General features: G+C 40.3%; 2 protein-coding genes, 1 long non-coding RNA gene and 3 pseudogenes across 26 annotated transcripts; 3 read left to right on the top strand and 3 right to left on the bottom strand.

The window, feature by feature from the left end:
* Positions 1–55,601: 55,601 nt before the first annotated feature.
* Positions 55,602–57,011, bottom strand: LOC129034706 (CBY1-interacting BAR domain-containing protein 1-like; annotated as a pseudogene).
* A 7,716-nt stretch (positions 57,012–64,727) lies between these two features.
* On the top strand, positions 64,728–66,088 carry LOC129034636 (survival motor neuron protein-like; annotated as a pseudogene).
* A 119,933-nt stretch (positions 66,089–186,021) lies between these two features.
* Positions 186,022–213,429, top strand: DCTD (dCMP deaminase). 8 transcript variants are annotated; one of them, XM_054484283.2, is made up of 7 exons: positions 186,022–186,294; positions 186,733–186,853; positions 187,996–188,110; positions 188,511–188,646; positions 208,904–209,020; positions 210,382–210,478; positions 212,050–213,429. In XM_054484283.2, the coding sequence occupies exons 3-7, from the start codon at positions 188,003–188,005 to the stop codon at positions 212,126–212,128; spliced, it is 537 nt and encodes a 178-aa protein (XP_054340258.1). In that variant the 5' UTR covers positions 186,022–186,294; positions 186,733–186,853; positions 187,996–188,002; the 3' UTR covers positions 212,129–213,429. The 8 variants fall into 8 exon arrangements, with proteins under 8 accessions (XP_054340258.1, XP_054340254.2, XP_054340257.1 ...); XM_054484279.2 differs by having other exon boundaries at positions 186,048–186,271; XM_054484276.2 differs by having other exon boundaries at positions 186,102–186,271; positions 186,733–186,902.
* Positions 213,430–294,300: 80,871 nt separating this feature from the next.
* TENM3 (teneurin transmembrane protein 3) lies at positions 294,301–945,739 on the bottom strand. Of its 17 annotated transcripts, none has more exons than XM_063664302.1 (29): positions 945,603–945,739; positions 766,444–766,750; positions 743,733–744,011; positions 496,130–496,367; positions 468,934–469,172; positions 443,611–443,733; positions 424,359–424,573; positions 416,840–417,050; positions 416,367–416,468; positions 415,991–416,185; positions 414,736–414,936; positions 407,916–408,101; positions 381,725–381,871; positions 366,736–366,952; positions 365,602–365,721; positions 364,780–365,041; positions 358,857–359,124; positions 357,389–357,532; positions 352,526–352,775; positions 351,787–351,807; positions 343,940–344,172; positions 342,387–342,541; positions 340,733–341,607; positions 315,767–315,942; positions 314,250–314,485; positions 306,069–306,365; positions 301,574–303,185; positions 298,651–298,781; positions 294,301–295,830 (listed from the first exon to the last, which is right to left on the bottom strand). In XM_063664302.1, the coding sequence occupies exons 2-29, from the start codon at positions 766,673–766,675 to the stop codon at positions 295,075–295,077; spliced, it is 8,121 nt and encodes a 2,706-aa protein (XP_063520372.1). In that variant the 5' UTR covers positions 766,676–766,750; positions 945,603–945,739; the 3' UTR covers positions 294,301–295,074. The 17 variants fall into 17 exon arrangements, with proteins under 17 accessions (XP_063520372.1, XP_063520374.1, XP_063520373.1 ...); XM_063664304.1 differs by having other exon boundaries at positions 343,940–344,169; XM_063664303.1 differs by lacking the exon at positions 945,603–945,739 and adding an exon at positions 945,001–945,129.
* Positions 298,944–301,189, top strand: LOC134739490 (uncharacterized). Its single transcript, XR_010126184.1, has 3 exons — positions 298,944–299,019; positions 299,652–299,856; positions 299,925–301,189. It is a non-coding gene; the product is annotated as an uncharacterized LOC134739490 (long non-coding RNA).
* Positions 548,316–548,518, bottom strand: LOC129036020 (U2 spliceosomal RNA; annotated as a pseudogene).
* Positions 945,740–946,572: the final 833 nt, after the last annotated feature.

Here is a 946,572-nt window from a genome sequence, read left to right as displayed (position 1 = left end):
AATAGCACGCAGCATTAAATGACGTTTATTGTTCCATAAATCTTCAGACTTCAAAAAGAAACGCTAAATAGACAAACAGAACTCTAAAGCAATTAAGAGACAAGCTCACTGCTTCTTCCCCACCGATTGGCAGGGAAACATTTGGTCATACAAAAGCCGTTAAAATGACAGAAAGGAGAGTTGTCACTCTCTAGCCTTTTTTTGTTCTGATCAAGTTTGAACTCTGCTGTTCGGAGTTCACACAATTTACGTAGTAACAGACCTTCAGAGAATTCCTAACGGTCAAGACAATGAAATTGCATTTATATCTGTAAAAGGAAAAGAAACATGAAGATTATCCCCATTTTAGAGGTGGACACATTTAGATTTGATTTGGGCTCCAGATGATCCTTGGCAAAGAAAGATGATGCAATCTGGTGTCCAGGACGCCATATTGCCCTAGCCTGGAACCGTGTTCTAGCCGCTGAAGGGCCAGTTCTGTGGTTTTCAAAATGTTCTTCTCTCCTAGCTTTACGTTTTCTCTCCAACGCTAAATCCGTGGGGATAAGCCGCCATAAGCAAAGCTCCCACTGTCAATGTCCTAATCTTGAGTGGCAGGAAAATTAGTAATATCCAAAATGGGAGTAGACAGTGAAAATTATTTTAAAAGATAATTCTATTATGTACAAATTTAAAAGATATCAGGTGGGCCGGGCGTGGTAGTTCACGCCTATAATCTCAGCACTTTGGGAGGCTGAGGTGGGCGGATCACCTGAGGTCAGGGGTTCGAGACTAGCCCAGCCAACATGGCAAAACCCCGTCTGTGCTAAAAAATACAAAAATTAGTCAGGTGTGGTGGCAGGCAGCTGTAATCCCAGCTATTCAGGAGGCTGAGGCAGGAGAATCGCTTGAACCTGGGAGGCGGAGGTTGCAGTGGGCCGAGATCCTGCCACTGCACTCCAGCCTGGGCAACAGAGCAAGACTCCATCTCAAAAAAATAAAATAAAAATAAAATATATCAAGCACACCTGTAGTTCCAGCTGCTCAGGAGGCTGAGGCAAGAAGATCAGGAGTTCAAGGCACTATATCAAGCACACCTGTAGTCCCAGCTGCTCAGGAGGCTGAGGCAAGATCACTTGAGGCCAGGAGTTCAAGGCACTATAACCGTGCCTTTGAATAGCCACTGCACTCCAGCCTGGGCAACATAAGGAGACCCCACCTCTTAAAAAAAATGTTTACATGTAAACACACACACACAGACACACACCTTTAATCCAGCAATCCCAGTACAATTATTTTCCTGTGACATTAGAGTTGCTCAAGATATGCAAGGATATTCACTGCAGCGTATTTGATAATAACAAAACCAGAAAAACCACCAGTAGCCATCGGTTAAGGGACTAATTAAATAAATTATGAATTATCCATAGTTAGCAAGCATTTTAAAAGCATTAGATAAACATATATGTGCTAGTAAGGAGAGATCTCCAGTATATGTTCAGTGAAAAAAAGCAAGGTGCAAAAAGACACTTGGCTGGCTAAGTTCAGTGGCGTTACAATCCAGTCAGTTCTGGAGATGGGGCCAATCATAAAATGTAAAGAACACAGCCTCCTGTACACTTCCTTGCTGTCAAAGGAAGAACACAGATAGTAAAGGAAGGAAATTCTTATAGCGGATTAGTGCTGTCAGGGAGATCCATCAAAGAAGTATCATGAGGTAAATAATCATTAAAGAAAAAGGATGGGGAGAGATGAGCATAGACATGAGGCCAAAATGGACAGGCGTGGTGGGGAATGTTTGAGGAAAGAAATGGGTGTGCGAAGTTCAAAGATGAAGCTAGCATGAAAGAGCCCAAGACTGGCTGGAGCCATCCAGTTAGGAGGCTGTTGTGATAGTATAGGTATGAGACAGATAAGGTCTGGATCAGAAATAAGGCAATGAGGGATGAAAAGAAATGGTTTGGCAAGAATTTGCGACTGATTAGATTAAGAAAAGAGAGGCAAATAGGCTAGAAGGAGGAATCTGAGGTGATTCCAAGATTTTAGACTGTCGAAGAGCTGGAAAAAAAGAGGAAGTCCAAAGGGGGATCTGAGATGCAGTTGACTTTAGAAATTAGAGATACCCAACAGAAAGTTAAAGGTCAGGACTGAAGCTCGAAGCAAAGGTCAGGACTGCAAATATATGGCTGAATGTCTATCACATAAAAGTCTGTAGAGAACTGAGTACACAGGAGTGAACCTTGGGAGGGAAACATCAGTGCAAGTCAAATAGAATTAAGTAAGCCAACTATAATCCTATTTTTGGCCTCCCATAATTTGATATAATTTTATTTCTTTGTACAATGTGGTCTACATTTTCAGTTATGTGTGTAAGAATTAGTTGTTAGTGTATAAACCATCTTCACTATGCTAGTGAGTCAGCTCTGTGTAGGACAAGATGAACTGGTTTTCAATATTTTAATATCCCTTGTTTCTTCAAGGAGATCAGGGATTATACACATTTCAAATTCTAAATAAAAGAATGTTCTTTATTTCTTAAACTAGTGGCATTTTTTTTTCTTGGCAACCGAACTGGTTAAAACAAATATCTCTAATTATTGTGATTAGGTAACCCCAAGCCACAATTCTAAATTTTATTGTCTAGACAGTCCTTAAGAAGAAAGGCATGTGATCTTTAAAAATTCCCAGTGCTGGCCAGGCGCAGTGGCTCACTCCTGTAATCCCAGCACTTCAGGAGGCTGAGGCGGGTAGATCATTTGAGGTCAGGAATTCGAGACTAGCCTGGCCAACATAGTGAAACCCCATCTCTACTAAAAATACAAAAATTAGCCAGGTGTGGTGGCGCGTGCCTGTAATCCCAGCTATTCGAGAGGCTGAGGCAGGAGAATTGCTTGAGCCTGGGAGGCGGATGTTGCGGTGAGCCGAGATTGCACCACTGCACTCCAGTCTGGGCAACAGAGTGAGACCCTGTCTCAAAAAAAAAAAAAAAAAGAAAAAAAGAAAAAAAAATTCCCAGAGCTGGGTCAAACCAGAATCCTTGATTACCATAACCACTTCCCTTGCAGTTAATGATTACACCAACACCTTAGGCAAAAAGTCATTCCTGTTTAATAATAAGCAACATCAAACAGATTCTGTTTTACCTTATTTACTGCAGGTAGGAGACCGACATTGGGCAAATTTTGTGGTTGTTAAAAAAAAAAAAATGAACATTTAAAATATCTGTCTCATTAGTGAAAAGAAGCAGAAGCTCAAATACCACGTTTTCATACATATGAGGGTCTCAGAGGGCACCTCTTGTATTCTCCGTAGGGTAGGGCTTTAGGGTGAATAATTCATGTACATTTTTTTCTTTTTTTTTAATTATATAAAAAATAGAGATGGGGATCTCACTATGTTGCCCAGGCTGGTCTCGAACTTCTTGCCTCAAGCAATCCTCCTATCTCAGCCTCCCAAAGTGCTGGGATAACAGCATGAGCCACCGCACCTCGCTTACATTATTTCTTATGTAACGAAATAATATGAGATTCTATTTTCCTTTTACCATCTTTAATTTGCATCCTTTTTTTCTGTTCCAACTTTATAGTCTGAAAAATACCTTCTTTAAAAGACAGGATTGGGCCAGTCACGGTGGCTCATGCCTGTAATCCCAGCACTTTGGAAGGCCAAGGTGGGAGGATCACTTGAGCTCACGAGTTCAAGTCCAGCCTGGGCAAGAGGGTGAAACCTCATCTCTACTAAAAATACAAAAATTAGCCAGGTGTGGTGGCGGGCTCATGTAGTTCCAGCTACTCCAGAGGCTGAGGCAGGAGAATGGTGTGAACCCAGGAGGCGGAGCTTGCAGTGAGCCGAGATCACGCCACTGCACTCCAGCCTGGGCAATAGAGTGAGACTCTGTCTCAAAAATAAATAAATAAAAATAAAAAATAAAAAAATAAGAAATCTGACCTACATATTTCTTGAGACACATCCAAGAGAGTTAGACTCTAACTTTTTCATTTGAAAAATGTGAAAATTGTTGACAATTTGAAACAATAATAAAATGAGTACCTATGTATCTGTGTTCCAGATTCACCAGGAGAGATTGCCATTTTACCACATTGCTTTAATTTCTCTCTATGGAGATGTAGGTTTTTTTGCTCAACAATTTGAAAATAAATTATAGACATCATGACACCTGACTTCTAAATACTTCAATACTGAAACTAAGGCCATTCTCCTATATAACCGTAATTTTTTTTTTTTTTTAGACGTAGTCTCACTCTGTTACCCAGGCTGGAGTGCAATGGCATGATCTTGGCTCACTGCAATCTCTGCCTCCTGGGTTCAAGCGATTCTCCTGCCTCAGCTTCCTGAGTAGCTAGAATTACAGGTGCCCGCCACTACGCCCAGCTAATTTTTGTATTTTTAGTAGATACGGGGTTTCACCATAATGGCCAGGCTGGTCTCAAACTCCTGACCTCAGATGATCCACCCACCTCAGCCTCCCAAAGTGCTGGGATTACAAGCGTGAGCAACCATGCCCAGCCTATAACTATAATATTATCAAACCTAAGAAATTAAAATTGATACAGTAAATATTATCTAGTATACAGCTGAATATGGTTTGGATTTGTGTCCCTGCCCATATCTGATGTTGAATTGCAATTCCCAGGAGCTGGGGCCTGGTAGGAGATGATTGGATCATGGGGGCGCGTTTTCCCTGAGTACTGTTCTGGTGATAGTGAGTGAGCTGTCGTCATGAGATCTGGTCGTGTAAAGGTGTGTGGCACCCCTCCCTTCTCCCTCTCTTCTGTTCTGGCCACGTAAGACATGCCTGCCTCCCCTTTACATTTTTCCATAATCAATAAGTTTCCTGAGGCCTCCCCAGCCATGCTTCCTATATAGCCTGCAGAACCATGAGCCAATTAAACCTGTTTGCTTTATAAATTACTCAGGCTATATATTCTTTATAGCAGTATGATAACAGACTAATATATAGCTCATATTAAAATCTCCTCCGTTGCCTCAAGACACCCCCTGTAGCTATTTTTTGTCTGTTTGTGTAAAACAGGATCTGGGCAAGTTCATCACATTAAGCTTGGTTGTCATATCTCTTTAGTCTCCTTTAATCTTGATCATTCACCTCCTTAAAAAAAAAAATCTTTCATGACAACGACATAGAATCTAGGCCAATATCCCACAATTTGGTTTTAGAGTATTTCCTCATTAGATTCAGGTTCGAATTTTTGTTAAGAAAACTTTATGGTGAGGTTGTATATTTCTCCCTTCATCACATTAAAAAGTACGTAATGTCAGTTTTGTCTCATCATTGGTGATACTAAATTTGATCATTAAGTAGTACCTGACAGGTGTATCTGACACCATTTTAAAGGCGTCTTTTCCCTCTGCAATTAATAACTGTCTGTGGGGATGATCCTGTAAAACTATGAATATCCTCTTCCTCATCAAATCTTTCATTCATTGGATTTGACATCCATTGAAGATCCATGCTTGAATTAATTATTACATCGATAGCTCCAAAACGGCAGGATTTCTTCTACATTTATGAGCCAGCATCTTTATGTGGGGAGACTTTTCCTATCCCTTCCTGCCATTATTACTATTTTTTTTAATCATTGGGGGCACTGGGCATGGTGGCTCATGCCTGTAATCCCAGCACTTCGGGAAGCTGAGGTGGGTGGATCACTTGAGGTCAGGAGTTTGAGGCCAGCCTGGCCAACATGAAGAAACCCCATCTTTACTAAAAATACAAAAATTAGCAGGATGTGGTGGTGCATGCCCATAATCCCAGCCACTCGGGAGGCTGAGGCAGGAGAATTGCTTGAACCCGGCAGTGGAGGTTGCAGTGATCTGAGATCATGCCACTGCACTCCAGCCTGGGCGACAGAGTGAGACTCTTGTCTCAAAACAAAAGAATCATTAGGGGCTTGTCTTAGCTTGGACTGACATAACAAAATACTGTTGACTGGGTGGCCTAAAAAGCAGAAATTTATGTTCTTGAAGTTCTGGAGACTGGGAAGCTCAAGACTGATGTGCTGGCAGATTTAGTTCCTGTGAGGGCTCATTTCCTGGCTTTTAGACAGCCGCCTTCTCATTGTGTCTTCACATGACACAAAGAAAAAGAAAGCTCTCTGGTGTCTTCTCTTGTAAGGATACTAATCCTATTAGATCAGGGCCCCACCGTTATGACCTCATTCACCCTTAATTACTTCCTTATTCCAAATACAACCACACTGGGAGGTTATGGCTTCAACATATAAATTGCAGGGGATGGCACACAATTCAGTCCACAGCAGGACTCATGGATTATTTTTTTATTTAGTGTGTTATACTCTATTGCCATCATTTAAAAAATTCTCATAAAATGTGCATCACAAAATTATTTTTTAAACCATTTTTAAGTGTACAATTCAGGAGCATTAAGTACATTCACACTGTTGTACAATGATCATCATCATCCATTTCCAGAACTTTTTCATCTTCTGCAACTGAAACTCTATACCTATCAATACTAACTGCATTCCTCTCTCTCCCCAGCTCCTGAAAACTACACTATCACTGTTTAATAATGCTCAAATGGTCTTAGATTTGGCCAGTGGGAACTCCTTTGGCCACAAGCTGGCTCCTATGTCCTTTAACATGGCTCCCACATTCTTTGAGCACTTCCTTGTCTTCTGACATGAGAAGATGTTCTGGCTGTCTTATGATTTCCCTGTTCCAGAGCTGGAGTAGGTCATCTCTCCAAGGGCCCCAGTTCCCTTTAGTGGGAAAAGGTATTTAGATCTGGGCTTCCAGAACTCATTGCTATTGGAGTGTCACCCTCTTAGTAGACAGAGTTTAGACCTGTCTAGGTACATAGTATCTGTCTACCTATTGAAAACCACAAGTTCATGCCAAATTCCTTCCATTCAAATCCAACATCTCGGCATTCATTCTAGTTTTGTTTCTGATGTGGTTTGGCTCATCTTGAATTGTAATTCCCACATCTCATCTTGAATTGTAATTCCCACAATTCCCATGTGTCATGGAAGGAACCTGGTGGGAGGTGATTGAATTATGGGGGCAGGTCTTCCCTGTACTGTTCTTATGATAGTGAATGAGTCTCACAAGATCTGATGGCTTTAAAAACAAGAGTTTCCCTGCACAAGCTCTCTTCCTTTGTCTGCCACCATGTGACATGTGCCTTTCACCTTATACCATGATTGTGAGGCCTCCCCAGCCAGGTGGAACTGTAAGTTCAATAAGCCTCTTCCTTTTGTAAATTGCCCAGTCTTGGGTACGTCTTTATCAGCAGCATTTAAACAAAGTAGTACAGTTTCCCTTCCGTATTCAGAACTCCCTTCTACAACAGTGAGAAACCTGACTCTCGTTAAATTTAAAATACTTATGTATTTAGTCAACACCCTGAACATAGCCAATCTCCTGAGGCTGCCACTGCCCCCTCCCCAAGGAGATGCCCTTCTTGTGCCCTCAGGCCTCCATACCTCACACCTGGCCGACCCCCTCTTACCCTCGGTGGGCTCCCATACCTTGTGCAGGCCACCCCCTTGCACAGGCACCCTCTCTTAGCACCCATACCGGGGACCCCTGTCCTCTCATATACATGATCTCCTCATCTTCTGGGGCTCTGACACCCCACACAGCTACAAGGTACACTCCTCTATGGGGACACCATCTTCACCCTGCTTGTCTTACTCCCCATCCCTGTGGACATTTTTCAGATCCCTCTTGGGCTCTAATACCCCATGCCCAGCTGCCCCTCTGTGTAGCCCTTTTTGCCCTGTGCTATGGTTTAAATGTCCCCTCCAAAACTCATGTCAATGGTACTGAGATGGGCCCTTTAAGAAGTGATTAGGTCATGAGGGCCCTGCTCCATGAATGAATTAATGCCGTTGTAGTCAGGGTGGGTTAATTATCATGGGATTTCAGCCCAGTTTCCCTCTGTCTCCTGTGCATGCTTCCTTGTGATGCCATATATTCTGCCATATGATGATGCAGCGGGAAGGCCCTTATCAGATGCAGCCTCCCAATCTTGGACTTTCCAGCCTCCAGAACTATGAGCCAAATAAGTTTTTGTTCATTATAAATTATCCAGACTGGGTGCAGTGGCTCACATCTGTAATCTCACTACTTTGGGAGGCTGAGGTGGAAGGATCCCAGGAGTTTGCGACCAGCCTGGGCAACATAGTGAGACCCCTTCTCCATAAAAAATAAAAAATTAGGCCGAGTGCGGTGGCTCACGCCTGTAATCCCAGCACTTTGGGAGGCCAAGGCAGGCGGATCACGAGGTCAGGAGATCGAGACTATCCTGGCTAACACGGTGAAACCCTGTCTCTACTAAAAATACAAAAAAAATTAGCTGGGCATGGTGGCGGACGCCTGTAGTCCCAGCTACCCAGGAGGCTGAGGCAGGAGAATGGCGTGAACCCAGGAGGCGGAGCTTGCAGTGAGCCGGGATCATGCCACTGCACTCCAGCCTGGGGGACAGAGCGAGACTCCGTCTCAAAAAATAAAAAAAATAAAAATAAAAAATTAGCTGGGCATGTTGGCGAACACCTACAGTCCCAGCTATTCAGGAAGCTGAAGTAGGAAGATCGCTTGAGCTCAGGACTCTCCCTCTGCTTCCCTTTGTTAGGGAAGCATTTCTTACAAATTAGTGAACATAAGCTTCTCTTTTAGTTTAGTTTTTTTTTTTTTTAGACAGGGTCTCACTGTATCATCCAGGCTGGAGAGCAGTGACGTGATCATTGCTCACTGTATCCTCAAACTCCTGGGCTCAAGTGATCCTCCTGCCTCAGCCTCCAGAGAAGCTGGGACTACAAGCATGTGCCACCATGCCTGGCTAATATTTCTTATTAAAAAAAACGGGGTCTTATTATGTTGACCAGGTTGGTCTCAAATTCCTGACCTCAAGTGATTCTCCCACCTCGACTTCTCAAAGGGCTGAGATAATAATGATGAGCCACCACACCCAGCCAGAATTTCTTGATGAGCTTGTTAAAATGCAGAATGCCAGGTCCCACTCCCAGAGATTCTAGTTCAGTTGAACTGAGACATTGAAATCTACATCCTCAGCAGGACCCCTGGGTGGTTCTGATTCAAGTGGTCTGAATGAAAACTCTAAGAAATATTTTCTTCTGGAATTACCGGATCAAAGGATAAGCACATTTAATATTTTGATACATATTGCCCAACTGTCTGCCCAAAAGATTGTACCAATTTATAGTCCACCAGAAATGCATCGCAATGCATTGTCCCAAACCTTTTGATATATTCCCATTGTACTTCCATAATGCCCTATAGAAATAGATGCTTAACGAACATTGGAGAGGTAGATTGTCTTTCCTCTGGGCCTCAGTTTTCTCATATTAATCAGGATCTGGATTAAATCAGTTTTTCGGAATTTGCCTGATGAGCATTACTTGGAACTCTTGTTTAAAATTTTGATTCAGGCCAGGCACAGTGGCTCACACTTGCAATCCCAGCATTTTGTGAGGCCGAGGAAGGTGTATCACTTGAGCCCAAGAGCTTGAGACCAGCCTGGGCAACATGGTGATACCCTGTCTCTAAAAAAAATACAAAAATTAGCCAGGGGTGGGAACATGCACCTGTGGTTCCAGCTATTTGAGAGGCTGAGGTGGGAGTATCACTTGAGCTCAGGGGGTTGAGGCTGCAGTGAGCTGTGATCATACCACTGCACTCCTAGGCATGGGCAACAGAAACAGACCCTGCCTCAAAATAAATACATAAAAATAAAATTCTGATTCATGGCCAGGCACAGTGGCTCACACCTGTAATCCCACACTTTGGGAGGCTGAGGCAAGAGGATTGCTTCAGGTCAGGAGTTTAAGACCAGCCTGGGCAACAAAGAAAGACCCCTTCTCTAAAAAATGAAATAAAATAAGGCCGGGCGTGGTGGCTCACATCTGTAATCCTAGCACTTTGGGAGGCTGAGGCGGGTGGATCAAGAGGTCAGGAGTTCGAGACCAGCCTGACCAATATAGTGAAACCCCGTCTCTATTAAAAATACAAAAATTAGCCGGGTGTGGTGGCGGGCGCCTATAGTCCCAGCTACTCGGGAGGCTGAGGCAGGAGAATGGCGTGAACCTGGGAGGCAGAGGTTGCAGTGAGCCAAGTTGCGCCACTGCACTCCAGCCTGGGCGACAGAGCGAGACTCCATCTCAAAAAATAAATAAATAAAATGAAATAAAATAAAATTCTTATTCCCAGGCTCAGATTTATTATCTCAGACTCTCCAGGGGAAGGAGTGAGAGTCTTTGTGTTTAACAATGACCTTGAGCTTCTCTTGAGCAAGTTCCACATTACTCCTTTGATTAAATGAGTTTTATACATTCAATGTATAAAAAACTGTCCTGATTGACTCTGAATATTCTCTTCCATTCTACAATATTTTGATTTTGCCCAACTATACAAACTTTATTTAATTATGGACCAATAGCCATGAAACTTTAAAGAAAATAGTGCAGGCTGGATACAGACAAATAGAGTAGCTATAACACTCAAATGACATATGTGTGAATGATAGATTCAGAACATAACTTTTGTACCTTTGTCAAGGCTGTTTCAGATATTTTTACTCTTTACTTTTTTTTTTTTTTTTTTTTTTGAGACTGTTTCTCTCTGTCACCCAGGCTAGAGTACAGTGGCGTGATCTCGGCTCACTGCAACCTCCACTTCTTGCGCTCATGAGATCCTCCCACTTCAGGCTCCCAAGTAGCTGGGACTACAGGTGCAGGCTATGACACCTGGCTACATTTTGTTTTTATTTATTTATTTATTCATTTTTATTTTTTGGTAGAAATGGGGTCTCGCCATGTTGCCCAGACTGGTCTCAAACTTCTGGGCTAAAGTGATCCTCCCACCTTCGCCTCCCAAAGTGCTGAGATTACAGGCGTGAGCCGCTGAGCCTGCTCTATTTTTCTTTATGTATTATATTGATTTAGAAATAATATATACAAACACTCTTAAAATGTTAAGTTGTCAGGCCCCTGTTGGCTGTTGATATTTCAGTCAAATAAATCTTCTGGTGTAAACTTTTTTCTAAAGTTAATTCTTGAGCACGTACCATGAGACAGGCACTGCTCTGAAGTGTTTACTTGTGTAAACTTCTTCAATTCTCCCTTCAGCCTTATGGGACATTAATTATTATGACTCTTTTTTGAGAGGAGAAGAAACTGAGGCACAGATAGTTTAACTCATTTACCGAAGATCACACAGCTATTAAATGACAATGCTGGGATGCAACCCAAGGGACGGACTTCAGTGTCTGTGTTCCTAGCCGTATTGTCGTGGAGCAGTGGTTAATATGCACGATTATGAAGAGGGCACATTGTTTCCTTACTTTCTGTCTCCATTCAAAACCTAGTGATTATTTTTGGCAAAAGTTTAGGTAGACCTGAGTCAGGGTTCTCACTAACACAGAAAGAAAGTACAAATAAGCGGCCGGGCGCGGTGGCTCACGCCTGTAATCCCAGCACTTTGGGAGGCCGAGGCGGGCGGATCACGAGGTCAGGAGATCGAGACCATCCTGGCTAACACAGTGAAACCCCGTCTCTACTAAAAATACAAAAAATTAGCTGGGCGTGGTGGCGGGCACCTGTAGTCCCAGCTACTCAGGAGGCTGAGGCAGGAGAATGGCGTGAACCCTGGGGGCAGAGTCTGCAGTGAGCCGAGATCGCGCCACTGCACTCCAGCCTGGGTGACAGCGAGACTCTGTCTCAAAAAAAAAAAAGTACAAATAAGCAAGGGGGAAGTCTAGAATGAATCCTGTTATACAGGATTAGGTTGGAGACATGGGTATGAACTCATGCATGGATGGATAAAGAGATAGATAGATAGATAGACAGATAGATAGACAGAAATGAGATATGTGTATGTGTGCTTGGCTTAGCATAGACAGATGAGTTTCTGAGCTTGTGTCCCTAGAAGGTTTAGAAGCAATGCCACTTCATTCATAAGGAGGATACCCAGCACCCAGATCTTGGTTGCTAAATACCATTCTCTAATAAAAGAAATCAGGGGTCCTTGGAAAAACGGCTGATTTGATTCTAGAGATAGAGCAGGGAAAATACAAGGTGAGCCTGGGAATTTTGCAGGCTCAGAGTAAGGAAGTGCCCAAGAAACAAAACAAGGAGGGTGCATCAAAGGCACACAGGAGTCATCTTTAAAAAGTCTATAATGATCAAAGCTGACACAATTTTGAGCAACAAAATAAATACACAGAATTGGGTTATGTATTAATCAGGGTTCTCTAGAGGGACAGGACTGATAGGATAGATGTATATATAAAGGGGAGTTTATTAAGGAGTATTAACTCACATAGTTACAAGGCGAAGCCCCACAATAGGCCATCTGCAAGCTGAGGAGCAAGGAAGCCAGTTGGAGTCCCAAAACCTCAAAAGTAGAGAAGCCGACAGTGCAGCCTTCAGTCTGTGGCTGAAGGCCTGAGAGCCCCTGGCAAATCACTGGTGTAGGTCAAAGAGTCCAAAAGCTGAAGAACTTGGAGTCTGATGTTTGAGGGTGGGAAGCATCCAGCATGGAAAAAAGATGAAGGCTGGAAGACTCAGCCAGTCAAGTCCTCCCACCTTCTCCTGCCTGCTTTATTCTAGCAGTGCTGGCAGCTGATCAGATGGTGCGCACACAGATAGAGGGTGGGTCTGCCTCTCCTAGTCCACTGACTCAAATGTTAATCTCCTTTGGCAACACGCTCACAGACACACCCAGAAACAATACTTTGCATCCCTCAATCCAATCAAGTTGACACTCAATAATAACCGTCACAGATTATAACGCAAAACAAAATAAATGTACACGAGTCCAAACGCATTATGTAAATGAATGAATAAATAAATAAATGGGGAGAAGGGACAAATCTTCCTCACATAATTCTAAATGATACATGTAGATACTTCTCCCTCCATGAAACAAAGCCTAATCCCTTCCCTCTTGGGTGTGGGCTGGAGTTAATGACCCATTTTTTAAAAATAGAGTAGGAGCCGGGCTCGGTGGCTCATGCCTGGAATCCCAGCACTTACGGAGGCAGTATTTTAAGAAGGAAGGCCTCACTTTGGGAGGCTGAGGCAGGCGGATCATCTGAGGTCAGGAGTTTGAGACCAGCCTGGCCAACATGGTGAAACCTCGTCTCTACTAAAAATACAAAAATTAGCTGGGCATGGTGGCAGGCGCCTGTAATCCCAGCTACTCGGGAAGCTGAGGCAGGAGAATTGCTTGAACCTGGGAGGCGGAGATGACAGTGAGCCAAGATTGCACCATTGCACTCCAGCCTGGGTGACAAGAGGGAAACTCCATCTCAAAAAAAAAAAAAAAAAAAATAGAGTAGGGAAAAATAGTAACTTTACAGTGGAGTAATCTGGCAAACACTACCTAATTAAGCAATGAGGTTGATATTACTAGTGATATGTCATGTTGGTAGCATGTACCCCTGGTATGATGTGATGAGAAGGGCATTCCATCCTGATATAGGCTTCCCCCCAAATCCCTAACTCCAGCCTAATCCTCAGAAAACATTAGACAAACCCAGAGTGAGGAACATTCTGTAAAACAAGTCATGGAAGACAAGGAAAGACTGAGAAAACGGTCACAGAACAGAGCAGACTAAGGAGATATGATGACTAAATGCTTTTTGGATTGCATGCTAAAACAGAAGTCATTGATGAAATCCAAATACAGCGTGGAGTTTAGTAAACAGTAATGTACCAATGTTAATTTCTTACTTTGACAAATGTACCATAGATTCATAAGATTTTAGCATTAGGGAAGACTGGAGAAAGTGTGCATGTGAATGGTTCATCCTACAACTTTTCTATAAGTCCAGAATATTCCAAAGTGAAGACATAACTAACAGAAAAATAGCTTAGGTAGAGCTAAGACAAATGCTTTTTTTTCTTTTTTTGAGACAGACTCTCGCTCTGTCACCCAGGCTGGAGTGCAGTGGCACGATCTCGGCTCACTGCAACGTCCGCCTCCCAGGTTTAAGCGATTCTCCTGCCTCAGTCTCCAGAGTAGCTGGGATCACATGTGTGCACTACTATGCCGGGCTAATTTTTGTATTTTTAGTAGACACAGGGTTTCAACATTTTGGCCACCTGCCTCAGCCTCCCAAAGTGTTGGGATTATAGGCGTGAGCCACCATGAGCGGCTTTTTTTTTTTTTTTTTTTTTGAGACAGGGTCTTGCTCTGACACTCAGGCTAAAGTGCAGTGGTGCGATCTCAGGTGACTGCAGCCTCAACTCTCAACCTCCTGGGCTCAAGCGATCCTCCCACCTCAGCCTCTTGAGTAGCTAGGACTACAGACATGTGCCGCCACACCCAGCTAATTTTTGTTTTTTTTTGTAGAGATGGGGTCTCCCCATGTTGCTTAGGCTGGTCTCAAACTCCTGGGCCAGGTGCTGGGATTACAGGTGTGAGCCACTGTGCCCAGCCAGCAACAACTGCTTTTCTGTAAGATCAAATATCATATGGAACAAGAAATCAAATGATGTGAAATACCCCTTTCTAAAGATATTGTTGTTTTTTGTTTTTGTTTTGTTGTTGTTGTTGAGACAGGCTCTCACTCTGTCCCTTAGACTGGAGTGCAGTGGCACGATCTTAGCTTACTGTTGCCTCAAATTCCTGACCTCAAATGATCTCCCACCTCAGCCTCCCAAAGCTCTGTAATTACAGGTGTGAGTTACCTCACCTGGCCCTGGCAATATCTTGAAATGTGCAAAGGCAATCATTATTTTTTATAGCAGGTAGGTTGGTCTGCTACTAGGGGAGGAGGCTGCATCATTTGCTGTCTTGAGATTTCTTCCAGATCTATGATTCCAACTTCATAGGAATTTGATTTAATTCAATTTATGTGGCCGGGCGCGGTGGCTCACACTTGTAATCCCAGCACTTTGGGAGGCCGAGACAGGCGGATCACAAGGTCAAGAGATCGAGACCATCCTGGCTAACACAATGAAACCCCGTCTCTACTAAAAATACAAAAAAATTAGCCAGGAGTGGTGGTGGGCGCCTATAGTCCTAGCTCCTTGGGAGGCTGAGGCAGGAGAATGGCGTGAACCCAGAAGGCAGAGGTTGCAGTGAGTCAAGATCATGCCACTACACTCCAGCCTGGGCAACAGAGCGAGACTCCGTCTCAAAAGAAAAAAAAAAAAAAAATTCAGTTTATGCAACAGTGGCTAGTAATCTATGAATGCTAAGAAATATATGTCATATAGACTATTCTGAAACAGAGTATACTTAGTAATAATAACCTTTATTGTATTATATAATCAAATCTCATGAAATTACACTTTTTGGTACAAATAAGAGTAATGAAAAAAATTTTAACACACATAAAAATCTTTTACTAGTACTGATTCTAAATAATTTTGCTTGCTTTTCTAGTTTATTTGGACTAACAATGTCTTTTAAACATCCAACATTCTTGAGTGGCTGTTTTGCATAAGACATTTTGTAGTATGTTAGTTGAACTGGTGAGAGTCATGGATTAAATGCTAAAAAAGATAATCATAAATACTACATTCACTGAATTATTTCAGATATAAAAACGAGGTGCATATAAATGCCTATTTAAGTATGTAACACAACACATCTGTGTACTATCCTCAGATAAAAGTCTTTTGTTTGTTCTTAAAAGTTCAGTATGATGTAGAGGAAATAAAGTCCAAGCGTTCAGACAGCCAAATAGCAGATGAAACAGATGGACTCTGACCAGCCGTAAAGGCCAGAAAATTCTCCTATTTGGCTCATATTGTAACAGGCATGAAAAGACCATTTTTCTGCCATTGATTATGATTTGCATAGCTGTATGCTTTTTCATTCTTATATACAGACCCATTAAAGTCTATATTGTGAATTGCAGAATAATAACTTATAAACACTTAAAATAAATATGAGAGACTGAGCACCATAATTAATTTGTGCTCGATGCCCAGAGAAGTCACACATTAAGATGTTCTTGACTGAGACATATACACTAGAGCCACATATTAGCCAAACCTCTTGGTGGATTTCTGTTCAACTCAATGAAGGCAGACAAATGTACCACAGCACTAATATTGATTCATACTGAACCATAGAAAGATTGTCCAACTAAAATGATTTTGTAGGCCAGTATACACAAGACAATATACATGTGTGTTTGCAAGCATGCAGTTAAAAGGCATAGCCATCTGATCACTGTTAGCTTTTAAACAATCTGGCCAGTGTTTGATTTTTTAGTGCAACAGCTACAAAGTTCACTTCAGCGTTTTGCTCTGGTTACTCAATGCAAAACAAAAAAAAAAGTGTTGACAGGAGATGTGGTAGAGATACAACAGGGTCTTTTCCTTTTGGCAGAGGACATTCTTGGACTGTTTTGAAAAGTCCAAGGTGCAAGCTGGAAGACTCTTCTTACAAAGCTGCAAAGAGGTGAGACAGCCTCCTACCTGTCAGCCTAGTTGAGCTTTTGGTTCCATTTAAGGGTTCCTGGGATGTGAATGTCTTTGCTACCCTGGCTTCACTGGGAATCAGTAACTCCCCTGCCTGAATGTCTCTGCAAGTGTCCAGAACCAGGACCCTTCACGTGCAGGTATAAAGAGCTGTTGAACTATGAAGAATAGGAATGGGTGGAACCCTGAATCCCACAACCCTGGTACATGGAAAGATGCAGCTAGAGAGCTTAACTATTATTCCAGAATCTACAGAATTCTCTCCCTTCTCACTTCTTTTTCTTTGAATGACACGGAGACAGCAATATCCCCAGGCATAAATTTGGAGATATGTATAAATGTGTGTGTTGTATTCCTTTTTCTCATTTCTCTTCTGGTTGTATTTCTTCTAGTGTATGTGTGCCCCACAACTTTTCTTAGAAGCACTGGGTGAAACTATAGTAGCCTAGGGAAAAAGCCTGGGCTTTGGGGTCAGACAGATCTTTGCGGGATTCCTGGCTGCACTGCTTACTAGGAGGGTGACCCTCACAGTCATTTGACTTTGCATTCCCATCTTCTTATGTGTTACATAGGAGCAAAAGCACCTACCTCGCAGAATTGCAGTGAGCACTGAGACAATGTGTCTGACATCAGGTGACAGTCAGAATTAGTTCACTTTCCTGGCTCCTGCTTCTTCTATATCTTCTGTCCTCTAACAATCTTATCTGTCTTTGCCAACTCTTTCTGTTTATCTCCTTCCCCAACACGAAATTTGCATTTTCATGGCCAAAAAAAAAAAAAAAAAAAAAGTATGCTTTTGGCCGGGCGCGGTGGCTCACGCCTGTAATCCCAGCACTTTGGGAGGCCGAGGTGGGCGGATCACCTGAGGTCAGGAGTTCGAGACCAGCCTGGCTAACATGGTGAAACTCCTTCTCTACTAAAAATACAAAAATTAGCCGGGCGTGGTGGCACGCCCTGTAATCCCAGCTACTCGGGAAGGTGAGGTAGGAGACTCACTTGAACCCAGGAGGCAGAGGTTGCAGTGAGCTGAGAACGCGCCACTGCACTCCAGCCTGGGCTACAAGAGCAAGATTTTGTCTAAAAAAAAAAAAAATATATATATATATATATATATATATGTTTTTAAATAGTTTGACCTTACCAAATAAATGGAAACTTTAAAAGTTTCTAATTTATAAATCTTGTGCCTTCAAACGTTTATCTCTGAAAATACATGGTTAAAAGTGTAATGAACTTCCTTTTTCTGGTGACATCTCAACCCTTTTCCTAAGTTTGGGTACCATTTGCGCAGGAGCCTTGATGGAAGGCGGGAATGACTCCCGCTAGAGGACTAGAAAGGGGCAGGTAGTAACTTAGCCCAGCCACTCAGATGCTCCAATGTGCTACTGAACTGGACTCAGCCAATCAGATGCTCCCAACGGGAAGTGACGCAGAGACGAGTGGTTTAAAGCTGGGAGAGCGAAGGCGGCAGCAACACCGATCTGCAGGTACTGCAGGGGTGGGATGCAGGGGTACGGTGCAGGGGTACGCTGGCCTGGCCCAAGAGGGCCGCCCTCACTCAGTCTTTTCGGAAGAACTCCTCTCACCCGCAGGCAGTTTCTTTCAGGCTTTTGTGGCTTCCTGCGCCATGCAGTTACGGTGGAGAGGGATTTAAGAAGTGAAGATAGAGACATTTTAGAGCCATTTCCCAGCTTTTGTGCCACTGCCCTGGGAATTCTTCTCTCTTAGATAAAAATGACAGGCTACCCAGCTTCTCGCAGGAGTTCTCACCAGAGGGCCCTGTTTGAATTTTAATTTTAGTAACCCGATTTTTACCTTTTCCTCTCACTTTTTTCTTTCCGTGTATCCATGTTTGAAGGTGTGTGTGTGTGCGGGCGCGCGCATCTCTGTGTGTACCTGTGTGTGTTTCTTTCTCCTCACTCTTCTCATGTTAAAGGCTAACCTGGAGTTAAAAGAGTTCACAAAGTCATCTCTGGTTAAAATCCAATAAAGCCAAAACAATAGAAAATCTAGAATTTAAAAGATGCTTTTACATATTGCAAGTCAAAAAACCTTTCAGTGGGCCGGGCATGGCGGCTCACGCCTGTAATCCCAGCACTTTGAGAGGCCGAGGCAGGTGGATCACCTGAGGTCAGGAGTTTGAGACCAGCCTGGCCAACATGGTGAAACTCCGTCTCTACTAAAAATACAAAAATTAGCCAGGCGTGGTGGTGTGCGCCTGTAATCCCAGGTACTTGGGAGGCTGAGGCAGGAGAATCACTTGAATCTGGGAGGCAGAGATTGCAGTGAGCTGAGATAGTGCCACTGCACTCCAGCCTGGGTGACAGAGACTCCGTCTCCAAAAAACAAAACCAAAACAAACAAAAAAGGCTTTCAGTATAAGAATGCATTGTTAAATATTTTCTCATTGCATTGTTTTTTCTTTCGAGACAGGGCCTCACTCTATCACCCAGGAGTACAGTGGCGTGATCACAGCTCACTGCAGCCTTGAACTCCTGTGCTCAAGGGATCCTCCAGCCTCCACCCCCACAGTAGCTGGGACTACAGGTGCGAGCCACCACACCCAGCTAATTTTTGTATTTTTACAAAACAGGGTCTGGCTATGTTGCCCAGGCTGGTCTCAAGCTCCTGGGCTCAAGCGATCCTCCTGCCTTGGCCTCCCAAAGTGTTGGGATTACAGGGGTGAACCACCACACCTGGCCTTCTCATTGCATTTTGCAGTACTTTCCAGGATCACAACCCCAAACGTAAGAAACACAAGTTAAACAAACGCATATATTTGAAGTCATAATAGGGTTGCTCTCTTTGCTTTTTAAATCTGAGACACTTTAACCACCTATTAGTTATTGTTTATTTTCCTTTCTCTTCAAGCTGTCACATCTACCTGCAGAATTCACCTTATACCTTAGAGAGAGCCTGCAGTCAGTGGCAGCTGATGGGAAACGCATCTGTTCCTTTGAATATTCAGCAACATCATTACTTCTCAGGTATCTGTTGAGGGTGGAGCAAACTAGAAATCGCTGATAAAATTCACTGCGTAGAAGCCGAGCTCATGGGTTCTGCCACTTATTATCTTTGTGACTTTGGGCAGTGTCTCTTGGTGCCTCTGTTTCCTCCTCTGGAAAAAGAGGTGCTGATGATAATCATACCTACTTCATAGGGTGCTTGTGAATGTTAAATGGGCTAATACATGTGAAGCACTCTCCACGGAACCCAGCGGGTAGCATGTGCTAAGGACAGGCTCGCCATTGCCATTGTAATGCGTATCCCTCAGTTGGCCAGTGGGGAACTTCCAGACCTTACAGCTTGGTATGGGCTGAACTGTGTCTCCCACTACAAATTCACATGTTGAAAGCCTAATCTCCAGTACCTCAGAAAGTGACTGTGTTTTTGAATTTAGGGCCTTTAATGTTAAACTGCCCAGGCGTCATGGCTCATGCCTGTAATCCTAGCACTTTGGTAGGCTGAGGTGGGCGGATCTCCTGAGGTCAGGAGTTCAAGACCAGCCTAGCCAACATGGCAAAATCCCGTCTCTACTAAAAACACAAAAATTAGCCGGGCATGGTGGCAGGCACCTGTAATCCTGGCTACTCGGGAGCCTGAGACAGGAGAATTGCTTGAACCTGGGTGGCAGAGGTTGCAGTGAGCTGAGATCGTGCTACTGCACTCCAGCCTGGGCAACAGAGCCAGACGCTGAAAAAAAAAAAAAGGTAATTAAGGTCAACGAAGTCATGTGGGTGGGCCCTAATCCAATATGACTGACGTCCTTACAAGAAGAGATCAGGACACAGACACACAGAAGAAAGGCCACATGAAAATATAGGGAGAAGATGGCCACCTACAAGCCAAGGAGAGAGGCCCTCAGAAGAAACCGACCCTGCTGACACTTTGATCTTGGACTGCTAGCCTCCAGAATTGTGAGAGGATAGATTTCTTTTCTGTAAGCCCCCTGGCCAGTGGTGCTAATATCTTGGTACTTTGCTTTGGCAGGCCTAGCAAACGAATACACTGTCCAGTCGCAAGTTCTGTCCTTGCAACTGGCTCCAACCTGGGGTTCTCTGCCCTTGAACCTTTCTTATTCTCCCAACCCTCTAGATGCCCCTCATCTCCATCTCACAGCGTCCTTCGCCACTTTCTCTCCCCAGAGTGTAAACATTCCCCAGGCTCTTCCTCAACACTTTTTCTTTCTATATTTCCCCATAAGGATGAGCCGATGGTCCATTTTCATAGATCCAACTGCCACCTTTATGCCCAAGAGTCCCAAATCTATAGCTCTAGTTTTACTCCCCTGAAATCCACACAGACTTTCCAAATGCTTGCTAGACATCATGAGGATATCTTGCTAATATACCCCCGACCAAGCTCATTGTCTTTTCATCCAGATTTTTCCTCCTGCTTCTCCTCCCTCCCTTAATGCCTTTATCATTGCCTTAGTGACCCCTATTATGAAATAAACCATTGTGTCCTTCTCTTATCACCCTCTTACCCCTAAGCCCTATAACTCATTTCCCGCAGTTTCCTTCACTTTTCACTCTTTCCCCATTCCTCGCTACACAGACCCAGGATTCATCTCTTGCCTAATATTTTTCAGTTTCTTCCTAATGATTTTCCCTACCTTTGGTTTCAGATCTCCATTTTTCAGGGATTTTTTTCCCCTAAATTACAAATAATATTTTCCTCTTGAAATATCTTACTGATATTTTGTTGCCTAATTTAACAAATAAAGCCCCAAATTACTCCCATTGGCATTCATGATTTCCGTGATCTTTTAAACATCCTTTTCAGCTTGAGAGGATATATTTTGCACAAATTGTGGCTTCCACAAAATCACCCAGTACACTTTACACTGACTGCTGCCATATCAGACTAGTGCAGAATCAGTGTAAATTGGTGATCCTACAAGTAGTAATCAGAGTAATCATTTATCTTCTGCAAATATTAATAGATTACCCTTGCCTTCTGTAGATTACAACACTTCCCTTCAAAGTAGACCCTATACAGTGAATGAAACAAAGGGGAATTCAGATTTTTTAGTAAGTGCTTTTTTTTTTTTTTTGAGACGGGTTCTCATTATGTCCCCCCAGGCTGGAGTGCAGTGGGCAATGGGGCAATCATAGCTCACTGCAACCTTGAGCTCCGGGGCTCAAGCAATCCTCCCACCTCAACATAAGCCACTGTCCCCGGCCAATAAATACTATTTTAAGCTCCATGGAGCTTCAGCACATCTTATCCAGATCACTCTGTAGGGCTGAGGATAATGGTTTGGGGGAATGCATCCCTCGTGTATCTTAGGCATATTTCTAAAACTCCGTAATCACCATGGCCATTTCTGATGGTCATTGCCCAGTGCCACTCCTTGGAAAATGTCAAGAATGTAAGACTCAGGTTTGTTGCAATGAAATGTATTTCCAGTGAGGCTAATGATCCTTACATAAATTGTTAGAATTCTTGTGTGAATAACCCTTGGCAGTAATGACAATGAAATGGAATCTCACTTTACTTTTCTTCCTGGGGGCTTCGAGACCCTCAGGTTCACCATTGCAAATGTTCAGTAGACAGAGTGCTGAGCGTAGGTGGAAAAGAGATCCGGGTGAGGAGTGCAATTTTGGGGTTTTCCACATCCAGGAGAGAAACAGAACTGTACCAGTGGATCCATTGTCAATCATGGAGTTCAGGAGGGGAGGGCCTGACCCGGCAAGATGCACTGGGAGAAAGAATTCATGAAAAGTGATCCCGACCTTGCAGAGCAAGCATTGTAGTTATTCGCACTTAGATAAAGGAGAGAGCGTATTTCTCAGTTACGTTTCTTGTCTTCTCAAGGGTTTAGCCAGATCTCCGTCAACATAGCCTAAGAACATTTTGTTTTACTTTCTAATTATTTGCTTTAAACTTTCAAGCTATTTTGGTATCATTCTTAAGCATGGGAAGAAAGATTTTTTTTTAAGGGTTTCTTTAGGGACCATTAAATATAATTTTTAATCTGTTTTACTTGATTTTTATTTTAGTAATGCTCAGTGGAATATTCATGTATGAATAAGCCTGAAATAATAAAGCTTGGACTAATTGTATTTTTGGGAAATAGGTCAATTCACAGCTATAAAAAGGCAAAAGGCAACATGTAGTAGCAATAGTTCTATCTGAATGTCGGTCATCTAGATTATTGCTAGCTCACACATTCCATGTGTTTTTAACTTGATATTAATGGTTAGAAGTGTAGCAATGTAGTTTTTTGGGTAATTTTTGAAGAATAATTACTTCAGGTTAAAATAGGTAGGGAGTTTGAGACCCAAATTCCATCAGTAAGATTCCTTCAGCCGTCCTTCACCTGATTTGAGAAAATTCATACAAATTCTTGCCAAATTATGAACATTTGACTAATGAACATCTATCCACAAAAATCTCCTAGTGCTAGATGGGCTTCTTACCCATCCGGGTTTTACCTGGGACAATGAGGGGTCACGAGATCATGCTGCCACCTGGTGGTCCACATGGGTAACTAACATCTACCCTCAAACGATTTTCTCGGGGGCCGTTCAGTTCTGCTCTGTTCAATAAATCTTCATTGAGCTTTCACGAGGGCCAGGCATTGTGATCCTTATCCAGGGACAGACCTGTCTCTAGCTACTTTTCCTTTGTGTTTTGCCATTTATAATTCAGTTTATTTAGTCTCATGCAGTTGCTTTGTTGGCACTCATATTCTCTTAAATCCTCCTCTTCCTCCTTGCCTCTCTTAACCCGTTTGGCTTCCTTAGAAATGATAATTTCTCGCCGGGCGCAGTGCTCACGTCTGTAATCCCAGCTCTTTGGGAGGCCGAGGCGGGCGGATCACGAGGTCAAGAAATCGAGACCATCCTGGCCAACATGGTGAAACCTCGTCTCTACTAAAAATTCAAAAATTAGCTGGGCGTGGTGGCGGGCACCTGTAGTCCCAGCTACCCGGGAGGCTGAGGCAGGAGAATCGCTTGAACCCGGAAGGCAGAGGCTACAGTGAGCAGAGATCTCGCACCACTGTACTGCAGCCTGGCGGCAGAGCCAGACTGTCTCGCAAAAAAAAAAAAAAAAAAAAAAAAAAAAAAGATGATTTCCCTTCTTCTTTCTCGAGTTCTGTTTGTGCAGCAGTAATGACACTAATCACAACTTTAAAGCAAACGTGTTATGGTCTTAGATATTTTTTTTCCAAGGAAAAGGAAAAGGGAAATAATACATTTTATGATTTCTCCATGAACTCGTAAAGACCTCAAAAAGGGCCCAGAGTTCTACGGAAGGCTCTTGTCGTCTTCTCATCTAATTGTGTGTCTACATTGCTTTTACCCACTTTTCCTAAGGCACTGACATTGAACAAAAAGATTTATTCTTGTTCTTATCCATTTTCAATTTTCTGGAAATAACAAATATTGCTTTTTACTATTTTTCATCACAAGTGTGGACCATTTCAACTCATTGTGGGTTAAACCAACTTTCTGAAGATTATTTGTGAATACAATCGTTTTTAATAAAATGATTTTTAGGGAAAATTTATTCAGAGTTCACACGAGCAGCTTAAAAGCTTTTGCAATGCAGTCCACTTCAACATGACGATTTTCTGCACTTGAAAAACAGATAAATTAGAGGCTATTTTCTTTATAATAGAAAAAAAGTGTTACTTTATAGAATAATTAATCATGGAGTTTTAAATATGATCTTATTACATTCAAATTGTGATTCAATTGTAAAGCATTTAGAAACAGAAGTAGTCATAAATTTAGTGGGGGTAAACACAGATTGAACCAGGAATTATCAAAGAATTTGGAAGAATTATACAACTTAAGAATTTCGTTGGTTTCAGTAAGTGCCCACATATCTGAAATATCCTTGCTTGCAATCAAAACAATTGTGAAGACTAATTACAATAAGAAATACTCAACCTTCAAATAAATTCCTACAATTCTTTGTGGAATTGCTAAATCAAAGGATACGTACATTTGTAGTTTTGATAGGTACAGTAATGCTAAATTTCCCTCCATAGAGATTAAACTAATTACATTTCTATCATTTATTTTTTAATCCCCAAAGACATCATTGTTTTTGTTTTATACAGTCAATGTTTGTTAGATTTATCAACACATTTAGAGCTTCCTGTGTTCTTCATTCCTTCATCATTTCTGGCTCTCCATATGGGATCATTTTTCTTTTTTTAAAAAATGCCCTTTAGAATTCCCTTTAGCAAGGTTCTGCTGGTCGTAAACTCTTTGTCTTCTTTGTCTGAAAATGTCTTTATTTGTTTTCTTCCTGAAGTAATTTTAAGTTGACAATTATTTTCTCTTAGCACATTGAAAATCTCATTCTTTGTCTTCCAGTTTCCACTGTGGCTGTTAAAGAATTAGGTCTCACACAGTCTGACTGTTTTAACTCCCTCTAAGTTAGTTAGTTTTTTTCTCCTCTGTCTGCTTTGAAAATTTGTCTTTGCATCTTTAAAATGATTATATTGTTTCATGTTTTTGTTTTGTTTTAGTTCCACTGCATGTATCTAGATGTAGATTTTCTCCCCTGCTTAGGATTCGATGAGTTTCTTAAATCCGTGGATTTGTCTTTCTTGTAAGTTATTAGTTATTATCGTTTCAAATATTGTCTTTATTTTTTCTCCTGTCTTTTTAGGACACTTATTAAATGTATATTAGACCTTCTCATTTTATCGTCTATGTTTTTTAACCTCTTTCCTGTATTTTTTGTCCTCTCTGCTACATTCTACATAATTTCTTCTGACCAGCATCCAGTTCACCAGTTTTCTCTTTAGCTCTGTCTAGCCTGCTGTTAAACTGTATTTGAGTAATTAATTTTAGTTATAGAGTTGTTTGTTTTTTGAAAGTTCTGTTTGTTTGTGAGTGTAATTTTATAGTTCCTGATTCCCCAAAGACATTTTCTTTTCTTTTCTTTTTTCTTTTTTGAGATAGGGTCTTGCTCTGCTGCCCAGGCTGGAAGGCAGTGGTGAGTTCATAGTTTACTGCATTCTCAACCTCCTGAGCTCAAGCAATCCTCCCACCTCAGCTTCCCAAGTAGCTTGGACTATAGACACATGCCACTGTACCTGGCTAATTTTATTTATTTATTTTTCGTAAAGACAGAATCTCATTATGTTGCCCAGGCCGGTCTCAAACTTCTGGCCTCAAGCAATCCTCTCTCCTCAGCCTCCTAAAGTGCTGGGATTACAGGCATGAGCCACAGTGCCTGGCTCCCAAAGATATTTTTCAAGGTAGTCTTTTATTTCTTAATACATAAAAACAGGTGGCTGGGCGCAGCAAGGACTCTGAGGAAGGCCTGTTTCTTTTGTTTCTTTGTTTTTGTTTCTTTTTGAGACAGGGTCTCACTCTGTTGCCCAGGCTGGAATGCAGAGCTGTGATCATAGATCACTGCAGTCTCAACCTCCTCCCTCAGCCTCCCAAGTAGCTGTAACTACAGGTGCACGACCAGTTGATATGGTTTGGATTTGTGTCCCTGCTTAAATCTCATGTCAAATGTAATCCCCAGTGTTGGAGGAAGGGCCTGGTGGGAGGTGATTGCATCATGGGGGCAGATTTTCCCCTTGATGGTGTCGTGATAGTGTGATAGTGAGTGAGATCTGTTTGTCTAAAAGTGTGTAGCACCTCCCCCTTCACTTTCTTTGTCCCACTGCAGCCATGTGGGACATGCCTCCTTCCCCTTCACCTGCCACCATGATCGTATATCTCCCGAAGCCTCCCCAGCCATGCTTCCTGTACAGCCTGTGGAACCATGAGCCAATTGAACTTCTTTTCTTTATAAATTACCCAGTCTCAGGTAGTTCTTTATAACACTGCAAGAACAGACTAATATACCAGCTAATTAAAACACGATTTTTTTTTTTGGTAAAGATGGTGTCTTGCTGTGTTGCCCAGGCTGGTCTAGAACGCCTAGCCTCAAGTGAGCCTCCCAAAGTGCTGGGATTACAGGTGTAAGCCACTGTGCCCAAAGCCTGTTTCTGGGAGATGTGGAATTCTTCTGATAGGTGTTTTGGCTCGAGGACTCACCCTCAGTCTTACTGAACTTCCTTAGAACTGCACTGCAGCTCACGATTCTTCCTCCTGGCCTTCCTTCTTCCCGCTCTCTTGCACAGGGACCAGAACGGCACTGTAGTATAACTCTCCACTATTCCACAATTCCCTTGGCGTCCTACCCACTTTCTGGGACAGGCATTCCCCTAATAAATTCTTGCATGTCTAATTCTGTCTTGGTGTCTGCCTCTTGTAGAACCTGGACCAACATAAAGGGTACAAGGAATAATTGAAGAAAACAGATGATAAATGGGGATTTGAGGTTGCTTCACACACTGCCAGGTGGGCAAAGACGATGCTACCCTGGTTGGTAGGTGGGGTGTGAATAGTCCCTGGCACAAAGTGAGGCTTAATTACTAGAGATTTCACCAGTAATGATGTGAAAAAATGTCCCAGTGAAAGGGCCGTGGCAGAGACACAGGCATTCAAAAGATATGGAGGTGGGGGCAGGAAGTCATGCCTACCAAGACAGCAGAGTGGCTAGTTACTGCTACATTGTATTGATGCCCTGCAGAGAGATAATGAGAAACTGGGACCCTTAACACATTATTCATGGTTAACTGTAGGAGCCTCAGTGGTAACTTACAAAGGGGCCCTGTCTCCTGCAGTGGAGAATGAATGGAACCCACATGATCCACTTGGGTGCATCCTGGTACGCCCTTGCCCTGCTATAATTGTGAATGGACACATGCAACAAGCCTAGCCTTAGAAGAGTGTGATCATCAAGGGCTCAGACCTCTCAGGAATGAAGATTTGGTTCACACCACCAGGTGAGCCACCAAGAGCTGCTGAGATGATTGCTGAAGATGACGCGAATCCCAACTGGGGAGAGGAGTAACAGCTGCAGCCCTGAAATCAGCTGCAGTGATAGAGGCGTCATTCCCCCAACACTCCTCTTTTAGGTTTCCACTTGTTAAGAATAAATTCCCACAATAACCAAAGAGGAACTCCTCCCTGAACACATATGGAGAAGTACAGGACAGTACAAGGGGTGGTGGCTGGGAGATACTTCTCTCAGGTCTCCAGTTTCAGGGAGTGTAACTGACCGATGGCCTCAGCTGCTGTGCACTGAGTCCGTTTCCATCTGCTGCTCCCAGCTAATGCCCAAGCAGGGCAGGGATGCTAAGCTGGGTCTATCCCTGGGAAACACAAAACCCCTCTGATGGGCACCTTTGGCTCGGGGTTTCTCATCGGCCTTGACAAGCTCCTTTAGAACTGTACCTGCAGGGTAAGACTCTTCTATCCCCCGCTCCTTCCTTCCCTTTCTCCTTCACCCGCGTCACAGTCCGATGGCTCTCCTCATCTTCTCTGGCTTATGCCCATTTTCCCTCATTTCCTGCATTAGAGAAGTATTAGGTGTTTCCCCTAATAAATCTCTTTCCCATTTAACCCCATCGTGGTGTCTGCTTTTTTCAGCAGACTAACAGGTCTGTTATTTCTGTTGTTCTCATTCATGGTGCCTTATTTCCTTGTGTTCCTGGTTATCTTCGACTGAGTGTTCGTCACTATCATTAAACTATTAGTTAAGGGGTTTTCCCTGGGATCTGAGATGAAGGTTTTCTGCAAAAAAGATGTTCATTTGCTTCTTCTAGGCACCTGGAAATACCACTGGCCCAGGAGCACCTTACACCATGTTTTTGGCTTCAGATCCTCTGGGATCTCTCAGGTAACATAAACCTGGGCTGCTCATCTCAGGGAGGATGAGCCCTCTCCTGACAATATAACTCTATTCTTAGCCTCCACCTTGTTCAGACCCAGGGCTTCCCTTCTTTTCCCTTTGTCCTCTTCAGCTTCAAAATGAAAGTTCACAATTGTTCGGATCCACAGATAGCCTTTGGGCAAATGTAGCCTTCATACTCCACATACCATTCTGGGTTTCTGTTTCTCCTCCAGCATTTGCAGGGTAATTCCTCATGATCAGGTGAGGATTTTAAAAATATTTTATTTAGCATTTTTAGTCGTCTTCAGGTGGAAGGTTGGTGGAAATAGCCCATCGTTACCAGACAACAAAGGTCAGATGTGTTTGTTTTCTCCATATGAATTTAGAATCAGCTTTGTCTGATTGCCAGAAAACAGTCTGTTGGATTTTTTTTAAACTCAAATATATTAATTGTTTACAAATCAGTTACATTTACTGACATAGTCTATCAAATTTTGTGTTCATTTTGTTTCTTGTAACTCACGTTTTTCTCCTGGGATCAGATTTCTTCCTGCTGAAGCACCTCTTTCAATGTTTCTTTTGGTACATGTCTGGAAATATCCTTAATTTGCCCTCATAATTGTGTGAAACTTAAGCTGGACACAAAATTGTGATTTGACAGTTATTTTTCTTCAGTCCTTTAAATATATGACTGTTTTATTCTGGCATCTATCTATTCTTGCTGCCAATTTAATGATTAATCTTTTGTAAATAATCTGTCTTTTATCTTTGATAGCTTTTGAGACTTGCTCCTTCTCTTCTTGTCCTTTAATTTCATCTGAATGTGTCTCCATGGGAATTCATCCTAATCTTGCTTGTTGCTCAGAGTTCACTCTCAATGTGCAGTCACCACACACTTACAGTTTTTGGCTATTCAAATGTTGTTTCCCTGCCATTCTTTCCATTTTCTTCTGGAAATGTTTGTTGGAGCTTCTCAACTATCTTTTAAAAATTTTTAATTTTGTAAAGACAGAGTCTTGGCATGTTGCCAAGGCTGGTCTTGAAATCTTGGGCTTAAGCAATCACTCACCTCAGCCTCCCAAAGTGCTGGGATTACAGGCACGAGCCACTGCACCTGGCCATCAACTATCTTTTACATTTGTTAACTGATCGTTCTCTATCTTACTCAGATGTTTTCACTTGGCTTCAAGGCCCCCAATCCCCAACACAAAAGTGTTTCTAGTCTTTTTCTTTTTTTTTGAGTCGGCGTCTCACTCTGTCTGGAGTACAATGGCGTGGGCTGGAGTACAATGGCACGATCTTGGCTCACTGCAACCTCCACCTCCCAGATTCAGGCAATTCTCCTGCCTCAGCCTCCTGAGTAGCTGGGATTACAGATGCCTGCAACCACATCCGGCTAATTTTTGTATTTTTAGTAGAGATGGGGTTTCACCATCTTGGCCAGGCTGGTGTCAAACTCCTGACCTTGTGATCCACCCACCTCGGCCTCCCAAAGTGCTGGGATTGCAGACGTGAGCCACTGTGCCCAGCCTGTTTCTAGTCTTACAGTGGCATTCTGGGGCTCTTGTGTTGCAGTGATATTGAGTTGCACATTGTCTTAGTTTCCTAGGCTACCTTAACAAAGTACCACAGACTGAGTTACTTAAACAACAGAAACTTATTTTTGTACAATTCTGGAGACTGGAAGTCCAAGATCAAAGTGCTGGAGGGGTTGGTTTCTCCCGCGGTCTCCTTGGCTGGTAGATGCTGTCTTTTTCCTGTGTCTACACAATGCCTTCCTCTGTGTATGTCTGTGACCTGATTTCCATTTTTTTTTGGGGGGCGCGGTTTTGAGATGGAGTCTTGCTCTGTCACCAGGCTGGAGTGCAATGGCATGATCTTGGCTCACTGCAACCTCCGCCTCCCAGGTTCAAGTGATTCTCCTGCCTCAGCCTCCCGAGTAGCTGGGACTACAGGCACATACCACCACGCCAAGCTAATTTTTGTATTTTTAGTAGAGACGGGGTTTCACCATATTGGCCAGGATGGTCTCGATCTCTTGGCCTCGTGATCCATCTGCCTCGGCCTCCCAAAGTGCTGGGATTACAGGCGTGAACGACTGTGCCTGGCCCTGATTTCCACTTTTTTAAGGACATCAGTCATATTGGATTAGGACCCAACCTAATGTCCTGATTTTAATTTAATTATCTCTTTAAAGGCCCCATCTCCAAATATAGTCCCATTCTGAGGTACTGGGGAGTAGAACTTCAATGTATTAATTTTGGGGAGATACAATTCAAACCATAATGCACATCTAATCCTTCTGCTTGGTCAATGCTTGGTGCATTCATTTTTTTGAGCTACTGTAACGAATTACCACAAACTGAGTGGTTTAAAACAACAGAAATTTATTGTCTCACAGGTCTGGAGGCCAGAAGTCTGAAACTAAGGTGTCTGCAGGGCCATGCTTCCTCGGAATGCTCCAGGGGAGGCTCCTTCCTGGCCTTCCTAGGAACTGCCTTCCGTTATTTCAGTGTTCTGTAAACCGGCCTCTGGAGTCCCCAGGCTTTCCTTAGTTTATGGCAGCATCTCTCCAATCTCTGCCTGTATCTTCACATGGCTGTCTTTCTCAGTGTGTCTGTGTCTCTTCCTTTTTTTGTTTTTTGGTAGAGATGGGGTCTTGCTATGTTGCTCAAGCTGGTCTGGAACTCCTGGGCTCAAGCAATCCTCCTGCCTTGGCCACCCAAAATGCTGGGATTGCCAGCGTGAGCCACCTCACCGGGCCTCTCTTCTCTTCTTATAAGGACACCAGTCATACTGGATTAGGACCTATCCTAACAACTTCATATTAACTTCATTACATCTGCAAAGACCGTTAACCGTCTTTGACCGTTAAGGGGTTAAGGCTTCAATGCATCTTTTTGGAGGACACAACTCAAGCCATAATACTTGGTCATGAAGGGTTTCCGTGACCATCCATGCCTTAGGTCTGCTATTTGCTAAAATATTTAGCCCTAGGTTGTGTTTGTTTTAAAATATAGTCTATTAGTAGAAAATTCGAGGTGTTGTAAGGCCAACATAACAGGAGAGGACTGACATTGCAAAGAGTGTTTGTTACTCACAGTTCCCAGGAGAAAAGGGGCACACCATGCCAGGCAGGGCTATAAGGGAAACCAAGTTGCTCAGGAGGAAGAGGAAGAGAGCGGAAACTGTGGGCAGAGGGCAGAGTCTTTTTTTTTTTTTTTTTTTTTGAGATGGAGTCTTGCTCTATGGCCAGGTTGGAGTGCAGTGGCACGATCTCGGCTTACTGCAACCTCTGCCTCCCGGGTTCAAACAATTCTTCTGCCTCAGCTTCCTGAGTAGCTGGGATTACAGGCACCCGCCACCATGCCTGGCTAATTTTTGTATTTTTAGTAGAGACGGGGTTTCACCGTGTTGGCCAGGATGGTCTCGATCTCTTGACCTCATGATCTGCCTGCCTCAGCCTCCCGAAGTGCTGGAATTACAGGCGTGAGCCATCGTGCTTAGCTGGGCAGAGTCTTTACTGTAGTCTCCACAGGAACAAACAGGCAAGGCCAAGTAAACAGGCTTAGGATGGCTGGCTTGAATCATCTCAGTGGACTCTGGGCATAGTGGCTGGCCCTAGTTGCCTGGCACCTGGTCCTGTGGTGATTAGAGCAAGGGGATACTAGCTCAGAGTATGTGAGCCCAGTACAGGAGGTGGTTGGGCTCTGGATTGGTTCATTGGTATTTGAAACACATGCTTGTGGATGAGTTGTTTACTATCTCTAAAAACTGGCTTACCCTGGAGGAGCAGTCCCTCCAGGGTCAACCAGGCCCTGGATGTCCAAAGCATCAGAATACAGAAAATAAAAGATGTGGTTAATACAGTGTGCAGGAACAGTTTTTTCCACCCCTTTTCACATGCTAGGGAAGCTCCACCCCAGGTCCTGGCCTTGTTATTGAGCCTGGCTTCACCCCTTTATCACACAGGAATCAATCCCAACCATACTGTTCTCCTCTGGAGCTGGAGCCCATCTGGCCTTGCTTTGCAGTTCTGTTCTATTTCCAATGCAAAGAGATATAGATTTTTGTTTTGTTTTCTTTTTGAGTCTGGTTTCTATTTTTATATTTTATCTCTCATGACTAAGTTTTAAGAAGAGGAGTGCTTTAAAGCATAAATTCATTGCACCATCTTGACCAGATGTCTGATTTGTTGTTTGGATACTTGTGCTTGTGTTTACTTGTTTGTTTGTTTGCTAAGGTGGGAGCTGTCAGAGCATGATTATGTGATTCTGGGAAAGGCCAAATTGAGAAGGAGGAGTACGGGGGATAATTGGTGTACTGAACTTCCTGAGACAGGGTGCAGAGATGGGGTCGAGGGCTCATGGGAGGACACTATCAGGAGGGACACACCCTCTAAGGGAAGGAGAAGGGCTTGGCCTCGGATCTGGGTGGCTTCTGGTTTCAGTGACAGAAAGTTGGGGTGGGCTTCACACGGTGGTTACTGCCTGTCCCTATGAAACAGGACACGAGGCTATCAGCTGAGGGGAAGAGGTGATAGGGCAAGAGGAGTGGACATTTGCAGAGAGAGATATTCTAAAATAGGAACTGACTCTTTAAAATTCTAAAAACTACCAAATCCTGGAGTTGATTGAAAATACATAAATATATTTTGAGTATTCTGCAAGCAAAATGGATTTTGAATGGCTATGTGTCGTGTTCGAGGAATATAGATATTTCTGGCAATATTTCAACTTTTAGTAGCTCTTCTAATGACCTAGCACTTTTGACTGTGCCTCAGAAGAGTGACCATGGGAAAAATTCTGTATTTCTTTTTCTGAAATCCAGTCTAAAGAAATCCACAAAATTTCATATGAAGGTTAGATAGCTTTAAGACTAACAGGATTTGCCTAGTTCTGGTTTTCTTGATTATTTTTATTTCATTTCTAAATTTTATTTTGGACCATTTAATAATAGCTACAGAATCAGCTTGGCTGGGTTTTAATCCTGGCTGTTCTATTTATCAGCTATGTGAAGTTGAGGAAGTAATTTTTTTTTTTTTTGAGATGGAGTCTCGCTTTGTCGCCCAGGCTGGAGTGCAGTGGCGCGATCTTGGCTCACTGCAACCTCTGCCTCCCAGGTTCAAGCAATTTTCCTGCCTCAGCTTCCCGAGTAGCTGGGACTACAGGCATGCACCACCATGCCTGGCTAATATTTTGTATTTTTAGTAGAGATGGGGTTTCACCATGCTGGCCAGGCTTGTCTCGAACTCCTGACTTTGTGATGCACCCTCCTCGGCCTCCCAAAGTGCTGAGATTATAGGCATGTGCCACTGCACCCCGCCCAATTAAGTAGTTTAATATCTTTGTGTCTCAGTTTCTTCACCTGTAACATGGGCAGAATAATAACATTTACATCATGGAGTCATTGTAAGAATCAAACTAGATGATATATGGAAAGCACTTAGAACAGAGCCTGGTGCCTAGATAATAAAGGTTAGCTGTTCTTGTCACTTTTAATGGCTGTAAAATATTCTGCTGTATGGCTCTGTAATAATTTATTTAGCTAACTGCCCATTGATAGCTATTTGAGTTGCTTCTAATATTTTTTACTGTGATAAAAAACAAAATTTGGTGATGCCTTAGTCTGTTTTCTGCTGCTATCACAGAATACCACAGATTGGGTAATTTTTAAAGAAAAGAGATTTATTTGGCTTATGGTTCTGGAGTCTGGAAAGTCCAAGTTCAAGGGGTCATGTCTGGTGAGGGAGTTCCAGATGCATCGTAAGATGGCAGAAGGGAAAAAGGGCAAGTGAGCATACGAGGCAAAGAGAAAGGGGGCTGAACTCCCACCATAACTAACCCACTTCCATGATAATGGCATTAATCCATTCCCCACCATTGTGACCTAATCAATTCTTAAAGGTTTTAGTTCCCAACACTGTTACAATGGCAATTAAACTTCAAGGTAAGCTTTGGAGGGAACATTTAAACCATAGCAGGTGAATACATAAAAAGGTGGAGCAATGGAATCTCATATGCCATAAACAGGTATCAACCATTTGGAAAATAGTAAGGGATTATTCTATAGAGTTGCAGATAAACATACAAATTCTACTCTTATGGATATACCCTAGAGAAACTGTTACACAACCATGCCAGAAAATATATGTAGGGATGTATATAGCAGCACTGTTCTTAGTAGCCCCAATGGAAAGGTCGCAAATGTTCAACAAGAGTAGACTGGATAAATATGACTGTGGAAATAAATGAACTACCACAATGTGCAACTTGGGAGGAACTCACAAGCTTAATTTGAGAAAAAGAAGCAGGTTACATTCTTATAGCCCTCAAATTCATATAGAATCTCAAGGACCTCTAAATAGCCAAACAATGGTGAAAAAGAAGAACAAAGTTGGAGGTCTCAAACATCCTAATTTCAAAAGTTACTACAAAGCTATCATAATCAAAACAGTGTGGTACTGGCATAAAGACACACATGTAGGCCAATGGAATAGAATAGAGAATCCAGAAATAAACCCTCCCATGTATGGTCAGATGTTTTTCAACAGGGTGCCAATACCTGGGGAAAAGACAGTCTCTTCAACAAATAGCATTGGAAGAATTGGATATTGTCATGCCAAAAAAAAATGAAGATGAATCCTTACCTTACACTGTATATAAAAATTAATTTGAAACTTAAGTATAAGACCTAAAACTATAAAATTCCTAGATGAAAACATAGGAGAAAAGCTCCATGACATTGGATTTGGCAATGACTTTTTGTATTAACGCTAAAAGCACAGACAACAAAACAAAAATTAGCTAGGTGAACTACATCAAACACTTAAAACTTCTGTGCATCAAAGGACATAGTTAACAAAGTGAAAAGGCCACCTATGGAATGAAATAATTATTTGCAAATCATATGTCTGATAAGAGGTTCATACCCAGAGTATATAAAGAATGAAAACACAGCAACTAAAAGCAAACAACCAGTTTTAAAAATGAGTGAATGGACATTTCCCCAAAGAAAACATATAAACCACCAATAAGCACACAAAAAGATGGTCAACATCACTAATCATTAAGGAGATGCAAATCAAAGCTGGGCATGCTGCCATGAGCCTGTACTCCCAGCTACTCAGGAGACTGAGGCAGGAGGATCCCTTGAGGCCCAGAGCTTGAGACTGCAGTGCACTATGATTGTGCCTGTGAATAGCTACTGCACTCCAGCCTGGGCAACATAGCAAAACCTCATCTCTAAAAAAGAAAGAAAGAAAAAAGAAAATGCAAATCAAAACCATAATGAGATACACATCACATCCATTAGGTTGGCTACTATTAAAAAAAAAAACAGCTAATAACAAGTGTTGGCAAACATGTGGAGAGATTGAAATCCTTGTGCCTGTTAATGGGAATGTAAAATGGTGTGGCTACTGTGGAAAACATGGCAGTTCCTCAAAAAATTAAAAATAGAACTACCATATGATCCAACAATTCCACTTCTGGGTATATCTCCAAAAGAACTGAAAGCAGATATTCGAAGAGATATCTGTACACCAAGGTTCATAGCAGCTTTGTTCGCAATAGCCAAAAGGTGGAAGCAACCCAAGCATCAAGGGATGGCTAGATAAAGAAAATGTGAGCAGGGCGCGGTGGCTCACCACTGCAATCCCAGCACTTCTGGAGGCTGAGGCGGGCGGATCACTTGAGGCCAGGAGTTTGAGGCCAGCCTGGGCAACATGGCGAAACCCCATCTCTACAAAAAATGCAAAAATTAGCCCAGCATGGTGGCACACACCTGTGGTCCCAACTACTCAAGGGGCTGAGGAGGGAGGATTGCTTGAATTCTGGAGGTGGAGGCTGCAGTGAGCTGAGATCGTGCCACTTCACTCCAGCCTGGGCCTCAGAATGAGACCCCTATCTCAAAAAAAAAAAAAAAAAAAAGTAATAAAATGTGGGCCAGGCGTGGTGGCTCATACGTGTAATCCCAGCACTTTGGGAGACGAGGTGGGCAGATCACCTGAGGTCGGGAGTTTGAGACCAGCCTGATCAGCATGGAGAAACCCCGTCTCTACTAAACATACAAAATTAGCGGGACGTGGTGGCGCATGCCTGTAATCCCAGCTACTTGTGAGGCTGAGGCAGGAGAATCGCTTGAACCTGGAAGGTGGAGGTTGCGGTGAGCCGAGATCACGCCATAGCACTCCAGCCTGGGCGAAAGAGTGAAACTCTGTCTCAAAAAAAAGAAAAAGAAAAGAAAATGTGACACACACATATATATATATACAATGGAATATGATTCTTCTTTAAAAAGGAAATAAATTCTGACATATGCTACAACATGGATGAACTCTGAGGACATTATGCTAAGTGAAATAAGCCAGTCACAAAAGGACATACACTGTAATTCCACTAATTTGAGGTACCTAGAAATAGGCAAATTCAGAGACAGAAAGTAGAATTGTGGTTGCTCGGGGCTGTGGAGGGAAGTTGTGTAATGGACACAGAGTTTCAGTTTTGCAAAAGACAAAAAGAGCTGTGACTGGAGGGCAGTGATAAGTCCATAATAAGGTGATTGCACTTAATGTAACTGGACTGTACATTTTAAAATGGTTCAGAGGGTAACCGCTTTGTTGTATATATTTTACCATAATTAAAAAGAAAAAAGCAGGTCACAAAATAATACATACAATAAAATTCTACTCACATAAAATTCAAAAGCGAGCAAAGCTTGCATTCATGGATGGTAGAACTGCAAAGAAAAGCAAGGAAATGATTCTTGTAAAAGTCAAGATGAATGGTTATTCTCTCTAGTGGGAGAGGGAGTCAGGGGACTTTTGGGTGCTGGCCAAGTTCTATATCTTGCTTTGGGTTGTTAGGTGGATGTTCACTTTATGACTCTTTTTAGCTGCACATATATTTCACGTATTCTCTGTCCTTGATGTATTTCACAGTTAAAAAGGAAAAGCAGACCGGGCGCAGTGGCTCACGCCTGTAATCCCAGCACTTTGGGAGGCTGAGATGAGCAGATCACCTGAGGTCAGGAGTTCGAGACCAGCCTGGCCAATATGGTGAAACCCCATCTGTACTAAAAATACAAAAACTCCCGGGCGTGGTGGTACGCACCTGTAATCCCAGCTACTTGGGAGGCTGAGGCAGGAGAATTGCTTGAACCTTGGAGGCAGAGGTTGCAATGAGCCAAGATCGCACCACTGCACTCCAGCCTGGGTGACAGAGCGAGATTCTGTCTCAAAAAAAAAATATATATATATAAGTGTAAAGCATGCTACTGCTCTATGGTTATTCAGTCAGACAATACTGTGGCAAAAGCAACTAACAGTTTTAAGGAAACCACTTCACGGCCTTCCACTGAAACAACTGTAGGATTTCCCGTTCATTCTCCCTGGTGGGTCTGGAACTGATAGCTCTCCAGCCACCAATATCACAGGAGCTCGGCCTGGCACTGTGGCAAGTGGTGGGAGAAGCTAAAGGAATACACATGCAAGGCTGGTCTCTGAATTGGATCTGGGGCTTAAATTTTACTTTTTAACTATTCATGACACCTCATTTAATTCATGATTCAAAGTCATAATGTGGTGAAATAAGCCAGTCACAAAAGGCAAGATATTGTATGACTGCCTGTATATGAGGTACCTAGAATTGTCAAATCCTTAGAGACAGGAAGGAGAACAGTGGTTTCCAGGAGCTGGAGGGGAGGGAGGAATGGGAATTAGTGCTTAAAAGGAACTAAGAGTGCTTAAAAGGAGCAGTTCCTGTTTGGGATGATGAAAAAGTTCTGGAAATGGATAGTGGTAATTGTTGCAGAAAAAATGTGAATATACTTAATGCCACTGGATTGTATACCTAAAAATTGTTCAAATGGTAACTTTTCTGTTATGTATATTTTACCACTTTTAAAAAAAGATCAAGTGAATTTCTTTAACCTTGATTATTCAATTCAATGGGGAAAAGAAAGATGTGCTTTAAATATGTCTAACTGAAAACTCTGGTTTGGGTTAGGTGAGGTGGCTCACGCCTGTAATCCCAGCACTTTGGGAGGTCAAGGTGGGTGGATCACCTGAGGTCAGGAGCTCAAGACCAGCCTGACCAACATGGAGAAACCCCGTCTCTACTAAAAATAACAAAATTAGCCGGGCGTGGGGGTGCATGCCTGTAATCCCAGCTACTCGGGAGGCTGAGGCAGGAGAATGGCTTGAACCCGGGAGGCAGAGGTTGCAGTGAGCTGAGATCGCGCCATTGCACTCCAGCCTCAGCAACAAGAGTGAAACTCCATGAGTGAAACTCCTTCTCAAGAAACAAAACAAAACAAACAAACAAACAAAAAAACAAAAAACCTCTGCTTTGAAGTGTCTCTGGTGACCAGCCAGGCATCATCAATATTATCATACACAAGAATTTGCTGACTGCTCACTGTGGGCCTTGTCTGAGATAAATGCTGTGATTGAAGGTAAAAAAAAAATGACTTTAAGAATATTATTTATTACTAATCAAGCAACTCTTGGCATTCCAAGAATTTCAAGAAAAGTATAAACAACTGTAGAATCTCTTGAGTGCCAAAGACAAAAGTAATATATTATGTCCAAAGTATGTAAAGAGCTAGATGTTCACCCCTGGGGTGCAGAGGATGGGAGGCACAGTGGTAAATACAGGGGATTTGGAGGAGGTTATTGTCATAAAATATGGCAGAGCAACAAGAGAATCAATTAATCAGTCATGGTATGGTCATACAGCGATTACTATATAGCAACCCTAATGAATGAATTAAGCTACTCACGACTAGGATGAACCAATGCCAAGGAGAAAACAAATCACAAAGCAATATAAACATCATGGTTTTATTTAAAGTTCCTTAAAAAGTTCATAAATAGACAAAGTGATTCTCTGTTGTTTAGAGTGCACACATGGAGGAGATAAAGAGCAAATAAATTACTACCACAAAAGTTAGGCGAGTGGTGACTTCTGCAGGGAGCGAGGGAGGAGGTATCAGGAGTGGCTCTGGGACAACTGCCACAGCTTTCCTTCACTCTGGTCACAGTTACACCTGCTGGCTTTATAACTATTGGCTAAACTCTACAGGTATAGCTATTCTGTCGCCCAAAGCAATAGTGAAAAGCACAGAGGAGCAGCTCTGTCTGCACACGGCTGCTTTACTGAGTGTGGGAAACATGAAGGGGGATCCCATCACGTTTGCTGTGGTGATTTTTCCACACAGCTACCCTGACACTTCTATGTAAAAATTTTTTTTCTTATTGTGTATACTTAAGGTATACAACATGACGTTATAAAATACATATATAGGCCAGGCGCAGTGGCTCACGCCTGTAATCCCAGCACTTTGGGAGACCAAGGTGGGAGGATCCCTTGAGGCCAGGAGTTGGAGACCAGCCTGGCCAACATGGTGAAACCGTATCTCTACTAAAAATACAAAAATTAGCCGGGTATGGTGGTGCACGCCTGTAGTTCTAGCTACCTGGTAGGCTGAGGCAAGAGAATCCCTTGAACCCGGGAGGCAGAGGTTGCAGTGAACTGAGATTGTGTGACTGCACTCCAACCTAGGCAACAGAGTAGGATTCTGTCTCAAAAAAAACCAACAAAACCCCACAAAATAGCATATATAGTAAAATAGTTACTATGATGGAAAAAATTAATAAACATATTCATCATCTCACATAGTTACCTATTCCTCAGCCCCACACTGTCCTTGGCCCCATCTGGTGACAAGTACAACTATAATCTGCCCATTTAGCAAAAATCCTGAATATAACACACTTTTTTTTTTTTTTTTGAGACAGAGTCTTGCTTTGTCACCAGGCTGGAGTGCAGTGGCATGATCTCAGCTCACTGCCATCTCTGCCTCCCGGGTTCAAGCCATCCTCCTGCCTCAGCCTCCTGAGTAGCTGGGACTACAGGCGCCCGCCACCGCGCCCAGCTGATTTTTTGTATTTTTAGTAGAGACGGGGTTTCACCGTGTTGGCCACCGTGTCACCGTGTTGGCTCGATCTCTTGACCTCGTGATCTGCCCTCCTTGGCCTCCCAAAGTGCTGGGATTACACACGTGAGCTACCGCACTCAGCCTGACAAGGGATTCTTAACCAAAATATTTAAAAAGTTGAAACAACTCGATAGGAGAAAATCCCAAGTAATCCAATTAAAAATGGGCAATCGATCTGACTAGACATTTCTCAAAGGAAGACATACAAATGGCCAACAGGTATATGAAAAAATGTCTAATATCACTAATCATCAGAGAAATGCAAATCAAAACTACAGTAAAATATTAACTCATCCCAGTTAAAATAGCTTTTATTCAAAAGACAGGCAATAATAAATGCTGGAGAGGATGTGGAGAAAGGGGAACGCCTGTACACTGTTGGTTGGAACGTAAATTAGTACAGCCACTACGGACAACAGTCTGGAGGTTCCTCAAAAAACTAAACATAGAACGACCATGTGATCTAGCAATCTCACTGATAGGTATATATTCAAAAGAAAGGAGATGAGTATGTCGAAGAGATACTCCCAGGTTTATTGCAGCACTATTCACAATAGACAAGACATGGAGTCGACCTAAGTGCCGACTAATGGATGAATGGATAAAGAAAATGTGGTGTATACACACAGTGGAATATTATTCAACCACAAAAAAGAATGAAATCCTGTCATTTGCAACAACATGGATGGAGCTAGAGGATACTATGTCAAGTGAAAAAAGTGAGGCACAGAAAAACAAATATCTCATGTTCTTACTTATATGTGGGAGTTTGGAAGAAAAAGTCAACTCATGGAAGTAGAGAGTAGAATGATGGTTACCAGAAGCTAGGAAGGGTAGTTGGTCGGGAGGGGAAGGGTGGACAGACAAAGGGAATAGTTAATGGATACAAAAATACAGTTAGATAGAAAGAATAAGATGTAGTGTTTGGGAGCACAATAGGGTGACTATAGTTAATAATAATTTATTGTACATTTCAAAATTACTAAAAGAGTGGAATTATATTGTTTCGAATACAAAGAAATGATAAATATTTGAGGTTTTGGATATTCTAATTACCCTGATTTGATTACTACACATTGTTTGTTTGTTTTAAAATATCACATGTACCCCATAAATATGTATAACTGTTATGTATTCACAATAATTAAACATAAAAGATAATGTATTTACTAGTCTTTAAGTGGAAGTTGATCACCATAAAGGTCTTCATCCTTGTCATTTTCACATTGAGTAGGCGAGAGGAAGGAAGAGGAGGGGTTGGTCTTGCTGCCTCAGGGTTGGCAGATATGGAAGAAGTGGAGGAGGTAGAAGAGGAGGCAGGAGAGGCAGGTACACTAAGTGTAACTTTATGGAAATGCATTGTAACTTCCGCCTGACATTTTTGCTTTTTCATTTCTCTAAAAATATTTGCATATGATACCAATCATTTTTTCCACCATGTGTTTTAGTTTCATTGCCTATACCATAGAAGGGTCTATGTTGCAAAAGAAGTCAAAAGCAGTCTTGAATAATCAAAACCCTTCTGCCAGATCATCTAATGCCAATTTGTTTTCTGGCACTGCCTCATTGTCTGGCGCTGGTTCGGAAGCACTCACTTTATCGTTGTTGTCTGTTAATTCCTCTAGGGTGGTGTCTATTCACTCTTGAATTTCTCCTACATCCATATCTTAAAACTTTTTTTGGAGAAGCCGAGGTGGGCGGATCACCTGAGGTCAGGAGTTTGAGACCAGCCTAGCCAACATGGTGAAACCCCATCTCTACAAAAAATACAAATAATTAGCTGGGCATGGTGGCGCATGCCTGTAATCTCAGCTCTGGAGGCTGAGGCAGGAGAATTGCTTGAACCTGGGAGGCGAAGGTTGCAGTGAGCCGATATCGTGCCGTGCCACTACACTCTAGCCTGGGTGACAGAGTGCGACTCCATCTCAAAAAAAAAAAAAAAAAAAAAAAACCACAATTTTTTTTGTGTGTGTGTATTTTGTTTTTATTTTCCAAGATGCATATCTTGCAACCCTTTACTCTCTAGCTTTTTTTGTTTTTCCATATCCACAATCTCTTTCTTGATTTCCGTGACTGACTCTGTTGTAAATTCTGTGAAGTCATACACAGCATCTGGACACAGTTTTCTTCAGCAGGAATTTCTTGTTGTGGGCTTGATGGCTTTCATGGCTTTGTCCGTAACAATGATGGCATCTTCAGTGGTGTGACCCTTCCAGACTTTCATGATGTTCTCTTTTGGGGTTCTCTTCCATAGCATTGACAATCCTTTCCATGGAGTTGCAGTGTGTAATGAGCCTTGTGGTTCTTATGACCCCCTGATCTGGAGACTGAATTGGAGATACTGTGTTTGGGGGCAAGTAGACCACTTTGTCTCCTTTGGTGTTGAACTCATGAGGTTCTGGGTGTCCAGGGAGCATTGTCCAAAAGAACTTTAAAAAACAATCCCTTACTGCAAAGGTACTTCTTGACTCTGGGGACAAAACATTGACGGAAGTAATCCAAAAAAAGTGTTCTTGTTGTCCAGGCCTTCTTATCATATAACCAAAAAACTGGCAGCTGTGTTTATCTTTTCCCTTCAAGGCTTGGGGTTTGCAGTTTTATAGATAAGGGCAGTCCTGTTTTCATAAACTCAACTATATTTGCCTAAAACAATAGAGTTAGCCTATCCCTTTTTTCCTTAAATCCTGTGCTTGCTTCTCTTCCTTATTAATAAATATCCTTTGTGGCATTTTTTGCTTGCAGAATAGGGCACTTTTGTCGGCATTAAAAACTGATTCAGGGCCGGACGTGGTGGCTCATGCCTGTAATCTCAGCACTTTGGGAGGCTGAGGCGGGTGGATCACTTGAAGCCAGGAGTTCGAGACCAGCCAACATGGTGAAACCCTGTCCCTGCCAAAAAATACAAAAATTAGCTGGGTGTGGTGTCATGCACCTGTAGCTGGGACTCCAGCCACTCAGGAGGCTGAGGCACGAGAATTGCTTGAACCTGGGAGACAGAGGCTGCAGTGAGCTGAGATCACCACTGCACTTCAGCCTGGGTGACAGAGTGAGCTCTGTCTCAAAACAACAGAAACAAAAAAATCAACAAAAAAACTGATTCGTTCAGGTATCTCTTCTCAGTGATTATCTTAATGGCATCTGGGAACTCATCTGCTGCCTCTTGGCCAATGCAAGCTGCTTCTCCTGTTATCTTGACATTTTAAAAGCCAAACCTCTCTCCAAAATTATCAAACCATCCTTTGCTGGCATTAAATTCTCCACTTTTATTTATTTATTTATTTATTTTTGAGATGGAGTCTCACTCTGTCACCCAGGCTGGAGTGCAAGGGTGTGATCTTGGCTCACTTCAACCTCCACCTCCCGGGTTCAAGTGATTCTCCTGCCTCAGGCTCCTGAGTAGCTGGGATTACAGGCCCCTGCCACCACGCCCAGTTAATGGGTGTGTTTTTAGTAGAGATGGGGTTTCACTATGTTGGCCAGGCTGGTCTTGAACTCCTGGCCTCAGGTGATCCGCCTACCTCGGCTTCCCAAAGTGCTGGGATTACAGGCGTGAGCCACTATGCCGACCAAATTATCCACCTTTAGATCCTTCACCTTCCTTGTCATTTAACTCATCATCTAATGACTTTGCTTTCCCCCCAGTTATATTAGAGCCTATAGTTATGCCAATTTTATAGCAATCCTGTACCCACATAAAAGCTGCATTTTCTATATGAGACAAAAAGGCATTTCATAAAAAGTGCAAGGTTTTCATGCCTTCTGGTGTAGCTGTAGGGACAACTTCACAATTTCTGTTCCATTTTTTTTTTTTAAACATGGTCTGAATGCTGGATTCATTTGTCTTGAAATGGTGGCAACCACAGCTGAATCTACAGTACGTATCAAAAAAATTCAAGTTTTTCTTATAATGTCATGATTTTTAGTTGCTTCTTGGGAGAACTTCCAGCATTACTAGTGGCACTTTGTATGAGTCCCATGGTCTTATTCAAGGTTTATGGTATTGCATTAAACACAACAAAATATACATGAGAACCACAAGAGATCACTTTTTACTGCAATGCACAATTTACTGGTGAGATGAGCTGCCCACTTAGAGATGATCAGCGTCACACGGCATTTTAAGCGGACATTCGCAACACCGGAGCTCTGCCACAACAGCAACAGGAGGTGGCTACAAGATTATCACAGTAGTACAGTATTACTGCAGGTAATTTTATGCAGTTATGATTTAATACTGCATCTTTACATTTGTTTACATTTCTCTTAACCATGAATGGTGCCAAGTACAGTCTGTGTTTGTCCAACTTTTTATAATATATTTGTGTATACTTTAAGGTAGTAAATGATAAAATAGACTACTACACGTACTTTATACATTCGTGACATTCCTAACTTTTTCTTATTTTTTAAGACATTGCTAGGCTACACAGTTTGTCTGCAAGTTTTTTTGAACTGTCACAAATCTCCAAACATGTTTTCAATATGCTTACTGTAAAAAATTCACATAGAAGTGGAGCCAAACAGTTCAAACTTGTGTTGTTCAAGGGTCAACGGTACCTTCCTGCTAACAGCGTGCAAGTGTGTTCCTTTTCCTCCATACCCTCCCCAAACTTGTTATTTCTTGTCTTTTTGATAATGGCTATTGTAACAGGTGTGAGGTGATACGTCATAATGGTTTTGATCTCCATAATCATTAGTGTTGCTGAGAAGCTTTTCATATAGCTGTTGTCCACTTTTATATCATCTTTGGAGAAATTTATAAATCGGGTTATATGGGATTTTTTGCTATTAAGTTGCACAAGTTCTTTATAAATCTTGGACCTTAACGCCTCATCTGTTATATAGTTAGCAAATATTTTTTTTCTAATCTGTAAATTGCCTTTTCATTTTGTTGATTGTATCCTTTGCTATGCAGAAGTCTTTTTGTTTGATATAGTCCCTTTATTCATTTTTACTTTTGTAGCCTGGATTTTACTGTGGTATTCAAGAAATCATTGCCAAGGCTTTTACTCTATGCACACTTCTGGGGGTTTTATGGTTTCATGCCTTACCTTTAGGTCTTTTATCCTTTTTGAGTTTTTTTGTGTATGGTGTGAGATGAGTCCAATTTCATTCTCTTGAATGTGGAAATTCAGTTTTCCCAGCACTATTTATTGAAGAGATTATTGTTTCCCTACTGTGTCTTTTTTGTACCCTTTTTGAAAATTAGTTGGCTGTATGTGTTTAGATTTATTTCTGGGCTCTCCATTCTGTTCCACTGGTCTATATGTTCGTTTTTATGCCAGTACCATACTGTGTTGGTTACTATAGCTTTGTAATATAAATTTCAATCAGGAAGTGTGATGTCTCCAACTTTTTTTTTTTTTTCAGAATGGCTTTGGCTATTTGGAGTTTTTTTTGCAGTTCTATATGAATTTTAGGATTGTTTTTTCTACTTCTATGAGGAATGTTGTTGGGATTTTAGTTGAGATGCATTGAATCCACATGTTGCTGTAGGTAGCATAGACATTTAACAACATCAGTTCTTCTGGTCCATGAGCATGGAATATCTTTCCATTTATTTGTGTCCTTTTCCATTTCTTTCATCATTATTTCATAGGTCTCAGTGTACAGATTTATTGCCTCCTGGGTTAATTTATTCCTATTTTTTAGGTATTGTAAATGGGGTGGTTTTTAAATTTCTTTTAAAAAATTTTAATTAACTACTTTCCTTTCATCTTTCTTTTTCCTCTTTAGATGAGCATCATGATCTATGGTTTTTAAATTTCTTTTTCAGCTAAGTTGTTACTTGTGTATAGAAATGCCATGTATTTTTCCATGTTGATTTTGTATTTTGCAACTTTATTAAATTTATTCATTATATTTAACAATTTTTGGTGGAATCTTTGGGATTTTCTACATATAGAATCATGTAATCTGCAGATAGAGATAATTTTACTTCTTCCTTTCCAATTCAGTAGATTTTATCTCTTTTTCTTGTCTAATTGCTCTTGATAGGACTTTCAGTACTATGTTGAATAGGGTGGTAAGAATGGGCATCCCTGCCTTGTACCAGGTCTTAGAGGAAAAATTTTCAGTTTCTCCCCTTATTATGATGTTAGCTGTGGGTTTTTGTAAATGTTATTTCTTATGTTGAGGAACTTTCTTTCTATACCTAAACTGTTAAGAATTTTTATCAAGAAGGAATGTTAAACTTTGTCAAATGCTTTTTCTGTGTCAATTGATCTGATTGTGTGATTTTTATGTTTTAGTCTATTAATGTGATGTATCTCACTGATTGATTTGCATGTGTTAAACCAGCCTTGCCTGCCAGCAATCAATCCCACTTGATCATAATGTTTAATCTTTTTGGTGTGTTGTTGAATTTGATTTGCTAATATTTTATTGAGTTCCTGGACACTTCTAAGATGCCGACTTTTATGATCTAGAAAAATCTTTTCTTTATCTTAATCACAGTACAGGGCACATCAACACGGGAACTTTTTTTTTTTCTTTCTTTCTCCATTACTGTTGTTCTTTGGACATAAGGGGAGACATGAACCCAATATTATCCTGTTCCAGATATTTTGATTTAGAAAACAAACAAATATGTGTGTGTGTGTGTGTGTGTGTGTGTGTGTGTCTGACACATAAAATTAGGACCTTTCGAGACTGCCACTAACATATCACTAAAGAACTTATTGCTAAAGATATTCTGAAAAGCAATTTATATATTTAGTGTGTTCAGGAGTTTGTAATGTGCATTCCTCATAAGGTTACCTGGTTCATAAGGTTCTTGGGAAAGGGATTTGCCAGAACTTATACTTGGAAACTATTGGCAGCCTGCCTGTCTAGTGCAGAAACATTTTATTTCTATGAACCGCTTAGTATTTTAAATGTCTATACTGAGTCCATATTTTATAATAGCAGCAACAAACTTGAAATTGAATTGTCTCTGAAATTGTGTCTACATAAGAAAATGAAAGCTGCAATAGAAACTCATAAATGAAAAAATTATCTCCTGACCATTTTTGAGAGCATGAGAGACATATTCTGCTCAGTGTAAAAGTGGTTATCAAAGTTATTTTGAAAAATTTTATTTATACAATGTATTTTAGAATTTACTGAAGCCTTTTGGGAGAGAGAAAAGTTATACTTGACAGTGTCACAGAAAAATATGATCCAAATCCAGAAAGGAAATTTTTGTAAAATAAACTGTAGATCTAAGACTTCTGGCTTGTCAATACTGTGGACCTAATGTTTTGAAAACTCTCCTCTAAAGAACTACAAATGCTAGTAAAAATAGAACAAATATTTTCTAAAATGTAAACCTGAGTTCTCAAGAAAGCACTGCCCAGAGAAATATCCAGAAATGACAACCGGAGCTGCTAGCACATGGTCTGAAGCAGCCGTAGGTGAGCGTCCCTGGAGAACAGAGATCTGGGTTTAACTTTCATGCAGGCACAAGGAATGGGGCCTTAGGCCTACTGTTGACAGAAGGTAAGAACTGAGATCCCTGCATAAATCTGAGAACTGTGAAAGGCAATAACATCGAAGAGAAAGATCAGCATAAATCCACAGTCCCAGCTCAAGGATACCAGTTTATGTGCATTTCTTGGCTTGGGAACACCACTACCATGTATTTGCCTTCACAGACTCACTGACAGAACCATTTGATTTTCCTCCTCAGGAAGAAGATAACTGTGCTCAGAAGGAAAGACCAAGTTACAAAAATAAATAGAAAGCAAAGAAATTTATAAACTTTTGGCAAAGTCTAAAAAGCACTAACTATGTCGAAGGACAAACTCAATAATAGCTAATTTGAGGGTGTAAAAATAATGTTGTAACTAAACTACTGGAAAAATGACACATAAGGTTTTGGGAGTTTTAAAATGTGTTTTTAAATCCTAATGATGTTTGGGAAATGAGTAAGCATATTGATTAACTTTTGGTTTTAAGTCAAATATACATCTAGAAAATGTAAGGGTAATTCCTAAAAGAATAAAGAGAACATAGAACTTTAAAATGAGTTGAAAATAAAAGGGAGGGATGATGAGAATGGTTAATTTGCTAGGGGATGAGAAAGGAAAAATAAGAAACAAAGTATGGAAAGAAGCTCAAAAACAAGATTGCAGAAATAAATCCAATATATCAGTAATTCTAACAAATATAAATAGATATAGTATCAGTTAAAACTTGTGTTTTAAAGATTCTTGCTGTATTCTGTTATAAGAGATATACCTACTGATATGGAAAAGTCAAAAGTAAACAATCAAAAAAGGGCAACCAAACATCTACTATCTGAAAACAAAACAAAACAAAACAAAACAAAACAAAACGGAACAAACCTTGTGGGCTATAACAATATCGAGCATCTTGGTGTTGAAGGCAAAAAGTATTATTGGGGATTTAAAAAATAGTTAAATGGAGGCCCGGTGTGGTGGCTCACGCCTGTAATCCTAGCACTTTGGAAAGCTGAGGTGGGCTGGTCACTTGAGGTCAGGAGTTGGAGACCAGCCTGGGCAACATGGCAAAACCCTGTCTCAACTAAAAATTAAAAAAAATGTTTTAAAAATTAGCCAGGCTTGGTGGCGTGGGCCTGTAAGCCCAGCTACTTAGGAAGCTGCAAGAGAATCCTTTGAACTCGGGAGGCAGAGGTTGTGCTGAACCAAGATAGTGCCATTGCACTCCAGCCTGGGCAACAAAAGCGAAACTTCATCTCAAAAAAAAAAAAAAAACAAAAACAAAAACTAAACAAACAGAAAACTTCTATGGCTCACAAGCAGAGAATACACATAATGTTTAGGCATACATGTAACATGTTAGGGTCACAAAGGAAATACCAATACAAAAACTTTTTTAAATTAATATTACTTTAATTGATAAATCATAATTGTATTATATTTATAGAATACAATGATACTTTGGCATATGTATACAATGTAGAATGATTGAATCAAGCTAGTTAACAAATACATCATCTCACTCAACATTTTTTGTGGTAATACAATTGAACTTTGCTCTCTTAGATATTTTGAAATATACATGATTATTGACTATAGTCACTGTGCTATACAGTAGATCTGAAAACTTTTTCCTCCTGTCTAGCTAAAACTTCGTACCCTTTGACCAGCAACACCCCATTCCCTCTCCCACTCAGCCTCTAGTAAACCATTCAGCCTCTGGTGACCACCATTCTACTCTCTGCTTCTATGAGTTCAACTATTTTTAGATCCTACATGTAAGAAAGAACATGCAATATTTGTTTTTCTGTGCCTGGCTTATGCCACTTAGCATATTGTCCTCTAGATTAATCCATGTTGTCCCAAATGACAGAATTTCATTCTTTTTTTTTTTTTTTGAGACGGAGTCTCGCCCCATCACCCAGGGTGGAGTGCAGTGGTGCGATCTCGGCTCACTGCAAGCTCCGCCTCCCAGGTTCACACCATTCTCCTGCCTCAGCCTCCCAAGCAGCTAGACATAAAGGTTCTCCAAGTCCCCACTAGACTCAGGAGCCCAGCTGGCTTCACCTAGTGGATTCTGCACTGGGGCCACAGGCGGAGCTGCCTGCCAGTCCCGTGCCATGTGCCTGCACTCCTCAGCCCTTGGGTGGTTGATGGGACCAGGCACTGTGGAGCAGGGGGCGGCCCTTGTTGGGGAGGCTCGGCTGCACAGGAGCCCACAGCGTGGGGGAGTCTGACACATGGCAGGCTGCAGGTCCGGAGCCCTGCCCTGCGTGGAGGCGCTGAGGCCCAGCAAGAATTCGAGCACAGGGGCGGCACTGCTGGGGGACCTGGCACACCCTCCACAGCTGCTGGCCTGGGTGCTAAGCTCCTCACTGCCCAGGGCTGGCGGTGCCGGCCTGCCGCTCCGAGTGCGGGGCCTGCTGAGCCCACACCCGCCCGGAACTCACGCTGGTCCGCAAGCGCAGGCACAGCCCCAGTTCCCGCCTGCACATCTCCCTACACACCTCCCTGCAAGCAGAGGGAGCCGGCTCCGACCTCGGCCAGCCCAGAGAGGGGCTCCCATAGTGCAGCGGCGGGCTGAAGGGCTCCTCAAGCGTGGCCAGAGTGGGCGCCGAGGCGCAGGAGGCGCCGAGAGTGAGCGAGGGCTGCCTGCACGCTGTCACTTCTCAGTTCTATGTTCAGATTTTTGAGGAATCTCCATACCATTTTCCATAATGACAGTACTAATTTTTATTCCCATCAACAATGGGTTACAAAGGTTCCCTTTTCTCTACATCCTCACCAATACTTACCTTTCTTCTTTTTGATAAGAGCCATTCTAACAGGTGGGAGTAGTATCTCATTGCAGTTTTAATTTGCATTTCCCTGATGATTAGTGATGTTGAGCATTTTTTTTCATGAACCTGATAACCACTTTTATGTCTTCTTTTGAGAAGTGTTTGTTCAGGTTCTTTGTCCATTTTGTAATTGGGTTATTTGTTTTCATGCCATTGAGTAGTTTGAATTCCTTATATATTTTGGATACTAACCTTCATTACATATATAATTTGCAAATATTTTTTCCCACTCTGTGGGTTGTCTCATCACTTCTTTAGTTGTTTTCTTGTGCAGAAGCTTTTTAGTTTGATGCAATCTTGTCTATCTTTGCTTTTGTTGCCTGAACATTTGGGGTCCTATCCAAAGAAATCCTTGCCCAGACCAATGTCATGGAGCCTTTCCCTTATGTTTTTTTCTAGTAGTTTTACAGTTTCAGGTCTTATATTTTAAGTCTTTCATTCATTTTGAGTTGACTTCTATGCATGTGTAAGATAGGGATCTAATTTTATTCTTTTGCATGTGGAAATCCAGTTTTCCCAGCACCATTTACTGAAGAGATGATCCTTTGCCCATTGTATTATTTTGATTCCCTTGTCAGAAATTAGTTGACCAGCTGGGTGCAGTGGCTCACACCCGTAATCCCAGCACTTTGGGAGGCTGAGGCGGGCAGATCACCTGAGGTCAGGAGTTTGAGATCAGCCTGGCCAACATGGTAAAATCTCATCCCTACTAAAAATACAAAAATTAGCCGAGTGTGGTGGTGGCCACCTGTAATCCCAGCTACTCGGGAGGCTGAAGCATGAGAATCACTTGAACCCAGGAGGCGGAGGTTGCAGTTAGCTGAGATCATGCCAATGCACTCCAGCCTGGGTGACACAGCAAGACTGTCTCAAAAAAAGAAAAAAAAGTTCATTGATTATCTGTGTTTGGATTTATTTTGGGACTCTGTATTTGATTCCACTGGTCTGTGTGTCTGTTTTTGTGCCAGTATCAGACTGTGTTGGTTACTATAACTTTGTAATATAAATTTAAATCAGGAAGTGTCATGTTTCCAACTTTTTTTGTTTTCAGAATTGCTTTGGCTGTTTGGGTTTTTTTTTTTGTGGTTCCATGTGAATTTTAGGATTTTTTCCTATTTATGTGAAAAATGATACTGGAATATCAGTAGAGAGCAAAACATTTATATTGACTGCATTCTCTTACCTCAGTACAATTATTTGAAATTAATAAAAAATAGGCAACAAAGGATATATTTCTAGAGATTAAAAAAACTTCTAAAAACTTAAGAATCAAAAAATTATAACAATGATAATTACCAACAGTAGTTGAGCTTTTATAATGTGCCAGACATTCTTCCGTGCATTTTACATGTTTAGCTCATTTAATCCTGATAGGACCCCAAGTAAGAACTGTCATTCTTTCCACTTTACAGATAATGAAACTGAGGAACAGTGTGATTCTGCCCAGAGGCAGAACACATCCTTTTTAACACAACCCCAAACTGCTTCTTCACTTAGAAAATAATATGTAACTGAGGCCAGGGGTGTGGCTCACGCCTGTAATCCCAGCACTTTGGGAGGCTGAGGCCTTTGGGAGGCTGAGGCGGGAGGATCATGAGGTCAGGAGTTTGAGATCAGCCTGACCAACATGGTGAAACCCTGTCTCTACTAAAAATACAAAAATCAGCCGGGCGTGGTGGTGTGCACCTGTAATCCCAGCTACTCAGGAGGCTGAGGCAGGAGGATCGCTTGAACCTGGGAGGTGAAAGTTGCAGTGAGCCAAGATTGTGCCACTGCACTCCAGCCTGGGTGACAGAGCGAGACTCTGTCTCAAAAAAAAAAAAAGTAACTGAATGATCATGAAAATTATAATATGCAGAGCACTTCAAAAGTGTAGTAAGTACATAGCCATAAAAAAGAACAAAACCACTCTCCCTCTCCCTCTCCCCTTTCTTCGGTCTCCCTCTCCTTCTTTTTTCGGTCTCCCTCTGTTGCCCAAGCTGGACTGTACTGCCGTGATCTCGGCTCGCTGCAACCTCCCTGCCTCGGGCTACTGTGATTCTCCTGCCTCGGCCTGCCGAGTGCCTGGGATTGCAGGCGCGCGCCGCCACGCCTGACTGGTTTTTGTATTTTTGGTGGAGACGGGGTTTCGCCCTGTTGACCGGGCTGGTCTCCAGCTCCTGGCCTCCAGTGATCTGCCCGCCTCGGCCTCCCGAGGTGCTGGGATTGCACACGGAGTCTCCCTCACTCAATGCTCAGTGTTGCTCAGGCTGGAGTGCAGTGGCGTGATCTCGGCTCGCTACAACCTCCACCTCCTAACCGCCTGCCTTGGCATCCCAAAGTGCTAAGATTACAGCCTCTGCCCCGCCGCCACCCCGTCTAGGAAGTGAGGAGCGTCTCTGCCTGGCCGCCCATCGTCTGGGATGTGAGGAGCCCCTCTGCCCAGCGGCCCCGTCTGGGAAGTGAGGAGCGCCTCTGCCTGGCCGCCAACCCGTATAGGAAGTGAGGAGCGTCTGCCCGGCCGCCCATCGTCTGGGATGTGAGGAGCGCCTCTGCCCGGCCGCCCATCGTCTGGGAAGTGAGGAGCGCCTCTGCCTGGCCGCCATCCCCTATAGGAAGTGAGGAGCGTCTGCCCGGCCGCCCATCGTCAGGGAGGTGAGGAGCGCCTCTGCCCGGCCGCCCCCTCTGGGAGGTGAGGAGCACCTCTGCCCGGCTGCCCCGTCTGGGAAGTGAGGAGCGCCTCTGCCCGGCCGCCCTGTCTGGGAGGAGAAATTCTTCTGCCTTGGGATGCTGTTGATCTATGGCCTTTCCCCCAGTCCCCTGCTCTCTGAAACACGTGCTGTGTCAACTCAGGGTTAAATGGATTAAGGGCGGTGCAAGATGTGCTTTGTTAAACAGATGCTTGAAGGCAGCATGCTCTTTAAGAGTCATCACCACTCCCTAATCTCAAGTACCCAGGGACACAAACACTGCAGAAGGCCGCAGGGACCTCTGCCTAGGAAAACCAGAGACCTTTGTTCATGTGTTTATCGCTGACATTCTCTCCACTATTATCCTATGACCCTGCCATATCCCCCTCTCCGAGAAACACCCAAGAATGATCAATAAATACTTAAAAAAAAAAAAAAAAAAAAAAAACCACATACTTTGCAGCAACATGGATACAGCTGGAGGCCATAATCCTAAACGAATTAACGCAGGAACAGAAAACCAAATACCTCATCCTCTCATTTGTAAGTGGGAGCTAAACTTTGAGCACACATGGACATAAACGTGGGAACAACAGACACTGTGGACTACTAGGTGGGGAGGGAAGTAGGGGATGTGGACTGAAAAACTCCCTATTGGATACTATGCCACTACCTGGGTGGTGACGGGACCCACACCCCAAACTTCAGCATCATGCAATCTACCCACGTAACAAACCGGCCATGTACCCCTTGTATCTAAAATAAAAGTTGAAATTTTTAAAAAAGTGTAGTAAGTGGGAGATGTATAATCTCAGATGCTTGTATCTTAGTGAAAAAGAAACGACTGAAAAGTATGACATAAACACTCAACAGAGTAAACCCCAAAATAGTAGATACAAGGAATTAATAGAAAGCATAAATTGATGAAATGATAGAGAAGATTGTAAAGCCTAAAGCTGATTGACTGTCAAAATAAATAAAATGGAATGACTTGCAAGCAAGATTGAGTAGAAAAAATGAGATAAAGCACACACACAAATACACTAGGACTAAAATGAGTCATTGCAAAGAGGGAATAGAGGTTTTGAAAACCCTACGAGAATGTTATTCACAACTTAATGACAATTGAAAAAAAAAGATAAAATGAACATTTTCCTAAAATAAATGTAACATATCAAAAGAGACTTGAAAAGGAACAGAAAACTTGCATACGTCAATAATCGTGCTTCCATGATTTTATCAGCAGTTAAAAATCAAACCATCAAAAACCCAATCTTACAAAGACATGTTACATGTTTAACAAATGGTTTTCTGAATAATCTAATAACTTTTTAAACAGAAAAAGAGGAATGTTTCCCAACTTATCTTATGAACACATATAATTTTGAACAGAACAATACAAAAATAAATTATAAGCCAATTTCATTTGTGGATATAGTTACAAAATCCTAAATAAATTTTGGCCAACATAGTTCTAGCAATATATAAATAAGAATATATCATGAATAAGTTGGATTTATCTCAGAGTGCAAAGATAGTTTAAAATTAGAAAATTGTGTTTATCTTGTCATACCAACAAATTGAGAAAAAATGGGAACATCATGGGAAATACAGAAATAGCTCTTGATAAAATTCAGCATCACTTCATGATAACATTTTGTTTTTACTGAAACAGGAGTAGAAAAGGGCTTTCTTAACCTATTTTTTATTTCCCAAGAAAACAAAAACCTGAAACAAATTTGGCAAAATTTCAGATAAAGCCGAATAGTGGGCCCACAGGTGTTTGTAATATAATTCTCTGAACTTGTTTTTTCGTTTGTTTGTTTGTTTTTGGATCATCTGGATGTTAAATGAAAAAATAATTGAAATAATGGAGGAAGTGATAATGTAGAAAATTCATAAGATGAGACACGGATGAAAGGACAGAAAACAAATGATACTAAAAAATTAAGTAAAAAGGAATAAGATGACTATTGTTCATACCACATTTTAGATGGTTAGACAATAAATATATGAAGGGTTCAAAGAAATGGAAAATAGAAGAGATGAAAAATTACAAGAAATAGAGAAAGAAATAATGAGAACAAAAGAAGGCAATCTAAATGAAAAGTAGAATGAAACAAAAAGACAATTTGAAGCTAGTAGAGTAGATTTTTGGAAACAAGGGGTGTTAATTTAAAAAAGAAGAGGAGGAGGAGGAGAAAAGAGACAACCTCTTCCCAGTTCTGATGATATATTAAGCAAAACACTCCTTTTCAGGGCCAAGGGTTTCTTTCCCTCACCTGTAGTAGAGAACAAACTGCTACGCTCAAGTCTTTTTTTTTTTTTTTTTTTTTTGGGTGTTGAAATGACTGGTGTGTAATATTTTTAAAGCCTTCATTTTTGGTCAGCGTCAGTTTCCTTTAATTATTTTTCCATTTCTAGTTGAATTTCATTTTGAGGCTTACCGTATCAAAGGGAGTATAACGTTCTACAATTTAGTCGTTGTGGATTTCATGTCATTTATGATGAAAATGGAAATGTGTAGTTTACTTGGGAAAATTTTCTTCTTCTGTAACATCTGACTCTTCATCCTCATCATCATCTGCTTGCTGATCCTTTCTTAGTTGGTAGTGGATACCTGTCCTGTTCCAGATACACACTTAGCTGACAGTGTGTATCTCTGATGAGGTGACTTTGAATTTGCTCTTACCATATCTAAACGAGATGAATAATCTGGTGCACACAGGGAATTTAGGAAAACCTCTAAATCTAAATCTTCATCCTCATCAATCTTTTGTATATTCTGGTAGGCAGCTGTGTAGACCTCTAAAGCTTTGCTGTGAAATAACATTTCGATTGTGATAAATTTGGAAAATATAGTCTTTATAGCCTTTATTTTCTGCCTGTCAAAGTTGTCAATAGTTTCCTCCAGATGATGACATGTTCGGGTAGCATCCATTGCAGCTCTTTGTAATTCTGTGTGTGCCTTTGGTCCAAAGGAAGAAGGACCAAGCAATTGGCGCAGCCCCAAACCCCTGCTCCAGGGACTCCCCTCAGGAATGAGCCCCTCAGGCTCTCAAAGAGCCACTCCTCATGTGGTTTCTGGCTGAGCTGGTCAGTAACAACCTTAAAAAACATTTTTTTTTTTTTTTGAGACGGAGTCTTGCACTGTCAGCCAGGCTGGAGTGTAATGGCGTGATCTTGGCTCACTGCAACCTCTGCCGCTGGGTTCATGCCATTCTCCTGCCTCAGCCTCCCGAGTAGCTGGGATTACAGGTGCCCACCACCATGCCTGGCTAATTTTTTTTTTTTTTTTTTTTTTGTATTTTTAGTAGAGATGGGGTTTCACTATGTTGGCCAGACTGGTCTCGAACTTCTGACCTCGTGATCCGCCCGCCTCAGCCTCTCGGCCTCCCAAAGTGCTGGGATTACAGGCGTGAGCCACCAAGCCTGGCCTAAAAAATGTTTTTTTTTTTAAAGGTCAAAATTCAAAGGATACAATAACATGTCGATCAGATGGGTTTCGCTGACCTGTTCCTTCTACCTGAATTAATTGCTTAGCTTCTCGATTCCTTGCTGTGAATGTTGCTTTGGGGTCATCCCGTTTCATTTTTACAATGGTTCCATAAACTTTCAAGGGTTCAACTACTTTGGCTTCAAGTCTTTTAACCTCTGCTTGTCAATAATCCTGAGGTTTGGCAAACTCATCAGCAAAGTTCATCAGGCCCAGCCTTAGATGTGGGGCCTCTGTAGCGGCATACCAGTTGATTTCATTCATCCTCGGTCCGCTTTGTCTCGCAGCCTGGCAGTTTTCCGCACATAGGCAGCAAAGACTTGGCACAGTTCTCCCAAATGCTTCTCCACATTTGAGACAGCTGCTTGCAGTTGCTTGGTTTGAGCGTTCCGGTTTTCCAGTGTGCATCTCAACATCTTGCCTGGTGCACAACCAGGGGCCCCGGGGGAGCCAAAGACAGGGGCTCTAAGGGGCCCGAGTGCGTGCTGGGGTGCGAGCCGCCCTCACGTCATGATTCTGTGGTTCTGTGATGATTGATGACCTCTTTGTGAAGTCAGAGAGCTGTCGGCCAGGCAACATCTCTAAGTGGGGATGCAGGCAGCCATCTGCTGGTTGTAATTTTGGGGCAAAAGAACAGATAGCCACACTGTCCCCAAAATATCACATGCATAGAAGGATGTTGGAAATTAATGTTGGTAAAAAGAAAGTATATGAAAATGTCTTTATAAATTATAACATGCTATATAAGTGGCATTACAATGATCAAAGGTAAAGCAACACATATTATAAGGGTAAGACAAGATTTGATTACATAAGCACCTTAGCAGGCCTTAGGACATAAGAGGCTTCATCCATTTCTTCCTCCTTCTTGAGTGCCTGCAGGAGATGAATGAGACACAATCTCCGCCCCCACAGAGCTTACAATCTTTTAGGGGCAACTGGGTACTTATGCATGACGCCAGGCAGACAGTGATGAGTGCCAGGAGAGCAATGGCTGCCTCCTGTAGGGACAGAAAACACTTTCTCTCTACTCTCTGAGGTTTCATAATTGACTCCAGGACAGCAGTCAGATGAACAGGAGAAAAAAACACGCACATTTATTACACGGATGGGAGCAGCACGACAAAGAAAAGTGAGTACCCAAAACCCAGTGAAATTGACAAGCTTATCTACTTCTTCATAAAGAAGAGGGGATCGGGCATGTAGGCTGCTTGGGGGAGAGTAAGTGCTTTTTGGGGAAGATGAACAGGTGATAGCCTATGGCGATGTCTGTGAGTGGCCCGGACCCCCAGTCTCTTCTCCTATGATACAGTGAATCTTGTCTCTGGAGGAGGAACTGAGTTCCTTTTTAGAAGATCTATCTTTAAGGAGACAAGGAAAGTTCAGGGACAGCCCCTCCCTGTGCTTCGGGGGAGAAAGAGGAGCGAGACAGGAGGGCAGAAGGTCAGAGAGATCTTAGTGCTGAGGCCATTGCTGAAGCCTTCCAATCTCCTCCAGTTCAAAGTACTCTGCAGGCCAGAGCGCCATATGTTCAGGTATCTTTTTCTGAGCCCCAACAATGGTCGGCTGTGACATCCAGGAAGGCTCTGAAGAGGACGTGGCATTCACCTGGCTCTTGAAGGACAGGGAATACTTGAAAAGAAAAAGATAGACAAAGGACTCAGACAAAAGAAATAGTTCTCTTTCTCTCACGTAACACTTGGATAATTTTGCCAGTCATCCATCCCTGCCTTGAGGGAATTGAACAGAGAGCAGGCCAATTCGGAAGAAGAGATGAAAGTCTGTTGTGCAGAGCCCTTTAAGGGTCCTTGAACATGTAGGACCAGCCAGAGGATAACGGGGTGTGCAGGTGTCCATCTAAGCACCATAGCTTAGTTGGGAGCAATCTTGGAATTCCAAGCCTCAGATCCCCACAGCCCTTTCTTCTCATCCCGCCTCTGGCAATGCGTAAACAGGAAGCAATCCAGGGGAGGCACCGGCCCAGTCTGTCCCACCCAGGGACAGGCGAGAGCTGGTGGGTCAGCCTGTATCTCCACACTGGTGCCCCTGCTCAGAGGAATTGATTTATTCATGTGAAACTATCTCCATAGCCCAAAGCAAGCTCATTTATTTATGAATAATTCGAAAAGGAAAGTAGAAATCTTTCATGGGACTATTTCAGAATATTTCATAATGTTACCTCCCAAAAACTGGGGCTTATTTGCCTGGTGAGTAACAAACGACTCTTCAGGAGAACTCAGATTTTGACCAATAGGCATTGTGTTACTTGGCACAAGTAAGACACACACGGGAAGTATTCTCCAAAGCCGTGTCTTCCCAAGGGAAAGTGACAGGCGGGTTTGATGGAGTGATGGAGAAGGGAGAGGTGCATCATGGCATGTGTATTGGGGGGGTCCCAGTGGCCCAGATCCCCCCTCTACATGCCATGATAGGTCACAGGTTATGGTAATAAAGCTATAGCTCCTCTAGGGGAGGAGGGCTTTAGCATGGCATGAAGAAACTTCACTGGGGTTCATCTATAAGTTGCTGGGGTCTGTCAGTTGCTGGTTCCAACCAGCAAGGCGACTGCATTCCACACAGGCTGCAGGGCAACAGGCTGTAAAACAGGCTGCTTGCTCAGGTTGATTATTCATTTCCTAAAATCCCTGGAAACCCTCTCTGTCTGCTTACAAAAGTACAGTGAATCCTTCATTTACGTGATCAGAGTTCACAGTATCTCCAATCTGCATGCTTCGGATGACCACTCTGAACAGTGATGTTGCTTATAGAGCCAAGGTACGGAGTTCTCCCAATCTGTGCTGCTTGGTCAATGATTGGCAGTAACTTCCCCTGCCAGGTTGATAGAGAACTGCAATGGGAAACTTGCCTTGAAGAACAGATTTCCCTAAGGGAATCAGTGCTAAAGAACTGGTACATTATGAACGTGTTCTTTAGCAAAGCTTGTAAAGTATTTCAGAGGCCAAGGTATATCAGGGTGTCCATAGGTATGAAACATGTTAAAGGTCTTGAGTGGCTGATGGTCCAGATCTTGTTAGCATCTCTCCTTAGAAAGGCAAACTCAGGCCCCACCCTACACCTCGATTTCCAGGTGATGCGTATGCAGGCTAAAGTTGAAGATGTCTTGGTTTAGATATCTTTGAGAGGAAGTCGTAAGTCACCCTCCTCAACCACCTAGGAATGTTTCCTAGGAGAAAGAAAGTTGAACATTGCTTTTTTTTTTTTACTCTGATGTTAATGTTGATATCAAACAGGTCAAATATTAATAATTTTCCTTTAATATACTTGATTCTACTAGTTACACCATTTACTTATAATACCGAATGCAATGTAAACGCTATGTAAGTAGTTGTTACCCTGTATTGTTTAGGAAGTAAGGCCGAGAAAAAGTCTGTACATTTTCAGTACAGATGCAACCATCCATTTTTTTTTTCCACATATTTTTGATCCCTGGTTGGTTGAATCCATGGATGTGGAACCCCCGGATACAGAGGGCCAACTGTATATTTAAATTTAAATTAAGCTCTAGTTTGCAATATTCACACTATGACAGTGTAGTAAAAATCAACACAAAGCTGGGCGCAGTGACTCACACCTGTAATCCCAGTACTTTGAGAGGCTGAGGCAGAAGGATCACTTGAGGCTGGGAGTTTGAGACCAGCCTGGGCAACATAGTGAGACCCCACTTTCCCCCACAAAAATCAACACAATACTTCTGATTGCATGATTGTTAAAAGTAAAGTAACACCTTATAAAAGCCCCAGCTTGTTAGATCTTATTTTTCTCATGCAAAGTCTATTCATTAAATGGCTGAGTGGGAATAAATATCATTCCTAATTTTAAGATCCAATGACAGGTAATTAATGATCTATACCATACATAATTTTCATATTTATAGACATCTGTCACTTTACATTTTGTTAGTCTTACCATGTGTGCTGCTTTGTTTTAATTCCAGTACTTAAGTTTATGAACATATACTGTGAAAATGTAGCTGTAACATCATCAAATTGGTTATCAGAGTCTTTCTTGCTGATCAGCTTTCTATTTTTAAAGGGAAATTGTTACAAAGATTAAACTTATCCTAGAATCTTGTTCCTCTTTTTAAAAAAAATTTGCTGTGCACTCTTTTAAGTTTCTTCTTTCTGGTCTCGTTCTATCACCCAGGTTGGAGTGCAATGGTGCGATCTTGGCTCACTGCAACCTCTGCCTTCCAGGTTCAAGCAATTCTCCTGCCTCAGCCTCCCAAGTAGCTGGGATTACAGGCATGTGCCACCACATCCAGCTAATTTTGTATTTTTGCTAGAGACGGGGTTTCTCAATGTTGATCAGGCTGGTCTCAAACTCTCAACCTCAGGTGATCTGCCCTTCTTGGTCTCCGAAAGTGCTGGGATTACAGGCGTGAGCCACTGTGCCCAGCCCTTAAGTTTCTTAAATTCAGTCTAAAAAAATATACCCCCCAGCACTGGATATATGGCTGTACTTACATAATATTTATACTTGGTGTCATCATTTAACATGTGAAATGTATTAATAATTTCTAGAACTTCTGCCTGATGAGGAAGACTTTTTCGATTCCTAATCATCACTAATTTTGGTTTCACTTTTCGAGACACACTCCACAGGTTGAGAAATGCCCTTTTAGGTTCTGTCTTTCATTGCTAGGTGCAGCATCCAAGTTAATTATTGTGTATTTGGTCTGAGTAGAGTTTTTCTCATTTTGAGCTTGTCTTCAGTATCACCATAGATTGGGTTTAATTCTCTAAATCCATATTGGATTTGAATCAGCCCTGAAGGCAGTGACAGTACTAGACACATTTTTTTTTTAAGTTTTAGCAACAAAGACAACAATCCCCAAACTATTCTTGAAAAGTCTATTTTTTGATATAAATTAGGGAAAGGAGATTCAATCAATAGAGAGACTGAATATACAAAATGAGCCATGGCCAGACCACATATAAAATGCTTCTGTAACAACTGGCCCTAAATGGCCAAGATTTGATTAATAAGTGACAGCTTCCCTAACTTTTATCCCTGCTTCCAACACCAAGTATGCCCCCCTAACCAATCACATAGGATGCTCGCCTCTAGCCAGCCTGCCTGCAGCTTTCCCAGGCCATGGTCTCCATCAGGGCACACCTGACACCTCTTTTTTCTACTCTGAAGCTTTCCCACTCCTCTGCCTTCCGTTGAGTCTCTGCAACAAAGCAAGTAATAGTGGGTGATTCCCTTGTTGTAGCAAGCTCTGAATTAACAGCTTTTCATAATTCTCATGTGATTGGTCTTTTTTAAATTTCTACACAATCAATGCATTGAGTGTATATTGAATGTCCTCTATAAATAAGCATTCTGGTGGAGAAGGCCTAAGACTGGGACTCAATAGAGCAGACAATCTAACTTCCCAACTGAAGGAAACAATAACTGAACAGTTTTTGAGGGAATTGTATAAAATAATGAGGCAGATTATCATAAACTGTGACTGAGTTTTGCTGCACTATGAACTTCTTTAGGGTGGATACCATGACAAAACGCTCAGACTGACTTAAACAGAAGTGGGAGGCTACCGTTTCACACAAGTAAGATGTGTGGTTGAGTATGGCCTGACCAAGAGAAGGAATTGTGTCAGCAGGATTCTCCTCTCCACAGTGCTGCTTCTAGCTTGGTTCCCTGCCAGGTGTTCATGGCAGCATCTCCTGACTTCAACTCCCAGAATCTCTGGGATTCCCCATCCTGGTTTCAAGATGCTGCAGAGGAAGCCCACTGCAAACTTCACATCTTTGGAGCAGCAAATTCAATAAAGAGTGCAGGTGTAATCCCAGCACTTTGGGAGGCTGAGGCGGGTGGATCACGAGGTCAGGAGATCGAAACCATCCTGGCTAACATGGTGAAACCCTGTCTCTACTAAAAATACAAAAAATTAGCCAGGTGTGGTGGCGGGCGCCTGTAGTCCCAGCTATCTAGGAGGCTGAGGCAGGAGAATGCCGTGAACCTGGGAGGCGGAGTTGGCAGTGAGCTGAGACCGCACCACTGCACTCCAGCCTGGGCGACAGAGTGAGACTCCATCTCAAAAAAAAAAAAAAAAAAAAAGAGTGCAGGACCCTCTTTCCCAGAGCCTCAGCTAAGTCTTCATGTCCTCTTGGCTTCACTTGGGTTAAATTCCCATCCCTAACACAGTCATGTGGCAAAGGAGATGGGAAATGGTCATTGGCTTGAGCCAATGTGAACTCGCTCTTGCCCCATGAAGGAAGGCACTAGTCATATCTCTTTATGCTCCAAAATTTAGCCCAGTGTTCTCAATCAATGACTCTTTTTTATGTTGTGAAAGCAAGAAGGGTTGATTTGGTGGGAAGATGAACTCAGAGCTTTGGTAGGGAAGGAGTGAGACCCCAAGGCTTAGGTTGGGGATAATAGGTAGATGCAATTGAGAGCTCTCACTGTAATATTCTCTGGAATCCTTGAACTTCAGAAGTGGCCCACATGGCCTAATTGGAAGATAGTGGGCCCTTCTTACTTGAAGACCAGATAGTGAGACAGTGCCTTATAAGACAATGTCTGTCCTCCTCAGGATCTGCTCTACCTCCACTCCCAGCCACAAGATTCATAATTAAGGTCAGATGTCAGCACAACCTAACGGGGAAAGCAGAGCCTGCTAAGGGAGAAGAGGGATTCTACACCCAAGCAGCTCAGAACCTGGCTGATGTGTACTGGCAAGAACTGGTGAATATGCCTGGGAGTGAATCTCCATGGTGCTGGACCAAAGGGTTGGACTATAAAAATGGATAAGAGAGAGTTTGTGCATAAGGGGGCACTCCCCTTTCACTCAGAATTAGCTACCTGTCAAGGGTCCCAGGATGTGGGTCTCATACACTGCTTGGGTAAGTCTTGGAAACTTGGAGAAAGTGTTGGCCTACATAAAATGAAGTAAAGATGGAAGAACTGCCAGGACTGACTGTGGAGAAAAGAATCAAGAGGCTTGGAGAGGTGGACATGCTAGAATAGGTCTCCCACGGGGGGTCAGTTGACCATGCTCCTGGGGAGAACACTGCATGGATGCAGGTGATAAGGAATGCACTGGTGAGTTTGGAGTCCTAATTAGGGAAAAGGAGTCAGGTTGGTGGGACCAGGGGAAAGCAAAAAAACAGATAGGCTGTAAGTTTGCCTTTCTTCATGGTCCAGGACACAGAGCCATCCTATGCAAATAACTCACAATCTTCCTGCACCCAGCTATCACCAGACCCTCGGCTGATAGAAAAATTCAAGTTAGCTCACTGCAACCTTGGCATTATCAGTACCGCACAAAGCCCTCTTCAGCACACAGCACAAGCACCATCCTATAAAATCCCCAGCAAGCTTTTGTCTCCTGGCAGTTAGCTCCTCTTTTGCTGACTTGCCCATTGCTTTCCTGAAACGTATTTTCCTGCTTTTCTAATAAATCTGCGTTTCTTTACCTATAACTATCTTGATAAATTCTTTTTACCATCTGTGCCACCAGCCCTAGGTAGTTGCTACCTGTGAAAGTGAGGACACCAGCACATAGAGAAATTCGGTGGCAGCTGTCTTCTGTAGGTTGGGGCTGAGAAGAGATGACACTACAGAACTGGTCACACAGTAGCAGAGGCCAGCAGCACTTAATTGTCAGAAGCTAGATGGCATAATAAGGACAGTAAATTTGGAATGACAGGGGAGATCTAGAGAGGTGTTCCTAGAAACATGGTGTTTCTAGGGGAAAGATAAGTGGGCAGGGAACAAGGGCATTGTTTATAGGGTACCCTAAAAATCTTAGTGCAGTTTTAAGCTCTAAAGAGAGATCAAGAATGGATGATCAGTTTAAAATAACTAAAAGTATAATTGGATTGTTTGTAACACAAAGGATAAATGCATTAAGGAATGGAGACCCAATTTTGTGTGATGTGATTAGTACTCACTGCATGCCTGTATCAAAACATTTCATGTACCCCATAAATATATACACCTACTGTGTACCCACAAAAATAAAAAAAAAAAAAGAATGGATGATAAGGAGGCTAAAGTCAGCCATTCCTAGTGGGAAGTTATACCTTCTTGCCCAATTTCAAGACGTAAGCCAGTTCTCAGACCCAGAATTCACTGAGTAAAGAAAAGGTCCATATGGGTCCATGAGGAAGGACCCGTACATGCAGGATATACAGCACAGCCTATGCAGTATGGATTCCCCAGTGCTCCCAAAAGAAACTACAGCCACCTATGTAGGTGCTATACCTTGGAAAGAAGGGAACACCCAGATCTTATATCCAAGGCTCTTGAATAGAGCAATATCTAAGAAGTCAAATGTCACTGTGGCCTCTGTGTTAGAGAAATGCGGGTGTGAGAAAATAAGGCAGTAGGCTCAGCACAGCCATGGGCAGCAGTGGTGGTGGTGGTAGAGGTGGAGATGGAGTCCTGGATAGGAGGACTGGGTGTTGTTCCTGTGCAGTGCAGGCCAGAGTGATGATTGTGACATTTGGAATGATACAGCATTGATAGAAGCTTATGATAAAGCCATGCTTCATTTAAGCCACCATTCACAAGAATGACATTTGTGAAACTTCAGATAACCAAATGTCACACCTAAAAGAAAACCCAAGAAGAATAAGAGCCAAAAATAGAATATGCAACTCCCTTGAAACACAGGAAAGCTGGTGGCACGTGTTCTGCCGTTAGGTCAGAAGATAGCTGCCTTCACCCAGCTACATCATTGCTTCAGTTGATTGCATTTTATTTTTATTATTATTATTTTGAGACAGCATCTTACTCTGTCACCCAGGTTGGAGTGCAGTGGCACCATCACAGCTCACTGCAGCCTCCACCTCTTGGGCCCAACCAATCCTCCTTCCTCAGCCTCCCAAGTAGCTGGGACTTAATTTTTATTTTTTATAGAGACAGGTTCTCACTACATTGCCCAGGCTGGTCTTGAACTCCTGGGCTCAAGGGGTTCTCCCGCCTCAGCCTCCCAAAGTGCTGGGATTATGGGCATGAGCCACCACAGCCTGAGCCACTTAGGTTGATTTTAAGGGAGAAACCCGTGTTGTGGTGTACACTGGATATGGAAATGGAGAAGAGCAAAATCTGCCTGATCTACTACTTTCCCCAACCTCTGAAGTAGCTAATAATATAGAATAGAACACTCAAGAGAATGAAAGTCAAGTTCCAATGGATGAAAATGAGAACTCCAGGTCTCCTGGGAATAAACCAAATAACATCAAATCAAAAGCTACTCCATGAAACTCTTTTCTCCTTCTGCCACCCCCATGCCAGGGTCAGGACTGAGACCAGGAAGGCCAGGTCTAAAATTCAATGTTCCTCCACCAGCACCCCATTTCCTGTCATGCTGGCTGCCTCCATTTCCCTCTGGACCATCAATAATTCCTCCACTCCCACCTCTCATATGTGCAGAGTCTCTTAATGATGCTTTGCTTTGGGAAGTGTGATCATCTCTTGGTACCTAACTGTCTATCATACTGGCTATTATATGGTGTGATGGTTAATATTAGATGTCAACTTGATTGGATTGAAGGATGCCTAGATAGCTGGTAAAGTATTGTTTCTGGGTGTGTCTGTGAGGGTGTTGCTAGAGGAGACTGACATTTGAGTCGGTGGGCTGGGAGAGGAAGACCCACCCTCAATGTGGGTGAGCACCATCCAATCAGATGCCAGTGCTGCTGCAGGCGGAAGGGGGTGGGATAACCTTGCCTGCTGAGTCTGCTGGCTGCCTTCCTTCTCCTGTGCTGGGTGCTTCCTCCTACTTCTCCTGCCCTTGGACATTAGACTCCAGGTTCTTTGGACTCTGGGACTTGCATAGTGGTTTGCTGGGGGCTCTTGGGTCTTTGGCCACAGACTTTCAGTCTGCATAAGGCTGCATAATCAGCTTCCCTGGTTTGAGGCTTTCAGACTCGGACTGAGCCACTACCAGCTTCTCTCTTCCCCAGCTAGAAGACAGCTTATCATGGGACTTCACCTTGTGATTGTGTGAGCCAATTCTCCCTGATAAACTGTCTCATAGGAAGAACTGGCTCACACAATCACACACACAATATATGATATGTATATTTTATATATATATAATATTAACATAAGTGGTGTGTGTGTGTGTGTGTGTGTGTGTATATATATATATATATATATATATATATATATATAACCCATGTATATACATATACATATATCCTACTAGTTCTGTCCCTCTGGAGAACCTTGACTAATACATATGAGGGATTTTTTTATGTGTTTGTTCGTTTGTTTTTTGAGATGGGTGGTACAATCTAGGCTCACTGCAACCTCTGCCTCCCGGGCTCAAGCGATTCGCCTGCCTCAGCCTCCCAAGTAGCTGGGATTACAGGCATGCGCCACCACGCCTGGCTAATTTTTGTATTTTTAGTAGGGGCAGAGTTTCATCATGTTGCCCAGGCGGGTCTTGAACTCGTGGCCTCAAGTGATCTGCCCACCTCAGCCTCTCAAAGTGATGGGATTACAGGTATGAGCCACCATGCCTGGCATGAGCCACCGCGCCCGGTGAGTTTCAAAATAAAAATAAAAAAGAAAGGTGCTCACATGTCAATTAAGGAGTCATTCTGCCATGATTATAAAAGTGAATCTTACTTCTGCATAAATTTTATGGTTTGTGGAAAACAAATGTTTTACAATATTTAAAAAATCGAATTGTTAAATAGTTGAAAACTTAATGGAAAACAACATTAAAGGGATTTTGATGCCAAAACTATTACATAAAAAATTGATCTACATCCACCCCAGAATTCTCATGGTGTCAAAGTATCATCTCACCAAAGACTTGCTGGTTGGTTGTGTGGGGAAAACATACGTTTACAATGAAGAGATCCTTAGGATCTAATAACATTGCATCACCAGGAGTCAGACAACCAGACATGCTTTTTCATTTGTCATGTAGTGTGCACCTATGATGTCTTCTTATCAAAAGAGTTCAACTGGAATTTAGTTGAGCTTTTAGATCTAATTTCCCATTTGCAGAAGATACTGAGGCTAGAACAACAAGTTAAATGACACCATTAAAGAAATGATCAGATAGGTTCAGAATATGGAATGTTGTAGAGATAACTGGCCTCATTTCTTCAAAATATCAGCATTCAGGAAGAAGAGGAAGGAGGTGGAGTGGGTAACTCTTCTAGATTCAAAGTTACTTAAGGCCAGGCAGGGTGGCTCAAGTCTTTGGGAGGCTGAGACGGGAGAAGCACTTGAGGCCAGGAATTTGAGACCAGCCTGGGCAACATAGCCAGAACCCATTCTCTACAAAAATCCTTAAAAAATTAGCCAGGCATGATGGTGAGTGCCTGTAGTCCCAGCTGCTCGGGTGGCTGGGGTGGGAGGATCTCTTGAGCCCAGGAGTTCAAGATTGCAGTGAGCTATGATTGCGCCACTGCCCTACGGCCTAAGTGACAGAGCAAGACACTGTCTCTAAAAAAAAGTTACTTAGGAGACTGAACAACTAAATGCAATGTGCAATCTTTGATTGGAACCCATTTTTTTTGTTGTTGTTTTTTGAGACAGGGTCAGGCTGGAGTGCAGTGGCGCAATCTTGGCTCACTGCAACCTCTGCCTCCTGGGTTCAAGTGATTCTCCTGTCTCAGTCAGCCAAGTAGCTGGGCACATGCCACTATGCCTGGCCAATTTTTGTGTTTTTAGTAGAGATAGTGTTTCACCATGTTGGCCAGGCTAGTCTCGAGCTCCTGACCTCAGGTGAACTGCCCGCCCCAAAGTGCTGAGATTACGGGTGTGAGCCATTGCGTCCAACCTGAAGCCTGGTTTTAAAAGTCATCTGTAAAAGACCTGGGCGAAGGGCCACTGAAGAAATTTGAATATGGACTAGATTTTAAATGATATTAGACAATTATTGTTAATTTATGAGCTGGGATAAGGGTATTGTAGTTTATAGAAGAATGTCTTTATAAATGTGCATGCTGAAGTATTTAGGAGTGAAGTGTTAAAATGTCTCTAAGATATTTTCAAATGGTTTAGCAAAATGTGTGCATACGTGTGTGTGTGTGTGTCTGTGTGTGTAAAGTATATATGGCAAAATGTTAATGAACCTAGTTGGTATATTTATGAATGTTCACTGTCCTATTTTTCTATTTTCTTTATGTTTAAAAGTCTATAATAAATTTTTTTTTCATAAAAAAATAAAAGAAAGTCCTTGATAAAGTTTGTCTCTCATTGGGTCTATGAATCCTGCCACCCACAATACCAGGTGTCATTTCCTTAGTCCCAGAATACATCAGTCTCCTAAATAACTTTTTCATTTTTATTCTTTTAGAGACAAGTTCCTTTTTTGTTTTTTTGAAGCAAGCTCTCACTCTGTCGCCCAGGCTGGAGCGCAGTGACTTGATTGTGGCTCACTGCACCACCAACTTCCCGGGTTCAAGTGATCCTCCCACTTCAGCCTCCCAAATAGCTGGAATTACAGGCACACACCACCACGACTGGCTAGTTTTTTGTATTTTTAGTAGAGATGGGGTTTCACAATGTTGCCCAGGCTGGTCTTGAACTCCTGAGCTCAAGTAATCCACACGCCTCAGCCTCCCAAAGTGCTGGGACTACAGGTGTGAGCCACTGGGCCCAGCAGAGACAAGCTCTTGACCACATGTGGCAGGCAACTGGCAGACAGAATCCTACATTGGTTCCTTGATTGTAGAATAGGAACTACCATAGTAGGAAAGGCCACCTGAAAGTTCCTAAAATTACCCCCTCTGACTTTGATAGTAAATGTCTCATTCAGAGAGATAGCAGAGATGGGTGCCGCCCTTGAAGACTTTAATAGTTCAAAGCTGGCGGTCCTTCTTGTAACTCCTTCTTGTAACTTTAATTCACCAGTTTCGCCTCTGCAAAATCTGGGTGCATCATGGCAGATGACAGTGGACAATCACAAACTTAACCCTAATTTTAGCTGCTGTTCTAGATATGGTATCCTTACAGAGCAGATGAACCCAGGTTGGGTCTGTGGTATGCAGCTATTAATCTAGGAGGGGCATTTTTTCAATACCCATTAGGAAAGGGCATTAGTTCTCATTTCCATGGGATGAACTGCAGTAGGCTTTCACTGTCTTGCCTCGGAATATCATCCTCCCATTATAGTTTATTTCTATGAAATTTCAGCTTTCAGGAATGACAACAAGTATTTGATAGTTTGTCAGTTAGTTCTGCATATGAAGATAGAAGGTAGACCTTGAAAATATGTCAAGCTTCTTTGCTAAAGTCTACGCTCACTGCTTTGTTGGATGCTAAGCCAACAAGCTTCAGACAAAGCTGTAAGACTGAGAGTTTCAAGGTGGCAGATAGTAGCAAAGATATTCCTATTAAATTACTGGCAACAAATCACTGGAAATCATAAAACGGTTGTTATGGGTATTAATGATGTCATAAAAATTGTCCAAAGACACTGAAATCTTCTCTGATTGTCTCTCCATTAAATATCTGGTGTGCCTCAGCATTCAAAAGCAGAGCATGCTCCTCCTTTTCTTCATACAGTGCACACTTAGTGGTGGCTGTTTGATTATATTTACCTGTTTCACCATTTCCTTCAACACCTAATTTGGATCAAAAGGCATCTTTTTGTCCACCAACTGTTCTCCATAATTAAAGCAGTGGATGAATTGGCATTTAGGTGTATTCTTTCTCTTTCTCTCTCTCTCTTTTTTTTTTTTTTTTTTTAAATTGAGACAGGATCTCACTCTGTCACCCAGTCTGGAACACGGTGGTGCGATCACAGCTCACTTCAGCTTCAAACTCCTAGGTTCAAGCGATCCTCCCACCTCAGCTTCCCAAGTAGGTGAAACATACTTTCTGAGTAGGTATGCACCAGCATGCCTGGTTAAGTGTTTTTTTCTGTTGCTTTTTTTGTTTGTTTTTTTTAGACGACTTCTCACTCTGTCACCCAGGCTGGAGTGCAGTGGCACAATCTTGGCTCACTGCAACCTCCTGCCTCCTGGATTCAAACCATTCTCCTGCTTCAGCTTTCTGAGTAGCTGGGGTTACAGGTGCCTGCCACCACGCCTGGCTATTTTTTGTATTTTTAGTAGAGATGGGGTTTCACCATGTTGGTCAGTCTGGTCTCTAACTCCTGACCTCAGGTGATCCACCTATCTCAGCCTCCCAAAGTGCTGGGATTACAGTGTGAGCCACTGCACCTGGCATTTAAAAAAATTTTTTTAATAGAAAAAAATATTTTTTAATAGGGTCTTGCTGTGTTGCTCAGGCTGGTCTGAAACTCCTGAGCTCAAGTGATCCTCCGGCCTTGGCCTCCCAAAGTGCTGAGATGACAGGCGCCAGCCACCGCACCCTGCCACCTGAATTCTCTTTCACTCACATTCTATGTTCATGCATAGCAGATACTCTGTCAGCTCTGATCCCAAAGCCTCTTCAGTGACAAGTGCCCTACAGCCCACAAAAATCATCATTAACAAAACAAGAAAATACCTGTTTATAGAGTCTGTGTTTTCAGACATAAATAAGATCAAAAGCCATAGAACATTATCCCCAAAGAAAACATGTACGCTAGGAGCAGCTTCATGCCCTGTTCCTCAGTTCTGTCCAGCCTCGGTGAGAAATACCTGCTAGCAAGAGGACACGGTAGTAAAGACTCCTTCAGTTTATCTGCCATATTATTCTGCTTTCTCTTTATGCATAATATTGGCCATTAACTTTGGGGCTGGTGTTGTTTGTTTCTTAATGTTCATGTCACTGATATCTCTTACTGCTACTACCTCTTCTCTGCCTTTAGTGATACAATTGATCGGTTTCATACTTGAAAAGCGATACTTTGCTTTTATTCCAGGAAACCTCATGTGGATGCTGGAAAGGTCACTGAGCTTGTGTGAAAGTGATACAAAAGTTTGGATGGCTTTGTGCCATTATGGGACAAAATTCAATACAGACAAAGCATGAAGGGCAAAAAGTGAATGAATCACTTGTCGAACGAAATCCAATTTTCAGATATTCATGATGCTACATCCTATTCACACTTTTCTTTTCCAATGCTTGTGTGAAATCATCACCTTCACAGATTCATTTGTCCTAACATGTAAGAGTTTGTATTCCACATTTGTGCTGGAGTCTTGTTTATTATGTTTGTGTATGGTGTTATTCTGGTTGTAGTATGTATGTTATTATTTCATTATTGCCTTTATGCCTCAATAAACCATTTGCGCCACTAATCCACTTTTGTGAAATGAAGCTAAAATGCAATGTGTGAGTAAAAATAAAAAGGCACCTTGAATAAAGTAAGCAGTATTATGTAAATGATTCGGAAGCTCATAAGCCACAAGGTAGCAGACCCTACTTACTGGATAGCAGCTCCCTCCAAAATGATCAGCACAATTTGTGGCTCACGTGCAACCTCTGAACGCATAATTATTTTTAGCATGTTAATGGCATTTCTTGAAAAGCATAGTTTCTCTTACATTTTAAATTTAGGACATGAATATGAACAAAATTGCCTCATAGCTTTTCCTCTGAGGCTGCCTGTGTGCTGCGTGATAGCCTTAGAGGGATGACCCAGGGGGTGTGAGCCACACTGCTCTCCACCTCTTGCCTTCTCCACTTAAATATTTGCTCACATTTTTAAAAGTTATTTTTCATAGTTTTATTTTCTATCCTTAGTTATTTAATTCTGTGGATTTTTTTTTTTTTTTGAGACGGAGTCTTGCTCTGTTGCCCAGGCTGGAGTGCAGTGGTGTGATCTTGGCTCACTGCAAACTCCGCCTCCTGGGTTCAAGCGATTCTCCTGCCTCAGCCTCCTGAGTAGATGGGATTACAGGTGCCCGCCACCGCGCCCAGCTAATTTTTACATTTTTAGTAGAGACGGGGTTTCACCATGTTGGCCAGGCTGGTCTCAAACTGCTGACCTCAGGTGATCTGCCCATCTTGGCCTCCCAAAGTGCTTGGATTACAGGCATAAGCCACCACACCCAGCCCTCTGGACTTTATTTTTGCATATGATATGAGAATCTCATTCCTTCTCCAAAAAGTTAACATATTATCTCAGTAGTATTCATTATATCATTTTTATTTTCTCCATTTATTTCCACTGCCACGTTGATCACATACACTTTCTTACATGCCTTCAGCACAATTTCAGGGGCTCCCTTCATGTCAGCCCTGCAGGCAAATCTCTTTTCTTTCTGTTCCACTTTTTGATCCCTTATTCTACTCTTGCATTTGCACTGCACTACTTTACTTAAGCTTAGTATGTTTTCCTATTTGGTAGTGCAAGATCCACCTAATTTCTCTTCTATTTTCACATTTTTATTGGCTATTCTTTAGGGGATGTGCATATACTAGTGGTTTTTGGATTTTGGTTTTCATGCACAAGGCTTTGGAATAAGAGAGAAGCACTCTACAAATATGAGACATTTTTCTTCTTGTAGTCTTATTATTAGTAATCCTATTAACAGGCAATTTTAATAAAATAGGTGACCTTTTCTCATCTGGGAGAGCTCAGGTTTTGATACTGTTACTGATATAACATTTTATAAGAAGCCCTTCATATTGTGACTCTCAGTTTTTCTAGTCTGAGATGCTGGGAACACATGAATTGATGTGATTGTCATCCACTAATGCAACAGGCCAAATTATTTCTCCACTGGACTGTGGAGATACTGCCACTGTCTATTGGCCAAAACAATTAAGATTGGACTACATTTTTAGGATGCTAAAATTGCCAATAAAAAGTAAAAAAATGTAGTCAGCCTATTAGTTCCTTTGTTTCTATGACTCTAAGCAATCAATTTTTCACATTCCACCCCTACACTGAGATAACTAACTCAGAAAGTTCAGTTTGGACACCAGGGAGGCAGAACTTTAAAGTAGAATCTTATTAAAAACACACACAGACACAAAAACCCCATGGGTCTTGCTATGAGTTTGCATACTCTATGCATAGATTGTCAGAGCAAACATCTTAGAGATCCAGATGGTTCACAAAGCATCTTGTGATTAAGTGATCTGAGGCAAAGGACCCATCGGTGGCCTTGTATTGTTAGTAGTTAAATATGATATGGCTTCTGTAATCAGAATCCACTAAATGAAAACAGAGCGGGTACTACTGTTTGTACTTGGTGTGCCAAGTTAGGTTTCTCTGTGGACTTCAAGAGATTTTTTAAATGTTGTTTCATTATATTTGTAATTAGCCCTTATGAAGAAAGGCTCTTTTAGTTTCTGCAGTGATGCATTGCAGCTTTCATTATAACAAATACCCATGACCCCTGGTGCCTAACTGTAAACAATGATAGTTACTAGCCTCATTAGGAGACTAGCAGATGGCTTATAAAGTCCTCACTGGAGTTTCAATCCATTTGTGGCTTGCAGTGCACAAATGTTTATCTTTAAACAGTATAAAATATGTCAGACGGGGTCTGCATTCTCCTTTTCATTAGTATTAATGCATTGATTTTAACAAGGAAAATTTCTTTGATTACACTTTTTTTTTGTTTGCTTACTCTAACATGAACTGATTTTCATAATTATTTCTGGCATCTTACCTTTTGGAAGAACAAACCAAATTCTATCAATTTCTCACTTTTGGCTTTACTTGTTCTGCAGACATTTATCTAAATCCTACTATAGGCTAGGCTAAAATATTAGAGATACAATGATGAATACGATATAGTAGATGCTCAATAAATACTTACTGAAAATGCAATGGATTCCCCCTATGGACAGTTTTGCTCTCCATGGTTTCAGTTACCTGCAGCAAACCTTGGTCTGAAAATATTAACTGGAAAATTTCAGAAATACAAAATTCATAAGTTTTGAAAGTGCCTGCTGCTCTGAGTGGTGTAATGAAATCTTGCAACTTGGCTCCGTCCCGCCTGAGAGGTGGATCATTCCTTTGTCTAGCATATCTGTGGTGTCTACACTACTTGCCTGCTAGTCCCGTAGTAGCCAGCTTGATTATCAGATTGACTGTCTTGGGTATCACAATGCTTGCATCCAAGCCACACTTATTTTACATTCTAGTGACCCCAAAGTGCAAGAGTAGTGATGCTGGCAATTTGAGTATGCCAAAGAGAAGCCACGTGACTGTGAAAAAGAGAAAGTTTTCAACTTATAAGGAAGGAAAAAACTTGTACGCTGAGGTTCTTAAGATCTACAGTAAGGTCAAATCTTCTATCCGTGAAATTGTGAAGGAGGAATGAGAAATTTGTGCTAGTTCTGCTGTTGCATCTCAGATTGCTATAGTCATGGCCACAGCATGTGGTAAGCGCTCAGTGAAGGTGGAAAAAAGGCATCGAATTTATGGGTGGAAGACATGAACAGAAAACATGTTTTAGGCATTCACTGGAGGTCTTGGAACACAGGGATAATGGCTCTATTTTTCATATCTTTTGCCTATTTTCCTATTGTATGGTTTATCACTTTTTGCTCATTTTCATCAATGAGGTCATATTTTAAGTTGAATTTTTTTTTTTTTTTGCGATGGAGTTTCATTCTGTCGCCCAGGCTGGAGTGCAGTGGCACGATCGCAGCTCGCTGCAACCTCCACCTCCTGGGTTCAAGTGATTCTCCTGCCTCACCCTCCCGAGTAGCTGAGATTACAGGTGCCCACCACCATGCCCGGCTAATTTTTGTATTTTTAGTAGAGATGGGGTTTCGCCATGTTGGCCAGGCTTGTCTTGAACTCCTGACCTCAGGTGATCCGCCTGCCTCGGCCTCCTAAAGTGCTGGGATTACAAGCATGAGACACTGCCCCCGGCCTTTAAAATTAATTTATGCAAGATAAATTAATTGGTCATAAAGCATGCCGATTTTAGGTTTTTATAAACACAGGTGTGCACCACATAATGATGTTTCAATCAGCATCAGTCAAGATTATCATGGAGCTGCCCTATGCAGGCGTTTCATTTTTGTCTTTGATACCATATTTTTACTGTACCTCTTCTGTGTTTAGACATGTTCAGATACATAAATCCTTGCCATTTTGCTACAATTGCCTACAGTGTTCAGTAGAGTCACATGCTATACAGGTTTGTAGCCTAGCAGCCGTAGGGTATACCACGTACCTAGGTGTGTAGTAGGTTGAACCATCTAGATTTGCAGGTGGAGGACATGAATGGAAAATGTGTTTCAATTGACGACAAATGCGTTGTGCCATAAAGCACTGAACTTATAGTAAGCCTTGAGCAAGGGGTCCCCTGAAACAAGTGATATCAAGCTATTTACTACAAGTAAGGGATGGTTGCACAGATTCAGGAATAGGTTTGGACCAAAAAATAAAAAAATTACTGGAGAAGCTGCACCTGCTGATGAAGAAGCTGCTGCTGCATTTCTGGCACAGCTGAGGAAGTTGATTAAGAAGAAAGAACACCATCCAAAGCAAATCTTCAACTGTGATGAAACAAGGTGTTTCTGGAAGAAGATGCCCAATAGAGCCTATATTCATAAAAGTTCAAAGGACGCACTGGGGCATGAAGCACGGATGGGCAGATTAGCCCTGGTACCAGGTGGCAATGCTGCAGGGCATACAATAAAGCCAGGTGTCATGCACAAAGTGAAGAACGCATGTGCTCTCAACAACAACCACCAACTACTATGTACCCACAAAAATTAAAAATAAAAAAATTCATGATTTAAACCCCCCCAAATTATCTGCCCATCATCTGTCAAAATAATCAGAAAGTGCAGGTGAGAATCATCTTGTTTATGGAGTGGCTTCACTGATGCTCCATCCCATCAGAAAGTGTGGGTGAGAATCATCTTGTTTATGGAATGGCTTCACTGATGCTCCATCCCATCAGAAAGTGTGGCTGAGAATCATCTTGTTTATGGAATGGCTTCACTGATGCTCCATCCCATCAGAAAGTGTGGGTGAGAATCATCTTCTTTATGGAGTGGCTTCACTGATGCTCCATCCCATCAGAAAGTGCGGGTGAGAATCAACGTGTTTATGGAATGGCTTCATTGATGCTCCATCCCATCAGAAAGTGCGGGTGAGAATCATCTTGTTTATGGAATGGCTTCACTGATGCTTCATCCCATCAGAAAGTGTGGGTGAGAATCATCTTGTTTATGGAATGGCTTCACTGATGCTTCATCCCATCAGAAAGTGTGGGTGAGAATCATCTCGTTTCTGGAATGGCTTCACTGATGCTCCATCCCATCAGAAAGTGTGGGTGAGAATCATCTCGTTTATGGAATGGCTTCACTGATGCTCCATCCCATCAGAAAGTGTGGGTGAGAATCATCTCGTTTATGGAGTGGCTTCACTGATGCTCCATCCCATCAGAAAGTGGGGGTGAGAATCATCTCGTTTATGGAGTGGCTTCACTGATGCTCCATCCCATCAGAAAGTGTGGGTGAGAATCATCTCGTTTATGGAGTGGCTTCACTGATGCTCCATCCCATCAGAAAGTGCGGGTGAGAATCATCTCGTTTATGGAGTGGCTTCACTGATGCTCCATCCCATCAGAAAGTGCGGGTGAGAATCATCTCGTTTATGGAATGGCTTCACTGATGCTCCATCCCATCAGAAAGTGTGGGTGAGAATCATCTTGTTTATGGAGTGGCTTCACTGATGCTCCATCCCATCAGAAAGTGTGGGTGAGAATCATCTTGTTTATGGAATGGCTTCACTGATGCTCCATCCCATGAGAAAGTGTGGATGAGAATCATCTTGTTTATGGAGTGGCTTCACTGATGCTCCATCCCATCAGAAAGTGTGGGTGAGAATCATCTTGTTCATGGAGTGGCTTCACTGATGCTTCATCCCATCAGAAAGTGTGGGTGAGAATCGTCTTGTTTATGGAGTGGCTTCACTGATGCTTCATCCCATCAGAAAGTGTGGGTGAGAATCGTCTTGTTTATGGAGTGGCTTCACTGATGCTCCATCCCATCAGAAAGTGTGGGTGAGAATCATCTTGTTTATGGAATGGCTTCACTGATGCTTCATCCCATCAGAAAGTGCGGCTGAGAATCATCTTGTTTATGGAATGGCTTCACTGATGCTTCATCCCATCAGAAAGTGTGGGTGAGAATCATCTTGTTTATGGAATGGCTTCACTGATGCTTCATCCCATCAGAAAGTGCGGGTGAGAATCATCTTGTTTATGGAGTGGCTTCACTGATGCTTCACCCATCAGAAAGTGTGGGTGAGAATCATCTTGTTTATGGAATGGCTTCACTGATGCTTCATCCCATCAGAAAGTGTGGGTGAGAATCATCTTGTTTATGGAATGGCTTCACTGATGCTTCATCCCATCAGAAAGTGTGGGTGAGAATCATCTTGTTTATGGAATGGCTTCACTGATGCTTCATCCCATCAGAAAGTGCGGGTGAGAATCATCTTGTTTATGGAGTGGCTTCACTGATGCTCCATCCCATCAGAAAGTGGGGGTGAGAATCATCTCGTTTATGGAGTGGCTTCACTGATGCTCCATCCCATCAGAAAGTGGGGGTGAGAATCATCTCGTTTATGGAGTGGCTTCACTGATGCTCCATCCCATCAGAAAGTGTGGGTGAGAATCATCTCGTTTATGGAGTGGCTTCACTGATGCTTCATCCCATCAGAAAGTGTGGGTGAGAATCATGTTGTTTATGGAATGGCTTCACTGATGCTTCATCCCATCAGAATGTGTGGGTGAGAATCATCTTGTTTATGGAATGGCTTCACTGATGCTCCATCCCATCAGAAAGTGTGGGTGAGAATCATCTTGTTTATGGAGTGGCTTCACTGATGCCCCATCCCATCAGAAAGTGTGGGTGAGAATCATCTTGTTTATGGAATGGCTTCACTGATGCTTCATCCCATCAGAAAGTGTGGGTGAGAATCATCTTGTTTATGGAGTGGCTTCACTGATGCTTCATCCCATCAGAAAGTGTGGGTGAGAATCATCTTGTTTATGGAATGGCTTTACTGATGCTTCATCCCATCAGAAAGTGTGGGTGAGAATCATCTTGTTTATGGAGTTGCTTCACTGATGCTTCATCCCATCAGAAATTGTGGGTGAGAATCATCTTGTTTATGGAATGGCTTCACTGATGCTTCATCCCAGAAGTGAAAAAATAATTGGAAGAGGAAGGGTTGGAATTTAAAGTCCTGTTTAGACAATAGACATTGCACCTGGACATCCTGAATTTGTTTGTTGTGAAAATTAAAACGTCAAGGTTGTGTTTTTACTTCCGAGTACAACCTTGTTGCTTCAGCCCTTTGTCCAGGGCATGACGTCATTTGGTTTGTCAAAACCATATACAGCCACCTGAGATTTTGATCAGCAATCGATGCATACTCTAATCTGGACATAATGCGGTGCTGGAGATTATTCACTATTGCTGACACAATAACACTCAGCAAAGCTACAATGCAGGAATCAAAACCAGCAATTATAAATGTCTGCTGCAAGAACCTATGGAGTGAAGTCATGAATGATTTTAAAGGCTTTCTGGGATTGATGAAGTTAGGAAAATCACTCATGCAGAAAGACAAGTTGGTGGAGAACGATTTGCCAACCTGCTTGACAGGAATTGAAGGCCATTGACAAGTGTTAAACCAGGAATTGGGAGAACTTGAGTCACCTACAGAGGAAGAGGAAGAAGAAACTGAAGCAGAACCAGCAATGTGGACATTACCAACATTTGCTGAAGTGTTTCAGATTTCACAGAGTTTTAAAGACAAAATTATGAAATGTGATCCTTAGTTGGAATGCAGCACTAAAGTCACCTGCGTGATCACCAAAGGATTAGAACGTCTGCAGCAAAGCTTTGAAGAGTTAGGGACAACTTCTGATTACAATGTTCTTCCAAAAGTTTTCAGCAAAAAATCTTTCAACTATCCAGGATCCCCAGCTATCAACATCATCGGCTCCTGACGTTCAACCATCAACACAGTCATGGCCCAGTGACCCGGACCACCTGTAGCACCTCATCCCCCTTCTGACTTAACGTCAGCAGGTCCGTAGTAGCCTAACACTATGTCACAATGCCAATGACATTCACCTCACTTCACTCATCACAAAGGCATTTCATCATCTCACATCATCATCAGAAGGGTGTGTACAGTACAGTAAGATATTTTGAGACAGAGAGCAAGATCAGATTCACATAACTTTTGTTACAGTGTATCATTATAATTGGTCCATTTTATTATTATTGTTGTTAATCTCTGACTCTGCCTAATTTATAGGTTAAGCTTTATCATAGGTATGTAGGCATAGGAAAAAAATGCTGTATATAGGGTTTGGCACTGTCTGTGGTTCCAGGCATCCACTGGGGGTCTTGGAACATATCCCTCACAGATAAGGAGGGACTCCTGTACTTATGGAAAGACTGAAACTAATATTAAAATGGTGTTTCATTTTATATACTTGTGCTCTCCAGCGAAATAGTATTTGAGCACTATTTCCCAAAGAGCCATATTATTTTCGTCTATAAATATTTCCTTTAAACTACAAAATGTTAGAAATTGGAGAATATGTTTTGCATCAGCTTAAGACTTCTCTCAATCAGACACATATGAAATTTTCAGTGCTAAAAGTTACCTAGATAAAAATAACAATAGCGACCATTAATTGAGCATTTACTATGTGCCACTGCTTACCTATGCTAAGGATTTTATTACCTCACTTAATTCTGTAAAGTCTAAATAATCCATGGGGAAGGTACTATTTCTTCATTTTACAGATGAAACTAAGGCTTAAAAATATTAATCAAGTTGCCCAAGTTCTCCCAGGTGAAATGTGGCTGAGACTAGATTCAAATGGAGGGAATCTGACTCCAGACACCATACTATTTTGAACTATTATATGTTAGTCACAACAGCATTTACATCTAGACATCCGTGTGCCTACAATAGTTTGTTCCTACCCAGCATCGTTTGGGAGACTGCATTTATGAGTATTTAACCATTCAGACTGCTTGGTTCAAATCTTGGTTCTATCATTTAAAGCTGTGTGACTGGCTGGGCATGGTGGCTCACGCCTGTAATCCCAGCACTTTGGGAAGCTGAGGCGGGTAGATCACCTGAGGTCAGGAATTTGAGACCAGGTTGTCCAACATGGTGAAACCCCGTCTCTACTAAAAATACAAAAATTAGCTAGGCGTGGTAGTGTGTGCGTGTAATCCCAGCTACTCAGGAGGCTGAGGCAGGAGAATTGCTTGAACCTGAAAGGTGGAGGTTGCAGTGAGCTGAGATCATGACACTGCACTCCATCCTGGGCAGCAGAGCAAGACTCCGTCTCAAAAATAAATAAATAAACAAACAAATAAATAGCTGTGTGACTACAGGTAAGTGACTTGACCTCACCAGGTCTTGTTTTCCTTACTTAGAAACTGCAGGTAATTATAGTGCCCCCCTCTTAGGGTTGATGTGAGCATAAAATGATGTAATATATGCAAAGCACTTAAGGAGCAGGTGGCACATAGTACATCCTATTATACAAATAGCTATTACTACTATTTTTCTTATCAATGTTATTAGAGAGTCTGTTGCTCCTATTTGAGCTCTATGTGTCCATAAAGAATTCATATTCAGTGTTGCTACATCTTCTGATTTTTAAAGAGAAAATAAAACCTAAATTTTTTTTTGAATGAGGTCTCCCAATTTTTAAATGTCAACACCTAACGGAAACTTTCAAAACTCCTGAGTGAGCAAAGGAAAATGTCTGTAGGCCAAATGCAGCCCACCATGGGCAGTTTGTGCCTTTTACTGGAGTAACTGCAGTGAAGTTATACAGAATAAGGACCAGAGAATGCAGACACCAGAGGGGATGGTTTATGCCACTTGGAATAGCCTAGTGTCTCAACAGGTCTTTGGGAAATTCACTTAGCATACAATGTTACAAACTTAACCTGGTCTGATTGGCTTGATCCACTCATTGTGTTGCTAGCTGGTAAGAATTCTGTTAGGTACCATATCCCTCACGTATTCTCTAAAAGATGATCAATTTGAGTTGATTACTTTCAACAAAACAAAAAGGAATCAAAGAGCCGGGTGTGGTGGTGTGCGTCTGTAGTCCCTGCTACTCAGGAGGCTGAGGCGGGAGGATTGTTTGAGCCCAGGAAATCGAGGCTGCAGTGAGCTATGATCGCACTGCACTTCAGCCTGCATGACAGAGTGAGCCTTCATTCCTAAAGAAAGAAACTGAAAGGTGAAGGAAAGTTACGAGATTTCCATTTCCAGAAACCGAAGCCTCAACGTTATCCACAGGGAATGTGTCGCTCAGATTGAATATACCAGTGCTGTAAGTTTCCTTGGAAATTTAAATGATAATATGTCTATTTTCATTTCTAAGATGGTTCTGCCAGAACGTCTAGGCTCTGCCATCATATACTACAGTCTACCCAACAACACTTAATTATTTTAGAAATATTATCAGAAGTTGAGGTTTGTTTATCTGCCAGGTCTATCAGCACCTGAGTCCTTCACAAGCTGGCTGTCAGCAGTCGCAGCAGGAATCACTCTGGCCCCGACTTGTGTTCCAGCACTGATCCAAACGCTGGTTCCAGTGGCTCTAGCAGCTGGCCAGGCATGTGCTTCAGCCGATAAAATATGCTGAGACAGACACATAGTTTTGAAAAACTCAGTAGTAGTGAATGAGTATCCATGTTAACTTAAATATAAATAAGTAGATTTATAAAGAGGGATTTATAGGATTAAATAAAGAACAGTGGTGACCAGAGATGTTGTGAAAGGAAATTAAATGGTTTTTTGTGCTGGCCACGCTTTTCCTTGGTGTTGTCCGGAAGGGCTGAATTTCCTTAGCTCTGGTTTTCCTTGAGGGAAAAACCACATGCAAAAGATTCCAGTCTCTATTTTTGCAGAAGAATGCCACACTCAGCATTGCGTTTTTAGAAGTAATAATGTGCTCCATTCATTTATTTGTTAATTAATTATTATTTTTTTTTTTCAATTTTGAGACGTAGTCTTGCTCTGTTTCCCAGGCTGGAGTGCAGTGGCCTGATCTCGGTTCACTGCAACCTCCACCTCCCAGGTTCAAGCGATTCTCCTGCCTCAGCATCCGAGTAACTGGGATTACAGGTGTGCGCCACCACGCCCGGCTAACTTTCGTGTTTTTAGTAGAGACGGGGTTTCGCCATGTTGGCCCGGCTGGTCTCGAACTCTTGACCTCAAATGATCCACCTACCTTGGCCTCCCACAGTGCTAGGATTGCAGGAGTGAGCCACCGCACCCCACTCATTTGTTAATTTATTTGTCCAATATTTATCGATCTCCTACCATGCCCCAGGCACCTTAGAGGGCACCGAGAGTACAACAGCAAACACGACACAGTCCCTGCCCTCGGTCAGCTCAAGAGCCGGAGGGAGAGGCGGGTGAGTGAAAACAGTGCACTGAGATGGAAGATGGGAGGGGCAATCGGGGGTGCTTCTCAGAGGAGGAGGCATGTTGGTAACGTGGTAACGTGGAACGTTGGTAACGTTCCGTGAAGTCTGCATCTTCAAATGCCCCCAGCTCTGTCTAGTCTGATGAGAGAGGAGAATGGCCAGGCCTGAGAAGTGGCTTATGGTTGGAGGGGAGTCGGAAAGGGAAGGAGGATTTCTCAGAAGGAATGAGAGGAGCTCAGCCCCCTTGGTGATCCCCACTTCCGGGGGAACGGGGCTTTTCCTGGCAGTGCTGTGCTGCGACCCCGCGGGCCAAATGCGGGTGGACATACTGCCCTCCCGCGTGTGGCCGGGAGAAGGGCAGGACACTGTGCCTTCCCTGTGCCCCTCCCCTCTGCCATCACTCTCCACCTCTCTGTATTTACCTCTCTGCCCTCTCGCCCCTAAACCTCTTTTCTCTCCCCATCTGGCTTCCCTCTCCATCGGTCAGTGAGCGCTGATTGCGCTGCACTCCAGCCTGGGCGACAGAGTGAGACTTTGTCTCTAAAAAAGAAGAAGAAGAAGAAGAAAAAAAACGAATGATGAAGGAAAGTGACAAGATTTCCGTTTCCAGAAACCCAAGTCTTGACCTTATCCACACGGAAGGTGTCGCTCAGAATGCACTTTTCTTGGTGCGCTTTTCTTCCTAGCTTAGGGCATTTCCTTCTATTTCGGGATCCGGGGGTAGGACAGGGGCTTGTGGGGCCCCCTGTCTTTCACTTGGCTGTTCAGATTCTGCCATCTTCAGGAGAAGGATGGCCCTGCAAGTGGATTCAATTCAGTTTCTTGCCTGCGGAGGATGAAAAAACAAGGAGGGTCTCAAGAACTGAGCGCAGCTGTCAGGAGCAGCTCACAAGGGAGGAGGAAAATGTTTTCTCTCAGATATCCGTCCCAGCCTGTCACTGCTCTGGGTATGGGACTTGGGGGGTCAGACATACAAATGTGTCTAGGCGGCCAAAATGTCAAGCAATTACACTGTTCCAAGGGCGGAAGGTTAAATGTGTATGCCACACACAAAATACAATTGTGCTGATGGCACTTGGAGAAATAAGTGGCTGTCTTAGCCTAAGCCAGTTCTCAAAATAGGAATGCTCGCTTGCTGGGAATTGGAGGCAAACCACGAATTCACTTCAAGGTATAGCGCTTTGGCTTGCCAGAAAGTTGCTGTGAGTGGGCAAGGATGGGGGCATTAGGATTGGGGGCTTGGGGTTGGGGGCAGATCTGCTGAGAGAACTAATGACTTGGGTTGGAGTGAAAACAAGAATAAAAGACTTTGTATTCAATTTCCACTCCCTTGAAACACACTACCCTGTGGGAGCCATACATAATTAATGATATTACCATGCAACAGTAGGACTACAGAGATACACTAATATTGACGAATATTTTTTCATTTTTATTGCACTTTTCCAGTATGCCAAAAAACATTAAAAGTTCATAAAACAAAATAACTTGGCTCCGTCACGACTGATCTCATACCTGCAAATGAGTCCATGGTACCACAAGCTTACTAGCCATCTGCGCTTATTGGGACAGTCCCATTTTTCACTATTTGTGGTCCCAGATGTCTGGACGTTTCAGATAAACTCCTGGGTTTGAGTATTGGCTTTTACCAGAAGGAACAGAGTCATGGGAGACTAAATTCCGTTTTATTCCAGAAATACTTTGAGGAAGGAAGAAGACATGGGTAAATAAGATGCTGACTTTGTCAGCTGATGAGTATTCATTATATCAACCAATATTGATTGACTTCTTAAGCTTAAAATTTATCACTCAAATTGTAGCTAACATAGCGTGGACTACACAATAGCTGTGCTTTTGCTAATTGGTGGTTCTACTGCTATAGCCAACCGTGCTGAATTTTTTTTTCCTCAGAAGTTGACGTATTTGGGAGAGAAATAGCTTTCTGGCCGTTTAATAAATAATTCTAGTTAGTCCTCTCCCATCCATCCCAAATCAATAGGAACCACAGTCAAGAGGAACCCATCATCTGGTATTGAAAGGTAGATTTGCAGAAGTCCACCCACGTGTGATAGAGACAGAATACTCAGCAGATATTTCCCAGGCTCCCCTGCAGGCTCAGCCCCTGCAGAGGGGAAGTGGATAAGCCTCATTTCTGGACTGAAGTTGCACGTTGAATGGGTAAAGCCCGTGGTCATAAGCAAGCTGGTTCAATGACATGGAAGACACAACTGCAGTCACTGGAACCGCGATGGACTTTGTGTGTGCTGGAAATGAACCTTCATGGTGCTAAGTCACTGAGTTTTCAGACTTCATCTGTTACCCTAACATATCACTGCCTACACACACTAGTAGACTGTTTATCTTTTTTCTAAAGCAAGAAAAACCACATATCAATAAACATTTACTGTGTCCCTATTACATGCAAGCGGACATAGCAGTGAACTCCCTCCCAGAAGAGTACTTTCTCCATGGAAGTCTCTGACTCATCGTTCACTGTTCCCATGGGTGACTGATGACATCCCAAACTCTGAAGGCTGGTGACAATCCAAGTCAGGAATATCTATCACCCACTACCCACATGTGTGGAGGAAGCATTGGCTCTGATGCCAGAAGCTCAAATTAGCTTTTGATATTTAATGTCATTTAATCTTGTCTGTTTACTTATTTAAAATAACTGTGACTTTCTTAGTTTTCAGTATGCATTAAAGTACATTTTGTACTTGATCAAAGATTAGTATCTCTTGAAACATATCATGTGAAGGAATTTTAGACTCTTTTTCTTCCCCAATTAGGCTGCCATCAAGCCCTGCTGCTTCCATCAGAAAGTTTCCAAAGCACTCTCATTCTTGCACCTTCCCCATCAATGGGCTAAATTCAAAAACAAACCCTGACTTTTGGGTATATAGAAGGGAGTAGGTGGGCAGACCAGAGAAAGTTAGTCACCTTTTAAAATCTCATCTGAGAGGCTTACTTACTTCATAATTCTCTTGAGTGATGTACCTGAGGGAGTCTATTATACCTTCAGAAAGAAAGAATGTTTTCTATTTTGTTGCTAATCTTACCATAGAACCTTAAATAAAGAATAGTGAAATTTTATTAGGGAAGGAAAGTAGGAAGAAGAGAGTGATTAATATACTCAGTTTCTCAAGTGCAAAGAAATTTCAGCGAGCTGTAAAGTTTGAGTATGTGTGTAACTTTTTATTTCTCCTTGATGTATGATTAGGTTTACTACCTCTCGATATTAACATCTACACACCAGCTATAGTAGTAACACATTTTACATTTGTTTGCAAATTAGTTTTCAACCCAGTACGTCTCTGGAAAGGGAAGTAAAATCTTGCTAAAGAATCCAAACTAGCTCTTGTAAACCAGAATATTATATTTTTGACAGAAACTAAAGGGAAGAGAGAGTGATGAGAACTCAATATGATGGAGGCTTGTTGCTGTAATACAGATTTCATCACTGAATTCTCACTACAATCTGAAGATAGAAATGATCCCCATTTTATAGATGAGGATACTGAGCCTTAAGGGAATATGGGTATTTCCTAAATTTAGCCTGCTGATCCTGCTAAAGGCAGGTGGAGCTGGCATGCTGACACAGCCTTTCTGACCCCAGAGTTAGTGTGTTTTTCCCATTCTGCCAGACTGGCCGCGGGAAGATGCCCCACCACAGCTCCATCTTCAAGTCATGCCTATTCCAACTGGTTCTCCAAAGGTGTTCGGGCATGCGTTTTCAATGGGTGCGATATTGTCCCCCGTGGGGCAAAAATTGGCTCTTGAGAAGAGGCAGGAATCTTTCTCTTGCTGTAAAGTGCCAATATAGTACATAAACAGATATCCAGCATGCCTGTGCTATTAACATCTCATGGAGGGGGTGATTAGGAACAAAAGTGTCTAAAAAAGGCTGGTTACGGGGGTGCTAATGAAAACAAGGTTGAGAAACACTGGGCAAAGGGAAGAGGAGAGGCCTAGGAGATGTGAGCGGCTGTTCAGTGGGTTGTTGCATCTGCTGTTGGTCTGGGACCATAATGGGGGGATGACCTGGAGCCCCAGGTGCCTCGGGTTCTTTCTTATTCTTTCTGAACATGGAAGTTCAGAGAAGGCACAGACCACAGCCAATAAGTGGAATCTCTTGCTAGATCTTCATCCCGACCTTTTGTCCTCCAGCTCCTTAGAAACTTCACTGGTAGATTTATCTCACACACGGCAATGGCGAAAAGGCTTCAAGGAAAAGCACAGTAGCTCCTTTCCCTAAGCAGCTCGGGGACACCTGAAGTGGAAACACTTTCTAGAGCAAGGATTCAAAGACGCTTCCATCTATCCAATTCACAGATCCCCCGGGGACCCTATTGGTCTGGGACATGTGTGTTGTTCCCCAACTGCTCTCCCGTAATTGGCACCAAGGATGGGGGAAGGTTGAAGGCTTTTTGGAAAATGAAGCTAATCATTAGATCTACCTAAAGATCCCTCCACCAAAGTGGGATGTGAGGCTTTACTCCTGTGACCTCAGGGGTCTATCTTGTCACTCATACAGGGGACTGAGGAAGTGGCTGCAATAACTCAATTCTTTTGTGTGACTTCTCTGCCCTTGACAGAGCAGAACTTAAGAAAGGTATCCTCTGGAATAACGGCGCCGCTCACCTCTCATTTTAAAATTACATCAGTGGTAGTCCTAGAAGCAGGTTTTGTTCTTTCTTTTTTTTTTTTTTAAGCAAGAACCAGAAACTAAAGAACAGGGCTCCAATATCCTGTGTCTTCTCTGTGTTGTAACTGGCCATACCATGTTTCCACTAACTTTTATCTCCATTTTGAAGGAGGGAGAGGGCTGTTGAAGATTTTAAAATGTGGGGTAGACGAAGAACTATGTTAATGGTAGGAGGAAAACTATGCATTTAGGTCACTCACTAACACACTTAAAAGAAAATGTTTCCAGTGACAACAAATAATTGGATTTCTTACGGGGGACACACAATACTTCAGATAACTCCTTTCCCCTTTATCTGGGTTTTGGATGCCTGGTAGGAGGGAGCTGGGGAGAGACGCTTCACAGTGGATGGAGGGAGATAAAAGGGAAGGATCTGACAGTTGCCATTACCACTGTGCAGTATCGTTTACCTCAGCCAGGAGTCACTAACGCGCCAGGTCACCCCTGGGGTTGAGGGCAAAAGGAGGCGTTTACACAGCCATGTAGGGTAGCTGGCTGGCTGGGGGCATTCATCAAAGTGTGACAACAAACATGAGAAGATGTGTTCAGGCACAGACATCAAGATAACAGTGCTTTCCTTGCAATGCCACAGCACTTTGGTGGAAGAGGTGCTTTAATTTTGACATCAGCTCCTTCTGAGCTTTTGAGAAGGAGCCACACAAGGGTTTAGTGAAACAGCCTGTTTCTTTAGAATTGAGCTCTTCCTAAGAATGTATTGTTTCACTAAAATGTCTTCCTCTGCACCAACTCCAAATCTGACTGGAAATCCTTCTTTTTTATTGTGGTAAAATATGTATAACATAAAAGGTACCATTTTACTGATGTTTCCTTGTACCATTCAGTGGCATTAAGTACATTCGCATTTTTGTGCAACTATCCCCATCATCCATGTCCAGAACTTTTTCATTAGCCCCAGTTAAGCTCCGTACCCATTGAATGCTAACTCCCTATTCCTGGCTCCTCTCAGCCCCGGGTGACCACTGTTCTATTTTCTGTTTCTATGAATTTGACTATTTCCAGGAACCTTATAAAAGAGGAATTATACAACATTTGTCTTTTGTGTCTGGCTTATTTCACCTAGCGTAACGTCTTCGAGGTTCGTCCATGTTGTAGCACGTAGCAGATTTCATTTTCCCCTCATTTAAAAATTGTGCTAAAGTACACATGTATAAAATTTACCATCTTACCATTTTAAGTGTATAGTTCAGAGGCATTAAATATATTCATAATGTTATGCAACCATTACCACCATTCATCTCCATAACTTTTTCACCTTGTAAAACAGAAACTCCGCACCCATTAAATTCCCAAATCTTCCCCTACCCCCAGCTCCTGACAACCCCCATTCTACTTTTGTGTCTATAACATTGACGGCTCTGAGTATTAATACATCCTGTTAGTGGAATCGAGTATTAATGCATCCTGTTAGTGGAATTGAGTATTAATGCATCCTGTTAGTGGAATCGAGTATTAATGCATCCTGTTAGTGGAATCGAGTATTAATGCATCCTGTTAGTGGAATCGAGTATTAATGCATCCTGTTAGTGGAATCGAGTATTAATGCATCCTGTTAGTGGAATCGAGTATTAATGCATCCTGTTAGTGGAATCGAGTATTAATGCATCCTGTTAGTGGAATCGAGTATTAATGCATCCTGTTAGTGGAATCGAGTATTAATGCATCCTGTTAGTGGAATCGAGTATTAATGCATCCTGTTAGTGGAATCGAGTATTAATGCATCCTGTTAGTGGAATCGAGTATTAATGCATCCTGTTAGTGGAATCGAGTATTAATGCATCCTGTTAGTGGAATCGAGTATTAATACATCCTGTTAGTGGAATCGAGTATTAATACATCCTGTTAGTGGAATCGCACAGTATTTTTCTTTCTATGATTGGCTTGATTTGGTTAGCATAGTGTCCTCAAGATTCATTGGTATTGTAGCATATGTCAGAATTTCCTTCCTTTGTTAAGTCTGTGTAATATTCCATTGTATGTATATACCACATTTTGATTATTCATCCTTTCATCAGTGAACACTCGGATTGCTTCCAAATTTTAGCTATTGTGAACAATGCTGTTATGAACACGGGTGTGCAAATATCTCTTTGAGACTCTGCTTTCAATTCTTTCAGCACTCAGAAGAGAAATTGTTGGATCATATGGTAATCTATTCTTAATTTTTTGAGGAACTGCCATACCTTTTCCTACAAGGACTGCACCATTTTATATTCCCACCAACAATGCACGTGGTTTCAATTTCTCCACATCTTCACCAACACTTGTTATTTTCTGTTTGTTTGATAGTAGCCCTCCTAATAGGTGTGAGGTGGTATCTTTTTTATTATTATTATTATGATTATTATACTTTAAGTTTTAGGGTACATGTACCCAATGTGCAGGTTAGTTACATATGCATACATGTGCCATGTTGGTGTGCTGCACCGATTAACTCGTCACTTAGCATTAGGTATATCTCCTAATGCTATCCCTCCCCCCTCCCCCCTCACCCCACCCCACAACAGTCCCCAGAGTGTGATGTTCCCCTTCCTGTGTCCATGTGTTCTCATTGTTCAATTCCCATCTATGAGTGAGAACATGAGGTGTTTGGTTTTTTGTCCTTGTGATAGTTTACTGAGAATGATGATTTCCAGTTTCATCCATGTCCCTACAAAGGAGATGAACTCATCATTTTTTATGGCTGCATAGTATTCCGTGGTGTATATGTGCCACATTTTCTTAATCTAGTCTATCATTCTTGGACATTTGGGTTGGTTCCAAGTCTTTGCTATCGTGAATAGTGCCACAATAAACATACGTGTGCATGTGTCTTTATAGCAGCATGATTTATAGTCCTTTGGGTATATACCCAGTAATGGGATGGCTGGGTCAAATGGTATTTCTAGTTCTAGATCCCTGAGGAATCGCCACACTGACTTCCACAATGGTTGAACTAGTTTACAGTCCCACCAACAGTGTCAAAGTGTTCCTGTTTCTCCACATCCTCTCCAGCACCTGCTGTTTCCTGACTTTTTAATGATCGCCATTCTAACTGGTGTGAGATGGTATCTCATTGTGGTTTTGATTTGCATTTCTCTGATGGCCAGTGATGATGAGCATTTTTTCATGTGTCTTTTGGCTGCATAAATGTCTTCTTTTGAGAGGTGTCTGTTCATACCCTTGGCCCACTTTTTGATGGGGTTGTTTTTTTTTTCTTGTAAATTTATTTGAGTTCATTGTAGATTCTGGATATTAGCCCTTTGTCAGATGAGTAGGTTGCAAAAATTTTCTCCCATTTTGTAGGTTGCCTGTTCACTCTGATGGTAGTTTCTTTTGCTGTGCAGAAGCTCTTTAGTTTAATTAGATCCCATTTGTCAATTTTGGCTTTTGTTGCCATTGCTTTTGGTGTTTTAGACATGAAGTCCTTTCCCATGCCTATGTCCTGAATGGTAATGCCTAGGTTTTCTTCTAGGGTTTTTATGGTTTTAGGTCTAACGTTTAAGTCTTTAATCAATCTTGAATTAATTTTTGTATAAGGTGTAAGGAATTTTGATTTGTATTTTCTAAGGATTAGAGATGCTAAGCATTTTTCAATGTACTTGTTGGCTATTTGTACATCTTCTTTGATGAAATGTCTATTTAAGTGTTTTGCCTGTTTTTTTTTTTTTTTTTTTTTTGGAGACAGGGTCTTGCTCTGTCACCCAGGCTGGAGTACACTGGTGCAATCTCAGCTCACTGCAACCTCCCCCTCCCACTCCCAGGTTCAAGTGATTCTCCCACCTCAACCTCCCGAGTAGCTGGGATTACAGGCATGTGCCACCACACCCGGCTAGTTTTTGTATTTTTAGTAGAGACGGTTTTCACCACGCTGGCCAGGGTGGTCTCAAACTCCTGGCCTCAAGTGATCCACCCACCTCAGCCTCCCAAAGTGCTGGGATTACAGGCGTGAGCCACTGCACCTGGCCTTTTTTTTTTGCCCGCTTTTGAAGTGGATTGTTTGTGTTTTTTAAATTGTTGTTGAGTTTCAGGAACTCTTTTATATCCTGGATATTAATCCTTTATCAGATATATGATTTGCAAACAATTTCTCCCATCCTGTGGGTTGCCTTTTTTACTGTGTTGTATAGCTTTTTATGCACAAAAATTAAAAATTATTATGAAGTTCAATTTTTCTGTTTTTTTTTCTTTTGGTTGCACATGTCTTTAATGTCATATCCAAGATATCATTGCCAAATTCAATGTCATGAAGCTTTTGCTCTATGTTTTCTTCGAAGATTTTAATAGTTTTAGGGCTTACATTTAGGTTTTTATCCATTTTGGGTTAATTTTTGCATATGGTGCTAGGTAAGGCTCCAGCTTCATTCTTTGCGTATAACTATCCAGTTTTCCCAGCACCATTTGTTGAAAAGACTATCTTTTCCCCATTGAGGGATCTTGGCACCTTTGTAAAAGAATTATTTGAACATAAATGTGCAGGTTTATTTCTGGGCTTTCTATTCAATTCCCTTGGTCCATATTTCTGTCTTTATACCGATACTACACTGCTTTGATTATTGTAGCTTTGTATTAAGTTTTCAAATCAGGAAATGTGAGTCCTCCAGCTTTGTTCTTCTTTTTCAAGATTGTTTTGTCAGTTTGGGATCCCTTGAAATTTCGTATGAATTTTAGGATGGGTTTTTCTATTTCTACAAAAAAATGGGATTTTGATAGAGATTGCATTGAGTCTATAGATTGCTTTGGATAGTGTTGCTATCTTAACAATATTAAATCTTTCAATTCATGAAAAAGGGATATGTTTCCATTTACTTATGCCTTTAAAAATTTCTTTCATCAATATTTTGTAGTTTTCATTGTACAAATCTTTTACCATGTTGGTGAAGTTGATTCTCAAATATTTCATTCTTTTTGATGCTATTGTAAATATAATTATTTTCATAATTTCCTTTTCAGGTTGTTTATTGTCAGTGTATAAAAATGCAACTGATTTTTGCATGTTGAAAAGTCAACATGCAAAAGACACGAAGGTGCCTTGCTACTTTGTTGAATTAATTGATTAGTTCAACTTTTTGTGGAATCTTTAGGGTTTTCTACATATAAAATCATATCATCTGCAAAGATAATTTTACTTCTTCTTTTCCAACTTGGGTGCCTTTTGTTTATTTTTCTTGAATGATTGCTCTGAGTAGAACTTCCAGTATTATGATGAATAGAAGTGGAGAAAGTAGACATCTATGCTTTGTTTCTAACCTTAAAGGAATAGCTTTTAGTCTTTCACTAGGAGTATGGTGTTCACTGTGGATTTTCATATGTAGCTTTTATTATTTGGAGGTGCTTTTTCTCTATTCCAAGTTTGTAGAGTGTTTTTATCATTAAAGGGTGTTAAATTATGTCAAATACATGTTCTATATCAATTGAGGTGATCATGTGTTTTTTGTTATTCATTCTGTTAATATGGTTCATTACATTGATTATTTTTTTCCTCTGTCCCCTTCTTTTTTTAAAATTTTAAATTTTATTTGATTTTAAGTTCTGGGATGAATGTGCAGAACATACAGGTTTGTTACATAGGTAAATGTGTGCCATGGTGGCTTGCTGCACCTATCAACCCATCACCTAGGTGTTAAGCTCCACATGCATTAGCTGTTTATCCTGATGCTCTCCCTCCCCATGTGGCACTAAGAAGAATGTATATTCTGTTGTTTTGGGGTAGAGAGTTCTGTAGATATCTATCAGGTCCACTTGATCCAGAGCTGAGTTCAAGTCCTGAATATCCTTGTTAATTTTCTGTCTCAATGATCTAATATTGACAGTGGGGTGTTAAAGTCTCCCCTTATTATTGTGTGGGAGTCTAAGTCTCTTTGTAGGTCTCTAAAAACTTGTTTTATGAATCTGGGTGCTCCTGTATTGGGTGCATATATATTTAGGATAGTGAGCTCTTCTTGTTGAATTGATTCCTTTACCATTATATAATGTCCTTCTTTGTCATTTTTAATATTTGTTGGTTTAAAGTCTGTTTTGTCAGAAACTAGAATTGCAACCCCTGCTTTTTTCTGCTTTCCATTTGCTTGATAAATTTTCCTCCATCCCTTTATTTTGAGCCTGTGTGTGTCTTTGCATTTGAGATAGGTCTCTTGAATACAGCACACTGATGGGTCTTGACTCTATCCAGTTTGCCGGTCTGTGTCTTTTAATTGGGACATTTAACCCATTTACATTTAAGGTTGATATTGTTATGTGTGAATTTGATCCTGCCATCATGATGCTAGTTGCTTATTTTGCACACTATTTGATGCAGTTTTGTCATGGTGTCATTGATCTTTGTACTTCAGTGTGTGTGTGTGTGTGTGTGTGTGTGTGTGTGTGTTTTGCAGTTGCAAGATTTAATAGAGTGGAAACAGAGCTCCCACACAAAGAGAGGGGACCCAAAGAGGGTAGCTGTTGACAGGTCAAATGCCTGGGTTTATATCCCGATCATTGTCCCTCCCACTGTGCTCTCAGGCGATAGATGATTGGCTATTTCTCTACCACCTCTTTTTGCCTAATTAGCATTTCAGTCGGCTCTCTTTACTACCTGATTGGTCGGGTGTGAGCTAAGTTGCAAGCCCCATGTTTAAAGGTGGATGCAGTCACCTTCCCAGCTAGGCTTAGGGATTCTTAGTCGGCCTAGGAAATCCAGCTAGTCCTGTCTCTTAGTCCCCCCTCTCAACAGGAAAACCCAAGTGCTGTTGGGGAGGTTGGCTGATGACCACTCTAACTGCTTCTTGCTGAACTGGGGTGTAGTAGGGGTTGTGCAGTTGAGATTTCCTTGGGAGGGGTGCCTATGATGTCATTAATATCGGAGCAAGGGCTAGCAGGCCAGTCAAGGGGTCCACGACAGATCTTAGTCATGGACTGCATCTGGGGCTCCATTTGAAGAACGATTTGTGGTTTTACAGCTTTGATTCTGGAAGAGACAAACTTAACAAGGAGGTTAAAGATACAGGGATTAAAATGTATGGCCTGTAATGTAGGTGATTACTTCATTGGCACAGTTCACAGGCCCTGACTATCTACTTCATAGTTTTGAAAAGGCCTGGTCCACTAAATAATAATTTGGCCATCTGATGGGTGCTATCAATGCCTAAGTGAAAGGTCTGGTGAAGGGTTTTAAGTAATTTCCATTGGTTAGCTGCAGGCAAAAGTATTTTTCCCTCTTCAGTGGCTAGCCATCCTGAGAGGAGGAAACTATGTCCTCATGAGGTTCCCCATTCTATTTCTTCTGCTGAGTATTGGGGTTTTGTTTCCCAGAGGAGATTACCCCATAGTAGGGGTCCTTCTATCAGCATTTCTAATGGAGCGTCCTGCCTTGTGGCTCTTTTTGCTTTAATATCTTCTTGGCAGTTCTCTTTTATTTCCCTTTCCTTTTTGATGACCCAGGCAGTGTAAGACTGCCACCTCTTTAGGTTTCTGTACAGCCAATAATAATTTCCTAATGGCTTCCTGATGTTTGATAGGTGTTTCCTCGGAAGTTAGGAATTCCCTTTCTCTCCATATTGCCACAAGGGCATGGAGGACTAGGTAAGCATACTTAGAGTCTGTATATATATTTACCCTTTCTCCTTCTCCTAAGTCTATTGCCTGAGTGAGGGCTATTAGTTCTGCCAGCTGAGCACTAGTTCCTAGAGTGAGGGAATTACTTTCAAGTATTCCATTATCACTGACCACTGCATACCCTGCTTTTCAAAGTCCTTTTTCTACAAAGGAACTTCCATCAGTATACAAGTTGAGGTCAGGATCAGTCAAGGGAACCTCTAGAAGGTCCCCTAGAGCAGCGTAGGTTTGAGCAATTACTTGTTGACAGTTATGTTCTATCTTTTCTTCATTGTCTGGAAGAAATGTGGCTGGGTTAAGAGTTGCACAAGTGCGCAGTCACAGCACTGGCCCTTCAAGTAATAGAGCCTGATATTTAAGTAAATGGTTGTCTGACAGCCACAAGTCTCCTTTAGCAGTGAGTATGCTGTTCACATCATGAGATGTCCACACAGTAAGATCCCTTCCCTGTATGATTTTAACTGCTTCAGATACTAAGACTGCTACTGCCACCACTACCCATAAACAATGAGGCCAACCCTTTGCCACTACATCAATTTCCTTACTCAGGTATGCCACGGGTTGCAAGCTCGTCCCTCAGACCTGTGTAAGGACTCCTAGAGCTATTCCTGTTTTTTCTGTGACATATAACGAAAAGTCTTGCCCTGTTGGCAAGCTTAACACTGGGGCTTGGGTTAGGGCCTTCTTTAGGGCCTGGAAAGCCGATTGTGCTTCAGATGTCCATCTTACTAAATGGGTATTCGCTTTCTGAGTTTCCTTAATTAGTGTATATAATGGCCTGGCTATTTCACTAAACCTGGGAATCCATATTCGGCAGAAGCCTGTTATGCCAAGGAACCCTCTTAGTTGCTTTAGGGTTTTGGGATAAGGATAAGCCAGTATAGGCTGGATATGTTCCTCACTGAGGGCCCTGGTGCCTTTGGATAATTTTAGCCCTAAATATTTAACCTGCTGTGAGCAGAGCTGAGCCTTTGGTTTGAAAATCTTGTAGCCAGAGGTAAAGAGGAAAGTTAAGAGCGCTTGTGTGCCTTGATGGCACAAAGTTTCTGAATAGGTGACTAAAAGTAAACCATCCATGTACTGAAGGACAGGAGTGTCCAGGTATGAGAACTGGCTCAAGTCTTGGGCTAATGCCTGGCCAAATAGATGGAGGCTATCCCTGAACCCTTGGGGTAAAACAGTCCAGGTGAGTTGAGATGTTGGGTTTGAAGGATCTTCAAAGGCAAACAAGAATTGGGAATCAGGATGTACAGGGATGCAGAAAAAGGCATCCTTAAGGTCCAGGACTGTAAACCACTCTGCTTCCTCTGGTATTTGGGAAAGCAGAGTGTTAAGTGTTAGGTACAGCTGGGTATAGAGGGACAACGGCCTCAATGATAATCCTGAGATCTTGCACTAACCTCCACTGTCCATTGGGTTTCTGTACTCCTAAAATTGGAGTATTGCAGGGGCTATTGCATGGTGTTACTAGGCCTTGGGCTTTTAGGTCCTTAACAATTTTTTTGAGTCCTTGTTTGGCCTCAGGTCTAAGCGGGTACTGCCTTTGGTAGGGAAAGGAGGTGGAATCCTTTAGTTTAACTTGAACAGGATGGGCATTCTTTGCTCATCCATATTGTCCTTCTGTTGCCCAGACTTCAAGATTAATTCCTTCCTCAAGCAGGGGACAACAAACGGGTGTTCCTTCTCCTGTGTTCAGGTGTATAATGGCACCTGCTTTTGCTACAATGTCTCTCCCTAACAAGGGAGTGGGGTTTTCAGGCATAATTAGAAAAGCATGTGAAAAGAGTAAAGTTCCCCAGTCACAACTTAGTGCTGGGAGAAGTATCTAGTGACTGGCTGTCCTAGGACCCCTCGGATAGTGACAGATCTGGAGGACAGTTGTCTGGGACAGAAGAGTAAGACTGAGAAGGCCACGCCAGTGTCCAGCAGACAGTTAACTTTCTGGCCCTCAATGGTCAAGCATACCCAGGACTCTGTGAGGGTGATGGCATGGGCTGGTGCTTGCTGTGGGCACCCTCAGTCCTGCTGCTGGATCATCTGGTTATTGGCTTCTGACTCAGAGGACTTTCATCCCCTGGGGCAATATGCCTTCCAGTGATTCCCTTGACATAAGGGGCATGGACGAGGGGGTGGCTTATTTCTATCTGGACAATCTTTGTAAAAGTGTCCTTGTGGACTGCACTGGGAGCAAGCCCTAATAGGCATTCAATTTGCCCAGCTTTTCCCTTTTCCAGAGCTTCCAAAGTCCGCTTGCCTGAGGGCCATGACTAAAGCGGTGGCCTTTTTTTTTTTTTATCCCATTTTTCCCATTCCGCCTGCTCCTCCTGATCTCTATTATAAAAAACCGAGGTTGCCAAGTTCAGTAGGGTTTCTAAGTTTTGCTCTGGGCCTAAAGCGGACTTTTGAAGTTTCTTTCTAATGTCTGCAGCTGACTGAGTGATAAACTTATCCTTTAAGATTAGTTGGCCTTCAATAGAGTCAGGTGACAGAGAGGTATGCTTCCTCAATGCGTCCCTTAGTCTCTCCAGAAAGGCAGTAGGATTTTCTTCCTTTCCCTGTGTTATAGTGGATATCATTGAATAATTCATAGGCTTCTTGCCAGTTTTCCTTAGTCCTTCTAGTATGCAAGTTAGCAAATGTCTGTGGCACCAATCTCCATGTTCTGATTCTGTGTCCCATTGAGGGTCTACATTGGGAACTGCCTGCTGGCCTGTGGGGAATCATTCTCTTTCCTCTGTTGACATCCTGTCATTGACCTGACTGAGATACCAGAGATCGTCAAACTCTCGGGCTGCAGTTATGGTGGCACTTCTCTCATTTGGGGTTAGTGTCTGATCTAGCAGTAACATTATATCTCTTCATGTCAGATCAAAGGATTGTCCTAATCCTTGTAAAACATCAATATAGCCATCAGGGTTATCTGAAAATTTACCTAGGTCTATTTTAATTTGCTTCAAGTCTGAGAGAGAAAAAGGTACCTGCACTCTGGCTGGGCTGAATTCTCCTCCTCCCATCACTTGGAGGGGGCATAATCGGGGAATATAGGTACTCTTTGGTTCATTGTTTACCTCTTTGTCTATCTCCTTTTGGACCGTTTGGGTTGAAGGGGGGTCCTTATTAGTTGGGGAAGGAGTCGGGGGGACACTGGGGTAGGGAGGTAGACTCTGAGGGCTTCCTATAGGGCATAAATCACACTTTTTACATAATTGTGAGTTGTCTCTTAATGAAAAGAAAGTTTGTACATATGGCGCTTCACTCCATTTGCCTTCTCTTCTACAAAAGAGGCCTAGCTGTAAGATAGTGTTATAATATATACTTCCCTCAGGAGGCCAGGTTTCTCCCCCTTGAAGAGGATATCGTGGCCAGGCAGTACTGCAGAAGAATATAAGTCGTTTCTTTCTTAGCGTCTGAGGGTTAAACTGGTCCCAATTCTCTAGAATACATCTTAGGGGCGTTTTTGCCTTGGGGGGAACGTTTCCCATCTGAAAAAAGAACATAGGGATGCCAGCACCCCTAGTCATTTTCCGATGAGCATTTGTCCTAGAGCGTCCTCTATGGTCCTAATGCTTATTCCTTTCCAGGGTGCGTAACCACCCATAGACCTCTGCTTATCGGATTAGTTACACTCACCAATGTAGCAGTCCTGCACCCTTTTCCCGCCTTTCTTGACCACAAAGAAAGGGGTCCGGGCTGCTGGATTCTAGTGGTCCTTTACCAGCATGCCCAACATTGCCTTTGTGCTCAGGGGTGAATCCTAGAGCTGGGCTGGGTTCCTAATTATTTCATAACACTTAAGTGTTATGTTTTTGCAGTGGCTTGTACTGGTTTTTCTTTTCCATACTTAGTGCTTCCTTCAGGAGCTCTTGCAAGGCAGGCCTGGTGGTGATGAATTCCCTCAGCATTTGCTTGTCTGAAAAGGATTTTATTTCTCCTTCACTTATGAAGCTTAGTTTGACTGGATATGAAATTCTGGGTTGAAAATTCTTTTCTTTAAGAATGTTGAATATTGGTCCCCACTCTCTTCTGGCTTGTAGAATTTCTGGTGACAGGGCTGCTGTTGGTCTGATGGGCTTCTTTTTGTAGGTGACCTGGCCTTTCTCTCTGGCTGCCCTTACCATTTTTTCCTTCATTTCAACTTTGGAGAATCTGATGCTTATGTGTCTTGGGGTTGATCTTCTCGTGGAGTATCTTACTGGGGTTCTCTGTGTTTCCTAAATTTGGTTGGCCTGTCTTGCTAGGTTGGGGAAGTTCTCCTGGATGATATCCTGAAGTGTGTTTTCCAACTTGATTCCATTCTCCCTGTCTTTTTCAGGTACTCCAATCAGTCATAGGTTTGGTCTTTTTACATAGTCCCATAGTTCTCAGAGGTTTTATTTGTTCCTTTTCATTCTTTTTTCTCTAATCTTGTCTGCCTGCCTTATTTCAGCAAGATAGTCTTCAGACTCTCATGTTCTTTCTTCTACTTGATCGATCCAACTATTAATACTTGTTTTTGCATCATGAGGTTCTCGTGCTGTGGTTTTCAGCTCTACCTGGTCATTTATGTTCCTTTATAAACTGGTTATTCTAGTTAGCAGCTCCTGTAAGCTTTTATCATGGTTCTTAGCTTCTTTGCATTGGGTTAGAACATGCTCATTTACCTCAGTGAAGTTTGTTATTACCCACCTTCCAAAGCCTACTTCTGTCAATTCATCCATCTCATCCTCCGTAGAAATCAGAGATTGCTGGAGAGGTGTTGCAATCATTTGGAGAAGAGGCATTCTGGCCTTTTGAGTTTTCAGCATTTTTCATTGATTCTTTCTCATCTTAATGAGTTTGTCTAGTTTTGATCTTTGAGGCTGCTGACATTTGGATGAGGTTTTCATGGGGACATTTTTGTTGATGCTACTGTTGTTGTTGCTTTCTGTTTGTTTTCCTTTCAATAATCATGTCCCTCTTCTATAGGGCTGCTGCAGTTTGCTGGGGGTTCACTTCAGGCCCTATTCTTCTGTGTCCCTCCCGCACCTGGAGATGTCACCCAAAGAGGCTGGAGAACAGCAAAGACATGTTCCTGCTCCTTCCTCTGGGATCTCTGACCTTGAAGGGCACCGACCTGATGCCAGTAGGAACACTCCTGTATAAGGTGTCTAGTGACCCCTGTTGGGGGGGTCTCACACAGTTGAGAGGCATGGGATGCAGGACCCATTTAATGAAGCACTCTGGCTGCCCCTTGGTGGAGGGGGTGTGCTACACTGGAAGGAAACCACTTGTCTGGGCTGCCCAGATTACTCAAAGCTAGCTGGGGGAAAGACTAAGTGCATGTGCAGAAGAAAAGAAAGTGCATTCTGTTGTTTTGGGGTCAAGAGTTCTGTTGATGTCTGTTTGTCCATTTGGTGAAATGTCAAGTTCCAGTCCTGAATGTTTTTGTTAGTTTTCTGCCTTAATGATGTGTCTGTTACTGTCAGTAGAGAGTTCAAGTGTCTAACTATTATTGTGTGGTTATCTAAGTCTCTTCATAGGTCTCTAAGAACTTGTTTTATGAATCTAGGTGCTCCTGTGTTGGGTGCATATATATTTAGGATAGTTAACTCTTCTTTCTGAATTGAACCCTTTACCATTACATAATGCCCTTCTTTGTCTTTTTAAATCATTGTTGGTTTAAAGTAATATACAATCTCCTTCTCTATCTCTTGCAAATTTTTTAAAGTCTATTTTATCTGATATTTATATAGACACTTCTGCTCTTTTTTGATTACTGTTTATATGGAATATCTTTTTTTCTTCCATCTTTTACCTTCAACCTATTCATGTCTTTGGATTTAATGTAAGTTTCTTACAGAGAGCATATAGTTGGCTTATGCGTTTTTTATTCATTCTGCCAATCTCTGTCTTTTGATTGGAGAGTTTAATCCAGTTACACTTAATTACTGATAAGGAGGGATTTCTGTCATTTAGTTATTTGTTTTCTATATGCCTTATAGTTTGGGTTTTGTTTTGTTTTGTTTTTTATATAGGGTCTCACTCTATTACCCAGGCTGGAGTGTAGTGGTGTGATCTCGGCTCACTGCAACCTTCATCTCCTAGGCTCAAACCTCCCACCTCAGCCCCCCAAGTAGCTGGGATTACAGGTGCAAACCACCACGCCTGGCTAATTTTTGTATATTTTGTAGAGACAGGGTTTTGCCATGTTGCCCAGACTCATCTTCAACTCGTGGGCTCAAGCTAGCTGTCTGCCTCAGCCTCCCAAGGTGTTGGGATTACAGGCGTGAGCCACCATGCCTGGCTAATATGTCTCATAGTTTTTTGTCTCTCATTTCTTGCATTACTGTCTTCTTTTGTGTTTAGTTGTTTGTTTGTTTGTTTTAAGATGGGGTCCTGCTCTGTCATCCAGGTTGGAGTGCTGTGGCACGATCTTGGTTCACTGCAGCCTGGAACTCCTGGGCCCAAGCGATCCTTCCACCTCAACCTCCTAAGTAGCTGAGACCACAGGCATGCACCACCATGCCTGGATACTTTCAAAAAAATTATTTGTAGAGATATGTTCTTCCTGTATTGCCCAGGCTGTTCTCAAACTCCTGGTCTCAAGCAATCCTTCCACCTTGGTCTCCCAAAGTGCTGGGATTATAGATGTGAGCCACCATGCTTAGCCAAGTTTATTTTTTTGTAGTGAAATATTTAAATTCCTTTCTCATTTTTGTATATAATCTATAGCTATTTTCTTTGTGGTTACCATGGGGATTACATTTCACATCCTAAAGTTATAACACTCTAATTTGAATTTATATCAGCTTAACTTCAGTAACATACAAAAACTACTCCTTTAACATTTCTGTCCCCATCCTATTTAATTGTGATGCCACAAACTACATCTTTATACATTGTGTGCCCCAAAACACAAACTAGTAACTATTTTAAATGCATTAGCTGGGCACAGTGGCTCATGCCTGTAATCCCAGCACTTTGGGAGGCCGAGGCGGGCAGATCACGAGCTCAGGAGATTGAGACCATCCTGGCTAACAAGGTGAAACCCCGTCTCTACTAACAATACAAAAAATTAGCCAGGCATGGTGGTGGGTGCCTGTAGTCCCAGCTACTCGGGAGGCTGAGGTGGGAGAATGGCGTGAACCCAGGAGGTGGGGCTTGCAGTGAGCCGTGATTGTGCCACTGCACTCCAGCCTGGGTGACAGAGTGAGATTTTGTCTCAAAAAAAAAAAAATGCATTATTTTCCTAAATTATGAAGAAAACAAAATGTAGAGTTATACAGCAAAGTTATAATAATACCAGCTCTTACACTATTAATTGTTTTATTGATGTATGTATTTGTGTCTTAAATCATGTAGAAAATAAAAAGCAGAATTATAAACTGTTGTTATAATAACACTAGCTTTTAAAATTGCCTGTGTATTTATCTTTATTAAGATCTTTATTTCTTCTTATGGTTTTAAGTTACTATATAGTGTCCTTTCATTTCACCTCATAGGATTTCCTTAGCATTTCTTCCAGGGAAGATCTAGGTAATAAACTCAATCAGCTCTTGTTCAATTGAGAACATCTTAATTTCTCCCTCTCTTTTGAAAGACAGTTTTGTTGTGTATAGGATTCTTGGTGGACAATTTTTTTTCTTTTAGTACTTTGAATATATTTGCCTATTGCCTTTGGCCTTCAAAATTTCAGATGTTAAATCTGCTGATAATCTTACTGAGTATCCCTTTTATTTGATGAGTCACTTCTCCCTTGCTGCTTTCAGATTCTTTTTTCAAGACTTTGATTTACAGCTGACTTTTAAACAAAATGGGGATTGGGGTGCCAATCCCCTGTGCAGTCAAAAATCCATGCGTAACTTTTGACTCTCCCAAAACGTAACTACTAATTGCCTACAGTAACCCAGAAACCTTACCAATAACATAAATGGTTGATTAACAGATATTTTGTAGGTTATGTGTATTATATATTGTATTCTTACAACAAAGTAAGCTACAGAAAAGAAACTGTTATTAATTATAAGGAAGAGAAAATATATTCAGCATCTATTAAGTTAAGGTGGGTCATCATAAAGGCCTTCATCCTTGTCATCTTCACACTGAGTAGGCTGAGAGGAGGAGAAAGTGGAGGAGTTGGTCTTGCAGTCTCAGGGGTGGTGGAGGTGGAAGAGATGGAGGAAGTGAAAGGGGAGACAGGCACATGTGGTGTAACTTTTATTGAAAAAAATTCAATATATATAAGTGGATCCACGCAGTTCAAACTTGTGTTATTCAAGAGTCAGCTGTAATATGTTTTGGTGTGGGTCTCTGAATGTTTGTTACTTGGAGTTCATTGTGCCTCTTAAATATTTAATTCATGGCTTTCATCAAATTTGGGAAGTTTTCTGCCATTATTTCTTCAAATATTCTCTCTTCCCCTTTCTCTCTCTCTTTTCCTTCTCTGATTCCCATAATGCGTATATTGGTTCACTCGATGGTGTTCCCCAGGTCACTTCAGTTCTGTTTACTTTTATCCAATTTTTTCCTTCTGCTTCTCAAACTCAATATTTTCCACTGTTCTATCTTCAAATTCACCGATTTTTTTCCTGCCTAATTAAATGTGCCTTTGAATTCCTCTAGTGCAGGGGTGACCAATCTTTTGGCTTCCCTGGGTCACGTTGGAAGAAGAATTGTCTTGGGCCACACATAAAATACACTAATACTAGTGATAGCTGATGAGCTAAAAAAATAATTTTTAAAAATCTCATAATGTTTTAAGAAAGTTTACAAATTTGTGTAAGGCTGCATTCAAAGCCATCCTGGGCTGCATGAGACCTGCAGGCTGTGGGTTGGACAAGCTTGTTCTACTGAATTTTGCAGTTCAGTTATTGTACTTTTCAACTCCAGATTTTTTGGTTTCTTTTGGAGATTTTCTCTTTATTGATATTTTAAGTTTGTTCATACATCTTTTTCTTGACCTTCTTAACATCTTCCTTTAGTTCTTTGAACATCTTTGAGATGGTTGTTTTAAAGTCTTCATATAGTGTATCTGTTATCAGGTCTTTTAGAGGGACAGTTTCTCCTGATATATCACTTTCCTCTGTGTGTGTCATACTTTTCCCATTTCTTTATTTGTCTTGTTATTTTTTATTGAAAACTGCATATTTGAATATAATATTGTAATTCTGGAAATCAGATTTTCCCCTTGACCATGTTTGCTGGGTTTTTGTTACTGTTTTTGTTTTTTAAAGTGTTTTAAGCTGTCTCCATGCCAAAGATAAGTCTGAGGTAAAACTTAAGAGATTCTCAGGTCTCTCCTGAGCCTGTGCCTTTCCCTGGGCATGAATAGCCATTTTCTACAGTTTCCCATATACGCAGTTGCATTTGAGTGTCCTAGTCTTTGATGTCTGGCTCCCAAAAGAGAAAAATGAAAAGCAAAATGAAGGGGTGGGGAAGAACGTCGGCTCCTTAAATCCACTGGAAGTCACTTCAGCCAGAGGAGGGGTGCAGCAATGGAGGGCAGTGCAAAAACAATGCCTGTCACCTCTTTGGCTGTAGCTCCATGATCAGAAATAGCAATCAGTGATTAGAGCACAGGTCCCTGATATTTGGAAGACATGGGCAGTTGCCTGTCATAGCTCTGGAGGTGAAGGATGAGTAGCTACTACAGTGCTAAGATGTGAAATTGGCCAAAATTAGCATCGATTTACCATCCAAGGCCTCCCCTGGAAGTTTCAAGCCTTCAATAGACTCTAGAGTTCCAAAAGGGTTATATCAGACAGATACTGTCAGGGCAATTGTTGTCTAGATGGGGAGCCAGATTCTTGGTGCTTCTTACTTTGCCATCTTCCCTTTCATTACTTTTTAAAGGTGAATAATATCCCACTGCATGTATTATAGATATCACATTTTGTCTATCCATTCATCTGTGGATAGACATTTGTGTTGTTTCCATCTTTTGGCTGTTGTAAATAATGCTGCTATGAACCAATGGTGTATAAGTATCTGAGTCCCTGCTTTCAGTTATTTTGGGTATATACTCAGAAGTGTAATAGTTGGATCATATTGTAATTCTATGTTTAATTTTTTAAGGAACTGCCATATTCTCCCCACCCCCATTTTTGTACCTTAAATCTATGTTGCTTTTTAATTGAGCATTACATTAAAATTTTTTTGAGAGTAAAATGATTCTGTAGATTGAATATATAAAATATATTATACTTTTTACAACGGCATTGACTGCCAAATCTCGTCTCTAAAAAATAGCTATCTGGATAGCCAGTTAGCAGGTGCGAGAAACCCAGTGAGCACTGTTTCTTGTGAGACAACCTATTTCAGTGAAATAATGTGAGTAGTCTTCAGTGTTAAACCATATATAGTAAAAGAGTAGGTATCATTAACTTAGAGTGGCCACTCTCCAAGTAAAAAATGAAATTTGCAACCAAACAAGAAACCCTATGAATTCCTAATTCAGTTAATCAATACTTGATTTCTTGAGTCTTTGTAATAGTGGTAGTTCAAGGAGACAGGAGACCTGGATTCTCACCCCGATGTTTTTACATATATATATATATATATATATATATATATATATAATACTTAAATTCTAGGGTACATGTGCACAACATGCGGGTTTGTTACATATGTATACATGTGCCGTGTTGGTGTGCTGCACCTATTAACTCGTCATTTACATTAGGTATATCTCCTAATGCAATCCCTCCCCATTCCCCCCACCCCACAACACGCCCTGGTGTGTGATGTTCCCCTTTCTGTGTCCAAGTGTTCTCATTGTTCAATTCCCAGCTATGAGTGAGAACATGCAGTGTTTGGTTCTTTGTCCTTGCGATAGTTTGCTAGGAATGATGGTTTCCATCTTCATCCATGTCCCTACAAAGGACATGAACTCATCATTTTTTATGGCTGCATAGTATTCCATGGTGTATATGTGCCACATTTTATCCAGTCTATCATTGTTGGACATTTGGGTTGGTTCCAAGTCTTTGCTATTGTCTCACCCTGATCTTGTCACAAACTTCCTGTCTGACTTTAAGAGAGTTTTTTAGCCTCTCAGAGATACAGCTTCCCTAAGGACATTTGAGTTTTTTCTCTAAGTTAACTTAGGGCTTTATAATTCTGTGATTCGTTACTTTAATGCAATGCTGTTGTCAAATATTGATGACTCCTTCTAATTCTGGCCTCTTTAAAGAATCCAGGCCAGGCGCAGTGGCTCATACCTGTAATCCCAGCATTTTGGGTGGCTGAGGTGGGCAGATCACGAGGTCAGGAGTTCGAGACCAGCATGGCCAACATGGTGAAACATCATCTCTACTAAAAATAAAAAAATTAGCTGGGTGTGGTGGCGGGTACCTGTAATCCCAGCTACTCAGGAGGCTGAGGCAGGAGAACTGTTTGAAACTGGAAGGCAGAGGTGGCAGTGAGCCGAGATCACTCCACTGCACTCCAGCCTGGGCAACAAGAGTGAAACTCCACCTCAAAAAAAAAAAAAAAAAAAAAGAAGAATCCAATACTTTGGCTGAGCATGGTGGCTCATTCCTGTAATCCCAGCACTTTGGGATGCTGAGGTAGGAGGATCACTTGAAGCCAGGAGTTCGGGACCAGCCTGGACAACAAAGCAAGGCCTTGTCTCTACAAAAAAAAAAAAAAAAAATGTTTTTTAAGTTAGCCAGACATGTAGCTCCTGTAGCCTCAGCTACTCAGGAGGCTGAGGCAGGAGGATCACTTGAGCTTAGGAGTTTGAGGCTGCAGTGAGCTCTGACTGTGCTACTGTGCTCCAGCATGGGTGACTGAGACCCCCATCTCTAAAAAAAAAAAAAAAAAATCCAATAATTTTCAAGAAACCTGTAATAATTCCTCAGCTTTTTGTTCCTGGTTACTAGAAGCTTCCCACTCAATTATGAAGGATTTCTGGTTGCAGCAACATTTGAGCAGCTCTGCTGGGTACTTGCAACTTTGCCCATTTGCTCAGGGGTTGTGAATTCTCCTTGTGACACCTCTCTCAACATTATGAGGTCTGAAAAGCAACCTTGAAAAGAAGAAGACACTGGAGACCTCTCAAAGGTGGGGTAGGTCCAGTGTGTGTCTGTAATAGACTCTATGAAGATACCCATTTCCCTACAATCAAAATTAAGTACAGAAAATATGATTTCTCTGCATTTACATTTCATCTGCACAGAGTCACAGGCTACTTTTCCTTCAAAAGCTATTGTGACATAAATATGATTTCTTCCATTGTTATGATAAAATAATTTGAATGTTGAGCCTTAAGTTCCAAGTTCAAATTGTTGCTTATGGTTGTTCTTATTATTGGAGTATGTGAAGATTGGCCAAATTTCTAGAGGCTGTTGGGAAAACCTGCTGATGAGAGTTTTTTATTTGCAGGAAAGGAAAAAAGTCCACTAGTGTTAAAGTGCACTTTCTAATTAGCCAAAGTCTTGGCCAGGCGTGTACTGGCAAAAGCTGATCCGGTGAAATTTTGAATGTGCCATTCAGGTCTTTCAGTTCCGTGATGGGTTTATTTATTCAAAATGGCAGACTCATATTCAAGTTTTGTTTCTGGTGTTGCTTAAATTTATATGATGAGTAGTATATTAGTCCGTTCTCACACTGCTAATAAAGATATACCCAAGACTGGGTAAAGGAAAGAGGTTTAACTGACTCACAGTTAAGCATGGCTGGGGAGGCCTCAGGAAACTTACAATCATGGTGGAAGGGGAAGCGAACATGCCCATCTTCACTTGGCAGCAGCAAGGAGAACTGCCAAGCAAAAGGAGGAAAAGCTCCTTATAAAGCCATCAGATCTTGTGAGAACTCACTCAGTATCACGAGAACAGCATGAAGGTAACCTCCCCTGTGATTAAATTACCTCCTACTGAGTTCCTCCCACAACATGTGGGCATTATGGCAACTACAATTCAAGATGAGATTTGGGTGGGGACACAGTCAAACCATATCAGGTAGTGTGACTTGAAGCCATCCCAAATTTCTGTGATAATTAAGAAAGACAACATAGGAATGTGTCCCCAGCATTAGGGAAGAAATGAGATGACTAAATAATGAAAATTACACTACTGCTGTTAAGGAGGTATTTACTTGTGTTACACTGAAATTTAAAATACTACAAAATGTATAAAACATACGTGTATGATTTAAAGACTAGTGCACCAATATATCCATCATCCAAATGAAAAAATAGAATATTACCAGTATCTTGGAAGCCTCCATGTGCCTTTCTCCAAGCACATTCTGCCATCACCCGGTTGAGTAATGGTTTAGATGAGAATCATCTGGGGAGCCTTTTGAACTGTATGGATACACTGATGCCAATCCTATTACACATTAGAATGAGGGGAGTCCAGGACTATGTGTGTGTATAAAGTTTTTATTATAATATGCAGCTAAGGATAAAACCATTGCACTAAAAGAGTTCTTCTCAAACTATAATGTGCATACAAATCACCTAAAAATCCTGTTAAAATGCAGCCCATAAAATCTACCCTCTTAGCAAATTTCCAGTATACAAGACAATGTTATTAACTATAGTTCTCATGGTGTATGTTACATCTATGGACTTATTCATCCTATGTAACTTTGAACTCTTTGGCCTACCTCTCTCATTTTCTTGCCCTCCTTCCACTCCCAGTAACCACCTTTCTACTCTGTTTCTATGTGTTCGACATTTTTAAAAAGATTCCACCTATGCATGAGATTATGCAGTATTTGTCTTTCTGTGCCTGAATTATTTCAATGAGCACAATGTCTTCCAGGTTCGTCTATGTTATCCCAAATGTCAGGATCTCCTTTCATTATGTGTATAGATTTTTAGGTGCTCTTACCACAAAAAAGGAACCTATATGAGATGATGGAACGTAGTAATCATTTCACTGTGTATATTTATATCAAAATGTCATGTTGTGCACCTTTAATAAAAGCAATTTTTTAATAGATAAAATAAAATGCAGCCTATGAAGGATTTGCACATCCTTTTTTAGGTTTTGTACTGAGTATTATATTTTTATTATGATTGCAAATGGTGTCTTTACATTACAATACATTACAAGTGCATTACAATGTTGGTTTTTGTGAATTGATATTATTTAGCAAGCATGCTATACAATTTTACTAGTTGTGATAGTTTTTCTAGAGATTAATTTTCTATGTAGACAGTTGTATCACTTTGCAAATAATGACAATTTTGTTCCTTTCTATCCGATTCTTCTATGTGTCTCTCTGTCTCTCTCTTTTTTTTGGGGGGGGCACTTTTCTCACTTGATGGCTATAAGCTTTCCAAACGATCTTAAAGAGAAAGGGTGACAGTGGATATTCACGTTGTATTTCTGCTCTTAAAGAGAATGTTTTCAACATTTCATAATTACTAATAATGTTTTCTCAGAGTTTTTTTTTTGAGGATGTCTTTTACAGAAAAAGTTATAAAAGCAGAAACACACAGAATAAAAAACATAGTTCCAATAAAGAGAATCAGCCCAGCCAAAGGCTGGGCCTTTCACAAGACTAATAAAGTAGACAAAAGCAAGATGTTTTTTATTAAGAAAGTTGTTTTCTATTCTCAGCTTGCTGAATTTTTATCATGAATGGACATTGAATGTTATCGAATGACTTTTCTGCATTATTTAATTTTCTCCTTTAAAGATCTATTATAGTGGTAAATTCTATTAATTGATCTTGACTTCCCAGGATCAACCCAATATGTTAATCAACAGAGTGTTATCTTTAGACATTGCTACATTTGGTTAGCATATATGTATATATGTACATATATATATGTGGGGTTTTTTTTGTTTGTTTTGTTTTTTTTTTTGTTTTGAGACGGAGTCTCGCTCTGTCGCCCAGACTGGAGTGCAGTGGCGCGATCTCAGCTCACTGCAAGCTCTGCCTCGTGGGTTCACGCCATTCTCCTGCCTCAGCCTCCCGAGTGACCGGACTAGAGGCACCCGCCACCACGCCCGGCTAATTTTTTTGTATTTTTAGTAGAGACGGGGTTTCACCGTGTTACCCAGGATGGTCTCAATCTCCTGACCTCGTGATCCGCCCGTCTCAGCCTCCCAAAGTGCTGGGATTACAGGCATGAGCCACCGCGCCCAGCCCAGCTTATATTTTGTTCAAGATTTTTATATCTATGTCAGGCTAGCCTCACAATCTTTTTTCATTCCCTGAAAGAAACTGAAATTGTCTGTTTCTTGGATATTCGGTCAAGCCAGAACTAGTCATTTGAATCTGTTGTTTTTTTGTGTCACAAGACTTTATTTATTTATTTATTTATTTTTGAGACAGAATCTTGCTCTCTAGCCCAGGCTGGAGTGCAGTGGCACCATCTTGGCTCACTGTAACCTCTGCCTCACGGGTTCAAGTGATTCTCCTGCCTCAGCCTCCTGAGTGGCTGGGATTACAGAGGCCCACCACCACACCTGGCTAATTTTTGTATTTTTACTAGAGACGGGGTTTCGCTATGTTGGGCCCGGCTGGTCTTGAACTCCTTACCTCATGATCTGCCTGCCTCAGCCTCCCAAAGTGCTGGGATTACAGGCATGAGCCACCTCTCCCGGCTGCACGAGATTTTACATTACAGATTTCGTTTTGCTAATGGTTGAGATTTTTTCTAAGTTTGTGTATTAGTTTGCTAGGATTTCCATAACAAAGTGCCACCGACTGCATGGCTGAACCAACAGAAATGTGTTTCCTCACAGTTCTGGAGGCTGGAAGTCCGAGATCAAGGTGTCAGCAGGGTTGGCTTCTCCCGAGGCCCCTCTCTTTGGCTTGTAGTTGGCCACCTTCTCCCTGTGTCTTCACTCAGTCTTTCCTCTGTGTATCTGTGTCCTTATCTCCTCTTATGACACCAATCCTATTGGATTATGGCCCAACCTAATGATCTCATTTATACTTGGTGCCCTCTTTAAAGACCCTGTCTCCAAATACAGGCATATTCTTAGGTATAGGTGGTTAGGACTTTAACATACGGATTTGGAGGGAACACAGTTCAGCTCATAATATGATGTATTCATCTCCTCTAGGTTTTCAAATGAATTGTCCCAAATTTGTTCATATCTTATAATCTGTTTTCTCTCCAGCCTCTAGAGATATGTGCATATTAATTCTTAATTAGTTTATATGTCTCTCTCTTTTTGTTTCATTAATCTTGCTGTTGTCTATTTTATTAGTCTTGTCAAAGACCAAATTTTTAGCTTTGTTGATTCTCTATCTTGGAACTATGTTTTTTATTTTATGCATTTCTGCTTTTATGTTTATTATGTTGTTTCTTCTACTTGGGGAATTATTCAGCTGTTTTTTTCTTACTCCATAAATTGGATGCTTAGGTCACACACTTGAGACTTCTTTTCCAGTTTAAGCATTTGAGGCTATAAAACTCATTCTCAATACCACTATATCTCATATATTTTTAATATGTACTAGTTTATTATTCTATTCTAAATATTTTATAATTTCCATTAGAGTCTCTCACTTCTGTGAAATTCTTTAGAAGTGTGTTTTGTATCTCTAAAGGTATGAGGATTTTCTACCTTTTTTGCTATTGATTTCCAATGTAATTGTCTAGTGGTCAAATAATACGTTCTGAACAATACCAACCTGCTGGAATTTATTGAGGTTTTCTTAAAGCCTAGCATGTGGTCACTTTTCTAAATGGGTAAATGTATACTTGAAAAGAATGTATATTCTGAGAGAGAGAGAGAGAGCGAATCATAGATCCTGATTGTCTATTGTGCTATTCTAATTTTTCACATTATTACTGACTCAAAAAAATCTGTCTCTACCAATTACTAAAACAAATGTTAGAAAAACTTCAACTATGATTGTGGATTTGTTAATATCTCTTGTAGCTGTCAATTTTTTACTTCATGTCATTTGAAACTATATTATTAGTTGTATAAATGTTGTATCTTCCTAATGAGTAGAATCTTAATCATTAGGTATATGTCTAATATTACCCAGAATTGTTTTATATCTTTATTCACTTTTTTGGTTAAAATACATTTTTTTTTTTAAATAGACAGAGTCTTGCTTTGTTGCCCAGAGTGGATTGCAGTGGCACGGTCATAGCTCACTATAATCTCAAACTCATGGGCTCAAGCAACCTTCTCACCTCAGCCTCCTGAGCAGCTGGGACTACAGGCATGTACCACCATGCCTCACTAATTTTTTTATTTTTAATTTTTTGGTAGAGATAGGGTCTCACTATGTTGCCCAGGCTATTCTCAAAATCCTGGTCTCAAATCATCCTTCTGCTTCAGCCTCTAAAAGCACTGGGACTACTGGCATGAGCCACTATGCTTGGCCCATATTTTTTTTAAATTACTGTATCCTTATGTTTTAGATAAGTCTTTTATAAATATCTTGATTTCATATATTTTTTCCAGTTTAATAATATTTGTCTTTTAATTGGCAGGTTTCACTTAACTTTTTTATCTATTTATATTTGGATTAATTTATTACATCTTGTTGTATATTTTCTATTTGTTCTGCTTTCTTTTTTCTTTTTCTTCTTTTTTTTTTTAGACAGAGTCTTGCTTTGTCACCCAGGCGGTGCAATGGCACGATCTTGGCTCACTGCAGCCTCTGCCTCCTGAGTTCAAGTGATTCTCTTGCCTCAGCCTCTCGAGTAGCTGGGATTACAGGAACCCACCACCACACCCAGCTAATTTTTGTATTTTTAGTTGAGATGGGATTTCACCCTGTTGACCAGTCTGGTCTCGAACTCCTGACCTCAGGAGATCCACCTGCCTCGGCCTCCCAAAGTGCTGGGATTATAGGCATGAGCCACCGCGCCTAGCCTCTTTTCTTCTTTATGAATTATTTATTTTTCCTTCTCTATTAGTTTAGAAGTTATATTGTGATGTTTATTATTTTAGCAGTAACTTTAGTTACTTAAAATGCATGGTTAACAGTCTAAAATTAATTACTAACTTTACCTTCTAATAAAAAAATACAAGTTTTTATAAGGCTATAATCCTGATCACCCCTTCCAAATTCTACACTATTTCTGTCCGGTATTTTTACTTTTCTTTTACCCTATAAACATTCTTATTGTTTTATTCTCAGTATTTGTTTATATTTACCTGATATTTGCCAGTATCTTTGCTCACCATTCCTTGAGTCTCAGACCTTCCTTTTGTAATAATTTAACTTATTCTTGTCCGTGAAGTTTTCTTTCATGTGATTCTCCTAAAGTCAAGTTCAGCTTTTGTTTGCCTGAAAAGGTCTTTATTTTACTCCTTCTCTTGAAAGATTGTTTTACCGAGAACATAATTGTAGGTTAACAGATATTTTATCTCAGCACGTCAAAAATATGGTTCCACTGTCTTTTGAGTTACATTGTTGATGCTGAGAAGTCGTCAGTATAATTGCCATTCCTAACTAAGTAATTCATCTTTTCTCTCTGATTGCTTTTATTATATAGTCTTCTCTTTTTCTTTGATGTTCTGCAGTTTGGATCTTCCTAGGTGTGCATTGTTTTAATTTATCCTCCTTGTCATCAGTTGGGTTGGTTGTATATGAGGTTGATACACATATTCAACAATTTCTGGGAAATTCAGCTATTTGATATCGTCTCTACCCTCTCTATCTTCTCCTTCTGGAGGTCTAGGCAGCTGAGTTTTACTTTCTCACAATAACCTCTGTCTCTTAATGCATTTTTCATGTTTTTTAGCTATTGATTTCTTGGTGCAATATTCTGGTTATTTCTTTAAATCTATCTTCTGGATAACTAATTTTCTTTTCGGACATATATTATCTGCTGTTTAACTTTCCATTGAGTTTCTAGTTTCAGTGATTATATTTTATCTCTAAAAGTTCTGCAGAGTTCTTTTCCAAAATAAACGATTATATGATCTAACATTTCTACCAGCAATGTTCAGTGCTCTGCATTCTGACCAACACTTGGTGTGGTCATATTTGTAATTTTAGCGATTTTAGTGGATATGTAACAGTGCTTCATTGAGGCTTTAGTTTACATTTGCCTGATGACTAATGATATTGAGTATCTCTTTATGCACTTTATGGCTATTCCTATATCTTATCTTGTGAGTGTGTAACATTTTTGTCTACTTTTAAAAATTATTTAACCTTATTATTGGATTGTTGATGTCTTTATATATTTTGTATACAATTCTTGGTCAGATATATGTCTTGTGAATATTTCTCCCAGTCTGTAGTTGTCTTTTCATTTTCTTAACTGTGTTTTTTTCTTTTCTTTTTTCTTCTTTTTGTATTTTTTATTTTTACCAGAGCTTATATTTGATTAATTGTGTCTTTTGAAGTATCGAAATGTTTGTTCATAAAGTCCAACTTATCCACTTTTCTTTTGTGTTAAGTGCATTCCATGTTCTGTCTATAAAAGCTTTGCCTTTCCCAAGATTATGAAGGCTTTCTCCTGGAAAGTTTATAATTTCAGCTTTTACAATTAGATATATGATTTATTTAAAGCTAGTTTTTCTGTATTGTGTGAAGTAAGGTTTAAAGTTTATTTTGTTTTCCATATAGTTAACTAGTTGTTCCAATATCATTTGTTAAAAGATTATCTTTTCTCCCATTTGATTACCTTGGCACTTTTGTCAAAGATTAGCTGATCTTTTTTACGTGTGGGCTTATTTTTGGACTCTATGTCTATATATTGATACATGTCTATCCTTATACGGAAACTACACTGTCTTAATTACTGTAGCTTTATAGTAAACCTTGAGAGCACATAGAATAAGTCCTCCAAATTTGTTCTTTTTTTTTCAAAATAGTTTTAACTCTTCTAGGTCTTTTCATTTCTCTCTATATTTTAGAACCAGCTTGGCAATTTATACCAAAAAAAAAAAAAAGTCTTCTGAGATTTTGACTGGGATTGTGCTTATTCTATAGATCCATTTGGGGAGAATTAATACCTTAACATTATAAAATTCATGAACAAGGTATATCTCTCTATTTATCAAGATCTCTAATCTGTCGCCCAGGCTGGAGTGCAGTAGTGTGATAGGTGGCTAGCCAATTAGCCCAGCACCATTTGTTGAAAAGGATGTCCTTTCTCCACTTTATATTTTTGTTTGCTTTGTTGAAGATCAGTTGGCTGTAAGTATTTGGGTTTATTTCTGGGTTCTCTATTCTGTTCCATTGGTCTGTGTGCCTATTTTTATACCAGTGCCATGCTGTTTTGGTGACTATGGCCTTATAGTATAGTTTGAAATCAGGTAGTGTGATGCTTCCAGATTTGTTCTTTTTGCTTAATTTTGCTTTGGCTATGCAGGGTCTTTTTCAGTTCCATATGAATTTTAGAATTGTTCTTTATAATTCTGTGAAGAATGATGGTGATATTTTGATGGGGATTGCATTGAATTTGTAGATTCCTTTTGGCAATATGGTCATTTTCACAATATTGGTTCTTGCCCATCCATGAGCATGGGATGTCTTTCCTTTTGTTTGTGTTATCTATGATTTCTTTCAGCAGTGTTTTGTAGTTTTCCTCATAGAGGTCTTTTGACTCCTTGGTGAGGTATATTCCTAAGTATTTTATTTTTTTGCAGCTATTGTAAAAGGGGTTGAGTTTGTGATTTGATTCTCCACTTGGTCACTGTTGGTGTATAGAAGAGCTACTGATTTCATTAATCTTTATCCAGAAACTTTGCTGAATTCTTTTATCAGTTCTAGGAGCTTTCTGGAGTAGTCTTTAGGGTTTTCAAGGTAAATGATCATATCATCAGCTAACAGTGACAGTTTGACTTCCTCTTTACCAATTTGCATGCCCTTTATTTCTTTCTCTTCTCTGATTGCTCTGGTTAGGCTTTTCAGTACTACATTGAAGAGGAGTGGTAAGAGTGAGCATCCTTGTCTTGTTCCACTTCTCAGAGGGAATGCTTTCAACTTTTCCCCATTCAGTATTATGTTGGCTGTGGGTTTTTCATAGATGGCTTTTATTACATTGAGATATGTCCCTTGTACGCCGATGTTGCTGAGAGTTTTGATCATAAAGGATGCTGGATTTTGTTGAATGCTTTTTCTGCATCTACGGAGATGATCATGTGATTTTTGTTTTTAATTCTGTTTATGTGGTGTATCAAAAATTTATTGACTTGTTTATGTTAAACCATCCCTGCATCCCTGGTAGGAAACCCACTTGACCATGGTGGATTATCTTTTTGTTATGTTGTTGGATTTGATTAGCTACTATTTTGTTAAGGATTTTAACATCTGTGTTCATCAGGGGTATCAGTCTGTCGTTTTCTTTTTTGATTATGTCCTTTCCTGGTTTTGGTATTAGGGTGACACTGGTTTCATAGAATGAATTAGGGAGGGTTTCTCTACCTTGTGGAATAGTGTCAAAAGGATTGGTACCAATTCCTCTTTGAATGTCCAGTAGAATTCTGCTGTGAATTCATCTGGTTCTGAACTTTTTCTTGTTGGTAATTTTTTGATTACCATTTCAATCTCACTGCTTGTTATTGTTCTGTTTGGGGTATCTAATTCTTCATGATTTAAGCTGGGGGGGGGTTGTATTTTTCCATGAATTCATCCATCTCTTCTAGGTTTTCTAGTTTATGTGCATAAAGGTGTTCACAGTAGCCTTGAATGATCTTTTGTATTTCGGTGGTATCAGTTGTAAAATCTCCTATTTCATTTCTCAATGAGGTTATTTGGATTTTCTCCCTTCTTTTCTTGGTTAATCTTGCTAATGGTCTATCAATTTTATTTATCTTTTCAAAGAACCAGCTTCTTGTTTCATTTATCTTTTGTATTTTTGTTGTTGTTGTTGTTGTTGTTGTTTCAATTTCATTCAGTTCTGCTCTGATCTTGGTTATTTTCTTTCTTCTGCTAAGTTTAGGTTTGGTTTGTTTTTGTTTCTCTAGTTCCTTGAGGTGTGACCTTAGAGTATCAGTTTGTGCTCTTTCAGTCTTTTTGAGGTAGGCATTTAGGACTATGAACTTTCCTCTTAGCACTGCCTTTGCTGTATCTCAGAGATTTTGATAGCTTGTATCATTATTGTTGTTCAGTTTGAAGAATTTTTTAAATTTCCATATTGATTTTGTTTTTGACCCAATGTTCATTCAGGAGCAGGTTTTTAAATTTCCATGTATTTGCATGGTTTTGTAGGTTCCTTTTGGAGTTGATTTCCAGTTTTATTCCACTGTGGTCTGAGAGAGTGTTTGATATAATTTCAATTTTCTTAAATTTATTTAGGCTCGTTTTGTGGCCTATCATATGGTCTGTCTTGGAGAAAGTTCCATGTGCTGTTAAATAGAATGTGTATTCTGTGGTTGTTGGATGAAATGTTCTGTATAGATCTGTTAAGTCCATTTGTTCCAAGGTATAATTTAAATCCATTGTTTCTTTGTTGACTTTCTGTCTTGATGACCTGTCTAGTGCTGTCAGTGATGTATTGAAGTCCCCCACTATTATTGTGTTCCTGTCTATCTCATTTCTTAGGTCTATTAGTAATTGTTTTATAAATTTGGGAGTGCCAGTGTTAGGTACATATATGTTTAGGATTGTGATATTTTCCTGTTGGACAAGGCCTTTTACCATTATATAATGTCCCTCTTTGTCTCTTTTAACTGCTGTTGCTTTAAAGTTTGTTTTGTCTGATATAAGCATAGCTAACCCTGCTCACTTTTGGTATCCATTTGCCTGAAATGCCTTTTTCCACCCCTTTACTTTAAGTTTATGTGAGTCCTTATGTGTTAGGTGAGTCTCCTGAAGGCAGCAGATAGTTGGTTGGTCAGTTCTAATCCATTCTGCAGTTCTGTATCTTTTTTTTTGAGATGGAGTCTTGTTCTGTCACCCAGGATGGAATGCAGTGGCATGATTTCAGCTCACTGTAACCTTTGCCTCCTTGGTTCAAGTGATTCTCCTGCCTCAGCCTCCTGAGTAGCTGGAATTACAGGCAGGTGCCACCATGCCTGGCTAATTCTTGTATTTTTAGTAAAAACAGGGTTTTGCCATGTTTGGCCTGGCTGATCTCAAACTCCTGACTTCAGGTGATCCGCCTGCCTTGTCCTCCCAAAGTGCTAGGATTACAGGCACAAGCCACTGTGCCCAGCTGGTTCTGTGTCTTTTAAGTGGAGCATTTAGGCCATTTATATTCAATGTTAGTATTGAGATGTAAGGTACCATTTGATTCATCATGCAATGTGTTGCCTGTGTACCTTGGTTTTTTTGTTTTTCATTTTTGCTTTTTAAATTGTATTTTTGTTTTATAGGTTCTGTGTGGTTTATGCTTTAAAGAGGCTCTGTTTTGATGTGTTTCCAGGATTTGTTTCAAGATTTAGAGCTCCTTTTAGCAATTCGTATAGTGGTGGCTTGGTAGTGGTGAATTCTCTCAGCATTTGTTTGTCTGAAAAAGACTATCTTTCCTTCATATATGATGCTTAATTTCACTGGATCCAAAATTCTTGAGTGATAATTGTTTTGTTTGAGGAGGCTGAAGATAGGGCCCAAAGACTACTAGCTTGTAGGGTTTCTGCTGAGAAGTCTGCTGTTAATCTGAAAGGTTTTCATTTATAGGTTACCTGGTGCTTTTGTCTCACAGCTCTAAAGATTCTTTCCTTCATCTTAACTTTAGATATCCTGATGACAATGTGCCTAGGCGATGATCTTTTTGCAATGAATTTCCCAGGTGCTCTTTGTGCTTCTTGTATTTGAATGTCTAGGTCTCTAGTAAGACCAGGAAAGTTTCCCTCAATTATTCCCCCAAATATGTTTTCCAAACTTTTAGATTTCTCTTCTTCCTCAGGAACACCAATTATTCTTAGGTTTGGTTGTTTACTATAATCCCAGACTTCTTGGAGGATTTGTTCATGTTTTCCTATTCTTTTTTCTTTGTCTTTGTTGGATTGGGTTAATTCAAAGACCTTATCTTCAAGCTCTGAATTTCTGTCTTCTACTTGTTCAATTCTATTGCTGAGACTTTCCAGAGCATTTTGCATTTCTATAAGTGTGTCCAATGTTTCCTGAAGTTTTGATTGTTTTTTTCTTTATGCTCTCTATTTCCTTGAATATTTCTCCCTTCACTTATTGCATCATTTTTTGGATTTTCTTGCTTTGCCTTTCTCTGGTGCCTCCCTGATTAGTTGAATAACTAACCTCCTGAATTCTTTTTCAGGTAAATCAGGGATTTCTTCTTGGTTTGGATCCATTGCTGGTGAACTAGTGTGATTTTTTGGGGGTATTAAAGAGCCTAGTTTTGTCATATTACCAGAGTTGGTCTTCTGGTTCCTTCTCATTTGGGTAGGCTCTGTCAGAGGGAAGGTCTAGGGCTGAAGACTGTTGTTCAGATTCTTTTGTCCCACAGGGATTTTCCTTGATGTAGTACTCCCCGGCTTTTCCTATGGATGTGGCTTCCTGTGAGCCAAGCTGTAGTGATTGTTATCTGTCTTCTGGGTCTTGCCACCTAGCAAGAGAGTCCTGTGATGTGAATAATCTATGAGTCTCTCAGCTGTGAATACCAGCAGCTGTTCTGGTGGAGGTTGTAGGAGGGTGAAATGGACTGTGTGAAGGTTCTTAGCTTTGGTGGTTTAATGCTCTATTTTTGTGCTGGTTGGCCTCCTGCCGGGAGGTGGCGCTTTCCAGAGAGCATCAGCTGTGGTAGTATGGTGAGAAGCCGGTGGTGGGCGGGGCCCTAGAACTCCCAAGAGTCTATGCCCAGTATATGCCCTTTGTCTTCAGCTACCAGGGTGGGTAGGGAAGGCCCATCAGGTGGGGCCAGGGCTAGGTGGGTCTGAGCTCAGACTCTCACTGGGTGGGTCTTGCTGCAGCTGCTGTGGGGGTTGGGGGTGAGGTTCCCAGGTGTTCCTAGGTCAATGGAGTTTTGTACCTAGGAGGATTATGGCTGCCTCTAGTGAGTCATGCAGGATGTTAGGGAAGTGGAGGAAAGCTGGCAGTCACAGGCCTCACCCAGCTCCCACGCAATCCGAAGGGCCAGTCTCACTTCCACTATGCCCCCCTAACAGCCCCGAGTCTGTTTCCAGGTAGTGGGCGAGCAGGGCTTGAGAACTTGCCCCAGGTTACCTGCCTCCCAGCTGTGAAAGAAAAGGGCTTTGGTTCTTCCCCTGCCTGTGGAGTCTGCACAGCGGATTTGCACCCTCCCCCGAGTTCTGGCCAGGGGGCTTCTGACCCAGTTCAAATTGTTACAAAGTGGCCAGGTGCGGTGGCTCACGCTTGTAATCCCAGCACTTTGGGAGGCCCAGGCGGGCAGATCACGAGGTCAGGAGATCGAGACCATCCTGGCTAACACGGTGAAACCCTGTCTCTACTAAAAATACAAAAAATTAGCCGGGCGTGGTGGCGGGCGCCTGTAGTCCCAGCTACTCGGGAGGCTGAGGCAGGAGAATGGCGTGAACCCAGGAGGCGGAGCTTGCAGTGAGCCGAGATCGCGCCACTGCACTCCAGCCTGGGCGACTGAGCGAGACTCCCTCTCAAAAAAAAAAAAAAAATTGTTACAAAGTTCAGCTGGAGATTTCCTTCTCCCTGTGGCATTTTCCCCCGCGCCTCTGGCCACCATCCCAAAGGATCCCTGTGGTGCCAGGCAGGAATGGTCTGCTTGGGGACCCAGCAAGCTCCCAGGGCCTTTCCCGCTGCTTCCTCTACCCCTGTATTTTGCTCAGCTCTGAATTGACTCACCTCCAGGTAAGGTCAGAAATTTCTCCTGCAAACTAGACCTTCGTTTCCCCAGTGGGGGTGTGTGTTTGGGGTGGAGGGTCCCCCTTTCTCACTTTTGCAGTTTGGGCACTCACAGTATTTGGGGTGTCTCCCCATCCTGCAGGAGCAGCCTGCTTCCTTCAGAGGGTCTGTGGGTCCTCTCAGGATTGCTGGTTTGATCTTGCAGTCGTTCTGGAGCTAAAATTGATGATGCGGGCTCCGCACGCTGCTGTCTGTCCGAGTTGGAGCTGCAATCTAGTCCTGCCTGCCATCTGCCATGATGATCTCTTTCTGACCAGGGGCATATTTAATGTCTTATTTCTATTAACATTCTATTCATGATGATATATATCTCTAAGATGATAAAAGCTTTCACTTTCTCTACAGCTATCCTCTCTTCTTCTTGAGCTCTCATCAGACTATAATGTCCGTATTTCTACTAAAGTCTTTTCATGGCAAATTAGGCTTTTTCTAGCATGTACCTCAAAGTTCATTTAGCCTCTACCCATTATTCATTTCAAAGTCACTTCCACATTTTTAGGTGTTTGTTACGGTGGCACTCCATCTCTTGGTGCTGAAATATGTATTATCATTGTTATTATTATCAGCTTGGGCTGCCGTAACAGAACACCACAGACTGGATGGTTTAAATAACAGAAATTTATTTTCTCACAGTTCTGGAGACTAGAAGTTCAAGATCAAGGTGCCAGAAAATTTGGTTTCTGGTGAGGGCTCTCTTGGTTTGCAGAGTGCTGCTTTCTCCTGTGTCCTTCTAGGGCCTTTCTTCTATGCATGTGTGGAGAAAGAGAGAGAGCTCTGGCATCTCTTCCTCTTCTTGTAAGGACACTAGTGCTAATGGTTTAGGGCCTCAATCTTTTTTTTTTTTTTTTGAGACAGTGTCTGTCTCTGTCACTCAGGCTGGAGTGCTATGGCGCGATCTTGGCTCACTGCAACCTCTGCCTTTGAGTTCAAGAGATTCTCCTGCCTCAGCCTCCTGAGTAGCTGGGATTACAGGCATGCATCACCATGCCTGGCTAATTTTTGTTTAGGGCCTCAATCTTATGACCTAATTTGATTATTTCCTTAAAGGCTCTATCTCCAAATACAGTGGCACTGGGGATGAGGGCTTTCACATCTGGATTTTGGGAGGACACAATTTGGCCCAAACAGTTTTCTGTCCTTTTCCATTTTTATTTTTGGCAATTTAACTATAGGTTTATCAACTTTGCTGATATTTTCAAAGAACTCGCTTTGGGATTTATTAATTTTCTCTATTGGGCGTCAATTTCTATTTCATCAGTTTATACTCTTATCTTTATTCTTCCCTTTCCTCTACTTACTTTCATTTAATTTGCCATCTACAGTGGTTCCCCCCGCCACCATCCACAGTTTTATTTTCTACAGTTTCAGTTACCCATGGTCAACTGTGGTCTAAAAATATTAAAGGGGAAATTCCAGAAGTAAACAATTCATGTGTTTTAAATTGTGTGCCATTCTGAGTAGCATGATGGAACCTCCCACTGTCCTGCTCTGTCCTGCCCAGGATGTGAATCATCCCTTTATTCAGTGTGTCTCAGCTTTATATGCTGCCTGCCTGTTAGTCACTTGGTAGCTGTCTCAGTTATCAGATTGGCAGATCACAGGAAGACGGATGAGTGTAGTACAATGACATATTTTGAGAAAGAGAGAGACCACATTCACATAACTTGTATGACAGTACGTTACTATAATTGTTCTATTTTATTATTAGTTATTGCAGTTAATCTCTGACTGTGCCTAATTTATAAATTAAACTTTCTCATAGGTTTATATGTATAGGTAAAAACATAGTATGCATAGGGTTTGGTAATATCCATGGTTTCAGGCATCCACCACGGAAGGTGGGGGGGTCATAAAATGTATCCCTTGTGGAGAAGAGGGGGCTGCTATATTTCTAGCTTCTTATTGACTGATTTTTCTCCTGGTTTTCAGCCACTGTTTTCTGCTCTTACATGTCTAGCAATTTTTTCTTGGATGCTGAAAATTTTGAATAGTATGTTGTTCATGTCTTGGTTTTGCTAAATTTCTTTAAAATGTGTTGACATTTATTTTGGCAGGTAGTTAAGAACTCACAGTTCCACTTCACCTTTTGGGGCTTGTCTCAGGCTTTTGCTGGGGTAGAACAACAATAGTCCTTGCTCTAGGCCTAGTTTAGCTCCAGATCTAAAGCATCATCTTACTAATGCCCTAGACGTTAGTGAGGTTTTTCCACACTGGTTGGCATGGGGTTTTTTTGTTTGTTTGGTTTTTGGTTTTTGGTTTTTTTTGAGACAATCTTGCTGTGTTGTCCAGGCTGGGGTGCACTGGTGAAATGCAATCTTGGCTCACTGCAACCTTTGCCTCGGGGCTCAAGCAATCCTCCCTGCTTAGCCTCCCAAGCAGCTGGGACTATGCGTGCATGCCACCACACCTGGCTAAGTTTTATATTTTTAGTAGAGATGGGGTTTCACCATGTTGCCCAGACTGGTCTTGAACTCCTGGGCTCAAGTGATCCGCAAACCTTGACCTCCAAAAGTGCTGGGATTATAGGTATGAGCCACTGTGCCTGGCTGGCATGTTTTCATTATTTCCCAGCCCAATGTGAGCTCTGAAAATTGTTTGGCTTACAGCTTCCCAGGAGACCCTTGCCAGACCCAACCATGGACATATTAATATTCAGCAATAGGCTCAAGGGAATCCCTCTGTTGATTTCTGTATCTCTTTATCTGTACAGATCCTACCCCTCAGTATTCTGCCTGGCAAATTCCTGCTACTTGAGGCTCCCTTATCTCACTTAATGAAATCCCCATACATTGCTTGGATTCTCTCTCCCTGCAGCAGAGTCGAAAAAACACCTCCAGGCAGACAGCTGAGGTGGGACTTACCCTGTTTTTCCCCTTTTTATCACATATCAAAGTCCTGTAGATCTCTTGTCCAGTGTCTAAGTCTGATAGAAAATTTGAATTTGATATGAAGCGTTTCATACCTTTGTTCAGTTTTCCAATTGTTGACAGTAGGAGGGCAAGGCCAGCACTAGTTATTCCAATAGAGTAGAAAATGGCAGCGTTGCAATAGCCTTTTAACTCATATCTCTGATTCTATCCTTGTAACTCTCCAAACTATTTTTTCACATACCTTCCAGGGTAATCTTTTGAAAACAGAAGCCAGATTGTGCCTCTCCTTTGTTGAAGATTCTCAGCTGGTTTCCCACCTCTCTCAGAGTAAAGCCCTAAATGCCTGCCCTTGTCTAAGTCCTGCCATTACTTGGCTCCAGGTTCCCTTCTTCATTTGTTGCCATCTTCATTGCCACCTTCTTCCCCCGATTCACACTGCGTCAGCCATTTTTATTTCCTTCTTGTTCCTTGAACACCGAGCACATGCCTGCCTTCGAGCTTTTGCACTTGCTCTCCCCAATGCTTGGGTCTCTGCCTGAATCTGCCTGACTCACCTGCTCTTCTTCAGCTCTCTACTCAGACGTCAACGCATCATAGAGCCAGCGCATCATGGAGCCTTCTCTGACCAGTCCGTTGTAAACCCCCTCAGCCCCTGCACTTGATGTTCTATTCCCTCCCCTGCTTTATTTTTCTTCATAGCATTTCCAACCACCCAGGATATTACGTATTTGTTTACTCTCTTGTCTCCCCCAGCTAGAATACAAGTTCTGTGTGAGCAAGGACTTTTTTGTTCACTGCTATATCCTGAGTGACTAGAACAGAGTGCCTAGCTCAGCAAATATTTTCTGAGTAGTGCTTAAATGAGCCAGGAGCAATAACAGAAATTCTATTTTCAACTCAGATCCTGAATCTGAGGTGACTAAACTCCCACAACGGGATTTCAACTGCCTTCCTATCACTGTAGCTTGCAGAGTAAAGCTGATTATTTCAAAGTGATCATGGGCGGAATGAAAGATTTGGCAGGGAGGGAGGAAGTAAGGGAAGGAAAGAGAGAGGGAGAGAGAGAGAGTGAGAGAGAGACAGACAGACAGACAGAGAGACTGAGTTGCCAAGCCAAATAAACAGAAAACCCATTCCAGGATTTTCAGTGTGGAGGAACTAGAAATTGATGATAGGACTTGCCAGAGCCTCTTCAAAGTTGTACATATTGATGCTCAAGTTAATAATAAATATACAATCTTCTTTTTTTTTTTTTATACGGTCTTGCTCTGTCACCCAGGCTGGAGTGCAGTGGCGTGATCTCGGCTCACTGCAACCTCTGCCTCCCAGGTTCAAGAGATTCTACTACCTCAGCCTCCTGAGCAGCTGGGACTACAGGCATGTGCCACCATGCCTGGCTAATTTTTTGTGTTTTTAGTAGAGATGGGGTTTCACTGTGTTAGCCAGGATGGTCTCGATCTCCTGACCTCTTGATCCACCCGCCTTGGCCTCCCAAAGTGCTGGGATTACAGGCATGAGCCACCGCGCCCAGCCACAATCTTCTTTTTTTAAGACAGTGCCTTGCTCTGTTGCTCAGGCTGGAGTGCAGTGGCACGATCATACTTCACTGCAGCCTCGAACTCCTGGGCTCAAGCAATCCTCCTGCCTCAGCCTCCCAAAGTGCTGAGATTATAGGTGTCAAACACCAAGCCCAGCCTCAAAGTTCTCACTACAAAGTCAGTGTAGGTTGTCTTATCAATTCTTTTCATAAACCTCATTAGCTGCCATGGTACAAAGCTCCTGTAGGATAAAGACCCCTTGCCTGAGAAGCTCCTGCCTGAGCATCCCGCTTAAGATTGCTATGTTCCAGTTTCAGCTTTCTACATATGGCTAGCCAGTTTTCCCAGCACCATTTATTAAATAGAGAATCGTTTCCCCATTTCTTGTTTTTGTCAGGTTTGTCAAAGATCAGATGGTTGTAGATATGCGGCATTATTTCTGAGGGCTCTGTTCTGTTCCATTGGTCTATATCTCTGTTTTGGTACCAGTACCATGTTGTTTGGGTTACTGTAGCCTTGTAGTATAGTTTGAAGTCAGGTAGCGTGATGCCTCCAGCTTTGTTCTTTTGGCCTAGGATTGACTTGGCAATGAGGGCTCTTTTTTGGTTCCATATGAACTTTAAAGTAGTTTTTTCCAATTCTGTGAAGAAAGTCATTGGTAGCTTGATGGGGATGGCATTGAATCAATAAATTACCTTGGGCAGTATGGCCATTTTCACGATATTGATTCTTCCTACCCATGAGCATGGAATGTTCTTCCATTTGTTTGTATCCTCTTTTATTTCATTGAGCAGTGGTTTGTAGTTCTCCTTGAAGAGGTCCTTCACATCCCTTGTAAGTTGGATTCCTAGGTATTTGATTCTCTTTGAAGCAATTGTGAACTGGATCCCTTCCTTACACCTTATACAAAAATTAATTCAAGATGGATTAAAGACTTAAATGTTAGACCTAAAACCATAAAAATCTCAGAAGAAAACCTAGGCAATACCATTCAGGACATAGGCATGGGCAAGGACTTCATGTCTAAAACACCAAAAGCAATGGCAACAAAAGCCAAAATTGACAAATGGGATCTAATTAAACTAAAGAGCTTCTGCACAGCAAAAGAAATTGTATAGCAAAAGAGTGAACAGGCAACCTACAGAATGGGAGAACATTTTTGCAATCTACTCATCTGACAAAGGGCTAATATCCAGAATCTACAATGAACTCAAATAAATTTACAAGAAAAAAAAACAAACAACCCCATCAAAAAGTGGGCAAAGGATATGAGCAGACACTTCTCAAAAGAAGACATTTTTGCAGCCAAAAGACACATGAAAAAGTGCTCATCATCACTGGCCATCAGAAAAATGCAAATCAAAACCACAATGAGATACCATCTCACACCAGTTAGAATGCCGGTCATTAAAAAGTCAGGAAACAACAGGTGCTGGAGAGGATGTGGAGAAATAGGAACACTTTTACACTGTTGGTGGGAGTGTAAATTAGTTCAACCATTGTGGAAGTCAGTGCGGCGATTCCTCAGGGATCTAGAACTAGAAATACCATTTGACCCAGCAATCCCATTACTGGGTATATACCCAGAGGATTATAAATCATGCTGCTATAAAGACACATGCACACGTATGTTTATTGCGGCACTATTCACGATAGCGAAGACTTGGAACCAACCCAAATGTCCAAGAATGATAGACTGGATTAAGAAAATGTGACACATATACACCATGGAATACTATGCAGCCATAAAAAATGATGAGTTCATGTCCTTTGTAGGGACATGGATGAAGCTGGAAACCATCATTCTCAGCAAACTATTACAAGGACAAAAATCCAAACACCGCATGTTCTCACTCATAGGTGGGAATTGAACAACGAGAACACTTGGACACAGGAAGGGGAACATCACACACTGGGGCCTGTTGTGGGGTGGGGGGAGGGGGGAGGGATAGCATTAGGAGATGTACCTAATGTTAAATGACAAGTTAATGGGTGCAGCACACCAACATAGCACATGTATGCATATGTAACTAACCTGCACATTGTGCACATGTACCCTAGAACTTAAAGTATTAAAAAAAAAAAAAAAAAGATTGCTATGTTCCGAGTGGAAAAGCTGGGAGCAGAATCAGCTAGAAAATTGTTCAGACTCAGCTTGTCTGGTGTTGGTCGGTAAGTGCTATATATTTACTTTATTTGTTTTTAGTTTTCTCTTTTCAGGGTTAATTATTAATTTAATAATGGGTTTCTGGTGGGACTACCTACCAGTAATGAAAAACATTTTTATAGTTCATGCATTTTCATGAACTTGCCTTTCACATATTCTATTTCAGACCAGATCCAGGTTTTACAAGCACATTTTTTAGTGTTGATAGACTTCATAAAAATCGTTTCCTTTACAATTTTTTTCTGTCTTTAAAATAAAACCCAATAAAATGATAAGACACATGACTTTGCCAATTATTCTCCACTTATTGTGAAAATTAGATTGCATTTGGTCTTTAGCCAGAATATATATAAAATATGTTCTGTGATGAAATAGCATTTACTTTTATTGTATTTATAGATCTTGGTTAAAGAAAAAAACTGGATGTATTGAGTGTTATACAGAAGAAAAATTATTAAATTATTACTTGCCAGGGTTCTTCTTTCCTACCTTTTCTGGAGGAAAATTGTCAATTCAGAATTTCTCTTATGGGTCTCAGAAGCTAGTAACTTTATTGACTACAGAAAATGGCTTGTTTTACACTTATACGCAGGAAAAATTATCACCTCTTAAAAAGTCTCTAGTGTGATATATAATATACAACTTATGCAATAGCTGTAGGTAGATATAACACTAATTATAGAGATACACAGAAATATATTTTGGGGCTTCTCCACACATCTTCAAAGATTTTTCTTCTGAGGCCCATTCCCAGGGCTTTTTGTTTAGACTAAAGGAGAGATGACTATGTGGCCTTCACTGACAGTCCTCCTGATTTATCAGTTTCAGTCTAGAGTTTAGTCTAGAAAGCAAACGTGCCTTCTTCTCACCTGAGCATTTGAAAAGCCTCTGTGGCATTCAATACTGATAAGTTTTTGGAGATTGAAGAAATGTATTTGTAGATTATTGTGTGAAACATGTAAACTGAGAATTCGGTTTTACCTTCATAACTTTGACATAGTTGGTGCTACAGATATTTGATGGAATTCTACTGTCTATAATAATGAAATCATGATTCAAGGTTACAGTTTGTTTAGGGCACACAGGAAGAGGCAAGATGAATCTATGCTGTGATTTTTTGATTTGCAGCCATAAAATTCTGCCGTGGAACTGTAGGATCAGACATTCGTTTATGTAAAAACGTGTGTCTAGCAGGAACTAATCTCTTTCTAATGTCACCTTATTCCACAGAATATTAATATTAGGAAATATAGTTGCATGTGGCTTTATATTGGATTCTGACTATCTAAGCCATTTTTGTCCATAAACAAATAAAAAGGATTTTAAGACTGTAATGTAATTTCAGCAATCCTGGAAACTTTCTAGTAATAAGAATACATATTCAAAAGCACCCACCCTTCTTGCCGACACTCAGATAGTTTAAAAATAATCTTCCATGAGAATCCTATAGTGTTTCAAAATGCTTCTAAGCCTCTGCCAAATGCTGGTGTGAAAAGTGAAGGTACTTCCACTTCTTTCTCTCTTTTTCTCTCTCTTTCTCTCTTTCTTTGCCTCCCTCCCTCCCTCCCTTCCTTCCTTTCTCTTTTTCTCTCTCTCTCTTTCTTTCTTTTCTTTCCTTCCCTCCCTCCCTCCTTCCTTCCTTTTTTCCCTCCCTCCCTCCCTTTTTTCCTTCCCTTTTTCCTTCCTTCCTTCCTTTTCTCCCTCCCTCCCTTCCTTTTTTCCTTCCTTCCTTCCTTGCTTCCTTCCTTCCTTCTCTCCTTTCCCTTCCTCCCTCCCTACCTCCCCACTCCTTCTTTCCTACCTTCCTTCCTTCCTTCCTTCCTTCCTGCCAGGGGAGACAAAGTCTCACTCTGTCCCCAAGCTAGAGTGCAGTGGCACAACCATGGCTCACTGCAGTCTCGAACTCCTGGGCTCAAGCGATCCTCCCACCTCAGCCTCCAGAGCAGCTGGGACTACAAGTACATGCCACCATGCCTGGCTAATTTTGTTTTTGTTTTTGTTTTTGTTTTTTTTGAGATGGAGTCTCGCTCTGTCGCCCAGGCTGGAATGCAGTGGCATGGTCTCGGCTCACTGCAAGCTCCGCCTCCTGGGTTCATGCCATTCTCCTGCCTCAGCCTTCCAAGTAGCTGGGACTACAGGCACCTGCCACCACGCCCGGCTAATTTTTTGTATGTTTAGTACAGACAGGGTTTCACCACGTTAGCCAGGATGGTCTCGATCTCCTGACCTCATGATCCACCCGCCTCGGCCTCCCAAAGTGCTGGGTTTACAGGCGTGAGCTGCTGCGCCCAGCCTGCCTGGCCAATATTTTTAAAAATTTATTGTTTATAGAGATGAGAGCTGGTTATGTTGCCCAAGCTAGTCTCAAACCCCTGGGCTCAAGCAATTCTCCTGCGTCAGCCTCCCAGAGTGCTGGGATTACATATCTGAGCCGCCATATTGAACCACTTCCACTTTCTTATGATAGAAGAAGGAGCATGAGGTCTTCTTGTCAATGGAGACTTGTCAAGAAGCCCTCCTGGTACCACGGGAATTAGCTCAGTTAGCCTGTGCACATGGATTAAATCTGCTTGTGGACATGCAGGATTAAATAAATATAACAGTAAAAGAAGAAATACTGAGGTCTAGAATCAATTTACTCATGGTATATTTGCTTGGGAGACTGATTTTAGCCTGTTGTCACAGTAAGAGTGGCAGTGCCCAGCACTCCCTTCTATGGGAGACCAGACACAGGCTTGCCAAGATGAGGAAGGAGCCATCCCCTAGAAGGTGTGTGTGGCAGGAGAGTCGAAGATTAAGTGGAGGAGCATGGCTGGGTGCCAGCCAGGAGGTCCTTTTCCTTGTCAGGTAGCAGCTGCAAATCCTCCTGGCTTCTGAGGTAAATATTCCTGCAAATTGATGAATATCAGGAGCCATAGCTTCAGAGGAGGGATTTATCTCTCTGAAGATGCACTGGAGGAGGGAATGTGGGGAGAACACAGAAGAGCAGCTCTCTTCCTTTGTGAGTCTAAAGACGACTCTGTTAGGATTGCACTTCCTGCTATAGTGCAGGACACAAAAATGTGGTGAGGCCAACAAAAGAGCGGTCTAATTTGCATTCAAGTCTGAGTTCAGAGCTTGTTTTCTGGGTTGGCAGGTGACTCTCCTCCACACGTCATTCAGCAACTCAGGCTGACAGGAATGATGGAAAGACAAGTCCACAGTTAGAGATTTTCTTTTAGGCAAGTGATATGGTTTGGCTGTGTCCCCATCCAAATCTCATCTTAAATTCCCATGTGTCGTGGGAGGGACCTGGTGGGAGGTAATTAAATCATGGAGGCAGGTCTTCCCGTTGCCGTTCTTGTGTTAGTGAATAAGTCTCACAAGATCTGATGGTTTTAAAAACAAGAGTCTCCCTGCACAAGCTCTCTTCTCTTATCTGCTGCCATGTAAGACATGCCTTTCACCTTCAGCCATGATTCTGAGGCCTCCCCAACCACTTGGAACTGTGAGTCCAATTAAACCTCTTTTTCTTCCCAGTCTCGGGTTTGTCTTTATCAGCAGTGTGAAAATGGACTAATACAGCAAGTGAGGAGAAAATTTTACACATTATTAATATTATTATTATTATTTTGAAATAGGGTCTTGCTCTGTTGCCCAGGCTGGAATGCAATGGCATGATCTCTGCTCACTGCAGCATTGACCTCCCGGACTCAAGTGATCCTCCCACCTCAGCCTCCTGAGTAGCTGGGACCACAGCATGTGCCACCATGCCTGGCTAATTTTTTTTTTTTTTGTAGAGGCAGGGTTTCGCCATGTTGGCCAGCCTGGTCTCAAACTCCTGGGCTCAAGTGATCCTCCCACGTCGACCTCCCAAAGAGCTGAGATTAAGCATGAACCACCATGCCTGACCTACTCATTATTTTTTATCTCATTTCTTTTGCAAGAGTGGTGTCATTTGGGAACACCCAAATAAATGCAGTCATTCACCGAGGAGGGCTGAAAAATGCCATCATCACTTGGACAGTCTTTTGAGAAAGTCTGGACTACATCTTGGGTAAGTGTTCAGAAGGGTTTCGTGTACTGCTGGCTCTGAAACAGTGAAGGGCCTGAGATGTTACCCTCCTTGTACAGTCACACAGACACAGACATACACAAGACACCCACGCAAGCAGAAACACTAGCCCTCTGGATCAGAGAAAATAAACACTTATTTATTTAGAGAACTTCTTAGTGCCAGTTCTTAGGAGATACATTCTAAAGTATTTTTAGACTAAAAATGTCATGATGTCTGCAATAAATTTTTTGGCAACGGCTTTATAAGATACAATTCACCCATTTAAATTATACATTTCACATTCATTTAAATTCTACATTTTAAATTGTACATTTTCATTCATTTAAATTATTTACTTTTTTTGCATGTTTACAGAATCATGCAATCATCAAGACAATGAATTGTAGAATATTTTCATCACCTCCAAAATAAACTTTATACCCTTTAACTATCACCTCTCAATCCTTACAGCCCCCTCTAGCCCTAGGTAGCCACGAATTACTTTCAGTCTCTAGAGACATTCATATGCTAGACATTTTATATGAATGGAATCATATAATATGTGGTCTTTTATGACTGGCTTCTTTTATTTAGCATAATGTTTTCAAGGTCATCTATGTTGTAGCATGTATCAGTATGCCATTCCTTCTCATTGATAAGTCATATTCCATCGTATAGCTATACTACATTTTGTTTCTTCATTCATCAATTGATGGACATTTGGATTATTTTCCCTTTTTGACTATGATGAATAACGTTGCTATTACCATTCTTGTTTGTGTTTATGAATGGTCATATGTTTTTATTTTTCCTAGGGGTACAATTGCAGTTGAGTGTTTCTATCCTGAAAGGTTGTTGGATTTTGTCAAATGCTCTTTCTGCATTTATTGAGTAATTGTGTGGTCTTTCCCCTTCATTCTATTGATTAAGTGTATTACATCAATTGATTTTTGAATGTTAAATTAACCTTGCATTCCTAGGACAAAACTCATTTAGTCATGGTGTATAATCCTTTTATATGTTGCTGAGTTCAGTTTGCTAATATTTTGTTGAGGATTTTTACATTTATATTCATAAGAGATGTTGGTCTGTAGTTTTATTTTCATGTGAAATTTTGTCTGGTTTTGGTATCAGAGTATTTCTGACCTCATAGAATGAGTTAGGAAGTTTTCCCCACTTTTCTGTTCTTTTGGAAGAGTTTGGGAAGAATCGCTGTTAATTATTCCTTAAATGTTTGGTAGAATTCACCAGTGAAGCACCTGGGCCTGAGCTTTTCTTTGTGGGAAGTTTTTAAAAAGTTTTATTACTAATTCAATCTTTTTACTTATTATACATGCCACTTGAATTCTTCTTGAGTCAATTTTACTAGAAATTTATCTATGTCATCTAAGTTATCTAACTTATTGAGATACAGTTGTTCATAGTATTCCCTTATAATTATTTTTATTTCTCTAAGTTTGGCAGTAATGTCCCCTCTTTCATTTCTGATTTTAGTAATTTGAGTCTTCTCTCTGTTTCTTGATTAATCTAGCTAAAGGCTTGTCAATTTTTTTGGTCTTTTCAAAGAACCAGCATTTGATTTTATTGATTTTCACTGTTTTTCTATTCTTCATTTCATTAATTTCCACTTGAATCTTCAAGATTCCCTTCTTTCTGTTTGGTTTATGTTTAGGATGCTCTTCTTTTCCCAATGTCTTAAGGTGGAAGGTTAAATTATTGACTTGAGATCTTTCTACTTTTTATACAGGCATTTACAACTATAAAGTTCCCTCTAAGTACAGTTTTAACTGTATCTCATAAATTTTGATACGTTGTGTCTTCATTTCTGTTCATCCCAAAGTGTTTCATAATTCCGCTTGCGTTATGGGTTAAATTGTGTACCCCCTACGCCAAATGCCTATGTTGAAGTCTTAAGTCCCTGTATCTAAGGTGTGACTTTATTAGGAAATAGGATCATTGCAGATGTAATTAGTTAAAATAAGGTCACAGTGGAGTAGGGCGGGCCAGGCCTCCAATATAACTAGTGTGCTTATAAAATGGAGAATTTTGGACAGACATGAATACAGGGAAAACGGTGATTGGAGTTATTTAGCCATAAGTCAAAAAACTACCAGAAGCTGGGCAAGAGACAGTCTTGGACAGTCTTTTGAGAAAGTCTGCACTATATCTTGGATCAATGTACAGAAGGGTTCTATGTACTATTGGCTCTGAAACAGTGACGGGTCTGAGATGTTACCCTACTTGCACAGTCACAAAAACACAGACACACACACACACACACACACACGCACACATGCAGAAACACTAGAACTCTGGATCAGAGGAAATGCCCATTTATTTACTTACAGAACTTCTTAGTAGCAGTTCTTAGAAGGTACATTCTAAAGTATTTAGGTTAAAAATATCGTGATGTCTGCAATACATTTTTTGTAATAGCTTTATAAGATGCAATTCACTCATTTAAACTGGAATAGATCCTTCCCTAGCATCTTTAGAGGGAGAATGACCTGGGAACACCTTGATCTTGAACTTCCAGACTCCAGAACTGTGAGATAATAATGTTTTTTTAACTACTCAGTTTGTAGCACTTTGTTATGACAGCTCTAACAAACTAATACATTCTCTGATTTTTCTTCAACACATTCGTTTTTATACAGGAGTGTGTTGTTTAAGTCCATGTATTTGTGAGTTTCCCAAATTTCTCTCTGTCATTGTTTTCTAACTTGACTACATTTTAGTCTGACAACATACTGTTTTAATAATTTTATTCATTTTAAATTTACTGAGGCTTGTTTTATAACCTAGCATATGGTCTATTCTGGAGAATGAGAAGAATGTGTATTCTGCAGTTCTTGGTTGTAGTCTATAGATGACCATTGATCTATTTGGTTTATATTGTTGTTCAAGTAATCTATCTCCTTGTTTACCTTGTGCCTAGTTCTTTTTCTTTTCCTTTTTTTTTTTGAGATGGAGTGTCACTTCTGTTGCCCAGGATGGAGTGCAATGGCGGCTCACTGCAACCTCTGCCTCCTGGGTTCAAGCAATTCTCCTGCCTCAGCTTCCTGAGTAGCTGGGATTACAGGTGTACACCACCATGCCCAGCTAATTTTTGTATTATTAGATGTAGACACGTGATTTCACCATGTTGGCCGGGCTGGTCTTGAACTCCTGACCTCAGGTGATCCACCTGCCTTGGCCTCCCAAAGTGCTGGGATTACAGGTGTGAGCCACCGCGCCCAGCCTACCTTCTGCCTAGTTCTGTCTATTATTGAAAGTGGGGCATTGAAGACTCCAAATAGTATTATTCAATTGTCAATTTCTTCTTGTCTTAGTTCAAGCTGCTATAACAAAGTATTATAGACTGGATGACTTATAAACAACAGAAATTTATTTCTTACAGTTATGGAGGTTGGAAATAGAGATCAGGGGCCAGCAGGTCAAGCTCTGGATAGGGGCCTTTCCAGACTGCAGACAGCTAACTTCTTGTTGTTTTCCTCAATGGCAGGAAAACAGCAAACTGGCTCTCTGAATTGTCTTTTACTAGGGCTCAAATCCTATTCATGAGGGTTCCACCCTCATTACCTAAGTTAGGGCCCAAAGGCCCCAACTCCTAATATCATCGCATTTTGGGGTTTGGAGTTTCAGCATATGAGTTATGGGGGACACAAGCATTCAGTCCGTAACAGCCTTCATTTCTGTCGGTTTTTGCTTTATGTATTTTGGGGCTCTCTTGTTAGATATGTATGTTTGTAATTATTATATCTTCCTGATGGATTGACATTTTTATTATTATAAAATGTTCCTCTTTATCTCTAATAGCATTTTCTGTTTTAAAGTCTATTTTGTCTGATATTAGTTCAGCCACTCCGGCTTTTTTATGGTTGCTCTTTAAATGGTTTTCTGTCTTTTACATATTTTTCTATCTATTTGCATATTTTCCCTATCTCTTTTAGTTTCAGTGTATTTGTATCTTTGAGTCTAAAGTGTGTTTCTTATAGACAGCATATGTTTGGATCTTTTAAAAAAAGTTTAGCCCAACAATTTCTGATTTTTGATTAGGCTGTTTAATTCATTTATATGTAATATTATTGATATCGTTGGATTTATGTCTGCCATTTTACTTTTTGTTTTCTGTGTCTCATGTCTTTTTTGTTCTTTATTTTCTTTATCCCTCCTTTACTGATTTATTTTACAGTAAGCAAACATTTGCTTGTGTTACGATTTAATTCCTCTGATGACTTTTTTCACTATGTTAAGTTATTTTCTTAGTGATTGGTCTAGGCCTTCTGATATATTGGTTAACTAGTCAGAGTTACTTCAGATTCTACATGAGACTTACAGTAACTTAATTTCAATTAGATATATAAATGTCACTTCTGTATAGCTCCATTCTCTTTCCCACCCTTCTGTGCTGTTATTGTTATACATATTGCATCTATAAATGTTACAAACCAAACAATACATTGCTATAATTATGTAATTATAACATTTAAGTATATGTATTTAATTTTTTTCTGTTTTTATTTTAAATTTTATGTATTTTAAAGAAGCTGAGAGAAGAAAGCAAGTATATATTCATAGCATCTGTTATATTAATCTACCAATTTACCATTTCTAGTTCTCTTCATTTGTTCTTGTGGATTTGAATTACCCGTCTGTTGTCAATTCTTGACTCCAATATTCCCACTCACATCTTTAGTGCTGTTGTTGGCAAATACAGAGACTCCTTAACTTATAATGGAGTTGTGTCCCAAGAAACCCATTGTAAGTTGAAAATGAATTTTATACACCTAAACTACCAGACATCAAAGCTTAGTCTAGCCTGCCTGAAACATGTTCAGAACACCTACATTAGCCTATAGTTGAGCAAAACCATCCAACACAAAGCCTATTGTATAATAAACTGTTGCATAACTTATGTAATTTGTTAAATACTGAAAGTGAAAAACAGGATGGTTACACAGGTGCTATCATAAAGCTGAAATATTGTGCCCAGGCCTGGTTGTTCACACCTGTAATCCCAGCACTTTGGGAGGCTCAGGTGGGTGCAGAAAAGCATTTGATCAAGATCCATTATCTGATTTTAAAAAATTTTAGCAAATTAGGAATTGAAATAAATCTCCTTAATTCAAGAAAGGGTATTTTAAAAATTGAAACAAACACCATGTTTAATGGCGCAGCATTAAGAGCTTTCCCTGTGAGATTGGGAAACAGACAAAAATGCCTGTTATCACCTTTCCTATTCAACAGTGTTCTGTAGGTCTTAGCCAATGCAACAAGGGAAGATGAAAAAAATAGAAATACACAATTTGGAAAGGAAAATATGAAACTGTCATTATTTGCAGACAACATGATTTTTATATGTAGAATATCTATAAGAATGTACAGATATACTGTTAGAATTAATAAGTACATTTATTAATATTGGATCCAAGGTCAATTAAAAAATAAATTGTATTTTATATATCCCAAACCAATAAAACTAATTTACAAGTTATAATTTATAATATCATCAAAAAGGAAATATTTGGAAATACATCTAAAATGTTCAAGACATATGTAAAAATCTACTGAAAATATTATATCACTAAATTAAATTATTAATAATTAAACACAAATGAAAACTAAATAAATTGAAGGAAATACTAGACCTATAGATTCACTGTTTATTGATGTACTTTTTTTATAGATTATAAGACTCAATATTGCAAAATGTTAATTCTCCAGCATCTAACTTATAGATTCTAAACAATTTGAATTAAAAGCCCCAAAATTTTCATTGTGATTTACCAGCTGACTCTAAAATGTATGTGGACATGCAAAAGACCAAAAATAGCCAAACCCAAGAATGAGAGGAAATTATTCTACCCTATAGAAAGACCTATAACGATACAGTAATTTTTAAAATTACAGTAATTGCACTAAGTGTGGGATTGGTACAAATGGATAAATAGACCAGTGGAACATAATAGAGAGTCTGGAAACAGAGCAACACATATACGGACACTTGAATTTTATAAATGCAGAGACCTGGTGGAAAAACAGTCATTTCAATAATGGGTGCTAAATTTATTGGTTATCTACTTTAAGAATAAAAGAAAGCTTCACTCTTTCTTTACGCTATACACAGAAATCAATTCTAGGTGGACTGTGCAATGTGAAAAGTAAAATGATAAAGCTTTTAGAAAATAACATAGGAGCATTTCTTCATGACCTGTGGGTAAGAAAATTTTTTTGAACAGAAAAGGCAATAACATTAAGTCAAAAGATTGATAAATTGGACAACCTAATAATAAGAATTTCTGTTCATCAAAATATCTCATTGAGAGAGTTTTTAAAGCTACAGAAAGGGAAAATATGGGAATGCATATTACTAACGAAGAAATTGTTTCCAGAGTTTACATAGAATTCCTGCAAATCAAAAAGAAAAAGATAAACAACACACTAGAAAAGTGGGCACAATTTTCTATTAGGCTATTCACAAAAGAAGATATTTAAGGGGCCAAAAAATGTAGGAAAAGATATTCAACCTTGTTGGTTTTCAGGGAAATGCAAATTAAACCACAATGGGATACAACCCACTGAAATGGCCAAACTTAAAAAGGCTGATGCTACCAAGGAATAGGAAGAGATATGAGCAACTATAATTCCCAAGAATGCCTGGTGGTAATGTAAATTGGTGCAACTTCTTTGTAAGACTGGCATTATCTATTAAAATTGAATATATGTATGTACTCTGTAACCAAATAATTTCACTCCTAGCTACGGAACCAACAGCAAAGCATACCCACGTGTGTCAAAAGACATGAACAATAATGTTCTTATAACATTAGTCAGCCAAAACTAGAAACAACCAAAGCCCATCAAATATAGAATGGATACATAAATTGTGAGTGTGTTCACCTGGTTATAATTCATCAAGCTGAACACTTTATGATTTTCTATATAGTGCACATTGCTATACTTCATGTATACTTCATATGCTATACATCAATTAAGTGGGTGTTGCATTTTTTTTAAACCTGATCTGGGGAACTGAGCAGAGTTTCAGCTGAAAGACACAAATCAGTATCATTTCAGGTCAAGTGATCAAAGCCTCTACCAATTTCACCACATGGAAACTTAAAAAAATTTAAGACTTTTTTTTTTTTAAGGAGGAAACAAACTCTTTTAAAGTCTGACCCTGCATGCCGAAAGCTATGAAATGATGACAAATGATGACGCAGATCTTTGTCTGCGCTCTAACATTCGGACATGATATATGATGATATTTCAATGATATTATCAATGATAATTGGGAAATATCTCAGATGAGGTTTCTGACCCTCCTTACTCATTTCTTGAACTCTTGGTTACTTTTCATATTTGCGAATTACTGCTAAGCACATACTAGCATTAAGTACATCAACATTCCTCAGAACAAATGTTAGAGCGAATACAAAACCTGTCCTCTTACCTAGAACATATGGTTTTAACAACAACAGTGATAATTTTTCATGTACCAGAGATGAACAGTTTGGCTTGTGTCTTTTTAATGAATTCAATCTGTTCTTAGTCCCGGGCTTGTAGTACGCCTCTTTCTTCCTGAATGGCTCTCAAAAATGAAATGACAATCTGTAGATGTTTCCCTTTACCACCAAGGGTACTAATGTTTTGGAAGACATGGGAACAGATGAAAGTATTTGCTTCTGGGAATGGAAATTACAGATGGATAGAATCCCATTACAATGAGCTTCATTGGCATTTTCTATTGAACAATTAGCCCTTGCCTAAGTGGAAAGGCTTTCCACCACATTCTGAAGGGAGCAAGGCAAAGTGGGATTTTATTTATTCCAGAAAAAAAATTTCATATTTCCAGCCTCTTTAAGTTTCAGATAGGTGTGTTCCTTTTCCAGACAAGACGCCTTTTCACATCTAAGGCTAAGGCTGTGTGTGTGTGTGTGTGTGTGTGTGTATGAAAGAGAGAGGGAGGGAGTGTGTCTGTGTCTGTGTCTACACAATATGTATTCCTGAACCTGGGCCTGGAGTATAAATGTGAATATAAACTAGATATTTATTAGGGATTCTTATTTAATTCATTACGTTAACAAAATGTTTTAAAAGTCCAATTAATTTAATCTAATTTTTAATATAGCGGAAGTTGCATGCCATAAGATTGCATGACAAAGTGCTATAAATGATATAATTCATTTGAAGCAAGATTTTGTAAACACATGCACAATAAAAATTGCCAGGTGTCTCTTGTTTTGTAGATGTTGTCATTAGTCAAAAGTAAGCAACATGCAAGTAAAAATACAAAAAAAGACATGTTATAAAATAGTCCACAATATTGATGGCACACCTCCTTTTGGTGGATGCTCTCAGACCTTTTAGAATAAAACATGCTGAAATACCACCAGTTATTCCGTGTTCCTCTGTTCACAAAGATTCTGGGCTTGGCCAAGCTTTGCTCAAGAGCCTTTTCCTAGGCCCATCTGTGTACTCCCTTGTAAAATCCAGTTTTAGAAAAAGAACCCTTCTAAGTAAAGTTAGCCAGAACCTCCTACCCTCCGTATCTGATCATCCTTGATACCTGGTCGGGTTCCTCATCCTCCATCAGCCCCCAGATGATGTCTGATTGCCGTGGCTTGCCTTCTGCAAGAATCCTATTAGGTCAGGTTAGCCAGAATCCCCCTTACTCTGACATTTCCTCTTAGTAATTTTCTATCCACTGACCACCCTCCACCATTCCTTGGCTATAAGTTCACTTGCCCATGCTATGTTCAGAGTCAAGGCCAATTTCTCCCCACCATAGCAAGACTCCATTATAGTGGTCCCAAGACGATCACAATGGTCCTGAATAAAGACTGCCTTACGGCACTTTAAGAGGCATCACTGGATAATTTTTCTTTAACACTATCACTAGTTTTACTTAGTCCTTAAAAGGCAATATACTACTACTCAGAAACCCAAAGAACACATGGTTTATTTTCTATTATTGATATAATCTTGTTCTCAAACTTCCAGTCTACGTGTGTAGGATGCTTGTGGGAGGAGGAGAAACGGCTTGCCAAGTAAAGCTATCTCTTCTGGTTTGAATACTCTAGTCCAGGTAAATGTTCAGGTGTTCCAAGGTTTTCCCCTTTCCCTTCTCTTCCCTAAGACAGTGTTTGGATATAGATGCTTAGTGAGGGCCGTCTCAGGGTGGTGAGGAGATGGGGGCCTCTGGTCCCCAAGCCCAGCTCCTTGTGCTGCCTTCTGGATGATTGCTTGCCTCATTGTTGATGTCTCTAGTTACCTGCTCCCTGTGCACAGATGGCACTCAGTCGTGACACTTGTGGCTCATGAATTTGTGGTCTATTATTTTGGCTGACCAGGGCCAATAGACACCCCTCCCTTTCAGTCCTACCAGCTCTGGCTGGCATTTCTGGCTGCTATGGCTCTTAATTGTGTCCTCCAGAAGGGAGGAAAAGAATTTTCTCTCTACCCTTTATAGTTCTGAACTATAGTGCTTACTTCACAGTTCCTGTAACAAAAGACAGATTAGCAAGATAAAAATGAACAGAGGTTTATTAACATGTGTACCTCATGTATACAGTGGGAGAAAAACAGAGAAATAAGTGAATCTCTAGACTAGCTCTCCAAGAAGGAGTCTAAACTTCAGACTTAAATGCTGTCCCTTGTCTGAAACAAAGAGATGGCCAAGAAAAACTCCTTAAACAAAGGCAAGGCTTGTTATGCAGATTTCAAGTGATGCCTTCACCACTGCTCAAGAGTCTCTGGAGATTTAACAATCCTTTCCTTCCTGGTGCAGAGAGGGAGCATCCCACCAGGTGGAGAGAGGTCCTTTATAGATGTAAATTACTTTTACAGAAGGACAACTTTTCAGAGTTGAATTTATGTCTGCAGTTTCTCAAAATAACCAGCTCAAAATAATCAATGTGCCAAAGAGGTGTATTTTGGGGTGGCATATTCTGGTCTCCTCTAGTCATATTTTGGGGTAATGGGTCCCGAGCACCATCATTCCATCTGCTCTTGCTTTCTTCCTTTTCTTTCTCTCTTCCTTCCCCCATCACCCCTTCCTTCCCTTCTTTCTCCTCATCTACTCATACTTATTGGGTACCCAGTATAATCACACACTCTACTAGGCACAGGGAATCCATAAATAACCCTGAGGACCGAACTCTGACCTTTTTTCTCCTGTCCAAATTCCTATCTAAGGGGCCTGGGGAGTTAAATCCTATAAACCATAAAATCTCATTAAACAGATTTTTTTTTCTTAAAAAGAACTTTTTTTCCTATGGAAAAATCTGTATTTCAAATTCATGTTTACTATTAAATACAGAAATCTATCTTTCCGAATGAGGTTGCTTAGGTTCCAAATTATCCTAAAATCTAGCACCCAACTGATGTATTGAAAACTCTAGGCTTGGACAGGTGTGGTGGCTCACACCTGTAATCTCAGCATTTTTGGAGGCCAAGGTGAGTGGATCACTTGAGGCCAGGAGTCTGAGACCAACCTGGCCAACATGGCCAAACTCCATCTCTACTAAAAATACAAAAACCAGCCAGGCATGGGGCACATGCCTGTAGTCCCAGCTAAATGGATTTTAAAAAGTTAACCTGGTGTAATGTGGCTTACTTTCCAACCTAATTCTGGTATAGCATCACATGACAGGAGCAGACCTCCTTATCTTAACTCAGGCATTCCTTTCCAAGTCTTTAGGCAAAGCTTAAATCTCTCAACCAATTGTCAACAAAAGAATCCCTAAAACCCACCTATGGCTTGTAAGCCCCTATTTCGAGATGTCTCGCCTTTTTGGACTGAACCAATGTATCCCTTCTGTGTATTGATTTATGATATTGTCTGCAATTCCTGTCTCCCAGAAATATATAAAAGCAAACTGTAACCTGACTACCTCGGGCACACTTTCTCAGGAACTCTTGGGATTGTGTAGCCCCGGGCCATGATCACTCCTAATGGCTCAGAATAAACCTCTTAAAATATTTTGATAAAATTTGGTTTTTCCATCAGCCAACACTAAGATGCCTGCTCCTTGGAGCTTACGTTTTAATGATGGGAATCAGATAATGAGTGACAAGCAGAAATAAACAGATAGTATGTTAGAAGGCGATGAGTGCAATGAAAAAGAAAAAAAATTGAAGCAGAGTAAGTGATATCAGGTGCCAAGATGCAGGGATGGGGCAGGAATAGTGTTCCATGAAGTAACTGGGACAGGCAGGAGCAGCCAGGTTTTGTGGGACCCAAAGCTTATACAATCTGAAGGGCCTTCCTCCTTAAAAAACACAAACTTGGGGCTGGGCGCAGTGGCTCACGCCTGTAATCCCAGCACTTTGGGAGGCCGAGGCAGGTGGATCACGAGGTCAGGAGATCAAGACCATCCTGGCTAACACAGTGAAACCCCGTCTCTACTAAAAATACAAAAAATTAGCCAGGCATGGTGGTAGGCACCTGTGGTCCCAGCTACTCAGGAGGCTGAGGCAGGAGAATGGCGTGAACCCGGGAGGTGGAGCTTGCAGTGAGCCGAGATCCTGCCACTGCACTCCAGCCTGGGCAACAGAGCAAGACTCCGTCTCAAAAAACAAAACAAAACACAAACTTGGAACACAAAATTAGTCCCTAAAGTTAATATTTGACAATAGGTGAAAGATTTATACCAGCTGAAGGGAAATCAGAGTTTTGAATATGTATTTAGAATTAGAAAAGATTGCAAGTAATTACTGTAACAATGGCATTACAGGTCCCTATGTTCTGATTAGGCAATTTCCCAGGAATACTGACATAGAAATGCTTTCTAATCATAAACTGGCCTCATCTCTCCATGTTGTACAACTATGAGCAACTTCTAGCACACACAGGGCCTGTGGGAATGATGTACCCCAAAACTGAAGCTTCACTAGCTTCCCAGATCAATGTGCCTTTGCAGCTGTGTCTCACTGAGAAGGGGTATTTGCCCAGGAGAGAGAGAGTTAGCCAAGCATATAGATACCAGGAAGAAAATTGTCGCAGAAAGTGGAAGCACATTCCATCCAGAGCCTCCATCTGGAGGCTGCTCCAGATGGGCACTTTAGCAAGTGTTGGGGTGGCAAGGGGAGAGGCTGGCTAGTATCAGCTGGCTGTGCCATACTTTCTGCCTCCTTGCTGAATGCCTGTTCTGCCATGCAATGCAAAGATCTTCACGTTTTGTGTCCTCTTCCCCAGGTCTATCCATATGTATGTCTCTTCCCTAGACTTCCTGGTTCCCATTTTTCAAACTTATTCCTTCCATGTCCTTAACAAACCAGCAAAACCATTCTGAGAGTCCACAACCCAAAAGCTTATGCCTAAGATTCCATGCGTACACTGACCTTGAACCATGTTCTTCTCGATACAAAGGTATCACTAGGTGCTGTGTCCAGTGCTTGGCCCAGTGGGAGGACTTTTTCCTCATCACCATCTTTCAGAGCCATCTTCGGGTAGATCTGTCAAGTAGCAGTAGCCTATTTTTAGCTGGGATCAACATACTCCACTGACTCATCTTTGAGCCAGGCCATTTTTTTCTGTCTGTCCTCTGGCCATCAGTGTGAGATGAGGGAGGGATGATGGCGCACATATTCTTTTCTTAGAGCTCTCATAAAAAGTGCCACAAACTGGATGGCTTAAAACAATAGAAATTTATTATCTCACAGATCTAGAGGCTGAAAGTCTGAAATTAAGGTGTCAACAGGGCCAAAATCCCTTCAAAGGCTCTAGAAAAGAATGCTGTGCTTCCTCTAGTTTCTGGGGGCTTCATGTGTCTTGTGGCAGCGTAACTCCCGTTTCTACCTCCTTCTCTACATGGCCTTTCTCTCTTTTTTTTTTTTTTTAATTTTGGGACAGGGTCTTGCTCTGTCACCCATGCTGGAGTGCAGTGGCACGATCTTGGCTCACTGCAACCTCCGCCTTCCGGGTTCAAGCAATTCTTGTGCCTCAGCCTCCTGCGTAGCTGGGATTACAGGCCTGCGCCACTATGCCTGCCTAATGTTTGTACTTTTAGTAGAGATGGGGTTTTGCTATGTTGGCCAGGCTGGTCTTGAATTCCTGGCCTCAAGTGATTCACCCACCTCGGCCTCCCAAAGTGCTGGGATTACAGGTGTAAGCCACTGTGCCCGGCCCCCACCTGGCCTTCTTGTAAGGACACTATTCATTGGATTTAGGGCCACCCTAATCTAGTGTGACCCAATCTTAACTAATTATATCTGCAAAGACCCTATTTCCAAATAAAATCACAGTAGGAGGTTGACGTAGACATGAATTTGGGGAGATGCTGTTTAGTATAGCGCAGGAGGGTTAGGTAGCACTGGGCCTGGGTGGCTGGATTTGACAGCTCACTTGTGGCCTCTGTACTGGCTCAAGCCTGATCTCAAACACACTGCCCCCATCATACAATGGAATCCTGCTGGAATCACCAACCATATGTCTGGTGGTTTGCCAGCTCCTAGGAGGCAGTTCTGGTGTCAGCATCACTTGATGTCCCACGTGAGACACTCAGTTTTCACCAGGGTCAAAGTCCCCTAGCATGAAAGGTGCTGCTTTTCAAATGGTGTATACTTTCATCTGGCAGATGACACGGCCTTGCTCCAGGATTCTAGGGTTCTGTGCTGTATCGCTTCTACAAGGGAATTTCCAGAGACTTCATGTAACATCTTTATCTACTGTTGATGCTTCCAGAACCAAGGCATCTTCCAGGACATGAGGCCCAAGCAGCAGGCCTGTTTGCCCCCTAGACTGAATCTGCTTCAGAGCCCTCTCTTGTTCTGGACCCGAGCCAAAACCAGCAGCACTGAGCCAGCCAATAAGTTGGTCATAGAGATGATCCCAAGCACGGGGTATGCTGCTTCCCAAACCAAAGAGGCTTACTAAATATTGCACTTTTTTTCCGCATGGGCCAAGATATAAGGCGAGAGAACTTGTTTTTCACCTTGGAGGGTATATTCCAACACACCCCAGACGACTGGACTCCTAATAACTGCAGCATTGTGTGAGGCACCTGAATCTTTCTAGTCTCTCTCTCGTCCCCTGGAGCACATGTGTCCTACCAGGGTGTCTAGGATATTTATCACTTCCAGCTTATCAGCTCTGATGAACACAATGACATCAATAAGGTAGACCAGTGGGCTGTTCTATGTAACAGCAGAACTCTTCTGACTGTATTTTCAGAGCTAACATAGCCCTGAGACAAGGCCATAAATGTGCACTGTTGTCCATCTCAAGTGATTGTAGTCTGCTTCTGATCCTACTTCCTGATGGGTGTGAGAAAAGAACACATTTGCAAAGACTGTGATGGTCTGTTCTAGAGAAGACTCTTCTGGATTAACAGCTTCCATTGGGGCTATCACCTAATTATGTTTGTAGAAGTCTACTGTCATCTGTCATGAGCCATCTGGTTTTTACAGGGGCTAGACTGGTAATAAAATGGGGTGTAGGCCAGGCGTGGTGGCACATGCCTGTATTCCCAACACTTTGGGAGGCCGAGGTGGATGGATCACTTGAGCCCAGGAGTTCAAGACCAGCCTGGGCACTATGGCAAAACCCTGTTTCTACCAAAAAACAATACAAAAATTAGCTGGGCGTGGGGGTGTGCACCTGTGGTCCCAGCTACTCAGGAGGCAGAGGTGGGAGGATCGCTTGAGCCTGGGAGGTCAAAGCTGCAGTGAGCCAAGGTTGTGCCACTGCACTCCAGCCTGGGCAACAGAGCTAGACCTTGTCTCAAAAAAAAAAAATGGGGATGTAATGAAGACCACCACCCTTGTATCCTTTAAAGTCTCCGAAGATTGTCTTAATCTCTGCCATTCCACCTGATATTTTGTGCTATTGTTTCTGATTGGCCACTGCCTGCTATAAGTAGGATACTACTCCTCTTACTTCACAAGTCAGAGTCAAGTGGGGATGTTGCCAGTGGCTCAGTGTGCCCACCCAGGTCATGGATTCTAGAACCAGGATGATGACTACCAAATGAGTGTGGGGGAGCCCTACTGTAAGATGGGCCTAGGCTAGAACCCCATTTTTTCACCTTGTCTACATATGGTCCTACTAATGAGGGGGCATGATGACATTGGCATTGTTTGCTCAGCTGACCTCTACTTTTTCATCAGCCATTCTTTTTTTTTCAGGCAGAGTCTTGCTCTGTCGCCCAGGCTAGAGTGCAGTGGCATGATCTTGGCTCACCACAACCTCTGCCTCCCGGGTTCAAAGAATTCTGCCTCAGCCTCCCGAGTAGCTGGGATTACAGGTGGCCACCACCATACTCAGATAAATTTTTTGTATTTTTACTAGAGACAAGGTTTCACCATGTTGGTCAGGCTGGTCTCGAACTCCTGATGTCAAGTAGTCCACCCACCTTGGCCTCCCAAAGTGCTGCGATTACAGGTGTGAGCCACCACGCCCAGCCTTCATCATCCATTCTTGATGCCTTTGATTGCATATGTCAAGCAATACCCTATTGGTTGCACACACACCCAGCTCCTAGGAATGCCATTGTGTATTAGCCCTCTACTTAGGCCCCTGTGGGTAAGGGCAGTAGTATCATATACTGCCCTCAAAATTCTCTGTGCTCTGCCTAGTTGTATTAGCGCATTCTCACACTGCTATAAAGAACTACCTGAGACTGGGTAGTTTATACAGAAAAGAGGTTTAATGGCTTTACAGGAAGCATGGTGCTGGCATCTGCTTGGCCTCTAGGGAAGCCTCCAGAAGCTTACAATCATGACAGAGGGTAAAGAAGGAGCAGGCACATCACATGGTGAAAGCAGGAGCAATAGAGGGAGAGAGTGGCAGGGGAGGTGCCACACACTTTTAAATGACCACATCTCACGAGAGCTCACTGTCATGAAGACAGCACCATGAAGGATCTGCCCCCATGATCAAAACACCACCCACCAGGCCTCACCTCCAGCATTCGGGATTACAGTTCAATCTGAGATTTGGTTGGGGAGAAATATCCAAACTATATCATAGGCTTATTCATATCATATGTCTATTTCTTCTTTTGTGAGTTTTGGCATATTGTGTTGATATGGACAGGAGACAGGGAAATAAATACTGGGTAGAAGAGGGCAGTTCCCCAGCAAAGGCCCTACCCCCAAGCCTGGAAACCTATGGCCCTAAATGGGAACAGGCATTCCTTTTTTTGTACCCAAAATTTGCCTTTTGGCCCACCATGCCCCCCTATCCTGTACCCATATAAACCCCAAACCCAGGCTCCACTAGCGGATGAGCAGATGGGCAGACAAACAGAAGAGCAGAGGAGCAGAAGAGTGGCACAGCAGAGGAGAGAAGAGAAGGAACGTCTGAATGTTGACAGGAAGTCAGCTGGGGATGGTCAGGGAGATCGACCGTGGGACAGCCAAACTCCAGGGGAAAATAATCTTCCCACTCCATCCTCTTTCCAGCTCCCCATCCACCCTGCTGAGAGCCACCTCCATCACCCAATAAAATCCCCACATTCACCTTCCTTCAATTCCATGTGTGACCTGATTATTCCTAGATGCTGGACAAGAACCCAGGTACCAAGAGGGCACTGAGCTGATTAACACTTAAGCTGTCTGCGAATGGTAGAGCTAAAAGAGCACTGTGTTATGCCCACTGGGCATGAGAATTGAAGACATTCACCCCTAGATGCTACTGTGGCGCCAGAGCCCAAAAGCGTTTGCCCCAGTTCCTGCACCTGTCCATCTGTGTGCTCCCCCTCCCATAAGGGGTTTGAGTGCGCATGGTGGCCGAACAGACAAGCCACAACCCTGTCACATGTCCTGTGAGGGAGGTCAGGGAACTCTTCCATTTCAGTATCTTTCAAGGAAATGGTCCATTTAATCTAAGTTATCAACTTTGTGAGCATAGAGTTGTTCATAGTATTTCTTTATTACCATTTTAGTGTCCATGGATCTATAGTGATGTCCCCTCTTTTATTTTCAATATTAGTAATTTATGGCCTCTCTTGTTTTTGCTTAGCCTGTTTAGAAGCTTATCAATTTTATTAATTTTTTCAAACAACAAGTTTGGTTTTGATTTTCTATATTGATTTTGTGTTTCCAATTTCATTGATTTCTGCTCTAATTTTTGTCACTTTATTATGCTTACTGTGGATTAAATTTGCTCTTCTTTTTCTTGTTTTCTAAGGCCAAAGTTTAGATTCTGATTTTAGATGTTTCTTTTTATCATTGTATGTATTCAATGCTATACATTTTCCTCTAGGTACTACTTTGGCTATATTCCACAAATTTTGATAAGTTGTGTTTTCATTTTCATTTAGTTCAAAATACTTTAAAATTTCTCTTGAGATTTCTTTTTTGATCCATGTGTTATTTAAAAGTATGTTGCTAATTCTCTGAGTATTGAAATTTTTCCAGCTATGTTTCTTTTTTTTTTTTCTTTTTGAGACAGGGTCTCACTCTGTCGCCCATGCTGAAGTACAGTGACAAAATCACAGCTCCCTGCAGCCTCAACATCCCAGGCTTAAGCGATTCTCCCACCTCAGGCTCCTGCATAGCAGCTGGGACTATAGGAGCCTGCCACCACACCCAACTAATTTTTTTTTTTTTTTTTTGTAGAGATGGGGGTCTCGCGATGTTGCCCACGTTGGTCTCTAATTCCTGGGCTCAAGTGATCCTCCCACCTCAGCCTCCCAAAATGCTGGGATTACACACATGAGCCATGACATCTGGCCCCCAGCTATGTTTCTGCTATTGATTTCTTTCTCTTTTTTTTGAGATGGAGTCTCGCTCTGTCGCCAGGCTGGAGTGCAGTGGCGTGATCTCGGCTCACTGCAATCTCCGCCCTCTAGAGTTCAAGTGATTCTCCTGCCTCAGCCTCCTGAGTAGCTGAGACTACAGGTGTATACCATCATACCCGGCTAATTTTTGTATTTTTAGTAGAGACAGGGTTTTGCCATGTTGGCCAGGCTGGTCTCGAACTCCTGACCTCAAGTGATCTGCCCACATCAGCCTCCCAAAGCGCTGGGATTATAGGTGTCAGCCACCGTGCTCAGCACATTACTTATTTAGTGGATACAAAACTAGAAGGACTTTCTTATTTGTTGTTTCAACATAAAATACATATGATTTATATATAAGAAACCTAAGATTTCTAATCAGAAACCTAAGATTTCTAAGGACTTTCACAAGTTTGGGTGCAATCCTTGCTTCACAATTCCATTTTTTCCTGTAAAATTTGAAGTAATTCAACTGTGTGTCTTCCACTATGGGAATTTTCAGGATCTCAAGCCTCATGTTCAAACAGATAATACTGTAGCTTCTACATTATATATGTGGGCATGTATGTCAGTGGCAAACATAGTGCAGTTTGAGTCCCCTAATGGATATTCCTGTTTTTTTCCCCAACCAACTTAGCTCAAAATTTCCACACATTCTTTTTTTTTTCACTTTTAATATTTTAAGTTCTTCTTTTACATCATCTCTTATAACTATGGCTTTCTATTTCCCACTGTCATCACCCTAGTTGATATTTAGATTCTTGCAAAAGCCTCCTACCTGGCTGGGAATTGAACAATGAGAACACTTGGACACAGGAAGGAGAACATCACACACCGGGGACTGTTGTGGGGTGGGGGGATGGGGGAGGGATAGCATTAGGAGATATACCTAATGTAAATGACAAGTTAATGGGTGCAGCACACCAACATGGCACATGTATACATATGTAACAAACCTGCACATTGTGCACATTTACCCTAGAACTTTAAGTATAATAAAAAAATAATAAATTAAATAAAAGAACAAAGAAACATCAAATGTAAAAGAATAAAGAGTATTAGACAAATGGTTAAAAAAAAAAAAAAAGCCTCCTACCTGGCATGTCTGACTTGAATATCTACTCTTTCTAAGTTAACCTCTATATTGCCCTTAGATTGTTTTTTCTGAAATTCCCCTTTCGCAATGTCATTACCCTGGCCAAAATTTTCAGTGATGTGCAATGATCTCTAGTGGTATCTCAAAACTTACTTGATTGTGTATATATCAATAAAATATTTTGAGCATGTGCCCTAATCTATATATTTTTTAAAAATAAATTATACATATATACTCCTGTCTATCCATATATTTCATATTAGTAAAGCTTAACTTTAAAAATAAAACTAATTATAAGTGAGAGTTATAATATTTTTTTCTTCATCCCAAAAGATCACTTACTGCGATTCATTTTGCGTAATGGTGTATAGGCAGAATTTTTTTTTAAGTTATTTATTTATTAAATTTTACTTTAAATTCTGGGATACATGTGCAGAATGTGCAGGTTTGTTACATAGGTATACATGTGCCATGGTGATTTGCTGCACCCATCAACCCGTCATTTAGGTTTTAAGCCCCGCATGCATTAGGTATTTGTCCCAATGCTCTCCCTCCCCATGCTGCCCACCCGCCGAAGGCCCTGGTGTGTGATGTTCCCCTCCCTGTGTCCATGTGTTCTCATTGTTCAGCTCCCACTTGTAAGTGAGAACATGCAGTGTTTGATTTTCTGTTCCTGTGTTAGTTTTCAGAGAATTATGACTTCCAGCCTCATCCATGTCCCTGCAAAGGACATGAACTCATTCTTTTTATGGCTGCAGAATGCTTTTTTTTTTTTTTAGATGGAGTCTCTCTCTGTCACCAGGCTGGAGTGCAGTGGCGTGATCTCAGCTCACTGCAACCTCCGCCACCCAGGTTCAAGCGATTCTCCTGCCTCAGCCTCCCAAGTAGCTGGGACTACAGGCGCACACCACCACTCCCAGCTAATTTTTGTATTTTTGGTAGAGACAGGGTTTCACAATGTTGGCCAGGATGGTCTCAATCTCCTGACCTCGTGATCTGCCCGCCTAGGCCTCCCAAAGCGCTGGGATCACAGGCGTGAGCCACAGCGCCCAGCCAGAACACTTTTTAAAAAATCATTGATATGGGTTAGTGGAGTGCTGTCCCACTGTTCGTGGTGCTGAACAATCACCGCACACTACCTCATCATTGTGTCTCCTGACCTTCGGACATTGGAGACGCCTGTCTAACTTTTTCCCCTCACTCGGGAAAAAAAAAAAAAGGAAATGTATAGATGGTAATCTCTGTAGGATTCTATTTTCCAAGATGGAATACCAAAGGAGTCAAGATTCTCTACCCTACATGCTGAAGGAAGAAAGTATCTTTCCCATGGAGAGAAGCAGACTGATAATGAAAAGAAATGAAGGGTTTAAATAAGTCTTCATATGAGCTGAATAATCCAATTTTCTGTTGAAAAAACACAGACCAAAAAGTGTTAAAAGAAGACTCTAATTCTCATGTTTTCATAACTTTATAGCTTCATAACCAAGAATGATTGAAAACAGAAGAAGGAATTGCTGTCAAAGAGTGTACAGTACAATGAAGTTGTACAGTGATGTTCAGGACTATAAATGTTAGCAGGTACATGAATACTTCTGTGACTGTTGGCTATTAGACACAAGACTGTAAATTTCTGCCTTGAGGATGATTCTGATGGTCTATAAAATGTCAGCTGATGTTGTCACAAATCAGTGGTTCATATGAATCTCATAAAGATTATAGAACCTGCAGCACTTGTTATATAAATGATAAAAGAGTATTTCCTTTTTAAGTCTCCAGCTAGCTGCAGTTCAACTGAATGCAAATTAGAAAGCCTAAGTGATACCTGCAGAGTTGAAAAATAGGTTTCCCGTCTAAGTAAAAATACGTTGAGAACTTAGAAAAACAGAATAAAAAAAAAGAAAAACAGAATAATGTCTGTCATTGGTGGTTCTAACATAATGCCATGAGATAATTTACAAATAGTATAGCAACTTTGTGTAGACAATTAAAAAAACTTTTTTTGACTTTTTAACTTCTCACTTTTTAATTTTTTAATTGGCAAGAAAAAATGTATGTATTTATAGTGTTCAATGGGATGTTTTGATATACGTATACATTGTGTGATGGCTAAATCAGGCTATTTTACATATTGTGAAAGGAAAATAAGCCTTGGGACCCCCAAATCTCTGAGCCAAAGGGAAAAGTCAAGGTGGGAACTGTATCAGGCAAACCTGCCTCCCATTTCATTCCTAAATAAGATAGCTACAAAGATGAAAAAGCTACATACCTCCCTCACAATTTGTCCACAAGGAAATTTCTTGTGGGCCTCAAGATCTTTTACCCTAAAACAATTCTGTTGAATTTCACCCTGACAATGTAAATTGATAGCTTATTTTCACAGGTGTGGGACAAAGGACAGAACTCAAAGTCCCTCTGCTCACCTGAGACAAATGCATAGCTGATTGCTTCCTCTCCCCTATTGTTTACATAAAAACGCAGATTCACCGAGCCAGACTAAGGCATATGTAACTATTCCTCTACTCCTGTCTCACATGTAAATTGTACATACCGTAAAAGGGTGGTCAAAGACTCAAAAGAAGGCAACCATTTGTCTCTTATCTACCTACAACCTGGAAGCCATCTCTGTAGACCATTTTAAAACTTCTTTTTTTTCTTCTATGGCAATTAATCTTTGCTAAAATTGGTGCTGAGAAAGATGAATGTTTGATTATGGGTCTCACCACCAATGCTAAACTTTGATATTAATGATTATAGTTTTTTGTTGTTTTGTTTTTTTGTTTTTTTTCTTTGAGATGGAGTTTTGCTCTTGTTGCCCAGGCTGGAGTGCAATGGCATGACCTCGGCTCACTGCAACCTCCACCTCCTGGGTTCAAGCGATTCTCTTGCCTCAGCCTCCCGAGTAGCTGGGATTACAGGTGCCCACCACCAGGCCCGGCTAATTTTTTAAAAATATTTTTAGTAGAGGGGGGGGTTTCACCACATTGGCCAGGCTGGTTTCGAACTCCTGACCTCAACTGATCTGCCCGCCTCAGCCTCCCAAAGTGCTGGGATTACAGACGTGAACAACCACGCTCAACCTGATATTAATGATCATACTTGAATGACCCATTTCACTGAAAGTCTTCAATATACACTTTTAGTATCTATTTCCATTTAGTACTTTTTTTTAGCGCATATTATATGCCACGCTACGTGAATACAGAGATAAAGGCAGTTTCTACACTTAAGAAATTCACAATCCAGTGAAGGACACAGGCAAGAAGATAAGTTAATATCATTATGTTATATTAATTAATGAATATCAATATCATTATATTATATACATCTGACAGATGTATAAGCAGAATAGTATGTCAGCACACAGAGGGATACCTAATCAGCGTATCCTAATACTAACAGAGTAAGAACAGTCTTTCCAGATGAGATGATGGTTGAGCTGACTCTTTCAAGGACAGTAGGCACCGGCTAGACAAGCCAGTGGAAGAAAGGCATTCCAGAGAAAGAACGCAGTGTGTACAAAACCAGACAGCTGTGAGGCAGTAGAGCAAGAATTGGAGGTTAAATGCCATTCATTAAAGGGGAGGGATTGAAGGATTCTGAGTAGTGACATGACAGTATTTGCATATTTAAAAGATCATTCTGAAAATAATCTAAGGAGTAGATTCACAACCTCCAAAAGATGGAAATAATTTTGGAATATTACTAGAAATGTTGACTCATCAACCAAGTCATTGAAAGTGAAGATGGGAAAAGGAAAAAAAATCATAAGGCTGCGTGCAGTGCCTCATGCCTGTAATCTCAGAACTTTGGGAGGCTGAGGCAGGAAGGTCACTTAAGGACAGGAATTCAAGACCAGCCTGGGCAACACTGTGAGACCCCACATCTACAAAAACAAATTTTTAATATTAGCTGGGCAAAGTGCCTCACAACTATCATCCCAGCTACTCAGGAGGCTGAGGCTGGAGAATTTTTGCTTGAGCCCAGGAGTTTGAGGCAGCAGTGAGCCATGAATGTACCACTGTGCCCCAGCCTGGGCGATAGAGCAAGATCCTGTCTCTTTTTTTTAAAAAAAAAAAACAAAAACAGGTTATAGAATCAGTAAGGCTTGAGCAATTAACTTTAGGGCAAGGGATAGAGAGAAGTCTCAGGTAATCCCAAAGTTTTGGTTGGGAAAAGGATATCACCTGCTGATCAAGGGAATACAGAAGGAGGGACATTTGGGAACACAGAAGGAGGGACATTTGGGAATACAGAAGGAGGGACATTTGGGAGGACAGAAGGAGGGACATTTGGGAGGACAGAAGGAGGGACATTTGGGAACACAGAAGGAGGGACATTGGGGAACACAGAAGGAGGGACATTGGGGAACACAGAAGGAGGGACATTGGGGAACACAGAAGGAGGGACATTGGGGAACACAGAAGGAGGGACATTGGGGAACACAGAACGGGGGACAAGGGACTGCAGAAGGAGGACAGTGTGAGTGTTGGGCATATTGTGCTTGAGGTCCCTATGGGGCATGACTAGAGATGTCCAGCGGGAAAATACATACTTGATTTTGAAGTTCTCTTGGCTCCAAGTGGACATGCTGAAGTCATCACTGGCAGCTGAAGCTGTGATAGGATCCCAGAGAGACTGTGTAGAGAGAGGACAGGGCCAGGAAAAATATTTCAGCAGCGACTGGAGGAAGAGAAACCATCAGGGATAATGAAGTGGAGTAGCCACAGACGCCAGAAAAAAACTAGGGAGCAGGGGTATCATGGAAGCCAGCGGAGGAAGAGTTTCAAGAAGGAAATAGAATCAACAGTGAATAAGAAGGCTGAGGAAGTTTGTACCCTAGTCACTCCTGTTGTCATTTTTTGACCAATTTAAATTTTATTTATATTCTATTCATGTTACCTATTAAATTCAAAAATATGTGTTTAATACATTACATAAAATATAGCCATATTGTATAGATATTACAACTAACAATTATGGCCTTATCAAGGTACATCTCTCCTCTTGTATTCTTATGGTAATGCCAGAGGCATTCTTTCCAGTTGTGCTTGAAGCAAAGCCTGGAACCACATAAAGAAACTCTTCCTGCAATTCCCCAGTATAAAAATGAAATTTTATTCTATAGAAATGAATTCTAATATACGACTGAGTGGGTCCTTTTGAGAGATACTTTATGATGCCATAATAAAACTACTTTGTACTCAAAAGTTCAGCCGTTCAGGTTTTTATATTTGTCATAATGTCAGAAATTACCCTGAGGTGTACAGAAAGTAGCAATACTTTGAATATGATGGAAACATATTCAGAGTTCTCAGCACTGCCACATAAACACTGAACCTAAATAATTGAATGAGAAAAATACATTTTAAAAGGTTTATTCCATGAAAGAAGGTCATGTAGTCAGAGTTCTCCAGAGAGACAGAACCAATAGGCTATATGATAGACAGACAAGAAGGCATTTATTAGAGGAAATGGCTCATGTAATTATGGAGGCTGAGAAGTCCCACGACAGGCTGTCTACAAGCTGGAGACCCTGGGGTGTTAGTAGCCCGGCTCTGCACCAGGAAGCTGATGGTGTAACTCTCAGACTAAAGTTGAAGGCCTGAGAACAGGGAGTTGGTAGGGGAGGTTGCTGGTATAAGTCCTGGAGTCCAAAGACTGGAGAGCCTGGAGTTGTTCAAAGATAGGGGAAGAGTATCCCCGTTCCAGCAGATGGATCAACATATGTGTCTTTTCTCTGTTGTTATTCTCTATGAACCCTCAATGGGTTGGATGATGCCTGCTCACATTGAGGGTGGGTCTTCCCCACCTGGTCCACTCAGACTCACATGCTAGTCTCCTCCGGAAATACCATCACAGACACACCCAGAAATCATGTTTTACTGGCTCTCTGGGCATCCCTTAATCCAGTCAAGTTGACACCTAACATTGACCATCAGACAGCATTTTATAATACTCTCAGAAAGAACGCTGAATCTCACTGTGGGGTACTGGTCTTTAGGACTAAAAGACAAGTTAGTTGAAATTCAGAAATGTACTTGCTTGGTGTGGCATGCATGTGTGTGCCTGGTCGTGTGTGTGTGTGTGTGTGTGCCTGTTGGTTTTAGGGGACTTCTGCCCAATGACATATCTAGAGTCTAGAGTGCCCAAAGAGATTTAAATATCCTACCCAAAGAGATTTAAATTTTAGGAGGATGGTCTATTCAGTTCCCTTCTAGTTTCTAAAGAGGAGACAGTCATATATCTCTTATATCTACACACGCAAACAAGATGTGAATGGAACAAAAATCAACCAATTTGTTTTCTGTTAGAAAATAAATATAGGCTTCATATCTGTGAAAAGGTATTGTTTGTCATAAACCAACACCCACATGAAATGTAATATTCTCAAAACTTACTATTTTGAAAAATTCCAAAAGTACAGAAAAGTTGAAAGAGTAATGTATATACCTTTCATCTAGAATTACTAATTAGTAATATTTGGCCATATTTGCTTGTTCAATGTATATGTGGTTACATGTGTGTATGTACTGTTTTCTTTGAACCATTTGAAAATAAATTGTAGCTATCAGGATACATCTCTCCTAAGTACTCTGTAATCCTAAGAACAAGAACATCTCCATAACCACAGTACCATTAGCAAAACTAATAAATTTAAAACTGGTCTGCTCATATTCAGTTTTTCCCAATTGTTCCCTTAATATCCAGGATCTAACCAACAGCCACATTGTGCATTTAGTTATCATATCTTTTTAGTCTTTTTCATCTAGAACAATCTCCTACCCATTTTTGGTGTGTTTTTGCTATTTATGACATTGATATTTTAAAGAATCAGACCAGTTGTTTCGCAGAACATCCCACAATCTGAATTTGTGTGTTATTAGTTCCCTAGGCTGCTGTAACAACATAGCACAGACTGCCTAGTTTAAAACAACAGTAAGGTATTGTCTCACAGCTCTGGTGGCTCTAAGTCCAAAATCAAGGTGTTGGCAGGGCCACGCGCCCTCCAAATGCTGCAAGAGATAATCATTTCCATGCTTCCTCCAGCCCCCACTGGCTCCTGGCACTCCTTGACTATGGGCAGCATAACTCTTCTCTGCCTTGGTCTTCACACCACTTTCTTACAAGAACACCATTCATTGGATTTAGGGCCCACCCTACACTAGTGTGAACTGATCTCAACTATGTCTGCAAAGACCCTATTTCCGCGTAGGGTCACATTCTGAGATGCTGCATGTTAGGACTTCAACATGGAGAGATTTTGGGCAGACACCAGATACAACTTACTGAAGAACAGTGTGTTTCCTCTTAGTTTTTTGTTTTGTTTTGTTTTGTTTTTGAGATGGCGTTGCCCTGTCACCCAGGCTGGAGTGCAGTGGCGTGATCTCGGCTCACTGCAACCTCTGCCTCCCAGGTTCAAGCGATTCTCGTGTCTCAGCCTCCAAAGTAGCTGGGATTACAGGTGCCCGCCACCATGCCCGGCTAATTTTTGTATTTTTAGAAGAGATGGGGTTCACCATGTTGGCCAGGCTGATCTCGAACTCCTGACCTTAGGTGATCCACCCGCCTCGTCCTCCCAAAGTGCTAGGAGTACAGGCGTGAGCCACGGCGCCTGGCCCCTCATGGTTGATTGAACTTGAGGATTTTCAGGAAGAATATTTTGCAGGTGGTGCTGTGTACTTCCCATTACCTCAATTTGTCCCATTATTGGTGATGCTAAATTTGTTCACATAGTTAAGGTGGTGTCTGCCAGATTTCACCAGGTATTAATAGGTAATCTATGAGGGTGGGAACACAACTGAGCTGAAGATTCAAGCTCAAGTCATGATGTGGAAGCTGACCTAGAAACACTGGTAGGAGGTGGGAAAGGGACATAGGGAAGCAGCACGGCCAGTGCGGGCTGGGGCGTCGAGCTGACCGTCACAGGGTGCTGCAGCTCAGTCCTGCTGGGACCACTGAGTCAGTGTAGACTGGAAGGAGGACCCCCTGGCTCTGGCTGTGGGCCACTGGAGCGGAACTTCTACCCTCTCCTGCCAGCAGACAGAGCTGGCTCTTGACCAGGGAAAGCCCTCGGAGCTTTGGGCTTGTGTGCTTCACAACGTCAGGGCTGAGGGCCATGGCCAGGCTGTTGGCAGCATCTGCTACAGTGACCTTGTAAGCTTCATTTGTGGCTGAATAGTACTCCATTGTGTATATGCACTAGTGTACATTTTCCTATCCATTCACCTGTTGACGGACACTTAGGTGGCTTCCAAATCCTGGCTATTGTGGATACTGTGGCAGTAAACACGGGAGTGCAGATATCTCTGGGCATGTCGATTTCAATTGCTGTGGATACGTACCCATATATGAAATTGCTGGATCACGTGGTCATTCTATTTTTTTGTTTTTTGAGAAACCAAATTGCTAAGAGAGTAAATTCCTAGTGTCTCACCACCAAAATAATAATAATAATAATAATAATAAGTCAGGTGATAGATATGTTAATTAGCTTGGTTTAATCATTTCACATTGTATACATGCATCAAAACATCACAGTGTACCCCATAAATGTACGTATTATCTGTCAATTAAAAACGAAACACTGAGCCAGGCGCAGCGGCTCATTCCTGTAATCCCAGCACTTTGGGAGGCTGAGGTGGGAGGATCACGAGGTCAGGAGTTCGAGACCAGCCTGGCCAACATGGTGAAACCCTGTCTCTACTAAAAATACAAAAATTAGCCCGGCGTGGTGGTGCACACCTGTAATCCCAGCTACTCGGAAGGCTAAAGCCGAAGAATCACTTGAACCTGGGAGGCGGAGCTTGCAGTGAGGCGAGATTGTGCCACTCTACTCCAGCCTGGGAGACAGAACAAGACTCCTAAAAAAAGAAAAAAGAAAAAAAAAGAAAAACACACAATGAAACCCTGTCTCTACTAAAAATACAAAAAATTAGCTGGATGTGGTAGCAGGCGCCTGTAATCCCAGCTACTCTGGAGGCTGAGGTGGGAGAATCTTGAACCCAGGAGGCAGAGGTTGCAGTGAGCCGAGATGGTGCCACTGCACTCCAGCCTGGTCGACAGAGCGAGACACCGTCTCACGCACACACAAAAATAATAATAATAAATTAATTAATCAACTAAATTAATTTTAAAATGTTAAAAACACCTTAATTTACGAGCAAGTTATAGACCTCAGCTACTTTATCTCTAGCCATGCTTTCAGGAGTTTTCTCTGTATAATATCCTGCTTTGTCAATTGCAGCTCATTTTGGTTCCATATTTTTGTGATTTTGGGAACTGGAGTTAATAAGGGGTCCACTCCTCACATCCTACGGATTCTGCGTTGTCAATTACATAGGAGGGAACAAGGACGTGAAATGAAATTCCTGAAAATCCGAGAGGGAACGTTGAGGGCGAGGGCACGCGACAGCGGGCTTGGAGTGCGGCCTTGCCCTCCGCCCAGGCCGGCTGCAAATCTCTGCTGCCCCCTGGAGTCCACGCTGAGCACAACCCTGAGTGTCCTCGAAGTCTGAGTGCTGTCATGGACCGAGTTGTGTCCCCTTCCGCCAAAATTCACGTTGAAGCCCTAACCTCTAATGGAACTGTATTTGGGGATAGGGCCTCTAAAGAGATAATTAAGGTAGAAGAAGGTCTTATGGTTAGGACTTAATCTAATATGACTGGTTTCCTTAAAAGAAGAAGTTAAGACAAACAACAGAGACCTGGTCAGCACAGGCAGGGAAGGCAGCCGTCTGTCTGCAAGGCAAGCAGAGAGACCCCAGGAGAAACCAACCCTGCCGACGCCTTCATCTTGGACTTCCAGCCTCCAGAACTGTGAGAAAATACGTCTTGTTGTTGAAGCCACCGGTCTGTAGTATTTTGTTATGGTAACCCCAGCAAACTAATACAGGGCTGCTTTGAGCTCTTTCATTCTCTGTTCTCTTTTTCTCATCTGTCTCTATATCTACCTTTTTGTCACACTCTTTAAACCTTAAGAGAAAGATACTTTACCTCCTGCTTCTAAATCTCTCTTGCTGCCTGGGAGGTAATTTACTTCTAAACATATCCAATTTTTCTTTGTCTTTCCAGTCTTTAAGAAAAGGGGGCAGGATTTAGAGAATAAGTAGATCTTAAGTAACATTCTTTTCTTTACCTTGTATTATTTTCATACTCACCCTTTCCGAAGACTAGGTTCCTTTCTGGCTTGAGCTATGCAGCTGGCTCTCAGGTCAGCCTACAGGACAGGAGGGCAGGAGGCGGGTGTGTTTGTAGCAGAAAGAATATGCTCTCACTGTGACTTCACTACGAACATTAGTCTTAAACAGTGCTTCTCAAATAGTCTGGGAGGGAGGACCTGAGATTTCCCCACAATCTGTACCAAATCTATATTTTTTATCAAATAAGATCAAGTGGATTTCTAGAAAAAAAATGAAGACATACAAAATACAGGTCCCAGGTTTTTATTATTAGATTCAATAGACAGAGAATTACTCTGTCCGATTGCTTTAATCGTTTCTAAACGGTTACTCTCAATTTCTGTACTTTTCACACGCTCAACATGCAGTGCAAAGACAGACACTGGTCTATGGAGCACGCTTTCAAGACAGCTGGCCCAAAGGGTGGTGCCAGTGATTTCCGTTCTTTCTCATTGGTTTTAATAATCTCACTCAGAGTCAGCTGAGCTGTGTGTCTGGAAGAACTTCTCCCAGACTTTCTCTCTCTTTTTTCTGCCCCTCTGCCTTCCTGCTGGGGTTCATCCCACTGAACTTGCCTTCATGGTCAAGGCTGGGGAGAAGGTGGTTATTCCTGAGGGGTCTTGGGGAGACCTGCAGCGCTCTAGAAGTGCAAGCTCAAGTTTCTCGGTTCCTCTGAGTGGAGCGTCTAGAAGATGGAACGCTCTCTTGCTCTATGACAGCCTCTGCCATATTTGACTCTTTTTTTTTTTTTTTTTTTTTTTTTTTGAGATGGAGTTTTGCTCTTGTTGCCCAGGCTGGAGTGCAATGCCTCGATCTCGGCTCACCACAACCTCTGCCTCCCGGGTTCAAGCGATTCTCCTGCCTCAGCCTCCTGAGAGCTAGGATTACAGGCATGCACCACCACACCCTGCTAATTTTTTTGTATTTTTAGTAGAGACGGGGTTTCTCCATGTTGGCCAGGCTGGTCTCGAACTCCTGACCTCAGGTCATCCACCCGCCTCAGCCTTCCAAAGTGCTGGGATTACAAGTGTGAGCCCCTGCACCTGACCATATTTGACTCTTGATCACTCTTACTTTCCTGCAACCTCTCCTTTGTCTCCTTCTTGATATCAGTCTGTCCATGGGCAGCCAGACTGGCAATATGTGAGAGGAAGCTGCAGTAACAGCTTTCTGGGTCCAGGAACTTCTCCACCATCTGTTATGGTGAGTGAGAAAGCAGAGTGATGGGCAGAAATTCCGGGAATGGAATCGTCTGGAACTCCTGAGGAAGTATGGAGCCAAGAGCTACATCATTCACTGGAATAAACCTTCCCCAGGGAAGTTATTCTCACGTAGTATGTTTAGTTTATTGTTCAATAATAAACAGAAGGTTGCAAGACAATAATCTTTAGGCTGGCATAGTAAGAGTGTGGATGGCTAAAGCCGAGCAGAATGGACCCTACTCAATTTCCCGTCGCTACCTGGATAACAGTCCTGCCCTGCCTGTCATCTGTCTCCTGACCAATACACACCAATTGGCACCTAATAAGGTCAGTGTTGTGAGGCTGGATTCCCCTGGAACTATTCCAGCTGGTTTAGAATGAGCATAAGAGGTCACCATGCCATTTTTTTTTTCCCATGCAAGTGCAGCCTACCTCAACAAGAAAACATCCTATCCAACCAGGGCACCTGGTTTCTAGAAGAGGTGGATGCGTGTGCCACTTCTTGGATGACCAAGAAGCACGGTACTCCCGGAGCAAAGGGGATCCTTTTGTATGGTCAGGCTGTAACAGATGCGGGTGAGTCTGGTATGGGCCTAAGGAAGTAACTCTGACACTAGTTGATTACAAAGAAATATTGTTCCATCACTTATCCTGTTAACCTTGCCTAGAATATGCTGAAATGTTGAAAGATGGAAGCTTCTGTGTTATGAAGCCATGGGAAATGAACTGAGGGAAACTTGACATTACTGATTTTTAGAAAGGGATAACTTAGAAGCAAATATCTTGAGAAGGGATGGGATGCAGAGAACACATGGAGAGACGGGGCTTTGATAGAAAAGGAAGTTGTTTTCTCAGTTGCTAAAGGAAAGAAAAAAAATCAACAATGTCAAGTGTGGATGAGTTTGTGAATCTGACGGTGGGAAGGTGAGGGCAGATCTGATGGCCCCTATTTTCTCAGCCAAGTATAAGGTAAAGTGGATGGAGGATGTGAGGAGGCCACTAAGAAGGGTAGAGAGTTTGAGAAGAGAGAAGAAATGGTCTTCTTGGAGACAGGGACAGTAATCTTACTAGCAAAAATGCACTGGGTTGCTGGGTTACAGTGAAAGCCCATTTGGGGTGCAGGAGGATGAATTTTAAAGTGAAGCCAATTTGCTTAATTGTATGAATCTGGCCAAAGTTCACCTGCTGGGTGCAGCTGAGGAGGAGTGAGCACGTGGGTCTCTTTAGGCAAGCATGATGCAGGGAGAGGGGGCGAGGTGGTTATAATGACGGGCCATGGGGTCTAATCTGGAGAAAAAATGTGAAGGAAGGAAAGGGCTGATGGAAATCAAGAAACCGAGAATTTTGTGTCATAATTAAAGGCAAAATATAGTAGAAGTACTTGATCAAGCGACATAGAAGATAAGAGGTCATGGCTGGTATATGTAGTGTTCTGGAGGTGATGCAAGTTTGGGCGAGGCATGTGAATCGTGCAGCCTGTGGCAGTCATGGAGCAGAGGAAAATGTATTCATTGGCCCTAGGAAGCCCAGGAACAGATTGGCAGGGTGTTGGGTGGGTCATCCAAGTAGATACTGAAGATGTCAAAAAAGGTGATGAAGGACACCTGAGGGACAAAGGTCGGGTCCGGTTGGGGATATGTTGGTACTGACAGATTCTGAGAGTCTCAAGGGAGAGAGGTGGGAGGTGATGGTCTCGAGTGGCAATAGTCACCTCCACAAATAAGCTTTGGGACAGCCTGGTTTCAGTGAAGGTTAGGAAATGGACCCAGCCTGCAGGAAGAGGCTGAAGCTAGAGGGCATGGCTTGCTGTCACTTCTGGAGCAGGGATTCCGGGGGACATAGTGCATGACACACAGGTAATATGTTTGTTTTATATTATTAATAATGTTTTCATTGACCGAAAAAGAAATAAGTGCCCATCAAAGACAAATTGGGAAATACAGATAAGTATGGAGAAGACAATAAAAATCATCCATAATCTGATCCTTGGTGACGACAACTTTTAAATGTTTTGTGTTTTTCCTTCCAGTCTTGCCCCTACATATCTGCAAACATTGCCCAAATTAACCATGTGTGTAATTGGGTAAGCTAAGATGCAGTATAGATTAGAGATTGAGTACATAGGCTCTGGAGTCAAATTGACATAAGTTCAGATCCTGGCTCTGTGATTTATTAGTCGTGTGAACTTAGCCAAGCTTCTTAAATCTCTGACTCGGTTGTTTATAAAATAGAGATAATAAGATAATTCGTTGTGTCATCAGTTAATATGAGGATGAAATGAGACAATGTATATATAGCAACTTACCACAGCATCTGGTACACAATAAGTTCTCAACACATTTTTCTCTTTAACGTTTTTAAATGAACATTTCCCATATTATTAATAATTCTTAAAGTCCAGGATTCTTCCTATTTGCTGAGTATCCATTGTATTGATGTACACTGTGTCTATCCCTTTTTGATGACAGCATAATACAGAAGTCGAGGCAGCCTCCAGAGTCAAAATGCCTGGGTTTGACTCCTGGCTCCGCCACTTATCCCTGTGACTTTCCTGAGTTACTTAATTTCAATTTTCTGATCTGTGAAATGGGGATAATTATATCCCTACTGAGTTTTTGTGATAATTACGTGATATAACACATGTGAAGTGCTCAGTAAATCTTAGTGATGATGATTATGATGATGACGTTTGTGAATATTTATAGTGTTTCTGACATATGCCAGTTTGCATTACTGGTTTTCATAATTTCTAGAAAGTGTGGGTAACTAAAAGTGTAAAGTTTACCAGAAAAAGAGGGGCTCTGGTTGGCCAAGAGACAAAATCTACTTCAAGATTCTAAAAGGTGCAAGTAAGATAAAACTTGTGTAATAACAACTAATATTTCTTTCTTTATTTTTTTTTTTTAGTAAAACTGTTGAATCAAGAACAAGGCAAACCTCTTCAGGAGGCCATGGAATGTAATTATAAAGTAATGAGACAGACTCCACAGCAGCCAGCCTTATAATTTTAGAGTCACACCTAGAATGTTTCCTCTCTGCTAGAAATAGGGGGCTTTGGTGAGCCTGATTATGTCACTGATATCAGCTGATGATGAATAAAAGCACACATAAGTCTATGAATATTCTCTTTGGCTCCAAGCCTTCATACTAGTAATATGACCGAGCATATGTCAACTGGTTTTCTTGTGAACCCTAAACTCATTATTTTCCCCAGCTATAACCTTCTATTTGGTGACCCAAGCACTAATGAATTCAATACAATGTCTGTTATTGTCAGAGAAAATTCCTGGTACATTTTTAGTTATTATCTCAGCTGATGATACAGGTCTAAATTCAAAATGGAATCCAAATTCTTTTGAAGCTGCATTTTGGGAGGCCGAGGCAGGTGGATCACCTGAGGTCAGGAGTTCAAGACCAGCCTGGCCAACATGGCGGAACCCCGTCTCTACTAAAATACAAAAATTAGCCGGGCCTTGTGGTGGGCGCCTGTAGTCCCAGCTACTCAGGAAGCTGAGGCAGGAGAATCGCTTGAACCTGGGAGGCGGAGGTTGCAGTGAGCTGAGATCGCACCATTGCATTCCAGCTTGGGCAACAGAACGAGACTCTGTCTCAAAACAAAAACAAAAACAAAAACAAAAATTCTTTTGAAGCTGTGTGAGATCTATCTGTTCACTTTATCTCCTGCTCTGTGCATGAAACAATGAACATTGGTTATATTAATATAATACTTTCCCACATAAAAGAAAAATCACTCTTTTTTCAAACAAAATTTTTATATTAAAATTAAAGACCTGGGAGTATCAAAAATATTGGATGGTAGAACCTGGCCAAGAGCAATACAACAAAGATATTTAAAACTGCTGCCTGCTAAATGGGGAGGCGGGGAGGCTATGCTTCTTTCTCGCCCTTCCTTTGACAGGTGTTTTGACGGAAACCGGTGGAAAGGATTTCTGCTGTGTCTACATGAAGTGAGGAATTGGATTAGATTTTTCATATCCTGTAGACCATGGTGTATAATAATCTAGAGTAATGAAAACATCATTTGTAATGATAGATTACAAGATGACCCTGTAATAGCTAGATTGAGATCAATTACCTTGACTCCAATAAGAGTACGTTTCCACGTGGGAGGAGAGGAAAACAGGAGCAGAATGTAACTGTGAGGAGTGCAGCTGTTGGTCATAGGGATGGAACCTCAGAGGTCCAGGGCCCCAGGACCAGCCTCACAGGCAGGTGACTGCCCAACTCTCCTTCATAGAAGAATCCTTTGGAGAGCGGAAATGCCCTCGGGACAACAGTTACTGCAGTTAGTACATTTTGTTAACTCCCAGATCTAGTTTTTGTTTTTTTTTTTAATTTGTGAGTTTCTTTCTTTTTGCTCTTTTAAAAAAATTTCAGCTGCATATTTTTTAATTTTACCTATTTCTTCTTTGGCTGCAACTTGAGGCAGCCTTTACTCCCTTTGAACGTGGACTACAGACAACACCCGGCAGCTGTATTTGTCTTGTATATAAATATTTCACAAATGTTTTGCCCCATAATCCATGCAAGGCCTGAATCAGGCTATGTAGTGGGTGCCCAATAAACATGCATATGCTTCTCAGTGTACAGGACTTTCACCTCTTCTCTGAGCCTCTATACAGCCCTGTGAAGAAAGTAGGGCAAGGCTGGGTGTGGTGGTTCAGTCCTGTAATCTCAGCACTTTGGGAGGCAGAGGCAGGTGGATCACCTAAGGTCGGGAGTTCAAGACCAGCCTAGCCAACATGGCGAAAACCTGTCTCTACTAAAAATATACAAATTAGCTGGGTTTGGTGGCACACACCTGTAATCCCAGCTACTCGAGAGGCTGAGGCAGGAGAATCGCTTAAACCCGGGAGGCAGAGTTTGCAGTGAGCTGAGACTGTGTCACTGTACTCCAGCCTGGGCGACACAGCAAGACTCCATCTAAAAAAAAGAAAAAAGAAAGAAAAAGAAAGCAGGGCAAGCATTAATGCCGTTTCCCAAGAGGAGAAAATGGGGCAGATATGAAGAAGCAGAAACAAGTTCCCATCAGTGTTAGGAGTAGAACTAGAATGTGGCCCTTGTGACTTCCCTTTGCAGCTTCTCCTCTTTCTAAGGGAACCGACAGAGATTAGCAGGTACAGTAGTTGGAGCACACCATGCTTTCCCAGAAACCTCCAGGTCTCACTGGCTTCTGCCGAAAACAGTCACACCAAGAATGGGCTTTGAGTCCCCACAGCAGAGGTCCCTAACTGTGAGTTTCTAAATTCCTAGGATGTTGTTTATGGATGGGTGACACGTGACCCTCCAAAATCATGTGCCAACTGTGTGTGTGTGCATAGTTCCAGGGACACTCCAGAGCTACCAGCAGGTTCTCAAAAGGTCCCTCAAATGCTAAGAGCTATCACCTAGGTCAGTCTTACACCTAAAGCTCTTGAGGCTTCTTCTAGTCTTTGCTCCAGGAAGAGATGCCGATGATGAGTGAAATTCCAGTATTTCAACTCCATGAGATGATTCTCTACACTGGAACTTTATTAGAATAAACACGTGAGAAATTCCTAGTCTGCAGGAATGTGGAGGCTGTGCTTGGTGTCATCGGGTAGGCAGGAGTTACTGTGGATAATGGATGAATCAGCTCTGAGAGAAAGAAGCTCAGTTCAGCCACTATCAGTGAGCCTCAAGCTTTGGCTTATGTAAGAAGCTCCTGGAGAGCTTGAGAAAGCTTCAGATTCCCACGCCTCATCCCAGACCTACTGACTTGAAACCTCTGAGGATGGAAACTTGTCATCTGTATTTTAAATGACAACCTTGGGTAATCCCGCCAGTTGTCCACACTAGGAGAAAAAGTGCTATAAAGGGTGCTATTTTTTCATGTCAGGAACATCTCTTCTTACATATAAATAAGTTGAATTTTTTTTTTTTTTTTTTTGAGACGGAGTCTTGCTCTGTCACCCGGGCTGAAGTGCAGTGGGCGATCCCGGCTCACTGCAACCTCTGCTTCACGGGTTCAAGTGATCCTCGTGCCTCAGCCTCCCCAGTAGGTGGGACTACAGGTGCACGCCACCAAGCCTGGCTAATTTTTGTATTTTTAGTAGAGACGGGGTTTCACCACGTTGGCCAGGCTGGTCTGAAACTCCTGACCTCCGGTGATCCGCCCACTTCAGCCTCCCAAAGTGCTGGGATTACCGACATGAGCCACTGTGCCCGGTGAAAGTTTGAGGAATTTAAGAAATTATTATTAAGTAAAAACCACACAAGGGCAAATGCACAGCATAAACAAATAGTGCAATGAATTATCACAAGAAAATACACGTGGGTAATCATCACCCACATCAACAAACAGAACACAGCACACCCACTGCCACCACCTCACTCACTTCCCAATGGAGATTCCCTCCATTCTCTCTAGAAGTGCCCCTTGTTTTACCCATTTTTAAATTTTTAATAAATTGAGTCATACACTATTATTTTGCATTTGGTGGCAACAGGTTCTAGAAGCCACACCAGTTATTTTAACAGAGATAATTTAATATAATGAATTCCTAACTGGGTATTACAGAACAGAGAGAAAGAGACATTGAGGTATGGAGGTAGCAATGTCAGGGTGCAGTTACCACCTCTAGGACTGGGGAGACAAAGGGAAGAAGTTGGAACTATTAAAATTGAGAACAGCAAGAGGAGGGATGCTGTGGAGCCAGAGCCCAGACCTCCAAGGGGATGCAATGATGCTTTTTTGTGTGTGATGGAGGAAAAACGGGAAAACTGGAAAACAACCCATGCTCCAGGAAGGAGCCAGTCAGGTCTTCCTCACAGCCTTGAGGTCTCCCTCTGGTGCCCCCTATTGGTAGAACCCAGCAGAGAGACAGCTAGAAAAGCAGAAATGTGCTTTGCAGAGTCCTAGTCTCAGCATTGCCAAGCAGAGAATAAAAGGATGGGCTTGAAGCAGAAAGACAACAGTTAAATAACTGGCACAGTGTCCCTAGCTCAATATGATCTTTGTGAGATTCATCCATGTGACTTGTACCAGTAGTTCACTTATTTTTATTGCTAAATAGTATTCTGTTGTATTAATACACCATAATTTATCACTTTATGGTTGATGAACATTTGGGTTGTTTCAGTTTCTTGACTATGATAAACAATAATAGAAAGATGTTTCTTGGTGCACATGTGTGCACGTTTCTGTGGGCCTATGTCTAGAAATGGAGGATGGGTCGCAGAGGATGCGTATATTAAACTTCACTAGATCAGGCCAGCTGTCCAAAGAGATTCTGCCAATATGTACTCCTACCAGGAGTGTAGCAGACTTGTCAGCTCCTACTCATTCACATCAGCTCTTGATGTCATCAGTCTTAAATTCTAGCCATTCTAGCCAATCTGATAAGGATAGTGATATGTCATTGTAGTTTTAATTTTCTTTTCCTGATGACTAATGACTCTGAGCACATTTCAAACACGTTTATCAGCCATTTTGTTCCCTCTTTTGTAAAGTGTCTGCTCAAGTATCTTGCAAACTTTTCTGTAGGACTGTTTCTTATTGATTTGTAGGAATTCTTTATATATACTGAAAATGTCTTTTATCGTTTCCATAATATGCTCTTTCTTTGCTATAACTTACCTTTCCCGTTCTCTCAATGAAAAAGAAAAGTTCTTTTTTTTTTTTTTATAGACGGAGTCTTGCTCTGTCGCCCAGGCTGGAGTGCAGTGGCACGATCTCAGCTCACTGCAACCTCTGCCTCTAGGTTCAAGTGATTCTCCTGCCTCAGCCTCCCCAAGTAGCGGGGACTACAGGCACACACCACACCCAGCTAATTTTTGTATTTTTGGTAGAGATTGGGTTTTGCCATGTTGGCCAGGCTGGTCTCTAACTCCTGACCTCAGGGGACCCACCTTGGCCTCCCGAAGTGCTGGGATTACAGGCGTGAGCCACCACACCTGGCCACAAAAGTTCTTAATTGTAGTAAAATCCAATGTATCATTTTCTCCTTAAGTGCTAACTTACATTAGTACTCTTTGTGTCTTATTTAAAAAACTCTTTTCCAAAGACAAGGTCATAAAGGTATTTCCTTAAATTTTCTTCTAGATCTGCACCACCCAATGCAGTAGCCACTGATTATATATGGCTGTTTAAATTTAAAGTGAAGCAAATTGAATTAAATTAAAAATGCAGTTTTTCAGTCACACTCACCACATTTCAAATGCTTTGTAACCATATTGACTAGTGGCTCATGTATTAGACAATATAGAATTACAGAACACTTGTACCATCACAGAAAGTTCTATGAGACAGCACTGATCTAGAAATGTTACTGTTTACTTTTCATATTTGGGTCTGCAATCCAGCTGGAATTAATTTTCATGTGCGTGTTTAGTGATAGGCAAGTTTTAATTTTTTCCATATGAATCTCTAATAAATCTAGCATTATTTATTCTTTTCCCTCTGCTCTGCAGTGCTAACTTAGTCATTTATCAAGTCTCCATTTGCAAGTGGGCCTGTTTAGAGGTTCTCTATTCTGTCCCATTAGTCCATTTGTCTACCCTTGTGCCAAGAAGTACCAGATGGTCCTAATTACCATACCTTTAAGATGCATCTTACTATCTGGGGAAACAACTTTCCCCAACTTGTTCTTCTTCAGCTATGTCTTGGCTATTTGTGGACTTCTACACTTCTACATATATTTTTATTGTATTTAAAAATTTTTTTAACTATTTGAGAGTAAGTTGCCCCATCACCCCTGAATACTTCAGTATATTTCTATAACCAATGGCCAATCAGAATCAGGAAATTAACATGAATACATGACCACCATCTAGTCTTTAGATCTCATTCAACTCTTCTCAGTGGTCCCAAGGGTTCAATCCAGGATCACTCATTGTGTGTAGTGCTATCTCTTTAGTCTCTGTCAATCTAGAACAGTTCCTCAGACTTTTCTTAAATATAATGTCCTTAACACTTTATGAAGATTACAGGCAGTTACTTTGTAGAATGTCCCTCAGTCTGGGTTTGTTGGTGTTTGATCATTATTAGATTCAGGTTATACATCTTTGGTAGAAATATCACAGAGGTGATGCTGTGTTCATGCACCTTCTCAAGTGGCACAGGCTTTTGATCTGTGCTATTATCAGTCATACTAACTCTGGACACTTGATTAAGGTGGTGCCTGCCAGCTTCCCCATGGTAAAGATACAGTGGAGAATATTCCCACTTTCGAGTAAGTATTCTTGAAGATGGTATAATGAGATTCCCAGAATACCCTCTAGCTCTATACATTTTCAATGTGTTCATTTTTTCCTTTTATTTTTAGTTGACATGTAATTAATGCACATATTTATAGAATGGATAAAGAGTGATATTTTGGCCGGGCGTGGTGGCTCACGCCTGTAATCCCAGCACTTTGGGAGGCGAAGGTGGGTCCATCACCTGAGATCAGGAGTTCAAGACCAGCCTGGCCAACATGGTGAAACCCCATCTCTACTAAAAATGCAAAATTAGCCGGGCATGGTGGCATGTTCCTATAGTCCTAGCTACTCTGGAGGCAGGAGAATTGCTTGAACCCGGGAGGCAGAGGTTGTAGTGAGCTGAGGTCATGCCATTGCACTCCAGCCAGGGAGACAAGAGCGAAACTCCATCTCAAAAGAAAAAAAAGGAGATTTTAATACATGTGTACAATACATAATGTTCATTAATTAATTTATGTATCCGTTTTAGGACTGATCACTTCCTATTTTACTCAATGGACTGTAATTTGTTACTATCGTTATTTCTTTTGATGCTCAAATTGTCCCAGATTTGGTTGAATATAGAAAGAAATGTGGACGTAACTGTGGGTGCCGTATGTCTGCATGTGCACGTATTGTCAAGCTCTGTCTTCTGGGAGCTTTTGGGAGTAGGGACACTCTAATAGCAGCAAGCACCAAATTCCCGGCTCTGGTTGTCCCAATTTCTATGTCTGTGTCTGCATGTCTGTGGATGTATATTGAAAACAATGAGTTCACATCCATATTTTTCATGGCAATTCAATACCAGGGGGCTTGTTCTAATTTCCGCTTTACATATTTGTAAATCCCTTCTCTGACAGTGAGAAACCCGGCTCCCTTATTCTTTATTAATTAATTAGGTTAGATTAATCCTGCAGTAAATAATAAGTCTTCTGCTGTCACTGTCAGCCCTCCTCCTCCTCCTTGCGCTTGTATTCCTTACTTCACTTGGGAACAGGGTTGGGCACCCCCTATGCCACCCGAACGTCCTCTTCACCCCTTAGGCTGACAGCAATGCCAGGCCCCCGCCTCCAGGAGCAGAGGCTGTCCTGGCCCGCACTGGAGACAAGACAACCCCCGGACGCCCTCCTCCCCTGCCGCGGATCCAATACCCTGCGCCAGGCTTCCTGCTGCATGGCCGCACCCCTCATCCTGCCTGGGCTTCGGCAGCCTGTGCCAAGCCCCCCAGGGCGGAGGCCTCCTCACCTCGTGCTGGGTGCTTCCCCACGTGGGTGCCCTCTTCCGTGCGCTCCGCGTCCTGCGCGATGGGCACACCCACCTCTCCCGCTCATGCCCCCACACCTGCGCTGGGACCGCCTGCTCCGCAGAGGCAGAGGCCCTCCTGCCCCAGCCTGGGCTGTGACCCTCCCCAGTGGCCCTCCCCTCACTCCTGCTGACACGCCCCTCTAGGCCCCGCCCCTGCACTGAGCCTCCCGCCGTGGGGATGCCACCTCACTGTGCTGCAGCTCCACAGTCCTGTCCACGCAACCCTGCTCATGCCACCCTCCATTGCTTTGGGGCTACATTATGCAGAAACCAAGGAAGGAAAGGGGAAGAGAAAAAGGAAGAGTAAGAAGACGAAGAGCAATTAGTTTGTTCAAGTCCATAAAAACCCTGTTGGGATTTAGATTGGGATTGCACTGACTTTGAAATTCAACTGGGGAAGAGCTGACATGTTTACATCATTGAATCTTCCTCCCAGCCCAGAAACATGCCACAAATTCCCTCATTTATTTAGGCCTTCTTTAATTTTCTCAGTAACGCTTTTTAGTTTTCGGCATAGAGGTCTTGTACATCTTGTCTTAGATTTATTTTCCTAGGCAATTGATATATTTCTTGTTTATTTTATAGAATATCTTTATGTATTTTTTTGCTATTTATTACAGGCATCTAGAAAATTCAAATGATTTTTACGGATTGCTGGCAACATTGCTAAACTCATTAATGCTAGTAATTTATCCATAGATTATGTTGATATTTTTACATACATAATCATTAAATTGTTAATTTTAACAAATTCATTTTGAAAAGTTTTTAGCATTAGAATTTCTTAATTAAGTATTCAAATATGGAATGATACTCTTAAAGAATATCAGAATTGGGGGGGTCTTTAGAAAATACCTTGATTCATGGAGAAAATTCATGTATATGTGCAATACAGGAAACATTTTTTGCAGATAATTTGTGGGGAGGGGAGTCTCGATCTCCTGAAGCTTCCCAGAAGGCATGGTCTCAGCTCGAGGGACCCATGACCCCTAGGTTAAGAATCTCTGCCAGCTACTTCTTTTGAAACGTGAGGAAACCAAGGCGCATGAGGGAAGTGATAGAATCCATTGTCCCCAAATAATTGTGTGCATGAGTTAAAGGCCCAGGACACAGACTTAGGAGAACTCCTTTGTATAGCAATTCACCCAACAACTCAGTTTTACCTCTTCTTCTTCTTCTTTTTCTGATCATCCTAGTTTGTCCTATAACTCTTCTTTTCCTCATGTTTCACTCTCATCTTTGAGTCATTAACTATACTAGCTTCTTGTCCTGTAATTTATCAACTCTTCTCTTTTTTTGAGACGGGGTCTCACTCCGTCACCCAGGCTGGAGTGCAGTGGTGTGATCACGGCTCACTGCAGCCTCAACCTTCCAGGCTCAGGTGATCTTCCCACCTCAGCCTCTCAGGTAGCTGGGTTTACAGGTGCACACCACCACTCCTGGCTAATTTTTCTATCTTGTGTAGAGACAGGGTTTTGCCATGCTGTTCAGGCAGATCTTGAACTCCTGGGCTCAAGCAGGCTGCCGCCACAGCCTCCCAAAGTGCTGTTTTTTTTTGTTTTGTTTTGTTTTGCTTTGTTTTGTTTTGTTTTGAGGCAGGGTCTTTTTCTGTCACCCAGGTTGGAATGCAGAGACACCATCATAGCTATCTACAGCCTTGAACGCCTGGATTCAAGTGATCCTCCGCATTAGCCTCTTGAGTAACTGGGACCACAGGCATGCACCATCGCGCCCAGCTAGTTTTTATTTTATCTTACTTTATTTTGTTGAGATGGCATCTCACTATGTTGCCCAGGCTGGTCTAGAACTCCAGGCCTCAAGGGATCCTCCTGCCTCAGCCTCTAGAGTAGCTGGGATTACAAGTGTAAGCCACCACACCTGCCTCTTCCTATGCTTATTAGCATATCTCTGTAACGCAGTCCTCAAGGCAACAGTAACTATGCTTAGGGCTTTGGTGGAACCGTCCCTTTCCCCCTCAGTATGCCACCCCTTGGTGGGGACCCATTCATTCATCACCTTTTGATGTGTTCTAAAGATCTGTTCTTGTTCAGTGCCCAGAGACTGCTGTCACTCCTGCTATGACAGGCACGAGATAGTGACCGTGGGAAGCACAGGGCGGGGGAGCATCTGAGCTGGGGTCTCCACTCAGGGTCTTGGCAGCACCTCAAACACCATCCTCCCCAAATAGAACTCTGGATTTCCTATAGGCTATCACCTTCATGCCCCAGCCAGTTTTCCCTGTCTCAGAAAATGCCATCTCCACCCCATCCAGCTGCTCAAGCCTGGATTCTGGGAGTCGCTCGTAATTCCTCGCTCCTCCAATTTCTGTACCTGATTCTTTCATTTTACCTACTAAAATGCGCCCACTGATCGCCCTCTCCACTGCCACCTAGTCCAAACCATCACCTAGTCCAAACCATCACACCTATCTTGTGGGATTCTGTAACAGCCCCTAACCAGTCCCTTCCACTCTGTCCTCCCTCCAGCAGCTAAACCGCCTTTCACAAATGTGCATCAGATCATGCCACTCCGGTGTTTAAATGCCTGTGGTGGGTTCGTCCCACATTCAGAATAGCTCACTCTCATTGCCATGGTCTGAGCACTGCCCCTCTGCAACTCCACGGTGTTTCTCCCCTTCTCACCCTCAGTTTCTGCCATTCTGGGTACTTCTGTTTTGTTCCTGATACCAATCAAACTCTCTGCACCCTTCACGTCTTTACAAGGTGTTCCCTGGATAGATGGGAACTCTTCATTCTATTTCACAGCTCTTCTTACAAGCCATAAAAATGCATTAATTTGTTTTCTTGTCAACTATATCTGTCCCTACTCCCACCCACACTAATCTCCTTTAGGGCAGAGACCCTGTCTGGCTTTCTTCATCAGTGTATACCAGGGAATATTTGATGTTTAGCACGTATTTTTAGAGTGTGTAGTAGAATTATATTGTGGAATATTAATGTATATCTTTTTCCTGCAGTCTGTAGCAACCCCCTATCCCCCACAGAAACATGCACCTTTGAAAAAATTCACACTGCCCTTTCCTAGTGAAACCTGGCTCTCAACAATCCAGACTATCAGGGAGAGGCTGCTGGGGATACAGACAGAAAGAAAAGTAGCTTTTAAGCTTTAAGAATCAAGATCCTGGCTTCAATGATAGATATGGAAGAATTCTGAAGAGTAAACTGACATTATCTTCTACCAAAAAAAAAAAAACAACAAGAAGTAGAGGGGTGGACCAGGAACTTTATGTTGAGGGCAGAGTTGAGAGCTGGAGGGTCAGTGAGTGAGCTGGGCGTGGTGAGTTTGCCACCCCTTCCACCATTCTGCGCGTAGAAGGGATCTGTGCTTTCTTCCTGGTGTGGTGCAGAAATGAGGGAGACCGCCCAGGACATAGCCAGTGTGGTGGAAAGGGGCAGCAGTGGGGTACACAGGGCTGCCTCCTGCAGCCGGGCAGAGAAGGCCAGAGGAGACAGTGGCCAGTGGGGTGTGGAAGTGGCAGCCAGGCCCAAAGGGACCTCTAGTTGGAATGAGGAAGACAGAGCCCCTGGAGGCCAAGGGGACTTTCCATCTCAGTGGAGGCCAGCGGAGACTGATGCCCACAGCGGGAGACGAGCAGGGGCCGTGTATCTGTGTGGGCAGATTCCAACCCAGGATGAAACTCCTTCCCTCTGAGGCTACAATGTTACCTTCAAACCTGCAAGTCAGAAGGGCATTTCTTTCCTTAGCAGAAGGAGGAGGGAGAGAAATGCTGAACTGACCGATCTGAAACCTGAAGTGTCCACATTTTCTTTCTTTTTTTCACATTTTCTTTCTTTTTTTTTTTTAATTTATAAAGAACAGAAATTTCTTTTCTGACAGTTCTAGACTGGGAAGTCCAAGAATAGGTTTGGTGTCTGGTGAGGGCTGCTCTACAATTGCAAGATGGTGCCTTGATGCTGCATATTTCAGAGGGGAGGAACGCCGTGTTCTCACAGGACAGCAGGGAGAAAACCAAGGGACAAACTCCCTCCATCAAGCCCTTTTACAGAGGCAATGAACCCCATTAGTGAGAGCTCCATTCTCCTGACCAAGTCTATGTTTCTTTTGCTAAATAGCCTAAGAGCTCATTGTAGAAACTGATCTAAATTCTAGAGAAATAAGGCAGGTGGGGTGGCTCATGCCTGTGGTCCCAGCACTTTGGGAGGCCAAGGTGGGTGGATCGCTGGAGCCTAGGAGTTCAAGACTAGCCTGGGCAACATGGTGAAACCCTGTCTGTACTTAAAAAAATACAAAAAATTAGCTGGGGATTGGGGACCCGGTCCTAGAAGCAATTCTTATTATATGTATTTCCCTATTGCTGAATGTGATTGGATATATGCCTGCGAGCTTTTAAATTTGTGTTTCCATGAATTTCTAATGGATTTCCTAAATGATAGGAAGCCTTGTGAATTTGGGACCTGTGCCTTCCATCTGATTCAGAAATCTTTATAAAGTCCTAAATAGTAGTGTTCCTGGCACCACTGTACATATTCCTTAGTGCCAGATTGGTTTCCCACAGTGCTGTTTTCTTTCTTTCTTTGTCTTTGCTTGGCTCTTCCTAGAGAAGTACACGTTACATTTTCTTTTTCTAAAAAAAAAAAAAAAATGCATTACCGTAGGGTGGATAGCAGGGGGAAGTCTGATGTCCACTGATGACTCCCAGTTCAACCGGGGCCACAGCCAGCTGTTTGGACTACTGAGGCCACCACGTACTGACTTGCAAACTGGGATTCTGGTTCCTCATCACAGGACTCGGCAAACTTGACAACTAGCTGTTGCCTTGGCTGGCACAGGCCACTGTGTTTGCACGGCCTCCCTGCCCATGTTTGCTTGGCCCTTGAGGGAAGGATGGTTTTTACATTGTTAAATGGTTGAAATGAAACCAAGAAAAGAACAATATTTTGAGGCATGAGAAAATTAGATGAAATTCACATTTCAGAGCCATAAATAAAGTTATATTGGCTATATCCACTCTCATTTGTTTATGTCCTTGACAGCTCTTTACAACAGCAGAATTGAGTAGATGCACAGACACTGCAGAGACGCAGAGACCGTGTGACCCTCGAAGCCTAAAATCGTTACTCTCTGGTCCTTTACATGTAAAGTTTGTAAACCCCTGCCTTATCTGGGGGCCAAAAAAAAAAAAAAGAGAGACAATGATTCCTATACCAGAAGGTTTTTGTGAGGTTTGAATGAATACTAGTGATAAAATAAGAGACTGTACCTGGAATATGTGGGTGCTTCAGAAATGATTTCCTCCCACCAAGCTTAGCAGCTGGCCCTTATCACATTCCCTAAACAGTTACATTTACAGCCAAGATGGCTTTGGAGCACAGCACAGAGCTTCTGCATGTCACACAGATAGACAGGATAAAGGTACCTCACCGTCTACTCAGAAATACCCTTCATGAATGAAACTCCTAGAAATCTGCAAGGATGAATTTAAACCTAAATGCTTCCCCATGAATTTGATAAACCTCTAAAATCCAGTCTAGAAATCACACAGCTGAGTTTAATATTTATAAGTGTTTTATGGATAGCAGGACAATAGTTGGGAAAGGCAAGTTGCTCATAAACTGTTCCCCCAGATCCAGGAGATGTAGATCGCAGTGGAAGGCAACTCTACCTTGCTTTCCAAGATTAATCTTCTAAAAAAAGAAATTGAACTTTTTAGAGATAGGGTCTCGCTGTGTTGCCCAGGCTGGTCTCGAACTCCTGAGCTCAAGCAATCCTCCCATTTCGGCCTCTGGAATAGCTGGGATTACAGGTTCGGCAACAGCCCTTTAACTCTAAATCCTCTCCCCAAGTGCCTCCCCTGCTTCAGATAATTTTATGTTCATATGGCCACTAGAGAGCACTTTGAGACTAACAAACTTTGCTCTGTGCTCCCAGACCTCTGTTGCACCCTGGTCTCCTGAGGTGGAGGGGCTGTGTTCCGCTGCTGCGCCATCTAGCTACCAGCGGCGGCCTCCAAATGGCTATCAAGGCTGATGGATGCATTTTGTGAAGCTTAGTGACCTGTGGTAGTGATAATGAAGTATTCTGAAGCTCAGATAACATTTTATTCTGTCACTATGGTTTTCTGCCTTTAGTGACATCACCTAATTTGTACTGCTTTGCCGCGTGTTTCTCAGGCAAGCATTTCAGCCAGGGTCCCAGTTTCCTTATTGCTCCTAGTCCCTTCTGTCAGATTGAATTTCTCTCAAAGAGAAAATATTGCTTGATATTGATTCCAGTGCACAAGATAATTTCAGGTTCTCAATCTATAGTTCATCCAGGGCCCTATTTAAAATCTTGAAGAGGTTTTCCAAGGCTAAGAGGCACAGTTCAAAAGAACAGTTCTTAAATGTGTTTAAAAGACCCTTGGCTATATTTTCTGATGTTTCATCAGCAGCTTGCACTGATACACTTTCCATTGTTATTACAACTGAACCATATCATAGGGAGTTGTACCAGCAAGACCATCAAGTTTTCTAAAAAGCTATAAAGCTTTCATGTTTTCTGGCCTATTTCTTACTGTGCTCTTAAAAATGTTTAGCTTCTGCCAAGCCAAATGCGTACCTCCAAAGGCAGACGCAGTGAAAAACTCTTCAAGTATCTCAGTGACTGCTGCAATATCTGTACATACAGCAGGAGGATGATTCTGTTTGGATGGAGGAAGGGGCAGTTCTCTGTGGTGTGCCCTGTGAATGAATCACACCGCCCTTCGGTGAGGCCCATCAGCACTGGGGTCTAGCTATGGATTCAGAAGGAGAATCCACTTGCCTGACCACTGCTTATGAGCACTCCCCAGAGCCATTCCATTCTGGTATCATTGTTTGCATCAAGGAGAAATCAAAGGCATCAGTTCTAGCCCTGACTCCTCAACGGGTAGAGGCATTTATAAGGAGAGGTTTTCAGGGGATTTCTTTGATGTTTTCAAAAATCCTAAATAATTTCTCCCTCTTTTGAATGACACTTGACTTTCAAGTAAAGAATATGTCTGCATGTGAAATGTCAGTTCTGTCTAATAATAACCTGCTTCATGTGCCACTGAAATTGCTAATCGAATTTGCCACCATTTTTATAAAATGAAGTTCTTTTCCTCTGTCCTGGCGCCTGGCTCCTAGAAGCTGGTTAGAACAGTGTCAGACTGTTACAAGCAAAACAGATGGCTTCATAAGGAAATTACATTCTAAAATGTAAACTCACTATCTCACTCTTTGCCGACACACGTCATTTGTACTTTGCCATGAGAATAGCAAGGAAGTGAACAGGCTATTAACCAAGACTTTCAAGAAATATACTTCTCTAGGTTTCCCAGGGAGCCACGAATATGAAAACTTAACGGAGTGGAACGCAAGATAAGGAGTTTCCATGGGGGCATGTGCATTATTCAGTAGATATGGTTAGTTTTCAGCAGCCAGACTTAGTTTTTAGCTATCAGTCTCTAACCCAGACCAAGCCACCTTCTTCTCCAGTCCCGGAGGGTGTACCACATGCTCCTGTTTCTTTATTTCATGTGATGCTTTTTTGTGTGTGGGTAATATGATAGTCAAACTTTATCTGAAAGGCAATGTTATCCCTGGAATTTCAACACGGGTCGAATAGTACAAAGCAGAAAGATTATCTACATGTGCATGTATGCATGTTTCTTTGACTGAAATTCCATGGTTCTTGGGGGCTACAATTTTGTTAAGGACATATGAACATTTCATATTTAGTGAATGCAAAGAAATGGCACTGACTCTGCCTTGTCTGGGCTTTGTTCCAGAAACCAATACAGATGGAGTCTTCTCCCTAGCTAGTGCAGGGCTATGGTTAGGGCAACCTCTCATACTTAAGGCTGCGATGCTAGTAACTCTGCCTGAGCTCTCGCTCCATGTGCAGGCTCCCATTCCTTGCAGCGTGTGTATCTCGCACTCCTTCCAAAACAGAAACTGGGGTATAAACACAACTGAATATTGTGCTAAGTGGAAGTAATAATAAAGGGAACAGGAATACCCCTGCCTTTATAAACTGCTTCCTAGGTGGGAAGAAAGGGCTTTTTTAGGTAGAAGACACATACACACACACACACACACACACACACACAATCATATTCTGCTTTGGGACAGCTCTCTTTTATTGTTGTCTTACATCGCCACTTAACCACTGAATGTTGGGTAACCTGTTATGTAGTTTGATCTTTTCTCCGGCAAAGAGAGGGCGAAGACTGACTCGGCTTTCTTTATGCCCCTCGAAGGCTTGGCAGAGTGCCTTCCATAGAGAGGCTCAATAAACAGTTGTGTTTTGATTCATGGACTGCAAAGCTGGACATGAGCAGTGTGGCAGAGGAAATCTTGCCACAGCAGCCGTGTGAATGGCAGCGAGCCAAGTCATCTTTCTGGGCCACTATTTCCCCATCTGTAAAAAGAAGGGGCTGGACTCGATGGCTAAGGTCACTTCCCAGCTCTGTAAATTCCATGCTTTTAAAAAATGCTCGGATCCTGAAAGAAGAACATCTTCTCGGGTTTGCAGACGAAAGAGCCCAGGGTGTATTTATGTTTGACTTCCTACCACATTCTGACTTTCTACTCTAATGAATCCAGGTTTATTCTTCACTGAAATGGCTCAGCTCCAGGAGCCCTTGGTGTGATTCTAACACTGTGTAGATATCGATTTTTCTTGCAGGTTAGTGGTTACTGTAACCACCACACTATTAAATCTCTCTCGTTCTCTTAGGGATGATTTCACGAGGGCCGTTCCACTCCCTTTGGTTGATATTTAACTCAATCCAGGGCTAATTTGAAAATAGCATTACTAGGATCAAAGTATCTTAAAATGCTTCATGGCTGAGAGCTCCCTACCTTGTATCATTTCAAGTTGTCTATCAAACACTGCAGCAGACACAGGTTCGTCAGAAATGGGGCCTTTGCAGAACTCTGGCCTTGGTACTGCCATGTTGCTCTCCGTCAGCTCCTGAATCAAAGCTTTGAATTGCTTGCTGTGAACAGTGTCAACAGTCATTCACATAGGATAGGCTTCCTCTCTTATTTTGTTTGCTCCTGACTGTAGAAGATGACTTTTTTCCTCACAGCATTAACAACAGATTGTTGTCGTGGTAGGATCACAGGTGTTATCCTCAATATATACATACATGGTGTGCCACAATACTAAAATATTAATTTGATTCTCGCCTTCTACTTTGAGAGGTTTACACCCATTGAGCTTTCCAGTTAGCTGAGGGAAGGCGCAACACGTCAGGCAGGTTATGATGGCCATTAACTCCCAACTACAATTTCACGGGGACTTTCATTTACGATGGTTCTTAGGCATTAACCTTGCTACACCAGTTAAAATACACACTGCAAAATGAGTGGTGACTCTGATGTCAATAAAGAATTCTGTATCCAGAACCGTAACACCTTGTTGATTACCCTTTAGGAGGTTCCTTGGTGACCCCAGAGTAGAGGGTGTAATTTAATGAAATCATTAACATTTCTATAAAGCCAGCAATCTGATATATTCTCTTCAGGTTAGGCACTTTCACAGAACTAGTGTAAGTGACTGTTCCACATGAAGCATTATCTTTTCTCGTACAACACTGAAAGCTTACATGCTGCTTGACAAATGTGAATTTTAAAAAGTAAGAATGATTGGCACTCGGTAACTTACACAGAAATAGAAAGTGGTACGAGAAAATTGCCCATTTCTTTTAGATTTACATTTTATATGTTTTTTTTTCTTTTAAGAAGCAATAAGACATGTAATTTCCATCCACTTCAGCCAGTTATGTATGAAGGAGGCTACAAGTTCAGCTCTGTAGAAGCAAAGCAAGTCGTGGGGAGAGGTATCACACCAGGAAAGAGGAGACAGCCTTCCCCTCCGCCTTCAGCTCTGCTGTACGAGAGATGGTCATTTTCAGGCCAAGCCCCAAATCCTAGGCCTGAGATCCATGCCTCCTTAAAATGATACTGTTCACTCTTGTTTCCCTGACCCACTAGCCCCAATGTCTCACTTATCAAATGTCTCTCCAGGTCTATGAATCGCAAGGAGAAAAAGGAGGTGGATAGGGAAGTAGAACCAGAGTTCACAGACAAAGACTTCTCTCTATGAGTTAGATGCTCCAAACAGTTTGGCATAGAACAATGATTTTCTATTAACTCATTTATTTAGTCAACAAATATTTATTAATATAAAACAGCAAAACACCCAGCTTTGTGCATATGCCATGTTAACATTTCCTTATTGATCTTCATTGAAAAAAAAAAATTTTTTTTTTTTTTGAGGTGGGTCTCCCTCTGTCACTCAAGCTGGAGTGCAGTGGTGCAGTCATAGCTCACTACAGCCTCAACCTTCTAGGCTCGAGCAATCTTCCCTCCTCAGCCTCCTGAGCAGCTGGGACTACAGGCATGCACCACCATGCTTGGCTAATTTAAAACTTTTTTTTTTTTTTTGGCAGAGACTGGGTCTTGCATAGCCCAGGCTGGTCTCAAATTCCTGGGCTCAAGCGATCCTCCCACCTTGGCCGCCCACTTTGCTGGGATTACAGGAGTGAGTTCATTACAACGAACCCGGCCCTTCATTGTAATTTTGAAGATGTATAATGACAAAGTAATTGGTGGCTTCAACTCATAACAAAAATGCTATTTAAGGATCCTGATTTTTTTTCTGATAGGAATGCTCTGTCATGTCAATTTGCAGTCTGTATGCCCTTCATGGAACACAGACAACTGACCTCATGCTCTAACACACATACGAAAATGTATATACAGGTTGAATATCCCTTCTCCAAAATGCTTAGGACCAGAAGTGTTTCAGGTTTCGGATTTTTTCAGATTTGGGAATATCTGCATATATATAATGAGGTGTCTTGGGGATGGGACCCAAATCTAAACACAATATATATTTATGTTTAATACACACCTTATATACATAGCCTGGAAGTATTTTGACAGAATATTTTTAATAATTTTGTGCACCTGAGGTCAGGTGTGAATTTCCCACTTGTGGGAGTGTCAGCACTCAACATGTTTCAGATCTTAGAGCATTTTGGATTTTGAATTTTCAGGTTAGGGATGTTCAACCTGTACTGTATTGATAAGACCACATATTTTTTTTTTTTTCTAGAATTTTCATTGTGACTTTTTTGTGGTTTAGCAGACTTAGTCATCCCTTACTTAAGATTTAAAGAGTTCTCTCTAGTTTGCACTTTAGCATAGAAACGTAAACAATTATTCCTTTGAAAACCAGTCAAAGTGGCACTTTGCCTCTAAGTGCAGTTGTTATGAAAAGAAGTTTTTGGTCCTGACTGACAACCACCAAATTAAGAACAACAGGCAGTTTATAACAACATTTACTATGTTCACTGGGCCAGCAATAAGGTTCATTTTTTTCTGTGTTTATTTGGGGAGAGAGGAATGTGAGGGCAAGAACTGGCTTATAGTATCCATCATGGTATTTGCAGCACTTAGCACATAGTAGGGAATTAATAAAAAATGAATATTGTTGATTTTACAGAGACTCCAAGAATGGAAGTAGCCTCTCAAGGTTACTCGGGTTGTAAGAAGTGGGAGTAGGGTTCAAAGTCTGGTCTGCCTCCAAGGCTGGTGCTCTTTCTCGCATGACAAACTTGATGGACAGATTGGCCACCTTCCTGACTCCTTGCCTCTGTTTCCCCAGTCACAGGTCACATCATTACCTTGGCAGGCAGAGGAGGTGGAAGGAGAGGCAGGTAGTATCTCGGTACGGCAGACATTTGCAAATGCCATCAACCCCTCTTCTGAGGCGGCCCTGGAAGAATCTTACCTTGACTTCTGTTTTTAATCGGGATCCCCTACGTAAGGCACACTGAAATATTAATATATTCCAGGTTATGCTCTAGACTAGACGTAGATAACACGAAACCCCATAAACAAAAGGGCCAAGACAGTAGTCCTTAGGAATGTGCTGCTTGTGTTCAACCTATGTGAGGCCCTCAAGGAAGGCCAATCTAGATAGGGCTGAACACATACCTAACTTCTGTATCTATAGTAGGTGGAGAAAGATCCTCAATTATAAGCCCAAATACAAGGTATTAGCAAGAGAGATTTAACACCTACCGTCACACTTGGAGTTACAAGGTGTTAATGAGAAAGACATACCAAGGAATATATTTCTCCCCCCGTTGGCCGCGTGGCTTCACTATTGGTGTAGAATATTTGAAACCTCAAGTTGTGAAACTCTGAACCAGGAGAGTTTCCTGTATTATGAATGATGTCATCTTTAAGATGAGGGGCTTTCAGTGAAATGCAGGAACATTCAGGGTAATGTGTTTTCAGCAAGCAGGAGCTTGAATTTATGGCAGAGGGGAGTGTGTGAGTTGACCAAAATGGAGAATGATGAGAAGTAACTAAATTATGTATGAGTCTTTACCGAGCAGAGGAAGGAAGAAAGCTTAATGATGTTGTGGTTGAAGGACCAGCAGCAATTGGTGATGTATGGGTTGTAGGTTGGTAAGAAGAGAAATGGATCTATGAAGACCCAAAGACTATAGATGAGTGTGACAAAGACCAAGCGGTGGATTTGGGGGGAGGAGGGAAACCAGGGGCTCAGGATATATGACACATTTTAGCGGCAACAAGACAGCCACGTAAAGTCAACTTGACATTAAAAATCATCATCTTAATCTATGTCGCTCTTTCAAGGCTGAGTCTTATCAAGGCAAAAAAAAAAAATCTATAGTTAACGGTGAAGTATTTCTCCCTTTTGCTTTCCCGGCATCCACCAAGAGCAGTACATAATTTAATTATTGAATCTACAAGCTGGACCATGAGATGAAGAATGATGTGTCTGCTGTAGTGAGAAATTAGATAGAACCAACTGTTTACTCTCATCATTCCTCCTCCGTTAGGCTAAATTAATATAGTTAACAAGCTTTTGTTTGGAATAGCAGTTCAAATCTGGGATGTGCAGATCAGAACTGATGATTATTACAGTAGCTGTTATTTATGGAGTGCTGACAGTACCCTCAAGTCCCATGAGTGAAACAGAAACGGGTTCTTCTGTCATTCTCTGTGCTAGAACCACTGTAAGGGGCTAGACGTCTGCACAGGGTAACCAAGTTCATGAAAACCAGATTTAGTTGCTTGGGGCATACGACTCCAGAAATGTCACTGATGGTCTTTCTTATTGCCCTGTTTTTCTCATCTTTGAAACAACTGCAACAAAATGTGCGCTATATAAGTGGGCGAGCATTACCAGGAGGTAACATGCAGTTGGGGTGCATGTGCGGTGATACGGGTCGGGTCGAGCAGGGCGCGGCAGGCTTTAGCAAACACCTCAGGCCCTTCCGCACAATTTCAGCAGAAACTGAAAGCCTGTCAGGCGCAGCCAAATGCAAATAAATCTAGCTTCGAGGCACTGAACCTCGAGGCACAGCGCCCCCGCCGGACCCAGTTCCCTGCCCCATCCGGTGTGTGAAACTGTGACCCAGCCACCGGCCAAGGGTCCCCACAGGGACGCTGCCACACAGCGGGCTCACTCCAGAGACCCCAACCAGGTCTCCCCACCCCCCACCCCGCCACTTTCACGGCACTAGATTCTTGGGGTCGTCTTTTAATCACAATCTCTATAGCCGTGTCTCTAAGCAGTTGATGGAACACGGATGGTGGGGAAAAGGTCACCACCACCACCAAACCAAGCAGCCCCCGACGGTCGTGCAGTCAGGCCCGGGAGCGCCCAACTCGCGGCCACCCAGCGCCACGCGTGACCCGGGCAGCGGGGCGACCTCGGGGCGGCCTGGCACCCGGGAAGTAGTTTGTGCTCGGGCTCTGAATACCGCCGGCCGGACCGCGGGCTACGTCACGGGGACCGGGAGACGTACCGCGACGCGCAGCAGCGCCTTTGCGGCGTGCGACCCGCCCCCGCCGTCCCTCTCTCCCTCCCCTCAGGGCTTCGGGCCCCCAGCGCCGGCCGCCGTTCTGCGAACGCGCGGCGTCCGGGCCGCTGCCCCCTTCCGGCCCCGCGGCGGCCCCGCCTCCTCTCCCGACTTCCTTCCCTGAGCGCGGCGGCGGCGGCGGGGACGAGCACCGGCCTACGCGCGGAGCCGGCACCGGATGGTGGGCGGGGGCCCCCCGTGCGGGTACGCGGCCCGCGCGCCCCTAGCCGCCGCCGCCGCGTGGCACCGTCCCGAGCGCGTGGCGCGGGGCGCCGGCTGCCGGGCGGGGGCCTGGGCCGGGGCCGCGGACGCTGGGGGCGCCTCGGCCGCGCTCAGCCTTTAGATCGGAGAATGCGGGCGGGGTGGGAGCGCTCGGGGTCCCCGCAGTCACTCCAGGGTCGATTTCTCGGCGGGCGCCGCGGCCTGTGCGAGGCCGGTCCCCTCGAAATGCCCCGGGAGGTGGTGCTGGGCGTCTGAACGTCACATCCCTTCCTGCGCCCGTGTGTGGGGTGGGAATGCTGGGTGTAGGCCCTGGATCAGAGCTGACGGGGTTGCGAGCGGCGTGGGGTGTGCCTGGGACGGTGACCGGATGTGTCTTCCTGAATCGTTGTATTCGAGCTCCAGTTTCCTCTGTTTCTCCAGCTGGGCCTCAGTCCTCACGGGGCTCTAGTGGGCGTTCAGCCACGCCAGGAGAAGGCGCCCGGGGGATTAACAGGAGCCTTCCCTCGCCCCCCCATGACTCCGCCTCCCTCCTATTTAGTAGGTACTTCTCTAGCACCCCACAGCGATGTGGATGCTGGCCCTAAAGCCAGGTGGGAAACCAGGCTGATTCAGCACCTGTCTTTTCACGTTGGGGGGTTGCCAGGCCTCTCAGATTTGGGGCAGCGTAATCAGTGGGTGACCATGGTTCCCAGCACCCACTCTCCACTGCATCCTAGTCTTAGGCACTGCCGCCCTGCACTGTAGCATATGCCGAAATAAAGTGTGGAGCCTGAAGCAGAAATTTTGGGAGATGCTTGCCTTCCTTTAGACCACATTCCTCGCCTTTCTCAAGATTTCTCCGTGGTACCCACCTTGTTTTTGTGTTGCTTCTTTCCTTGCCCTTGTTTCATTCCTTTTGAAAGCGACCACTCCCCTAAAGTTCTAGGACCCCCTTCGTGGGTTCTCCCTGTTGTAGACAGCCTGTGCTTGCCCCTGGTAAACTACGTTCCGAAAACCTTGCTTTAGGAGTAGCACTTGACGTTTTTCATAGTTTCTTCTCATGTAATTCATTACTCAGAGTTGATAACTTCTGTCCCATCTGGAGTATTGAGGGGAAAGGGAAGGGAAAAATTATCTGGTTAATATCAGAGTTGGGAAGGCTTCACATGTTTTCTTTGAATCCATCTGGCATGGATAATAATCCTGTGTGGTTTAGGATAAGTTACCTAAGTTCTCTGAGTCTGTGTAAGATGGGATGGCACTGTCTACCTTAGCTGTGAGTAAGGCAAGTGACATGATGTGTATAAACTTTAACAATGTCTAGAATCTATAGATGATCAATAAATATTTCTTTTTTCCGCCCTCCTCCTGTGCTGACTCCGTTTTGTAAGGGATACAGGTAAAGGACAGAACAATTTGTAGGCTGGCATAAAAAATCCTATGAGAAAGCAGTAAATAGGTGAAATATTTGGGAACGTGAAGCTATAGGTGCCAAATTCAAACTTCTGAAATAGGAAATTTCTTAAGTTTTTACTTGAGACCAGAGACTGTTTAGGGCTCATGTGCTGTGATTTCTGATCGATAAATGTGGCTGAAGGTGCCCATGTTTAGAGATTTAAAGGTTCAGTGTGGTTGGGTTAAACTGGAAAGCAGACTTACTAAAATTCTTCTCTCAACTTATGTTTTGTCGTGTTTTTCTTCTAGACCCAACATGAGTGAAGTTTCCTGCAAGAAACGGGATGACTATTTGGAATGGCCTGAGTATTTTATGGCTGTGGCCTTCTTATCAGCACAGAGAAGCAAAGATCCAAATTCCCAGGTAAATGAATTTCACAGGAGAATGCTTAGATACTTACAGGCAAAGAGATTACTGCACATGAGCAGAAAGGGGAGACTCAGTGGACACCTGTCAACTTAAAAGTGCAGGGTCGGTCTGCCTTTTGTGCTGCGTTTCTACAAGCTCAGTTCTTCCTGTGAGAGAAAATTGTCACATGCCATTGTTAACTGCCTCTTGTGCCCCTTCTGGGAATGGGGGTGCACTTTCCTTGGCTTGTGGGCGCTGCCACAAAAAAACAGGCAAGGAGACCGACAGCTCTCAGCACCTGCAGCAGCTGTGCATCTGTTTTGAGTTCTGCAGTCCCCCTGGTTTTATTCCCTGCTTCCCCAGCGGCAGACCAGCCAGTTGCAGGCACCAAGCCTTTGGGCATGTTTCCTTCTAGGTCGGCGCCTGCATCGTGAATTCAGAAAACAAGATTGTTGGAATCGGGTACAATGGGATGCCAAATGGGTGCAGTGATGACCAGTTGCCTTGGAGAAGGACAGCAAAGAATAAGCTGGACACCAAATACCCATACGGTACGGCAAGTTTTATGTCCCATTCTGCTTAGTGACATAGCCTGGTGAGTGCCTAATTGAGAAAGTTGGTCAGAAGGCATCATCTCCCTTTTGTCATCAACAGCTGGAAAGAAAAATATCCTACTGAGCTACCCCAGTTTCCTGGCCTTGTCTCTTAAGTTCCAGAGAGAGCCACGGAGAGAAGCATGGTAGTGGCCACACAGGCCGGCCCTGAGATCCAGGGCTCTGCTGCCTGTGCTGAGCTTGGCAGGCTTCACTGGCAGCCTGCCGGCCTGCACACCACCAGAGCATTGATAGTCGGCGTCTCTGCAGAGGGTCACAGCCCCTTGCAGAGATAGCTGAGGGATGTGCATGGTGTCTCTGTGGGTTCTTTCTTTACTACTCGGAAGCAGGGTCGGCTAACCAGGGGCTGGCTCGGGCTTTGGTCTGATGAGCAGCAGGCTTCATTCAGCCCATGTGCCTGATGAGAACATCTGGCTCAAGCTCATTGCTGGGAAGCAGGAATCAAACTGTGAACTAGACATCAGGAGATGGAGGATCCAGTTGCTTCCTTCAGTTACAGGGGATGCTGCAATTTCACAGTAGGCTGTGGTCAGACCAAAAGCCAGAAGTGAGGCTGGGTGCGATGGCTCACGCCTGTAATCCCAGCACTTTGGGTGGTTGAGACGGACAGATCACCTGATGTCAGGAGTTCGAGACCAGCCTAGCCAACATGGTGGTAATTTTGTACTAAAAATACAAAAATTAGCTGGGCGTGGTGGCAGGTGACTGTAATCCCAGCTACTCGGGAGGCTGAGGAAGGAGAATCGCTTGAACTCGGGAGGTGGAGGTTGTAGTGAGCCAAGACTGCACCACTGCACTCCAGCCTGGGCGACAGAGCAAGACTCTGTCTCAAAAAACAAAAACAAAAACAAACAACAACAACAAAAACAAAACAACAACAACAAAAAACAAAGAAAAGAAAAAGAAAAAGCTGGAAGTGTAGAACTGTAAACCTTTGGCTTGACTGTCTCTGGATTTTCACCTTGAAATTAGGGAAGGCTGTTTCTTAGAGTTTGTTGCCTGTCTGAGCCCCAGGGAAAATTCCTTCAGAGATTGCCTGGGAGGGTCCAGCCATAGCTTTACTTTTCCTTGCATTCCTTGGAGAATATGCAACTAATGCTGGAAAAGAAGCAAATCATGTTGGGTATGCAGGTTGCTGATTTTTGTAAGGTTAGGCCCTGTATTTTATGTCTGAGAATGAACAGACTGGCGCTGTTGGAAGTGAAGGGAGAGTAAGGCCATCCAAATGGGAAAGATTGTGCCTTCGGGACAAGGCGTGATGTACGACCTTTCTTCTTTGTTGACTCTCCTGGTAGGTTTTCCTCTGGGTTTTTCTCTTGAAGAATTCCAAGTCTACATTTAGTCTAATTTATATATTTTTACTAATGTTCCCGGACCTCGATCATGTTAAATAAGCCCCATAAATTGCTTTCTAAATTGCCTAGGGGCAACTCCTCCATGTTTGAAAGAAAAAGGAAAGAGGTACCTGGAGGGAGAGGAGGAATTGAGGACTGCAAAGCAGTCTGGGTTTCCAGGGTGTGAAAAGTAGTTTAGGGCTGAAGGGGACTGAATTGTCAGATCCTCGATTTAACCTCACCCCTCCCTCGTAGGTGTGGGAAGAGAGGATCGGAGCTGGGGGAGGGTAAGACTGTCTTCTCAGCCCAGCTTCAGAGCTGGTGGTAGTGGATGACTAATTAGAAAAATGCGCTGACTCAGAGAAACTTTTTGTCATCCTGATTTTGATTCTATAAGCTTTTGATAGTAAGAAAGAAGGGAAGTCATTAGTTGTTTTTAAGTCCATGCAAAGATAATTTTTCACAGTGCGGTTCAAAGTCCCATATAAAAATGGTGAAAGTGGAGGGTCGACGTGTTAAAGATCTGCATCGAACTGTGTGACGGCCACAGTCAATATCTCACCGAGTCTAGACAGTGAAATATTGGCCCTTGGGCTGGACTTTGATATGGAGGAATTCTGGGGGGATGGCAGTCCGTCATACTCAAGCTAGTGCAAAAGATACCCGTGGTTGGACAGTGCAGAGGGGTCCTGGGTGAGCACTGAGCGGGCCTCCCAGTGGGGCCTGTGCCTTCTTCCGTCACCGAGAGCCCCCAGCAGATCTGTAAGCAGTGACCTAGAAGCCAAGGGCCATGCAGTACATTTTTAGCACCTGCCCCACACCCCAGACTTCCCAGCTCTCCTGACTTCCCATGTAGTTGATTTTGTTGGTTATGAGACACTGCCTTTTGTCCAAATTGAGGAGAGTACCTTTCAGAGCCCCTTTCTAGAAGGAATTTTTTAAAAAACCTACATAGGTATTTGTCCAACTTCACTGATTGTTTTTTATTGCATAGCTCCTGAGCTTCTGGGCACTGGTTGTCTGTCTGCATTATTTTTTATTATCCATATCATACCTCTAGGTTTTCAAAGCTCTTTGCCCTTACTTATCAATTATTCATTTATATGTAGCTATGTTAGAATGTCGACAATTTTCTTTCACGAGAGTAAGCTTATAATTTGATGCACCATAAAAGTTGTAGAAGGTATTAAATGGTTTTTAAAAGGCATTTAGTATTACTACTGCCATAATACAGTAAAGATGGGCTTTAAGTCTAAATGACGATGACTGTGTATAAACTGTACACTTGTTGTCTTCTCAATGATTTTCAGGCCACAGAGAAGTAAATTAAATGTTTGGTTTGCCTGGGATGTCACAGAAATGTTTGCTGATAATTGACTCAAATGCAAAGTCTTTTTTTTTTTTTTTTTTTTTTTTTTTGCTTTCATTTTAAGATTTTCAAAATTAATTTAAAAAATAAGGGGATACAACCCATTCTTTCCTCATCTACATTAATGGTCACTGAGCTGCTGTAGCAGGAAGGGTAAATTCATAGGTTATGTGTTAATCCCTGTAAAGGAGCTTTAGAGATTATCTCGAGTTCTAGACAATGATTTTTAACTCTTTTGAATGTACAGGACCCTCTTTTAAATGCTAAAAAACTTCCAGGACCCCTGCATAATGCTAAATTCTTAGTATCTTTTGAGTAAGAAACTCTACAATGACAAAAACTACTTTATATCAGTAACATTTTTTGTTAATCTGAACTTTATTAATTGGATAGCACTTATGTGTGTTTGGGAAGAGTTTATGTATGTCCTGGACATGGGATTTATCCAGCTGTGGATATGCTTGGACTCCTTGCAATACCTTAGTAGTGTCTCAGGGTTCTATGCCCACAGGATCTAAGCCTCCTCCTTTCTTGTAAGTAACTTCTATAATGTCACACATGCAGGGTGACATCTCCTAATTCCAAGGTCAGTGCTCTTCCTGCTATCTCCCTGTGTCTCTCCTGTGGGGCACATGAATTCAGCTGTACTGAAACGCCAGTCATTGTCTCATTTTTTTTTTTTTGCAGTTGATCAGACGGGGGCTCCCATAAAATAACTCCTCAGAGATCAGGAGCTCGGGGAGGGGTGGCCTGTGCCTGGCATCATGCAGAAAGCCACGTGCATGGCTCACTGTAAGATTTCTTCAAAGGGGAGTGCAGTGGACTGAATGTGTCTCCCCACAAATTCACATGTTGAAACCCTAATTCCAATGCGCTGATATTTGGAGGTGGGGCCTAGGGGGACATAACTAGGCCATGAGGGTGGAGCTCTCCTGAATGGGATTAGTGCCCTTCTAAAAGGGACCCCAGAGAGCTCAGTTACTCTTTTTTCCATGTGCAAGGATAGGAGGAGAAGATGGCTGTCTGCAACCCTGAAAGGAGACCTTGCCAGAACCTAACCATGCTGGTGTCCTGACTTCCAGCCTCCAGAACCATGAGAAATAAATGTCCATTGTTTCTCAACCACCCAGTCTATGGGACTTTGTTATAGCAGCCCCAAGGGACTGTGACAGGAAGCTTGAGAATTGTGTAAATTTGAGTTTACCAAATAACATACAACTTAATGCTGCTTTCTTAATTCCATAAGTCGGAAGTCATTAGTCCTGATTGACGCCTTGTGGGGAGGAGGGAAACACACACTACTTGTAACATAATAGGAAGATGGAGCTTTTCCTGGGCTGTGTCTCTAGAGAGGTATTTTTAAAGGGTGTTTTTGTTCTTCCAGCCTTGGGATCAAAACTACATAAAACTGTTTTATTATAATGTAGTATTAATGTGGAAAATGAAAATTCCCTCTGCTAAAGAAGCTTTTTATTCCATCCTTTTCCTGAAAAATCCAAAAGATAATATGATGTCAGTAACATTAACTGGCAGGAAGAAGGCAATGTTATTATACTAAGAATCTTTTCAGATGAATGACAATTAAAAAAGAGGAAGCAGCAGATTTATCTAATTTACAAGATTAAAAAACTTGGGAAGATTTTTATTTTCATGAGGGGGTGGGTTGCTAAACCCGTGATGAAGTATTCAGTTGACATTTTTCGTTCCTTTTTCTTTGTGGAATTCATTATAGTGAAGCACATTTAATCAAAATACCAATGTTATCAAATGGAGGTAAAATACTCTTGGTGATTCAGATATCACTCTTTCCTTGGGTTTTCATGACCAATTTTGATGATATAGTTTAGAGAGTTGGAGAATTAACTTGTTCCCGTTGTTAAACTTAAGGGAATTTTTAGTAATGCTTGCCACATATATCCAGCTGCCCAGCATTTGTGGCCTTGCTGATTTCTGCTGGCAGAGGGCTCTGGGTTTCGGTAAGTGCCTCTGTGCTTGGCCTCCTGTCCCACCCAATGGACCAGGGAGCCAGGGTTGCTTGGCCTGCTGCATCTCACTGCACCAGGGAGGGAACCGTAGAGTCTGTGTCCCCAAGAGTCGGGGGTGGCCTCACTCTGAGTGCACTGGGCAGAAATGGAGATGTGGGGCTCTTACCCGAGTCAGTTCCTATGTCTACAGGGATACTGTAAAAAGGATGTAATGCTGGGAAGGAAAATGCTGAAAAACCTGGAATTAATTAAGGCAAAAGAGTTCAGCAAAGCATCTTAAACACCTTTGCCAGTGTGGGTCAGTGCCTCTTTAAATTCTCTATTTAAATTTCATCTTTATTTTTCAGACTTAGCATATTGTTAAGCATGCATAGATGTCACTTTTGTGATTACTTAGCCATTTACTTTACCCCCTTGAACACTGACATTTTCCTGACTGCCATGCACGTGATATATTTCTTTGGCATCCGAAAGGTTAGTGTTGAGAAACTAATTTATCAAGAAGTTAGGAGGCTGATCCTTCTTAAGATATGACTTCCTCACAACTTGTAAGAGCTTCTTAGTAATTAAGATCAAATTTGTTCTTTCAGTCCTGAAATTAAATGTCCTCTGGTTTTGTTAGTCAGCCCATGAATTTGATAACTTGCTGTTTCTTTTCCTGCAGAATTTAATTTCACTTATAGCTTCCTGCCGCTCCTCCCCTGCCTGGCCATCTAGTAGTTGTGGCCCAACAGCAGGTCTAATTAGGGACTTTTGTACAAAACTACTGTTATAATCAATGGAAAACCTTTGAACAACTGCATAGAAAAGGAATTAAGTAGATTATTTTTATGAATCAAGGGGCTAACTCAGCTGTGATTGTGTGGGGTTTTAGATAAACAGAGGAACACACCAGTGTATATATGAGTCTTCTCCCACCCACTAAAATCAACCAGCTCCATGTAAGCATGTTTTACTTTAAGATATAATTGTTTATAAACAGTTTTCACAAAGGAATAAATAATGATATTTTAATATAATTTATTTTGATATTTATGTATTTTTATAGTTACAAAGTTAATTATTTTTAAAGTGCTAGAGTTTACTATTTCATTATGAATATCTACGACAGACATATAGTAACAAAATAACTCCTTGTTTTGAAGAGCACATGTTAGGAAAAGCTGAAATGTTTGGGGATTGGACCTACCCATGAAAATACACATATCTGTCTCCTTTCTATAAAAAGTGATTTTTGAGTCAGTTCACCTCATCGAAGTTTGAAATAAAACTTAATCTAAAGTAGTGGTTCCAAGCTTTCCAGAAGTGGGCTGAAGTTTATCTTTGTACTATAATCTCTCAAGATAAAAGGTTTGTTGAAAAATTAGTAGCCTTGATAAAATGGCTGGGGCACATGCAAACTAATTTAGAACACAGCTATGTTAAGTATTTGAGCACATTAATGATCTGAATGCAAATGGATATTCCTTCTTTATTTCTTCTTTTTTTTTTGAGACAGAGTCTCGGTCTGTCACCCAGGCTGGAGTGCAGTGGCACAATCTCGGCTCACTGCAGCCTCCACCTCCAGGTTTGAAGCGATTCTCCTGCTTCAGCCTCAGAGTAGCTGTGTGATTACAGGCATGTGCCACCACGCCCGGCTAATTTTTGTATTTTTAGTAGAGATGGGGTTTTACCATGTTGGCCAGGCTGGTCTCAACTCCTGACCTCAGGTGATCCACCTGCCTCGGCCTCCCAAAGTGCTGGGATTACAGGCTTAAGTCACTGCGTCTGGCCACTTCTTTGTTTCTTTAAGTTTGCTAAGTCTTTGCTTAGAAACACACGGATCGCTGTTCAATGTGGTTACCTGAGAATGATTACTCTCATAGTCTTGATTCTGGTGATCTGTTCTATGTCAGTTGTGCTGATTTTGACTGATCTTCTCTGAAATTGGCCTAAATGACTAAAGCTTTATTGTATTTTGAGTTTTTTTCATCCAGAATCTCCCTTCAGAAGCTTCGTTAATACTAGCTATATTAAAGTAGAATATGAATATATTGTTTGCTCCCAGAAATACACAATAAAACCTAGTTCTTAGAGATTTTTGCAAATGTTTGTATTGCTTTTTACTTTTACTTTCTGAAGACTTTTTTTAATCTGGATAGGGATATGCATGTCTGTAATACACACATTAGCTAAGTAAAGCCCCATAGTGCTTAAAACAACAATTGCCATATTCACACGAAAGAATCCTGGAGCCGCTGTAAGGAGCCAAGGGTTCCAGGTTTGGTATGTTTGTGCCCAGTGACTGTGGGGTTGTTAGAGGCATCACCTGACATTTATTTCTCAATATCACTATGAAGTAAATTATTACTGAAGATTCTTCCAGTTCTCTTATTCCAAGGAAAAATATAAGTATTATAGCTTTGATGGCATTAGATTAGTATCTTTTTCTCAGCTTATGGAGTTCTGAAAGCGTTCTCGGTCAAATCAGAGCTGTAAAAAGCTGTTGGAGGCAATGCCACAGGGAGAATGTGCATGTGTACATATGGGCAAATTAATAGAAACAGGCACCTTTCCCTCCCCCCTCTAACGATTAAAGTCTGGCGCAGTTCTAAGATGAATATAAACCGTATGGAGATAGGATGCATGAATAGGAGCGGACAGTCAGACTGTAGGTTACTCCACAGGTGTGCAGATTAAAAGACATTGGATTAGAAAAGGTTGGATAACAGCAATAAAGAAAAAGATCCTAGATGAGTATGGAGTGAACGCCTGTAATCCCAGCACGTTGGGAAGCTGAGGCAGGTGGATTGTTCGAGTTCAAGAGTTCAAGACCAGCCTGGGCAACATGGCGAAATCCCGTCTCTACAGAAAATACAAAAATTAGCTGGGTGTTGTGGCATGCAGCTGTAGCCCCAGCTACTCCAGGGAGGCTGAGGTGGGAGGATCGCTTGAGCCCGGGAGGCCAAGGCAGCAGTGAGCCAAGATTGTACCACTGAACTCCAGCCCGGATGACAGAGTGAGAGACCCTGTTTCAAAAAAATTAAGAAAAAGATCCTATGTCTAAGTGAAAGAAAATGTATGATTACATGGGACACACTTAAAACTCTTTGAAAGAGACAAGAGGTTAAGACCAAATAGAACGAAAGGACTTCAGAAATTCTTTAGAGAACAAGTCAGCATGATGATATTTATTCAAACAGAGATACTTGCTTGACGTTGGGAAATCCCTGTGATAAATGCAGGATACTGGTGAAGGCAAGAGAGTTGCAATGGACGCTCTCCTCTGCTGACGCTCTCTGAAGGGTTGGTGCCAACCAATTAGTGGAGGTGTAAATTTTCTCTGCACTTCTTTCAAACGATAGATGCCATAGTAAATTTAAAATATTGAATACGATAACTGAGCATGAATTTTTTAATTCTGCAATTAAAAGACTTTGTTCAAAATGCCATTAATTTTGAGTTTAGGTGAATAAAGGGAAGCAGAATTCTTCTGTCGTTTTTCCTTCTCCATGTGAGTTATCACTTTTTAGGAATTAAAATAAGTGCTAACGAGTCACGTATTCTCTTACCAGTTTCAATTGTCTGCTGGTGATGGGGATATTCTCTGGAGTCATCTTTCTTTCTTTTTAAAATTGTAACTCTATTTTATAATGCACTGGAGTTTTTCAGACACCATCACATGTAGTCATTTGTTCATTCAACAGACACTTCTAGGGTATTTATTATGTGTTTTACATGCCGGGCACTCTGCAGAGGTCAACAGAATGCCATGGGAGGGTCTCTGTTTTTGAAGGGTTTGCAGACTAATTGTGGAGGAGGTAGACATTAATGAAACAAACAGATATGATTGAATATTCCTTTCTGAGGCAGTCACTTTTTTTTTCTTTTTTAATGAGACAGGGACCAGACCCCAAATCTGCCAGCCCTTGGTCTTGGACTTCCCAGCCTCCAGAGCTGTGAGAAATACATTTCTGATGTTTAGAAGCTACAAATTTATGATATTTGTTAGAGCAGCCCAAACAAACTAGGACAGGTTGTGTGTATGAACTGGATTGTTCTGGGGCAAGAGTGGAAACAGGGACTCGCCAGCCGGGAGGTGACGCAGTGTACAATGCGAGGGCCTTGGAGGGGATGGGTGCTGGGGCTGGAGAGGCTTGGCTGGAGATAGGGTGTACTTTAGGGGCAGCATCAGGAAGATGGCATGATAAAGGGTGGAAGAGGTAGATTGACTCCCCCCAAACAGTTCTGGCTGCAGCAGCTAGACAGGCATACTGAGGAGGAGAAGCAAGATTTTGGGACGAGCAAGGAAGATTTAGACACCTGAAGGCTGAGGTGCCCATGAGAGCTCCCTGCAAAGGGTCGGGTGGTCAGGTGGGTGTATGAGTTGGGGATTAGTCCAGGCTGGCTGTATCAGTACAGGTATGTCAGTGCCAGCGACCTGGGTGGCTGATGAAGGGAGCATGTGCAGAGGCAGCAGGAGTAGCTGTGGCTGAGCCCTGAGGACTCCAGCGCTTAAGGTGGTTGGAGAAAGAAGGGCCTGTGAGAAGGAGCACACAGAGCAGTGTTTTAAGAAAGAAGGCTTCACTTTGGGAGGCTGAGGTGGGCGGATAATGAGGTCAAGAGATCGAGACCATCCTGGCCAACATGGTGAAACCCCGTCTCTACTAAAAATACAAAAATTAGCTGGGCGTGTTGGTGCGTGCCTGTAGTCCCAGCTACTTGGGAGGCTGAGGCAGGAGAATTGCTTGAACCCAGGAGGCGGAGGTTGCAGTGAGCCGAGATCGTGCCATTGCACTCCAGCCTGGCAATAGAGTGAGACTTTGTCTAAAAAAAAAAAAAGAAGGAGGGCTTGTCAACTGTATGGGAGGCTGCCAAGAGGCCTAAGATTAAAAGTGTTCATGGGGTTCAGCAATGTGGAGGTCAGAGGTGATATTGCCAAGTACAGTTTCAGCCAAGTACAGTTTCAGCGGAGCAGTAGGGTTGGAAGCCACAATGGAGCCACTTGAAGGAGAACAGAGGGTGAGACAGTGGGGACAGCTTTATTTAGATCGGGCTTTGGGATGTGTGGCCAAGAAGAGAGCAGAGAAGTAAGGTGGCGGCTGGAATGGAGATGAGGCCACGGGAAAGGATTGCATTGTTTGTAGGATAGGAGAATCTGGTTTTGGCTTTGGTTTTTGCTTTTCTGCAGCAGACATTTGTTTGCTGATGGGAATAGTCCAAGACAGAGAGAGTGAGATAGAGATTTCTGGAACAGAGGCAAGGTGTTCAAGGCCGTGAGGATCGGTCTCTCAGACACCCTGGTTGGTAATAAGAAGAAGGACTGAGGGGGGGAGGTGGGAGGACAGTAGACACAGGGTCCTGGAGGGAAAGGCAGAGTGTGATCAGTTGCAGCATTCCAGTGGAGGAAGCAAGGCCATCGGTTGAGAGAGCTGGGAGTTGGAGCTTGGACGCTGGAAGAAGAGAGGATTGTGTGGGGTGGGAGAGGAATGTCCTAGGAATATAGGGCAGTGTCAGGAGCTCACATCTTATCTGAGAATCGCGAGTTGGGCGGTTGCTTCCCGTTTTCCACCTGCAGACTCAGGATCAGTGCGCTGCCTGAGCCAGGCCGGGGACAGCTGGAATTAATTAGAACACACATCCCAACTCCTCTTCCAGTGCCCAGTACTCAGGCCCTGTTCCCCTCTAAACACTATTAACACACAAAGGAGGCTTTTAAGCTCTGTGATGCATATTTGCATCACAGTACTATCAACGCTGATTAGTGCCCTGTTTCTCTTGGTGCTATTGTCACACATTTTAGGCATCACGCGTGCATTTCACATGAACAGTGGGAAGGGAGTTGGCATGGCCTACCGTGGATGCAGTATAGCTATTTCCACATCCTCCTCCTCCTGACCTGATTGTGTGCCCTTAGCCCATAGGGAGGCAGTGTAATTAGAGTTCTGGGGGCTTTATTACCAATAATGGCCTCACCACAGTCAGAAATCTCTTTAGCCCCGAGCACTACCATTGGCGCTAAGTGGCTCCCCTGGGCGCCGTGAGTTGTCACCCGCAGCTTTAGCAAGAGGCAGTGAGGAAGGGGGCAGGGATGGGGAGCAGAGTGGGAGAGAGGGAAAAAGAAATGGGTATTCTCGCAGGCAGGCTGGATTGGGCAGGCCAGGACAGCCTGGTCTCAGGTGGGTACACGTGGGAGAGGGCGGGAAGCACTTACATGTAGCAAGTAGCTCGTCTGTGCTGTGCTCTTGACAGATGTTAGTCTTTCTAACAGTTCTTGGAGAGGGACTTTTCTATTTCTTAGGGCCGGAGGCTGAGGCTGAAGAAGATGCTTGACTGGTAGGTTGGGGGCGGTATGTGAGGACATGGTAGGGAGGAAGCAGAGAAGACAGGCAGAACCAGGGGTCTTCAAGACCCCTGAGTGCATTGTCGCAGGAGCGGAGACAGACGTTCTTGCCTCAGCCTTCAGGGCCCTGGGCCGTGGGCAGGCAGGTGGGTGCCCTGGGTGTGGAGGCTTCCCTCAGAGCCTGCAGGATGGGCTGCCTTTTACGTGAGTGACCCACCACTTTCTCCCCAGACCTTGGTAGAATTCCTTTGAGCTGTCATTTTCTTCTAGCAGAGCCCTCCTCTCTGGGCACAGGGTGGAAACAGAGCAGAGCCCACACATTTTCCAGGCATGCGGCGGGTTTCTCCACATCACCCCCATTTCTCGTCTTTATTTTCACACACAGACTTATGCTGTCATGCCTCTCAGGTGGAATCATGTGTCCCTCCGTGGCGGGAGGGCTCAGTTACTTTATCTTCTGAGTAGAAAGCCCACACTGTGCCTGGGGCTGGGCTGGGGGCAGGAGTGTCTCGATGCCAAGGACAGGTAGGCTGTCGGGTGCAGCGTGATCGGGGAGGCAGAAGCGCTGTCACTTGTTGTCTCTGATCAGGAAGACCTGGTTCCTGCCAGCCAGTGTCTTTCTCAGGAAACAGGTCTCGTTCTGAGTACTGGTGACAAAGGCCCCGTTTGCAGAGTTCTTTGGAGTTCACACAGCATTTTCCTACCGTGTCCCTCACTTGCTGTTCATGTGACCCTATGAGATGGGAGAGGGCGGGTGTTGTTATTCCTGTTCGTAGCTGAGAGAGGCTGGAACTTGAACAGGGTATTACCTTTGTGTAGGCACATCCTAGGATTTAAATCCCTTTGTTCTGAAAAGACATTTGTAATCCAAATACATTTTTCTACAGAAACAATGTGACTTGAAGATTCAGTTCCCCATGCACCTGCGAGCAGTGCCTGGAACCCCCGCTTCCTGATTTTCTCAGCACTCCTTCAGCAGTCCTACTGTGTTGCTTTAGCTTGCACTCGGGCCGCTGCTGATTTCCATGCTGGGGTATCTGCAGCCCAGCTGGTGTGAGCTCTGCAGGGACCAGACCCGCCTCCATCCCGCAGCCCACACCCAGCCCTGTTAGCTCTCCACCCGGTGCAGGCCAGTTTGCACCCAGAGCTTACCAGAACATACCTGGGAAACTGCGAAAGTTTTACACTGTTTTATTTTCTTGCTCTAGTCCTGTTACTAAGGGCTGCTCCCCTGGGTGGGGGACAGGGCTCTGTCTGAGCAGGCTTAGAGGGACATAGGCTTTGGAGCAGTCCAGCAGGCTGGCAAGAGGAAGACAGGGCCTGAGCCGGGAGAGGGGCGGGGAGCAAGAGGGGTTTGTCTGGTGGAACTATCTTAGAGAAGTGATATCTGTTGATTTCTATATGGTGCTCCCTTCCCCAATTCCACCTTTATTTCAAATCATTTGAAAACCCTGATAATGAGCCAGATTGCTACTTTACTGATAGGAACTTCATGCAGGACAGATAAGATAGAGAGGTGACATTATTTGGGACCAAATTCTAGAAATCTTTGCTTTAGATTTTGGGGAAGCCATAATTGGGAACACTTCATAAGCTTTTGGGAGAGTGTACTTGGTGGGGGTTGGGGGGAGCTTAATTGTCGTGGCTATTCTGTTGTTAAATTATTGACGTGAAGGATAGGTACTCCGGAGGCTGGCAGTGACATATGAGGCCCTGTCAGGATATCTTTCAATAATTAAGAAACACGTAGTTGAAATTCCATTTTAGTTCCAGAAGCTGTGAAGCAGTTCCATAAATGGATCAGTTAGAGGAGTAAGTGTGTACCCCATCCCTCAGCGGAAGTTTCCATCAGGCATCTGTGGGCAGTGGGGGCCGGGGCGGGGGTGCAGGTGCTCCCAGAGACAACATGTCCTGGTTTAGCAACTCTGATAACTATAGGACCCCAGAAGTAAAAACACTCAGGCCCTGACTTCAGGAAGTAATGACAAAAAGCTTTGTCATCAGAATGGAAGTAGAAAATCCTATAAATTGCTGAGTTTTTTTTAATGCACAGGTCAACCTTGAACTTGGGTATGCCATTTCATGTCACTTGTTAATTGGAGGGTGGGAACCCAGTAGAAATAATAGAGGGTGATGCTTCCCACCTTTTCATTCCAGAAGGCCGTGAGCAGACGCTTCTTAGCTCGAGTCCTGACCCTTGTCTTGTCAGTGAACAGAACTGTCCGTGCTCTGAACGACTCAGCCTGGGGTGGCGGCAGAAGGTGTTGCAGGTCTGTTCTCAGTGGCAGCAGGCACTCCATGCCTGGCCTTCTGACCCTGACTCTAGCGGGAGCCACCGCACCAGGCTGCCACCTGTTCAGGTCAGCTTTGGCAGAACAACCCTCAGGTCTAAGGACATTGTTTTCTTTAAGGAAAATCCTGTGTCACTAAAAATGAGGGATTTTAAAGCAACCTGGAGAGTTCAGAACTAGATCAGAATCTTCATTTTCCTGACTCCAAGTTTTCTCAGGCCCCAGTAGTTCCTGTCACATCTCCGTAGCAGATGAAGATCAGTCAAGTGTAGAATCACATGATCACTGCTGAATTATTTAGGCAGCAATTAGAATTTGGTCAGCATTATTTAGGGTTTTTAAACAAACCTATCTGAGTAACCTTATAATACTACTGTCTAAAATAGATATTGTATCAGTCTTATATCAGATGAGGTGAAAGTCAAATCTGTAAAATGCTGAACTCTTAAATCTAACCAAGGATGGAATATATCCTGTTAATTTGTCAAACTTCTAGAGAACCGCCTACATGAGACAGTAAGGATTAATCAAGCCCTAGTAAGAGAGAATTTGAAAAATACAGTTTTCTAATTATACAGTCTCTTCTCCATGGTCCAAGGTTAATGCAGTTCTGAATTCTGACAGTTAGTAATAGAAAAGAAAAAAAAAACCAAAGCATATGAATTGTCTTATAATTACCTGAAACAGAGAGTCTCTTCTGGCAATCAAGGCCTTCTAAGCATTAATCTCATATTTTCAGCATTTGATTCTTTTCCTTTTAAACAAGGTTGGGAATAACTGGAGGGTTGTGTGTCACTCTTTGTGCTTATCAAATATATATGTACTGTTTGCAGATTTATTTTGCTTATTGCTTAGCTGTAGATGTGTAATTCTAGGTTGAACATTTTATCTTTTTTTTCTTTTTTTTTTTTTTACAATTTAGACTAACTTATGAATACTTCCTAGACGCTGTATCTTTGAAATACTTGGTCCTTATTCCTACTACGAATATAAAAACTAACAATTACTTCTTGGTTAGTTTTGGTTAGTTGTAGCTCTTGCTGCAGTTCGTCCACGCAACACAACAAAAATGTTCACTCTAGGGAAAGGTAAATTTGTTCCTTTGTTTATTGCTGTCAAATATCTGTGGAATGTTTATTGTACAGGTTGAGCGTGCCAAATCTGAAAATCAAAATCTGAAACTTTTTTTTTCTGAGACAGGGTCTTGCTCTATTGCCCAGGCTGGAGTACAGTGGTGCAAACACAGCTCACTGCAGCCTTGACCTCCTGGGCTCAAGTGGTCCTCCCGCCTCAGCCACCTAAGTAGCTAGGACTACAGGCACATGCCACCATACCTGGCTACGTTTTTTTTATTTTCAGTAGAGATGGGCTGTCACTATGTTGCCTAAGCTGTTCTTGAACTCTTGAGCTCAAACGATCTCCCCCACTTGGCCTCCCAAAGTGCTGGGATTACAGGCATGAGCTACTGCACCTGGCCCAAAATCTGAAAACTTTTGCACGCCAGCATGACACTCGAAGGAAATGCTCATGGAGCACTCTGGATTTCAAATGTTTGGATTTGGGATGCTCACCTGGTAAGTGTAATGCAAACATTTTAAAATCTGAAATCTGAAACAATTCTGCTCCTAAGCATTTTGGATAAGAGATATTTAACCCATAGAGGAAAGGTACATGGAAGCCCCAGACCACCCAAAAGAAAAGGCCTGGGGAGAAGACGGGCAGTTATGCCTAGACACCAGATTTCAGGGTTTTACAGATGGATCTGGCGTCTGAGAATCTATGAACAGATGGATTCTTAAAGTCAGTGACTGGCCGGGCGCGGTGGCTCATGCCTGTAATCCCAGCACTTTTGGAGGCCGAGGCGGGTGGATCGCCTGAGGTCAGGAGTTCCAGACCAGCCTGGCCAACATAGCGAAACCCTGTCTCTACTAAAAATACAAGAATTAGCTGGGCATGGTGGCGGGTGCCTGTAATCCCAGCTACTCGGGAGGCTGAGGCAGGAGAATCATCGCTTGAAACTGGGAGGTGGAGGTTGCTGTGAGCCAAGATCACGTCATTGCACTCCAGCCTGGACAACAAGAGCAAAACTCCATCTAAAAAAAAAAAAAAAAGCAAAAAAAAAGGCAGTGACTATGGGAGAAAAATCAAAGACCAATATTTTACCTTGGGAAGTGCCCACAAAGGCAGGAAAAATAAAAGGACCTACAGAAAAGTAAAGTAGAAAGAGAACACAAGTGTGTGGTGGTCTTGAGAAGTTTTAGAATAGAGAGGAGTCCAAAGAGAGCAGGTGAATCAAAAGGTTCCAGGCCAGAAGAGACCTTGGGTTTTCATGATGACGAGACCCTCCAGTGGCCTGTGGAGCTGGCTGTCATCAGGTTGTCAGAGCCAACTGCGCACGTTGCTTCCCAAGTCCACGTTATGTTGGGGGTGGGAGATTGGCTGTGTGAAAAAATGTCTACACTACGGAAATTGGCAGATATGTGGTGACCCAGCAAACACAGTTGACACCCGAAACATAATTTTTAGGAATAGTATTTAACCTTGTATGTGGGATCCATTCTGATCTCTGTCCTTCCCTTACCTATTTCATTAAAACAGAAGAAAAAGCCGGTGTAACTCATTGAACTGATTTCATGACCTGCAGTTTGAAAAACATTATTTTAGAGAAAACTGGAGATTATGTATGCCTTACAAAGTCAGAAGACAATTATTTTAAAAATAAATTGTAGTAACAGTTGTAGATAGGATGATTTCATCTTGAAAGGAGGAAAAAAAGAATCCTAAAAGGCTGACAAGATGACCTCTCTAGACTAAGGACTAAGTATGCATGCTTACAGGAGAAGAAAAACGAGCAGAGAGAAGCGGGAGACCTCAGAGATGGAGGGAGGGGCTGGGAGCACGGCCTTGTGTTTGCGTGGGGAGAAGAGGCCATGTTTTGATAGTGAAAGCTTGTTTTAGAGAAAGTCACCTGTTCTGGAGGATTGAGGAATGAAACTGGAAACCTTAGGAAAAAAGCAAAGACATAGGATGTACTTGGTATTTTTTTAAATTGCTTTTATTTAGTTAGCTGGAAATGCACTTTCTCAGATCCACTGTCACTCCTGCAAATTACAAGGGCGCTCAGCCACCCTGTCGAAGGTCATCCAGCTTCCAAGCAGCAAATTGGACCTTGAGCACCCGTGCTGCCCTTGTTGCAAAGCTCTTTGTCCACACTCGCTGGCAGAGGTGGAGAGTACAGAGGGGAGGATGCTTGGCCTGTGGTGGTCTGGCCAGCCAGGGCAGGCATGAGCTCGTCACAGGCCAGGCAGTCATCAAGTGCTCTTTGTGGCCTGAAGTGGATTTGGCAGGTGCCTGTTATTTGATCAGTGTCGATGGCTAGTCGACACAAGTAAATGAGTCCCCAAACTTTACTCTGACCCACCTGCTTTAAACAAATTGGAGGAAGTCATCAAGTTAGTTTCCCCAGTTTCCTCTCTGAGGACAGTCTGGGGGCCGAGGCCTGGCTGAGTCCTGTCTGCTCAGATGGAACAGGCCCAAAAGGAGGTGCAGGGTGGCCTGGGGGACAGCGAGGGTCAGAGTTTCAGGGCTGTGGAGATCCTGGAGCTGATAGACGAGTGTCAGCCACAAAGGTGAAGCTGGATTTCAGGACCACAACAGGCAGCAGCTGGGAGTTACGAAGTGGGCAGGGCTGGGTTGCGGCCTCAGGTGCTCCCCTGGGTTGGGGCTTCTCCCCTCAGCCCCGCAGGTGCGGGTCAGGCAAGCCTGTGATCATCAGACAGGGCTGAGTCTGGGGAAGGGTGCGGGAACCAGCAAGAGAGGCCAGGGTGCGGTTGATCTTACACCCTCCACTGAACACTTGAGTTTCTGGTTTGTCACTGTCCAGTTTTGCGTATGTGGGATTTTGAATTGTTCCTTTTAGAGTCTCATGTGTACCCGACATGCTATTGTTCATATTGCCCAGTAGCTTTATATATATATAAATGTATATATAGGTGCTAAATATTTATCAAATGACTAAAGGAGGAAATGCAGATTCCAATTATTGATGGTGACGTTGGGAAGTACTGAAAGTCCTCTTAAATTCAAATATCAGAAATATGTTCTCCCATCTAATAAATACTTTTTGATGGTGCTGGTATTAATATTCAGATATAATATATATATTTAATATTTATTTTTAATATTAATATTCAGATATAATATATATTTTTTAACAAGAAGCTTTACATTCTTCATCTTGTGATTTTTTGGTTAAAAGAAAGGAAGTCTGTTTATAATCCTGTGCATTATTTCTATAAATCGTCCTCTGTACACAGGGATGTCAGATGCTGCCCAAGAGAATCTGTTTCATATGGTAATTTTCACTAATGAATCCAGACCTATACTGTTAAATTTTGCCCCAAACTGCCTGGGATGAAGTAGAGGAAGCTCGTTGCAGTGAGCGTGACAGTTCTTAGAGGACACTATCATAGTGTTTCATAACAGATGCAGAGGCTCTGCAGTTCTGAATATTAATACCAGCACCATCAAAAAGTATTTGTTAGATGGGAGAGCATATTTCTGATATTTGAATTTAAGAGGACTTTCAGTACTTCCCAACGTCACCATCAATAATTGGAATCTGCATTTCCTCTGTTATTCGTTCAATAAATATTTAACACCCATTATGTTCATGGCATCACATTAGACTCTGGGGGAGTTACAAAGAACCTAGGCTGGGCTCTGCCCTCAAGGGGGAAATAAAATAAACAATTACATGTAATTGTTTTTAACACCAAGCAGCGTGAAACCCAGCCCTGGAGCATTCTGCTCACACGGGGAGAAGGGGTCACGGGAGCCCCTCCAAGGCCAGCGCACATGTGGCCATACCTTGCGCCTTCCCAAGCCGGGGCCCTCGCACCCTTCTCTTGTCTTTCCTTGTCCTCCCATGCCGTCAGGGTTTATGAGACCTGCAAGTCTCGGGGCATGGCTCTGGTCACTCTGGCCAGCGAAGATTATTCTCTGATGGGCTGTGGTCAATGAAACACAGCTGGTTTGCCTCTTTTGATTTTCCTGCAATGCCAGGAGAGATTGCTCAGTTTTAGGCAGGACTGAGACCTCCTAAAACATGGAATTTGTAGACAAAAATGAATACTTCCTAACATTTCCTGAGAGAGCTTTTGGTCAGCCTTATGCCTGCAACATTGCATTGCTGCTGGGGGACCCAGGCACACAGAGGTAGCTGCAGCTGCGCCGGAACACGGGAGGCTGGTTGAGGAGGGTGGCCAGGCCTTCATCTCTCCAACCCAGAGTAGGTGCTCAGTAAATGATCATCGATGAAGCAAGTGAGTCGGGACTGAAATGTATGAGCGCCATAAGTTTAGGCCACTGTTCATTTAAGGCCTCAAAACTCCTGGAAGTGTTACGTGTAGAAGGTTGGCAGGCTGGAGAGGGTAGGGGAGACCTTGAAGATCCCCATATTTATATTCTAGGTGGCTTGTGTGATGTGGGCCATGGCCGGATGTCATTCATTAACTCGTGTGACAAATATTTATTTTAGCACTTGTGTGCATAGCATGTGCTGGGAATACCAGGGAGCCAGAAGGCAGTGCTTCCGGAACTTGTCTGCACATTGGAATCACCCGGGGAATTGCTTACAAATTCAAGCCCAAGCCACAGCCCAGGCCATCACACTCTGCAGGCATGGGGCACAGATCTCTGTATTTTGGAAGCGCCTAAGGGTGTTCTGATATCAGAGAGGTTTGCAAGTCACTGCTGTTAGGATTTATAATAGAGTTTTAGATAACACACCCAGGAAAATTCAGTAACGATACAAGACGGCCATCCAGAAACCTCCTGGGCAGGATGAGGGAGTCAAACCCAGGTCTGTGCTGTGGGCACCACTCATTCCCACTCAAGGAGGATGTCCCCTGTGGATTAGGGAGTGGGAGCATCTGAGCAAACTGGACCTGGGGTGTGTGTTGGCTTTGCCAGGTTCAAGAGAGGGAGGAAGGGGATCCCCTTGACTCTGAACTCAGGCAGGTCCGGATGTGACCCGGGATCATGGGTGGAATGCACTGGTCTATCAAGAGCTCAACTAGTCATTGCCATTTCAGTGGATGAATGTTTTTCTTATAAAAGACAAACTGGGCTGGGCATGGTGGCCCACACCTGTAATCCCACAGCTTTGGGAGGCCAAGATGGGAAGATCACTTACGGCCAGGATTTCAAGACCAGCCTGGGCAACATAGTGAGACTCCGTCTCTACAAAAGATACAAAAAATTAGCTGGGCTTGGTGGCACGTCTGTAGTCCCAGCTACTTGGGAGGCTGAGTTGGGAGGATCACTTGAGCCCAGGAGTTGGAGGCTGCAGTGAGATATGATCATGCCGCGGCACTCTGGGCAACAGAATGAGACCCTGTCTGGCTGCTGGCGTTTTTCCTTGTGCGTATGTGGGCTGAGCACGATGTGGTGAAGCAGATCCCTCAGGATGGACACGCTCAGCTTCGTCACTTGTTGATTCTCTTGCTCTTAAAATCCCCTAGCCCTCTTAACGGCCACGGTGAACTTCCCCGTGTGTGCATGTCAGCACTCCAGTGAGCCAGCTCAGGTGGGCACTTTCATGCCTCAGGGTCTTGTGGAGCCGTGAAGTTGAGCTGCGCTTAGGGTGGGGAAGGCCCTTGACCTCGGCCGTCCTGGCCGCTCTAGGTGCCTTCAGGCCTCACTGCTCATCAACAATCAGCCAGACCACGTGGGCCTCATTTGGTATTCTTAGTACTTGCCATTTCTAATCAATTTTTTTACTTGAGTCTGTTATATGTTATTTCAGAGCGGGGAATGGAATGTGTTAACACTTAGTAAGTTCTTCATGAGCTGCAACCAAAGTTTTTCTTTCTTTCCCTTTCAACCCATAGTGTGCCATGCCGAGCTGAATGCCATCATGAACAAAAATTCGACCGATGTGAAAGGCTGTAGTATGTATGTTGCCTTGTTCCCTTGTAATGAATGTGCTAAGCTCATCATCCAGGCAGGTAGGAACCGGGTCTTTTCATTTGTCACTTTTGCATTGCTGCCTGCTCGTCTGTAGCTCATTGCTGATGTGTTTGATCTTAAATTGCTATTGTTTAGATCTAAATTAATTGCACTATCAGCTTTGCAAGATATTTCCCGTGTTTTGTTTTTGAATGGTGCCAGGTATTCTAAGACTAATTGCATCCTCTGTGATTCTTAGCATGTTTTTAATTTAGTTTGCAACTTCTTAAACTGCAAGCTGCCAAAAAACAACACAGGCATTGCATATAATTACTGTCAATTTACTATTCTCTGACATATTGTGCATAGATTGGGGGGAGGGAGAGAAATGAACTTCTGTCAGAAACAAGGTCAGCTGGGAGTCTGTATATGAAATTTTAATTTTTATCTAATACATGGTAGATATTTGAGGATCTCAACATACCTTGGCATATAAATGTCACAAGACCCAAATGGCACTACCTTCAGGTTTTCTTATGTTACAGTTCCCATAAATCTACACCATTGTATTCTGAATATTTCACCTTTTTCAAACTGTCACATCTAAGATTCAGCTACACTTTGTCTCCATAAAACTCTCGGCTGGAGATTTAAAGACTTATCATGTTTAGCCAGATGTGTGGTTTAAAGGGGCTGTTTATCACCAGCCCCATGGATCTCAGCAGAAGCGGTCTGCTGGTACTGAGGAGTCACGTGGGCTCCCTGGCTGTCGCCGTCGCCATTCCTGGGAAGCTCTCCTCGCGGTGCTCAGGTGTGGAAGCGGTGGCAGGCCTGTGGGCCGAGCAGTCTGGGCCCCACGCTGCAGCCTCCTCTCCCTTCAGAGGCTGATGGAGCAGCGGCCTTCAATGCGGGGCCCTTGGGATTCCTGGCTCCCGAGTTAGCACTGCCTGCTGAGATCAGGACAAGAAAACAGATCTGCCCTCTGTAGAGCTGGTTTGAAGTGGTCTGCAAAGCCATGCTGGGAAGCACAGTGGTGCCCACCTCTGAATTTGCCAGCAGCCCCCACTCCCTCCATTAGTCCTCCCACTAGTAAGAGAAGCTACCTTGTGAATACTGCCTTGATTACCTGTAGTAAGGGAAATTGGTTAATCGGATCAAGCCTTGACTACTTGACATGTTTTCCCTTTGCATTTGTTTAAAAAAAAAAATCCATAAAGACCGGAGGGAAGATTAGATATAATCTGCCCTCTGCTGTATTAGAAAGCAGCAGATATGTATTTCAGTGACTGGACACTGTCTGCAAGCACACTCGGAAAAGGTCATTAATCATAGACGCTAAAAGCTCTCCAGCTGCTTCCGCCTGTCTTTTGCAGCATCTGTATGTGCGTATACTAAGGGAGCTCCCATTGTTACCTCACAGGTATAAAAGAAGTGATTTTCATGTCTGATAAATACCATGATAGTGATGAGGCAACTGCTGCGAGGCTCCTGTTTGATATGGCCGGGGTGACATTCCGGTAAGCAGGGAGAACGTGGGCAAGGGGCACGGGGTGGGGTGAAGGCTGACGAAGACATGTATTTGACCTTGTCTCCTCCTTGTGATGCCTGACTTCCACACTTGGAGGTGTCTTTAGAAATGCAAGGGCATAAGAATTTAAAGACTATTATGGGGGCAGATATTTAAGAGCAGTGGCAGGAAAATCTGAAGACCATTTGTTTAATGATTGTACTTTAATTTCAGTAACTTTCCGGGGTAATTAGACTAATTATTCAAGTAGTGAGAAGTTTAAACATTCACAAGTTTTATAATAGGAAGGCCAAACCTTGGTAAATTTTGCAAATGTAACAACTTTGGCATAGAAAATTTAGGATGAAAGTAGCTTGCCAGATTGAAACATTGGGGATTCTCTTTTTTTTTTTTGAGACGGAGTCTCGCTCTGTCGCCAGGCTAGAGTGCAGTGGTGCAATCCTGGCTCACTGCAACCTCCGCTTCTCAGGTTCAAGCAGTTCTCCTGCCTCAGCCTCCCCTGCCACACCCAGCTAATTTTTTTGTACTTTCAGTAGAGACGGGGTTTCACCATGTTGGCCAGGATGATCTCGATCTGTTGACCTCATGAGCTGCCCGCCCCAGCCTCCCAAAGTGCTGGGATTACAGGTGTGAGCCACCTGGGGATTCTTTTTACAGCAACATTTTGCATTGAGAGTTGAAGTCTTACAGATTTTTATGATTATCTTTGCTAAGAAATGGTTGTGAGCTATATTTTACTTGCAAGGAAGTTCAACTACCTTTAATTCATGGCAGAAAATTCCTTTAGGACTGTAAAGTTTTCCAGCGCTTCATGGTATTGGCGTTCAGCAGCAGTGGGACCATTGTCATAGGTGACGTGCCTGGCCCCTTGTGCTGGTCATCAGGGATGCAGCTCAGTGTATCTCATGAACTCACCTGTGGTGCCTTCTGAGACTTTAAATCCAGATTATTTGTGTACTCTCTTGTTCAGTGATTCTTAAAAGAATTTGTTTTGTTCCCAAATATTTTCTTTTTAATTGTTGTAGAAGAAATGAGGAACGAGTGAAAAGTTAATGAGCAAAAAAAAAAAAAAAAAAGTTGGTTTATGTTTGCATTTTTAGAATGTATTTGAAAAATTACTCCTCACTAAAGGTAGTCGTTTTTTGCTATATATAAGCGGCAAAAGAAAATTTACTATTTTTTTGCATTAGAGAAACTCCAAGTTGGCTGCAGAAATTTTTCTAGAAAATAAGATAAATCTGATGGGAAAACTAGTAATCGGATATCATGTTGTGCAGCTGACTTGTTAGAAATCCTTTGACTCCCCAATAATTCATGAATTCAGATAGCTGAAAAACGTACAAACCACACCACCCCATGCATCTTTTTTTGTCTTAGTCTTTTCTGCTCCGTGTTTCTCTTGGTATGATGCACTATAATTGGCTCCTATAGAGAGAAAATAGCAAGTGAATCCCAGGACATTTTTTTCTCTGCACAGAAAATATGAGTTAAGCCAAAGTAAACAAATTGCTTTAACTACTCACCAGATAATAATTGTATTTTGTTTTTGTTTATTTTTAGGAAATTCATACCAAAGTGCAGCAAGATTGTCATTGACTTTGATTCAATTAACAGCAGACCGAGTCAAAAGCTTCAGTGAGTTACATCTCATTAAATCGCCAGAAGATTGGGATTATCCTCTTCTAAGAAGTTGCTAATGCCTTTTATCTTGAAGTACACATAACTTCTTACTAGCCAGTATGGCAAAAGTAGACATCTAAAGAATATAAAGCCTCAAATCTTCCTTCCTGCCTCTCTTGTCACATGGAATCTACATCTGTTTGAACTATTGATTTAGGGTTTAAAATAGGGGAGCTTGTGGTGGCCTGGTGCACAGGGCTAGAACGAGGGTGCCTCCCCTTCCTGTGTCCTGGCTGGCTGGGATCCTGGTGGCTCTTCAGAGGAGCGTCAGCTGTCTGTCATCCGCTGCGATCCGGCAGCCTCTCTTCACTGCTACATGTGCTGGAAGGACAAATAAATAATTGTGGTTGTGTTCTTAGCAGGGACGAGCAGACACACTGATCTGAACATCTGGCCCAAGTGGAGCATGGCATATAGTGCCCTTGGAAGGAAATTAGGCCTCAAATGACAGTAGCATTGAAGTATTTGCGGCTGAGTTGAGGGAAACCCCCAGCCACCCTCACGGAATCCGAGATAGGGTGGCACATCTGTCCTGACAGACGAGGAGTGTAACTGAACCAGGAATATTTCCTCCATCCCTGCTCTCCCGCTGCACACAGGGTGGTGGCACATTATCCCTGTGAGGGCGGGGGGATGCCTGTTGTTTTGGCTCATTTTGGGTTTGTTGGTCACATGGAGCTCTTCCATTTCGTTTAGCTGAATAATGAGTTGTTCCTAGAGGAGACAGCCTGTCTCTCCTTGTTGCCCCCAAAGCCCATGCCCTGCCGTGGTGGCAGCTGGGGCTGTGGATGGGAGGGGTCCCCAACATGGATGTGTTGCCCCTCCTCCGCATGCCAACGCGGTTCATGTACAAGGCCCCTCTGCAACTGGAGAGAAAATTCCTGTCCCGTGAGTGGATTGTGAGAAATTCCGCCCACGTGGAGACAGTTTATTGCAGCACTGTTGGTGCTCAGAGCTCTTCTGTGCCCTGGCTCCAAGCTTTCACCTACACAAACGTCACCTTCCTAATCACCACGGGGTGGGGAGCGTGTGGCTGTGCCCCTTCTCTTTAATCTCATTTAATTTTTATTAAACATGCTCAGTACCTGTGTTGAGAAAAGGCTTTCTTTATCCAAAAGATTATTACCTTCTTAAAGTGCTCTTATATTTTCATGAGTTTTTATTTTGTCTCTGAGATTCTGTATTCCACATTCTAGGGTATTCTCTAATTTGGCTCCTTACCAATATTATTAAAATCTTATTAAAATCTACTCTACCAAAGCATGTACATTTTTATGTTATATAATTATATGCTTAACTCTCCGCTCCTGTCCTTTCTGTATTGTCTCCGAAGCATATTACATATGTTTTAATGCTCAAAGAATAATTTGAGATGCCCAAGCTGTGTGCGTTCCCCAGGGTTGATGTCTGGGGCTGCTTTATGGATCAGATTTGTGTAAGATGCGAAGGCAGCCGCTGGTCCTACCCTGTCTCCTGTGTACCCTGCCCCTGGTCCCAGGTGTGGCCATCTATCTGGTAGGGCCTAGGCCTCCGCCCTCCCAGAAGCCTTCAGTCCCGAGTTCTGCCCTTTGCTGACTTCTCACCTTATCCTCTTTCCAAGTCTCTCTTCTCTTCTCTCCTAAATTTCCTTCTCTTTTCTCCTCCAAACTCCTCGCCCTCTGTTTGCTCCAAAATACATAAAACAAAAGGTATGTGGAAGAAAGAATCAGTAGACTTAAAGGTAGAAAATTAGAGATTTCTATATTGCCGCAAGTCACAAGAGTTGTGAGTCCTGTTAGGATGGAGTGTGTCATTTTTATCACATCACATTAATAAATATGTCTAGGGGCCGATAAGTCAGTAGGGCATCTAATTTATGTAATTTTGATACTATCTTATATCTTGTCTGGTTGTTACATTCAGTTTTAGTGAAAAAAAATTGACTTTTTTCTTTTTCTCTCTTTGAGGGGAGGTTGACAGGAAGGGTCCTTGCTAAAAGGGGAGTCCTGGTATTGAGGTCAGTTATGGGTATTTATTTGGGGGCAGATGCTGTCGCTGGGGGTTTGTGACGCTTCCACCTATGAACCGCCCCTGGTTTCCTGGTGACTGGAGTGTGATTGTGTCTTCGTTTCTAGGTTCACTATAAGAATAGTAGGATTGGCCTATCCAGAGAATTCTGCAGATGTTCATGTTCCAGTTAATAGAGGTTTGCTTTGAACTGGTGCCTTGGGGAGAAGCTTTCCAGAAGGAGGGAGTTTTGTGCAGTCTTTTGCCTTGCAGGCATTACTAGATAATTGTGGTGAAGGGAGACTGTATCTGAGCCAATGTTGCTGCCTGTCATGGCTAATAAATGACAATAAGGAAACCATCTTTCACTGAACCGTTGGTAGAAGGACTACATTTAAAAGGCAAAATTTGTGAGTGAAATGATAGGAACTCCATTTCCCTGACACATTTTCTGCTTTCTTCTCTTTTACTCTTTTAGCAGTCTGTCCTTAAAGACTTCTGAAGCCTAACAAGACCCAGCAGTGAAAGTGATCTAATATATTAGCCATCTTTTCCTAAATTAAAAATGAAGCAAAATAAGAGAACAAGCATACAAACTGAGCTCATGAATACAAATGTAGGCTTGCAAGCCCGTGAGCTGAAGTTCCTGTGGCCCTGGTGTAATTTTTGATCTTCCAATGTCTGTATCTACCTGAGGATTAAAAATATTTAGGTTGTTGCAAAAGGGCCTGAGGAATGCAGGGAGGGAGTTTTCTCATTGGCGAGGCTGATAAGAAGTTTTAATATTTATAGTTCACTTTTTTTGTTGTTGTTAAAGTAAAGCCACTCTAAAAATGGTAGTTTCTACAAATCATTAGCCAGGAGGCCTGTCTAAAGCTCCAGGGAAGGACCAGAACTCAAGGTGGGGGTGCTTTGCAAGCTCTCTTGTCAGGGAACCGTGATGACTAGAGTTATGGATTAGCGGCTGCAGAGGTGCCGGCAAAATAACCCTGGGCCCAGGAGTCACATTTAGAGCAGGGTGCCCCAGAATGCTTCTGGAGATACCTTTAGCTAGCTTGACTTTTATTTCGGAACTGTTGGAAGAATCTAAAGCCATTTCATCGTGAGGGTATATGAATCTCAAATAGTTACTGAGTACCTACCACTTATTGGGTTCTCTGATGGCTCTTGGGTGAGTTAGAACAGACTAGATAGCTAGATATTAAACAAGTTCCTTAAATGAAGCCCAAATTTGCCACCCACATCCCTGAGCCATGCAGGCGCCACCTGCACTTTATTTTCTCTGTGATTGGGCTGTGTATTATTTTGTGTCTGTATCCATTGGAGTAAGACCCTGGGGAGAGGGCAGGGACCAGACACGAAGTCCGCAGGAGCTGGGTTCTTACTCTGATTCCAAGGCCGAAGACTTTAAAAAATTCTGCAAGTCCTGGCCAGGTGTGGTGGCTCACGCTTGTAATCTCAGCACTTTGGGAGGCCGAGGCAGGCGGATCACCTGAGGTCGGGAGTTCGTGACCAGCCTGACCAACATGGAGAAACCCTGTCTCTACTAAAAACACAAAATTAGCCAGGCATGGTGGCGCATGCCTGTAATCCCAGCTACTCAGGAGGCTGAGGCAGGAGAATTGCTTGAACCCAGGAGGTGGAGGTTGCGGTGAGACGAGATCGCGCCATTGCACTCTAGCCTGAGCAACAAGAGCAAAACATCTCAAAGAAAAAAAAAAATTCTACAAGTCCTTCATTAAATTAAAATGAGTTCAGTATTTCCCAAGAAAATCAGGGGAAGGGTTCTCTGTTGATGAAAGAAAAGCATACCGTCTGCTCACCGCTCAGGTGTGGAGCCCGAGGGTCTCAGGCCTGGGGCCTGAAGAAAGGTATTGCCCTTATTTTTGGTAGCCGACTGCCGAATCTCTTCTCTGGAGCCCCACTTTACAACTTTGCTTGGCTTGCCATTCTTAGCCATTTTTAAGATCAGTGGTATTAATTACACACGTGTTGTGCAGCCATCACCACCATCCATCTCCAGAGCTCTGCGTATTGCAAAACTGAAACTCCATACCCATTATACAGTAACTCGGTCTTCCCTCTTCCCAGAAATGACATCCACCATTCTACTTTATGAATTTCACCACTCTCAGTACCTCATGTAAGTGGAATCGTACAGAATTTTCTCTTTTTGACTGGCTACTTAGCATCATGTCTTCAAGGTACATCCAGGTTGTAGCCTGTGTCAGGATTTCCTTCCGTCTGAAGGCCGAAGAATCGCCCATTATGTTCACATACCGCCTTTTGTTTAGCCATTCACGCACCAATGGACATCTGGGCGGCTCCCATCTTCTGCAGCCATCCTTTCTCGAATGTGCAGTGCGCCTCTCCAACCGGCCCCGTCTGCCTCAGCCACCCAGCGGCCTTCCTCCCTGCACCAGTCACATACCTTGAAAGATTTTTCTTTTTTAAAAAATCAACATTTTTTTTTCTTTCTTGTTTTTGAAACAGGGTCTCACTCTGTCGCTCAGGCTAGAGGGCAGCGGCGTGATCGTATCTCACTGCAGCCTCAACCTCCTGGGCTCAAGTGATGCTCCCACCTCAGCCTCCCAAGTAGCAGGAACTATGGACATGCATCCCCACACTAATTCCCTGGCTAATTGTTATTTATTTTTTATTTTTTGTAGAGACGGGATCTCACTATGTTGCCCAAGCTGGTCTCAAACTCCTGGGCTCATGCGATCCTCCTGCTTTGGCCTTCCAAAGCGCTGGGATTGCAGGCGTGAGCCACCTTGCATGGCCTAAACCCAGCATTTCTAAGAGCCTCTTCCTTTGACCATCCACAGTTTCCATGCATGTTTCAACACTGAGTTGGATCCTGCCCTCTCTATAAAGTCTCCCCAGACCTTCCTGAGCTTGAAGTGACTTTTTCTTCTTTGAAATCCTGCAGCAGTTATTGTCAGCAACCGTCCTTCTGGCAATGAATCATGTACTGTTTTATGATATCTCTTCTACTGTCTAGAACTGTTACTGAAACATTTCATTTAACTTTTCATATGTATCTTGTCCTGCTCTAACGAGGTTGTAAACTCCACAGAGCGCATGTGGCATCCTGTGTATCTTGGTGCCTGGCTACCATTTCTCTCCACGTCTGCACAGGACCCTATGCAGAGGGGCTTCATACACATTTTTAATATTTCCACTTAAAAGTTGTGAACTTGACTGCACTTTAATTCAGTGAGGTAGCTGAGCAGGAGCCAACCTCCTAAATTATTTTTTCCATGCTGATTTCTTTGTGAATGGCTTGAAAAAAATTGTCATCTGGAATGTAAGAGAAAGAAATCTTCCTGTTAGCAGCCAGGGCTAATGGGCACATTTATCTTTGAGAGAGACAGGAGATTACTATTTAAATGTCTTATTTTTGACTTCTGCATTTCAGTTAAAGCATTCTTATATATGGGTTTGAATGAGGAATTTGGCAATAACAGGCACTCTTGGCAGAACACCCAGAGATGATGTTTCCACTGAAACCCATCTGATCAGAGGATTTCTTGACCTTTCCAGGTCTTAAATCACTGTTGAATGCTTTCTGTTGTAGGAGTTCTTTATGTTAACTTTTGTTAATGAAAACTGTTAGAAACTTAAACATGCCATTTGGTCCAGGTTTTAAATGGGCATTCTGTTCTGGAATTGCTTCCTCTGCAGGGGTGGGCATGGTGTGCAGCCTTTTGAATTATTCTGCCTTTCCCCAGCCTCTGAATAAGTAGGCATTAGTAATGCATGTAGCTGTAAGTAACAGGCCCCTGACTCTGAGTGACTTAACAAGTAGCATATTTTTCCTCACATAATAAGTACGGCAGTAAGCATTTACTGGAGTTGGGTCAGCTGCTCCATGATGTCTGCAAAGATCTAGGTTTTTTTCTTTATTTCTATCTTTCGCTTTATGTCTTCAGGCTTGTTTTGTCAAAAACTTCAGGCATCCCATTCACACTAAATGCAAGAAGGAGATGGGTGGCAGAGTGGGGATGCAGCTTCTCTGCTCTTGGCTCTCCCTTTGATCAGAAAAGCAGAAACTTTCTCAGAAGCCCCAGCAAGTATTCTCTTCCTTCCCTTTGGCCATAGCCAGTCACATGGCCACCCCTAGCTGCAAGGGAGGCTGACAGGGTCCTTGGCATTCCACATTCGATAGAGGAGGCTGCAGGGGAGAAGGAGGCTAGTAACTGCTATCATTCATGCTGTTGGCCACAACATACCCCTTGCTCGGAAAATTGTATAACAGTTTAATTGTGTAATTTCTACTCAGTGGTTCTTCGCATCCTCAGTGTTAAAGTTGTTGTTGAGTTGAAAAATGATACTTGCTTCATAGGAATTTTGTGACCTTCACATTGACTTTCAAACTTCTGTGCAGGAAATCTTAGTTTCTTAGCTGGTCACAGCTATGAAAGGGTAATATATATACATACACACGCGTACCACTCGAGGGTCAGTTACAACATGGTCTCTGGCCCCTAAATACTCAGCATTTGTTTCCTAAGAATAGGGACATTTTCATATCCAGTATAGTTAAGTATAGTTATTGACAATAATATGTTTAACATTGTTAGAATATTTTAATTTATTATTCCTATCCCAATTTTGTCAGTTGACCCAATATGTTTCTTTCTGGTGTTTTCCATATGGGATACAGTCTAGAGTTTGGTATTGCATTTTGTTGTCATGTCTCATTAGCCCCTTTAATCTGGAACATTCCCTGTGGTACTGCTTCTTCTGGAGCCTCTTTCTCCTGCTGCCTCATGCTAACATTTTTTTTAAACATTTTCGTCTCAGGGCCCCTTTACACTCTTAAAAATTACTGAGGACCCCAAAGAAACTTTAGTTTCATGGGTTATATTTATCAATATTTACATTAGAAACTAAAACTGAGAAATTTAAAAAATATTTTAATTCACTTAAAATACCAATAGTAAACCCTTTACATGTTAACATAAATAACATACTTTTATGAAAAAATAACTATTTTCCAGAACAACAAAAAAATGTTTTATGAAAAAAGCAGCATTGTGTTACATTTTTGCAACTGTTTTTCACATCTGGCTTAATAGAAAACAGCTGGATTCTCATTTCTGTGTGTTTTCTATCTGTTGCAGTAAGTTGTTTTGGCTGAAATATGTGGAGAAAATCCAGCCAAACCCAGATATGTAGTTGGGAAGGGGAGGCATATTTTAATAGCATTTTCAGAAAATTGTGGATAGTCTTTGATACCGCACCACAATTTGACATATGAAAGTTTCTTAAAAGCTGGTTGCAATGTGAAATCTGAAATCATATTAACGAATATTTCATATTATCTTACATTAAAATCATTTGGTTTATCTTGTATCTTGATATTTAACCCATGCATGATATTATTGGTCATTTGGAAACTACTAGTTCATTGAATTATGCAGATCTTTCAAGTCTTGACACATTTCATTATACAACATCCCCAGATCACTTTTGTAAACATCACCACTAATTTGAGAAAAATCTCTTTAAGTACTAGGAAGCTGTCAGTTCACAGTGACCAATAACAAATTTTCCAAAATTACGATTTTATCTTGAAAGCTTGAATTTTATCATTTGATCACTTCATTTCCCTTAAAGTGATAGATAGGCTTACTTTGTTCATTTTCAAGAAAATGTCTTTCATGTCCCCAAATCTGAGCGTCCACAGTCACTCTTTCTTTGAAGTAAAAATGACATCCCATGAACAAAGGGGCTAGTTGAGCTTGCAACTCAAACACTTGCGTGGCGCTCTTCCTGAGGACAACGTGCAGAAGTGCTTCATGCACGCTTCCCATCTCACCCAGGAAGTGTGAAAAAGATGATTCATCAACGTGGAGGTTCCCTACAAGTAATACTTTTTCCTGCCGGCATCGCTGAGGACATCTGAAGGGAAATGGTCTTTTTGCTTCTCTGCCTTTGTTTTCTTCCCTGAGCGTGTGGTGGTGAAGAGTGCATGTGGGCGCCACTGCCTCTGATCCCTTCACCCTCACTTTTACTCACCATTGCTTTGGTTGCATAGTGCCAATGTCCACACAGTGAAAAGAGGCAAAAAAATCTTAGTATTATAATGAAGATCATTTTGACAGTGTAGACCCCATGAAAGAATCTGTAGGCTCATGCTTTGAGGTGCCAGCTGCCTTAGATGACAGTACGGTTCCAGCCCGAAAGGCACTTTGGGAGTGTCTGTTCGCTGTTGACTTTGCCCCTTTCTTTTCTTTTCTTTTCTTTCTTTTTTGACAGAACTTCGCTCTTGTCGCCCAGGCTGGAGTGCAGTGGCACAATCTCGACTCCCCACAGCCTCCACCTCCCGGGTCAAGCGATTCTCCTGCCTCAGCCTCCCGAATAGCTGGGATTACAGGTGTGCGCCACCAAGACTTTACCCCTTTCTATGTCTGCATTTCTTGGCCCGGATGACATCACCTGAGGGGGGAGGAATTAGATTTTTTTTTTTTAAAGAATCGATCATTTTCTTTTTACCTCTATTTTTATCTCCTATAATATAGTGAATATGCAAGGTATGATTAATATCATTGCTTTAAGAGAAGAAAAAAATAGACAAACTCTTGATATATACCAGGCTATCTTGATTTGCTGGAGCTGATCAAATGAAACAGTTTGTTATGGTTTTACGAATGAGAATATCACAGACTCTCTTCTAATTTAAGGCCCCTGTGTTAAAATGTTCAGTCAGGTCGCAGCAGTATATTTCAAGAGGATGAAATATTCAGCCAAGGTCTGCTGTCTGCAGTCCAGGCAGACAGCTGGAAAGGTGCGCTCTGAGTTCTGATTAAACTGTGTCCCCATACCAGGGGCTTCCTGTTTCTTGCATCCTTTACACTGAGAGGGGACAATAGTTCTTTCTAAGCTTAGCTGAGGCTGATTGGCCATTTTCGCAGTAGAGCTTTTAATTACCTACGGCAGCCCTAGAAGGGGTGATGAGCAATAGAGCAATCAACACTTGAGCAGACATGTTGGCGCTGATTAGCGCGGCTGGTTAGAGCCAGGACTAATGAGGCCGAGGTCACGGACTCGGCCCCGCCGCCCAGGTAGCCCGGCCACCCTCCTAACCACCGCTCCGCCCGGTCAGCTGCCTCACAGATGCTCGCTGCCGTCTGGAAAGGGGCCAGGGAGGCTCGAGCCAGCAGCCAGCATGGGCTCTTTGTGTTTAAAACCAAACAAAATAAAAACAGGTTCTCTAATGTACCACCCCCTGTGATCCTCTCTAGGAATATCAGACTTAATGATTTAAATTTAATTTGTTAGCCATTTGGTGGTTAATTTTTTTTATAAAAAACCTAATGATTTATTAGCATTCTTATAATAAGCAACATTTAATATCTATTCATGAGAGTTCAAATGGATCAACTATTTAATTTCTTAATAAAATGAATCAGAAAAGTATTACTTAGAAGAAACTCCATACTGTGAGCGTGTTCTCTGCATGTTTTCTGACCTTGGTTCTCCCGTATTGTTAGAGTCAGGAATGGAGGGAAATGAAGCTGATATCAGCCTTTCCCCCGCAGCTCTGCCTTCCAAGAGGGAGAAGCTGAGTGGAGGGTACGGTGGACTTTTCATTTAATCTCCCAAATATCACAGACTCATAACGACTCTATGCTCGTCTCCTTTCTACCGTTTCCCTGGTGCCGTTGACAGAAACAGGCTGGCCCCAGGTCATACCCAGGAGACAGAGGAAGGCGCACACTGGCATAAGATAAGTGCCTGACAAAAATACACGTATAAATACATCCAGCCCTTTGCTACCGACTCTGAACATCGGTGCTCATGGGTACATTTTGATTAAGCAGCTACTACTGTCTTTAAAGGGGTAGGAGCAGGGAGGAGAGGGTTCTGAAAGGCTTACGAGAATCACAGGAAAAAGAGGTGAGGAGCAGCGTGGCCACACGTGCCTCCCCCCAACACGAAAAAGTGGGGCTCTTTACCAAACAGCAGCAGCAGATTGATGAGAAGTGTCATGGCCGAGCATCTCCGAGTCACGGTGAGCGCGCACAGAAGAGACCGAGGTGGAGTGTGCCCCTCCTGCCCCAAAGCACCTTTGGCTAAACATTGTCTGTTGGGTCGTGAGTGGGGAGGAGCAAAGTGAACAGTCACTAAATCCACAGCAGGGCTAAGTCCAAGCAGCACACGCTGAGGCCTGGGCGCAGGCTCCAGGCTTGCTGGGTTTGCAGCCCCAGATGCGGCTCTCAAAGCCAGCACAGATCACAAGAGCAAGGCCAGCAGCTCCTCCAGGGAAGAGCAAAACGCTGCCTTGGAAACGCATTTTAATTGATGAAAGGATTCTTTGTTTTAGCCACTGATGGTAGTGCAAGTGAACTTCAGGGCACTCGAGGTGTTTTGGCCCAATTAGGAAGTCAGCCGGAGCCTCCCGTCGCAAGCAGCCATGGTACCTGCTGTCTGGTTTTGCCAACTTGCTTTAGTGCAATCACTCCGCTGCACCGGGATGTTTCAATTTAGACTCCTGCTCCGTCAGAACTCTGAAGACGCTCATTGTCTGGGAGTGGGCTTCCTGCCTGTTACCTCTCTCTTCCTGCCTCTCCTCTCTTGGACACGGCTGTGACATTGCTCACTGGCCAAGTGAGTTGTTACTGTCCCTCGGCTGCGGGTTGGCAGGTTTCCAGTCTCGGAGGAGCAGCAGCAGGGTTTGCAGGCGAAGATCCTGGACTCTGTCAATGCAAGCCGGGCACCTTGGCATTGGGAGTGCTGGAGTGCTTTGTGAGTCATCTGCGTGGCCGGCATGGCACAGTCGTTGCTGGAGAATATTAGAGTTTAGAATCGTATCTCCAGCATTGCTTTGTAGATAAGGACATGCAGTTAGGACTTAGGCAGGCTTGCACAGCTCTAGAGGTAGAACTGGGCTGAGAACTCAGGTTCCCCAGCTTGGAGGCCGGTGCCCATACCAGGACACTGGGCCAAGTGACATGGGGTCTTGGGACAACTCATGAAGCTGGGTGCTGAGGCAGGCAAATGGGAGCCGTAGTCTGTGGCCCTCCACCACAGCTGGCTTTCCAGCCTCTCTGCTCCTGCCTTCCAATTCCTGATGCCCTGGCCTTGCCGGCCTGTTTTCCTTCTTGAGCATTCCCTTCCATATCGGCAGCTGCACTTGCTATTTCTTCTTCCCAGGTGAGAATTCTCTCCGCCAGCTCTTCCCACAGTTTCCTCCTTCCTATCTCCAGCACTTCCGCTCAGAGTCCACTCCTCAGAGGGGCCCGCCCTGGCCCACCCTGTCTACCTGCACCCCCAAGACCCCCACCTCCCAGTAACCATCAGGTCACCCAGTTTCTTTCTTTACATAACTCTTTTGTCTATTTGTCTTATCATTTTCTGTTTGTGTCCCCCCAAAACAGCAGGGCCAAGCCTGTTTTATTCCTCTTGACTCCCTAGTGCCTAGAACAGTGCCTGGCCCAGGGGTTTTGAGTTTTTTTATTTGTTTGTTTTCTGAGATGGAGTCTCACTCTGTCACCCAGGCTGGAGTGCAGTGGTGCGATCTCAGCTCACTGCAACCTTCGCCTCCTGGGTTCAAGCAATTCTCCTGTCTCAGCCTCCCAAGTAGCTGGGACTACAGGTGCGTGCCACTACACCCAGCTAATTTTTGTATTTTTAGTAGAGACGGGGTTTCACCATGTTGGCCAGGCTTGTCTCGAACTCCTGATCTCATGATCTGCCTGCCTTGGGCTCCTGAGTGTTTTCAAATAAGTAGGAATTAAGTGACTGATTGAGTAAAGAGATACACTGAATCTATGGAAATCTTGATCCAAAAACTCTCCATTGTCCAGTCACACTCCCTTTTCCATCTCCAGGGCAGACCAGGGCATGGTATAAACTGACTCCCCTCCTTGTGTGTAATACAGTGTGCTTCCTAGAGAGGGCATCTGTCATCTGTCATTCCACCCCCAGGGACTGCTTGGCATCTGTGTGGCAGGGGCCGTGCTGTTCCCTGCTGGGAGCACCATCCTGCAGTAATCTCTGTGCAGGATGCTGTTATGAGAAAGACTTGGGACTTTGTCCCCACTCTGCACCCTCACACCCCAAACTGGGAAGGTGCTGAGAAACCAAAGATTGGCTTGGACAAGTCCAGCTTGGCCAGTAGATGACTCTATTAAGGGCCCTCCTGGGTGGCGGCAGGACAGCTCTAGAGGTTTGCACTGCTGCCATCACTAAGCGAAGTCTCTGGCTCCTGGCCTGCTGTGTGTGATGGGACTGCCTTCCTGGGTAGGTTCCCAGATACTCTCAGGGACACACGCTCCTCGCTGGGCCACCCTGGCCTTGGCTCCCTGCCCGGCCTTCAGGGTTCAGGCAGTGGACATCCACCCTACGTGATGTGGTGGGACACCTGTCACACCACAGATGCCCCTGCAGCTGGGCCACGCAACAGCCCTCGGGCCTTCCTGTCTCAGAGCAGGGCTGAGCACAGTCAGGCCCACTGCAGTGGAGGCGGACTGTGAAGAGCTAGACGCTGGACTCGGATCCTCTCTAGGGTGGGGCAGGCACTGGGCACCCAGGTCAGCTCCAGTTCCTAAGAGGGGGCAGCCCCGGAGTCAGAATCAAGGTGTCAATAATAGGAGAAACGACGGTGGGGAGGAGACCAAGTCATTAATATAGGAACTGTCTATACTTTCCAGTCAATTTTTCCATAAAACTAAAACTGCTCTAAAAAAGGAGTCTGTTAATTTTTTAAAATCTCAAAAAGAATGTGGCTGGTGCCACAATGAGCAATTTGAGTGAGAAGCTACTCAGTGAGGTCAGAGGCATCAGGAAGAACACAGCAGCCTGTTTTCTTTGCTGCTCTTTACCGTTAGAAGGAACACTTTTACAACAGACTCTGTTTGATGACAAACGCTCCACATTTTTGCCCACTGGTAGCAGTCATAAATTACGAGATTTCTGAGGGGCACAGAACTGCAGCGGTCTAAACGAGGCAACAAAAATCAGCCAAGTCCTTATCAGGATCCCCTACAAATTCTATTGACTTTTTTGGATCTGTTTGTCCCTGGGTGTGAAATAGGGAAAAGTCAGGCGAGTCTGCCTTGCTAGTATATTTAAAAGAGGATCTTGGAGAATTTGAGAGAAAATGTGGAAGAAGAAACGACAGTGCTTGGTGAAAATCATCAGAAGGGCTTGATAATGGAACAGACTAAGGGTGGTGGATAGTTTTAAGGTTGAGAGAGAAATGGAATAAAAAAAAAGGGAGATATTCTTGGGGGCTTGAAGCAAGAAGCAGCAGCTGAGAGCAGCGCTGATCAGAATGTGAAGGGAGCTTGGTGCTGAGGGCAGGGATTCCTATGAGAAAAAATCCAGTGGTCAATCTTTTGGGAAGGAGCTGATGGGATGAGGGGGCAGACGGACCGACCCGAGTGCTGTTGTACTGTCTGACCATCTCCTTTGTAAACAGACGCTCCACACTCACGCTCAGAGCAGCATTATTCACAGCAGCCAGGAGGGGGACATCGCCCAGGTGTTCCTCGGTGAATGAATGGATAAGGAAATTGTAAACACACAGTGGAATCTTACTCAGCCTTGAAGAGGAAGGAAAGTCCATCCAACACATGCTACTGCATGGACGAACTTTGGACAGTGAGCTAAGTGAAAGAAGACAGTCACAAAAGAACAAATACCGGATGATCCCACCTGCCCGAGAAGATGAGAGTGTCAAATTCATAGAGACAGAAAGTAGGATGGTGGGTGTGGGGCCTGGGAGAGGGGAAAATGGGAGTTGTTTAACAGATACAGACTTTCAGTTTTGTGAGATGAAAAGTTCTGGAGGTTGGTTGCACAGCAGTGTGCATATACTTAACACTGCTTAACTGTACACTTAGAAATGGTTAAGATGGTAAATTTTATGTTATGTGTTTTTTGTTTGTTTTGTTTTTTTGAGATGGAGTCTCTCTCTGTCGCCCAAGCTGGAGTGCAATGGCACAATCTCAGCTCACTGCAACCTCCACCTCCTAGGTTCAAGCCATTCTCCTGCCTCAGCCTCCTGAGTAGCTAGGACTACAGCCTCACGCCACCATGTCCGGCTGATTGTATTTTTAGTAGAGACAGGGTTTCACCATGTTGGCCAGGCTGGTCTGGAAATCCTGACCTCAAGTGATCCACCCGCCTCGGCCTCTCAAAGTGCTGGGATTGCAGACGTGAGCCACCGTGCCCGGCCTTGTTATGTGTGTGGTTGTTTTTGTTTTGTTTTTGTTTTTGTTTTCTTACCACACACACACATACAAAACAGCTGCCCTGGCCCCTAGAGTAGTGAATTTTCACCAGGAGCCACCTAGGGGGTGAATTTTCTGATCATTTTGGGCTCAGTTCTGAAGTTCTGACTTTGACCCCCACCTCACTCTGAATCTACAATCATTCTCTCTCCTGTCATCCTGTCGCAGTCTGCTTAGCTGCCCATAACTAAATACAAGGGAATGGGCGGCTTAAACAATAGGCCTTTACTTCTCACTGTTCTGGAGGCTGGGAAGTCCGAGATCAGGTGCTGGCATGGCCCGGTTCTGGTGAGGGCTCTCTTCCTGGCTTGTGGACAGCCGCCTTCTCACTGTGGGCTCACCTGGCAGGGAGTGGGGCCGGGAGCAAGCGCTCTGATCTCTTCTTAGAAAGCTACTAATCCCATCGTAAGGGTGATACCTTCATGAGCACATCAAAACCTAATTACCTATAAAGGCCCTACCTCCAAAAACCCTCACACGGAGGGTTAAAGTTTTGACATATGAATTTGGGAGAGGGACACAGCTCAGTCCCTAGCACACCTTTCCCCCAGCCCCAGAATTCAAAGGAGCACACATTCCTTCAGCTCCGTCCATTGTAGCCTGCATTCCTCCTATGCTGTCTGAGCATCCTGGACTGTCTTGGGAATACCTGTCCTGTTTCCACCAGCTCCCTGGGATCTGCAGTGCAGACACCCCCTGAGAATGCCCACTCAGCTCCCCTGGGTCTTCAACCCAGGGCCCGGCCAGATGTCTTGCTCACATGTCATAAATACAATTGCAATGTGGCTGTGCGTGGAACCCCGGCCCACTCTGGACCCCGAGCTCCAGAGGCTCCGAGGCAGAGCTGCGTTTCTATTATCACTTAGTAATTGGGGTTTTGCAGCCTTGGGATTACTGCTAATGGAAAGCAAATGGGCCAAGAATCAAGAAATAAGCACTTGAACAGCCAGCAGCACTCAGTAAAGCAAAGAGGCTATTATCCCACTTTATGTGGATAGAGATCATCATTTGTAGAAAGATTTGCAAAAATCTTTCCAGCCCATGGAAACAATGCCCACCAGGCCTTCTGGTGGCCCTGCCCTCCCTGCCTGGTGCAGCTAAGTGGCCTCCCGGGTAGGGAGCCTCACCTGCAGCATGAATTACCACCCGAAGCCAGCCTCTCCCGCTTGGCAGGAGCAAGGTTTGATCTTGCCTTCGCTGCCCGCTTTCTCACTGGTACACAGAGCTCAGAGAAGCTCTTGGAACCAAAAGCACTCCCACACACCCTGCCTCAGACTTCCTCGGCCTTCTCACCAGCCCCGGCCCAGAGAACAGGCGGTGACAGGGCTGCCATGCGCTGCTGTGACGGAAAGCTCAGAACAGTGGCTCTTGACTCAAGGAGAGAGAAGTGGCTGTAAAGAGTGACGTTTCCCGGGGTTTGCTGACCCCTGGTCTCCGGGTTAGTCTTGCCCTTTCTCCTCTGTGGGGTCGTGTCACCATCATACATTTACATGAGGGTCCTTTTCTCCATAGATCACGCCACCCCCTTCCCAGTGGCTAAAAGGCGATTTAATATTCAGAAGCTCTGCTAGAACAGCATTAGGTTATGACACGAGGAAACGGAAAAAAAAATCTAAGCCCAAACTCTGCCCTTCAGCTGTCCTCCTGAGACAGCGTGCTGCTGTCGGCCAAGGACGGAGTGGGCACGCTGGGGTTCTTGAGCTCAGCGAACAGCAGGAAAACTGAGGCAACTTCAGCTGCTTGCAAGAGAGACACAAGATTCACATGAGTTCCTATGTTCAAGTTGGCTGAGGGACTCAAGGGACTCACTGCCTCCCTCCCTCACTCTGGCAGATGCTGGGATGCTTCCAGACAGCCCCAGAGGTTGTGGAGAGAGGGAGAGGCACGGAAACCCTCTTACCTTAGCCCCTCAGAAAGGTGCCTCCACTCATCGGTGACTCCCTCACTTAGCCATTAAATGTCACTATAGCCCGTTCGCACACGGGAGAGAATCTACATCTAGCAGTAAAAAAAGGTGATGAAATGAAAGAAGTTGTGAAATGACATTTTTTTCCAGCAGGTTTGTCATATCTCCTGCATGGAGGAAAATAGCTTTCTGTAAATCTTGGTCCAACAGAACAAAACACCTATTTCTTTCCAGTTGGGGGGACAGCCATTCTCATCGGTATAATGAAGGTATTGTAAGCTGTGACTTTTACAAAGTCTGAGGGAAACCAATCTGCAATCTTGACAGGTATGATCTTTCCAGATGCACTATTCGTTTATGGCGGCAAGAGAGCTCAATTAATTTATGAGGGAGGACGGCAGGAAGCGACCCCTTGTGCGTAGTCTAGGAGGAACTGTCCCTGTGTGAATTTATGTTCTGGTAATTTAAAAAGATTTATATTAAGCTTTTCTTTCATTTTTGAGAGTAGATTAAAATTCTAATGGAAACCATTTGTATGCATTTGTTGAATTGAATAGTATTTATGGCTGTGTAAAAAAAATGCTGCAAAATTCTACCGATAATAAAGTCAGTGAAGCAAGAATAAGTGTAAAAACAGGAAGGAAATACGCGATAGAAACCATACTGTATTATACAAGTATAATGAGGGAGGCAAGCCGAGCAGAACGGGGCAGGGATTAGGCCCCCGGATGGGATAGTTTTCCTTATTTAGTGCAAGGCTTTTTTTATGACTTAAAAATTTTTTTTTTTTTATGACTTAAAACAAAATTTAAATTTTGAAACAGGCCAGGTCAGTCTGCACAGACCCCGTGGCCTGTGAGACATCACTGTCTCACATCATTCTTGAACTCCTGCGGGTGTCTAGGACAAACAGGCAGGAAAGAAAATCCAAGCAGCCTCTCAGAGAAAAGATGCTGATGGCAGGAAAAGAAGACCCATGAAACAGGAGGCGGGGGTCAGCGAGCAAGGTGAAAATCGGAGCCCCAGAGTGCAGTGCAGATGGAAGAGAGGTAGCAAAACCAGGGAAGTCGCCATGCTCGGGACCGTCCAGTGTGTCCCTGGCATCCCCAGTCATTGCCTTGGCCACCTGATCAGAACCTGTACAGAAGCTGCCCCGTCTCCTCCACGGTGAGGGCCAAGTTGCATGTGCCACAGTTCTGTCAGTGACCTTTCTGCGGGCTGGGGAAGCAGAGACAACGGCCTGACAATCTGCAGGCACAGCCATCCAAGGGGACAGGGTCCATGCAACAGCCACCAGAGAAAGCTCCTCACTGCCACCTTTGCAGGGGGAGAAAAGCAGAAAGCATTGTGGAGGCCCTTATCGTGTTGGAAGGGCAGAGACATTTGGCATTCTGTCGAGGTCCGTCTTAGAGTTGAGAGAGAGTTTCACCAGGAAACTCACATTCCCTCAGAACTAGCAGCCGTCATCGCATGTCGCAGTCAGGCAACACCAAGCGTGATGGTTAACAGCGCTAAGAGAGGAGAAAATGGAAATTTCCCGAGAGCCCACTGCTCTGCTCCTGCGGTGGTGCTTTTCCCCCTCATTGTAAGCATGTTCTTTACCAGAGCTGCATGGATGTCATAAACTGCCTTATGATGCATTAGAGCAGAATCGTGCATTAGCAAATTTCACAGATGCAAAGTGGGATTTCTGTCAACGGAAGCCTGCATGGAAAATACGGAACAGCTTAAGAAAGTACTGTCTTTCATGTGCGTCCGTGTGAAGAGACCACCAAACAGGCTTTGTGTGAGCACCATGGCTGTTTATTTCACCTGGGTGCAGGCGGGCTGAGTCCGAAAAGAGAGTCAGCGAAGGGAGATAAGGGTGGGGCCGTTTTATAGGATTTGGGTAGGTAAAGGAAAATTACAGTCAAAGGGGGTTTGTTCTCTGGCGGGCAGGAGTGGGGGTGGCAAGGTGCTCAGTGGGGGAGCTTTTTGAGCCAGGATGAGCCAGGAAAAGGACTTTCAGAAGGCAATGTCATCAGTTAAGGCAAGGACTGGCCATTTACACTTCTTTTGTGGTGGAATGTCATCAGTTAAGGTGGGGCAGGGCATATTCACTTCTTTTGTGATTCTTCAGTTACTTCAGGCCATCTGGGCGTATACATGCAAGTCACAGAGGATGCGATGGCTTGGCTTGGGCTCAGAGGCCTGACATTCCTGCCTTCTTATATTAATAAGAAAAATAAAACAAAATAGTGTTGAAGTGTTGGGGCGGCGAAAATTTTTGGGGGGTGGTATGGAGAGAGAATGGGTGATGTTTCTCAGGGCTGCTTCAAGCGGGATTAGGGGCGGCATGGGAACCTAGAGTGGGAGAGATTAAGCTGAAGGGAGGTCTTGTGGTAAGGGGTGATATTGTGGGGATGTTAGAAGAAACATTTGTCGTATAGAGTGATTGGTGATGGCCTGGATATGGTTTTGGATGAATTGAGAAACTAAGTGGAATAACAGAAGGAGAAAAACAGGTATAAAAGGTCTAAGAATTGGGATGACTCAGGATATCTGATTAGAGAGTGTCTAAGGAGATTCAGCATAGTCCTGCCAGCAAAGATTATTTATTTACTTCAAGAGTTAAGAGTGGCAGTTTGGGGACAGCACCAGGAGATATCAGCTGTGATGGCTTGGAAAAACAGTGTAAACCAGCAGTGTAAAGAAGAGCAGGGCATGTATGAGTAGTTGAGAACGGTGAATAGGAGTATGACTAGACAGAAGATAGTAGGGATGACAAGTTTTTTGGGGGGCACAGTCTAAGTTGGTCTGGTGTCTGGAATGAGACTGGGGCCTAATAAAAAGGAGCCTCCATACAGGAGCTCAAATGGGCTGTACCCTGTAGCATTCCGAGGACAGGCCTGAATTCTGAGAAGGGAAAGTGGTAAAAGTATTGTCCAGTCCTTTTTAAGTTGGTGGCTGAGCTTGGTGAGGTGTGTTTTTAAAAGACCTTTAGTCTGTTCTACTTTTCTTGAAGACGGAGGACCGTAAGGGATATAAAGGTTTCACTGAATATTAAGAGCCTGAAAAACTGCTTGGCTGATTTGACTAATAAAGGCTGGTCTGTTTTCAGACTGTATTGAGGTGGGAAGGCTAAACTGAGGAATTGTGTCTGACAGAAGGGAAGAAATGACTGCGGTGGGCTTCTCAGACCTTGTAGGAAAGGCCTCTACCTAGCCAGTGAAAGTATCTACCTAGACTAAGAGGTATTTTAGTTATCTGACTCAGGGCATGTTGAGTAAAGCTAATTTGCCAGTCCTGGGTGGGGCAAATCCTCAAGCTTGATGTGTAGGGAAGGGAGGGGGCCTGAATAATCCCTGAGGAATAGTAGAATAGCGGATGGAACACCGAGAAGTTATTTCCTTGAGGATAGATTTCCATGATGGAAAGGAAATGAGAGGTTCTAAGAGGCGGGCTAGTGGCTTGTACTATAGCATAACCTGCCTTTGCTGGTGTGTGGCGATTAGGCCTGGTGGAACCGCCATCAATAAATCAAGTGTGATCAGGGTGAGGAACAGGAAAGAAGGAAATTTGGGGAAATGGGGTGAATGTCAGGTGGATCAGAGAGATACAGTCATGGGGGTCAGGTACGGTATCTGGAATAATGTGGGAGGCTGGATTGAAGTCTGGGCCAGGAACAACGGTAATTGTGGGAGACTCAACAAAGAGTGAGTATAGCTGAAGAAGCCAGGAAGCAGAAAGTATATGCATCAGGTATGAGGAAGAAAATAGATTTTGGAAGTTATGAGAACTGTAGAGAGTGAGTTGAGCATAGTTTGTGATTTTGAGGGCCTCTAAAAGTATTAAAGCAGCGGCAGCCGCTGCATGCAGACATGAGGGCTAGGCTAAAACTGTAAGGTCAAGTTGTTTGGACAGAAAGTCTACAGGGTGTGGTCCTGGCTCTTGTGTAAGAATTCTGACCACGCTAACCATGTCTAGGAAGGAAAGGAGTTGTTTTGTAGAAGGTGCTGGGGTTTAAGAGATCGGTCGGACACAATTGGCAGGGAGAGCACGTGTGTTTTTATGAGAATTATGCCGGGATAGGTAACAGATGAGGAAGAAATTTGGGCTTGATTGAAGTAATGGGCGCTGTCTGTGAAGCTTTGCGGCAGTACAGCCTAGGTAATTTGCTGAGCTTGATGGGCGTCAGGGTCAGTCCAAGTGAAAGTGAAGAGAGGCTGGGATTAAGGGTGCAAAGGAATAGTAAAGAAAGCATGTTTGAGATCCAGAACAGAATAATGGGTTGTGGAGGGAGGTATTGAGGATAGGAGAGTATATGGGTTTGGCACCATGGGGTGGATAGGCAAAACAATTTGATAAGGCTCATATCCTGAACTAACTTGTAAGGCTTGTCTGGTTTTAGGACAGGTAAAATGGGGGAATTGTAAGGAGAGTTTATAGGCTTTAAAAGGCCATGCTGTAGCAGGCGAGTGATAACAGGCTTTAATCTTTTTAAAGTGTGCTGCGGGATGGGATATTGGCTTTGAGTGGGGTAAGGGTGATTAGGTTTTAATGAGATGGTAAGGGGTGAGTGATAGGTCACCAAGGAGCGGGTAGAGGTATCTTATACTTGTGGGTTAAAGTAGGGGGATACAAGAGGAGGACGCAAAGGAGGCTTTGGATTGGGAAGAAGGGCGGCAATGAGATATAGCTGTAGTCCAGGAATAGTCAGGGAAGCAGATAATTTAGTTAAAGTGTCTCAGCCTAATAAGGGGACTGGACAGGTGGGGATAACTAAAAAGGAGTGCTTAAAAGAGTACTGTCTAAGCTGGCACCAGAGTTGGGGAGTTTTAAGAGGTTTAGAAGCCTGGCCGTCAATACCCACAACAGTTATGGAGGTAAGGGAAACAGGCCCTTGAAAAGAAGGTAATGTGGAGTGGGTAGCCTCCGTATTGATTAAGAAGGGGACGGGCTTACCTTCCACTGTGAGAGTTACCCGAAGCTCGGCGTCCGTGATGGTCTGGGCGGCTTCCAAGGTGATCGGGCAGCATCAGTCTTCAGCCGCTAAGCCAAGAAGGAGTCAGTCAGAGAGCCTTGGGCCAGAGTTCCAGGGGCTCTGGGAGTGGCTGCCAGGTGAGTTGAACAGTCCGATTTTCAGTGGGGTCCCACACAGATGGGACGTGGCTTAGGAGGAATCCCGGGCTGCGGGCATTCCTTGGCCCAGTGGCCAGATTTCCGGCACGTGTAGCAAGCTCCTGGGGGAGGAGGTTCTGGAGGAACGCCTGGCTGCTACGGTTCAGGCATTTGGAAGTTATTGTGTGCTGGAGATGTGGCTGGGGTTTGTCTCACAGTGGAGGCAAGGAATTGCAACTTTTTTCTGTTATTGCACTCCTTGAAGGTGAGGTTAATTAAGTCCTGTTGTGGGTTTTGAGGGCCAGATTCCAATTTTTGGAGTTTTGTTTAATGTCGGGAGCAGATTGGGTAATAAAATGTATATTGAGAATAAGACGGCCTTTTGACCTTTTAGGGTCTAGGGCTGTAAAGCATCTCAGGGTTGCTGCCAAACGAGCCATGAACTGGGCTGGATTTTTATATTTGATGAAAAAGAGCCTAAACGTTATCTGATTTGGGATAAAGAAAAAGGAGCATTAACCTTGACTATGCCTTTAACTCCAGCCACCTTTTTAAGAATAAATTGCTGGGCAGGTGGGGGAGGGCTAGTCACAGAACGAAACTGTAAGCCGGACCAGGTGTGAGGAGGGGAGGTGATAAAAGGATTATAGGGTGGAGGAGCAGAGGCTGAGGAAGAACTGGGACCTAGCTCGGCCTGGCAAGGAGGGGAGCAGTCAGATGGGTCTGTAGAAAAGGAAGATTAGAAAGACTCAGTGACGCTTGGGGTTGGGACCAAGGGGACAGGCGGGAGGGAAAGAAGGAAGATTTGGGATGAGTTGCATTGGGAACAGAGACTAGGAAGGGACTGATGTGTGAAAAATGCCTGGACATCAGGCACCTCAGACCATTTGCCTATTTTATGACTAGAATTATTTAGATCTTGTAGGATGGAAACATTGAAAGTTCCGTTTTCTGGCTATTTGGAACTACTGTCGAGTTTGTATTGGGGTCAAGCGGCATTGCAGAAGAAAATAGGCATTTAGGTTTTAGGTCAGGTGTGAGTTGAAGAGGTTTTAAGTTCTTGAGAACACAGGCTAAGGGAGAAGAAGGAGGAATGGAGGGTGGAAGATTGCCCATAGTGAAGGAGGCAAGTTTAAAAAAAAGGAAGAGTAGAGACACGGAGGGAAGCAGTTCGGGGGTTCTTACCTTCCAGAAAAGTGGGAAAGGGGTTAGGGTGTGGAAATAAGGGATTGGAGCACAGAGATAAGAGGTCAGGGTGAGGAAATAAGGGATTGGGGCACAGAGATAAGAGGTTGGGGTGTGGAAATAAGGGATTGGGGGTTCTTGCCCCCTAGAAAAGCAGGACTTGCCGCTAAGGGTGAAGGAGAAGGGGTTGAAGGGTACTTGCCCCTCCCCCAGAAAAGCGGAACTTGCCGCTAAGGGTGAAGGAGAAGGGGTTGAGGGGTACTTGCCCCTCCCCCAGAAAAGCAGAGAAGGGGTAGAGACAAGGAGAGAAGGGGTTGGGGTACTTGCCCTTTCCCCAGAAAAGTGGGACTTGCTGCTAAGGGTGAAGGACGGAGGCAGGCATCCCTACATGGTCTGACACCTTTGAAACGTGGGTGAATAATCAGAGAGGCATCCCTGCAATGATCAAACACCAAGGGAAGGCTGCCTTCCCAGTCTGACCGGTGCCGGAGTTTTGGGTCCATGGATAAAACATGTCTCCTTTGTCTCTACCAGAAAATGAAAGGAATTGAAATTAAGAGAAGGGAGAGATTGAAGTGTGGCACCAAGATTGAAAGGAGAAAGAGGTTGAGGGATAGTGAGGGAAGCTGGAGAAGAGAGTAAAAAGAGGCCGCTTACCGGATTTGAAATTGGTGAGATGTTTCTTGGGCTGGTCGGTTTGAGGACCTGAGGTTGTAGGTGGATCTTTTTCACGGAGCAAAGAGCAGGAGGACAGGGGATTGATCTCCCAAGGGAGGTCCCCTGATCCGAGTCACGGCACCAAATTTCATGCACGTCCATGCGAAGAGACCACCAAACAGGCTTTGTGTGAGCAACATGGCTGTTTATTTCACCTGGGCGCAGGCGGGCTGAGTCCGAAAAGAGAGTCAGCGAAGGGAGATAGCGGTGGGGCCGTTTTATAGGATTTGGGTAGGTAAAGGAAAATTACAGTCAAAGGGGGGTTCTCTGGCAGGCAGGAGTGGGGGGTCGCAAGGTGCTCAGTGGGGGAGCTTTTTGAGCCAGGATGAGCCAGGAAAAGGACTTTCACAAGGGAATGTCATCAGTTAAGGCAAGGACCGGCCATTTATACTTCTTTTGTGGTGGAATGTCATCAGTTAAGGTGGGGCAGGGCATATTCACTTCTTTTGTGATTCTTCAGTTACTTCAGGCCATCTGGGTGTATACGTGCAAGTCACAGGGGATGCAATGGCTTGGCTTGGGCTCAGAGGCCTGACACTGTCTTCTCTCAAAATTGCACCAGAGCCTGAAATGCAGGGGTTCCGGCCTAGGCATTTTTTGAGGCAAATAACATCGCCACACGGCCAAGATACAGGCCCCTTCTTGCCCCACGAGCCTTACTGGCCTCAGAGTCCGGCCGCTTCTATTCTATTTCTTCATGTCCTGTCTGTGAGGCCATGAAATGGGTCTGTCTGGTCAACTGTGTATCCTTGGCTTCTAGCACAGTTCCTGGTACACAGCAGGCACTCAATACATATTTGTTGAGCTAAGCAAATATGTCCTAGGCCCTGTGGAAGATACGATATGAGGAAGACAAGGTCCCTGCCAAAAAGGCACCGAGGGCCCAGGCTGGGGAGGGTAGTGCTGACATCAAGTAGGCCTTCGGCTCTGGCCCCGGCTTCATTTTAAGTGACTAGGAACAAATTCTCAAAACTTCTTTTCTATCAATCAACTCTTCTTCACCCCCAATATCACAACACAACTCTCTGTCATTTGATGGAGTTCCTGCGATAAGACAAGCACTAGAAGTTTACCATAGTTGTATCCTTATTGGATTCCCAAATTAATCCTAGAAAGCAAGTGACACGATTATTTTTAGTAGAGATAGGGTTTCACTTTGTTGCCCAGGCTAGTCTTGAACTCCTCACCTCAAGTGATCCACCCACCTCAGCCTCCCAAAGTGCTGGGATTAGGAAAATGAATACTTTCGCAAGCACAATGACAGGAGTGTCAAAGGAGGTAGGCTCCACACTCTGATGTCTCTTTATCAGTGAGGCCTTTTCTGACTCCCTCACATGAAGCGCAAACTCACTTCCCTTCTGCCAAAGCACTCAACATATATGGCACCCCACATGGGGTAAGCTGAATTGTGGCCCTTAAAGTATGTCCATGTTCCAGTCCTTGGAACATGTGAATATATTACCTTATGTGGCAAAATGGACTTTGCAGACATGATTAAGTTAGGGATCTTGAGATTTCAGGAAAATTATCCTGGATCATCCAGGTAGGCCTGACATAATCACAAGAGCCCTTACAAGAGAGAGGCAGGAGGCCAGAGCAGAGAGAGCTACGCTATGGAGCTACTTTGCAGATGGAGGAAGGGGCCACTGAGACCTGAGAAAGTCAAGGAGAGAGATTCTCCCCTGGAGCCTCCAGAGGGAACCAGCCCTGCTCACACCATCATTTCAGCCCTGCAAGACTTGTTTGGGCTTCTGAGGTCAAGAACTGGGATAGAATGAATTTGTGATGTTTTAGGCCACTAGATCTGTGGTAATGTGTTATATCAGAAATAGGAAACTAACACAACTCATCTCTACTTGTGTATATGTTTGTTATCCATCTTCCTCTGCTGGAACATGAACTCCGCGAAAAGCGGAGGCAAAGCCAGAGACTTTGTCTATTATGTTGACTGTGGCATCCTTAGTGCTCAGAACAGAGCTCAGAACAATAAATATTTGTTGAATGAGCAAAGACAGAGGGGGCGGTCGCAGGAAGGGGGACTACTGCGTGGTTAAGGGCCCTGAGGTATGAAAGATCTGAGATGCTGGTGGACGTGGCTGCTTCATGAGCTGAACTGGGGAAGTGGTGGGGAGGTGGGAGATGTCGGGGAGCTGATGCTGGGGCAGTTTATGCTTTATTCCGCAAATGAAGAACTATTGATGGATTTCATGTAGAGGAGAGTCATGATCGTATTTCCTGATTGTGTTTTGTTTTTTTTTTTTGAGACAGAGTCTCGCTCTGTCGCCCAGGCTGGAGTGCAGTGGTGCAATCTTGGCTCACTGCAACCTCCGCCTCCTGGGTTCAAGCTTCCTGAGTAGCTGGGATTACAGGCGCGTGCCACCATGCCCGGCTAATATTTGTGTATTTAGTAGAGACGGAGTTTCACCATGTTAATCAGGCTGGTCTCAAACTCCCGACCTCGTGATCCACCCACCTCGACCTCCCAAAGTGCTGGGATTATAGGCATGAGCCACCGCACCCGGCCTCCTGATTGCTTTTTAAGTAATTTTTTTTAAATACTTTTTCTCTTTATTATTAAACGTTAGAAATATATGGAAACATGGGCAAAAAATAAAAATCACTCAGATCTCATTCCTAGAGTTAGTCACTATTAATATTTTGGTGTATGTGTATTTCTTCCTTCAACATTCAGATTATACTTTATATACTTTTTTGAAACCAGCTTTTTTCTCTTAATGTGAATTTCTCCATGTCATTAAATATTCTCCTAAAAACATGGTCTTTAGTAACTATATCGTATTCTATCATACAACCACAACTAAGTTCATTTAATCAATTCCCTCTAACTGGACAGTTCTTTTACTCCCCCAGTATTTTGTGATTTTAAGTAATAATAATAGCACCTGGCATATACTAGGCATTCCATATTTGTTGAATGAATGCATGTTTCAGAGAACATTTCAGACATAAACCTTTATATGTATGTCTAATTGCTTCTTCAGGAAAAAAATTCTTGCAAGTGAAAATGTTGGGTCAAAGGCTGTATTTTTTTTAATGGCTCTTGATATATATGGCCAAATTGCCTTTCCAAAAGGTTATAAAAATTATAACTCCACCCACAGTATATGGGTGCATAATTTCGCTGCCCCAGGGGTGGTATTGTAATTTTTCAAACCAGTATTTGCATTTTAGAGAAGTTTCCATGGGGACATGAAGGTAGTACTTAGCGGGTCTTGTGAAGTCCAGGCAAATAATAGAAGGAACCTGAACTGTAGCATTGGAGGTTGTGTTAGAAAGAAGACGGATCCAAGCTGTACGAGATGTGACATCCTCAGGACTTGATGCAGAAGGTTGAGACAGGTGTTGGAATGACCAACTCCGGCTTAATTAACCAGACCTTTATTGTAAGCTCATGGGCAACCCACAGAGTCAAAGCTAAGGCGTCAGGCTCCAGAAACACTGAGGCAGCATCATTTGGGATCCAAGAGGTAGAAAGGAATGGATGGTATCTTCTCAGAACCCCACCCCCGAATAAGACTGTTTTTGTGTCACATTGTTTAAGGTTCAAATTCCAGAGAGAGAGGCGAGTCTGGCCTACTGTGGGTCAAGTGTCCATCCTGTGGCCAGAGGCAGGAGGTACCTTGATGGGTGGTCCTTCCAAGAAGAGGGAGGGGTCCGTACTGTTTCCAGCAGAAGACCATCTAAATAAATACCAGGTATGCAAAACTTCTCCAAATGGCAGTGCTTCCCATATTTAACAGTTCCTGCTCATATTCAGCCTTTCCTTGAACACAGGGATAACGCCTTTCTAAGAAAAACAGGAAATAGGAGGGAGACAGAAATGTCTTCTGACCTTGCTGGGATCCTGGCTCAAATCCCCTGTAACCCCGTGCCCTCTGGCTTCCTGGACCTTGGAGTGGCAGTCAGCTAGCTGACCACCAACATCTATGCTTCCTCTCTCATGCCATGAGGTTGCTTCTGGGAGCACCTGCCCCTCCAGAGGCAATGTTTTCCAGCCCCACATGCACTGGCTTGGGGCCACATTCCTACCAATGGAAAAAGCTGGGCCAGGGTTTTCTAGAAGCAGATGTCCCTGGACCCGGAATTACCACAGAGGGAAAGCTGCGTGACAACCAGGAACACCCTCATTAGACTGAGATGTGAGTGAGAAACAAACTTTGAGTATGTGGCACCATTGAAATGTTGGGGTTTGTTTGTCACTGTCACTAATTAATAACCTTCTAAACACCTCTAGATACTTGTTTAATAAAGGCATGAGAAGAAATAAATGAGCCATGGGTAAAAAGGCCCCTACAGGATTCCAGAGTAACATAATTCCTTAAAACGTAGGAAATAGCCCAGCAATTCCAGTCTTAGGTCTATATCCAAGAGAAATGAAAACATGTGGTCACACAAAAGCTTGCGCATGAATGTTCACAGCAGCATTGTATGTAATAGCCAGCAGGTGGATACCCAGATGCCCATCAACTGATGAATGGATAAGTAAAACGTATATCCATACAATATTGTTTGGCGATAAAAAGAATGAAGTACTGATACAGACGATACTATGTATACTTAACATCATGCTAAGTGAAAGAGTCCAGTTACAAAAGACCATGCATTGTATGATTTCATTTATATGAAATGTCCCAAATAGGCAAATCTGTAGACTCAGAAATAAGTTAGTGGCTGCCTGGAGGTGGGAGTGTGAGGGGGTGAGTTGGGAGGAGATGGGCAGTAAATGCTAATGCATATGAAATTTCTTTTTGGGGTGACAAAACTGTTTCAAAATTCATGGTGGTGATAGTTGCACCATTCTGTGAATATATTAAAAGCATTGAACTATACGCTTCAAATAGATGAATTGTATGGTATGTGAGCTATATTTCAATAAAACTGTTATGATTTCTTAAAGACAGAAACATAGAAAATAACAACAAAATGAGATAATGATGAAAAGGAACACAATAGACCATCTTCACTCCTTTTAGCAACCCAGTCTCTCATAGGGCAAAGGAAAAAGCAAAGTGACAGCTTCCAAATGAAATCAGAGACATCTCCCAGCCCTAAATAAATAAACCCAGTACTTGCTTCACAGAGAGGGTGAAGACTCTGGATTCCATATAACAAAGCTTTATTTCCAAATAAAGTATGAATATGGAGATCAAAGGACAGCTGACCAAGGGCCAGTCCCAAAAAGGTTCAGAGAGGCTGTAGATCTTTGCTGGCAAAAGTGTTAAAAGTAAAACAAACCAACCGAAGGCACTTCACAAGAAGCTGAAATGTCAAAAAATGAGCCTATCGGCACCAAGAGAACAGAAAGGAGATCTGCACTGGCCCATAGACGTGGGTTGGGGCAGTGAAGCTGGTGAACCCAGTGCCCATGAGGAGCCCAGAATCAAAAACCACACTCTGAAAAGCACAGCGTGCTCTCTGAGGGGTGGTGTGATTCGGATTTGTGAAAATTATTTTTATTTGAATGGAAAAATAAAAATAAAAAAAACACCAAAGGGCCTTTTACGTATTTTACCACAAATTCATAATTTGATAGGACAACAAGAAAACTGAATTAAGGCCAGGCGTGGTGGCTCATGCCTGTAATCCTAGCGCTTTGGGAGGCTGAGGAGGGAGGATCACTTGAGCCCAGGGGTTCAAGACCAGCCTGGGAAACATAGTGAGACCCCGTCTCTACAAAAACATTTAAAAATTAGCCTGGCATGTGGTGCACACCTGTAGTCCCAGCTACTTGGGAAGCACCTGTAGTCCCAGCTACTTGGGAAGCTGAGGCAGGAGGATCACTTGAACTTCCAGTTATGCCACTGCACTCCAAGCCTGGGCAACAGAGCAAGACTCAGTAGCTTAAAAAAAAATAAAGCAAATAAAATAACTTATAATGACTGATTAAAAACTTATTGTTGCTTGCTAATGTAGATAAAAGGCTGGCAAAATGTTGGTGCCTTAAATTTGGGGGAACTTTGCTTGCCCCCAGTCGACAGATCTGGGACCTCTGAACCCCCTGACTGTACAGTGCCTGGAAGCTCTGAGCCTCTTTCTCCCTCCCCAAAGCTTAGGGACCCTGGTTTCTGAACCCCAGGCCAGAGCCCCTGCTTAAGACAGGCTTATTGAATTAGATTTTCTGCTTTGTGCTGTTAGCAAATATTTAGATGCTCAGCAAGGTCTGGCTGATTCTAGACACAAAAACCTAGAAGATTTCTGGCAGAAGAGAGAGGCAGGCAGCATTGCTACAGCATTTCAAGTTCAACCAAAGTCAGAAAGAGAGGAAGAAAGGCTAGCTTTGCTCCTGACAAGCACACAATTTTATTAGTTTTGCCGTTTTTTTCTCTTGAAAAGATACTTCTCACCGCCTTCCTTGGTGAGGAATCCCTCTGTTTTATTATGAAAGAAGGGAAGAGCACCATGCGGGTGGGCTTTTTTATCCTCATGCACTCTGGCAGGTCAGACATGATTTTATAGATGAGGGGACTGGTGCTGGGAAATGTTTATTACTCTCCCTGGGCCCCCATAGTGAGCGAGCGCCAGGGTCTGACTTCCAAGTTCATTGTCTTTGCATTGCTCCCCAGGGCTTCCTGAGAAAAATGGCTTCTTCTTATTTCCTTGACCCCTCCCAAAGAAATGAGTTTTCCTTGTTTCCTCAAGCAAGGAAATGATGGGGATAAAATGAGCATTCCTGTGTTTTAGTAGATAATTCATGCTGCTGGTCTCACTGAATCACGTTGATAGGTCCAGGCTGTCGACTTCCAGAGACTTTTGTTTAGGGCTCATTTGCTGGTGCAACTTGAGGATAGAGTTGGGTCAGTTCTCTCTGGTTATTCCAGATGCCAAATTGGGCAAAAGCTGAAGGGACGCTATGCAGCGGGATTCAAATTCACATGTGCCACCCAAGGTCCTTGCTGAGATGCAACACCTTGTGGTACTTGAGATTTGGGGAGAAACCTGGGGCTCTGGGACTGCTTTTCTCCAGGGGCTTGAATCGTGGGTTAGAAGAAGCTGGAGAGCGAGCGGCATGCCTAGGTTTGAGGCTAGTGCATTTGCTAAACACGGGAAATGCTGCCCCCTTCACCGAGGCCCAGAGTGTAGCCAGCAGGTCTCTCAGAGCGCGTTTGCTGCCCTCAGCCTAACTCATGCCACTTGTCTAGTGTGGGCGGTGAGTTTTCACTCCCTGCAGACGCTGCAGCCTGCTATCACCATAAACAGAAAGTTTCTGGAGTATGGGTTTAAAGCAGGGATTCTTAAAAAATTTTTTTCACCATGGACCCCTTTGGCAGTCTATGGACACTTTTTTAGAACAATGTTTTTAAGTGCATAGTATTGTATTAAATACCAGCCAGGCACGGTGGCTCACACCTGTAATACCAGCGTGCTTTGGAAGGCCGAGGTGGGACAATCAGTTGAGTCCAGAAGTTAAAGACCAGCCTGCAACACAGCAAGACCCTTGCCTCCACAAAAAAAATAAAATAAAATTTGGCCGGGCGCGGTCGCTCACGCCTGTAATGCCAGCACTTTGGGAGGCCGAGATGGGCAGATCAGGAGGTGAGGAGATCGAGACCATCCTGGCTAACATGGTGAAACCCCATCTCTACTAAAAATACAAAAAAAAAATTAGCCAGGCGTGGTGGCGGGCACCTGTGGTCCTAGCTACTCGGGAGGCTGAGGCAGGAGAATGGCGTGAACTCAGGAGGCGGAGCTTGTAGTGAGCCGACACTGTGTCACTGCACTCCAGCCTGGGTGACAGAGTGAGACTCCGTCACACACAAAAAAAGAAAATTAGCCAGACATGGTAATGCATTCCTGTAGTCCGAGCTACTTGGGAGGCTGAGGAGGGAGCCCAGGAGTTTGAGGTTATAGTGAGCTATGATGACATCATTGCAATCCAGCCTGGGCGAGCCAGGGAAACCCTGTCTCTTAAAAAAATACAGAGGATTACAATGAAAACCAATTATACTGATATACAATTATCAATATTTTAAAAAACCCATTTGTGATAGAGTATATATGTGCTTTTTATTAATGTGTTACATAACAAGATCTCATGCAGGTTTAATAACCACCATAACTTTGAAGTAGTGATAAGGGTAAATAATATTTCAAGATATTTGCAGCAACTGGTAATGGGATATGAAAATATCTGTGATTTCTACTGGGAACAAACCACAGGAACTGCTAATCCCACTGTGGTTCAGTGGCCACATTTATAATTAAAGGAAATGCTAACTCCAGCTAGAGGTTAGCGAAAATAAGAAGTAATTGTTTTTCTACCCAAGTCTAGGATCCCCCTGAATTCACAGATTCCTGAATTCCTGTAAAAAGAAAGCCTAGCTTTCTTCTCACAAGATGCATTTTAGAGAAATAACTAACTCGTTGTTCTTGTTGTTTTACATTTCTTCGTTCTTTTAATTTCCCACTTACTTTGATTTCTGTTGTTCATTCTCACTGCAGTCCCCAACACTGCTCCTCCTCGGGAGATAGCAGGAGGCTGGGCTCCTCCCCAATCTGGCACCCCTTGCCTGTGAATTCATGCAGTGGCCCCAATCTATTTTCCTGTATAGACCCTACAATAATTTTTGAAAAACTATGTATCACTTCATACATTTTTAGGTAAACAGGTCCAATTTTTTGTTATAAGTTTAAATCATGTTAAAAGATTTCCTTTCTTGCATACAGTATTTTGTCTCTCTATTTTATTTTGTTTTTTTTTATTTTTTTGAGTCAGGGTCTCGCTCTGTCGCCCAGGCTGGAGTGCAGTGGTGTGATCTCGGCTCACTGCAGCCTCTGCCTCCTGGGTTCAAGCGATTTTCCCGCCTCAGCCTCCCAAGTAACTGGGACTACAGGTGCCCACCACTACACCTGGCTAAATTTTGTGGTTTTAGTAGAGACGGTGTCTCACCTGTTGGCCAGGCTAGTCTTGAACTCCTGATCTCAAGTGATCCACCTGCCTCGGCCTCCCAAAATGTTGGGATTACAGGCGTGAGCCACTGTGCCGGGCCTCAAGGGTCCTTCTGAAGCTCTCCTTGCCTTGACCTTAGAGAGTCCTCAAGAATAGTGTATTCAGGAATTGTCTCTTTTTTGGTGTCCTAGAGGTGTTTGCACCCCAAGGCAATTCAGGATGGGTGAGAGGAAGGCCTTTCTTCTGTTCATAGAGAAGACTGTTGTGGAAGGGGGTTGGGAGGGGAAACGACGCTGCAGAATGCTGGCACATTCTTGGCAGATCAATTTTAGGAAGTTGAGAACCTGGAAATTGATTTATGGATTCCTTTAAAGCAGCCCGTGTCCACTAAAAAGGCTTTGTGGGCTTGGGTTTCATTGAAGACCCATGAAATTAGGGAAGGGGCTCTTTCCCTTTGGGTGAACCTCTTCATATTAGGTCAGTCGTGACCCAAGCATTGTGTACTTCTTCCATCACCAGGACCTGCTGTGTGTCACACTCTGTGCCGGCTGGTGAGGGAAACACAGCCACAGTCCCTGCCCTCTGTGCGGAGCCCAGGAGAAGGGGCAGTGCTCTGGAGGGGAAGTGGGGGCACGGCCGCCAGGAGGAACTCAGCTCAGGCTGGCGCTGGGGTGTGGTTGAGGCAGAGGGAGGACTTCACGGAGAGGGTGTCCTCTCTGAGGCCTGGAGGAGGCATGAATGAGCAAAGAAGGAGGTGGATGGTGACTGCCAGAGGAGAGCAGGGAAGGGCTCTGCAGCCTGGAGGCTGGAGGGGAAACTTGCCCAAATCCATCAATCCAGACAAAGAGCAGGAAACCATAAGGCAGTTTAGTCAATTGCCTGCATTGCAAAGCAACAGAAATATGAAGGCCACACATTAAAATTAGTGACTAGCCTTGAATTATGATCCAGACATCTTAGCCGAAGGCCAGGGCAGTGACTCCTCTTCACCAGAGGTGCTATTTATTCCAGCATGCTTCGACTTCAAGGCATTTAATCACTGTTGATTAATTAAGCTCCGAAGATGCATGAGTACATGGTGGAATCATCTCCAGGGGGAAGTTAGGTTTCAGCAATGCAGTTAGTTCAGACACGCTCCCACGCTGGGGTCAGGCAGCCTAGGACGCTGCCTCTCAGTGGGCATCAGTGGCTGCACCTCTGCGCTCCTCTCAGGTGCTGCTAACATTACCAGGTGTGAGTGCAGCCACTTCTATGGAGAAAGGAAATGGTCTTGGTCAGGTGCTGCCACCATGGAGCAGGGCCAGCCACCTGCCCATCAGCCGGGCGGCGCGGCCAGGCACCTTTGTTCTCACATTTGCTTTTCTTTCCTGAACTTGGCACAGCAAAGCCAGTCCCAGGAGGAGAACTCCTTCCCAAGAGGAGGTTAAGTGTTTTGGCTTCGGTTTCCAATATGACTTGCTTGACTTTTTTTCCACTTCACAGAGATAAGTGAAAATCCTACAGGTAGGATTCGCTCTGGCCAAAAAGACTGGCATGCTCAGGCCTGGCAGAGCAGGCGGGGAGAGTCACTCCTATGCGGCCAGTGACAGCATAGGAGGCCGCCTGCTGGAGCCACCAGTCAAGGACACAGGCACCCAGGGAAGACTGGGGGCAGCAGGAAATGCTGCCCAGTGACCTGGAGGGCTGTGTGTGTGAGTGGAGGGTCTCCAGAGCCCCGGCAGCAGCAGTGGCTTTTGCCATTTTATCTGCTGCAGGCTGTCAGCTGGCACGCAGCGGGGCTCCACTTTAATTTCTGGTTTGCTAGAGCCTTTTGGAAGAAGGCGTGAGCTGAGAACTACCCATCTCCTGGTTGCTGTGCTAACTCGAGTGTGACAGTCAGAGCCACGCTCTGCCAGGACTCTGTCGTTGGCATGGGGGCCTTGTGAGGAGGCATCCTGTTAGCCAGAAAGGTGCATTTTTCTCCACTTAGCTTCCAAGTTGTGGGGAAGCAGGCCTGTCTTCTGGGGATCATCCTGGCCCAGGCGGGCCCCCTGCAGGGCCCGAGTGTGACTGCAGACAGGCTGCAGACGGTGTGAGCTCCAGGTGGGGCCGGGAGAGGAATGGCAGGCTCCCTCTTGCTTGCTTGCTTGCTTGCTTCTGCCTAATCACTGTGATGAGCTTGCAAATGCCTCTTTACACAGCAGCTCTCCAGGAGACGGGCAGGTTCTGGAATAAAATATGCCAAGCTCCCTTCTATCCATTCTCCCGGCTAATTTTCAAAGCATTGACAAAAACATCCCATAGCACCTCATGCAAAGTAGGTGCTCAATAAGTATTCAGTGAACCACCAAGCAAATTAAAATAAATGACATATTAAAATAAATGACATGGTGGCATCAACATACTGATCTTGGACTTGACGTCCCAGAAAATAAGGGCTGTGGCTTTTGAATCTGCCTTGCGGAAAATTAGAAAAATTTTCTAATATTTTTGGTGATACTAATGATGAATCTAGTGCCTGGGTCCTGTGATCTGTAGAGTGGAATAGTGAAGCTTGAAAAGTGAGAGTTATGAGTATTCATCAGGAAAAGTGGGACAGAAAGTTTGAAATCCCAGCATCCTGGGAAACACCTGGCCATGCCTCCAGGGGTGTCTCTGATGCTCTTCCAGCAAACTCACCAATACAAGAGATCTCTGGGCCTGGGAGGCCCCCGGAGAGCACAGGAGCTTCTTTCTCGGTACCAATGGATCCCTTTCTATCAAAAAAGTTAGTGGGAGTATGTGTTTGTTACCTAGGGCTCCCTAACACAGTACCGCAAACTGGGTGGCTTCTACAACAGAAATGTATGGCCCCGAGTTCCGGAGCCTGGAGGGTCAAGATATCGGCGGGGTTGGCTCCTCCTGGGGCTGTGAGAGAGCCTGCGCCGTGCCTCTCCCCAGGCTTCTGGAGATTCCCTGGCGATCTTCGGTGTTCCTTGGCTTGGAGAAGCCTCACGCCAATCACTGTCTTTTTCTGTATATAGTGCTCTTCCTACATGTCTGTCTGTGTGCAAATTTTATTTTTTAAAGAGAACACTGGTCATGTGGGATTAGGGCCCACCCCCCCCAACCCCCCCAACTCCCCCACCCCCCTGCCAGTATGATCTTATCTCTGCTTAACTAATTACACCTGCAACAACCCTGTGTCCAAATAGGGGCACTTTCTGAGGGACTGGGGGTTAGGATTTCAACATATGCATTTTGAGGGGACACGGGCCTATAACAGAGAACTTCCACAGCTTTGAGAACGAGAGTGAGAGGATCGTCTGTTGGGCAATTGCACATGAGAGGTGATGAGGGAAAAGGAGGGAGACGGGAAATGAAGGACAAGAGCAATTGTGGGGAGCCTTGGTAGGCAGGAAGGAGCAAGAGCCCGCAGCATCTGACAGCCGGGTGTTTTGTTTTGTTTTGTTTTTTTGAAATAGAGTCTTGCTCTGTCCCCCAGGCTGGAGTGCAGTGGCCCCATCTCAGCTCACTGCAAGCTCCGCCTCCCGGGTTCACGCCATTCTCCTGCCTCAGCCTCCGGAGTAGCTAGGAGAGTAGCTGGAACTACAGGTGCCCGTCACCATGCCCGGCTATGTTTTTTGTATTTTTAGTAGAGAGGGGGTTTCACCGTGTTAGCCAGGATGGTCTCGATCTCCTGACCTCGTGATCCGCCCGCCTGGGCCTCCCAAAGTGCTGGGATTACAGGTGTGAGCCACCGTGCCCGGCTACAGCGGGGTTTTTTATGGGGCTGCTGGCCTCCACGGATTCATTCATTCACTCCTTCATTAGTGAGCCCCTGCAGTTTGCTAGCACTGTATAGAATATACATAATACAATATATAATATGCATAATTTGGGGGAATGGGGTCCAGTCCCTCAATGAGCTTCTAATTTAGCTGAAAAATTAGAAGTGTAACACTGGAATAACGCATTCATTCATTCCACAGATGACATTGAATGTGTCTTGTGGACCAGGTATCGTCCTGCGAGGGGGCTTTTTGAAGCCAGGGGCTACTTCTTACTTATCTTCCTGTCCTCGGAGCCAGCCTATTGGCTGATTTGTTACAGTAACAGCAGACTGACCTGATTTGTTAAGGTGATAGTAGTTGCTCTAACAGATAAACTCCAAAACCTCAGTGGCTTAACATGGTGGGTGTTAATTTCTCTGTGACATAAAGTTTCTGATCAGGAGCAGGGTGTGGCAATAGGGTGTATGCTCTGCTCCATGCAGTCATTCAGGGCCTCAACCTAACAGAGCCTCCACCATCTGCAATATGTGGCTCCCAAGTTACCCTCAGTTTCAACTTCCAGCTGGCAGATGAGGGAAGGACTAGAGCCATGCTGTCCAACACAGTAGCCACTGGCTGCATGTGGCTGTTTAAACTTACATTGGAATTAAGGAAAATTAAAAATTCTGTTCCTCAGTCTCATTAGCCACATTCAAGTGTGGCTTATGGTTACCATATTGGACTGCGCAGATACAGAACATCACTGACATCATGGAAAGTTCTGTTAGGCAGGACTGGTCCAAAGGATGGTGCATGGGAAATACAGGGGGAGGGAGGGAAGGCCTGGAATAGGCACACACCACTTCCACAGTTCTAGTGTTCAGAGAATGCTTAGGAGGTAGGAACGTGAGGGAAGAAAGAATGTAACTGGAAGAAAGATGTCAATGGGTTGGAAGTAACTGAAAAAAAAAAACCCAAGATTTATAAATTGAGAAAAGGAAATCTTATAACTTTATTTATTTATTTATTTATTTATTTATTCATTCATTCATTTATTTGAGACAGGATCTCTCTCTCTGTCACCTAGGCTGGAGTGCAGTGATGCAATCTCGGCTCACTGCAACCTCCGCCTCCCAGGCTCAAGCAATTCTTGTGCCTCAGCCTCCCAAGTGGCTGGGATTACAGGTGTGCATTAGCACACCTGGCTAACTTGTATTTTTAGGAGAAATAGGGTTTCAACATTTTGGCCAGGCTGGTCTCAACCTCCTGGCCTCAAGTGATTCGCCCACCTCGGACTCCGCAAGTGCTGGGATTACAGGTGTGAGCCACTGCACCTGGCCAGAAAAGGAAACCTTATTTCTTATAAATGGTTATAGCCTGCAAGATGGCCATTCTGTAGGCTGGAAAGCACAGCCTCTGGCCAAGGCCAGAGACAGGCACTTGGAGGGTGGAGGGGCTGGGGTAGGAGATTTATGCTGAATGGGTTGGCTAAACAGACATAGTCAACAGATTACAGGAGGAGCTATTAATATTCATGACAGTGGTCCCAACACATGTATATTAAACAAACATGCATGTAACATACAACTCATGTTCACCTGGGGGTGGGGACGTAACATTTCAGTGTATTACAGTTAGGCCCTGTGAATCCAAAAACTTTTTAGGGCATGAAGGCACTCAGTGCACAGCCTCTGTCAACTGGACAGAACAGTTCGTAGTCACTTGGTGGTCTTCTTATCAGGAGAAAGTTATTGAAATCAATCTCTTGTCCAATCAAAGCTGTGTCATGGCTGGTGGAACGGGCTCAGTTAGTGTCTGGTGGCTGGAAAGCTGCAGTTGCTTCAACATTGCTTATCTCAAGTCCAGTGCTTGTTTAGCTGCTAGAGATGAAGGAAAAGCTGGTGGCAGTTAGATCATGGTTTATTCTGTTTTTTTTGAGATGGAGTCTCGTGGTGATGCCCAGGCTGGAGTGCAATGGTGCGATCTCAGCTCACTGCAACCTCCACTTCCAAGTTCAAGTGATTCTCTTGCCTCAGCCTCCTGAGTAGCTGGGATTACAGGTGTGCACCACCACACCCAGCTAATTTTTGTATTTTTAGTAGAGATGGGGTTTCACCATGTTGGTCAGTCTGGTCTTGAACTCCTGGCCTCAGGTGATCCTCCCACCTCGGCCTCCCAAAGTGCTGAGATTACAGGCATGAGCCACTGCACCCGGCCCAGAGCATGGTTTATTCTTTAAGTGTAGAGTTGCATGACTTAACCCTTACCTGGCATGGCCAGGTCTTGTTTCTAACTTGGTATCTTATTGCCATGGAGAGTCCATTGTGTCAGTCTTATCATCTCTGTCATATGCTGGTCAGTTGTATCTAAAGTGTGAAAAAGAGGGAGTCTAGCAAGCTGTGTTTAACCTCCCTTCTTGTCGTGGCCAGGAACTCAGGTTTTACTAGTTTGTTTGTTTTGTTTTGTTTTGAGATGGAGTCTCACTCTGTTGCCCAGGCTGAAGTATAGTGACGCAATCTTGGCTCACTGCAAGCTCCACCTCCCGGGTTCACGCCATTCTCCTGCCTCAGCCTCCCGAGTAGCTGGGACTACAGGCACCCGCCACCATACCTGGCTAATTTTTGTATTTTTAGTAGGGACAGGGTTTCACCATGTTGGTCAGGCTGGTCTTGAACTCCTGACCTTGTGATCCGCCCGCCTCGGCTTCCCAAAGTGGTGGGATTACAGGCGTGAGCCACCACACCCGGGCCAGCACTCAGTTTTTCAGGTTTCTCAGGGGTCTGCTTGACCAAGAGAAGGTTCAGTTGGTTAGAGAGCTTAGGGTTTCATTTTTAGTTTACAAAAGGAAGAGGAAGAGCATATAGACAGGGCCATAGTGAGGATAGGATCCCAGAGGCAGGAGGGCGCTTGCAGGGTTTAGAGTTCAGGGAGGAGGCCAGCATTGCCTGGTGGGGAGCAATGGGCCGACAAGCTGGTGATAGGTCAGGTGACCCTGGTGCTGGCCTTCATGGCACAGCCTGCTTCAGAGAAGCTTCTCCCCTATCTTCATTATCGGTAATACTCTCAGAATGTCCCAGGGCCTCCAGTTTGGGAAACAGTGGCCCAAGGCAGAGCAGAGCAGGAGTGCTGGGCACTGGCTGGCGCGTTGCTTCCTTGAAGCAGAAAACATTTGCAATTTGGTGCTCACTCTAAGGCTGAAGGAAGTGGGGAGGCCCCTTCTTCATGCTTCTGCAAATGCCTCCATGTTGGCCAGGTTCCGAAGACAGGAGGAAGAGAAGTCAGCGTAAGCCAGTTAAGTTAAACAAATGCTTGATGAGTAATACGGCGTCTTTCAGTAATAACATGGATAAATGCTTTAAAGGACTGAATGCACGCCATTTTATGCAGATCCCGGAGGGAGACAGCACTCAGCGCACAGCCTCTGTCAACTGGACAGAGCTCGTTCATAGTCACTCAGTGGTCTTCTTATCAGGAGAAAGTTATTGAAATCAGTCTCTTGTCAAAAGACAAAACCTTGGGGGTTATTTGGTGCCTAAAGCAGAATGTAAGAGCTGGCGCTGGTCTGAAATTGACAGAGAGAGCGAGTGTGGCCGCGATGAACCGAGAGGACATGGCATCGCCAGGGAGCAGCCGTCGGGCTGTGCACACGCAGCGGAGGTCAGGCCCGGTGATGCGGCAGCGTGCCGTGCTTTGCTGTCTGCATTTTAAGAGCAATACAGTAAAACTGCAGAAAATCAAAAGCAGAAACGAGCAAAGGTTACAAAGGAGTTGGAAGTTGTTTAACTTGTAAAAGGGAAATGTAAGAACTGTATAATACAGGCTTATTCTCAGGTGGATGAGAACCTATGACAAGGAGAGTAGGAGTCCCTTCAACTCTACAGAGGACAGCAGAGGTGAAAGCGAGCCTCAACTCTTGATTGAAAGGATGAGTGAATGCTGTGTCCCTGAAGATGGTTAACGTTTTAATTAATAACCATCTCTTAGGGAGAGGGGAGGCTGTCTGCTACACAGAGGCAGGAGCCTGGACTGGCCAGCACAGTGCCTATTTTTGAGTCCGTAAGTTCTCAGATGTTCTCTCAAGATGCTCTCCGTTTTCATGACAAACATCTCGCGCTAACCCACCGGCACCTGGGGCAGAATACCTCTCCTCTGCACCTGTTCCCTTTCGAGCAGAGGAGCCTCAGTTAGCATAACTCCTGGCCCCTCCCTGCCCCTTTACCCCTTTCACCTTATGACTGGCTATTGAAAAATGTGGAGATTGGCCAGGTGCGGTGGCTCACGCCTGTAATCCCAGCACTTTGGGAGGCCCAGACGGGCGGATCATGAGGTCAGGAGTGCGAGACCAGCCTGACTAACATGGTAAAACCCCGTCTCTACTAAAAACATAAAAATTAGCCAGGTGCAGCGGTACACGCCTGTAATCCCAGCTACTCAGGAGGCTGAGGCAGGCGAATTGCTTGAACCCAGGAGGTGGAGGTTGCAGTGAGCCGAGATCGCGCCACTACACCCAAGCCTGGGTGACAGAGTAAAAGAAAAATGTGGGGATTATGAACTGGATGTGTCTGCTCAGCGGTGCCCGTCCTTCCTCCCTTGGGAGCACTGCCTGCAGGAGCTGCTGCTCCTCCAAGGCCACCTCTTGCCCTCCTCGGGGGTGAAGGACTGTCCGCTTCTGCGGCCATTGTTAGGGAGTCTTTGGTTCTCATCCTGAGCCTTATCAACGAAGTGGTTGCTATTTTAACCTCCATTGCCACTCCGCTGTTTATTCCCAAAAGATTCCAAACCCAGGCAAGAAAGAGAGGTGCTGTCTGGGCCGGGGAGGGGGTGCCCTGCAGAACCCCAGCAGCCTAGCTGCAACATTGAGCTCCCCACTTTTACACCCCAGAATCCATTCTCAATGCCTGTGCACACTGTTGCAAAACAGAAATTGAATCACGTCGCTTCTTGCTGAAAATCTCCCACTGGTTTCCATCGTAGCTGGAATCAGACTCCTCTCCTCTCCATGACCCCAGGACCTGGCCTCTTGCTCTGCAGCCGCCACTCTCCCCTTGCATTCAGGCCTCCCGCTGCAGGGACACCAAGCTTGGCCAGGCTGTCAGGATGTTGCGGTAGTCTGGAATGTGCTTTGTTGTCAGGCACGCCTCTGCCTGCTGCCCCAGGAGCCTCCTCAGCGCCTGCTCCTGACTGGCCCCTGTCCCCACGCTTCCCCACGACCTTTCTTCTCTTGACAACACATAGCGCTGACATTATCACGTGTATGTATTGGCTTCCTCGTGTATTGTCTGTCTCCCCCACTAAAACAGGGAGCCTTCCACGAGAGCAGATCTGGTTCAGCCGCATCTCCTTTGCATGCTCAGTGCCTGGCATACAGTGATCACTCAATAAGTGTCTGTGCAATGAGGGAAGGAGGAAAGTGTCCAGTGAAAGCAGCCTAATACACAGGACAAACCCTGAACAATGAACCAAGACATGTTAAGGGAGGAGACCACCCCTCATATCGTCTTATGCCCAATTTCTGCCTCCAAAGAAAGAAGTAAAAACTAAAAGGCAGAAATGAAATCCACAAGCAGACAGCCCGGCGCCACACCCTGGGCCTGGTAGTTAAAGATCGAGCCCTGACCTAATCGGTTATGTTATCTATAGATTACAGACATTGTATAGAAAAGCACTGTGAAAATCCCTGTCCTGTTCTGTTCCGTTCTAATTACCGGTGCATGCAGCCCCCAATCACGTACCCCCTGCTTGCTCAATCGATCACGACCCTCTCACGCGGACCCTCTTAGAGTTGTGAGCCCTTAAAAGGGACAGGAATTGCTCACTTGGGGAGCTCGGTTGTTGGAGACGTGAGTCTTGCCAAAGCTCCTGGCCGAATAAAGCCCTTCCTTCTTTAACTCGGTGTCTGAGGGGTTTTGTCTGGGGCTTGTACTGCTACAATGTGGGACTTCAGAACTTGCTCACCACGAATGATTTGTGTGTCCTTGTGCTTGTCACCAGCCTGTGTTTACTCACTTCCTTCATCTCTGAGATAAGGAGCTTCGACCAGCACCACTGTATGGGCTTTCCACTGGGCAGAGTCTTGGGCAGGGCAGACGGAGGTCACCTTGAGGCTTCTCTTACTCCTCGTTCTCTCTGGTTTACTTACTTCTTAGGAAATGCTGTTTCCCTGGCCCATGACTTCTGATGGCTTTCCCTCTGTCTGCTCCTCTCCAGTATTTAGTGTGGCCGCTGAATTATTTAACTGTGTGTTTGGAGACCAAGTTTGAAGGGCAAATAAGATAACAAATGAAGCAGTGCTGTTTGCATCATTCTTTTTGCTGCTGGGGATGCTTGAGCTTTTATTTTTCTTGAGCATCTTGACTCTACTAACATAAAGAGTAAAACAAATCACATACACAAATCAAATCCCCAGCCCTGCCAGAGCCGCTGCGGCTGAACAGCAGCGATTTTAAATGAGAAGATTATAGCCGCAGCTAATGGAGCAGGAGCGAGAAGCACTTGTACTGGACTGGCAGCGTCAAATGCCCCTTATCACCCCCGAAGAGTGTACTATTTTAATGTTAAACACAGTAAATTGCAAACTAGTCAAGTCACATTCAGACTTTCCTCCCCTCTGGTTGTCCAGTGACAGGCACGTGCATTAATAAGTTTCTCCTCGTTGTGAGGCTTCTCAGCAGCCCGCTCCAGAGCCTTTATCTCCTTCGGTACCTTTCGTTGAACCATGCAATAAAGTCTCCTTTTAAAATACAATGCGTTTTCCCCAACGCTATTCTTCTGGGGCTTTTATAACTCACAATTGACAAAGGCCTCACTAATGGAAATGCAAATTTCCTACCTGTCAAAGACTGAGAATGCTTTCTGAAAACACTGGTGGGGCAGAAAGTACATTAGCATCTGCATATTAGGGAGAGAAGCTGCTTCCAATAAATTTGTGGGATAAAAATGTTTATTTGATGCTGAGACAGAAATCAAATAGTACAGATAACATCTCCCGTGCAGACAGGACAACTTCTTGGTAATGTTAAACTTTTGTATGTCTTTGATTCCAGCCCATGTTTATTTAGAGTTAAATAACACCAATGCTGCTTTTATAAAGGCTTTGATTTGGGGACCAGATGGGGCAAGAAGGTTGGGTGCTCTGGGTCTCCCTGTCTTTCTGCCATGCTCTCCACCTTGTGGAGTAAAACCCAGCTGAAAGTCCAACCGATGTATGGCTGCAGTGGGCATCCTCACTTCTCAGCGAGTACCTTTCTTCCTCTGGTTCACCACTGCCCTTTTCAGTCATATTCTATTATTTATTTATAGAGACAGGGTCTTGCTCTGTTGTCCAGGCTGGAGTGCAGTGGCAGGATCATGGTTCACTGCAGCCTCCAACTCCTGGAATCAAGCAATCCTCCTGACTCAGCCTCTTGAGTGGCTGAAACTACATCATATTCTATTGTTACCATTACTTAAGAGAGTGTGTGTGTGTGTGTGTGTGTGTGTGTGTGTATTTGAAGAACACAGAGTGAAATATGGTATTTGCCTGGTATTTTGATGGGGAGCAGGCCCTGGAGACGGGTCCTGGAAAGCCAGGCTAGTTCGCTCCAGCTGCCGTAACAAAGTACCACAGATGGCGGTGCTCAGACAACAGGAATTTATCCTCTCAGTTCTGAAGCTGGCGTCCAAAAATCAAGGTATCCACTATGTTGACTTCTTCTGATGGCTACGAGGGGAGGGTCTGCTCCAGGCCTCTCTCCTTGGCTTGTGGACAGACACCTTCTCTCTGTGTCTCTTCACACCGTCTTCCCTCTATGCCTGTTTGTGTCCAATTTTCTGCTTTTTGAAAGGACACCAATCGTATTGGATTAGGGTCTGCCTTAATAAGCTCATTTTCACTCCATTACCTCTGTAAAGACCCTATCTGGAAATGGAGCAGGGACTTCTCTTAGGGGCCTGCCAGGTACTTCCCCCCTACCCCAACCAAACATGAAAATAAAGGAAAATCTTGAGTTCCTTCAAGGGAAATTCCAGGCATCCAGCTCGCCCTGAGAAGCACATGAGCAGCTTGATAAACAAGAAGGTAATAGTAGCTTAAAACAATAGCCAAGGGAGTTAGCGTCCTGAGATGTTTGGCTCCCTACAGAAACCAAAGATAACATCTTTTAAAATTTTTTATTTATTTATTTTTATTTTTGCAGAGACAGAGTCTCACTACATTGCGCACACTGGTCTCAAACTCCTCGCCTCAAGCAATCTTCCTGTTACCGGAAAGGAGACCCGATCCAGACCCCAAGAGAGGGTTCTTGGATCTCACACAAGAATTCGAGATGAATCCATAAAGTGAAAGCCAGTTTATTAAGCAAGTGAAGTAATTAAAGAATGGCTACTCCATGGGCAGAGCAGCCCCGAGGGCTGCTGTCTGTCCATTTTTAAGGTTATTTCTCAATGACGTGCTAAATAAGAAGTGGATTATTCATGTCTCCTTCTTTTAGACCATACAGGGTGACTTCCTAATGTTGCCATGGCATTTGTAAACTGTCACGGTGCTGGTGAGAGTGTAGCAGTGAGGACGACCAGAGGTCACTCTCATTGCCATGTTGGTTTTGGTGGGTTTTTGCCAGCTTCTTTACTGCAACCTGTTTTATCAGCAAGGTCTTTGCGACCCGTATCTTGGGCTGACCTCCTGTCTCATCCTGTGACTTAGAATGCTTAACCTCCTGGGAATGTAGCCCAGTAGGTCTCAGCCTCATTTTACCCAGCCCCTACTCCAGATGGAGTTGCTCTGGTTCAAACACCTCTGACGCTTTCACCTTGGCCTCCTAAAGTGTTGGGTTTACAGGTGTGAGCCGCTGTGTTTGACCTAAAGATAACATCTTAACATATGTCCCTGAGTTGTTTTTCAGAAACCCAGACCCCCACCAAACAGATCCACTGGCCTGTAGACCTCAGAAAAGGGGGAGCTGAGGACTGAACTCGGACTGGCATTCTTTGTTCTAAAGTTCTTCCTGAGGGGCCCGGAGGAGGTCGTGCCCATGAGTCAACCCTAACATATCTTTCTGCTGACCCCAGCACACGTAGACAAAGCTCTGCCTCCTTAACCAACTGCAAATCAGAAAATATTTGAATCGAACTGTGGGCCCCTGCTTTGAGATGTTCCACCTTTTTAGGCCAAAGCGATGTATAATCTTCATGTTTTAGCCTCCGATTTTGCCTGTAACTTCTGCTTTCCTGAAATGTACCCCTGCCTTTGAAAACCCTTACTTGCCAGCCATCGGAGAGTTCAGGTCTTCAGTGTTGCTTGGCGCACTGCGATCAATGCCTCACTTCATTTCACCAGGATCCCAATGCCACTGCTTGACCTTGCTGGGCCAGATGAGCAGACCCCACTTGGGTCAGTAACAATCTCCAAATAAGGTCACACTCTGAGGAGTGGGGGGGTTAGGACTTCAGCATATGAATTTGGGGGTGGAGGAAGACACAATTCACCCCAGCAGCACTACCTATCTGGAAATATGCGGGCGTCTGATCAGCTGAGCTCTCCGTCAAGGAGTGCAGGGAGAGACTCGAGAGCGGTGGCTGTCCCTGCCCTCGCCCCTGCCCGCCACCCCGTTCCCTTTCACTGCAGTGTGCCAGCAAAGTGACTAAAGCTTTCCAAGGACCCAATTACCGGCTTCTCCTCGGTGGCCCTGCACAAGTCCTAATGTTCAACACAACATTTTAATTACTTTTTAAATGCACCCTAATCACGATGACACTGTAGCAGAGAGCCTGATGAAAGTGGCTTTTCCTGCAGAAGGCTGTTCTCTGTGAAACAGACTGCTCTCAGCGAAGGCGGAGAGGCCAAAGCGCGGGCATTTCACGTGAAATGAGGGCAGGAAAGCCTCACCTCCTCAGTGGGCAGTAGCACTTTTTGGATTCCCCCTGGTTTAAAGGGTGGCAGGGCTGTGGGATGTGGTTCAGTGATGCTGCAAACAGATGGGTCCGGTTTGGTGTATTCTCAGTTGGTGCACAGAGCAGGCCAGGGTGACTGACCCAAGTCCCTGTTGCATCCTCTGAGGCAGAGTGATTTGTCAAAAATTTAGAGCTGATGGAAAAATTAACGGTATCTCATTTACTTGCCCACGTCCTCATAAATGGGAAAGAACGAGAGATCATTACCCTCCTTCAATTCTGGAGTATCCCTAGGAAGAGTTATAGGACATTATCGTCATCATCATCATCACCATCATCATCATCATCATCATCATCACACTGGCTTAAAACAACAGACATGTCTCATAGATGTGCAGTCTAGAAGTCTGGATTCAGGGTGTTGGCGCACCCTGCTTCCTCTGAAATCTGAAGGGGAATCTGTCCTTGTCTCTTCCCAGCTTCCCGTGGCTTGCTGGCCATCTTTGATGCTCCTAGCTTGCAGATGTACCTCTCAATCCTCCATCTTCACATGGTGCTCTTCTGTGTCTCTGTCCTCACCTGGCTGCCTTTTTATAATAATGACCCAGAACATTATTTTAAAATGTCTGGGCTGGGCGTGGTATAATCCCAGTGCTTTGGGAGGCTGAGGTGGGAGGGCTGCTTAAGACCAGGAGTTTGAGACCAGCCTGAGCAACACAGTGAGACCCTGTCTCTACAAAAAAAAAAAAAAGATACAAAACTTAACTGGATATGGTGGTGCACACCTCGAGTCCCAGCTACTCAGGAGGCAGAGGTGGGAGGATCGCTTGAGCTGCCTGAGCCCAGGAGTTCAAGGCTGCAGTGAGCTGTGATCATGCCACTGCACTATAGCCTGAGTGACAGACGGAGATCCTGTCTCTACAAAATAAAATAAAATTATCTGAGCCAGAGGCTAGAAACTCAGGTCTGCAGGTCAAATTTAGATATTGCTGGCCGGGCGCAGTGGCTCATACCTGTAATCCCAGCACTCTGGGAGCCCAGAGTGGGCGGATTACCTGAGGTCAGGAGGTCAAGACCAGCCTGGCCAACATGGCGAAGAAACCCCGTCTCTACTAAAAATACAAAAATTAGCCGGGCGTGGTGGTGGGTGCCTGTAATCCCAGCTATATGGGAGGTTGAGGCAGGAGAATTGCTTGAACCCAGGAGGCAGAGGTTGCAGTGAGCTGAGATCGTGTCCTTCATTGCACTCCAGCCTGGGTGACAGAGCGAGACTCTGTCTCAAATAAACAAAAATATTTAGATATTGCTGTGATTTTTATGAAGTAAATTCAAATGCTTTTAGCAGGGATGGGTCTGTTCCAGTTTGCCACAGTCACCACCTGCGGCCACAGAGCAGGCCATGGTGACTGTCCCCATTGTCACTGTTTTAGTGATGTTTGGCCTTGGGTGTTGAGATTCTAACCTGTCAAGGCTTGGAGGTGGAGAGTGCCCCTCAGGTCTGGAGAGGGAGGGTGTGGGAGAGGCGCCAGAAGGACACCAGCAGGGCTGTGGGGATGGCAGTAATCTGCTCCTACCCTCAGGAAGGTAACAGAGACCCTGTGTGCCACGCGTGGCCTTGGCAGCCTCTGGGAAGGCCTTGTGGGTGACTTGAGCCTGGGGCACAGGACTCGGGAGCAGAGGAGCCACAAGACTTGAGCTTGTCCATGAGTCTCCCTGAACCCCACGGGGGCTAAAGACCAAAAGTCTCCTCTGAGTTTCCTCGATTGCACAAATGCTGGAGGGGCTTTTACAGACCCAAAGAAGGTGTCTGGGGCCCAGAAAAATGACTGAGATAGGAAAGATGAGAGGGACCCAGCCAGATCTATTTATATGTGCTTTATTGATTGTTATCTTATGACTTTTATCGTATAATATATCGATTACTATACACAATGTATTTATTACATAATATAGAATATGTTATAACATTGTATTTTCATACTTAGAATATAATGATGTATTATAGAATAAATCTATAAATATCACTAAATAATATATTTTTAAATTTTATGATATAATTCCTCACAGGATTTTTACCATGGGGAATTCTGAATGAGCATGGAAGCAAATAGTGGAAGGCGGCCAGGTACAGTGGCTCACGCCTGTAATCCCAGCACTTTGGGAGGCCAGGGCAGGAGGATTGCTTGAGCCCAGAAGTTTGAGACCAGCCTGGGCAACATAGTGAGACCCTATCTCTTAAAAAAAAAAAAAAAACTTAACTGGGCGTGGTGACCCGTGCCTGTCGCCCCAGCTACTCAGGAGGCTGAGGCTGGAGGATCACTTGAGCCCAGGAGGTCTGGGCTGCAGTGAACTGTGATCGCACCTCTGCACTCCAGCCTGGGCAACAGAGTGAGACCCTGTCTCAAAAAACTAAACCAAACCAAACAAACAAAAACACTGGGGTGATCTGTTCTCAGCACACCGTGACGAAGGGAACCCCTCGCCCTCGGCCCTAGACTTCAGGCAAGGCATGGCCGGGGCCTCCTGGGCTCCCCACATTCATGGCCCTTTCCTCTGGTGCATTGATGGTGGAATCTCCTCTTCTGTCTTGGAAAAGCCAGGGCAGATTCCTCCCTGAGCTCCTGGGCGTGGAGTGGAAGGGGCTGTGCCACAGTGGCCTCCTGTCCTTGCCCACACCCCGGCTGTGGAGGCGCGGGAGTGCTGAATGCCACACAGTCCCCGGCTTGGCCAGCCTCAGACCAGTGAAGGTCTCCAAGCAAAAACCTAGAGCTTTGGCGAAATGTAAGCAATTTCTTTTGAGCAAATTCCTCCAGCTGTCTGTCCTTCGTCTCTAAGCTGTGAGATCAGGAACCTTTTCTTTGTTGTTCACCTTTTGCTGGGCGCTTAAGAACAGACCTAAGCCAACTTGTCCATGGTCTGGAAAATACCGCCAGCCTCCGACAACAGCGGGGAATTTCGCCTTCCCCACTCAGCCTCCCTGCCAGGTGGTGTGTATGATGAAAGCGAGTCTCTAGCCGATTGCTGACAAATGTACAGGTCACAGCAGGCCCAACACAAATCCACTCCTTTTACCTCTGGGCTTGGTGAAGCCCCTCTGCTCTCTGCCCTTCTGGAAAGATTCTCTGTGAGACACATGTGAGAATATTCTGACGGCAGGATCAAGTTACCTTCTAAATGAATCCCGCCACACATGCTCTGCTGAGTGGCTCTGGGGCAGGAAGGAGAGGTATACCCAGATGCAGTCAGGATTCTAGACCTAAGTCTGTCTCCCAAAGGTGAGAGTCTAGGGGCTCACAACTCCCACACCCCGTTCAAGCAAGTACAGAGGACTTGTTTCTAGGCCACCAAGTGTCTCCAACACCACGAATTTCTTTCTTTCTTTTCTTTCTTTCTTTCTCTTTCTTTCTTTATCTCTTTCTTTTTCTTTCTTTCTTTCCCTCTTTCTTTTTCTTTCTTTCTTTCCCTTTCTTTCTTTCTCTTTCTTTTCTTTCTTTCTTTCCTTCTCTTTCTTTCTTTTTTTCTTTCCTTCTCTTTCTTTCTTTTTCTTTTTCTTCTTTCTTTCTTTCCCTTTCTTTCTTTCTTTCCCTTTCTTTCTTTCTGTTTTTTTTTTTTTTAGACGGAGTTTCACTGTTGTTGCCCAACTGGAATGCAGTGGCGTGATCTCGGCTCACTGCAAGCTGTACCTCTTGGGTTCAAGTGATTCTCCTCCCCCAGCCTCCCGACTACCTGAGATTACAGGCGTGTACCACCACGCCTGGCTAATTTTTTGTATTTTTAGTAGAAACGAGGTTTCACCATTAGCCAGGCTGGTCTTGAACTCTGGACCTCAGGTGATCCACCCACCTCAGCCTCCCAAAGTGCTGGGATTACAGGCGTGAGCCAGCATGCCCGGTCAACACCACCAGTTTCACAAGGGAAAGGAGAATTGCTAACACTCCAATGCCAGTGAAGGAAGCCTGTGGTGCAGATTTAACTAGAACATGGAGCCTCTGCCCCTGAAGTGGGGGGCCCTGATCCTAGTCTTGCAAACACCCACCAGCCCTTCCTAGAGACTAGATTGGAGTTAATTCACACACACATACACACACACACACGATCTGTACTGTTTTTACTGATCTGTTAACGTAAATTATGTGCACTCCAACGCCAGCACTGTGCCTAACAGGTATTTGTTGAATGAATTTCCATTTCTTGAAATCAGGAAACTGTGTCAGAGGGCTGGGAAGAAAGAGCAGGCCATGGGGTGTGCTGGTCTATGGAGCAGGTGACAAGGGGATCTGTGGGCAGGACAGACTGGCATGATGATAAGTCGCCCTCACTGGTGGAAAGAACGCTAATTCTGAAGAGACCAAGAACAGATTTAGCCTCCGTGGAGAACATTTAGGGAAACATCTGGAACTCCCTCCTCACTTCCCACGGCTCTCCTTTGGGGGATCTTTCCTCAGCTCCTGGACAGGGTCTTGTCACCCTGCTGCTTAGACAGGCTGAGTGGCCCTTATCTGAAATGCTTGGGACCAGAAGTGTTCCAGATTTTGGATTTTGAGATCTTTGTGTTACACTTATCTGTGGAACATATGAAAATCTGAAAAGCTGCATTGAGCACACAAGATTTAGACTGGGGAGCATTTTTGGATTTAGGGAAACTTAGTCAGCAAAAGCTGGTGCTGATAAAATAAGAACTTGAGGGACTCCAAAGAGTTGAGGCATCTGGAGTGTGCAGGGTGAATGGAAGAGTCCCTGAATGAGGTGGAGAGGGTGTTGGGCCAGGCTGGGGAGGGACTTGCCAGCCCGTGGTGAGGATCTGGAAGCTCCCTGTGGTGGACTGACTCGCGTCCCCCCAGACAGACATGCTATGTCTTGACTCCCTGTACCCCAGAATATGAATTTATTAGGAAATAGAGTCTTTGCAGATGTAATCAAGTGATTATTAGGGTGGGCCTTAATCCAACGTTACTAATGTCTTTATAAAAAGGGGGAAGTTTGGACACAGAAAAGTGGAGGCTTTGGAAACAGTCACAGTGGGAAGACGGCCCTGTGAAGATTGGGGTGATGATGCCACCAGCCAAGAAAGGTCTGGGCTGCCAGGAGCTGGAAGAGGCAAGGAAGGGCGCTTGTCCTGCAGCTTTCTAAGGGGGCGTGGCCCTGCTGACACCTGGGTTTCCACCTCTGCACCTCCAGGGCTGAGAGACGACTCATTTCTACTGTTTCCAAGCTGCCCAGGGTGTGGCTCTGTGTTAGGGCAGCCCTAGGAAATAGACTCCCTGTCACACCCGTAATTCCAGCATTTTGGGGGGCCGAGGCAAGCGGATCACCTGCAGTCAGGAGTTCAAGACCAGCCTGGCCAGCATGGTGAAACCCCGTCTGTACTAAAAAAATACAAAAAAATGGCCAGGTGTGGTGGCATGCGCCTGTAGTCCCAGCTACTCGGGAGGCTGAGGCAAGAGAATCGCTAGAATCCAGGAGGTGGAGGCTGCAGTGAGCTGAGATCACGCCGCTTCATTCCAGCCTTGCTCTGTCTCAAAAAAAAAAAGAAAAAGAAAAGAAAGAAAAGAAATACACTCTCTGCGGACAGTGGAAAGCCAGAAAAGGACTTTAGGAAGGGAAAGGACTGCATGTCTGATCTTGAAATTGTTAGAGAGCTGCCGAGGTCAAGCTGTGAGTAGCAGTTCTTTATTTATTCACTTACTGGGAGTGTAAGCAAAAGACCAGAGGGAGGCCAGGCTGGCACACCCAGTATTCCATTCCTGCCCATCCAGAACAGCGCCAGGCTAGGGCCAGAGGGACTGGGGGAGTCAGCTGGGGTGGCCCCTTTCACTGCCCAGGGAGTGTCAGCAAAGACTCGACATTTTATGGATGTGGGGACCCAGGGAGGGAGGGAAAGGGCTAGGAGTGGAAATGTGGGGCGCCCTGGGCTGGAGTGGGAAGTGTCTTGGACGGTCCTGAGAGGAGGTCTCAGCAGAGGTGCTGGACAGGATCCCAGCCCCAGTCCACATAAGGCAGCCTCTGAATGGAGGCGCCAGCTGGGAAAAGATTCCTGTAGGGTCTGGCTGAGTGGGCAGGTGTGGTAAGTCCTTGACCGCAACCCCTCCAGGCACTGCAGTGAGGCTTAGCGCCACATCTGAGGTGGGGAGGGCAGCCCCCTGCCCTCCCTGAAGCCCCTCAGGTGGAGCCACTGCAATTGCCCGCAGTTGGGCTGGAAGACCACGCGTGGGATTTGGTCCTGGAGTTGGACTCCTCCAAACCAGACAGCAAGTGGATCACATGGAAACGTGTCTGAGGTCCAACGAGGGCGGTGGGGGGATGGGATTTTCTATTGGCTGGTGCGGGTGGAGAGAAATGCTTGATTGGAGAGGTATTTGAGAGGTAAAATTGACGGGATGTTGAAATTGTCTGGACCCAGGAGCGAATCAGTCCCAGGGACTGGAACTCAGGAGGGAGCTGTTCGTTGGAGAAAATAAGATAAGTTAAGAGCATAAAAATGGCAATGATGACCTGTTGAGAGACTGAATGTGGGAACAGACAATGCCCAACCATGTGTGCAAACAGGCTCTGAGCCACAGCCTGCAGCAACCTGCCCAGGAGCAAACCCATTGTCTCCAACAGTCAGTCCAGGAAGCCAGTGCTTCCAATCAGGATGGGAGGGCGCCAGGCTGCGCACAGACCACTACCCCATAACAATCTGCCTAAATGGCCAGGACTTGACTTATAACTGACAGCTTGCCTAATTTTTATCCCTGCTTCCAACCAGAGAAAGCCAAATATACCCCCTTAACTAACCACATAGGATGCCTGCCTCTAGCCAGCCCGCCGGCAGCTTCCCCAGGCCACGGCCTCCATCAGGCCAAGCCTGACGCCTTCCCTTTTTTCCACTCTGAAGCTTTCCCATGTCCCTGCCTGCCTTTTGAGTCCCTGCCAGAATATAAGTGATGGTGGCTGACTCCATTGCTATGGCAAGCTCTGAATAAACAGCCTCTGGCTGTTCTCGTTGCCTTGGTCTTCATTGATTTCTCCACTCCCCACACTTCCCTTTTCCTCTTTCATTTTTTGGAGACGGGGTCTCACTCTGTCACCCAGGCTGAAGTGCAGTGGCGCAATTACACTTCACTACAGCTGTGACCTCGTGGGCTCAAGCAATCCTCCTGCCTCAGCCTCCTGAGTAGTGGGTCTACAAGTGTGCACCACCACGCCTGGCTGAATTTTTTTTCCTATTTTTTTTTAGATATGGGGGGGTCTCATGATGTTGCCCAGCCTGGTCTTAAACTCCTGGGCTCAAGGGATCATCCAGCCTCAGCCTTCAAAGTGCTGAGATTACAGGCATGAGCCACCGCACGACCCCCTTTTCCTCTTTAATTCTTATTTCCCAGGGATGCAAATGGGCATTCCTTGACTTCACTAAGAAGAGATGTTCCCAAGGCTGGCACTCGCAGCAGAATCTCTCTTTCTTCCCTCACTCCGTCTGCGTTCCCCTGTTCACTCTTCCCCTTGTCTCTTCCACGTTACCTGCTCTTTTTTTCTTCTCCCTGTGTTCCTTCCTCCTTTACTCATTTCTCAGTGGTTACTTAATGAAAGGGCAAAAGAGCTGGATGAGGTTGGTTGCTGATTCCTGGTCAATGGCAGCCTTGCAGGAGCAGAAAGGTGGGAGACTGGGCCAGAGAGGAGCACGGCTCTGCTGTGACCCGCGAGCACGTTGTCGCCTGGCGTGCGCTGGCTGACCTAACCGGCCTGTGGTATCTCTGATGTCTTTGGTGATGTGGACATTGATTTCAGTTTGTAACTGTCACTTTTGACTAATGTGGCTCTGGTGATGAACACGTTTTGAAGGGAAAGGAAAAACAGGGGACAATTGACTTGTTACCGAAAAATAATTAAAGCTAGGTTCCAGCAGAGGAGAAGAGGAGGAAGATGTCAGAATAATTTAGAGGCACGGTGAAGGCAGCGCACAGAACACTCAGGTTCACGGCGTGCTCAGTCATCACCATAAAGAGAATAAGCATGTCCTTGTTAGTAATTTTTAGGCAGAGCTGACTTGGGCTTCCTGGGCTTGGCAAATTCAGATTCTCCTGCAGTCCAAAGAGCAGATGCTTTCTCTAAGACGAGAAAGTATCAAGTTTAGAAACAAGATAAACATTTCTAATTTGGACTTGTCCTCTTTAGGCGGTCTTCCAGAAGGCTCCAGGGCCCTTGATAAATTAGGACTGCAGCTGAAATTCTAGGAGTGATTGTAAGGGAGATAAAGAAAGATGCTTGAGAGGACAGGAATTTGGAGAAACGTTTGTTTGTCAAGGCCAGGTTTGGGCACCTTGCCAAGTGAGGCCCTGGCTGCCTTGGCCTGCCCTCTGGGGTGCATCCTTGGTGGCATTCGAGCAGGCGAGGGCCGGCCAGGCCGCCCCTGTGGAAAGCATGGGGTTTCTTGAGTCCGATGGCCCTGGGTTCGATTCCTCGCTTTACCTCTTCTGTGACGTCTGCACTCCAGCAGCTGACGTCACCTCTGAACCTGAGTTACTTCATCGTAAAATGGGGATAATCAGTGCATCTACTTCACACACTTAGTAAATGGTTGAATGATAACGGACAGATAAAATATTTAGGACAACGATCCCCTTTGCAAGAAGTGCTATATTAAAGTCTATCCCTTTCTGTCCTGCACGAACTGAACAGACCTCACTTGTCTGCCCTAGACGAGTGATGCTTTTTATTTATTTATCCATTCAAGCAAAAGTTTTGAGGCCTACTATGATCCAGACACTGTTTTAGGTGTAGAGGCTGGAGCAGTGAGCAGACAAGGCCTTTCCATCGTTGCTCATGTGCCGTCAGGGAGCTGGGCAACAGGTAAGCAGACAAAGGAATAAATCCCATAATTTCCCAAGGTAAATGCATTAGTTTCCTATGGCTGTTGTAACAAGTGACCACACACTGTAACTTAAAACAACAGAAATCTGGCCAGACGCGGTGGCTCATGCCTGTAATCCCAGCACTTTGGGAGGCTGAGGAGGGTGGATCACCTGAGGTCAGGAGTTCGAGACCAGCCTGGCCAACTTGGTGAAACCCCGTCTCTACTAAAAACAAAAAAATTAGGCAGGCATGGTGGCCAGTGCCTGTAATCCCAGCTACTTGGGAGGCTGAGGCAGGAGAATCACTTGAATCCGGGGAGCAGAGGTTGCAACGAGCCAAGATCGTGCCATTGCACTCCAGTGTAAGCAACAAGAGCGAAACTCTGTCTCAAACAAAAACAAAAACAAAACAAGAGAAATCCATTCTCTCACAGTGCTGGAAGCTGGCGGTCTGCAGTCGAGGTGTTGGCAGGGCCCTCCTCCCTCTGGAGGTGCAAGGGAAGGGCCTTCCGGGTCTCTTCCAGCTTCTGCTAGTTGCTGGTTGCCGGCAGTCCTCAGCTTGTAGATGCATCACCCCAGTCTCAGCCTCCTCCTTCACCTGGTGCTCTCCCTGAGTGTCTCTGTGTCTAGATTTTCCTCTTCTGTTTTTTATTTTTATTTTTAGAGACAAGGTCTCTCTCTGTCATCCAGGCTGGAGTGCAGGGGCGCCATCAGAGCACTGCAGCCTCAACCTCCTGGGCCAAGCAATCCTCCCACCACAGCCTTCCAAGTAGCTGGAACTACGCAGCTCAAGTTTTCTTCTTCTGAGTGATATTGGCTTTAAGGCCCACCCTAATCCCCTATGACTTCCTGTTAAGTTGATCACACCTGTTAAGTTGATCACACCTGTTAAGTTGATCACACCTCCTGTTATTTCCAAATAAGGTCGAATTCCCAGGTTCTGGGTGGACATAAATTTTAGGGGAACTTTATTTAACACAGTACAGTAAAATATGCTACGAAAACAAGAAAACTAGATAAAGTGCCAGAGCATAAGGGTGGAGTTACTGTTGCTGGGGGAGTGAGGTGGGGGTCAGGGGGTGCCCCTCTGAGTAGGTGACTTTTGAACTCACATAGAAAGATAATAGGACGTCAGCCCTGGGAAGAGTAGTATTCACTTCTTAGGGTAAATTTCCTTCTTTGTTTCTTCTAATATATATTTTTAGTAGAGACAGGGTTTCACCATGATGGCCAGGCTGGTCTTGAGCTCCTGATCTCAAGTAGTCCGCCCACCTCGGCCTCCCAAAGTGCTGGGATTACAGGCGTGAGCCAGCACACCCAGTCCTAGGGTAAATTTCTTTTCAGACAATTAGTTTTCATCCTAAGCCAGGACATCTCCACACAGACGACAGACTAAAATCAACTGGGAAGCTCAAAAAATATATGCGGTAATTCTCAGACCAATTAAACAGAATCGCTGGGGGTTAGGCTTATACCTGGGTATTTCTGAAAGCTCCCCGGGTGATTCTGGTGAGAAGCTGGGATTAAGAAGCCCAGTGGAATCCCGGGCATAAGATGGAAGCACATCTGAATGCTTTATATGGATGTTCTCACCAAACCTCCTACTGTAATAGGGATTACCCATGCCTGGGTCCCAGGGCGTATGACGCATGCGCGGGGATGCACCCTCGGCATCAGGATTTCTCAGGCTCCCCAGGTGACCCTATCATGTCCCTTTTAGCCCTGGCTGTGTCCTGAAGATGTTTAGGGGTGAGGCATGCAGACGAAGGCAAAAAATCGGGCTAGAAAAGGACCTCCGTGATTCCAAGAATGTAACCCTTTGGACGTCCCACAGTAGTCCCAGGGTCTCAGGCCCACGATCAAGAAGTTGTAGAGAGAGGGGTTCAGAAAAGGAGATGGGAGGCAGTGGAGGGCCCTGGCTCAGAGCAGAGGCATGGACGTGGCCTGGCCCCAGTTCAAACCCCAGGCCATTCGGTACAGCATTTTCTGTGACCTCGAGCAAGCAGCTTCACCTCTTTAGCCTCAGTTTTCTCATCTGTGAAATGAAAAGAATAACAGTACCTGATCCATAGGGTTGTCATAAAACTGAAATTCAGGAGCACACAGAAAGCATCTCCCACAGGGCCAGACAGCTGTCAGCACCCAGTCAGTGGGAGCTGGGATGTTTCCTGAGAGGCATTTGTCACCCACCCTACACTCTGGCCTAGTGCCCTGGGGGCCGCAGGATCTTAGTGGGGTGCTGGGTGACCATCAGCTGACCAGCTCAGCCCAGGTTGCGGATCCTCCAAGTTGGAAATAATGCCAAGGATGGCATTTCTGACCTCGCTGACACCAGCGAAGGTTCCAAAGCGATGACTGAGTACAAGTTGCTGAGCTCCAGAGCTCTTTGTAGCGGGAGCTTCTTCCTTGATTTTTAGACAGAGCTTGGACCTGGCTTTGCTGCCTGTCTCTTGGGGGATGGGACCAGCCAGGAGCACCTGTCAGCACAGGGCCTGGCCAGCACACAGTTTAGCCTTGATGAGTAGACGAACCCCCGACCCCTGTTGTGAGCATAGGTGGCAGCTGGGCTGTGGAGACCCCCTTTTTTGGGGGGATCACAGATGGGCCGCTCCCTGGGATGCCACAGGCCCTGCCTTGGGGCTCCAGTATGTGCTCTACCACCCCGTGTGGCTCAGGGGCCAGCCAGCACCCTGAGCTGTTCCCAGTAATGCTATAAAGCGGAGCTGTCTTTTCCTACAGTGTGCCGCATCTGTCTTCATTGAAGCATATGCTCTCGGTAATTTCATCGTGGGGTTTTCCATTACAAAGTTTTGATTAATTCCATAAATATTAAAATAAGACAGATAATTAGAATCCAGGTACTCGCTATTACACAAAAGCAGTAAAGTCGGCACTAAATTATTAATAATAAGCACTCATATAGCACTGGTAATAAGTGCACAGGAAAAGAGACTCACAGTCATTGTTATTAATATTGTTCTTCCCAAGACAGTCTTGGGTAGTGGCTGAAGCTCTCTCTGTGTCCTAGGAGTGGACTGAAGCGCAGTGAGGTGAAGTGATTTGCAAAGACAAATAGGGTGGGAGCCTCATTTTTGCCTCAAGCCTGGGGGTGCGCTGACTTACTAGTCTCCTGCTTCCGGCCCCAGGAGGCAATTTCTCCCACTGGCTCCTTCCTGGCTTCCTCCTGTTCGGAGGCCGTTTGCAGGTCCTCCGTCTTCAGCAGCTCTTGGTGGGAGGGCTGGGGAGAGGCGAAGGGCTCGGTCCCGTGGGTGTTGCTTGAGAGCCGGAGCTGAATAATAGGTGTCTCCAAGCCTCTATATAAATCATGCAGACAAGTTTAAACTATGAATCATTAAGGTAGGAGGGAGGGTACACCAAATCGATAAATAGCAAAGTAAGGGAAAAACTCTCGTTACACTGAAGTTGAAGCACCAATTTTGTTGTGTTCGGTCACAGCTGTAATCGTCTCACTAATCACTTTATGGTGGATTCCCAAAGTGGCCACCTTGGAGAATGAACAAAGCCCTGTTCTTATTTTTAATCAGAGGAACAAGTCAACTATACCTAACACTTTTTCTTTTTTTTTTTTTAAGTACTTGTTATTAAAAAAGCCTTCTTGGCCGGGCGCGGTGGCTCACACCTGTAATCCCAGCACTTTGGGAAGCCGAGGCGGGTGGATCACCTGAGGTCGGGACTTCGAGGCCAGCCTGACCAACATGGAGAAAACCTGTCTCTCCTAAGAAATACAAAATTAGCTGGGCGTGGTGGCACATGCCTGTAATCCCAGCTACCTGAGAGGCTAAGGCAGGAGAATCGCTTGAACCCAGGAGGCGGAGGTTGTGGTGAGCCAAGATTGCGCCACTGCACTCCAGCCTGGGCCACAAGAGCAAAACTCCGTCTGGAAAAAAAAAAAAACCTTCTCAGCAGCTAACCAAGGAAATGGCACGGACTTTGCTCTTTGGGCTTCAGGTGGGGCTTTTCCCCGTGCTGCGGGCCACGATGGAACATTGCTGATGTGTTGTTCAGACCTGGCACCAGGGCAGACCCAGTGGAGATAGGGACCCCATCTTTGCAGACCGCTGCTGTGAGATTCATGCGGGCTGATGATGCCCCTTCTAGAAGGGCCCAGAACTGACAATGGGAGCTGCTACCCTGAGCCCATTTCTGACCAGTGAGGAGTGAAGTGGATAGGATGGAACACTTGGGAGAAATCTAGCGTCTGATTTGAGAGGTCCTGGGAGTCAGCAAGAAGGGTGTGCTTGGCTTTAGGAAGGATCACGAAAGCAGAAAGGATTCCATGAGACGGAAGACACACAAAAGCTGTGCAGGAGACAGTGGCGATGCCTGCACAGCAATGGAAACATCACGACATGGAATTGGACACTTAGAGATGGTTAAAATGGTAAATTTTACGTTATGTATATTTCACAACAATGAAACAAAAAGGCTATACTGGGTCATATCGGAACCTAAGGCAAAAGGATAAACTAGTAATACCGATCCTGTCTGTATTTAAAGTCTTGATATTTTATTCAAGGATTTTTTGCATAAATTTAGATTTTTAAAAATGATTGTGTTAAAATCGTATCTCTCTTGATTGCTGTGTGTTTTGGCAGCACCTTAACATTTTGAGCCTTAATCCAGGTCCTGCACAAGAGGGATGGGCGGTTCTCGGAAGGAAGGAGGGTCCTTCTCCAAGGAGGATGGGAAGAGGAGGGAGGAGGTGTCTGTAGAAGCCAGGACAGTGGCACAGGGGTGCTCCGAGCAGCTCAGGTGCACAAAGGACATTTCCTTATGCGGGAAAGTGGGTGTCTTCTCAAAGGCCATTGCCCACTGGAAGCTGGGCTTGCAGGAGGCCTGTCAGAAGACGAGTGAGCCGAAGTACTCCAAAGGCCTTGGAAACCACTCCAAGGGGTGTTAGAAGTTAAGCGAGATGGGGCCATGTCAAGAGCAGGCGCACGGCTATGAGGATGCCCCTGGAGTGGAGTGCAGGGGCCTGTCCACATGAGCTTTCTCTCTAGAAGAACTTTCAGGCAGAAAAAGGTGGAAGGAGCACCAAGATAGGGGAGGAGGTTAAGAGCTTTGACAGCTCTCAATGTGCTCTTGCCTCCTGAGGGGCGAGGGCTGCGGCTGGGGTGACATCCTGAAGCCCTGAAGGATGTGCAGCTGCTGGCAGTCTGTGAGGGCCTGTGGGGACGGGACAGGAGAGTGAGACAGCCAGTGAGAATTGCTGAAGGATGTGCAGCTGCTGGCAGTCCGTGAGGGCCTGTGGGGACGGGAGAGGAAAGTGAGACAGCTGGTGAAAATTGTGTTGGTCCTAGGGAGCTACTAGAACACCTCAGCTGAGGATCAGGAAGGGACGCAGGGATTGATGAAGGTCAGCATGGGGTTAGTTAACAAAGACAAATCTAGCCAGGTACCCCTGCATTTGGGGGAGTTTCCTGCTTAGTAGAGGAGAGAATGTGGTAGACCTGGCATTTCTGAGTTCTCACTTGAGCCTCCTTTCATGTGCTTATTTATTTATTTTCATTGTTGTTGTTGTTGTTTGTAGAAATGGGGGTCTCACTATGTTGCCCAGGCTGGCCTCAAACTCCTGGCCTCAAGAGAGCCTCCTGCTTTGGCCTCAAAGAGCTACAGGCATGAGCTACTGCACCCAGCCTAACTTAAGCTTCCTAATTGGTCTCCTGTTTTCACACTTGCCCCGCTACAATCTCAGTTATGTTATTTTCTTCAAAGCGCTGTCTAAAATTATCTCATTAATATTATCTCACTAATTAATGCGTTTATTGACTATTCCCTGTCCCCCGCATTATATAAACTCCGTAAGGGAAGGAACAGCATCCATCTTGTTCAATTTGGTATCTCCAACACTTAGAGAAGTACCCAGCACATAGTAGGAGATTGGTGTATATGTGTTGAATAAACGAATGCATGAGCGAATGAATGAAAATCTGGATTTCAGCAAAAGGCTTTTGGCCAAGTATTATGCAGAAGGTGAAGAAAGTGACCTGGAAGATGGCACATTGATGCGGACAGTTGCCTGGGTAAATAAATGGGTACTGCCTCATGGATCAGAGGGGTCTCTAGTGGAAGGCCGCAGGTCTCTTGGGACTATCCATTCACCGTCAGTGACTTATATCTGAACATCTTCGGGTGCACTCAAAGTGTGGCGTTCAGAGAAGGAGGCTGATGGCCTTGCTCTATTCCCACCACTCTTAGGTCACTAGGCCAAGTTTAACGGAAATGGGTGGCCCTTCTAAATGGGTAGGTCTCTAGAGGAGAGCGACTGGGCAAGGGCAGACTTGGTGGGGCGGTGGCTGGTGCAGGTGGTAGTGGACAGACGGGATAATACAGACATTTGTGAGAGAGGGATTAGGTTTAGTCCATGTGGCCCCAGGGAGTGGAATGAGGGGTGGAGGCTGGAAGTTACAGGCACGTGTTTGGCCAGTGCAGGGGAGAGGCTCCTAACTGCTGGCACTGGCCAGCGCCGGACTTGGAGCCCTCACGAAGGTGGGGGTCCGAGGATAAGTGCGTGGTAGCCTGGGAGAAATGAACCACAGCGAAGAGGAATAAAGACAAGGTGGTGGTGGGGCCGGGGGAAGAAATGTCGGTGGATGCCTGGGACTCCAAGGCGCATGCAGAACCCGCTGGCAGTGACTGAGGGGTTCATGGCCAAGACATCTCTGGGCACAACCAGCAGCTGCTCAGAGGAAGCCTGGACTCTGCAGGTGGGCAATCTCCCTGCCTTGTCCAAATTCCCAACACCCGAGTGAGCAGAGATGTTCACGGAAGCCACTGAAAAACCCCAGAATTTTTGTGATGGCCTCAATCTATAGATTTGACTTGAAATATGTGGTTCTTATTAAATATATTTTGCTCTGATCGTGTTTTGCAAACTTATGGCAGAAGGATGCACTGTGCTATCTTGTCAATGGCACCAAATCTTGGAATTGGGAGTCACTGTGAGCAAATGCATCCTCTGGTCACTCACCTCTCTCACCCCTAATGCCATTCTGCTATTCTCACCAGGTCTGGGACTCTGCAAAGGGCATTTCTTCTTTGGCAGCTGACTCTTAGCCATTAGAGCACACTGGGGGACAGGAGAGGAGAAGGAGGGGAGGGGAGAGGAAGGAGGGGAGGGGAGAAGAAGGAGGGGAGATGAGAATGAGGAGGGAAGAGGAGAAGGAGGGGAAAGGAGAAGGAGGAGGGGAGATGAGAATTAGGAGGGAAGAGGAGAATGAGGAGGGGAGAGGAGAAGTAGGGAAGAGGAGAAGGAGGAGGGGAGAGGAGAAGGAGGAGGGGAGAGGAGAAGGAGGAGGGGAGAGGAGAAGGAGGAGGGGAGAGGAGAAGGAGGGGAGAGGAGAAGGAGGGGAGAGGAGAAGGAGGGGAGAGGAAAAGAAGAGAAGAGGAGGAGGGGAGAGGAGAAGGAGGAGGGGAGATGAGAATGAGGAGGGAAGAGGAGAATGAGGAGGGGAGAGGAGAAGTAGGGAAGAGGAGAAGGAGGAGGGGAGAGGAGAAGTAGGGAAGAGGAGAATGAGGAGGGGAGAGGAGGAGGAGGGGAGAGGAGAAGGAGGAGGGGAGAGGAGAAGTAGGGGAGAGGAGAAGGAGGAGGGGAGAGGAGAAGGAGGGGAGAGGAGAAGGAGGAGGGGAGAGGAGAAGGAGGAGGGGAGAGGAGAAGGAGGAGGGGAGAGGAGAAGGAGGAGGGGAGAGGAGAAGGAGGAGGGGAGAGGAGAAGGAGGAGGGGAGAGGAGAAGGAGGAGGGGAGAGGAGAAGGAGGAGGGGAGAGGAGAAGGAGGAGGGGAGAGGAGAAGGAGGAGGGGAGAGGAGAAGGAGGAGGGGAGAGGAGAAGGAGGAGGGGAGAGGAGAAGGAGGAGGGGAGAGGAGAAGGAGGAGGGGAGAGGAGAAGGAGGAGGGGAGAGGAGAAGGAGGAGGGGAGAGGAGAAGGAGGAGGGGAGAGGAGAAGGAGGAGGGGAGAGGAGAAGGAGGAGGGGAGAGGAGAAGGAGGGGAGAGGAGAAGGAGGGGAGAGGAGAAGGAGGGGAGAGGAAAAGAAGAGAAGAGGAGGAGGGGAGAGGAGAAGGAGGAGGGGAGATGAGAATGAGGAGGGAAGAGGAGAATGAGGAGGGGAGAGGAGAAGGAGGAGGGGAGATGAGAATGAGGAGGGAAGAGGAGAATGAGGAGGGGAGAGGAGAAGTAGGGAAGAGGAGGATGAGGAGGGGAGAGGAGAAGGAGGAGGGGAGAGGAGAAGGAGGAGGGGAGAGGAGAAGGAGGAGGGGAGAGGAGAAGGAGGAGGGGAGAGGAGAAGGAGGAGGGGAGAGGAGAAGGAGGAGGGGAGAGGAGAAGGAGGAGGGGAGAGGAGAAGGAGGAGGGGAGAGGAGAAGGAGGGGAGAGGAGAAGGAGGAGGGGAGAGGAGACTTTCTGTTCTCTGGCTATTGTTCCAGTTCTTACTGCTGCAACAGTGGCATTTTTTTCCTGTCCTGGGCACAACAGCAGCTTGTTGCAGCTGCCAGCTTCTGTTTAAGCTCCCAGAACCAGCCTCACCATGCCTCCCTAGAGGTCCCAGCCAGCAGCAGCTGGGCAACACCTCTGCCCTGGGGGGTCCCTTCTCCAAACTTCCATCTCTTGATACACCCAGTCCCTTCCCATTGTTTCCCTAGCACTGGGGGTAGTAGCTGCTTCGTGTTCATTATTATCAGTGTCCCTGGTCCCCTTTTCTTCTGTCAGCCCTTCATCACCTTTGTAACCAATTGCCTACGTTAAATTCCTTCTGTTGAAAGAACTGCCTGGACACTGCTGGACTTTTGACTCTTGTCAGTGGAAGTGGATGACAGCAGGGTTACCTGTCTGAAGGTCAGTAGGAGGTATAATGTGTGTGGAGGATGACAACAGTGGTTGTAGGATGCAGGTAAGAGGTTCAGAGAGGGACAAGGTACACATAGTCTTGCATAGTCACTTAGGGCAGTGAAACTGTTCTTTATGATACGGAACATCATACAGAAGGAGGGGAGAGGAGAGGGAGGGGAGAGGAGAAGGAGGGGAGAGGAGAAGGAGGGGAGAGGAGAAGGAGGGGAGAGGAGAAGGAGGGGAGAGGAGAAGGAGGGGAGAGGAGAAGGAGGGGAGAGGAGAAGGAGGGGAAGAGGAGAAGGAGGGGAGAGGAGAAGTAGGCGAGGAGAAGGAGGGGAGAGGAGAAGGAGGATTTTGTCCAGAGGTTGGGTGGGAAAGTAATCCAAATGCTCTAGTGAAGGTGCCAGGGCTAGTTTTAAAGATGAGAAAAATTTACTTCCCAAAGAGTGTTTATGTTTCTTACATTAAAAAAAAAAAAAAAAAAAAAGATGAGAATAAGAGCAAAAAAGGAGAAGAGGAAAACAAGGAAATGGACCTGTGCAGACCCTCTCTTTCTTTTAGACTGTATTTTTAGAGCAGCTTTAGATTCACAGTAAAACTGAGAAGGGAGAGAGATTTCCCATATACTCCCTGCCCCCACATATGCATAGCAACCCCCATTATCAATACCCCTCACCAGAGCATGAATTCATTACAATTCATGAACCTTCACTGACATGTCATTATCACCCAAAGAAAATATTTTTGACATTAGGGTTCACTCTTGGTGTTGTACATTCTATGGGTTTGGGCCAATGTATCATGACATAGATCCACAATTACAGTATCATACAGAACAGTTTCACTGCCCTAAAATTCCTTTGCGTTCCACTTGTTCATCCTTCCCCCCTTCATACCTAACCTTGGTAACCACTGAGATTGTTCCTCTCTATAGTTGTGCCTTTTCCAGAATGTCACATAGTTGGAATCATGTAGTATGTAACCTTTTCATACTGCCTTCTTTCACTTAGTCATATACACTGAGGGTTCTTTTATGTTTAGTTTTTTATTTATTTACTTATTTAGAGATAGCTCTTGCTTTGTTGCCCAGGCCAGAGTGCAGTGGCTATTCACAGGCTTGATCATGGTGCACTACAGCTTTCAACTCCTGACCTCAAGCAGTCCTCCTGCCTCAGCCTCCCGAGTAGCTGGGACTATAGGTGCCTGCCACCGCGCCTGGCTTCATTTCATCTTAAAGCTAAATAACAGTACATTATCTGAATGTGCCAGTTTATTAATCCTATTTCACCTACTGCAGGACATCTTGGTTGCCCCAGTTTGGGCAATTATGAATAAAGCTGCTATGAACACCCATGGATAGGTCTGTGTGTGGATACTAAGGAGCACAATTGCTGGATCATATGCTAAGAGTATGTTTAGCTTTGCAAGAAACTGCCAAACTGCCTTCCAACAAGACTGTACCATTTTGCATTCCCACCAGCAATGAACAAGAATTCCTGTTGCTCCACATCCTTGCCAGCATTTGGTGTTATTGGTATTCTGGATTTTGGCCATTCTACTAGGTGTGTAGTAGTTGTTGTTTTAATTTGCATTTCCCTGATGACTTAAAATGTGGGTCATCTTTTCTTATGCTTATTTGTCATCTATACATCTTCTTCGGTAAGGTGTCTGTTAAAGTCTTGGCTCAGTTTTTAATCAAATTGTTTATTTTGTTTTTGTTGAGTTTTAAGAGTTCTTTGTATATTTTAGACAAGAGTCCTTTGTCGTATATATCTTCTGCAAATATTTTCTGCCAGTCTGTGGTTTGTCTTTTTTCCCTCTTGATCTGGTTGGTCTTTTCCACTGTGACACTTTTCTTCTTTTCTTTCTTTATTATCACTATAGAAAAGTAAAATATTGGGAGACTTCCTAGCTCAGGATCACTTTTAGAAGAAAGGGAGCTTTGAGAAAGGGAGAGAAAGAGAAAGTTATTAGGGATCACAGGGCTCCGTGCAGGAGGCAAAGGGCAGGTGAAAGCCAGAGAGGGGGGTCTGGACAGTGGGCAACACAGAAGCTCTGGACTCCTGACAGGCAGAAGAAAGAAGATGCCAGAAGTTGGAGAAGATCTGAATGCTGGGGAGGAGGAATCTAAGAACAGCTTTACTTTGAAATTTTCCTCTGCTGTTGGACTCTCTCCTTCTGGCTATCATAGATTTTAAAAGAGAGTCGATTTTTTAAAGGCGAGTTATGAAATCATTTCTACCACATCTTTCCTGTAACACACAAGCTGCAATTCTTCCCCATTTGTACTGACAAATAAATAGCGCTGGGGGAGGCTGGAGGGTTGGGGGTCACCTCCAGCCATTCTTGCCTCGGTGTGAGGTGCTAGGAAGGCAAGCTGATGAGCTGGCTTTGCTGGAGGCCAAGGGGGCTTTGATTCATGCGTAGATGGCCTTCCCTTAAATTTCATTTTCCGGCTTACTATTAACAAACATCCTGGCCGGGCACGGTGGCTCACGCCTGTAAACCCAGCATTTTGGGAGGATGAGGCGGGCGGATCACCTGAGGTCGGGAGTTTGAGACCAGCCTGACCAACATGGAGAAACCCCGTCTCTACTAAAAATACAAAAATTAGCCAGGTGTGGTGGCATGCGCCTGTAATCCCAGGTACTCAGGAGACTGAGGCAGGAGAATCACTTGAACCTAGGCAGAGGTTGTGGTGAGCCAAGATCGTGCCATTGCACTCTAGCCTGGGCAACAAGAGCGAAACTCCATCTCAAAAAAGAAAAGAAAGAAAGAAAGAAAGAAACATCTTGAAAGAGAAGCCAGCACAGAGAGTTTACTTACCTTTTCGTTTTCGTGCTGGGGCATCCTCTCCCCAGAAAGTGGAAAGGTCTCAGCCTCAAGGATCTGGGGAACAGCAGCTGTGCTGCAGGACTGGGCCCCCCTCCGCAGACCCCAGAAGTGCAGAGTGTGCCCCTGTGAGAGGCACACTAACCGCGGTTGTGTGAGTGAACCGATGGTCATTTAGGACTGAGAGAAACAGCACAGTAAAGATTCTGCCTATCATTCTATGTGTGTCAGATGAAGTTGACTGTAAGCTTTATTTCATTACAACTATACATTTTCTCTGTCTCAGGCTTTGTCAGTTCAGGCTTCAGTTACCTTTTCGTCATGTGTCCACCCCAGGGCCCCATGGAGAGGAGTGAGAGAGTGGCTTCCTGAGGGCTTTCCTTCCTCCTCCCCTCTACCTCCCCAGATTTGGTCTGACAAAGCTTCTTTCTAGGGTCCTGTTATTTGGGGTCTCGCTGATGTCAGCAGAGGCCGGCCCCCTTTGTTGCACTGCTCCCTCTGGCCTGAGGATGGGAGCTGCAGGATCCCAAGAGCCCTTTGTTTTCTGGGCGGTTCCCTGAAGCTGCTTCTCTCCTTGCAGGTGTCCCTCTGTGCCCAGCCCTCCCGCTGGGGAGGCTGAGTTGTCACTTCCCCATCAGAGGAAGACAACCTGTCTCTGACCAGTGTCCTGGCTAAGATGGGGCCCCGGTGGAGGTGTGTGAGCAGATGACTCAGAGACTCTTCCTCATATTAAAATATTCCAGTAATTATGTCAGGGCCGATCCTGCTCACGCATGGCACTTTACAAAAGATACACAAATCATGGCCCAGTAGGCTCTGGGCCAGAACACACGCAAGGCACGGGCGTGCTCCACAGCACCCCGGGCGGATCAGAGCATCTCTAGCGCGTCAAAGACCCACTCCTTTGTATCTCTCCATGGGAAACAAGCCATTTGCCGTGCCACATAATGGAGCATTCAGCCTTTGAATTGCCACTTCTCTGAAGACTCTACAGGGCTATGAGGGTGAGTGCCTCAGGCCGGGAGGAAGGGAGGAAGGTAGGAAGGAGGTTTTGAGCCTTTATCTGACTAGAAAGAGGCTGCTATAGGCCCAGAAAATCAAGGTCTCACCCCCTCGCCCCTGAGAGGCAGCCAGGCGTCCTGGGCAAGAGTGGTGCTGTCTCCCCACGGCAGGGGCAGCAAGCAAGGCTGTAGACAGGGCTGTTCCACCGTGTGGCCCCAAGAAGACATCTGCCAAGGAGAAGGAGGCAGTGCGGGCCCCTGAGAAGGAGCTGTCTAGCCTGCGTGTGTATGTTGGGGGCCGAGGCTGGTGGTTTCAGTGCATTAAATCACGGACTGCTCTCCACTGCGTTGCTATTCCTTTGGCTGCCCTGATAATGCACTCCATTATGTCATTATTAATTATGAGGTAGCTGAAACGAGGGCTTCTCCACCCAGAGGGGCCCCAGAAAACAAGGGAAGGAGCCCAGCCTGTGTGTCCGCTCTGCAGGCACTGTGCATTTGCACAACACATTTGGGCCCCAACAGACACGCCTACTGCAGGGCTGGGCCGCATTGCTGGTGGGGGCAGAGGCTGGGATCTGGGAGCTCTGGGAGCTTCCAAGAGGCTCTCCAGGGAGCAGCAGCTCCCAACCCCTCTGCCCCTCTGAGGCTGTCAGAAGCCAGTGCTCAATCCCTTACCTCAGCCTTCTCACTTTCGGATTTTTTTTTTTTTTTTCTTTTTTGAGATGGAGTCTCCCTCTTGTTGCCCAGGCTGGAGTGCAATGGCGCCATCTATGCTAACTGCAACCTCCACCTCCCAGGTTCAAGCGATTCTCCTGCCTCAGCCTCCCGAGTAGCTGGGATTACAGGCACCCACCACCACCCCCAGCCAATTTTTTTGTATTTTTAGTAGAGACGGGGTTTCTCCATGTTGGTCAGGCTGGTCTCGAACGCCTGACCTCAGGTGATCCTCCCATCTCAGCCTCCCAAAGTGCTGGGATTACAGGCATGGGCCACTGCGCCAGGCCGAGCCTTCTCACTTTCATCAGCCTGGCACTCCATCCCTCAGCCAGGCTCCAGGCACATGGCCGAAATGGACTCTGGGCCTGGGAGGGCGTGGGGGCGCCTGGCCTGTGCAGCCTCTCAGCAGGCCTGGGCACAGCTCTTCCTTTCCCTACGCAGGAACTCAGCCTCTCACAGAATCTCTGCCCTGCACAGACTTGACTAGTGGCCCCAGGAACACACACACTGCCTCCAGAGCTTTCTTGTAGTGATGCCGGCGCCACTTTGCTAGTGTCTGGGGTGGGGTGGGTGCCCCTTCTGAAAGGTTCTTTGCAAGAAGCAGGTGGAGGCAAGTTCCAGCCTCCTCACTCAGGCCCGAGGTGTCACTGAGTGCCAGCTCCTGCCGCCTTGGAGTTGCATGGGTTTGGCCTTTAAGGACTTTTGGAGCAGATATTTGATGTTTTTTTGTTTTGTTTTGTTTTTTCTGGTCAGTTTTATGGTCACCTGGAACTGAAAGTTTTCAGTGAGGTGGGTGTGCGTGAATGCAGAATGAAGTCAGACTTAGTTCTCTCTCCTGTGTTGAAGAATCCGCCCAGATTCATGTCTACCTGAAACCTGAGAAGGCACTCTTACTTGGAAAGAAGGTCTTTGCAGATACAGATGGGATCATTCTGGATTAGGGTGGGCCCTCATCTGATGACTGGTGTCCTTAGAAGCAGAGGAAACAGAGACCCAGGGACATGCAGGAGATGACGCCTTATGCCAACTGAGGCCGAGAGTGGAGTGACACATCTACAAGCCACGGCTCACTGGCCACCTCCGGAAGCTGCAAGAGGCAAGGAAGGTTCCTCGCCTCGGAGCCATCAGAGAGCACAGGGCCCTGCCGGCGCCTTGATTTCAGACTTCCAGCCTCCAGAACGTGAGACAACTTTCTGTTGTTTTTACCTCCACCCCCGCTCCAGTTTGTGTCACTTTGTTAAGGCAGGAAATGAATACACCCTCCCACCCACTTCTCTTTGCCTCCACTCTGCTGGAGCTCCGGGCATGGATGGGGAACAGGCCTGGCAGGGTTTCCCCCGGGACGACCCAGAGTTGCCTGACTGAGCACCTATGTATGCAAAGAAAACAGAAGAAAACAAAACAAGACACCTGGTAAAATTTGAATTTCAGATCAACAACAAATAAACTTTTTTAGCATAAATATATCCCCAATATTGCCGGGATATACTTGTACTAGCAAATGATTGTAATTGCTCTGAAATTTATTTAACTGGGCCTGGGTGTCTGCCTTTTATCTGGCAACCCTAGCCGCCTGCTCCGGCCCCCCTCCCCTGCCATTATCTTCCAGCCCATGGCTCACAGAAGGGCCCTTGGGGTGGGCTCTGACCTGCTCCAGGAGCACAGCAAGGTGGCGGCGGCCAGCGAGCCTGGGCAGAAATGCTCTGAAATCCATGAGTGCCCGAGCCCCTGGCTCCCCATGCACCGCCAGCAGCCTGCGGTCTGAACATCATCTTTCCCAGCTGGGTGCAAGTCTGGCAGGATTTGAACATACGGAGGAGGCAGCAGGGAGGGGAGGGTGAGGCCTGCCTGGGGCGCCTTCCAGCAGGGGGGACAGAGCCTCAGGTGCTTCCTGCTGAGCGGTGCTTGGCTTTGGCCGGTGCTCTTCGATTTGTTCTATTTTTAACTGTCTTCAATTTCCCTCCTGGGGAAAGGGAGAAGGAGGAGGGAAACAAGGAGGTGGGGAGTGGGGAGTGAATCCAGGGGACTCGGGAGTTGTTGGTGGGGCTGTGTTGAATTCTGAGGAACAGCAACGCCAAGGCAAAGACAGAGGGCGAGGCTTTTTGGGGAAGAGAGAGAGGGTGGCCGGCCAGGCAGGAGCACAGGGCACCTGAGAGGGCTCAGGGACAGAGGAAGTCCCATTCTTGGCTGAGGAGAGACTGAGGGGCCTGGGCTTGGGTGCTAGACCAAGCTAGTCAGAAGGACTCTGCAGCACCCAGTGACTGATTGGCACGTAGCAGACATGGTGACTCTGAGCACACACGCTTGGGTGACTAGGAGGACGATGATACCATTTCCCAAAAACAGATCCCAGGAGAAGGAGGAACAGTTGGAGGTAGAGGCCCCAACCCCACAGTGGGGGAAATGTCCACAGGCATTTGCGGATGATGACTGTTCAGCAGGGCGTGGTTCATTCCAGAGCGCCCTGGCCTGCGGGCAGGGTGGCAGCTTGCCTCTGGGGGCTGGGACGGCCTGTTCCTGCACTGCTCATGCACTTACTGCTTCTGCGGACAGGCCTTGGTCTTCGGGGCTGAGGGGCACAGAGCCAGGTCCTTCTGTGAGCGAGAGCAGGACTCACGAGAAGGCCCATCCTGTAACTGGTGAGTGTGGAATGGCCACCCCACAGAGATCAGACCTGGGGGCCAGGGTGGCAGAGGGCTTGGGGAGGGGACACCACATTCTGGATAAAGGACAGCTCTGCAGCTCTTTGTAGCAGGATGTGCCCTGGTCCTGGGGCCAGCAGGAGCACCGTTTCTGGGCAGGGGGCCTTTTCTGCACTCTTGGATAGAAGGGTGCAGGGCTTAGGCAGCCCATTCATTCACTCACTGCTTACCCACTTATCCAACAAACAACAAGTTCTGTCACCTGTCTGTCACCTGCCTAACACTGTGTTGGAGCCTGGGGGTACAAACAGGAGTGATCCCAAAGGGTTTAAGTCTGAATCTGAAGTCAGACACAGCAACCAACAAGGAGAGCCATCTCCATGGAGGCAGGAGACCCCAGGAAGGAAAGGCCTCTCTGCCTCCCAGGTTAGTGCCATTCTCCTGCCTCAGCCTCCTGAGTAGCTGGGACTACAGGTGCCCGCCACCATGCCTGGTGAATCTTTTTGTATTTTTAGTAGAGATGGGATTTCACCGTGTTCACCAGGATAGTCTCGATCTCCTGACCTCATAATCTGCCTGCCTTGCTTGGCCTCCCAAAGTGCTGGGATTACAGGTGTGAACCATCATGCCCGGCCGGCCAACACTTTATAGCGGTATGCGAAGGGACTAATGCAGTAAATTGGTACCACAGAGAGTGCGGTGCTGCTATAAAGATACCCAAAAATGTGGAAGTGACTTCAGAACTGGGTAACAGGCAGAGGTTGGAACAGTTTGGAAGATTCAGAAGAAGGAAGGAAAATGTGGGAAAGTTTGAAACTTGCTAGAGATTTGTTGAATGGCTTTGACTAAAATGCTGATAGTGATATGGATAATGAAATCCAGGCTGAGGTGGTCTCAGATGGAGATGAGGAACTTTTTTGGGAACTGGAATAAAGATGATTCTTGTTATGCTATAGCAAAGAGACTGGTGGCATTTTGCCCCTGCCCTAGAATTATGTGGAACTTTGAACTTGAGAGAGATGATTTAGGGTATCTGGTGGAAGAAATTTCTAAGCAGCAAAGCATTCAAGAGATGACTTGGGTGCTCTTAAAAGCATTCAGTTGTATACATTCACAAAGAGATGGTTTGGAATTGGAACTAATGTTTAAAAGGGAAGCAGAGCATAAAAATTTGGAAAATTTGCAGCCTGATGATGTGATAGAAAAGAAAAACACATTTTCTGAGGAGAATTCAAGCTGGCTGCAGAAACTTGCATAAGTAATGAAAAGCCAAATGTTAATCGCCAAGACAATGGGGAAAATGTCTCCAGGGCATGTCAGAGGTCTTCACAGCAGCCCCTCCCATCACAGGCCTGGAGGCCTAGGAGATAAAAATGGTTTTGTGGGCTGGGTTTGCTGCTTTGTGCAGTCTCAGGACTTGGTGCCCTGCATCCCAGCTGTGGCTAAAAGGGGCCGATGTACAGCTCAGGCCATTGCTTCAAAGGGTGCAAGCCCCAAGCCTTGGCAGCTTACACGTGGTATTGGGCCTGAAGGTGCACAGAAATCAAGAATTGAGGTTTGGGAACCTCCATCTAGATTTCAGAGGATGTATGGAAATGCCTGGATGTCTAGGCAGAAGGTTGCTGCAGGGGTAGAGCCTTCATGGAGAACCTCTGCGAGGGTAGTGCAGAAGTGAAATGTGGGGTCAGAGCCCCCACACAGAGTCCCCACTGGGCATTGCCTAGAGGAGTTGTGAGTAGAGGGCCGCCATCCTCCAGACCCCAGAATGGTAGATCTACTGACAGCTTGCACCATGCGCCTGGAAAAGCTGCAGACACTCAATGCCAGCCCATGAAAGCAGCCAGAGGGGGATGTACCCTGCAGAACCACACAGGGGTGGAGCTGCCCAAGGCTGTGGAAGCCCACCCTTTGCATCAGAGTGACCTGGATGTGAGACATGGAGTCAAAGGAGATCATTTCAGAGCTTTAAGATTTACTGCCCTGCTGGATTTCAGACTCACATGTGGCCTGTAGCCCGTTCATTCTGGGCAATTTCTCCAATTTGGAATGGATGTATTTATCCCATGTCTGTACCCCCATTGTATCTAGGAAGTAACTAACTTGTTTTTGATTTTACAGGCTCATAGGCAGAAGGGACTTGCCTTGTCTCAGATGAGACTTTGGAGTTGGACTTTTGAGTTAATGCTGGAATGAGTTAAGACTTTGAGGGACTGTTGGGAAGGCCTGTTTGTTTTGAAATGTGAGAATATGAGATTTAGGAGAAGCCAGGGGTGGAATGATATGGTTTGGCTCTGTGTCCCCACCCATATCTCATCTTGAATTGTAATCCCCATAATCCCCAGGTGTTGAGGGAGGGACCTGGTGGGAGGTGACTGGATCATGGGGGTGGTTTCCCCCATGCTGTTCTCATGAAAGTGAGTGAGTTCTCACAAGATCTGATGGTTTTGTAAGTGTTTGACAGTTCCTCCTATGCACGCATTCTCTCTCTCTCCTGTCGCCATGTCAAACGTGCCTCTTCCCTTTCCACCACGATTTTAAGTTTTCTGAGGCCTCTGAAGCCATGTGGAACTGTGAGTCAATTAAGCCTCTTTCCTTTATAAATTACCCAGTCTTGGGTATTTCCTTATAGCAATATGAGAACGAACTAATACAGTGTGTGTGTGGTGAGTGTGTATGTGTTGTGTGTGTATGTGTGGTGAGGGTGTGTGGTATGTGTGGTGATAGGGTGTGTGCGTGGTGAGTGTATTTGTGTGTGGTGATGGTGTGTGTGTGTGGTATGTATGTGGTGAGGGGGTGTGTGTGTGGTGATGGTATGTGTGTGTGTTGTGTGTGTGGTATGTGTGGTGAGGGTGTGTATGTGTGTTGTGATAGCATATGTGTGTGGTGTGTGTGTGTGTGGTGTGTGTGTGGTGATGGTATGTGCTGGTGTGTGTGTGGTGAGACGGTGTGTGTGATTGTGTGGTGTGCATGTGTGTTGTGTGTATTTGTGTGGGGTTTGTGTGTGTTTGTGTGGTGTATGTGTGTGGTGAGGAGGTGTGTGTAGTGATGTGTGTGTGTTGTGAGGGTGTGTGTTGTGTGGTGAGAGTGTGTCTGTATGTGGTGTGTATGTGATGGTGTGTGTAGTGTGTGTCTGATGTGTGTGTATGTGGTGTGTGTTTGTGTGATGTATATGTGTGTGTGGTGGTGTGTGTGTGTGGTGTGAGTGTGTGTATGGTGAGGGTGTAAAGTAAGCAGTGCTCCCCCTGGAGGGCCCTCTCGGGGATGCTCCTGCCCTGCCTGCATCCCACCTGTCCCTGACCAGGGCCCCTGGGAAGGTATGGGGATGGTGACAGACTCAGGGTTGGGTCATGGCCCTGGCTCTCACAAGTGACTGTGGGCAGAAGTAGAAAGGATCCTTGTCTTTTTGGGGGCCTGGGGACTATAAAATGGCAGGGCAACACCACCAATACAGGGTGGTTTTTACTGTGAGGCAGAACCCTTTCACTCGCCTTGGCACTGGACTTGGCCGGTTTTCAGGGGGGCCACCATTTTGAGCATCCTCACGGCCAGGATCTTGAACGTGGTGATGACCAGCGAGGCCTGATGCCGCTGGAGACCAGGCAGGGCCCAGGAGGGAGAACTGGTGAGGTGTGCCCTTGGGGTTCCGTCCAGTTCTGGCCTTTAAGGCTGCCAGAAAAAGGGGGACAACATTGGGCGCCATCAGGCGTGGACCCAGGGAACCTGTGCTGTCTCCTCTGCCCACTTCCTTCCTCCTCGAGTTTCCTTTTCTGGAGCAGGGCAAATCACAGGATGCTGGCAAGGCTGTGTTTGCAGGTGGCCATGCTCCGTGTCATTTCCTGTGCGGTTACAAATATTCACGCCCAAGAGTCAGGCTGCATCGTCTTCAAACTGTAAGCAGTGAGCTCTGGGGTGGGGACAGGGCAGCCACTAAGCTGTCCTGCAGGAAGTGTGAGGAGGTGCCAGGGAGCCCTGCTCACCACTTCCCTCCCTGGTGGGTAGGGGCTGCAGGGAGAGCCACCCCCTTCCCTTCCTGGGGCCTCCTCACGTGGCTGAGCTTTGTGGCTGGGGTTCCTGCAGCTCAGGGACTTTCCCAGGAGATGGTGAAAGACGTCTGGGTGGTAGCCTTGACATCACCGTGGGCTCTTTCTTGTAGCTTTTTCTCTCCACCACACACATACACATGCACACACACATGCACAAACACAGATAGATGCATGCACACACACACATGCACAAAGCCTGCACACACGCATGCACACACGCACACATGTGTGCACATGCACACACCCACATAGCACGTGCACACATATGCAAATGCACACATACACATACGTGCACACTCACATGCATACACTCACATGCACACACATTATGTACACACATCCACACATGCACACCCCCACATGCACATGTGCACACACATATGCAAACACACACATACGTGCACACTCACATGCATACACTCATGTGCACACACATTACGTCCACACATCCACACACACACACACGTCCACATATGCACACACCCCACCACATGTGCACGCACGCATACACAAACGCACACATACACATATGTGCACACTCGCATATACTCATGCATGTGCACACACATTACGTACACAGGTACACACACGCACACGCACACACCCCACACATATGCAGGCACACACATGCACACACGCGTACACAGATGCATGTGCGTGTGCACACACACACGCAGCGTCTTGGCACAGGAAGTGGGGAGGGGCGGCTGGGGGCCAAGGTCTGGGTCCACTGTAAAGATGGGTAAACCGAGGCACAGAGGCCAGTGGTCATCTCCATCTCGGAAGAGCCGGCCTGAGAGGGGGCCTCCCACGCTGGGCTCCTCCCGGCTTCGCTGCTTCTCCAGGGAGTTGCTAAGTGTCATTAACTGGAGCACTAATTGGCAGAGGCCCAGGGCGGGAAGCAACCTGGCTGAAGGCCACAGGCGGCGGGAGCAGCGTCCGGCAAACCCGGGGCTCGAGACCTGGTGCAGTATTGCTCCTAGTGCCACAGCCTCCTTGGTGATGTGTGTGTGTGTGTGTGTGCGTGTGACAGAGAGAGAGACAGAAAGAGAGAGACAGATGTCTCACTCCGGGCCTCCCAGTCATCCCGGCTCCCAGTGGGCAGGGGAGCGCTTGTGAGTGGGGAGGAATGAACTGGGCACGGGCACGCCGGACTCCAGCTCAGGGATCAGGGCCTCTCCCGTCGTCCTGTCACTGCTGCCAGCGCCTGGCTGATCTTGGCGTCCCGTTAGTGGCCCTTTGGGATTTCACATGCAGCTGTGCCTGCTGCATCCCAACCCGGCCTTTATCTAGGTGATGTTTTGGCTTTCCTGAGCCATCTCTGGCCTTCTTTCTCATTTCAGCGAGAACTTGGGTAGGAAAAAGGGCCTATTTATTGGCCTCCCAAAATGCCAGCGGGCTCACTCACGGCCGGTTTCTGAAGGCAGGACACCAGCAAACAGGCTGCTATATAAAGTTAGCATCCATTGGCTTCTCTGGGCAACAACCCAGGGGCAAAAGGTTGAATCCCTCCCCAATTCCGCGTCGCGGTGGTTTTCGTGGCTGCCGCAGGCTTGGGTAGAGGAGGGAGACTGGATGTCACCGCTGCAGGGAGGCCAGGCCGAGGCGGCTGGGGAGCTGCGGGGAAGCGGGAGAGGGGGCGGCTTTCGCTCTTCCAGGCTGTCACTCCAGCACGTTCCGTGAGAGCCCAACTCCCTCAGAAATAAAAATGCCACTCTGAATTTAAGTGATCCGTTCTTCTGGGACATTCTTCCCAGCGACAGGACTGTTAACATGAAAAGTAAAAGGGAAACAATGTGATAGTTCAGAAATCACTGTTTTCAGGGCGCTGCAGAACTCAGCCCGCGGACAATTCCTGGGAGGAAGGGCCTTATTTTGATCTGTGAGTGAGAGCAACGCGGCATGACAGTGTCTGCTCGACGTGCAGGGAAATCTTACCCGAGTCATTCTGGCAGGGCCCAGGCCTCGGTGAGGCGATGCTGAAGCAGAAGTCTCTGCTTTAAGTGTGCAACTCGGGGGACAGAGCCGAGGTGGGGAAGACAGGGTCAGAGAGCCGACCCCGCCGCGGTTGGGGTGGAGACTGGCGAGCGGCGGCGTCTTCTCTTCGGTTTCCCTTCGGTTTCTGGCCCGGGAGCTGCCCCTTTGGCGTCCAGGACTTTCCCCACCACAGCCGCGCGCCACTAGGGGGCGCCGGAGCCCTTCCTGAAATCACCGCCACCCCCTGCAGGGCCCGCCCGGGGCCCGCTGGGGGCTGCAGGGGCTGCAAGGGCTGCAGGAGGGGGCGTCCCGGGACCCCTGCCCACGGGGCCGCCGGATGTTGGGACGGCTTTTCCATGTCCGCAGAAGCCAGAGTCCCGGGAACCCCGGGGAAGGCCAGAGGGAAGCCCCAGATGAGGGAGGACTCAGGGAAGTGTGTTGTCTTCCCCTTGCTACCTCCCGTTCTCTGCCTTGGGTCACCTCTGTGTTCTGCGGTGACCTGTCACCTGTCAATGCTTGAGACTGAAGTTAAACGCCAGGCTTCATTTTTTTTGAGCTTGGAAATCATGTCATAGCTGAATAAAGATATTTTACAATTTGCTTGTTCGTTACCTTTTATCAATAAATTAAGAAACTGGGGATGACAGACTGGCTCTAGGTCCTTTTGAGATCCTGAGTCATCAACGTCCCCCTGGCCCACCGAGGGAGCCCTATGGCGTTCCTTCCAAGCCTTAAAGGACAGAGAGGGTTAGATTCAACCTGACCCATTGCAACGAGAGAGAGAGAGAGAGAGAGAACTAGCATCGTGGATGCAAAGATAGTTCTGGGGACGATTTTTGCAGAATATTCTCTGGAACAGGTAGACTAGACTTTCCCTAGTGTTCGTGTGGGAGGAAGGTGTGGGATGGGGCAGTCTCCAGCCTACGGTCATTAATCACGGTGCAGTAAGAACTCCAGGTTGAAGAGAGCCTGGTGAGCCTCCTCACCGACCTCCACTGAGCGCCGCATTTTCAGCCTTTCAGTCACTCCCGAGAATTTGTCATTTTAACTCCTTGGGCATTTATGCTCCCCGCACTCTCCACTGGTAGAGTTCACTTGTGAAAATTTTAAAAAATTCATTTTGACCCAGCGGACATCTTGTAAATCCTGACAGTTGTGTGCAGTGAGCTATGCCATAGAGAAATGGCCGCTGTGGGTGGAATTCGGGAGATCTCTGCACACAGGTAGAAGAATGAGATTCCCTGCATAATACAGGATGAATGCCTGTGGCCAGGGCCTGCTAAGCGTAGCTCACAATTCACCCTGTAAGCAGGGGGACTGTTACCAAGCCAGTCTCCTGCCCTAAAAGTCACAATTTATGCTTCTAATTTTAATTTTCCTGAGCTTAGATCCCAGAAGATTTATTAAATTTGCTTTGAGGAACCCATTAACTCTAAACTGAATAATGATGTTACTCTAGGCTTAGAATTGGTTGATAGTAAATTCTCTATCCACAGGACTCTAGGAACCCCGTATTCCTCCACGACAGGATTCTAAGTAGGTTCATAAATGAAAAGGTTTACTCAATTTACCTAAAATTATTAGGAATTAACTAACATCAAGAGACCATTGCTTGCAGGGGTGGTGAACAGCAAATGAGAAGTCTGGCAAAGAGAGGATATTCATTATGTGGCTTAAACGAGAAGGTAGAAAATTCAAATGGCTTATCAGTACCTCTTTGGTACTCTGACTTAACTCTGTGGTTAAAATGGGTGATAATGACTTATAACTCATTTTTATTTTATTTTTTCATGGGTCTAGTGGGATGTTCAAAGCCGGGTGAGTAACTTGTGGAAAATCTAGGTAAACAGCCCAATGGTCTTTCTTTTGGAAATGATGGAGAGTCAAACTTGCTTATCTACACGGAAGGGCCGTGAGGAGCTAGAAATACTGGCAGGCAGAGGGGCACTCAAGGCATCTGTTTTGTTTAGGGTCGGGGGATCGTTATAGAATGAAAAACGCTAGTCCTGGCTGTAAATGATGGCAGCTTTGGGAAGATCAAGTGCCCACGGGAAGGGGGGCGGTAAGGAGTATCTGCGGTACCTTCCCGGGGAGCGTTATGAGGAGGCTGTGACATAGTGGAGGGTACTAGCTCAAGGGAATCTCTGCTCACCTTAACTTGAGCCACTTCTGTGAACTTGGACAACTCAAATTTCTGAAAGTCCATTCCACCTCCAGCTTCTGGAATGGGGATGCATTTTGTGGACTGGGATGCTGGAATCAGATCACTCCTTGAAGGAAAGTGGGATGAAATTTGGGTATCTATGGAAAGGTGAGATCTTAATATGCTGCCCTTCAAGGCTTCCCGGGGCACACTCACCCCACTCTGCTGGAGCTCAAATGATAACCCCCCTCCCGCCAGGTGGGTGGTGGCAGTTCTTGGTCCAGGTGGACCTTGTCCTCTGTACAACAGCAAGTGAGTGGCTGTGAGCACTGCCCGGGTGGTTTTGCCCAGACAGAACACGATGTGGATCAGTGCCTTCCAGCTTCCTTTCTTGAATCCCTCCTTTCCAAAAGCACCTCAGACAGCTGATTTGCTGTCAGCAGGCGAGAGAAACAACTGCATTCAGGAGTAGCCCAGGGCAAAAGGAGAAAGAAAAGATGGTGAACGGAGTGAAGAGTGGGCACGGATAGGGAAAGCATCAATGGCATTCTTTCATTAAAAAAATGCTTTTTTTTGAGACAGGGTCTTGTGTTGCTCAGGCTAGAGAGCAGTGGTGCGATCATAGCTCATTGTAACTAACCTCCAGCTCCTCTCCTCATCTTTTCAAGCGCTTGAGCACTGGTCCTGATTTTGAGGTGTTTATATTCAGGTGCTGCCCTTCTGTTGCGGTCTGGCAGTTAGAACCCCATGCAACTGTTAGGAAATGTGTGGTGAATGTAAAGACAAATTTCACGAGATGTAGCAGCAGCCTATCCCATATTCAGATTATTTTTTCTAAGGTATAATTTTTACCGGCACCATTTTTATTTGCATTTGTTCAGACATTACTTTTAAGGAAAAGAGTGTAGAGAAGGAAAGCAGTACTTTGCCTGTTTTTCTGGAATTCCATTTTGATCATGTTAAAGTCTAATTCGAGGAGAAGAAAATAGACCAGTTTGCCAAGTGGAATGACCTGATTCTTGTTGGATCAACACGTTATGCAGTTGAGGTTGTCACTAGAAAGCAAGTGTGATGAAGTCTGCCTCTTCCGACTAAAATCAACGCCCTGGCCTGCCGGCCAGAATTGCTGAACTAAGCATCCTCTAATCAGCCGGTCTATATGTAGATTTAGACATCTCCAGGAGGCTGCAAGCCTATCAGGCCCAAACCGATTATTCTAATCAAGTGTTTTAATTAAGCACACTTATTGCCAGGATCACAGGAATGAGGCCTGCTCTCATAATAATGGGCGGTATTTTCGTAAACTCTTCTTTACAGTTAGCGCGTTTGGCTTTGTGGGGTGTGTTTACTGTTTTCCTAAAGTAGGCCACGGGACAGTCCCCTGTGAAGTTCACTCTGCTGAGCCAGCAGTCTGGCCAGTGGACAGAAAAAAAAAAAAAAAAGATACTACCAACTGGGTTGCAGATGAATCAATTCCCCAACAACTGCATCTATTTGCATCCTCCACGTTAAACACAAAAGCAATGCTGGCTAGCCCAAGACTTGAAAAAATATAAAAACACACACACATTGGGTTGGCTTTTATTGGAATGCCTAGATGCAATCTATAGTCATCAAGTTATGGAAAATTCAGGTCACATATAAAGTTAGGAAGGCAAATGAAAAGAACAATACAAATCAGACAAAATTTACATCTCAAAATATCATGAAAGCATTTTGACTGGCTTTGCCTAAAATACTTTGAATACCAATTTCTTTTTTGTAAGCTAATTCTTTTCATTATACAGTCCCCCACCCCCTCCCAACTCTTAGAAAAAGGTCTTTTGTTTACATATTCCCCAAGGTCACTATTTCTTGTAAAAGCATGTCCAGATCACAAGTCTTTTTAGAAAGAAATAGGCTCATTATACCTACTAACAAGACACTAATTGGGTTGATTTGACTTCATCTAAAATAAGCACCAGGAGATACTCCCAATCTGTTATTTATTGGTGCCCGTGTGAAGACCAGTCCATGTCAAGAAGAGGTTAAGATTATGATCTCACTTCTGTCATGTAGCACAAGCTTTTCATGGTAATACATCAGAAACATGTCTGAGAATCTAGACTCAGAGCCTATTTCACCCAAAAGTACTTACAGCATGCTAAATACAGGCCTGCAGAAGTTCCACGGAACAGAACTGCAAATACCTAACAGTTAAAAAATAAAATGGAAAACAGAATCATGTTTATGTGGTTTGAAATCTCATAGTTTTTTCTAAATTTGGGCTTCATAATACTTGCCAAAGGATTTCCAGAATAAAAAATATTAATGCTAATCTGTGCTTTCATTCTAATAAAATATCAGCATTCATTAGAAGATTAATTACTTCGGTATGCTCTACCAAATACACAAAGACAGTAATAGCACTGATACTGTAAATTCAGTAGCTATTTTGAAACTTTCCCAGCCAATCTGTTTAATAAACACGCCTACTGTGCAATTTAGAGTATGTGATACATACAAAGCAGTTAGAAAATTATTTTCAATACATCACTTGAACCTTTATATTTACGACATGTTCACTTGCTATATTTTATCACCATTATACATAGAGGAAAACAGTGTGTACTATAGCTCAATGAACTGAGAAATATCTTCTAAAAATATTTTTGTGGCTGAATTTAGTGCTCAGGAAAGAGATTTGTCAGAGCTGAGCCGACACGGAAGTGCAGATGGCAGCTGGGCTCGTTCCCACACGCGTGCATGCATGTGTGCAGGAGAGCGCGGCTGTCAGTTCACTTCCAGCTGGATCTGCCACCCCCGGCTTCCCCGAGACAGAGCAGAGGCTGTCATTCAAACCAGCCCCCAAGATGGTTTGGTCATGTGGGCTTAGGGTAACCCTGACCGGCTCCATCTGGCTCACCCACCACTGCTCGGTTTCTGCTGTCTTTCCTAGATCTTAAGACACGTGTTTAGGATCACGACTACATCAGATCCTTTCCTCCTCCTGTTTCCCCAGCATCTGATGTGGTCTGTCCTCCATCATGAGACAGAGCTTTGGAACAGTAACAGTAAAAACCCCGGGGTTAATTATATCAACTCCCCATTGACTTGCAAGGTTGAGAGAGGGCCAGAGAACCCTTCGTCCTGTTTTTTCGAATCTTCCCTTCCATTCCACCAGCCCTAGTTGTCTACTGTGCCTCTCAGTTGACAATGCTGAGGACACTGGCTTGATGCGTGAGCGAGGGAAGAGAAAGGCGCTCTCTGATTCGCCACCCACCTAGAATTGCACGGTCCTATCCATCTAGTGATAGAAGCTTGCACATTTTTTCAACCTAATACAAAAATATTAACACTTCTGGACCTTATAGGCATAAGTTGTTATATCTCTACAATATAATAATTTATACTGTACAGCTATAACAGATAACAAAAGGTGCAATCCTTTAAAAAAAAATCACACAGTTCACGTTTTTATCATTTTATTTTTAAGTATAAACTTTTTAAACACTTTACATAAATTAACTCCTCTGAGACTAATATTTGATGTACAGTAAATTGTAATTCATATAAAAATCCATAAACAACTTGTCTCACATAATTTACAAAAAAATCAGGATTTCCTTTGCTTATCAGTGACAAGGATTCTAGTTGCCAGTTTTTTCCCCGAAGGCAAACCACGTTAGCACTGTAAAATCCATTAATAAATCCCCGCCGCAGAAGTCACTGTGCCAATGTCCTTCTACAAAGCTGCACAGGGAAAGCAGTTGGGTTGTCTAGAAACAGTAACTTTGCCCCACATTGTAAAATGAACAGAGATAGCTATCACATCCTATGCAGACAGACTACTTCTTGTAAGCAAAGGTCGACAATTCGGGACTATTTGGAAACACTGTATGCATTTTTTTTTTCTTTTTTAAAGTTAGTTAAATACAGTGCCTCGAAGGAACAGACGGCCCAGCGCAAAAGGTCGAGGCCTTTGTCCTTGATGATTTTTTTTTCTCTGGCTACGTTCAGTCCGACTGAGTGCAGCGCTATGCATATGTAAACATATTCGTTAAAGCCGATCACCTTTAAGGTCATTCAGAAAAAAGCGGTCCTTGCTTTCGCGGTGTGGGTGTGGGTCGTAACAGCAGTCTCGTCCTCCGGGAGGAAGGCTCTTGGGCGTTGGAGAGTCCCACTCGGGTTGTGCCACAGGACAATGTGAGCAGGGCGTGAGCGGCTCGGCGGGCGCGGCCCGGGCGTTACCTCCTGCCGATCTCGCTCTGCCGCAGGAACTGGATGTTGTTGGCGCTGTCGGCCAGCTCGGGGTACTGCTCCACCGAGAGTACGTAGTACCCGTCGTAGCCCTGCACCTTGCCGGCGCTCAGCAGCTGCCGCTTCTCGCCCTCCGTCCAGAGGCGCGCGCCCTCCTCGCCGTCGCGCACGCGCTGCTGCTCGCGCGCCCAGGCCCGGGCGAGCGCGCGCTGCCGCGCCTGCTCCAGGATGCGCGCCTTCTCCTCCTCCAGGGTCATGCCGTAGCGCACGTGCAGCGCCAGCGCGCCGAACTGCATCTCCACGTCCGCGAACCTGCGCGTCCTGCCGTTCACCACCGTGGTGGACTGCGACACCGTCACGTTGATGCCGTTCTCCAGCGCCTTGCGGCCGCTGGTCAGCCGCAGCGTGCCCAGGTCGCTCTCGGGCGTGGTGGTCTTGATGAAGTAGTGCGTGTCCTTGCCCTCGATGGTGAAGTGCAGGTTCTCCAGGTAGAAGGCGTTGTTGAGCACGGCCGCCACCTTGATGCAGTCCTCGTTGGCGATGTTGAGCACGTTGGTCTGCACGCGGCCCTGGCTGACGGCCAGCATGACGCCCTTGCCGATCAGCGACTTGACCGTGGCGAACCACAGCCAGGACTGCGCGCCGCCGGCCCGGCGCCGGCTCACCTGCACCTCGGCCATCTTCCCCAGCGACAGGAAGGCCTTGGCCTGCCGCGCCACTTGCTGCTGGACTCCGAAGATGGGCTGCGGGCGAAACACAAGAGGGGGCGCGTCAGAGGCGGCCGGGAGCCTCCCCACTCCTGACCCACACACGGGACTCTGGGGGCAGCGCCGGGACATGCACGGAAGCCCCGGGGTCCTTCCCTGATCAGAAAGCTGACAGCCCGGGTGGAGGAAGCACTCCAGATCCCTCCCCCTCAAGGTGATCCCAATGCTTTGGAACCCCCAAATGGCTCACTCATCGTGGATCACTTTAAAGCTTTCTTCGTTTCTAACATGGGAAAAATAGTCCTGTTTCTTGCTTTTCTCTTACAGTTTCTAGATGCTCTTTTCCCACGCCCACCCCACGTGGGAACCCAGCTCATCCGGACCTGCATGCTCGTAGCTTTCTCCACAGGAGGCTGAGAAGCCACCAAACACAGAGAGGGATCTGAACGGCTGGGGATACTTAGTGCCGATCACGGGGCCCCGCTTCGTATGCTTTGAAATGCTTGTATTTAAGTCAACTCTGTCCCCTCTCCTGGACGTTTTCAGCTGAAGATGGTGAGTGTAACGGCAGAACTGAAATGTACAGGGATGAGTGGACGGTGGGGCAGCTGGAGACGATATTTGTTACTTTAGGAAAACAATTATTTTTCTCAGACTTAGGGACAGTGGACCGTCTAGATTGGCAAATGTTTTAAATTGGGGACATCTTAACTCAGCCATTTCGTATACCACCAGATGTTTGTCTGACCATTGTTTCCCAAATGAAAACATCTGTTTCATTTGCGGCAATGAAAGAAACAGTTGTTTTTCTGCACTTGGGGCAGCCTCAGTGTCTTTGCCCACGATTTCCTATGCTGTCCTTATGGTGCGCTTCTTTTGACAGAGAACTTGAACCATATTTAAAAGGCTGCTTAGGAAAAGAGCTGGCAAGTCCATTTGCACAGTTAGATGTAAGTGTTTTCAGGCATGTTGGAAAGTCATACACAATTAGGACGTGCATGTTCAAATGCATTAGGAAACTTCGGTATGTCTTCATGCCACTGTATCAGTGCAGTCATGCACTGCTTAACCACGGGGAGGCATTCTGAGAAATGTGGCATTAGGCCATTTCGTCCTTGTGTGAACATCATAGCGGGCACTTACACAAACCTAGATGGTGTAGCCACTGCACACGTGGGCTGTATGGGATGGCCTATGGCTTCTAGGCTGCAAACCTGTATACAGTGTGACTGTACTGAATACTGCAGGCAACTGTACCACCATGGTAAGTACTTGTGTATCTAAACATAGAAGAGATACAGTAAAAACAGTGTTGGCAGAGCCCGGTGGCTCATGCCTATAATCCTAGCACTTCGGTAGGCAGAGGCAGGAGGATCGCTTGAGCCCAGGAGTTCAAGACCAGCCTGTGCTACACAGGGAGACTCTTACCTTTACAAAAAACGAAAAATTAGCTGGGTGTGGTGGCACGTGCCTGTAGTCTCAGATACTTGGGAGCCTGGGGTGGGAGGATCGCTTGAGCCCAGGAGGTTAAGGCTGCACTCCAGCCTGGGTGACAGAGTGACACCCTATTTCAATTTTAAAAAAATATATGATATTGTAATCTTATGTGATCACCACCTTATACAAGGTCTATCATTGGCCAAAGTGTTGCACACACACGACTGTATTTGTAACTTATGAGAAAGGAATTGCTTTTATATTAGGTGTGAAACAACAAAAAAACAGGTACTGGTACTGTAGATAGCCTGTGTGTGTGTTAACCATGGCTGCCTCTTCTCTTTGTTTTCATTGAAATGATAGGTAATTGCTCAAGGGGTGGTTGGGAATTAATTGTTCTAAGAAAGTCTGCACTGTCTTCTCCTTATGATCATGGAGTCACCCAGTTTCTCCATCTCTAATTATTCTTACTGTAAGCTGGAAATTCTGGTGTTTTGCTGTGCATTCCTTTCTGGTCTCTGACTGGTGGGGATTAGAAGTACCACTTTCTGAAGCGGCAGCTTTGACTTTGCAATTTTCTATTATATTTCTTTATTTCTTGTAATGGTTACAGGCCTCCTGATCTGTTATTCTCAGGAAAATTCCATAAACCTTCCTGGTTGTAGGTGGAGCCTTACCAGAGGACATTTATTTTTATTTTTCATCTTTTCCTATGAAACACTATTAATTAATTAATTTTTTTTTTGAGACGGAGTTTCGCTCTTGTTGCCCAGGCTGGAGTGCAGTGGCGTGATCTCGGGTCACTGCAACCTCCGCCTCCCAGGTTCAAGTGATTCTCCTGCCTCAGCCTCCTGAGTAGCTGGGATAACACGCATGCCCCACCACGCCAGGCTAATTTTGTATTTTTAGTAGAGATGGGGTTTCTCCATGTTGGTCAGCCTGGTCTCCAACTCCTGACCTCAGGTGATCCGCCCGCCTCGGCCTCCCAAAGTGCTGGGATTACAGGCGTGAGCCACTTCACTCAGCCAAAACACTGTTAATTTTTAAAGAAGTTGAACCTTGTGGCATTGTTTGTGGGCTGCTAATTTGTAATATGAGTTCCCTGCCCTCTTGTTTATTGTATTTGTGCCTTCAGGTCCATGCTTTCTTGGGGTTTTTTTTAGAAACCCAGCACTTGAAAGTTAGCTTCTGCATTTCTATGTTTTCATTAGCATTGCTGAAAATGTATTTAAGCCTGTTTAACAGGCCTCTGGTTTGTTGAACACAAATGCAGAGGAAGTGTTGTTTTTTTTCCCTAAAACAGTCAAAAAATTAGAAACTGTCCTTGGTACAGTTTACACAAGGGTAGTTTGATTCGATATGGGTAGATAAGACACAAGCGCTACTTATCACCTTTCCGTAGGTCTTTTTGTTTCTTACCGGTATATCATCCCACTGCTGACTCTTCACAAGTTCGTAAGAAGGTTCTGTTAAATCAAATTTGGGAACAGGGAATCCAGGAATAGCATTGTGCAGGTGGAAACCAAATGTCACCAGCCAGCTGTTAACATCTAGGAGAAGAAAGTTCAAAATGAAAGGTGTTGGAGTTTGTTTTGTCCTTTGATACATTTAAATTCTTATCTTAAAAAGAAAATCCAATTTCACAATTAATAATCTGAAAAAGAGCACATGTTTGCTTTCGTCCTACAAATCTAAACCTACTCTGTTTTTAGACATGAAGACGGTAACCTTCACAGCAGAACTATGACAAATGCTACGAAAAATGCGAGTAATAGATGCTCAGACTGGGTAAGCCATCACTCCTGCTAAGTTGCAGCCTGTGCTAGTAACAGTGACAGCAAGGGTAAGAACAATGCACAGCAGCAGGAGAGAGACATACTTGTAGAAAACAAATGAAATTTATTTTGTAGTTGGTAAAGGCTGGTCTCAAATAGAAGTTGTGTGTTATTAGCTCTCCAAAGCGATTGCCCAAGGATATGCGGACTTCCACAACCCATTTTCTATTAATAAAACCCCTAAATTGAGAGTATTAAAATCAACAGTTGATTCTTAATCAAAGATGAATGCTGAAAGCTGGCAAAATCGGCCAAGGGCACAGAAGTCCTGATTACCATCAGTTGTGACTTCAAAGGCTCACTGTGCACAGGTGGAGACAAACTTTTTGGGGAAAGAACCTGGAAACCTTTAAGATGGTATTTTAAAATATTGCCATGTGACTCCAAAAGCCATTAAGCTCAGAATAAGGCTTTTATTCTATTCTGGAGGTTATAATGTTACAGAACTACTCAGCAGGCTTGCAGCTTTATGAGTACGGTTGGGTGTAGATTATTTTATATATTAAGCACATTGCTGGAAAATTTGAAATTGCATTTCACCTAATATATTTTATGCTGTTCCATCTCTCTTTTGATGTTTTTCAGAAAATGCTGCTATGGCATTCCCTGCAGTCCACGTTGCTAGGAGAGGATGAATTCAGGAGCTGTGGGCTTTCCAGACTTTCAGTCAGCCCCTGTCAACACCCCTTAAATAACCAGTGGTAAACTGCCTGTCAGAATGATGGAGAGCCACTTGATTCCCATTTCCTTCTCTAGGGCACAGACTCTCACCTCATTGCCAGGCTGGCAGGTCCTTCGTCCGGGCATCATTTGGCTATAAACCAGTGGTATTCTTTCTATTTGAAATGGGGCTGGCAGGTCCTTCGTCCAGGCATCATCTGGCTATAAACCAGTGGTATTCTTTCTATTTGAAATGGGGTGGTGGTAGTGGTGGTGGGGAGACATAAATCCTAAGTGGTTCACACAGGATGCAAAGTGATACAATTTGTGTGTATGTGAGAGTGTATATGAGTTTGGGGGTGGGAGGGCCTTATTTTGGGAGAAAATTCTCCCAAATGTTAGAGTATTGGGGGCAAAAATTCTGTTACTCTGAACAATGTCTGCATAACAGTGAAAATCAGAGGGCCGTGAGCATTGAAAAGTACTGCCAAAATAATGGGGTTTGAATGCGGATGTGTATTGAAAAACCCTGAATCAGGAGGCAGAAAGGAGGGACTTTCAGCTGGTTCACATGGAAGAGATATGAAATGCTTCAGGCAGTCTGGAAAGGTAGGAAGCAGATGTGAAATGAACAGGGGGCAACCTGTTGAGAGCTGTTTTGATAACTGAGAGAACAGACATCTCAGTATGCCTCAAATATTGAGCTAGAAAAGAGGCAGCCTAAAGGAGCATCTAACACAAGCCAAAACAAAACCGAAATACCTTAAACCAAGCCCAAAAAAAGACAACAGGAAAGAACCTTCCTCCTGGAAATATAAATGTGGTAGAGGGGTTAATGATGGTACTGTATATCAGGAATGGAAGGTAGGAGCAGCAGGATTCAGAATTCTTGGAGTAGAGGTTCAGTGAAGAAGTCAGCTCACTAAAGGGAACTAGAGTAATGCTTGCAAGGACCTTGTCTGTCTCACATGCTGGTAGTTCCATGGTGGCAGAAGTGGGATCTGATGTTCTACATCTTGCGTAACTAAAAAGGTAGCGTGCACTAAACTTGGAAAGATCTTAAATCTGTACCCTGAAAATTATCCCACATTCGTGGAAAAATTAGTATGCCTATTAGTATTGTCACCATGCAAGAACTGCACTGGCAATGAAGACAGTGATGTAAGAAGACAGAAGTGAGACCAGACACAGGATCCACTGTCTAAGCAGCTGATGGGAGAAATGGCTTCATGACTGTCCTGAGGCGATGGTGGTGAGGCAGGAATTAAACACCTCCCAGGGATGAAATGGTTTCACCCTGTATTGTGTTTCACCTTAATCATCTCCATGAGAACTTCACACATGTATTAAAAAAACCCAACATGACACATTCGTAAGGTAGTTACTATCTATTGTGGAATTTCATGTATTATATTTGTGCCCTAAGTTAGCCATTATTGTCCCAATTTTATAGTTAAGGGAATGGAAACTCAAAAAACATATGGCTTGCTTACAGAGCTACACAACTTGTGGGAGAGGAGCTGGGATTGGAACTCCAATTGTGGGACTCTGTGTTCATCAAGTTTTTTGCTCCCCCATGTTCCCCTTCTTTAAATGACTGGAGTTCATGTCATTTCAGAAACTTATGGCCTTGGGCAATGGCAGGCAGAATAGGACGTAACTATGTCTCATTTTCCCTTTGTGATTTCTCTATGGTTCCACAGAGAAATAAACGCATTTAAAAGGTTAGCCATTTGACTTTGCCTGAGTAAAGTATAAAGTTTTTTAAAAAAGCATTTCCAGTTATTTTGTATATTAATCTAATGATGGTAGTCCTCCAGCACTTGGAAAGGAATCAGAATGCTTACCTGTGATGTAATCTTTCACGTCATGGATTTTGCTTGCAGGGTTGTTATTCCTAAACATGTACAAGTTAAAAGGAGCTGGGTCCTTCCCAATTCTTTTCCAGATTTCTATGTCAGGTGTTGTCCACCGTCCTGCCAAAATGTCATAATCTCTTTCTCCAAAGTGGATTAATTTGGTGAGTGGGTCATACAGGCCACCATGAAATCCAATTACCAGTTGAAAGTCAATATTAGAGTCAAAATAGATTTCACCATATGCAGTGTACTGAATCTGTTTCAGCATAAGCCCATTGCTGCTGAACACAGCCAGTGGTGTCCCTGTGTTATCTGATGCAATGTAGAATTCATCCCCACTGCTGATTTCCATGGCAAAAAGATGTCCTTGGAGATCATAATACAGGGAGGTGATTTCTGAACTCGAATGGTTGTAGACATGAGTAATCCTAGTGGGATAAGTTAGGTCAGCATAAAAAAACTGCAGGTGCTGTCCTAGACTGGTTTTGCTAGAAACACGCCTTCCCAGGCCGTCATAACGGTAGATCACTGTCCAGCCACTGCCTTTACTGTAAACTCGAGTTAGAAGCCCCTTGGAGCTATATTCAAAGATTTCCGTGCCCCTTTGACGTAGGAAACCATCTTCATCCAACCGATATTGAACATCACCCAGTCGAGTGATCCTGTCTCGCAGGTCATAGCGAAGGGGTGTCAGACGTGCACTGTTACTTGGGTTCAGTAAATGGAGGTTTCCATTCAGATCGTAGTTGTACCGCCACATTATCTTTTCATTGAGGTAAACTGTTTGGAGCTGTCCATCAACATCATATTCATAAGCATATTTGGTGGTGTTGGCAAAGGGCCCTATTTTAATCTCTCTCTTGGTTACCCGACCCATGTTATCATATTGAATGGTAATCCAGTACATGAGCGACCTGAATATCTCATATTGAATTTCCTTGATACGGCCGTGAGCATCAAAGTGCTTCGTATAGGTCATTACAGCTGTAGAAATGATCTGGTTAATATCATAATATATAACTCCAAATTTTCCAAACTGCTCAACTTTGCCAGAAATGTCATCAAACTGATAGAGATCAATAGGCAGTGGAGTTTCATTGATCACACCCTGCATGCTGGTCACTCGAAAGCTGTTGTCATAGCTGTAGTCAAATCTTGCATTTACCATCCCATCTTCACTAAAGCGGAAAATCTGCCTGTCAATCAGGGGACCGATTTGCCTGTATCTAATGGTGCAAATAAAACCATCACTCTGGAGGTTTACTGTCTTTAGGACTCCTGCTGTTTCATCATAGGTAAAACTGACTCTTGTGCTATCATATAAAATTTCTGAGAGCCTAGTCTGCCTTCTGTATTTGAATAAGACCCTCCGACTTGTACCCAAGAAAGCTGTTTGCAGAAGCAGCCCCTCCTCGTTGTAGTCCGTGATGATGGAGGCGTTGCTTTCTGGGGGGTTGTATATGTTGCGGTAGTAGCCAATGGATCGGATGGTCTGCATGGTGTGGCGAGCCACACTGGGCATGGTGATGGCAGACAGGCGGTCCCACATATCGTATTCGAAGATGTACTGCCGCTGGCTATGAAGCAGAAGAACCATGGACTGTAAAGAGAGAACATACTGTTACTCAGTGTTTGTGAATGGGAGATGCAAATGCAGATTTAGTGACCACAAATGCGCAGAAACATTCCACTAGAGAAAATGATTTTCATTTTAATTGAGTTATCCTTGACCTTGTGTGTTGTTAACGTTTCTCTGCCTAATTTGCTTGGATGCTTAATTGTGAGGGGTTCTGCAATTAGTGGCTCAAGATTCACAATGTGCTGCCTGTCACGACGGTACCATTCTTTTCCCAGACATTCATAGCCAACCAGCAGATTGTCAATGGATCTGGATTAGTCATAATACACGCATGATCAAAGCTGCTTTACAGATAATATTTTGAGGAGAAAAGAGCATATGGGGGATGCAGTTCTATCCATAATTAGCAATTATTTAGTAAGGTGGCATTCCCCCCCTCATTTGACTGAAGAACCACTCAAATCATGTTTAATTTCTAGTGTACTTGGGGGAGGGGCAAAGCATTCACAATATTATCCTATAAAGACATAAAATTAGCCAAAAATGGATAAAGTGTATACAAAGCATCAACACCAAAAAATATTGTGAAATTAATCACATGGTGAATGACAGCTATAAATGCCCTTAATAGAAATATTATATATACACATACAGGCAAATTGCTACAAGGCATCCGTACTGACAATAAAATCTTTTCTTTCTGTGGATACCAAATCTGATTTGTATCTCAGGAGCAATAAGAATGGTTTTTGGACTACATACTGCTTTGCTGCTAAATTATTAAATGAGTAAATATATTAAAAATGAACTCTGTCTATTTCATGAGCCACTGCCGAAAGACAAACGACAGTCATTTATTAGGCCAACAAACGTTGAGAGGTCATCCCAGGCTGGTTAAGTCAAGCTCAGCAGTAACACAGGGCTGTGGGTGGCTCTTCCCTCTGAGGAAGCTTCCTCTAACCCCTGTTGGGCCAAATGGAACAAGATTGGCACAGGGAGGATGTGGAGCTTGGGAGTCCTGCTGGGACTTCTCCTTTGCCTGACTTCAGCTTCTGTAGAATCTCCTCTTTGGGCAGACCTAGGGGCAATGTTTGTATGCAGGTTGTGTAGTACATGTCCTGAGAATTGTTCCTAATAGTTTGCATTGTTCCAAGGAAAGTTTGGATTATTGCTGAATTCACAGGAATACCTACTTTTGGAATCATCTGAAGTCATATTTGATGGTGGTCTGTAAAATTTTACTTGTTTTGCTACGAGTAAGTTTTGGCTTAGCGCACCTATCCCAGTAAGAACATTGAAATCGTCTGGGTGGATTTGAGGGATTTGGGAGAGACGAGAAAGAGCTGACTGTTGTCTTTTCTGATCCTCCTGGATGCACGCAGGTGAGCTCGGTCACCGCCTTTGTCATTGTGTGACACTAGCTCTTCTCCACGACATGCTCCTGGGCTCCCTCTAAACATTGCCCAGTGCCCTTGTGATCACTACCATACAGCTGAAGGGTTGCGCTTGTATGTTCCTGTTATTCTTCTCTGTAATGCACTTAATTTAAATTGGGAAAACTGCTCCGGAATGAAGCCGTGATCCTCTCCCACTTAGAAACGTTGCCTTAGGGGCTTGTCATCTAACAGGTGTGGTTCATTGTCTCAAGGGTGAGTCTCTGCTAAGGAGAGTAGACAGGTGGGTTTGCAAGAGGACAGACTGGCCACGAGGGTCCTAGCTGGACGCATCCCAGCGGTGGGGGGCTGCCGTGAGAGAGGTAGCATCCTACAGTGAGCTTTGGAACTGAAACTGGTTCTCAGGAAGAGTAGCCTGTGCAGGCACCGGCCGGAATTAGGTGGGATGGCTCAGGGTTCAGGGGGTTAGGTTTAGACTGAGTCATTCCCCAGGGCACCTCTGGTAAAGAACAAGATTGTGTGAGGGGAGCACAGTGACAACATGGATGTGATGTGATTTATTTGGGTGACAAGAGTTCCTCTGTGCAACGTTTCAGTCAGGAGGGGTGGAGCAGTAACTGCCGAGTAGAGCGTGTAGCCTGCGCTGCTGGGTAACTGGTAGTGCCGTGCTCTGGGGTCTGAGAGCTACCGGAACTCAAAACAGAATCATTTTCTAGGGCGAACTTTTGTCTCAAAGGCAAATGAAACATTCCATGAATATGCTTTTCGGTGGCTATTTCTTAAGAAAGGAATTACAGGGAGATTGTTCTTTCCTTTTTCTTCCCTTTCTTTTACTTTCCTCTGACCCCAGTCAATACCCCAAGCCACACAGCATACAACTTAGCATTTTGCACACGTGTAATTCTAAGTCTCCATTTTTCATACTATGCATAGTTCTCAAGAATGGAAAACAGCCTAATCTAGGAGGCTTACCTTTTATATGTAGAAGAAAGGAAAGATGCCACAGAGTACCCGAAAGTGTGGCTTTCTACGAAAATGGCCTCTTTTGGTTAATAATGCATAACTAGGATCTACATGCTTTTTATGATTATGTTGAAGCTCTGCCAGGAACAACACAAAGCTGACAGCTTTAACTGTGCTAATGTAAGGCTCTCTCTTCAATGAAAGAGCTAGCACGAAAATTATTTACAAGCGACTTACATGCTCCAGGTCTAATTTGTGAATGTTGTCAGTGTGTAAGCTTGGCAGGTGGACAATGTTAATGCTTGTTTGTTTACATCATAAATCACTTAAAAGGGTCTCAGACAGTAGAACTTAACTAAGGAGAAACTACTTTGCTAATGCAGAAATTCATCACTGCTGTGCCAATGTGACTTCCGTATTGATACTTCGAATAATAAATGGAACTCAGTCATGTGCCACTGTTTTTTTTCCCCCTTAGTGCTCTGGATGATTGCTGAAAAATGTGAATTATCCTTTCCCTATTGTTGAGCTTAGTTTGCAGGCATACCTTTTCTAAATATGTGTAACTCCATGTTTTACCATCAGCAAAGACCCGAGATACGATCCTCCCCTGTCCGTCATAATCTACTTTCTCGCTGGTGGTGCCTCGCTGGATGCTGGCGATTTGACCTGTGGATGAATAGGTGACATTGACGGCCATCAGCTTGCTGCTTGGCAGCCAGAGAGTTGGGTGCCCAGACGTGTCGTAGGCGATCCTCAGTAGAAATTTACGGTGGTCGTCATAGATCTTTTCTGTCTTTGTTGTTCGATCAAAGTCAACTGAAAGGAGGTTTCTGCCATTAACCTGTTAAAACACCAACAAGATGATAAAATAAATCATGTTATTCCAACACCGGAGTCCCCAGTATTGTTTAAACACCATTTACAATGATTGATTCTCTTTGTCAGTAAATTAATTTAGCAACTTCTTGGGTACAAGTGCAAGGCAGTAGATTAACTGCTCTTTTAAAATGTTTTATGAAGCAGAAAGACAGCCTGGCATTTGTTCAAAACCATTTCAATTAAATTTTGTAAACTAAAGCAACTGATAAGAAAAATACCAAAATGTATTTGTCTTAAAGTTTGTTCAGGAGATCTAAAGGTGATAAACATGACACCTATTCATATGACTCAAAGCTCCTCCCCCAAAAGACACTGGAAAATAATTGCTTAGTAAATTAATCATGGCTACATTAAATAAAACACAGTTGTTAATGTGACTCTAGCCCTTTGAAGAGCAGTTAAGTAGAAGTTGGAACCCACATTACTGTAAATTATTAATGAGTTTCAATAGCAGCAGGTTATAAACAAGATCATTGCTTTTGGCCCAGTGCTGCAACGTCACAGTTTTTTGGGAAGGCCTCTTTCTTTGGAGAAGATCTGGTTAACTGGCAGGGACTTCAGAGTCCTTTACTAACACATACACATGATCTGAATATTGTACTTATTTGACAAATCCAGCACCATGTGTTGTCATAGAGTCTCTGTGGCTAGGTGCTGCGTCCAGAGCCTTGGACTAAATCTCGCTGTTACCGTCTGCCATCCGAGGCATACACAACCCAGCCTTCGTTATTGCAATAGAAATGTGGTCCCGATTAAATTCTGCTTTACAAATAGTCTCCAGTGTTTGCAGGCTGTGAACCTCTGAAGGGCAGAGACCACGGCCTATTCATCCTCTGGTCTTCTACAGCACCTTTGTGGGAGGGGTGGCTTGTACATTCCGAAATGCTCATTAACTGTTTTGATTGTTAAAAATTAAATGGGAAAATCTTAATTTTATATAACCATATTCTAGCTAGAACCTTCAAAATGGACAGATCCGGCTGACCAATTTTACACACACACACAACCACTCACGTTTATATATAAATATATGTGTATATACATACATCATATATATTTGTAAAATTTGGAATAAAACTGCCTTTTGCATTCTATCATTCACATTAAACATGTCCCATGCAAAAATAATCCTTAAGCTTAAACTTTTCCTATTGGCTGTTCAAGGGGAGTATGGGGAAGTCCGTGGAATGGCAGCTTGATAAGCTAAAAAGAAATGATGTTGAGGGTGGGAAGCACCCAGAGAGCTGATTTACAAAATATAAGGAGGCAGAGACCTGGAGAGAAATCACATCTTATTTATTTTTTTTTTTTGAGGTGGAGTTTTGCCCTTGTCGCCCAGGCTGGAGTGCAATGGTGCAATCTCGGCTCACTGCAGCCTCCGCCTCCCGGGGTTCAAGCCATTCTCCTGCCTCAGCCTCCCGAGTAGCTGGGATTACAGGCGCCTGCCACCACACCCAGCTAATTTTTGTATTTTTAGTAGAGATGGGGTTTCACCATGATGGCCAGGCTGGTCTCGAACTCCTGACCTCAGGTGATCCACCCGCCTTGGCCTCCCAAAGTGCTGGGATTACAGGCATGAGCCACCGAGCCTGGCCTAGAAATTACATCTTAACTTTTCAGTTCTATCAGCTGATGTGGACAAAAACCCCACAACACTGTGTCACAGCAGATAGTCCGGGGTGGTGGCTGGGGGAGGAACCCAGGAGTCCGAAGCCTGATCTCTAGACCTGAAGCAGCCTGACCTTGGCTTTCAACCCCTCTGAGTCTGTTTTGTCCATCTGTAAATAAAGAGGTTGGCCTAGATCCCTTAGGCTCTGCCTTTCAGTGAGTTTTATTTGATTCTGACCAGCCAGCTGGAGGCTTTCTGAGCTTCCATGAGGAACTGTCTGCATATCAGTTGCTCCCTGCCTTATGTGAATTTTGTGAAACTTCATGAGTTGAGCTTTGTAGAATACTTTGTGTACCTTGGAAAGAAGCTACCAGCTAATGTTACAAATATATATTTTAAAGTCTTTAGAAATATTTGATATCAAAGTGATAAATGGCAGAATCAAGTTCTTCAGCTTATACCTGCACTCCAATTTTGGATGCCTCAAGAAGAGGTTTTGCACAATTTAAATGGTTTTCTTAGGGCTCTTGAGCGCCTGTGATTGTGTTTTGAAAGGAAAAAATACCCTGAATGTTTAAGGTTGCCCTTTTTTTCTTCCTTAGATTATCCTGGGCTTTGGAGGAACTACAGAAGACTGACTGTAGCTTCCAGGGACAGTGCTGCCATGTTATTATTGCCCATGTGTTTGCATTTTCCTTGGCATTTATTTTAATTTGTATTAATTCTTTACTGCTTCCTGGACCCTCCTTCATCTCTGCAGTATTTCCTCTGGCTGGAGTATGGGAAATCTGGACCACAGGGTGGGTATGACGTGCTGCTGCAGGGGGACAGGCATGCAACCCCATGCTGCTCGGGCATCTGATTTCTTTCTTTTTTTCCTTTTTTTTTTAGACGGGGTCTCACTGTGTCACCCAGGCTGGAGTGCAGTGGTGCAATCTTGGCTCACTGCAACCTCCTCCTCCAGGTTCAAGCAATTCTCCTGTCTCAGCCTCCTGAGTAGCTGGGGTTACAATCATGTGCCACCACGCCTTCCTAATTTTTGTATTTTTAGTAGAGACGGGGGTCTCACCATGTTGGCCAGGCTAGTCTTGAACTCCTGACCTCAGGTGATCCACCCGCCTTGGCCTCCCAAAGTGCTGGGATTACAGGCGTGAGCCACCGTGCCCAGCCCTGGCTTCCGATTTGCACCTTTGGTTTGTGAGTGTGGCTAGGCGACACCGAAACACCCAGATGCAAGTCAGATGATGCCATCACTGTGTGTGCCTTGGACAAGCATCTGGAAGCAGTGAGACCCAGCATCTGGACAGAAGTTATGATTTTTCTTTTATCCAGACAAATACTGGATGCTGTGTCTTTCTTGTATCCTCAAACCAAAGTAATGAGGAATGAGTTAGAATGTGGCCATGTTTTTTCCCAAATTCCCAACACAAGCCAAGGCTTTAACCATTCTTACTGTTTCCAGACACTGCTCTCTGTTATTCAGTATGGAAAATTTCAAAAGATACTAACAGATCTCACATTTTTCACCCCCTTACCATGCCTGGACCTTCTCCTTTGGGTGTTGTGAACAAAGGAGCGGACAAGGGGCACCTGCGCTCCAGGACATGGTCTTGCTTCACCACATCTTTATGACGTCAGGGCAACTTTTCAAGTCTTTTTTTTTTTTTTTTTTTTTTTTTGTTACAGTCATGAAGTACCAGCATGATTCCAGGCTCCGGTGGCTTTTTTTTTTTTTTTCTTGAGACAGGGTCTTGCTGGGACATCTAGGCTGGAGAGCAGTAGTGTGATCTCGGCTCACTGCAGCCTTGACTGTCTGGGCTCAAGTGATCCTCCCACCTCAGCCCCGTGAGTAGCCGAGACTAGAGGCGTGCGCCACCACGCCTGGCTAATTTTTGTATTTTTAGTAGAGACGGGGTCTCCCCATGTTGCCCTGGCTGGTCTCAAACTCCTGGGCTTAGGCAACCCACCCACCTCTGCCTCCCAAAGTGTTGGGACTACAGGTGTAAACCACTGCATCTGGTCTTCTGGTAGCCTTTTAATAAATATTTTTAATTATTAAAAATATCAGGTTAAGACTGGGAGGGGTGGCTCATGTCTGTAATTCCAAGATTTTGGGAGGCCGAGGCGGGCAGATCACTTAAGGTCAGCAGTTTGAGACCAGCCTGGGCAACATGGTGAAACCCTGTCTCTACAAAAATACAAAAACTAGCCAGGTGTGGGGGCGCCTGTAGTCCCAGCTACTTGGGAGCCTGGGGTGGGAGGATCACTTGAGCCTGTGAAGTCGAGGCTGCAGTGAACCAAGATCACACTACTGCACTCCAGCCTGGGCGTCCCAGCAAGACCCTGTCTCAAGAAAAAAAAAAAAATTTACACACACACACACACACACACACACACACACACACTTAAATAACAATCTAAAAGTGAAACCTTATCTCAGATCGCTGCTACACCTCCAGCTATATGAAAATGAATCCATTTGTTGTGTATGAATGAGATCACCATGAATTCCTTTGTGATGTATACTTCCTTTAAGTAAGCATGGAAAAAAATCTCCATTTTCAAAGATCACGTCCAGCATGATTGTAATTAATCACAACATCACTTTGATGTTGGGAGCGGGCAGCTATAATCTTCCCTCTGGAACATGCTTGAAAAGAATATGACGCTACACAATTTTCCCAGGGAGTGATGCCAGCAGATGGGATTACACTCACTTAGCCAAGATGTCATGGGGGGAAGTAAGGAAGGGCAGGCTCGTTCTCCAGTACACTGGGTGGCGATATCAAGACTCTCTTCTGTCCCTGTTAGAGCATCAACTTGCTACAGGTTGTTTTATGTGTCTGCTCCGTCAGCTGGTGCCGAGTGCATTGTGCAGTCCCACGCTAGGCCGTGCCGCTCAGATTAAAGTGAGAAATAGGCCACTACGCAAATGTGACTGGCATAATGAGATTTAAATACGCTATCATATTTATGCATGCCTTTAAACACACGTTTGGCTTTCAAATTTTGAGATTTTCTTTTTAAAAATGATTCACTACTTTTTTTTCTCTAAGCCTCTGAATCTGGGCAGCTTTAGGGGATGAATTTTATTATTAGAACACCATGACAATTTTTTGTAATTGATTGAAGGCAGGTTCTACAATCCAGCACTGATAAAACCTAGGAATATTTACTAAATATTAGAAAGCACAGGTAAGCAACTGCTATCTATGTGTCTTTTTTTAAAAAATGAGCTACAAACAAGTAAGTACAGAATAGTTGTCTTTATTCTGCTTCCTTACATCTCTATCACAGTTTCCTGTGCTTGTTATTTTCTGCTGTGTCCAGCCTGTCCCCTAATGCACTGTTTCACAGAAATACTTTTTACGTTGCTGTTTTCTTATATGATTTTTCCATTTCTACTCCCTGCCTTTTTTACTTTTTAAACTTATATATATTATAAGTTTAATATATATAATATATAAATATATATGTTTAATATATATAATATATATATAATATATAATATAATAATATATATATTTTATATATATTATATATATAATATAAAATATAATATATATATATGCTGTATTCCCAGCACTTTGGGAGGCCAAGGCAAAATACAAAATACAAAATACAAAATACAAAAATTAGCCGGGCATGGTGGCGTGTGTCTGTAGTCCTAGCTACTTGGTGGGCTGAGGTATGAGAGTTGCTTGAACCCGGGAGGTAGAGGTTGCAGTGAGCCAAGATCACGCCACTGCACTCCAGCCTGGGCAACAGAGTGAGACTCCATCTCAAAAAAAAAAAAAATCAAATATATATATATATCTATATATATACACACGTATATATATAAACACATATATGTATAGACAGAGAGAATGATATCTCTATTATCTCCATTTAACCTATTATTTCTAGTGTTAGATTTATAGCAGTCAAACATTTGCAAGGATGTGTTCACATAGCCCCTCTCTTGGGAAGATCTAGATGCATTGGCATAGAGAGAATTCATATTGTAAGGCTGGCTTTCCTCATTCTTTCATTTATTGGATAAATATTTGAGTGCCCACCATGTGACAGGCACATAGCTAAATTTAGGTCAACAACTTAAAAATGAAGAGAACATTCTGCTAGGAAATAATGCAAGGTAACAGAGGAGGCATCCTCTGTCTCAGGAAAGAGTGGAAGAGAAATGGGTGGCTCTTTGGGCTGATTCTCACTGTCTTGGTGGGCTCAGGTCTTCCTCTTCTCTCCCCTCTTCTCTATTTTGGCAGACTCCAGGCTCAGTCCTTAAACCAGATTTTCATATCATCACTTTCTCCCTAGAATTTCTCTCTTAGAATCCACAGAGGAATGAAATTAGCAGTCAGAGCTGGCACATCCAATCTTATCTTGAAAGTAAGAAGCCCTTCCTTGTGATCTTGGCATTGTCTCTCTGAGAGCAATCAAACATAACAGCTGGAAATCTCCTTTCAGTGGGATGGCACAGGCCATTTTAAATAGCGTATTTTCTAAAACGTCTTGCTGAGGCATTGTGGCTCTGCCATTTAGAAAGAAAGTAACACCCATGCCTGTATGCACTGGCCTCTCCCTTCCACAAGTGAGGTATTTTCTTCATTTAGGATTAGGCAGAGAACCAGGGACTTCAGACTGGGTTTCCTCTCTTTCCCTCTCATCTTCCTAAGTTCCTTTTATGTCTTGCAAAGCAGTATTACAAAGAAAAAAAAAGTGCACACTTACTTATAACTTGTCTCCAAGAACAGCAGACAATATGTTATGTGGTCAGTTTCTGGACAAAGTATTTCCCCCTCCTCCCTCTTTCCAGTGAAATTTTACTATCCAGCAAGCTCAACAGCCCTTTCCTATCCATCTGGTGTGTGAGTAGAAGAGGCTATCTCTTCTACTCAGGGTAGGGAATATATCAGGGTCAGGGAATATATAACCATGCCTTTTCTTTTCTTGTTTTGAGACAGAATCTTGCTTTGTCTCCCAGGCTGGAGTGTAGTGGCGTGATCTCGACTCACTGCAACCTCCGCCTCACGTGTTCAAGCAATCCTCCTGCCTCAGCCTCCTGAGAAGCTAGGATTGCAGGGACCCACCTCCACGCCTGGCTGATTTTTGTAATTTTAGTAGAGACGGGGTTTCACCATGTTGCCCAGGCTGGTCTCGAACTCCTGACCTCAAGTGGTCCGCCTACCTTGGCCTCCCAAAGCGTTGGGATTACAGGCGTGAGCCACCACGCCCAGCCTATTTTCAAAGTACTTTCACATTATCTCATTTGATTCTTGTAACAACTGTGTAAAACAGAGGTAGTATAGGGTAAATTTCATTTACCTGCAATATAGCTCTCTCTCTCTCTCTCTATATATATATATATATCTCCTATCTATCTATCTATCTATATATCTCCTATCTATCTATCTATCTATCTATCTATCTATCTATCTATATATCTCCTATCTTGTTATGGTATTTAGATAATGTATAATCTATATCATAATATGGATACCGTGATATAGATAAGGAAACAGATTCAGAGATGTTCTGATTCTCCCATAAGGTTTACTATTAGCAAAAAGTAGAGCCTCATCTGGAACCCGTATTTTTCTGAAGTCTAGTTAGGTGCTGTGTCTTTGGCATGCAGAGTAAGGGGCACAGCTGTCATCCATGTCTTTGTGTCTTTTGATGAAGTCCTGCATCTCAGAACAGGTGTGACGCTGTGTGCACACGTGCATGTGACTTCTGCTTCAGGACAGCTGAGCAACAGGAGGCCTGTGAACTAGCCTTGCATTTGCAGGGCAAGTTCCAAGGCAGCAGGGGCCCTGGGAAGCAGCAGTGAGTAGAGGCAGCAAATGGGGATGCAGGCGGCGGCAGCGTCTGGGGCTCAGCAGAACAAAGAGCAGCAGCTGGAGTCCGCTTTGGGAATGGACCATGGCTCTGTGAAAGTGACCTGGAAGATGTCTGGAGCTGGTTTTCATGGTCATGGCTTTACCTTCACTCCTGATCTCCTTTTCCCTCTAGTGTCCTATTGCTTTTTCTTCTCAGCCCTCTCACGACCTGACCTCCCTCCATCCTCCCCAGCTGCACCTGCCAGAACAGGCCCATGTGGGATTGGAACCACATTGAGCGAGGTGCTCATACTCAGTGTAGACATGGGGGGGTGAGCAGAAGACGCATCCTGCCCTCAGGGTGATCTGCACTGATCAGAGGGCTGCAGCTATCTCCTGCTCCACAACACGTACGTACCCTGAGCTTGCGGCCAAAGACATTGACTTTCCCTTGGGCTTGCTCTTTTCGGAATCTCCATTCCACCAAGTTTTGACCGTTCTCACCAGGCAAAGTCATGTTTCTTTTGGCAACGGTCGGATTAGCTGTGCCAGCCAGAATGTGCGGCTCTGTTTGGTAGTGTGAGTCCAGGCCGCTGGCGTAAATAATTCTGAGGGAGCCGTCATAACCAATCTGGTAGCTGTTTCTTAACTGATCTAAAGAACAAGAAGCACAAAACATGAACTATTAGATATGGATTAAATACTTGGCCGGCTGTGCCTTGAGATGGGATCTAAATTTCTAAAAGTTGACTAGGAATAAGGAGTACCTGATGATGTCCTTTTAGAAAAAAACAAAACAACTTTGATCCCTGGCATTTCATGCTGTCAGAGGTTTGGCTAAATATTAAAGGCAAACTTTAGGGGAATTTGAAGTCCTTCTCCAGTTTAATAGACTTCTTTTTCTCATTTGCCTAATGAAATGAGAGCTCAGCCTCCATGGGATGTGCACTAAATAAATATTTTGTAAAGAGGCACATATGTGATCTCTCAGGAAGGTGGTGTACACACCTCCAAGGTCTTGGAAGACTTCCCTCCCCTGCACCCAATCCCTGCATCTTCTGTCAAAGATCCTTTGAAAGGATTAATATCTGTATCTTGAATACCAAAAATAGAAAGCAATGTTCCCTCAGAAATTGACTTCAACAAAGGAAGACATTTTATATTTTATACAAAAGAGCACATATTGTAGACTACTGCCTCAGTTTAAAATTTTGAAATAATATAGGACCATTTGGGGAAGGAATGAATTCAAGCAATAGCAGTTTTAGATGGTTACAGAGATTACTTCATGGAACAGGTAAAAAAAATGAGTCAAAAAGTTGAATACAGATTTAGTAATTATTCTTAGAGTTGTGAACTCACACTTACAAATGTCATTGTAGACAGGCTTTTTCAAATTTAGAAAGGAATACGGCAAGGAGCATCCATTATGGAGATATGGCATCCAGATGACTATAGATGGAATGAAAAAATGGACACTCCAGGCATTACATGAATGTGTAGTTGGAATCTGGGATAAAATTTCCATGATATGCAGATTAAAATACTGCATCATATGGACTCAAAAAGGGCTATGTCTCAAACTACTGTACTTAGACGGCGGTCAGAAGACCTGCTCTGGAAAACTCTTAGGTGATGCAAAAATCGTCTGATGATGCATGTGACGGGCTGGAATGAAGTTGTTTTAATACATGGGAATGGAAACAGACACTATTCCAAGGTTGACAGATTATTTTATATGTGGTTTTAAAATATGTCTATATAAGTAAATAAATATTACATGTACACTGTAGATTATGTCACCAGTATTTCTAGAGGTTTCTATTTTCACCTTCCCTTTTCTGGTCCATCTTGGAAAATGGGTGTTGCCGCATTCTACCTGGGTGCTGGTGGTACTTTAAAATGATCAGTTTGAAATGATGCTTTTGTGTTTACCTTGAACCATGGTGTAGAAAGAATCGATCGAGGACAGATTTGAAGTGATGCTGACATCTTCTTCTCGGCTAGATGACTCAATGTCCACTGTGATAGCCTTGTCCATGTCCCCATGCAGGTTTGTGACCACTCCAGTTGGAAACGTAACATTTGTCAGACGACCTTCACTGTCATAGCTAAATACAAGCGGCATTAACTCGGTGTTAAATAGGAAACTGCAGTTTCTTCTGACTTACAAATATAATGTGTAGCAATATTAGTTGCACAAATTTGGAGGAATATTTGCCTTTGTGCATAAGCGATGCAGAGTGAGGACTTCAAACATGCTTTGAAGTAATCAAAAACCCGTTTAACATAGAAAAACCTCACCGGTGAGAACATGAGTAAACAGACCAGCGCTCCATCTCAGCACATGATTCTTTGAAGTGTGACCAAAATCCTCCTGCACATCTAATTTGCTGTTTCAAAGGGAACATGTTTGCTGATATTAAATTCCTTAGTATTCCTTCATATTTTCTACAAAGTAGATTTAATTCACTGTTACATCAGTTCTTAAAGATTTACTGACTTACTCCCTCGGTGGCAGTACCGTACGGTACAGTATGTTTACGTGCATGTATGTATTTGCATATGTAAAAAATCCTTTTAGTATCTTCAGACATCTTCAACAAATTAATAAAATAAGAACCTTTTAAAGACTTTCTTATTTCTCAGTGATTGACATACTTCATAATGGTAAATTAGAGCTTGAATGCTGGCAGTGGTGATAACCCATCTTGTCTACAGTGATATTGAAAGAATGGGGAATATCTTGCATGATGATTTATTGTGTTCCCTGAAATGAGATGCAATATTTCCTGACATTTAATGATTATTTGTTTTTTTATTACACACTTACTCTTTTTAGCAAATACAAGAGGAACTTATAATTTGAGTGTTAAAATACATTTTAAAAGCTGTTCTGTGCTCATAAATATGCATCATAGATACAACATTTGACTGAAGAATTGAATTTTTGTGACTTTTCTATTTGTGGCAGCACCAGAGAAAATTTCAAAAATGACGGTGTCGTCTGAAGAAAGAAAAAAAAAAGCAAAATTCTGGATGAGAAATTAGGAGTTTCCTTGGGACCACAATATACTGAAGGGTGGATTTCAGATTGATTCTAAGACTGCTTCACTAATCGAAGGTTCCCAGTGAGATGGAGACCTGAATCAACATCCTACTTAAAATAAGCCCAGACACAGAACTAACAGAGAAACAATGCTGTTAGAGAAAGACAGGTTACCAGGGGAGGAAAACAGTGACAGGGGATCATAATCATATGTGAAAACGCGGGGCTACACAGGAGTGAGGAGTAAAAAAGGTCCTTAAGTGATATTTTGGAATAAAAGGATAGAGGTGTTTTGTTTGTTTTTTCAATTTCACTTGTTTATGAGATAGGGAGTTTTTAGTGAGACATTCATTTTGAAAAATGTGGTTGTTCATTAGGAGAAGATTCTAGGTGATAAAGACAGAGAAGACTCCGCCAGGACAATGTTATAGTAGAGAGAGGGAAGAAAGAGAGGAGGAAGGCGAGGGACGGAGGTCTGTTCCGTGCCCGGTGATGAGCTGATCCCATTAATTTGGTGGTGACAGTATTGGTTAGATCATGGGTTTGACTGACATGATCTGACAACCTGCCACGCTGCTCAGCCAGTGGCAGGAACGGGCACTCAGGAGGGAGAAGCCAGGGATGGAGACGCAGAGGAAGCAAATGCACCATTAAGTGGAATCATTGTTTAGACTCACAAAAGGCAGAGCTGAAGATGTCCTCCCCACCAACCCAAACGCCCCTAGCAAAGGAAGGCATAAATGAAAGAAATCCAACAGAGTTTATTGCTGTGATCGCTTTTCTGAAGAAATTACTGCTCTTGAAGGAACAAACACGCACTCGTTTATTTAAGAGCAAGCAGCGCAGAGTTACAGAATTATTGACAAAATGAGCCTAAAGTTCTGTCATTCAGTTTGGCATAAGTCTTGCAGCACATTACACATTTCATGGTATGGTGTGAAGAACGTGCTGTTGGGTTAAAAAAAATTAATGCCCTTTTGAATGCCTCTACATAGAAGAATTCTGTATTGCATTATATCCCCCCCATTTATGGAAAATGAAAATACCACGCGGTTAGCTGATTTGATCTGGCTGTCACTCTATCTCTTGACTGGACCATAACTGGGACTTTTGTGCAGCTGACCCCAGGCCCATTAGCCCTCCTGTAGATCACAGTGCCTGATTTAAAGCTGGGAACTCTAGCTTTATATAGATGGTACCACCTGCAAGCAGCTTGCTGATTCATTCTCCTCTGCCCTTTTTTGACCCTTTTGCTGGTTTATATTTTCTAGCCCCATTCAATCTGAAGCAGAAACTTCACCTTTCTCCTGTAGAAAGCATTTCTGCAACCTCTGACTTTGCTCTTTCATTGGCTTACCACACATTCCATTCCCTGCTGGGCAGGCATTCTATATCACAGGATCCTGGGCACAGGGAGATACAGCCCAGGAAGCTGAAAGTTCAGACTCTCACCTATTAGCCTTTGGTTCTTTGGGAAATAAAAATACAAGTAACCTTTGTAGGTAGTACAGTTAGAATGACAGAGGGTTAAGCTGGGATCTTAGTGGCCCAGCTTAACAGTGTAGCCCTGGAAGTTCTGAATTTGTGCCTTCCAAGGAGTAGCTGAGTTAAGTGCAGGCATTAACAGGGCTGAAGTGTTTGCACAAGGAAGGCTGCTCCGGTGTCAGGGTCCTCAGAGCTCCTATCTAATCTGGCACCCAACAGTTTCAGAACAGCCTTTCCGAGCAAGCTAAAGTGTGAGGATATTGTGAAAACAAAGAGAAGTCTGGGTGAGCAGAGGTCACATACATGACAATTTAACTATTAAAAATGAGTGTCCTGTGAGGCTACCGCTCACCAGAGTGGGCAGAAGGGGAGATGTGTTCATGCTGACATAGCTGGGGAAGAGCTGCACCCAGGTGGGGACCAAGCCAGGCCCCGGAATAGAACTAGATATGCCTCTGGGCAGATTCTCTGCTTATTTGCAACTGTGTGGCTCAACTGAATGTTGCTTGGCCTTAGTGGTGAACTAGACTGTGGGATCAGGCAGTCAGGCGGGGGCCCAGGTGGGGCTGGGAGGGCTGCAGACGAAGGTGTTGGGGTGCAGGGGCCTGGCTGAGGCACAGTGGCCAGTACAGAGTCATACTGGAAGGGAACCTTGGGTGGATCTCCTCACTGGAGAACATGAGGTGCTGAAGGTTTAAAGAAAGCGGGGTTTTAATGAGGAACCTAAGGTGGGGGTGAGATTGGCTCCCTGACTTGCCAATTTTACAAACCATGAAAAAAAAACAGGGATCAACACAGGGTTTTTAAATTAAAAACTACTACTTGTTACTCCCATCGTTTCATAAACAACGCCATTTAAACATATTAAAGAGAGGCAGGACCTACCTGCAGGGTGAGTTCTTTCAAAAGAACTTTTTTTTTTTTTTTTTTTTTTCTGAGACAAGTCTCACTCTGTCGCCCAGGCTGGAATGCAGTGGCATGATCTCGGCTCACTGCAACCTTCGCCTTCTGAGTTCAAGCAATCCTCCTCCCTCAGCCTCCTGAGTAGCTAGGATTAGAGGCCCCCGCCACCACGCCCAGGTAATTTTTGTATTTTTTAGTAGATACGGGATTTCACCATATTGGTCAGGCTGGTCTCAAACTCCTGTCCTCAGGTGATCCACCCGCCTCGGCCTCCTAAAGTGTTGTGATTACAGGAGTGAGCCACCACGCCCGGCCAAAAGGACTGTTCTTTATTTATGTATTTATTTATTTTTTGAGACAGAGTCTTGCTCTGTTGCCTAGGCTAGAGTACAGTGGTGCGATCTTGGCTCACTGCAACCTCTGCCTCCCAGGTTCAAGCGATTCTCCTGCCTCAGCCTCCTGAGTAGCTGGGATTACAGGCACCTGCCACTGTGCCTGTAATTTTTTTTTGTATTTTTAGTAGAGACGGGGTTTCACCATCTTGGCCAGGCTGGTCTCAAACTCCTGACCTCGTGATCCACCCGCCTCGGCCTCCCAAAGTGCTGGGATTACAGGCGTGAGCCACTGCACCTGGCCTAGGACTGTTCTTTAAAAGCAATGAATAAAAGCTTTATGAAAACATTCTCCACATCATTGTTTTTTTTCACTGCAGTGCGGACGAGTAAAAACTTTTTCACAGATTAGCACCGATGTCAACAGAAATGAAAACAAGACGAAGGAAAGACATTAAAAAAATGACCCGGGGACTCTGACTAAGGGAGTGAAAGAAAATAAGTCTTCAAAGACGACTCTCAGGTACTTCCATAAACATCAGGCTAACTCTTCTTTACCTCCACAAAAGAAGAAAACCAATGCACCAACGAATGTCCAACTAGCCTCTGAAATACTCTGACTCCAGGTCTTAAAAAGACCTTTTCAATAACTAGATATGCCTCTGGGCAGATTCTCTGCTTATCTGCAACTGTGTGGCTCAACTGAATGTTGGTTGGCCTTAGTGGTGAACTAGCCCTGCCCAGCTTGTAGATTTGAGAGGTAGTTTTATTAGCTTTTTGAATGTACAATGCAATAGGCTCCAGGGAATTTGAATAGAACATCAACTTCATGCCCTCCATTGCATTCCTCTGGCCTTAGCCTCATCGTTTCAAATTCATAACACAGCACATTCCTTCGTGCTCCTGCCTGACCCCTCTTTACAAAGGACTCTCGCTGGAAAGGACAAACTTCCTCAGGCTCTCCGTGACCTACCGCTCTTTCACTCATGAGATGCCCTTATTTGATGTTTATCTATTTGTTCGTCTTTAATTTGGATTGCATGTTTGCCTAGTTGCTGTTTTAGCTTTTGTGGTATATTTTTAAATCTCTTTTTAAAGTTTCCTAAGTAGTGGGATTATCGACAAATGCCTCAGAGAATCACAGCCTCAGTCATTCTCAGCTGAGAATGCTATATTCAACCTGACATGAAATTTTCTCTCCCTCTGCCCTTTGCAGACGTGAAGCTCCTTTTTCCTTTTCCTTGGTAATGTCTCTCAGATATTTATCTTTCTATCCCCAGAGCTGCCATAGACTTTTAAAATGGGTCTATCTGCCTCTTCCCATATTCACTGATACCAAATCAATCTTCTGAAACACCATGATTATAATACCTTTCTACTTAAACATCTTCAGTAGATGCTCAACTGACAGTAAAATCAACTGATTTAGAGACTGTTACCAACCCAATGTCAACAGCCTACTGATATTGCAAATTTATTCAAGTGGAAACAATTTGCAGTTCTTGAAAACTTTCTTTACAACTTGACAACAGGAGTATTTATTGTCTTTGGTGCTTCCCCATAAAATGGCTTCTTTAACCAAAGGTTATGTTTTAAAAATTATCTTCTGCTTTTGAGAAAAGTATGTGTAAATGAGAGCACAGCTTTAGAGAAGTGCATACACCAGGGCAGAGAAGTCACTCTAACTCTGGAGGTGGGCTCTTTTGCAGAGTGACATGCTCTTTATCCCTTCTGTGGATTGTCAGTCCAGAATTGAGCCTGACCGTGAACTGGCCTGACTCAAAGACGAGACCAGCATATGTCGTTACATATATACTGGTGGCAATGCCCTCCCCACACCTCTGTCATTTTCACCTAGGGAAGCCGGAATGAGAGTCACTGAAATGTGACTGCTTTCTTCGGTCAAAACCAAGCCTGTTCTGGGCAGGCAAGACAGCAGCAGATGTTGGTTTGGGTTCATTCTGAAGGCCTCCAGATGGGATAAATGTTCAAGTTTCCTTATGAGTGGGCCTTCCTCAGGATCTTCCTCAGGGCCATCCCAGAACTAGCCTGCTTTGAGAGCTGCTTCGTGGGTTACACGGCTTTGCTTTCAGACTTGGATCCCAGTAAGAACTCACGTGAAAGACTTAATTAACCCATCTTTCTCCCACTTTCACTATAATGTGTATGTGTGTGATGTGTATATATAGTATACGTAGTGTATATATGTGTGTATATAATATACACACACACCCACCCAGAAACACACACACACACTTTATACAGAGGGAGAATCTTTTCTTCCATCTAACAGAGTTGCTTAGGCTCAAATTTCCTTCCATAGTTTAACAGCCAACAACAACAAAAACAAACAATCCCCTCCATCTTGTCACCGGTTACCCCAAGACTTTTCCTACATTGCTAATTTGTAACAGCCTCTTATTTGTTGTTGAGGTAAAGTGGAACACAATTACTAACCCTGTCATGACTAAACATGTAGGCACAAATCACTCCTTGATCGTCCTTCCTGAGGAGGGACATGTGCACAAACAGTGAACGCGGAACGGCGGGCTGATGCGGAATCTTAATGGCAATAATGTGATTTGCAACAGCAACATCAAAAGATTTTACATGTAGGTCTTCTGAGAAGGAACCTGAGGTTTATGTATTTTAACAATTATAGACAAATCATAATTTGTAGCAAGGTAGTAAGAAATCCTCAAAAATCAGGTTCTGGATAGAAAATGCTTCTATCACCAAGGGAAATAGAGCAGTCGCCTACGCCCACATCATGGCACCACCTGATACTCCGCTGCCTGCTACCTACCTATTATCAAAAATGGCAGGGAAAATGCAAAAGAAGAAAGACAAAAGAAAGTATTATTTTACGTGAGTTTGGTGCTAAGGTGATCCTGATGAGAAAGGGGTGAGAATTGTATGGGGTGGGTGTTGGCAACCCCAATGTGAATTTCTTTGTTGCTGCTGCATTTAATTAGGAGGTCTTGCTGATGGGGCAAATTCTGACCCGTGCTTTGCTCCATAAAACCAGAAAGGGTAGCAGTCGGCAGTCAAGCTGCTATTCCTTTTTTTTTCAAACACCCCCCAGCTAACATGAGTTCAGAGGCATGTAGACAAGGGCAGAGCCTCCCCCACTCCTCTCCGGTCCAGCCCTTTTGAACGCTGAGCATAGTGATAGATGGTCACAGAAATGACATTTTCTTCAAGGATCAAATTCAAAAACAGTGACCCAATGCCTCTTTCCTTTCATAGTCATTACCACATCAGGGAGAACTGACAAAGTGATAATGCCCAGCTCTGAAATTCACAGGCCTTGAGACAAAGGCATCCAAGTCAGGGCATTCCAGAATTAGTTCCCTTAGGGATTCGAAGGATTCTGGGTTAGCCATCATTAAGAGAAGAATCATGTTTAAGACAGTCTTTTTTTTTTTTCTTTTTTAAATTGTTTATCGAGTGAGGAAGACTGACATGGGTAGGATACAGCTTATTTGTTTAGCTATCTGGTCTTGAAATGGAGACCTGCTAGACAGCTGATGGTGAGGAAAATTTTTGCTCCAAAGAAAGAATCTGTAAAACAGAACTGTGCATGCCCTCATCCTCCTGGATTTATTCCATGGGTCTGGAAGTGCTCAGAGGACAAACTCCTCCTTCTCTTTTGTTCTCCTTGTATCCTGGTGCTTGTTCAGCCATACATAGACCCACACCCTGGCACTGAGCGAGGACAGGGAGGGCTGTGCGAGGCTTCTAGTAAGTCGGAAAGATTTTTAAAAAGTAGGTGGCCCATTTGGAAAGAGAAAATTCTATTTATTACTATAAATTGTTATTTCTACCACCAACATAACATATAAGATACTAGTTTGACCGAAATGCAATATGCATCACTGTTTTAGCAGAGGAAATTTGGTAACTTTTGTTAAGTGTTATTTCTTTTGGAATACAGCTTGACAGGGGCCTATGAGAAGTCGGAAGGAAATGGCAGAATCACATGTTTTCTTTTGAATAGGAAGTGATTTTTCATTACTAAGGAGCCTTTCGTGTTAGAGGCGAGGACAAGAAAATCCAGAGAGGTGCTCTGACTCTCACAGTCATGCAGTCAGGGGTAAGCGACACAATCGCCACCGGAACCCAGGTTTTTAGTTTCATCTCATGAGTGTCAATGACTTGGAAAACGGAGGTGAGTAAGGAGGAAGGGGAAGGAAAAAAGTCTAAGATGAGAGAATATGGAGACTAAGATGTTACCTCCTCACAAGCTTTAAGAGAGAAAATGAACATTGTGCAAAGTGCAAGAAGTAAGGGAAGGCAGAGGAATGGCCACATTTGGGCAGTTAAGGAGCAAAAGGGAGCAAAGAAAGAAGATCAAATACAGAAAGTGATGCAAAATACAAGGGAAGACACAGATTTGAAGATTTCAAAAAATTAGGGATACAGTATCCAGTAGGGGAAAGTGGATCCTTCAGTATTAACACAGCTGTTGTCTTTTATTATGAAGACACAGGAAACTCCAGTCTGTAAACTCACATATTTGCCCTTTTTTTCCCCACCTGTAACCAGATCTTCTATGTTCCCTTTCAATATGATTTTATTCACACTTATAGCTTCGGCTCTCTCAGTAGCTCTCGTGTCCACATCTTTGGAATTGTCCTCTAAGTTCCAATCAGACATTTTTTTTTTTTTGTCATATGCTAGACTGTGCCATGGTACTCTCAAAGTCATAATTTACGAATCTGAACTCATCTTTTGTTGATCAACCTACAATTCTTCCCTTTATCTCCGTGTCCACTAGTCATCTAAGTTGGGAAAAAAGAAACTCATCCTTGATCCTCTTTTGCCCTTACCTCTTACATTCAGACAGCAAGTTACATTTCATTTCCTAATGACTGACTGACCTCTACTGCCTCCTACCTTTCCTTTCCTAACCTACTTTTCTACCTTAAATCTATCCTTACATTGTCACCAGATTGGCTAGTTGCTGTCCCTGTTAAACTCCTTGAATAGAGTCCCGCCTACCCCGGAGGGAAGATCCACCACAGTCCAGCTCTTCACCTAGCGGTGCAAGCCCTACTTGCACAGAGGCACCATCTCCCTCCCTGGTTTCATCTCCCTCCTCCCCACACACATTTGATGCTCCTGTCATTCCGAGCTGTGTTCTTTCCAAAGCCTGCCACGTTCTGCTCCTGGGTAAATGCTTTCGTCTGGCCTAGCAGTCTCTTTCTCTCTCTTCTGGGTAGCCTTTATTCACAACTTGCAACACTGATCTTAAAAATTACCTCCCTTGGTAAGTTTTTCTTGCCTCATCCTGTCCCCAATTCTCAATGGGATTTAGATGATCCTCCTCTGTACCTCCACGGCCTGTCGAACAACTATCTTAGCACTTACCATTCTTATCCCTGTTTACTTGTCTTTCTCTCCCAGTGGACTCTGAGCTCCTTGAAAGCAGGGAATGTGTCATCTAGCTCTGCATTCTCCAGCACCTAAGGCCAGTACCTGGCACATAATAAATTCTTACTGAATGAATGAGCACATGAGTGAATGAATGAATGCCAGGGAATTAGGGGCTAAACAGGAAATGCTTGATGATCAAAAAGCACAGAAAACTTCCCACCTTATCAAAGCCTAAGAGGTTTGAAATAATTTAATAATTCATCAATCTGTTTGCCTTTGCAATGTAGCATGGAAAAGACTTTCATTTTCTCTTAGGTGGCATAGCTGCTTTTGGAAACTGTGCTTCCTCAGAGGCTGGTGTTGCCTGGACCAGTCCCATACGGGATTAACTATGCTTGTGGTTAATCGTTGTGTTAAGGAGAATGAGGTACACCTTAAAAATTAGGTTAAAAAACTAGAAATCTTTATTAAATTAGTAAGGGGTGAATGAGCTAATCTTTCATTGGATATGGATACACCGATATGAACATGAAGATAAATTCCTGGGCATAACCTTTCTCACTAGCTCTAAATTATAAATAACCACTGCATAAACCCATTCTGACCTTCCTTGGGGGTTTAAAGGTTTGAGGTTTAGTCATCCTGAATATTTTTTGACTTCTCTAGGAATAGTCTGATGCATTTAGATACTCACATTCTGCTCCTCCAGATATAACATTCCTGTAACCTTTCTTTTATTACTATAATGCTAACTGACCTAGCTTAAAAACATCATCCTCTATAAATGAGTACTTTCTTCTAATTTTGGCAAGGCTTATGCTTGCCTTTATTAGAACTTGGTTCCATCGTTTCTTTTTTTTTTTGAGACGGAGTCTCACTCTGTCGCCCAGGCTGGCGCGATCTCAGCTCACTGCAAGCTCCACCTCCCAGGTTCACGCCATTCTCCTGCCTCAGCCTCCTGAGTAGCTGGGACTACAGGCGCCCGCCACCACGCCCGGCTAATTTTTTGTATTTTTAGTAGAGATGGGGTTTCACCGTGTTAGCTAGGATAGTCTCGATCTCCTGACCTCGTGATCTGCCCGCCTCGGCCTCCCAAAGTGTTGGGATTACAGGTGTGAGCTACCGCGCCCGCCCCCATCTTTTCTTTTCTAGAGTTTGAAACAGAATGACATCTTTCTTCTAGCTGATGCTTGACTTACATTCATTAAATGCTTAATCAATTAACTACTTTAAAATACAGTATAAGTTTTTCAGCCTTTGCTTTTTATACACTGTTTTTTATTAAAAAGCCCAGTCATGGGAAAATCTTAAGTTATATCAGACCTACACTCTTAAAATACACTTAAAGAGAACAAAAAGTAGTTTTTAGAAAGCGCTACAAAGGAGTATTTCTTTACATCAATGTTTTCTAGAAGTTGCGGGGGTCTCTCTTGAAGAACCATGGCTTCACCAAACTTTGGGATGAACTTGAAGTCTAGGAAATCTTTTTTGAAGTATGTCAGTACGTGTGTTTATGAGAAGTGGTAGTGGTGATGATGGGGTAGGGGAGGGCGGTGTAGCTAAGTGAGGAGTTAGAGTGACTTGAAGCATGTAGATAGTATCCCCAACCATCCTATCTCCTTCATAGACTGCCTTCCCCAACCCAGAGAGAGCTCCAAAGAGAAGTGCAGTGTCCACACTGGTTCTGCATTTGCAGCCTCAAGATATGCTGACACCACTCTAGGATCCTGAAACATAGGCCAGGGACTTTCTCTGTGTTGAACACCTTCCTGGGAGGCTGAGGAGTTAACGGAATCCAGGAGTGAGAGCTGCTGGCATTGCTTTTATTTTGATGTCAGAGGAATGAGCCACAGATGCTGGAAAGTCTCCAGAGAACACTCAATTGTCAATCTTCAGTTCTGTGATTGTAAAACATGAAAAATTCTCTTGCACTGATCGTCCGTGTGTAAACTTCTTGCTTTATTATCAATCATTTTAAATGGCTGGTGTACACAGCTTAGTGTTAGGGTAAATCATCTGATAATCACCGTGTAAGGGAAGCTGATGATGCACACAGATATGAGGCCATAAAATCATCTAATCTAGACAGTTGCATAGTGAGTTTAAAGAGGAAACTGGACACTTGTGGAAGCTGCATTTACTCTTGAACCATTATGGAACAAGTTAGCACATCTGGAACATTGATTTGCCAAATGGAACACCCTGAAAGAGTTAATTCAACCTTGCAACTATCGACACACTCCAGGGACACAGCTGATGAACTGAGAAAATCTGACTAATCTGTTTTTATTTTTTGTGCAATTGTTTGAGTAATCTGAATAACATATTATTTCCCCAGTTCCTTTTCTCCTTTGAAACCTGGGCAGAACTAATAATTTTTAAAAACTAGACTGCAGAAGGGAATTGGAATAGATCAAGTATTAATAAAAGTATTGCCTTCATAGTGTTCAGGTTAATGCTTGAAATGTACAGCAGCCACTTTAGAAAATTGCCTATGCATTTTTTTCTTGATGTCCCTGGAAATACACGTTTTGGTTAATAATTTAAAGTAAAATTATTAAGCAATTAAACAAAACAGCAAAAACAGAAATAAACTATTTGATTCTACTAAATCAAATATTTAAAATTCTATCAAAAATAGAATTTTCCCATGATTTTAACTGATCTGCTGATAAAATCTCTTGCAAATTGTTCTTAAACTTCTAAATGTTTTCTTTCATGAAGAAAGAAAAAGGAAAACGAAAATAAAGCAGGTGGCTGAGCACCATTTTAAGATATGTGTGTGTGTGTGTGTATATATGTATATGCTTATAAAGTGGGCTGCTCAGTTTTTAATGCAGTTTTTGGCAGAAATAACAATGATGCATGGTTCAGTGTTTGAGTTTTTAGGGTGGGATGGCAGATGCCTATCAAAGGAAAGGATATCCTCTCAGTTTTGTGCTGTGGAAGATATCTCTCTAATTCTTCTTTTTTTGAGATGGAGCCTCACTCTTTTCACCCAGGCTGGAGTGCAGTGGCGTGATCTTGGCTCACTGCAACCGCTACCTCCCAGGTTCAAGTGATTCTCTTGCCTCAGCCTCCTGAGTAGCTGGGATTATAGGCGAATGCCACCATGCCCGGCTAATTTTTGTATTTCTAGTAGAGACAGGGTTTCACCATGTTGGCCAGGCTGGTCTTGAACTCCTGACCTCATGTGATCCGCCCACCTCAGCCTCCCAAAGTGTTCGGATTACAGATGTGAGCCACTGCGCCCAGCCGATACCTCTATAATTCTTCTAACATTAGAAGCGATTGCAGTGGTCACTTCTTTAAGGAGAACACAGCATGGCACTGCAGCCAGGCTGTTTAAATAGGATTCAGTGTCAACAAGAATGGGCATAACTTTTCTAATTAATGATATCGTTTCTAATTAATGAATAATTATCATTGCATTTCCTGCATTATTTGTGCTTTTGGTATACAATTTTGAACTTGAAATAGGCTTAGGCGTAGCACATGCGCTGTTCACATTGCCTCTCTTTCCTCTTTGGGGATCCCTTCTCTGAGGCACTCCTACAGCATGAGAACTGATGTCAGTGGGAGTCGTGGCTTTGCCATGGGCACTGAGTTAAGTTCACTATAAAGAAATGGTTCAGAAGCTCATTCTGAAATTGAAAAGCTTGAATGAGGGACAATAAACCACCCAAATGAGAAGCCGGAGACCCATATATACCTACATAAATGTGTAAAAGCTGAAACTCATTTATTTGCTCTGTGAATCTGAATATAGCTCACAAAAGATCACAGAGTCAGCTCCACAAATATAGAGCTCCAAATATTCAAAGTCCCAAGATTTAAAAAAATGTCACTAACCTGCTGGTGTGCATGTACATATCGGCCAGAATTCATAGTTTTTTCATGTTGTCTTCTTTAACCAGACAGAAGAGCCTCTAGATATGCCCAAACGGTTTGTATTTGATGTGGGTAAGGAAGCAGAGAACTGTGAAATGCCATTTACTATTAAATAACATATTCTATTCCCCAATTCAATACACTGGATTTCCCTTCTTTGTGCATTTGAGTGTAAGAACCGTGGTTTCTTTTCAGGCATAAAAACTTTTAAAATAATAAATATTTAGCAGGTGAGATCTTTTAGTTTTCTTGGAATTACTCTGGCTAAGGAATGATCGTGTGTGGCCACTGTTTTTAAGTGGTGTGAACAGCAGCATGAAGCAGTCCCTAATACTAACTGAAGACACAGTGTCTTCATACAAGGGGACCCTGTTAGCTAGTTGGGGTCCTTTCTACAGCCCAGCAAGTCAATGGAAGAGGAGGTCAGAGCCAAGATGGTTTACTCAGTCAGTAATGAATAATTATTTAGCTCATGAAACATCATATTAGTCTAACTCAGTGATTTCAAAGCTGAGTTATAAACCATCTGATACCTAATGTAGTCTTCCCACCATACCATCCAGTAGCATGTCTAAATACATTGGCCACTTCTCTAATGAATCACAATACGGGCATAATAATTACAAGTAACATGGAGAGAAACTGCTGCCAAGAAGCAGATGATATCTGTAGTTTTCGAAATGACAGTTATGCTAAAGAAACCCCACCTGTGTACCCTGAAGAATCACCCTACCCACTTTATTGGTGATTGATAAAAACCTTATCAGGAATCAGGCTTTCTTCTCCTAGAATTCTTTCTGATACCAGATACGATAATATCCTTTAACTGTATTTGCATGGGAAAAGTTTTCTGTGTTTAACACCAACATTTCAGAAGAAAGTGCTATCAACAGGAAGTTATTATTTTGTTTAATTATTGGAATAACAAGATCAACTGAGGAACTCCTTATTTTATAAAGCAAAATACAGTGAGCAAACATGCAATATTGGGTAACTATTTTTAAAAATCAGTAACAAAAATGGGTAATGTTAATATTTTCAACATTCACTATTGGTACGGAGGTGTGAACTAACTCAGAACACAAAAGAGCATTTATAGGTATTCTCTCAGTGGAGCCTTGGCAAATGCCAGCTTCTGGTTTTGCCAGACTCTTCTCTGCAAATAAACACTGACCTGTCTACATCTTTGATTTATTTTTCTATTTCTTCATTCAACAAATAGCTGTTGGGAGAGTTCTATACCCACAGCAACATTCCAGGAGTGGTGGGAGCCACAAAGATAATGAAAGTTTGCATTTTATGAAATACTTTTACGTTTCATTTTGTACTTATACCAATACTGTGACATGTTAATGGCACACTCAAGTTTGTACCAAGAAAAAAATAAAAGAAAAACATGTAAGGTAAGTAATTGGAACTAATTCTCTTTCAAAATTTCTTTGGAAGTAACTATGACAGGTGTATTTGTCAGGCCTCTGAGCCCAAGCCAAACCATCACATCCCCTGTGACTTGCACATACACGCCCAGATGGCCTGAAGTAACTGAAGAATCACAAAAGAAGTGAATATGCCCTGCCCCACCTTAACTGATGACATTCCACCACAAAAGAAGTGTAAATGGCCGGTCCTTGCCTTAACTGATGACATTGCCTTCTGAAAGTCCTTTTCCTGGCTCATCCTGGCTCAAAAAGCTCCCCCACTGAGCACCTTGCGACCCCCCACTCCTGCCCGCCAGAGAACAAACCCCCTTTGACTGTAATTTTCCTTTACCTACCCAAATCCTATAAAACAGCCCCACCCCTATCTCCATTCGCTGACTCTCTTTTCGGACTCAGCCCGCCTGCACCCAGGTGAAATAAACAGCCATGGTGCTCACACAAAGCCTGTTTGGTGGTCTCTTCACACGGACGCGCAAATTTCATGCGCATGGCAGCAACATGGCAGCAACATGGCTGTTTATTTCACCTGGGTGCAGGCGGGCTGAGTCCGAAAAGAGAGTCAGCGAAGGGAGATAGGGGTGGGGCCGTTTTATAGGATTTGGGTAGGTAAAGGAAAATTACAGTCAAAGGGGGTTTGTTCTCTGGTGGGCAGGAGTGGGGGTGGCAAGGTGCTCAGTGGGGGAGCTTTTTGAGCCAGGAAAAGGACTTTCAGAAGGCAATGTCATCAGTTAAGGCAAGGACCGGCCATTTACACTTCTTTTGTGGTGGAATGTCATCAGTTAAGGTGGGGCAGGACATATTCACTTCTTTTGTGATTCTTCAGTTACTTCAGGCCATCTGAGCGTATACGTGCAAGTCACAGGGGATGTGATGGCTTGGCTTGGGCTCAGAGGCCTGACAGTATTTTTATCAGTAGGCAAATTTATTGATTCCAGATCTTCTTCCATCTGTTTCTATCCTACAAAAGCTTTAATCTCAAGGGTTTTTAGACACCAGGCTAGTTAGAAAGCTGGCCATATACAAATGGGAATTTGAGCTGAAAACTTTAACTTTTCTGTGCGAGGTATTTGTGCAGGAAGATGATTATAGAGCCTGTTATCAGAGCTCAAGGGACTGGTGTCATGAAAGTCATAGAAAACAGGTGTTTTTCAGTGGGGGATGGCAATTTTTTTTCACAATCTCGTTGTGGTTTTGGTAACACTCTGGCCATTGTCAAACCTGTCAAATTCCTTCTTTGTGAACTTACCGGCTGCCCTTTGTAAGGTCTAAAGTAGACACATAGACACATGGTACTCTAAAAAATGAAGGGAACTATTACAGATACGTACTAATATTCTGGGAGTCGGCCAGTTCACCAATACCTACAAAAACAAAGGCATTCCGACAGGGATTCAGAGGCCCCCCGCTGCCTCTATTAGGATGCTCACATCCCGCCGCACACCCAGGTCAGGAGACAAGCAGCAGAAACTCTGTTGTCAAGGCTCTGATGAGTAGCGACAGGGGTTGAGTTTGCCCATTAACCATCTCAAACTTACACAGACAATACGTGCTGCTGTGTCTGAACACAGACAGTGCTTCTGGAGGGGCGGCCTGATAATGACACCTCCCCCCACCCTTTTCTTTTTGTGCATTTCCTTTTGAATGTGTTTTAAAGTTTCTGACCCTTAGAAGAGGCGGCCTTTGCTCTTTCACAGCCAAATTACAAGAATGTATGGGAAGAAAAAAAATGATCATCTGTCATTCTGACACGATGATTCTGAATTCCTTGGGTTAAGTGCTCTTTTTTAACACATTATTTTGCAAAATGCATAAAGGTTTCTTAGAAATTTTTTAGTCGTCTTTGCTGTAGACAGCTTATGAGGAAAATTAACAAAACATTGGTTTTTAAAAGCAATATTTCTACTAATTTTATTAGAAAAGTCATTTTTAAACACTGGTTTGTTAAACTATGATATTCTTTTATATATATGTATATATATAAAATTGTGAGGGTGATATTTTGTAAGATATTTTAATAATGCTTTTTGGAATAGTTTAGTTGCCCTTACAGCAATTTATCTAGTTATAAGATTTAATAGATATACTTTAAATATGACATGTAATGAGTATTGGTGAAAATGTGATTTTGCTGTGTTTTAATTAATTAAAACCTTTCATTCTTTAAAATAATGTTTTCCCATTATGTACAAGATTAGCTTGCCAACCCAATCCCTATTTCAGCCAGTCTGCCGATTCCTAAGTCTGAAATTCTTGGAGGTTATTTGTTACTAGAGAAATATATCTTCTTTTTTGCACTATCATTTCTTTAAAAGGTAAAAAATCCAAATTGGTTTATACTATCCCACATCGGCTCCACCAGTGAAATTTCTCTAATTTTCCAAACTTGATTAAAATGCATTTGTAGGCCATAAGCAAACCACTGTATCTGCTGTAGGAAGTTCAAGTGTCAGCACTAATCCATACAATGAACTCCTGGGAATGAATAAGGACACATTCAAAAATGGCCCGGAGAGCAGGGCTAGAGTACCAGACCATACCAAAAACTTATTTCTCTATGTTTCCCCTGCTTTCAACTAAACTGAAACCCTACCAATGCTGCCACCATCTCCTGAAGATCTTTTTTTTTTTTTTTGAGACAGAGTCTCGCTCTGTCGCCCAGGCTGGAGTGCAGTGGTGCCATCTCGGCTCACTGCAACCTCTGCCTCCCGGGTTCATGCCATTCTTCTGCCTCAGCCTCCCAACTAGCTGGGACTATAGGCACCTGCCACCACGCCTGGCTAATTTTTTGTATTTTTAGTAGAGACAGGGTTTCACTGTGTTAGCCAGGATGGTCTTGATCTCCTGACTTCGTGATCCGCCTGCCTCGGCCTCCCAAAGTGCTGGGATTACAGGTGTGAGCCACCGTGCCCGGCCTCCAGAAGATCTTAGAATCAGAGCAGCTCTCCTGCCCAGTCTCATCTGATGGCAGCACTTTTCCTGTGCTCTTTTTTGCTTCGTTGGCAATCTAGCCTGAGATCACTTTGAAAACAGTGCAAAGGAAGTGCTTTCCATTAACTTCCAATTTATTCCTTTCCTATTGCGATACTAAAATGAGCAAAAGGAATGCTAAGAACAGAATTTTAATGTAATTCAATTGAAAAGGTTTGTTCCTCTGACAAAATCATGCTGCCAGCTAACATTCATTTTATTAAAAGGGAATCTGTCAAAAAAGAAAAGCAATTCAAGCTACAGGAGAACTAAGCTTTATGTATAAGATACATTCCAGAAAAGCTGTACAGAAAATATTTGTATATTGAGTCATTTTTTCTACTGACTTTTATTATAATTTCAGAGGTGTGCTCCTCCAGAAAGAAATACTTTTGCTTCAGCATATCATTGTGAAAACCATACTAAGGAACTCAGGATTCATTTCAAAGACTATTTTGCATTTGTCAACATGCCATCTCTGCATATCTCATTTCCCCTCATGGCTTGTACAACTGAGTCAAGTGAACAAGCAATTGAGAATGCATTTATACATGCCATAACATACTCAACGGCTGATTCTCCTTTCATTCTCAGTGACTCCCGAGATGTGACTGTTCAGACAGCACAGTGCCCGGGCCACCACTCCATGCTATCTAGTGGAACACCCTGGGTGCATGAGCCTCCTACCTCTTCACATGATTTCAGGCAAAAAACGGCAATTCCTGACTTGCATTTAGTTGTAAGGTTCTTTGAGGCACAGTGTAGCTTCTCCAGTAACTGATTACAAAAACTTAAGCCCTTCTATGTAATCAGCAAAGTTCACTGTACATGTTTTTGAAGTTTTTCTTCAGTGCAAGTTCCTGATACAGTCAGCTTTATCAGGTGGGCAAACCTAGAGCCAAAGGCTTTATGCCCCAAACCATAGCTGCAGGATGCTTCTCAGAAGGTTTGCTACTAAGATGCTAGGTCTATTGGAAGCAAGATGTTAATCCTCAAGTAAAGGTAAATTTACCATGAAGCCAACTGAAACTTAAGCTTTGGGCTTCTCCCTTACATGAGTCCCTTCTCTTTCCAAGGCCCTGCATCTTGTATCTTGCAATTTTGTCTTCTTTCTCAGAAAGAGGAATCTAATTTTTTTTTTTCTTTAGAGATACATTCTGGCTTTGTCACTCAGCCTGGAGTGCAGTGGCACAATCATAGCTCACTGTGGCCTCGAACTCCTGGGCTCAAGCAATCCTCCCATCTCAGCCTCCCCAGGAGCTGAGACTACGGGAATGAGCCACCGTGCCCAGCCGGGATCCAAAAATTACAGAAGCGGGGGGAGGAGCCAAGATGGCCGAATAGGAACAGCTCCGGTCTACAGCTCCCAGCGCAAGCGACGCAGAAGACGGGTGATTTCTGCATTTCCATCTGAGGTACCGTGTTCATCTCACTACGGAGTGCCAGACAGTGGGCGCAGGTCAGCGGGTGAGTGCACCGTGCGCCAGCCGAAGCAGGGGCGAGGCATTGCCTCACTCGGGAAGCGCAAGGGGTCAGGGAGTTCCCTTTCCAGGGGTGCCACTCCCACCCGAATACTGTGCTTTTCCGACGGGCTTAGGAAACGGTGCCCCAGGAGAGTATAGCCCGCACCTGGCTCAGAGGGTCCTACGCCCACGGAGTCTCGCTGATTGCTAGCACAGCAGTCTGAGATCAAACAGCAAGTCGGCAGCGAGGCTGGGGGAGGGGCGCCCGCCATTGCCCAGGCTCGCTTAGGTAAACAAAGCAGCCGGGAAGCTTGAACTGGGTGGAGCCCACCACAGCTCAAGGAGGCCTGCCTGCCTCTGTAGGCTCCACCTCTGCGGGCAGGGCACAGACAAAAAGACAGCAGTAACCTCTGCAGACTTAAATGTCCCTGTCTGACAGCTGTGAGGAGAGCAGTGGTTCTCCCAGCACGCAGCTGGAGATCTGAGAACGGGCTGACTGCCTCCTCAAGTGGGTCCCTGACCCCTGACCCCCGAGCAGCCTAACTGGGAGGCACCCCCCAGCAGGGGCAGACTGACACCTCACACGGCCGGCCAGGTACTCCAACAGACCTGCAGCTGAGGGTCCTGTCTGTTAGAAGGAAAACTAACAGAAAGGACATCCACACCAAAAACCCATCTGTACAGCACCATCATCAAAGACCAAAAGTAGATAAAACCACAAAGATGGAGAAAAAACAGAGCAGAAAAACTGGAAACTCTAAAAAGCAGAGTGCCTCTCCTCCTCCAAATGAACGCAGTTCCTCACCAGCAACGGAACAAAGCTGGACGGAGAATGACTTTGACGAGCTGAGAGAAGAAGGCTTCAGACGATCAAATTACTCCGAGCTACGGGAGGATATTCAAACCAAAGGCAAAGAAGTTGAAAACTTTGAAAAAAATTTAGAAGAATGTATAACTAGAATAACCAATACAGAGAAGTGCTTAAAGGAGCTGATGGAGCTGAAAACCAAGGCTCGAGAACTACGTGAAGAATGCAGAAGCCTCAGGAGCCGATGCGATCAAATGGAAGAAAGGGTATCAGCCCTGGAAGATGAAATGAATGAAATGAAGCGAGAAGGGAAGTTTAGAGAAAAAAGAATAAAAAGAAACGAGCAAAGCCTCCAAGAAATGTGGGACTATGTGAAAAGACCAAATCTACGTCTGATTGGTGTACCTGAAAGTGACGGGGAGAATGGAACCAAGTTGGAAAACACTCTGCAGGATATTATCCAGGAGAACTTCCCCAATCTAGCAAGGCAGGCCAACATTCAGATTCAGGAAATACAGAGAATGCCACAAAGATACTCCTCGAGAAGAGCAACTCCAAGACACATAATTGTCAGATTCACCAAAGTGGAAATGAAGGAAAAAATGTTAAGGGCAGCCAGAGAGAAAGGTCGGGTTACCATCAAAGGGAAGCCCATCAGACTAACAGCGGATCTCTCGGCAGAAACCCTACAAGCCAGAAGAGAGTGGGGGCCAATATTCAACATTCTTAAAGAAAAGAATTTTCAACCCAGAATTTCATATCCTGCCAAACTAAGCTTCATAAGTGAAGGAGAAATAAAATACTTTACAGACAAGCAAATGCTGAGAGATTTTGTCAACACCAGGCCTGCCCTAAAAGAGCTCCTGAAGGAAGCGCTAAACATGGAAAGGCACAACCGGTACCAGCCACTGCAAAATCATACCAAAATGTAAAGACCATCGAGACTAGGAAGAGACTGCATCAACTAACGAGCAAAATAACCAGCTAACATCATAATGACAGGATCAGATTCACACATAACAATATTAACTTTAAATGTAAATGGACTAAATGCTCCAATTAAAAGACACAGACTGGCAAACTGGATAAAGACTCAAGACCCATCAGTGTGCTGTATTCAGGAAACCCATCTCACGTGCAGAGACACACATAGGCTCAGAATAAAAGGATGGAGGAAGATCTACCAAGCAAATGGAAAACAAAAAAAGGCAGGGGTTGCAATCCTAGTCTCTGATAAAACAGACTTTAAACCAACAAAGATCAAAAGAGACAAAGAAGGCCATTACATAATGGTAAAGGGATTAATTCAACAAGAAGAGCTAACTATCCTAAATATATATGCACCCAATACAGGAGCACCCAGATTCATAAAGCAAGTCCTGAGTGACCTACAAAGAGACTTAGACTCCCAAACATTAATAATGGGAGACTTTAACACCCCACTGTCAACATTAGACAGATCAACGAGACAGAAAGTCAACAAGGATACCCAGGAATTGAACTCAGCTCTGCACCAAGCGGACCTAATAGACATCTACAGAACTCTCCACCCCAAATCAACAGAATATACATTTTTTTCAGCACCACACCACACCTATTCCAAAATTGACCATATACTTGGAAGTAAAGCTCTCCTCAATAAATGTAAAAGAACAGAAATTATAACAAACTATCTCTCAGATCACAGTGCAATCAAGCTAGAACTCAGGATTAAGAATCTCACTCAAAACCGCTCAACTACATGGAAACTGAACAACCTGCTCCTGAATGACTACTGGGTACATAACGAAATGAAGGCAGAAATAAAGATGTTCTTTGAAACCAACGAGAATGAAGACACAACATACCAGAATCTCTGGGATGCATTCAAAGCAGTGTGTAGAGGGAAATTTATAGCACTAAATGCCCACAAGAGAAAGCAGGAAAGACCCAAAATTGACACCCTAACATCACAATTAAAAGAACTAGAAAAGGAAGAGCAAACACATTCAAAAGCTAGCAGAAGGCAAGAAATAACTAAAATCAGAGCAGAACTGAAGGAAATAGAGACACAAAAAACCCTTCAAAAAATAAATGAATCCAGGAGCTCGTTTTTTGAAAGGATCAACAAAATTGATAGACCACTAGCAAGATTAATAAAGAAAAAAAGAGAGAAGAATCAAATAGATGCAATGAAAAATGATAAAGGGGATATCACCACTGATCCCACAGAAATACAAACTACCATCAGAGAATATTACAAACACCTCTACGCAAATAAACTAGAAAATCTAGAAGAAATGGATAAATTCCTCAACACATACACCCTCCCAAGACTAAACCAGGAAGAAGTTGAATCTCTGAATAGACCAATAACAGGAGCTGAAATTGTGGCAATAATCAATAGCTTACCAACCAAAAAAAGTCCAGGACCAGATGGGTTCACAGCCGAATTCTACCAGAGGTACAAGGAGGAGCTGGTACCATTCCTTCTGAAACTATTCCAATCAATAGAAAAAGAGGGAATCCTCCCTAACTCATTTTATGAGGCCAGCATCATCCTGATACCAAAGCCTGGCAGAGACACAACAAAAAAAGAGAATTTTAGACCAATATCCTTGATGAACATTGATGCAAAAATCCTCAATAAAATACTGGCAAACAGAATCCAGCAGCACATCAAAAAGCTTATCCACCATGATCAAGTGGGCTTCATCCCTGGGATGCAAGGCTGGTTCAATATACGCAAATCAATAAATGTAATCCAGCATATAAACAGAACCAAAGACAAAAACCACATGATTATCTCAATAGATGCAGAAAAGGCCTTTGACAAAATTCAACAACCCTTCATGCTAAAAACTCTCAATAAATTAGGTATTGATGGGACGTATCTCAAAATAATAAGAGCTATTTATGACAAACCCACAGCCAATATCATACTGAATGGGCAAAAACTGGAAGCATTCCCTTTGAAAACTGGCACAAGACAGGGATGCCCTCTCTCACCACTTCTATTCAACATAGTGTTGGAAGTTCTGGCCAGGGCAATTAGGCAAGAGAAGGAAATCAAGGGTATTCAATTAGGAAAAGAGGAAGTCAAATTGTCCCTGTTTGCAGATGACATGATAGTATATCTAGAAAACCCCATTGTCTCAGCCCAAAATCTCCTTAAGCTGATAAGCAACTTCAGCAAAGTCTCAGGATACAAAATCAATGTACAAAAATCACAAGCATTCTTATACATCAATAACAGACAAACAGAGAGCCAAATCATGAGTGAACTCCCATTCACAATTGCTTCAAAGAGAATAAAATACCTAGGAATCCAACTTACAAGGGATGTGAAGGACCTCTTCAAGGAGAACTACAAACCACTGCTCAAGGAAATAAAAGAGGATACAAACAAATGGAAGAACATTCCATGCTCATGGGTAGGAAGAATCAATATCATGAAAATGGCCATCCTTCCCAAGGTAATTTACAGATTCAATGCCATCCCCATCAAGTTACCAATGACTTTCTTCACAGAATTGGAAAAAACTACTTTAAAGTTCATATGGAACCAAAAAAGAGCCCGCATCGCCAAGTCAATCCTAAGCCAAAAGAACAAAGCTGGAGGCATCACGCTACCTGACTTCAAACTATACTACAAGGCTACAGTAACCCAAACAGCATGGTACTGGTACCAAAACAGAGATATAGATCAATGGAACAGAACAGAGCCCTCAGAAATCATGCCACATATCTACAACTATCTGATCTTTGACAAACCTGACAAAAACAAGAAATGGGGAAATGATTCCCTATTTAATAAATGGTGCTGGGAAAACTGGCTAGCCATATGTAGAAAGCTGAAACTGGATCCCTTCCTTACACCTTATACAAAAATCAATTCAAGATGGATTAAAGACTTAAATGTTAGATCTAAAACCATAAAAACCCTAGAAGAAAACCTAGGCCTTACCATTCAGGACATAGGCATGGGCAAGGACTTCATGTCTAAAACACCAAAAGCAATGGCAACAAAAGCCAAAATTGACAAATGGGATCTAATTAAACTAAAGAGCTTCTGCACAGCAAAGGAAACTACCATCAGAGTGAACAGGCAACCTACAAAATGGGAGAAAATTTTCGCAACCTACTCATCTGACAAAGGGCTAATATCCAGAATCTACAATGAACTCCAACAAATTTACAAGAAAAAAACAAACAACCCCATCAAAAAGTGGGCGAAGGACATGAACAGACACTTCTCAAAAGAAGACATTTATGCAGCCAAAAAACACATGAAAAAATGCTCACCATCACTGGCCATCAGAGAAATGCAAATCAAAACCACAATGAGATACCATCTCACACCAGTTAGAATGGCAATCATTAAAAAGTCAGGAAACAACAGGTGCTGGAGAGGATGTGGAGAAATAGGAACACTTTTACACTGTTGGTGGGACTGTAAACTAGTTCAACCATTGTGGAAGTCAGTGTGGCGATTCCTCAGGGATCTAGAACTAGAAATTCCATTCGACCCAGCCATCCCATTACTGGGTATATACCCAAAGGACTATAAATCATGCTGCTATAAAGACACATGCACACGTATGTTTATTGCGGCATTATTCACAATAGCAAAGACTTGGAACCAACCCAAATGTCCAACAATGATAGACTGGATTAAGAAAATGTGGCACATATACACCATGGAATACTATGCAGCCATAAAAAATGATGAGTTCATGTCCTTTGTAGGGACATGGATGAAATTGGAAATCATCATTCTCAGTAAACTATTGCAAGAACAAAAAACTAAACACCGCATATTCTCACTCATAGGTGGGAATTGAACAATGAGAACACATGGACACAGGAAGGGGAACATCACACTTCGGGGACTGTTGTGGGGTGGGGGGAGGGGGGAGGGATAGCATTGGGAGATATACCTAATGCTAGATGACGAGTTAGTGGGTGCAGCGCACCAGCATGGCACATGTATACATATGTAACTTACCTGCACGTTGCGCACATGTACCATAGAGCCTAAAGTATAATAGTAATAATAATAATAATAATAAAAAAAAGAAAAAAAAACCAAAAATTACAGAAGCTCTAGGCTCTCAAAAACACAGAATCCTCCAGCCCTTAAGATTATATTGTTATTATTATGTCACAGTATTTTATAATCAGAGTAGAATTTTCATATACTTACTCAAAAAACGTTGTCCATCCAGTTTCATCGCTTTTTGTGGCTAAAAGGCCACTATTTCCATGGTAAGTAAACAAAACTAATTCCAGTCCTTGAGCAGTCATGCTTTTCAAACATCCATTTGTTCCTATTGTCAACCATATCACTTGGTTATCAGGAGACACCACTCGAACTGGCATGCGATTTGGGTCCCGTCTAATTCTAAGGGTGTTGCCATTGCTGTCTGTCACAGCAGTAATATCATTGTCATTGCTGTAGCTAAAATTGTACAGGTAATCACCAGTGACTAAACTTACAGTATATTGGTGAGTACCATTGATGTCAAAGATGTAGAGTTCTTGATCTGTTGGAGATGCAACTTCATAGAAGTTCATAGAGTTAAGTAAAGGCTTATTCTTTGACACAGCCCGGATCCGGATATTCCCTAGATCTGCAATATACAGTGTACCATCTGGAGAAGCAGCCAGGGAGGATGGGGCATTGAGTTTGGCATCCTTGGCGTAGCCATCTCCACTCTGGTAACAGTCACAGTTGGCATCATTTTTGCAGTCACACTCTGACGGTATTCCAGCCACTAAGGAGATTTCTCCATCTGTTGTGACCTGCCTTATCCGGTTAATTTTCTTCTCATCAGTTTCAGTAATGTACAGGACCCCACTGTAGGACACAGCAATGGCAGTGGCTGATTCCAGTGTTGTCTGCACTGCGTGCTTCCCCACGGGATATTCCACTCCAGGAACCTGACAGTGCATGGGCCGTCCAGCAGCAATACGAACTTGACGATTTTCAGTGATCTGTAAAACTACATTATTATCCAGGACATAAATGGAGTTATCCATAGGGTTAATGGCTAGGTCAGTGGGCCATTCCAGACGTACCTTAATAAAAAAAGAAATGGCCTGGTTAGTCAGTTACTGCACTACAGTTAATTCGCCAGAAGAGTAAATTAGACCAGTCAGGGAAATTGGCATTAATCTGAGATAAACTGTTTGATAATAGTTTTTTCAATAGCCTCAGTAAAATAAACCAAAAAGTAGTGAATGAAGATAGATACAGGAAATAACACTTTATTTTAAAATTCAGCTCACACAAAGATTTGCTAGTTACAGGCAAATAGCAAATAAGCCTCTAAGTAGTGAGTCAACAGATACCAGTGAGCTATGAACACACATGTTCCTTATGGCAGCAATAACCACCAAATGTTGGGACTTTCTAGGTTACGAATAGGTTAGTATTCTATTGTGCTTTCAATCAGGCCAATAGTAAAGTTTCTAATTCTAAATATAAGTCCCTTGGGACTAATCATAGTGGGTTCTCTCTACTACTTAAGGAGCTCATGCAATCAAGAGATTAGAGATTTAAGCTGTTTGGTTCTTTTTAGAATACCTGCATGCTCCTACTTTACTGGTATTTTATTACAAATGCTTAGCATTTCTTAGTGATAACTGTTCTGTATCTCACTGAATTAATCAAATGTAGAATTATAGAAGAAAATAACTTTTTATTAGCTCCCGTATGCGTGTAAATGGGACTACCCTATCAGAGCCACTGCAACACATGATATATGCAGTTTAATACGGTGCCATCATCGTCTACTGACTGAGTAAGTCAAGTCACCTAGAGGAAAAACAAACAAGTTGGCTTAGTATTTAACTACCTGGCTGATGTGCATGCTGGTGTCACAAGTTAAAGGTCTGGCTGAAGTCAAATCGTTAGAGCCCAGGAGAGTTGATATGATTCCATTTTGGTCAACTTTCCTAATCATGGTTCCATCAACAAAGTAGATTAATCCATTCTTATCAACTGCCATTCCTGTATTTGAGAGAAGCAAGTATTACTAATTTTTCAAAAATGGTTACTTTTGATTAACTATTAGGCCCATTATTAAACTCAATTATTTAACCCCAGTGACAACATGGGTGACAGGTAGCAGGCAGGACTGCAGATTGCAAACACATCCAACATAGGCATTTATATTACAAATAAATTAAAAATTCAGTAAGGAGGCAGGGCATGGTGGCGCACGCCTGCAATCCTAGCACTTTGGGAGGCTGAGGCAGGCGGACTGCCTGAGTTCAGGAGTTTGAGACCAGCCTGGGCAACACGGTGAAACCCTGTCTCTACTAAAAAATACAAAAAAAAACTGGGTGTGGCAGTGTGAGCCTGTAGTCCCAACTATTCGGGAGGCTGAGGCAGAAGAATGGTTTGAACCCCGGAGGCGGAGGTCGCAGTGAGCTGAGATCACACCATTGCAATCCAGCCTGGGCAACAGAGCGAGACTCCATCTCAAAAAAAAAAAAAATTCAGTAAGAAAATAATCCAATTTTGTCAGAATCTCCTGTGAGTATATGTATCGCACAGGTAATACTTGTATGATTCAAATATAAATTATAATGATTATATAATGTTGTGGTCTATAAATTATAGAACCGGTTTCAAATTCCATTCCAGCTAACTTACAGTAACCATATCCTTCTAACAAAAATAGATCTAAGCCAAAGTTAGTGTTTTGTTGACCCTGTTACAATGAAATTTTCTATTATGAATAATTCAGTACAGATACTTTTTTCCAGTCCTTGCTCACATAATAGTCCGCAGCTACCATGAAAAAAATAAAGGCCCCAAACCAAAAACATTGTATTGAGTGCCATAATACATGAGCAGGGAATCATTCCTGCCTGGTTTAAAAGCCTTTACCACGTAAAATTTTTTAGCCCTTGTTACCTCCAAAAATCCCTCTCAGCAAGGATTTTTTCCCATGGCATAGAAACAAAAGTTTAACAGCTCTCCAAAGAGGGTGAGGGCTCACAGGGTTGCTTAGTGATGGGTTTTAAAGAAGCCTGGGACTCATTCATGACAAAGAAATTCCAGGACTATGAAAGAATTTGGGTACTTCCTTGAAGTTTAACAGGATGTGACCTGAATTATATAGAGTAGTTGCTTCATTCTTTGAAGAGCTGAAAAAATGGTATGATAATAAAAAATGCCAAGAACCTAATATTTACTGTAAAACCAAGTTAGGATTCTAGCAGTTTCATGCTACATGGCTTTTAAAGACCCTAGGTGTGAAACAGCTTTTCAGAACACTGTCAAAGGTAAAAAGTTAGACTCAGCATTAAACATGACTAGGCACTAAATGGATTTTCTACCCCCTTTTTTTTTTTTTTTAAATAAATAAAAAGAAATCCTCAAATCGCCAACTGCCGGTACCTTTGGGACTCATGAGTGTGGCTTCCACGGCCTTCCCTCCATCTCCACATCTTGCTTCGTCAAACGGAAGGCACTGCTCCCCCGTCCCTGCAACGACTTCTGCATTTTTAGTCAAGTCTTTTGCCCCTGTAAGTGACTTTGGGCGATAAATTCTGCGGGTGTTTGTGTCAGAAACGTACAAATCTCCTGTGACTGGATCCGTTGCAAGGTAGTATCTATGAGCTGGGTTACTGCTGTGAAAAGGATCATACATAAACATCAAAGGGAATTACTCCTAATACACAGAGGGAAATTCAAAGCAAAATAAAACAGATCATGGGAAACTGATTATAGTTTGGAATCCATGATCAAAGATTAGACATGAATAGTACTGTCTATTTAATAATGACTTAAAAGAATGTGCTCACAGGTAGCATTTCTCTGATATTACTGTTTGCCTTCCTTGACTGATGCTGAGGATTCGACAATTTACTAACAGTCATCTTAAAAAATATTACCTTTAAAAGGCAATATGTGTCTAGCCTAAAACAAAGAAGCAAATTGTCTAAATCTTTTGTGCTCAATGCAAAGCCATTAAAAAACTGCCCCTGAATGAGGGACATAAAGTTTATTCCAGGGGAAGCATGTCTCCATCAAATCCTCCAGTGAAGTACAATATACTACCGATTCCACTCCTACCTCGCCATAGGGTATTACCCTTTCAAACTAAAAACCCTCCCCCTGAAGAAATGTACCACTGTATCTGTCTTGGTTGCTCTATCATAATCCAGAAGAGTGCCAATGTCTGTCCCATGGGGTTAAATATTAAAATGAGGTCATTCAAGTGTACGGGGGAGTCTTAGTTGGTGGCCTGTGGCAGTGAGCTAGGTAGTTTGCTGGAGCCTTCAGTTTTCTTTCTGAAGTTTGTATACTGAGCTGCTCTGAAACCTGTCTATGAATGCAGTGGCATACAAAATGTAGTGCCTCAGTTTTATAAATATAAAGAAATGCAAATGTAAAACATTTTATGTCCCATCACTTGTAAAAAATGCTAAGCCCAACACTGTGAAGGAGGGGACAAATTATGACGTATCACTGGAATTAAAAAAGTTAGTATCCTTACAAACACTCAATGCCACATTCTTAAAATTAATGTAATCTTGTACATGTGCAAAGATTGCCTTCTGAACAGAAACCTGAAAAATAATTTAAATGATTTGGTGTCCCAACCAAGATGTCAACATGATGGGAATCTGTCAAACTCCATGTATCTTTTGATGATGAACTTAGTTATACTAATTAATTCTCATTCTCTCTCTTCCTCTCCCTCTTTCCACATACAGCCACGAACACACACACACACACACAGTTATATGCTTGTTTCCATTTATTTTATTTGTGAACATCTAAAATATTTAGAATAAACCTACCTATATGAATATTTTTGTACTAATAGTGATGCAGTAGTCTCCTCATTACTAATGAGGTTAGGTTCTAATAAAACAATTTTCACTACTTAATGATTTTCTTTCTAAGTGCTGAATAGATGTACTTTATCATTCCTGTAAGAGATTCTATTCTTAAAATTGTTTAAGTGTTTCTCATGTTGTTAGAGGAGGACAGCAGATCACACATGGAGTCTGTAGAGGCCTTGTGGAGCTCTGAAGAGCTCTTAGGCTGTGATGTTAGTATACAGAGAAATACAAAGACATACAAAGGCTTGAGCTTTGTATGTCCTTCAGCTTTGGGATCTCCTTTCCAGCCTTTAATATCTTTGAGTGACAAAAGACAGACTAGAGCAAGACATCTTAGAGTGTGTAAATGTGTGTGAAATGGTAAAAAGTAAGATGAACTCAGAAAGATGCAAGTCATTGTGCAAGAAAAACATTTCAGAACAACTGGGTTATGCCAAATGATCAACTTGCTATGCTAAGTGTTATTATATCATTTTCCTAAGTTGATGCCTACAATTTTAAATGCCGCAACACATATTGCATCCCTTAATGTGGTAGTTCATTACTTTGTTAGGAAGTGAAGAGTTACATATCAATATAAGATTCAGAGCAATTTTACAGAGGTTTTTTTTTTTTCCTTTCTATAAACAGTCTAATGTTGACAAAGCTGGTCTTTCAGGTATATATAATTGGTGACAGAGTTGCAACTCCACCAAGCTGAGTCTACTTTGAAAGACATGACATTGGAGAGGCCCCTCTAGTCTTTCCTACCTCCCTGATTATACAGTTAACTGTGAATAGCTGTGTACATGGTATGCATACACTCATGTGTATACATAACACACATACTTTTTTTTCTTCTCAGTTGTATATCCTTTGAGTATGAACTCTGTACCCGATTGCCTGGATTTAAGTCCTAACTTCATTACTAACACTAAATGTATGATCTGGGCATGTTGCTTAACTTATCTGTGCCTCAGGTTCCTTACCTGTAAAGGTGGTGATAATAATACATATTTCACAGGATGCTGGGAGGATTACACGAACTATATATGTAAGATCCTTAGAACAGGGCCTAGCGCATACTACATACTCACTAAGAATTAACCATCCTTATACTTGCTTTTGTCCTGTCTCTTCTTACAGTGCAATGTCTTTTGCCTTACAACCTTAGGAAGTGCAGGAATACAATAATTAACTAAAGTATGAGTTGTTTCTGAAAATATTAAAAGAAAAAAACTGATTAGGTTTAAACTTGGTTTAGGTTTAAATTTGTTTTCTTACTTCTGCTGTTAAAACAGCAGTTTATAATATCCTAAACTATTAAAATAATGAAGACTCATCTTAAAATACCCACTTTAAATTGTTTAGAGAGTAATGATGAACAATGATGATTCATTCATGGTAAATGAATCATGTACACTTCCTCAGGATGCCCTCATTTTGAGAAAAAATAAACAGATTTTTGAGGTGGCAGCTTCAGTGGTGGTGGCATCCTCTTTAGCTATGGGACGTGAGTTTTCTTGGTGCAAAAACGAATGGACATTCAAGTCATAAGCTTTGCCTTTACTGTCATCAGTTTTATCCTAGTGGGAAAGTAATGAGAGAATGCCCAAAGTGGTGCTTATATTTGCTTATTTCCTGTCCTGAAGCGTCTCCTTCCTAGAAGACATAGAAATTTCTCCATCAAGCAACAAATGTCAATGGCTTTAAAAATGTCTGACAAATGAAAGCTGTACTTTTGGACACAAGTCTATCGTCCAGAAGAACAAATGTGGGGGAGTCTAAGTGGCCCTAGAGAAGAGAATTAGCCTCTGGAAATATTCCCACAGGATGGTAGGAAATGAGAACTTGACAAATTCCCAGCAGCGCAGGCTGGAATGGCAAATTAGAGCCGGTTGTTAGATGCTGGTCTCTCCTAAATGAAAAGAGGGATCAGCATGGAAGTACTAAAAGGAAAAAAAGTGAGTCTGGATATTTCTAGTTGACAGACTGGTGGCTGTGAAGCTCTGAATCATATGCCATAGGACTGGGATTCAAGGTCACCTAATTTAAGCATAGAGAGTTGACAGTGTGAGCTCGTGCTTGCTTTCCAACTTTCTGAAAAGCCAAAGCACTAAAGAGGCGGGAGTGTGGGTACAATGAGTGGTGAATTTTTAGGTCAGTAATCTATCTACTGTGAAAACGTGAGGCTACCACGACGGAACCGGCTGCAGCTAGCAGCTGGAGCACAGGGATTTTCAAAATGCTTGGCCCTTTTGGGAAATCTCTGCTTAGCAGAAGCACAGCAGCATTCTTATGTGATGGAGATTTCACTATTTCAGAAAGGTTTGAAATATTACAATTTTGACTAATAGCAAAACCAAGGAAACTGAGATCAAGTTAAGAACCTTTAGTATATTCCACCTTGATTCTTAACTCATCCTGAATTGCCTAGATCATCACAATTATCAAGACATCTCTAGTCTCATTCAATTAGACACAGATCCAGTGGTAAGTGCAGGCTGGATTTGCTCATTTATTTTGTCATAATTCAACCTTCTTAGACTAGAGAAATATTCACAAAGAACAAGCCAGAGAACAGACATTATTAGCACTTCTATCTTTTGAGTTGGAAACTGTGCCACAGCCTTTAGAACACAAGACATTTGAAGAAGCACAACAAACTATATTCATACATAAAAGTAAAACGGCTTCTTTTATGGTAACCAAAAGACTGTTCAGAATATTGCAAGCAGGGACTTGCGGTGTGATATTTCCGTGCCTGCTTGATTTTTAAATATTAAGTCAATAAGGAATGCTGGATAAAATTTTTATAATTTGGTATCTACACTTTAATGGATTCAAATTCACAGACTTATGATTGACACTTTCTTTGATCCTTTAATTGGTAATATAAAATTCACAAAGTTTATTTTTAGTTCTACATGTTTAAGTGCCCTTTGGCTGGTATTAGTTAATTAATGTAATTTTTAAATTTTGGAATGTGTGAGAATTGGAACAAGGATGAGGTAAAACTTACTACATATTAAAGGGATTCCTTAGCAAACTAATACTATAAACATCAGAGAAGGAAATGTTTGGTATATCTAAAAGAAAGACATTTTTAAAGAATTGTAGCAGCTTCTATGTATGTAAAAAGTTTAATATGTTGATCAGTAATATTTATACCTATTCATTAAAGTATAGCTAAGAATTTTTATTTCATGTAATATCCTGGCGGTGCTTATTAGTTTGATATAACAGAACACTCTCTGAATTTTAAAATAAGACAATGTGTTTTTATACTAATGTTTATTCAATATTTTAATTATTCCCCCATTAGTCCAACTAATGAGACTGTTTACAGTATATGAAATACAGAAGAGGATAAAAAGTATGCATTTTTATATTTTAATCATTAACAACTGGCAATACCATTCCTTTTGTAGATTTAGACACACTTTTCAATTTCTTTTTCTTCCTATGACCTGTTCCTGAGCCTCTCATGACTCTTACGCTCCCCAAGAAAGTGAGGATAAGGAGCACGCCAGGAAGGATCTTATTAACCAGGAAAGGGAAGGTAAAGATAAGCAGGTACACAGGAAGAAGCATCTGAAAAGAACTTTAATTTTTTAAGCTAAAAGAAGTTTCAATGAACTAAAATATGTTGACTTTGCTAGGTCAATTTTATTACTTGCTAAGCAAATGGAATCCCTATTTTATCAATGACATGATCATGTTTGCTGATTTGGGCTCAAAGACCTTACACATTTTCTACATCTTCCTCTTTCTTATCACTTAGACAAAGACTCTCCATTCTCTCCAACCCTTTATTTTATCGTTTGGCTTCCTTCACTGCTAACCATCCTATTTTAGGTATCTAGCATCTCAAGCTGCAACAGCTTTCTAATTGATCTGATGTTCAATCATTTTGAACTCTGACACCAAATTACTCTTCCTAAAAGGCCACTTTGAGTGTGCCACTTGTTCAGGATCCTAAAATGGGTCCCCACTGTCTCAGGTATCCTATAGGAGAGAATAATTCCTTAGAGCACTCAAGGCCCCAAGCAATCTGACCCTCCCCTGCCTTTCTGCTGTATCTCTCGTGATTACCACCATGAACCCCCTGTTCCATTCAGGTGGGTCTGATTACTCTCAGAACATGTCTTGCTCAGCTCTCCCCCAGTCCCCAGTAACTTTACTTGCTTTCTCTATTTCTTCATGACTGCCCTCTTTTCTTCTTGCTGTTCTATTTAAGCAGACTTCATTTTTAGACCTAGCTCAAATATCAGCCCTTCCAGAAAATGTTTCCTTACCATAGTGCCATCTCCCAGTAATCTCTTCCTTCACAGAACTATTCTCACATTTGAAACCATGGACCACGGGTATGATTAAGTGTCAAAGAATGATACTGATAAAGTTATTTAATGTGTCACATATATACCTTGTCTCCCCTGCTAGATTGTGAGTTCTGAGAGGAGGTACTTTGTCTTATGTAATTATTTTTCAAAGTGTCTAACACACGGTAAGTGATCAATTAACACTGATTGATTTCATATAATTAAATATCCATATAAAACCCAAAAAGTGTACTCTTCATGCATGGCACATACAGGAAATGCAGAAGCACAAATGTAGTTAGGATGATGGACAGAGGAGAAGGATTATGGAGGATCATGAGAGAGGGATTACAATAGTATCACTGCCAAACACCAGGAGTTAGTATAAAATGAATTTCTATTTTAATAAAGATGTAACTCTAACCTCATAGATTTTTTTTTTCCAGAGGGAGAGATTACGGCTTTAAATAACAGGTAAAATGATTGTGAAATAAGTCTTGCTTTTTGCATACCCAGGGAATGAGCCCCTAGAATCTTAGCCATTGGGACACAGAAAAACCGGCTGTGTGGTACAGTGGAAAGAACATATTTTTAGAGTGGTTTAACTGTCTGCTACCTATTTCTTAGATATGTATTTTGGGGAAGATACATAACCTCCTGGAGCCTCTACTACGTCACCTATAACCCTGAGGGATTGCTGTGTGGATCTGCAATAACAGATATAAAATATCTGGCACCATGCCCGGCATGGAATAGGCCCGCTTGTTAAAAGGTAGCTGCTTTGATAGTTTTTTCTGTATTGCCTCCAGCATTTTCACATTTAGTTGGTGTGCAACCTGTCTGTCTTTCCTCTTTTCTCCACAGCTACCAAGAAAACAAGACCAGAAAGTTTTTGAAATTCTACTGTGGTTTCTAATAGCAGAGCTTTGCATGCTCAGTATCCTGGGGAGATGAAGTGTTGATTTTAGCATGTGACTGAGCTATTAGCTGCAAGTATAAGATCAATAGGGGATCTCAGGAGAAGATCATGGGGCCAGGTTTGGTCACCTGATATGCGACAGGTATCCATCTTTCAGTAGAACTTTGGTTTTTGTTTGCTAGTTGTCAATCACTACACAACAGTTCAAAGGGTAATTATGTTGACTTATTCATCTAAAAGACCTCACATAAAATATTATTAATGTTTCTATCTGATATCATTTCATTAGGTATTTTAATGACCAAACTAGATCTAGCATGTCTAACCTGTCTAGCTTTTTGCTGGCTTTACTTTAAAACATTGGTTTCCCCCACCTTTTTTTTTTCTATCCTGAGCAAAGTTTTTCAATCAAATGTGTCCATACAAGTCTTTATTATATCTTCTGCAGCTATGTGTACACAGAAAGCGGAACATGAAACACTTCTGAATCTATATATTTGCTTCAACTATATTCGTCCTTCACTTTGAAGAAAGTCATTTCCTCCATAATAATGGCAATGAAAACGTTACTTCTTAAATCTAGTAATTCTCCCAACTTAGGAAAATATAAACTATAGGCAAAGAGGAATTTACAGGAAGCTAATAATTAAGCTTCAGTTTTGGGGCCTCTCACTCTGCCAAGCCACATGTTCACAAAATCGTATGTTTTAAAAAATTTGCCAAGGTAAAATTTTTCTAGATTCTTTTTCTTAAAGAGTCTCCAATAAAACACAACCTGTCCTGGGTATTTGTGGAACGATGCAGGCCTTCTCAAACCTTCCTAGTGCGCTTCAGGTTTCATTCTGTTCAACATGCCTTAGATTGTGTCGGTCAGTAACTAATGCTTGGAAATCATTTTGTTATAGAGAGATATTCCTTATACTTTTTTGTAATGAAATTTATTTTATGAACCAACTGAAAAAGATTTCTCAAATTAAATTACATCACGTAAATAACTTGCAATATATTGTATGATAATTGTTCAATTAAGGACTTTTAATTCCTTCGATGATCTGTGATACTGAGTTTCCCCTCTCATGATGAAATATTCTTAGAAAACAATTTCAGAGGGTCACATTGAAATGTAAAAAGGATATCTGAAAATATACAATAACCTTAAGGTAAGATGCTTACCTATGTCTAAAATCTTTATTTCTTGGTGGAAGCAGATAAAAAAAGGTAAAAAAAAAAAAAAAAAGAAAGCACAGTTAGAAAAGGCTTCTAAAATATAATGAGTTGAATTCTGAGATTTTAATTATTTGTATGGAAAATTGCCAACTTGTTAGAAATGATACTGGAAATGAATTCTGTAGTCTAGGGCTTACCAAATAACTTACAGAATAGAATGATTTGAAAATCACACTTAAGTGAACAAAGCAAAGACAATATGTTACTTTTACTATTGGCATTATGGCTAATGGATTAACCCAACCTGAAGATCCAATATTCTAGTTAAAAGTTGCAGCCTTAGTTCATTTAATATCAGGTCCTGAAATCACAGGAAAATATTTTATGCCTTAATTTCAACCACTGTGAAATAAAAGAGCTATGCCTATGTCACAGGGTTATTCTAAAGAAAACGAAAGACATTTAAGAATCATAGCTCTAGCCTTTTAGAGCACAGAAAATTCGCTGAAATCAGTAAGATATCTGATATATTGGGTGACTTTATGCTCTTTAATACACTTATGGGACAATATATACGTGTTATGCTTCTCTTAACTTTAAGCAAGAATTTGACTTCTTTCTGGGGGAAATTTTAAACCTTGGGATGGTATTTTTATATGAATAAATTAGTACATCAGACTCAACATTTTTTTTTAAAAAGGCACATTTAGCTTTGGTTAAGAGTCCAAATTTAGGAAAGACATACCTTAGTTCTAAGACACTTGTTACGTTTCCGGAAGGGAACATCCGCCGCACATAGTTGAAATCGCCTACGTATAGACTGCCATCGATCCCACAAGCTAGCGCCACTGGGGCCAGTAGCTTGTTACCATCAGCTTGACCATTGCAACTGGGGCAGGAAATGCTGCGCCTTCGCCCATTGCCCATGATACTACTCACGACTGGAGGCTGCTGGGAGATAAACTGGTTTTCCCCATTTCCCTTGTACAGTATACCTAGAAGAAATAAAGTGCATTTTTTTCTTATGATGAAAAAGTGTAAAGGTGAAAAGCAAACATGTTCATGATTGTTTTAACTATAATTCAATGCCTGTTAGGTCTGGATTAAGACATTCTTATTTGAAGCTCCATTGGAAAGAACTGTATTCAACTACCTAGTGTAAAATATTACATGATAAAGTACATAGGATATACACCAAAAGTGCTGTCTACTGTGAACTGAAATCATGTCTGGTGAAAGGAACAAAAGACTGAGAAGAATTAAAACCCCAGTTCTCAACATCAGTGATGATCAGTCATGGCTATACACTGGAATGGCCTGGGGAGTTGCCAAAAAATATTAATGCCTGGTTCTCACCCAGAGAGATGGTGGTTTAATTTGTCTGAGGTGCAGCCTTAGCCCTGAAATTTAGAAAAACTCTCCAGATGATCTTAATGTGCAACCAGGTTTGAGAACAGGCTCTACATAATGTTCTTTAGGGAACAAGTTTGCCTAATTGTTAATCAATATTGAAAATATTCAATTAATAAAAATGTGCACCAGGAATATAAATTTCTTTTGAATTTATAATTTTCTTTAAAGTTAACAAACTTTATGGAAAACAAAGGTAGAAAACAGACATCAAACTCCAAAGCTGTAATGATAATACAGGCTTATTTTAACTCTACCTATCCTGTCAAAGACTATTCCTGCGTACACTCTCATCTGATAGGAGAATGCATATACATGCAGTTATTCAAAATGTCAAACATAACAAAACTGTTGTAGAAGGCCAATGTATTATTTAAAGTGAATTCTGCTTTAAGGCATGGAAGTGCCAATAATTTTATCAAGACAAAATGCCAGTCTGCTCTTTTAAGGTCTTCAGTGAAAATCTGAGAAAAGATTCCAAACGAATATTAAATATTTTCATAGTTAGAAATTAGATTTGAGTTGAGATTCTAATTTTATTGCTTTTGCCATTGCTATATACAGATCAATGGCTCCAGTTTGGTGTGATGTACACGGGGTGGTCAGCTGCTATTGTTCCATACATATCTTATGACACTTCTCAACGTGTTATCATCTGTATACACCACCTGCTGCTTTGACTTTAGAGCGGCATATATTCTATTTATTGAATGTTCTATGTTCCAAAGCAGTTCTCAGAGATAATGACTCTACTTCTTAGCAGATACACTGTTGAAAGAATAATCCCACGAAAGTACAATCAGGAAACTTGAGAAAGTGCTTTTTCCCCCACTTCGGGATAATTTTAAAGTGAAGAAGAAATTAGAATAATTATGTTCTCCTTATAACTCAGCACATTTTAGGTGCATTCTGTGATTACTTTTTTAATGCTTTGCTATTTGGGTGATGTAATAATCATAGCAAATTTACATAAAGAAATCAGGGAAAATAAAACAGGTTTATTCAAATTTAAGAAAAATAAGCTAAATAAGGCTGGATCATAACAAGAGGTGAAATGCATTTTGCCTTGAATATTCAAAGAATGCATTAGTGATATCTAAGATTCTTCTTTCTGTGATTACGTTAGCTGATAATTATGGAGCTATAATTTCCTATAAGAGCCAGTTGTGTAATTTTCATCAGAAGAATCCTACAAGTCAGACTACTGCTCTACAACATCTGATTTATTCAGTCATTACTTTGAACGATTGGCCCTTCCTGCTTCTTCTCTATGATGACAGAACAGAAAGATGAACATTAGAATATTTATTTCCATGTTTCAGGGTGCCTGCACGAATAACTGTCAGCATCTACATTTCCATCTTCTCTTCTTCCTTCATGTCTTTCTATAGCTCATCCACTTTGTCATGACTACAAATCACTTTGTTTATTCAATTAGACACATGTCACTTTGGAAAGCCACTACTTGTCAAAATGTTCTTGGATAAAATTCTAAACTGCAATTTGTTCACCTTGTGGCTGAGGTTATCTCACATTTAAAAACAACACATATTTTCTTTTATTTATTTATTTTTGAGACGGAGTCTTGCTCTGTCGCCCAGGCTGGAGTGCAGTGGCACGATCTTGGCTCACTGCAACCTCTGCCTCCCTGGCTCAAGCAATTCTCCTGCCTCAGCCTCCCGAGTAGCTGGGATTACACATTCCCACCACCGTGCCTGGCTAATTTTTGTATTTTTAGTAGATACAGGGTTCCACCATGTTGCCACGCTGGTCTGGAACTCCTGATCTCAAAGGTGATCTGCCCACCTCAGCCTCCCAAAGTGCCGGGATTACAGGTGTGAGCCACCGTGCTAGGCCTAAATAAATTTTACAATTTAGAACATTTTTTTTTTGAGGACAGCATTTTGGAAAGTTCGGTTTTTACATCTGCCCTGATATTTTAATAGAAGTTAACCATATGTTATTCTGGTTTAGAACATGTGTGTATTTATATTATACATACACAGAACATCTACATATTTCTGAATCCTCCTGAATATAATATTGTGTGTTATATCATACAAAGGTGAATTACAGAGGCATGGGCTTTTTCGGAGCTACAGAGATGCCTGTAGTTTTCCTATTGATTCGTAATCTCTTGAGTGAAATCCTGTAGCTAATTGGTTATGAACTTTACCCTATACTCTCATCATAACTAAATGGCATCTAGAGACGTTTCCGCTAGTTTTGTTTGTAGAGGGCTTCTGAAGGAATACAGAAATATGTTCAAACTGTGTGAAATATAATTTTACATAATTTCATCAAGAGCAGCTACTAGCATGTTTGCCATATGGCTTCGCATTTTAAAAGACCATGATTGAACCTTGTGCTACTAATATAACAGAATGAAACTACTACTGCTTCAGACACCACTGATGACAAGAGAGGCTCTGAGAGAACACTGGAGTCCCCTGCTTAGTCAGGAGTCCCACCTTTTCAATGTGTGCTGCATGTGGCACTAGTTATCCGCTCTGCTTAATTTGGGGTGCAAACTGAACTGCATCCTGATGTCCAGGACATAACTGGAAGGGGTGTAGAGCTTAATATACTGCTACAAAACAGTGAAGCAGGGAAGGGTTTTTCTTTTTTGTTTGTTTTTCCTTACTACTGATTTTCTCAGACTATTATTTCCTGGAGGGAAGGCACTAGCATTTTCTTCCGTTTTTGTTTTTTGAGACGGAGTCTCACTCTGTCACTCAGGCTAGAGTGCGGTGGCACGATCTTAGCTCACTGGAACCTCCGCCTCCTGGGTTCCATAGATTCTCCCACCTCAGCCTCCTGAGTTGCTGGGGCTACAGGTGCGTACCAACACACATGGCTAATTTTTGTATATTTTGTAGAGACAGGGTTTTATCATGTTGGCCAGGCTGGTCTCAATCTCCTGACGTCAAGTGATCCACCTGCCTTGGCCTCCCCAAGTGCTGAGATTACAGGCATAAGCCACTGCATCAAGCCCAGCACGAGCATTTTCAAGTACTGGTCTGAAAACTACTTTATTCTGTATATATTTGGAAGGTTAAAATGCACCCTCTCCGACACTCACACAAAAAAAATTGTTTTAAGGAGGAATGAACACTGAAGCAACATTAATCTGAAAAAGTGACCATTAACTATAAACATTAAATTGTATTACACGGTCAAGTCAACATTCTGAACCTTCCAAAAATCTCTGCAAAGTCAAGAGTTAGATTATTTTTCTGAGACTGTGACTTTTTTCTCTGGCTATCAGTAAAAGTAGAGTACTAGTATGATATGGTGTAGGACAGGAGGCTAAAGTATAATAGATTAACTTAAGGTCTTGCTTTTCTAGCAAAGCACCCTTCAAGTTGTCTGAGATGCAGCTAGTATGTGGGCAAAATGTTGGAAACACAGTCTAGACAACAGAATTGTGTTTCATATAAACAATATTCTTCATGAGATTAAGCTGGTCATATTTTGCAAATACTCCTCTTTTGGTTTGCAGCATTTAAAACATGTTTCTTCAGAGCATACTCACTAGCACATTATCAGGTCTACTCCTAGGAACGCTTTTGATTCTTGCTTTTTTCTCAGATTATTCATTTTTTCCCCTAATATTCACCAAGTCAAGTAACAATATATGTGACCCCATTTGAGTGGCAGAATGTTTTATTTCCCTAATAGTCTAAGAAGAACTGAAAAAAAAAATCTAGATACTCAGAATAATTACCCAAGAATTAAAATCTACTAAAAAATTTTGGTGAAGTCACATGATTTTTTTTTTCTTTATTTTAAAAACAAATCCCCCTCCCTCCATTTTTGGTAAACCTTTCTAAAGTACTTTGGCTCACACTCACTGACTCAGTGTAGAATGAGACACTTTAGGTGAATCTGTGCTGACGACTACCACTCGGAGATCTTTCATTGCAACACCAAAGTCAGTCATTCACATTCTAATGGGAAAATCATTTTGGCGATGAATACATGAACATTTTAAAGTATATTAAGAAAGTATTATATAGTTCCCACTTTAGGCTTTTACAATCTTTAAAAATTCACCCTTTTGTTTTTCTGCCATTTTTAATCCTACAGCATGGATAGCATAAAATGTTGCTACAATCTCATGAGTTGGAAAGCGGGCAACATTAGCTATCTCTGAACAATACATTACAACATCAGTTATCTATGAAGAAGAGCTTACCGTTCTGTACATCCAGCACGTGATGTTTATCTAATGTCCAGCCACCCATGTTGGATGCATCCAATTCATAGCCCTGCAGAATGGCAGTCCTCTTTTCCCACAGAGTCAGGTCCAAACACGACTCATACTCATATCCAACTGACACTGGAATCCAAACAAATCACAGCTCATCTTTCCAACTACTGGGGGAAATGCAATTTATTTTCTTACTTGGAAAAAACCATCTTTTTCGCATCTGTGTTCTGAGAGACTGTATTTCCACTTATTTATGAGCAGTTTATTTTTTAATTTAAGATTTCACCATATAAAAGATTTTTTAAAAAAAATGATCTCCAAATATTATTTTCTACTGATTTAATAGAAAATGAGTGTTTTTTTCCCCATACCACCCCTTCATGAGGGGTTCACAGCACAAAATAAAGTCCAGATTGGGCAGCTGGTTAAGTAATTAGATCAGTCAGTCTCAAACAGTGATTAGATAACAACTAAAAATAATGTTTGCCATCTGAATAATTAGAACTCTTTAGTTTTCACTCATGAGTGTTAAATTATGGAAAATATTTATGATAAGTAAGGTTCAATGGAACAAAAAAGCTAGCCAGATTCTGACATTATGTTGACATATTATTATCAGAAATAAACAAACTAGCAGTAATATGAATAAATCACAGATGAAAAACTTTCCAGAGTTCACAATGAAACAGGGATTTTAGAACTGAGAAAAAATGAAAAGAGAAGTGGCAACTACTGGACTGATTTGAACTAATTCAAATCCAAATTACCTATTAATTTCAGAGTACAATGTTCTATTTTAAGGTAAATACTAACTAAAACAAAAACATATCATTCTTCAGTTTTTTATGTTCTGAGCTTGAGCTTGAAGCTATACTATATACCTATTCTCTTTCTCTCTGTCTGTCTCTCAACACGTCACACTTTGATTGCATTGTCCAGTCATTCAATAAAACAACTGGTTTGATTGTCCTTTCATTGAATGAACTGGCCCTTCTAGTGACAACAGCTTATGTAATTTATGGACACAAATATCTGCTATCCTGTTAAACATCAGTATGCATTGAAACTACATTAGTGTTAGATACAGAAAACAAAAAGAAATAAGGAAATCCAGGGAGGTAAAGTTATAAAGAGAAGAAGAAAACGGAAAAAGGGACAAAATAAGGAAAGAAACATGGGGGGAAAAAGGATGTGACAAGCTGAAATCTCATTCAGAGAATTCCTCTACAACATAATTTCAGCCAGAAAAGGTTGATATTTTCTTCTTCTTGCCACATGGAGTACATTCCTTTTCCCACAGTAGATCTAAACCAGCCAAGGTATAATATCCCTAGGACAACCTTATTCTCTTTATATTCTGTTTATCCACTGACTTCCCTGGGTTACAATTAACTTATGATAGTTCTGGCTTTGAGAAAAACTTCATTGCAGCAAAGATTTATATGGAACTTACCAACAGCTTCAGATAGACCATAGACTTTCTGATTATATGCATCTGTTTTATCCCATATGAAAGTATAGGCCAAGTTTGGTGAGGCAGGAAACCACTTTTGGAAGAGTCTTCCTACTACAGCTACCATAAGATGAACCTTCATTAAATTAAATGGAATAATAGACTGGGTCATGGTGATCTTGAGAACTGACTTATAGCCTGCAGCTCTGGAACTCAAGTAGGAGAGTTTCAAATCTGTTCCTGGAATTGTAGTTTCCTCGTGGAGTACCTAAGTTTGAATAAAGCAGAAGTTTGAAACTGTGATCATGTATGACTATTACATAAAATATATTTATGTAGTATATATTCACTATATTTGTGAATAGTGACTCTTTGTGTCTTAGTTTACTCTTAAAGTATATATTCACTATATTTGTGAATAGTGACTCTTTGTGTCTTAGTTTACTCTTAAAGACAATGTGCTTATTTTAGTTGCTTTAGAGCAACTAAAATAAAACATAAAAGAATCACTATCCACAAATATGCATTTGAGCTGTTATCTTATTCAATAATTAAAAATAACTCTGCTGCCAGCCCAAATGTCTCTTCCTAAAAGCCTCTTGTCATTTATCCTGAGTTAATCATACCTCGGGTGCTACTCTTCATACGGGAAACACTGTGACTGCTCCATCAGGCTGACGTGCACTGACTTGTTAGTGTAGTAGTCACAGTGGATTCTCACTAACCTATCTTTCACCCCATCACCCTGGAGAATTACAGCAGACATTTGTAAGATGGTTAGCTCAGAACAGGGATGCAGTCTAGGCCAAAGATCTGGCCTGTGCCAGCTGGCTCATTTAGGGACTAAACCAATACCTATAGCCTCATCAGCTGGCTGGTCACAGCCTATAAAGACAGTAAGGATAACAAAAAATGCCCAATCATTTGGGTTAAATTGTAGCAAATTCCATATCCATGTTGAGAGGTAATGTAATAATAGCATATTGTCATAATTAAAGATTGAGCTCCAACTTACCACGGATTTTTGATATGATGGTAAATTAGCTAATATTTTAAAGCTCCATAAAATTTATCCTAGAGAGCAACTAATATGTTATTAAAATGCGCATAGAACATATCAATTCATATTTTTTATTTGAAACTGGACTGTAAAAATGAATATAATTATGTGCGTAAGAATTATCTCCTTTACAAATTAAAAAAAATTATACTCTTAACCCCATAGATTACCAGTATGACTAGCTCAATGAATGCCGACAACATTTATATTAACAAATGCAAAATATATTATGCCAAAACATTACTTATTTTGAAGAACATATTTTAGGTAGCATATACAATTTTTCTAAAGAGTTCAGATTCTCTTTACCAATGCTCCTGTTAGTTTGGTGAATAAGAACAGCTCTTCATAGGCTTTCTACATAGGCTGTAAGTGCAAGGCTATCTGTGTTCAAGAACATGCACCAGGAACTCACTACTTTCTCCACGAAGAATTAAACAGTACTCTCAAAGGCTTCCTCATATTGCCCTATCAAGATTCACTATTCAGACAGAAAGGGCTGCCTTTTCATGTTGGAAAGATCTTAGAATAGTGATTCAGTGTTCAGCAATGTTTCCCCTTTCCCCACCACCTCCACATAGAACAGTTAAAGATGATGTGTATCTGCCACCTTCAAACTTTAATAACTTCAGTAAAACCCTCCAAGATCCCTTGTACTGAGGGTACAGCTGTCAGCTTCAATATAAACAATCACACAGTTGCAAGTAGCATGAATGAATGGACGAAGGAAGCTTCCATTCTGGCCTGTCAGTTGGTGTTGGCAAGAAGAGGGATGCGATGCAGTACAGTACAGTAAAGAGGCATTTCTAACGTAGATACACGAATTTATTACCATTGGAGTTTTCCTTCAAACATGCTGACTGAATTCAGCCACAAAACGGTCTTAAGCAAAATAGTTTACAAACATATAGAAACTTTTTAGACCCAGGGAAACCATTAAATTTAAGATTGAGGGTACTTTTGTAAGACTGTAGGTTGTTAGGGTGAATGGCTTAAAGATAACTCATTGTTCTCCCATAATCAGTGAAATATCAAGGAGTTAGTTTGAAAAATAGATTCTGTGACTCCAGAATGGCCCTGATAATATGTGATTTAACCCTTAAGCCCATCATTTGCTTCCTCTTATTTTCAAAATAATTTCTGATACATTTGACAGGTTTTCCATGAGTAAGGGACTCTCTTATGAATATTATATGTATTTCCTGTGACCTTCCAGAAGCTGCCTCTCTATTTCAAAATATCATGTGTTGTGCTTGATTTTAATATCTGTAATTTTGTTCATTAAAGCATGCGTTTCTCTGATGTAATTTAACTTGACCATGTTATTTTGCATTAGTAGGAAAGGTAAATCCAGCCAAAGTGGGAAAATAAAGCATCAGGCCTACTCTTGCCAGCTGCGTGAGCCGTAAATCCTATTCCTGATCCCGTTAAACATTCGGTTAGGAACCATGTCCTGCCAATTCTGTCTTCCAATTCCTGTCTAATGTGTTCCCTCTTCTTCATTTCCACTACCATTGTGATTGCGAGGCCCTCTCCATCTGAGCCCTGGATACGCATGGATATACACTTCACAAGAACAGCCTGTTCACTCATTTCTCTTTTCTATCAATATCTTCTGCACCTCTTTCAAGTGCGTTTTGCCACTTGAGTTAACTTTAGAGAAATGCTGAAAAAACTCCACTGGGGCCTTGGTTCCGCATCACCTAAAGAATTCAAGGTCTCCACTAGATTGCTTCTCAGGGCCATTCATCAACTGGCCCCGGGGTCACCTTCTGCCTCCTTCCCCATTATCCCCTCTACAACATGACTTGTTTTTGCCACTCCACTGTTGCTTACACATCTTCAATCTGAAACGTGCTTTCCTCCCTCTCCAGCCTAATCCTTGTTTCAGACCAAACTCCTCAGTGATTCTTTCTTTGGCTTACTTAGGAATTGACCTCTCCTTTGAACTTGTATCATTCTTCATTAAAATCTTTATCGCATTTAGAACGGCAGGATGCAAGTCTTCTTCTTTTTATCCTAGTAAAGTACCTTGTACATAGTAGGCTTTCAGTAAATTTTTATGAAATATTTGCCTACCACATGAATGAATTAATGAATGGAGAAAAAACTCAATGTATTCATGCAACTGTTGACTATCTGAAACCCATTTTAATGTCCTAGTTTGCTAGAAATTTGGCACCTACAGACAGATATTGACTCTAGGTAAAGTCTATTTTAGGACTGACTACGAAGTTTAGAGTTCCTGCAAGATGGGTCTGGGGAGGAAGTATTAAATTGATTGAGGTTACAATGAACTTCTTAAAGTTTCAGCTCAAAGTTGGCTTGACCATTTTACAATGAATCCCTGAGGTGTTGCTGCTGCAATATCTTCGCCTGTGAGCCTTTTTGACTTTTTGTTATCCTAGACCTTTCTGGCTCACCTCTTGTAGTCTCTATCTGTACTCCCTCCCTAGGTTTATGCTTTATATTTATATGCGAATGACTCCCAAATTTACCTCTTTAGTTTCAACCTCTTCCCTGGACTCCACTCTTCCGTGTCTGCTTCTACCTCCAAAGAATTTTGTCCAAGCCACCATCATTTCTCCTGTGGGCAACTGAGGTTGCCTCCTAACTGGTCTCCTTGTTTCCACCCTTGCCCAATATAGAATATTCTCAGCATAGAAATTCCTTAAAGGAGGAAATCAGTGACTGTCATTGCTCTGCTTAACCACCTTCAATGGCTTCCAGTTCTCAAAGAGTTATCTTTGCCATGGTCTTCAATGGCTTGTGATTTACTTACTGCCGCCTTCACTCCAGCCGTGCCTGCTGTCCTTTTTGCCACTCCTTGAACAAGCCAATAATCCCCTTCTATTTTCAGGGCTTATTCTTTTACTTTCTTAAAGTTTGTGCTGAAATGTCACCTCATTGAAGACATTTTCTCAAACTATACTATGTAAGATCATACCTCTATCCACTGTCCCCTGCTTTATTATTTTTTGATAAGTCTCATCGCAACCTGACGTATTTCTTGTTGACTGCCTCTCTCCACTCATGAGTTGGGAAGCTCAGTGAGAGCAGGTACCTCATCTGAGTGGTTTACTGCTTTGTTCTCACTTAACAGCGCCTGGTACAGAACGAGTGTTCAAGAAATATCGGGCGAATGAATACGACAAAGCTGCTATATGCTAGTGTATTTTAATGATCACAGATTTTTCCTTACCTCTTTACGAATACAGTCTATTCGTGTATATATATATATATATATATTATTTATTTATTTATTTATTTATTTATTTATTTTTTTTGAGACAGGGTCTCACTCCCGGCACCCAGGCTGGAGTGCAGTGGGACTCATGGCTTATGCAGCCTTGACCTCCCTGGCTGAAGTGATCCTCCCACCTCCGCCTCCTGAGTAGCTAGGACTACAGGTGCACGCCACCACACCTGGTTAATTTTTTGTATATTTTGTAGAGACAGGGTTTTGTCATGTTGCCCAGGTTGGTCTCAAATTCCCGGGCTCAATCCATCCTCCTGCCTTGGCCTCCCAAAGTGCTGGAATTATAGTAGTGAGCCACGCCGCCTGGTAAAGTCCATTATTATTATACCTAACGTCCTACTTTTAAGATCTGAAAGTTATTTCTAACTGGAAACATGTGGGACGGAACACAATCCTCAGCTATTTCAGTAGATGAAATGAATGGGGAATGCATGGCTATTTCTTAAAAAGTTATATTAATGAATATTTTCTGTCAAAACTACCTTTTCCAAAACACTTTTTACTTACAACAATAATTAAACAGTATGTTATTGAGACTAATAGCCATGTGCAATAGTGAGTGGTGTCAGTAGCACTTGGTACAATGTCAGTCAAGCTGTCAGGTACATTTAGGCACTAAAGTTTTTTTTCAATAAATAAATAAATGAACAAAGACACTATTAGTGATTGAGTTTAAGCTATAGTTTCATTTGACTATTATTAATAAATATATAAGGTATATCCTGAAGAAAAAGTATTTTGTTTGAGCAGATCTTTAAGAAATAACTAGAAAGGCCGGGCGCAGTGGCTCACGCCTGTAATCCCAGCACTTTGGGAGGCCGAGGCGGGCGGATCACGAGGTCAGGAGATCAAGACCATTCTGGCTAACATGGTGAAACCCTGCCTCTACTAAAAATACAAAAAAATTAGCCGGGCGTGGTGGCGGGCACCTGTAGTCCCAGCTACTCGGGAGGCTGAGGCAGGAGAATGGCATGAACCCAGGAGGCGGAGCTTGCAGTGAGCCTAGATTGCGCCACTGCACTCCAGCCTGGGCGACAGAGCAAGACTCCATCTCAAAAAAAAAAAAAGAAGAAAAAAGAAATAACTAGATATCCTACTATAACAACGTCTACTCTAGGACACACACACACAGACACACACACACACACCCCAACACATACTATATAATTCATTCTATAGAATTATTTAAAGATAGCACTGGAATTCTATAATCCATGTTTTTTTTTTTTTTTTTTTTGAGACAGGGTCTCACTGTGTCACCCAGGCTGGAGTGCAGTAGTGTGATCTCGGTTCACTGCAACCTCTGCCTCCTGGGTTCAAGTGATTCTCCTGCCTCAGCCTCCTAAGTAGCTGGGACTACAGGTGCCCATCACCATGCCCGGCTAATTTTTTTTGTATTTTTAGTAGAGATGGGGTTTCACTATGTTGGCCAGGCTGGTCTTGAACTCCTGACCTCATGATCTGCCCGCCTCGGCCTCCCAAAGCGCTGGGATTACAGGAGTGAGCCACTGTGCCCGGCCTCTATAATCTATTTTTAAGATTCTCTGGCAAAACATGATCTGAAGATCTTGTATTTACAAGTACTGCCTGTGAAAATATTTTACCTGTGTTTCGGGAATGATGGGACTGTCTTCAGGAGAAGATCTGAAAAAGGTTGATAAAGGTGATGACACAATGATGGGATTTGGCCTCACGAATCCACTCAGATCACAGCTGGGAATGTCATTCTCTTCTTTCTTCATGACTAGGGTATCCATCACATAAAAGACATTCCATGGAATCCACACAGTATGATACTGAGTGAGGAATGGGGATCGTTCAAATACCAAAGTTAGAGAGGCCCCACCATTTGCCACCAAGTCAAACCTAAGAAAAAACAAGGTATGCTTAGTGAATTGTCTGGATCCTGTATAACTACCAATACACACCTCCTTAAGTTAATATGCTTTATAAAGAAAATCAACTTTTTCTCCCAACTTGTATATGAAATATTTTCAGATCTATAGGAATATTCCAAGAGTTATACAAGAAATACTCATGTGTCTTATGTGTATTCACCAAGTTCACCAATTTTTTTTTCCAAATTTGCTTTCCATTGACTCTTTTCTCGTAACCATCTGAGCTCAAGTTATAGACATTATAAAATATTACCCCTAAAGATTTCAACATACATCTGCTGAGACAAAGAGCATTCTCCTACAAAACTACAGTACTATTACCACGCCTTAGAAAATAAAATCAACTTTTGAAGAAGTATGTGAGTATATGACTTTAAATCTCTGCCATATGTACTGTCACAAGTTTCTAGAGTCTAAAAGTTGCTGCATTTCCATATGCAAAAGGACAATCAAACATGACAGTGGTACAGGAAGGTCTAGTTTTTATATTTCAAATCCTTCAGAGATAGTGTGATGGGGCTAACTCACATTCCGTCCTGGCGGGTAATAGTATATCCATATTCTGGGTAATGGAAAAACGAGACATTTACTCCAATAAGTGGAGTTCCATCGGCAGTCAGTACTTGGCCTCTGATGACAGACGCAAGGCTGTTGGAAAAGCAGAAGAATGAGAATGAACATCTGTCTTTTCAGGCCAACATTATCATGATTTATAGATAACTCAACCTAAGGATAAAATAACACTATGCTATGCAATCCATCGTTATTCACAAAAACTAGACCTGAAATACTCCCAAGACAATGTCCCTTTTAATTCAGTGTAATGCATATTCTCTAAAGGGCTTGTGTTTATCCTGGGTTTTAATTTGTGGCAATCTGTTTTTTGGAGTGTTCTCAAGACTAATAATTTAGAGATGAATTTTTAAAATGATAAACTCTGTGCTTTTTTCATAAGTCATATATATGGTGCTTACATGAAGAAAAGTAGACTTTCCAATTAATTCTGAAGCAATCAGTAAATCTTCAGGGACCAAGAAGTATAAGATTTAAGGGGGCAATAAGGAACATTTGTACAACAACTTTGAATCAACTGCTGGCTATAACTGCATTAATGCCGTTAAATTACTGCAGACCCAGGAGTTCTGGTGTAAATCATCTTCTTTTGCTCAGTGAGACACAAGACACCTGCTTTCACTTACTGCTTTACTTTCAGGTCATTACTGCTCTGTAAAGCACCAAACAGCTTATGCAATCTTACTGCCATGCCGTCAGCAGTTCCATTGTATTAATTCATAATTTATGTTATTTAGTGAGCTCAGCTAAAAAAAAAAAGTGCACTTCTGTTTTGCCTTTTGGGGTCTTTTCACTGCTTCTTTTGAAACATTTCCAACTGTGCTAACAAAATCAACTAGTTAAATGAAGATTTATTGACTCTTTAATGTAATGTCCTGTTATGTCTCAGGTACTGAAATTGACAAAGTATGTGAACTGTGTCAAAAATGCTTGAAATGCAAAGTTTGGTGAAGAATCTGCAGAAAGAGGAAAAACTGTATTTAAAAAACAGCACTTTCCTCAGGTTCACAGTCATGAGTATTTCACATAAAGTATATGTAACTGTTGATAACATCATTACAAATCTACATACGGAAAAGAAACATTAACCTCTTATTGAAAGGACTTTCTCCAGGTATAACATGGGTGCTATCAGATCCTATAAGAAAACTGATTCGATCGTAAAAGGATTTGGCAGCTTGCTGAGAAGGCGATTGAAGGCTTTGGCTAATGATGTCCTGAGGATCCGGCAGGCCCCGACAATAGGGCTGATTCTGGCAGGAACTCTGCAGGCAGCAATCGGGATCCATGCAGTCAATGAGTCCATCTGTAGAGAGAAATGTTCCCCAGTAAGAGAATTTTCCTTTTGGTGCCATAATGTAGAATCAGTTTTGTTTCTTGACTGTTTTTTTTTTTCACATCAAGTGATTTCCCACTGACTATCTGATAGTAATTTCTAGGAGGCATACTTTCTGAAACCAGAAGAAATAGAAATACAATAGTCATATGCCACATAACGACAGACCACATATAAAAGAGTGGTCCCATAGATAATAATGCTGTATTTTTACAGTACCTTTTCTAGGCTGAGATACACAAATACTACTGTGTTACAACTGCCTCAGTATTCAGTAGAGTAACATGCCGTACAGATGAGTAGCCTAGGAGTGTAGTAGGCTGTGCCATCTAGATTTGCATAAGTACATGCCATGATGAAATTGCCTAACAACAACTATCTCAGAACATATCCCCATCATTACGTGACACATAAATCTACTTGCATCTGCCTTCATAGAGAGTAAATATTTGGATTAGAGATGGTTGAAAAGAATCCCATAATGTTTGTTCTGAGTAAGAAATAAAAAAATTAGTGATTAGAACAATCTATGAGTAGTAGTATGAAGGAATATGGATTAGTTGTAAGTAAAGCTACTCAAATATTCTATATTTTAGAGAAAATGGACTAGGAGTTAGCACAGTAAGTGTGTAAAGTAAATAGGAATCTATGTAGGACGAAGCTCTAAAATTTGGGAGAGGGTCAGAAAGTGAAAGTTTATGAAGTGTAGCAAACACAAATCAATATAAAATGGATGAGATTAGCCAACCACCTTTCAATAAAATAGCTCTTCTGGACAGCACAGTGGCTCATGCTTGTAATCCCAGCACTCTGGGAGGCTGAGGTGGGCATATCACCTGAGGTCAGGAGTTTGAGACCAGCCTGGCCAACATGGTGAAACCCCATCTCTAAAATTAGCCAGGCATGGTGGCAGGTGCCTGTAGTTCTAGCTACTCAGGAGGCTAAGGCAGGAGAATCACTTGAACCTGGAAGGCGGAGATTGTAGTGAGCTGAGATCGCACCACTGCACTCCAGCCTGGGCAACAGAGCAAAACTGTCTCAAAAAAAAAAAAAAAAGTTATTCTAAGGAAGGTTAAGTGTGTTCCAGATAAAATCAGGCATTTCCCAAATTTTAAAGAGCCTGGACTCCTAGAATACACTCACTAAAATGGAGGTATTAATTAAAATGTGGTAAATGTAAATCAGCCATAATATTAGAAATAATAAGAAATCCATCATGAAAAATTGACCTATAGTATTGATGACATAAAAAAAATAATGGATGAGAAGAATTTGCCAGTGCTTTCTCCAGGAACATCAAAAGGAAACTATACTCAATGGCCCATGTAAGTATCCTGTTTAAAAGCTATAACCATCCATTAGTGGTTGAGTGTTTCAGGTTATGATCATTTGATAACATTATCCTTTAAGGTCAGGCTTTACTGACCAGTTGAAAAACATGAATTTTTTTTTTTTTTTTGAGACTGAGTCTTCTGTCACCCAGGCTGGAGTGCAGTGGCACGATCTCAGCTCACTGCAACCTCCGCCTAACTAGTTCAAGTGATTCTCCTGCTTCAGCCTCCTGAGAAGCTGGGACTAAAGGCACCTGCCACCATGCCCGGCTAACTTTTGTATTTTTAGTAGAGACGGGGTCTCACCATGTTGACCAGGCTCATCTCGAACTCCAGACCTCAAGTGATCCACCCGCCTAGGTCTCTCAAAGTGCTGGAATTATAGGTGTGAGCCACTGAGCCGAGCTGAAAACATGAATTTTTATCTCCTTGGTAGTTACATTTATTGGTATAGATTAATAAAAATATCAGTTTCTGAAGACTTTAATCACTCTTAGGAGAACTGACAAAATAGTTTTAAAATCTTTCAACTTAAGTATCAAGTCTGGGTCTGACCACTGTGATAGCAAGCTCAGCTGAAAATATCTAGATGACCATTATGTTTTATTTACACAATTAAACAAAAGTCTTTTTTTTTTTTTTTTCCAAAAACTATACTAGCCATTGATTTAAGTTAGGCTATTCTTATTAATAGAATATTAGCTTGCCCCTTCATTATCTGACAGCAAACTGAGATAAAAGAAAACAGACAAAGTTGAATTAAATTGCCCAGTCTAAAAGGCAGGTCAGCAACAACACAGTCAGGTAAGAAACAAGACGTGAGGAGGCCTGGCTCAGCAGGTCATTTTGGCCGTCTGAAGAATAAACGTAGTGGACGCTGTGCTTCCCCAGACCCATTTCCCTTTCTTCGGGCAACAGATGAAACTTTTCGTTTGCATATCCGGCCTTCCGCACCTCTCAGGCCACGTGCATAACCTTCCCTTCCTGTTTGGTTCAGAAATGTACAGGTGACCTAACATGTCTAACAAGAGTGAATTTCACAAACAATCTAAAAAGCGATTCTTACCCCTCCACCAGGCTTGATCTGTGAGGCTGTGTGGCTGGGATTGCTGCAGCCACCTTGCTGCCATTATAGAAGCTGCTGGGAATGGAGCCATCCCCAGGCAAGCGGAGCAAGGGCTGGAGCAAAAACTAACAGGTCAGACACAGACACAAAAACCTTTGAGGTTTTTGCCATAAGCTGCGCTTGACCTCCTGGGCTTTTCAGTTATAGAAACTAAGGCATTCCCTTTTTCCTTAAGTCTGCTTGAATCCAATTTTCTGTCACCTGAAATTGACAGAGACCTAGCTTATCCAGAGACAGTAACTAAAAATCTCTTCACTATTTCCTTTGTAGTTGGGGGAGGGGGGAAAGGCTTAATAAGTGAATACCTGAATTAAATTTATGAAGTTGGACTCTTTTCACACTAATATTTTAAGTTTTTTGTTACCATAATTTCCATACACACGAAAATGTGTGGGTCAGGATTTCTGATAAGCAGATCTGATTACACACGGTTTCCTTATGATAGCATGTATTTTCATGTCTGTTATATTTCTAAGATAATGAGTTGTTAATCATTTGAACCTGCATGTTTATTTCTCTGGAAAAAACCTAAAATCATGTTTTAAGAAAATTAAGCCAGGCGCGGTAGCTCACACCTGTAATCCCAGCACTTTGGGAGGCCGAGGAGGGTGGATCACCTGAGGTAAGGAGTTCGAGACCAGCCTGGCCAACATGGTGAAACCCCGTCTCTACTAAAAATACAAAAAAATTAGAGGGGCGTGGTGGTGGGTGCCTGTAATCCCAGCTACTTGGGAGGCTGAGGCAGGAGAATTGCTTGAACCCAGGAGGTGGAGGTCGCAGTGAGCTGAGATTGCGCCACTGCACTCCAGCCTGGATGACAGAGCAAGACTCCGTCTCAAACAAAAAAAAAAAAATAAAAGAAAATCAAATGAAACTGAGTTTGGAAATTTCATATCATTTTATCAAAATATTACTTTCCTAGGCAAAAGGGCATGAAGATGAAAAATGTATAAATATTTCTCAATATTTCTAGTGGAAGAAAGACTACACTATGCTACTGGCTTATTTGTCATGAGGATATATAATAATAATGTAAAACACTTTTTCTCCCTCTCTCTCAAAGAAATAGAAGCATAGTTGTTAAGATTCAGAATTCTAAAGTAGTAGACTGTTGACCTACTGCTCCAACATCATTTCTGGCTTCAAAAAAACAATTAGCCAGGCACAGTGGCTCATGCCTGTAATCCCAGAACTTTGGGAGGATCACTTAAGCCCAGTAATTCAAGACAGGCCTGGGTAACATAGCGAGACCCTATCTCTACAAAAAGTTAGAAAACTTAGCCAGGTATGGTGGTGTGCACCTGAAGTCCCAGCTACTTGGGAGGCTGGGGTGGGAGGATCACTTGAGCCCAGGAGCTCGAGGGTGCAGTGAGAGATGATCCCACCACTGTGCTCTAGCCTGGGTGACAGGGAGAGACCCTGTTTCAAAAAAAAAAAAAAAAAAAAAAAAAAAACCCAAAATAACAAACAAAAAAATTTTTTAAAACCTCAACCTTTCCATCCCAATTCATAGTTACATGTTGATGTTTATGATGAATCTTTCAAACGTGTTTGATGATATAGTACCTTTAGTTCTTACTTGATGGATTTAGAATGGGTACCTATGCTTGGGAGAATAACAACACAAATATCTGATATTCTTGCAGGTTTTCCCTTGTAGTCATTCTTCAGCAAAAGTAGAAATGATTCAATAAGAAAAGTATTTCCAAATATTGTTTTTCTCCATTAATCTGGTAAGTTAAGGGTTAAGTGCTCCTTACCCTCTTCTCCCCCGCCATAATGCTCCCACAGTGTCTTCCCTTAGGCAATAGATGGTACAGTTGCCAAACAGGAATGCTCAAATTTAGTCATTCATCTTTGTTAGTTTATAAAAAGCAAATGTACATCTGGCATGTAGACTGCAGGTCATAAAACTGTATGAGATTGACACCTTCTGAACTAATCAGTTGGAAATGCATTTTTACAAGCCTCTCTGCTAACACCAATCAGAGAAAGATCTCATTTTCAACAGCCAAGGTGCAGGGACACACTGTTTGTTATTTTTCTGCAGAGTTTATCAGTAACTTGCCCAAGCAAGTGACGGATGGTTATGAATCTGGCTTCCTATAACTTGAGAAAACATTTTTCATTTTTTGGTCTGTATTTATACGGCAGCTAAGGCTATCTAGTATAACTAAGTTGATTACCCACTTGCCCAAACGTATAGTGTAGTAAAATTGTCTTTGTGGAATAGCTTCTCAAAAATCATCGAGATTCCACTTTAGTTTCAGGAATATTAGGTTGGCTTAAATTTATATTGGTATAGAAGCCATATCTAATAGCATTAATCATAAAAATCTACATAAATCAGAAATGTTCAAAACCCGCTGAATAATAACTACAGTGATCAGTTAAGAGCCTGTCTTTCTTCCGTTTAGGCTCTGCAATCTACGTGGTACTCTGATGTAAAGTAGCTCACACTGTTTATGCGTCCCTCCACTCAGTCTGTACTATTATTGCTCTTGTTAGCTTTTCTGTCCATTATTTTTAAACGTGCTCTTGTCTTTCTTCGGGCATTTTCACTGGTCTTTCACAGTGGCTGGCAAAGTGATTTTGTAAATACGTTCAGCTTTGTGGGCCATACAGTGTCTATGACGACTGTTCAACTCTGCCTTCAATATGTCAATGAATGGGCATGAATGTGCTCCAATAAAACTATTAAGAAAATCAGGCTTTGGCTCAGAGGCCACTGTTTGCCAATCCCTGGTCCCGCTTCAAGGTCTCTATCCTGTCCTATTTCCTATTATTCTTTACATCACTCTTGATTTTCTTTTTTTTTGGCAAATTTAAACAATACACATTTTGTTGGATTATTAAAACTCTTCACTACAGGTCTTTTCCTAGGTTACCTTCTATGCTGGCTTTATGCTGCTTGTCAATACTCTCACTTTCTTCTTTCAAGGAGCTATGGATAGTTTTGTTTTTCAAAACCTTGGTTTACAGACTGTATAAAAAGTCATGAATTCTCTTTTTTACTCAAAAGATGATTGATACCCACTGTCCTTCCCTACAGTATTTGGTACCTCCCCCCCACCCCTCAACCTCCAAGTTTCAAGTCTAAATTAGAAATTCCCATGTAATATTTTATTTGTGGAATTCAGAATTTTAAAAGTATACAGGTGTAACTTTTGTTATTCTTTTCAGTCACATTCTGTAATATGCATGAAACCAACTGAAATATGCATTCATTTCTGGACTGGGAACATGCTAGGTTTTCCACACATTCTTGGTTGTCTACATCAGGGCTCTCCTGGTGGCTTTGGACCTCATGCTCACATCATTTCAATGCTAATGACTCCAGGCTGGTCATTCTCCTGAACTACAAAGCCACAAATTGCCTTCTAGATATCTGGCTTGGATATTGCACAGGCATCTAAAACTTAACATGTGTAATATGATTTAACATGTCTGTATATGATCTTCTCCTCCAAACACGCTGCTGCTCAATTTCCTATTTCAATGAATGGTTCCACCATCCACCCTGCTCAGCTTCTCATAGAAACCTGAACGTTATCCTGGACTCCTCGTCTCTTCCTTTTTCTGGCACCTAATCAATCACCAGTTGCTTCTTTTCTTCATCTCAAATCTCTCTTGAATTAGTCTATTTCTTTCTCTTTCCCTGAAACTACCCATCAGGCCACCATGGTCCTCTCTTGACAAATTCTTAATAACAGTGTGTTTTCCCAGGTTCCAGTCTTGCCCCAACTATCCATTCTCTACATGTTAGCCAGAGTACCCTTATAGAAACCAAATCTGATTATTTCACTTCTCTGGCTAAAATGCTTCCTTTACTTGGTCTCCATTGCCTTCTGAGTAAAGTCACAACTCCTTAACGTGGCTTATAAGACCTTTCACCATAATCATTTCCTTTGCCCGGAGATCTCTAACCTTCTCTCTAACTTCTCCACATAGCCCTCAAATCCTTCAGCAATCATCTCAGACAACTGTCTCATTAAGCTCCTTGAGGGCTCATCTAGTTCACTGTCCATCCCTACTGTCGTATCCCCAGAGCCTTGCACACTTGCTGGAGCCAAGTAGGCATTTAATACATTTGCTAAATGAAGGAAAAAATGAATTAAGTTCTTAAAGATTGTGAATTCTAAACAGTTGAAAAGGCTTAGAAGCACATGAGAGATGCCCTGCTTTTTTTCTATCATGCTTTCCCTACCCTCAGACACTATGCTAATCCTTGAATTCCTATTTCTTTTTTACTCCAATAGGTACTTAAAAATATTCTTGATTAATTGAATATTAAGCAATCCATGGAATTATAAAAAGTATTAGAAGAAATTATATGAAATCCTATAACACTATGTCTAATCTCAGAAAGGCTCTACTTAAAAGACACGTAACCCAGAAGTCACGACTAAAAAGATAAACCTCAGAAAAATTTATGTCATATCAACTGAAAGCTTCTGCATGCACCATAAATTACAAAGTTAAAAGATAAGTGAAAACCTGCAATAAAATATTTGCAACACACCTAACAAAGAATAAGTGGAATATATAATGAAGTCCTAAGAGTTAAAAAGAAAATATCAAGCAGCTCAATAGAAAAAAACAAGGGAAATAAATAAGCAATTAGCAAGAAAAGAAATAAATATAAAGATCATCAATCTAACTAGTAATTAGGAAAATGCAAATTAAAATGACAAAAATGGGGTCATTTTCATTCATCAGACAAAATTGATATTTTTCATTTTGTTGAACATTTTTGTTTACTTACAATAATTACAGATAGACTATGAACACTTTCAGATTGATGAAGTGTTGCAAAGCAATTGAGCAGTAGCTATCAAAATTAAAAATTAAAATACCTTTTGAACCAGCAAGTTCACCTCTAAAAATCCATCCTAAAGAAATATTTGTACATTTACAGAAAGATTTATATGCAGATACACACACACACACACACACACACACACACACACACAAATTCGCTACAGATTCGTCTCCATACTAAGGGCAAAAAAATTAGAAACAATTAAATTATGGTCAGTGTAGCAGTGGTGAAATTAATTAGTACACCAGGTTTCTGTTGTAAAGAGTGAGATAGGCCTATGTGTATGGGCATGAAAAAAATCTCTAAGATATCGTTCTTGGAAGAATCAAATTTAGAATAGTATTTATTTAAGTTTAATAACATAAATGTGCACATGAATTCACTGAGATGCCCACCAAGTTACTGATGGTGGCTAACTCTTCTGATAGAGTGTAGTATCTGTGTAGCATGACTACTAATAAAACCCCTTGCCTTAATGCAGGGGTTCTTAACCTGGAAAGACATGTAGCCCGGAGTCCTGTTTCTAAAGAGATGCCATGCAGTGCCCACGTCCACAATTCTTAAGCTTCAGGTGGCAGCTGATGGGCACGGGTGTAAAAGAGAGGGGAGACTTTCAGGCCGGGCGCGGTGGCTCACGCCTGTAATCCCAGCTCTTTGGCAGGCCGAGGTGGGTGGATCACCTGAGGCCAGGAGTTCGAGGCTAGCTTGGCCAATGTGGTGAAACCTCGTCTCTACTAAAAATACAAAAATTAGACAGGCCTGGTGGCAAGCGCCTGTAATTCCAGCTACTCGGAAGGCTGAGGCAGGAGAATTGCTTGAACCCAGGAGGCAGAGGTTGCAGTGAGCTGAGACTATGCTATTGCACTCCAGCCTGGGCAAGAAGAGCAAGACTCCGTCTCAAAAAAAAAAAGGAGGGGAGACTTTTAGTACCAACCCGTGTGGCTCTGATTTTCCTCTTCTTCTAAAACCCATTAAGATGCAGTGGTTAAACCTTATGTTCCTTGAGTCCTAGCAGGAAGCTACTGAAGTCCTTTGCTTTATAGGGCACAAGCTGGATTTTTTTCCCCCAGAATGGGATTCACCATCCTCTAAAAATTCTGTGGATAGCCAAAGGGTTCAGAGTAACCTGAATCTCCTTCTTACTTTAGGTAGGATCCAGTAGAGTCTTTCAAATTAATAGTAATTTCCCCCCAGACCATCATCTACCTGGATAATACAGCGTAACGCTCTGAGACTGTAAGCACCACTCTATGTCTGATAATATCTGGATTCATTTTGGGAAATACTTGTGATCTCTTGTAATTTCTTCTTTTTTTTTTTAAACTCCCTCTTCCCCGCTTCCTTTCCAGTGCTGTTTCCTGCCATTTCATTATTTTTATTTTTAAATCTGTTTTTAGAGAACATAATAGTCCCATCTTCCTGCTAGATTTTTAAAAATTCTATTTTCAAACATTTCCTTATTTTCATTTAGTAATCTACAAATATAGATCTCTCCATTCATTATACTCACTCTCATGTTTATATTAATATTTCATCCATTTGTTTTCAATCCTTCACTCCCCTTTTCTAGTGATAGCACATTCCTACTTTTTCTTGCAGTTTGTTTTTGTGTGTGTGTGTGTGAGACAGGGTCTCACTCTTTTACCCAGCCTGGAGTGCAGTGGTGCGATCATGGCTCACTGCAGCCTTGGCCTCCCCAGGCTCAGGTGATCCTCCCACCTCAGCCTTCTGAGTAGCTGGGACTATAGGCATGTGCCACCACGCCTGGCTGATTTTTATATTTTTTGTAGAGATGGGGTCTTGCTATGTTGGCCAGGCTGATACCAAACTCCTGGGCTCGAGTAATCCACCCTTCTCAGCCTCCCTAAGTGGTAGGATTACAGCTATGAGCCACTGCACCCAGCTTTCTTGCAGTTCGAATTGTATTTTTGCTTATTTTGCTTATTTATCTAATTATTTATTTGTTATTTCTATCTTTCTTATTTCTGAATAACCTCGGTTGACTTGTGCTTTCTTCTCAACTGTAATCAGCCCCTAGAGACTTGAAAAAATTGCCTGTTTTAGGTACATCTTCCTGATATACCCCCAACAAAGTAATAATTCTAAAGGATAAAAGACAGCTCTAGGCCAGGCGCAGTGGCTCACGCCTGTAATCCCAGCACTTTGGGAGGCTGAGGCGGGGCAGATCACAAGGTCAGGAGTTTGAGACCATCCTGGCCAACATGGTGAAATCCCGTGTCTACTAAAAATACAAAAATTAGCCGGGTGTGGTGGTGGGTGCCTGTAGTCCCAGCTACTCGGGAGGCTGAGGCAGGAGAATCACTTGAACCCGGGAGGCAGAGCTTGCAGTGAGCCGAGACCACGCCATTGCACTGCAGCCTGGGAGACAGAGCGAGACTCCGTCTCAAAAAAAAAAAAAAAAGAAAAAAAAAAGAACTCTATTTTACTGGTACGATGTATCATTCTTGGCAGGAGTTATGCTTTGGTATTCCACCATTCTTGCATAAAGTTTAGTATGTATCTTTTAAAGTCATTCTTGTGCCCTCAACCAGCTTGTCTCCAGGACAGGGCTTGAGTCTCATGCCTCAGGTACCCACAGGGGAGCTGGCCACTGGAGGACCAGACAGGGATGCAAGGTGTCAAAGGAAACTGACTAGATCTCCCTCTGGAGAAGATGGGAGCTTGGAAATGACTGCCAGGGACAATGCACTGTGGAGAAATCATCTTGTTAAAAAGTATCTTAAGTTTCCGTAGAGATAGAATTATCTCTGGCAAGCTATTGCCTTTTGGTGCTTGCATAGTGAGACCATCATTTGGAGAGCTATTTAAAGTCAAGCAACCCCTTGCTGAATGAGAGTTTTCGCAGCAGGCTAAATAAAAGCAATGATGCTTTTAAAAGTATATGGGGAGAATTAGATAGCAGCCTTGCTAATCTTGGGCACAAAAAAGCACATCACAGGTTCAGCACTGGTATTCTTGTCAAGTCAAAAGGCTATACTTTGGCAAGGAAGGAGGAGATAGAAGAAGATTCCTTCTGAAAGTGCCAGTCCATAAGCATATGAACTAGTTACTGCAGTACATGTTCTGACTGTACTAAAGCTGAATGCTATGGAGAGCTATTCTTTTTCCCATAGTAGACTGTTTTTCTGCCTGCCCAGCATCCAAGCCCCTTTCTTCTGGTGACAGCACTTCAGTTTTCCTTTGGGCAGGTGACCTAATTCAGACCAACGAGAGTGAGGCTCAGGCCCAGGACACACACAACCATGAAGAAAGGTGTGTCTTCTTTGTGGTGGAGTTATTAGGAAGTGAAATGTAAACTCAGAGCTGGTGGTGGCCTTTCTGGGGAAGAGATGGCCTGAGAATGATTCTAAGGTAGAAGAAAGCAGAGTTAACAGATGAATATACCTAAGTTTCTGGTGTCATCATTTGAACACCTGGGTGCAGCTCTATCTGAATTTTTCAGTTATATAAGCTAATAATTTTTTTTACGTGTAATAATGTTTGAGCTGAACTTTTCACATGTGCGACCAGGGTCTCTCCTGCTAAAAATGGTCAAGTAGAACCTTGAAAAAAGAAAAGGTTTTCCTGTTGAGGGGGAGTGGAAGTCTGTGGTAGAGTTCACTGTGAGACAGGGCAGACTTCAATGCAAATGGGTGGTGAAAAGAGGTACTCGAGGAACTGAAGACTGTGGTGAACAGTCACTGTCTTAACCCCCACTCCAGATCGCACTTCCTTCAGGAGTGAGCAGCTCCCATCTCTTCACCTTCCTATTCTCTGGTCTCAGCAACTTCACGATTAGAGTGTTTTGGGATATGAGCAACAAATGCTCAATTTAGAAGATTGTTGTCTTTATAAGTAAAGTTGGAGTTGAAGAAGAAAGATTTATAAGCCATGTGTAGGTACCGGTGATCATTTGCTCTAAAAGCTTTCTCAATTAGGATAGGACAGCAACTAGTTGCTCCCAAAGTGTCTACATGCCCCATTGGGGATGTTATCCACAATTATCTGGTTCAGTGAGCATTGTTTCTGATTTCCACTGTGTGATTTAAAAATCTAGTAATCCATTGCTTGCCTCTGTCAAAAGGATCTGCTCCAAAAGCCTCTATTTAGTACCTGGAGCTGGATTTGAGAAGCAGATGAGGGGGATACCTTACTGATTTCATAGAGAGTGGAGATCTTTGTCAGGGCCCTTATTATGGGTAACAGATTGCCCTTAGCTCTGAAAAGCTACAGTTACCCAGTGTACATGATAGCTGTTTGTCTGAAAAGAAACAAGGTCCTATTGGAAAGCAGCACAGGTGTTAAAAGGGTGGCTGAAGATAAGTTGCCCCCATCTATGTTCTTCCTATTCCTCATAAGGAATTCCCTTCTAAAGCAGCTTTTTAGAGATAAAGGGGGACAGACATACATAAAGGCAAGGAAGAACACCTATTTAGTGAGATTCAGATGTTTAAACTCTTTAGCATTCAACAGTGGTGATGGGGCAAACTTGACTGGGTGAAGTAAAATAAATTTTGCAGGGGAAGGAAGATGCTTGGCTTAAGAAGATATTTCAAGATCTCCCTATATGATGGATGTCCCTTCTAAAATTTTTAGATACTTCTTCTTTAGTTCTGGGAATGGTACGCAACTTCCTTTGCTCTTCTTTTACAAACACTGTGTTCTACAAAATTGCTCAAACTATAGTAGCTATCTATTGGGAGTGTTCAACTGCTGACTAGGGCCACATTGAGCTTTTCACCCTCTCCTCCTCCTGAGTTCCTTAATATGCTAAATCAAGTTACTTAGCTACTCTCTGGATAAGTCACCATTTTGATAACTAAACTTAGACAATGGATCTATAACACTACAGTCAGTCACCATATATCCTAGAATTTCAGTCTAATAAAATCCAGTCTAGTCCTAAATAAGGAGTGGATTTATAGTTCTTAAACATTCTGTTAGACTGTCTTCATATAATTGACATCCTTTATTGCCATCTTTTGTGTTTTGATTTGGGGTTTGGTATGAAAAATACCGTCTTTATACATGTAGCTTTTGCTTAAGTTCAAAGAACCCGCTGGCTTAGGTTATAAAGCATCCAGGTTACAATCTCAGGGCATAAGAAGGCTGGCACTGAGATTCCTTCTTAGAAGATCAGCAAAATTAGGTTAGGGGCAGAATACAAATTATGTGAGATAAGCAGAGAATCCACAGGAGGTCTTCTGTCAGCTCAGATTTCCCCTCCGAGAGGGGAGCCTAGAGATAGCATAGTTTCATGCTAATCAGAATAAACAAAGGGGAATGAGGCCAATTCACAGTTGATAAATTTTGAGGAAAAGGAAAAACCTCTTTAGCTGATAATAATACTAAAGAGTTGATTAGCCCCTAAATTACTCGGCAGTGTCTCTGCAGACTTGGTCCTACAGCCCGCTTCCCTCTGAGAGACTCTGTGAACTCCTCAATGCAATCTTCTCTTAGAAGCAAAATCTGAACTATATGATCAAGGAGAAAGAGAAGCTCTCCTTCCTCCCTAGGCAATAGCAACATTGGAGTAGGGGGTTCTTTGGGGGCAAGTAACGAAGAGAGGTGCCATCTGTACTGTGGTTTTGAGAGGATTAATGCTGCCATGTCTATAAAGCACACGGTTAAGAGGAGTCAGGGGCAACAAGGTATTATTAAGCAGGAAAAGCTGTGAAGGCTAGGGGCTGCCTAAATCTATCAGGAGCAGAAAGGAAAGGCTTTAGCTCAGAATTTGTGGCTCAAGTTTCTTGACCGTCCAAGTTAAGAGAAAACAGTGAACAGTCTGCTAGAAACTAAAGGAGAGAATTGCAGCACCTTGTCAGAAGGATAAGGCACAAATAACATTTGCTTTGAGAATGACTGTCGGCCCAGGCTTGCTTGTGTGTGTGTCTCTGTGTGTGTGTGTGTGTGTGTGTGTGTGTGTGTCTCTGTGTGTGTGTGTGTGTGAGTGTGTGTTCTGGATTGGAAGGGAGGTTGAGGGGTTGGTTCTGGTCGCTCTGTTTCCTACAGAATAGTAGTTTAGGCCCTCTATAGGTATAGAAAGGTAAAGGATATTCAATCTTCTCCGACAACCTTCTATGAAGTTCACTTAGTCAAGATGAGCACTTTTGAAAGCAAAAGAAGGGAAACTGGATAATCACAGCTGCCACTTAGAGCAGGCTCTGTGCCTGGCAATATGCTACATACTTCACATGCATTTTCTCATTTAATCCTTTCAAAAACTCTTTTATTCCTATTTTACAGATGTGGCAATTGAGGTTAAAGTGATTACAGATTTTGTCTGAGGTCACATGATTACTACATGGTTCAGTGAATATCTGTGTGCTCCAAAACCTACACTCTAACCAATGCTTTATCGTCCGTGTGTACAGTCTCAAAAAGAGCAGGGAGAATGGCTGGGGCTGGTGGAGTGGTAGGGAAACACAACCTAACCCACGGGGCAAGTGTCCACGGAGGCCCGGATAGGAACTACAGCCCTCCTAAAAATGCAGCGCTAAAGCTATGTCAAAACTGAACAGCTGGCTGGGTGCGGTGGCTCACGCCTGTAATCCCAGCACTTTGGAGGCTGAGGTGGGCATATCACCTGAGGTCGGGAGTTCGGGACCAGCCTGACCAACATGGAGAAACCCCGTCTCTACTAAAAATACAAAATTAGCCAGGTGTGGTGGCACATGCCTGTAATCCCAGCTACTCGGGAGGCTGAGGCAGGAGAATCACCTGAACCCGGGAGGTGGACGTTGCCGTGAGCTGAGATCGTGCCATTGCACTCCAGCCTGGGCAACAAGAGTGCAATTCCATCTCAAAAAACAAAACAAAACAAAACAGCTATCAGGGCCAACTATTCCATCACTGGAGAGGTAATCACCAACTCTCACTCTATTCCCTGAAATTAAAATACAGTACATGGAGGCTGAGCTCAACGGGGAAAATAATTATTCTTAACCAAGGGCTTCAACTGGGTGGAATCTCACCATCTTTTAAACCGAGTATCAAGTTAAGGATAAAACGTCACTAGAGTACAGCTTCCAGGGGACTGTCCTCTGTTACTGTTTTGTTTTTTCCATCCATGCCTTTCAACAGAAGAGGCTGGAAAATTCTTTGCATCTTTTGGAATGTTAGTTATTAAAATACTGCTTTGGAGCTCCCAATTCATAGAGCCCTAAATACTGTGGTTGAGGAGAAGAGTCACCTAGGGACCAGGAAAAGGAACGGAGAACAATGGACATTATGCAGTAGCTTGGTTACCTTGCCTTTTCCCGAACGATAATAATCTTGCATTTGTTTCAGGAAAAATGGAGAGCAAAATCATTCTATCAGCACTCACACATTTTTCAATCAATCTAATCTATGGGGATCAGGTTTTTTGTTTTTTTTTTTTGGCAACAGATATCTATGTACTTACTGTCACTTACGAACCTGTGCTCTGGCACAGACTTGTGTTCATGCTCAGCATTTCTTACCTCCTTCATTGTCCTTGCTATCTGTGCACAGAGTCTCCATGGCTACGTCACAGCCCGCTCCTCTCCATCCAGGCTGGCACACACAATGCCAGCCATTTTGGTCCAGGGTACATCTTCCATTGCTGTTGCACAGACCAGGACAACCCTCTGTCGAGACAAAGAAGGAAAACACCAGTGATTTGAGTATTGAGTTTTTGCACCTAAAATAAACAGATAAGGGACACTTAGTGGGAACAGGCCTTTATAAACAGCACAAATACTGTAATTGCACATGGATAGAAACAGCAACGTTATCTATGGAATCTAATTCTTATCCAAGTGGCATCTTTGATTGGCCTGACCCTTGAGACACCACTTACCTGTGCAGGACAGAAATATATGCAACGATCCACTAAATAGCTGCAGGCCAGACAAAATTAACTTAAATTTTTTCCCTTTAGCCAAGCAACAAGGTATATTGTATGGTGTGGAAAAGCATCTCAACAAAATAATTTCAGAATCCCTAGTCTAGATTTGTAATCTGTTTTAAACATTACTGGTCATTTATCAAGACATGCCTTCTTAAAGCACCTTGTTGCTTAAAAAAATTCCCTCAAACTCCAAAAGCATGAAAGTGGGTATGAGGATATGAATGATGTCAAAAAGAGAACATGAATTTTATCTGGCCTCAGAGTTGCCGCACATTCATGTGAAATTACAGAGCATTAAACAACTGCACAAAGTATAGGCCAGGATTCATGACTATACTTTATGCCAAGAGTACATTCCTTGTCACAGAATAAGCAAAGCCCAGGAAATAGTGAAGCAGCTTAGCATCTATTCTAACAAACATTAGGATTCAGGCTGCATACGGATGGGACAGGACCAACAGGATTTCCAACTAAATGTAATAGCTGTGCATATTGGATTACTTAGGACGGACAAAATGAAATACCATAAGGACCACAATAAAACATTGATAGACTGAACAAAAACACGGTAGTGACGTGCTTCAAGACAGATAGCGAAGAGTGATATTTTGTGACAATCTCCCTAAGGCTTTTATGCTGTTACCTTTATATCCTATCTTGTCTGCTTTTATGGGCAAGGAGGGAAAATTTGGGAAACAATTAAAATAATTTAATATATCCAAAATCTATAATTGTTTCAGTCTAACATGACATTTAAAAAAAACAATTTTTGCCACTTCCTACTGATGATATCTGGCATGCAGCCAACGTGATCTGTTTATGAGGATGACACTTGGGTAGATTCTGGTGTCCTTGTTTATGAGTGTGATATGACACTGACAGAAGCAAGGAGAGAAATGCTCTAAAATTCTAAGAATAACTGGCTATTCATCAGATTTCTGTGGACAGAGCTATTTATAATTTGGTATAAAACATATTAATAAAAATACTTGCTATAGCAATTGGGGTTTGTTTTACAGCTTCTTATCATTTGAATGCTACTATTGTTCCGGTGACAAAATTTAAGGGAACAATTTATTTTTAAAGATGTTTATTTTAAGTCTGTGTTAGAAGAATTATTCACATATTGGTGTCCCCTCCTCCACTGTGGAACTTAAAAAGAAAATATCACGAAGAGACATTCTGTCTCTTGAGATTAGAGTTAACAGAAAGAAGACTACTTTGACTGTCTCTTGTGGAAGAGTACAATGAAATTACACTTATGGATACCATCAGGTCAGGAAGAGATTAATTTTGCTGCTTCTTTTTGTTCAGACAATTACCGTCTGTATTTACGGATTATTCAATAAATAAAAGGTGAATCTTCTTTATAGATGTGTTTTTTTGTTTTGTTTTTAATGAAAATGAAAGGTTGAATTGCCCCACTGACAAGGAGGTGTGGCAGCTGACTGACTGCACGTAAGAGTTGGTATTTGAAAGCCTGGATATTGCCATGAATATTTTCATATTCTAATGAAAAGCACAAACAAGGAATAGAAAGTAGGTAATCTGAGGAGAAAGGGAAGGGGAATTTTCTCTTCTGAAAAAACTTTTTCCATCTATTTCTACGATAACTGAAGACGTGAGAATCTGCTGTTTTCTGCTGAACAAGGTTATCAGTTCTTTTTTTTTTTTTTTTTTTTTTTTGAGAGGGAGTCTCGCTCTGTCACCCAGGCTGGAGTGCAGTGGCGCGATCTCGGCTCACTGCAACCTCCCCCTCCCGGGTTCACGCCATTCTCCTGCCTCAGCCTCTCCGAGTAGCTGGGATTACAGGCGCCCGCCACCACACCCGGCTAATTTTTTATATTTTTTTTTAGTAGAGATGGGGTTTCACCGTGGTCTTGATCTCCTGACCTCGTGATCCGCCCACCTCGGCCTCCCAAAGTGCTGGGATTACAAGCGTGAGCCACCGCGCCCAGCCAGTTCTTTTTTTTTTATAGAATGTATAGTATTTATAACTTTTAAAAAATAACAAAACATAAATTATGATACCACATATATTTTGAAACATTTAGAAAAAAACCAAAGAAGTTTCCATACGAAATAAACGAGATTTCTCTCAACATGTTAACCAGAATCTTCTTTAGATTGATAATTTCTTATTCTGTGATAAGAGTATTGGTGATTCTTTAGTTTCGAATTTAAAGCTCATTAAGCTGAATTGCCAACAATGAAGATCTTAAAGCAAAAAAAAAAAGAAAGAAAAAAAAAACCCCAAAACCAAAAAACAGCAAATGTGCCATTATCTTCAGTTTCTGGTTCTAGAGAAAACTAACGCTTCTACAAAGGAATGAAATCTGTGATAACCCAAAATTATAAAAATGAGACACAGACATTTAAGTCTCAATACTTTAAATCCAAGGCATTTTACATAATTTAAGTCTGATTTGTAATTTACAAAAGTATGCATGGAAAACAGTCTATTGTCAAACCTAGTGATACACGGTTATATAGAGATCTACACATAGATATGTCAACAAAGAGCGAGTATACAGTACCTTTAACTATCTTATCCAAATAGTGAGCTTGGGAAATTAAAAAGGAAAAAAGAACAGACAGACATTTCAGAAGTGTCACATGGGACAAGAAAATTTTCAGAATTTACATGCAAATTGAATAGCTGCAGCTGACATAAGACTCACATCACATGACAGAGATGCACTTCATATCTCCTAAAAATCCAGTCTATTCATATTTTTAGCAAATGTAGTCATGATTCCAGGAAATACTCAGCATTTTCAACTCACTGAACTAACACTACTTTTCACAGATTATTTGGAATGCACTCCACTCTCGTCATTTCAACATTCTCCGTTATAATAGCTGAGCAGAACAAATGGAATCAATTCTTTATTCTTAAAGAACTTTGGAAATTTACAACTATGAGATCTACAAATAATTAAACTTTAAAAGTTAATAAATAAGCAAAAAGAAGAAAGAAATTGAGACTCTTGAGCAAACGTAATATATTGACATTATATTTGGAAAAGGCACATATAAGTTCTTTAGAAAATGATTACCCAGTGTCTCTTGACGGCAAGCCAGATAGACAATGATTTATCACATATATAGTTCATTAGGAAGCAGGGACTATTCTAAGATCCTGTTTATTTTCAGAAACCTACTGGAACAGGCTCTTTTTCTCACAAAAGGTGTGTAGGAACAGTCAGGACTAAGACTGAATCTTTTTCTGTACCTGTACCTGCCCCGTCCACTTGTTTCATGAGGCTACAATTAGGCTATACCTTTCCCCTTGAACTGAGACATAAATGCCTCCCTCAATGTGGAGACCTAATATATTCTTAATAAGCCTCAAATATCCTTGCTTTGTCAAAATTGATACATCTTTAATGATCTAAAATTGCTTTTCAAAGATGCTTATGTTGACTATTTTTCACTGCTGACATATGCAAGTGGTAGCAGAACTCCTAACAGAATGACTGAAACTGTAACTCTCAGTTGGGCCACTCAGGTGTGGTGGTTCTGTCACGTGTGTAAACAAAACAGTACATGGTTTTGACATATCTGTACTGTGTCTGTAAAAGGATTCTTCACTTTGCCACAGGATTCTATTAGAGGCGTTTGAATTGTGTTTAAAAATAAGCATGTTTACAGCTAATTGATAATATGATGCAAGGAAAATTGCAGTGAAGAAGATATGGTGTTAGGTGCTACTCTGAAATTATAATAATAAAAATAATTTACCTTTTAAACATTAAAACAAAAATGTATTACTGCATAACATTCATATAATTTCTTTATAATTCCTTCTATATGTTATATACTTTATATGCCATATAAACTAGTAGAACCCTGTAACAGCTTAATTGATGATTTGAACACAAAGAAAGTGCCATCAAAACTTCTGGAGTTTCTGATTCTCATAGGGTAGTATTTCTACAGAAATTCTCAGTTTACAAAAATTAATAACGCTGATCACTGTTAGAGAGTAAAGCTTTTGCTTTTACATTAGGCCTGCACAACCAAAATAAATAACACAACGTAATTCTGATCTGGATTAGCAGTTTTAAGGGTGGACAAAATTATTTCTAATCAGCCAATCAGATTATTTTTGCCAACAGAATCAATTATGCAAAGCTGTAGATTGATTTACAGGTAAAGGTAGGTCTTTGGGTCACCAGAACATCAGAAGTAGAACGCAAAGTAGAAAATACATTTAAAATATATAGCTGGTCAAAATTAACATAATATTTAAAATATTTGCAACATTTAACACAAGTTTTGCAAAAGGCTAAAAACCAACCATAAGAAAAATATCTGTACTGAGAAAGATACCAAGATTTTTCATCTGCATTTTATATCATAGAGAATTGTGAGCCTGAGAGCTTAAAGCTAAGAGACAAAGAGGGAAGAACAACAAGGAATATTTTGGTATGGAAGAATAAACTTTCTGATAATACCACAAAAACCTGGTTCTAAATAATGAAGAAGTTAAAAGGAGATGTCAACATATGAGGTTCAAATAATTATTAAAAGTAATAATTGCTGCAATATAAGCATCATTATATAAACCACAATAGGAAATAAAAAAATGCAGACATGTTGTAAGAAGCCATTAGAAATAATAATCATAAAAATAATACAGCATATTTAAAAATTAATGTACCTAACAATTGCTGAAATGCATATTAGGCTGCAAAAAATTAGTTTGAAAACTAACGAGTATGTTCTGACACTAGAGAAAAGTCATTCCTTCGATCTACTAAGAAGTTGAAATTTGTTTTATAGAATAAAATTCTTACAAAAATGGGTGCTAGACATATAAAAGGGGACCCATTAAAAAACTATTTTCTGGAGCTGGATGCGGTGGCTCACGCTTGTAATCTCTGCACTTTGGGAGGCTGAGGCAGGAGGATCACTTGAGGTCAGGAGTTCGAGAGCAGCCTGGCCAACATGGTGAAACCCCGACTCTACCAAAAATACAAAAATCAGCGGGGTGTGGTGGTGCATGCCTGTAGTCCCAGCTACTTGGGAGGCTGAGGCAGGAGAATTGCTTGAACCTGTTAGGCAGAGGTTGCAGTGAGGTGAGATTGCACCACTGCACTCCAGCCTGGGAAACAAAGTGAGACTCTGTCTCAAAATAAAAAAATCACAAAAAACAACATCTCCCACTATTTTCTAGTAAAATGTTGCAGTCATAAAATACTTTCCCTGGAGTTTCAATTATTTATCTTGGAAGAAGACCCATGTGGGACACCTGGCATGAGTAGTACCATATCTCCTGTGAGATGGCAAGTCTTAATCTTTTCTGGGTCTCACATCTTTTTTTTTTTTTTTTGAGATGGAGTCTCGCTCTGTCACCCAGGCTGGAGTGCAGTGGCGCCATCTGGGCTCACTGCAAGCTCCGCCTCCCGGGTTCATGCCATTCTCCTGACTCAGCCTCCCGAGTAGCTTGGGACTACAGGTGCCAGCCACCACGCCCGGCTAATTTTTGTATTTTTAGTAGAGGCGGGCTTTCACCGTGTTAGCCAGGATGGTCTTGATCTCCTGACCTTGTGATCCGCCTGCCTCGGCCTCCCAAAGTGTTGGGATTACAGGCGTGAGCCACCACGCCCAGCCGGGTCTCAGATCTTTGAGTAAACTGGTGAAAGTTTTGGGTTCTCTTCCCAGAAAAATTCACATATGTTCACAAACACAAAATGCCGCCTTTGTTTTCAGCTCTTCCATGAGCCCTGGCTCTGTAATGTACAGAGTATGAACACCTGGCTGATGTATTAATGATTCCTAAATTTCTAGCTCTGGCCCAGGCCTCTATCTCGTAGCTCTGACCAGGTTCAGAATGATCCAGGGACACACACGAAGCACTCTGCCGCCAGCCCTGCTCACTGTAGGTAATAATAAAGGCTTCCTTTGTGCCTAATACGTTCTAAGTGCTTATATTATTCTCTCATTTCATCTTCACCACAACTCTATGATGTAATAACACTTGAGACAGTAAATACAGATGAGGACACAGAGGAGAGGAGTGATTAACTTGGGCAAGGTAACGCCTTGGCAACCTAGGCTGCCTGGCTCCAGAGCTTGCTCTAAACCACTCTGTCACAATGCTGTCTCTTGGAGATTCAGGAAAAAAAAAAAAAAAAGAAAAAGGTTTTTTTTTTGTTTTTTTCCCCAGTAGAAAAAATTGATGAAAGGAGCTCAGAACCAGACACTTCGTTCTCCAAAGCCACCAGGCAGTTCTAACTGCTTTTCCATGTCTTCTACATGGATTCCGTAGGAAAGCGCAAGGTAAATCTATACATTAAATGCCAAGGCTAATTCTTGGCCTTAACTGTCTTTCAAAATACATTCAGATACACAGCCATCCCTGGAACATAACAAATGAGGCAAATATTCAGGTTTCAAGCCTATGACCTGCAGGCACCTGGTCTACTTGCTGGTACAGGCAAGCAAAGACTCATGGAAGTTTTGAATGTGAAAGAAAAATGTGGCTCACTGAAAATATTTATATTATATATTTAGTCCATAAATTTTCAATATCAACAAAGCAAATGACTACGCCTGTATTCTTTTCACACATCCCCCTTCTAGGTGCTTCTTTTTAAGAAGAATTCCTTTTTTTTGTAAAGCCCCTAATTGCCATATTTCCCCCTTTGTATTTTGGGAAAGATAGGTGGAGAAGGACACAAGATAATTTGCTCTTTTCTGCACCCCTTAGTGACGGACCTGGACTCTCAGGCCTCTGAGGATGGGCCTTATTCATATATAGTATTGTTGTATGCTTCACTCCTCCCATATCGATCAGGAAGGAATAGCATCTTTTTGGAATTCTGTCCTCATGCCTCATCTGCTTATCTATCAACATTCTGGGCACCCTTCCATCTCTTCTGTTATCTTATTCTTCCTTTTTCTTCCCCCTACCCCAACACCTCTCTTGGATAAGGTCTAGGAGTATGCACATCAAAGCGCACATAACAGGAAAAGAGAACAATCAAGAACTAGCTGTGATGAATTCACTTCTACTAACAGATGCCATGAAAATACTAGACTTTAATGACCTTTTAAGGCATAGGTGAGTTAATGCGTAAATCGTCCCCATTAGAAATGTAAATTCTAGGCCACGTAAATCACTGCATTCCCACTGCCTGGCTCATAGCAGAGTCTTTTTTTTTTGGATACAGGGTCTCACTCTGTCACCCAGGCTGGAGGGCACTGGCGCAATCACAGCTTGGCTCACTGCAGCCTCAACTTCCCGGGCTTGGGTGATCCTCCCACCTCAGCCTCCCAAGTAGCTGGGACTACAGGTGCACCCCAACCACACCTGGCTAATTTTTGTATTTTTTGTAGAGACGGAGTTTCACCATGTTGCTCAGGCTTGTCTTGAACTCCTGACCTAAGGTGATCTGACTGCCTCAGCCTCCCAACTGCTAGGATTACAGGCATGAGTCACTGTGCCTGGCTAAAGCAGAGTGTTAACATCTGTCATATAAAATGACCAAATGTACTTTTGGTGGCCTTAGTATGTCCTCTATGTGTCTGCAGCTTTTGAAGAAATTCTCTAAGTAATACAGAGGCCATCTTTTGAGAAAGAAGCAAAAGTGCGCAAAACCTTATTTACAACATCCTTCCCCTGTCCTTCACCCATCTGTTCCTCTCCCCTCCCACGTATGCTAACTATGGACAGTGGTATTCACAATACTACCATTTATTATGTGCTGAAAACTCCTAAGCGTTTCACGTGAATTAACCGGTTTAATTTTCACCACCCTGTGGGGTTAACAGGTACATTATTATCTTCCCTTATTTCACAAATGAGGTAACTGAGGCACAAGAAATTAGAGAACTTTCCTAAGATCAAAATGCTAGCAGTGGCAAAGACAAAGTTCCAACCAGGTAGTCTGACACCAAAATCCATATTCTAAATAAACGTTATAGTTACAACTCAGAAGAACCGGAACTGTGTACCTGTGTAAGGTGAACTAGAAGCATCATCTGTTTATAGATTGGTCAAGGAATTTACTGGAATAAAAAAAATCAGACTAAACAACGTGGAAATCCTTAGTTCCAACACTGACAGTTAAAGGAAATAAGCTTAAAACCCGAATGAATTTAAAATGTTTATCTGATGACACTGCTTCATAAATGAGAGTACCTTATATAAACTAAAGAAAGCTTTAATGCTGTCATCTGTTCTAAAAAATCCAAAGTTTGGAAAACCAGTGGGCAAGATAGTAGAACTAGGGATAAAACCAGGAAAAATAAAAACAAGTAAGTTGAAAAAAACAGAAACCAAAAAGCCTCAAAGACCAGAAGCAGTTGAGTGGATGTACAAATGTTGGACGAGAAACATCTGCTGAGTAGTAGTTCCCAAGCAGGCAGCTCATTTAAAAATGAGGTCTAAGGAGTATATGTGCCTGTCCGGCTGAGACACGGAACAAGTTTAATTCCACGTTTGCTTCCTTTTGCCATCAGGCTGACTCTCATAAACACAGAGAAGCAACAAAGGCAAACCAAGCGGGTTATATAGACATCAGGTAGCTCACAAGGGAAGGTCAAGTCGGTTTCACTGTGTATAAGCAGTTGCTGATGTGTATGGCTATGAACTACTCACATTGTTTCTGCTGTCAACAGTGCGCTTGGTGGGAGCATATTAAATAGTACCGTATAATATTTTCACCGGGCTACTGGCTTGAATCTTCGGTACAGTGTAGACATCAGATGCGTACATCATAAAATATAGACATATTCTTCACTATGACAATTACTGTGAAGTCCTTGGAGTAGAGGGCAGAGTTTTAGTTAGCACTGAGCATTTCATAATACTTCCGAACACGGGCTTAAAAAATGACTCACATTAGTATCTCATTAAAGTTGTAAGTAGGTATCATTCTTAGATTAGTCAAGTACCAATTCCTGCAGGATGACAGAAAAGCTACAGTCTACAAATACGAACATATTAAATCCACTTATTCCAATCAGCAACTGTTTAAATCAGCGTGCAAGCTGCACACCCATTGATTTGATGTTCCTTAATTGCTGCTCACTGCACTGTTTTATTACTGATTACCATATCATAAAGGATTATGACAGTGATGTAATTTTAAATACCATAAAACAATTATATATTCTTAAGAGTTCACTCAAGACTCCTTAAAGTATGTTCTCTTTCACCACAGAATTATCAGATTATGGGCAAACATCAAAAAAATTCTTTCCTATTTAGGAAAGTCAATTAATTTGCATTTTACCAACTAGTAAGTGTGGTGGTATCAGCAAAAAAAAAAAAAAAAAAAAAAAGTTTGTGTGTGTGCGTGTGTGTGCACGTGCTTTAAAGGGATCTGCTCCCCTACAATTGGCAATACTTTTTCAAAAATTTGCTTCAAATAAATTGTTTTTGAAAGTTTGCATATTTTATTCTTTTTACAGTTTGGAAACTTGGTGTAAAAATTATCTGAATAAATACATTGCCTCTTTCATGCACCTACCCAAGCAAAATACCATACTTCAATTTGGAACAGTATTTATACCAAGGCATTCCAAACGAGTGAAATAATATTTTTCCTGATTTAAGTCAGCCCAGAAACATCCAGATTCTATGGAAAAGGTGCTTTGAGATAAATCACATTTTATAAAGTCAGCACTGCTGAAAGAGTGCCTTTATAAGCTGCAGAGCTTTGTAGAGATGACTGGCAGAACAGAATTTGGTATTTTCCTTCAATTTAGGATTTCATGCCTGACCATGGACTACATACACATAATGGAAGTAACAGTGGAACACTCAAGGTGCAGAAGGCAGGCTCACCGATGTCGGGATGTGCACAGCCTATGCAAAGAGATGCCTTGTGTGGTGTGTGATGTATGCGTTTTGTGGCAGCCTTTGAATGTGGGATGATTTCATCCACTGAACCACAAACATACACGTATTAGTAACACATCTCCTTTATTTTTTATTCCTTGTGTGAGTTTATTGAATGACACAAGCAAAAAACACATTTTAGGATTTCCTAGATTAAAAAAACAAGGTATATTTTAGTACTCCAATTTGGTAATGAAACTAGTCAGAGACAGCTCTTAACATTAACTAAAAAAACTATAATACAACATTTTATACTAGGTGAATATTTGGCTATTTAAGATTTAGGAAAAATGAAGTTGGTTATAACAGTGATTAGAGTGGTGTCTGGATAGCGCTAACAAATCCAATCACAGGAAGCCATAACAATGACCTACAGATTTGGGCAATATCAATGGGTATAATTTTTTGTCTGTAATTGCCACTTTTGTCTATTCACAACATTTAATATTTAAGAAAAATGTATAGACTAAAACCTTTAAGTATGAAAAATATGATGGGTCTTTCTCATGTCAGTTTTCTTGACCATAACTGGAAAATAATAAACAAAACTGAACAATCCTTTTAACTGACCTAGGATACATTACGATTTATTTTATGAAAATAGTAAACAAATGGCTGTTCTCAAAGGTGATTGATATAGAAAGTAATTTTGCTGTATTTGTAGGTAAGAGTATGCAAAGATGTTTACCACTTGTATACACTTTTCTCAGCCTTTTCTCATGAGCTGATGCTGGTGACACAAATAATCTACCCACTTTCTTTGAGAGTTTTCCATTGGCTAATGTCTACATAGATTCCAGCCCACTAATTTCCAGTGACAGAAAAACAGGACATTAATTTAAATTTTGAAAGGAGGTGGGTGGAGAGTTCAATAGCTCACGATGTTCTTAAATCTTCCACAGTATAAACTGATTTTCCTTAAACTATTTTTTGTTGTTGTAATTGTTATTTTTTATTTTGGCAAACTACAAGTTCTGTTATCAGCTATCATTTAAAATTTCCTGGATAAAAAAATGTGGCACTTTACTAAGACATAACCGGCATTATTGTTTTTACATCTGTTTCTATGACAATTCAATCTTTTGTGACTGGGACATATATATTAATTTATTTTCAACACATAAAAATTAATTTTCATCTATTCCACTATACACATACACACAAGAACAATTAAAAAATAATTCAGGAGGCAGGACAGTCTATCTAGGGCTTAAGAGCGTGGGTTTGGGCCAGGCACGGTGGCTCATGCCTGTAATCCCAGCACTTTGGGAGGCCGAGGCGAGCAGACACGAGGTCAGGAGATCGAGACCATCCTGGCTAACACGGTGAAACCTCGTCTCTACTAAAAATACAAAAAATTAGCCAGGCATGGTGGTGGGCGCCTGTAGTCCCAGCTACGTGGGAGGCTGAGGCTGGAGGATGGCTGAACCCGGGAGGCGGAGTTTGCCGTGAGCTGAGATCGCACGACTGCACTCCAGCCTGGGCGACAGAGCCAGACTCTGTCTCAAAAAAAAAAAAAAAAAAGAGCGTGGGCTTGGAAATTGCTCACATGGGTCTGATTTTGTTGCTTACTAGCTGTGCATCCACAGAAAAGTTACATAACCTTTTGGAGCCTCAGTTTCTTCAATGGAGATTTTACTAGCTTCTACCTGATAATTAAATACGATAATTAATGTAGAACAGTTTGCATTGTGCCTTAGCAAATAGTAAATGCTCAATACATATTAAATATTATTGATTCATCTTATTAATAGGGATAGTTTAAAAAGGACAAACTCATGAGGCAGCTGGTATTTTTTAAGTGACTACGAAGAAAAGAAAAAGTCTGACTCTGAGAAAAGAAATGTGGGATTGGCAATGATTTGGTTTCATAAGCCCCAGGGTCCATTGTGCCCCATAGCAGCAGGATAAGCCCATTATACTCTGCCTCCCCAAGCTGTCCTCCTTTTGCTGAGAACATTCTTTATATGAACTGGCCTCTTCCCAGAGTAGGGACAACTCCATTTTGGAATCAGGAAGTTTTCTTCCTTGTCTCTCATAAACTCTCTGCTGGTTAGATGCACAATTCCTGGTCAACACGGGGTTCAGCTTTTTGGAATAAAGAACACATCACAACTTGCCCTTATATATTTTCTGCTCCCTCACTAATAATTTTATTTGAGCAAGATAAATTAATATTTTCTAAAAAAGTGTAGATACTCACACAAATATTCATATAGTCCACTCACAAATTCAGAAATACAAGTCATGTGTTTACAGTAACTATTTGGAAACTAAGACATTCAAATATCATATTTTACATGCATATCCCTATCCTTACATTGTGAGTTGCTAAAGATTTTTCATTATGAAATATACTGAGCAGACAGGATATATATTGCTAATTTTTCATAGCAGAATGGTGTAAGTTTATATGTCACCATTCTTAGATAACGGAGGAAGGCCACCCTTGGCTGAGACAATCCTTTCTAGTAGCTGTGGGTGGCACACAAACGTGTAGTCATAATTGCATATCTAGACTTTTACTATGCGGTTTGTTCTTACACTGGTCACAATTCAGAGGACAACGCTTGTAGGGGCAGCAAAGAGTTAGAGTAAGTGAAATAACCACATAGTTTCCTCTTTGCTTTTCATGGCAGCTATATGGTGATTTTTTTCCTTATCTATACCAATGTATTGCAGTGGATTACTCACATACATAATAATCACTACTGGAGACTCATCTTAAAAGTCAAGAGTTGGGGCCAGGTGCAGTGGCTCACACCTGTAATCCCAGCACATTGGGAGGCTGAGGTGGGCGGATCACGAGGTCAGGAGCTTGAGACCATCCTGGCTAACACGGTGAAATCCCGTCTCTACTAAAAATACAAAAAATTGGCCAGGTGTGGTGGCTCGCACCTGTAGTCCCAGCTACTCGGGAGGCTGAGGCAGGAGAATTGCTTGAACCCATGAGGCGGAGCTCGCAGTGAGCCGAGATCATGCCACTGCACTCCAGCCTGGGCAACAGAGCAAGACTCTGTCTCAAAAAAAAAAAAAAAAAAAAAAGTCAGGAGTTGGACTGTATGTGAAAAGCATTATTTTACACCTTATTGTTCAGGTGGGGACTAATTAATGAATACCTTATGTCATTAATTCACAATTAGATTGCTTATGTTTAACCACATGCTTTCTGTGGACACATATATAAATATTAATTTTGGACAGAGTGGTAATCATTCAGCACCGTAACAATTAAGCAGCTGTAACCTGTCTCGTGCGCTAAGTGATGGAGCTGCAGGCGAGCTCTACAAGCAGATGGTCTTAACCACCCATGCTTAAAGTTAAAGACTTTTTTAAAAAGAGGTGTTGACAAATCAGAACAACTAGGCATAGTTTTGATGCAAATTGACCAATTTGCAATGTAGATTACCCTAAAAACTAATTTAGTATATAAGAAAAATTAAGCTCTGTTGTTAAAGGAAGACATCATATCACATTTAGATACAGTAGATTCCCCACCAACATAATTATTTACTAATTTCATTCAACCAACAGAGTTTAATGGAAAAGCAGCTGGCAAAGTATTCAAATCTATGGACCTCCTTTGACTGCTCCTTAATTTATCCAAGGCACATGCCTGTTAAATCCCAGAAATGATAGTCATATTTCAGACAGCTGGTTTCCAGCTTCATTAAAGAGGCACTCAAAAAAGAGAGGGTCACTGAACTTATCATGAAGAGCAACAGACAAAAATTGGCTCCAGTCACACCATAATCTGTGAATATGTTAAATACGAAGGCTGCTGGAAGGCCGTGCTTCCGTATGGACAGACACCACAACCAAACTTGCACTTTAAAATAGGGAGGTGGAAGAGGAACAATTTTAAAATGAAAAGAGGCTATTTTCAACTTGTCATATTCAAGAAATGGCAAAGATAAATTCCGCCACTGAAAGGATAACAACATACCATGTGGGAAGGGATAATCATACTTCTTAAAATTGTGGGCTTAATTTCTCTACCCTTACATTAAACTGAATGAAAAGTCCCAACATTTTATTTACTCCATTAAGTAATAAGGATCTCAGCATATAAGGAATATTACTTCAAAGCCTCATGAATACCTCACTAGCTGTCTTTCACTCTCCAGTTACCTGGCTTACTTTTGGGAAGAACGTGGCATCCTTATAATCTGGAACTCGAGAGAATCTTTCTCTTCCTTGCTGATATTGTGAAATAGCTGACAACATATTATTTTGCACCTGGTTTCACTCTTAAATGCCTTGGATCTAAACTTTTCAGTAAAAGGCTTCTGATGAACTTGGTAAGCAGAAGGAGCATCTTCCATCTTTATTTCTGGTTAAATTGTATATCCAGTCAATTAAGCTTTAAAACCTCCAATATACTCGGTTTTGGTGGTAATTTAGATCTTAGATGGTTTCTAAAAGATACAAATTAATGAGGTGTTCCAAATGGAAAAAATATCCTCTGGTATATTAGTAGAGGAACAAAATGTCAAGTTTGTAATGAAACAGTAGCATACAAATTTGACATATCACTTACTTGGCTTTTATTTAGATAACATGTCTCTCAATAAACTTTTTAAAAAACAACTTATATTGGCTTAAGATGAGACATGTGGTTTCAGAAAGAAAAATGGAAACCACAGGCATGAATACATGAATATATTCATATTTTAAATTTCTGGCCTGGCATATAACTGTAATTAAAATTAATGGATTCAAAAATTTCCTTGAGATAATAATTATAATTTATAAGTTGTTTCCCTAAGACACACAGCCACTACACAGTAAACTGTTTTGAGACTTAAAAGAACTAGTTAGCAAACCATTAAGTTCATGGTGGGAAACAAACACGAGGTCCTGGGAAAGGAAGGAATCGGGTTTGCCAAGCCTAAAGAAATCAGGCGTATTTCAATGACATCTAACTTATCAAAAAACAATACAAATCCTCAACAGTTTCTTATGTATTGCTCCCAGTTGAGAAAAATCACAACAGGTTTAACTCTCCATTCTTTCTGAAACAGCTGCTTCTAATGCCAGTGGGCCCGCCTTCCAGCGGGTCTTGTAGGAGAAACCTTAAGTTAGCAATAGCTATCGGGACTCAAGTTAGACCGCAAGAGGTAGACTGGAAATAAATTTCTGCACAAGTAAACACCACAGTATAGAATTCATTTATCATATGACCTTAAACAAGGATGTGAAGAGTATGTGAAGCGTATTTCTTTTAAAGAATTCTAACTTCTCATCCTCACAGGCTATGTGTAAATCACTTCAGTGGAAAACATATGTTAAATCCAGATGTATTCACCCACTAAGCAATTATTTACATTCAGAATTGAGTCTCAGAAGGCCTAAAAAAAATGCTCCTTTTCTAAAGTCTGGAAAAAACACATCTAACGTTTCCCAAAACAACACACCTGTCCTAGAAATTTACCTCTCAGTAGCACTGGCACTACCATCTGATATGAAACCATGCAGCTTTAGCTGATGACTATGCTGCTGCCTGTCTTTTTCGTGAGGATAAATTACGGCATGAAGGATAGGGTGGAGAAAAAGGGAACTCAAGGCCTGATGTCAATAGTGAGAGCTGTTTATCCCCACACTTACTCCCATTCTAAGGGACAGAAACCGAGGCCTTGGGAAATTCTTTAGTGGAAAATAAATCACCAACATGACTGGAGAAAGTGTACCCACATGGCCCTCGGGACTATGAATTTTCCTGACAGTTACACAGGAAGTCAGGTGCAGAAGTCAGTGAGGAGTCTCATCCACTTTTTTGAGGATGTAATCTGTAATCTGAGTTGCGGATGTAATTCTAATGGGACTTTTGGAGACATCATGACTCACACAGGAAGGTGAAGGAGATAAGGAAGGAGGGACACTACAAGGTTAAATTTGTAACACACTTCACAAGAGGTTGGTAGAAGAGTCCAAATTACTAACACCTTTGAGGCTTTATAGTATACAGATTGTAACAGTAGAAATGGAATGATTTCATAAAACCTTGGCATGTAGTGTTTAGGACTAAATGATGATAGAAACACAGAATCAAACTCTGTGTTTCAAATTTAGGCCACTAAATGTTTTTGTTGGTTGATTACTCTCTCACTCAACAGGCTGTGGAACACTGAATGAAAGATGAACTTGGCTCAGAGTGCAGATCTGCCATTGCTCTCAATGCTGGCTGCAAGGAAGCGGAACCCAAGGCTCCATGTCCTTTTCTTGATGAAATTGGTGTATGTAAAGAAAAGCAAACACGAAAGAATGATTTGAAGGACAGACAAATTGCAACATCAAAATAGTTTACAACATCAAAATAAACATTATCTTTGTAGTAGTTTTAAAAATATTGTAACAGTAGAGAACACTGACAACCAAACAGGGCCTCCACCTTTCAGAAAGGTCAGAGAAACCAGGTTTGCATTTGTAGAAAAGATTTAGTGACCTCTTCTTTTAAAAATTACAAGTCTGAGGGGATTACAGAGGCTAAAGTAGTGTTTATAAAACTGTTAACTGAAGAAAACTAGACTAAAATGAGAAAAACAGTATTGGAAGGCCACCAGTGGATAGCTCCCTGTGGATACTGTCATCTCAATGGAAGAAACAGACACCTAAATCAGCCCGGTTCTCAGAACATGGGTGATACTCCTGAGCTCTGAAGGGGGCTTTCCATGACTCTCTCAGGGATCTCTGTCCCCTCTGTCCATCAAATTTCTTATTACTGAGAATCACTGGGACTTGCAGAGCAGGAGGGACCTCAAGAAGTTCTCGTTCTGCAAGCTTCACAGAAGGTTTTTCAGCCTGTCAATTTAGGAGAATTTCCCCTAGATTTTCAGTGCCAATCAGGTCAGTTTAGGAGAATCTCCCCCTCAACTCCATGCCTGCTGCCTCCTTGGCGACGCACTCTCCACTGTGAATGACAGATCACGAGGCATCTATGTCCAGACTATTCATGTGCCAGGAAGCAGAGGGGATTAGCTCTCATTGCATCCAGCATGCACTCCTGTTTTTTCTGGAGGAATTAGCCTCGGCTAATTCCTCTGCCTAGAGACAAGATTTAGCAGGGAGGAATTAGTCACAGTCAGTTTGTTATGAATTTCAGTCCAAAGACTAGCAACAACAACAAGAAGAAACATCTATAGGGTGTTTACTGTGTGCCAGGCACTGTGCTAAGTGCTCTTCCACATGAACTGACCCATGTAATACTCCCAGGAACTCTACGAGGTAGTGACTATTTTCATTCCCACTTTATAGATGAGTAAACTGAGGCACGGGGGGCTTAAGTAATTTCCCAAGATCATACAGATATGAAGTGACAGAGCTGGAACCAGGGGGAAATCCAGGGTTTATGGGTCTGAAATGTACATAATTTGGGAGGTCCTCTTTAAGAAAAAGAATATCAAAATATAAAAATGAAATCAGGTATAAAAGTATTTAGAATGAGAAAAACCACAACAAAACATTTATTTTTCAGTTAATACCACAAATAAGAGAGAAGCCATATGCATTTTTTTTTTTTTTTTTTGAGATGAAGTCTCGCTCTGTCACCAGGCTGGAGTGCAGTGGCGCAATCTCAGCTCACTGCAACCTCTGACTCCCTGGTTCAAGCTATTCTCCTGCCTCAGCCTCCCAAGTAGCTGGGATTACAGGCATGCACCACTACATCCAGTTAATTTTTGTATTTTCAGTAGAGACGGGGATTCACCATGTTGGCCAGGATGGTCCCAATCTCCTGACCTCGTGATCTACCCGCCTTGGCCTCCCAAAGTGCTGGGATTACAGGCATGAGCCACTGTGCCCGGCCCCATATACATTTTTTATTCAGTGCTTGCCATGTCTCTAATGAACATTTTTCCCATATTTTTGGGCTATAATTACTCTTTGATTGCCTCTTTATATGACAATGATTTTTGTAATATTTTCTATAGAGAGTATAGAGAGATAATTCCGTCTATATTCTATGCGATAGTTTACTTTTCTTTATTGATAAAACTATCAACAGTAGTTCATTTGGCTTCAAAATTTGTTACTGGTAATGTCATGTAAATTTGTGCCGCTACTGTCAAGTTTGGGAAGACTTTTTTTTTATTGTGTGATAAACTGATCTTAAATATGCTGAGTTGATAATACTCATTAACTATTTTGTTGTGATGTCCGCAGAGTAGAATATTTTGAGTTTTATGTTAAATTTGCAATGTCAGTATTTCATGTCACATAAACAAGACTTTCTGGTGCACTCATGTGATTCAGCGATACACTGGGATGAGTAACACGTGTGATTTCACACACTGTTGAACTCAGTATCTGCAGTACTGCTACGGACTTATACCCTACAAATACAGGAATTCTGATAAATACTCAAAGGAGAAATATTCATCTAAAAGAAGAAGCTATGGCATGTTTATAATTATATAAATTCTATTATCAAGTACACACCTGGTAGGAGAAAACTTCTGTTTTAATTAGGCATTTTAGGTATTTGATGACACGAGGAATTTTCCAGACTAGCTTCTGTTTCCATACATTTCAAACCTTATTTCTCCTCCAATACCTACTTGCTTCTGGTGCAGAGCTCCACAGGACAAAGTCATATCTTCATCTAACAACTCCCTGACCCTGTACTTTCATGTCACTAAGTGAGTCGGTGGAAGGCAGGAAGATTCCTAGGTGGCTAGCAGTAACAACCACAGAGAGAAGTGATTTCACACCTCATATGCATATCCCATTAAATCTAAACTAAATGCACCCCCAGATCAAATTCTCCTTATCGGAATTCTCAAAATGCCCACAGCCACCCCAATGCCACCCTGCACAAGGAAAAGTGTGGTGGAAAGGAAGTTGGTGTGTGAAGAGTCAGAAGTCAGCTGATTTGCAAGTTTTATATTAACATATGACACCTGAACCCATGGGTGTCCCCTTGTGGGATCTTAGGAGGTGCCAGTGCAAATGAAGGACCCTGACATTTACGCTTCACCAGCTTCACAGTAAACCTGTCTCTGGCAAGGTCAGGGACGCTGGCAGTTTGGCGCAGGGTTGCCTTTTGTCACCACTACCAACCACTGACTGATGTGAAGCCAAATGCCTCCCAGAACAGCCATTTGTGGGTATGATATGGTGCCCCATATCCACTGTTATTGGAAATTATAAACAAAATGTGACTTAAAATCTAAAAAGATATTTTTAGAATTACATATTGTTTTATTTTGGATATGATGCTCAATCTGGGAAACACTACAAAAGTTGCAAAGAATATTGAGTTTTGTAATTTAAGTGAAGCATTTATCAGAGTGGTCATTTTATTTTCAAATTTGTCACCTACTTTTTAATTTAACAATTAAAACACTATTCTTTCACCATTATCTGAGATAAGAATTAGAACACCAAGCCTAAGCTTGTCTGTATCAGTAAAAGTTTTGCTCTTTCTCTCTTTCCACCCCATATCGTTTCCGAAATACCTCCCCAGCTGTGTGCATTTCATTTTCAATTTCTAATCTTCGGCATCCCAAAGCCCAAGGGCAGCCCTGGTGTTTAACAGAGGATGCTGAGTACTGCATGTGTGAGTTTTGTCTGAGCAAACAAAGCATGTCTTTGTGATCATTAATGATCTTGTTTCCCAATGTACTAAGAATTAGAATAAAAACAAATAACTGGTCTTTTGTAGTTTAAAGGAATTAGGATTTCCCCTAGGCCAAATTTCCATGTGAATTGCCTAAAAGTACATGAAAATCAATGTAGCTCAATACACAACTGTGTTTGAGACATTACTAGAAGAAAAATACATCAATATCCTCCACCTTTCTTTCATCATCATGATTTTAAAAAACAACTCTCAGCTGGGTGCGGTGACTCATGCTTATAATCCCAGCACCTTGGGAGGCTGAGGTGGGTGGATTGCTTGTGTCCTGGAGTGTGAGACCAGCCCGCCTGGGCAACATGAAGAAACCCCTTCTCTACAAAAATACAAAAAAATGAGCCAGGTGTGGTGGCACACTCCTGAGGTCCCAGCTATTCGGGAGGCTGAGGTGGGAGGATCACTTGGGCTTGGGAGGCAGAGGCTGCAGTGAGCCATGACTGTATTACCACAGTCCAGCCTGGGCAACTGAGTGAGACCCTGTCTCAAAAATAAAAATAAAAAAATGAAAATTAAAAAAAAAAAAATCCTCAAACCCTTAACCCAAACATACAAATTTCTTGTTAAACAATATCCATTATGAGACTAGATTATATTTTATAATAATAAAATGGAAATGTCATTAACTCTTTAAAGTAAATTTCCTGGACAGGAGTTTTGTTCTGTTGTTCTTGTTTTTGAATGTTGGCACCCAAAACATTTTCTGGGTTGTACGTTGTCTCATTTATACTTAATAACAAAATTAAAACTTGAATTTATTGAACATTATTTGCTAAATGCTTTACCTTCTAGTATTCCATTTAATTCTAATAATCCCATGAAGTACATAATATTCACATTTCATATAGAACAGGTTAAATGACTTGCCCAAGGTCACTCAGTGGTACGGCAAGAATTGCAATTCCCAAAGCTCTTAAACATTACAGTATTCTGCTTCAAAATCTCATATATGTACTATTATAGCCATTTCACATTGTGAAAAAACCCAACCGAGGTGAAGAAAAGTTAAGATACAAGCTAAAGGACAGGCGCGGTGGCTCACGCCTATAATCTCAGCACTTCGAGACGCCGAGGTGGGTGGATCACCTGAGGTCAGGAATTCGACACCAGCCTGGCCAACACAGTGAAACCCCATCTCTACTAAAAAATTAAAAAAATTAGCTGGGTGTGGTAGCAGGCGCCTGTAATCCCAGCTACTTGGGAGGCTGAGGCAGGAGAATCACTTGAACCCAGGAGGTGGAGTTTGCAGTGACCCGAGATCGCGCCATTGCACTCCAGCCTGGGCGACAGAGTGAGATTCCATCTCAAAAGAAAAAAAAAAAGATACCAGTTATAGTGAATAAATTGTAAAACTGACTTAAAAACATTTTATTTAAAGTGTCAAAGCCCATACCTTTTTTATTATTTTACACTGACTTTTGTAAGAAATTGTTCTCAGTATCACAGAAGAGATGTTCAATAATTGCTTACTGGACACATAAATGAATTAATTAACAAATAAAAAGTAAGTGAGGCATGCAAAGTAGAGAATCCCACAAAACAAACCCCAAATGATCTGAAAAAGTGAAGATGGTTTCTTGCTATGTTTCAATGCCATAGGAAAAACAAAAACAAAAGTTAAATGACATAGAGATAAAAAGAAAACCCCATGTTTAAATCTAGTAGTTTTCCAAATAAAGCAGAAATTATCAACAGCTAAAAAATCCTAGAACTGCAAGAGACCTCGAGGGGTCCTTCAAATAGGGCTACTACACATGAGACTTGATCTTTTAGGATAATGGATGGAGAGAAGTTAAAAAAAAACTCCCATTCTAAAAATACTCCTTAAGCTAACAAAAAGAACTGACAAAACCTCCAGTGTTACACACCTAAGTAATCATAGTATTAAACTTTAACAATACTATGATTACTTGGGAGGTTCCAAAATTTCTCGAGTAGCTTGTTCCAGGATTTAAATACGCTTTCTGACTCCAGGTTCTTCATTATATCTAACAAACATTTATACAATATAAACCCATATTCTCCATTTCTGTCTCCTGGATAAATGGAAAATGCCAATCAGCCTCCAGAAGACAACTTAACTGTCTACAGAGAGCTGAGCCTTCTTTTCGTTCACAATAACCCTCCATAGTAGATAACAATCAAATACGTTATTCAATCATTTCCCTGCTGTGGTCTCAATCTCATTTACAGCCTCCAATTCTCTGGGATACAAATGAATGACTTCTGGGGTAAATCTCTTCAACAAATACTAAAAAGAATGGTTCTTGTGGAAGTGATAGGTTAGCAGTAGTCAAAATTTGGTATTTAGTATTTATCATTGCCCAGGTTATTTACTTCGTATTACACTTAAAAGTGATTGATTCTGCCTGTAACCGTCTGTTCAGCAGAGCCTACCACTGTATTTGCATTGCATCTATGGCCAACTAACTGCATCCACAGGACAGTCCCACAGGAGATTTTCCCTCTTTTTCTAAGCAAGAAGAAGCCCAATTTCTCTGACCTACCTCAACTCTCACATGACAGAACTGTTGAAGCTTTTTTACATAGAGATAGCCAGATAATATTCTTCTTATGTCAACTATTATTTAAAAAACATTTCATTATATTTAATATATTTTTAACTTGTCTCTGAATCCTCTAAATATTTTTACATCTTTCCTATCACGAAAAACAATGGCAGCACATGAGTATAATCCTTTGAAGCTTATATGGAATGGTCACATATAAAAGAGAGTATTTTTATAGTGGAGCATCTATATCGGTGCTATTACTATTAAATCATTTTAGCAGTAACTACTGGTGCTTATCTGATGTGGTTTAATCATGTAACTTCTCTTTTTCTTTATTTATTAAAGGGCCTAATAATCATGAATGCTTTCTGGGGAGGAAAGGAGAAATATCTATTTTAATCACAATATTGCTAAAAGTAGACTTCTCCTTGTTTCATTTTCCATCTGCATGCATCACTAATCAAAGGGAAACCCAAGAAAGGAGGACTTGGGATGATGAACCTGCAGACGAATATGCCTAATTTTCTGAACACATGATTCATAATGAGAGGAAAATATGAATACTCTAATAAAAATATCAGAATAGAATCCTTTCAGGTACATAGGGTGTTCAGTGAACACTCCAAATTCATAACCTATTTTACTATCAAAATGCCTATGGTTTTATGAAAGCGTAGACAGAGTTTATGAAGACAGCAGGATGACTAATGAAGAATGTCCTTTGCTTTCTAGTGGGAACTTTTGTTTGCTTCTGTTTACTTTTTCCTCCATTTCTCTTTCAATTAACCTCCCTGTTTGGTATTCAATGAGATGGCACATAATATGGAGAAAGAAAAAAATTTTGCTGATTTATGAGCATTCTTTCATGAAGTGGCAGCTTCTTTCAGCCAGATGCATAAGGGTTGAAATGGAGAGGAAATGGAAGAACTGTAACCATCCCAAGTGAGAAAACACACCAGTTTCCTGGGTGTTTAATCCGTGGCTCACAAATGGCCCCTTAGGGCCACTTAGGGCCCTAACCAGGAAACTATATGGTGGGCATATACCCAGGTAGTAAGGAAACAGGGGAAAGCCAATTGGATCTTTGTATGCCAAAATTGGAAATAACTCATCTTATTAGTATAAAAGAGCAGAATGCTTTAAAGGTGCTCTACATCTTTTAAAAGGTTCACATCTAAGATTTATTTTTAAATGAAGCAGGTCCCTTATTTCCCACACCGTTAAAAGCAACAGAATACATTAAAATGATAGGAAATGGAATTGTTAAGAACTATTGCAGGGTTTATTAAATTGTAATACAAAGACCCACTGCTAACAAAAATCCTATTTGTTCCTAAACAACTAGAAATCTGTTCAAGAACAGCTCATCTATGGGAAACTATTATCCATGTAATAATACCAAGGCCACTGAGAACAACACTAAAATGATTTGTTGAATAACTATTGGTTGGTAAGTTAAATCCGCCTATGGATAACTTTTTGGTACATTTCCTGGTTTTCAAAGCTATACACATGTGTTTGTTGTACTTCCTAAGATACATACAGTCAGATCATAACTTTTCTCCCTCAGCTAGACTCATTTCTTCTGATGTATCGGGTATCGGGTGGTGGAGTCAAAAAGAATGAGGGAATATGATCAGAGGTATAGTTTTCCTGCCCTGCCTCTGGTATATAGGCATTCTGGGACCTGGGGCATGGAGCTGTTTGGTTATAGAGGTATTGCATTGTCCCTTGTATGGCCACAAAAAGATACACAAATCCTGCTCATCAACTTTCTTCTGCCTTAATGTAGTTCACATGAACAACCTGCTGCCACTGCCCTACAAAGTCTCTTTGGGAGGGGAAAGCCACATCAGTGGGGACAAGCCCTGTGCAAGCGCTATGACTGTGGGCACCTGTTGTTGATTTCAGGCAGGAAGCTCCAATGCAACAAGCGAAGCTCCAAGGATGTTGTGCAAGTAAGAGCTAACAGTGGGCCTGATCTGCAGGATTCTGGCGGGCTGGCCCTTAGCTGGCATCTGGAAATTTGGATGTTCCCTACACTGATAAGATTATTTTGTCCACACCTACTCTTCTTAGGAGAGTTGGAATTTTGGTGGTTGTGGCAGACAGAGGATACCTCCTGGAGAAGCCCCAATAAAAATCTTAGACTCTAAGTCAGGAAAGTCCAATCTTTAGGCTTATCTGGGCCACACTGGAAGAATAAAAATTGTCTTGGACCACACATAACATACATTAACACTAACAATAGCTGATGAGCTAAAAATTGCAAAAAAAACCTCATAATGTTTTAAGAAAGTTTATGAATTTGTGTTGGGCCTCATTCAAAGCTGTCCTGGGCTGCATACGGCCCACAGGCCACAGGTTGGACAAGCTTGCTCTAAGTCTTGAACAGGCTTCCCTGGGCAGAAATACTGCACACATGTCGATTCATTTCGCTGCTGGGAAAAGGAGGATGCTACAAGTGACCTCTCCCAGTGGGAGAGAAGGAAGATGGGAAGCCTGTGCATGGATTTCTGCAGACTCTGCCGGATGTGTCTTTTTTCTTTCTGGTCGTGATACATTACAGCCATGACACAACTACCTCCGGGTCCTGAGTTCTTCTTGAAGATCACCAGCGTGGGGGTGTGGTGGGACCCTTGAAACAGATGTCAAGGATGTCAATAAGATTAGAAAAAAACTTACATGAAGTGTATAATGACACACTTGTGACAATTTATAAGACGTATATGATTTCAATTTTCCCATGACAAAGTTCCCGGCTAACCAAATCCTGTGAGCAAAAAAGCAAAGTACATAATACTTACGGATGCACTGGAAGAAGAAATCTTTAAAAGATACTGACACTCCCCACAACAGATTTATCAAATTTCACCCTAGGGATGTAAAACAATGTGCAGAAATACTATACCACAAATTCTGAAATTTTGGTAGGACTGTGCCATTTATAATTAATATTGTGTACTTTCACTGAAGTGATATAGAAATTTATGACTTACTTTTGTTGTGTTTTTAAAATTAGACATTTTAATTTTAGTGACAAATGGTAAAAGCAATGACACCGAGTATCTTGAAAATATGATATATATATTTTGGATACTTTTGTATTTATGCTAAATATTGTTTATGTAGTAACATTTTGATCTGAAACATCTATCTGATGGTTTTATTTAACCTACAGATGTTCACAAATGTCATCATATATGAAAAAGTGTTAACTATACAGGTTTCTTTAAGAGCAGCGAGATTTGTGCATTTTATTCTACTTTATTTCTCACGATACCACAAAATGAAGTCATAATAAGTCAAACCTCTTTTGTAGAGACTCAAGATATGGACAAGTCTAAGCTGTGTGATTCTGGAAACTACACAGGCCAACAAGGCCATATATTTGAAAAAAAACTTAAAGCATTTTTTTCTAAAGTAGAAAATCTGCTATTAAGAAATGCAATGACAATATGGAACATCATGAAGTAATATTCGATAAAACTTCACTTATAAACAAATCATTAAGTCTGTTTTATGTGAGTCCATTTTTGTGGCCATCCCAAAAACCAATGAATAAAAAAGTTTATAGCTCATACTTGTGACAGCTGTTCTAAAAAGAACTGAATTGCCATTATAAAATGACAACCACATTTAAAAAATAATTTTGTGTTAAGAAAGACAAGTAAAAAATAATGTAAAGAAATAGGCTTTTTCCAAGTTGAAAACAGCCAACCGTCGGGGCTCTTCTCTGGGAGGAAGGGGACAGACAGACACAGATGTGCAGTAAGCCTACCGATAGTGCAGTGCTCTCCATTCCAGCCCTGGCTGCATTCACACTTGCCATCCTTGCAGGTCCCGTGCTCAGCACAGCGGGGGTGGCAGGCTCTCTGATTACACGCTGGGCCCGTCCAGCCTTCTTCACAGCGACACGTCCCCCCCATGCAAACGCCGTGGGAGCCACAGTCCACAGAACATATTTCTGTGTGGGAGGAAGAGGAAGCAAAACAGGAGAGAAGAGTGGCGGGAGGGAGAAGGGGAATTAATAAGCAGTGCTCCATCTTCCACTCAAATTTGTTCAAGGGAAACACAAAATCATCAAAAAGAAATCAAAAGTATTTGTATGCTAAGTAAATTTCAGCACTGACTACTAGGAAATGATCAATGGTGGAACTCTACGTCTTTACTCATCATTTAATTTTACGTGCTGCTCTAATCATGCAGAAAATACACATGACAATTGTTAGAAATAATTTCTTTATATATACAGTACTTCATATAGAAAACATTACATATAGAGAGGGTGGTCATATTTATATACACCTATCACCAAGAAAACATGTCCCCACACCCCCACCCCCAAATTAATGAAATATTTCAGCATCTCAGCATCTCAGGTATCTGACAGGACTTGGATTTCATACATATGGCAAGAATTTGAAAAGGGGTTATTTCTAATGCCACATTTCAATGTTTTAAATATTCAGAAGCTTTCCCTGAGGGGAATCTACTTTAGTAAATTATTAACTTGCTTCTGACACAGACAGGCATGTAAAAAGAAACTGTTTCTCCTATTCAGTAAATTGGTCCTGTTGACACATACAAATTTCTTAGTCCACAGTACAAAACCAGTTTAATAATACATATAATTGACTCTCCTTTGAAAAACAAGGTTTTTCAATTCCTAGAATTACTGAAAAGAGCACAAGTGACCAAATGACTTCAAATGTTATAATACCAGGTTAGGTCTTTGAAGAGAATTCAGATGTATAAGAAAAAAAAATTTAAGCTTTCTTAAAAGCCTTATTTAACTAGTTCCAATTGAGAGACAGGGAGAGGCAAAGGTAAAAGAAACTTTGAAGTTTATTTCATTTTTACATATAAGGTTAAAGTTAGCTATAGTTTTTTTCCCCTAAAATTCTAAGACTATTGATTAGTTTTGGTTTTCTTACAAAAATAAAGCACTGAACAATAAAAACCTAAAATCATTTCTAACAAACAGAAAATGCACTAAACCTTTTTTTGATGAAAAAATAGTAGCTGTTTATGTAGTCACATGTTCTGTTTTCCCTATTCATTCCCCAAATAACATTTCTCAGACATGTGATTCTCTATCTCACAGGCTAAACACCTTATCAAGGCACTATGAGAGTTGTAATATTTTTTACAAACAACACCCAGGGCTATTAACTGGAAGAGGGTAGCACACAGGTTTTTTCATGCAATATTTTCTATCTCCTTTGAATTAAATTTTTGATTAAGAGATCCAAGATAGTTTGATTAACTTCAGAGCAACACAACATCAACCCAGCTCCAGAAGTGAGAGGGTTCTTTCTGAGGTACCCTTTTTATTCAATCTAATCAATTTTTCATTAGGGTGATGGTGTTTATCAGCATTTAGCACACTAGCTTTGAGCAAGGTGTGTCAATTTTTGTAATGAACTTATTAATTAGAGTTAATTTAATTGAAGTGGAATTGAAGGGCTAATTAATAAACAAACTGCTGATGAAGATAGAGGAAAGCTCTGTTGCTTTCAAACCTATAAACTTTCAGATGGAAATAATTCATTTCTTCTCTTTCAGCAGCTTAACCAAATGTTTCTTCGGGTGTAAAGTCTACTCTCTTATTGAATTTAGATATCTGAAGGTCATTTCCACAACAAAAGAGGTAGTGAGTAAAGTGTTTTCCTTTAGGATTCATTTAGAAATTCAGAATTATACTGCTTGTAAACTTTAAGCCACAAATGTAAATCAACAGAGCTTTTATAAGCTTTAAATGAGATAACCAGATAAATTTGAGATACACAAGACCAGATATTTTAACAGCGTGATTGGAAGCATATTTGAGATCTTTACTATTAATTCTAAGTAAGTTTTCTGTCTTTCTGCAGCTAATAGCAAAGTTTCATAAAGATTTTTTCTATACTTATAATTACTTTCTTCAAAAAATAGAGTATTGTATTCATTATGCTACTCTATTTATTGAGAGTTAAATATATGTGAAGTTTCTTTTTTGCATTGAGGATATCAAGATGAATAGGATAAAGATCTCTGCTCACTATGATTAAACAGTCATTTAGTACACAGGTAAAAGTAGATTTTCTTTTTTTTTTTTTTTTTTTTTTTAGTAGGAGAAAAGAGAGTTTAATTATGCACGTCTATACAATGGATTACTAAAATTAATTGGGATATTTATTCTAAGATAATTATATTACTGGTTGGAGTACAAATCAGTACAACCACTTTGGAAAAAAAAATGCATACCATATAACCCAGCAGATCCACTGCTATGTGTAAACACCACAGATATGCATATATATAATCACTAAAAGACATTATAAAAATGTTCCTAACTGCTGTAGAGTATTTATATTAGCCCAAACTGGAAACAATCCAAATATCCAAACATCATAGATTGGATCAATAAACTGCAGAATAAACATGCTATTGGAATATCATACCCCAATTAAAATGAGTAAACTAACAACATAGATGAATTTCACAAACACGATGTTGAGTAAAAGAAGTTGGACATAAAAAATATAATATAAAAAGTAGATTTTCAACTACCAAAATAATTACAGTAGCATGAAAAAAATTCAGTCTAAATATGTAAAATAATGATATGTGATTTTTGGCAGCCAATTTAATCTTTCAATTAACATTTATATGTATATTTTCCAATTCATAGCAGTATCATCTTATGAAGAGGGCTGAATTAACTTTTGAGTTATTTAGTATCAGTTACAAACTACCCTTTATAAAATAATTCAGGTAATATACTATAATAACTTTATATGAAAAAAGGGGCTACTGTGCTTGTTCCTTTCCGACTTGGATAATTGTAGGAAGCAAATCTGAATGACGGTATTTCAAGCAAGTAATATTCTACAGCTAGCCTTAATATGCCTGTTTTACTGATGGGGGCAGAAGAGACCTAAACCAAGTAGCTTTACTATAGAAGTAATTATCTCTATAACATTTAACTGGATATTTTTTGTGGAAAGGGTTTTTTAGTGTAGGTAAAAACTCAACAGAAAACACTAAATGCTTCTTTTATATGTAAATTACATGTAATTACAAAATATATTTTACGAATAGAGGACAAAACAAGTTAACATGGTATTTAAAATAATAGCAGTCCCTCATGCTGGATAAGTGCTGGTTGGTGGTAATACCCTCAAACTCTTGAGTAAGACATTCCAGGCTCTCTCTAATCCAGATCCCAATTTGTGTTTTTACTCTTATTTATTCTATGCATGTTATTTGCTCTAGCAGATGTGAATTTTCTCACCAAAGTTTCTGGTTCCTCAAGCTATCCAGACGTGTATGGGCCAAAAGATGAGGGAGAATGAATAAAACAGGAAGGAAGGGAAGAAGAGAAGGAGGAAGGAAGGAAGGAAGGAGAGATAAGAGAGGGAGAGAAGGAGGAAGAAAACTCATACAAAAATCAAAATGGGAAGGAGAACTCAGGATGGAAACTTGTCTCTAAGTAGTATATGAGTTCAACAGAAAATTTTCATCAATATAATACATTAGCTGATAGGAAACATTTGTTGGTCTGGGCTTCCAGGATTCAATCTGTAGTAGGTAAAGAGTAGCAGATAAATCTGTCATGCTGATACTGACTCATAAGGCAGCAGAGATGTCACCCAAGCTTCTCAAAAGGCCAGGGAACAGCAATTTGTAAAAATTACTAGCCTTTTTACTTCTTGCTAAAAATAAAGATGTGAATTAGCTTATTAGCACAAGATTTCATGTAGTTTTATGCCATTAGATTGTACTAATAGAGGAAACAATTTGCATTTCATAACTTTCACATTTGGGGAACCATGTCCAATCACTACTTTAATGTGGAAGCTCCTCCGAATTGATGAGAAATTAAGTATGACAAACTACAATTAGCCTTTAGAATACTTCTACCATAGTAACTACTATCACCACCCTCTACTACGTCTATTAATGGTTAACACTTACGAGCACTTACTGTCTAAGGTGCTATTCTAAGTGCTTTTCACATACTAGCTCATTTAAGCCTTACCTCAACTGTATAAAGTAGTCCTGTAGTTATCTCCATTTTACATATAAAGAAACAGAGGCACAGAGATATTAAATAAATTGCCCAACGTCATATTGCTAGTGAATGGCCAGTCCAAAATTTTTTTTTTTTTTTTTTTGTGACGGGGCCAGTCCAAAATTTGAACCCAGGCAGTTCAGTGTCTGAGTTCTGGTTCTCAGCCACTTACTGTTAAACAGGCTTAGAGAAGGGGGCAATCAGTGTGGGCAGGAAAGTAGATAGACCCCTTCACTGAAGCCAAGACTTATGTTTAATCTAAGCAGGATGTTTTCATTCACTCAACACTGCTAGTAAAATCCATTTTCTTTCTCGTTTCTTCTGGTTGTCCTTCCTCCTCTATCATCGTCCTCTTCCTCCTCCACTTCTCTCTTCCCTGCTTCTCTTTCTCATTTTTCCTCTTCTTTTGATGAACTGTGTAGTTTTGCTTAGTTTGAGTTTCCAAACGGAATTCATCTCTTTTCTATTTCTCACTTCTCTTCCATTGCCTCCCTACGTCCCGCCTCTTCAATCAGCCTCCCCCTTTCCCAACTTTCTTGCTTCATTCAGGGACATTAACATTAGCACCAATTTTCCTTGCTTCATTCTTACAGCTCTTCTCAACATGCGTCTCTATTGTGTTTTTTTCAGCAGGTCCTGTCTGCTTTTCCTTTCAAATGTCCCTCAGATTTATCTTTTTTATTTCTACTGACTCCCAACGAATTCATGCTTTCATCACCCCACGCTTGTGGGAAAGTCCTCCAGCTTGTCTCTTCGCCATCAAAGTCTCACAATTCATGCTGTCTGACTTATTATCTACAGGATAGTTTTCCAAAAACAATACTCTCATTGTCTTAGTGGGCAAATTATTGCTATTGGTAAATCCTCCATTGTCTAAAACTATCATTTCTAATCTGTACTCCCCATAATTGGGCCCAATCCAATTTTTTTGCCTCCAAATACTTTTCACTGTCCCTTGAATATAATGATATTTCTCACAATTGCATCTTCGCTAATCTTTTATTTAAATTACTTGGAACCAGAAGTGATTTGGATTTTAAACTTTTTCAGATGTTATAATATTTGCAGAATAAATACCACCGGAGCATCCCTAATCTGAAAATACAAAATCTGAAATGCTGCAATGAGCGTTTCCTTCGAGCATCATGTTGGTGCTCAAAAAGGTTTGAATTTTGGAGCATTTTGACTTTCAGATTAGGGATGTTCTATGGTAGGGATGATGGTGGTGGAAGCTATCTTTAGAATTTATTATCAGCCAAGCTTTGTACTAAGTATGTTATATATATTATTCCAAGTAATTCCCACAGCGTCTTTGTGAAGAGTGTCCCACGATTTTACAGATGGGTAAACTGAGGCATATAGTAATTTGCCTAAGGTCACATAGCTCTTAAGGAGTACAGATTGGCTATGAATCCACACATCTGATTTCACAGTCCATGCTCTTAAGTACTTTCTAATACTGTTCACCTAGCCAAAAATTACACCCTTACCCAGACTACCACCATCATTAAATAAAGAACTGTTAATACAAGTCTCCTTGAAAACTTTGAATACTCATTAAGTTAGAATCACTCCTCTGAATGTCCACTGAATTTAGCATAATATTCCATGTAACACTCAATATAGTATTAAACTAGAATGTATTGATTTAGAATTTTTCATATGTATTCATCTTATCTCCCTAAATAAACTGTAATCTTCCACACTAGAATGGCATCTTCTCAAACCGTAACTTATGACTCATGGAATTAGCTCATGAGTTGCAACCAACATTTGAAAAAAATAAAATAGACTTGAAAAAAAATCAGCATGTATCACTTTGTAAAATGTTTATTTCAATTATGTGAGTATGTGCAGGTATACTTATACTAGGTCATAATGTAAAAATGTATTTAAGATGATAGTTCAAGGTCAAAAAATTAGAAAGCCATTGTTCTAGAGGGCAGACACGATTTGTTAAGTCTTTTATTCTCACAGGGTCTATCACAATGCCACACACATAGTAAGTGCTCAATAACAACTTGGCTGATTGAATGAAATTACCTTGTACTATTTCTATTATAACCGTATTATGATTAAAAACTCAGTGATGAACCATTTATTCATATCATAATATCTATACATGTATACTCTTTACTGTGATCATGTTTAGCCTTATATTGTCAAACGATTTTTTAAAATTGAGCCTTCCCTGTTTACAAGATAATGTGCTTAAATCCCCAAGCTATACTTAAGATTTTAGAGGGTTAGTTTTGGTTAGTAGTTCCATAAATTGAGAGTTAAGAAGATATGGTATCTTATGCAAATGAAGATGAGTCTTCCCCATAATACTAAAGGCAAAATTTTAGTGACAAATTGGCTAAGCCTGGTTCCTTCTTTTTTATAAGGCAACTACATATCATTACTTTTAATATTTATTTCCATAAAGAATCAACTTACTAAAATTTGTATTAGGTTTAAAAAGGGAGTTTTAAAAATTAAAATATCATCTTTAGCTAAACTGTATTAAGCAACTCGATTGTACTGCATTTATTAACCTCACCGTTTGAGCAGTCTGGGCCAGTCCAATTAGGGTCACATGTGCAGGAGCCACTTTCTTGAAGATATGTTCCGTGACCAGAGCACTGATCTGGACACATGGTCTTCAGTATTTCACAATTGCTACCTCCCCATCCTGGACTGCAATGACATTCCCCATGGATACACACACCATGATTAGAACACCCAGGGTCTAGACAGTCAGCTGGTGTAAAGAAAAGAACAATTTTATTAAATCCAGAAGATATCATAGTGCATGCAGAAAAAAGAATTAAATCCTAATCTAATTTATATGAACATTTTGGATAATCAAATATTTATCTACCATTTTCAAGAACTTGTTTCTGAAAATGCAAAGAATTATAATACAATAAAGCATTAAGAACCAGCCTAATGCCATGTAGGTAATTGAGACTCTTGCAAGGATTTGTAATTTTCCTGAATTACACACATAGGCTCTTGAGGTTTCAGACTATTGCTCTCTGTTCTGCCTAATCACAGAGTAATAAGTATTGCCTTCTCTATAACAAAATCTGTGACCACTGAGTACTGACAGCTGTATGGGATCCTCACACTGTTTGAGGAATAAATGAGTTGTATACTCTCTATCCTTCTTAATTCACTTTAATGTGCTTTAGATGACGAGATTTAATTTAGCAATTTGACTCAATAAAACTTTACACTTGTAGGGTCAATGGCCTGAAAATTTAATTCCAGAGACTTAATTGCATTACTTTTTGTGTGCAGATCAATAAAATCAATTTGATTGAAGAACGGAAATGGTGCTTTTTTTGCTTTCTGAAAAAACAATTCACCTGCACTTTACAGTATGGTATCCACAGCTATGGAACAAATCCATGATGCCATACTTCTTTTCAGTAGCATATTATGTGTACTATTCTGTCTTTCTAGAGATGTCAAAATGCCAGATTTAGAAGCTGGCATCAATGTAAAAAACTATAAAAAGAAAAATAAAATCAACAGTCCGCTGTTAGTTTCAAGGCACAAAGGTTTGCTTGCTTTCTCAGAGTGAAGAAAAGGAACGATTCACACTGCTGAAAAAGAGCAAAGGGGCCCTTTGGTGCTTGTTCTTTTTATTAGTTAAAATGTTAGGAAAACAATGCATTCATAAATATGGATTTTTCAAAATTGCTTTCAAAAGGAAGTGTATAAAGAGATCTGCCCAACTAAAGATTACAGATACAATCTGTTTCTTTATGAAGATAACAACAGACTTCTGTAAATATTGACATGTTTACCTTCTTCACAATTTTCTCCTTTGTATCCCGAGTTGCAAGCACAAGAGCCCATGATACAAATCCCACGACCCCCACACTGTGGGTCAATACACTGGGTAGTCGGCACATCACACTCGGTGCCCTTCCAGCCGCTGAAACAGAGGCAGCGGCCCTTGGAGTACTGCCCGTTGCCACTACATAACACTGGACAGGCCGCTGTGAAACAAGACACGACAGAAGAATTACAGCCACATTTTCCACCGAGCTTCCGAAAGAAAAGACACATCGCTGGAACAAGCAATATGCCAGTTTCCCCCCGCTTTCTTTCCTGTCTCGGTAGTTTTCGGAATCACTTGTGTTTCTACAGCTTATTTATATTGGCTTAAGAAAAACATACCTCTTGAACAATCCGGACCCAGAAATCCTGGAAAACAATGGCAAGTTCCAGAAACGCACTCTCCATTTCCATGGCAATTTCGGGGACATTCCACCACAGACTCTGAAGAAAAAGGAAAGAAGGAACACTTGTTGCATAGCCTGCCTCTTGCGAAAGATACACGGTATCACTTTGATCTTCGTTTATGCTAGATAATTTGAGTAGTAAAGCAAAGCCCTGTCACTTCAAATGCAGATTTTCAAAGTGTTTCATGACGTATCCTCCTCTCCCAAGGTAATTCCAGATAATATTTTCTCCCAGTGCTTCACAGTTTGTTACATATTTCCAAATAAAGGTTTAAAAATAATTCTCACATTTTACCTGGGCTTTAACACCCTAGGAATTACCCCAAATTGGTACAGATAATTTAGTTTTTATTAAACACGGCGTTCAGGCTGTAGCCTGGACAATGCTGCTTTGAAGACTATTCTTACCTATAACAATGGTATTAAAAGACACCTGCTCTGCATTTTTCCCATCATTATAAAAAGCCAGATGCCAGATTCCAGAATCCAAGTACTGGATAAAGCCGGCCTCATGAAGGCTGACGGATCTCGCCTGCCGCCCGGCTCTCTCCGTCTCAAGCAGGCTCCGCTGCTCTCTGGCAATCAGCCTGCTGCCATCCAGGAGCTCCACGAAGTCATACTAGGGGGAGGACGAGGAAAAATAGAAATATAAAGGGTGGCTGCTTCTCTCTTTTTTTTTTTTTCTTCAAGCTGTCTTCCTTTGCTCTAACAAATACAATGTTAGAAAGAAGTTCCTGACAGGTCCAAATAGTAGACGTCTCCTATGCATAGCATTTACAAGGACGCAAACTACCCGCCACACAGGGCTGGATTCAAACATCAGGGACCATTTTTTTCCCTTATTGGGCAATATGGTTTCCAAATTTATTTAATTCTACTGACTGATCAAAAGTTGGATGAGTTTAGGCGGTTTGGGGATACAAACATAAAATCTATATGAACTGACATTTCCAATCCAGCAGGCTTATTTTTAATGCATTAATTTCATAATTGATATATAATAGTCATACATATTTTGAGTGCCCTCCCAGCCTCTGGTATCATTCTACTCCTTCTTTTTTTTTAATTTTATTTTATTATACTTTAAGTTCTGGGGTACATGTGCAGAATGTGCTGGTTTGTTACACAGGTATACACGTGCCACGGTGGTTTGCTGCACCCATCAACCCGTCATCTACATTAGGTATTTCTCCTAATGCTATCCCTCCCCTAGCCCCTGACGCCCTCAGAGGCCCTGGGGTGATGTTCCCCTCCCTGTGTCCATGTGTTCTCATTGTTCAACTCCCATTTATGAGTGAGAACATGCGGCGTTTGGTTTTCTGTTCTTGTGTTAGTTTGCTGAGAACCATCATTCTCCTCTTTCTGCTCATTCACCTTTTTAGCTCCCACACATAAGCAAGAACATGCGGTATTTGACTTTCTGTGCCTGGCTTATTTCACTTCACACAATAACCTCCAGTTCCATCCATGTTGCCAGCAACCTTGTTTTAATTAGACCACAAGATAACCCTGTACGGTCTTCTCTGATTTAACATTCTCGTAGCAACAACTACTGCTGAATCCTTACTCTGCTGGTTCCTCACAGGAACCCTCATAGGAAGGCTTTCACATTTGCACTTTACAGAGGAAGGAATCTGAATCCTGAGGAGCTGTAGCAGGCTCTCAGACATCTGGTAATGGTGGGGTTGGCTTGTGAACTCAAGAGCACTTTGCTCCAAGTGGGGTCATTTCTCCCACCCTACTCCACCTCTCTTGTGACCCTGATGTGACCATCTCAAGCACCATGGAGAACGCCATGGGCTTTACTTAGTTATTGTGAGATTAAAGACATGTAACAAGATGCCTTTACATCTTTGATCTAAACAGTTAAACAATGGAGAGGTTCTGAAAGGACGGCAGTAACAGTAAATGTGCCTGATTATTCTTATGAATGGGTCATCATCACTAAACCTAAGTTTTGTTTTAGTAAAATTAGACATGAACATTGGTGACTGGAGAGTTTAAAAAAGAATTAAAAATATAAAATGTGATTGTTAATATAGTGGGGTAAAATTTTGTAACTAGAAATAATACAGGGAATTTGAAAGACACTGAAAAGACTTTCCAATGTAGTTTCAAGAAGTTTTTTGGATAACAATTGTTAAAAGTAGAGTGATTCAGTGTCTATAGAATGTTACCTAGTTTCATTCTATTCCTGAAGTGTGTTTATGGTGAAACATATGCCATAGTACTATATATAAATAATTATTATAATACTGCATATAAAAATCATATATATTCTACTTTCTGATAGATTTCTTAAATGGAATTTCATCAGAGGCCTGTTCAAGAAAAAGATTATATGAATCTCTTAATCCAATCAAACTGGAATAAAATCAGTTGTTGGAATTTCCGAGAATCACAGTAAAATAGATTGCCATTTTACTGATCATAGACCTCTACTGTTAATATTGGAGAGAACTTAGAATATCTAATTCAGTTTCTGACTTACTAAAATTTTTATTTATAAGTAAAACCTTTTTTTGTTCTTTTGTGTAGTTTCATTAGAACAGAATTCAGCTGTGAGAAATATATAAAAACAGTATAACCTGATCAGCAGTCAAAAACATTTATTTTCATTTGTACCTTAAAAGGATGAAAATACTGACTGGTGTGGATACACGACCTACAAAAATTTGACTGGAATTCTATTCTAGAATTATCAGAGGAAAATTAATTCAGCAGTTTTGAATGGCGACTCTGTTTCAAATAAGCCATTCACTTCCTCATCAGGTTTAAATATTTACACATTTGCACGGCAAAGAGACAAGAAAAAGTTTCTTTTTATGACCCAAGCATATAAACATTTTTCTTCCCTAACATTAAACACAGTAACTGAAAAAGTGAAAGGGAGGAATTTTGAGTTTTAGCTGGTCTTTCAAGGCAAAAGCACAACCATCACCTTTATCACAGAAATAACCATTCACATCACACTGTGAACAATAGCATGAGGCCAGCGTAGCAGGCATGATGGTGGGGAGGAGGAGCTGACAGGTTTTGAGTATCTACCCAGTTCTAGGTTCATCTGCAGAAGCGTTTCACACATGAATTCAGGAGGTGATTCAAATACCTAAAAAAAAGTTCCCTACTTTAACACCAAAACCATCTGTGCCAAAAATTACCAAATTACAAGGAATGAAAATACTTAATAATCTTTGTTCTTAGGGCATAAAGTGGTCACTTAAGGGCAAATGTGAGTTTTGCTTTGTAATACTTCTAAGATGGAGACACAGATATATTTTTGGGGAGAAGAGGAGTCTTAGGACCTTATGCTCTTTTTAGGAAGAAATTCCTGGGGCTAACTCTTCCATTGCACTACTCCGCAGGGCCCGCCATGAGACAAAGCTTATACCTGATAAAGGTTTCATATAAAGTGAGACAATTTTAGTGTGAAAGCTCGGTTTAAAGGTCATTTTCTTATGATTTAATATTACCAAATATACACGCTTTAAAAATCCTCATTTAAAGTTGCTTTACTGCCCGGCCGCCCCGTCTGGGAAGTGAGGAGCGCCTCTGCCCTGCCGCCCCGTCTGGGAGGTGAGGAGCGCCGCTGCCCGGCCGCCCCGTCTGGGAAGTGAGGAGCGCCTCTGCCCGGCCGCCCCGTCTGGGAGGAAGTGAGGAGCGCCTCTGCCCGGCCGCCCCGTCTGGCAGGTGAGGGGCGCCTCTGCCCGGCCGCCCTGTCTGGGAAGTGAGGAGCGCCTCTGCCCGGCCGCCCCCTCTGGGAGGTGAGGAGCGCCTCTGCCCGGCTGCCCCGTCTGGAGGGTGTACCCAAAAGCTCCGAAGAGACAGCGACCATCGGGAGCAGGCCATGAGGATGATGGCGGTTTTGTTGAAGAGAAGGGGGGGAAGTGTGGGGAAAGGAAGGAGAGATCAGATTGTTGCTGTGTCTGTGTAGAAAGAGGTGGGCATAGGAGACTCCATTTTGTTCTGACTAGGAGAAATTCTTCTGCCTTGGGATGCTGTTGATCTATGGCCTTTCCCCCAGTCCCGTGCTCTCTGAAACATGTGCTGTGTCAACTCAGGGTTAAATGGATTAAGGGCGTGCAAGATGTGCTTTGTTAAACAGATGCTTGAAGGCAGCATGCTCTTTAAGAGTCATCACCACTCCCTAATCTCAAGTACCCAGGGGCACAAACACTGCAGAAGGCCGCAGGGACCTCTGCCTAGGAAAACCAGAGACCTTTGTTCATGTGTTTATCTCCTGACCTCTCCACTATTATCCTATGACCCTGCCACATCCCCCTCTCCGAGAAACACCCAAGAATGATCAATAAATACTTCATAAAAAAAAAAAATCATTACTCAAAAGAAAAAAAAATACAAATAAAGTTGCTTTAAACTACAATGTATTAACAAGTCGTCTTTTGGAAAATCAATAGAAGAAAAGTTTGTCCATGTTTATTGTATTTATGCTGATTATCTAATAGTCCATTTAAAAACAAATAGATTTTGTTTCAGTTATCTTGGTAGTTCACTTCTGAACAGTTAAGATTATATGTTTAACTCAATTCTGTTACTAAAACGATGAGTTCTTAGAATCTATGAATACTTAACTGTGTCCTTGCATCAACTCTTTGGTAGTGGCACAGTCTTGCTGTAATTGGAATACAGAGAATAAAGAGATTTTACAGATCATCTGATCCAACTCTTTCATTTTACCAATGGACACTAAGGCTCAGAGAAGGGACGCTGCAAGGTCACAAAGTGAAAAGGTGGTAAGGGTATGCTTAGAACTCAGGCTTCCAACTCCTATTCGACAAGAGCCTTGGTGTGAATGCACTAAGATGCTACAGTATACTTCACCATAGGGCTGTGCATTGCCTCCTGAGGCCACTAACTGACTAGGAGAATGAACTGGCATCAGGGAGAAGAGAGCCCACTGATTCCTTGGCAACAATCAAACGGGCAGTTTTACAAAGGATCACAAAGACTGTGAAAGCTCAAGCAACTATTCTGAATGACTGGCCAATTTTAATTATTTCAGGTTGATTTATTTAATGTTTCCCAGAAACAGAGAAATGTTCAATTTGGGCTGCTTTATGGAATATTTCATGTTTAAACACTGAACTCAGAAACAGTTGTTTGCTCTGCTGATCTTCAATAAACCACAGGAAGAAACTATAATAACCATGAAGCTTAAGAAAATGCATAACCTACTTAAACACATATATTGTGGTAGAAAAGAAAAGGGGATATCACATGTATTGTGTTTAAATACTAGAAGGATTATGAGAAAACCTGAAACTGCACCTTTCATTTCTCTAATCTTAAATGTTATATACAACTTGCAGAGTCAACTAAATCTTTAAATAAACCTTTCAAGTACACAACACAATAGACAATTCTTATCTGAAATTATTTTCTAGAATTTGTAAGTTACATGTTCACTATTGTGCTCAGCTTAGAGGTATATTTCTTGAATTATACACAAATAATCACATATGTGGTTTCAGTGGAAAAATATTTTTTCATATTTCACTGGACAATTGCTATAAATCCAATTTGTCTACTATAATTGAAGTTATAGAGGACTTCCACTTAAGAAAATCTGTTTTTTTTTTTTTTTTCCTAGACAGAGTTTTGCTCCTTTCATCCAGGCTGGAGTGCAATGTCATCATTTCTCGCTCACTGCAACCTTCACCTCCAGGGTTCAAGCAATTCTCCTGCCTCAGCCTCCCGAGTAGCTGGGATTACAGGTGTGCACCACCACATTCGGCTAGTTTTGTATTTTTAGTAGAGACGGGGTTTCACCATGTTGGTCAGGCTGTTCTGGAACTCCTGACCTTAAGTGATCCACCCACCTCGGCCTCCTGGTGCTGGGATTACAGGCGTAAGCCACCGTGCCCTGCCTTAAGTAAATCTGGTTATTATATCCTAGTCAGTGTCACCTATAAGATGAACTGGAGTCAAACCTAAAATTTAAAATAGTCCAGACTGGCTGGGTGTGGTGGCTCATGCCTGTAATCCCAGCACTTTGGGAGGCCGAGGAGGGCGGATCACCTGAGGTTGTGAGTTCGGGACCAGCTTGACCAACATGGAGAAACCCTATGTTTACTAAAAATACAAAATTAGCTGGGCGTGGTGGCGCATGCCTGTAATCCCAGCTACTCAGAAGGCTGAGGCTGGAGAATCACTTGAACCTGGGAGGCGGAGGTTGTGGCGAGCCGAGATCATGCCATTGCACTCCAGCCTGGGCAACAAGAGCAAAACTCCATCTCAAACAATAAAATAAAATAGCCCAGACGTGGTGGCTCATGCCTGTAATCCCAGTCCTTTGGGAAGGTGGGCGGATTGCTTGAGCCTCGGAGTTCAAGCCCAGCCTGGGCAACATGGTGAAACCACATCTCTACAAAAAATACAAAAATTAGCTGGGGGCGGTGACACGCATCTGTAGTCCCAGCTACCCAGGAGGCTGAGGTGGAAGGATCACCTAAGTAAGCCAAGGAGGTTGAGGCTACAGTGAGGTAAGATTGTGCCATTGCACTCCAGCCTGGAAGACGGAGTGAGACCCTGTCTCAAACAAAAAACAAAACAAACAAAAACCAAAACCCTAACAAACAAACAAAAACATAAAATTTAAAATTGGCCATTGGTACATTATAAGAAGTATACAATGCACAAGGATCAAATTTACTTTAATAATATAGATATTAAAAATATTAAATAGGAAAAATGAATACACTAAAGCCTGATATTCAGAAATTTCACAGCCATAAAATTAATATATGTATATGAACTAAATCCACAATTACATTAGAAAAAGCATGTTGAAATCTTACTCATCTTTCTTTAAAGATATAATTTCTTTATTAACATGTGATAATGTTTCTTCATAATTTATGCTCCTAGGTTATAGAAAAAGTATTTCTCACAAAATTATACGATATAAAGCATACATGAAAACTCTCCAGTCCTTATTTTATAAATCACACTAAATCAGCATGAAATTCTCTGGGTAAATAAACTGATTACTGAATATAACTTTAGGCTCATCCTACTGTCAATTTTAATTAATCAACCATTACATTTTTGATATTCCTCTATGTACTAACGTAATAGTTGATCTTGGGGAAAGTCTCAGTTCCAATTTTATGGTAGGTAATTTAAATAACTTCTCTTGGAGATGATGAAACCTATATTAAGCGACAATTTCCAGTTTACATACTATGACCTGGTACTGTATTAGATTATGAAAAAGGCTGTGGAACTGACAGTAGTTCTCCATCTGTGATTGCTGTTGTGAGGGACTTTTTATGCAAGGGAAACGACTTTAAAGTTCTTTGATATTAAGGATATCTGAATTGTTTTGTGTACCACACTAATATGATCATACTTGGTTATCTCTGAAAGCTCTTTTGCCTCTTTATCTCAGCGTTGATCATTTTAGATGAGGAACAGCACCTGAGTTGATAAAGCTCATGTCATCATATTTATGTTGATGTTCCCATCATTTCTCTACTAAGAGTACATCTGGCATAAACTAAAAAAATACATTTTCAACAGAATGAATACATGTTGGAGATGAATATGTTATGCATCTATTACATGAAAGGAATAAGATCATCAGAAATTATCATAGAATCTTTGTAAAACACTTGGAAAATCCATTGTGTTTTACTGGGTGCTCAGATGATGCTCAATATTCATTAAGTTACTCACAAAATTCAGTACATTTTAAACAGTCAAATCATGAAGAAAATATTGTTGTTCCCACTACTGATTCAAAAACCTCAGAACAAGTAACCTACATTCAAAATTCTTTCTACTGTAGAAAGTCAATTCAAAAGTCGTCAAACAGTTAACCAAACAGCTGAGCTTAAGAAAGAGAATAATTTCAAAAAATGCAACTAGCAGTTTTTATTTTGTTGATAAGAAAGCCTACTCTTACCTGAGTATGGGAAGGCGGTAAGCCTTTTCGGCCATATACTCCAATCAATGCATCCTTCTGAAGAGAGATATTGAATTTAAGAAACTGTGGCTGATCAATGAAGAGCTGTGATCTCCAGAAGATCCCGGGAGGAACCTCTTGAATTGCTCTTCGGCCAATATCAAGTTCTCCGGAATCTATGGTGTTATTTTCTTGCGTAAATCCACCTAATTTTCCTGAATGTAAGAGATCCATTGATGAAGAACAAAATTTTTTTTAAAAAACAGAACAAAAAAGGTTTTTAAACTTTTTGAAAAAGTTATTTTTACTAAATGCTCAAGCCATTTCATCTTCTGATAAATTACTTTCATAAAATTTGCACTTTAAAAGCTTCCACTATTAGATACTGGTGTTTTACTAATTCTGATTTAGCTCGTAAGATATTTAAGTTAAAATCCTTTTGACTTCCTCCAAGGTATGCCTACTACTAAAGCTGTTTTCACACCTACAGTCTTTCTGTTCACTTGAAACATAACTATCTTACAAATTATGTGTCTTGTTATTTCTTGGGAGAGATTAGGTCTGGTACTTATCAGTCATTCTAAACATACTATAACACTGCAAAGTATAAATTAAGGCAGAATGGATTACGGAGATTTCTAAATCAATCCTTAAGCAAACAATAAAACGAATCAATGGCTCGGATGCATGTAGTTCTATCTAAATGATATACTAGGATGAATGAAAAACATCAGATGTTGGCAGAGAGAGAGAGAAGGGGTACTTGGGGCATTGTGAGGGGAAAGGAAGGAGGGGTAAGCTTAAGTGCTCACATAGCTTTTGTGTAGGCTGTTATAACTTTTCCTCTTTCTTTTGACCCTCATTTCAAACTCACTTGTAGTCTTAGTGGACATACTGTGTTACTTCTGACCACACTGATCTTTGATGCATAGGAACAAAACCTCTTTTCTCCCCGGATCCCTGCCACCTGTTAAGAGATACCATCTCTTCTCTTCCTGCATGGCCTCCTTCTAGAAAACAGATCCAAGACTCCTCTTTTTGGTAAGGTGTTCCCCTTTTCCCTCTTTGCCAAGGTTCTTTCTCAGTTCTTCTGATGCGGGTCACGACAGAATTTCTGCAATTTGCCATGAGTGGAAATATAACTACATTGTCTCTCATGCAGATGGGTCCAGAAGGCTGAGGAACAGAATGGAACTGGGCAAATTATCTTCTGTCAATTCAGCCCTTTTACACTGATAACAACCAGAGGGTGAGGGGTGAGGATCACTTGAGCTCAGGAGTTAAAGTCCAGCCTGGGCAACATAGTGAGACCCCGTCTCTTAAAAAAAAACTGATAACAAAGTTGACTTACCACCAACTTTGTCTTTTTTTAAAAAAACATTAAACTGTTAATTCAAAATGTAGAGGATGTGATTTTAAGTCTGAGAGCTGTAAGCTATCTCATCTTAGTGATAAGGGAGACAGTCTTCTAACTATCTGTGAAGAGTTATTAGTTTAACACTGAGTTTATATTTACTGAGTGTCTGCTAGCGGCAGCACCGTAGGTGACTTAAAAAAAGAAATATAAACCAAAGAGTAGAATCTTAGAGATTATCTAGACTTCCATAGCTTCTGCCATCAAGTAGTAATCACCTGGGTGGGGAGACAACACCTACAAACTGATAAATTAAGTGAGACTCTAAAGCAACATATGAGTAGGGGTCAGAGAAAGGCACTATCACTGCAGGCTGGAGGTTGAAAGATTTCACAGGAGTTAAGTTTGGCGGTAAACATTGAGGAACAGGTAGGATAAGGTTTCTGAGCTGGGATAAACATCGCTATCACAAGCATGGCCGTGGAACTAGTCAGGTGTTAGGTTGGTGCTCAGCAGAGAAATCCATCTGGCCAGAAAAGAAGATAAAGAAAACTCGTTTTGGAGTCAGACAAACCTAGGTTTGAATCCTGGCTCTGCCAACAATTAGCTGTGTGATCTTAAGGAAGATACTAAACCTCATTTAGAAAATGGGGAGAGTAACATAATGATTGCACCGTTACAAGGATTCCACGAGGTTTGGTGCATCGAGTGCAAGCTGCAGCATCTGGCTCTCAGGAGGTATTGAATGGGTTTGTCGTGGGAGGGATGCGGGATAAGGTTGGGAAGGGAAGTGGCATCCGTCTGTGGAGGGCCTTCAATACCAGGTTAAAGAATATGGTCTTTATACTTTATGCTAGTGATTTTTCGTATTTTCACTCTATCAAGAGTATTATTACACCCTTTTCCCTGAAGATGTATATATTTACTAGTATTCTGTTACTGTGCATGTCATTTATGGTATGTTTTTAAAACAGATACTGGAAGACTGATGATGGGTAAATTGCATTTCGATGCCTCAAACACACTTATTCTTGTGTGGTGGTGGGGTGTGTGTATATAATCAAGAGAAACAGAATTGAAGATTACTAAGGAACATGACCTGCAATCACAGACCCAGTTTATGGCCTATAGGATCTGAAGCAATTCACAAAAAACTCACACTTAACAGATAAATGTGAGGTTTGAGGGAGAGCACATCACTAGCAAATGTTAGAATTGCTTTCCACCTGGACTACTGCATCCTACATGACACACGTGCCATCAGTTTTCACAACTATAACTAAATGGAGACAGCTATAACTAAATGGAGACCCATTAAAGGTTCTGAGCAGGCTAGAGGTGAAATGAAATCACTGTTTCAAGAGCATGACTGTGCAGTAACTGTGGGAAGCCTGGAAACAAAGAGATGAGTGAGGACACAGTTGCAATAACCCAGGTATGAGGCAGAAGAGGGTTGTACAAGAAAACTCAATAAAAAGGCATTATTTATAATCTCCCTTCCTCTCTTCTTTCCCAGTGTTCACAATAATAGTAGCTATCAGGTCTATTTTTCTTGAACCAATTCAGTAATATAAAATGATCTAAGGAATAAAATTTCCAAATTGAGTTATAGTAATCAATATAATTTTCCCACACATCAACTCTTAGATTATAAACTGTAGATCATTCATAGGATTCAAAGTATTTATTTTACAGTAGTAATACTTGTTCATTTCAGCAAAATTAGAACATACAGTTAAATAAAAAGAGAAAATATATATATATAATGCTACCACGCAGAGATTATTTTGCTTTCTAGCTAAACAGACGTCTTGCTTTACTCAGAAATTTTTAATTATCTGAGACCAATTTCTACTTTTCATTTAGGAAGCTTCTGCAAAGGAACCTACATTTGTCATCAAGGAGCTTTTATTGAGAAGATTTAGGGGAGAAGGAAATGGAACTAATCTTCACTGAGAACCTACAATATGACAGGTAGTTTCACCCAAGAGGTTGGTATCATTTTGAGATGAGGAAACTAAGGCTCAGAGAAGTAAATGATGTGGCCAAAGTGAGTGATGGAGTCAAGACTGAAATCAAGGTCTGCGGAATTCCAAAACCATCTGTTGTATGTAATCCTCAATAAAATCTTTGCTTTTTATTAAAACAAAAATATTATTTTAAATTATTAAGTTTTAAATTTATTTGTCTATTTCATATAAAATCAGACATATTAAGTCACTGAACCACCCTAGAGAATACACTTACAATATCAGGACATAAAGTTTATACTTATTTTTATAAGTTTTATATTGATAAAACTTAAAAAACTGACATGGAAGGCCGGGCGTGGTGGCTCACACCTGTAATCCCAGCACTTTGGGAGGCTGAGGTGGGCGGATCACGAGGTCAGGAGATCGAGACCATCCTGGCTAACACGGCGAAACCCGATCTCTGCTAAAAATACAAAAAATTAGCCAGGTGTGGTAGCGGGCGCCTGTAGTCCCAGCTACTCGGGAGGCTGAGGCAGGAGAATGGCATGAACCTGGGAGGCAGAGCTTGCAGTGAGCCGAGATCGTGCCACTGCACGCTAGCCTGGGCGACAGAGTGAGACTCCATCTCACAAAAACAAAAACAAAAACAAAACAAAAAAACGTGACATGAATACTATAACATAATACTCTATGTTATAATTCATAATAAGTTCCTCATAAGTTTTTGTCTTTTGGTTGACTTCTACATGAAACTAATTTTAAAGTACTGAGTAGAGTAGCTGTTCTCTTCCCCTCTAAGATGTTAGTATACATATCATATTTTAATATGAATATAGTTTATATTTAGACTTATTCATCAAGTTTATACATTTCTAAGGCTATGATACTTGATTGTCATTAACAAGTTCGATCTACTATCTGAAGCATACATAATTTAATCTACTCTCTTGGGTTGACCCTATTGCTGCTATTAATGGTTTTCTGAGTTTTAATAGCATACCTGTGCTTTAGGAACTGGTAAGCATAAATTCATAAACTGCTGCTAATTTCAGAATTTTTTTCCAAAACATTATGTTTACCCAAGAGCATTAGCTGTGGTAATGGTAACCAAGTTCTGATTTCTAGGGTCTCCAGTTTCACTATGTCAAAGCCATTTAATAAGCTAGGTATTCTTGTCTTGTTGCTTTCTCCACAAATTCATTTTGAGGGGTTAAAATCTTTCTCACAGAAATGATATGTGAATACATTGTTGTGTCGGGAAGTATATCTATTTATCCTATTAGTCCCATACATCGGTAATTTAACAGGTGGCTCTTTTCCAGAAAAAGAGGGTTCTTCATTTCTAAAACAAAAGATCCAAGATTGGTAGAGTGTGCTTGAATGGGATAGCAATTGTGATGATTTTTTTCCTCCCGTAATGAAAAAATACCTAATTAATCATAACACCACAGAATCTTTGAGTTCTAGTACCCGTGGGGATCATCTCGTCCAGGGGTCTTTAAACCAGGGTAGCCATATCCCTAGGAAACATTAGAACTTTTCAATAAAGAACGGGGTAGGAGATTAATTTCTATTAACAGACCCTCAATAACATTCACGTGCTGATTTTCTTTACAAAAGAAAGGCATACCTCTCACATACCCAAAATATTACTATGACTCATTGTCTTGGAGCATAAAATTTCCAGTATGCCAAAAAAAGGCAAAATTAAAAGTATTTTTGTAGTGAAGCCTCTTTTATTTAAGACACCATAAACCCAAGGTAGGGCTTCAGCGACTTTCCCTGCTTAACATAGTTCCATTAAGGGCAAAATGTGGGGTTAACAATGGGGTATTCAGGACTACTGGCATGCTTTGAAGTCAAATATATCAAGAAAGACAGATAACCTTTTTAATGAACTTATCACTCACCCCAACTACTGTCAAAGAATGCTTTTCTTTTTATTTATTTATTTATTATACTTTAAGTTCTAGGGTACATGTGCACAACATGCAGGTTTGTTACACATGTATACATGTGCCATATTGGTGTGCTGCACCCATTAACTCATCATTTACATTAGGTATATCTCCTAATGCTATCCCTCCCCACTCCCCCGACCCCATGACAGGCCCCGGTGTGTGATGTTCCCCTTCCTGTGTCCAAGTGTTCTACAAAGAATGCTTTTCAACTGCAGAAGAATTTCATGACTACCAAGAACACAGCAATAAGGTAAGAAACATGAAATGTAATGATGCTTTATTTATTCCAGTTGTCAAGGTTAGGACAAGGATTTGTGCTTTATCTTGTTACCTATCTGCCTAGAGCAGGGATTCAGAACTGAGAGGTTCTAACAAAATGTAGATTAATTTATTTGAACTGAAAAAATAAGTCAGACTTTTTCTGACAAAAGGTAAATTTGGGCCAGGCGTGGTGGCTCACATCTGTAATCCCAGCACTTTGGGAGACTGAGGCAGGTGGATCACAAGGTCAGGAGTTCAAGACCAGCCTGGCCACGATGGTGAAATCCCGTCTCTACTAAAAATACAAAAAAATTAGCTGTGTGTGGTGGCGGGCGCCTGTAATCCCAGCTACTCGGGAGGCTGAGGCAGGAGAATCACTTGAACCTGGGAGGTGGAGGGTGCAATGAGCCAAGATCACACCACTGCACTCTAGCCTGGGCAACAGAGCAAGACTCCATCTCAAAACAAAACAAAACAAAACAAAAAAATGGTAAATTTGATTTCAATGAGTACTGGCTCCGACAGTTAAATTATGTGGTGGATATTTCCCATAAATTAAATGAGCTAATGAAATAGACACATTTAAAGCATATACAGGCATACATATTGCACATTTTGTTCCAGACCACCACAATAAAGCAGATATCACAATAAAGCGAGGTACACACATTTTTGGTTTACCAGTGCATATAAATGTTATGTTTACACTATACTGCAGTCTATTAAGTGTGCAATAGCATTATTTCCTTTTTTTTTTGAGACAGGGTCTCAAAAGCTGTCACTCAGGCTGGAGTGCAGTGGCCCAATCTCAGCTCACTGCAGCCTCAATCTCCCTGGGCTCAGGTGATCCTCCTACCTCAGCTTCCCAAGTGCCTGGGACTACAGGCGCACACCACCGAGTTTGGCTAATTTTTTGGTATTTTTTTTAGAGACAGGGTTTCAACATGTTGTCTAGGCTGGTCTAAAACTCTTGGATTCAAGCGGTCCACCAGCCTCGGCCACCCAAGTGCTGGGATTGCAGGCATGAGCCACTGTGCCCAGCCAATAGGTTTCTACAAACCAATGTATAACCTTAATTTAAAAAATTTTATTGCTAAAAAATGCTAACGATCATCTGATCAAGTCATAATCTTTTTGCTGGCGGAGGATCTTGCCTCAGTGTAGGCGGCAGCTGATTGATCAAGGTGGTGGTTGCTGAAGGTTGGAGTGTCTGTGGCAATTTCTTAAAATAAGACAATAATTAAGTTTGCCACATTGATTGACTCTTTTCATGAAAGGTTTCTCTGAAGGATGTGATGCTATTTGATATCTTTTTACCCACAGTAGAACGTCTTTCAGAACTGGAGTCAACCCTCTCAAACCTTGCCACTGCTTTATCCACTAAGTTTATGATAGTCTAAATCCTTTGTTGTTATTTCAACAATGTTTACAGCTTCTTCACCAGGAGTAAATTCCATCTCAAATACCCACTTTCTTTGCTCATCCATAAGAGGCAACTCCTCATCCATTAAAGTTTCATGATGAGATTGCAGCAATTCAGTCACATCTTCAGGCTCTACTTCTAATTCTCGTTTTCTTGCTATTTTCATCAGATCTGCAGTTACTTCCGCCATTGAAGCATGAACCCTCAAAGTCATCTATGAAGGTTGGAATCAAGTTCCAAACTCTTGTTAATGTTAGTCTTTTGACCTCTTCCCATGAATCATAAATGTTCTTAATAGCATCTAGAAAGCTAAATCCTTTCCAGAAGGTGTTATCTTTTTTGAGACAGAGTCTCTGTCTGTCGCCCAGGCTGGAGTGCAGTGGTGCCATCTCTGCTCACTGCAACCTCCGCCTCCCAGGTTCCTGCCATTCTCCTGCCTCAGCCTCCCGAGTAGCTGGGACTACAGGCACCTGCCACCATGCCCAGCAAATTTTTTTGTATGTTTAGTGGAGACGGGGTTTCACCCTGTTAGCCAGGATGGTCTCGATCTCCTGACCTCATGTTCCATCTGCCTCGGCCTCCCAATGTGCTGGGATTACAGGCGTGAGCCACCATGCCCGGCCTCCAGTAGGTTTTTAATTGACTTTGCCCAGATCTATCACAGGAAAATCACTATCTATCTACGATAGCCTTACAAAATGTACTTCTTAAATACGACTTTAAAGTTGAAATTAAATTAAATATGACTTGAAATTACTCCTTGGTCCATGGGCTGCAGAATAGACGTTGTGTTTGCAGGCATGAAAACATTAACCTCTTTGTACATCTCCATCAGAGCTCTTGGGGGACTAGGTACATTGTCAATGAGAAGTAATATTTTGAAAGCAACCTTTTTCTCTGAGCAGTAGGTCTCAACAGTGGGCTTAAAATATTTAGTAGCCATGTTGTAAACAGATGTGCTGTCATCCAGGCTTTGTTGTTTCATTTATAGAGCACAGGCAGAGTAGAATTAGCATAATTCTTAAGGGCCCTGGGATTTTAGGAATGGTCAATAAACATTGGCTTCAACTTCAAGTCACCAGTTGCATTACCCACTAACAGAGTAAGCCTGTCCCTGGAAGCTTTGAAGCCAGGCCTTGACTTCTCCTCTCTATGAAAACCCTAGATGGCATGTTCTTCCAGTCTAAGGCTCTTTCATCTACATTGAAAATCTGTTTAGTGTAGCTACATTCATCAGTGATCTTAGCTAGATCTTCTGGATAACTTGCTGCAGCTTATACATCAGAACCTGCTGCTTCACCTTGCATTTTTATGTTGCAGAGATGGGTTCGTTCCTTAAACCTCATGAACCAACCTTTGCTAACTTCAAACTTTTATTCTGCAGCTTCCTCACCTCTCTCAGCCTTCACAGATTTGAAGAGAGAGCCTTGCTCTGGAGTAGGCTTTAGCTCAAGGGAATGTTATATCTGGTTTGATCGTCTATCCAGGCCACTCAAATGTTCTCCTTATCAGTAATAAGGCTGTTTTGCTTTCTTATCATTCACGTGCTCACTGGAGTCGTGCTTTTAATTGCCTTTAAAAACTTTTCCTTTGCACTCACAACCTGGCCAAGTGTTTGGCGCAGGAGGCCTAGCTTTCAGCCGATCTCATCTTGGACATGCCTTCCCCACTAAGCTTAATCATTTCTAGCTTTTGACTTAAACTGAGAGACGTGCGATTCTTCCTTTCACTTGAATACTTAGAGGCCACTGTAGGGTTATTGATTGGCCTAATTTCAATACTGTTCTGTCTCAGGAAATAGGGAGGCCCAAGAAGAGAAAGATGGTGGGGATGCTGGTCACGGAGCAGTCAGAACACACACATTTATTGATTAAGTTCGCTGTCTTATGTGGGTGTGGTTTCTGGCACCCCAAAACAATTCTAAGAGCAACATCAAGGGTCACTGATTGAAGGTCACTGTAACAGATCTAATAATAATGAAAAAGCTTGAAATATTTTGAGAATTACCAAAATGCAACACAGAGGCATGATGTGAGCACATGCTGTTGGGAAAATGGTGCCGATAGCCTTGCTTGACGCAGGGCTGCCACAAACATTCAGTTTGTAAAAAACACGGTATCTGGGAGGCATGATAAAGCGTAATAAAATGAGATCTTCCTGTAATACGATGAAAGCATTACAAAATTATAATATCAAAGGTGAATTAATATGAGCAATAGTTCCATTTTTCACCGCATTCTGAGTGTACCAGATAAACAAAGTACCACTAAGTAGAAGAGTAACAGGTAAAATTAGCAGTATTTTGCTAAGCCTTGGTAAAGTTTTTTTTGGCATCCTACACAGAAACCGGGAAAAGGATTGGTTTTAAAAACAGTGTAATAAATCTTTTTCAAAGTAGTTAGTTGCTGATTCCTTGCTTTCATGAGAAATGTGATAGAACTGGCAGCTTATAGACAACATATTTTTTAGAAATAGATCACAATATGATTTTTGACATATGACTAATAAGAATGTCAAATAACTGAATAGCATCACTTAAAAAAATCCTTCCATTGCCACTTACTTATTTTGTAGCAAGATTTCTTTTGTTTATATTGATAAGAAAGGAAAACAGGATTAGAATTGAAACTGAATTTTGTTTTATTCTTATAAGGAATATTCATCTATGAATATATAAACTATTTGAAAAAAGTTCCCATTCATCTCAGAGAGGTATTTTCAATACATTTTCACTTTTTATGTTTCATATTATCAAAATGTTTGACACATTTATATTTCAATACATTTTCACTTTTTATGTTTCAAATTATCAAAATGTTTAACACATTTATATAAGAATTAGGTTGTTTTCAGTCAAATGTGTACAACTAATAATTGTAAGCATAATTTAATATAGAAGAAAACAGGTTTTTTAAAACGTATGATCTCAAAAAATAAAAAAATTTAAATTTGTATAACTACTTTGTTTAAGGGGGTGACAAAAACAAAATAGTTTGAAGCCCACTGATCTATTCTAGCTTTTCCCATGAAATATGAATCTCATCTCTAAAGTGCCTGTCAACTTCTATTTGCTTCAAGTTATTACGCTAGTTAGGATGAATTTATTTTGAATTACAGTCTTAGAATGTGTCTTTTCTAAAAGGTAGTTGCAGATCTGACCTCTCATTCTAATCAGTGATGTAGAGATATAAGGACATTACTGATTTTTCTCTGCAAGATCCACTGAAACGGCAGCTTAGATTAGTACAGCCTTCCTGTTTAAGCCTCTAGTTTGAATATCAGGGGACTAGGGTTCTGTGAAGGGGCTTTGTCTTTAAATTCTGCACTGCTGCTTTTCAAGTCACAGCCCTTCTCTCATTTGGACAAGTCAAGTGTGTTCATTCCTGTTAGCATTTTCAAATGCTCTTTATTGATGGTAAACACTCCTGGAAGTCAGTGGGCCATTGACACAGTTTCATAAACTTGTAAATACTTGCACAACCTTTTCCTCTGAAGCTCATCAGTCCTCTTAGATAAAAGCCTGGACACAGAAGTCTTTCATCATGTCCTGAATTCCAGAAAACTTTGGCTTCAGAAGAAATAAAAAAAGGCCAGTTCTAGGGCTCTCTATCCTCCCTTACTGAGATCACTACATCCATAAAGCCCTAGAGCCTGAACCTGGGAATGATCATAGGAAACACTAAGGTTGTCTGTAGGTTTTACTAAAAGAAAAAGGAGGAAAACTGGAGGAAAAAATAGAGACAGGGCAACAGAGTGCCCTGTAGTTATTCTAAACTCAAAGCTTGTGGGTTAGGAATCAAACCAATTAAAGCCTTCACAGTAAGAGTGAAATGTACCACGTCTTCAAACACAATAGGGTATCATCTTGAAGGTTTTTTTCAACGTGTCCTGTTGTGCCTGAATGTGGGAGCCACTAGCAGTCTTTTCACCTACTAACTGTGATTTTTTTCTTTCATCAGTAAGTATGTGTCACAACAGTCTTAATGTCTTAAAATACAGTTGTCAGAGTGTGAAAACAGAGAGAGACCACATACGCAAAGCTATTGTTATTCCTCTCCTTCTTATGTGATACCCAGTTCATATGAAAACACATCAGTGGAGTGACAGTTTTTCAGATAATGCCTTTTAAAAAGTACTTTGAACTGAAAAACGTTTTATAAATAATAGTTTACCAACCATAGATGCTGTAAGGACAAAACAGAAGATTTAAAGTCATATTGGTAATTAGGAGGTTTGGTATCTGTTTGAAAATTATTTTGTGCTACTGGAAAAATCAGTGAAAATTATAAAATGCTAAGTTTTCTGCCATATATATCATGAATTTGCCACCTGCCTGTGATGTGAGTAAACAAGCCTATAATGACTGAAACGGAAAGGCAGAAAAGAAATTCACTGTCAAAGTCTAACTGCAATTGTTGCGGAAGGTAAATGATAATATCATCTTAAATCCCACAGAGGCACTAATAATTAAGACGTCAGGAAGCAAGGTTAGGCATTTATAGACAATCAATAGCCCACCCTCCAATTCTATGACCTAAGCTTGGATTGACACCCTGACTTTGAGATCTCTGAGAGAACATATCTTTCTATAAACAACCACGTGCCATAATTTAGCATTGTGGATACAGAGTGTTATATCACAAGCAAGTGAAATAAGACATAACTACTTTGCAAACACAGCTTAATGGACAAAATCAATATAGCATCTAATTAAGGAGCTATTACACACTGTAATAACACAAGTACTATGAACAATAGTGAACAAAACTCAGTGCTCTCGCAGCCCTGTCAACTCCATTTCTCTAATTCACAGGTAATCTTCAACCTGCTATCAAATCAAACTCTCTAGAGTTGTCTAGTACTTGAGAAAGTTGATACACGATGATCAAAAATATAAAATTTAGTCCCAGCTACTCGGGAGGCTGAGGCAGGAGAATGGCGTGAATCCAGGAGGTGGAGCTTACAGTGAGCCGAGATCACACCACTGCACTCCATCCTGGGCAACAGAGCAAGACTCCATCTCAAAAAAAAAAAAAAAAATGAAATTTAAAAGCAATTGGAATTGTTTGGTTTAAGCAGCATAAATCATATGCACATATACACATACACACATACACACATATTTGTAGTTTTTCAACTCGTATCCATACAAAAAGAGTTCTTTTGATTGGAGAAGCCACTTGCCATGGTTACACTGACTGAAATGTATAGCCTTTTATTTCAGTCTTTATTATCCTAAATTATCCTACGCTAAAATTGAGCATTTGTCTTACTGCCCCTTTAGAAATCAAGCTGGTGTTGAAATGTTCTGTCAGGGTACACTCCGCTTTTCCCTAATGGAGATTTTCTAATTCATTGTAATAACTCGCTTGATTCCCGTCTAGCCTAGAATTCACATGCTCTGGAAACAATAGCTGTGATCATCTTGCTTTTACTGCTATATTCCCAGAATCTTGCTCAGTGCGTGGCACATCATAAGTGCTCATTACATAAATGTAAAATGAATAAATCCTATGCATTCAAAAAAAGATGATAATATTTCTTTCATAAAATTCAAATAACTAAAAATATAAATAACGAATGATGGGGATTTCCATTATTGCTTTAGAGGATACTACCGATGCTGATTTGGAGAAGTGTCTTCTTAAAATTTTGCTATGAATTACAAGTGCATCATCTTGAATTGCAGAATGAAGAGCAAACAATCACTGATATGCATTGAATAGTTGTCATGTTCCAATCATTGCTTGGCACCCTGCATGTATTACCTGATTCAAACCTCATTGTAAACCTTTATATTACCCAATAAAGAAACAGGAAGTGAGAGTGGTAATTTGCCTAAAGGCACCCAGTGAGTGGCAGAGATTCAGTTCTTAGCCACTATTCTATACTACTACTTTGCATATACTTGATGCATGGCCCTTCGTATACTTTATATCATATCATTTAGTTGTATTATTTTCACTCATTCATTCAACTAATAATTTGTGAGCACCTATTATGTGCCAGAACTGTGCCAAGAGCTTGGTATACAGCAATGAAAGAACAGACAGGATCCTTGCCTTATAGTCTAGTGAAGATGAGATGCATTAAATAGTAATAGTGATAACCATAAACATTTTTCAAGCATTTACTATGTACTATACACCATTGTATGTTTACACCTTTGTATACTCAAGAACAAAGACCATTCTATGAAGTAAATTTGTCCCTTTTAATTGATGAGACCGCTTAGGCACAAAGAAGCTATATAACCTGTCCCAAGTAGCACAGGCATTAATGATCAGAAATAGGACACAAAATCAGGTGGTGAGGCTCATAACTCTATACTCCTTATCTCTGTGTGATACTGTTTTTATATTACAGTACGGTGTGATACACAGCCAGACTGTGGAGAGCCTTGTAAGTCATTTAAAGGCTTCTGACTAGAATCTAGGTCACTGAAGGGTCTTAGGCAAGGAACTGATATCTCAAATTTGTGTGTGAAGAGTGGATGAGCAAGACTGGAGACATACAGCGCAGTAGCTGGAGAAGGCTACTATATCCAGTTGAGAGAAAACAGGATTCAAAAGATATTATGGGGTCAGAGTTGAAAGAACTTAGAGACTGACTAAATACGGGAGATGAGAGAGTAGAAGCAGTCACTGGGTCTCCTGGACCAGGGATGAAGTGAACGACGGTGCCATTTCTTAATATAGGAATCCCTTCTTATCCATAGGGCCTGTGTTCCAAGATCCCCAGTGGATGCCTGGAACTGTGGATAATATCAAACCCTATATATACTATATTTTTTCCTATACATCCATGCCTATGATAGCTTATAAATTAGGCAAGAAAAAGATAATAATAGAACAATTATAACAATATACTGCAATGAAAGTTAAGTGAATGTGGTCTGTCTCTCTCTCTCAAAGTATCTTAATAGTTTCAGACCACAGTGGACTACAGGTAACTAAAACCACAAAAAGCAAACCTGTGGAGGGGGGGATGTGGGAAGGTACTGTACAGAAATCCCTGAAACAGAGGCAAATTTGGAAAGAAAGATGGCTTGGCGATTGTATTTTCCAAAGATGGCCACAACAGTATCTTCCATCCCACGTGCCCTTGTGCAATGGGCATGACAGGTCCCTAGTCAAGAGGAGGAGTTTAATTCCCCTCCCCAGGAATCTTGGCTGACCTTGCTGACTTCTTGACCAACAGTATGTGATGGCAGTGAAAGCCTAGAATGGCCACTGCTAGGTTATACAAAGCTGGTAGTTTCCGTCAGGCTCTTGGCATGCTCTCTCTTGGGATACTCCTCTTCAGAACCAGCTGCTATGTTCTAAGAGGCCCAAGCCACATGGAAGGCCATGTTTAGGTGCCCCAGCTGGTGACTACGGTTGAGCTCAGGTCAACAGATGGCATTAACTGCCAGCCATGTGAGTGAGCTACCCTGGACTTCCAGCTCAGTGGAGCCTTCGGTTAACCTTGGTTAACATCGGAAAGCAATCACAGTGTCCTAAGTAAGAACGCAAGAACTATCTGGCCAATTCACCGAACCACGAGAGATGATAACAAATTGCTTTCTAAGCCACTGAGTTTTGTTATGGTTTGTTATGTAGTAATAGAGAACCAAAGTAGTTGATGGGTTCTGTTTTAGACATGCGGAGTTTAAGATGCATGGAAAACACCCAAGTGGAAATGTTCCAAAGACAACTGGATAGACTTCATGTAGTTGAGATCTGGAGCTGAAGAGAGACACCTAGGCTGGACTAACTGATTTGAGAGTTAGGAACCACAGAGAATGTAACTGGGGCCATGAAAGTGCGTGACAGAGTCCAGAGTGACTATATTGTGAAGCGCAGATTCCTGAGAAACAGCAGTGTTTAGGGATCAGGTAGACAGGAGGTGAGTCAACTAAACAGAGACATCGTTGACAAAAGAGTCCAGGAGAAAGTCAAAGTGAATGTGGTATCACAGAAGCTAAGGAAAGACTATTTCAACAGGAGGGATAGGTTAACTATTAAATGGTTCCAAAAACTCAAACATGAAAAAGAATAAAGAGGTTTCACTGGTGCTATTGACAAAGCAATGGGTAACTCTGGAGACATCAGTTTCAGTGGTGGTAAAGGTAGAGGAGGACAGTCATGAGCAAGGGGTACTGTGAAAGCCCAACTGTAAGCGGGTAAACAGGAGGCACAGAAGTGATCAAAGTGACTAAGCACATTGTGTTCAAGAAGGCTGGAAGCACTGGGCGAGGTGGCTCACGCCAATAATCCTAGCACTTTGGGAGGCTGAGGCAGGAGGATTGCTTGAGCTCAGGAGTTCAAGGCAGCCTGGGCAACACGGTGGAACACTGTCTACAAAATATACAAAAATTAGCCAGGCATGGTGACATGTGCCTGTAGTCCCAGCTACTCGGGAGGCTGAGGTGGGAGGATCACCTGAGCCCAGGAGGTCGAGGCTGCAGTGAACCAAGCTGTGACTGCACCACTGCATCCCGGCCTGGGCGACAGAGTGAGACCCTGACTCAAAATAAATAAATAAATAAACAAATAAAATAAATAAATAAAAAGAAGGCTGGTAGAAGAGAGAGGCAGTAGGAGGCAAAATCAAGAGATTATTGTTTTCCAAGATGTGAGAGACTAGAATGTTCAAATATTGACTGGATGGTATCAGTAGAATGAGGACATTCTGAAGAGAGAGAATGGGATCAAGAGGACCCACGCAAAGATGAACCTGGAATATGGGGAGAAAAGGTGGAAGCATAGATGCACATACGTGGAGGAATAAAGATGTGTTTACAGAAAATGAGAGCTCCCCTTGCAAGTTTCTATTTTTTTTTAATAGAATGCAAGTTCATCTGCTGAGAGAGGGGTTTGAGTATAGCAGGAAGATCTGAAATAGTTGTTGAGAAGTATGGTGAGGAGAAGTTTGCGAGGGATACTAGGGCTGCCGACTGTTGAATTTGGAAAGTCAGGAGACAGGTACTATTATTCCCTCTTTACACGTGAAGAAATTGAAGCTCAAAGAGGTCAGTGAAGTAACTTGCTGAAGGTTACAAAGTAAATAAACGAAGGAGCCAGGATTTGGGTATAGAACTGTGTGATTCTTTCCAGTACATTAGGCTAAATGAATTCCTTGGGCCAGGGGAATAATTTTAGTTTCTGGAAAGAGACCAGTGTTTGAGCTACAAACTTCATTCTTACCTCTTTATTCACTTTGTCCATTTCCATCAGTTTTGTCTAAGACCCTACGCTTCTGGTAACTCATCTCTCAAATCTGTAGGCAAAGAAGGTCTCAGGAATAAGCAGTAAAGGATGATGGCATATAATAGAAATCCTTCTTTTAGATACTAAATACCATTTAGAAGTTTGGCCCATTGTTAACTTAAATGCAAGCAGGGAGTTTACTGCACCCTTAGCACAATGATTGTTCCTTAGAATTATATTTACAAAATAAGAGTAAAACAGGACTGCATAAATAAGAGTATTACGTGTAGAAGCTGTGAAATAATTTTCTCACTATGCTTGTCACAGTTCATTCTCCTAGTGAGCTTTGTTCAGAATTCTAAAGCTTTCCCAAGGGTTGTAATCTCCTAGAATTTCTAAAGAGATGATGTGATCTGCTTCTTGGATAGCATGTAAAATTTAAGTAGTAGGTGGTGGGTGGTGGTGCACGGACACTGAGGTTCATCATGAAAGCCTAAAAGCAGTGGTTTGCAGGTTCCTCCCTCCTTGTAAATAGAGTTCCCGTCCACTCCCTGTGCCCCAGGTCTTTAAGTACTATATTTAGGAGATATTAAGAACTTGTATTTGGAAAAGCAGAAACAAGAATTCCTTACAATTTAGGGTTTTGGGGGCAATTCAAGTAATAATAAAGAAGGCAAGTAACGAATAGGTCACTCTTTGGACAAGGTCAGAGCCCAGAGAGAGAGAGCTTTTCCATGCAGGGAAATTCCTACAACTCCCCTAGTCCAGTTGGCAGTTCTCTAGTGCACTTAACTGATTCTGGGGCTTCCGTTAACCATTCCCTATATAGGAGACTTTTACACATCTAGGAAGAAAGTACTTCGCTTATATGTATATACAGGTGCTCTAAAGGTGCACAGAACTGTATACAACTGAATTCTATGATCACTTGGGGGAACTTCAGTCCCCCTTAGAGAAGGAGGCTACCAAAGCAGTATTTCTGAAATTACAGACCACAATATTTCGTAAAGTATGAAATTATTTTAGTGGGTTGCAAGTGGCATTTGTTAAAAATGAGAAATACAATAAAATAAAATGGAAAATCCCAGGATGCATTTTACAAGGCAAGGATAAATATTATTTTGGGAAGCATATTTCAGATACATATGTATATGTGTGTGTATATGTTGGCTTTGATGTAACATGTATTTCTTATTGCATTGTCATGGTCAATAGCTTAAAAGCCACTGTTTTCGAGGACTCCAGCTTTACAGCGATTTCTATTAATATGGCCATATTCATGTGATGTTCTTTGTTCTTCCAAACCTCTGGGACTGATAAGATCCTAGGCAGCCCATTCCAGAGCTGCCCTAAAATTTTCTTGCAAATCTGAATAACTAAGCATGCCGTCCAAAGTTACAAAATAAACAGGCGAAAGAGCAAGGATTTGAATACAGGCTTCTGTGAGCTGAGGAGTGCTGATGTGAGCAGAGGTATTCCCTGGCAAAATACCAGCAGCCAGCACCCAGGCTGTGGGAGTCTCTAAATCCACAGCTTTCTCAGTATCATGCTTTTCAGGACTGCGAAACTAATTAGCCAAACTCTATTTTCATTTTAATCATAATAAAAGTTTAAGACGTTGTAAAATAAATAAAATATCCATAATAAGCATTTGTCTCTTTGGTATAATTACAATTTCTTCAGTCTGTAAAAAAGTTTCCTACATGTATGGTTAATAAGTACCATTCGATCATTTTCACAGGAACCATGCATTTTAAGAGACAGTCTAAATTTCAGTCAATACAAACCAAAATAAATATTCTTAATTTCTGCGTAGTTACTCATTTTGTTTATATATGTTATTAATGTATAAAAAAATAAGGTAATTGAAATTTATGTAATTAAAATTTCCCATCTATAGTTTCAACCCTCTTTAACCCCCTCTACAGTGACTGCCACTGTCTACTTTAGGTGGGTGACATGTCAGTCACCAGCTTACAGTTCTTCTGGAACATGCAGAACTTTATATAAAAAGGTTCCATATGGTGGGGGATTCACTATTATTATAAAAATCGAATGTCGTAAGATTCCTCAACCTCCCTAAGGAGAAAGAGAAGTGTCACGAAGTATTATTATTAGGAAAAAAAGAATAAAAAAGTGTACAAAGTATTCATCACAGTAAATGGGTATATGTGACACAGCAGCATATAAGTTCATTAAATGTAAAATAATTTCTTTCCAGTCTTGCAAAGAAACCAGCCACAGGAGGACAGACATATTAATGCCAAAGCTGAACACCAATATACTAGATAAGAAACAAAGAGGAAGAAGAGTTAGGGGAATGCTTAAAGGGAAATAATTTATTAACCAGATGACAGAAAAAGGTGTCTTCATCAGGATGCTCTGAGATATAAGGTATTATGATATTTTGCAAAAAGTCAGAGGATACCAAGGCCAAGACATGTACACACACATACACACAGAAATAATATAAAACTATTTGTAACATAAGTGTACATATGTACATACACACTTTTCTAAGTGTTTATATTGAAAAAATGGAATTCTCTAACTACTTAAATTCCATTTTTAATTCAGAGCCAATTGATTTCAAAATCTTTGTTAGCTCAAAGTACAAATTCTTAAAGGTTTAGAGAAAGGGCAACCAGAGAAAAGGTCAATAAACTATAATCCTTTAATGTGTTTTGCATTTAAATGCTTTTATAATAAAATTAATACAGTGTTCCAACTCCACACACAAGTTGAATGAAGAAAACCTAATATACTCCAGGTAATACAAGAGATGATACACTGAATTATAATCTATTTGCAGACTAAAAATAAAACTCAATACACATTTGCAGAAGTAGAAGGCAGAAAAGCCTAGCCATCAAATCAGAAGGCAGCAAATCATATTATTCCTGTAATAAAAATGTGAATTTTCAACCTTTCAAGTAAATTAATTTAAAAAAACTCATAAAAAGATGGTATCTGTAATTTTGAAAACTTTTCCCTGTTCCATCTAAACTAGATGTAAGCATGGGTAAAAATAAATTTATGGAAAAGGGATGTTAAAAGAAGAACACAGGATACATAATTCTTTCGCTTACCATTGTCTCCAGAAGGTAATGACACAGTGTTTGTTGGCATGGTATCAGAATTCACTTTTCCATTCTCAAATGTGTCATTTTCAGTCTGCTGTAGCTGCCAGTTGAGGCCAAAGAGATGCATTGCTGGGGGTAAAGAACACAAGTTGTTTAAAGGTCTGCTGCCTTCAGCTACAACAGCAATTGCTAAGCATGTTTAAAACAAGAGTCATATGTAAAGTTAAAATTTCCATTTTCTGAAATACCAAGGATAACTGCGCAATGAAAATTATAAAACAAAGAGTTCCTCAAACAAATATAATTTACATAGCAATGCAGTGCAATATGGTGGCACTTCAATAATGATTTAATACTATTCACTTCATTGGTACCAGGAAACTCTTAGGAATCAATCATTATTTGCTCTAATTGGTCTGAGTTCCATTTTTCACCATCTTTTAAGTAACTGGTAGAACACCCTATAACAGCATTTGCCAAACTTACTAGACACAGGTCACTTGCAAATTTATGTTACTTCGCTGCAACACCTGTAGATTATTAAGAGACATGATCCTCTACCTTTGCGTTAAGGTAAAAGCAAAAACTGGTCTCACAAATGAATTTGTTGGTACACGAAATTCAGCTGTACAAAATATAATCAAATTTGAATATTCTAAATTTGGGATGAGTAATTTTTGAATTGATGACATAGAATTTAATAATGGTACAGATTAAAAAGCATGTATATGTGTCAGGTAATTTCATGTGAGTTTCTGATGTGGGTAAAATAATTCATAAATTTATATTTAATAAATTTATTAAAATTTATGATTGTGTTTACTAATTCGCTTTATTTAAAAAAATTTTAAAAATAACTAGAAGACTATACAACTATAAACGTAAGTTTTAAATTCCAGACATAATTTGAAATGTGAATACACTGTGTATTATTTTTCTTAATTTATCAACGCTATTTAGAAAAATATGTCACTGTCATATTCACCTAATATACTAAACATTCATTTGTGCTGCACAGAATACAGTTTAGGAACTAATCCCTAAGGAAGGTTAAATATCTTTAGGGAAACCCAGTGATGGTCATATTACCATATCATGAAAGAGTACTTTTTTGATATTTTTAGACATTATTTTACTTACTGTATATACTGGAATTTACCAGAGCGATGGAGGAAGAATAAGAAGGCAGTGTGCAGATCCAATACAGAAAGTAACGGCACTGACCTGCTACAGTACATGGAGCAGGGGCTTTGGATGCAGTTAGATTTTGGTTCAATCTTCAGTCTAGTATTTAGCCTTGGATAAATTATGTGATTTTGTTAGAAATTAGGTTTATTTTTAAAACGAGGTTTGTTACAACCACCTTATTTAATTTAAGCTCAGGTGAGAAGGTGTAGGCCAGAAGATTCTAGACAGGGCATATGAAGGAGAGCTGGCACAAAGCTAGACAGTTCTTACTGCTGAGGTATTTTATTTAGTCTGGACTCCAGGTTACTGAACTATTTGGAGTCACCTGACTAGACCATGGCACCTCTCAATAAACAGTCCCTTCTGTCTGCAATGCTTCTCCCTGACAGGAAAATACCTGTGCATCCCTCACACCCTGACTGGGTGAAGTGTTTTTCCTAAGAGTATTTTAGTTGATTGTCGTATCTCATTTATAAGACATATAACTTTGTATAAGGATACAGTGCCTGATACCTAGTAGGTCTCAATAAGTATCTGTCAAATAAATGAATTAAAGTTAGGAATATTCTATTTTCTGAGATTTTAAAAATCTAAGAAAACACTGTGTGGATAAAATATAGTAATTTAGAGAAAAAGTTAATACATAGAAAACAAATGCATAAGGCTAAGAGAGGAGAACATGTTAATAACGGATGAATGACTGCTTTACTATAATGCTGTCTGAAAAGCAGTTGACTGAAAGTCTACTACATGTAATTAACTAAACTTTAAAAATGTGGTAGTTTTAGGATATTCTATTAACAGTCCACATTCTTTTGTTAATAATACCTGATATAAAAGCATGCTATAGTAAGAAAGATACCAAAAATAGGTAGATAGCGACATCTACCCTGTATATTTTAAATAAATGTATATACTCACACTCCCTGCTAAAGTTATCTTTGGCCAGCAATTCCTCTTAAACTCTGATTTTCTTTTTTTTTTTCTTTTTTTTCTTGTTTTCTGAGACGGAGGTCTCGCTCTGTCACCCAGGCTGGAGTGCAGTGGCACGATCTCGGCTCACTGCAACCTCCACCTCCCAGGTTCAAGCAATTCTCCTGCCTCAGCCTCCTGAGTAGCTGGGACTGCAGGTGCACGCCGCCACGCCCAGCTAATTTTTTTTTTTTTTATTAGAGATGGGGTTTCACCGTTTTGCCCAGGCTGTTCTCGAACTCCTGAACTCAGGCAATCCGCCCGCCTCGGCCTCCCAAAGTGCTGGGATTACGGGCGTGAGCCACTGCACTCGGCCTAAACTCTGATTTTCATGGATTAAGATATAGGTTATAGGATTCTTGAATTTACAAGTTGTCATCTTGTAAAAAGGTTTAACTTCATGTGTCATTTTGCATTAAATTGCATAGCGTTTGACTTGCTAAACACTTATCACGTCATACATTTTTCAGGGTTTCAGATGCTTCACAAGTTTTGAACAAAATAATGGGAGCTAGTTTTGCATAGAGTAAAATGTTTGACAGACACACTCTGGCATAGCAGCAATAAATATTCCAAGAGGGTCAAAGTTTCCACACAAAATAATTTGTCATCATTGTGATCTTTTAACATAAAAAGTCTTCTTGCCTGATAGATTTGCTCATATTATCGGTTTTGATGGATTTTGAAGAGTAGACATAATCCATGGGATCATGCGCAGATGTCATATGTTAGAAAGTAACATGATGTTTATGTTGGGAGAGCTATTTTATTTTTTGCCAGACAGGCAACAGCTTTGTTATATATATATATATGTATATATATATATTTTTTTTATTACAGAAAATCTCTATAAAGTGGGATGCTGGTTCTACTTAAGATGCTACATAATGAGACTCATATCCAAAAATATTATCTCTTTAATACTGCACTGAAAACAGAAACCAACAAGTTGTTTGGTCTTAGGATATTATCTACTTTGAAATTGTTGGTGTCTCATATTTAGTGATGCCCTTGACTCTCATTATGTATAATTTAAGATATTCATACAAACGCAGGGTGTTAGTGGGGTTGACTCGCCAAAGTTAGAGAGAGGAGAGAGAGACAGGAGAAAAAGGAGAGAGAGGAGAGAGGCAGGCAGCAAACTCATAAAAGTCAAGAAAGCTACAGAAATTACTGAGCAGCGGTGTAATAAAACTAAATGGGGTATCTGGCAGAAAAAAGGGAAAATTCGCCAAATAAAACACATCTGAAAATAAAGAAGGGTAAGTCCAGTTCTTCAATGCCTGAGTTGGAAAGCAGAACTGAACTCACGGAAAAGCATTTGCTGCCACTATTCATGGATGGCACAAAGGATCCTTGGTTTAGGAATGTCCCAATGTAGGGTGTGCAGACAATGGCAAGAAGCAGCTGGGGGCGCTGTGCTCTTCTGAGTCCCACACTGCCCTGGGTCTCAGGTGAAGAGGTACAAGCCAGGAGTGATACCAGCCATTCCCGGCCACAGACATGGTCCTCGTGCTGGTGGTAGAACATCATGATGCAACATACATTTCAAACCACTCATTGAACAAACACTGTGTCAGGAACTGTAGTAGTACTTCATTGGCATTATCTCTAATCTTCACAAAGATTCTGTTGAATGGTTATTATGATTTATTTTTTTTTGTTTTAAATCCAAGAAAGTGGAGATTAGTTGAGAGTTTAAGGTTGTTTGAGAGTTTGCATGCAGTTTGGAATGGATGTTAACCTCAAACCCCGACCTTCTGATGACAAAAGATGGTATCACTACATACCTCTGTATTCTACCAGAGGGTAGTGGGATGTGGAAATCCATAGAGAAGGAAGTGAAACGCGGCTTGTGTGTGGACACAGGCTACGATAATACTTCTCTACTACATCCAGGACACTGCAGGCTGGGGCAGTACTGGGGGGCTGGGGCCGAGGATATCACTAGGTAACATCTATGTGTCCTGGGCACCGTTCTACGCAGTGCTTTCCCACTATTCTGTCTGAAACTGAAGTTTTACAGTAATATGATGATGATAGTAATGAAATTAAGAACAGGCTATTTTGTTTAACTCCAAGATTCTTAAAAAACAACAATTTAAAAGTTATAAAAGTACAAAAGTAAGCATTATAGTTGTGAATTTTAAGGTTATAGAAATAATCATGTAGATTTAATCATGAAAAATTTTTATGTCTATTATTATGCTTCTTAGTTTTATGTCATTTCCATGTATTTCTAGGTGAATATAATAGTGAAAGGGCCTGGATTCATATCCAAAATGTTATCCAAGGCAGAATGAAATTTGTGGATGACAGCAATACTGCCTATCTGACATATATATTTATCAGTGTGTTTTTCACAATTTAAAAAACCTTGAAGTCCATTATCTTCTTTTTTTGTAGAAAGAATGCTTATATTTGCGCCTTGAGGTAAATATAATCAGAAGTTGTCCAAATGTTAAGACTGGTAAATACAAGATTTTTACCAACTATAAATGGGAATATTTTGCAAGATAATTTTTAAGTTGGTTGTTGGCAATTGGGATGTATTTTCTCATATTAAAAATCTCAGAAATGGTGGTGAAGTCCCCAGTGCATCTACAAAAGTCTGTCTGTATATCCCATAGAAATATGTATCCACATAGTAACAAAAGGAATGAGCAAGAATGTTCACAGAAGCGTTATTTGTAATAGCACCAAACTGGAAACAACCCCAAACTGGACATCTGCCAGCAGTAGAATGGAAAACCAAATTATAGTCCAGATATACAATGGACTTCTACACAGCAGCGTTAGGGAATGAACTGCTGGCAGACACAACAATATAGATGAATCTCACAAGCCTCATGTTGGGCAAAAGAAAGCAGTCACACAAAAAAAGTGGATACTGTATAAGTTCATGTATATAAAGTTCAAAGGCAGGTAAAATCAACTGAGAAGAATGAAAGTCACCACGGTGATGACCTCTGGGAAGGAAGGAACAGGTAGTGGCTGGTACAGTCCCTAGAGGTTTCTAGAGTGCTGCTCACATTCTATCTGGGAGGTGGTTCCAATGGTGTGTTCACTTATTGTGATCCATACACTTTTCTAAATGTATAGTATACTTAAATAAAAATTACCTAGGCAGGGCGCGGTGGCTCACCTCTGTAATCCTACCTAGCACTTTGTGAGGCTGAGGTGGGCGGATCACCTGAGGTCAGGAGTTTGAGACCAGCCTGACCAACATGGCAAAACCCAGTCTCTACTAAAACTACAAAAATTAGCCAAGTGTAGTGGCAGGTGCCTGTAATCCCAGTTATTTGGGAGGCTGAGGCAGGAGAATCATTTGAACCTGGGAGGCGGAGGTTGCAGTGAGCCGAGATCATGCCACTGCACTCCAGCCTGGGTGACAAAATGAGACTCTGTTTCAAAAAAAAAAAACTTAAAAGTAATCCATCTAACACCCAGCGTAGCTAAAAATAACATACATTTTTTTACCCTCCCTAAATCTTCTCTAAAAGTGGTTTCCTCCATAAGGCTAGCAGGCTTTTCTTTCCATGATGTTGCAGGTGAGGCAACTGTGATGGTCTGTGCTCCAGCCCGAAGAGGTAACAAATAAATGCAGATGAGAGTGAAGACAGTACAGAAGAAGGGCACATGACTCCACCAGGTGGCAGGAAAAGGAAAGAGTGAGGAAAGACTTTCCTCAGTGCAAATCTCAGGAAGTGCAAATCTCAGGAAGTGCAAACTTTAAGGAGGAAAGCAATACGATTAAACAAATTCATGTATGTGGTGATGACTGTCAGCTCATGGCCCTCCCAAATTGATTTTTAGTTTAAAAACATTATGATTTGTCTTGGCACAAATGTAAAGAAATGGAAACCCTTGTGTGCTGTTGGCTAGGATTGCAACATTTTGTTGCAAACACTATGGAAAACAATATGGTGATTCCACAAAAAAATTAAATATAGAAATACCATATGATCCAGCAATCCCGCTTCAGGCTACATACCCGAAAGAACTGAAATTAAGGTCTTGAAGAGATATTTACACACTCATGTTCATACCAGCACCATTCACAATAGTCAAGAGGTGGAAGCAACCCAAATGCCCATCGATGGATGAATGGATAAAGAAAATGTGGTATATACACACAATGGAAGAGTATTCTGCCTTAAAAAGGAAATCTTGTCACATGCTATATAATGCGACATGCAAACCTTGAGGACTTTATGTTAAATGAAGTCAGTCAGTTATAAAAATACAAATACCGTATAATTCCACTTGCATGGACTATCTGAAGTAGCCAAAGTCATAGAATCTTAAAGTAGAATGGTGATGACCAGGGTTTCGGAGGATGGAGAAATGGAGAGTTGTTGTTTGATAGGTACAGAATTTTAGTTTCATACTATAAAAATATTTTGTAAATCTGTTGCACAACAATGCTAATCCTACTGAGCTATACACTTAAAAATGTGTAAGATGATAAATTTTATGTTGTGTGTTTCTTACCAGAATTAAAAACAAAAACTATTATAACTTGTCACCCTGCAGAAAATCATTGTTGTTAAGATGAAGAAATGGGATTGTGACACAAAGTGGGAAACTTAACCCAGACGGTATGAAGTGACCAGCATCTTACTGTATCCGACTGTACACTGAAGGTCTCTGTGTTTTCTCCTTCAACTTAAGCATGTTTACAAATGGTTTAGAAGAGATGAAAAAGCAATGTTTGGGGTATAAATGTCATGCTTACTTACAGAATCAGGATTTTCAAGGGCTTCTTAATTCTGATTTCTTTCAAATTATTGCTTAATTCCTCTCCTTCCCTTTACTACCAGGTATCTCAAAAGAAGAACCACAATATATACTTCCTCAGCACACACTTCTTTTCTCCTCACTTTAACTGATGTTCTCATTACTGTACTAAAATCTTTCTCACAGTTATGGGTATCTCTTTTTAAATTTTTTTATTTTTATGTATGTATGTATGTTTGAGATGAAGTCTTGCCCTATCACCCAGGCTGGAGTGCAGTGGCGCAATCCTGGCTCACTGCAGCCTCCACCTCCTGGGTTCAAGCTATTCTCATGCCTCAGTCTCCTGAGTAGCTGGGATTACAGGCACCCGCCACCACACCCAGCTAATTTTTATATTTTTAGTAGAGACGGGGTTTCACCATGTTGATCAGGCTGGTCTTGAACTCCTGACCTGAAGCAATCCACCCGCCTCGGCCTCCCAAAGTGCTGGGATTACAGGAGTGAGTTGCCATCCCCAGTTGGTATCTCTTAAATTGCCACATCCAGTAGCCTCATGCCAATATTCATCCTGTTTATATCTCAAGAATACTGGGCATTATTAGCCACCCATCGTCAATACTTTATTTTCCTTTCATAATTCTCCTGGTTCTCTTCCCAGCTCTCTGGGGGTTCCCAGTTGTTCTCCTTAAATCATTCTGTGGAAGTCTTACAGGCTATTCACAAGTAAAGGCTATTCACAAGTAACCAAGTTCTCCTGGACATATATTGGAGTTACTCTTCCCTGCTCTTCTGAAGCCTTATAACTTTGCTTCAGATAAAGAAATGTTGGCAAAAGTAGTATGTCTTACCTCTGTGAGGAAGATTTAAGAACCAATATGTAATGTGTTGCATTCCCATGCAGTAATCATGCAAATGTGCTGAGTACTGTTTCTGTTAAGTCTAGGTCCTTGAGTGAGCAGAACCCCCTTGACAAGAACCACCCTGCACATGTAGCTTAAGCAAAAATAAACCGTCATGTTAAGCCACTGCAGTAGGTAGCCTCCGAGATGGCCCCAGATAAGCCCTGTCTTCTGGTATTCACACCCTTGTATAATTCACTCCCCTTGAGTTTAGGCTTGATTTAGTGACTTGCTTACAATGGAAAGCATATGGCAGAAATAATGGAATGTCTCTTTTGAGCTTAGGTTACGAAAGACTTCAGCTTCTTTTTTGGTTGTTTTCTCTCTCTCTTTTGGACTGCTTTCCATAGGGAAAACCAGCTGTCATATCATGAGGCAGCCTCATAAAGAGGCCCATGTGGTAAGAGACTGTAGTCTGCCAAAAACCACGTGTGTGAGCTTGGAAGCACATCCTGCAGCACCAGTTGAGCCTTCAGGTGAAACAGCAGCCCCAGTCTGTAGTTTGACTGTAACCTTACAGACTGTGAGGCAGAGGCACCCAGCTAAGTTGGGCCCAGCTGCAATTACAAACTGATAACGGCCATTCAGGTTTTTAGGGTTGTTTTTACCACTTCATAACCTGCCTACCTCTGACTTATACAATGCGTCCCTCCATGTATTCCCCAAAATATAGACATTTGCCAAAGTCCTTCCTTGACCCTCCTTTCATGTTAACCACTTTTATAATATCAACTTCCAATTCCATGTGAATGGATGACTTTGAAATATGTTATCTCTTAACACTGAGTTCTTTCCTGACTGGGCTATACTTCAAACTTTACATTTTTCTACTAGACCTACCTAGAAATCCTCTGGTACTTCGAATTTTACTAAAGACAAAATAAATGGTCTTTATCTTCATAATTGTTTTGCTTTCTGGGTTTCTCTTTTCTGTTCATGATATCACTTTAGCCTGGGCAGTGAAGTCACTGATATCATGAACAGAAAAAAGAAACCCAGAAAACAAAACAATGATGAAGATAAAAACCATTTGTTTTGTCTTTAGTAAAGTTTGAAGTACCACAGGAATCCCTTTAAAGTAAGTTGTAACATCTGACATTTGTCATCTATAAAATTAATGAGTATACTTTTTATACTATCACCCAAGTCAATGAGAAAAAAAAATTATAGTCATATCAACTCAGGAGTGACTAACATGGATATTAAGTCATTGATCATGGTCAAACCTACGTTACTAACAGTCAAATGGCTACTCTAGACTGCATCTTTTTAGACTGTCTTGTGGTATTCATGAACTGTAACCATTTTAAGATGTTAAAAATTAAATCTTTCTTATGTAATTAAAAATCCTATAAACTCTTAGTGTATTTCTGTAGATTTTTCCAATAATCAAGAAAAAACCTTATTAATTGAAATAATTTTGAGACAATATGTTAATAAAGATTTATCAGTAAAATTTTATGAAGGAATTTTTTTTCACACACAAAGACCATTAAAGCGAGAGAAATTACAGCATGCATTCCTTTTATTTCCCAAGGCTGGAGATGAACAGAATCCTTGGTATTATAGTTATTTCACCTCCTCCCCATAAAATAAAAAGGGGGCATGCCATTGTTTTTAACCCGTATGTGTTGGTTTGACACTTAAAAGCCAGCATGTGGAACACCTGAAACCAAAAATATGTAATTAAAGAAAATTATATACCACCAAGTAACAAATTCAGTGCCATTTTTAGCTCTATGTTGAGAAAAAAAGGTGCCAAATTTTGATCTCGTCTCTGGGGACCATGCCACTGAAGTTGTTACCACAGCTACTATTATTTCTACTGGCATGCTTGAGTTCCCAGACCCTGCCAAAAATGGATGGGAAGGAGGGGTGATGACAGCTGGTGACATAGTCCAGCGATTGCCAGAACCTTGGAGCAAATTACAGGGGATGTTGTGAAGGGAACACAGACGCAAGCACCCAGCCATCAGTCACCTGAAGGTGGCGTGTGCCACCAGAACCCTGAGGAGTGTGCTCTAAGGTTCTGGCAACACAGAGTAGTGTGCTTGGAGGGCCTGCCAGGGTTGGCTAAATGCTGTTTAATATTACAAGATCAAGTGAACATTCTCACAAAGACAAAGAGGATGAGGCAATATGGGAAAGAGAGTCTGATAAGAAAAACTGACTTTAAAAATACCATGCTGAAAATGTCTGCCATTCCATTTTGTTTAGTCTCCCAAACCTCAAAAGTTCATCTAAGCAAGCAAGGATCTAGAGTTTCCCTTTCTTGCAATTCACTTCACATTCACTGTGGTACACTTCCAAAAGGAATCTTTCTCAGAAAGATTCATTAGGAACATATTAAGTTGCAGAAAATAAAATCAGAGTCTGACATTACATAGGTAAGTGCATTGTTTTCAACACAGATTGTCTATTGCATCTTGTGGGGCCTTTTGTTTGTATTAAAAGACTGGAGTCCCTGTCTGAATTTTGGCTCTAAATAATTGTGGAACTTTGGCAAGTTACTGGATCTTTCCAAGGCTTGGCTCTCTCATTTACAAAGAAAATCTGAAGGGTTTGCACTAGATGACCTCTAAGGTCTCTTCCAGATTTATATTCTATGATGTTAATATATTTTAAAATATAAATATTTAGGCTAAATTATTGAGCATAGGGAAAAATATCTGGCATCAATAAGATGTCAACACATTAGAATACCAGTGTTGTTCTTGATTTTGATTTTTAAAACTACATTGCATAGAGTCAAACTATCATGTTATACATACGATTCCTTGGATATCTTGGGTTTTGAATGCAGAATTGTTTCATTTTATGTATCAATTTCATGAACACATAAATATACACGATGCACAGTATTTCATGTGCTAATAATCAGATTTCACAGAAAAAAATAAGAAAAATACTCTTAAATATAGGGCAATCATTTGATTGGCTACATGTATCCAGAGTGCAACCAAGCTTTCAATGTAAAATGAAAGTATCGCATGTGAAGACTGCAGTTTGTAACTTGGACCCCTACTGGTCTAAACTGTCGTTAGGAACACATAGTTCTCCATAAATTAGCTTTTGTTTTGGATTTCCTGCTGTGTTCATATACATGTTGACAGAATGTGTTGGGCAATATTTTGGCATTCTAATTCATTATTATTTGTTATTAACTTTTAAGGCTAATATTATTTCAATACTCTATATCATGCTGACCCAAATATTGTTATTTTAAATCAATATTTCTTTTGAAAGCTTTCATATTAATATGCATTCTAGTTGTCATTAAGGAAAACAAAATTACTCTGTCAACTGTAGGATATTTATATTCAAAAGAACTAACATTTGATATAGCAAGTTCCTCTTTGCATTACAAGATAACATTCTGAAAGTGTAGACTTTATGAACGAACAGGTTTGGAGGGAGATACAGAATGGCTGCCAATATTTTATATTTCTATGCTGTTTTTCTTTTCCATCCTTTCTTGGCATAATGCAATTAATGGGAAAAAAGAATCATATTGGCTATCAAAATGCCTTGATGGGAACACACAGAGATTTAGCTTTGAAGGTTTGTTTCTGCCAGGATATTTGACTCATATTCTTTTATAAATGATAACATTAAACAATTCTACTTTAAAGTTTCATTGCATTTTTTCTTTCTGAACTACGTGGATGCAGTGTAAGACACCTATGGATGCGGCTCAGGAAATGCTAATTCCAGAGCTGCCTTTGACAGCCAATGCTGAAGCTGACAAAACGAAAATCAAGCTGTTGCTTCTGTCACAGAGAGAATTAAGTTAGAATTTCTAAAACAGACCGTTTTCCTGATGTTTCATTAGTTTTCTCTTGTTTAAAGGGTCTGTTCTCTGAATAAAAGAAGGATTCATCCCTCAATCTAATGGAAAGAACAAAGTGTTAACCATCACGATCAGCTGCCCAAAGGGGTCAGCCATTACCTATAAGCTAGAGAATTTTTGAGATAATACTTGTCAATATTGAAGAGTATGGTAAGAGGACTTATTTCAATAACATTCAAAATACAGAATGAAATCATTTACATGATTGTGGGTTATTCCCTGCTTCCCAAAATATTGAATTTGCTGTTATTGTGAAATGTATGTAACAGACGATTCATTAGTGAGTTACCTGCAGCTTTGCCATTGAAATCCAATAGATCTATCTCATTATTCAAAGGCTTGCAGTACTCACTCAATTTTCATTTGGATTCCTTTCTCCCATAACAGCTTTAAGAACTGCATACATAGGCCAGGCGTGGTGGCTCGCGCCTGTAATCCCAGCACTTTGAGAGGCCGAAGCAGGTGGATCACTTGAGGTCAGGAGTTTGAGACCAGCTTGGCCAACATGGCAAAACTCTGCCTCTGCTACAATCTCAAAAATTAGCCAGGCATGTGGAGCACACCTGTAATCCCAGCTACTTGGGAGGCTGAGGCAGGAGATTCGCTTGAACCCATGAGGTGGAGGTTGCAGTGAGCTGAGATGGTGCCACTGCACTCCAGCCTGGGTCACAGAGCAAGACTCTGTCTCAAAAAAAAAGAACTGCATACTACTTTTATGTGACAAATGTTTACGTATGCTACTGACTTACTCAAGCATAAAATTATTTCTTCACTTGTTTTGGCTTTTTAAAAAATGGTAAAATATACAAACTGAAAATTACAATTCTTTGAAATTTTAAGGCATTGTAATCACCATTATTGAAAGATCCAACTATTGAAATATGGAGATCCTTAGAAGAAAGTCAGTATATTAAAACATGGCAAAATCCAGAAAAACAGCTCCTATGTAATAGTCCAGTTCTCCAAGGTGTTACATTTGAGACAGACACTGATTCGTGAGTGTGTGTATACGTGTGCGTGTTTGCACAGGTGCACATGTATGTCAAGAGGAAACTTGAAACAGAATCAATGATCCTTCAGTAATGCAGGCACAACCAGCTCATGTGATTTGTTGTTTATCATTCAATCAACAAAGAAAATGTGGGTATCTGCCTTATCAAGTTCGGCTGGCTGTGAGAAGAGGGCTGTGGAACCCACTCACAGACTCTGGGTGCCTGCAGCACCTTGTAGGTAAGGGTTATTTGGACAGATCACATCAGTCTCCCATGAGTGTCTCATCTTACTCCTCAGGCAGAGGAGAAAAACGTTCTTACGAAGCCTGCGCTCCATTTGCTCCCTCTTCATCTGGGATCACTCGGAGAGCAGTTTTCCTTAGTTATTCCTAACTTAACCATTATTAATGAATATTTATGGAGCATTTGTGGAAATATATTTCAAAGCAAAACACAGAGGAAGTTGCAGTCTCTGATCCCTGGGAGACTTGCTCACACTGCCAGCCTGCTTCTGTATTTGGTGGTCTCAGTCTCCTTTCCTAAAAATAAATGGCCCACTTTCTCATTTTAAACATGCAATGCTTCTCTTTATGTGACTCTTTTCCAAGATCATGAAGAATGTATTTGAAGAAGTAAAAAAAGGCATCTAAAAATATCATTACTCTAAAAATGGAAAATGTAAAATTTATGATTATTTGAAATGACTGAAACAATATAGTTAGGTTTTATAAACAAATTATATGTAACTCATATAGGCTTACTAACTATATCATGCAATTAGCTTGTTAAAACTAGAAATGTAGTTAACAAAAAGATTAAGGATCCGGAATAAAATTGGGAAACCCAGTGGAAAAGCCCCACAGCATTTTCAGTTCCCTCGGCAGTGATTCCTGTATTTGTAAAAATGTGCTGATCACCTTTATAATTGTGAACCTTCTATAGTATTATTTTGTAAGTAAGTATTTTACATTTATATACTTCCTTTTTAAGTGATTGGCTTAAAATTTTAATACATTTATTTTTAAAGGAAATTCTGTATTACCTTAAGGGAAAAATCAGTGTATCTTGATATGAATAGAAATCAGCAAAATTCCTCTTATTTATGTATTTTTGAGACAGAGTCTTGCTCTATTGCCAGGCTAGAGTGCAGTGGCACGATCTCAGCTCACCACAACCTCCGCCTCCTGGGTTCAAGCAATTCTCCTGCCTCAGCCTCCCGAGTAGCTGGGACTACAGGTGCGCGCTACCAGGCCCGGCTAATTTTTTGTATTTTAGTAGAGCTGGGGTTTCACCATGTTGGTCAGGATGGTCTCAATCTTCTGAACTCGTGATCCGCCTGCCTCAGGCTCCCAAAATGCTGGGATTACAGGTGTGAGCCACCATGCCCGGCTCAAAATTACTCTTATTTGTAAAAGAGAGGTTAAAGGCAAGTGTGAGAGATGGCTAACATCTGCTGAGACCTTCCTCATGACATAATCTGATACAACAAAATAAGAATTCAAAATGGAATTCATTTCTCATTTTGTCTTTCATTGTTATTTATTCTTCAGTTCATGTTCTACCTATAAATTCTTAAACCTTAGGAGAAACAATGCCCTATGATATAGTGGGAAAAGTTCTGGACTTAAAATAAGGAGACCTAGATTATGGTTCCTTTTAAAGGACTTGCTGACTGGACAAGTCACTGATTTTCTGGGCCTAAGATTTTTCTTTTAAAAAAGTGTGGATAATAGTACTTAAAATTTACCAGGTTGTTATAAAGAAGAAGAAGAAGAGCTAAAATTAACTGAGCACTTACATTTTGCCAGGTACATTACTTTATTCAATTTTCCCCATAGCTGTACTATTTCGAAACTTGTTTATATTAATGAAGAAATTCAGGTTTACGAAGGTTAACTACCCTGTTCAAGATTACATAGTTATTAAGTGACAAAGGTGAGATACAAACGCAAATCTGGCTGCTTTGAGAGTCTATACTTATTAACAGTATTTTAAAAATAAATTGCACTATGGTATACAAATTTGAAATTATATTTTGTCACATAAGATTGTGAGATCACTGTGATAAAGATTACTTCTTACTCATCTTTGTGAATTCAGTATTTAGAAAAGATATTCAAAAATAGCTAAGTTTAATGAAATTGACTTTGATATTAGAAATTAAAAGGAGATACATGAAAAAATAAGCAAAAATCTGAAATCTGCAAAACCACCTGCATAATTTTCTCTCAAAACCAAGAGCCCCATATTCTACAAATTCTATGCAGTAATCTTCTAGGTAGCCTTGGATATCCTTCCGTCTCTCTGGGAAACGCAGGATAATATGTGACAGGCTTCCTGTCCTTCAGTGGCAGGTGGAGGCTTATTGAGAGTGATAAAGAGAATGGGTTCCCCAGTGGAGGAGAAAACAGAAAGGATCAGCCAGTGGCTACAGTATTAGGGTGATAAGACAATCTCAGGACAGAGCCAGCCAATGTCATGCCAGGCTGGCTGATGGACAGCCACCAGAAGAGGAGTATTAATTCCCTCCCGGATAAGTCACCACGATAAAATGTAACAGGTAACAGAAGGACTGGAAGTTCTTATCATTAATAACATGAAATCTTTTCTCAGAAAATATCTTAGTATTATACAGAGGTGGATCTAGCTAAAAAAACATACTTGTTCTTCGAGTCACTGTATAGAATGTACAATGGGAAGATGCACAATGGGGGGCCTCAGAGTAAGATTCTTTGCACCTTTAGGCACAACTCAATCATGAAAATGAGACGTGCTGACCTCCTTAGTTATCAAACACAGGGCAACATGACGCTTATCTCCAAACAGCTTTTGCGATGTAGGATACACACACACGTCTGTATGTATTTAATTTCTTCCAAACAGATTGAGTACTCATGAATGGAAAGAAGTCAGAGATATCTTTTCCTTAACCAGTTTTTAAAAACATTTTTTTGGAAATTCTTTATAAATAAAATTCTTAAAGCATGCATATATGTTATCTGAAATTAAGAGAAAGGAACAAACAGAAAGAGACTATGGGATTCTTGTGGCAATTTTAGATCTAGTTACCCCAAATTTCCAAAGTGACATTTCTACTTCTAGATGTTAACTGCAACACTGGGCTCTAGGTAAACTAAGTCAATAATGAAAACTAAAAAAAAAAAATAACATTTTTCCCTAACACATGGATACATTTTCTTTTCATTATATCACAATATATTAGTTGTAATACCCTGACAGCTGATATTTTTGGGTCACATTTAGGTTTAAGTGGTAACACTTAGAATCTGTCCCTACATTAGCATTTGTCAAAACACACAATCTGAGTTATTATTCAGGCCTTAGCAGGAAAATCTTGAATGCTCAGATTCACTAAAGTTCTGTCTTTTATGCACTCTCTTAGTTTCCTACCTTTCTCCTTTTCAAATAGTTACTATAACTGTAATTAATTACTCAGTGTTTGCATTCTACAAAAGAATATAATCTCTAAGAGGCAAGGAATGTATTTTCACTGCTGTCTCTGTCACAGTGTCTGACCCATGGTAGTCACCTGATAAATAAACGTTGAATGAATGACGGATGAATGAATGGTCAGTTCCTTTTCTGACAGGTGTTATATTTACTAAAGTCACTAAAGAAGAAACTGGAATTTTTTTAAATCTATTTTTTATTTTTTAGAGATGCTCTTGCTATGTCGTTCAGGCTGGAGTTCAGTGGCTATTCACAGGCATGATCATCAGGCATTACAGCCTCAAACTCCTAGGCTCAAGTGGTGATCCTTCTGCCTCAGTCTCCCAGAAAGCTGTGACTACAGGTGTGTGCCACTACGTCTGGCTTTGGAATCTTATTTTTAAGGAAAAGGGACAAGGTGAGCAGTCTGTAGACATTCTAAGATGATGTGGGAACGACAAACTCTATACAAATTTAAATTTTATTTGATCTGTTATATTCTAGGATGAAACCTTTGTTTGATATAGATTCCATGAAACTTAAAGGTTTTATGCTGAATTCACTTCTAAAATTCCTAATAATTTGTCAAGTTTTTTTTAACCTTATGTATGCCATTTACTTTTCTTTCACTCCTCTCTATGCAGACATTTCTCTCTGAACATGCCGCTGTTAGTACCACTAATGTAAAAGCAAATGACATATGCAACACCAATTAAACATTTATGCAACGTAGCAGTAAAGTGGTAAATATTGTATTATGCTTTCCACTTGTCGTTAGGAGATGTTGCTACATTTTGCAAAAATGATAGCTTAAAACAGAGAAAACTTCACTATATTTCATGAATAAGATATTTATATCTAGCATAAAGCGGAGGTAAGCTGACTTTAAAGGTATTTCTTATTGTTCTGTCTTTGAATATTGCTCATGTCAGAGAGATCCATATATTTAAATGGTTAACACAATGTGTTTAAGTGTTTTCTTTTCTTTTCTTTTCTTTTTTTTTTTTTTTGAGACAGAGTCTCATTCTGTTGCCCAGGCTGGAGTAAAGTGGCGCAATCTCTGCTCGCTGCAACCTCTGCCTCCCGGGTTCAAGCGATTCTCCTACCTCAGCCTCCCGAGTAGCTGGGACTACAGGTGCGTGCCACCATGCCTGGCTAACTTTTTGTATTTTTAGTAGAGATAGGGTTTCACCGTGCCGGCCAGGCTAGTCTTGAACTCCTGGCCTCCTCCCAAAGTGCTGAGATTACAGGTGTGAGCCACCGTGCCCGGCCAAGTGTATTATTTTCATATGTTATTTACTTTAAAGCTGACCTCATATCAAACTAAGAGGAAAATAAATTATGTTTGTGGGGAGAGGAGGAGCTTGCTTTCCATACTCGTAAATTCTTTTATTCTGAGTCTTTAATCACCATTGAATCAGGCTTAAATATGTCCTTAAGGATTCAAGAATAAAATAAAATATTGAAAAACTGATTCTAAATTTTTAGTCTTACAATTTTCCATCCTCTAAAATATAGGCAACACATTTTTTCCTACAATGTGATGAAATCATGTTAGTATTAAAATGCTTCCATACCATCTCAGACAAAAATGCATTTTCTGAATATAAGGCAACTCAGAGTGAAGGGAAGAAGCTGCAGTGGAAAATGGTATGTAATTCGTTGCTTGGCTGTGTTCTAGAACATTATAAAACAGCACTTTTACTACAAAGACATGTCCAAAAAGAAAAAAGAATGTCAAACACATTTTATTTTGCCATATATAGTTAAATGGTTGATTTTTCATGAAGCACAAAGGGCTGGCATATTTTCCCTTCTGACCCTGAGCTGCATATATACAGCTACTACCATAATCAATTTCAAGGTACACAGAGAGGTAAAAATGTTCATAAAATGCAAATAGGCCTAGAAGTAGGACAGACAACTGCTAAGGAATCATAACTGCAATGAACCTGGATTCGACAGGTTATGTTTTGCCAGATCTAGGGAATCCTTATGTTGTTAAACAGCCTTTTTAGCAGGCATATGACAACACGTATTTTAGAAATCAGTTGGTAGCAGCTGTTCAAAGGAAAGAAATAACTACATATGTATTTTTTAAATGAAAGGAATAGTAAAAATTTGAGTAGCTCTCTGGTTTGCTATACTTGTCAGGAGCTCGTAAGAAAAACAAAGCTAAGCTATTTGTTTTCATTGGGCAATTAGTTAGCAAAACAGTCCCTTAAAAATTTCAGATTTTTATGGAAACATTTTTGTGGGGATAAAAAAACTATTGGGTATTGACTGGGTGTTGGGAGGTGACAGGGAGTGACTGTTAAAGGATGCAGGGATTCTTTTGGGAGGTGAGAGAAATGTTCTGTGATGGCAGCTGCAAAATTCTGTGGACATGTAACACTAAACACCACTGGACTGTATATTTAAATGGATAAATCACACGGTATGTATACTGGGTCTCAATAAAGCTGTGATTTAAAACACTCTGTTGTCAAATGAATTATTGGTTAGGAAAAACCTGGCCAAAAGGGCAAGACAATTGAGAAAATATACCACCACAATATAGTCTGATAATACTGTTTTCTCTGGTGTTCCTTAAAAAGTTCATGTACAAATACCTTTGGTGCTACTGTACATGGAGAAATTCTCTGACTCTGCCTAGCAGTGCACAGAGATGCTCGTGAAATTAAAGGTCTATAACGGTGTTATTTGAAGTCTGATTTGAGTGGCTTTTTTTTGCAGTTTAATTGGCGTCATCCCAAGCATTTATTATGATTTGCATGTAGCAATGCTTTAATAATGTTTATGCTTCATGAGGGATTTTTGGCCATTTTTCTATGTGTATAATGTTGACATTTCAGGTTATCTTCTACCCAGAAAAAAGAGCTTTCTGTGAGCAAAGAACAGTATCAAGACTCCTACCCATTGTGTAACTGTGAACAGAAGCAGAACATAGACTCTTCTCCTTTTTGCCATTCTTTGGTGAACAACTGGTGGTTATTGCTCATCTTTTTTTTTTTTTTTAATTTCAGAGCCAAAAAAAGAAGAATGAGTATATCAGGGCCCAGAGAAGTGCAACAGGTATTTCTTTGGGTAGGTCTGTATCACTAACTGTAATCATTGAACCTAACATTTGTGGTTAGAAATCAGTAGAATTTTTGTTGCATAAAGGCACAGCAACTCAAAAGGTTAATGGATTAGAGCAGGATTTTAACTGGAGGCTCAGTAATCCAAAGAAAAATCATAACGTGACTCCACTGAAAGAAGTTTACCACACGTACATTTGATTTTTAAAAACTGGGACAGGTGAAATCATATCACATTTATTCTTTTTTAAAAAATTTTATTATTATTATACTTTAAGTTTTAGGGTACATGTGCATAACGTGCAGGTTAGTTACATATGTATACATGTGCCATGTTGTTGTGCTGCACCCATTTAACTCGTCATTTAGCATTAGGTATATCTCCTAATGCTATCCCTCCCCCATCCCCCACCCACAACAGGCCCCAGTGTGTGATGTTCCCCTTCCTGTGTCCATGTGTTCTCATTGTTCAATTCCCACCTATGAGTGAGAACATGCGGTGTTTGGTTTTTTGTCCTTGCGATAGTTTGCTGAGAATGATGGTTTCCAGTTTCATCCATGTCCCTACAAAGGACATGAACTCATCATTTTTTATGGCTGCATAGTATTCCATGGTGTATATGTGCCACATTTTCTTAATCCAGTCTATCATTGTTGGACATCTGGGTTGGTTCCAAGTCTTTGCTGTTGTGAGTAGTGCCGCAATAAACATATGTGTGCATGTGTCTTTATAGCAGCATGATTTATAGTCCTTTGGGTATATACCCAGTAATGGGATGGCTGGGTCAAATGGTATTTCTAGTTCTAGATCCCTGAGGAATCGCCACACTGACTTCCACAATGGTTGAACTAGTTTACAGTCCCACCAACAGTGTAAAAGTGTTCCATGTCACATTTATTCTATCATGAATCAGCTAAGGTTTCTCAATGCTGCTTGCTCCTCTATCCCAACAGGGCCTCATGATCTCCCAGTTATGGCTACTTTTCTAACAGGTTGTCTAGACTTGTACTATCCAAATGATAGTTCCTAGCCCCATGTCGCTGTTTGAGTTTAATGAAAAATAGCACAATTTAAACTTTGGTTTCTACAGCTTACTAGCTATATTTCAAGTGCTCAACAGTCACATGTGTCTAGTGGCTACTAAATTGGACAGCGTGGAAACAGAACATTTCCATCATGAAATTGGGACATGTGACAGCATTTCCTAGACCCGTGCTACTCACATTGTGGTCTGAGAAGCTCAGCAGCATCACCTGAGAGCCTGCTGGAAAAACGAATCTCAGCTCTCACTTCGGATCTGCTAAATCAGAATATGCATTTTAGCAAGGTCCCCAGGTGATTCCTAGGCACAAAAATGCTTGGAAAGCACAACTCTGGACCTCCTTTCACTGTATTACGTGTTCTGTAAGGCCACTGAAGCAATCTTTCAAAAGCATAAATGTGACTCCTTTTCACTCCTGTGCTTAAATCTCTTCAACTTCTTTTCTATTTTTACTTCTTAAAAAACCTCACGGGAGACAGTATAGTGTAGGAGTCCTTGTATGTGTGCCTTCAGGCGAGCCATCTCTCTAAGCCACAGATTAAATTTGTTAAAAGAAGAAACCTCCTAAGGTTGTTGTGGAAATTAAATGAGGTAATTCATACAGTTTCTAGAACAACGCCCGGCACAGTAAGCACTGCACAGGCACCATGGCAGATATTTCGCATTTCTTCCTTGCTGTTCGTCAGATGACCTCATCTCAAGGTGATTTTCTCACTAGCCATTGGCATGAGGTGAACAAAGCTCCAGTTCATGCATCAGGTGCCAGATCAAGTCTTTCCCCCAAATTTTCAGCAAAACATAGGTATCGCCTTTCTTCTCTTTTTGCTCATCAAGCTGGTATGAAAGCATGTATGGTGTTAAAAGAGTGTTTTTATGCATCTTCTCATCACTTGACTATGAGCTTCTAGAACGAAGAGCTAATTTGGACCTCTGACATCTATCAGAGTGGCCAAGAAAATGTTAACTTAAAAATAGTTACTGAAAACCCATTCAGTACCAGAGTAAGCTGAAGTACATTTTTAAAAATTCTGGGCTGGGCGCAGTGGTAGCTCATTCCTGTCATCTCAGCACTTTGAGAGGCTGAGGCAAGAGGATAGCTTGATCCTAGGAGTTCGAGACCAATCTAGGAAACACAGGGAGATCTTGTCTCTACAAAAAAATTAAAAAAAATTAGCTGGGCATGGTGGTGTGTGCCTGTAGTCCCAGCTACTAGGGAGGCTGATATGGGAGGATCACTTGATCCCAGGAGGCAGAGGCTGCAGTGAGCTATGACTGCATCATTGCACTCCAGCCTGTGAGACAGAGTGAGATCTTGCCTTGAAAAAATAAAAATACAAAAAATAAATAAAAACTAATACTTAGATAAGTATGGCATGAAAGCCAGAAATTTAAAGAAAAAAACAGAATAAGAACCTGTCTCAAAAAAATAAAAATATACCAAATAAATAAAAACTAATACTTAGATTAAATAAGAACTTTACAGATATGTCTTGAAAACCAGAAATATAAAGGAAAAAATACATTTGATGACTTTAAAACCTCTGAATGAAATACGGTAAAAATGACTATGACCAAAATTAATAATAAATTGGAAAAGTATGTAACATGTGACCAAAAATTCATCTCCTTAATTGAAAATAGCCTTTTTAAATCAAAGAGAAAGGAGAATAGCCCCAGTAGAAAAGTGGGGGCTATTCAGACACAAAAAGAGAAATACAAATGGCCAATAAATGTATGAGAAGATAGTCAGCACTACTAGTAATAAATCAAAATAACAACGTTTTAACCTAAGAGATTGGCAAAAGTTAAAAATATGCATAATAAAATATAGATAGATAAATAGAGGTAATGACTAGCATTGGTGGTTACGTAAACTGACAGTTGTCATGGTTTTCAAAATTTAAAACATGCCTACTCTGTGGTACAGCAAACATCCTTCAAAAAATTTATACCAATACAAAACTGGATCAAATGAACACATACACACACACCAACTTACTCTCTGAAATTTTGAAGAAATAGAAAAAATAAACAACAAAGCCTGTCCACCTCCCTCCCTCCCTCCCTCCCTCCTTGCCTCTGAAGCTGTTCACCTTGTCTATCCTGAGATAACTTACCTTAGAGAAGAGACATGTTAAATCTACACTGTCGTAAGTTCTCATTATCTTACTGGAAGGTAAGAAAAAATATTCTTAAGAAATACTTCCTCAAGCTTTTTTTTTAATGTCTTAGGCTTTTACTGTATATTAACAGTCAACGTAAGAGAAGGGAATTCTAAGGGAATGGAAAAAAAAGTTTAAGGAAGGCTGCATTTCTGTTAAAGGGTGCAAGGTCAATCTCATGATGACATTGGTCTTCCCCATTGATTCTGGGGTTTATCAGACTGATCTGGCTGGATGGGCAAGTGTCTCTTTTCTCCCTCTCTGCTTCACATGCACACTTAATAGAAAAGGACAACCTTCCCTGAGAGAAGTGTCCTGTTCTTTTTTTCAAGGGTAAAGGCAACATCTTTAATCAAAAAAGATTTACCATGCGAACTGATGAGGGAATGAAATTTTTTTACCTGATTAAAAATAAAATCATTGTGTTAGTGTGTTAGTCCTTTAAATGTAGGAAGACCAATGAAAATTTGAAGCATACATGTGCTTAATTAAAGCGATAAAAGTATGAGACAATTCTTTGAAGATAAAAGTAATTTTTTTGCTAGATAACACTGGGATTGTATCTTCTTAATTCCTAGAACAATAACTAGATCAAAACAAATGTTCAATAAATATCTGTTGAACTGAAAACCCTACATGGGTATATTAACTAGATAATTTGCATGTAGCCATGTGGGGAAAAATAAAAGCAAAGGGAAGGTTTATGACCATGGTACTAGTAGGAATAAGGCAGATTGGTAATTACTAAAAAGTAAAACCAGGCAATATGAAAAAAAAAAGAAAAATTTTGAGTTTTTACTTAGAAGTCTGAGAGTTATATTCACTAATGGGTCCTTAAAAAGAGTACAAGTCTCACAGGTAGCAGTGACTGATCTCTTCTTAAAATGCTATTTTTTCCTGCTAATCATACCATGAAAATAAAATTAAATGGCATTAGAATTGATATTCAAAATATTTAACAACTGGAAGCACACAGGCACTTATCAATCGGAAAGGATGACTGACCAGTCAACCTGACACTGAATTCCAGCCCTGCATATTTATCTACCTGGTATGCCCCATTTAGGGAAAAAAAAAAAAAAAAAAGCCCCAACAAACACATATTCGTTTTTATTTTTAAGTTCCAGGGTACAGGTGCAGGATGTGCAGGTTTGTTACATAGGTAAATGTGTGCCATGGTGGTTTTGCTGCACCTATCAACTCATCACCTAGGTATTAAGCCCAGGGTGCATTAGCTGCTTTTACCTAATGCTCTCCCTCCCCCCACCCAATCCCATGACAGGCCCCAGTGTGTCTTGTTTCCTTCCCTGTGCCCATGTGTTCTCCTTGTTCAGTTCAAATACATATTCTTAATTTATTACATCCCATTTATGACTGGTCCATTTCAGAACCATTTAAAATTCTTTAGCAGCACACTTCTGACAGGTACAAATAATATATACAGCTAACTAGAATAGAATCTCTTGATGGCTGATACATTTTCTAACCGAATACTAGAAATCTGTCTCTGGAATACTGATTTTTGTTGTGAAATTACTCATTTACCTTCCGTGTTATGAAACAACAGCAGTATTGTTTCACTAGGGTGTGATCCTGGTCAAGAGACAACCCCTTCAGTATCTGGTTTGACCATCTTTATAAGGAGAAAGTTAACTTAGATTAAAAAATGACAGAAAGGTAACAGAAAAGTTTCATCTTGCTTTTACCTCTGACTGATTGGTAGAGGCCATCAGAGGTACTGTATGAAGCACTCTGACGAAGATAAGCAGCATGTAATTGGGTTAAGGAGAGAAAGTGCTGTGAATCATTAATGATGTCTTCCGTGGTCAAAAAATTGGAAAAAATACTGTATAACTTGTCACGTAGTTGCCATCCCTGACTCAATTGTCTCTAAAGTTCTTTCATGCTCTACAATTCTGTTTTCCCATTAAACACTGACACAAAATGGTTATTTCACTTTCCAAAGTGCATAATTACATCACAGGAGTATCGTAGCCAGTGGAAGATACTGGTCCACTGCAAAAACATCATAGTATTCTACATACAGCTCTGCAATACTCTTATTCAGTTATAGAATTTCATGGGGCATCACAAATTGCTTTGTAAACTTGAGGATGCATCACTGGCTATTGTTCTTGGTGGATAAACCACAAAGCCTGTGATTTATCTCAGTGGACACCATTAGCATTTCAATGTGTTAGGCCTTTTCCTATACTTAGAAGAAGATCAAAACACAATGTGGTAATTTCTGGCATTTTAAAAAGCAATTTCCAGTAGTTTGAATGCTCAGATACGTTATGAAATGGTTAAATAAAAGCAATATTTACAACTTCTATTAGTAGCTTCCATTATTTGGGTTACTATCAAATGAAAAACATGATCAATACTACATCAGAAGAGAAGCAAAATCCACATATATGAATGAGTATATAATCCATTCATTGCTTTATGGATGCCCAGTTCTCTGGAGAGTGTTCCTGAGTGCAAGATGATGGCCCTGAGTGATGAGTTTTACATTTAGATGGCTGAGTGAGCTGAGAGACTTGCAATATCACAAGTAGTGGAGAGCTCCCTATTGAGTACGCATTGAAGGAAATCCTGCACAGGGTTCATTACCGCAAGCACATGAATTATTTTGCATACATGAAATGCCACAGAGCTATCCATGTTTCACAAGGGATAAGTCAAACACAAATGTACCCTATAGCTTTTGTCCAAGAATATACCTCACTGTTTACGGAAATGAACTACCCACAAAACCTGCTTTTCTATGTATCTAAATTTGCTGAAAATTACTGAAAATACTCTGTGATTTATGATACATTTTTACCAAATGCACCCCCACCAAATATAAGCTCACAATATACTTCTAGACCAAATGAATAAATACAAGTAATAAAACAATGTAACACCCTGATTTACAGACAAAGTAATTCTAAGAACTTGTTCTTACCTATAAAATAAGACAGGAGTATTGCCAGGAGCACTGAGACCCCTACGGCACACAGTGCAGTGCATTTCCAGCTACAGTACTTTGAAGATTTCTTGAATTTAAAAGCACTTCTTGATAGGGTGTTTCTAGGTAGTGGCCGAGTAGGCGGCGAATAAACAGAGCCAGATGCCATTGTGTATCCTGGGGTTGCAGTACTGAACAGTGGCGTTGTCCCTGTTCCTGTTTTGAATAGGAAATGCCTGTGGAAAAGGAGAATATCATTATAAGATACAAATATGTTACAATATGAGAGACAAGAGACAGCGATGCATTTAGCTCTCCTGTCTCTTTTGCTCTCTCTCTCTCTCTCTTTTTTAAAAGAATTTATCCTATATAACCTAAAACATTAAAAATTAAGGAAATGTTTTAACCAAAGAATCTAACTCACAAAAATGACTCTAATGAAGGAGACTGATTTCTAATGTGGATAGCAGGATTTATACATATAAATGATCATAAATGATCACTGTCCCTTCAAGTAGATATCTTGAGAGACTATAAAGATTTTCTAATCATACTATTCCCTGAACAAAATCATTTTGGAATGTCCCTTGGTGAATTACCCTAAGAGCATTTTCACAGTTAGCAAAAGAAACCCAGTCTTGCTGCTTTACAGCTACATGGGCATTTACTACTCATGAGACTCTACGCTCATACAAACACGAATATGCATGATCATGCTGATCTTCTGCAGACTGATTTCTTTTCTGGATGTCCATGGAAACACTGTCCTCTTGGCCTGCTTCTCTGCTAATAAGTACTATAAAAACAAGTTTGATTACAGGCAGCTGGTCAGTTCTCAAACAATGCAAACTATTTTATTGTTAGCTTATGTCAAACATTATCAGCAGTGTGAACCTGCTGGGGGTAGGGAGAGGGAAGGAATCATGGAACATCTTCTAACACCTAAATAAATGAAGGGGTCAGTGAAGCAGATTCTGGATCAAATATAGAAACATTCCCCACCCACCGAGCCATACAACAGAGAGCAAACTGTCTCTAAAAGTTGTATGCTGTCTTCCCTGACAATGTTTAAGCAGAAATTGTGTGGTCACATGACAAGAGCACTGTAAAAGGAATTCTTCAGGAAAGGTAACTAATTTTAACATTCCTAGTAACAATAGAAGTCTCCAAATTTTAAAAAAGCACCATTTGTTTTATGGTTTACATTTAATATTATGCAGGTTACTTACCGTATATTCAGTGAGTGTCCACTGAATATATAGTATATTCAGCATATTCAGTATATTCAATATACAGCATATTCAATATATAGCATATTCAGTAAGTGACACTTATTACGATGTTCCTAATACATCCAATTAAGTCAACAGACTGTGCTCTCTTTCATATTCAGAAGGTACAGAGATCTTTCAATCTGATATGGTACAGTCTTTATGCAAGGTCATTTTAGATAAGACATAGCTAAATACTTTTGATTTTAATACTCATATACTTATTGTATAATGGAGAAATAGTGAATATATCAAACAAATTAAGGGGCTAATAGGACAGAATTGGGATGCCAGACTGCCAAGGTTCAAATTCCACCTAACCACTTAGTAGGTATGTGTCCCTGACGAATTACTGAAAGTCAGTTTTGGTTTCTTAATCTATAAAATGAGGATGGTAATAGTATCTACCTCACAGGTTATTGCGAAACTTAAATGAGTTAATATTTAAAGTGAAGTGCTTGGAATATACCAAGTGTTATATAAGTATCCAATTAATAAAAAAGGATCACACTCATTTATTTCATGTATATTATTGCTTAGGAAAGGCTGAATAGGTATTTAAAAGTTACAAAGAATCAATCTCCAGAAAACTATTACGTGAAAAATAGTGAAGCTGGTCTACAGATACGGTAAAAGTCATGAAAGTTGGCCTAATACAGGTGGGTAGAGTGGAAAGAATTCTGGATTGAAAATCAGTCCCTTGTCTATCATTTCCTAGTAATGTGGTCCTAGGAAACCTCAGGTTATTTTCTTGACCTGTTAAAAAAAAAATGGCTTACTTACTTTAACAGGGTTGCAAAACTAGAGCTTTTAGAGACTAGAGCTAATGTCTCTAAAAGTGCTTTGTCAAACACAAAATTAGAACAGATGCAAATGATGAGTTGCCACTTGTACAAATTATACTAGCAACTGTATTATAAGCCCATTTCCCCCCACTGAACTACTTCAAAAAGCTAATTTAAAAGTTTATAGCCTGAATTAAGTGATATGTTGGAGGCAGCATTAGTACCTCTTACCATGTTCATATTCAGCCTGGTTATTAAGCGCTCTGAAACGACACTGTCTGAGTTCAAATCCAGACTTCACCTATAAATAGCCGCATGATGGTGGGTAAGTTACTCAAGTTTTGTGTCTTGGTTTTATCATCTGTAAAAAGGGCATAATAACAGTACCTACAATTTACAGGCATTTTCCAAGGATTAAATGAAGTAATGCATATATAAAGTGTTTACATTAGTATCTAGCACAAGGTAAGTGCTCAATAAGCATTAGCTATTTATTATTTTGCTCAAAATCACATATCACAGTCTCTATTCAAAAGACCAAAAAAGTATAATTTGAAGATTTTAAATGCCAATTCAAAATGTAACATCATCAAAACGCATGTGTACAAAATTAATTCCCTGGTTTACAAATTTGATACTGGCAATTTCACACTGGCATGTAGTCTGGATAAGAAGATGGACTATATCATTTAGATCAGGCATCAGCAAACTTTTGCTGTAAGGGACCACAGAGTAAATATTTTAGGCTTTTCCAGCGATATCACTGAACTCTGCTGTTCCATCGTGGAAGCTGCCATAGACGATGCATACATGTTTAACTCTGGCTCTGTTCCAATAACATTTTTTTGTAGACATTGAAATTTCAACTTTATAGAATTTTCCCATGTCATGAAATCTTCTTTTCTTTTCATGTTGTCAATTATTTAAAGATGTGAAAACCATTCTCTGCTCACAAGCAGTACAAAAAAGTAAGGAACAGGGCTGGATCTGGCCTGTGAGTCATGTTGGCCCAGATCTAGATTCTCACTCTTTTCAGGATTACACATGAAGAGTGAGCAGGAGGCTCAGAAGCCCATAGAAACAGCCTATTCCCTCAACGCCACTGGAGAGGATTTAAAAGGCAGCCTAAAGGGTGCAAAGCATGCCTCTTGTGAAGCTTGGACAGATCCATGTAATTGGACAGAGATCCTATTATTATCTTCCGGAAGTTCCACCCTAAAAAGTCCTGGCAAACACTGGTGTATGCATTTCACAGGGCCAAATGATCATCTTTGCCAAGTATAGGAAAAGGACTGACATTTCCTATGACTGTGGGACAATTCGCTTACTTTACTGCAGTGGTCCCCAACGTTTTTGGCACCAGGGACCGGTTTCGTGGAAGACAATTTTTCCCTGGACCAGGAATAGCGGGGTGGAGAGGATGGTTTTGGGGTGAAACTGTTCCACCTCAGATCATCGAGCATTAGATTCTCGCACAACCTCGATCCCTTGCATGGGCAGTTCACAACAGGGTTTGTGCTCCTGTGAGAATCTAATGCTATCTCTGATCTAACAGGAGGCGGAGCTCAGGCAGTAATGCTCCCTCCCCCGACTGCCACTCACCTCCTGCTGTGTGGCCCAGTTCCTAACAGGCCGCAGATCTGTACCGGTCCACAGCCCAGTGGTCGGGGACCCGTGCTACAAGTGTGGGCTTTGGCATCAGCTCAGTTTTGGATGAACCCTCCTGGTATCACCGATGGACCTGAGCTAGGTGTCCATTCTATCGGCTTCATTAACAACAATAATGATAACTGCCATTTCCTGAGTACCTACTAAGCACTGTATTGTTGTTTCATTACAATTTTCACCATAATGCGGTGAAGAATAAAATGACTATTTGTATTTTCAGGCTTCATCCTCCAAGTCTCAGCTCAGATGTTACTACCTGACCACCCGATCCAAAGCCCTGTTCCCTCTACTCTCCATAGTATTACCATGTATTATCATTTTCTTCAAAGTGCTTATTACAATCAGTGATCTTGTTACTTATTTGTGCGGTAAATCAAGTTTCTGAAGTACTATTGAAAGCATGTTTTTTCCTCCTGACTTTTTTCCCTTTCTGTGTTTTCTCTGCCTCAATCCTCTCATTCTAGTTTTATTTCATTGCCTCCAGAAGAAATGAAATAAGATGAAGGAAGAAATAGCTTGAGTCTCTTACTGGTTTTCTAAAGCCCAGACTGCTGAGTGAAATAGAGTGGACTGGGGGGAAACATGGTGTGAGGGGAGAAAGGGCTTCCCTCCAGAAAGGGGAATATGTCCACGCTGGGAGCAGGTGGAGAACCTGAGGGGAGCTGGTAACAGCAGAGGAGCAACAGGGTCCAGGGAGAGAAGCCTGCCTTCTGCTTTGTGGGTGGCATCCTGGGGAAGTGGCAAGACTCCAAGGAAGGCTGAGGCTCTTTCTACTACTTCCATGCCATGCTCGAGGGGACAGAAATAGCAGAGAGAGCTACCTGGCAAAGCTGTGTGGACAGAAACACGCAACACTCAGGTAGCGACAGGTTTGCAGGCCCATGGCCAACGACGTAGTCCCTTACCTTAGCCTTTGGTCCCATGAAAACCCTCTGGGGGAAAGTGGAAATGGAGAGGCTTTGGGATATACCCAAAATGTCAGAAAGAAACCGAATTTAGAAAATAAAGATTCCCCTTAGACTAGAAAAAATATTTCATTTTATTAAGGGCTAGGAAGAGAGAAAGAGAAGAACGGCTGAAGATGTACCGTGTCCCAGGGATGAAGGCCCTGCTCCTGGCCTCCCTGCATGAGTCCTGGAGAAGCAGAGACCACGGCGTATATCCAAGAGGCCTGAGAGCAGAGGAAACCTGTGCCTTACATCTCAGACAGAGAACGGAGGTGATAACAGGATCTCAAAGAGAAATAAACACATGAAGCATCCAGGCGATGCAGCTGGGGAGCCTCGCCGAGATTCCTGTGCCTGAGCATAATTTCTAAGAAGTGGAATTACTTCTATGGCTGCAAGAGTAGCAAAGAGACGGCAGAGTGTGCCACTGGACAAGCAGGGGTCTCGCGGATAGGAACGAAGCAATATCAGGAGGATTACGAATAGACAGAAAGCATGAAAACTAGATATCTTAGTGGAGAAGAGTGTAACACCAGAAGCTCCCTGCTGTGCTCAGAGCATCTTGGAAGAGCTGGGGTAGGGGAGGGAGGGACCCAAACTACCTGAAGAGAAGATTCTAGGAATGAGGCTTAAAATAAAACATAAACGGGCCGGGTGCGGTGGCTCACACCTGTAATCCCAGCACTTTGGAAGGCCGCAGCGGGTGGATCACAAGGTCAGGAGTTCAAGACCAGCCTGGCCAACACAGTGAAACCCCATCTCTACTAAAAACAAACAAACAAACAAAATACAAAAAATTAGCCAGATGTGATGGTGGGGGCCTGTAATCCCAGCTACTAGGGAGGCTGGGAGAGAATTGCTTGAACCCAGGAGATGGAGGTTGCAGTGAGCCGAGACCACACCACTGCATTCCAGCCTGGCGACACATAAGAGTCTGTCTCAAGAAATACGGCCGGGCGCGGTGGCTCACGCCTGTAATCCCAGCACTTTGGGAGGCCGGGGCAGGCGGATCACGAGGTCAGGAGATAGAGACCATCCTGGCTAATACAGTGAAACCCCATCTCTACTAAAAATACAAAGAAAATTAGCCGGGCGCGGTGGCGGTCGCCTGTAGTCCCAGCTACTCGGGAGGCTGAGGCAGGAGAATGGTGTGAACCCGGGAGGCAGAGCTTACAGTGAGCAGAGATCTCGCCACTGCACTCCAGCCTGGGCAGTGGAGCAAGACTCTGTCTCAAAAAGAAAAAAAAAAAAAAAAAAGACTCTGTCTAAAAAAATAAAAATAAAAAACATAAACAAATATTTAAAAAAGCTGTATTTCTAACGTACTATATTGATGGACTATGAATGATACATTCACTCCACAAATCTATCGTTTGTCTTCTCCCATTAGAATGTAAACTTTATGAAGTCCTATTCACCTCTGTATTAACAGGACTTAAAAAGTTCTTGGCATGTTATAGGTGTTCAATAAATATGTGTAAAATAAATAAAATGGTGACTATTATGTAGATGAGGAAAAGTGAGCCTCAAAAAGTTAAGTACCTTGGCCAAGAAGCCACAGCTAATAAAGGAATGAAATCATAAAATATATAAAATAGCAATAAATAACGTTGGAAATTATAAAAACCAAAAAGCAAGCCTGGGATATGTGTTTTAGCTTTATTCAAAGTACGATGTTTCTCCGGGGGAGATAGGATTTGAATCTGAACCTATGGGACTCTCGAGATTATGAACTTAGCCTCAAGACTAAAAACGTGAATATGTACTATGTGAGAGACAGTAAGTTTGATAGATGCTGACTTCAAATCAGACACCTCTGTTTAAATTTCCAAAATTTGAGACATCAGTAGATCATTAGATCACCAGTCTTGGCAAGGGCTTGAGTTGCTATGAAATTATTCTTTTTCTTTTTTTTGCGATAGAGTTTTGCTCTTGTCATCTAGGCTGGAGTGAAGTGGTGTGATCTAGGCTCACTGCAAACTCCGCCTCCTGGGAGGAGCCTCAGCCTCCTGAGTAGCTGGGATTAAAGGCATGTGCCACCATGCCAGGTAATTTCTATATTTTTAGTAGAGATGAGGTTTCATCATGTTGGCCAGGCTGGTCTCGAACTCCTGATCTAGGTGATCTGCCCGCCTTGGCCTCCCAAAGTGCTGGGATTACAGGCATGAGCCACCATGCCCCGCTGCAATTATTATTTTTCTTAGAAGAAAATGTAACTTTGAGATATTGTTCAAAACAAAGATGTAATACTCTAAAATCACATCTTTGTGATTGTATATTTTGTTATTTGTTCTAACATTACTCCAGCTGCTCAGGCTGGAGCACAGTGATGTGAAGACAGCTCACTGGAGCCTTGACCTCCCAGCCCCAAGTAATCCTCCTTCCTTAGCCTCCTGAGTAGCCTGGACTACAGCGTGTGCACCACCACATCCAGTCTCCCTATGTTGTCCAGGCTGATCTCAATCTCCTAGCCTTAAGCAATCTTCCTGCCTTGGCCTCCCAAAGTGCTGGGATTACAGGCATGAGCCACCATGCCTGGCCAGCCACTGACTTTAAATCTCAGAAGTACCCCTCCTCAGATTGGGACCTGTACTGTACTGAGATTAGTCACAGAGGAGAGGTACTTTTGAGATTTAAATCTGATTGTGTATATCAGATTGGGGCCTTGGTGATGTATGTGCATAATAAATACAGAAATGTTATAAAACATGGGAAGAGAAGCCAAATCACCTGTGCACTATATTTTAAAACAATGAGGCAGGAGGATTGCTTGAGCCCAGGAGTTCAAGACCAGCCTCGGCAATACAGTGGGACCTCATCTCTACTAAATCTTTTTTCTTTTTAGACGGAGTCTCGCTCTGTTGTCCAGGCTGGAGTGCAGTGGTGCGACCTCGGCTCACTGCAAGCTCTGCCTCCTGAGTTCACGCCATTCTCCTGCCTCAGCCTCCCGAGTGGCTGGGACTACAGGCGCCCGCCACCATGTCCTGCTAATTTTTTGTGTTTTCAGTAGACACGAGGTTTCACTGTTAGCCAGGATGGTCTTGATCTCCTGACCTCAGGTGATCCGCCCGCCTTGGCCTCCCAAAGTGCTGGGATTACAGGCATGATAAAAACTTTTTTAAAAATCAGCCTAGCATGGTGCCATGCACCTGTAGCCCCAGCTACTCAGGAGGCTGAGGCAGGAGGAATGCTTAAGCCCAGAAGTTTGAGGCTGCAGTGAGCTGTGATTGCACCACTGTACTACAGCCTGGGCAACAGAGCAAGACCCTGTCTCAAAAATCAGTCAATCAATCAAAAAATAAAATCACCAGTCTTCAATATTTTCAGGTCACTTTCTAGCATGTAAGTAAAGAAAGAATTAGTAAAGATTGTTTAAATTGATGTATTTTGAAACTACTTAGAAACAAATGGTGTCATTTTGTGCAGACTGATTCCTTCAGGTAAAATTAGGCCTCAAAATAGATATGTGAAAATATACATGTAAAAATCTCTTAGACATTACTATGATCTATGTCAGCATATTTTCTATAGCAGAGAATATTTGGTCTCAGATTTCGTAGGACTCTGTTAGTTTTGGGGTTCAGAAAGGACACCCTCTTTCCAAGGGCAACAATGGCTCTCTCATTGCACTATATCAAACACTGCCAAAGTGTATATTGGGATTAATGTGTCTTTAAGCCCAAGGACTTCTTTTTACCCGTTCTCAAGGTCCAACACAATGGTTACTTTATGTTCAGGACTCTACAAATATTTAACGAAGGAATGGAATACTGAAATTCAGCCATACGGAGAGTAGACAGTGAGTTTCCGCACAAGGAAATTATCACCACCTAATTCTCTATAAAGCACACATTTTTGTGTGTCATTAGTCTCTTCCCATCCTGTGACTCTGCCAAGTCATACAGCTTTGGGAATATGCTTCTCGCACATAAAAAATTCTGCAAAAATTGCTATCAAAAACATATGCTTTTGACCTGGCATCCACATGAGGTTTGTAGAATAAAGGCAGAAATTTTCTTTACTTCTCAGACCATATTTGGGAATGAAAAAAAGTGAACCTGTGAGAATATTCCCCATTGTATTCAGCAATAAAGCAGCAGCCGCGGCGGCTTCTTTTTAACACAGAGCACACCTTTTGTTCTGACGTCTCTAATGATGCCCTGCACGGAGCCTGCCTCCAGCTCCTCAGCTATCTGTGCCACTGTTTCCACTCTGGTGACGAGCTAGAGAGACACACTTGAAGAGAGACTATCAGAGACTGAGATGAGGAAAATCAATTTCAAAGCCCAAAAGACAGCTGGTGCAGAAGGTCACTGAACACTAACAGTTGCTTTGTGGCTCTGGAATCTTGAGGGGGATTCTATTTAACAACAACAACAAGAAGACAAGAACGGTGGAACTGCATTGTGTCATTAACTTGTAATGCTATGTAGAAACTAAAACATATATAGGAAGGATGACTCTACGTTAAGCATAATTAATAGTTACTCTTATGTTGTCTTAAGTTGAAAGATTTGTTTCTTTGTTGATCTGGCTTTAGAGTAACCTTCTGATGTTAGCTTCTACCTCTAACCTAGCTTCTATTTTTTTTTTTTTTTTTTTTTTTTGAGACGGAGACTTGCTCTGTCGCCAGGCTGGAGTGCAGTGGTGTGATCTCAGCTCACTGAAATCTCCGCCTCCCAGGTTCAAGCGATTTTCCTGCCTCAGCCTCTCAAGTAGCTGTGACTACAGGTGCGTGCCACCACGCCCAGCTAATTTTTTTTTGTATTTTTAGTAGAGACAGGGTTTCACCATGTTGGCCAGGATGGTCTTGATCTCCTGACCTCATGATCTGCTTGCCTTGGCCTCCCAAAGTGTTGGGATTACAGGTATGAGCCACCACACCCAGCCTTCTAGCTCCTATTTTTAACCCATTCCATGATGTATACCTCTATGGGTCACGTTGCAAATTGACTGAATTTCCTCATCTTTTTTGCTGTCCCCATCCCTGCCTTCTAGGTCACTGTTTAGTAACTCTGTCTTTTAAGTCTCTCTAACTGCCAGACTTTGGGTAATTTTTAATTACTCTTCTTTCCTGCTCCCCAACCCCCACCCCCGAGTAGTCAACCTGTCGGGGGATCCTGCAGTCTTTCCTTTATAGCATTTCTTTCTCTTCTTTTTCTTTTATTGCTGAGCAGAGAAGTTCTGTGTTCTTATACCTCAACTTCTTTTAATCTGCTTAGCAGAGGCAAAGAAGAGGTAAAAATAACATTTTCATTTCAAATTTTTTTTTACCTTCAAATGAAACATCATGTTTTAAATTTTGGACCCGCACAGTATACTGAATCACCTATATTTGTTCAGTCAAAACTTCTGTCTCCTATCTCAGGCCACTTACAATTGCTTCTTATAATTTGTTTTGCTTTTTTTTTTTTAACCCCATCTCTTAGCAGGCATGCTTTGTTCCTTAGTAGCTGTTCACTTTTGATTGATTTTTGTCTTTCAAAGTAATAACCATAAAACTTACCATCATAAGATTTTTAGCGGCAAGATAATCAGATTATCAAGGAAATTTAAATGTACTTTTCTATATCATATATAATATTAATATATCAAAGCTCATTTTAGAAGATGCTAACAAAATTAAATAAGTCATAATACATAATTAAATTGAAAGCTTATAGAAGTCACTAGGAAAAATGTGTTAATACTGGTCTTTTGTTCAGGGGATTAATATAATCATTTTATCTTTAATATCAAGAATACACTTTAATAAATTAGAAATTATAGGGACCCAATTGAAAAGCATCCCTGGAAAATGTGTTACAGCATTATTCAAAGTGGTTTGAGTCATTTCCTCAATGGCAGATTAGCATAGAAAATAAAAATCAAAAAGAAAGTGTGTAACTACTGAATGAAATAAATTCTAATTAGATTAACTTCATAAGCAGTTATCTTCATAGAAAACAGTTTGTTTTCTTCAATGTTTTATACAGTGTTAAAAACATTTTTAGAGATTAACAAACAAAGCAAATAATTAGGATAAAGAGAGTGTAGTAGTTAGTGCTCAGCTTCTGTCCCTGAGGCACTGTCGAAACTTTTATTAGTGACATACAGACACCTGGAAAAATACTTATCTTGTATAGTAACATCTATTACATCGTATAGGGAGAAAGGCACTACTGCACAGGAAATGTTGATGCTTTCCTCCTCTTTCTTGGACAAAGAGAATCATTTACATTAAACTAAAAGTGACCTGATTAAATAAAATCCCTTGATGTCCTGCTTTCTACTGACACATGTAGGTAAATCAATAAAAAGTAATCTAGAATATAGATTGCTTTCTTCAAATTAGATGTTTTGATTTCAAAGACAATGTGTCAATAAGAAAGACTGGCTATGTTTGGCCAAATTTACAACCTTTTCAATATCCAAAAGTTCTAACTTAAGAGCTGAGGAAATTTTAAGGTATAGGTTCTTCTTCCTTTCGGCAAAATATAACTTTCTGGATTTAAGAGGCTTATTAAAGGTCTCGCAAGATTTCCTCAACATCAAACGACTTTTCCAAAATGACATTTTCAGATCTAAAGCAAATGAATCCCACATTTGTGGATTAAATTTACCTGGAAATACATGAAGGCTAAAATTAACTACTGAGTTCAAAATAGTTTTAGTCACTTGATGATATCAAGACAATGGATGGTTTGCCTAGAGTTCATTTTAAGATAAGATGCTTTAAAAGTACTGTTAAAATATATAACACTTAATTGTTAGTGTGTGTTACCTTCCATAGTGCCTGTTATTACTCATTTAATTCCTTGTGGTCTCTAATTGGGCATTTATTAAATATCACAGAATCAGCCCAACATATTTGTCAGTATGTATTTGAAAGAAATAATGTATCTGAAGGACGATATTAACTATTACCCATGCATTGTGAATGCTTAAAACCTGTTTTTATCATAATCTTTAGGATTTTCACTACCAAATTCTGAATTTTAAGTTCCAAAGCCAACTGGATTATCTGTTAAATGTATATTTAGCAATGTGTTCAAAACTAATTAAAAGGCTGAAAAACTAGTTTATTTAAATAATGTGCTTTAGAGAATGATGAAAGGAATAGGAAATTTCTGGCAGCTATTAAACAGAAAACTAAAGAAAAAGCCCCTATAGAAAATTACCCATTCTTACTCAAGGCTGGGTTCCTGTTTATTTTCCTTACCTTCTGGCAACTGATTCTCAATAGACATCCAGAGATATCTAGGACAATTATTCACTCTGCTCAAATGCCTAGCTATTTGGAAATAATTCTCCATCAGCTGAGGATGCTGGCCCTCAGAAGCTCTGTAAGATTCCTGAACTGAAAGACTACGGAGGCTGCTGGGAATCTTCCAGGAGAAGCCCACCCACATGAGCATCTGCAGAAACTTGCAAAAGGTGTTCTGCAGTTACCTATCTTTTACACGGAAAAAGTTCAACAAGACTGGTAAGGAAGCGCCGGTTTTGGTAGGGCTTGTGAACTGCTGTGGTAAAGGTCAGAACACCAACATAAGCAGAAATGCAACTGAGAGACCATTCCATACATTAAAGCGGTAGGTTTCAAACTTTAGCTTACATCAGAGTAACCTGGGGGGCTTGTTAAAACAGTAGGTCTGGGGTGAGACCCCAGCAACTGATGGGGCTGCTCCAGGAACCACACTCTGAGAATCACTGCAGTAAGGTATTAGGATATTAGTTTCTTAGCTTAAGTTTAACTTCAAGTCTCCCTTCAAGATTGTATAACAAATCAGAAAATCAATTCAGACTCTTGCTTAGAAAGTCACTGCTGGTAGCTTACTTCGAGTAGTCAATTTAGAACAAATGAGTTATACAACGCTCAATCCACTGGATCTCAGAGTCAAATGGCTTAAACATTTTTCATTGCTTTATGTCATCTCACTCTTTTTTTTCTTACATTCAACATCCCCTTTTTAAAATTCTTTCAACTTCACCTATTAGTTAAGTTTTCCCTAATAAGTTCCCTTACCCTTTCTAATGTCATTGCTACTTTTAAGTATCTACCGTGTGTACTGGCTTTTACTTCATCTCCAAATGAGACACCAGCATCTATTTCCTTTTGGCTCTTCTTTATGTTTCATAATATCTACATTTCCATTTGCTTTAAAACCACTCATCAGCACTCATCTTATTTCACAAGTACCTTGGCTAAGGGGTTCTCTTTCCTTTTCTCTTGGGACTCTATACTTGGATTTCTGTGCCACATGTAAATCTAGTTGATACTTTACCTTGGGCATTTACAACTTCCCAAAATGCTTCACTAATTTCTTCACAGAGAGAGTACTATTTCTCCACTCTCAACCTTTCTGGCTGGGGTAGTTTTTATATATTCTTTTTTCCTCTAAAAGCCTTGTTTCAATTTGTTACCTGTATGAAAATTTCTATTAAAAAAAGAGCTACTTCTAATCATTCTCTTTACCTACTACCAGAGATTCTTCTGAAAATCTCAATTCTAAATATTTAAATGTAATGTGTAAGCACACACACACACACACACACAAATATAATCTCTTTTCACTTTACGTATCTGCTATTTGGAGAAGAAAAAGAAATATATATATATATATATATATATATTTTTTTTTTTTTTTTTTTTTTTCTGAGAAACATGCCTTTTCCCTAACTCTTCTTCTTCGAAACTGCTGAGGACAAAGTAGTAACAATTAAGATGATGCTCCCAGTGCTGGATGCAGTGGACGCCCTGCCATACTCTCAAAAAGGCTGCAGCAGTGGTAGCTTCGGATCTATGAAACAACGTGAAGAAACTGAATTCTTAGTGAGGTTGGAGGCAGCAAAAAAACCAGTGTAATTGAAAAAAATACTCCACATTGAATTCTTATTGTTAGAGTTAAAGAGAAAGTGTTTTCTTTCAACCTTTAGAAATAATTTTAAAACATGCTTTCGAGACTGTGTGCAGGAGAACTTAAAGAGTAATTAAGTGGTATGAGGAAAGTAAAAAGTATTAGGAGGACTAGTTTTTTAATTAACTTTTTCAGCGACCACTGGCAGTAGCTTTATACTTGACAAAAAAGCTATAACTAAAAATAAAAATGAGCAAATGAGATTGAAAAAATAAAAAGGCTTGTCTCAAGGCTTGATTAAAAAGATGACACAGCTAAGAAGTAATAAGTAATAAAACATACTCATAGTAAGTCGGTAATAAACTAAAATTCATTATTTTTCCTTGAATTTTGATCACTGGATTTCTGCTAACTTTTGAAAAGGATGATTCTAGGAAAGGCACATAAGTAAATGTGTGTGTGTGTGTGTGTGTGTTTGTGAATTTTCTAAAAATTGGCCATTTTTTTCAAAATGGATTGATTGTTTCTAATATAAAGGTATTAATACTATAAATTTAACGATAAATGTTTTATAGGAAGTAATATACTACGTATACTATGCAATTATAAAAAGAAAATATTTTAGATTCCCACTAAAGTGCCTCTTCTATTATTACCAAAAATTAATTCTGGTATGTATTTTAAAAATAAACACTTCAAATAAGAAAATAAGCAACGAACATTACAATGTAAACTATGTATTTTGATGGGAAAACAAAAGAACAAATATGTAATGATTCTAGCTGTGACACCGTGAGTTAGTGAGACTGATAAACTACTTCTTCATGCTGATAGCGTGTTGTGGTCTCAAATCTATTACACTTTTGAATTGATGTGCTATTATCTTTGGAAAACTTTCACACTAGGAGGTGATCCCTGCAAGAAAAATGTCTTAAATGCAAAGCTTATAAACAAGATACATTTCACTGCTGCTACCTGAATTAATATGACCTATTAGTAATTGCACAAAATATGCTTTCAGACAAAAACTGATTTTACTATTTTACATAAAAATGTGCAATATGAGTATATTAGTAATTATACATTTTGGCAATTGCCTTTGTATCCATTTATAATTATAATGAGTATGATAACATGTTCATAGTAAGTATAGCATTATGTGTGTTAACCAAGCTCTGAAAATTGGGAGCTAAAATTCTAGAGAGTGTTAAGAAGACTGGCGGAAATATATTTTTGTGAGTTCTTTACTATCTTTCACACTTACTTCTCATAGTCTTAAGTAAATGGGAGAGTTATATAAAATTTAAGTATAACTACAGCTATACTGAATGTATAGGACTACAAAATGAAGCAAAGTGTTTCTATTATGACTTATTTTAACTTACACATGTCTACAACCAAGTACTAAATCACATTATAGGTTTTGTTTGGGAATGTTAAGAACTGAACAACAGGACTAAATATACAAAATAAATTTTTTAGCCATTATTCAGACTAAAATAGCTTTACAGTCTTTGTTTCACATTTTGGTTACTTTAAGGAAGTATCCATGTCATCAAGTGTACAAATCTGTATTATATTCTTGCATGTTTTAATATATCAATTACACCTATTGTTGGCAGTTATTACACCCTAAATATATTAAAATTTAAATGGAAATGAAAAAGACCATGTTAAAATTCCTATGTGCTACTTGGACAAGGCTTCATCTATTTAATGAATTCATTTAATTGTTGACGGCCATCTATGCTTAAAATTGTTCACTAAAGTTCTTTCTATAAATACAAGAAAGGAAGTGTAAGCTAGATCAAGAGAAGAATTTCAGGGGTCGTTGTAAGTTTATGAAGAATAAAAGAATTTCCGGCGGTAAGAGTTGAGAGTTGTTGATGGCATTCTAGTAAGTCACTAATCTGATGTGTATGTGACAGTGAACAAGAAATGGATGACAAAACAAAACAAGGCAGAAAACAATCAGTTCAAAGAGTGAAAAGGGCTTCAGTGAAGCTGAACATCTATCTATTTGCCATGTGCCAAGAAAATATTATCAAACTTTAACTTCACAAAATTCCCTGTGTGTGTGTGTGTGTGTGTGTGTGTGCGCGCGCACGTGTATGTATTATAAAGAAGAGGAAACTGAGACTTACTGAACTTGTCAAAGGTTAGAAGAAGCAGGCAAAGCCAGGTCCTTCTGGTCTCCAAATTTACACAGTCTCTGTATCAGGTATGCATTTTAACTCATATGCAAAACAAACTAGTGAGATAAGAAGGTATTCAAACTCTATTTAATTACATATCAAACTTGTATTTTTCTCCTATCTAAAAATCAGAAAGATATTAAGCTTTTATAATATTTTATGCACGGGTGATAGTGGAACCTATACTCAGTCTTTCTGTTGGAAGGGTCTCCAATGCCTGAGGATCCTGAGAAAAGGAGAAGAGGAGTTGACAGTGATGCTGTCACCTTTTACTTTCTGCTGAAACTCTGTGTGTGTTTAAGTAAATACAATATTCTGCACAATGTTTTGGGATGAGTTGTGGTGTAATCTTGAATTTTTTTTTTTTTTTTTGAGACTGAGTCTCACTCTGTTGTGTAGGCTGGAGTGCAGTGGTGCAATCTTGGCTCATTGCAACCTCCGCCTCCCAAGTTCAAGGGATTCCCCTGCCTCAGCCTCCCCAGTAGCTCAGATTATAGGCATCCGCCACCACGCCCGGCTAATTTTTTGTATTTTTAGTAGAGATGGGGTTTCACCGTGTTGGCCAGGCTGGTCTCAAACTCCTGACTTCGGGTGATCCGCCCATCTCCACCTCCCAAAATGCTGGGAATTTGGGCGTGAGCCACCACACCTGGCCTGAAAATCTTTTTTAACCATATAAACGTTAACAAGGTATCTCACAGCAAAATACCCAAAGGGTTCCACCTTAAAGATGAATTAAATATACAAAAAGTAGAAGAGTTCAATTTTGCTGACCTGTTCTATGGTGACAAGTGGCTGTCAAAAGTATCTTATCAAGAATATATTTTTGAAAAAATTAATAATCTGTCCCTCCAAGTACAGGAAGTATTCAAGAATGATAAAGACAGTATAGCTTCTCTAAAGAAATTCTAGTTCTGAGAGAATATTTTGAAAATTTACATTTGGAAATAGTCCCATCAATATATGACTTTGCTGCAAAATAAATGTATGTCATCTACAGCAATTTTTTATTTTCTAAACTGCTTAAAAGTCTGCTAACTCATATTTTAGTGGGTTTTGTTATTTACTTAAAAGGTGAAAATGTAATAGCTACTGATTAGCTTGCCAGATGATCAGAGTAGGCATCAGAAAAATTAACCAAATTTCAACACAAATGTTTATGTAATTGTTAGAATTGAAAAATATTTATGGTATGATTAGTATTTAATAAATAAAGTTCACTTATCTTTAACAATTATGAATATATTTAATAATTAAAAACATCATTAAATTAATAAGTGGAAATAAAATAAAATTCTGCAAAATTGTTTATTTTAGTTTATCCATTCAATTTTTAATTTGTGTATGATAACAGGCACAAGCTTAGTAAATTGCTACATGTGCCTAATTTAAAATTTAATAAATACACATATTTGGGGGTTGAGGTTTTGTTTTTTTCCTGTCAAATGTAATAAAAAATTTTTTGGAGATCATTACTAGAAGAAAAGGTAATGAACTTACCTTTGGAGGCCTGTCATCTAGCTGAGTATCGCCACTAACTAATCATGTGACCTCAGGCCAATTACTAAATCTCAATGGGCCTTAAAAAGAAGATAAGGCCAGATGTAATGGCTCACGCCTATAATCACAACAATTTGGGAGGCTGAGGCGAGAGCATCACATGAGCCCGGGAGTTTGAGACCAGCCTGTTCAACATAACGAGAGACCCTGTCTCTACAAAAAAATAAAAAATTAGCTGGGCATGGTGACATGCTCCTATGGTCTCAGCTACTCGGGAGGCTGAGGCGGGAGTACTGCTTGAGCCCAGGAGGTCAAGGCTGTAGTGAGCTGTGATCATACCAGTGCATTCCAGCCTGAGAAACAGAGTAAGACCCTACCTCAAAAAAAAAAAAAAAAAAAAAAGTAACATTAGTTGGGCATGGTGGCACACACCTATAATCCCAGCTCTTTGGGAGAAAAAAATAGAGAGAGGGTCTCACTTTGTTGCCTAGGCTGGGAGACAATGATGCGATCATAGCTCATTGCAGCCTGGAGCGCCTGAGCTCAAGTGATCCTCCTGTTTCAGCTTCCCAAATAGCTAGGACTATAGGCACACACATGCTACCAAACCTGGCTAGGTTTTTAATTTTTTTGTCAGAGGTGGGGTCTCACCATGTTGCCCAGGGTGACCTTGAACTCCTGGCCTTAAGTGATCCACCTGCCTCAGCCTCCCAAAGTGCTGGGATTACAGGCATGAGCCACCACACTTGGCCAGATCAGATAATCTTTATGATTTTAAATTTGCTCTGGCATAGAATCTATCTTTCTCAAAAGCAGGCAAAACATCTACAGGTCCTTTGTAACAAGCTTGAGTTTTTCATACTGGTACACTGTAAGACTAACAAATATTTCCTGCATAAATGAATGAATGCATTCAGGCTTTATTTTATGAATTATCTCTAACACACCACTATCTCAGAGAATTGCTTTCCCATATTATCACTGTTACGTATTATCACAGTTATTTGTTTTTTCTAAAACAAATTCTCTTTTTAAATATTTACTTCATAGTTTATCTCTGTTAGGAAGTCAATTAAGTTGAGGATTTAGTGATTATTCTTACCGTCAAAAAATCTGCAAAGGTAAAAATCTACCTAATTGTCACAAAAATTAATTAACATGTAAGTTCTTGGTAGCTGTCATTGCATTTTATCAAATTTTTATTTCCTTGGTAGATGTCAATTTACCTTTGTAGTTATTAAATGAATTATTTTTCCTTTAAACACGTAGCATAAGAAAAGAATAAAAAGCAAAGAAACTGAAGCATTAGGTACTTTACATGACATCTTAATGAACCCTTATAAAGTCTTTGTGAAGTATTATAATCCCATTTTATGGAAACACAAGATAAGAATGTGTAATTTCCCTGACCAAGGTTACACAGCTAGTAGGATGTTGAGATTTTAATCCAGATCCGCCTGTCCCCAAACCAATGCTTCTCCCCACACACCATGACCCGACGGTAGCAATATTATATTACTGTGAGATGTAACTGGTACAATTTCTGGTAGCAATATTTCAAGTGGTTCAGAATATGAAGTGAGATGCTAAGAAAGCATAAAGAAGGTTACAGCAGAATCAGAGGGGTTATCAAATAGAACTGATTAAGTTTAGTTGGTTAATTGCATGTCTAAGAATTTAATCTTATGGTATAGGAAGAAAGAGTTCTCAGACTGGTGTAATAGAAAACAGACTTTACCTCAGGTTTGAAATTAGTGGAGAAAGAAAGCAGGCAAAAGCCTGTGCAGGAAAAAATAAAGGAATGCAGAAAAAGATATGCAATTATCTTTGACAGGGTGTATATTGGTGATGAAACCAGAGAATGAAATTCCAGAGAAAAACACAGTTTTAAAATTAAGGCTGGGTGTGGTGGTTCACACCTGTAATACCAGCACTTTGGGAGGCCCAGGTGGGTAGACTGCATAGCAGACCCATTCTCTACAAAAACTTAAAAAACTAAAAAGTTACCGTGTGCACGTTTCCATCGTGGAGTGGCCTCCCAGCAGGCTCCTCTGCAAATGGTTCCTGGCCTAGCGTCCCCAGCCCCATCCCCAAGAGTTGCCACTGAGGTCCCAGCAGCCTGTAAGCAAGAGCATGGGCCATACCCTCCAGCTCCTCCAGCCTCTTGCTTGGGGCAACCCACGGCTACTACCTGCACTGGGTTCCACTCCCAGCAGCAGCTCCTGAGGCAGCACGGAGTGCCATAGGGAAGCCGCCCCGAGCCCCTGGCTGACCCAGGTCACTGGCGGGCGAGCTCCTTTCATGGCCATGGCATTTTTATGGTCCGTAGAGCACCCGGGGCCTCCTAGGACCCCCGCAGCAGGGCCGCCTGTGGCCTGGCTTGGGGACGTCCCAGGAGGCAGTCCGATGGCCTGTCCAGCAAAGCCAGTGCTGGGTCCCAGCCCTGAACTGAGCGGCCACCCCCAAACCCGAGCGGCCACCCCCAAACCCGGGCCTGCGGAGGCGCTAGGCCGCCAGAGCCCCTCCCCGCCCCCGCGGATCCTGCAGACCGGGCGGCTGCAGCAAGCGGACAAGCAGGGCCCTCTTTTCCATCAACACAGCTAACACCAAAAAGGAGACAGCCCTCCTCACTGTCCCAGCGCACGCGAGCTCTCCTGACACCTGTAACTTTTCACCTTGCACCTCGTGGAAAATAAACGCCAAGCAGCCAGTAGACAAATAAGTAAATGATAATAATTAAATATCAAGAAATTATCTGGGCACCGTGCCACACCTGTAGTCCATGCTACTCAGGAGGCTCAGGCAGAAGGGATTGCTTGAACCGGAGATGGGAGGTCAAGGCTGCTGGGAGCCGTGATTGTGCCAATGCACTCTAGCCTGAGTGACAGAGCAAGGCCCCGTCTCAAAAAAATGTCAATGAATAAATCAAATCTTTAAAAAAATTGAATACAAATTGATTCCAGGAAAAAATAAAATCAGGTAGCAATGATGTCACGTAGACATAAAACATGTATGCACACATATGTACAAATACATACACATACACAAGTAAAGAGGACTGAGACATACTTTTACAGACAACACTAGTGAATGGTAAGAGGATTTTTGAAAAGCCTCACAAAACAGTTGCTCCAGAGGAACAGAAGTGCTTGAGAATGACAGGTCATTTTCAGATGAGGATAATGGCTTAATCGCAATCACTGACTAGGACCAGAGTAAAGGCACAGATTACCTTTTACACTGTTCACGTTCAAAAAAGTGGGACTCAAAATGTGTTAGAAGTAATTAACAATTCATTTTCTATAGGTACCATGAAAATTAAGATGATCATGTGTGAACATTTTATATAGATTACGGTTATCCAAAGCCAAACATTATCAGAATATACAGTATTTGCAATTTACCGAAATTACGCTTTCAATATCACTTAAGGCCTATAGCAAATGATTAATGCATACTTTCTTGGTGTCTTAATTGCTATTAAAAAGAAACTGGTTCACTTCAATTAAACAAAATAACACTTCCACTCTATTGTATAGTACTTTTATCACGCACAAAAGACTCTAAAGCATTCAATACCTTAAATAAAACTGGGGTCTCACTTCTGAGTGATGTGAAGACAATGCATCTATGAAGGCTTTTATTGATTCATTCTAAACATTTATTACTTTAGTTAATTAAATGTTTCAAGGATATGAATAGTTGCCTTTCATTATTATTTGAAGATTTTTTTTTCTTCTCAAGAACAAAATTAACAGTCTTGGGGTTCTTACCTACAAAAATCCACCTACTTTTTGTTAAGCGACGGGAAGAGTGAGAAAACTAAGAGATTTTAATCTAGTAAAATTAACCATGGTTTAATTTTATGTTTAGCCTACCTAACACATAAAGATAAATTAGACAAAAATATCCCGGTTAAGACAAATGCTTTTCTTATTGTTTGGAGAGATGAGAGCTACTTTATGATGAAAGGTATTAACCAATGAGGTGCCCTTCACAATGGCTGCTATTATCATTTAGTAATTATTTTAAAAATATTTACGGAACACCTAGCATATGCCACGTGCTCTACTTACTTTATTTCATTTCACACTTATAAATCATTTTGAGTAGGTATTACTATTGCACTGGAAACTGACCTCACATTTAAATATGTGACCTCACATTTAAATAGTTAGTGAAAATGGTGGATGCAGGATTAAAAACCAGGTCTCCAAAGCATATGCTTTTCTCATGACGCTAAACTGTGATTTGTATCCCTACTATATCCACTAGGTTTTAATTAGAATATATATCAATACTGACTCCTGAGAATGACCTTCATTTGAGAGCAGCTATTGGTCTAGAACCTTCTTTCGCATTTTAATTATTGGCACGATGCCCACTAAACAATCAAGTTGAGGCTACCGCATTACAAGTGGTTAATAATAATCTCACATTAAAAAATCAGGCTTTTACTCTCACTTATCTTAATAACCATCTTTGAATCTTTATCTCAAACTTTCCTAGAATTAAGCCTCTACTTTAGCCTAAGAGAATGGTTTTGGAAACCCAAACTGTAATGCTGCTGGAGACACAGGGATGTTTATTCTTTGAGTAAATTCAGGACCACATTTTATATACGCTACTTTTTTTTTTTTTTTTGAGATGGAGTTTCAATCTTTCACCCAGGCTGGAGTGCAGTGGTGCGATCTTGGCTCACTGCAACCTCTGCCTCCCGGGTTCAAGAGATTTTCTCACCTCAGCCTGCCAAGTAGCTGAGATTACAGGCGCCCACCACCCCGCCTGGCTAATTTTTGTATTTTTCGTAGGGACGGGGTTTCACCATGTTGGCCAGGCTGGTCTCAAACTCCTGACCTCAGGTGATCCACCCGCCTCGGCCTCCCAAAGTGCTGGGATTGCAGGTGTGAGCCACCGTGTCTGGCCTGCTACCTCTTGTTCTCTTGATATTGTGATGTGTTCTCTTGAAACTGTGAGAAGAAAATTAAGACAAATATTTTATGTATTATTTTAGGAGCTACATATTTTGGAGGCCAATAGAAGCTTTTTCTGTGAAGGGGGTCAATAAAAGTTTAAATATTTGCTCTAAGTTAGCAATAGAAACTATTAGAAATGTTCAGGTCTGGAGCCTTACCTGCATTGAACCTGCCTTTCTCGTTTGATTTCTTATTCTTATTTATCTAAGGCATAAGAAAATTTGGACTTAAAATTAACTTTACTCTTGGAAATAAAACTTAGCATGGTAATCACAGGTCCCTCTTTGCCTGGGACAGCTATCAGTTTATGCTGCAATTCCAGGGTAACTGTTGATATGGCCCCTTCTCACTCTGCAAGTGTCCTGGCTTTAATAATGAATTATATGGTCACCACAGAGCTTAGGCACTGAATTAAGCTTACAATAGCTTCCTCAATTATCCTCCTCTCTCTGAGACAAAGGTTTTTTTAGCCTGGGCTTGAAATAGGCCTTAAATATTAACAGCACACAGCAAATTCTTGTACATTGTATCTCCCTCTTCATGTTTCTTCCCATTCTCACAAATAAACAATATCCCTTCCCAGTCCTTTTAAGAAATACTAAGTTATAAAAGATGCCATATTTTAAGAGACTTAGAATCCAAGTGATTTTTTACTATTCATTAGTATATAATTTAAGTTGACTTTCCCTTTTTGTTTTTTTTAAATAAATGATGATGGTGAAACTAAGAATTTCCTAGCATTGGCCCAGGTCCAATTTTGAAATTTTTGTTCAGTAACCTTAGGTTCTTCATTTTTGAACCTCTTTTCCATATTCAGTAATATTCCCTTTCCCCACAGGTACCCTTGTGTCTCCCCAAGCTATCTTTAACAAAAGCATTGGCATCAGCATCAGTCAGTCAACCTTAGTCATCAAGCTACCTTCCCAGGCATATTTTACTTGAAGTTGTATCTTTAATTACGGAGGATTCCACTACTTACTACCTCACTAATGGTAGTTTATTAGTTATCAGTAAGTGGGTGGAGGTTAATTCTTCAGCTGGGAAAGGTTTCCTCTGGGGCGGGAAAGCTACCACGTATAGGATGCAGACACACGTCAGCAAGGCTGACTCAGACCCGGTGTGTGTATGACTGTTTTCACCTTCCCTACAACCATTTTAAAGAAGATAAAAAGGGAAAAAAGTATAATCTCTTAGTTCAGTAAACAATATCTCTGTTTAGGTATTCTATTTTTTAACGATGTTAACAATTGATTTCACATTAATGCGGCTCAAGACATCTCAATATTGAAATAAAAAATGCACTAATAAAGAGGCAATTTAATATGCAATTTCATACATTAATAATTAGCAAAGCATTACTGAACTAGAAGGTAAAAAGCTACGGGAACATAACTAATGAACTATCCATGCCAAAGTAGGCTTCATAATAAAACAAGACTTTAATAAATCTTTTATTAAATGGCTGCAAATGAACCGTTTTGTTAACATCTAATAGGTAACTACTAAGCTACTTAATTCACGTATATAAATGAGGAACCTGCAGGCAATTAACTTTACAGTTGCTGAAGGACAGGGCTTCTCAATGAGAGTTACTGTACCATACCTTTAAGTGCTGCTGCTGTACTGGGCCAATTCTAAGCATTTCCTCAGCTGCTCTGTATTCTTGTAGCAGCTATTATTACATACTGAAGCAGCTGAAGTATAAAATAAACAAAGGGCGAGCTATAGGCTCTCCAATGCCCTAAAAGTGAATGATCCAAAGTATAACAAATAGTGAGCTCAAAGAAAAGGAATTTTCAGGAAAATTGTAAGCAAGCACTTGGTATTATACATAGGGACAGATTGTTAATAGGAAATGATGACATAATAAGGAGATGCTTATGAACTGCAAAGGCATTTTTGGATCTCAGTGTGACTCTAGGAGATCTGAAAGTCACTGGAGATTACAGACCAGAAGTATTCTATTCACTGAGTGGGAATGTACAGTACACAATCATATTGATTGTCTCCAGCAGGAGCAAATGTTAAATTCATTAGAGAAAGGAAATAAACATTTTTATGGAAGCAAGAAACTGCCTGGTGAAAAAGAACGCTTTTGAATAAATCAAAATGATAGCTATACTGAAACATATAGGACAAAGTAGAAAATCCTTTTATGCCTTTTCCAGCAATTCACATAAACTGTAAGCCTACAAATCACTGAGATTTTCAAGGGCTATTACATGCCATTTTGTAACCAATTACTATCAATTTGTGCTGAAAAGAGAAAAGGGGGAGGAACTAAGGGAAAAATATAGAGATTCTTATTTATGCGTAACTGAATTTGATACTTCATAGCTTATAACCTTTAAGTGGCAGTTTCAGAAAAAGGGAGAATTAGCAAAATCTGTATATATATATATAAAAATTGAAATAATTGCCAAAGATGAAACAATACACTAGATTAAAAAATAGTTAAAGGCAGACACAAGTCTGAATAAAGTTGTTAATATAGCTGAAACTGAGTCTGAGAATCATACTCAATAGGGAACCTTAACTAAAAAAGGAAAAATCAATGATAAATAAGACTGGTTCTTCACCTCCAGAGTTCCAACCAAGTGAGACTATTAAAGAAACCACAGTAGTACTGTGTCAGTACAGTGTGAGATTTTCACATCACTGCTTAGCTTCACTCACTGAGTACTGCAAGTTGAAGTATCATTTCTTTTGATTAGCAACACTGTAAGATGTGAACTTTGGATAACGAGAAAACAACAAAACTATACTGCAGATTAAAATTTGTTAGCATAACAACAAATTTTTAGATTAATTATTCTGTATATTTATTAGTGAGATCATATCAGCAGCTGATTTCCTCCCTGAAACTCATAAAACTATATAATATTAATTCCATTGATGATTCATTAATGGCATTACTTTGAAATGGAAGAAAATCTCAGTAACTACTCACCATGGGAGTGATTTCTTATATGGTCTGAATATAGAGAAACCAGCTACAATTTCACATATGGCTACAGTGGATTTTCTTCTAACCAACTACTTTCTTTCTTTAGAGTCCCATCAATCAAAATTTCCAGTGCAATAAGACGAATAACGAGAACACATCTTACTCTTCTCAAAATCATTCCAAATTCACTGTAAGACATGGTTTCATGGAATGATAACTCTCCTACTGACAGTTTTTGAGGCTTTTGTGTTTTATAACATCACTAAAATTAAACACGTTTCTGAGGATTTAATTTGACATATTTCATAAATATTTGTCAAAACAATTATTGTCAACTACAATGCAATTATCCATATTCAATTTGATGACTCAACTGGAAAATTACTTTTTTCCTAATAAATTTTTTCCAAATGACAATAGTGAATCGGTGTTGATTAGTTGTACAGTGTGTGCTAATTAATTACACTGGGTAAATTTAGGTCTGTGCTAATAACCTCAGGAAAAAAAAATCTGTATACATGACTCTGTGTCTTAAGTGAAGAGAAATCTGCTGTTTGCCTATTTTTCCTGTTCTTTCTCTTCCTAATTTCTCCCAGAAGAATGTTCAATAATACAAAATAAACAATAAAACTCAACTACTCGTGGCTGATCTAGATAAAAAGATAAGAGTTCTTTAGAACCTTGTTCTTAGGTCAAGAGTAAAAGAAAACACAGAAAGACTTTTATTGTTGACAACTAACTGTGAGGACCTCCTGCTAGCTCATCCTCAAGGCAGAATGGGTTGAGACCAGACACCTAATGGTGAGAAATAGCAATGTATTCATTGTGAGACACTTTCTTCACCCAGAAGCTAATTTAAATCCTAATGTTAACCATAAGCTCTAGGGCAGGACATTTTGGGAGACAGTCTCTCAAGGTGTCAAGAGCTCTCTATTTTCTGGCTTTTCTATGGTGATAACTCTTTTTCTCCAAGCCTAATGGAAACTCTGGGGAAGAGAAGAAATAAAGAATAAGAGGAATGTTGGGGGAACCTCGCTGCAAAGCTGCCAACAGAAGACCAATAAGGTAAGACACCACAGTTGGTTGTGCAATACATAATTACAAAGGAGACAGTGACTGTTAAGCTCCTGTCCAAAGAAAGAAGGCGAAATTTTATATGCCAGGAGATCCTGAATAATGAAATGGATTAGCTCAAAACAGCTTTTGCTGATCTATACTTTTGTATGAGCAGACTACCACCTGTCAGCCAGCCTTTGCGAGAAGTCATAACTTTGAACCTCAATGAAACACTATGCTATGTGTACAGAGAAGGACCATTAAACTGCTGAAGCCTCTAGAAGACTGAGAAGCTCATGGTCCATCATCTATGAATGAGGGCAAAATTGTTTTGTAGAGCTGCAGACTACTAGTTGTACGGTTACAGTCAGAGGATGGAAGTTTCAGGGATGGAGATTTCCGTTCATTGTAGGGAAAAATTTCCTAATAGAACTGGTCAGGATGAATGGATTGTCTTAGGAAATAATCCTGCAAGGAACTTTAGAGAGTAGGTCCTATCTCCCTCATACTGCAAGAAACTACAATATCCTTAATAAATTGTCATCTGATTTGTGCTTACGTGTTATACGTGGGGCTCCACTATGATTATATGATGTAATGAACAAAATATAGTCTGAGAAAGTACAGAAGTCTAGAACCAAGAAGATGCCAGACATGTCCACTGAATCAAACTACATGCAACTGAGAATAGCATTTTACATCTCTGTCCTTTTCTCCACATGCCTGATAATTTGTAGATAAGAAAAAAACAAACAGTGGTAAGGCAAAGTTTCACTGAACTAATTTATTCTCATCTCTTGTAGGCAACAAACTGTGTGAAAAGAATGGGCACATTCACTGACCCAGCAACTAAAAAAATCACAACAATCTGGAACTGCTTCTTAGAGAAGAAAAAAAAACACAACAACAACAACAAAACCCCAAAACACCACACCAGAATATGTAAGTATAGTAAATTTCTCTTGGTGAGAAAAGGGTTGGGCTAGCTTATTTTTAAATTTTAGATGTTACCTGCTTTCCAGTGGTACATTACTGCCAAGGACCCAGCTGTCCTGCAGCTGGACGGACTCGGGTGTGGTTTGCAGCTCGGCGGGCAAAGCAGCCGGCGGGGCCGGACTCTGGTTCCTTCTATTGGTCAGGGAGTTTCTGTTGAGAGAAGTGATGGATGGGTGATGCTGTGCAGAGTGCTGCTTATGGGAAGGTGGCAAGGGCTGCAGGGTAGACTGGCCTTGATTGTTTGCAGGTTGCTCTGAAAAAAAAAAAAAAAAGAAAGCGAACTCATTATATATATATGTATGTATATACACACTACCAATTTCTTGGGGATCCACTGCAGATGAATTAGAATTAAAAACTGCATATAAATCCATAACCTAATAAATTTGCATATTATTCTATTAAGCGGGTGTTCAGTGACATTCTCTAAGAACAAGTTTACCCTTGATACACAAAGTTCTAATTAATATACAACAGATGGCAAAATTGCTTTTGGTTTTAATTTGTTTCAGATTTTTTTTTTCATCTGGTTTTATTAACACCTACAGAAAACAGCATCTGACAGCTCCCCTAATGTGCCTTCAGATTTCAGCTTTTTTTAACAAACCAACCCTGAAATTAAATGGGTAATTTCAGTAGAACACAAAGGTTTTCGAAATGCGTATAATCCCTATAATTATTTAATGGAGTTTTTTTAAGCTTTATTTAACTGCAATAAATTATTACAAGCTAGTTGCTGAACAGCAGTAGACTACTCTAGTTTAGTGCATTTCAAATAAGGCAGATCTGCACTATGATCTACTAATAGATGCTAAGTATTCTTTAGCAGAAGGTCACTCTGTGAAGCAGATGTTGTTTCATGGGTACTTAACAGACTGAATCACATCTGATTACAACGTCAGAAGACTCATATACTTAATGACCGTCACATCCATTAGAACACACACAGAACAGATTTTCCAATTTCACAGTATGCAGTGTAACTACATTCTGAAGTAAGTCATAGGTGACCAGATAGGCTCATGCCACTATGTCAGTGATACAAATATTTTTGTTTTAAACCAGAATCATAAAGAGTCTGGCAACTTCAAAACATAAACACTGTGTTTTGAATGTCGTGTTGTAACTGCAAGAAAATTCCGTAAAGCTAATACGTCAGAAGTTAAAATTCACAAATTAATGTAACATGTGAGACCTACTTTTCCATCTCATTACCTAGCTTTGGACATGCTAGAATTTACGAAGACTACATTTTACCAAACAGATAGATGACTCTTTAATTTAATGCTAAACTGATTATGGTTCCACACACATAAGATGTCAATTTTGGACTAAATGCAGTTCAAAATGCAGTATAATTTCAAAGTGATGTATTAAATCATGCTATTAATATAAATGCACATATTAAAAAAGAATAGGAAACACAAGGACTAGCTTCCATCTACGATGTGAACTCCAGCAGTGATCGTTAAGCCAAATAGCGCAGTTTAACATTGTAATTCAGGTTGCATGAAATGAATACATAATATGTAATTGTTTTAATATATATTATCAAACCTCTTTACAGGGTACGATGATAAAAATAACTCCTCTCATAGCATATAACATCAGTAATATTACATGTTTCTAATGATTCCTAATATTCCATATCATATAATTTAACAATGAATAATTTCTCACTCTTGTAATGAGGGATAGAGATAATACCTAAATATATGAAAATATCACTGCTTCCTTGCAGTTTCTGATATGGGGGAACTTCAAGAATGGAAACTCCGTCTTCTTGAAATTTCCCATACCGGAAACTGCCGGAATCCTTCTTGGTTTATTGCTTTGGTGTTCATGAAAATTTATGATTGTCTAAATCTCAGACTGAAATAAGCTTTTGAGGGAATGGCACATACAGTTGTCACTGTGTTAGAAAAAGAGAAACTAACAGTTTAAAATTCATGAAAGATTTATTATTCAGGTTTCATATAATTAATTAGAGCATCACTGTATATGACTAGAATCTCTATGGATGTCTTTAAGGTACATGTCAAGGAGCTGCTGATAGCATGACTGAACAAGCTATAGTTATGAGGGCCTAGACTAGGTTGGTGTCAACGGAATAGAAACAAAGAGAGAACAGGGAGAAATGTTTCCAAGGAAAAAGTCACAAGACTTTGCCTAAAAAGAAGCAGTGGTATGCATCCGAATACTCCACGGTACCATGAAAGAATGATACCATATTATAGACATGAAATTATGTTAGATATTATACTATGTAAAGAGCAGAATATCAGAAGTTATAATAACAAATTTAAGTCCTGATTCTGTCAGACATCATGATAGTAAGCCTCAGTTTTCTCACCTGTAATGTGAGAAATACTATTGCCCCATCCAGGTCTTAGTGCATTTGTAAGGATTCAATGAAATGCACCCACTCATTCATTTATTCATCACGTACTTAGCCATTCATCCCAAGTACACTTTCTAGACTTGATGTTCCAGGAATCTGCTAAGTCAGTCACGGATGAAAGCTCTGTGTAAATGGTAAAATAAAGCATTATGGACAAGAACACTGTTACTGAAAGAGAAATGATTTTAAGATCCATTGTCATCATGTTTCAATATGTTGAGTTTAGAATTCTTATTCCTAAATAAAAACATAACCATTGGGAAAAACTTCCATTAAGTTTCAAAAATAAGCAGCTGCGGCTTTCCTTAGGTACACATCTTCATTTTCTAAGTGTCTGCTGAGAACTTACAGTGTACAAGACACCACACAAGTATCCATGCTCTTGCCAATGGTCTGCCCAGGCTAGTGCGGCAGTGTGCTGTGTTTACTGGAACCTCTTGAATTGACAACACAATCAGGAGGCCTACCAATAAAACAAATCCAGCTGATGAAAGCTAGGTTCAATCTAAAATTTGGTGGAACAGAATACATGCAAAGTCTGAATGATATAGGGTGGATGGCCGGAAATTAAAAAAAATTTTTTTAAATTGTTTTTTGAGATAGGGTCTCGCTCTGTTGCCCAGGCTGGGGTGCAGTGGCACAATCACAGCTCACTGCAGCCTTGACCTCCCAGGCTCAAGAACATCTTCCCACCTCAGCCTCCTGAGTAGCTGGGATCACAGGCGTGAGCCACCTCACTGGCTAACTTTTAAATTTTTTGTAGAGACAAGGTCTCACTATGTTGCCCAGACTGGTCTCGAACTCCAGAGCTCAAGTGAGCTTCCAGCCTTGGCCTCTGAAGGTGCTGGGATTACAGGCATGAGCCACTGTGTGCCTGGCCTGGACAGAAATTTAAATTCTGCACCAGACCACAAACAGGAGCAAAATCCGAGGATTCACTTAGGGTCAATGCCAGCTCTACACATTTGGGCTCACAAAACATGAGAAATAGCTGGAGCACGTATTTATCTGTACCAATTTACTCAAGATAGAATCAGTATATAAAGTATAACAAGATAAAGTTCAACACTGCCAAAAATAAAGATAGAATACAAGAAAAATAAAAGTGTGAAACATAAGATAAAGCCAGATTTAAGGGTAGTGGACAAAATACCTACTGTATAGTACCATACATTTTTAAAGAGGAACACAAATCTGGCTTTAAATAATCTACTTGCCAACACAAAGAGGGAAACATAATCCATTGCATGATTTAGAGTATTTTTAAGATCAAAAGGTTGCTTATGAAAAACATTACTATTTTTCATTTTATTTCTGTTACTGAAAATAGAGAGAACTTTTTTTTTAAGTTTTTTTTTTTTTTTTCCCTCTGAGACAAGGTCTTGCTCTGTTCTCTGGGCTGGAGTGCAGTGGTATGACTACAGCTCACTGCAGCCTCTACCTCCCATGCTCAAGTGATCCTCCTGTCTCAGCTTCCCAAGTGGCTGGAACTACAGGCATGTGCCACCATGCCCGGCTAATTTTTTTAAATATAATTATGTAGAGATGGGGTTTCCCCATGTTGCCCAGGCCAGTCTTGAACTCCTGGGCTCAAGCGATCCTCCCACGGAGGCCTCCCAAAGTACTGAGACTGCAGGTGTGAGGATCTGTACCTGGCTCTCTTTAAGTCGTCACATAAAGAACAAGTGAATACCCAGTGAAATTTTTTTGACCAAGGTTCAAAATGGACACAAGGAAAAAGGACAGGGTCTAGACTTGGAGACTATAAAAGTGTTTAAGAATCCAACACAGCTGGGCAGATCCACACAAGAACAACCAGAACAGCCACTGCAGCCTTTCACTTTAGACAAATTCACTGATACACAGATTGATAAAAAAGTTCTGGATATAATGACTTTGAGTGAGTTATAGATGGGACAATCAGACCTCACATAGTCACCAGGTTTAATGTTACTGCAACATACCTCTGAACATGTCGATTTACTCCTAGAAAACTCCAAATGGCTTTCTAGTGCCTATCAAACTTGAAATGAACTCTAAAGGTGAATGTTACGTTTAGTCACAGATATCCCAAAATATATTTTTGCAAGCTCTCCCTCGTGTGTCCTCTTCGCATATTCCTTGCTCTAGCCACGCTTGCTGCAGCCACTCCATGCCTTACACCTTTCTACTTACGCAGAGTTGCTTCTCTCTGGAAAGACATTTTCCTCCATGTTTCTATCTCCAAATCCAAATAACTTCAAGATCTAAAAAAGGTGACGCCACCTCTGTTTTCTCCAGGTAAAAATCACTGATCTTTCCTCGGAGTCACCTTATTGTATCTGTCCCTTTTTCACGGCTCTATTCGCGTTCCCCTCTGTGCTAGCGTTAAGGTTGTAGGGCTCATGTCCCTTGCTCAGCTCCCTACGGGCAGGATTCACATGCGATTCACCTTTGAGCTCTATGGACCTCACAAGGGCAGACACTCAATAAATACTTGTTGAATGAATGACTATTTGTGAAGAATTCAGTGAGAGAGTGTGGAAGTAGCAAAAAGTTGAGCTTGTCCATACTGCCTTTAACTATAAGGTAATTTGCAAATATGTTGTATTTCCCTAACTTAACCCTTAGATCCTGAAAGGCAAGGATCCTAACTCAAAATTTTTTGGATTTTCTGGTACTTTCACTAAGCTTATACTTCAAGGACTCCCAAAAATGTGCTGATTGATTGATGACATTTATATAGTAACACCTTGATGGGTCACCTCGTTCCAGCAAGGAACCACGCCACTCACCCCAAAGACTGGATTTTAGGAATATTTCTTTGAAAATGTTCTGATATTTAAAATCTACCTTTAAAGATATGTGAATAATATAAAGATCATATAAAATATATAATATATAAGATGTAAGATATAAAATAATATAAAAAATATTATTATGAATTATATTTTACCAAACACAGTATGTTTTCCTTTTATTAATATTTTAAAGCTTATGATTAGCAATGCTTTTAGATATTTTAGAAAAGGTGTCGATTATTTTTTGAAAATATTCCTCTGTATCTTTTTGAAAATTAAATTCTCGGTCCCATGTTCATGAGAAATTACACATCATACCCAAACAGCGTCTTTATTAAATTTACTCTTTCTTTCCACGTGCCTTTATCAAGGTCCCACTGCTCATATAACTTCAATGAAAGCCTAACAGTTGCATGTTTTTATTCAGTATGTTGAATGAAATTAATATCAGATGTTTTTTAAAACTCGTATTAATCATAGAGATTAGACAGTAAAGACTGCGGCCACCCTGCTCCTCACTTAGCTCTTCAACAGTGTCATTTAAGGCAGTCTGTTCCCATGTTAGACCTGCTAGCATGGGTTAAGAACCTGAATCATGGTGTACACTGAATAAAGTATGTTGACTATTATACTACGAAAATGCTAGGAGCTACTGGATAGAGGGTAGATTACAGTGTAAGCAGCTTACCGGCCCCCAGTTCCAAGCAAATGTGAGGCCTATTCATGGAACTCTGCATGGAGAAGAAGAGAAACTGCTGGTGACTTTCCCTGGATAGCAACTCCGTTATTATGAATCAGCATGGTGAGAGGCGCCATTGAGACACATGACAATGAATATGGGATATTTACTTTCCATGGGATATTTTCTTGCATAATTACTTAATCTCTCTGAGCCTCACTTATTTGATAGTGCTTGTTTAAAGGATCTAAAAACACACAGTGCCTGACATAAAAGTAAATGCCAAGAACAGGGAAGAGTCTGGGTGCAGTGGCTTACACCTGTAATCCCAACACTTTGGGAGGCCAAGGTGGGCAGATCACAAGGTCAGGAGTTCGAGACCAGCCTGGCCAACATGGTGAAATCCCATCTCTACTGAATACAAAAATTAGCCGGGCGTGGTGGCACGTGCCTGTAATCCCAGCTACTTGGGAAGCTGAGGCAGGAGAATTGCACGAACCCAGGAGGCGGAGGTTGCAGTGAGCTGAGATCATGCCACTGCACTCCAGTCTGGGCAACAGAGCAAGACTCCATCTCGGGGGAAACACACACACACACACACACACACACACACACACACACACACACACACACACACACACAAAACAAAACAAGAAACAGGGAAGAAATAAAGGGCAGAACATCACGAGGAAAAACTAAGCAACGGAAGAGCCTTGTCAGCAACTAATAGCACCATCACCAGAAGTGAGAACACACAAGCAAATATGCCTGGAGAGGAAATGTGTTTGCTTTATTTATTTATTTATTTATTTAGAGACAGGTCTTGCTGTGTTGCCCAGGCTGAAGTGCAGTGGTGTGATCAGAGCTCACCATAGCTTCAGACTCCTGGGCTCAAGTGGTCCTCCCGCCTCAGCTTCCTGAGTAGCTGGGACAGGTGTGTGCCATCATGCCCAGCTAATTTTTAAATTTTTTGTAGGGACAAAAAAAGTGTTTGCTTTAACAGGTAGAAAAATTACGATCAGAAATGTCATAGGGCCAGGCTCTGTGGTTCATGCCTGTAATCCTATCACTTGGGGAGGTTGAGGCAGGAAGACTGTGTGAGTCCAGACCAGATTGAGCAACACAGCAAGACCCTGCCTCTAAAAAAAATAAAAATCAAAAATATGCAAAAAGGAAATGTCATAAGAACAAAAAACAAACCAACCTATTGCCAGTTCTCACACAGGAAGGAATTTGATCTCATAGTCATGAAGTTCTGCCTAGTCACCTTTTCCTAGCTAGTATGGCCACAGGATCATGCCAAGAAGAAACAAAACAAAACAATGCATATCTGGGCTTATTTACTGGCTTCATTTTTTTTTTTTTTTTTTTTTTTTTTAGACTAAAAGCTACTGCTGGCAGCTCCCAGGCTGCTATGTGCAACTCAGCTCCAGCTCCTCCCTGGTTTACAGTCTTGGGCTCTGGTCTTCAGGGAGCAGAGTGGAAATGGACTTTCAGACAGGAAAACTGGGGAAGAAAATAATACCTGCTGTGAGATGAAAATATCTTGGTGTGAGTGTATGTCTGCATTTGTATGTGCGTGCTCGGTTCATGTGGGAGGAAGTAAAAGGTGAGCGTGAGATGAGAGGAAAAGGAGGAGAGTGGGCTGGCATTCGCTTTCAGCAGGTGTGCACAGTTGGAAAGGTGTCACTGCAGCGACTCCAACTGCTCTGTCCCACCCACTTCCTTCACCCCGCTCTCCTTCCCCGGATCTCCATGTGGCCTGGCTACACATGTCCCCAGGGAACAAATGCCCTAATCTGGAAGGGAGATAGAAGCTAAGGGCGGACAGCTGTGCTGCTTCAGAATAATAGCAGTTTGAGTCAGTCAGTCATCAAAAGACAAATGGAGGCATGAAGGGATGGAGAAAGGAAGATGGTGGGACAGAAGAAGGAAGGACAGAGAGGGACAGGCAGAAATTGGGTGGAGGTGGAAGGAGACAGACAGAGAGACAGAAACAGTTTTAATTTCACAAAACTGTGAGAGAATCTGAGAAGCACCGTTACACAAAACACCTCCTGGGTATTCATTCATCAGCATGAGGCTTCCTTACTCCTGAATAATAATGATAGCAAGTGGAATAAATGAAAACACTCTGGTCTTAGCCCTCTAAGAGCTTACAATATGATACACATATTGTTTTATATAGCAAGGGAGTTGTCAGGTAATCTAGGTTGCCACATTGCCTAAAACAGAAAGTACACTGGACTCTCAAAGAAAAAAAGAGAATGTGAAGATGTAGATTCAGTCTTTGATTATTTCTTCTAATGCTCAAAGAATGACCCTAAAGATACTAAACCAAATTCTGTCAGTTCCTTTTCAATTGTTGAACTTGACAAACATTTAAAAGAAGCCAAACATATTTATAGATGATTTGCAAAGGATGGAATTAAAGTCTTCATTTCTGTATCCTAAAATTCGTTTTCACCTCACTTCCTGGCTATATCTTTACTTTCTCTTGTCTCAAACAAAACTTAAGTCTTCTTCAAAACTGACCTCTTTCTTAAAAACAAGTCATCAAAACAAATTGTATAAAACTTTTTTTTTGTACATTTTAGTATCATATGATTTTTTTTTTTTTGACAGAGTCTTGCTCTGTGGCCCAGGCTGGAGTGCAGTTGGTGCAATCTCAGCTCACTGCAACCTCCGCCTCCCAGGTTCAAGTGATTCTCCTGCCTCAGCCTCCCAAGTAGTTGAGATTACAGCTGTGCGCCAACACGCCCAGTGAATTTTTTATCTTTTAGTAGAAACGGGGTTTCACCATGCTGGCCTGGTTGGTCTTGAACTCCTCACCTCAGGTGATCCACCCACCTCGGCCTCCCAAAGCGCTAGGATTACAGGTGTGGGCCACCATGCCCGGCTCCATCATGTGAATTTTAACTACAGTGGCCAGAGCCTCAAGTGGATCTTCCAAGTGTACAAGGACAAAATGAGAGTTAGTTTTTGATTTTGAAAATACCAATCTAATTCTTGGTGTAGCTTAATCTCTTATTTCATTATCAACTAACTCTGTGGCTTTCCAGAAATTGCTTCTCCTTGATTTTCTAAATTTAGGTAACTTCAGGTAACAACACTTCCCTGATCTGGTTACATTTCAGGAGCTATTAGAAAGGTGGTATTATAATCCATTCCTTTAAAAAATAAATCTGTTGCAGATGTTAAAAAAAAAAAAAAGAAAAGAAAGGCAGTATTATAAATTCAACATTTTTATGACACTGAAAACAGTAAATTACCATTAAAATGCCTCTTTTGTCCAGAAAATCTCACACACATTGCAGACATTTAGTAGTCATTATTTCCCTCTGAAGGAAAAAAATTAGGTGGCAATAATTTTTCTTATAAATGGAGAAAATTTGAGTAAAGGAAAATAGGTGCTTATACTCATATCACAAAGTCTGTGAAGCTCATCTGAAAACAAAAATAGATATTCAGGGTTTTTCTTTTCCTTTCGTTTTCCACTCCAGCCCCTCAAATATTCTATTAATAATATAACCACCTAAAATGGCATAATAAAAATTGGAAAAGAAAGACTTCATTTTACTCAGAAAATCACTTTCACATAAACCAGTTCCTGTAGTTCATTATTTTTTCTAGAATTCTCACACAAGCCCAGTGTTTCAAAGTGAATTTTCCATTTAAATACCTCTATAAGCCCTTGGTTAAAATACAGTACTGTGTAAAAATTTTCACCACCTCAAATATCGGTCAGATAGTTGCCTGTAAATCAAATGAAATTTCAAAATGTGTTTTGAAAATCATTAAGATGCAATATAAGTAAACACTATTGTTCTTAAGACCTTCATCATCAATTGATTGTAAAACTATTTATAAAAAGACACTGAGTATGAAATACCCCGGTGATAAATAAAAGGATATAAAAGAAAGACTTAAACTGCCTAGAAGGTATTACTCAGATGAACACAGATGAACTGATTCACTGTACTTACTGGGTTAGTGAGAATTTGGTTTAGCATCTTTAGGGTCATGCTTTGAGGATTAGAAGAAATAAAGTCTGAATCTAAATCTTCACGTTCTCTCTCTCTCTTTTTTTTTAGATTCTACTGTACTTTCTATTTCAGACAATGTGGCAACCTAGATTACCTACCTGCCAACTTCCTTGCTATACAAAACACCTAGAATTGTTGGGTTAAATATACTACCTTTTGGATGAATTCATTTAGCATCTCTTGAGTGTTTACTATATGCCAGGCTCTGTTCTAGGCACTGAAGTTATATCCATGAACAAAAAGCCAACAATCTCAGCCTGCCTGTGGAACTTACACTTTGGGTTAATTAACTGAATTGGAAAGAAAGAATAAGTCAAAAGTAGAGGTAAGAGAAAAAATGTAAAGTGCAGGTAAGCTGGCACTGTAGCTTTCCTGAGGAGGTCTGCCAGTTGCCAATTTCTGGAATCTTTTTCTTTTTTCTGTTTTTTTTTTTTTTTTTTTTTTTTTGAGACAGAGTCTAGCTCTGTCGCCAGGCTGGAATGCAGTGGTGCAATCTCAGCTGACTGCAACCTCTGCCTCCCAGGTTCAAGCGCTTCTCCTGCCTCAGCCTCCCAAGTAGCTGGGAATACAAGTGTGCGCCACCACGCCCAGCTAAGTTTTGTATTTTTAGAGATGGGGTTTCACCATGTTGGCCAGGATGGTCTCGATCTCTTCATCTCGTGATCCACCCGCCTCAGCCCCCGAAGGTGTTGGGATTACAGGCGTGAGCCATTGTGCCTGGCCCGCCTTTTTCTTTTCTTTTCTTCTTCCTTTTTTTTTGAGACAGGGTCTCGCTCTATTGCTGGGCATGTGCCAGCAAACCTGGATAATTTTTGTATTGTTTGTAGACACAGGTTTTCACTGTGTTGCCCAGGCTGATCTAGAACTCCTGTGCTCAAGTGTTCCTCCCACCTCAGCCTCTAAAAGTGCTGGGATTACAGGTGTGAACCAACATGCCCAGCCCTCTGTAACCTTTTTAATGAACAAGGAGAAGACTAGGTAAGTCTCAACTGTTACTGAGACTCCTAGATAATGCCTGGACCCTTGACGTGTTACACCCTCATTCAAAGAGGAAACTTTAAAAATTTTCTCACTGCAAAGGGAACAATAAGAAATCTATGTTATCTTAAACAACTTGTTTTTTCCTGATAGGAAAATTTTACCCACTAGCCTGGGCCTCCCTGGGATTGGAATATTAGATTGAAACCTAAACTGTCATAATGGTTCTGGAACCCCAAGCCAAGAAATTAATATTAAAAGTGGTCTTGGGTCAGCAATGCTTCTGCCTGAGGCACCCGGCAGAAGCAAATCAAACGTTTTTGGTTTTTGTTTTTGTTTGAGACAGAGTCTTGCTCGGTTGCCCAGGCTGGCGTGCAGTGGTGCGATCTCGGCTCACTGAAACCTCCTTCTGCCTCCCGGGTGCAAGTGATTCTCCTGCCTCAGCCTCCCAAGTAGCTGTGATTACAGGTGCACACCACCAAGCCCGGCTAATTTTTTGTATTTTTAGTAGAGATGGGGTTTCACCATGTTGGCCAGGCTGGTCTCGAATTCCTGACCTCAAGTGATCTGCCCACCTCGGCCTCCCAAAGTGCTGGGATTACAGGCGTGAGCCAATGCGCCCGGCCGCAAACCATTTTTAAAGGAATATACTCTCAAACCAAGTCACAAAGGATTTCTAAGACCAAACCTTGCTTTCAACGAGTTCACAAACTACAAAATTTAAGAGGAAACAATCTACCTTCAGCTACAGTCTACAGACAAAACAAAAAGCAGCAATTTATCTTTCCCAAACTTGGGGTAAGTATATCTGTCAGATAAAATTGTAAGCATGTTCAGAATGATTAAGGACCCCCCCCCAAAAAATTAAAAAGCTAAGAATTAAACACTATGAAAAAATAAGAGGCCATTTTGACAAAAGTAGAATATCTATATATAGGAAAAATGCAGTCATTGAAATTAAAATCTCATTGGATTGTTTAAATGGTATAGTAGACACAATTATAGAGAGTACCATTAAATTGGAAAACAGATCTGAGAAAATCATTCAGATACTACCACAAAGATAAAGAGTGCTTACATATAAATGAGTACTTCAAAGAAAAAAAAATAGAATAAAAAAGCTCAATATACATCCAGTAGGAGTTTTCTAGAAGGCAAGAATACAGCTTTCTTTAGAGCTTCTAAAACAGCTTTCTCCAAAGCTCCTAATACCATGCTTATGATTATGAAATTAAACAGAATATATATTTATTCATGTCTTTCTCATTTAGTATGAATGGTCTCTGCTATTCTCTTCTTGTTACTGGATAGCAGAATTTCTGGTTATCTTCTATTTAAAAAGCAACTTCTCTTGAGTGGCAGTAACTTCTCTTCAAAGATATCATTCTGGCTTCAATGGTTGCTGCTCCAAAGTGTGCAGTTAATCTAAACGTCAAGCACTGTGAACTATTTCAGTAGGTGAAAACAAGTGTACATGGCTATCTTTTGATAAAGTAGTTTATCTTGTCAACCATAATGCCTCAGACACATTTTTGCTACAAAATTCTTAGTTTTGCATAATCATTTCTAACAGAAACATACATAAACGTATCTTTTATACATGCATAAAAAACTGGATAAAAATACCTTTAAAATGTCTCAGTGTATGTTTCAGGATATTCTTCTACCCATTTTAAAATATTTTACCTGAGAGAGTAAGCAAAAAAGGAAGAAGCTGTCCCAATCTTGACAATAAAGAACTGACATAAATCAATCAACACTTTTCTCTCCCCTTATTACCTTATTATGAGCATTTCATTTTAGTGAAATTAAATTTTATTGACTTTAAATGGAGTATATGATACGATATAAATAAAACACATATTTGTAATATAGATAAGGACAGGGTGGAAGGCAAATAAAGCTACATTATTGTGACAGGTGGCTTATAAAGAGTAACGAAAGCAAATCACATAGTTCAAACAATGCAGAATTTGCTATGCTTTTCAGATAACACATCACAAATAAAATGTCTGGTATAGAAGAGTACTACAAAAGGAAACAGGAGACACAGGACTGAGCACTTACTCTAACTAAACCTAACTATATAAATCAATTAACTTCTGAGGGGAGAGCAGGATCGGAGTCATGCAATGAAGTCTGAAGTTTTTCAATTTTAAAATTCCCTTTATTTTAGGTAATACATAATAAAATCTTAAAATATATTAGCTTATGTTATGGGCATTTGAAATTTAAAGTAATTAAAAACCATATCATACCATCTTAAGTTATACATATAAAACATTTAAGGGACTGATAGTACAAAAAATTTTACTTCAAATATTATGAAAACTTCACTGTGTTAACTCAAGTCATAAAATACCCTACCATACTGTCTTATATTAAAGACATTAAAAATAATACCTTTATTTTAAAAATAAACTCATCCATATTATCTTGTATTATAACTATTAACACCTTAAGGTACATATAGTGAAAATCACTTTATATCCAATTTAAATTTATTTCAGATTTCAATGTAAAAAATTTTTAAACAAATTGTGAAAATAACTATGTAAAAGGCTAGGATGCATCTTTCAAGCTTAAAAGAAAACCAGGCCAGGTGTAGTGGCCCATATCAGTAATCCCAGAACTTTGGCAGGCTGAGGTGGGCAGATCACTTGAGACCACGATTTCAAGACCAGCCTGGGCAACATGACAAAATCCGTCTCTACAAAAAAAAATTTTTGGAGGTGAAGTCTCACTCTGTCGCCAGGCTGAAGTGCAGTGGTGCGATCTCGGCTCACTGCAACCTCTGTCTCCCGGGTTCAAGCAATTCTCTTGCCTCAGCCTCCCCAGTAGCTGGGACTATTTTTGTATTTTTAGCCCAGCCAATTTTTGAATTTTTAGTAGAGACGGGGTTTCACCATGTTGGTCTTGAACTCCTGACCTCAGGTGATCCGCCTGCCTCAGCTTCCCAAAGTGCTGGGATTACAGGTGTCAGCCACCGCACCTGTCCATCTACAAAAAAATGTGAAAACTAATGGGGCCATGGTGGTATGTGCCTGTAGTTCCAACTATTAATACTTGGGAGGCTGAGATGGGAGGATCACTTGAGCCCAGGACGTTGAGGCTACAGTGAGCCATGATCATGCCACTGTGCTTCAGCCTGGGCAACAGAGTGAGACTCTGTCTCTTAAAAAAAAAAAATTTAAAGAAAACTGATCTGTTTTATAAAAGTTATGAAGACAATTATAATACATTTTAAAAATTATTTTTAGCAAAAAGATTCAGTCTGCTTGGAGCTTTTTTTCTGATTCTTCTTTCTTAAATATTTCAGCAACTATAGGAAAAACAAATAATTGAAGAGCACAGATAAAGTTCCCAATGACCCTACTGATCTTGCTTCTCAAAAATATATTAATTTTGCAGTTATTTTTTTCTAGCATATTATTTGATATCTTATTTCTTATTTGTAGTTTATTGAGTCCCTACTGTCTTTTAATGTTTTACATCAAAGTCAAATCAAATATTAATTTAAGTGTCCTTCCAGTCATATTACGACCTCTAGGCAGAGATATGTATTATCATGAACATGAAATACATAGATGCAATGGACTTCAATGGAACCCAGTGTATCCTCTCTATTCTTGGCATGTGCAATGAGAGTGATCTATTAAGCGGAAACCATGTAATGATCACTCTTGATTAAAAGGAAAATAGAATCATAGATGAAGCTAACATAGACGCGTATTTGCTGAATTCCCTTCTCTGTCATTAACAATTTGGGGGTATGTTTTTTGTGTGTATACAATACTAAAAGCCTCTTCCCAATATATGCTTTTATGCTGCTTTGACTGAGCACCTATGAAAGGCAGGATGGTACACTGAAAAGAATACCGAATATGGGAGATATGAGGGCCAACATCAAAGCAAGATCACATATATGACAATGCTCTGTGAATGGCAAGTACTATATAAATGTAAGGTCCTATAATTGTTTGGGAAATTAATAATCTGTATTTTCTAAGGCTTTGTTGTGCCTTTAAGAGAGAGGGTCTTGCTCTGTTGCCCAGGCTGGAGTGCAGTACTGTGATCATAGCTCACTGCAACCTCGAACTCTTGGGCTCAAGGAATCCTCCCACCTCACCATCCCGAGTAGCGGGTACTACAGCGGGTGGCATGCACCACCATCCTCAGCTAATTTGTTAAAAAGTTTTGTAGAGGCGGGGGTCTTGCTATATTGCCCAACATGGTCTCAAGTGCCCAACATGGTCTCAAGTGATCCTCCCACCTTGGCCTCCCAAAGCACTGGGATTACAAGCGTGAGCCACTGTGCCCAGCCTGCTGTGCCTTTTAAAATAGTAGTAAACATGATATATTGAGATTGGAAGCCTGCATCTTTCTTCAAGATGCTCACTGCCACTAGGAACCTTCCTCTCAACATAAAGGTTCAAAAAGAAGCAGTGACTAAGATAGTCTTTCATGGATCTTATGAGCTTTTATTTCATGAATCTACAAATAGTCTGGTGCCAGTTTGTTAAAATTTTCCATAGAAGAGATGAATAAGCACTGGATAGATGATGAAGAGAATAGAGATGTGACGTATTAGTCTGCTCAAGCTTCCATAACAAAATGCCATAGACTAGGTGGCTTAAATAATAGACATTCATTTTCTCACAGTTCTAGAGACCAGAAGTCACAGATCAAGGTCTGGCAGGGTCGGTTGGTTTCTGGTGACAGTTCTCTTCCTGGCTTGCAGATGTCTGTCTTCTTGCTGAGGCGAGGCAGACAGCAGCGGAGCAATGCGGGAGAGCAAAGCCCTCTGGTGTCTCTTCTTAGAAGGATGCCAATGCGGCAGGATCAGGGCTACACCCTGATGACCTCGTTTAACCTGAACTACTTCCTTAGAGGCCCTAGCTCCAATAGTCACACGGGGGATTACAGCTTCAACATTTGAATCTTGGGGGACACAAACATTTAGCCCATAACATCTGGTTTCCTGTCCCAAGTGGGACAGTTTAAGCTCCCTGTCCCAAACTTAGTAACTATATCATCAATTTCCTATTGTAAATACTCCAATTCCTCACCTGTAAAATGGGGTAATAATCAATCTTACAAGGAAATGTTGTGAGAATTAAAAGAGATAATGTATATTAAAGTATTTTTATAAACTGTGAAGTGTTATTTTAGTGGAAGGAGTTAATTTCCAGGCTTTTCTCAATTATTCAAACAAAGTAATAAAAGTTTTTGCTGTATTTCTTTTAGGAAAAAAAGATGTTTATGTGTTAGTATATCCATAAGATAATTTCTTTCTATGGGGAGGTCTTTACAAGCATTCTGTTTTCATTTCTAAATTTATAAAGGCAAATATACAGCTGGGCACGGTGGCTCATGCCTGTAATCCCTGCACTTTGGGAGGCCAAGGCGGGTGGATCGCCTGAGGTCAGGAGATCAAGACCGGCCTGAACAGTATGATGAAACCCTGTCTCTACTAAAAATACAAAAAAATTAGCCAGGTGTGGTGGCGGGCGCCTGTAATTCCAGGTGCTTGGGAGGCTGAGGCAGGAGAATCACTTGAACTGGGGAAGTGGAGGTTGCAGTGAGCCGAGATGGCACCACTGCACTCCAGCCTGAGCGACAGAGTAATACTCTGTCTCAAAAAAAGAAAAAAAGGCAAAGAAACACCTAATTATGTTTCCAAAATATCTATTAATATCATTTATTTAGAGTGTTTGCTTAAGATAAATCACTGGCATAAAAGATGGGAAAATGTACATTATTACAGAAATAATTCCCTGTGTATGCAGAGTGTGTTGACTAAAACTTGCTTCAACTCTGTGTACTGAACTCATACTTTTAAATACTGATTTTGCGGTCTCTGCATTTAAAGCAACACACTAGAAAATCATGCTCCCACCAAAACATGTAAAAATGTAAAGATGAACAAAACAACTTTATGTTTTATGGCATTTACTTCAAAAATCTGATTAAGATAGATGTCTTTAGCTCATAATTCCTCAATGTCACGTTGTCATAGTTCCCATCAGCAAGATGTTTTAAAGGCTTTTGATTAATATTGCATGCCAGAACTGAAATTACATCCTTTGTCGTTTAGTTCTTAATGGTGCAAGTGATATCTATCAAGTAGCGTTTTATGAAGCGTGTGTGATTTTTATTGCAGGCTGTTTTCACAAATATTTTTCAGGTTTCAGAAAGGCGGCTTAGGGTTTAAAATAAATAAGCCCTTCTGTTGAAAATCTTGATGATTCTTAAAACTGAAGTAAAACTTATATTAAAATTTATTTATCAATAAAAAATCATCTATTTGGAATCTGTTGCATTCACATTTGCACACTGTCTTGAATATATTTGCTTTAACCCATATTTTAGTTAAACACAGTATTATAATTTATGCAAAATAAGTGCCAAAGACACATAGCTCACAAAGCTTTCATTAGCAAGCATGTACATTATCTGCCTAGTAAGGAAAATATATCTGTAGAAAACACATGCTAACAATTAAATGATAACTGGGTTTGTACTGCCAAAATGTATATTTTATTTTAAAAATATAATTACTAATTTACTTTTAAGAGGAATCTAGTGTTCTGACATTAATTTCAAAAACTTCAAAAATCAGACACTTCAAATACAAGTCATTTTCGTATACTAAAGATCTAGAATTAAAAATAGAATCTTACTTATATATAAAATTAGGGAGATATAAGTGAAAAGAAGACAATTCTTATATTTGATATTTTTACTTTGAACACAAACTAACATATTTAGGTCCTGGCTTTATCACTAACATATTTTACTCTTCTAGTCTTGGTTCCTTTCATCTGCAATATTAGGGGAGTAGATTATGATTTCTAATGTCTTTCTTTCCAGTTTTTAAAAGAATTCCCTAAATCTCTACATATAATATTTTACCTAAAATACACACACACACACAGACACACACACAGGTTTAAGCTTCAGTTGCTAACTCTATGTCTTGAATGCTGTCATGCTTTATCAGTTTGCATTTTACAAAATATAAATCTACACAAGATAAAATAACTGATTTAAAACATTGTAAAGGACAATGGCAAGGGGCTTATTCTGGGATGTGTCTCCCTCGGGCCAAATGTCCACAGCTGATGTAAGATAAAGCTGGCGACAGCTCTCCTGAGTTAGCTGTGGTCTTTAGGGATCTCATAGACATTTGGCTTTTGCCAACTATATGTCGATTACGAAGGAGAATAAAAATATTAACATTAAGATCGACATTCTTATCCAGCTTTGCCCTGCACATTCATCTTGTTTGGATAACTGCACATTTAAAATTAGAGGCTACTTATCTGGTCCTAGACATTAGGGGATACTGCACAGGGAAAAGATTCTCCACATTCTAATTCCCCATGGCAAATCGCTGTGATTCTCATTACTTCTATAAAGAAGAGCTTGTCTTTCCTTCAATGTTTATGTGAATTTTTTCCTGCTGTGTGTGGTTCACTGAAGGAATGGCAATAGTTCACTTTAAAAACATTCTCTCCATTAGCTAGAATCGATTTTTAAAGCATTCTAACACATCCATGTCGAGTCTAAAACAATTCCTTTAACCCCTGACGCTAAAAAATAGTTTGCTACTTTTTTAAAAAAAGGACTTATATAGTTCTCCTCTATTTTATATGTTTTTTTTTGTTTTGTTGGTTATAAGTAATTTAATTACTTAGTAACTTCAAAAAATAATTACTAAAAATCTAGGTTCAATGTAACTAAACAGATTCTAAACACATAGGGCGGTGGAATACACAACAGAAATTTATACTCATGAAAGCTTATTAAGCTGATTATCCAATAGGCTTAACATGCACTATCCTATTTAATCTCATAGCTACCTTAAACTGTAGGTACGTATTCCTGTTTCACAAGTGGGAAAAAATGTATAGAGAAATTAAGAAATCTGGCAACGGTCACAGAGTATGACCCCAAAGGCCTCCATACTAATTTATACAGGAATAATTATTTTTGTCATTTTTGTTCCAGGCATGTTGTCAAGAAAGAAATGAAGAGGAAGTATTCGTATTAAGGCAGTACCGTAGAAATTCAATTTTAAATGGAAGAATGCTTGCTTTACTTTGAGCCGGGGGTCAGAGTGCTATCTAGCAAAGGCCAGTGTGGAGACCCCAGTCCAGCTGTGATAGCAGAAGCATTCTTCTGTTACGGGGAAACTACACTGCATATTAAACAGGGGAACAGAGATGAAAAAATAATTTGAATGTTAGTTTCCAGTTTTATAATTAACACTTTTTAGTATGTGGGCAGTCTTTTGTCTCATTTTTAAATTCTCTACTTGGGCTTTTGATTTTCCTCTCTCTTATGCTAAGAAACAAAAATATACGTGAGGTTAAAAAAATCTCTAAAAGCAATGACTTAAAAAATGACAAGACCCTAGATATCATTCCTTTTCTTCTTGGCCTTTTAGTACATCTCAGTGTTGGCAGATTACTGATTAATATATTTTGCATTAAGATATTTTTCCTACTTTTTTTTTTTTCTTTTTGAGATGGAGTCTCGCTCTGTCACCCAGGCTGGAGTGTAATGGCGAGATCTTGGCTCAGTGCAACCTCCGCCTCCTGGGTTCAAGAGATTCTCCCGCCTCCTGGGTTCACGAGATTCTCCCGCCTCAGCCTCCTGAGTAGCTGGGATTACAGGCACTCACCATCATGCCTGCCTAATTATTGTGTTTTTGTAGGGATGGGTTTTCACCATGTTGGCAGGATGGTCTTGAACTCCTGATCTCAGGTGATCCGCCCTCCTCGGCCTCCGAAAGTGCTGGGATTACAGGCATGAGTCACTGCACCTGGCCTATTTTTCCTAACATTCTTAAGGGATTATTAGAGTTATTAAATTAAACAGTATTACAAAGCACAGTCCCATAGGCTCAGCTTTGATTATCGCCACAATTTACTATCAAATATTTGAGACAGCATTATTAAAAGTTAATGGTCTTCTGGTTTATAAAGAACTGGTAACTTTTTAATTTCTTGCTTTGATCATACACACCACTGCCATGTTTATACTTTTGTGAAGTCATCAAAATAAAGTCAAACAATTTCATGTTATATTAAAAACAATATAATATCTGCTTCCTTTGTGATTTCTTATTTATTATGTAAAAAGAAAAACCTGGGTAATTTAAATTCTTTTAACCTTACACATGTTCTAGAGTACTGGAAAAAATTAAAAGTACAATTTACATTAACATGTTCAATAATCTGCTTTTTGTATGACAATAAAATTAGAGGTAGCACACCTTAAATATATAATTTTACTTAAAAATATTCACCACAATCAAGTGACAGTTGTACTTAAATGATTATTTCAGCAAGATCATTAGTATTCTTAGAATATTTTCTAACTTTCAAACAATGAATATTGTTGAAATCCAAGTTATACACAACACATTACTGCACACATAAAAATGACAAGTGATCTTAGAATAATCTCAGAAACATTCTTTAAATTCAAAATGTACCACACATAATCTGCAATCAAAGTTGACCCATCAAGGTTAGCAGTAAATGTTCTGCCCTGGCACTGAGTTAAAACAGATAAGTTCATCAAAGGGGCTATGATACCTGCCATGCCTTCCTTCATGCTTGTTGCTCATGGAGACTAGCATAATGAAAACACTTTCTGATTTCAAGGCAAGTCAGAAATATGAAGATTTATAACCTGGCAGATCTAATGGAGCTGTCAAAAAGGGAAGTTACACTCACAATGAAATGGTCACATCATGATCTAGTTTTCATCCTAATTGAAAAAAAAAATCTTCGTGAAGAACCCTACAAATGTTTTTGGTAAAAGAGATTCACAATAAAAGAAGAAGAAAAATAAAAATAGAGTGATGAAGAGGTATTTTTTCAAAACATGAGAGCCGAAGTCAGAGATAATGTAGTACATGAGACAGTGAATTTAGGAGAGTACCCCCCTTTAAGTGCATTATTCCCCTTTCATTTAGAATACAGAAAAAGAGTCAGAGGAAGACAAAAGAAAAGGAAAGAACCAAACTTCCAAAATAGCATTACACTACATTATTAATAGCGTCACACTAAGAGAAATGACAGCTCTCAAAAGAGTACTTTTGTCTCCACTTACTTTAATTAAACTCCCTAGACTATAAAGTGAATCTGAATCTCTTTTTTAAACATAAAAAAAATCAAAGCTGATTAAGATGTGATTTCTGTCCTCTAATTGTCCTCACCCTTAGTTATATACTATTTAAAACAATAGAAACAGCAGCAGCAGCAACAAACCTCAATATCCTGCAAATTTTCTCAAAAGGACCAAAATGTCATACTCTGCTCCTCTGCCTTCTCACAGATAAATTAGCTTCCAGTGTGTCCCTCCCTCTGTAGCCAGCACTAAACCGCATTTAAACTTCAAATGAGAATTATAGCACAATTATACCAGTATGAATGTTTCAATTAATGTAACTTTCCTTATACCAGAGTCCTGTAACAACTTTGCTTTAAAATAAGCTGATGTGATTTTAAAAGTTCACTGCAAAATATGATCCCTGAAAATTAATCCATATTGGGGGAAAAAAGAGAAGTTTTCAAATTTGTGGAAATAATTTCAAAAATCCATTACAGCCAATGTAATGTCATTACTCTTCTACTAAAAAATCTTAAAGGAAAACATATTTCTCTCTTCGCTATGTGCACTCTGTCCCAAACTAAATTTATCATCCTCGTTTTATACTCTCTGCCCATTCCAAGATCTCCTCTTTCTCAACTTTTCGCCTTTCCACTGAAATCCCCATTTTCTACTCAAAAGTTTGGTGACAATTTGACTCTTGCCCTTTGATCCTAATCAACAATTTTCTTGTTAGCTCATTCAAAATGTTCTTTGGTTATGTTCTTTCCTCTGTTTTCCCATTGAATTACCCTATCTAGACCCTTCCCTACCTCTCATTTATTAAATAAATCACTATCTGCTGACTAGATATGCGCTCTGAGGAAACAGAATGCTGCTATCTCTGCCTACTGACTTTCTCTACTCCAATATATTCTGCGCAAAACCAACATGGCATTTTCAAAACTTTGTTTTTTGTCTAGAACAACAATCGTTCACTGTTGCGAAGCCACAAGTCCTAATTGTATTTATCAATAATGTTTAAGTACCGTGGAGATACAGAAGGAGGCAGGTGTATTGGCCTAAAAGGGCTTATTCCCTAATTGAGGAGATGGGACTTCCATTCCTGAACAGCGAGAACACAAATCTCAGGCAGGTGCAAAATAATAAATTATATGAAGAAGGTGAACAAGGAAACATTTGCTTTGTGCCGGGGTTGGTTTGGAAGGCTTAAAGTGTAGACTAACATTTAGCTAAACCTTGAAGAGAAGCACAGCTGGCAAAGTCAAAGCAGGAAGACTGGAGATCGGTAACAACATCGGTTTGGAAAGCAACTTAAGAGAGAGTTCTGGATAGATAAAGTGGGGCCAACCAACCACTTTCACCTCCAAGTGGAAGAATCTGTACCTGATTTGGTAGGCCACACAGAGGTTCCTGAGAAGAAATTTATTATGAGAAAAGAAATCAGAGGGAGATTAACCTGAGTGCTCTTCCAGAGTACAAGGGCCATGTGACAGCAATCAGGCTGTGAAGTGATGGCTATTTTCTTAAGAATGTGAGCTGAGAGACTCACGTAGTATTGGTTGATTCATTCATTCCACAGATATTCACTTAAGCACCTATCACAGCATGAGGGATACCTTAGCTAAAAACAAACATAAAAACCTCTGCCCTTGTAGAGCTTACATTGTAGCAAGTAGAGGGGAAGAAGGGGAGAACAATATGCAGGAAACATAATAAATTAATAAATGAAAGAGAAGGTGATATTGACAGAATACAAGGCAGGGTAGGCGATTAGAACTGCTGGAGGAGGAATCAAAATTTTAAATTGGGGCTGGGGTGGTGGCTCACGCCTGTAATCCCAGCACTTTGGGAGGCCTAAGCGCGCGGATCACGAGGTCAGGAGTTTGAGACCAGCCTGGCCAACATGGTGAAACCCCGTCTCTACTAAAAATACAAAAATTAGCTGGGCATGGTGGTGGGTGCCTGCAATCCCAGCTACTTGGGAGGCTGATGCAGGAGAATTGCTTGAACCTGGGAGGTGGAGGTTGCAGTGAGTGGAGATTGCGCCATTGCACTCCAGCCTAGGTAACAGAGCAAGACTCCAACTCAAAAAAAAAAAAAAATTAAATTGGATCATCAGAATAGCGTTTACTGAAAATACGACATTTAAGCAAAAACTTAAAAATAAAAATGGGAATCCTCCTCAGAAGGGAAGGCAATAAATTAGGTTTTAAGGTGATAATGGTTTAGAAATGTCTACATGTTAGGATATTTATGTGTACCATCTCCTAAGTTTCTGAGTACTTGAGGACTCATAGTTAATACTGGATAAATAAGTACTATTATCTAGGTGCATGAAAACCATAGCTATTCATGCTAATAAAAAATAGATTCCCCAAATTTATTTATTTTCTTCCAGATTCCCTGGATTCCTATATTGTTAATATAGCATGTGCATTTAATGGTGAATGACTGCACTGCTGTTTCTGAAACTAGCCACTGCAGTCTCCTGTGGAATGGTTTCTTACCTGATGGTTAGGAATTTCCTTTAGACATTCATTTCTTCAATATAGCAATACTGCAGATGGCAGAGTCCTCATTTAAACTCTTAATATCTTTAGAAATGCCTCCTGGGCTGATATCCAATCCGATTCCAAGGAGTAAGACACAATTCTTGCCTTCATTTATTCATTCATTGGTTCCCTCATTAATTTATACAACACACCCACACAGAATACCTACAGTATTTCAGGTACTTTCAAAGTCCTAGGAATTCCAGTAGGAGTCAAACAGATACTTTCCTGCCTTTTTAAAGCTTTCCTCCCTACTACACTGTATTTATTGCCTCCTCGCTTTTGAGCATACAGATATACAGACAGATGAAGTATTATCTGGTAAATAATCTAAGAGATGAAATATGCTGGGTTCCGAAAGCTTCTCAGAAGGTTGTTCCGATAAGCTAATGCTTTAGTTGCTGTGAAGAATGTATATTCCAAGCAGAGAAGCCTTCAGGATGACGGAAAGCGGCTAAGGCATGACAGTGAGAGGGAACACGAAGCTGCCGTGGTTCAGATTGGCTAGAACACAGAGGGTGTGGGTGGGGCTGGGACAGGGTAGGAGAACTCGCAAGAGGCAGGAAAGGAAGCCTAAAGACAGGTGGAATAAAGATTTTCATGGGCCTTGCCTTGTTCCGACTCGGCATTTGCATATTATCCTATTAGCCAAAGAGAGCTGTGGAACGGTTTTAAGCAAATAAATGATAAGGTCAGAGACACATTTTATGACGACTACCCTAACAGCAGTGTGGAGGCTGTGTGTGTGTGTGTGTGTGTGTGTGTGTTGCCTTTGGTGAGTGCTGGGTGATGAGTTAGTAGAGATTTATAGTATTGGATTGAGTGTATAAACGAAAGCTCTGGCAATGCAGATAAACACGCAGGGTCAGATTCAAGAGATAATTAAGAGGTAGAATAAATTGATTAGCTTTAGTAACACACTAAATGAAGCACTGGGTAAAAAACAGGGTCAACCATATAATTTCCAAAGTATTTAAGAAATATCTTTCATCTTTTAAAATTACTTAACATCACAAGATCTCATCATATGAACCCTATTTGGCTCTAACCACTCTAATCATTTTAGAAATCTACACAGGATTGGCTTATATTGCTGTTAAATTATAGTTACTGGAAAATTTATTTTTTTCTCATGAGTACATTGCAGTATCTGCATTACCTCTCCTTTTAAATAGCAAAACCTTTCTTTGTGTTTAAGAGTCCACAGCATTGAGTACAGACTTACTGCATGTATGTCTCTCACACAAATTGTTTTCGTTTTTATCCCACATATAAGATGTTTTTCCACAGAAGCCACTCAAAGCAGAAGGAAAAAGAAACATACTAGGAGGAAGCAAGTTGGTTTTGCTAGGGAACTGAACCTGATTTCTTAAAACTGCTCATGATGTGACAGGATGAAGAGAAAGAAAAAGTTAAAAAAATCTACCGAATAAATATCAAAATCTCATCGAGTGGATTTTCTTGACATTGTCTAAAGTAAGCTTGAGGGCATTCTTGTTTAAAGTGGAATTCTGCATAAGGTCATGCTTAATCCCACCCTGAAAATGAGAATAACTGAATACAACTTAAATTCTTCCAGAGGATGTTCAACTCTGTAACCTGATGAATAAAAATGAGGAAATGTGCAGAAATTGCTATTTCAACCTAGAACTTTACTCTCTGACTTATTATTATTCATGTTTAGGGATGAAAACCTTAAGGACAGAAATTCAGTGGTATTTGTTCCTTTAATACAGTACTATATCTAAAAAGAATTTCTTACTTTTCTAAGACACGTAACTTTAAATGTTTTGATTTCCCCAAATGGAGAAGCATGATACCAAAGTGGTGCTTTTTAGAATATTTAAAATAAACAAAAATGTTATTCTTTATGTATAAATATACAGGTTAAGAAAATCATGAGGACAGAAAATAAGCTGCAAATCACAACATTATAAATATATAATTAGCTTTTGTTACCACATTTTTTTTCCTTCAAGGGAGCAGCAGATGGAATATTAAAAGCCTGTGTCTCTTTTTAAACCAGAAGTCTGCAAACTATCGTCTGCTGCCATCTACTTCTGTAACACAGTTTCATGGGAACACAGCCACGTCCACTCGTTCATGTACTGACTGCTTTTGTTCTATAAAACAAAGGATTTGAGAAGTTTCCACCTCATGGCTCTTGAAAAGCCTAAAATATTTACTATCTGGCCCTTTAAGAAAAAGTTTACCAACCAGTTTTTCTTTTCTCAATGAAAAATCTCATTGAGACAATTGTAAACTGGCATGCAGTTTCAAGAAGTAATCCAAAGAGATTGTGTATACTTTTACCTAGTTTCTCCCAATGGTAACATCTTGCAAAATACCAGGATAATCACATTGATAAAATCCATTGATTCTATTCAGATTTCTCCAGTTTTACTTGTATTCCTGGTGTGTGTGTATTTGTTCTGTATGATTTTACTACATGTCTATGCCAACCAGTTCTCAATAAAATCTTAAGTGCTTCCTCAGTAATAAGGGGCTTTTCTTAATCCTTTGTTTAGAAGGCAAAAATTGGTTATAAAGGCAAAAATTTATAAAGTTGATATTAGCTTCAAGTTTAGCAAAAGTTGGGGAGATAACGTAGGTAAAGGCAGCCAGATGTAAGGCTTATCTGAGTCACTGAGGTGACAGGAAACATATGGCTGTACGTCTGCGAGTAGAATAAAAATACCATTCTGCAAGCAGAACAAACCATCCGCAATTGCATTGTAAAAAAATATTTTTTGAAATAGTTTATTGAGAAGCTTACGTTCTTACTACCAAATCTTGCAGGGAGGGAGAGTTTGAGACAATGGTAGGGTAGGAGAAGAGAAAAAGGATCAAAAATATAACCAATTTTAGGTGTATTAGAAGGTGATTTGCCATTTAAAATGAAAGCTCTGTCACTTGAAATGACTGTCAGAAAGGCCAAAATAATATATTTTAATGTGTTTTAGTTAAAATATATAATAGATGAAACCTATAAATGGGTCAATGAAATGCTCTTACATTTTAAATAAGTATATAGTGGCTCAGGAGAATTCATTTGCTTCATTTCTAAAGCAAGAAACTAATAAAGAAAAAGTTTCATAAATACAGTTCAGTAGAGATGGCAATAAATAAATGCATGAAGTAATGCATACCAAATGACAACAATCCATAAGTAAGCCCTTCCTATGAGTATCCTTTCTGGAATAAAGTAGAGAATAAATTAGTGAATAAATAAATAATAAATAATAAAGCCATGGTAAATTGCAATTCTGATAAGAGTAGAAATCCACACGCTACGGGAATCAATTTGACATGACAAGTCATTTTAAAAGATTGAAAAGAGGCATATGAAAGAATATAAATAACATAACCAAACGAAATTTCCAAGTTTGTTGTAATAAAAAATTATGAGAGTTGGGATAAATTATGAGAAAGCATTTTGAGTCATGAATGGAGAAGGCAGCATATTTAAAAACTAAGTCTTTTTTGAATTAAAGTACTTTCCTGTGTTTGAAATGAAATGCAAAATACTTTTAGCTAAATGCCTTTAAGAAGAATTCATTTTAGTTTTTCATATTTTATTGTAATCTATTTTTATTCCTGAACAACAAAATATATATTTTCTGCTCTAAAAAGTAGTAAATAATGACAAATGTGAAAAAAATTTCTGCTTAAGCGGTCATTTCAGTGATGTGTAAAATATGAATCTCAATATTTTTCCTTATTAATAAATAAAACATAACATTTGGAAATAACTGGAAGAGAACTATAAATAACCTTTCTTTTTAATATGAAATCACACAATTCAATTCTGATATAAAGCTTCAGTACTCCCTTTTCTGTCTCCCTAGTTCCCGCAGTCAAATCCTTCAGAAACTTCAGAAATTTTAACTGACATGTTGCTCTAAAGTAATAAATATTTGTGGCATTCGTTCAATCTGGGAAACTAGGCTAAAATACAAATATACTGAATTTTCAACATTTCCTTGTAATAATATCCCTGCTTCTTTTATGAACAGTTGTTTCTGATGGTGTCACACAAAATTTCATCACTATAATAGTGTGATTCTCTCTGAAAAATACGATGTGAGGGATTTGATTCCTGTGTCAAAAAGTTTACTTTAATGTTTGTTCTGAGGAATATACTTGAAAACTTATAAAAACACCCTATAGAGATTTATACCAAATTAATATTTTTAATTGATTTGACACATTTATGTTGTCAATATAAAAATATATATATCTGGTTCATAAGCATATATACACACACAAGCTTTGGCTCTATTCCAGAAAGCGTTATTATTCAGTAAGTCCTACTCAAATCCTGACAAGGCTGAGACACAAAACCTAAGTGATGCCTCTGGAGTCTGGCTGACTCAATTTTAAATTCCCGAGTCTCACTTTTCTAATGTAGAAAATGTGGATTAACAGCTATGAATACTACCTCTGGAGGTTTAAGGAGAATGCAAATCATTGAAATAATAGCTGGCACAATCTGTATTGATGGTAGATGATCAATAAACAAGAGTTTTTAAAAATTACTATTTGATCTAAGCCAAAGCAGGAAAGCCAAGCCATAGAACCAAGATGAACTATATGAAGCTCTCTTTATTTCCTCTCCCATTCCCCAATTGTCACCCCCAGCCTCAGTCTGTGACCTTAATAGGTATCATTAATCTTTATGGCACTTCTGGCCCCCAACAAGATCCTAAAAATTACTCAAATCCCTGAATCAGGCAGGTATCACAATGAATATGAGTTGGTACGTGAATTCAAGCCTTTTGATCAAATCTGTGAGCAACTATTTCTACTCTCTTTTAAAACCACTACAAGAAGTTTATTTAACCTGATTGCCTTCAATTTTGTTTTTTTCTACTTAGCTCTAAATAGAAGTGACTGATATATCAGTTTGCTAGAATTTGGGAAGTCACTGAAAAGAGGTACACCCATCTGTGAATGAGTAGGTTTCTCAACACTGACTATGGCATTAAGATCAACTCCACTGTGGAATTATTCAAGGCTACTGCATTTCTTAATGTACTATTAATTAAATGTAGACTTGTGCCTGAGTTTACCATGATGGTACTGAAGTAAGTAACTCAGTAAACTAAAATATTATACTGTTGTGTTTGGCATTTAAGTATGTTCCCCCAGACTGATGGATACTTAAGTGTGGATGAAAAGACCAATATGATAGATAAATAACTGTCTTTACAAAAATGTTCTCATTTTAAGACTAATCTTTGATTTGTGGCTGTTTAAAAAAATATGCTATTGTGTGCAAACCTGTCACTCAAGAATCAGTACAAAGTCTGTGTTTTAAAAAACAGTAATATTGGCCAGGCGCAGTGGCTCACGCCTGTAATCCCAGCACTTTGGGAGGCAGAGGCGGGCAGATCACCTGAGGTCAGGAGTTCCAGACCAGCCTGGCCAACATGGTGAAACCCCGTCTCTACTAAAAATACAAAAATGAGCCAGGCATGGTGGCGGGTGCCTGTAGTCCCAGCTACTCGGGAGGCTGAGGCAGGAGAATTGCTTGAACCCAGGAGGCAGAGGTTGCAGTAAGCCGGGATCGCGCCACTGCATGCCAGCCTGGGTGACAGGGTGAGACTCTGTCTCAAAACAACAACAACAACAACAACAAAAAACAGTTATATCATTCCTAATTGCTGTGTGCCACAATGGTCTTTGGTTTTTGTTTTACAGCAATTTATAATTATGTCACGTTGTTTGAAACTTTCAGTCTTCTGTGTTAATTATATACACTTGGAAAAATCTACATTCTTCAAGTGCTCATACCAATGGTTTCTTATATAATTATTTTTCTGTGGAAATTTACGTTGTCTGAAACATAGATCATAATACCAAAATGTATTACCAGGAAAATCTAATCCAATTAACTAGAATTCTAAGTTAACTGAAATTTTTTATATCTTTCACATTTTAAAAGAGAAGAAAATACAAAGAAAACAAGGTATAGTTTGTGCGTGTGTGTTGTGGGGGCAGGGTGTGCATGTGTGGGGCAGGGTCTCGCTTTCTCACCCAGGTGGGAACACAGTGGTGCCATCTTGGCTCACTGAAACCTCTGCTTCCTGGGCTCAAGCCATCCTCCCACCTCAGCCTCCTGAGGAGCTGGGACTACAGGCACGTGTCACCATGCCCAGCTAATTTTTGTATTTTTTCAAAGAGACAGGGTTTTGCCATGTTGCCCAGGCTGGTCTCAAACTCCTGGGCTCAAGTGATCTGCCTGCCTTGGACTCCCAAAGTGCTGGGATTACAGGCGGGAGACATCGTGCCTGGCCTAAGGTACAGTTTTAAAAAAAGTTTTAAAACATGAACAGGGCATGTCCTCATGATAATACAGCCTCATCTTCATAGCCTGGGTCTTTACACTTCTAAGACAGTAAGCAGAATAGTTATTTGTTGTGTTTGCCATAGGACTGCACTTTACCCATATTTGTTTGCAGCTGTTTGATTTTAATGATACAGATTCTGTAATCTAGCATTTAGTTAAAAATCATCCCCCGAATACGAATCTTGCCATTTCTGATTATTGTGTGCCAGGTTAGTCTGTCAGTTCTTAGAGCAAACTATAATTACAGCACACAGCCTTCTCACAGTGTGACCCAGGATAAACACACGCATCAACCTAGAGAACCCAAACCATAGTTTGCTCATTGGCCCTTTCTAAGTTTTTTTTTTTTCTTTTTTTTTTGAGACAGAGTCTCACACTGTCGCCCAGGCTGGACTGCAGTGGTGCCATCTCCACTCACTGCAAGCTCCGCCTCCCAGGTTCACGTTCTCCTGCCTCAGCCTCCCAAGTAGCTGGGACTACAGGGCACCTGCCACGACGCCTCGCTAATTTCTTGTATTTTTAGTAGAGATGAGCCAGGATGGTCTTGATCTCCTGACCTCGTGATCCGCCTGCCTCGGCCTCCCAAAGTGTTGGGATTATAGGCATGAGCCACCGTGCCCGGCCGGCCCTTTCCAAGTTTTAAAGGCATTTACTACCACCACTGGTGTGGGTTTGAATCCTAGTTCTTCCACTTTCTAGCTGACTGATTTTCAACGGAGCTAAATATTCTCTCTGGGTCATAATTTCTTACATGTTTGCAGGCATGAACATGATTTAATATGTGACAAGTGCCTGGGAGTCAATATGTGGTATTCTTTCTTCCTATTCCCCTTGCAAATCTACTTCGTTTTTTTCCTGTGTTTTCTCTAATGTGATATAAGGCTTCCCCTCCCAATCAATATTATCCAAGTTAGAAAACTTGGAGCAATCTTTGATTTGTCCTGCTCCATCACCCCTTCTCCATCAAATGTAATCACTAACCTGCATCAGTCAATTCAGTCCTTAGAAATATCTCTTGAATTTTACTGCTCCTCGATCCCTGCTGCCATTGTTTGAGTCCAGGCATTCATTATCTTTTGCCTCGATTATGGCAATAGCTTATCTCTATGCCTCAAGGCCAGAACTGTCCAAAAGAAATATGTTCTTGAGCCATATACATAATTTAAAATTTTCTAGTAGCCAAAATAAAATCAAAAGAAGCAGGTGGAGTTAATTTTAATGATACATTTTATTTACCCTAATATATCCTACCTGCACATTCTCTACCCAGTAAAATTCAACTTATTCTTCAAGGCACAGTTCAAACCTCACCTTTTCCGAGGCTTCCAGAAAGACATGAATGCCCTAGACTCCAATTGTCTGGCTTCCTAACTAGCAGTTACCAAATTTACTCACCCGTAATCACAAAATCATGTTGCCTGGTTCCACAGTGGCATAGTCATCACTGTCTGCCTTACCTGGGTCCTCACTTCTCCTCATTAATACTTTAGTTTTCTCTTGTTGACGTCCTGTCACATTTCTTAAAGTAGCTAGTCTCAGCTTTTTCTACTCTTCCAATCTAATCACTCATGTATCAAGCTCAAGACATAATTTGGTACACTACTTTTCTTTTCTTCTTTTTCTTTTTTTGAGACACAGTCTTGCTCTGTCGCCCAGGCTGGAGTGCAGTGGCACAATCTTGGCTTGCTGCAACCTCCGCCTCCCGGGTTCAAGCCATTCTCCTGCCTCAGCCTCCTGAGTAGCTGGGATAACAGGCACATGTCACCACGCCCGGCTAATTTTTGTATTTTTAGTAGAGACAGGGTTTCACCACGTTGGCCAGGCTGGTGTAGAACTCCTCACCTCAAGTGATCTGCCTGCCTCGGCCTCCCAAAGTGCTGGGATTACAGGTGTGAGCCACCGCACCTGGCCGAAACCCTACTTTTCTAAGAAGACTTGAGCCGCTGCATTTAAGGAGTCACATTTTCCTACTTGTTTATCTCAGAATTTCCCAACATAGGCCCATAGATTTTGATTATATGTTTTAATTGAGGTATAATTAACATACAGTACAGTACACTGATCTCAAGAGTTCAGTTCGACAAATTTAACAACTGTGTATGCCTGGCTAACAGCCATCCAAAACAAGATAGCATACACTGTCTTCACCCAGAAAGTTCTCTTCTACCCATTTCCAGACAATTCCCTTCCTCTTCCCCAGTACTCCAGGCAACCACTCTCTGACGTCTGTCACCATATAAATGTTTTCTGTGTGTTCTTGGATTTTATGTATTCACGTAACTGGAATCATACAGTATGTACTCTTTTGTGCCCAGCCACTTTTGCTTAACCTAGTGTTTTTGAGATGCATTAATTTTTCTATGTATAGCCGTGCTTTGTTCTTTTTTATTGTTTAATATTATTCCATTGAACGAATACATCACAATCCCTTCTCCTACTGATGGACATTAGAGTTGTTTCCTGTTTTAGGTAATTCTGAATAAGGGTGCTATAAACAGTTTTTCACCTGTGTTTTTATATATTTTGATAAATACCGAAGAGTACAATTACTGGGTCACAAGTGAGTGTTTAACTTTATAGACAACTGCCAAACAATTATCCAAACAGTTTGTACCATACCAAATCCTTATCAGCAAAGTATGAAAGCTCCAATTACTCTACATCCTGCCTGATATTTTATGTTGTTAGTTTCTGTGATTTTAGTCATTCTAATGGGGTTAACTTACTCATACCTTCTTGATCTTCTTAAAGCCACTCCTCGTTAATTCAAAAGAAAAGGCAGCCTTGCTCTTTCTCATTCTGTGTCTCCAACCTTCTTTCAGATACCTCTTTACTAATTATTCCCTCTCTTCTGCAGGTTTTGGTGTTCATCTTCCCTGGATCCTTGCCTTCCAACTCACTGTGTTGAGCTCAAAATGTGTTGAGGGTTCAGTGCAGATCCAAGGTGACTAGTTGCAGAACGCTGTAATAAGCCAGGTGACAGACAATATTGGCTTATATGACTGTGACTGTGGTAAAGGTGAAAAGCAGTACAGCTTGAAGGTAGGTTGGAGGTAGAACTGGCAGGATTTGCTGATGAATTAGGTGCACATGATTCCCATAACTTCATCTACAGTCCTATTATTCTCTTTCCAAAGCTCTATCGCTTACTTCTAAAATTCAAAAGGACAATACTGAACTCATATCTTCCCCTTAACACCAACTTTCCAACTTTACCAGTTTTGATTCAATTCATTCTATGAAGAAATACTTCTGAAGCACTTACTATGTATGTGCCAGGCACTGTTCTAGGCATTTGAGTCACCTCTATGGACAAAACAGAGCCTATCTCTTGTATTTTTTTTTTATTTTTTTTTGGATTACATTCTATTGGGGGGAGACAATTAATAATATAATTACAAAGTAAATTATATGGTAACTTGATAGACAGTAACTGTTTTATAAAAAAAAAAAAGAGTAGGGTGGGAAGTCTCCTGATTGTGTGTAGCAGGGATGAGCTGCAATTTTAAGCAGGAACACTGAGCAAAGAATGAATGGAAGAGATGAGAGAGTTAAGCAGGAAGAAGTTTGCCCAAAGAGTATTCCTGATAAGGGACAGTACAAAGGCCTAGTTAAGACCATGCCAGATATATTCCAGAAACAGGAGGAAGTAGGAGAGGAGGTTCAGAGGTAACAGCAGCCAGGTCATGTAGAATCTGGAAGGCCATTTTAAAGACTACCTTTCACTCTGAGAGATGGGGAGCCAGTGCAAAGTTCTGAGGACCCAGTGACACACTGTAACATTTTTAAAGATTTGCTCTGGCCACCATGTTGAGAACAGGCGTGGGGGGTATGGGATGAGAGGGAAGGTGTCAAGGGTGACAGCAGAAAGACCAGACAGGAAGCCTCTGCAGAAATCCAGGTGAGAGACAATGGTGACTAAGGCGAGTGTGCTGGCAATAAAGAGGACAGGAAATTGTTGACTTCTGAACATACTTTGACGATAGAGACGATGGACTAAAAATCTTGTGTGTTATCCCATCACAAAAAAGGTAAACAAATCTTAAAAAGCAAACTCCACTTTGTACTCTACGATCTACATTTCGATTTCCAGGGCATAGACTGTGTCTCTTTTATTTACCTCTCTATTTAGAAGTTGTTTTTCTTTTTTTCCATTTCCCATTTCACATATCCTTTGCACTATGTAGTTAACACATGCTTCTTACTTTAATTATCTTTAGGAGAAAAAGCTTCATTATAGTAAAGAATATGGACTTCTTTATACACCAATAAATTTGTATATATATCACTATACATACCAATAAATTTCATCTTGAAAATAGTGAAATACTATAGAAAAGAAGAGTGGCCTGGCAAACACTGTTGTGCACCTGCTATGAAGAGATTTCAAAGAAATTCTGACATCTACTACTTGTGAAAACAGCTTTAGATTAAAAACTTGTTAATTGTGGAGGCATGAGGGCATATTCCAAACAGGTGTGCATCTTTGTAAATGCATAATGACATTCCATTGGTGGCCTCAACATAAAGACAGAGCACCCATCCTGCCACCTACAAGAGCTCATGGATAGCTGCTGTTGGCCAAGTTGACACAGTGCGTGAAAGGCTGGAAGAGAGAAACAATAAACACAACACTGGCATAATTCAGTATTGTGATCTATTTGGAAGCAGTCAAAATTTGATTTTCATATTCAGTCATTCTCACGGTGTTTCCTGTGGAGGGCCAAAGTTGCAGGCATTAGTTTAGTTTTGTTTAGTCCCTAGGCTGTGGGTTATGCCAGGTTAAGACTTTATTTCATGTTTACAAAAACAGTCATGAAGCCGACGGTAAGAAGGAAACCCTCAAAATAAATTAAAGCCTTTGATACAGATGTACAACTCATGGCAAATGTCTCTTTGGCAATGGTACCAAATCGCATCACCAACAAGAGGAAATAAGCTCATTTTTCTGAATGTGCTTTTCACTGATGCCAAAGGCCACATGGACATTAAGACACCTTCGACTCAGCAATATTGGTGACAAAAGCAAGCCTGTATGAAGGCCAAGGAAAAGAAGCCCTGCAATGTCTTAGCACCCGTCTGAGTAGCACATAATTGGTAGCAGAGGTTCTTTTCAGAGGCATGATGAAATCAGAGAAAGACACCCTGTCTGACCTTTTATAGAACATTTTAGAAGCAAAACTATCAAATAAGGAATGCTTTCAATAACAATGGTGACAAAGTAAATCAGTCCCCTTTGATCAGAGTGGTGGATCTAGGTAACTGAATCCTCAGCAAGCTATTGAAATACGCAATAATTAAGGGGCCCTTCTAGTTTACTTCAACAGCTGGTCTTAGGTTGAAAAAGAAGACAGAATTCAATCCTACATGCCAATAATTATTTAACAGATGTGGAAATCTCACTGTCCTCCTTCTTAAACAATGTCAAGAAAAATTTTCTTGAAAGCATAATGCTGTAGATGTCTAATCCTGTTATATATGCAAGCAAGAAATGTGTTTTCTGTGTATTTCACTTAATAAAGAGAAATCTGGATACTTAAAAGGGTACTATAAAAAGACACTGTGATTTAAGATAGAAAGTTTGAAAACGTACTGGTAAATGATAATTGGTAGGAGGGATGCTAATTTCAATAATTAAGGTCATTCCTGGAGATACTTGGCTTTATACTTTAAAAAATTCTATGGTTGAATAATCAACATAGAGGCAACACTACATTATATCCTTCGGGAGGACTTGAAGTAGCTGCTTCTGAACCATAATTATAAGAAATCTGACAATAAAAAATTCTTGCTTATTTGTAGTAAATGGGTGTAGATATGACTAAAATTCACATACAATTTAATTGTATCTTCAATCTTTATAGCCAACACACCTATTATCAGAGAAGAACGAACTGATTTATTACCTTCTCAGTTCTTTGGTTCTATTATCTTGGATGTTAGACTAAGTCTAGGAGGCAGGATAAATAAGCAAAAATGGGTGGTAACCAAGACTAAGATTCACCAGGAATAGCTCTCATAATTCAACCCTACTCCATTAAGATGTGTACTTTATAAATTGTGAGACATAGTGTCTTTACTAACTATACGACTGAACATATTAATAAAGGTGTATTGCCTCATTCTGCTGATGGCCAAATAATGTATGGATACTAATGAAAAACAGAACTTTTCACACACTGGGTAAAAACCAAATGGGAACTGTTTCAACAACAGGAGATAAGTAAGACGGCACATACTCATTTAAGATATTTATACTGTAATGTTGTAATGAGCTGTTCAGAAACAACAGACGTAAAAGCTAGGAGGGGGAATAAACTTGTATCTTTAAAAATTACACTGCCATAGAAATATTTGACATTTCTGTGAAGCTAAAAGAAGAGAGAAACAGATGTTAGATCATTGCAGGAGTTACCGCAGATCAACTACCAGATGGAGGACATGTATTGATGCCTTTCTTTACAGATTATAAAACTGGAACCAAAGCAATGCTGTAACAATAGGGCACTTTAGCCATTCATTAACTCAGGAAACAAATATGCCTTCAATATTTACCATGTGTCAAGAACTGTGGTGGTCTCAGGGATATTGGACCAAAAAAAAAAAAAAAAAAAAAAAAAACAAAACAAAACAAACGAAAACACCAAGAAAGGAATTGGGAATGTTCAGTGTGGTGAAGAGAATAATTGAGGTGTAAAGACTTACAGTCTTATATTTGTTGAAAGGTTGTCACTGCCCAGGTATGGTGGTGACAGCCTGTAATCCCAGCACTTTGGGAGGCCAAGGCGGGAGGACTGTTTGAGCCCAGGAGTTCAAGACCAGCGTGGGCAACATAGTGAGACCTCGTCTCTATTTTTTATACAATTTCTTTTTTTTTTTTTTAAAGAAAGGTTCTCACATAAAAGAAAGACTGGATTCATTTTGTGTGGAAGTTAAAGGGAAGCATTCAGTAGAGCCAAAAGAAGGAACTTTCTGATACTTTAAGCTGGCTAAAAATAGAACAAGCTGCCTCAGAAAATAGTGAATCCCTATTCAATGGTTCAAAAAGCCAGGAAAATCTTATGCCAGGGATCCTCTTGAAAAGATTCCTGAGCCAGGCGAGAGGCTGCATTTGAGGCTCTTTCCAACCTAAGGTCTTTATGATGACATGATCCAAGCAATGTTTTGGTAAAATCAAGCGAGGTGAAGAACATACTGGGGCAGGAATGATTGGCAGGAGCGAAGGATCTGGTGGTAGTTGAAACATGAACAATGAAGACCTGCATGGAAGAGATACCTTTAGGAAGAAAAGAATGGACACAAACTATTTCAAAAGAATAATCAATAAAAACTATAACTTTGAAAATGGTTTCTAATCAATAAGGGTTTAGAGATATGTTAGGCATTATTAGGATATTTGTAACAGCTTCTTCCTAGCGTATTCCTTACTCACTGAAAGCACTCATTACATGTTTGCCTCTCATTTTATCTTACTTCTTCCAGATCAAAAGATACTTATAATGTGTAGGAATGACTTCATTTATTCATCTGTTAAAATACAAGATAATAGTAACTGCCCCTGCTACATCATAGTATTGTTATAAGGATCAATTGATATGAAGCTTATAAAAATGATTAACTTTTTGTTTAAAGGGATAATTATTTAATAATATAGAATTACATCAAGTAAAAGTGAAAGTGAATTATATCAAGTAAAAGTGAAAGTTTCCCCTTCCCCTCTCTAAGCCTAAATTCTTTTTTTTTGAGATGGAGTCTTGCTCTGTCACCCAGGCTGGAGTACAGTGGCATGATCTCAGCTCACTGCAACCTCCACCTTCCAGGTTTCTAGTGATTCTCCTGCCTCCTCAGCATCCCAGGTAGCTGGGATTACAGGCATACACCACCATACCTGGCTAATTTTTGTATTTTTGTAGAGACGGGGTTTTGTCTCTACATATGCACGACATGTTGGCCAGGCTGGTCTTGAACTCCTGACCTCAGGTGATCCGCCCGCCTCAACCTCCCTAAGTGCTGGGATTATGGGTGTGAGCCACCATGTCCAGCTCTAAGCCTAACTTTCAAGATAACCCAGTGTACCAGAGTAACATTTTGAAATATTAATCAAGGTTTCCTACCATCACCACCACTGCATTTTCTCCTGTGCCTTTCTCCATATTCTGTGAGTACATGGTGCCTTAGGAAAAAAAAGTTGCTAAAGCAAAAGTAAAGAATAAATAAATTATTGATCTTTAAATTTCAAAAGCTTGGACTTACGCTAGAAACAATGAGGCTGGCAAAGAATTTCTGAGTACTCAGAGGTCACTTTTCCAGCACCTGGCCCCTTGACCCCCACAGTACCTGACTATGATTGCATGATTGAGCAGAAGAGAATTAGATATGGTGTTGTTGTGTTGAGAAGTTCCGCTCCATGTTGCACCCCCCACAAAGTTGGATATAACAACAGAAACAAAAGATGAATCAGAGTGTGGCAAGATCTTGCCCCTTTTCCAGGAGGGTAAAGTAGCATAGGATAGGAGTAAAGGTGGCTGTGCAGGGTTGTTCAGGCAGATAAAACTGAGACAGCCTCAAAGTGGCAGCCTGTTCCAACCCCAACCCCCACTATGCCCAGGGTGTCGTGGTGGGGCAGCCATACATTTTCTTGAGTCAAAAAAGGCACGGAAATGACTAAGAGAAGAACAGAGTTCAGAAAGGGTCTTGTGATGAGTGTGGACACATGAGGCAATAGCGGCTGGAACAACAGAATTATTTCTCACAGTTCTGGAGGGCAGAAGTCCTAAAAAAAATTGTGGTTAGGACTTCCTAAAAAAAAATTGTGGTTAGGACTTCAACATATACATCTGAGAGGACACAATTCAGCATATAGCACTCACCATACTGTGACACTTTCATAATCTTATTCCTAGGATGGCATAAGGAAGTTAATAAGAAACTCTGATTTGACTGTGTCTACTTAATGAGTTTCTACCATTGGTTGGAATAGTGGCTCAAAATTAAAACTTAGTTCACTTAAAAGAATAGATATTTATGTTTCTTATACAGCCTAAGGTTGCCTAGACAATCTTACACTCACATACATTTTGTGAAAATGCAATCAATCTTTACATTAAGTTTGACAAATTGCTTTATCTACTCCACAATAGAACACAGGTATTTTTTTCAAGTTAGGGTGTATATCTGTCTGTCTGTCTATCTATCTATCTATCTGGATATACACAGTATTGTTTATATACATATATGCACAATATGTCTTATATAGTTTGGTGCAAAAGTAACTGCAGTTTTTGCCATTACTTTTAATGGCAAAAACAGCAATTACTTTTTCACCAACATAATATATACTTGTGAAGGTTCATTCTTTTATAACAACTGAATAGTATTATGACACAGCATGAATTCCCTTTTGATGGACATTTAGGTTGCTTTTAATATTCATGTAATACTTAAATAATCCCTTACATAACTATTCTATAGAATTCTATAGGATCCATTCAGAGAAACGAAAAACTGAAATTGTTTATCCCTATAAACAATTCTGACAGGTACTGACAAAAGGTCTTCCCCTTAAAATTTTTTTGTTTTCATCATAAAATATTACATGTTCAGTGCAAACATTCAGAAAAAACAAAACTACAGAAATCTAAAAAAAACTGGGAAAAGAGAAAAACTAAAACTATCCATAATCCATTACCCAGAGAAAATTTGGTTTGTTTCTTTCCTGCTTTTTTCAATATACAAATATCATCAGAATCAAGATTGTACTGCATAGCTCTGCTTTGCTATCTTCCATGTATCACTAACATGAGCATGTTCCTATGCTATTATATATTTGGAGGGATTTTAAAAATTGTAAAGAGCTATTATCAGTTAATTTTTAAAATCATTTTTATTTACATATTATTTATATACTATATTTATAATTTTAAATTTTGAATTCATAAATACAATTTTTAATAAATTTACAGAGCTCTACAAACATCATCCAATCCAATTTTATAAATTTCCATCAATGTTTTGAGTCTTAGTTTGTCTTTTTTTTCCCAATTATTAATTATAATTATTAAATCCTCTTTGGCTTTTAAATTTGCCTATCACTTTTCTTCCCATTTGTAGACAGTAACAGCAAAGGCCAGAATTTAAGACCCGTTGGAAATGTTCCTCAAATTAAACCATGCATTCTTCACGCAGGACCAGTTCTCTGCCCATGAATGGAGAGGAATGGATGTACTGTATCCTACACTACTTCTAAAATACGTACATATGTCAACACTCAGACCTTACACCAAATAGAGACTATCTCTAAAACATTTGTCTTCTCTGAGGAGTTGTATCTTTGCCCATTTACTTCTCAACTGTTCGTTATATTGTTATTTAGTATTTTCTTTTCCCCTTCTCTTTCATTCAAGCGGGATCTGTTCATTTACGATGCTCTACTGCCTTGTTTCCCTGTGGCACCATCAGAACTGCTGCTATAGATATGGTGCTATCCCATGGGAACTGGAGAAGCAGCATGAAACAGATGTGATACTTGTCGGTTTTATTCCTGCTGCTCCTGAGAAGGAAGTCCTTTGTTCAAGAACAGAGCAGGCATGACCACCCACTGACGGCATTAACCAGTAGGAAAGAAAAAGGGAAACTGTGCCTTTGCCTCTCGAAAACTTCTCTTCCCTAGCAGAGTGACTGCATTAGCTTCACTGTTGTTTCTGCTGGCATTACTGGGAAATCACTGTTTGTAGGAGAAGCAGCAGAGGGGGCACTGAGCTCCGGGGAATAACGAAAGTTTTCAAATACTGAATGGCTGAATCACCTTGGGAATGGAATCTACTCTCGAGTTAATGTTAAAGAGGAAATTTGAGAAAAAATTGTAAAACACACATTATTATTCCAATTGGCCTTCATACTTCAGTTTTTTAGTTTTCTTGTCTTTTAATAAATAAAAGTGTATATATGTGGGGGTGTATGTTTGCATTAAACTACTTTTGCAGTTTCAATTCAAGTAACGTATTCCTGTGTACTGCAATGTTGCCAGGATTCAGGGTGTGTGTGTGTGATGTACTGTTGTGGGGATAGTTACTCTTTTTTTAAAAGAAAAAAAAACCTTTTTTTAATTTTTAATTTTTATGGGTACATAACAGGTCTATGTATTTGTGGGGTACATGAGAAGATATTTTGATACAGGGATACAATGTGTAATAATCACATCAGGGTGAATGGGTTATCCATCATCTGAAGCATTTATTCTTTGTGTTATAAACAATCCAATTATATTCAATTATTTTAAAATGAACATTAAATTATTATTGACTACAGTCACTCTGTTATGCAATCAAATACTAGATTTATTCATTCTATTTATTTGTACCCATTAACCATGGGGCTAGTTACTCTCTATAGAATGTATAAGGATTCTTAATTCTCCATTTCTCAAATTAAATTTCAATAAAAGCAAGAGGTGTAAAGAAACTGTGAATGAAGTAAAGCTTAAAATGACCGTGGAATGAAAAAACGTTATAAAAAGAATAGAACAAACCTTGGGCATTAAAAAAATCAATAGAAAATCTCAAAGTTTATTACAGGGTACTTGCATAAGGTAAGCATTTTTCTTCTCAATTCAGGCTATCATGTTGCCATTTTCTGGTTTTGCCATTAGAAAGTAATCTTAGAAAGGCAGGTAAATGTGTTCAGGAGAACAAAAGTTTGAATTCTAAACAGAACAAGGAATCTTTTGATTAGTGGTTACTATTTCATTGTAATTAAACAAAAGTAGTATGATCTGAGTAAGGACCAAAGAATAAGGAACTCCTCATTTCTATGGAAACAACGAAAATTACTCGTTTCAGCAGTGTTAGGGCAATCTTTACATTATACCACATTTGACAAATTTAATTCAAATAATTCTCTCCTGAGCACTGTATTGTTCTCAGGATTAATTAATATCTACAACATAAACTGCTTTTAAAATGTCAGTTAACGTAAGCACTATAAAATATTTTGGTTGGATGGACACAAGGGGGATTGATTTTCCAAAAAAAAAAAAATCCCGAGGAATAAAGAAAAAAGAAAGAAAGAACAAAATAGAAAATGCAAAGAATAATGTGAAAGAATAATTTAACTGGGTTGGAAACTCAGTGGTCACAGCTGACACCCTGGAAAATTACGATGCCAATGGAATTGCATTAAATTCCAAGCCTCATTGGTTATACCTTAAATAACCATAAGGGTGGATCGGCATGGGCATTTGGATTATTCTTTTACATCATAATTTTGGATATGATACTTTTCTCTACTGAAACTATCAATTTTACCCCTTTGGAATTATAACATCTCCAATAAGGAAGCATTAGGCTTTAAAGCTTCTCTGGAAGAAGCATAAAAACTGATTTATATCTAATGACAAATCAGGACAAGGGATCTGAGAGCTGATGCTACAGAAATATAGAATTATTGTTTACATTAGGAGAAATACTTTAATGCGTGCTATTTTGTACTATAATAAGATTAAAACTGTTATCTTTTTTCTTTTGTTGCATCGATGAGATTAACACCAATTGTCTTCACTGAAGAATGACTACAGAGGCCTTTTTATGCATTTATATCCTCAATCTACTTCCTCTTACTCAACTGATATACAGTATCTTTTAAGAAACAACATCTTTCAGCTTTGCCATTTTTATCCTCTTCATCTAGAGTAGTCTGCTGGCAAATCAGCAGCATGTCAGAAATGGGTGAGGAACATGAAGATATACAAGTGTGAATTTCATGAGGCCTGATGCTCCTATCATGCCACGTATTTTTGGCCACTAAAACGCTACAAGTTCTTAGCTTCAACACCCCATGTTGTGCATCTCATCCCACTAGCAATTACAGCTAGAGTCCAGCTGTAAAAACCTGATGGAGATGCTGTGCACATTCAAAGAACCAAAAGCACAATTCATTAGGAGCGCATCACTTGTTTTCCAAGCATTTTCGCTACAGGCATGCACTGGCAGGGCAGGGCCATTCCCATTCTTTCCTCTTGTGCACTCCATCGAAGGGCAAACTACTGCAAAGTAACCCAGAAACTCACGATTACCTCAGATGCCATTTAAACCCTTCCTTCATGCATTCAAGGGAAGGGAAATCGGATTGTAGCCGTAGATGAAAGCAGAAGGTATCGGGCAAGTTCTCTCTCTTTCTAATACTCCAAAGAAACGGAATCAATCAGATCAAGCGGGAAGTAAACTAGGACTGCAACTGAGTAACGGGCAGGTTAGACATTCTGATAGTTCTATATATTTACTCAGAAGGAAATTAGTGTAAACATATATGAATGGTAGAGAGACATCTAGGTAAAAGTGTTTCTGAGGCACATAAAGGGTACCTGAGGGACAGAACCACACCAGAAGTGATTCTGAATCTCAGCTGGGCTGGTGACAGTGCAGCAGCTGGAGGTTGGGGGAGACAGCAGAGATGAGAATCTGTAGGATGCAGAAAGGGAGACTGTGTGGTTTAAACTTCAAATCCAAAATGTTGTACCCTGTGGCTTCTATTTAAGCATCACTAGCTAGAGACTATATGTAGATTCAATCAACAGAGCAAGGGCCAAATTCATCAATAAGAAAGACCATTAGCACATGGATTGACAGGATCTTGCTTAGGGTTCCTTAGAAATGAGGGCTCATCTGTTAGCTCAAATAAGGCCCCTGTCCTTTTTTAAAATGAAACAAGTATTTGAAAATGTTAAGAGCTGAGCCCTGGTTTATTTGAACAAAATGTGAAAAACAAACACAATTGTAGAAATTCAAGTACATCACAGTTTACTTACAGACAATGACGATTCTAATGAAGCTCAGAGTGCTTAGTTCACACAAACGAACGATCTGAGTTGGACAGGAACAATAAATAGGGTCCCAGTTAACAAATGCACTAACCATTAATATCCTTTTGAAAGCTGCAGTTTGCTCTGACCGTATGAACAGGATTGGTTTATAAACAGGTAATAATTAGATACAATGTTGAGTAGAAAAAGTCATTTAATTTTGATTTTACATGAGATTTTATAATTTTGTTTTAAAGTTCTCCAAAAAAAGCTCCTCAAAAAAACAAATACAGAACCTAGGACAATGTTGTAGAAGAAGAAAATGTCTGGTAACCATATTTAGCAACTGGTTTTCAGTACACATTAGATGTAAGATTTTAAAAACTGGTTGCAGGAATGAATGAACTCTTGATTAGATGAATACTGCCTCTAGGGGAACCTAATGTACATCCCTCTTGCCTTCCCTTGCCTGTCTTCTAGGGAATCCACAATGTGTATGCATACTTTACCTAGTTCAGCCTGAGTCAGGCTATTGAGATGTTTTTGTATGCTTTTCTCTGCCTATTCTTTATATAGTAACATGGGGTTGATATGCCAGCACTTCAGTCTACGTAGGAGTGGGTCATCGTCATTTCAGTGTTTGCTTTATAATATAACGTGGGTGCTCTCTTAAGATTTCCCAAATGAATTCAACAAAGTGCTGGCTACAGGGGAGTGGGAAGGGGAAGACGTTGTAAATTGGTCACCTTAAGCTTCACTATGTAAGTAAAACTTATAAGAGATAAGCTACCATTCTCTAAATATAAAGTTTTAAATAATTCTTTAGAAAAGAAAAATTTTATTTTTTAAATAGGACAATTCCTCTTTATGAATTCTCATGACCAAATGATTTCACTAATTACTTTGTTGTATTCAATTTTGGGATAGTTTGCATAGTTGAGTTTGTAATGCAATAAACTATGCCTGAATGGTCTGTTTACTCCACTGCAAGTTACAAGCAAAATGCTTTCTCCTGAAAGGACTTGTCTCTGAAATGCACAAAGTGGCAAAAAGCCAAGGGAAGCTGGTGCTTAAGCAACCAAGACTGAGCAGTGCCTGTGTGCATTTCAATCTCAGCCAACCGAAGTAAATGTTATTGGAGTTTTTGTGCTGTAAAATTGCTGCTTTCATGCCCACTGCATCTGACAACAGGAATCTCTGGTCTACTAGGAAGGTGGGAGGTTGTTGTGCCTTCTAGCCAGATTCCTACATTCCTAAGAAAAGGGCTGGGAAGTGGGGGTAAAACTTCTGTTGTTCCTAATGGGCTAGGGACAATGAGACTCAATTTGGTGGCATATTTGGTCAGAGAAAGAGACTAAACAACAACAAAAGTACTACTACTACTTTTTGCATTAAGCATTAGGACCTGGGAAGTTATTCTTTTAGAGAAACTCTTCAGTGTTTGTAGGAAAAAAAAAGTAATTCCAGAGGCCTCAGGGCCTGGGAAGTTATTCTTTTAGAGAAACTCTTAAGTGTTTGTAGGAAAAAAAAAGTAGTTCCAGAGAGTGGTGGATTAATGACTTAAGTTTTTAATTTTCAGGAAATTTTAAAAAGCATATTTTACAAATCATAAAATCAAGATCAATAAATACATTACTGCATTTTTGAAGGGCAACAATTTAAAACCCATATAAATGTATTTAAGTTAATATGTGCATCCAGTTTTCTTGATGTACTGAGTCTTCCCTGACATGGCATTTATTTGTAAGGCTGTTTAGTTATTAGCACCTTCATTCAGTGCTCACTTACCGAGCACCTACCTGAACCAGGCCAAAATTTCATCTCTAATGTTGTAGTTTTAAATGTATTTTAGGCCCCAAATCAATGTTTAAGCCCAAACCACACAAATTATCTTTTTGTTTAAATATATTGAAAAAATTTTTTAAAGCATCCACTGCTACTTCTAGGCAACTAATTTTTTTTTTCAGAATTATACTAACATAATGTCTACCATATAAGCATAATATTTTAAGTAAGACTTACATAGTATTACAGTTAATGGAGGAGCAAGATTCAAACTATATTTCTTGATTTTAAAAAACCCAAACCTCTATGATAGTTGTCACTGGTTGCAACACACAGTTAAATTTATGCCTGATATAAAATAAAATGTACTGAACAATACAGAATGATTTGGACGCGCTTGCCTCCTTCAGTCATAGACTAATTCTATTAGAATGGTTCTTACGTTAATTATGTCCTTACTTTCCTAAATATACATTTTCAGCCTGCACTCACATGGCCATTAATGCGAGCTAAGTAAGGAACCACGTTCACTGATTTCTTTTTTCGGAAGATGAGGAATATTACTACATCGTATGCTTGAGGCGTGAAAAATAAAGAGACCATAATAGTTCCGCCTCCCTACCCCCTCTTTTCCTTAACCTTTCAAGCTGCTCACTACTCTGGCTTTAGAGAAACGTACATCATGCGAAAGGAAAAAAAAAAAGCTTAAAAGGAAACGGACAGAAGTAGAAATAGAAAATTAAAGCTGCAAAAAGACAAATTAGACACTGCCCCCTCTCTTCCAAGTACTCTTGATTATGGTGACATGGGCTTTGTTTCAGAATTCTTTTGATTATTTTTTTCTCTATGACTTTTAAGTAAATGAGCATTTGAACTGCCACTTAATAATCCTAAAACCTTGGGCAAATTATTTAACCTCTCCATGCTACATATTCTTCATCTGTAAAACAAGGTTAATGATAACAAAGCCTCAAGACTATGAACATTAAATTAAATATCACACACACACATATGCAGACACACATATAAATACACACACACAAATTGCCTGGCACACAGGCTTGCTCAAAGTAGGCACCCAATAAAATTTAGTTTCATTTCCCTCTTTTCCTGACGCATTTACATTACTATCATGTAGAAAACTGTAATTCTTGGTAAAATATGAATTACAAGGATAATGTAGTTCAACTAATTGTTCAATCACACTATAAAACTTGATTTTGGCAAGTCAGTGGTCAGATGGGATGAGGTCAGTTAATTATCACTCGGCAAAAGTTGGAATATTTAAACTGAGCAAGCATGCATTTTTCCTGTATTAGAAGAACAGTACAAATAGAGCTTTGGCATTGCAACTCAGAAATAAAAACACGAAAGAAAAGATTAATCAGATGAAGGATGAAGAAGAGATAAAACTCAGCTGGTCATCAGAAAGCCTTTGTTATATTTAAAATGTTTCTAAGCACGAGGAGAAGAAATTATTATCCCTTTTTAGCTAAGGAATAAATTTTTGTCAGGTTCTATGTATACACTTACACTTGCGTCTGAGATTGGCCACAAGTAATACAGCACAGAAGGTTTTCATGAAGAAAAAAACTGAGATACCTTCCTAAGTATATTACTGAATACTAGATTTCAGTGGCTGTAGAGTAAGGGAACAGACATAAAATTGTTCATTTGGCAGAGAGAAAAGATTGAGTTAAGGGGTCTTGTGCTTTGAGAAAATTTGGCACCTGAAGTGAAAGGGCTTAAAAATCAGAGGCTTTGAAAAGTTAAATCACAACGCAGATGGACTCTAACTCTCCATTTTCTTTGAAGGTTTAGATAGTAACCCAAGTTATCAAGCTGTTGTGGTCTGAAAAAGTGCTGTAAACGCTAACAGCAAGAATGCCTTTCAAGTCTAAATGAGAGGAGGCATTAACTCTTAGTAGACATCGTCCCTAGCAGTATGCAACCGAGCAAAGGAATAAGAAACTCTTTAAAAATAAACTTTAATCATGCTCTTAAGTTCATTTCTAGTAAATGAGTTTCAATTTTCTTTTTTTTTAAATTTTATTATTATTATACTTTAAGTTTTAGGGTACATGTGCACAACGTGCAGGTTTGTTACATATGTATACATGTGCCATGCTGGTGTGCTGCACCCATTAACTTGTCATTTAGCATTAGGTATATCTCCTAATGCTATCCCTCTCCCCTCCCCTCACCCCACAACAGTACCCAGTGTGTGATGTTCCCCTTCCTGTGTCCATGTGTCCTCATTGTTCAATTCCCACCTGTGAGTGAGAACATTTCAATTTTCTAAATGATTTATGAAGACTAGGGAAGCACTGCTGGGCGTGGTGGCTCTTGCCTGTAGTCCCAGCTACTCTGGAGGCTGAGGCAAGAGGAAGACTTCAGCCCATATGCTCAAGGCTGGAGTGTGCATGATCACACCTGTGAATAGCCCTTACACTATGGCCTGGGCAACACAGTGAGACCCTGTCTAAAAAAGTAAAACAAAAAAACTATTTAAAGATTATAAAAGCAAATGAGGATATATTTACAAGAGGGCTGCCCTTGCTGTGACCATTTGCTTTTTACTGATTCAGTATCATGCATGTCCTGGAACCAAGTGTTGGCTCTCTCCCTAGTCAAGCTCTATAATTTTCTGAAAGATGATACAAAAACTTGAATACTCTTTTTCTGTTCATCCCTAAATTCAGTCACAGTTTAACTTGGGGAAACAAAAAATATTTTATGTAACTTAAAATTACCCTTTAAAAATGTCAGGACTACATTCATTATGAGGACCCATATTAAAATAACTCCTGTGTTCTTAGACTCTCAAGTCTAACCTTAATATCTCATTCTATAATTTAATCCACTTTTTCCTTTCCCATCTTTGGCCAATGCTAGAACTAGATGGTCATCATCCATTACATCTTCAAAAATGATTAATGTATCTCCCTTTAGCTTTCTCTCCTTTCTGTTAAATAATTCAATTCTTCTTGAGTTCTTTTCATGAGTCTCATTTTCTAATCCTTTAATTAGCTAGGTGGCTCTCAGAACACTCTTCAAGTTTCAGAATGGTACAGCAAAACTGAATTTGGATAAAGGTTCAACTAATGCAAAATAAAATAGTTTAAGTATCACAGAGTTAGACTGAAAGATCCTGGAGAGTAGGAAACAAAGTCCTGTACATCTTTGCAACATCCGAAACATAAGGAGATGTTCAATAAATGAAGAATTAATGGGTCAACAATCATTAGAACTCCAAACTCACCCACTACTAGAGAGCAAATCAAGAGTTAACTTTTTTCTTTTGTAGAGATGGTGGTGGCGAGGGCATCTACTACGTTGCCCAGGCTGGTCTTGAACTCCTGGCCACAAGTGCCTCAGCCTCCCAAAGTGCCGGGATTACAAGAATGAGGCACCATGCCCAGCAAGTTATTATTTTTAAGTCATCGAACGAGAAAGGAGAAAAAAGCTAACTCTAGAAAAGTTGCTGCCAGGCCCTAAGCTGATGAACAGTCTTGTCACTCCCAAATGTTACATATCATTTAACTTTTTTTTTTTTTTTTTTTTTTTGAGACAGGGTCTTGCTGTGTCGCCCAGGCTGGAGTGCAGTGGTGTCATGATGCAATCACAGCTCACTGCAGCCTCAACCTCCCAGGCGCAAGCAATCCTCCTGCCTCAGCCTCCTGAGTAGCTAGAACTTAACAGGCATGCACTGCCATGCCTGGCTAATTATTTTTTGTAGAGATAGGGGTCTCACTATGCTGCCAAGGGTGGTCTCAAACTCCTGGCCTCAAGCGATCTTCCCAGCCTGGCCTCCTGAAGTGCAGGGATTACAGGTGTGAGCTACCGTGCATGGCCCATTTAACTTTAAATACAGTAAAAGATGCAACTTTAGAATACCACTACACAATTATCAAATTCCACTGTTCTGTATAATGAACAGGGGGTCATATTAAGTCAGATAGAATAGTAATGATGGCTTGGTTGCCTCTTATGAAATTATATTTATAATTTTAATTTTATTCCTATATTATTATCTCTCTCTTTTGTACAATTTATAATAGATTCATTGCACTTTATTCGGGCCTTTTCTAATCATCACAGTTTGAAAAGTTATTTCTTCATGCAAATTCACGTAATTGACCATGTATTTATTTCTTCACATAGTTTATATAGTTATCCTACCACTGCTGCTGTTATATTTCTTTGAAAACTGTTTATTAACATGGACTAACATTAGGTATAGACCTAAAAATCAGAGTCAGAAAACTTTAGCTGAGTGCTCTGGGAAAAAGGGACAATTTCATCATCTTCGTGTTATTATGGACAAGTGAAGGGACAATTATACATATAAAGATTTTTTTTTTTTTTAGATGGAGTCTCACTCTGTCGCCCAGGCTGGAGTCAGTGGAGTGATCTCAGCTCACTGCAACCTTCACCTCCCGGGTTCAAACGATCCTCCTGCCTCAGTCTCCTGAGTAGCTAGGATTACAGCCATGCACCACCATGCCCAGCTAATTTTTGTATTTTTTAGTAGAGATGGTGTTTCACTGTGTTGACCAGGCTGGTCTCAAACTCCTGACCTTAAATGATCCACCCATCTTGGCCTCCGAAGTGCTGGGATTACAGGCGTGAGCCACCACGCCCAGCCAAGGATTTTTCTGTGACAGAAACTAAATCATCTTCTGACTGGCTTACTCCCTAAAGCACTGCTTAGCCCCTTTGGTAGAAGTTGAAAATAACATCTTTCCTTCCCAATCCCAATGCCTCAGGATATGTTTTCATTCAATAAACATTTAGTAACTGCTCTGTGTTAAGCACTATATTAAGTATTGAGGTTAAAAAAAACAGACATTTTCTATTTTAACCTCAAATAGTTCACTTTAAGGGAGCACAGATTTACAGTGATAGAAGATCCTCCACAAATCCCTGGTGTTAGAAGCATTAACAACTTGTCTCTAGTGATGAACACCCAGAAAACCCAAAAAGAAATATTTTAAGCAAGCTTCAGAGGCTAAGAACTAAAGTCGGAATAAGGTTTCACAGAACAAAATTAAGAATGAGTCCACCAGATGTTGAAATTAACATCTGCAAAGGATGCCACCACCTGAGAGAAAGGACATAGATTTATTAGTACAGTTGAGAAAAACAATAGGAGTGACTTCAGGATCTGTGACCCTAGTGTTAAGTCTTAGCAAACAGAGAGACGTACAGTGAACCAATATATGTAATTATTCTGTGGATTACATCTCAACAAATAGGTCTGTAAGCATAGCTACTTTTCATTTATTTTGTGAATCAAAATGTACTCTAATTCTTAAATTCTGTATTTAAATTTGTAAATCAACGTACATACATACATATGACTACAAGAGCTATTTTAGGAATTGCTGTTTTCTGTTCTCAAACCCATGTTAACATTTTATGCTTACTTTTTTTAAATGTAAAATTTCCACATAATTTTATGGTCATCTTGGTTAATGTTTAAAATGTAACTCCATAAAATAACAGACACTGGTTTTGAGCGGAATTTTTATTAGACCTTCAATTATTTTCATATACAAGTAAGACTCCAATACATAATTGTATTGGATTTTGATTTCCCATTACGTATGAAAAAACCAATTGCAATTTCTAAATGAACCCAAAATTTCTTATTTTCTTGCCTAGACATAGTTCTCTATAGTCAGACTAAATTAAAAAGAGAAAAAAAGTCGATTTATAATGAGACTGCAAAACTTCTTCCACAACCCTTATTCTATCTGTCCTTAATGCCCTAACGTTTTTAGCCATACTTGACAGATTACAAGTATCCTATGTTTCTTTGTATTATTAGAAAGGCCAATTCTTCTAAAGAAGAATGCATGATATTTTGAAAGAAAATACTTCTGAAAGGATCTCAAAGGTGGAGAAAATTAAGCAAAGAAAACACTTCAAAAGCAGGCTCCTCAGTGAAAAGTGCTGGGCCCTGGAAGCGTGACTTGAACAATGGGTGGACTGCTTCTGCGGTCCTCAGATGCTGACAAGCCTAACATTTGCCTTCTCTACAAGAACGCACATTCCTAATCCCAAAAACACCAAAAGCTAAGCGCTTAAAGAGTTCTGAAATCCAATAAGATGGGCTGGAAAACTCAAACAACACACTCTTTCCTATCCAGAGGGATTTTTATGCTATTATAGACTTCATCTTAGAGTGGTAATTACTCCACCCAACTTTTAATGGAAAGGAACAAAAAGAAAATGCTTTAGTTTTAAATTTGTGAGTTTCTAAATCGTGAATTTTCCTTTGAACAGTATTAATTCTTTGAAGTGAACTTTTTTGGTCTATAATTACTGTGCTGACATTTTACTTGACTGTAACATCTACCAGCATGCACACGAGCACGCACACATGTACACATCCCAGAATAATACATGGTTCCAGGGAAATTTACATTTTCTGTAGTGTCACTGGACACATTAGAATTATATCTGGGGCCGACTTTAAAATTCTATCTTACCTTAAAAAGGCTACTGCTCACTTAGTTAAGTTATTGCTGGACTGCCAAGTAAGAGAGAAAAAAACCACATCAACTCTGTTTTCCATTTGGTAAAAGTAAATGACAGGTTCTGTAGAAAATATCATAAAGCAATCATAAAAATAAGAGTCTAGTTGCCATGGTAGGGGATGGGGAAGGGTGGGAAGAGGGGATGCATAGCATAAGAATAGAGTAAGAAAAACGGAGAGGGATTTCAGGGAGTGCTGATGCTTCTTTTTTAAAACAAGGTTGGCAATTGAAAGTGACTGCTGTGTTAAGAAAGATCCCAAGACTGTCTTTGCACTCAGTAGGAAACACTGCCATGATCCATTATTAAACTGGTAAGAACAGCCACTACACTTGATCTTAGCCAAAAGGCCAAGAAGTGGTGATCCATTATTGATGTCTGTTGTAAGTACTGGAGGTGGGAGTGTTAACAAATGTCCCACACGTTTGCCACCTCTGGAGTAGAACATCTACATCAGGTGACTAACCAATGAATGCCAGAACCAACAGGCTCACCCGGCCTTGGGGTCATGGAAGTGTTCCTCCCCCAGGTAGAGTTGCAGAGGCAGGGCCTGTGCACTCCTTGCTTTTCAGGCCAAAGCTTTGGAGTTAAGAGTGCGGGTTCTACATATGGACATGCTTCGAGTTCCTAAAACCGTGTGTTTACTGTGAACACTGTGCAGCTGAAGGCAGCTCATATTTTCATAAAGTGAGGAAAAGCTGGGTTTGGATTGGAAAAATTCTGAACATGAGTCACAGGCGGTCTTTTTCTATTCTGATCAGAGATGAGAAGCGAATATTTTATTTTTTGAGACAGGGTCTCACTGTGTTGCCCAGGCTGGAGCACAGTGGTATGATCATAGATCACTGCACCTTCCACCTCCTGGGCTCACAGCATCCTTTCCACCTGAGCCTCCCAAGTAGCTGGGACTACAGGTGTACACTACCATGCTTGGCTAATTTTTTTATATTTTATTTTTGTAGAGATGGGGTATCACTATGTTGTCCAGGCTGGTCTCAAACTACCGGGCTTAACTGATTCTCCCATCTTGACCTCCCAAAATGCTGAGACTCGAGGCATGAGCCATCGCGCCTGGCCTTGGAATTTTTTTTCAGAGAGATGGCAAATGATTGGGTTAGAAAAAGAAAACAATTTCTGTGGCTACAAGAAAGCATTTATTTCTTCTCCATGCCTTAATATCTGTAGTGATAAAATATTCCCAGAAAATTTTAAATAAGGAGCTATCAAGGAGCAAGTTTAACATATGATTTTGGTTCCTTACATGACACAAAAAGATAGTTTAGTCAAACTATGAAAACCGAAAGCTGTCATCTTCTTTCTACAGGGCTAGACTCAAATGGAAACTGCACCAGTGAGTGAGCATTGGATAGAGCTGGTAGTGTGCTTAGCATTTGGCCACAAAATGGCCTGGATGAAACTACCACTTAGCAACCTCCTCTGATTGTCACGAAGATGGGATGGGGTGGAGGTGACGTAATATGTTCAATAACTGATGGACCAGATGAAGAAGCTGACATGAAAGAAAACAAAGGGAAAAACTAAAAAATTAGAATATGGGCTAGGACACTATACAAGTGAAAGTATACAGGCTCACTATTGTATTTTGAAGCAAAATTATTCATTAACATTTAATAATAATGAATTCATATTCATGACAGCACATAAACAATTTCTCAAATATCTGAAAAGCACAATGAGAAAAGTAACCATAATATAGTTAAGAAATAAATCTATAAAACATTATACTCTACTTTCTATTTACAACAAACCTAAGAAGATCTAAAATTAAGAGTTTGCAGTGTTTTTTTGTACTAAGATGGGAGACGTGTTTGTAAAGCAAACACAAACGCTTGTACCATTCTTCTGTTTTACCGTAATTCTCTATTCTGCTAAACATATAGGCAGATGTAAGAAGCTACAGGTCAAGATCTCTGCTTACTCATGAGAATTAATCATGTGAGGTACATCTAGAAATGGAAGAGGAGATATTTCTTTTGTAAAAATATGCATATTGAAGATTTAGAAAACAGGATTAATCCAGCAGTTAACATACTGATCAGATTCTACAAACATGTTCCAAACCTACAATTAAAGGCTTTTAATCATACACACTCAAGTATACACGGATTCCAATATAAATAGCTTTTGAAGCGACCTCTGCTAACTACAGCAAGGCATATATAGAACCTTTTCAAAAAACAGATCACTCCTGGACATGCTTTTGATTATCCATAAGTAACTTGTCCATTTTCAGGATTATCTGTGGACAGATTAAATCTCTGGTAGGATTCCCTATTTCTTTGCACATTTCCAGACTATCTTCAGTTGCTTGGAGAATAAAAGATTGTCAGTTTTCAGAGAATAAAACTTATTTTAATTAACTGAAGTAAAATACAGATAAAAAGATAAATGTCAGCCAGGCACAGTGGCTCACGCCTGTACTCCCAGCACTTTGGGAGGCTGAGGCAGAAGGATCACTCGAGCCCGTGAGGTTGAGGCTTCAGTGAGCCACTGCTGTGCCACAAAACTCCAGTCTGGACAAAGCAAGTCCCTGACTCTAAAAAAAACAAACAACAAAAAAAATCGTAAATGTCTAATTGAGTCAAGGATTCAACAAATATTTGTAGAGCACTTACTTGCTGTGTGCTTGGAATGTCACAGCATTAAACCAAACAGACATGGCCCCTGCTGTCAATGTTTCCAGAAAGAAAAATTAAAAGGAAACAAATAACAGAGTAATAATACAGTTGGCCCTTCAACAACAGGGGTTTGAACTGTGCAGGTGCACTTACATGCAGATTTCCTTCCTCCTGTGCCACCTCTGGGATAGCACGACCAACCCTTCCTGTTCCCTCTCGTCAGCCTGCTCAGCGTGAAGATGACAAGGATGAAGACCTTTGTGATGACCTGCTTCCACTTAATAAACAGTAAGAATATTTTCTCTTCCTTATGGTTGTTTTAATAACATCGTCTCTTCTCTAGTTTCCTTTATTGTAAGAATACAGTAAAAAATAAATACAACATGCCAAATATGTGTCAATCGACTGTTGATCGGTAAGGCTTCTGGTCAATAGTGGGCTATTCATGGTTAAGTTTTGGGGGAGTCAAATGTTACATGAGGAATTCTGACTGTGTGTAGACGGGGTGGCACCTCTAGCCCCCTAATTGTTCAACAGTCAACTGTAATTCCTATGAAAAGATGCAAACAGGACAGAGAAATGGAGTAAAACAGGTGGGCTACCTAAATAGGGCAGTGAAGGAAGGTTTTTCTGTGGAGCTCTATTAAGCTGAGATCTAAAGACAGAGAAAGAGGAGCCATACCAGTTGAGAGGGGCAGAGTCTTCCAGAAGAGGGAACTGACTATGTAATACCACCGGGGAGGGAGACTGTGGCACGTTCCAAAACCAGGAGAAGGCCCAAGGGCAGAGGTCAAGGCAGAACAAGACCAGACTGGAACGAAAGGCGAAGGCCAAGTTACGCAGGGCCTAGTAGCCCAGGAGAGGTTCTGCGCAAGAGAGAACTGAGATTCAGCTCTTATTTAAAAAATATTCTGGCTGCTAGAAACCAAGCAGGAGGCAACTGTAGAGGTCCAGGCAAGAGGTGACGGAGAGTGGCTTAGACCTGGGTGGTTGTAGTGGGGCTGAAGACAAGTGGAAATATTTAAGATATAATATAGAGATGCTAACAACAGTTTGCTGATATATCACCTATCCAAAAATATACATCTACTAATGAGTTCTTACAAACAAAAAGACGTCTTTCCATGCAAACAGACATATCAAGTAAATAAACTGGTATTTTGTCGTCTTAACTTTTTTCCCCTCGATTTTATTTTACTCATGTGATAGACTCATAGCTCTGTAATTGTAGAACTAGATGGCATCTTAGAAATCACCTTGACTAAAAACCATGACTTTTTTTTTTCTATCAGAAGAAGCAATTTTCCTTTACTTTTTAATCTCTGCAGAGATGGGGAGTACAAGTAAATCCCCAAGGGGAATTTAGTTAAATGAGATCCAGCATGTACGTTTTCAGTATCTACTGTTGAAGATTTTGATGCGCTGGTTGATTGTTTCTGATCTACCCTAACTCTTGTTCAGGTAAGAAAATTGATGTCGGGAGGTGTTAAGAGATTTGCTCAAATTCACCTAGATGAAGACTAGTTACACGTTAAGTAAAATACACTGTCTTTAACAGTGTGGGCATATATTTGACTCCAAGTCCCTAACTTACACACACTCATCATCATCAAGCCAACGCACAGGTTCTCTCCTTAAATGAATGTCTCCTTCTTTCCATTAATTCCTGCGTTTAAAAGGTGAGGAGGTAAGGAGAAGATGAGCAACACAACTTTTATTTGATAGTCATGAAAGCTAAGGAGACTAAGAGGTTACCTATTTAAAAATCCACAATGCAGGCTGGGTGTGGTGGCTCCCACCTGTAATCCTCACCTGAGGTCAGGAGTTCAAGACCAGCCTGGCCAACATGGTGAAACTCTGTCTCTACTAAAAATACAAAAATTAGCCGGGCATGGTGGTGGGCGCCTATAATCCTGGCTACTCAAGAGGCTGAGGCAGGAGAATTGCTTGAACCCGGGAGGCAGAGGTTGCAGTGAGCCAAGATCACGCCACTGCACTCTAGCCTAGTGACAGAGCAAAACTCAGTCTCAAAAAAAAAAAAAAAAAAAAAAAAAAATCCACAGTGCTGTGCTGGAGGGAGCTAGGAGAATGCCTTGCAGGGGAAAGTTGAGCTGGAACTTGAAAGGCAAGTAGAAATTGGAAAGGCAAGAAAACACAGAATAGCGTGGGGCAGAGTGTTGCTCTCTTTCTGCACAATCAACTAAAAACTTACATGTATATACCTTTCTGAATACAATATTTGTTATTAGTTATATAAACTTATTGAACTATAAACTGAAATCTGATAACTCACTTATTTAAGTGTCAGGAAACATTGAGAGGAAAATTGACAGTATGTTATCTTTCCCTTTATTTTAGTTTTTTGAAACATTCTCACCTGAGCATCTTGAAGCAAAAGGTACTACACAATATTTTGGCTCTTAAATATAAAAATAAAGGCAACCTCCTTCGTCTATTTAATCCAAAAGGATTATATTGATGATATTATCTGAATTGGTATTCCAAAGAATAAAATAAGCCCTAATAAAATTACTTTTATAAAGATTCATATCCGACTATCCTATAGCAACAGTATGTAAAGCACTTAAAATAGAGTAGCTGATACAAACTAAAAATAAAATACACTTTTCTGGAAAATTATCCTTTCTATAGATGGAATGCCACCAGAAAAGCATGTATCAACAACTTACATATATACATATATATATGTTCTATCTCAATTTTTTAAGTTTTTTGGTGAAAAAAAAGATGAGACTTTAAAGATCTTTTGTTTTTAAAGATAAGGGAACAGATGCCTAGATGAGGCCTCAGTAACCTGTTTAAGGTTAGAGGTTATTAAAAGCAGAATGCTGGTCTCCTTGTGCTCGCCCATTCTTATTATATTACTTCACTCATAAAAATCAGCATACACCAACAACTGGTAATACAGCTAAACTTTCTGAAGATACATGTAACCTCCAAATAGAAGCAATGACCCTACCAGATGCAGCAGAATAATTGCATGAACCTCCTGACATAGAACCTTTCTTCCTTCTCCTATTGAATTTGTTCAAATAAATATACTCAGTAGTGCCATTTCTTCTCCTGGTCTCTATGTTGAGACACTTCCCTTCCTCCCTTCCTTCCTCCCTCCCTCCCTCCCTCTCTTCCTTCGTTCCCTCCACCCATGCATCCACGCATCCATCGAATCATTACTGGTATGTTTGTTCCTTCTAGTAGGAAAGATACAGGTCAATCACAAGCTACATTCGTTAGGAACTCCTTTGTTATGTCACCAACATTTGGTATAGCTTCCAAAGTTAGAAGGCTTGGGATCAAACTCCTTTTCAAATTTTTACTGGCTGTATGATCTTAGCTGAGTCATACAAACCTCTTTAACCCTTGTGTTCTTCACATCTACCACCAGAATTGTTGTGAGGATTCAACAGCTTAATGCATAGTCAAAAGTTTAAACTTCCATTTACAGTGATATGGAAAGCAGACACCTGAACAACTCTCCTGCTAACATTAAATAAAGGATAAAAAATTGTATAGAATCATTTTTACTCATCTCACTGACTTTGTAAGAAAGTAAAGTATACTAAGAGGCCAAAAACAAGGTGAATCCGAAACTTGACCTCGAGCTTCATCATGAAAGAGTACACAGACTGCTGGGGTGAAGACAAAGCCCAGGCAGGGCTTGTCCCTTTGAAAGTAGAGAGTTTAATAAAAACTCTTCCATAAAGCAAGGCTCCCAAAGAATTGCACTCTCAGTATAGGGAAACTGTAACAAACCTACCCTATATAAAGTGACACAAAGAAACCTGCCTGCCTTGACCTTGGCTCTAGGTGGAGAAAGAAAAACATCTTCAAGAATTTGTAACCAAGAAGTAGCTCTCAAATGGGTTTGCCCACCAAATTTACATTACCTGTGTCTGAAAACCTCAAGCAGAGGAAAAAAGTGTCCCAGGTAAGTTGTGCTTCAGGTACTTGGCAGAAACAAAGGAAAATCCTCTGTTAAAGAATTCCCCTACAGCCAGAACTCAAAGCATTTCCACAGATACAGTTCCAATGAACGTGACCTTAGAGCCAAACACTTAAGATGTTGGCATGATGTGAGGCACAAAACAAGCACTCAATTTACAAACAAGGTGAAGAGACTTTGCTATAAAATACTTGATTCTGGCTTTGGTATCATAGCCTTCAAACTAAGTAGGTGCTCAATAAATGAAAACTGCTATATATGGTTGTCACTACTTTTTCTTTTTTTTTTGAGAGACAGAGTCTGTGTTGCCCAGGCTGGAATGCAGTGGCATGATCATAGCTCACTGAGGCCTCAAACTCCTGGGCTCAAGCGATCCTCCCACCTCGGCCTTCCAAGTAGCTGGGACTACAAGTGTGTGCCACTATGCCTCGCTAATTTTTTTAAAAAAGTTTTGTAGAGACAGGGTCTTGCTATGTTACCCAGGCTGGTCTTGAACTCCTGGCCTCAAGCTATCCTCCTACTTCAGCCTCCCAACATGCTGGGATTACAGCCATGAGCCACTGTGCCTGGCCTGTCGTTACTATTTTATTAATGATGGCTTATTAAATGTTACTTAAAACCAGATTTTGCTATTGAGCTTGTTGGCTTTTAGCATTTAAAATCTGTTTTCTAATCTTCTCCATCATATTAAGTGCTGAATTGCTAGTAAGGAGTTCTGGTATGAAAACACAGCTTACTCTTCATTATATATACCACATAAGATAATGTACGTTAAGCCACTAGCAAAATTCCTATAAAATAGCATGGATTCAACAGAAGTTCTCATCTAACTTTTTTCCCTTGACCAATGGCATGACTGAAAATGTTTGCACCACGCTATAATTTTAAAACAATCAATTCAGTATATTGTTAGATGATTGTGTTTTTGAAAGATGCTCATGTGCACAAATGACAGATTTCTTAACATTCTGCTCTCTATTTTGAGGCTTTAAGGAAATGAAGGAAGTCCAAAAATATTTCGTTTCTATACACACACACACACACACACACACACACACACACACACACAGAATCACTTTCTATGGCTTAGGATAAAGTCCAAAATTGCAAACCCATAAGATAGCACATGATATTGCTCTGTTAAGTCATGTTAGATGTTCCCCAGTTTTTCAAAAACACCATGCTTTTAAAAAACCAAAATAGAGGTTAAGAATTTGTGCTGTGAAATCAGACTTCCTGAGCTAGAATTCTGGGAACCAATTTACCAACTGTTTGAATTTGAGCAAGTTATTTAAACTCTTAGCGGTTTTAGTTTTCTCATCTGTAAAATGGCATTAGTGATAGAATCTACCTTAGTAATATAATGAAAGTGTTTAAAACTGTGCCAGGCACACAGTGAGTGCTCAGTAAATACTAACCTTAGTACCACTCGCTCTCTCTGCCTGAAATGATCTATGTATGTTTCACATGTGAGCAAAACACTGATTTCTCAGGGAAATCCTCCCTGATCCTCCAAACTAGGTTAGTTCCTTCGTTAGGAGCTCTGTTAGCATATGCAGTTCCTCTTCACTGCCCTTTGCAAAATTACTAAGTTCTATGAGAGCAGAAGCCATATATGTATATGCGTCTATTTTTTTCGCCAAGCTATCTCAATTCCTAGCCCAGTTCTTGACACGAAGTAGGTGTTACTCAACACCGCTGATGCCATTCTGTCAGCCTATTTTCTCATTCCTTGGTGAGACACATGGGATCACTGGATAAATATTTTTTAAGTGAATTTTTTTTTTTTTTGAAATGGAGTTTCACTCTTGCTGCCCAGGTTGGAGTGCAATGGCATGATCTCGGCTCACCGTAACCTCCGCCTCCTGGGTTCAAGTGATTCTCCTGCCTCCGCCTCCCGAGTAGCTGGGGTTACAGGCATGCGCCACCACGCCCAGCTAATTTTGTATTTTTAGTAGAGACGAAGTTTCTCCATGTTGGTCAGGCTGGTCTCAAACTCCCGACCTCAGGTGATCCGCCCGACTCAGCCTCCCAAAGTGTTGGGATTACAGGCGTGAGCCACAGCGCCCGGCCTTAAATGAAATTTTTATCTGGCGGAAATGAATACTCTGTTAGCAATTTCTTGTTGTTCTACACGACATCTTGAATTTTAGTCCCTCTTCCTTCCTCCGCCATGGTTTCATAATAACTTATGGAGGTAATGCCAGAGGCCAGAAGTTAAATGAATAAAAGCTACAAGTAGGGCTAAGGTTACAAAGGTTTAAATTCAAATCCAACTTTCTTGTCAATCTTAGATTTACCCTTTTCTATTCTTTATTGTGTCCCATAGTAAACTTTGTATCAATTAAGTTCTCTAGGAGTATTAGGAAGAGTGCTCAAATCAAATTATGTAATATTTTATAGTTAATAATCAATAAAGATTTCCACGAGCAAGAGGAATATTTTGAAGTTTAAACAGAATAACTGCTACCTTCTAAACAGCCAAGATGCAATACTGACTCAGGATGCATACCAGGTATATGTAATGATTGTCCTGAGAAGTTTATAATTTGATTTGCTTTAAAATTTCATTTAAGTAAACTAGCCCTCAATTCTTCAACACAGCATGGATCCAGATCTATACTTATGATTCTGCTAAAATATTCCTTCCCCCCCCCATCCCCTCCCCTCCTCCCCCTCCCCCCCTTCCTCCCTGCCTTCCTTCTTTCCTTGCTTCTTTCCTTCTCTCTCTCTTTCTTCTTTTCTCTCTCTCTTTCTTTCTTCTTTTCTCTTTCTTTCATTTTTTTTTGTTTAGGTAGAGTCTCACTCTGTTGCCCAGGCTGGAGTGCAGTAGCATGATCTCGGCTCACTGCAGCCTCGACTTCCCGGGCTCAAGCGATCCTCCCACCTCAGACTGCCAAGTAGCTGAAACTACAGGTGTGAACCACCACACCTGGCTAATTTTTTGTATTTTTAGTAGAGATGGGGTTTTGCCACGTTGCCCAAGCTGGTCTCGAACTCCTGGGCTCAAGTGATCCACCCGCCTCAGCCTCCCAAAGGGATGGGATTACAGGTATGAGCCACCACAATGAGCCTAAAATATTTCTTTTTTTTTTTTTTTTTTGGAGACGGAGTCTCGCTCTGTCGCCCAGGCTGGAGTGCAGTGGTGCGATCTCCGCTCGCTGCAAGCTCCGCCTCCCAGGCTCACGCCATTCTCCTGCCGCAGTCTCCGGAGTAGCTGGGACTACAGGCACCCGCCACCACGCCCGGAGAATTTTTTGTATTTTTAGTAGAGACGGGGTTTCACCGTGTTAGCCAGGATGGTCTCGATCTCCTGACCTCGTGATCCACCCGCCTCGGCCTTCCAAAGTGCTGGGATTACAGGCGTGAGCCACCGTGCCCGGCCAAAATATTTCTTAAACACTGTTTAAAGTGTTCTACACAACATCATTCTCATCTAGGAATTCTACTGACGTGCATTTAGGGAACAACATATCTTTTTTATCCATTTTAAGTGGAGAATTCCTATCCACTGTATGACAGCAATCATAAAATAAATAATGCCTAAACAGAAGTCTTGGCCTGATTATAGGTCTACATCCTTTCATAAGAAGAGTCTTGGCACTGAACAACTTCCTTATTATTATACTAGATTCATCTTGAAAGTCCTTCACTAATGTTTTTGTTATATATTTTTGGTTTAAGAATTCATGATTAAAGGCTACATATTAGATAATATCTTATTCATTAATTCATTCTTCAGATATTTACCGAGCACCCACTGTGTTCCAGACGCTGGGGATACAGCAATGAGGACACTAAGGTCCCTGTCCTCACATCTGCCATACTCTACAGTCAGCTTCTCCAGCAGTCCATCTGACATCTCCACATGGGTGTCTGGAAGACAGCCCAAACTTAATATGGCCAAAACAAACTTCTCGGTTTTCCCCCATATCCAACCTCACCCACACCGAATCTTCTCCATCTCAGTAAATAAATATTATACACGATTATATTCCCAGAACCTAGAACAGTGCATGACACATAGAAAGTGTTAAAATAACTATTTGCTGAATGAAGGAATGAAGTTAATAGTTGTGCTTAGAGGAGAAATTTTAATGCTGTATGAAAATTTAATATCGTTTGAATGATCCTTATGGTTTGTTGATGATCACAAACCTGGTTTACACATCCAGTATCTTCCTTCCACATCTGAATAGCACTTGAGCACTCACAATTCTCTATAATTTTTAAAAAATTAAAATATTCCCTGAACATACCGATACCATGTTATTTCTCTCATCCCTATTCACAGCCAAACTTCTTGGAGGAGTTCTCTGTTCCCACTGTCTCCATCTCCTTGCTCACTCCTTCATCCATTCCACTCTGGCTTCCGCTTCCATCCCTCCGGAGAAGTCACTGCTAGCTCATCAGTGTTCTCCACATGAATGAATCAAGCAGAGCATTTTTATTTTTCATCTTTCTTGATGTTTGATGATTTTCTACACCACTGATTAGGTCCCTCTTCAAATGGTCTCTTCTCTTGCCTGCAGGGACTCTGCACTCTTCATCTCTCAGCACTTCCTCCATGCCCTTCTGCTTGTACCTTCTCAGTCTATTTTGTAGCCTCTTGTCCCTTTACTAAGCCACTAAAATACAGAATCACTCAGGGCCCTCTTCCCACTCTATGCTTTTCTTCTTAAGCAATCTCATCAATACCCACAGTGTCAGTTATCATCTATATAATGATCACTTTATAACATTGATATCCATAGCTTTGACATTTCCCTTGAGCTACTCAGCCATAGATCTAGTGGCTTGGTATCTCCACTTGAATGCTGCAAAATTTCTCAACTTCAGAATATTCACAACAGAACTAAGGATCTTTCCTCAGCCCCCAAACCTCATTCTATTTTAGCGTACCCCCTTTCAGAAAATGGTACCACCAACCATCCTTTCCTGCAAATCATAAATGTAGCTGTCATCTTGGAAACCTCCTTTTCCTTTGCTTTTACATCCATACTATATTAGTATTCTCTAAATATCTTCCAACACCCACCTACTTCTCTTCAACTCCACTAACCACCTCCCTGCAGTCTCCGATTTGCTCTATAATGTAACCAAGGTAATAATGCAAAACAGCAATCTGGTCACATCCTTCTAACCCCCAGCACTGTTTACTGCTTTCTGGCCAAAGATCCAAGTCCTTAAACAAAGCTCACCTTGCATTATGCTGCTTTGCTCTGTGTTCCAGCAACAATCATCTTCTTCCAATTCCTCAAACATGTCATGCTCCCACCTGCTACTTCTGCATATGCTCTACCCTTTACCTGTATTTCCTTCTTTCTCTCCTTCCTCCGTCCCCAGGTATGTCCTGCTCACCCTTCAAATCTCTGCTTAAGTACCAGTTCCCTGAGTGACCTGAGTGGTGACTTGACATTTATTTGTGTGATCATTTCATTAATAAGCCTTGTTAGCTTATAAACTCCCTTTTCTGAATTTGCCTACTATTGTATTCTCAGCATTTAGCCAAATGCCTTGTGCCTCTGGGCACTCCATAAATAATTGTTAATAACATTGTTTCTTCAAACACTTCCTAGATACACCTTTGCTAAACAGAAGAGATGTGCAGATGCCTGAATACTTGCCTGAAACGTGAACTTAAACACTATCTAAAAGCTTATATTAGACCAATTAATTTATATATTTAAGCATTCAATTGCCAAACACTATGAGCATTTTTACTCCTGTTCAAAAAGAACAGCCGAAAGCAAACGGCAAGCGCTTTAAAGGCCTCACTTAATAAAAACAGTTAAATCACTGGGAAGATTACAAACAGTGCACTCCCCAAAATAGCAGTCAGTGAGCAGCAAGATGAATCAATCATCTTCCATGGTCATATAAATATATTTCAGTTTGCATTTGTGCACATTCACAGAACGCTGTACGGGGTACCTGGAAACTTAACACGCTGCAGCATGAACAAAACACAGAGACAGGGACACAAACGTATCCACAGAAACCTGATAGAAAATTAACGTTAAGTAACCAGTCATAGCTAAATAATTAAACACATGTGGAAAATGTAGAATTACTGGAGGCAATGAGATTATGCAGACGGTATCATAGAAAAGTTTTGAACAAGGGCAGAAGATGTTTTCATGGTGACAAGGAAGGAGAGCATTCTACATGCAAATGGAAAGCGTTTGCAAGTACAGAGGCCAAGAAATAGCAGAAAGCAAAGGGCCTGCTCCGGGAATGGTAAATAAATAGTTTACTTGACTGAAGCTGAGAATTTGGTTTAGGGAGTAATGGAGCATGAAACAGAAAGATAAAGTAGCTGGTACAAACAATTGGTAAAAGACCTCAAAGTACGTAATTAGAAGATTGAACTAGACAAGAGAGAGAACTTACATAGAAAAGAAAGAGAAAGCAATGATATTTATAAAGCAAGAGTTTAGATCCTGCAACTACAGACTGTAGTTCATGATGAAATGACGGCAGGAGCTAGCCTTTTTGAAAACTGAGTCAAGAAACCACCAATGACACTGATTTATGTAAGAGTTCCACAGGATGACGACAGAATGCAAAAAGGAGAAAGATAAGAAATCAGACAAGATATTCTAGAGCAGAGAAATGGCAGATATTATCAGAGCTCCTAACACTTCATCCACACTGTACTTCCTTGAAATCCTTATTTTTCCCTAACTGAAACAGACAGTTAACTGTATTTATGTCTTTCATTCTTCTGGACACTCCTTCAAAGTACCTAGCATATCGATATCGCCAACTGTCAGGCTTTCAGTGAATAATCAATGAATGCATAAAAAGCAAACAAGGGGAAAAAAAAGAACCCCTGACATAGAGTAAAAAACTATTTGATAAACATTCCATCTGACAAACAAATGAAATGTCTAATATTACATGAGTTAAACTTCAGCTTTCTGACACCAGGAGAGGCAACAGATGAGATTTTCACGGATATGGGGTAAGGAGTGACTTCACAGAAATGTTCACCATGAGCTAGCAGAAACAGGCTCCATGCTGAGGAATGAAGCCTAAACCAATATAAAATATTTATATGTGCCCAGGGTTCCGCCAAGCCATCAAAGCAGGAAAACATAGGAGGCTGGCCTGAAGACGAGCAGCAGTCACATCTGCTTATTTCTTTCCAGCAAGTCAGTGCTTTTGGTCTTGGCAGAAGGAAAGAAAAAAAAGTGTGTACCTTTTGCAGCAGCCAGGATGTGATCCTCTGACCCACTTGTGAGCTGCCATCAGCCACTAAGAAACCTCTCAAGATTTCTCACTGCAATTTCACTGAAGCTAAAAAGCATGGCATGCCTATTGGCAGCTATTTTGCTCCGGTGCCCAGTAGAGGCATTAGTTGTGACATTCCTATTTAATGGTCTTCAGTCCTACTGCTAGAACATGGCCACACTGATAGAAGAAAGACTTGAGAAGCTATCTGCATGTTAATTTTATAAGAATGGCTTACAAATCTCAATGGATTTTCTCTGGACAGTGCCAGTTGACACTGGTTGCCCCAACATAATTGCAAGTTACAAACCTGATCTACGAAGAAGAAAGACTTGCTATAAACAGAAAATAAAAATACGACTACTAACAGCAGAAACAACAATCTAGTTAATCTGTGCAAATTTAAAGTAAATAAAAATACACCATATTTGTTCGTGGCATTTATCTCAATTCCCATTTGGAGTTTCCTACATATTGGACAGAATTCTTCATTGTTGTAACGCCAATACATATACAATATTAAAATAGATAATCTAAATATAAAATAACATAAAAAATGTATAATAATAACAAATACTTGTATAGAGGTTATTGTGTGTCAGTAACTGTTCTAAACATTTCACATATATTACATATATTTACTCACTTAATTCTCACACTAATCCTGAGAGGTAGGCATTATTAACATATAATAATGTAATAATGTTTATCGTAATTCATTACAGATCAAATGCATTACAAAAAAATTCTGTTCTTTTTTTTTTTTGACATAGGGTCTCACTTTGTCACCCAGGGTGGAGTGCAGTGGTGCGATCATAGCTCACTTCAGCCTCGAACTCCTGGGCTCAAGTAACCCTCCTACCTCAACCTCTGGAGTAGCTAGGACGGCAGGTGCATGCCACCCCACCTGGATAATTTTTTAATTTTTATTTTTGTAGAGATGGGGGTCTCACTACGTTGCCCAGGATGGTCTTGAACTCCTGGGCTCAAGTGATCCTTCCACCTCATCCTCGCAAATCACTGGGATGAAAGGCGTGAGCCATCACTCCCAGCCACAATACAAATTCTTTATGAAAAAAAGACTCCCTCTCTGCCCAAATCCTGGCCTAAGCAGTACTCTGCCTTGCCTCAGAGTCTATGAGAAGAATACAATAATCACAATAGTTCATTTTTTCAATATAAATACCAACAAGAATTTCAGAACAAGTATCAAAATTGACCAAAATATGCACGTGAGGGTCAGAGTTTGAAAATAAGTAAGCAGTCTCACTGAGAATTTATTTTCCATAGGAAAGATGAACACATTTCTGTTTGAAACTCTGCAGGATTTCCTGAGGCAGATCTAATCATCTAAGGAAAATGTACAGCTTGGTTGTTGTTTTCTTATTATAATCCACGCTACCTTTCCACCTATATGTATTAAAAGGCTACATCTCTGCACTGGGCTAATTTGAGGAGGAGGGTGCAAGTCGGTACCACCGCAATCCTGACTCTTAATCATTCAAAAAAGTATGTTATAAAACAAAAATCATCCACCAAGTTTCAGCTTGCTTGGACAAGGTGCTACATAGTATATGAGGAACAAAGATCCATTTTGTGATCTGGCACATCTCTAAGAATATAGCACTGTGAAATCAGTGATCGTCCTCATTTTCAATTAATCCAGTTATAACTAGAAAACATAATCTGATCTCACTTTCCAAATCCTCGTTTTTAAGTGCTTACTCACTGTATAATCCTGGGAAAGTTGTTCAATATCTCTGCAAGTCTGGATTTTGGAATTCTGTAGAAGTGAATTCTATTTCCATCGCTTATCTTCTCTGCATCCTTAGGCAATTCACTTCATATTTCGAAGAAACAGGCTCTTATATATAAAACAGGAAAAATAATACTATGCCCCATACGGATTCTGGGGAAGAATATATAAAATAATGAACTCCAGTGACCATGTGTTTGCTGTCTCCACTGTGTACACACACATTACTCTCCTTTTTCTAATTAGGTTACAAAAAACTCAGCAAATTTAAACCATGGCATATCCCTAACCTGATGTCTCTCTACTTATCCAGCCTTGCTTTCTGCTTTGCACATGAAATAAACAACAAGAGACTATTATAGCACTAGCCCTCTGCCCTTCATCTCTTTTCTCAACTTTGTATCTTTATATTGTCCTCTGGGGTACAAACAGCCAGATGACTCCTATTTATCCTGTAAGATTGAGCTCAGCCTCATCTCTTGGAGGTAAATAACCCTGACTCCTTCCAATCTGGGTCGGTTCTCCCTCTGACACGCTGAAGTAGCTGGGCATGTTCCTCTGAGTGCATGTTTATAGCTGCAATGGTATTGTACTATGATGTCATCATTAATCATCTCCCCAAACAGACTTCAATTTCTTTGATGTTTTGTATTTTTAGAGTACATAGCACATAGCTCTCTAAGTAAGCATCTACTGAATCAATGAGCAAGCCAGTCATATATTAGTTTTGTATCACTGAAGGCACTTAATGTTACACATTCAGTGACAACTCAGTAAACACTAAGTGGCTCATGGATTATTGGACTATACTATATCAATGAAAAGACAATCTTTTTTTTTTGGAGATGGAGTCTTGCTCTGTCGCCCAGGCTGGGGTGCAATGGATCTCGGCTCACTGCAACCTCCCCCTCCCACATTCAAGCAATTCTCTACCTCAGCCTCCCAAGTAGATGTGTTTACAGATGCCTGCCACCGCACCCAGCTAATTTTTGTATTTTTAGTAGAGACAGGGTTTCACTATCTTGGCCAGGCTGGTCTCGAACTCCTGACCCCGTGATCCACCTGCCTTGGCCTCCCAAAGTGAAAGACAACCTTTTATATTGCAAAAACTAGTACTTCAGGAGTAGAATATTCTTTCCAAGAGAGTAACAACAATTTTCCCAGGTGACCTGGAAAAATACTTAACTAGAGATTTTTTTTTTTTTTTTGAGATAGGGTCTTCCTCTATTGCCCAGGCTAGAGTGCAGTGGTGTGATCACGGCTCACTGCAGCCTCGACCTTCTGGGCTCAAGTGATCCTTCCACATTAGTTGGGACTACAGGCATGCACCACCATGCCTGCTTGATTTTTAAATTTTTTGTAGAGACAGAGGTCTGAATATTTTTCTGGCTAGTCTTAAACTCCTGGGCTAAAGCAATCCTCCCACCTCAGCCTCTCAAAGTGCTTGGGACTACAGGCATGATCCACCGTGCCCAGCAAGAGATGTAATTTTAAGAATAGATTGCAGACCCCTATTCATAAGAAAGTAAGGAGTACTCCTGAATAATTAAAAGCTGTATTAGAATCAGCAATAAAAACACATCCACAGGAGGACTGATAATGTATACATTTAAAAGGCAGGATTCCTGCCCACATGAAAGTTTACCTGCTACAATGCCACGAGGCACAACTCTCTTTAGTGCTCAAGCACTTAGGGAGGCATATTAATATGACTCCTTAGTACTCAGATCATAATCAGGGAATCACTTGTACCCTTGGGAAATAATGCCCTTCTTGCGCACTGTGAAAGGTGCATTTATTATCCACATCGGATTGATTTTGCATATTATATAGTGAGTACCGATACTTTAAATCCCCTTAGAAGGCATATGAGTGAACTCAGCATACTTTTCATTGAGCTTATAAGGTCTATTAAAAATAAATAACTGTATCCAATATTCCATTTTTTAAAGAAAATGACAATTATAGGAAGGGAAACATTTAATATAATGAGACTGATCTAATAGTAAGGAGGTAGTCAAGTGCTCAGCCTGTTGGTGCATTATTAACTCTTTCTGGCCACTTGGGTAACATTTTGAGTACTGTACTAAAAGAGGTAATTTACTAAATGGTACCCTAATGGCCAGAAAGAGTTAATGTGGTAATCAAAAATGAGCAATTTACTTCTCATCAACTAATCAAGCTCAGTAAAATTTTTTATTAAAATGCCTCTGATACTGTTCAACTGAAATTTTAATTGAAAAACTGAAAGCCATTTAGTGAAAATACAGGAGAGTGGATATTACAATCGATTAATCCAGGAAAAGTAATGGCATGTCTAACCCAAGAAAGACAATAATAAAACAACTCTTGTTGCAATTATTAACATCAACGCCACCAGTATTTCTGAATGGCCACCATGTGTCAGTCACTGTTCTAGGTACTGTATGCATGTATCACTGAATCTTCAAAATGGTAGGTTTTATTACCAGAAATGGAGGTACAGAGAGAGTATGTAGCTGAGCCACGACTAGAGAAGCCAGATTTGTCAAATTTCACAGTCTATGATTATTTTATTATATGCTAGACTGCCTCCCAATACATGCAGACAAAAATTTTAGCTTACTAGCTATCCAAATGGTTTAGAATATGTTAGAAACAGTTTATTAAACAAATGCCCATTCCAGAGAAATTCTGATGTAGTCATAGTGCCAACTACGCTTGTATTTTCCTTGGGCTTTGGCCTGTTTACAAAAACAAGAGTTAATATAGCAGTCCTGAGACAGCTTTAAAAGGCCTGCTTGCAAGGCTGGCCGTGGCTGGTGTCTGGGAACCCAGATTTCAGGAAGGTTCCCACCATTCTCAGACTAATGAGAGCAGCTCACCATGTTTAAACTGTTTATGCACACAGTGCAGTTTATGCTGACTCTGCTTTCCTTCTGTGAGCCTGGGATTTTGGTACATGCTGGGCGGAGGGTGCCTCCATGACCAGCCCCAGTAAAAACCTGCCCACAGAGTCTCTAACGAGCTTCCCTGGCAGAACACATTTCACACATGCTGTCATAACTCACTGTCACAGGAATGGACTGTCCTGTGGCAGACAGACACAGGAGAGGTCTTGGAAGCTTGTGCCTGGTTTCCTGAGGACTTCACCCCATGTGTCTTTTCTTTTTGCTGACTTTGCTCTAGTTCCTCTCACCCTAGTAAATCTTACTTGTGAGTATGACTAACATATTGAGTCCTGTGAGTCCTCCCAGCAAATCATCTAGCCTGGGGTGGTCTTGGGGACCCCTTTTACTTTTTGGTCACTGTGAATACTGGAAGTGACTAAAGGCTTTCTAATGGCTTTTAGAATGTCCACAGCCAAGATTTGTAGCACATCCAGAGCAAGGGTTATGTCTTTGGGATTTGTTAACTTTTAGCATTTTAAATTCATTTCACAGCCTATTTTATGTCCCCATTACTATCTTTTTATTTGCTTTAGGACCTAATTTTTTCACAGCTAAAATTAATTTCAGTTACTCATAACAAAACAATGTTAGCATTTCTTATTGAATGTCTCGGAAGTATTTAACAAAAGTGAATACTCCTCTTTGACACACTTTCCTTTCTTGATTTCCACGATAGCACAGGCTCCTTGATTTCTTCTCACCCAGCCTCCTTCACTGGTCCATTCTCCTCTAACCACTCCCAGAGCTTGGTTTCGAGACCACTGTTTTCTCCTCCATCTACACTCTCTCCAGAGGGGCCTCACTGACTCTGCTTTAAAAAATTCTCCTTTGAGCAATAGACTCAAATCCACTTGCCCATTTGACACCTCTTTTGGAGTTAAACTTGCTATGTCCAAATCAACAAAAACGATTTGATTTCCACCTGCCCAGTCTCCTTTATCACCTGTCCTCCCACAGTCTTCCCCATTTCAGTAAATGGCACCAACTTCCACTGGGCATGTAAGCCAAACATCTAAGATTCACTTTGAGCTCTTTCCTTTTTCTCAACCTTCACAGGGAATCCATAAACAAGTCCCGCTAATTCTGCCTCCAAAACAGATCCATTTCTCTGCAACTATGCTCCAGGCCAGCAGTTCTCAACTGGGAGCAATTTTGTCTCCCAGGGGACATTAGGAAATGTATGGAGACATTTTTGGTTGCCATGACTAGGAGGGTGCTACCAGTATCCAGTAGGTAGAGGTCAGAGATGGTGCTAAACATCCTAAAACGCACAGCACAGCCCCACAATAAATCCCTGTGGGCTCAAAATGTCGCTAGTACTAAGATGAGGAACTCTGCTTGAGACCAAGCAATACAGAGTGCCGCAGCACTTACTTGCTTCTAGCTTTAATGTGTACATTCCCCTTCTGTTTCACATATCCTTCTGAACTACTTTCAGGAGTAGTTTCTGGAACAGGGCAATGTAAGTAAAATAGAAATATTACGAACAAAAGTTCAACTAAAATCTGCAGTGTTTCTAAACACAATACTTTGGAGAGGCAGCCTGTTGAAAATGTGTGGTATGCATAAAATTTAGACAGTTCCAGTGACAAAAAGAAAATATGAGCCTGCGGTCTGAGTTTCAATGCCTAATATTTTTTTCCTCATGTTCCAAAAAAATTTACAAAGAAGTCTCTGACAATGAGATGAATATGTTTGTGAACAAGTTGTGGATGAGATGTTAGCCACATCTACAATTTAATTTTAAAACAGAAACAAATTCTCACTGACCAGTCTGAAATTCCCAGTTATTTCAAAAAGTAATTTTCCTTTACTACTTGGTGTCAAGATACCTCGCTTACATATATACTCAAACCAGCTAACCACATAAAAACCTACTGGCAAGGATAGAGCAAAGGGTTAAAACAATGTTGGTCTATCCTCACTAGAGCCCAATTTAAATCATTTGGCAGCTGTACACTAGTCTACTTACTGTATTTATCACACTGTATGGTAATTGTTGACTTTTCTCTGTAACTACACTGTAAGCCATGACTTTGGTGTCAGTGGCTAACTGGGATTTATATACAGAACACCTTAGCCCGTAAATTGGTGTTGAACAAGTATTTGTTAAAATCATATGTCAAGGAATAAATGAACAAATGAATGAACGAATAGATGGATAGGAAAAAGGAGTGCTCCCTGATAATTACAGGGAGAAGGTTATAGTATGCCTTGAGTATATCTAGGCCCCTGAACCAAACGGGGTGGAATGGAAAAAATTTATACTACTGTAGAAGAAAGGAAAAAGAATGAAATGGAAGCTAAAAACTCATCCTGGATTCACAACCCTAGATAAACATTAAAAGTTAGTGGGGCATAGCAGAGAGAAGAGGCCCGTCTTTTCAGATGATTATGTCTATTATACCCTGGAACTCCTAAGTGATAAGAAAGTTAATGAAAAATCGATGTTGAACACTTTTTATACTTGAAAGTTCACCATAATTTATCAATAAGACACAAAATAAGCCACAGAGATAATCTTTTCAGACCAAGTGATAAATTTTGGTTCATCTTAGGGTTCCTCTTTAGAGCACCAGCGTTGCTAATGTTCACCACCCTCCCTCCCAACTCCTTTCAAGTTCAGTTACGGCACTAGTCCGGTATATAAGACGTTCTTCCTTTCTATATGAAAATATTGAAAACTACAATCTACTTGGAAATCTCTTCAAAATGATAGGAATAAAAATTGACGAGTTCATAAACCAAAGTGAGTTTCAGTCGCAAGCATAGAAATCACAAAAATTTGTTACCGCAGCTAAACGTTGACACAGGTAAGCAGAGAATGATCACGTGTTAAGTACTTAAGGTACAGAGTAAATATGAACACTGAACTTCTACAATCAAAGTACAGTCTTTGAAATCCAGCTTGTCCAACCTGTGGCCTCTGGGCCGCAGGTCACATGCAACCCAGGACAGCTGTGAATGTGGCCCAACACAAATTCATAAACTTTCTTAAAACTTTATGAGATATTTTTGCTATTTTTTAAAACTTATCGGCTACTATTGTTAGTGCCTCTTATGTGCGGCTCAAGGCAATTCTTCTTCCAATGTGGCCCAGGGAAGCCAAAAGATTGGACAACCCTGCAGTTTAAATGATCCAAATTCACCATACGGAGTGATTCATAGTAATACAAAATTGGTTTGTTTAATGCATAATTTACCTTAATAAACTGTTGTAATAAAAGAAGCATTTTTGCATGAATAAATGAGACTCCTGTTTGTTCTCAGATTTTGGTTTAAGGTCTTTGCTGATAAAAAAGAATCACTCTTCCCCTAAAACACATACATAGATCAGAGAAATAGCCTATTTTTTCTTCAGAATTCTGTAATTTTATTAAATGTTTTATAATACAGTATTTGTATATCTTCCTCTACTAAAGTGATTCTAGAAGCAGGCACTGGAGAAACCCTTGGGCCACAGAGAATGTGATTTTAAAGAGTGATTAAAACTTACAGCCTGGCCAACACTGTGAAACCCTGTCTCTACTAAAAATACAAAAATTAGCTGGACATGGTGGTGCACGTCTGTAATCTCAGCTACTCGGGAGGGTGAGGCAGGAGAGTTGCTTGAACCCAGGAGGAGGAGGTTGCCGAGAGCCAAGATCGTGACACTGCACTCCAGCCTTGGCGACAGAGTGAGACTGTCTCAAAAAAAAAACAACAAACTTTTAAAATCTTGCTAAGTTTTCAAGATTCATTTTCAACATAAGAACACAATAATATTAGGGTTGGAAAGGATTTTTAAAAATCTTTGGCCTAGGCTGGGCATGGTGGCTCATGCCTGTAATCCCAGCACTTTGGGAGGCTGAGGCCGGCAGATCATGAGGTCAAGAGATCGAGACCATCCTGGCCAACATGGTGAAACTCCGTCTCTACTAAAAATACAAAAATTAGCCGGGCACGGCAGCATGCGCCTGTAGTCCCAGCTACTCGGGAGGCTGAGGCAGAAGACCTGCTTGAACCCCGGAGGCAGAGGTTGCAGTGAGCCGAGATCGTGCCGCTGTACTCCAGCCTGGTGACAGAGCGAGACTTCATCTCAAAAAAAAAAAAACAAAAATTTTGACTTAACTCCTTATTTACACAGGTGAGAAAATCAATGTTTAGAAAGGTTAAGTGACCTACCCAAATTCACACAATCACTATATTTCTTCTATCTGTGAGATCATGAATTGTAACATCATCAATCATCCATTTAATTATATCTTACACAGGGTAAAATGCCACGTTAATGTATACATACAGGTACATCATTAGGTTTTTTTTTTTTTTTTAAACCAATAGGTTTAAAAATTTAATCTACATAATTAAATACTCTTTTTTTGGTTTGTTTTAGTAACACAATCACAAGCCTTTCCTTCATTTCAAGTCTAACGATTCTTCTGAATGACTTGATCATCTGTAATTAGGTATAGCACCATGGTGACAACCACGTCATAGTTTATTCCTCTTACCTGGCAGCAAGGAAGTTTCTATTTGGAAATGCATCCCAATTTCAGAAAGTTAAAAAACAAAATTATGTTTCAAAATTGGAGGAAATAAGGTAGGCAACAAATAGCAAATGTATGTTAAGATCCTGTTGCCTAACTTTTTATTTAACTGTATTACCTCCTTTGATTGTTAACTCCTTTTGACTTCTTTAATTGAAATATTTGTTTTCAAGTCTAATACTTTAGACAACTCATTATATCTCTAAAGAAAAACAATATAATTATCCACATTTCATTTGTCAGATGTATTATACATACCAGCAATTTCCGTATTAGGAGCTCAGAAAAAAAAATTAAAGAAATCAGAAAGGAGGGAAAGGGCTAATTAGTTTCAAGAAGGTAAAAGAGAGACAAGTAACCAATAATATTACATATAGTAGTGAATATAGCCTCAAGACTATCATCACATAGATTCAGGACTATCATCACCCAATTCAACAAGCCAGCACGAGAACGGTAGCTACCTGTCTATGTTAATGAATAAAGATGTGCTACCATGCTAAATCCGTTAGCAAGTAAAATAGTTAAGAGAAATGAGCAGCTATTGAGGCTCCATAGTAAATTAGTGCAATTCATTTATTCAGTCGGTCATTCAGCAAATGTGTTCTGTTTGAGAAGTGAACAAAACACAATTACAGCTCGACCTTCATGGAATTTACATTCTAGTGAGGGTTGCAGACACTAAACAAAGTAATATTCTTCCTTCCCACTATTTTCTTTTCCTATTTCATTTCCTTTAACTTTGAGTGCATGTCTATACTTGACAACGATGTCAGGTATAGAGTCCCACTAAAGGAAGAAGAGAGAGTCATGTGTTTGATTTGGCAAAAGGAAAGTGAAAAAAGAAGGGGAATGTCATACGATTAGACTAAATGTGCAGCACTACTGAGGGGACTACCAATCACAATAGGACAGTGAGAGGGGCAGTGCATTTGAAATGGGATAGTTAGGGACTGCCTCTATGAGACACATAAGAAAGCGGCAAATGTAGCTGGGTGTGGTGGCTCACGCCTATAATCCCAGCACTTTGGGAGGCTGAGGTGGGCGGATCACGAGGTCAGGAGATCAAGCCCATCCTGGCTAACACTGTGAAACCCTGTCTCTACTAAAAATACAAAAAAATTAGCCGGGCGTGGTGGCACGTGCCTGTAATCCCAGCTACTGGGGAGGCTGAGGCAGAAGAATGGCGTGAACCTGGGAGGCGGAGCTTGCAGTGAGCCGAGATAGCGCCACTGCACTCCAGCCTGGGCGACAGAGCAAGACTCTGTCTGAAAAAAGCAAAAACAAAAACAAAAAAAAAAAACAAAAAAAAAAAAAGAAAGAAAGCGGCTAATGCAACAGGAAAACCTGTGTCAGGCATTGGAAACTGTAGAAAATAATCTAAATCGGTAATGAGTTGTTCAGTGTTTTCCTGATTATGTCCTCTCATGAGGCTTGAATATTTCCATATTACTTATCAGAATATCTTTCATTTATTTGGAAATCTTGCTGGCTTCATTTTGAGTATGGTACTCCACTCAAGCAAACAATGCTGTTAACTGACAAAGAGGCAAGTAATTTGACAACTAAACTCCTACAGGTAATCAATACACATGGGGACAATAGAACTCTAAGGGCCAAAGAAATTCCTCACTACAACTCCTAAACATGGCAGATGTCAGAGGGATAGGCGGACATAAACACAGTTCTGGACAACTCTATAGCAGCATTACATTCGTAAGTCACATACATGTGCTTTGCTTCATCAGAAATGGATTTTTTGAAAAGTATAAAGGAGAGAAAGCATAGTGTGATGGAAAGTGTTTGGTCTTTGAAGTCAGATAGGCTGAATTTTATGTTTTGGCAACTATTACTGTATGACTTTGAGTTAATCACCTAACTAACCTCTCCAAGTCTCTGGATCCTAATCTGTAAAACTGGAGATAATATGCATCCAACAGCATGGCTGTGAGGATTAAATTTATGTCTGCAACCAGCAGCTGCTATAGCTTCTGTTTTTGTTTTTAATTTTTAAGATCATATTTTTAATAGACTATGGAGTCCACTTTGTGGAACAGCCCTATGGGCAATTCTTTCATAAATTTCCTGACTACTAAATTTGTTCCTTACTCAAGGCAGAGGCAGGGTGGAGTACTGCACCCTTGAGTAAGGAATTGGCAGGTACAGATGCTAAATTCATGGACACTAGGGCCCACCTGTGTGACTATGAAAATTACTGCGCACCTCCTGGGTCTCTGTTTCCTCACATGACATTTTATTCCCTCTGGTCTTTTTGTTGTTGTTGTTGAGACAGTGTCTCACTCTGTTGCCAAGGCTGGAGTGCAGTGGTGTGATCTTGGCTCCCTGCAACTTCCACTTCTTGGGTTCAAGCGATCCTTCCACCTCAGCCTCCTGTGTAGCTGGGACCATACCACAGGTGTACGCCACCAGGCCCAGGTAGTTTTCTTTTCTTTTCTTTTTTTTTTTTTTTTTTTTTTGAGACAGAGTTTTACGGTGTCTCAAACTCCAGGGGGTAAGGGATCCATCCACCTTGGCCTCCCAAAGTGTTAGGATTACAGGTATGAGCCACTGTGCCTGGCTCCCTCTCGTCTTAAAAAGCAATGACTCTAAGTTTGGATTTAGAAATATTAGTTTGGTTTTAAAAGAGGTTTGTCAGGTCAGGTGTGACGGCTCAAGTCTGTAATCCCAGTACTTTGGGAGGCTGAGACAGGAGGATCACTTGAGCCCAGGAGTTTGAGATCAGCTCTGGCAACATAGCAAAACTCTGCCTCTACAAAAAAATAAAAAAAATAGCCAGGCACGGTGGTGCACACCTGTAGCCACAGCTGCTTGAGAGGCTGAGGTGGAAAGATTGCTTGAGCCTGGGAGGTGGTGGATACAGTGAGCTGTGGTCATGCCACTGTACTCTGGCCTGGGTGACAGAGAGAGACTCTGACTCAAAAAAAAAAAAAAAAAAGCTCATCAGTGTGGAGGTATATTAACCCACCATTCTGAATGAATTAAAAGATGGTATACTGGTTCTCAATGCAAGATTTTTGACATGTCACCAATTTGAAATGATAACCCATTCAAGTATTTGGCAAAATAATTAATTGTACAATTTGACTTTTGCTTTCCTGTTGTGAACATGTTCTTCCTTTTTTCCAAATAAACCTCAGCAACTATTGTCTCCTAATAGACTAGACTTTAAACGTAAAAAGAGGATGACTGCATCCAAGTTACAGGAAAGTGACGAATAACAGAGGTAATGGGAAGGAGTGATACGAAAAGGACCGCATGAAACGTCAGATTTCTAGCTCTTTTTTTCCTATGGAAAATTCTTCCCTCTAAACTGGTTATATTCCTTTGTAGTATGTTATGATACATATGAGGAAAGTAAATATCCTATAGAATCTTCATATGATATTATAAAAGACAGTAATAAAATAAAATGTATTGTTTCTATTCTCTTCAATTATTCAATTTGTCTCTCATTATAATAATTATTTTTAAATAGGAAAATAAGGGGAATTGACTCAAATCTTGCCCCTTCCAATCGAGGTATGCTGTAAGTGATATATATAGAAAATCTTCAACCAAGAAACAAACAGTAATAAAAGACATCAGAATCTATACTGTTACTAACACAAGCAGCTTCAAATTGCCCAGAGCTTCTTCTTGGGGAATAATATTTTCTCTAATTTTTAATACTTAATGGAGAAGGTAGATTATTCCATGATGTTATGACATGTCATGTTATATTATGCTATATTATGCTATATCATACTACAATACAGCAATTCTCTTCTCTTCTCAGTACCCACTAATTTACTATAAGAACAGGGAATGGAAGGTTGCCCCTACCCATCACATTATGCACGAAGGAATCTTCCATGTTCCAAAAAAGGTTATAATTGGCTAATATAACTGAAGACAAAGCAGAAATAATTACTTTGTTGACAAGGTAAAAGCAGAAAGGAGAAACAGTGAGTCTTGATCAGAAGTACAGCCTTGGTGGCAACAGCATTCTCCCTTTGGTCTATGAACTGCATCTGGACTGGAAGTGGAGGTCTCAATTAAGCATTACTTAACATGCGCCTACTCAACAGCAAAAACAACAACAACAACAACAAACAAAACCACACACACGCACACACAAAAAAACAAACAAAAAACAAAACCCACCAAATTATCCAACTTAAAAATGGACAAACGGCCTGAACAGACATTTCTCAAGAGAGACAGATGGCCAACATGTATATAAAAAAATGCTCAACATCATGAAGCATCAGGAAAATACAAATGAAAACCCCAAAGAGATCATCTCACCCATGAAAATGGCTGTTACCAAAAAGACAAAAAACAACAAATTCTGGCGAGGACGCGAAGAAAGGGAAATGCTCACACACTGTTGGTGGGAATTTAAAGTAGAACAGCCATTATGGAAAACAATAGGAAGGTTCCTCAAAAATCTAAAAATAGAACTACCATATGATCCAGCAATCCCTCTGCTGGATATTCAAGAGGAGTCAGTATGTCAGAGATATCTGTACTCCCACGTTTACTGCAGAATTATTCACGAGAGCCAAGATTTGGAATCAACCTAATTGTCCATCAACAGATAAATGGATAAAGAAAATGTGGTATACACCATGGCAGATGTATACCTACATAACCTATGTAACCAACCTGCATGTTCTACACATGTATCCCAGAACTTAAAGTAAAACTTAAAATTTAAAATTGTATAAAGAAAATGTGGTATACACCATGGCAGATGTATACCTACGTAACCTATGTAACCAACCTGCATGTTCTACACATGTATCCCAGAACTTAAAGTAAAATTTAAAAGAAATAAATTTTAAAAACAGAAAGAAAACGTGGTATATATACACAGCGGAATATTACTCAGCCATAAGAATGAAACCCTGTCATTTGCAACAACATGGATGGAGGTGGAGGTCATTGTGTGAAATGAAATAAGCCAGGTACAGGAAGACACATAGTTCATGTTCTCATTCAGACGTGGGAGTGAAAAAAGTGGATCTCATGGAGGTAGAGGGGAGAATGGCAGTTCCCAGTGGCTGCAAAGGGAAAGCGGGAGAAAAAGATCAAGATAATTTGGTGGATGGATATGAAAATACAGTTAGATAGGAGGATTAAGTTCTATATTTGATAGTACAATGGGGAAATGATAGTTAATAATAATTTACTGTATATTCCAAAATAACCAGAAGAGAAGAATTATAATATTCCCAACACAAAGAAAAAAATTAATGTTTAAGGTGCCGGATATCCCAATTACCCTGATTAGATCATTTACACACTGTACACATGCATCAAAATATCACATGTACTTAAAAATATGTACAACTCTATCAATAAAAAATCTTTAAATGTTTTTCTCTTTCTGTATAAAACATTCCTAGCCACTAGTTCTTAATAGCCAATCTGAGTTAGAACTTCATATGAGTCTCTTTTCTGAATGATTTTTCTGGAGAGTCAATAATAAAGACTATTTTCTGTTTGATCTAGGTCACTTGTAAGAAAAATTCGTTTGTGAACATGGGAAGAGAATCTTGACTCTAACGAATCAGGGAAAAACAAGGAAAAAATTAAATTGTCATGGACTATAACGTTCCTGGTTGAGAGTTAAACAATAATTGCTTAGAAAAATAAACCATATGCTGAAATTTTTAAAAAATATCCTACTGAGGCAGCAACATTCAGGATACTCTTGAAATGCATTAAAAATAGGGAATTATTTAAAAATAAATGAATATATTAAAAATATTTTATACTTTTCATTGAAGTACAAAGAAGTGACTCCCATGCTTTTAATTTCAAGCCCATTTTGTCTTAGCAAACCCCTATTTGCTACCCAACCTGTATGACTTGGCACTGGCATTGATCTCCCTGCTGGAGATTGCAGCCTTCTGCAGCCAACCTGTGGAGACAGTTATCTCTTAATTAAAACTCTACATGCAAATATAGCAGTATGAAAAAGCATTGTTCCAAAAGCACATACAAAGCATGATAATTTATAACTGTACAATCCTTTTTATCTAATGTTTTAGTACCAAAGGCAACTACTAAATTCAGTGTGAGACTTCCCTCAGGAAAAGTCTACATAGCCAAATCTTGATAAATATATGAAAGGATAAGATGGGATAGATATTCCTATCATCAAGTCGCTTCTCTGAAGAAGAATGGTGACGTGTTTCCCTGTAAAGATAACACTTTGAAATATGTGAAACATTCTACAGAGTGCATGATACTTCCTTTCATAACTGATGATGACCCATTTAACCTTGAATTGTGAAATATATTTTCTAAGTTTTAGATGCTTCAAGGGCTAATGAGCTGTCATTACCTTTCTGATGCAAATCTGAAATAAAAAATGAAAGCCATCTTTAACAGGCTTCTGAATAAAGTTATTATTTATGTACAGAAGGAGCACATCAGTCTGACATATATTTGAACTTGGAGATTTTCTATTATTCCCAAGAAAGCTAAGAGCAAAAAAATTCTATAAAGCTGCAACGGCAAGGGAATTCACCTGGTTATCAATTACCATTAGAAAAAATAATTAGAACTATGGCCCATGAGAGAAGGAAAGAGCTGATGTATGAATTTCATACGGTACTATAATTATTTTTCTTTTAAGCCATTTTGTTATAAAAATAATAAATCACAAACTCTCTAGAAGATACAAGCCTATACTAACTTGTCCAGAACTAATTTATAAAGAAGGAAATTTACTTCTAGGGAAAAAAGTTTATGTTTATTTTGAAATGCCAACATCTGTTGTACCATAAAAGCAGCAGCCAAGCTGTCATGCCAGCTCATACACTTAGTAGGAATAATTTAATGCACAACTCTTTTGTATCTGCTTTTTGAAAAAGCTAATATGTGAAACGAGATACTTTCAGTAAAGTTCAGAAATGAGTGCTCAAAACTTACTAATATATATTCTGAAACCAAAGCAATATGAAATCTTTTAAGTTGAGACCAAACACCCTAAATACATACACATCTATGGGCTTGTCTAGACGCCAAGGATTGTATTTGTCTGTGGTGGAAATGAACCTGCTAATCCAGAGACTAGATTTACTATTGATTGACTACTTTCTTAGTTTTGTTTTCAGATTGTTTGTTGCTACAATGGAGAAATACAATTGATTTTTTTATACTGGTCTTGTATCTTATGACCTTGCTCAACCAGAAATTTTTTTTAAAGATTCCTTAGGATTTTCTAAGACAAGATCATGTAGTCTGCAAATGAAGACAATTTTAGTTCTTCCTTCCTATCTGTATCTTTCTTTTCCTTCAAATTTCATTTTAAAAAAATTATCTCTAAAGCAATTATTTGCTTAATTCTATACATACCTATTAATAATTGCTAGCATTAACAGCCAAAATTAACTATATCCAGCATCCCCTGCCCACCTATCCCTCTTCAATAAATGTTAGAAAAAAAATTACAAACAATCCTATAAACATTGGTAGTCGCCAATGTTTAGACATTCACTTAGAAATTTTGAAATAGAGGTTTTTTCCCAAATACCACAACTGTATAAACATAAGTAGTCACCAATGTTTAGAAATTCAGCTAGAAATTCTGAAATACAGAAATATTTCCTTCTGAAATAAAACTATCCATAAAAATGTAAAACTTCAGGCCCTGTTGAGGTTTCTTTTCTGCTCAATACTTTCTATTATGTAATACTGTAAGTCATCTTTTAATTTTTCTTGTAAAGGTTTTTGAAGAGATGTACTGTGCTACAGCAGAAAGAGCACAGGTCTTGGAAGCAAATAGAAGTGGAATTCTCAGAAAGACAGGGGATTGGATTTCAGCTCCTTCACTTAACAAATGTAACATCTCAGGCAAGCATTTTAAGTTTTCCTGGGGTTGCTTTCTCTTGCCCCTACAAATGTTTCCTGACATACTGAAATAAACTGTAGAGAGGGAAAGAAAAATTTCTACCTTAAAAATAACAGAATGGGAGTATATGAAAATATTAACAATGGTTATTTCTGAGTAGTGGGATGTGAGCTTTGTTTTCTTTCTTGTTTTTCAAATTCTTCTCTTTCCAACAGAAATATATATGAACCACACACATAATCGTAACTTTTTAATACCCACATTTAAAAGTTTTTAAAAGCAGGTGAAATTAATTTGAATAATGCAGTTTACTTAATATGATAGATCCAAAATATTAATTTCAGCATGGAATCAATACATAACAATAATTGACATATTTTACATTTCTTTTTTGGCACTAAAGCTTCAAAATGCAGTGTTGATTTCACACTTGCAGTTCATCTCGATTCGGCCTGGCCACTATGCAAGTGCTTGATGGCCACACTGGCTACTGGTTACCACACTGCACAGTGTAATGGGTGGACTGGGAAGGAACTTGGGTAAGTTTCAACATTTTACTGAGTCTTAGTTTTGGTCATAAAACCTGCAGTGAGAATCAGAAAAAACTTCCAGTATATGCCCCGTACACAGCAGGTACTAAATAAGTTATTATTAGTTGTTTTCCTTAATAGGTTTGGGATTCTCATGTACTCTTTGATTTTATTCTCTGTGTAGCTATATTAGTTTTCTATTGCTAAGTAACAAATTGCCACTTAATCTTAGCCAGTTAGAACAACAAATTTATTATCTTACAGTTTCCAGGGGTCAGGATGGTCCAGGTCTGAGTTACTGGTTCTCTATTCAGGATCTTACCAGGTTGAAATCAAGGTGTCAGCTGAGCTGCAGCTCTCATCTAGAGTTTGGGGGTTTCCTTTTAATTCATCCAGGTCGTTGGCAGAACTCAGTTCCTTGCAGCTAGGGGACTGAGGCCCTCAGGCCCTAGAGGCCACCTCTCTCCAACAGCAGCTTCATAACACAGCAGTTTGTTATTTTTTTTTAGGCTAACCGGAAAGCATCTGCTGCTGCTTCTTATCTATTTTAAGGGCTCTTTCAATTAGGTCTGGCCCACCCAAGATGATCTCCCACTAGATTAATGCAGAGTCAACTGATTAGGGACCTTAATTATGCTTACAAACTCCTTTCCCATATAACATAAGATACTCACCGGAGTGATATTCCATCATATTCACAGATCCCACTCACAGTCACAGATTCATGCAGAACGGGCACACCCAGGGGTGGGAATCTTGGGGGCCATCTTGGAATTCTGCCTATCACAGTCACCTTCTATTATATTGTTTGGTGTTTCCTGATGATTTGAGTGTTTCCAGGGTGTACCTGATTCCAATAAGATTCCCAAAGACTTTTATTACTATGAGGTCCCAGGCACCATGAACACAGTAGACTTCTATGAATATGAATTGAAGGCTTCCAAGGCTTCAGAAACAAAAAGAACAAGAAAAAGAAAAGAGAAGGAAAAAGATCAAGAAAAAGAGGATCTAGGGTGTCTTCATCAGGCAGTGGTGTTGGTGAAGCAAGCAGAGACAGCACTGTTTGGACATATAGGGGACTATTTGTATTTGTTTCCAGGTAGATTAACATGTGGTTTCACTCATGGTTATATACTTCTAAATTTGTTTTCTATGCATTAGTAGAATTACAGCTTTTCAGTGTACTATGAGTATTTGCAACACATTATTTCGAAATAATTGAAGATGAATGTTAAGTATAGGTATGCAAATAAGGTATAAAAACTGGCTAAACTTCAATCTCTTCTCCTAGAACCATACTATGTTGACTATTATCTATTATGTTAGAATGAACTTTGTTTTTTTTAAACCAAATAACAGACTACAGAAAAGAGGCCGAAGAGCCTGTTGAATTCCAGTGCTACCGTGAAGCTCTGAGACAACAATCACGACACTTCAGAAGCCTTTTCCCTACTTTGAAATTATGGTTCTGGCCGTTTCCATTAAGCGTGTCCAACTATGTTTTTTATATTCTTGGCTGGGTTTGGACATATCTTCGCTTCTGGCTCCACAGTAAAAGTGATGAAAGAAGTTCTTTTAAAATGCAGAGTTTCTATTCCTTTGTCTTTTTTTCTGTTGAAAATCTAAGAATCAGTCACAGGTCTCATATTTTATAATCCAATAGGAATTACCTGCCTTGAAATTCCTTATTTTTTTCTTATATAAAATGCACTCATTCTTCCTACTCCAAAGAGGATGTACCCCAGAGAAAACATGAACAACTCTCTGGTTTTTTTCATGTGATAAACATTAATCCTACTTTTTTTTTTTTTTTTTTTTTTGAGACTGAGTCTTGCTCTGTTGCCCAGGCTGGAGTGCAGTGGCATGATCTTGGCTCACTGCAACCTCTGCCTCCTGGGTTCAAGCGATTCTCCTGTCTCAGCCTCCCATGTAGTTGGGACTACTGGTGTGTGCCATCATGCCCAGCTAATTTTTGTATTTTTAGAGGAAATGGGGTTTCACCATGTTGGCCAGGCTATTCTAGAACTCCTGACCTAAAGTGATCCACTCGCCTCGGCCTCCCAAAGTGCTGGGATTAGAGGCATGAGCCATTATGCCTGGGCTTACAGGCATAATTCATCTGCTTACACATTACAGACTTTATGAAATGGGAAAGTACAGCCAACTCTAAAAAAAAATTCGTAATAACTTTGAAAAAGAACCCTAATAAAAAGTGTTTGGCCGTGAGGTAGGGAACTAATAAAGGCATTATAAAAGTACCATTGGGATTTAGCCAAAGCACCCTGGAACTTTCTGTTTTAAGCAAATCTGAGAGTAGTGCTTTCAATAGATATAACCATGACAACCACAATACTACCAACTTACGTTTATACATTTGTTAACTTTTTAAAGGATTTCGACACTCATTATCTCATTGGATAATAATCACAAGCCTGTGAGATAGAAGTAGAGGTATTTCCCATTCAATTTAAAGATGAGATTGACTTATTTGATGTTTTGCAGAATGAATAGTTCCTAACTCACAGTCCAGTGCTATTTCTACTCACTCACATTAATTCACTACTGCATTCTCCCACAACAAATTATGTGGGGATTTTTAGTCAACTCTCTGCCTAGGGTCACAGCTGACCAATGGCATGGTTACATTTGTGGTAAAATAGTATCATGTTAAGACTTGTGCATTGACATGCTCTTCTCCTGGACTCAACAATAAACTTTTTGCTCTAGCATAACCACACTATGACTTGAAATTGCAGATTAATGTAGGGTGAAAATGTGGTCATTATAGAGCTGCTTCTTAGAGCTGTGTGTGGAATCACAAAGTTTTCTAATGTAAAATGTGAAAAGTTTACATAGCAGATTCTATTTAAACCTTTTAAATGGGTATTAGACTTTTACTGTATGACAGATAAGTATATCACAAACTCATAGAATTGTAAATAACTTACAGTAGTAATTTATTCCATTTTTCCTAGGTGACTGATTCTAAATCATCCAAAATATGTATTAAAAATATGTATTTCAGAAGTCTCCTCTCCTTACATTAAACCTCATCCTTCTGCTTAAAGAGGTTGATATTCTCTCCAAACTAATTTACACCTAAGAAATATAATATACAGTAATTAATAAAATACATATTGTGTACATATGTATACATATATGTATTCATATATATATACCAGACTACTTTTTCATCTTTCTAATCTAGGGCCACAGTTGTTAGATGATTCTTGCTATCAGTTTCTAGGCTGTCCATTTCTAAGCTAAATAACTGAAATGGCTGTAATCTTATTTTAATTGTTCCTACTGTTTTTCCACCTGTTCATCACTCTCATCTATTTCCTCTCAAATTCTCTAAATTCTTTTTTCAAAAAAATTCAGCAAACAATTATTCTGTCTTTAACATGCATCCTTGACAAATCACCCTGTTCCAAAGTTTTCACTTGGATTTTTTCTGCGCCTCACTTAGTGACTGTCACCCACATCAATATATTTTCCCTTTAAGGCCAAACTCTCTGAAAAAGCAGTCTAACTTCTTTGCCTCACTTTCCTCACTTCTGATTCATTTTTCCCACCCATTGCAACCTATTCTCCCCCAGAACACTACCGAAATTGCTTTTTCACTTATCATCAGTGACGGCTTAAATGATAAATTGTCTTCTTAGTCTAGATAAAAAATTATTGTGCATTATTGGCATTTGACACTGCTGATTATTCCCTCTTTGAAATGTTCTCCTTTCTTGGTTTCTCAACATTAATTGACTGAGTCTACTATTAGGATGTACTATTCTTTCTCACTCTCTCTTGCTGCTTCCTCTCTCTCTGTAAGCTTTAACAATTTTAAATGTTTGGTATTCTATGGAGCAATAATATGGGCAATTTTCTTGATCTTCATCTCGGCCCCTAGAAAATATCCCATAGCTTAAACTAACATCTGTATATTTATGACTTCTAAATCTCTTCAAGTCTGAGTTTTTTTTTTTAATGCTCCAGATCAGCGTTTTCCAAAGAGTGAGTTGTGACCTTTTAGTAGTTCATGAACTCAATTTAGTGGCTTACAGCACACATAAAAAATGAAACAAAATGAAAGGCACAGACAGAAACTATCAGAATACATCACACAAAGAAAGGGGTGTTGTTCTGTGAAATATGAAATCATATCTTCATATAGGGCCGGATGTAAAATCGACTTGTTACTGTGTTTCATAGTCATAAAAGTTTCAAAACCACTGTTCAGGACACATCTTCATAACTGCTCACTAGATATTTCTACATGGATGTCTTTCAGGCACCTAACCTCTGCAGGTTCCAAATCGAATTTATTATCTTTCCCCTTTGAAACCTCTTTTTCCTAGTCTGTTTTCTCACAGTTAATACTGTCAAGCTAGAAATCTGTCAGTAGTCATCTGCTCCTTCCATTTCCCTACTCTTCATATCCTAACACCATCAAAAACCTGTAATTCTCACTCCTACACATCTCGCAATGTTTCTCCTCATCCCCATTTTCACTGCTTTCATTTAGGCACACAACATTTAGTTTAAAAATATAGTGTACTAGTGGAAGCTTTGAGGTGTAGTAAGGCCAGCAGAGTAGAAGATGACTGCCACTGAAAATACAGCTTATTACTCATGGTTCCCAAGAGGAGGGGGCATGCCGCCCCAACAGGGACACAAAAAGAAGCATCAGGGTTGGTTAGGAGGCAGAGGGAGAGAGGGGAAACCCTAAACAAGCCTTTATTGTGGTTTCCTTAGGAAGAAATGGGCAAAACAGAGTAAAAAGCATTAGTTTGGTAGTTTAGATATTTTCAATTGGCTCTGAGGCACAAGGGCTCTCTGTACCTGGCCCTGGGATGATCAAGGCAGGTGGATAATGGACCAGAGTGCAAAAGCCCACTAAAGGAGATGGTTGAGGTGTGTGCTCTGGGTTGATTTCGTTTATTTTGGAAAAGTGCACTCGTGGGCGAGTTATTTATTATCTCTAGAACTGGCAAACACTAGGAGGGCAGTCCCTCCAGGGTCAGCAAGGCCCCAGATGTCACAGCAACAAAACACAGGAAATAAGAAACACAGTTCCTCCACATCTGTCACCTGAATTATTGCAGTAATGTTCTAATCCATCTCCCTATTACTAACTCTCTTACTACAAATTATCTTTCTAAAAGCCAGATTTAATCCCAGATCTATTTATTAAAAACCTTACAAAATGAAACCCAAAGGGTTTTTTTCTTTCATTCAGGATCTTTAAATAGCTAGCCTATGTTCTTTTCCAGACTCTTCTCCCATCTTGTTTGCAAATGCAACTGAAAGAAAAAAATAATTCCATAATCCTATCACTAATATATCACACTGTTTTCCATTTTCTATGTATGTTTCCTTCGAATTCTTTACTGAGTATACATTTAATTTTTCCAGGCTTTTAGTAAAGATGTAGCTGTTTTGTATTTCATGCTTCTGATAGTTTTCTAGTATAAACTTTCATGGTACAAATATGATTTTTCTTACTTGCCTTTTAATAGCAGGAAAACTTTGCAGCAAGTGAAGTTTACGAAAATTTACCAAATTACTCCACTGTAGTTAGACACTGAGACTATTTCCAAAGGTTGAAATGAGGCTTCTGCGACCCTGTCCTATCCTCACTTCTTCCTTCCCGTGGATTATTCATAAATATCCTAAATGTTAATACTGGGACAACAAGAATATATATATTTATGGCTTTTGACTCAAAATGCCAAAACATTTTCTAAAAGGATATCATGTCCTATTCCACCAAAAATTAATTCAATATTTACTGACACTTCTTATGTGCTAAAACAGTACCAGTACAGACTTATAAACGGGACACTATTTTGATCTTCAAGGAGTATACAAACTACTGTGTTTCTGTATACTGTTAGCCTATAGCAATTTTACTGCCACCCAAAGAGGTTAGACTGTTTCATGTTACACATTAGGAGAGGGAGGCTCACAGGGATTAAGTCACTTGCCCCAGATTAAACAGAGGCAGTTCAAGCACCAGGTTACGACTATCTGGATATCACTCCCAATATGCTCTTATTTTCAGAGTGTTTTTTCTTCTTATAAAGCAATTACAATACTTTTCGTTCATATATTCAAGGTAATAATCAAATGTTTTAGAAGTCTCAAAAATAACTAATGCCATAATGATTTCATCAAATATTTAAAATCCTCTAATGCTCCTAGTAGTGACATTTGATCATACCCATCTATTTTGGTAAGGTAATGTGAGCTGTGGTAACAAATAAACCCTGAAATACTAGTGATATAACATGACAAAACCTTTTCTTTCTCACTCTAACCTTAGTCTAATGCTGGTGTTCAATGGGACAACTTTCCACGTGATAACTCAGACGTGGGCTCTTCCCATCTGGTGACCCTGTCATCTTCTGTGGTCCCTGAAGTCCTTTGCTTTTACCGTTTAGCAAGTAAAAAGAGATCACGGAGAAGGCCCATTTTCGGCCTGGTACCTCACTTCCATTCACATTCCATTGTAGAGAACTAGCCACATGTCCATACCTATGTGCAAGGGAGTGGTGAGGGCTGGGAAATGTAGCCTTATCAAGGAGACAGAAAAATAGGTTCTGGTAATATGAAATAGTCTCTTCCACATCCTCCTTTACTTTCACTATCACAGGAGATGAGAGTTCCTGGTTAAGAACCATGCCTTTGATGAGAATGTCTGATTTACCTGGGTAGAGTCTTCTTTTGCTACTTACAATATGAACTTGGGCTAGTTACCTAAATCTAATTAGTGTCATTTTCTAATAGTCTAGTTTATTCTTTTAATAATACTTAACTCTTAGATTATTGGCAGATTTAATGATATAATACATGTAAAGCACATTAAAAGAACTTAGCACTTGCTAGCTAATCAATAAATATTAATTTTTTTTCTACCCAGTCCTTCAGAGGTCATATGTCATTTATTTATATGATCCTAATTTTATATTTTAAGTTCATAGTTTTGAAAAACCTAAACAAATTGAAAATTATGTTACTGATTTTTCTTCACATTTACAAATGCTACGTTCTCAAAATTCCAGTGAGAACGAAATATAAAAATGGAAAAAAGCAACACAACTGATGAAAGGAGAGAGAACACAGACTAAGGCAGATAACTAAATAAGACACTAAATTTTACACTGAAGTTCTCTTCAGAAACCTCTCAGAGGCAAGGTAAAGTTAACATATTCTCTATTCATCTTTTTAGTTGAAGCAGACAAATCCAGCCAGTTTTAATATCTTAAGTCTTCTCAACATAATTCCAAGAAATTATCAATTTTATTACTGTTACAGCTGCCATGATTCCATAAAAGCTAAGTTCTTCAAAGCATAATGAGTATATACTGACATCTAATTACATGTTCAGCATGTTCAAGATAGTGATATGCACAGTGGGTTGGTTTGAAAGGCTCAAAACACGTTTATTTTTATTAATTTATGGAACAGTTTCTATCTTACATAAATGAGTATTTAGTATAGTATTTGATTTTATCCTAATTACGACCTACTACAGCCTCCTGCTGTCATAAATGCTGACACAAGACTCCTGGGTAAGAGGCAAAAACTCATGGCATAGCACAACAAGCAGCATGAGTATTGGATTGTACGTTGGTCCCTTTGTCCCCCAAGTCTGGCGGGCCCAAATGGATGCTATGCACACAATGGGCTTGTCACAGCTGAGGAACACTGAGCTTGGGGAATCCACTGTTTGACAGTGAGTAGTAACAAGCCTGCTCTTGGCTAATGCCTCATCTCTCAAGTTTCTTGCTACAAACCATCCTGAGAAATCTCCTGGGTAAAGAGCAGTCAGGGACTTACATTTTTGGCAAGGCCAGCAAGGGTGTGCAGGATGCGCTCAGAGCCCATGGAAGACTGCCTCTCCTAATACGGATTTGATGTGGCTTACAAGAAGATAGACTATATAATAAGATTAAGATAGAATATATAATAAGATTACAACATTAGAAAAAAATGTTGCAAAAGAGAAGCTTTATGGTTAAGACAATGCTATAGGGGAAGCTGATAGGCAGAAACACATGCCGAAGATTCTCTACAGTTACTAAAGACTGGCCGATAACTCAGCCCTGCACTTCCTAGTGGTAAGGGCAAATAGGGAAATGTCATTGATTGTAAGATTCACATTATCCATAATATAATTAAATGCTACATGTATATATAAGAGAACTTAACAGCATAGAATTGCCAATCAGAACTGGAATAACTAGAAAATTAATCAATTCTTGAGGTTAATCCTTAAAGGATAAAGAGGATTTCAAAACTAAGGATTATAGTGAGAAGTCTTTTAGGCAAGTGGGACATGACATAATCACATTGTAAAGGAGCTAACCAAAGCCAAGGGGTTTGTCTTCAGAGTAGAGAAAATAAGGCCAGAGAGCTAGAGGCGAGCCACAGCAAAAAAGGCTTGCACAGAAGAAAACATGTAGTACTGATGGAGAGGAAATGAGGATACTTTTGTAGTTTTCTAAGAAACACAGTGACTGATAAAGCAATGTAAACTAGATTAATCTGGCCATTTTATTAGAAAACAAAACAAAAATAATGCAACTGAAGGGACTGAACTATGGTGGTAGCAATAAACTGGAGACTAAAAGTTGGTATGAGATTTTTTTTTTTTTAATCTTACTGTATTTGGCAAAAACACAACTAAGATCTTAACTGACAGTGTGAATTTCTGTTTCAAATGTCTATCTTCTGGTTCAGGTTCAGAAATGATCTTAGATCTGAATTACAAGCAATATACCTGTATCTCCCTACATTTTTTTCTTTTTTTTTGAGACAGAGTTTTGCTCTTGTTGCCCAGGCTGGAGTGCAATGGCACAGTCTCGGCTCACGGCAACCTCTGCCTCCTGGGTTCAAGTGATTCTTTTGCCTCAGCCTCCCAAGTAGCTGGGATTACAGGCATGTGCCACCACCCCCAGCTAGTTTTGTATTTTTAGTAGAGACGGGGTTTCTCTATGTTGGTCAGGCTGGTCTCGAACTCCCGACCTCAGGTGATCCGCCTGTCTCGGCCTCCCAAAGTGCTGGGATTACGGGTGTGAGCCATTGCGTCCGACCCATTTTTTACTTTCCATCCCCTCACTGATTTAATTATATCCTTCTTGTTCTTAGACACAGCATTTGTTCAAAAGAGATATTCAATTCTTCTGGCAAAATTATTGAAATAATTATATATGTGAACGTAAAATTCTACGTAATATTTTCCTTCTAATATTCCAGAAAAGTAGGAAATAATATTCTAAGTGATTTATGTATCATCACTTGAGCATCAAATAAATGTGCAAGAAAGAGTGAAGAATGAAAAAATATCACTGAAACGAAGCAAGCATTATATGGTGCTTACTATTTTTGTTAAGAAAGGGAAAACAGCTTAAAACAAATCCTAGAACTCCCACAAGAATCTATACCTAAAAGTTATAAATAACAAAGGTGGCCCCACTGAAATGGAGTTAAACACATCTGAGGATACAGTGACCATCTGTGTCTCAGGCTCGCTGTCAGCAAAGGTAATTTCATTAAATTCGGTTTGAGATCCATTTGTACTAGACTGCAGGATGCGGACCAACACGCTTCACTAAAACACACAGGATCCCTGCTAGATTATCACAGTCATTTTCATCTATGTGCATTAGAGTGAATATGTTAAAAACAACGGATAATTCCATTCGATTTAGTCACATCACAATTTACATGTGCATCAGAAGCAAACATTAGGGAATTAACAATAAATAATTATTGACTCTTACTTCATACTGCCACATTTTTACATGCAAAAGAAAATTTACTGGACGTTCATGTCTCATTATAGCTGGCATGTAATTTATTTCTCTGTTGGAGTTGAGTTTATCAACTGTTTCTGTCCATGCAGAGAAAATGTTCCTGCCTAAGAAACCAATACGAGAACACAGGTAGGAAGCTGGAAAGCTTAATTGAAAGTCTAAGTTAGGTTGTCGCTGTGATTCAAAGGAAAGAAGAAAGGACCCATTTCATCATTTATTTAACTGCACAAAATCTTTCTCATTCAATTGCACAAAGTCTGACAGTTAATTGTACACTAATTAGTACCTAGCATATCATTATATCAGAATATACTAATATACATCTATCAGAAGAAAGGAACCCCATTATATCATTTATTACTCACCTATGTGATATCTAAAAGTATATCATTCTGATTAGATATAAGGAAAGATAAATATTTCATGGATTTCATGAAGTTGAAATAATGATGATAGTGATAATTATTGCAAAATGCTCTTTCAGTAGTTGTTGACAGCAGGTCAATTTAGACAGTTATACCTAATCTATGACTATAGTATTACTGGTACTCAATTGCCAAATGAGATTTACACAACCATAATCACAGCGGAGCATACTCTTATAGGAATAGTTACTTTAATGAAACCAAGGTTCACAGACCTTGTCCTACACAATATTTATAACCGAGAAAATTCAAGTCAGCCTTCCAAAAACCATAATCAATAACAACAATAATGATGGCTAACATTTATGGAGCATTTACTGTGAGCCAGGCATTGTCAATATTACATGTGATATGTCTCATCCTTATAACAGCTCAACAAGATAGGTAGTATTTATCCCCATTTTACAAAGAGAAAACCGAGGCCTATCAGGGTTAAATGAACTGTTTCAGTCCACCCAGTTAGTTAGTGACAGAACTAGGATCCCATACCAGGAAACCTGATACCAGAGCCTGAGTATGAACCACTCGGGGGACAGAAACCATCTGCTCCAGGACCCATGAAAGCACAAATCTCTATGACCAAACTAGAATTTAAGATACTAATATATTCATCACTTATGTATGTGAAATAATTAGTGGAAACTATATAAGAATGTAACCTAAGGATATTAATATTCTAAGGCCTCTAAGATCTATTTCGTCTCTTTGGCATAACTTGCCAAAATGAAAGACAGTAACTATATAGAAGACATTTGAAGAAATGTGTTTGGAAGCCCTGTATTTCAAAAGTGGAAGACTTCCAGATATCTGACTAAATCTTTTGCAAAGAATGTTTTTCTCTAAGTTGAAAATTTATAAACCTCTGCTTTCAAAACTTCTCCCACAGAATGAGTACATACTGACAATTTAGTGTTCTCTCTTCAATGGGGAAAAAGCTTTAACAGCTTCCTGGACAGGACTAAATTAAGAAAATCCAATGCTTTCACACTGATTTATATAAAAAAAATTCTGATGGAACTGCCTATGAAAGAATGACTCCTGAAAAATCAAACTGAGGGGTTAGTTCTGTTTTGAAATATGTAAGTCCACAGTAACTGATTTTTAAAGACACTTGGCAATGAGTTTCTGACAAGAGTAATGGCATAAGGGCAGATGTACTTGGACCAGAAAGAAAAACAAAACAGGAAAGCTGGTAAATTCTCAGAGATAATGGGACCTAATGTTATTTAGACTAACTTCAGTCTTTAGACGTAATGATGGAAGAAAAAGGGCAGAAGAAAAATTTTAGCATTCATTCTATGGTCTTCACATTTTGAATAACTCGGGCTTCTTTTATTTCATCTAATTTTAGTGTGCTTTTTTTTTCCTTAGTGATAACCTAAAAACTTAATACGAATGGAGAATAGCTTTTCAATTTCAGATGTTGATTCCAGTGTCTCTCTTAGGACTGTGACCTACTTTAGAGCTCTACTTTTTTGCAGTATGCAACCTGACTTCAAAAGAGGCTTCATGGATCATGAATATGACAGATAAAGATGTTCCATAGTATGTGCCTATGAAGATTAAACACAGATAAGATAACCTTAACATGCTTATATTCACTACTATCAGGATAATAAAGGCCAGTGATCTTTAAGGTATGAAGAACCATTGAACTGACCATTTAAGTACTATCAAACAGAGTTAAGGAAGTTCAAAAACATGTCTTCGAGCTCTTCCATGGAAGGTTTTTGTATACAGCTCCAAGCTCACCTACTCCATACTCCTTACAACCTGATCATTCTTTCACTTTAATCTTTTATGTACAATATCTATTAGTTCATTTAATAAAACCTACTCTGTAAATACATTTGGAGTACATGTACTTATGTTACAGCCCAACCAGAATTTAAAATATTTGAGACCAGGCATTCACCTTTTGACTATTTTTAAATTTTAATACAGTATATAAGATCAAGATGTATAAATTATAATACACATACCAGACAAATTTTATTAAATAATAAAGAAGGGAGAGAGAAAGAGCAAGACACTTTTTAAGCACCATGTGCCAGGCCAGTGCTTGAATCTCTTCCTACGTTACTTCTCCTTATTATTTAACTGTTATTTAAATGTTACTACTCCCATTTTACAGATGGAGAAATTTAGCTTAAGGCAATGACAAGATTGAACTTCAAGTTTTCTGACTCCAAAATATGCCCTCTTTCGACCACACCGTATTATCTCTAAATATGGAAAACATTTCAAAAGTAGCAAGCGTCTTCAGAACAAAAACAAAAACAATCAAAGGGCCTTACACATTATCAACATGGTTTTGGGGTCATACGCACGGGGCTAAAGTGAAGCCGATGCTAAGTAACTATTAAGCAACACACTGTTTATGCTCACTCAGAATTTTTCCTTGACTCCGTCTTGCTGAGGTCTTAATAATTTGTGCCTCTTTCTAGACCAGAGCTGTTGCATTTATCTTTATTCGCAATCATCTTAGGTCCCTTCCACTTGTAACATTCTGGGATTTTATATGAGATGCATCCTCTTTTAAGTTTATTTCATACTCAACATCTACCTTTCCTTAGAGAAAATTAAGGCTTTGCTTTAACAGGAAGAAACCTGAAGCCTGTCTCTTTCTACCTTGTTATGTAGGGCATGTTTCAGTAAGCACATGATGACAATGTGAACAAAGGAATGATTTATATCAAGCCAGTGACAACGTCATGAGGAAACTGAATCTAAGATTTGGGTTTGAAAAGGAAAAGCAAGCCGGGTGCGGTGGCTCACGCCTGTAATCCCAGCACTTTGGAAGGCCAAGAGTTTGAGACCAGCCTGGCCAACATGCTGAAACCCTGTCTCTACTAAAAATAAAAAAAAATAGCCGGGCGTGGTAGCGGGTGCCTGTAATCCCAGCTACTTGGGAGGCTGAGGCAGGAGAATCGCTTGAACCTGGGAGGTGGAGGTTGCAGTGAGCTGAGGTTGCGCCACTGCACTCCAGCCTGGGCAATAAGGGTGAAACTCTGTCTCAAAAAAATAATAGTAATAGTAAAGTAAAATAAAAAGGAAAAGCAGAGGAAGCAGTAAGAATTACAGCAATAAAGAAATCTTCAAAAATATTCATACAATATTTTAGACATTTAATTATTTTCCTTTCAAAGTAAGCACTTTGGAATGCTATCTGGCAGTTTTAAGATCTATATCACACAATTTTAGGTGTGATATAGATTTTCATCTTTGCAGAATGAAATTTATTTTGGGAAATAAACATTATTTGGAGTAAAAAAATGCTAGGGTATGTAGACATTCATACTAAATTAACATAGAACTAAGAGTTTGGTATATAATAATAAGACCATTGTAATGTGGCTTGTAAGCTGACTCTAATTCCACAGGAGGAGTTTCAAAGCGTTTCCATCAATATTGATTGTATTGATACAAATTTATGGCTCCCTGAGAGTCCTGGTGAGTTTGTCAGCAAATAAGTATTATGATGTAATAAAAAACGAAAAACAAGTTTCATCCATCTCCCATATGAAAAACAGGAATAAGATCACCCTCCCAATATCACCACGCATCTGTTGCATTATGACCTGGGCTGGGGAGATAGTAAGTAGTGAGGACAGTAAACAATGCAGAACAATTTACTGAAACTAAGTCAAGACGATGAATAACTGATGGGAAATAACTGTAGTTAACAGACCAGGCCGGCATATTGCTACAAGAAGTGGAGCTGCTTTTTGCATTTATGAGGTTAGCAGCCATGCCAAAAATAGCAAACAGGTCTTTGAATACAAATTACGAATGCCATATGTATTCAGTATAGAAAACGCTGTGAAGCCCACCTAGGCCTCTTCATTCACATGCGAACAAGAACTAATTCGCTTTCAAGTAGGTTGACTATTATGTTACTTTCTCAAATGAAGGACAAACAAGAAATCACCTATTCACAGAGGGTGGCATCACCAACCAAAACATATCTTGTATAGCTATTATGCTAAGTAATTCATTTACTCCAACATTTACAGAGGACTTAACTCTGGAAAAACATCCCAATCAGATCTGTATTTGGTAATTTGTATGAAAGCCAGCACATTAAATCAAGAGTCTTTATTTAATAAATATTTAAGAAGTCAGATTTGTAGTTAAGAATGGCTAATTTGATAAAAAGTATTTATGTCTCTCTCTCCACAGAGCCTTTAATAATAGTGAAGGTAAAAATCACAAAAACCAAAGAAAATGGATGCAGATTCATCAGGGGATGAGTGATCTTAAAATTTAAGAAAAAAAAAAGGCTCCATGGGAACGAAGGGATATTTAGATATGTTTGAGCAGTTTCCGGGTGTCAGGCACTATTCTGGGTACTGAGTACACAGTAATAAACAAAAACCAACATTTCTGGGCTTGTGGTGCTTACAAATATTCTAGTTGGGAAAGACAGTTAACTAAAAAAATATGTAAATTAGATAATATGTCAGATAGTATGAAGTGTTAGGAACAAAAATAAATCAGGGAAGGAAAACAGGAAGTAGAAAAGTAATAAAACTTTAAATAGGGTGGAATCAGGGAGGGCATCACAGAGATGGTGATATTAGAACAAAGACGTGAAGGAAGTAAGGAGTAAGTCTTGTGGATATCTGGAGTGTAGCAGGTTGAATTACTCATTATTTTTTCTTTCCTCATGATATTTGCCATGCAATTTGTCTTGACCTATGGAATATGGGCTCACAGGGTGTGTCACAGCTACACAGAAGCTTTAAGTGCATTGGCTAAAGTGCAGTTGGCTCTGTCCTCCCTTGAGTTTCTGCCCTCTACCATGAAAACCACCTAATCCAGAAAAATTACCTGGATCTTGAAATGAGATGTGCAGACCTGAGCCTGCCAATCCCCGGAATACCACTGCCAACCTGCAATCCTTAAGTAATACAAATTCTTCAGATTTGGGGATTGTTACTTGGGGCAGAAAAAATGAGTATCTATGTAGTAAGTGCATTTTATGAATGCAAAGACCCTGCAGCAGAAGCATGTCTAACCTATACACACAAAAAAGCAAGGGTCAGCAAAACTGGAGAGGAATAACTGAGGGGCAGAGTCTGCCAATTGAACCCACTGAAGCAATGAGAAGAAACCTGAGTCCCTGGAGACGCTAAAGACTGAATGTCCCTGTAAGACAAATGGCAGAAGAGAAGTTTGGGACAGAATATTAGGGGACAGGCTGAAAGTCTAAATATAAAACCACGCCCATCCAATGTAAAGAATTCCAGCGGCCACATGTATACACTCTCCCCAGTCCTCACCCAAAGCAAGAAACCAATGGTGTATTTGCTGGAGAAAAAGAATGAGGGAGATTTGGGGACTTAATGGAAGGCAGAGGTGAAATGAACTGTAGCTTGAAATAAGGAATAGTTGAACCAATAATTCCCTTTCTTAATCTCATTAACAGATGGATTGTCTAAACTTTGGACAAGAGAGCAGAAGATTATTTTAAGAAGAAATAAACCAGTTTCAGATAAAGGACATTCACATACAGACATTTGCAGGTAAGTTAAAAAAAAAAAAAAGGCTAACTTCATCCAATCACAAAATAGTGAAGCCCACCAATTAAAAGCCCCAACCCATGCCCACAGAGCTACAAATTAACCTTTAGCACCTCACAATTTAATACACATGAATAACCAAGGATCATCTGACATATGAGGAAAGAAAATATTGGCATAAAAGAGACCAAAATAAATGGATAATGCAGGGAACAGAAAAACTTAAATTGAAGAACCAAAAATTGTAACATTCTCAGAGTTGAAAGAGGATACAGTATCCAAATACAAAACCAGCATGTTATGACAAATAAATAATTAAAAAAGAGGTCTTGAAAATTAAAAACATCATGTCAAAATAAAAGAAAATTCAGTAGAAGAATTAGAAACAAAAGATGAGTAATCTCTGAGAATGTACAATGAAAACCTGAAAAGGAGAAAATGTGAAAGAAGAAAACTGTAAACTGGAGAATCAACAAAGGGAGTCCCATATCCAATGAATGGGAGGTCCAGAAAGAGAAAACTGCAAAATAGAAGGAAGAAAATTACCAAAGAAATAATCTAAGAAAATTTACCATAACAGAGGGTGTGAGTTTCCAACTTTAAAAGACCCACAGAATACTCAGCACAATGAGTGAAGTACACAGCACCGCCTCTGCCACCCCCAACATCCTCATGAAATGCCACAACTCCTGGAACAAAGTCGCCATCTTAAATGCTTCCTTGAGGTGCAGGGTGGTAGGGTTTAAGCAGAATATAATCAAGGAAGAATGACAATGGCAGTAGACACTTCAACAACAGTAGCAGACAGTAAAAGACAACGGAGCAGTGCCTTCACAATCCTGAGAGCAAATGATTTTCACACAAGTGATTTTCCATACAAGTGATTTCCACAATTCACAATTCTGAGAGCAAATGATTTCACACAAGTGGTTTCCATACAAGTGATCCAACAAATGTAGGGGCAGAAAAAAAGTTTACTTTAGATACTTAAGGACTCAGAAAATTTACTTCCCTTAGAGGAAGTAAATTAAGACTCAAGAACATGCTCAAGTAAAAGAAGAAAAATCAAAGAGCTGAATGAAAAGAATAAATACAATTTGAGTACAATCAATGGCTTTAAAGTTAACAATATACACTTAATGAGTAAAAAAAGTCATATAACTATATCGCCAGAATGGAGAAAAGTATGCAGACAAGCTTATAATAAAGATGGGTCCTCATGTGACAAGATGTCAACAGATAATATTTAAAATGAAACATTAAGAAATAATGGTATATCTTCAGGTAAAATGGATGTAACCATCAAATGAACAGCTAAATTGTTGAGTAGTTGCTTCTGGATAAGGAAATGGGATGGGGTGACAGTACCATTCTTCTTGATGGACCTTTCAATGCTATTTGATTTACTATGTATCCAAATGACTTTAATTTTTAAAAATTTATGAAAAAACAAATACTCTAAAATATAACTCAACTCAGGATATTTATAAATTCTGGATAAAACACTGTTACTATACCTAAGATGTCATGTAGTAACAAGATTAATTGCCAAAAACCCCTCCACTTTTAGACATAGCTTTAACTATTTTTTTAACCTCAAGAGCACTTTTGAACTCTAAATTTTTCTCTCTTCATTTTACATTTTGTATTGCCTGTTTATAAATTGATTTCATGTTATCAGGATGACTGTGCTAATTAAGCACTCTACTAAACACAGAAGGTGCCGCTGTTGAACGAAAGATACCTGTATTATTTGGCTCTTACTACCCAAGCAAGTATTTGTTTGATATAACTTTTTCTAGAATTTTAAGAATGGATTAAATCATTCGATGACCAATGCTGTGTGGCTTTCTCCTCACTTTGTACATACATAACACATGCTCACCATTCTAGAAAAGTTAGAAGAGTCAAAGAAGTCAGACTAAATAAAGAAATAAAGGAAGTCTCTCCAACTCTCTCCACCCAGAAATATTAGGTTGTACTTTTCCCACTCAAATATGCAGAGTATATATTAAATAAAAACATCTTCTATAACCAATTTTTCTACTTAATTATCCTAAATTATCTTAATAATTATTAGAGATCATATAAATCTATATCAGAACTTTCTAAGATTATCATGTGAAACCGTGTACTTTATTTAATCAATCCTCTATCCTGTTGGCCATTGAGATTTTCTTTTTTGGCAATTACAAACAATGCTGATAAATGTTCTCATGTGTTTGCATGTATGCATTTCTCTCCCCTCACATTTGTCTCTCTTACAATATGTTTGTGTGCACATTTTTCTAATTATTTACTTAGAATAAATTCCTGAATTTCAAATACAAATTCCTAAATCAGATGATATATTCTTGCTTTAAAAAATTTTCAACATATACTGCTAAACTGTGCTTAAAGCATTCACCAGTAAACAATCCTATCAGAAGCATATGACAGTGATGTTAGCAATCTTTTAAAATCTTTGGCAATGTGAAAAATGAAATATATCTCACTGCTGCTTCAATTTCATTAATCATTAATAATGCTGACCATTTTTCTCATTGTTCTTAGCTATCCATGTCCCTTACAAATTCCTCATTTTTCTATTATGCCTTTTTAAATTTACTGATCTGTAAGAGCTCTTTATATATTAAGAATATTGACTCTCTCTCATACTTACCATGAACTCATTTACTTGTCTCTTTCTAACGCTTCTTTTTAAAGCTCTTCTTTCTAAAGTTATCATGTATTTTCTCAGTATTTCTCAATTAATTCATTGATCAATCCCAAAAATTTACTGGGGCCCTTTATGCCTCAGCTACTTGAGTATTTGCTTCCGGGATCCCATGCTTCAGACACACAGCAGAACAACTTCTGACACTTAGAAGCAATATTTTGATGGTTATATAAACCAGAAGTCGTATAAGTGTCTTATTTAAACAATTACTTTTCACTCATTTGGATTTTGGCCCTATTGCTAATTCAGGAGGTACATGATGGAAAAAGCTTTTGTACATTTCCCTTTAAAATCACATAAATACTTTATGACATTTACTACTCAATGTTTATGTATACAGCATTATTGTAGTCTGTAAATGTTTTAAAGAAAAAATATATTTTGGGAGAAGGGTAGTGGAGATTTTAGTAGTTGGGAATCTGGCTTGTGGTTGGGTTTATTCAATTTTCAGTTCGTTAGAAAATGCTATTAAGCTGCATATTCTGTCATCAGTTGTCTATTTCTTTTAGTTCTTAGGTGCTTTGAGCAATGAAAGTTCTAGAACTTTTTAATAGGCGCTTAAAAAGTTTTTGTGAAGATGCATTTGCACTGCAAACATACTTTCTTACTTATACTACTTATTTGCTATGAGTTTAGGACAAGTAATGAAGATGATGGGAAATTAATCTGGTGGTAGGCTATGATGAAAGGGACTCACAAAAAGGGAACAGGAAAAGAGGCAGGAGGGGAAGTGTTTCTCTTTCTCAATATTTCTTCTTTGTCTTTATACTGACAGCCAAACCCTTGGGCTCTAATAGAGTAGGGAAGGCAGCTTTTCACAGAAAGCCTTTGCAGTGACATAAACCTGGGTTCAAATACCAGACAGTCTCCTTCTCAGTTCTGTATTGTTGGGACTCCTGTGAAACTAAGCTATGCCATCTGAAAAGTGGGACCAACACTTCAGAGGGTAATTGTAAAAATTACATGTTCAGGTATCTTTTGCAATTGAGGCTGTAATTCATTTTCTTTTTTATTACCCTAAATATTGAGTTCTTTAACCTCCAATTTTAGTGACATTGTTCACTTCACCCTGGTTTAGATAACCTCATTCACTTCTTCCTTACCAGAGGAATGTTTTTATTACCAAATCAAATCATTTCACAGTCCTACCACCGTTTTAAGTATATTGAATGACCACAAACTGTGCAAAGTAAAAACTCTATGCCTTTATTTTCAGGCTTCTACCAGAATTATACTACTGAGCACCTCCAAGTTTTGGCAAATACTTGATAATAACTTAAGACTCCTGAGATCTCTGAAGAAACTTACCTAATGGCAAACTTTTCACAAATACTGCTTTAAAAACCATCCTGTGCACTGAAGTCTAGAAGTTTTTTAAAACTGACTCTTAATAAGATGCTGAGAATTTTTTTTTTTTTTAGATGGAGTTTCACTCTTGTTGCCCAAGATGGAGTGCAATGGCACAATCTCAGCTCACCGCAACCTCCACCTCCAGGGTTCAAGCAACTCTCCTGCCTCAGCGCCTGGAGTAGCTGGGATTACAGGCATGCACCACCACGCTCAGCTAATTTTTTGTATTTTTAGTAGAGATGGGGTTTCACCATGTTTGCCAGGCTGGTCTCAAACTCCTGACCTTGGGTGATCTGCCCACCTCGGGTGATCTGCCCACCTCAGCCTCACAAAGTGCTGGGATTATAGGCGTGAGACACCGCGCCCGGCCAAGATCCTGAGAAAAATTTTAATAGAATCTGAGGGTACATAGGAAGCCACTGAAAAAGCTAATGGAAGAAAAGAGTTCACAAAACTGCCCAAGTGGGTACCATCTTGGTGAAACCTAATTAGAGTGATGGGAATGGATCGTGACACTATTAACTGAACGTGGAGAACAGCGTAAATATTCCACAATGTACACAAATTTCTCAAGAGGTGAAGATGAGTGATGAAGCGCAGTTTTCCTAATAGGCCTTAATTTCTGAGCTAAATTTAGTGTGTGTCAATTATCATTACCAACATCAAAACACTTACATCTGGGTGTTTCACTAGGTGTTAAAGAAATTAAGAGTCAGCCTTCCTTCCAAGAAGCCTATATCTTAGATATATTTTGGTCCCACAAACTCTGGACTGAGAACCTCAACTCTTGTAACTATGAGGCATCATATGCTAATGAAGATAACCACTCTCCATCTCCCACAAAAATGCTTTCTCTACTTAATTTTGAATAGGAAAAGCATCACATGCACTGATGCCCCAAATCACCTTCTAACAATTCTTACTTTTCCTGATCCTGAGTTTTCATTACTCAACAGCTGATATCTAAGTATTCTCACCAAGACTCGTTTTCTGGAGGAGTTCCATGTGCAAGGCTCCATGAAATTCCTATCTAATCCATATACATCTAGGTTGATATATATATATCATATATATATGATATCTATATAATATATATTGATATATATACACATATATGTAGATATATATACAGTTGATATATATCGATATATATACAGTTGATATATATCGATATATATACATATATTACTATATATACACGTATATATCAATATATACACATATATTGATATATATACACATATATGTATGTATTTTTAGTACAGATGGGGTATATGCTACATATATATATGTATCACATGTGTCTACATAATCTATGTTTAAATGTCTACCTCTGATTGCTTTTTATGAAGAAGAATAAAACTTGACAGCTAATGGACTGATATGATTGGTAACTGTATTTAATTGTATCGGAAGCATAAAATTGTTGCCTGTTTTTAAAAAGTGAGGTTGCCTATGATTAGTCCTCTAATATTAGAAATGTAGTTCCAAAGCTCACTGCCTGTTTGAATTGATGAGGAAAACTGCCACTTGTACGAACATTCAATTTCATAACTTCAACCACTAAAGTGATATGTGTAAAATGTTCCATATTTTTAAAAAACTAGTTTTAAAAGATATTAAAAGACATACTATACTCAAATTCAAGTTTTTCTAGAATTGTTGTTTTGTTATTTAGTATAGCACACTAAAAGTAAATTTCTGGAATTTAGTATGGTTGAAAATATTTTTAAACGCTGTAAGTGGGGCCGGGTGCCGTGACTCACGCCTGTAATCCCAGCACTTTTGGAGGCAGAGGCGGGCAGATCACTAGGTCAGGTGATCGAGGCCGTCTTGGCCAACATGGTGAAACCCCATCTACTAAAATACAAAAAATTGGCTGGGCACGGTGGCGTGTGCCTGTAGTCCCAGATACTTGGGAGGCTGAGGCAGGGGAATCGCTTGAACCCGGGAGGGGGAGGTTGCAGTGAGCTGAGATCGCGCCACTGCATTCCAGCCTGGCGACAGAGCAAGACTCCCTCTCAAAAAAAAAAAAAAAAAAAAAAAAAAAAAGCTGTAAGTGGATGGCTCCCAGTATACTTAGTATAACATGGAATTGCTTTGGAAACCCCAGAGCCCAAAACCACTTGTTAATTATTTATGCTACCAAGTCTACATTTTTCTTGTTATTTTGGTGTATTCTACAATATGTCTCATTAGAAAATCCAGCAAACATTCAGGGTGTGTTTTGACTCAAGTCTCAAAATCAATCATTTTAGCTACTTCTTTTCCATAATAGAAATCTCTTCTAGTGATCCCAGGGATGGCTTCATTTCTTAGCACATCCAGCCTCAATTTGTCCTTACAGGTTTTTATGACAAATCGTAAAGCACACTCAGCAGGAGCTGTTCTATGGAAATAAGTAGTTACGCTTACATTTTTAAGAGTTTCAACTGTGAACAGATAAGACAGATTTTTAATGAAGCTACAATTGACAAAGAAAACAAAGTAAATAAAAGCAAGTAGCTATGCATGGCACTAAAATTTACAATGACTATAACAAGCAGAAATCAATCAAATCTCTCACCAGAACAATCTCTGTTTTCTTATAAAGCACAAAAATCACTTGAGCTGAACAGACAACAAATACTAACCCAAGACACACACATCAACTAATTAAAGGCTGATTTTCCACAACAGGGAAATGCCGTTCCTGTTTATTGATGTCTAAAGGCATTTTTTTTTCCTCTCAGGAAAATGTATGCTTAAAGTGGTTTGAATAAATTCTGATATATCATTTCTGTAAAAGGAAGGGAGGAGAAGGTAGGGAAAATAACATTCCTACTCCCTAAATAAATTAGCTCTGTTTAAAAGGGCAAGACGAATTCACTACTTTAATGGTGACTTCCATTAAGGTGGAATAGTAATATTAAACCACTTCAAACCACTGGCAGAATATGAGTAAACCAAGAACAGTCAGACTGGCCCCTTTAAAAAGGGTCCGGACGTATACACAAACTTTAATTCTATCATGCGATAAGAAAATGCTGAATAAATTAACTTTTCAAAGGGCTATTATACCTTAGTTCCTCATTACAGATCTCATTACAAGCTGTCTTTATAATGCTCACCTGACAATATCATGTAAAATGCTTAGCTTCTAAGGTCAGTCTAAATAAGAGAACAATTCTCCTATTTATAGCAAAGGATGAACTTTTCTCATTTAGATGTTTAAGCAGCTAACCCCTGAGTTTAATGTAATTAGGGAAGGGATATTCAATTTACAGTATCCACAAGTAATGATAATTAAATTGATCCAAAAAAGCTGTTGGTAAGCATAAGATACCTTTGTAATTACACCCCGTTTTCAAAACGACTTTAGTACTGTGAACTTGAAGCATTTCAGCAAATGAAGGCCAACACACATAAAATGAAAACTACAGTAGCTTAAAAGCTAGACTGTTTAACATAATGAGCAGCACTGCCGGAGAGGAGATCTTGAAAACATTCTAGAGCTCACCACGACAGCCTATGCTTTCTACTTTCCTCTCACAAATATCCATTAAAAATATGCAAGAGAGTCTTCATTTTTCACCAAATAAATTCTTCATTCATACAGTCATTTTTTTTTTCACTTTTAAAAGAAACTAAAGAACCAGTCCCTCTTATTTTTCTGTTATTCAAGTGGCTGGTCACAAGCTTCAGTTTTGTGTTTATTTGAAAGAAAAGATGAGAGCTATGAATGTGAAACCATTTTCTCTGTGAGTCCTGAAGATTGGCTAGGTCAGCATTCCACCAGGACCAAGGTGAAAAATAAACAAATAACCATGTTCACAGCAGCTGCAGCGATCAGTCTCTGGAAAATTATTCAGGCATTATGAGAAAGACAATATTAAATGCTGCCACTTGCAGCTTCACGGCTCTCTGAATATTCGCATCAGAAAGAGATGAGCACTTAAGGGGTATCATCAGAGAGCTCGCCCATCGGAGCATCTTCCATTAAGTTTTTGTCTTAAAGGAGGAAGGCGGGAACCTCTGCTTGACAGGCAAAAGGCTTGTCATAATTCATTAATATCACAGCCTTGCTCAGGTTTCCTTCAATGAGCCAGGCAAGATGCCTATGAAAAAGTGCTGAGCATACAACATCTCCAAAGATGCTGCTGTAATGAACTTGGTACCACTTGGTGCTACTGCACTAGAGGCTAAAGACCTCCAATAGTACTTCCCATGTGAAAGGTGATCTAATAAACGTCATCTCACTATTGCATAGACCAATAATTTCTGCATCAAATTCCAAAAGGATAGGTAAAAGAAATAATTTAAAACATTGCCAAACTATGAAAGTTTAAAAGTTCCTGGTACTATTAAGGCATACCTTCGAGTAAAACACAAATATAATATATTCAATCAGTGAAAAAATTACCGGTCTTAATAAATGACAGAAATCTGAAATTACAGAATTCTTTATACTGCTGTTTCTTTTGACAAAATTATTTCAAGGGAATGTACAGAAACATCAATTCCGCATGATTCCAATTAAACAAGTAATTTAATATAAAATAGATTACATTAGTTCCCCCTTATTCGCAGGAAATACCTTCCAAGACCCCCAGTGGATACCTGAAACTGAACCCTATATATACTTGCTTTGTCCTTACATACACCTAGGAAAAGTTTGATTTATAAATTAGGCAGTAAGAGATGAACAACAATAACCAGTAATAAAATAGAACAATTATAACGGTATACCTAACAAAAGTTATGTGAATGTGGTCTCTCTCTCACGAAGTATCTCACTGTACTGTATGCACTTTATTTTCAAACCCTGTTACCATGGGTAACTGAAACTGCCAAAAGTGATCAGGAGGGTCTACTGTCTACACCAAAACACATCTGGTCACTAGTAATATTCATCTACGTTTCCAGAACAGAATATCATACACTGATGTCTTTTCATTCTCCTTTCCCAGTTTCTTGCTTAACACACTCAAGAAAAAGGAATTTGGTTAGGTATTTACTCTGTTCTCATTTACATGGCAAAAACAGGAAATTAGAAAATGCAAGAAACCCATCTGCAAATCGGCAGAAAATAATACAACTAGCTATAAAAACAGCAGCAGTGAGAGGGGAATAGTACATAGACCTGCATACTAGTTTTATCAATTTTACTTTATTAATTTAAGAAATAAAAGTCATCTGTTCTATTTAGCAAATAATACACCGAAGATGAATGGTTATAAATTTTTAAAAACCAATATTATTTTTACAATTCTAGGTCAACATGATCTTGGGTTAGCGAATCAATGACAATTTCTTTTTAATAATGTCATTAACTTTATTTTAAACTCCAAATATAATATCTATTTGTTTAAAGTGCATGAAATCAAGTCTTAGCATTAATGTATATAACAATCATTAAATGAAGGTACAATCTAACTGAACAGAAATCAATAACTGTATTTAATGACTTCATGAGAAAAATAAATGACCCTCACACCCTTAATGGATTAGTGTCAGTTATGAGCAACACAACATCACATAATGCTGACACAGTCTCACTCAAAGTGGTATCACTTTTCATATGAGTGCCGTAAAGCCTTATCAAAGGAAATTGTGTTTTAATGCTATTTTGGATGTCATTTTTGAGAGGATTTTTACAATCCCATTTCATAAGGCATAAAGCATGCTCTGAATTGTTCCAAGGAGCTTTTGTCATTGGCACACGTACTGGGTCACCCTTTGAAAGCTTTCCAACAAAATGAAATCCTAAATATCTAAAAAGGATAACAATTTATAATATTACCTAAACAACTAGTTTATTGTAGCTTGTCTCCTTTGAATACATATTCCCTCAATGGTACTCTCAGAACGTTTTTTTCTGGAAGAAGCCCATGCTACATATATGTGCTGTGGCCTGCTCCACACGTGCAACACATTGTGCTTCAAATACACTTAGAAACTGCTTGATGATCAAAGCTCACACGAAAGAAGGCCACAAGAATAGAAAGTTGATATGCAGCTAGCAATTCATCAAGTCATTAGATTTTCTAGGAAGTTTATATAAGAATGCATTTTTCTTTCCTTCTAAGAACTAACTGTCCTTCTTAAGAAGGAATATTGTCACGTCTCATGGCATAAAATTATAGAAAAATATAAACCACTCCTTCCTTTCACTTCTTGAAAAGATGCTAAAAATACCTATCCTTGTAGTATCCTTTGCAGATAATTTGGCTTTTGAGTGTAAAAAAAAAAAAAAATGCTGACATGATAAAATAAAACTTTAGTAAATATGCAATAGTCTGGGTATTTGAATCCTATCAAGTGATGAAACCAGTATCAACAGAAATAACAATGGTATCTTGATGCTGTAACTCAGTTTATTGTTATTTTCTCCAGCATAATTTAAAATTCACTTCTGACTGATTCAGCAGTCATCGAGCAAAACTTCCAGTAACCTCTCTGAAGATTTGGCACACATAAGAAGTTCAGAATAGGAACAAATGTGCAGTGATACACAGAAGCTACTACAGTATTTCTAAAAATAGCAGGGTTTCAGGCTTTCAGTGGCTTAGGATTCTCATGAAACGAAACTGAAAAATTCTTAAGATAGAACCAGGAAACTGTAGCTAAAGATTCCTGACTGACATGAATATTACTTCCTTTATCCCAAAGGATATAGTAACTTCTCGAGCAAATGTAGCATCATAATTAGTTATAATTGACTTTGTCTTTTAATTTTTAAGCCAATCTATAAATTATGGATTATTGTGTCAACTGGAAGACAGTTTCTGACACCATCCCGTATATCTCATTACTGTAATCAAAACCAAGTTCCTTATCAGGATAACTTTGCAGTCTGCCAGATTTTTAAATCATTTCAGGAAATGTTAGCTTACATTACTGAACCACTTGCACAATTTTAACATATGCTGTCATAATTCTAATGTGGCTTCAAATACTATTAAAATGTATAGTGCCACCAGGAATTAGAGGAGGATAAATTCAAGCTTATAAGGAGAGATCCCACCCTTATTGTCTCTTATTTTGAGAACCAGCCTATCTGGGCTACCTCCTTTCTTTTCTATACTCTGTCTCCATCCATCTTCTTCCTTCAGCTCAGCACACCTGCTGGGTAGATGCAGTCCACTGCCATTCCTCTGAAATTAATGGAATGCCAGCATGTACCTGTTCTTCTCAGGCACTCAGCAGGTGCACTTTACCTGGAACACTGGGAATCAGTGAAGCAGCTGAAAGAGAAGGATTTATTTCTCTCTTTCCAATTACTGTTCTGCATCCCAATCCCTTCCTTCTTACTTTACACCAATGTCCATGGCAGCGCCTGCTGACAGTGTAATGCAATACTATTGCAACCTGCCCTGTGTCAAAAGTGGATTCTGTAGGTGTCCCACATTAACATCTATGGTGAACAGTTTAAAGCTAGTAAAAAGTACTTCTTTGGGACTTCTTGTAATCAACTGAATATAATTCACCTTTAAAAGAAAAGACTGGAAAAAATAAAATTTCACTATCATGTTTCACAAATTTCAGTGCAATCCTTCAACAAATTTGAAAACACTATCCGCCGCTATCATTTGAACATTAATGAAATATACTGACAAAAATATAAATATAAATGTTCTATATACCAAAACTACCACAGTATCATGTTTATATAAATTAATCAAAAACATTTATGGCTAGTGAGTTTGATCGTAAATTGTAATAACTTTTCCACAGAAGAGACACACACACACACACACACACACACACACAAATTTCACTGCAATTTTTAAAGTAATGGAATTAAGCAGGTAGAGTATTGTTTAACAATATTCAGTGACATACATATAGGGAAATTTATTCACTAACCTGACAAACATCCTATGTGCCCCAAACCGAACCATGATTAATAAACATCTCCTAAGGTTTACATAAAATATTTGTCTGTTAATGGTTTTTTGGAGGTAGTTTTTTGCCTTAACGTTTACTTTATTAATTAAAAAGTACTGGCCACACTGTATTCAGAGAAAAACCTCATTATACATTTTTGTTTGCAAAACAGTATTTAAAAACCAAGAGCAGGCTGACTAGCCTCAAACTGAGCTCAGGAAAATAATTTAAAGTTCTTGATTTGCTACAGAGTTCTGAAATAGTAGATATGAAGTACTATGTACATCTGTCTAGGTTAAATTACCTTTTTCTTCTCAAAAATGTTTCGGTATCTACTATGTGCCCTATCCTGGGAAGGCAAGAGGCAAGGTAACAAAAACACAAGCAGGCATGAAGCAGAATTGCAGCAGCTGGGAGAGGTCATGAAATGACAGGTGTGCAGCTCAGCATCTAGTGTGAGCTGGTGCTCCCCAGGCCAAGAGTTAGCAAGTTTAAGCTTGATACAATGCCTAAGATACCACCAAGGTTGCCAAGTCCCTTCATTTTGTACCACATGTACCCAAAGGAACCATCTCAGAAACTCTGTCATTCACAACGTCACTTTAAATGTATTTTTCATGCAATTTTTGGCATAACTAACATAGATAATGGGGTATTTTACGTCATACAACACTTTGAGCACTCCATCCCATTCACTTTTCCATGAAGTCAAAAATTATAACCATTTTTTCCCCTGCAATCTGACATCTGTATGCACCCACTACAATATGATTTATTGTTTGGTGAGCTCTTGACTCACAAGGCCCAGCAGAGGAGAGCACTGAGGATACTGTCACCCAGCACTGTCCCTCATCAAGGCAAAAAAGGGCAGAATTTTAAAGATAGTACCAATTACCTCACATGATTACACATCATCCAAAAATTGATCACAGGATAACCTAGGTAACTCCTTTCAATCTCAGCTGGTTATCATGGCTAGTTAAACATGACAAAAACAAAGCTATAGCTCATCTTTGAGAAACATTCTTATTTATTACTGAAATATTTGAATACCTACGGTTATTCAAAAGGCCAAGTATTTTACGTAACAACATCATCATCATTACAAAGATACAGCCCCCAGCTATTAACAATTTATAATACTACATTGTCCGAATGCTGGTCATGAGTTTCTAGAGGAATATAGTGAGAATTAAGACATTCACACCTTTGAAATGTGTCTCTATTAAAACCCTTCCTAATCTTCCCAGCTGAGAGTTTCTGCTTTCTCCAACAGAATTTGGTCCTTACTCCTCTTACACATTTTATCAATTTCTACCTTGTATAATATTTTTTACATGTTTGGAGTTTCTCTATTAGACTGTTATTTCTATTAAGGCAACATCCCAGGAGGGGGAAAGAGGAGGAGAGAAAGAGAGAGGAAGGGAGGAAGGGAGGAAGGGAAGAAAGGGAAGGAGGGAAGAGGAAAGGAAGGGAGGGAAGGAAGGAACAGGGCAAGAGGAGGAGAGGGCAATGGAAGGAGTAAGGAGGGAAGGGAAGGAGTAAGGAAGGAAGAGGAGAAAAGAAAAGAAATAGGCAATGTTTTGCTTAGGGAGCACATATTGTTAGCTTTACTGCAAAAGAATTTTGGATAATTTGTAAGCGGTAAGCAAAGGTTTCATGAAATTATGTTAGTCTGTTACATGTGATGAGAAAACCATCAATCATTTCAACAGTATGGTATTTTTATAACTCAATACGGGTTGGTTTTTCTATTAAAAGTCTAAATATTTTACACATGCCCACTATGTGATTTGGCACGTTTACCCCCGTCCTATAAATCCACACAAACCCTGAATATTTAATTTACTACTAAAATAACCAAAGGTTATTTCACTGTTCCTAAAAAGATACTAAACTGGTTTGGAAATTTCTACTCTAAATCATTTTAGGTCAGAGTAATATTTGTCTGGTAAAAATATTTATAAAACTGTAGCTTTAGAGATCACATACACAGAAAAAATTAGAGAAGAAATTCCATTATTTTGAAAGGACACATTTTCCCTTTATTAGAACACATTATAAAATGTACTATTTCTCATAAGGCTTCATGCTTTCAAAATAAAATTCTGGCTCCAAAAGTGAATATGTTTACTTAACAATTTAAGAGTCTCCCTTAACGATCAAATTCTTTCCACTGCACAAATAAAAACCTGTCAAGACTGCCAAATATCTTATGTCCAGAAAAGCAGGTATACTCACTTTTCAAAAAAGTAATAAAACCATTTAAAAATGAAAAGTACAAAGTCATCTTTTAACTCTTGAATAACATGTAATTACTTACTTAAGAGTGAAAATGAATCATTTTTTTCAGCAGCTGCAAATGACTGTTAGGCCCAGGTCCTTCAGTTCCTCACCTCTTGCTACCTCTGCTTCCCACCCCCACTGGCTTCTGTCCCAGCATTCTTCTAGAACTTTTAAATTACTAATGTGTTCTGGTTTCATAAACACACGTAAATTACATTACCTATTACATAATTTTATATAGTCTTCATTCTAGATCCCTCAACTAAAATGAAAACCTTCCTCTTGAAATTGTTTCTATCTTAGTATTCGATGACATTAGGCTTTCAGTTGTCCTGTCTCTGACTTCTTTCCGTGGTATTCATTAACTACCAGTTTCTTACTTCCCCTTGAACTGATGATTTTCTTCCTTTGTTTTCTTGGCTTGACTCCTCATATAGCTTTCTATACAAGATATAAGTAAAAGAACAAAATCAAATTGACATTCCCAGGTTTGGCCATGCTCTCCAGCACTATGTTTAATATCTCTATTTGTATGCAGAATAAAATTATACAGATAACTTAGCAAGTCTTAATTTCAAAGCTCTTTATTTCCTGCTATATTTAGTCACTCATCCCCCCCTCTTCAGTGACACCATCTAAAAGAACTCCTTCTTGGAAATTAAATACTTTTTTTCTGCTGGTATGTATTTTTTAGAACCCTCTTTTGATTTGGACAGCCACTATGTTAATTGCTTCAAGCTTAGACTCCTTTCCTGCCTCTCTGATTCTGGTCTCTCAAACCAAACTGTTTCAACAATGACCCCCTTCAAGTGGCAAATCCTATTCCTTTGTGCTTGTCAACACAGTCTTGCCCATCATTATCCACTTGTGTTTCAGAGCTGTTTGTCATCACCTGGAAGCAATTAATCATTATTTTTATGTCCTTGCTTTTGCCATCTTATCCAAAATATACTCACTTCCTCATCATCTGTACGAATGTTTATCTCTACTTCTTGCAAACCTGGCTTAAAACTCATTATTGCCATACATAACTTCCTATTTTAACCCACCATGTTCTAGAATTCCTGTTATAATTTGCCCAACCATTTAAAGGCTCTGTTTGCACTACAAAAACTGCTTCACTGCATTTAATAAATATTTATGAGATACGTACTATGTTCACCCACTGGGCCTGAGAATAAATATTTGAATGAATCCCTTAAATTTTATTTAGGTCTCATTTTAAAGATATCGCAAGCATCTATCATGTGATTATGTTACCTGCATCAACTCCTTGAGGTTAGAGAAAAATCATATTTTACATTTTGTAAAATATGAACATCTAGCCAGTATGCTTAGCATTAAAAGGGCACTTATTAAACTCCACTGGCCAGAGTAGCCTAAATAGCTCAGTTGGGAGAGTGTTAGACTGAAGACCTAAACTGCACTGGCCCATCAAAATTATTTTCAGTGGTATACTTAATACACCAAGGTTCCAAATAATGAAACCAGAACCGGGTTTATTAATTCTACTGCCCTTACCAAATGTACATTATTTTGCATTATGAAAATGAAATTACTCTCTATATTATTCTTTTTCAAAAATTTTAATTTGTAATCTACACAACCTTGATATGTGATAGTTAAATACAGTTAATCTGTTATCTATAGTAATTCAATGATAAAGAGACAAGTACACAAAATAATAGTAACCATAATAATCACCAGTTTCACACTTCATCCCGGGCTTTCCATACAGGTAACTTTGGTATCAGATAAGAGGAACATAAAACTATATTACAACACTAGTTTGCAGCAGTCATAAAAAGGGCTAGCTATGGCTGTTTCTCTTCCACATTGTATCCCACACTCCAGTGACTCACCAAATTCTAGAAACCACACGCAAGAATTAGCGAGTTAAAGGAAATGTCCGCTGTGGAGCTCCTTTAACACTGCTGACATTCAGAACAAAGTTATGATACTGAGTGAGATGTGGTACTAGATGACTCACATAGAGGAAGAGAAAAGAGAAAACAGGGGGTCTCATCATGTAATACAATGTATTGTTCCATTTCTTTTGCCAGGAACTGGATCTCCTTCTAGCTTAAATAACTAACATCATCTGGAAGACCCCCAAGGGACTAGATTTATCATAAAACCATTTTAGAAATTTCAGTTTCCTTAAGGCCAAGGCAGTGTATATTGAGGGTTATCTATATTAAGCTTAGCCCTTTACAATAAGACAAGTCTGGAACACAACTGGATCACCCTCATGCCCTTGTCTGAGAAGGTAAGACACAGTCCAGGTGGAAACTCTCCAGGCTCTCCTGCAATAAAAGTGCAGCATATGGGGGTTCGAGCTCTGCATTTTTCTGTGGCTTTTGTGATCCTGGACCTTACATAAAATTTCTACTACCAAGATTTTTGTTGATTTACTTTGATCAGCTTAATTCTTTTTGCAAGTAACTGTTCATTATATGAGAATAGCACTGACTACTTTAGGTAACTAGTTCTATCAGTGATTGGCAGCTATAAACTGTTAATAAAATCATGATCCCCATTCCTACAAAGGAGGTGTCTCTGGGATGTGGCCATCCAGCCAGTTAATATAGTTCCTTGTTCTCCTATATTTTAAAGTTTATTTTTTATAGTAGCTAATATTTCCCATAGGGATGACCACCCACCCACCATCCCCCCCCCCCCACACAATTAAAACACTTCTTAAGAATGAAAGGTAACAAAGTAGAACCTTTTTCTTCTTAAAATTTTTAAAAAAGTTTATTTAAAAGGATTTTTAAAAGCCTGGATGCTTAAAAATCTTCCAGTGGCTTTCCATCAACTTCCAGATAAAGTCCAAATATCTCAGTTTGGTTTCCGTCTTTATGGTTATCCTTCCACACCTGCACTCTGATGGTTTTAATCTATGTGCAGCTCCCCCACACTGTCTTCCGGCTCCAGCTTTGGACATGCTACCTACTCTGCAAAACTGACACCACACATGTCCCTAGCCCAGCTTTACTTCTCTTCACTGCTCAGGTATCAGCTTAAATGTGATTTCCTCCAGTAAGTCTCTATAGAGTCCCCTAAGGTGGGTCAGCTGCCCATCTTCTCTGCTACCATTGAATCCTATACATAAAACTGTATTAACCAGTGTCATACTCTACAATCTCCTGTTTCCTTGACTGCATTTCTGAATCGACTATAAACACTTTGAGAACAGGGATGCTGTCTTTCTCAGCGTTGGATCCCAACAGCTTACATGGTACACCTAACACCAGCATTTGCTCAATAAAATATTACCGAAATATTGGTTTTTCAGATTTTAGTTTAAAATACCAAATTCCAGAAACCCACAAAGATAAGTCATATCAAACTCCATCACATTTTTTTGCTTCTATGTTCACTATTTACCTCTAAACCAAGTATCAAATACTGAAAAATTTAGTGAGACTCCAGCATGTATTTATATACATACTGTATGTATGTATATATGTGTCACATACAGTATGTGAGACAAATGTATTTATAGTTACTTGGTTAAATTTATTGATTGCTTGGTCAGGATTGAAATTGGGTATAATTCCATGTTACTGGATGAGGATGATAAATTGATATATAATATCTTTTGTTTTGGAGTCCGAAAAAAATTATTTGTGAGGTCATCTGAAATGTTCAATTCTATAAAAGTCGCCATTAGACAAAGGGATCTCTATCACTCTTTTAAAATTAACCAGTTAATACTCTTACAACTCCAATATCAGCAGTTTTGCTGATGCATTTGTAATGAAGGGGAAAATGTTATATATACACTTATGTCACTCCTAAAAGTATAAATGTGGACAGGGCTGTGAAAGCCATTTGCACATCCATTACCAGAAAATACTGATTTATATACCATACCACAATTTTTTCAGTGCCTGCAAGGAACATGGTATACCTTTATTTATAGGAGGTATAAGATAAAATGTCTTCTTGAGAGTTTTTGAATTATTAATAGAGAAAACTATGAAAAACAGATTTATAATAAAGGTACTATGTATCTTTCTAAGTTAAAATGAAACATAAAATTTCTAACATGGCTTAAAACATGGAGTATCTGTGGCCATTAGAGAACTATTAATTTATTACTGTATATTAAATGATAATATTTGCATTATCCACTGTACTGAATTTTTTAACAAGTTAATTTTGTCCTATAATTCCATAAATAAATTAATTCAGACATAGTATCAACTCAAGTAGCTTTCATGATCATTAACAGTAAATCACACAATTATCAGTAACTCTAAGAAGGACCAATTTGCATAACTTTTAATACATTTTAAAATGGGTACTCCAGTTCAGAAATAACATGACAGCTTTTCTTTATCATTAATTTATTTAATATTAATATTCCTGAATCTTTCCTGACATACAAAATTTTAACAACCAATTCTCATAGGTAGGCACACAATCATTCAAAATTAATCCTAATCAAAGGGTAATTCATATCAACCAACTTCTAAAACTTCCTCTTGTTTTCCCCATGTATTAAAAATAACCACATGGAACAAATAAGGTAAAGTATTACCACTTTACCTTATCAGCTGTGAAAGGGAAAACAAGGAAATCCAGCCTATAAAATTGATTGGTAATGGTGCACTCTATACACATGAGAAGTATGGTAATGATTCGGAGCCTTAAGTGTTAAGCCACACTGCCTGGGTTCAAATCCTAGCTCCACAACTGACTAGCTGCGTGACCTCAGGCCAGTTACTTCATCTCTTTTTCACCTCGTTTCTTGTAAAATGGGTGGTAAAAATAGTACCTATTTTATAGGATTGGTGTAAGGATTAAATACACTAATCTATGCAGAGTACTTAGAACAGTACCTGGCACTTGATGTTTGCTGCTATCATCACTTATTTGCTGCTGTGTGTGTGTTTAGTCATTGTGATAAATGCTAGAAATAAATCGATAGTAAGAAAGCATGAGTCCCACTCTCATGAAAGTAACAGGCTGATGTGGTTCGGGTTTGTGTCCCCACACAGATCTCATGTAGAATTGTAATCCCGAGTGTTGGAGGAGAAGCCTAGTGGGAGGTGACTGGCTCATGGGGGAGGACTTCCTCCTTGTCGTTCTTGTGATAGTGAGTGAGTTCTCACGAGATCTGGTTGTTTCAGAATGCGTAGCACTTCTCCCTTCACTCTCTTCCTCCTGCTCCGGCTATGTAAGACATGCCTCATTCCTCTTTGCCTTCCACCATGATTGTAAGTCTGTTGAGGCCTCCCCAGCCACGCTTCCTGTACAGCCTGTGGAACTGTGAGCCAATTAAACCGCTTTTCTTTATAAATTACCCAGTTTCAGGCAGTTCTTTACAGCAATGTGAGAACAGACTAATACACAGACATACTAATGGATATACTGACAACCGTGTTATATTGCTATACCTTTCTAGACATACCTCATTGTTGAGGTATATGGGACCATACATTGCTTCTTTTGTTATTAGTATAGTGGTGGTACCTTCCACATTACATTCTGCCCATGTTATTGAAAGGCAAAGAAGTTCCATTTCTAATTTCTAGAAACAATGGTTAAATCACATCTAGGAGAACTGGTATCAAATGACCCTAATATTTGAGAAGTTGAGTTGCTTGATCTTTTAGGCTCAGTACATTATCTCTATGACTACAAACTAGCATCAAGTCATTGGCCTGCAACTGTCCTTCGAAATGGCATAAAGTGCTGGTATAAAATGATAGCACTGGAAAATGGTACTGTTACATAAACATAAACACACTCCAGTGCACGTCTACTGTTTATTCCAACCAGCTACTATTTCTGCTGCAGAGACATGTTGATAATGTGGCATAGAGACAAACACAATGTTGGTAATCCAGCTAAAAATCTCATCACTAGATAAAGCAAGAAAACAATTTTGTATTTTTGGCAACACATATGAAACATGCATTAATGAGTTCTGCTTTAAAGCTTGAATATGAAATTGTGGTGATATGCTCCGTAAAGGAAAAAATACCTGAAGAACAAACACGTTCTTTTTCTTTTCCTGTAAGTATTCCTAAAGCAATATGAAAATTTGGGTAATATTCTTAATTTCAATGAAAACTTTAAGTATACGACATGTAGAGAGCTAAAACAAATCTAAAAGGAATCTGAAATCCAAAATTAATTCATATATTGAAGGTCTACACTCGTAACTGCTTCCTTGGATCTTTATAATTTTAATTTAATGACCTCTTTTAAGTACACTGTGATATGTTACAAAGAAGGCATCTTATGGGAGAAGGCCATAAAAATAGACCATATTCCTGGGTAGTATCTACTTACCGTTTCTGAAAAGAACTGACATGAATGCACACATCTCATATAATGCAGGTGTGTCAGAGACAATGCTATCTTGCCATGTACAAGACAATGCCTATGTGCAGACATTTTCACAGGTTAGCAATGCAAATTATACTAAAATTGCAAAAGGTTAAGAAATTTTCTCATTTTATTTTCAATTTTTCTTGTATTCTAACCTACAGTGCAGTGAAGATTCTGTTCTGCAATGCCAAACTTTAATCATATTGATATATTCCACAATAATATTTGCAGGATTAGACTGAAGGGTAATTTTTTAAAGTCACAATTAGTGGTGGTACCTTCCACATTACATTCTGCCCATGTTATTAAAAGGCAAATAAAATCAATGTATGTATTACGTTCATAGGAACTACAAAAAATCTACAATATGGATATAAGCATATTAATAACTAGGTTTACTTTATCCTTATTTTGAAAGAAAAGGAACCATAAATTGAAAAGCATTATTGTAATTAAGCCAAACATATTTATAGGAAAATAAGAGTTACCCTCCAAAACCTATTTTTCAATGAGTGATTCTAGCTCAGTATGTCTCAATGAAAATCACTGAATTTACATTATTTTTATAAGTTATAGATACAATATTTAATAAAATTCAAAGTATAATTGGTGGCTTTTGTTTTAGGTTCATAGGTAAAAACTGAAGTATAAGTTTAATTAACATTGCATTTAAATATACTCAATTAAGATACAGTATCTGCATTTACTTCAGTGTTGTGCACTGTCTAGAGAAATTTACTTCTTTGGTATGTCATATTTTGCCTTCCATTACAATAATCAGAAATGAAAGAAAGTAACAAAGAAAATATCACTTCTTAAATTTTGATATAAAGCAAAAAATCATTAAGTTATTGTTATAAGTAAATTATAATTGTATTGTATTGTATTGAGTGATTGACTGATTGATTGATTTTTGAGACAGAGTCTCGCTCTGTTGCCCAGGCTGGAGTGCAGTGGCACCATCTCGGCTCACTGAAACCCTTGCCTCCTGGGCTCAAGCAATCCTCCTGCCTCAGCCTTCCCAGTAGCTGGGACTACAGGTGCACACAGCCATGCCTGGCTAATTTTGTGTATTTTAGTAGAGACGGGGTTTCACCGTGCTGCTCAGGTCGGTCGTGAACGCCTGAGCTCAGGCAATCCACCTGCTTTGGCCTCCCAAAGTGCTGGGATTACAGGTGTGAGCCACCGTGCCCGGCCTATAATTATATTTAAAGTAGAAAAATAATTTAAAAAAATATCTCAACGTAAGTGTAAAGTTGAGGATTTACCCTACTGAATAATGAATCTTTAAGCACAAAAGTCTGTTTAAAACAGATAACTAACAGGAGCTACACTTATTTCATAAGCATTTCAGAAAAGTCAAGGTAGAGAAAATGAGGTGTCTTGTTTATTGTTACAAAGTTCAAGATAAAGAAAAGCGATTTAACTTCTAGGTTTACATCTGGACTTTCTCTTTAACTCCCTGTTTATTGTTACATTTAAAGTTTGATTTAGAAATTAGTTTTTCAGTCTGTTTCTTTAAAAAATACATTTACAACTTGTTATAGAAACTCTCTTGGGCTCTCTCTCAATTATTTTTCAGAGTCTGTGTTACAAATTCTCAATTATTCACTTTGGCAAAATGAAATTTCTCAACTTCTAACCCCAAGCAATAGATAAGAGGATTATATTCAAAAAGAAAAAAGAAAATGACTCTTCAAATAGACCAGTATTTAGCAGAAAAAAAGGAAATTCTCTCAACGACTTGTGCCTTTCAAAATCAGTAAAATGACTCAGTATATCTCAAAATCAAATACCCAATTCTCTGTTCCCTGAAACAATTGCCTAAAAATATGTCAGTTCAGATTTGACATAATAAAACCATATTTTAGTCATTGATAGAAAATTCATATTGTGTCTAGAAATCCACCATATAAATTCAGAGTTAAAATACAAGAAGCCTAAGAAAATTTCATAAAATATCTATGTGCTTTGATTTTTCAAAAACGAAAAAGAAAAATTAAAATGATACAACCAATTGTTCATTAAATAGTACTGATGTTTTCAAAGATACAGAGTTCCAAATAGAATTAGAACCAAATTTTCACTTTTCATCTTTATGAAGATACTTTTTAAAATTAAATGTATATGCATATATATGAATTTAAAGCAAATGTGTTAATATATTAGTTACTTAAGGCCTACAAGCAAACTTAAAAACTGTATTTCAAAAACAATTCTTTCACACTTTGGCAAAAGGAAATTGTGATTTTGAAAAATATCATTAGAAAACTGGCCTGCTGTGTTTCTAGGATATTTTAGCAAACAATTAATGATACCAAGAGCCTCCAGCAGCTATATTTGCAAAAGGCTTCAGTTTGAAAGACTGGGAGAGTGAAACTTAAGATATTTTGTTAAATTACTGTAAAATTCTAGACTCCACTCAAGATTTTACTTGTTAAATTATTATTATTGGTTTTATTTTTAGTGCCAATTTCACTAAGGAAGCTTAGCATGACCAAAATAAGTGAATCTTCCACACAGCTCAGAGGGATTAAAAATGTGATGTCTGGAAAACCACTTTTAAAATTCTACAATAATATAGATCGTAATTCTCAAAACAGAATACTGTTGATACAATTTTTGAAAATATAATCAAATACTTCCTGTTGCTATCCATCATACCCAAGGAAGAATACAATATATTAATAGATTACGTGAAAAAAAAAACTATTCCTTACTTTTGTGTTTTCTAAATACATTTTCTAAATGTGCAGGCAACACTTCAGGGAAAAAGATTTTATAATTCCATCCGTTTATTTATTTTTACAGAATATCAATATCATAAAAAAGGTTCTTATATACCAGAAATCCTAAATCAATATATATTGGGTTTTCCCTCACAAGAAAATTATACTCCATTAAGAGATCAAAAATGTTTACTTCTAATTTTGAAGTTATGTAGAATTCTCCATAGAATGGAAAATGACAAAAAACAATTTATCAGTAGATCCTATGGTTATTTATAAAGAATCAGAGTACTGTAAAAACAGTATTTTCAACACTACAAATGAGGATTATTACTTCAGTTTCTAAAGAAATGTCTCCCTCAATGCTTTCTTCAAACACTCAAATCCCAGCTTAATAAAAACAAATGGCATTCCTCATTTCTTCAAAATTGCACATTCGATATCATAAGCCTTGCTTTTTTAACAAGATGCTACACTTTCCAATTTAGTAATTAAGTATTCATAAGCCTGAGTTTAGGCTACAGTGTTCTGGGGATGATGGGCTGACTATAATAAATATATTTATAATCGTCAAATTCATGAATTTATTTATATTAAAATAAAATAAATAAAAAGGTAAGTTAAAATAATATAAAAACATAGCCTGACTAATCCATAAAAGTGGTCTTTGGTATTTCATCACAGAACTAAATAAATTATAAACATGTATAGTATCATTAGAAAATTTTAACATTTCTATCCCTCAGTAATTCCACCCACTTCTGAAAATTACAGACTTTTAACTTGCCAAGCTAAAAGACTGTATTTTATGTCTAACAGGAAACTAAACTGAACACTTACTATATTGTTGAGGAAAATTATGACAAGTATTGGGTCCAAAGTATTTTACGTACTGAATCTTTTAGTTTCCAACTACAATTTTCAAAAAACTGAAAAGCATTTTAAAAGACAAACATTCCTTCAAGTAAAATATACTAGTAAATAAAATATACCAATTAAGAATCTATCCAATAAAATTTAGCCAACAACCATCAATCATAAAAGTCTTCCATTCCTAAAATAATCCCCACCCTAATAAAACAAAAGGAGTACTTTAAAACCATACATTTCTAGAAACTCTTCATGATTAAATAATATTTTATCTGTAATATCGTAACTAGTTTTAATATAACCAACACAAAATTTAAGTGTAATCCATAAAGATTTGAAGATAAATTTACCCAGGTTTGTGTATTTCCTTTCTGGTTGAAGAGCAGACATCTAGATAAACTTTCCAGGGTTGATATTCTGGAACAATAGTACAAAAGCCTAAAAAAATGCTACAATGTTATATTTATTAACATATAAATTTTTTTACTGCCCTCTAGTGGCAAAGAGTCAAGTCACTGTATAAGGATGAAAGCCTGTGATTGGGAAGACTCATGGTGAGGGCTATAAAAAAATCCTGAAAAATAGAACAGCAAAATTTTACACCATATGTCACACTTCTTTACAGGAGATTAATTATTAAAAAAAAAAACTCTACACATGAAATGCAAATTTTTTTCCTAAAAATATTATAAGAATTACATAAGCAGAATGAATATTAGCAAAGTACTGTACATCAACCATTAAATATTTTAACTGGCACTACAATGGCACTAATATTTCAAAAAATAAAATATTCAATTAATTTTCACATGACATTAGAAAAAATTTGACTAATTCTTTAATTTTACTGGACTGGTTATTTTTAGTGTTTATTTTTAAAGAATGAGAGTAGTATGAAAATAATATTTTCAACACTACAAATGAGGATTATTACCTCAATTACAAAAGTTATTTTTAATTTTTTAAAATTCAAAATTCTAAAGAAAAGTGCAAAAGTGTTTAAGTTCCACAGAAACAAGTAAGCTAAATTAATATTCAGATTTGTTCCTGAAAGATATTTTACATTTGAAACAGTTCTCACTATGTATAAAATTGACAATTGGTACGATATAAAAGTATATATAATCTATAACTAAATTAACGTTTGTTCTGCTTTGTACCAAATTAGTCATAGGTTCTCTCCAGGTATTTTCCAGAGCATCTGCACAATTTTATTCATTATTTTTTACTTTGTTTTTCAATATTCACTTTCTATAATTCGAAACATGATTTAAAGACATAAAGTATGATTTTATGATTATTAAAAATAAGTATTAAAAAATAAAGTAGATGAACTGCTGTTTGTATATCTCAGATGTGATTTGTTGCATCTCAGATACAAAATGTATTAAACAGCTTGTGCTATATAAAGAAAAGTATAATCCTGGAAACTTGGGTAATTTAATCATACAGCTCGTCTTAGGGGAAAATCATAGAATGCAATCAAGAAATAAAGAAAGAAAAGACATTATAAACCTGACAGGAAAGTCACTGGAGGAGGGATTCAAGAGGCGGTGGAAGGGCCCTGTGCAGACCCATTCTGAAAGTTTTTAACCTTTAGGAACTCCGTGACCATAAGAAATAAATTTAGGCTTGATATTTTTGTTTATTTGTTTGCTTTTACATGGTGTAAACTATGCCTGGAAACCAAGGCTACCAGGGTCTTGTAGGATCTCAATAAAGGTTGAACGCTGATTATGGCAAAAGATGGAAGACAGTGTCTTCACACTTCCTTCTGGGTAAAACTCAGAAAATAGTCACCCAGGATGCTCATACAAGGCTCTTTCTATCCAAGGTAACAATCCCTATACAACTCTCTAGTCATTTCAAAGGTTCTAGACTGTAAAGTGCTTAAAGGTTTTGATCAAATCGAAGATTTTGAAGAAAATGGACAGTGAAAAGTGCTGCCTCTAGCACACTGTACCAATATACACAGCAGCCAAGGTCACTACTAAAAACAAATTAAAATACTAACTATGGCACAATCCTTGAAATAAATATTTGAAGTAAAAATATCTCCCAGAAATAGTTCTGCCTCATCTTCATTCTGCTATAGATAGAGGCTGTCCTCTGGCATGGAGAACCTTATAAACAGTGTTGAACATAGACTCATTTCAATTGGGTTTAGAAGTAGAACAAGCCTGTTCAGACTCAACTTTAAGAAGTGGACAATAATAACCTTTTTGAAGATTCAAGTATGTCAAAACCAATGTCAGTAATGACCTCCTGTGAGACAACAGAAGAGCTGGTATTCTTCAGCTTCTCCCATCGATAATAAGTTCTTATAACATTTACAGCAGCTGATCTTCAAGACCATGTACTTTATCCGTGGAAGTATTGTTCAGTTCACTGTCAGACCTAAAAGTTCACTTCTGCAGTTGATATAGAAGCTCTTAAGGAAAGCATGAGTAAATTCAGAGTATTAGAGCAATAAAAACTTGAGAAATGAAATATATGTGTGTCCAAATATATAGATACATATACACACATGTATGTTTCTGTATATAAGTTACATAAATCTTGAAAACATAGAATGGGCTGCTGAAATTTTATACTCTTAGTATCACTCTTTAAAAATAAACATTTTCTAACTCTTCAAAAAATTGACGATAAAAATATACATTCCTCCAGCATCAAAGAAATCATCAAGCCTGTCTTAAATACTTTAATATGCTATCAGGTTTCTCTTCTCTCCAACCCCAAACAGTTAAAGTCATACACATAACCACTGCCACAACATCTATCTGTTTTTACTGACAAGAGATGAAAAAAGAAATACATCTGTTTTCTACCTCTAGATACAGAGGAAATAAAGGTTGGCTATAGACTAAAATGGGTTTAAATACAGACATTCATTTTAAACAGCCACTAAAAATCTCTGGGGAGTTTCAGCTATTAGATGAGACTTCACTTAATCAAGTGTAGGTCATTTTGGAATGAGTCAAGTAACACCACCAGGGACTTACTTTGGAATGGCAAATGCCATTTTTAAAAAGCAAAGAGGTTACACTTAGGGCTTCTCTACAAAATCTATTCTAAGTAATTTACACAAAATACTACTGTCCCATATATTCCACTTAACCTGGAAAATATTCAAATGTACGAGAGAGACTGGAACACAGAGATCAAATTTTGAATACGATAGTACCTACCAGGCTCGAATTCTCTTCTGGAATCCAATTATCATAGTCACTTGAGGGATACTGAATTATTATTTATCCAATAAAGACGAAGATGGACACATCTGAGTGATTGTTCAATAGAGACAAACATTAAAACCATCTGTGACTACAGAAAGGTAAAATGTCTGATGAATTAGTCAGTGAAGATTAAATCCCGAGTGTGAGCTTGCTACTACTTGTCATTTTCACAAGTTAAATTTATGAACTGAATAAAGAAGTATGTATATGTATGTAGATAGATGTTCCGGTTTCTAATAATGCAAGCTACCAAGTATCAATCTTTTAAGAGCTACAAAATGCTTTCTAAATTTCTTCTAGTATTATGGCATTTCAGTCTAACATTATTAGGCATATAAAAACACATCCCCTATCATCAATGATATGATTTGTTCACTACAACTTCCATCAAGTCATTCTGTTGAATAGTTACACTTTCACAAAACTGACCCAGAAAAAAAAAATTGATCAGTTTTAAATAAGTAATATACACCAATAGTAGACACACCCATTCCCCATTCCACAACCAGAGTTTTGTATTTACATAATTTGATAATCACTGATATATTTTAAAAAGAATAATTTTTTTAAAAAAATAACCAACTTTCAAATAAGATGGCAACTTAGGCATAGGCATCTAACAGTCTTCCGTTCTAATATGAAATGAAACGACTTAAAGATACCAAACCAGGGGATAACCTACCACTAAAGAAGCCCTCCTATTCCAGAAATAGTGAGGAATTTCTGCTAGATCCACTGTAGTTGTGACTAGTGGATGGAAGGTACCTCCAATAAGTGCACACTGCCCATCTTCAGAAGCCTTGCAGTTCAGAGGACTTATATGGGGGAAATTTTAATGAAGCATGACTAACATCAACTCTTTTGAAGAGCTGAAGTGTGTAGATGGCAGTAGGTCTCAGAGAGATGGGACAATGTGACTTGCAACCATTATGCACAAGAGGACAACAGCATTAGGGAGCAGTGATAATGGGAAGGTTAAATGTAAAGCTAAAGGCACACATAAACCAGGTAAGTTCAATCAAAAGGAAAGCAGCGGATACAATATTAATATCAAATAAAATAGAATTATGATAGAAGAAAGCATTCACTTAGATAAAAAAAGGATATATATTAAGGTTACAGCCTACAATGAAAATATAATAGGCATGAACTCTATGTATCAATAAAGTAAAACAGCAAGAAATATGCACACAAAGAACAGAAACAAAACAATAGTGGAAAACTTTAACAGTTTAACAGGTCTTTTAAACCTCTGAAGAAGTAAACAGGCTTAAAAAGGATGTTTGGGATTTATATCGGTAATTTTCAATCTGGGACAGTTCTCATTGCCTGAGAATGTTTGGAAATGGGGTGTGAAGTTTTTGAGTTGCCACAATGTCTGTTAGCCTCTAAGGATACTTAGACTAAGTGATGTCCCTAAAATGTAAGCGACAGTTTCTCAAAAAGAGGAATCATCCCATCCACAATGCTAAATAGTGCCCTGGCTGAATTACACTCACTCATCTAAATCATACATTTAAATATGGTTGAATGCATACAGAGCAAATGCTGATGCCTACAAATAAGAATATTTTTAAGTGCATTAATAATCATAATATGATCATTCATAAAAATGTACCATCTATTAGAACAGTGGTCTTCAAGCCATGGTATCTATAATCCTGTGAGTAAAAAATTTCTACGGGGTATGTAAGCCTGAACAGTTGCAAAGGAATTCATTTCAGGCCCTTATATTGACTTGGCTGATCTGGTACCTACAGAAGAGCTTCTTTTCTCATCTATCTAGAAACTTACCATGAGGCAATGCCCATTCTAGAGCAGCAAATCAAAGAGCCACGAACAATTACAATTACCACCTCATCTCATTAGGAGATACACTTCCAATACAATTTTATTTATTTATATTCAAAATTGTTTTTGGAGACAGGGTCTCACTTTGTGGCCCACGCTGGAGTGCAGTGGCACAATCATAGCTCACTGCAACTCCCGAGTTCAAGCTATCCTCCAGCCTCAGCCTCCAGAGTACCTGGGACTACAGGCAGTGCCAACACACCTGGCTAATATTCTTATTTTTTGTAGAGACAGGGTCTCGTATGTTGCCCAAACCCCTGGTCTTAAGCATCCTCCCATCTCGGCCTCCAAAATTGCTGAGCCACAGTGCCTGGCCACAAATTTTTTTTTTTTTTTTTTTTTTTTAGATGGAGTTTCGCTCTGTCGCCCAGGCTGGAGTGCAGTGGCGCGATCTCGGCTCACTGCAAGCTCCGCCTCACTGCAAGCTCCGCCTCCCCAGTGCATGCCATTCGCCTGCCTCAGCATCCCGAGTAGCTGGGACTACAGGCACCTGCCACAACGCCCAGCTAATTTTTTGTATTTTTAGTAGAGATGGGGTTTCACTGTGTTAGCCAGCATGGTCTCGATCTCCTGACTTCGTGATCCACCCGCTTTGGCCTCCCAAAGTGCTGGGATTACAGGCATGAGCCACCGTGCCCAGACAGTTTTTATAAACAATAATTTTTTATTACAGCGTACATATTTGGTTTTGGATCAAGTGTGTACAGATTATAACAGTATTTGAAACTCAAAGAAGATCATTTGTTTCTGAAATTCAAAGAAGATCTTTGTTTCTATCTCTTAGGACCTTGAAGCCATAGACATTTTTCAAATATATATATGGCTGTGTTTGTTGCAGAAGAGTTCAGTAAGTTGAACAATAAAGGAATTTCAAGAATAAAGGTATATTATATTAAAATATTCCAGGAAATGTGGAATGAAAATACAAATTTCAAAGAGAAGAAATAATGTAAAATATTCTAGTGTTGAGGAGTTTCGTAAATTATTAATAAATACCTGATGGTGAGCATCTGATTGGCAGAGCATATAGTATTTATTTATAATTATTAATGGACACTGAATAGTCATGATGTAATAGAGGCCAGCAGTTCCAGACCAGCCTGAACAACATAGCAAGGCTCTGTCTCTACAACAACAACAAAATGATACAATTAACTGGGCATGATGGCATGCTCCTTTAGTCCTAGCTACTTGGGAGGCTGAGGTGAGAGGACAGCTTGATCCCAGGAGGTCAAAGCTGTAACGAGCTATGATCATGCCATTGCACTCCAGCCTAGCAACAGAACAAGACTCTCTTAAAAAAAAATTGTGATATAACAATTTATTTAAAATATCAATATTTGTCATATACTGGAAATTAATCCTTTGCAATTATTTTTACTTGTGATGAAAAGTATTTGACTTCAACTTTAAAATGTGTGGGAGGGTATTGAGTTTATCAAATTCTTTTAGTGAGTATGTAAGCAAAAAGTTTGAAGATCACTATGTAAGAGGCAAAGAAAACCCTAATAAATCTTTAAAAAGCTTACATATCCAAGCCACATTTTCTGTTATCAATGAATTAAACCTAGAAAGTTTTAAATAGTAAAAATCAAAATGTCTAGAAAATAAAATATTCAATCACAAAATGTACACAGAATAATTTTAAAAAGAACACCTACACATGGAATGGGGACAAAGTTGCATTTAGCAGCATACTAATAGCCATAATTATGTCTAAGAAAAAGAAGGGGATTAATAAAGATTAGAGTAGGAATTACAAATTAGTAAACTGAGAAGGTAAGGTTTGAAAAATATGTAAGACAGAGACCTTTTGCTAATCAAGAAAGAAATATAGAGAACATAAATTTGCAAACTTTAAGATGAGAAAATGGAAGTTACAGTTACATCTAGGCAGAATAATAAAAAGTTCAAGGTCTAAAAAGAATGGAGAACTAATTTATAGCCTCTGCTCTATAATTTACTCGCAAGACAAAAATTCCTTGAAATTCAGGAGTCCACTCAACAAATTTCCCCCTCGGTATCTTTAGTAATTAAAATTAACCACTCTTGTCACTTTTAGAGAAATTCTAATTGGAAATAGTGACAGAGGGAGAGTCCAGAGAAATATAACTCACTAAAATGAAATGACACCATCTTAATTACCTTTGCTTATAAGGATGATTTAATGAGGTTTTAAAATAAAAGTTGACTTCTGAGTACAATTTTTAAGAAAACAGGTGAAGACATATGATGTACTGTGATATCCTAAGGAATAGTGCTTAAATAATCTATTCATCTAGGATTATTTCTTAAGTATACTATTACATGATATATTTATTTTATAATTACTTTATAAGTAAAAGCATTTATACATGTTATACTTATAAACATATACTTACGGACACACACACACACACACACACACACACACACACACACACACAGAGGCATGTGCCACATAACATTTCAATGATGAACCACATATATGATGATGCTGGTCTCATAAGATTATATTATTATATTTTTACTGTATCTTTTCTGCTTAGATACACCAATACACACCATTGTGCTACAACTGCCTACGGTATTCAGTAGAGTACTCTGCTGTACAGGTTTGCAGCCTACGAGTAACAGGCTATACCATACAGCCTAAGGATGCAGTAGGCTATACCATCTTGGTTTGTGTAAGTACACTCAGTGATTGTAGCGCTACAATGACAGCACCTAACAATGAGATTTTCTTAGACTGTATCCATGTCTTAGGCAACACATGACTGTGTAAGAAAGTTCATCATACAGACACAATTCACAGTGGCATACTTATACTCCTAACACTGGAAGGCCATTTTTAAATGTGTTTAGATAATCTGAATGTTCTTGCATTATCCCTATTACAGTGAAGTGTTTATTATGCTGAGGATAATTAAACATGTTTTAGATTATCTTTATTTTCCTCCCCGTGGCCCAGCTTTCGGTCATTTCACTGCTCATTAAAATTTCCACAAGAAAATAGGCAGAAAAACAAATGCAAATAAAATTCGAGGCAAATATAATTGTATTCACATTGACGGATGTGGTAAACTCTTTTACTAGAAGATTTCTATACTAAAAAATAATACTGATCTTCATTTAAATCACTTAAAATATTGCAACAAACCTAATTTCCTGAACACCCGGTAATTGTTTTATTCAAATGGAAAAGTTTCAGGGCTATGCAACTAAATGTGTTGCAATTTACCTGGGAATCATGGAGAGTTTTGGTTTGAGGCTAGTTCTCTAATGACCTACAACATTGAAAAGGTCTCAGAACAGACCCATTCCCACATTCCCATGGTGAAGTTTTAGAGCTTTCTACATAACGGATACACCCTAACTGACACAAATGTCCTGTGGCAAATCCTTGCCTGGTGTCTACAGGGGCTCAAAAGCATGGTGGTCCTTACAATGTGTTTTATTTTTATTTTTGGCAAAGAGTAACCAAGGATATGACCCTTTTCTCTTCTCTTAGCAGCCATTAATGTATGTTTTTCCCTGTCCTTTCCTCATTTTGAAATTATCTACATACATCCTGTTCTATGGTCTAGTGCAAATGGTCAGGTTGAAGTCCAGATGCTTAACCAAAGGAGCTGTGTTCTTGGCATTCAGAACTAGAACTGAGAACAAGAATTTCGGGATGGTCCTTCTTATCATTCTTATGTTAAACTGTGGGTTAAAAAGAATGTATGGATTACCCTGGGAAACTAAGGTATTGTGAGAAAATACTTTCTGAATTATAAACAAACTTTTAAAATACAGGTTTATATAAATTAGGGGTTGCCTTTCTCTGTTTACTATAGTTTTTGATCATCACATTTATAACAGAACACTTACATATTATTTTCACTAGTTAATAAATGACTTGCTTAGGACAGTACAAACAGATAAACGACTTTAGGGGCCTAGTATTAAGCCAGTTCCTACAGCATATAAAATGGTTTTGTACTTTTTTAAATGATGACCTTACCCAAGGGACAAGTTAGCATTCACGGTCACTTGGGATTCTTTCTAACTCTATGATTCTATTACTCATTTCTAAAATGGCCCTGTCCCCGCTGGATATTTTGTAATTAAAAAATTAAAATTTATAGGAACTCTTCCAGATGTCCTGGGATATCTGAGACAATAGAAAAAAAATCATTAAAATCATTGTTTACATTTATGTTATAAAACAGGATTTTACATAGATATCACACAGACTAGAAAGCTACTTTAATTTCTCTAAAGCAAATGCCATTATTTTAACAAACTATTGGTATAATGGAGAGAATACTGGGTAAGAACCCAGAAAGCTGGCTTCTAGTTCTCTTTTTTTTTTTTTGAGACAGAGTCTCACGCTGTTGCCCAAGCTGGAGTGCAGTGGCGTGATCTCCGCTCACTGCGACCTCCGCCTCCCAGGTTCAAGCGATTCTCCTGCCTCAGCCTCTTGAGTACCTGGGACTACAGGTGAGCGCCACCATGCCTGGCTAATTTTTTGCATTTTTAATTGAGACAGGGTTTCGCCATGTTGACAAGGCTGGTCTTGAACTCCTGACCTCAAGTGATCCACCTGCCTCGGCCTCCCAAAGTGTTGGGATTGCAAGCATGAGCCACTGTGCTTGGCCTAAATCTCTTCACTTCTTTGAGTCTTCATTTCCTCATGATCTTGGTTAAGTCCTTCTATATCTACAGTTATATATAACTCTTTTGAACTTTAATATATGAAATATGAATTAGGTGAACTAAAAATGCAGCAATTAATGCTTTAATTTTATTACAATAAAATTATGAAATTGGGGCATATGATAGCAGAGACTAACACTAAAAACAGAGACATGAAATCTCAGCTTGTTTTAGCTTTTCAAATTCATTCAGGCAGACACTGAGATGCTTATCAAGAATACTTAAGAATAAAAATAAACTAATCATAAATAATGTTTCCATTGGAGATGCACAAACAAACATAACTTTCAAAAATCAGTTGATGACCCTTCTGGCTAAGTAAAAAAGATCCTAAAATCATCTCATCGTCATTGATATACTGATCTTTGTTTTAAATCCATATAGAGATTAATTTTTTCTTTAACTCAGAGTAACTGGCCAATAGTTCAAAATATAGATAAATTAGTGATCATTAGTATTGGAAAAAAGAAGACACGATGTTAATAGCCTAATCAACATGCACACACACACACACACACACACACACACACACACAAGCACACAGGATTTTTTTATTTTCAATTTACTTGAAGACTCCTGAAAAATAATGAAAGAACTTATGGGTACAGAGCCTAACATAGTATTGAAGGAAAATCTCCTAAAAGTAGTATGATGCCAAGCTGCTATTCTGCTAAACAAATCAACGGAACTAAAAAAGCAGATCATAACAAAGGAATGTTTTATTTTCATCATCAGGAAAATTTCCATGTAGTAGTAGACAAAGAATACAATTCTGGTCAATACTAACAGACACTTGAAATGCAGATGTTATGTGTTAGTTTAAATAAAAGGATAATGGAAGAATTTCAGAACTGAAAAAAATCCAAACCATTGCTTTTGAAGGTCTTTGAGGCGTCTGTTAGGGTTTTGTTATCCAGCCCAAGTCATGTAGTTGGCAGCTGAGCACAGATCAGGACTCATGTCTTCTGGCATCCAGCACAGCATATATACCTTACCTTGTGCTTAAACCACACAGCCCCACCCACAGCAGAAATCTGACCACTGTCAAATATATATATATTAGGAGCATCCTAATTTTGTATGAAAACAAGTTAACAAAGTAACTTTTGTTATGTAACGCCTTTTTAATAGTTTGCATTTTTTTGTAGAGACAGAGTCTCCCCTACATTACCCAGGTTGGTCTCAAACTCCTGGGCTCAAGCGATCCTCCCACCTCAGACTCCCCAAGTGCTGGGATTACAGGCATGAGCCACCATGCCCGGCCTAAAACATTTTTAAACTGGCAAAAGGTTTTCATAAATGTAATGCCTATTCATATTATTATGAATTTAAGTTTCATAGGTAAGATCATCACCCCTTCTTTCTCCTCTTCCTGTGCAACCTGAGGAAAGGAGGACATTCTCTTATGCCTGAATGAGGAATCTCAGTAGATGACACCCATCTATAAACATTACGAAATATCAGATTGAAGTCCCTGATTCAGAACCCCTTCCCATTCTCCACCTCTATCTTGCTCCCCTAAAAAGGCATAAACCACTCTAACACTCTAATTACCAGAATGGATCTTTACAGGGTGCGTGTTCATAAAGATGGGTTTAAACTATACTCCATGTCATTATAGTTCACATATAGACTCTCCTACTGGCAGGAGTGACCCAAAGTGGAATTCTAGGCCAGACACAGCGTGTGCCTCAGGCTTTCTCTTCTCTGTGGCCTCCTTAAGTCCACTTCCCTGAAAGGGCTTTCCCATATCTAATTAAGCAATAGCTGCTCTCAGAAAAGGATCTCATGCATCACTCCTTGGGAACATAACACTTTAGATCCCAGTATATCATTTATTGTCTTGAAAGATGATGACAAACCTCTTCAAATTCCTGGCCTAGATATCTCTTCATTCTTACAGATAAATATGTCATGTGTTTATTAAAATATACTTTATGGATATTTATGGATATCAGTTTTGGTATTTATGGTATCAGTTTTGCCACTTAAAACTGAAAGCCAAAGATAATTTTCAAAATAAATTATAAATAAGCTTTGTTGACAATCATAAAGTTCACTTATATCATTTCTCTTTTACATTAAAAATAGTTTGTAAGTTTAAACCTTAAAGAGAAATTGAGGCAACAGACCATACTCACATAAAGTTTATTATAACTAATAACTAGGATACTCTAAGATGCTTAATTTACCACCAGAAAGTTTATAACTACATTTTGAGTGCCACAACTAGAGTATGGCAGTCTCCAGAATTTTTGTTTCTAGTTTTTAAAATTCTGAAATAAAAAAAGCATAAAAACTAAATTTTAATTTCCCCTATGATTGAATAGCAAACATTCAAAATTCTATGGCTGGCTTACTAGCACTTCCCATAATGTGAGACTCTTGGGAGAAAAGAAACATAAGTCAGTTTTGGCAGATAAAATATCTTTAAAGAATAGGAGTGTGAAGGCAAGAATGCTCAATTCTAACGTATCTAAACCCCCTAAGGAATGGGAAAGGAAAAAAAAAAAAAACTGAAGACAGCAAAGAGAAGCATTTTTTACCTTCTTGTATCCTTTTCCTCTGCAGTAAGTTGGAAAGCGTGTCCTCAAAATTTGTGGCCACCAAGAAGCTCAGAATGTGACGTTATTTGGAAATACGGTCCTTGGCGTATAATTGGTTAAGATGAAGTCATTTTGGATTAGAGCAGCTCTAAATCCAAAGACAGGGTTCTTATAAGATAAATGGACACGCAGAGGCTGGAAACTGGCTCACATCTGTAATCCCAGCACTTTGAGAGGCCAAGGCAGGAGGATCGCTTTGAGCCCAGGAGTTCGAGACCAGCCTGAGCAATATAGGGAGACCCTGCCTCCACAAAAAATATAAAAAAATTAGCCAGGTGTGGTGGCACACACCTGCAGTCCCAGCTACCTGGGAGGCTGAGGTGGGAGGATCATCTGAGCCTCACAGAGACACAGAAGAAAGAAGTCCACATGAAAATGGAGGTAAAATGATGCAGGTACAAGCCAAAGAATGTCTGGGCAATCAGAAGTTGGAAGAAGCAGGGGAGGATTCTTCCCTAGAGTCCTCAGAGGAAGCACGGCTGTGTCGACACCCTGATTTTGGATGTCTAGCCTCTAAAACTGTGATACTACAATTCTGTTGTTTTAAGCCACTCAGACTGAGCAACTCATTACGGGAGCCCTAGGGAACAATTATACTCTTAAATGCATAAAAACCCAGTGAATGAAGAATTACATCTTTCTTGCACCCATACAGTGCTTTTGTTTTGTCTTCATGTATTCTTTGGTGATTTACATTGAGGTTTAAACTAATCCATCAGCCTAACAGCCTAATAAACCATAACGTACTTTGGTTTCAGCCTTCAATAATAGTTCAGGTTTATCTACGTTTAGTCAAGCTTAATAGAGAAATGAGACTTGGGTGTACTTTGGCCTCTTATATTAAAAAAATAGAAGAAAACATTCTCAATAAAAATTTTAAAACTAAAAAAACTTTAAAGACATTTTATTTTATATGCAATTGGTCAATATTTATTAAATTATATGAGTTACAGTATTATAAAAACTGTTGCTTTTACTTTCTTACTACACTGTACATAGTAGTGAATTTCCTGTATCTTATATTATTAATAATAAAGCACCGATGTCAGAAACGTAGTAGGTACTCAGTAAATACTTATTAAATTGAATTGAAGACTCTAGCAGTATACTCTTTTTATAAATAGCTGGGGGGAGTGATTTCTAATTCCCTAAGACTTTGGCAAAATCATTTATTTATTTGCCCCATATTTTAGATCGGGCTGCTATAAAAAAAATTCCATAAACGGGGTGGGTTACAAACAACAGAAATTTTTATCTCACAGTTCTAACGGGCTGGAAATCCACATTCAAGGTGCCAGGAGATTCAGTGTCTACTAAGGCACGTTTCCTCATTCAGACACAGCCGTGTGCTCCCTGAGTCTCCACACAGCAGCCGGGGCAAAGGAGCCTCCTTTTTCATCATGGACCAGTCCCCTTCCTGAAGTCCTCGGGACCTAATCATCTCCCAAGGTTCCAAGCTCCTCATACCCTCCCAATGAGGATTAGGTTTCAACATACAAATTTTAGGAGGACACAAGCATTCTGACCATTTTAATGTTTTATCTTAGTGATTTATATAAAACCAGTGCAAACATTTATTTTACTGTGCTCAAACTCTTTCCTTAAGAAAGACATTACTAGAAACTAACTTCAGTAGGTTGAGAAATTATTTTATGCAACTCTCTTAAGAGTTATTAATCCATATACCCTTCCGCTGCCCCACTCTGCAAAAAGTATCTCAATGACATTATCACAGAAGTTGTTTCTATAATATACCAAAGGACCTTTAAAGACTAAAACCTGGTTAATTCAGGAGTAAACACCAAAAGAATGAACACAGGAAGGGAATACTGATCATTAGGGGGTGAGAAGGGACATATTTAAAAAGCTTCTAACTGAATAAGAAAAAAAGTATATTAGTCTTATTTATTATGTACAAAACAACAGTTTATAAGGTAACAGGTTATAAGTAAAAACCAATACAATACAGAACTATGGTTCTCTCACAGAACCTATCTCACAGAAAACATAAACATATTTCTCTGATATCATCTCTTTCTATAGCATGAAAAGCCTAAAAATTTTTATTTTGTGATTTCATAACCTTTAAAATACTAAATTGATACCTTCCAGAACTACATACTACTGTCATATTTAATATAAACCTAGTTCACACTATAGTATTTTTAATTCATTTTGAGATTAAAAGTATTGTACAGGCCGGGTGTGGTGGCTCACGCCTGTAATCCCAGCACTTTGGGAGGCAGAGGCGGGCGGATCACCTGAGGTCAGGAGTTGGAGATCAGGCTGGCCAACATGGCGGAACCCTGTCTCTACTAAAAATACAAAAATTAGCTGTGTGTGGTGGCAGGCGCCTGTAATCCCAGCTACTCGGGAGGCTGAGGCAGGAGAATCACTTGAACCTGGGAGGCGGAGGTTGCAGTGAGCCGAGATTGAACCACTGTGCTCCAGCCTGGGTGACAGAGTGAGATTCTGTCTCAAAAAAAAAAGTACTGTATAATTTTTTAATGTTAAATCTGATAAGTTATAACAATATCAAGACTTCTTTGACTCACAGCTGAATAGTTCATATTGTAGAGAAAGTCACTATATCATTAATACAGTATTTTTAGCTTTTCTCCTTTCAACTGTGAGGGAAACATCTCTAAATTTAAAGAAGGTTAATGATTCATTAACAATTATATATGTTTATAAAAGTGTGGCAATTTCTTGGTCTATTTAAAAGCATTTATTACTTACTATTGTATTAATCTTAATAAGAGCCTCTGTTACATTTAATGAATAATTTTTTTTCAGGGAAAGAAATTATAACAAAATACACACAAAAGTGATACTACGGCTGGGAGCGGTGGCTCACACCTGTAATCCCAGCACTTTGGGAGGCCGAGGCGGGTGGATCACCTGAGGTCGGAGTTCGAGACCAGCCTGACCAACATGGAGAAACCCCATCTCTACTTAAAATACAAAATTAGCCAGGCATGGTGGCGCACGCCTGTAATCCCAGCTACTCGGAAGGCTGAGGCAGGAGAATCACTTGAACCCAGGAGGCAGAGGTTGCAGTGAGCCGAGATTGCGCCACTGCACTCCAGCCTGGGCAACAAGAACAAAACTCGGTCTCAAAAAAAAAAAAAAAAAAAAAAAAAAATTAGCCAGGCGCAGTGGCAGGTGCCTGTAATCCCAAGCTACTCAATTCAAATCGCTTGAACTCGGGAGGCGGAGTTTGCAGTGAGCCGAGATCACACCACTGCACGCCAGCCTGGGTGACAGAGAGAGATTCCATCTCAAAAAAAAAAAAAAAAAAAAAAGTGATACTACATGGTCTAAAGTATTGCACCCATTGCACTTTTCTACTGAAATGGAGCAACACACTGACTAATGATCTTACTAGGTAAAATCTATACAATAAATGATAGCGGCCATCTCACAGTTTTTGTAATGGTTTCACACAATAGTTCTCATTACGTGGTATCTTATTTCAAGGTGATCTCACAGAATCAAACAGAGTAACACCGAATTTTTTTTCTCTTTTAAATTGCAAAATGATAAATAATTTAGGCTCACAAGACTATTACTTAGTAGAGAGCTTAAAAAAAATTAAAATTTTCATTTTTCTATTTGTTTCAACTACAGTTGACCCTTGAACAACACAGGCTTGAACCAGCTGGGACCATGTACATGAGGATTGTTTCAACCAAACGCAGATCAAAATTATGGGATGCAGAACCTGCACACAGGGAGGGCTGACTAGATGTGGGTTGTGCAGGATGACTGCAGGCCTTTAGTATACACGGATTTTGGTGTGTGAGCAGGGGAGTCCTGGAACCAATGCCCTGCCTATACAGAGTGATCAGTATTACAAAAATATCAAGTAAATTTTTCCTTTTTTTTTGAGATGGAGTCTCACCCTGTCACTCAGGCTGGAGTGCAGTGGTGCAGTCTCAGCTCACTGCAACCTCTGCCTCCCAGGTTCTAGTGATTCTCCTGCCTCAGCCTCCCAAGTAGCTGGGATCACAGGCGCCCACCACCACGCCCAGCTAATTTTTGTATTTTTAGTAGAGTCAGGGTTTCACCATGTTGGCCAGCCTGGTCTCCAACTCCTGACCTCAGGTGATCCGCCCGCCTCGGCCTCCTAAAGTGTTGGGATTACAGGCGTGAGCCACCACGCCCGGCCATATCAAGTAAATTTTAAGTGGTCCTTTACCAATCTGACGAAAACAGTTTTAACTGTATATTTGTAATGCCTTAAGAACTTGAACTAAAAGACGGACTTGGAGGCTGGGCAATCAGTCAACTAGCTTCTGCACTCAAAGGCATCCTGAGTGGGGTTGTTCAGAGAGGAGGGCTACTGAAAAATAAAACAAGCAGAAGACAGTCTCTGACCTGGGATTTACCATCTGAAAAAAGTAACAATAAACAATTCAACCCATTAAGTCTGTAGATAAAAGCAACCTATTAAGAGCCCAGGCCGGGAGCAGTGGCTCATGCCTGTAATCCCAGCACTCTGGGAGGTTGAGGTGGGAGGACTGCTTGAGCCCAGGAGTTTGAGACCAGCCTTGGGCAATGTAGTGAGACTCAGTCTTTACTGAAAATTTAAAAATTGGCCAGGTGTGGTAGTGTGTGCGCCCGACTGAGGCTGAGGCAGGAGGATCCTTATAGCCTAGGAGTTAAAGGTTACAGTAAGCTATGATTGCACCACTGTACTCCAGGCTGGATGACAGAGACCCTGTCTCAATTTGAAAAAAAAAAAAAAAAAAAGCTCAGAGGAGGCTGTAATGAGTATGTAAGATATGAGGCAGTTTGCAATCACTTGCAAGAAGAATTCAGAAGGCCGGGCGTGGTGGCTCAAGCCTGTATTCCCAGCACTTTGGGAGGCTGAGGTGGGTGGATCACGAGGTCAGGAGATCGAGACCATCCTGGCTAACACGGTGAAACCCCGTCTCTACTAAAATATACAAAAAATTAGCCGGCCGTAGTGGCGGTCGCCTGTAGTCCCAGCTACTCGGGAGGCTGAGGCAGGAGAATGGCGTGAACTCAGGGGGCGAAGCTTGCAGTGAGCCGAGATCGCGCCACTGCACTCCAGCCTGGGTGACAGAGCAAGACTCCGTATCAAAAGAAAAAAAAAAAAAAGAATTCAGAAGAATTTAGGATAAAAGTTGACAGGAGTTGACAAAGAAAAAGCCACGCTAATGGTAATGACCTGTATGACAGCCTAGCATGTCAAGAAAACAGCAAACTGGGAGTGCAATTTTTAGGCCTGGATCTGTCCCTATCTTAGCTGTGTGAATTCAAAACAGTCACTTGGTCTTTCTCGGTCTCATTCATTCAATTCAACAAGTACCCGCTGAACATCAACCAGGGCCAGGCACTGTTCTAGGCTCTGAAGATACCAGAGTGAACAGAAGTCCCCTGCCTTTGTGAAGTTTACTTTGGTAAACTGTTCTTAATAAGTTTAAGAAGTCATGAATTGACAGTAATAGTAGGAAAAGTCCAAACGGGTTTCTCTACTTCTATTAATACTACCTTGCTTTTATAATTCATCTAACAGCATCTACCAGAGAGATCTTCCCCCAAACACACTGTAATACTGTGTGACTGTTTTCTATGCTAAATTCCCAGGGATCCCAAAGGCACATTTAAACGTTTTGATCTGAAATTCATGGTCCTCCATGTTCTGGTTCCAACCCACTTTTCTAGCCTTAATTTCCAAAATTCTCTTTCGTGAACTTCATGCTCGAAGTAGGTCATTTGATATTTTCTCAAATACACTTTTCATATTCCACCTTTTAAAACTTGCTCACGTGCCTCTCTACCTGAAAAGCCTCCTGTTACTTGTCCATAAGCCTACCTGTACTTCAGTCAGACTCAAGCATCTTCTTGATATGACACCGACTTTCTGAGCAGGGGCGAGAAAAGATCAGGTGATGCCCAAGCAAGATAATCTGCCTTTTTGGATTAAAAAGAAAAGTTTAAGGCAGGAAAGTGAATGAAGAGATTATAAATTATGATTGTGACTGCACTATAATAAATAGATCCAAAAATATCTGGTTTTTAGAGTCAGTAGTTCTTGATTATGGATTGACTACGTAAGTGAAAAGAAATTAGTCTAAATGGACTCAAAATTATATGATTATGAATAGGATGATAAAGTGCTTACTAGGTAGCAAATAGTAGGTTTTCAACAAATGCTGAGTAAATTCCCTTTTTAAATTTATGAATTAATTTTCCTTAAGAAATTAGTAAATTCCTAAAATACACTGTAGTTAAATATTACCTATTAATTCTTATTTTATAGAAAAACATTTTTACACTAATCATGACTAAGTACAACTAAAATTCAGTGATTACTGGGTTAAGTATCATTTTAAAAAGAAATAAAGTGCAATACTAGTTAATAACATCACAGAAATATATAAATGGGTTTGTGCTCTTACATTTATGAGAAGTAGGGGTTGTGTGTTAAATAGCATATGAAATAATGCCATAGACCGTTGTTTACATTAGATATCCCGCTTTATTTAAAAAAATAAAATTTAGAGACAGCTAACCACCACTATCACCCCTCTCTTCTCTCTCCTTCATTTTCTCTTTCCATCCTTTCATAGGCAACCACTAGTGTATAGCTGGTATATATTTTCTCACTTACACAACTCTAGTACATTTACTGTGTACTTCAGCTTGCCAGCCCAAATATTTTCCCCTGTGATAGAAGCAGGTTTATTTTTGTGACGTACATATATTCTGGTACCAAGTGAATGAGGCTCTGAGACATTGTCATCTCATCAGATTAAGGCTAACTCATAAAAAATAAACTATCTTAAACAGATAAGTCTAATATACACAGAATTATATTCTATGTGAGCTTAAGACATAGATAAATAATTCAGTATACTGTTTCAAATGTACCTTTCTTAATTCAATTTTTACATACTCTGTCCTAGGGTCATGATGATGATCTATTGTTTTATCAGAATTTAGAACTAGTTGTCTTGTTTCAGAGTGTTTTCATTTTCACACTGCAGAGATTAATAAAATCTTCAAGTGGTCTCCTTCCAACAAGGTACCTCGTTAGAATTTCAAGTACACCACAGGCATTTAGAAGTAGACATCCCCTTATTGCTAATTGAGATAGTCCTGGAAATGGGGGCTGGAGATGAATTTTACAAAAAATACACAAGGAGGTTATTTTTAACTGAAAAGATACTATCGACTTTCTTTTTTAATAAATATATTTTTAAAATCTTGAGTATTTAATTCTATTCATTCTGCCTCAACTGAGGTAAGACAAATACTTTAAGTTTACAATTCTGACGCCCAGCTCCTGAAAAACTAAAATATTAATCAGTATTAATGACTAATATTAATAGATAAACAAGTATTTGAATAAATCGGGTGTTTATACCGATATCTGAGCATGAAAGCAAATAACGTTTTTTTTCAATTTTTGAAAGACTTTGTACTTTGAATCTCCTATTCCTAACTGGAAGCACAGAAGTGAAGACTGAGCTCTGCCTTTGTATGAAATGTAATATGCATGAAATTTAAATATACTTTAAAAGAAATCAAACATATTATCATACATTCACAGACCTTCATAGTTTAAAAAAGGCCATCAATCTTGTTTAAAACAAACAATTGCACATTAAAAATAACTGATGTATAAAGCCTTAGATTCTGAATTCCAAAATTTAATTGTTCTACGCATTAAAGACACCATTCTGGTTCAGCCCTTAATCATGACACGTGAAAGGGCTATAATGTTTTGTCACCCAACTATTAAAAACTCCAGAATTCACCGAGATGAATACTATTGCTTTCAAAGTGGTCAACATAGGAGTTGTTGCCTTTTTCAGAAGACGAAGTCATTTCTCAATATAATACTGAGAAATTTCTCTTTTGAAAAGGCCTCACAGGCTTTTAGCATTATTTTTTTCTGAATATAATTAACTGTGGTAAATACTCTCCAGGAATAGATCTATTTTTTTTGAAATGCTGGTTAGTCAAGCCTGTGAAGGAAGGCAAGCAATCAAACTAGTTAAATTGGTATTTCATCAAAATGAGGAATGCCTATAATAACAAGAACTATTTTTATCTGTGACTTGGAAATAAACGCAATTTCAAAAAAGTAGTTTCAAAAAAGTTTGGTTAATGGTACTATAACGGAACATTGGAAAAGTAAGAATCTATTCATGATGAGGACAACCCCCTTCATTTTTAGAATCTCTGTTACGACCAAATACCAAAAGTGGCAGGCATATGCAGTCCATAGCACAACCATTTCCCTGGAAGCTGGTGAGTAAGCATACTCCTTTTTTCCTAGGATTTCTCTGCAGAGGATGCTGTCACTCCTTATTCCTTAGGCAAGCTGCATTCACCAAAATACCACAAAAAGTACAAATATATACACAAAGAAAGCAGGACACGTATGTAAAAATAAGCTAACCCAGTGGCAAATGTAAACATTTAGTATCTATTTTATTTGTTCACACTATGTTTTATTACCACTTTAGTTTGATTTTTTCTTTAAGAATTCTGAATCAGAGAATTGAAGAAACTACAGAACTTCTACAAGAAGCTACGCTGTTCAAAATCATTGATCTGGTTCACTTCCCTCCTTTTACAGGTAGCAATCCAGAAAAGTCCAGCGACTTTTCCAAGTTCACACCACCAGGTAAGTTTGCTAATTTACTCGACTTCTTAACCGGAAGGTTTTAGCTGACCAAAACTATAAAAAGACCACCAATAAATTAGCCTTAGGCACAAAGGAGTAAACACAAACATAATTTATCATTTTGCCAGGTTCAATAAAAACCATTCTGATGTGTTAATAGCCTTTAATAGTAAAAACATTAGCCATCAATTAAATAAACAAGCCATTTAATGGGGAATAGAAATGTCAATAAAAGCATAATCTACTAATTTTCAAATCAATGATGCTAATCATTGCTAGATATTAATCAGAGAGTGGACATTAGCTATACCATAGATGATACCACCTCATTAAAAAAATCTGAATTAAAAACAAAAACAGGAGAACAATACAAAACATATATTGCCTCAATAAGCACTTGCTGATAAATTAAATGATTTGCCTTGAGCAAATATGAGAATGTTTGTAACATCCAATGGTTACAATGTTTATGAAAAGTTATAGACTGATATCGTATTTCTATTCTAGAATAGGAAATAGAACTTACATGTAAAGCAAAATTTAGGACTAAAATCAAAACAAAACCTAATTTGACAACTGCACTGGATGCAGAATTCAGTAATGAAGAAAGACAGGCCGGGCATGGTGGCTCGCGCCTGTAATCCAACACTTAGGAGGCCGAGGCAGGAGGATTGCGTGAGCCAAGGAGCTCGGAGACTAGCCTAGGCAATATGGTGGGACCCTTTTTCTATAAAACAATATTTAAAAAATTAGCTGGGCATGGTGGCACACACCTGTGGTCCCAGCCATTGGCAAGGCTGAGGTGGGAGGATCACTTGTGCCTAGGAGTTGGAGGCTGTGGTGAGCCGTGTTCATGCCAATGCACTCCAGCCTAGGTATCGAGACAAGCCCTAGCCACAAGAAAAAAAAAAAAAAAAAGATATACCTGATTTAGGTATTTGCATGTCTGGATCCAAACCTCTCACTAACAACCAACTTAACTGTTCTATGACTTAGTTTCCATATCTTTAAACTAGAGATCATAAAAGTATTTAATTTCATGAGTTGTTCTGAAGATGAGATGAAATCATATATAACGGGTTTAACACAGATGCTTATCTTTCAGTAAATAATAAATGTCAGCTATTATTAGACCTTGGCTTCTCTTTTTACAAAATGTCCAGTCTGGATTCCATAATTTTGAAGATTATCTTCAGTTCTAAAAGTCTCTAATTCTATTCATTTTCTCAGGAGAAAGTAAAATTGGTTTTTAGAGTATTGTAGAGTATTGTGGGGTTTTTGTCCTTTTTTTTTTTTTTTTTGGGAGACAGAGTCTTGCTCTGTTACCCAGGTTGGAGTACAGTGGCACAATCTCGGCTCACTGCGACCTCCGCCTCCCGGGTGCAAGAGAGTCTCCTGCCTCAGCCTCCCGAGTAGCTGGGATTACAGGCGCACGCCACCACGCCCGGCTAATTTGTTTGTATTTTTAGTAAAGACGGGGTTTCTCCATGTTGGCCAGGCTGGTCTTGAACTCCTGACCTGAGGTGATCCACCTGCCTTGGCCTCCCAACGTGCTGGGATTACAGGCATGAGCCACCATGCCTGGCCCAGCTGTTTTTGTTCTTAAGGTAGATGAAGATGGAGCAAGAGAGCAGAAATATGGAGTTTCTTTTCCTCTTCTTCTAGTACTCCTCACCTGTAAATCTCTCGACAGCAAAACGTTTGTCAGTCCTTCCAGCATTCCTCACCTATTAATCTTCTGGTAACACAATCATGGAAGGTGTACTGATTCTTGTTCTAAATTATCATCTTAAAGATTATCTCTTCCCTATTTTAGTCATCCAAAGAGAGTTGCATTAGATATGATGTTTACCAGTTTTAAAAAAATTACAATCATGAGTATCTTTATCAATGTATATACATTTCAAGTTAACTGTACATGTAAGTTAACATTTTTTTCTTATTCAAATTTACTGTTAGGCTTCAATGAACTTCTTTTCATTGTGGAAATTAACATTTTGCTTCACCTAAACACCTAACACCTATCGGAACTTAGCTCACCCAACAGAAAATGCAAAGAAATGCAGGCATTAAGCCAAAAGGTCTTCAGAGAAGCCAAAACTAATGAAGTTAATGAAATTAGCTCTGAGTCTTTACTCAGAACCTTTCTGTTCTTATTTCATGCATAAATTACAATAATAACAACAAAATAATCTGTGTTGTTTGACGACAGAGCTGTAAGAAGTGAAAGCTGACAGCATGGCCGGGCCAGTTAGACAGGGATACTCAGCCTCATCAGCTCCTATGTAAACGATTATATTTTCACACAGAATAATAAAATAACTGATGTTTGTAATGACCTTCCATCACCACAAAATTAAATTATATTTAGTGTACTCATCCAATAAGCATTCAAGACTTATAGAATAACTATTTTCTTAGCATCATGCTTAGTGCTGGGATGTAAGGATGAATGAGACAAAGTGGTTTTCTGAAAGAACTTGTCCTCCTAGTGGGGGAGACAGAAATGTACACAAATGGCCACAGGATACTGTGTGAAGTGCTCACAGAAATAAGAATCAGGTGCTAGGGAAGCATGAGAGGAGGAGCCACAAGAAATGCTGTGCGAGGCCGGGTGCAGCGGCTCACGCCTGTCATCCCAGCACTTTGGGAGGCTGAGGTGCGTGGATCACCTGAGGTCAGGAGTTCGAGACCAGCCTGGCCAACATGGTGAGACCCTGTCTCTACTAAAATACACAAAATTAGCTGGGTGTGTTGGCACACACCTGTAATCCCAGCTACTCTGGAGGCTGAGGCAGGAGAATCGCTTGAACCTGGGAGGTGGAGGCTGCAGTGAGGCAAGATCATGCCACTGCACTCCAGCCTAGGCAACCTAGTGAGACTCGGTCTCAAAAAAAAAAAAAAAAAAAAAAAAGAAATACCATGCAAGTCAGCTCTTGGAAGCTCTGTGAGATGCAAGGAAGGGGCACAGGCAGCACCGACCAGCGAAATACTGGTGCGAAGGTGGGAGTGGAAGAGCAGTGGAGGGTAAGGTATGATCACCAAGGGTCTGATAAAACACAATTGAGAATGACAACTGTGATGACAGTGTGGAGGCTGGATTAAAGAAAAGACAGGCAGAAGGCAGGGCAACCCAAATGGAAAGCTTAGTCTAAGGAGAGCAGAAGAGAGCTTGAATTTGGGCCCTGATGGTGGGAACAGAGTGAGGGAATGAGAGAGTTTATACTTCATTTTAAATACCTTTTGATCCAATTTGTTCTTTAAATAAATGATTCTTAAACGAATAAGTCCTTTCTGATCAAGAAAACGTGACTCTTTCCTGAATGAACTGTTTTTGGTGATCTTAAGTCCCTGAGATTTTGTTGTTACATAATTCATAGCATGATGATAAGGAGATATCTCCAATAAAGTCTGAAATATTATTTTAGGTATTTTGATAATGGGCCATTTTTTTCTTTCATTTGATAAAAAGATTTATACTTAGCTCCCATTAATTGTAATAAAAGAGAATTCAGTATAAAGTGAAGCATACGCTAAACTCCAATCAGTAATGTTTCACAGCTTTGCCTAGGAAAACAAAAATCTTGTATGCAGCACTTAATTGCTTTAACTGGGGTTTCCAAAAACATTAGATCTTGCACTGCATTTAATAAAACTCTTCCTCTTATGGAACAATACTTGTTCAAACATTTAAGCAAGAATGCCATTTTATTGGAGTTGATATAAAATACATCACAAGGAAAATCTTGGCCATAAAGTTAAGAAATATAAACTATAAATCTTATGGCTTTGTTTTAACTTCATAAGGGAAGTGATGACTCCAGAACAGCAGCAATAGAACTACTAAAACTTGAGTAACTTTCAAGTAAACATACTTAGGCACTTGTTAAAACAAACATTATTCCCACTGCTAAAATCAAGGTCGGCAAGTCTTTTCTCTTACTAGCTTAAAAACAATTTGAAAAGTAGCAGAATTGCAGCTTCTTTGCAAAAAGACTAATCATCATCATTAAAAGACCCTTAAAAGCAAATACAGAATGGTCAGCTAACCTGATCACCTTTTTAATGAAGGGGTATTTCCATATAAATCGATGTATGAAACACACTTAGGAAAGAAACTCTATCATTAAAAAGAAACTAATTTTAATTTTCACCTTCATTCTGATGATCTACAATCAGAGGAAATAATATTTGAAAACGAAAAGAATGTGATAAAGCCATATGTAAAAATGTGTAAGTGATAAAACAAGCAGGGGTGGCTGTCATAAAATAGCCAAATGGCTTTTTCCACCTCCATCAAGGTCACTTTATTGATGATGGGCTCAATAAGATGATAATGCATTTAACCACTTTCCTTGCATCTGACTTCGACCTCACAAATCCAAATGGCCTTGTTTAACTACCCTGGCCTTTCAGCATTTCCCTGAACAAAGATAATTAAGGAGATGTACTGCCCCTACTATCACAGGAACTGAAAGCCAAATAAACTTTTCAGAGCACAGCCAGGTGTCTACTCCGCTAATGTACAACTTTGAAGCAGAAGGTAAAATGAAATAATGGTTAAATAATTATAAAAGGTTAACAATGTTAAATTTGTTATATAAGGTAATTTTGTTTTATTTAAAAGAAAAGGCATAAAAAGAGATCCAGATTACATTTTACAGGTCTCTAGACAGCAGGCCCTCTCTCTCCCTGCAGTTTAAGGCTAAGGAAAAAAAGGTGCTCTGCACAAACCAGGATGAAAACAATTCATTGAAACTTTCACACATTGTTTTAATTTTTTACAAATTTTAAGTTGATATATATAACCACAAAAGACTAAAGTGTTTTTTATGTTAGTTCCATATTAGTCATTCTGTTACATTTTGTAATATATTCTGCCTCCTTAATGTACAAAACAAGACATTTATGTCAAACACTATTTAATATTAAGTGAGGGGAATAATAACATTTAAGAGAGAAACTCTATTTTTCTTTTAAATACTATATTATGTCATTTCCCAAATTTAACTATTATTTAAATGTGATATGCCCACAAATACCTGTGTGTACTTTTCAATTATTATTCCTCCCTTGTAAAATGAATTTACCATCATACCAACATAACATCTACGGCATAAACTGTTTCTGGGAAACCAAAAAGATAGTTGTTTTCAACTTGTAAAACAACTGCCAATAGTAAAATTTTTACTTTCAACAGTAAAAATTAAGAGTAGACATTTCAAAACTTAAATACATAGGATTTTAACTGAACAGCTGGGTTTGTAACAAAAATCAATGAATAAAACAACAATTGTAAAACAACTGGTTTCTTAAATATGAAAATATCATCCTTTCAAACCTGCTATATATGTATACATATATATATATACATACAAAAATAATCTCTATAGTACACACATTGTTTTTTTTATAGGGAAAACCAAACTTGGACATATCAGAAGACAACGCATTCTAAATACCCAACAAGAGAACTCAATTCAGGTCAAAAGGCCTTATGCAAAAATGAGTATTAGAATAACTTTTCATCTTAGACAAAACTCCAACAAGAGTTACACAAATTTTATTCATTGCATATTATCTATTGCTAGAGGTATCTGTAACACCAAATTGATAAATCTAAGCATAATAAATATCTAATGCAAAACATCTCTTTTAGAATAAAGAAGTGTGTTATCTGGGCTTTAAAATAGCCAATGTTTCTGGATATGAATCACTTCACGTGATTATAGCCAAAATAGCACTTATCATTCATAACTTAAAATCCATATTTACATGCTTTAGATTTGTCTAGATCAAAGTGATGTAGCAAAAATTTCACTAATGATCCTTATCTGAACCTTTGGGAACCATCCTGCTCCTCCTCTCTCCCACTCCTCTAATAGCCCTTATCCTTTCATTCCTTTCTCTCTGCCAGAAAGTTCCACGGCTTTTATTTGTGACTGCAGTTGTACTAGCTAAGAACCAGGCCACTGAAAGATCTAACCATTTGGCCACAAATACTTAGAAGTTCTGGTCTAACCCAGAAGGGTACAGTTTACTGCACATCACCCCGCCCCCTGCCCCCTGCCAAAAAAAAAATCTAAAAAGAAAACTTCTGCTCCTAATAATTTATTTATTTACTTTCTTCACCAAACCACTCTATCTCCTTCATGGTACCATTTTCCCACAACATTCAAACATCCTTAAGGAAGAATATCCTATTTCTCAAGTGTTAGGTGCTAAAGCACTCACATCTATGATAAGATAGAATAATTACAGCCATCCTTTAATTTAAACTACATATGTCTGTATGTGTGCATGTATACATATAGATTTTCACAGAGTAAGAAATCAATAATAAAGCATTAATATATCATATTAGTGTAAAATTTAAACTTTCTTTAAATGAGGAAAAGTTACTATAAAATAGCTCATTTTAATGAAAATTCAAAACAAATATATTGTCCTGTATTTAGCATTTACATCTGGATTGCTAGAAAGGTGGCTTGTTAAAAATCTTTATTCACAATTGTTTAAAGTAAAGCCTACCAAACAAAATAAATTATAAACATAAAGAACTGATGTTCCAAAGCCCAGTCTCTTAATTGCTGATCAGAGCTGAAAACAGATCTTTTTCCCCCACTAATTGAATGAGTCTTGTTAAATCTTTTGAAATGAACTTTAGAAAATGCAAGAATACAGCTTAGAACAGGTTCTTTAATTTGGGTCATTTTCTGTTACTTGCAGTAGTGACGGGTGCTTAGCAACGCTGTTCTGGTGGCCCTTTTAAGGAAATGAATACCTGAAATACAGCATTTTAATCTATTTTATAGCATTAATTATCAGGATCACTGTATTTAGACAGTGCCTCCTTTGTCACGTTATGAAAGAAAGGAGTCCCGTGAAAAATTGAATGTATTATTCCAGATGACAGAAGATCCTGTGCACCCCTTTAACTAAGTAAAAATATGTAGGAACATAAAAACTAACAGTAAATAGAAGCCACAAAAAGCTTTAGTTTAAATGTTTAGACAAGGATATTATACTGAAAATCAGTGTTCAGACATCAGTAGAAGAGTCCATGTGAAGTCGCTTTTCTTTTTCTAAATCTTCGAGAACAATTAAATTCTATTATGCCCCACACTAGGCCACTGATATCTAAGAAACGTGACAATTTTGGCAACAGCCAAAATTTAGTATGATTTTACTTGGTAATTAAAAATCTGCTGAATACTTTAAATATTTTTTTTTAAATAAAAGAGGGCTTTTACATAATAACAAGAATATCATTTGAATTACGGCCAAGTTATTCACTTCATATTTATTATAATGTGCTGCAATGATAAACTACTAAGAAGGCAAGAAAACAAGGTAAAACGCAGGGCTACCGAGCAGTTTCTAAGAAATCAAACTGCCATGTCATACTCTGGAAATACGTCCATTCACATCTTATTAATGATCAATACAACAGGTTAAGAAACTAGTCATTAAAAACATTTGGAATGCGCCTTTCTATCTTTTCCTGATGTCAACTGTCATTGTTAAAAGTACAACTCTTTTAACTTTTTCCTCATAAACAACTCATTTTAGATATCATGTCCTGAAGAAGGAAGGTAATGCTCTTATACAGCACTATTCTTCTCTGTCTTCACAGCTAATGAGATCAAGTGACTCCCTCTTTGTCTAGAATGTACCCTAATTTCAGTCTTTCACAGCCAATTTTTTAAAGCTTTTTAACACTTAGTCTCTGAAGATGAGAGAAAGGAACCAGGTGAACCACCTGCATTCATATTTTTGTAAGTTTCAGTCTCTCAGTTAATGTATAATCACCACCTCTTTAAATTAAACATACTTTATAGCGGATCCCAAATTCATCATCACATTGTGTAAATCACAGTATAAAATGGGGTAACACCAACATTTCTCAAGTTTTTTAACCTCTTATAGCAGATGGCCTCTGCCTGGAGTTTAGTGTTTTGAACGCTGCAGTTGCATTTTAATACCTGGGAGTCCGCTGGAAAAAAAAAAAAAAAAATGTGGGGCACAGACCAGTACATGCTGCACTAAAATATTCGGCTTAGTTAAGTTAGCTGATTTCTAAAATGCCTTCTCTGGGTATTTGCAATCCTTTCTTAAGGACTACTTTAACAATTAGCACACAGAGGTCTTTGGATGGCTCTCTGAAACATTTAAAACCAGAGAACAAAAGGTTTATTTTAAAAATGAAAACCTTGGCTTGTACAACTCCAGACGTGAATCTGCTTTCAATTACTGAAAGTATTTCCACTTTAGTGGAAGGGGATCAAATCTTCAACTACACCATCTTAAGGCACTGAATTTGATTATATCAGGCTTTTAGAAGACAGAATGACTTTGTGACACAGGCACATATAGCTGTACATATCATTTATAAGATATTCCAGAGAGATAGAGACGCCAGCACAGGAGAGGGAGAAAATGTGACTTTCTCATTCCCAGAGCTGCCACAGATCTTTGTTTTGTTTTATTGAAATACACACATCAATGGCAAATGATTTAATAGATACAGCACAAGTTTTTCCAAACCATCTCCAACTATCTTTGCACAGGAGTAGCCTGCATCGAAGCACAACTGCAAAGTTGAATTTCTCTGAGAGACTGCTCTATTAAACCTGACAAAAATCACACTACGTATTTCGCAGGCAAAAGACTGCTCTTTAATGAGCAAGCTTATTTTGTACCTTTTCCCCCATTAAGCAATTAGTATGATGGATTTTAGTTAATTGAACCGAAGGGCTGATTAATTTAAGCTCAATGCCGATTTTTGCACATTTCAGACATAAATTATCCAAAATCACTACTGCTAAGACTGGCTCCCAACGAATTCGCAAAAGTCACCGAATGCAGGCAAAAAGGCAGCTTTGCCTCACGGATTAGGACAGTACACTACTCATAAAAAAAATCCATCTAATTAAAAATACCGGGAACAAAAGACTCCATTCTCCCCGCGGCTACCTGCACCACTCCGGGTGACGAAGAGTCATCGAGAAAGTTCAGCCTCCATCTCTTCGAAATCCTTAAATGTGGTCCCTCAGGGGTTAAAAAGCCACCTCATCTCAGATGCGAATGTTGCCTCCGCACCGATTCAAACCCGCGCCGAGCCTCCTCCCATTCCGACACCACAAGGGAGAAAAGCGGAGCCACCGGCCCCGGAGCCGAGCGGAGCGCAGCCGCCGCCGCCACCGCCACCGCCGCGGTCCCCGGAGCGAGCGAGCGACCCTGCCGCGCGGGGAGCCTCACCGGGAGCCGCGCTCCGCCAGCCCGCCCCAGGCCGCCGCCGCCGCCGCTCACCCACCTTGCCGCGGCGCGCCCTCGCTGTGGCCGTGAGGAACCGAGCCCGGCGCTGCCAAGTTGCCTGGGTCTGGAGCGTATCGTGTTACAGCGCCTGGCTCCGGGCTCGGGCTGCGCGCGGCGGCCAGACATGATAGGCTGAGGCTCCTCTGTTTACACCCGGCCGCCGAGGGGGCGGTGCGCCGCTTAACCCCTTCGCGCCGGGCCGCCACCGCCGCCGCCCGCCAGCCCCGCGCCCAGCGCCCCGGCCCGGCAGCCGCCTCCCCGCCTCGCCTCACCCCCTCGCCCCGCTCCACACAGGCGGGCCGGGGCCTGTGAGCAGCCGTGCCCCGGCGAAGACGGGGGAACTGCACTGAGAACCCGCTCCCGGCACGCTCGGAAGACCCCGCGGGGCGGCATCCTCCCCTCCACTCACGCACGCTCGCGAGCCGCCCCGGGCAGCGGCCGTGTTCTCCAGCGGGGCTTCGCGGGCGGCTGTTGATCCCGCCACAGAGCTGTTCTCCGGCAGCGCCACTTTTCCGTGCTCACAAAAGCATCTCTCTCCCAACCCATGAATGGACCCCGACCCCTGCTCTGCCACCATTCATGCGTCCCGCATCCGAGGTGTCGCCTTCACCCACACGCCCCACGTCCCCGCGAAACTCGGCCCTCCAGCTCGCGGGACGCGCTGCCTGCCAGGCGGGCCCGGCGGTACCTCGGGGGCGGGAGGGGTCGGTCGCAGGGCCCCGAGCCTGGCGCCCGCGGGGCGTCCGCAGCGAGGGGGTGGGTGTCGCTCGTGAACGCGGCAGGGACCAGCTCAGCCCGCGCTCGCCCCTCGGCCTCGGCCGCCGCCTCTCCGCCACTTTCTCGGCCCCTGGGTGGACCGGCCCGTGGCGGGGGCTGCTCTGCGCCCTCGTCCCCGCAGCAGTCGCGGACCCCCATTAACGCTGACGAGTCAGTGTCGCGACCCGGGGAGAGAAGACGGTCCCAGGGGCTGAAGGCATGTGTGCAAGTGGCCCGAGCCACTCTCCATGATATGCCAGGGCTGGACAGCCCTGATCCGGAATAGCTCATGTGGTGTTCTAACTAGCTTTACTTTTAAATAAAACATACTTCAATATTGCATCACTTAAATTTTTATAAAAAATGGTCTTTTTTCCCCTCCAGATCCACTATTATCATTATTTTTGCATTGCTTCCAGTCCAACATCCTTCCTTTAATTTTTCTTCTAGAACATTCCATCCCCTCCAGCCTCTTCCTCCATTAAACTGAGAATTGAATGAATGTTCGTGAATTTTTAGATTCACCGGTGCTTTCTTCCAATCCCTCCAAACCTCTCATTTTTATACAGAAACAAGAAGGAAAACAAGAAGCACTTTACATCACAATACCAGTATCAACAACATATCTTTATCAGCTCTCATTCCATATTTTAACTACCTTCTAAATACAGACCCAAACCAAAAAATTAATACTTTAAGAAAGGAAGGATCAGTGTTCTCTTTTCATTTATCAGTAAGATTAGCAGACTGCAATTAGAATTTCTCTCTTCCCCCACCCTCTTTCCTCAGTAAAGACAAAATGCTTTCCTCATTCCCATGATTCAACAATAACAGTAATTTCTTTATCTTCTTGAACATATTACCTTTACCTTGACTTTTGTCGCTTTTTATACCCAGTGCTACCAGAATATGAATACAGCTCTTCTACCCCTTTGTAGATACTTTTCTTTCTCATTTTCCATTACGTCTAAGACATCCATCCTCATACATGGAAATATCTAATGCCGCTCAGGGTTTAAGCAGTCTCTACACCTTAGTTTTTTTGTCTTCTATCACTAACTCTGGGTCTTCTAAAATCGTGACTCACAAACACACTCTATTACAACGTCACAACCAGCCTGTCTATTCCTCCATTAATGATCAATATATTCACCCTTTAATTGGGACACTATGAAGATATCATAGAAATTATTTAAACACAAGGCAGTTATTTAAAATTTAGACATTCCTTTGACACTGTATAAATTTTGAAGTTATTTCAGGGTTTTGAAATTCTTTCTCTTTAATAAATTGGGTCAAAAAATAGAACAATAGGTATGTTGTCGGGCACTGCAAGACTTCTAAGCTCTTAAGCAAATATCTTCCTTAAGTCTTAATGTTTTGAAAAGGATCGTTTCACAAATCAATGCAATGCATGTGTCTTCTGAGCGGGGTGGGGGGTAACCTTAAGTAATTGCAAATAAACACCATATAACTAGGGCAGAGGATGAAGATGATGTTGTTCAATTGGAATCTTTGAAGAATTAAATTGGCAGAACATTACACGGTTAAAATTTGCCAAGAGGCCGGGCGGGGTGGCTCATGCCTCTAATCCCAGCATTTTGGGAGAAGGAGGCGGGCGGACTACTTGAGCCCAGGAGTTCAAGACCAACCTGAGCAATATAGGGAGACTCTGTCTCTTAAAAAAGAAAAAAAAAAAAAAAGTGCTAGGACCTGGGGGCTTGTCTATGCTTCAAAAATGCACTCCACTCCTTGATTTTTGACAACCACAAGTTAGCAAATCTAGACTTGGACTAGAACGTTCAAACGCAGAGAGATAAGCACACTAATGGAAGAATGAAAGGTTTTAAGATCTTAAACCATTGTTTGGGTCAACATGAATCTCAAGAAGACTGATACTTTGGCATGCTCATTTCCCCAGATGAATGCTATGTAAATTGGTCACTGATTGAAAGCATTTATTAAAATTTCCATTTAAAATGCTAATTAGATATAAGTATCACATACAGGTTAGGCAAAATTTTATATTGGAGTGTACTGGAATATTCTACATGTATATCTAGTTCCACCTTTTCTGAATACAAAACTAATTATGTATTTCCAAATTAGACAAAGATGGGATCCCTTGAGAATAATCAAGGATTTACACTGAACGAAGCTGAGCAGTAGCAGTAGCAGCCCATGGGGCAAAGGCAGAGGAAGAGACATGGTTTTAAGCAATTTCTGTTGTTGAAAAGTGAAGGATGGTTTCCACATATTTCTTCCCAAGAAAAGATACACAGTTTTGTGGACATCCCCATGCATACATTAAATCACTGCCACCTTTTAAATACAGGAGTCCACCGAAGAGTTCCATAGAGACGTGTAGTGAGGCCCACGTTCAACTTCTGTTTTCTTCTACTATAGTTTGCCATATCGATGATGTCAGAGATAATTAGCATTATGGATATCGCCTTCTATAACTTAAGCAATTCTTGTCTAAGATCTGCGGAATTCCCCACAGTTCCATGAGCAGACACTATCAAATATATTGAATTATGTGGCTATTTTATGTTGTGAATGAATAACCAGATGGAATCATACTTGCAATATTAAATGAATTTTACTTAAAACTGAATTCAGTTATTTAGGCATAAAAATCTAATGACTGAACACAAGGAAGATTTTTAAAAATGCATGAACCAAACCAAATCAAAGCAAATTGTATTAAAAAAATTCCACAAATGAGCTGTTACTTCAAACTGGCACCAACTTAGCTTCATATTAAGAATGCTTCTGACCTCTCTCTGCTTGGCCAAAAACCTTGAAGAAAAATCGAATTGTAAACGACACTGAGATTATTACCTTTCCCGCTAATTATTAAGCACCAAATCCATATTGTCAGAGGTGCTAATACAAAATCAAAATCAAACACTCATAGCTATACTAAATAGATGATTATGATTAAAGCTAACACTAAGCACTTCATTTTATGACTGGCATTTGATACATACCATTTTTATTTAATTTTCTAATCTCATATGAGAAGAGTAATATCATCCCATTTTACAGATGAGGAACTGGAGCTTAGAGAAGTTAATCATGTGCCCACATAGTTACAGAGTGCTTGGGCCGAAACACAGTTCCAGGTTTGATGGACTCAGGAGCCTGCCGCTTAACCATTTCTCTAAATATTTAGACAGTATTGACTCAATAGTTAAAGCTGGTTATTGGCCAGGCATGGTGGCTCACACCTGTAAGCCCAGCACTTTGGGAGGCCGAGGTGGGTGGATCACCTGAGGTCAGGAGTTCGAGACCAGCCTGGCCAACATAGTGAAACCCCGTCTCCACTAAAAATACAAAAAATTAACCGGGCGTGTTGGCACCCCCCTGTAATCCCAGCTACTCGACAGGCTGGGGCAGGAGAATCACTTGAACATGGGAGGTGGAGGTTGCAGTGAGCCCAGATCACGCCATTGCATTCTAGCCTGGGCAGGAAGAGCGAAGCTCCATTGCAAAAAAAAAAAAAAAAAAAAAGAAAAAGCTGGTTATTAGGAGTGTAGTTCACCGTTTAAATAAAATTTATCAGGATAAGCCCCACCAAAGATTTGGAAACATAATATTCCATTTAAAAATTGATAACTTGTTGATTTGAGAAGGAGCAAAATAAAAAAAGGGACAGTCCTTGATTTCTCCTGTGTTTTCAAATTACCTCAAGAGGTCAGGAAACAAATAGGCCAATATTAGTATCCTCTGAGAGCTGGAATCTTATAGAGGAATAAAATGGCTAACAAACATTCCTAAACACCTGAATTAGGGGTTGTCATAGATCAATATATGTCTGTCCCTCTAGAATCTAGTTTGTTTAGACAGACTGTTAAAAATTATACCTTTATTTGTAAATATATATATTTTTAAAAGCATATCAAAGAAATCATTACCAAAATTATAGCACACTGAGATCAGTTGGTAATAATAATGGTACATTAGTTAGATCCTGTGAATAAAATTGTAGATTTTGTCTTATGTTTTGCCAACGGTTATTTTGTCAGTAGCACATAACTTTCTAACAGCTATATGGACTCTGATGTAAAATCTATAAGCTGACATAAAACTATATTTAAAATCATGGGTCTTTTCTCCAGTAAAGTTCAATTATCATTTACATTGGAACAGAAATAAAGGTTTGAAAACAAAGTCTTGTAATAAAGGCCAATTCATAATTTTTCACAGATGTCTACAGTAAATCTAAAAAGCTAGTGTAATAGCTAGGTGATTCTTTCTTTGATTTATCCTATGGAAAAATCCACCCACAATAGACATATTTATTTCACAATAATAAATGACCCACATCTGAAATCATTTCTAAAGGTAAGTTCTCTTTACTTTTAAAGGTGTTAAATTATTTCACCTCCAAAAAACCAAATGCTTTATGGAATCTGATACATGATGAAGACTTAGGGCTCTTTCTTTAGATATCCAATCATGTCCACTGCGTGCCAAAAGCACTGGTCCTTAATTTTGTCCTAATTCAGATGACCTTGGGCAGGAGCCTACTGGGTCCTCTGCAGCCTGGGCAGGCAGGGAGGAGGGGGAAGCAGGATCTGGGTGTGTGTGATGAGGTCTGGACTCTTTGCAGGGGGCAATCAAGCAATGCGCTGTATGCAAAAGGCTTAGTGAGCGTCAGCCGTGTCCTGGCAACTATCCAAGTAGGAGGGAAGCAGGTGAGGCAGGGACATCATTCCTACCTGGTGGTGAGAGCGGGAGAGGGGCAGGAGGGCACAGCTTCAAGAGAAATCCAGATGGCCAGCAAGAGTTAGCTGGGGCTATGGATGCCAGGAACTGAGTACGTAGCGAGTGCTGAGGGCCCAGCCCAAGTCAAGCCACCAGGTGTCCAACAATGTTAGAAGACAATCTATAGCACAGAGAAGTATATGGAAGCCTAGTTTTATCAGTAACCTCCATGACTAGGGAAGGACAGGAGTGGCCAAGCTAGAGGGAGTGCTGCTTATCCCTGGCACATTGGATTCAGGGGCTGCAGACACACCAATTCCTAGGCCCACCCAGGGATGGCAGTATGTGTCTATGCTTGGCAACTTATTGGGGTTCACCTAACTTTTAGGCTTTGATAATAGGAATACATTTTGGGGAGTATTTTGAATGTATTCTTTGGCAGTCCAAGATAAAGAAATGGAAGTGTGATAAATAAAGATGATTGAATTGTTTTTAATTATGGAGCAAATTCTTCATCTGGACCATCTGTTTCCAACCATCATTCCATTCACCCATTCCCAAAACACTTGTGTTGGTTCTCAGGCCAGACACGGTGGCTCATGCCTGTAATCTAACACTTTGGAAGGCTGAGATGATGGATCATTTGAGCCCAGGAGTTCAAGACCAGCCTGGGCAACACGGCGAAACTACATCTCTACAGAAAAGAACCCATATATATATATACACATATATATATACACATATATATATACACATGTATATGTGTATATATATACACGTGTATATATGTGTATATATGTGTATATATGTATATATGTATATATGTATATATGTATATATATGTATATATGTGTATATATATACACACACACATATGTACACACACACACACACACACACACACAAATTAGTCGAGTGTGCTGGCATATGCCTGTAGTCCCAGTTAGTCTGGAGGGTGAGGCAGGAGGATCACTTGAGCCTTGGAGGTGGAGGTTGCAGTGAGCCATGATCGTGCCACTGCACTCCAGCCTGGGTGACAGAGCAAGACTTTGTCTCTAAAAAAACAAGCAAACAAAAAGACCAAGTGTTTTTGGTTGAATGTCAAAAATCTTTGAAATTCAATGCATTACTATAAGTACTTTGTTTTGATTGTTTAGAAACGAAGAATTATTCACTGGTGACTAGTGCAGTGGTGTTGTCAGATGGGTAGTTGTCTATAGTGGCCATAGCCGTGCACAGATCAAATCCTCTATGCAGTGCACAGAACACAGAAATCACACAAGCTTTTACATTAACCCTTTACAATTTATAATATCAACCATTTCAAAAGAATCCATATGTATTAAGATATTTTTGCAAATAGTTTAACATATCTTTATTGACAAATTTAGATAATCAATAATTATTAATTTCAGGCGTTTTCACGATATAGTCATATAGAATGTTTTTTTCAGGATTTTCTGACTTTGTGAACATGATTTATGAGTATGCACATATATTTATGCATCATTGTGGATAGAGGAAGTATATGCTCGATACCTCTGCATTTTAGCTGACCAATTTCTGCTTGCTCATAACTTGGCTTAGAAGTCAGTTCTTCCATTTAGCCTTGCCTGATTCACCAAGAATAGTTTATGGGCCCCTCTTCTGCATTCCCATTCAGCTCTGTAAATATCCTTTTCCTGCCTTCATCGTACTATATTCTGCTCCCTGTCTACTTGTCTGTAGCTCCTTCCAGACCACGAACATACGAGCACAGGGACGATTTCTTTGCTGATTTCTTAACATTTGGCACAGCATCTTGCACAAAAGAGACACTAAATAAATGCTGGTTTGGGCCAGGTACAGTGGCTCACGCCTATAATCCCAGCACTTTGGGAGTCCGAGGTGGGCAGATCACAAGGTCAGGAGTTCGAGGCGGGCAGATCATGAGGTCAGGAGTTCAAGACCAGCCCGGCCAACATAGTGAAACCCCGTCTCTACTAAAAATACAAAAATTAGCTGGGCATGGTGGCACGTGCCTGCAGTCCCAGCTACTAGGGAGGCTGAGGCAGGAGGATCACTTGAACCCAGGAGGCGGAGGTTGTGGTGAGTGGAGATCACACCACTGCACTCCAGCCTGGCCACAGAGCGAGACTTTGTCTCAAAAAATAATAATAAATAAAATAAAATAAATGCTGGTTTGGGAATGAGTGGATGGATGGATGAATGGATGGATGGGTCAATGGAAATGAAGAATCCAGATTTTAAAAATTGCTTGCTGATTAAAATGATTCTTTCCTACGTATATGTCACACTATTCCGTAACTATTGTATTCTTTTTCTCTTTCTGTCTGTCTGTGTCTCTCTCACATACTCCTAACCTAACATAAACCTCACGAGGGCAGAGGCTGTGACATAATGTCACCTAGCACCACTGATAGTTCAAGGTCATTATTTTAGAAAAATCTATAAATACATTTTTTGTTTATAAAAATTACAGGATTATAAAACCGAACATAAACTTAATACATGATCTAATTTTGTGATACCCTCCCAGATCGCTCTCAGATATAATCCAGTCTAAATTACACCACACACAGATGAATTTATTTGGTTAAAAAAAAGCCCTTCCGTGCCATACCCATTCCAAGTAATACATTACAATGTTTTACATTGTTTACTGAGGGCAATTCTATTTTAAGAGTCTCTAACTTAAGCAGAAAAGGTAACTATCAGGAACTGGCCTTAATACCTGGGTGATGGAATAATGTGTACAACAAACCCCGTGACACGTGTTTACTTATGTAACAAAACTTCACATGTATCCCCAAACCTGAAATAAAAGTAAAAAAAAAATCTCTAGAGCTACAATTTATGCTCAATGCCTTCCGCACGGTCTTCTGCAGAAGTGAGGAGCAGCTGGTCACCATTTTCTCAATAAGGACCTTTCATATACTTAATGATAATTATTCTCAAATCTTCCCTTAAAATCCACATTGTCATGCTAAACTCATTATTACTACCATTTCCTTATGGGGTGGTTTTTCATCTCTTTCATCCTCTTAAAGGCTCTTCTCTGAGATTCCTCTGTAGGACTGGGGGTGGAGGTAGCTGAGAACCATCACCTTTGAGTCATCAGGCTGTAGATCTAGACACGTAGGCCCAGGAAGAGAAGAAAGCTCTATGATAAGACAAATGGCGTAGAGAAAGGAAACGGAGTGAAGTGAGCATTGCTTTGGCTATCTGTATTTAAAGGTGCCCATCAGAGCCGGGTGCAGTGGCTCACACCTGTAATCCTAGCATTTTGGGAGGCCGAGGCAGGTGGATCACGAGGTCAGGAGTTCAAGACCAGCCTGGCCAAGATGGTGACAACCCGTCTTTACTAAAAATACAAAAAAATTTAGCTGGGCCTGGTGGCACGCACCTGTAGTCCCAGTTACTTGGGAGGCTGAGGCAGAGAATCGCTTGAACCCAGGAGGTGGAGGTTGCAGTGAGCCGAGATCGCGCGGCTGCACTCCAGCCTGGGCAACAGCGTGAGACTCCGTCAAAAAAAAAAAAGGTGCCTACCAGGAGTTTGGAGCTGGAAGAAGCGGGTTTCGTTTTGTAATGTAGATTTACTAACCTGGTTCCCTAACAGTGATACCTATGAGAGCAGATGAGATTTCAGAGGCAATTGAGTAAACGAAGACAGCAACCAGCCAAGCTGGAATCTTGGCGAATGCTTACATAGAGGGGCCAGAGAGAGGAAGTTCACCCACTGGGGAGACAGAAGGCTCCGTCTGGGGAGTTGGAGAGAATCTGCAGTGTAAAACGACGAAGAAGCCCCAAGTAGAGATTTCAAGAATTGGGACAGGGAATGGGGTGGGTGACGGTTAACAAAGATACATGTTACAGATTAATACTTCTAATGATTGAAAAAAGGTCTTGAAATTGGCAGGAAGAAGCAATTTTCGATCTAAAGGAGAATAATTCTAGCAGAATAATGGGGTGAATGTCAGAGGTAATGGGTATTGAAAACCAAGTGGATGGTGGGGAAATCGAGACAGCTAGTTTACACACCAGATTTCTTCTTCAAACCTTCTAGATTTGAATTCCTCTCACATTTATTGAATGCCTATTATGTGCCTGAAACACCTTAAGTTCTTTCACATGAAATGCCTTGTTTAATCGTCACAGGACATCCCTAGATTAAAACTAAAGTAGAAAACCGTATTTCCATTATTTAAAATACCCTGTAGGGAAAAATATACAAATTCTTTTAGGCAAATTTCTACCTAGGGTCTGTCTTGGTTTGTAAAAAGCCAATGTACTTAAGGTCTTGCTAGGGGCAACTTCAGCAGGTTAAGGGAAATCACAGAAACACACACAGTAAGTAATATAGGAGAAGAAGAGAGTTCTCTAAAAAGAGGAGAGAAGGGAGAGTGAAAAACAGGTAGAGTCAAAGCCTGTCAGGTAAGGAAAACTCAATTACTGTCTAGTCCTGGGGACTTTCAGCTTCAGAGTCGTAACAAACTTCACAGCTGTATCTGTACAGAGGGAATTGAGTCTTGCAAAAGATCTGGAGTCATTGAAAGGCAAAATAAGGGCATCTATTAATTGATGCTGAGCAAGTTAAACGTAACTCCTGAGGCCACGGCAAACTAAAAATCCTGACCACAAAGGCACGTGTCTACGTGTAGATTTTGACACTGGACCATCTAGATGTTTCAGAGCCTATCATCCTTGATGGCCATTTGACTGAAATAGAAACCACTGTAAAAATGTGTAGAACTATGTTATTTTTGGCCAAAGGCCTTTGCAAGATTTTCAACAAAACTTTGTACAATGTGATCATTCAAATGAATTTTAAAAATTAAGGCAGAAGAAGTTAGAGTAGTTTAGAATTAATTTCATAATATTACTCATTAGATCAATATATCACTATGTCACCTTAACTACAGAGTCTAAGATAGCCTCAGTTCAGATGATATAAGCAGCCAGCATAAGTAAAAATGTTCTCAAAGTTGGGTACAAGTGTATGTTGAATAACTGCATCTTTTTTGGTTGTATTCTACAGTGGTTGTTGGGTAAATTTACCTTCAAGGAATTTCTGGCAGGGTTTCATAAGGATGGCTAGAATGAGGAATTTTCTAACTGGGAGAAAAAAAAAAAAACAGGTCAGTTTCTGATTAACAGCAATTTATGATCAGTGAGAAAGGCCTTAAATTATTTCTAGGCATCTATGCCATAAAAAAGGTTACTCTTATTGCGTGATGATGATTTCTACCAACTTTAATAAAAACATGTAGTTTCATAACCAGTGCCAGGAAAATGCATGGCTGAAATTCAGACAAGCAGATATCTTTATGCTTTAGATTACTTAAATAATGGTCACTGCAGTTGATGATAAAAATGAACTCACTGCAAAATAAAATAATTTAAAAGAAACAAAATAGCTTAAATAGTTTGCACATTGAAGGAGCAAAGAAACATCACAGCTTACCCTTCAAGAATTTCTCTACTTCTCTAGAAATTCTCTAGAAATCAGGAAACCTGGGTTCAGGATATTGTTCTTCTGACCAGCTGTGTAACCTTGGTAACTCTTAAGTTATCTGGGTCTCATTTTTTTCCCTCTAAAAAGAAATCTCTCACATCACTTGCAACCTTTAAATGGCCATCCAGGAGTTTCCTCCAGTTTCTTTAATGTCTTAGGATAATAGTTTTCTATTGCTTTATTTATTTATTTATTTATTTGAGACAGGATCTCACTCTGTTGCTCAGGCTGGAGTGCTGTGGCGCTATCTCGGCTCACTGCAACCACTGCTTCCTGGGCTCAAGCAATCCTCCCATCTCAGCCTCTGGAGTAGCTGGGACTACTGGCGCCCGCCCAGCTATTTTTTTTTTTTTTTTAGACGGAGTCTCGCTCTGTCATCTAGGCCGGAGTACAGTGGTGCAATCTCACTTCACTGCAACCTCTGCCTCCTGGGTTCAAGTGATTCTCTTGCCTCAGCCTCCAGAGTAGTTGGGGTTACAGGCGCCCACCACCACGTCTGGCTAACTTTTTTGTGTTTTTAGTGGAGATGGAGTTTCACCACGTTGGCCAGGCGGGTCTCTAACTCTTGACCTCGAGTGATCTGCCCACTTGGTCTCCCAAAGTGTTGGGATTACAGGCGTGAACCACCGCGCCCAGCCAGCCACCCAGCTATTTTTTTGTATTTTTTGTAGAGACAAGGTTTTGCCATGTTGCCCAGGCTGATCTTGAACTCCTAGGCTCAAGAGATTCTCCTGCCTCTGCCTCCCAAAGTGCTGGGATTACAGGAGTGAGCAACAATGGCTGGCCTCAGTAGCTGTATTTTAAAATTCATTCATTTTCTTAAGGTTTTTCCCTTTTCACCCTCTTGAGTTTGTTGCCTATCTATCCACTATAAAATTACAGATCAAGCTTTGGTTTGTTTATTTTGAAGAATGAATTAAAGAAGCTCACTCAGCTATTTCCAAATGTTAACTTCTTAATGCATATAACGATTTAGAGAACAGCTATTTTTGTCTTTATTCTACTCCATATGTTAACATTCCGTGTGTTAAGATAGTAGGCACATTTCAATGCATTTAAGAGGTGAGAAGTTCTTTCCTTCATGAGAACAGCACTGGTGCTTTTTTTTTTTTTTTTTTTGGAGGCAGAGTTTCATTCTTGTTGCCCAGGCTGGAGTGCAATGGCATGGTCTTGGCTCACTGTAACCTCCGCCTCCTGGGTTCAAGCGATTCTCCTGCCTCAGCCTCCCTAGTACTCCCTAGTAGCTGGGATTACAGGTGCCCAGCACCACGCCTGGCTAATTTTTGTATTTTTAGTAGAGATGGGGTTTCACCATGTTGGCCAGGCTGGTCTCGAACTCCTGACCTCAGATGATCTGCCCGCCTTGGCCTCCCAAAGTGCTGGGATTACAGGTGTGAGCCACCATGCCTGGCCAAGAATAGCACTGGTGCATTTTTTAGAAGTCAAGAGAGGTAACAAGGTGTGTGTGAGCTATATTATCATATGTTTATTAAATTGGTGGTGGCAAGGATCTAACCACAGCCATATCATGTGCTTTTATTCTTCCTACCGAAGGTGTACATACTTTGCAAGATCTCTCTTTTCCAATGATTCTGTGTCTTATCAACAACTTGAAATAAGGCGTTCCACAAATAGGAGGCTCTTTGTATGTGTCATACACGTTAGAGCGCATCACCAGTTTCCTAACAGAAGAGATTATACAGCACCACCAAATGTTGCAACCTAAAAGGAACTTGAAGCTTACTGCTCAATCCCTTGCCTTCTCACAGGGCAGCTGGTGAGTACGACCCTGAAGACAGACAAAGCTGCAGTCGTTGTGAATCCTGCCCCTTCCACGATGTTCTCCCAGGATATCCTATTCACAGGGTTACGCACTTGGAACTCGGTCCGTTTGGATAAGGGAAACATCTCCCTTACTTATTAGTGATCCTAAATATTGTTAACATGACTCCCCATACTCCCTTAAGCAAAGAAGTCGAGAGAGACATTATGATGTGCCTAAATGCATCTGTTAAAGCAAAGGAACTGCTGTCAATAGCAAATGAGAATCCCTACGACCTTCACAGTCAAACAGAAAGCTGCCAGCCCCCTCTGGTTAATGTGAAATTTAATTAATATCAGTGTATCTAGTAAAAAAAAATGCACTATTTTTCCTGCGCCTAGAGTTAGAATATTTATAGTATGCCATTTCTTTTTTTTTTTTTTCTACAGGATCAACAAGACTTTCCAAAGAGTAAAATACAAATCTATATTCAATTTTCTTCCAATTATGGAGAAATAAACCAACTTCAGGTCTTCCTTATGTATGTACTAACTGTGAGTTTGATGCCTTTTTAATCTCATGAGAAAATAGCTAAAGATCACCTTCCTCTGCAGAGGCAGGAACTACATATGCCTAAAAAGGGAATCTTTGAAAATTCTTAAATTAATTCTTGTGCCTTTTTCCCTATTCTATTTCAAATCAATTTCCTATTTTCTCACATTCCTCCCGGCTGGCAGCTGCTCCTTCTGGGCCTTTATCTGGCCCAAGGAAGGCAGGCAGGCAAGCAGTTGCCTGTTCACCAATGCCAGCCCTGTTCCCATGTTGGAGACAGAATATCTAATCTCCATATTACAAGCAGCTTCCAATTGCCCCTCTCTTAAAAAGCATCTTAACACTTGGGTCTACAGGCTAGGATCCCCCGTATTTTTTCTTGTTGGCTTGTTGGGAATCAAAATGCTTTTTCTTGGCATAAAGACTTGCTGAAAAAGGAAAACAATAACAACCAACTCATAAGTCAAGTCACTGAAGAAAAAAAATTCACCTGCAGTATGAACACTTAAGATAGAAGAAGTCATGTAATAAACACTGTATTTGTAGACTGTCTGAAGCAATACAGTTGAAGGAAAATAGCTCTCTGTAGCAGTCTGGCAGGGAGAATTGACTCTACTGAACAAAACCATAACTTCCATAAAACCGTGGAACCGGAGAGACCACCAGCAAAGACTATGACAAACACTCCTCCTCACCCCCAGAATGGACAGCTACTTAAATGGAAATGGCATCTAGCATTCTTGATGTGTTTGACTTTGCATCAGATTCTTCTTGGGATATTTCCAAAATTATATTTTTATAGACTTCAAAGATGCCAGCAAAAGAACAACTTGTGTCCTGGCAATTCCCGTGGAAATGCTCCATGCCTTTCCTGTACTCACTGTTCTGTTGATCACTGCTGAAGTGATATGCTCAGACCCCAGGCTGAGCTGTGTGGCTGTCTTTCAGCTTCTCTGTAGAGGTCCAGCCTAGCCAAGATGACCAATCATCACCCTTGGCAAAGATTACTGGTCCTCTAATTGGAGATTCCTTGTGAATGGATTTCTAAGTCTTTTTTCTCTTGTAGTGTGTGATAAAAGAAAAATATACCCTGATAATAATCTCTGGGGTGCAATTTGATAAGCTCAAGCAGAAAAAAGCAACCTTAAAAATAAAGTATACCAATATACTGTTCTTTTTTTTTTTTTTGTCTCCCAGGCTGGAGTGCAGTGGTGCAATCTTGGCTCACTGCAACTTCTGCCTCCTGGGTTCAAGTGATTCTCCTGCCTCAGTCTCCCGAGTAGCTGAGACTACAGGTGCCCACCACCACGCCCGGCTAATTTTTGTATTTTTAGTAGAGATGATGTTTCACCTTGTTGGCCAGGCTTGTCTCGAACTCCTGATCTCAGGTGATCCACCCATCTTGGCCTCCCAAAGTACTGGGATTATAGGTGTGAGCCATGGCACCCAGCCAGCTATACTATTATTTAATTTTAATTCTATGAAGTACAACTATAAAGTTCTACATGCAGAGCAAGTTACATATTTCCCAAAAACAGGTCCTGCTTCTGATTTTTCCTTTTTTCTCAAGGCTATCATCATTCTCAGTCACCTCCTTTCCCGGTCCTCACCATGTTCAATGAGAAGTAACTGTAGCTTCTATTTTCACAATGATCTGTTCCATCCATGTTTTCTTTTTACTTCTTCTGAAACTACTCTACTTTTTTTTTTTTTTTTTAAATGGAGACAGCCTCTTGTTCTGTCACCCAGGCTAGATTGCAATGGTGCGATCCTAGCTCACTGCGACCTCAAACTCCTAAATTCAAAGGATCCTGCTGCCTCAGCCTCCCAAGCAGCAGGGACTACAAGCGTGCCACCATGCTTGCCTAATTTTTAAAAGGTTTTGTAGAGGCGGGTTCCCACTATGTTGCGCTGGCTGATCTCAAACTCCTGGCCTCAAGTCATCCTCCACTTTGGTCTCCCAAAGTGCTGGGATTACAGGCATGAGCCATCACGCCACGCAGCCATCAGAATGACTCTCCTTCAAAAATCTCATTATAACTATCCTAGATATCTCAATAATCTATTACATGGCCTCCGTATTCACACTCCAACCCATATTCTAGTTAAATCTTCCTAATGACATATTTGCAAATGCTCCTCCCATGTTCAAATCCGCATTGAATGCTACCAACTTGAGAGTAACTCCCATTCCTCAGCCTATTATTTCAGGAGACCACTCGAGCTGTATCTTGCACTTGACAAAATGATTTTTCTCAAACACGCCCCTACCCTTTTTCTGCCCTGTGTACATCACGTCACTTCCTTTGCTTAGCTGCCCTTCCTCTTGTCCTCCCTTTCTTCTGTCTCCCTCTTTCTTTGTCTCTGACTTTCATAATCACTGCCATCTTCCAAGGCTTACCTCACAAATTATGCTATTCCATGACTTCAGTTTTCAGCCAGGCTCATATCCAATTGTTTAACATCTTCTGTAGGATGTCCCACAAGCACCTACTGTAAAGCTGAAATAGTCCTCTTCCACAAACTCGTATCTCATCCTGCATTCCCTGTGTCTATGAATGAAACCTCTCTATCCACTTAACTGCTCAAGAAAAATATCTAAATGCCATTCTCGAACATCTTCTCTTATTGGCACTGTCTTCCCCGACTCACCATGCGAAATCTATCCACAGGCCCTCTGGTTAGATTCAAAATATTTTCCATCACCACAGTCACTACCTCTGCTAATGCAATCATTATCTTTCACTTGAATGCAGTATCATACCTTCCTCTATTCGTGTTTTTCTCCAACACATTCTTCACACTGCATTCAGAAACACCTGTTTAAAAATAGGATCCTATTCATTTCCTGGCTGGGCGCAGTGGCTCATGCCTGTAATCCCAGCACTTTGGGATGCTGAGGCAGGCAGATCACCTGAGGTCAGGAGTTAAAGACCAGCTTGGCCAACATGGTGAAACCATCTCTACTAAAAAAAAAAAAAAAAAAAAAAAGAAATACACACACACACACACGCACACAACCAAATCCATTCCCTGATGAAAAACTTGAAAACTGTAAATGACCCCCCAGTGCCATTAGGATAACATCCAAGCTCCTTAGTAGGGCCTATAAGATCCTTTGTGACCTCGCCTCTCCTTGTAGTTTTGGCTTCAGCCGTGGTTTCCACCACTTTGGCCAGGACATTTCTCCTCTGTGTCTGGAAGAGCATCCTTCCTTGGCTAACTCCTATTTGTCCTTCATGCCTTAACTTAGATGTCTCCTCTTCTGTCCTGAAATCTTTCCTGTCCCCTCAAGGTTGGTCATCACTTGGCTTTTGTATATATTCACTGTATGAAGAAAACATAATTATCACAGCAGTTATTACGTTATACATATTGTCCTAAAAATAATTTACATTATTAAACATGATTGGTTTAATGTTGGTGGAATAACGTTGTATATCATGCAAAGCATTTAACATATACAAAAGCATTTAACCTGACTACAATCTTCTACATGTCAGAGAAAATTATAACAAAAATATATCAAACTGGGTGCAAATTTAGGGTGATGTCCAACAAAACAGTGAACATAAAACACATTTCGAATTCCTAGCCTACCTTAAATGCCTTTTTACTCAACTTATACATGTAGAAATTTTATCTATTGTTTGGCATTTCATGTCATCTTCTTCTCAAAGCCATCCTGCACCAATTAATCAACATTAATCTTTTTCTCTCTTGTATTCCCCTGGCTCTTACTTTTGTTCTTTTCTTTCTTTCTTCTTTTTTTTTTTTTTTTTTTTGAGACTTGCTCTGTTGCCCAGGCTGGAGTGCAGTAGCGCAATCTCGGCTCACTGCAACCTCCGCCTCCCACGTTCAAGCGATTCTACCGTCACAGCCTCCCGAGTAGCTGGGATTACAGGCACCGGCCACCACCCTCTGTAATTTTTGTATTTTTAGTAGAGATGGGGTTTCACTACGTTGCCCAGACTGGTCTCAAACTCCTGACCTCAGGTGATCTGCCTGCTTTGGCCTCCCAAAGTGCTGGGATTACAGGTGTAAGCCACTATGCCCGGCCCTGGCTCTTCATTTCTGATTGTATTACAACATGATGTCCAGTGCTTACTGTGGCCACTCATAAGTAATTCTAATGCGACACATCCAAAGTCAAATGCCACCTGCCACCCTGACCCCTGAAGGCATTCCCCGTGTCCCTAGTGTCTCAGTTCACATAGCTCTTCCCCGTGTCCCTAGTGTCTCAATTCACATAGCTCTCCATCTAGTTAACTAAGGTAGAAATTTCAATTGTCTTTCCTCCAACTCCTACATAAAATCCATTATCAAATCCTGATGCTTTTGTTGTTCCTTAGCTAGGTCTTGAATCTCACCCCTCCTTTTCTTTTCTTTTTTTTTTTTATTGAGAGGGAGTCTCGCTTTGTTGCCAGCTGGAGTGCAGTGGCGCGATCTCGGCTCACTGCAAGCTCCGCCTCCCGAGTTCGAGCTATTCTTCTGCCTCAGCCTCCTGAGTAGCTAGAACTACAGGCACGTGCCACCACGCCCAGCTAATTTTTGTATTTTTAGTAGAGATGGGGTTTCACCATGTTGGCCAGGATGGTCTCAAGCTCTTGACCTCATGATCCGCCTGTCTCGGTCTCCCAAAGTGCTGGGATTACAGGCATGAGCCACCACGCCCGGCCTCATCCCTCCTTTTCTGTTCATGAAAGCACCATCCAGACCTAGATCCTTATCACCTTATACCTGGTTCTTTTGTTCTTTGTAATAGCATCCTAAATATTCGTTGTCTCCCCTTTTCTCACCTCATCAGTATCCCCTTTCCATGCTACCAAAGTCAGTTATTTATTTATTTATTTATTTATTTTGAGATGGAGTCTTGCTCTGTCACCCCGGCTGGAGTGCAATGGCACAATCTCGGCTCACTGCAATCTCCACCTCCTGGGTTCAAGTGATTCTCCTGTCTTAGCCTCCCGAGTAGCTGGGATTACAGCTGCCCACCACCATGCCCAGTTAATTTTTGTATTTTTAGTAGAGACAGGGTTTCACCATGTTGCCCAAGCTGGTCTCAAACACCTGACCTCAGGTGATCCGCCCGCCTCAGCTCCTGCAGTGCTGGGATTACAGGTGTGAGCCACTGCACCCAGCCCAAAGTTATCTTTCAAAAACACAAACCCACTCAGATCTCTGCTTTGTGATCGATAAAGCCAAACCTAATCTCCTTAGGAGGACACACATGAGCAGTGTGCCTTCAAGCACTGGACTTTCTTTTTAATCTTCATCTACTGCCTTTCTTCAACCCACTCTAGAATCTTTATTTTTTTTTTTCTTTTGTTTGAGATGGAGTCTTGCTTTGTTGCCCAGGCTGGAGTGCAGTGGCACAATCTTGGCTCACTGCAACCTCCCCCTCCTGGGTTTAAGAGATTCTCGTGCCTCAGCCTCCCGAGTAGCTGGGACAACAGGCGTGTGCCACCACGCCCTGCTAATTTTGTGTATTTTTACTAGAGACAGCGTTTCACCGTGTTAGCCAGGATGGTCTTGATCTCCTGACCTCGTGATCCGCCCGCCTTGGCCTCCTAAAGTGCTGGGATTACAGGTGTGAGCCACTGCGCCCAGCCTACAGTCGTTCTTTTTAAGTGTGCTACAATCTGCTCCTCAAATACACCTTGCCTCTTTGCAGAAGAAGCAGCCTAATAACATTTTTCTCTACGATGATGAACTAGCAAATGCAAATGACTCAAATGTTTTTTCCACCTGCTGCCTTATGTTATCCTCCCGACCACAAACACAGCTGCGTCATGTAACTCAGTGATGATACTGCATTGAAGAATGGTGAAAACTAAAGATCACAGACGCAAGCGTCAGACAGACTTCAGTTCAAATTCTGCCTCTTACACTTTCTAGATGTGTAATTTTCAGAAAATTATTTAACTTTTTTGAGCCTCAAATATGTCTGTAAAATAGGAGTAATATACACATGTCATTGGATTGTTTTAAATTGTATTAAAGGAGATACTTTATGAAACATACCTATTATAGTGCTGAAATAGTAAGATCTCAAAGGCAGTGTTCCTATTTTATTCATCATTCAATCTCTTATGGTACTATGTGTAAGCACTGAGTAAATAAATGTTGGTACCTGAACCAAATTTGTGGCAATTTTGAATTACCATGGTTAATACAACTGTAGCTGTTAGATGACCACTGAACTCCATGGTAATAAAGACTTAGAAATTTTCCAAACTTCAAAACTAATCATTTGAATTTGATTTAAATTGTTATGGCAAAACAGTTTTACTCCTTGGTTGGCATTAATGGAAATGTCAAATTCAATTAGTCATTTTAGGCAATAAATTAGTAAAAAACTAATATTGGATCTAAAGAATTTTAAACACAGCTGTGATATAAGTAATAATAAGTACTTAAGTATTTCTATTTGTTTTATAAACATCTACGTCACATTTAGAAGAAATTGCTTATGCAATTTATATGTGTAGGCAAATAAATTTCACAATCAAATGTAGTAGAAATAAACACTGACTTAAAAGTTATAAAAATTAAGCAGTTTTGATGGATACAAATAAAAATTAAAGTTAGTTTTTATATCCAACAATACCAAATAATGTTTAACAGTCCTATGATATTACCTCTGGGGTTCCTAAATTCTTCTCTAATTCAATGATGTCATTATTTCTGTCACAATTTAGTTGCGTGTGAATTGGCAAATCACACTTTTTGAGTGTGGGAGACAAAAAGGTAAGTCTCCTGTTTGTGGATTATCAACAGTTCTAAAATCACCAAATACATGTCACCCACAAAAATAATGGAAATAGTGGGAGTCTTTGGAATGAAGCTACCTTAGGATCTGTTGGGTCAATAGACAAAGATATTTCCTAACACCGGGAAATACTGGACCTTTCCCCCTGTATGTCACACATATTTATACACACATAAAACAGGATAAATCCATTATGCTTACTGGAACAGAGAGGCAATTACATCAACACAATACCCTCAGTAAGAATTAGTTACCATCAGAGACAGAAAAAATAGCAATGATACAAATTATTCCTCTTAATTTTTTATATTACTTCTTGGAGAAATTAAAATACTGTGCTAGGAAATTTTAACAAAATAAGGTATTTTTAAAATGCATCTTATATTTTATGAAATATTTTTTATTATTCTAATATATACATTTATGGTTAAGATATAGGGGCTGCACAAGTCAAGCAAGGCCTTCCAAAGGCCACTTTTTTGGATTTTCTGCTTGGCTTCATGGCATCACTCCTGTAACTTGGATGCCAATTGATTGATGGAATCAATAGCTGACCCAAAGAATGCCAACTATTGGCATCCATAAAATGATCTGGCTCTATACTAGATAAAGACTCGTCAAATTGATCAGATCCTATCTTTGGGAAGGTGAACGTAGAGATAAAATGGGAACATCAGTCAGCGGTGGTGGCGTAAGCAGGAGAAGCAAAGCACATGGGAACTAGACAAGTTGCTACAACGAGGTACCTATGGCATCTCTTTATGCTCTCTCACTTCCTTGAGTGAACAATTGTTGACATGTCTTGATTGACATTCATTTCTTCCAGGTCTATTGAAATGGATTTCTGGCTTTTTCTTTCTTTGCCAAGTACCTTTATAATAATTCCTTATCATTTAAGTAACCAGAGTTCCTCTAAATCTTTACTTTCCAAAAGCACCTAATACAGTATCCATTAGCTCTCTGAATCCAAGTTGGTTTTCTCCACACCTTTGATTAATTACTATTTACTCACAAAACTGAGCTTATAAGAAATTTCTCTTTAAAAATATGTTGTATTTATAGCAAATACATTAGCATGCATTTTTTGTTGCAGAAATGTTTTAAATAATCACATTTTCCTTTTGTGGGAACAGAAAGGTCAGCAAGTTGGCAAAAAAAAAAAAAAAAGTGACAGCGCTGGATAGGGTTTTGGTAGGTGGGATAAAAAGTCACTTCTCATGTACACAGCTGCGAGTAATGGATGCAACATGTTTAAGGCCTATTCTTGGATCAGTTCCCCTACATTTTCAACTCAACTTTTCTTGGCAAGAATTCTGGGGCCATACTGTGTACGTGTCTGAATTCCTTCAGCCAAAACCTCTTAATATAAAAATTCAGAAGTATTGCATTTTGTGTAGATGTCATGACTCAAAATCCAGTCTGTTTTGTGTACCACATGACTCAAGACTGACCTCTGTATTACTATAGGCTTATTTTTAGCACAAAGTGGTATTTATCTATGTCATTTTCTATAGCCATAGATAAAGATGGGAACATATATTATCTCTTAGACTTGCAGTTTACAAAGAATATAAATGGAAGGAGAGCCTTTTTCAGTAAATTAACAGAAAATGCATATAACCGCAGCCTGACTTTTACCTTAATGCAACAATTCTGTTGCAGAAAAGAGAGCCAAGTAGTTCCATCCTGGGGAATCCAGCTTCCTTGCTCTTCGAAAGGATAAGTTTCTCTCAAAATATGACTATCCCTCCCTAAAACAAACAAAAGCTCCCTTTTGGTTGTGTAAAGTTTTCCCTCTGTATTCTGGAATTAGAATTGTATTTTAAAAATAAATTTTCAGAGAGACTGCAAATGTGATCTCAGCCATTAATATATCCTAAGGTCCAAAGTGTAAAGACAAAACAAACAAAAGTAACAACACAGATTTTGTTTAATGAGTATAAGTAAAAAGTTGAATATTTTCCCAAGTGAAAAAAAAGTAATAATGTTTATACTGGAGTTAAATTTATGAATCCAAAAAGTCATTATTGTGAGTAGGTCTCCAGAAGTCCCTCAGCACATAAAGAATCTGAATACCAAATCCAAAACATTAACACAAAAAGATTTTGAAAATAAGCTAGAAATCATGAACAGATGCCTCAGCATGGAAGAAAATTAGAAATACAAATATGCAAAACTGAAAGGCAAATATTTTGGAAACACGTTTAGAAATTCAATATTTTTCAACAGATAATGAACATAGGGGTATTATAATTTCTGTCTGGAAAGACTGGGAATTTATTCTATAAATTCAACAATTAGTTACGATTTAAATTATACTCGTCAAAGTATTAACTGTAGGTTCAGAATCACATCAAATTTAAAAATCCTTATCAGGCTGGATAATGGAATAATAAGAGGTTTTTATACGATATTAGTTAAAGAAAATGATCTGGGCCCTAAAAATATAAAGACATTGCAATAAATATTATGATGCATTTTAAATATTCTGAAATACATGCAACTATTTTATATTAATGACTAGATTAATCCCAATTTGATTTTAACTTCTAATAAAAGTATGGTGCTAATTGGGGTTATTTGAAAAGAAAATCAAGATGATTTAAAAAGTCATTCACTCATGTTTTTATTTAGATTTATGCAAAGAGATCTGCATAAGTATCAAGGATGGAATGGCAGTCCTCCGTCATTGTCTTTAGAAGCTATCTTAACTGTCTTGAGGTTGTTTCTTTGATTTTATAATTTTTCTAGTAAAGCATATACTTTCTTCATTAGTTTTTCAAAGTCAAAGATTCAAAACTAGATAGAATACTACATTCTCAGTGGTTCTTCTCCAATATGGGCCTTTGGAAAGAGCTACCCATCCAACCAATTACTTTCTCAAGTAAACTGATTTCTTTGTCACTGTAGAATATTGCACAGTATCCACAAGAGCTGAACTTATGGTGCACATGTAAATATTGGCCCTGCTTAAAGTCAAAAGAGACATTTACTCCCAAACAAATTATGTTTAGAACGTTTTGGAAAGAAATGCATTATAAACCATTATAAAAATTCTAATACTTCCAATTTCCACTTTGAGTGTTTTTTGTTTTTTTATTTTGACATGGACTCTCGCTCTGTCTCAGATTGGAGTGCAATGGCACGATCTCAGCTCACTGCAACCTCCACCTCCCGGGTTCAAGCGATTCTCCTGCCTCAGTCCCCTGAGTAGCTGGGATTACAGGTGTGCGCCACAACGTCTGGCTATTTTTTGTGTTTTTAGTAGAGACAGGGTTTCACCACGTTGGTCAGGCTGGTCTCGATCTCCTGACCTCGTGATCCACCTGCCTCAGCCTCCGAAAGTGCTGGGATTACAGCCGTGAGCCATCGTGCCCAGCCCACTTTGAGTGTTTTTAATTGAACTTTTGGTTGAAAATTCACTTGAATTCATTCAGCGAAAGAGGGCAATATACTTTGATAGAAAGAATGGAAGTACAATGTTTCAGAGAGTAACCAGGGATCAATCCGATCATGACTAACCATCCTTGTGGGTACTTTTGAAACATCTGTGTTTCATCAGGAACTCCAGAAAAGGCAGCACATACTACAATGGAAAAATTTCCTCCAAGCCCCTCCCTTTTTAATGGAATGTTTTAACATGATTTGTTTTATATGTTTGACAGAAAATAAATTACTAAGATACAGGAGATTATCTGAAAATTTGTGATCCTTACAGAGGAGGCTAATATGAGTTAGACCAGATCAGCATTTAGGACACATAGGAAATACAAATGCTTCCAGTCATTGTCTTAAGCAACCAGAACAATTTGGGTTGTTTGACTTTTTTGGAGAAATAAAAATAACGAACATATTGCTCCAGAGACTATAATGGAGTCCAACATAATCACCCAAATTATTTAAAACTGTTACTTATCTTCTGAAGCCATTTTTAAACAGCACAGCAGCTAGGATGGAGTGAAAAGTAAAGAGTTAGTGAATCATATAGTTCTTTCCTTGGACTATTTTCCTCATTAATACCAGTCACAAAATGCAAAAATAAACATTCTCATATAATCTGAAAATAAGGATCGACGTGCAAGTATTCAATTTTGAGGAGACATCTCAAAAAATCTTTCTTGTTCTACATTATACCATGTCATCATAAAGAGAACTGTCAGTTTTTACATAATAGTTCTATACTCAATTGGGGCTTATCTAGTGAGATTAAATATAATTTTAAGATATCATAATGTCAGCAAAAAATTTAATTAGTTCAGAAAAACAGCATTTTTCTCTACATTACTACTCTTTCTCCCTTTTAATTTCTTTTAACCTCAATTGCTTTAAAACAATCATAAAATAATCTGTGGCTAACTAAGAGGGAGAAAGATGGTGATACCCTATCTTGCCGCTAGCAAACACACTTACTTTTCTGTGGAATTAACTTAAAAAGAGGCCAATTTAGTTCGTTTTAGGCAGATTGTATGATTTTGTTCATACATTATTTCTTTTAATGGTGGCAAGATTGATGCAAAGTCCTCATATTAAACATGTGCTTGAAACATTCTTACATTAAATATTTTTGGTCATGTACACTGTTTTTAAAAAATAGGCCCAACCTAGAGATGATAGTAATAGTCAAAAATGAAAAAAAGTGTAAAAAATCAAAATCAACAGTGAAGATAATTTCCTTCAATATTTGCTTTCTAAGGGATAAATGCTAGAAAGAGTGACTTTAACTGAAAGACTCAAATCTGGGAAAGATCAAAATGCAAATTGCCATTAAAGATTTATTATGGTATTTTAATGCTCAAATTTATAACAAACATTACATTTATATTTTTGCTTTTTCACTTTTTCAAAAAGAGCTCCTAGTTGAATTGCTAATTTTAATGTGTATGTGTTTTAAATTTTAGTTAGCTTTTTAAATTTAATTGTAGATACTGCAACCAAAGAAAATACAGAAAAAATTAGTCCAGTCAACTAGGTGAAGTAGAGTTGAATGACCATTCTTAGGTTTTTACCTATAGGGATTCTTTTCTTCCCATGTGTTTTAGTTTATACTCATTACAAGTGAAAACTGCTTTTTCAAAAATATACTGTTCTTGTGGGTCACTGTTAATCCTGTCTTAGTTTTTCCCTTGAGTTACAGAACATGGTAAGATAAAGTGATACAACTGTTAAATTTCTTTTTTTTCATTAAGTACAATCTGGTGAAATAATGACTAAAGTTAACGTAAGGCATATGTTTAATACTGAACTTACATGAAAGCAAGGAAAACATCTAAACATATTTTCTCATGCCTTATAAGAAGTCCATTAGAATACATTAAAACTATTTTAAATCTTACAATATGGCTCATTAACAACTGCCAAAAAGATTCTCTCAAAATTAAACATATTATTATGGTTGATAATAAACAGGTGTTTCTTGTTTCAAAAATAAATTGGCCATCTTGGAGCTTGGGGTATTAACATATGAAGCTTTGCGTGTATTTTTTAAAAAAGAGTATTTTACAGTGGCATTGTTCTCTCATCTAGTGCTCATTTCTAACTTTTAGTTTCTTTGTTGACTAAAAGTCACTGGGCTTTGTTGACTCCATTTTTAAAGTCTCAGGAGTGAGCACAATTTTTCAGAACACTACATCCTTAATACAAGACATCACCAAAGAGCCGGAAAGAATAATGCAACCATATTGACCACAGCTGTGAAAACTTTTATACTATGGATTTCATATATTCAGAGGCATTTGAGATTCAACTTTAACTTGTACAAATATAAGGTGATCTGGAAAAAAGAATTTTAAAGATGTGAAGGAGTGACTACTATTTTCTTTTCTTCTCCAGCACCTCTCTTCCTAAAGTCCTATTTCAAAATACTTTATACAACCCGAGCAGACCTCTGAAAAGAAAATGATAGTAAAGAAATTTTAAAAAATTCATACACACAAGTACACACACAAGAACAAAACTGAACAGGAAAGGCCATGACAGCAGATAAGAGATGTTGACAAATTTTGGAAGGTAGAAAACAAATTAATTTTATTGATCACAGCTTAAAAACCATCTATCTACCATCTGTTTTGTAAATGGAAGAAAGTAGAGTTCAGAAACGGAGTCCAGTTGTTGAGGAAGTGTCATTTCAAGGTTAGGAACAAGGCCTCTGGATGGAGACCAACCTGCTACCTACGAGCTCCGTGACCTCCACAACTTAGACTTTCCATGCCTCAGTTGCCTCATCTGGAAGAAGGGGGCAACAATAATAAAACCTATTTCATAAAATTGTTAAAAGTGAGTTAATATACATGTGGCATGCTTACAAGGGTGTCTGAAAACTGGTAGTGATTATTTTTAAGTAAAGCTGTGAAAATTGTACAATAAGCAGTAAAAAAAAGTTTTTTAAATTTTTGTCCAGATATATTTAGTACATTCTTTCCCAAAGGTTGATCCCAATATGCAGTGAAATTGAATGACAAGTCGATTCTAATTTCAAGCTCTTCCTCCAGAAGGGACTATTTCCAGGTCCCCAGCAAATCCGGAGAGAATTCTCAAATTGGTTTCTTGGGACCTTCCCTGCTCATTGATGCCCTAATTTACACTTCATAATTTGCAGCCTGCACGTGAGGCATTCTTGAACAGTCTGAACTGAAAAGAAATTCTTATCATAATTAATTTTTAAGGCAGCAGGGACTTGGTTACAAGGTTACTCAAAGCCAACAACAGAAGAAGGAATGTCAACGTGACAACAGGTCAAAACAACGCAGTTACGCCTTCCATGTCACCACTGAGCTAATGTGTTTGCTTTCTAAAGATGCAACTTCATTTCATGATGCCATTTTCAAAGCACTACAGCCCACTGCTTGCTTGGCTTTAGAACTTCTAACACTACAGTCTACACTCTTTTAAAAAAAGAGTGAAAAAAAATGTATAGCTATCCGTTGATAAATATGCAGCTTTATTGGATGATACAAATTTGCATGGCTTCAGAGATGTTTCAAGACACAGGAACACATTTACATTACAAATAGTTTTAACACAGAAAAAAAGGAAGACTGAGCTTGGAGATGAGAGGTCTTTTCCCAGAAATATTTCAGAATTTATCCCAAAACAGTTTTTTTCTAACCACAGCGGGATTCATTTCACACGGAAACTGCCTAATGTAAAAGCCAAGTTGCAAAGCTGGCCCTGGGGCTTGACCTTCAGCCAATGGTCATCCCGAATGATGAGGTCCAGCAAGAACCTGGGAGATCTAAAGGGCCATTTCAGCCCCTGAGGTCATGGTTGGGAGGACTTTGGCTAGTTGGTATGGACTAAGTTGCAAATCAAGAATTGAATATTCCTTATTGATTAGACAGCATTTAGATTGTTTTTCTTTTTTTTCACAGCTCTTTTCATTTTCTTTTCTTTTATTTTAAAAGAACCTTAATACATACAAAAATTGATCTGATCCATATAAATGTGAGAGCAGAAATCTGAGTTTTCTTTGATTCTCCCTGTCACATTTTGCTTTCTTGCTTGCTCTTATTGCACAAAACAGGAAGATAGTTATGACCAGAGGCTAAACATTTACTAACAGAAGTCTTCTCTTCTGGATTCTTTGGGAAATGCTCAGAGGGTATTTCTGAGCAACAAAGGGGAATTAAGACTATACAACTCATTTATTTCATCTTTCAAAATCATACATAAAGCATGAAATACGGGGAGAAACGATCTAGAAGAAAGAGTATATAGTGTCAGGGCTGTGTTTATTGCTCGCTTGGCCATTAGCTTACTTGAGTGACGTTGGATGATCCTTAATCTCTCTAAGCCCTCACTTACTTTGGAGATAATGTCCTATCTACTTTTCCTCAGTGTGGCTGGCAATGAGAAGGTGAGATAATAAAGGGTGATGATGAGGGTGAAGATGAAGATGAAGAGGGGGTGAGGACAATGAAGACACATACAATGGCTCAGAGAAATGTGGATTTTGACTAGTCTATCAGTGCAATTTTATTTTTAAAATGTCACATCTCTGATGACATTGCATACATTTCAGAAATTACTTTCTGAAGGCTATCTGCAAGCTGTTCAGTGATGAAACCATCTCAATCTCTGGAATAACTGGATTTACTTCTTTGGCATTTGACTTTTTTTTTCTTTGCACTGATACCAATTCTTAGCTATCAGGATAATGTATAGAATAAGCATGTGGCTTCCAAAATGGGATAATTAATGATAAGGACATAAGAAAACTCCTCATCTTTCCACATGGAGATATGTCTTCTAAGTGGGTCAAATAAAAAACAGAATTTCCAACTGTTGATTTATTGGTTTGCCATTATGACTAACCCAGCATGTTTTTATAACAGCCCCTACCTTGACATACCTATAGTTTGGTGTATATCCATTCATCAATCCTCATGTCAATGCTAAGAGTGCACAATCATATCCACAGGATTCTGCCCCCACAGCAGCCAGAGTTGAACTAAAGTTTTCCCTTAGTGGCCCTGAGCCTAATAATCTCTTACAACTGATTTATCTGAGTAAGTATTACAGTGGAAAAATTGTAGCAATGTTCTATTTTTAATTTGATAAAGGCCCTAGAAACTTCCTGACAAAACTTGTCATTTCACAGAAGAGTCGTGGAGGCCATGCCTCTCAAATTATGTCCATATGCGGCAAAAATAAATCTTCACCAGTGTAGTCCATGTGTGTGTGTGTGTGGTGTCTGAGAGAGAAAGTTATGAATGAATTATTGTCCATGGATGACTGGAGTCGATCATATAGTAATCAGAGTGACAGTAGCTGAAACTGCATCAACCACCGTCCAGTATTAATTCACTTCATGGCCACAAATGTGTTAAATTAAGTCAAATTTTCATCTGTCTTACAACTCGCATATCTACCTCTCCAAACACCAAATGTATATCCAGGAGAATTAGAAATTCCTTCAAAACAAGAGGCTGCTTGGCAGATAGGGCACAATTATCACAATCAGGCAGACTTACTCAAATTCTATTTCTATAGCTTACTAGATAGAACTGAATATATTTGTTAACCTCAATGTCCTCACCCTGAAAAATAGGGAAATAACAGTATTTCTTTTTATTATTATTATTATTATTATTACACTTTAAGTTCTAGGGTACATGTGCACAACATGCGGGTTTGTTACATATGTATACGTGTGCCATGTTGGTGTGCTGCACCTGTTAACTCACCATTTACATTATGTATATCTCCTAATGCTATCCCTCCCCCCTTCCCCACCCCACGACAGGCCCCGGTGTGTGATGTTCCCCATCCTGTGTCCAAGTGTTTTCATTGTTCAATTCCCACCTATGAGTGAGAACATGCGGTGTTTGGTTTTCTGTACTTGTGATAGTTTGCTCAGAATGATGGTTTCCAGCTTCATCCATGTCCTTACAAAGGACAAGAACTCATTTTTTTTCATGGATACATAGTATTTCATGGTATGTATGTGCCATATTTTCTTAATCCAGTCTATCATTGATGGACATTTTGGTTGGTTCCAAGTCTTTGCTATTGTGAATAGTGCTGCAGTAAACATACGTGTGCATGTGTCTTTATAGCATCATGATTTATAATCCTTTGGGTATATACCCAGTAATGGGATTGCTGGGTCAAATGGCATTTCTAGCTCTAGATCCTTGAGGAATCACTACACTGTCTTCCACAATGGTTGAACTAGTTTACAGTCCCACCAACAGTGTAAAAGTGTTCCTATTTCTCCACATCCTCTCTAGCACCTGTTGTTTCCTGACTTTTTAATGATCGCCATTTGAACTGGTGTGAGATGGTGTCTCATTGTGGTTTTGATTTGCATTTCTCTGATGGCCACTGTTGATGAGCATTTTTTCATGTGTCTGTTGGCTGCATAAATGCCTTCTTTTGAGACGTGTCAGAAATAACAGTATTTCTTTTACAGAGTTTATATAAAAGTTCAATAAGATAATGGGTAACACGTTTAGTACAGAGTCCGCATCATGTGTTCAGGAAGTATTTACTTGCTATGATAATTACTATTAACAATAAAGATCTTAAATAATTTCATATATAGAATGTCTTTGTAAGTCCGAATTGTCAGCATTGAAAACTAATTTTCCAAAACCATTTTTATCATCTTCTGTTTATAACCTTCCTGTTGTATCCACGCATAACCCTAAGGACGGAACGTGCTGCAGATCTGAGGTCTGTTGAGAGGTATGGCACTGCCCTTGGCCCCAGCAAGTCATATCTCACTCTTAAGACCTGTGAGCTGGCCTGGCACGGTGGCACACAGCTGTAATCCCAGCACTTCGGGAGGCTGAGGCAGGCAGATTGCTTGAGCCCAGGGGTTCAAGACCAGCCTGGGCAACATGGCGAAACAGTGTCTCTGCAAAACACACAAAAAATTAGCTTGGTGTGGTGGTGGGTGCCAACAGCCCCAGCTGCGTGGGAGGCTGAGGTGGGAGGATCACATGAGCACGGGGAGGTCGAAGCTGCCTTGAGCTGTGATAGTGCCACCACACTCCAGGCTGGGTAACAAGAGTGAGGCCCATCTCAAAAACACAAACACAAACAAAAACAAAAACAAAAACACTATATCTAATTTCCATCCTTTCTCAGTTCCTGTTGCCCCTGAGGGCCCCCAGTGCTGGAAACAGGTTGTAAACTTCTTATCACTACCCTACCCCCCAACAATCACGCAGGTTTGATCACTTCTGTGTCTGTGATCCCCCGGCAAATTCCAGAAACTTTTTCTAAATAAGCAAAGGACATTACGAATTCCGTGGTTAAATAAACGATGCTTACTGGAGAATCCGTTCTTTGCAGCTGTTTTCTATCTTCCTTGACTTGTTATACTGACTTGCTTTTTGAAAATAAAAGTGAAACTGCACCTCAAAGAAACTGCTTAGCTCTCTCTAGCCACTCCACTGTCTACAACAATCTCAACCTACAATATATTCGAATTGAAATGTTTCCCTACTTTTTTGGCCTGCTTTTTTTTCACCAGTATTTTCAAAAACATCTGTTTCCAAGGCAAATCTTAAAGTATGCTTTCATTTTTATGTTAGCACCTGCACAGATAAATGTTTTGGAAGTAATGATACCATGGTTCATTTTTAGTATAATTTAGGGCCAAATTATAGAATTTTTTTCAAAATTAGGGATATTAAAAAACCACGTACACATAAATCTTCAGACATAAATTCAACTTTTGAAATGTAAATCTTCATTTTGGAGAGATGTACAGATATCAAACATTTAGGTAAATCATGAAACATGTTATCAATCATCTACATCTTCAAAGAGCTATGTTAAAAACAAAGAAAATAGCAAAATGATGGGCTCTTCCTGGCTTTATCTTCAGCTTTTGTCCTAGAGATGGATTTTCACTCTTCACTTAAATACTATAACAATGTAACTATCATTTAGGAATAAAATGTATCTTTTGTTGTCCTAATACCTATTTTCATTTTTGCTTCTTGACCCTTGAGGATGCCAATCTGACAATTTTTTCCCCCTCAAAATGACTTTTAGCCGTTTAGTAGGTACTAAGTCCTTCCTGGCATTATTTTTAAATAATGAATGTATTTTATGAAATTTTTTCTATCATTATCCTAAAGATTGATGTTAGCAAACTATAAAAAAAGAATGCAAGCAAAAAATAAAGAAAAAGTATGTAATACAAGGATATACCATTCACAATAGTAAAAGGGTTAGATAACTTTTTGCTACAAGGGTATTATATGTTTATATTTAATTAGTGAGAGACTAATAAATATTAAAATGTTGCATATGAAAGATCACTGAGAAACAAAGTCCAAAATGTATTTGCTATTATTGTTTTCCATCTGCATACTTATTGAAAATGGAGGCCGGGCGCGGTGACTCACGCCTGTAATCCCAGCACTATGGGAGGCCGAGACGAGCGGATCACGAGGTCAGGAGATCGAGACCATCCTGGCTAACATGGTGAAACCCCATCTCTACTAAAAATACAAAAAAAATTAGCCGGGCGCGGTGGCGGGCGCCTGTAGTCCCAGCTACTCGGGAGGCTGAGGCAGGAGAATGGCGTGAACCCGGGAGGCGGAGCTTGCAGTGAGCCGAGATCGCGCCACTGCACTCCAGCCTGAGCGACAGAGTGAGACTCGGTATCAGAAAAAAAAAAAACAAAAACAAAGAAAATGTAAATTGACTACCTTAGATTTCAATGTTTTGTCATTCGTATCAACAACATGCTGAATGACAAAACATCAAAACCCAGTGTGAGGCAGGCAGCGATGCAGACAATGTGTGACTCTCCGATGGTTTGTTTTTTAAAGCACTCTGTTGCAGGTTTGGTGTTTCTTAAGCAACGAAATATTTTCCTATTATTAACAGGAAAGAGTATGTTTTGCATAACTGTATAAATAGACTCATTATTTTGCAATAAATTCTATCTAGAATAATTTTGTTAGAGTTACTTTGGGAAGCCAATTGTGACCTCAAGAGTGGTACTGACTTGGTCACATGCAGATATTCAATGACTTTATTTAAATAATGAGTTATTAACCTCAATTGAACTCTGGAGTAAAATCTCATAAATACCTTGAAAAAATGTAGTGAATCAAAAGAAATGTTAAACTGAAATAAAAACAATCACGAGACAGCTCGATCATGAAAAATTGCTTGACTCAAAGAACTTTTAAAGGTTAGAGCTCTATTAAAGGTTTCTTTTTTTTTTTAAGAAAGCAATATGAGAGGAAAAACACAAGGAAGAAAAAAGATTAATACACTCACTGCCTACTTTTTGTTTTATTATGCTCATTTTTTTTCTAAGAGGTTACCATTTTTGCAGCTGGTCAGAAATATCACATTCCTAGATGTCTCAGAAGGTTTTATATCACTAAGCTTAACCATACCTCAACTTGAATAACACATTAAGCAGCTGTTGAAAATAAAAACATATTATGGATATGCGGATGGAGACATCAATGAGAATAAAGCAACTTCTATCTTGGTGTGTGAATTAAGACTACCCATTTCCCATATTATTCAAATTTTCGCAAATATTATAGCAACTAACCATAGGGATTCTAAAACATACGCTCTAGGTGCTTTTTAGTGGAGACAATTTCTTAGTACTTTTACAAGTATGGTTAAAAGTTTTATGTTTAATTAATTTAACATATGGCATGTTGGGGAGGCAGGGGGATTGAATTTATTACAAGGTGTCTCAGGATGACACACATGCCAAGAACTCCTTTTAAATGACTCCAAGTAGCTCAGTATAACTGCACTCTATATGGTGTAAACAAAGCAAAAACATAACAGGTCACAATTGAGAAAACTGCAGCTAAATTACATGTCAAGTTTCACTCTGAAATAACTTTCTTAAATTTCAATAAGCAATAATTTATTTCATCTTGATGTATTTTAAACTCTTCTGTTTCTTGACATATTGGCAATTTAGCACACTTAAAATACTGGCACATGATTGTTTACCCACTGTCATATATGAAAACAGAGGGAAATGATGCCTCTGTGCTAATAAAGCTTACTTTACATTAGTTTAAAATTTTTTAATGCAATTTTTTCCTTCCCGGTCTGCCTCTCTTATCATGCCAAAGGAATAAATGAATATGTAAGAGCTGGTTTCTAGTAAAAAGAAATGTTCAAACCTGGCTGCCAGTCAAAGGGTTCGTATACAACATAATAGATGTATATTACCTCTTTCCAATTTCAGAGCAAAATAATTTCAGAGAGTACTAATTTTGGTCATAACATTACATATTTCTTTAAGACATGAAAGTCAAACTGACTTCCTTCCTACTGCCAAAAAATCTATAGCACATTTCCGACATTTGAAATGCTACATTCTCTTTTGGAATCAAAGATAACAGTGCCAGAATGATGACACAACCAAGCATTCAAATGTGCCATGAGGCTTGAAAACCACTGTGGTCAGAAAGCACAGCTAAAGAAGCAAGGAAGAGCTGCCCTTTCTTCTCCCTCCTGTTAAAGGCCATCTGAAATCTATACGCTTCTGGAAAAAAATAGATTTAATGGGCATTAAGATATTTCGAAATGGTATGCTGATTAACGGTGTGTCACCAATTAGCGTTCAAGGCAGAAAATTTACCCACCAGTTTAGACAACACAATAACGAAGGTTGAAAACTAGCAAAGTAACACAAGTGAAATCAACTGAAGAGCTGAAAATTGTTTTACTGTGTCTCAGTCATAGAAGATTCAAAATTAAATGTAAAGCTGATATTTATTTTGTACCGTTTTTCTCTATGTGAATTTGGTATCTACATTTATCTGTGTGTGTGTGTATGTGTGTGCGCGCGCATGGGTCTGTGAGAGATTTTTGAATAATTATTTCGTATATTATTTAAACAGCAAAGCTTTTAAATAGTCCCACAATAGATCTTTGAGATATTTTATAAGGATTTATTTCACACATCTCCTTAGATTAGTTCAATATTATACATATTTTAAGGTGAACTACATTTCTATGCAAGTTTAGAATCAGAATTCCTATTTTAAAGATTTACTTCAATCCATTGCTTCAAACCCAAACTGCTATGGTAATTTTTGGAAATGTAATTGCATGCATTTAAAAATAAAGCTCGGTTTCCTCATGCACACACATCATGAAATTAAATTATTAAAAACTAATTTGTCTGTGAAGCATAGTATTTTTTCTATACTTGTTATTAAAATGATAGATTTCACTTAGTTCTTCTTTTAAAAGAAATTAATCACAGTATCCCCTTCCAAATAGATTTAAAGTACTTTGCAAAATTTAACAATATACACAATGAGGGATAAATTTTGACAGATCCACAGAGAGCAGAGAACATGACTGTTAGCAAAATAAATCCTGGTTTGGTCTGGTATGATTTCAAAAAAGTCCACTCACCACAATTAGGCATACAATTTGACTAGGAGTTTCTTAGCAACTACAGCAAAAATGAAAATGTTACTTTTATATAGTTGCCACTGTCTAAAGGAAGAAATTAATTTATTTGCAAGAATAATTTTTTCTAGAAACTAAATTTGGAAGAAATATATTGTATGATCTCTGTGTGTAAAAGGTAATAAACAAAATCTTCAACTATGGTGTTATAACTACTATGATTGTCTCACTATACTAACATATCCAACAATAGTACACTTTTGTGGTAACAGAGTAAATTACATTCTCATTGACATTATTATCTACGTGATTTAAGAGATTTGTTATAATTAGTGTTTACAGGACTGTGTTCTCAACTAGGTTGAAAGGTCTTCTAAGATAGGAACTGTCTTGGATCTGCACCCCTTGCACTGTTTATTAAATAAAAGATATTTTATTCCTTTCCATTAGGAGCTTGAATTTTATACCTGAAATGGTAGTTTAGCTGGGAATAGAAATCTAGGTTGGCACTTATTTACTCTCTATGTCAAAAGCATTTGGGGAAAATCTTCTGTTTGCCATCAGTGCTCATGAGAACACTTCTGTTTGGGAGTTGTTCTTTTGTAGATAATGTGTTTTCTTTTTTTGAGACAGAGTCTCACTCTGTTGCCCAGGCTGGAGTGCAGTAGTGTGATCTCGACTCACTGCAACCTCCGCTTCTCAGGCTCAAGCAATTATCGTGCCTCAGCCACCTGAGTAGCTGGAAATACAGGCCCACACACCACATCCAGCTAATTTTTGTATTCTTAGTAGAGACAGGGTTTTGCCATGTTGGCCAGGCTGTTCTCAGACTCCTGACCTTATGTGATCCACCTACTTTAGCCTCCCAAAGTGCTGGGATTACAGGTATGAGCCAGCATGCCCAGCCTGTAGATAATAGATAATGTCTTTTCTCTCAGGTTACTGTAATATTTTTCTCTGTATCCCTAATGTTTTATATTTTCTTACCAAAGGTATCTTTTTTTTTTCCTGCCTATCCATCAATTCTGAAAAATCCTTAACCATTATTTCCTTGAATGCTGCTTCTCCTTTATGGAATTGGCTCCTTCTGATGTTCATATTATATTTTGTAGACTATCATTTCATCCTTCATGTTTCTTATTTGCTCTCATTTTTTCAATCTTTTCATTTTCTTATATATAAGGTGTATAAGGTGGAATTCCTTAACACTACTTGTCAGGTCACTAATTTTTTCCAATTATGTTGAACCTAGAGTTTATTTTATCTATTGTTTTTCACTTCAAGAATCATTTTTCAGAATTTTCAGTAGTACTTTATTACATACTCTGCACTTGTTTCATTTGTTTTCATAATTTCATATTCTTTTTTCTTTTCTTTTTTTTTTTTGAGACAGAGTCTCACTCTGTCACCCAGGCTGGAGTGCAGTGGTGTGATCTCGGCTCACTGCAACCTCCATCTCCCAGGTTCAAATGATTCTCCTGCCTCAGCTTCCCAAGTAGCTGGGACTACAGGTGAGTGCTAATCCACCTGGCTAATTTTTTGTATTTTTAGTAGAGACGGGGTTTCACTGTGTTGGCTAGGATAGTCTCGATCTCCTGACCTCGTGATCTGCCCACCTCAGCCTCCCAAAGTGCTGGGATTACAGGTGGGAGCCACTGTGTCCAGCCCATAATTTCTTATTCTTTTATGGATGTTATTACTTCCCTTATTACTCTGAGAATATCAAACATACTTTTTTAAAACTAATCATTTTAATTTCATATGCAGTGAACTCATCTTCGAAACACTGATTTCACAGCATTAATTTTATTTATAAATTTAATTTTAATTTACATATACATTTTGAATAGTATTTTATATATTCCCTGACTCTGTCTCTCTTCATTTACCTCTTGCCGTTTGGTGGTATTTTGGTTGCCTTCATTCACCTAACCCCTTGCACCCCAATCCCAGAACCAGATCTTGTATTGGCATCTTGAAGCTCTTGTTCTATCATGAACCTGGGTGTATTACACATCTAGTCGCCAAGTCTGGAAGTATCTGCACTCAAGTCTTGGCTGGGAGGCTGCCTTTGCTCCCGCCAGCCAACCCCAGATACTCAGCTTTCTAGGGAGGAGCTTACAGGCTGTTTATCCCAACTTCCTTTCCGGACTTTTCAGTTACGACCCAGCTGCTGATTTCAAACACAGGGGCTGACTTGGGTCCAGGCATTGGATCACGTACTGTTAGCCCTCGTCATCCTGTAGGAAGCAGACTCTACCTGCTCCTGTTTCTCTACCCAGAGTCCAGTAGGCCCTCACTTCAGCTTCAGTTACTGGTTTATTCCTAGTGTTTTTCTCAGCCATGGACACCCTTATGTTGCTTTTGATTACTGTTTTAAAATTTGTCCCTTTTTATATTTTATCTATGTGATTGGTACTTAGAACCAAGGAAGAAGCAAAAGGTGTATGAATTAAAGTATGAACTCACATGATAATGCCCTCTTTACAGGAAGTTTTCACTATCTTCCTCACCTCAATGGCAACCTATTAAAATAACGCATAGTAGGGAAAATATCTCCTCTTGGAGAGTGAATTTAGGAGAAGGAACAGTTCCATGCCCCTCCCCTCCTGTGTTAGTTACACCAGGGTTCCCAGAGCACTTGCATTAGAATCACCTGAAACACTCATTTAAAATGCATATTCTTGGGCCCCTCCAGACTTACCCATATGTGAATATCTGAGGGTGGGAGCCAGGAGTTTGCATTTTTAACTGCATTTTAGCTGTTTCTTTGGCAAACTGAAGTTTTGAGAATCAATGCCATACTCAGAACCTCCTCTTTGTAAAGTCCTGTTTCTAAGAACCTCTTGGGTCCTCTCTCATTTGATCCCAGGAGGGACAGTGAGGGTATTTAATGCAACAATCAGCTGGACTTTGACTTCATACAGGAAAGTAAACACTTGTAGTCAAAAACTCTCCATGAAATACCTTTAAAGCAACAAAGTATGCTAAAAATTGTTATCTTGTTAGTTACTATCAAGAAATTACTTTCTGTGTAATCACCATGGTGTCCACCTGGTGACTGACAGGGCATCATCGGGCTCAAGAGTGAAGGAAGCTATGAGGGACAGGCTTTGGTTAATGGCTCTTGACCACTGGAGTGGGGCTTAGGGATAAGTCCACGTATCCAACCATTACAGCCGATAGGGACTCACAGCAGGTGAATGCTCTATTTTAATTTCCTCCTTTACACCTGCTTTTGAGCACACTGAAGCAATGACAAGGGAGGAAATATGAGTCAAATAATTAAAAATGATGATATATGCTCGTTTCATGAACATTAATGTACATCTTAAGGAAGAAAAGGAGAAAATATTCAAAATATATTTTAGTTCAAATAGAGTGAATACACATTTTTTTCCAGCTCTCTCACTTGTAATTCAATACGATATGTCAAAACTAAAGGCGAGGCTCATACCCAAATATTCCATAACCTGGGAAAACTCTGATTTTTTTTTTCCATTTTTGCTCATGTGCTCTTCATCTGTGGTCCTCGTGATGAAGACAATTTCTCATCTTTGTCTTTGCTCTGCTGTTGGCCTCTCATCTCTTCTCAATTTTCATGTGGCACTGGTGCTAATAGATCTTCTATGTAAAAAGTGACTCCTATTAATTACAGCAATGTGGTGTAACTGGAAAGCCCCAAATTATTTTACATGAGGAAAATGCCTTTTTATAAAAATCTATGTGGCAGCTTGCCAGCCGAGAACTACTCCTTAGCAAGGCCCTGCAAAGAGAAATACTGTGAGCCTCGGGAGACAGAGGGAAAGGAGACTCCTGGCTGCCAAGCCTCTGCTGCCCTGCTCTGCGTGGGCCATGCATCCAGGCATGTATGTGTGCACTGAGGACCACACAAGCCTCTAGGCAAAAAGTCTTCCTGAATGTGCTGCACCATTTTCAGAACCAGAAAATTAGAGTGTTGCCTAATTAGTTATTATACACTTAACCACATTACCACTATTGTCATCTTCATTACCAACATTTTCCCGGCATTCATAGCTTCTAATCTTCTGTATTAGACATAGCAGAGATTTAAAATAGAGAAACATGATCCCTGCAGGCTGAAAATTATAAAAAGTTGAGTGCAGTGAGTACAATGATAAAAGGCTGAGTGCAGTGGCCCATGCCTGTAAATCCCAGCACTTTGGGAGCCCAAGGCAGGCAGATAGCTTGAGTCCAGGAGTTCAAGACCAGTCTGAGCAACATGGTGAAACCCCTTCTCTACCAGAAATACAAAAAATTAGCCAGGCATGATGGCTACTCTGCAGCCAGTCTCAGCTACTCTGGAGGCTGAGATAGGAGGATCACCTGAGCCCAGAAAGACGAGGCTGCAGTGAGCCATGATCACACTACTGCACTCCAGCCACATGACAGAGTGAGATCCTGTCTAAAAAAAAAAAAAAGAAAAAAGAAAAAGAGAAGAAAATTGTAAAAAGGAATATGATAATCATATAGATGTTTTTGAGGACATGTCAATAACTAAAGAAAATGTCTATTAATTGCAGATCATAATATTCTCATTATGGTATTGTCCTCAGAATATATTTACATACATAAAATTAACAGGCCTTCCTCTAGCTAATATCTATTTGACAAATCACCCATGTCAGTAGATGGCTGAGGCAGAGTCCTCATCATCGACTGCCGAAGAACCAGAAGTGACTAATGAGAGCCTGCACCAATGTACACATGGAAAGGACGCAGTTATTTGTGTTGTGGAATATCTAGCCCAATCCTGGATCTGCGCCTGACAGGGGAAAATACCGCAGACAAAGCTCCTGGGGCTATTACAGTTAAAATGAGACCAGGAGGCCTCTGTTTTGGCTGCTGGGATGAAAGGAAATATGCTCCTTGTAAGTCAAACTGGAAAAGGAACTACATTTTCTAATAGAAATTGTATTATAACAGAAGTATTGCATTTCTCATTTTTCTAGGACCCTGCGTATCTTCTGAGAGATGACTCCAAATGGATGCCAGGTTCTCCAACAGGTAAGAGAGAGCTTTGTGGTGGGGAGACAAGAACAAAAATGTCCTGATGCATGCATGGCCTTCACCTGGACAGAAAGGATCTCTAGAAAGACCTCTACGATGCTGAAAGTGGATGTCACCAGGAGCCACAGCCACTAGCTCTTGCCTTGTTCTTCTTCTCATTTGCGATGTTTACCTCATTTGTCAGAGTGCCACAGTGTGGATGGAGCAATTTTTAGTTATCTGAAACTCTGCTTGCCATGTTTATCTGAACCCTTGACTGGTCCTTGTTATCTGTAATCTGCCTCTTCGCTGCTTTGTTGCCTTGGTACAGCCATGCCTGAGGTTTCACATCTTGAATTGATGCTCACACTGCTAACTTAACGGGAAGAAGGCTGCCAAAGGCCACAGGGGTCATCCCATGTGATACATTTTTTGAGTGTGCATCGCAAATAACACTGGCTCAGAGACCTGCGTCCTTGAGGAAGAATGCTTCTTGAACGAACGGATGAATACTATTTCACCTACACGGAATCCACTGAATGTTAATAAGAAAAGTATACTATAAAGGATGACTCTTTATTTTAAACTCTTCAATCAGGCTAGTTAAATTTGACTTTTTCTTTTTTTAACAAGAGCCAAAGTGTTAGGTGATGTTGACCAACCATAGCTAGCAGCCTTATCTCGAATTCCTTGCAATCCCACCTTTACCATGCTCTCACGTCTAGAATGCTGGACTTTTCTCCTCTTCAGGGATGGGGCCCATTTTGTTCCCAGAAGATAAATGTTTGCAGTTGGTCCGAAGGTTTTCTCTAGGGAAACACAACCGTTCCAGTTAATGAGCTTTCAAAGCCTTACCCCCTAACTGCCCAGAATATGATACCTATTTCTGCCTGCATTTTATTCATGTTTTATTGTCACAGAAGAACTGTCTACTAAGGAATTTAGATGAAAGGGCCTCTGGGAGGAATGGTTGATAAATTGGTGTCTTTTTTATGGAACTTGGAAGAAAAAGTTTAAATACAACTAAGTTGATATTTATGTCTATTCTTGCAATGATTTACTAATAACAGAACCTAAAAATGAAAACTCCCTGGTCAATATCATATCTCTTACTGCACACTGGGGTGTTAGATTATGGTCCTGTGTGCCTTTTTCCCATGAAGAGTTTGTGATTTTACTTCTGGATGGCTTGTAGTAAGAGTAAGTCAGGACTAAAGAAAGAAATGACAGGTACATTTGAACTCTGTAGTTCAGGTTTATAACGCTGGGCAGGAGTTTGGAATAAACATAAAATCTCAAGGTAAGTGTATATATAATTATGTGCAAATGAATTTTGAAAGATATTTTCAATGCATTGGTATTGTCATTTTAATACTTAATATACTTTTTGACAAAAATAGAAGGAAGATTTGGTAATGAAGAGTGAATTCCTAAGGATAGCATAAAGAAGCAAAGGTATTATGGAAAAGCAGGTCTTTTGGCTAATGATTCATTGGGATGTCTTTTTTAAATGATGCAATATATCTTGAACAAATGTCAATTTCATTACAGCAACTTTTAAAATTCAGAGTCATTCTTTATAGCTTTAATATGTTCAGGCCCCAAGTCTTTCTTCTTATTGAAGGTCAATATGTAACAAAATTCATTCATTCATTCATTCATTCACTCAGCAAATGCTTAAGGTCTCAGGTCCTAACACCAGTGTCATTTAGGTTACAGTGTTATAAAAAGTTACAAACAATGTGACATTTTCTTTCTTGTTAGAATGACATTATTTAAAAGATCTGAACTACTTACTACTAGCTTTTTCTTTATAGAGGTTTCAAGGGTCACACTTCCCTATAATATGTTATTTTGACATATTTTGATACATTTAGTTGCTGTGAAATGAAGCAGCTGACCCTGAGAATCACTATTCAACTTTAAATGAACATACGTTTTATTAAAATTCAACCCAAAAGGGTAAGATGCAACCTAGAAGTAAAAAATTGGTTTTCCCAAATGATAACCAAAAGTTTATTCCTTCTCATAGCATTGATTTTATTTTATGTGAAGAGGTGGGTTTTTACGTTAGAACTCTGTCCACCAGAACTGAACTGAGATCTCCACGGGATGAGTAACAAGTAATAAAACTGATTTCCACTGGCCACACATCACAGATCAACCTTTTTATTTTACAGTCACACCATGGATAAAAAAGTTCCCCAAATCACCTCTTTATAATTCTAATCGGTTCAAATGGAATGAGAGCAAACAGCATTCTGGATGTAAGGTTAGCATTCTTTAGTTTCCTGCCTTACATTTAAGTTCGTTTCATTGCCCTCCTCTAACCTAAAAATTTAAAGATGGCTTGTTATGAACAGGACATTAAACGTCTGAAACCATAATTAATCAAAGACATTTCAGCCTATTTTTGTTCGTGGAAATGGAGATAAAAATCAAAACATTCTGTAGAATGTTCTGCTATGTACAAAGATCTGTAGCTGATTATAAACTTTATAGATAGCGAGATATGAAAGAAAGCAGATACACGTGAAGGAGTTAGAGAATAATTAGTTAACTGAAAGTTAAAAGTGGGGGGAGGAAATGTCTTTTTCAGGGCCACAGACCACAGAAAGACATCCACTATAAACAGCAACTTGACAAGCACAAAGCCAAACTTGTCCTCTAAATTCTCCAGGCAGCCAGCCCTCTCTCCTAAGCCCCTTATTTCTGGCAGGTGTTCCATCATTGTTCCCCATGTGTTCTGGAAGACATCTTTTTGCTATTTATTTTTTAACATTTACAATTAGTTACCAATGCTGACTAATTCTTCTTTTGAAATACTTTACCTTCTGTCCCTTTTTTCTAATCTCTGTTGTCACAAATATAGCTCCTATTAATGCATGCCCAGGCTTCTGCAAAAGCCTTATTTTTATTTATTTATTTTTTTTTGATGGAGTCTTGCTCTGTGGCCCAGGCTGGAGTGCAGTGGCACAATCTTGGCTCACTGCAACCTCTGCCTCCCAGGTTCAAGCAATTCTCCTGCCTCAGCCTCCCAAGTAGCTGGGACTACAGGCACCCACCGCCATATGCAGCTAGTTTTTGTATTTTTGGTAGACACAGGGTTTCATCATTTTGGCCAGGCTGGTCTTGAACTCCTGACCACAGGTGATCCATCCACCTCAGCCTCCCAAAGTGCTGGGATTACAGGCATGAACCACCATGCCCAGTGTGAGTCCAGTTCGTCCTGCACAATAGTGCCAGATTATTCATGCCAACCTACTGCTTCTTATGCCACTGTCTCACACCAGCATCTCCAGTGATGGCTCATCTTTGCAAACCCAGAGGCTCCCTTCTGACCCAAGCCTGCATGTGGTGCTCCTTTATTCCTCCACACCCTCCAGCTTTCTTGCCTGCCTTCTGTCCCTAAGTTTATGCCATGCCTGAAGCAAATATGCCTTCCCTTCATTCTTTCCAAATCCTAACATACTCATCAGTATTTCACTTTCTTCAATGCCCAGTGCAACTCTCTCATGCTCCTACAACATTAATTGTCTGCACTGCTCTCCTGGGAATCCACAATTACAGAGGAAGAGCAGGGACCAAGTCTTCTACTCACTGTGATATCCCCAAAACCTAGGACCTAGCTTGACACAGCACAAGTACTCATTGAATGTTTGTTAAATAAATGGATGGATAAGTGCCACTTCAAATTCTTTCTTAATTCTTTCTTTGGTATATGGCAAGCCCCCTAAGGATAGGAATGGTGTGTATTATCCATTTGTCATCTCCTTTAGTGTCTAGCATAGTTCCATACACTCAAGATGCATCCAATGTATTCCTGTTCAATGCACAACCTTAGGTACACTCTCATCAGTATACAAAGAAAAAGTGACAAGAGAGGTAAGGACCATGTTAGCCTTTGGTTTGGGTTCTCTCTTTCACCAAAATTATGCAACATCTACTGTGAGTACAAAAGGAGGCATTCAGGAGAAGCGATAGGAGTGTAGCGGGGAGGTGAGGGAATGTTCCAGGAAGGCGGCTGGGAGCTCATTTTCCCTCATGGGAGACCAGCTGGACGATCTAGGGAAATGGAAGTCCATGAAGCCTTTTGGCTGGCAGTAGTGAGTAATAATGCCTAATACCTTTCTCAGGTTCTGGGTACTGGGTTTGATTTCTCATACACTTAACCAAAAAAGCCAGGTAAGAAGCTAATAAAAGGAGTCCCACATTCCAATAAAGTTCCTCAGCAGCCATTCTCAGCCGCCTTCCCGATGCTTTCTACTCTGTTTATGAAGAAAATTGCCTTCCCAGGGACAGTGTCAGCGCTGTGACCGGCGATGATGGAGAGCATTCAAGGAGAATGCAATGATTATTCACCTCCACCTTGGCGTTGTCCTCAGCTCACAGCTCCGTGGTTCCAGCTCTCAAGCTCCTTTGATGAGGAGCTGTATATTCTAATCAATAGTAAGCTAACGTGGATGTGGTTTCCTAAGAGTTGTCCTGCTTGAACACAACATAAGTGAATGCATTAATTAATAAATGTACTTTATTTACACGCTGCAGATTGGGGCCTTGTGAACTCGAATTCAGATTTTGAAAGCATGTGCTTCACATTAGCAAAGCCTTGACATTTTTAATCAGCCTGGCTCTGCTGCCTGCACACACAATGTGTCAACATGAGAAAGCGGAAATACTGTCTGCGGCGTCCAGTTCTCCGCACTCTGATTAGGCATACGCTGTCAACTTCATTTGTACTTGACTCATAAAAAGAGTTACATCGTGATATTCTCTTCAAATTCCGGCAAGCTTTATTGATGGCTTAGATGTCTGAGTTAGTTTGGCTTCTATTAAAAACTCCAAATTTGATTTTTAAAGTGATGAATTACTTCATTTTGTAGGTGTAGTTTTTCACATTCCCAAATAATATTTCTGACCTTGGGGAAGATTTAGATTGAATACTTTCTGTTAACCATTCATAGATTTTTCACATTTAGGTTACACTGAAAAAGTGTTAGGAACTTTATATTTAATAGTCCTCCTGACACCCTACTGCACTGGAGAAAGTAAAGGCTGTGGTTATTCTTATTTTACTGGATGAGAAGGGGAAGACAAATTTCAGGAATTAAAACAAGTCAGACTGTACTGACAGTGATCGAGAAAATGAATTAGCAAATTCTAAAGCACGATGATAATAAGCCCAAGTTCTTATTACCAATAAAGAAAACAAATTTCACAGCTTGGTGCAGTGGTTCTTGCCTATAATCTTAGCACTTTGGGAGGCCAAGGCAGGAGGATCTCTTGAGACAAGGAATTCAAGATCAGCCTGGGCAACATAGGGAGACCCAGTCTCTACAAAAAATTTTTAAAAATTAGCTGGGTGTGGTGGCACATGCCTGTGGTCCCAGCTACTTAGAAGGCTGAGGCTGGAGGATCTGAGCCCAGGAGGTTGGGGCTGCAGTGAGCCACGATCATGCCACTGCACCCCAGCCTGGTGACCCCATCCCCAAAATAAAATAAAATAACTAGAAAACAATTTTCACCCAAAAGAACCTGCTATTAAACTACATCGGTTTCATAAAGGTATCCAATTGTTCCGTGGTGGTAAGAACGTGCTTATTTTAGCAGAGTCACACCACTACTTCTAGAAAAACAGATAAAAGCTAATTTTCTTTGCAGAAGAATAGATAATACTTAAACATAATTCAGTCTGATGTTTCAACTTCATTTCCCTCTCTTCATCATCAGATAGTGTGTCCCTATCTGTCTAAAATTCCTTGAGACATAACATAATGTAGGATATACACTATTCTTGCATTTGTACTTAAGATACAGTGCATCAGGCCTGCGGCAAGTTACAAGGTATAGCAGTCAGAGGTCTTCTAAAACAGATGCACAATCTTTTATTTATTACAGACCTTTTTATTGTTACAGCTGTACCATCATTATATTTCAGAATAATTCCTTATGCTCTGTTTGTTTGAACTATGAAAGTATAGTCATTGTGCCTTTGTAAAAATGTCTTACTGGAGAAATCTTATTCTTGACCGATCAACCCTAGGACTTAAAGTACATTTCACTTGACTGAGCTGCCGTCTTTGCCAAACTGTGTCTGAAAGATAGAAATATTGAAGAGCCCAGCTTCAGAAATGGTCAGATTACATGGTTTCGTATCTTTGGAACAGAATAGCTGTGTGACCAAAGCAAGAATCTAAAAACCTAAAAATAATTTTGAAATAATTGAACTGTGACCAAAAATATCTGAGACAAATCAGCTTTGGGACAAAAATACATTTCCATCATGGTTATATATTTCCTTTTATTCTCAAATCATATTTGTCAGAGAAAGAACAAAAACATCCTTTCATTCAAGGAAAAGTTATGTTTTAAATAAATTTCCTATTTTAGGGCTTAGTTGTCTTTGAAATTATATTCCAACAGCATATAGCTTACAAAAATTTGAGTTGTCTCATGAAACACTCATTTGATCCACCAAAATGCATTAGCATAATTTCTCTCCCATCTCTTTGTTCACATTGTAGTTGTGGGATAAGAAAATCCTAGGCAAGCGCAGCAAACAGGAAGCTTTACCCACGTAAAAATTCCAACGAAAACCGAACCAACTGCTTGACCCTCCTAAAAAAAGAAGAGAAGTATATTAAATTTTCTTTTGAGCTTACTGGAAAATTTTCATTATGTCCACTTTGATTTATTTTGGGCCATGAATGTGAATATGTTTATTTTTATGGCTGGCTATGTCTACGTTGGCCCAGAAAACTGACTACTGTACAAATGTCAGTGGGAAAGCACAGTGTTTTGAAGAGCTGCACTGACCTTGTTTTTACTGTAACAGCAGCCAGTTAGTATACGAGATTTTGAGGCATGTGGAGTGACTGTACAAAGGTCATTGAGGGAATTCACACTTTCCCAAACATAATATTTTGCCCATCTAGATAGAAATAATTAACATAAAGGTCTTTCCGCATATAGTTTTGAATAAAATATTTAAGAATAGCAAAATACAGGACCTGTGCATTTGGGTATTCCAATAAAGTGAGTGACATGAGCAGGTACTGAATTCAGAGGGAGAGATATCCCCTCACCTGAGCCCAGGGAAATTAGCGAATGGCCCTTCGTGCAGCTTTGGGAGCACCCACAGGTGAGTAAGAACCATTTCACGCTGCCATGTGGGTCTGCCATCCTTTCCACTTATGACCTCTGACTATTTGTCTTTGTTAGTCGATACTTGTAAATTCTGTTTAGCACAGATAAGAAGACTTACAGTGAAGTAGGCTGGTCAAAAGCTAAAGGGGTCTCAAAGTGAAAATGGTAATAACGGATCGCACCATCCCTTCTCACCTAGTTCCTGACCAATTCCTTATTAAGTTTTCATCAGCATTTGGAACTACAGTGGGTAACAGAATAAAGGGAATAGAAAGTGTAAATGTTAAATGAATGTCTTTAAAATTTTTACCCCAAAATATTGAGAAACAAACTCTGTTATGCCCAGTCATTAAAAGAAATCTTAGGTCTGTGGCAATTTATAACAGATAAATGCAAGAGAAATTCACACTATGAAATAATAAAATAACTGACTCAGTGTCTCACTTAATATTCTTACTCATCTGTGGACCTCAAAAAAAACTGAAAGCCATTTTGATAAAACAGATGTTGAATGATCTCAGTGGAAATGACTGAAGGCTTGTGCCATGTAATTATTGTAAAATACCACACATCTGGCACAAAGTTTGGCCTTATATCAAAAGTCATTTAGGACGAAATGAGCAAGGAGACTTCTGGCTTCATGAAAACCTTAGCTTGTATTTTAAAGAATAATTTCAACTTTAAGTTCTCTCTTTACTAAATGTAATGGATTTCATTAAGGAACAGTAAAGTTTCTCCAAACCACCAAACAAATAATTAAGGCATTAAAACTGGACAACTGTTCTCCATTATTTCAAAGAAGATACAGAGATATAAATTTGTACAAAGCAATCTAGTTCCATGGGAAAAAATTAAAGGATGTAGAAAATTTATAAAGGACCTTTTCATTCATGAAAAGCTAAGGTCTCAGAGGAACTCCGGAATAACTTGCATATGAGTTTATCACTAATCCATCATTGGGAAAAAACTCCAAGCTGAGAGAGGACCCTGTTAATGTATTCTGAGTCCAGTGGAGCAGAAGCAGGAATGTTCTGGCTATAATATTTCTCTCCATTGCTACAGCCATCTGCCCGTCATGGGTCACATCCACTATGTACCAGCAGCACAGGGTTGCTCCACACTTATATTTATCAAAAGTCAAATCTTGAAGCTGGCAATGTCTTGCCTTGCTTTCTACCCCCAAAGTATAACATGAATCCACAATTAACCTGATAAATAGAAATAACAGGATATTCCTACATAATGCCTTCTAAGTAAGCATCTCTCAGAGGAAGCAGTGATTTTATAGTGGAAAAAAAACTTTTCAGTAACGAAATAACACTAGTGAGAATAAATAAGAAAGCTCTTGGAGCTCCCTTAATTAGAAAAACAGAGCTTTAAAAATATGCTTGCATTGTGAATTTTTTAAAGATTCATTTCAAATACATGATTTTGCTATTTATTATACTTTGTTAGACTGCTAAATTGTTTCAAGTTTATCCATCTTCCGAATTTTATTTTTCTCATCCACAAAGATGTTATATCTTAAAAATAACTTTAATGTTAAATGTAATATGCCAGCTTTACAATATCAACAGTACTTGGAAATAAATGAAATGAGCCTTATTTAGCCAACATACAGTGTTTTATCGATATACAAACAGAAAAATGTCATGTAATGAGATGATTAAGAAAAACATGAGCTTTGTGTCTTAAAGGTTATCCATTTTAGGTTACAGTAATTGATCCCAGGCACTTCAAATGTTTAAAACATTCCAAACCCTCAGCCAAATGTTGGAGAAATAACTCTGCCAGAATTTCAGTAGAGAAAATTTTAGAAGGCTGTTCAAATCCAAAGAAAAGGAAAAATATATATTATTGCTGAAAATTGTACGTGTGTTCTGCTTTCCAATGAAAACCATAGCCAAATAAGCTTTCATTAAATTGGAACAAGATGACAAATACTAAAGCTGAAAATGCATACAGTAAATGGAAACATTAAACATTACATAAGGTCTCTGAAGTATAACAAAAAAATGGAGACAGAAAATAAAAGAAAATATTTTCAATATCTTAACAGCTGTCTCCTCTTTCCCCAAGACACACAAGTAAAACAGGTAATGGCATTTGAAACTAAACTTCAATTTTTAAAATAGCAAAGAAGCAGTTCCAGTTAATTCATAAATTTCACTACCAAGACTCTGCAAAGCTAGGAATATTTACAGTAGTTACAAACAGCCTACCTGGAGACCCTTTTACTGTAGTCAGGTGAAGTGACAGACTGCCAGAGACTCACTCGCCATAAACTTCATTGCACAACAATAACATGTTGTATATAAAACTGCAAACTGGCAGGCGAGCAATGATCTTATTGCATAGCAGTTTGGGGTATGTTTTTCATCTTCTATGAAGGTTATAACAAAAACTGAACAAGCAGTGCGTTGTACAGCTCAAATGGGCCATGGCATAACACAGAGACTGCAGGGGAAAACTTGTTTTGTCTTTGTCTATAGGAGCAAGTAGAATTTAGAATTTTTCTTCTGACCAGGTAGTTGAAATATTACTAATCACTAATGCAAAGAAAACTCATAGCTAATTTTCACACGCAGAAATATGTACCTGTAAACAAATTGTCCCAGTTAAGCAGTGCACTACTGGCTGTCACAGCATAATGCTAATTCAAAGGGAGCCACTGTTAGCAGCTTCTGCTCAGCAGCTTTCACTGAAAGAAACAGTTAACACATTTAGAATTCAGTTAAGAGGTTCTCTCTATGAAGAAACAAAGTCTAGGATATTTTAAAGATGAAAAAAAAATTACCACTTAAGTGTTCTAAAACAGTGTCTGCACTCATTCCTATACCAAAATATTTTACCAAAAATATTTACCTTTATAACTCATAGTTCAGCCAAGGTGTGAATTGGGCATTTGAGGTCTGCTAATTCCTTTAGGTACCACTTAGCTGTTACGGATTGTATGTAATGATTTATAAGCTTATTATTAGTCAATGCATCTGAAAGCTGAAACGTTCCTCCTAAAGCATGCATACAGGGTACCTCAGTCGCCCGACAGAGCCCAGACTTATCCATCACAAGACCAAGTTTGGGACTGTGCATAGTGTAAACATAAGTAGGCAATCAACAGACACTTGCTGGATTTTACTGAGTGAACTCAACTGAACTGCATTGAATTGAATTGAACTAAGGAGTTGGCAATTATCCATTTTTTAACTCCCAAATCACAGTTCTGGTCTTCTGACTTATCCTCATAGAACCCAAGGTGCTGCCAAGTTCCAAAAGACCCTACCAAATGTTTTCTTGTGCTATTGTAATGACTTCCTTTTACCCTAAAGAGAGACACTTAGCTTTTGTCACAACTATATCTGGTTGGCCAATTGGCTATCAGCGAAATAAAAACTGAAAATGTGTCATCTGCCTTTCTTCCATGTTCCATGCCTGTAACACCCCTGTTTCAAGTCACTGCCAATCAAGTATGTAGATGAGATTTTATTCAACTCCTATCTGCATGCGACTCCTTCCTAGGAACCCAGCAAACTAAGTTAGAAAGACATAGAGACACTTTTCACTTTTCTTTGATGCCCCTCTCACAGCGATTCACATTTAAGTGAGCTAATATATACTGGGCAGTCAGTCAACAAACACTGTGTGGAATCTATATAGTAGCACCTCTGAAATAAAGGAATATATAGAGAAAAAGCTGTGGTAATTGTTCAGTAACTACAGTAACCCCAGTGGAGGTGTGGGGTGCGTGTGTGTGTATGTCCCCTTGTCCCTGCATTCTGGTTCTCCTCACAGCTAGAGGCATAGGACTCACAGCCTAAGGCCTGTCCAGGATCTGGAGCCAATCTCACCCTTAGTAAGAAGAAACTTAATGTGCTTCAGTTTAACACGTAAAGGATCCAGCATCAAGTCCCCTCCACGCGAGATCCAATCTGGTGTTTCACTTTGTAGTAAATGAGCTTCTGCCCTGCTCCTGAGACAAAGGGTCCTTATAATCGGAGTTCCCTTATTTGAATTTCTATTTTGATGGGCTGTCCAGGCTACTGCTTCCTCCAGGACTCAAAGTACTTCTCTAATATTAAATGCCAGACTTTTCTGAAACAGAGAACTAAAGCCTGCCACATGGAGGGGCCACATGTAAGAATCTAATGAAATCACCAGTGCGCCTAACCTAGGGGTGCCACTTGATTGTTATTAACCACGGCACAGAAGTAGAGCGCAGTCATCTGGAGCAGTGGTTCTCACAGTATGGTCCCCGGACCAGCAGCATCAACATCAGCAACTTCGCAAGACACATCCCAGAGCCACCGAATCAGAAACTCGGAGGAAGGGGGCCCAGCAATTTGTTTTAGCGGCCCTCCAGGTGATTCTGTGCTCACTGAAGATTGAGAACCACTGGTTTAGCACATGATATTGTGAGGAATGCCTGTGTTTTAATACCAGCTCCACTGCTTGTTATGGTAGTAGCCCCGGTAAGTGTGATTCTAACCTTTCTAAGCCTGGGATAACTCATCCATAAAGTGGAGATAAAAGGCACATCACAGGGTTAATACAAATGTGTCCTGTGGCCTCTGGCATACAGTGAGTGCTCAGTTATGCTGTCTGCTCCTAGACTCTCCATTCATTGCCTTCTTCTGCTCTCTCCCGTTACCTCTTGTTTGATTTTTTTTTTTTTTTTTGAGATGGAGTCTTGCTCTGTCGCCAGGCTGCAGTGCAGTGGTGTGATCTCGGCTCACTGCAACCTCCACCTCCCAGGTTCAAGTGATTCTCCTGCCTCAGCCTCCCAAGTAGCTAGGACTACAGGCACCCGCCACGACACCCAGATAATTTGATTTTTTTTTAATGTTAAAAACTACTTCTTACTTGTCTCCCTACTCTGCTCACACTTTCCTTCTCTTACTGAGTCAGAGTCTCCCTGTCCAGGTCCTTATAGATTTTTCCCTTTTTTACACAGTTAACTCTTCTGTTCCTAATTCATAACATGACGATGGAAGCAATCGTATTTGATTATACATGTGATTCCAAGAATATTTTATTATTGAACTTAGGGCTTTTCATTGGTATACTGAGCGGGAGATTTGTTTATTTTATTTTGTTCTATATATTTATTTTTTTATTTTGAGACGGAGTCTCCCTCTGTCACCCAGGTTGGAGTGCAGTGGTGCTATCTTGGCTCACGGCAACCTCCCACTCTCGCATACAAGCAATTCTCCTGCCTCAGCCTCCCAAGTAGCTGGGATTACAGATGCCTGTCACCACACCTGGCTAATTTTTGTATTTTTAGTAGAGACGGGGTTTCACCATGTTGGCCAGGCTGGTCTTGAACTTCTGACCTCAGGCGATCTACCCGCCTCAGCCTCCCAAAGTACTGAGATTACAGGCGTGAGCCACCTTGCCTGGTCAGGATTTGTTTCTTTTATATAATCCAACCCAACCTGGCTTGATTCAAAAGAAGTCATAGGCAAATACAAAATCTCTTTTATTTAAAAATGATCAAAGTAAAAGACTTCCACCTCAATCTGAAATAATTTATAACATGTCAATGACGAAGTGCACCATAATGATAATAATAGCTATTTTTTGCTTGTTTACCTGTGCCAGCCACTGTTGTTTTATTTAAGAATCACAAGAACCTGTGAAATAGATAGCTGCATTCTGTTTTATAAAGAAAGAAACCAAGGCGCAGAGGATTTCAATAAGTAGATGAAAGTCTCACAGCTGCAAGTGGAAGACATCAGGACTGGCTGACTCCAAGGCCTGCATTCTTTTTCATACTGTCTCTAGAAATACCAGGCTTCCTCATGATAGTAAAACTTTCTTTAGACAGCCTCATCCAGAAAGACAGGGGCAGACTGGAAGGAAGCCAGAGATGAATGCAGGCGATGAAGGCAACAGAATAACTGACTTAGGAGAAAGTGAGAAAACAGCATCACACAATACACCCAGGTAACAAACCTGCACAGGTACCCCTGAGTCTCAAAGCTGAAATTCTTTTGTAAAAAGTGAGGAAAATTCAAATATGCTTCGCTTGAGAAAAAAAGAAATAAGGCACTGAAATGGAATGTCAATTCTATTTTACACAACTGCTTATAGTATAAAATGGAATCATTATAATTATTAAAAATAACAATTTGGGGAGAGTGAATTAGGTAGTTCTAAGACAAAACAATTTTAGGCAAGTTCTTCCCTTCCTGTAAACACCCCAAGATGATTTTACCTTGAAGAACTTCTGGATTTTAGCAACTTCAGAGAAGAGTGAAAAATTATCATCTGGGGCATTTCAGACAATTCAGCCAAATGTGAAATAAAATAATTCCGCACAAGCAGGAGGAGAAACTGAATGACCTCTTTGTCCTTGTCAAACTTTAATTTTTATGTTTCATAAATAAAACATTTTATTTTTAAAAAGCATATGCATTTATCCTTCAAGCCTCCGGGTCTCTTGGCTAAATAATGAATTTTCAATCTTTAACGTTTCCATTTCTCTTTTAAAGGGCTCAGCATCTCCCCCATCAAAGTGCATAAGGAGAGCAACAATTAAACGAAACATTTTAAACATAATATCTCCGCGTTGAATATTCTGGGGCTAATTAGACTTATAAGACAATATATTAATTTAGTACTTTCCTTCTGCATATTTAGCCCTGAGGGCCACATTTTACCCAAACTGATTTTAATTTTTTAATCCTCTATTAATCAGTACTCCCCAAAAGCATTTTGATTCTTAAAATTGACTCTTATTTTTGTGGTCATAAACACTGGTTGTGATAAAGCGTTGGAATTTTCTGGCCAAGTCTCCTAATGGGTTAATTTTCTGAAAAAGCCAGGCTGTATAGGAGGCTCAATGTTACTCCTAAAATGCTTAGCATATCCATTTGTTTCAGAAGTGTCATATCAGGGACAAATCAATGTGTTAAGAATTGTCTGATAATATTGTTGAGGGATTAATCTCACAGACTAGATCATCAGCACGATTATCTTTGGCATTCTGTGTGCACACAGCTGCATTCTAAGCATGAAAAGCCCTCTAATGCCAAACTATGAGAGCCTATATATTGAATGATCTGCCACCATTCAATATTTAATCCTGCAATTGAAGCCACTAAAGGGATATAGCAAAGTAACAAGATGAATGAATCGTGACCTCAAACTTGCAAAAAGACAACCTAAACAATTTATCTTTCTGGCCTGTACGGCATTTTTTATCCAATATTCCTATCACTTCTGCTCAGTCTGGGAATTGTAGATTGATCAATGCCACATTAGCGAATACTTGAAATGAGAGCTGGGAATTTAGACAATCCACTGTTTATGCTTTAAGAATATTCTGGTTCAATTTAGTTTATGTGAAGGCTAAAATCAAGAACTCATAATTAAAAATCAATTTGATTCTCTAGACTACATTTTCAAGCAACTGTGGAAAGGATGGCATAAAATAATTAGTGTCTATGAAAAACAAAATATAGAAATGATTAAAACAAAAACTTAGAAATTTGTGCCTCAGAGCTTACATAGAACTCTTTGAAATTATACTGCTCTCAAATGCAGTAAAACCACATTTCAGTTATTAAGAGGATAAGTTCCACCCTGATTCATTGGTTAATTGCTTATTACCACATCACTTCAGCATGTAATCTTATTTTTTCACAAGCTAAGTGGGGTCAATCTGACATATACATGGTCATACTAATTCGTAACTTTTGCTTCTGTGTGCACACATATTTCAATTGTGTAAGATCAGTTTTGCTTTCATAGTTGGGGACAGGAAGGAATAGGTAAATATGCTCTTTTCTTCTGCTCGTAAAGTCCCTATAATAAAAAAAAAAATTCTCAGATTTCTTCCCTAGGGAAATAAATATAAGCATACATTAGGCAGCAAAAGAAACCAGTGGGTTGTTCCACAAGCTGTTAGAGACCAAGCACAGCCCTTGTAAATATCGTAGATGCATTGGTGACCTTCTTAATAACTACTCTGTAGGTTTTGAAATAGCCCAAGGGTGATGTTTATTTCATTGTTATTCAATTTTATTTTGAATCACCACGTGCTCCCCACAAACTCTTCTTCCCTAGGACTGTAACTCTAAGACTATAATTGTTCTCTGCCTTCATGCATGGTTTCTGGTCAGGGAATAAGAGCTCTAAATGACTGGTGTGTCATAATATCAAGTTGGCCACATTTCAGTTGGTACCTGATATCCAATAGTTTCTCAATAGTTTTGAGAAATGGACGGAAACTGTTAATGCATATTAGAGGTATCATTATGATGATGAACATGCCAGCAATCCTCTGTGATAAAGTGTCATTGACTTCCTGCCAACTCTCATGGATTGGTGACATTTTGTTAAGCAGTCTACTAAAAAAATCCATAACAGGATATTAGATGGTATTTAAAAATAATATCAATGCAAAGGATCACATAAAAGAAATCCTGTATCTTAAAAATGCTAAATCTGAAGTCCGTTAGCTGTGTTTGTCAATGTCTACTCTGTGTGATTTAATTATTGCGTTTATTATGAAATTCTAAGATAAGAATTATGTTTTGGCAGCACATATATATTAAATAAATTAGGCTTGTGGAATGATTATTTCTATATTCTGATTATAAATTATTTGCAAATGTTTCTAGCCATCTCATTTTGATTTTCTAGTTTTCTATATGTTATTCCCCTCCTGCTGCTTATTTTATTTCTGTGTGTGTATGTGTAAAGATGCATATATTATGGCGTGTGAAAAGACGCAGGACCATCCATCGCATTCTGCCTTTTGTTTTTTAACTACTATTAATCCATCAGTTTTTTATTTAAGCTACACAGGTCTCTTAGATGACAGGCAATATTGAACTAAACACTGTTTTTCCTAATGACTTGTCAACAAGTGCAGGAAAATAAGCAGGAACACGATTCAGATGTAAAGATTTAAGTAAAATAATGTGTCATTTAAAAAGACATTGTCTGTTAGTTATTTTTAAAGGTGTGCTACATAGACGGTGATGGAAATGGATCTCATTAAGAGGAAACGCTCTGATAGCATCTTTTATCCCTCAAAGACAAACCGACATTTTCTTTACTTTCTTTCTCCATTGGGTCTTTAACTTCAGCCTACACAGATACTCACAAATCTCATCAATTGTTAGCAAAATAAATTTCTATCGTTACTCAGTTCTTATCTCTTCAATTTTGCACCCCCAATAGCTCTTCTCATTCACCATTAAACTTCATTACAAAATAGCTCAGACAGCTTCTAGTTTCTCAGTGCTTCCTCACTCACCGTTGCAACCTGAAGCCCCACATCCTCAAGAAATTAATTTCCCTCTTGATTTGTGTGGCAATGCCCTCTCTTTAGCCCGCCCCTATTTCTCTACTGCTCCTCACCTGCCTCTTTCTCTGTTTCCACCCCCGCCCCACGTGGAGGCATTCCCCTAGGTTTGGCGGCTTTGCCTGTCTCCCTTCCGCTCTCAGTGCTCCCCACATGGGCAATAACTCAGGGCTCCAAAGCTTCGCCTCTCCTCCCAAGTCTGCATTTCTAATTCCCATCTCTCTCCTGAGTGCTGGCTGTGCTTTTCCAAAAATGCTGGTTATAGATTGGTGGCTGGATGTACCATGTAGCCAAACACATATTTCAAGTTACATGTAATTAAACCCATTAAAGTTACATTCGGGTGTGAGCTTACTTTTTATTACATCTTGCAGAAATGATGGCAAGCTGGGTGGTAAAGTGAAAGATGGTGAGTAAATCAACATTTACTGTTTCACAGTTAAAGCGATGCAACAGATTTCGGTTTTCCCTCTCCCCGGTAATACCAGACGCGTTAATACCTCTTATTAATTACCTCAGCTCTGTACAGTAGAGCAGGTGGCTGCAGCAATGGAAAGCCGCTTACAGGAAGTACGACGGTTGACTCTTCACATCCCATAGCCCTTATACTGAAAATGTGCCCTTTTCCCCATTTGAGATAAAAGAACATTATAGATAAAATAGCCATTCAATTTGGTATTATCAGTGACTTGAGAGTACTGGTAGTTGAATTATAAGTAAAGTTAACTAAAAATGGGGAAAAATCTAGTCAGATTCCATTCTCTGGAGCATCCCTTTTAAAATTAAGGAACAAAACATTTGAGCAATTTGTTCAGCCTATGCCTGAAACTGCTTTAAATGAAATATTATGCCATATTTTCTCAATTGTACCTCATAAGCCTGGTTTTTTTTTTGCCCATTTTGTAGAGGAAGAAGTCAACCATAAAAGGGTAAGTTCAGAAACATAGAGCAAATCACTGTGGCGTTAGTCAATAAACATTTTTAAGTGCCAACTTAATGCAGGGCAGTGCCAATTGTTTCTTCCATGCAGGTAGTCTCCTAATCTATTATCTCTGCCATCTCTAAACAGAGTAAATAGTCTATACAGTGCATTGGAATTGACCTTTGAATAAAATGATTATGTAGCTACGAGCTACATAATCATTAAATGTCATTAAATTTATTGAATCTGCTCAGTTACTGAAAATGAATGTTGCTTTTTCATTGTGTATTAGTCCAGGCAGTGAGGCAACATGGCTGCATCCTCATTTCTAACAGCCGTGTGCCTGTGTTCACAGGACGCTGGCCTCCTTAGAGCCAGGGCCAGTCATGGTTTTATTTAACTGTGTATATTCAAGCCTAACAATGGGCACTCAGTAACTTTGATGAAAAATTATATATAAGTGGAACAAGTTGTACTGGAATCCTGAGGACATCTGGGTTTGATTTGAACTTCTGAAATTTACCAGAGATGCAACTCTGGACAAATTAGTTAATTTATCTGGGCCTCAGCTCCCTAATCTGTAAAGGGAGACTCTTGCCCTCTTCTCAGTCATGGGCATGAATGGGCATAATCCACACAGGCGGGTCAAATCATATGTATGAAAATATTCTGTAAACTGAAGAACAGCCTACGAAGGCATCTATTATTTTTAATATTACTCTAACATAAAAGTCTGTAAAGGTAATTTGTTTTCCATGCTAAAAATAGCTTACAAATGGCTGAGAACATCATTAAATAATTATATGCAATTAGGATAAGGACAAGAAACATGAGAAGAGGGATCGGTGTGCAGAATTAACAGCTATTCTGTTAAATGAACAAGCATCTCCCATGTTCAGGATTGTGTTGGGCTATACAGGGACATCCAGGATAACCCTGCAGTGGACACCATGCCATTTTGCTCCAGATTGGGCAAAAGTTAACAGTAATCATCATATCAAGTGGGACATGTAAGTATCATAAATGAGTCTGAGAAGGCAGAAGCAATATCCATTTTGAAGAGGATCAATAAGAGCCTCGTGGAAAAAAAGTCACTTTTGAGATGATCTATAAACCGACAAGGTGCTGAAGGGTGGAGAGATGGGGACGGCAGTGTGCCTCGGGGCTGAAGGAACCGCAGAAACCAAGGCACTGCGGTAGGAGAGTGTCAGTAGTGCCACATCAGCACAGCACACAGACAATTCAGGAATGTCTCAAAACATTCTGCAACCACATTTTACTGTCATTACATGGCTAACGATCTTGTAGACCAGGGCGTATCGTTAGCAAACTCAAAACTGGTACTGCAACCCCACTTTACAAAGCTGACCATTTTCTGCTGCTTTCCAACCAGGTAAACCAACAAGAGCTCTCAGAGGAGTCCTTGGCAACAACAGCCACAACAACAAAAAGGCCATAGCTCTTTTAAAGGATGTGATTCTGCTAAATTCTTCATATTTATAATGTTCTGTGACTCAGCAGTATCACACAGATAAAGCCCAGAGGAAATGTTGCAGTTAATAAATTATTAAGCTGCTCTCCTTTAAAACATTGGGACCGGGCAGTACAAAGACTTGCCATGGTCTGTCAAATGCAAACGGATCTGTAAATCTCAAAAAGAAGAACTCTCTGAACTAAGGAACAGCTGGCCCTGCAGATCCCATGACCCATCCGGGATCCCCTTCCTGCAGCCTGCCACTCTTAAAAAGTTTAACGCTAATACAGTCAATGAAACATAAAACCAAACTGAGGGAGGTGGGCTATGTGCACCCTCAAAAGATCTATCTTACACTTGATAAAATGACCTTTAAAAAGTCACCTACTGGGCCGGGCGCAGTGGCTCATGCCTATAATCCCAGCACTTTGGGAGGCCGAGGCGGGTGGATCATGAGGTCAGGAGATCGAGACCATCCTGGCTAACACGGTGAAACCCCGTCTTTACTAAAAATACAAAAAATTAGCTAGGCGTGGTGGTGGGCACCTGTAGTCCCAGCTACTCAGGAGGCTGAGGCAGGAGAATGGCGTGAACCCGGGAGGCAGAGCTTGCAGTGAGCCAAGATCGCGCCACTGCACTCCAGCCTGGGTGACACAGCGAGACTCCGTCTCAAAATAAAAAAGAGTCATCTACTGAAGCGCAGCTTTGCAACTACAGCCTTGTGCCTACACAGAAATAACCTAATTCATATTGGTGCCTTCTTCATAATATGATGCATAGTTAAACAAATTTCCACTTTGTCATATTCCCTGTTAGATAGTTAAATTTCAGATTTCTTTGTGCCACATATGCTGACCTAAAATGGCTAATTTTTAAAGTAATTATATGTAATTTTTTTTTTCTGGCAGGTAAAATGGTTTCAGAATTACTTTAGCTCTGTTTTAAAGTCTAATCTCTATGGCCTGGGCATAGTTCCTTTTTTTTTTTTTCTATCTACCAAACCCAAATTGGCTTATTTTGCTGAAATGGCTACAACAGAGGGCTGGCTTTGATAAGTTGTATCAATATGTACTTTCTGAGCAGAGAGTTTGTAGGGCAGGTGGAAAGGGCAGCTGGTGGGAGGGATCAGATTAGTGGAAACACAAAACTGTACTTTCATCTACACCTCCCTCCCTTCCCTACCCAACACGGGCAACTATCCTTACCATCAGGATGAAAAGTTGGAAAACATCCAAGTTTCATTTTAAACGAGAAAAGAGATTTGACATATTAATGATGTGGGATGTACTGAGAACAGCATCTTCCTTCCTTCTTCGTATATGACTTCAGACATTTCTATAGGGATGTTACAATATAATTTATGTTTGAAATTTCGGTTATGAAAGGGACTAGATTTAATAACACTGACTAGAAGCTGGCAGTGCAAAGGAAGGTCCAGAAGCCACCTCTGCCTAGAACATCACCTCCATCCGTCTTGGTGCTGGCTTTCAGTCTGCTCTTGTTGCAGAGCCAACAACCTTTGGTCATAGATTGCGAACCCTTTCAAAATGATTCTGGTGTTTGTGATACAGATAAAGGCTTCTGAAAAATTGGGGTGGCCAGAGAGTTTCACATTCAATTTCCTTTATGATCTAAATTTGAGATTCAAAAGCATGATAATACACAAGAGCAATAGCAAATTTCCAGTTAATCTTCTACCAAATGGTCTAGAAAAAGAATTACATTGAAAATAGTGTTTCTAAGTTAGTAGGATGTAGGTTCTGTAGATGTTTGAAAAGCCGGCAGAGCATTTTTGACTTGGTGAGACAACAAGGAAAAGTTGCTGTGTAGCCTCCTGCAAAGTACTTAACCCGTTTAAACCTCAAATCCATACCTATTAAATGTGGTTAGTACTCAAGTACAATTCATAAGACTGTTTTGGAGGATTAAACAAAATAAGTATTCAAAAGATTTAACACAGTTTAGTGCATAGAAACTGTTGAAGAAGTGGGTATACATTAAATGTTTAATACATTATTATTATTTTTGTTATCATCATCATCAGAAGACTGTTTTTTAGAAAAACCACACAATAGAAGCAGGCTGAAGAAGGCTTGATGAGGACACGGCAGAGGATTGAGAGGGATAGTTAAGTCAGGGAGACCAGGTAGGAAGTAGTTCCTGGTTTCCACAGAAGTGGCGATGGAACTTTGAACTAGAGTGGAAGCAGCTGGGAATGAAGGGGAAGAGGCAGCTATAGAGAAAAGAAAGAGCAACCCCAGATGCCCAGATAGTTGAAAACACCCTAATTCCCAAGGTTTAATCAATTCCTCATAATTTGCGAAAGTGCGAGTCTCCATTTGGGCATGCAGATACACGCTTACATGTTTGCTTAACCATGGAGAGAAAAAAAAATTCCAAAGCAAGACTGAATGGCTGGTTTCGTTTGTTGTTTTTTTTGCAATTATCACCCCTTAGAAACCAGAGTCCTATTTTGTATATCATTCTTTCTTTTCAAAACACAAACACTTCAACAGTGCTATAAGGTAAAACTTCTTGTTCCTTCTGTGTTAACAATACCTAGACTTTTTGTGAGAATCCCTTTTGTGGGAATCTATTCTTGTGATAAGTTGTTTGCTATTCACAATTATGAGGGTTCCAAATCAGACTGGGCTATGTTTACTAAAATTTTTAAACAAAAGGCACAAAGATACTTTTGTGAATTCTAATTCAGTGCATGATTGATATTTTCCAAATAGTAACTTGTTGTGATCAGTCTTCACTTCCACTTTCTTACATTCTAAGTGTAAACAGTGCGATTTTGCTGCTTATCATGCAAAAAGGCAATGCTAATTTATAATATTCTTTGGAGGGTTTTCATTTTTAAAAGGTAAATATTACTTTTCCTAGGTATAAAATCAGAAATGACACAATTTTTAAAATGTAGTTTGGATATCAGTTTAGTTACCTTATAAGAATGCCATTAAAAATAATAATAATATGAAAAATAGCAATGTATTCTTCCAAGAAAAATAGCTGTATCTCATATGGTAATTTAAAAACACATCTGTCATCTACCAGTAGTTTTAAGAAATTCTCAATTTATATCAGTTTCTTGTTGAAATAATTTATCTTAGAGGCAAAGAAAAGGACAAATTCATTAAAATCTGAAATTTCTTTTTGTTTCATTTCCCATTTAGTTTACTTTCATTCATTTAAAAAATAACTTTTAACAAAGCCTCTATCAAATATTGCAACGGATTCTTGCTGAATAGAGTAATAGTAATTTGTTATCTTTAGAAGATGCACTGGCTGGGCGCGGTGGCTCACGCCTATAATCCCAGCACTTTGGGAGGCCGAGGCAGGTGGATCACCTGAGGTTCGAGGTTCGAGACCAGCCTGGCCAACTTGGCGAAATCCTGTCTCTACTAAAAATACATAAATTATCCGGGCTTGGTTGTGGGTGCCTATAATCCCAGCTACACAGGAGGCTGAGACAGGAGAATCGCTTGAACCCGGGAGGCGGAGGTTGCAGTGAGCGGAGATCGTGCCTCTGCACTCCAGCGTGAGTGACAGAGTGAGACCCCGTTTCCAAAAAAAAAAAAGAAAAAAAAAAGATGCACAATAAAACTTCCTTTCCCCAGATTTACCTCTTAAGATTCCTTGCTGGTACAATTCTACATTCTCAACTCAACATTCTTGTCATTTAATGTTTGGATGAATTCGGAGTTTAATCTGGACAAGCAGAAGGATTTTTCTTTCCAGGATGCCTGATGATGTGTTTGCGCTTACAACAACAGTGGGGGACACTGTCATCTACGTAAAAATGAGGCTGAAGCCGCAGAGCAGTTTACTGCACTGATCAAGAAGCTCTTCTTTTTCAGGCTGCTGATGGGTCTTTTCAATTCCCCAGCACTGAGGCCAGACTGCTAACTCTGTCAGTACAAAATCTGTAAAACTGTTTTTTAGGAGATGGGGCTTATTCAGCTTCCAGACTTAACACTCGTTTTAAACACTGTAGCCAAATATGGAGGGGGGTTGAAAAGAAATGTGGAATGTGGGCAAGAGGGAATAAAGGGGGACAAAAAAAGAGGAGACTCATGAAAGGAGTCTGAAAAAAAGAAGAGTAATTAGAGGAGGGAGCAAGCAGGAAATAGCAGAGACAAGGGAAGGCTGCAGTGTGGAGGCTCAAGTTGCAGGAAGAGGCTAAGTTGTATTTTTGGAGAACAGTGAATAGCTACTCTCTTCTCATCTATTATGTTGCTGGCACTACAGCAAAGGAAACACAAATATTTCAATATCGGTGGTGTTTTTAAAAGCCAATGGAAAGGAACCAAAGCAGCACATTTATTCTACTTATTTTCTAGCTTGTTCAAGGGCTACTTTGGTACAAATGATTTTGGGGGCACTAAATATAGCAAATGCATTTCTTTGTTTATACTCTTTGTTTGTAAACATACATAATGAAACTCCTCAGTGACACCTACCTGCGTCTACTCTGTAATTTTCTTTCAAAGTAATGGTACTAAATGAAGAACCATTTATACTTTCAAGAAAAAAAAAAAAAAACTGAACCGCAGCAGACATTTTCAAAGAAAGCTTTGCCAATTTTTCTGGGTATAAACACATGAACTCCTTTGCTTTATAATTTTGGCTCTGAATAAAATGTCACATGTGAGTAGTATATGTTTTTTCATTTGAAAAAGTCAGCTTCACAGGGTGAGTGTGAAAGATCTGAGCATCATTGTTGAGTCACGTCCAAGGGCTTTTCTCATGTCCCTTCCCTACACACTATCCGTATTCTTGAAACCTGAAGGCCTGACTTCCTAGGCCCAATGAGGATGGGAGAGGGAAGTGCCCAAAACAACATTGACCGAAGTGGGGAGAGCCGGGCGTGAGCTCAAGAATACACACTGTGCATGCACAGAAATATGGTCCTGCCTCTGGCAGAGCCATACTTAGCTGAATTTGATATATCTATTCTTAGGGTAGAACTGCTGCTTGTTGAAGGTGAGTTGGTTGTAAGTGTGTGGCCTTATTTCTGGGTTTCCTATTCTGTTCCATTGGTCTATGTGTCTGTTTTTGTACCAGTACCATGCTGTTTTGATTACTGTAGCCTTGAAGCATAGTTTGAAATTGGGTAATGTGATGCATCTGGCTTTGTTCTTTTTGCTTAGGGAGCTAAGCATTGGGTACACACAGACATAAAGATGGAAACAATAAGACACCGAGGACTCCAAAATGAGGGGAGGGAGGGATGGAGGACAGGCATGGAAAAACTATCTATTGGGTACTATGTTCACTATTTGGGTGACAGGATCAATAGAAGCCCAAACCTTAGTACCATGCAATGTACCCATGTAACAAACCTGCACCTGTACCCGAGTCTAAAATTTAAAAAATAAATAAAAATATGTTTTTTCAAACAACTGCTGCTTGTCACACTGACAAAGATTCTCTCCTTGACTCCACTTGAGTCAGGCTCCTCCAAGTGCTCTGTTTGACTAGGCCTCCACCTTGTTCATCCTTCCCCTTGCTGGACCCACATAGCCCAGATTTAGCAAGACTCTCGCTAAATCCGTTTAGAGAGAACCCCCACACCTTCCATATCTGGTCAAATTCCTCATCTCCCAACTTGACGTATAAGTCCTTGGCCTGCCATCAGCAAGAATCCTGTTACGTTAGTTTAGCAAGAATCTCCCTACCCTGATGTCTTTTCTTAGTAATTTTCCATCCACCACCCCGACTCCACACCTCTTCTTTGGCTGTAAATCCCCACTCGTTCCATAATTGGGGTTGAACCTGATGTCTCTGCCCTATTGCAACAGAATTGACACCAATTGCAACAATTCTGAATAGTCTTCCTTAACGTTTTAGCAAGTGTCAGAATGAATTTTTCCTTAGCAATACCAAGGAGTAGGTGGTCCCAGCTCATGGATTCCTCATATGGAACTAAAACAGTAAAAACCATAGCAAGGGTGATCAGCCTGAACATCAAGGGTCGAGGAACCACCACCGGAGTCTGGCATCAGGTACCCTGAAAAGGATGAGCTCACCTGCTACCAGTGTGATAAACATAACGAGTTCCTGAAAAGAGGTTTTTAAAGATCACAGGAATTTGGGGCCTATGGCTTCGACCTCTGCCTGCCTTTCAATGTCCAGAGTGAATCTGGCTGAAGGATCAAGCCGTTATCATGGACACTGTGGTGTGGAATCTGGAAGGCAGCCTGGGCACCCCGACCTGATGCCTAGAGAGAAGACAGCAGCAGGAGTTAGCTCTACCATGATAAATTTAAAAAACAAATACAATGAAGGAAGAAAAAAGTGCTGGGGCAAAGGCTATTTAGCCCATGGTTCTCTAAACACTTCCTGGAAAAGTCCTTCCACTGCAGTGTGAATGAGAGAGGCGGGGAGAGGTTGGCTGGGAATGATATTGCTCATTTGAGCTATTTTGGATGTGAGATATGCAACAAAATGCCTGGGTATAACTTGAAAACATTTAAAAAAAAACCCAAGAAATTGTGCAAAAATATCAATCAAAGTCAATGCAATGAATCAGCCATCTCGTTTAATGTGATTAAAATCAAGAGAAATTACTGACACATAGTTTGAGAATTAGCCCCTTTTTTCTTCTTATAAATAATGAAGAAAATAGTCCAAGCGAAACACAGCCAATTCAGATTTCATTATACATCTACTTGCATCTCAATATGATCTTATCTTTAGCAATAACATCCTTTGGCTCTCTTCATAGCCATAGACAGTCAACCAAATCCACATATTTAACAAACTACCATATAATTCCCTCTTTAATACATTCTATCAGAGCATCGTCCTAGGTTTCTCTACTGTCACTACTCCAAAAGCAAAATGCATATTCTAATTCTAGCAATGTCAGCAATACTCACTCAACACCTCTACTCCCTAGCACAAAATGAGGACAACACGAGCAAGACCATTTCTTCCCTTTGGATAAATAATATCAGCTCTTCATTAAGAAAACAACAGCTATAGGCCCGGCGCGGTGGCTCACGCCTGTAATCTCAGCACTTTGGGAGGCCGGGGCAGGCAGATCACCTGAGGTCGGGAGTTCAAGACCAGCCTGACCAACATGGAGAAACCTTGTTTCTACTAAAAACACAAAACTAGCCAGGCATGGTGGTGCAGGCCTGTAATCCCAGCTACTTGGGAGGCTGAGGCAGGAGAATCACTTGAACCCTGGAGGCGGATGTTGCAGTGAGACGAGATAGCGCCATTGCACTCCAGCCTGGGCAACAAGAGCAAAACTCCGGAAGAGAGGGGAAGGGGAGGGGAAGGGGAGAGGAGGGGAGGGGAGGGCAGAAAAAGAAAAGAACAGCTATAGAACCCGTTGTGGAGTCGCCTACCTCTATTCAAATCTTCAGGCCCTAGGGGGGAAATGTCTACTGCTCTTATTTTTCTCCAAAATCATTATTTTTTCTTTAATGATTACTGTTCTTCTCTTCATCCACTATCGAAACCATCTTAACATCCTGAGTGTCTTTTTCTCTGTATCCCATGGTCCCTCCTCCTTACATGTTGACGGAGATATAACTAACTGGAGTGGTCAGGGAGCTGGGGAGACACACTAGGGATCAATTTATCTCTGGCATGGGAATTGACTAATAGGTGTTTTCCGTCTCTAATTTCTGTGACTTCCCCCTGTCAGGGGGATCCCCAGACCAATTCTTTCCTGGCTGTCAAAAGCACCTGCTCTCACTCCTCAGCTCAGCCCTGGTCGGGACTCTTACAGCTGTCTGATCTCGTTCCTGGTCAGAGCACACCCCTCCCTCAGGGGTACGGAGAGGCTCAAGGACTAGGAGACTGCCGGTCAGCGTCAGCCCTGCGCTAGCACAGAGGAAATAAGAGCGGGTGCCCATCCCATAAGCCAGACCGCCCTTTCATCAGCTTTCTCCATGCGCTCGGGCCAAACAAGAGGAGGTTTCATATGAGGTCAGGAAGGCAAAGAGGGTACGTGGTAGAGACTTTCAAGAAGATTTTACTAAATTCTTCTGGGATGTCAGCCAAAGCCTGGGTTAACCTTGGTTGCGTCACTGGTAAACTAATCACACCCTTGCTGAAATGGGAGAGCAAGATGTGGCCTTCGTTAAATTCCGGGAAACTGGTAAGTTTTGTGAGCAGCATACATTCTCACAGTTGGGAGGCATTTTAAATAATAATTTTGAATCCTTTTCCCTCTATTGTTTGTTTTTATGTGTAGTTCAAGGTGCTTGGCAGGGTATTACCAAAACTGATCGATATCATCAGTAGCACATGTGTATGCTATAAGCCAGCATAATTTATATATAGCAGGACATATATAAGTGCATTATACTTCATATATTAATTCAATCCAAATGCACAAATATTTATTGCATGCTTACGCAATGCCAGGCACTGCACTAGCTGCTGGAAGTTAAACAGGAGGCGAAGTGGACATGGTGCCTGTCCACATGGAGTTTCTAGTCTCATGTCAGTCTTTCACACAACAACTCTTTTTATCTCACTTACCTCTACTCTAGCTGAAGCTTAACTAGTTCTTAGGGGAATGGCTGCACTAGTTCTTTTTTGTTTTTGTTGTTGTTTTTGTTTTTGTTTTTGTTTTTGTTTGAGACAGAGTTTCACTCTTGTTGCCCAGGCTGGAGTGCAGTGGCAAAATCTCGGCTCACTGCAACCTCCACTCCCCGGGTTCAAGTGATTCTCCTGCCTCAGCCTCCTGAGTAGCTGGGATTACAGGAGCCCACTACCACGCCCGGCTAATTTTTGTATTTCTTTTAGGACGGATGGGGTTTCACCATGTTGGACAGGCTGGTCTTGAACTCCTGACCTCAGGTGATCCGCCCGCCCCGGCCTCCCAAAGTGCTGGGATTACAGGCGTGAGCCACCAAGCCTGGCCCTTGCAACACCCTTCTAGTCTCCAGACTGGTGCCATCTCCTCGAGCTTTTATGAAAGTCCAAACCCGATGCTTGATCTTCCCGCTTAGAACTACCCAGTGCCTTGTGCATACTGGCCACGGTGCGCACCTTCTGCCACATACTCAGTTATTTGTAGAGTCTCAGGGGAAACGGTTTTAGAATGTGGAGCTGAGCTCTGAAGTCAGACTGGCCTGAGTTCAATCCCAGCTCTCTGAATTTTTAGCTCCAGGTTCTTAGGCTAGTTGGATCATGTCTCAAACCCTTTCATGGCTTCCCATTGCAATTTTGGGAGAAAAAACACTTCTGCAATCCAAAATAATCTTTTAAAAATTCAAAATCTTTTCAAATCCAAACTCTGCAAAGTCTGACTTTCCTCTGCAACCTTATTTCATGAGTTATGCCATTGTCCTCCGTGACCACTGGGTGACCCTTCCGAGGCCTGTTTTCCGTTTCTCCAGCGCTCCCATTAGCTCTTGCACTCCTGGGGTCTTTGCAATGCTTTCCTTCCAGCTGGAATCTCTCCTGCTATGTTATCTAACTTGCTCCTTCTGTCCCCTCAAGTCTCAGCTTTAAACCTGTCACTTTTTCAGAGATGACTTCCCTGGCCACCTGGTCCAAAGAAGTCTCCCTCTCCTACATTCTGAATACCCCCTCTCACAGAAGCCAGCTCCATTCTTTGTATGCAGTGTGCGTACATATTTTTGTGGTTCACTTGTGCGAGGTCTGTCTTTCCCTCTAGACTTATAAGCTCCCATAAGGACAGGGAACCTGTCTGTTTGGTTCATCACCATATCCCCAGTCGTCCGCACAACAGCACATGCAGATGCTCAAGAAAGACAAGGAGATAAATCTCTCTGTATGTCGGTTTCCTTATTTATAAAATAGGAATCACACTTACCCGAGCTCACTGCCTTTAAGAAGCCGAGAACAAAATCTGCACAGACTGGGAGTGCTCAGTGAAAGGGAGCTACTCCCAATTCCACTTCCACTTCCAAACTGCAGCCCTCGCAAGCGAACTGCCTTCCCTCTGTATCCTCCACATGACCCAGCACCGTGAGCATCGTGGACATCCATCAATGTCTGCTTGAACTGAAGTGAGCATGCCATCCGAAACTGCAGTTTTTCATTCTGCCACATTTACTCTATTTCACTCACCTACAGAGATTTGCTTCTCTATGATCACACAATAAGACATTCACTCAAACTTTGCTGTTGTGATAAACTAAGGGAGTACCCACAGAGTCTAGGATAACGTGCTAGCATCACCAGGCTCTCTTGCTTTCCCATAATGTGAAGAATTCTCTTTGGGAAACTGTATTCCTAATGAAAATTTAAAAATCATATAAATATATATCATGATATATATACATGATTTGTTTTACATATATGAGTTTATATATAGTGTATCAGAAACAAGCAATTACAATATCTGGATGAAAGAATAATTGTGGAGCCGGGCACGGAGGCTCACGCCTGTAATCCCAGCACTTTGGGAGGCCGAGGCGGGCGGATCACCTGAGGTCACGAGTTCGAGACCAGTCTGGGCAACATGGTGAAACCTCATCTCTACTAAAAATACAAAAATTAGCCTGGCGTAGTGGTGGACACCTATAATCCCAGCTAGTCGGAAGGCTGAGGCACGAGAATCGCTTGAACCCAGGAGGTGGAGGTTGCAGTGAGCCGAGATTGCGCTATTGCACTCCAGCCTGGGCGACAGAGCAAGACTCCGTCTCAAAATAAATAAATAAATAAATAAATAATGTGGCTTTATGTGCCTGTACCCAGAATCAAAATTTGATTGTTGAACAAAGAGAGTTTGAAAAGTTTTGCAAATTAGGTCAAGTGTAGGATTCCTGAATCGGAACACAATTGTTTTAATTTTACTACATGGGTCATTAGCAAGCTGTCTGGGAAATACAGGAGGTACTGAACTAAAAATGTGTTGTAGGTTAGCTGACCATTTAACTTAATGACCAAACCAAGACATGTTTAAGAGTGGAAGGAGACAGTGCGGATTACATTGGGACAACAGACATAAACCTGGAGTATTCCGGGGTTGCTATTTTGTGTTCTGAATTTGTGAAAAGCTTGATTCTGACTACACAGTGCCAACAAAAACAAAGATTTTTGTATTTTTCAATCAATCTACCTGTGTCTAGCAGTTTCAATTGTTATTGTCTTCACTTATTTTTGATAATACACTTTTAGAACATTATTCAGCATAATGTAATATCAAGATAACATCTGATTCAACCCAGGTGAAACTCACAGGAAAAAAAAAGTAATTGGACCAGAAACAACCCCAATTCAGGGAAAAGAAAAAAATAGGTCCAATGGCCATCGCTCTGGTTTCTGTGCACTGACTCCGGTTCAGCCACCTCCCTCCTCTGCCATGTTGCTGCTCCAACGCTTGGGGACACCCAACATGACTGTCTTTATCTTCTACCCAAACAAATCTTAGCTTATGTCTAAATCTGTATTTTCACAATATGTCGGCTCATTACATTTATTGCATTTTAAATGATATTTAAAATTGAGGTAAGTAATTTAAAGAGAAAATATCAAGGGCTTGGAATGAATATCTTTAAATATAATGCAGTCAGGTAGATATTTTTGCAATGTTAGGTGACATTAATGTGGTGACACTGAGTAACTGTCGACAATTAGTCACAAGATGGAGCAGAGGTCTTGTAAGAAAATTACTCCCAGGTGACAAAATATTGAAAATTCAATTATACTCTGTTTATTATGGGCTTACATTAGCAACTATATTACTAATGAAGACCTTGATAATAAACAAATTAATGGGAACACAGGGGAGAACTGTAGAATTATTTTTTCCCCTTACAGTATTCTACAATATTGACTCCAAAAGCATGCCAAATGACAGTGCAAATGTTGCTGAAGAAATTCTTAACATAAATTCTATGTATAAGAACATATGACATATTCAAGTACTCAAGATTATGAAAATAATTTTAATACATAATGACAAGATGCAATAAATTTAATGTTTAAAATTTCCAGTTACGCAAGTGTATAAATCATTTAGGAAAGGAAATCTAGTGAATGCAAATAAGAAGAAACTATCATAAGGGATGCAGAAATGGTCTGAATTCTAATTAAAACAGTATGTCATGGAAGTCAGTACATTCATTATCCCTTTTACAAATGTTGTTTTAAAAAGCATCCACAACATGCAATTCCCGGCCAGGCGTGGTGGCTCACACTTGTAACCCCAGCACTTTGGGAGGCTGAGGCAGGTGGATCACCTGAGGTCAGGAGTTCGAGACCAGCCTGGCCAACATGGTGAAACATCATCTCTACTAAAAATACAAAAAAATTAGCGGGGTGTGGTGGCAGGTGCCTGTAATCCCAGCTGCCCAGGAGGCAGAGGCAGGAGAACTGCTGGAACCTGGGAGGTGTAGGCTGCAGTGAGCCGAGGTTGTGCCACTGCACTCCAGCCTGAGCAACAGAGCAAGACTCTGTCTCAGAAATAAATAAATAAATAAATAAATAAAAATAAAAACCATCCACAACATGCAACTCCTTAAAAAATATTTTTACAAAAGGTCAGAGAATACAAATATCTATTTTTCCACCAGGAAAATAAAAACTTTTGTCTGCCTAAGACTAAGTTTCTTTCTGAATTCCTCCCGGCATTTTGTGACATTATGCCTAGTTCAATGGACACTTGGTTCATTCCGCTGTTGAAAACATTTAACCGGGCATCTATCTGGGGTATGGCTTTATTGCTACACAATCCAAGGAATGGACTTAGAAGCCTAATTCCCCTTTTCTTGATACTTATGATCTAGTATAGGAAAATAAGACAGGTAAACAGATAACTTCAAAATAAGGTAGTAAATGCTAAATGTCATGAAGCATTAGAGAGAGTAAACATCTGGGGAATTTAGAGGCTGGACAGCTCACTGCCCTTTGTTACTAGGATGACTAAAAGGAAGAGGTACTTAAGTTGGGCCTTGAAAGATTGGAAAGATTTTGATCTGCAAAGGGTGGCTAAGAGGGTATTGCAGATTGTTGGTATGGTATGATCAAAGGCAGAGACGCAAGAAAACTCATGGTTTATTCACAATATGGCAAATAATAAAGAAGACTCCATTACAATGTCTTCATAGGAATCACAAGGAAAGAAGGGGAAAATAAGATTATTTGGTGTTTAGATAACAGGGAAGATAAGCTTAGAGAATTTAAGTTTTCCTGAGAAGGTTGATGCAACTTCTGTCCTGTCTTCGCTGGTGCAAAGACGTTGTATGAAGCCAAGATCAAGAGAATTGGGGGAAAAATTTTCTAGATGTAAGAAAAGGACAAAAGACAGGAAGAAATTTGAAGAAGTAATATATACACCTCCTATATACTCAGGACTAAAAAAAGTTTTGAAATGAATAGTTTGAATTCGATGGAAGTATATGGCAATGGAAAGATATCATGTAGGGAAGAAAGACAAAGCTAATGAACTTGAAATTTTGGAAGTGATTTGGAAATGGTAAGTGGGAAGAAAAAATAGAAACTTGAGCTCCACTTTGGCAAACCGTTTTGAGTGCCATGATGAAAAATATATAACACAACTCATCATGTGATTTCATAATGTCTTAAAAATGTTATAGCGGTTTATATTTCAAAAACTTATTTTACAATTTTCCATTATGAAAGAGAGAGAATATGTTTAGTGTACAATTTATATTGCTGCTTTATATAGCATTATTTTAAATAGAAGGGATATCAAGGAAGTGGCCAAGAAAAAAACAGCAGGATTGAAATTCAAATACAACTCAGATTTAGTCTGTAAAACCAAAAAGACTGTGGTGCCTCTATTAGTAGCAAAATGCTTTATTAAAGGACTAACTTTTAGATGAAGAAAGGGATATCTGAATGATGTACTGCCCAGAATAATGAAAAATTAATACAGAAATATTAAGACACAAAGCATGTTAGTAAAGACGTGTGAAACTCACACGTGACTGTAGCTCCCATTAGAGTTACTTCTAAATATATATATATATATATACTATACACACTGGTAGGTCTTGTTTTTCAGCTTTGTAGTCCCCGAAGAGTCAGAAACAATGCCTTGGCTGTGTTTATTGAGTGAATAAATAAGAAACAAGGTAAAGAAAACTTGGATAATAGTATTTTCACAAAGTAGGGGAATTCAAAATTTTGAAAAGTCTTTAAATGCTGTATAGCTGTTAAGAGAGAACCAAAGAGAAGTTTAGAAGGCATCTCCTCAATAGGAAAGTCACAATTCCCCTTAGTAGGGGGCTCCTAAAAATGACTCTAGGGAATAGGCAAGAAATTACGCCCTTCAAGTCTTGGTTCAGAGGCTGATATAGTTTGGATATTTGTCTCCTCTAAATCTCATGTTGAAATATGACACCCAGTGTTGGAGGTGGAGCCGTGTGGGAGGTGTCTGGATTATGAGGGGGATCCCCCATGAATGGCTTGGTAACATCACCTTGGTGATGAGTGAGTTCTCACCCTATTAGTTCATGCAGGAGCTGGTTGTTAAAAAGAGCCCAGTAACTCCTCCTTTCTCTTGCTCCTGCTCTTGCCATGTGACACTTCAACTCCCCTTCTGTCCTCCATGAGTAAAAGCTTCCTGAAGCCCTCATCAGAAGCAGATATTGGCGCCATGCTTCTTGTATAGTCTGCAGAACCGTGAGCCAAATAAACCTCTTTCGTTATAAATTACCCAGCCTCAGGTACTTCCTTGATAGCAAGGCAAAGCAGACTCACGCAGAGGCTGACAAACTTGTCTAGGAAGATAGGGGTCACATGAAAGCTGCAGCCAGCTTGCTTTCCATACCCTCTCCATAACCAGCAGGGCCTTTTCTGTCTCAATTTTGCAAAAGCAAAGAAAAATAAAACTTTTTCTCTACAAAGCAATGGCAGCTACTGAAAGTGAGATGTTGCCCTTCTTTATCGGGAGGTCAAAGACGTGACAGGTATATACCATTGCCAGGACACTCAAATTAGAAAATAATGTCTAACTTAATAATTATCAATAGGCCTGGTGTGGTGGCTCACGCCTGTAATCTCAGCACTTTGGGAGGCCGAGGCAGGCAATTTGCTCGAGTTCGGGAGTTTGAGACCAGCCTGGGCAACCTGGTGAAACCTCATCTCTACCAAAAAAAAAAAAAAAAAAAAAAAAAGTCAGGTGTGGTGGCATGTGCCTATAGTCCCAGCTACTCAAGAGGCTGAGGTGGGAGGATCACTTGAGCCTGGGAGGTAGAGGCTGCAGTGAGCCAAGATCATGCCACTGCACTCCAGCTTGAGTGACAGAGCGAGACTCGAAAGAGAAAATTATTAATGTGTCAAAATTATCAATGAAGCAAGTAATTATGACATTTAGTCCTTGTTAATTTTCCTTCCAGATGGATGATTTTTTTTTGTTCAGCATGGGACAGGTGACTACTATTTACTATGTAAACTAAAATTTTGAGGACAAGGTATTTATCGTTACTCTTATAACTTGAGCTCTGCTAAGATGCATCACAAATGCTTACAATCTCTCGTATGTTTTACTACTAGAAATAACGATCTGTTTAATTCACCAGTTATCAAATATCTGTTTGCAAACAAAGAAATCTTGGAAGAATATATTTTCCAGAAGAACTATGGAAGAAATAGAAGGAATTATAATATATTTAAAGCTTAAAAAATTTGAAGTTATTAATAACAAAACTGCTCTGTCAAGTATTTTTTTAATTTGTAAAGATGTCAGTGTCATACTTAATATGGAAAACATGCAAACTATAGCTAAAAGAAACAGACTACTGGTTTATGTTTTTCATAACATAATGAATCTGTTGACAGTACATATATTGCTGTTATTTATAATCCCATAGTGACAAGAAAATGTCACCAATTACTGGCTACAATGACAGAAGACAATTTATTCCTAATGATTTGTTCCTGCTAGGAAAAATAGTAGGCTACTAAAAGACAGCTACCATTCTATTCCCCAACAGCTGTCTTCTAACTGGAAGTATATTTGCAATGTATAGCAAGTTATTTTTGTTAATGAGAGTTTGCATAATTTATCTATATAACACCTTAAGCTGCAAACTGCAATAAGATATTCTAACATATATTTTTAAAAGAGATATAAACTGAAATATCAGGTTTGTGGAACAGCCTTTCATTAACTCACATATTGTATTCTCTTTCAAACCTAGATCTCTTTAAAGTTGCATTGACTTTTAGGGTGTGGGAAATAACATTTGAAAAGCTACTAAGTCAGGACTTCAAATAGATATTTATTGCTCATCCTGGTCTATTAAGAACTGCAAGTTGAAAGAAACATGTATTTGAATGCCTCAGTTATGAAGAAATTTAAAATGATGAAATGAGAGGGGACAGGAAGAAGAGGGTCTTATAATTAGAAGCAGGATAGGAAAAGAGACAAGATCGTGCGATTGTATTCGATTGGTAAGACTAGAGGATGTGGGAAGAGAATGACCAGAAAATCCTAATCTAGTCATCCATGGTGATCCAGGAAATAAGAATTTTATGGAAAACTCTAGAGAAATCCAAAGTTGGAAATTACAAAGAAATTTACCAAGAAGTAGGAGAAGAGAAAGGTAACAGGTTGTGGATATTTTCAGTGGTTTCAGAAATATCATGGTGAGGATTACGTCAGATTGAAGAAAAGGGTCACAGAACAGATTTACCCATTGAAGACATATTTGAGGGTGGACAACCACGGTTTTTAATATAGCGTTGATACACATTTTAGACAATAAAAATAACTTTGAACAGAAATAGGGTGTTATTATCATTAAAAATCCAAAAAGATGCTGGGTACACACATCAACAGTGCATTAAAACATAAGAAAGTCTCTCGAGTGTGTGTGTGTGATGGGGAGGAGAATTTTTGAGGTCCTCAGAAACAAAGGAGTCATGATAAACTGGGAAAAATCTCAGTGAATAATGAAAATGACTAGGGCTAAAAGGTAGGAAAAATTTATCAAGGAATGAATACTGGTCTAATTAGTTTTGAGAAAGGAAGGATAACAGTCTTGCTTCTCAAATGTGAAAAAGAGGTATGCCATGAAACTGAAGACCAAAACGTCTCCACTTCATATTAAGAACTTAGGACAAAAGCAGGAAAAAAAAATTTAATTAAACACAAACACAGGCAAATTCAGAAAAACCATAATACCTAGTTCAGTTTTGTCTCTGGAGGCTTCCTTACAGAAAATAAAACTAATGTCTCTCAAGGTCCAGAGCAGACTTATGATTAAGATATTCAATTATTTGGCAGGTCCTTTAACAACAGAAAGCAGAATTGTTTTGCAGAGATCACTTCTAGAAACAAGCGGATAATCGCATGTATATTTTCACAGTGAAATAATGAACTGCTCCAGATTGTGTTATAAGAGCCTGTAGTATCTCAAGAAAGACACAGATAACAATACTTGGGAAAATCTGGGGTAGGAATGACTCATGTTTAGAAATCAGGACCATGTTTAAGCAAAACAGTAAGTACCACACCACATCGTTCTCTTTGAAAAAGTATGTGAAAGAGAAAGGGAAAATGTTATTGTCTCTTTGTTGTTAAGACTGACTTATCTTTTAAAAAGGTTGATTAAAATATTCAGGTAATGTCAGTTATTTTTGTATTAATCTATTAAATATATGACCTGCTTGCTCGGTATGGTAAGATATTCATCAAAAAATGTCTTCCTGAATACCACTACCAGTCAAAACAAAATGAAAGAAAAGCTCTGTAGGCGATAGTGTATGCTGTATTAGTTTAAGTTCTATTTGTCTTGGACGTAATACTTACAATAGACACACAGACACAACGGAAACTTGGGTTATGTTTGATGGATGCAAAAAATAAATCTTAAATCTAACTTTTCTTACCACTTCAAGTGCTTTCCTGGATTTTTATGCTTTGCATCTTCACTTTGTTAGACCTATCCTGACCCAACATGACTTTCCTCCCTTGAGAGAAATCCTCAAGAAAAAACTTTGCAAAATTAGCTTTGTAATCTTAATAAAAGACAAAACAATGCACATTAAAATTATTTAATAAGCAGGCAGAATTTGAAGAAACTCAAACCCAATGACACCAGGTGAACTGTCTAAGGTAAAACAATGAATTAATGATAGAACCAGAATAAGAAACCAGATCTCTTATCTTCTCATCAAATGCCCTTACCACTATGCCTATGAAACTTTTCTTTCTTTTTTTTTTCTTTCTTTCTTTTCTTTTTCTTTCTTTCTTTCTTTCTTTCTTTCTTTCTTTTTCTTTCTTTCTCTCTCTCTCTCTCTCCCCCTCTCTCTCTCTCTCTCTCTCTCTCCTTCTTTCCTTCCTTCTTCTTTCTTTCTTTCTTTCTTTCTTTTTCTGAGGCAGAGTTTCACTCTGTCACACGGGCTGGAGTGCAGTGGCGTGATCTTGGCTCACTGCAACCGCCTCCCAGGTTCAAGCAATTCCCCTGCCTCAGCCTCCCGAGTAGCTGAAACTACAGGCACCTGCCACCACGTCCAGCTAATTTTTTGTTTTTAATAGAGATGGAATTTCACCATGTTGACCAAGCTGGTCTTGAGCTCCTGACCTCAGGTGATCTGCCTGCCTCAGCCTCCCAAAGCGCTGGGATTACAGGCATGAGCCACTACACCTGGCCAGAAACTTTTAATATAGCAGGATTACATCTTAAACTAAAAAGTAGGAAAGAAATTCAACTGTGCAGAAGCTCTTGGAGACAGTGAGGATATTTAAGTTGAAAAAGCTCTTTCCTTCTCATTGCAAAGCACATAATCTGAGGACCTACACTCTACTACTGTCTGGATACCAACAGATTTCACCCAAGAACAGGAAGTTTACTCAGCAGGTTTTAGAATTAGGCTGTGGCTTTAACTCCTGGCTTTGTCACTCAGTATCTGTGTGACCTTAGCGGGGTATTTAGATTCTTTCTAAGCCTTAGTTTTCTTTCCTCTGTAACACACGGATAATACTACTAATCTCAGAGGGTAGTTGAAAAGATTAAACATAATAAGTGTTGAGTAAAATCCAAATATCTATCTCTGCCTCCATCAACTTCTCTGCCATTTAGATTTTCATATACTGGTTTTTCTGAAGAACAGTAACAACAACATTCACATCCAAAATCCTTAACAATTATCATTGGAAAGGTCACTGTTACAAATGGCTGTTTTCAAAATGCTTCTGGATAGTAATGACATTTAATGACCTCCCTTTGGGGGAGGTCAAAGGATTTTGGAGCAAACACAAAGTGTTTCATGAGGGAACGACGTTTGAATCGCAGGACCAGCATTGGTTGGAGTAAGAGGATTTTTGTGAGGGAAAACATATGATCGAAATAGGAGAAGAAATGCGTCCCACGGAAAGGGTCAACAGACACTCTCTTTCCTCTCCGATGCTTCTGAAGGGAATCTTGCCTGACAGCTGTCAACTATAGATGGGCTGCACATGCCGTACAAGCTACTTGCAATCCGGGGGAAGAAACCAAGACTTGTGGGTATATACGTGGGCAATATTCTTATCCTTTAAAGAACAAACCTTTACCTCCAAATAGATCCCTTTACGTCAGTTTTTATCCCTTTTAGAGATCAATTTGGGAGCAGACAGGTGAAACTATGACAACATTTTAAGGCTACACTATATAGCTTATGCTCCCCTCTGATCCACCACACTCATCTTTTGCTATTTTGAGACAAAATAGTAAGAGCCCTCAATCTGCTAGTGGTATTAGCAACTAAGGAAGTCAGAAACTAAGTTAGTAAGGAACTTAGTTACTAAGGAACTAACATGGAAACCCTGAAGATGCAAAGGTCGACAATAAAAACTACTGGATTCTTAGCCTGTCTTTACAGAATAAAAGGGCCCACTGGTCAGGACATCTGCTGTGTCTTTAACAAGCTGTCTACAAAACTCAACCAACTTGATTTAAAATCTTAATCAGGATTGAGACTCACAGGTGGAGGGGAATACGGTTTACTATCATAATCCTACAGCCTACTTCCTTGCACCATCCTGCCTCCGATGCTCGTGTTCTCAGGAGGTTCCCATGGAAAGTATATCAGCTGCCAAACCCTCATTATGGCTGTGGTGAAGATAAATACAAAGTCAAGAGTACAGGAAATCTATTTTATGTTGTGATTGTTTTGAGATTTGCAGGAAGTAACTAAAATGTATGGGGATAAAATATTCTCAGACTCTGCTATTCAATCGCTAGGGTCTTACTCTAGTAGCAAATTAGTGCACCTTAGCTGGTATTGGAGCACAGGTAATGAAAGTTAACTGGGCTAGTATGACGTAGTATTTTTATTAGATACCGAGTGATTACTGAATGACCTGTTCTAAGAAATGACTCATGAAAGATGGAAAAATAACTTCCATCCTTCCATCTTTTGATCCTGAACTTGATCTGCTATTGCTCACTGCCCACCTTATTCTCTAAAACCATTATGTTTTCCTTTAAATCCACATTTACTTTTGAGTTTTGATAACACTTTTATGTACTATCTACTATTTCACAAACTTCAATGTCAACTCTCCTGCAATACGACTTCATGTAACTGCGAAGATGACAGTCTACTTTAACTATGTTTCTACGGCTTTTCCGTTTTTTTCTCTATTACAGGAACATTTCTCCAGGTTCTGCACCCAAAAGCTTGGAGTCTTTTTTGGCTTTGCACTCTTCTTCTCTCACATTACAGGGCCCTGTCAACACTGCTACCACTTGTTCCTTCTACTCTATTCACGATGTAACGCCTTCTTATTTCATAGTGGATCTTGACTCATCAATTCCAAGCTCATCCTAATATAGTCCATTCATTGTTCATCGCATCTCAGTTCTGCTCTAGGACCTAGACTGGCCAGACACTACCCACAGAGACAGTCTTAGACCTCTTGGCACAACGTTCACAGTTCCGCATAAGTGGATTCCACTTAACTGTCAATGTTAACTTCCATGGTTTCCCAAGAGGATCTCTCCAGATCGGGTGGCCTCCTTACAATGCTACCATTGTTTTCCCTTGTTGCTTCTACTACTTCCTGGAGCGGTTCCAACTACAAGTACGTACTGCTCTCCTGCTACACTTAAAACAGATTTTACCATCTTTCGAAGTCCTGCTCAACCTATAAATTCTGTAGTCTTTCCTTTTCTGAATCCTCATTGCTTTTCTCTTTTCAACGTGCAGTTTAGTAATGTATTTCATCTAGTTGTTTTGTCTTCCAATTGTTTCCCTGTTGTAAAGCCCAATGTTACAAGCCTATAAGCTTGACAGCAAAGGATGTATTTTATTCCTTAAAACGAACTCTCAAAATATGTAATATAGGGATTAAATGTCATGCTTATGTGCTTATGTAACCTGACTTTTTGCAGGATTAACACTTTATTTTTACTGAAAAATAGATCTTGATAACTGCTTCTGACATCAAATGTAACTTCCATAAGCCTCTTTAAGTCTGCTTTCCCACTATTACATTTTTTTTTTACAATGTCTAAAGGTTATACATTACACTCCGAGTGGCTAATTGTGTATTCCTGAAAATATTTATTTTCAGGTAGCATTCTGAGTCTATCAGAAATCATCAAACCTGAATTTAGTATTTAAACCTATTATATTTCACAAATCCTATCCCACTTCTTTGCAAAGATTTCACTGCACAAATTTTTATTGATGTCTCATTGCTGAAATATAAGTAGATTAGCATATATTTATTAGACAATATGAAGTATCCCCTAGTTAAATTAAATGACATTTACAAAAGTGGATAATGTGAAAAAAAGTTGAATTCCTACTTCAACTATTACATTACAAAATTCAGATGAATTAAATGTAATATATATAATACACAATAAATATACTTAAGTAAGGATGTAGACATATAAATGAGGAAAAAATATATTTATACATATAAATAAGGAAAAAATATAATTAGTATTTGCTTTAGAGTGAAATCAATATTTTTAAGCATAAGAGGCCATAAGTAAATAATGTTATTGATTTGATTTATAAAAGTTTGTAAAAAAAATCCTTTATATCAAAAATGCCTTAAACAAAGTCAAACAGGAAAATATTTGCAGAATATTAAGATCTAAATATTTACAAATAGATTAAGGGTTAATAAGATTCATAATATATAAAAACTATTTGCAACTTGATAAGAAAAAAATCCATGTCCATAATTATCTATATCTGCAACTATCTCTCTACAGTCACACACCACACAATAATGTTTTGATCAATGATGAACCACATATATGACAGCAGCCCCATAAGATTATACTACCATGCTTTTATTGTATCTTTTCTAGGTGTAGATACACAAATACCACTGTGTTACGACTGCCTGCGGTATTCTGTACAGTAATGGGCTGTACAGATTTGTAGCCTAGGAGCAACAGGCTATATACCATGTAGCCTAGATACAGTGGGCTATACCCTCTATGTTTGTGTAGGTACACTCTATGATGTTCACACAATGACAAAATTGTCTAATGATGCATTTCTCTGAACGTATGAGTTAAGTGACACAGGGCTGTATCTATATCCCTATATATCTCCTGCATCTTTTCCAACACTCTATGGATTGATGAAAAGAGATTTACCTCCCAGTGCTATTTATCACCTGCTTTACGTTTTTTATTTATTCAATAAGGATACAGAAACTTTGTGGAAATGAACTTGCTACTCTGAACTGCAGTAAATGCAGAACTTCTTGGCACCTAGAATCTGTAGTAAAAAGTGTACAGGCGGCATCCAGCTGGACTTTAGGATCACACATTAGGCCTGTGCCCCAGCTCACGTACACCTGTTCTTCACCACTGTGAAACTTACACCTATGCCTATGAGCAGAAGGCCCACTTGTAAGGAGATGTTTATACATAAAAGGTCCTGCAACCAAACCTGTTTCATCGAGGTCACATGTACACAAGGGAGAAAAAGCAGAGTCACTGTCCTGGTGTCCTCGAAGTCCATCTCTGCCTTCAGTTTTCCTTATACACTGAGTGACCCATTTCTTCATACATCCAAACAGAATAATGGACAGAGGCATGAATTGGCAATTCACAAAAGAAGAAATACAAATGGTACATACATGTGAAAATGTATGCAACTCATTAATCAAACGAATACAAATTACAACAAAGGTAAGACACTGTCAAACTGTCAAAAATTTAAAGCATGGAAACACTCCCTGTCAGTGCCCTGGGGGAAAAGGCACTTTTGTATACTGTTGGGAGTATAAATTGATACAAGCTTTTTCACAGGGCATTTTGACAGAGTGTATCAAAAGCCTTAGGTTGCACAGCCCTTTGGCTCTGAAATTCCACTTCCAAGAATTTATCCTAAGGTAATAACAGAATTAGAGGCAAAGATTTAGTCACTGAGATAATTATTGCAGCATCACTTACAGTAGCGAAACTTCAAACCTGGATGTCCAAAAGTAGTAGATATGTTAAATTATGATAAATCATGGCATGAAAAAAGTACTACGTTACAGAAAAAAATCCAATAGCATGTGGAAACTTAGGTGAAAACTGAAGTTGCAGCTGGGCGCGGTGGCTCACGCTCGTAATCCCAGCACTATGGGAGGCAGAGGCGGGCGGATCACGAGGTCAGGAGATTGAGAACATCCTGGCTAACACGGTGAAAACCCGTCTCTACTAAAAGTACAAAAAATTAGCCGGGCGTGGTGGCGGGCGCCTGTAGTCCCAGCTACTCGGGAGGCTGAGGCTGGAGAATGGCGTGAACCCGGGAGGCGGAGCTTGCAGTGAGCAGAGATAGCGCCGCTGCACTGCAGCCTGGGCGACAGAGCAAGACGCTGTCTCAAAAAAAAACAAAAAACAAAAAACCAGAATTTGCAATTTTTATTTTTTAAAAAATATACACACACACAGATTAGGAATAAAAGTGTAAATCCTAAAAGAGAAACTAGTTTTTATTATCCATCCGCTTATTTGTGTTGCCCAATAAACATGAAATGCTAAATCGCATCATAGATAACTTAAAGGCATTGATTTAAACACTCAAATGATTTATTCTTAAGTTCATTTGATCTAAAGTTCTACTTTTATCACATCTGTCATATCCCATCATTTTACTTGGGGTATTAAGACAGTACATTACAAATAATGATTAGATGCTTTAAAAATTCCAGTGATTATGTGAAACTATAAACTCTTTAAATGGGTTTATTTAAATAATCTGGTTCACCTATAGGCATATTTTGTACCCTGCCATCTATACAATGGTACTCCAGTCACAATAAATGAGACACAGTCCATTACAAGAGAATATTTTGTCTTGTTTTCTGTAGCAACTGACATTTCATTCAACTACTTTCAAATCCCCTAGGAATCTTCACCTGCTGTATGTTAAAATTTTAAGTTCTTTCTTTGTGAACGTTAACACTCCTATATTAACCGGTTGGAAGGGCAAGTATACTTCACACTGATTACTATATATTAGCCAGTTTAGTCTGAAAAATTTTTTCACAAAGTCATAATTTTCCAAGTTTGTAATATGCAAATAATAACTATCACTCTGGCTTTTAATGGCCTATTTCTATTTCTCTTGGATATATCACTTGTAAGTAGGTTTTATGGTTCCCTTTTTATATATATTCTTTAAAATAATGTTTGTCTCAAGTGTTCATTAAAAACTTAAATCTGATTATATAACTTTATGTTTATAAACATGCATTTTCTTTTTAAGCAAAAGAAGATTGCTAGTGCAAAACTATGTGGCAGTTACTAAGGAGGAAACTTATTTCCTAGCTATTAACTTAGACCTCAGGGCAAAGACTATACACACACATATATATGTATATACGTACATATATGTATATACATATTCATATATACACACATATATGAATATATACACATACATACACACATCTATGAATATGTACACACATTCACATATATATACACACACATCTATATGAATATATATAAATATCACATACGCACATCAAGGATCAAGGAGAGGAAATCAGAAGATACCTATGTCCCTGGACTAGTCCTGAGAGCAATCCTATAGTTCCGGCTCCAAAGCTAATAACTGTTTTCCATTAGAATCTAGATGTGTAATTCCCGTTTTACAGTTTTATAGAAGCATTTTAAGTAAAATATTGATTTTGGATAAGAATGTACTTCCTCCCAAACCTTCTGATGACATGGACGCTCAGTTCCATCAAATATTATCAATTTATACTACACTGACTTAAAATTGGTTATGATTTCAATCAATCTTAGACAGAAAGGTATCTTTTTCAGTAAAACTTTTCTATAGCAAACACCAAATTAGTTATGTATATAAAGTTGTGAGATGAAAAGTACCTTAAAAAATAAAAGTTCTGAGGGACTCTCAATTACCCACATTCATACTCCAAGGACCTCTTCACTCCTGATTCCCAGAGGCCGGACGCTTTTCATTTTCCCTCAATCGCCTCTACTCCACCTTCTTCTTGTTCTGCTGCTCCGTCTCTTTCCTTAAGAAGATGCTGAAATGTCTTCCAATTATACAAGTACCTCCAATCCTGGATCCCCCAGCCTCGCTCTCTCCTTCCTTAGTTGAGCTTTGGAGAGAATAATCGCCACTTGCTGGTGCCACATTTAAGGTTTCGGTTCAACTCTGAACTACCACGATTCGACTTCCACACCCACTAGACATACATTATCCTCACTGGAAGCTTTTTCTCTGAGATGGGGTCTCACTATGTTTCCCAGGCTGGGCTCTAACTTCTGGGCTCAAGCCATCCTCTCACGTCAGCCTCCCTTCTGAGTGCTGGGACTACAGACACGGGTATTGCTGTACCCAGCAACTTTTGGAAGTTTTTGACTCTGCCGATCACAGTATGTCTCTTTTGTTGTCTTTTGTCAATTAATCTTTTGGGGTTTTTTTTGCGTCTATAAAAGGTCCTTCTTCGTTTCTTTTATTGGTGCTTCATCTATACCCTTATGTTAAATATTGGTGAGCTTAGGATTCTAGGTTCACTCCTTTTCTTTTCTCATTCTATTTGCTTTCAGAAAGAGGTTTAATTCTGCCCTGTGACTTTAACTGCAATAATATAGATCACAGAGTAAATATTTTTACACAAAATCTAATTGAATTTCATATATATATAGCATATATATATAATTGGCTAACAAATTACTGAAATTTGATGGCCCACAGACACCTCAAACACTATGTCTTCTCATGTGAATTACTAACTTTACCATAGGCAAAATACTTTAACTTTCAACTTGAATTATACCATCATTCACTGAGTCTCTCATGTTGGGGAAGACAGTCTCTTTAAATGTTTCTCTTCTCCCAATTAATCGTCAAATCTTGGTTCTACTTAAATGGATCTCCCTTTCCTTTCTGGTTTTTGATCGAAACTTTTCTATTTTCCTACTTTGATAATTATAATACTACCTAACTGGCCAATTTGCTTCCAAGTTTGACCTCTAAGTCAATTATTTTTTCCATTCAACAAAACCTTCATTTCCAGGTTCAGGTATTAGGTGAGGTGAGCACAGAGGTGCAACAGTGAACAGGGTCATGTCCCCAGGGAGGTTGCTCTCCTTGGGGAAAGAGAGTTAACATTCCACACTGCTTTCAGGGTACTCTGTAAAATGCAAACATGACCATACTATTCCTCTGCATTAAAATCCCTCAGAGCCTCCCTATTACCTGCAGGAAAAAGTGCAAATCCCTTAGCATCACCATGAAGACTTTGCTCTGGGGCTACTTTTGTGCAGCCTCGTGTGTTCCAGGCACCAAACTCCTTGTGGCTTTTGGAGCATTCCCCAGGGACGTTACACATTCTCCTTTGCTGTGCTGTCTACATCTCGAACTTCTCCACATCCTTTAAGCCTCTGGTCCAATGCTGCTTCCTTACTTCTTTATGAAACATTCTCTCCTCTCCTGCCCCCAGTCTCTGTTGGCAACAATCGGCTCTGGGCTGACACTGACTCTGCATATTCTGTTGCAATAACACTAACCACATTAAAACCTAATTACATGCCTACTTGCCGGTTTGCCCAATCACCCTGTGATCTTCTAGACGTCAGGGAATACATCTTACTCATTTTTGTTTTTCCAGCACCTGGTACCATATCCAGCATTTATTATTCGTTGAATGAAGACTTAGTTGATATACTGAATAAGAAATCTATTCAGTAAGTTACACTCAAACTATTTAGTTTTCAGGTTCTGCGTGACTAAAGTCAAGGCAATAGTCATCAGACATTTTTAGCTGCTCTTTTCTTAAGTGTATATGAATTTCTATCCATTTTAACATGCACTCAAACAGGTTTCACGTTTAGTTTGCATACAGTCTATTTATCATGGAAAACAATCTCATCAACTGATAAATATAAGAAAATTTCAATATAGTGAAGTTAGTTTTCAAACCAATCAGTAAATAATGTACAAGATAATCATGTATAAAATTGTATGTGTATGTAATGTTAATAAACAGAATTATTATGATTTGAGAAGAATATTCTTTAAACAACACCAAAAAAACCCTCAGTTAGCTGCTTTTCCAACACTTCAATGCCCACGGAATGGCAAATAAACTAAGGTTCTATGGCTCTAACACTTATTTTTTCTATTTCAGTGATAATTACATCAATAAACCTGATTCAGCACTCACTGCTATTCAATTCATTAATTAAAACAATTTTACTGCTACCACTGTGATTTTTCAAGGATATCAAAAACACATTCAAAAATCAAAATAGCATACATCATCAGTTTTGATACATTCATAGCATGCTTCACTTTAATTTCAGCTCTACAACAAAAAGAACATTTAGAATTGAAACAGAGATGCCATATATTCTGTATACTTTAACAAAAACACTTAGAACACAAATTGAGTTTAATAGAAATGGCAATTTCCATGTGAAACATAGCAAACTGGCAAGCTTTCTGAAAATCCTCTTAGAACAGAAAAATATGAATGTATATAAATACTTAAGCCTGTAGTAACAACAACAGTAGTGAACTTTATAGTTTCAGTTCTAGTTTCATAATACTAAATTTTTTAGAATTTTATTTAAATCATAACTTTTTTCTTTTTTTTGAGCTGGAGTATCCCTGTTGTTGACCAGGCTGGAGTGCAGTGGCACGATCTCGGCTCACTGCAACCTCCGCCTCCCGGGTTCAAGCAATTCTCTGTTTCAGCCTCCCAAGTAGCTGGGATTACAGGCATCCGCCACCACGCCCAGCTAATTTTCGTAGTTTTAGTAGAGACGGGGTTTCACCATGTTGGCCAGGCTGGTCTCAAACTCCTGACATTGTGATCCACCCGCCTCGGCCTCCCAAAGTGCTGGGATTACAGGCGTGAGCCACCACGCCCGGCCAGTTAAATCATAACTTATTATACTGAAAAGTGACTTGTACATACCCATGAAGTGAATCTATTTCATCCTTAAATGAAACCTGGAAGCTTTTGCTCAAAGAATGACAAGTCACTATTGAAATTGTAAATGTATATCTATCAAGGCAATGTAGTTATTTTTATATATTAGGAACTATTTGACAGCATTTTGCAAAGCAGCACTTTAATTCTGAGCCTGATTTAGGAAGCCCACCGACATATTACTTTTGCTATTTTTGACATTCTAGTGCACATAAAACATAAAATATAATTTATCACAGGCGACCATGCCAGAAATGACCATTACATGCCGGAAGAGGGCCCACAGTGAAATTTATATTCAAGCTATAGTTTAGTATGTATAATAGAAACTCATAAAATTAGAATAACACTGAAATGCCATGTGTTTCTTACAGCAACAGAATTCCATTTTATGTCTTTCAATCAACATCCAAAGTAGGCTCAAAAAAGGTTCCTGGATAAAGTTGAAGGAATGGAATAATGCTAGTGAGGTGAAAAAGTACACCTCTCTTCAAATCATCTTCAGAAAACTAAGATAGTACCCCTTCCCCCAAAGAGCTACGAGAGATGTGGCATTTGTGTTGTCCTAGAATGATCGCAAGTACATGACATAGCTGGCTAGCAGTTTCTCTCAAACTCTCCTAGAATTTGATCAGCACTGGAAGAGCTACAAGTCCATCTATTTCCTCACTCTCTCACCTATATGCAGTTATTCACGAAGAGGAGAAATGGCACTGCCCTCCTTTCCAGAGAACATATTCTGCTTGACGTGGAAATCTGGATTGCAAAATAGCTGAAGTTCTCTCTTCAGAGATTGACGGAAATGCTATCACTACAGTCATTTATCAAATTGGTTGGAAGGGTACACCTTTTTCCTCTTAAAATACAATAATGCAACTTTTAGACTTTATCTCGCCATACAGAAAGTAGACTTTTAAAATACTATTTCAAAGGACAAGTGAAACTGGTTCCTTGAAAAGTGTTCCAGCTGTGCAATGCAAGTGTCTATTGCATTTAAAAAGACTGCACTTTAATGTTATACCCTTTTTCATCAGCCAAATTAGCCCATAATACTTCAGTATCATGCACAATTAATGTGGCATTAGTGGGGTCCTACAACAGGCACGTTGCTCAAACTTAGATGAGAAACGAAGTCTTCTTGGAATGATTTATTTTATTGTGTGAACTGATGAGCATCAGTTAAATTGCCTCTTAATTGACCAGCTGTCTAAGTAACATGCCTTTGAGGGAAACACTACTTTTGAAATGTTCTTTGGCCAGGAGCGGAAGGAGCATGCTAAAATCTTTGACGTCTACAGCCTTCAGACTAATTATCAGCACCATTCAATGTACATTCATTTAATTACAGTAAATTAAAAAGGATGTGGGGTTTTGGAGAAAAATAAGAGAGTCAATAAATGGTGACAGAAATTCCAGACTGCGCAAATGATCAGTGACCTTTCTGGAAGACACAGTGAGTTCTCCTCCATCTTGCCAGAACACTTGATGAATGCAGCCCTGGGGTGGGGTGAGGTAAGGAAGGAGGAGTGGGGGAGGGGAGGAGGAGATATCTACTGTGGTCCAAACTAGGTAGGCACTTGATATTGTTTATTTAACTTAATCTTCATAGCCACATAAAACGGATATAATTTTCCACCTTTTACAAATAATAATAAGGGCACACACTTATTCGGAACTCACTAGATGTCAGGGAGTTTTGTAAGCACCAGGCATACCTGAACTCATTTAAGGCTCACAACAGCCCTGACCTCATAGGACTATACCGTGTTTACTGTTATCCCTATTTTACAACCTGGAAACCATGGCATGGAATGGTGAGCAACTTGCCCAAGGTCTCAAAGTTGGGAGGTGGTAGTTCCCATACGAGACCAGGAGTCCTGCCTCCGGGCATGACATTCGCAAAGACTGTCCTCAATGGAGGCTCTCGGGGTCCTGAATCATGAGGAGGTGGAAGAGCAGCGCCAACGCCTGCTGGCCTGCCTTACATCAAAGGTCATCTTTTTCCAAGGGGGCTAACAGGTTGAGGAGGCAGGAAGAAGGAACTAGACTCCAACAGGAGAGCTCCGCCCCTCCAGAACTCAGCAGGCAGCTGAAGAGCAGACAAGGCATGCAAGAGTTGACAACTGCCACTCTAGGTGATTCAGGGGGTAACTGTCACAGGGGATGAATGAAAGAATGTGAGCCCTGACCAGTGTGATTCCAAATCCAGGCACCTGTGACAATGCCACACGGGCTGGATGACAAAGAACAACAGATGCCTGGCTGCTTCTGGGAAGCGATGCATATGCAAACATTTTATTTATTTATTAAATCACAAAACTAATTTTATTACATGTTTTCCCACTTACATTTCTTTGCTAAATATCTTCACTGTCCTGATGACTTCTGGTTCTTATTTCCTTGATACCAGGAGCAACCCTACCCTTCTTTGGATTTTCTGCATATCTCTTGACACTGAGTTACTCTCCATGGAAACATTTTTAAGGCTTAAAGACTGATGTTTTGAAGAAAAAAAAAAAAAAAGTCCTTTGTTCCTGACCTTTAAATAGGTATTTGGAACTGAGGTCAGATTATAGCACTTGCAAAGCTGGGTGGTGGGACTTCAGTCAGGGGTCTTTTAACAACACATCAGTGGCCGGGCGCAGTGGCTCACGCCTGTAATCCCAGCACTTTGGGAGGCAGAGGCGGGCGGATCACGAGGTCAAGAGATTGAGACCATCCTGGCCAACATGGTGAAACCCCGTCTCTACTAAAAATACAAAAATTAGCTGGGCGTGGTGGTGCGCACCTGTAATCCCAGCTACTCAGGAGGCTGAGGCAGGAGAATGGCTTGAACCTGGGAGGCAGAGGTTGCAGTGAGCTGAGATTACGCCACTGCACTCCAGCCTGGGCGACAGAGCGAGACTGTCTCAAAAAACAAAACAAAACAAAAACCACACTGGAGACAGGAGAGATGCCTACAATAAACCAGAGCACACTGAGAATTCTACCTTTGACTGGGGTATCCCATCACACTGATTTTATAACCTTTCACCCATTTTTACTCAAACTGCTGTTAGTAGGTGATCCCAAATCGCCTACTAACTCCAGAACTTGCCCTGGTGTGTGGCAGTCCACTACGACAACGACACCACAACAATCAATGGGTGCCAAGAAAGGGCTTCTCCCATATCCTTCATTTGGAACAAGATTAATATTTGGAATTACATAGGAAACTCAATATATACTGTAAAAAATTGTTTTCCTCAAAATGCTTTTTAACGTCAAATCCCCACAGCTAGTGAAAAGTTAGTTTTGCAAAAGAATAAATCTGATCACTTGTTTTGAATCTCAGCTAACAGAGAGCTGTGTGACACGGTCCGAATGTTCTCTTACTCTTGTGGGAGGCTCGGGCCATCAAAATTTCATTAGCCTCACAGCAGTTCTAGCGCCTTCTTAACTTGAACTGTTGGCCTCTTTATCAATAAATAAATGGAATCTAATCCCTTTTAGTGACTAAATTCTTCTTTGAAGTTGTAGCTAGAACATCAGGCACTCTGCTTGCATAATTTTACAATGTTGAATAACATTTTTTTTTCTGGGAAAAACAGCCTCATTCACAGTTATTTCAAATGAAGAAAACAGTCAAGGAAAGCTCTCATGTTAAACCAGATGAAAACACATCAGCATCTGGCTCTTAAATTAGTTTCCTTTTGGTGAGGTATTTCACCCATCTCCTTCTCTTTTCAACCTTTAGTGATACAATAGAACTTCCAAGAACACATCTCAAGCTAGTATAAAAATGAATAAAAGAGAAAATATAACCAGAAAGAAGAGTCAAAGGAAAATATAACCAGAAAATCTATAGCTTTTTAAGTTAGAGCAATTAAAAATACCTGAAGATAGTAGAATTGAATTATTTTTGTAACTTGATATTAGAATTACTTGACTAAAAGTAGTAATATAGGTAAAAATGTGAATTAGTTTTGAGACGATTATTTATAAAGTTGTTAGAAGAACCTATGTATGACTGCAAATTTCACTTCTTACTATAACCCAGCTTAAGGGAAAGACACATAATTTTTTAATATCAGGAAAAAAATCCCCAATGCTATTGTTTAATTCCACAATTCAAAATTATATGGTCTGCTAAATACTTCAGAAAATTATGCTTCCCTATATCTTAATGTAATTAATTACATTAAATGAAATCTTGTTCCTTCGAAGTAATCACTGAAATTTCAGAACAAATAAATTAATCTGAAAAGTTCCTATGGACATATGTTTTAAATATATGCAATAGCCAGTATTCATTAAGACAACATATCTATTTTATTTCCTCTTTTGTTTCTTTCTTTAAACTGCTCTCATTTGGAATTCTTAGACCATCAAAACGTTGTTTAAAAGTACAACCACAACCAAACCTTCGGAAAAAGAGTAAACACAAGTTTAAGTCATCATGTTGCCCAGCTCAACAAACACTGCTTTTGACACTTTATACTCTGAACTTGGCTGACCTGTTTACTCTCAACAAATGCTGCCAAATGTTCTGAATTTCAAGGCAAGGCCCTTGACACTCTCCCTGTCTCTCTTCATTCTGCTTCCTAGCTACTACTTGGAGAAATTAAAGACTGCAACTTTTCTTGCCTTTACATTACTCTAAGAACAAGATCTAGAAGATTCTTGTGGAAACGGTTTCCTCCTCTAGTTAATATTAATCCATGCAAATGGTGAGGGCAGTGGTATGAGAAACTCACAAGTCTTCTTTCCCTTCTCCCTGACATTTGGATATTATATATTCTTAACTAAAGGTTACAAAGTTTATATTTTCTGAAAAGAAAAAAAAATACATGTGTTTGGGAATCCACCATGAGATCCTTTTAGCAGATGTCTAATTTTAAAAATCATAAAATTAATTTATATTTTACCAATACAGATACCATAACAAGATACCTTTGTTATTAGAGAGAAAGGATGAGATGCCATAGAAGTTTTGGTTAGAAAGTGCAAACTGGCCCAATGTTAAAACATATTTGATAGCTATGGATATGGATGATCTATGATGCAGATAATCAGAACTGATCGCATTATCCTGCTGCATTCTAGTCTTCTATAACATCAAAGATTTTATTGTGTATTTTAAGAAAATTAAATGCTGGGTGCTACCTTTGAATATGACCATTGTACCTGCCATTGCTCAAGGAGTGTTATGTGAAGTACAGCTGGACAGGAAGCAATATTTATTCCAAATCATACGTATTTAAGGTTAGTGACTTCTGAATCCACTATGAAAATGGATAGAAACACAGGATTTACTGAGGTGAATGGATTAGCTGAGAGAAATGTTGGCATCCTGATTCTGAGGCTCATTTTATCAAAATAACTGTCCTTGTTTCTTCTTTTGAATTGGAATAAAGCCAGCCTCCACCAAGAACTGAAACTTCCAAATGAAGATACTGAGTATATAGTTATTATTTGATCTTGACTTTGGTTTAATGCACTAAGATATTCTACTTAAGATAAGAGATTGATTGCATTGGTTTAAATTAGACCTTTTTTCATGAATAGAAAGAAAATAACTAATAAGCCTTAGGTGCTGCTTCACACGGTGACTTAGCTGAAACTGAAAGCTAACAATAGATCCGCTTTCTTATTACAAAGCAAAGCTGACAAAGTCACCCAATAAATAATAAAATTGAAATATAATTGATAAAACAACCATTTTTCTTTTCAAATATCATGCAATTCTTTCATTTTAATTTTCTCTTTGCTTTTTGATGCATAGGATATGCATAGCATTAGTAACCAGACTGAAATAGCAAGTACACTGTTAATATTAAAAGCTGAAGGAGAATTTTTTGTTTGCTGCATTGCTACTGATGCCCCAATTCTTCCTAGAAGCAGCACTGACTAAAAATTAAGCTTTCTTTAAAATTTATTATTGCATATAAATTCACTTTTTAAAAATCATCCCGCATTGGCAATAGGAAAAAAAAGTCCCAATAATTTATAAGGACATTTTTTTCTTACAATATACAAAAAGCTGCTATTTGGATATCCTAAAATCCAATTTTTGTGTGTGCATTTAATTGCATAATAATCCAGTCCCCAAAGAACATCAAAGGCCACACTCCCCCTCTTTACCAAGATTTCAATTGCTCTCATCAACTCGTAAGTTTAAAGCATGATCAAATTTGTTCTTCAATCACTAGAGCCCTGTTAATAAACTATTCTGCGTGCTCACTCATCCATTCTAAGATTTTGCAACTTCTTTGAGATATCTTCAAGAGGAATCTACAAAGACATCTTTGATCGCAAGACGGCTCTGGGGTAAACTTTATCAACACGTGCTGTGCCACCCCACAGAAGACAACAGGTGACATGGTCCAAGAGAAGTCAAAGCTATTTTTTTTTCTGTAGATGATTAAGCTGTTTTTCAAAACTATAGCCAAAACATTGTAGACTGCTTGCCTAATTTAACAATCTGATGTCAAATATTGATTTTTTTTCCAGGAAAAAATGCATTATTCAAGGACATTTCTTGAGTTCTACTACATTAAAACAAAAAGAAATGGACAAGAAAGAGAGAGAAAGAAGGATGGGAAGAAGGAGGAGAGAAAGAAAAACATCCCCCCTGGAGTCAACCAAAACAGACAGAAGCACTGAATGCCAACATTATAAAGCCAAAAAGGAAACTTACCATTCTCACTGTCGGACTTGTTTTCGTGCTCCGTATCTGTCAGGGTGAGGGCTGAGTTGGACCGACTTGACAGGCAGGAGCTGCGGCCTGATTTGACCCCCCTGCCCCACAGTCTCATGGCATGCTCTGGGGACATCACTGCTTCATTTTCAGTATCAGCATCTGACCCTGCACTGATAGAGTAACCTCTGTGAGGGAGCCCCATTTCCGCACAAAATGCCAGTCCTCTTCGAGTTGCTGGTTCACAAACTCCTAACTGCCTTAGGGTAAAATTCTGTCCTAATTAGGGGGAAAAAAAGATAACAACTAGTGAGTATATGTTCAGTGTTAGTTTCTTTTCTTTTTTTTTTTAAGAATGTCTTTCAGAAATAAACACTCAAACATTTAGGCTTTTCAGTGATCAGCACCAAGCGTTTACGGTAGTGTCACATGGCATAGGATCAAGTGGGTGCAATTATGGGAGGAGGGCGGGGCCCCAACTTAGAGCTCCTTTGTCAACTCTTTAAGCCCATAAGTACCTCCAGAGAGATGGGCAAGTAAAGTGGCCCCAACCATGAGAACTCAACCCAGAGAAAGGAATACTGCAATGATAGAATTTTGTTTAGCAGACTTGTGAGGCAATGGAAATTGTCAGAATTATTTTCTGTGTCCTGGCTCGAGTCCCCAACAATAAAATTTTCCCACCCAGATGTCACTCCTTTGGAAGAGAAAAGTTTCCCTTCAAGAATAAGTTACTCAAACAGTAGAAACAGGAGCTTGGTCATTCTTCTTATATTTTTCCACCTTGACTTAGCAGTCAATATAACACATAGTATTTTGTATGTATGTATGTGTGTATGTATGTATGTATGTATGTATGTGTGTGGGGGGGGTGTGTATATACACATTAAGTGTTGGAGTATAACGTCTAAAAAATTTGCTGCATATTTTGTACATTTTTGACTTTCTAGGCTTTTTGCTTTATTACACACCTGAAAACATCTGTATTGATCAGAGTAAACCAATCTTTGCAAATAAAGTGCACTCTAAAAATAAAGTGGGAGTATTACGTATTTAAAAATTAATGATAAAATCAAGTTCCCTGAAAAATAAATGGCTGTGAACTCTGCAGGCCTTTCCTAATAAATTGAGCATAATAAAACTCATGACACTGCAATAACTTAAAGCAAAAGTGTTTAAATTAGGTGACACTTTAAAATGACTGCTGTTATTAATGACTTTTCCAATCCTGTATTTATTCTGGAAATTTCGCATGTTTTATACTACTATGGATGAGAAGAGTGAGAAAAATGTTTGCTTGTCATGCATACATAAAGCTTAAAGCTTTTCTATTTCTTGTCTCTGTTGACATGGTAGAGTGTGAGATTTAGGTGCCAATCAGAATCAAAATATAGGTAAAGAATAGTAACCTACAAAGACTGATTTAAATGCTGCTATCTCATAAACAAACCTTTTAAGAATATTAAGCATTTATATTACTCATAGTTTTGATTTCCCTACTTCTACCTCTTAAATCTGTGAACATTTTAATGCTAATAGGTTGATATGAGAAACATACATTATATTTTTTGAAAGAGGGTATTATAAATTATTTGTGATAAAATGATAACATGTTGAATCTTCTCAGAAATAAATCAAACCTAATGGACAACGTAGTAAATATTGGGTTGTAAAGATATTAGCACCCTCCAGGCTGCCGCACATTTTAACTAGTTTGGTTAATTGCTTTATTGCTGTGGTCATATCAGAAGTTGAAATCAGCTTTATCTCGGTCAGATTTCCAAATGGATTCTGACAATGACACTCATAAATAATGAAAATCAGTTGCTACAGTTAGCTGCAAATCAAAGTGTGCTTATCAGAGAGATGTGAACAAGTATCTGAACCAAAAAGTATGTCAAAAGAAGAAGTAAAAGAAGAGAAAAAAAGGAAAAAGGGCCTGTGCGTTGAACAGTGAGAAAGCAGGCAAGCTCACTGAGATGAGACACAGTATTGTTAGTATGTTAAAATCATTACTGCAGATTGTACTTATGAAAGTAAATCTGAACAAGGTCAGTGTCCACATGAACAGTTAATGGAATTGCTGTGGAAGAGCTTACCCACTGCTATTTATATGTCACTTGTAACATACGGGAGGACTCTAAAACATGTAGATATTGCCATCAAACATGCTGATTTTTCAAAATAAGGATGCAAAATAATTTTTAAAGAGGGAAAAATAAATAAGATCTTTTGCTTTTTGCCTCGATTTTGAGAGGTGCCCACATTCAGAAATGAAAAGAGAAATAAAAGGCCAGTAACAACTCTTTCCAATCTCTACAATGTGGCTTGAAACAATTTCCAAGTGATTGGCTTTTCACACTATTGCCATCTTGATGCAAAAAATCTATGAGGTGAAGAAAGCAGAAAACTGTAATCTTTGTTACCCAGGTATGTAAACACAGTTCACTTTGCAACTAAAAACACAACACATCATCCCTATGAATTGATATATGTATCCCAAACTCCATAAATACTTCCCTCCACTGACTTCCCTCTGAAGTCAATGTCTTAGAATGATTCAAAATTCTCCAGGGCTGCTTCTGAAATGAAGCTATGATGCAAGCACCACAGCAGGAATCCCTGTTAGATTTCCTTACTGAATTAAAAAGTTTGTTTTAGTTTCCCCTAGGAGAGAAAAACTAAATTTGGCCTCAGTTGGACCCAGGTTAAAGCCACTCACTAGCTCTGTTTAAGTCACTTTACACTCTGTTTTTTCATCTTTCAGGGCTGTCCTGACTTGGTTTAGGAGATGGTTTATGTAAATGTGACTCACACAAAAAAGGGCTAAATGAAAAAATCGCTTAAAAAATAAATACCTTGACAAACGTAATTAATAATCACAGAGAAGTGTATAGTTTGAGAGTAGGGAGAGGATCATTTTCAACTCATTTTCAAATAGCGACACCACCACCAAAGTTGAGTTTTACTTAAGTAATTGCCTTTATCCAAAAGTATCCCTACTCCAGTCCTCCCTCAGTGCTTCACATTCTATTGTTGTCAGTTCTCCTCAGTGGTTAAGAAATTTTTCTTTTTAGGATCCCTTATTTTAATGCAAACACCCCTGGAAAGATCTAAACTTAAACTAGAATAAATTAGTCTATTCGATTATTTCTTGCAATCTAGCAGTGTTTAGCAAGATAGGCTACGCCGATGGAAAACATCTGCAGTTTTGACCAGTGCAAGGAAGATGGAGAGAACAGAGCTCCCTGACTGGGAGAAGCGGTGTGGAGGAGGGCGGGAGGGCTGGGCTGGGCTGGGCTGGGCTTGTAGTAGTGGGGAGGGTTTTATGCAGTGCAGAGAAGTGGGAAGAGGCAGGACAAGGCAGCTGGGATGCCCCTGGGACCAGGCTGAACACTGGACAATCCTACGTAAAGTCAGCTTTGGCTTCAAGGAACAATACTTTATTCCCATTTTCCATGTTTTCTTTACATTGGAAAAGCCATGTTCTTTGCAGTAGCCCTAACATTGCTTTAATTTCTTTCTTTGCCTTTTACAGTCTTTATATTAATTCTGCTTGGCCAAAACTGGCAAAATAAGTATTTATCTCCTGTACACTGAATTTTGGTAACCTTGATCAGCAGAGCCAACAAGAGTTTCCCATTACAATTTGAAACAGGACCAAAACAATAAATTGTAGCAAGAACAAAGTACACCTGAGGATGGAATTCACTGTGATTAAAAAGCAAGGTTAACTTGGATTATATTAGGCATTTTTGTTTTATGACACTCATAAATGTGAAAATCTAGAGAAGGAAAACTGAATAAACACAACCTAGGTGTGTTGCATCATTTTTTTTAGGTTCACGTTTTAAAAAATGAGTGAGGGTATTTGACAAAGTAGAAAGCATGGTATAAGGACAAATATTTCAAGTGAGGTTGACACATAGCACAGCTCCCTCTTTAATAAAAGAAGGGGATTGGGAAAATGGGTTACCTATTTGTTCTTTTTCTCATAGAAATTTGTTCTATTTGTCTATAACCTAGTCGGAGCAGTGAGGGATTTTTCAAAGCCGCAATCAGGGTGATGTTCACCAATGGGTAACACATCTACTATCTCTTGTATGAGAAACAGATTCTACCGGAGGGACTAGTCTCAGAGGTACGCAGGATGACGAAAGCACCCCACGGGGAAGGCATTCTCTCCTCACTAATGTCTGGATTTCTCTAATGTCTAGATTTGGCTTTCTCTCCTTCTCTCTCGGTCTCTCGCTTGTTTGTTCCTTTAAAAAAAAAACAGTTTTATTGAAACATAACTCACGTACCACAAAATGCACCCACTTAAAGTGTACACTTTAATGGTTTTCTGTATATTCACAGAGTTCTGCAACTATGGGCACAATTAATTTCAGAACATTTTTATCACCCTAAAAAGACACCTCATACCAATGATCAGCTACCTTCTATTTTCCCCTCACCCCTCCCACCCCCAGCCCTAGGCAACCACTCATCTACTTCCCATCCTGAACATTTCAAATAAAGAAGATCCACAATATGTGGTTTTGTGTGACTGGTTTCTTTCACTTAGAATAATGTTTTCAAAGTTCTTCCACGTCATAGCATCCATCGGTACTCCATTTCTGTTTATGGCTGAATAATATTCCATTGTATGGACACTCCATCATTTATTCCTTCATCAGTTAATGGACATTTGAGTTATCTCTATTTTTTTACATTATGAGAATGCTTCTAGGAACATTCCTGTACAAGTTTTCATGTGTACATATGTCTTAATTTCTCTTGAGCATATCCCTAGAAAAGGAACAGCTGGAGTATATGGTAACTCTGTATTGAACCTTTTGAGGAACTGTGGGACTGTTTTCCACACTGAATGTAGTGTTTTATATTCCCACTAGCAGTGTATGAGGGTTTTAATTCTGCACATCCTCACGAACACTTGTTATCATCTATTGGTTCTCTTTTATACCACACTTTACGTGGGACTTGGAGTTTGCAATGAGGGCTTAAAATATAGGTCATTGGTATCGAAATTTAGAGGGGAAACAAGAATCATTGTTCCCCTGAAAAACAGCTGATTCTGTGAGTCTGCTATGCAAATTTATTATTATTTTATTCTATCATTTTTCTTTGCTTTCTATTATGCTGCTTTCATTCCATCTAAAATATTTTTCTATTAAAATCAGAAATATTATTCAGCATAGAAAATCTACCTTTGGAATTACATCCTACAGAAATAAAATCACCTGATCTTAAATACACAGAATGTTTAATTAAACAAGTTGTTTACTACAGCATTGTTGCAAAATTTTAAATAACCCAAATGTTTGCCAGAAAGAGAATGGCTGGAAAAGTTGCATGCCCATGCTGGGGAACACTGTGGTTAGCATAAAAAATGAGTTGGACCCATGTCTTCAGATCTGCAGGGAAGCTCATTTGTATATATTTTAAGTAGAAAAAAAAATGCAAGTTGTAGAATTGTGTATATAGTATAATCCCACTTTTGGAAATTAAGGAAGAGGACCCACAGGTTATATAAGTTGAATCTGAATAAAGGTGAGGAAGGAGATATATAACTGTTATAATGGGTCATTTAGAAAAGGTTGTAAATGAAGAAAATTAGTAATCTTCTACTTTATAGTTTTGTATTTTTACTTCTCATGATAATTATTTCAATAATTTAAAAACATAATAAAGAAAAAATTAAAGCCTATCTTCTTTCTAAAAAACAAATATATTTTCTTGATTTGCTGTTTAATAGCTTCTAGTCATTAATTAGAAATTTAATTCATTGCCTCTTCTAGGGGAAGCTCAGTTTTAAAAATCCTTCCTCATTTATTGGAAAGAAATGAAATTTTGTAAGACACATGGGAGCACTGTCCCCTCCATTTCAATCCTTCCCTTTTTCTTCAACATATATGGATTGTTTTAAAGGAGAATAACCATTCATTTCTCCTACAGTAACCCCAAAATTGAATATAGGAAAAAATGGATGAATAAATATAAATTTAATGCACATAAATAAAACAATCTACAGCTGTCTTTAATTATTTTCCTTGCTTGTTGTGAGCTTAAATGGAATTATTTATTCTCAGGCATGGAGTGACTTTCCTCCATCAGTCAAGCAGAACATAAAACTACAAATTGGGAAAGCATTTCTTATTAGGTGCTTGTTGAATCAGCGGCACCACCATGTTATCCAGAGTTCTCTCTTTTGCTGTATTTGCAATATGGTAAGAAGATTCCACAACAAAAGAAGTATATGTCATTTTATTTCCAAATGCATATTTTATGGAACACTCCAAACTCTTTAACCTTTTATGTTAAATGTGTTACCATTTGAACAGAATACCCATTCTTGAACATGCAATAGAAATTTCAGCGAGGGTACAAATCTTTATTCATAAGGCCCTACAAAAAACAGGTTTAAGAAATTGACTTAAAGTCCCATTACACACCTTAAGGTCCGCACCCCATTTAAACTACTTACTTGATTTATCTATTAATATGTTGTTAATACCCATAACCACATATTGAAACCCATGAATTTCCAGAGGATGCTGAAAATTACCACTGGACACCATACTCATAATCTAATTGATTACTCAGAACACAAGTCTAACGGAAGCCATTGCAGGATATCCCCTCAGCAAGCATCACAAATGTAGCTTTCAGTGGAAATTTCAGGCTGGGCACTAAGGTGAACTTGAGGAGGTGGGTGAGAAAGGGAAACCCTAGGTATATTTGCAAGCTGAGAAGCCAGGACTAGAATGAATGGCCCCAGAAAAGATGCATTTTCTTCAAGATAAAATTTGTGAGGCCTCCAGGGGAGGACGAACATATGGATATTGAATGGAAGGTTTGGTGGCCCATATAAGAAAAATTAGGTTGTGAGTTGGCTGACGTATAAAGAAAGAGCACGTCTGAGGTCTGGAAATGAAGGATTTAATGGGGCAACCATAAAAAAAGCTTTAGCAACCATTTGTAATTAAGAAATAACTTTAAAATAGTTTTTTTTTTAAAATCAAAAACATTCTGAAAATAAATTTGCTTCTTATTTTTACTTAGAAATGACTTCTTTAGAACAATCCAAGGCCCGGCGAAGATAATACGCCTGCAATATATCTGCTGATATCTGATAGTTGAACTGCAGTAGGTATTGGTATAAATACGCCTATGGTTTGGCATAAAGCGGCAGGTGTTTAATAATTGTGACTGAAGCAGCACCGCGGTGAGTCACACTGTGGATCCAAAATGGGCAACGTGGCAAGGAACCAGATTCAAGTTGAGCAGTAAGCTGGGGCCCAAGACATCAGACCAATGAAGGCCGAGGCAGGGGGAAAGGATTACCCCCACTGCGTCCTGAGGAGGGCTGTAAGCTACATCTATCTACTCACACCTTCTGGTGGGTAATCCACAAAGCAGGTTGGCTGCCGAGCCTGAAAGAAGCCCTTGCCTACTTAACAGCCAAAATTAGTTAACAATCAGTTAGGCAGGGGAGCTAAAAGAGGGAGCTAAGAGGAAAACCATTAACATGAAACAATGATAAACTAGAGCTATTTAACTTGTGTCTTTAAGTACAGAAATGTAAGGTTGAGTAAACATGACCATCTAAATCCTTTAATCCTGCCGCTGACATTTATAGTGACTGAGAAGGATTAATCATTTTGATCTCTAAATGAATCATTTTAAGCAGTTAATATTTAAAAGTAATAAACTTTGGAGTTGCAGTAATTAGCCCAGTGGATCTGATTAATGTTTCAGGTTTTTGTCTTTTTTCATAAAACTCGATTCTCACAAAAATAAGCTTTCTCAGCACCAGTATTTCAGAAAACATGAAAAGGAGTTTCAGATTCCTTTCGTTTTTGTCTGATGACAGAGGTGAGGGGGAACACTGGGGAAATGAAAAGTTTGGGGTCTAACTGGAAATTCATAGCAGCATTAAGTGCTGAATGGTAGGACCATATGGTCATATTTCTTTTGAAGTCTCGGATCAGTTCCCATTATTCACTATAATGGCATCCACGACTAAACTAAATCTCAGTCTTTAAAGTTAAAAGCATTTTCCTCTTGGCTCTCAAATCTTCCTCTTTCACAATTTCCAACATGTCTGAATGGTTAATAGATTTTCATAATGCAAAAAAATACAAATAAATAAAATAAAAATAATAAGAGTAACAAAAATAATTTATTCCATTTCACATCCAAAGCAGGATAAAATGGTGCAGAGACATTATTATTTTAATCAAAGGAGTTATTGACACTATTTTTATATCTGTCCAATGCTACCAGTGACATTCTAAAATTATATGTACAACTTTCCTGTTATATATTTAAGAAATATGACTTCAATTCTTTTGACCTAGCCAGAACATACAATATAAAGAAACATTTAAAAACCACTTATCATTTTAGTAATATTCTAATAAAACTGCCCCCCTCCCCCCAAAAAAAAGTAGTCTATATCTAAGAGCTTAAAGCAGGCTCTTTTTTATTTGGAAACTGATGAGAATATTTGAAGATCTGGTCCCATCTATGACACAAACTCTTTATTCTCTCAGTACAGTCCTGGATATGTTGTATATGTTATTATCTTAATGGGCAAAATGCCTTTATCCAGCAAAACATTATAGTGCGATGACAGCGGAGGTTGCTTTTGAAAGATTGTGGTTATGGTTCAGTAGAGACAGTGCAACTCTGCTCTTGGCACCAAATCAAATCTCACCCCTGTGGAAGCCGGGAAAATACAAACCCAAAACTTTCCATGTTCAACTATGATTGTTTGAACATGCTGATTTTTGCTTCTGCTGTATTTATTAATATTTAGGTAAATTTCACAGGCAGTGAAATACATAGATCTAAAGTGGATACTTCCATGAGTTTTAACAAATGTACCCACCATGACCCCAAGACAGATCACTCCCACAAAGCTCTCCCGTACCCAGTCAATCCCCACCCAACAGGCAACCACTGTCCTGATTTCTTCTACAGATGATTAGTTTTGTATGTTCTTGAACCTTATATAAATGGAGTCATACAGGATGTACTCGGGATCCATTTGCTCAGTGGATCTTTAAGATTCTTCCACATTGTTGCAAGTATCTGTAGATCACTCTTTTGTGTTGCCAACTCATATTCCATTGTATTAACATATAATTGTTATATCCATTCTCTTGGTGATTCCAATATGGGCCTATTATGAATAAAGCTGCTATGAACATAAGTTTTTATTTACTTTGGGCAAATACTAAGGAGATGAATTGCTGGGTCCAGGGGGAGATGTTATTTTTAACTTTAGATAAGAAATTGCCCAACAGTTTCCAAAGCAGTTGTGTCGTTTTACGTATGAAAGTTTCAGTTGTTCCACATCCTCAATATTTGGTGCTATGGATCTTTTTTAATTTTAGCCATTCTAGAAGATGAGTGATAGTATTTCATTGTGGTTTTAATTTTCATTTCTCTGATGGCTAATGGTGTTGAGCATTTTTCACAGGCTTATTAGTCACTTGTGTCTCTTTTCTGTCATGTTTCTATTAAAGGTTTTTTGCCCATTTTAAAATTTGGTTATTTATCTTTTGTTGTTGATTTTTAGAAGTTCTTTATATATTCTAGAGACAAGTCTCTGTGATAGATAGATAGATAATTTTCTCCCAGATTGTGGATTTGCTTTTCATTTTCTTAAAGGTAATGTCTGATAAGCAAAACTTTGTAATTTTGATGAAGTCCAATTTATCAATTTTTTTCTTTTACATTTATTCCACTTAGGACCCTTCTAAGATATCTTTGTCTATCTCACGTTTGTGAAGATATTTAAGAACATATGTAGCTTTTTACTGTGGTTTTCTAATAGAAACTATAAAGATAAAAGAGTAGCACAGAAAAATGATTGAAATTTGGTTGTAGTTTTCTTCTGGACCTAGAACTCACCAGCTGTTGTCTGAGTGAACATTTTAACAAGTTTGAGTCTCGTATTCCTCATGTATACAATGGACTCAGAGGCTCTCAAAGATCTCCCAACCATATCAGTTTATGCAGAGGCAGAAAAAAGGCAGCACAATGGAACACGAGGAAAAAAAAAAAAAGCTAAGACTAATAGCATCAAGAGTCCAAGGAGAAAAATGGAAAATAAAAAGTTAAAATTTCCTTTAGCATTGGGGACTTTTGGTTTATATTTCATCCCTAAAATAAACCAAAAGCACAATGCTATGTTCTGATCTGGCTCCTCCCTTAAACTCCATATCTGAAGTTCATCCTGAATTGAAAACCAAGCCATCAGGGCAGCAGGGACATTAACAAACTAGATCTGGCCATCTGGAAAGGTGCTTTTCTTCTCCAACCCCCAAAGGGTAGAACCAACCTGCTGCAGTTCTGAAGCAGGAATTATTTTTGGCCTTCTTTGACCTTTTGACTGAAAATCAGAAGGTTTTCCTTCACAGCCCCACTCTCAAATGCAACCTCTGTGAATATTTTGCAGTTTTTTTCTTTCTGTTTTTGGTGTTATTGTTTATTTCACACACTATAATGAGAGCTTCTGTGTAAAGTTTTGAGCACAGCTATTCACGAATTGCTTTTTTTTTTTTTTTTTTTTGGCTTCTTCCTAAGCCAGAACTTCAAAAACTATATAGAAAGTCCTCACTTTAGGAATTTGTTGGGTTTAGAAGTTGGTTAGAATCAGTATGTATTTTCCCATGAAAACAACATGGAGGATGCCAAGATGGAACACACAGGTCTTCTGAGTTATCTGTGTCTGAATGAAGAACTGGATGAATTGTACTCTAGGGCATGGCTTCCATGTGTGAGACTGTCTCTTTGAACAAATGTACCAACGAGGAAGATCCCGCCTACAGTAGCGGCTTCCATTGATTTCCTGCTTACCAAGTGGGGAGAAACTTCCTAGGCAAATCCCCTGGATATATGAATGCTCAATGAAGGACGCCAGGATAGGGGCTGTATAGTAGGGATGTAGAATTTGGGATTAGCTACCGCCTTTCCCACACTAACAGGAAAATCGATTCTTCTTTTCACGTTTACTGACCATGTGAATTTCTCTTTTGTGAATTGTCTATGCATGCCATTTCCCACTGGGCTGTTTATCTTTCTGTTTCAAACTGTAATAGTCATTCAGTGTATTACAGATGTAGACATTATATATGTCATAAGAATTATAAACATATTTCCCAATGTAGTGATTTTGTTTCTGGGTATTTTAATTTACATGTAAAAGGTTTTAAATTTTAAAACTAAACATTTAAGTCTATCTTTTCTTCTGGGTTTTCTGTTAGAAACATTCTAATTTTCTATTACAAAATTTCTCCCCCACTCTTGAGTCTCTGGGATGGGCTGTGTGGATTCAAACCACTTTCTTCTTGCCATCTTTATTATAAGGACTGGAAAGCAAAAATGGCAAATGCTTCGTCTTCTTTTTTTTTTTTTTTTTTTTTTTTTTTTGAGACGGAGTCTTGTTCTGTCCCCCAGGCTGGAGTGCAGTGGCACGATCTCGGCTCACTGCAAGCTCTGCCTCCCGGGTTCACGCCATTCTCCTGCCTCAGCCTCCCGAGTAGCTGGGACTACAGGCGCCCGCCACCACACCCGGCTAATTTTTTGTATTTTTAGTAGAGACGGGGTTTCACCATTCACAGGATGGTCTCTATCTCCTGACCTCGTGATCCGCCCGCCTCGGCCTCCCAAAGTGCTGGGATTACAGGTGTGAGCCACCGCACCCGGCCGCTTCATCTTCTTGTGCAGCTAAGTATGGTCATGTATAACAGCTCTGAAAAGAGAGGGGTAGCGAGAAGTCTCAGGGGAGTAAAATGAACTAGTCCAATGTAGAGAAGGCCTTCCTACCTGTGCGTTCATTCTTACTCCAACAGGAATGTGAAAGCACAGCTGCCACCTGGGCACTAAGGGGACAAAAGCTACCTGCTAAGAATGACAAAGATGAAAAAGATAGAGAGATGCCTTAATGATATCTTTAAGCCTGGGCTAGATAGTCTATCTCTGGACTTCTTGTTTTATAAGAAAATGATTCTCTTCAGTTTTTAAGCTGAAGCTTTCTGCTACTCATGGCTCAAGTCTTTCCTATCTTACTCAGTCTCCCAAATTAACTTCCAGAATTCTTGCTTTATTTTTTACATTTGTCTTTAATCCATCTTAATTTATTTTTGAATACGCTGAGAGATATGGGTCCAATTTTATATTCTTCCAGATGGATAACCAGTTGTGCCAGCACCATTTATCAAATCCCACTGAATAGAAAAACCTTTTTTTTGTTTTATGTTAAATTTCCCTATATACTAGGATCTATTTCTGAAATGTTTGTCGATTCCACGAATCTACTTGTCTTTATTTATGCCAATATCATATAGACATGATTACAGCAGCTTCATCATACTTTTGAAAACACATATTAAGTCCATTTTGTCCTCACTATTTGACTTTTAAATATGGTTTTGGCTATTTCCAGAAATTTGAAAATATGAATTTTATGATCACTTGAATTTTAAGACAAATTTGAAGATCGCTCACTCCAATTAAAATTAACCCTAACCCACCGGAATTCTATTTGATATCCTTAACTTCTATGCATTAATTTGGGGAGAATTAATATTCTTATGGTATCATCTTCCCATCCAAAAACACTGATTATTTATTTAGGTCCTGTTTTACGTCTTTTTAATAATATTTTATAGGTACCTTCATATTAGGTCACATAGCATGCTTGCAAAATTTATTCCAAAGAATTTTATAGTGTCTGTTGCCTTTGTGATAGGACTTTTTTTTCTGACTTCCAAGCAGTAGATATTAATAACAGGTATCAGGCATTATTCTAAACAGTTTACCTATATTAACTCATTTTATCCTCAACAAACTACAGCCCAATCTATGAATAATGAAAATGGAGGCATAGAGAAATTATGTAACTTGTCCAAAAAAGTTCCTTGGCCAAGATTAGGGAAACTGCCAGTCAGCTATGGCAAGGCAGACCTGGGATTCACACACAGGTCATGTGGATTCAGAACCTATACTCCCAACCGTTATACTAGATGATCTACACTGTCTGTATATTTATTTTGTATTTGTCCAAATACCAAATTCACTTCAAATTCTTTTTTTTTAATTTCTAGAGACACATGGTTTTTGTATGCATACAACCATATCCTTAACAAAAGTACTGATTTTAACTTTTTCCAAAATATATATCATTTGTTTAATTTTCTTATTACAATTGCTAAAACATCTAAAACAATTTTGAACAATAATTGTGAGATAGGTAAACCTTTCTTATGTTCCTATTTCAACTGAAATGTCCTAGAATCTCAGTTTTTAGAATGTTGTTTAGTGTCCTGAATGATCATATCAAATATTACTACCATATTGAAGTGTTTTTTCTTCTTGTGAGTTTATTTGAATAAAGAATCATTTCTAAATTTTTTCCAAAACTTGTAAATCATCTATTGATAAGATCACGTTTTTCCACTTTGATTTATTAATCTAATTATGTCAGCAGATTTCTGAACACTGAAAAATCCTGTATATTCAGCAAGGATTAGTAACCACTTAGTTATTAATTTGGTCTAGCATATTATTCTTTTTATGTATTGCTGGATTTTTTAAATGCAAATACTTGTTTTGAATTTTTACACACCTACTGAAAAGCAATTTTGGTAGGTAAAGCAATTTATATATGATTTCTTTTTTTGTACTAATCAAGTTTCGTTATTAAGGTTATGCCAGCTTCATAACATGAACTTTGATGCCTTCCATCTGTTATGAAGGGTGGTGTTGAATAGATTTTTAAACACTAAATTTAGTTGTATTTTGAAGGTTATGTAAAATGTACCTAGGAACGTATCTGGCCCTTTGAAATGGTCTGTTTTAATCACCTTTCCCATCTTGTCTGAAATAATTGGTGTTGACAAGTTTGCTCCATCTTCTGAAATCTTTTGGGGTTAATCATATTTTCTGAGAAAAAATAAATTCCTCTAGATTTTTCAAATTTATTGCTTGGAATAATAGCACCTCTTAGTTGTTACAGTCTTTTTTAGGATGTCTTCTTATTTTTGTTCTTATTATTTCTTAATCAGGATCATAGGTGCTATTTTATTAGCCTTTTTAAAGACTTAGCTGTTTTGTTTGTTTTAAATTTCAGTTATATCTTATGTACCTCTTCCTACTTCCTCTGATTTATTTTCCAGACATTGTACTCTACTCATTTCTTGTCTTTTTTTTTTTTTCCTTTTTCTTTTTTTGAGACGGAGTCTTGCTCTGTCACCCAGGCTTGAGTGCAGTGGTGCGATCTCGGCTCACTGCGACCTCCACCTCCCAGGTTCAAGCAATTCTCCTGCCCCAGCCTCCCAAGTAGCTGGGATTACAGGCACGCACCACCATGCCCAGCTAGTTTTTGTATTTTTAGTACAGACGGGGTTTCTCCGTGTTGACCAGGCTGGTCTCGAACTCCTGACTTCAGCTGATCGGTCCATCTCGGCCTCCCAAAGTGCTGGGATTACAGGCGTGAGCCACTGTGCCTGGCTGGAACTCATTTCTTAAATATATAGTACATTCCTATTTTGTTAGTCTTTGTTCTTGATTTCTTCGCAATGTTTTTCCTATGATTATGACTTTCACTGTCTTCCATACATTTTGGAAGTAGAATTTTCATTGCTCTTGATTGCTTTTTATCATAGTCAAGGGACATCATAATCCAAGGGGCAAAAGTGTTTTTCTTCATTTATCTTTTTATTATTTATTTCTAATTATATTTTTGTCATTTATTTCTAATTTTACTACATTTTATGATAAAATGTTTTGGCTTATAAAATCTATTTTCTGAATTTTTAATGTTTCTTTAGATGGCCAAATACATAATCAGTTTCTGCAACTATCCCATAGAAATATAAAAAATTGTATCATTTCTGACAGTTATAAATTTCTGTATATATATCTTAGCTAAAATTTTTGATTAATATTATATAATTGCTGTCTTATTTTTGTCTTTCAGATCTGCCTGATTCTGAAGGAAATGAATCAAAATATCTCACTACTACCGTGTTTTAACAATCTTTCTTTTTTAAATAGTTTTTGCTTATAAATTTAGCTACTATATTATTATTTAATGTATGCATTTTAAGAATGTTCTTCTTCTGCACAGTATGCCTTTTATCACTTACCCAGTGGTCCTTTTTATCCTGTTGAGAGTTTTTAATCAGAAATTCCATCTTTCCTGATATTAATACTGCCATTCCTCCTTTCTCTTTGTATTCACCTAATATATGTTTATTCTCAACCGTTTTCTTTACCATTTTAAGTGTATGTCTTATAAATACCAATAACTTTTATGAAACAATTGAGTAGTTTATGTCAAAATGCAGTACATTTATTTATTTTATTTTTTGGAGACTGAGTCTCGCTCTGTCACCCAGGCTGGAGTGCAGTGGCATTGATCTTGGCTCACCACAAGCTCCATCTCAAGGGTCCAAGCGATTCTTGTGCCTTAGCCTCCTGAGTAGCTGGGACCACAGGCTCCTGCCACCACACCTGGCTAACTTTTGTATTTTTAGTAGAGACCGGGTTTCTGCATGTTGGCCAGGCTGGTCTTGCACTCCTGGCCTCAAGTGATATATCCACCTCGGCCTCCCAAAGTGCTGGGATTACAGGTGTAAGCCACCGCACCCGGCCAAAATGCAGTACATTTAAATTTTAGGTGACAGGTAATAGAGTAGATTTGACTCCTTTCATCTTGTTTTTTGATTATTCATGATTTTTCCTGTTTCCTTTTTTTCCTTGGAGCTGTTTTTGCTAAATTGGTCAGACCGCTACTCAATCTCTTTCCTTACTGCTAATTAGGTGGGTCTATTGTCCTCTTTTCATTGTATTAATGATTACCTTCCCACTCCTGACATTCATATTCAAATATATGTTTCTCATTGTCATATGAATGCAAGATAGCAATTATTTCCCTCCGCTAAAGCTCTATTTCATAACTGTTTCCCCACTCTCCCTCTTCGGATGAGATGAGAATTTGGAACACTTTTACTTTTCTACTTTCCTCCAACTGCTGGATTTTGCTGAGATAGGTAAATGCTTTTAGTTCCAGCCTTCTGTTAAGGTTTCTCTTGTAGTGCTTCTGACACATTTCCAGTTGCTCTGTAATCATCGTTTGAGATTTAACTACATACACTGTAGAGTTGCTTTCTCATCATTGTCTCCTCTTCAGAGGTCATGATTCTGATTCAGTTGGTATTTCTTCTCGAGTACTTCCTTAGATGGTGTATGTACATTGTTGACATGGTCTCTGAATCCCAGCGTTACCTAAGTATCTTTCATTTACTCTGAGAGATAAATGCTATTGATGGGGTTCAGGACATGCTACCCAAAACATGGCATCTTGGCATTTGAGAAAACAGCAGAAGCAGGAAGGCCACTCTCGGCTTCCCCTTGCCCTTCTCCCCTGAAGCAGGACATAAGATTCCCATCCAAGAGGTGCCCTCCCTATACGAGGAGGAAGGAACATCCGTATCTCTGAAGACACAAGGACACAGACAAGAATCTGAACAAACAGGCCTTGCCCAGTTCCTCCCAGTTTATCACCATTCAATCCCTATGTCCAGTCACACTTCTCTGTGACTGTCCACTCTTCATCCAAACTCACACAAAAATACACAAGTTTACCCGTTTCTTTGGGCATTTATTTCCTTATGAAGGTTCTTGTGTCTCCGAAAACTTACATTACATGAATTTGTGTGCATTTCTCTTGTTAATCTGTCTTTTGTTATAGGGGCCCTAGTCATGAACCTAGTGACTCATGGGAAAAGAAATCTTTCCTCTCCTACGGTATCTCCTCTGCAAATAAGATCCCTGGGTTGCATTTTTTTTTCTCTCTCAGTAGGTGTTATTCCACTGTTTTCAAGCTTTTATTGTTGCAGATGATAAATTCATTATTGGTGTTATTTATTTTTAGTAAGTAAAAAAAAGTAACCTGCCTTTTCTCTGTGGAACCTTGTAAACTCTCTTTATCCTTGAAGTTAAAGAATTTTTCTAGACCGTGCCTCAGTTTGTGTGTGTGCATTGTGTTGTCTTCTTAATTTTATCTGAAATTCTCTTTTCTGTTTTGAGTTGTTTCTTCTACCTGGTCCTCAAAACCATTAACCCCTCTTCTTCAACTAATCTGTTGCCATTTTTAGTTTGTAAATTATGATTTTAATTTTTTCTCCAGCATTTGGTGGCCATTGTTTGTTTCGTTGTTGTTGATTTTTCGTTGTTATCGTTCTGGGATTTCTGCACATGCTTTAGTTACAATGTTTTATTTTGGTTATTTTGGTTCAGGTTGTCCTCTCTTATCTCCATTGTTCATTTCCATTACAAGCTTCTTAATCTATTTCTTTTGCATCTTATCCCACTTCCTGATTTCTGGGTACCATTAAATTTGTTGTTTTCCTGAGGTGCTTTAAGAAACAGCGGGAAATCGTGTTAGATTCCTGGGACAAACATCTCTACTGTTTGGTTTTCTTAGATGGCATTCTCACCATATCAGAGGGAGAAATGCATCTGTTCAGGCTTCCCCAGCTCCTGAGGGGCCAAGGAAACCAGCTGCTCCAGCAAGGCAACATTTGCCCAAGTAGGGGGCATGGGGGGCGGGCAGGCCAGCCTCTCCCTGGAAGCACCAGGCCACAGCATTCTTCTTGACCTTCACGTCAGGGCTTCACCCCATTCCACGCTCTCTTCTGGCACAAAGTGGAAAACACCTGCACCAGCTTGGTCCTTCAGGATCCTAACAGAGTTGCAGATGTCATGTGCACCCTCGATCATTGCTTAGCTCACAGGAGGTAGCGGGTCTGCTGGGAGATGAGTGGATGACCCCTCATTCAAGCCACCATCATGCCAGAATCCAAGATACATATTTACAGGGACATTCAGACTGCTCCTCTAATGTCCTTTTGTTTCCTCAGAAGGGTTATCCTTGGTAAGGGGCAGGTCTAACTAGCATCTGGAATGTTTGCATACAAGATGGGCTAGCGCTCAGGATGCAGCCCATAAGGGAGGTCTGGCAGTGGGGAATCAGGGCTTGTGGGATCTACTTTCCCTCTTCTCTTTCTTTCCTCTCCCCAGTGGAATCCCCCAAACTACACTTGAACTGGCCTTGAACCAGCAAGGGCAGGAGGTGAGAAGCAGAAGCCATGCTTCTGGGGGCTGGGGGTGCTCAGCATTACTGATGATGGTAAGAATGAAGAGATGGCACGGCCCAAAGAAGGGAGTTTCTGGGAGTGGAGCCACGCTGTCAGCAAAGACCAGAGATGAGGCACACTTAGAAATCAATCGGTGCCTGTCGTTGTCAATCTGCCTTCCTTCTTCCTTCCCTTCTTTGCAAATTTATTTTCTGTTTTAATTTCAGTAATGTACAAACATAGATATCATGGTGTTTTTCAAATTTAAAAACAGAGTCCTGGCCGGGCGCAGTGGCTCACGCCCATAATCCTAGCACTTTGGGAGGCCGAGGTAGGCGGATCACCTGAGGTCAGGAGTTCGAGACCAGCCTGGCCAACATGGTGAAGCCCCATCTCTACTAAAATTACAAAAATTAGCTGGGCGTAGTGGCAGGCGCCTGTAATTCCAGCTACTCGGGAAGCTGAGGCAGGAGAATTGCTTGAACCCAGGAGGCAGAGGTTGCAGTGAGCCGAGATCGTGCGATTTCACTCCAGCCTGGGTGACAGAGACTCCATCTCAAAAACAAAAACAAAAACAAAAAACAGAGTCCTTCCTCTCCTTTGCCATTCTACAAATAAAGAATAAGTGGTAGTCTTCAAATGTTAAAATTCTTAAATTCACAACCCCAACACTGATTATTGACTAACTCTTACATACTTTGGGTTAGGGCCCCAAAGTGGTTCTTTTCAGGCTTATGATTCAGGGGAACAAATGTATTCTTACTTCCAGACATCATCTCTTTTCAAGGTTCACCCTCACGGGCAGCATTCCTTGTTGGAATTGATAAGTGTTTGGTCAAGAATACTACAGAACATGTGCATAGCCCACAGAGCTGCAGCAGACAAAAAATGTTCATTTTACCACTTCTCCAAAAGCTGTGGGATGATCCTATGCAGCTGTTTCATAAGAAATTTGTCTGAGACCTGATGGGATAAATTTTCTTCAAAGATTAATAAAAGAAAATAGCATCTAAGAATGCAAAACAAGCCATTATTACCCTAACCTCATCCTCACCTACAGCAAAAGCTCCACAGCTGTTCAAAGAGCAACATTTCCATCACCAACAAACTACATGAAGAGATTTAAAAAGAGAAAGAGATCAATGTGAGATCCCGTCAAATTACACAATGACTGTGAAGATGAAATGATCCCCAGCATTATGCTACCTAAATATAACATGTAATTAACAGTAGTCACCTGCCAGTCAGTAAGGCCATACAAAACCATTAAATTCAAGTTTGATAATTAGACATAAAATTGGTCAATTAAAAATATAAAAACATCATATTTCTCGATTTGAATTCTCCATATAATCGCACCAACAGAAACCTTGCTTGTCCCTTTCTCCAGCCGAAGCTGCATTTCCCTGTGTCACTCAAGGAGTAAATGGATACAGGACTGATTGGCTGTTTTAAAACTCCATGGACAAAAAAAGCTAAATTAGCATGACTCTTTGGAACTGTTTCAATGATATTTGGCTACTATGAATATTTTTAATCTTTCATTTTTATTACCTATATGATGTGAGGTCAGGAGCTGTGGCAGGAAGCACATTTTGTCAATTAAATAATTAATCCCATAGCATAATAGTCCGTGAGGAAAAATTGACATTTGTCAGGTTCAAAGAAAATGAAAGCCTGGAAGGATTTTTCATTATGCTTGCTCAAGAAAAACATAATCTGATAGCAGACTTTCCTTACTCATTTCTCTCCTACACCTACCACTCCCGCTACAAATCCTCCCCATATCAAATAACAGGAAGGAGAAAGTATCCGCAACGCCACCCTCACACGCGTCCTCATTCACCCAATTACAGAATTATATCAATTTTATTTCCTAAATATGCCTACAGTTTGCGCACACCCCACTATCCACACCATGAACATTCTAATTCAAAATTGACTAAAATGGGCTGGGCGTGGCGGCTCACGCCTGTTATTTCAGCACTTAGGGAGGCCCAAGTAAGAGGATTGCTTGAGGCCAGGAGTTTGAGACCAGTCTGAGGAACAAGCGAGACCCTGTCTCTATTAAAAAAAAATGTCTTTAAAATTAGCCCGGCATGGTGGTGGTGTGCACTTGTGATCCCAGCTACTCAGGAGGCTGAGGCAGGAGGATTTCTTGAGCCCAGGAGCTGTAGGCTGCAGTGAGCTATGACTGCCCCGCTGCAGTCTGGCTTTGGCAACAGACTGAGAGCTTGTCACTAAATAAATAAATAAATAAATTAATTAATAATAATGATAATAGACTTAAAAAATTGACTCCAATAAACCAAAGGGTGATATTTTACTGAGTTGCCTGTTTTCCACTGTGGCAACTGCACAGGGATTAGAAGCCAGGCCAGAGCCAGGCAAGCCTGGGCTCAAGTTCCAGCTGAGTTCTCAGGAGCCGTGGGGTCTCCAGCTTCTCCAAACCTCATACGTCTCAATCTGTGAAAAGGCTATGCTACGGGGACCCACCTCAGCAGGGGACTGCACACACCTGCCTAGTGCGCTGACCAGCATTGCAGTAGGGTGGCAGCATTAGCTGTAATTAGCAGTCCATCCCATTTATGTTTCTACAAAGTTCGGATTCATACACATCAAGTGACCTGCGGCACCATCACACGCTGCGCGTGCGCTTCTCCATTCACTTCTGCTCTCCAACAAGGCCTCCCTGGCTGCCTGGCGCACTTTCTCTTTCCTCTGCCCCTTTGTATTCTGCAGTCCTTGGCTTGGAAGGAGTGAGGAATAACACTCTTTGGCCCCCTATGAACTTCCATTTCAGGGCTTCCACAAATGCTACCGCCAGGTTGTCAACAACGGTCTGCACTGGATCAAGGCTGCCTAGGTGGAGGACAGTTCAGTGTGCTATTTTAAACCTGTGTAGGCATCATCTGTGCTGCGAAAAAGAAATGCTTGCCTGGGGTGGAGATGACCGGGGTGGAGATGACCCCCAGTGCATCTCGCCACATGTGCTGCTGTTTCCTTCGAATAATATTCCACAATGCGGAGTTTGGGGTTTTTTGTTTGTTTGTTTGTTTTTTTTTTTTTTCCAACAGGGCACTAAAGAGTTATTTTTGATACAAAAAGCAAGACTTCACATTCGGTGCAGATTGCATGCATTTCTACACTACTTACTATTTTTTAAATTGTTGAAAAAATGTACACTGATAATCTATTTCAGCTGTGCAGACAATATAAAAAAGGGTTTAAAATTACAATACATTGTACAATCAACTAAGAGTACATACCTCAAATATGTTTTGTATCTCCCCTGAAAAACGGATTAAAAATGTTAAGCTATTTTGTCCCTTTTCATAAAATTTGATACCAGTAATTAGTAAGGCATGCTTTAGGGTATAAAAATCTCTCCTTAGCAAATCAAATGAGTTTTCTTTGATGTAAACCAGCTTGGGTGAGTGAACACTATTTCAATCCAGTTAGAATGGCTCTTTGCACAATGCAGGGAAGAAAAGAACCATGGAAAATTTTCCAACTTTTGAACGATTTATTGCATTATTACTTTTTCTTAAACGTGTTCCTGCCCAATATCAAACTGTTAGTCACACTGTCTGTACGGTGATTGGAAAAGAATGAATATATTCATTATTATTAAAGTTTAATTTATTTTTCCTCATTTCCAGATTAAATTAGCTAAGGAATGCTAAGTTATATGTAAATTATACTGCACATTAGAAATGTAAGAGGATTTTATTTTTATTAGTAATCTTGCCCACATCTCCAGACTGTATTAGAAGAAACAAAATATAACTATGTATGTCTAATAAAAAATAACCTACTGTCTTAAGAGTAGAAATGGGTAGGTTTAGGATAGTGAAGTAAAGTTACAGGAGTCATGATTCCACTGGGAGCATCCTCAGGCCAAAAACAGTGTAAAAATGTTCAACAGATATACGCAAATGAGCAAGCCCTAGTGGATTACATTGTGAGAAACTAGGAAGTGTTAAGGTATAAACTCAATTTACTAGGTTGCCTGGGAGAAAGACAATGGAACCTTTCCGTGGCAGGCTTTTGTGTGAATCAGACAGAGGCAAACAGCAGGGCTGCTTGGGTCCTGAGATGATCTGGGGTAATAAGCCACACTTTCTTGTGAGGGAAAGATGGGCTTCTTCACCAACAGCTCCTGTTCTCCTTGTACTGGTTCTAGCCACAGACACAATGTCTGTGAGCACCTTCATTCAACTAAAAGGGAGCCCCAGAGACTGGAGTTTCAAGTTTACACAAGTTTGCACCAACGCTTGGGCCACGTGCAGAATCATAAACCTCAGGTATAGCAGGTGAGGCTTTGGAATTCTCCACGTGTCAGTGCCTGTGCCTGGGGGACCAATGTGCCCACTGGTGGCTTTCTATCTCTCCTCTGGAATACTGTGTGATCATCTAATATCTCAAAATCAGCATCAGCAGATGGAACACCAAAGTCAGAAAACAGACATGTCACCTTGAGGGGAAAAGCATGATACCTACAAGTTAGCAACATGTAAGCATTGCCTTATTTTACTAGGACAGTTACCCACCTTGTCCAGTGAACTCGTCGGCTTCTCTGTGAATCAAATCCTTCACTCTGTTGCCATAAAGCAGCCGCGAGGAATCATGATCAAAAGCTTTCAGTGTCTCGCTGGAACTGTAGGACTTCTGTGTGGGTACCCGACACTCCTCATTGTCTGCGGAGGAATTTGTGTAGCGCCGTTCTTTCTCTCGTCTGCCCTTGGTCAGGGAGCAGTAAGGCCTGCGTTCTTTCACATCCATACTTCATTCCTTCTGTGTGCACATCAGTCCTGCTGGTGACAACTTAGGTTCAGGGTTCGAGTCTCATTGGCCTCTCTGTGAAGATACAAGGTTTGCATGATGTCAGCATGACGTTCACCTAAAAACTGGCTACTCTCGACCCTTCTCAATCTGGGATGGTAGGAAACAATAGTATTGCTTATCTAGGAAACTTGCTTTCAACAAGAAATTAGTATTTCTGAAATCAGTGTAAAATATACTGTATCACCAAGAGGTGAAGCACGCTTTCTGCTGGTGAGTGCTGTGTTTATTGAAGCCACTATATCTGATTTTCCCCATTAATACAAAAAAAAATTGTAAGCTCACACTCAGATTTCACTGCAGAAGCCAGCTACAAATTGGCTTCCATAGTTTGTTAAATTTTCCACAATGGAAAAGTTAGAATGGCTTTTTCTCTTTACAGCATTTCTCCATTCAAAATAAATTCCCTTTCTTTTTCTTATAAACGTATACTATTTTTTTCTTTTTCAGTATATTTTAAAGAGCAGGAGCAAATTGGGAAATTCTTACCACTGAAACTTTGTCAAATGCATTGAACTTTTTTTTTTTTTTTAATATATCTTACAAAGACTCTTTCTTCAGAGGGCACAATTTTCATGTTTTAAGAACTCAAATGTCTTGAATTGTGGAAAAAGCTGGTCCTCCCCCCCATACCATTCTGCTTAAAATGCATTTTCCTCTCTAGCAAATGAATTTAATCAGCACTATCCTGATATTTAAGGTAATTCAAGTGGCTAATTTGATGGGGGGAGTTTCCTGCAACTGCACGAGTAAGCGAGGCAAATGGTGTTTCTCTGCTTAAAAACTCTATTTCCTGAATTTGCGGAACTGACAGTGGAAAGCGTGGGTGGAAAAGGTCTGCCAGCAAAAGACTGGGGCCTTCAAGAGGGAGAGTGGCCCAGGGCTAATCCGCATTTCAAATGGTGCTCCTTTGTCTTTATTCCTTCTCATGTTGTCTCTCCTTTTAATCTGAAGGACCCTGAAGGCTTTATCTTCAGCCCTTAGTGTTTTCCTCCCACCCCACTAAATTCACTTTTTGGTAAATTTCACTTTTTCTTTGAGTGATTCCATAGTCAACTTGAAATCAATGGTGCCCAACTGGCCCCAGGCCTTCTCCTTGGTTCCTGTAGTATCCTTTGGACCGTGACTGCTGTTGAGATAGTAGTTTCTTCACTTCCAAAATAAGTGAGTCCCTCTCTCAAAGAATCAGTGTCTCTGGTCTCGGTCTTGGTCTGTCTCTGTCTGTCTCTCTTTCTCTCTCTCTCCCCCACTCTCTCCAGCATGCACTGTCAGTATACACATCACACAGCTCATTAATGTGCTTCCAACTTGGAGCCTTGTGGCTGACTCCCATGTCAACTCAGCTTATCCTGGGGTTGTCAACAATTCTTGATCCTTTCTGTTGTAACATTAAAAAGGTACCCCTCACTTTCAAAGTTTTGCCTTCCATCAGCGACAAGAAGAGTGGCAAGACTCCCTGGGCTGGAATAATCACAGAGTTCCAGAGCCCAGACCTGGGAAGGTTTGGAGTGTTCCTCCCTGCTATGTCTTCAACCAAATTATACCCTCCTCTCCTCTCTCCATGTTGCCAATGAAGGGTTCCCTTGTGGGGTTCCATATTTCTCTGCTTCCAAATACCGATATTGCTACCAAATACGGAGCTGTTCAAAGTAGTTGCTAATATTTTAGTTTAGTCTTGGAATATATCTTGGTTTCTCTACCTTTGTCTTCTTTTCCATGAATTTAATTTTTATTTTAAAAAACAATTTTTCACTGACCCCTCTGATTCATTACTCCATTATTATATTTACAAATTCTTCCAATACTCGTAAGAGAAACTGAATTTCTCATATTGTACCTTTCCTTTCAAACTTAAATTGAAATAATAAACAATTTCAAGGTATGGTGACAGACTATTTTTATACAAAAGGATTAAAACAACAACACATCAATTCACTCTTTTTATTCCAACAAAGAGAAGTATTTTTTTTTTATTTAATTTTTTTTTTAGATGGAATCTTGCTCTGTTGCCCAGGCCGGAGTGCAGTGGCACGATCTTGGCTCACTGCAACCTCCGCCTCCTGGGTTCAAGTGATTCTCCTGCCTCAGCCTCCCAAGTAACTGGGACTACAGGAGCTCACCACCACATCAGGCTACTTTTTTGTATTTTTAATAGAGACGGGGTTTCACCACGTTAGCCAGGATGGCCTCCATCTCCTGACCTCGTGATCCGCCCGCTTCAGCCTCCCAAAGTGCTGGGATTACAGGCATGAGCCACCATTCCCAGCCAAGAGAAGTTATTTTATTATTATTATTATTATTATCATTATTTTGAGACAGAGTCTTGCTCTGTTGCCCAAGCTGGAGTGCAGTGGCACAATCTTGGCTTGCTGCAACCTTTGCCTCCCAGGTTCAAGCAATTCTCCTGCCTGAGCCTCCCGAGTAGCTGGACTTACAGGTACCCGCCACCATGCCCAGCTAATTTTTGTATTTTTAGTAGAGACAGGGTTTCACCATGTTGGTGAGGCTGGTCTAGAACTCCTGACCTCAGGTGATCCACCTGCCTTGGCCTCTCAAAGTGCTGGGATTACAGGAGTGAGCCACTGCGCCCGGCCCCAAGAAGTTATTTTAGATGAATATTTACTGGATGACTACTATGTGTTAGGCTATCTTCTAGGTGCTGAGGACAAAGAGTGGATAAATGTTCCTGTCCTTATGGGGCATACATTTAGTCAGGGAAACAGGTACATTCTTTCTGACAGAGTGAATAAATATGTCTAAGTTCCAGGGAAATTTTGTTTCCAAATCGTCTTGATCTTTTTGGAGGGAAGGCCCTATAGACCGAAAACTAAATGATCATTAAAAAGCTTTTCATTGATCAGAAAAATATAATTCGAGCATTCTTAGTAATAAATATTTGGGATTTGAAGTCATTATAAAAGTTTCATTTCTTGCCCTAAATTGACATCTATTTTAAAATAAGTGTTGCTATATATACACATATGTATGCAATTTGGTACTTTAAAACTGAACTGATGGAAGCAAGGGGAAATCGTTTTCTGCTCTGCTGCTGTTGTGCTTCAATTAGTCGGACCAGTTATTGACCGGCAAACTCTGCCAGCCAAATCGGATCCACTACCTGTTTTTGTAAATAAAGTTTTTTCTGGAACACAGCCCTTGCATTTGTGGACGCATTGTCCTTGGCCATTTTCATGCTACAAAGACAGAGCTGAGTGGCTGCAATAGGAGCTGCAGTGGTTTGAATTGTGTCTCCCCAAAAGATAAATCTTAACTGAAATCTTAACTCCCAGTATCTGCAACTGTGATCTTATTTGAAAATGGGGTTTTACTTTTATTTCTGCAGATGTAGTAAGATTACGATGAGGTCCTACTGGATTAGGGAGGGCCCTAAATGCAATGACTGGTGTCTTTATGAGAGACAGGAGAGGAAAATTTGGACACAGGCACACACAGACACATAGGAAAGAAGGCCAGGCGAAGGCAGAGGCAGAGACTGGAGCAATGGCGCTGCAAGCCAAGGAGCACGAATGGCCACCAGCAACAAACAGAAGTCAGAAGAGAGGCGCGGAGCAGATCCTTCTCTGGACCGCAGAGGTGTGGCCCTTGACCTCACACTTTTTACCTCCAGAACTGACAGAATAACTTCCTGTTGTTTTAAGCCACCAGGGTTGTGGTCATTTCTCACTGCAGCCACAGGAAGCAAACACAGAGACCTGATGGCCTGCAAAGTCTAAACTATTTCCTACCTGGTCCTTTACAGAAAACAACGTGTAAACCTCTGAGTTAAACCATTCATCTTTCCATTCTCTTTGGATTTTTTTTTCTTTTAGATGGAGTTTCAATCTTTCACCCAGGCTGGAGTGCACTGGTGCAATCTTAGCTCACTGCAACCTCTGCCTCCCTGGTTCAAATGATTCTCCCACCTCAGCCTCCCAAATAGCTGGGATTACATGCGCGTGCCACCACACCCAGCTAATTTATTTTTAGTAGAGATGGGGTTTCACCATGTTGGCCAGGCTCATCTCAAACTCCTGACGTCAGGTGATCTGCCCGCCTTGGCCTCCCAAAGTGTTGGGATTTACAGGCGTGAGCTGCAGTGCCTGGCCCCATTTAGATCTTTAAGGGCAAAAAGTATTCTCTCTACTGTATCATTTTCATGATACTATTTTATAATCTTGAAAATTAGATAGTCAGTACATTCTTTAACACAGTAATCACAATTAAAGATGCAACTTTGTGGTAATATTTCTAAGGTTTATAAATCAATACCAACTAAATGTTAATACCTAGTAATGGAAAGATGATTTTAGGTATTCTTAAGCTTTCTAAAACATCTCTAGCATCAAATATCTGAGTTTTATTTATTTGCGAAACAATTCTCCAGTGCCACAATACATCAAGATGTAGTATTTGATTACGCCATCAAAGATCGAGGCAATTTGATCTTAGACGGTAAACAATAAAAAGTCCTTTGTATCTCCTTTTCATTTTCGTACATAGTTCAAACTCTTCGAGGATTTAATCTACACTGTAATATTTGCAACTACTGATATGCTTCATTGATGGAAGTCAATGAGTTCAATATGACTTCAAAAGGCAGTTTTCTGTGTTATCTCTTCCACTCAAGGCTGAAGACGAGAAGGTTAAGAAACGCAGCTAAAGTAATGCCAAATTGTTGGAGCGCTTTGAGAGCGACCGCACAGTCCTACACAAGGAAGAGGGTCACTGTGGGCATATGCAGCAAAAAGCATTTAATGAATATGACATTAGCTGCATCAGTGGGCAAAGCCTTTGAAAAACAAGGAAAGCCATTAGAAAGTTGACAAAACAAACAAACAAACAAAAAACTTTTGATTGGCCAGGCTCAGTGGCTCATGCCTGTAATCCCAGCACTTTGGGAGGCTGAGGTGAGAGGACTGCTTGAACCCATGAGTTCAAGACCAGCCTGGGAAACACAATGAGACCACATTTCTATAAAAAAATTAAAAATTAGCTGGGCATGGTGGCACATGCCTGTAGTTCTAGCTACTCAGGCGGCTGAGGCAGGAGGATCACCTGAGCCCAGGACTTCAATGACACAGTGAGCCATGATCACGCCACTGCGCTCCAGCCCAGGCAACAGAGTGGGACTCTGTCTCAAAAAAACAAAACAGATAAAAAACTTATGATTGAACTGGCTACAGCAAATACACAACAATATCAAGCTCATTTGGTTAATTTTCATTAGCTCCTTGAAATGCAACTCAGTTACTAACCATAGCACTCCTCTGGAAATCACAGCTGGGCTTAAGCAAGTTGGATGACTTGGTTATTTGTTTCTTCCCAACACTCTGCAAAGTATTTGACTGAATGAATGAATGGGCAGGCAATCCCTGCCTTGTGGACACTAGACTTAGGGTGATCCTATCCTCTATTTCAGATGTATTATTTAAATATATTTTGAAACTTGGCCAGAGAACTTAACGACATCATTACATTGTTTTATAACATGCTCCTAATCCTGACGAAATACTTTTTAATTGTATCTTTAGAAAGTAACTTGATTTTAACTGTAATTTTTGTATCTTTAAAACCCTTGATGCCAATGATTACAATTTATCAAACATCCCTAACATCAATTGTAGTTCTAAAATTCCATATGGTTATATATCTATGTAGAGACTGAAATATAAACAAATATCCAAACCCAAAAGATTAAATAACCTCTAGATCAAACTCACTCATGCTCCCATTTTTATCTGTTTTCTGTACAAATTACAAAGCCTTGAATGTTACCTTGGATATCTCTATATAGTGTCCTCCTATCTTTATTATAGTCTGGAAAAGCTCACCCCCAAAATAAACAGGCTTCAAAGAAACACTAATTTACACCAACACATTTTAGATTAAAGGTCTAAATTAAGTTCTTTGTACAGAGTACCAAAAAATTTTTGCCTTTTGTTACTCACAATTCATATTTTCACTAATGTTAGTATTTATGATTACCAGTTATGTTAATTGAACAGTAAATACAACTCTGCATACCTAAGAATTTCAAAGCATTTCCTTTATTGAATAGCTAAAATAATTGAGGAAATCAATTGCTTTTGTTCATTTTAGAGAAAATTATGTTTCCTGAGGCAAATTTGTAAATCAAAGAATTGAAATAATTAAGTACAAAAATAAAATCATACTATGTTTTTTTTTTTTGGTAGTGCTAAATTCAAGCATAACTAGAGTTGAGCTTATAGTTTCAAATAGTAGAACACAAGAGAATCTAACTATCATGTTAGTGCTAGAAAGTTAAAACACAAGGCCAGGCATGGTGACTCACACCTGTAATCCCAGCACTTTGGATTGCTTGAGCCCAGGAGTTTGGGAGCAGCCTGATGAAACCCTGTCTCTACAAAGACCAAACCAAATGAAAACAAAACAAAAAAAACAGGCACAGTGGCACATGCCTGTAGTCCCAGCTACTTGGGTGGCTGAGATGGGAGGATCAACTGAGCCTAGGATGTGGAGGCTGCAGTGAGCCATGACAGTGCCACTGCACTCCAGCCTAGGAGACAGAGTAAGATCCTGTCTCAAAAAACACCCCACAAAGACTGTGAAAGGAAATATAGGAAAAAGGGAATCTGCTATGAATATAAAATGTGAGACCTGTTGGGAAGATTCAGAGACAGAGAAAAATCAATATAATGAACAGTGATTGAGAAGGTTAAAATTGGGCAGGTTGTTTTCTTTACACATGACAGTAAATAAAGAGAACTTTTGATAGCAATAATAAATAAGAAGCCACCTTTTCCTTCCAGCCAAGATTGCAGTAACAAGAACTGGATTACCCTGCTATCTAAAACATAACAGCAAAAAGACAAAATATCTGGAACAACAGTTTTCAAGCCATTGACATCAGTCAGTGAAGGACAGTGAATCCTGAGAGATGAGAAACAATTAAGCTGTGCCATGGATCACACCTGCTTACTGCCTTGAAAATTTCCAGACTGTAGCACAGGAAGGGGGACCCAGGAAGAGTCCAGAAGACTCTTGCAATTGGAGGTGAAGCTGAGCCCTGTAGATCAGGTGGTAAGAATTTGCAGGACAAGTTGCCAGAGAAAAGAGAGCCACTTGGACAAAGAATTCTGAAGATCTGCAAAGGGTGCCTCTGGGGTGTTCCACAGAGTACTGACCAACACAAGTGTGTGAGGAGACCACTGGAGGGCACAGAAAGAATGATCTGAAAGGACTATATCAGGGTATCTCAACCTCAGCACTACTCACCTCCTTGAAAGAAAAATTCCTTTTTTGTGGGAGTGGGGGCATTTTGTAGTAGGATGTTGGGCAGTATTCCTAGCCTCTACCCACTAGATGCCAGTAGCACCCCCAGTCATGACAATCAAAAATATTTCTAGATATTACCAAATGTCCCTGGGGCAAAATTTTCCCTCTAAAGGACCACTGAATCACAGGTAAAGTAAGTATACAGGGATCACATAGGGCCAAGAATAGTGTCTGTTTCCAGCAGCCAGATTGGGAAAAAAAAATCCATACTTCATTGGGCGATGTACTCAGAAAGGTCTTGCTTCAGTTGTGGGGAATAATTAGCAGTAAACTAAACACAGTTCTGGTTCTATCTAGCAAAACTTAAAAGCAAGACCAGGAAGGATCTAACTGTTTCCAAGTAGCTTAACTTCTTTTTGCACAACAGCAAAGCTTAAGAATATTACAGAAATATAAAAATATACATCATTCAACAAGATAAAATCCACCATGGTTGACATCCAATCAAAAATTACCAGGTATGCAAAGAAGAAGGAAAATACTAAAGAGAAAAATCAATCAATTGAAACTACCCAGAAGTGATACTGGTGTAAGAATTCATAGAGAAGGACATGAAAATGGTTATTATAACTGTATTCCATACAATCAAAAAATTAGAGACATGGCATATATAAAAAGAAGGCTAAAGTCAAACTTCAAGATAAAAACTTCTATGCCTGAGATAAAAAAAATACTGAATAGGATTAATGGCAGATTAGACACTGCAGAAGAAAAGAGTAGAAAACTCAAAATGGTAATAGAAACTACACAAAATAAAGCACAGAAAAAGAATGGGTGGATAAATAAATAAATAAATCATCAGAGAGATACAGGACTACTTTAAGAGACCAATATACATGCAGTCAAAATCCCAGAAGAAGAAGACAGACAAAAGTGAACAGAAAAAAATGTGAAGAAATAATAACTGAAGATGTTTCAAAATTGATGAATATTATAAACTTACAGATGCCAGTAGCTCAACAAGCCCCAAACACAAGAAACGTGAACAAAACTACACCAGGGCATTTGGTTATGTTTAATTGCTCAAAACCAGTAATAAAGAGAAAATCTTAAAGGCAGACACAGGAAAAAGGCATCATCACATACAGAGCTTCTCAAAGGAAATAATGTAAGCAAAATGACAAAATCTTTAAAGTACTGAAAGAAAAAAAAAACCCTAGAATTTTATATCCCATGAAAATATCTCTCAAAAATGAAGGTGAAATAAATACCTTTTTGGACATACAGAAGCTGATCATCAGCAGACTCTCATTACAAAAAAAAATGTAAAGGAAGCCCTTCAGGCAAAATAAAAACAAAATCACATAGAAATAAGTACCTATACAAAGGAATAAACAGCACTTGAAAATGGTATGTGGTTAAATATATAAGATACTGTTCTTACTATTTAAATCTCCTTAAATATAGATAACTAAGCAATCATCATAGCCGTGTACTGTAGCATTTATAACATGTGTAAGTAAAATATATTGCAATAATAGCATAAAGGAAGGGAGAGGACATGCAGAAGTACACTATTACAAGGTATGTGAAGTGACCTAATATCACGCCAAGGCAGACAGTGTTATATTAAAGATATATAGTTTAAACCCTAAAGAAGGCACTGAAACAGCAAAGCAAATAGTTATAACTAACAGTCACGAAAGGGATAACAGAAGTTTTAAAAATGGAAGCATAAAAATATACAACTAATCAAAAGAAGGTAGTAAAAGGGGAAGGTTGAACACAGAAAATATGGTACAAATCAAATGCAAATAGCAAGATGATAGACTTAAACCTAACTAGGTCAAAAATCACATTAAATGTAAATGGTCTAAAAACTCCACAAAATGCAGAGATTTTCAGATTGGATTATTTTTAAAGATCCAATTAGATGCTATTTCCAAGAAACACACTTAAATATAACGACACAAATAGGTTAAAAGTAAATGAATGAAAAAAGAGAATTCTAACTCTATCAATAATCACATTAAAGATAAATAATTTACACACACCTATTAAAAGGCAGAGATTGTTACACTGGATGAAAAAGCAAGACAAGACCAGATAGAGGAATGTGTGCAGTGATTCAAAAGAATGCAGCTGATCTGTATGTATAGACATGAAATTGTGCACAAAGCACAGTGACCATTAATTTCTTTACTTATTCACTTATCCTACATGTATAAATGCTACCAGCTGTCATGGTGACATGACATTGTAAGAAGCAATGGGAATGGAGGAATACACAACACGTAGCCCCTGCCCTCTTTTTTTTTTTTTTTTTTTTTTTTTTTTGAGACGGAGTCTCGCTCTGTCGCCCAGGCTGGAGTGCCGTGGTGCGATCTCAGCTCACTGTAAGCTCCGCCTCCCGGGTTCAAGCCATTTTCCTGCCTCAGCCTCCCGAGTAGCTGGGACTACAGGCGCTTGCCAAAGCACCCGGCTAATTTTTTTGTATTTTTAGTAGAGACGGGGTTTCATCGTGGTCTCAATCTCCTGACCTCGTGATCTGCCCGCCTCGGACTCCCAAACTGCTGGGATTACAGGCATGAGCCACCACGCCCGGCCAGCCCCTGCCCTCTTTTAATCTGAAAAAGGAGACAGAATATAAAGAAAATCAATGTCTTTATAATTGTATAAATCCGACTTTTAGCTTAGGAAGATCTCTCTGGCTGAAGGATGGAAAATAGGGGAAAAGGGATGGAGTGGAGATTTAGAAAAATGGATGGATATGAGAGATTGTTAGAGGTGGCATCAGCATGACTGTGATGGCTAAAACGAGGGTGAGGAAAAGAAAAGAGTTGAGAATGATACCAACTTTCTGGCTTGAGCGGCTGAGTGAAGAGGAAACTCTTCTGAGAGAGAGAAAACAGGAGGCCATCCCCTAAGCACTGTTTAATACACATTCCCAATATTTGCTTTTTTTTTTCATTTAAAATATGTATTAAGCAGGTAATAACTTTTCCTTCTGGAAACTGGAAAATGCAGATAAGACAAAAAAAAATAATTGCCCTCCTAGCCTTTCGGTGTTCACTTTTTCAGACTTTTTCCATGCATATGCTGTATGTATATATGAACATGTGTGTACATATATATTTAAAATGGATAATCTTGTAACCCATTTTTACTTAATATATTATGAACATTTTCATGTTGATAAAGATATATTTATGTTGTTATTTTAAGTATAATGAATAGAAAGCTTATTGTTTTAAAATTCAAAACTACTCATCATGGATGAATTATCATGAATAAACGTAAATTTAGATAATAAAATATATAGAAATATAAATAGTATATTTAGGAAATATGTTAAAATAGCTACTGAATAACTGTGAATAATGTAAGATTTTTAATTGGAAAATATATAGAACAGTGCCTTAGGCTATAAGAAAAGTGGCTTAACTCTCATCAATGCATTAAAATTTTTTTCAAAAATATTCCTATGTAGAAGGAAACAAAAACTGAAAATGATCAAAAAAGAAAAAAATAAAGATAATAAGGCTAATTTACTCGGTAAAGTGAGAATATATTTCTATGATTTAAAAACAAAACAATTCACTCGCATGGTTTGAAAATAAAAGTGATTCTGTTTTTCCTGATAAAAATTATGGAAAGAAAATTTAATAGACACTAGTCATATATATTAATGCAGTTATTTAGTTTGTGGTTGCAAACACAGAAATAACTACAAGGAAGAGGTCTTAATTTCTATACTTAGAATAGATGGGAAAAGGCACTCAAGGATCCAATACAGCTGAGCCAAATGCAGCTTTCCAAGCTTGCAGACCTTTAGGGTAAAGTGTAAATAATACCTCTCAATTTGTCTGCCTGCCTGGATCAACCAATATCCGTCATACCTATTTACACAGTTCTATGATGGCTTAAATCAGACACCCTGCATATAGAGGCCACTACTTTTTTCACCTGCGCTTCGGCATGAGCCAGGACTTTGAAAATTTTGCCAGTAATAATATCTGGTTCAGAGGGAAAAGTAAGAAACACAATTATATGTCATTCAGATAATACTGTGGTATCCGAATGGCCTCAAACACACTAGGTAAAAAAACAACCAAATAGTTTGATATCACTCCAGATGTCTTATTCTGATTGAACTAGGTCATTCCATCTTCATCTGAACATGACCACATCAGTGGACATGCCAGGCACAATCAAAACACACAATAATAATAATAATAACCTCTATTTATTCTATTTTATTTCTTTATTTTTTGAGACAGGGTCTCGCTCTGTTGCCCAGGCTGGAGTACGGTGGTATGATCACAGCTCACTGCAGCCTTGAACTTCCAGGCTCAAGCAATTCTCAGGCCTTGGCCTCCCAAAGTGCTGGGGACTACAGGCGTGAGCCACCACGCCAAGCCAATAACCTCAATTTATTAAACGCTTTTTCATGCTAGGTATTTTACACATTGCATTTCTAATCCTAACAGCAGCACAGCAAGTTTGTGTTATTACCAGTTACAGAGATGAGGAACTATGACAACTAATAAAAATGTTCAAGTCATGCAACTAACCAGTAGTGTGGCTAGGCTGGGGTTCACACCCCCATATGTGCTCTTCCATTTATTTCCTGGAAAAGTTGCCAAACGGTAAGACTTGTGTAGCATCAAGTCCAAATTCAAACCTTTAGTCGTAATGAGAAGAAAAGCAAGTTTTCTAGATGACTTAAAAACAACTACAGCTTTCCATATTTAAAAAGTGTCTTACAGATGGGTCTCACTGGCCCAGTGATAGTTGGGAAGTCTGCGTGCCACTGGGGGAGCTTCTTCAATGAAGTGCTCATATGATTTCCCTAAGTGCTGGGCATATTCCTCTCTTTCAGAGTGGACATAAAAGCTCCTTGATGAATTATTAATTTCAATCTTGATTATTTATTGAGTGCTTAAAATATGCCAGGTGCTTTACATATATGACCTCACTTAATCCTCACAACAACCTTGCTAAATAAGAATTATAAACTCCATTTTCGCATGACAGAACTGAGGCCCAGAGAGATTAACTGGCCCATCCAAGGTCACAGAGTCAGAAATTATCCGAGCAGAATTTGAACACATTTCAGTTTCATTCCAAATCTGTCCTCTTAACCTCTGGACTATACTTCCAAACCTTAAAACAAAGAGGAGATTTAGGAAATAAAAATTTTTAAAAAAGTAAAAAAGAAAGAGAGAGATGACAGCAATGAGTTTAACAAACTGTGTCAGGATGTCAACAGATCCAGTATTAACAAAGTCAATGAAGGCTGTCATATTGAAAATTACATTTGCAGAGATCACAGCTTTGGGGATGCAAAAATAAAAACCAAGTGAAATTCAACTCAGGAGTAGGAGTAAGAAAGGTGTAAAATGTAAGACCAAGAGGATAAAATCTACTGAAAACATTTTCAAGCTGCTTCTTCAGGGAAAAGACAATTAGAGAAGAACATAAATGACACCCTGGTGTGATATTATGTGTTTCAGAGGGAGACATGCTCACAGTTCTCTTTGCTTGTCTGTCATCCTGTGTGGTTCAGTTATCAAAGGAGACAGGCTCTCTTCCATCACAGCCGTGGTAGTTGTACTAATTTTGTTTTGTGGGCCAGGCACAGTGGCTCACGCCTGTAATCCCAGTACTTCGGGAGGCCAAGGCGGGCGGATCACTTGAGGTCAGGAGTTTGAGACCAGCCTGGCCAACATGATGAAACCCCAGCTCTACTAGAAATACAAAAAAACCTTAGTTGGGCCTGGTGACACACGCCTGCAGTCCCAGCTACTCAGGAGACTGAGGCAGGAGAATTGCTTGAACCCAGGAGACGGAGGCTGCAGTGAGCCAAGATCGTGCCACTGCACTGCAGCCTGGCCAACAGAGTGAGACTCTGTCTCAAAAAAAAAAAAAAAAAAAAAGAAATCTGTTTCGTGTATTTCCCTGGAAAAAAAAAAAAATACCCTTCCCCCACATGGAGATAAAGGGGTTGGGGTGGAGCAGACCCCAGTCCTAGGGTCCAGGAATAGCCTGAACAGAGTCTCAGTGATTGGTTAAGAATGAACATGTGATCAATGAGGTCAGTCCCGCGACATCTGGTGAAACTACTGGGAATTAGCCTACTCTTTTCATTAGAGTTGCTAAGGGGAAGATGTAAACTTGTAGCTTGTTTACATTTTTGCCGTCATTTGGAGAAAGCCTGCCTCCTGGCCACTGACATCTATGTAGAAGAAACAGACCTCAGTGACTGACAGAAATAAATGATTACGCACCTGTAATCCAAGCTACTTGGGAGGCTGAAGCAGGAGGATCACTTGAGCCCAGGAGTTCGAGACCAGCCTAGGCAACATAGTGAAATCCCATCTCAATTTAAAAAAAAATAAAAATAAGAATTAAAAAAAAAAGAAATATGCATCTGAAATAACAAGTTCTTACCCTGGATATTTCAACTGAAAAAATCTGTATCAGTACAACTGGGAAGGAGACAGAGAACAGGTTTTTTAATCAGACAAAACTATGTCTAAAGTCTAGCTCCACTATTTACAATTGATGTGACATATGGCCTTGGACAGGTTACTTAAGCTCTCTGAGGCTTAGTTTACTACCTTTAATTATCCAAAAAGCATACGACAATACCTTTCTAATGGAGATATTATGAAGATTAAATGAGATAAAGTTTTTTAAGGCATTTAGCACAGTTATTGGCACATAACATGAGTACTTGATAAAGGGCTATAATGACATCAAGTACATTGTCCGGTGTCTGAGAATAATGTCTGCTGTCATTAGGCTTAAATCTCAGTAATCTGGGGGAGCTGGTTTGGGAAAAATACACCAAAGCCCAGTCTATAAGGTTGAGAGCAAGAGATTATACCTCTGTTACGAAATTGCCATTTTGCTAAAATGTGTGAATAGAATTTGAGTTTTGAATTTTTATGAGCTTATTCAGAAGGACTATGTCATCAAATGAGAAAAAAATAGTTCCCACACCAATAATTTCAAAATGATTTCATGTCTAATGTTATCCAAATATTTATGTCTTGGTAGTAGAACGCAGTAGGCAGACGCTGGCAGGACTTTCAAGAGGAGCAATAAAACTGATTAAGAGTCTCCAGACTGAAGAGCGCTGGTCGGCTTATTTTAGTAACAACTAGGTGGAGATCTGGTAACTACTCCCAAGTATTTGGAGAATAAGGGATAACTGCAGTTATTCATGCCTCTGTTACCCACAGGCAAAATTACTGTAATAAACATATACACTGTCTACTGCCCACCAGACAGTTCTCATCTTAGTCTGAAAAGCAGCAAACCAGCCACACGGCACCTTCCTCACAGATCCCTGGAAAGCGGGAAATTCGCACTCAGCGATGCGAATGCAGGTGTCTCCATCAAATGGCATCTGTCAGTGGACAGACAAATTCCCAAACCCCACTTCCTCCTTGAAGGAGGTAAGCTCTAGGGGATAGATCAGTTCCAGAGTAGATTCAGGGTCCCAAAAACCCTTGGGTTCAGTCTGAGCGTCTGATTCGTCCCAAGAACTGAGGAAAGTCTCTGAGCTTGCTGTGGAGGCAGTAGGGGCTAGGTCGGTTCTGGACTCAGTCTCGATGTGTATGGGAAACAGCCAGCCTGGCTAGCAGTCTGTGTGCTTACTCAGAGGATTCCATTCTCTAGAATATTTTTCTTCATTGGTGTTTATTGTTTGTTTTTAAACACATTTTAATGCAACAGTATTGGAGAATATAAATATGCTTGACTAGGTATAGGCTCACACAGAAATATACTGTTTGGACTTCTCAAGTTCAGTCACACACCTTAAAATGCATATGCACAATACACTCAAATATTATGACTTTGTATAAATCCTGCCAAATAGTCAAGTGAAAATAGGAAACATGTATCCTATAGCTTTGTTGTTCTGGATTTCCTAGATGATTTATATCATAAAGACAAATACATGCATAGGTGGGGCACAGCAGCTTACACCTGTAATCACAGCACATTAGGAGGCTGAGGCAGGAGGATCACTTGAGGCCAGGAGTTCAAGACCTGCCTGGGTAATAGAGTGAGATCCCATCTCTACAAAACAAGTTTTTTTGTTTTGTTTTGTTTTTTAGTTAGCCAGTCACAGTGGCACATACCACCTGTAGGCCTAGCTACTCAGAAGGCTGGGGTGGAAGGATCACTTGAGTCCAGGAGTTCAAGGCTGCAGTGAGCTATGATTGCACCACTGCACTCCAGCCTGGGTGACAGAGTGAGACCCTGTCTCATAAAAAAAAAAAAACCAAATATGTGCATAATTTATAATTTTAAAAAGTTTTCATGGGTCAGGTAGACAAGGCCCAACCCAGGCATCGGGTCACCTGCTGAGGAGGTCGGGGGGCTCAATCCAGCCTGTGCTTTGTGGTTGCCCAGTTCGGCACCCCTAGGAGGGGGCTGTGTCTGCTCAAAGGAGGCACCTCCCAATAATGGACACAAAGGCTCTTGAGTAAGTGGCCCAATTAAATTTTTTTCAATGCTGTTACTAGTGGTAGTTATAAACCACGGCAGACGATTAAAATGGACCTAGTCAGTAGATAAAAATGTTGCGTTCTCAGATGTCTGCTGAAGTAGGATTCTTCCAACACTCTTCCTAACCACAAAAGGGGAGTGCAGGCAAGAATGTTCCAGCAGGCACAGAGAGCAAGGCGGTTTCCTTGCTTTCCCATTGACTCCCTGCCAAGTGGAGAAGCTGGACTTTTGCCACTGTATTTCATACCTTGGTGATGTATTCTAGACAATTGTTAAAAACCACACTTTCAAGGTAGGCTAGTAAATTGTGGCTACTCAATAAATATTAAACCACAACAACAATTTGGAGTAAGTCAATTTGGGCTACGTTTCCTCAAAGAGAGGCATTACTAAAATGCAACCATCACTGTTGAGAAAACATGATCTAATTTTGCTCACCGTGGCTCTGCTTTAAAGTAATTTAATTTGCTATTCAGCTCATTACAAAACAGTTGTGATATCAGTTAATAGTTACAGCCAGAATCCCTATGTCAGGAGGATGTTAAATTTAATTTGGATGGAGCATTAACGAAAGGACTCTAAATTCATGAAAATACCTTCCTCAGGTGAGTGCTACTCTACATTTCCATCTCTTTCCCAACTGGGTGTTGGCATTTTGTCCTAGTCTAGAGGCAACCCTTCTGCAACCGGGAGGTGTACTGTCTTTGTGCTCATATAATTTTTGGTCTCTCTACTTTCTAACTACCAGTAGAGGGGCAATTAGCACAGATTACAATGATTATTTTGCATAACGGATACCTGTCACCCATGAACCGGACTGAGACCACAAAACTAATTTCCTGTGGGTCACCAAGTAGTAACGATTGCTAGTTTTCATCAGTCCAGGCTGCATTCCTCCTCATCTGCCCCACTTTCCTCCCCCCTTCACAATTACCATCATCTTGTATGTACAAGTGTGTAATGGTGATACCACTTTGGAAAGAAGAAATTGTGAATACGTATCGTATCAAGATTTCCGTATTATTTTTGGAAAATAGCCACATTTCATTGGATTATTTCTACAGTATGTAGTAGTAAACGTGTAATGTGGAATATATTTTAATTGCTGTGATGTAAATGAGACTTTGGGGTCATGTTACAGAGTGTTAACTGAAAGATCCAGCTATGACTTTAGCATGCCTGCAGGCCTTTTAAATTGTTATGGGAAATTGCAGCATTGAATTGAGTAGTTTCAACACTGAGCTCCCCTAAGGCTTATTACAGTTTGGCAACATGATGCCAATTTCAACTAATGTACATAATGCCTTTTTCCTCTCATACTTTATCTACAGAACCTTTCTAGTATGTACAACTTGAAAATCATGAAGCCCTAGGCAGATGAAGAGCATATTCTTGACACAATCTACCATTATGTTATTGGCAAGAGTCCTCAGATACTACAGGTTTCTGCTCAGATGGGGTTCAGAGCACCAGGAGTATCAAAATATTTATCCAGTAATAATAAAAAGCAATAAATGGGAAAAGTTCAAATTATTATAATGTAATTTCCTATTAAAACATTTTGTTATAAACTCTCCTTAAGAAATGCATCCAGGTAACTCAAAGATTCAAGTAGTAAACACCTATCTACTTATGATAATAACATACATATAAAATGTATTATAATTTATAAACATTTTCACATATGCTTTCAAAGTAACTTGGCTGTACAAACCTGATTCAGAAAATATCTTTCAGGCTGGACGTGGTGGCTCAGGCCTGTAATCCTAGCACTTTGGGCTCAGGCAGGAGGGTCACCTGAGCCTAGGAGGTCAAGGTTGCAGGCTATGAGGGTGCCATTGTACTCCAGCCTGGGTGACAGAGGAAAGACTCTGTCTCAAAAAAAAGAAAAAAAAAAAAAGAAAGAAACTATCTTTCAAATGTAAGTATGGTTCACTGTCATATCAGGGGACAGAGGAGGGGGCCCTCTTTCTTCTCCCTGGGTGCATGAAGTACAGGTCTGTGTAACTTCCTGGTGCTGAAGGGGAAAAGATCAGCCAGACCCACCACCTGACCAGACAGGGCCAGGCACCTCCAGCTCCTCTCATATGGACGGTGCTTCCGCCTTGCACACTTCCCAAATGGCTAGGGTCATACTCCCTTTGGTCAGATCTGCAGGATTTAGGGTGTTAGTAACAATGGTATAAGAAATTCTTTCCATTCCACCATTACTAAAGGGCACAACAACATCCAGGATAGCAACGACTTCCTCCCAAGCCCTACATGAAATGGGCTTCTGTGAAGTAAGCACCATGCATCGAACTGGCATTGGGTATTGCTGCAAAGCCACATACACAGGACACAGTCTGATCATTTAATACTCTGCAGGGAGTTACCCTTCCATCCAAGGCCAAGGCAGGAAGGCAGCAAAGAGCTGCTGTGCAGAAGCAGAGGCGTGTAACAGGGAAAGAGAACTGGGACACACATCAGAAGGACCTAGTTTAAGAATTGTAGTGAAAGAGGATAAATTATGGCTAAAATATCAGTAAAGTGAATACCATCAAAATGCAGATTCTGAATAATAACTCTCTTCCATGACCTGTGGATGGTTCACCACAATAACATTTTTAGTCTGATTATACCTAATCTTCTTGTTCAACAAATCCTCCAGCACAGTATTCATGGCCTACTTCGAAATAAACCTTTTGGTGGCATGTTGAAAGGAATAAGAGACTCAAAACAACATTGAAAAGCCACATCCAATTATAATGCAATTAGTTTTACAGTAAATCAGCACCTTACAGTGTTGATAAAAAAACAAAAGCTGTCTTACTTGCTGGCCTTCAGAACTTGTTATTTGTTAACAATCTGTTCCGTTTGTTTGTTTGTTTGTTTAGATCTGTTTACTGCCTTGACCATGTCCTCTTCTATACTTCCAGAGCAAAAACTTCACAGATTTCAGTAAGTATGTCAGAATGCTGTAGTGGACCTGAGTCTAACCCTCAGTGGTAGCCAAAGATATTATGTTCACAAGCAGCAAAGCTCAGCTTTCTGGAAATTAGACCTTACCATCCACCTGTGTCTTCCTGCTACAGGAATAAAAAGAGAGAAGAAAAGAGGGGAGGACAGAGGAGGAGAAGAAGAAAAAGAAAAAAGAGAAAGAAAGAAAAACCCCTCGACAGACTGATATCACTGTAGTAGCACCTCTCATTCATGTGCAGCACATCAGTAAGCCGAAGTACGGTGGCTACAAACCACAGGAGGACAATAAGGGATCTATACAACCCCACAAATCCCCTATTCATGCCAAACAGTTTTAAGCTGTGTCATTCCCGTTTCAGATTCAACTCTCTATTGGACATGACAGGTGAGAAGCAGGAGTGCTGATTGTAACTGAACTTTTATTGTGCCATCATTTTCCACACCCTCCTCTGCTTCAAAATTCACAGTCACCCCAACAGAAAAACCTACTCCAGTGTTGCCTGTCTTTGTGTCTTGTACACAGCAGGTCTTCAATCACCAACAGTATTCCTGATTGATGTGAACTTTGATGAGACAATACAGCCAATTTTAATAAAAAAAAATTATCTTGGCCGGGCATGGTGGCTCATGCCTGTAATCCCATTACTTTGGGAGGCCGAGGTGGGTGGATCATGAGGTCAGGAGATCGAGACCATCCCAGCTAACAAGGTGAAACCATGTCTCTACTAAAAATACAAAAAATTAGCTGGGCATAGTGGCGCATACCTGTAATCTCAGCTACTTGAGAGGCTGAGGCAGGAGAATCGCTTGAACCCAGGAGCCAGAGGTTGCAGTAAGCCGAGATCGTACCACTATACTCCAGCCTGGGCAACAGAGCAAGACTGTGTCTCCAAAAAAAAAAATTTCTTGAAAGAGAAAAGATAATATAATATTGTCTTCAGGGCATCTCCTACTTGCTACTACTAGATTTAGTTCATTTTCTTTGACTTTTTTTTTTTTTTACTTGCCAATCCCCTATAGTCTTCATAGTCTATTTTAAATTTTCCTCTCAAATACTGGAAATGTGATGATCTAGCAAAAATCTTATTCTAATAAAATCAGGCTATCTCATTTATATGTCTCCATGACTTTTATTATGGTAAAATTTCTATCTTGAAAAAATAATCGTTGAGCAGGATATTCTAATTATAATCTCGCAATATAAAAACAAAAGAGGAAAGCTTCGAATTAAAAATTAAACCATTAAAATGAACACATACAATTAATCTGAGGATCCTACGGCCGTGTGGTGCCTAGAAAGTTGTCAAATAGAGACTTTAAAAAGTTTAATGTCCATAGCTAAAATGTATTGAGTACCTCATTAAATGTCCACTTTACATGCCTTATCTCATTGAAATTCTACAACAAACTTAGAAGGTTGGTTCTTTTAATAACTTGTTTTTACACATAAGGAAATGTAGACTCAAGAGAAATTAAGTCACCCCCCCACCAAGGTCGTACACCTGTTAAGTAGACAGCTAGGGCTCAAAACCAGATGCGCATGATGTAAAATTTATACATTGGACAATGACAGCGTGTTGACTATCAGGGCAGGTATACACAGTTACATTGGATACAATGAAGTAGTGGGTCAGATCAATTCTTATGCTTTACTGTGAAAGCTTTTAAAGCAAAGATGATCATCCACCAACGCAACAGAAATATGACTCTTATGTCATAATATTGTTCAGTGGGGCTTTGGTAAAATTCTGATATCTGCAAGTGCCCAGTGGAGCAATCAGTCAGTGGCACGTCCCAGCACAGTAACCAACGTGTGAAATCACACAGTTGAGAAGGCCAAGCCTCGAACATTAGAGCAAATGCAAATAATTTCAGCTATTAATTTCTATACTAAGTGATGATAAAAAGCATCTATCCTAATTTCAACAAGCTATGTTTAAATGCAAAACAAATTCTCCCTGGGGTTTATGACATACTTTATGAGAGAAACAGGTTTCATGAGTGAAATTAAGATAGGTTCCCATCACCGAGAATGCCGCAATTCCCATAACTAATCACCCATAAAACCTATTACAAACAAACACTAAGAAAAACTCAGAAAGCATATAAGAGTGATGAAATTTCCACTTCGATGACTGATAAAGTGAGATGTATCAAAAATCAACTGAGCTGGAAAAATGACACACTGTGAAGAGGTGCTTAAGATGATATGTGGTCAGGATCTTCCATTAGTCAAAGTGATGACTCTCAATACATGGATATTTCAGGACTTCATACCTGGAAGCTCAGTTCTTAATGACAGAAGTCTGTCTTCTCACATGGAAATGAGAAAGAATGCCTCCAAAGGAAGGAAGAATGACTCTAAAGGAAGAATGACTGTCAGATGAACAGCTCTCATTCTGAATGTTAAGAAAGCCCTCACTATCCTTCCACTTTAGAATTAGATAAAATACAAATTTATCACACGCTCCTTAAATATTGTTTTCTGAAGCAGTTTCTTGGCTTCAAGTTTTGTATCTTCTGTTATTATTATTTTGGGCTGACCATTATGAATGATGTTTCTATTCAACTCAAAAAAAAAAAGACATTTAGTTTTGTCAGAGGGAAAGATGACCAAATATCCTATGCTACCTGTTTTACTTTTAAACCAGTTAAAACACAAACTCTCAGCGAAGTAGATCTGTCTGTTGAACACTGGTGGATGCTTCATAAAAGTTTGCTAAATAAATACATGACTGAAAGAGTGACCCAAAAAGAATCACCCATAGGGAACCCCAGCTTTCTGTCCAGATCACAGAAGCATCTTTAACATGACTTTCACCTTCCATAGGCATCTACATAAAATGAAATGCTAACCTTCCTTTATGGAGGAAAGAGTACTTCCATCACACACATGAGAACAGGTGGGATGGGGCATGAAAATGAGAAAAGGCCAAGGGAGGGAGACAATCTGTGGGCAAATTCAAAGAAAGCTTCTTATTCTTTTTTGGATGGATTTTCTTCATTTAAAAGTTTTTGGCAAAATAATCCTTTTTTTCCAGTAAAAGCAATTAATCCAGACACTCTAATTGGCTAGCAGGGTTGATAAAACAGCTTACCAGTCTTTAAAAGAAAATTATATCAGTCAAGTGAGTCCTTTTAGGCCAGACTATTTTTCCCATTATATGAAAACCCAGAAGGCGTCTGAATGTGTCCCGAGGAAGCACAGTCACTGAAGCTTGCCCTTCTGCAGAACTGGATCGCTGGCTGTTTATCCTTCTCAGTATAGGCCCCCGAATTCCCTGTCTTTAGAGTTGTGTGCCACACTTATTCCCAGTGCGATAGTGCAGCCAGGTTATCGCTGAAAAGGCAAATTGCCTTTTATGACTGAATATGCTCAACTTCCTCTTCCCAGTGTATTCATTCTGTCACTTCAAAAGAAGCATCATTAAAAACCAAAAAACAAAAACTATGTCATCTGCAAAAAGCCAGTGGTGTGTTCTATTGTAGATAGTGTCACAAGAGGCTTCTCTCCTCTGATGCACCTAGGAGTGGGAATTTTCAAGATGCTCTTAAATGTGCATTTCTTTTTCATTTAATTGATTATTCATGAGTTTAAAATAATTAAAGAAAAAATCTGAAATTGACAGTAATATTTTTCTTGCTAACCTCAATTAACTTCAGCCTCTCTTCTAAATCTCATCACGCTACCTGTCAAAACTGTACCTTGTGCTGAATGGGGGGAGGAAGTGAATGGAATAAAAGCTAATAATATGGGGAAAATATATTATTTGTATCAATATTATTTTAAAAATAAAAACGGTTTCATACAGGCAAGCTCAGACAAATTTAAAGTTTAGTTGCTTTTTAAGTAAAAGAAGGAAAAAATTTCAGGGGCATGTAGAGGGGTGATGGAACAGTATAAGCTTTGGTTGGCATACGTTTGACTCTATCTGACTGCAAAAGTCCTGCCAAAGTAAAGAGTTTTTATGAAAGTCAAAGAAAATGTAGGAAACGGTGAAAGGAAACATGTATATACCTTTTTAATCATCCTTTTGCTACTGAGGCTTAATACGCATAAGATACAGTCCTCTTCATTTTTCTTTCAAATGTATATTTTATTTTTCTTTTTAAAGGAGAGCTTTAAAATTTGAACGCAACAGAAAACCAATGAACAAATAAAACACTTTTTAAAAAATAAATCATAGGCTGGAAATGCCAGGCTAAGAGAGGTCAAAGGTCATTTCAGCAAAATGAAGTCAATTATTTTGTCATTCATCAGTAAATAGAATTGTGTATAAAATGGAAAGACCATCGTCACGTTTCTACCCTTTTTCAAAATCTTACTGTTTTGTGGAAGTCTAGGGAGAGCCTGTGGATTGTGGAGAAGCCTCAGCCTTCCAACCACCATGCTTGCAGTATGGAAGCTCTGGAAGCTATGGACAGCAAATATGCCAAACGAGCTAGAGAATTCTACAGCTGAGAAGGTAAAATATCAAGTCTCATTTGGTGTGGAGACACAAAGCACTTCGGTTAAAGACTGTAAAATTAATAATAGCAAGTGCAAGGCCGCAGAACACTGATCTCAGCTTCACTAGAGTGGATCCCTATCTCCCATCCCTAAGGCCAAAGGTAGGCACAAGCCATCACCAGGTGTCCACTCCAGTCAGTGGCAAAATCCTCCAGGTGTTTAACTCGACTGTCAGACCTGTGACCTGGTAACATGTACCCAACATCTTCATGTGAAAATGTGGGACATCAGATCCCATAATTCAACATATAGAAAAGAACAAGTCAAGGTAATTTCTGTCCCCTTTTCAACTGAATGGACTGAGGGGCCAATTGTCACGTTCAGCAGAGGTTCCCTCCCTCCCTCCCTCCTTCCCTTCCTTCCTCTCTTTCTGTTTCCTTTCCTTCTTTTCTTCTTCCCTTGCTTCTTTCATGAAGAAAACGATTCTCATAAATAATGATCTACTTGAGCTGTGCACGGTGGCTCACTCCTGTAATCCCAGCACTTTGGGAGGCAGAGGCGGGTGCACTTGAGGTCAGGAATTCGAGACTAGCCTGGCCAACATGGTGAAACCTCGTCTCTACTAAAAATACAGAAATTAGCCAGGTGTGGCTGTGGACACCTGTAATCCCAGCTACTCAGGAGGCTGAGGCACGAGAATCACTTGAACCCGGGAGGCAGAGGCTGCATTAAGCCAAGACTGCGCCACTGCACTCCAGCCTGGGTGACAGAGTGGGACTCCATCTCAAAAGGAAAAAAAAAAAAAAGATCTACTTGAATACAGCAGGTCTTTTCTTCTGTTCATATCAAAATGGGAAATAATCACCCTGCTTGTGCTGTAACGGAAGGCACATCCTAATAGCACACTGGGGCCTGGCTTTTCCTAACCCTTCCCTCCCTCCCCCCATCCTTGGCATCCTCTGCCATCAGTCACTTTTCAATCACCTGACCTCAGCAGGTAATTTAACTTACTTGTCCCATCTCTACAATGGGGGATAATAACACCTTGCCTTTCTGGAAGTAAAGGGTTGGTCCAAATTATCCTGAGGTGCCTGCTAACTCTAAGATGTGTAATTTAGAGATTTCTCAAAGACAGTGTTCCTTCCTAATTTCTGTGACCTTGATGCACAGTGAAATGTCAGCCTTCCTGTGTAACATGAGCAAAGATAAGCAGCATTCATTCTGTGGCATCTTCTGTTTTCCCTTTAAAAACATTTTTATTGTTTCCTTATCTTGTACTATGAAATAATTTCCGAATCTATATTCTTCCATTAGAGGAGCATAGGCTTCCTTTTCCTTTCCCCACTTGCTCCATATTGATTCAATGAAATTGTAAGAGTTTGTAAAGTCTTACTTTAGCATTTCAGAAAGTGGCCAATCAAAAAGACTCTTTGAATTATAAATCTAGTTTTACAAAGAGATGTACACATGCCCCTGCTTGAATCTGTTTTTCATTTTTCAACAAAGTGGATGTTAATAATACTAGGAGGAACTAGTGCAATTGAGAATTTGTTACAGATTATTAGATAATCTGGTGTTTTTAATGCCCCATTATTCTTTCAGTCCTGAGTAAGCCCCAGCCAGTGGTTTCACACCTCTCCTACCTCTGAGTGATTGAGAAGCTTCATTTCTTAATCTCCAAAAGCCTATTCCGCAGTGGCCAGTCCATTACCTCATTACCTCTTTTTTTTTTTTTTTTTTTGAGGAGTCTTGCTCTGTTGCCCAAGCCTAGAATGCAGTGGTGTGATCTCAGCTCACTGCAACCTCTGCCTCCTGGGTTCAAGCGAGGTTCAAGCCATCCTCCCACCTCAGCCTCCCGAGTAGCTGGGATTACAGGTGGGCGCCATCACTCCCGGCTAATTTTTATATTTTTGGTAGAGATGGGGTTTCACCATGTTGGCCAGGCTGGTCTCAAACTCTGGACCTCAGGTGATCCACCCGCCTCGGCTTCTCAAAGTGCTGGGATTACGGGCATAAGCTACGATGCCTGATCCCATTACCTCTTTTTTAATGTGCTTCAATTGTTGAGTGTCATTTTCTCCAATCTTCACTTTGATATAGTTCTTCCTTTCAAGTACTTGATTCCCATATATGCTTTTCTACCTCGTTATTTAATTCCAAGACTGCACTTTCCCAAACAATCTTTAAGTCTTTCAATCTGAGGTCCATTTTTATGTAATGTTTTACTGAAAGTTTCCTTTCTGCTTACAATCCATTTCCTTTTAACAACAAAGTAAAAGCCAACATGTGAATATACACATCCCACCTTAATGGAAAGTGGTGCAACAGAAAAACACGAGATCTGGCAAAATGTTCGCCACTGTAGATGGGGCATCCAGACTAACAGAAGTTCAACTCTTTGTATTTGAGAAGAGAATCTGCTCTGAGGAGCTTGGAGTGTCTGCCATGGCATCACAGGCCCTTCTGAGGCATTTCCAGCTCATTTCCATATTTCTTTATCCAACAACTATTTCTCAGGGACTAGGCTATGGCTGGCACTGCGCGAGGTGCTAGGGCTGGAAGGGTGGGGAACAGAGATATGCTGGTTTCATGCAGCTTTTAGTTCAGTGGGGGAAATAGATAACATAATAAATAATCAAATACAAATAATTAATTATAAATGGCGACAGGTGCTATGAAGACATCAGGTTTCTAAAATGTAGAACAGTGAGATGAGTACGTGTGCCGGGAGGGGGATGATCCTCTCTGAAGGAGGTGGCGTTCAAGGTGAGACGCACCCCTGGGTACAGGCTCCGAGGAGGTGCACTGAGTGACCAAGGCGCCTGGACAGAAGCCGCAGCACAGGCCTCGTGTGGGAGCAGCGCAGGCTATGGGGCAGAGGAGAGGCCTGAGAAAGTCCCTGATGTGAATGGGAAGGAGTAACAGAGTCAGAGGGAGGAACTGAGTCACTCGAACTTCACTGAGGCCCGGGCCTGGGACAGAGGAACTGAGCTATGCTTGGATCCTGGCTATCCACCTGGCTGCCCGGTAGCTTGTTCTATAATCCACTTGTATCACACAATAAATAACAGCTAATGAGGCCATCTACCCTACCTAGACTTGTCATCTAAAAGACCCTGAAAAACACAAACGGGGAGCTTCCACACTACAGGAGCTATTCTTAGTATTGGGTTAATACATGGTCCTGGAAATTCACATGCAGGTGTATCTGAAGTAAGGCAGCTTAGGGGCCTGGGACACTGAGGATCAAGAGATGCTTTTAGTCGTCCATCCAAGAAGTAATGAAGAGGAAATCTGAAACCACAGGATGGTGAATTACTATTTTCATCCTGTATTGAGGAATGGAAGTACAGAAATAAAATAATCCATTCACAGAGTAGCACCTTCCTACTTCAAAGATCAAGACAATTCAGAAAAAGAACTTATCCATATTATCTGAATAATTGTATAAATTATTTATTTCAGTATTGGGTCAAACCATAGGAAACTGCCAATATTCTACTGTTTTTCATCTATGAAAGTGACAGTGTCACCTGGTTTGGTGAATCCTGGAATAATCAGAACCAGTCTCTGATAAACATGACTTGGCTTTCAGCTGTGACCCCAGTTATATGATGGGAATTTGAGTTCTCCACCTGGAGAGGGAGAGCAGAAAGGACTGTAGCCAGGCATGGTGCTGCTGTTCTCCATAAACTATTTTACTTACTCCTCATAAGGAGGTGAATAATACTATTGGCATCTTAAAGCTAAGAAGACAAAGGTTTAAAGAGATTAACTATAAAATACGGTGTAAGATGCGAATAATCTCTATCTTCCCTTCTTTGTGTATGGCCTTGATGTCTTCTCGTTCTTGTATCTTCTTTCCCTTCCGAATCAATGGAAATCTATGTTTTATTTTCCAGGAGACTATGCTATCAAAATCAGAAACAAATGAAGAAATATTGCCCAGAAAACTAAGGGCAAATTAGCACAAGCAATTTGTGTTTTAAAAAATCCGATCTTTGTTTCCAGAACTCCTGAAGAAGAAAAAAAATTGAGCTCTTTTGTTTTAATCCCATAATAATATTTAGAAGTATTTTGGTAAAGACAAATTAAGACATCATACTCAAAGGCAGCAATCTAAAGATGCAGACTTCTTGCACACACAGCAGTGCTAAACACATTTCTGTAATGGCTTCAAAACAGGAGGTGTTTGAACTTGATTTCACGTCAATGCAATCTAGAAACCTTAATGTCCCCAGCTCATCTGACAAACTCCACTAGTTATAGCCAAGTAGCATCCAGTAAATCTTTTGGTAGATCAAGGATTGCCCTGATTATAAACCTCTCTGGTTTGGAAGTTTCTTTCATGATGTCTAGCTTGCAGATCCACAAAAGTAACCCATAGTCTTCAAGTACAATTGATAAAAAAAAGTCCCTTATGATTTACTTTGTATCGTTATCAAAAAAAATCAACTTTGATCAGAGATCCTAAAACAGTTTTCATGTCTTTACAGTGAAACAAGTATATTCGAGTAACATAAAATAGTACATGGGTAATTTTTTAATAACTTAAAAAATAGCCTGTAATCCCAGCACTTTGTGAGGCCAAGGTGGGTGAATCACCTGAGGTCGGGAGTTTGAGACCAGCCTGACCAACGTGGAGAAACCCTGTCTCTACTAAAAATACAAAATTAGCCAGGTGTGGTGGCGCATGCCTGTAATCCCAGCTACTCGGGAGGCTGAGGCAGGAGAATTGCTTGAATCTAGGAGGTGGAGGCTGCGGTGAGCTGAGATCACACCATTGCACTCCAGCCTGGGCAATAAGAGTGAAACTCTATCTCAAAAGTAATAAATAAAAAATAATAATGGTGTGAACTCAAATCACTTAACTATAACTCAGTTTTGTTTGTTCCCATCTGGTCAGTTCTCCTTGTTTAACTTTTAGGTCCTGACAGCTAAAATATACATGGTAAACAGTTATGTCTTCCCTTGTGAATGCGTTATCCAGACATCAAACTCATCTCTTCTATGAAGCAAAACATAAAGATAAAAACTCAAATAGCATTGAAATGAAAAATAATCGGATGAAAGGTTTAATCACAATTTTTACTGCTTCCCTTTATGTTATTTGTTTTGCTCTTGCATCTCAGCTCTGCTTCCTGAAGCTTTACAGTATTAATATTTGTTTTTGCTACAAGGGTTAGAATCTTAAAATATAAAGACTAGAAAAGCACATATACCATCAGGCACAGTGGCTCACACCTGTAATCCCAGCACTTTGGGAAGCCGAGGCAGGCGGATCACCTGAGGTCAGGAGTTTCAGACCAGCCTGGACAACATGGTGAAACCCCATCGCTAATAAAAATACAAAAATTAGCTGGGCATGGTGGCAGCTGCCTGTAATCCTAGCCGCTTGGGAGGTTGAGGCAAGAGAATCACTTGAACCCGGGAGGCAGGGGTTGCAGTGAGCCGAGATCGCATCACTGCACTCTAGTCTCGGTGACAGAGTGAGACTCCGTCTCAAAAAAAAAGAAAAACACGTATACCACTTGTTTCCATATATATTCCGAGTAAATGCAACACTGTGTCTTATATCACCAATAATATGCATCACTTTTTATCTTTCCAGGAAATTTAATTAATTTAAATATTAAATATTACAGGAATGAATGCATGTAAAATCATTTAGCATTCACATAAAATAATCCTCTTAATCCGTCACTCAAAATAGAGCAGAAAATCCCAATTCTTTATCAAAATGTCAAAATGTAGCCCCCGCCCCCACCCACCTCTCAACATTTTATAGGGCCATTAAATGCACCAAAAAATAAGAAAAGGTGTAAAAAGTGTGAATAAGCATCCCAAAATTATAGCAAAAATAGGCATTGCACCAAGAGGCTTTAAGAAAACAATCGATAATGGCAATGGGCATATACATTATGCTTGTCCATATTCTTATTTTCAAGATTTCTGAGTCATATCCCAGAAAAAGAACACCCCACACATTTTTAGTTTGTGTCTATACGTGGGATCCATATCCATTGATGGGAAGTGATAACATTTGGCGTTCTTGGTAAATGCAAAGCCGTGGTCAGTAGTACAGCAGCTTTTGGTTGGATTCCCAGTTCCTTTCCTTAATCTGGATCTCGCTGGAATGTACTATTTCACTTCTAGCTCACAGGCACTGGGGAACAAAACAGCCTTTCTATCTCTTCAGAGAAGGCCACAGCAAGGCGTGACCATGAGGACTTTCAGAGCTGCTTCTCACCCAGACGCTCTCAGTTTAGTCAACTTTTCCCCATGTCAATTCCAGGCTGGAACACAATACTTCTATCTTTCCCACTTAAAAAAAAAAAAAAGAGTCTGTTTAGGGATTTAGTTAAGGTGAAAAAAAACCAGGGTGAACATTGAATGTTTCAGGGCAGCCGCAGTTGCTGCTGTGGGGTGGCCCTAGAATCTTCCACCTAGGATCTAGATCTTCAATCTGGAGATCTTCAATCTAGAAATCTTAAAAATTTATCACTCAGAATTCTTAGACCTCCACCTCACGAATCTCGCAGGCTGATTCTAAGAAAAGAAAGCACTTCACAACCACGACTGAAGTTTCACAGTATTAGTAGGAACCCTCTTCTTAAGCGATGACATTTTTTTTTAAAACTCAGCCAATTGTCAAAGGCAGAGACGCAGATGGTAGAGATCTGTGATGCTGACTCCAATGCTTCTGACTCCCTGGTAGAGGAAATCCTGAAGTTTACCCGGGCCTGTGATGGCCTAGGACGCAGGGAGCGCAGGAAAGACCCAACCTCCCCAAATATATCTCCCCACACATTCCACTAATTGTCATTGTCGAAGCATTTGGGTTAACAAGCTCCTCTTTTAAAATGCAAATGTCCCCTGGGAGGGTTAAGCCTCATTCATACCTCAGTGCGAATTAGTTTAATTAGATAATCAGATCTAATTAATTGAGGGCTCAGGGAAAGAGAGTTTTGATTGAGGAGGGCCAAAGGGAGAAAAAATTTGGAAGGGATTCGGGGTGGGCGCTTTAAAGAATGTGGAGGAGGCAGCGGGTTACCAGGCGTTGGAGAACAGTAGAAAGGATACAGCGAATGTCAAAGGCAAACGTTGTCTGTGCTTTTGTTTTGTCCAGGGTCAGAGGGTGCCAGAATACCACTGAAAATTAGCACCATTCTTGATCTTTGGTTAAAGGTATCAGGATTCCTTTGAAAGGTGGAAAGCTTCATTGTTCTTCAGTTCAAATTCATTAGGTCTCGCCAACTTTGATATCTCAAGAAAGGAAGAAGGAGCAGGAGAAAGAGAAAGAGGAAGAGAGATGCATCCTTCCACCCTCTTTACTGGAAGTGAATTCTACGTAAGGTCTCCAGACTTTCCTGCATGGAAGGTTTGTTTTACCCACTCAGCTTCTAAAACCACGTGGACTCTGTTAAGGGACCTGCTGTCCTTTCTGGTGCCACCGTTAGCAAGTCTGGTTTGCATGGAGGCTGGTTTTGAATCCCCTCTGCTGAATCGCCTCAAAGATGCTCCTGGGCAGTGGAGTAAGATGCGCAGCAGACTAGGTCCATGCCCTGACTATGCACTGCACTTGCTACGTCATCCTAGAAGAATTACTTAACTTGTAATGGCTTCGGTTCTTCAGCTAACAAGTAGGGATTAAAAGACCTAACCCATAGGGTTGTGGCAAGGGTGACGGGAGACAATGTAGTGGTGCACTTAATAAAGCGTGTAACACACGGAAGCAATCAGTGAAGGCAGCTAGTAATAGAGTGTGTTCATGACAATAAGCCCAGCTCCCAGACGGCCTATGCCCGCTCCCGCCTCTGGGTCTCTGAGCATGTTGTACCCTGGGCTTGGGACTGTGTCCACCTCTCCCCCTAGTTAACTCCTCCGCATCCTTCAGCTCTCAGCTGTGATGCTCTTCCTTATGCAAAACCTTTGGACAGCATCCACCGGGGCCTAATGTACTTCCTTAGCATATTTACACTAGTGTCACTCAAGTTGTCCTTGTTTATTCATCTGTATCTTCAATTGAGCCCATTGTAAGTTCTTTAAGGGCAGAGAGCGCATCCCCTGGATACTATTTCCCCAAAGCCCAGCACAGAGGGAGGGTTCAACGCCCACTTTCAAAGAGGGAAAGAGAGAAAAGATCAAAGCATGAAGCATTTACCCACGCAACCATGTGGATGTGTGATCTCAAAGGAACTGTGACAAAAACATACACCTTTTGGAACTGGTGGCTGATGTAGACACAACCCTTTTCAAACAATATAGATAATAGTCACAGAAACTAACATTTTGTAACACTGGAAAAATAGAACAAGAAATATTTTAGGAAAACATCTCCACTCCTTGGCTAGATTCTAAGGGACAAAAATCTAACTCTGTGAGACAAGGAATCTATTACCAAGATAGGCACTGTTCATTTTTTTGAGGTGAATTTTACATAGAAAATATTCCCAAATGTGTGTAAGGGTGGAATACCATGAAATAACATCACCCCAATCATGGGGCCTCTGAGATGGCTCTGTTTTTGTTTTTCTCTACGCTTAGTTGCAGGTATCAATATGCCCACCTTCTAATATCCTACATTTTTTGACATTAAATCTTTATAGCATCGTATTTTTCTCATTAAAAGAAATATAGCAGTGCCAAATTGTTCTTTAGCCTTGTAGTTTGTTCCATAAACAACAGAAGGCACTCATATGGCAAAAACAGCTTTTTCATGGGCTGAAAAAGGAAAAAAGACAAGCATAAAAATGTTTTGGGAAAACTTTTTTATGGGTCCTTATCTAAGACGTCCAAGTTTTAATAAGATTACAAAGAAAACCATTCTAGGGCTGAATAATAGAAATGTGACGCACGTAACGTGATTGGAGTCTGCCTGCCTCCCTCCAAGCCCAACACGCACAGCTGAGTTTAAGACCCTAGAGTGCCTGGAGACAATATCCCATGGGAACGCGACCCCGCTGGGCTGTCCTGTGTGGGCGTCTCTGCAGCCCGTGCTCTGCTCCTCAGCTTCTGGGTCTGTGTGTATCCATCACATCCTTGGAGAAGACACCATGAGGAGGGATGCATGCATACTCGGAAGTCAAGCTGGCTTTGGTTTCTGTCATGGCTCTGACAATTAATGAGCTGTGTGACCTGGAGCACATCACATAAGCTCTCTGAGGCTGCTGCCTCAGCTGTACCATAGGGAGGGTAATATTAGCCAGTCTTACAGGAGGCTGTGAGGACTCACTGATGTGACGAGGTACAGGCATCCAGCGCTGCATGGGACACACGGCAGGGCATCCTCACAACTGAAATCTACACTTCCTTCTGATGTGTGCTCCTTATTTTGTGATCTCCTGGAATTGCATCTCTGTCCTGCTCTATCACAATGATTCCACATCCCCACATACCAGGCTCTTTCATGCTTTGTCTCCTGGCCTCTAAGTGGCCTTTGGAGACCCTCTTTCAAGCAGCTTTGTAAAACAACCTGGGGTCAGGGACAAATGGGGCCACGGACACACAGGCTCAGGTTCCTGTCCTCCGTGGGAAGCCTGCTGGAGACCAGCCAGCTCGGGGCACACTCCTTGGATCAGCACAGGGATCCTGCACTTGCTTCATATCACTTACTGATCAATCTGAGAGTCTGTGGAATTAAACTCCTCTTTGGCCAGGCATGGTGGTTCACACGCGTAATCCCAGCACTTTAGGAGGCCGAGGCGGGAGGATCACTTGAGGTCAGGAGTTCGAGACCAGCCTGGCCAACATGGTGAAACCCCATCTCTACTAAAAATACAAAAATTAGCCAGGAGTGGTGGCGCGTGCCTATAATCCCAGCTACTCAGGAGACTGAGGCAGGAGGATGTCTTGAACCCGGGAGATGGAGATTGCAGTGGGCAGAGACTGTGCCACCACACTCCTGCCTGGGCGACAAAGCAAGCCTCTGTCTCAAATTAAAACAAAACCTCCTATTTAAAAGGCTTTTTAGGGACATAAAGCCATTTTTTAAAGTCGCCAAGTTTGGTCTGATGACCATATTACATCTAGCAATGGTTCTAGGCATTGTAGAGATAAATTGGTGGCAGAGTTGTCCCAAGAATGTGCAAAATACAAGCAACTGCTCAGTTTCAGCATTCAGAAACCAGGCCTCTGCAGCTGGAACCAGGGTTCTGGCGCTGCCCTGAAAGCCGTACGGGGAGGAAGTAGGTAAAGTGCCAGCTCACCGTTCATTCATTCATCCATCACTCATTCAGTCGACAGCACTCATCGCACACTTACCACACGCCAGGTCCACACTCCGATCTGGAGACACACAGAATAAGACACTGCCCCGCCGGTTAGTCCACAGCGACACAGGAAGACAGCAAGCGGCTGGTCAGCTAACACACACAGTGATTAGCCCTGGTGAGGGAGGGCATAGCACAGAGGCCTTCTTGGAGGAGAGGGACCTTGGATAGCACCGTAGGGCATGAGCGGGAGTGACTTGGCTGGAGGGTCCCAGGCAGAGCAATGAGGTATCCACAGGGAGGGGCAGAATGGCAAGGCAGGTTGGTGGAATTGCTCTGGGGTCCTGAGTGTCATCTCTAGGGTGGAGCCGTGGGCAACCTGACATTGAAGCAACTTGGTCAACACACTAGGGAGTCTGGATTTTATTCTGAAGACATTGGAAAATGAAATCATCCCATTAAATTCAACTTCTACAAGGCCAGGGTTCTGCCTGCTTGATTTTCATACACCTCTAAGCCTCACAACAAGATTCTCAATTAATGTTTATTAGACTCAGCAGGTGAAGGGGTTGATTTCTAAATTGATCTCATTGGCTTATAAAAGAACAAAATATGTACATGATCTTATTTTTCCTAAGCTCAAACTTTAACTTTTCAATAAACGTTTCCCTCAATAAGATTTAGTTAAAGATTTATTGGATAACATAAATCAAACTTGGCTGCTACGTTGGGGCATGTGTACAAGACAACTGCAACAAGTACACATGTGTCCCTGCAGAGTGCTGGTGGCCTCCTGGGCAGGCAGTGGGCAGGGCCCTGCACTGCTCATCCTCAGCCCTCGCACACCCAGCAGAGGGGGCGATGACATATCCAGAGAGAGGGGCCAGGAACAGGCCCCTGTAGATAGAGCAAGTCCTTTATCTAAACTGGACAAATGTTTCATTACACATCATGAAACAAAACATCTAAATGCATTTTAATATAAATCTTTTTAAATGTTTTGTAGAGACATCATCTCACCCTTGCCCAGGCTGGAGTGCAGTGGCGCAATCACAGCTCACTGAAGCCTCCGCCTCCCAGGCTCAAGTGATCCTTCCACGTCAGCCTCCCGAGTAGCTGGGACTACAGGTGTGCACCACCATGCCAGGCTAATTTTTAAATTTTTTTGCCAAGACAGGGTCTTGCTGTGTTGCCCAGGCTAGTCTCTATCTCCTGGATTCAAGCAATCCTCCTGCCTCAACCTCCCAAAGTGCTGGGATTACAGGCATGAGCCACTGCACCTGGCCCTCACATGAATCTTTAAAATCAGTGGCCAGTTAAATTGCTTAGCACATTTCCAGCCTCCGACCTTTATTTATTTTATTTTATTTTATTTTATTTTATTTTTCGGCATAGATGTGGTGGACCTGAGAGAATGACTTTGTACACTCTGGTGTTCCACCCTGTGCTCCATGAGTCGTCCAGGCTGATGGTAGCAACAGCCTGTTCTCTAGAGTCAGAGTCCACAGCAGCTAATTTCACTTCCTTTTTCTACTGAACAGCTGTATGAGCTTGGAGAAGTCACTCCAGTCTGAAGTCAACTTCCTCACCTAAAACATGGAAATGGCAGTACCTAGTCTGTGTAATCATTTGACACAATGCCTGCCATGTAGTAGTTGGAGCCAACTGCTGAATAAATCCATCCATCCACTCATTCAACTGCTGTTTATTGAAAACCCACCATGTGCCAGACACATTTTTAGATTCTGGGTAGAGTGAGGAACAAGATAGACAAAATTCCTGTCCTAGTAGAACTTACATGAAAACTAGTCAACATGTTGATAAATAATGGAGTATAATTCCAGAAGTGATGGGGACTTCAAGGAAAATAAAAAAGAAAAGGAGGTGCTGGGCACTCACTCCTATAATCCCAACACCTTGGGAGGCTGAGGCAGGAGGATTGCTTGAATCCAGGAGTTGGAGACCAATGTGGCAACATAGCGAGACCCTGTCTCTATTAACAATAAATAAATAGGCCAGCCGCAGTGGCTCACGCCTGTAATCCCGGTACTTTGGGAGGCCGAGGAGGGTGGATCATCTGAGGTCGGGAGTTCGAGACCAGCCTGACCAACATGGAGAAATCTTGTCTCTACTATAAATACAAAATTAGCCAGTGTGGTGGTGCATGCCTGTAATCCCAGCTACTCGAGAGGCTGAGGCAGGAGAATCGCTTGAACCCGGGAGGCAAAGGTTGCGGTGACCTGAGATCGTGCCATTGCACTCCAGCCTGGGTAACAAAAGTGAAACTCCATCTTAAAAAAAAAAAACAAAAAACAAACAAAAATATCCAGGCACGGTACCTCACGCCTGTAATCCCAGCACTTTGGGAGGGTGAGGTGGGCAGATCACGAGGTCAGGAGTTCGAGACCAGCCTGGCCAACATGGTGAAACCACGTCTCTACTAAACATACGAAAACAAAATTAGCCGGGTGTGGTGGCGGGTGTCTGTAGTCCCAGCTACTCGGGAGGCTGAGGCAGGAGAATGGCGTCAACCTGGGAGGCGGAGCTTGCAATGAGCCAAGATCGCGCCACTGCACTCCAGCCTGGGCGAAAGAGCAAGACTCTGTCTCAAAAAAAATAAATAAATAAAAATAAAAATAAATAAATAAACAATGAATGAAAAGTAAAGAAAGAAAAGTGTACTAGGAAATAAAGGGATTGTTTAGGAGGGGAGCAACTACTTGTCCTAGGCTGGTCAGGAAAAACATTTCGTAGGAAGTGATGTTTGAACCGACAAACGGATTCATTCCTTAGGAACGGAAATGAACAGGCAGACATGAGGGTCTGGGGAAAGGGCATTTCAAGTGGAAGGAACTGCAAATGCACATTCTCTGAAACAGCAAAAGCTTGGTGTATTACAGCCACCAACAAAAAGCCTGTGAGGTTGAAGCTTAAGGAATGAGTGAAAGTGGAGTGTGATGGAGACAGAGAACCAAGCAGGGGCCAGATCACACTGGGCAATTTGGGAATTTACTTTATTTTAGTTTATTTATTAGAGACAGAGTCTCGCTCTGTCACCCAAGCTGGAGTGCAGTGGTGTGGTCATGGCTCATTGGAGTCTTGAACTCCTGAACCCACGTGATCCTCCCACTTCAGGCTCCTCAGTAGCTGGAACTACAGTCATGCACCATGGCACCCAGTTAATTTTTAAATCTTTTTGTAGAGACGGGGGTCTCACTATGTTATCCAGGCTGGTCTCGAACTCCTGGCCTCAGTGATCCTCCTCCCTTGGCCTCCCAAAACACTGGGATTACAGATGTCAGCCACCGTGCCTGGTCTGCATTTTATTTTAACAGCAGTGGGCAGTCACTGAAGAGTTCTAGTCTGGACTGTTATGTAATCTGATGTGTTTCCAAAAGACTTCTCTGGCTGCTAAGTGTAGAGTGGACCACACGCTAGGGAGAAAGGAGGGGGCAAGACTGCAAGTACGGAGACCATTTCAGAGTCTTCGGTAATAGTCCTGGTGAGAGGGGGTGGTGGTCAGTTGGCAAAAGGAGTGGGGCTTTTTCGTATTACCTGGAATTTACCACAAGGGACCAAAGCTGAGGACAAAGAAGGATTGAGAGCCCCACATTCTGAGAAGTGTCAACAATTGAGACCAAACAGTCTCTAAGGCTTGCCAAGAGCTAGGCCTGCTCCCAGCAGTCACCACCCACAACCTTCTGCATCTACAGAAAGGGCTGGGGAGGGTAGAGGGAAGAGATGTGGGGTTTGGGGGGGTCCATCAGCCTTGTGGGGATGCAGTTTGTAGTGAGAACTTTCTCCCTCTCAAGTGAAAGCCAAAGAAGGTTATGCTCTGATAGAGACAGGCATGCTGGCAAGAAGTAGAGAATGGCATTCCAATCACTGGTTGAACAGTTAGGTGGGCCCCTGCCGATTCGCTCATCTATGCTGGGCTTATCTGAGAAAGGAAAAGAAAATTGTAGAATGGCAGGTTTAAGAGAAAGGCAGAAACAGGGAGCTGCCTGCATGGCCACTATTCCTTGTGGCAAAGACACAGCTGTCTTCATGAATCACCAGGTTGTAATGCAAAATAGCTGGACTCAAGCTATCTTGCCCATACCCTTGGCAAAACCCAGCAAGAAACCTGCCCTGCAGTTTAGGGGATCCCAGAAGCAAGAGGGTGTGATGCCAGCTGCCAGCCAGAATAGTTGTGATGGGGTACTGCGTGAACAGTTCAAGCCACGATGGATCTCCTGTATCAGGAGACTGTGTTGTGGGGACGCCCAGCAAAGCCCTGGGAAGTAGCTCCCTCAAAAGACATCTGCTTCAGAAAGATAATCAGTGGTTAATCATCAGTTTTAATCTATTGTAATTATTATTTATCAATTTTAATCCTCAAGTTGTTTAAAGGCTTATTTTTTTTCTTTTTATGGTTAGTCGTTTTGGTCCAACCTTGGTCCATCTCTGAAAACCTCAGTGCTCTCTGACAACACAGGCTGTGCTTCTCTGGTAGCTCCACGCACACATCCCCTTCACAATTCCACGCTTCCACTGAAGTTCTGACATTTGCCTTTGACTTCCCAAATCTTCCCATTCTCCAATTCTTCCCATCCTCCAAAAACAGCTCTGTTGCTACATGCTTTTTGCAGCGTTTCCAAACAACTTTGGCTTAAAATGAGCAGTTTCCTCATGCACCTTCTAGAGGACTTGCAATCTGTAGGTCATACAGATCTGTCTTCATGTGTTGCTTCAAAATGGTTTCGTCTCCCCAGGTAGCTGACAACTTAAGAGCAAGAACCTGGTCTTATAGTTTCAGTTGTGGACCCCACAGTCAGTACCGGACACATAGTGGAGCCTAAATAAACACACATGGACTGTAAAGGTGGAGCAGTTAGCTCTTTGCAAAACAAACAGACTAGGAAACATACGCAGAAAACATTATGGTTCAAATTGATATGACTGTTAATTCCTTATACCATATTCTATCTAGCACGCTCACCAAACTTCCCAAATATTTACAAAAAAGAATTAACCTAGGTATACTGAATTTTCATCTAATTCACAATCAAATACCATCCATGCTTAACCCAAAGCCTGTAGTATTTAAACCACAAGGGATAAGTGCAATAATATCAAAGCGTTGGAAACTAGAACCCCAAGACCAACCCTTAATACTGATATGGAAGATAACGGCGTGGCTGTGTCACCTGCTGAAACAGCAAATCCTCTCCCTAGAGTGTCTTTGTTCTTTTACTCTGCATTTCCAAATATATATATATGCTAAATATTAACTTGTGCCTCTTTGACCCAGATTCCCAAAAAAGTATCAAACAGAGGAAAGGATTCTTCATGGAGTCCACACCACCCAAATTCCCAAAGATGGTTTTAAGAAAAAGATTCCTTTGATGTTTAATAAAATCAGACATTTGGACTGAAACAGCCCTGTCTCCCTCCTCTATCACCGCCACCACTGCTAACAATTATAAGCTTTCGGTGCTCTGAATAATTCACAATCTCATCTGTTCTACTCAGTGTAAAGACAATGTTGAGAGTACAAGGTCACTTTTTTTCCCTTCCCAACTACTGGCTTTTCCAAAGCGACACCAGTCTGACTGCATGATACACCTAGTGTCTGACACGCTTCTCCTGACAGCTTCGTAACAGCATTAGTCTATTTAGCTTAGGGTATAAAAAATAATCAGGGAGCAATGGAGTGTCAGATTCTCTCCACAGTAATAAACACAGGTTCAACATTTCCCCTTCATTTTACCTCCATACGCTGAAAATACCACAGCGTTACCTTTTATTGTAATGCTGACCAATACGATCCACAGATAGATTTAAAATACCAGACTGCCTGGATATTAATGGTATTTTACATATTACCCACATTTTTAAAAAACCAAAATTATAATAACTTTATAAGAGATTAACACCTGTGAATATGCCCCTCTGGGGTCATCTGGAAAATCTTGCAAATGTAGAGTCACGCAACATATAATCTTGGAGTAGAAAGGAAACTGGGAGTCTGGCAATGCTCCGATTTCATTCACTCGTTTTAATCTGAAAGTGATACCAGTCAGAGGAGAGAGGCAGGTTTTGGTAACCCTGAAAAAAAACCCTAACCTAAAGTGTTCAATTATTATTTTTTTACTTTAATTAAACTCTCTCATGTCTTATAAACGTAGACTTTGTAAAGGGAAAATATTTTTAAAGTTCTTAAAAGGTAAAAGCCATATAATAAACACTTTCTTTAGGCAGAAAAATTATACCACAAAGTAGTGTTGAGGTAATGCACCTCTCTCTCCCAGACCACAGCTCCACAAACACCATCAAAAGACCTGCATTTGGACTACATCTCTGGATTAATATTTCTTAAACTGCTTAAAAATAACTCCTCAGTATGTTTTTATTGTGAAAAATTTCAAAAATAGAAGAAAAATAAGACAACAAACACCCACATACCCATCACCTCCATTCAGAAATGACTGCCCCATCTGCCCATTCTTTCTTTCCTTTCTGAAGTATTTCAATGCAAATCTCAGAGAGTATTTCACCCCACCACATCCACCGCAGTTTCAAAGGATTCGCTTATTTTTATTCATTCTTGTTAATTTTGGAGAACTCAAATTGGCTCATGCAACTTCTCATTACAGACCATCCTGGACTTAGGAGGAAACTCTACAGATGAGCTCTGCCACTCCATCTTGGGAGCCAGCCAGATACATTTACATATATATCTTTATCCTAGAAAGTGTACCGCGGAGTCAGATGGCCTGATAAAGGCCTACCACATCTCCATTCATCCAAAAGATGAATGTTCACACAGCACAGCCTTCTTGGTTTTAATGTCATCTCATCTAGGACTATGCAGAATGACTAAATGGTATCTCTAGAAGAAACACAACAGTGAAAAATAATTGCAAAAAAGCAAGGGACATATGATCTGGGTAAACAAAGGCTCCCTGTTTTTATTACCACCATCTTAAATTCAGTCAATCTAACATGAAGAAAAGTGTTTATGAAATAGATATGGTTTATCATATTATTTACATTTTATAAGAATGGATTCATGTAATTATTACACAATTAAACATAAACTTTTAAAAGCAAAAAAGAGCAGATTACTATTATTTACGCTGAAGTCAATTTTTAAAAATGCAGTAAGTATCCAAATGGATCAAAATAGGAAAGCCAGAGTTTTCTAATATTTCCAAATACCAGGCAGTATTTTCACTGTTAGAAATTGTCAGTAGACTGTTAAAGTGGAAGTAATTCTATTTTAGTCCTTATTTAAAATAATAGTTCATAAAATATATTACTGATATAAGCATGTACTAGGAGATATTTAACTATAATTTTTTTTTTTTTTTTTGAGATGGAGTCTCACTCTGTCACCCAGGCTGGAGTGCAATGGCATGATTTTGGCTCACCGCAACGTTTGTCTCCTGGGTTCAAGCAATTCTCCTGCCTCAGCCTCCCAAGTAGCTGGCATTACAGGCGCGTGCCACCACATCCAGCTAATTTTTGTACTTTTAGCAGAGACAGAGTTTCACTACGTTAGCTAGGCTGGTCTCAAACTCCTGAGCTCAGGTGATCTGACTGCCTAGGCCTCCCAAAGTGCTGGGATTACAGGTGTGAGCCACTGTGCCCGGCCCACTTAACTATAAATTTTTATCCAGTATGTTTTCTAGTTTTCTAACAAAAATTTCAGGTTCCAGACAAGCAAAGGCACATTGGTACTCCACACTTACTTTCACTTACCGATGACAGACACTTTTCGATTGTCATATTTACATGCTATTAACACACTGAAACTATCTTGAAGAAAATAATGCAAAACTCTTCATAGAAAATAATGAAAATTTTATCTTTGCTTCTTTAACACAGCACATGACAAAGCATATACTAATATAATGAAGAAATTAGAGAACTTGATATAAATATCCATATCGTCACTACCGTCCTTGAAATAACTTGGCAATTACCTTGAAGATGCCCATCCCTCCTAATGTCTGGGGTTGGCTATACCTATGGGAAGGGCACTGCATTGTAAGACTTCTTGACTTTTCATCCAGGTCCACTGGTATTTGAATTATAAAGCATTTTCTAAACGTTGCTTTAAACCACATATTTCTTGTTGATTTTTTAAAAGCTGGCAGTAATAAACACTTAGTTGCTGGACAATAATTACCACACTACCAATTAAAATTAAATTTTAAAATGATGATGGGCCAGGCATGGTGGTTCATGCCTGTAATCTCAGCACATTGGGAGGCCAAGGCGGGCAGATTACCTGAGATCAGGAGTTCGAGATCAGCCTGGCCAACATGGCGAAACCCTGTCTCTACTAAAAATACCAAAATCAGCCGGGTATGGTGATACACATCTGTAATAGCAGCTACTCGGGAGGCTGAGGCAGGAGAATCGCTCAAACCCAGGAGGTGGAGGTAGCAGTGAGCTGAGATCACGCCACTATTCTCCATCCTGGGCAACAGTGAGACTTCGTCTCAAAATAAATAAATAAAATAAATAAATAAATAAATAAATAAATAAAATGATGATGTATTACTATAACATCTTAGAAATCTGGCACATCTGAGTTATAATTAAGTAGGTTGGTTTCTACAGCCAGATGTGGTAGTGTGTGCCTGTAGTCCTAGCTGTCCAGGAGTCTGAGGTGGGAGGACTGTTTGAGCCCAGGAGTACAAGACCAGCCTGGGCAATATAGCAAGACCTTGTCTCAAAAAAAACCGACAACAAAACAAAAACCTGGTTTCTGCTCCTTTGAGCTGAAATTTCAACATGAAAAGAGAGTATGGTAGTATTGTTTTCTTTTCAATGTTGGGCTATATTTAATGTAATAGTGAGAGGGTTTATAATGCCCAAAAGATCTTTGGGGAAAAAAGGAAGTCTTATTTTCTCATTCATGTCCAACCTATGGGAATATCTTTAAATATATCTGTTATTAAAGTGACAATTACATAGACAAATGCTAACAAAATGCATGCTATTATAGTATTAAATATCTTTAAATTGCAGGAAATTCTACCAAGGCTGTCATACTTCATCATTAAAGATAGGATGACCATATGTCCCAGTGTGCCTGGAGAATCCCTATTAAAGAAAAAATGATAGTTTTACAACTTAAAGATATGAAGGAGACTGGAGTCAACCTCTTACTCAATGAGTTTTTTACTTTATTAAAGGGGAACAGGAGGAGTTTGTAGGAGAAATTACCCGACAGATGAGCAGCTGACAATCAGTAGTGCTGCCTACTACTGTGTTCTCCCAGAACCATGTCATTTTAGACATGAAAGAAGTATCTAGTCTAGTGGTTTACAAACTCTGCTTCTCGAGGCTCCTTAGGGGATTTGCTGGTGGTAACTTAGAGGCTACTCGACAAATAGGCAAAACCTTCACTCTCATTCAAGAGATCGTCTCCACTCTTACCTGTTTTACATAAGGTTTCCAAAGTTGGCTTAAGGTTTGAAGAGACCCCTTTTTGTAGATGATGCCCAGAGAAGTGGCAAGTCCAATTGACCCACCAGGTTTGTGGCACAGATGTAATCAGCACAGAGGTGTCTGTCTGGACGGGACTCAATTTCCCGTACCACGCCACCTCAGAGGCTGATCTGGTTACTGAAATGAGGCTTCTGATGTGCAACAGGAAGAGGAGAAGAAAAGGTTTATTTTTATGCCATGAGTCAGGTTCATACTTAGTAAGAATAGATTTTCCATAAAAATAGAAATTATCTATTCTAAAATTGTGGTTGAAAAGAATTCCATTCTATGTGAGTAAGAGATAAACTATCAATGTTCCTCTTTTCTACTTATTCAAGAATATATAAATCTCAGTGATTATAACTTCCAGTGACTATGATGGACTGGTTGGAAGCAGTGTCTCTGCCTCCCAAAATGTAGAACACACAGAAATATTGAATAAAATACACATTTTTCAAAAAGTACAATCAAAAAATTTATGTGGCCCACCTTGAAAACAAAAAAGGAAAACCTCTGGGAGCAAGATCCTGTGGGGAAACTGAGAGCCTAAAGCAGGGGCCTCACTAAAGTCGAACGGCCAAAAGAAGTCTCCAACTGAATGGTCATTTAAAGGACAGGAGTTTTGATGTCCACACTGGGTCCAGGAACTGGGGAAGCTGGATTTTCTCGCTGCATGAACCTGGTGATGAAAAGGACAGTCCAATCTCTGAGAAAATGATCAGGAAAAATTCTACCCATGGCTCCATTATCTGGCCATGGAGGTGCTCAGGTCACTGGTGGAGAAAGTCTTTTTGAAAGAGGAGAACCTGAAGTGTCTGCAATGTGTGGGTTTCAAGGGAATATTTGTACAATGCTTGTGAACTCTTGATTGAGATATTAAATAAAAACTGGTATGAAACCCTTAGGGCCCAGCAGAGGCAAATGCAAAAGTATTCTACAGGGACACCACAGAGCTCCTGGGATGTGACCAAAGATGAGTTTACAGTAAAAAATTATAAAGCATATGGAGAAAATGACTACTTTGTGATCCACTATGGGCAGAAAGCATACTCCATGAATGACAGAACAAGAGAAGAATCTAAAAAAGATAATCATAATAAGAAAAGAAAACACAGACTATATAAATGGCTCATGAGCATTACCTACATCCTTATTTCCTGCTCCCACTTTCTTTTATATATTTAATAATTATGTACACCCGAGTGTCTATCTTTACAGACTGCTAGCTCTTTGAGGCCAGACTTCAACGACGGCTTGTTCATTAAATTGTCTCAAGGCACAGGACCCTGCCTTGCATATGGGAAAACAGGCAATGCACTCAAAATGTCATCTACATGTATGTCGAATACAGGCATTTCATTGCATTTCCAGACTATGAGGAGTACTGATTGATATTTTATACTAAAGATGATAATAATAATTCCAAGTAATCATATTATAAGCATGTATCTTTCTTAATATATACATATATTAATACACATATATATGCATATATATAATCTGTCATATTCAACAAAATATTTTAAAAGCCCACGCAGAAAAAAAGAAACCAAATACTTGGCTCTGATGAAAGAGCTAAAGCAAATAAAGACACTGCAGATCACTCAAGGGAAGGCAGTCATTTTAGTAACTGATGTGGGTTTTCTCAGGCTAGCTAAACAACTTCGAATTGCTGGCTTGTGCAGTGCTGCGAGAGATCCTTCCCTGCTCTTAGGTCTGTGCCAGATCCTTGCAGCGGCCCCTGCCCCGACCTGGTGTGCAATCCCCTCTCTCCTCTTCAAACGCAGCCTCCAGAGCTCCGCAGCCCTCGGGGCTTGTTCAGAGCCTCCTCTTCTGTAGCACTTACTGCCTGTGCTGTTCGTTTCAGCACAAAACATGAAGCCCGCAGCGCATGACATACGGTTTTGTCTTAAATCTCTTGTTATCCCCAAACCTACACCAGCACCATGGTGCACACAGTTAGTGCTCCACCAATTTTCATCTCTATTGATGACAGGCCAGCTCCACTGTATGCGCTGGATGCATTAATCAAATCACGAAATGTCACGGAGGGATGGAGCTGATTTCCAGCTCCTTTTTTTTTTTTTTTTGCACACTGGGGACTTCTGGCACTGGGAAGGGGCATGTGATAAGCCAATGGTGAGGCAGGCCCCGGATATGTGACTTCCAGACACATCCCATTTCCTTTACGACAGTCACCTTCATCATCATATCAACCAAAGCTGATGTTGATTGGGGTTCATTATGGACCATGCACTCAGCAGCCCCAGCAGATAGTTCTTAGTACTATTTCCATTTTACGAGGAAACAGAAACTCAAAGAGGTTAAGCTACCCAGCTCACCCAGCTAGTACATTTCTTTTTTTCTTTTTCTTTTTCTTTGTTTTTGAGATGGAATTTCGCTCTTGTTGCCCAGGCTGGAGTGCAATGGCAAGACCTCGGCTCACCGCAACCTCCGCCTCCCAGGTTCAATCTATTCTCCTGCCTCAGCCTCCCAAGTAGCTGGCATTACAGGCATGCGCCACCACATCCAAGTAATTTTTGTATTTTTGGTAGAGACAGGGTTCCTCCATGCTGGTCAGGCTGGTCCTGAACTCCTGACCTCAGGTGCTCTACCTGCCTTGGCCTCCCAAAGCGCTGGGATTACAGGCATGAGCCACCGTGCCTGGCTGCTAGTACGTTTGTTATTGGCAGTTAATTACTTCTCGGTTCTGGTCTGCATGGAAAAATATCAATGGCAAAAGAAACAAACAGGATCCAGGCCAAGAAATGGAGGATTCCTGTAACAGGGTTGAGGACGGTAGGGAGTGGGTCCCACCAGCTAACTCCTTGTCCTCTCCCTGAGTTGTAAATGTTATCTAAGTATATCTAAGTAATTTTGCACTACTGTTTAAATAAAAGGATTCTTCTAAAAATTTCCTCAGGTGCTTAGAATTTAAAATTGCCTGTTGAGCAGCATTTATTGATAGAACTGGACCACTTGGTAAAATAAAGAAAAAAAATAGTGATTTTACTGGCAACAAGAGCAGTTTTGCCTTCAGTAGTTGGATATGGTAGAGAATTGGGACTCTATCCTATTTTGTCATCCCTTCATAAGGCAACGCCATACTGCTTAGATAATTCACTTGTTCCCAGGAGATGTCTAGCCTAACAACACAGCCAGAAGGGCCCTACTATTATGAGTGAAGTGTAGCTATAAAAATAAACAATAATAGCAACCAACATTCCTTCTTTCTGAATGGGAAGCTTATTATTCCATCTACCTTTGAGCAACCCACAGCCCAAAATGTAGTGTATAATTTTGCTTTTTAACAGTTTCACATTAAAGAGTGCTTGAAAATACCTGGATTCTCTGAAACAGATGGAAAAGAAGACAATAAAAAAATTAAAAAAACAACAACCCCCGCCCCCCAACTCTACCTCTGTGAACATACTTGCCTAACATAAGGTTTCTCTGAAATGAGATATTTTCACCCCAGGAAACATCTGTGGATTTGGTTAACATTGCTATCTAATCTGGCACTGCATACTCAACGTAAACTAATTCCACCAAACTCCATCTTATTCTGACCACACTGCAGAATTTCTAAGCCTATTATTGCCTGGTTTATGCTTTTTCTTTAAACATTCCCAAGTAATAGGACCTGACCTCACAGAAAAGCTATGTTTTAACATTGCCATTTTATTTTTACATCAGGACATTTTGTTCAGACGTAGACATCAAAGGCCATCGCCAAAGAGGGCTTTTATAAATGCTTCTTGCTCTTTCCGTACTATCCTTCATATTAACGAAAGTAAAATTAACACAGCTCTTTCTGTTTCACAAGGTAGTCCTGTAAACAACACAGAGCTGAGTTCATTTCATTTTACTTAGCAGACTTCATGCCCAGCAGAGAGATATCAAAGTTTGCCAAGTGGAAAGCTCTATATATACATACAGACGAAATATATGAAATATGTCACTTTGAAAGATAATAAGCAGAAGGTAAACAATAGGAAATCAGATAACCTAAGAAAATTTAGCTGATAATTTTCACTGAAACATTATTTCCTCTAGGCAAATAACATAGTCAAGTGCTGCACATTATTTAAAATAATTGGACAGCAGTGTTTAAAAATATGGCCATGATTAGTTCACGTTCAGTGGGAAAAGACCTTTGATGATTTTATTGAAAATTTGTTTATAATAATGTTTACTGATTCTTGGCATTTAAACAAGTGTAACACCGCAAGTCCTTTGGAGACAGGTTCGCATTCGAGTCAAAGGTTTGACGGAAACCTTATGCTCTTTTCAACACCTTATCACAAATGTTATCTCAAGAGGGCTAGAAGAATGAAAGGCCTAAAGAGTGTTCTGCCCGTTTAAACACTAAAACATGATGTCATGTATGGTTACCTGATAACCGTTTAAGTTTACTTGAATTCTATTCTTTTCACGTGATAAAAGGTCAATGAGAGACAGCTGGTTTGACCGTAAAGGGCAAAAACCTCTCATGCCCTGTGCTTATGTGGAAAATGATGTGTCTGCTCCAATGTTACTGGTATTTCTGTTCCAGGATCACACCAAAGACCCTCTCTTTTCGGATCTGTGGACTCTCTGGTGCCTAAGCCTGGCCAGCCCCCTCTTTAAATCCCTGCCCAGCTGGAGACTTCTCATTACTCAGGTCTCTGCAAATTCACTCCTCAGAGAGGCTGTGCTTGACCAGCCAAGTCAAGCAGCTCCCTTATTCCTCTAACACATAACATCTTAAAAAAATTTTTTTGATTGATTGATTGATCATTTTTTAAATGAGATCAGGTCTTATTCTGTTGCCAGGCTGGAGTGCAGTGGCATGGTCATGGCTCACTGCAACCTCAAACTCCTGGGCTCAAGTGGTCCATCCTCTCACCCCAGTCTCTTGAGCAGCTAGCACTTCAAGCACGCGGCACCACGCCCAGCTAATTTCTAAAACTTTTTGGAGAAATGGGTCTTGCTATGCTGCCAAGGCTGGTCTCAAACTCCTGGCCTCAAGCAATCCTTCTGCCTTGGCCTCCCAAAGCACCGGAATCACAGGTGTGAGCCACCACACCTGCCCCATAACATCTCTCTCTTTTTTTTTTTTAAAGAGTACTTACTATGCTCTGAAATTCTTATCTGTTCACTTCTCCATTACCCCAGCAAAATACCAAGGTTTCATGAAAACAAGGATCTTTATTTCCACTTTATTCCCAGGGCCTAGAACAGTGCTTGTCACACTGCAGGTGTTCAGTCAAAATCTGCCTAAGGAATCCCTGTGTGGTGTTGAGAAAGCCAAGTAATGTTTCCACAAATCTGAGGGTGAAAGTAAGTACAGTGTAACAGATGCCAGGAACAACGTGAAGAATAAGACACAGTTCTTGCCCTTGAAGAGCTCCCAAGCTGCAAGTGTGATGTCTCATATGTGCCCAGGGGCAAGTCCTGCACCTGTTTCTTATGGTCTTTCCTGCTGAACAGGGAGAATGTGTAAGAATGGCCATCACACCTGGTTCTGGGGAGCTGGCACACAGTTGGAAACTCTGCCATTACACGAGACAACAATAAAAACTAACCAACTAATCAATGATCCAATGAAATAAAAAATACTGCTGGGTGTGGTGGCTCAAGCCTATAATCCCAGCACTCTGGGAGGCTGAGACGGGTGGATCACTTGAGGTCAAGAGTTCGAGACCAGCCTGGCCAACATGGTGAAACCCCATCTCTACTAAAAATACAAAAATTAGCCGGGTGTGGTGGCGTGCACCTGTAATCCCAGCTACTTGGGAGGCCAAGGTCGGGGGATTAGTTTGAACCCAGGAGGCAGAGCTTGCAGTGAGCTGAGACGGCACCACTGTACTCTAGCCTGGGCGACAGAGCGAGACTCCATCTCAAAATAATAATAATAATCATGATAAATACTAAACCAACAAATAAATTGGAGACCACTGGACTTAAACTCAGAAGTAGCCCTTTAATCTCAAGGTATTCTGTCTATGTACTCTAAAAGTAATCATTATCTTGCAAGTTTCAGAGCTCAAATACAAAGTCAAATGACTTCAGCTTGAATTTGGTAGACTTTCTACGTATCTGCACTTATTTATATTTCAGAAACTCAGCATCCACGCCCAGGATGCTGCAGTTAAGCAGGCCTCCTTCAGGCGATGGAGGTAGAACACGGCGAACAGGCGACCCCAGTCAAACTCACCCTCCTCACTCGCCTCTTTCTCTATCCAAACACGTCCTCACTCCACTTTGCCTCTGAACAGTCATCACTGAAGGTGACAAAGCTGTCAAGGACATCTTTTTGTTGCCATGCCAAACACTATATTGCTCCTTAGGGCTCAGTGGAAGCGGGGATTCCTGTCATCTCAGGAGTATCTCCTTTCCCCTCTCTGGCGGGGGCTTCCTGTGAATTAGGAGGCCTCTCTGTCCTTGCCCTGATCAAAATGCTTTCTTTATGACACAAATAAAAAATGTAGAAGACTACAATGTACAAAACCAAGTGTAGCTTGTGTGAATTACCTCTCCACCAGCCCAAACATTTTCTTAGCCCAGCTTCCCCCAGAAGTTTCTTCTCATGCTACTACCGTGATGTTAGCATTTTCCACTTTCTTTGAAGTCTCTTTCCATTTCCTTTTCAGTTTGCCCTGCTCACTCATTCTGGCCTCCAGAAAGACTGTCCCTATATGTTTCTTTCACATTGTTGCTGATTCTTTCTCTTGCTCTAACAGGTCCATTGTAGGGAGAAAGAACACCTGTATGTGTACTTGAGAAGATGCTATTCTTATTTAAAGCATTAATAGGAGAAACATCCTTCCTCGAAAGATAACTATTTCCATGCTTTAATCTTTAGAATACAAAGCTCCTTCATTAAATTTAAACCAAAATATTTTTGTAAAGCTCAAATTTCCGAATTGGCATTCCTTCACACTTCTCAATTTACACGTCCCTTTGTCAGAGGAAAACAGGGTATTCACTGCTGGAAATTGCCTTGTGTTGAATGTGGCCTGCTCCTCAAGTCTGAATAGGATAAGGCCAAGCTCTTGGAGTGTTTTTGTCCTGATTTTTCTTTAATTGTTTTGCACCTGCCTTCTAACAGAATGTACACACTTTCCTCTTACAATCAGCATGTATCAATGAAATGCGGTACAATCAATAACAGCTTCCTGGAAGATGTTTGAGAGAATAAGGATATTTAGCCAAAAAGGAACAAAGCAGGGACTTGTATTCATATCATGTTACTGATTCACTCACAAGAGTAAAGAATAGCTCGCCCTGATCAGGCTTCTTGGGGTGAGTTCCCTCAAGTGAATTATCTATTTTTCAAAAATCTGACAGGTATAATTGGAGAATGCAAAATGCTTATCTTCTGGAAATTATCTCAGGTCTAAGAACGTGAACTCTGGAGCCAACCACTGAGCTTAAACCCCAGCTATATAGCACGTATTAGCAGTGAAATCGCAGGCAAATGTCTTAACCTCTTCAGAGCTGTGCTTGACAGCACCTGCCTCTCCCAGGGCTGTCGGGGGATGGACTGAGAGGGCATAGTGCCCAGCACCTGACCTGTGTTCAAACAGTGTTAGCTATTTTGTTATGATTATGTCTGGAAGATCGGCCTGTTTCCACCAGAGGATATTAAACCGTATCATCTTCTCCATATTCATCCCAGTTACAACCATCTTCACTGACCACCTGGTTACGCTCCTCTCCCCAACCCTCAAGAGTGACTCACAATCAACTGTCTTTTACAAACTTAAATCAGACCTTGTCACTCCCCAGTTTAAAACCCTTCCAGATCCTGCAGGACTCATACCGCAGGTACCTACGAGTCTCTGACGCTCCCAGCCCCCGCACCTGAAGGAAACCGTCTCACTCGGCCACTCTCTGTCATGGTGCTTCATTCATGTCACTCACAGCACCTACCCCCAGCTGAAATCATTCCAGTCCTGTATGTTCTCGTGCACTGACTTTTTCTCCTCTAGATTATAAACCCCATGAGGGTAGGGACCATGTCTGTCTTCTTCACCGTCAGAGCTCCAGAAGCTCAATAAACGTTCAACAAATAAATAATATTCAGTTTTATCATTGTGACCAGTAACCATTACATGAGTGTCGTGTTGGCATGAAGGACTTCCCTGCAGTAATTAAACAGCTTGCCTCCGCAGGAAAACAGCGGCCTACGCTTGACAAAGTTTGTGAGTTTTTATGAATTGTCGTAGTTCTGTTTCTGCCGTTGTTCTCAGAGGGTCAGCTTGGGGTTTCTGCAGGCTGGCCTCTAGGAAGATTTGCGCTCGTCTCATTTCATTTGTTTCTTTATCTGGTGAATCTCGAGCAAGTCTGTCATCACCATATCTAAACCTGTAGTAAATCAACTCTGTGCGGTTTTTCCAAAGAGCAATGCGTCGTTACTTTAGAGGAATGTGGGAAATATTTGAGACTGCTGGGACATTTATTTTGCTTACTTACTAATTCTTGGCTGAATTGTAGTGTGGAGGATTGAGATTAATGACCTACAGTTAAGTGAGTTGTTATTATGGAAAAGAATGCAAACTAAATATTTTAGTCTACGGAACCTTTGCAAAAATACATCGATTCAATAAATAAGACATCTATACCTCGAACTCATGTAGGTGGAAATGGGTAGACCAAAATTTTGGGTTATGTTCACTATATAATAATTCACCTTATATTTTTATATCTCTGTTGAGAGCTGTGTGGAGACAAACCACATCCAATCAGCTTAAACTGGCCGAACAGTCACAAAGACTGCGCAAGGGCAGAGCTGCCGCCTGTTCACACACCCTCCGTGAGTTCACCTGGCAAATCCCTGCTGCATCTGCTCTCACAGAAAAAATTAACAATAAAAAGCATCTCAGAGCTGAGACTAGACTTTTAGACCCTCCTGCGCGATAATCCTTTCTTCGACATTGACTTTCTTTGTGGGGTTTGGCAAATCAGTTTTCTCCTCTATAATACAGGGATAATAACGCTTTAGTCAAATGGATGCTGTGAGAATTAATTACTGTTATACAATTTATTGAAGATGGGAAGCCCCGTAAAAATATTGCCACTGCTTATAGGATTGAGGTTCCGAGACAAAGGCATCACACATAGCAAAGAAATCAAAACATCTCTAAATCCCCACCGTTTCCCTCTCTCCCAGTGTCCTCCTTCTCAACTCAGGTGAAAACTAGGCAAAATAATTTTCAAGGACATGTCCCCTTCTTCTATGACAGGAATTGAAATGCACCACTGGACCCACCTGTTCCTGATGTCCTGCGCCTCCCACCTATGCATGGTGGAAGGATGGGAAGGCCTTATTTACCGATGAGGATTGCAAGGGGGAGAAAAAAGAGCTTTTGTTTCCTATGCAATTCTTCTGACCCTGAACCAGGGTCTTTCTAAATCAATGGATGCCCTAAAGACTAAATTTCAGGGAAAGGTCTTTTCAGCAGCACTTAGGAAGGGGGTGGTTAGGCTTTGAACTGTCAAGAAAGAAGAATAAGTCCTGCTGTAAGGCGATAACTAGCTGGTTATAAAGATTGAATCCTGTTCTACAGAAACAGGATCGGTTATAATAAACACCAAGAGCCCTCAAGACACTGGTTGTCTTAGCAGGAGGAATTTCTATGTCCTGAACTATAGTTTTAAAATGACCAGAGATAAGAGAACACGGGTCCCACAGGAATTAAAGAAGGCAGGTATTTGATTTTGTTCCAAAACCAAAATAAAGCAACAGAATGCAAAATAGTACCTATTATCAGTGCTTGTGTGACGCTTGTTTTTACACAGTGTCAATCAACCCAGGATCCACACCTTAGGTTGAATGTAGGAATAATGCGATTTTCAGGGGGGTTTCATAGTAGTGTCAGAGATACTGCAATTTTGAAGTGAGCTCTAAGAATATTAAAAAATTAAGAATATTCTGACTATAGATTCTCCATCTTTAGAAGGTCCAGATTGTAAGCATTGATGAATTTAACCTATCAGATTGTACACAAACATTTCCTGAAAGTGAGAATTTTGAGTGTGTAGCTTAGGCCTCTGTAGATGTCCTTCTATCTTGGTCCCGCATGCTCTTTCTTTCTTTCTTTATTTTGTAAACCAAAAATAAAATCCTAAGCCTCCAACAGACTGAACAGATGCCACTCTGAGCCAAGGGAACCCTGGAGAAACCTGAAAAACTGAATTCCAGCTCAAGACTGGAAGGGAGGTCAGACACGCCTCCTATACCTTCTCCCTTTGGAGTTTAGCCAAAACTGACCAGCACTAACCGTTAAAATAGAAATCATAAGACTAATGAAACAAGATTCTTTGTGTAGCAATAAGATACCAAATTCCACCTTCAGTCTGGAATAGCATCACATGACAGATAGCAGATCTTGAAGGAAATCAAAATATTTTACCCCCAAATATATTTCTTTGGCATATTCTTAAATGAACCTGTAAAGCCATCTTTCATGGGGGGAATTAGCATCTACAGAAAATTTCCATTAATACAGCCGGGATTAGGGTCTAAGAGAGATTAACTAAGAGTGATACCTTCTAAGGTCTGAAAAGAGACATTTGCCATCTATTCTCTCTGAAGGCTGCTACCTGGAGGCTTCGTCTACATAACAAGAACCTCGGCTTCCACAACCCCCCTTATCTTAACTCAGGCATTTTTTTCCATTGACTTCAAGTCTTAGACAAAGCTTAACTCTTTCAACCAATTACCAATTAGACAATCTTTGAATCCACCTATGATCTGTAAGCCCCCAATGCTCCCTATCCCCACTTCTGGATGCCCCAACTTTCTGGGCTAAACCAGTGTATACCTTACATGTGCTGATTTATGTCTTTGCCTGTAACCCGTCTCCCTAAAATGTATAAAACAAAACCGTGAGCCAACCTCCTTGGGCACACTTTCTCATGACTCCCTTGAGACTTTTCCTGAGCCATGGCCATTCATATTGGCTCAGAATAAACCTCTTTAAATCTTTTACAGAAGTTGGCTTTTTTTCATCAGCAATTTTCCCTTAATTATGATAACTTGGTGTGCTTTTCCTTAGAAAGAGGATATGGATTAGATAATCCTCAAGGTTCTCTCCAATCTTACTTTCCAAGGATTAGTCCCCTTAGTTTTGAACCTTAGATGGAGAGGAAGTCAAGCAGGGAGACAGCCACAGTTTGTCCGATTTTTAGATCTATAAAGGGGAGGGGGCCTGTACAGGGAGGGGCTGATTCCTTGTTGGTTCGGGTGACATCTTCTCTCAGTGATCGTCTACTTAATTCCTACACTCAACAGCATTTAGAGAGTCACTTCTGGGCACCAAGTCTTTAACTTTCCCTTGGCCAACAGTCCAGTACTCTCACATCTACATTTTGTGGAAAATAAATCATTTTGCTATAATGTCTCCTTCCTCTACGATTTTTCCTTTCTTGCCCCTGCAGACATCTGAATCCCTTTCAGGGTTTAGTGGCTGGGGCTGTGACATGCCTCGCTCATCCATGCTCTGATTCTGTCCTCACAGAAACACCCCTGAAGGCCAACACAAACACTGCCATAGATTTACACCCATGTCAAAGGGATGGATAATCTCCCACACCTGTCAAAAATTAGCATTTCCGAACTGTCAATTTCAAGAGCTCTGTATTAATATTGTGAGTCATTTGAATATTATTTTTTTTTAAAAAAAGAGCAAAGTTTGAATATATTCAACATATTTGTTACAGGACAAAGAAATATGTTACAGGAAAGGGGTCCCCATCCAGACCCCAAGAGAGAGTTCTTGGATCTCGCGCAAGAAAGAATTCAGGGCAAGTTCACAGTCCAAAGTGAAAGCAAATTTACTAAGAAAGTAAAGGAATAAAAGAATCGCTACTCCACAGACAGAGCAGCCCCAAGGGCTGCTGTTTGCCCATTTTTATGGTTATTTCTCGATGATATGCTAAACGAGGGGTAGATTATTAATGCCTCCCCTTTTTAGACCATATAGCAGAACTTCCTGATGTTGTCAAGGCATTTGTAAACTGTCAGGGTGCTGGTGTGGGAGCGTAGCAGTGAGGACAACCAGAGGTCACTCTTGTCACCATCTTGGTTTTGGTGGGTTTTGGCTGGCTCCTTTACTGCAAACCGTTTCATCAGTAAGGTCTTTATGATCTGTATTTTCTGCTGAGCTCCTATCTCATTCTGTGACTTAGAATGCCTTCACCATCTGGGAATGCAGCCCAGTAGGTTTCAGACACATTTTACCCAGCTCCTATTTAAGATAGGGTTGCTCTGGTTCACAAGCCTCTGACACATTTCCGCCCTCCATTTTATAAGAGAACCCTTCATTTTAAGGGTTGCAGAGGGACAAGGACTCATCTTTTGTAACTTTTTCAGGCTGAATAGGGGCAATGATATTTTTGCCTAAGTATGAGGGTCTTTTACATTTAGGGTAGAGAGGAGCTCAGTCAGAAAGCATTAGTATGGTAAGGTTTATTTATAACTCTTGAGTTTCAACAAAAGGAGATACTGGAAGATTATTAAGTGTTTAAGAAAACATTCAGTAAGCTTGTCCTTTATTCCTATACAAAGAGTATATCAGCAATATATTAGTAAAGTTATTTCAAGTAAACTAAATTAGAAGGCTTTTTTATGAACTGGGCAACTATTGGAACTAAGCTGACATGGGGTTGTTAGCTGATTGTAATGCACCCAGAATGAGAATACTGATCAGATTTCTACATTACCCATCCCTCTTGTTTCCTCTGAGCAACAGTCAGAGATCACTGGTTGGTTCACAGGAATAAGCAGGGTTAGCCTAGATTGCAGAAGCAAACTTAAAAACAACTGATGAGACTAGAATCTAATAATAAGTGTACCATAGTTTTTGAAACATAATATTTCTCTTTCTGGTTTCCCATTTTTATTAAAGACAAATCATGGTAAGACTGATTTGCTTTATTATACTTGGTAGGATTATTTGTATAAAGTGTAGCAAGAATAATTATTTTTCACATAAGCTTTTTTTTTTAAAAAAAATTGGCTTTGATGGAACTTTGTTTCACAGAAGGAATTTCAGATAAGACTTTTTAAAAGCTGAGCCCAGCCATGGGTTTGTACCCTCCAATATCTGTGAATTGGGTAAATTTCTTTTCTCTTGAAGTCCCAAGATAACTTGAGGCTTCTGGACCTGTTAGAAAGTGACATTTTTTTACTTACCACAGGCTAGAAACCCTGTACAGGGACTGTTGTAGGCAAGGTATGAGGTTGGTTCCCTATGGGGCTTGTATCGGCTCTATAAATTAAGTTTAATTCCTTAAAGGAAAACACACTATTCCAGTCAAAGCCTTGGCAAAATAACCAATTTTTCCAATTGTGTCCTGTTACAAAAGAAAACGGATTCCTATTGCACCTATGCCAATAATTATGTTGCTATAAGTTAAGAATACTGACAACTAGTTTCTAAATTCTGGAGAAATTAGGTAGAGAGAAATAAATATGCCTTAAATTTTGTTCATAGGCATACACTCAACTGTTAAAAGCTGTAAATAACTCAAAAGAAAAGTTTTCTTGACTCTGAAAAACAAAGGATTAGCAACATTTCAAGCAAAGTTAAAAAGATTAGACCTCATCAGTTTAGTCCACGTAGTTAACTTTTGTTTGATAGTTATGAACATTTTAGTTTTCTATGAGAGTTTTGAAAGTTTTTTCCTTTATTTTGATGTTACAATCTCCAGAGTTATTAGAAAACCTACATTTAGGAACACCTGCTAGAGTTCTACAGTTGATTATAAACCACCTTCTAAAGAGGATTAAAACAAGACAACAATTGTCTGTGGATGATAAAAAGTTTTAGGACAGCCACTATTAAAGCCACAATTGATAAGGAAATTTGGTTACTTCTGTGGCACACAAAATTTTACATAACAATTATAATTATTAATAACATACACTAAATTATATTAGAATGATAGGAGTTTCACATAACTTTGGAACATATGCCAATAACACATTTATGCAAATAGACTCCAAATAAAGCAAAGCACCATTTCACATTTAATAATGTTTCCTGATGATTTTTATATCAAATATGCCAAATTTTACCTTTATATTAATGTACTATTAATGTTAAACCCAATTTTTAATAAAATCTTACAGATATATTTACCCAATTGTAATGTTTAACCATAAGGTAAGATTCTTATAAACCTTTTATAACCCTTTACTTTTTTTGTGAAAGAGCAGATTAATGCTTTAAGAAAAACCTGCTGTGCTTCTATTCCAATGTTGAATTTACAGAAAAACTGAATAATACCCTTTTAACTTTAGCCGGTATGTTCACACACATTCTCTTACAATTAATTTTTAGAAGTTTTCTACCACTTGTTTAAACCTAACAATTCTTTAACATTTTAATTTAGGCAGGAAAAAATCCACATTCCCATGACTTCTTACAATCTTTTACCAAAAACACATTTTACTTTCTTTACATACCTTGCAGGTAAAATTGTTACTTTAATAGCTTTAATTACATGTTGTTATCATGTTAACTCTTAGCAACTTCTATTTTTGGTGAAAACCATGGTAAATTTGAGATTTTAATTATGTACTAGGTGTGGAGTCTATCCAGGACACAGCGGGCAGAAGTGCAGATAAGAGCTGACTCTCCAGCACAGCTAGGGGGCGTGGCTAACTCCACATGTCCCCAGGCCTTAACTAGAATCTAATGGGAGGTAAGGTAGGTAAATTTTAAGGTAGGTCAATTAACAATTTTTAAAAGTTAAAGAGGCAGTTTATGACCTTAAAGCATTTAGCAAACTTAATATTTGACTAGCATAATTTAGACTAAATGTTTTTGTTTTTATTTTATCAGTAATTTTTAAAGCTGTTTTTATTTCTCAAAGATTACTAAAGTTACATGAACAAAAAGGCATTACGGTTTTTATGTTGCTTTTAAAATATTTGATTTTAGCCCTTATTTTTATTTAAGCCAATTAATTAGAGCTCTTTTATATAAGCACTACACACAACACATATATAGCTACACAGAAAGACAGAAGATTACAATAGTTGTAAGATGTTTTATTCACCAGTTTTTAAATTTTTTAATTGGATGACTGGCTTCAGGGTGGAGCTGTTGGAGCAACAGGGCCAGCATGCATTTCTAGGGCCAAATAAGCAGCAAATAAGCAAATAAGCAGCTGAAGGCAAAGACACATCCCCAAAATTAAGGGTGCTGTTTTACACTGATTCCTGGATTCCCAAAAGGAGGGAAATACTATAGGAGAAGACAGGGCCGTGATCCTACCCTGTATTTCATTGCAAGGCAGCCCAAAGCCAATCAGCCCATTTTGTCATCAGCCCATCCTTCATGGGAGTCTCATCTCCAGCGCGGGGTGGAGATGGTTCCTTATCTTCCGGGTGGCCAAGAACACACTTCTCTGATCCAAGTGTGCAAAGAGTTAAGTGTCCCTCTATCATTACTACTAGCCATCCCTTAAAGTAGATTTCCTACCTAGTTATTATACACCAAAGCTCTCTTATAATGTTAAGTAATTTCTGATACCCCCCAAACTCAAAAACGTCAGATAACACAATGCAAAACAGAACAGAGCCTTTGATTTTGAGAGGGATCTACCTGCCTTTAATTCCTGGGCTTTCATGAGGAAAACAGAGGTTTTTTCCCAAAATGGAGTCTGTGGTGCCTCCTCTGTTTTTCTCAAGGAGTCCCAGGCTACCAGAAGTTATCTTAGGGCCTCTCATGTGTGCATTAAGAGCGACAAGACAAAAAAAAATGGAGAAAAATAATTCAGTCGACTGAGAAAAAAAAAAAAACAAACCATTTTTCAGAAAAACAAGTTCCAAGAAGAGAAAAACATAAAGGCCTTTTAAATATATTTATAGCTTGTTTATCCACTTCTAATTAAGCTGACTTTTAACCATAGTGCTCTTTAAAAAAGAAATCCTTTCAGATTTCTTATTACCCAACTTTAACCATGCCAAGTGGCCAATATTTTTAGTTTCTGAACTTTACCAAAGGTTAACCTTCAAGGTGCTCAGAGAAAGGAAAATTTAAAACAGTCCACGGAGAAGAGAAAAGACAAGGTCATGCAGATATCAAACGTGAAATGATTTACTTTCTAGGCGGGGAATCGAACCTGGACCGCCACTGAGAAAGGGCAAAAACCTTAGCTACTGAGCTATAGCACAGGACAGGTTCTATTCTTCTTCCCAGAAGGACTCTAGAGTAGTTAATTTTGAGCTTGCAAAGGCTTTTAACTATTTAATAAAATTTTTAGAGATAACTGTGACATGAACCCTCAAATTCCTGTTCCCTGGAAGGCAGATACCAAGAGAAAGTACCGCCACGTGGTTAAAAGGTAAAGTTCCCAAGGACATAAAACAAGGTGGAGACTTCATCCAGTTTTTTGTTTGTTTCAGGGACCTGCAGCCAAGTTTGCTACTAACCAGCTTGCTGGGTCGTCTTGAAAAGTGGGCTTACAGGTGTTCTAAGCCCACGTTTTATCCTGAAGTACCCCTCAACACAGAAAAACGAATTCATAGCTCAAAATACATCAGCTTAAGACTAGCCTTAGAATTCTTTTTCGCATTAATCAAAACTTTACAGAGGAGATAAACACTGATTTTTTTTTTTTTTTCATTCATTTAACCATTTGCACAGAGAGAGAGAGAAGTCAGAAATCTGACTGGTAAGGAATTCTTACCCTTTGCCGGCAAGCCAGGCTTCTGGGCTCCCTTTCCCTGAGCGGCCCTAGTGATCCAGCTTGCGACACCATCACCCTGGGGGCCGGGCCGCATCATAAAGGAAAATTATTTTTTTCGTTTTGGCCAGAGCAAAATACAAGTGATAAAACATAGACATTAGCCACTCTGCTTAGCACCCAATATCAAATTGGCAAAGCTTAAATTTGCCCCCAGATGGGTGAGCCCCGTCATCTTTAATCCAACCTCTGACTTAAGAGTTTCGACACATGGTCTCTGAGCAACATGGTTGCCCTGAGTAACAGAGAGACAAGACACGGAAAGGAGCGAGTGAAAAGCACTGTCCGTGGCAGGGTGGGTAAGGCAAAATGCTCAGGGAGGCCAGAGGAAGACCTATCAATTGCAGCGACACTGAAAAGTTTAGGCGGCTGCGGGTGCTGTCGTGAAGGTAGGGGGGGAACTACCCATGTCCCTCAATCCTGTACATGCCTAATCCCGTTACCCACAGCCATTAATAAAGAGTGCAAGGCAGATGAATCCAAAGAGAACAGCAGTTAACATCTCGTAGTGCCAAAGCTGTTCTTAGCAGAGGCAGACTTTATAGAGAGGGGCCTCTAACCCTCCTAAGTTGGGCCTCTAACCCAAGGTCAAGTGCCTCTGCCTTTTATTAAGAGGGCAGGATCAAGGGACATGGGGAGCTCCCCTAAGTTGGGCCACTAACCCAATCCCATTATTGACCCAGGAACCCACCACTTATCCACTGTCACCCAATCAGTGCTGCAGTCTATTTCCTTTGGGTCGGGGGTCTCCTCTTTGTGGTTCGCAAGAAGCTGTTATAGGACCCTAACAACCCCTGAACCCACGGCTCAGGGTTTCTGCACTACAGTCCCTTTGTGGTCGCCAGACATATGTTACAGGACAGAGAACTATGATACAGAAAGTGTCCCCATCCAGACCCCAAGAGAGGCTTCCTGGATCTCACGCAAGAAAGAATTCAGGGCGAGTCCACAGTGCAAAGTGAAAGCAAGTTTATTAAGAAAGTAAAGGAATAAAAGAATGGCTACTCCATAGACAGAGCAGCCCTTGGGCTGCTGGTTGCCCATTTTAATGGTTATTTCTTGATTATATGCTAAACAAGGAGTGGATTATTCATGCCTCCCCTTTTTAGACCATAGGATAACTTCCTGACATTGCCATGGCATTTGTAAATTGTCGTGGCACTGGTGGGAGTGTAGCAGTGAGGACGACCAGAGGTCACTCTCGTCGCCACTTGGTTTTGGTGGGTTTTGGCTGGCTCCTTTACTGCAACCTGTTTTATCAGTAAGGTCTTTATGACCTGTATTTTGTGCCAATCTCCTATCCCATCCTATAACTTAGAATGCCTTCACTGTCCGAAAATGCAGCCCAGTAGGTTTCAGCCTCATTTTGCCCAGCTCCTATTCAAGACGGTGTTGCTCTGGTTCACAACGCCTCTGACATGTTTGTAGAATAAGTAAATAGCTTGTGACATTTTAATAAAATTTGCTAATTACATCTTTTAAATTTCATTTAGTTGTGTCATTTATTTATTACAAATGCCATGTAGCCATGAGATGATCAGGTATGGCACTTAATTGCTGTAAAAAAATGCAGTTCTTCCTTACTTATCTTCGCACACATCCATATCCGGAAACACAGTGCTCGTGCCTCCTGCCTTTCTTTACAAAGGAAACATTGATACCAACATAAGATCAGGTGGTTGACTCATGATCTTGGTCATTTTTATTCAGAAAAAGGATTAAGTGACGACAGCAATTTGGGGATCCTCAAAATCAACTGTGGATGTTCTCAAATGAGCCTTTACTCTGCTCTTGGTGGAAGGCTGCCTACACGATCCACAGCGACCTGGAGGTGTGTGAAGAGTGTGTATGCAGTAGAGTTATACCACATGACTGCACAGACGATGTAATACGTAATGGCACACGTAAGACAATGATCCAATGTTTAAGCCAACATCCCGGTGCGTTAGGACTGGGCAAGCGGGAGCACCAGCAAAGTGGTCTTGGTAGGGACTGCCCCAATTTGGATTCGGATAATGCTGCTCTTACCAAAGCCTTTGCTGGAACAAATTTTTGCAAGTAGTCTTCAAAGCTAATATTGTATTCTATTGCTTTTCTTATTCTGTCAGATAGAGGCCATTATTCTTTAAAAGTACATTTGTTATTTGAAACACCTAAAAGTTTGAAGTCAAGTCACATCAACAAGGCATGTATGACAAAACACTGAGGGACAAACTTGGGGTGCTGAGATTAATTAGCCCACATTCCTGCGTGTCCCCTGACCTGGCTGCCACAGGGGAGACATCACCCTCACGATGCTGGGACAGCCATAATTGCCCAAGGTGAACTCTCTGAAGGGCAATGTTCATTTTAGTGCTAGAGTTCTGGAAGGTTTTGTTTTAAAAATACTCAGCCTTTTAGAATTACAACTCGCAAGCTTATAACACTGAGTGTCCAAATCAGTGACTCGAACTTCAGTGCATGCTAAATAAGTATGTGTTGAATAGATGAGTAACTATTTTGAAAAGAATGAATTAGGCCAGGCGCGGTGGCTCACGCCTGTAATCCCAGCACTTTGGGAGACTGAGGCAGGCAGATCATGAGGTCAAGAGATTGAGACCATCCTGGCCAACATGGTGAAACCCTGTCTCTATTAAAAATACAAAAAATTAGCTGGGCGTGCTGGTGTGCACCTGTAGTCCCAGATACTCAGGAGGCTGAAGCAGGAGAATCAATTGAATCCGGGAGGCAGAGGTTGCAGTGAGCTGAGATCACGCCTCTGCACTCCAGCCTGGGCAACAGGGCAAGTCTCCGACTCAAAAAAAAAAGGAAGAAAATAATGAATTAAGCTCTAGATACTTTTTATTTGCTATTTCCTGGCATTGCGATAACTGTTACAGTTCACTAACTGATGATTTTTCATAGTTGTCAGTATTATATGAGTTCAGTATGTTGATTTGTTTTTCTATGTTGTAGATAATATGTAAGAATAACTCATCTATTTGTCAGTGAAAGCTACACTTACACAGAAAGTAACCATATGAATAAGAAACAACCTTTATTTGAAAAATCTAGGCTTTCTTTAATAGAACCATTTCAGAATTGGGGATAAATTATCAAAAACAGAAGTATAAAAAAACTGTTATTACAGACTGTCCCCAACTGTATAATTCTTATTATATCTAAGTATTATTTAGTAGGTAGTAAGTTTACTACAGTAGGTTATTATTAAGTTGGCTATGTGGAGGTGCTAATTTTGATACACTTTTTTTGTTCTTTTTCATATTACTAGTTAACACAGTAGGAAAAAGGAACACTTAAAAATGGCTTTCTTAGGAGAACCTTCATACACTGTTGGTGGGAATATAAATTAGTATAGCCACTGTGGAAAACTATATGGAGGTTCCTCAAAAGAACTAAAAACAGAACTACCATATGATCGAGCAATTCCACTACTGGGTATATATCCACAAGAAAGGAAGTCAGTATATTGGAGAGAGATCTGTGCTCCCATGTTTATCCCAGATCTATTCACTATAGCCAAGATATGAAATCACCCTAAGTGTCCCTCAACAGATGAATGAAGAAAATTTGGTACATATACACAATGGAATATTATTCCGTCATAAAAATTAGTGAAATCCTGTCATTTGCAGCAACATGGATGGAACTGGAGGACATTACGTTATGTGAAATAAGCCAGGCACAGAGAGACGATGCTCCATGTTCTCTCTCACATGTGGGGGCTAAAAAAGCGGATCTCACCAGAAACCAAGAAGAGTAGTGGGGGTGAGGGGAAGATGAAGAGAGGTTGATAAGTGGGTACAAATATACAGTTTGATAGAAAAAATAAGACCTAGTGTTTGACAGATCAGTAGGGTAACTACAGATTACAGTAATCTATTGTGTATTTCAAAATAACTACAAAAGAAGAATTTCAGTATTTCCAGCATAAAGAAAAGACAACCATTTAAGGTGATGGATATCCCAGTTATACTAATTTGATCTTTACAAATTATATGATTGTATTAAGTGATCAGATGTATCCCCAGAATATGTACATCTGTTACATATCAATAAAAAAAATGTTAAAAAATAGGCTGAGTGTGGTGGCTTACACCTGTTCCCAGCATTTTGGGAGGCAGAGGCAGAATGACTGCTTGAGCCTAGGAGTTCAAGACCAGTCTGGACAACAAAGGCAGACCCTGTCCCTACAAAAAAATTTAAAAATTACCCAGGTGTGGTGGTGCGCACCTGTGGTCCCAGCTATGTGGGAGGCTGAGGTGGGAGAACTGCTGAAGCCCAGAGGTTGAGGCTGCGGTAAGCCATGTTTGTGCCACTACACTCCAGCCTGGATGACAGAGCAAGACCCTGTATCTAAATAAATAAATACATAATAAAGGACTTTCTTAGAATATTCATAAAAATAACTTGTAAAATATGAAAGCTGTTCCCTGAGGTGTTCCATAAATTATCCGTGGAAAGCTAAGTAACACAGTCAGATCTGCTTACCTTAGCCAACAGCCAGGATCTCCAGAATTATAACAAACACACCCTTTATAGACAGCTCTCCACTCTGTTACCTACCTTTATTCTTCTCAAATACACCTTCACCATCTTTTAGCTTGGGGTGCCACTGAAATGTGGAAAACGTAACTGGCTTTATAGACAAAGGTATCTGCCTTCTCTAATTACTAAAACATTTTAAATATATTTGTTATTCTCCAAAACAAATGCAAAACCAACCAAAGTAAAAGCACAGCACTCCAAAAATAGCCTGAGTTTTCAGTACAAATGGAAGTGTTTAAATGTTGAGCTTCTGGAGCCATTTCCAAACAACCAAAGCTTTGTCCTTCTCAGACTGATGTTTATGTAACCAATGCTGGATGAGAAGAGGAGAGGAGCGAGTTTCTTTGTCAGCCTACTACTCTAAACTCCTGACATTAGTTTAATAGGTAGTCGCTGCATGGTCTCTTACAAAAATGATTTTGTAAGATGGTTGTAAAACTCAAAAGATTTGCTTTTTACATTGTGGGACTAAAGGCTATAGCACATACGAGTAACACAAGGTGAAACTCAGAAAGCAATGAAAATATCTTATTCTGACTTCTTACATAACAATACCTTTTTCTTTGAATTGCAAATTAGCCCTTGGCCAGTTTCTTCTTTGCTGTATTTTTTTTGCGAGGGAAAATGGCTTTCTTGCAAACACTAAGCAATTTAAAGTATGTGGTCACTGAATGCCTAAATGAAAAATGCAATGAGCATTTGTATGTACTGACATTGTTCTTTTTACAGAGTGTAAGACAGAAAAATGAGTGTGCTTTTCTCCATGAGTATTCTCTTTGGATATAAGTTATTAATTGTCTAATGAAGCCGTTATAAATTGTTAAAACGGTTCATATAAATTGTTTGGTGAGGTTTAGCAAACAACCTGTTTACCATTAAATTTGTTTACCACTCAATTCAGTAATAAGCTCAGAATTGAGAAAAACAGATATAGTAGGATTTAATTTAGAATAAAAAATACACATGCATGTTTGTAAATGCATAAAAAGGACTGGAAGTATATGCTATACATATGATTCTATATACTTTATGTATTTATTTTATACACTATATATTTTATGTGTGTATATATCTATATATATACACACATACACAATTTACATTTATTCTTTATACATTTATACTGTATACTCCTGAATTCTGAGAATATTTTTCAATCAGGATACATTAAGATGTTGCTAACAGAGTAAAAACAACAAAATAGTTAGCAATAAGATTTATTGGTGGGTGGGGGAAGGGAGTATGATAGAAATGGCAAATTCTTGTTTTTTTTCCACTAGATGTAGCATTGTATGGGGACCAGATGAAGAGGTTTGAATCTCAATTCTATTATATAATGGTTTTATAACCTTGTGCAAGTTCTGTACTTTCTCTGAATCGACATTTCTCTTCAGTAAAATGAGGGTGGTAATACCCATCTCAAAGGGCTGATCTTACATAACATAACACCCCCAGGAAATCCAATGGCTCCTTTTGTTCTTGGTGATTCCTGTCCCTTTCCTTCACTAATCACAACTTGCCTCAGGTTTCTGCAAGTTAGTTAAAGCCACAGAAATGCATCCTTGGGCAATGTTGATACATAATATACTAAGTCCTCTAGATGCTCACACTTCTGTCACCTCAAATACTCTGTTCTCTTAATTCACTTTCATTATTTTGCTTTTTTCCCAACAGACTAATTGTTTTAGAGACATTACTGCCATGACCCATTCCAAAGAGTCATTATCCAGTGTTCCTCTAAGGTTTGGAGGACAGTCACAATCAGACCCATAGGTGGGCCTTGGAGGGCACCACTGCGTAGCTTGCAAAAAATACCTATGTGTATATAACACACGCAAACACACACACATATGTATATCTGTTACATGTGAATGCAGACACTACCATTAAGCAGAGGTTCTCAATGGGTGGTCTCAGTCTGTCAGCATCAACATCAACATCACCTAAAAACTTGTTAGAAATGCAAATTCTGGAGCCCCACCCCAGATCTATGAAATTAGAGTCTAAGATGGGATCCAGGGCCCTTAACAAGCCCCTTCCAGTGATTCTGCTGCAAGCTCAAGTTGGAGAACTGCTGCCAAATGTAATAACCATTACACCCTATGGTAGCTACAAACTGCAAGTAAACCTTGAATATATTCACAACCTTTTTTTTTGACACCAGTTCTACTCTAAGGGAGCTCTATGTGAAGCTGAGAGAAGAAAATAATGGCACTCAGGGGTACCTTTTTTTTTTTAATAGTTACTTTTAAAGCAGTGTTTGAAAGAAGAAAAGAGTAAGCTAAAAATAATAATCCAACAGAATTTGGCCTACAACTATTTCCATTTAATTTGGCATTATATTGGGCTATATTACAAGTGGAAATGCTCCAACACAGCTAAAATCTTGTTCTATATAGTAACAAGAACATCAAAATTCATTAAAAAATTTAAATAAACATCTGAAATAAAATCCATAACTGCAATGCTATGATCTTTTTTTGGACGAGTGGATCAAAGACCTAAGGCTACTTTACAAGATAAAAGGAGAAAAGCAAAATTACAGGGGATGACTTGACCAACTCCTGAAACTCCTATTGAGGTTCTTCATGGACAATATACGCACATTTTGAGAGTTTTAGGATCTTAAAAGGCAGATGAATGTATTTTCAGTTTACAGTTTTATCTGTAGGATATAGCAGCAAATGTACACTCAAAAAAATTAACTGCTTATATATATAGTCGGTGGTATGGTTATGACCTTTATTCTAAGATGGGGCAATTTTGTTAGTTCAGAAGAAAGTCTTTAAGTTACTAAATTGTTCCTGATTAGTATATCATCTGCCACTCACACCTTATGTGGAACTAGCCCCACAATGAAGACAGGCTGAGATGGAGCCCATAATCGATTCAAATTTCATCAATTCTTCTTTATAGCTATGTCCAAAGGGGAAAAAGACAATTATCCTGCACATTTTATTCTTATAACTTTTGGGTCGAAATAATTTCGAATTATCAGAATAACCTCGAGGAAGCCTAGAAGTGAAGAACACCGTCATTTTGCAACGGTTGGAACCTACACGTACATCCAAGAGACAGTGCAGAGTGGGAGGGCCCCTGGCAGCACCACGGAGTGCACAACACGCCCTTACTGGGATTGCAGAGACAGGAATGCAGGGCTTTGAATGGAGCACGTTGATTAACAGAATGACGTACAAAGAACAGCGAAGAAAGAATGCATAAAGGATTTAAGGGGATGTGAGAGTTAAGACGTGATGTAGTGAAGGGTTGAATATATCCAACATTTTTAGAATATAACTTTTCAGTACTTCAGTCTTTTCATTTAGGAAAAAAAAATGTTAACAATGAAGGATGCACATTTTTAGGACTGATTGAAAGAACGACTCTTGATCACTCGAATTCTCTGAACCCATCCTCTCCCCTATACACATAAGCCCAATTCTGGCAGGCTGTGCGACCTCCCAGGAGAAAATCTCTCTGGTCATCCCAGGGACACACACACTGCCATCTCCAGGAGCCACCACAGTGACACAGTGACCTCTGACTCAGATCCAGCTGGACCGCTGGCCATCAGGTAGTTGCTAAAGATGCTTGCATGAAACCCAAGCCATTCTGGAGTCTTGGAATCTCTACTGAAAAGCATAATATACCATAATCCTCTGTAAGTGTTGATTTTAACTTCTTTGGCAATACAATGCTAGGTGAGTGAACGAGACAGGGGTCCTAGGTTAGTCACCTTATAATAAGAACCTCTTTTCTTCCATTGCTGATCAGCTTTCTTCCTAAAACAGTTAATGATCTCATCCATTCCATGTTTAAAAATGTTTACGAAGTTTGTGCTTTAGGGGTACATTATCATGATGCGCTTACAGAACTCCTATAGACTCAAAACTGTGTTAGAAGACTTCTCCAATAAAAGAGATACAGATCTGTCTAACATGTGCAAGGGGAAAGGCAACAGGGTCCCACAGGGCTGTCATCCTTGCCAAATGACACAAAAATTAAGCTCTAAAATTTAAATCATATACAACTCCTGAAAATTTAGGGTAAAAACTGGCTCCTTTGTGCTGCACTGAAATTTAAGATATTTTCTGAAAGTATCAGTCTTTCGTTAAATGAGTACTGATTGAATTGCCTTACAGACAAACTATTTCCCCAGACATATTTAAATATACACACATGGTTCGTAAACACAACACCAAAACCCAGAGTGCTTAGCTGACTGGTTTGGGTTTTTTTTTTTTTTTTTTTTTTTTTTTTCTGACTGTAACAGCCTAGCTCTTATTTCATCAGTGCAATGGGCACTGATATATTTGATATATTATCTTCACTGTTGATTGTATTGTTTTCATTACATGTCTCTGGAAATCTGAAACTGAGGACATATAACACAATATGATAACTGCCATCCAAAAGTTCAAGAAAATAATAGGTTATGACCAAAGAAATAAAAGACTCCTCACACACGTTCCAATTCCTCCAGCTTAGTACGTTTAAATGAAAAAATTAGCATTTCAAAAGGATTACTACTTTCAGTGTAACATTTACCTAAATAAGGGAAATTCTGCTCTGCTAACCAAAGCTTTCTGCTGCTTTTAAAGACCTGAAAGAATATAAAATATTCCAGCCTTTTTCGAGGCAGCCATACTTGAACAATGCTAAATACCGGAAGAATGACTTCCCAATTCATTTTCATGAGTCGACTGATATTTTTGTGAAATATTTTTATCTTATTCTCTTTTAAAATGTTTTAAATGAGAATTTCTTTTCTATCATGTTTTAAAGCTTCAATAACTACAAAAAAAAAAAAAAAAGAGAAAAGGTCCTCAAAAAAGGGAGAGAATGTGGGTGGAACGGCTGAAGGTGGAACGGCTCATGGGTCCTCAGAGAACCCTAAGAAGCCACCCAAAGTCTTCCATTGTCTTTATCCAGCCTGCGTGTTCCTTTGTTTTACACTACACATGTAGATTTCACATAGAGGCATTAGGTTTTGAATTTTTCTCTCTCGAGAAAATACGCTCCACCAGACAGAACACGATTTGGCATCAAGAAACTAATGTCCACTTCAATCTAATAATTAAAACATCCTTTTCTGTAGGAAAAAGATTAGAATTAAAAAGAATGGGTGAAAGATACAAGGAAATGTAGACTGACTAAAGGCAAACATAAAATATACAAAATGTATACATCAGTTTTAAAGCTGATCAAGTGTTATTGTTATTTTGATTGCAGTGTTTTCTTTCAGAGTTTACTTTTTGCTGTAAACTGTATTTTTTTTTAAAGGCATTTACTGGGTTTGCAACATCTGCTATCTCAATTTAGAGGCAAATGTCACTTCACTTTCAATCCCTCTTGTAAGTATGAACTTCATTTAAACAACATAGATTAGATAATGGCAATTAATCTTAAAAGATAAAAGTTTGCTTCAATTTAAAAAGATAATATATCTTTATTTTTCAGAGGCTAATGATTGTGTGGAGGAATGAGGAGAGGCAATTTAAGAAAACAAATATTATAAGGAGAAGCTCAAAATTTTTTTATCAAAACATTTCTTTATCTAAGATATCTGAAGCATGTCTTCCATATAAAAGTGGTCTATTCAGCCTGAAGCCTGGAAAATTTCATATAATCCCATCAATTTCTTTGTATAATACTTCTGTTATTTTTCTGGGGGGACAGAGTTTTATTCTTGTCGCCCAGGCTGGAGTGCAGTGGTGCGATCTCAGCTCACTGCAACCTTCGCCTCCTGGGTGCAAGTGATTCTCCTGCTTCAGCCTCCCAAGTAGCTGGGATTACAGGCACGTGCCACTACACCCGGATAACTCTTTGTATTTTTAGCAGAGACAGGGTTTCGCCATGTTGGCCAGGCTGGTCTCAAACTCCTGACCTCAGGTGATCCACCCACCTCGGCCTCCCAAAGTGCCAGAATTATAGGTGTGAGCCACCATGCCCGGCCTCTTGGTATAATTCTTACTGGGGATGATGGAGCAACATGAAGCCAGTGTTTCTGGATGTTCACAGACTTGTGTTAAACCCTAAAGTAATATGTGACACAAGACAGATAAAGGCTCTATTGTTTAAAACAAACAAACAAAAAATCATTTTTTTTCTCCTTTCAGAGGTAGTTTGGTGTCTGCAGGCAGAGTTTATGGGAAAATATAGCCAAGGCCTTTGATACAGAGAGGTCTGGGTCCAAATCCTTGCTCTACAAATCCTGTGACTTTGGGCAGATTCTTCACCCACATGAAGCTGGGCTTCTTTGTCTGCCGAACTAAGAGCAACTATTGCTCCAAATTGAAAGGACTGTTGTGACTGTTGCAATGTGATTAAATGAGACACATGGTGAAGCTCCTGGCACTTAATAGACACTGAATAAATGCCGATTTGCTTCCTATTATTAGCCAGGTGTCATTTTATGCATAAAATTTCTCAACTAAAGTACTGAGCCCAAAGGTATCCCAGAGCCTTTTTATAGTAATTATGCCATTTAAATATGCAGGTGAATTCTGTGAGTAGGATAAGCCTCTACGTAACAGTGATCTGGAAAAAAATAACAATAGGAGGGACTCTGAAGGTCTATGAAGAAAATCTGAGTGGAAAAAATCTTATTTAAAAGTCAGTTGCTCAATAAATTGTAAGTCAGTAGTTATGTTTATTGCATTCTTTATTTTAATATTCATGTATTTTAAGTATGCTGATTTGCCAACTGCACACTAAATCGCATCGTTATTTAAAATTTTTTCCCTTCCAAATCTCCATGAAAGCAATTTCTACTCTCACAGCAGCATACATCTGATGGAGAGATTTTAGAGGTCTTAAAAGCTTTGCACTCCATAGTTGTTTGACTCATAAGGAGCATAATAAAAGAAAGTCATGTCTATACTTAAATAATTAAGAGCAACTGACTGGTCTGGACGTGTGACATTCTCAGCAACCACATTTTTTTGTTGTTTTTTTTTGAGATGGAGTCTCACTCTGTCACCAAGGCTGGAGTGCAGTGGCGTCATCTTGGCTCACTGCAACCTCCACCTCTTGGGTTCAAGCAATTCTCCTGCCTCAGTCTCCCGAGTAGCTGGGACTACAGGCACGTACCACCACACCCGGCAAGTTTTTGTATTTTTCATAGAGATGGGGTTTCACCATGTTGGCCAGGCTGGTCTCCAACTCCTGACCTCAGGTGATCTGCCCACCTCAGCCTCCCAAAGTGCTGGGATTACAGGCATGAGCCACAGCGCCTGGCAGCAACCTCATTTAATTCAAATGCAGGTATTCAAAGTAACATGTTGAAATGAATAAAGTAAGCCACTGTAATGGATAGATCTCATTTACAGTCATCAAGAATTGTATGTTCTGTGCATGTTTTAACCCAAAGTTGGAGAGAGCATCTTTACTTGTAAGATACACAGTGTCAGCATGTATCATGAAACTTAAACAGATTTCTCCTATTTAAGAAGACAGCACTTACACCTCAAGGAGGGAATAGAATTCTAGTGATTACTAAACAATCGACCATCTCATTTTATATCTTAAGTTCAGAGTCATAAAAGGGTGACTCTGTACTGGGAAAGAAGGCCCACCTAGCATGAAAAAGCATAGCCGTAATTTTATTTTCTCCCACACCTTTCCATTTTAACAGTAAAAGACAACTTCCCATCATGGCTTTTGTTTTGTTTTGAGACAGGGTCTCTCTGTGTCACCCAGGCTGGAGTTCAGTGGCGTGATCACGGCTCACCGCAACCTGGACCACCTGGGCTCAAGTGATCCTCCCACCTCCGTCCCCCACATAGCCAGGAAGACGGGCACATGCCACCATGCCTGGATAATTTTTTATTTTTGTGGAGACAGGGTCTCGCTATGTTGCCCAGGCTGGTCTCAAACTTGTGGCCTCACACAATCCTCCTGGTTCTGCCTCCCAAAGTGCTGGAATTACAGGCGTGAGCCACTGTGCCCAGCCCCCATGATGACTTTCTGAGTGGAAAGGTTTTTTTCAGTTCCCAAAATTGATAACCTAGAAGTCCAGACCTCAAAATGCAGTCCTTTAATTAAGGCCCCAAACCCTTCAAATGAAGATGTCTTTGTGAGCCTGCAACACTGAGAAGCTCTGCTGACCGGTGGGAAAGGCTCTTGTCTCTGGGCAAATCTCTCACTCTGTTTAGAGCCTTTAGATAGTTAAGAAAATCAAATGTGAACAAACCCTTGTTTGCATAACAAATTCTTATCCATCTGAAATGCTGCACCATTAAATAAACTTCCAGCTGGAATCAGGTGACAGTTGGTGTAGGAGACCTTATCAATTCACCATTGCATGTTTAATATTCTATGCACTACGTGATAATTTCTACAGTGTGAATGTTTTTAGTCAACAGAAGTATAAAAATGTTTATTTTTAAAATATTAAATCTTCATTAACCTGGAAAAATGCGGTTAGCCAGAATGACTAATTTCCTGGAGGTTATAGACAGTTTAGGTTTTTCTCTACTAGCTGGAAATCATTCACAGGTAAGAATTCTTTGGCTTTACAAAAAAGTCACTGATCTGTCCAAACATGAACCAAATTCATCAGCGATTTCCCTCCAACATACAGTACACTGAAGTGGGAAATCTGGGGTTTGGCAAAGGAAAACCTACATTCAAAATCTCACTCTATCCTTTACGAGTTGTGTTACCTTAGGTAAGTTACTTAACTTTTCTGTTTCTCTTTGTATTCAATTTCCTCATCTGCCAAATAAGGATAATAAGGCCAAGTGGTGGATTAAAACAAAAGATGTAACAGTTGAAAAATAACTAGAAAAGGCCAGGCGCAGTGGCTCACGCCTGTAATCCCAGCACTTTGGGAGGCTGAGGCGGGCGGATCATGAGGTCAGGAGATCGAGACATCCTGGCTAACATGGTGAAACCCCGTCTCTACTAAAAATACAAAAAATTAGCCAGGCGTGGTGGCGGGCGCCTGTAGTCCCAGCTACTCGGAAGGCTGAGGCAGGAGAATGGCATGAACCCAGGAGGCAGAGCTTGCAGTGAGCCAAGATCGCGCCACTGCACTCCAGCCTCGGCGACAGAGCAAGACTCCGTCTCAAAAAAAAAAAAAAAGAAATGAAAAAGAAAAAGAAAAATGACTAGAACAGTGCAGACCACACAGTTGTTTGCAATCAATCATTTTTAAAAGCTGACTAAGCCTGGACAACATAGCCAGACTCCATCTCTTAAAAAACAGTAGCCAGGCATAGTGGTGCATATTTGTAGTCTCAGCTACTCGGCAGGCTGGGTGGAGGATCCCTTGAGCTCAGGGGTATGAGGCTACAATCAGCTATGACTGAACCACTGCACTCCAGCCTGGGTGACACAGCAAAACCTAGTCTCTAAAAAAACTAAATAAATAGAAAATAAAAACCACTAACTAAGAATATTTATATAAAAACATCACGATTGCTCAAAATATTTGCAACCCCTCTCTATCAGACCCATCCTCACAGGACACCCCCCCTCCCCCGCCCCCAGCTTAGTGCCCTCACTGTGGGGGGATATACATTTCCCACCCCATTCGTTGTATGATTTGCTTTGGCCAAGAAGATGTGAGCAGAAGTGGTTCAGTCTATGATGGAGCAGAAGATTTAAGAGCCAGTGCATGGTCCACCATTGTTTTTTCCTGCTGTGAGAGCAGAATATGTGAGATAATAGTTTCTCCTTCTAGTATGAAAACAGCATGGAGTACAGCCACTATCAACTCATATAACTCACAAAATATGTAAAAAAATAGACCTTTGTTGTAAGTCATAGATTTGGGGATTGTTTGTTATCACAGCTTAACTCAGCAAAAGCTTACTAATCATTTTAACAATGTCATTGCTTGGAGGTAGGCAGCTTCAGTGCATTCAGAAAAGCACTGGCCTTGAAATCGGAAGACCTAATTCCACTTCCATCTGGCTGCGTGACCCAGGCAACTGCATGGCCACACGGCTCCCATTTCTACAGCTGGTGGTGTGGGTGATAGCATGTCCTCTACTACTTACTAGCTATGCAGCTCTGGCCAAGGAATTTAATCTGTCTGTGTCTTAATTTCTTCATCTGCAAAATCGGAATAATACTATACACCTCACAGGGTTGTTCTGAAAATTCACAAGTTAAAACATATAAAGTTTGTAGAGGAGGGTCTGGCACATAGTAAACACTCAATAGAAATTCATTATGTTATTGTTCTATTACTATTACTATTGCACCTTTTTCATAGGTTTTAGAGGCGTAAAGGTGTTTGGGAAAGTGCTCTGTAGATATATATGATTATAAAGTACATTCCACACCTCATTTGCAACCCTTTGGTAGTTATGAGGAACTCGGTAAGAGCAGAGTTCTTTGTCAGGTTTACTGTGGTATCCCAGGCCTTCAAATATGAGCTGGCACGTAGTACGCTGGTAATTATTTGTTGAATGAATGAAGGAAAATCGTGGTCTCCTTTGTAATCCACTCAATGCAGATGCTATTTTAAAATTATATTCTTACTGACTGAATCTCCGCCAGTTCCATAAATCAAAGCTTCATATACGCAAGCTTATTTCAGGTACTGAGTATATTTAACCATCTACTTAAATTACCCAACTTACTAGATCTATGTTAAACAAAAATACCACATGTCATCACTTTTCAGCAGAGATCAGAATAATTGGTGCTACACATTAGAAGAATCACCTTAAATTAAAGAATGTACCGTAATAATGCCTTTGATCACTGTACAATAGAGTACATGTCAACATTTTTTATACTCTGAATGATGAAAATGGTCTAAGAATTTCAATTTTTCTTCTTTGACAATAAGGCTAAGACTATTGATGTACTTTTTTAGTGACACTTTATTTTTATTTAAAAATTTTTTTATTATACTGTAAGTTCTGGGATCCATGTGCAGAAACGTGCAGGTTTGTTACATAGGTAAACGTGTGCCATGGTGGTTTGCTGCACCCAGGCACTTTATATTTTAAAAGCAAATTTTAACTGAAATATAGTGAATAAAATAATGAAATGTATTTCATATATGCTTGGTTAAAAGCCTAAAGGCAATTATAAGTGATATATTTCAGATCAACTTTCAAAACTGCATATTTGAAGCCCAAATTATCTGAAAATTCCCCATTAAATAAAGTTAAATAATATTTTCTATGTCACTGACAAACAGCAATGGCACTATTGTACTTCATGGCTTAGGAAACACAGAAGAGTTTGCGTCGGGAGCTTTGCAGGGAAAGGGTGAGGGTGCATTTGCTAGAGTTGTTTGAGAAGTTATTTTTAAGACTTCTCACCAATGTTCACAGTTCTTTATTTTTCCCAATAAAATTTTGTTAAGTATTGAAAATAATTCTGCTTTTACTCATATCACAGAATTATAAAATCCTAGAATTAGGTATAATCTGACAGGTTGCCTGACCCATCCTTGGTCCAGCTGCTACTGCGATTTACTTATCTGTCATTTCAGTAAACACTGACTGAGCATCCACCCGCAGGTACTATGCCAGAGATATAACATGGACAGAAAACAAAGTCACTGGCCTGAAAAGTCTTAAAATCTAGTAAATTAAAGCTGTCCTTGCCTAACAACACTTTGTGACTAGAAACTAACAGCCCAGCCTTGTGAAGCTGCTCGTTCCATTTTTGGACGGATGAGGTCAAGGGTTAAAGTGCTTCCTTCTAAGGTGGGTGAGCTCTGCCTTAGCCATGGCCCCTTTCAATGGTCGGAGGGCCACTCTATGGAACCACCATCTGTGTGATGCTTCCAGTAGATCACATCTCAAATAATCAGACATTTATTATGGCTGTCTCTCCAGTCTTCTCTTCGTAAGACAACCCCCATTTCTGACTGCGCTCTTCTTAGGGTATTTCTTCCAAACTCCTCACCATTCTCGTACCCACCACTATATGTCAGTTTCTTGCTGCAGCACCTCAGGACTGATCAGCACACAGTGAAACACATTGCCTTCCCTTTCCAAAATCACATCTAACTCGTTTCTCTTTGCTCATTAGATTCTAGCTAGACTCATATTTTTCCGTCCTTCAAAAACACCATTTCTGGTATCTTCGCATCTTTACATTTGCCCAGCTCTGCGTCCTCCCACAGCTGCCCACACGGCTGGTTCCGTCTCATCCTGAGAGCTTCGATGTGAGCATCGCCTCCTCAGAGAGGCATCCCTCGTGATCTACCTCAATCAACTTCCCCTCTACTCCCAGTCACTATCTCATCTCTCGTTTTATTCTCAGTTAACACCGATAATTATCTGAACTTATCTTCTTTGTTTACTTATTTACTGGCGGCTTCCTCCCTGGAAAGTGAGTTCATCCCTGCACTGCTGGCGCCTGGAATAACGCAAGGCAAAGGGAAGGATGAGAGGGAGGGAACGCCCCCGCTCTGGAACCTACATGGCATGATTCATATCTCTCTATTTTTTATGAATACAGTCAAGACGGCACAAGCTTTTCTGGCAGACACAGCACATTTGTTTAAGGTCAATAAAACCGTGTCTTTGTCACATATGGACGAGACACATTCTTACGTGATGGGATCGTGCTGCAGAATTTTAGGAGGGCTGGTTTGCTGGATTCAAACTACTACTCTGGCTCTATTTTTATTCTCTTATCCAACACCACCTCCTTCCTGTCAACAATGGCTTTGATACCCACACCATCTATATCCTAGAAAAGGAATACATTTCTACCTCCTGTACTCTTTCAGAGCAGGGCCTGCTTCGTGTCCACTGCGCATCTAAAATGTTATTCCTGAGGGGCGGGGGTGGGGGCTAACGATGAATCTAATTCATAAGCGCTGCTTTGTTTTTCTCTCTGTGTTGCTTCCATGACTTCTTTTTAAAAAATTCTTTCTTCCCCTATGCCTTGGGGTTGCTGGCAGTGGTGGTAAATCCTGCTGATGACCTGGGGTTAGATAATTAGTGGTACCTAGACTGCATTCATTTTATCAATGAGACAACTTCTAGGAGTTTCATTTCAGGCCACTTAGGAAAACACATAGCCATAAGGTGCCGCCCTCTGCCATAGCGGTTGCTGCCTCTGTTTGTTCAACATAAGAGACAAGTGAGCTCTTATGCTATTTCCGGTGACTTGCAGAGCCAGGGAGTGCTACCAGAAAAGGAGTCACTGTTAACCACAGAGTGAAGATCCAGCAGGAGCGCCTGCCAATAAAATGTTACATCGGTATCAAATACAAATCAGAAAAATAGCTTTCCCTAAATTCCTGTATTTATTAACTGACACAAATCTGTAAAATCAATGAAGGCAGTTATTGTTCTACTGGTTTTATTGATCATCAGTGGAAAAGTTAAGAAACCAGCTCAGAGTCCTAAAGCAAGTTGCAGTGCTGACACAACAGTAGCCTCTTAATCCCTTTCTCTCTCGTGTGGCTGGCCCTGGAAGAGAGGAAGTTTTCAGTCCTGTGGCCGTGTCACATGTCGATATCCTGGGATAACTGGTTCCAAAAGATTCTGGCAGGGACTACAGTCATCACATTAATCTAAAGAATGGAAGTAACATGTGGACTGCCTCAGTTCAAACAGCCCACAGTTGCTAAACAGAGACCCAAACTGGGCCACGACGCTGCCTTCATTTAGGAGACGAGACAGAATTTAAAGAAAAGCACTGATTGCTGGAAAAGCAACAGAGAATTAAAACAAAATTTGCAATCTCAATTGGAATTTCTGATTTACTCTTAGGGCCACCTGAGAAGCAATGTGTGACACAAATCAACAACAACAACAAAGAAATGAAGATCAGATAAATTCCTTTCTACTTGCTCTTTCACTTTTCTGAATGATGCTGGAGGATGCTACATCACATGAGACAGAGCAAAGTTGCTGGAGCTACTCTCTCAAGAGAACTCTGGGGCTGGAAACAATTGTGTCTTGTTCCCTGACACAGTCTTGGGAAACAAAGCCCACAGATTAAGTACACTCACCCAATGATCCTATCCTGGGCAAAAAGAGAATGATTCCAGCATGCAACAGACCCTCAGTATTCCCATAGCAAGTGACCTCTGCTCATTAAACAAACGATAGCACAGCGTAAGACTCAATTGTTTTGAATGTTTCTGAAGCCTTTGCTTCATTCCCAAAACACTAGAAAGTATCACTGCAGAGGATTAAAAGCATTCATTGATTATGGAATGTAGACATTATAATAAAAAGAGACTCTAGAAATTTAATTTTGTGAAGAAACGCAAGATTCTCATTAATTTAATTAGAACATAAATAACATCGAGCATAGCTAATAAAGTTCAATATGATTTGATTTGCATGAGGATCTATTAATGTAAGAAGTAAAGTGATATTTGCAACCTCTCAGAAAGCTGGACAGTTGCAACGGTTTCCTAAATAGCTATCTATTAGGGTACACAAAACTTGGTTTTTCTCTCCATATGTTACACATCATGAGAATTACACAAATCTATGACACGGACAAAAGTGTTCCTGGGCCACTGGAGGGAGAAGCCTGGGAACTGAGGATTCCAGGAGACCCTGTCTTCCTCTTTATATTCTCCTCTTGTCCATCAGTTTAGGAGCCAGGCTAAAGCTGAGGCATCTTAAAATTTCAGAATGGGAAGGAAAAATAACATTAGCTACCCTGGAGGCTGTGGAAATAAGTGCATCTGAATGCAAAGGACAGTGACTTGCAGGTTGCCCGAGATCCAATAAAAGCCTCATCACAAGTAGCTGTCAATCACTCTAACATGTATGGCTGGTTCCAACAGTTCTACCAGTCAAGATAATAAAATTTCAGAACACTAAATCAGCTCACAGCAAACCAATTAAAAATATTTCGTGATGGCCATGACCACCATGATGCTCTAATACCCTGGGTGATATGTTCTAACAGAAAACACAAATGATTCCATTCTTGGAAGGGTCTATCAGTTAGCACTTTGAGAAGACAGTCAGCCCTGAGTGTCCTGCCTCTCTTTCATTTCCTTTCCTAAGTACTGGAACCTCAGTCACAAAAGAAAACCAATATTTAAGTCAACAGACATACATTTAAAATTATTTCGCTGACGTGACTATGAATTTTACTTACAAAACCACGACGTGCTGAATAGTTCACAGTACTTTTGGTGTGTTCATTTCAAGCATCTTGAACTGCTCTTTTCCTCAGCTTCCGCGTCCCAACCCTGCCCAGATTTGCCCTCTCCATCTTGAACTACTTTTTTCCAGTCTCCTTTTTAGACTTGTCTGCCCTCCCCAGTGTCCAATACCTGGATACTCTCTTCTCATCTTCTCCTCCTTTTCATCTAGGCTGTCTCATCCGTCCCCTCAATTCCCACCTCTCTACAGATGACTCAGCAACTTACCTTTAGTTTATCCTTAGTTCAGACTTCTCCTCCAAGCTCCAGACCCATCTAAAAGCCTTCATGGCCAGGTGCGGTGGCTCACGCCTGTAATCATCATAGCACTTTGAGAGGCCGAGGTGGGCGGATCACTTGAGGTCAGGAAATCGTGACCAGCCTGGCCAACATGGTGAAACCCCGCCTCTACTAAAAATACAAAAATTATCTGGGCGTGGTGGTGCCTGCCTGTAATCCCAGCTACTCAGGAGGCTGAGGCAGGAGAATTGCTTGAACCCGGGAGGTGTAAGTCGCAGTGAGCCAAGATCACCCAATTGCACTCCAGCCTGGGCGACAAGAGCGAAACTCTGTCTTAAATAAATAAATAAATAAAAGCCTATGTGACATTTACCCTTAAGACATTCTAAACACATCTCCAATACATCTAAAGTTGAATTCATTGTAGCCTCTCTACCACATAGTCCACCTGGAATGCTTCTAATCTCAGTGAATGACATCACCGCCCAATTATGCAAGTCAGAAACCTAGTGATTATCTTGGTTACCTCTCTCTTAGCCTCCACTTCTAATACATTATCAACTCTTGTCAATTTTATTTCCATCTCTGATAAGCACTACCCACATACAAGCTACCATCATCTCTCATCTGAACTACCAGAGTAGGAAGATCTAGGGTACAGTTCAGAGAAAGCAATCAGTCAGGAAAACCAGTAAGTTTTATTGCTTGAGACAGGGCCTCAGTCTGTCACCCAGGCTGGAGTGCACTGGCACAATCTCAGCTCACTGCAGCCTCGACTTCCCAGGCTCAGGTGATTCTCCCACCTCAGTCTCCCAAGTAGCTGGAACCACAGGCACGTGCTACCACAGCGGGTTAATTTTTGTATTTTTTGTAGAGACGGGTTTTCACCATGTTGCCCAGGCTGGTCTCAAACTCCTGGGCTCAAGCAATTCACCCACCTCAGCCTCCCAAAGGGCTGGGGTTATAAGCATGAGCTACCGTGCTGGGCCACCAAGAAGTTTTAGGAAGGCAAATTGACTGTATTAAGAAAATGTGGCACATATACACCATGGAATACTATGCAGCCATAAAAAAGGATGAGTTCATGTCCCTTGTAGGGACATGGATGAAGCTGGAAACCATCATTCTCAGCAAACTATCGCAAGGAAAAAAAAACAAACACCGCATGTTCTCACTCATAGGTGGGAACTGAACAATGAGAATACTTGGACACAGGAAGGGGAACATCACACACCGGGGCCTGTCGTGGGGTGGGGGGAGGGGAGAGGGATAGCATTAGGAGATATACCTAATGTAAATGACGAGTTAATGGATGCAGCACACCAACATGGCACATGTATACATATGTAACAAACCTGCACCTTGTGCACATGTACCCTAGAACTTAAAGTAAAATAAAAAAAAAAAAGACAGAGAGAAAAAAAAGAAGGCATATTGGTGGAAAAGGCATGTGGCCGACAGTGGAGAAAACAGATGAGAGCAGAACTGAAAAGGGTCCACTGGCTTCAGGAATAAAGAGGTCACTGGTGACCACTGAGAGTCATCTCAGTGGAGAAGCGTTTTTAAAAGAATGGTCAAACCTCGTGCATTCTACCTGTCTGGAAAAAGAAAGGGAAAAGGAAAGCCGGGCCCAGTGGCTCACGCCTGTAATCCCAGCACTTTGGGAGGCCGAGGCAGGTGGATCATGAGGTCAGGAGTTCAAGACCAGCCTGACCAACATGGGAAAACCCGTCTCTACTAAAAATACAAAAATTAGCTGGGCATGGTGGCGCACGCCTGTAGTCCCAGCTACTCAGGAGGCTGAGGCAGGAGGCCTGAACCTGAGAGGCGGAGGTTGCAGTGAGCCAAGATCGCACCATAGCAACAGAGCAACAGAGTAAGACTCCGCCTCACACACAAAAAAAAAAAAAAAAAAAAAAGAAAGGAAAAAAGAAAAAAAAAGGGAAAAGGAAGCGACTGAAGATATGAGAATGTGGAAAAGAATTAATGGAGCCAAGGATCCAGAGGAAGCAGAGGGGAATGCCACGCAGGGCCCAGGCGGATGGGGCGCCACTGAACAGGAGAAGGGATGAAGACATGTCTTTTTTGTTAGAGAGAAACAGAGAACATGTGTGTTGACCTCTCATTTATGAATGAATTAGAAGAAAGCATTGCAGAAATGGAGGTGAAAACTGTTGTTACAAGAGAACAAAGTATTGGGATAGTAATTGATTAAATGAACATTTACTAAGTGCCCAGGAGCTGAGCACTGGGAAGCCAATGGTGAACCAGAGAGAAGCTAGAACTAGTCACATGAAAATCCCAACTCTGCAGGGAACGAAATTTCAGCATGAGTATTAAACTGTCAAGAATGGGGGCAGATTAAGGAGACCACGTGGAAAGGAAATCTTCAAGCCCGTTGACAAAAGCCTCAAAGATGCAAGCGGGCATCCTTGAGGCTGCAGGTGGTGATGAGAAGCGGCCTTCAGAGAAGGAGGAAATACTGAGTGAAGGTCAGTGGAGCGGGAAAGAGAGGCAGTGACAACGCCATCCTGCCCAGGGGCCTCAGAGGCCATATCTGAGGGGACACAGCAGGCTGGTCTCAAAGCCCTGTAATACAGTAATCCTACGACAAACGGGCAAACCAGCAGCCTCTGGAGCTGCATTCCATCCCAGGCCCTTACTGTGTCCCTGCTCCAGGCTCTCTGGGTGGACAGGAAGACCTCCCAGGCTGTGTCCATGGGGAATGGCACCATGAGGAACACCCTGCTAGATCCTGCCTTTCCCTGCTCTTGTGGGCTGCAGAGCAGGGACTCGCAGGGAGAACTGCCGAGCTCCGATGGTAATCACCCACCTGGTCAAAGTGCACGCAAGATAATTTGAAGAAAAGTCAGGCATTTTCACTCTGAGATCAGCATGCTGATGACACATGGTCTACATCTCCCCTTTTATCTCTAATCCTGACACCACAGTTTCACAATGTATTCAGCATCTGAGGGGCCTAACAGGGGACTGGGATCAAAGCAAGCCAGAAAAAGATTAATCCCGATAAGACAGAGGTTATGATGATAGCCGGGAGAAAATATTTAAAGAATGTGGGGAGCGTACTTCTGTGTCTCTCGTAGGAACGTGTCTCTCTCCTACTTGCTGGGTCACTTCTGGCATTCCGTCGATCTCAGTCGACGTCCATGACAAGACAAGCCCAACACAAGCAGGCCTATTTATGGTTCCCAAACTCAGAGTCAGTGACAGACTAAATAGGCTGTGACTCTCGCTCTGAAATATCCGGGTGGCTGTGGCTAACCAGGGTCTTCATAAATCATGAGTTTAATTAAGGCAATGGCCAATATCCACTTTTTTTTCCCCATAGAAGTTCCCCCACTGCAGTCATCAGCAAAGCAAAAAACGCTGCTTGACTTTCCCCCAGTTTCACTACTCTACAACTGTTATTACAGTATTGTTTTTTTCCAGCCATTTTAATTAATGTTGTTTTGTGAAATTTTCTTCCTGAATCTATTTCTCTGAGAAGTTTAATTTTAGAAAATCAAAGTGTCAAATGAGCTAGAATTAATTACCCTATTTTTATACTTTGAAAATAGCAAACTATTAATCAATTTTTGTTTCTTCTTTATAATCAGATAGGGTGTAATGATTTCTTTTCCATTAAAGCTTTTTTGCGATTATTTGGGATACAGTATTACTATAAGCAACAAACATTAGATATTATTGTCCTTCCTTCTTATTTCATTTGAAGTATCCATAATGGTATTTTCTCCCTACCCTGTCTCCGCCCCATTTGGTTTGAAATCTTTTCTAACTAGACCTCTTTCAAGAAGGAAACTCTGTAAAACTAAATCATCTTTTTCCTGCAAGATAAACTGAACTCTTGAAGAATCCACTTATTTGTATGACAGTGTCAAAGTTTTTGCAGCATGCTAAATGTTAGACTGTAGTATTTTAGTAAGTTTCTTGACAGCTTTTAGAAACAAACAAAATATATTTTACTAATAATGGAAAGAATTCAATAAATTAAGCAACGAAAGGAGCAGAATAGAAGCAATAGTTTCAATATTGTAAGGGACTATAATCAAGATTTTTGGCCGGGCGCAGTGGCTCATGCCTGTAATCCCAGCACTTTTGGGAGGCTGAGGCGGTCGGATCATTTGAGGCCAATAATTCGAGACCAGCCTGGCCAACATGGTGAAACCTCATCTTTACTAAAAATACAAAAAATTAGCCAGACATGGTGGCAGGCGCCTGTAATCCCAGCTACTCGGGAGGCTGAGACAGGAGAATCACATAAACTCAGGAGGAGGAGGTTACAGTGAGTCGAGATCACGCCACTGCACTCCAGCCTGGGAGACACAGCGAGACGCCGTCTCAAAAAAAAAAAAAAAAAATACACACACACACACACACAAAGATTTTTAAAGTCTAAGAATATTCTCGGGGAGATTTTATTTTTTATATAAAGAGTATTTACCTAGAAGAAAGAGCTGTTCAAAAATTATAATATCAGTCCTTTATCTCTGCCTCTGTTTTCTCTTGCTTGTCTCTGACACAGACTCAGATGTTAGTATGAATGAGTCACTGCATTAGATAAGTGAATTAAAAAAGAGAGGGAGAAAAGTTACTTGTGTTTGTATTTTTATAAAACTTTTAATAATTTTCACAATACAGTCATCACCATTATCTAGAATTACAATAGTTAAAAGTTACAAATGAAAAGATGATTCAGTCCGTAGGCACAGGCCAGTTCTTCACTGAGCACCGACAGTCACGGAAACAAACATTCCTTCACTTGTTTATTCATCCAACACATACTTACTGAGTGCTGTCTGCCCGTCACTGCCCCAGGTCCTAAGAGATTCATCTTGGAACAAAAAGGCTCTGCCCTAATAGAGCACCCCTGCTAGTGAAGGATTCCGATCAAAAGGGAGTGAACACAAGAATTTCAGAGGGTGATGAGGACACACAGCAGAGTAAGGGCACAGAGGCTGGTTGGATAGGGCAGGTTCCCCTGGGCGTCGCATTTGGCCTGAGATCCAAAAGATGATAAGGAATCAGCCATGGGGGAAAACGTTCTGGTCAGAGAGAAGAATAATTACAAAGGCCTTGGGGAAGGAATGAGCTTTATTTGTTTTAGTTCTTAAAGCTCTTCCTCTATGACTCAGTTGTTGGAAAACTTTTGGGAAGTCATTTTGATAGACAGTTGCAGTATGGGTGGAGGAGGATCCAGGCTTTGGATGACCCCAGACTCCCATATCCTGAGGCTAAAGCAGCCAAGACACAAGGAAGGGAAGGGTATTATATATGAGACCCTGAGACTGTTCCTTCACCCTGACATTCATTCACTCCTTCATTTATTCATTGTCTCATCTTATTTAAAAGTAACACTGTCAACCAAGCCAACTGTAGTCTTAGTGTATGGAAAACAAAAAAGAAACCTATATATTTTGGTTGTGGTAGCTATTATTTCTAGACATATTTGTCATTTCTTGGCCTAAATATCATACGCTGGACTTGAAAATTTTGCAAAATTCCTTTGGGATTCTTTTACAGGTCCACAATCTCTTATATGTATCCTAAAACCCAGAAAGCAGAAAGCTATAAAAACAGAATGAAGAAAATATATTTGGTGACAAAACTTAACCTGTACTGACTTATCCTCTTTATTTATCTCCATAAGTTTGAATATTCATGAGTTTTATGGAAGAAATGTTAACATGTTTAATTGCCAGGTACAGCCTCAGACTTAACTTTGTTGTGTAACAGACAATACGGCCACGATATTACTTTTCTAAGACCCCAAAAGATCCAGAATTCCGAATGAGTTTTGGCTAAAGGATGCTATAAGAATCTCTGGACTTGAACTCCTGACCTCAGGTGATCTGCCCGCCTCGGCCTCCCAAAGTGCTGGGATTACAGGCGTAGCCAGGCATGATGGCGGGTGCCTGTAGTCCCAGCTACATGGGAGGCTGAGGCGGGAGAATTGCTTGAACCCAGGAGGCGGAGGTTACATGAGCCGAGATAGCGCCATTGCACTCCAGCCTAGGCAACAGAGTGAGACTCCGTTTCAAAAAAAAAGAAAAAAGAATCTCTGGGTTTAAAGGAATATAAATCATTCTGTTATAAAGACACATGCACATGTATGTTTACTGCAGCACTATTCACAATAGCAAAGACATGGAATCAATGTAAATGCCCATCAATGACAGACTGGATAAAGAAAATGTGGTACATATACAACATGGAATACTATGCAGCCATAAAAAGGAATGAGATCATGTCCTTTGCAGGAACATGGATGGAGCTGGATGCCACTATCTTCAGCAAACTAACACAGGAACAAAAAACCAAACACTGTCTGTTTTCACTTATAAGTGGGAGCTGAACAATGAGAACACATGGACACAAGGATTTTCAGGTCAGGAACAACACACATGGGGACTTGTTGCGGGAGGGCAGGGAGGAGAGCATCAGGAAAAACAGCTAATGCATGCCAGGCTTAATACCTAGGTGATGGGTTGATAGGTGCAGCAAACCACCATGGCACACATTTATCTATGTACCAAACCTGCATGTCCTGCACTTGTATCCCAGAACTTAAAGTAAAATAAAAAGAATCTCTGGGTTTAATATTGCATACAGAATACACAGCGAATCTCAGTGGGGTCTGCTACCACTTTATTTACGACTATTAAAATTATACTGCTTCATGTTTTGAGGTTTAGGCTTGTTCACAGATTCACACTCTTCTGAACCCTATGTTTTACTTCATCAAGAAAAGTTTCTTAATTCACATACCAGAGTAACCTTGTTGAAATATTTTCACATACATATTATTTAAAATACATTTTCTGTATAAATTTCCCATTAAATTATTTAACATCTACACTGGGAAAAACAAGCTTGTATGGTCCTCTATAAAATCATGTGAAATAGAAGTAATTGCCCAGGGATGAGCATATCATGAAAGGAAATCAGGCATTTCACACAGCTGAAGTAACTTTATAAGAATTAATGTCCATATTATGAATAGGCAGATGGTCTATTTAACCAAACATGTTCTAGTTTGTCATTTCTTATCAACCACACTGATGCAGGAGTGATGAGAGTAACTGCAGGCGGATTTGCAGAAAGCTGTCTATCAGGAGGCATTCTTTAAACGTGTTATTTCAGAAGTTCTAACTGCAGAAATATGATGTCTTATTCAGTGTAAAGCACAAAGCTCAGGATAATTATATATTACTTGTTTAGTTATCTTTAAACAACAGCTAAAAATCTCAGGAAATTTTTGTTCTTGGGGGAAACAGTGTATAACATGTTGAAGCTTTTGGTTGGTTAGACTTGCATTTAAAGGGACTCTGCTCTCGTTTCTTCCTTCACTACCCTCACAAACAATCCTTCCTTCAGATTTCTCAATATGGTGAGCCAAGGCAAATGTGAATCTGGTCATGTCACTTGCCTGTATCAAACCTTTCAGTGCTTCTCTTTGCTCTTGGGATAAAGTTCCCCTAAACAGTAAGCTCCAAGAGGACAGGGGATTTTTTAGACTGCTTTGTTCACTGCTCTAGCCTCAGGGACTACAGCAGTGCTTACACATAGTAGGTGCTCAACAATTCTTTCCTACATGGTTCACTGCATAAATGAACGCAAGCACAGATAAAGCTCCTACCTCCTTCCTAACGCCAGGGTTTTTGTATCTCATTGGGTCAAGTGCTCAGTATGTTTGCTTGTGAGAGATGGCTCGCGTGTATATGTGTGCAGTAGTTCCAGCTTGTTGTTTGCTCTCTGCTATTCTAACTCTAAATCTTGGAGCACACCAAGGCCAGTTCTGCTACTCTTTAGAAACTGCAGAATTTGTGCATGGAAGAATCAGAAGACAACATCTGTCTTTACCAACACTGGAGACTTGCACGCTACAGTGTTCCTGAAGAACTACCGCCTGGGAAGGTAGATTTTTGCCGCAAGGTCCACAGAAAGACCACGCCTAACCACATATATTTTGAGATATCTGAGATCACAGACTTGGAGAACATTTTTAACCTATTAATATTTTTTTCCTATGATGCCCATATGCTTTCAATCCAGAATCACTACTGTGCCCCCGAGGCATTTCAGAGCTATAAGAAGCACAAGTGTTTGGCATCCCAACAACTATGTTTCCTGCCCACAGGAATCCTCAGAATATGAGGGCCACTGGCTTCCGGTGAGGTCCAAAGATGGCGGGGCAGGGTGGGGGAATACTGAGGAGTGGTTTTTTGTATTGGCCAGTGAAGCGCCTCATTGCCTCTATGTGCGTGCCCTGACTGACTCAGCTTTGATGACAGTGACCTCTTGGTCTAAGATGTCCTTCCCGGGCCTGTTTTCCATGCACCCTTTAAGATGCAGCCCAGGCTCATTTCACCTCCTCCAGGGAGTCTCTCTTATCGCATCTTCCTGCAAGTTAGCTTCTCCTGTTGTTTCCATAACATTCGGTATATCTCTATCAGTACACTTATTAGACTGTATTAAAATCTACCTGTGCCCGTCTCACTCACATTCTTGAGAATAAAGACTGTGTTTTCTTTCTTTTTTTTTTTCTTCTTTTTTTTTGAAGGGGAATCTTGCTCTGTCACCCAGGCTGGAGTGCAGTGGCGTGATCTCGGCTCACTGCAACCTCCGCCTCCTGGGTTCAAGTGATTCTCCTGCCTCAGCCTCCTGAGTAGCTGGGATTACAGGGGCCTGCCACCACGCCCGGCTAATTTTTGTGTTTTAGTAGAGATGTTGTTTCACTATGTAGGTCAAGCTGGTCTTGAACTCCTGACCTCAAATGATCCACCCACCTTGGCCCCCCAAAGTGCTGGGATTACAGGCGTGAGCCACCGCACAGGGCTGTGTTTTATTTCTAACTGTAGCATTTAACACAGTATTTGGCACATAGTAGGTTTGTTGAGGTAAATACTCTTGCTGAATTTAGCTCCCACGCAAATAATTACTAGCAGTAGGTGTGGGGCAGGAGGTAGCACCGTGATTAAGGAGAGAACCGTGCTCTGTACGACTATTCCCTCAGAACGTGGGGGCCACTCGCTCTGTGGGTGAACGAACTTTTGTGGAAAGTAAGCCTGTATTCTCACCTCTAAGACAGAGGTTAGAGAGAGAGAAACTGACAATCCAAGGGTTGTTAACGTGGAAAGAACCGACAAGTGCTATGAGGGAGCCAGGCTTTCACAGTGAACTTGGAGGTTTCTGCATTTGTCAGACACCCTAAACCCCTAAACCAGCTCTGCTCCTATGGCTACTAAGGCTGATAAAGGAATCAACCACTCGTGTCACAACTCCCCAAGTTGAAACACAGTAATAACAAAAATCAGACGCCTGGAAAGCTGGAAAAGCCGAAAGGTGTAAAGAGTGACTTAACCGAGAGAAAACCATCCCAGATAGTTGGAGCAAAAGCCTATGCCTACATCCAAGAGAATCCGAGGGATTTCTACCAGATGTTGCATATCTGCAGTTTCCTCTGAAGTGAAAGAGAACAGTCCCTTCTAAAGTGATTCCTGTTTTGTTCAATGGGAAAAAACTGGAAATATCTTGTCACCTAGGACACTGTCCTTTGGTAAAAGAATTTACCCAAAGTTGGGAAGATAGTGCTGGCATATCTGCTTGACGATAAGCTGTAACAGTGACCACGTGTGAAACACACGGCCAGAAAATAAATGAAATATATGCTAGAGAAAGAATCCAAACTTTTGTGAATTTTAAATGGTTCCAGAATGTCCTCTTCCATAAGCAGCATACAATTTTGTAAGTGTATGGTGCTGCCAACAGAGTATTAAATGCAGGCAATCCACAACTTATGAACAGGTTGCATTTCAGAACTTTGTTTTGAGGCAGTCTTGTAGGAATTTGGAATGCACATTTCCCACTGAAATTGTAGCATACGTCGGTCAGGTTCCCAAGTCAAATTAACCCCTAATGCACACACGGTGGTTTGCCTGGCAGGCCAGGAGCCGCCACCATGCAGAACAGTGCCAGCGTGGGATCATGCGTGGACGTCTATCTAGGATAGATGCCTGGAAGTCTTACTTTCTCCTGTGAGAAATTAGTGGGAGGCATCCGGGAATTTCTGTCATTCCCTCGCCGCTGTCTGGGGCTCTCCCGCTCCTGTTTGGCTGAGCACAGAAGGTGGGAACGTCTCTGGCTTCAGGTCCCTGGAGCGGCTTCTGGGTGATCTGGAAGCCTGGAGACCCCTCTCCTGTGCACTTCTGAGGCTGTCATATCTACAAGAGTCTCCTCTTATCCTCAGTTTCCCTTTTTGTGGTTTCAATTACCCAAGGTCAATCATGGTCCAAAGACATTAAATGGAAAATTTCAGAAATAAAAAATCCGTAAGTTTAAAGTTGCGTGCTGCTCTGAGTGGTGTGATGAAATCTCATGCTATCCTGCTCCATCGGGCCAGGAATGTGAATCCTCCTTTTGTCCAGCATATCCATGCCATATAAGCTACCCACCCATTACAGTATAGAAAACACACGGTGTGCATGGGGTTTGGTACTATCCAGGGCTTCAGGCATCCACTGGAAGTCCCGGAACATATACCCCCAGAGAAGGGGGGAATTCATGCATATAGGTGTTTTTTTTTTTTTTTTTTGGATGGAGTCTCACTCTGTTGCCAGGCTGGAGTGCAGTGGCGCGATCTCCGCTCACTGCAACTTCCGCCTCCCGAGTTCAAGTGATTCTCCTGCCTCAGCCTCCCACCATACCCAGCTAATTTTCGTATTCTTAGTAGAGATGGGGTTTCGCCATGTTGGCCAGGATGGTCTCATCTCTTGACCTCGTGATCCACCCACCTTGGCCTCCCCAAGTGCTGGGATTACAGGTGTGAGTCAACGCATTCGTCGTATATATGTCTTTAATGTCTGGACAATCACCAGTTTACTAGGTGTACATAATAGGTATACAACAGACATTTTGCTAAAGTTCCCGTATATCTGGTCTGATAATAGGGGTAGCAAGTGCTGCAGTACCTCTTCCCTTTCCTCCTTAATCTTTCTTCAGCTGAAATGAAGGAAAGGATTCTTTCTAGGGCCAACACGGTGGCCCAGTGAGAAGTGAGAGTTATGGCCCTGAATAAAAGTGAAATCCGAGCTCCTTCAGCCAGAAGGACAGAGGAGTGAAGACGCCAGTTCCCGGAATAGACATTTGTATATACGCTACCAACAATTAATTTTCCCAAAGACCTCAAAACAAGATAAACAAAACAGCTAGAGATAGTATGGGGAATGGGACTCCTGAATTGGAAGTGTTTAATTGTACCTCTAGTTAGTAGGAAGTTTAGGCAAATGATTTTAAATGCATATCACGGGCACATACAAAAAATATGCAAACCAGGCAGGACTCCAGCCAACTTAATTTCAGGTGCTTTCCAGCCATTATTTTCCCTTCTGCAGATTCATCTCACACCCAGATCTTTAGAAATGGCTAGCAGAGACTGCATGCCACTCTATAGTTCTTTGGGAGTCTGCTGGTTCCCTAACCTCGGGTGCATCCCAGGCGCGGAATGTCAGGGATGTACAAGCATGCCAGCTGTTCCAGGAGTCCAGCCTGGTACCAAGAGCACGATGTTGTTGGCAGTCATCAGCTGCATGTTACTGCTATTCTAGGAGAGGAGCCACTCCTGAAACAGCTGAGAGGACCTCATGGGGCGAGAGGCAGGAACATTCCTGCCCTGGGCATCACCCTTTGGCCAGAACCTTCTACTGCTGGCCAGGGTTCTCTGCACTTTTTAAGGTCATAAGCAGCTGCCTGTGAAATATGAAGCTGAGCAAACGGGCACGGAGGCAGAGAGTTTAGTGTACTCAAACAAGACTTATCACAAAGCTGGCTGGCCCATATTTATAATAACAGACATAATTATGCATGCTAGAAGAGGCTGTGGGCCAAAGATAAATACCTCTACGGGTTGCTTTTTTTTGTTCTCCTAGGGTTATCTAAGTTGACAATCAAAGCTAATCTGACTCAACTGCAGCTCCCAAGACCAGTACCTTTTGGTCTGGTAAGGACTTGGTCAGAATGAGTCAGGCACCCTCCTTGGGAATAGCTTAGACCCCCTCGAACATTCAGAGATACCAAGGAAAACAAAGAAAGAGGATAGAGGTTGGGGAACTAGAATCAGAAAAACATTTCTGGAATTTTCTGGGAACAAAGATGTAGAACAAGAAAAAATAGGAAGCTCTTCAGAGGTTCTTCTGACCCTGGAACAAAAGGAGGCCCTGGTAGTCAACCTTCCCCTCCTTCCAGCATAGAACAAGCTTGGGCCTGGGAACTGGGAGCCACTGAGTGTTAGACACCCACAGGTCTGGACCAGGAGAGACACTTGTTGGTCAGGAGAATTATGAGGCAGGGCTGCACCCACTCCGTTGCTGGGGAAACCTGCCTCTTCATGTGCTGTAATTATGGGAGAACAGGAGGTAGAAGGGGTATATATATATATATATATAGTTTGAGAAACCGTATTTAATGTAGCTATTGTTTTCATAACACAAAATTTAAAAATTAAAAGAATACAAACTCCAGAAAATACAGCTCAGAAATATTCCCCCGTCTGATGCGGATAGGTGGGATGGGAAAGCCTTTGTTGAAGAAGGTAGGACACCCTGCTTTGTGTAGGAAGGGTACAGATGGGGAGGTTAAAGCTGTGAATAAATAGAGGGATGCTCGGCACAGACCATCTTTCCTTCCTGGAACGCCAGCGCTATGACAGCAGTGACTGTCTGTTTTGGTCACTGCTCTATTGCAAGCACCTAGAAAAGAGCTTACAACACAGTAGGTATTCCAACAAATATTCTCCTAATCAAGAGGTTCGCCAGGGTTCAGAAGGAAGTGCTATGGAGGATGGAGGAAACGTCACGTCCCCATCCTAGTGCACGTGCTGAGTGGCTAGAGGTAATAGGAAAGGACTCAGAAGCGTGGTCCCTGAGGTCTCCTCTGGCTTAAGACTTGCTAGAATGCCCTGCGAGCCTAGGTGTGAGGAGGCTGGTGGAAGACGTGTGCAGGGACACTGTGCTTCATGGGGCTTCGCTTGGGGCTGGAGCCATGCCCCTGAACAGTAGTTACTTAGAGATCAGGTATGCTGTGTTCTTCATCTCAGTTTCTGGGAAGATTTTTTTTTTTTTTTTTTTTTTTTTTAGTAGCATCAAGCAAGCAGTGGACATGAAATTTCTCTGTCTGCTTATATCTAATTAACGTTCAGTGAGTCTCTGGCTACTTAAAATAGAGAAATAATGCATATTTATTCACACATGCTTTGAGATCTGTGGATAAAAATGCTGTATTACTACCAACCACAATGAATGCACATACTTTAAATATAATTATCAATTACCAGCTACCACCTGTTGAGATAACTAACGACAGTGCCTTTAAACACCATCCTTCCAAATTTTAGAATTGGAAACATTCTTCAATGTTATGTACACTATATTCAACCAATTCATTAAGGAAATTCTTTGTTACTCTTATTATGACTTCTGTTATCGCAAGAGAAATGGAAATTAAGCTCTACGAGTTACTAAAATGCCTGAGGACCTATAGTTGGGGTTTGATCTTCTTACAAAGTCATCTTTTGAAACTCTTTTAAGACAGGCTTAATTATATATATGTGTGTGTGTGTGTGTGTATATATATATACACACATATATACATACATACACACACATACATACATACACACACACACAGTCTAAGGTCATATTGCTGCATTTTAAAAACAAAATTTTGCTCTCTTGGTAAATCAAATATTAAATGGTTAAAATGCATACCAAGTGAGATGCATTTTTACAAATACAAAGTCCCTTGTGCAAATCAGTTCATAAACCATGCATAAATAGAAGGTATTATGTTACTCTTTCCCCACTCGGGACCACAGATTGCAGCTAAAACCATAAGACTCTGCTTATAGATGAGCAATTATTACGGGGTTTTTATTCTTCAAAAGCTATTAACATTTTTATAGCATAAGCAAAGTTATTACAAACAACCTCTAAAATGTGAAGAATGATTTTCCTGAAACTCCTCCCAAGTCCTCGCCTCAACATAAGGCAGTATATTTGTTTACTGAAAAGAAAAAAAATAGTAGGTAGGTTAAAGCTGAAATGAAAATGCTGCTGGTGTAAAGTCAAGAAAGTTTAAATGAAATTCCATCGAGCTGTTCTCAATGGCATATTTTCTGAAGTGCAAGGAAACAAAATATAAAGCAAATATATTTGGGTGTTTAAGTCATCATTAACAATATTAGAAACTTATTTACACGGGGCTGTCAGTGTCATCCACCAGCCCAACCTGGGTGTAGCTTGGCAGTGACTTCTGAGACATGCCCCATGACAGTAGGACTGCACAAAACTTCAGGCTTCTAAACCACAAAGGAAAAGATGTCAGTACCTTTGTGCTGAAGTCTACAATGGCGTTTTACACAGTCCTTTTAGTCATTATACAAAAATCCATCATTTGACAGAATAAAACAAAGATAGAAATCCTACCATAATGCTAGGAGTGAAGGATGAATTTCTGAAATCAGCTCCTGTCCCTCAAAAGCTTGATGGTTCATCCTAAAAAAATAACTGTGAATATAAAAATACATTTTCTCCGCATTCTTAACGAACTTTCTTGATGCTATGTTGTCACGAAATGAAGAGACACCTGATAACTAGATAATTTATCTATGTAAGACACCAATTAGCAGTGACAAGACTGACTTCATGTGTCATGCTCCTCTTTGAACCGGCAGACCCTAGCATGAAGCTTGAACAGGCACCAGGAGAGAAATCAATAGGGTGGGATGTGAAGGGAAATACCTATTTTTAACGACTCAGTTGTCCAATTTCCAACATGCAACCTTGGAGTTGCATTACAAATTTTAGAGCTGGGAGGGATTATACACACACACACACACACACACACACACACACACACACACATATTACATTACATTATATATATTTAAGGTATATAACATGATGTTATGAGACACATATAGATAGTAAAATGGTTACTATAGAGAAGCTAAAGTATCCATCATCTCACAGTTAGTCTTTTATTTTGTGGCAAGAGCAGCTAAAATCTACTCACTTAGCAAAAGTCCCCAATACAATACAACATTATTAACTGTGGTCCTCGGATTGTACATTAGATCTCAAGATTGTTCATCCTACATATGTGCTACTTTGTATCCTTAGACTCACATCTCTCCATTTCCTCCTCCTGCCCCAACCCACTCCCGGTTACCACTATTTTATTCTCGATCTCTGTATATTTGACTTAAAAAATACTGCAAATATAAGGGAGGTCATGCAATAGCATAAGTTCACTTTCATTTTATTGGTAAGAAATGTAAAATGGAGTGCTGAAACGTAAAGTGACTTGCTCCAAGTCAGCGGGTCCCTCTCTGCCGCTCCACCCATTCTCATGAAATACTGAGATATTCACCTTACCCTTAGTATGCGTTCCTTTAAAGGAAATTTCAAAAGCCCTGAACCTCAGGGCTAATGTAACAAGAAAAAGGAGATTTTAAAGTGTTGAAAAGGAATTTTCTACTGGGACAGGAGTGGTTTGGATGCATAACTATTTTCTTCTTTGCCCCGAAGCCATTGAAAAAAGGAATATTTTGAAATGACAACAAGGTTGGAAAAAAAAAAAAAAAAAGCCCTGCACATCCACACGAAGAAAAAAGTTAGACTAAAGCGAGGCTTCTTAGTAGCTAGTTTCATTGTTTCTCACTCATAGACTGTAAACCATGTGCTGAGAGTAAAAACTGGAGAGACCACTGACGCCTACGGTTTGGGAAAGATCACGGAACTCTCAGTATGTGGCTAATGATGGCCATGCAGCCATTCCACCGACAGTGGACACTGGCCAATAAGAGGTAATTGTGGAATCAGAGACAGGCTGGAGGCCTTGAATACCCCGGCATGGGACCCAGGAAGTCACAGGGACCCTAGGGCTACATGACTGTGGGTGAAGCTCCAGGGTCCGGGACAATGTGGACCTCCACTTAAGCACTGGAGAGGAACAGCTCTGAGAAATCAGCGGGGAAGCCAGGCAAACACGACTGCACTGTCCACTCTCTGAGGTCACTGGTCAGAAACGAAGCTTATCAAATGCAGAGTGTGAAACTTGAAAGAAAAAGCCATTGTGCCTTGATTCCATGGAAAGGAGTGTCTACTGCTTGAGCTGTCTTATACAGTAACTGAATTTACAAATTCAAAGAGATAGAGTTTGCTGGATGATAAAAGGAGAGCAGCAGCAGCAGTTATGGCAGAAAGGATGAGTTAAGACAGACAGCTTTAAACTGCCATTAAGTAACTGCAGGAAGATCCTAGGCACTGTTGCAACTCTAACATTTTTGAGAGATGCATGATGACCAAAGACCATACCCAGTCATATTATATGTAAGGGTCAGGTGAATATCTCAGTATTTCATGAGAATAGGTGGAGTGGCAGAGAGGGACCCACTGACTTGGAGCAAGTCACTGTATGTTTCAGCACTGCATTGACATGTCTTATCAATAAAATGAAAGTGAACTTACGCTATTGCATGACCTCCCTAACATTTGGAGTAATGACTGGGTCTTTGCTATAGAGAGAGCAAAGCAGCATGGCGCCAAGGTGGAGGGAGGCTCTGCTCCATAGAAAAGGCTGGAGACTCAGCCACTCCATCCTGTAGACACCAAGAGGAGCTTGATGATTTTCATAATTCACAGCTGCATTTTATATAACGCAGTTACTTACATATATATGTGCTCATCATCAGCTTGATTCTAGTTTATTTTAGTGTTATTTTAGTTTTTCTCAATTAATATCTTTATTCGTGATGAACCAAGTTAAAGAAGCCTATTTGGGCATTGTTGAAATAGAAACTCATTACATTCCATTAGTCATCTTTCTTGTCCAATTTTGGTGCCTAGATTGAGGCAATCAAGAATAAATAGATCGCTTGCCCTTGGACTCCTGTCTCCTTCAAGGGCTAGCTCTGCGTGCATTCATTCCCTCTTAGAACAGTCTCCTAGGAATCCAGCCTCTTCTTTTTTTCTCTTTCCTTTAATGGGCTGCCACTTTCTCTACTTCTCCAATTTCCTTTCTCTCAGCCTGGCTAAGGAGTAGGACACCCCACCCAGGTTTTCTGTCTTTGCTTTGCCTGAAAATAGGCACACAGGCCTTTTTCATTTACAGATTAAAATCTCCAACAAGGAAATGGATGGAATAAGAAAACTCACAAACAAGGAACAGTGATCAATGTTCTAGCTATATTATAAAATACTCAGGGTAATTATCCTTGGTCTGTATTTCCTGACGGTTCCTTACTTGGATGATATTTCAAGGTCTCCATTAAAAGGTGCCTGTTGCTGAGCTGAGGCACCTTAGGGCAATGATGGTGGATTAAAAAGCTGCCACTGCTGCTAGATTGGATCAAATTCTGAGCCCTGTGAGACCCCGGTCTAACCTTCACTCCAGGCATGGCCCACTGCTTTGTCAGACTCCAGGCTATCTTAGATAAGCCTTTCTTCCCTGACTCTTGAAGCTTTTTCCTTCGGGCTGCAAGCAGCTCTTCCTTGACTTTGGAGACATCTCCCATGTCCCTGGTTGGCCCTTTGAAATCTCACCATTATCTGCAGTTCCTCTTTCCCTCAACGAACCTCAAGGCTCCTCCCGTGGGCCTCAGATCATTTTGTGCTCATCTCCCGCTGTCGTCAGTCACTTCCCCATGGTTCCAGCCCTGAGAGGTCCTAACCATTCCACATGCCACAAACCCAGTTTCCTACGTACCACAGAATTCACCATTGAAAAGATCAGGTGCCAGGTAATAGGCTCTGTTTTGCCCACTGGACTGTGCAAACATCGGGGCCACTTCAGTTTGAAAGCAAAATCCCCAAGGGCCCCAGGCCTCCAGCTAACATCCCAGCATCCAGAGACCAGGCTCCAACTCATCTCTCCAGGTCACTGATATTTTCCATGTTTAGATGAATCCTGATAAGATCTCTTCTCAGGGATGACTGTGAAACTTAACTGCTAGATATATCCTGAGACCCAAAACAACAATTGCTGCCCTGTATTGAGTACTCAAACATGTTACAACAGGCATTGGGCTACGTGCTTTTCAGAGTTTGCTTCGTGTAATCCACAAAAGAAACCAATCAGATGAGTATTTTCAACACCACCTACTGGTGAAAAAAAAGCCAGGATAGGGGGTGAAATAACTTGCCATGGTCTCAAAACTGGTAAAGGTGTGTCTGACTGAACCAGGAGCGGTGGTTCCTGCCTGTAATCCCAGCACTTTGGGAGGCCAAGGTGGGCAGATCACGAGATCAGGAGTTCAAGACCAGCCTGACCAACATGGTGAAACCCCGTCTCTAAAAATACAAAAATTAGCCGGGTGTGGCGGCACGTGCCTGTAATCCCAGCTACTCAGGAGGCTGAGGCAGGAGAATTGCTTGAACCCAGGAGGCGTAGTTTACAGTGAGCCGAAATCGTGCCACTGCACTCCAGCCAGGGTGATAGAGCGAGACTCCGTCTCAAAAAAAAAAAAAAAAAAAAAGATATCTGACTGAAAAGCTCATGTTTTCAACCTGCATACTCCATTGCCTTACTACAGAAATAAATAAGCTTGGCATGACAGGGCCTATTATGGGCTGTGCACACTTCCCCTAACAATCCTCTCCCTACCTCACCTGGGGCCAGACTGTGGTTTGTTTTTATGTCCAATTTTGCAATGCAAAAATAAATAAATATACGTTTTAAATAATAATAATTTTGAAATTTAAGAAAGATTTCTGTAAAATTCAATTTACACAATTTTCGCCTTTGAAAGCAGAGGATTATTGCACTGGGAGGATTACCTTTGACAAAGTCGGCTAGGCTACAAGGTACAGAAACAACTGTCACCCAATACACGCCAGGAAAATAATTTTCTCCCATTTGAGAATTCCAGCCAGAAATATAGGGCCTAGCTACTCTCCCTGGTAAAATTAGCAAAGCCAGGATTTCCTTTTCCATACGTTGTCTAATTTTGTCACTTTTATTCTTATTCAGGAGACTGTTCAGCAAGAATTAGAACGGCTACACTAATTAAAGGACCTCATGTGCCCATCAGAAATACAAATCTTGGGAAATGATTGCCTCATTTTTCAATTAAAATATTAAAGAAATTTATCCAAAGATACTTAAAATCTTTTAGAAAGCAGTTTGATTTATGACTCGATAATATATATTGTGGGGTACATAAAATAAGCCACACCATAATCATTTTTCAGAAATTCAAGTTTTGGATTCTGAAAGAGGATAATCTTGGAAGGACGTTTTCACCATCTTTTTTCCATTGCCTCTGGTCAAATACAGTCACAACAGATCACTTTAATTGGACTGAAACTATCTGCTGGACAGTCCACTGCTTTTATTAACACATGGAGGGCAATCCTTTAGCTGCCAAGTGGTAGATGTAAGTACTAATAATTTACCAGTCAATTCCACTCCTTTTTTTTTTTTTTGGCCAATCTATCTCCATTTGTGGCAGTGTTCTATGATTATATTCATACACACAAATGCCCAAACACACACACTCAATATTACAGAAACATCTAGTGCAAAGATCAACTATGAAGATTTATTCATGGCACTTAATGTCTCTGAGCCTGTTTTCTCATTTATATAAAGGAGATAACACTGTCTTCTTCAAAGGGCTTTTCATTTTTAGGAGCAAATGAGGTCACATTAGGTGTGTTAAAACATGTTATAAACTGTAAGGTGTAAGCATGTAATCAAACAAATACATCTATTAATATTATTATCAACTGATTTCCCCGCTGCTTTCTATGCCAGCACAGGCCGAATGGTTCTTGTCACTTTTAGCAAATGGTAGAAACCCTCCCAATAAAAAATGTTATTAAAAGTGGTATATAATTTTGAAATCTCTAACATTTTTGTTGTATACGAAATCCAGTACTGATTTTATGTATACATTGTCTTTCTTGCCCAAATCAATTCTCAGGAGAAAATATGTGATTCACTGCAGCAGATGAGGTAGGAGTAGACTGATATACATTTATGCAAGAGAAGGGATATGAATGATGATTAACTTGTTTTTACCAAAACAAGGAAAGTAAGGAAGGTATTACAATTCTTTCCACCTCATTTTCCCCTACCATAGTTTCTTCTCTCTTTTTCTTTCTTCTCTTTCTCTCATTCTTATTGACAAGCTGCTGAATGCATGGAAAGAGTGCTCAGAATGTCAAAACCTGCTTCCTATTTGTGCAGACCAAGACCAAACTGTTCCTGTAAAACCAGTCAGGTGAGGTCCAGAAGATAAACCATGCTTGACTCTCTCCAAAGGATGGCTGGATTCAGAGGCTCTCTTAGGGACGAGCTTGTCTTACAACGGAATAGGACAAGAGAAGGTCCCTTAACTGTGACTGGCAGCACACTCAAATTCATGTTTCATTTCAGGAACTTTCTCCAGAGCAGACAAAGAATTGCAGAAGGGCCTCCTCCCATCCCACTGTAAATTAAAATGTACTAATAAAAAAGAGTAAATCACTAAAAGTTAGACAGAAAAATGGAAAAAGCAGAAAGAAGAGAGGTTCTGAATAAATGTAAAATATATAACCTGGCCCTGAAATGGAAAGCTGGCTTATGATGATGCACGATTTCTTGTTTTCTCTTCAGAGGAAAGAAAACCACTTTGCAATGATAAACTACTAACCAAGGTACAATACTATCTCCTGTACTCTGTGTTCATGATGTGTATTTACACATTTCCTCCTATATTTTCAAACATATCAACCTGGAAAAAGGAAGAACAAACCAAGAAGCCAAACGCACATGGCCACATGCAAGCACACACACAGAATCACTGACCAGTTTGCTTGGATCTGAATTTTGCTGTTGGTTTGGAATGTGAGCAGGAAGGAGTTAAGGGAGATTTGTTGATAGCATATGTGCAGATAATTTTCTACATTTCAATGAGTTTTGAAGACCTCCACGCTTCACTGACTATTGTTAAAAACATACTGAATTGGTTATGACAACCTGTGGGTTGGTTTACACCACAGTCTAAAAATTGGGAAATTCAGTTTAGAAATCTGATCAATATTCATGCCATCTCACATCATAATTCAATTGGCAAAAATGCAGTAGAAAACTCCCCGGGGCAATCCTGAAGAACAACTTACATTCTAGTGGTTTAACATGTGTAAACCTCCTGCCTGGAATCTCTGATGGAGGTTGATGGAAGCCCTGAACTTTAACAAGGACTTCCAGGTGTTTTGATTGAGGGGTTAACTGTGACAGTACAGAAATGATCAAATTAAGATGAATATGCCAAGGCAAAAACTCCAGATGCTTTTTTTTAAACTCTCCACGAGAACTCTCCCCAAAAAGCATAAAGAACTGTCAAAATAGGATCTTGCTTAAAATGCAAAAGGTATTTTCAAAGAGAGGATGACATTTGCATACAATATGTGCCGAAGACTGATGATATGCTGAAAATGTCTTACTTGTAGATTGAGTCTATATGACATCAAATGCCAGGATTTTTTAAAAGGATTTAAAATTTCAGATTGAAAAATATTTCTTGATGCTTTCCTCTAATTAATTGAAACATTTGAATATTAGCAAATGTCTGAATTTAGAATTTATATAAAGGATCGTGATTTCTGAAAATGGATGGTATATATATTGAAAGGCAGTTGAACATATACTAGTTAATTATACAAGACTACATTTAAAGGATGGAAACTAATATAGTTTCAAGTGTTAGGCTGCCAGCATCATCATGATTTCAGCTCTGGTATTTTTATTCTAGAATGTTCTCCCATGTGTCCCACCACGAGATTTTGGGTAGTGGCCACTTTATACCAATTCCTAGATTATCTCTTCATTTTGGGACATCAACACGGTGCTAAAGCCACTCTTCTAAGGTTCAATTTCAATAAAGTTTCTGGTCTTTACAAAATAAATGTCATGGCAAATCCTTAAAAAGATCAAATATTCTAGTATTACTCACCTGATTCTCTAGGCTTAAAATGGCTATCTTTTATAGCAGGGGGCCTCTAAAGAGCAAATCGCTTGTTTACCACATGTAACAAAGGCATGGTGTCTTTTTCCTCCTTATTTTGATAAAATCAGCACAAATGAAATCAAGAACTGTTTCAAAATGTTAACATTCTTCTGCAGCAGTGTAACTGGATTTGAGCTAAGGTACTTAGGCACGCACACAGAACCACCATGCTTTTCATCGAGAATTTTAAATAACTTGACATATATAAATCTTCATTATTTTTGATTAAGCGAAGGGGTAAAACAAAACTCTGCTAAAAGATATGTAGATAGAAAGGCTAAAGCACTCTTTGAATCACTATTGTTCTGGTGGATAAGATCCACTAACACGATTTTCCTAATCAGCAAAGAGAGGTCTTTCTTAGTTTCGGATGCTGGGGCTTAAGACTTCTTCTAAATAACACTTGTAATAATCTCTCAAGAAGAAAAATATCCTTTCTACGATGGCCTTCACAGAGCTGTTGGTTATTATTTTATATTACACAGGATTAATGACCAGTTATTAAAGGGGAACTAAAAAAGGGAAAAACTATGGTCTTAGTAAACACATAAATGTACACTGTACATGGGCTAGCTCTTAGGTAATTATAAAATACCATGTAATGTAATCATAAGACTACAATTTTTACCTAAACTTTCCATCCATAAGAAAATACTACTACCTGTTAATTGCTTTGTGGCTAGCAAGAAGCATGAACCTTCTCCGTGCAGTTTCCTATCAATCTACGGGGCTGTGGGCTCACAGCAGTGCCCCCACATTTGGACCTGGAATCGCAGCATGCTGTGTGATGCCAGAAGAGACTGTAGGACGAAGAGAAGGGTGAGGAAGAGATCCGGCCGTCAGAGCCCTGAACAGTGTAAGGCAGGAGAGCTGAGATGAGGCCCTGCTCTTCTTTATCAAGCCGACTTTTTTTCTTTTTTGTGAGATGAAGTCTCACTCTATCACCCAGGCTGGAGCGCAGTGGTGTGATCTCTGCTCATTGCAACCTCCGCCTCCCGGGTTCAAGCGATTCTCCTGCCTCAGCCTCCTGAGGAGCTGGGATTACAGGCTCCCGCCACCATGCCCGACTAATTTTTGTATTTTTAGTAGAGACAGGGTTTCACCATGTTGGCCAGGCTAGTCTTGAACTCCTGACCTCAGATGATCCGCCCGCCTTGGTCTCCCAAAGTGCTGGGATTTCGGGCATCAGCCAACGTGCCTGGCCATAAAGCCGACTTTTCACAAGCAACCAGATCAGAAGATGCTCCTCAGGGCTAAACCACATGCATTCTGAGTTATTCTTTTCATTTAATGTGGCCAGATTTACGGTTGACCTGTGTAAAATGTTTTCCAGGAAACTGAAAAACCCAATACATACAGAGGCATATTAAATATTCAGCTTTAAGTACAATCTTGCCAAACAATATGCAAAAGAATTTCCCAAAACAGAGGTGATTTGTCTTCCCCTTAGGAGAGTAAGCAGACTTCATCATTTGACTGAATGACAGTCAAACTTGGTAAGTGTCCATTTGCATGAGTTTGCAATGTAAACTGAAACAATTATTTTAAACCATCAGTTGGATATTTTAAAATTGGATTTTAAAGAGGCCTGATGGTATGTGTTTTCTTTTCCTTTTCTTTTTTTTGTTTTTGGAGATTGGGTCTCACTGTAGCCCAGGCTGGAGTGCAGTGGCGCGATCATGACTCACTGCAGCCTCAACCTCCTGAGCTCAAGCAATCCTCCGGCCTCAGCTTCCTGAGTAGCTGGGATTAAAGGCATGCAAAACTATGCCTGGTTAATTTTTTAAATTTTTTCTAGAGGTAGCGGGTCTCACTATATTGCCCAGGCTGGTCTGGAACTCCTGGGCTCGGGCAATCCTCTCTGCTTCAGCCTCTTAACAGTGATGTGTTGGATTTTAACTGCCATCATTAGAATGGAAGCTTTCATGTTTTAATTCTTACGTGGTTTTGAGCAAACGTATTTGATGACAACTTTCAAACTAGGAGAAATGATTTTTTTTCTCATCTTCAATTACTTAGCTCTCTTCAAAATATATTATGGTTTTTATTGTTTTTGTTGTTGTTTTTGTTTTTTGAGACAGAGTCTTGCTCTGTCGCCCAGGCTGGAGTGCAGTGGCATGATTTCGACTCACTGCAAGCTCCGCCTCCCAGGTTCAAGCGATTCTCCTGCCTCAGCCTCCCGAGTAGCTGAGACTACAGGTGCCTGCCACCATGCCCAGCTAATTTTTGTATTTTTAGTAGAGACAGGGTTTCGCCAGTTGGCCAGGCTGGTCTCCAACTCCTGACCTCAGGTGATCCGCCCGCCTCGGCCTCCCAGTGCTGGGATTACGGGCATGAACCTCTGCACCCGGCCTATTATGGTTTTTAAAAAAGAACCTCCAGGGATTTAATACGTATGAACATAAAGAATTACAACATAATTTGTGGCCACTTTCTTATTAACATCAGTATACTGTCACACAAATCAATGCACTGGGTCTATCAAATTTTCATGATTCTTTTTCTTCTTATACATTATGTTTGCGAACATATTAGCTGTGCACTTTCAATATATTTGAAAATTGAAAATAAGAAATGATTAAATTCACTTTCATTCATCAATTAGGTTGTATAATATGAAATTGCCAATAATGGATCATGTTGACCCACCAAAATTGCAATCCCATACAGTTTAACCTAATTTGGTAGGATGTTATTTACAGAACAGCAAAGACCCCAAGATTTGAAGTCACTTACTGCATAATTTTAAGCACGTGATTTATCCTCTCTAGTTTCAATTTTCTCGTTTATAAAATGGGGCTAAGATGACCCTACTCACCAGGGTCATCAGGCAGCTTAAATGCAATAATATATGAATTTGCACAATTACTAACACCCAGGAAGTTACCATGAAATTATTGTAAAAACTGGAAGAGTAACAGAGGCCTATATAATATATTCAATTATAATTCCTGTTAAAATATCTCTAGAAGATGATGGGATTCACCAGAGACCAAGCCCATCCTTTCTTCCACATGCCCCAGATTAAGGACACCACGATGTGAGGCTCTCAAGATGGTCTTTCTACACTGCTGCATGGAGGCAGGACAGACTAGTGATTCAAAACACAGACTCCGGGGTCAGGTATATTTCGACTGAGGACCCAACTCTGCTGCCCATAACCTATGTGATTTTGGGCAAGGAACTTGGTCCTCCATAAAAGAGGACCTATTAAACATAAAAAAATGTACTTAAGGTCCTTAGAACGTTGCCTAACATATAGAAAGTGTTAAATATTAACTGTTACTTGGTTTTTCATTACTGTTACTCCGATGACTGTCTCACCCAAGTCCTTTAATTGTGGCTGCCGTCCAAGGAAACTATTTATCACCATTGATAGGCTTTCCACATTTAATTGAAATCTTTCCTTCTGTTGGGCAGAATACCTTTCTCTTTATGGGGCTTTAATATTCATAACATTATTATTCATTGTTTTTCTCTCCCAAAGATATAAAGAATAATTTAAAAGAGAAATGTCAAATAATATCACAAAATAGCAATAGTCACATTGTGCACAGGTTCAAAGCACAAAAATGGGAACAAACTGCCTAGATTCAAGTCTCAGTTCTACCACATGTTGGCTTTGTGGCCTTGGGTAAATGATTTAATATCTCCAGGCCTCAGATTCCTCATCCGTAAATGGGTATAATGTTACCCATCTCACAGAAGGGTTATGAGAATTAAAGAGTTAATATCGGTAAAGTACCTTGAACAAGTACCTGGCACATAGTAAGTGCTCAATGCATGTTAGTTATTGTTACCACAGGTACTAGGTTAGGCGAGGGGTTCATTCAATATTTTTCTTTAGAAACACTCAGAAACATGCCATATCATATTTGATATAAGCTTCAGGTACTTTGATTATTATCTTTGTTGCAGTAGTACTAGTCAGATAATCACTTTGCAGGCAAGTTATGAATAGAAATGATGGTGAAATTTAGGCCAGGTGCGGTGGCTCACGTCTGTAATCCCAGTACTTTGGGAAGCCGAGGTGTGTGGATCACCTGAGTTCAGGATTCTGAGACCAGCCTGGCCAACAGGACGAAACCCTGTCTCTACTAAAAATACAAAAATTAGCTGGGCATGGTGGTGGGCGCCTGTAATCCTAGCTACTCGGGAGGCTGAGGCAGGAGAATGGCTTCAACCTGGGAGGGAGAGGTTGCAGTGAGCCGAGATCGCACCATTGCACTCCAGCCTGGGACAGAGTGAGACTCTGTCTCAAAAAAAAAAAAAAAAAAAAAGAAAATGATGGTGAAATTTAAAAAAATACTTATACATATTATATGATATTTACACCAGAAGTGGTGTGAATCATAGCCAGCTCCATTCTGTAAACACTTTGGTTACAAAAATGATCAATGGAGTTCTTTAATAGAATGCAAGTCTGCCATTGTTTAGAAAACACCTGAATCGTTTTCAGGGTTTAAAGTATGTCAGCATTGTCTGAACACAGTGGTCAAATGCTATCAAGTGAATGAGAAATCATCACTCAGTTCAACATTTATTGACCACCACAATGCTAGGATCTAGGAATTCAACTGTGAATAAGGAAGTTATGGTCTACTCTTAGTAAACTTCTCATAAATAATGTTGAAAATACAACAACATTCCTATTGATGTATATTGCTTGCTTTCCAAGACTATGAAGCCTGTATCCTCACACGTACATCACCTTTATTTTTCCTATTCAGGTAGGCTTGGTGATGAAGATGGAGTAACAAAACTGACAGGTAAATGATATTGCACCAGACTATAACTGACATCAGGATGATTTCTGCTTTTCAGGAGTGGCCACAGGTACCAAAGGGTGGCACATCATACCAGGAATCTGCTGATCTAGTGCAGTGGAACTGCAAGGCAGGTAGGCAAGACCATGTGGAAACTGAACAAGCCGAAATTAGACTACATTACCTTGAAGCCAACTGTGCATTCATCTAGTCACATCTAGGTATCTTTTACACATGTGCAGTAATTGGAATCCATAAGAAAACCACCAGGAGATCTGGCGTCACGAATATTTCCATCTTCTTTGTGGATATAGTTTGACCTAGCTGAAAACCACACATTCTGAGGCCTGCATGCTGGCAATCATTTCTGATTGGTAAATACAAAGACAGATAGACAGTTGGAGTGCCACTGGTGTCTAATGATTACGTGTGGATTATTCACTGGCCTTTGGAGAAATCAACCAGGAAACAAATATTTTAAAGACAGGATTTTCAGCAGAGAATAAGAAACTCTCCATAAACTTTGAGACCACTTGCTGGGGGATGGGGTAGTGTCGGTTTCTCCAGCTCTGGCTCTTCTTCCTTCAATCAAAATTAGGTTTTCATGTTGTAATGTTTTATCACTTCCAAAGGCGAGTTTCCATAGGGGAGTCCTGAGAACAGTTCAGCCCTAACCCTAGAAAGCTATCGAGACATCAGTGGAGCCTGAAACCTGATTGCAAGTTACAAGAGAAAAGAAATGAAATAATGTCCTGTGCAGTCGAAGATTATTCTGCTGACATGTGCCAGGCGGGAATGAAAAGACCTGTGTGTGAACAACAATATCCCCAGGAATTTAAGGAAAAGCCTGTTGCCCCATTTGTGCCTTAGGCCTTATAGAATCCATAGATTTCTGTGACCCCCAACTGCTATCCCACAGTCTACGGATAATTGATTCCAATTTGCCACTCCATAAGCGTTCCCATAATGAAATGAACATAGGAGGATTTTTTCAGTACATTTTCATTGGCTCTGGGAAGCTGGGCAGATTTTTTTTTTTTTTAATTATGTAGTTGAAAACAGTACCCTTTTTAAAGCAAAACAACACCACATGGTGAGCTCAACAAAACACCTCCATCTGACCTCTACTGCATGTTTTTTAAAAAACTCGTCAAGTGAAGTGGTAATTTAGTCAGTGAAGATAGAGCTCGCCACAATTCAGCTCTAACTGCCTCATTCTGGAGGCGTCATCTTTTCTTTTTTTCATTAATAAAGATTGAATCAGTCACTTGCACAACACTTTTCCTTTAATGACATTTGTTCTAAGGAGTCAACCAGACTAACTGCTTGTCCTTGCCCACTATTAAAGCTCTTGAAAATACCATTTACAACTCTGCTGCCCCAGTGACAGTGCCGGCTTCTCAGCACTTCATTTGCACTCTAGTTCAGAACCATTTCTTCAAAAGTTTCTGATGTGTTCTTCTACTGTTGAGTTTCACGCCTGTAATCACAATAAATGACTAGGGTCTTGCAGACACCTTTCTTATCTCTAACTGGAATTTCATTTGTGTGCCACGATTTTGTTAAAGGGTGTTAGAATAGAAAATTACTGTAGGTGGATAAATTACGAAAATCCACAATGCATTCTTACATACTGATAATGTCTCTGACTCTCATCTACTCTAACACTACAGAATACATTTAATTTATAAAATCGAGAATGCTCCTTAGTCATAAGCATTATGATGTTAAGAACAGAATCACTGTCAAAATGTAAGTGCTTTATTTACATAATTTTTTTCCTAACTCTTGTAAATTTGTTGATAAGGAGAAATTTGGAGAGAATTACCCAGAATTCATGAGGGGTGTTGTTAAAAATAAATATAATAGTTTGGTGCAGTGGCTCACATCTATAATCCCAGCACTTGGGGGTGCTGAGGGAGGAGGATCACCTGAGCCCAGGAGTTGAAGACCAGTCTGGGCAACATAGCGAGACCCCCATCCCTAAAAATAAATAAATAAATAAATAAATAAATAAATAAATATAATAAATAGAATGTAAGCTCCTAAAGGTGAAGATTAATTATGAAAATCCACAAATATAGTAGTAAATATTTCTGATCAAGAATGGAAAATAATAAGTCTTTATGTCTTAAGCTCTGATGTCCATTCAACTTTTCAAGATTTCCAAGGATATCACTGAACTATAGATCAGAAGTCAGGGCCAGCAAAATCTGTCAGTTATGTTACAGTTAAATTTATTTCACCTTCTCGAAGATCACAACGTAAGCTACATATTTAAGAAACACGAGGGGTAGTGAAAACTAGAATGATGTTTTTTCCAACAAGTGATGTATTATGCTTTCCTAATACATCCAAATTTTCATGTAGATTTAAACGCTAGTTATCTAAACTGCACATACTTCTTTCTCTCATTTAAGAAAAGCTGCATTTCTGGCCAGGTGCGGTGGTTCACGCCTGTAATCCCAGCACTTTGGGAGGCCGAGGCGGGTGGTTCACAAGGTCAAGAGATCAAGACCATTCTGGCTAACACAGTGAAACCCTGTCTCTACTAAAATACAAAAAAATTAGCTGGGTGTGGTGGCGGGCGCCTGTAGTCCCAGCTACTCGGGAGGCTGAGGCAGGAGAATGGCATAAACCCGGGAGGCGGAGCTTGCAGCGAGCCGAGATCGCGCCACTGCACTCCAGCCTAGGCAACAGAGCAAGACTCTGTCTCAAAAAAAAAAAAAAAAGAAAAGAAAAGCTGCATTTCTTATCTCTAGACAATAGCGAAAATATATAGGCTAATTTTTAAATTCTATTATCATAGTGGGGTTTGTTTATTGCTCAGAATTTCTGGCATGCAAATAGAGCTAAGAAGCAGTGTTTCCATGACTGAGATGACATTAAATATGTCTTCATATGGATCGTACTGTATCATTTAGTAGCTCTTCCTAATGAGACATTCACAAGCAGCTCTCAAAAGGCAATGAATCACCATTGCATTGAATTCAATCAAGATAATAATTAAGCACATTTGAAACAAGCACATTTATTATGAATTATGGAAAGGCTATCTTAATTTCTTTACACCTTTTGGGGTATGATGGTTTTATTCTGAGGCTAAAAATAGTTGTAACCAAATCTTTAACAGTATAATTATGAAAAAGGATGGCTAAATCACGATGCAATGTATTAGTGGGTGGCATGGTAATTCACATAATTTCTTTTCAATATTGCTTTTTATCCCATGTTTTTTCACTCACATATAACATCTGAACTGACTCATAGGTTACATGATATTTGAAATATGGTGCAACTACAAGACTAAATGCATTCTGCCTTATTCATTACTTAATAAGTTATAAGAAGTTCTTTAGAAGCTTAACAATATCCACTTAATAGGACTGCCAGTTACTGGGAAGATCTGGTTTTCCTGAAGTAAGAAACAGTCATCCAACTAAACTTACAGACAAATGCTTTTAACTGCTAATCAATGTGTAAATCCTCCAGTGGAATGCTAGAGTGCTTAAAATCCGTAACATCAAGCAAAAATACAAGGGACGGTGGAATGGTCAGGGCATAGATGTTCATAATGTGGTGCCAACATCAGACTTAGTTTATTTTTTGAGTAAAGAAAAAAGAAATTGCCTCCTATTGTCTGCCTTGCGTTGTACCTCCTTGACATTTTTAGTCACCCAAGACAACGACAGAGAACATCCATTTGGGACCAGGGATCTTTTGCACCACTCGTTCTATCTTTGGGAAGTCAAAATTGATTTTCTTCCACTTGTCACACGAAAATCTCAACTCTGTCCTTTCTGTTCCACTCTCAAAGAGTTCAGCAGTATCGGGATCAAAGGATTAGGAAGCCGCAGCTTTAAGGGAGCCAAGCAGCATGAGAAGACTTTGTGGAGGCAGCTCTGAGCATTTTATGTAAGCAATCTATTTCAGCTTCAAAGGAAGCACTGGCTAAGTGGGTGAACAACATGTAAAGTGCTCACTTGACATAAGTTTTTTTTTTTTTTTTAAGTAGCTGAGATAAAGAGAGCCTCCAATCACTGACCTTTTATTATTAGTCAGAGCCCTGAGTACAAGAGAGACTTCAGCAGAGGTGGTCAACGGGTGCCTGCAGAGACTCCAGGTGCGTTCTTGCCCGCTGGTGCAATATTTGCAGCTGCGGCACTCTCCTTCAAGTTGTTTGTTCCACTCTCTGCCTGATGCTATGGGTAACCGATTTCCATCTCTGGAAACAGCATGGGAGCCATGTGGTGGTCAAAGCTGGACTTTAACTGCAAAGGTTCACATCACAGCATGCTCCCAGGGAGCCGGGCACAGCTCAGGATCAGTCTTGGTTTCACTTGAAAAATGTACAGACCTTTTATAAATTATATGAAAGAGATAAGGGAATCCCTATGCATTTACTCTTCTCTTCATAAACCATGATGAGAATTTTTTTAAAATTCCATGTATTCAGACTAGTTAAAAAATATGGATGGGCTTTTGCTAATTGTAAATTTTACTTGGTTTAATAGATATATATATTAGAGTAGAGCTACCATTTGCTGTATGTCACATGTGCCAGGCTCTGGGCTACGTACTTTCCATGTAAAAACTCTCTATTCCTGGTGAAAAACCTTTCGGTTAAGTGTTCTTCCTCCTATTTACAGATGAATAAATTGAGGCCCTGCAAGGATTAAGGAATCTGTACAAAGTCACATCGTAAGTAAACGATCAATTTTCAAATAATTAAAGACAAAAACAATCAAAAGTATTTAATATAAAATAAATATTTGGTAAATCAGAAAGCAGTTCCATAGTATATATTGCTTCTGCCTCATCATGATAAAGTTCAATGTTTTCAGCATAACGATCAGTTTTCGTCTGCTTTCTTGATGTAAGGATTCTAGCACTTTTGAAAAATAAGCTGAATTGATAATGATTTTTTATAGGTGGTGATAGATTTTATTTCTGAACAGCCTACGAAGTCTTACGTGGTTAACATTGGGAGTGTATTTTTATGTACGCATCAAATTTCTTTTCAAATTCAGTCTCAGACTATAGCCTATGTTTTAGACACATTTCTGTACATAATTAAGCAATTTTCAAATAAAAAAGCGAGCCACTGCATAAATAGAAGACATACTATAGTGGTTAATATTGAATTATGACATAATTAATCATAGAAGCTCATCTGAATCTAATTTATTAGTGTTCCCCAAAAAACACCATCTTTGATTTCTACTAGAAAAAGAAAAGACAAAAGTATAAAAAAACAATGCGTGTAATGCATTTATCCTTCTTGTCAACAAGAAAGAACCACGTCTCTCATGGGTTGAATGAGCTTTATGAATACTACCTTGACTCTTAAAAACAATCCTGGTTCTTTCCTCTTTCCAGGGAGAGAAGCTAACCTTAGGGAGAGTAATGCTGCTGTGCCTTGTCCCCCGTTTTGGTGACATCTCCTCTGGGGATGGGCTTAAAATTCAGGAGAGATGATGAGGGACAGCGACAAGGGTAGGGCCCGTGTTGGCCTCGGTTTGTCCAGTCCACACATTACTCCCTTAGGAGGGAAGACCACCTATAGGAAGGGGCTGGAAGGACACACAGCATGTGATGGTGCTCCTATGGTCATGCAGAGCTAAACAAGTGACCTTCCTTGTAAGGTCGTCTTCTGTGATACATACCAGTCTACGGAGGGAGGGTACCTAGATTGAGAGAAGAGCCTGGGGCTTAGGTGCGGAGTAGGGAGCAGGAAGAGTGGGGAAGCCCTGCTTGGCAGAATAGAGTGCAGTTTGGAGATCAGCAGAAAAGAAGTGATTTAGGCCCTACTGCCAGTCGGGGCATCGGAAGCCTCAGTAGGTGCTGCAGCTTGATGAACATGGAGTTTTGAGAAGATTAATATGACGATGACACAAAAAAATGAAACTAGAGAGGGGGAAAATGGAGGCAGCAAGACAGTTCTAAAAACTCAGGCCCAAATTCCTGATGTCTTAGAAATTGGATGAACCCCAAGAGACATGATTATAATAATACAAAATATAATAAATACAAAATAATCAAAATAATTTGATTAAAATAATCAAACAAAATATTTGAAGGACTGAGATACTGGTCAGAAAGTGAGAGAAGCATAATAAGTAAAGGCTTCCAGGCTTTGAGAGGAGAGAGTAACAGGAAGGCCACTGAGTAAAATGGGTTGGGGGGAAAACAAGCCTATTTTGAACAAACTTTGGTTTTCAATGTTGAGGTGCTGAATTCAAGGAAAATGCTTGCAATCCAAGTGAAGTGAAATCTTTAGCATCTGAGACCAGTGTAAAGGAGACCTTTCTGAAGGGGAGAGGTCAGAGCCGATGGTGTCGGTGTGACCGTCCATCCACCCGCGGGTGTGAGAGCAGGGGATCTGGAGAGAAAAGCGGGGTGTGGCACACAGTGTTGTTAGCACTCATCATTTGGCAGGAGGGAGACGGAAAGAGAAACCTAGATGAAACAGGATTCATGGCGGAGGAGGCGGCACAGAGAGGCTGGGGAGGGCTGGAGGTTGTGGATGCTGTGCGGACCACAGCTGCGGAGACACCTCACACTCTCGTGTCTGTGGCGCAGCCTGGGTGTAGAGGAGTGGACTGAGACATGAATGAGTTAATTCTACTGCACCTCCCCCTGCAGGTGACTTCACTCACCTAGGTCTCATCAACCCAGAGAGAGAGAGCCAGTCTTAGATCTCACATTCTCTTGAGAATTGAATACCCATCACTACCCCCATGGGCTGGTATGTTTGTGCACCTTCAGATTCCATCTACCTCTCAAAGCCCCAGACTCCTACGCCAGGCAAGGTCCTTTTCAACTACTGTACTCCCAAGCCCATTTAATACCCCCATCAAATGGTAACAGACGCATTTACACAATTACTAACTGTGCCTGAAGAATTTTCCCAGGCCACCAGGTAACATTTCTTTCAAGAACTTTACTTGGCTATACCTTAAGAGGTATCGGCAAAGAGGAGCTATTCTGGTGCTAAGGGGTCTCCTAGCAGTGTCAAAGGACAAGCAGAGGTTTAGGACAGCACAGACTGGGTCTGCCAGCAGGAGTCTTGGCAGCCTTTGAGTGTAGCTTTGATCGGGTGGTGGGGACAGGAGCTCTACTGCATGAGCATGCAGAGTAGGGCCACACGCACACAGGGTGCCTGGGAAGCACCTGCCTCGAGTGTGGGGGATGGGATGGGAGGTAGAGCACAGCAGTGTCAAAACAATGATTTTTGTTGTTGTTGTTGTTAAAGAGGGACAGCTGGGCTGGATGCGGTGGCTCATGCCTGTAATCCCAGCACTTTGGGAGGCCAAGGCGGGTGGATCACTTGAGGTCAGGAGTTCGAGACCAGCCTGACCAACATGGTGAAACCCCGTTGCTACTAAAAATACAAAAATTGGCCGGGCATGGTGCCATGCACCTGTAATCCCAGCTACCTGGGAGGCTGAGGCAGGAGAATGGCTTGAACCCGGAGGCGGAGGTTGTAGTGAGCTGAGACTGTGCCATTGCACTCCAACCTGGGTGACAAGGGCGAAACTCCATCTCAAAAAAAAAAAAAAAAAAAGGGACAGCTGAGCCCATGTGAAGGCTGAATTGAAGGACGTCATGGAAAGTGACAGCTGGATTTCCAAAAGATACGAAATATACTTTGACCACTAAACCAACCTTGCAAAAAAGGCAAGGACAGGTTTGATCAGATGAGCCTGAGAACCTCTGGTGGGGTCTGGGCTCTGCAGACATGAAATCAGCTGCTCCCAAGAACACACTTTGAGCAAAGCCCCCTTCTAGGACACACTATGGTCCTGTGGGCCAAATCCAGCCTGTTGCCTACTTTTATACGGCCCTTGAGCTCAGAATGGTTTTCGATGATAAGAAATGCTACCTTTGAACTCTAATTAGGCAAAATGTCAACTCTCCCCCAAAACAATCCATTCTTCTCATTAGTAGACCTGTATTACATTTAAAAAGTATACTCTATCATTATCACTATATTAAAATTTTGTCAATAAAATGTGTGGAAATGTGTGGAATACTTTCACACTATTCTTAATTTGGACTCCTGGGCTGCAAAGCCTAAAATACTATCTGTCCCTTTACAGAAATTGTTTGCTGACTCCTGCCCTAGAGTCTTCATGAGAAGTAATTGTTGCTCCTGAGATGAGAGAAACACAGGCAGATTCCCAGAAGGTGAATCACGAGCATATTCATAGAAAATGATGTGTTAAGGTACATTCAGATCTGGCATCTGACTTCTTAATGGGGTGATTACCCAGTGCTTTTTATTATTTTGAAAAGTCAAGTTCTTTTACTTCTCACAAATATTTAACACCATAAAGCATTTATAAAGTACAAAGTCTACTGCTAGAAAAAGGCATGTTGGACATTAACTCTGTGCTTAAGCAGCTTGCATTATTAAAAAATATCTACAACAGAAAGGGAAAGGCCAACTCTCTTTTGCAACACTTACATTTTTAAGGCTTATGAAACTGACAAGACTTCTGAGGAAACACACTACTTCAAGGACATTCTCTTGTAAATTATAGCAACAGCAGCAGCAGCAGCAGCATTTTTAACCAGATGACCATTTGAGATAACTTATACTGCTGGAAAGGTATTTTAAGCACAGCTGTGATGCCAAAAGAAGGTACCAAAGGCAAAGCTTTGGTAGAACACAATACATTCCAAAAGATGAAAGTCTAAAGTGATAACAATAATAAATTCCTGTTTTCCAGAAAACTGGCATTTTTAGGAGTTTTAAAGTTAATGCACTTAAAATACTTTTGATCATATTTTTCCCAAGCTTTTACATATGAAGAAATTTTCAGACACCCAAAATTTGCTTTATAAGTAGTTCTTAGAAAGACTAAAGGAGCTGTATAGTTATTTTAAAATCCACCCTAAGTGATGTGTAAGTTACTTAGCTGGCAGCTTCAATTTGTAATACGCACTCCCCAAAAAAGCAGGGGGAGCATCAGCTATAATTTTAATAACAGCTCTGCCCCGCCACATATCTTTTTGCATGGGCTGGGAGGCATGCTCACCCTGTGCTAAGAGCTTAAGCTTTAGAGTCCTGTTTAGATAAAGCACTTACATTTAAAAATGAAGTAAATAACTTAATTTGTAAGTAGAAAAAGCTCCCAGCTTAGTTATAAAATATGACATACCAAGTGAACCTAGAGCTGCCTAAACAAGTGTTTTACATTTTCCAGCAGGCTGAACTATGAAAAGCAACAAGAGGACATTCTCCCCCTTGAAGATAATCACTTTTATGGTTGCCAGGTCAAAGATTCAGATTCCACGCAGCAACCTCTGACTAAAGAACAGCAAGTCCTTTCAGGTCAGAAGGTCCAATATGTAGCCCCCTCAGAAGCATAGCATAATAGTCCTAAAATAACAAGCATACATGTAGCTTTCTTAATTTGCCCTGCTGGGTTCCTGTAATAAGTACTTAACAACTGTAGGCTCTGAGCAGCTCAGCAGACATCAAGACCATTTGCCAGATGATTTAGCAAACAAATTTCCGAGAGTCTCATGCTTATGTTGAGTGCATGACATTAGAAAACATGCAGGGACTTAGAGATAATAATAGTAGAGAGGAATTTTACAAATTAAAAAGAGAGAGAAAGAGAGAATGGGAATTTTAAAGTCTAGAGAATTTAGGCAGATATGCCAAATTCTCTTGCTAGAATGAAGTCCCCCAGACAAATACTCAGTAACTTCTGCTAATTTTTTACTCCTGGAGCAAACTGAGTTGTTGGGAAGGGACAAAAACTCTGGAACTAACTTCTAGGGGAGGAAGAAAAGAATAGAAACCATCTTATTTCTGAGCACAAGTAACTGACATGGAGCAAGCACAAAACACGAAAGGTTCTCAGTAAATATTTATTGAATGAATGACTCCATGTCTATGACACGGATGAGGAATTGACATTGTCTATGACACGGATGAGGAACTGACATTGTCTATGACACGGATGAGGAACTGACATCTTCATAAAGAAAGCTGGCAGATTCTCAACAAATCATAGGGGTTAGGAAAGGGGGTAGGGCGAAGGCATTCATCAAGGAATCCCTCTCCAGTGTCAGGAATCCAAGGCTCAGAGAGGGAGATATTCTCTTGAATCCATCAGCAGCCCCCTGGCCCATAATAGAGTCCTTGAGATGCTTCTAAGTGGGAGGGAATCCAGGTGGCAATGGCACTTACTGTTTTAAGAGCTAGAGCAATCCTGAGGCTCTGTGGGGAGAGCAATCCTGAGGCTCTGTGGGGAAAGCAATCATCCCCAAAACAGGAAAACAAATCTGACAATAGAGCAGGGCTGGTCCTCAATAGCCTGGGCATGAGGAGCCAGGAAACCTGCTCTGAGGAGGGAGGTAATTATCCCATCACTTCAGGTCACAGGGAAATTCTATTCTGTTTTCTGAGGCAACATTTTTAACACTTACACAGACATTTTAAATGTGAAAAACTCAAGCAATCATCTTATTATATCTGTTAGTTTAGCCGATTTCTTTTTTTTTTTTTTAATTTTACAGATTTCTTTCTTCGGTGGATTGTGTAAATTAGTGAGTTGCTTTCACGTCTTTTGGCCAGCTTCAGAGAAGAATGAAGTACCCAATGCTTGGTGAGAGGCAGTTCATATTCTGGACGTAAAGCACTTCTCACTATATTAATTGTCCGCTGGCTTAATTTTTTCATATTCTGCCGAATGCACTTTGTCTGCGTGTACGAAGGCAACTTCCTCATCAGATGTGAGTTGGAAGCATCCACATGTACTCCACTGATGCTCCCCAAACTTTCAAGATAAAAATTTCCACAAGGGGAAGATAGCAGTCAAATGTGAGAAGAAGAATTTGCAAATAAATAAATACGCAAATAAATAAAACTGTTCATGGAGTTGTCTACTGGAAAACGATGTGCCAAGGGCACAATGAGCGAAAGAGAAGCTTGAGAATGAGTTAGGTTGCCAGATGTAGCGCGGTGATTTGGGGGGACCCAGGGGAGCACCCATGAGGAGAAAGGCTGGGTGTAAATCAGTCATAGCAACGCTCCACTGCACCTGGGGGACCCTCAGGAAATATGTTCGTGGTGAATCAAGAGCCAGGCTCCAAGGCCCTGGGGCCAGCGTGCTGGAAGAGGGGCTTGTCAGAGGCACATGGGAGAGGTGGGCCTGAAGACAGATAGAAGCTCTAAGTCAAGCAAAGACCTAGGTTTCTAGACGTGGTCATGCAAATAGCCGAGGTTCGCAGATTCTATTATTTAATAATTAAATGTAAAGAAGCATTTAGCTTACGTCAACTATCTTAGTTAGGAGAGCAATAGTCACAAAGGAGCAGTTGTGAAATTTATATGGATTGGAAGAGGGTGTGAGTAGACACGGGGTGGAAGAGTTTCCATTTGTTTTGTTTTAAGCCATGGTCAATGTGGGCTTTCAGAGTCAGATGCTGAAGGAGGAATTAAATTATCCAGTGAGTATTAGAGAGTTATTCTCAAACCGTATTTTACTGTAAGATGGGGTTATTTTAAATTCAGAAAAGCTAATGAGCATAAAGAAGACTGCAAATCTTCTGGGACCATGTATCAGCTGATCCACAGCTGCTGCAACTGAAAAGTCACAAAGCTTGCTGGGAAATGGAGAACAATGCAGACTCAGTTGTCATGAATATCTTATGTGAAGTTACTTTTTAGAGAAATCCCCAAATGCAATCTCTATAGACAAACACATATATTTGTATATAGAAAGAGTAAAGCTGTAATTTTCATTGAACATAGAGATTTGCTTCTTTTGGGTTTTTTTTTAAATTTGCATTTCATTATTTTTCATGAAAATGAATTTAATGCTTGAATTCTGTAAAAGCATCACAGGAAAAGGCTATCAGGAATCTGCAAGAGCCATACAAGGCTCCCTTATAAAAATAATGGTCAGGAAAGTAAATGTGTGAATGAAACGACCACGATGTGCTGACTACGTTGAGGCACTGAGCAGAACAAATGGTGGGAGGCAATGACTGAGATAACCTGAGTTGAAAAATAGTGTCTGGAAGATGCAGGGGTGTATACAATGTCTAATAAAAATCTGCAAAGAAGCTCAAAAGTGATCACATATTTATTGCAAGTGTATTTTCAAAATAAACTCATTTTGAATTATTTACTCTTCTCCTCTCCCCACCAAAAAAAAACAACTTATTATAAATTAGTTTGGAGTAAACGTTTTCACAGGTTTTCAACTGGTTGTACCACACACTCTTAAAATAAAGGTATTACACATTCCAAAAATATTTCAACTCTTACATGAGCCTAAAGATAACACCGCTTCAGTCAGCATTATAAGCAACACCACCATTTGAAATCTGTATCAGAGCCCATTATCACCATACACTATATCCAGCAAAATCTGGATTCCTTACATTTCGTAATCATAATGAGCCTCAAAATCTCATCAGAATCTCCGACGCTTTTCTTTCTTTTGTCCCCCACAGCCAACTCATTACTGAGCCCTGTTGATTTCCCCCTTCATTATCCAGCCCTCTATCCATTACTGTCGGCACTCTGATGCTTCATTAGTGTCTACCGTTGATGGTGACAGCTTCTGAAACACCTCCCTTCTTGAATCCATGTTGTATCTTGGATGAAATTAATTTCCTTGAAACATTTCTCCTTCTTTATGTCATTCCCCTGCTCTAAAAGTTTTAATGATTCCAGGAGGTCTTGTATGCTTCCACCATATTTAGGAGGGAGGCCTGAGGCCATATTCCCAGGCAATGGTGAAATTCAGCAGCAGATGTCCTTCCAGAAGGGTTGTGAGGCTGTGCCCATGATGAGGGGCCACTTGCCAAAGACACTCCACTGGAGCAAGAACAGTAGCAAATCCCTCCAGTGCAGCCACCAAAACTCTCCCTCTCAGACTAGGGGGAGAGGCGTTGGGAAAGAGGGAGGATACAGGCCCAGCAAAGCGGAGGAAAGGGAGTTTGGAAGAGCAACTGCTCCTCCAAGCCAAGTCTGTTGGCTTAAACTCTTGGCCCCAGAAACAGGAACTCAAGTCTCCCAACTGCCTTTGTCATTTATTGAAGACCTTAAGACAGCTCTCAGCGCTCCAGAATCATGAGGCATTCTTTGCCCTCTGTTCTTTGAGAAATCAACTTCTACCACTTTGGGGACTGGGGACTAGCCAGGGGGTGGTGAAGGAAGCTAACACTTAATCTTTCTCTGCAATGCCCTAAACTTTTACCATGCTACCTACCTGCGGCCCTGAAGTTGGGGGTGTGAGTTTATTTTATGTGATAGCTGGGTGGAGGAGAAGGAACCAAAAGATTCTATTTGAGCCCATTTTCTTTTCTTTCTTTCTTTCTTTTTTTTTTTCTTTTTGAGATGGAGTTTCACTCTTGTTGCCCAAGCTGGAGTGCAATGGCACAATCTTGGCTCACTGCAACCTCCGCCTCCCTGATTCAAGTGATTCTCCTGTCTCAGTCTCCCGAGTAGCTGGGATTACAGGCACCCATCACTACGCCTGGCTAATTTTTGTATTTTTTTGTAGAGACAAGGTTTCACCACGTTGGTCAGGCTGGTCTCGAACTCCTGACCTCAGGTGACCCACCCGCCCCGGCCTCCCAAAATGCTGGGATTAGAGGCTTGAGCCACCACACCCGGCCTGAGCCCATTTTCATGACACATTGTCTCCCAGGGCTTGGGGATTGTTCAGGCTTTCCATCCACCCTCTTCCTCAAGCCCTCTTGATCTTTCACAATGTCGCCCTGGCCTTACAGGCGCAGGTTCTCTGGATGAGCCGCCTGCACTTCCCCTCTGCCTGCCCAGCTGTGGATTAGGTTTAGTCATGGGCTCTCTCTCTCTCTGCCACATTCTGTGTCTGGCCCTGCAACCCAGCAGCAAGCTCCCCTGTGCCTCACTCCCAGGCAGAGTCCCAGACTGTAAGCGAAGCAGTGGAATTGGACCTGGGATTAAAAAGTGCAGTTCAGGCCAGGCGCGGTGGCTCACAACTGTAATCCCAGCACTTTGGGAGGCCAAGGCAGGTGGATGACCTGAGGTCAGGAGTTCGAGACCAGCCTGACCAACATGGTGAAACCCCGTCTCTACTAAAAATATAAAATTAGCTGGGTGTGGTGGCGCATGCCTGCAATCCCAGCTACTTGGGAGGCTGAGGCAGGAGAATCACTTGAATCCGGGAGGCAGAGGTTGTGGCGAGCCGAGATTGCACCATTGCACTCCAGCCTGGGCAACAAAAGTGAAACTCCATCTCAAAAAAAAAAAAAAAAGTGCAGTTCACACATCTTAATTGTGCATTCAAAGTTCACCAGGAACTTCCAATCCGTTTTAGAATTTTAGTTCTCTCTTTCCCCACTCACATGCCCACGTTCCAGTTAAACAGAGCTATAAAACTCTCAGGCTTTCCAGTCAACGGGAACAGGCTCCTCATCTAATTTCACTTTCAACCTATCCCACTGGCAAAGGGACAGGCACAGATGCGTGTTTCCTTTGTTGAATGAATGAATGTGCTTCACACATACCGAGGGTTTTTGTTTACGTATTGGAAGTGGTTGTACAATTTGTTACTATGATTGCATAAAGAACTTTGGAGACTGTGTAGATAAAGCACGCTGGGGTGGCGTTTCTACCAAAATACCTGAAAATGCATAGTTATTTTTCTATTTCCTAAAAGACTCTTTAACATTTTCCAGAAATTTCAGTACTAGAATTAATAAGACAAGTATGCCTACCATTGACAAACCAAAATCCTTGTTTTGTTCTTCAGAGGCAGCGGATTCTGAAGTATATCTGACTTTAAGAGCCCCATGATGAGACGAATGCGATGTGTATTTTGTTTCTAACCTAAGGGGGGCTTTCAGTAGCTCTGCTTGCCTTTCCAGACCCCCCACCCTGCAATGGGAATAACTTCAGACCCTCTCCCGCTGCTCCCGCTGGCCAGCCGCTGCCCCCACCCCTGGATCTTCTTAGGTCCTTCTCTTAGCACTTGCTCGCAATTCCTGCTCCAAGGTCCTATTTTGAATGAGCATCTCTGGTTGACCTCACCCTCTCCTGCACAGTCCTGGAATGTTTACCCTCCGCTCACAGCTCACAGATCCTGCCTGTCCTGTCACACAGCATCAGTCAGGCCTATGTCTCGAAAATGTCCATCTTCATAAAAAATGTGTCTGTTTTACTAACATAAACACTGAGATTGCTTAATTCACCTCCACTGTTATCAGTGAATTGTTTGTTTCTCCTTAGAAATTGGAGATGCTTTTGATTCTCCCTGACAAAAAAAGAAAAAAATATTGAAATGAATACAGATTTAAGAGGTTCCTTGAGTGAGACACCAGAAAGTCCCCAAATAACAGAGCTTGTGATTGACTTTTTCTAACGTACTATCTGGTTATTTAAAGTAGTGGTTGTCTCTTCTTTAACTAAAAAAGGAACTCTAGGCTGGGCGTGGTGGCTCACACCTATAATCCTAGAACTTTGGGAGGCCAAGGCAGGTGGATCACCTGAGGTCAGGAGTTCGAGACCAGCCTGACCAACATGGTGAAACCCCATCTCTACTAAAAATACAAAAATTAGCTGGATGTGGTGGTGGGTGCCTGTAATCCCAGTTATTCGGGAGGCTGAGACAGAAGAATCACTGGAACCTGGGAGGTGGAGGTTGCAGTGAGCCGAGATCACGCCACTGCACTCCAGCCTGGGTGACAGAGTGAGACTCCATCCCCCCCAAAAAAAGGGGGGCCGGGCGCAGTGGCTCATGCCTGTAATCCCAGCACTTTGGGAGGCCGAGGTGGGTGGATCACGAGGTCAGGAGATCGAGACCATCCTGGCTAACACAGTGAAACCCCGTCTCCACTAAAAATACAAAAAATTGGCCAGGCGTGGTGGCACACACCTGTAGTCCCAGCTACTCGGGAGGCTGAGGCAGGAGAATCACCTGAATCCGGGAGGCAGAGCTTGCGGTGAGCCGAGATTGCGCCACTGCATTCCAGCTTGGGCGACAGAGTGAGACTCCGTCTCAAAAAAAAAAAAAAAAAAAAAAAAAAAAAAGGAACTCTAGTTTCTAAAGTTATTCTTCTCCTTGGCTGGTTCTGTTTGTATGAACAGCTCATTTCATAGCAATTGACATCACCCTATGAATTCAGGATACTGAAAGGAACAGTTTGCATTTTTAATTGTTCTCTATCAGTCTATCTGTATGCTTCTAATCTTCCATGCCAGGAGCTAATTTTCTATAATCTGTGTTCTTTCTTATAGGCTAAGCACAGAGTACAAAAAAAGAGCATCCTTCTGTAGAGAATAACTTAGCCAAGGACACTGTGCTCCGTCTTTATGATGAAATACATATTTCCCATTAAAAGGCAAATCTGTCATTTTAAAAGGTTGAATTGGATGTACTTTAAAAATAATTCCAGCTGGTTAAATTGAGAGCACTGAAAAAAAGCTCAATAAGAATGTTCTCTTGGTCTGTAGTATTTTCATTTTCCTGAAGTGTGAATTGGATATATTTTCTTTTACTTTAAACCCTTTATTCTCAGTGTTTGATTCTGAGTCAGTGGAATACGTTTTAAAGATGATTTGGGTTCAATAATACTATTTCTAATACCTAAGTTTTTATTTTGGCACCATTATTTCTACTAAAAAAGAACTGGCCTATTTAGATTGATTCTTTTTCTATGATTATGCAAGAAACATGGATATTTTCCCATGTTGTTCTGCCCCCTATGTATCATTTCTAGACCTTTTAGAGCCTTCCTTTGAGACCATTGTCTGTTTAATATAAATTTTTCCATAAACTAAGTGACTAATTACATCCTGATAAAACCCAAGCAATGTATACCTTAAAATATGCGGCTGGGCAGAGTGGCTCATGCCTATAATCCCAGCACTTTGGGAGACCTAGGCAGGCAGATCACTTGAACCTGGGAGTTAGAGCCCACCCTGGGCAACATGGCGAAACTCGGTCTCTACAAAAAGTACAAAAACTAGCCAGGTGTGGTGGCCTGCGCCTAAAGTTCCACTACTTGGGAGGCTGAGGTGGGAGAAATCATATGAGCCCGGGGAGGTCAAGGCTGTAGTGAGCCGTGATTGCGCCACTGCACTCCAGCCTAGGTGACAGAGCAAGATCCTGTCTCAAAAAATAAAAAAATAAAAAAGCAATGATGTTCCATAAAGCCATCTACGGTTACATGCGTCTATAGTACCACATGTCCAGTGATTTAAAACTTGCACCTGGATTTTCACACCTGTAGAAAACCTGAATGCTATTATTTTTTTCTAATAACACAAGCAGAGATACAAACACACACTTTTCCATGGGACGATTTTCAACTCATTTAAACTGTATCTGGGCGAGTTTAATCTTCCTCGCTAACCACCAATGATTTTTGCTCCTAAGATACTGAATAATGAAATGGGAAATAGGCAATGTTTCTTTTCTTTTTCTTTTTTTGTTTTTTGAGATGGAGTCTAGCTGTGTTGCCCAGGCTGGAGTGCAGGGGTGCGATCTTGGCTCACTGCAACCTCCACATCCTGGGTTCAGGCCATTCTCCTGCCTCAGCCTCCTGAGTAGCTGGGATAGTAGAGACGGGGTTTCACCATGTTGACCAGGCTGGTCTTGAACTCCTGACCTCAAGTGATCCACCTGCCTCGGCCTCCCAAAGTTCTGGGGTTACAGGAGTGAGCCACCGTGCCTAGCCTGAAAAGTGCAATGATTCTTCAGGTATAGTACTGATCAGTCAACACCATTCAATCCCCACACCGCTACTTCCTAGGCTTATGGCAGCATTTCTGCCAGCTAGCTTTCTCAATTGTGTCCCAACACTATCTAAACTATACTGAAATTTGTTGTTCGAAGTTTACTAACATACACTTTCATCTGGTTTGCAAAATGAGGCAGAAGTAGGTAAGGGCCTACTTCTTCTTTCATGTGTTAAGAACTTTTTCCAGTTATAATTTGACTTTGTCTTTTTCTATGGGAAGGCCTCCCAATCCTCTTTTCCATCTAGCTCTTTCCTCATTTCCACTTGTGTCTTTACAGAATATCTCAGACCATGGTTTTACACCTGTCTCAAATGATATTTGCCATTCCTTTGCTTCCCTCCGCTCTGTCCTTCATCATCGGGTCTTCAGTCTCTCTGCAGCCCAGGCCTGAGCCAGGAGCTGAAAACAGCCCGCATCCACCCCGCACTACCTGACACCTCTCGTCAGGAAATAGTCGCCTGCACCTATTTCCATTGCCGCTGACTTTTCCTGTCAGCTTCATTCCAACTGCTCCACATCCCAGGGCCATTTGTCATTTAGGTGTTATGATATTTGTCCTTCCTCTTCTCACCAAAGTAGTGGGCTATCCGCAGCAAGCTGCACAGTTCACCCCAATACCTGGAAGGGTTGGCTGGATCCCAAAGTCAATGCTGCTGTGAGTGTCGCTTCGACAACCGACTGAGGCACACCTCTTTCTCACTGCCTTGAGTTCACAAAGTGCTGCACCTTATTCCCAATCAATCAAAAGGCCCTGCCCTCAGTAAAAGTAATCTGATTACTTGATTAAAGTAATACAACCTAAGGTGTAAATGGCTGATAAACGAAGCCATCTCTATAGGAATTCCTTTTGGAAGGAGAGTTGATTCGTGCAAATGAACCTCTAATCTGCAGAATGTGTAGGGAAGGTACTGTTGCCCAGAGTAAACGGCCCAGGGTCAGGAGCGTATTCTAGGCCTTCCCACCAGTTCTTTTATTTTTAAAATTTATTTATTTTTTTTTTATTTGTTTTGAGATGGAGTCTCACTCTGTCGCCCAGGCTGGAGTGCAGTGGTGTGATCTCGGCTCACTGCAACCTCCGCCTCCCAGGTCCAAGCGATTCTCCTGCCTCAGCCTCCTGAGTAGCTGGGATTACAAGCACGTGCCACCACATCCAGCTAAGTTTTGTATTTTTAGTAGAGACGCGGGTTCACCATGTTGGCGAGCCTGGTCTCAAACTCCTGACCTCAGGTGATCTGCCCGCCTCGGCCTCCCAAAGTGCTGGGATTACAGGCCTGAGCCACTGAGCCCTTCCCACCAGATCTTTATCTCTTTGCTGAGTGGGAGAACAGGGTTGACAAACCAGCACCGCATTTCTGATAAGCTGTGAACCTTTACTGAAAGGGCACTCCAGATTATATACAACTAGGGAGCTGCTCTAAATCTGTTAGATTAAATAATTAAACTAAAGTTATTGTTACTATTTAAACCACTTATATGCAAAAGACACTTTGCTCTTACCACAGTACCTATTTAGGGCCCTTTACACATTTTTTTTCTTTTTGTATTATTGAGCTGCAACTTATTATTTCCCTATGCAATATCACGGTGGGATAATTATTTATTGAGTATTTATTAAGTAATTAAAGCAGTTGTTTGGAAACTTTTTTTATCCTCTGAATAATATCCTCTGGTGGTGAAATGAACTCTTAGAGGGGGAAAAAAACCCTGAACTTCTTTTGTTAAATTGGGAGTGCAGCCCCCAAACACAACTGGCTATTCCCTATCCCACATCCCTCCATGGCTAGGCAGGGTTATCGTGGCATAGTTTTCAACCTACTGCTATAGAAGATACTAAATAATAAGGGTATTAACCCCAAGCTTTGAGTGTAGATGCAAACAATTCACTTAGGAAAGTCAGGCTAACCAATGTTAAACACTGAACGCCCGCTGCAGTGTAACTGGTAAAAAGCTTGTAGACAACAAAAATAATAGAAACAGAGCTTATTATTTGTATAGGAAATAGATTAACAAATAATGTCATCAGTAGAACCAGAGAACTTTTAGGAGGAGTTTAAACTGTGAAACTGTAACATGCTGACATGAAATGCAACAGCAACTCCGAGGATGGGAAACGAGAACAATGGCAGAGAAGGAGAAAGACAACTTCAAGGAGTCAGGTCCTGAGCTCCTTGGCATCCGAGAAGATGACTGGAAATGATGCATCACATTTGAAGAGGAGAGAAAGGAAACAAGAAGGACCAGTGCAGGAATTCTAGTCAAAAGGAGCCATGCTCTCTAGGTTTTGGGTTTTGGTACAGAGACGTGAAACTGACAAGGTATGACTGTTTTTAAAACATCAGGGTATGTTCCTTTCAAATGTGTAGAAAATGTTACAAAGAAGAAAAAGAAAAACTTTAATGATCACAACTTTTCTTAAAGTCACAGTATAGGTTAAAGGAGCTTCTAGAATCTTCAGCAGAACCAGGGCACAGGTCCTCTCCACAATCAGCCCTAGTCACATTACTACACCCAAGGGCTTAAGTCCAAATGAGACTTTCCAGCCAGAGAGGGCAATGACGGTGAAAACAAGATGGGGAAAGTGAGGCACCTGGTGTTCAGGGCCAGGCTTACCTCCTGCCGCCCAGAACTTGCTTGCCTTGACCCTTGAGAAGAGGCTTATCCTTCCTAGTTGGCTCACTTCCTGACTCTCAGATGAGGCGTGGCGATGGTGAATTGCCAACCTTCTGAATTGGTAATCCTGCACTGACTTTCTGGATGCTACACTTCCAATTTGTCCGGAATCTGGACATGCTACAGATCTTCCTGAACAATCTGAATGTTACATCTAGGAAATAGATGATCTTTAGCAACTCGGTCCAAAAAGCATGTCCACTGGCTCGGATCTTCAAGGGGAAGAGACTTCGGGGAAATGGTAGGTAGGTGTGCTGTCTACCACAGCCCAAGTACATTCACTCCGCATAGGTGATGGCGTGGAGATGAAAACACTCTTTTCTCCTGGTGTCTTGCAGGGAGAATACTTAGGAGACTCCAAGCAGTGAGACACTAGGGAAAAAGAGCCCAAGGAGGACTGTTAGCTCCTTTCTGAAGCTCAATCCAAGATAAGTTCTCTTTCTAGGGCAGTTAATCTTGGCCCTGAAAAGAAGTTGCCAGAAGGGTTATTGATTTCAAACCTACAAGCTGCTTGCAGGAGTTGAGGTCTAGCCAGAGCCTCGGGTAGATTTTCAAGGTTAGAGATTTTTTTTTTTCTGAGAATATAATAGAGGGCCATGATTTTCTTCATAAATAGTAATAATTAGTGTTTGAAGTTAAGTGAGTTAATGTTTATAACGAGTGCAAATCTTTTATTTTTGGCATTTGAATTTCTTTTTAAATGTCTTTACATGGCATATTGACAAATTAATTTAGGGTTATGACTAGTAATTAATACTGAGAGTGTAGCGAAGCTGTAGGTATACTGTTATTTCAAGATTTTTTTTTTATATATTTTTTAAGAGACAGGGTCTTGCTCTGTCTCTCACACTGGAGTGCAGCAGTGTGACCACAGCCCACTGCAGCCTTGACCTCCCCAGCTCAAAGGATCCTCCCACCTCAGGCTCCAGAGTAGCTGGGACCACAGGCGTGCACCACCATGCTCAGCTAATTTTTTCTATTTTTTGTAGAGGCGAGCTCTTGCTATGTTGCCTAGGCTGGGCTTGAACTCCTGAGCTCAAGAGATCTCCCACTTTGGCCTCCCAAAGTGCTCGGATTACAGGCCCAGCCTCAAGATATTTTTTGAAGCCATGCTTTAAGGTAGCATTCCACCTTAAAATAGTCTCCCTCATTCACTTCAAAGACAGGTTGATCAGCAATGAAGGCCTGCCCTAGACATACAGGGTCGTGTGGATAACAGGCACGTTTTGGGGGCTTCCTTGGCAAATCAAATCTCTCTAAGAGATGGCAAACACCAAAAAAAGAGATCCATTATAGGTTGCTCATCTTATATGCCCCCACAAAAGGGACAGCATTTCTCCTACATGACTTGCCTGAATGAAACTATTATAAAGAAGTCCTCTGAATATATAAGAGTGTGTGTGTGCGCGTGTGTGTGTTACAGACTGTGTTGGTCACTTATTTCATAAGTCTTGCAGTGATAATTACAGTCTGAAGTGACCCTATTATGTCTGAATACTTCCATGGGAAAAAATAAATTCTATCACGACAAAAACTTTTGGAAAAAAACATGCATAGCCAGTCTAACCTTTAAAGGTCACTGAGGAGCTGAAATCTTTATTTGAATTCATTATGAAATCAATAAAACCTCTGGTTAAGATTCATGTAATTATAAATAACACGGAAGACCGTGAGGAGCAAAAAGTGTTTTTATCATAAATCTTTCATAACTTCTCAAACTTCACTTGTCTCCATCACAGGGTTACATTTTCCACACCCAAGAAAGACTATTGTACCATTGCAGAGTATTTAGTCTGGCTGGTTGGCATGCTGCCTAGGCTTTTATGAGTTAAAAAAAGATCATATAATCTGTCTTTTGATATTTTGGTTCATGTTTTTCAGCAGGCTTGTATCTTAGCCCAGGAGTGCATATTGAGTCGAAATCCTCATCCTAAGAAGCGTCGTGGAAGAGGCTATAGGTAAACTAAAAGCGTGCTGGTGAAAAGATGTTTTTCTCTTTCTCAAAAGATACACCAATTCCTAGTTTCAGAATATATTCCCGTAACTCTGCAAATTCCATTAGTGTAAATACCGAAGGTTTGGCAACACGCGTGCATCAGTACACATCAGCACGAATGCCACAGTGATTTTCAGCGGTACTCAGTTTCGTCCCAATCAGAAGGCTCACTTAACAATTCTGCTCAGAAACAACGAGGACAAAAAGCAGCTCGGATCAAGGATACCATTTGATTTGCCTGCACTAATAAGTGCCATAAATTATTTAAGGAACTTCAAAGTCTTGAAACTGGTAAAGTACACCAGGGCAAAAGTAGAATTTGTTTGTTTATTATCAATTATTTACACAGTATGTTTTACAACATCAGATGTGTAGAAAAGGCATAATCCTGAGGAATGGTGCACAATAAAAAACAGATTATGTTAATTGTGGTGACAGCTTTTTAATGTAGGACATCAAGTTGTGGAAGCCATTTGATGCAGTGTTTATAAATGTTTCAATAACACTCTCAATAATACTGAACTTTGAGAACCATTCTGAAATACATTTCTATTTACAATACCTGGGTGAGTGCACACATAATTTCTTTTTTAAAACAATTTCAACTTTTACTATTTCTTATGTAACTATAATAAAAGCATTTCAAATCTATGCTAAAATGGTGACTCCAAAATAAAACATGATTCTTGCTCAGCTAATAACATCTTTGTAACACAGGGTCACACAAAATAGATGAATCAAATCCACATCTACCCAAATAGGTCAGCCAAAAAATAAACATGTCAATCTTTTTAATCAAGCCAGCACTTCAAATCTAATGTAGTAATTATAGATGAAAATGCTGCTCAGATTAAGAGCTATACCCCTGGGACGCATGGAATGTACGCCAGGACGCTATTGTTTTTTAATGTGCCTCAGGTCAAATGTGGTAAACTTCACACTTTTAACCAGTGCTGTTTGTAATAGATTGAATGAAACAGGTCTACAAAAGAACCAATACATGTAAAGACTGGAAAGAATTAGAGAGGCTCGCAGTCTTGTACCTATTGTCTGGGGGAATTAGATGTCAGTTTGAGTATTATAACTCTGACAAAGGTTTCCGAGCTTTAATTTACTAGAACATATAATGGGCGAAGGAGAGGCTGGGAAACACAGTCAGTCTGAATACATTATTTAACAAACACTTTAATGAATGTTACACACATTTTTATACTCCTGACATATTCTCCCCATTCATTTTTCAGAACCTTGTTTATCAATGAAACATACTTTTCTACAATAGCATCCTCCTAGGTTCCTTAAATTCCAAGCCTGTGATGGTGTATACTTCCTGCCAAATAATACGCTCATGGGAATACACAATGCTTACCTTAACTTCATGAAGAAAGAAATACTGGAAAGCTTATTGCTAAGTTCAGCAGGCACACAAAACACCATCATGATGGGAAGATTAGGTGAGTAATTGCTGGTTCAGCACATATGCCTACATAGAACAAGATTTCACAGGAATTCTCATCCAGTCTTTATTTTTCTAGCCACAGACAGAAGTTTAGGAAAGCTTTGTGGCTGGCATGCAGAAGAAAGATCCAGTGCCTTTTTATTTATTTACTTATTTTTTACCAAATCCGTGGACTTAACTGTGCTTAACTCACAAAGCAGTTGTTCAGTCCCTATATACACACCAGATGCAATTTAGATAGGTTGCATCCCCCACACTTATCTTGGGAAAGGAGAAAACATTCCATTAATCAAAACTAATGCATAAACACCCTAGGGAATAAATGGAAACCACACTGCAAAGTGAGAATTAGTATTTTCTGTAAAACATGAAAGAATGACATATCAGAAAGCTAGCCAAGGTATCCCAAGAACAATCAACATGTTGTAAGCCAAAAAGTATTTGATTCTCTGTTGACGTTCACTGTATGCCAGTTAATGAAAGGCACAAATTTCAGTAGCCCTGCCTGATCTTCCACAGTGCTCAAACCTGACATCAACAACCAGTCAATAAACAAATACTGAAAGGTGCCAGAGAGCCATACATTTGAAAGGGCAGTGGGAGATACAAAGATAGTCCTTCCTTGTCTTCAAAGAGTTTACAAGCTAAGAAAATAAGTTTTCCAAGTACTCTACGACAGGGTTGAAAGACTTTATGTAAAGAGCCAGATAGTAATTATGCTTTGTGGACCCTCGGCAGAAACTATTAAACTCTGCCACGTACATACGTTTTCGTGTCTGTGGCATGAAAGCAGCCACAGACAAGGTGTAAAAAAAACAGGTGCAACAGCGTTCCAATCAAACTCTTTGTGGATGCCAATTTGAATTTCATACAATTTTCCCGTATCATGAAATATTATTCTGGGAACTTCTTCTCCTCTATTTAAAAGTGTAAAAATCATTCTTAGCAAGCAGGCCATACCAAAAAAAATGGGTGGCAGGGCTGATTTGACCTGCGGACCATACTTTGCTGAATCTTGCTCTAAAATGGTAATTATGTAATAAATAACAGAATGATGTATCAGCTCATACAGTTATAAAATTAAAACAGTAACCAACTGGGGATGCAAAAGTAGATTAGCGATAATCTGTGATCTAAAACGCAGTTACGATTTAGTTGAAGACAACACAGTTCTTTCGGGTACAACACTGAAAGGAAATCCCAGTAAAAAGGGCTTTGGATCTCTGGCTGATAGCAGAGTCCCTGATACCTGCTAAGAGTATTCTGGGTGAAATTGAGCACGGAAGGCTGGGAGTCCATGGTGGTTTCAACAAAAATTGTTAAGTATTTATTAGTACATATGATGTAATGGTAAACCAGTAGGCAGTGCTCTTAATATCTAGGCTCTAACCATCCTAAAAGAATAAAAAAAAACTCTAGATAAAACTAACCACACTAAGTTTAGCAAGGGAGATATAACATGTACTTTGTAAGGAGAAAGGAGAAGAATTAGCAATGGGACGGATGATCTGCCTGACACTCTAAGGGAGGCGGCATCTGAGACTGTCTGGTAATCATGGGTGTGTGATTGACTGGAAATGGCAAAAAAGGACATTCTAAGCAGAGGAGAGAGCCAGAGAAAAGGCAAAGAGTGGGAGGCACACAGATTCCAGGGGTCAAGGAGAACCTCTGAATAGCTCAAAGGATGAGTTGGCAGTAGACTAGAAATAAAGATGGATTCATATTAAAGAGAGCTTTGAATGCTACTCTGAAAAATTTGGACTCAATCTTTACGCAAATGAATGCCCCAAAATGCAAGCTCTTCTTATACAAATGAAATTTCAGTAAAGCTGAAATCTTTATCACCCAAGTTTAATAATACTCTAATCACAAAATGAAAATTTTTATAAAATAATTTCAAACCACACATTTTTAAAATCCTGTCACTGCTCTGAATAGACGTCAACTGGACTTTTGTAACACAGGGCTAAAATGGTTAACTAGGATATCTGGATTTTAGGATAGGGCCTAGCACACAGTAGGTACTCAATAAATAGACAAGTAACTTTATATTTCCTTTTGGCCCTATACCAATATCAGGGATATGAAGCAGAGTATAATTTCAAAGTGTAAGAGACATGAAAATAATTTTTTTCTTCAATATAACATGAACTTTTAGGATTCTCAAATACCCCTTGCCCCCATTTTCAACGTGTTTCTTTGTGTGGGCAAAACATGAATTATACCAGGGTTATTTCATTGATCATAAATCACCCTTAATTTTTTTTCAATAAAAAATGTTATTTAGTAAGACATAGTATAATGAGAAAAAAAAAAAAAAAAGAAAGGTCAGAGCTTGGAAACAATCTGGACATTTACTTTTGACCCCTCTAGGTAAATGTGGTTCTCAAATTTCCACTGGTCTGTTAATTGTCATCGGAGTACAGTTATAAACGGATTACTGGCTTCCGTCGTCCTGTAAACCTTGTTGCAGCACTCTGCTATTATGAACCACATGAAATGAGGTACTTAGAGGATGTCCAATTCTAACCTCACTGAATGAGGAGCCAGAAATTTTACTTGTATCCGGGTGTTAGAGCAAGGTTTCAGAGGGGAGGTACACAGAAAGAACAGTGCATACTTGTTTCATATACTTGTGGGCTGATTTTTAAACACAGTTTTCTGTAGTTATCTGAGTTGCTTATATGTCAGAGCCACACCAGAAATGCTTAAGAAGGTACCGTCAGAGCCAGTTAATTTAGGAAAGCTTTGTTGAGTCCCTTCCAGAGATCTACAATTTCATGTGTAGGGGCAAAAAATGAAAGACCAAAATGAGAAAATGTTTCTTTTTCTTTAAATTTGCAACAAAACTCCAATTTATTAACAATTTAAAAGCATGCATTAGTATGTTTATAGAAAAGGAGACAATGTAGGAAAGAACTCAAAATACAATACTTGTTCATCCTCCCATCTCATTAGTCATTTCAGTGATTTTCTAAAGGAAACAAGAAAACAGTTTGTAAGGAAATTAAAATTCCCAAAACAAAATAAGCAAACAAAAACCACCCTAAAGGCAAAATCCACAAAATTGTATTTTTCAAAGATGCAGATGTCTGCCTTACGCATAAATTTGGCTCTAAATAGGTGAGATAATTCTGGATAGAAAGGACTTTGGCACTACTCAGTTCTCAGGAAGGCCACCACTGTGGGCCAGCCAGGGCTATCTGAGCACACTCATGCAGCCTGGGCACCCCCCTCAACACACACCCACACGCCTACTGATTTATGGGCATGACTAATTATGCTTCTTCAAAAACTGCAGTCCACACCCTTTTGGAAGTTTTCCAGACCACCAACTTCTGAGATGTGTGGGGGCGAACTGAAACCGTGCTCACCCAGACATATGCCTGGAAAATCCTCAGAAATGAGCCCAGGAGTTTGTGCCGCGCCCCACATCAGTCTTCTCGTCTTAACGTCACATGCTACACGGTCTCCATATCTAGTTTCCCAGTGGATCTTTCCCCCTAACTTTTGACTTTCTTATGTGCATACACCTAAATAAGTATAAGCTTTGGTGTTTCTGGTTGGCTGCAATATTATGGATATAGTATGTAGAGTGAAAATCGTCCACTCATTATGGAGTCTGTGCTTCATAGAATATTTTTTGTATGACACAGAAGTGTAAAGGGTTGATGTACTGGTGACATTTGAGCAATCATACCCACTTAATCCAGAAAAATCTCACTGAGCTAGAGTTACATAGTCTTCCAGCACCGGGAGAAGAAAGGCCACCAAGAATCACACATCAAAGTCACCTGTTACACTTTATCAAGTGAAAAAATAGATAAATAGCACTGATATCTCACAATAAATTTCAGTGAATACAAAAAATACATAATAAAATTGTATTAATTTTAATATTTTGATTATTTAATATTACAAAAGTTTCCATTTACTTATTTACTTTCATTCACCCAAAGTCTTACAGCTTTTAAAGGCTGCAATATTTTGATTAAAATCAAAATATTAAAATATTTAACAAAATCCTCTCAATTATAGTATACAGCTTTTAAAAAATTACTGAATTATAAGCAATTAGGTTAAAATTAACATGGCAAAGAGAGGCACGTGACAAGCAAAATGGACATGAGTCAATCAGTACATGTTCACTGCACATCTCTAGGACTCGGCAGGGCCAGATGCTTTGGAGAAGACTACTGGCCTTGCCCCAAGGAGCTCTAATTAGTAGAGGACTCAAATTGCACCATATCATGCTTCCCTTCTGCAATTAGCATTTTGATACCCGGACCATTTGGTATTGTCAAATCATGATCCTTCATTTTTTGCCACTTTTACTCATTTAATAATATACAAAAGAACAGAATAGCTCAGAAAGTCATACTGGATCCACTTCAAAAGACCGACTTCAATCCTGCAGGAGCTGGAGTTTTAAAATGAAAACAAAACCAAACTTCAACCTAGTCTTTGCAATGTGTGAGATTCATCTACGGTAGGTTAGACACCTGTGACAGACATGCACAAGATTAGGGGATCAACTGTCCTGAGACATATGGAGCCATTTCTAGGTGTTTAATCTAATGTCAGAAGATGACTTGGATGCTCAAGGTTTCTTGAGAAACCTTGAGATTTGAAAAGAGGCATCCAAATCCTCTCATCTACAGATATGGAAACTGAGGTCTATTGAGTTTAGGTGATTTATTAAGGTCACAATTAGTGACAAATTCTGGGTTAGAATGTAATTTTTCTGACTCTCAAAAGCACTCATTTTATTTACCAAAGTTTTCAAATACTATAACAAAGTGAGGCGGAATGAAATATATATAATGCTAACATATAACACATATATATTTGCATTTGGTTGTATCTCATCTTACCTCCTCCAAATTATTGAGACCTCCAAAATTGTATTTCAAAACAAACTTTCCGTTTAGTATTTAAACACTGTATCACAGTACAAAAAGGTCTTGGAAACCTAAGCTTAATTTTTGGTACTGTTTCACACAGATTGTTAACATGCCACAAGCTGTAGACACTTAAAAATACTGTTTAATTTTCTTTAATCCATTTCGTTTTATGGATCTAAAGTGGCCATCAGACAATAATACAGCAGTTTCCATAAGGAATAAATTGTTACTGCTTGACAAAAAACTCTTTTTATGCTAGAAGAGGGAAATATAAAAATGTCTTTTTCATATAATTATATTAAAAAATGTGTTAGTATGTTCTCTCATATTACAGCTGTTAGAACGTTTTTTTAAGCCACTGACTTAAGAGCTTTTCTTTTCTTCCTCATTTTTTCCTAATTAATTTCTGTTCAACCAAAGAATTCTTTCCTTTTACGGCTAATGCTATCACAGCGCTGCCTTCCTCAAATAAGCATGCCCATTTCTGAGCTCTGCCCTTTAAAAAAAGGGGGTGGGAGGGGGGCACAAAGGTTTCTAAGAAGGAAGCTTTCCCATTTGGATGTCTGTCCTCATTTGGGGAGAGTTGGCGAATTTACTATCCCCTACAAAAATTTTAATCTCCTTTGACTCAAAGAAGGACAGTGCTGTTACCCAGAGGAATATAATCTTTTAAAGCTATCAACAGCTCCACCAACATGGTCATATAGGAAAGCATCTGGTATTAATAAATTTACTACATGACTTCTGATAATAGTCTTGCTTTTGTTTATAATTATTTGCCAAATACATTTAAGAAAAGAACTAGAATGAATTTAGAATGTTGTTTTTCTTCAAAAGATTTCTGTTCTTGTATTTTCTCATATTTATTTTAGATTTTGTTTATACTTTAAATATCCAGAATTAATGAGGTTTTCTTATGTACTTTGCAAAGTTTACAGACCATTATTTTTAATCTCTTTTTTCTTTTTATGCTTTGAATAACTGCTTTTCTTTTTAAAGAATAGGGAAGAAAAGTCTGTTTAATTAAATAATATAGTCAAACAACTGCTCTTTTTACACTACAATCACTTCACTATTAAAAAAAAGGCAAAGCATAAAACTGAACTAATTACATTTATTAAAGATCTGAAGAAGCAGTGCTATCTCTGCCAATACCTCCCACCTCCACCCTCACACCAACTGCCTGAATTTTAGAAAATCTGGAGAAATGAGGTGTGTCTAACACAAATTATTCAACAGGGTAGGATTCTGTACATATATATATGATGCATTAGTATATTTCTTACCCAAAGTATCGAAGCTCAGATAAACAGAAGTTTTTAAAAATCCATCTATCTCACTGACATGAATTAGCACTTAATTAAGACAAATGTAGTGATCAGTACTGATCCAGAAGTCAATACATTGGCTGCGCTGAAATCTATTCATTCTGTGCATATAGACATGGTTTAACATTACTTTCCAGTAAATAACATGTAATAAATGTAAGAAGTTCCAGCAAAGTAAGTGATCTTCTCCTATTAAAAACAAGCAGGTTTTCTTCTATTATTAAAAATATAAACACATTTTCCTTCTTTCTGAATTCAAAGACATCGATATATACATATTAGAAGTTACGGTTGAAACAGGTGAATTTTGTAAAAGGAATAATTAAAACAATGTATATATTTTATATATTTTAAACATGATTATATATCAGTTTCATCCAAGTATTTTTATCTCTTGGACCCATCAACCTACTAACCTACTTTCTCTATGTTTTAACAATTATTGACAAAAGATTAATATGAGTATGTTTCACCTCCTGTGGACTTGTATACACACACACACGCACACACACTTGCATGAGTGTGCCACACATAGGAAACTGAACACATGAAACAATCATTGTAATATTTGAGGTCAAAAACACCATTTAACACAGACAGTTTTTCTTTTCTTTTAATTAATTGTGTAATTTTCCCATTTCAGTTTCCATATATATATAAAGGAAGCCTAACTATGTGCTTATACTTATCATTCAGGCTAGAATCCATGACTTTAATTATCTTAGAATGAGCAGAAAAATCTAATGTATTGGTAAATGTAGTTCTCTTAACAGAAAAGCATATTTTAAAGGCATTTTCATTTTCAAACTAAGCTGGACATTCCATGTTTTCTATGTACAACTGGTATTTCACTTTGAATCATTTCAGCACATTGCGAAGTGTATGCACTATTACAAGAGGTCAAGTTTTACTCAGTGAATCGATTCAATAGAAGAAGCAGAAATTTCCACAGAGGGAAGGAAATTGCCTTAAAGTCAGCTGGCATCGTTTTGTTTCAGCTTCTGGCTCTGAATGGTGGCACCACGTACATAAAGTGCTCTGTGCTACTTTGAAGAGCAGGAGGCTTGAAGGGCTGTTAGAAAGAGTAATGATGGAATTGTAACTGACGAGCTCTCTGTCTGGTGAGACTACTCAGAAAAGACTAACAAGACTGCAATGACTAAAAGGGCTTTGTTGTCTAGGTAAGAATGAAAGTTTTTTTTTTTTTTTTTTTTTAGTTCTTCACTCAAATGCTGACCTTAAATTCATAAAAGCCAAAGATTCAGAGTGACTCACTGCCTTTGATCAGATTCCCAATATAGTCTAAATAACAGATCATTGTAAAGAATATGTAAAACAGTTTCTGTTCAAACAGTGGTAAGTGCTTGAAAAGAACACTCTGTTTATGCTATGGTGCCTTCAACTTAAAACTTTGTTCAGTTGCTGATCAGAAGCCAAAGATGGCACTAAAGTTAATAGAACTGAGAAAATAGGTTATATTACTTGGATGACTATGTCGATAAAAGAAAGTAAATGAGATGATTTTAAGACTGATGGAAGACACCCCAAGCCACATTTGCAATCCGTTTTTTGACAGCTTCTGTCCTCCTTCCAAAAATCTGAATAAAAAAAATATATATATATTTTTGACAGAGTTTTGCTCTTGTTGCCCAGGCTGGAGTGCAGTGGCGCAATCTCGGCTCACTGCAACCTCCACCTCCCAGGTTCAAGCAATTCTCCTGCCTCAACCTCCTGAGTTGCTAGGATCACAGGTGCCCACCACCACGCCCGGCTATTTTTTGTATTTCTAGTAGAGACGCAGTGTCATCATGTTGGCCAAGCTGATCTTGAACTCCTGACCTCAGGTGATACACCTCGGACTCCCAAAGCGTAGGGATCACAGGTGTGAGCCACCACGACTGGCCAAAATAGATGTTTTTCACATGGTTATAACAAAATAATTTTAGCTCAAGAAAGAAAAAAGACTAATCTTTCTCCTCATCAAGACTATCTCATTTCTTCTCTGTGAGGATTAGCTAGGTAGTTCCATCTACGTCTCCTTCACAACAAGACAGAAAATACTGGGTTCTACATGACAAATCATAGAAATAGGCTGGCTATGTTTATCTTGAAAAGGTTTGGCTAAATTTTAAAACATTTTAATTTTTCCAGACACTAAAAATTCACATTAAAGCCATAAGAAATCCACTGCTTTTCTCAAAAAGAAAAAAAAAAAAAAACTCAACCATGCATCTCTTCATAGTTATAATTTATTTTCAGCATCATCAAATGTATTTTATTAAGTGCTTACATCTGTGATGAAAGGGCAATTTTTGGAAATTTTTGGTGCTTTCATGTGATTTTATCTTGCTTCTATATCAAACTGTAAACTCTTTAAAGAAAGAAACATCCTATGTAACTCCCCAGAGGCCCAGTGGAATGATTTGCGTACTCAATAAAAGGATTTGATTAACTTCTATTCCAGAAATTTCAGTCTTAGAAACCTAGAGATCTATTGGGAATGAATTTGTAATAATCTCCTAGTACAGCCTGCTTAAAAATCTTTGTTGTACAAAAATATTCTGCTTGTCTAACCTATAGTACTCTTGCTGTGATTTCTAACCAGCTGCTATAATATTATTAAACTTTTTGAAGTTGAGGAATCAAACTGCTGGTCAGCATTTTACAAAACTTATCAAACACTTCTTTTGGAATAATAAAACAGACCTACAACTTTCTATATCAAGATGAAAACATATAACTATTTTTTTATATAAATGTAGAAAAAGCCACTTGTAGTTTTAATATAGAATATATTTTTAACTTTACTAAACTCAGACATTTGAGAATACTCATATGTTTGCTATTTATTCCCCACTGAAGACTAGAATGTAAAAGACCAAGTAAACTATAACACTTGAATAAAAAACAAATATGTAAAATAAGTATGTGTGGTATTAATATAATATGATCTAGATAAGGTTAGCTGCTTTTTGAGAAATAACTTCCACAATCTTAGCATGCTTCTACTTGGGACAGTTCTGTAAATGTGCACATGGTTGAGGACACAGTAAAAATGAAAATGCTGATAAAAAATGGACATATGTTATCTGGTCTCTCAGTATGTTAAACTCCAGCTGGAATAACTAGAAAAGAAGGAAAGGAAATTATCCTTCCCCAATTCATTCCTTATCATTCCTGGAGACTTCCCTTGAGTTCAGGAGAGTAGAAATCATTTCTCCCAAAGTGGTCCTTGGTTCCGCAACTGCATACGAATGAATCATAATCAGGGTCCCTTCCTCAAGCAAGAAAAATGAACTAGGCCCTCAGCTCCAGCTCCTTTGAGCATGAAAGCAAGCACTCCTTTAAATAACTGGTTAAACAGTGCAACATCTTCTAGGTGGGTTCTGGGTTGATTAAAGTAGCCTTCAGTGTTTCTCAAAAAATTCTGGTTTCTTCTAAAATGCAGTTCTATTGCTTTCCCTGAGCTATGGAAAGAGTATAAATAATAATAAGAAGAAACAAAATAAAATAAAATGCTGTTCTAATCTTTGAAAACCAAATTTCACCCTTAATTTTCCACAACTCTCTATATTTTCAGTTGCTAATATGAATTAACTGTTCCTCCAATTTCATCTAATATTCTCATCAAATTGATGTATATTTCTCCTAACCAGAACAAAGAGTCTGTCTTGTAAACATATGCTTCTTACCCATGTTGTCTTATTTTTCGTATACCATAAAAGTTAACCAAGTATTTAATTCAAATTCCATGTTCCAAAAAGGGTTTGTCCAGGGTCTTCCTTAGCTAATCATAATAGACTGTTGGTACACTGAGTTTAAATTGTATTACATGTTTGTTTGCAACATTTGGATAATTATAAAAATCAGTGATATTTAAAATAACTAACAATGTGCCTTGTAGGTTCTTTTTACACATGTACTCTAACTTCATCCTTCCAACAACCTGATAAGGCAGGCATTTTAGAGGGGTAAAGACAGAGGTTCATAGGAGTTACCTGCTTAAAAACACACAACAGTTAAACAGTGGAACTAAGCTGATAATTCAGGGCGTCTAGGTTCAAAGTCATGGCCTTAGACATCACTGCTTTAGTGGGCAGGCTCATACTTTTGTCATTTAGAATAATTAGATCATCAAGAGATGCATATAATCTGATAAGTCATTCTCCCAGAGCAGAAATACGCTATGCCTGTATCTGAACCATTGCAAGGTGACCCTCCATTTTTCAATTTAATGCCCTTATCTCACCTCCTGGACCCTCTGCTAATACCAAGAAATCCTTGCCTTCATATTTTCTGTGCCTCATCACCCTGAATCCATCCTTCCCTTCATACATGATAAAATTTGGTATTTAACATTAAGTTCAAGCTTAGAAATAACTGACCAGTAGATATTAACATTTTAATAGGAGGTAGTTCATTCACCCAAAATCAGAATGAAATCCTATTGGCATCATAGAATAATAGAAGAGATTCTTGAAAAAAGGGGCTGCCCTTCAAATGATATATCCAAGAAAACACCCTGCCCTTTGTTAAAATCACGTCTGAAATTTTCTTATCCTTTCTCATTGCTGATCTCGGCAGATACAATCATCCAGTTGGACAGTGCAGTGTTTTCCATCAGCAACGATTCCCCAATAGAAGAAAGAGAATTTTAAAAATGCATGCTAGAATTTCCTTATATCAGTCAGAAAACTGTTTCTATCCTGAACATATGGGCATGCGCTCACTCATTCCTGTTTTAAAGTCAAAGGACATACCACGTATCAAATTTTTTCAAAAACAAAACTAAAAACAAAAATTAAAAAAAACCCAGAACATGAGCCAGAAACACAGTGGAACATTTACAACTGATTTATTTTTTATGAAATATCCGTGATTGATTATGCAGTATACTATAATTTGACACTTACCAAATGCACTATGAAAGTAAAGCAATGCTGAAGATTAATAATCTAACAAAATATAATACCTATATTTTAAACAGTCATCTTGAATTTGCAAAGGTGTTCTACACATTATGGGTAAGTCAATGAGACTGACCACTTGGCTCTGCTGAAAATCAGTTAACTATTTTAAAGTAAACATCTACCACAGGGTCAAACTGCTGGGATTTTATATTACATGATGTAATTTCCTTCCAGAATATTACATTCTGCTACTTTACATTTTTCTTAACAGGTTTGATTAACTTTATAAAAAGGTGGTCAAATACTGAGCATATTAGGTGTTTGGTTTTGATCTCCTCACTAATACTGGTTTTGTTAAGAAGCTGAGCTCCGTGTCTCCCGCAGAGAAAAAAGGGGAAAACAACTAAAGCCTCCCACAGGAGGGCCCCATCTTTCAGCAGAAGATTTGGGGACCGGTCTCATTCATACTCAGTCACAGTCAAATGCCTTTTAAGGGTGTTAGTTTAGTGAGCCATAACAGAGCTTTGGTTTTCTATTATTTCTTATTGTTAGGTTCAAGGTTCAAGGGGAATAGCAAAGGGAGAAACGAAACAGTCCTGATTAGTTATGTATACGGAATGCCTGATGGCAATTCATAAGAAAGGTGTTTCATTCTTACTGTTTTATTAGTTGGTTGCTGGGTTTTGATTTGTTTTAACACCACGAAGCAGGCTCATATCTCCATGTAGATAAGAAAAACTAGGTTATGTCTAGTAAATTAAAAAAAAATTTCACCAAGAATTCTTATCATTTCTCAGCCTTTTGGCTGTGATCAAGTGAAGAAGTCTTCTTCAGTCAGGTGATAGCCAGAAATATGTATATATATTTATGTAATAAAATAAAACAAAATAAAAATTAATAAGTTGATGTGATTTGTGAAGAGGAGGAGCAATGAAATTGTTTTAATGAAAGAAATTAAAGTTAATGTAGTTTCTACTAAAGGTACTTCTGAAAAAAAATGACTATTATCAAGAAGGACAACAGGCCAGGAGTGATAGCTTATGCCTATAATCCCAGTACTTTGGGAGGCCCAGGTGGCAGGATCACTTGAGCCCAGGAGTTCAAGACCAGCCTGGGCAACATAGTGAGACCCTGTCTCTACAAAAAGAAAAAAAAAAAAAAGAGAGAAACAATAAAATTAATTTATATTTCTACATGCATAGTGAACTGGATATGTTAAAGTTAAAAAAGCCTGGCCATTTACTCATATAGAATGACTTTATGAAACTTATCTAAATTAAAGAAGTATTAAAAAAAACCTACTCTCTTTACTATATAACATCACCAGATGCTATGAAGGTAGATGGGAAGATTTAATCACTGCATAAATTTATGCTAAGGAAAGATGTCAAAGCAGAATTTCAAAAAGATAACTAAAGTGTAACAGCAGATAAACATCATATTAACTAGAGGAAAAACACAGAGGCAAGTAATGCAGACACATGGGTGAGATTATCGTCCTCCATAAATATGTAACTAAACATCAACATTTTCCAGTTCAAGTCACTTGATAAAAAGCAAGGAAAAACAAGCATTAAAATGTTACGAATGAAAATAAACTTTCTAAAGCAGCATTTCGGAAAGTTCACATTAAGAAAACTAATTCAAAATTCAGATTTAAAAAAAAAAAACCCTTCAATTTTTTTTACCCTGAAAGTAGGTTTTATTTAAATTGCTAGTGCATGTGCAATTGCAACTATTAAAGACTTCTGCCCCACAAATACTTAAGTAAATACATAAAGCAGGCTGTAATTTAGGGAAGTGGATTCCTGCCCTTAGTACAAAGCCTGTACATACTACCTAATCTTCTGGGAGAAGAACACAAAAATGGATTTGAATATGAGGTCTGAAAAAATGACAAAGGTGAGGGTTTTCTGACTAAGCCACAAACATATTCTAAACTAATATAAAAGGTTAAAATTAAAGAAGCATCTTATGCCATAATATTAAATTTGACTTATATTTCAAACATAAACAACATTTAGAAGACAAAAACAACACTGAAAAATTTCCTATTTCACAAATACACACACAAAAGTGCTTTTTGAACTTGAAAGTTGAATCAAAGGATTAAGTGAATGTGTTCTGTGAGAGGGAAATGACAGTTTCAGAGCAGAGATTACTTTGAGGTTTTCAATACGTTTTGTTTTTCTGTTCTATAAACTACCATAGTCTATTTTGTAAGAATGAAATGTTTAATAATAGGTATACTGCTTTTTAAAAATTTTAGTTCTATTATATATTGTGATAAAGTATGCAACAGTGATTCTTAAATTGCCTTTAAGGATATAGCAGTTGAATCAAGAAATGCCTCTACAGTACTCTTTTATTCCAGCTGTGGAAGAGAGGGATGTTTTAAAATTAATTCAATGCAAAAACAAGACCATGCACTGCTGACTCACTCTGGTGTGGGTTCATCCTGGCCATAGGTTCCAAGTGAGTTTAAATGAACAGGCATTATGTAAATGGGCACTGCTGAATAAAAGGCAGCTAGCTCTCTTGTACTAATCCAAAGCCTGGGGTGCTTTTAGAGCAGGCTGGAGACAATCCCAGACACCTGGCTTTTGAAAGACCACCAGGGGAATAAGTAAAAGGGGTCCTTAAAAGCATTTTGAAATGAAATCTAATTTAAATACAAGATTTAGATATGTTTTGCTCAGCAATTTTTACGGTTTATTTTAGTTATTTAATACAAAAATTCTCACCTTAGAGGCACTACACTGTTCTTCAGTCAGCAAATACTTAGGAATTAAAATTTAAAAAAGGAATTAGTTGAAAACAGCAGATTTCACTTATTACTCTAAAATATAAACTCTGGTACATTTCCTTCATTGCAATATTGGCTTCTGCTTTGAAATATCTGGAACAGAAAATTTACAGATGTATACAAGTGAAGTTTCATAACTGCATCACCTGTTTAAGAAGCTGATATACAAACATTAACTAGAAAACATTTTAGAATGTTTACATTGTCCCAGGGTAAAATACAGAGTCATTTTAAATGTTTGCAGAAAGTTAGAAGCTTCAAAGACACTGTAGGAAAATGATGATGAAGTTGTTTTATTTTTTTAAGAAACAATTATGTAAGGAGTTCGACTTAATTTTTTCAAACCATTTAGCTTAAATATTCCATAGCTAACAAAATTACTGTTATTAAATTTGGAAGGGAAACAACACACATATTATGAGAAATTATATGACCTAAAACAAGAGAATCCCTGAACATGCAAGACACGGATTTTACGCAGTGTTAGTACGTGTGTTTGTAAGTTCATATTTCTTTAATTCTATTAAACTCATCCATAGGGGTTAGCTACTGTCACATTGTTTGAATCACTACAAAAGCCACAGAGAAGATCAACAGTGTTGTGAAGGTAATGATCTTTCACTGGCCTCTCAGGAACTGGTTGTAAAATTTATTAGGAAAGTTCTATCCCTGGCCTACATAATTTTTTGGTGAGGCAGTAGAAATTGATGCCATCTATCTAAAAGAATGAAGTGGGCAATTTAGTTATCTGAATGTTCTCAGCCGCCACAAATCCTGAAGACATTTGGTGTTATTAAAGGCATAGAAGTCTGAGTTATAGATGGGCAATTCGATCATGTATTTAATAGCTGATATGTATTAAACAGGGTGCTCTATTTTGTAGGATGAAACATAATTAGAAAATACTAATCTTGCAGGGGCTAGGGGTTGCTGATAATCTATTAGGAAGATGCATACATCCTGCATACATAAAACACTCTGGAAGAGTGCTTTAACAGGAGCTAACTCTTAAAGCAAAAAAAAAAAAAAAAAAAACACCAAAACATATACAATATTGGACAAAAGTTTATGACTTTTCGTCTTTTGCCCATAGATTAAATGCCTTGACTTCTCAGGAATCATTTAAATGTTGTCTCACCTGAATTTCAAAACTTTCAATAAGGGCAGGGCACAGTGGCTCATGGTTGTAATCCCAGCACTTTGGGAGGATAAGGTGGGCAGATCACTTGAGCCAAGGAGTTCAAGACCAGCCTGGACAACATGGTGAAACCCTGTCTCTATGAAAAATAAACAATTTAAATAAGTAAAACAAAAAAACCTTTCAACAAGCAACATCACTTAAGTAGTTTTTGAGTGTAGAGCAAAAAAAAATAATATGTATGCCAAATATGTCCCAATTTCAAATAAAATTTTTTTCATTTCAATAATGAATCAAAGATCATTTGTAATTGCCTAATTCGAGAATTTTCAGGGTAGTTCCATAGCAGAAATGCCCCAAAACAGTGAATCAGGAGCATCAGGCTGGCTGAAGACCAAGGGCAGCGGGTAGAGCCAGGGCCCGGAGACATGCTTCTCTCAGTGGCTCTGTGTACTGATGCTAAGCAGGAACTCCAATGCAGCCAGGCAGAAGAATGTGTAAGATATTTTTTAGATTGAGAAAGTGAAAGTGTTTGGGGCTACTTCATTTGGCGCAATTGTGGGGTGATCACACATTAAAAATAATGAAATGTATCATTGGGTCTTGGTGTCTGAATCTGGCAATGCAGATGGTGACACCTCGTGCAAGGCAAAGGGGAACAAGGAGCCTTTATTAAGCACCACCTGAGCACCAGAGCACAGAGGCCTCTGCTCCTTGCAGGTCCCCATGTGGGTGCTTGCAGGCTCATCTTATTCATAATTGATTTTCATAGGTCACCTTTTCTTCAAAGTAGCTTCCACTATCATCTCTAAAATTCGAATGTCTCTCCTGTCCATCTCCTAGGTCATGAGTAAAACAGTATACCGGCTGGGTACAGTGGCTCACGCCTGTAATTCCAGCCTTATGGGAGGCCAAGGCAGGCAGATCACCTGCGGTCAGGAGTTCGAGACCAGCCTGGCCAACATGGTGAAACCTCGTCTCTACTAAAAACACACACACACACAAAAATTAGCCGGACGCTAATTTAGTAGTCCCAGCTACTCGGGAGGCTAAGGCTGGAGAATCGCTTGAACCTAGGAGGTTGCAGTGAGCCGAGATCACACCACTGCACTCTAGCCTGGGTGACAGAGTGAGACTCCGTCTCAAAAAAACAAAAAAAAGTATACCAAATTTTAAAAATGTATATGTAAAAAGAGTTCTGCTAACGAAAACATTATGTAAATGTTGGTAATTATTTTAACAAATAATTACGAGTTTATTTTAAAATTTGTTATTCTGAAAGGATATTCATTTTCAAACCAAAAAATATTCTGTTTCAATTTCTATAATAACAGTAATAGTAATTAACACATCTTGAGTGTTATGTACCAAGTACGATTTCAACACGTTTACATATGTAAACTCTGTAAGCCTCATTACACGTCTATGAGGTAAGCATCATTATCATCTCCTTTTTAAACACAGTGACACTGAATCACAGAGAGGAGGTAATCTGCCAAAAGGCACACAGTGGTGAAGCTGTAATTCAAACACTGCTAGTTCGTTTTGAAGCCCACGCTCTTAACCAGTATGCTACTCCGCCCCTCAGATGTGCCATTTATATATTCATTCATTCTCTGAACATCATTTATTACACGCCTTCTACAAACGAGGCCCTAAACTCAGTGTTGTGCCTTTTCTGTATGATACAAGTCTAACAGTGTGTGACCTTAAAGAATGGTATTTATGCTGTCCACAAGACCTAACTCACTAATGAAATCATTAACTATAACTGAACTATAAATGATAACTAAAAACATTACTAACGAAAATATTGTTCAAGGCATAGTTAAGGTTGATCAAATGAGTCATCCACCTGCAACACTAGATGGCCGGAGCTAGCGTACGGCAATGTGCAGCAGCGGCGGGGCGCGGCGGGGGCGGGGGTGTCATTCCAATTGTATCGAAAAGCCTCTACGCTCAGAGCCACTGAGCCATCATCCCAGTGTTCCACATGCACCCACGTGCACAAGACATGCAAAGGCATGTTGGCTTTCTATGGAGATGGTTAACCAAGCTACTTTTCAAATTTAGGGGTTCAGCAAACCAATTACACTGGTTCTTCCTACACTGCCCTTATGAAGACAAACTTGGCTAAGCCTTACAGTAGCAATCAATTTCAATAGACACATCATTCCAGCATCACCTGGCCTTATACCAGGGGAAGAAACTGACAATAAAACAGTCAAAACATGTCCTGTGCTATCGGTATCTCCTTGGCAGGGGAAAAAGCAGGAGGGTCACTTCTTAGTTATTTTCATATGTTTTAAGCAGGCCACGCTCCTACGGGTCTGCCTCTTCATTCTGGTAGCACTTTTGTGCAAGCACCCTGAGGAATCTTACCTTGATTTTAGAATTACGCAGTGGATAAATGAAAAGAATAGCACCGAAAAAACAGCTTGCAAAACATCTCTGTGCATTCACTAGCATATAGACTTTTTATGGTTTGCAAACACGTGTGTATATATATATTTTTTATTTTTTTTAATGAAGCAGAGCAGAGGCCTGAGGTCACAAAGGTAAAAAGAAGACTCACCTCAAGTGTTAAGTATCACTCATTCAATAGAACATCAAGGCTTGGCCAGCTGCCAATAAAAATCTCTTTAAAAAAATCATAGTAGGTTCCAAGAAGCCACTAAGAAAATTAATTTCTAACATAGTGAAAAGATAAAATATATTGTGATCATGTCATCTGCCTCAAAATGCATTTTCTGAAACATTGTTATGTGCCTGGACGAATTTAATCCTCACACCTGCAAACCCAGAGAACAGATCACAAGTTCATTACACTGTTTGCAGTCTTTAAAGGATTTTTTTTCCTACAGATAATATGTAACAAATCAAATATTTCAGTTGAAATAATGAAAATGTCAATACTTGTAATAAAACTTTTCTTTAAAAAAGGAATTAAAAAATGAAAATGAGTGAAATAAAAATGTTTTTCCCCTCCCTTTAGACATTCTTTCAATTAGAAAGGAGACCAAACTTAAATTATAGCTACCAATTAATTTTTCTGCTCTGGAAAGTGAAATAAGCATCTTTCATTAAATTGGATATTAAAGCTCATTGGTTATACAAGGAATCTCCAGATTAATGGACTAGAGTTCTCCAGTTTCAATTATTTTCTTGATTTTCTAATACGCATTCAACTGCCTCCACCTCCCTGGTGGGGCTCTATCTGACCCCAAGTATTTAACTGTTTCCAATATTGTGGGTCATTCAGGTGAGCTTAAGGAGCATAACGTCCCTGTTAAAGTGTGTGTGTGTGTGTGTGTTTGTGTGTGTGTGAATTAGTAGCTAAGGAAGCTTTCCTTAGAGGAAATCAGAAGAAGAGAAAAAAAGACACAAAAAAAGAGTGCCTACAAAAGTAGGCAGCTATCCAGAGCTGATTTTTTTTTTTGCAGCCGCATAGATTTAGATTTGTGTTTCAAGAATCCCAGAAGAACGAGGAAAAACAAAGAATCGGTTCCAAGTTAATGCTGTATATAAATTACATTTCTAATAGATGATCTATGTTTGTTTTAATTTTCATGAATATATTAATTTAAGAAATAATTATTACTCTTAGAGATACTACCCTTAGTATCCAAATGAATTTAGTTAATGGATAAAGAGAAATTTCCCATGACAACATAATTTGGTCATCAAGATAAACATCAAGATAATGATAAATATAGAGCACAGTGTTTAAGTAAATTAATCTTAATTTCTGTGTAAAACAATTTTTTAGTTATCAATTTGCATAGAGTCTGCTTTTTAAATAATGTTTTATGGTACACAAGAAAGTGACTAAAGCATATTAATAAAAAATAGCATTTTTTTCTATTTTGTACCACCAAAGAAGCAATCCAAACGTCAAGATTTATAATATATTACATAAAAGTCATCCATACTCCAGACATAGCTATAGAGAACTTACATACAAGAAGAATTGGTCTCAACATTTGTCCATGTTATCTTTAAACCTCCTGGAAGGAGTTTTAAAAACCAAAGGAAGTTGTCACCTTCCTTTCGCTGCTGGATTTACATAACAAGCTGTATATGTGATTTTTCTCTATTTCCCATATCTCAGGTCTCATTTTCACCCCCAGTGTTAAGTTCACGGGCAGATGATACCCATTTCCTCCTAATCAAGTATAAAAGCTCTCCTCCAAACTTCATTCTTCACAGCCTTCGGTATAGGCTGTCAGTCTTCCTATTTTGAAACCTCCTGGCCACACAGGCCAATAACCGTGCACCTGACCTTGATGCTTTTCCAAACTCCATAACCATGGCTTCCACTCCCATTCCTCATCTTTTTATTGCTTCCTAATTGAAAGCTTTACTCAAATTTTAGTCCTTAAGTCCTTGCTCTTTTATCTCTTTCCAGGGACAAATTTATTTTCAAGGTTTAACCACAACTTCCTACTAAATGCACATCACCAAAAATTCTGATGTGTTTTCCCTGAACTCTTGTCACCAATCTTCAAGTCCTACTGGATGTTCACTCTGACACTGCATCGTCATCTTACTTGCATGGAGGTGGGGGCCAAGGTCTGTCTTGATCACTTCCGAGCTGTACCTGTCCAAGTGCTGCCTCTTAGGTGCTGAATCCTTATGTGTGTGGCACATCATAAACATTAGTTGACTCCATAAATATTTTAAGATTACTTGTCATTCTCCACTCCCATTTGACAGAAACATGAAAGTTCATTAAGACAGTGAGATTGGGAATAAATAGCTTTTTGTTCTTAACATTTATTCGCAGAATCCAGGATAAAATCTAGTAATCTTCATGGGATTCTTCCTGTCCATTCATGTAGTCATATTCATGTGGTCACAAAGTCAAGTCAACTGCTCATGTTTATTCATGTTGGTATGTAGGACAGAACTGTTAAATTTACTCTGCATTGGGCATATCCATTTCCTAATATTGCAGTAAGGATTCACCAAGATATTCACTACTATTACTTTGAAACTAAACTCTGTATATTTTAATACAAGATCTTTACCACCCTAGTAAATGTTTCAGGGTGGCAGAAACATATCCACCAAGATATTCTGTTTCTCATTGTTTTTAACATGGTCTTTGCACATAGTAGGACTCGATTAGTAACTTTCTGAAAGTATGAATAAATAATTTTAAGTTCAGCCAGTAAACTTTATGATTACAGTTTCTCAGTTTTTTAGATGCCTTGATTGCCAGTGGCCAAAGTAATCAATAAAAACATTCTGAGTATAGGGTTATTCTCCAACATAATTTAGAAAACTGATTTCTTAAATAGTATCTTGTGCATTTGGTTCACAAAATCTTATCACAGCCAGGGAACGAATGAAGTCAAATTTCTAAGGTTGAGTACTAAACAAAGGATACATGGTAGCTACTCAGAAAGAGCCTAAAGCAGCAAACCAACTTCATCTTTCATGAAATACCTCCTTTGGTACCGAATTAGATATTGTTTTGTATTGCAAACTTTAATGGACATGTCTTATCTCATTTTGAAGACTGACAACTGCTTGCAGTCTTTCCCTCCCCCAACAGTCCTGATTGCACTCACTAGGTCTGCAGTACACCCTTCTTGAATACACATTCAGTGTTAATGCCAGATTAACATGTGTTAGTAAATACAAATTCAAATTTATAAAAACTGAAATGATATCCTATGGAAAACCCATGTACACCACGACAGACATTTCACAGAGCTAAATAAATATTTATAATGGTGTACTATAAAAGCCAATTTAGATGTCTCGGTTAATATTTTTAATTATGTCAGCTCATGAATATTTTATATCAAATCACTTCTTTCTCCTTGCCAAATGAAAATGATCGTAACGTAAGACCTCTTTTGAAGTCAAAACAGACCCTTTCCTAATAAGGTACAATAAAGAAGAAAAAAAAATCAAAGATACAGAAAATTTAAATATTTTCTATATATTCATAGTCAACCTAAGCACGGTTTATAAAAATCAGTTATTAAGCTATGAAAATTCATTTTAAACTATTTAATAGTCTTGTGATATCAATTTATCCAATTTTAGTAAGACTTTTACAAGACACTATTTATTAAACTTTTGTTTGTTATCTAAATGTTCTAAAGTCAAACATTCAAATGATGAGAACCATAGTCTTTGGTGCGGAAAACACACTTGGCACTGAACTATGTTGTGTATTACAACCAATCTATCTGGGTTATAAATTTTAAGCTAAAAATAACTACCTGAGAGACTGCGGTAGGAGGATTGCTTGAGCCCAGGAGTTCGAGATTACAGAGAGCTATGATTGTGCCACTGCATTCCAGCCTGGGCAACAGAGTGAGACCCTGTCTAAAAACAAAAACAATAAATTTGTGGAAAATAGAAAGGCTGCTGAACACATTTTTAAAAACAGAAATGAGGCAACACTTGGCTCATACAAGAAAAAACAGAAAGAGGTTTCTATTAGGGAAAGGGATCAAAATGAGAAGTAGGAAAATGCCAAAAGTATAATATGACTAGCTCCCCAATTTAATCTCGGGCTCATAGACTAATTAAATATAACAGTATCTAATAACTCAGGGAGACATTATGCTTTTTAATTTATTAAACATACTAATTTGAAAGTTCATGTACATTTACTTATGTGGTATTCATATATTTTTGTGTTACTGCCTTGTTAGCTGAAAGCTACTTTTTATTCTGTTGGAAGCAGGCAATACTTACTCTAAAAATTTTATGGGTCAGAACTCAGTGAATTAAAGGTATTTTTCAAATTTATTAATAAAATTTCTTTGATTTTTAAAGCATGTATTGACCCTGATGATCATTCTACAATAGCTGTTATGGGAATAACATTTAATTTTGCCATGCAAAACTACAGATGATGTATTTTAAATAGTAAGAAGCATCAAAAGTCTCATTAGATAGTTTTAATTGAAAAGAAAAAAAAACTCACTTAAAAATATTTTATGTACCAGCTCAACATAACACATGTACATCATCACTGAAATTTTACTTTGCCACTTAACATTTTCTGCGATTTATCTAATGAAATTAGCTAATGTGATTTTATTATTGCAATTTCTGCTACAAATCTTACAGGAGCTTTGTGGGTTTTTTTGTTTTTACTTGGAAAAAGATCAAAATGCTTGTAGATTTCAGATTGCTATTAGATGTAATAATTATACACTAAACTAATTACCACTAAGCCAAAACCTGACTTACAACTAATTAAATTTTGTTACATCATCATAGAGCGTAGGCTTTCAATTTAACACAGAGCACAACTATAAACACAAGAGTCTATCAGCCTGTATATTTATTTCAAGTAAAATGTGTAGATCAGATTTTTAAAGTTTGAATTTGGCAGGGTTTGTAAACCAATTTGTCAATTTCACAAATCTGTTAATTTGCCAACTTCTAAGGAGAAAGAAAGGTGCTACTTGCAAAGCAAATACACTGGGTTACACCATAATAGTTTAGACAACAGCTAAATGCATATTACATAAATATAACTACGTTACAGAAGAAAAGTACGAAATGCAATGAAAAAATCATTTATTTTCAGTTCAGAGGTACATTCTATTTGTGACATCACTTACTCTGAGATTACCGACATACAAATTGCCAAATCCTAGTTTCTTCCGTGCAAAACAAGTAACAACATGTATGCCATCTTAAAGGAATGAAAGATGCATGAGACACAGAATCCTTAGCTGAAATGAAAGTGCCGATTTGTTTACTGTTTAAGCAACCAATGCAGATTAAATGGTAAAATCAATAGCGATCTAGTATGCATCTCAAAACAGTGGCAGAATCTCCATTTATTCTTCAATGAAAGTACACTTAAATTTGTCATTCACAACAATCGGAAACTATAAGCGATTCACTTTATAAACTTTAATTTTATAAAAAATGTTTACTTTCTACCAGATGGTAAGATTAAATTACATAAACACTGTCAGCAAGTTGAATCCTCAGATGTATTCATTCCCACCACAGAAGCTTCAAAACCTGTCTATAATTTTGTTACTGATGTTTAGAAACAGCTGTAGCTGACATAGCTACATGTTATATATGTCAGCTTTAAAGGATTAAATATTCTTAACCCCCACCGGAGAGGTCTTCTGCTGTTAACAAACGCCAATGTAAATTACACCGTAAGTTATTACTCTAGTAGACATATCTCACACTACATTATTTGGTAAACAAAATGGTCAAGAATCATACGTTTTTCATTATTACTGGAAATTCTGTCTGACTTGGGCAAAAGAAAGATTTTAAATTCACAGCACTTTCTGATAATAAATGTAAGATAAATTCTCCTCTAAAAAGCTCCTCACATATATCTTCATTAATATTTTAGGTGGTAGTAAATTATATATTTTTCTCTTCAGAAGAATTCAATCCATCTCAGGAGACTTCTTTTCCTTGTGCAGATTTTTACTTGAATTTTTGGGAGAATCCTGCTGTCTCTCCCATTAGAGTTTAAAAGTATCTTTACAATAAACATTCAAAACTAATGGTAGAAACAGCAGGATCTTCTGAAATCCTATACCCCAAATTTTGTACTCAGTCTAACTATCTAAGGGAACAGAACCAACCTGACTTGCCAGACTGTAGGCTTCAAAAATCACTTGGTTTATGAATTAATCTCATTAATTTTCAAGAACCACAGATTAATAGTGGTCAAATGTACAGATCTTAGAAGATGGCATTCATTCACACACACGTGTGTGTGTGTGTGTGTGTGTGTGTGTGTGTGTGTGTAAGGCATGATTATATGACATATATCTGTCCATACACGTTTTCCCTCATATAACTGTCACTTTTAAATATCAGTCACTTTGGACCATGTGAATGATTTTTTTAAGCCCGTAAGTATACATATAAACAAATGTTCTAAAAAAATTGGGCAAATACAATTAATTATACACAGTGTGTTATTTTTTCAGAACATATAAATGAAATTTTTTCAGAACATATAAATGAAAAATGGCCAACATAAATGAAGAGATAAAATGGGCTGACTGTTGAGCAGCACTAAGAGATATCCACTTAGAGAAGAAAATTCAACACAAATTTCCAAAATTAATGCAATTATCCATACTATAATTCACGTTCATTTAAAGTTACATCTTAAACTTTTATATACAGTATAATAACTTCATGAAAATGACTATGATGGGGATAAGTCTCAATAGTATATTAACAACAGAGACTTTTAGAGATACTGAAAGAGACCTATAAGGTGAAGTTTTCAATTTCTTTTAACAGAAGCTAATAGAAGTATCAGCAGAGGTTTCATAGAGACCCAGGAGCTTAACACAAAGCCTGGGTGAAAAAGAAATAAGTCAGTAATTGGAGAAAACAAAGGCTAGTTTCCCAGAGAGAAGAAAATACACATGTGTGCTGGGCACGGTGGATCATGCCTATAATCCCAACACTTTTGGAGGCCGAGGCAAGAGGATTGTTTGAGCCCAGGAGTTTGAGATCAGCCTGGGCAACATAGTGAGACCCAGTCCCTATAAAAAATAGAAAAATTATCCAGGCACGGTAGCACATGCCTGTAGTCCCAGCTACTCTGAAGGCTGAGGTGGGGGAATTGTTTGAGCCCCAGAGGTGGAAGCTGCTGTGAGCTGTGATTGCACCACTGCACTCCAGCCTGGGTGTTGCAGTGAGACCCTGTCTCGAAAAAAAAGAAAGAAAAGAAAATATATATGTGATTAAAAGTGAAGAGTAGAACGAACATAGCTTTGGGGTCTAGTCCCTTTAGTTTGTAACTACATGTAACTCACCTAGCTCTAATCAAGAGGTGTGACAGGATGAACAGAAATTCAAGTTTGTCATTTTTACTAAATATCGTTATTATAATATCCAACTTTAATGCAATGACTAATATTCTGTATCATAAAACAATTATAGTTCTACAAGGGAATTTATTTATTTATTTATTTATTTAAGACAAGGTCTGGCTCCGTCACCCAGGCTGGAGCACAGTGGCATGATCTCGGCTCACTGCAACCTCTACCTCCTGGGCGCAGGCAATTCTCTCACCTCAGACTCCTCCGCCTCCCAAGTAGGTAGGACTACAGGCATGCACCCCTGCACCCGGCTAACTTTTTTTTATATTTTGTAGAGACGGGGTTTCACCATGTTGCCCAGGCTGGTCTCAAATTTCTGGGCTCTAGCAATCCACCAGCCTAGGCCGCCCAAGGTGCTGAGATTATAGGTGTGAGCCACCACACCAGGCCTACAAGAAAATTTAAATGTTACTTTTTTATTTTTTTTTAAGACTCAGGTCTACACAAGAATTCTTTTTCCTTAATGTATTCTTTATCAAATTCTACATCCTGTTACGCCTCCTGAATCTAATTGTACATTTAGACTATGAATTAGCATAATCAATATACTGAAGCAAGGCATTTCATATGTATTTAATACAAGAGCAAATATTTATTCCAACTTTCCGTTATTCATTCAACTTTCTACTAATTATGTAAAATTTATACTTCTAAGCCTAATGAGATGAAACAAACCTTTTGCAGTTTTTAAAAGGAAAAAAGGCACCCTTTTTGATAAATGTCTTCATTTTGTACACCAGATGTCTTTCCCTATCCTCTCAAGCTTTCTGATTTTATTTTTGTAAGTGTGAGAACAGTGAAAATGCCAGCCATTGTAATCAGTTAGCTTGAGCACCAGCAAAGATTACACAGCAAGATCTTATCTTAGTGGTTTTACATAAATACCGCACTTGAAGTACACTTAACTTTTTGAGACCCACAGTTAACCATGGAGCACACTAAAACCCACATTAGATTAACTCTATCTTATAGGTAGCCCACTTCAATAATCTCATTTTAAACCCAACACAGAATGTCATCCACAAAACAACTTAGCTAAAATTCTAAACATAACTTGCTTCTTCTCTTTACCTTTATGATATTCTAAGTCTTTAAAAAAAACCCAAGAGTTTAACAATTATAATAAATAATTTCACAAGAGTAAACATTTGGATTTTTTACAAAGGCAGCAGGAATTTGATTAGAAATACTGTCAAAATTTTGCTTGTAATTCCAGCTACTCGGGAGGCTGAGGCAGGAGCATTGCTTTAACCTGGGAGGCGGAGGTTGCAGTGAGCTCAGATCACACCACTACACTCTAGCCTGGGTGACAGAGCGAGACTCCGTCTCAAAAGAAAAAAAAAAAAAAAAAAAGAAGAAAAGAAAGAAATAAATGTCAAAATCTATCATAAAACTACTCAAAATATTACCTCCATACTATGGGCATTTTTGCTAAATGTGATGTAGTTTGGGGTGAATTGACACAAAGATCCCCTTGGCAGCTGCAAAATGATACCCAAACCTACACCAGTTGATGATGCCATGAAAAATTCAAGATGAAATTTCAAGATTTACCTGTGCAGAATGGCCATGACTCTGAGGTGCCAAGCTTCAATCTCATGGCAGAAGCCCAGGGGCCCTCCAGACACACTGTGTTTTCCTCCCTGCTCTTCCCTCAATCATATCGTGAATGCTGAAGTCCCTAAGAATGACTTCAGAAAAAGGTGCTATGACATTATGTGCCTTTATAGTTTCCTATGGAAAGCTGCAAATGTGCCTGAACAGAGTTTTAAAGCATGCTCTTTGATGATGTCTCTGAGAAGATATCTTTACAAAACAACCACATTAAATTTGGTAGTCTTTACCAACGGGACAACGGAGTAACCTGGGTCAACATACATAAACATACATTTTTAAAAACTGCTTTTACGGGCCGGGCGCGGTGGCTCATGCCTGTAATCCCAGCACTTTGGGAGGCCAAGGTGGGCAGATCACGAGGTCAGGAGATCAAGACCATCCTGGCTAATGCGGTGAAACCCTGTCTCTACTAAAAATACAAAAAAATTAGCCTGGCGTGGTGGCACACGCCTGTAATTCCAGCTACTCGAGAGGCTGAGGCAGGAGAATCGCTTGAACCTGGGAGACGGAGGTTGTAGTGAGCTGAGATCACGCCACTGCACTCCAGCCTGGACGACAGAGCGAGACTCCATCTCAAAAACACAAAAAAACTGCTTTTACACCTGCCCTGCTTCACCCCCCAAAAAACAGTGAAAGGGGAGTTACTCAGTGTGCATTTTAGGTTTCTACCCAATTTGCTGCATGCTACAATAACAGAATAACTTAAGGGACCCACAGACGTTGTATACATATTTTCTAAAAGTCCCAGAGTTCCTGATGGAAAGTTGGTTTTCTAAGTAGTGTAAGGAGATATACGCTTAGCCTGTTCCTCCCAGCTGATGCCTGACTATGTGTGCCTAAGCCTCAGTTAACCACTGACTCAGATAGCTCTCTAGCAGGTCAGGAATAGGATGGAACACGTAAGAAAAATTTGCTAGGATGTTAAACCATAGAGGCAGCCACAAATCAGAAGTCAGCTTGCTTATCAACCTGAAGTCTTTCCAAAGTGAGAAGTGAACATGGGTCAAATAAAAGGAAATTATAAAGTAACTTTTTGGTCCTCAGCAAATTCCTAAATATAATGCATAATCTCAGCCCTAATGCATCCTTACAACATAGCTGGAATGGAACTCCTAAAATAATGAAATAAGTATTGATCGTATAATCACTTCACTACCTACTAGTAAGTCCTGAGGAGAAATGAGGGATCTGAGTTTCCCTGGAGTAGATGATGCTTGAGAAGGGACTTGAAGGATGACCAGATTTAAACCAGTGGCTTCTCAACCCTGACTGTGCCTTACAAACACCAGAGAGGCTTTTAAAACTTATTTCCTATGTCTGGAGATTCTGAATTAATTAGTTTGGGGCAAAATCTTGGCATTAGTGTTCTCTGCAAGCTCCCTGGTGATTCTAAGATGTAGCTATGGTTAAAAGTACTGAAGACACAAAGAGTAGAGAGAAGTATCTCATTTCCAAAATGGGAAAGAATAAAATATTCAATGATAGAATAGCAGAACTTCTACCTTCAAGGAGGTTAAAATCGTTGAGGGAAAAAAGAACCCAGAGACTCTGGAACTAGCAGTCTGAAGTAGGTTTTTAGAACCCTGGGACTTTTAGTCATTTGCTCATTCAACCAGTAAATATTCATCCAGGACTATGTATGAGGTGCTATGTCATGCAACCAGTTAAACAAAAGAGAGCAAAACAAACAAGGTGCCTGGCTTTAGGGGCATGACAATCAAGTGGAAAAGAAAGACACATATCATGTCTTCTATTATATATTATGTTTTATGTACTGTTTTAAGCAAGGGATGACAGGACCCTCTTTGCGTTCTTAAAATTAAGATCAATTTGAGGTGTGGGGAATGAGTTGGAGGAGGAGCTCCACAGAATGTCAATTAAGTCAACATGGAAGTCACCGTGCAAATCCAGTCCAGATGCCAAGGGAGCTTGGACTAGAATGGCAGGGGTGGAAGACAAATGGAAGCATGATGATTTTGAGACACTTAGAAAGTAATATTAACTAGACATTGTGATGAGTGGGCTTGAGGTGAAGAAAGGACCAAGGACCTGTTCAAGGTTGCTGGCTTGGTAACTTGATGGACAGTTCCTGTCCTGTACTGAATGTGGGCCGCCCAGGAAAGATGAGGTTTGCAGGAAAAGATTATGGATCCAGATCCATGTTAGTTTTGGGAGCCTGAGACATGCAAAAGCATACGCGAAATGGTTCAGTATACCAGGATGACCGCAGGTGCCTGCTGGCTCTGGATGCTCCAGTAATGCTAGTTGTCCTGGCATCCTGTCATTTGGTGATTTGGTGCTCACTGTCACTCTCACAGGGTCCCTGTTTGGATGATAAGTTAGAAGGTCCCCCTGGATATTCATATCTGGAGCTAGAAGTTTTGAGCAGAATATTTGTGAACTGCCTGTTTATGAGGGAACACTGAAGCCATGGGAATCTATGACATTGCAAGAGCTGGGACAGTGGATACAGTGTGAAGGCAGAGGGTCTAAAGGCTTGTTTCTGAGGAACCCTAGTATTTGCAGACCAACTAGAAGAGGACAGATACCAAGAAAATAGAGAGGCAGTTGCTGAGATGTCACAGAGCAAAGGAAATCAAGCTCTTCTTGGGCAATGATGCCGAGATCAAACTCAAGGACAACTGAAAAGTAGACTCTGGGAGGGCTACACGTTTATCCTCAGTTGTGCCACATTTACAATAAGAGGCTCTGCCTGTATGATCTCTAAATTCCTTCCTACTCCTAGAACCCTTGAATTCTAATAAACTAAAAGTGCAGCATGAGGTAAATGCTAAATAGATGTATAAACACTATAGCAGCATGGGGGCAGAAAGAGAGAGGGAGATGAGTACCTAATTCTACTGAGCAAATCAAGGACAATTTCAGAGAATGTTTAACCTGACACAGAAAGTGGGAAGACTCATCTCGTGCTTGGAAATGCTAACTAAATCCCCTTGTGTGAAGCACACTGTGCCTAAGAGATGGGAGGCGGGGCTGGAAGGGGCCTGGCCAGATCAGGAGGTATGGACCTCGGCTTCCATGCTGAGTTTGGGCTTCTTTGCGACATGATCGGCTCAGGATTTTAGGAGGCATACTCTCCAGGGGCAATCTAGAAAAATGGATTGGAGAGACGAAAGACGGGTGGCAGGAAGCCCAGTTAGAAGACATTCTGTGCAATTAAGATGAGGGATGAGAGCCCTAGAGAGGAAACTGCCAGTGAGGATGGAAACGAGGGGTGAGGACCAGAAACTCTGAAATGAGAATGAGCAGGACGTGATGACTGATTAGTACAGGTAGTGAGGAATGGAGCCGTCTTGAAGACGGCTCTTAAGCTTCCAGCATGTGTGAACAAACAGGATAATGGGATAATGTGCAAATACAGGAGAAAGGGCAGCTTTGCTCCTCAGGCCTGAGAGAAGAGTGACTGCTATGGTTTGATTATTTGTGTCCCTCCAAAGTTCATGTTGAAAGTTAAGCTCCAGTGCAACAGTATGAAGAGGGGCCTTTCGACGGCAATGAGGCCGTGCAGGCTCTCATGGATGGAAATAGTGTCATAAAAGGGCAGGAGGGACTAGCTAAGCCCTTTTTGCACTTCCATCCTTTCTGCAACGTGAGAACACAGAGCTTGTCTCCTCTGGAGGATGCAGTATTTGAGGCAACATCTCAGAAGCAGAGGCAAGGTGCTGGAACACTGAGTCTGCCAGCAGCTTGATCTTGGACTTCCCAGACTCCAAACTGAAAAATAAATCTCTGTTGTCTATAAACTGTCTAGTCTCAGGCGTCTTGTTATAGCAGCACAAACAAGCTAAGAGAGTGTTCAGAATACCAACTTGGAAATGATGAGGTTGAGATGGCATTGGAACAAACCCCACCCTATACATTCCTCTCTCTTCCTTGAGTTCCGAGTGCAGTTTGTATTCCACATCTTCAGACTTAATCCTAGCTCAGTGTTAGTTCGTCTAATTATTACACATTTCTTTGGAGCTTCTAAAATAGATGTCTTCTTCTGTTTTTGCACCCCTTTCTTCACAGAGCCTAAGCCAATGTTGGGCTCAAAATAGGTGTTTAATAAATGATAACTCTGAACACATTAGAGCCGAAAAACAAAAAGGACTTATTTTCACTGGAGCCAACTAACATTTCAGAGACAAATGTTTAAAATTTGCTTTTCAGCAAAACATTAAGAAATTCGCCAGGTGTGGTAGCTTGCCTGTAATCCCAGCAACTCAACAGACTGAGGCAGGAGGATTGCTCGAGCCCATGAGTTTGAGGACAGCCTGCACAACATAGCAAGACATTGTTGTTTGTGTTTGTTTGTTTTAAAAAAGAAAGAAATCCACTGAACTAACTAATATGTTAGTGGATGTACGTTTGTATCATATATATATATATATATTTGGACTGAGCCTCACTCTGTTGCCCAGGCTGGAGCACAGTGGCGCAATCTCGGCTCACTGCAATCTCCACCTCCCGGGTTCAAGCGATTCTCGTGCCTCAGCATCCCGACTAGTTGGGATTACAGGCATCTGCCACAACGCCCCGCTAATTTTTGTATTTTTACTAGAGATGGGGTTTCACCATGGTTGGCCAGGCTGGTCTCCAACTCCTGACCTCAAGTGATCCACCCACCTCAGCCTCCCAAAATGCTGGGATTACAGATGTGAGCCACCACGCCTGGCCTGCATCATATATTTTTAATATTTTTAGATTATATTTTTAATTGACAAGTGTATATATCTATGGGGTACAATGTAATTTCTCAATCCACATGTATACATTACGGAAGGATGTATCAGGCTAGTTAGCATTTCCCTCACTTCAAATATTTATCATTTCTTTGTGGTGAGAACATTTAAACTCCTCTCTTTTAGCTCTTTTGAAATATACAATAGCTTATTATTATAGTCACCTTGCTGTGCAATAGGTCACCAGAGCTCATTCCCGAATCTAAATGAAACTGTACCCTTTGACCAACGTCTCCCCTTCCCCGTGTCCCATCCCAGCCCCTGGTAACCACCATCTACTCTTCCACGACTTCGACTATTTTAGACTCCACATGTGAGTGAGATCATATGGTATTGGTCTCTCTGCATGATACATTTTTAAAAGAAACAAACAAGACCGATTCAAATGCTAAGTAATTCTGTTAATGAAACAGAATGAAACAGAAATTATTTTACTAATGAATGAAACAAATTATTTTACTAATGAAACAGAAATAATTTTACTATATTCAAGTTTGTCTTGTAATTTTTTCTACTCAATAAATCAATATATTGCAAATTTACATTGTATTTATTAAATATATTAAATTATATTTATATTATTAAATTATATTACATTTATTAAATATATTAAATTATATTGCAAAATTACATTGGGCACCACATTTCCATAGACATTTTTCTGGAATCTCTAAATCTTTAAATAGAATATTCTCGTTAGGTCATTCTAACAGTAATGTGGAAAAAGGTAACCATTTATTTTCATTTTTTTAAAAAAAGAACCGGAATATACTTAGAATGCTGTCCCTGTCCAGGTAGATTTGTTTTTCCCACAAAGCATCCCTGTTATCTGGCATCACTAGGGGATGTGTCCAAGTAAATCTTCTATCTCTCGAAATGTCAAAAATCTTTCCATCTTTTTCATATAAATTTTGGAAAATGCATCACACGCATTGCCCTCTTAAGCAACTGTGGACCGTCAGTATGAGCGTTCACTATGCTAATGCTGTCGTGTCACTGCTCCCAGATAAGACATCACACACTGTCACTTCTCCGGCCATCCATGGGCCAGACTGGAACAGCCTCTCAGCTCCCGCTCCCCCTGAGCTTAGCGCTTCTAATGGGTAACTCAGCAAGCCAGGGATCAACGCTGCTAAGAATTATTCATTAATTAAAAGTAAGATTCCAGGTGACAGGCCAAATACAGCGCAGGAGCTCTGTGACTGCATTGTGGTCATTCTTCCCTAAATGCGAGCCCCTGTTCCCAGCATTCTGACGGCTGGAAAGCGTGTGTCACCATCCTGATACACACACACACACACACACACACACACACACACTCATACACACTATCCATTGTTCACTGCACACCTGGCCCCACTAGGGCCTCCCTGTGTGTTAGTTCATTTCACCTTCACAGCCACCCCACAAGAGGGTATGTTTAACATCTCAATTTCATGGTTTCCAAAGCAACTTCATGGTACAGGTGGGCTTCAAATTTCAGCCTCCAAATTCAACTCCAACAGCCTCCACAAAACCATAATGGTAAACACGACGTTCATTGTAAGGTGCCGATGACAATGACTCCGACAACTGAAGACACTACTGCCATCACCATCTCCACCATGTCTGCTGTGTGGGGGCCCCGGGCCAGGCACCTGGCAACAGCAACACCACTAGCCATCGTTACAAACCCCATGTTCAGATGAAGAAATAAGGGTCAGAGACGAGGCAGCTTTGCCCTAGGTCACACAGCACATAAGTGACAGAATGGGATTTGAGGACTTCTCTAATGTCGGAGCCCAACTTGGTCACCACAAAGTAATGAAAACCAGTGTGCTAGGGGAATTTTATCGATCTTTTTATTATTTTAACATAATGGTTAAGACATTCCAATGTATCACGGTTCACATTAGACTCTCCTTTCTTACAGAATTTAGTATCGGTATTCAGGCAACATTCAAATGCTAGCAAAAACATCCCAACGTACTTTAGTTATAGCTGGCCACTGCAGTTCCGCTCCAAACAATAGGTGTATTAAGGGGGTCAAGAGCCTAGTATTGACTCTGGGAGGCAGAGATGGAGAGATAAGCAGACAGGGATGGGCAAGGACAAAGGATAGACCTAAGTGCTACCGCCACTTAACCCGTTCCCTCCCTGCCATGAGTAATTCTTACAGAAGACCTGCCGGCAGCCTAGGTTTCTGCTTTAAAGCAGGAAGAAGTGTACTGCAAACTGAAAACATTTTCTCCTCCAAAATGGGTAGAAGAGGATGGCATTCAAAATTACCCACAATCTGGACCCAAGCTCTCTCTCCAACCCTTCCTGGATTTCTCCATGAAGCAGCCTCTGCTGCAGACCTACTGCTCATTCACAGTCTCCCAAATCCGTCATACAGATCTCCGCAGTTTCATCACAGGTTGCAAACCGGTAGCCCAACTGCCAAACCCAGGCTGCAGACTCTTTTTGTTTGATTTGTGTGTTTCGTACGTTCTGTGTTTTTTATTCTCCCAATGAGCTCACATTTGAAAATCTAGAGATTTCACACAATCCATCCTCTAGCATTTCTTGAGAAATCTCACAATCTGGCAACACTAGGTTTCACCCTCACATGGAAATGACTAGTCTAGAGGCGCGACGTGGCACCTCCTTTTGGAGAAAGCGTGTGCCCTTTAGTTCACAGTCGTCACCACTCCCCATGTCTGACTCTGAGGCTATGTCAACATTGTTTATCATCAAACTTGCTCCGTTATTTTTCTAACAGTAAAGAAATACTTCTCTGTACCAATGTTTCTTTCAAAAATGGGGGTAAAAAAAGACAAAGAGAACTACATATTTTAAGAAATATGAGAGGATGCATATCTTGGTAGATGTGAAAATGTAATATGCAAATAATCTGGCCAAATTCATTGATCTGTGCTACCTGCTGGGGTTGCTGTTACCTGCTCATGAAGTTGGGCTTGCTACCGTTGATCTCTCAGTTGTCCATTGCGTTTCCCTCTCCTGGAACGCCCTTACCTCTCCTGGTCAAAGTCTTGTGTTTTTCCAGAGATCTATAGTCTCCAGCCACATCTTTTGTCCTCATCTAAATGCTGACAAGTCTGTGTTGGTACTATCTATTTAACACGAATCACAGGAGATCGTACAACAATAGAACCATAGACTTTTAGAACCTGAGCAGTCCTAGGTGATGACCGAAGTCCAGAGGCCACAAACCTTTTGTGGAGAGGAGCTATTCTCTAGTGAGGACACTTGACAGTGATGTAGAGTGAGGGAAGATTTCATTCCTGCATCAATTATTTACTGCTGGACTCTTCAGGGCCAGGCACTGTGTCAGCAGCTGAGGCTCTACTGAGAACAGGGAAGAAGGGTCTCTGCCTTCACAGGGGGTTTTTGTGGGCAAGCGTGCAACAAGCATTTTGCCAAGTTATTCCACTGGGAAGGAGGCAAACGGTCAGCTTTTGTTCTTCTCAGGTCACTGGCTTCCAGTGCCCCACTTTGTTGGGTATCTCCAGCCTTGAGTGGGTTGGGGGGAAAGGATAAGCCATGTGTTCCTACTGTCTCAGTTCACTGTTTCGAAACATTTGTGAGCCCCAGGGCTCCTTTGTTATTTGTTAGCAGTTAAGGCCGCAGGACCTTTGCAGTGTCTCGGAGTTTCAAGGCACTGCTAACGTCTGCATGCTGCAGGAAGGGTGGATGCTAGAACCATTAGTTTGGGTACCCCCCTTCAGTTCTCTGGCATTTCAAAGATCCATGGGCTATTCACATACGATCTGACCAAAGTAGTAATCCTTCTATTACCTCTCCTGGCTTTCTTAATAATTTTAATTACTGTCAGTTACCTCTTTATATCACGCCTCAACTAGAAACGAAAACTCCCTGTGAGTCTGGGATCAGGCCTTATTTCTTTTCATCTTTCCCAGGACACAGTCACTTGGACTCAAGAGCATGGACAAAACATGTGGGGCTGGATTTAAGTGAATTGAGGGAGAAAAAATGGCTGTGTCAGTAAAACACACTATAAATGAAGATATACATTCAAATCAGAGCAGAGATTTATTGTATTTATATTGCCTCGTAATTTTTATAGATTCAGTGGCAGTGGTTAATATTAATTTCTAATAATTTAAATAAGATAGGGGAAAATCTTAAGTTTTGACTGGTAAATACTGTATTACTCCCTGAACAATTCTCGAAAGTTTCCCTGAAACCATCGTTTTTCACGTTTTGGCTTTACATCTGACGCCTCACCCCGCCCTCTCGTTCTCCAAAGAGTATTCGTCAGACAACACATATTCTCTAGACCCTCAAGTAAGAAGAAAACAAAAATAACTGCATTATAAACAACATCTTTTACAACTAAATATTAAAATTAATAATTGTGTACAATTTTCTAATCTCAGAAAATATCATTACCCATTTCTAAGGATATCCAGTCTTACTGTAAATGAAGACAGAAAAAATTATGATGTTATAAAAGAGAGATATGGCTGGGCATGGTGGCTCACACGAGTAATGCCAGCACTTTGGGAGGCTGAGGCAGGAGGATCACCTGAGCCCAGGAGTCCAAGTCTACCCTGGGCAACATAGACCCCGTCTGTAAAAAAATTTAGAAATTAAAATAAAAAAAATATTTTAAAGAAGATAGGCTGTTCTAAAAAGTTTACAAATTTAACATTTATTAAAGTTTCTATATGGCCACAGTTTATCATTTTGTTGTATAAATACTATGACTGCAACTAAATATGCTGAATTTTTCTACAGCGTGAAATCACTGTACATGTAAGTGCTCATGTGACATCAGTTATTCTCCAACTTGGTACATCAAATTAAATGTAAGGGTTTAATACATTTCTCTCTAAAATATATTTTAATGGGGTTTTTTAAAAGTAAAAAAAAACCCACCATATTTTGTCTAGATTTTCAATTATGGAATCACTTTAGAAAAATGATGCATATAACAATAGACACTGGGGACTACTAGAGCGGGGAGCGGGGAGGGCTGCAAAATTAACTGCTGGATACTATGCTCACTGCCCGGGTGATGAGATCATCCATACCCCAAACCTCAGCATCATGCAACATGCCCATGTAACTAATCTGCCTGTGCACCCCTGAATCTAAAATGAAAGTTGAAATTATTCAAAAAAAGAAAAGAAAAAAAATGATTCACAGAAGTGTGGCAATCACTTGCTTCAGTGGCACGTACCTCCATAAAAATGTACTTGTTCTGGAGAAATTGTTAAATTTTCAGTGATTTTTTTCTGCATATTAGTTAAGCCAAAATTGTTGTGTTTTAACACTTGCAATTCTTCCTGATAACCACTGTCATAATGACTCAAAAACTAATAGATTCATCCATGGATCTATACACAACATAGTCCTGTTCTCCTTTAATCTTCCTCTATCACCAACATTCATAGGAAGTGAATTGCACAAAACACATGTACTTGTAATTACATTTGCAAAAAAAAAAAAAAATCCTCAAACAGCTGTGGAGACAGCAAAGATTAGAATCTGATAGTGGCTTAGAATAATGAAGAAAGGGATTCTGAGGGTTCAGCTACAGAGCTGATGAAAGATGGAAGGAAAACCTGCTTTTCAAAATCCTTAATCTGTATTACTTCTAAACTCTAAATTGAAACACATATATTTCAAGAATCTGAAATAATAAATGATGAGTAATGTTTCTCGACCAGGCAATGATTTAAGATATGTATTAAACTTTGTGTTTTACTAGCAATAAATTCAAAATTTGTATATTATTTACCTAAAATGTTTGAAGGTCTTATTTAAATTATTATTCTTCTAAAAATCTCATAAAATAATTGAAATTTGGTTACATCTAGCTCATTTCTAGGCAGTATTATTTATTTCTTAACATTCCATTTACACCAATTATGAAAGATTATGAAAGTCTAGAGTCCTTGATGAAGCCTTGAATAATCAACTGTCACAGTGAATTGATCATAAAATAACCTTATAGTTTCCTTATTATAAATACTGAAGAACAGAAAATAATTTTAGTATCATATATCTTTATTATAGATATAAACTATTTGAGAAGATGACGCAGAACAGAAACGTGACAATTATAAAGAGCCATCTTTTGAAGTTGATTGTATGTTTCAATAAGTACACAGACACCAGAATTATTTATACTGTAGAAAAACTTACTGTATTCCCTCACTTTGCAATTTTTATAGTGAATTTTACTACTCTTTTAAAACTTTTAGAAGCTTGTAGCCTCAGAAATAAGAGCCCATTTATTAAGGAAAATTAATTCTCCACAATAAATTATGCTTTTTTATGTGGCATTACTTGTGTTTTACAAGTAAAATGACTCAATTAGCCAATACCTGGTATTTTCCAATTTTGAACAGAACCAATTGTCTTGTATTTGATTGACACTGACTAAATGAAAACTGATATAAACACAATTATGTAATCTGACCACTTAATTTTCCATTTTCAATATATTTACTGGACCAAAAAAACAGAGGTCTCCTTAGAATGACACATTTTCGTCAAACTCTTATGCTGTGCAAACAATTTTTCATTACACGTTGGGGATATACTCACATAATATAATGCCCTTTCATTTTCTTTTTTAAAATCCATGACCAAAGCAAGCTATAATATGCTCAGTATTACATACACGTGTATTACATATACGTTCAGAGAAAATTAACTAACCCTCATATATATGATGGCTTCATTTTTACATGTCACTATTTTCTTCTCAAGTTGCTTTCAATATTATTAACAAGGGGAAAAGCTTACAGAGAACTTGCATCAGGCCATGGACTTTGCAGACTGTACTGAGGAGGTACACCACTTAAATGACTGAGTACCCCACAAGAATCAGTGCACTGGTCATCTGGCATAAATGGAAAAGCATTCTTCAGTAGATAATCTGGCTTCATTATCAAGCATCAAAATAGTAACCTCTGCATTTCACTGAATCCATTAATACCTAACATATATTTAGACTAAAATTCTATACAAATATTAGATTTAGGAAAGAAACCAATTAACTTTTTAAAGAAACATGAAATGATAGCCAGCTAGTCTAGCGCTACTTGATAAAACTATTGTGTAACAGATTCTGGGATCACAGACTCAGGGGAGAATGTATAATCCTTCATCAAAGAGTGGCAGCTTATCCACAAAGCTTCCTATCCCCGATGGGCTATTCTTTTAAAAGTAATAACGAGGGCCTAAAAACTACGTAACACTCTTCCACCAAAATTAGCCATTTATACCAACAATTCTTAATAGTAAAAGAATCAGAACCTCATCCTGAAAGCCTTTGAGATCTTTCTTTTAAGGAAAAAAAAAGAAAAAAGCATAATGTGCATTAATAATTTATATCGATTCCTAAATCAACTGGTTATGCTCCAGACTTAAAATTAAGTGATAAAAATTACATTAGAAGGTATCATTGTTTTTAAAAAGATAAAAATAAAATAATAAAAAAAAATCCCTACGAGGCTTACATTAGTAACATTTTTCCAAGACTATGAACTATTTATACTTCACTTTCCTCAACATTTAAAATTTTTAAAGTGAATTATAGAGGCTTTTTAAAGTTGAAGTGGTAATTACACAACCAATCCACACGTCTTACGTCACATTTACATGAAATACGTGATACATTCATGATTTGTTTAAGTAACTCACATTGTCCTTTGCTGATAGCTCAATATAAAATTTACCAAACTTGATATGTTAAGATTCCCATCTGAAGTACAATACAGTGTCTAAAAGCTACTTTCATCAGATAATGTGAGAAGAATTAACTGACGGCATCTCATAGAACAAGCACTCGGTCCTCTCCTTCAGATCTCTCATTTGTCACAAGACATCAAACAACTGCATAGTGGAGCTGAACTAGAACTAGATTTGAAGGCTCAGATTTTACAGAAAACTTTCAGAATGAGAAAATGGACTTCTGTCATGGCTATACTGATGGTTGACTGAAGTTCCTAACATTGTACTTGAATGAAATGCAAGATTGTATTAGTTTTATTGAAATTACCTTAAACCAGAATACCAAGAATTGATGTATCTTAAAATCTGACACTTGTTTTGCAAATGCATTCATGCTGTGTGACTAAAGATGTATCATTCATCTTTCACATTTGTAATAACTTTTTTGTTATCTGTATGGATTTTACATATTGTATATTCATGATATTCTCCCAGTATCTAAATTACATAAACTGTAATATTCATTAAATTAAGGTATTTTTATAATTTTTGGAACACCAGATTTATCGGATCATCTTATTTCTTTTTTAGGCTCCCTTTAAACAGACTTCAGTTAGTGTATGTTTTGATTACTAATATTTTTTAATTCTTTATTTATGGGTTCTAAATCATATTACCAGTATAAAGAAAGATCTGAAGTCCCCTGAAACATATAAAAGATAAAAGCCCAAGTGCAGATAATTTAAATTATTAGGGTTTCTTTATACACATCTTTAGTAAATCAATATTTGAATCTCAAAATATATAAAATTAGGTCTTTTCTGTTTGAGACTGCACTTTTAACTAAAAGGTACTGCGCTTCAAATTTTTACAGGAAGAATTTTTAAAATAAATTTACTACTTAAAATTACATCTTTTTTCTTTGGTTTAAGTTACAACACTAAGCAAATTCTGTAGCATCTACTATCACACTAATTAAAACAATATAGAAAATTATATCACAACCAAAACACAGGATAAAAAACTTTAAATTTTTAAAGTACTTTATCTTTAGTAAAGTGTTGACTCAAAGTCCCTGTCACACATGTAATTTTTTAAATTAGTAAAAATCGAAGAAAAAATCTTACTGGCAAATCAGCTTAACATACCAATATTGTTTATTAAAAAATTGTAGTGCCAGAGTCTTTTCATTCAGAGATTGTATATTCTAGGATAAAGTAACAATTGAGGACTAATTTGCTTTACTTTTTTAATCACAAAAAACATGATAGGATATTCTACTCATATTTGGAAAGAAAAAATATAAGGAAGCATAAAAATTATTCTAAAAGTAAGGACTCATTTCTGGTTTGACAGGTATACCTTACATACAAGTAACAACTTTAATTTTTGTTTAAATTAAAATTTATTTTAAATGTTAAATATGTTAGTAGCTCCATAGAAGAAAAACATGTTGAAATTTAAAGCAGAAATATCAACTTATAAATGTATTATAGATAGAAAATGTCTGTTCTATTTAAATTTGAAGGATAACATCCTGGCAGAGGTTCTCTTCAGCTTTCACCCCTTTCTGAACCCCTTTCTGAACTATTAAATTCATTAATAGTTCTGTAAGGCAACAAATGTACTTTCTTTCTCCTAGTAGGTCTCATTATTTTCAAGAGCTTTTCTAATTATTTTGGAATTTTCTGAAAGTATTAGCTAAAAGATGAGGAATAACATTTCAGTTATTTTCATTGCATCAACTTATTCTCACTGTTACTGATACCATCATAAAATTCAGCCATATCCTTGTAAGAATGCCTTATTTTTGTGACAATCAAGAGACAAAATATGGCTGTGTATACTACAGTTTTTATTTCTTTGCAATATTATAGTTCATCACTTATCTATAATATGTACTTAGATTACTAGATTAGTTTTTATTATTTGCAGTATTTTAACCTAAACTTAACTATTCTCATCATTACACAAAATTTAAGTGAAAAAATTTTAGTTGTAAATATTCATTTCATTTTTGCTTATAAATATAGAAAAATGTAATAATGCTGTCCAAGATGCTTTTGTTTTTTGTTTTGTTTTGTTTTGTTTGCTCCTAAGAGAAAAAAAGTCATAGATTTATTCTTCAAGAACTATAGGAGTGATAGCTTTCTTTAACTGTAAGTTATTATAAATTCTGAAAAAAATAAAAGTTACAGCTGTCTTCCCCTGGTTTTCATAATTATTTCAAATGGCAAGCTCTGTGCCAATTTTCTTAAGAGCTATTTAAAAGAACCAGTCCCTTGCCAATTTTTTTCTACCTACATGTGGACAAATTCCAAATTCTCTGATAAAAAGTATTAGAATAGATGTTACTCTTTAAAAAGAACATTAGGTAGACTGAAAATAAACAATTAGTTTACTTTTCAATAGCGTACTTTTTTACCAAAATAAACATAATCTCATATTCATATATTTGCACATGCTTCATGCAAAGTATTGAACACGCTTCACGCATTTCTCCCTGTAAAGTATATTCTAATAATTCAATCCTGTCTTTTCACTGTCTGCATAACGTACCTTCTAGTATGTAGCCCAAGAACATAAACTCTCCTAAGATACCATCCCAGTATAGAAGCCACATGCTGGACACGATAGGATGCTGGAGACACTCTTGAGTGAGGACCTCTTCTTTGGAAACGCCCCTATCGTCAAAAAAGACACCTCCTCATGCAGAGAGGGGGGTCAACAATTCTAGTCACAAAATATAATTTAACTCAAGAGGAAATAATGCATTCTAATAAAAAAGTAGCTTTTCTGTTTGGGGGAGGGCACAGAGGGCCACAAATCCACGTCACCCTCTTATTCAGAGTGTGCTGCTATCTTCATAGACAGCTACTACACTCAGAGGTGCTACGGAATCGGACTGAAGGAAGACACTCACTACCAAGCTGTTAATTCTTTCTAAGTAATGGCAACCTGAAGAGAGATTAGCATAAGAATTCTAGCAAATATTACTAGTAATTAAATAAAGGAAAGAATGACTAAAATATATTCATTAAGAGCTGTATCTTTAAAGGTAAGTGGCCTTTGTAAGTTACCTCCTAAATGGTCTTTTTAAATAATCAGAGTTGTGTGTTTTTCTTTAAGTCTCTGTATAGAAAACTATAACTTGATTTTCAGTCTCATGAACAAAGCAAGCATGCCTATAAAATAGAGCTGTTAGAACATTTTCTTTTTTCCATCAATATAAGCAACTGTATACAATATTTGGAATGTCTTGGATTAATTTTAAGAACTGATATTCTGATTCTCCTGCAGGGATTGAAAATACATATATTTAAAAGTGAAAAAATTTACAAGTTAATTTTCTTCTGTACTTACCCAATTAAATTAAATGACAAAATGTTCCCTTTAGTCTGCTTTTCCTGTCACACACCCTGCTACACACAGAAAATGCTCAAAGGACCATCACTCATTATAAAAGATATTCATTTTCCTATTTTCTCCCCTTTCGCTCTCTTTCTCTTACTCCTCTCCCTTCCTCTTTTCCTTTCTTCCTCCCTTCCTCCTTCCTTTATCTCTTTTTGGTTTTTGAGGCAGACACCAAGTAGATCTAGTTATAAAATAGCTGGTTAATATTAAATAATATGATCCCATCCCAGGGCAACCAAATCACATTATCTCCACCTCTCCCCAACTACTCTAACAGAAGTAAAAACTACTCCACAATATTTGAGAATACACTATCAACAAACGCAATGACTTTTGTATCCCACGGCTTTTATATAATTTTATAAATGATACAATTTTATATCATGAAATGCAATTGTGAATACAGGCACTATGACTTCCCCAAAACAATATTTTCAGAAGGTATCACTGTGTTTTTGCATGCTCTAGTACAAACTACAGAACTATGAATGTGGGTCAAATCGTAAATAACAATAGTAATAAATGCCACATCTCCATAAGTAATGATTAACTCCTAAACTTACAAAAGAGAATATAAGCATAGTTTAGTGTTATGCTACATTTCACTCCACACATGCTCCTAAACATATAAGAATTACCTATTTTCTGAAGGAAGTCAAGGAACTCGGTTAAGACTGCCACCTATCACAAACTTGTTTGAAAAGTCAGTGCCACCCGATCCTAGCTCTTCTAAGACTCCAACAAAGTTATCAACAGGGAAGTAAAATCTCATTATTATTATTATTATTATTACATGATATGGTTTCAATCATCTACTCATATGACTTATGAGTTCATTCTATGATACTGACATTAATTTGCAGTGACTAATTTAAAATAGAAAGACATGGGTTTGAGTAGATCACTATTTTTAGTAAATTCCATGTAGCTGTTCTAACTAGGCAATCACCTGGGTTATTTAACCAAAACTACAGAAAATTTTATCGCAATTCCTTCAAAAGAATGAATCCTATCGTAGTTTCAGTATACGAAGCATCTATGTATCTCAGGGCATGTTTCTGCATTTTGATAGTTTATACTCTAGTGCTTGTGTAAAATAACATTTTGAAAATGGTAGTTTAACTGCATTATTTTAGCATTTAAAACTATTTTAAATGGATGTCTTAAGCTGGAAAAACACCAATCCAATGCCAAGAATCTATCATTACAGAGAATAAAATAAAGATACATAGTTCTTATCAAGTTTTTTTCCTTCCTGAAAGTAATGAGTAATGCCATTGTGGGAACTTTACATGCACTAGAAAGCAGTTACATCTTTCTTTAGAAATCATATATACTACGGATATATGTTGACATATATGGATATATGTTGATACATATGGATATACTATGGATATATTAGAATGCTAATCTATATTAATCTTATATTCTGTGCTCCTAATCTTTTATTTGATTGGGACAACATGTATCACAATGTAATATGGACCAAAGCCCAAGAAAATCTTAACGCGGTCTTTCAGAAGAGACTTAAAAGCTGATAAAACCAAAGCTGACCAGGTACAAATAAGAAACAAATGCAAATATCACAGTGGGGATGATAACATTCACCATCTCTCCACATTTCCATTAAGGAATTACCTCCACATGCATTATCTTTCATTGTCAGGATTATACTGTCTTATGAAATAAAGTTACAACACATGCACAAGAGGTCCATCCAATATTCTAACAAATCTCTGAAAAACTGAACTAGAATGTTAATACAAACAAAAAAGGACATAACCTAGATGGATTACGATTACTATTAATGACTCAAAAGGCCATAGAATCCTTTGATGGGCAAGAAAATATGCCTTGAGGCATATTGCATTTTGGGAAAATAGGCTATTTGAGTTGAATATATGTTAATGAATTGCTTCCTCATGTTTTATATAATTCTTAGAAAAAGTTCAAATTAGGTCCCCAATAGGATGTTTTAATTATGAGAAGCAATCTTTTGAAACTCATACTAGCCATCACACTTGTTTGGAAACAAATGACTTTTCAAGATGGAGAAGTATTACTATCAATCACCAACAAGTTAATTCTACATAATAAGGCAGGTTTAGATGCAAACTGATCCATTGTGGAATGCTGTATCTAAAATTGATTACAACAGCACTCAAAATGAATGCAGCCCTCCAAACCACTTCTTTGCTCAGAAACATTAATCTCAATTAGAAGGAGAGCTTCATAATGGTAATGCTTGGTATAAAAAAGTATAAAATAAATCAGGTTTTATAAGACACAACAATTAGTTTTCAGACTAAGGTTTATTTTATTTTATTTTATTTTGAAGCACAAAATTTCCATCAGGTCTGTTAAACCAGCTGATGTTTCCAAAAATAAGTTTTAAATGTATTCTAAAAGAAGCTTATGTAAAACAATTTTTAAAACTTAGTTGTTGAAACTTTTAAATAACGTATTATTGTGTTATCTTTTCAACAGACTTTACTCCGAATGCATGTGTTCAATTTTTCTACGGGCTATCATTTCACTTTATAAGGCAACCATGAACACAACACTAACTTCAACTAGACATTCAAAGGAATATGTAATTGGTTATGGACCACAGTAAACGTTTGGTGGCAAACTATTATATTCTTTGCTCATATTCTCAGCCTAAGTAAAGAAAGTATGCCCTCAAAGTCAAAATGGATATTTGACTATCAAACGAAACACGGGGTAGACGAGCAATGTGTAATTCAACATGCTTAACAGGTTTCCACAGCACAGCTTCCAGAAAAGGGCAGACAATTCATCACAGCTGCTGAACACACTGATTCAAATAAATATAAAACTTGGATGATATTCAACCACCATCCAGAAATCAAATTTTTACAGGGTAAAATAAAGTTTAATAAAAAGGAGGCACATGCATTTATTTAAATAACCAATATTAATAAACTAATAAACTTGGCTTTGTTGGGCTTTTATATCAGACAATGACCATGCTCTGAACTTATTCCCTAGTATCCCTATAGGTAGGATAAACTTCAGCATTTCCAAACATACATTAACAGCTATTGCAAAAACATCATTTATTGTACGCCCAGCCTAACGGTGATTCAGTTATTTCTGACAGGTCACTCTACTTACAACGATAGCCACGCACTTCTTCCTGCTATCTTCTTTGCTTGACTCTTTACAAAGAGAATAATGACTCTTGGCTCCCAGAAGCAAAGCTAAGAAAGAGTAGCTTGAACTTACTAATTGGATCATTACTGTTTAGCTAGGTTTTCTTTCTGAATAAGTTTAAAAGTTTTCACTCTCTTTAGGAGCTTTTTTTTATTCAAAGATAAGCATCCTTATCTTTCTTTGTCTTCACCCTAATAAGGCAGGTTCCCTTTTCTAACCAAAAGACTGATGACACGCCTACCGAATCATAGTAAGAAAAGCCTCAATAATTTACCTAAAATATCTTTCTAGAAAATAAACACAGCCATGCAAAATAATCCCATTTGGAGGAATAACTAGTCACAGTCCCATAAATCTATCTGCTTTATTTCCAATAATCAAGTAATCCTCATTAGGGTGCATAGGTTGCTAACATAAAGCTATTGGCACAGGGGGTTCATAGAGTTTTCCAAATATATAAACATTAGCATGGTGATTAGCATAACTACATTTTTCATAAAAAATGTGCAGTGCATGTAAAATGTGTATTTGATTTGAACTACTTTTTCTAACTATATATTCTTTTCTAAGTTATTTAACATAAGATATGTTTGTTTACTACTAGAAAAAAATCTTTGATTAAGAGGAATAATAAAATTCATGTAAGAAAAAAAGAACAAGATTGTTAAGGGAAATGCAACAGGAAGAGATACAGACAATCCTGAAATACACAACAGAATAACTAAACTCATTATAAACTCCTATCTTTGAAGAATTTAGGAATAATTTGTGAATGCCATGACATTTTAAAGTGGGATTAGCAAGTCTTATTACTGAACTAACCTCTCACTCTTAGATCAAGAATTAAATATTTACTCTGCATTTAGAATTACAAATCCAAACTTTCAGGGCTCATACAAGAATTTTATATATTAAGATATACACGCTCGAAGTTTTAGAAAATTAAAAGTGTATTAAGGAATGCACAAAGCAAGATTGTTGAATTTATAAAATCTTGTTTTAATTGAAATATTAAAATAGATAATTATTATTACACAGTTGCTCTTAATTCTAAAGTCAGTCTGTTCTCAATATATTAATACCATAAAGGTCACAAATACTTCTCCAAGTAGGCAGTGGGGAAAAAGGGATATGCGTCATTATTTTAAAGAAATTCACTAAGGGATCAAATCACCAAGTTCTGTTCAGCTACAATACCATCTTTTGGGATACTCTTCCAAGCTTTGCAGAGATGCCATATTCACCTTTTTTCTTTTGACAAGAGAAGAGAAAGGTAATGCCTCAACATATTTCTATTTCTAGTGAAAAGACCACCCAGTGGATTCTGCCAGAGTCTACCAATGTTTGACAAAATACATTGTCAGAAGATAAGAAATAGAGCATGATAAAGAGACAGTCCTGTTCTCGGGCATCCCAGCCGTCTGGGGCCCTGTAAAAAGTCTAGGACAGCTCTCAGTCTTTCATTTCCATTGCACCTCCTCACACGTACCTGGAAACTTTTCTCTACCTCCAAATCATAATGACTTCGGGAAACACGTATGTGATGTATTTACACGGTACAAGTACTTGTTACCCTCTCTCTACAATAAAAATTAACAAGTTACCACTCCAGCCACCTTAAAGGTGAGGCAGTAAGAATGGAATCCAAGCTGCATAGTAAGATGCTCAGCAAAGATCAATCAGACACAACCCGCCTCAACCTAAAATATATGAAGCTCTTTGTAATCAGTTGTAAAACACGAGAGGGACTTAGAATCTCAGTTGCAGGCTCATAAATTCGTAATTTTTGAAACGCCCAGCTCAGGATATTTTGTGTGTGTTTCCAACCCCATCCAGAGTTTCCCGATCAAGTTTCAGCCGTGATCCACCACTCCCCACGCTACCCCTCGCCCCGCACTCTCCCTCCTTCACTCCTTTTCAACTTGGCTCCCTGGTCGCTGCAGAAGCCTTCTCTCCCCTGCCTGCCCCGGAAAACGGTGACATCCCAGGGCTTTCCGCTCGCTGGAAGCCCCCTAGGATCCTGTCAAGACGCCCCCGCAGAGGACGCGGGGCCCCGCCACACATCGGGGGCCGAAGAGGACCAGGCGGGCTCCCCTTCCCCGCCCCCACCGGGCGCCCAGCCTCCGGACTGCCTTCCTCAGGGACCCCGGGGCTCCCCAGTACGGGGGCGCGGCGCCTGGCTCCCCGGGCGAGAGGCGCCGGCGAAGTTCCCACCTGAGCCGGCGGCCGGAGGTGGCGGGCGCGAGGTCGGGGCGGGGACGGGGAGGCCGGACCGCGGAGAGAATCCGCGCGCCAGGAGGATGCCCCCGCGTCCGCCACCTCCCGGGGCCACGCGCCGTCCCAGCTCGCGCCCGCCAGCTCCCGGCGCCGCGGCCCGGCACTAGGACCCCAGAAAGGAAGGAGGGCGCGCCGGCGGCGGCGCCGCACTTACCGCGCTCGGCTCGCCCGCGCCGCCCGCTCGCTCCCCCGCAGCAGCCGCCGCGTCCGCCCGAGCCGCGCGCACACCGCGCCGGGCCAAATTCAAAGGAGCCGGGCGCGGGGGAGGGGGGCCCCGCCGAGGGAGCGGGGAGCGGGCGCCGGCGGGGCGGGGGCGGGGAGGGGGCGCGAGTGTTACAACTTCCTTCCCTGCCCGCCCCCGGCCGCGCGGCCCCGGGACGCGGGAGGGGAGGGCGCCGGCGCGCCAATGAGTTCACTTTCTTTCTCTCCCTCGCGCTCCCCCTCTCCCCGCCCGCCGGCCCCTCCAGCCTCCTCCAAGGCGGCGGACCAGGCCGGGCCGGAGTTTTCGGGGCTCGGCCCGCGAGCGGGAGGACCCGGGAGGCGAGGGAGGAGGAAGGCGAGAAGGGCGAGGTGAGGAGGCCCGCGGGACGCCCGGCCGGGGAGCGGCATCCAGGACCGTAATTGTGCGGCGGGGGACGCGCCGGGCCGAGTGTGCCCGAGCCCGGGCGCGTACACGTGTCCGTGTGTGTGTGTGTGTGTGTGTGTGTGCGCGGGAGTGTGCGAGGGAGAGGAGGAGAGGAGAAGAGAGGAGCCTACCATGCGCTTCTCCCGGTGCAGATCGCGGGAGAGCCCAATCACGGGGCGAGCTGGACCTGGCTGTGATCATTTATAATCCTTGACTCCTCCGCTCCGCCACTTGTCAAGATGACAGGTACTTTATTTCTTCTTCTTCTTGATTCAAAAAAAGAGATTCCCCGTTTACTGCCTTTTTCTGTCAAATGGGATTTGCCGGACTGAACCACGTTCGCCGCCCCTCCCTCCTTCCCTCCTCCCGGCCGCGTCGGGTTCGGGAAAGCACCGAGGCTCCCATGCTGTGACCAATCAGTGCCTCGACTACTCTCGCCGTGATTTAGGGGTCATCCGTGAATAACACTTCACGCTGATGAATGGCTCTTGCCGGCTTTCGGCTCTGATGACGGGTCTGCCCGCAGCTGATTGCAAACACTAATGAACTTACTGCGCCATTTGAAATTCACACGCACCAACAAAGTGCGGGGGTACGTGTGTGGGGGTCTGTCCTTTTCTGCCGCGGATGGCGGGGAGGCGGCCCTGGGGGAGGGGGCGGGTAATTGCTTTGGACTTAAGTGGAAACACTTCTCTGTGTAATCAAACCTCTAACCTTCTTAGAAAACTACTTTTCTTGATCTTCCGTAGGGTGGGCATTGCAGGTCAGCTGAGTCACCCGAGGAGGTGGGAGTGCAAGACACTGCCGGGAAGACGGATTCTGAGGCAGAAGGGTGTAATTAAGGATTTCCACTCCCGGTAGGCGGCCCGTCCTTTGCAGAGCCTCTGAAAATGACCCGCGCCTTCCTTTCCACAGTGTCCTTTCGTCCGAGACCGAAAAGCGCAAATGACCTTTGGACAGGGAAGGGAGACAGTAAAGACTCAGACTTCCTTACCAGCCCCTGGTCGGCACTGTAGCAGAACAATTGTCTGCTCCCCAGGTTCAAGCACCTAGGCCTCCGCCCGGCATCACCTGGCCAGAGGCGGACCCGGGAGTCCTCCG

The sequence above is a fragment of the Pongo pygmaeus genome, chromosome 3, assembly GCF_028885625.2.
Source record: "Pongo pygmaeus isolate AG05252 chromosome 3, NHGRI_mPonPyg2-v2.0_pri, whole genome shotgun sequence".
Classification (NCBI taxonomy): domain Eukaryota; kingdom Metazoa; phylum Chordata; class Mammalia; order Primates; family Hominidae; genus Pongo; species Pongo pygmaeus.
This window is presented reverse-complemented; position numbering and strand designations above follow the sequence as displayed.

What these genes read in the sequence shown, in the direction of transcription:
- TENM3 (XM_063664302.1), bottom strand. Translation starts at nt 766,675, where the DNA reads ATGGATGTGAAAGAACGCAGGCCTTACTGCTCCCTGACCAAGGGCAGA. An exon ending in GTTACACATATTTAGAAAAG is followed by an intron (nt 303,186 to 306,068) that starts GTATGCCTGCAA and finishes CTCTCTTTACAG; the next exon opens with TCCATGGTTCTTCTGCTTCA. An exon ending in AGCAGTGGGATGATATACCG is followed by an intron (nt 295,831 to 298,650) that starts GTAAGAAACAAA and finishes TTTCGCCCGCAG; the next exon opens with CCCATCTTCGGAGTCCAGCA.
- DCTD (XM_054484276.2), top strand. An exon ending in GATGCTGGCCCTAAAGCCAG is followed by an intron (nt 186,903 to 187,995) that starts GTGGGAAACCAG and finishes TTTTTCTTCTAG; the next exon opens with ACCCAACATGAGTGAAGTTT. An exon ending in TAAGCTCATCATCCAGGCAG is followed by an intron (nt 209,021 to 210,381) that starts GTAGGAACCGGG and finishes GTTACCTCACAG; the next exon opens with GTATAAAAGAAGTGATTTTC.